Below are 926,889 nucleotides of genomic sequence, written 5' to 3'. Positions count from 1 at the left end.
CAAATGACATTTCGCACATAAGTTCCGGAAAGCTCATTGGTACGAGCCGGGGTTTGAACCCGCGACCACCGGATCGAAAGACATAAATAACTATAATATGATAATTGTAGTAATATGATAAATAGTAGACAGAAGAACTTTTGCGTGATCACGAATATCACCATAATATGTGATGACTTGATGAGATTGATGAGCAGATGAGCACCTATGCGTCAACAGTTGATCATGAGTAGGTATGTATGTGTATTTTTTAACCCCCGACGTAAAAACGACGGGGTGTTATAAGTTTGACGTGTCTGTCTGTTTGTGTGTGTGTGTTTGTCTGTGGCATCGTAGCTCTCGAACGGATGAACCGAATTGGATTTAGCTTTTTTTGTCTGAAAGCTGAGTAAATCGGGAGTGTTCTTAGCCATGTTTCATGAAAATCGGTCTACTATGTCGCGGTCGGGGGTTTTTTCAAAATTTTAATTTTGTGGTTAGGTTAGGTGATTATTAGGTACATATTGGTACTAGCACTAAAAAAAAATCATGATTCATTTTACTTCTTATCATCATTATTATTTAATTTGAATTAATGTAATTAAATTTATTTCAGCAGGCTATGCTGATAAAAAATACATGATTTTGATGCAAGGCTAATCAAAATCATTATAGCAATACTTACCCATCATATGCATGCACGGATCCGTGCGTAAAATTAGGCCATCTTGTTGCATTTTTTCCGGAACGATTTTTTTTGCTCTACACGGCAATGCCGACGATTTTGACGCATCGAGGAGTTAAGTCATTTAGATATGTCTTAATAAAACAAAACCGAAATACATACATACATATAATCACGCCTGTATTCCATAAAGGGGTAGGCAGAGCACATGAACTACTAAGTTTCAGTGCCACTCTTGGCAAAAAGGGGTTGAAAGAAATCCAAATTGTGGCATTGCAGTGACAGGTTGCCAGCCTCTCGCCTACGCCACAATTTAACCCATATCCCACAGTCGACTTCTACGACACCCACGGGAAGAAAGGGGGTGGTGAAATTCTTAACCCGTCACCACACGGGGACCCGAAACCGAAACCGAAATAATATGTAAAAAAGTTGTTAAATAGCAATAATAACTAAAGTAAAATACGGATCTCAGACCCAAGCAAAACTACCGTTAAGTAGTGTAGGTAGAACCCTTTATGGAAACAACCGTTAATAACCATATTGACCACAACACAAGTTTATTGAACCAAAGGGCATATCGCAAAAACAAGTATTAAGTATACTGAAATAGATAAGTAAGGGCATTTATTTGTGTGATGAGCACAGATATTTGTTACTGTTGTTTATGGATGTATTTATCTATTTTTTAAGTATGTATTGTCATCTTTATTTTTTTCAAATCAGGCTAGGCTAAGGCTAATTATAAAAGTAAAATACAAAACCACTTAAAAACAATAAAAAAAAAACATATAAACATATTATAAAAAACCTAACCTATTAGAGTGCCGCCAGCAGCAGGCAGGGCCCAAGAGAGAACCTTCTGCATCTGACCCTTGATCCAGCCACCTATATTATTATTTTTATTTATTTATTCCATATTAAATTCTTACACAGGTAAAATACAAAAAGTGCCGGGTTATGATATATATAATACTAGCTTTTGCCCGCGGCTTCGCTCGCGTTAGAAAGAGACAAAAGGTAGCCTATGTCTCTCTCCATCCCTTCAACTATCTCCACAAAATCACGTCAATTAATCGCTCCGTTTTGCCGTGAAAGATGGACAAACAAACAGACACACACACTTTCCCATTTACATAAAATATTAGTATGGATACACCTACTACTTAAAAAAATCATAAAATAATTTGATTTTTTACGTAAGAAACGCAAATCAAAAATATTTTTTCACCAAATCACGCCCGCCCCGTCACCCACTGGCCACCAAACGACACAGGTGCAAATCTTGTGCGCACGCGTCGGCCGCTACACGCGTGGATCGCTTGCGCATCTTCGCGATAGCCGGGAAATCGTATTGTGACGAAGCAAGGTGTATGTTGTTTTTTTTTGTGTTTTTTTGTGTTTGTGAAAGCGTGTTTTGTGATTGAGGATTTGTTTATTTATTTGATTGGTAAGTAATAGAGGTAATTACACTTCAATTTTGATTTAATTAGGTACTTATTCGCAATTATTAGGTTTTATTTTTAGTAGGTAAACAAGCAATCAATATAATTATTTCCTTTGGCCCAATTTTTGAAAACTAAATTGTGGCCAAATTTTTATAAGCACATTCTTGATTGATTACCTGATAGACACTAAAACATCGTAAATAAACAGCAAAAGAGACTAAAAATATATTTCACTTAAGTATTACGTTTTTTTTAATATTTTACAATTTTTTTGTGAAAAATTAGGAATTGTTTATGTTAAACCCTTAAATGCATAACCTTGACAAAGATTTATTATAATTTGAATTTTGACATGCTGTCATTAGAGTCAAAAATAGATGATGCATACATTATATACATCACTACGCATTTAAGGGTTAATTCAAATTTATTACCTACTTATTAGTAGCCGTCGTTACTTATCCAGCAATCTTGGTGTAGCATTGTCGCGTTAAAGGAATATGTCGGAAGCCAGCTGGAATAGTAAATAAGGATTAATAACTGTATAATGAGCCTAAATTGACCATCTAGCTAGAAAACACAATTAAAAATTCCTTTATTTCTACCATGCTGCACCGGGGTACGCTCAGCTAGATGGCGCTAATATTAATATTTGACATTTTAACACATATCAAGCTAAGAATATGGGCCAAATTGTCAAAACTGAGGTTCAAAAGTTTTAAGCATGTGTCAAGAGATGGCAGTCTATACACTGTGATTACACATTTTATACCTATAAAAACCACAAAAATGTAAAATATGTTATTACGCTCAGCTAGATGGCGCTATTTAATATACCTAAGAATATGGGCCAAAAACTGAGGTTCAAAAGTTTTAAGCATGTGTCAAGAGATGGCAGTCTATACAATGTGATTACACATTTTATACCTATAAAAACCACAAAAATGTAAAATATGTTATATTTATTAGTATAACCATGTTGAGCGGATCCGGCTCCGAATGTATTATTGCTTATGCAAAATTTGCGCAAACTTGTCGAGAAGAGACCTTATTTGCATAATTGAGTGATGGACTTAGTCATACACTTGTTTCCCATTTTAAATATGTTTATAAAAAAAATTTAGGATTTTCCCCGTGTGACGGGTTAAAAATTTCACTACCCCTTTCTTCCCGTGGGTATCGTAGAAGTCGTCTGTGGGATATGGGTTAAATTGTGGCGTAGGCGAGAGGCTAGCAACCTGTCACTGCAATTTCCGTTTTTTTTTTCAACCCCTTAGTTGCCAAGAGTGCAAGGTCAGATGGCAGTCGTCAAAGCGGACCCCAGGCTCCCATGAGCCGTGGCAAATGCCGGGATAACGCAAGGAAGATGATGAGTTGCTAAGAATGGCACTGAAACTTGAGTAGTTTCATGTGCTTTGCCTACCCCATTATAGGAATACAGGGCGTGTTTATTATACATACGTATAATGTATGTATAGGACATTCTTCCACAGATTGACTGAGGTAATTGTGGGTACTCAGACAATAAAAAGAAAATAGATAAGGAAAACTGTATTGTCCATTAGTTGAATAGAAAAACGATAGTTTTACTGGATTCTATACAATAATCAATAACCTTAAATATTTAACATTCCTGAAATATCTTAGATAAGCCGTTCAGCTCTATTAATGCGTTTAAAAATAGATGTGGTAACAACAAGTGCACGTACTATGACATAATATGAATAGAAGTATGATTTGATAAGAGAACATAAATCGGCACCTAAATATTTAAGGTAAGTTATTTATAACTTAATTTTTAAATCATATTAGGCAAAGGCAAAGGCGTTTCTACGAGTATATTCGTTTTTAGGGTTCCGTAGTCAACAAGGAACCCTTATAGTTTCGCCATGTCTGTCTGTCCGTCCGTCCGTCCGTCCGTCCGTCCGCGGATAATCTCAGTAACCGTAAGCACTAGAAAGCTGAAATTTGGTACCAATATGTATATCAATCACGCCAACAAAGTGCAAAAATAAAAAATGGAAAAAAATGTTTTATTAGGGTACTCCCCCTACATGTAAAGTGGGGGCTGATATTTTTTTTCTTTCCAACCCCAACGTGTGATATATTGTTGGATAGGTATTTAAAAATGAATAAGGGTTTACTAAGATCGTTTTTTGATAATATTAATATTTTCGGAAATAATCGCTCCTAAAAGGAAAAAAAAGTGCGTCCCCCCCCTCTAACTTTTGAACCATATGTTTAAAAAATATGAAAAAAATCACAAAAGTAGAACTTTATAAAGACTTTCTAGGAAAATTGTTTTGAACTTGATAGGTTCAGTAGTTTTTGAGAAAAATACGAAAAACTACGGAACCCTACACTGAGCGTGGCCCGACACGCTCTTGGCCGGTTTTATTTTAATTATCTACAATTACCTACATATTGGAAATTCTTACTTATATTTAAACATATGTAAATATTTTAACTATAAAACTCCCGTGAGACTCAAACATATATTAAAAAAAACATGTCGAACGTTATATCGACTTAACACGTGAGTAACCCGCTTGAAATATTTTTTTAAATATGTAAATATTTTTTGAACTTTAATATATATGTACCTACATATACGTAAATAAAAAGTAATTGTCAGTTTTCACACATAAACCGCAAAACCGATTTTGATGAAATCAAATTAAGATAGTTTGAAACCCAAAATGTCAATTTTCACCGATCATCATCGCGTCAGAAGATGAAGTAACGGACATAACATAGTAAATCATTTTTTTAACCGCCTTCCAAATCTCAAAGGAAGGGGTTTTCAATTCGTCCGTTTTTTTTAATGTTTGTTCCTCGATATCTCCGTCGTTACTGGACCGATTTTGAAATTTTTTTTTTTATTGAATGTATATGCATACAGATTGGTCCCATTTTTCTCAAAACCCAGTTCTGATGATGGGATCCTGGAGAAATCGAGGGAACTCCTCAAATCTGAAAGGCATACATATGGTGATTTTTGTGTTTTTAAAAGAACAGCATGCATTTACGTACGGAACAGTGACATTTGGTGCAGTGGAACTCCTGATGATGGTCAGAATGGAACTCCTCAAATCTGAACGGCACACTTATAGTGACTTTGGTATTTTTATAAGAACAGCATGCACTTACGTCCAGAACAGTGACATTTGGTGCAATGGAACTGCTGATGATGGTTAGAATGGAACTCCTCAAATCTGAACGGCACACTTATAGTGATTTTGGTATTTTTATAAGAACAGCATGCACTTACGTCCAGAACAGTGACATTTGGTGCAGTGGAACTGCTGATGAAGAGTGAGCCGCCCCTGGTTAGAGTTCCGTTCTGATAATCATTCTCATCTGTATGTACTATGTACTTCAGAATCATCCAGATTTCAAAATTGGTTCAGAAATGACGGAGATATCGAATAACAAACATTAAAAAATATACAGACGAATTGATAACATAATCCAATATTTGAAAGTATTTATCACCAAAATTCCAAAGGAAGGCGGTTTTTTTTTCTTAAAAATTATCTATACACTAGTCTAGTTTTTCCTAAGCCAATGAAAGTAATAAATCAATGGAATTCACTCGTACATACTAATTAAGCATTAACATTTTTAATGACTAGGAACGGAGCCATGTCACGACTCATAAAATCAACTATGGAAATTCTTTCACACTTTCACGTTATGGAAAACGCACACAAAATAAAACTTGTTTTTGGTTGGTATAGTGGTTTTCGGTTTCCTTTTTTGTGGGTTTATGTGGTTTATTAATTTTGTGCTCATTTTATCGCAGTTATATTTAATTATTATAAATATAAGTAATTCTACCTATAGTGTAGATGGGCCATTCTTTTCAAAGTTGTCCTCCCCACTTTTTTGTAACATGGGTATGGGTAACATAGGTACTCATCAGGCTCTTTCGATTCTGATAGGAGAAAAAAAATGTCCCAAGATTTCCATACATTTTTCAAACCTTCCATTCCGTTACAGCCATACAAAATGTAGGAAAAAATGGTAACGGAATGGGAAAAAACCTTGGGACACTTTTTTTCTCCGTCATGTAACGTATGCGGAATGAAATCTGGACAAAATTCAATGTCTTATAAAATTAATATAACATAGTTTTTTTTATATCTTTCGTGATTTTAATTATGTATTGAATATCGATAAATAAAAGAGTTAGTTTTCGCCAATGTGACGCTTCTAACAGAACTTGTGATACTTTATGTCCATCGGTGTCGACAAAACCAATGTTAGCATTTTTTAAGGTCCAAATTTATCTTTCATGTGATAACTTTTTAAAGAAGCTTCGTATGCTCGACATTTTTCATATTCTTGTCCGTAGGATCATTAGTGTTCTCAAAATAATAGTTTTCTTGTCGTGAAATTCCATTTACTCGACATATCGATACCTTTGGGTTCAATTGGCGTAAAGGACAAAATGCAGGTTTTCAGGAGAAGCAAAAAACAACTTTTTTTTTAGAAAAATGTTTATATCTTTTTTGTTTTTTGACCTATATTTGTGACGTATATAGAAAAATATGTAGATTTTTAGTATCCTTAACCTTGTGTAGCAACCGTAGTGATAATCTAAACGGTTTAGAAGTTAGATGGTTGTAAAGGACACGTCAAAATGCTATGAACGTCCTTTACACCCACGATTTTTTTGAACAATTAGAGTTGATAGGGTCGTAAATGACGGTCTTAGATGATTTTTATACAAATTCGGGGCGTAAATATAACCGGAATGGTACAAATGGCAACTGTTTTTAGCTTAGTTTTCAATTGAGAAACTTGAAAAATGTATCAAAACGTAGTTAATATGGCATAGAATAGCCACAATAGTGTTACAGTGTATATTTATCTAAATATTTAGCAAAGACAAAGAACAAGACTGTTTTATATCCAGTTTTGCAATAAAGAAACAACATTAAACAACACAAAACTATCTAATATTTTGGAAAGTTATTATTTTAGTACTCGCCGCTGTCTCAATAAGTTACGCATTCAGTATTTAATTCTAGCAGGGAAACTCTTTCGTAGTTTAAGTAAATATATAAACACTAATGGTAATCACGTAAACTTTAATCAGCTACTGTGAACAGTAGACAATACGACAGTAATTTTAAGTCTAAAGTAGAAAGAAGTACTAAGAATAACTAAAGAGTTAAGTACCTATTTATAAACGCAAGTTAGGACGCGTATACAAACTGTGACCAACTAATAAATAATAGTAACTGTAGTCAAGACTACTTACTATGTTGATTCATATTTTTGATAATTTTAAAACAGAAGATTGTTATTTAGTCTAAAACCTGTTAAATAAGAATAATCTTAATTATGAGTTCAATCCTAGAAATATTATAGTCAATGCTTTAAGTACCTGGGTACATAGCCAAGTCACCAAACGCTAACGCTCATTTGCTAGCGAAACGCACCTGTTATTGTCGCACTAAATGTTAGTATAGTCTACTGTTAAAGTTTACTGCCGGCGTAGCTGAATGGCAATCGTCGACGCCAGACGCCGACAAAAATGCAGTCTGGTGCAATACGCAAGAGCGATAAAGATATAAAACTACGAAATAGATATTATCGTGAGCGTTTGTGCATATGGGTACGTACCCTGATTACCATAGTGTTTTTTTTTTATTACCTACATCTCGCCACAGTATAATAATACTACGAAAGCGTTTCCCTGCTAGAATTAAAGGCTGAATGCGTAACCTACTGACTATTCAGACAGCGGCGAATACTAAAAAAATAACTTTGAATTTGTTGCCAAAGTATTAGATAGTTTTTAAGCAAATATTGTTTCTTTATTACAAAACTGGATATAAAATAGTCTTGTTCTTTTTTGTTGCTAAGATAGCTTAGATAAATAATACACTGCATTTAACTAATGTAGCTATTCTATGCCATATTAAGTACGTTTTGATACATTTTTCCAGTTTTTAATTGTAAACTTAGCACAACATTTGTAGTACCATTTCGGTTACAATTACGCCCCGACTTTGTATAAAAATCATCTAAGACTGTCATTTACGACCCTATCAAATCATGGGTGTAAAGGACGTTATAGCATTTTGACGTGTCCTTTACAACCATCTATCTTCTAAATCGTTTAGTTTATCACTACGGTTGCTACACTAGGTTAAAGATACTCGTAATCTGCATATTTTTCTTATACACGTCACAAATATAGGTAAAAAAAACAAAAAAAAGTGGGTTTATCTTTCTCTTGGAAACCTGCATTATATGTCCTTTACGACAATTGAACCCAAAGATATCGATTACAGTTGCAGATAAAATATTTTTAGTGCTGGTCGTAAAGGACGAAGAACAAAAAAACTTGTCCTTTACGCCCAACTTTACCACACTACTATAGAAAGTGATCCTTAAAAAGTAAGGGCTTAAAGGGCAACAATTATATATTGTTGCCCTTCAAGGTGACTTACGACTATATTTTTATTTGTAGATTTCCTTTACGACACAAATAATAATTTATAATTAATGACTTGATATTTACGCCCCTTCAGAAAAGCTATTTTTGCAAGTCCATAGTAGAAAATCTTGGTCGTAAAGGCAACTTTTTAAGAGATATCGAAATTTTAACTACACAGATCGATAGCGCTTGAAATTCTGAACAAAACTGTATATATAACTCATTTTCGCCAAAATGTCCTTTACGCCAATTGAACCCAGAGGTATCGATATTATTAGTCATTCATAAACCCAGAAATGCAAAAACAGCTGTTTTTTTACATTTTTTGACTTAACGGCGTAGCAGCATTTTCAAAGTTGTTTATTTTATTTTTGAAGACTATAGGCCTAACTTTTTTTGAATGTGTATCGATACTCATGTCTTCAAGATAATTTTTATCACTTTCGCTGCCCCATTCGAATGCTGTCTCGAGCTCTCTGTGAGATTTTGTGCCTTAGGGGGCCGACATTTCTTTTAATCAAATCTCTCCCAGAAAACTTGCCAATGCTGTAATGTTTTCTTGGACCACGCTTTGTTGCGGTAGTTTTTGTAAAGAAAAAGGAGCAAAAATATTATAAATTGACTGTTAGCTTCTAACCCTTCCTACAAAACTTTCCTCGGGCTTTGCATTCGGTCACAGAAAATTGGTATGTAGAAATTACAAACAGTTTCACTAGGTCGTCCTTCTCGATTGACCATCATTTCGAGAAAAGGAATCCAATACTCATGAAACTTACCAGTTTAAATGACAGATATGTAAACTTTAATCTGGCATTTATACATTATTTTAGTTTATTTATTTACTTACTCTGTACGATATCAAAACTTTGTCCAGATTTCAGTCCGCATACGTTAAGGATTGTGATTCTGAGTGGAAACCACATAAAAATTTTTTAATCTAAAAAAAGTGGGGTGGACAAGTTTGAAAAACAAAAATGGCCCAGATATTTAGGCGGACAAAATAAAATACCTACTTAAAGTGTCCATAAAGTTACTTTTTAACAATTGTAATAATATGTTTATACTGTTAAAATCTTGTCATTTTTATTAAAATTTTGAATGTGTTACCTGTTCCTTGATAGAGATAACATCTTCATAATAAGTATAAACGCAGTTCATTCATTCTAATCCTATTAACTGTGCTATCCATACTAATATATAAATGGGAAAGTGTGTGTGTGTGTCTGTTTGTCCGTCTTTCACGTCAATATAGAGCGACGAATTGATGTGATTTTTTAAGTGGAGATAATTGAAGGGATGGAGAGTGACATATGACTTTAGGCGAAGCCGCGGGCAAAAGCTAGTACTGACATAAGCTCTGAAAATTTATCATGCATGACTAAAAGGAATGCTCTACTTTTTTAAATTTGCATGGTTTAGTTTTACACGTGTCCTTAATATGTAAAGAGCCTAATACTAAACCAAATCTCGGCCTAATTAGTTATTAATGGTATGAATTGACTGTAACGAAACTGGTACAAAAGGTCACCCTAATTATGTTGACAGATTGTCACATAAATTTGATAGCGCTGCATAGTTTAACTGAATAAAACGTATATACCATAGAAACTAAGACTAAACATAAAACTCAATAATAGTTAGTTTAAATCTAAAATAAGACCTTGAGGCATTATACTAAGGATTTTATAATTTCACTTAATTCATATTGACAATACTAGGTATATTTCAACTATTAGTAGCCAGACTCTTTTATAATAAAAAATCAACTATCCTACGCTCAATAGCGGAATCTCAAAAAAAAAATCGTAATTTGATAAAATGTTCTAATTTGATTTGAAAATATTTTTAGCGAAATATTCATTAGGATTATTTTTCTATACCAAAAAGTATGTTTATTTTACGGATAAGATCGATAAAAATTAAATCCGCTTGGCTCGATTAACTTTTTTTAATTCTGAGACATTATGAACATTGCTTACGATTTCATCAATCTTTAGTCATGAGTGTTATGTTGTAATTCTAATGGGTAATAAGAAAAAACTTACCTCATGATTAAGATTATATAACAATATTTCTAAACTAGCCCAATTTAAATTGGTCAACTGATCACTTATTACCGTAATGATCATTAATTGCTAATTAGTTGATGCCCTTGTTGAAACCGGCCGAGAAAGTGTCGTTACTAACGTTACAATTTACATGATTATAAAAACGTTAGCATATTGTGAGAAATGTCATTAGTTCGAAAGTGGGACAATTTTGAAACTGACATAATATGAAATTTGAAATTTGTTATGGCTTTCTTATTGAGATCAAGAAATATCCAAACTTTAATAGAGAAGATGGTTTACTTTACCACCGGCTTGGGATCCAGTAGTACATCTGATAATGGAACAAGCACGACGAGGCTGTGAGGCATTTGTGTTGTATGGTGTTGGACATTTGCAGTTTGGTTTTGTCAGTTTTATGTACTATAGATTAATTAATTGTTTTTAAAATAGCAAATGTATTTTTTTGAATATTGTATTATAACTATCTTTATTAACACTATTAACAGTGTGTGAACCTGCCTTAAAATCTATATTATTTATGGTAAATTAATATTTCTTGTATGTGGGTAGTTTTCACATTGTAATTTTTCCTCAGTCACCCGTTGATCACGAACGCTGTAAAGTGTTCGAAACGTCGTTATAATTGTAAATTCATTATACGCGATATAATCCGTTTCCATAGCTTTATTTCTTATGGCTAAGTCAACACAGACAGGACATCTAGCGAATAGCTTATTAAGAAAGTTGTTTACTGATATAAATTCAATTAAAGCAAAATTTTTATATTTCGGCTCAGATAAACTGGGATATCCGTGGTGCAGCAAATTCCAGATATCCCAAAAATTATCTTACATGTATATAAATCCTGACCTATTAGACGATTAATCGATTATCCACGATGCCACTGTCACGATGGTCCCCAAAGAAGATTTGGCGGCAATAGCGGCCCCTGATATAGATGGTGGAGAGTCCTGACTGGCTACATACGTCTTCAATGAACGGAAAAAATCATAAAACGAATGCTCATAATGCACACACACACACACAAAGATAGACGGTAGTAATAAGCCAGCATTAATATGTAGATGGTAGCGTCCCGGCGACGTTGCGCAAGCGCTTCCTTGATTGATCGATTTCTACGCGAACGTCAGATTGCGCACAATCCAAACGTGTAGAATATTTGTGCGCGGATCTGTGATGAAAGCAGAACCTGAAGAATTTATTACATAAACTAAAAAAAAAATAATGATAGGTACGATTCAAGATAAAAATATTTTTTTTGAGGAAATCTTTTGAGTAAAAGTTATTTATTGGTTTTCATGTGAGTACCTAAATATTAAATTTAACAGGGCGTTATCCCCGAGATCTCGAAAGATTTCCTACAAAATTTAAAGAATTTCGAATAATTAGGGGTGTTCAGGGGCTCGTTTCTCGAAAGGTACAAGCCTTGTATTACAAGTGTGTTTCCAAGACAACCCATGCGATTTGACAGTTCGCGCACTTGTAATACAAGGCTTGTACCTTTCGAGAAACGGGCCCCAGATCGTTCGAAACAAAAGTATTTGGTTGAATGACCTACGGGATGTCATGTCCAATAAGTATGGTCATGAATTTATGATCAACTTTTTTCTGTTATCAATAAGGAGCGTTTCAATATTTCACAACTTACCGCAATGAAACCAGAATTAAGTTTTTCATTCATTATTTCCTTCTTTTAGTGCAATCTGCTATAAGTTTAAAGGCACGCTCAGACTTACGGCTCAGCCACGACATTGGTCTAAGCGTGACAGCGGTGAGCGGCAGCCATACATTGGAGGGAGACACAGCGATGGGACTTTTCATTCGCACGTATGGCTGCCGCTCACCGCTGCCGCGCTTAGACCAATGTCGTGGCTAGGCCGTCAGAGCGGAGCGTTCAGCGGAGCGGGCGAAGCGTGCGTCCGGGTCATTATTTCAATGCATGAAATTGTGTTCAGACTTTATGTACAGAAAATTATAAGTAGTAAATGATATTTTATTAACTTTACGTGTTTATTTTGTTAGTATTATTATCGTCCAATAATGTTTTTTAGAATATTGTAAGATATTTTTCTGAAATTTCCGATTTCCGTAATAAACATCACGCTACGTGGTCAGTTCGAATGAGACATGGTCTACTGCTCACTACTGTTAAAAATACATATTTAGCAAAAACGCAATGTTAACTGTATGTACTTATGTGTAAGTATGTTGGCTATATATAAAACAAAAGCACAAAAAATACAGCAATGATGAATATCAATATTCACATGATTTAATTTGTTCCAATAAAAACCGGCCAAGAGCGTGTCGGGCCACGCTCAGTGTAGGGTTCCGTAGTTTTCCGTATTTTTCTCAAAAACTACTGAACCTATCAAGTTCAAAACAATTTTCCTTGAAAGTCTTTATAAATATCTACTTTTGTGATTTTTTTCATATTTTTTAAACATATGGTTCAAAAGTTAGAGGGGGGGGGGACGCACTTTTTTTTCCTTTAGGAGCGATTATTTCCGAAAATATTAATATTTCAAAAAACGATCTTAGTAAACCCTTATTCATTTTTAAATACCTATCCAACAATATATCACACGTTGGGGTTGGAATGAAAAAAAAATATCAGCCCCCACTTTACATGTAGGGGGGGTACCCTAATAAAACATTTTTTTCCATGTTTTATTTTTGCACTTTGTTGGCGTGATTGATATACATATTGGTACCAAATTTCAACTTTCTAGTGCTAACGGTTACTGAGATTATCCGCGGACGGACGGACGGACGGACGGACGGACGGACGGACGGACGGACGGACGGACAGACAGACATGGCGAAACTATAAGGGTTCCTAGTTGACTACGGAACCCTAAAAACCATCATCACTTTCGTGGTCACTCATATTTAGTAATATTTTTGGCAAAAAACTAGTCACATTGAAGTATTTGTACGTTGTTTTAATATTAGCAACACCGATACTCTGCGTCAAAAGTTTGGTATAAAATTGGACACCGATGACGGACATAATTTAAGAGTAATAAAATAATATTGTACCTTGACAAGTCTGTGTCAAAGATCGTGCGTCACTTTTGTAGACTTCAGTTTAGGCAAGTGTTTAATTATTAAATTATATTAATATGCTTAATTCATGTTTTCTGGGGTTAATTTACACGTCAACCATGTAATTCCGTTATAACTTAAAAACTATTCCGTATAAATCCGTTAAAGCAGACTATCGTCACTTTCGTGGTCGTCACTTTTGTGATCCGTCACTTTCGTGGTCATACATCACTTACGTGGTCCGACCACGAAAGTGACTTTTGACCACGAAAATGATGCATCGGGAAAAGAAATTGTTAAATTTAAGTATTAAATTAAAGTTCTTTGTAAGATCTATGCTTATAATACTTTGACATGTGTTACACCTATATGTAGAAATAGTACGAAGTGGTAAATATTAGTATTTTGGTGATTTAATTTAAAAAATAAATTTTACAGTTCAATTATGCCAAAAACGCATTATAAAATGTCTGAAAAATTTAAACGGATGCCAATGTCATTCATAGCAGGAATAAGGTAGTAAGCTAGAGAAAGATATTAAATAAGAAAAGAAAAAGGATTATTATTTCTAAAAAATATACCGACTTAACTTCTCGTGAACAAAAGCTACGCGAAAAAACTGGAAGGATCGAGCTAAACGATACAGGGATAGAATAAAACAAACCAAGCAAAATATACTAAAAGAATTGCTAGAGAAGAAACGCCACCTTCAAGTGAAATATCAGAACATAACCCGTCCCCTTCGCGCGCGTCTGCGGGTAAAATAGCTATTCTCAGAAATCACAGAAAATTAAAACACGATTATGTCGATTATTTAAGAAGAAAGGTGAATTTTAGACACTAGGTAGATTAGCAAATTTAAATGACAGAAAAGAGAAAAAAAAACCCAAAAAACAATTTAAAAGAGCAAAGAAAAGCTTGAAAAAGGAAATATGAAGATCAAAACAAGATTCCCAAGAAAAAAAGAAGTCGATTATTAGACTTAGATTAGAACAGACATAGTTAAGTTTTATTTAAAAGACATCGACATCTACTGGTAAAGAAGAGACGAGAAGAAGAGACGATAGCAAAAAATAATCTTATTAAACAAATGCGATTACTTAACGACACCGTCAAGTTCTGGAACAACGCGATCACAGGAAAACGTTTACTCGGAAAAACCTTATTCAAATATCATCTATGAAAGTCTGGATGTGTGATATGAAAGTGTAATACCATACCGATCTAAAAATAGTAGGTATCACATTTAAAACAATATTTGATTCAAAGACAGCGATTAAATTTAGACGTTAAGGCGTAGACTAAGTTTGGTAACAAAAGTGATGGTTTGAATTCGTCACTTTCGTGAGCAAGTTATTTTTATTTTTTTTAATGAACGTGCAATGTTTATGTCAAGTTAATTGCTACCTGACTGATTGCAATTGATGGCTCTTAAATCATGGTAAAACTGTAATTTCTATTCTATATTTATAAGGCTTAAAATCCGATTAAGTGTTATTTTTCGTGGTCATCATGGTCACTTTCGTTACCACCAAATATAGTTTTTTGAGTTTTTTTTACATAAATAACTATTTTTGATCTCTAACACCATTAAAACTTTGATTTGTATATTTGACTACATCTATAATAAACAAAAAACTAATCAAAAAGAACATTTTTGTTTTTGAACATTTTTAGAACCCCTTGAAATAATGACCCGTCCACACTATCCAGCGTCTACTCAGGACACTTGTATGAGCTTCAATTGTTTGACATGCACGCCGCACGCCCCGCCCCGCTGCACGCTCAATATAAGCGTGCACTCAGGGGCCCGTTTCTCGAAAGGTACAAGCCTTGTATTACAAGTGTGTTTCCATGACAACCCATACGATTTGACAGTTCGCGCACTTGTAATACAAGGCTTGTACCTTTTGAGAAACGGGCCCCAGGCCTTACACTTGTAGCTTGCACAATGACTACAATGCGGGGATATTTTCCCCTCACTAGCACGGAAACACGTGTTTTGTCCTTTAATACCAGCGGGTAAAAACGCATTTTATCCACTAGTGGGTAAAGTAATTTGACCTTGAATACGGTAAATTAACTGCTTTAAAATTGATAAAAGTAGGTGAATCTAGTAATAAAGATGATTTACCACCTGTGGAACTACTGGAAGCAGTGATAAACGCATTTTTTGCGTTGTAGTTTCCTCGCTATAGTGAGGGGAAAAGTTTAGTGTTACACTCGGGTGCAAAAGTATTTTACTTCTCGTGTGTTAAAAAACTCGCAAGTTTAGGATTCTATTCTCGAACCACTCGCTTCGCTCGTGGTTCAACTATAGAATCCTTTCACTTGCTCGTTTTTCAATTCCACACTCGGCGTTAAAATACAACTTTGCCCCCTTGTAGGTATAACAAATAACTATTGTGATTAAATGCAATATGTATAAAATTCTTACACGTGAAATAACACCTCTGAATGCAAACATGTTAATTATCAAATTAATCTACTTATAATCTACTATCTAGGACCTGTGGGCCGATTTTTGAGTCTCACGCGTTCGAATTCAGAAAATTGTCACTGAAGAGCATTTCTTTTTTTTTTGCCACTTTTATGAAGTGTGATATTTTTGAAAAAAAAAAAAATTTGCTATTTCTACTCAGAATTACTAGCCTTTTCAATCCTAGTAGTTAAAAAAATTGTCCCATCCGATTTTTTCTTATTTTGTTACCATTTTCCGTACATGTTGTATGGGGTAACAAAAGAGGAAAGTAACAAAAATGTATGGAAATTCTGGGGAAATTTTTGTCTCCCAGTGAGATTGAAAGTACTCGTGATTCTGAGTAAAATTGACCTAAAATTCCCTAAAACAATCAAAAATTTTTTATTGGCAAAAAAAAAAGAAATGCTCTGAAAATAATAGGCAAGTCACCGTTTTCAACCGGTGTTTTAGTGACAAAATCCCGTATGCGAGATTAAAAAAATCGCCCTCCTGCAAAGGAGAAAATTCGGACACGCGAAAGCAAATCGCAGAGCCAAACCAACTTTAGAACTGTGACTAAGTTTTATCTATTCTGCTATAACAAATTCCTGCCCGTGCTTTTCAGGGTTTCACTTTTCTGCGTACCTGACTGCATTTTGTGACCAAAATCATCTAGACCCACAGACCATCTTGAGATGTCGGCAAATCGTTTCCGAGTAATGTAAATATTGAGTCCAGTGTGCGTAACTGAATGCACAAACGCTCACGAAACGCTCACGATAATATCTCTTTCGTAGCTCAGTATCTATCTCTATCGCTCTTGCGTATTGGCGCGACAGAGCCAGACTACCTTTCGCGGCGTTTCGTTTTCGTTTCGCGTCGTAGAAATGCCATTCGGATACGGGGCCAGTTGTCTGATTACGACATTAATTACGATAGAGATGATAGCAAAATGTTATGTGGGGTAAACTGATCAATTATTGGCTATTTATAAATTTAGATAGATATCATACACGAAAGAAAAAACGACAGGGCCCACTGGTGGCTGAGCCGGGAATCTAACCCGCGTCTTCAGCTTACACGGCTAACGTCCTCACCACTAGACCACCCGCCCGCCAAAACGAACAAATCGAAAAATATTCAATAAAATAATTTGATTTGTTCCCTAGTTGTATTGGCTATTTATTTTATTTACATTACGTACCGGTCGTGGAAGGTAGTTACATAATATCAGTGTTTCATTTATTTTTTGTAAATTTTTAGAGTTAATATGTAAATGTGGGACATAAGAAGCAATTATTTTGTTAAATTTGTTGTGTATTGCCTGCTCAATGTGCGTCTAATGAATAGTCATGTAATATCTTGATAAATCTATAGAGATTTAACAAGATTTTTCAAGATTGTTATCGTACGCTATCTAAACATCTGCCAAGCACAATCAAGGTCAACAATAAATAAATGCCTGATTGAACAAAGACGGCGTCTTGACCCAAAACTTTACAGTCACGGATCTAATACCCCAGTCAACGAAGTATTTTATATTTCAAATGTGTATTGGCCAAAAATTGTGGCCAAACTGGAGATAGTGCGAGTATCATGGATATGGAAAAAGTATTTTCAAGAATTTACACTGTAGTTTCAACTTTGATTACTTGATTTGACTACTTAGCAGAGCAGAAAATATTAGGACTCAAAGAAAAAAAATAGAGTACACATTCGGACTAGATCCTCATGATCTGGGCCTGTAAAGGAAAGACAGGTAGAAGTGAAGTTACAAAAACTTTGAAGCATTTAATGTTACATTAAATGATATTTAGGTAAGCAGACACTACCTAATATAATATGTATCTATGTAAGGTTTTACATTTAATTGCAAAAAAAAACAATTATTCTGGTACTTAAATATTCGATATAATAATAATATCTGAACGAGAACATTATTAAGATTGATTGTACTTACCTGTAGGTATATTGTCATAGTAAACTTTTTAACTTTAACATTGGTGTGAATGATAAATGTCAAAATGATTTCCGCTTTCAAAAAAACAGTGTCTCCGTTCAATGGGCTATAAGTGAAAACGAAGCTCACTCAATCAGCGATATTGACTTAACACTAGGCGACTACTGGCACGCTTTGAGCAAATTAGGCGAGGCTGTGTATGCCAAACATTGCCAATGGCAAATATTGCCAGTTTAGACTAAAATGCAAGCGTTAGACAAGGGATATTTGCGAAATACAGAGTGGGGCCTGTAACAAAGGCGAAGAATTGAACCGTATGCTATTCTCCTTATACTGATCAACATTTGTTTAGTGACTTTTAAAGATTATGAAGTCTTTAAATTTTTAATTTTTCATACAAAATAAATATTAGCTTCAATGTACGCCATTATTGTTGTCATTGACGTTGTCTGTCACACTTTAGACTTAACAGAATTCGCAATACATTACCTCTTAGAAAAAACTTTCAAGGGTGATAAAAATCAAAATACAAGTCATTTTTAAAAGTCGCCGAACAAATGTTGATCAGTATAAGGAGAATAGCCTAGAGTTCAATTCTTCGCCTTTGTTACAGGCCCCACTCTGTATACAGCTTGGCAAAGCAAGTAGAAATGGAACAATATTAATTTTTAACCCCCGCCGCAAAAATAGACGGGGTCTTATAAGTTTGACGTGTCTGTCTGTGCGTGTGTCTGTCTGTCTGTCTGTATGTCTGTTTGTCTGTCTGTCTGTCTGTCTGTGTGTGTCTGTCTGTGGCATCGTAGCTCCCGAATGGATGAACCGATTTAGATTTAGTTTTTTTTTGTCTGAAAGCTAAGTTAGTCAGGAGTGTTCTTAGCTATGTTTCATGAAAATCGGTCTACTACTCGTATGTCGCGGTCGGGGTTTTTTTTTTTTAATCTTTAATTTTAATGTTGTGTCATTATCGCTTGATAATCTGATATTTAAATAAAAACTGAAAAGAGAGCAACAAAAAATTTACTTAGCAATGGAGGGATCATGGATTGACTGAACACATTTACATGGTTCAAATCTGGCTTAATCATTTTTACACTTTGTGAAGGAGGAGGTAGTACTTAAACAAATCTCGCTTCTTCTGTTTCCCTTGCGCTATGACATGGGGTTCTTCAATAAGGTATTTAGAGTTCTCAAAAATCAGCAACACATGAATGGTTCCCCTGATGTCGCTTAATGTCCATGGGTCGTTACCAATGAAAGAGCAACCGGCCGCCCGTATCTCTACCGAGGACCGATTGACTCTCAACAATGACTAAAATAGAAGAAAAAAAAATGTCCATGGGTGGCGGTGACTGCTGTCATCGGGCGGCTCGTCTGCTTGTTTGCTACCTACATAATAACAAAGTAGGATCCTTACACATCAGCTCAATCTCAAGATGTTAGCATTCACGGAAGAGTGACTCCAGAGAAACCGTGTAGTGTGTACCCAACGGCAGAAAATTACCATTGATAAACGTTATGCTCTTTATATTAAGGTTCAAAAATGATCAGGTAACACCAACTATGACAGCAACACCTTTATTGATCATATGTCGACCTTATATAAATGCAATAAGGTGTACCTATAGGATTGTCTGCTATACCAATGACGGTAATAACAGTAACTGAACTGATCAGAGGTAGACCTCATATAAAGGTAATAAAGTCTACAATAGGTGTGCTATACAAGCGATATTTTGCTTTCATCACGTATTGCATTATGGCAAATATCGGTGCAATTTGGCAAATGATCGCCATTCGCCACGCGCGACTTATAGCAGTCAACAACTCAACAGCTACTGGGTAGCGATGAAATCATATGAACATTTGTTATTGACTGCCCTACCATCTTACAAACGAAGAAAATGTGTAAGCATTTTGGATTATACTGCGTGAAAGTACCTACCTAATCTAGTGGTTTCCAATGTTGACTATGACTGGTATCCGATTCACCTAACAAAACCGTCAAGTTTGGGGCCTTTTTTTTTACGAGGGGAAATGCGTTACGCATACCATCCCAGGCGCAGGGACCGGCCTGGGATGGTTATGTGGGACTCCCATATAGGCTAATGAGACCCATGGTGTACTCACTAAAACCCCTCGATTGCCGCATCATGGCTTATTGGACGAGGTCGCAGGCACGTTTCGACACTCCTCCGCAACTTTCGGCACTCCTCCGCAACTTCAAGTTTGGGGCCTAACCTAACTGTTAGCTTTCATAAGAGGCCAAGATAGTTATGATTTAGACAGCAGAAATGCACAGTCGAAGGATGTTGTCGCATACAGCAAAGGTAGGAAAATTGGAAGATATTCACTAGGTACAATGGTACAAGCAGCAACACCCTTAACTATCCATCAGCTGACTTTAATGAACCTGTAATAAGGATTAGTACAGCTAACAGTGTTGCCGATGGTACCTACGAATAATTCCTTCAAGCAATCTTAGTAGGTATGCAGGCAAATACTACTTGGACAGTGAAATCATAATATGAAAGTTAGCCGTTGTTTATAAGTTATTAATTGAATGAATAATAACCGTAATAGTAGCTAGAAAACAAGTTATAATTTGGAATTTATTGCGCAAAAACTAAGTAAGTACTTAAATAATTACAGGCGTTGTGTAACCGTTATTTTGTCGGATTTAACGCAATTTATGCTACTATACCTATCGCTCACAAATTTGCAGATACAGTGTATTCAAAACTTTTATTACGCGTCACTTATCGAAGTAAAGTTACTTTTCCGATTAATATCCAGTAAATGTAATAATTACCATATATTATAACAGAATAGGCTTAAATAGAATAGAATATAGAATAGAATAGAATATTTTTATTCGAAAGCACACAGATAATAAACAATTTTACACTGACATAAAATAGTAATAAAGTGCCACGAAATGGCTTCACCTCAGCATATTGCTGGCGACTTCCAGCGCTGGTCTTCCGGTGAGACCATTAAGTGAGAAAAATCACGGAAGGTAACATAACATACAAAAGAAGAAACAAAAGGAACAAAAAAAGCATAATTTAAAAATAAAATAGAGAGGAATTAACTACAGGCATGATGGAATGATAATGGAATGGTGGCCACGTACAGATGTAAGAAGCGCTTGGCATCCGTTAGCTCGTTGGGTGGACGACATCCGGAAAATTGCGGGTCACACCTGGATGAGACTAGCTCAGGACTGGGAGAAGTGGCGTACTGGAAGAGATGCCTATGCTCAGCAGTGGGCGATAAAGGGCTAATATGATCCGTATATATGACATCCAGCCGCAATTTTCTGGATTTCCGTCCACCCAACGAGCCAACGGATACCAAACGCTTCTTACATCTGTAAGCGGCTACCATTCTATAAACATTTTAGTTTTGATCCATACAAACAACTATGTGGGTATGTATGGACAAAGTAAATTCACTACAGTATTTACACAACATTACAACCATCAATCAACTCATCCTTCGTTGGGTAAGACGTAGAATGAACCAATTCCCTGACACCTGTAGCAAATTTCACCAATTATATTGGTTACTGACTACGAATTCAAGTTGGTTGGGGTCTAATTTACTAGCGATAGCTGAAAACCATAACAGTGCAAATGTGTCGGCATCTACTCGTACATAAGTTATTGTCCATGCTAATAGCACAGATTATTATTAATTTCTAACGTAACAGATCCTTCAATTGCTCGGAAAACTAATACTAATAAGTTACTACGTAAAACTAGAAGAATAGAAGAGAATAGCTACGTGCCACGCGACTACACAGGCGGGCGCGTGGCGCCCCTCGGCCACTTGTTACCTCGAGGCAACTAATTAATATAATTTAATTCGTATTCATAATATTAAAACTGTTCAAAATACACTTAAAAACAATAAATGTCGAATTGATGATGCCGTTGCGTGATAGAATGATATCGTGCACTGAATATAATCGTCAACAAAATAAACAACCCTTTTATAAACCCTATTATTACCAAGACATAAAGTCTACAACTATAGCCTGTCAACCAAATTTTGGCAGTAGCAATGTACATCAAACTAAAGTATGGTATCCCTATGAAAGGAACAAAAACCAGCAATGTACGTCGAACAGCCACAGATATATTTTTTTCAAGGGGCTCGCTCCTTCCTTACGAATTAGATAATGTATTAAAAAGGGACGGATATGTGCTAGTTATTTCTCTTTTTGGTAGGGTGGAGATTTCCACAGATAAGATACAAATGACACGCGAATTTCCACCGATTTTCAAAACTAGTGTTGCTAGCCCGCGATTTTTCAAATTTGCCGCATTTTTCTAGTGACAAGATTTGGTTGACGGTCTATAGCTATTTAATTTCTTTATATTAGTATCATTATTGATACATTAATCTAACCATACATCACTCTTAATACAATGATTTTAGGTTTAAAATAGATCAGTTAAACGTGTAAATTTTAACCGGTTGGTAGCACAAGTATTACAAATTGTCATCGATAGTAATCATAGTAATTTAGTCGATTAATTAACTCTTTGATTGGACCGACTTGAAACATACACAGTTTGTTGTAGAACACGGGTTAAGTAGAGCATTTAATAACTCTAAATTTAATTTTATATATAAGATACAGGTTGGTGTCTTAAAAGGGTTCCTTAGTCAACTAGGAACTTTGATGCTGAGACGGATGCGTAACTGCAGAACCCTACACTGAGCAATTGAGCATGACTCAACACGCTTTTGGGCGGTTTTTATTTATTTATAAGTAAGTGATAACAACAGAACCATGAAACATAACAAAAAATTTGGAAACACAACTTTATACTACTTAGACATAGTAGCCATACTATCGTACTATAAAAAAAAATAGTACATTACGATACAAGTGCGTTAAAAAGGAACTACGAAACGAGTGGCGATAAATTAAAACACGACCGAAGGGAGTGTTTTAAATCGACACGAGTTACGAATTTCCTTTTCGCACGTGTATCGTAAGACGTTTTTCAGTAGAGATGGCACTCCGAAGTTTCGACCTGACGTATAATGAACCACCATTCGCACTATTATGCGTAAAAAAAAAACCCAATCTGTACTAAAAAGTGTTATGTATCTTTATGTAGTAGAAAAAAAAATCCAACGTTTCTTCACTGCGGTGCCCAGTAAAAAAAATAGATTCATTATCGTTCAAACAATTCTTGCTGATTTTTTCAATAGGTATTTACTCCAAAGAATGTGACATAAATTGTCATTGACTACAATTATCGACCTATCATGTCGCACCTCGCATGGTCAAAACGTTGGTCAACCGTTGCCTCATTACCATTCCGTATGAGTGTTCTATCATGAGAATTGGTCTATGAAATACCAGACATAGCTATGCGAAGTTAGTAATACGTAATAATAATAACGGTTCAATATAGGTATTTTGTCATGACAAGGAAAGATTGAAAGACATGGGAGGAATTTGCCAAGCAATGGCATATTTATATTAAAAAAATTGCAATCACCGCCAAAACACCAGGCCCCGTAGCCGAATGGCATTTCTGCGAGTGCGGGAACAGAAGGGAGGCCGACAACTCAAAATACAGGAAAGAGTGCGAATTTCACGAAAGTTATTCTAGAAAACTATTGAAGAGTAAGTGCATGGTCGTAGAAAAAGTATTGTATGCAACGGTGTTTAACTGAGTCAAAAAATACTCGTGCGCGTCTTTATTAACAACTAGCTTTTGCCCGCGGCTTCGCTCGCGTTAGAAACAGACAAAATGTAGCCTATGTCACTCTCCATCCCTTCAACTATCTCCATTATAAAAATCATGTTAATTCGTCGCTCCGTTTTGCCGTGAAAGACGGACAACCAAACAGACACACACACTTTCCCATTTATGTATAAATATCTGGGCAACCGAGCTTCGCTCGGTTCTGTTTCGTATCCTTGACATGTGTCGCCATCTAGTTCAAAAATGAATAGTACCTACATCGAGCGAAAGAATTCTCAGCCTTAACAACACAACTACTCCACACGAGATGGCGCGCATTTCGCCACAAAAACTCAAATAGTGTATTTTCTGTTCGTTTTAGCCTTGACCTGTGTCGCCATCTAGTGTTTGCAATAAATAGTACTTTCATCGACCGAAAGAATTCTGTCTTAACAGTACAACTACTGCACACGAGATGGCGCGCGAAGAAAAACGCATGAAAACTCGAAAATTCGCGTTTTCCGGGACCTAAGGATAAGTTAGACCGATTTTTCACCCCAAAAAGAACCACATAACAAATTTCTGCGAAATCGTTAGAGCGGTTTCCGAGATCGTCAGTGTAAATAAATATATATATAAATAAATAAATAAATATCAAGAATTGCTCGTTTAAAAGTATTAGATTAGTATTAGTATGGATTTTCGGCTTCGCCTCATGTTACTCACGCCACTCGTCTTTTTTGACCTCACTTAAACGCCTGTTGCATAAAATACTATTTTTTTTGAGATGGTTATTAAAACGCGCATATCTTTCAACATACACCGCTAGACCATCGAGGAACCTAGTAATTATCGTAACGCATACGCGATGATGCTTGATAGGCAATTAGTGCGTCTGTAGTCCAGTCAACGCTGGGGGAAAGTTGAAAACTGTTTCAGGCGAATGGATAGTCCAGTCAAAGCGGTAAAATGGTTCCGTTTTCGGAAGAAATAAAGTAAATATGTTAAAACTTATTAGATGTGTTTTAATATGATACTGATACCGATCTACCAGTGTCAAAAGCAACAATTCTTCAACACTTTCGGCAGTAATCAGTGGGTATATTTACGGAAACATATTTTATAAGAATTAATAATGGGGTTTATTTTTTCGACTACGGTAAGGTAAAAGGAGGCTAATGATTTTAGTCAGTATAAATATGTGGCTATGTACATATATTTGGATTATGAACCAAAAAATAAATAAATATTATAGGACACTCTTACACAGATCGACTAAGTCCGACGGTAGACGGTAAGCTCAAGAAGGCTTTTGTTGCAGGTACTCAGTCAACGATATAATATAATTGACTTATATACGTAGAAAACATCCATGACTCAGGAACAAATATCTGTGCTCATCACACAAATAAATGTCCTTACCGGGATTCGAACCCGGGACCGCGGCGTAGCAGGCAGGGTCACTACACTCACTACGCACTAGGCCAAACCGGTCGTCAAAATATTTTTCAGTAAAATCTTTGCCGAGTCGTACAATGAAAAATGCCGTACTATATCTTATTAACCCCCGACGCAAAAACGACGGGGTGTTATAAGTTTGACGTGTCTGTCTGTCTGTTTGTCTGTTTGTCTGTCTGTCTGTCAGTCTGTGGCATCGTAGCTCCCGAACGGATGAACCGATTTAGATTTAGTTTTTTTTTCTGAAAGCTGAGTTAGTCGGGAGTGTTCTTAGCCATGTTTCATCAAAATCGGTCTAATATGTCGCGGTCGGGGGTTTTTACAAAAATTTTATTTTATCTATTTAGTACGTTGTCTATGATTGCAATGCACTAAAATGATCAGTATGTGCACAGCATTCACAAATATTACGCGATGGATCGTAAGGCATTAAAGGCCATATTTGTGTGTCACGATTGGAATGCAGGGGACGTCTGTAATCATGATGAGAATTTAATACACAAGCCAATTCGAACTTAAACTGATATCTAAATGATATTTAGTTATTGTGCGTCTTACTAGGGGGGGTCAAAACACCGTGTTTTGATGTTTATAGTTAAACTAGCTTTTGACCGCAGCTTCGCTCGCGTTAGAAAGAGACAAAGATTAGCCTATGTCACGCTACATCCCTTCAACTATCTCCACTTAAAAGATCACGTCAATTCGTCGCTCCGTTTTGCCATGAAAGATGGACAAACAAACAGACACACACACTTTCCCATTTATAATATTAGTATGGATTCAGGACGTTCAATCGGGAACCACCCCGTGCCCGTGTAATCGATTTTTGTTCGAAACATTTTTGTTGTTATTTTCAAACAATAAATGACATAATAAGTGTGAAAGAACCTTAAGAATACAATATAAAAATATTGTGCAGCATTCTTTTTGGGCAACATTGTTGCCAATAACGTGCAATCACTGTACCTATCTACTTGGTTGCCATCAAGCAAGGGAAAATTATTCATGCAACTGCCACAGAACAGTTGCATTGCCTATTGCATTTACCTATTGGGCCGGGTCGAGACTCAGTAGTCTGCCAATTCAAACTTACATGATGCTATTGATGACATCAAATTGACGAGGAATCTCGCTTGCGCTAATTATTACTTACTAGCTTTTGCCCGCGGCTTCGCTCGCGTTAGAAAGAGACATAAAGTAGCCTATGTCACTCTCCATCCCTTCAACTATCTCCACTTAAAAAATCACGTCAATTCGTCGCTCCATTTTGCCGTGAAAGACGGACAAACAAACAGACACACGGACTTTCCCATTTATAATATTAGTATGGATTTTTAATTTCTGTTTACATGACAAATATCTTTACAAGGAACAAGTTAATGACATGTTTTTGCTATCGCTAATACGCCAATCAATTCTAACATGTGTAAGTAATCGCTGGGAACAAAAACTGTTCAAGGTGACGTCTCGTTGCAACATGCGTTTGTATACATAGTGTTTAGAAGGAAGCAGAAAGATTTTTAATCTAGCACATCTACATAAATAATCACGCCTGTATCCCATAAAGGGGTAGGCAGAGCACACGAACTACCAAGTTTCAGTGCCACTCTTGGCAAAAAGGGGTTGAAAATATTGAAATTGTGACATTACAGTGACAGGTTGCCAGCCTCTCGCCTACGCCACAATTTGACCCATCGCAGTCGACTTCTACGACACCCACGGGAAGAAAGGGGGTGGTGAAATTCTTAACCCGTCACCACACGGGGCAACACATCTAGCACATCCGAGACAAAAAAAAAGAAATTGTATCGGATTCTTTTGTAATGTTTCTTTTCATAAAAAGTAATTTTTCAGTTTTCGTAAAATAAGAAATATTTTGTAAATATTTGTCATCTATTTATGATAATTTAGGAACTTATAATGTACCATAATCACAACATCGCTCGCCCAGTGCCCTACCATCTGAGCCACCAAGACCTCACCTTCTGCCAGCGAATCTCTATCATACAAACCCGCAGGAAGACCCTATAGCAACATCTACCGTAAAATAGTTTTTTTTTTTAAATCTGTTTATTTATAAATTTAAATAGATATCATACACGAAAGAAAAAACGACAAGGCCCACTGGTGGCCGAGCCGGGAATCGAACCCGCGTAAGCTGAAGACCCGGGTTCGATTCCCGGCTCGGCCACCAGTGGGCCTTGTCATTTTTTCTTTAGTGTATGATATCTATTTAAATTTATAATTTATATATAGTAGTGTGACTACTTGAAAAAAGAACAAATCGAAAAATATTCAATAAAATAATTTGGTTTGTTCCCTAGTTGTCTGTTTATTTATTCTCAAATGTTAAAGTTACTAATTAATACGATAGAAAGCTAGATAAAAAAAATATTTACGTTTTTCTCGGTACGGCCGATACTCCTTGACCCAACTAGCGAGCAATGAATACTAGTAGTTATATAGTTTCGAAATGTGTGGTTACTATCGATAAAACAGGTAATATCGATAAAAAGTTATCTGTGGTGATCATGCTAGGTAGTAAATGTTTCGACATTTATTGTTTCAATGATCTTTAAGATACCCTATAGAAAGATGTATTAGATATATGTAAATATTTATAGCGAAATAATTGTTTATTTCTTTAGCCTACATTTGAAGTTTTAGAATACAAAATTGACGACTGGTCTGACCTAACGGGTAACCCTGTCTGCTAAGCCGCGGTCCTGGGTTCGAATCCCTAGTTTCTTGGAGAAATTAATTGTATCTGACCGAAAGAACCTTGTCTTAAAGTTAACGAAATTCAATAAAAACACGGTGTAGATAGAGTGAAAAGCGATCCAAATGGTTACTTACCCACCAGTTTTTTTTTTGATAATTCGTATTTTTTTTACATTTAAATATAAAATAAAACTATGTAAACGGATTAAATCGCGTATAATGAATTTAAAATACATCCCGACGTTTCGAACTCTTTACAGCGTTCGTGGTCAACGGGTGACTGAGGAAAAATTAAAATGTGCAAAAGCTACCCACTTACAAGAAATATTAACGAACCATGACCACAAATAATATAGATTTCTAAGGCAGGTTCACACACTATTCACACTATTAATAAAGCTAGTTATACAATATTCAAAAAATTTACCATTACTCTGTAAAAAAAAAAAGCCAATTAATCTACACAAAATTGACAAAGAAACAAACTGCAAATGTCCAACACCATACAACACAAATGCCTCACAGCCTTCGTCGTGCTTGTTCCATTATCAGATGTACTACTGGATCCCAAGCCGGTGGTAAAGTAAAGCCATCCTCTCTATTAAAGTTTGGATATTTCTTGATCTCAATGGCCTCTCGCAACATTCTGGGTATATATCGCTTCTTCTTAGCGAGAACCAGAGGCTTGTCAAACTTTATAGCATGATTGACTTTATCCATGACATGTTCAGAGACTGCAGACCTTTGCCGACGGTGCTTGACATCCGCTATGTGTTCCTTCACCCGTGTGGAAATGCTTCGTTTCGTCTGTCCCACATATGACAGGCCGCACTCACAGTCTAGCCTGTACACTCCCGCGCTTTGTAGAGGAGTTTGACATTTCACAAGCCTCAGGAATTGGGACATCTTCTTCATAGGCTTGAAATAAGTTTTAATAGAAGCCCGTTTCAAGATGTGGCTGATCCTATCTGTGACCCCTCTAACAAAAGGGAGAATTGCAGGCCGGCGCTCGACTGTAGGGATCTTCAAACGGGCCTTCTGCTTGACACGCGGTATCTTGAGCTCGTTCGCCAACAGCGCCTGCCTGGCATGTCGAAGCTCCGCGGTCAAATGTTGGTCGTCACATATCCTTTGGGCTCTCTGAAACAAAGATTTGCCTACAGTAGCTAGTACTACGCCAACTTGTTGGAACATTGCCTCACATCGGGCTACTTGCTATGGAATGGTGAATTCTACCTTCAAGTGGACGGCGTGGCAATGGGGTCTCCGGTGTCTCCAGTAGTCGCAGACAACAGAGTAATGGTAAAATTTTTTGAATATTGTATAACTAGCTTTATTAATAGTGTGTGAACCTGCCTTAGAAATCTATATTATTTGTGGTCATGGTTCGTTAATATTTCTTGTAAGTGGGTAGCTTTTGCACATTTTAATTTTTCCTCAGTCACCCGTTGACCACGAACGCTGTAAAGAGTTCGAAACGTCGGGATGTATTTTAAATTCATTATACGCGATTTAATCCGTTTACATAGTTTTATTTCATGAGTAACTATCGCGGTAACCGAAGACAATTTTAAATATAAAATTATGTTTTCGGTGTAGTTGATTTTAAATTATTTTTGGCAATTATAAGATTCGTAAATGAGTAATTTTTATTTTTGCACCAATGTAATAAGATTAGAGAGAGGCCGACTCTTGTTTGAACTAACAAAAAACCGGCCAAGAGCGTGTCGAGCCATGCTCAGTGTAGTTCCGTAGTTTTCCGTATTTTTCTCAAAAACTACTACAATTTTCCTAGAAAGTGTTTATAAAGTTCAACTTTAGTGATTTTTTTTTATTTTTTAAACATACGGTTCAAAAGTGAGAGGGGGGACACACTTTTTTTTTCTTTAGGAGCGATTATTTCCGAAAATATTAATATTATCAAAAAACGATCTGAGTAAACCCTTATTTATTTTTAAATACCTATCCAACAATATATCACACAATGGGGTTGAAATGAAAAAAAATATCAGTCCCCACTTTATATGTAGGGGGGTACCCTAATAAAACATTTTTTTCCATTTTTTATTTTTGCACTTTGGTGGCGTGACTGATAATACATATTGGTACCTCAGCTTTCTAGTGCTAACGGTTACTGAGATTATCCGCGGACGGACGGACGGACGGACAGACAGACATGGCGAAACTATAAGGGTTCCTAGTTGACTACGGAACTCTAAAAATAGAGTTAAAAATATCACAAGTCATCATGCACAGCAATTGCTAACACAAATCCGTCGCCGGCGCATAATCCTAAGCATAATCAGCTGTTGAATATTGCATGAGGGAAAAGCTATTCTACTTCCGATCAGCTGGCCCGGCCGAAATGACAATCGCTGACGCTAGACGCCGATTGAAACGCAGTCTGACTCTGTCCTGCCAATACGGAAGAGTGACAGAGGTAGCTAGCTACGGTAACGATATTAGCGCAAGCGTTTGTACGTGGCTACGTATCTACCCAGTCTAAACTGATGTAACGTTACTGGGATCAAAGTTTGGGACATGTCAAATGTTAAATCAGTTAAATGCTAGCTTAAAAATATCTAAAATATCGAAATTAATATTATTATAGAAGGCATAACACTTTTTTCGATCATATAATCAATACAATTTTTTTTTATTATCTACCTAGAAAACACATGTATGAATAGGCTACTTGCCTCATAGTCAAATCAGCTTCTTTTTAAGAACTGTCAAAACGAATTTGAACGATTTGCTAATATGGAATTTATATGAAAATCGAATTGAGTGACGTCACGGTCAACTCAGTTACTTTATATATTTCTACTTGACTTATTAAATAGAAATTGGATTAAAAAATAACTTCTGTCCATGTTTTTCTTATAATTATCTGATGCTTTATTTCGTTCATGGTTTAAAATATTTTATTTTAACTACAGTCAAGTTCCCTATTCCTTTATTTCTACCCTGCTGCACCGAAATTGCTGGAATTGCTTGCTGCCAGCACCTATTACATACTTCAAAGCAATAAGGTTAATTTGAAAGTGTGCGCCATATGCCATAACACTTATAATGGAAGAGCTGTATGTTTATTATTTTAACTAATGAATGTAAATAGCTGTTTTGAAACGAATGCAGTTTATTTTGTGGAACTAATGGTGTTGAGCAGCTTCCCTTCAGCTTAGGTAAGCCCTAATTAATAGTAAATATTTCTACACAAAACCTTCACATAATTAGGTATATAACTATATATTACTTAATTTATTTAGAATTTTCTTAACGTATCGTGACCATTTTAAAATTTCATGCATTTTTTTTTCATCTTTTTTGAGATTGTATCACCACCATTATCAAATCGTCAGGTGGGCAATTTTTTTAAAGTTGTCCACCCCACTATTTTTTTTGGTTTGAAATTTTTATATGGTTTCCATTTAGAATCGCGAGCTCTTTAAATCCTAATAGGAGAAAAAAAATGTCCCAAAGTTTTTTTCCTATTCCGTTACCATTTTTTCATACATTTTGTATGGCGGTAACGGAATGGAAGGTTGGTACATTACAATTTTGGTACATTTTTTTCTCCTAACAGGATCGAAAGACCTCTCGATTATGAGTATGAATCGCGTAAAAAATACCCCTGATACAAAAAAGTGGGGTGGACAAAAATGACAACTGAAACTTATTAATTACTACCACAAGTTGAGATTCATAGAGTGGCTTTGTAGTTAAAGAGTGTTGGCTGTCAACTGACCTGCCTGAATATATTTAATATGCATAGTTTCTTATCTGGTCATTAGGTCAAATTACCTGTTATAGAGACCATGCGCTTCAGTGGGTCAGTCAAAATAATGTATAGAACTTACAATGGACTTTTCACGTCAATTAAATAAACAGAGGATCCTTTACCGCTCTCACCAGTTCAAGATTCTGCAAAGAAAAAGTACAAGACATTAGGTACGAGTATAAAGACTATAAAAAGCATAGATTTCATATATACCATAGATCACTTAGCGTATCACCATAGAACACGTATCTACTTAGCGAGTCAAACGAACTCAGTAGGTAAAATCCACTGTTCAATCCAATTTTTGTAAGTTTAAGGGCTGGTTTGCATCAAATCGTCTGTCACCGTTAAAGCGTGTGTTAAATTTTATTGTATGGGAAGTTGCTGCGTGACGATGATGTGTCTGTCAAATGTGGTTGATGCAACTGGCCCTAAGTTAACAAGAATAATTATGAAAAATGTCTCTTTATGTTATATTGAATTGCAACATAACAAAAATATAAACACTCAAGGGCCTGAGACATATTTCCAATCACAGGCAAGTAACAACTTCAGTACAAAATCTGACACGCTCGGCCCCTATACAAACAGATGAACCTGTTTCTTCATAAAAAATATTAATATAAGTTGTGTCAATAAAATAAAATAAGGACATGGTCTCGGTCACATTAATAAGAAAAGAGTAAAATTAAAATCCAGTAACCCATACCTTCAAAACCGGGCAATTTTAAAAATTGCTCTTAATTATTAAACTAAGAAAACTCGTACTATAGTAATAAGGTACTGTCGCCTAAGATAGACCATGGTTACTTTTATTTTTATGCTTCTCATGTTTTCTATATGCAATTTTATTTATGGTACAAAAGAAACAAATGCACATACTTTTAAACTCAATTGCACATACAAAAAGTATGAAATGAAAGCTTAGGAACCGGTTCATCTTAGACGCCAGTACCTAAGTAACCATAATGTATAGCATAATGGCTCGATAAGCGTGACAATAGGGTAAGTAGTTTCAAGTACTACTGGTTTGGAAGATAGTCATTCTTTTACCATACAGTACTACATACTTGACCCTACCGATAAACTATGACACACATAGAACAGCCGAGATATAAAAAAACGAAAGTTTATGGTAAAACGAAAGTTCTGTGATTAATGGTTGAAAACCACCCACCTTGACCTTGAATATTCTTTAGTTTGAGGCACTAAATAAAATAATAAATGATGTAGATTTAACACCGGATTAATTTCAAAACTGACCTGACTATAGATATTTGTGCAGATATAAAATCTAAAATATATTTTTCTTATATTACATCACATTGACAAATATATGCTTATTCTTTATGACAGTTAGATTTTTTATGTCATGTTTTCGGCTATGGTACTTCTGGTGCATTCAGACAAACTAGTAACACACTGTACCTAAACATATTATAGCAACAGAAAATTAAGTAAGAAATGTATGTATCATTCGTACCTTTCTAGTAAGAAATTACAATGTAAAGTATATAAATAAACACTTAACACAAGAGGAACACTGGATTAAGCTTTTTAGATTTTGAGTTTATTTTATTTCAGCCTTTTTAGATCAACCTCATTGTCGTATCAGAACTATACTTCCGTGTATCAGAATATGGAAGTTGTCAATTGCTTGTCAATTATTTTTTTGAATCATTGAGAATAGAGAATTCTTCATGCTTTGAATATAAAATTATGGACTTTCGATTGATCCATGGAACATGGCGGATCGTTCTCCAAATATGTATTTTTTATTTTTGCATTCTGCTGTTTAATGTATAAGTTTGATAGGATATTATGCAGTAAATAGCCTACGCAAAGGGTGCAGTTGATGAAGAATTCGTTTGGAGATGCGAATATCCAATTCTACGGACATCACTCGTCAGTTCGCGGTCCCGGCCGCCATCATGCTATGTACTGCTGCTCCAGCTATCCTCCAGTGCAACGTGAAGGCCTAATCACTTACATGCACACATCGTTTTTATATCTATGTAATACACTTGTTATTGGCAAAGGCCCACGAGGCTGCCATATTGATTAAATGAATAAATGAATGAATATAAAATTATGTCTGTAAGACACAACAGGACACAAAACTGCTGTTTTAAATAAATTAAGTATGAATCGATACTATTTTTGCATTATGGAATCTCTAAACTTCAATTTCAGTGCCTTTAAAGTAACAACTTACACCATTTTCACAGAATTTGTGTAAATAATCCTTACTAATATTATAAATGGGAAAGTGTGTGTGTCTGTTTGTTTGTCCGTCTTTCACGGCAAAACGGAGCGACGAATTGACGTGATTTTTTAAGTGGAGATAGTTGAAGAGATGGAGAGTGACATAGGCTACTTTTTGTCTCTTTCTAACGCGAGCGAAGCCGCAGACAAAAGCTGGTATTAAATATTTTCTTTCTTTTCCAGGTAAACCAGTTCAGTGCCAGTGCAGTGTACCAAATGTGCATGTAAATAAGTTTTAAATCAATAGTTATTATTATAAGTGAAATTTAGTTGCCCGTTTATAAGTGAAATATAGTTGCCCGTTTGTAAGTGAAATATTAGCCCGTTTATAAGTGAAAGTGAATGAGTCTGAGCAAGATGATGACGCTGTACAGAACCATTAAGGGGACGAGCACCACTAAGAGGAAGAGGCGAGAAAGAAGGTGAGTTTTCTTCGTAATAAGTACAGCGTGCGTAGCCGAATGCACAAACGCTCACTAAACGCTTACAAAACGAAACGCTCGTAGATATCTATCTCTATCGCTCTTGCGTATTGGCGCGACGAGCCAGACTACCTTTCGCGGCGTTTCGTTTTCGTTTCGCGTCACAGAAATGCCATTCGGCTACGGCACCAGGATTTATTTGTAAATGGACCTATTCCTATTTTTTTTTCTTAGATCAAAAATTAGGTTTGTACAAATAATTACATTCTAGACAAAATAAATTCAGAATGAAATTCTAACTTTACTTTGAGTTACATAAAGAAGGCACGCTCCTGTAAAAGTTGAAGAAATACAAAAATGAACCGATTTTTTTCAAGAGATTACCTGATTTTGAATGTACTTAACTTGACAAAGGGTTTATAGGATACTATCTTTTGCGCGCGGCTTCGCTAGCGTTGGAAAGGGACAAAAAGTAGCCTATGTCACTTTCCATCCTTTCAACTATCTCCACTAGAAAAATCACGTCAATTCTTCGCTGAGTTTTGCCGTGAAGGACGGACAAACAAACAGACACACACACTTTACCATTTATAATATTAGTATGGATATAGATATCATATAGATATAAAGTTATTAGTGGGGCAGTGAAATTTCCACATTAAATCCTTGTTTGTGCTGAACATAGGTACTCATAATAAAATCGTAAAGATCGCTAAAAATTGGTTATAACAAAGTTTAACATACAAAAGGTTTACGCACATTTCAAACATACCATACAAACTTGCAATAGGCTTAGTTTTCTATACTTAAAATAAAATATTTTATGCAGTCAAGTGCACGAAATAAAGCACCACATTATTAGAAGAAAAATATGGACAGTAGTTATGTTTAAACATAATTTCTATTTGATAAGTCAAAGAGAAAGATATAAAGTAAATGACCGTGACGTCACTCCTCAGTATTTCATAGTAATTCCATATTACCAAATCGTTTTGACAGTTCTTAAAAAGAAGCTGATTTGACTAGTAGGCAACTAGCCTATATAAAATGCGTGTCCCGTGTGGTGACGGGTTAAGAATTTCACCACCCTTTCTTCCCGTGGGTGTCGTAGAAGTCGACTGTGGGATTTGGGTTAAATTGTGGCGTAGGCGAGAGGCTGGCAACCTGTCACTGCAATGTCACAATTTTCGTTTCCTTTCAGCCCTTTAATTGCCAAGAGTGGCACTGAGACTTTTTGTAGTTTCATGTGCTCTGCCTACCCCTTTATGGGATACGGGCGTGAATGTATGTATGTAATGTATGTATGTATGTATAAAATGCGTAAATGTATTGAGGTAAGCCAACCAGTTCGTTCACCTAAATACATCTTATTAAGCCAATGAAATTAATTAGAAATTAGCGCCGAATCTGGCGGTCACGGCCGAGAGGCGGAGGTACAATCAGTAGTTAATCACTTGATACTGGAATATAGGTTAAACATATTAAACTGGCAATAAAACACAAATAATCTGATATTTTGGTGTTACCGTGCAAATATGTCGAAAATCGAAATAAATAAATATTGGGGACACCTTACACTGAGAGAAATTTGCATTGTGAATTTAACAAGTTCGACTTGTTGCGGTTTATCCGTTTGAATCAGCCAAACGTAGGTATGTTTAAAACAATATGTGTCAGGTTGTTTTTATAAAATCGGCTTGTTGATTCAAATATATTGCCGATTCAAATGACAAGTAGCTTGTTGTTTGAACCAAAGAGCACGTAGGCGCTATTTTAACCAAAAAACTTGTTGAACGAACATGAAAACTGGTTGTATTTTTTCTCAGTGTACACAGATCAACTTAGTCCCAAACTAAGCAAAGCTTGTACTATGGGGTGCTAAGCGACGATATACATACTTAAATAGATAAATACATACTTATGTACATCGAAATCATTCATGACTCAGGAACAAATATCTGTGCTTACACAAATAAATGCCCTTACCGAGATTCGAACCCAGGACCGTGGCTCAGCAGGCAGGGTCACAACCGACTGAGCCAGGCCGGTCTTCAAATGGCCATTATATACCTTCTGTAAAACGTTTTACGATACATGTGCGATCGTGTTGTAATTTATTGCCACGCGTTTCGAATTTCTTATTTATCACACTTGCATCATAATGTACCAAGCTGCAATACAAGAATATCACTAGCCTTAGTAAATTTAAAAATAAATTAAAAACATTGCTGTTGAAGGAGTGCTTTTATTCTATCGAGGAGTTTACGACCTACTTTAGTAATTTGCCAATGTAGCTAATTTAATTAAATAAATACGTTTGATATTGTTCTGCATGTTAGATTAAATTATTTACTTTTTTAGATTTAAGGACTAGATTTAAGTAACATTCAAATACAATTGTAATATTGTTAATGAATTAATAAATAATAATAATAGTACATTGTGCAACAAGGGGAGGAAGTTGAATATTACTAACGAGAGTAAGTTAAATCGCGACGGCTCACCGGAGCGATTTAAATACTCGAGTTAGTAATATTCATACTGCCCGAGTTATACACAATGTTTTTCATCACACTCGCAATGTAAAATAGTACATTACGATACTAGTGCGAAAAAAAGGAAGTTGGAAACGAGTGGCGATAAATTAAAACACGACCGAAGGGAGTGTTTTAAATCGACACGAGTTACGAATTTCCTTTTCGCACGTGTATCGTACGACGTTTTTCAGTACAGATGAGCCTCCGAAGTTTGTACTCGTACCTGGCATATAATGAACCACTTCTCGCACTAGTGCGTAAAAAAACACCATCTGTACTGAAAAATATGTACATATATGTAAAAAAGTTAAGTACGGTACAAAAAGTATCATTATTCCCTTGAAGAACGATTTTATACGATAACTCACGCTCCGCCTGCGTGCAATAGCACATTTAAAGCGCGGGTGTGATGAAGATATGATCAGAAAAATATAAACATTGAAACATTACATATGTCCAATAAAACAAAAAGTTAATCTCCGAACTCGCAGTAGCTTACACTTGCAATTATTTAAGATACACTCTGCGCCCTTGACACCGATGATGTGTGCCGAATTGTGACAGTCATGTCTGCGAGACAAGTCTGTTTGTGTTTATGTATGTTTTCATAGGTTGTATATATTATCAGATATAAAGTAAGGTACAGCGGGGCAAATCTCGACTGGGGGCAAATATAACTGGTCCATGTACTACTTTACTTACCATTTAATACTTTCCACTTTATAACCGCTGTGCAGAGTATTTCAAAAATGGTAACGAAGTGGAAAAATTAGGCACGCATTTTTTTAGCAAGTAGGATCGAAAAGGCTCGTGATTCTGAGTAGGAAAAATATTACATTTACCTATTTTGAAAAAGTTTTCAATCTTTTTTCGCGAAGTTGCTCATATTAGAGTTATTTATGAAATAATAATTTTAATTGCGTTTATCTCAAGTTACGTGTGTTATTGATTAAATATGAATCTCAATCGATTGCATTTTTTGTCGTTGATTTTTAGTGTTTTATCTTATCCATTGATATGTTGGTTTGAGGAACAAACGGCATAAATGCGTTTACTATAATTTTCTCTTATCTTGACTGTCAGACGTTTTTCTATCCCCGTGTTTTATTTTACCTATATTTATACTACCCAAATTAGGGCCCGCTTAAAAAGGGCGCGGCCACACTATTCGCTAGGCATTATTCGGTTATCTGACACTATAAATAACCTACAATTACCTAATACCTAAACCGGATAAGTGGACATTACCTTTTTAGGGTCTAGCTTAGCCCTACTTCGTCTAGCCTATTTCCTAACACTACCCTCTTATTTTTAAAACGTCGTATGTGCTATTCGATTTCGTAGATATTACGTCATTTTAACTTTGAAGTCTTTTTCCGTTGAAATGTGGATAGTTATCGTGCAAATATAGACTATGCACACTGCGATTTGAGGTTCAAATAAAGAAAATATGTAGTAATTTATTTACCAAAAAACCAAAAGCTAAAACAATTCAAAATCAGCAAATACATGCAAGCACTTAAAAACTAGATCTAACCTAATTACACACACACAAAAACATACACAGATACATAATTAAACCTAACCTACCAAGCCCCCCCGTGAGCCTCCTGATGCAAAGGTACCCATAACGCTTGCCGCATTACCGCGTTGAACCGCGATGGATAACCTTTGCATCAGGAAGGTCCCAGAGCGAGGATCCAGACCCCTCTCCCTCAAGCGTCTTCCCACCTCCCCGAAAAACACTCTGGCCTCCGCACACCAGCAACCGGTAGTCTCCACTGCAAGCGGGATAAACAAATAGTTCGCAAGGATCGCGTACTTCTCCCGCTTGCGAGCTGCAGCTAACTCAGCCGCCGCCCGTGCCACTCTCGCGGTACGGCCAATATGCGAAGTGGCGAAAGTGCTGACACACGTTGCGTCCCAAACTAAACACCTTCCCCTCTCCCAAGGAACCAACGTCAACCCATCCGGTCTCTTCCCGTCAGAGCGACAGAGACCAGGAGGCTCCAGCACGCAAGGGACATTCGCAGACACCAACGCCCTCCGCACGATATCGTTAAGCGCGTGGTGCCGCGGGAACCTCCCCGCACACCGACAACAACTCAACGCGTGATGACCGTTGCTCTCCACCATAGTGCCGCAGATGCATATGTGAGGTTCACACACCGCACAGCCGAGGCGAAGAGCCACCGCAATCCGCGTCGAGTCGCTATCCAGTAGTGTGCCCAAGTGTGGTGACGGAAGTGCGTGTAGCCACGCTCCAGACTCAGGCTCCGACACTGAAAGAATCCTGGCTTTATCCACACCCTCCGCACTGTCCAATAAGCCCTCAAGCACCCGCTTAACCCCTACATCGTCCCACAAACGTTGAAGGTCCGGTCTTTCCGGCATCGCTGCGTCAGGGTTGAGAGTCAACCAAGCCTCCCTGGCATCCGCAGCAAAAGGAATGGAAACCTCGACACCATTAGGAGTTAAAATTTGAGTGACAAGGCCCACCACCCCCGCCGCCGACGCCAGAAAGGCCGGCAAACTCACATCCCGTGCTCGCCTCACGCCTAGTCCACCCGACCGAATAGGAAGGGAAGCCTGATCCCACTGGACTGCACTGAGAGAAACGTTTAACAACGACTCTACCGAATCCCTCAAAACGCCATCCAATGAGTCAATAAGCTCGGGAAAACGCCAAGTTGGTACGGTGCGCAGAAAATAGGTGATTCGGGGAACGCCAAAACAGGACCGTAACAGAGTTAGAGCCACATGCGCCGAAATATTCACCAACCTATTCCCCGCACACAAAAGAAGCTGTCTCCTTGCCTCGAAGGCCTCCGGGATTGCTTCCAAAAAATGGGAGAGCCCAAAAGATTGAAGTTTCGGGGTGACAATTCTGTAAGCCCTGGGAGCAAGTCGCTTATTAAAGGGAAGGATAGTCGAGCCCCGGAACCGCAGGGGAAAAACTCGCACTTGCTTGAATTCACCCCCAGACCCAGGTCCCTAAACCGCGGAAGAAGGGAAAGTAAATCTTGCTGAACCTCCGTAGGCTTACCCCCGATAGTACCATCATCCAGGTACCAAATGTTGAGAGGTGATTGAAGTTCAGAAATGACCTTATGTATCGCAAGACTAAACACCAGTGGTCCAAGTGGGTCTCCTTGCTGTGCGCCAACTTGGGAAAGAAGCAGAGATCCGTTATAAAAAAGATTTGAGGGAGAGGAATATACCTGGAATAAGAACGGGTATAGAGAAGGCACTTTCTCCTTTACCTCCGACAACAAGACGTCGCGCTCAAATTGCATTGTTAGTATTTTAGGTTTTCTAATTTGACAATATTAACTGGAAAAAGTACTTTATTTACAAAAGGACTTATGAAATAAAGGAATGAATGTCGCTTAAGACCTTAATATGATTTTAGAAGGAACTGTGACTCAGAACTTGCACAAGTAAGGGCATATTTTAGAGGTAAATTATTACCTTTCTAATATATTCTAGGGTATTGGTAAGTTGCTAACAGCTGGCTCATTTGTAAGTATGAGTTAATTTCGAATTTTCCCTCGGTAATACATATACAATTATGTTTAAGTAATAATTTATAATTATTATTGCGTATGGTTTACTTCAGTCGGTCTTTGCTTAAGGTTTGTACTTGTACAGTGAGCTGCAAAATTGCATAGAGAAATTATGAATGAATTCATTGAGAAATCCGCCATGCACTTTTGCAGCTATAATGAAATGTATTGATGTTGATTTTATACGCTTTTCGTACATTCGAGTACACAAACATCTTTGCAAGCCAACATGCCAAATGAATACGAGTATATACACATCTCCATGATACAGAGAGTTAGGTCGTGTTTACATATATTTGGGATTTTAGTTAGTAAATATGTTTTCACCACACCAACTTCTTTGCTATTCGAAAATAGATAGCAAAATTGCATTTTATCCACAAGGGGGCAAAGTAATTTCATACAAATTTTAACTCGATGTCTTAATCTGGCTGCTAGATTTTACCTTTAAATGATGATTTTGAATCACAAATATTGAATGAATTGCTGGATTTCATTTATTTTGATGTTTTATAGTCAGTATTTTGTTCGTGTTGGTGTGGTGAAAAATTTTGTGTTTCACTCGGTGGCAAAGTTTGTTTAACCTTCGTGCCTTGATACCCTCACAGCGCTCAAGATTCCACTTTTTGAATATTGTAATCTTTCGCTTGCTCGGGTATCAATATTGGCACGTGCGGTTAAACAACTACTTTGCCCCCTTGTAAAACATATAACTATTGTACCCTCGACTATATATGTACAATCATAAATGCCAGCATTACTCTGCACAAGCGCCACTGCAACTCAGCGGCAACTGCCGAAAACACGTAGTCACACTATAACCGTTCTCATGTACAACTTTCTATTTACAAGGCATCATGTCTGATACTTCACATTATAGTTCGCTCGGGTACCGCTAGATGGCGTTAATGTGACTTAAGTCAAGCATGGAACAAGTTTGGTAAAACTAGTTTTTTTATGTCAAGGAATAATATTATGTAAGGGCTGTATTTATTTTTGTGTTGGGTTCGATAAAATTCGCATGATTATCTCACAGGCATTTATCAACATAAGTTTGTGAATGGTTTTTCCTTTTCTGTAGTAGCTTAAAGAAACCAGAAACCATTTAAAATCACTCATTGTCCCTAAAAATAATTTCTTTTCAGGCATTTTCCACCATTTTTAAGCCTTTATTTTCTCTCTCTGTAATTTCCTCTTACCTACTTCAGAATCAAAAGTTAAATATTAAATAGTTTCAAGTACTTATTTTAATCCACTTCTCATACTAATTGATTTAATAATTATCATATTATAGTCATTTGTTCAATTGTCGGCTTTAGCTCATTTTTTTAAAGGCTCATATTAAATACTCAAGAAACCGTGACGCGGACTAGTTTCGTCACGGCAGCGAGTGTGTTATATCAAGTTGCCTTGACAAGGACGTCTGTCGGAATCGTGATTCGGATACGTCACACATTCCGTCGTAAAGGACAGAGTGGCCTTTCTACGCTTAGTAATAGCAAAGAGGATCGAGTATTATAGAGAGTTCCTGTCAAAGTAAAATGTGTAATCACAGTGCACAGACTGCCATCTCTCGACACAAGCTTAAAACTTTTGAACCTCAGTTTTGACAATTTGGCTCATATTCTTAGCTTGATATGTGTTAAAATGTCAAATATTAATATTAGCGCCATCTAGCTGAGCGTACCCCAAAGGTGTAATGCAATCTAGGATTAGGTCACCGTACCTTTTTCTGTATGGTACTGAGGTAGTTTTTTTTCTTAGACTTTATCTGTCTATACGGAGTTATATACCTATGTCTTTAGTAATAGTGATGGAAATGTGACAAAGTGTATAGGAACGGTATTCATTCTTAAGTTTAAGACGCTACGGGAGCGATAATGCTAAAATGAAAAGCAGTTCCCCTTTCAATTTGGGAATTTCAGTTAAATATACTAGTATTATTAACTAGATTTATCGAAAAAAATGTCCATTAAGAACAACTCAGTTAAAAGATATGCGAAAAAATCTTTAAAAAGGAGGTTCCGCTCTCGACTGTTTCCTCCTTGAAAACTTATTTAAACGGAACGATATTTGAGAATCTGAATAACAATGAAATAATCTGTGTTTAGATTTTAACCGTTTAGATTTTTTGGCTAATTGTTACCGAACTTGAGTATCACACCTTTTTTGAGCCATATTGAAAAAGGCCGTTTTTAGAAATTTTTGATTGGCTCTAGAGTCTTTTAAAATAAAAGTAGCAAAAAAATCAAAACGGTCCGACACAGATAAAAATAATAATAATCTGTGTTGAAAAAATCATTGTTCTATCTTCAAAAACCAGGGAGGAAATAGTTGAGAGCGTTTGTATGGAGAATTGACCTGTGTCGTATCGTCTTAGACGCTACATTTTTGTAAAGTAAATAATATTTCATCATCATGTCAGCCCTTTATCGCCTGAGCATAGGCCTCTCTTCTAGTACGCCATGTATCCCGGTCCTGAGCTAGTCTCATTCAGTTGTGACCCGCAATTTTGCGGATGTCGTCTACCCAACGACCTAACGGATGCCAAGCGCTTCTTACATCTGATAATAATATTTGTTAGAAGCGAACTTAGGTACCTAATTACCTACATATTTAGTAGTCGCAGGCAACGAGACTCGTTCTTTTTTTGTTATATTTCCCTGAAGTTTTTTCATGTTGCCTCAGAAGTTTTTTCTTTGTAATTTAGCATTACGATACGGGACCAGACCATCCACGAAACGTCGAGGCAAGTTTTTCCAAAAATTATTCTACTTTTATTACTTTTTCTCGAGTTTACTAAGTGGTACATTCAGGAACTAAACGAAAAGCGGAAATGGAGTAGGAGTACCTATAGGTGAAAGAATTGAAAACATTTACCATTTAAACCGACGTGTGGTGTGGCCTTGTATGATTTAATGTTTAAAACAGTTTTGGTTACTTCCGATATATTTAACACAGCTGACAGTGATTGACCATTTTATGGGGAAACTCAATTTGAATATAATATAAGTGTGTTTAAATATCAGCTACCAAGTTATCTGTGTCATATTTGTATTTAAAAAAATCAATTGTTTATAGTAAGCTCACACACAACTTTAGGCTCAGGTTTTATGTGTTCTACACTGAGAGAAAATACAACCAGTTTTCATGTTCGTTCAACAAGTTTTTTGGTTAAAATAGCGCCTACGTGCTCTTTGGTTCAAACAACAAGCTACTTGTCATTTGAATCGGCAATATATTTGAATCAACAAGTCGATTTTATAAAAACAACCTGACACATATTGTTTTAAAGATACGTTTGGCTGATTCAAACGGATAAACCGCAACAAGTCGAACTTGTTAAATTCACAATGCAAATTTCTCTCAGTGTATTTAATTTTAGAACAGTGTGTTACATAAAATAATGAACATATTTTATGAAAGAAATATTATTTAAAATATTATGAATTTGCTAATGGCGACTGCTTGGGTTTTAATAATTTAATAATGGTAAGGTCTGTAAGCAAGCATAAAAGCTTACAAGTTACATAACTCAGATCAATAACAAATTATCTATAATTCATTTTGACTGCACAACAATAACAGCACACCCCAGAAACAATTAAATTCGACAGTATATTAATAAATACCATACAACAACGATAGAATAACTAAATCAGATAATTCATAACAATTGATTAATTATAACACATAGTAATTAGTGACAGAGAACTTATTTCGTGCGCCTTGAACTTTGTCTAGCAGATATGTTGTCAGGTATAAGCGAGAAAGAAAACTTATACAAAAAAGGTCGTAAGTACCATATATTTTGTATTAAAACGTGTCTTTATTAAATAAGTATTGCGTTGTTCCGCATTTTTTCACTGTCTTATCTAGTTAGCGGTGATTTTTACGCCTTTTTTATGGCGGATTACTAGTAAGTTTCTAGGCTGTTTCACCATAGTGACGTTGACACTTGACTTATTCTGTACCTATTTCTGGTATGACAAGTAATATTGTTACTCGGGCGTCAATATTTCCTTATTGAACAGGCAATGAACGGCGAAATGTCACAGTTGTAAAATGGGCCACTGCGCTGCGCTTGGTTTGAATCCGGAAATTTTAGGACGTTGTAAATGTAATTTCTATGACCGGTAAATAACAACTACTTTATTCGATAATACATGTTTAAAAAAATAATAGGAGTAATTATAAAATAACATTGAGTAAAAAGACAGGACGCGTTGCATTATTGCTTTAGGTACTGATATTTTAAAACTGTCATATTTCATCTTATTTGATTTATTTTAATATGTCAAATGAATGTTTTACAAACAGCGGACGCAATAAAGGTCGTATTTTTGTCATTTGTCATATCATGCATCACTTTCACACTTATAGTCAACCAATTGGAACCCTAGGCCACTGTAGAACTATGTCACAGTGACGTTATTAATCAGATTGTAAGAAATCTCTTACTGCTTGTCATTTTGACATGCTTGTAGAGTGGCCTAGGGTTCCAATTGGTTGACTGTACATACTTGTAAGAATGTGACAGACATGGTGACGAATGATAAACAGCCGTGTCAGACGTCCGTCTTAGCCCCAGTTTTTTTTAAATAAATACTTACCAATCTTAAGAAATATGAAAAAAGCATTTTTTATACACGGAAACAATCTATAGCCCCAAAACAATGTAAGTACTAAGTTCATTCAAACGTCATAAGCGGAACCTCGTTACTGACAACAGAACTGACAAGTATAATCGATAGCGAATCGATATTTCACCTGTAGGATGTAAGTCGATAGTGAGTTTTTATTAACGGAACTAATTATAATTTTGTGCAAAAAAATAATAGAGTTAATTTGTATCATTTTGATCGAGAGACAAAAGATCTGTTGATTGGGAAGTCATTGACTTTGCTCATCGTAATTTTTTAGGTTATTTAAAACTGGATAAGATTTGAAATGAGTATAATAAGAGAAAGCCTAAGTGTAGCGCCAGTGACAGAGAAGGTGAGACGAAGCAGATTAGCATGTTAAATATGGGCATTTGATTTTACTTAAAAATTTAATTTATTTATTAATTCACTTATTATTTAATTATCTCTTTGCTTGTTGTTATTGTTTTGTTACTTACCTTTTTATTACAATACAAATACAATACAAATATTCTTTATTGTTCACCAATATATCAAGATTACATCACATAACTTTAATTAACTATGGTAGACAACAGGCGGTCTTATCGCTAAAGAGCGATCTCTTCCAGACAACCTTTGGGTAGTGGAGACAAGACACAAAAAACAACTGATTTGAGTAGGTGATGCAGTGAGTGATAGAAAACGTCAAATAATCTTAATACTAATAAACATACATAAATAGGAATTAAAATAAACCTAAATATACCGTACATATATAAATACTATAACAACACAGCTACGAATGTACATAGATCAAAAACAATGCGGCCAATAGCGATAAAGGAAAATGAAACAGGACCATCAATAAATATTGTATTATGGAATAGATAAATAATGCTCTTTTACTTGACTTTTAAAAATGTGAAGAGACTTAGCATGCCTTATGTCAATAGGTAATGAGTTCCACAACCGAACTGCCTGGAAAGTAAAGGAATCGTTGAAGAATTTAGAAGAAGATGACGGGACTTTAAGAAGATAATTTCGGGAAGATTTGATAGATTGAACAAAACTAAAGCGGTCTTTGAGATAGCGAGGAGTTGAAGGGTTAAACAGTATATTATAAAGGAGAGTGTATTGGTCGAAGCTATTGGTGCATGTTCTATTCGGTAGGGATGTAGTAGAGTTTAATAAATGAAACACATGTTGACTCTCCAAGGCATCAATATGTAATGTCGATTAGAATACAGATAGAATAAGCTGATCATTATGAGTAATACAGTTTCCATATATAAAGCATCTAGCCTACTTAATCTAATTAGGTATGCTTACACATCACACCTTCCCCCTATTTTTTTTTTTTTTTTTTTTTTTTTTTTTTTTTTTTAGAAAAGAAAAAAAAAATATTACACAAAAAAAATCATGTTTAACAAACTTTCAAATTAACCTACAATAAAAATACAGGTCAATCACTTTTATGTGTTATTGTATAATACGACACGCTCATAATTATGGTGAGGTGATTACTCTCTTAGGTTACGATAACAATAATATAATGAAATGTGACGCACACCTGGTGCACCGATGAGTCAATGATTATGACTAACTTATTACTAGCATAACTCGTTACATAAAATAAGGAATAGTTCTATTTTTATGGATTACATTTTGTTTATTTCCTATAGAAACTTTTACATTAACATCCATGTCTTCAATAACAGAGTATGGACCTAAATACACTGGGTCCATTTTTTCACGTCCTTCTTTTTTCACTAATAATAAATCGCCTATTTTATACTTAATTGGATTACATGTTTTATCATATCTTTCTTTTCTTAACTGCTTTGACATAATTAAATTATTTCTGGCGTCTTCCTGAGCCTTTTGCAATCTATACCTTAAAGCTATCGGATAATCATCGAAGTTATACACAGGATCTATATTATTATTAGTTATATTAGTTGGTAAATTACAAAGTTTTCCGAATACTAATTCGAAGGGAGTATACTTAGTTTCAGAATGCATAGTCGTGTTATAACTGAAGCACCAGAATTGAAGCCAGTTGCTCCATTCGTGAGCCTGGTTATCCGTCTGGATTCTGAGGAAAGCTCCCAGGGCCTTATGAGAGTTCTCCAAAGAACCGAGACTCTCATGGTGATATGCCGTGGATTGTATCTGATTTATTTTTAACAATTTACACGTATTTCGCATAGTTGAAGAAATAAATTCAGAACCTCGGTCTGTTGCTATCTCGCGCGGGATGCCGTAATGTAAAATAAAACCTTCAACGAATGCTCGCGCGACCGTTTCGGTCTCTTTATTGGGTAATGGGTAAGCCCATACGTACTTAGTGAGCTCGCACTGTATCGTCAATATGTAACTATACCCGTTGTTATCTTTAGTTAAAGGGCCAACTAGATCTAGATACACTTTTTCACATGCCGATGTGGCTGTGGTAGTAATAGACATCGGTTCTTTTATGTGTTTATGGAATTTTTGCTTTTGGCATTTATCGCATTTTTTTACAAAAGCTTTTATGTCATTTTCCATGCTTGGCCAGTAGTAGTGACGTTTTATATTATTCGTCATCCTACGCATACCCGCGTGTCCGCTAGTGGGTAAGATATGAAAATCATTCATGATGACTCGCCTGTCATCTTTATTCTTTACTTCTTTTGCACCCTTTATAATACATAGTCGTGGCCCGGACCACTTACTTATATTTTTTATATGTTGAGCTAGCTCTTTGATAATCTTTTCATTGTCTTTGTTTTTAATAACGCATATTTCGTTAATGTTTATAATATTGCAGAAAGCTTCCAATTCCCTCATGAAGAAAGCTCGTTTCATACATGATAGGGATACTGGTGCAACGCTAATAAGTGACAATGAGGGTGTATATACAAACGTATTGTTTCTGCTATAAATACAATCATTCATTTTCGCACACTTGCGATACTCTTCTGAATTAAAACTTAATTGTGTTGAATTGTTAGGTTTTTTAGAATTTCGGCCACGTTTGGGTGATCAATCCAACCGTTTTGGAAATCCGTAGTGCCGGCATTTTTTTGCCTTTCTTTCTCTTCCATTCGCTTCTTTTGCCCACGTGTTGTTACGAACATAACTCTTTCACTCATGTCTTTCAGCTGTTCACTAGTTATCTCAACCCTTGATAATGCGTCTGCAGCCACATTATCTTTACCTTTCAAATACTCTACCACAAAATCGTACTCCTGTAAATACAATTTGAACTTGGTTAGGCGGCTGGAGGGATCCTTCATGTTAAATAAATAGACTAACGGCCTATGATCCGTAATTACTCTGAAACGTCGTCCAAATAAATAAGGTCTGAAATATTTTATTCCCCACAAAATAGCTAAAAGCTCTTTCTCAATGGTGGGATAATTCTTCTCCGCTTTGTTCAGGGGTCTACTGGCGTAAGCAACAGGTAAACCATCTCCGTTTGATAAAACGCAGCCTATCGCTATCCCTGACGCATCGGTGTGTATTCTAAACTCGTTATCTTCTGAAAAGTTAGGATATTGTAGCAATGGTGGGTTACTCATTGCTGTTTTTAGGGTATTAAATGCATCTGAACATTCATTAGTCCATACAAAGTCTACGTTTTTTTTAAATAAATTATTTATTGGCTGAGCTATTTCGGCAAACTTCGGAATAAATTTTCTGTAATAGTTCGCAAACGCTACGAACCTTCTAGCTTCATCTTCATTTTTTGGAGTTGGATAATTTTTAATCGCTAAAATTTTGCTTGGATCTGGTTTGATTCCATCTGACGTAACTAAATGGCCTAAATATAAAATTTCCTTTTTTAGAAACGTACATTTTAGTGGGTTAAGTTTAAAGTTGACTTTCCTCAGCCTCGAAAATACGTCTATTAAATTTTTGCTATGCTCCTGAAGATTTCGTCCCATGACGATAATATCGTCAAGGTAAACGATACATTGTAAGTAATTCAAACCCGTCATTGCAACTGTCATCGCTCTGCTAAACGCACTAGCACTCGTTCTTAGACCCATTGGGAGGCGCTTCATTTGGTAGTGCTTATCAGCCAAAAATGCCGTGTATTGCCTACTCTTAGGGTCGAGTTTTACTTGATAGTATCCTTGATTAAGGTCCAAGGTGCTGAAATAAATTGCACCAGACAGTGAATCCAATATCTCGGTAATATTCGGTAATGGAAATTTGTCATTCTCTATACGCTCGTTAACTTTTCTGTAGTCAATTACGACCCTCCATTTCTTTTCCCCGCTGGAATCTGCTTTTTAGGTACTATTAACAAAGGACTAGCCCATTCCGAATAGGACTCTTCGATTATGTCATCTCGTAACATTTGATCGATTTGTTTTTTAATTTCCGCTTTTTGAGAGTGAGGCAATCTGTATGGCTTACTGTAAACTGGAGATTCATTAGGCTTTAAATGGATTTTTTGTTCGTAAAGGTTCATGGTATTCAGCTTATCACCTGGTAGGTGAAAAATATCGGCAAACTTAGCGCAAATACTTGAGATGCTGGCGTTTTCTTCCGAATTTAAATAATTCAATTTTAACAAAGAAAGCAACAGTTTCACTCTTTCGGCGTTATTTGGACATTCATCAAAATTAAGAACGTCAAATTCCTCCAGTCGCCTAATTTCGGGAGTAACACACTTAATCCTCACAACCTGCTCTCGCGTGTTCAATAGTTTAACAGTCAAATTACCATCCGTACTTCTAGACAAAGAATTTGCTATGAAAATACCCTCGCATACTTCGCTGGCATAAACAACAAAATCTCCCGCGACATTAATGGGAACTTTTACAAAAATTTCACTTCGCGAAGGTAACTCAATGAATGATTGTTCGTTACTGCTATGTGTAGAGTAAACGCGTACCGGTATAAAGGATGTGCGGTTACCGTTTTTCAATTTCAAAACGTCCGTTTCAAAATCTATATTGCCTCTATATTTTTTTAAGAAATCCTGACCCAGGATCCCGTCCGCGTCAACCGGTAAATTTTCAAAAACATGAAATTTGTGACTAAATGATTCATTTGTGTCATAAAATAAATCGAGATAGCTGTAACCAACAGATGTAATTACACCGCCTAGCCCATTTACGTTTGTTGTGTGTGGGTGAATCATCGGAGCTGTTGGTCTTATCGAACCATGTTTGACTGCACTCAATGACGCTCCGGTGTCCAATAGCCATGTCAACGACTTTCCATTTACGTGAAGCTGAACTGAATTCACGTTACCGAAGGCCATAATATAAGGTAAGGTGTTAGTTACGAAAAAACTGAAGATCAGACGATCTGGCTGGTGACTCGTTCGTGTCATTGCACTCACGAGCCGTGTTTACGTACTGCTTATTATGGGGCTTACGGGGTCCGAAACCGTTACCATTATGCCCGTAGCTCTTACGATATCCATGGCCGCGTAATCCACCCCTGAAAGCGCCACCGCCTCTGCCTCTGGGCAAGTAGGAAGCGCGTCCTTCGGTTTTCCTGTACTCGTACTGCGGGTGTCTCGCTGCATCCTGGCAGGGTCGCCATGTATTGGTCGAAGCTATTGGTGCATGTTCTATTCGGTAGGGATGTAGTAGAGTTTAATAAATGAAACACATGTTGACTCTCCAAGGCATCAATATGTAATGTCGATTAGAATACAGATAGAATAAGCTGATCATTATGAGTAATACAGTTTCCATATATAAAGCATCTAGCCTACTTAATCTAATTAGGTATGCTTACACATCACAAGAGAAACTATATGAAGGTTACGTCTGCGACGAATGGGGAGCCACTTCAGCTGCGATCGAAAGCTAGACACATGATCGAATTTGCGCAAACCAAAAATGAAACGTATACAGACGTTCTGAATACGATCCAGCTTATTGAGTTGCTCTTCGGATTCGGTTTTTATTGTTGACTATTTATAATGTATAATTGTATTTGCATGGCTTTCGTGTCTATATTAGCAAATAAAGAACTGAACTGAAAGCAATGTTGCAAAATGAGTTGCAAAGGAGGATTGGGCAGTTTTGTATGGACACTGGCCTAAAAACCAATAATGACAAGTCATATGTCATTTGAAAGGTTTTTTCATATTCTAAAAATGTTTGTATGGCGGGAAATCTTAAATCGCTGTGTGAAACAAGTTATGGCAAAATAAAAACATTCCATCAATAAGTATTTTTTTACTGTTATAGGGTTTTTGTTCTGTACAACGGTTTTTAAACGTGTTATCATATAAATAAACATAAGAAAACAACTAAATATCGATATGCCATCAAATAATGACCACTATTTTTCAAGCAAAAGGTTCATCAATTATGAGCCGTGTTAAGTGCCCAGCTGGAGGAATAAATAGTTCGTGTCTTCCTGCACCAAGGTACCAAACTATAGATACTACATGTGCACAACTCCCAATAGTGCGACGCCCTGTCAAACAAGTGCAGTAATATTGTGCTATCCTACGTATGCCAATACAAAATAGGAATAAGCGATATAGGAATATTCAGTATCAAAAAAGTTACATAGTAACGTTTCAACTCATTAAACTATTTTTATGCAGCGATAACTTTTTTCACACAAAGATTTGGGATTACCTGTCATAGTAAAAGTTTTAGAACTTAGAATAAGCTATCCAGTGACATAATCGCATGTCCTTATTGGTCAATAGGCCAATTAGCCCACCGTCCTTTACATATGAAAGTGGATGCAAGGGTAAAGGAAAGAAAAGATGAATAGACTGTGTGAAGAATTATATGACAGTAAAAGGTATAGGCTCCTAGTCAAATCAGCATCTTTTTAAGAACTGTCAAAACGAATTTGAACGACTTTGCTAATATGGAATTTATATGAAATCGAATTGTGTGACGTCACGGTCAATTCAGTTACTTTATATATTTCTACCTGACTTATTAAATAGCAATACGACGTGAAAATAACTTCTGTCCATGTTTTTCTAATAATTATCTGATGCTTTATTTCGTGCATGGTATAAAATATTTTATTTTAAGAACAGTAAAGTTCCCTATTATGTTGTAAATTCAAATAGATATCATACACGAAAGAAAAAATGACAAGGCCCATTGATGGCCGAGCTGGGAATCGATCCGGGTCTTCAGCTTACACGGCTAACGTCATTACCACTAGACCATCCACCCGCCGTGGTACCCGACGAAATTTCTCTAGTGCTCAGAGGAAAAAATTCTATAGAGAGGACAAGCCGCGCGCGGCCTGGTCGCAGATGTAGGCCCATTGGGCCTACACCGCCGCCAGTTCGCCGTCCGCTGTCATCGAGTGTACACGCGCGCTGTTCACCGACGAAAAACGAGTTTTATCCAAAATGCCGAAGTGTGCAATAATAACTTGCAAACATCGCAGTGACCTGAATAATTTCCAAGCCGATAGGATAACATTTCATAGGTAAATACTATTTATTTCCTTTCATTTCACATAAAACACGAATTCAACGTAATACTCCGAGTTGTACCATGTAACCTTGTGCTTTAAAAGTTGTACCATGTGCTTTAAAACGTTAATTATACATTGCGGCTACACAAGGAACATATTGTAAACAGTGTAGTGTTTTGCGCCGCAATGAACGGTGTACAAAACGATTCACTCAGTGAGACATTTTTCTCGGAAACGAGGTGAGGCGTTCCCGCTATTTATCGTTGTGTGCGTGCGCGATCGCGCTCGCTTATCGTTCACATGTACACAACCATTGAAATGATGCGCGTGTATTGCGCAATAGGAGCGTCCAGCTACAAGTGTGTGTGGATTAGGTGTGTGCGTGCATTATCTTTACAATTACTGGTGCTTTGTGTGGGTTGCGCAGACCTTGAGACAGGCAGGCGTATTCTATACAAATCGCCCGGCATGACCTATCTCCCGAAATCTGTGCTCTAGTGTATGTTATCTCTGATAAAGCTAGGCGCCTTTGACCAACTCTAAGGGCGAGCACCGCGAGCAATTTGTGCTTGCATGCACCTCTTATATGAAGTATTATATTGATGGAGAGGAATTGAATAAGATCTACTGCGCCGACCCCAAATAATGGTTAAACGGCAAGTAAGTTTTTTTAGACTACCTTTTTGAAGTATTATTTACATGGCGTTGTACTACAAGGACTTTTCTTATCAGTATTTCTGTTGGAATGGAAACTGACAATCCACATGTTACTAAATTGATCAGTAGCTCGATTGAATCGTAGATTTACGGATGTTTGTAGGTATGTATGCCAATATGTATAGGTTGACTACCAGATAGAATATTTTGCTGATTTGAGCAATTCATATTATAAACTACCAAATCAATTGACCCCATTTGACCCTAAAACATCGTTGACATCTATTATAGCATGCAAAGGTTGCGTTTCCATTCGCCATAAAATCAATTCGCCACCTGTCAAATTATGCTGTCAAATAATTTGATTACGTCAGTGATTGTCACGTTGACATGACAGCAGTTACTACTGTATAAAAGGTTTTTAGGTTTATTACTGAGAGGTCAACTTGTTTGAACTTTCTCATATTTATTTGTTAAATAATTACTTAAGTGTTGCTGACTTACACTCAGTAATACCTAAAAAGTTTGTACATTTGTATCTCGTCTTAGATGTTGAAAAAAATTGGTAGGCTGATAGAATCCATTAGCAAGATCCACTAAATTTCCCAAAAGTATTCCAGAAAGTTTGTATGAAAATTTCCTTTTTATTACCAAAAATATTCAGAAATCTGATAAAAAAAGGAATATTTCATACGAACTTCCTGTGAAATGTGAGCATCTAAAGTAATTTTAGACACGAGGTGCTGTATTTAAGGGCAGGTATAAAAGCAAGAAATTAGAATGAAAAGAACAAAACTATGGTAAGTACATCCGAACTTATGATGAAAATATGTTGAATGCGCGGGTTTCTAATTTCTAGTTTAATCACTGTAATTGTTTTTCTGTTTAAAATGTTTCCTTTCAGATCCATAGAATATGTCGTTACTTGTTTGTCATGAAATTTTAGTGGTAGGTATGCTCGATAATTAACACATAAAACTGAAATAAATGAAAATACTGTCGTAATGTCTGAGTTAACATCAGGTTTTAGATTTTGATTAGAGTCGTTTCTGTGTCTTTTTACCCGACTACGGCAACGCTAAAGGAGGGTTATGATTTTGACCGGTATGTATGTATGTAGGTATGTATATATATATTTATGTATGTTCATCTGTTCCCTCACAATTAGGGAGTATATGTTGAAAAATCATCATCATCATCATCATCATCATAAATACACACAACTAAACTAAACAACTTTACAATTGGTGTAGTTTTTTATTGTTCAAAATTAGGGAGTATATGTTTAACGCTCAGTTGAAACTTATAATAAAATGAAAAAATAAAATAAATAAATATTGGGTACACTTTACACAGATCAACTTAGTCCCAAACTAAGCAAAGCTTGTACTATGAGTGCTAAGCGACGATATACATACTTAAATAGATAAATACATACTTATATACATAGAAAACATCCATGACTCAGGAACAAATATCTGTGCTCATCATCATCACACAAATAAATTCCCTTACCGGGATTCGACCCAGGACCGCGGCTTAGCAGGCAGGGTCACTAGTGACTGAGCCAGACCGGTCGTCAATGTTTGCATTATCTTCCTCTGAAATCAACAATGTCCCAGGGGCGCGCAATATCGGTAGTTACACCCACGAAATAGCTCTGAATTCTCATGTCAAGCTATCTAGTTACATTACATTACACTTGTCCTATTTGAGCAGGCGGGGGTTGGTGTAGGTACACTGTTTTAACTTTGAAAACATAGTTATGATCTGGATTGTCTTGTTGGCAGGAAGAAATTATTCTTTAGTATGATTTGCAAAAATAAAGTTGTTGTTATGAGTCTGCTTTAAAAAATGTAGAGTCGAGTTTTATTGAGTCTCGGTCATTTTAACCCAACTTCAAAATACTCCAGTCACTGAAAGATTTATAAAGAACTAGCTTTTTCCCACGGCTTTGCTTGCGTTAGAAAGAGACAAAAAGTAGCCTATGTCCACAGAACTATATTTAGATAGAAGAAACAAGTTCATCCGAGCGTGTCAAATTTTGTACTGAAGTTGTTTCTTGCCTGTAATTTTAAATATGTCTCAGGCTCTTGATTATAATTTTTGTGATTGCAATTGAATATCACGTAACGAGGCATTTTTTATGTTTTGATTGAAACTTACAAAAATTGACGCCCGAAAGCTAAAAGTAGTGGATTTCCTGATTCATTTGACACAAGATACGTTTGCCATCCCTTGTCACTCTCCATCTATTTCAACTATCTTCAAAAAATCACGTCAATTCGTTGCTCCGTTTTGCCGTGAAAGACGGACAAACAAACAGACACACACACTTTCCCATTTATAATATTAAGTATGGATTAATCACAATTAGCAATATCGTAATATAAGTATAGCAAAGCTATAGATTTATATGAAGGGAATGATTTTAACATTTTTATTTTCAGAGTTTTTTCTATTATAATATATGTTTAGGCACTATTTCGTACTTTTTTGTAATTACAAACCTCAATTAATAGTTTACCTAAATCACGTACATAAAAAAAATAAAATATAAATGTCTTTTGTTTCAATAATCGGAATAGTTGCTGCACCTTTGAGCTAATTTCAATTCTATCCACGACCTCACTTCGTTATCCATTTCAAAATAGATTAAACAAAAACAGATATGAGCCGCGATTCTTTACAGATTGCCACAGATAATTTTTACATAGTATAAAAGTTTAATTAGCGAAGTTTTTAGATAATGACGATTAAAGAAACAAGTGCTTTTTAGATATAGGGTTAAGTGAGAATGTATGTTTGTTTGTATGCGCTTTTAAGATATCGACATGTCTAGAATTTGCAATTAAGTATTGAAATTTTGAAAAAGATTAATTTTGTGCGACAAAAGTACAGTGAACAGCATAATAATGTAAATGGACAAGATGACCCTTCTTGTCTACTACGGGGATATACAATAAAAGTAGTATTTTTATTAGGATAATTAAAATATTTTTTCACCACCCCAACTGGTAAAGGCTCTCTTTGCTATTCGAAAACAGATAGCAAAATTTTATTTTATCCACAGGAGTGCAAAGTAATTTCATACAAATTTTAACTTGATGTCTTAAGCGGACTGCTAGATTTAACTTATAAATCATGATTGATTATGAATCATAAATATTGAATAAATTGATGGATTTGATTTAGTTTCATCTTTTATAGTCAGTATTTTGTTCGTGTTGTTGTGGTGCAAAATGTTAGTGTTTCACTCGGTGGCAAAGTTTGTTTAACCTCGTGCCTTGAAACCCTCGCAACGCTCAATATTCCATTTTTATATAGAAATCTTTCGCTTGCTCGGGTATCAATAATGGCAAGTGCGCTGAAACAACTACTTTACTCCCTTGTAAAACAAATAACTATTCTCAAATAATTAAATATTAGGTATTAGATCAAAAACTGCCAAGATGTTATGTGCGCTGAATTTTTTATTATGTAAGACCGTATCATGATTAAAATGCAGGTGCCCACACAATACCTAAAAGCTAGGCTTGTGTGGGACATGTACTAATAGTACAAAAGACACGATTCCCTGCACTGTACTAGACCGAACGACTCCCAAATTATTCTGCTCTCTAGTACATTTAGTACACTCACAAACGCGCAACAGAATGGGAGCGAAAGGAGCAGAGCCGAGGAGTGACAATGACAGCAAAGCGATCCGTGTGATCCTACCGAAACCGACCGAGAGCGCGCGAAAACGACCGATCAGCTCTCGGCTAGTACGAGCGAGCGTTACTGAACGCCATATGCACAATATATCTCTCGCTCTCTCGGTGTGCTACTGTCCTAAATGTCGGAGATCGTACTAGTTGGGAGCGATCTTTTCAGTGAACAAGCAGGCACAACTCTACTAAAAGCATATTTTATGGTCATCACAACATAAACCAAATTTCCTGCAACATGCATTATGTATGCAACAGATGTTTGAATTGATGGTTTCAAACGCAGCAATAAAAATACTTGTCCCGCCAATATCTGTAAGGCCTGAGTGCACGCTTATATTACGGCTCAGCCACGACATTGGTCTAAGCGCGTCAGCGGTGAGCGGCGGCCATACATTGGAGCGAGACAAAGCGATGGGACTTTTCATTCGCACGTATGGCCGCCGCTCACCGCTGTCGCGCTTAGACCAATGTCGTGGCTGGGCCGTTAGGCGTGCAGCGGGGTGGGGCGGCATGCATGTCAAACAATAGGCTACTAGACTCTTATCGAATTTGGCACAAAAAATATTGTTTCCTGTAGTATTTGACATAAGAAACCAATGTTAGATTTTGGGTATTAAAAGTGTATGGTGGCTACTTATTTTCGATAAAAAATGTGTGTAATATTTTTTTAACTTTGGCCACCGAAAACGCTGTTAACATGCAGTGACGTCATAGAACCTAACTAACTTTATGTTGAGTCAATCACTGACATGATGAACTTTATACCTCATACTTAAATGTCAGAAAATTTTGCGTTAAATTCGATTGACGTTATGCACAGACAATCTATAGATTAACATGGCTAATGTTGTTTTTGCCTGATTAAGTGAAAGTATACTTTTAAAATGTTTTTTTTTTTGCGGTTATCAAGTCGTAGTAAAATATGATATATTGAAACTAGTAATTAATTAATAAACTATATTTATTCAATATCAACAAGCTACATGACAACTATGTATGAAAAACAATTGAGGTCGATTGGCAGTTAACATCGTTCTGGAAAGTCTAGAACCATAGACCCAAGAGAAGAGTTCCGTTCCTCACAATACTATTTTTTTTTTCGGTTAATAGGACAGTAATTAATTATATAAGATAGACTTTAAAAAAGGGTCAAGTAGCCTATTGAAGCTCATACAAGTGTCCTGAGTCGACGCTGTATAGGGTAGAACGTACGCTCTCCCGCTCCGCTGCACGCCCCGCCAAACGCTCCGCTTCGAAGCGTACACCTCAGGTCTGAACTTACACTAAACAGTTATCTGTTTCGATATGCGAAATAAGTTCTACCCTGTTCAAGGTTCATGACTTTGGTGACAAATCCCAAAGGTCCATGACTCAGGTAAAGATATTTTTGAGGATATTCTTGAACTAGGGTCGTTGTACCGACAGTGGGTAGGTTAGGTCATCTTATTATAAATTATTGCCTAAGCAGGAAAATTTACGAGTATATGTGCGACATTTTCCTTTTTTTCAACCGCAAGAAATACAAGTAGAGATCGACCTCTTTGGAATACTGAAATTGATATTGTTGTTCGGTTGATGAGGTTTTGCGTCATTATATTGACTAATTTTGGTTTCAAAAAAGGGCCTTGTGTATAATGTGATTTGTGCCAATACGCGTTTAAATAGGTAGTTTTTTTCATAGAACGATAAAACATGTTGGAATTCCTATTTTTTCCAATTATGCAAATCATCTCTCAAGTTATTATTAGAAACAATTTTTTGTTCATAAAATCAGATGTGTATCCTCAGAGTATAACTTTGGAAAATTTTCTATATATTCTCGGAAATATCAACATGGATCTACCAAAAAAAAAAACTGTTAGTTTTGGAAATTACCGACATAACTGTGAAGTAATTAAGTAGTACAATTGATATTTTCAAAATAAACGTAACCATAACCATTTCGCAATTTCGAAAACTTTCCTTATAGTATTGTTTCCAACCCAAAAATAGCACTATATTGTATATATATCAATTACAACTTGAAAAAAATTTAAAAAAAAAAAAATGTTTTTACTAATTTTTTTAAAAGTTTTTAGTATGTAATAATGTTTTATGGCGCCGACCATTTAGTTCTACAGTCAAAAATATTTTAATTTGTATTGTTCTAATTATTTATTACTTTCATAAATATTTACGATAAATAAATCTCTCATTTCAATCATTACATTTTGTCAGCACCTTTTGAAAAATTATTGTAAGTTATTTTAACTTATTACTTATGCTGATTTATTTACATTTGACTCGTACCCTGCTTTGCGTTACCATCGTCTCCATAAGGGGTCATTTTCCTTCTCAATTCTAAACCTCGACAAGGAAGACTTAATACTCAATAAAAAAATTCCAACGTCGAGCAAAGTGATATTTATTATCGTAATAATATAACGCGTTTCGGCATTTTTTTCGTCGGTCAAATTCTGCATTCGTAATACGCGTTCGAGAAATGTTTCCATTTTTCGTTCAAGGACCTCGGGCTCGTTTTCGCTTGTCGTTTGATAATGTTTTTATTTTTTATTTATTTTACTTATCTCAAATTAAGGTCCTTTAATTGACCAGTGATGGGTGAAATGAAAAGCATTGGATGAGTTGGACTTCGGGTAGATTAAAAAGGAAAAAAAAACATACATACGATCGAAGTTACAAAACATTTTTGGAGCTAACTTACAAGTGGCAAATACAAGTATAATACTTGTAGTTTTATTTTTAGGCAGGTTTAGTTTTGTACTTTTAAATATTTGGTAAGTAAAAGTAGGTAGGTTATATTGTTTTTTCAGACTGCAAAGGAATGGAATGCGCTCCCAACATCGGTGTTCTCTGAAAAATACGACCTCGATCTCTTTAAAGCAAGAGTGAATAGGCTACTACTGAATCGGCGAGCTCCATCTAAGACTGTCTTCACTTTCCATCAGGTTTGACTAGGGTCAATCGCCGATCAGTGTATAATTATTTTAAAAAAGGGAACCCTAAAAAGCGCTCTAACGCTCTTATCGTGTTTTTGGTATTTTATAATCCCTAATGCACGCAAGACGGGTTTCGTATCGACTTTCCTCTTTTGCATAAAAAAACAGCAGTCGCCTTTGCGGTTTGTGGTTCACTTTATTTTTAGGCCTTTTGATAACATAAAGGTAATTTAGTGCCAAAAAATGCTATTTATCAACCGCTGTTTGGGTTTTATTGGTATAAATGAATCAGGAGTGCAATGACACAGGTAACATATTATTAATTCAATACTATGTAGGTATTGTATAAGGACAACTGATTTTTCAGCAATTCCCGTTAAGTTTGTATATTGTTTGATCACGTCTCCGATTTGGATAAACATTGGTAGACTGATAGAGTCCATGATGCTGAGCAAGATCCACTAGGTTTCCCAAAATGTCCTAGGTTGATTGTATGAAACTTTCCTTTTTTGTTACCGAAAATGTATAGAAATCTGGTAACAAAAAGGAAGGTTTCATACAAACTACATAGGAAATTTTGGGAAACCAAGTGGATCTTGCTCAGCATCATGGACTCTATCAGCCTAGCAATTTTTATCCAAATCGGAGACGTGATCCAAATGTACAAACTTAACGGGAATTACTGTTTTAATTTGTACTACTTAAAATGAGGAGTTTTTACATCCACACTATTTAGTACCTAATAGTTGAATAAAATCAGCTTAGATAATATCGGTCAGTAGACCGCCACAAGCTCTTATGGCCGCACGAAGAAGGCCGGAAGGCCCTGCAGGTACCGATGGATCGATGAGGTCCAGAAAGACCTGTGTGACCTTCAAATGCTGAGTGACATCAGATCACACTGGATAAGAGCGAATGGCGGAGTCTAGTGTCGGAGGCCAAGATCCACTTTGGGTCGCTGAGCCAGCTTAGTAATTAAGTAAGTAACTTAATATCAGCCAAGTACTTGCGAGTCGATGTGAAGTGAAGGAAGCTGTACAGTTATTTATATATGTAGGTAATATTGTGCCCATATTTGTGCCCATTTGGTTTTTATTGTGCCTAATCAGCTTTTAATATGTTTTATTAGTTGCTTATTGTGCTGCCGTAACTTTGTTTGTTGTGCGGTCGGTTGTCACCATCGAGCACATAGTTGTCACTAACAAGGAGCAAGCTGAAAATCAGCGCTGTAGCCCCCGTGCCACAACGCTTGAGCCTTTTTGATGACACACATAGTCTGTTTTTTTATGGTTTGTTCTTATTGTTTACGTTTCTTTCTTTCTAATATTTGACACGCTCTTACATACTCGTCCTTTTCTAATTGTATTAATTAGAGTGAGAGGGTGTACGGATGGCATTAGAGAAACAACATCCTGGCAGGGTCGCCATGAACGGATGGCATTAGACAAAACAACAGCTTCGATGAATAGGTATATGATTTCTGACCAAAGACATATATAACTCCGTATAGACAGATAAAGTCTAAGAAAAAAACGTACCTCAGTACCATACAGAAAAAGGTACGGTGGCCTAGATGGCATTACACCTTTGGGGTACGCTCAGCTAGATGGCGCTAATATTTGAATATTTGAATATTTATCAAAACATATCAAGCTTTCTCCGAAAACGAATATGGGGCCAAATTGAGATCAAAACTTCGAGCGTTCGTGAAATTCGGCTAGTTTCAAAAGTTTTAAGCGTGTGTCAATAGATGGCAGTCTATGCACTGTGATTACACATTTTACTTCGACAGTAACTCTCTATAATACTCGATCCTCTTTGTTTCTGACGGATACTAGGCAAGGTACACGATTATATAGGCAGCGCTTACGAACTACGTACATAGGTAAATATTACACCGCAAGGGCTAGTGTACTGTCGTCTGCATCAAGTGCTTGCCCTATGGTGACTATGCGTTACGTCACGCATTTTCTTAGCGTCAATAATTGTCATCACGTCACTGCCTGCTCTGTTGTCATAGAGCACTATTAGCATAATTTTAATACGGACCGGAACCTATTCCTCTTTGTACTATAATTACGCCCAAACTAATGGCTTACTCTTATCTCACCTATTGTCATAGGTTACATAAACACAGTCTTATCCTGGTTTAAACCAGTGTATTTGATTCCAAGTCTTTTCCACCAAACCCGTTCGCAAAAGGTGTTTTCATTGTTTGAATGAAGAATTTTCTGAATTTTCTTCAATTGTTTGAATGAAGAATTTTCTGTTGTTGTCAACTGACCTCTAGGAGCCCAAGTCACAGGCATCGCCTAGTTTAGGATCCACTCGTATACATGATGCCTGGAAAATTGTATTAATATTGTCAATAAACTATTTTTTTTTTTAGTTCAAAAATGATCAGAAAGTTTTTTGCACAAGAGTGGCGATGCAAACTGTTTTCTGACGATAATGACTTTTAAGAAAAACTTTTCATATTTTCGTTTGGATTTTACACTTTTCTTTCTAAATATTACATACCTATATACTTACAGAAATACTTATTTTCCTTCGGTGTGGTGTGGTGTGTGACGAGTGCCTTGAAAATCATTCACACTACGCTCATAGTTTGACATTGAAATCATTCAGTCCTGAATTTGTTGCGTCTAGAATAGAAGAAATTGCCCTTTTTCCTTCATATTCATATAGAGGTAGATAAATTGATTTAGCGTTCAGTAAGCGATGGAAATGACACTGCGCCCAATGTATTATTAATTTATTTATTATTGAATTTCTAACACACTGACTCACACACCTGTCTCGAGGCGAGTGACGTCACTAGGAAGTGCCATTGTGACCTTTCATCAGATATTTATGGAGGTAATTTTAAATATTTTAGTATTGAACCACTCCTTGGCTGTTTGGTCAGACACGCCACAGTGCATTAATTGACCATGTTGATGTTTGAGAGTATTAAGCTCCAGAGCCGCCAGACCTTCCTCATATTCTCAAGGATGAAACTTTGGGATAGTGTAATATTAATATTTATTTATTTAAACTTTATTGCACAATTAAAAAAGTACAAATGGCGGACTTAATGCATTTCTACCAGTCAACCATGAAACTCGTTTGGTGGGGTCATAAAACAGTTAAGTCAAGGAATTATATCGATACGTTTAATGTTATATCTACATATACATACATAAATAATGCTTAATATTACCTATTCGGCCGTCGGCCATTTTTTTGTTTAAAAGGTTTTTCTCAAAAACACTACCTTTCCTTAAATTCTCAAGGCTAAAGTTTCATCCTTGAGAAAATTAGAAAAGTCTAGCGGCTCTACGTGCGTAGCCGAATGGCATTTCTCCGACGCCAAACGAAAAGGGCTCTTAGTCAGAGCTCAGAAATAAAAAAAAAAACGACCACTTTTTACTGTTTACATTTTTTGTTTATAAGTTAAACTAAGATATAGATAAGATAAGTTTTAGATAGGTAAGAATACAACCTTTAATTTTTTTTTATTTTTCCTGAATTAGAAGGAACATAAATTTTTAAGAAACGAATCTTTGAAGAACTAGCGAAGTAATAAAAATGGTAGTGGTATTTCATTGTCATTAATTATTGCTTAAAATTGTTCTATGGTCCAAAAATTCGGTGTTTAGTTTAGGCCACTTTTTACGCGAATCATGGAGCACAGTGGGAGTAAGATAGTTAATTTTTTCAAGCATAGTAAGTAGGTTGTACTTAAAATAAGATTATTTAGGGACACTAGCCACTGCTAAATAGCTACCACTGTAAAGTAACAAATTTTTGTTATTTTCTATTGAAAAGTACCTAAACGTTTTAAATTTTTACCCGATGAGAGTTATATTACATGTCAGCATGTATTTAGTTATAAAACACGAATAAGCTCAGTTTGTGAACTTTAATGGGCCATAAAGTGGTCAAATACCCACTGTAACTTAAGGATGTAGCTTCGTGATTTATTTTATTACTCTTACTTACCTTTAGTCAAACAAAAGACGACATTAAATTTGATGAGAATGTAACAACTCTTCTGATTTGAAGATTTGTATAATTTTTGTCCCTTCTGTAGCTCGGAAACACGTGTTTTATCCTTCAGTGCCAGCGGGTAAAAACGCATTTTATCCAATAGTGGATAAAGTAATTTGACCTTGAATATAGTCAAATTTTCTGCTTTAAAGTTGATAAAAGTGGGTGAATCTAGTGATGAAGATGATTGACCACCTGTGGAACTACTGAAAGCAGTGATAAACGCGTTTTTTGCGTTGGAATTTCCTCGCTATAGTGAGGGGAAAAGTTTTGTGTACCACACGGGTGCAAATGTATTTTACTTCTCGTGTGTTGAAAAACTCGCCAAGTTCAAGATTCTATAGTTGAATCCTTTCACTTTCTCGTTTTTCAATTCCACACTCGGCGTTAAAATACAACTTTGCCCCCTTGTATAACAAATAATTATTACTTCTCGTGTGTTGAAAAACTCGCAAATTCAGGATTCTATTCTCGTGGTGACGGGTTAAGAATTTCACCACCCCCTTTCATCCCGTGGGTGTCGTAGAAGGCGACTATGGGATATGGGTTAAATTGTGGCGTAGGCGAGAGGCTGGCAACCTGTCACTGCAATGTCATAGTTTCGTTTTCTTTCAACCCCTTATTTGCCAAGAGTGGTACTGAAGCTTTATGGGATACAGGCGTGATTGTATGTATGTATGTATTCTCGAACCACTCGCACAGTTTCACACTCGGCGTATACATTAGGTATGCCATGGCGGGCATGGGGAATTAGGCAGGTTACACGCGATTCTCTTGGGAAATACACAGCAGCACAGAAAAAGGAGCAGATATTTTTGACCTGTCAAGCTATCGTTCAACTCTTTTGTACGTTTTGCCAAGTGTGCCGTATGTTAGCTTTATTAGCAGAGCTCATGGCAATAATCAAACGTCAATAGAGTTGGAACGTTAAATTCTATCGACTATCGATTACACTGAAATTATCAGTATATTGTTGAGTTGTTTTCGACGTAAGTACGACAAGGATACTTCTTTATCCATTTGTTGACTGTTTTTCATTTTGGATTAACCATTTTTTTCAAACGTGAATTAGTTTCAAAAGGACTAGTGACAGAAATGGTAATTGTAATTATATATCATATAATTTTTTTTATTATACTCAGAATTACAAAAACATACAATTTACTTTTAATCTAATCAAAGAGGTCAAAATCAAATGGTCGAATAGCTAATCAAAGAGGTTTAAAGTCAAAAATGTAAAAGGAGACTGAATTTATCGATAGCTGAAAATGTCGATAAAATTTAACATTCCAACTCTATTGACGTTTGATTTTTGCCATGAGCAATTCCGCCCTCTGTTTATTAGGCAGGTTATACGCGATTCTGTTGGGAAATACACAGCAGCACAGAAAAAGAAGCAGATATTTTTGACCTGTCAAGCTATCGTTCAACTCTTTTGTACATTTTGCCAAATGTGCCGTTAGCTGAGCATTTAAATTAAACGAGTTACATCGCAACGACGGCTGGGGTTAGACAGGCGTATGGCATTAACTAGACAATGCATTATGAAACGGCACCGCTTATGTAAACACTGGGTCCATTCAGTAGGTAGGTATACCTAGTTACTTACCTATCTGTATATAGCATTGTATTATTGTTATGACCACTATCACGACATTCACGGCTATATATATGATATAATTTTAGAGCTATTTTCTTGAATTGGAACCAAACTAAGTTAATTCTAATGAACACAAGTTAAATTATAATCTATTGAAAATATTTCAACTTGTGCTGTCTTAAAGTAGTCACACTACTATGTATATAAATTAAAACCGAAATAAATTACATATATGAAAGAAAAAGTGACCAAGTCCTCTGGTGCCTGAGGCTGGAATCGAACCAGCGTACTCTCCTATCGCGGGAAATGCCTCTTAATCCGCTCGGCCACCCAGGTCACAGCTGTCGAGGTCGAAATTATCTCTCATATGAGTAATCTATACAAGGACTCGTAGCGCCCTCTGTCCATCCCTAGGGCAGAACGGTATGGTTCTTGCCCCCCGTGTGAACCAAACTCAGGTTGGTTTCGACACAGCTCGAGAGGACTTGGTCACTTTTTCTTTCATATATGTAATTTATTTCGGTTTTAACCAAACTAAGTTACTTTGGATTAACGTATTTAGTGACAATAATATAATTAATAATTACTCATAGAGTACTGTTTTTATAATCTATGTTTATTATTTTCTAATACTATTATTTACCCCCTTTCTTCCCGTGGATGTCGTATTAGAAGGCGACTGTGGGATATGGGTTAAATTGTGGCGTAGGCGAGAGGCTGGCAACCTGTCACTACAATGTCACAATTTCGTTTTCTTTCAACCCAGCAGCATTATTTGCCAAGAGTGGCACTGAAGCTTGAGTAGTTTCATGTGCTCTGCGTACCACTTCATAGGATACAGGCGTGATTGTATGTATGTATGTACTATTATTGTATGTCATAGTACAGCCAAAGTATTAAATTGATGCGAAAGTGTTAAAAGTATACATATGTATACCGCGTGGAATCGGACGACGATCCTTTCGGGAAATGGGAGATAGTGTAGCATTAGGACAACATTTTTCCCCTAGAAACTATACAATTTACTTTAACTATTTTCAAGTTATAGCCTTTCAAACATTTTTGTAAAAATGTACTAGGTGCAAACCCTAAACAGGTGACAGGGTCAATGACCTTACTTGTAAACAATCGTTAGATGACAGAACATTTACTGGTGTTAATTTGATGCCGTACCATTTTGGATCTGTTTCCGACACCGATAACAAATGTCGCAGGATTTTCAGGGACCGTTCTCTTTGTGGATTTATCAGATGAAAGCTTAGGTTACATACATATTTTTAATAATATCAACACAAAAATTGTTCAAGTGACATTAGATATTATGACAACCACTGACTACTAATCATAAACATGAAGGCATAAACAATTAAGGAAGATATCGCGACCTCTTTTATCATAAAAAAAGTTATGTTTATCTTACTTAGACTGATATAATGTAATAATTGGTATAACCGCTTTTCACATCACTGTTTTTAAAGCCGGGCGTACATTTTTTCATGCATGACCTAGTTCTTAACTATTATTTGGTTCGCAAAATTAATAGGTTACATTTTCAACGACCAGCAAAACTCTTTACGTGGTCGCAAAATGATAAGATGTTTGACGCTTGAAATGATAGGTATTGTCATTTCATCTAATGTCATAATTATTCAACTAAAATTGCCTATGTTAAAACATCGTAATTATTGAAATTTGCTCTACGTAAAACTGCAATGGAACTGTAATGTGACTGATTATTAACAAAAGTAACAAACCAAATCCACTCTCGCATCAGGTGGGGCATAGAAAAAATTTTAGGTGCTTCTGATATAGTCACTTAGATTACAAACTTATCCCAATGTGGCTATCACGAAAAAGCACAAAATGACCAACGAATCAACCCGCGGGCCCTGCAGCTAGACTTGATGAAAAAATACTGCGGTATTATCGCCGGAGTCCAGGGAAACATTAATTATATACAATATTAAATATCATGTGCTACAACGTCACGGAACATCATGCATTTACCTACGAAGATGGAAGAACATTTGAACACCGTAGGATGTTAACGTGAAAATAGTGTTAAAAATGGTTAAAAGTATGTAATAAAGATTGATAATCATATTTTTGCCATTATTTCATTTAAGTATTTGACATGCGTCATTCATACATCAGTGTATTAATGTCAACGCTCGGAAAGAATGCAAACAATGTCCGAGATTTCCCGATTGCGATCCCTTAATCTAACAATATGGTATGTGCATGTAGGGTTACCACCAGGGCCAAAAGTTGGCAAATTTGTTAATTTTATTTTTTGTTTAATTTATCATTCCAACCTTCACTAATCTACTCTGCTGCACTTATATAACGCTATATTCCCGAGAAGGAACATGGTGTTAAACCACCCTGTATACACGATTTTATTGCTTAAATACGGGTTGTGGATATATTTTTGGGATTTTATCCGCATCTATGCTTAATACCTTGTCTGTAGCTTGGTCATACGAAAGGTGACACCATACGATAATGTCTTTAATAGACTTTAAAAAGTCCAAGGATATAAGTATTATATCATTAATCATAATAAATAGATCATTATGCACATATGACAATACAGAGATAAGATCAATCAAATCGATTATTGCTCGATTGAACCTTTGCAATCGAAAGTAGTCCAATTGAGATAATCTTAGAGGATAATTCGAACACACATTAGGATATTTAAATGATCTCATTTTAATATTATTCCCGCGAACATTTCACTCATAAGTGTTCGTGTCTGCCTGTTGAAACCAGAGACAGAAAAAATATAGACTAAGGGTATTAAGCAGAATCGAAATAATCCTTTACACTCCCATGAGACAGATACCTAATTGATTCGATCTTCAAGCAGTACCGGGATACCTCCTTTGTTCTCTAACATTATGAAAATCACATGAAATTTTTGGTGAGCAACTGGCTATCAGCCATATACCCGTCATCTAGAAGTTGTCACGAGCGAGAGTAGATAATTTGATATCAGAATTAAGATTGCTAAAAACGCCGGTTCGAATCCGGCCTTCGCCACTGATGGTGTCCTTCGTTTGTTCTGTCAATTAATGACATCTTATTTCGATTTTTAATCAGCATTTAAGTTCGAATGGACAATCTGTATATTTCAATTTTCGAGCAATCGGATCAAGACCGGATTAAAATCGATTTCTGTCAACAATGGTCTCATGACCTTGTTCTATTGGGTTGTGAGTTGTGAAAGACCATTTTGAGGTCGCCATAGAATATAGATAATAAATTGCAAGGGATAGTCGCTGAAGATAGGAAGGCGTGGCGCAAGCTCGTGAAGGCCCTTTGCACCTCTGGGGTGCCTTAGGACTACAACGACAATCAAAAGGCACATTATGCTTTAGTTACTCTGAAATACTAGGTTACTGCATCTGGATTACAGTTCTAGTTTCAATCAGACCCTTTAGCACAACTTGCCTTGTCGCGCGCGACGCCATACATCAAGCGCGACTTTAAGTATAGACTCGCGCGCGACAAGGCAAGTTATGCTAAAGGGGCAGTTTTAGTAAACAAAAACAGAAAAATAAACATTTTAGGCCGGTCTGGCCTAGCGGGTAGTGACCCTGCCTGCTAACTAAGCCGCGGTCCCGGGTTCGAATCCCGGTTAGGACATTATTTGTGTATTGAGCACAGATATTTGTTCCTGAGTCATGGATGTTTTCTATGTATATAAGTATTTGTATATTATATATATCGTTGTCTGAGTACCCACAACACGAGCCTTCTTGAGCTTACCGTGGGACTCAGTCAATCTATGTAAGAATGTCCTATAATATTTTTTTTTGTTATATTTGGAAAACCGCTCAGTATTTAAGAGAAACGAACTTTTGACGAAGTGGCCTTTTGATTACCTGTTTGCCTCATTATAATCTGTCTGAAAATCGATAATTTCGCCATCACACTCAGGAAATGTCATTTGGTTAATTTTGTTAAGTGGGTTCCGAGCTGAGCTCTCATTATTTTGTAGAAACTTTAACTCAACATTACTGATTGATTGAGCCGTCTTTGTGAGAGGTAGTTATCCGAAAATTATATATACGTTTTTAAGAAACTTTAAGTAATCGCAGATGTGACATCCTCATTTTATTTGAGACATGTAGAAATAAGTCTAATAAATTTTGTTCTTTGAAAAGTGGTTTACAGGTATATAGGGCCACTTGCACCAACGAAAATGGAGGGTTAACCCACCATTCTATATGGAATTTGACAGATGACAGTCCACTAACCCTGAGTTAAGTGGTTGGTGCAAGTGGGCCTTAAAGAGTCAGTAACTTGAGGTATTTACAGTCTACGGTGACTGTATAATCAGGCAAGTTGTATCTGTGCTTGTTTGCTACCAACGTGATATTGAATAAAAGGCATATTATTCTCCTCATTCTAAGAAAAAAAAAGTTCCTGTACCATCAACAGAAATGTATGATCGTCATGACGATAATACAGCTTTGCTGGGTTCTCGGCTAGATGGCGCTAATATTTAATATTAAATTTTTACAGATATCAAATTAAGCAAAATTATTCAAAACTGTTCGAAAGTTTTAATCCTGTTATTCTGTTTCCGAGAGTGTCTACGCACTGTGATTATTTACCTATACATTTTAATTTGACAGTAATTAATTATCTACACCCTGTTTTTATTGAATTCCGTTAACTTTAAGGGAAGATTCGTTACATCAAATACAATTAATTACTCTAAGAAACTAGCGTCTTAACTCTTGCGGTTATCGAGTGTCACAGCCTTTACCAATTCGTAATGTTATTTGTTTTGACATGTGCCGTCAATCACGTTACACTAACTTAAATGTTATTCATAAGGGTCCCTCACACTAATAAATTCATTTATTATGTATGAAAACGATGAAAAATTTATTTTTGTGACTTTAACTAAAAGTGGTACATAGGGTGGTTCCCGATAATGAACTTAACGACGTGTCGAATTTAACGGAAAACCAAAAAAACACAGTGTATACTCGATCCTCTTTGCCTATCTCTTTATCTTAGAGTGTTGACACACGAGACACATGGCATAATGTATGCGCTCATTAATGGACATGGTCCAGTGTGCCAATAACGTGCCATTGTCATAGCGATAGCGATTGCCGAATAATCGTGTCGTGTCCATGTAATGATAATAGGATGACGATTATGTTGAATCATTTGTCGTTTGCATTAGTTATTATGTAATAAAATTATTCATGTGTATGTTGCTGGTTATTTAAAGTTACATTATTAAAGAAATTACTAATTAAGTGAAATAAAACTATGGAAACGGATTAAATCGCGTATAATGAATTTAAAATACATCCCGACGTTTCGAACTCTTTACAGCGTTCGTGGTCAACGGGTGACTGAGGAAAAATTAAAATGTGCAAAAGCTACCCACATACAAGAAATATTAACGAACCATGACCACAAATAATATAGATTTCTAAGGCAGGTTCACACACTATTAATAAAGCTAGTTATACAATATTCAAAAATTTTTACCATTATTATGTTAAAAAATAATTAACCAATTAATCTACACAAAATTGACAAAGAACAAACTGCAAATGTCCAACACCATACAACACAAATGCCTCACAGCCTTCGTCGTGCTTGTTCCATTATCAGATGTACTACTGGATCCCAAGCCGGTGGTAAAGTAAAGCCATCCTCTCTATTAAAGTTTGGATATTTTTTGATCTCAATGGCCTCTCGCAACATTCTGGGTAATACATATTAGTAATGAATGACGAAGAATTGGCTTCTAGGTAAAATAAATAAATTGTGTTGATGATTGACTTTATCCATGACATGTTCAGAGACTGCAGACTTTTGCACCGTCAAGCACCGTCGGCAAAAGTCTGCAGTCTCTGAACATATTATGGATAAAGTCAATAATGCTATAAAGTTTGATAAGCCTCTGGTTCTTGCTAAGGAGAAGCGGTATATAGTTATATACCCAGAATGTTGTGAGAGGCCATTGAGATCAAAAAATATCCAAACTTTAATAGAGAGGATGGCTTTACTTTACCACCGGCTTGGGATCCAGTAGTACATCTGATAATGGAACAAGCACGACGAAGGCTGTGAGGCATTTGTGTTGTATGGTGTTGGACATTTGCAGTTTGTTCTTTGTCAATTTTGTGTAGATTAATTGGTTAATTATTTTTTAACATAATAATGGTAAAAATTTTTGAATATTGTATAACTAGCTTTATTAATAGTGTGTGAACCTGCCTTAGATATCTATATTATTTGTGGTCATGGTTCGTTAATATTTCTTGTATGTGGGTAGCTTTTGCACATTTTAATTTTTCCTCAGTCACCCGTTGACCACGAACGCTGTAAAGAGTTCGAAACGTCGGGATGTATTTTAAATTCATAATACGCGATTTAATCCGTTTCCATAGTTTTATTTCATGAGTAACTATCGCAGTAACCGAAGACAATATTACTAATTAAGTGTTTAAATCTTTTAGAATTAACAGTTAAAATAGGTACTTGTACTTATGAGTTACATTTAGCTACTTAAAGTTTGGTTAAGTAAGTAAAGTCTGTTTCATTTGTTTGTAAAATAAGTAAGTGAAGTGTAAGTGACTCATTTTTACCAGAGGAAATTTGTTGGTCTGAGCGAAGCGAAGACTAAAATAATAGACGAGGGTAAATATGGGCCTTTATGCCCTTGTTGTACACTCTGCTTTTCACTTCTTAGTTTATGTGTTATTATCAGAGATCGGACGGATTTGCGACATTCTTAGTGACTTACGTCATTTTAATGACTTTTAGTGTGAGATGTCGCACAAAAATCCGATCTCTGGTTATTATTTATTAAGGCAATCTACACCACAAAAGCGTTGTAAAGCGAAAGAACACAATATAATACATAACTAATTTCCGCCAACTTTTTTTTTTAATTTTCAACATGTGATCAGAGTTTTAGACGCTTGGTTTTCTGCTCAGCATTTGCATTTTATTGCTCAGAAAAAGTTTGCAATATGTTGGCTGTTGAGACCGATTACCTCAGTCTTAGAAGAAAATTTTACTTTATGCTCTAGAGCATGAAATGCGATTTTATGTCGTCTACGTGAAAAAACATTTTCAGTGTTTTCTATTGGTTTCCTAGTTTTTATATTTTCTCTTACTTATATTATTTTTTTCTGCGCTACAATATCGAATTCCTTTACGAAATTAATACTCTTTTATGGCAAAATTTTTCAATATTATGCAAAATTACAATGGAAAACACGTCGTATGACTACTTATCACTTAAATAACAAAGTTAGTAAACTATACATTACAGTTTTGTACAAATATTCTGACCTTTACTAGACATAGACAAGCAAAACAACTAGCTGTATTCGCAACAAATACGAAATATCAAAAGATAAACTATCAATAAAGTAAATTATATCACGTACGTCAAAAACGGGGTTACAAAGCCTAGATTTATCGCACGTATTGGACTCAATCGATTTAATTATGTAAGCGTATCGATCGATCGATATTTCCGCTCGTTTTGACGTTTTGCGATATCTGTGTCACTGACGTGACAGTGCTCTAAAATGTTTGTTGTAAAAAGTGGGCTGAAGGATTATATGGTTAAGACATATAAATTCTACTAAAGAAAACATTTTTGATTGTCTGTATGTTGTCGTGGAAAGTGTTCAAACTGAAAGGCCAGTTGTAGATCCCTTTTTGGTTTTTACTAATATTGTTCTGTAGGAAGTTACCTAAACTGTAGTATTTACATACACTTAAAAAAAAACAGAGTTACAGTTTTCCCGACAACCTTACCATCAATCGAAATATCTAATTTACAAAACAATTTCCTATATTTTTGTGAATTTTACAAGAAGTTTGTAACAGTTTTACTTACATTTAAGCATCTAAAAAAATGTAATATACGGCTAAGGGTTTTACAATTTTTTTACCGTCTCATAACCCGTGATTTTGTTCAAATATAATTGACATCTAGCTGAAAGACGAAGATCCAGATCGTGTAAGTATGTAGAATTGTAGACATATCCATTCCCTCACCCCCATTTGTAATAAAACCGCACTATTTAATTCATACCCTCGCTGAAACACTTAAACGCAAGGACCTTTCCAAATTGCCTAAACTTTTGCACATTCCTACACCGAATAGTTCACTTATCGCCCTTTTATTTTTGATCTAAATATCTTTATGTTAAGATTGTGTTTCGTTTGTTGCAGGTAAGGAATCCGGTGGTTAGATGCAGATAGATCGTGACTTATGATTTCATTATCGGCGCGCGCGCGCCTGCGACTGTTCATAAAGCCTTGCGAGTGTTTGGTAAAGTTTGATAATGTAACTGTCAGCAGCAGCGTGAAATGTGGATAACGAAGGATGACCCAGGCAGCGTGCGGAGGAAAGCGGGTAGTAAATGGTAATTTAAATGAACTAGCATGCGTATTTAGATATAAAAATTACATCGAATTGTGCCGATCGGTCTAATGCCGCGTTTTATCGAACCTCACATGCCAGATCTTGTAGCGTTGATATCAACATTTTGACGTAAATGTCTGATCCCGCGAGCATTACGTAGGTCATCCGTCACCCGTTGAATCCATCGGCATATACAGTGGGACAATTTCGACTGGCGGACAAATGCAACTGTTTGCATTATAAAAAAGTGTCCACTGGTTATACATGGCACGCTCAGCCAGTCAGGAGTTGCCCCGCAGTACCTTATGACAAAGTGAAGATTTTTAAGGTGTGCTCTATAACTACGGTATCTAATGTATGAACATTAAACTTGTATCGGGGGATACAACTGAAAGAAAATTCACGTGACTAATTTTAATATAGACCCTCTTTATCGTTCATTAATTTTTTGGTCATAAATATGAGATAGCTTGCACTTATACTGGTACTTTTGAGTCGAATGCTCGCCTGCGTTTTAGCGTTGGAAATAGCATAAGATAAGGTATGCTTGCGATTGCGACATGGGGCTAACACCCTTTTGGTAATTGTTAGATTTGTGGAGATAATGTTAGAACTATTTTAGAGTCATAGATATTTCATTTCGGTTGGTTTTTATTTTAGAAATATGTATTACACAGGAATTTTCTTATCGCACCTAAACAAAGGTAAATTAGAATTAGTTCTTGCTATTTTGGCAACACGAGCAAAAACAAAAATACAACTATATGACTAATAACATAATATGCATTAGATATATGAAACAAAGCCAATGTTATAAAGTTGTAAAATAAATGTGCAGTTATCAAATTTCTATAGTAAACGAATACAAATCATAACTAAAAATGCATCGAAAATGAGCCAAGTTCGGTAATACTTCTAGCAAACAACGCTTAAGAAGAACAGCATGTAAGAAGAACAGCATGTGGCTAGAGTCGGCAATCCAAGGGATACCTATACTCTCTATGAATGTAGATAAGTATGTGAAAAAAAAATTTAGACGAAATAGTTTACGTTGTAAATTACATAGGAGAGCAGTAAGCATCCAGTTCTGTTATTCCCTGCTTACAATAGTGCGCGGCAGCGACATAAAATTGCATATCAGCAATCCAAAACAGCCTTGCGTGCAAAGAGTGTTTACGGGATGGCGCCTAAAATTTACAATAAGTTACCTAACTCAATAAGGGAATCTGAAATGCCGCTATTTAGGAAATATTTATTGGATTTTTTGGTGAAAAATGCTTTTTACTCTATAAAAGAATATTTAAACTATATGCCGCACATGTATTAATTAAGTATAAGTAATTGTAGGATGTTTATTATGCATGCTGCATGATAGTCATAAATTCTAGTCATAGTTATAAGAAACGCTGTATGAAACTAGTTTTCTATAAGATTTTGCATGCCCTCTAGCTGGCTGAATACACTGCACTTTACATTTGTTTGATACCATCTACTTGACTGTATTCTTGCAAATAAACGATTTGATTTGATTTGATTTGATTTAAGTAAATTTGGGGCTTTGAGGCAGTAAAATCAACAAAAGTTTTTTGAAAAGCCAACAATAGGGAACTTGCCCATGCACAAATAAAGCAGCAAATACTTGTAAGAAAAACATGGACAGTAGTTTTTTAAGCGCATTTTCTATTCAATGAGTCTGGAGAATACGAAATGCGCTTTTTGGATTTAAATTGAGTTTTATTAACTTTTTAAATAATTAAAGTTACAAAAAGTGGTCGTGTATATGTCGGGTCGGATTGCGAGAGAAGAGGGAGTTGCCAGATGCAAATACCTCTATAAGGCAACTACAAAATATGTTGCTACAACTAAAAATACTTAAGCTAAGCTTACACTCTATATGTTTTGTATTAGACAAAGTCGGATAGAAATATATAAAGTTAATGAATAGATCGTAACGTCACTCAATACGATTTTATATTAATTATGTTTCAGCAAATAGTTCCAATTCATTTTGACAGTTCTTAAAAATAGGCTGATTTGTCAAGAAGGAAAGTAGCCTAATACCCACGCTATATCTGTTGATCTTTTAATTCCAAACTTGGCTGTTGCGCTGCCGTGTCCAATTCCTTAGCTCATATTACGGCGGCACGCTTGTTGACTTATCTTTGAACAAAGCGCTTTATTTCTGGGGGTTATTCAGGGGTCAAACAGTAAGCAAAGGTGTCAAATAATAAACAAACAAAAACAATAAACATTTTTTTTTGATAGGTTTCATGTATTTGTCGAATATTACTTGTATCGTCAGTGAATAAACGCTGACGCGTGATACCGTTTAATGCTTAGCTTTGATATAGGTTAAGTGGAAGAGATCCCTCTTAGGCATAAGTTCGCCTTTACACGTCTTTCTTCTTCTTTATTATTTTTCACCACACCAACTGGTAAAGGCTTTCTTTGCTATTCGAAAACAGATAGCAAAATTGCATTTTATCCACAATTGGGCAAAGTAATTTCATACGAATTTTAACTCGATGTCTTAATCTGGCTGCTAGATTTTACCTATAAATGATGATTTTGAATCATAAATATTGAATAAATTGATGGATTTCATTTATTTTGATGTTTTATAGTCAGTATTTTGTTCGTGTTGGTGTGGTGAAAAATGTTGTGTTTCACTCGGTGGCAAAGTTTGTTTAACCTTCGTGCCTTGATACCCTCGCAACACTCAAGATTCCACTTTTTGAACCACTCGCTACGCTCGCGGTTCAATTTTGGAATCTTTCGCTTGCTCGGGTATCAATATTGGCACGTGCGGTTAAACAACTACTTTGCCCCCTTGTAAAACAAATAACTATTATATCTAATGTTTGTTTGTTTTGTTTTAGTGGTTACAATAAAGTGTTTACGTAGGTGTCTTACTTACCGTTCAAGTTCCTTGTTATGGAGCGAAAACCGTTTGTGTGATTCCCGTCGATTATTTTGCAAAAAAATTGAGAAAACAATTTATTGAGTATCAGGTTATTCTGACAGCTTTTGGCTTCTAGTTAAATAAATCCATACTAATATTATAAATGGGAAAGTGTGTGTGTCTGTTTGTTTGTCCGTCTTTCACGGCAAAACGGAGCGACGAATTGACGTGATTTTTTAGGTGGAGATAGTTGAAGGGATGGAGAGTGACATAGGCTACTTTTTGTCTCTTTTTAACGCGAGCGAAGCCGCGGGCAAAAGCTAGTATGTAATATTTATCAATTTCTTTTGGTTTTTATCCCCAATATGCCTTATAAAGTTTTCCTGATGGAATGTAGTCTGTACTTATATCGCGGTACCTACTCGGAAAAAATAATAAATTTACATTTACATACATATAATAAATTTACATACATATTTTATTTAGTTCTCCAATGGGTCTATAATGTAATGGTAGGTCTTACAATTCATTCGTCAATCTCACGTCAAGCAAAACCAAGTAAGTCGTTAAAAATCTAAAGTTGTTGAATTCCCATTGCGATGTCTAAACCAATAAAATAAAAACTAAAACGCAATATTTAAAACACATCAGGCACACACAAAGTCGAGTTATTTATTTACAATTGTTGACACACTTGCCTAACCAACCTTATTCCTTATTTCAACATAATAAAGTTTATTAAAGGACAGTTTAGTGTTCGCCATTCATCGTGGATCGTTCGCAAATATATCGCATGGTCGGTTTCGCGCGTTTGAATAGACCTCCGCGGCATCGCGAGGGTGCCGTCTGTTGTAAACTATGTTGAGTGTTTGGTTACATATTGAATTGTTTTAGACTATATTTTTATTAGCTTGAACAACCGATGCAGGCTGTAGACTGCCTCCTCAGTATAGTATAATACAGCGTGTAAAGCTAATACGGGCAAATTTCTTTAACGGCGGTGAATATAGGAATATGTGAAATGTAATATTTTCTGTCATATTTATTTACATGAACATATTTATATAATTATACAAGAAACTAAGACTAAATTTAAAAGCTAGCTAATGTCTAAAATAGGCCCTTGAGGCATTGTACCAAGGATACTGGCGACATTTCCTCGCTGTATCGCAATGCTGATACGTTGTGCGAGGAAGTCGCCAGCTCTTCGGTCACCAGTTACCTCAACCAGACGCTTCGCGATTTCTGTGAACAACTTGTTCGCGCTGGGGCCCCATGGACCTAGAGTTTCTACACCAAAGGGTACAAAAAGGTATTCTTTGCCAAGACTTTTGTATTTATTACGTTTCAAAATTTCGGCACTTTCTGCCGCTGCGCCCGCTTTTATCTTGGTCCGTTGGAGGTGAGACGGTGCCAATGTGTCTACGCAGGTAGCATCCCACACTAACATTCGTCCCATACTCCAAAGGACCAAGGACACTCCATCAGGCCTCTTGCCATCATCTCTGATTATGCCAGTCGGCTCAAGGAGAGCAGGCACATTGATGGTTGCAAGTAGGGATGTACCGACTATGGATTTGGCCGACTAGCCGATTAGTCGGCGTTCAGGTGGCCGACTAGTCGGCCTGGCCGATCATTGTAATCGGCAGAGTTCGGAAGCATTCGGAACCATTCGAATCGCCCTGTTTATGGCGGTCGCGGTACCTACATGTCTTGCGTTCATATTTACGTATGACTTGTTTTGTCTACCTACGTTTCCGTGATTTATTAGTTGCGCTGTCATTTCATAGCAAAAACATCACATCGAATTGTAACTTAAATAAATATTGAGTGCTTTTAAATCGTACGAACAATGTCGAAACGGTGATCGCGAGTGTGGACTTTTTTTGACGATGCTGAAGGCGATGTAAATAAAGTGAGGTGCAACCAGTGTTCGGTATTAATTTCCCGTGGTGGTCATGGCAAAGGCGCTAATACTACAAGTATGACCAATCATATAAAATATAGACACAGTCATCTGATTCCTCAACTGGCCGCTCCGATTAAGTCTAGCGATTCATCACCTCGTTCTGTTTCTCTGCCGCAACAGAAGCAACTGTCGTCGATACCATCACCGACACCTGCGCCAGCATCGGATCCATTGGTCAGCCCGTCACAACGGCAACAGAATATTAAAGACTGTTTTGTTGTACAATGGCCAAGAGAAGATCCCAGGGCCCGAGAAATTAGCCTTTCTATTGGGGAAATGATTGCGCTCGACAACCAACCTTTGTCCATCGTTGAAAACATTGGATTTATTAAATTAATAAAAAAGGTCAGAATTTCGTTAGTCATAAGTTGTTATTCATATATTTTGTTAAGAGCGCTTTCAAAAAAACCCATCTGCTTGCTCGCATTTCGACGCCGGCGGCGCTGGCGTGCGCCTGTGTGCAGACGCACACTATAACCAGAAGCATAACGATTGTAGCCTGCGGTACAGACATAGCGTGCGATCCTCTTCGAACCAACCCTACGTGCGGCTAGAGCGAAAGGGATAGCATTCATGGTCGGTACCGCCACGCCGTCAGTAGCGTTGCGGACTAACCATTATTGATACTTGCGTAAAAACACCACCATACGAGTATATATTACATATTTGCATACATGATTTTGTGCATAAATACTTGACCTTTTAGTTTAATTATTAAACTTATCACAGTTTTTTTTATTAAAACGTGTGTACTTGTAGCCTTGGAAGAAATAAATTAAAAAACTTTTATAATATAATAAATTGTGTATATAATATTGTCTTCTGTCACCGCGATAGTTACTCATGAAATAAATTTATGGAATCAGATTATATCGCGTATAATGAATATAATCCGTTTTCTTAGTTTTATTTCATTTTGTATATGATATGTTTTCTAGGTTCTTTTCGGTGAAGGAAAACATCGTGAGGAAACCGGACTTATTCCAATAAGGTCTAGTTTACCCTTTGGGTTGAAAGGTCAGATGGCAGTCGCTTTCGTAAAAACTAGTGCCTACGCCAAATCTTGGGATTAGTTGTCAAAGTGGACCGCAGGCTCCCATGAGCCGTGGCAAATGCCGGGATAACGCAAGGAAGATGATGATGTTTTCTAGGTACATTATACACCGTGTTTCACTTAACACTAAAAACCTGAAAACTGTTTGTTTAGAATCGAGAGTAGAATCGATTGAGCTATATCTTGATGGGGGTAATATTTTTTGTTTTAATTTGTATTATTAGTTATTGTTTACGTGCCCATTCTACAAATTTGTAATACAACATTGTGCATATCATATTGTTAGAGGTTGTATACCTTTTTCAGTATTTAAGGGTATTAATACTGGCTGGTTACTTGGACGATTATTTTTTCCGCTACGAGATAGACGTTGTGCGTCAGTTTAATTTTAAAGTTTATCATAAAATAAAAATAAAATAAAAAAAATAAAATAAAATAGAGCTTTATTTCATTCCTTACATTTCGATATTTTTTCAAATGTCACATTTAAATATATTTATGATTTTAATAAATTTAATAATAATTTTAACTGGTAAGCATGCATTGGTTAAATTATTGATTACTATATGTCTCTATATTTTTTTTTGTTTTTCATTGCCAATTGTCACTAAATGTAAGGACCGCCTGTGGCGGTAAAAGCCTCCTCCATGTTTGTCCATCCTTTCCGGTCTGTAGCTAGTCTGCTCCACGTTTTTCCCGCAACTTTGACTAAATCGTCGCTCCAGCGTTTTTTAGGTTGTCCTCGTTTGCGTTTATAGCCTATGGGTTGCCAGTTAGTAATCGCTTTTGACCACCTGTTGTCTATGCTTCTTTGAAGGTGCCCTGCCCATCGCCATTTTAGTTGCAGAATTTGTTGAATAACGTCTCTACTCTTCTTGGTCTGTTGTCTTATTTTGGAATAGTTTGGAAAAGTTTATCATAAGTCATAACAAATTGAACTCGTACCTAATTACAACCTTGTCATTTTGAATTTTAGGTTTAAATTTGCTTACTGAGTCACCTCTCCAATTTGAAGTTTACTGTGACACAGGTTAAAGTGCTTTACATTGACATAGCTGTCTATTGGTAAACCTTATGTCGTTGCAGTAACGTACACAATTAAACAGTTTGAAGGTTTATGATGGTAGCTAGCAATTATTTTATTGAGTGTAGAGTTAAAAGCCGAGTAGAGCTGCACAGAAAATTTAAAACTCAATTTAAAAAAATAATAATCATCAGATTAAAAAATGAACATTCTAGATACGTTTAAAAAAATAAAAATCAGTTGGGGTGTCTGAGCTTTTGAGTGATACCGGAAACACCGTGTATATAATGGAACTAAGATCGGTTTTCTTTAATTTTAAGTAGTTTTTTTTTTATATTTAAAATGTGTTTTTAGGGTTTCGTAGTCAACTAGGAACCCTTATAGTTTCGCCATGTCTGTCTGTCTGTCCCTCCGTCCGTCCGTCCGTCCGCGGATAATCTCAGTGACCGTTAGAACTAGAGTAGAGAGCTGAAATTTGGTACCAATATGTATATCAGTCACGCCGACAAAGTGCAAAAATAAAAAGTGGAAAAAATGTTTTATTAGGTTACCCCCCTACACGTAAAGTAGGGAGTGATTTTGTTTTCATTTCAACCCTAACGTATGATTTATTGTTGGATAGGTATTTAAAAATGAATTACTGAAATCGTTTTTTGATAATATTAATATTTTCGGGAATAATCGCTCCTAAAGGAAAAAAAGTGTGTCCCCCCTCTCTAACTTTTTAACCATATATTTAAAAAATATTTAAAAATCACAAAAGTAGAACTTTATAAACTTTCTAGGAAAACTGTTTTGAACTTAATAGGTTCTGTAGTTTTTGAAAAATATGGAAAACTACGGAAGAGCCGAGCGGCTATTTACCAACGCGGCTTTAAAAACCGGCCGAGAGCGTGTCGGGCCACGCTCAGTGTAGGCACTGAGCGTGACCCGACACGCTCTCGGCCGGTTTTTAAATATTATGTTGTTTTAATTGCATGGAGCACAGGAAGGTCCACATCTATGTATTAGTTTTTTGTAAGGAAATACAACTCTACGCTACGCCTACCTGCTTTAGTTGACTGTTGACACACTGAGACAGTGGATGCGCCAGAGTATAAAAGAGTGATTACCATCTCTTGTCAAAGATCTTGTTGAGACGAATCAAACGAACCCAAACACGAAGTGGTTTCAAGACCTGGTCGTGGAATACTCTTGACTACCTTCCAGCTTCATCATCAGATCCTGGGTACCATCTCTTGTCAAAGATCTTGTTGAGACGAATCAAACGAGCCCAAACACAGAAGAGTTTCAAGACCTGGTTGTTGAATACTCTTGACTACCTTCCGGCTTCACCATCAGATCCTGGGTACCATCTCTTGTCAAAGATCTTGTTGAGACGAACCAAACGAGCCCAAACACGGAGTGGTTTCAAGACCTGGTTGATGAATTCTCTTGACTACCTTCCAGCTTCATCATCAGATCCTGGGTACCATCTCTTGTCAAAGATCTTGTTGAGACGAACCAAACGAGCCAAAACACGAAATGGTTTCAAGACCTGGTTGATGAGAACTCATGACTACCTTCCGGCTTCATCATCAGATCCTGGGTATCATCACCTCTTGTCAAAGATCTTGTTGAGGCAAATCAAACGAGCTCAAACACGAAATGGTTTCAAGACCTGGTTGATGAGAACTCATGACTACCTCCGGCTTCATCATCAGATCCTGGGTACCATCAACTCTTGTCAAAGATCTTGTTGAGGCGAATCAAACGAGCCCAAACACGAAATGGTTTCAAGACCTGGTTGATGAGAACCCATGACTACCATCTGACTTCATCATCAGATCCTGAGTACCATCTATTGTCAAAGATTTTGTTGAGACGAGTCAGTAACCTAAAATGATATTCAATAATAAATAATACTTACTAAAAATATTAGTCAAGTTAATTAGTTAGTTACCAAAGTCGTCAACCCAAGGATCAAAGTTTTCGGTCGCAGTATACATGCAACAGTACAGCCAAACACGCACACAAGTGCGGTTTTGGACACGGCGGGTGCCGCACACAATGACAAAATAACTTCGCGATCGTCGAGCCGCGTGCGGAGCGGACTAACATACGTCCTGCCTCTACAAGCTCTGGCGCGGTACTGACATCGCAAGCGCGCGTAACCGGTAATAAGGAGGCATTTTTAAAAAATCGTCAAAAATATTAAATTGCAATTAATAGAAAACTTTTGCATAAAATTTGTTTGAGTAAGCGTTGCAGATTATTTTTATATTAAAACTACTTCAAAAACACGTAAGTTTTCGAAGAAATTGACACTTATTCTGAGGTGATTTCTGAAACAAATTGGATTCATCATATCCTCATTTACTCTATTCTAAAGCCTTATAACAAAGAAGTAGTCTCAGAAGATTGTAGTACAGGATATACATAATACAAATTGACCACTTGAAGCATTCAAAATTATCCAAATTTTACAAATTAGACGGACTAAGTCAGCACTTTTCGCGGGTTTTCCTAAACATGCACCAGAAAAAAAATCATAATTAATTAAGTGAGTTAGTTTTTAAAAATCCAGTCTCACAACATGTAAGTTAAGAAGATGTCCTAATCGAATCCTGAACTTAATAAGTCTTTTAGATGACGGAAAGTGTAGCATTTTGCCGACTAAAACTATCAATTTTACATTATTACGACGTTTTCGTTGAATGCCCTCTTAACAACCCATATTATAGAATACTATAATCTTAGAATCACGAAAGTTGATGAATATAACATTTAAAACGGATCCCTTTGTTAGCCAGATTATCATTAGTCATAATTCTGAAACGGTTTCATTAGGGTCACCTATAGATAGGTTAGGTTAGGTTTGTTTTATGGCAATCCTGAAAAGTTACGCGTTTTTGAGAAAAACCAAATTATGACTAACGAAAATGTGGACAATCGATTCATTATACCTTATGACTTTATTGGTAGTCCGCATTTACCTCGCGTTCATTAGAACGGAAATAGGACCCCTGCCCCCCTTCTACTCGTTGACGAAGCCAAATACTACAAAAATCAGCATGCAAAGGAAGAAATGGCGGGAAAATGAGTGAGCTTATTGAGTATTTTAATCCTCATTTCTCAGCTAGGTTCGCTAGTTACCTTGTGTCATTCAGAGCAAAAATAGGAGCCCCGCATAGCGAGGCTCCGTCGAATCGCTGGCGGGGCCTAATACTTTTAAAAGCAACATGAAAAAAATTAAACAAATAACATGTAAAAGACGAAATGGCGGGAAAATCAGTGAGCCCAACGAGAAAATTTTCATTTCTCGGGTAGGTTCGTTAGTTACCTTGTGTCATTCAGAGCAGAAATAGGAGCCCCGCTATGCGGGGCTCCGTCGAATCGCTGGCGGGGCCTAATATTCTTAAGAGGGCATTCAACGAAAACGTCGTAATAATGTAAAATTGATAGTTTTAGTCGGCAAAATGCTACACTTTCCGTCATCTAAAAGACTTATTAAGTTCAGGATTCGATTAGGACATCTTCTTAACTTACATGTTGTGAGACTGGATTTTTAAAAACTAACTCACTTAATTAATTATGATTTTTTTTCTGGTGCATGTTTAGGAAAACCCGCGAAAAGTGCTGACTTAGTCCGTCTAATTTGTAAAATTTGGATAGTTTTGAATGCTTCAAGTGGTAAATTTGTATTATGTATATCCTGTACTACAATCTTTTGAGACTACTTCTTTGTTATAAGGCTTTAGAATAGAGTAAATGAGGATATGATTAATCCAATTTGTTTCAGAAATCACCTCAGATTAAGTGTCAATTTCTTCGAAAACTTACGTGTTTTTGAAGTAGTTTTAATATAAAAATAATCTGCAACGCTTACTTAAACAGATTTTATGCAAAAGTTTTCTATTAATTGCAATTTAATATTTTTGACGATTTTTTAAAAATGCCTCCTTATTACCGGTTACGCGCGCTTGCGATGTCAGTACCGCGGCAGAGCTTGTAGAGGCAGGACGTATGTTAGTCCGCTCCGCACGCGGCTCGACGATCGCGAAGTTATTTTGTCATTGTGTGCGGCACCCGCCGTGTCCAAAACCGCACTTGTGTGCGTGTTTGGCTGTACTGTTGCATGTATACTGCGACCGAAAACTTTGATCCTTGGGTTGACGACTTTGGTAACTAACTAATTAACTTGACTAATATTTTTAGTAAGTATTATTTATTATTGAATATCATTTTAGGTTACTGACTCGTCTCAACAAAATCTTTGACAATAGATGGTACTCAGGATCTGATGATGAAGTCAGATGGTAGTCATGAGCTCTCATCAACCAGGTCTTGAAACCATTTCGTGTTTGGGCTCGTTTGATTTGCCTCAACAAGATCTTTGACAAGAGGTGATGATACCCAGGATCTGATGATGAAGCCGGAAGGTAGTCATGAGTTCTCATCAACCAGGTCTTGAAACCATTTCGTGTTTGGGCTCGTTTGATTTGCCTCAACAAGATCTTTGACAAGAGGTGATGGTACCCAGGATCTGATGATGAAGCCGGAAGGTAGTCAACAGAATTCATCAACCAGGTCTTGAAACCATTCCGTGTTTGGGCTCGTTTGGTTCGTCTCAACAAGATCTTTGACAAGAGATGGTACCCAGGATCTGATGATGAAGCTGGAAGGTAGTCAAGAGAATTCATCAACCAGGTCTTGAAACCACTCCGTGTTTGGGCTCGTTTGGTTCGTCTCAACAAGATCTTTGACAAGAGATGATACCCAGGATCTGATGATGAAGCCGGAAGGTAGTCAAGAGTATTCAACAACCAAGTCTTGAAACTCTTCTGTGTTTGGGCTTGTTTGATTCGTCTCAACAAGATCTTTGACAAGAGATGGTACCCAGGATCTGATGATGAAGCTGGAAGGTAGTCAAGAGTATTCCACGACCAGGTCTTGAAACCACTTCTTGTTTGGGTTCGTTTGATTCGTCTCAACAAGATCTTTGACAAGAGATGGTAATCATCTTTTATTAACCGACTTCAAAAAGGAGGAGGTTCTCAATTCGACTGAATGTTTTTTTTTTTTTTTTTGTATGTATGTTACTCGATATCTCCGAGAATCGTGGACCGATTTTCAAAATTTTTTTTTTGATCGAACGGGTATAACCCCGAGATGGTCCCATTGGCACCAAGTCGGGGTCTGATGATGGGATCTTGGAGAAATCGAGGGAACTCTTCAAATGTTATAGGCACGCACATGTAATGTTCTTAGTGTATTTTTCAAAGGTACACCCGTATTTACGCCTGATGGTAATAATTTTATGTGGCTGAGCTGATGATGGAAGGTCAACTCCTCAACGGTTAGGAGTTAAAGGATAATTCTTTCACTACTGTACATATATTCGGACTGATACATATAATATCACTAGGAACCACTAAAAATCAACAAATAAATTAACTTTTTAACAAAAAATAAAACCGCCTTCAAAAAAAGCGTGTTACAAAACACGGAGAAACTAAAAAGCCAAAAATAATAAACCTTCGAATTCAGATTTCTTATCGGATTGCAATAATCTAAATATCCAAATTATAAACAAATCAATTATTTTTGGAGTCGGGGCCAGCCTGCGTATGGTTGGGTGGGGCAAACAGGAAATAGCAAGGCGACGAACAGGTCTGGTACCGACTACAAAAATATTGATTTGTTTATAATTTGGATGTTTAGATTATTGCAATCCGATAAGAAATCTGAATTCGAAGGTTTATTATTTTTGGCTTTTTAGTTTCTCCGTGTTTTGTAACACGCTTTTTTTGAAGGCGGTTTTACTCTGGCGCATCCACTGTCTCAGTGTGTCAACAGTCAACTAAAGCAAGTAGGCGTAGCGTAGAGTTGTATTTCCTTACAAAAAACTAATACATAGATGTGGACCTTCCTGTGCTCCATGCAATTAAAACAACATAATATTTAAAAACCGGCCGAGAGCGTGTCGGGCCACGCTCTGTGCCTGCACTGAGCGTGGCCCGACACGCTCTCAGCCGGTAGATAGCCGCTCGGGTCTTCCGTAGTTTTCCATATTTTTAAAAAACTACAGAACCTATCAAGTTCAAAACAGTTTTCCTAGAAAGTTTATAAAGTTCTACTTTTGTGATTTTTAAATATTTTTTAAATATATTGTTAAAAAGTTAGAGGGGGAAGGGGGACACTTTTTTTTCCTTTAGGAGCGATTATTCCCGAAAATATTAATATTATCAAAAAAACGATTTCAGTAATTCATTTTTAAATACCTATCTAGCAATAAATCACACGTTAGGGTTGAAATGAAAAAAAAAATCACGCCCTACTTTACGTGTAGGGGGTGGGTACCCTAATAAAACATTGTTTCCACTTTTTATTTTTGCACTTTGTCGGCGTGACTGATATACATATTGGTACCAAATTTCAGCTCTCTAGTTCTAACGGTCACTGAGATTATCCGCGGACGGACGGACGGACGGAGGGACAGACAGACAGACATGGCGAAACTATAAGGGTTCCTAGTTGACTACGAAACCCTAAAAACACATTTTAACCTCGTAAGGCCCAACGTCCTATTTTTAGGACTGAGAAAAGTCGTCCTTCCGGCCCAAGCTATTATTTAAATCTATTAATTAGCGGCCCAAGGTCCTAAAATTAGGTCATACGCTTCTAACACGTACCGATCCCTAATATTTGCGTGAAACGAAACGTTTGTGTCTTAAATATGGCGGAACTGAACGCAGCCACTTGATGGAGCTGTCAGTTTGACATTTCATAATCAAATGTCAGTTCTTTGACACGTGGAAGTTGAGAAGATGGCATCCTCGCGTAAACGTGGTAAGTAAATCCGTTTTTTTCATCATAATCTTGAGTTATTTTAACTTAAATTTAATTAAAAATACTTATTTAAGCTTTATACTATATGAATTACTTAAAATTTATCTCCGCTGTGGTTTATTTCGAGAAGGAGATGAGAGCAAACTTCGATGTCCTAGAATTAGGTCGATGGGTCGTTATTGCAATGCAGTATATTATTGCTATGTCATAAATTTAGGACTTTGGGCGGTTATTCCTAGTGTTGTATTGTTACAGGTTTGATATTGCAGAATTAGAAAAATATTTAAATTTAAACGAGTCCGACTTAGAACTAAGTGATTTTGATGATGATTTACTTGATGCGGATTTTCAACCCTCAAGCCGTTATCTTCAGTCATCTCACTCCTCATCTTCGTCGTCTGAAGATGAAAATGAAGTAGTGCCTCCAGAGACTCAGACAGTTACTAGTCCGGTTGGAAACAGAAATGTTGCATCTGCTGAATCTTACATTTCACGCCGTTCTCGTGTAGGTCCAAGGACTCGAAGTTGTTCACGTGGTCGTGGTCGGGGAAGGTCATCGCGTGGACGCGATGTTTGATGATTTTTTGTTGATGTTTAGATACATATATAAGTTTTGATTAGTCATAGGTTAAGTGCAATATACTTCCTACGTTTACTTAAATAAACATGATTATACGATAATGTTCGTTTTTATTTCATTATTTCTTTAGTTTAAGGAAATGTACAGGAATAGACTACAAAATATTTCAAATACTTGCTACTTTTATGTATGTAATGTATACATAAAAGTAACACACATTCATAAATACCGTCCCAGTGACCTAAAAATAGGACATTTCTTTTCCGACTCATTTTACATTAATATTGTTCATAATACTCACCTTTAAAGTATACAATAAGACTTTACCTAAAAACATGCAGGTTTTAGATTTTACAGAAAGTGGAAGGTCTGGGCCGCTAGTATAAGTGCCTAAAATTAGGACACTGGGCCGTTACGATAAATGTCCTAAAAATAGGTTGGGCCTTACGAGGTTAAATATAAAAAAAACTACTTAAAATTAAAGAAAACCGATCTTAGTTCCATTATATATATGTACCTAGAAAACATCATCATCTTCCTTGCGTTATCCCGGCATTTGCCACGGCTCATGGGAGCCTGCGGTCCACTTTGACAACTAATCCCAAGATTTGGCGTAGGCACTAGTTTTTACGAAAGCGACTGCCATCAGACCTTTCAACCCAAAGGGTAAACTAGACCTTATTGGAATTAGTCCGGTTTCCTCACGATGTTTTCCTTCACCGAAAAGAACCTAGAAAACATATATCATATGCAAAATGAAATAAAACTAAGAAAACGGATTATATTCATTATACGCGAAATAATCTGATTCCATAAATTTATTTCATGAGTAACTATCGCGGTGACAGAAGACAATATTATATACACAATTTATTATATTATAAAAGGTTTTTTAAATTATTTCTTCCAAGGCTACACACGTTTTAATAGAAAAAACTGTGATAACTTTAATAATTAAACTAAAAGGTCAAGTATTTATGCACGAAATCATGTAGGTATGCAAATATGTAATTTATATGGCGGTGTTTTTACGCAAGTATCAATAATGGTTAGTCCGCAACGCTACTGACGGCGTGGCGGTACCGACCATGAATGCTATCCCTTTCGCTCTAGCCGCACGTAAGGTTGGTTCGAAGAGGATCGCACGCTATGTCTGTACCGCAGGCTACAATCGTTATGCTTCTGGTTATAGTGTGCGTCTGCACACAGGCGCACGCCAGCGCCGCCGGCGTCGAAATTCGAGCAAGCAGATTTTTTGAAAGCGCTCTTAAAAGCGACATGAAAAAATTAAACATATAACATGTAAAAGACGAAATGGCGGGAAAATCAGTGAGCCCAACGAGAAAATTTTCATTTCTCGGGTAGGTTCGTTAGTTACCTTGTGTTCCTTATAATGAAAAATAATATAGATCCCATTGAATGTTATTATTAAAGTTAATGTGGACAGTAATCATTATTACTTGCGAAAATATACTTTACGACAATTATGACAAACATGTTTATTGCTTTCAACATTATGTCCACAATACAAAATGCAATTTGATTATTATGCCAAACAATGTTTATGACTAACAATAATGATGACTTGCAAAAATCTGACCTCCAATTTCTGACATTCAACTTTATGACTAATGATAATATGACTATTAAAAATTATGACTAACAACGTTATGGATTGTAAAAATCGGACTAAAAAAATTATGGGAACCAATAGAGACCCTATAAAAGAATGTCTGGAAGAAATTCCAACCATGTGGGATATAAATTATGAAAAAAATCATGCAATCGTGCGAGATAATGGAAGAAATGTAGTTAAGGCCATTGATGAATCTGCATTTACTGGAGTTCCGTGTTTTATTCACACATTACAATTGACTATAACAGCTACATTGAAAATGGACAGTGTAGCGGAAATTCTAAAAAAGTGTAGGAGAATTGTCAGCCACTTCAACCATTCAGGGCCTGCTCAATCAAAACTTCATGGCCTGCAAAGAGAACTGGGATTGCCACAGCATCAACTCGTCCAAGATGTTCCCACGAGATGGAATTCCACGTATTACATGTTATCGCGCCTCATTGAGCAAAAACGAGTAGTGTCGACTTGACTGAAACAAATGTCAATTTTGAAAATCTGTCAAGCTGCGAATGGAACATGCTTGAAAAGTACATTACCCTGCTGAAACCATTTGAAGAGGTTACAAAAATTGTCAGTTCTAACTTCTCTTCGCTATCCGAAGTAATACCTCACACAAAAACACTGCAAAAGTATTTGTCAAATTACACGGATGAAAATGACCAAATTATGCAAGTAAAAGTCATCTTAGAAAATGAGATGAGGACCAGGTTCGGTAAACTTTGCTTGGAAAAAAATAAATTATTCGCACTCGCGACTTTGGTAGATCCCAGATATAAGATGCAATTTTTCGACGAAGAAAATATAGGCACTGTGAAATCGCAATTTTTGTACGAAGCTACAATCACTACAAACAATCTGAATGAAGATGAAAGTGAATCAAACGATCGAAATGGATCTGAAGCTACTAATAATACCGCTGATGATGTAGAGTCGGCGATCCACCGCAATTTTTGGCAATGTTATCAAGAGTTAGTATCAAGAAAAATTCAAGACGCAGATTACAACGATGGTGGACCTAGTGTGGCGCATGAACTCCAGTCCTACTGCGCTATCCCAGTCATTAAGCGTGATGAAGATCCGTTTGAGTGGTGGCGCCACAACCGCTCAAGGCTCCCTGAAATGGCTCGTATAGCTAAACAATACATGTTTTGCCCAAGTAGCTCTGTTTATAGTGAACGTCTGTTTTCAGAGGCTGGCAACATATATGAATCAAAAAGAAGCCGCCTGCTCCCTGATAGAGCGGAGACATTAACATTTCTGCATCATAATTTGCCTTTGGTACAAAATAAAGTACCTATTACAAAATAAAGTAAAATAAAGTCCCGCGTACGCTCTCTGTGATTACGGCTATCATTAATAAGTCAATATTGACTGGAGAGGTGCCTGCTATATGGAAGTCTGCCCTGGTCACCCCACTGCCTAAGGTGGATAACCCTTCTGAACCTAAAGACCTAAGGCCAATCAGCATACTTCCTTTTTTGTCTAAAGTCTTGGAAAAGGCTGTTTATGAGCAGTTCTACAAATATATAGAAGACAATAATATTCTACCTGACGTGCAATCAGGGTTCCGCAAGGGAATGGGAACGGTTACAGCTCTAATGGATGTAGTAGATAACATCATTTCAGAGCAAGACAATGGCAAGGGTACCTGTCTAGTGTTATTAGATTTTTCTCGCGCCTTTGATTGTATAGATACTGCCTTGCTAATCGCTAAATTGCGTTTCTATGGAGTAGGTTCGAGATCACTGGCGTGGTTTAGTGATTATCTGAATGGACGCACGCATTCCGTTAAATTAACTAAGTACGATGGTACAGTAATGATATCTGACTCTAGAAACCTAACCCGAGGAGTGCCTCAAGGCTCTATACTCGGCCCTTTACTGTATATTATATACGCTGCTGATATCACCAAAAGCATCAAAAACTGCAATTATCACCTATACGCAGATGACGTTCAACTATATTATGCAGCCCGTCCAAGTCAGTTCGATGAGGCACTACAAAAAATAAGTACAGACCTGGAAAATATCTCCACTTGGGCAGATAATAACGGATTACTGTTGAACCCACTTAAATCAAAGTTTATGATACTCGGATCCAAAGTACAACTCTCTAGGATTTTATGTAATGAACCTAAAATTTTTATAAGGGGTTCACTGATCGAACGCGTAGACGAGGCTAGAAACTTGGGATTAGTCATTGACAACCAGCTGAGGTTTGAGAAGCATATAGGAGAATTAGTGAAGTCGTGTTTTTTTCGTCTTAAGGTCTTATACCAAGTACGATACCTCTTAAATGAGGAAATTCGTAAGTTGTTGTGCGAATCGCTGGTACTCTCTAAGTTAAATTATGCAGACATTGTGTACGGGCCACGACTATTGGAAAAAACTCGTCGTCTTATCCAAAGAGTCCAAAATGCCTGTTTCCGTTTTTGTAGCTCAATACCACCGAGAACACACATTACACCATACCTTAACAAAGCATCCATATTAAACATGTCCTCACGGAGGCACTTACATCTAGCTAGTCTCTTATTTGGCGTTTTGAATGACAAAAAGCCCCATTACTTATTCTCTAAAATACGCATATCCTCTTTCCATGAACGACATGGTACACGGTCTACCAGGCGATGTCTCCTAGAAGCTCACCCTCACAAAACTGTTGCTTTTACAGGCTGTTTCCGGTATCTCGCAACCAGGTGCTGGAACAATATCCCGCCCCCGATTCGTCAAATTAAAACTAAATTTACTTTTAAACGTCATTTTAAAAAATATCTTTTAGAAAAACAAAGTTTGGGTATCCCTTATGGCTACCTGGTTGCAGATTACCGGATTTAGCTTCAGGTTTAGCTCTAGCTGTAGCAATTATTTTACTATCTATCGATCTAACAGATCAAACACACATTTCTTTTCATCATAGCATTCATCTCACTCGTTTCATAGGCAATTATTTATAGATATTTTAGGTATATAATTTCATCTCTTCAATCAATTATGTGTTATCGTGATCTGATCCGGTTCCGGCAGAATATCAGTGCTGCTGCCTCAGGGCGTAGCGTAATACTGAGCCGTGACCCTTTTGTCTTGTTGCGACGCGCACAGTATCATAGTACGCTATTGTAAAAATCTGTGTAATTTCCTGTTTTCCAATTTGCTTATTATGTATTCTAATTCTTTTTTGTAACTTATTTCTTTTGTGTATTCTGTGTGTATTGTGACAAACAAATAAACGTATATCTATCTATCTATCTATCTATCTATTCCTGTATAGGTGAAATAACATATTTCTCATTACCAAGTGCGGTATTATGATTGTCATTATTCTATATTGATATACGATTGTTAGATATAAATATATATATATATATATATATATACTCGTAGAGTTGATTTTGTGTTAACTTTGATTATAACTTTTAGTGTTAACTTTGATAATAAAAATGATTATAATAAATATTGGTACTTTTTTCCTCTTTTCCTGTAGATAAAATAGTACCTACCGACTAGTCGGCTAAATTTGCCGACTAGTCGCCGACTACAAATGTGGCCGGATAGTCGGCTTTCCCGACTAGTCGGCGACTAGTCGGTACATCCCTAGTTGCAAGGGACCGACGGATAATGTCATTAAGCGACGCATGTCTCGAAAAACGGCCTGCACTTTTTTGACAAGATAATCCATGGTGTCTCAGTCGGTCCACGTCCGTGCCACAAGAGCATATGTGTGGCGTACACACCGAAACCCCAAGTCGCAGGCCAATTGCCAGTCTAAGGGAGGTCGGATCCAAGAAAGTACCAGTGTTTGGTGAGGGATGGGCATGTGCCCATGTAATTAGAATTTTTTTATTTAACATTGAAATATAAAAATTCCATACAAAATAATTCGGCCCGCAATGTAATGCAAACACACTCGTTGACGGTTATCATGTCTGTCATCGCAACCATGACCATACCGATTTTTTTTATTTTTATTTACAACAACGATACAACTACCATTACAGTTACCTAATTAATCATAGAGTGAAAATTAAGTATAAAGTAACTGAAAAACACCTCTCAGTTAATGATGATTAATACCTGGTTTCCGAATTACGTTTACACGCTGTATAATTTTATTGTATATGTAGTTTAATATTTGACTTTATAAATATTTAAAAACTAAACTAATAATTTAAAAATATGTAGTTACATGCACACCAATAAGTATGTGTAATCATATAAATACTTCTTAAAACAAGTCGCTTACAATCCTGATCCTTTCTAATAGCAAATAATAAAGTAGTCAAGCAAGCCCCGATATAGTATTTTGTATTGAAAAGTAACATTAGTACCATTATATAGTATTTTCTATTGAAAAGTTACATTTGTACCATTAGGGCTGTTAACACGAGCCGTGTAGTATGGTCCATATGAGGAAGTTTCAGGGTTGGTACTTGACCATTCGAAAGGCGAAGTTTTTTTAAGTATTTACCTAGGTCTATCAAATCAAATCAAGGGTGAATAGGCATCTCCTGGGCGAGCTCACTCCATCGTAGCCTCGTCTTTGCCTTTGGCTAGTCTGTGGCCAAGAGTAATTTAAAAAAAAAAACAATAAAAATGTGTAGAAAAGAATTAAGTAAAAAAAAACTTTAAATGTCAATAATTTTGAACATCTACATATTATATTTTTTTTGTATCCATTCTTAGACTAATCTTTCTAGTTTTGCAAAATGTAAATCTTTTTATTACTTATAACGTTTTTTGGCAAATAAAATGAACCCCAGTGATTTTATCGACCTTTTTATTAAAAGTTGTATATTTCATACTTATGTAGGTAAGTGCAGCATTTGCATCAAAAAAATTTCTAATATAATTATATTTTTCAAACGTGTCATTTCGTTAATCCTGGTAATAGTGTGTATTTCACGAAAGTTATTCTCGTAAATTATTAAAAAAATAAGTGCATGGTCGTAGACAAAGCATTGTAACTGTATTTAAATGAGTCAAAAATACTCGTGGCGTCTTTACCCCACGCCACTCGCCTTTTTTGACCATCAGTATAAAATACTATAAACAGCAGTGCCAGCCCTATGCGCACGCGCAGTCGTTTGCAGGCAGTTCAATACTCACTGAATACAATGCGCGCGCATTGCGTTGTCACTTGGGCGGTTTGCATAACCATTCATCCCTGACGGACAATGCTTATTTGTTTAAAAACAAGTGAGGAATTGGGAAAAAGAACGGCGATTGAATTTGTGCGGCTGAAGAATTGAAAAATTGGTGCCAGTAGTTTGATTTTCGAAATTATTTTTTGATGTTTTGATGCGCATGCATAAAAATAGATGCATCAAAATAACTAAATATAGGTGCATTCCAGCTGGCGTGATTTGTTTCCTATTTTTTTAATAATGATAATTTGACAAAAACAGACTTTGGAAAAATATACAAAAGGCCACGTCAGCAAATTTTAATTGATCCTATTTTGTTACCAGCATTTAGTAATATAAGTTGACTTTCGTAAGATATATACAGGATAATTTTTATAATTAAGAAAATATAGATACTAGAGAACCTTATTGACGAAATAAAACTTACTAAAAAAATTCATAAAAAAACTTGGTAACAAAAACGGAATTTAAAAAAACTAATTTAACTTTTTCCTTAAATTTTGTACAAACTTTTTGGGAACTGCTGACCTATACTTAGGTCAAATTTGATTGATAAATATAAACGAAGCAACTTAAGTCAAAATTGTCTAACTACATAAACAAGTACAATGTTAGTACTAGTATACAACTTAGTAACTAAGAGCTTTCCATATGAAAAACTTTAAACGAATAATATGACATATCTTGACAATTTTTCGCACAAAGAAATGTCATTTCGTCCTAAAAGCATCAAAACATTAGAATGCCTTTAGTTCATAAGTCGTTTTTATAATTTTACTCAGGTCAGTGTATTAAAGTATGTCAAAGATAGGCCAGGCCAGTCAGACCAATAAATAGCTGGTTGTTTGCATTTTTATCTGAAACTTTTGTCATAAATTGTTGAAACCATGTTTGCATATGGATTCTGTTTTATTTTTCTTGGTTACGGAGTTCTCAAACATCTTTACAAGACAACATGCCAATAATGTCACGTCTCTAAGACTTCGCAATTCGCCACGGCTCTTGGGAGTGTGAGGTCCGCTTTGACAGCTAATCCCAAGATTTAGCGTAGGCACTAATTTTACAAAAGCGACTGACATCTGACCTTCCAACCCAAAGGGCCTTTAACGTCTATATCTAGTTTTGATTTCACATTAGAGGTATCGTATACCGATATCCATTTATTTAAATGCCAATTCATAAAACCATTCAGAATCAACCATTATATTTCTTTGCGACGTTTTACAAAAACTGTTCTACTTTGTAAATCCGAAACTTCAAGCAGCTCACAATAAAATATAAATAGCGAAAAAGCCGCAAAATAAGACCATCCTATTTGAGGCATGCCCTCTATTATATTGTCAATCGTTGCCGCGCTTCAGTAAAATATCGCAAGTCTACAGGATGTTTCAATTATAACATTGCAAATGAAATTTAATTCGTTTCACATCGGCGTTTAGTCCGGCCCAGTATCAAGTGATGAAGGTGAAAAAAAAAAAGTGCTTACTTTCCTTAAATTCTCAAGGCTGATTTTTATATATGTGTTAGAGCACGTTGTTAGAAATTGGTTATCATCAATGCCAGACCGTTTCCGCCGGCCATAACTTTTGCCAGACGCGACAAAGTTGGCAAAAAACGACTCTAACTTACCTCATTTTCTCAAGCCTGATTTTGATATATGATACGCAGGGACCTGTAACTAGACCGTTTGTAAGCAGCCAGACCAATCGGATGGACCCAACCATCCGCCAGACCGACTTAAAGTTTCGATATGAGCATTAGTAGAATTGAAATATTCTGGGTCTATCAAAAGCTAAAAACTTGAATTTTCTACATTAAGCTACGTGTATATTGTATACTTGACGTAATAAGCGACTTTCAAAAATTTTACTTCTAAGGAAATAAATACCAGACGCGACAAAGTTGGCAAAAAACGATTCTAACTTACCTCATTTTCTCAAGCCTGATTTTGATATATGATACGCAGGGACCTGTAACTAGACCATTTGTAAGCAGCCAGACCAATCGGATGGACCCAACCATCCGCCAGACCGACTTAAAGTTTCGATATGAGCATTAGTAGAATTGAAATATTCCGGGTCTATAAAAGCTAAAAACTTGAATAACGAATTGAATTTTATATTATAAATAACGTAAACAAGGAAAAAACAAATTGGTACAATGCATTATAAATTAAATATTCAATTCAAAGAAGTAAACAATCAATGTTACAACGGTATATAACTAAACGAATTTCCTTTCTCCTACAAAACATGGTAACATACCTAAGTGACGAACTTTAGAATTACAAGTTTAGGAAGTTTAAACATTTGTACTCAATACGAACATCATCAACCCCGTTATAACCCATGTCGGAGATGCTGAATTTTCAGACACGAATAAATTTTTGGCATTCTTCAAATACATGTATGCCGTTATAAAAAGTTTAGAATACTTTACGTGTGTACACAACATATACACTTATACTTTCCACCTCATTTTAACTGAACTTATGTAAATGCTTAAATAACTTTTGTAGTATGCGAGGGATTTGACATTATATGCAACATACACATAGTGCCTTTATACATAGTGTGAGGTCCCTCGCCCACAAATTAAAAAGGATCGATCTTAAAACTAATTTTAAACCACCTTGTTCGACGACCGAAAAAAAGTTTAATTTACTTTTCTTCTTTAAATTTATAATAAAATACACATGTACTTACGCAGTGTAAATAAAATTCATAGCTTAAAATTAATCTTGCACCACATATAAACTTTCATTTTTTTATTTCCTTAGAAGTAAAATTTTTGAAAGTCGCTTATTACGTCAAGTATACAATATACACGTAGCTTAATGTAGAAAATTCAAGTTTTTAGCTTTTATAGACCCGGAATATTTCAATTCTACTAATGCTCATATCGAAACTTTAAGTCGGTCTGGCGGATGGTTGGGTCCATCCGATTGGTCTGGCTGCTTACAAATGGTCTAGTTACAGGTCCCTGCGTATCATATATCAAAATCAGGCTTGAGAAAATGAGGTAAGTTAGAGTCGTTTTTTGCCAACTTTGTCGCGTCTGGTAAAAGTTATATTTATAATAAAATACACATGTACTTACGCAGTGTAAATAAAATTCATAGCTTAAAATTAATCTTGCACCACATATAAACTTTAATTTTTTTATTTCCTTAGAAGTAAAATTTTTGAAAGTCGCTTATTACGTCAAGTATACAATATACACGTAGCTTAATGTAGAAAATTCAAGTTTTTAGCTTTTATAGACCCAGAATATTTCAATTCTACTAATGCTCATATCGAAACTTTAAGTCGGTCTGGCGGATGGTTGGGTCCATCCGATTGGTCTGGCTGCTTACAAACGGTCTGGTTACAGGTCCCTGCGTATCATATACCAAAATCAGGCTTGAGAAAATGAGGTAAGCTAGAGTCATTTTTTGCCAACTTTGTCGCGTCTGGTAAAAGTTATATTTATAATAAAATACACATGTACTTACGCAGTGTAAATAAAATTCATAGCTTAAAATTAATCTTGCACCACATATAAACTTTCATTTTTTTATTTCCTTAGAAGTAAAATTTTTGAAAGTCGCTTATAACGTCAAGTATACAATATACACGTAGCTTAATGTAGAAAATTCAAGTTTTTAGCTTTTATAGACCCGGAATATTTCAATTCTACTAATGCTCATATCAAAACTTTAAGTCGGTCTGGCGGATGGTTGGGTCCATCCGATTGGTCTGGCTGCTTACAAACGGTCTAGTTATAGGTCCCTGCGTATCATATATCTAAATCAGGCTTGAGAAAATGAGGTAAGTTAGAGTCGTTTTTTGCCAACTTTGTCGCGTCTGGCAAAAGTTATGGCCGGCGGAAACGGTCTGGCATTGAACTACAATCATGTTGATAAAATATTTCGGGGTTTTGGGAGCGGGAATGAATTCGTGTATTTGTAACTCTGTTTATAGTCATTTGAATTACTGAAATATATATTTATCCATGTAACTGGCTCCAAATGTACATAGAAATGTTAAAGTAATGTTTATCTTTTATCGTTTTCACCATTTTTGGGCTGTAAATTATTCCCGCTCCCAAAACCCCGATGTAATGATAAGTTAAACGTGTACCTAATACAATTTAGATTCTTTAGATTAAGTTGTTTTATGATTGTATAGGGCAAACGGTTCTGGTAGGATTTGGGTTTAGGAATTGAAACGAATGTAGCACATATTTGCTAAGCTTACCTCTGCGGTTCAGTCGGCAGAAGTAATCGGATCGGACCAATCTTCTAAAGGTGCCAGGATCGAGTCCTCTAAAATATAATGTACAGATTACCGCCGATATATGTTTTTCCACTGCCGCCCACTGCCGATTCCGTTAGATAAAAATAATTAAAAAGAAAATAAAATTTTTCAGAAAGACATTTTTATGGGCCTTGAGAATGTGAAATTTCCGGACTTCCATCTTCTTAAGGGACCATCCACACTCATAAGACGCATGTCTTGCGGCGCGCAACGGACGTCTCCGCCACGCCGCCCGAATGAAATTCAAAAAACGTCTCATTAGTACATTTTGTATAGGAAGGACGTAAGACGCGCCCCGTGCAGGAGCGTAAGGCGCGCGCCACGGGCATTACATTCGGGCGGCGTGGCGGAGGCGTCCGTTGCGCGACGCAAGACATGCGTCTTATGAGTGTGGATGGTCCCTAAAAACAGTATAATAAGAATAAGAATAATTTATTTACCAAGAAAAGGAATAGCTACAATTTTATCATTTACTGTGACTTCCACACTAGGCAAAGCCTGTTTCGCGGAAGTCCGGTTACTTAAGATAGTTTAACAAAAATGATTCGGCTATTGACATACATTAAAAAGGAAAATCAAAAATGAAATGCTAAATGTAACAAAATCTAACAATTTGGGACTATATATACAATTTTATAAAAGCTAATTAATACATTTTTGTACGATTTTTAGACTTTAGGCTACAATCTCTAAGCATGCAGTATAATAATAAATGAGTGTTGATTTTGTGTAAATGTGCAGGATATAAGTGTGAGTGTAAAAAATAAATAAATAAATAATAGAAACAACAGAAACAGAAGGATACTAGGTCATTCATTTTAAGACTTTTAAAAGAAGAAGAGAAGTATATATTTTGCACACTCTGTATAGTTGTCTGAAATTCTGAATGACACATGTACAGTCAGACCTCCGCGCACCGTATACAATTACGAGATGTGTTCATCTTACAATATGTCGGCTGCCGGCTCGATATAAATAAACCCGATTTATGCCTGCCTTCTGTGTGCTACAAAACTTATACTCTAAGATAGAACAAAGTGCCGCGTCTGTTTGTGTGTCTGTTCGCTATAAACTCAAAAACTATTGAACGAATTTTCATCTACGGTTAGTGATTTTCTTTAAATCTTGGGATTAGTTGTCAAAGCGGACCTAGGCTCCCAAGAGCCGAGGCTAATGCCGGGGTAGCGCAAGGAGGATGATGATGATGATTAGAGTGAATTATTGGGAAGTTTTAAGTAAGGTACAGCGGACAATTACGATTGCGAGGAAATTTTAAACTGATCGATTTTTTTTTCCATGTTTTACACTATTAATTAACTTGAGCCCCATATGGATCTACTGAAAATGCGTGATTTATCTGACCAGTGAACTCTTTATTTTTTAATAATGCAAAAAATGCAAAACATGGAAAAAATTGAGTCGTTGAAATTTGCCCCCCAGTCGAAATTGTCCCCGTTTTGTGTGAATTCGTTCATAACCTAACCACAAAATTAAAAAACCCCCGACCGCGACATAGTAGACCGATTTCCATGAAACATGTCTAAGAACACTCCCGGCTAACTCAGCTTTCAGACAAAAAAAACTAAATCTAAATTGGTTCATCCGTTCGGGAGCTACGATGCCATACACGTCAAACTTATAACAACCCATCGTTTTGCGTCGAGGTTAAAAAAAAAGTTGATTTGCTATTTGAGATATAACAACACAATGAGTGGCATGACTGTTTCTCTTTTATTGGTTTGCTAAAAAGTTCGGGATGTCATATGTCTTAAGGAAAATGTAACATACTATTTTTTAACCCCCGACGCAAAAACGAGTGGCATGACTGTCTGTCTGTCTGTCCGTCTGTCTGTCTGTCCGTCTGTCTGTCTGTCTGTCTGTCTGTTTGTCTGTCTGAGTGTGTGTCTGTCTGTGGCCACGTAGCTCCCGAACGGATGAACCGATTTTGATTTAGTTTTTTTTTCTGAAAGCTGAGTTAGTCGGGAGTGTTCTTAGCCATGTTTCATGAAAATCAGTCCACTATATCCCGGTCGGGGGTTTTTTCAAAATTTTAATTTTTATGCTTTACTACTCGCGCGAAGCCGGGGCGGGTCGCCAGTAAAACTTATAAAACATGCGAGACTGGAACTAGATATGGGCATGGTAAAAATGTCGGTGACTTTGAACTGAAAGATTTACTGATATGGCACAGTCAAGTCAATAAATAGATACGGACAAAGTGGCAAAATATGTATCCACAACTTTAATGTATAAGGAATAAAGTCGTGTATATATATATTTGGCATTTTGTACACAAATATATTTAATACCTGACTGTACTTGACATGTGTGGTGTGAACCCGATAGGTGTTCGGGAAGATTGTACATTTTACTGGATCCAGTTTTTGACTTAATGTCCGACAGAACTTGCGAGAGAAGACCACCAGTGGGATATTTTACCGCAGTGACATTGACACTTGACACTGACAATTCTGTGCCTATTTCTGGTTTGATAAGTAACATTGTTTCTCAGCGTCTATATTTTTCTTGTTGAAGAGGCAATGGAGCGCAAAGTGTTACTATCGGGCGACAATTGTCACTATTGCCACATCTCGGACACTGGCGATCAAATATATGAAAGAGGTGCATTCCTAGCACACTTTCTAAACTCGAGTAGGTGAACGCGTGCAATATAGCGTTTGAAATTGTAAAATAAAACCACTTTGAACTCCGTCTAAAACACAACGCGAAAAACTAAAGTTTATCTTAAGAAAGTAGCTTAAACCGACATTTAACATCCACAAAGAGCCCATCGACACCAACCGATAATATAATGCACTAGAAACAGTCACTAGCTTCTAAAATGTCTAAAAGCAACATATATAACACTAAAAGTATATGTACTTACGTCCTTTTGACTATAAGGTACTGTCATGCTAGGCCAAAATATACGTGTCTATAAGCAATACACTGATTTAGAGCTTTTTGGGTCTGCACAGCAGTATAGGTCACATTTGTATGGTGACTGCAGACCTGACGCGAGTGATATTTTAATTTCCTTGTAATTTTTGCATAGCTGCCTGTAATCATAAGTGCTGATTTGTGAGCTTGACATTCACACTTGATACTGATATTTTCATGTAAATTTCTGGGTCGATAAGTAACAATTGGTACCTTTTTAATACTTACTCGTTTGACCAGTAAAGTCTTGCGAATTGACACACAGTGTCATGAAGAATTGTCACCATGAAACAGGACCGTTTAATACGTGTAATTTTTATCATGCAACAGTAAAGCTGTGACAGCAATGCTGCAGCCATTCGAATGCAACCTTAAGTCAAAGTGAACTTCACCATATCTATCAAACCACCGACATATAAGTCAACTAAACGCAGTTATACCCTTTTAAAGTATCTCACAGTAAGTGTCGAAGGGTACTTTACATTTAACCATCCAAAAAGGGCTTAAGTTACGTTAAAATCGTATGTAGATAATGATTTTTACTTCAACAAATATCAATCCTTACTCTGAAATCATAACTCCCACTAGGGTGCCGAGATTTTGCATCCTCACACAAAAACGTTCTAAGTGACTTTGTTACTATACAGATACGTCATTTTAGCATAAAGGAGTAAGGTGCCATCCATCGTATCAAACTGGCCGTAGATCACATCCTACGCGACAATGCACCATAAATATGAGATACGTCATCAGCAGGCGGTTGACCAAAACGCGCGATGCGCGATACCGCGACGCAGTAAATAATGATATGTGCGACACCTACTTACTTACGTGTGATCGGTACTTAGGTGATGTTTGACGTGGTTTTGTAGAATGATGCTCTAGGTCTTTTTGCGGTTTCGTGTTGAACACGATTTGTTTTATTTGAGTTGAGAACCATATTTCATTCTCGTCTACGAGCCTGTTCACACTAGCGATTCTTTTCGGCGATTTTTAGGCGATGCGAGATCGCGGCGTGCACGCAGCGAGCTCGCCGCGGGTCGTCGCGGCATCGCAGCAATTTTTTATCGCGATTGTAACGCCGCGTACTCGCGGCAAGCTCGCCGCGATTTCGCTGTTGTTATCTTTGCGGGCTTTCATTATTCACAAAATGGACTCTGACGAGGAGATACTTTTAGCTGTGTTGCTCAGAAGGCGATAACATCGAAAACGAAAATCAAACCGTAAATTTTGGGAGGATCCCGCATGGAACTACCGCCTTGCAGAAAGTGATTATTTTGTGCTCGTTCGCAAGCGTGTTAAATGTAACCCAAAAAATTAACCAATACAAAAGTGATACGGGCATTTTAGTAGAGACGATGCATGTAATGTAGGGTTAAGGGTCAAAGGGTAGGGGGTAGGGTGAATGCCCACAAAAACGGGAAGTTGTTTTGTTTTCGAACCCGTTAATAAAAATTGTGCAAATCTCTTCCCATGTATTTTTTTTTCGCGTTACGATTACTGTATTCCTTGCTTGATAAGTCCCAAAGTGCTGGACGCTTGCGTATTTCTTCTATAAACAATTCATTATCAATTTCTGATGCCATTTTACGCGTAACGTGATACAAATGTGTCTTTGACTTGAATGGTAGCATAAAGTGGGTAGATTAGATTGTCTACCTCATAAACAATCGCGGCGATATCGCAGCTTGCTCACCGCGTGCTCGCGGCGATATTATTGCGATAAAATAATCGCCGCGATGCCGCGACGACCCGCGGCGAGCTACCTATACTCGTACATACTAGCTGCGTAGTTTTATCGCTACTTAGTTGGTATTTGACGGGTCTGTTGAGTGAATTGCTGTCTGTCCTTTTACACGGTTCTACCATGAATTCGATGATATGATATATAAACCTGATTTTCTTCGTAATAATTATATTACGGAGTATAAATCACACAATTTTAGATTCCAATTAATTAGTACCGCGTAAAAAAGTTATACATTTTGATAAAACATGTTCTACTTTGACTCTAGGTTTAGGTCTTATGCAAAGGCTATCTTAAGATTTAAATCATTAGATTTAAGTTTATCATTAGAAGTCTTAGAACAGAACAATGACAGTTTTTGTAGCAGTTTTTAAAACAGCCAACAAAATGACTATAGTATTTTAACCTAGTCATCTACATTTTCTGATAATATCTTTGATGTATATTTTTTGTAGAGTAACTAATTTTCCGAAAAAACTAAATGTAAGTATCGGTGTATAGTATAGTTACGACTTTGCAATCTGAACGTAGGCATCTATGATAATCTTGTAAACATAAACAATCTCAGTCTTCCGCAATTCCGTTATCCCTGTCAAATATGCGATAAATCTGTCATGTAGCATAAGCATAAGCATAACCTAAGCTGTACGAGTAAGTTGTAACCTGATAATGCATAAAGCCTAAGTGCCATATTTATACCAAGGAAATGTAGCCTTTTGTAATATTTAGAAGCGTGAAAGTAATCTTGTGTCATCGAGTTACAGATGCTGGTACTGCTTGGAATTTCTTTAGGTTCTTAGACTGAATAGTAGTATGAAGGTTAAGGCGGTAGGTTTGGAGACATGGTTTTCCTGATTAGTTTTTATTACTCGGACTTAGAGTAAAGATCGATCATCGAAAATATGATCTTCCCTGCTTTAACGATAGTATGCCAGCACCGGTAGCATGTTTATATCTTTTGAAACTTACGTGAGAATTTAAATTGTTAAGGATCTCTTAGTTAGTCTTTCCAGATGATAGTAGCCTAGTTAGTAGGTATTAAATTAAAAACCATATAAAAACACCTAAAAAATGTTCACCTGCAAAAATAAATCCCGAAATATATAATATACCGTTACCACATTCATTAACAACTTCCAAAATGTTACCGAATCCCCGACCTCTGTCCACGTCAATAGCTACAGTTACGAACCGGGAACCTCTGGATTTACGATACCCACACCAACCGTATAACCTGACCTCTCTATTAATACGTTTTCAAGAGCTCACGGGTCTAGTTTTGATGGTCAGGTCCTTGGGAATAACTGCGGGTGGTATGGCACAGATTCAACGAGTCAGGATGATTGGTGAATTATTATGGTGCTAAATTTAGTAGCCTTCCAAACCTACCTTTTACTCTTTATATTCTGAATTCTCTTGAGTAGAGAATAAGGGTAATTTTGAATTGCTTTTGTTTGACAGAATTGGATCCTTAAGTTTTGGGCGAGCGCTGAAATATTACGTGCGTCGATGATCAGTGGGTTTGTATTCAGTACATTTTTGACACGCATTTCTTCACGTATCGTAAATCCTACGTATGGTATGTAATGAAAACTCACGAATACATACTAAGTACCACGATTAACTGACTTAGGAAATATGGGTCACAAATATATTTAGGTGTAAGAGATATGCCTTCCATGTTTCGATCAATTCCGAGGATCTTTTTTCAAAGAGTAACGATCCTGCCTTTACTCCTCGAATGCGCGGCGCTTATGGATCAAAAACGTCGAGCGTTATTTTGACTTAATTAGAACGTGAGTAACTCGCTTAAAATATTTTAAATATGTTTGAGTCTCAAGGAAGTGTTATGCTTAAAGAAATGCAAATGTATAATAAATGTATTCATAAAATAAACCACTACCTTGATTTCTTGAAACAACATATTTAGTCTTATTTTTGTAGGTTAATTCAGTTCTTAATTGTTTCCCCCGACCCCGCCCTTACTAGTTAACAATCAATAGGTTACGCCCAATCGTCTGATGCCAAACATTGCCAATTATTGGTTTTACGAATCAATTATTCATGGGTGGTCTGTTTCTGGCCTTGATGTGCAGTTCATAGTAATATTACAGACAAAAGGAAATCTTAAGCAATATAGTAAGTATTTGCCTTGTGTCTAATTTTACATGTATTGTATATTTATGTACATGCAGGGTATTACCATTAACTAACTACTTACAATGACACATTCTTGCGGTTCAAATATGTGTTGAAGCAAATACTATATAAACTCTAGAGTTAATAATGAAGCGGCAACGATTTTAGCAGCGCCATCTAGCGGTAAGAGTTGTTCAAAGTGGTTTGTCAGTATAGGCGTAGTACGTAAAACAACACAAAATGCGATTAATTGATCTACTTTAACATTTTTAGACGGAATAAAACAAAAAAATAAGAGTGTGTGACTTTTTTAAATTTTAAACTGTATGAACTAAACTATTTTGATCAACTCATGCCGCTAGGGGCGCTAGTAGCGCGTGTTGCCAACTTTGGCACCAAGCTGCACGTATTAACTCGTAGAGTTTATATAGTATTTGGTTGAAGCGACATATGAAGAGAGCTCATATAGAACCAACGAAATGAGAGAGTCTGGACAGTGATCGTCCACGATGGACGCATACTGTGCAGACACAGGTGCGTTAGTTTGAAGCTAGACGGAAAAGGACGCTAAGCGCGATGAGCTAAAAGCCAGACCACCTGTGGCTATTATTTACAATTAAGTGAGAGGAGTGCTGACATGCCGCAAGTGTGGCTACGTCAGTCACCTGAGAGCACGCCAGCGACGCTTTCAACCGTAAAAGCTAGCATTATGCTGAGTTGGGTCCATTTCGTGATGCGCACTTACTTAATGTTCTGTTCTCTGTTTTTTGTCCTATTCTTGTGTGTACATGTACGTACGTGTTTGTGAGCGTCATGAATAAATGTCTTTTATCTTTTTTTTTTTTTTTTTAAACGCAGTCGTTGTGACAGAAAACGGCTAGGAGGAGATGATGATGATGACAATGACACCCACAAAATTCAGATTATTCGCACACATGACTGTCGTGCAGTCTAAAGAGTGCACTCTAAGCTACCATCCACACTCATAAGACGCATGTCTTGCGGCGCGACGGACGTCTCCGCCACGCCGCCTGAATGTAATTCTAAAAACGTCTCCTCAGTACATTTTGTATAGGAAGGATGTAAGACGTGCCCCCAGGCGGTGCGGCGTGGCGCACGCCGCCGCCACGCCACCTGGGGCGCGTCTTACGTCCTTCCTATACAAAATGTACTGAGGAGACGTTTTTGAATTACATTCAGGCGGCGTGGCGCGGACGTCCGTTCCGCACCTCAGGACATGCGTCTCTTAAGTGTGGCCGGTCCCTAATAGTACCAAATGGTCGTATACCTTCTGGACGTTCTAGTTAATTATTAGTTAATTTGAGACCGCCGATAGCACAGAAACGGAACCCGTAACTAAGGTAATGGCGCCTATTAACGTGGTACTTAAGGCAGATTTCAAAAGATACCAAAAAATTAAGGGTATCAAAGCTCATTAACGACCACAAATATTTTTTTTATGGAAGAGTATTTATTGAACTATTAGTTTTGAAGAGTTTTAGGATCATTTTAGTTTATTATATGTCATAAAATGATTATTGAAGCCAACATACCTAAATTTTCTATTACCGTGGTAATGAACAGGTTGCAGTTCTATTAACGCGAATTGAGATTTCATTACCGAGGGTATGAATGACAGTGTTTTTCTGCCATCGGTAAATAGAAACCCATCTCAAAATTCGGAGCTTAATACCGACGGTTGAATATACAAATTATGACAAATACATATACCTATACTATCCTCCTTTATGAATACCCACAAAAGACTCAGTTTCACCTAAGAAATCTGTACTTACGATACACTAAATGTCATATTTTGATACAAGACTAATATGTCGCTCGATAATAGATACTTCTATAGGAACCCATTACCGACCCAAACAAATATTGCATGAATCGGTAATAGATTCTTATATATTCTATTACCGAGGGTTATCTGATCGTACCATCGGTAATAGGCATAAATTGGAGTATTATAAAATATAATTCCGACCCATAAAAACAAAGTCATACAGATGTATTTTCATTACAAATCAAAATAAAATATTGCAATCTTATATTAAAACCAAGTTTACATAACTGGTAAGTAAGCATCAGACTTTATGTCAATGTTTAAAAAAATTGACAAATTAACGGTTTTCATAGAAACTACGAAATCAGTCATGAAGTTTTTGCTAAAAATTAATGTTTTGTTGAATAATTTTCATACCGCGTAAATAGTTCTTTGATAGCGTGAATAGATCAAGATTGAAACAACTGTAAGACATTATATAACTGATCACATATACTTAAAATAAAGCAAAAAGAACTAATATCACTACTTTAACTATTACCGTGGTATACCACAGTAATAGAATCTACTCACGAAATGGCGCCTTTCACCGCTGTCTTTTAATTTCCACTTTAAACACATTTCCAGGCTAAACAATACGTAAAAAGTACTCAGAAGTCATGTAGAAAACTATAAACAATAATTTGAAATGCATAACTTTCACCTGTTTGCCATAATTATTACATAAACTACTAAATGAGATTGGAGTTCACTTAGGTTTAGCGTCACAAGTCAGTATGACACAAACTCTTCTCGCGGCCCCGTGGCAAAAACTGTCAAATAGCGAGCGTCTTCTTTCATTCACACTCTCTATCGCCTATATGTGCGTTAGTCAACTAAAAAGGCTTCCTTTGTGTGAGTAACTTTTTTTAAGAAATTGGTCGGTTTGCCTATAAAATGCGTATTTACAAATGCAGCGGTAATGGACGTCGATTTCGATACCCGCGTTGATAGCCGCCGTTACCTTATCAGTAACGGAACCGAATGCAAATATCGAATTTATATCATTTCACTACGAATTACCACAATTTTTTTTTGACAAGATAGTGGCATTCGTAGCTAAAAGCTAGGCTCTCAATGCTCCATTCGCCTTGTCGTTTTACTCAATCCCTCAAGACATTACTACTTCTCAATAAACCGACGTAACAAAGTAACGGGGAAACCACAAAATATAAACAAACCTTACAACTGAAACTTAACACCATAATTCCTTAGAAAGAAACCTCTTTTACCACCAGAATTCTACAATCAAATAAATCCTTTATCGTCTCCAAAATAAAGTTCTTCCTGGACGCATCAGCTTTGTAAATTTTGGCAAATTTGTGATTCATACATGTTACAACGAAAATGTCGTAAGTCGCAAAGAAATCAACGGCAGATACGACTTTTATAAAAATACTTATCGCCAAAAAGTTTGTTTGTCTCGTCCATTAAGAAGAACAATGGACCGTTATGTAAACAGTCCTGCTTAAACGTTTTACAGTTTTGTCTGACCATAACGTTTTGGCAGGGTGTGCAGTGTATTTATTTAACTGTGGTTCCGATTGATTATTGTCAATGAAACCTTAAAGTACGTGCCTATATACATTGTATTGTATACAGACATGTATGTTTTGAAACCTTTATGATTCTCGTTCTTGGGAAGTTTGTTGGTCAAAGCATATCGTCACTACTTTTAAAAAAACGTGTATCTTCGTCTGTCAATGAAAAGAAAATTGTAGTAAGTATGTATGGAATGCATATAGACTTACTGCGTTACTGCGTCTTAACTTTGAGAAGCAGCGTGAGATACGAGATTTTTTAAAAGTAGTGACGATATTTATTATGTAATAACTGCAAAAACTTCTTTATCATTATGACTATATTATTATCCAATTATTAAATACTAGCTTTTGCCCGTGGCTTCGCTTGCGTTAGAAAGAGACAAAAAGTAGCCTATGTCACTGTCCATCCCTTTAACTGTCTCCACTTAAAAATCACGTCAATTCGTCGTTCCGTTTTGCCGTAAAAGACGGACAAACAAACAGACACACACACACTTTCCCATTTATAATATTTAGTATGGATGAGCTTATTTCGTCTACTTAGATATTACACACACATATTACTTTGAAAAAAATCTTGTATTTCACATCACACTGCTCCTCAAAGATAAAACGAAGTAAATCTATATTCGTTCCATACATACTTAAAGCCTGGCCAGAAATTTATGACTAATACGCGCCATTTTTAACCGACTTCAAAAAATGAGGAGGTTCTCAATTCGACTGAATGTTTTTTTTTTTTATTATTATTTTTTTTTGTATGTATGTTACTCGATATCTCCGAGGATCGTGGACCGATTTTCAAAATTTTTTTTTTGATCGAACGGGTATAACCCGAGATGGTCCCATTGGCACCAAGTCGGGGGATCTTGGAGAAATCGAGGGAACTCTTCAAATGTTATAGGCACATGTAATGTTCTTAGTGTATTTTTCAAAGGTACACCAGTATTTACGCCTGATGGTAATAATTTTATGTGGCTGAGCTGATGATGGAAGGTCAACTCCTCAACGGTTAGGAGTTAAAGGATAATTCTTTCACTACTGTACATATATTCGGACTGATACATATAATATCACTAGGAACCACTAAAAATCAACAAATAAATTAACTTTTTAACAAAAAATAAAACCGCCTTCAAAAAAAAGCGTGTTACAAAACACGGTGAAACTAAAAAGCCAAAAATAATAAACCTTCGAATTCAGATTTCTTATCGGATTGCAATAATCTAAACATCCAAATTATAAACAAATCAATTATTTTTGGAGTCGGGGCCAGCCTGCGTATGGTTGGGTGGGGCAAACAGGAAATAGCAAGGCGACGAACAGGTCTGGTACCGACTACAAAAATAATTGATTTGTTTACAATTTGGATGTTTAGATTATTGCAATCCGATAAGAAATCTGAATTCGAAGGTTTATTATTTTTGGCTTTTTAGTTTCACCGTGTTTTGTAACACGCTTTTTTTGTCCTAAATTTAATCTAATCGAAAACGCTGCCCAAACCGTATGAGCTATATTAAAACAATGTATGGCGAAATTGACTCATTCACATAGATTTACAAAAAAGTCCGCGATGGCATAATGTGTCTATCTCTAACTATTTTCTTCATAGTATTCTAAACTGTCACCGCATATATCAAAATAACAGCGCCCTCTTGACAATAGTCATATATTTCTGGTCAAGTTTAACTACATTTTTCTTTTCATTGTCAGAAGATTCAAGTTATTTTCTAAGTAGTCACGAATTGTACATAGGTAGTAAGCGTATGGTTATTGTAATGATCATTTAATAAAGGAAAGAATTAATTTTCTTTTTATTTATTTACTGTATGCAGGTGACTACGTAAGATATTTTAATCTCATGAACATGTTTATCTGAAGAATACATACAACATATTGATAATTATTCAAAATATTCACGATATCAAAACTGTTCGAAAATAAATTAACAATATGAATGAATGAAACGTCAAAAAGTGCGTGCTCTCATAAATTGAGGGCTGTCTCTAATAAATATTTATGATAAATTAATTGGTTTTGGTTTCGGCTAACTTTCCCGGTTCTACGAACTGCTGTAATTTGTTCTGTTCGGATTATGTAACGAATGCATATAGGGTTGTCAAAATCTTTAGATACAAAATTTTAATTTCGAAAAAAAAAACCGACATAGTGGACCGGTTTTTATCAAATTTGACTAAAACGGTTCATCCGTTCGCAAGATTGGCATAGACAGACAGACAGAGTAGTGAATATTTTTGCGTGTGTGAATACTTGAAAAAAACAAACGAATTCTATGTTAAGTATAGAAACCTCTATACTTTGAATTGTGCTATTTGTGTTTCTATTTAAATGTATAATTTTTTTAACTTTCAAGAAATCGTAGAAATATCAGCAGGGTTAGCACAAGATTGCCGCGAGAGAGTATGTCGCCGCGAGATAGACTACCCGTACTTATGTCATTAATACAATTAGAAGACTTATGTCATTAAGAAGACGTATCATCTTAATCATCTATCGCGCGACGACATACTCACGCGGCAATCATGTGCTAGGCCTACTGAATGTCGAAATTCATTACATTATAATCGAATGATAAATCAAATAATGATTTTTTTGTTCAAAGTAAGTGTATACCTGTCTCACTTGATGGTATCATCGGAAGATAGCGCCGAAGTCACCAGCAACATGCTGAGATGAGGCCATTTCGTGGCACGTCACTCCTTTCTGTTTGTGTTGTAATGTGTAAGTAGTCTTGTCTGTGTTCATAAATAAATGATAAATAAATAAAATAAATATTACAGGACATTCTTACACAGATTGACCGAGTCCCACAGTAAGCTCAAGAAGCCTTGTGTTGTGGGTACTCAGACAACGATATATATAATACACAAATACATATATACATAGAAAACATCCATGACTCAGGAACAAATATCTGCACTCATCACACAAATGAATACCGGGATTCCCAGGACCGCCATGATAATTCCATTATATTCTATTCTTTTTTTTTATTATTCTGTAACAAGCAGTACCAACCCTATTTTCATATTGGAAGAAGACAAACGCATCGCGGAAATGGTAAACGTATGTGCTCCCGATCCGATTTACGAGCACATCCTTGTTGATCCATGATGTACCTTATATCCTTGAAATAACGTTTAAAGTAGGTCGAAGCTACGTAAAGTGGATCTTTTAAACTAAGTGATTAATGATGGGCCTTAAGTAAAAGCAGTAAGGGTTAGGAATGGTCTGAAAACTGTGTAGGGGTTTGCCTCAAGCTAATGAATCATTCCTGGATCTGTCAGGACTTTGTGCTAGTTTGAAGCAGTAGAAGTATTTAAGCGAGCGAGGTGTTATAAAAATAAAACATTATTTAAGTAGTTTAATACATTAGGATAAAACACAAACTGTCGATAGTGTCGATGTCGCCAAAGTCAATCGAATATATGTAGATTTGGAATTCTGTAGTATTGGAATTCTATAGAATTGGGAATCTGTAGTATTGGAATTCTGTAGATTTGGAATTATGTACTATTGGAATGCCATAGAATTGTAATTCTGTAGTATTGGAAATCTGTTGACATGTTCATAATTCGAAAAATACTCTCAGAGTAAATAAAATTGTGAAGTGTAGTCACAGTACACAGTAAGTAGAGTGCCATCTCTTGACGCAGGCTTAAATTTTTCAACCTCACGTTTGACAATCTGGTCCGTATTCTTAAAACTGTCAAACATTAATATTAGCGCCATCTAGCCGCAAATCAACCAAAACTGTAGCACCATACATTTTCTTGGTGGTTCTGAATTGCGTTTTCTTCCTAGACATGAACTTTGTCTATACGGAGTTAAACTCTTTGATGTCGCTAACGGAAATGTTCAAAATCAGAATTATCTAATAATCAATTTGCCTTCCTATAAATGCCTCACGTTTTTAGCTATTTTTACCAGTGATTAACTGAAAAGAAACCCGAACGAAAATAGGTAAAATAAGAAATAAGTACAGGTTATTACATCAGTCTGGAAAGTTGAAGACGATGGGTTGAATACATCCTTTGCTGCCGGATTTATAAATTAATTTCAATTCAGTTATAGTTATTACAAAATTTGGTGTAGAAAATGAAATTTAATATATTCATCCAGAGGTTAACCGTAAAAACAATAATTTATTTTCAGATAACTCAAAAGAAGTTATTAAGATTATTTTTTGATTTATAGATAGAGTCATTTATAGTGTTATTTACTTAGATATTTTAAATAATTATGTGACACTCCATAGCTACTTAATTTATCGATTTGCGTCCGTAGAAATAATTGAACTTTATTAATCTTGAATAAGGAGCTAGGATTTCGCAGTGAAATACAGAAATACCTACAAATCTTTACTCAAAAATATTACCTTCCTTAACTTGGCAATTAATAAATTAAACAATCAAATATTAATAAAAGCGGTTAGCAATAAAGGATCGCTTCATCAGAGCGTTTTATTTTGGCACTGAATAAATTGTGCATCGATTCCTTTTGGTTTTTGTATACAATTTGAGAACGTTCCGATATCGTGTTGGGAGTAATAAGCTTTTGAATGCACTCCTTGCTGTGATGCTTCGTAACAATGTCTTAACGTGAGTTATGGTATTTTCTGTTTAATTAATTTGAAATTTATATTTACGGAGATGCATATTTAGTAATATGAAAGGTGACGAGTTAAAATTAAATGAATAAATATTGGGGGGCTTACACAAATCAACCTAGCCCCAAACTAAGCAAAGCTTTTACTATGGGTGCTAGAAAACGATATAAATACGATATATATAAATCCATGTATAATGCGTAACATAAATCTCATATGTTAGCATAAAGTACGCATGCAGAAGTCGTACATCACAATTTCAATTAAAACATCCGCAACTCTGCGACTGTTACATTTGAATAATGTTCGCGAGCATTAGGTATCATTTTACACTTGTTAGGTGGTTGATGACTTATTCTGTCTTACTGAGGTTTTCATTTGGTGTGCTGTCTTCAATCAGACTTTATTTATTATCTTAGTAAATCTCTTTTCATGCTTTGTGAAAGGTAAGTAGTTTGTATAGGAATTAGCTGCCTCGATTAACTCGATTTATTCAGCGGCCTTGCAGCGCTTACTAACCTAAGCTTACTCTTTTGTATGATAAGCCTAACTGCGTTTTCACGTTATCCGATCCGATATCGGATGTAGGACCGATATCCCATATATTTCAACCGCCATCTTTGATTTTTGCCTTTGAAATCCTTCCTACATCCGAAATCGGATCGGATAATGTGAAAACGCACTAAGCCTAGCTTCTACATTTCTACCCGTGTAGAAAAGAACATATTACGACCTATCAAAAGTCACTATTAAAATACTTAGTTGTCATGTGATAGTTGTGATATAACAATGTTTTCTCACAAATGCATTCAATAACACAGTGTTCGATGTATCGTAACCCCCGACGCAAAAACGACGGGATGTTATAAGTTTGACGTGTCTGACTGTCTGTTTGTCTGTGCGTGTGTCTGTCTGTGGCATCGTAGCTTCCGAACGGATGAACGGATTTGAGTAGATATCGTTTTTTTTGTTTGAAAGCTGTATTAGTCGGGAGTGTTTTTAGCCATGTTTCATGAAAATCGATCCACTATCCACTGTCAGGGGCTTTTTATAAATTTTAATTTTTAGTTAGATTATTGCCTCGACTAGTCTGAGGTCATGAGTAAGCTTATTTATAATAATAAAAAGGCTACAGTTTGATTTAACCAAAAATACTGTTATTTCGATATTTGCTCAGCATTTCCTTTAACAGAGTTCAATTAGTAGCTATTAGGTTTCGCCTACGTCCAATCTCCCTTAAATAGAATACCCTGTGCGCGTATTTATTTATACACGCCAGTCATATTTAACGAACTGAATAACGTTACAAATGGCGCTGACAGTTGTCAACGTACAAAATGGCGCTGACATTTGCTATTCTATCTTTAGTAAGATAATTTCACTCAGAGATGATGGTACCGCAAAATATTCTGATAACATAACATACTTCATGCATGTATTTGACGTCAGCATGATTCGGGATAAACAAACAATTATTATTTTATAAATTAAATAGATGGTCCTGGGTTCAGAAATGATATCTACATTATAATTTATACCGGGTGCCCGGTAATTAATGGACAACCTTTTAACCACCAAGGTTTAGTAAAAATCGTCGCCTGGTTTTCGAGATTTTCACACTTTTTAAAATCTTAGGTAGTATTAAAATTTTAAAAAGTGTGAAAATCTCGAAAACCAGGCGACTTTTACTAAACCTTAAAGTCGATTTTCTGGACCAGTATAAGGTGCCCTCTTGGTGGTTAAAAGGTTGTCCATTAATTACCGGGCACCCTGTATATAGTAGTGTGACTACTTGAAGAAATAACAAATCAAAAATATTCAATAAAATAATTTGATTTGTTCCTCTAGTAATAAAGATGATTTACCATCTGTTGAATTATTATTTTTCGGGTGCAAATGTATTTTACTTCTCGTGTGTTAAAAAACTCGCAAGTTCAGGATTCTATTCTTGAACCACTCGCTTCGCTCGTGGTTCAACTATAGAATCCTTTCACTACTTTGAAACCCAGGACCCCTAGCTTCGTAGATACATGGTTTCTGTATTAAATTTTTTACGATGTCTGACTTGTTGTTAAACTTAAACTACTTTAAATAATCATGCAACAATATATATCTAAATCCATAATTAATGATGTTTTATACACCTACACATGTCCATCGTCCAACCTAATCCATTTTTTAACTCTCCACCGCAGTACAATGACACAAGATGGAGATAACGTTTCGTACAACACTTAATAAGCCGTATTTAAAAAAGTGGCCCCACAATGGTTCAATTTGTCCTTTTGCAGGACACATGATGTCATTTCGCTGTGGAGGAAAATATCTAAACTTACACGCGAATGGTTATAAGGAAAATACAGTAGGGTATCTTTTTAGTTCATAATTTTTCTTAGGTGAAAACTTAAAAGTGAAAACCTCAGGTGTTAGAATGTGGAAATTAGAGTTATGAGTAAACTAGCTTTTGCACGCGGCTTCGCTCGCGTTAGAAAGAGACAAAAAGTAGCCTATGTCATTCTCCATTCCTTCAACTATCTCCTCTTAAAAAAATCACGTCAATTTGTCGCTCTGTTTTGCCGTGAAAGACGGACAAACAAACAGACACACACACTTTCCCATTTATAATATTAGTACGGATATGTATGTCTGTTTACCACAGCTTTTTTATTTAATTGATATCTACAAGACTGTACTCTATTTATAATTCTACAATGATTTCGGCACTGTATTGTCTATTTTCAAATGTAATTACACTCAATGTAACTCTTCTGTAATGACTGTTTGTGCCAAAATAAAAAAAAACACAGGTACAGCTTAGCACAAGCTTTGCTTAGTTTGGGGCTAAGTTGATTTGTGTAAGGTGTCCCCCAATTTTTTTTTTATAAATATATGAAGAAACTGGTCATCAATTCATACTTGAAAGTTGTTTTTGTTTAGCACAATATAAATTTATTTAACCCATTCGCTGACAGTACGTCGACAGCCGAACCTATGCCGTAGAAAATACATACCCGTATACGTATTCTCAGTGATAGTACGTCGATGGGCGGAGCACTGTCAGCGAAAGGGTTAAATAGAATAATCGATCAACGCGAATGGAAAGTGCAAATCGTTTAAGAGACCACCGTATCGGTTTCATTTTTTACTAACTTCTAAATCTCCAAGAAAAGGGCGTATACACGTATCTTAAAAGCCGGCAACGCACCCCCAAATACTCTGTTCCGAATGTCCATGAGAAGGATCAATCGCATACAATCAGGTAGTCTGGCAGCTGGTTTATAAACGTACAGTATGGGGTTCTTCAAAAAAGGAGTGTACAAGTTTCTAATGGGTCGGCAACATGGTCGCATGTGACACCCCTTGAGTTGCAGGCGTCCATAGGTTACGGTGACCGCTTTCCATCAGGCGGACCGGATACCTGTTTGCCACCGACGTGGTATAATTTTTTTAAAATAAACTCCTATATCATATTAAAAGAATTCGAATCTCACTTTCCCATAGAAACGGAGTTTTAATCTTATTTTAAAACTACTTGTATTGTTTTGCGGACTCTTAAGTATGTAGATATACTTACCTATAAATAATAAACATAGCGTGTATATTTATTATGCCCAGCGGGTGAAAATAACACTTAACTGCATGTAAACATGTCTAATTCGACTCAACCTTTTGCTATGACATGACACAGACCTCTAACACCTATTATTATAACATTTATACCACTACAGGTGACCTTCTAACAAAAAGTGACCTAACCTTGATAAGTCACTCCCAGACAGTGCGCTTTTAAGAATGCACTGTTATTAAAGAATATTCAAATATGCTTAGTCAAGTTTCTTTTGAACGCGTCACAATATAATAAGCCTTTTGTTGTATATTGTAAAATCCGTTTAGTGGGTTTTTGCAAATCAGAGGGCCAACTAATGAACATTAATATAAGAATGATACCTACCTACGTCACAGACCACCTAAACACAGTATAATAAAGAGTACTATCGTACAGTATGGCCACTCCCGCTCCCCGCTGAAAGTGCCGCCCACCCCCTCTTGGTTACCTCACAGTTACCGCCTGTCAAAAACGCGAACAGTCGACCTGTCATATCTCACTCATACAAGCATAGTACGCGTTCACCTACACGAGCTTAGACTGTGTGCTAGGAACGCGCCTCTTTCATATATTTCATCGCCAGAGTCCGAGGTGTGACCTAAGTAAAGGCGTTTAGTTTTCGTGCTTTTTTTTAACTTATTATCCTTACATTTATAAGCATCGGTGTGGCAGTTTCTTAGCCTTTTTTAGTGTCTCACTGCTGAGCAATGGCCTCTTCTAGATTTTCTCACTCAACCCTGTCGGCGTTTTCTCGCCATTAAATATTACGCACAATATATCGTCTACAAGAATTTGACGAATTTTTCGAGCAACGTTAAAAAAAACAATGTTGTTTCATGCTCCGCTCCAAATACAAATGAATAAACAAACTAAAGACTTGACATTTCATATCGTCACTACTTTAAAAAAAACTTGTATCTTCGTCTCTCAATGAAAAGAAAATTGTAGTAAGTATGTATGGAATGCATATAGACTTACTGCGTTTTAACTTTGAGGAGCAGCGTGAGATACGAGATTTTTTCAAAGTTGTGACGATATCCTTAGTTAGCTTACTGTTTTTCCTTACACTCTGGCGCGAGATCAACGCTCGCCAAACACCATTTAGGGTCCCTGCTATTTACTTACGTTATGTTACTTATGTTATGTCAACTTTGCATATTCCTTCGGCGTTTTCCTTTACGAGAAAGACTTCGTAAACACAGTTCAATGATCAATTATAGTTTTTTGTATATGATGTAAGGATCACTAAAACCAGTGTTCATAGTCACTTCTAAGGCCCTTCACACATTGGCGATGCGTCTTGTTGCGAGACGCGGAGCGACGGACTCGCATGCGGGGAAAATGCACCAAAGTTCGAGTTCTTTACGCAATTCCGACCGGAGTTGCATTGCGAGAACGCCCGCGTGGCATTCGTCTCGCGATCGTTTCAAATTCGAACGTTCAAGTTCGAACGAAAGTCAGGACAGGACCGGGACAAGTGATGTACTAGAAGGCAGGCCTATGCTCAACAGTGTGCGATTAAAGGTTGAAATGATGATGATGAAATGAATTGAAATTGAATACTCACCGTGCAAAGTGGAGCGAGTCGCTAGTATTTTAAATGGGTAAAACCCATTGTACTTGATCTTTGGTGAAACGTCATCGTCTCGCCATCGTCTCACCGTGCAAAGTGGAGCGAGTCGCTAGTATTTTAAATGGGTAAAACCCATTGTACTTGATCTTTGGTGAAACGTCATCGTCTCAGTGGCTGCGTCATGGATCTGGCCTCGGGCGAATTCTTTCTAGGTGATGCTTTAATGATGTACGGAATACGGATCTCAAGATGACTTGAGCAGCGAAAGTGTTAAATTTTCAATAGGTTATGGTTAATAATGACGTGTGAAAATATTATTTTAAATGATGAAAACGCGACTGTGGGATATGGGTTAAATTGAGGCGTAGGCGAGAGGCTGGCAACCTGTCACTGCAATGTCACAGTTTCGTTTTCATTCAACCCCTTATTTGCCAAGAGTGGCACTGACAGTTGAGTAGTTTCATGTGCTCTGCCTACCCCTTCATGGGATACAGGCGTGATTGTATGTTTGTATGTATGTGAAAACGCGTGCCTACACTTGTAACCTAGAAGGATTGCGTGTTCATGGGCGGTGGAAATGGCTTACCTTCAGGATCGCTCGCGCTCAGCTGCCTCCTCAGTCCTCATGAAATCCATACTAATATTATAAATGGGAAAATGTGTGTGTGTCTGTTTGTTTGTCCGTCTTTCACGGCAAAACGGAGCAACGAATTGACGTGATTTTTTAGGTGGAGATAGTTGAAGGGATGGAGAGTGACACAGGCTACTATTTGTCTCTTTCTAACGCGAGCGAAGCCGCGGGCAAAAGCTAGTAAACCTATAATTAGCAGTAAATATCGCTTGAAGAACTAATAATATTACAATTTTTTAAATCAAAGCCCTATCAATTTTGCAAAGGCTTTTTTGTTGTTATGACATTTGGTCTGACAAATTAGAAAATACTTCTTAGTAGTGTTTTATTTGTATACTTTCTCAAATAGCAACGTTAATTTTGGTAAGACACTGAAAAATAATAAATAATATACCGTGTCCTATATCTAATTCGTAGCTTATTAATATAAACAATTCGTATTTTACAACTAGGGAACAAATCAACTTATTTTGTTGAATATTTTCTTTCTTTTTTTTTCTTTTTTTTTTTTTTTTTTTTTTCGTTATGTTTTTTCTTTCGTGTATGATGTCTATTTAAATTTATAATTCGTACAGATACAGTATATAGTTTTAACTACTCTATAACATTAACAGGTGTCGCTACTACATAGTAATTTATTTTGATAATAACCAACACTCTCCCTATATCAAAATAAAAAATACATTAAATTTACAGCAAAGACAGTTAAGGTATATTATTGCATTCCCATCAGGTTCAGAAATGTATGATGCTTTATAGAGCTTAAAGCTTTAGTTAACAAATCAGCAATCATATCGACTGATGGCATATACTTAACTTTAACTATATTGTTATTTACACATTCCCGACTAAAATGATATTTAATATCAATATGTTTGCTTCTGTTATGAAAAACCGGGTTGTGTAACAGTTTAATGGCACTTTGATTATCATTAAAAATCTTAATATAATTAATATCACTTGAAATTTCTTCATACAGATTTTTCAAATATATTGCCTCTTTACAACATTCTGATATCCCTACATACTCTGCTTCCGTAGACGAAAGGCTTACACTTGCTTGTTTTTTACAAGCCCAAGATATGACAGCTCCGGACAAAGTAAAGCAATACCCTGTATACGATTTTCTATCTAAAGTGTTAGTGCCCCAATCTGCATCAACAAACCCCACAATTTCCTTATTGCTGGTGCCTTTATATGTTATACAGTAATCTTTGGTTTTCTTTAGATACCTTAGTATGCGTTTACAATGACTCCAATGCTCTTTATCATAACAATTGTTAAACTGACTTAGATATCCCACCGAGTATGCAATATCAGGGCGAGTAAGTATAGCCAAATACATTAAACAGCCTATAAGTTGCTGAAAAGGCAAGTTTTTTTCAGCTTTTTCACATTTTGTTAATTTTAATCCTACTTCCATTGGAGTATCAACGGTATGACAGTCAATTAAATTGAATTTTAATAACAACTGTTGTATATATTCACTTTGACTTAAAGTAAGTACACCCTTATCTTTATCATAGCACACTGACATACCCAGGCACTGTCTTACCCTTCCTAAATCTTTAATTTTAAATTGAGATCTTAAAATTGCTTTCAAATTACAAGTTTCTTTTTCATCACTTGAGAATACAAAGAAGTCGTCTACATATAGTGCAACTATAGTAGTTTTATTTTTTATATACAAACATGGCTCATATTTTGACCTTACATATCCATTCTTAGTAAGACACTCATGTACTTTTTGATACCACATTCTTGAGGCTTGCTTCAGGCCATATATAGCCTTTTTTAATTTAAGAACTTTATTACTGTCTTCACAGGGAAAACCTTGAGGTTTTTGCATGAAAATATTCTCATTAAGCTCGCCATTCAAGAATGCGGTGGTCACATCCAGATGAGTGATGTCTAATTTAAGTTTCACAGACAAAGCAAAAAGCATCCTTAAGGTACTATGCCTCACAACAGGCGAGAAAGTTTCCACATAGTCCACACCAGGCTGTTGTGTAAAACCTTTTGCCACTAACCTAGCACGATAACGCACTTCATTGTCTGGTCCAAATTTTTTCTTTAGCACCCACTTGCACTGCACTATGGTACCACTTTTAGGAATATCTACTACTTCCCACGCACTATTTTCTTCAAAGCACTTAAGTTCTTCCTTGACCGCTTGTAACCATTGGTCCCTCTCAGGCCCTTTCAAGGCTTCTTCCAATGTCAGCTCCATAGCACTGTCCATTATATTATTCTGAGTAAAAAACACACCATCAAACCCATACCTTTCAGGTGCACGACGCTGTCTGACTGGTCTGGATGTCACCTTTGGAGAATCCTCAACATCTTTATCAGTATTCTCAATAGTATCCTCATATTCACTAGGGATATACTCGCTGGATGTATCCAATGCTGACTCTTCGGTCAGTGTCGATTCTGTGTTTTCTTCTACCACTGAATCTTGCAGTACATGGTCCTTTACTTCTTCTTTGTCTTTCTCTTCAACCTCCATAATGCTATATGATTCTGAGGGCTTTTCCAAGACTATAATATCTCTGCTTGTAGAGATTTTCTTTGTTTCTGGGTCATATATTCTATATCCCTTCACATTATCAGGATATCCAAGTAATATACACTGACGTGACTTCTTGTCCCACTTGGTCCTCTTCTGTTTCTCTATGTGAACCATAACTGGAGAACCGAATATTCTTATATTACTTAGGTCTGGTTTCACACCACACCACAGTTCATATGGTGTCTTACCATTGGACACTGAAGACACAGTGCGATTATGAAGATAGACAGCTGTATGACAAGCTTCAGCCCAAAACTTTTTATCTAGCTTAGCGTCATAAAGCATACATCTTGCTTTTTCCACAACCGATCTATTTTGTCGTTCACACAGGGAACTTTGCTGAGGCGTATATGGATTACTTTTCTGATGTATGATACCCATTTCCTTTAAGTAAGCTTCAAAACTTGAGTTACAAAATTCTGTGCCATTGTCACTGCGAATAGCCTTCAACTTTCTATTTGTTTGAGTTTCTGCCATGGCTTTAAATTCTTTAAAGCACTTTAAAGCTTCATTCTTGTGCTTTAAGAAGTATATAAATGTCATTCGGCTAAAATCATCAACAAACAGTTGAAAATATACTGAGCCTCCTAGTGAAACTGCCTCCATTGGGCCACATAAGTCAGTATGCACTCGATCTAACAAATCACTGCTTCTTGTGCCTACATGCTTGAAAGGCAGCCGGCACTGCTTGCCCTCACAGCATGTCTTGCAAGATGATTTGGTGATATCAACTTTTTCACTCAAATCCATGCCTTCTACTGCATCCTTTGTTTTCATTAAACTTTCACTGTGAACATGTCCCATTCTCCTGTGCCAAACCTCGCCTGACGTAGTCACAGCAGCGGCTAGTAGGCTAGAAACTGTATTTAACTTATAAACACCATTTGTCAACGCTGCAGTAGCTACCAAGTCGTCGTTTTTGTTGAAAATAAGACATCCTGTCTTGGTAAACCGCACATCATTTCCCTTTTCAATCAATTTACTGACAGAAAGAAGGTTAGTTGTCAAATTCGGTACACAAAGTACATTTTCGATGTTTATTTCGAATTCACAGTCTTTCACTGAGGTTACAATCTGAATATCGCCAGCACACGTTACTGAAACAGTTTCTTGATTAGCAACAACTATTTCATCACTTGTTTCACGAAAATTACGTTGAATCCAATTTCGGTTTGGTGTCAAGTGAACACTGGCTCCAGAGTCAACATAGAAGTCATTTTTACTAAAACTTCCAGTCAAAAACACAGCTGAGAATGCATTGGTCTGTTTACGATCTACATTTTTATTCAATTTTGGATTATAAGTGCACTGCGATCGATAATGTCCCGCTTGATGACACCGGTAACATTTGATATTTGTTTTTGTTGACTTAGCACTCTTAGCGCCATCTTTGCTTCCGGCGGCCATTTGTCGACTTTTGTGTTGCCAGTTTTTAGACGCGGCAAATGCACTATCTCCCTCAGCGCCATCGACACAAGTTCCGGTTTCCATGTCGAGAAGTTTGCTTTTAATGGCGTCCGCTGTCACTTGAATGCCTGAATGTTCTATAGCCATTATCATGGGTGAGAACTTCTCTGGTAATCCAGCTAGGAGCAACGAGCCAATCCACTCATCATTTATTGCAAATCCTGTTCCACATAATTTCTGTCCTGTCTCGATGATTTGAGTAACGTAGGACGTCATGGAACTGCAGTTATCCAACCGAATGGAAATTAAATTTCTTAAAAGACTTATTCTTCGCGTAAAGCCGGAATCATCAAAAAGCGATTGGAGCTTTTCCCACAGTGCTTTTGTAGATGTCACAGTCTTAATATGAACATATAATGACGAATCAATGGTGAGTATCAACTTCGCCTTTGTCTTGGCGTCATCTACGGCCGAAACGGCAATCACAGCGCCGTCCGCATTCTTTTCTGGTTTGATGCACTTCATCATTCCCTCCAGAACTAAGAAATTCTCTGCCGCAAATACCCATTCGTCATAGTTCTCTCTTCCTTTAAGTTTCGGCACGTTAATTATATAGTTCGATGCCGCCATTTTTGCACAGTCACCGTCCGATAAAGCACAGAGTTCAAAACTGCCAGACTAACTAGCTAATCCTACTGCGAAATATAACACTGCAATTACTGTTAACACTTAATTACTTATATTTTCGCGATTTAGTAGTCTAAAGGCCATAAGCATTTATAATTCGTATTTTATCAAAATATCAAAGGTTAAAACAAAAACGGAAAATCTTAAACGATATAACATTATTAACATGTTTTCGGTCAGATATTTGAACTTTAAATCAAAGCATGATACCCTAATCTTTGAACTTGGAACAATAATGTCACGGACGAATATATTACACACACGACGTAGTCACAGCTCACACGTCGCCACATAGTGTCGCAACTATCGATTTGTGGGCCAATGTCTAGTGATTACAGATTGCCTCCTGTAGATTACGCATTCTGAGACGTAAACTTGCGCTCACGTTCAGGTGTTAATTATCTCTTTATTTAATTAAACTTTATAGCATGGTAAAAATGCACCGGCAAAGCAGAAGTTTGCAGGTTCGAGTCTTGTATTTTGATTTTTCCATGTTTCCTTTAATTTAAAAATATGCAGTATTGCTTGCAGGTGTTTCTACATGATAAAAAATACGTTTAATACAATGAGCTTATGCAGTCTCCCGCTATTGCACTGTGGGGTATTTTTTTTGTTTCATTAAAATTTGAAACGTTCTCTCAGACAAAACATTCAAATAATGGCAGCATTGATTAATTTAAGTTTTTTTTTTGTTTCAGGTAAATTAAGCGGAACTCAGAGGCGTGTTTGTCTACTACAGTGGCAATAAGAAACATATATGCCTTTCAAGTTTGTATTAGAACACGAACGTTAAAAACTATTTAAAATTAATGATCATCAAATTACTCTTTTAATCAATTTTAACTCATTCATAAGTACTGAAATAAAGTTTGCAAAGTAGATATTCAACTGAACATATTTTTGTTATTTCTATTTATTTTAGAATGTATGATTCTGAATTACATCATTCTAGTGAGTAAGTCTGTTGTCGTTTATTGCTTATGTTGCATCGGGTTGCAATACGGTTGCAATAATATGTTATGATATATACCACTGAGACATTATTGGCTCTTACTACCACTTCTTTTTTATATTTCATTTTTTTAAACATTATTTAAAATTTTATTTGATTCAGCCATGAACGCTACAACACTCCATCTAGCGGGGGAGTCTGTCGACGATAATATACGTTTAGGACGGTTGCAAACGTTATGTAAGCTTGGTCAGCTGTTGCGTCGGATTGCAATACGGTTGCAATATGTTATGATATAGACCACTGAGACATTATTGGCTTTTACTTGATACCCAGGTCGGTAACTTACATTATAGCTATTTATATCATTAAATTAGGTAATTGCCTATTTAATTTGATTAAGGAAACGAACGAAAATATAGATAAACGATGTGTATTTTATTTCTTATTAGAAAAATATATTATAGGGCTCACCCTGCCTTCCTCTGATGAGCTATAACACTTAAAAAATATTATAAATGAAGGGGCGGAGGTTAAATTTCCATACAAAATTCGAATTTTGCCCCATTTTTTAGTGCTAAGATTTGCTTGACCGTCTATATGACCCTCATGTGTCTTTGTCTTTTTATTAGTTTAAGCGTAAATTGGCAACAGACTGATGGACAGACAAAGTTACTTTCACATTTCTACTATAAATTTGAAATTGCAAGCACGTTTGATTTGAATGAATGGTCTTTTATGTGAGTTCCTTGTTTAACTAATGCAGTAGCCGACTGTTGATTCAGCGTTCTTGACATTGGTTTCGTAATTTTTACATGGTTTGCTTTTTAAACAAATTAGTCATTTGAAGTTTTTCTGCAATCGTGCTTGCAAAATTAGGATGAATCATGGAATGTTGGGGATTTACGCTGAAATTCGAAAAAGGTAACAATGTAAACTTTGTGACCCATTATCCCATGGTGTTCATGATGTTTATTTTTGCCTTAGTTTAACAACTATTTTCAAATTTTATCTAAGTAGGTACTCTATTTTTATATTGATTTAAACTAACACTAACAACTAACAACTATTTTCAAATTTTATCTAAGTAGGTACTCTATTTTTATATTGATTTAAACTAACACGATCTTCACTCATATTATTAAATTAAAACGGGACTTAATCGCGTAAAACTTACGTTTTATATTTAACCCGACGTTTCGGACATGACATTACGTCCGTGGTCACGGGTAGACTGGCTGGGAGTTGTATCAACATCTTCTAGCTGTACGAGTTTTTCGAACTACCCGCACTTGATTGTCATCAGTCACTTTTACGCTAGGGTTGCCACTCTGCCTACATACAACGAAAATAAAACAAAATAAAACTAAATATAAAACGTAAGTTTTACGCGATTAAGTCCCGTTTTAATTTAATAATACTCTATTTTTGTTTATAGATTACCTGAAAAAATGATAAGATAAAATAAGATAAAATTTATTGGTAAAATACAGGTATACGTCAATACATTATACATTATTAGGTATCACAAAGAGTGAGTTGAGAGTAACAAAGAAGGATTGTAATGTAAAAGAAATAACTGTGAATAAATTGCCAATTTATAACCTTTAATGCTAACCTAACCTAACATAGAAAGTAATCTCTTCAATTTATAGAGATAAAATAACAAAGTAGGAGTATTTCTTGTTATGTCTACAAATCCACATTTCTCGATAACTAGCCTCTCTCATTCTTATTGAACTAAATAAACGCGATTCACGCAAGCCTTCAGATTTCCCTCAATGGTTTTTGCACCCACACATATCTCCGGTAACTGACGCCATTTTGGCGTGACGTCACACGGCCGCGTAACGGAAGCGTTTCTTTTAGTTCCGGAAGGACTGTTCGATTTTTAAAAATTCAAGTTGTTATGATGACCTTGATGGCTTGAACTTGCTCGTACTTTAGCCAATTTCGTGTCATATCAATGCCTAATATTGTGGAGATTTTTAAAAATCTGTATGCTTCTTAATGTTACTTTGTGGGGTTTAAATTAAATTATTTTTATTTTGCTCAGATAATACAATTAAAAACATTAATTTGACACAGCACACAATACAAAAATATCACAATTCATAACATAAATAATTAAAAGTACGAAGGGTAAACTTTCAAGTGTAATTTTTATAAGGTGTTCACCTCCGTTATTTTTTTTAAGTAAGTATATTTATTTACTTATTAAAACAAAATGCAACAACGATATTTAAACTTTGAGCAAACGAGCAAAAAAAATATTTATTTTCGTATCTCAGAAAATATAACCACAATTTTTTATTCGATTTTATGATAAAATAAGTTACAATTTAAAAAAAAAAAACAATCTTAATCATCGGAAACTTGTGGGAATGTAAATTCAACTAAAAATAAGTTTCTTGTTATTAGATTAAGTAAATAGAGCGATATCGCCACTTTCTTGTGACAGTTCTGTCAAATTAGGTACGCCCTGTTGCGCTTCGTAATGACAGGTTTAGCGGTAATGATACACGCGTCGGTATTATTTTAAGAGGGAAAGTTTTGCGTGGGCAATATATATTTCTACACGTTTTTGAGTACTTGATGGTTATTTTTTAATATTAAATGAAATGGACAAAACAAGTTTCGTACTAATAGCATATCGATTGACCTTAATACGTAGTAGGGTGCATTGGGGTAATTTCGAAAGTCACATAAAAATCACCATTATTTCCATCATATCAAGATTCCCCTTTCGAAATTACCCTGGCATTTCTGTACTTCGAAATTACCCCAATTCACCCAACTTTGAAAAGTACTTCCTCCTGTTCGCGGTCCTGGGTTCGAATCCCGGTAAGGGCATTTATTTGTGTGATGAACACAGATATTTGTTCCTGAGTCATGGATGTTTTCTATGTATTCAAGTATGTATTTATCTATTTAAGTATGTATATCGTCGCTTAGCACCCATAGTACAAGCTTTGCTTAGTTTGGGGCTAAGTTGATCCGTGTAAGGTGTCCCCAATATTTATTTATTTATTTATTTATTTTATTTATTTACTTGGTAAAAAGTATTTCACTAGCTGCACGTATTTAGAAAACCAAAAAAATTACTAATAGAAACGGTATTCTTTTTTGTATAAGTAACAAGCTTGTGCCCGCGGCTTCGCTCGCGTTAGAAAGAGAAAAAAAGTAGCCTGTGTCACTCTCCATCCCTTCAATTATCTCCACTTGAAAAATCACGTCAATACGTCGCTCCGTTTTGCCGTGAAAGACGAACAAACAAACAGACACACACTGTCCCATTTATAATATTAGTATGGAAGTTTCCCATTAGTATGGATATAAAATTGGAGCCGTTGTAATGTCACTTGTTCTAATAATTACGTAGTTTTACAGTTAATTTGCTGATTTGGCCTGGTTAGACTCATATTAATCGGGATATAGACCGTGGTTACCTTATTGATTGATTTCGACGCAGTTGCATGCATCATTCAAGGCCCTTGATATCGGGACCTCAGCAAAAATAAAAAGGTAATCACGGTCTATGTCCCGGTCAATATAAGTCTAATGAAACTAACTACGAATAATTTCAAACTCTTAATGTATCTGGTGATTTTGACCTTTTAAAACTCAGTAGGTATACAAAAATATAACTAACTAACTAACTAGTATGGCACTGTGATCCAAAGAGGATCTTGGCTTCCAAAAGGAGAGCACGCCACTTATCCCGATCCTGCGCAACTTCCTGCTAATCATCGACTTGTAGCTGACACAGATCCGCCTGTTTCCCCAGTGGTATCTAAATAAATAAATAAATATCGAGTACACCTTACACGGATCAACTTAGCCCTAAACTAAGTAAAGCTTGTACTACGGGTGCTAAGCGACGATATACATAAATAGATAAATAAATACATACTTGTATACATATAAAACAATTATTTGTGCTCATCACAAAAATAAATGCCCTTACTGGGATTCGAACCCAGGACCGCGGCTTAGCAGGCAGGGTCACTACTGACTGAGCCAGATCGGTCGTCTCATCTGGGGTATCTGGGCTATATTAAAATATACATATTTAATTTAATTCAGCGCAATATGCAAATTTAGAATATACTACTAATTATTCTAAGATGACACCTTAGTAACAGTTGATGGGCCATTTTTTTTTCAAAGTTGTCCACCCCACTTTTTTTTGGATTTGGAAATTTTTATGTGGTTTTCACTCAGAATCGCTAGCTCTTTCAATTCTAATAGGAGAAAAAACCGGCCAAGAGCGTGTCGGGCCACGCTCAGTGTAGGGTTCCGTAGTTTTCCGTATTTTTCTCAAAAACTACTGAACCTATCAAGTTCAAAACAATTTTCCTAGAAAGTTTTTATAAAGTTCTACTATTGTGATATTTTTTATATTTTTTGAACATAGGGTTCAAAAGTTAGAGAGGGGGGTGTTTACGCACTTTTTTTCCTTTAGAAGCGATTATATTTCTTCTTTCCTATTAATGTTATCAAAAAACGATCTTAGTAAACCCGTCTTCATTTTTAAATACCTATCCAACAATATATCACACGTTGGGGTTGGAATGAAAAAAATTATATCCGCCCCCACTTTACATGTAGGGGGGGTACCCTAATAAAACATTTTTTTTAACCATTTTTTATTTTTGCACTTTGTTGGCGTGATTGATATACATATTGGTACCAAATTTCAGCTTTCTAGTGCTTACGGTTACTGAGATTATCCGCGGACGGACGATTTTTTTTGATCGGACGGACGGACGGACGGACGGACGGACGGACGGACGGACGGACGGACGGACGGACGGACGGACAGACAGACATGGCGAAACTATAAGGGTTCCTAGTTGACTACGGAACCCTAAAAAAGTGGCCCAAGGTTTTTTTTCCATTCCGTTACCATTTTTTCATAGATTTTGTATGGCAGTAACGGAATGGAAGGTTCGAAAAAATGTATGAAAATCTTGGGACATTTTTTTTTCTCCTATAAGGATCGAAAGACCTCGCGATTGAGTATTAATCGCGTAAAAAATACCATTTTACAAAAAAGTGGGGTGGACAACTTTGAAAAAAAAAAAATGGCCCTAATATGATTATGAATGAGTACGTATAATAAGTAATTAACAGAGAGAAAACTACCAAACTGACATAATGACAGATCAGTCAGTCGGAATGTGTCTAAGCAAATGCCTCACATCTGCTTTAATTTGATTTAAATTGATGTGCTTTCTACTTGGATGAAATCTTTCTTCGATCGCAAGATTTGCGCGAGTGATTTGATGATCTCATTTATCAGAAAAGTTGACTAATTAGTGAGAATAATAATAACCTGTTTAGCAGGAATAGTTCCGGGTGCCTGAAATATTGTTTTAATAATTAAATAATATCGAGGCTTGGTATTGATCAATATAAGTAGTTTACTTCCAATGGATAATGTCTTTAAATCTTAAATATAAAAAAATATACTTATCTCTTCCTCCTTCCTTCCTCTTTTCCTCCTTTCTTCCTTTTTTAATTAATTGATAATCTGTAAAATTGGTAAATTGTAGCATAACATGCATTTATTGAAATTATATATTCTTTCGATAATTGTAGATAGTTAATAGTTATACTTAAAATATAATCTTTATTCACACATTTCAATCTTCTGTGAAATTTGTTGTATCTACAATATAAAAAAAATGGGTTTTTAATTGTACAATATTAAAAAAATACGATTTTGCAGACATGTTTGAATGACACCCTAAGAATATTTAGTTACATTAGTTACAGAATCTTGGTATGTCTTCAAATTTGTGACATGACCTTGAAAATGATGATTTTCCTGTATTTGTAAATTAAAAACTGTCAACATCAAACAATAATCAAAACTTCAACATCAAAATAAACTATCAACTACTGCAACTGCACAATTTAGCCACTCAACTCCCAAATACCAGCATCTGTCAAGCCGCGTCGGCAGTGGTGGGAGCGCAGTCATTCGCCGCCGCTCGACCGCGCTCGCCGCGCCGTTCGAAAATCAAAATTCGAACATCGAATCTGTGACCCATTTTCAAGTGTGCTATTTTTTTTAATTTGCGAAAGTGTTGAGTGCCAGTGACGTTGCCAAAGTGCTTGTTGCGTTCGGATTTCACTCCAGTTTTTTTGCAAGTGAGTTTTTTTTTAATTTTCAGGATGCGTGTGGATGCGCGGAAATGTATGCATGTGAAATTGCGGATTTAATTAGATGCAAATTAGTGCTAATTGTAATTGGTATGAATAAATTAGATTATACCTAGTTTGTAAGTGCGTGTAACGCGTTGAGGTCTTTTGTATGTAGAGTTGACTCTACATTCTACTCTACTTTGAACGATATGATAATGTATGTAATTATAATACCAAACAGAATATAATTGGTTGGTTTTAAGTACATTATGTTAATGTCGAATGGTTGTATTTTCAATTTAAATAATTATTTAAAAAATACACTTAGATCAAGATATTTTTTTTAATGGTTTCGATTTTTTTCGAGTTACCAAAAAATCAATTATCTCAGTGAAAATTTTTCGTCCAACAAATCTGCCAATGTATTATTCGCCTAATAAAATAACAATTCGCTTACAAGTGCTACAGCAGCAAGCGCACGAAAGAAAAAAGTAAAAAAAAAAGGTAAAAAGTGTCCACAGACTATAAGTTTAAAATTTGCGGACCATTCTTGAATATAAAAATAAAATCTAAAAATATAAATAAATGTCCCAACAAACCTGAACGTTATGTTCTTTACAATAAAAACCTTTTCGCTTATCGACATTATTCGCACGTCTCGCGTTCGAAAACTTTGCGTTTCTCTCGCTTATGTAACCCGGTTCGTTCATTAGAGGGCAATTATTCAGACATCCACGCGAACAGATCATGTTTACTTAGAGACATCTGTAGTGGGTTTAATAGGAAATGGCATGGAGAAGGTGTAATAAGTTGTTTTTTTTTTTAATTTGAATTATGGGCAATTTCCGCAATGTTCTTTTTTCAATGAAAAATATTTTCGATTTATCGGGATTGACCCCTTGTTTTTTTTTAACGTTTTTCGGTTTATTACGTACTTTTACGTTCGTTCTTCAGGAAATCCTGGTTCACACAGCTGAATTGTGGAATTAATTGTCGCCCATGGCATTTCCGGACCGATATAACTATAAAAAAAATACCATACCTACTTAACTACCTGCACATCGCAAAGTCCTATAGTTCTTGCAAGCAAACTGATTCAAATATCCACGCATGTCGGTAATAGCTGACCAGTAAGCGATTTGTCTGCTTGATTTACTGATTTGCACGATAGTTCCACAAGAAATAAAGGAAATTTAAATTTAAGAAATGGAAAGTTTCATTCCCCATACAAAAATGAGGAATGTTTCAGAATTTTTCCTATGTTGATAATTTCGCAATTTTGTAAATTTTCCTTCGACACATCAGTATTTTTTTATATATATATTATATTGGGGACACCTTACACAGTTCAACTTAACCCCAAACTAAGCAAAGCTTGTACTATGGCTGCTAAGCAACGAGCGACGATATACACACTTAAATAGATAAATACATAAGTACTTATACTACTTATATACATAGAAAACATCCATAACTCAGGAACGAATATCTGTGCTCATCACACAAATAAATGCCCTTACCGGGATTCGAACCCAGGACCGCGGCTTAGCAGGCAGGGTCACTACCGTACCGACTGAGCCAGACCGGTCGTCAAATAGTAGTATGCTTGTTTTTCTTCTGTATCACAAAGGAAAAGTATAAATATTTTCCTACATGCTCTATTTCACGTTAACATTCCATGTAAAAAGAAAACGTATAATGGAACGTAATAAACCTCTGTTCAAACGTAAAACGTACGTCTCTCTATGACAACGTGAATATTGTAATGACAGATCATTATTGACGATTTTGGATAATTTATGCGATGATATAATATGTTTCGTAATGAGTGGTGTCTATGAATATTGGTTGTCGAAAATGTGTTGTTTATTAAGATATTGTAAATAAATAATTATTAGAAGTAATTTGTCTTGATAGTTATTTATTTATTAATTTAATATTTATAGCACAAACATACAACGTACAATAGGCGAACTTAATGCCAAAGGCCAATCAAAGGCATTTCACCAGTAAACACACAGCCTCTCTGCTTAGCCTCGAGGTTGACTGGTAGAGAATGCCTTAAAGCATTAAGTCCGCCTTTTTGTACTGCAAGATTTTTTCTTTTGTGCAATAAAGATTAAATAAATAAATAAATAAATAAACCATTAGGCAAATCAGAAAAGTTGTACGCGGTGCAAAAACATGATAAAAAAAAAACAATTAGGTATTTTTTTCAAAGTTGTACAGCCTTAAATGTGTAAAAAAATAGCCTAAGCTTAACTATACAGAAAAATCGGCCCAATGCGTGTCAGACCACATAATTATGTTACAGGGTTCCGTAGTTAAAACTTAAGGGTCCCGTTTTATTAGACACTTTGGCTACGGACTCTTCAAAGCCAAAAAATATGCTTAGCGTGATCCATAGATGAGGTTTTTGATTAAGTGCGTTTTCACATTATCCGATCCGATATCGGATGTCGGACCGATATCCGATACATTAAAGGCCATCTTGGTTTTTTTCTATTGAAATCCTCCCGACATCCGATATCGGATCGGATAATGTGAAAACGGCCTAAGGATGAGGTCTTTGTCGGTCGGCATACGAGCGCTAAGTATGACGAACGCTTAAAAATAAACGCTTACAGAAGTTTGCTTAAACAATTCACAGGGTTTTTATATATATTAACATATGATTCTCTCATATTATGACACTATTTCGCTAATATATGTATAGCAAATTTCCCCCAAAAAACCAAAGGACAGTTCATTTCGTATTCAGTACCTCAACGAAAGTCCCACACACGCCTTGTCACATTTCATCACCGCTTTATGTCAAAAATTAACATAAAAATAACATACACTCTACAGTAAACTATAGAATATAGAGGTAAAGTTAAATGTTGAGTAGCAGAAGGTATAATAGAGAACTAATGGACCAGTTAGAGTTATAACAATGTGGTGGACAATGAGAGTTGATCGTGTGTGAAATGCTGCTTTTCTATTCAAAGGATATTCGAAAATAGTTTGGTGTTTGAATGAGAGTACCTACTTAATGGTCCTTCTCGTAATGGTTGTGTTTATATTATATATTGTGGGTCCGACTGAACAATAAGAATGTTTTTAATGTCTAATTTAGAATTGGTAAAAAAATATGTTGAAAAAAAAAACTAACTGTAACTGTGTCGTTTATAACAAAATTAATGAATTTATAGGTATTTATAATGTTCTATGCATACATATATGCCTGTATTCCCATAAAAGGTAGGCAGAGCACATGAAACTGCCCAAATGTCAGTGCCACTCTTAGCAATTAATGGGTTGGACAAAACGTTGTAGCCTTGGATACTTAAAACATTATCTATATACACCGTGTTTTCTTCCGAATCTACCCAAAGGTTATCGGAAGTGAGCAATCGCGGCTGTATCTTTTCAACCATTATCTTTTTTCCGATTTGCTGGTTCCTCTAACACAAATACAATTCTCCAAACAACATTGTATTTTATAACTGCACTTTAAAGTTGGTTTTATGTTATTGATGTGCATCCGCCGATTTCAGCCAATTTCGTGAATAGTTCAGAAAAGGCACGCGTGTTTTATTATTGGTAGTTTTTTTACTATTATGCAATAATTATAGATGAGTATTTTGATAGTAGGTTTCCTGCGTCATATTTGCGTGCCAAGAAGATATCGTACTTAAATTGAGATACATACGAATAAGTTCATGAAAATTAATAAAATTATTTATTTATTTATTTAAACTTTATTGTACAAATTTACAAAAAAAAAAAACCGGCCAAGAGCGTGTCGGGCCACGCTCAGTGTAGGGTTCCGTAGTTTTCCGTATTTTTTTCAAAAACTACTGAACCTACCAAGTTCAAAACAATTTTCCTAGAAATTATTTATAAAGTTCTACTTTTGTGATTTTTTTCATATTTTTTAAACATATGGTTCAAAAGTTAGAGGGGGGGGACGCACTTTTTTTTCCTTTAGGAGCGATTATTTCCGAAAATATTAATATTATCAAAAAACGATTTTAGTAAACCCTTATTCATTTTTTAATACCTATCCAACAATATATCACACGTTGGGGTTGGAATGAAAAAAAATATCAGCCCCCACTTTACATGTAGGGGGGTACCCTAATAAAACATTTTTTTCCATTTTTTATTTTTGCACTTTGTTGGCGTGATTGATATATATATTGATACCAAATTTCAGCTTTCTGGTGCTAACGGTTACTGAGATTATCCGCGGACGGACGGACGGACGGACGGACGGACAGACAGACATGGCGAAACTATAAGGGTTCCTAGTTGACTACGGAATCCTAAAAAAGAGTACAAATGGCGGACTTAACGCCTTAACGGCGAAATTATTTAAAATAGGATAGATTATTACTCTACTTGGGTACTTAAATTTTATTTTATTCGATTGAAGTACCTAATCTTTATTGCACGTAGGAATTGACATCGTAGAAAAAGTAAACTTAATGCCAAAAGGCATTTTCTATTAGACAACTTAAGGCAAAAAATCGTATATTTTTAACAAACTCAGCCTCACATAGCTGTCAAATATTATTATAAATAACTGACAAATTAAAAGAAAAAACATTGTGAGTGAGTTTGTATTTCGTTAGTAATTATTTGTAAATAAAATATAAACGTCATTTAATGTAACATTCATATGTCTAGTTAGTCTAAGTATATTTAAGTAATATTGCTAAACAATTGATATAATTATTGTAACAAGTAAGCGTGCAGCTATGTGATTATCAAATAATGGCTGTTTTCATGCTACTTTAATTATTTATATTAGATATTCAGTTTGATTACAATAAACAATTAAGTACACGTAACTCTTATTTACAGATTTAATAAATAAAACTGATGAAATAGATTATGAATCCTCTAATTGTCTAAACTGATCGTCTGATCGGATATTTATTTATTTATTTAAAATTTATTGTACAAATTTACAAAATAAAGAGTACAAATAGCGAACTTAACGCCTTGAGGCATTCTCTAACAGTCAACCATTTTTAATATTAAACCATATTAAATATTAAAAACAAGTATAAGTATGTAACATTTCAAAAATATTTGCAAAACACAACGTCTAAAAGACATTTAAAAATACATTAGACTATAGATAAGCCTTAATTAATGTTCCACAATCACAAAAAATAATTCTAACTCTAACATATCCGTATCAGAGATTTATCACTAATAAATGACCTCAGACACATAATTATATCCATACTACTATGAAGTAAATGGGAAAGTGTTTGTGTCTGTTTGTTTGTCCATCTTTCACGGCAAAACGGACGGAGCGACGAATTGAAGTGATTTTTAAGTGGAGATAGTTGTTTATATTTTGTCTCATTTTAATCCCCTACTTCCCTAAAATGTAGGGTGGAAGTTCATATGGAGCATTATAGTACATTACTACAGAGGTATGTATAGTGCTTTTCTCAAAAATGGTATGAAATAAATAAAGTCTACTGAAAATAGTAACTTTGGATGGCTGTATCTCCTAAACGGTGCGTCGTAGCGCAAAAATAATCGAATTTTCGTTCCCCTTTGATACCCCGTATACGCTTATAAAAAAACAAAAAGTTAAAAAAAAATTAAAAAAAAAAACGAAAAAAAAATTTTTTGTATGAAAACGCACCCAAAATCAAATATTGTCTAGGGCCCGTACCAGTTGCAGTCGGCACGTCTATAAAGCCCCTTATAGTTTTTTTTTTAATTGGCTAAATATGTTATGTCACAATTATCTGTGTTTGGAAATTAAAAAAGAGGACTTTGCCGGCCTTGGCCTGCAAGGTTTGTATGAAATTCCATTATCTATCAATCGTCCTAGTCGCACCTGCAACGTCATACTTCGCTGCCAATTATAAGGCACATCCTATTAAACCTCAATATTTCATACCATGTTTGAGAAAAGTAATTTTTGAATTTAACGCGAGCGTAGCCGCGGGCAAAAGTTAGTCTTGTATTTATATCATAATGAGGATTTTATATCACCAATGAGGATCAAGATAGAACTGTCAAATCAGTGCCATATCTCACCAAACCCATATTAGAATGACATCATCGTACAGGTTGTGAGTTGTGACTTTTAATTTATGTTTATTAGTAGTATATATTATGTTATATCATCGGCAGAAATTGAGTCGTTTAAAAAAACTAATTATGAAAAAAGAAGAAGAAGAAGTTTAACACTCTTACGGTAGATGTCGCTACGGGTCCCATTGACCTTAGTAGTGGAAAATTTCGCTGGCTTGGTTGAAGTCTTGGTGGCTCAGTTGGCAGAGCGCTGGAGTATCGATCCAGAGGCCGTGAGTTCAAGTCTCACCCAAGGCAGACATTTTTCCACTTTTAATTTTATTCTAAGCCTAACTAATTATGAAAAGGCAAGGTTGTCCGGAATTCTGTTTTATATGTTTATTTTTAACAAACGGGAGGTACTTAATTATGTAATAATCTTGTTATTTTTTTACGGTACTTTGAAATTCACACTCAGCTTAAGTCTTTAATTGTTTTAGCTTAGGCAAAGAAGTATGTATTAATTTTAAACTTAAATTTTAATACTAGAGAAAGAGTAGACAGATATCATACTAAAATTAGATATGTTCTGACTTTTCTAACTACTTTTGAACGAGATATCTCTCTCTCTCTCTCTCTCTCCCTTTAGCCTGATTCTACCCTTCGGGTGTAGGCCTCCTTCAACATGCGCCACTCGTCACGGTTTTGTGCGATCTGGAGCCACTTTTTCCCAGCTGTCCTTTTGATATCGTCCGCCCAGCGCATCTGCGGTCTTTTTTGACGGCGTTCTTCTCCCCATGGTCGCCATTCAAGTAGTCTTTTATTCCAGGAGTCGTTTTTACGTGCTATATAACGAGATATACACAATCATAAGTATATATTTACTATCAGCTGCAAAAGTGCAAGGAGAAATTACGAATGAATTCATTGATAAATTCGCCATGCACTTTTGCAGCTGATAGTACAATACGGCATTACACAATCCATACTAATATTATAAATGGGAAAGTGTGTGTGTCTGTTTGTTTGTCCGTCTTTCACGGCAAAACGGAGCGACGAATTGTCGTGATTTTTTAAGTGGAGATAGTTGAAGGGATGGAAGGTGACATGGGCTACTTTTTGTCTCTTTCTAACGCGAGCAAAGCTGCGGGCAAAAGCTAGTAATTATATAAACAGAAATCTCTATTCACTTAGATAATCATTTAGGTGTTACTTATGTTAAAAAAATATATTATTTTTATATGTGAATACAAGCTAATTAGTGAATACTTATATGTTTTTTTACATTGTGGACATACACACGTGTGTAAAGATACACAAAACAACTAGGTACAAAATGTACTTATTTCTTTTCCAATGAAAATCGGAATCTATGAGAAACTGTATTATAATAATTTTATCTAGATGCAATCCGATTCATAAGGTCATAAATAAATAATAAATAAATAAATAAATAAATATTGTAGGACATTCTTACACAGATTGACTGAGGCCCACGGTAAGCTCAAGAAGGCTTGTGTTGTGGGTACTCAGACAACGATATATATAATATATAGATACTTATATACATAGAAAACATCCATGACTCGGGAACAAATATCTGTGCTCATCACACAAATAAATGCCCTTACCGGGATTTGGTCATGTGTAAGTATATATTTAATTAAAATGCCCATTTCCAGTTAGGTTGTTTTTCTGAGCAAAAAACCCACACCAATATTAGCGAGCTAAGAAACTAGTTATTCAACTATTCTCCTTTGGCATAAATATTTAGGCAAATATCAGCGAAGACAAGCCTAAGATATGCGAGAGAAATCGAGAATACTTGACAACTATTGACTTATATATTACTTTGTAAGGACATGGCAAATAGGCACTCAAAATGTTACCAGCAGCCAGCACATCAGTGTCAGTTCACGAATCGTGCCAAGCGTGCAGATCCGTCTAATCGTGCCCGTGACGAACTCATCAGCCGATCGCGTTACCATTCCACCACTAAGGCATATCAAACGAGAACGTCGTATGAATTGCTTTATCCGTGCTTTTGAAATCTTTGGCACCTCTCAATGTCAAGTTGTCAAATATTCAATAATGTTTTAATTAAACAAGTGAATGGCTGATGTCTATGTTTTGATAGACCTTCGCTTCTTCTGCTACACAAATATAGTATGCATTTGCGGTTTCTTATGACGGAAGTATGTGATTTTTGTGTCCTTAGTGGTTATAATTAGCTTCTCGCAAAATAATGATTTGTTTTCATACGCTAATTTTATTAGGTATTATGTTTTTAGGGTTCCATAGTCAACTAGGAACCCTTATAGTTTCGCCATGTCTCTTTGTCCGTCCGTCCGTCCGTCCGTCCGTCCGTCCGTCCGCGGATAATCTCAGTAACCGTAAGCACTAGAAAGCTGAAATTTGGTACCAATATGTATATCAATCACGCCAAGAAAGTGCAAAAATAAAAAATGGGAAAAAATGTTTTATTAGGGTACCCCCCCTACATGCAAAGTGGGGGCTGATATTTTTTTTTCATTCCAAACCCAACGTGTGATATATTCTTGGATAGGTATTTAAAAATGAATAAGGGTTTACTAAGATCGTTTTTTGATAATATTAATAGTTTCGGAAATAATCGCTCTTAAAGGAAAAAAAAGTGCGTCCCCCCCCCTCTAACTTTTGAACCATATGTTTAAAAAATAAGAAAAAAAATACCAAAGTAGAACTTTGTAAAGACTTTCTAGGAAAATTATTTTGAACTTGATAGGGTCAGTAGTTTTTGAGAAAAATACGAAAAACTACGGAACCCTACACTGAGCGTGGCCCGACACGCTCTTGATCGGTTTTTTTATAAATATAGAAAACAGGGGCTGAAGTAATTTAATGTTCCAACATAGGTTTCTACCTGATGTGTCACAAGTTTAAATTCGTAGTATAACAAATACTTTTTCACCACACCAACTGTTAAATGCTTACTTTGCTATTCGAAAACAGATAGCAAAATTGCATTTTTATCCACAAGAGGTCAAAGTAATTTCATACAAATTTTAACTTGATGTCTTAAGCTGGCTGGTAGAATTTACCTATAAATGATGACTTTGAATCATAAGTATTAAATAAATTGATGGATTTGATTTAATTTGATGTTTTATAGTTAAGTAGTATTTTTTTCTTGTTGGTGTGGTGACAAAATGTGTGTCCTCGCGACGCTCAAGATTCCACTTTTTGAACCACTCGCTACGCTCGCGGTTGAATATTGGAATCTTTCGCCTGCTCGGGTATGAATATTGGCACATGCGGTTAAATAACTACTTTGCCCCCTTGTAAAACAAATAACTATTTTTAGCGGACCTATTCACAACGCATAAAGTAGGTAAGTATCCATTCGGTACAGAAGCACTATCTATCAGTAAGTACTTCTCTTAATGTGTACAGTTATTTATAAACTTCAGACTAAGATATTCTGGACAGAAGCCTACAAATATTTTGATGACATAGTACGACAAGTACAATTATTACGGACCATAGCAATCATTTCGTCAGTAACCACTATAACTCTAACTCCTCATCACATACACTTCATTCGATTCCAGGGATCATGTTATACTGGACATCTCATGGTATTTGAGTTGGTTACATTGGTTGTAAGAGGTCATTCGTGATTAGAAATTAACAAGGTCATATTGTAATATATTTTGATTGGTATCGTTACTGAGGAAAATATATTGAGAACTCAATCAGTTATAATTAGGAAGGTGCTGCAAGGCTTTCACGTGCTTACTAAGTTAATTATTTATTGGTGAATCTTATGTTTATACAGTATAAAGTTTAATAACCACAAAATTAAAATTTTGAAAAAAACCCCGACATAGTGGACCGATTTTCATGCAACATGGCTAAGAACACTCCCGACTAACTCAGCTTTCAAAAAAAAACTAAATCAAAATCAGTTCATCCGTTCGGGAGCTACAATGCTATAGACAGACACATACACATACAGACAGACAAAAAAGACGGTGTTTTCTTTTCTTTATTTAACCTCAGCCTAAATTTCTTTTAACATATTTCATAACGTGAACTGTCAAGCACTCAACCAATTTTAACTACAGTGCTTTGTCATGGGAAACTCCTCAAATTAAAGAGAATTTTACACAAAACGCATTATAACCAGTTTATTAAATTACACCCAAATGAAGGGCAAGAAGCGTGAAAGTGGATACGCCTAACTTTCTCGAGAAATTACTATTTTATCCATTATATAGGGTAATGGCTCGTTTTATCCTTTGTTGGTCGGGTATCGATATCGATAAAATAATAAATCATGATGTGGTTATGATTTTATCGAATTTCGAAGTTGAATAACGAGGTTGTAAATGTAGTAGCCCTTGATGGAAATGATGTATTAGACAAATATCCAGTAGGTTTATTTCATAGTTTTTAATATCAACGTGTCGAACTTTTGAAATAGGCCTTTAGTCTACGGCATGACCGATTTGCAGTACCTAGGTACTTACGGTCTGTCATTTGCCAATTAAAGATAAGGATTCTTAAAATAAAAGTTTCTAATGTTGAGTGTTTAGAACCCATTTAATTATTCCATTAAAATTATAGAAATTTATTTACTAAGTTACTGTCTCAAATAAAAAAGTCATACAAAACTAGCAAATGCGGACTTTATAATATCGAAATCACAGGCAACTTAATACTCGCAGAATATCACAGAACAAAGTCATCAAATCAGGTAAACCTATCATAAATATACCTTAATGTGAAAATCATAAGGCTTGTAAAGGCTGCAAAGTTGTCTTGGTTCAGTGTTTCGTCGCGTGTCTGCGCGCATGTCGCAAGGCGCGTGCGCAACATCAGCACTTGCACAGTGTGGTTCCAAACGCTTACAGAATGCTGGCAAACGTATTTTATTTTACTTTTTATTTATACTCTATATTTATATATAACTCATATGCCAAAACAGTTTCCATAATAGAGAATCACGACAGAAATTCTATAAAAATTGAGTCTTTTCTTGAAGGCTTATTTTTGAACAAAAAATCATTTGGATTCTTAATTTATGGCAAGAAACGTTATGCTTAGAAGAATTTAGTAAGTTTTAAATATGTTTGTAAATTTTTGGTAACATTATTGAAAAAAAAAAACTTGTAATTTAATGGCGATGACAAGCGCTGAACAAAGCGCTGACTATCATCAGAAGATTCTCCTGCTTTTTTTGCGTCCACAATCATTAATTCTTTTTAATTTAATCCTCAAACTCAAAATACCAATATTTTAACCGACTCGTCTAGTCAAAGTAAGTTAACTAACGAATTGCTTGCACTCAGTACACAATACTATAAATACAAACACACGTTCAAAAAGTATTAACAATATACAAGTTCCGTTGACGCTTACACCCTTTTTGTATTACAGTTGCATTGATATTGCAGCAGTTGCATTCATCACTCGTAATGAGACAGGGTATTTGAATTATTGATCTAATGCTTGCACAATAGGCGAGGAGAAATGTTTAGGACTTAGTTATTACTATTTTTTCACACGTCTCTTTCCTTGAAATGTGATTTGCACTAGGACGGTACGAACTCACTTCCTGCATGTCTATAGTAACCCACTATAATTTGGATCTTTTTAAATCAAGAGTGAATAGACATTTTTTGGATAGGAAGACTATCGGCAATCAGGTGAGATTGGGGAAATGTTTACCTGTTCTTATAAAAAAAAAAAGTTTATCCTGTGTTTATATCTGTGCTAATAATAGTTGAGAAGTAAACGGTAGTATACAAAATATGTTTTTTAACAAATTTGAAGCGCTGTATGTACCTACATACATGGGTTAAAAAAAATGTTTTATTTTATTTTTTCTAAAGTAATGATTTATACACTTATACTAGCAATAATTATGGTAAGTATGTAAAGGTACCAAAAACAAAATCATTTTGACGTTAAACATGTCAAACAAATACTAGACGCTATGTCTAAGCAATAAATAATATCACCGGATATTAGTAGAAAATAATACCTACTGACTTGGTTACTATCGTATATTAAAAAAAAATATTTTAGTTGTAGGTACGTACCTACATAAAATTATCTCAAAAGTAATAAAATAAATGAATTCGGCCTTAAAAACCATTTGTTAGGCGCAGTTTGAAATGATAAATAAGCATTTTATCCTTTCTCTTATAATGATTAATCAAAAGATAATTAAAACGCCTACTGTTGCTACCTGAGGGTACAGTGCATACAGACAGACAGTAGGTCAGTTATTATTTGGTAGGTTATCCCTTACCTCAAGTAGGATTTTTTGTAATGGAAATAAATAAAATATAATACGATGGAAAATATGCTGCCATCAAAGTATAAACATGTGTAACTTTTTCAACTTTATTTTCACTGCCTTCATTTTTCGTTGTGATTACTAACTGACAAAATATATATTAAAAATAAAACTAAACAATAAAATAAACTATCACCTTTAATTCTTAACACAGGGTTAAAGTTAACATACCAGAACCTTTATATATTTTTATACTACGCTGCGCTAGTAAGAAACGTGTATATCTTCTATCAAGAGTAAACAGTCACCATTGCCTATGTTCGCTTATAAATTTAGATATTAGGTTAGATGCACGTTGCCGACCCTAATACCTATATACTATACCTATCTTCATTGAAACTGGTAACCGTACACTAGCAGGAACACAACAGGATACAAGATAAAAGACATTTATTGATAAAAGTCAATGTTTTACACGACAAAAAAGTCTACAAATCATTTTTATAAATTCAAGTTTACATACCTAATAGCAACAACGCCACCAATGAAAAATACAATAAATGTGTATCTACTGTAGATATAACATGCTATACACCTGCATAATTCAATCTCCTTGCCTAGAAAGTGAGTGTAATGGCTACCTAAATAAATTGGATACGAAATGCGTCTAGTTACCGTTCCCCGCTATCAAGGCAATGTCGCAAACGTATTGCCTTTCTAAATAGGTAATAAATATAAGGTAAATAAGAATTGTGATGAAATATGAGGTTTTTTTTATGTTGTTTCAGGTAAATGAAATAACCTAACCACAAAATTAAAATTTTGAAAAAAACCCCGACCGCGACATAGTAGACCTATTTTCATGAAACATGGCATCAGAACACGTCCGAGCGACTAACTCAGCTTTCAGACAAAAAAAACTAAATCTAAATCGGTTCATCCGTTCGGGAGCTACTATGCCACAGACAGACACACACACACAGACAGACAGACAGACAAACAGGCAGACAGACAGACCGACAGACAAACACACAGACAGACACGTCAAACTTATAACACCCTGTCGTTTTTGCGTCGGGGGTTAAAAAGGAAGCTCGAAAGAGTTGCGATACCTACATTAAAACACGACCGAAGGGAGTGTTTTAAATCGACACGAGTTACGAATTTCCTTGTCGCACGTGTATCGTACGACGTTTTTCAGTACAGATGAGCCTCCGAAGTTTTGACCTAACATATAACGACCCACTTCTCCCACTAGTGCGTAAAAAAACACCATCTGTACTGAAATATGTATTTAATTTTTATTCCCATTCTGTAACAAACCCAAAGGACTTTATTAATTCATGTAATACTTGCTATGTGCCTAGATAACCACATTTATGATTTTGAAGTAGACTCAAAGCACTTAAGTAAACATAAAATCATTTGTGAACATGGCCATTTTATAGCTGTTAAATTATAGTTTTGTACAAGCCTATGTACATAAACCAAAAAAAAAAAATATTACCAGTGTACAAGTATAGTCCATTTCAAATACGAAGGCCCGATGGCACTTGAGACGGTCAATTAGCGTTAACAATAGGATTAGTGATAACAAAAGATACCTCATTGCACCGACAAAAAGATTGCACCGACGCGTGCCAATTTGAAGTGGGCCTAATTAGATAACCAAACATTATAGCCCTATTGTTAAGTTTCTGCCATCGGTCGTATTTGAAATGGACTATACTGTCAATAAAAATATGGCGTACACATCTTACCAAAAATATGTCATATAGCATCTTAGTCCGGTGTAATAAGAGCGTAGTACCATATTAAGAGACGATTATTTCGATACGTATTTTTGCACTTCACTGTACTACGTTTTGTTGAGGCTTGTCATCAATTAAAAATCTAGTTTATTTTATTTTCATGTCTATAAAATGTATTTTTCCGTCACAAATATTATAATAGACTTGTCAATGGATGCTCCGTGATAAAAATTATCATTAGATACGCTCTCGTATCATTTTTACAACTAAAAACACGATAATTTGCTTTTAGCCTCGCACAGTCTGAATGCAACTATAAAAAAAAAACTATAAAAAGGTACTTTAAAATGCTAATTTGCGTTCCGTTGTCGCCAAGGTAACGATATCAATAATTACTAAACTGATTGTAAACTTTAATGTGTTTAAAATAAAGTATACAAAAGATCAGTGGTCTCTATCGATACAAATGTAGTTAAAGTATTAAATATAGATGCGGACAAATTGCCAAATATATGTATCCACAAACTTAAAGTATAAGGTACAGCGGGGCAAATGTCGACTGGGGGCAATAGGCGAGACGACTAAAAAAACGAATTAGTCCGTCAGTTAATTAGATTATCAAAAAATTTTAGACACGTAATTTTTGTTTTGCCTCGTAAACGAAAAATGACGACGGTACAGTGCGTTGAAGTTTCGCGTGACGTCACGCCTAGGTACAATTTTTACTTAAATGTGACGTCACAAGCCTCCACTCCGGAACTTTGATGCTCTATATCTTTATATTTTTTTCATTAATTAGAAAAAGCGAAAAATATGTGCTCATTATTTTTGGACGATCTAACTGACGGATCTAACTGGAGAATGCCATTTTTTTTATGTAGTCGTCATCGATAACTGATCCATTTTTCTATTATTACACTATTAAGTTGAGTTCCACATGTATCCACTGAACACGTCTACCATATATAACCCGTGGACACTCAATTTGATAATGCAAACATTGTAAAACATGGAAAAAATGGATCAGTGGCATTGGTCCCCCAGTCGAAATTACCCCGCTATTCCTTAAGCAATAAAGTCGTGTATACTTACTTTTGACACATTGTTCGTATCTAAATTACGAAAACCTTGAATCCAGTCAAGGTACGTACCAAACAACTCGCTTTTTGTAAGACCTTATTTTCATATTAATAAGGTCTATGATAGGTCAGTTTCTGTGGTCACGACACGAATTGGTGATACAGTTCAATAAAATATGTGACATTTGGAAACTTGTTTTTGCTTGTTTTGGTATAACTTTATGACCTCTGTGTTTCGAATCGTATCATTATACAGAAATGTCAACTTATACGATCTTGCTTTCAAGTGTATTTTTGGCCAAGCAACTGAAATTTTTGTTTTTTTATTCAATAAACACTTTATTCAGATCGTATTTATCATAAATAACTAACTAACTAGTATAGCTTTGTGATCGAAAGAGGATCTTGGCCTCCAAAACGGGAGCACGCCACTTATCCCGATCCTGCGCAGCTTCCTGCCAATTATCGGCTTGTAGCTGACACAGATCCGCCATCACACTGTCTCCCCAGCGGTATTCATATTTCATATTTATTTACCGACCCGCCGGGCGGCCACCAGTTGATCTTCCCAGATACGCCCTCTTGGCAGCCCGATCTTCGCCCATTCTTAGTAGGTGGCCGAACCAGCGAAGTCTCTGGGATTTAATCATAATCATAATAATCATAATCATAATCGCAATTTAAGGGACTGAAAGAAAACGAAACGTACCTACTTATATTTTATCAAGATTGTTATAATATGTAATTAGGTACCTACGGAAGTTTCAATCTAGAAGTAATAAAATGGCTAACATTTATAACATTTCTAATTCTAATTTACATTTCATTTTCCATTACATTTTACTGGCATATAATTAAAGTTAGTACATATTTCCGCGCCTAAGCAAATTAAATATTAGTGTTCAACTTTCTAGTAATTGTAAAGGAGAAATTGACGCCTTGCGCAGATCGTTTGTCATATTTATGACAGGTATTATTTAGTTCAAACTAGTGTTTTAATTGGGGTCACACTCTGTACCTGTCTAATTGAGCTTGCTTTAAGATATCTAAAATACAATAGTGCAGTGAAACTTCGGTAAAAAACACATCGGTAGAGGGAAATCTTCCTGTTTTACAAATTTAAATATTGGATATGTAACATGTAAATAGTACATTACGTTACAAGTGCGAAAAAAAGGAAGTTCGAAACGAGTGGCGATAAATTAAAACACGACTTAAGGAACTGTTTTAAATCGACACGAGTTCCGACTTTCCTTTTTCAGTACAGATGGCCATCCCAAGTTTCGACCTGATATATATAATGAACCACTTCTCGCACTAGTGCGTAAAAAAACACCATTTGTACTGAAAAGTAATATTAAACCATCTATGAATTGAATCGGTGGCTTATAGACTATCGTTTTAAAGCCTATTTTTATAAGTAAATTGACATTAAAAAGAGAAACTGAAGAAAGTTCTAAGACGGGCATTTTACGTTCCTGTGCAATTACCTCCGGAAAAGAAATTTTAATTTATTTTCTGTTTATTATCTTGGTTTTACTGTGGACAACGTCGAAAGCCACATAGGTTCGCGTCGGTATAGCGTCCATAAACCGTTTTTAGTTTGACGTAGGCCCTTAGCCAATAGAACAATCTTTGATCGGCGTACGATATGATACCATCTCTGTGTAAACGCTACCGAGCGTGAATGATTGTTGGCTAAGCTCTGAGTCGAGCTGTTTTTAAAACTTACAGTTCAGAATTTTAATATATCTTTTGATGTGTCCCTTTTTGACAAAGGCCTCTCCTGACTGGACTGCAGGCGTTTTCATTGTATGATGTGGCTATTATTATTACTAAATTTTGTTTGGAGAGAAAATTCCCGAGAAAGGCACATTATTACATCTAGTAGTGACAAATATTAATCTGACAATTAAATGTTTTATTTCCCACACTGAAAGAAAAAACAACCAGTTTTCATGTTCGATCAACAAGTTTTTTGTTTAAAATAGCATTCGTCTACAACAAGTTACTTTTGTGTCATTTGAATTAGCAATATATTTGAATCAACAAGTCGATTTTATAAAAGCAACATGATACATATTATTTTAAAAATATGTTTGGCTGATTCAATCAAATATATCTTTTACAAGTTTGACCTTGTTGTTGGAACAAATTCGACTCGTATCATCAATATTGTAATTTATTCCGTTTACTAAAATACTTTTGTTTCAAACGGATAAACTCGAAACAAGTTGAACTTGTTAAATTCACAATGCAAATTTCTCTCAGTGCAACAGTAAACATAAACACACCAGAAAAATAGACAAATTAAATCTTGTAACAATCTCCAATGGCAGCCATGGATCGCACACAAATGTCTTTGTCCGTATGTAGGTTGTAGAAAGTAATCAACTCGGCTTTCCTCTGGGAAATTATTGAACAACGCGAGATCGGGTGATGAACATTTCCTTTCAATTGTGGCGATTCTAATACGCCAATTCATATAGTGATATGCGAAAGATATCTAACGTGATGTCATTCAGCTTGGCGGTTCGCAGAAATGTTGAAGCGAAACGCTTAGTGCGTATTTTTGGAATACTAACCGTGAAGCGATGCCGCATTGCCGATTGTCTGGTGGTATCTCCAACTCTAGAACCAGACTACGTTTCGATCGGCGTCTGGCATCCACGATTGTCATTTCGGCTAGATCGGCAGATGTTAGTGTACGCTGGAATTGGTATGGCACCATAGTCTTTATACGTTTCTGATCATGAAATGAAATTGTTGACACTCAATCTGTCAGTTTTCATCATGAAATAAGTGAAAAAATGAACGCCATAATACCAGCAGTAATGTGGCGAACGTCAGTCACTTTAAAAAGAAAATTGTCAGGTGATATTGCTATCATCTGACAATTTTCTTCCACAACTTCTATCAGCAACGTTTCAACCAAACGTCATTTTAAGGGTCAAGTAGCGTTACTTACTTTTAGACTCAACACTAAAATAATCAGCGTGCGTAGCTGAATGCATAAACGCTTACGAAACGCTCACGAAACGAAACGCTCGTAGATCTATCTCTATCGCTCTTGCGTATTGGCGTGATGGAGCCACGCTACCTTTCGCAGCGTTTTGTTTTCGTTTCGCGTCGTAGAAATGCTATTCGGCAGCACTACGCACATGTTAGCGAATAAACGACGGTCAAACTCATAATTAAGAATAAGTATACTCTGTCAACCAAGTCTGTCAGTAAGTAAGAACAAAGAAAATAATATGCATCCTTTTCTTTAGGGTGCTAGAGAAAAGGTTACCTATAGTTTGACTTGAAAACTTGTTTGACAGAATATATAAGCTACTAAGCGCGAAAACATTGATATGCCTAATGCCTAAACGCCACTTAGATAACGACAAAATTAGAGCATGATGTTGATGACTCAACATTATTCATATCTGACATAATGAGATGAGCTAACGCGGGTTATTCAACCTGCTTGGAAAGTAAGAGAAATGCAGAGAAATTCGCATACAACGATCATGCTAGGCCGCAGATAGATTTACATTAGATGGAGCATGTTGGTGAAATAAAAGTGAGCCATTTTTTTTTCAAAGTTGTCCACCCCACTTTTTTTGGATTTGGAATTTTTTATGTGGTTTCCACTCAGAATCGCGAGCTCTTTCAATTCTAATAGGAGAAAAAAAAATGTCCCAAGATTTTTTTTATACATTTTGTATGGCGGTAACGGAATGGAAGGTTCGAAAAAATATGTGGAAATCTTTGGACATTTTTTTTCTCCTATCAGGATCAAAAGAGCTAAACTACCGTAAAAAATACCCATATTACAAAAAAAGTGGGGTGGACAACTTTGAAAAAAAAATGACCCTTTATTGTGTAGAGTACTGATTTTTCCACTTAGATTAAAATTTAAATCTTGTGAAGCTTAATTTGACAGACTTTAACAAAAGTCGACAAATCAGGGTGTAGTATATCCCTAATTAACACTTTAACAGTAACTTAACGTTACTGTCTGCAACATACATGTGACACACGTATGTGAATAAAATAGCATGTAAGCAATAATTTACTATATAAAGTATGTTTAGTTTTACTTGCTCTCTCTTCTGTATTGATTATTGACAATACAACACACATCATCTATAATGACCAGTTTTACTTAACCTCCATTCAACCCTCCAACTTCATCATATCTCATGGCGACCCATACCAGTAGAACCAAGGAAACGGATTTCACCACGGAGCGCAATAATGAAGACAGAAAACCAATTCAAGATTGAAGATTCAAGATTACCCTAACGAAGATATCACCATTATGAAGATCGGCACTGAAGATACAAGATTACTTTTATGAAGATCAGCATTGAAGAAATCATTTTTAAGAAGAAAGAAGCCTCTCAGCAAACTAAAGAAGAAAAGAAGAAAGAAAATATGTCCTATATATAAATAAGCCTACGAAGAAAGAAGAGCGTTGTCCAGGGTTTCCCGGCTCGCGAATCAAGAGGTGTCCAGGGTTATCCCGGCCCATCATCAAGAGGTGTCCAGGGTTATCCCGGCCCAGCTCAAGAGGTGTCCAACTTCATCATATCTCAAGGGTCTACTAGTATAATTTATTTTTTCTGTTTTCTCTAGATAACAAAATATCCATAAGACGCAAAATGTATTTCACTTAACAAAATAGATCTTTGTTTAATTTGCTAATTTGCTTTGTTTAGTTTGGTGTGACCTTGTCAGTTATCTCATACCTATATTAACACTTTAACTTGCATGGTCGTTTATTCAGTTGTCTCAAAAAAACAACAGAAATATAGGTACCTATACTAAAAATATGACTAAACAATTAAAACTAAAATTAATCCTAAAAATTAAACTAAATAACATCTCATACCTATTACCTACCTATTGATTCTTCAATACTCATTTATTATATTATGTATACGAACGTAACCTTTTAAAAAAAACTGATCTTATATAATATGAACAACCAAAATGAAGTCCAGAATACACATTCGATTTTGCTTATGATGCAAGATTCACTCACTTCGCGATGCACAGTCTAAAAAAGGTAATCTATCTACTAAAATCACTCAACGGAACGACACTCTCATTACATTCCCAACCTAAACTGTTTACTAATAAGGTATACAATAAATCAAACAATCTAAATTATTTAAGGTATGCTCACGATTTCAATTTGTGTGATAGGCGCAGAGATTTAGGTGTCTAATAAATGGCTGAACATGATCTAGGTTTCTAATTTCTCTTTGAAATTGCTGGCTATTTTGTTGAATGTCACATTGAGATTGAAATGTGATGATTTGATGAACTACACTGAGAGAAATTTGCATTGTGAATTTAACAAGTTCGACTTGTTGCGGTTTATCCGTTTGAATCAGCCAAACGTATGTTTAAAACAATATGTGTCAGGTTGTTTTTATAAAATCGACTTGTTGATTCAAATATATTGCCGATTCAAATGACAAGTAGCTTGTTGTTTGAACCAAAGAGCACGTAGGCGCTATTTTAACCAAAAAACTTGTTGAACGAACATGAAAACTGTTTGTTTTTTCTCTCAGTGTAGCCTATTATTAAGAGAAAATAGACCCTACAAATTTTTATTTGAATAAATAAGTATTATTGAATATTATAGCGATGCGCCCCGACTTCGCACAATTATTTTATTATACATAATATATCTGAACTTTCATTATCTATCTATTTAAAAACCGTATCAGAATTGCGTAGTTTTATAGTACACACTCTAAGCGTATAAGGAGCGATGACAGACTTGACAACCTAAAGTACTAGCTTTTTTATAGTACGCTGCGTAGTGCAGCGATGAACTTGACAATATTAAGTACTAGCTTTTTCCCGCGGCTTCGCACGCGTCAGAAAGAGACAAAATGTAGCCTGTGTCACTCTCCACCCATTCAACTATCTCCTCCTAAAAAATCACGTCGATCCGTTGCTCCGTTTTGCCGTGAAAGACGGACAAACAAACAGACACACACTCTTTCACATTTATAATATTAGTATAGATTGAACTGTCTAGTCCAATCGTCTGTTATAATTTATGTTATATATTGTTTTTACACAAGTATCTTGTCATATTGAAATACATGTTAAACTGTTTGTATTTTCCACGTTAACCTCATTCTATTAATCCCAAAAAACCTAAAGCTCACAAAACACGGCGTGACCAATGAATAAACGTGCCCTATCAATAACTACGTGCTTAGCACCTAAACTAAACTCATTGACACTTTCTATCGGAAAAAAACTTTTTTGTAGTTACAAACTTTTACCGCACAGTGGGCAATAATTCCGACCTCATAACCGACAAAAAGTTACACAAAAGTGTCGTCTTGTCACGACATCATTTAATTTCTTTATTTCCAAATGGTGACGGAATGTTCCCACTGTTAAAAGCCCTCGCTACGCTCGTGGCTAATTTGGTGACGAAATTTCTTCCTTTGTTGAGTGTTTCAGGGATTTTGGATGTTAAGTTTGTTTGACAAGTTTTCTGTTAACGAAGTACGTGTTGGAAATACTGCACTTGAGAATATTTTGTGCTATTGAATTTTATTTAAGTTTTTATTTTAAGGTATGAATTTGCACAAACACATTCACTAGTGCTGGTTGGTTGTTAAGTGCAACAAGCAGACTATTATTTTAACGACAGCAAAATATTATATTAATTTTGAAATAAATAATAAGCTGATCAATATTTAAATTATAAAATACGAGGTATTTGTTTATTTTCTAAATATAATTATGTGAAAATAGACGAATATTTATTGCACTTATATACGTTTCAATTAGGTACCTACAAGTATACTCGTATTATTTAACGACAGTCAGAATGCAAATGTAAATGCGAGTGTACCTATAAAATTACTGTGCGCAGTACAACTATAATGTATTGTATTATTTTGTTCGAGTTTTTATATTTTTCTTCTTGCCTATATTTTCTTATCTACACAGCATAGCCAAGTTATTTCAAACATTTAACCCTACATTACATCAAAAAGTTTCAAAACAATTTAGGGCAATCCTTTAATGTAATTTATGTAATTGAAAGCGCTGTGACAACATTACTTACGTAAGTAGTGCATCAACGCTTGGAAAAGGTGCTATGTTCCTTTTGTAATGTCGTTTTAGTTAATCTATTTGTAAATGGGTTGTGTGGGCGATCAAACAGTGTAGTGTGAGGATGTGTATGTAATACTTGTGCAATGTGAAATAAAAAGATAACTAAGGTACAGCGGGGCATATCTGATTGGGGGGCAATTGTAATTTATCATTTTTTTCCTTTATTACACTATGATGTTGAGTTCTATATGTTTCCACTGAACACGCCTACCATATAATATATAACCGGTGCACGGTTGACACTCTATTTAATAATCCAAACATTGTAAAACATGAATAAAATAGACAAGTTACATTTTCCCCCGTCGATATTTGCTTATATATTAACTTGTAAAGTTGTACGTATAAACAGTAAAAATATATTTTCCAGTACAGATGTTTTTTGGCAGCTCTTAGTGAGCAAAGTCGTTCATTTCTTGTCAGGTCGAGGCTTCAGAAAGGCCATCTGTACTGAAAAACGTCGTACGATACACGTGCGAAAAGGAAATTCGTAACTCGTGTCGGTTGAAAACATTCCCTTCGGTCGTGTTTTAATTAACCGCTACTCGTTTCAAACTGCCTCTTTTCCGGACTTGTATCGTAATACTATAGCCTTTTCAAAGGTTTTTCTCTCTTTTTTGTCTAAATAGGAGGTATCCTTTTCTAACACATAAGTAATTTTAACTGTTTCGTCTTTAACTACTTAATGACATTGATAATATTACATTCCCAACATTAAAAGAACATAGAAAATAAATGGTAAATAAAATAAATGTCAGCATTAGATGCTATTGTAAGCGTCTCACCTTTACGAAGTAAATGTGAAGTTAAGTACTTCACACTTCGGTACTGAATCAACCTTTTTACATTTTTTTCATTTACGTAATAACACATTACATGTAACAGTCAAACGATATTTCGAACTAAAGTTCAATCTGTCAAATGTATTAAAGTTCACGTATAAGGAAGTTACATTCCGATAGCTGATTTTGGAGATTTTGATAAAAACTATGCGTATTTGTAGAAGTATGATTGTAGCTGATCCACGAAAATATTAAAAATACTCTTCATCGTATACTTATCTCAATAAAAGATAATCAAACATTGATTAAATCGATAAAAAATTGGTGGTATGTCGCTAAAATATCTATCTCTTACAGACAACCCATCCTCATTGCGATATCCCGGCATTTGCCACGGATCATGGGAGCTTGGGGTCCGCTTTGACAACTAATCCCAAGATTTGGCGTACGCATCAGTTTTTACGAAAGCGATTGCCATATGACTGTGCATATGACCTTCCAACTCAAAGGGTAAACTAGACCTTATTGGAATTAGTCCGGTTTCCTGACGATGTTTTCCTTCACCGAAAAGCGACTGGCAAATATCAAATGACATTTCGCACATAAATTCCGAAAAACTCATTGGTGCGAGCCGGGGTTCGAACCCGCGACCTCCGGAACGAAAGTCGCACGTACTTACTGCTAGGCTACCAGCACTTACAGACAACCATTGTGCATTTTGATAATCTTCCCAATTTTATTTCCATTAGTCTCACTCCAAATCCCGTTGGTCAACATTCTAAGGGCCAAAGAAAGCATATTTTTTCCGCCTCACATGCGATCAAACTTTCACGGACCGCATGGGCTAATATACAAAAAAGTTATCAACATACAAATTATACGCACACTAACAAAGGAATCTAAGCCATATCTGAAACCAATTAGGATTATTATCGATTGGTTGATGAACAACGCCATCTGTTGTCATAAAGGCGTAACAAGTGTGTTCTGTCGTGTGACATGTGACTTTTTGTATGGGGCAAGTAATAAATCATTTATAGCGAGGCGTTACGTTATGTGTTTGATGGACAGTCCGGTCCGATAAAAAATTGGTCAATTGGATCGGGGATATATTTTGTACGGGTTCCGTAGAAATGTACCACTATGCAAGTTGTCAAGTATAGAAACGGCGTTTTACATCAACGGAAAGTTTTAATAAAATGAATTTTCGTGTATTTTTTGTGCCACTTAAAATTATGGAAGTTCTTTAGTCCTACATTTTTGAATATAGAGAAACTAGCTTTTGCCCGCGGCTTCGCTCGCGTTAGAAAGAGACAAAAGGTAGCCTATGTCACTCTCCATCCCTTTAACCATCTCCACTTAAAAAATCACGTTAATTTGTCACTCCGTTTTGCCGTGAAAGACGGACAAACAAACAGACACACACAGTTTTCCATTTATAATATTAAGTATAGACTAGTTTTTGCCCACGGCTTCGCTCGCGTTAGAAAGAGACAAAAAGTAGCCTATGTCACTCTCTATCCCTTCAACTATCTTCACTTAAAAAATCACGTCAATTCGTCACTCCGTTTTGCCGTGAAAGACGGACAAACAAACAGACACACACACTTTCCCATTTATAATATTAGTATGGATATGTCTCCTTGGCTTTTTAACCCAACGCAAAAGCGATGGAGTGTTACAAGTTTGACGTATCTGTCTGTCTGTCTGTGTGTGTGTCTTTGTTTGAAAGCGAGTGTTCTTAGCCATGTTTGATGAAAATTGGCCCACTATGTCGAGGTTTTTTTTTTCAATTTTTATTTTATTTATTTATTATGTTTTTTTTTTCATTGTTCAAGACTTTCATGAGTGAGAAAACGTGCCTCGTCTCACTCGTACACGTCTAACTAAACTGAGCCCTTTTTTATTTAATTAGTTTAACCCTATTTTTTATTTAATTAGTTTTTTTTTTCGGAACCCTAAAAACTAACCGACGCGCATGTTGATATGAGATTACCAGTTTGGGTGCAGTTAAGCTGTTTATATCAAATTGACCGCTTTAGGCTCTGTCCGCATTCGGCTTATATTTGTAAGACTGACAGGTCCTTACATCATACTTGTACTGTTCTTTGGTAACTTTAGTTTTATATTTGTTATACTAAAATTACGTCTTTGAAAATCCATAGCATAATTACTATAGGTTAGTATATAGACATTTGGTATAATGTTTTAAAGGGCGAGGATAAAGATATTGTAAATCAATATCGACAAAACTGTGCAATTATAGAATAAAGGTATAATTTTCGTAAATACATTTCTATCTGTTTGCAAGAGTGGTTGAATATCTTCGACCTATTATTGCTTAATATCTGGGCAACCGAGCTTCGCTCGGTTCTGTTTCGTATCCTTGACATGTGTCGCCATCTAGTTCAAAAATGAATAGTACCTACATCGAGCGAAAGAATTCTCAGCTTTAACAACACAACTACTCCACACGAGATGGCGCGCATTTCGCCACAAAAACTCAAATAGTGTATTTTTCTATTCGTTTTAGCCTTGACCTGTGTCGCCATCTAGTGTTTGCAATAAATAGTACTTACATCAACCGAAAGAATTCTGTCTTAACAGTACAACTACTGCACACGAGATGGCGCGCGAAGAAAAACTCATGAAAACTCGAAAATTCGCGTTTTCCGGGACCTAAGGATAAGTTAGACCGATTTTTCACCCCCAAAAACCCCCACATAACAAATTTCTGCGAAATCGTTAGAGCGGTTTCCGAGATCGTCAGTGTAAATAAATATATATATAAATAAATAAATAAATAAATATACAAGAATTGCTCGTTTAAAAGTATAAGATTAACTATTTAAAAATAATGTTTTTTTCTCAAACATGCAATGAAATATTTTCTTTACGTTCCTTAAAATGGGCTGGGAAGTATCGCTTTTTGGGCGCAACAACTCGAGAGGACTGTAAAGGGATTTCATATTATTTTTCAGGCCTAGGCCTGCAAAGTAACTTTTTTTTATAAAATATTGTCCTTTAGAGCATTTTTTTTTTATTTCATTGTATGTTTGAGAAAAGCACTATGTGCCTCGGCGTGAAAACGGATTCCCGGCCTCTTATCCCTATCCCCACTTGGCCGGAAATCCTCATTTTCCCGGCCTCTGATGTAATGTACTATTTTTTTTCAAAATTCAATATAATTATGTACCTACAGTCACCCAATTGGAACCCTAGGCCACTCTACAACCATGTCAAAATGACAAGCAGTAAGAGATTTCTCACAATCTGATTTATAACGTCACTAAGACATAGTTCTACAGTGGCCTAGGGTTCCCAATAATCATAAATATGACTAACGATAACATAAACTTACTCTGCTTACAATTTATTTAACAAATATCAGTTTTTAGCAGAAACTAACGGGCATATTCTGATTTTAAATACAGTTTATTAATTATCTACATTTTTCCAGCTAAAATACCCCCTTTGAGATTCTTAAACACATCTGGCAGGCACGTATGGTTGCGCATAAATGATAAAATATCTGGCCATCCCTATCGCACTATTTGTAAGTGCGATAGGGACGGGATGTTTTATCATTTATCGCGCTATAATACTTGCCTGCCAGAACCAGAATAACCTATTATCAAAATCAGAACGCGCCCGTAGATCATAAATCCGTCCGATATGCAATCACACGCATTCGAAACCCAAATGATTGATGTCCAGCCGATCATGTGATTGTATCCCAGTTAATATTGATGTATTTCCTACTTGATAAACAGTTTACATTGATGTATTTACCACGGCACTGGTCCCACCGCGAGCTAGTAATATTAGCTAAATAAAAGAGACACGGCGATGTTTGGACGGATTTTTATTTTCTTGACGATTTTTTTTTTTCAATTTTTTTTGTAATGTTTCCCACATTTTTGTTCTTTCTCTGCTCAGAATCATGAGCTCTTTCGATTCCGTACGAGAAAAAATATGCCTCAAGTTTTTATTTCCACTGAGTTACAATTTCCCATAGAACCTGTTTGATCGTAACTCAGAGGAAAGCAAAAAATGTATGAAAATTTTGGGACATTTTTGACCTCCTATTAGAATCGAAAGAGCTCATGATTCTGAGTAGAAAAAGTGTAAAAATTTCCAAAAATAAAAAAGTTAAATCGACAAAATAAAAATATGCCCATTTATAGTTACTCGCCCAGCGGTGAACTATCAATATCGCCGTGTCTCATGTATCTGCACGAGAGTGGTTATCTTTTGTTCGTTTTCATAGCCTCTAGCTCATAGCTTACTAGCTCGCGGTGGGACCAGTGCCTACTAGATATAATTAATTGGTTATATGTTATATTGACGGCTAATGTTTGTTGCAGGTACGTACCGGTTATACAACAGTTATTGAAATTGGAAGGTTTGTATGGAAAGTAGGAAGTGTAATGAAATGTTCGACAGCTTAATGCGTACGGCCTGGTTTGCGAGTGTCCCTTCTAATGGCTGAATAGTGAAACACGTTTTTAAAGACAGCAGAAATATAAAATGAGACTTTTTTTATTATTATTATAAATGGGCTTAGTCTTGGCCACAGACTAGCCAAAGGCAAAGACGTGGCCTACGATGGAGTGAGCTCGCCCAGAAGATGCCTGTTCACCCTTGATTTGAAGGTTGCCGGGTTATATGAGCTCGGAAATATAGCCGCCGTTAAACATTATCTGGGTAAAGGGACCTTTTTGTCGATGTCGCTTGCGGCGTTATGAGCGACGTTCGTATATAAATACGACGCCACGGGACGTAAGTACCATCGACAATAAGGATCCTTTACCCAGATAACGTTACATATGACTACACGCCATATTGCGGAATTTCGTTAACTATTAAACTATTTTCTTTTCCCCTCACTAGCTCGGAAACACGTGTTTTGTCCTTTAATACCAGCGGGTAAAAACGCATTTTATCCACTAGTGGGTAAAGTAATTTGACCTTGAATAAAGTCAAATTAACTGCTTTAAAATTGATAAAAGTAGGTGAATCTAGTAATAAAGATGATTTACCACCTGTGGAAATACTGGAAGCAGTGATAAACGCATTTTTTGCGTTGTAATTTCCTCGCTATAGTGAGGGGAAAACTTTTGTGTTATACTCGGGTGCAAATGTATTTTACTTCTCGTGTGTTAATTTCAATTCCACACTCGGCGTTAAAATACAACTTTGCCCCCTTGTATAACAAATAACTATTACTTATACTATACAGAACTGTCACCGCATACATTAGAATAACAGTGTCCTTCAGACAATTAGCACTCATATATTTCTAGTCAAGCTTTAAGTGTATGTCTACGGAGAATATAAGAAGGTTTGGCTACTTGAGGCTGACTTCTACATAAAATGTCAAGTACTTAAGTACATTTTACTTCATTCAAAAATAAAAAAATCAGTTGTCCTCTACTAAGCTGATTTGATTCATCTAAAGTAAGATTAAATTTAAAAAACTGCAAAATATTATAAAGCTACAATTATACGTACCATCGGCAACACTGTTAGCTGTAGATTTGTAATTATTTTCACCTATAAGGGCATAAAGTCTACCGATGGTTAGTTGTTGCTGTTTGTACAATTAGCTACCTATCTTTAAATATAAATTTACATATAATTTACAATAAAAATAAAATTTCAAATGACGATAAAATTAAATAAAACAAAAATTGCTTTTATAGTGTAAGGGAATTTTTGGAACATAAATTATTAAACAAGTAGTATATTTCACATTGTGTAAGTTTCTTGACATTTAACTTTTATAATTCTTAATTATTAATTCATGACTTCCATTTTGTATATTTTTTAATTTTAACGACATTAATAACGTTTTGACAGTTGCATTTTTTTTTTATAAGTGGAATCCTTTTTATTATGTAAAAAACCCACCAACCATATTATCTTGTTTTAATTTATAAGTTTGGTATTATTGTTGTAAAGTTTTCATATTGTAATATTGTCAATTATTTGCATGTCGTGTTTTCGACTGAATACTAATACTTTAAAAACCTGTTATCATCCTGTACCATACGTATTCTGGCAAATAAAGAAATTCTATTCTATTCTATTCTAATAAAAATAGCCAAACGCTACGATATCCAAAAACACATATTTTTCCCTTGCCAGTTTTTATACTACCACGACTTGATTATTATACGATATTAACAACCATGTCTACCTACGTAACGCATACCATTATGATATTGCATAACGTCTTTAATATGATCATGATATAAAATTATGCTAATAGTACATTACCATAGATAACTAATAAAATAGCGGATCACATTTAACAATAAAATGTTATATAAAAAGCATAGACGAAGCATCTTTCGATGAATTTTTTTTTATTTACTTTCATCCGGTCGGCAAATGTCAATAACTTCCTGTTCCATTTATGAATATCGATATTAATTTACATTTTAGTTTTATCGATAGTTCATCACTGTCTCGGTATTTTAAGGTCATTTCTTGCATTGCTAGGTTTGATAGAACAGTAACTACTTTTGAAAGTCAAATTCTTAGTCTTTTTTTATTGCTTGAGGTCTTTTGGTGACTTATTTTGTTCTTGTCAGAAGAGGTGTGTATTTTATTTATTCAATGAATTAGTTTGATAGATGAAAACTAAATATATACTTATTTTTACAAATCAATTTCACCTAAAATAAAATAGGAATTGTTACATTATTTATTAATTAAACATGGAGTTCGATGTATTAACTTTGTTTTAAATGACTATGTTGTAAATCAAATCCTATTTGTTTTCTAGTTAAAAACAATCAACTACTACTTTACCGATAACTTATTTTCATCGATATTTTCCACCCCTATTCCCGACCGATCGATCTGAATATTCTGAATGCACCACGAATGCTAATAAGTCGGTGTTGTAAGTGCAGGTTCGTAGAACCGTCTGTCTGTCCACACGTAGCTTCGGAACCTCAGTAGCCCACCGGCAGTTTGATTGAAAGGTACAGAGTAGGATTTGGATAGAGATTTCAGGATTTTATTTCACATTGGAGGTCATAATGAACTACTTAAATTATGGAACCAATGCCGAAATCGCAAAAAAAATTGGCTGTTTTATACATTTCGATTGTCATGATGCCGCCCATTTCTACGGAACAGCCAATTTCTTTTTGCGATTTCAGCATTGGTCCCACAATAAAAGTTGTTCATTATGACCTTAAAAGTCACTATGCAAAGTTTGAACGGTCATTTCTATTTCACCCTGTATTTTGTTCTGTATTGTTTTCACATCCAAATTTTGCCATTGTTTGATTTCTCAATTGAATCAATAAACTATTACGAAACGCTTTTTCCCTACTCTGTGCCTAGTGACGTGCCGCGCCGACCAATCGTATCGATACACCACTCGGCATACTAATCGAGTGAAATTGGAATGTTTATATAAAAAACGTCGACGCCCGCTAACAGGATGTTCTGGAACGTTCTTAGATTTATTGACTTTGCATAAGAATATTTATTATATGTGTTAGTAAGTGTATGTCATGTGTGAGTTATGTTAACCTAGATATTTATAAAAATGGCAATACGAGTAGGGTGACATTTTTGTAAAATGTCAGTTGCGACGTCAATCAATAACCATGTCTTAAGATCCTATAGGTTCGGGACAGCAATATTTAAAAAGGTTTTTACCTTATATGTATAATATTATAAACTGAAATAGATATATATCATACACGAAAGAAAAAACGACATGTATGAATCGAACCCGGGTCTTTATTTCAGTGAAGACCCGGGTTCGATTCCCGGCTCGGCCACCAGTGAGCCTTGTCGTTTTTCTTTCGTGTATGATATTTAGTTCAGTTTATAATTTACTAGCTTTTTCCTGCGGCTTCGCTCGCGTTAGAAAGGGACACAAATTAGCCTATGTCACTCTCCATCCCTTTAACTATATCCACTTAAAAAAAACCACGTCAATTCGTCGCTCCGTTTTGCCGTAACGGACGGACAAACAAACAGACACACATACTTTCCCATTTATAATATTAGTATGGATACCTTACAAGAGTTTCTTCCAAGCCATTTAAAAAATAAAAAAATCAAAAAAACAAACATCGATAATCAAAGTTCAAATTGAAAATCTAATTTGTATTTTCTTTTCCTGGTCTAAAAAAAGTAATTGAATTATAGTAAGTTTATAATAGTCTTTTACTCATAGTACGCCTTAAATTTGCTCCTAAATACTGCAATGCATTGAGAAAAAATATAAAAAAGCAATAAATCTTGATTAAAATACCACTAGAACACCTACTTAGCGAAAACCTATTAGTCACGAATCGCGTGGACGTATCTCTTTAACCGGCAATTTACTATTCTTAATTCAGGATTAATTGTTACCAATTTTTAACAGATTGTCTCTTTTGTCACGCAACTACACACACGCTTTTTCACATCACTATCGCAATTTTTTTTTTAAGAAAAACGCACTCTGTCCCAAGTCCACTAAAGTTGTTCTTTTAAAAATCGATTTGAAAACATACGAGCTTGCGAATGGAATCGATTCTTGTTAATTTACGTTTAGCAAGGCATGCTGCATGTATCACTCGATTCTACAATCGATTTACGATGTTCTCGATTGTGTTTCGATCGATGTCGTTGCGTTTTTGTTTTTGGGGTACTTTAGATACATGGTGGTTTTAGAGGTGTGGAAATATTTATTTTTGTCCCATATGCTCTATTTTTTGGACTAAAAACCTCGCATGAAACTTGGAAGAATAAATGCTCAACATTGGTCGATCCAATTTTAAGTATATATTTTGACATTCGACTCAATCGGTTTCTAATTTTCTAAAATTCTTCAAAACAATCAATACATTTAAAATCGTAATGTAAGTAATAACGTCACCCCCTCCCGATTCCCTTTTTTAGTTTTTTTTTTTTGGCTTAACTCGTAGCCGGTTTAGATAAATATCTGGGCGACCGAGTTTCGCTCGGTTCTATTTTATTATATCACGTCTTTAGATAAAAAAAAACTTATAAATACAAAAAAAAAACCGTTATTTCTGACCGGGATTCGAAACCCTGACACCTGCGATGTGCCTGCGAACATTAGACCTACCTCTTACGACTGAGCTACGCCCAGCCTATGCGCGGTCGGCGAAATTAACGAACATTTTGCGTTTACTAACGCGAGAGAAAAACGCATGAAAACTCGAAAATTTTGCTTTTTCTGGGATCTAAGGCTAAGCTAGATCGATTTTTCACCCCCGAAAACCCCAACATAACAAATTTCAACGAAATAGTTAGAACAGTTTCCGAGATCATCGGTATATACAAATATATAAATAAATAAATATACAAGAATTGCTCGTTTAAAGATATAAGATAATGATTTGTCTCAACCATCCTAACCTATAAAAAAAAATCTATAACGTCACAAAATATTCAGTGCTTGACTGTTGCTAGGTATAATTATGGGTACTTACAGAGTCCTCTATTATTTTAATAGGCTTCAGCAGTTTTTTTACAGAATATGCGAACTGAAATATGCATATTTATTTTATTAGCATTTTTTCCTTTTCAATAAACATCTTCTCCACTTATATTGCCATTTTGTACTTCGACCTACGTCATATCCGCGTACTTAATGTGATATTTTTATTTAAAAATAGTACCTTATTACTATGAGGTCAAAGTTCAAACCAGCATATACAGTTGGTGTGTCATCATATCAGGGTACTTAGCCAACGTCGCAATAGCTTGCGCTTCGTAAGCGTGTCGTAGCTCTAGTAGTCTCTTTATCGCTCTTTAGTAGTAGCGTGACAGAGCCAAACTGAGTTTCGATACTTTCGATCGCCACGTAGCGCTAACGATTGTCACTTTGGCCTGGGGGTAGCCGAATGGCATTTCTGCGACGCGCAACGCCACCGAAACGCCGCAGAAATGTAGTCTGGCTCTGTCGCGCCATACGCAAGAGCGATAGAGATAGATAGCTATTACAAAAGAAACATTATTGTGAGCGTTTTGTGAGCTTTTGTGTATTCCGGCTGTGCACACAGGTTGGCTATTGTTTTCTTGAATTGAGATTTCAGTAAGTTTTATTTGGTCATTAAGGTTCTCTAGTATCTATATTTTCTTAATTATAACAATTATCCTGTATATATCTTACGAAAGTCGACTTATATCACTAAAAGTTGGTAACAAAATAGGATCAATTAAAATGTGCTGATGTGGCTATGTACAAACTTTTTTAGAACTGCTGAGTTACTACAAAACCAATACGCGAGCCATATTTCAGTGCTATCTTCTTTACTCTTACTAGGGTAAATAATGCGTGAAAGAGTAGGTATTATGACATTAGTCGCTAGTTTATATATCTGCTGGCTAGGCTGTCAACGTCATACATATTATGAGATACTTACGTACATTCCTCTATGTGATTCCCATAGTTAATGAAATAACTAAGTGTTAAGTCACTTCTTAGGAGTCATGTTTTTAAAAATATTGTGAAATAATCTACATTACAATAGGTGAAAAATATAATATGCACGGTTATGTTATAAATAATTAACAATATTCTTGCCCGTGTGGTGACGGGTTAAGAATTTCACCACCCCCTTTCTTCCCGTGGGAATGTTCGTAGAATCGAGCTTGCGAGGGTGGGATATGGTTAAATTGTGCGTAGGCGAGAATTTTTCACCACACCAACACGGCTGGCTATAAAACATGTAAATCAAATCTTTCAATGTCAATATTTATGATTCAAAATCATCAACCGTTTTATACCAAGAGCTGGCATCAAGTTAAACTTTGTAGTTCTTTGCATGTGAATCTTTTGCCTATCTGTTTTGGGATACAGGTGTGATTATATGTATGTTATATGTATGTATGTATTCTTATTTATTTTTTGTATTGTTTAGTTTATTTACTAAAACCCTTTTAGTATTAAAAACATAATTTAATTATTATTCATATCAATGCTACCAAAATCAATATACGAGTAAGTGGACGTACCAAGATTTTTTTTTTCATTTATTGTTCCCATTTTTTGACAGTTATGTAACACTCCATAAGTCCATACCATCCTACACTATAGAAGCAAAGTACTTGTTAAAATTAATGTTAAAAAAGACTGTTTGTTGTTCGTCTGGCACTTGCCAGGTTTCGGCACCGAAATCATACTTCACCCGATATCTTGGTTTATTTAGAATCGAGTTTCGGTCAAAAGTTGAAATCCAAACATGCTTAGATGATTTGATATTAAAAACCCCAAGAAAAGGATTCCATTCGTATCTTTACGAGTATAGGTCCAGTGGCGACACGTGAAATTTTTTGTTGGTAAAGCCGAGGGGTTTTTGGGATCTGTTTTGTTTGGACTTCTACAGATACTGCAGAATTTTAGAGAACCCGTTGGGAATCGAGTTGTATTGACGCTACGCCACTAGGTCCTAAAAACCCCAAACAGCCAGACCGTTAGTAACCTATTGGCAGTATTTACTATTAGTATGCAAGTCATGTCCGCCTAATAACGGAGTGTCAGTCAGTGTGACTATTGTCTGCACTGTGTATGTGTTACGTAATGAAACAGGGTATATTTGGGTGCAGGGGTCCTGCAGGTTTTGAAATTGGGACTGGATGAAAATTGAGAGAAAAATAATTAATTTAACATAAAGGGTTAGCACATGATTGCCGCGAGATAGATCACGTCTTCTTCTAATAGTATTAACGACATAAGGACAGGTAGTCTATCTCGCGGCGATATACTCTCGCGCAATCTTGTGATAACCCTGCAGATAACTAACAAACAAACGTAGAACTTCTATAAATCATGGGCACAGAAGTTAAAAAAAACTTTTGTTTCTTAATTATTATATTCGTCAGAAACTACACAGCAGTTGAACGTTTTTTACTCGTTTATTATATTCTCAATCTATTACTTTTACAATTGAGAATTGATTTAAAGTTTGTAGATTTAAAAAAAGTTTGTTCATTGACCACGATGGCCGCATTTGTGGATCCATAGTCACTAAATATATCTAGATGTTTACCGTCACTTACATTGAATATCAACATACTTCATGATTACGTAAGAAGATCTATAAACCTTTGATCCAAATACGAACGAATGATCCATCAAAAGAATACACCCACTTTGACATGTATTAATTGAATATCACGTCATTAACATTTTCCCATAGCACAATGATATTATGAGAAAATACAGAACAACATTTAACGTTTCTATTATGACATTGATACTGCATTTTTTTTAAATAGAAAATTGTAAATTTATTAAGGTCACATAAGAATACATGTACAAAAATTACAATATGTAAGTTGAACTTCAGATTAGAGTGATGTTGCTATTATGTTATTATTATTTAAATAAGTCGAACTTTTTCCATCTTAACATTATTAATTTATATTTTTGTATTTATAAACGTCGTGTAAGGTATGTATTTTTACCACCTTTTATTAAACCAGCAATGTTTTTTGGATAGTCAATCAAATATTGCAGGAATAAAATCAATCCGTTTCAAATTGTTTAATTCAACTGAACATCTGCTGCAAATGTCTAATGAGAACGCTGCCTACCAAATATACCCATGTATATAGTTATCCGTTATCTAGTGCACATTTATCACTAAGCAGAGAAATATGTATGCACCTTATCCATCACTTAACCCCCCATTCGCCGCGATAAAACTTACATCCGTGTATTAGCATACATATTATGATAGTGTCCAAACACACCGCCCATATCTCTTACGTGAATCGACCACTAACTCCTAGTTCTAAGCGTGAGAGTTTGAATACTATCGTGCATATTCTAGCAGTTGCAGAGAGAATCGCCTCTGATACATTATTATAATATTTGTGGCAAGTTTAGGGTCTTACTGAAATATTCTTCTTAAGATTTTAAATTTTTAAGCTTCAATTTTTTGAATTAAATTGTAGAATACATTGAACGATATGTCGTCACACAATACTTTTTTTAAACTGTGTACAAAAAGTTTACAAAGCCGTTACACATAACTTTTTTTTTGTTTAAAATATTTCTGACGATCATTGCTGATAGTAGGTGTAACTTAAGATGTGAGGAAAGCCTGGTATCTGGCTCACTGGATGGACGACGTTCAGAAAATAGCGTGTCACTTTTGGATGAGATTAGCTTAAGACCGGGACAAGTGGCATACTGGTTTCTAGAGACGCATATTCTCAGCCGTGGGTGGACGGATAACAGACTGAAATAATATAAACTCAGCGTACATCATCATCATTTTACCTGTGTAATCTCATCCAGAGGTGCCTCGCTGTTTTCCGTTACTCAGCGTAATACAGCGTAAAACAACCACCCAAATCTTACACTGGTCCTGCTCAAAGCAAAACCTCGTCAACAGACATAGAATGGAAGCCCCGGACACTTCCTACTCCACAATTAGGTGGTAATATCCACTCCAAGACCTAAACGCTCTAAGCTCGCATGTAACTGGCAGTTTGTATCCCATTCTGCCATTGAAGTGTTACTATGAATAGTCAATTCATCCTGTTATCTCACGGCCGTGTTATATAAGTTTAAGTCTTAGTATGATATTTATAAGGTGTGTAAAGTATATGGAAGTATGTGGGTTCTGATATGGGGGGTATAAAATTACGTATTTGGTCTAAACGGCTTAGCTTTAAGCGGATATATGTGATAGTTTGAGTATTTGTTGAGTATTTATAATCAACGACATTGTAGGGTGATCCCTGTAAGCTACCACAGTATAATAAAGAGTACTATCGTACAGTATGGCCACTCCCGCTCCCCGCTGAAAGTGCCGCCCACCCTCTCTTTACCTATGTTACAATTACCGCCTGTCAAAATTTGTGCGAACAGTCGACCTGTCACATCTTACTCATACAAGCACAGTACGCATTCACCTACACGAGCTTAGACTGTGTGCTAGGAACGCGCCTCTGTCATATATTTGATCGCCAGTGTCCGAGGTGTGACGCTACTATGAAAATACCTGTAAGTGCCTGTAGCAAAAAATCTTATACAATTAATTGAATATTGAAAAATAATTTTTGATGCTATTACCAAAGCCTTTCATATATCAACAAAAATCTATTTCTGTCATCTTGTGTCACCTCAAAAACGGTATTTATAGAATCACCGCACGAATCAGCAAACAATCAATAATTATGCGATTTTAATCTTGACTTCATTTAATAAACAATTACAAAACGAGTTTTAATTATCGTTACGACATAGCAACAATGCGATTTCATCACAGCGCTCCCTTTCACTCTGAACTCGCTACTTGTAAGTAAGAGTTAGACGCCAAATGCATTGCATTGTAGTTTCTGAGTTTAAGGCTAAAACCTGAAATTTTTATGTTAATCAGTTTACGATAGATCTAATTATTAGACTAGTTCGCGATGTAAGTGGTAAGTGAGTGGTCGTGTGTTCCGCGTTCCATCGTCTGTGTTCTAGACTGTGTTCTGTTTTCGAATCTTGTGTTCCGACTAGTCATATTGTGTTCTAGACTTAGATATTGTGTTTTGTGCTGGGATCTTGTGCTGTGTTTGAGACTTTGGACTGTGTTTTTGTGTATTGCAAGATGGATTTGAAAAATCACAAGCTATTGAAGTTTGTGAGGAGGAAGAGTGTATTGTCAAGAGCCACTTCTGTTTCCTCCCCGAGGTATGTCTACATACTTATTTTGGATTTGAAGTAAGGCATTACACTGTTGTCTATCTTAAACGATTCGAGGGCGTAGCAACGATGAGATATGTGCATTGAACGCGACTAAATAATCATATGACAGATACAATAAAATGTTACGCGAAAAGTTCCATAAACTTTTTTAGTTTTGGTTTGCGCTATAATTATATGTTTATCTTAAAATTGCAATCAGAAATCGTCTAAGAAGTATTTTTGCTTGTTATTAATGCGTGGACATGTCCTTGTGACGGAAAGGAAGCAGTTTTTATGTAGTTACGAGCCGGAACTAAGTCTTTGTGTTTTACTAGAACTAATTGGTGAGACGGCAAAGGCGAGAAAAATTGGATTTTATATCTCTATAACACTCTGTATAACGAATTAAATGAAATATGTAGAAGTGGTAGGTTGGCGTGGTACGGACATGTAATGAGGAGGGATGAATCCCATATAGGCAAAAGGATGGAGATGAAGGTTGATGGATAGAGAGGGGGACCAAACAATGATGAATGGATTATGTGAAAGAGGATATGAAAAAGAAAGATGTGTGTTGATATGACGAAAGATAAAGGAGAACAGAAGAAGAAGACAAGTTGTACCGACCCCACATGACGTGGGATAAGGGTAGGAGAAAGAAGAATGTAATAAAGTAAAATGGTCTTGTATGTACTGCTATTGTTTAAAATAGTTTACATAATTATAAATAAATGCTGAGTTTTGTATCTGAAAACTTTTTCTGGGGATCTAGACAAGCAGTCATCCATGAGTCGTTTAAAGGAAAAAGAAAAAAAATATACATAGTTATTACAAAAAGTCCTTACTAACATCACTTAAAAATCGATTTTACATAACACATTTTATCAACAATTGTCATATACGCTAGCTCCCATCACCCGTTCTATCATATACAATCGTGTAATCTTGGCTATTTCCCCCTCATAAAATTGTGCACAAATAACCTTGTACTTTGACAGAGTACATTAAGGTAAGTAGCCGTCACTGCCATCAATAGATACGTCGCTCCGGGGCGAGCGCGCGCGACGGCGACGGCTAGATTTATTGCAAACTGCATTCGTGTTGAAAGGACCCTAGCGAAAATGAATTGTAGAAAGCGAGCAAGATAGTTGGATTTATTATGGATACTGTGAGAGTTGCTCTATTATAAGATATTTAAGACTTAAGAAAAACTTGTGGGGATTTTTTTATGATAGTGAAAAGAGTTTCAAACGGTAACATAATGCATAATACTATTAGGCAAAGCACCGTTTTTTGTCACTATCAAGAAAATAAGGTATTTCATTTTCATTTTTATAAAATTTTACTTAACTACGTTGATGATATTTGCTGTTTTGTAGACAAGAGTCTAAATTATATTAATAGGGGTCAGTACATTACATAATCATTTAAGTAAACGTCAACTAAATGTAACTAAACTTCCCAAGGAACCTATTATTATGCTTATCTACAATAAAACCGAGTATGTCACATACAATAAAAATGACCGACTCACGGCAAACGTCCTTCGTCTAAGCATGTAATCATGTGAACACTAATCATTATATCACTTACTGAGTTATGTTTGTATAAATTTACTCACTATAAAACGTTCTTATGCTTCTGAATTAAGGGCTTTTTATGGTAAGATAAGTAATACATGTGTAATGTATGCGACTTGGAAGTTAATAGTATAATTATCTGACAGTTAATTACTTATGTGCGTCCATTGGACGCTGCAGTTGTGAATGAGATCACACTTTCGTCGTTATTAGTTAAACTTCTTGTTTCCTGAAATATAATTGTTTTTATTTAAACAAATAACTAATGAAATTATCTATATTTCATAAAATTATAAATACTAAACGTAATAAGGAATATATACATACACATACATACATACACCTCACGCCTGTATCCCACAAAGGGGTAGGCAGAGCACATGAACTACTAAGTTTCAGTGCCACTCTTGGCAAAAAGGGGCTGAAATAAATCCAAACTGTGACACTGTGTGTGTGTGGAATATATACAATAAAGAAAATAAGTTATCTCCTAACTTAAAATTAACTTAAAAGTACAAAATGCTCCCCAAGTCGTCACTGTGTGTTATGGTACCCAGAAGGCTAGCAGCGTTACCCCTCTGGATAGCCAACCTCTGGTCAAAGTAAGGTGACGAACCCAATCATGGACAGTTTAAGGAAAAAATTCGCCAGTTTTTGATATTTCACTGATAAATGTAAAAATTCTACCGCCAAGCGTGTTATATCTTGAATGTCCTGTCCTTCTTCTACATTTCAAGCGTATTGCAGAATAGATATTCCTATTGGTTTCTTCATAGTTAACAAATTAAAACTAGGTGTTTTTTCTCCAATTATGGACGGCAGTTCTCCAGTAATGGATCCCCCATTATGGACAGTGAAATAAGTTTAAAATTTTACTTTTAAAGCCAACTGATACGCAATGAGTCAATTTTATACACCATAAATACAATTAGTTTGGGTTATTTTAACATAGGATTGTTTCTTGTAAATTTTGGTTTTATAAATTGTTCCTTGTCCATCATAGGAAGTAGGCAGTTTTTCGGGTCCAGTAATGGACACTTGCAAAATAACATCATTTCTTTATATCTTTGGAGCAACAAACTAGTATGTTTTATACCTTATCTCATGCTTAATGCAGTAAGTAAAACGCATTCAAGATTACACCGTGCGTTATTTTTTTATTATTTTATACATGAACTCATCTCTCTTAGCAACATTACTAAGAATTCGTCTTGATATTTTTTTCAGTAAACTGGTGAATTTTATCTTGTCTCCAAATCCTTCAGAAATAACCGAATTAATTGAAACTTCAAAATTAAACAGCTCTACAACTCTAGTTTATGGTACATAGCCGTCAGTTTTTAGAAACGTATTTTAGATACTTATTTTTAAGGATTTGTGTTTTTTTGTCCATAATGGCATCACCGTCCATTATGGGGTATTTTACCTTAGCTGCCAGCTCTCTGGTCACCAGAGTCATCTGCGCTGGTATATTTCTTCAAAAAGAGATTTCGAGCTGGGCCCCCACGGTCCCAGGGTTTCGACGCCGAACGGCGCGGCGCAAATATTTCCTTGTCTTCTTTAAAAAAAAAATCTTATTCATACTTACTTATAATTATATATCTATTGTATCTGTCAGAAGGCGATCGTCTGAGGTATAAGTACGTTAGTAAGCCTAACAAGTGCAATAGTTATGCTAGTCCAAGACAAACACTATAGGTAACTGTGCCAAACATCTTCATACAAATGTCAAAGCGTAGGGCCTAATAAATCGTCCAGGTATCACTGTACAATCTCATGTCTGTGGAATGTGAGGTATCTGTATCAAGGCGACCACGTGCGGTAGGTATAAGTGGTATAACAGTGCATCAGGGCACGGCGCGTTTTGCAACAACTGTTGTTATGTTGTTGCAAAAAAGCCGAATTCGTGACAAATACTATAAGGTCTATAACTTTAATAGGTTGTTTTCAATTGGTGCAATTTGTCAACAGTGCACGTTCTAATCAGGACATCCTGATCCGACTTATCACCTGTGGGTGTACTTAGGACGCTATAGTTTGATTAATTTTTCGCATCGGTACGTCCCTATGGCACATAAAAATAGTGCGGAAAGACGGCCTAACGTTATATAGTTTATCATGCGACCGCGCTGCCTGCTTGGACTCTCATATAGAGCGGCAGGGGTAAATCCAAACAACGATGAATAGATCGTGTGAAATAGGATATGAGAAAGAAAGAAGTGCTGGGATGACGAGATAACGAAAGAATGGAAGAAGACAAGTTATACTAACCCCACATAACGTGATTTCTTCCTACCCTTATATAGGAAGAAATCACTTGGACTCCGTAATTATTTTTTCCAATTTGGATTAACTAAATGAAGATTTCGGAATACGGTAGTTTTATGTTTCAAACTCGTAGATATCTAAACAGTAAATATTACATACTTCGTAGAAAAACATAAAGACCTTTGAGGTAAACCTTAACCCTCAAATTAATTTTATCGTCTCCACTACATTTCAACCGCAAACTAGACAAGATCCAGCAATAAATTATAAATAACTGTCCTCAACAAACGCTTACAAAAGGGCTTTTATAAAATAATATTATAAGAACACTTATGTCATTTTAAAACTGAATATAGTCGTGTCCATAATTGTGATTCTACGCAACAAGGATAACGGCAGTTAAAATTTGCAAGCCACGAAATCTGATCCGATGGAGAGAGATAAGACGGGCTGACTCGTGGTAGCGCCGCGCCGTTGCTTCGATGTCGCATAAACTTGGTGAATTGGGGTCTTGACGGTCACTGTATTCTTAGTTATCGGTGATTATTTATGTGCTTTCTCTTTCTGAAGTTGTCATCACTGTCTTTACAAAGGTAGATCTTGGTTCTCGTTCTGTTTTAGGCAGATCTACATTCGATCCTCATCTGATCTACCCTGCTGGTGCCCACCGGCCAATTGTTTTCGTAAAGCGCGTGCCTTCTTAAACCTTGACGTTGGCAGAATCATTGACAACATTTTTTTTATACTACTTTGTTGGCAAACAAGTATACAGAGTACAACATCTATGGAGCCATAACACTTAAAATGTATTGATTGAAATGAAAACAAATTTTGCTCAGTTTTGTAACCTCTATCTATCCCTTACCTCGTTCTAATTTGTTACACATTTTGTAACATATTGTACTATGATTTTCTCTTATGTTTCCCTAAAAATACCTGCTTAAGATTTTCTAACGTAGCATGAGTCGTACGTCTATTTTTCCTGTTAAAATTTCCTAATTTATGTGCAACACGAAATTGTAAATGTACGGTGGTGAAATGTAGATGATCAAAAAAAAACCACGCTGCATTTATTTGTTGAACTTGGTATTTATTTTATGACAAAATATGTTTATAGGTATCGCACAATGTACGTAAGGTACAGTCACCGGCAAAAATATGTGATGATTTCTATATCTTGTCACATTATCGTCTTGTTTGTAATGTCATACGAAATTGTCGAACGATTAAAAGCGACAAGGTACAGAAATCATCACTTATTTATGCCGGTGACTGTACCGTTTGAGTTGATAAATATGTACGGTAGGTCAAGTTTTTTGCCTATACAATGCATAAATACTGCTGATGTACTCAATACGTGTGGTGTAGGAATGAGGTGTTGTAATATTACGAAAACTATTTTTCCTCGACACGTATTTTGTCAGTTAAGGAAAAAGTGTATAAGTAGGTACGTTGAATTTATGTTTACTGTAATTGTAAGTAACATTCATATTCATACTAATATTATAAATAGGAAAGTGTGTGTGTCTGTTTGTTTGTCCGTGTTTCACGGCAAAACGGAGCGACGAATTGACGTGAATTTTTAAGTGGAGATAGTTGAAGCGATGGAGAGTGACATAGGCTACTTTTTGTCTCTTTCTAATGCGAGCGAAGCCGCGGACAAAAGATAGTAGTACATAATCCCACAGTCGACTTCTACGACACCTACAGGTTGAAACTACCACTTTGTGCTATTGAATTTATGTAAAAAGACACATATATTCTAAGCCTTGACAATATTATTTTAGAAGAGTAGATACAAGAATCTTGGCAATGTATAAGTAACTAGCTTTTACCCGCAGCTTCGCTCGCGTTAGAAAGAGACAAAAAGTAGCCACTCTCCATCCCCTCAACTATCTCCATATAAAAAATCACGTCAATTCGTCGCTCCGTTTTGCCGTCACAACAGACACACACACTTTGCCATTTATAATTAGTATGGATCGATATAACTTTTTTTGATATATTTTTAGTCGTTATAACGATCATTTGATATACAAGAATCTTGGCAAAATAAATTGTATTTAATATAATGATAAATTTTAAAATACTGGAAAATGTCTGCCTTGGGTGAGACTTGAACTCACGGCCTCTGGATCGATACTCCAGCGCTCTGCCAACTGAGCCACCAAGACTTCAACCAAGCCAGCGAAATTTTCCACTACTAAATTTGATCCCTAGGCCGTGAGTTCAAGTCTCACCCAAGGCAGACATTTTCCACTTTTAAATTTATTCTAAGCCTAACGGCATCGATTGCAGACGTTTCTGCTAATCAGAAGTTAAAAGTATAAGTAATTACAATATTGGCAACATTATACCGACCCGATTTCTATGAAGGTCAGAATTTAAAACGAGTAATATTGGAATTAGTTGTTCCGATGACTGGCTTTACATTTTAACTGTGATTCGGATGTCGAAACTATACCCAAAATCGCAACTATTTCGGGCGGAAATGTGGTAAGAAAGGTTTCGTTATTTTTGAAATAGTTCTTGCTTTTTTAAATACTCATGTATCTGTAATAATATAACGTTATTGCTTAAAGGCCACAAAATATGTGTACTTATCTAAGACTAGCTTTTGCCCGCGACTTCGCTCGCGTTAGAAAGAAACAAAATGTAGCCTATGTCACTCTCCATCCCTTCAACTATCTCCACTTAAAAAATCACGTCAATTCGTCGCTTTGTTTTGCCGTGAAAGACGGACAAACAAACAGACACACACACTTTCCCATTTATAATATTAGTATGGATTATTAATGAAACATTAACACTTTCCAAATCATAATATGAAAAATGTAAAAAAAATATAATGTATGAAATCATTTTTTTATCTTGATTTATAATGGTTATTATTGTGTAAATACCTACATATATGTGTAGGAATGTTGTGAATTTATATTTATTTATAAGACAATAATTATTTCTTGTTCTCAACATCTGCATATGTCAATTTCTTCATGACTTCAAACAGTACATTACGATACAAGTGCGTAAAAAAGGAAGTTCGAAACTCGTGTCGATTAAAAACACTCCCTTCGGTCGTGTTTTAATTTATCGTCACGAGTTATTAATTTCTTTTCGCACGTGTATCGTACGACTTTTTTCAGTACAGATGGCCATCCGAAGTTTCGACGTGACATATAATGAACCACTTCTCGCACTAGTGCGTAAAAAAAACAAACCATAAATAAAAAAAAATAAAATACGGTCTATAACTTAGTGGACAATAAGTCTAATGTACAAAAGTTCGTATCCTTGAAACGTTGATATATTTGTGCATGGATCCCGTTACAGAAGAAGACCGCTACACGTCTTTATGGTTTTGCGTCCTTGTTGCACCAAGTCAAAAGCGGAGGGCAGTTGCAATATCAATTTTATATTCTTATTAAGGCATGCTTAATGTTTATATTAAAGATTAACCCCCTTATTCATAAACGTTCACATAAAGTTATCAAGCCGATGAAGTTTGTTTGTCCCTTTCCGACGTATTAGTGTGATAGAAAGGGACAAACGGACTTTATCGTCTTGATAAACTTTAGTGAACGTTCATGAATAAGGGGGTTAATCTTTAATCACAGAGAACCTCCTATAGAGTGGCAGTCTTGTATATTTGGTTCGCGATACGAGTCACCAGTGTTTGGGGTGCGAGGAGCGGGCGGGGAATGTGTTAAGCGCGCTGTGATTGGCCGTTTCAAGGACGGCGGGCAGTCGCGCCAGATGAAAAGGGACAGAAGTATGACTGTCCCTCTACTGACGCGTAAGTGGCCAATGTAAGTTGACCTATGCCGGCTCTGAATAAATTATAAATATGACTTATTTGTGGAATGTAATGCCGTCTGTTTTTAAATTTGAGCTTCTTGTTACCTTTCCACACCATTTCACACTACAGGTGGACATCTTTAAGGCATCAAAATACCCTTTTCCAATTTTTTAGTGCGAAAAACACGCGCTGCTTTCGGGTCTGTTACTTGGTCGATACTGATCGGGCACGGCGAGCGCCCGCGCTTATATCAGTGCAAATACTAGGAAGGCTGGCCACCGCGAGTCGTCTTGTAATAGATGTCTATAGGGGTTGGTCTGTGTCTTTAATATAAACATTAAGCATGTCTCGTGTACTAGTTTTATAGCTTTTACTATTTTTAATAAATATCTGAAAATATATGTTACGGCGACGTTTCAAACGTAACATCGCACTTGTCATGATTTAAACTTAGTCATATAATTTACCGAAAATCTTCTTACGTTCAGCGCAGACATTTATTTCTGTCAAACCGCTTTCCTAATGACCACCACTATCTTGATGCACAACCGATATCTCAAGTATTTAATCTTAGATCCTCAACTAATAACTGATATCGTTATAAACGAATTAATAACCTATTTAGGACTTGCTCATTTCTACTGACGAACGCAATTTTTTGGATATTAGTCGTCATCGAAGGTCGACGGCGGGTAGTCAAGTTGTGTGGTTAAATATTTGTTTTAAATTAGACAATGGAACACTTTGGAATTGTTTATAGGTAAGTGTTAGTTTGATTATTTATTAATTTTAGCGGGTCTAATACCATATACCTAAAAAAACTCAGTTGATACGTCGTATCGGTAACAAAATATCAACTTTTGCAGTTGCATCAGCTGTAACAAAGTTACCGACAGAGTCTTGCCAAATACCTATGTGTTCAAAGCGCGAGAGTTAAAACCGAAATATTGTTCTTGTCTTTTAGCAGGATACATTAATCTAGCAGTAATATAAAAGAATATCTCTCTCTTTAATCTTAACAATAAGTAAAAAAATCCGTCATACCATTCCAATTTTAGTAATAACTGTCAAATTTGACAAGCCCAAGGCTTAGACCTTGCCACAACAATTGTTTTATAACTGTCTGGGTGCTGACTACAGATTATCAGGAGAAGGTTTTTTTGACATCATAAACCGCATTGTAGCGTAGGCGAGATCCTGGCAACCTATCACTGCAATGTTACAATTTCGTTTTCTTTCAATCCCTTAATTGTCAAGAGTGGCACATAAACGTGAGTATTTTAATGTGCTCTGCCCTACCCTTTTATGGGATAAAGGGTATGTATGTCATAAACCGCTTTTCGCTCAACACTTGCGTACCTTCCCGCCTTGCATCTAAGATTAAGACGGCCATGCCATTTGTGGTAACTAACAGCCGGACTACACTTAGCAGTTACGTGATACTTTGCCCGCATTTTAGTGCTGCGATTGGAATCCTAGATGACGCCGCATTTTACTGTAATATTCGTGCATTGAGCGCACGCCTCGTTTTGTCAGTTTAGAAACCAAATATTTATCCATACTAATATTAAAAATGGGAAAGTGTGTGTGTCTGTTTGTTTGTCTGTCTTTCACGGCAAAACGGAGCGACGAATTGACGTGATTTTTTAAGTGGAGATATTTGAGGGTACGGAGAGTGACATAGGCTAATTTTTGTCTCTTTCTAACGCGAGCGAAGCCGCGGGCAAAAGCTAGTATTACATACTTAAACCCTAATTTTACTTTAAAGGTAAAAGAAACACTAGGTATTATTGTTGATTTTTTTCTTTAAACATTTTCGGTAAAATGAGAAGGCGTTTTAGCGGGATTGACAAGATCTTGCTGAGTATAGGAAAAGATGAACAATATACGGTTTACTCTTGGCCACAGACTAGCCAAAGGCAAAGACGTGGCCTACGATGGAGTGAGCTCGCCCAGAAGATGCCTGTTCACCCTTGATTTAAAAGTTGCTGGGTTATATGAGCTTGGAAATATATCCGCCGGGTCACAACTGGATGAGATTAGCTCAGGACCGGGAAGTGGCGTAGTAGGAGAGAGGCTTATGGGCGATAAAGAGCTGATATGATGATGATAGGAAAATATTTAGGAATAGAGAGGGGCCATTGCTTAACAGTGGGACGAACAAAAGAGACGATTTCTAATTTTATTTGCAAATTGAATGCGTGACTTATTTAATTAACTAAAATAACTAAACCCAGATTCTCCATCAATCATACTTAAACTAAATCGTTTTACTTATTTTACTCCTTGTTATGTAATGTAATGATATGTAGTTTCTTAACAGAACAATGTTTACTCGTTAAAGTGATTTTACTATTGCCACCAAATCTAAAACGAAGGTAATTTTTCTTTTTCGCAACATATCACACTTTTTCACACATTTGTATTAGGAAATGACTAATACCATTAATTTTATTTATTGCGTCTTGTTTTATAGCAATTTTTAATTTATGTGTATTAGAGGTCATAAAATTGGCACCAAATTTGCGTGATTTTTTACATCTGTATACTATAAAAACAGAGAACCAAATCAAATAGTTATGACTGCGTCAATCAAATAAGAAAAGGTCATGGTTGAGTGTCGCTAATTTTATATGAATATATTATTTTATACGTACGACAATTAGCAAATGTCATATGCCAAATATATGCAACATCTTATTTTATGCTTATTGCGTCATAAGTCACAGATCAAGTCTTATTAAAGTTCATACAAAAGTAAACAGCATGCAAGCATTATACGGGCGATAAATTAAACCAGATACAGAATTCATCATCATATAAAGAGGTGTTTTATATTACGTCGGTGACAAACAAGCATACAGCCCGCCTGATGGAAAACGGTCACCGCAACCTATGGACGCCTGCAACTCAAGGAGTGTCACATGCGCGTTGCTAACCCATTAAAAACTTGTACACTCCCTGGTATTTAATTTACTTAATTTTCACTCCATAATTAATTTATGACTTTTTTTTTAAATCTCATCAGCAATGTAACTACTGTAAACATAGGTACGAGTATGACAGTTATGGGCTTTAAAAAGTAACTGTGAACGAGCGTTTAACTGAAGGGTGTTTGCATTATATTGCGGGCTGAAGTATTTTGTATGGATAAAATTAAAAGTAAAACTTATCTAATAAAATTCTTATGTCGTATTGTATTGTATACTAACCACCTTTAAGAAATTCACCCGTATTAGATTTACACGCTGTATGCTTTAGAATTATCATAATTTATTTTACGATCTTAGTTTCTTCATTAATATAACAACCTTGAGACTTGTTAATAATTAAAAGTGACAAAAGTATAAATTATATACTTTTGTCATTTGATTTTTATTGTTTAATTTAATTTTATACTTCTGTTTGTCTCGTCTTAGACTTCTCTTTATACATATCATGTCTTATTTGTATTTTTTTTTTTTATAAACTGGCCAGTGATTGACCTTAGTCGCACCGATGGAAAGTGACAACAACACCGAAGTTGTAGCTCACTGGTTCAGTAATAGCCTATTCACTCTTAACTTGAATTCACCCAGATTGTATTCGCCCGGGAATACAGACGAGGGGAGCATGTTCCATTCCTTAGCAGTTCGCATTAGGAAAGAAGAGGGAAACCTCTTCGTGCGAATGAAAGGTAGGTCGACAACGTAAGGGTGAAACCGCTCCCCGCGCCTGGTTGTCCGGTGATGGAACGGGGAAGGAGGAACCAGGTCATGCAGTTCCTGTGCACACTTCCAGAATGAATTACTGGCACTATTGATGTTGATTGACTGATAACTTTTGATTTAATTTTATAACCCTACGGCCTACTTCTCATTTGTTGTGTCGTGTATAAATGTTTTATTAATATTAGTACTTAATGACTTTATTAATTTAATTGTTATTTAAAAAAATATTAGATAGATGTTGATTTCTTTTTACTCGTACGTATCGATAATTTTCAAAAATGGCTGAATTTAAATTTGCCATAATGCATTTTCCTTTTCTATCTCCTACCAAAACATATAAAATGACGTCCACGAGGTCTTTAGAGCTACATAGCTGTGGTTCATTTACATTAAATTGCATATAAATATTTCCTAGCGTAAGAGCGTGTGACTTACGATCCGGTGGTCGCGGGTTCGAACCCCGGCTCGCACCAATGAGTTTTTCGGAATTTATGTGCGAAATGGCATTTGATATTTGCCAGTCGCTTTTCGGTGAAGGAAAACATCGTGAGAAACCGGACTAATTCCAATAAGGTCTAGTTTACCCTTCGCGTTGGAAGGTCACATGGCAGTCGCTTTCGTAAAAACTAGTGCCTACCCCAACTCTTGGGATTAGTTGTCAAAGCGGACCCTAGGCTCCCATGAGCTATGGCAAATGCAGGGATAACGCAAGGAGGATGATGATGATGATAAATATTTCCAATAATAATTCCAATAATTTTATTATTTTCATTCATAATGTAAATTTTGACGATCATGATGAGAAGATAAACATAACTTTGGCATGTAAAAAATGTATAGTGTAATTTTTATCATGAAATAAAGAAATCTAAATCTAATCTAAATCTAATGTAAATTTTCCCAAAGGAAAATAGGATATTTTTATGGCGTAGGTAGTACAAATGTACACCAATTACCGTTAGCGCCACATGACGACATTCCATATTTAAAATTCAGTTGAAATATTCTAAAGGCATTCTTCAGCTTCTTTCCAAGTCAAATTTTAATGTTTCCAATACATCTTCTAAAACAGTACACATGACCTAACCTTGAAGAAATGTGTGTCATATAACAAAGTGTTAAAGTTTAAATTTTAATGATTTTAAGTAGGCACTTAGTCCTTTTTGTATATTGAAAGAGCCATTTCTTTTGATTGGTTGCGTTCCATTTTCGTGACATGTTTTTGTTTTGTGTTTCGAAATTTGAAAAGTATTTTCGCAGACCTTGGAAATATTTTGTTTTGAATCGTTGCAACTTGCAACAAATATTGTTAACATATTTCTCAAGTTACTTAGTTTTTGTGTGAGTACGTATTTGTTCTGGGCTTTTAGCTGAACATGTGTATTTACTATGAGCTTGCCTAACCTATTAGAGTTTCAATAAATTACGATTTATTAGATCAAATTATAGTAGATTTCGATCAAATTAAATAAATATACTTATGCAAATTTAAACGAATATAAAACATACCGTCCCTGCGCGTGCAAAATTCGCTATGTGATTTTTAACGATTTTTCGTTTTCAATGCCATTTTAAACCTTATTTCTAGATACATATGCTCCAAAAACAGCGTCGAGCTCATTTCAGTATTACAGGTTTTATCAAAAGTAGGTATGTGACGCCCATACATTGAATGTTCTTCCTATAATCGCTAACTGCAATAAATCACATAACTACATTATCTTCTTATAACAGCAGTTTTGGAATTGCGCCTGCTATGTGAATTATGACACATAGCTATATTTTTGGAAATATTGTATAATAAGATGTGTTAAATGTTTGTGCCCGATTTGTACAATCTCATACATAGCGATAATTTAGTACTATTTGTAGAAATCGTGAATGTTTCCAGATCATGTGTTTTGCGTCACATAGCAGGCTTTTCTTATAAAAATCTCTTAAAACTTGTTTAAATGGTGTATGGTAGCTGGGTTTGTCGTCAAGTATAACCTCTATAAATGAGACAGAGTGTAGTTTCCCTTTTTATTGAAACAATGTAGTAAAAGCTTTGCTTAGTTTGGGGCTAAGTTGATCTGTGTAAGGTGTCCCCAATATTTGTGTCCCCAATATGTCTGAAAGTACTCACTCTGACCGAATAGTTTTTTTTAATAGTAGTTAAAAATAAATCATTTCAAATAGATTTTTAAGATTAACTGTCAGAAATTTATAGTGTTTAGTATACTGACAAATTTCGTGTAGGGTTCAGTGTGTGTAAACGTATATTACAAACCATCGAAATAAGATAAATTTATGCTAAGTAACTCAAAAAAATAGCAAGTGATTTATCATTGCCTTGAAGTGGCAAGACATCGTTTTGTATGAAATTTTGTGTGATAAGATCTACCTATCCTTTCTGGAAACATTTTACAATAAATTAATGAAAATGAAATGTTTAATAAATGAAAAAAAGCTGAATTGAGAAATCACATAAAGTTTTGAATGACAAAGATTTTTTATCTTTTTCGGATCAAAAGGGAAAAATGGAACTCTTATACAATTATGTACTTTCTTGTCTATCCGTTTATCTATTTGTCAATATTCTTTATTTCGGAAAAACCCTATACTCAAGTGTACTGTACCGTTCCTTGAAGCTGTAAAAAACCTTATTTCTAAGTAAATACAACATAGGTTAATTGAGTTGAAAAAAAATCTACACTCTCAAGAAAGTCAAAATTAATAGGGTACTTCCGGTTGACCTAAACTATAAAATTTGGAAAATAAATCGTATTACACCATACATCAGTACATGATTATTAATATATAGTTGTGAGACAAAAATAGTAAAATGTACACGTAACCTTCGGTGTTCGAGCCAGACTAGCATTATCCGGTTTTTTCAAGTTAAACATGCATAATGAAAACTTATTCAATACGTAAATGTTTACATAATACCACATTGAGCAACTTTGTAACTAAAATAACCTCCATTCATAAAAATTAATGGAATAAATATATTATTATAGTTGTAATAATTGGTGGTAAAGTAATATATTAATTAACTCGAGTTTTTTATTATAGTATTGTGTATTAAGCTTATAGTATTAAATCGTGGTTTTTCTGAAATAATTTATTCGAAAATGAATTGATAAATTACAAATAAACAACAACATAGTTAATTCAAATCATATGATTAAATAACTATGTGACGATAAAGTGCACAAATTGTATTTTGTTCCTTAAGAATAAAATCTAGTTATGTGATTGTAAGACACATACCGGTTATTTACGACTCAAATTATAATCGCTATGTAACATATTTATGAAAAAATATTTTTTTAACCTTATAATAACTAAAATATAATTTCAAGTAATTTCTTAATGTATGCAAAAGTGAAAATACTTATGCTATAAAAATATTGATTTATTTATGTTAAATAATTGCCGAAATAAACAGTTTTTTGTGTCTCCTGTAAAGTAGGTTAAAAACACATAGCGAAATTTGCACGCGCAGCGACGACTGTAATTTAAAGAATGGCATTGCTTACATAGTCAATGACTGACGAAGAACCTTTATTGTAGTAGTAAAATAGATCTTGTCACTTGTCAAATCTACATTTTCCTTTCTACGCTCAATATAACAAACACGATGGCCGACATTATGCATATAATAGCCAGGAAACAATAAGTTAGATGACAGCTCATGACTGCCATAGTATAATGGTGCGTTGGTTCCGTTTGGTAAGTCCGATCCGCCCATTGACGTGGAACATGGTCGAGAAACGTCGAGGCATCTGAAGAAGTTGACAAGGAAATTAAATTAGTATCGTTATCGTTCACTACTGATGTGCAAGTTGCAGAAACTTTCCAAAAAAAATCTTAAATTTCTTGAAAAATTCACGAAACTTTCACGAAAAATAAAGGGAATTAAAATTTATGAAATGGGAAGTTTCCATCCATACAATTGTCCATACAAAGTATGGAAAGTTTCGGAAGTTTTCCTATGTGAAAATTTCAGAATTTTGGAAACTTTCCGCCGGCATATCAGTAAACGTCAGATATAAAACTATACATAATGAGGTATAGAAATTAAGAATAAATCTGGAAATTCACACAGTATATCATTTTATAGACGGAGTATTTTATCACCATAATTATAAAAATTTGAGAAGTTCTAAAATTTGAAAATGTGGACCATTAACGTGTGTCTCATTTTAAAATCAATGGTAATGTAGATATTGTATCAGTCAAACACTATGATTTATTTTGAAAATGTTAAAATGTGCAAAATTTCGTGCTTTTGATTGAGTTACTTTTTACCAACTGTAATTATTGTAATATTTCGTAATTTCAGTAGGTAGTATTTGGCTACTAAATCTATCACGACACAGTTTAGTATTGTTCTATTATTACAAAGTACACCTGAGATCTAATCTTTGATCAACACAAATTTCAGAACCCAATTCGAACGTACATATACCTACATATAACTAATCAAAACGATATCTAAATTTATATCAGTCATCAAATTGAACTACATATATGAAAATATCAAATCACCCGTTGTCAAGGATGAACAGGCATCTTCTGGGCAAGCTCACTCCATCGAAGGCCATGTCTTTGCCTTTGGCTAGTCTGTGGCCAAGAGTAAGCACATTTACAATAAAATAAAATAAAACTTCGGGTTAAGAATTTGAAGTGTGTATAACAAATTTCTCACACGCATACAATAGAGATAATCACTAATCCTCTGTCGAAGTAATATTAAAAAGATACCGTTTCGTTCGCAATGGTGCAAATTCTAACCTAAACCTTTTAACAGCTCTCATCTGTGTCTTCATTTCGTTCAGAATTGTCCGTATATACGAAATTGTACATAAATTAATGCACGCGAATGTCAGTGTCGATTCAAATATCTTTTGAAGTCAGGTCGAATAGGCCTGATTATACAAGTGTCACTTATCCAGTCAAACATGGCGGCCATTGTGATTCAGTGGACCGATATCTGGGCTGGCGTGGGAGGCATTGTAGACAACCGGCAGCAGGTTCGAAGTCAGTGGTGAATAAATACTCATTTGAATATCGGTTAGTGTGTTGGTTTAGAGAAAGTTCGCTATTTTATTTGCAAAACAATGATGCATTAGATAATACTAGTATAATAAAGATCACATTAGTAATTTAATAATTCATTTCGTCTTAGTCATCTTACTCTTAAAACCAAAATATGACGTTGAAAAAACCGGGTACCTCCAAATTTTACCGTACTTAGATTAAAATAATTAAAACATGTTTACTATTGCATAAACCTCTCCAAAATATTTCCCCCACAATTCACCACATTAAACTAGGTTGTCAAACTAATTTCGGAATAATCGGAATAGCCGAAGTCCTCACAAATATTTAAACAATTGTCAAGTCTGGTGACTGTAAGGCTGGCTCGTTCCTCGCTCAGCGCATTGGCATAGCCATCCAGCGAGGAAACGCAGCCAGTCTTATGGGCACATTAGGTACTGGCAGCGACTTGTAGACACCTGTAGGTACAGTGTAGTCCCCGTAGGTTAAATTAGGTTTAGTTTTTTTAATTTGTTTCTATTATCTTGATATTTAATGTTGTAAATAAATAAAAATTAAAAAATGATGTCGGATACTTTTGAGCACCTCGTGCGCTACGATATATTATGATGGCGACTGTGAAGCTCTGATCGAAATGTGGCCTAACAAGATTATGGAGTAATGGAGGCCAATCAAGAGTATTAACCGCCCTTGATAGCCTTAAGCGAATTTCATTAAACAAATGGAAATCTGAACACCAAGAATGACTTTGACCGTAATTATTTTGCAATATTTGTAAACATGTTAATCATGGTACATTTAGTCATAATAGCCTTTCTAGCTGCAGGCTGTTTGAAATGTCACGACAAATGAGATGGGTTGGCCGTGAACCTAACATTTTTTTTTTTATTTATTTTTTTATTCATTATACATAACATTTGGATTACTTACGATTAGCTAGACTATTTTTAGTTATTTAGACTATTAGAGCATTTCTTTTTTTTTCGCCACTTTTATGAAATGTGATATTTTTGAAAAAAAAATGGTATTTCTACTCAGAATCACTAGCTTTTTCAATCACTAGTAGTTAAAAAAAGTCCCATACGATTTTTCTTATTTTGTTACCATTTTACATTAACAAACATTATATCATTTTACGTTAACAAAAGAGGAAAGTAACAAAAATGTGTGGAAATCTGGGACATTTTTTGTCTCCCAGTGAGATTGAAAGTACTCGTGATTCCGAGTACAATAAAATTGACCTAAAATCCCTAAAAAAATCAAAATAAAAAAAAATGGCAAAAAAATGCTCAATAACGTCGTAAGTATATCGTTGGCAATGGAAATTTTGGGTAAATAGGTACCTATCTAATTTTGTTGTCATCATTTTATCAGCCCTTGTCTCTTGTGATAGTACGCCACTTGTCCCGGTCCTGGGGCCGATTTTTGAATCTCACGGCGTTCGAATTCAGAAAATTGTCACTGGAAATAATAGGCAATTCACCGTTTTCAACCGGTATTTTAGTGACAGTGAGACTCAAAAATCGGCCCCCTGAGCAAGTTTAATTTGTGATTCGCAATTTTCCGGATATCGTCGACCCAACGAGCCAGATGCCAGGCGCTTCTTACATTTGTAAGCGGCCACCATTCCGTTAACATTTTAGTCCACCTGCCTAGCAAAATGTCCCGATTTTGTTGTATAGGGTTCTATGATACATAAGGCCGGTTTTCAAATTGGACCTAGATTGTATTATACCGTATTCGAGTCTGACAATTTAAAAGCTTTATTTTAAACAAGTGTATTATGTATAGGTAAACTCAAAGAACTAGACTTTGAACGTAGGTAGGTAAGTATTACACTGAGAGAAAAAAACAACCAATTTTCGTGTTCGTTCAACAAGTTTCTTGGTTAAAATAGCGCTTACGTGCTCTTTGGTTCAAATAACAAGTTAGATTTTGTGAAGTGTAACTAGTCCATTCTACAAGTTTCATTTTATTTGAATCAACAAGTCGATTTTATCATATAAAAGCAACATGACTCATATTGTTTTGAACATATGTTTGGCTGATTCAATCAAATATCTTTTAACAAGTTTGACCTTGTTGTTCGAACAAATACGACTTGTATCATCAACATTGTGATTTATTCCGTTTACTAAAATACTTTTGTTTCAAACGGATAAACCCGCAACAAGTCGAACTTGTTAAATTCACAATGCAAATTTCTCTCAGTGTATCAGCTGCAAAATTGCATGGAGAAATTATGAATGAATTTTGCAGCTGATAGTACCTGGCGATAATAGTTTCATGGTTGCGCGTTAAACTCTTTTGTATTCAAGTTATCTATAGTAAATTCCTTACACGATTCAGAAATTAATTACTATATATATGCACTAGTATAAAATAATGAAAAAGTATCTCGTCCGAAAAGTTACTTTGACAAAGTTGTACTTATAAGTACCCAATTAAAATGTTTTCAAAACTTCACCAGTCATAACCTAACTACTTAAACTCTATAATAGACTCATCAACCACCTTATAAACATTCATTGTTATCAAATCCAAATACGTGGTATACGTACATAAATAAACACTCTTTGACCTTATTATTACAATATAAAGTTCATTTTTATTAAACACGCTGTAATTCAAAGTATGTGAACCATAAATAATTGGCTAATAATTTATAAACTTTATCTAGAGGTGATAAGGTTGATATGTATTTGTTTTAAACATAGTACAGTCAACAACACAGTTGTGAATACAAAGTGTCAAAAACATGTATACACACCTTAATGAGCAGGCGATAAAATTTTGTATACATATTGGCACTTTGTATTCAAAGCTGTGTTGTTGACTGTACAGTAATAGCGGGATGCCTCCACGTGGTTGAAGAAAAAAGGCAAACCCGTTCCGCTAGGCTAGCGTAATGACTTGGGGTTAGCGGGAGCGAAGATGGCTTGAAGCGATTTTCGATTTCGATTAAAAATATCTGAAGATATCAGAAAAGTATCGATAAAACGACTAGTGTGAATTTTTCAAACTTTTTTTTTAGTAGGTAGGTTTCAAACTTTTTTTTTACTACTGATAGAAAAAAATCTAGAATCTATCTTTGACTTCAGAAAATATTGAGTACTCAGCTATCTGTTTTTATGAAATAAAAAAAATATCATGTGAAGTATATTTATAAAAGTCAGGTATACATTACTGTTAATAAATATTTATACAACAACATAGAATACACTTCATACCAATTATTAATCTAATCTTGGATTTCCTATAGTTTCATCATTAATTTGATATATTGCAAGCTTAAAATCATAGTTATTAGCAATATGATGAATTTATTTACTAACACAATAGGTACCGCTTTAAAGTTTTTGCTAAGAATTGTAACATAGCAAAAACATCTTCTAATTGGTCGGGTCAACCAACTAGAACGTGACTTTACAACATAAATAGTTTTATTTATTATCTTAGGTCATCACTGATTTAAACTTAATGTTAGTCAAGTTCCTTAAAAAAAGGTTATTTTTTGATGTTTATCATAGGTAAATCATAGGTTTTTATATTTAATGCAAAAAGCATATTCTATCTTTGAGATAAATGTTTTAAATTTATAAAATTACACGCACACAATAATCACCTCTTTTTTTTTGTAGACATATCGGAATGCAAAGGCTTAATTTTACTGAATAAAACAAAAAAATATGATTTCTTGTCCCCAGTAAAAAGAAGTAAGGAATTTGTTTGAAATTGTCTATTATGTTTAATGTATTTGTTAGGCCTGATTTAGACGGTGTACGAACTCGCATACGATTTTAGTTACATTGCGGGCTGCTGAGGGTATATACAATTTTGCACAACCATCAAATACCGCAATGTAATAAAACTCGTATGCGAGTTCTCGTACCTTCTAAATCGGCCCGTAGTTTCTGTCGACATGAGCAATAATTTTTCTTTAAAGTCTAATACTCTGATACCGGCATCATAAATCTATTGTCTTTCGAAAACGTTGTCGATATCGACTTCGCCTCGCTAGTCCCGCCAGCCCCCGTAGCGTTAACCTCTATAGATATGGGTCAGCGTACCGCGTCCTGTGACGTAAAGTAATGACTGCTATTATATAACAGGACTTTATAGATCGTTCGATACTATACGCCGTTTACAGTACTAAATAAGTTAAAGTGCAGTACGTTTTTATTTTTTGGTATGCGTTTTTGTCTGTCACTTAATGCAATAGAGGATATTATTGGATGACTGCATAGGAAGCCTTTTTTAAGAAGGAAGATATTTTTACTATATACATAAGTATTGAAATTTACATAACATATGGCGCCATTTTACGGTACTAGTGAGCAGGTAGTATGAAACGTAATACGATGCATGTGCGAAAAGTAATTCATGAATATTGTTCACTGTTAAGTCGTCCTAAATATGCAAACTGAAAACTATGCATAATATTATTACTTAATGTATATACCTACTGCACCTTAAAATAGGTACTTAAAGCATACATAATTAAATCGCCTAATAAAAATTGCAATTTAAATTGGCATTTGAAAGGTGTAAATAAATAAACAAGTATCAAGAACACGCAACGATCAACGACTCCGTTGGCATGCGCACGCGTTTCTAACTGCGCGATTCGAATAATGCTTATTAGATTATTCACTAATAAATAAAATAAATAAATATTATAGGACTTCTAACACAGATTGACTGAGTCCCACGGTAAGTTCAAAAAGGTTTGTATTGTGGGTACTCACGCGACGATATATATACTCATAATGTACAAATAATTAAGTACTTTTTTTATATTGAAAGTGTAATGAAAAACATTGTGTATCACTCGGTACGTAAGAATAATACACCTAAAGTCTATTAAATAAATATTTGGGAACGACGGCTTATTAGAATAGAATAGAATAGAATAAACATTTATTCGTGAACACAGGCATAGGATAAATTGAAAAGTAGAAAAAACAATGTTTTTGTGAGACTGCAACTCACTGCCTCTCGATATTCCAAATGACATTGATAATCTTTGGATACAGAGGCTTTTAGTCTTCTCAGTATTTTTTCAAACTATATTTGACTAACCGTATCTTATTACACTTCACCGACAGATAAATATCGTATTGCTATGTTGTAGGCTTCGTTCGAACTGGGCCGTAAGTAGTAAACGCATTTTAGCACGTAGTTGAAATCTTTCGACACTTTTCATTTATTGCACGTTCTTAAACGTGTATGTGCTGGTGTAATAAATATATATGTGTCCAGTATTTTAGACGAGAAAGCTTGTGAAAATGGTAGACTTAAGGGTTTATACATATAAGAGAAACCAAGTGGGGTAAACTCGCCTCATTTGATGACACCTAATTCGGTGATACAAGCTTTGAAGAAATTTTTGGTTGTTTCACCGAATTTAAGGCGTGTCACAAAATGAGGCGAGTTTACCCTAACATACATTTTTAACCTCCGACGCAAAAACGACGGGGTGTTATAAGTTTGACGTGTCTGTCTCTGTGTGCGTGTGTGTCTGTCTGTCTGTTTGTCTATGAGTGTGTCTGTCTGTGGCATCGTCCCGAACGGATGAACCGATTTGGATTTAGTTTTTTTTTTGTCTGAAATCTGAATAAGTCAGTGTTCTTAGCCATGTTTCATGAAAATCGGTCTACTATGTCGCGGTCGGGGGTTTTTTCAAAATTGTAATTTTGTGGTTAGGTTATGTTTAGATAAAAGAAACAACTAAATTGTCATGTATAACAGTTTACTGGCACCTAATACAAGTAATACATCAACTGTGCCAACAATACAATCTTGTAACACAATTCCTTTCTAATAACAAAACATTGAACAGTAACAATTGTTACAAAACAAACTTGATACAAATTTCACAATTACATATTCAACATTGTATTTGTGAGACCATAGATTCCGGTATCTGGTCATCGGCAAACAAAGATATCTTGTAGATTGTACTTACTGATATAGTACAGTCAACAGTATAACTGTTGCTAATATAATTAAGACGATACGGTAGGGGTCAATTCTCCATACAAACGCTCTCGACTGTTTCCTCCATGATTGTTGAAGATAGACCAATGATTTTTTCAACACAGATTGTTATTATTTTTATCTGTGTTGGACCGTTTTGATTTTTTTGATATTCTGCTTTTTGAAGACTCTAGAGCCCATCAAAAATTTCCAAAAACGGCCTTTTTCATTGTGGCGCAAAAAAAGGTGTGATACTCAAGATTGGTAACAATTAACCAAAAAAGCTAAACGGTCCGACATAGATTATTTCATTGTTATTCAGATTCTCAAATTTCGTTCCGATTGATTAAGTTTTGAAGGAGGAAATAGTCGAGAGCGGAACCTCGATTTTAAAGATGTTTTTGAAATATCTTTTGACTGAGTTGTTCTTAATGGACAATTTTTTTTCGATAAATCTAGTTAATAACACTTGTATATTTAACTAAATTTCCCAAGTTGAAAGGGGGGCTCCTTTCCATTTTAGCATTTTCGCTACCGTATCCTCTTAACTTGTTAAAAGCATAACTAAATAAAGCCCGACCATAAAAATATATGACTACTAGCTTTTTCCCGCGGCTTCGCTCGCGTTAGAAAGAGACAAATAGTAGCCTATGTCACTCTCCATCCCTTCAACTATCTCCACCTAAAATATGACGTGAATTCGTCGCTCCGTTTTGCTGTGAAAGACGGACAAACAAACAGACACACACACTGTCCCATTTATAATATTAGACCCACTTGCACCAACCACTTAACTCAGGGTTAGTGGGCTGTCATCTGTCAAATTCCATGTAAAATGGTGGGTTAACCCACGGGTCGTTCGGTAGTTTGCAGGTGGTACAGCGACATCTAGCGAAAAATATGGACATCAAAAAATACTTATCTATTTTACGACGCCAAGCCGTTACCCAGTTTGCAGTGGTAATAGTGACATCTAGTGACAATTTGCACTACGGTATTTTTGTACGCGTCAGTTAGGGTTAAATTGTTTTTCACGCCCTCTATCGTTAACTTCAAATAATAAATGTGCGATAATGTTTAAGCGGACTGTATATTTTTGGGTTTTTTAATTTTGATCGACACTCAAGGTTATGAACACGAAAAACAATTATACAATTATTTCGAAAAATACCTTTAAATTCAGAGGGAAGGCAACTAACCTGGGCTTGTAGGATGTAGAAGCTCCTGTGTCAGGCGGCGAGGTCCTCAGAGACCAGATCGTACTCACCAATACTCCAAGGTTACCTCCACGCCTGATATACCGCAGCCCCAGTGTCTTCTTCTTCTGATCTCAAGGCATAGAATCTATCGTAAAGATAAATAGAAGCGTAATTTTTTCCATTTTTTCCTTTAATATAAAAATGTTTAGAATCGTTAGCAGACGTTTCTGCTTAATAAAAAAAAAAAAAAAAAAATTAACATAGAATCTATTTCTAGCAACTTTTGACTAGTTTAAACACAGCTAACACGATAATTAAATATTAGACGAAAGCGGACTACAAAATGCAGCTTAAATGCATATCCCAAGTACATCGGATTTACTATTTCTTTTGACTGAAAACATCGTGGTTCCCACTTTTGTTTCTATTCTATCTAATGGTGACCGTACCTACTGGAGCGTAGTAAATCAAGTGTGAAAGTACTAACTGACCTACTGTTTGTAAGAACTGGTTTACTTTGGACTGATATCGTTATATTTGTTACGTCACATTTTGATTGTGTTTCTCTATAATAGAGCTTTTTGTTCTTGTTAAATTAGATGATGATAAAATCGCTAAATTGTATTTATCTCGAGCCCTCTGTCTAAAAATATTTAGTAACTACTGCCAATTTATAGACTGATAGATAGATAGAATACTCTTTATTGGCACACCTCAGAAAAAAGATACAATGGGGACAAAACAGATGATTATAAATAGAGGCAGACACAGATAAAAAGAAACAAGCGGTCTTATCGCAATATATATATATATATATATATATATACAGATATATATATAAGCGGTCTTATATATATATATATATATATATATATATATTTCTTTTTTTTTCTTTAGTTGAGACATCAAGAGTTTTTTACAACTCTAAAGTTATTTTAGTTATCTTTTATTTGTATCAGTTCGTTTTTTTTTCTAGTAGCTTTGTACTTTATATGATTTCTTGAAATTAATTTCCATAGAGTGTTAATTTTTTTTATGAATATTTTTACTTGTTAAATTGTATCTTGTTTTTTTAATGCATGTTAATTATAAGATGTAATGTTTTGAAAAGAAGTGGCCCGCCGAGTTTCTTGTCGGTCCCATAGTGGATACCCCCCTCCAACTGAGGGGGGACTGAACTCTTCTCGAGGCTGAGGCGTAGGGTTAGAGCCGGCGTAGTTTTATTTGACGTTCATAAGCGCATTGTAATATGCCTACTTGGAAAATAAATATTTCATTTCATTTCAAAATATGCTAAGAATTTCAATACAATTCCAATAGTCCATAGGCTACGGTGACTGCTTACCATCGTCGGCCGGTGCTTGTTTAAAACCATGTGGTATAAAAAAAGCATTCAGGTTTAAACCCCAAGCTCTTTATATAATTAACATATAAATTCTGAACAATAGTGCAGTACCAAACTCATGAACTCTTCATACCATCATTAGTTCCATCAAATCAACACTTACTACACTTCCCAAAATATCTTAAATACCCTCTTCACACTCGTTTTATATTATACTGAAACGGGGCCTTCCCACACCCGGCTCGGGAAAACTGGTGGGAAAGCCTCGATCATCAAAATAAATTTAAACTTGATAACCTTGCAGACTCATTCTGCCAAAAAAACTTAATAAAGAAACGAAACAAGGTTCTACTGGCTATTCTCCTCAAGGATTTAGGTTCTAAATGGAATTGGAATAAAACGGTTAGTTGTGACACACAATTTTATTTGATGAAAGTGATGAAAGGACACAATGCAAAGTACAGCTTGTAAATCAGCAATAAAAGCTTAAGCTTAGCACCTTAACTAAAATAACATTGCCAGGCGATAGAGCTGGGCCGTGCAAATATGGTTCTGAGTGATTTACAAGCATTGCCTAAAACTGGTTAGTCCCTAAGTATCAGTGCCAACATACATGATAGAAACTAAAATTTACCTAAACTTAACATTTGCTTCCAGGTAAGAGAAATGCCACCAACCTTCAAGCCAGAAGTTACCGCTGCACATGCAAGCCATCCTTCAGTGAACCGAAGTGGTCGCCCCAGGCGCAGTCATTCAAAAGAGCACCACCGCAACCAAAGCTTCAGCCTACGGCAAGCATCCTCTTCACCGAAACCCCCTTCGGGTGAAACATTCAATTTGAAGAAACTAAATGAAGCTCAAATCTTGAGATCTTGAGAACAATTTTGAAGAGCTCGAAATTTAACCACAAATAAATTTAAAATTCAAAATCTAAAATGTAAAATGTAAAATAATTAAATCTGATAAATCGATAAATTGATAAATTGATAAATCCCAGTCAGCTGAAATAGAAGAAAAAAAAACTTCATTAGATAATGGCAATGTGGCCTAACCTTATCATATGAATAATTAATATTCTGGATTGCTTACCAGCTGGAACTTGAGAAGCCTCATCATTCGCAGCTCTGACAAACCCTTCCCGCCACATAAACCATCAGGAGACTGGAAACAGAGACACATGGTCAAAACTTGACAAAGCCAAGATCACACAAAGAAGTTAACACAATATTATTCAACTGAACTCTACTCACAGTTCATGGTGAAAATACAATTCTGAGGACCCTTGAGGCCCTGCAGAAAAGGACTCTTGCTGCTCCATAATTTGGATTCCTGCTTCACATCATAGATGATCCGCGATATCATAAAGTAGCCACTGGAGGCCTACGACCTGTACCGGAGCCAGCTAACAAGTGTGGAGGAAATGATCTCAAAATCCTAACGACCTTGGGAGGCTTGGGGATACCAAATAGAACGACAACCTCAGCAATCGTTTGCTGTAATAAATTTCAAATGACTAAAATATCTAGTGTGTAAAATTCCACCTAATTTTCTAACCATGTTCTAGCAACTTCCTAACTTATTAAATCAAATTTTTATTTTAAATTCTAAATTAATTAACATCATGAAAATCATGGATATTTGTATACTGGCAACAACCCTTGTTGACAGTTGATTCTGATTGGATTACAGAACTGTCATCCATATCGATTCAGTTGCTAGATCAATTAAAGTCCTTGCCATCCGCAAAAACTTATGTTTGAGACAAACCTAAAAACGTCGTTGTACTAAAAATGTGCAATGTCACAATACATCTCTCCCTGCTGTAGCGTTTTACCAAGGGTAAAACGCTCGCTGTCCTCAGCGACTAATACCTAACCATGTGTCACAAAAGCAAGGAAAACAAAACAACACACCTCGACCATACAGAGTATGGGAGAAACACATAACAGAAAAGAACATCGATTGCTGTAGGTATCGAGATCCGTTCCCAAAAAAAAAAACCAATCCACAAAACCAAATAAGTAAACGTCCTAAAAGTGAATCTCGAACCCACGCAACACCACAAAATAAAAAACCTAGTGTGGTTTCCGAACCATCAAAAAATAACCCACACTACAAAACCAACCAAACAGAAAACATTCTTTTGGCTTTACCAACACAACTTTTCAGTTGCGTTGGAAAAACCAAAACCAACAGCCAGGACTGATGTTCAGCACACCCAAACATTCTCCGCTAGACCGGGCAAAATAAAAATCCAAAATGATTCCTACTTCCAAGTTTACTGTTATAAACTTGAGAAAGCTCATAATTCAATTCAAAATAATATTCCAATCCGAAAATATAAATCCATAATCCAAAATCAAAATTCCCTGACGGTTCACCAACAAAAATAATATCATTCCTCCTAACACACGGTTGAATTGGCAACATTGTGCTGTTCCAACTCTTCCGTAAACAAACCAAAACAACATAACAAACCGTCACGGGGGCCTTCGAGTTGGTGGAACAAAGACTCCCACCCAACTCTCCGGATCACAAAATCCTACACAACTCTGAGGTTGCAACATGCCCGAGACCTCCACCGTTTGGTTGAGACTCACCAAAAAATATGTATCGCACGCCAGGCATGATTGGCGGCGATACCCCAAAAACGCGTGCGCCACCCCACCGCCTCCATGGCATGGGAAAAGCAGCACGGAACACAAAATGTACCCACCAGCGAGTACCCGATCGACACCACAAAAGGCAAGAACCCGGTACGGAGCGCATCCAAAAGGGGATGCAAGAAGTAGGCAGTGCAACCGCGCCCTGCCATACCTCACCACTCCTGGGTATGGACCTCATGTCGACCCCAAATCGCGCCAACACGACGCTCGGGTGTGGTAAGCACCCGCAAAAAAAACTCCATCCGAAAAAACAGGCCGTATCAAGGATCGCTCAAACTAAAAACAACGAGCCAGATTGTGTCGCCCCTTTCATACTTCACGCATTTCAGAGAACTGTTCAGGAACCCTTTCATCCCTCACACAAAACAAAATAGTAGTGAAAACAGACTTTGCTGTTCACCACGTTCCATACATAAAGTCGTGATTGAATATTTTTACCGCAATATTCAACACTTCAAACGAAACAACCGAAGAGTGACACGATATGGCGTAAGCGAGGGCGTTAACTTTGGCGGCAAGGTGAAAGCAAAAGAAAACCGGACCTTGCGTCCAAAGAAAACCTCCACCTCAAACTTACCCAATAACAATCTCTAAATCCTTGAATACACCACAAAACCAAATCCAAGTTTTCACAAAACCAAGCTAAAACAAGCGCCCTTAAATGACTCCGCTCGTTGCGAGACATTTAAATTAAAACTGGCGCTAAAACCACGTCGTAACCTTAAATAAATCTAAACATAAAACTGAGCGTTTATTTAACCGCTCAAGTTACGACAAACTTGGATCAAAAAACACGCATCCGAACGTACCCCTCGTTGAACTTATCTTGTCTGTGGTCTGTGCCTTTAAAAAAAACTGAATGTCAACAAATATTTATCGTTACCTACAAAATTACTAATATAATATCTGCCGTTTTTATTGCTACAAATTAATAAAACAACACTTAATTCAACTACAAAATCATGGAAAACTAACATGAGTGTGATAAACGTTCGATAATCTAAAGGAATGACTAAAATTTATTCAGAAATGCTAACTGGAATGCAAATAATTCTACTACTAACAGCAGGTAAATATCTTGAATAATAGGGAAAGGGAGTTGTCCTTTATCCTCCTCTTTTCCCTCACACTCCAAACTAAATGATCAACAGCACAAAATTGTTTTCTAAACCTTCTATTTAACTAGCCAAACATGTATATTATCCTTACTAAATTCCATTTACTTTGTTACAGATTATTAGAAACTGTACTAAATCTTAAGAATCATATACCACAAAAGATACTTGGCAGCAACAGCTTCAACTGGACCACAGACTACCGAAATGTCTACTAAAGAAACCCAAAACATGAACATCAGAGGAACATGGGCACTGATAATGTGTTGAAAAGCATAACTCCTAACGGAAACGTTCCACTTACATGGAGAACCAACATAATCATTTGCCGGAGTCCAACAACATTGCAGCTGCCGGACACTCAAAAACTCAGGCTGTTCCTGCACTTCCAACCATTACCGGTGTTGTCCCTGACTGAATTCGCCTGTATAAGTTCAACGGGCACAAAATTGAAATTGCCACTGTATAATAAGTTTAACTCAAAAGAAACTCAAATATGATGGCACCGACTTACAACTTGAAGTGATACTGTTGTGTTATAATTTATAATAAACAATGTTGAATTTAATTACTGTGTATTTACTAAATTTCTACTTTTCCAGCTCTGTGTAAGTCTCACTATATAACCTTAAATGAGCAAGCAAACAAATGAGTTAATTGTTGTGTACCTCTTATGAACTCAAAGAAAATAACCAAATACAACTAAATGAACATCAACGGTATGACCAAAATTTCAAATTTGTACATTTTCCAAGTTGCAGTCTAAACAAAGTTCAAAATTATCAAATACTGCCAAATGTATGTTCCAAAATTTTACAAAACTAATTTAATTTGCTTTTTAAACAAAATAGCACACAAATTTTTAAATTTTATGGCCAAATGTTTTGTCACAAGACACAACTTTTGAGTTTAAACTTTACACTTATTATGCATCTAAAATACCTCGAAATTACATGGCAACTTCTACACAAACTTAAAACAACCCCCATGAACTTCCCCTTAACAAAATCATAAAAAGTCAATTACAGTACTTACAAAACTTTGCCCAAAATATTTGAACACAAGTAGCCAAATTACTCAAAAAAATATTCACAAAATGCTTAAATTCACGAAAGATATTCAAAATAACTTTGGCCTAAGCCCTAAAATACTATCTTTCAAACATAAAAAGTTACAAAACGTTACACAAAGTTTGACACTATACAAATTGGCTACTTCCTGTAAAAATGTCAGCACAATTTGTACCAACTGAAAATCTAAGCACTTATCTCTCAAATTTCACAGTAATATCTTAATAAAGTGCAGCAAAACGGGCAAAAAACATTGTGAAGCAGCTAAAGCTCACCTCAATTTACAACAGTGTGTGCCTAAGGCAAAACACAGCTCAAAATGGAACACTAAAACGTAAGTACTACAAAACTTTTTATCACTATGTATGGCACTGAAAAAATGAATTCTTGAGGAAAATACCACCCTTAAATACAGAACAAAACGAAAAATGAGTTGGGCGCCATTGAAACGGGGCCTTCCCACACCCGGCTCGGGAAAACTGGTGGGAAAGCCTCGATCATCAAAATAAATTTAAACTTGATAACCTTGCAGACTCATTCTGCCAAAAAAACTTAATAAAGAAACGAAACAAGGTTCTACTGGCTATTCTCCTCAAGGATTTAGGTTCTAAATGGAATTGGAATAAAACGGTTAGTTGTGACACACAATTTTATTTGATGAAAGTGATGAAAGGACACAATGCAAAGTACAGCTTGTAAATCAGCAATAAAAGCTTAAGCTTAGCACCTTAACTAAAATAACATTGCCAGGCGATAGAGCTGGGCCGTGCAAATATGGTTCTGAGTGATTTACAAGCATTGCCTAAAACTGGTTAGTCCCTAAGTATCAGTGCCAACATACATGATAGAAACTAAAATTTACCTAAACTTAACATTTGCTTCCAGGTAAGAGAAATGCCACCAACCTTCAAGCCAGAAGTTACCGCTGCACATGCAAGCCATCCTTCAGTGAACCGAAGTGGTCGCCCCAGGCGCAGTCATTCAAAAGAGCACCACCGCAACCAAAGCTTCAGCCTACGGCAAGCATCCTCTTCACCGAAACCCCCTTCGGGTGAAACATTCAATTTGAAGAAACTAAATGAAGCTCAAATCTTGAGATCTTGAGAACAATTTTGAAGAGCTCGAAATTTAACCACAAATAAATTTAAAATTCAAAATCTAAAATGTAAAATGTAAAATAATTAAATCTGATAAATCGATAAATTGATAAATTGATAAATCCCAGTCAGCTGAAATAGAAGAAAAAAAAACTTCATTAGATAATGGCAATGTGGCCTAACCTTATCATATGAATAATTAATATTCTGGATTGCTTACCAGCTGGAACTTGAGAAGCCTCATCATTCGCAGCTCTGACAAACCCTTCCCGCCACATAAACCATCAGGAGACTGGAAACAGAGACACATGGTCAAAACTTGACAAAGCCAAGATCACACAAAGAAGTTAACACAATATTATTCAACTGAACTCTACTCACAGTTCATGGTGAAAATACAATTCTGAGGACCCTTGAGGCCCTGCAGAAAAGGACTCTTGCTGCTCCATAATTTGGATTCCTGCTTCACATCATAGATGATCCGCGATATCATAAAGTAGCCACTGGAGGCCTACGACCTGTACCGGAGCCAGCTAACAAGTGTGGAGGAAATGATCTCAAAATCCTAACGACCTTGGGAGGCTTGGGGATACCAAATAGAACGACAACCTCAGCAATCGTTTGCTGTAATAAATTTCAAATGACTAAAATATCTAGTGTGTAAAATTCCACCTAATTTTCTAACCATGTTCTAGCAACTTCCTAACTTATTAAATCAAATTTTTATTTTAAATTCTAAATTAATTAACATCATGAAAATCATGGATATTTGTATACTGGCAACAACCCTTGTTGACAGTTGATTCTGATTGGATTACAGAACTGTCATCCATATCGATTCAGTTGCTAGATCAATTAAAGTCCTTGCCATCCGCAAAAACTTATGTTTGAGACAAACCTAAAAACGTCGTTGTACTAAAAATGTGCAATGTCACAATACCTTAAATATTTCACATTTAAGGTTTGAATTAAGAATACACTAGTATTAAAAGACTTTTAAACCTTACTTTAAAAAAGATCTTATATCTCTTACAAAAACTGTTCAAAGTTCCACCTTGATGGTAAAACTCTAAGGTAGAATTTACGATGGAGTGGTTATTGATATAAGTCGTTTTTATACAGCATATGTGTCTTCTTTGCTTCCTTCCGAATAGAACAATGATCGGCATTGGGCGCGGCATTGGCTTCACCTTCGGCAGTTCCTCTCATTCTATTCGGATACGTGTATAAGGGACTTTACAAAATGTTTATGTGTCTCCTCCTTTTCCATCCCTGGGGGCCGATTTTTGAGTCTCACTGTCACTAAAATACCGGTTGAAAACGGTGAATTGCCTATTATTTTCAGTGACAGTTTTCTGAATTCGAACGCCGTGAGACTCAAAAATCGGCCCCCTGTTCCCGTTATTTGGGATCGGGCCTCCTCGCATATTTCATTTCTGTGAAAATATGTATAAAAAATTGCGACGTGTGAATTTGATGTTTGGAATCGTTGGTATGGCACGTATAGGTGAAATGAACATGATTGTTTTGTAAACATTGCTTAGCTAATACTATCAGCAAATTATATTAGATACGCTGTGCTGACTATAGCGATGTGCTATTTTAAAATATAGTTGTAAAACTACTCTTATGATATTAAGTAACTAACAACCTAGATATTAAGTCTATACTAACAAGTTCTATGGATTTTTAATTGGTCCGAAATAAACAATTTTTATTTTTATTTTTATTTATTTATACTCGTAGTCGTCGCTCACCTTCAAAACGTTCAAACCTGCATTATACATTTTTTCTACTCCCGTACTGTTATTCGTGAGTTACAAGGTCGTGCATAGAACTTAAAAACCCTACATAAAAGATGTCAGGACAAGTCTATCTAGTCTATACCCTGAAAACATTTAGTAGAAGTAGCACGATATAGCTGTTACAGTTCAGTAAATACATTGCTACCAACTTAACAAACCAATTCGCAGAGTCGAGACTCCTTCGTTTTCTGCTGCGTTCATTGGCGACGCGTCGAATCGCATTCAAATGTATGAGAACTCGATTCAACTCGGCTCGATTCGTCTTAGTGGCCAGGCTTCAAAGAACCATACCATAGACAGTTTTATTTTCATGTTTGCACTCAAACTGCATATTCAAAATGGTAGGCGGTCCACTAGATAACTAAGATGACTGAAAGTAGGTATTTGTTGATTTATAATTTTCTTTCAAAATAAGTGCTTGGTCGTAGAAAAAGTATTGTATGCAACGGTGTTTAACTGAGTCAAAAAATGCTCGTGGCGTCTTTATTAACAATTTTCGGCTTCGCCTCAAATTGTTACCCACGCCACTCACCGTTTTTGACCTCTTTTAACCACCAGTTGCATAAAATACTATTATAAATATTTACCGCGAAGATTTTAGTAACTAAATAATACGAGTAATTGAACCTACTTAATTTTATTATATTATACGATATATTTATCGAATACAAATGAGGACATATAAGTTTTCTAAGCAAACATCCTGCTTCTATACCTATTTAGTATACACACCAATGCAAATACTTTAATTAAGAAAATTGAGACAATTATCTTCATACCAGTCAACCTAAAGTTTACTATCCACAAGTCCTATGTCCACAAGGTATATTTTCCTTTAAATGCATAGTCTAGCATTAGGTACTACTGCATTGTATCTAGCCAACGCCACAATCCCTTACGTTCCGTAAGCCTGCCGTAGCTAGTTATTCCTACCTCTTCTGCGGACCTAAAATGCTCGCAATTTTATCACTTATCTACGTGGATGAAATATCCGTCACGTTCTCGCATACAGAGTGGGGCCTGTAACAAAGGCAAAGAATTGAACTCTAGGCTATTCTCCTTATACTGATCAACATTTGTTCGGCGACTTTTGAAAATAACTTGTATTTTGATTTTTATCACCCTTGAAAGTTTTTTCTAAGAGGTAATGTATTGCGAATTCTGTTAAGTCTAAAGTGTGACAGACAACGTCAATGACAACAATAATGGCGTACATTGAAGCTAATATTTATTTTGTATGAAAAATTAAAAATTTAAAGACTTCATAATTTTTAAAAGTCACTGAACAAATGTTGATCAGTATAAGGAGAATAGCCTACAGTTCAATTCTTCGCCTTTGTTACAGGCCCCACTCTGTATATGTCTGTGTGAGAGTGACAGATAACTTATAGTCGTTGATAAGTGATAAAATTGGAAACATAATAATACAATAATAGCCCTGCTGTACGAGTAATGTATTATCTACTATAAGATGTTGACATGTAACACGCGTTATTAATATAATAATTAATTAATTTTATTTCGGAAAAAATCCATAGTGTTAGTGTACATTCCCTTAAACCTATGTTAGTTAGTAGTTATTTATTACATCTAAATAACTAAAACTAATAAATTATACACTTGGCCTCTGGAATATTGTATTGTAGTGTGTAACTTTAATGATTGACACTTTGGCTAGGCAGTGCACAGCCATTAGCAATACCTTGCCAATCGATTTGAGGCCATGTCATTAATAATGGGAAAGTCGAGAGTAAACTTGGGCTCGATAATTTTCTCGAAGAAAGTGAGGTAATCGCGATTTAGATGCGGTTTGTGTAAAACCTCATTTTGGTTTTTGACTTGTTTGATCGATATTTAAGGTTTAAGTGAGCGTAAATAATCCTTTTTTTAAAGTAAGGTATTTAAAAATACGTTTGGTAAACAGGTTATTTGTCCTATCAGCCGTTACAAGATTTGCTTAAAACTTTAATAGCAGAGAAAATAATCATGATTGCACTTTTTAAAAAGTGGTGGTCGGAAAACAAGCAAGCGCCACATTTTAAAATTATATTGTTGAACGACGCGTTACATTGAATATGAATTAAAATGTAATGACGAACCGAAAATACAGATTAATTAAATAGATTTCTTGCTCTGTAGACTAAATTTAAAGAAAAAAAACCGGCCAAGAGCGTGTCGGGCCACGCTCAGTGTAGGGTTCCGTAGTTTTCCGTATTTTTCTCAAAAACTACTAAACCTATCAAGTTTAAAACAATTTTCCTAGAAAGTCTTTATATAGTTCTACTTTTGTGATTTTTTTCATAATTTTTAAACATATGGTTCAAAAGTTAGAGGGGGGGGGACGCACTTTTTTTTCCTTTAGGAGCGATTATTTCCGAAAATATTAATATTATCAAAAAACGATCTTAGTAAACCCTTATTCATTTTTAAATACTTATCCAACAATATATCACACTTTGGGGTTGGAATGAAAAAAAAAATCCGCCCCCACTTTACATGTAGGGGGGGTACCCTAATAAAACATTTTTTTCCATTTTTTCTTTTTGCACTTTGTTGGCGTGATTGATATACATATTGGTACCAAATTTCAGCTTTCTGGTGCTTACGGTTACTGAGATTATCCGCGGACGGACGGACGGACGGACGGACAGACAGACATTTATTTTATTTATTTTTATTTATTTATTTACAAAACATGTTAACAGCATAACAGTCGAAACTAAATCACTGCTAACTACATAGAATAAAACATACAACACAGCAACAGTAAATAACAACAAAAGATATCTAAACACAATTTATCTTACCTACATTTTAACTGTAGTAGGCCTTGCATCAATCCTCTCACAGAACTTCAGACACTCATCACGCACAACAACCTGTCTGCTTGCAAATAAGTCGCACTGAGGGGCTGATGCGAGGAACGCATTCAGGAGGACCAAGGAACGCACCAGAGGGGAATTCCTGCGCGCTACAGTACGTGAAGCCGGGACTGCCAGTAGGCAACGGTCCCGAGGTCTGAAATCAATTCTGGTCTTTGAGGGGACGTACAGACGCACCATTTGCTCCACCAGTTCGGGGCAGTCCGACTCCCCACGCAGGACGCTACAGGCAGTAGTGAGAAGTGCATGATTACGTCTTACCTCCAGAGAGAAAACCCAGCACACCCAGTAAGAATTTGGTGGGATATAAAAACGGGTAGTACCCATACATTTTTTTATAAAGGGATCGTAAGAACACTTTTTGCACTCTCTCTAGAAGTAAGACGTAAGATGCTTCGTAAGGGTTCCAAACGACGAAGGCCGACTCGACTTTGCTTCTCACTAGTGAATTGTAAAGGATCTTTAATGTATCGGGGTCATTAAAATCCCTAGAATTCCTAATAATAAACCCCAACCTCTTATAACAGTCGCGCACCAATGAGGTAATGTGATCATGAAAGTTGAGGCTGGAGTCTAAGATTACGCCTAAATCTCGTATGGAATTGACACGAGTAATAGTCTCAGAATCCAGAAAATATTCACAGACAAGGGGATTACGAGCTCGGCTAAATGTAAGGACTGCACATTTTGATGAATTAAAAGTCAGCCTATTTTTTGACATGAGGACATGGCGAAACTATAAGGGTTCCTAGTTGACTACAGAACCCTAAAAAGTATATCCTTCTTTTAATAAAGAAAATGCCTACTTACTCGTAATTCTTTAGTTCACATATATTATTACTATGTCGTACCTATGGCTTTATTCCTGTTAAAATTATACATATTACCCATATTTATATCCTGTGATCATTCTTTGTAATAAATAACTGGATTAACTGACCGACTAATAATTTATACACATGTCATGTCATGTCATGTCATCGACTATTTACAAGTATTGAGTGATCTCATAATTAATTATCGATTCCTATAACAAATACCATATAAATCATATATGTATAGAAACATCTTCGTATGTACCCTTATACAGGCAAAAATGCAATATCGATAGTGGGAGGTCTTTATCAAGTAAGAGGAACCGTATGTGTCAATAATATGTGTACAAATTTTGCCTTATTGCAAAGTACTAAGGTTCAAATGTGTTAATATAGATTTGGAGTCATGTAACTCAGGCATTTCCTTAACTGACTCATCAAAGTTGCTAAAGTTAGTTTAGAAATTTCTGGTTAGTAAATGACTTGAGATTTTATACAAAAAAGGAACTGGTTTGAATGGTAAGTAATATATTTAACTAAAGTTCAATGTCTTTTATGAATATTTTAACAAATTGAGAAATGTTAAGATAGTGAAAAAAAATAATCGTGACCGAGTGTGACAGAACCGAAATCTGATAAATAGTCAGAAATTTTATTGACTCAAATTTATTGAATATAAAAAAGTCTTCTTTATATTTTACGTGCTCGTATTAAAATAATATTGAACTCAAATCTTAAGTTCATATCTAGTAGGCATTTATCTTCTATTTTAATAATGACCAAATCCTAAAGAGACGGTGTCAAATGCCTTTTAAAAAAGGCATTTGACACCGTCTCTCTCCCCACTCTCGTTCGCAAGCTTGAGCTTATGGGAATCAGGGGAAGACCACTTGACCTATTAAATAGCTATCTCAATGGTCGTACCCAGAAAGTCAAGATTAGTCCTTACCTTAGTGATGAGAAGTCTATTTCGTATGGAGTTCCTCAGGGAAGTGTTCTTGGTCCCACATTATTTTTGGCATACATCAATGACTTAACCAATCTTGAAATTGATGGAGGTAGCATAATTTCATATGCAGATGACACTGTTGTTGTTTTTAGTGGAGTCACTTGGGACACAGTGTATGCAAAGGCAGAAAAAGGACTACATAAGATAAATACTTGGCTAAGATCTAATTTACTTACACTAAATGAATCTAAAACGAAATATATGTGCTTTACTAAATACAATAACACGCAACCATCTAACAACTTAGTACTAAGAGTTCACGAATGTAACCTAACAGATACTCAACCTTGTCACTGTAATAGCATTGAAAAGGTTGAATCCATTAAATATCTTGGAGTTATTCTAGATCAGCGTCTCTCATGGTATGGCCACGTGGAATATGTTAACGGTAGAATAAGAAAATTAACCTGGTTATTTAAGAAATTAAAACAAATCGCGTCTCATAAATTATTAAAACAAATATATATTACTTTAGCAGAATCTATTATGACATACTGTATTACTACCTGGGGAGGTTCATGTAAAACTAAATTCATTAACGTCGAACGAGGACAAAGGTGTTTACTTAAAGTCATGTACTCAAAACCATACAGATTTCCCACTTCTGAGCTTTATCAAATATCAAATCTTCTTTCTATGCGCAAATTGTATATATTAAATACCATATTGAAATTACACAAATCTCTCAAATTCAAACCACCTAAAACAACACGTAGGATTTCTCCTACGATTTTTTTTTTCTTATTTTTATTTTTCTCGTAGGTTTTCACCCAAAGTTGCCCCCATTCCAAAGCTAAACTCGGTGTTCGCAAAGCGGCAATATATTGCACAAGCAGCTCACTTGTATAACGTAGTTGATGCCAAACTTTCTATCCATCCACTTACAACAGTGAAATGTAAAAAAATTGTTCGGGATTGGATACATAATTTAGACTATGAGCAAACAGAGTCATTATTAAATTGCTGTACTAGGTAATCATCATATATTTTGCTCTAAACTCAATCTGTATCGCATGAATGCACAAACACACATACACACAAACACACTCAAACAGACACACACACACACACACACACACATACACACACACACACACACACACACACACACACACACACACACATAATATATCTAATACACACTACTTATACACTTATAATTTGTTCCTAATATTATATACACATGTAAATAGCCATTTTTGTTTTTCCTATGTTAAGTATTAGTTATTACCAACATGTAGTAAGAAAGTTATTTCGCCTAGACTTTAGACTGTCTCACTATTGAGAAATATTATACTTTTAACTTAATTTTTCTGTACCTAACGTAATTTAACGAGTTTTGTATTGGTTTGTAGACCCCTACCTTGCCGCTGGAAGAGCGGGGTCTCCTGCTACAAGTATTGATATACTTAATAGGAGGTCCCAACCCTTTCTTACCTTGTAACACAATATCTGTGACCAATAAACGATTTTTCATTTTCATTTTCATTTCATTTTCATTTTCATTTCATTTCATTAAAGAGTAGGTACCGATGACATCATTGACATCCGACACTTTATTACTTACTTTTGAATAAAATGAGCTATTAAATGATATTAAAAACATATAACGTGTTAACTTAATATATGTACAACTCACAAGGACATAATTCTAAGCATCCAAGGCAGTGTGTCGCAACATCCGTTAGCCGTTTAGATCAACATTTATAAAATAGATCGACGAAACCGACCAATACCGGATGATTCTTGCTCATTAATTATATCATCTTCCTAGAAAACATACAAATAAATAATATGTGGATATCCTTCATCATCATCGTCATCATCATCATCATTATTTCAGTCGTTAATCGCCAATCGCTTCGTGTACTTACCACTTATACCGGTCCTGGGCTAATCTCATCCAAAGATGCCCCGCAGTTTTTCGAATGTCGTCTACCCAACAAACGGATGCCAGGAACTTCTTACATCCGAAAGCGTAAAAACTATTTTGTCACCAATCCTTCATCATGACTGTGGGCCCTTTTACGTCAAGTGCAAATTAGGATGGTTTCAACTGGCAATCCAAGATAAATTAAGCATAAAATAAGCATAAGAACTCTGAGCACCGATTGACTAGTATGTTATCAATTCGCGTTCTTGATTGCTCTAGATTTTCATTAACATGGATTTTTGTTCGTAAAGTAACGCCTGATTCCATTGACTATTTTCGTTCATCCCACTTACTAATAATTAGAAATTATTGTCCTTGCGTTTCAATAAAGTTTTATAAAAATAATAAAGCACATCGAATTTTTCTCACATGCCACTCTTTCTACAATCAAAAGACAAGTATTACTAGAAAATACTGCCAACTTATGCCCATCAGGAGCCAACAAACCTTCATTCTGAATGAATGATTCATTCTGACGATCGACGTCAATTACCACTCAATAGCTTTTAATATAGCTATAATAAACCGGTGATAACCAGGCTTTCACCCTACCATTGTCTATTACGTATTCTTAATCGGCTATAGAAAGTGATGGTATTGACGTGGTAATCTAAACATTTATCAACATCTCGTTGTCTTTGTTATCAGAGATTAGTGTTACAGTTTCTATGATGACGCATGGTTTCTATTCAATGTCGATTTGAGTTCTGTAATGTCGAATGTGAATATCTGAACATAATTGCATTTTAGTCTTGGTAAACGGAGCATTCTCGTTTTCATTTATTAATAATAGAAAGTAAAAAGATCTTACATGAGGTTTAAAATATATTATATTTCTAGCCCTTGTCATTCATGGAGTTTTACTTTGAAAATAAAAGTAGTTTGACAACTGTCAAAAGTATGCATAAATGAAGCCAACATAGTGATACTCTGAGCTTGCCACTGTTTAGTTCTATTGATTTGACTAAAAGTGCTCAGCCGGCGTATCATGCTTCTAATTTTATCACTTATCCTCGTGGATAAGACATCTGTCACGCTTTGGCAAGTATGTCAGTGTGAGAGTGACTGATGTCTTATCCACTTGGATAAGTGATAAAATTGGAAGCATAGTACGCCGACAGGACCAGGAAAAAAAGAAAGACAAGATGAGACCATATGACAACTATTTCGCCTGGTCAACTACTTTGGCTCATCCATTATTCCACTATACGTAGAGAATTAATAATACTTACTTAAGTAAAGTTGTTCAGTGTTCCAAATTTTCATCCTATAACGTTTTTGCTTCTGATTGACATTCAACCCCTGAAAATTCAAAAGAGATATCGTCAACCTAACTTTCAGTTCCACTTCGATCTTATGTAAGTTGTTTAAATAGAGTATTAGGCTTGTTAGGTCTAATCATTGGCTGATTTCTTTGCAAACGTATCGCATTTCTAACCGCCATTTTCTTTCCCACTTCCGAGCGTTGTGGTTGGCTTTATGGCTTGTTGGTAACCAGATGAAAGTGTCTACTAGTTGATAACTTCCTATGGTACGTTGCTTATTTACGTATTATTGCAAAAATTAAGTTGCAGGTTTTTTTAATGCTGAAACGGTGTTTTCATGCTCTTCAGTTATTGACGATAGGGAAATGCTTGATGTAACGAGTATCCGAAACTTCCGATTTGGTTGCTTAACTTGTATTGTATTGGTTACACTAAGAGCTCAATAACCAATATTAAAGTGTTTTAAAAGTTTACTGGTTGTGTACTTTTATAGTGTATTATAATTAACTTTTAGTAAATTTCGTCATGTGTGAACAGGGACAACATTACAAATAAGTAAATGACGAAAATTATGGTTTTTTTCTGAATCTTGGTATCTTGAAATCTAATATCAAAATATTTCCGCTGTCAACTATCTATGCAAAGAAAATATTTGACCATGCCGTTACTCGCTTTCTTTTAATGTAATTGTTTTCTGACATGATTTTTTTAGCGATGGGGCTAGCCTTCTCATGCTTGACAGGCCTATTCCCAATAGTGGGATGCATAATAGGCTCAATTATTGATTTACTTTTTTTTTGTTACAGCCTTGGTCCATTCGAGGCGGTGACAGGGAGCGAAATGGTATCCCGGCGGCGAATCCTATCGCGTTCACGCGACGATCTCACCCAGGCCATATCCAACCAGATGGAAGAGGAAGAGGACGTTTGGTACCAGAAGGATAAACTTTACAAGGTACGGTACCATATCTATAAGTATAGGGGAGAAGGGACAGCTTGTACAGACAGCGCGACGAACTATCTAGGTTATCTCCAATCGAATGAACTCATGACGTCTCAAAAGCATTAAATTCTGGAGAGTGTGAACAGGAACTGCATGACCTGGTACCTCATTCCCGTTTCCATCAACGGACAAGGCTCGTGGAGCAGTTTCACCCTTATGTTGTCGACCTTGTCGTCACTTTCCATCAGGTGCGACTAAGGTCAATCACTGTTTGATCTCGCATGACAGATAAATGTATTAGACGAAAAAAATATGCTTAATAGGTATTTGTCGTGGAAACATTATGGACCATTCATTGAAGAGTAATTATGTCTTTTTCCTAACTTATAAAGTAATCACCGTTCAAAATTAACCTATCTTCGACACTTTGTTACCCAGCAACACCAAGCTACTAAATGTACTAATCATATCCACTTTCTACGCATCAATCAACTTATTGAAGCGATGTTCACGGTTCGCTACTCTTCTAATAACATACGACGTAGAAGAAAAATAGCTTAAGTACCTATAAACTTCATAACTCATAGTGCTTTTCAAAATGATGTTAGTATGCGGGAAACATGGCGCTTGTGAAAGATTACTTACCGACCATCACATATGAGTACACCAAAGACAGTAGCGTCGACATTTTCATTTAGCATTCAGTCTAATGCTACCTGTAAGTTCTCGTTGTATAGTTTTTGTACCTGTACGCATTGGAATTAATAATTTCATTATGTATTGTGGTGATTGTTAAAAATGTTGTCATGAAACCTTACCGAAACATAATAATATCATAAATAAAATATTCAGATAGATTACAATTATTGCTTATTCATTTTTAGAGTAAAATGAAGTAGCGAGGCATGCAATTGAAGGGGTGGCACCACACCATAGTGACATATCAATATCAAAAGTTCGATTTTCGGTTGATATGGGATATAATCGCTAAATGGCTTACTTGTCATATTCCCGGTTACTCTAAAATCCGATGGCCCATTTGAAAGCTGAAGCACTGTAGTTTTACGCCTCCGCGGAGTCTGTTGTTAATACTCTGGTGCTCGTATTATGTCAATGTATTGGAGAAATCTTGCGGTGGTTCCCGTGTTGTGGAATAATCGGTGGACCGGAGAGATAGCAGATTGGTGACGATGTCGAAAACACTGGAAACTGGAGCATGAACGTATGGTCGTTAGTGGAGTCAGTGTTGGTCGGATTACATTACTTATTTACTACTTAGGTGTTATTAATAGTCTGAATTTGATTAGCTGCTAAGAGTTTGTCGTAATTTTATGGCCTTTTGGTAAGAAAGGTATAAACATAAACTAATTAATTGGGGCTTTGAAGTTTTATAGGTATAAACAAAGTGGTTGAAAAAAATCAGTAGAGAAATAATTTTGTACTATATCAGAATTTATATTTTGTACTTTCCTGCTTCAAATATTACGTTTCATTTAGCTTACTTCACGAAGGTTAAAATATCTAGATTATTATTATGTATTGTTCGTATTTGTGTTCAAATAGAGTGTTAATTTCATTTATTAATGTTCATGATAGTTCCCTAGTACCTAAATCGACAGTGCTATAAATTTTAATTAAGAAAACACCAACAAGACAACTCTTAATGCAATTTTTTTCAAAATTCTGGTATGTCAAAACATAGGCTACGTAATTTTCATAATCTTTAAGCGCAATCAGTTGCAACTGAGTTATCCAATGACAATAGACCGTAAAGATTCGTATGTCTTAATAAATTTCAATAACCATTAACCATTTTGTTTAATAGCATGACGTCTAGCTTGACCCCAATTATAAGTTAAAAACACATTTGTCTCAAAAACAGTCATGACTTCAGAAGTTATCGCCATTCATCAAATAAACTGTTTAAGAATCAATTTTGTCCTAAAAGTAAAATCTGTATTTTTTTAATATCTGTAGGTTTATCAAATAAAAAATCGATTTTGCCTAGCGTTAAATATTTATCCTAATGACCTATGATGAATGTCCTATAATATTTATTTATTTATACACAAAATTAATAAATTAAGGATGTTGAACATTATTCAAATTATTTTTAATGTTACTGGACATGTTTGTCGATCGAGAGGCCACATGTGATTCTCACATATATTTGGATCCGCACTTGACTTGACCTCCCCATACGGGTCATTAGAATCCACGAGAAAAGGCAAACAGCTTTTTATAACAGAATATTGCCCAAGCAAAAGGTTACGGGTCATTTTAGGCTTCATTAATTGGTCATTTTGACGTTGAAATATTCGCCAATGGCAAAAATGTTCACAAATGAGGTTACTGACACCTATTTTTAACCTTTATACCTATTTTGAAGAAATCACTACCATTTTGTTAACGATAGAGGCACTATACATATTAGCTTCTGATGGTGTGTCGACACGCCGAAAGACGCTTACGTCTATAAAATTTGTAATCCAATCTACCAAATCCAAACACAATTAACGGCTTGCCTCTCCCATATTATTTAATTGTTCCGTGTGTTCACTATTTCCCTACCCTTTGTCTTTGGCTGCGTTTTTGCAATCGTTTCCGACTGTCTACAGTTATTAAGGACGTGAGGACTGTTGTACAATGCCCGATGTTGCTTACCGCGTTACATTTGCTACAGACATCTTTATCGATAAATTACCTTGTTTACTTTCCATTGCTGCTTTATCTTCATTTGTCTTATTATCTCTTGCAACATTAGCAGCAATGATAATGTTTTCTTCTTTATTCTTACTTACATCGTCACTTTAGTAATCGGAATCTCTATCGCTTTTATTATTAACGTGACTTATGATACTAACAGTGAAAGTTGAGTAGTGACGTTTCTTAAAACATCTTCAATATAATAATCGTGACTTCCCTTTTAATACGTCACTGACAACAATGGTTGTCTCGCTCACATCAATGCTAAAATCGGTGGAACGAATCCACAATAGTGGGCCTGTTGACATATGATTATAATCTTTGTAATTTTTCTACATGTTAAAATAACTCTTAACAAGCCTTCACAGACAGTAAAAAATTAACAGCTTGCGCGTTCCACTTGTAAATCAACTGCGAAGATTACAGACAAAAAAGTAAAGCGTCGAAAAATATTTTTATGTCTTATAAAATGACAGGCCAGATTGGAATCCCGAAAATTGATATCATCGATTTTAATAGACAATAATATATCAAACGCCAGCTCTGTACATTTTTTTTGTACAATGTCGTGCTTGGCATACCAGTATTCAGAATCGCTAGTTTGTAACTTGCCATAAACATGGATAATTACGATACTCTTCTTGTATAGATAAAACGAAGTCTCGGCCTGACATGTTTACTTATTATCGTGTTCGTGTCTTTATTTGGCGGCAGCGCCGTGCAGACTGAATAAAAATGGACGTAGTTTTGCACATTCACGGAGCGTTTGGAGTGCGTCTAGATGGCGTGGTGCGCGTTTTGTGTACGTTTCTAGCACTGACGGTCATTCCAAAGTCGCCGCGCCGATACGTCCAAATGGCGTGGCGTGGTGGATTTCAATCCAAATGGAAATCCACGTTCAGGATGCCGTTTAAAAAACATTATACGTTTTTGACATTCACGGGCCGATTTTGGAATGCAACTACGCCATTTGGACTGTTGGAAGGCTCGTCAGTGGCCACCTTAACAAACGTTCTCTCTCAAATTGAGAAAGAACAATCGAGGCTTAAATAGGCTACGTGGAAGATGCCGGTAGTCAAGAGATTAAATGATAATCAGGAAGCGAACTCAACCTCAAAAGCATTGTTGACCATTAACCGCTACTTAGTCGTCTGTTTGCAAATAAAGACTCGTGACCAGCTGTCAATCGCAGAAGCCGGTCAGCTCTGACCCATTGATCGACTTCGTGACCGGCGAATAACAATCTGGCCATCACAGTAAGGAAACCAGCTGGTTACAATACCAATGTAAAATGAACTTAGACTTGAATGAATTCGCTTTGGCTGGAGATCGTTCTCTAAGTCTAGATATTTGACGTTTGGCCTTAGTGCCAATTATTGGCCATTATGGTAGATTTAAAATTAGGGTACGAGTGGGTTTACAATAGTAGAAGCATGTTTATAATTAAATTAGGAACAGTAAATTGCTAACTTGTTCGAAGCCCGTGATCAGACTTCATTTGTTAAAATACTTTGGATTATAGTATCCTTAGTAGATTTTGATGATGATGAGATACAATGTAGGTACCTACTGTTGAAAATTTCTACATACTTACTGTAAGTTTGGAAACTTCTCATACTATTGGATGTGAATTTGATACTTTATAAATCTGAATTTTTCCAATGTTTTTCCTAATTTCTGAAATTTGGATAAAGGAGATTGGTTCAGAATATCCGGAACTTGATTTATTTTATAAAGTGTCAACTGAATAAAATTAATTACATTGCCAGGTCATTATTCCCTCCAAGAACCGGACACAGTCAATCGGTAAGGTCACTGCACTTATTGACAATGAGGGCTAAACGACACTTCATTTTTTGCAAATCATTTTCTTGGTTTATTTGAATCGATTCTGACAAGGGGCAGAACCAAGACGATGACGCAGGGTGACGATTAAAATTACTTTTAAGCCAGTTGTATAGAATTCATATTATTTGTTTTTATAGTGAACATTTTTTGAAGAATAAAATACTTTTAGGTTTATTAAAACATGTAATTTCTTATTATTGTGTAAATCCTATCGTATTCTTTCTAATTGATGGCTTCTAAGGACATGCTTCTGGTTAACCCAAATAAAGCAACTGAAATTTCTGCTTGCATGCATGCATGAGGTGGGTTTGATTCGTATCTTCTCCCGATGCAGCAAGACTGCTGGGCCAATTTTGATGATGTCAATGAATTATTATTTATGAGTAAATTAATAAACAAGGAAAAAGGCAAAGAAAGACAAGACTGGAGATTGCTTCACTCTTGTCAAATTTCTGATGATAACAAAATCACAAAACTTAAAACGAAAAAATCTGTAAAAAAAAATATTAAAGGATATTTTTAACTAAGCTCAAGAAGGCTTGTGTTATGAGTACTAGATAAAGATGTATATAATATACAGAGGCTTAAATACATAGAAAACACATATGACTGAGGAACAGATATTATGTGCTCATCACACAAATAAATGCCCTTTTTTTATACCACACAAACAGGCAAACCGCCTGATGGAAAGCGGTCACCGTAACCTATGGACACCTGCAACTTAAGGGGTGTCACGTGCGCGTTGCCGACCCATTACAAACTTGCTCTTACCGAGATTAGAATCCGGGACCGCGTCTTAGAAGCCAGTGTCACTATTCACTAAGCTAGACCGGTCGTTTGTAAATTTTGACACGTTTTACTGATTCTAACGAACATGGCAAAGAATCTTGATTAAGATTTCGCAATGTTGGCAAAGGGCAACCTGTTGCCTAGTATGTCAGAGCATGCAGAGCTCGGAACAAGTTTTACTGTGTATCGCCGTAGTTGGCGCGGCATTAACCTAGCTCATCAGGCTCGGGTTAGCCTAATTGTCTTTGAAAGATTGGTGTTGCGACAAGAGGTTACTCATTGACGTACGTTTTTGTATATTTTTACTATCAATAGCCAACATGCACAAACCTTTTCGTATTTAGCTGACTATATTAACCTACAATATATAAAGTAAGCAAGATTTTGCCTAGTTTTGATACACATATTACTTTGGCGTTTTTTTTAGATTGGGTCTCTATTATCAAAATGTTCGAACCTACAATACAATACAAATCCACTTTATTGCACAACCTCAGAAATGTACATAGGAACACACACATTACAATAAATTTTATTACAGAGGTAAACAACAGGCGGCCTTATCGCTAAAGAGCGATCTCTTCCAGGCAACCTTTGGGTAGCCTTGTGGTTGGGGCTACCTACATACGTTCTAAGTTTTTTTTATCGATGGTACAAATAAAATTTTCTCATCTTTTGATTCCCTGATAGTCTACTGTGACTGCTGACCGCCAGGCGGACCATATGTTTTTTTTGTTACCATAGAAATTTAGTTGTTATAAAAGAAATTAACAAAGTTATTTAAACAATTGTCAATAATGCAGTCACTAAGACCATACTTATTATTATGACTTACTACTGACATCTTATGACAGTTCCAAAATCTCAACTCTAATTAAATAAGATTCAAACAGTACTAACTTATACAACCATGTCCCGCGGTCACCGCTCACGCGGTGTCGCAACACCGTTGGCCAACACCTGTTCGACTTGTTAATCTGTGACAACACCAATGACACTGTTTGTTTTTAGCCTTATAGTCAAATTCTTTGGTTTTTGCAACGTGTGTTTACAGTATGTGTCCTATATCGTCGAGAGAAATATTTGTATTTGGACATTTATGTGCAGAAAAAGTGATATCTGGGGGCCGATTTTTGAGTCTCACTGTTACTAAAATACCGGTTGAAAACGGTGAATTGCCTATTATTTTCAGTGACAATTTTCTGAATTCGAACGCCGTGAGACTCAAAAATCGGCCCCCTGCTGGATTCAAATATTCATCTGCAAATAATGCAGTTAATGCACAGGATCCGTAGGCAAGGGGTCGAATCGGTTACTATTATTATCTCTCTTTATCGTCCATGTTGGCAGAGCTAGGTGCAGTAGCCGAATGGCATTTCTGCGACGCGAAACGAAAACGAAACACCGCGAAAGGTAGTCTGGCTCTGTCGCGCCAATACGCAAGAGCGATAGAGATAGATATCTACGAGCGTTTCGTTTCGTGAGCGTTTGTGCCATTCGGCTACGTACCCTGGTTTGTGCACAATCATCACGAAACGCTCACGTAAGCCTGTTCTGTTTCATTGGCGCGACAACTTCGCTTTCGTTTGGCGTCGGAGAAATGCCATTCGGCTACGGGCCCTGTTCTGTTTCATAGGCAACTTGCCAACGGGCTCTGAGCCTCACGTCACGTCCCAGTTTCTCGACTATCCTACATGCCATAATATTATTTCTGTACGACATCTACATATTCCAGTTTATTTGCAAACGCGCATTTATCTATAAATCTGGTAGTGTAGTGTACAAATAAATTATTAGTACATTCTAGAAACCTTTAGGATTTGTAATAATTATTTGCATCATATCGTGAACTAGAGTCTACCCATGTCCTCATTTCATACAGCTCTTATACAATTACCTTAGAAACTAATTCAAAATAGTAAAGGATGTTAGTCCCTATGTCTGAAGTTTCGTCATCGTAAACGCTGAATATAATCGTTGTGGATGCCTTAATTGCGGCCAAATCACGACTTTGTACGAGCAATCTCGACACACGACGTGAGATGAAAGTGAAACTGCACGTCATGATTCTGACTACATATTTCCTACAATACTATAAACTTTATTTTTTATCGATGGAGCTATTGGTCCACTATCAAAGCTTGATAAACCCGATTAAATGTTGTATTTACATTTACGTAATAGTTGCAACATAAACTGGTACCAATTAAGTATCGATAACGCTCGGAAACCATATTGCAACCAATCTATCAAATACATCTCATGCCTTATGGGGACCGCTTTTGGCAATCAATTTGAGATAAGCCTGATTTATGATTTTGAAATTCGCAGACTTTTGCCTCATTATACTTGGCCACAAATACCACATTCCCAATTGGGCTCCAAGACAGGTGGCCGCATCTTCATGTCATGGGTCAACGTTTGACATTTAACTAGTAGGCAAAAGTGATATTGCGTCACTAGGTCGACTGGCCGCATCCAAGCCTTTCGTAAGAATTGTCACTAGTGAATTCACCTGATATATCGTTGCGTGTTAAGTAATTACGTGTTGGAAAGGTCGATGTGCCTGTAATTGAAGATCAGTGCAACGATGTCTTTAATAGATAACATTATTGCATTACTGCAATTATTCTAAATGCTACTTTTGTTGGTGGCATTGATATGATACGTGTTTAGATGATGGTGCTTAAACGCTTTTAAATTGTTATAAATGCATGCGATAAAAAAAGAAAATATACAATTAAGTGAGCTTTAGTTTTAGTGTGAAACGTGCTGCGTTTTGGAACAAAAAGCGATCCTTGTGACCTTAAAAATGTGGGAACAGAAGGTAAGCGAAGTGTCCTTGCACGAACAGAACAGACGGGTTAAAAAAGAGCCCTCCACATCCGGCTCGCGACGAATAATTGTGCTTCGAAATAAAAGCAGAGAAACATTAAGCGTCATCAATTTTATTTTGCAAGGACTTCGCAATAAATGCAAATTTACAATGGACCCTCAGTGCGCTCGGGCAAACATCATTTCGATGAAATGTTATGATACGTGTGATTGGCCTATCGCTCATCAAAACATTTGCAATGACATGCATTCTTTCATACATGCCAAATCCTTCGGACATCAATGTCCATCCAATTTAATTCTTGTTTATTTTCCGATGATTTCTTTGAAGAGAAATTCGCAACGCACTCTGGGGGTCTTATCTGATACTTTTGATACTCAAACGAGGTCTCAACTCGTTTTGTTCTTAATCACGCTTTGTGTTGCACAGAAATCGTGCGGTATTTGACAAGATCCATATAAGACGCAGAAGCGTAGAATATGGATTCCGTAGGTCCTTAAAGGTAGATCCTTTCGAATGGTTTACCTTCAATTGACATTTAATTTAACTGCGACCTTAAAAGTTCAGCGTTCAATCGTGCCGCGTATCGACGTATTTTGCTTCTTTTAAATAATTCCATACAAATTCATGAAACTCGTTAATCTTTCACAGTTAAATCTTAATAGTTAAGAATAGCGAATTCGTGAACGCATTGTTATTGGTTTCATCATCTTTGAGTGTTCGTGTGATGTGCAATTTTACCCTTATTTATTGGCCTTGGCTTTCCCTTATTGACCTGCCACGACAACCTTGCAACAAGTGTAGCACTTGTAGTTGCTTATTTAACTTTAATCACTCAAGTAACATTTTAGTGCTATAATTTTGGTTTTCGACGCCAAAAGCTACTATAGATGTCGTATAAAGGTTTTCGGCGTGACCGCTTGTCGTATAAAAGCCTCAAGTAACACCTTTTAGCTCTATAAGCTTATACCGCTAAAAGGTGTTATTAGGAAGTGATGTAAACGTTTATATCACCATTTTATAGAGCCGCTATAGGCCTGGTCTATAACAGGATCAAATATGACTACTATAGATCTATATTATTGTATAATAGTGTTAGGAATCACTGCTATGCAATCAATTTGCGCTATTAAGGTTCCCGACAAGCTGCTATAGTTGTTGCGTTATACAGCTAAAAGGTGTTATTAGGAAGTGATGTAAACGTTTATATCACCATTTTATAGAGCCGCTATAGGCCTGATGTATAACAGGATCAAATATGACTACTATAGAACAATATTATTATATAATGGTGTTAGAAATCACTGTTATGCAATCAATTTACGCTATTAAGGTTCCCGACAAGCCGCTATAGTTGTTGTGTTATACAGCTAAAAGGTGTTATTAGGAAGTGATGTAAACGTTTATATCACCATTTTATACAGCCGCTATAGGCCTGGTCTATAACAGGATCAAATAACCTACTAAAGAACAATATTATTGTATAATAGTGTTAGGAATCACTGTTATGCTATCAATTTGCGCTATTAAGGTTCCCAACAAGCCGCTTATAGTATTTTTAGTAGTCGTATTTTAACAGAAATTAAAACCTAACTATACCACTATTTTGGGATATAGTGGCTTTGGAAAACACTGCTACAGTATTTAACACTGTAGTAGTGATATGAATACCATTATAGAGCTATTTTGCTGTATAATGAAGTTTTCAGGATACGTTTATATAGCTTTGAAAAGCGTTAATAGTCGTTTTCTAATGCCTTTTATATCTCATCGCCGTATACGTCACAATTACTCTTTTATATCACAGAACTGTGGAATAATGGTTTCGGTATCTCTTTTAAAACACAATAGCGTTATAGCTGAGTTTACTATATGTTTTATAAAAAAAAAATTGTTTAGAAGATCTTTCTATAGTATAACATTGAAAACAAGTATTGTTTTCTATATAAAGAACTTATAAGTTAAACTGGATCATACTTAAAGTCTCATGCAACCCTAATTGAATCCACAATGGCGGGCTTATGGCAGTGAATGCGTATGATAAGTGACATAGTCGAACTATAAAAGCGTATGTTTTACTTCTTGGATCCATAGTAGAAACTATGGTGCCAATAATTTTATTGTATTAAATTATATTTATTTATTTTATTCAAAACAAGTATAAATCGAGGGCGCACTTAAAATACTCCATTAAACTAATATTCTTTTAACGGTAAAATTTCCATCGCATACCTTTTTGCAGTAATGATGGAATTATACGAAATCCAAATTATTTTGATTGACACTAAACTTCACAAGTTCACACGCCACTTTTCATAAAGTTCCTCGTTTGTTAAATATTACACACATTAAATTATTTTAGAAATTTCATTCATTCGCATTAAAAGGGACGGCAACTGCTATTACAGAACAAAAAACCTGTATAACGGAATCTCAAATGCTACTATAGCATAAATTGATACTATAATAGCGTTACTGTGTCATCTATGTCAACAAATTAGCACAATAGTCATCATCACATCACCATTATAGACCTTAAACGTCACGGATGATACTGCTATAGCCCTATTATATCACTAAATGGCTGCATAATTGCGCCAAATCGGCTCTACAGTACCAATATAGACTATTTATAGGACTATTTAATGTGATTTAATTTGGTGCTCTCGACCACTATAGGACCAGAAATTGTTACTTGATACTTATTGTGCTTCAATCACCTCTTTAGTTTATCTTGCTTTAACTTACTTAACCGTATATTGAGCATATCCTTATCTAAAAGAGATTTTATTATCGCATTTATCGCCGCGCGGATTTCAGTTTCACTTTTTAGCGTCTGCCGAGTGAAAGTCGATTTGTGTTCCATACTCTTCCTTTCATCTCGCTTGTGCTGCATAAAATAATCATAAACCAACCTGTTTGGTGACAATAATTCACTGTATCTGTTACAGGCATCTTTATCTTCGTGTCACACTTCCGTTATCTGATGCGACATTGGTATTTGATTTCGTTTTGTTTTTTGTTAGTGTTCTTTTGTTACATTTTGTAGTACAGTCTTCAAATGATAGTCAATATTTAAAAGTAGAAATGTTTCCTGTTTTGTTTCTGTTTTAGATGCATGTTATTATAATGAAAACTTTTCCTCGTACAAAGTGAATTCTCAGTAGGTAGACTAAGTACGTTTTCACATTATCCGATCCGATATCAGATGTCGGAAGGATTTCAATGGAAAAAATCCAAGATGGCGCCTGTAATATATGGGATATCGGTCCGACATCCGATGTCAGGTCGGATAATGTGAAAACGCACTAATTAAAAGAGCAATAGGTTATAATCTATCCCAAGTTTGAATTGTTTTTGTTTGAAGTGTTTAAAAAAATGACCAAATGTTAAACTTGAAACTTACTCGAATATAGTTCATGTGATACGTATGTGACAGCATGTTATACATAGTCTAACTGCATAATTCAATAGTCAGTTTATTTTGGTACAGTTGCAACGTCCTTGTCACCGTATCAAAGTCTAACCGCCGAGCCTTACCAGGGAGTCGAGGCGAGCGACCGAACAGGAAGAGAACAACTTTCATTTTCGCGCACCTGACTCCTGTCTTTACAACCAGACAATAACCATCTTTATCTCTTATAACTTTGGGTCCATTTATCTTTGGAACAAGTTGCAGTGCGACTTGAATTCTTTTAAGAATACCGAGGAATATAGTTTCTTTGCACCGTTTTTGCTTGTGGCTTAAGTAGAGTTGAAACTAATCATGTTTTTGTTAGAATTCATTATGTAAGTGAGGTAAGCGAACCCAAATAGTAAGTAAATGAGAGGCAGTGATTCATTAGGTGTCTGACTTTTATAGACTGATTTGATTGACTTTGATTTGGTAGAATTGGAAAGAGATTTATGTAGTCTTTTTTACATCTTTTCTTTTGTTTCGCTTTGCTGAAGAGATCAATGGACTTACGAGTATGGCTTATGTCCATTGTGTTATTATTGGCAGATATACAGACGAAGACTGTTTATCAATACTAATATTATAAATGGGAAAGTGTGTGTGTCTGTCTTTCACGGCAAAACGGAGGGACGAATTGACGTGATTTTTTATGTGGAAATAGTCGTAGGGATGGAAAGTGACATCGGCTACTTTTTGTCTCTTTCTAACCCTCCACTTCCGTGTGAAGCCTTCCGCAGCTTTCGAATATAACACGAGCAAAGCCGAGGGCTAAATCTAGTGTGCCTATAATAATATGATTGCTTATTTTATTAGCTAATCGAATTGAATCTGGAGCTAATCGTTAAAGATAATGTAAAAATAATTATAGCCTTTTAATTTTCTGGCACTGCCCTGAATTAGCTTGGTTTTTTATTTTGAGCCACACAATTTGGTAAACAGATTATCTTTTAGACTTCGAAGGTTAAAATCTCCACTAATGAGTCAAATTATACAGTTTCATAATCTGAATGATATGTCTCGCAGTTCCCTTTCCCTTCAGCTCACGACGCTGCGTGTGGCTCCATGCTCACGAGCCTATTTCACACGACGAGACATCCACGTTTCTCTTTATTTATCGTTGGAATATTAGTTCTAAATCTTTGGTTTGCTTTTTGTTAGTTTTGTTTGTAGTTTGTTCAAACATGCTGGAACATGAGAGTAAGGACTTTATTCTATCTTTGGAGGCATGTTAGCGTTCATGTTCTTATCGATTTGAAATCTATTTAAATCAAAATAAAACTGATTTTAAAATGTATCCTCCAATGTGTTGTTTTCATTTCCGATTTGTAAATACGTTTGCAAGATAGTGAATGAATCCTGCCAAATGCAAAATTGATTCATATTGATAAATGCATGACAGTAAACTTTAAATTGCACATTAATAGTTCGAAAATAACACCAAGTGTTTCTTTATAAATACTCCGTTTTTCAGAACTAATTAAAATTTTTGGAGTGAAAAAGGTTTTTTGCTCATCATTATAAAAAATACAGTACCTACTCAAATACATTTTAGTAAAGAGAACGCTTCTGTGTTTGTATTGTATACTCATATAGGTACTCATAGTTTATCCGGATACATAAGTACACTTCATTGATATTCATACTTCTCAATAGATCATTCATCATCCCTTTCAACGCGAACGTTTCCTGTCTCCGCACAATGGACGTTCTCGCATTTCATTTTGTTTTTTTAATAACTTCAACTTGATCTTGACTTCTAATTTTTGACCCCATCACTTCCGTCAAAGGCACTTGACTAACTGCATACTTTAGATCGTTCAACTGTTCCAACTTGTTTAAATGCTTTTTCTTCGCGTTCATCGATCAATCTTCTTCGTTTGTTGACAACGACACGAGTAACGTCTGAACGATAATTAATCCTCTAATAGATCTTTAAATTTTTCCAAGCTTACATTAGTATCTCTATCTACAAAGATATCTAGTAATACTGCCAAGACAAGTTTACTTTTTTGATACATTGATTACTCAACAACCTTGTTTCATTTCTAGTTTTCCGATCATTATAGATTCGTCCAATAAAGGCAAAGCTGGTTATAAACTTATTTGCTAAACGTTGGAAGTAAACCAGTCTTTTCTGTAATTGAACATTTCTTCATATTTCCTACTCCTATTTTTTATTATCCGCATTATTAACATGAGTTGTTTTATTAATAGTGACTTACATTGACCGGGTATGGACCGTGATTAGCTTTTTGATTTTTGAGTTTCCCGTGATCTTGGTGCATGCAACTGCGTCAAAATATCAGAACCTCAATAAAAATCAAAAAGGTCATCGCGGTCTTTATCCAGGTCAATATAAGTCTAATAAAACTAACCGTGAATCATTTAAAACTCTTATTATTAGTAGTGCTTTTTTTCTAAACTGTATCACGCCTGACAGTAATTTAGCGCATTATCTTCATGATTAATACTATCTATGACCTCAGATACTTAACCGTTACAATATGCCATAAATTCCTATTCTATTGATTCATCAAGAACTACATATGTCACACTTGTCCTATTCAATTTAACACGCTTTAACTTCACGCATTAAAAGTCATTAGTATCCTTTTGTCTTTGTATTAAAGGTCAATTTTCAATGGTCACCTGTCTAGACAGATGTCAAGCAACACCTGTTTGTGACATGCTTGGACCGCTTAAGCTCTTTGTAACGATTTGAAAGAGACAGTGTCGCAAGTGACGTCCGTAAGTAGTTGTATTGTTTTGGAAACGTACGTAACTCTCTTTTGCTTCATTTATATAAGTATTTGGACTAAAATAAAGCGCTTTCCATCGAAAACTGGCTGTCGTGTCTGAAATTCAACTGAAGTGTATTCAGTATTTGCTTTTTGTTTTCTTGAGCTATGCAACGAACTAAAATTTTACCCAACTGTAAAAATTAAGTTGATTTCATTTCGCCACTTGCACCAACGAAAATTGAGAATTAACCCGAGGGTTAACCCACTATTTTATATGAAATTTGACAGTTCACAGCCCACTAACCCTGAGTTAAGTAAGTGGTTGGTGCAAGTGGGCCTTAGTATCTAATTTTAGCTCCAGATCTTATTCGTTCCACTGGTAAAAGTGGTATCTGCCAATTCACAAAATAATTTAAGAATCTATTAAGGTTAAGCGTGATCGTGTCTGATGGTTTTGCAAGTGTAAGTGTTAACGTGTCGATACGTTAAAAGAGGCTACTTAGCAAAGCAGCAATGATCTGCAATTACTCCTATTTTAGATTACTAACATCTCGAAATTCCAGCAAATTCTCATAACGATATTAGCCAATATTTAATAGCAGTCGCAGAAGCCGTATTAAAAGCAGGTATTTGCTTGATTCTAGACTTTGAAAGGTCAAAGATTCTTGGAATAGGTTAGTTTCAAATTCACTTGGCGCTTAGTTGGTTAAAGGTCGAATTTTAACTCAATTTGGCTCTGTCAAAACTATAAATTATTTGGGTGCTGGGCGTTTAGAATATGCGGATCTTTTAATGGTCAGTAAAGCGCCGACACTATAATTATATACTTTGGTATACTTTGGTATGTGTTGGAAACTGATGAGATATTGGTAGAAAAAAGATGTTTACACGTATTATGACTTTATCATTGATAATGTTCACTTAGCATTTTTTGCTGCAAGTAGCAAACTTAAATATAAGGTAAATATAATTATATTAAAGAGAGTTTTCTGCATCTTATTACATAACTTTTTTTCTTCAATTATATAAACCGTAAATCTAGTGAAGAAGAACAAATGAAGAATTCGTAAAACTAGTGCTTCCGCCAAATCTTGGGGATAGTTGTCAAAGTAGAGCCCAGGCTCCCATTAGCCGTGGCAAATGCCGGGATGAAGCAAGGAGGATAATGATGATAAATCTATAAATCAATGGTTACTATTTACTTGTTAAATTATATTAATAAATCACACAATGTAAGGTTGCTCTACTTCATAAATGTGTAATGTAAAGGCCATTGAGGGATCATCAAGGTAAATCTACTGGTCAGCTAAGCAAGTAGAAGTAAAGTTGAAGTGGTCATTTGCAAAATCATGTTTTATTCATAGGAATGTTGTTTTCTCTTAATTATGTCGTTCAATGTCAATTTACAACTGACTGTGATCTATAATGTGTTTTTTCAAACAGGTAGTACTGCAATAGAAAAACGTAATAAATCAAATAACTGAGTTTTATTACTGTCATCTACCTCAGAAATTCCTTGTAATAAAAACACGGAATAGTATTTTAACTTGCGTTTTCACCAGTTTAGTAAGATATGCGTGCGTTTAAAGATATTATTTGCACAATAAATTCTAACAAATTATAAAGCTACTAGGGAACAAATTATAAAGCTATTATTTTATATGAACCAGCACGAATTTTTCAATTACTTTAGCCATTTTGCTTAAACCAATAACATTCACCGCGGAGTACCGCAAGGTCGCGTGTTATGTCCGCACATGTTCCTTCTATTTAAACAATGTGTTTCATCACTGCTACTGTTGTAATGTAACGTTGGCTATCATTAATAGTCGTGTATCATAACAATGCGTGGCTCGGCTGCCAAGAATGTAGATCGCGGAAACAAATTCAAATGACCCTGCAAGGTTACTGTTACTGACATTCCCTTATGTATAGCAGCTTGTCTTACTGTTTAATTATCAACGTCAACTTTGTTGCTTTTATAACTAGGTACATATGTCTAAGTACGAGTTTTTAAGCCAATTTTTCATATTTGTTTATTCTGTGTTTTAATAAAAAAAATGTACCATGCCTCTTTCATGTATTTTTTAAGAAACTTGCTCGAATTTTAAAACTTTTTTGCTCCATACGTCACGATCAAAGATGATTTTGTTTAAACCACCATAATGTAAAAAAAATACATTTTAAATATTATATCATATACATACAATAAGTCCCTGTATAATCTATACTATACACGACATCCGGAAAATAGCGGGTCACAAGTCACAACTGGCTGGGACTAGCCCAGGACCGGGAGAAGTGGCGTACTAGAAGAGAGGCTTTATGCTCAGCAGTGGGGGATAAAGTGCTGATATGATGATAATCTATAAGTTCTAAAACTTTTTTACTTATTTTTGAACGTAGTATTTTTCTTAGCTTCATCGAAAAGGTTGATATAAATAAGCCGTGCCTCCAAACGTGAAGATGCTAGATTTCGCACGTCTTAATGTTTCGCCCGTAAATTAGAATGGATAGACCTTGCGAAAATGTGCATTAAATTTGCACAATAAAATGAGTGATTACTACAAAACAGTAACTGACTTTATTATTATCTACTCGTTATGGTTTATCATAGTAACATTAAAGTGATTTATTAGTCTGGAAATTTACTTAAAATATATTAAGCAACTATATTCTTATCCTCCCTCAAAATTTCAAGAGTTTTTTTTTCCAAACAAATCATTTCATGGCTTCTAAAGTTCCTAACGTCATCAATGATGATGATTTATCATCCAAAAGGGTCTCTAAAGACGAGAAAACATTTTAAAAAATGTTTAAAAGGACAATAAATTAGAGAGATTAGTAGAAGTTTTAAAAGAGGCTTGAATTTTATCCTAAACTTAACGTGTCAAATTTTTTTTAACCTTCCATATCTTCCAATCCTTGACATTTTCATTGACTTTATCAAATCATTTAAAGCCATTAAAGACTTATTTACAAACATCACTCCCTTAATCAAAGAAAATAAACAACTGCACACCGTGTATAAACATGTAGAATTCCAAATGTTCTATTTTCTTAACCTAACAGCTCTTGAACTTTCCGATATGTTCCGCGTGACTAAGGACTTGCATCATGTAGTACATAAACAGCATCAGAGATGCTTGCATTCACTCCGCTAATGCATTTGACACGATCATGTAATTCGTGTATGTATGCATTAGGTTTGAATTTAAAGATTGAATTAGATTTTATTTTTACCTGCAGCGTTACAGTCGAGCTCAGTAACATTTACACGGACAAATGTATCTGTGCACAAAAAAAATTGTAGGTACTGTTTATTCCTTTAAAAATTAATCAGTACATGATTACATCTTAGCTTCATTTATATTTATTCTAGAGAGCCTTTGTGCTCTTGATATTAGAGTTGTGTTAAGATGTTATGCTCGTGTGACTGTGTATATGTAAACTTATGCCACTAGTTTGATTTTTGATGTGGGTTTTCAGTGATATGATTTAGGGGTCCTGCAGTAAAAGATTGTACAAAATCAAAACTACTACTTCGATTTAGATGCAGGTTTCATCAATGAGCTTTTTCATCTACGATTTAATCGCTGAGGTTTTTTTTAATTCTGTTACTTGTATTTATCATGTCCTCATGAAATAAGTTCACCGTTCATCCGTAAGCTACTAATCATAATCTTCTAGTATCAATATCATTTAAGGTTAATGTTTCCAGCACTCTCGTTTGAAACATTTGAACAAATAGGTATCTAGATCTATTAGCTTGAATGATTGGGCAACGGAATTCGACCGTAAACCGCAAATGTTAAACCGCTCGGTTTACAATTCTTGGAACTTGAACTAGTTGTTTACGGCAGTTTGTAATTTATGTGAGTTCTCATTTATCATTTAGTTCATACAGAGTCCAAGATTTTTGAAACTTATAATTCATTGTATGGAGAAAGTTGACAGCGCTGTCAAACGGTTACCTCAGAATGGCATTTCTGCGACGCGAAACGAAAATGAAACGCCGCGAAAGGTAGTCTGGCTCTTTCGCGTCAATACGTAATAGCAACAGAAATAGATATCTACGAGCGTTTCGTTTCGTGAGCGATTCGTGAGCATTTGTGCCATTCGGCTGCGTACCCTGATCTGTACTATTTCAATTCAAAGTTACATTTCATTTATCTCCTGCTATACCTAACCAGTAGTTGAGTTGGTTTGCAATCAGAACCACTTTGTTATTAGGCTCGCGCGAAATTCATCGGATAAGGCAATCGAGGTGCGGGCAGCCTTCAGTTGCGACGAGGCTTATTCTGAGTATTATGTTATGAATCTGATTTGCATTGGTTTTGGACATTTTCTCTCCTCCACGTGGGTAAAAAATTTTACCACCCATTTTTTTTTTGTAGAAATCGATAACAAGCTGTCACTGTAATTCGTTTACTTTCCACCCCTATTAAGGAATTAGGATTAAGGAATCGCTGAAGTAACACTCGAATATGAATTGTTTCATCATCATCATCATATCAGCCCTTTATCGCCCACTCAGTTTCATGAGCTTTAGTTACCTCTTTTCGGAATACAGGCATGAGTTTATGTAGTTTATGTAGGTAAGTATTTTGTGTTGCTGTGAAAAAAAAAAAACATATTGAAAAAGTATCACCAGTTATTACAATCTGAATACGCTTCTTGGTTGCGACACACTTCACGCCTTTGACACTCTAGTGTTAAATTTATATAAAAAGTTAAGACAAGTATGTATGTATGTAAGAGGTGAGAAAAGTACAATTTTTTTTTTTATTATAAATGGGCTTACTCTTGACCACAGACTAGCCAAAGGCAAAGACGTGGCCTACGATGGAGTGAGCTCGCCCAGAAGATGCCTGTATATGAGAACAATACAATTTGTGTATATGAGAAATTTTTTCTAATACAAAACATATAACATTATATTACGAGTATATTCGGTACACGACAGTGCAGATTTACATATTGTATGTACCTAAGTTCGTTTTCACATTATCCGATCCGATATCGGAAGTCGGGACAATTTCAATAGAAAAAATCCAAGATGGCACCTGTAATGTATGGGATATCGGTCCGACATCCGATATCGGATCGGATAATGTGAAAACGCACTAATAGTAAGTCTTTTTTGTACCACCATAACAAAACAAATACTAAATGCTACAGAAAGATCGATGAGTACATAAGCGAACAATTTCAATCATCTACTTGAATATGATAAAGAAATAGAAATAATATATGTTAAACTGGCTTTTGCCCGCGGCTTCGCTCGCGATACAAAGAGACAAAAAGTAGCCTATGTCTGCACTCTCCATCCTTTCAACTATCATCATTTAAAAAATCACGACAAATCGTCGCTCCGTTTTATTTATTTATTTATTTTATCTTTATTGTACACAAAGAAAGAAAAACTTATAGTACAAAAGGCGTACTTAATGCCAGACAGCATTCTCTACCAGTCAACCTTTTGGCAAAGCAGAGATATTGTGGGCGGTGATATTACTAAAACTTTACATAGTTACTTACACGTTTTGCCGTGAAAGACGGAGAAACAAACAGACACACACACTTTCTCATTCATAATATTGGTACGGATTAATAAAAAGATACCTAAATAATACGCTAATGACATATTTGACAATCAATGAACACAATGTAAAAGAAAGTAAAAAAGAACTTTCTAACAAACTGGCATAAACACGACAGTACTCTAAATGGCCACAATATACTGCTTTAGAGACCATAAATCAGTTCTGTGATCAAGCATGACTGACCATAGACCATATTACAAGTCTACATAATCAACCTCGTTAAACGCATCTACTTCTCGTTCGAATTTCTACTTCATGTTATATTTTATAAGGTTGGTAATACGTCTAGTGAGTACAGACAGATAAGAGATGTGGAAAATAATCATTTTGCGAATAAATACGGTGCTGCCACACTAACGAAGCTATTCAACAATAACTTCGACAATATAAAGCTAGATTACATGAGCCTATGAATTGGGTATTAGCGGACTAATGTTGCCAGCTAATGTTGCAAATTGATGCATAGAATGACGCATTAGAAATGCATTGAGAGAAATGATTAATTGACATGATTTGTTGTTGAATGTCAAAACAGTGACAAAATAGATTAGATTTATAACAACTTACATTGTACGAATACGTTTAATACCTCCTGTATAAGATGTGTCCATTTTTAAAATATACATAACATAATACACGGTCTACATTTTTAATATACATTTTTAGTCGAAGAATTCACACGATTAGGGCCGAGTTATGAAGGTGTTAATCTCATTAGTGGTTCAAGCGAAGGCACGGACACCTAAATAGTTTATTTATGCTTATTAATTACTCAAATATGAATTATAAGTCTATCTTCTTACTACAAAATCCGAAGACGTTAAAATTATTGAAGTCTGTTAGGTATGTCTCCGTTTTCGTTGTACTTTTGAATAATCTAATGTTGGGTTTAAGACTTACTGTTTTGTAAGTACCTATTGCTAATTTATGTATACATTTTTGAGGTAAAACCAGACATTGGATATGAATAATTGAATATAATAAGTGTTATTATAAAATTACCAAAAATTCGTAACTTGACAACTTCCGACACCCATTACAGTAATTTAAGTAATACCATTACATAAAACCAAGTAAATCACTTTCGTTTTTCATTTAAACTTGTCCCCGACTTTCGCTTTTTACTTAATTACGTAAAATGGTCCATTTTTAACGCGATCTCTTGAAACGGGCTTCATAAAAGTTGAATGAGATTGAAAGTAAATTCACTATCAATGGCGAGGCGGGAAGCGAAATTACTATAACTGTGAAGAGTAGGGTTACCACGAAAAAAAATTGTTTTGTGGTAAAGCATTGTTACACGGTTGAAGTAATATTAGCTTAACAGGCGAAACTTTCGTTTGGCACATTGTAAAGATGACTGAACTGAAAATAAAACGAATAAATGATAATAATATCGATTAAGATATAGTTTAGGTAATCGCGAAGTGTTTTGCAGTAAATTTTAGAATGTACCCTTTCAAAAAAGTTTATATTTGAATCATTGTCATTATCATTCAGTGGACATAAATAATATGTAACACTTAAGTTAATAATGCAAATTCGTGGAAAATATTTTTATTAGCTGAAATTACCCGCCAGTCAAGATACTTGCCATTTAGTGTGTGTGAAAAGAGAAGAAACGTAGAATGCCTGGCAAAAAGACTAGAAGTGGAACATTTTTTTTTATCATTAGTAGGGTGCATTGGGGTAATTTCGAAAGTGATCTAATTTCGAAAGTCACATAAAAATCACCATTATTTCCAACATATCAAGATTCCCCTTTCAAAATTACCCGAGCATTTCTGTCCTTCGAAATTACCCCAATACACCCTAAGTGCGTTTACACATTATCCGATCCGATATCGGATGTCGGACCGATATCCCATACCTATTGAAGCCGCCATTTTTGATTTTTGCCTTTAAAATCCTTCCGACATCCGTATCGGATCGGATAACGTGAAAACGCACTCTCTTACTGTTCTCATACACATGTTACTCAATAGTTGCCACATGTAAAACGGTTTACATAGACGGTGGCGCCCCTATTAATTTCTACTATATTTTGGCAAGCTGTAGCTGTACCAAATGAAATAAATATTTTGAGTTTAATACACAATAATAATGTAATATCGTATACTATTTAGTACTGACATGTAACGATCTGTTATCAAAAATAAATTTCATTTAATTTCATTTTCATTTAATTTTATTTCATTTCTTCCCATAGGTATATTTATCCACTCTTCTCTCCGCAGAAACTCTAACTAACATAGTTACCCTATAACCACGTACGTTAAAACATTACAAAACTTTTTACCCAAAGTAACGGTCTGCTGAAACCAGCTTTTTAGTAGCGCTACTCATTGTTACATGCACACATGCAAAAAAACGCACACACGCAAAAAACGTTTACACAGGCCAGTACCCCGTCAAATTAGTGTCTTGAATTTATGAAAATAAACCCAATGTCTTACCTGTTAAAATCGTACGCTCCTTGAAAAACATAGTGACACTATCCAAAAAACATAGGTTTTTAGTTAACAACGCCATCTAGGTCGCGCGTTCATAACGAACGCAATGCAAAGACACCTATCGATTTAGCTCGCTTAGAAGCGACAGGAGGCGCTAATGTCACTATGGCGAATAGTGGGAATAGACGCGTGGGGGACGGGAACAATGTCATGTTTGCATTAATGACCTGGACGCCGATCAAAATGTAGTGAACTCTAAGACGAAAGTTGTCATTTTGTGTTTAGTGACGGTGTTCCGCGAGATTGAATGGTAAGTATGACAATTTTCTTATGGAACATTGTATCAATCCTTAAAGTGTCACTTTGAACTTGTAATAACTATTCAATATTGAGTTTCATTTTAAAGTAACAGTGTCATTTTTGCTATAATGACACTAGTACTTTAACAATTCTAAACGTGTTGAGATAGGTATAGTGACACTGTGCACGTAATGACGGTTTGGCTTTAAACTATTAGGCTTAATGCAGGCTAAAAATAAAGTTGTACTGTACTTTTAATTAAAATGACGTTATGGTCTTACCTCGCTAAAAAGAATTTGCATGAATGAATCGTCATTATTTGTTTAGTGTCATTTTTGATTGTATGAATTACCATAATTACGCTTGCAAAGAAATGGAATACCGCTGTTATGAGTTTAAAGCCACTGTAATGGTAGCTTTAAGCGCGTTGACTGATTATTGTTACTTTAAGTTTTATGTCATGCTTTGCGGTAATTAAAATTACAAAACAGTTAATGATTAATTACCTTCTAGACATATTACTTTTAATACCATTATTCCATTTAAGTTTAGCACATAAACCTACACAATTTTGATGAAATTCTATGAAAAAGACATTTTACTCTATTTTTTTGTAAAATAACCTATAAACAGCGCTAATAAAAATTAAGGTTATTTTTTGTATAATTATTTTTTACGAAGTAAAATTGCTATTTTTGTGATCTACAAGACACAATTACTAATTTAAGATACAATATAAAAACTATGATTGCTAGTGGATAAATTTCTTGTGCATTAATATAAATAACTAAATTATTAGCCATAAATAAGTATATTTGTTTGTTACAGTAAAAAATGGCTCCACGATATTCAAGGGTCAAAAATTCAAAGCAATCATCAATAGTATAAACACACCAGCATCTACAGATCACCTATTTGCTACATCGCCACGAGCGTGCACATTTCAAGCGGCCGACTAAACTTCGCATAAGTTAGGGTATACCACGTCGTCAAAAAAAAATCGCACCTCGCGCAAAATCGTTTCAGGCAAAAATATCTCTAATCTTATTGACTGTAATCTATCAATATTTGTATCATTTCAAAGTACAATTAAAGCCCTTTAAGAGAAAAGGTGTACAACTTTCTTAAAAACAATAATCGCCAATCTGCCGTGGTTTAAAAAAAAAGGTATTGATGCGATTTTAATGGGACTCTAGGTGTGCTAGCCCAGACGGTTTTAGAAGGAGCTGTAAAGGTGTCATGTGGATCTTTTGCACCCCAAAAGTCACCGAGGACGAACGCCTGCAGAAAAAAAAACCTTGAAGGCAATAGGGGTAAAACACCAGAAAAAGCAGCTCAAGTGGTGGTACTGCTCCTAAACGGACTACGGCAGTAGCAAGTTGCTGAACGTCTAAGCATAATCCGTTTCCGGGTGCGACGAGTCTTGTTGCGGTTTCTGGAGACCAGTAGCTACATCAGGAGGCCAGAATCTGAGAGAAGACGCTGCACCACCGCTAGAGACGACCGGTACATTGTATGACCTCTTTGCGGAACCGCTTACTTATCGCTCATGAGCTGCAGATACTGCTTAGAACAGCTCGAAGAACTGTATTGAGTGTCTCCATGATCAGAAGAAGATTGAGGGAGAAGAAAATGTTACCCCGAAGAGCTGACAGAGGCTACCAATTGAAGCCAGAGCCAATACCCCAATCGAATTGCTATAAGGCTTAAGGATTGGACGTTGCAGCAATAGAGGAAAGTTTTGTTCCCCAACGAGACGAAGGAGATCATTTACACCAACTATAGACGCAAAAGGGTGTACAGGAGTCAAGGAGAGCAGTTTACACCAGTCTTCACCGAAGAAACAGTCAGTTACGGGAGCGGCTCGTGCATGTTCTGGGGCGGCATTTCCATCGACGGCAAAACGGATCCTTAACTGCAAGCACATTATGGAGATCTTAGAAGAACGTATGGTCTCGTACGCTGAGTTTTTTGGACCTGATTTCCAATTCATGCACGTCTACGCCCGTTGCCCTACTGCCTTGATAGTGCGGGACTCCCTGATGCATGAGGTCGGAATGCACCGTAATGGAGTGGCAGCAACGAGCCACGACCTGAACCCCATCGAACATCTCTGGGATGAGTTAAAACGGCTTGTTTGGTCACGGGATCCTGCTCCAGCCACCCTCAAAGAGCTGGAAGCCGTAGTTATTGAGGAATGGGAAAATATTCCTCAAAAACTGATCGTAACACTGATCAGGTCCATAACTGATCGCATGGAAGCTACAGGAAGGGCCAGAGGGAGGAACACTGGGTTTTAAGGTTAATTTTAAGTCATTTTTTTCGATATTTGTTGATTTTCTTGCGTTTGATTTTTTTTAAATTTTAACCTGAATGCACTTTGGTTTCTTTTTCCTGACAATTTTAATTTTTTGTATAAAATGTCATGAATTTTATGGATATTAAAATAAATGTTGTATTACTAACGCAAATGTCAAGACTGAAAGTGATTTTTGTTTCTAATATTTTTTTAGTTATATTTTATTGTTTAAGAGGGCAAGCCACTGTGTTTACACTAGTTTTTAAGTGCAGTAATGCTAAATAGATACAGGGTTTGAGACCGAATGTCATTTAATTCAATAAATTTTAATGTATATACATAAAAGGTGGTTTGATTGCTAATTATTAATTGAAATAAAAGGTAAATTTCATAAAAAAATGGCTATAGTGTCATTTTTCCACAAAGTAAAACGAAGATATAAAGTTGTCATGTGTCCCTAAACAAAAATAAATGGAAAAGTGTCACTACCATTTTGTTTAAGCTTAATTATTTTAGAAACAAATTAAAAAAAATACAATTTACTATTATATCTATCAGGTTTAGTCACAAAACTAACAAGATCTGCCAAAAAATTACAAGTTTCTTGTAAAAATGGCAATTTTTGACAATTCAAAAATTTCAAAACTTTAAACCATTGTACCCAAAAAAGACGTTTTTCATTTAATGACACTATGTTTTTCAAGGAGCGGTATATCTATTGGGGGGAAGATGTTGCATGTATGTGCGGTTTTTGTTTTTGGTGCGTAATTGTAAATTCAAGTTAATAAATATAGATGCGGATAAAGTGCTTAAAATTTGTATACACGACTTTATTGCTTATACTTTAAAGTTGTGGATACATGTTTTTGGCACTTTGTCTGGGATACTGGCATACTTTAATTGCACCACTTTCGAATAATTTCGCATGGTTTTTGCAGCCTTGGATACAACTTTATTGGTGGGTTAGGCCAAATGTTATACAACTGTGATTATTGCGGATTTAATAATAGTGCCTATTATAGTTTCTTTATTGTGATTTTATCACGAGATAAACGCAGCTGGAGATATTTTTTATGATTTCTTATTGGAACTGAAAAAAAGCTAGCGTGTGACTTTCAATCCGGAGGCCCCGGCAACCTTCAAATCAAGAGTGAACAGGCATCTTCTGGGCGAGCTCACTCCATCGTAGGCCACGTCTTTGCCTTTGGCTAGTCTGTGGTCAAGAGTAAGCCCATTTATAATAAATAAAAAAATAAAAAAAATCCGGAGGTCGCGGATTCGAACCCCGGGCCGGCTCGTACTACCAATAAGTTTTTCGGAACTTATGTGCGAAATATCATTTGATATTTGCCAGTCACTTTTCGGTGAAGGAAAACATCGTAAGGAAACCGGACTAATCCCAATAAGGCCTAGTTACCTTTCGGGTTGGAAAGTCAGATGGCAGTCGCTTTCGTAAAACTAGTGCCTATGCCAAATCTTGGAATTAGTTGTCAAAACGGACCCCAGGCTCCCATGAGCCATGGCAAATGCCGGGATAAGGCAAGAATCATAGCAGGGCATTAACTCGTTAATCCGTTAATCGTTAATTAACGAAGTTAACATTTCGATTAACGGATTAACTTTTAAGTTAACTTGAACAAATGTTAACGGACTCGTTAACTTCCGTTAAATTTCTCCGAGTCCGTTAATCGTTAATCGCGCTGCGAAAAACACGTTCTGAACGCTACTACAAAAGCCCGAAGTACGGCAAATCCTATGATTTGCCGGTAAATCCTAGGTTTTACCGATGTCGATTGCTAAAAGTCCGAAATATTACCTAAAAAATTGGATTTGATTTTACTAACTTTGATACGGTGAATCCTAAGCTTTACCATGGCGACTGTTGTAGTGATAGGGCAGCAAATTCGAGCCCCATTTACGACCACATTCGCTTCCCTAGCCTCTACCGCCCAAAGTGCCACAACAGTCCCGTCACCGCCAGCATCTCTCCTGACACAGCTCTTGGCAGTAGCTCAGGCGATCACTGCCTTCCACGTGGAGCCTAGAGTTCAATAGGCTAGCTGTACTTCGGCCTTTTACAGAAATATAATACCTAAGTTATAGTGGATACTGCAACTAAATATTTAAAGAAAAGTTCATTTTTTTCACGTGTGAACGGATTAACGATTAACTTTAACTTACGTTAAATTTGTCGAAATGTATCGCTTTAACGATTAACAAAGTTAACTTTTTTAGTAACGGATTAGCGATTAACGAAGTTAACTATTTGATTGACGGTGCCCAGCTATGGCAAGAATGAGGTTGGATTGGAACTGAATAAAAATATTGCTTGGGCTGGATTTTAATCTACATTTTACAATTTTGGTTTGGTGGTTGGACGTCTTTAACAGGTTCTTTAAGTGACATACTTTTAATGATCTTCTCGCAGAAGTTAAATTTATAAGAAAAAGGGTTTTGAACTAATACCTACTTGTGCATACGGCGGAAAAGGAAAGTCTGACGCAATAAAACTTTTTTGTCTGTGATGTCATAGATTCAGTGAACCAATTAGTATTGTTTTTCATTAAAATAAAAGGCGGTTATGTCTTATGATGTCATTTGTTTTTAAATCATTTGTTCCAAAAACACGCTAACTATGAAATTGATAACAAAATATGCCAGTCAAGAAAGTTCAGTTCGGAGAATATATTTTTTAAATAAAATTAGTACCGTTTTTGATTTAAAAAAATCGTGGGAAAATGGGAATAACTCTATCTAGCAATGGGCCAGTATTAAAGGCTATGGTATACAAACTTAAGTAACCTAACCACAAAATTAAATATTTTCAAAAAAATAAAACCCTGACATAGCGGACCGATTTTCATGAAACGTGGCTAAAACACTCCCGACTAACTCAGCTTTCAAACAAAAAAAAAAACTAAATCTAAATCAGCTCATCCATTCTGGAGCTACGATGCCACAGACAGAAACACACACAGACAGACAGACAAACAGACAGACAGACAGACACGTCAAACTTATAACACCCCGTCGTATTTGCGTCGGGGGCTAATAAAACAAAAAATAATATATGGCTTAAGTTTTTTGCCCATAGCAAACTATATTATAAATTGACTAACTGCCCATATTAAGTGATTCCTAAAGTAGGTTTAAATATAGATAACTAGTATTTGCCCGCGGCTTCGCTCGCGTTAGAAAGAGACAAAAAGTAGCTTATGTCACTCTCCATCCCTTCAACTATCTCCACTTAAAAAATCACTGTAATTCGTCGCTCCGTTTTGCCGTGAAAGAGGGACAAACAAACAGACACACACACTTTCCCATTTATAATATTAGTATAGATAAAGCCAGCACCAGTTTAGCAAACACCTCTTCTTAAGAAATCTAATCATGAGCAGGCAAACACACACGCAAGCTGTTACTAGAGCGGAACGTACGCTTGCGAGCTCCGATGTCATCTCGTTACGACATCTATTATAACAATAACGACTTATACACACTTACGACTTTATTATCCCGTGTGGTGACGGGTTAAGAATTTCACCACCCCCTTTCTTCCCGTGGGTGTCGTAGAAGGCGACTGTGGGATATGGGTTAAGTTGTGGCGTAGGCGAGAGGCTGGCAACCTGTCACTGCAATGTCACAGTTTCGTTTTCTGTCAACCCCTTATTTGCCAAGAGTGGCACTGAAACTTGAGTAGTTTCATGTGCTCTGCCTACCCTTTCATGGGATACAGGCGTGATTGTATGTATGTTGTATGTATGTACGACTTTATTTCCTACTTAAGTCATTTTTATCTCAACTAAGTAGCTATATTTTGGAAAAAGTCGTATGTGCATATACGACATTGCTATCCATAACGCCTTATACACTTCCGACTTTTTTTATTGTAGACTGATCGGCGTCTGACCACCTGATGGAATTTATTCCTACTTAAGTCATTTTCAACTCAACTAATAAGCTACACTTTGAATAAAGTCTTATGTACACATGTGACCTTATTGCGCTTCATCTATGTAGCTTCTAGCTTATTTTAAATTCGAAAATGGCGGAATACTCCACACAAACTTTGACGAAATGAGGGTTAGAAAGAGACAAAAAGTAGCCTACTTTTAAAAAAATACGTCAATTTGTCTCTCCGTTTTGCCTTGAATGACGGACAACCAAACAGACACACATTTTCCAATTTATAATATTAGTATGGATACTTTGAATAAAGCCGTATGTGCAGATGCGACCGTATTTCTGTTAATACTTTTTGCGATAGTTTGGATTAATATTTTAAACTGTAACACGTTGCAAGGTCGAATAAATTTTTGCTGGAATGTTGCTGTTACTTTTTCTCGAAGGTTGGGTTTTTTGTTGAATCGGCTTGTTTAATAATAGATTGCGGAATGGACTTTGTTATCACTGTCAATTTCTAAACGGCTGTTTTGATTTCGCTGAGATTAGCAAGAACTTTGTGATCCAGATTTCGGCAATAAAGGTACCTTACCTCCATGTGAACGTGTTTGATATCTGGATATTATAATATAGTGGATAACAAACACATTAAGAAAATCTAAGATTATTTTTTCATCTGTTCAGGAAGCGAAATGCGACATATACATATTATAAAAACTTTTTAAGGATTAACCCGTCATCTGTTTCTGTCAAAAAATTGTCATAAAGCAATTAACTTTGATATATTTTAAAATCCAACGCCTTACGTTAGGATCCTTATCAAACACCGACGAAGGGTTAATAAAGAACTAAAGAAATCTATTACTTCTGCTTTTTTAATAAGTTTGGTAGTTGAAATAAACTATAATTACAGATTTGATATTATAGGATATTGCTCGAAGACTCATAAATGTACCTGGTTGGTAAAAAAATCTCTTTTCTAGTTTTAAATATGCACCATGTCTAACAGTTTTTCATTATTTGTCCCCAGGAACACATACAGGAAGTGCTAGACAAATGGACGCAGATCGACGACGAGATCTGGGCGAAGGTGATAGTGTTCGAGCGCAACCGGCGCGTCGCCAAGGCGTATGCGCGGGCGCCGGTGCTCACCATCAACGGCTCGGACGACGGCTTCGATGGGATGAGGTTAGTACTCTTTCATACAACACAACGGCTACGATAAGTCTTTATTGTACGACTGTGCCACAAGCGGTTTCCGTAATGTCGTATGTTATGTAGAGCATAATAATTTTGATAATATTTTCTCTGAAAAATTACTATTAATTAGTAGTGTACTTGAATCAACGCCATTACTTCTTATGTACATAGAAGATTTGCTGCAATTAAAGCAGGAAATGAATGAGCTTGATTAAGTATTGGTTACTAACTTTTGGTTACTTCAACATTTTAAAATCGGGACTTAATCGCGTATGACTACATATTAAACTGACCTCCAACGTCTTCTCCGAGACCACGGGGACAACGCTGTCCCTGAAACGTTGGAGGTCAGTTTATACGCGATTAAGTCCCGATTTTAAAAATAATTATGTGTAATAATCGTGAAAGTTTAAATCAGTGTTCAACATTTTAGTTACTGTACCTACCAAGATAACAACTACTAAATAATACTTTTTTTTTTTTTTTTTTTTTTTCAAATCAAATCGTTTATTTGCAAGAATACAGTCAAGTAGATGGTATCAAACAAATGTAAAGTGCAGTGTATTCAGCCAGCTAGAGGGCATGCAAAATCTTATAGAAAACTAGTTTCATACAGCGTTCCTTATAACTATGACTAGAATTTATGACTATCATGCAGCATGCATAATAAACATCCTACAATTACTTATACTTAATTAATACATGTGTGGCATATAGTTTAAATATTCTTTTATAGAGTAAAAAGCATTTTTCACCAAAAAATCCAATAAATATTTCCTAAATAGCGGCATTTCAGATTCCCTTATTGAGTTAGGTAACTTATTGTAAATTTTAGGCGCCATCCCGTAAACACTCTTTGCACGCAAGGCTGTTTTGGATTGCTGATATGCAATTTTATGTCGCTGCCGCGCACTATTGTAAGCAGGGAATTGATTTATATTTAGTTTTACATACATTACTATTTCAAAAATAAACACGGTACAGTTAATATTTTCAAATTGACAAAATATTGTTTACATGAGTCAAGTATCTTTAGCCCACATGCAGAGCGCAAACATTTTTTCTGAGCCTTAAATACCAATTCCCTATCACTTGAGTTACCCCAGAACATGATACCATAGCGCAGTGTAGATGTTACATATGCGTGATAAGCAGTAAGTACTTGAGTGCGATTTACGATTTTATTCAAATTATACAATGCATACGAAAAACTATTTAACTTCTTACAAATAATGTCAATTTGGGTTTCCCATGTCAACTTATTGTCTAGATTTAATCCTAAAAATTTTGTACAATCGGTTTCCTCAATTAAACGATTATTATATGTCACAGTAAGATTATTAATCATATCATTTTTTCTTTGGTAAAAATTCATAATTTTCGTCTTTTCCAAGTTTATATGTAGATTATTACAATTCAACCAATTGATTATTAATTCCAATGTATGATTTATACTCTCTTGACATTGCTGTGGATTTTCTCCAGTCAATATAACTGTGCTGTCGTCGGCAAAGAGAACCATTGGGTGCTCAACGGACTGTGGGAGATCATTTATATAGATGAGGAATAGTAATGGCCCCAATACGCTTCCTTGTGGAACGCCACGTGTGACATCTCTGTATTTAGATGAAAAGGTAACCTCGCATTTCGTTTTTAAGCTTATGTAGTCTATTTGAACCATTTGTCTCCTACCAGCTAAGTATGACAGTATCAAATCATAGGTATTTCCGCGTAAACCATAACAGTACAACTTGTGCATTAAAATATTGTGATCTACCAAGTCGAAGGCCTTAGTTAAATCCATGTACAGGGCGCAAACTGGTTGTCTTTTATCCATATTCGACACGATTACTTTTAATAAATCAAAAATAGCCATGTTTATGGACTTATTTTTACGGAATCCCTTTTGTTCTTGCGCAAATAAGTTATTAGATTCAAAATATAAACTAATGCGACTATAATGCGACTTAACATCTGTTAAGTCTGTACTTAACATCTAGTAAGTTAATTCTTTCCTGTTATGATTGTGATATGCTTCTAGTTGTGCACTAAGAAGAATAGTGCTACATTTCAGACTATAACTAAGATTTCACCATTCTAGCACATTCATAGTCGGCAATAATACTTTTAAGTCCATAATGACGGTCTATGAATTCTAGCTAAAGCCATTTCTGTCGCCAAATTCTAATTATCCATAGACAACACCTATTGACATGATAAATACCATTATTACCAAAGAAGGCTAGGACCCTGGGCTGAACAAAGGAGATTTCTCCAAAACTGTAACAAATCATTAGGTAACTATTACGAAACGCCCCAGGCTAGCTTTACAACTGATACTGTTTAAAACGACTTAGTATTGAATTACAAAATGAGCTATTTACGGTTATATTAGTCCAGTTATTCATTAAGGGCGTATGTGTCAATGCGGCCTTATCACTTGCGACTTTATGCAATAGTTGAAGTTAATAGGCTAATCTGGCACGTGGCTTTGGTTGTTCTACTTTTGTTATCTCATTGTGTCTTTAGTTAATTTATAACGGGTTAACAGCTGGTTATTAATTATTCTGAATCGTTGCGTTTATTGCAAGTTCAATTGTTTTGTAATTAATTTTTCGCTATGGTTCATTTGTTTCATTGTCGCTGTGGGTAGGCTTGGAACGTTCGTTGCTAAATTGGGATTTTAGTTTTGTTTGTCATTTTTGTTCAGTCGAGATCAAGTTATTTCTTATTCTTTTGGAATTACAACACTCTAGAATCCATCATCCTCATTGCGTTATCCCGGCATTTGCAACGGCTCATGGAAGCCTGGAGTCCGCTTTGACAAATAATCCCAGGATTTGGCGCTAAATTTACGAAAGGGTGCATTGAATCAACTTATTAGATGAGAAGACCATCGAAACCTACATTAAATCCATAACCAACCACGTGTTCAAACCCAGTCGCATACCGTTCTATTTAATTATTTCGCAACAGCTCTAATTGTCATTGTGCAACTCACGACCGAGTGCTCAAGTCACGTTGTCGTGATTTGATAAAGATATTCGATATCGAGTTATAGGTTGATTTGGTGCAAATGTATTTCGTGCAGATGATCGGATGTTATTATTAAGGTCATGCACATTCTGCTTTTCTGCTGTTTTTTTTTCGTCATTTCGGAGTATTTTTTCAGTACTTGTGAATGAAGCGAAAATAGATAATTATTATTTTTTGTTTTTTATTTTTTGTTTTTCACTAGATTTCGACCCATTTCTTCTGTTCAAATAGTTACTGTTTCAACTCAATTAATTTTGATTCACAATAGTTATTGTCTTTATTGAGGCTTAAATTTGTAATTATTTTTCTTTCGTTCCTCTTTATTTGTATTTTCATTGTATCAAGGTGTCGCGGTAGACCTCACCAGAGGTGGTTTGACGAGCTTGACCCTTTGACAAAAAATGGTTGGGGACTTAAGGGGATAGGGATACGTGGAGGAATTTGAGGAAGCCCTTCGGCCAGCAGTGGCAATATGGGCTCTTAATAATAATAAAATATCTTTTTTAATTTATATCCTCTTTTTTAACATTCATAGTTTGTTATTTTTTTCTATATTATCTATTTTGGATATAAAATGATTTTTTATTTATGTTATCAACGCCAAATAAATCCAACATACGTCTGACTTTTATATACAATATTTTTATTCAGAATGTAGTCCATTTTGCTTGAATGCAGTCCTACCTGTCTCAAATCTTTAATTGCCCAACGAATACATATGATTTTCAATGATGTGGATTGTGCGACTCGGGCGCAGCGAGGCGTGCAACTCGCAAGGTCGTCAGTTTCACCTGTTCAGATTAAGAGAGCGAATAGCCTGGGTTAGACTGGTGTACGCAGTTCTTGTGGGTCTATGGGCATTTTCAGCATTTAAGACCCCCATAAATTAACTCACTGTCAGTTTTGTGACGATTATTAAGCATGAAATTTCAATAAAAATATTGTTTTTGTGTTAAATACATAAACTTTTTGCGATAATCTACATTCAGAATGCGAAAAAAAGTACATTTTAGTCAGTTTTATGCTTAATTTTCGTCACAAAACTGACAGAGAGTTAATATTTGTTAACAACTTAGGGCACTGGTCCCACCGCGAGCTAGTAAGCTATGAGCTATCGGCTATAAAAACGAACAAAAAATAATCACTCCCGTGTAAATAAAAGAGACACGGCGATGTTTATAGTTACTCGCCCAGCGGTGAGCTACCAATATCGCCGTGCCTCTTTTATTTGCACGGGAGTGCTTATCTTTTTTCGTTTTTATAGCCGATAGCTCATAGCTTACTAGTTCGCGGTGGGACCAGTGCCTTACGCTAATTGGGGGGACCCAAATTCTGAAAATTTCCGCTACATGACAAGGGGTAAAGAAGCGAGAAAACAAGTTCTATTTTCATACTACGTTAGTTCTATTTTCATACTACGTTAGTGGCAAATCTAGACAGTAAGGGGTTTGTAAAAAGGCGAAAATATACGGTCTTCTTTATGTTCAGTACTACACTTACTACAGATGTAGTGATTGCGATCGTATTTGTCATGCTAGTTCAGTCAATGTCAGTACACCTTGTACTGAGACTGACTGAAATGGCATGACTCGTTCGTACGTTTCCTTAATAATACGAAGGGAAATATTTTCGCACCGGCGCACCATTTCGAGCCGGGGTTCGAACCCGCAACCTCCGTAACGAAGACCGCACGTACATACCGCCGTACTGAAAAGCCAGTGACTTAATACAAATCTAATCAATTTTCAAGATCAAGACAAGTTAGGAAATGACATAACTGACCTTGAGGTCACCCAATAAAACCACATGGCGCTCCACGTCTTGATACTTGTGAACAGTTGAACACAGACAGAATCTTGTGAAACTGTTGTATAACCAGCGTGGTCGATGTAGATAACTTGACAGTTGATATACAAGTCGTGAGGTGCGCGTACGTTGATAATGTAATTAAATTTATCTTGCGTAAGGTGCTTTTTGTAGAGCATTTTTTACGAACACAAGTGATATGACTTTCATTTTTAAACTGTGAAAAGTAGACAAAGAAATCTTCTCTTTCTTAAGAAAACCTGAAGGTCTGATGTTCAGAACTTCTGGTATTTAAAGAAGTATTTGGTACAAGAATAATACCAAAATATGGTTATCATTATGTGTTTAAATTGGGTTCAATAAGAACAATTGTTCTTTTGACGTACTCTTGACATTTGCAAGGCACATTTTCTGCTAAGAGTGATAATGCATTCATGACACAGCCTACTGGGTACATAGCCAAATGCACTAATGCTCTCGATAATATCTGTTTCGTAGCTATCTATCTCTATCGCTCTTGCGTATTGGCGCGACAGGGCCAGACTGCATTTCTGTCGGCGTCTGGCGTCGACGATTGGCATTCGGCTACGCCGGCTGATCATAAATATCATAAAATATTTATTCTTCCTTAGATTTTAAAATATCAATATTAGTGTAAACTACATACCTTCAGCGGTTTGAATGGTCAGCACACCGGACCTGGTGTCATATCCATGGCCAATGCTGGCCCCAAGACTAATGGATCCCAATTTTTCATCACCACCGTGAAGACTTCCTGGTTGGACGGCAGACACTTCGTCTTCGGAAACGTGGTTGAGGGTATGGATGTTGTCAAGCAAGTTGAAGCCTTGGGCTCCCAGTCTGGGAAGCCCTCCAAGAAGGGCACCATCTCTGACTGTGGACAACTGTCCTAAAACTCCACAGACGATTATGTACATATTAAAAATTAATATGATTTAATGTAGAAACAACACAGAGTAGTAAAATGTTGACTCGTAATTAAAACAGATACAATCACAGATTTATTTCAACAACTTCACAAAATCCAACAGCGTAATATTTCAATTCAGATGTCAAACTACCTTATAAATTAAAATATTATCAATATCGCCAAATGAATAAAAGGTAATCAATTGAGCTACAAACAAAAATTAAATGGTCAAGAATATTCCAATAAATCAAAACCTATCGATTCCCTAACCAATCGATGCATAATCGAACAGTAATCGACTCGCACGCACGCTTGCCTAATTGTTGCGCAGTTTGGCAGCTAAGACTTTCACCGTGCGCATGATTATGATCGTAATTATCACTCGTAAGTACATGTAGTTATTGTTATGGTGAGGATATGGAAAAAGGTGTTTTCTTATAACTATAAACCATGTTTTTTTTATTAAATTCCGTTAACTTCGGCATATGGTTAGGCCCATTATAGGAAACAGAATAGCATAGTTAGTTTTTTACACCTGCGTTAGATTACATAAATTGTGTATTCGATATGCTATTGACATGTCATAGTTTTGACACTTACTTAGTGTGAGTAAGCCCGTTTCTCAATCAGCAATTGAAGTAACATCTATCGTAGGTGTACGGTTTTTTTAGAAAAACATACGAATTTAAGAATTTATTACTGAACCAAGATTAAATAATGCTTGTTAATAAATAATAATACTATATATTAAGTATTTTATAAATAAGAAGGTAGTTATTTATACCTGTTCAAGTCGGGCATATTCAGTAAGAAAAAAAACGAATCATAAAATTAATTTAGTTATCTGAAGTTTTAGCCGACTACCATACCTACCATAATTATACATATAAGAAAACGTTTTTAAACTAATAATTACTAGTTTGATTGTTACTTAGAGACCAGCTTTGTCTTTAATTCCCTTAAAACGGGCATCAAATAAATAGAATGCTGCGCGCGCGCACTGATGTGATCGACATGCCATGTCTGCGCGCATAATGACACGGAAGTCTTCGTAGATCATCGGCGCTAGGGCTGGGGCAGGTGGGAAATGTTTTAAATAAATATTGGGGACACCTTACACACATCAACTTAGCCCCAAACTAAGCAAAGCTTATACTATGGGTGCTAAGCGACGATATACATACTTAAATAGATACTTATATACATAGAAAACATCCATGACTCAGGAACAAATATCTGTGCTCATCACACAATTAACACTTTCGCTACCAAGAACCCGACTGTCGGGCACACCGCTCGTAGAAGCGTAGCCGATTACATGGGTTTCCCCGTATGTAGCGAAAATGTCGTAGCGCCGCGTAGAGCCCGGTTTCGAAAGTGTTAAATGACCTTACCGGGATTCAAACCCAGGACCGCGGCTTAGCAGGCAGGGTCACTACCGACTGAGCTAGACCGGTGGTCAAGAAATAAAAATAAGAAAATATTCTGGAGAAAAAAATTGACTACAAACATTTAAGGAACCTTACACAGAAACATTACTGACGAAACTCTCTATTTTTAACCCCCGACGCAAAAACGACAGGGTGTTATAAGTTTGACGTGTCTGTCTGTTTGTCTGTCTGTCTGTCTGTGTGTGTGTGTCTGTCTGTGTCATCGTAGCTCCCGAACGGATAAACCGATTTTGATTTTTTTTTCTGAAAGCTGAGTTAGTCGGGAGTGTTCTTAGCCATGTTTCATGAAAATTGGTCTACTATATAGAGGTCGGGGGTTTTTTCAAAACTTTAATTATATTAATGCATCACTTTTTATTAAGAACTGTACAACTCCTAAAAATATGTGGTTATGTTTTTGAAAAATATTTTGAAAACATTTAGTCGTTTAAGTTTATCTAATGAGTTCTGCCAGCCACGTACGTACAAAAGACATCAACGCGATCCGTGTTTCCATTAAAAAAAAAATGGAAATCTAAGAAAATATAACACCGTACGAAAATTTCAAATCAACGCCCACAGAAACTTGTAGCAAACATTACAACCCGTATAACGCTCCCTCGCAAGCGACACTGCTATCGCCACCAGGAAACCACTATCAGATGCTCACACGAAAACTGCTCCAGAGTCCAGAGACACTCCAATTAAAGGGACCAGTTAGGGGCACACACACACACAGATTGGCGCTGGTAGCCTAGCGGTATGTACGTGCGACTTTCCGGAGGTTGCGGGTCGAACCCCGGCTCACACCAATGAGTTTTTCTGAATTGAATGTGCGAAATGTCATTTGATATTTGCCAGTCGCTTTTCGGTGAAGGAAAACATCGTCGGACTAATTCCAATAAGATCTAGTTTACCCTTCGGGTTGGAAGGTGATGGCAGTCGCTTTCCTAAAAACTAGTGCCTACGCCAAATATTGGGATTAGTTGTCAAAGCGGACCCCAGGCTCCCATGAGCCGTGGAAAATGCCGGGGTAACGCAAGGAGGATAATGGTTTCGGGCCACACACACAATGATACAAGAATACATAAATAAATTTACCTCACAGGAATAATTTTCTCTTTGAATGTTAATATTTTAAAACATACACAAATTATTATGAAAGTATTTCTTTTTTTGGTGGCAAACAACACACGTCCAGTCTTGGTAAGCAGTCACCATAATATATGGATGCCTGTAATGTTATCTTTTGACTTTTTTTTTTTTTTTGAGCTCTCGGTGATGTCGATTTATCTTGTAATTACTATACGACATTTTTAAAGTTTCCAACGCTAATATGATAATAAAAAAATTAAGAAGAGTTTACTATCGCGTTGATATACATCATAAAAATGTGCAAGAAGAAATGCAAAGGAATATTTGAAACATAAGGTTGTACATCACAAATTTAGTAAAAAATACAGTTTTTTATTCTTGCTGTCACTAGTTCATCACATAAAAACATCTATACATTACTAGCTTTTGCCCGCGACTTCGCTCGCGTTAGAAAGAGACAAAAAGTAACCTGTGTCACTATCCATCCATCTTTAACTATCTCCACTTAAAAAATCACGTCAATTCGTCGCTCCGTTTTGCCGTGAATGACGAACAAACAACGACACACACACTTTCCCATTTATAATATTAGTATAGACGATTGCAATAAATAATAAACTTACAAAATTTAAAACATTTAAAAACCATTTAACAATCCATTTACCCCATGTAACCAAACGACACCCAACCAGGAAGTCCCCTATCAGATGCGCACACGAAAATGGCCCTTAAACCACTCTAATTAGATAGACTCACAATAAAGATCGAACATTGCACCCACTAATAATTAGGAGTACAAGGCGCACGCTTTATCCTAATGCCTATACACATGGGTTAAGGATAGGACACACTATTTACAAAATAATACAATTCTAAAATAATTTCTAATGGGGTGGCAACGCGCATATGACACTCTTTGAGTTTCAGGCGTCCATATGCCACGGTAACCGCTTTCCATCAGGCGGACCGTATGCTTATTTTCCACCGACACAGTATAAAAAAAAAACTTCAAACTTTGTACTGACTTCAGACTTCGTATGGAAAACTATGTATTTTTCACAACTGACACGCTCCTGCTCGTTTCGTCGCACCTAATTGTACTCTGTTACATGTGATTTCTGTTACTATACTTATAGGCATTGTATATGTATTACATATTATGGCACAAGTTTTTCATATAATTCGTATTCACTTCAGTATTCAATATGATAAACTCTTTAGTCAATCATAATTTTGACCAATCATGTCTCACCGCGGTCAAGAGGACAAAATGAAATGATATAACAAAAAGACATCAACTAGTTTATATTTCAGTATACAATACATTTGCCTGAGCGATGAATTCCATTTTCATGAATTCCATTATCTATGTGTGTGTGTCTATGGCATAGTATCTTTCGAACGGATGAACCGATATAGATTTCGTTTATTTTTGTTTGAAAGCTGAATTAGTCGGGAGTGTTCCTACCCATGTTTGATGAGAATCAGTCCACTATGTCCTGGTTTTTTCAAAATTTAAATTTTGTTCATCATTTAATTTGATCAGGTTTTCGTCATCTTGTGTGTCCTGCCCCTTACAGGATAGGGAAATGCTCGGTTTCTCACTACAGTTTAGCGTTAATTTTATGTGAATCTCGTGGATGTATCGTGTTCCTTAAGTTTCATCTTGGAGAAACTGTCGTTAGAGTAAGGTTTTGAATTAATTTCTTGTACAAATTGAAGCTATTTCCAGAGAGGATCGAGTATATACAGAATTACTGTGAAAGTAAAATGTGTATTCACTGTGTAGACTGCCGTCAGCATCACACAGGCTTATAACTTTTGAACCTCAGGCCCTGTAGCCGAGCATTTTTGCGACGCGAAACGAAATTGAAACGCCGCAGAAGGGTAGTCTGGCTCTGTCGCGCCAATACGCAAGAGCGATAGAGATAGATAGCTACGAAAGAGATATTATCGTGAGTGTTTCGTGAGCGTTTGTGCATTCGGCTCCGCACACAGTTTTGACAATATGGTCCATATTCTTAATTTGTCAAATTAAAAAAAAAAAGGGCCACTTGCACCACCCGCTTAACTCAAGGTTAGTGAGCTGTCAACTGTCCAATTCCATGTAATATGGTGGGTCAACCTCGGGTTAACCCTCCATTTTCGGTGGCGCAAGTGACCCTGAGGATATCGGTTAAGAATTGTTAATATTTTCAAATAATAATATTAGTATTAGCGCCATCTAAGCGAGAATCAATCAAAGCACTATGTAAGCAAGCGCACATTTCTCTTGATGGTTCCGAATCAGGTAGGTACGTTTTTTTCTTTCTTAATATCTGGGCGACCGAGCTTCGCTCGGTTCTATTTTAATATATCACGTCTTTAGATAAAAAAAAAACTCTTATAAATACAAAAACAAAAAAAAAAGACAAAAAACAAAAACTTAATTTCTGGCCGGGATTCGAAACCCTGACACCTACGATCTATCTGCGTACATTAGACCGACCTCGTGCGACTGAGCTAAGCGGAATCGATGCGCGCGCGGCGAAATTAAGGACCATATTTTACGTTTACAAATGCGAAATAAAAACTCATGAAAACTCGAAAATTCGCGTTTTCCGGGATCTAAGGCTACGCTAGATCGATTTTTCACCCCCGAAAACCCCCAAAACAAATTTCAGCAAATAATAATATTAGTATTAGCGCCATCTAAGCGAGAATCAATCAAAGCACTATGTAAGCAAGCGCACATTTCTCTTGATGGTTCCGAATCAGGTAGGTACGTTTTTTTCTTTCTTAATATCTGGGCGACCGAGCTTCGCTCGGTTCTATTTTAATATATCACGTCTTTAGATAAAAAAAAAACTCTTATAAATACAAAAACAAAAAAAAAGACAAAAAACAAAAACTTAATTTCTGGCCGGGATTCGAAACCCTGACACCTACGATCTATCTGCGTACATTAGACCGACCTCGTGCGACTGAGCTAAGCGGAATCGATGCGCGCGCGGCGAAATTAAGGACCATATTTTACGTTTACAAATGCGAAATAAAAACTCATGAAAACTCGAAAATTCGCGTTTTCCGGGATCTAAGGCTACGCTAGATCGATTTTTCACCCCGAAAACCCCCACAAAACAAATTTCAGCGAAATCGTTAGAGCGGTTTCTCGTCGGTATATACGATATGTCTATACGGAGTTAAATACGTATTTTGCTATTACGATTCCTACATGTATTAACAATTAAGTGTAGAACTTGTTAGAGAGTTGAAAGCGACTACTGTTTTTACGAGTACTCTCGCATCGTTCAATAAAATTATCAGTCATACTCAGTAAAGTAGAAACGCTTTTATAACTATAGTAACTTTGGTTCAATTAAAAGAATAATTTGTCCGAAGTATCAAAAAGATGTACGCAAGATATAATAATGTTTCCTGTCTTATTATGAGCCTACAAAGCTTCGGAACAGAAATATTTTATTCTTTACCGCCGCCCAAATCTCAAGGAAGAGGGTTCTCAATTCGTCTGTATGTTTTTTTATTATGTTTGTTATTCGACATCTTCGTCGTCACGGTGCCAATTTTTTCAATTGACATTATTTTAACCCGAATTTTAACTTTCTATTTTTTTTTAATAATAAGCAGCAGCTGCAGCTGTAAAGTTTAGGTATTCTACAATTTATATTATACTTGTTCTACATGACATTTTAAGGAATGTGCTTTCATAGTGTCGTTGAAGATTATCATTATATAAAATGTCGACTGAACCAGTCCGAGATAAGGATTCAGATGCAAGCAAACTAGGCGATCTAAGGCGCAGATCGCCTTTGGTTCCATAAATCTCGAGTTTCACTCTCTTCCGAGATAACATTTCTTGAGGCCGATTCTGAATGCACAATTTGGTGTAGTTTTGACACGAAGCGGTGTCTTTGCGAGCACCGGTTTCTAGTGTACGTGGCAAAATTGAATCTTATGTATTTCTATTTAATACTACAATGTGGCAAAGTTACTAACGAAGATAAAATTGCCACATTTAGGTACGTGACTTTTCGTAGCATCTATCATCCAGGTATTCCCGGTGAATTTTCGGTTGGATTTGGTAACAGAACAATAATTATTTTTGTACTAAGTAGTCTCTAATACTGGTTGGTGCACTTATGCTGGCAAAACATTTTAAAGGTATGTTAAACCTACTTATGTTACGTACAATGCCATACATAATTTTGGAAAATAACCATTGAAAGAATCGAGAAAAGAAAAGAAAAATCACTTTTATTTTAAACATATATAGATTCTACCTAGAGACCACCGCAAGGAAAATTGTCTTTTAAAGATCTTTTTAAAGACAAAGACAGACGATGGTGTCAACTGTATAACACCCTTAATGCTTCGAAAATGAAGTATTAAAACCAATATAAACACCACGCCAATTTTTAAAAACAGAATCGGATCCCTTATCTGAGACCTTAGTCATTTTACCCCATTTTTGCTGAAATAAAGCGACAGGGCGACCATTCTTTAGAATTGTAAATAGAGGAATTGTTACCCTAAAGAGGCGATGGTTTTATTTATCGCCCGGCGGCAGACCAAAGCACAGTGTAGAATTTTCACTTTATTTTCACTGTTGTATGTAAATTAATTTTCGTGCAAATAAGAAGAGTTTGGTGACCGCTGTATTAAAGTTGAAAACATAACAATTGGCCGTGGTGTATTCGTAGTGCTTTTCGCTATTCCTTTGGTTCCTTTAAGGCATTGTATAATATGCAAAATTTTATATTTCTAGGTATATTATATTTTGAGAGTGCCTCCTGCTACTGACATACTTTATAAAATATGTAGTTATTTTATAGCTTTAGCCCGCGGCTTCACTCGCGTTAGAAAAAGACAAAAAGTAGCCTATGTCAATCTCCATCCCTTCAACTATTTCTACTTAAAAAATCACGTCAATTCGTCGCTCCGTTTTACCGTGAAAGACGGACAAACAAACAGACACACACACTTTCCCATTTATAATATTAGTATGGAGTACGGATATAGTTATTTTTATAATAAAATATGTCGTGCTAAAATCTTGTTTCAGAAACAGTATTAAGTAGGTACATATATTATATTTTTAGCACGCAATAATGTTCAAACATAACTACCTCATTTTTGTTCTTATCATGTATATTATGTGACACGATATTGTTACATTAATGTGTTCGAATATTATTATCATATAATTACGTAAAAAATATTTTTATACACGTCATTAGGAAGAATTCAATTTTATAATAAATTTCTTTATCACTGAAACGTCAGGATAAAATGAATGTATAAGTAAATCACTCTCTATAGTTGAAACCTATGTATTTGTCAGTCGCTTAACTCTATTTTACTCGTATCTGTGGCAGCTTGATATGATAAGATGTGTAACTAACATATTCCTTTACTTGGGGTGATTTTGTTCAATTCAAACATACAATAATATATAGACTTTATGCGTACATCTTCATTTGACAGGTTTTTTTCAACCCCATTTAAACTTTATATTTAATAAATTCTCTCTAGATACGGCATGAATTGTATGTTTGAGTTAAATGACATTTGTCCAAAGAAAAAATGATAATGTTGACCTTGAAATCGGAATCATGCAGTTAATTTTTAGTATGCCTCGGATTAGCTTGTGATAAACTTATTTTTTAGAATTTATGAAATATTTATATGCTGAACAACCTACAGTTTAGTTCACAATTGTGTCTCTTAGCTTCAAACTCAAGTAAATCCGTTCTGAAAAAGAATTCACCTTATAGCAGAAAGGATTTACCCAAGTTTTAAGTTAAAGAGACAAAATTAATGTACACAATGTACTTTAGAATACTGTTTTTGCGTTGTATTTTAACAGTTCTTTTATTCTTTAGTCGGTACGCGCTTTGAAAAAATTCGTATATTTACGTCCAGCATATTTATTATTGGCAACGCCAAAAACAATGCTACGTACTAAAGACTGATCTTTAAAAGGCTTTCAAGGATTTACGTATGCAATTAAACAGTGGCATTTTAATTTCAAGCCTTTTTTCTCCAATTAACCGAGTAACTTTCATTGAGTAAATACCGCCATCGCAGAAAACTTTAATAAATCTAGTTCGAACAAAGCTAAAGCCCTTAAGGGCTGATTGAAAATCAAAATATTTGGGATACCTATTTAATTGAGAGTTCGAAGGCATCGTTAGTAAGGCTTTAATAGAAGTGAGGGAGGGAGTGTCAATCGAAACATTTTTTTATTATAAAAAAAAAATTTAAATGTACCTATTTTTAACTTCCGACGCAAAAACGACGGGGTGTTATAAGTTTGATGTGTCTGTCTGTCTGTCTGTTTGTCTGTCTGTCTGTGGTATCGTAGCTCCCGAACAGATGAACCGATTTAGATTTAGTTTTTTTGTCTGATAGCTGAGTTAGTCGGGAATGTTCTTTGCCATGTTTCATGAAAATCGGTCTACTATGTCGCGGTCAGGGGATTTTCAAAATTTTAATTTTTTTCAATGTACATAGGTACCTATTGTTATTGAAATTGTCGAGACTAAAAGCAGGGGCGGCTCACTACGTGTTTCTTTTGTAAATTTCTATGGCCGCAAGTTCGCGGTCCATAAAGTTTGACAACCATCACGCTGCGCAATGAACTCAATGTGCTTCATATGTTTACAATCGGGTCAAAATAACCCATTTCCAAAATGAATGTTTCCTTTGTTCCCTTTAAAATATTTCTAAAATCTTCTGCTTGTATTACTGCAGTTTGTAGCAATCAAACACCCATGCAAGCACTGCAACGTCATCGATTGCCAACGTAGCCCCAATTCCAAACAGTAATGGCGGGTTGCAGCTATAAACCACCCACGCTGCGCATTCTGCACGGCCTTTGTGTTTTACTTAAAAATGGTATGAATATCCTTAAAGTCTCTTTACATTATGTAGGACAAGTTGTTTAAAACATTAACCTCTGTCTTTAGCCCATTTTCACATTATATCGGATCCGATATCGGATGTCGGAAGGATTTTAATGTAAGTAAACAATCTAAGATGGCGCTTTAATATAATATGGGATATCGGTCCTACATCCTATATCGGATCGAATATTGTAAAAACGCAGGATCAGGATCAAAGACAGATTTTTTTTTAGAATTGCATTAGGTATATCGAAAAAATCTGATGTTGTAACATGATTAGACTAGCATGGTAATATATCAATATTTATTTAGGTAACTATAATAAAGTGATTCCTATACTACGTGTTATTTTATTGATAGCAAAATTATAATAATTAGATACAGAACCCGTTGGTGCTAAACATTTAGCGTAATTAATGCCAATTTAGAATACACATTTCAATTTAATTTAATGACATGATCAAACGCTCATAACTATTGAACTATAGAACTGAAAGGTCCCGTGATTACTCATATTACTATCCGCCCAAACGATTCTAAAATAATTTCTAAATATAGACAAATAATGTCGTATGTGCATATAAGTTACAACGCATTTCAAATCTTCTCCCAAAACTCAAACCATTGCAAAGTTCCAACGATCATACTCAAGATTCAGACGTATAAGGTCATATCTCTTTAGAACGTGTATACTAACATATGGCTTTTCGCAAAAGCGGTTACACATTCCCCATTCGCGTGTTGCAATAGCTGAATGTTATTGTTTATTGTCTTCTTATCGACATATCGGCTTTGTTAGCCTGGGCGGAACCTGACAATGGTTCTAGCCTTGCTTTTTGTCTAAACACGCCGTATGATTTGTACGACATTCGTTGCAATTATAAATGTGTGATAGGAAATTGTTTCTTTCATCGTAGTCAATTGACAATAGCGTGCAGAGATAGATACACTGATAATATAAACTATGTAAACTCATTAAGCAATTTGAAAATTAAGTAATAAATATAAATAGCAATTGATCAATATCATAAACCAATTTTATCAAACAAATCAGCGCTTTGATCGAATTAGTCATAGTTTGTGTTACATAAGATACAAAATCATTCAATTCAGCATATAAGTAATAGTACATTACGATACAAGTGCGTAAAAAAGGAAGTTCGAAACGAGTGGCGATAAATTAAAACACGACCGAAGGGAGTGTTTTAAATCGACACGAGTTTCGAATTTCCTTTTCGCACGTGTATACGACGTTTTTCAGTACAGATGAGCCTCCAAAGTTTCGGCCTAGCATATAATGAACCACTTCTCGCACTAGTGCGTAAAAATAACACCATCTGTACTGAAAAATACATAAACATCTCATCTTAAAAAGTGTTTACCTTTGAGGTGCGTTTATTTATCCAAGATAGTTGATATATCATTAATTTTATTCAAGTCCCTTTATAAACTACAAAATGTCATTCATTTTACGTATCATATCTGTCGTGTTAACATTTTTCTCGCTGCTTTTAAAGAAAGAACATGTAAGTTCAATTTATACGAAAATGTAACACAACCCCGCTCTAAATATCACGAAGCGACTAAGATAAAATGCGTGACCTTTTCTTTCGTATAATCAGTTATAAAGACAAAGACAATAAATAATTTAATAAAACCCATTTGCCTTAATTAATTTATACAAACTATTTCTGATTTTATAAATAAATATTTAAAAAAATCATTGCCAGGGACTGTTTGTTGAAACACTATGCAAAGGGTGCAAATTTATTACAGCACTGTTGCGAATTTAGTAATACGACGTAATGTTCGGATGGTAATCTGTTTAATGGCGCCATACAAACGCGTCTATCACAGATCCTGGATACCAACGTCACAAGCGCTTGCGTTTCGTTAGCGTATCGAAGCTAGATCTCCCTATCGCACTTCTAGTGGTGTGAGAGAGCCAGACGGCGTCGATTCGGCGGCGATTGTCTCTTCGCTAAGCCGTGTGATACACCCACGACTAAATTTCGTAATTGTCTTGATTATACTTACTACCGAAAGGCGCGGCCTGGCGCCAACTTATCACATATCCTGATTCCTGCCTCCATTAACTAAACTACACTTTGTGACACAAGAATAGGGTTGACTATAATTTGAAAACTGATAGGAACAATGGGACATTTTGTAAATAGGTAAACGTGATCTTATTCCGTTGATTTTGCATTGTCTACTTGAATTAATGGTGCCTTATTTGCTTCATCAAAACATGGAGTTTGATCTGTAATCTTTGTCAATTAAGGCATGTATTTGCTTTACAATATTATGTTAAATTGCTGGTATAAATTGTCCCGAGATAGGAAAGTGGGGCGACATTGAGGTAGGCTTTTGCAACTGGTCAGTGTCAGAATTTGTCTCTGTTATGCAATTCCGTGTTATGTGGGGCGATTAAAATGGAATGACAATGCGTTGAGTGCGTTTAAACCTTGGCAGATTAAAAGGTAAATATTGTGCGTCAAGGCGGCCATGTTTTTTGACAAAAAGACGGATTGGAAACTTAAAATATGCCGTCAAGAATTATTTTCAAGTCGTTTAATATCTTATCTTGGCTCTCAAATTCCATGTCAAATTGCTTCTAAATCAGTTCTGTGGTTTTAATATAAAAAGGTGTCAGACAGATAGATAGGCAGTCAGTTACTTTAGCTTTTATAATATTAGTAAAGATTAACTACGTAATCGTAAAAGTAAAACGGTTTTATGTACTAACCCAGCTACTTAGTCAACGTAAAACAATAAAAAAGTGTCTCAAGTGTCCCTTTCACTATAATTATTGCCCTTACGGGCGTTTGCAACGCTTACTCGCGTGCTAGATCTAATTTACAAAACCGCTTCTAAACTAGTACAAAGTCAATTAAGATATAAATAAAATCCGCGCAGGCGCCGATACGCCTAATGTCAAATAAAAAGTGTAGGAATAGAGATAGATCGCTTTCTGTTTGCTAACACGAGAGATTCCGAGTAGCGAGATTTTTTAGGCTTTTTTCTATGCTGTAAACCAAAACGACAAGGCAATCCGGGATCTCAACGCCATCTATGACTTAGAACAAAAACATACGAGTACTTATAATGTTTATTAAATCATATATTTTCTTGACAAGATTTCTGTATTTTTAAAGCATTTGTATGTACCCGTTTTTTAAAATAATTATAACAATTATCAATGCAAAGCAAAGAAGTTGGTTAACATTTTATAAGACGAAAAAAATCAGTCGAATTGAGAACCTTCTCCTTTTTTTGAAGTCGGTTAAAAAAGCTGTCATATTACCAATGAGAATAATTTTAATTAGGTACGTCTTTAATCTTTATCTACCTCTAAATTCTAAATACCGGACTTTTACGACACATTTTTTTTGCAATAATCCATACTAATATTATAAATGGGAAAGTGTGTGTGTCTGTTTGTTTGTCCGTCTTTCACGGCCAAACGGAGCGACGAATTGACGTGAATTTTTAAGTGGAGATAGTTGAAGGGATGGAGAGTGACATAGGCTACGTTTTGTCTCTTTCTAACGCGTGCGAAGCCACGGGCAAAAGCTAGTAATTTTATAACTAGGTATGTCTTCCACTAAAAAAGGTAGTACACATAAATGTCTAAATTGTCCCTAATAATTTAGTCACGAAACCGGTAACAGCACTAGAATGCCAGTTTGATCCAAATGCAAATGCGACCGTGGGCCTGCGCGCGCGCGTTAGATGCGCGCGATTCACCCACGGAGGCTTCCTGATGCATGGCTGGTGGCTACTGCTTTTGTTTTATTGTTGGTTTAAGTAAGATTTTATTAGGGCCAATCGCACCACCCGCTTAACTCAAGGTTAGTGGGCTGTCAACTGTCAAATTCCATATAAAACGGTTCGTTAGTGGAAATGGCCCTTAGTGGTTTATCTAGTTCAAGTCTAAACAAATTATTTGTGTTTTCAGTATTTCTTGAATACGTTTTTGTCAACCATTGCTAATAAGCAGTTTATGTTACTTGTGTACTAAATAAACATTTATACACTGTGTACTTAAATAAAGTCTAAATGTACAGTCAACCAATTTGAATCCTAAGGCACTGTAAAACCTTTACACAGTAATCGTTAATGTAATTTTCATGGCAAATAGTAATCGGTGTCAATTAGACAGGGTTCTAGGATTAATTTTTTTCTACAATAAAACAATTTAAATATTATGAACTTTAGTGTGTAGTTGCGCTCTCTCGGAAGGGTTTCCAAGACCAGCGTCGAGATCCTTAAGTAGCATTTTGACATTAAGCTGAGTGGAGACCCTTTCAGTGACGCTTAACAATAATTTAGTCGTACTGTCTATGTAATACCTACCTAAATTTTATTAATAAATTACTTCTGTCTTTCTTTCTAAATATCACCCGAACGGTTCCCCTTGTTTTGGCATAATTTTACAATCGAGAATTCTTTTTGGCATAATCTATATTGGCATAATTCACCTTTCGCATAACCTGTTATGGCATAGTATAGTTACGCATAATTTGTCTAGGCATATTTTTGTTTGTCCGAATATATTTCATGCATAAAGGTTATTCGCCGAATGGTTTTTATGCATAAATTATTTCTGCATAACATGGTTTAGTGGAAATTTACTACGCAGAATTTTTATCATAGGTAATACTACTATATTAATGTTGCAGTTCTAACCTAACCTAACCGAAATTCTTGACAAAATGTTTTATTTGTTGAGGTCGCAGTTCTAACCTAACCAAACCGACTCTCTTAACAGCATTTAGTATGGGTGGATATTCTGATTTTAAGAAATATGCCAAATACAATTATGCGAATTAATTTTAATCATAAAAACAATCGGCGTAAACAGAATTATGCGAACTTATTTTCGGACAATGTGTTATTCGTATTATTTTCGATTATGACAAATAAGTTTTCTGCCAAATTAACATTCGGCGAAAATCGATTATGCGAAGTCTGTTATGCGAAAATCGTTTCGGACAATTAAAGTTATGCCAAATAGAGGGAACCCCACCCGAACATATCCTTTTAAGTCTTTAAACATTCTAACAAATGACATTTCACCGATATCCCGCCCGATCGCGGCTCATGAATTTGACATGAGCAAGTAGCTGTGAGAACAATGAAATATGCTGGAACTACACATCTGACACCTTGTCCACGTGTTTTGTTTGCATGTTTACAAGATTTTGAGGAAGTTTAGAAATAGCTGAAGGATTGAGGCTGTGAGAACGTTGAGAACTTTATTTAGTAACGTGAGTAGGTGGAGGATTATTTAAAACTATGTGTGCATGGAGTCACCTTTGAACATTATATTGGGTAAATTGGGTAAATAAATCAGTGTTTTAAAAAGTGGGGAATCATACCTTTTAGTATCTATAATTCCTTAGTAAGATACAGCGGGTCAAATCTCGACTGGGGGGCAATTGTAACTAATCCATTTTTTCTATTATTACACTATCATGTTGAGTTCTACATGTATCCACTGAACACGGCTACCATATATAACCGGCAGACACTCTATTTAATAATGCAAACATTGTAAAACATGGAAAAAATGGACCAGTTACATCTGTCCCCTCAGTCGAGATTTGCCCCGCTGTACCTTATAGTAATTTGAGAACACAACAAAATATTAGCCTCCATTTTTAGGGTTCCGTAGTCAACTAGGAACCCTTATAGTTTCGCCATGTCTGTCTGTCCGTCCGTCCGTCCGTCCGTCCGTCCGTCCGTCCGCGGATAATCTCAGTAACCGTTAGCACTAGAAAGCTGAAATTTGGTACGAATATGTATATGAATCACGCCGACAAAGTGCAAAAATAAAAAATGGAAAAAAATGTTTTATTAGGGTACCCCCCCTACATGTAAAGTGGGGGCTGAATTTTTTTATCATTCCAACCCTAACGTGTGACATATTGTTGGATAGGTATTTGAAAATGAATAAGGGTTTGCTAAGATCGTTTTTTGATAATATTTATATTTTCGGAAATAATCGCTCCTAAAGGAAAAAAAAGTGCGTCCCCCCCCCTCTAACTTTTGAACCATAGGTTTAAAAAATATGAAAAAAATCACAAAAGTAGAACTTTATAAAGACTTTCTAGGAAAATTGTTTTGAACTTGATAGGTTCAGTAGTTTTTGAGAAAAATATGGAAAACTACGGAACCCTACACTGAGCGTGGCCCGACACGCTCTTGGCCGGTTTTTTTTACATAACTTCATCAATTAGCATTTGAATTGAAATAATTTGATTAAGCTATGTCAAGCTATATTTACTTAAGACCACGACATAGTCTTCATACTCGCACAATTTTATATTTTTATCCCTATAAGTAAACAATTTTAAAAATGTAACACGCTGTGCCGAATGTTCTACATACACATACATACATATAATCACGCCTGTATCCCATAAAGGGGTAGACAGAGCACATGAACTACTAAGTTTCAGTGCCACTCTTGGCAAAAAGGGTTGAAAGAAATCCAAATTGTGACATTGCAGTGACAGGTTGCCAGCCTCTCGCCTACGCCACAATTTAACCCATATCCCACAGTCGACTTCTACGACACCCACGGGAAGAAAGGGGGTGGTGAATGTTCTTTCTCCGAATATTCAGCGTTTCAGCCTCGAGTGTGACCAGACATTCGGTATTCGGCCAACGTAATCGTATGCACGTGTATTTCTGTATGCTCTGCCGTCGAATATTCGGTAGATGACTTCTGCCGAAAGCCTGGCAGAGTGTTCTGTATTCAGCCAATACACTTACGCGTTCACGGCACATCTCACCGTGTCATAGTATAAAGCACCATGTGAAAATATCTCAGTGAAAGTGTGGCGACAATGTTATCTCTCGATCTCGTGGCAGCGGGAAATGTATTGTGTAATACAGGCGTCATTCACATTTTACTTGTAAGACTTATGAAATGTGACGTTTCATATTTTTTGGGAAAGTTTTTTTTTTTTACAATCGAGTACGGATCTACGATTTTTCAACATCGCGTATGAATAAGATTAATATAAAAAGTTTAGAATCGACTTAGTGCATGTGTGACAAGTTTATTCTTCGAAATAGGAGCAGATTTTGTTTTTATAACAAAAATCAAAGGCTGTACCTACGTATCAGTTTTATTTTTAATCTAGTCAAAATATCGTAGTGTAAGTTGAAGAAGTATACAAACAGAAATGAACGCAAGTTCAGATATATTTGGATCTTTACTAACTACTACTTACAGTCTATCCATACTAATATTATAAATGGGAAAGTGTGTGTGTCTGTTTGTTTGTCCGTCTTTCACGGCAAAACGGAGCGACGAATTGACGTGATTTTTTAAGTGGAGATAGTTGAAGGGGTGGAGAGTGACATATGCTACTTTTTGTCTCTTTCTGACGCGAGCGAAGCTGCGGGCAAAAGCTAGTTTACTATAGTTTCCAAAATTGCTGAGAATCAAAACTCCCAGACCCTTGATCCTTTAAAACATCAATATTTAAAATTAGCTCACATAACAAACAACAATACTTATAACTATAACTTATGATACTACATTTCTCTAGGTCACAGTTCCAAAAGCACATTACCATAACAATAATCACGACCCAAATTATATTACTCCACTCTGACCCACATCTATCGATATCATCTTCTATTGTTTATTCGTTATATCGATTCTGAGTCGATTACTCGGGCGGCCTTGTGGACGAAATCATCGAATCAATCAAATAATCGCTCATGGCTAAATTCGTATGCTATGATCCTACGCATTTTTTAAATTGTTACACAGTGCACAGAAAATAAGAGTGGAAATAATTGCACTAGCCATTAGGACGAGATTGTAATAAATTGTAAAGACTGAAATATATCTTATCTACATATCTAAAGTGGTTTTCAAACATACTTCACATAATTTAATTAAGTAGGTATAACATTGAAAAGGCAAAACTAAATTTTGTCAAATTGTAGCTGCATTCCTTTTGAAAATTAATAAGAACTAGTATAACTTCTTAATTTTGGATTGGAAATTAATTGTTTGTAAAAACTATTGTAAGAAAATAGTACAATTAGCCAAAAAATTCCTGAACGTGTATATTTTTTTACCAGACAACTCAAAACATTTTTTTTGCCACTATAAAATATGATGCTTTTAATTGCGCTTAATATTAGCCATTTGTATAGATGTAGTGCGAAAAGACTTGCCTTCGTCTTGATACGGAAACGTACGAACGTGTCATGCTATTTCAGTCAGTCTCAGTACAAGACGTACTGATATTAACTGAAATAGCATGACAAATACGAACGTTTCCAGAAAAGTACGAAGGAAACCCTTTTCACATCACATCGGTATATGGCTGTTACATCACTGTTATATTCTGTATTCTATCATAACTGTACGCTGACAAAATTATTGATTGCACCCAACATTCTCGCGGGTTCCCATCACGCTGATGCAACGTGTCAATGATTCATAACCAGTTGGCTCATTTTTGTGAACTAACAATTTGATGTGAACTTTTTTAATTGGTGTTCTAAGACTGTAAAGGTTAGGATGCACTTAACCTAACAAGCCATTAAAATACTCCAAAGGTGAATCTTTTATTGGCAATGCGTCGAATTAAAGGCAATCTGAATAAGTTATTTGAATGACTCAGATTTCCAAACAAAAATTGTAAACTACATAATGACTTACCCCCTTAGTTAGAGGGGGGGACGCACTTTTTGTTTCCTTTAGGAGCGATTATTTCCGCAAATATTAATATTATCAAAAAACGGTCTTAGGTACTAAACCCTTATTCATTTTTAAATACCTATCCAACAATATATCACACGTTGGGGTTGGAATGAAAAAAAATATCAGCCCCCACTTTACATGTAGGGGGGTACCCTAATAAAACATTTTTTTCCATTTTTTAGTTTTGCACTTTGTTGGCGTGATTGATATGCATATTGGTATCAAACTTCAGCTTTCTAGTGCTAACGGTTACTGAGATTATCCGCGGAGGGACGGACGGACGGACGGACAGACAGACATAGCGAAACTATAAGGGTTCCTAGTTGACTACGGAACCCTAAAAACCGGCACAATGAACTTACATATTTACTTACAAACATACGTAAGGTATTAAATGTGTCAAAAGTCCATTATTATTTTTAAATTTAGATTTATCTATATTCTAATAACAATATAATCAGTTTTTATACAAACTTAGACACTAAATCACACATTGCGTCAAATGTCATTATATTAAGCGTCATTTCGTTGAGCATTAGTGTTGGTTAAATGGCACGGCCATTTATTCTTAAATAATGTGATGTGTCCTTCAAAAGAGCGTATGTGTGATGACCGATGAATGTAACATATGGTTTTTTGATGAATAAAGTGTGATGTGTAACTTATGTGTAGGATGAGCCGCAGGCGATCAGACTGTCTGTTAAGATTATTTAGAATTTGTAAAAGCGTATTATGAGCCGAATTATCTAACTTGACATTTTTATTTCTAATTACAACCATTTTCTGGGTCAAACTCTGTATCCTTAATTTTGATTTTTTTATAAATCTTGGTACCCAATCTTATTATAAAGCGCTGTTGGCTGTTTCACCTTTGGTTGATTCTCGGCTAGACGGTGCTAAAATCAATATTTTGACAATACCTCTATTATCACATATCAAGTTAAGGATACGGGCCAAAATGTCAAAACTGAGGTCTAATAGTTATAATCCTGCGTCGAGAGATGGCAGTCTATGTACAGGGGGGCGATTTTTGAGTCTCACTGTCACTAAAATACCGATTGAAAACGGTGAATTGCCTATTATTTTCAGTGACAATTTTCTGAATTCGAACGCCGTGAGACTCAAAAATCGGCCCCCTGTTACGACACATTTTACTTTGAAATTAATTTTCTATGTACTCGATCCTGTTCATCTAAATGTAGCACGTACTCTCGTACAGTCACGCAATGCCATGATACCCTTTACTATGAACGCGAATGAAAATTGATTGTTTTTTAATGACAGTGATATTTTAAGGTTCTTGTTTAATAGATTTGTGTGTAAATTGAATGCTTATGATGTGTCAGTCGTGCTTAATGAGTACATTGATTTATTTCGATTGCCTTATTGATCATAAGACTGTGGTTTAATTATTTTCTTATCTCGGTTTTTTGTTAATTTATTAATATTACAGCAAATCATTGGTTTCGATGCACATAATAGGTAAATTTATCTACTCATAATATTTTCTTTTTTTCGGTATTAAAGAGAATCGAGTATAGAAATTTACTTTCACAATAGTCACAGCGCAAAGACTGCCATCTCTCGATACAGTATTAAAACTTTTGAGCCTTATTTTTGACAATTTGTCCTATATTCTTAACTTGATATTTGTAAAAATTTACAAATATTAATATTAGCTCCGACTTCCGTACATTTTTCTTGATGGTTCCGAGGTAATTTTTTTATAGACTTTATATGTCTAAGTAGACTGAGTTATGTCTTTGCTACGTCAAAAAACAAAGTTAAACCTTATGTTTAATACTTCTTTGTCCAAAATAAACTCAAGTCTCGATATTCTGTCTTTAACCATTCAAATTTAGAGACGTTTCAGAGAATCACGAACGCTAATTGACCAAGTAACCTTTAACTTAACAGATTCCTATTTAAATACATTATTTAAAGTACTAAAGTCGTAAGTTTATTACTACTAAATGTTGACATTAAAGCTAACTTATGTGCATTACATTGTAAGTATATATGCGCTTTTACAAAATAATTGTTAAATCTTTTGAGAAATCATGACAAAATTGATTAATGAATGTCAATAAATGTCTAGGGGTATCGTACAGTATGGCCACTCCCGCTCCCCGCTGAAAGTGCCGCCCACCCCTTCTCGGTTACCTCACAGTAAAGTCACCGCCTGTCAAAAACGCGAACAGTCGATCTGTCATATTTCACTCATACAAGCATAGTTTGCGTTCACATACACGAGCTTAGACTGTGTGCTAGAAACGCGCTTCTTTCATATATTTGATCGCCAGTGTCCGAGGTGTGTTAGGGGGAGGTTTTTGCAAAGCAGTGGGACACCTACAAGGTTTTTTTTTATAAAAATTCGAAGTTATACAAATAATATATCGCAATTACACATGCTATGTAAAGTCATTTTAAATTTATATACATTGTTTAAGTTTAAATCGTAATTTCGGCCATCCTACAATGATATAAATAATTTTATAAAAAATCAATAAGCAAATCAAATTATGAGGTAAAAAAAAATAATATTAGGTTTATTTTTTAAGTCACTGTCCTAATGAAGATGAAGACAACACTGACACGGGTTTACTTTTCTTATCGTTCAATGACAAAATGACAACCTTTTGACATAGAAATCATGACAGGTTGCTAATGTAACAGATTAAAAAGAAATCAAGTCGGGTCACAATTCAAGGCTCATTTCATTCGGTACACAATTCAGGTTGCTTTAGACACGGTGTAAAGGGCTTGACAGTACTACGATCATCAACATTGCAAATGTCGTAATCGCTTGCGCTTCACATCTGGGTCTCCTTATTGCTCTTCTGGGGCCCATTTCTGAGGCCTGGCCCCGCAGCCGAATGGCATTTCTCCGACGCGAAACGAAAACGAAACGCCGCGAAAGATAGTCTGGCTCTGTCGCGCCAATACGCAAGAACGATAGAGATAGACATCCACTAGCATTTCGTTTCGTGAGCGTTTGTGCCATTCGGCTTCGCACCCTGATTTAGACGGCGTGCGAACTCGCATGCGACTTTAGTTACATTGCGGGCTGTTAAGGTTACATACAATTTTGCAGAGCCATCAGATACTGCAATTCTTCTTCTTCTTCTTAGTCGTATACTCTTGTCAGAGTAGTCGTGGTCATTGGGGTCGTTGTGCTGCCTTTTTAATGGTTTCCCGCCATATTGCTCTATTTGCAACGTTCCGCGCGCAGAGATTTAAGTACTAAATACTGCAATGTATGTAATAAAACTCGTATGCGGGTTCTTGTACCGTCTAAATGGGCTCAGTCTAATGATATTAGTGTGTGGCCATGGCAACCATGATTTGACAGTTCGTGGACGATTGTCATTTTCTTCTAGGCCGTCTGTACTTACTACAAACTGAATGCGATTGTAACTGTCATAAGTAAAATAAAATAAATAAATAAATATTGTAGGACATTCTTACACACACTCTAAAAAAAATTTGGTTGCTCCTATCAATATTTTGATAGTTGTAGTCAAGCATCTTGATTCCATACGGGCCTGATAAGATCTTAGACAAATCAAATAAGGTAATTTTGATTGCTCTTACTTTTGTAACGTAACTGAGCCGATTAAGATCTTGTTCAATAATTCCATGAAAAATAATTATGCGAACTAAATTACCTTAGTAAGTTCAACTAAGGATTGAATCAACCTATGTTACATAGTTATGCCTAACAAGTTAATAATTGATTCAAGGCGTACAATGGTTAGGAATAACAAAACACCTAAGTTATTAGTTCAATCATACATTTCCTTGTTGTTTTTAGTAATCAGCTTTATTTGAATTATATAAGATCGTAATTGTAGTGATTAACTTCACGTCAACTAAGAGAAAACTGCTCTTAGTTGGTCTTAATTTTTTAGAGTGCAGATTGACTGAGGCCCACAGTAAGCTCAAGAGGCTAGTGTTGTGGGTACTCAGACAACGATATGTATAATATGTAAATACTTATAGAGGTATACAGAGAAAACATCCATGACTTAGGAACAAATATCTGTGCTCACCACACAAATAAATGCCCTTACCGGGATGCCCGAACCCGGGACCGCGGCGCAGCAGGCAGGGTCACTACCGACTGCGCCAGACCGGTCGTCAAAAATGCAGTAATGCTACCTTCCTTACTCTTGCTAGGGTATCTAAAGAGTGAAAGAGTAGGTACCTATAGTGAAATTGGTCGCTAGTTTTTATTTAGGTCACAATAGGTATTGTGCTATCTAATTTACCCGGTTTAAAACTACGTTAACCTTAATACCGTCCATAAAACCTTGTCAGTACGAAAACAGTCGAGTTTTCGAAAGAACAACAATTATCGTATACAATGCAAGTTCGGAATTGCAGTTCGTTTTCAATTGTAACAAATTTTACGATGGGAGAGGCCTTGGCATTATTCGAGATGAATTAGGACGCAGTTATTTAAAGATGAGTTTGAATGTTAAATATTTAACCCTTTGTTAAGAAACTTTTGAGGGTAATTGCCATAATTTTTGTGGCGTTTAGAGACAATTTCGGTGCAATTTGCTTTGGCTTTTAAAAGAAATTCACTGGAAACAAGATGTCTGAAAAGATGAACATGTATAACTCTTTTAATATATCTAAACTTCGTAAAATTGTGGCATATTAAACTCGCATAATTTGTCGTTATAGGTACGTATATGCACCAGCACTTATCTAAGTTTGCAGATATTATTTAAAAAAAACTAACTTGGGAAATACTATTTTTTTCCATGCTATCTTTATTATAGATAAACAATATATATTTATAGTAATACTAGCTTTTGCCCACGGCTTAACTCGCGGTAGAAAGAGACAAAAAGTAGCCTATGTCACTCTCCATCCCTTCAACTATCTCCACTTAAAAAATCACGACAATTCGTCGCTCCGTTTTGCCGTGAAAGATAGACAAACAAAGAGACACACACTTTTCCATTTATAATATTAGTATGGATTTAACAGTTAAAACATCGCTCCTAGATTTAATATTAGGTATCTCACAAAAAACAGGCAATCATCTCTGAAACACGAAGGAGCCTATCAGATTTAACAAAATCTACAAACCTAATAAGTTTCTTGCCGATACCGAACCAGCACGACGCCGATACTGACAGCTAAATAATCCTTTGACGGCTCTATTTACGAAGAATCCACAGATTATTATCATCTAATTTGTAAAATAATAGATGGAAGTGATATGGCTGATTCATGGAAATATTAAATATTTTGTTTATATTTCTAATTGCGAAATAACTGTTCAAGGCATTATCATTTACATCTTTGTTTTTAGAAGTTTCAAATAAAGTTTCAAACTTTAATTGAGAGTTTTTAATTACTGTTAAAATATTTTTTGGGAGTAACATCGCGTACGATGACTTCAAAGTATCTATGGATCAGGCGTTACTTTGCAAAAATCTGTGTTAATCAACTACTATGGGATATGGGTTAAATTGTGACGTAGGCGAGAGGCTGGCAACCTGTCACTGCAATGTCACAGTTTCATATTCTTTCAACCCCTTATTTGCCAAGAGTGGCACTGAAGCTTACCTACCCCGTTAAGGGATACAGGCGTGATTGTATGTATGATTGTATGTGTTAATCAAAATCTAGAACATTACTTTGCTAATCCGCAAATATTTATATCTAATCGTGGATGAGCAAAATGTTCTAGATTTTTTACTTCAAAGAATATACCCAATATACCTATTCTAACGTTTCGGTCACATGCAAATTTTATAAAGAATCCTGTCGTATTTAACGTTAAGTAATTATTTGTTAAACTTTTTTGAAATCGAAATAAGATGTCATATATTAAAAAAAATAGATATTTACGAGCGTTTCGTTTCGTGAGTAACGTCAGTTATTTGTTAAACTTCTTTGAAATCGTTTTTTCTTTTTTCATTAATAAAAGTCACAGAAATCAAAAACATTCTGCTCAGCCACTGTTTAATCCAAAGTCTGTATCACGAACATCATGATCTCCAAATCTCAAGGGTACTTAATGAATCTTAAATGCGCTTATATTGTTCCGATCATGCAAATCTCAAGTATGACAAAAATGTACGTCGTGACAACCGTATCCTGCTCGGGTTCAGTGGGTGTGGCGAAGGCCGACAGGTTCGATTCTGTGCGTGAACTTTAAATCACTTTGTCGACGCTTTCTTTATCGCTCGGTGTAAATGATGGCTGGAGTCATCTCTGTTGATGTATGAATAAATATTGCGAAGATGCCTTTACAGATGATGCATATTTTTTTATAGGTGACATTTTAATTTTTTTTTATACTACGTCGGTGGCAAACAAAGTATACGGTCCGCCTGATGGAAAGCGGTCGCCGTAATCTATGGACGCCTGCAACTCAAGGAGTGTCACATGCGCGTTGCCAACCCATTAGAAACTTGTACACTCCCTTTTGCTGTGTTAAGTACACATAGATCGTATCATAGATCTTATCAAGAATTTGATAGCCATAATTATCTCAGAATATTTTTATGATGCAGATCATTTTGTATATTTTTATGATGGTGGTAAGTACCTATATCATTAATTGTAAACAACCTTTTGCCAAGTGGTGATATCCCAAGCGTAAAGTGATTACTTACTGTTACAACTGTCATATTATGTTACGTTGTATTTATCATTTAATAATGTCAAACTCAAATATCACGGCTATCGTGACGTTGTTAATGTAAATACGACTTTGTATACTATAGTGTAAGGTTGTGTTCAGATAAATTAATGTTGGGTATGATATGAATCTGATCACGTAGTCCGATCAAAGAAATGGTTTATTACATTTATTAGATAAGAAATATACGTCGAAAAATATAAGTTGTAAATTTATTCTTAAATATTAATCATTCGTTGTTAGTGTGTGTAGAAAAATTAGTGACTATTACATTTGGTATACACTCAAATCAGATTTTCCGTGTTTAAATAATTATTTTCTAATTATTTTCTGCTACTTCGGACAAAAAGTTCTGGAAAATTAGCGTTTTTTCAAAAGTAAAAATTGTGGGTTGTGGGTTTTTTTCTAACATTTCTAACATCTTATTGAGATCGGTTAGAAAATTATATGTAGATTTAACACCTTCACTGTTCAGTAGCCAGACATAAGGGTCACATCGCGACAGCATTTGTTACAAAAGTTTACAATGCAGAGAATACAGTAAATATGTTCAAACCTATTTTTATGATGTCTACAGAAAAGTCGCATAAAGCCTGAGATGCGCAGGCCTGTAGCTTGCACACTGGCATGCCATCCGCGTACAAAATTACTGGCATGCATACCAGGCCCCGTAGCCGAATAGCATTTCTGAGACGCGAAACGCCACCGAAACGCCGCAGAAATGTAGTCTGGCTCTGTCGCGCCAATACGCAAGAGCGATAGAGATAGATAGCTACTAAATTATTTTTTATCGTGAGCGTTTCGTGAGCGTTTGCACATTCGGCTACGCAGACAGTTGTGCAAGCTACAGGCGTATCGCAGGCCTAACTTATAATGGTTGAAAATTTCATACAAATCCGCTCTCCATTGATCGGGTTAAAACTATTGTTGCGGGTATTTACATATTTCATGTTCGCGTTGACTCGTGTTTGCCTTTGTGAAGTAACGAGATACGATCTCCGTAGTTAGTGCCGTGAAACTCTGCTATTGTGGCGCGACATACATATTGGTGTAGGAATTAGTTTTAGTTTATTTAATCAGTTTGTACCGAACTTCGCACCCACTCACTTATTTACTTACTTACTTGACTAAACATTCTTACAACTAACCATCCTTTAAAAATACCCCGTAGATTTGGCCTTGTGATCGTCTAATGGTAGTAGAAGGACCCCTCGATATGGACCATAGCAACCCAAACTCTTTAATGCGAAGTAGATACGACTATTGGACTCATATGATTAATTATAACTTAACCCACTAATTAAAACTCAGCATAATTTTGTGAAAATTACATTAATTTGGACAAATAGGCTAAAGACGTGGAGATTATATTAACGCTAAGTAACGCCTGTGAAAAATGTGCGAGCAAAGTAACATACGAACTTGAACAGGAAAAAACCTATAGGCGCCAGACATTTTATTCATAATTTTGGTTTATAAATGGTAAATAATATAAAAAATATTTTAGTAATCATCCACTACGCCCTATTAGTAGTTTCAATTGGGCTCGAAGCTTGCGTTGTGGTTTGAAACTCCTCATCTCAACCAAACTGCTCTGTTGAGAATCCTATGCCAAACCAGAAGGGCTATCTATCTATGAACTAACCCCCCTTTTATTTTGTTTCATTTTCCCTAGCTAAACCCCCCTTTTCCCCAATACTGCTAATAGACCATAACTTCTCGACCCTTTCACTGTTTCAACGATACACCGAGTAAGAAGCTTCCAATTGAAAACCCAAGAAAAGTAAGCTTAATCACTCCTCGGAGTTTTCGGCTTTCCATCAGTGGACGGCGCCCGCATGCCACTGGTCCCTAAACAAACCCCAGCTAACACTCAATGATCGCTGTCACATGAAGAATCAGAAATTGCTACCACAATTACAAATTACACTTAGATGAATTAACCAGTAATAATTCAAAGCTTTTTCACACTTCGATAATAAATATGATATTGAAGTTTCATTATACCAAGAATAAACACACGATATTATTTATAAAATACCTTCTAACACCCAGTAATTTTGTTCACAATGATTTTAGATCTTGAATTTAATTTATTTTTAGTTATTAAATAAGATAGGTTTTTATACAGAACTTTATTTTATTTCCCTACCTATCAATGTGTGTGATTCTACCCTACTAGACTGAAAGTTCCCTACTCTAAACGATAAAAACTCTGTTCGTACTCACCATGGACCCAGAGTTTTAGGACATACGCGGTGTATACCTAAACTGACTACGCTAGAGTTCAGCAGACTAGACTGAAGAAAGCAAACCCTATAAGTCTGTGTATTTATCCCCCCCCGATGCAGGCGTCCGTGGACAGGGAGGCAATCGGGTAGGATAGTTCCCTATTGTGTATATGATATATACTTATGACAATAAATATACAAGGCTTTCAAATACTGCCGCTTTGAACAAGCATGGATTACTCCAAATGACACATATAATGTCCTCGCTCTAGGCTAACAGCTGGGCATTGAAGAACCAGGGAGGGAGAGATATTTTCATTTTTCTATGTTGGTAAAGAGAAAAATGCCAATTTAACCCTCTGTATTGGTAAAACTACGGACCTCCTTGCATCAATAGTTTAACAGCCGCTAGGTTAATCGATGCAAGGCTAAACAAACTGTCTGTCTGGGCAGCGATCTGGCTTTATAATTAAATATTCTTCACTTAATTTGAACTGATTAGGTATTATTTACTTTAACCATTAAATTTGATTATCACAATAACATTGAAACTGACAAGAAGAACCGAATCGTTAGCGGCTCACTTCACTCATATAAACTCCAACTCAATAGCACAAGACAATAAACCTGCACCACCGAATCGGAATCTACCATCCAAAATCAAGCTCTGAAAAGAACATATGTTCTCCACAAAACCAAACAATAGACGGCATGAATAAAATAAACACTCACTAACTTTCAATACTTCTAGTAAAACATAACTTAAACTTAGCAGAAATCACTACCCATTAGTACCAGAGTTAAACAACTCTAAGCACTTATCCCAAATGCTGACTTTACGAGAATAAAACATAGATTTTATTCACAATAAAATCAAACACTTAGAAATTTGGGCAGAGGTTCCTCACTATTTAAAACAATTTACACTTTAAACCAGAGTCGACTGTCGGTCCACGATGCTTGAAAAATAATGAATAAAAACAATGCTCCCGGAGCTATTTATAGGACACGAATCTGGACATTTTTTCTGGACACGCACCTGTGAAATTATTTCTAGACATTTTATCTGGACACGCCGATATCCAAAATAAAAAGATCATAAGTGCTTTGTTTACACCCATACGCTCTACGAATTAAAGTCCACGTTTTCTCAGCAAAAGATGCTTCCTATCACAGGTGTTTCCACACCTGACTTAGAGAGAGACAGATATATCATTGTTTATACCTAACTAAACTACTTATTGCATTGCGCAATAGTTGAAATACTTGAAATACACCGTGTTCCATTTAACACTAAAAATATGAAAACCGCCTATTCAGAATCGAGAGCAGAATCGACTGAACCATATCCCGATGGAAGTAATATTTCCATTCAAATCAACATGATTAATCATCTTTTTACAAGTCTATTCCACCGTACCTGCAACACAACAATGTACACATTGCACCGCCAGAGGCTGCTCACCCCTTTCAATATTTAGGGTTGTCAATACTGGCCAGTTTCCTGGGCGAACTCTCCTTCCCGCTACGAGCCTGACGTTGTTTGTCATTCCAATCCTAATGCTTATCATAAGTCACTACAAACTAAACTCGCACCCAATCACAACCCTGCCACTCCCAATATTGGCTCAAACCCGCCTACTACAATTGCGAAATCCACCGTGACAAAACCTCAAAGTGCTTTACAATGATATCTTAGTTGTCTATTGATAATCCCTATGTCGCCGCAGTAACGCACATAAATAAATAGTTTTATAGTTTATGATGGTAATTAGCAATTATTTTACTAAGTGTAGTGTGAGGTTTTGAGTATTAGCAGATACACGTTGTATAAGGTGTTTTGTTGAACAAGCGCCATCTAGCGGAGTTGTTTTACAATCGCTCGCCCGTTCAATAACTTCGCTCGCTATTCGCTATTCATGTACGTCTCTCAGTAGTTCTTAATGTTTAGTATTTGCTGAAAGATGGCGCTAATTTCAATAGACGATAATACGCTGATTATTTTTGTGTAATTATTTAATTCATTCGAATTCTGACATACTTTTATATGAATAAATAGATACCAAGTTACATTTAATCCTCAATTTAAACCATTTGTTACTTGTAATGTTTCCTATTTATAGCTAGATGAAGTTGTTCAGTTACAAGTTGTATGTACTACTTTCGAAATGTGTAATTTCTTGAATGGATTTATGGGTCGATGAGTATTTTTTTTTACTGTGCAAAGAATTTATATATCGGCAGTGTCTAGTGATGAATCGTAGAGCAAAGTTTAGAGTTAGTTTTAGCGTCTACCTGAAAACTGAAATTCCTATGAAATATTATGTGTGTATAAATTTATGATCATATTTGAATTAACAGGGAGTCCTTTGCCCAGCAGTGGGATACATTATAGGCTATCAAAAATACCTTTGAGTGTAATGAATTAAAATATGAAAATGTTTAGTTAATAATGTTTTTTTTGTTACAGGTACGTTATCGAATGGGTTTAACATTTTAAACATGGAGGTAAAATATAGATCAATTCCGTATCTTCTCCCAGAATTTTAATTATGCTCGTAGGCCATCGAAAATTCTACCAAATGAAAAACGGTAAAGTACATATTAGAAGTAAAACGAGGTATTTTTTTAAAATAACTGATACAATTAATTAAAATTATTTCCTTGTCTTAGCCTCTAAACTGAATTATGAAAAGGATTCAATATTTTCACTATTCCAAGCCTGCTTTTCATTTCCAACAACATTTTACACGTGTACCTAAACGCCTACTAGAAGCTGTCAATATCAAAATACCACACTCCTATAAATCTCTGAATAACAGGCACCAACCTATCGTGAACTTTAACTGAAATGTTAGATCGATATTTCGTGTACAATGAGTTATTGTGGCATTATTCCACCAGCTCGGAACTAGCTCCACCAGAATCGAGTAAGCGATGGGCTATCGGCGGTAGAAACGAATAAAAGACAGTTTCTCCCGTGTAGACATCTTCAGGCATCTTCTGGGCGAGCTCACTCCACATCGTAGGCCACGTCTTTGCCTTTGGCTAGTCTGTGGTCAAGAGTAAGCCCATTTATAATAAAAAAAAAAAAGATAAAAGACACGTGATGATAGCGCAATCGGGTTCCCTCTATTTGGCATACTTTTAACTGACCGAAACGATTTTCGTATAACAGACTTCGCATAATCGAATAAATGTATTTGTCATTTCTTAAAATAAGAATAACCACCCATCACCATTTGCTGTCAGAAGAGTCGGTTAGGTTAGAACTGCAACATCAATATAGTAGTATTACCTATGATAAAAATTCTGCGTGGTAAATTTCAACTTAACAATGTTATGCATAAATAATAAATAATTTATGCATAAAAACCATTCGGTGAATGACATTTATGCACGAAATATATAATATAACATTACAGAGTATTCATTAAAGTTAAACAAATTAAATTAATAGAAATATTAACAATTAAAAATATTAGTCAAGCAAATAAAAATAGAGTTAGAGATGTATAAAGTCTCCAAATGACATATTATTACTAACTATAATTAATACATAAAGAAAGCACACGATTCGTTTCTATAGCCGATAGCTAATCGCTCTCTCGCTTTCGGTGGGAACTGTGCCTTTGGATAATGGGGAGCCTGTTCTGTAAGGTTAACAATGTTTTTGGTTAACTAGTTTATATTTATGGCCTAGGGAGGATGTTTCGACATAATTGGATTAGGTACTGTTTTATTAGGCCGTCGTAGTTTATAAGCGGAGTCTATACAAAGTCAGTTTTCAACTGTTTTATTTTTTTAACTTGTTCTTCATCGTATCCTCATGGCTGAGGGACGACTGTGGACACTCTTCACCAGTGCTCTTCACGCCACTCGATCCACTCGATCGATTATCAGTATGAATATACCTTTAGAAAGATCTTTATTTTCATCAAAAATATTAAGCTTATTCAAAGTAGGTACCTTAACTTATTAAGTATTTTATGAAACATTGTAAAGATATAGTTTCAAATTGGGAATGTATGAAAATTTGTGTACCTGTACGGTACAGTCAACCAATCTGAATCCTAGGCCACTGTAGAACCCTTTCACAGTAAAAGTCAAAGTGAATGCTATAGCAAACAAATTAAAGCACGGTGTCAATACGACACGATTCTAATTGGTTGAATGTACATAATTCCAGAATTTAAGTGATGTTAAAAGAAAGAAGAATTCAGAATCTGAATAATACAATCCCTGTTGCAACAATAGGCCTGTTCTTACTTAACTGAACCAAATGTGCCTTGCTCCATTTCCTAAGACTAAGAGAAAGTAAGATATATAACTAGATCACTTGGCAGTTTTATGGACTATTACATCAAGATACTACATTATAGCACTATTTTCGTTATCTTGTTAGGGTTAAGTCCTGCGTAAGGCTAGTAAACGGGTTAAAAGCCCTAGGCTAGGCACGTTGCGACCATTAGTGCCTAGGTAATGTCTGGTTTCTAAATCAGGCTAAACTGTCGTAATAAAACGGCGAAAAACGTTCGGTTTTTGTTGTGATATAACTTGTGTTGGTTTGAGAGTGATGCAAAATTGGTCAGGCATATCTGTGTGCGTAGCCGAATTCACAAACGCTCACGATAATATCTGTTCCGTAGCTATATATCTCTATCGCTCTTGCTTATTGGCGCGACAGAGCAAGACTCCATATCTGTCGGCGTCTGGCGTCGACGATAGCCATTCGGCTACGCAGGCTGATGTCTAACGGCCCAGCCACGACATTTGTCTAAGCGCGACAGCGGTGAGCGGCGACTCGTCGCTTGGGGCGCGTCGCTTGAGGCGCGCGCCGCGTCGCCTGGAGGCGCGTCTTACGCCCTACCCATACAAAATGTACAGAAAGGCGTTTTTAAATTACATTCAAGCGACGCGGCGCTGACGTCCATTCCGCGTCTTAAGACATGCGTCGCCTGAGTGTGGGTTGCTACTTAAGGGTCTACATTAAGACCTAGTAGTTATTTACATCAGTCAACAAACCATCTAATCACACCATAACAATGCACAGAAACAAAAAGAAAGTATTGACATTGCAAGTAATTGCCCCGCCACAGATGCCAAGTAGACCGGTGTAAACTATTAGCAATGGAAAGAAAGTAATAGCGCTGAATAAATTGATTTCACGCTCCACTGATCTATTGTAGTATGCGGAAAAGCTAAATGCTATTTTGATCGGTGTATTGACTGAAGTTTGAAAATAGATCATGGTTACGATTTCCCATGGAGTGCAGTCTTTTTATTGGAGTAAAATGTCGTGACGTACGTTTTTGGTCAGACGCTGAATTTGTAGCGTTTGTAGTACAAAAAGTAGGGGTCTGTCTGTCTGTCTGTGTGTGTGTCTGTCTGTGGCATCGTAGCTCCAGATCGGATGAACGAATTTAGGTTTAGTTTTTTGTCTGAAAACGTAGTTAGTAGGGAGTGTTCTTAGCCATGTTTCGTGAAAATCGGTCCACTATATTGCGGTCGGGGGTTTTTCCAAAATTTTAATGAAAAATTTAAAAAACTAAAATAATTAAAGTTTTGAAAAATAGGTATGCGTGATCCACCGTAGACCGCATCATCACTTACCATCAGGTGTGATCGTGGTCAGACGTCGACCTATTCTTTTATTTTTATTTTCTTTATTGGAGAAACAAACAGGAATATATGTACATAAAACATAACATTCGAGTGGGTATAGGTAAACATACATCTACCCTCTTAAAAGTTCTCACTAAAACATATGGGTTATAAAGTTCTCACTAAAACATATGGGTCTTAAAAAAAAAAAAAAAAAAACACCCCGACCGCGACATAGTTGACCGATTTTCATGAAACATGGCTAAGAACAATCCCGACTAACTCAGCTTTCAGACAAAAAAACTAAATCTAAATCGGTTCATCCGTTCGGGAGCTACGATGCCACAGACAGACACACACACAGACAGACAGACAGACAAACAGACAGACAGACAGACAAACAGACACGTCAAACTTATAACACCCCGTCATTTTTGCGTCGGGGGTTAAAAAATGCAGCTATGTTGTATAACAAGTGGTTAATATCTTCACGTACACATTTAAAGTGTGTTTTGTACGAACAATGTTCTTTCTCACATTATTCTGTTTTCACACACCTAAGTGTTAGAAAAGTGAGTCTATAGAATAGCAAACAGTGAATAAATGAGCTTAATATTTACATCTCGTTGTGAGAATGGGACTTTCTGTTTCACTTGAACACTTTATTGACATTTCAACTCAGTAAATCGTTTCTTGAAACAAAAACTTCATTTTTGAAACTGATTTATGGTATCTATTATTATTATGAGCCTATTGTGCCCCACTGCTGGGCAAAGGCCTCCCCCTTCTTCCTCCATTCTTCACGATCTTGAGCTAAAGCGGCTGGTTATGGTATCTATCTAGAGCACAATTTTAGCGAATTAAAGTTTTGACTGGGCCAAAAGAAAGACAAAAGTTTAGAAGGTATAAAAACAGAGTGGATGCAATCTGTCGAAAAAGGACGACATTATAATGTTGTTACTTTTAAATGTGTACTCTTCTTTGTCTGGCAGTACCATCCATACTAGGTCCATAATTGTATTATAAATGGGAAAGTGGGAAAGTGTGTGTGTCTGTTGTTTGACCGTCTTGAAGTGACAAATTGACGTGATCCTTTAAGTGGAGGTAGTTGAAGAGATGGAGAATGACTTAAGGCTACTGTTTGTCTCTTTCGAACCTCCACTTCTCTAAAATGGACGGTGGAATTTTTTATATAGCACTCCGCACCTGTCGAATTTAACGCGAGCGAAGCCGCGGGCAAAAACTAGTTTTTTTATAAAGTAAGGTAAGACTTACAAAAAAAAAAACATTCAGTCGAATTGAGAACCTCCTTCTTTTTTGAAGTCGGTTAAAAATACAATACAAGATACAAACGTTTATTCAGCAATTAGACCACAAGGGCTTTTTTACACGTCAGTAGATACAATACATTAAGGTACAGCGGGGAAAATCTCGACTGGGAGGCAATTGTAACTAATCAATTTTTCTATTATTTATTACACTATGATGCTGAGTTCTATATGAACACGCTTACCATATATAACCGGTGTACAGATATAGTGCGAAATGGGTTTCCTTCGGAGACGTTCGTATTTGTCATGCTAGTTCAGTTAATGTCAGTACATCTTGTACTGACACTGACTGAAATAGCATGACACGTTCGTACGTTTCCGTAACAATTCGAAGGCAAATCTTCTCGCACTACATCTGCACACTCTATTTCATAATGCAAACATTGTAAAATATGGAAAAAACCGGCCAAGTGCGAGTCGGGCCACGCTCAGTGTAGGGTTCCGTAGTTTTCCGTATTTTTTTCAAAAACTACTGAACTTATCAAGTTCAAAATAATTTTCCTAGAAAGTCCTTATAAAGTTCTACTATTGTGATTTTTTTCATATTTTTTAAACATATGGTTCAAAAGTTAGAGGGGGGGACGCACTTTTTTTTCCTTTAGGAGCGATTATTTCCGAAAATATTAATATTATCAAAAAACGATCTTAGTAAACCCTTATTCATTTTTAAATACCTATCCAACAATATATCACACGTTGGGATTGGAATGAAAAAAAATATCAGCCCCCACTTTACATGTAGGGGGGGTACCCTAATAAAACATTTTTTTCCATTTTTTATTTTTGCACTTTGTTGGCATGATTGATATACATATTGGTACCAAATTTCAGCGTTCTAGTGCTAACGGTTACTGAGATTATCCGCGGACGGACGGACGGACGGACGGACGGACAGACAGACATGGCGAAACTATAAGGGTTCCTAGTTGACTACGGAACCCTAAAAATGGACCAGTTATATTTGCCCCCCTGTCGAGATTTGGCCCGCTGTAGTACTTACCTACACGAAAAACATTCAGATGTAATATGCTTGCTTACGAGTACAAACCTTTATAATTATAATGTTTCATCTCCAATAATTTAATTCGGGTATTAACTACGAGTCGTGCTCTCGATCGGGCCGATCGAACGCAAGGTGACAATCTCTCGCGCATCCTTGGCACAGAACCATCTATTGGTTTAATGTCATCTGAGCTCTGTGGGAGATGCATTGGATGTTTAGGCTGATCCGATTTAAATGTTATTTGGATGGCTTTATACAAGATTACAAATTCATAAAGATAACGCATAAATAAATAAATAAATAAATATTATAGGACATCCTTACACAGATTGACTGAGGCCCACGGTAAGCTCAAGAAGGCTTGTGTTGTGAGTAGGGACACCTAACACAGATCAACTTAGCCCCAAACTAAGCAAAGCTTGTACTATGGGTGCTAAACGACGATATACATACTTAAATAGATAAATACATACTTATATACATAGAAAACATCCATGACTCAGGAACAAATATCTGTGCTCATCACACAAATAAATGCCCTCACCGGGATTCGAACTCAGGACCGCGGCGACTCGATTCGACTGAGCCAGACCGGTCGTCAAACTAATAACCATCGTTATTCCATCGGCATTTATTTGCGACAAACACACAACACAACATAGTTGTTTTTTTTTTCTATCCCACTGCTGGGCAAAGGCCTCCCCTGTTTTCCGCCACTCGTCTCGACTCTGCGCATAGTGTGCATGCTCTCGCCAGCCGCCACAAAATGAGTCCAAGTCTTTACAACTGCTGCTACAAAAGACACTAATTGGACCAATAATTTAATATCTAACACATGCCTACCTATTGTCCCGGATCTTTAAGTTCACATTTTTGACACATTTGTTTTGAAGTATGTTGCGATGTGGCTAAGACGTATCGTTTGCCAAATCTAACGATTAATTTCGAATTGGTTGAATCGATTAGGCCCTATGTACAAGGAGGCGCTTAAACAAATATACGATTTCTATCAACTTACTGAAATGTCATTTGAATCGAAATGACAGACTCTGCCACAGCACTAGTTTAAAAATAAAAATGAATGATAAATGACATAATAAGTAAATTCTGCGTGATAAATTAATATCGTAAAATACTCACTCACAAAGATTTGCAAAAATGTAACATTTGTTAGATTATGTTTAAAGTAAGCGAAATATTGTTTTTAAGTACTTAATTTTTTTAAATATTATTACAGGATTTTATTTAAAATTTCATAAGTTTGCGTGAGTTTACGTTTTGTGGACGCTGTCATGTGTCTAAAAGAGGTTCTTACAGCTCTGGGACAATATATATTAACTAAAATAATATTTTATTTACATGGACAAATTTACATAATTTATAAACTAAGACGTACAACTAAACTAGATTATATCTAAAATAGGCCCTTGAGGCATTGTACTAAGGATGCTGGCGACATTTTCTCGCTGTATCACAACGTTGATATTAACTTGAGTAAAATCCAGTTTCTTGGGCCACATCCATTGTGCTGTTAACACAGCCACTGGTGACCTAGACTCGACATATTTACGACAACTCAGAGTAATTAAAACAATCTGATGAAACCATCGGAATTGAGACTTCCACATTTATATATGGAGACAATAACAACAATACAATTTACATGCAAATTATTGTTTAATTAGTTTATTAAGTAGGTACATAGATGACCTTAGTAACTTATACGATACGATCAGAGTCTTATTTCACGATTTTGTCCTTGCATTGGAAAAGCGAAGGGACGATCTGACTATATGGAGAATTATATTTATTTTAGGATACTGTAGGTATTGTTTATCTTATCTAGCAAAAAATGTATTTAAATAGTTTCATGCGCCTAATTTAAAGGTCATTAAATTAACTGTTTACCTAACTAAATCGGTCTGCAAGTAAGATTTAAATAAAATGAAAAAAGACCATGATTTAAAATATAAACAAGTTAAAGCTAAAGTTACATATACAGTACTAGCTTTTGCTCGCGGCTTCGCTCGAGTTAAGTCAAAAATTGCGGAATGCTCATGTCACTCTCCATCCCTTCAAATATCTCCACTTAAAAAATCACGTCAATTCGTTGCTCCGTTTTGCCGTGAAAGACGGACAAACAAACAGACACACTTTCCCATTTATAATATATATGGATATTCGCTACGATAAGTGGCACACACGATATAAGGAAGTCCCTAAAGGCTCGAGGTCGTAATACTTTCGCCGTACGTAACATGACACCATCTTCACTGAACCTGTTGTCATGGCTCGGAACTCTGGGGTCTCTTTATAATATAACTAGCTTTTGCCCCCCCCCCCCCTTTAGGGAAGTGGGTGGTTAGAAAGAGACAAAAATTAGTATGTGTCACTCTCCATCCCTTCAACTAATCCCTTCCCTTATCCCTTAAAAAATCACGTCAATTCGATGCTCCGTTTTGCCGTGAAAAACGGACAAACAAACAGACACACAAACTTTCCCATTTAGTATGGATTAGTATAGATGTTCAGTGACCTATTTCACCACTGTGATAATTGTCGCCCGACAGTGGCACTTCGCCGTCCATTGCCTGTTCAACAAGGGAATATTGCCCTCTAAGAACAAATTAAATTACTTTCATAGAAAATATTTTAACTTGTTATTTTAAGTAGTAACACTACTATTATGTTCTAAACATTAAATAAATGTCATATACAAAGAAAAAGTGACCAAAGCCTCCAGTGCTCCGAGCTGGAATCGAACCAGCGTACTCCGCTTACCGGGCGAATGCCAGAACCACTCGGCTATCAGTCCACGAAAGCAAGGGTCCAAATTTCTAAGTATATGACATTTCCGAAGGCTCGTGGCGCCCTCTGGCCATCCCTGAGGTAGAACAGTATGGTTCGACCTCCTAGCCGAATCAACTCAGGTGATATTATTATTATAAGGGAATATTGACGCTGAGTAACAATGTTACTTATCAACACAGAAATAGGCACTGAATTGTCAGTGTCAAGTGTCAATGTCACCGGTGAAATAGCCTACAGGAAACTTTGTTAATTAAGAGGGGGTCGTACGAAATCCTCGAAAAGTGCATTCGGCGTTTAACAAATGCTGCTCACATTTCTAAATTAAATGAAATAAAATAAATGTAGTTATTATCTTAAAGAGTGTGTCTACAACTTTTGACTATTCAGAATCTCTAATTATTAAAGGTATAATAAATAAACACACGCAAAGTTGACCTAAAATGAGAAAAACGTATGTCGCCGTTTAGTAAACTTTGTTAAAAAAATTCAATACTTTAGTTATAACATTAAGTGATTCTAAAAGCCAGATAAATGGACTAGAAGTTTTGAGGTTTTTTATATTTTTCCTCTCAAAGGCAACAAAGAAATTTTACCTTAAATTTAAACTATCGTAAAATTTCCATACATTCGCCATTGCTGTCAGAATTCTCCTTTCGATTAGATGCCGTGAGCGGCTCATCGGAGGCAGACGTGTCGCCAGTCGCTCCGCGTTGACAATTAAATTTGACAAATATTTTGACAGAAAATGGTGTACGTACACGAAAAACCATACCAGTGTAAAACTGTGCTCAAAATAAATAGGGTAAATCAAATATGTCAGGTGGAGATCCAATCTCATTTAAAATTTAAAGGTGCATGGCTTGTGCATAAAAAATAAATAAAAATATATCACATTATTAAAGAAAATAACGAACACAACCGAATGAGTATAAATGATTTCATTCTAGTTCGGTTAAATTGAAAAAAGTTTCATGTTTTGTTTTACTCATTGGAATACATTTTCATTACGCTGGTATTAACAGTACGTCATTTTAAATATATATATGACAGTACCTACGTCAAATTTTGTCAACCAAACTTCACAGGTTGTATGTAAACAATTACAATTTAATTTATTCATACATATTCAGATACGTATTAATCGATTCTTATTTAGAATAGAAAAAAGGGGAATGCGAGCGGGTATAGGTATAGTGCTTCTAGTTCAAATTTAATTGTGTATATAAAAAAATGACTCAATTTCATTAAAATTTACTTTGTGCATACCGCGAACACGTAACCGTAAGTTGAAAACAATAATAATTATAAATCACCTAAATACATCGTTGTTTACAAAGCGCTTGTTTTGAATGGCACTTCTCCACTCAACTACTTAGACCAAATGTTCATGGAACACCAGCTGGTGACCAGCATAAATGACTATGAACAGCCGTGCAAAAATATCTGATTTTCTATAGGGGGCCATAAGTATATGACGACATGTTCCCGGCAAAAATTTGTGATGCTCCGTGACCGGCAAAAACATCGTCTCTCTTTCTAGCGTCTCGCGAGCGTATAGCGTCGGGCCAACTGTATGGAAAAAGACGCCGCGTCAGCGCGGCCATACAGTTGGCCCGACGCTACGATCGCAAGACGGTAGATGTGGGAGGGTCCTTATCCGCATACATATCTGATCGGGTAGCTTAAAAATATTTGATTCTTTATAAAAACCTAAATTACACTCTCACCCGCATAAATATCTATCCATTGTTAAAGCAAATATATATCTTACGGGCTAGAAATCATTAATATGTAATTAAAGTGCAATAATAAACCCTACCTGGTTGCCTTACAGCCGTAAATTGTATGAGGTGATTTGACAGTTCACAAAAACGGTACCTATAGACTTGTGTCATTGGATATGTCTGTCTCATCTGTTCTTAAATTATGACAAGTAAACTTATTGCAAATCTAGTATCAGAAGCCTTTATAGGTACAAGCTCTTATTCAACTTGCCTTGTTAGTTATGTTAGTTTGAGTCAAAACGTAGAAGCTAAATTTGACCCACTTTCCGGTTTCCAATTGAGCTGAAATTTTGCACACATATGTAAATCAAGTGACAATGCAATATTATGGTATCATGGAGCTAATCTGATGATGGAGCAGAAAGGTGATCATAGGAACTCTGTTATGAAACGTCGTATCCCCATTGAGTCAGGGGTTTTTAGAAATGTCTCGGAGAGCAATAAATATTTTTTTTGCAAAAAAAAACATTATAAATTGGGAGGTGTAATTTTTTATTATCTCTTACATAGCATTTAGAAGAAAAACCGACCAAGAGCGCGTCAGTGTAGGGTTCCGTAGTTTCCGACATTTTACATAATGCCAATTTTATAAATACCGTAATTTGGGGTGAAAAGGGTTCCGGGGGTATATAATGTTATTATATTTCTTGACATATTCCTTCTATTTTCCGCAATCAAAGTAGGAAAATAATATATTATGTTTATTATTATTATTATTATTTGTATTTAGGACAACAGCCGTAAATATTCAACTTACATAGGTATTTTTACATAGTCTTAGGCCAATAACAGTTATCTGTTGAGTGAAAAGTATTATACACAATATGTTACTAAAAAAAAATGTGTGAATATTTAAAATTACAGTGAAAATGTGCAAGCCACACAATTTCATTTACAGTTTCATGTCTGTCAAAGTTGACGTTCAAATTTATTGGATTTTTACTCATTTTAATCGTTCATTATCCTTTTGAATGTGTACACACTTCTAAAGTTTATGTATAAATAACAGAAAATCATAAGACATATTTTCATTTTTATAATGGTTTTCATGAAGAAAGCGATGCAACTGTGTTGGGGAATTTTTACGGGATGAATAAATATCCGCGGCCTGAGGGGTGAATGGGATCAGGAATGGAGGGAATCGGGTCGCAAAGGGGGTGAATAGGTTTACGAAGGGGCTGATTAGGGTCGGAAGAGGGGTGAATTGGGATGTGTGGTCAATGCTTGTCACATTGTATAAAATATATATAACTTACTTAAAGTGGTATTTTTATGAATGACCTCTCTGTATATGGACGCAATTTATACGTCAATGTATTGCTTCGTAGTTAGACTAGATACAAGAAATTAACACTTAGAAATGTTAATCACACTTCTGTCTACCTCCACGTTTCTACTTAAGTCCGCAAAAATCATCCATGGTTGCTATAATATAGACGGATTACTTTAAAATAAAAATCATAAGTATGAAACTATACAACTAGGGAAGAAATAAAATTATTTTATTGAATAATTTTTGATTTGTTCTTTTTCAAGTTTATATAAATAATAAATTTTCAATTCGCTCAAAGGTTGGAAGAGATCCCTTATAAGTTCGCCTTTGTACATCATAACTTTACTGTATTTTTATGTCCTAACTTGTCTTATGTACAATAAAGTGTTCACATACATACATACATATATTGAAATAGATATCATACACGAAAGAAAAAACGACAAGGCCCACGGTGGCTGAGCCGGGAATCGAACCCGGGTCTTCAGCTTACGCAGCTAACGTTATTACCACTAGGCCACCAGGCCAGGTTAAAAAAACCGGCCAAATGAGAATCTATTTTCGCACAATTGTTAAATTAAATTATTTTTACTAGCTACCTCCAAAATACCAAATAAAATTGGGCTACATAGTACATCGTTTTCTGAAGATTTTGGGTTCATGGGGTCGGAACGGGTATACATACCTAACGTAATTTATGGTGAATAGGGCCAAAACCGACTTTTGAACGTCGATAGCAATTTTTTTATATGTGCCATGCTAATTTTTTACACAAAAAATCTTCCGGCAGTGTGAACTTCGGTTTGTCTTTGAAAATATGTCGTTTTATTTAGTAATTTTCGCTCACCCTAACGTTGGAGTGAATAGGGTCGGGAAGGGGGTGAATAGGGAAAAGGGTTGACTCTTTCGGATTGCGAACAAAATATGACCTGTCACGAGCAAATTATATTTATTTTAACAAAAAATAAGGATTTAATATGTTATGAGTGGTCGGTAATGAAATCTACATATATTATGATAACCCTTAACCAACCTTTATAGTTAGATGGTGCTCTGACGCGGTGAATAAGTAAGTATGGTCGTGGGCAGTGCGGATGTCAAAATATAAGCATAGTTTGTTGCTATTTTTCATGTTTAAATAAACTTCTAAACTAACGTAGTGGGTATTAAAGTAAAAGGTTCACAGTGAATATTAGGTTGCCAGAAATGTGTTCAGCTATACCATTGTATTGAATTTTGTATCATAAAGTCAAACTAGGTATTTACTACTAATGATTTACTCTGTGGGGTGTCTTTGATCACTTGCATGGGGTAACATTGACCATAATGACACATAGTTAATTATTGTCTGATTTTGTCACGGTACTTGTTGAGGCTGATAATTTGATCGCTTCTTGTGATAAATATTGAAATAATTGCAAATAAAGTTGGATGTCAGTTTATGTTTGATCACATCGTTTTTTTCTGCGTACATTATTTTATTTATTTATTCCTTATTGCACATAAAAAAATAAGTACAAATGGTGGACATAATACCTTAAGGCGTTCTCTACCAGTCAACCACTGGGTTAAAAAGAAACATTTCATACGTGCAGGCATCGTGACAGAAAACAATAATCCTGATATCACTTATTTTGTTACCTTTTTAGATTTTTAGCAGGAAAAGACTAAAAAAGTTGATGGTCCCATTTTTTTTCTTCCTTAGTTACGTTACGTTGACCAATTTTGGAATTTATACTTCTCTAACTCCTACATTTAATGGGTAAAAATACCCATTAAATGTAGAAGCTAGAGAAGTTTAAATTCCCAAATTGGTCAATGTAACCCTAGTTTACGGTAGACACCGTCAACCTATTCTAATAATTCTCTTTTTATTTGAAAGAAAATTCGTTACGATAATATGCATATAAAATATGCAATCTAAGATAAAATAGTACATTACGATACAAGTGCGTAAAAAAGGAAGTTCGAAACGAGTGGCGATAAATTAAAACACGACCGAAGGGAGTGTTTTAAATCGACACGAGTTGCGAATTTCCTTTTCGCACGTGTATCGTACGACGGTTTTCAGTACAGATGAGCTTCCGAAGTTTCGACCTGTTATATAATGAACCACTTCTCGCACTAGTGCGTAAAAAAACGACCATCTGTACTGAAAAATACTTTTCATATAGTTACAAACTTAGTTCAGATTTTTTTTGTACAACTTTTAAAAATTGTTGTACCTATCAAGTTCAAAATAATTTTCCTAGAAAGTCTTTTTTCTACTCCCGAACTACATATTATTCGTCATTTACAGGGTCGTGCATAGATCTTTAAAACCCTACATAAAAGTCTATTCCCCAAAGCCAGTGTCCGCCGGCTTTCCGCGCATGCGCGCAGTATCGAAAAAATTGAAAACGCATTGTTTGGCTCTGTAACCATGGCAACGCCTTATAATGATACGGCGCGCGTGCGCGGGAAGGCTTTGGGCAGCTGAGCTGACAGTGCAAACCTTTGCGTCAAAATACAGGAAACAGTGTGAATTTCACGAAAGTTATTCAAGAAACCTATTAAAAACTAAGTGCATGGTCGTAAAAAAAGTATTGTATGCAACGGTGTTTAACTGAGTCAAAAAATACTCGTGGCGTCTTAATAACAATTTTCGGCTTCGCCTCAAATTGTTACCCATGCCACTCATCTTTTTTGATCTCCTTTAAACGCCTGTTGCATAAAATACTATTTAAAGTTCTGCTTTTGAGATTTTTTCATATTTGAGAAAACAGCCCTTATGGCCTGAAATACGGCATACGGCAGTGATATTGACATTGACATATGCTTTTTCGTATTTTGATGGTATTTTGACTGCACTGTATTTTTGCCATGCTAATTTGAACCTTATCTCTGAGCGATGTTTTTTAATTTTCAGTTACATCACAGATGTGTATGACATGACATCTAGGTATTTAGCCATTTAAAAGAAACTACAAGGGGCTTTACAGACGTAGCGACTGCAACTGGTACAGGGCCCAAGCCATAATTAAAAATTATATTGTGATTTTTATATGTATTTGTGGTTTATTTAATACTAAGTATGAGTTTCAACATTTTCAACTCAAGGAACTGAAATTAAGAGAAGGGACTCGGAAATTGGGTAAGATCATATACATATATATAATTTATACACATTTTATACACATACTTTATTTTTATATCAAAATAAATGATAAATTGATAAAAAACCTAACGACCAAAAAGAATAAAGTACCTATCTGTTAGTCTTTAATACACCCCGCATATACGTAATGCACAGCACAGGCCTCCGAAGACCGGCAGGGCAATCATGGTCGCGCGATAAATGGTATAACATAGGGCCGTCCCTATCGCACTTACAAATAGTGTGATAGGGCTGATGTTTTATCATTTATCACGCGACCATAATAATTGTCTGCCTGGAGGTATCGGCCTTTAGCCCTTCACACACGTCTTTGAATAATGTTTGCGGGGATAGGCAGGCTGACGATTTTTAATCTAAGTATAGAAAAGTAACGCAAAATGTAGTGCAAAGTAATTTGAAATACACCTAGATAAACAATCAATTGAATAAGGAACGTTATCTACATATTTAGGTAAATTAAATTCACATGAGACATGAACAGAGAAGGAAAGCTAGATGATGCGTATTTTTTCTCTGTCTTCTTGTATGCTACCTTTTTTACAGTTTTAATTTCTCAAAGGAGGTCAGTAGTTGACTACAAACTCAAAATAACACTCTTGAAAAAAATTAAGGGTCACTGACCTTTCACAGTAAATTGAGGTAGTGTGAGTGAAGGGTGTTTGTGTGTGTAATGGGGTAATTTGACAGATTCTGAAAATTCTCCCTGCTCTACCCCCTCTTAACTTTGGATCTACTCTCACTTTAATATTAGGTAGTCTATAAACATGCCTCAGGGACTGCTAGTAAATACCAGTTAAAATCACGTCCCGTGTCAACTAGGAAACAATTTACCGATAGATTTTCCATCCGGAACACTCGTAATTGTGATAATACTAAAGTAAATCCGGTACTGAATTCCGTACTTAAAACGACGTATGTTTATAGTATTACCATATGCACATAAGCTCTTTTTGCGTGAGTTTGTAACTGTGAAAAGGTCGTATGATCATATGAGCGCTTAAGTAAGATACGTGATTTTAAACGAAGTCGGAGCGGGAAACAGCTTTTTAATAGTATGGATGTAATTCCGATCGCTGTCCGTGCAAAGATGAATGTAACCTGTGTAATCAAGATCTCTGATTAAGTAAATATGTATCATTCAATCGAGTACTTAATCTAGTACAGGAACAGCCTAACTGCGGAAGTAAGACCTAAGATTTTGGGACTTTCGATTGATCCATGGAACATGGCAGATCGTCCTCCAATATACTTTTTAATTTTTTGCATTCTGCTGTATAAGTTTGTTAGGATATTATTCAGTGAATAGCCTGCGCAATGGTTGTGGCGTAGGCGAGAGGCTGGCAACAGCGGCAACCTGTCACTGCAATGTCACAATTTTCGTTTTCTTTCAACCCCTTTTTGCCAAGAGTGGCACTGAAACTTGAGTAGTTCATGTGCTCTGCCTACCCCTTTATGGGATACAGGCGTGATTGTATGTATGTATGTAGCCTGCGCAATAACCAATTCTGCGGACGTCACTCGGCAGTTCGTGGTCCCGGCCGCCATTTTGCTTTGTACCGCTGCTCCAGCTATCCTCCAGTGCATCGCGAAGGTCTCATTTGAAGAAAAATTTCTTATACTGTTTTATATATATGTAATTCACTTGACATTGGCAAAGTGCCCTGGTAGCAGGATAGTTTTAAACCAATGCTATTCCATGATTTTAGCACATCTCTTCGATGATACCTGCACATAATAGCGTGACCTTTTTTTCCGTTAACGCTAAGGTGAATAAGATATTATCTTATTCACCTTAGCGTTAACGGAAAAAAAGGTCACGCTGAATGCTTGTTAAACAAGTCACACAAACTACAAACTTCTTTCTTCTTCTTTGTCGTATCCTCATAGCTGAGGGACGTGACGAATGTGGACACTCTTCACCAGTTGTCTCCACGCCACTCGATCCTGGGCCCGGTGCAAGCTAGCTAGCAAAGTGGTCTTTGTCACAGACGTTATTCTGTCTGCCCAACGACTACAAACTTACTGAACATTAAATATATATTTCTGCATTTGTCTCTCTTTCACTCGTATAAATGCAACTGCGACAAAAATCCCCGAACCCTCCTTAGAAATAAGTACACAGCCAAAAGGAGTGTACAGTTAAGTTTCTAATGGGTCGGCAACGCGCATGTGACGCCCCTTGAGTAGCAGACGTCTATAGGTTACGGTGTCCTCTTGCCTTGCGCACCGTATGCTTGTTTGCCACCGACGTGAATGCAAAGCCTATGGGAAACGCGGCGTCTTTTTCCATACAGTTGGCCCGACGCTACGCTCGCGAGACGCTAGTTGTGGGGGCCTAAAAATATAAAATTTTGAGTTTCGAATTTTTCAGAAAACCGGAATCACTTGCGCTCGCGCAGCCAATAGAATATCTCGGCGCGTGCTTCCGCGAGCGAACGAAAGTCTACATTTATATTTATCGATAATTGTTCACTGCTACTTTCTTTGTCGTATGCAAATTTTGTACCGTTGAAGTAAACTCTCGGTTTTACCCGTTTCACTTTACTGTGAAATTTTATAACTCGCACATAAACATAAAATTATTATTTTTCATAATAAAGTGTAAAGTATCAAATTTAAAAATAAATTAAGTATTAAAATGGAAAGTCGATGCAATTTTCATGATCATTATTGCTTTCTGATTTATTGAGGGGATTTTAAAAGATGTCATAATGTATGTAACGTTTGTGAAAAATGTTATCTAATACCAATTTATTACAATACTAATGATGATATATCTTTTTTTTTTATTGTGCTTAATACACAAAATTAATTTATTGCATGAAATTTTATTCACGCGTTTTAATTCCCAAACTAAGGATAGGTAATGGATAAGGTTCGATTAAAGTTTATTATAAATATCACGCTATCGATTCAAACATTATTCCAATATTCGACAAAAATAACCTAAAACTTCAGTTTCTTGCGAAAAGTCGTGCGCGTTTTTATACCAACTTCGAACTATAAACTTCCGTATGTAACAAAAAACTAATCAATAAGGTTAAATTAAATAACCGTAGACTATTTGTTTACGCCTATTATGCTTGTCAAAACAATACAAATATGTATAAACAACGAGTCACCGTGAGGTAACTACAACAGTCGTGATTTCATGGGATTTATTTTTAAACATTGTCAAATAATGCGTTAACATTTTTTATATTTTAATCTGTTCAAAAAAAAATCAGTTGTTGGAATTAAAAATATTCCAACAACTGTTTAGAAATAGGTAAATCATATCATTACTCTTATTTACTTATTAAAATGTTATTGCTCATAAAAAGTATAAGACGCAGACTTAATGCCTTGAATAAGCATTCTCTACCAATCCACTTTGGTATGAAACAGAATGTACTAAAGTGAGACAAGAAAAGAAGTACCTAACTATTTTTTTTTATATTATCACCGACAATCGATAGTTCGTTGTATCGACATGGTAGCATCACTAGTTCCCGTTTATCATTCGCAATGCAGATCAATAGCACTTTCTTCGATAGCTTATGGATTACAGGCCATGGTTAAACTGTTAGGAAAATACCAAGTCACGGCGAGAAATCTGCTACAGTTATGGTGGTAATGATTTGACGTTTTCTAAATTATGTGTTATGGAAAGTAGCGCTTAGTATGGCTTTAGTAGACAGCTTATGGAACAGTGTTTATTGTTGTTAGATTTATTTATGGGTTGACTTTACAGTAAAAAAGTTAGACTAAATAAGTCTGCAGTAAAAACACTTTTACGCAAATTTTAGAAACGGGCAAATGAATCGTCTGGTGTCAAAATACTATAATATCTGACTCTTATACCCATAATACCTTCTGACTTTTTAGATACCTATAGGATACATAGATGCTTTCAGCGCCAGAGATTTACAACGTATTACTTTGCCGTTCTTTGGACACAATCGAATTTTTTGAAGGTTTGAAGGTCATATGGATAAACTAATATACGAAATTATAACCTGACCACAAAATTAAAATTTTGAAAAAACCCCCGACCGCGACATAGTGGACCGATTTTCATGAAACATGGCTAAGAACACTCCCGACTAACTCAGCTTTCAGACCAAAAAAAAACTAAATCTAAATCGGTTCATCCGTTCGGGAGCTACAATGAAAATGAAAAATGAAAATGAAAATGAAAATGAAATATTTATTTTTCAAGTAGGCATATTACAATGCGCATATGAACGTCAAAGCTACGCCGGCTCTAACCCTACGCCTCAGCCTCGAGAAGATTTCAGTCCCCCCTCAGTTGGGAGGGGGGTATCCACTATGGGACCGGCAAGAAACTCGGCGGGCAACTTCTTTTCAAAACAATGCCACAGACAGACACACACACAGACAGACAAACAGGCAGACATACAGACAGACATACAGACAGACAGACACGTCAAACTCATAACACCCCGTCGTTTTTGCGTCAGGGGTTAAAAAATAAGAACTATGAGGGTTGAAAATAACAACGGAAGACGAGGAAGGTAGTTAGTGCTCTTGCACTTATCTTGGCTCTTCTTAGCGAGGACATAAACTCTTTTTAATTTTTCCTTTAATACTAATACAGTAAAACAACGGCACTTTTTACCACAATTAACACTTAATTAAACAAACAGCCCATCATTCTACCACCGAACACCAAATGAACCGTGTCCGCACAAACAATGGTCTCGCGAATTTCACAGCGCGCCATCCGTGGTTCCGTCCCTTGAACTTGGGTGTGACAATCGTGAAGTCCATGGACGTGACTGTGGAAAGCTGTTCCGGGACATTGTCAATGAAAAGAGGAAAAATCTAGTCGTAAAACGTATTTTTTAATATACCTAGATGAACTTAGTAGAGGCTTCATTCTATGGTACCTTCAGAGTTCTTTCCGAGAGAGAAAGAATGTTACCGTATCTACACGTACTTAAATACAAAACATAATAAACTAAAATATTTGTCATAAAAAAAACTAACTACAATATTTTCTAACATTAAATTACAATTCAAAATAAATATGGAAATAATAATCTGATCGGAATACATTTTGACAAACACGTATTTTTACTTGTCAAATTTCTTGGTAAAATCCGGTAAAGTTACGCTTACGAGTATAATTCGTATGATTGTTAATCGTAAGTGAAATCAAAGTAATAATCAATATATCTGATCTAATTTGCTACTATTAATATCTTTATAATGCACACAAAAAAATAATTGGCATAACCTTTATAACTTTATTAAAGTTAATGGTTCAATGACCACTCTAATTTCAAACTATAATAACTGCCTTTAAAGTAATTGCTCTAGAAACTGCTTCTTTCCTTATAACGTGCCAATATAAGTCAAATCAAACAAGATATCCGATTCTGCATCAAAAATATAATGAGGTTTTGATCTTCGCTTTGATATAACTATGAGTTTTGTTACGAGAAAGTGTACTCAGAATTTAAGAAAATCTTAGGGATCTAGTGACGTTCTCGGACCAAAATTCTCCACTTTCTCTCTTACTTTTGATTTAGACAATGAAGTGATAAATTGTAATGAATGAAACAGCGAAGTACCAATAATCACGAGCTTCTAACGTTAATAATAGCAAAGACATATGTAACTCTGTATAGATACTCTAGTAAAAGTCAGCTTCTTTTAATAAAAGAGCAAACGAAATGGTAATGGAAAGCACTCTTCGTCGACTATGGACAATCGCCATGCTACATCTCTATCATCGGCAAAGTTTCAATTTTCTTGCTAGCATGACATCAAATTGTCAAATTAACATCAAATTGGTATTATACAATCGGCTTATCAAGTATTAATTCACTGAACTATCAATTTATTCTCAAGGCGACAGTAAAAATCCTTGCAATAACCCCACACCGAACACTATAATTTACATGCTTCAAACGAAACCACAATTTCATTACAGGTCGTGACTTCAAATTGTTAATCACGAAATAACACATAATTGAATTATATGAAACAATCGAATTCATTTTTCTATTTCATTATCTGACATATCCTTGGGTAGATCACGCATATCGAGTTTGCGCGGTGAGCGATAATAACAGTTTGTGGGCATAGTCGAGGTCTTTCACTAGGTATGTATTTACTGATAGTGGGCAAACGCTATTTTACTAGGTCGAGTCTGTGATATTGAGATTGTGTATCGGGTAGATTGAGATCCTGCTCGAGTCTTTTGAGTCTACAATCTACATTAGAAGGACTCGTGGTTACGAAATTATGCTAACAATAAGACGAGTCTCAAAAGGACTACTGCCCCTTAATTAATCACTGTCATTATTTCTATCTAAATATTAATGCTAATAAGTGTTTGTGTTTGAACCTAACCGAAAAATCAACAATATCTGAAGAACTTTTTTTTAAAGTAAAATTGGGTTTTCTGTAAATAAAAAGTTTTTTAATCTCATAATATTGCCTTCGGTTGCCGCGATAGTTACTCATGAAATAAAACTATTGAAACGGATTATATCGCATATAATGAATTTACAATTTTGGTCTCAACAAACATAGTCAGACCTCTTATTTATTTATCATATCATATGCCGTTAGACATGGGGTGGGAGGAGGTCACCCAAACTGCCCAAGACGTAAATGGAGAAATATGATTCGAGCCCTACACCCCAGCAGAGGGTAACAGGATGCAAAGAAGAAGAAGATGCCGTTTATATAGAGCCGTATAGTCAAAAGCACAGAACTTAATTGAGATAGAAGAAACAAATTCATATATTTGTCAGCAATTCCCGTCAACTTTGTACAAAAATTAAGGGAATAGTTAAATTTGTTTTTATTAATTCCTATTTTGTTACCAAGATTTTGTTGATGAATTGAGATTTTATTAAGTTTTATTTCGTCATTAAGGTTCTCTTGTATCTATATTTTCTTAATTATAACAATTATCCTGTATATATCTTACGAAAGTCGAATTAAATTACTAAATGTTGGTAACAAAATAGGATCAATTAAAATTTGCTGACGTGGCATTGTACAAAGTTGACGGGAATTGCTGTTGTATAGGGGCCGAGCGTGTCAAATTTTGTACTGAAGTTGATTCTTGCCTGTAATTTTAAATATGTCTCAGCCGGCGTATCATGCTTCTAATTTTATCACTTATCCACGTGGATAAGACTTTTGTCACACTTTGGCAAGTATGTCAGTGTGAGAGTGACAGATGTCTTATCCACGTGGATAAGTGATAAAATTGGAAGCATGGTACGCCGGCTGGTTCTTGATTGTTCATAATTTTTGTGTTGTTGCAATTGAATATCACGTAACGAGGCATTTTTTATGTTTTGGTTGACTTCAACTTACAAAAATTGACGCCCGAAAGCTGCAAGCTGCGAGTAAAGACGGACAACTCAGTGGATTTCACTGAGTTCATTTGACACGCTAAGTAGATACGTTTGCTTGATCTATGGTATATATGACATCTGTGGTCAAAAGACACTTGTTTGACAAGTTACAAAATAACGATAATTTTTACTAAATCAAAACAAAAGAGTCCTAAACCTATTGAGTCTCTGAATGATTCAAAGAACTCGAGTCTCATCAGAATCATTTAGCAAATCATCGGAGCAGCATCACTAGCAAAGGCGTAGTGTTTCGCTATGTGTTTACAAGTTTGCATGATATTTTACACGACAGGATGTAGAAAACGGGGCGTGTCCGCTTTTTTCTAACTGATCTACGTTTTGAACCACGCGCAGAAAAGACCAGTATAATTATGTTTCAACTTTATACATAAGATGGAAGTAATAATCAGTTTTGATGACTGGCCTGGCCATCGCGTAGTGACTCGGCCTGCCAAACCGCGGTCCCGGGTTTGAATCCCGGTGAGGACATTAATTTGTGTGATGAGCACAGACATTTGGTTCTGAGTCATGGATGTTTTCTATGTATTTATATATTATATATATCGTTGCCTGAGTACCCACAATACAAGCCTTCTTGAGCTTACTGTGGGACTCAGTCAACCTGTGTCTGAATGTCTGATAGTATTTATATTTATTTATTTAAATAGATAAATAAATATTATCGGTCGTGTGGCTAATAGACCTATTTCTTTATTTTTTTTACGAGGGGGTAACAAAATTTAACACTTACTTATCACACAATAAATATCAATGTCATGTGCAAACGACTCAGGCGTACCTAATACACCTAACTTGGTAGGGGGTAGGGCATAGCGGATGATATTCCGCTTTGTGTGGTAGGGCACAGCACAGCGGATATTATCTCGCTCGAATCTAGAGCAGAGCCCAACTGGGGTAGTACCTCCGCCTTACAGAAGACCGCAGCCAAATTTTAGACCCTACTCATAGTGTTATGTTCCTGCCGGTGAGTAAGGCTGCCAGAGCTCAACGAGGGTGCGGTGTGCTGATGACGAGAGGACTTACGGAACTGACTTATTCCGTCTATTGTCCTTTGAGTCGTCGGCAACCCGAACCCTCCTTGGAACTTGTGCACTCCTTTTTACCTGTGTATTTAACACAGCAAAAGGGAGTGTACAAGTTTCTAATGGGGTGGCAACGAGCATGTGACACTCTTTGAGTTGCAGGCGTCCATAGGTTACGGCGACCGCTTTCCATCAGGCGGGCCGTACGCTTGTTTGCCACCGACTTAGTATAAAAAAAAAATAAAAAAACTTTCGTTTGAGCTTCCCTGTACGAGTATATACAGGGTGTCCCAATACAACCGGTCACATACTGCATTTGAAGTATTTGAACAGTCTCAATCACGTCTGCGTAATCGGCAAGCAGGCACGCGACAACGCACCAAGGTCTCCGCTCACCTACACTTGCTGACCAAAAAGGGTGTAACTATGTACCGAGTTTGTAGGCACTTATGACCTTTTGTTGTGACCTGCGCGCCCACTGGACCGAAAAGGGTGTAAGTATGTATGAGATGGTTGGCACTTGTGACGTTTTGGTTGTGGTTCGCGCCCACTGGTTCGACGACCCACTGATATGCGGTGACATTATGTTGAGATTCTGGAACTGTGCCTTGAGTTTTCATTATAATACTCGTATTTATTAGAAGTTTTAGATGAGGAAATGCGCTAATCAATATCCTTTGCTTTCGACGACCGGTCTGGCTCAGTCGGTAGTGACCCTGCCTGCTGAGCCGCGGTCCTGGGTTCGAATCCCGGTAAGGGCATTTGTTTGTGTGATGAGCACAGATATTTGTTCCTGAGTCATGGATGTTTTCTATGTATATAAGTATGTATTTATCTATTTAAGTATGTATATCGTCGCTTAGCACCCATAGTACAAGCTTTGCTTAGTTTGGGGCTAAGTTGATCTGTGTAAGGTGTCCCCAATATATATTTATTTATATATTTATTTGCAATATTTTCATGGTGTTTTAAATAGTCGAAAAGTGTTATGCAATATTTTAAATTGTATATTTTTTTTTTGCAAAAATTTCACTATTGGCACAAGCTTTGATCGCCGACTGTACTTTTCTTTCAACAGTCATCTACTGCTCTCTGAGACGTTTCTAAAAACCCCTTACTAGATGGGGATACGACATTTCATCAAAGAGTTTTCAATGCCCACCTTTCTGCTCCATCATCAGATCAGCTTCATGATTCACGTGATTTACATATGTATGCAAAATTTCAGCTCAATCGGTTAAATATCTGCTTCAAAATTGAGTCGCAAGATTTCACCCGAACATACATACATACATACTTACATACATTGCAGGTTAAATAAAAGCGTGTAAAAAGAGGTTTCTCTTTACCTATATTTATAGTTTTTAAGCATTATTTAAGAGAATTGTGATTGTTTTAATTTTAGATATTTTTTGTATGAAATAAATTTTATCTTTATCTTATCTTTATCTTTATTACCTGAGGGAATATAACCTAACCGCGACATAGTGGAACGATTCTCATAAAACATGGCTAAGAACACTCCCGACTAACTCAGCTTTCAAACAAAAAAATCAATCGAAATCGGTTCATCCGTTCGGGAGCTACGATGCCACAGACAGACACACACACACACAGACAGACACACACACACACAGACAGACACGTCAAACTTATAACACCCCGTCGTTTTTGCGTCGGGGATTAATAACCTAACCACAAAATTAAAATTTTGAAAAAACCCCCGACAGCGACATAGTGGACCGATTTTTATGAAACATGGCTAAGAACACTCCCGGCTAACTCAGCTTTCAAACAAAAAAAACTAAATTGAAATCGCTTCATCCGTTCGGGAGCTACGATGCCACAGACAGACACACACACAGACAGACAAACAGACAGACAGACAGACAGACGGACAGACAGACAGACAGACACGTCAAACTTTTAACACCCCTTCGTTTTTGCTTCGGGGGTTAAAAAGGGCTCACTCATTTTCAAAGGTTCGGAAAGACAAATGTTTCGACTAGCTGTATTTTTTTTTATAAACAAAACAAAGTATTCAAGGTTTGTACTCATAAACATATCTATTAAGATGCTCGATATAAGTTCAAAGCTCAAATGCCATACTTTAGAAGCTCAATCGCTTGGCCGAATGACAATCGACGCTAGACGCCGTCTAAACGCAGTCTGGCTCCGTCACGCCAATACAAGAGCGATAGAGACAGATACTATAACGACGTTATCGTAAACGTTTGTGCATTTGGCTAGAAGGTAGAGACACAAGGTCAGATCACAATGTGCAAGCGTGCTAATACTGCTCAACTTCCAGCCCTTTCTAAACTTGACCCAGTTTTATTGTATACCTATACTGGTTCATGTTATTGTTACCATCGCTTACTAGTGTAAGTACCATGAGTTGTAGCACCAAAGAGGATCGAGCTATATAAGGTGCTAACAAATTAGTCACGGATATTTTAAGGGACGTTAATTAACATCAAAACAATGAACTTTCTCTAGAAATTACTGAAAAAAATCATGATTTTTTTTTGTTTTCATACCCTTAACAAAAAAAAATATTTTAATTTATTTTCTAAATAACCATCCTCTGTAATGTAATTGCCTGTCAGGATGTTTAACAGTGTCTCTCGTGTCACGTTAACAGTGTCTAGAGAGGTTTCATTTAATAATTTTATTAACGGGGTGTTTTAACATAGCATATTTGTTTCCTAGTTTTCTCTAAAAAAAACATAACAAAACCTATGATGTTTCATAATATACTCCAGGAGCGGAGTACTATCAGCCGTAAAAATATCCGTGACAAATTTGTTAGCACCTTATATAGATAGAGAATTACTGTCAAAATAAAATGTGTAGTCACAGTGCATCGACTGTCATCTCTCGACACAGGCTTAATACTTTAGAAGGAACTTCAGTTTTGGCAATTTGGCATACATTTTTAACTTGATTTAATATGTGTTAAAATTGTCAAATATTACCGCCATCTAGCCAAGAATCAATCAAAGAGTAGCGCCATCTAGGCAACTGATGCTTCCGAGGTACGTTTTCTTCTTAGACTTTATCTGTCTATACGGAGTTTTATACGTCTTTGCTAGAACTAAAATTACATTCAGTTTTAGTGACTTTGACGCTACAAAGTAACGTATTGTAAATCATTAAAAAATATTAGTAGAGACCCAGTAGTGTTACGTGTATCCATACTAATATTATAAATGGAAAAGTGTGTGTGTGTCTGTTTGTCCGTCCTTCACGGCAAAATAGAGCAACGAATTGTCGTGATTTTTTTAAGTGGAGATAGTTGAAGGGATGGAGAGTGACATAGGCTACTTTTTGTCTCTTTCTAACGCGAGCGAAGCCGCGGGCAAAAGCTAGTAGGTTATATATCGCAACGAAAATAAAAAACAAATTAAAATTGATTAAAAACAATCAAGTCGTTAAAAATGCAATCGCAGGTGTATCATTTCAAACACGCTTGAGGCGTCACTGTAACATTTCTATTAATAAAATAAAATTATACCATCTTTGTACGACCTTAGGAAGTGTCGTAACATTTAAATGTCAAACACTTCGTGATTTTATACAAACACTCGTAGCAAATAGAATCGAGAATATAGAAAATTACTGTCAAAGTAAAATGTGTAATTCATAATAATTCATAATTCTTTATTGCAAACCATGTACAGGTATTGAATGTAGTATGATGTGTCACATGGACCCTGCAAGGGCACATAATTTATCATAAAATTTTATTAAAAAATTTTATTATATTAGTTCCTGTGTATTTAAGAATGTACCCCTTTCTTCCCGTGGGTGTCGTAGAAGGCGACTATGATGTTAAATTGTGGTGTATGGCAACCTGTCACTGCAAGCACAGCATATAATAACCCCTTATCATGGCCCTAAATTTTATTATTATTATTTAAATAAAGGCGTGATTGTATGTTGATTGAATAAATTAAATTAAACATTGAAAACATATATATAGCTCAAAAAACATTAATCCATAGAATTTCTCATAAAATAAAATATTAGTCTCAAATAAATAATTAATTGTTGTGAGTTTCATATTTCAAATTTAATAATTAGAAGTAGGTAGGTGTAAGTTAATCAATCAATAGAAGGTGTCTCCAACGTCGTCATCAAAAAAATCTTTTAATTTATAATAACACTTACACCTAGCCTAATCACAGTGCAATAGACTGCCATCTCTCGATACAGGTGTAGTGGTAAGACATATATTCATTGTATACTCAACCTTATGTACTCTATATAACCATGCCTTGTACCCAATACAGTTCAGTTAGAGCCTAATGTTTGTTTGATTCACATCCTTCCCAACGTCCTCCGTACATGGCGACTGTGACAGGTTGTCGACCCTCTCGGATCCACGCGTCGTGCCTAATACGGATATGAGACCGTTCTCTATCTATAGGCGGATACATAGATCACTTACGAAGTAACGATGATTCAAATTCAGTTTTGTGATCTTAAAGTGACAGACGTGTGTGTGCATTCGATAAATATACCAGCAAAATGGGAAAGCAGCAATCCAAGTCCGAAGAAACAATAGTGGTGCAGAACGCCGCGGGAGGCAATAACAACGCTTCCGTTGAAGAACTTAAATTTCACATTACAACAACTAACATATTGTTGTCTATAATAGTGTTATCCATAATTTTGGGTCTACTCTACTCCATTATCAAGCTGTATCGGAAGTGCCACGTGGGATGGATAACGCGAGAAATTCATCGCAATACCTTACGGAGATCAGTATTTCGCCGTGCACCAGCGGACCCCGCAGGCAGTGACGGCGTTCAGCCAAAACTATATCCAAGAGTGCCAGGGGTATAATACGGTGATTAATGTGATTCTAAGAAGTGAATAAGAATGTTGGAATCTAAATTTCAAATTTGAAACATTTTACAAGTCTACATCTTTTGATAGGGATGGAGCATTGAACTTGCAATTACGAAAGTAGGTACAGTGCACGCGCCACCGCCGCCATACGACACCACTCGTGCCCGATGTTTGCCGCGCGTCCGTAAATGGTCACCGAATGATTCATTGAGTGCTCAACGTTTGATGAACTTTAATTTGATCCGGGAGTTAAGTGAACTTAATTGCATTCCATTTTCATAAAGTGAAGTGATAGTGCTAAATGGTAAATATGAAAGTGCAACATAGAAACTGTAAGTAGATTAGAAAGTTACTTATAACTCACCCCGATGGGAATATATAGCACTGTAATGTTAAATGTCTTTCAATTAAAGACGTTCAATTGATTAGTATTATATCGATCATATATTTATGGCAAGTATCTTAGAATTACTGTTTAATGAGTTGAGGGACGTAAGGACGTACCTAATTAAAATAGGCCCATCCAGAAGGACAGGTCAAATCTTACAAAAAAAGTAACGAAGCGCACGCGATATATGAGCGATATACTACGAGTTTATTAGATATTGACGCTCAAATTACTTCAGGGATTATAAGCGGGAAAGATTTACCCGTTTTGGAGAAATTTAACGAGAAAATAATATCATTATATGACGAGATAGTAAATTTATGTAAGGATATTCCAGTGAACGGAGCCAGCGAGATAAATAGTATAACCATGTCGACATTCGATTTAAAGACGGCCTTGAGCCTTCTGCCATGCATGACAGATGAAGAAAATGCTACTAAGCAATTAATAGATAATATTGAATATTATGATTCAATTCTCACTGACTCTGGGTGTAAGAAAAATTTAATAAACTTCGTTTTAAAGAGTAGATTATCGCAGGCTGCCAAACTTAAAATGAAGACTAAATATGACACCGTACAAACTTTGATTTTGGACATGAGGGCAGAATTATTGCCAAAAAAGGCAGCCACGGCTATCCAGAGTAGGATGCAAAAAATTAGACAAAATGATTTATCGGTTTTAGACTACGGGAAGGAGTTGACAAACTTATTTGTTGACCTTACGGTTACGCAAGCCGATGGGAACACGACTTGTTACGATATTTTGAAACCAATTAATGAGAAATATGCAATCAAACAATTTGCCGACGGCTTACGGAACCGTAGATTAAGCACAATAATTTCAGCAAGGAATTATACCTCCCTCAAGGATGCGATTCAAGGCGCTCAGGACGAAGAAATGGGCACAACTGTCACATCGGGAGAAATAATGGGTATGTATAAAAATACCTATTTCTATTCAGACAGAGGTAATAGGAACGGATACAGGGGATTCCGGGGGCGGCCACAGGGTTGCCTCCGGTTCCAGAGGCCGCAGCTACGAATATTCGAATCAAAGTCGCGAATGGCGACGACAGCCACAGCCATCTACGTCACGAGCTCAGAATCTGCAGACCCGCCCAAACAGAGGTACGTATACCCAACGCTATCAAGGAACGCGTCCTCAACATGATCTTAACATTATGACCGAACCGGTGGATGATAACTCAGACGATGCAAACCTCGTACCGGAAGTCCCAAATCAGTTTTTTCGTGACTAAACCAGAACATACAATTTTAGCCACTGACAGCGACTGTTACGTACACCTTTCGTCAGTATCCTATCTAGCAGATTCTGGGGCATCGTTGTCTGCTATCAAATATAGACATGTAGCTAAACACAAAATTCCAATCCACACTGAGAGCATAGTCATAAATGGAGTCGGTGGAAGGGCAGGAACGATAGGATATGTCTACCTTACTCTCAAATTGGGAGACAGGGATGTGCAACATAAGTTCCACGTATTCAGAACATTGCCGGTGGAATCGGACGGCATATTAGGTCGCGACTTTTTAAGGAAGTATAAAGCTAATATAGATTTCGAATATAATAAATTAAGATTAAAAATAAATGCTGAAACATTTATTTCTATACCTATAACGACAGTCTGTAATACAGCAATAAATATTCCCAAAAGGTGCGAATCAGTACACTATGTAGAAACAGAATTTAACGAGGATTGTGTAGTTTGTTCAGACACAATACAAGAAGGCATATACGTAGCAAATTCAATTGCGACACCCGTCAATGGAGTGATACCGATAAGAATATTAAATGTTACTGACACTGATATATCATTGGAAAGCATAACACCCACGATTCATAACCTTAATGGCTACGATTTATGCGCTTTTGGTAACGTAACAAAAAATGCTGATAGAGTTAAACATTTATTTGAAAAACTAAAGCTAAGCCACCTCAATAAAGAAGAACAATTGACAATCGAGAGTATATGTGCAAAATATGCGGATATTTTCCATTTACCTGGAGACTCTCTAACTACCACAGACATATATCAACACTCCATTACTTTGAAACCAAATACCCAGCCAATATTCACAAAGCCTTATAGGTTACCATTTTCTCAAAGGGCAGAAGTTAGGCGTCAATTAGATAAAATGCTTGAAGAAGGTATAATAGAACCCAGTAAAAGCGAATGGTCTAGCCCAATATTATTAGTCCCTAAGAAGTTGGACGAAAACGGCAAAAAACAGTGGCGTCTAGTAGTAGACTATAGAAAACTGAATAATACTATTGAAGATGACAAATTTCCACTGCCGAATATTACTGAAATCTTGGAATCATTATCTGGAAGCATATATTTCACCCATTTAGATTTATATCAGGGTTACTACAATGTTGATCTTGAGAAAAATAGTAGAAAGTTAACAGCATTCGCCTCAGGGGAATATCAAATGACTCGTATGCCACAAGGATTAAAATCTAGCCCCAGTTCCTTCTCGCGTATGATGAATATCGCCTTAGCTGGACTAAATTATGAAAAATGCTTAATTTACCTCGATGACTTAATTATATTTGGTAGAAATTTAGAAAGTCATAACAAAAATTTGCAGAGTGTATTCGAAAGATTGCGGGAGGTTAAATTAAAATTGAATCCAGTAAAATGCGATTTTCTAAAAAAGAAAATACTTTACTTAGGTCACGTCATTTCAAACGAAGGAATATTACCAGATCCAGAAAAAATAAATGTGGTGAAAAATTATCCGCGCCCACAAAATACAGAAGAGGTTAAGAGATTTGTAGCTTTCACTAACTACTACAGGAAATTTGTTTATAATTTTGCAGCCATAGCGCAGCCTTTGAATGCTTTGTGTAAGAAAAATACACCATTTATTTGGGATAACGATTGCCAGAAATCATTTGATTCATTGAAAGAACATATAGTAACTCCACCAGTTCTTGATTATCCAAATTTAACAGAAGAAAATCAGTTTATAGTGCAAACCGATGCGTCTAATAAAGCGATCGGTGCTATATTGTCGAACAAAAATGGACGACCAGTAGCTTTTGCAAGTAGGACTTTAAATCCAGCAGAAAAAATTATCCGGTTATAGAAAAAGAGCTTTTGGCTATAGTATGGGCAATCAAACACTTCCGTCCATATTTGTACGGACGAGCTTTCAAAATAAAAACAGACCATAAACCGTTAATCTATCTGTTTAATCTAAGAGACCCATCTAGTAGATTAATGAAATTCAGAATGGTTTTAGAAGAATATGACTTCGAAGTTGAATATGTAAAGGGCACAAATAATGCGGCTGCGGACGCGTTGTCTCGTATTACTGTAACATCCGAACAATTAAAAGAATTTCATGACATTCACGTCATGACAAGGGCACAGGCACGTAAGTTGGCAAATATGTGTCCACCGTCAGATATAGTGCACGCTAATGTTAGGTCTGATAGCATGAATCAAAAAGTAGTAAGTACTCATTTTAAGCCAAAACAATCGGTAGAGTTAGTTTTCAGTGACGCTATAGGCATAGAAAATATGAGGAAAAAAGGTATAATTACCAATGAAAGTAAAACATTATGTTATGTTCGCCATAAACAAACCATTTACATAAAGCACTACAACTCATTACCGCTAATAACGCGAGCGGAGTTTGTGAAGGAATTAAATGAAATGTGTATGAAAGAAAACATAAGTCAATTGTGTATAGTTAAAAATAATGACAACGATATTTTTATTAAAAAACTGGCAGAGGAAATGACCAAAACTGAACATAATTCAGGGCTTAGGCTATGTGTTCTAAATAATGTAACAAAGGTATTTGATAAAGATGACCAACGTGTCATTATCAATGACTTCCACCTTTTGCCCAGCAGTGGACACGCGGGTGTAAAGAGAATGATTAATAAGATCAAAAAATATTACTACTGGCCCGGCATTGATAACGACGTAAAAAAATTCGTAGCAAAATGCGATCAATGCCAACGTAATAAGTATTCCTTGCCAGTAAAAGAACCTATGTCACTGACTACTACAGCTGAAACATCTTTTCAAAAGGTTTACCTCGATTTAGTGGGACCGTTAGAAACAGACGATAATAGGTACTCATACATACTAACACTGCAATGTGAACTGACGAAATATATTGAGGCAATTCCATTATACACAAAACAGGCGACAGAAGTTGCAAAAGCCCTAGTTTGTAATTTTATTCTTAGATACGGTGTACCAAAGGAAATAGCCACAGACAGAGGTCAAGAATTCATGTCGACTATATTCCAAGAAACATGTAAGTTGCTAGAGATTAAGAAGTTGTCCTCGACAGCATACCACCACCAGTCAATTGGCGCACTTGAGGTAACACATAAACATTTGAAGTCTTTTCTCCGGATACAAACCGAAAATCACCCAGAAACTTGGAGCCAGTGGCTGCCCTTCTGGTGTTTTGCCTATAATACGGCAGTACACTCTGAAACGAAGTTTACCCCTTACGAATTAGTTTTTGGAAAAATATGCTCACTTCCTAGTAACATTACATCAAACGTTGAGCCCCTTTACAATTTTGACAATTATCCCTGCGAATTAAAATACCGTTTGCAATTGTCACAAAGCGAAGCACGAGAAAATTTACTTTTAAGTAAGAATATAAGAAAGACAAAGTATGATTCATATGTAAATCCTATAACATATAAAACAGGTGATTTAGTACTAGTAAAAAATGAAACAGGGACAAAATTGGATGCGCTGTATTCCGGACCATTTAAAGTAGTAAAAGATATCTCTCCTAATGTTCAAATAACGAAAGATGGAAGACTTGATGTCATACACAAAAATCGTACAAAAATGTACCGTGACCAATTGTAACTAAGAAAGAATACATTAATGTCAAAATAACTTTACTAGGTAATTAAGTAATTAAATCTAAGACTCGTATAAAAAAAAAAAAGGAATTGTATTTCTTTTTTTTTTTTCCCTTCCCCATGGGAGGTGTAGTGGTAAGACATATATTCATTGTATACTCAACCTTATGTACTCTATATAACCATGCCTTGTACCCAATACAGTTCAGTTAGAGCCTAATGTTTGTTTGATTCACATCCTTCCCAACGTCCTCCGTACACAGGATTAAAATTTTGAATCTCAGTTTTTGATATATATTTGGCCCACATTATTAACTTGATATGTGTTAAAGTTATCAATTATTAATATTAGCGCCATCTTGCCGAGAATCAACCATGGATGTAGCGCCATCTAGACGACCATTTTATGTTGATGGTTCCGAGATAATCTTTTTTACTTTATCTATCTATACAGAGATATATGTCTTTGCTGTTAGTATTCTAAATTCTAAAAGCAGAACTGTCATGTGAAATTACTTTCGAAAGAAATCATTTAAAGAGGACTTCCACTGAATAGAAAACTGCTAAGTAACATTAGTGACCGCAGACAGTAGAAAAGAGCCATCTGCAGGCATTACCAGAAGAACGTACTTGAGTTGAATTTCAATGTCGTTCTCAGACCAATGCCAAGGAACGGTTTTAAGAAAACAATATTCCTATAGCTCCTTTAAATTAAAAACGTCACAAGAGGCTATCGAAGTGTTCTAAAGATACACCCTTTTTGGTTTTAATTATGTTAAACGCCAACGAAATACTAATGTGAGCGAATTCCTATGCCGTCATTCGACTATTTGTTACATGAGAACCAAATGTCGAACTAGATTTAAGTGTCTAACGGAAAATACGTATACAAATGATTCAACGACAAATATAAACATTATGGTATGTAAAACCTTTGAATAAAACAATAATGGTAATAAAAATGGGTTTTTACACTTTATAAAAATATCTTGGCGAGCGACCAACACATAAAATAGTCAGATTGAAGATATTGATATTGAATACCTACGTGATAAGAATGATGTAGATTTTAAAACTATTGACATTTTTTATTATTTGCTCATGTTTGTTTTCCTTTTTTACAGAATCGGCCTTTGCGGTTTCGACAATCCTCACAGAGACCAGAAGACAGAAGAATTAAAAAGACATATAGGACAGGTAAGAATCAATTATTGAAAAACTTTTTTGGCTTCTAGATAGAGGATACATTGATATTTAAATCAAAACATGAATACTTTCGATCGATCAATAACAAGACGTTACAGGTAAGGTATGTAGTTTCAAATGACAATAATATTTATGTTGTTTGTACTGTTAGTCGTAACTAGGAAAGGTTTTTTTGTTTACTACACCTGTGGCACGCAAGTTTACGGTTCTCCTGAAGATAAACTGTGACGGTGGTATGGAGGCTTGCAACCACATCTTTTGGAAGTACATCACATTGTAGTCCCAAAGAAAACATAGGAAAGGAACTCATTCTACAGCCATTGGTGATACCACAAGGAAATATCTGTCAACAATATTTGGCTAGCCAGACTCTAACAACTAACTCTAACAACTTATCATCATTTATTTAGCTTGAGTTGAAATTAAGCGCCACATAAAATATAAACTGATATAAAAACTACTCTTAGTAACTACATATGTACTCACTCTTTAATTATTGACCATAGACGATAAATCATAGTTTATATTTTAATCACATCTTATTTACAATACTTACATGAATATTTCCGTTACAATGAATAATCAGGTTCTTGGCTCATCATTAGCCGTCATCCGTGACACCTACGCTAAAAACGGATATGACCGATCGGTTCTAACCGCGTCTGAACCTTTTTTGTTAACCCTAAAATTAGTAAATATACAATGACGTCAGACTAAGAAAAAATGTAACCGTTTTATAAGAAACTACGATTTTAGATAAAGCATCAGTGCTCGTATTAGCAGATTCTACTTTCAAACATATACTTAACACTTTCGAAACCGGGCTCTACGCGGCGCTACGACATTTTCGCTACATGTAATCGGCTACTTTCAAACCCGACAGTCGGGTTCTTGGTAGCGAAAGTGTTAAGTCATTGTCAATAAATGTGGCAGAAGGATGTCGTCTGTGGGGCATTATTAGCGTGTCGAGAAGTACCTTAAGCAAGTTTTAACACAACAATTTCACAAGTAATTAAAGATACTTAAATGTGAAGATAAATTTTCTTTTCCGTATAAAAACTTGACAAGTTTTCGAAACTTTTGTCTGTGAAAGTTTTGAATAGGTTCGAAAACTTTCCGACGTTGACACTTCCACAACTTTACTTATCACTGAAAATTCTACGCTGAGGTTTAATCTCTCTATAATCTGAATGAATATGCATCCGGTTTGCTCCATTTGTTCCCATTTCAAATCTTTTTTTCTTTAATTGAACAACATTAGAAGACCGGTCATTAAACAACACCCAAGCATTAAGAGCAAACGCGTAGATAATGTTGTAATACGACACGTCGGAAACAATTACTACATAAAGGGTTGCATCATCGCAAGCGCATGCCATAATAGAAGCGCGACAGCGGTTGATGGGAAAAAGTTGGTGATACAGTTAATTCCGAGTTACATGTTACATATGGGTTATCTTGCCAAATTAACTGCACAAGTGTTTCAGAGAAGTTAAGCTATAGTTTAACTAAAAGAGGAATACAGACCTTTATTCTACTAACAATCGATAAGACCTAGTTTCCCAACTCCAGGCTCCCATGAGCCGTGCCGAAACTGCCGAATGCCGAACGGCCGATAACGCCAGGAGGATGATGATGATTCTACTGAACAATCGAGATATTTTTGCGATCAGGGTTAATATGCCTTCTAATCAAGAAAAAAAGAATCTTCATAATCTTGTGACAAAATTAAAGCAGCATATTTCAGTGTCTAGAAAGAATACTATTAGTGCCTAAATAGAAGCCTAGAAAGAAGACCTTTAAAACGCATCAAAAATAGTGACTTGGAAGCTTTATCTTGAATCCGAAAATTCCGTACCAATATTGCATACATTTTTAAATAAAAACTGCATCAGATAGAGGCTAACAAAAGACGCAAAATTAGACATAGGTACTTACGATGTAGACAACATTCAAATAAGGATATGTAGCAAAAACATCCAAGCTAAAATTAAAATGAAGAACACATAAAAATCCTTTTAAGGATCAAACTAACACGACAGTGATTGAAAATATATTAGACAACAGGAAACGATGATCAAGAATCATGTTACGAAATGTTCCTAACAATAGGATCCAATGCATTTTGACATTCAAATGAAAATGATAACGAGCTGAGCTGTCTAAGACAAGGTCTTACCTTGGCAAATATTGATTTGGAATCGAGCTTTTAAACAGATACTAATCTAAAACGCTGTGTTCACTAAGAGACCTGTAAGGAGATACGATCTTTTAACTTATCCCAGCAAATTTAGATTGTATAGATATACAATTTGGCTGTACATGACTCAGATAAACAAATAGTTTTGTCTTATGATTAATTCGTTTAAATTAGATTCACCAAACATTAAACGTAAGGCCAGAAGCTGGGGAATGTTATTGTCCGTATCTAATGTTGGTGTTCTTGAGTCAAATGACCTATTTAGAAGTAATCCGTTCTTATTTAGAAAAAGTCTTGCGTAGGTTTGAAGTGACCTCTAAAACATTTTTTTATTTTTATTTGTTTGGTTACTTAATCTGTAGTTCAGAGAACTGCGCTTTAAATTACAACAGAACTGCTGTTGTTAATAATACATATTATTTACATGTCGTCTAGGTATGAACATCTCGGCGTCTATTTTATTTAAAAAAAAATTAAGACAAAAGCTTAACATTTTTGGTATAGACGGAAGCTTGTAGGACTAGAAAGGTCAAGTAATATATTTTGGGTGACCCGTCATAAATTAGTTTAAGATCACTCAAACCTGCCACAAATATCTAATAAAGTAGTTAAAAATCCAATTAATTAAATTGTAACAACTCGAATGAATCGATTATAAACGCACGGGTGCCCGTCTGGTATTCGAAACTGCCGCGACAATTAAATCAGGTTTCGTCAAACTGACGTCCTGTACAATAAGTGCAGCTTATTACAAGAGAAAAGGTTCATCAGTAGTCAGGGGATTTAGCTGTGTGCACTATATGCACAGAAGTGCAATGTTGCTCCACTTCCTAAAACACTGCCGGCAATTTTGCACTTGCATATGGCGGATGTGCAAAGCCAATCGATAACGCTCATAGCCTTTGAAGCTATGCTAATCACTCATTTATTGCAAACATCAGTTAAATTAGTTTTGACGTTGAACAATTAGTTGATGAATTACATGTTTAAAAAGGGATATGTTATGTTGAAGAGATCTGAGTGATTGATAAAGATAAAATGAGGTTTAATAATACAGCTAAAATGAAGGGTAAAAAATATCGATTGTAAGGTGATATTTTTAAAATGCTAATGAAGATATAAAACATATCAATCTACAAATTGATATAAACTAAAACAATAAATCATCTAATCTGAATATTTAATGACTCTCATTGCCAGATATCAAATGCGAGATTTATTGTCAGTTCCTTAGTAGGTTATTAATTTGAAAACAAAATCTTTTCCGTGCATTGTCTAAACAGTTCTCAAAATGTGAATATTCTTAACAATGATTTACTTGACATGCCGTAGCCAACGTGAGACCCAGCTGATGTCATAGGTCAAGAGATTATTAGAATATGTTCTATTGTTGAACCTAAAAGTAATAAATCAAAAGATGATAAGCGTTAAGGTAATGAAACCGAAGCATCGGTTGACCTTGATTTATTTGATGATGGCGTGATAAGAGTTGATTGTGATGTCATCGATGGTAACGGAGAAGACAACAAACTATAGAGCTTTTTTATAGAATTGATGATTAATTATAGGACGGACGCAAATGTAAACATTGTCTTCGTCGCATAAGCTCTTTATAGTTTTTACTAATATCTAAAGTTTGAGTCACAGTTCAAATCCATACACTCAAATTATTCATATATGTCAAGAATTCAAACATTTAAGAATAGCGATTAGAAATATATCAAAAAATTGCTTTTCTCAATCTACAACAAATATAATTTATTTTTACTAGGTACCATAATATTTTTATAGTTTTTTTAGGTTGTCAATAACATTTTGCCATACACAGACAAAACGTCATTGCAATCGAAAATTATTCCTTGTGTTAATAGACCTTTTCTAATTTTTCGGTGCAAAAGGTGAAGGGTGCATTCGGATAATTTCGAAAGTCTTCTAATTTCGAAAGTCACATAAAAATCATCATTATTACCATCATATCAAGATTGGGCTTTCGAAACTAACCGAGCATTTCTGTGATTCTAAATTATCCCAATGCACCAATATTTTGATATCAAGAAAGTTCTATCTATCTGCTCCCATTAACCATGAAATTTGTCCACAGGGAGTAAAAATAAAAATGGACGACGCGGGCAACATACTCATCAGACGCTATTCAAAGAGTAGTGTTTTCGTGAAGAGTACCGCAGCCACCAGCAACGAGGAGACCGCCATTGGACAAGACATAGTCAAGCTGCCAGGATATGCGCTTGAACAGGAGAAAATATTCAAGGTGAGACATTCTTCTTCTTCTTCGACCTAGCGTTCTCCCGGCTTATCGCCAGGGTCCGCTTTCCTGCTGTCTTCTCCACTTCGCCCGGTCTTCGGAATCCTTACGTGTGAAATTGTTCTCTCGCATGTCCACTGTCACGACGTCCAGCCATCGCCTCTTAGGCCTACCGGGGTCTTGTGACTCCTTGGACTTGAATTATAAGTAGGTAAACTGTGGAATGAATTGTCGCCTGCGGTATTTCCGGACCGATACGACCTTCAAGAAAAGAGCGTACATCCATTTTAAAGGCCGGTAACGCATCTACAACACCTCTGGTGTTTCGGGTGTCCATGGGCGGTAGTGATCGCTTACCATCAGTCGACCTGTCTGCTCGTTTGCCTCCTATCTCAATTTTCTTGCTGTATCGCAATGCTGATTCGTTGTACGAGGAAACTTTTCGTTCAGAACCACTTTATATACGGTCTAGTCAGCCTTTGGTACTCTCCGTCCGTACTCTGAAGATAAGTACGTGCCTTTGAATCGAAAAATGGCAATATTGAAACCAAAGCCGACTTTGGATCCCTTCCCACATAAATTATTTTTCGTAAATTATATTGAAAACATTTTAGGACCCAATATACGTACATTATTGGTAGTAGGTATTCAGAAGCTACATTCTTGTATCAAATCTTGCATCATAGAACGCAACCTTACATTCAAAATCCAATAAAAAGTATAATTACAGGACATAATTCTGTTGAAAATCCCATTAGTTTCCCATTAGTCACGGGCCTCAGTCGATATTACTGCAGCTGCACCTAATCACTGCGATCAGTAGCGATCGATATTTTCATCTATCGATGAGTCTAATCATATGCCCTACATTTACCATTACCCTTCAACTACTAACAATTTTGAGCGACGCAAAATTATATCTTTTTAATCATTTTTGAAATTGTCTTTATTTCTTTGGTAACAAGACTTATTTCAAAGTTGCATAGTCTTAATTTTCTATTATGTACAAATATCGAAGAGGTGTTTGTACCAGCAATAGTTTCCTTCGAGATGGAAGCGTTTACGAAGTAACATGTCGAAACTATCGATTAATTTCATGGCTGCCTACATAATTTAAACTACTTATAAGGACGCTTCTTTACATATTGCCACATTAACATTTCCATATTTATTGTTCGCCTTTATTGGATAAGAAAATTCAACGGCTTTCAATCCGGAGGTCGCGGGTTCGAACCTCGGCTCGTACCAATGAGGTTTTCGGAACTTATGTGCGAAATGTCATTTGATATTTGCCAGTCGCTTTTCGGTGAAGGAAAACAGGGAGGAAACTGGACTAATCCTAATAAGGCCTAGTTACCGTTCGGGTTGGAACGTCAGATGACAGTCGCTTTCGTAAAACTAGTGTCTACATAACACAAGGAGGATGATGATGATTGGATAAGTAAATTCCCACAATGTTATAATTGCTGGATTGCTACAGTACACGCCTAATGTCTTTATGTTTCATAATTCCTAAAGACAATAATCAGAGAAAAAAATTAAAGAGGCAGAACATTACTCTAATGCGTTGCATTGTGGCCGAGTCATTTGCGGTGCATCACGACCGCCCCTGCGTCCGACACGATTCAGAATTCGTTGGCCATGACATTGCTACATCCCTTAAATTGGCACTGTGCACTACCGTGTACGTTGCGTAGTGAAAATTCCTGTCATTAATATATTACATTTCTAAAACTTTTTTTACCAAAAACGAATAAATAATTTCATTTTAAATGGTAAAAAAAATATTTGGTATGGCTCAAATTTAAAATTAACGTTTTTGTCAAAAATAAGTTCGACGCGGCGACGCCTGTCAGTACCTCGGGAAAGTTTTATTAAAGTTTCACAACTTTTTTGTATGCAAGTGGTGATTTTTATGTTTTGATCTTTTTAATAAAATAGTTGAAGAATACGAAAAAATAGTCATTTTGTTTGCGTAAAGCATGTTAAAAACGATAATCGTGGATAAATTGGAATGTACACCACGGTTACCGTTGCCAAGTTGGTGGTGAAGTACCTATATTGAACAACGGTAACCACCGTGTACGTTGCCAACTACTCGGTAGATTACCTGAAACTTTTTTTTTGATTGAAATGTAACAATTTTACGTTCACTATGTTAATTTATTCATTTAATTAACTTGTTTATATCTTTCTTTAGCTGGAGGGTCAGAGTCGATCGCATAAGATTGGCTTTGATGCCCGTAGAAAATGCATGGTCTGATGAAGTGATGATTTTTCTGGTCTGCACCAACAAGATTCTGAGAATAGCCCTGATCCAGTTTCTTAAAATTCTTCCTTGGATCGATTACATCAAATGAAATTTTGCTAGACTACTTGTCTTGTCAGTCTGAGATTAGGTTGACAATTGACAAATATCATGAAGCACGATTATTTCTGTTAGCATGCACGTTACTTCTCTTTCATCCATAATGCAGGAAGTTCTACCCTCTTCATCTACAGTTAATTATGATGCACTGCCCACATTAAAGTCTGTTCAATCCATAGCCACTCCATCTACAATTGATCATTCACCTCCATCAATAAAATCAGAAGCTGAATTACAAATACTTTGAATGCAAGTTAGAGATGTAGATTCGACAGATAAGAATGATGATACCTTATAAAGGTTGTAAAGATATAGCATTAACATCAAAAATGAGTATGTAAGAACTTCGTAAAGACTGGAGTATTATTGGGGCTTATTTTTATTTCGTAATGTATGCTGGATACCCTTTCGGTTGTCATCGCAACTATGCTTCGCAACCAGGGGCAAGGGAAGAATTTTCCTTCTTTGTTTGTAACTATTTGCATACAGTTTTAACGAATCGGAAACTCAACTACCTTAGGTAGTAAAATAGTAATTGTTTTTTGCAAAAGTATACAAAAAAACTGTTAATGTACTTATTTGTATACGTTGACAATTTCTTTACGTGTCCTGAGCTAATTTATATTTCGAGGCAACAGTAAGGTTCGACGAATAGTGTTAGGTTCTACAACATAGGACATTTTCATTGTATCACCCATTCGGAAAGGGTACTTTTCTTCCCTGTTAGGAGGGAGCAAAGTGAAAATTTTCTGTTTAAGGACTTTATGTTGCCAGTATAAAATATTAGCGCACAAAACGTGTAAGCACATATAATATACCTAATGTACAAAAAATTGTCGATTAAGAACTTATCTTAGGATTTCCTCACAGGTGATGTGAAAATCAGTATGTGTCACATGGTAACAAAATTATTTTGTTCCCTTGTAACACAATCTACTACTACTTATTTCCTGAGAGTGGACAGAAAAATGTTCGCTGCAGATATTGCAAGGGCTAAGTTTACTGCACCAAATACAATATGCCTCTTTGTTTTGACGTTGTAGGAGAAACGAAAAAATTTAATGATGAGAAAAAAAATATTTTTTCTATAATTTTCCTTTTATTTTTATACAAAATAATTTACTACCTTCTTGGCAGCGGTAACTAGCATGTACATACCAGAAAGTAGCTCTATTGCCACGAAATTGGCAACGTGCATGGTGATGTACATAGATTTTCTGAAAAACTATTAATGCTGGATTTTTTTTAATATTTTTCTGTAGACCCTAAGACACTACTAAATAAAGGTATTATACTATCTCACTCGTTTTTGACATTTTTTACTCTTGCCAATTTAAGGGATAACACAAGGAGGATGATGATGATTGGATAAGTAAATTCCCACAATGTTATAATTGCTGGATTGCTACAGTACACGCCTAATGTCTTTATGTTTCATAATTCCTAAAGACAATAATCAGAGAAAAAAATTAAAGAGGCAGAACATTACTCTAATGCGTTGCATTGTGGCCGAGTCATTTGCGGTGCATCACGACCGCCCCTGCGTCCGACACGATTCAGAATTCGTTGGCCATGACATTGCTACATAATTTCTTTTTAGTTGATGTTTCTATTGCACAACCATCAACCTCTACCTTCCTTAGTAGATTACCATCGTTTTCGTCATTCCGTGTTATATGCCTTCGGTTTTATCGGGATAAATGATTTAAAACAATGGTACAATAGGGAAGAGCAAATTCATTAGTAATTCATACCCCATTAACTCTCAGGATTTACGTAACGCGAACAATGCGAAAAGATAGCACCATTAAGTATGAAAAGAATGGTCATTGCCTCACTTATTCGGCTTCTCGTTTTATTTTCTTGTGAGCAACGAAAGCTAACTCAAACAGTTCTATTGTCTGTGGTTTGAGAGAATTATACTAATCTGTTACATTGGTATAGATTTGTTTGATAACTTTTGACCAGTGCTTTATTTCCTGCTATAGATCTGTTAACTAGATATTGTTTACAACTGGATCAAACTAATTTTCTACTATTAGCCAGTTACATGATTTACAATATACACCGTGTTTTTTTTTGTTTTCCGTTAAATTCGACACGTAGCTAGGTTCATTATCACGAACCACCCTGTATATCACTTTTAGTTAAATTCGCAAAAAAACTTTTCATATATAATAAATGAATTTATTAGTGTGAGAGACCCTTAAGAATAACATTCAAGTTAGTGTCAAGTGATTGACGGCACATGTCAAAACAAATAACATTAGAAATTGGTAAAGGCTGTCACACACGTGTTCAGTAATTATCTTTATTTTTTTAATAACTCGATAACCATAAGAGTTAAGACGCTAGTTTCTTAGAGAAATTAATTGTATTTGATCTAAATAACCTTCCCTTAAAGTTAACGGAATTCAATAAAAACAGGGTGTATAACTTTCTTTATTTAATTTACTTGTAATAAAGTTGGGATAAGATTACAAATGAAACAATAATTCAGCGTGTTGAAACGCGTCAACCCTGAGAGTTTCCCGGCGAATTACGTTCCCACACCAAATCGCGTTTTCTAAATTAAGACATAAGACAATGTTATCATAGTCAACTTTGTTTAGCTTTTTGGAAATAACTTTATTTTTTTAATCCTGTACTTCATAAATACATATTTAGGTTATCTTGGATAGAATTGATGTAGCTTCAAAGATACGTACATAGGAGCCGAGCCGCGAGTTTGCGGCCCATAAAGTTTGACAACCTTCACGCTGCGCAATAGAACTCAATGTCGCATGCAGTCCGTTGATAGGTTGTTGAGAGTGAGCCTTCTGTACTTGTATTTTTATATATTCTGTGGTGAAACTACAATATAAACATGACACAAAAATGTGATGCCAAAACAAAAAAAAGAGAAATTAAACAATCAATCTCAACGTCATGCATCTATGATGAAATTAAATATTTGGTTGTCCTTTTCTCAGTATACTAGGAAAAAAAACTGAAAAGAAAAGTTTAAAACTTGGAATAAACTGATTCATCTCATTTCTGTTTTATTACCTTGTTACTATATAATTGAGGAACTCAGTAGCTGTAAGTCTTAATTTTCCAAAACTGGTTCTATTACATTTTTGACCAGTTTTTTCTTACATTACTATGATTGCCCAGAGATTGCGCAAACCCGATTCATCATAACAGCTAAGTAACAAACCAATTAAACATAATTTCGTAATAAATAACTGAACTAGCATACCAGTTATCATTTCAATACTTAGTTGAGCGTAATGTTCAATAAGTTGTGTGATAAACTTATTGACTTCGAATTATCATCCAATTTTGAAATGATATATTGTATTTGTTTCAATCATACTGTTCACTGCAACTCACTTCACCTCAACAATTTAAAAAAAAATCTTTGTAGCTATCATAAATGTAATGCATTTTTAGTACGTACGCCTTGATGAACATTTGATTGATAAACGATTAAGGTACGGCGGGGCAAATCTCGACTGGGGGCATTTTATGTAACTGATCCATTTTCTCCATGTTTTACAATGTTTGCATTACTAAATAAAGTGTCCACCGGTTATTTATGGTAGGCGTGTTCAGTGTATGCATGTGGAACTCAACATCATAGTGTAATAATGGAAAAAATGGATCAGTTACATTTGCCCCCCAGTCGAGATTTGCCCCGCTGTACCTTACAAAAAAGTCTTAAGTCTCTTTGAAATCCGTGGTTTTATAATGTGCAAATAAATGCAATTCTTAAAAAATGTTTCATAACTATGTTTCAAATATTTTGATATTAAAAATAAAGATATTTATGTACAACCAATTTAAATAAACTCTAAATTCATATCGAGTAGATGATAACATTAGCATCCCTAGTGTGTAAACTAGTTCACGTAAAAATAATGACAAGTGCATCCTTGTGTCCCCACAGTATTGATTGTCTAGTATATAAATAGTATATTTACCCCAAACATGTCAAATATCAAACTAAAAGTAAGCATCCCAGCGTTCTCAGAAATACTTGACCTCTAAATCTTCAAAACATAAACAAAATCAGTACCATCAGCATCACTTCCGCAATCCACGTTGCACATAGTGCACCGTGCGTCGGCATCTCTCAGAGATAAGATGCAGGTGACAGGGCAGTTGTGTAACGACTTTATAAGGCTCATTCAATTTTAATGCTGACGAGGTGGTTTCTGAGTTGGGGATAGGCTGGACTGTTTTGGATGGTTCTTTGTAGTCAAAACTTAAAATTTACTGAAAATTTTATTCAAGTAGGTCTTGCGATAAGTTTTTGCGAATATGGTATGAAGAAAATCAAATAATGGTATAAAGAAAAATGTTAATAATAGGAAAACTGACTAATTACCAGACCTGCATAATCAATTCAAATTTTTTTGCTTTTCTATTGTACCTATATTATAATAAAAAACAGACTTCAGCAGATAGCCTTTACTGTCAAAATCATAAATGAGGAAGACAGATTAAGATCTATGAAGTCTATAATATATAACAAATAATATCTGTCTAATTTGTTAAGTTCAACATAATATAGTTTTCTTAAAACAGATTTTTTGTTAAAAGGCAGTTTAAATAATAACCAATTTGTTTGCAAACAAGACACTTAGTGCCTTCATAAACACATTAAATACGAATTACACACTTCTACACGTCGCTGCTAGATTTGCATATCTTTGCATTCATTATATTAGATACTCGTACTTTATCTTATTGATCTTCATTGAACCTTGTAATATATATTTCACACAGCTTTAGATGGTGTTTTCAAGAGACATCAAAAATGTAAAAGAAATTTTATTGTCTATCAATTCCGACTACAAAATTTGATGAAATGATGACAGAGAGACAGCAACGACAAACAATGTTTAAAACTAATAGGAAAATAAATGCAACGAAACAAGTAGGTATCTCTAAAGTTGCTCTCATTAATATCTATCAGAATATGCAGCATAACTCTCAAAATGTGGTCTTTCTCGTAAACATAAAATATTTCATTTTAAGAATGATTAGACAGAGATTTATGATCAACGTCAAAGTTAATACTGAACCCTACGTCTTCACAAAAGTCCATTTTAAACCGACCAAAATGGCTGCTGACGTTTTTATCGATTGTCTTTTCATTACCATCCGATGTCTTGTTATGTAATATTAGCTCGATACAATCTTCGATTGACTCGTCTACAAAGAAACAGTTTTGATCAATGTGTATGTTTAATTGAGATAAAAAGCACACAAGTTTTTTGGTAGTTCGCTTTTAATAAATCGATCTTTATCTTTGATTAGTAACACTTTCGTATTACGAAATTCATTTAATATCTTTATGATTCATTTTAAAGATGGTACGGTTTTTTGTGGAAATAAATTAGTTGATATTGTTGCAAAAAAACAAATACAGATAAAACACTACATATACTTAACAAATTATGTATATACATATTTATAATTACTTAGCCAAATTACATTGCCAACATTTTGTGTTACATTTTCTACGTTATACAAGAAGGTTGTTATAAAATCTACTTCCATACTGTGAATGAAGATACTGGGATTATTCATGCACTTTATTACTGGGTCTTTTTTAAATTGATTTACAAAAGTATTTATTCTATACATTATGAAAGTAAGAACTTCGCTGAATATTTAAATGTATTTGTTTTTTTTTGCCAACCGTACCACTTGCCACGAAAAGTGCACCCTGATAACGATCTTTGATTATGAAAGTAAGAACTTCGCTTTTTTACCGATTCCATAGATTACGTTCTATTTTATACGAAAATATATGATTTCTAATTCTATGGGTTTTTCCTTATTGATTGTTTAGACTTATCTTTGCTCACTTTACCATATCTGTTGAAATGTATCGGATATTTTTTTTTAGTGAACAGAAACTTATTTATTGCATTTGTTATTTAAAATAGATCCTCAGTTTAAGACGCATCGCTTCTTTATAGTCCTAAAAATCTTACGTAAAAAATAAATACAGTATGTGTAGAAGTTTAAACGTCCCACTTTGTCGGTTACCATAAGGACAATATTACCTTATACGAGTAACCAGGTCAAAGCGTCCTTACGGCAAGCGACAAAGTGGAACGTTTTGCTGGAAAATGACACATATGAGTTCTGTTTGCTTAAAGTTGTTTTTTTTCCTTGATTAAAACTATTCTTTCTTTTCAGCTATTTGACATGAAGAGATTCCAATCAAACGTGAACCGGGAGCTTCGCCGTTCGTACCCAGACCGCCGGCGGCTTGAAACTCAGTGCCTCAGCGCCATCGGCTTCGTCAAGTCTGAAAGCGACTTACTGGAGTGCCCTATCTGGGTTCTCATAATCAACGTCGTGGCTATGGATATGCTGAAGTCTAAATTGCCGCCAGGTAAGTGAATGAACAGACTAAAGAAGAGGTTAATATACAAATAGAGAGGGATTAGATGACCCAGACTGTTGACGGATAGAAAATCAGTGCCTCAGTGTTATTTGTCTTCGTCAAGTCTGAGAGTGACTTACTGGAGTGCCCTATCTGGGTGTTTATCATCAATTCATCATTGTTGTGGCTATGGACATGCTGAAGTCTAAACTGCCGCCTGGTAAGTGGTTCAAGAGTTCAGAGACGATAATAGGAGATGCTGATTAAGGCTACAGTAACTTAGCGATATCGGTTTTCAACGGCCTAGAGCAACTTCACCCTATTTTGATGCTCTAGGAAGTCTATTCTGTCATTAGATAAGGAGATAAAATGGTAAGTTAGGGTAAAAAGAATAGGCAAAGAGAGAGTGAGACAAAAATTGTTAAGATAGCTGACGGTTCAAAGACTGTGCCTTTCCATCGGCATTGGCCTTGACATCTGCAAAGAACTAGATGGAATTGAAATTCTCATTATGCATACTGTCTCGCTATGGATATGACAAGACAATACAAGTCTAAATGTTGATAAAACTTAAATCATATAATCTAAACTTGAGAAGAAAACGTCATCCGTCAAAACAAACCGTTGCTATTAGATTGAAAGTGTAATGTAAAAGCATTAACACAAAGCCTGCATTTCAATTAATGTTAATAATATCATAATAGAGATCTTGACAATACTTTTAACCTTTCAAAATAACACTTGCACAAATTATTCACAAACATTATCGGATAATATCAAAACCGAGATTAGAATGTTCAATTGAATATTTAATATCTTATTATACATTTACAAACATTATAATATTTCAACAAACATACACGTTTAGATATGGAAATTATTTGCGAACTACATGTCATTTATATTAACACGTGCCTTGATTCGTACTGTCATTCATATTTGACAAATTGACGCGACATCTTGAATGGCACGGTCGTAACGATAGTATCAGCGTACGGTCGGCAGCACAAGTCATGCAACTTTATGAATGTAATACGGTGACAATATGATACATTGGTTGTTGATTGTATAGGAATTGACAAGTTAAGTAGGTCCGGTTGTCGTAGCCTTTGTGTACCAAGGCCGTTCGGCTTTCTATATCGCTTAGTATGACCATAGAGTAGTATTTAACAAGACTGTTAAATTCTGCTTTGTATATCTTTCTTTCCACGGAAAATATTGGTTATACCTTCTTTACAAGGAAACTATTAAATTTACTTCAGAGATATATTACCAGCTGGATTAACATTCATATAATTTTCATTTAAATATTGAATTTTTGAAGAAAAAACTAAACTTCCCTAAATGCGGTAAAGGTAAATCCTTATATCTAACGTATAAGTAAATCAATTACAAAAAAAAAACAAATCTTAACATGCCCAATCAATACATATAAAAATAAGAACCAGTTAACAATAGGTGTTATGTGATTATTATGAGCTTTACGATTTTTTTTATTAGGTTTGTAAATTAGTAAGCGTTAGCAAATTACGTGATTTAAACTTCAGTTAAAATACAATATCTTATATAAGAATCGCCATCGACAACAAGACATGCGATATTATAGGGAAGTTGTCAGTCTCCTATACTTACTGAACTCTGGTAAGACCAAGTTACAAGACCAATTCTTACTTACAGCTGTAGTTACTATGTAACAACAGATCTGACTTAAAGTAAGCTTTACGCAATCGCAATAAGGTTGACGAATGATCAGTGAAATGTGTCGACAATTGGACCTTGCATTTATCATTGAAAGTAATTAAAACCAGTTTGACGTGACATTTTTTAGTTTGGCAAATTACATACATACCTGGTAGGTATCCCATAAAGAGGTTACGCAGAGCACATGAAACTATTTTGGTTTCAGTGCCACTCTTGGCAAAAAGGGGTTGAAAAAAAACGAAATTGTGACATTGCAGTGACAGGTTGCCAGCCTCTCGCCTACGCCACAATTTAACCCATATCCCACAGTCGACTTCTACGACACCCGCAGGAAGAAAGGGGGTGGTGAAATACTTCCACACTTTTCGACTTTCCTATGTTTCGCACTTATATCGTAATTAACCAAATTATAATAGTTAATTATTCAATGTAAGTTATTTTAATGTGTTAAGTTTTTAATTATTAGCTCAATGATCTACACAATATAAATAATAATTTAATTAGAAGTTGCAAAACGCCTAAATCTAGTTAAGCAATTTACTTTGCAATTAAGTACAAATTTAACACACATTTACTTTATCGATAAAAACATAATAATATTTTTACGGCACTTGAAGGTTTATATTTCGAATTGATGAGGAACAAATATAATAATTACTTAGTAACCAAATAAATACTTTGTTTGTACCCAAATACAGCGCGTAAACGTAATAAGGGCGATAAATGAAACCAGGCGTATAATACAATATTGTTATCATCAATTAAGAGGTGTTTTTGATTTACTCTTAATTTTCACCCCATAATGAATTTTTGAAAATAATCTCAGCAGCAATGTACTGTAAACGTGGTTGCGATGACAATCAATGACAACTGTCAACGAGCGTTTAACGGGAGTGTGTTTGCATTACGTTGCGGGCCGAATTAATTTGTATGGATAAAAAAATATTTCAATTTTAAGTAAAAGTTATCTAATTACATTTTATACGTCCTATACTCACCACCGTTAAGAGGTTCGCCCGTATTAGGTTTACACCCTGTATGGATCGAGGTCAAAAATTACAGTGCCACAATATTAGTGTAAAAAACTATAAGGTAATTCAATTAATACCTTCCTTGGTACGCGTAATCCGCGTGGGATGATGATGATGATGATGAGTAATACAAATTATACTCATCGTAAAGCTATTAAAACTTTTCAGCATATTAAGCATGATCGGAAAACGCTTGTAAAACAAAAACAGACTGGGTGACAAGTAAAATTACCACAGAACTAAATCTTGATTTAGTTCTGTGAAAATTACTATCGCGTTTATCTAATATTATATTAGTATTTTTATGATTGCAGACTTTGAGCTCCTTTTTAGGGTTCCGTAGTCAACTAGGAACCCTTATAGTTTCGCCATGTCTGTCCGTCCGTCCGTCCGTCCGTCCGTCCGTCCGTCCGTCCGTCCGTCCGTCCGTCCGTCCGTCCGTCCGTCCGTCCGTCCGTCCGTCCGTCCGTCCGTCCGTCCGTCCGTCCGTCCGTCCGTCCGTCCGTCCGTCCGTCCGTCCGCGGATAATCTCAGTAACCGTTAGCACTAGAAAGCTGAAATTTGGTACCAATATGTATATCAATCACGCCAACAAAGTACAAAAATAAAAAATGGAAAAAAATGTTTTATTAGGGTACCCCCCCCCCCCCTACATGTAAAGTGGGGGCTGATATTTTTTTTCATTCCAACCCCAACGTGTGATATATTGTCGGATAGGTATTAAAAAATGAATAAGGGTTTCCTAAGATTGTTTTTTGATAATATTAACATTTTCGGAAATAATCGCTCCTAAAGGAAAAAAAAGTGCGTCCCCCCCCTAACTTTTGAACCATATGTTTAAAAAATATGAAAAAAATCACAAAAGTAGAACTTTATAAATACTTTCTAGGAAAATTGTTTTGAACTTGATAGGTTCAGTAGTTTTTGAGAAAAATACGGAAAACTACGGAACCCTACACTGAGCGTGGCCCGACACGCTCTTGGCCGGTTTTAATCAATTAATCTACTAGCCTTTGTTTTGATATAGCTATATTATTTTAGAGCTAGATTTATCAGAAAACCGTCATCATTCTATCATCGGACATTTAGTTGCACGGCCGGATTCCACGCTCACTTGGTAGATATTCCACCACGAAGCGCTTTGCTACATGTTTTCCTATGCGCTCTGCCAAGAAGTGGAATTCCTTGTCGGCGTCTATATTTCCCAGCTCATATACCTTCAAATCAAGGGTAAGCAGGCACCTTCTGGGCGAGCTAGCTCCATCGTAGCAAGTAATTTTATTTATGGTTTAAAAAAAAAGAATTATATTAGATAATGCACATTTGTTATAAAATGTTATAAGTAATGAGAAGATACATCGTAACTATCGTATGTTGGGATTTAATCAGAACATCATAATTATGTAATTGTCTCACGATCTGGTTTAGTTTCAAACACTTATAATAGTTTTAATTACTGAGATTTGTATTTTTTATAACTAATGACCGTAAAGTTGGATAAAGAATAGCTTATGAGATAAAATTTCATTTTAAATGTGACATCATGATTATCTGAAACGGGGAATAGCAAGAATTTTACTTTTGAAAGACAATGATAAAATATGTGTTTTAAAACCTGCTGTTATACGTTATGCTAAACGTTTGATCCCACAAAACAAACAATTTTACTTTTACATAGAAAAAAAAAACTTTACAATTTATACATTTTAGAGCAGTTATGCTCTCTTTTGGGATGCTGGCGTGATTTTTGGTATGAATAAAAGAAGTCTAAAATATAATTAATGACTTAAATATATTTTCTTATTTCAGCATCAACTGCATAAAAATAATCATTTACTAAGAAAACAAATCTTTATGAGTGAACACAAAATTACATTTTGATAAATTATTTTACAAACATCTTTACAGCCCACTCTTTAAATTGTTCCTCCACAAACGGTCAGAAAGCATAAAATTTGTCCAAAATTATTATTAACATAAACCACGTACATATGAGTTCATAATTTGCCCAAAAAAAACTTCCGTGCTAAAAACTAGTCTATTGATCATCATTTCAAGTTCAATGTGAACCGACCGGCCTAAGAAGTTCACAAAACATTTGGTTTCGAAACCTGTATCTAGTCTCAATTGACCTCAAACTCGAAACTATGAAACTATACTCGTAACTATAAACATTTTTGTAAGGTGAATATTACATTATACATTCTATGTACTTTTTACATGAGTCTTACTTAAAGGCACTAAAAATATATCTAAAAATATTACGTCTAAAAAGTCTAAATTACGTAGCCTATTAAAAGTTTTGAGTGGTTTTGACGACCGGTCTGGCCTAGCGCGTAGTGACCTTGCCTGCTACGCCGCGGTCCCGGGTTCAAATCCCGGTAAGGGCATTTATTTGTGTGATGAGCACAGATATTTGTTCCTGAGTCATGGATGTTTTCTATGTATATAAGTATTTATATATTATATATATCGTTGTCTGAGTACCCACAACACAAGCCGTCTTGAGCTTACCGTGGGGCTCAGTCAATCTGTGTAAGAATTTCCTTATATTTATTTATTTATTATTTAAAGTTGCTTAGTATGCACCTATGATATATTCAGTTATTCACTTTGCAAAATATCTCTAAGAGTTATAAAACAACATTATGCTTCAATGTTAATTTTATATTTATATATTGGTTTCTTCGTGCAGCCGTTACTGATATACTCTATAATTTATACTATAGTGTTAAAGTTCACCAAAATCCTTTGATAAAAAAGGGCGTTGAAATATTAGCAAACCATTAAAACATGGCGTTTTTATTAAGCATATTAGCTAACGAATGTGGTAACGAATTTGCAGATTCACGATTTGCAAAACAATGACGCAAAAACGTTATTGATGAAAAAAAAATAACGTTTTTGGATTTATTTGAATGAAACAGATTACGTAAAATATTCTATAACACCTTTTATACACTGTGTAACTTTTTCTAGTTATCTGACTTGCAATAATATTCTAATATGAGTGGGACGATGAGATGATGATATGTCAAAGTTGACAATGTCCATCACTCGTGATAAGGCTACTAATGCTAACTGTAAAAGCACTTATACAAATTTAACTAAAATCAGAAAAAACATGGTGCATCTCTAATCAGTAATCACTTACACAGTACGCACGTAATATGATTTGTAATTTAAACTACAAAGCAGTTGTATGCAAAGCGACTGTTACGCTTTTTGCTCCAAATCAAAATATATAAATCACAAAGTAATTGCAAACTAGAGGAGGCCGTTCAAAAACCAACACAATTTAGTAAAATAGTTAAAAATCTGCATGAATAACAAGTTTAAACCAAGACAAAAACTACAAGGAAATGAGTGTCTTTGTCTGGTTTTTAATGTAGTTACTAGAGCGCCATACGTAATAGGGTCCAAAACTTAATGAACATGTGTGTTTGGGTACTTCCGCATTTTTGAATGTGTAATAAGTTTTTTATTGATCTTATGGCTATTAACGTCAATTACAAATTTGATAAGAAAATATGATCGATGATCATAATTTCTTATCGATTAAGCGTAATTAGGTTTTTTTATCTGCTACTTTTATAAGAGTTTCTTAAGCCTTTTAAAATGTTCTTGACTTAAATATACTATGGAAACAACATATAAAATTAGGCAGGCAACATTAACTTTTTAAATTGTCAAGATGGTCGTGATGTCTATTTAACAGCTGATTTTTCTTTATTCAGTGTTAAATATTTGCAATAAAATCTGTATAAAAGAAATCATGAACAAATTTTACTTTTATTAAATTGTCATTGTTGGTTTCACATTATCATTCAATCATTTTGAACACTAACTTTTGAAACTAAATCTAGATCAAGTAAAAAATTGTACCAATTTGTTGTCCGTCCCATTGCCACAAAAGAAAAAAGTTCAAAACATTGTTCGCGACAAAACAAATGAATCAGGAGAAATATCACAAGACCAGAGTGAGTTGACATAAAAGGTACGATTAATGTCATAGCAAATAAACTACGTGTAATCAGAGACAGTGAGTAACTGCTTGTGACAATGGTACTATTTAAACAGAACTAAGTACTGATTTGAAATTAAAACAGACTTGTAAAGAGATGACTGTTTTCTCGTACAAGACTAGAATAATTAATCTTATAAGTAAAAAAAAATTGAGGCCAAAATTTTACAACCCAAAACACATTTAAAATTGCTTTTTGAAATAACTTCTAGCTCTCTTTTCTTGCAATTTTTTAATCTTGGAAGTTAAAATAATGATAGCTAAAACATCAGGAAGGATAACATGTCAAAAATACAGCTAAACCAATAAAAACATTATAATTATCATGTTCTTTAAGGTTTTTTTAAATCCAAAATCGGTGAGATACAAGCCTGATAATTGCGATTAACCAAAATAATAGTGTATGCTTATCCAAAATTGGATCGTAGAAGCAAAGCATTAACATAAAAAAAACATTTATGGATAATTACTACGTCGGCAGCTATTAAACTTAATAATCAGGCTTAAAAGGTTACCTCATTCTGAAACAGAGCGTTAAGTTATGTCATTCGTTATAAAAAAACTAAAATCCATTTCATAGTTATAAAGATGTCTACTCTAAATTTATCCATTGTCTTAAACAGATGCACTTTTACTTTTAAACAAATGTCTTTATCAACATCATGTATGTTCTTATACATACAATCGATCAATCTTGTATGTATTGTACAAATATTACAAGGACACAATCAAACGTCACGAGTCATCACCTATCCAATTAACATTGAATGGAATTGAACGAGCCCAAATCCAAAAAGACTGATGTGCTTAAAGAAATGTATAAAATAAAAGACGTTTCGGAAGTTCCCGTCGAATATCCCAACAATGATACAGTTACCTTGTCTCAAACCTACGACCACACAACAATAAGCCGACCTCCGCACCTTATCTTTGAAATTAACGAATATATAATTATGAATGCATTCTCACGAATAACTGACACTGTATCTGAGAACCTTGACTTTATTTAAGTGGAATTAACAAAAAATGCAAAACTTAACTAGGCTGTAGGTAATTAAAGATCAACTGTCGTGAGCAACACTTTTAATAATCCAGTTTTGTTTGTAACGACTTCAACACTAAACGATGATATGGAAAATAAAAGTCAAACAAAAGCTAAAGGCGCAATTAAAGATCTTCGAAAATTCTTGTGATCTTCGAACCTATGAATTTTTAAATTATTTTAAATAACAATTGTGTGCCTGCTTAAAAATGTTAACCACATCTATAAATAGAACCTCTTCCGTTCGAGTCGGTTGTAAAGACACAAATATATGACGGCCTTAAAAGAATCATCAACTGGTTTCCAATAATAGTCTCGGATAAAAGTGAACTGGTTTTTAAAAAGGCAAGGCTGTAGTTGGACGCACTATAATTGCCCACAACTCTTCCGGAATTGGCCAACAGCTGATAAATGCAGATGCACATCGATATACCAATTCAAATATGCCACAGGAGGCTTTCAGAATCCGGAAGGCATTTCTACATCTGCTGCGGTTATTTTAGGACGTGCAATTTTATAACAAATTACGGATCTGATTTAGTTCTCAGGGCACGCAACCGCATCAAATATGCAGAACCTCGCTCAGTAGTCTTTATTGTGCAACAGTGCAATCTTCATTCGATCTATGTTGTATACCTCATTTCACTCTTGACCATTTCTAACCATCCATATTGCCAACTTAACAACTATCAACATTAGTTTTGCCGGTATCTATGGGAAAGAAACCGCACAAGATTCCCTCGATTCCGGATAAGATAGGTTCCTAGATTTCCTAGTGGTTTCGCGGTCTGGTGCCGTTTATCGGTTGGGGAACTCAAATAAATCTAGCACCCGATGTTTTCTGTTGTAAGTCGTGACACAGCCGTGTGCCGATATTAACTATCGTAAATGGCGATGTCATCGAACTCGCTTGCTACTGTTTCTCAATCTATGGAGGCGTGATATTGATGCGACTGACCTTATCGATCGACTGTTAAGTGCGTGTAATCGATAAACCACGCTAATGCCTCTCACATTAAAAGAGATCATCGCGATACCATCTTTGTCTAATAAGATCATTTAGGGCGGCGGGACCTTCAGACTCACTATCGTTTCTGGTGTTACTTGCACGCCTAATGAAATGATACCGATCTAAATAGATTAAATACGTTGGTAATTAGTTCAGGATTTATTGTCAATGCCATACTCAATTGTTAGGTGTAAGGTTAAAGCTGGATTTATTTACTCACAAGGCCACATCAGCTATAAAAATTGTCTATGCATGTGCAATCCAGAAAATGCAAGTCCATGCCTTAGAGCCTTACATGCTCGTTTGCTTACCTACCGTAAAACTACTGCTTTCAACACCTCTTCATACACACTCCGACAAATTTCGATTTCATCATGAAGGTCGTCGTATTCGTGACTTAGTATGGCATAACTAGATCACCGGCTACGAATGGCACCGTTCGGCGATACCCATTACTGCAGAATTTACTTCGAGAGAACAATTCGGGTTTAATGATTTGAAAAGGTTTTTTTTTATTTGAATAAGAATTTAAGTAATTCTACGAGACACTCCTTGCACATGTGTCCTTGAGTTGCAGGCGTTCATAAGCTATGGTGACCGCTTTCCACCAGGCGAACCGTATGCTTGTTTGCCTCCGACGTAGTATAAAAAACACTCTACGAGAAAAAAATCGAATTGTAATAGCAGAATGGGCAATCTCCGAATCGAGGCAATTGAAACATTAAGATCGTGACCGATGTTATGTAAAACAGAACGACAATAGGAAGCAATATCAAAATGGCTGGATGGCGAAAAATTGGAGCAGCCAAGAACAAATCTTTTGCTCACAAGATACCTATTAAAAATAGATGCATTGGTATTCATACTGTGTGAGCTAATCAAGATTCTAATCCTGATGCGTCTACGGAATTTCCATGAGTTTGTAGATATTTATCTTTTTACACATCTAGAAAAGTTATGTTATCGTCGAATTCTGCGAATACTCTAGGTGACATTTATTTTGCTATAGCTTTAATGTTGAAATAAATAACAAACATTAGCCTGCATACCTATATATTGTCGAATAATTCAGTATGAAATAATAATAGTGTATTTTTCGCCTAAAGCAACTAAAACAACGTATGGCGCTTAAAAAAGGTAATTAGGTAAGTAAATATTACCCGTTAATAAAGCATTTAACTCAAAAGGCGCGTGCAACATTCTATTAATATTTTTATTCTTGAACCAGATTTAAATTTGCACCACATATTATGCTAAATTTAAAATGAAAATGTATGTACAATTACAATTGTTTTATATCAAAGCACTTCATATATTTTTATTAAACCTGATATTTTAATCTACTTGAATTTAATGAAGTATCATTAAATTATCGTAGATTAAAATATCAGTAATTTAACTCTATATATTAGTTAACTATGGGTTATTTCATCTGATTGACCTTCAAAATCGGATCAAACTTCCTGAACCAAATGAAATCACTAATAGAAACAACTTCTAATTGAATTATATCATTGAACCAAATGCATTATTATAATTGTATGTCTTAAGGTACAATGCTTACAATGTAATAGTTGTGGGCACTGGGCATACATTACCCAACAGTACAGGTTCTCTTCCGCTTTTTCAAATGTTCAATTTATCATTTTATTTCTATGTTTAAAAGGGCTTATTATTTTAGAAGTTATGACCTTTTAAAGAAAATCGGTTAAGTATTGACAGGTGAGCTGTCGATACAAAACATAATAAGTATTAGTTAGTACCGCTTCTTTGACGTTTGAGTTAATAAGATTTTTGATATGTTAACTATGATAGTAAAATTAAGATGAAAAAAGAATCATGTGTTTCTGGTGTTTATGTACAAGTAGAGTTAGGTATTTTAAAATAAGACTTAAAATGGAGTTGTCAATAAGGTACTTACTGGCCAGTAAGTACCTTTCTGACCTTCATTGTCATCTCAACTGTCTTTAAAAGTTAGAATTTAAAACCAAACAAATTGAATTCGTGATCTGTTGACGCTTCGCTTAATAACAGCGAGTGTCATTAGAAAATCAAATTTGCTAATCGTTTTGACATATCAATAGACACGCCCTTAAACTATCGACAATCTGACATTAAGGTGTCAAAAGACAATGACCCAGAATAATGAAACTCAACCTTTAGCTAATAACTACACGGCCGTCCTGACAAAAGGTGCGACCCGGCGTGTATTTCGTAGGAGCATATGTCGTTTTGTACTTGGGGAATGTAGGTTTGTTGTCGTGAAGAGACATGATTGCCATCCGATGCATCGTCACGAGAATTCACTCCGCTTGTTGCAAGCGTTTACGAATTGTACCGAATGCTTATTGGGTTTGGTAATGCTCAGAGCACTTCGAGTGGTTGAATCGTGAACGTTTAGACTATGCTACAATATATGTATTTATTTTCACTTTAAATTGTGGAGCGAATTGTAAGTCTTCGCGATTAGTCCCATCTTAGGCAGAGAGCAGTAGCAATAGGTATAGGTACTTGTTTCATATCTGCTTACTGCTATTATTTTAAATAGGTGCAATCTAAATTCTAGTAACCTTGGTTTACAGGAACTTCTATGCAATTTTAATTTAGAGTCGCAAAAGAGCCGTAATAAAAATAACTTAACTAATGGGTAATAAACCTGATAATTGAAATTTCGTTTTGTTATAATGTTATCGACTTTCATGATATAAATAACCTAATTCCAGTAAGTTCCAAAAACCTAATTCCAAAAAGCAATTTGCATCAACCAAAATAAAGATGACTGACTGATCGACATTTATGATCCAGTTATGGGTTTTGCCGTACATTTTAGTGGTGACAAAGGGCTTGTAATTGACACATATTCATCGCAAACTTAAATACCTATCTTACTTCAAAATCATGTCCCTGAAACCTTTGTAGATGTTTTTCTTACATTTTTTTTTCTTTCCAGTCCAACGCCCCATGGACATCAAGAACCGTCCCCGCATCCCGATTCCCGACGAGGACCCCTACAGCATCGCCAGTTCCAACGCAAACTCCGGGTCTTCAGGCAGCTCAGGATATGGACTGAACGGGCATGGCGTGGTGGCAGCTACTAGGGAACAACTGATGATGCAGATGGGTCAGAGGAGGGGGGATAAACCACCCAAGCTACCGCCAAGGGAGAATGGATACGGGCCCGCTGATATTCCTAAGGTCAGTTGGTTTTCATACATAAACGAAGTTCTCTATCTTTGTATGGGAATTTTCGGGAGTAGTACTTATACATTATCTGATAGCAATAGAGTGACTTGTTGACTAAATTAATAATTTAGTCTAAAAATAAAAGAAAAAACCTTGTCATCACTTTATTCATCATAAGTTAATGTACAAAAAAGTAGAATGACGAGTCACGGCATATCTTCCATGGAAGTAATAAAGGGAAGAGCTTAAAATGTTTATAAAGTACTACAATTTTGCAGTTTAGGTAAAGGTTAAATTTTCTCTGTAAGGGGTCGTCACAGCGTAAGGGAAAGGGGGGGGGGGGGGCATACTAAGTGTGACAATCCATGTTAAAGGGATACATGTTAAAGGGGACAGCCCCTTTAACCCAGATCCTAGAATGTATTTATAAACCGCTTTAAATTGTTGCGCCAATAATTTTCTGACATAGGGGATAATTTTATAGGTACCCATTAATACAGGGACGTAAAAAACCCTTCGTGATTTAAGCTATGTGGACAGCCCCTTTAACCCAGATCCTAGAATGTATTTAAAAACCGCTTTAAATTGTTGTATAAATAATTATCTGATCACATCAAACGGATGTGTCCTTTTCTGGCCACTCGAACCGGCTAGCCTTACCAACCAATTTTATAGCATCTCAATAAAAATCATTCTAGTAACTAATAACTAAACTGTGCATTTTTACTTACATTAATAACCAACTAAATATTCTAAACTAATCAATGAAAAGGAAAAGTGGTGCTAAATTGAAAGGATAAAAAACCCTTCGTGATTTAAGCTCATCAGATTCGTAATGCGGTTAGAATAAACCTTTAGATAATGCACTTGGAATAAAGAAAATAATTTATTATCAAGTCTTGAAAATTTTAGATAATGCACTTGGAATAAAGAAAATAATTTATTATCAAGTGAAAATTGCTTACGAATGTGCTTCGTAATCATATGGCGGGCCAGTCTTTGTTTCTCGTTTGGATGCAACAGAAGTGATTGCATTGAAGAGCATAATAATGTAGAAATAAGAAAACCTACGGTGATAACTCCATACCACTGGTTAGGTTGAAAGGTTGACATAATGAAGGCAAAACTACGGGGACTAAGGTAGCGACTTGATTTGATTTGAAGTAACTATTATTAAACTTGATAATTATACTTATCTACCACTTTATTCATGAAGTTAATATGCATATAATCGTTTGTCCCTTTCCGACGTATTGGCATGATGGAAAGGGACAAGAGTTTTATCGGTTTGTCAACTTTAGTAAACGTATATGATCAGTTATTGTTTGTTTCCATGAAACGTAACACGTAAGAAATTCAATTTTAGGTAAGAATTCTTTGATCAGTGCTATAAATAGTATTGTGGGGGAGTCCATGCGTCCAATGCGTTTTTATGCAAGAATTGTGAGTCACTCTTTGTGACTTGAATAAAACATAATCGTCAATCGTGATACGAGTATATTCATTCTTTTACATATTTTTAAAGTAGGTAAGTGTATACCTTGTAAAACGACAACAGTTACTTAGTAGAAAAATTAACACTTGAATAAAGTTTTTAATTTTTTTTAAATATTGATTATTTATTATGTCTGTTATAACAGATATAAAAGTAGCATACATGCTTTTAGTGATAGTTCAAAAAATAAGTAAAGTCGCCGTCAATAGAATTTGTGAACAATGCAAACAAATCTTGTAGTCAAAATGTCTTTAATTTCCATTCTAACTCATCAGATACTGGCTAAATCCATGTGTTATTTAATCAATTCATATCACATTATGATCCTCAACCTTTAAAATAATAAAATGGTGCTAGAATATTGATATTTTATAGAATGGTTTGTTTACGCTGTTGACAATTTCTATTGACGGCGATTTTACAATGACTTTTGCAAAAATCATACCTAGAGCTGGAACAATAAATCGTCAGAAGCTCTTAAGCGTGATACGGGCAATTCTCATCCAACAAATGCATTAAAGTCCGATAAAACTGACGAATGCAAAATATGCAAATCGAATAAAAACGAGTCAACTGACGTGATTAATGATCTCTGAAGAAAAAACCCGAGTCCCAAAGATAGTGCGGACAGTAACATATAAGAAAGAGAATTTAACAAAAAGTTTGACTTAAATCAATTACCCTTATATGAATACTGGTTATCGATACCTAATGATCGATTTATTACATTTTAGGTATCGAGACATACCTTTTTCTATCTATATACCTATCTATCGTTGGCATTCTTTTTCTATCTATATACCTATCTATCGTTGGCATTCTTCGTGTCCAATTTGCTGTGATGTTAAATCACTTACATAAAAACGACAATAGAAATAAAAATACAAGAAGCAAAACTTACTGCTAAAACAATATCAACATAATTATCAAAACCACAAATCTACAAACTTTACAATAGCAAGCTAAAAAACAACCTAGTGAATATAATCTCAAAACACGTACTTTTAGATAAAACTTGACTAGATATTGTAGAAAATCATATAGTGTAGGCGCCAATGATGTTATCGGATCGACTCCATGCAACTAATGCCCATATGGACATCATATATAAAAGGATTTTATCAAGGCGGGAAAGTTATGAACGCCACCCAATATCTGCGTTTCTTTAGTTTGTGGTTTTAAGTGTATGATTATTACTCGTATTTGTGCTATTTGCTATTTTACGCATATCACTTTTGTTAAGATCAAAAATAACAAATGTTTGGAAAACACGTTGCAAATATTCGTCAATGTTTTTCTATCCCTCCTCCTGATGAATCTAATAAGTTATGAGTGACTATGGAAAAAAAAACATGAATTAAAAAGTACCTATTGTTAAAGCTATGAGAGTGAACATCTAAGTCTTAAATTAATAGGCGCCAATCTAGATTTATTTTTATTTATCTGACTTACTATTGTAGTAGGTACGTGCCTCAATTTTTTCTCCCATGATTCTTGGTTGAACCAGATCTATTACTTAATTTAATTTAATATAAAATCGTATACCATTGTAGTAAAAACGTCTTCAAAATTTCCTAATCGATACAAAAAATCGAAAATTGAAAAGCCCTTTTGATCACAAATCCGATATTACCTTCAGTGATTTTATAGATAAATCAAATGGTTCCATGACCGATGGTCACGATGAAATGACAGTGCATGAAGATACGGAGAAAGCTAAAGATGGGAAAAAATGGGATGCAGTCAAAGTTGTACTATAGAACGTGTCATTCAGGAAGACTTGCGGCTTGACTGGTATTGTCATATTATTAAAGGTTAGGTTTGACATATATGTACATCATTGTCGATAAAATCAACTGTATCGTTACTACATTGAAATCTTGCATCTCACACTGCTACTCAAAGTCAAAACACAGTAACTTTATAAATGCAGCCCATACATAGTTATACTACTTTTCATTGACAGAAGGGGATCGTCTTTTTTTTTTTTTCAAAGTAATATTGACGATATTTTTGCTTGTCATGTTTGTCTTATCTCGACGAAGAATTAATTTTGGTTACATCTCAATAAACTGGGATTTGAGACGTGAGGGACTTTAAATAGAAAATGCCATCGGTGTGGCATAATCAGTTAACAGTGATGGTCTAATCTTCCAAATCGAATAGGGATCAGGTTGTAATAACTTTTTTCTGTAAGTTTTGGTGTGTGAAGTTAAATTGTTTTGTTGATGAAACAATTTCGTTTAAAGGTGCATTTAGCACGGTTTTAAGATAATACAAGTACCAACCTATTAAAATGAGGTACTAATTTAATGTAGGTACTAATTACCTTTTGTACTTGCGATTACTAGAACTTGCACAACAATTGTGTTACTTTTTGCAACGGTGCGCGGTGGAAATACTGGGACGTAAAACAAATGTAGATTAAAAAGACTAGAAATTATCATGATATAATTGTCTTATTTATAACCATTTTTATATAAATACCTCTTGCTTCTATTTCCTGACTCTAGGGACACTATAAAATCAGTTTCAAATAATTATTATTGTAATTCTATTTTTAAACGGATGACCGAATCATCGGATCGAGTCAGCGCAAAAATGCGCTTATGTCCAAGACACTGCATTAAAAATATCTCCGCGATTCTGTTATTTTCTTCATTTTCAAGGCAATGGTAATAACAGGTCGTTTTGCAATCGCCCAACGTGTCAGGATAATTGGTAATACACAATTACACCGAGATATAATGCGAGCTATTATGCCACGGTTACCTTTAGCCGGGTTAGTGGGACGTGACTTCAACTGAGAGTTGAATTGGAAAATTAACAAGTGCTAAATTTAATTTTTGTTAGGAATATATGTTACAACAGAAAAGAAAAAAAAATATTTATTCATAACGTCATTATAAATCGTAACCTCTTTTCCCATTTGCCCCTTTTTTATTTTGGATATTAAACTCGTCACAAATTAGATAAATAGAAGGTATTAGTTTTATTTCTCATCTTATCACAAGATAAACGTAACTACTCGGGGGCCAAAGAGGATCGAGTATTATAGAGAGTTACTGTCGAAGTAAAGTGCATAGACTGCCATCTCTTGACACAGGCTTATAACTTTTGAACAAAACAATTTGGCACATATATTCTTAATATGTTTTTAAAATATCAAATATTAATATTACGCCATCTAGCTGAGACAGACAGACAACAGGTGTAATGCCATCTAGGCCACCGTAGCTTTTTTTGTATGGTACTGAAGTACGTTTTTTTTTCACTTTATCTGTCTATACGGAGTTTTATATATATCTTTGCTATTAGCCTATACTACTCGTACGTCGAAAAGACCTCCCCTTCGTATCTTCCACTCGGTTCTATCAGCCTGAGAAGTTCTCACCATTCTGGATTAGAATGCATGCCATCTGCCTTTCGTTTACTATAACCTACTAGATAATATTTTTATAAGATATAAATGTATAAGCCAATAATTTAGTGTCTAATAATTTGTTTTCAGCCCGATTACGATGACATAGAGGACGGCCGCCTGCCGCAGCTCGCTCGGGGCAAGTCCGACAAGGGGAAAGACAACAAAAAATACGGTATGAAAATAATTTACTAATTACCTATTTAATTAATGAAATATCAATCTAAATCTTTCTGTTTTACTAAGACCCAGTCATAAAAATAACAAATTCAAATCGCCAGTGTAATTTAAACCTGTAATAAATAGAGCTGGATAAAAATTGGATGAAACAAAATATTGAATTTATGAAAAACATAGTATGTACACAATATTTTTGTTCTATTGAGATCGGTGGGTGGCCGTGGGTGGTCATATTATATGGGGGCTGGTCATACGATGAAAAATCCAAAATTCGCCAGTGGAATTTGGACCTCTCCATCGATTTTAATAAAGTAGTATAGAAGAGTCTTCCAAGGTTAAGGGTCTATTTAAGGATATTTTAATTACTCCTATATTCTGAACCCGTACTTAGTTAAAAATACTGCGTAAAGGCGTGTTTAGATATTTATGACCACCTTCACCGCTCCGATATATCTAACCAACTATTACCTCCATTAGTTTAATGAAAAAAGCGATAATTCCCACATCCGCCACGTGTTCCCAAGCTTGTGACGAGCACAATGGGTGTCGCAAGCTGGCATTTGTGTATCCTTGATATTTGTGCGCCATTCTTGTAGGGTAGGTCGGCGCTAAGTCGGTTGGCAGTGACAATGTATAGGAGACTTACTTAACGAACGTAAACTTTGACGCTGTCTAACAATAAGGCCGTTTTCACATTATCCGATCCGATATCGGATGTAGGAAGGATGTGAAATGTAAGATTTATGCGCTTCCAGGTCTTCACTTATGTATTTAATAGATCATTACTAAAAAACGATATAAAACGCAAAAAATGCAGATTTAATGCCGATGGCACTCTCCTACAAGTTTTTGTCCGAGGCACCATGGAACTGCCGATATCGGCAGGACGCTTCCGACATTTTTTGGCATGCCGGACCCCCCCGCCAGTTGTCGGCCGATAATATTTGTTTGTGTGCGTATATACTTATGTATGTATACGTTTGTAGTAGTGTGCGTGACAAAAATCTATTAAACAGCTGCTAATGATCGAAATTCAAATTAGTTGACAATTTCCATTGAAAAAAAAAAGGTTGTAATGCGTGTCGGTCATCGGTCCGAATTGCGGATACTAGTTTATTCATCTTTTTGTAGATATAGTTGAATGTAAAATTATTTATTTTGCCTGACAATCTGAGTATTTTTTATGCTCGTTATTTTAATTTTACAATATAATATTTAGGATATAGTGCTTATAATTATTAAATATAAAACATTTTTTAAATATTTTTTGATACAAAATCATACTTCATTGATTTGGAACAATGCGTTTTATCGGACCGACATCCGACACTATCGGAAGCATTTATCGGATGTAGGATGTCGGTCCGACATCCGATATCGGATCGGATAATGTGAAAATGGCCTAAGGAAAAGTCAACTAAGCCATGATATTTGTGATGTTCTAGATTACATTTACATTTTCACACTTGTTACATTTTCCGGGCAAAGATAGGTTTGGTTTTGCATTTTAGGTTTGACAGGATACGATAAATACCTTTAATAGAGTAACTTTCCTTCTTAGAAAAAGTTGTAAACAATAGTCATTTGTTTTTAGTCTATATCAAAGAAAATAATACTGACTAGAAGGTCTATACATATTGTAGAAAAGACAACAAATTACTAATGTTTGCTCAATAAAATTATTTATAGACCAAGATATGAATACTAGATATCGTACTTATCTCATAAAATATTTTAAACAAGTCAGCGTTTCATTAATATTCAAATGTCAAATTCTTATTTTTCCTACATTAAGTGTATGACTATAATATTTTCTTTTCGGCGTATTATGATCTAATAAACTGTATTTTCCATTCCAGATGACCCCTACTACTGCGGCCTGCGCGCTCGCGTGCCAAACTTCGTAAAAACCAACAACATGAACGCGAAACACATCCTCCCAGCCATGACCGAACGCCTGACGCTCAAAGACGCCCCAGTTCCAAGCAAGCGCTTCAGCGTTGCCCACGCGCACCCGGCCTTCCCGCCGCATTTGCCCCCGTTCGCTCACGCCCCCATGCCACCGCAAGCTCTATGGCATGCCCGTTCATACGAAAGCGGAATCGGTGCGTACGGTCCAAGGAAAGAGAAACTCATGTACCAATTCTACCCCGACAGGGAGCGACGGCTGCGACCGATGGTCATCCAACAACCCCGCTAGTGTACATACTAACCCCGCACTTTGAAGGCTCTTCGCTCCAATCTTGGTATATAAACGACATTTTTCTGTTGCTTAGCTTGAGTTGCTTTAGAGTTGCGCTCTTTCTGGGGCCTAGCCAAAAGTGTTTAACACATAGATTAGTGTTTACGGTAAGTTCATATACAGATATAGTACGAAAAGCTTTTCGTTCGTATTTTTACCGAAATGTACGAACGTATGTACGTATTGTACGTACGTGCTATTTCAGTCGATCCCCAGTACAAGACGTATTATCACTGTCTGAACTAGCATGACAAATACGAACGTTTCCGGAGAGATATGAAGGAAAAGCTTTTAGCACTGCATCAGTACTTTTACCCGCAATCACTAATCTGTGTGTAACAGGCTTTAAAACACTCATTTATTTATATACGCCAATCGAAAAGTTAAAATGTATAGAAATGACAACGAACTACCCCTACAGTCGAAATCATTTCTACACATTATTTAGTTTTCGATTAGTGTTATATTTAAATGATTGTTAGCTAGTCCCATTGGTCACTATGGCACCTTTCATTTCTTTGTCTTGTGGGAGCACTTGGCACTTTTCAATGTTCTTTGTTTACTACTCTTCTGACTTCTTTGATTTTTTTTCAAAAACTTTTCCTGTGCTTTTGTGAAAGTCACTTGTCTTTGTACTTTTTCTTCAAGTTACTTTCCGTTTCTTTACTCACATAATTGTATGTCTCTGATGAATAAAAACAGTACTCTAAGGCTATATTAGTAGTGCATATGTTTGTTTTTAGTTGAAAAGCCCGCTTTACAATGTGAGCTTTCTTTTTCATTTGTGTTGATAATATCGAGAACGTTTTTTTTTGTGTGTGACACGAGTAGCATTAACACGGACGCACTGACTTTGACATTGACACTTAGATGACTTATAGTCGAAGCGGCGGTTGCATTTTTACCTACCTTACTTAACATGAAATATAATCACTTGAAATACTGAAGTAAATTTTATTGTGATCATTTTTTGACACAGAAAACGTTATATAAAATATATTAAATAAAAAAATAAGACGATTGGGATTTATATAATATTTTCTTTTAAATATGCAAAATGAAAATTGACGATGTATGCGGATGACCAAGTGTGGATGAAAAGTCATGATCATTTTAATACCTGATTTTTATATCCGGTCAACATAAGTCTGATGTAACTGACAGTGAAACATATGAAAACTGGCAGTGAATAATAATATTATAACTTACCTGATTTTAAGTTTATATTTTCAACTATGGGGGTATATACCCTAGATTTTTCTATAATTGCTGAAAATCAATAAATATGGACTATTTTCACAAGTAAAATTTGATAAAGCTGCAACCGCCATCGCCACATAGCACGTAGATGCACCAAGACTAACCACCACAATCCTTTCAGATGGAGAGCATTATGACCCCTATGCGTTGTACGGCCGCCTCCCCATGCCTGGCCGTGGATTCCCACCCCCTCCGGCTGCGCACGCGCGCCACATGTTCATCGGAGAGTGGGACTAAACACTTAACATATACGCGTTGAGTTACTAGCTTGTACTCGGTTATAGTTTACGTTGAAAAATTTGCATTTTTTTTGTGCGTAAACTAAAATCACTTGATCTTGAATGTTACACTTTCCGCAATACTACGTGGCGACTGATGTTAAAGTACTATCCCTCTATATTAGCATGAAAGGGATAGCAAAATTACTTCAGTCGCCAGTTAGTATTGCGGAGAGTATTTGACAGACACTGCCAGGTTTCTGAATAGGTATCGTTACATTGATGTTGATAAAGGATGTTGGCAAATATAAGGTTTTTATATTTATTTCGCGGCTTTATATCAATGTGACTGTATCTTTATCTGGATTTAGATGAACGTTTTTTGTAAATATTTACATTGTTGTAAATTTGTTTGTACAGTAGCGTAATCTGTATTTTAGTTTTGTATTCTGTTGCGGTTTTTTGTTTGGACAAATGCGTCCTTGGCTTTAGTTATGTTTATAAATTTTGATTTTAATATTTGATTTTTTGTATGGCCAATTTGAAAATAAGATGGAATGTATCTCGAGTTATTAGTTAACAAGTATATGTTGACAGAATATTTTCTGATACATTTATATTTAAAGTAATTAAGTACTAAAAAATGTACCTAGGTAACAAATCACTGCCACTTGATTTTACATTTCTATGTTATCTTACGAAATGTTTTATATTTATTAATTAGGTGTCAATCCTAGTCAAAAACTGGGTTGGGAAAAATATATAAACACAGGCGAAAAGTATGCGTGTTTATGAATATTAATGGCTTTAAAAAAAGGGGCCGCAAATGTAAAAAAATGCAAATATACCATAAATCGAGGTTATTAAATATTTTATTTATGCGTGATTACTTTGAAAAATTTGTTTTAAAGCTATTAACTAACTTAAGTCCCTAAACTAAAGCCAATATTGTTGTATTGTAAAAACCTGACTTGAAACTATCATTTGCAACATAACCTCGGTATACAGTACCTATCTGATAATTTTGTTTAAATACTTTTATATTATCTTTTGTAAATATTTTTTTTCTTATATGTCTATTAGCAATATATATATCTAGTATATTAACAACATTATACTTTCTCCAGATTTTCTTAAGTTTTCGCCAATACTCAATATAATCTTATATTAAATACCAACTTAGTTTTACATTGAATTACTCGATCGGTATAATTTATTGTAAGTTTTAAGCAACGTATGGTTGGTTTTTAGTTATGTTTTAAACTATTGTTAGAAAGAAGAGAAGAGTGTTCCATACAATTTAAATGCTGCCTTTTCGAACATAATTAAAAATTGGTAGGTAAATATTATTTTGTTCAATGAGATGTAAAAATTGCAGTCAGCGCCTGGACTATACCTGACATCTTTAAATAAAAGATACTCTGGCGCTTAAAATTACTGTAGATGTAGTTTTCATAATTTTATATCCAATATATTAAGATATTTTAGAAAGTTTCAAACTGGCTATGTACGTTTGGTATAAAAATCAATTTGTACATTGTTGCATTGTGTGTTAGATTGTATAGCTTTTTTTAAACTGACATTTTGTACATTGAAGAAAAAAATGCAGGTGCTACTCTGGTTACCATTTCGTATCTTATATATTATTGTAGATAATTAAATAAAGATACTCCTCTATATGTCACAAGAGCCGAATGCATTTTTCCCGCATACTTTTTTAACAAACTCGAATTCTATAGAATAATAATATCAACATCCGAATTATATATTGAATAATAATATCAAAATAAACAATCCTGAATTTATATATTGTTATAGAAAAAATTTAGAGATGTTGGTTTATGAGAAATGCCGCCTAATTTATACTTTATGTATATACCTTTTGTCTCATTATATTGATAATTCCTGATAATGTAAGCAATTATTTTTTTAAAGATTCTGAACGTGTTTTATTTTAAAGAGTTATCCCGCGCGCGTTTTATGGGAGTCAGGACAGTCGAGCGTTGTGTAATTACCTTATTAATCAAGACCTCTACACATATTTTATTAGCTAAATTCATCAATTTATCGTATCCTATTTTGAAAAAAGTTTTTTAGAGATAACGCAAAATAATAAAAATCTTTAGGATCATTGAATCATATTTTATTAGCTATCGTAAATTCATCAATTTATCGTATAATTTAAATTTATAAATTAATATAATCCCTATTTATAATATACGTATGTATGTATCACCCAATTGTATTTTAAGTCGCGCAATATGCCGTCCCGCACTCCTCGCTGGCTCCACAGAACAAAGGTTAACTGGAAGAAATCCATATTCTCAAAGGGATAAGTTCGCCTTTCTATTCTATTCTAAACTGTTCTTTCAAAGGGATAAGTTCGCCTTTGTACTGTAATTACTGTGTTTTTTGTTATTAATTGTATAAAAAGAGTTTACTACTACTAAAATGTGCATTGAATTTTACATGTCAGAATAAAATAAAATGCATTCACAAAAAAATAATAAATTATAATAGTCTAAAATCTAAATCATTCAATGTCAATAGTAATTTTTTTTCTGTATAGTTAATTAATATTAATTTTAATTAATTAATATTAATTTTACTTAATTTAAAAGTTCGCGCACCGTGTATATAGAAGATTTTGCATAGAAAAGTAAACAAAATGAGGGCGGTTATCAGTAGTGCGCCTACCGAATTTATAAGAAACTAAGCATACTTCCATTTTATCACCATTCCTTTGATTTCCGAAAATACCCTTAATTTCCTGTTATATGTTCTACACACACGTTTGCTCAAAGAGTAGTATAATATATATGAGACGTTTGCTCCTATGGTTTGCTCACTGTTTAGAAAATAGTTATTTCCACAGGTGGTAAATCATCTTTATTACTAGATTCACCTACTTTTATCAATTTTAAAGCAGTTAATTTGACTTTATTCAAGGTCAAATTACTTTACCCACTAGTGGATAAAATACGTTTTTACCCGCTGGTATTAAAGGACAAAACACGTGTTTCCGAGCTAGTGAGGGGAAAAAATTATGACTAGCCAAGGACTAGCCTATTTTAACCATTGATAAGTAACCATAGTGTCTACCAAACAAACTCCATTTCACCACGTCATTAACCGTAACCATGGCAACGTATAAACAACACAGTCATTGCGCGTGCCACAAGACATTACCGTAAAAAAACAGTGCTGGCTAATAGTTTTGGTCAATATGGATTTTTCTGACAGTAGTGGAGTGGACAGCGCGGTGCGGAGAGAACGACCGGTGTCCAGAAGGGGATTTCGAGAATATAGTAATAGTAATTCTGCTGTGTCCAGGTAAGAAGTTTATGTATTGATCGTTTGGTAATCTGCGTATTAAGGTTTAATTTTATAGGTGTTAATTGTAGGCTGTGGATTAATAGATGAAGTTTCAGTACAAACAATACATATAATAATGATAAAATAGTGTTCAGAAAGGGGTTTAAAGAGTATAGCTATAGTAAATTCTGCGGTGTCCATTGTCCAGGTGAGAAGTTTGAGTATTGATGTTTTGGTTATCTGCGAATTTAAGTTGGTTTTTGTAGTGTTCATTTTAGGCTATGGATTAAAATTGATGATTGATAGTTACCGGTTACCGGTGTTAATACAATTGAGATATTATAAAATTATTTAGTGTCCAGAATGGGTTTTAGAGAGTATGGCAATAGTAATTCTGATGTATCAAGGTGAGAAGTTTATGTATTCATTGTTTGGTTATCTGCGAATTTAGGTTTATTTTTATAGGCGATAATTGTAGCCTGTGGATTATAATAAATTAAGTTTCAGTACTGATATACAATATGGTCCAGAAGGGGGTTTAGAGAATATAGCAATAGTAATTCTGCTGTGTCAGGCATCATTATAATAAGATTGTATGTACTCCCGCTCCCCGCTGAAAGACCCCCTCTCGAAAAACGCGAACACTCGACCTGTCATATTTTACTCATACAAGCATAGTGGTTCATATAAGCTTAGTGTGGGTCTTTCATATGGTTTCGTTTTGTTTTGTATTACATATTGTAGGTTTGTTTTAGAAGAATTAAAGAAAAAAAATGTTTACTAAATAAGAATCTATTACTTTTATATTTAAAAAAAATTTTAAAGAAACTTTTATTTTGGTTAATAGAAGCGGCAGTATGCGGCCCGCTTCAGCATACCGCGGCGGTACCGCCTCACGGCTGTCAACAGCTGGTCTCGGCCCAGCCCCGCCGACAGCTGCTAGACAATCGACCGCCATGACTGGCTTTTCTATGGTAACAGCTTTAGTAGTTATTTCACTTTTTGATATAATTTTACGCTACTCGCACGTTACTTACTTACTTACTTAGCTGGCTGGCTGGCGCGATAACCCCAAATGAGTTTTGGCCTCAACAGCTCCACAAGAGCACGCCACTTTTTCGCCAGCTTTCGCCTACGCTGAGGTCTACCTCCATTTTATCCGCCCAACGATATTTTGGGTGACCAGCAGGACGGCGTCCATTCGGTCTCCCCAAATAGGCCCTTTTGATTTTCCACGTTGCATTGTGTAAAAGTGCCTGTCAAAAAAGGAACGCAATGTTTTTCTTATTGTTCAATGGTGCGGCCGTAACGAAACGAATAGGTGCTTTAAAAAAAACGCAAATAATAATTAAGAATTCGCACTAAAAATACACTCATGATACTATGAACAGGCAGCTAACTATCTTGGTCATAAATAAACAATAGTTTTATTTTATTCGTTTCCAAGATCGACCGGCCAATAACCCAGCAAGGCATCTCTGGTCTCCGCACTGGCACGGCCCGTGGCTTCCGAACCCGTCAACTCCAAGACAAGCGTTATTGGGAAGAGCTGATGCAAGTCAAAGTGAGGGAGATGAAGGCTGAGATAGCGAGACTGAGCGAGCAAGCTGACGCTGGCGAGAGGGAGAAGTCAGCGAAGAAGCATTATGAGAAGCGGGTGAAGGATTTGGCACAGGAACTAACTGGTAAGACATTTACTTTGCTACAGATTTTTCTGTCATCATCAATGACGTTATTGGGAAGAGCTGATGCAAGTCAATTGTCAAAGTGAAGGAAATAGAGGCTGAGATAGTGATGTTTACAGTTTCAGAACCAGTCCCTAAGTGGATGAGTGTTATAAAAGTGTTTTCCTCGGAACTATAGGCAAAAAACTTCTGTGAGGACAATGTATACCTCCTTACCCATTTAGCTACTTTATGAAACTTACTTTATGACTTTAATTTGAACTATTTTCAGATCTCCAAGGACGTCTCTCAGACTACAACACAGCCATCCGTATAGCCAATGGTGAAGCTTCAAAGCATTCCGTGGAAGAACAGACCAGGGAGCTAGAACTTAGCAATAAGAAACTGCAAGAGGAGGTGGAACAGGTGTTTCTTGAGAAACAGAGGAAGGAGAATCAGCTGCGGCAGCTGAGGGAACAGATGGAGAAGGTAAACCAATGTTGTAGGGCAAGTTTATAAAAAAAGACAGTGGAATAAGAGATCAGCAATAAGAAGGTGCGAGAGGAGGTGTAACAGGTGTTCTTGGAGAAACAGAGGAAGAAGAAGCATCTGCGGCAGTTAAAGGAACAGATGGAGAAGGTTAGTAAATTTTGTTGGCCAAGTTTGTCATAAAAATAAGATCTTAGCAATAAGAAGCTGCAAGAGAAGATGGACAGGTCTTCTCGGAGAAACAGAAGACGAAAAAACAGGTCTTCTTGGAGAAACAGAAGACGAAGAACCGGCTGAAGCAGTTGAGGAACAGATGGAGAAGGTTACTAGGTGCATTTGTGTTGGTCAAGTTTACCATAAAAATTATAAGACGATGGAATAAGAATTCAGATCAGCAATATGAAGCTGCTAGAGGAGGTGGAATAGGTCTTCTTGAACAAACTGAGGGCAAAGAAACCGGAGGTAGTCGAGGGAACAGACGGAAAAGGTAAGCGAATGTTGTAGGTTAGGATTTAAAAAAGACAATAGAATAAGAAGTCTCAGCAATAAGAAGTAAGAAGACGTGGAGAAGGTGTTTCTTAAGAAATGGAGGAAGGAGAATCAGCTGCAGTTGGAAAAGGTGAATGTGGGCAAATTCCTCGCAGGTGTCCTTTAGCTGTTTGAGTTTTCACACGCTAAGTATTCATACTAAGTGGTACGTCAAGGACTCGCATGGAACTTAAGGGGATTATGTCCCTTCTTACTGCTAAGATAATGATAAAAGTATACGTTGTCAGAATGTAGACATTAACGGGAGTTACACTTGGTATAGGAAACATAAGAAACATGTTCTAGTTTCGGACGTTCCATGGTAAATCTCTCAATTATTTACAAACTTATACTTCAATAGCTTTTTCCCGCGGCTTCGCTCGCGTTAGAAAGAGATGAAAAGTAGCCTATGTCATCTCCATCTCCTCAACTATCTCCACGTCATCTCGTCGCTCCGTTTTGCCGTGAAAGACGGATAAACAAACAGACACACACATTCCCATTTATAATATTATGTTATGTATTGTTGACCTCTCAACACTTCAAGAAGGTACCTAACCTTATTTGATCATGTCATGAGCAGATATCAATAATCGTTTTTGATTACAGGAGCAATCAACTATATCAAAATTACTATCAGAAATGACCCCCGAACAGAAGGGTCAGTACAATGAGCTGGAAACCACAGCTGCAGGTTTGAGAGAAGAAGTAGAACAGTCCAGGACTCAGATTGATCTGTTGACTAAAGAAAAGGATCAGTTTAGCAAGGAGATTTCGGGATCACAGGTAGGTCTACAACCTGCTTTTACTCATTTCAGTATGCCTTTGACTTCATCATCATCCTCCTTGCGTTATCCCGGCATTTACCACGGCTCATGGGAGCATGGATCCGCTTTGACAACTAACCCCAAGATTTGGCGTAGGCACTAGTTTTTACGAAAGCGAATGCCATCTGACCTTCCAACTGGAAGGGTAACTAGACCTTATTGGAATTAGTCCGGTTTCCTCACGATGTTTTCCTTCACCGAAAAGCGACTGGCAAATGTCAAATGGCATTTCGCACTTATGCGAACTTATGTTCAGAAAAATTCATTGGTAAGAGCCGGGTTCGAACCCGCGACCTCCGGATCGAAAGTCGCACGCTCTTACCGCTAGGCCACCAGCGCCCAACTTTGACTTCATCCTCCTGAAACTTGTAACTAAGTATTATTAAGTGATACACTAAAGAAACCATAATTTATAGGAATTCCTCATTAATCGTATGACCTTGAAACAAAAATAAATCTTGCGTGATATGATTCTTTCTAATTATTTTATTGTGTTAACAAAAGGCACGTATAGGTACTTAATCGTCAATTTTTGTTCATGTTCATTAAAGTATTGTCTTAAAGTATCTAACAGATATTCCGTTTTCAGATAAAACTACATTTGCTTGAGCTGTATCGACGTTTAGCAACTGCAGAAGAGAAGCGAGACAATCTAAAGAATGAGATGAACAATCGCTTGGACCCACAAGAGGAAAGAGAAAAACTTTTGCAACAGGTAAGAATATTTTAACAAAAACATATAGGTATACCTACTTGCTGATAAGTAATTTTCTGATTGTCATTATTTCACCTACATTTTATAATTACGTCAACCTCTCTTCTATGTACGAGTCTCGTCTCATTCTTTCCAAATATTGAATGAGCCAACTGAACCTTCAATTTCTGAGGCTTGAAATCAATAACTAGCTTGATAAATGTTCTAGGTGAGAGAAGATAACGCATCGATCCAGTCTCTTGACAGCAACGCTGCTAGCCTGAAAGAACAGATACGAAAGGTTCAAGAACTGATCGAGGAGGCGGAACAGGTATTCAGTTTTTAAAATTAAATGGCTTCAGTCCATTGGGACTATTTCGCCAGTGTCACGGTAAGTATGACAGTGTACGGTGAATTAGCACTTGTAAATTGATAACTAGATTTTACAAGACCACGTGGACTACCGGTCGTTGACAAAAAAGTGGCTATACGCGTTTCGAGATTAATTCTTTATCAGCTTCTCACTAGAACATTAGTTTACTGTTTAATAAGCTATCGATATTACACTTTAAACAACATTAATGAACAACAGAAAAAGAAATTATTCACGACACGATACCGCTAAGATGGCGTTCGAACCGGAAGTCCCGGAACAGGTATGACAAGTCCTGATTAATATCAATAAACATAAAATTGACAGTTCACGCTCGCTAAATAATAGGTGCTACCTCCCTTCCTTGCGCCCAAAAATTTCTACCCTTAGACAGCATAATCTTATTTTAAATTATTTAAATGTCATATTCCAGATTTAAGGATAATTAACAAAAAAAAACGATTATTTTACAGGACTTAGAGGAAGGTAACTCTGAGCGTCATCAAAAATACAGAGAACTCAAAAAACGAGAGGAAACCATGGACAATTTCATGTCTACCTACGAAGAAAACCTCAAAAAAGAACAAGACCGCATCGAACAGTTGGAAAAAGATATTGTTTTCGCCCTAGAACATAGCAGTTCTAATATTGACCTGGATCTGAGTGAGCTGGACTCTTTGAAGCAGAAGGAGGGGTATACCTCGGCGTATGATGAGGGGAAGAGATCGATGGAGACTTTGATGAAGGACTATGAGAGGTTCCAGACTAATTTGAAAAAGGTAAAGTTAACGGAAATCAATAAAAACACATGCATTGTACTGGCTGAATGAATTTTCAAGTAGTTTACCAACAGCTGTTTTTAGGCTTAATTCACTTTACTTAAACTCTTTTTACTAGTAGTGAAACTTGGAAGTAGTAAGACCATTTTTTTTTCTTGGGGGGGAAAATGCATTCCGCATACCACCCGGGTGCGACAGGTGACCCGAGTGGTTATGTGGAACTCCCGTCTAGGCTAATGAGGCCCACGGTATACAATCTAAAAACCCCCATGCCGCCTCGCCGCCTTTATGGAGTGGTTATGGGAACAGCTTTCTTATTATCCACAACTACATCGGCGGCAGCCGCCCACGAACGCTCGAAGGCCATCCGCGCTTGGCGCACCATACCTTGACGGGCACACCTTCCTCCTCGACTGGAAGTATTGTAGACTAAACTCAACTGACAATTTATCAAAAAACTTTTTCAAACAGGCTGAATCCACCCGTGAACGCCTAGCCACCGAGCTTCAAACCTTACCAGAGAAAACTCAAGCCATGCAGGAAGAACTCGTCACCTTATCAGACTTGGAGAGGCTTCGGGACGAAGGCGAGGAACAAAAGAAAGCGCTGGAGACTGAAATACAGGTGTTGAAGGAGAAGTTAGCGCCGACTGAAAGCGCGGTGACGGAGGCTGCTAGTAAACTGAAGAAATTGCAGGTTGGTTCAAAAAAAGTCGATTGCACTCATGACCAATTTATTATGTCATTTTGTTGTTGTTTATATTTTATGTTGTTTTATTGTTTTGCAATTTTATGTTGTTTTAATGTGAGACTTTCGTTCCAGAGCGGGTTCGAACCCCGGCTCGCACCAATGAGTTTTTCGGAATTTATGTGCGAAATGTCATTTGATATTTGCCAGTCGGTTTTCGGTGAAGGAAAACATCGTGAGGAAACCGGACTAATTCCAATAAAGTCTTGTTTACCCTTCGGGTTGAAAGCGACGGCAATCGCTTTCGAAAAACTTGTGCCTACGCCAAATCTCGGGATTTGTTGTCAAAGCAGACCCCAGGCTGAGCCGTGGCAAATACCGGGATAGCGCAAGGAGGATGATGATGTCTCAAAAACCATGACATTTTCATTAAAGTCAAATTCGCTTAAAGTGATGGCTAATGAAAGTTTACAAATAAAATGCATTTCTTGTTACTGGAACTACAGTACCTACTGATTAATTCAACTATTTTATTACTAATTTACAGCAAAGCCTCGACGGCAACGAAATGTACGCCAAACTGAACAAGCTAGAAGACCAACTAGCTCAACTAGAAGACCGGAAGACTGTTCTAGAAGAAGACATTGCTTCTATAACGATGAAGGGAGACTATGAGCCTATAAAGAAGAAGGCTTTGGATGAACTGGCCGAGTTGAATAGGAAGATCATTGAGGATTTGAACTCTGGGAAATCTTATTAGTTTTGACCGACCAATCCATACCACAGTATAATAAAGAGTACTATCGTACAGTATGGCCACTCCCGCTCCCCGCTGAAAGTGCCGCCCACCCCCTCTCGGTTACCACACATTTACTGCCTGTCAAAACCGCAAACACCTGACCTGTCATATCTCACTCATACAAGCATTGTACGCGTTCACCTACATGAGCTTAGAAGCGCCTCTTTCATATATTGGTCACCAGTGTTCGAGGTGTGTCCATACTAATATTATAAACGGGGTGTTTGTGTCTGTTTGTTTGTCCGTCTTTGACGGCAAAATGGAGCGACGAATTGTCTTGATCATGTCGAGAATGAGAGTGAGCGGTCTATCGCTCGGCTACGAACTATAACTCGCTCACGTTTTATCTGCAACTATTCATGCTTACTGTACATTTTTGTAGTTTTAACTACTTACAATAACAATATTTAATTATAAGGGTGATTAAATGACAATACATTATTACATAGTTTCATTTTTATTTAAATAAGTCATATTTTATATCACAGTCTGAACTTAGATAAATATATCTACACTATTATAAAATTATCACTATCCTTTTCATCACACGTATAAATGACAATGACAGCTAACAAATTTATCTGGCGATATTATTTATCCGGCCGATTTCGCCTGACATAACATCCGCGCACCCGATGTCACTATGTTGTTGCCATATCACAGTCTGAACTCGCGTATACATCACCCGATGTCACTGGCGAATCACTATGTATAAAATAAACGTCGCGCTTACTTCACCCGACGTATAAAAATTTGTCATTACATAGACAATTAGACACTGCAATTCACAACTTAATAATTGTAAAACTCAAAAACTAGCAAGCACATGTATTATCAATGTTTTTTATATACTCCATACTCTTTAATTTCGTCATTAACCTTTTCACCGCCAAGTACATGCCAGCGGCCGCGTACAGATGTAGAAAGTGCGAAAAGGGTTTCCTTCGTAGATTCCCGGAAACGATCGTATTTGTCATGCTGGTTCAGTCAACGTAAGTACATCTTGTACTGAGACTGACTGAAATAGCATGACACGTTCGTACGTTTCTGTAACAATATGAAGGCAAATCTTTTCGCATTACATCTGTACTCGCGGCCCATTCAGTGGTGACGATCTTCGCGGCGTAATACAACTCAATGTCGGCTGCCTGCGACCTTTGTTAATGTGGCTAAGAATAAGACGGCATTTTGTGAACATCAAAGGAGTGATCCTTCTGTGTACTATTCTGTGAAATCTGTGATATCATGTCAATGGCGGCGAAGTTAAACCATAAATTAAATATAACAAGATCATATGGGATTGAATACATTAAAACGACCTGCCTAAATAAAAAGCAATCTTACATTGCCACCACACATAGATGGCGCTTTTCACAAAAAAATGCCTTGTTGCCACCGATTATTTGTAGATAGGCATTTTAGTGTCAATGCCGAGCCGTAAATCTATGTCAAAAGTGACACTTATCGCCATCTACAAGTATAATCGAAAGCTAAAACATTTTTTTTTAGTGGCGCCATCTATGTGTGGTGGAGTGTTCTGAAGCGCGTTCAACTCAATGTCGGCTGCCTGCGACCTTTGTTAATGTGGCTAAGAATAAGACGGCATTTTGTGAACATAAAAGGAGTGATCCTTCTGTGTACTATAATTCTGTGAATCATGTCAATGGCGGCGAAGTTAAACTCAAATTCTACTGACTAGCTTCTTGTCTATCAAGTAACATTGATAATTGATCCGGTACATTGACTTTGTTAGCTTTGAGTAGAGCATAGAGACTTCTAATAAACTTCTGTGATGGTCTCACGTCGGATTCTTGCATTTTCTCCCATAGGGCTAGCGCTGAACGCCAGTCGTCTTGACGTTCTGAAAGAAGTTTATATGTCTGAATTTTATTATATTCTAAACGGTGCTCATGAGAATATCGAGTAATTTTAACCGTTTCTGAGGCCAAAAGAAAAAGGTTTATATGACATTTTAGTCTATAATGGGATCAGGAATACGCGGTAAAGTTGTGCGGGTACAAAACAATCAGGCATAGCGTGTACGCATATGTTTTCTCATGACATGAGTGAATCCCTCGCAGCGACGTAGAAAAGCGTCGGAATGAAAATTATCTTCTTTGTGAACGTCATGTAGACGTCAGCTGCCGCTCTGTTGGGGGATAGAAAAACAGCCACAATAGTCTTTGAACCTAGATTTTCCTTGCAAAAAGAACAAAATACTTACGATGAACGCTCAAAATCAGCTCGTAAACTTCGTCAAAGTCAATTCTTCTTGTATCCTTCGCGTATTCAGCTATAATATGTAAGGCGTGTGGTTTTTTTTACCCGACTACGGAAACGCAAAAGGAGGGTTATGATTTTGACCGGTATGTATGTGGGTATGTATTTTCATCAGCGAATCGTTCACACCGGCATAAAAGAGCGTTAGGAGAAAACTTACTTGCTTTGTCATAGTGTACGTAAGCTGCCACTCCGTTGGGAGATAGACAAACTGCCATAAGCCAAGATTTCTCTTCGTAAAACCTAGGGAAATACTTACGATGGACGCTCAAAATCAGCTCATAAACTTCATCCAAGTCAATTCTCCTTGTATCCTTCGCACATTCAGCTATAGTATGTAACGCGTGCGGTTTCTTCTCATCTGCAAATCCTTCGCAGCGACGTAGAAGAGCTTTAGGATGAAACTGACCTTCTTTGTCATAGTGAACGTAAGCTGCCACTCCGTTAGGGGATAGAAAAACAGTCATAATTGTCTTTGAACCTAGATTTTCTTTGCAAAAAGAACAAAATACTTACGATGAACGCTCAAAATCAGCTCATAAACTTCATCCAAGTCGATTCTCCTTGTATCCTTCGCACATTCGGCTATAGTATGTAAGGCGTGCGGTTTCTTCTCGTCGGCAAATCGCTCGCAGCGGCGGAGGAGAGCGTCTGGGTGGAACTTTACGTTGGGATCGAGGAACATTTTGCGGAGGGTTTTTGTAGTTCACTTCGGCTAGGGCTGCGATTAGAGTTAGCTGAAAGAAAAATAGTAATGGTTGTTTAAATAAAAAATCCTATAACCAAGGACGAGGGAACAGACAGACAAAGTCCATAAAAAAAGCGTACCCCTGAAATGTATGGGCCTTTTATGCTTAAAACTAGATGGCGCTGTTTCGCAGCCTGGAAGTGGCCAAAATCATATTTTCGCCAAATATTTTTGCGTGTTTTTTTTATAAGAACAAATGACATGCTTTTTCAATATCACAATACATACACATTTTGAAAAAAAAAAAATGTAGGCATCATCAGTGGAGTTATGATAGTATTTAAATTTTATTAGGTGGCGCAAAAAAATAAAAACTAAATCTAAATCGGTTCATCCCTTCGGGAGCTACGATGCCACAGACATACACGTAAAACTTATAACACCCCGTAGTTTTTGCGTCGGGGGTAAAAAGAATGTAACCAAGCGGTTTAATTAAAGTTGTAACGAGAAAGACATGAGCTCTGTGCATGCTATTCACGAAGACATATTGATTCGTTTTTTTTAACCGGGCTATCCGCGCTGTCTATCCCTTCCGCATCTGGCCCTTAATCCAGCCACCTAGCGAGTCTCTCAAGATGTTGGTCGAGACTCTTCGCTATGAGACCGTTCGCTGAAACGACTATCGGGACGGTGATAGAATGAACATCCCACATGGCGGTTATCTCGTGAGCCAAGTCTACCTTAAGTATTATTTACCTGGACATCGCTAGCTCCATGATTCCTCTTATTGATATCAAAGACATATATAACTCCGTATAGACAGATAAAGTCTAAGAAAAAAACGTACCTCAGTACCATACAGAAAAAGGTATGGTGACCTAGATGGCATTACACCTTTGGGGTACGCTCAGCAGTCAGCTAGATGGCGCTAATATTAATATTTGACATTTTAACACAAATCAAGCTAACAATACGGGCCAAATTGTCAAAACTGAGGTGCAAAAGTTTTAACCCGGGACCGCGGCGTAGCAGGCAGGGTCACTACCGACCCATGTGACCGAGCATGTGGCAGTCTGTGCACTGTGATTACACATTTTACTTCGACAGTAACTCTCTATAATACTCGATCCTCTTTGGTATTATTTACCTGGACGTCGCTAGCTCCATGGATCCTCTTGTTGATATTAAGTACAGTATGAGCGAGTTTGTTCGCCCAGCCCCCACTGTTCGCGTTAAATAGGAATCTGTCTTCGCTACCATCGCTTATAGATTCTAATATTTTGCATAGAAGTTCGTGTTTAGTGGGGTCTTGTTATACTTTTGGGCGAGGTTGCTGAATTCAGCGACGGCTTCGCGGAGATCGTCTCTGTAAAGAAAAAAAAAAAGAAAATATGAGTGATGTTGGTGTTTGTGTTTGACTCACCGGTCTGGCTCAGTCAGTAGTGACCCTGCCTGCTGTGCCGCGGTCCTGGGTTCGAATCCCGGAAAGGGCATCTATTTGTGTGATGAGCACAGATATTTGTTCCTGAGTCATGGATGTTTTCTATGTATATAAGTATGTATTTATCTATTTAAGTATGTATATCGTCGCTTAGCACCCATATTACAAGCTTTGCTTATATTTAATTTTATTTGCTGTGTAAGATGTCCCCAATTTTTTTTTTTATGTCATAATAGCATATGTTACGGCCATACCTAAAACGCATATCAACTGTCGGTGGCGCGTGACCACATCCCCGGCTGCGCTGCCCTACCACGAGTCAACCTACGTCACAGTACGTCACATGCATCATCATCGCGCCATCTCACCGTCCGCCAATGACATGCATGTACGCGATATGTCGTCATCGCCAACCAATGGTGTCGCGGCTCGTCATCTCTTCGAGCCCCAATGAAGATCGGCGATGACATTCACTTTCGCTTTCTCACCTTTGCTACCACGTAGCATATACCTAACTTCTACTTTCCTCATTTCATGTAAATTTTAATTAAGTAAAAAATATGTAAAAAATCCCGGATTAAATCAATTAATATGAAGAACCCGCTGCCTTCGTCATTTCATCAACCTGCCATCCACATCAGCGCAAATCCTGGCCATCGGCCCCAACGTATGTCTATACGCGCAGACAGTATATTATGATACAAGTGCGGAAAAAAGGAAGCTCGAAACGAGTTGCGATAAACTAAACTAAAATACGACCAAAGTGGATATATTATTATGTTACATAAGATGTATAATATAATAAAATTGTTACCAAAATTTGACACTAAAGTAAAAATTCGCATCGGTGTCGGCGTTGCTTCGGGATACCATCGTTATCGCGCGAGTTCAATAAAAATGCTCCTCGTTACGGAGTGAAACATGTCGAGCGATCTTCGACAATTTAACGTAAATTACCCGATTCTACATGTTTAGTAGTAATTGTAGTAGTAGTAGTAGTACTTTATTGTGTACAACAGTTTATATACAAATATCTGGGCAACCGTACAATGTGTCGCCAGTTTAATATACAACATCGAGCGAAAGAATTCTCAGCCTTAACAACACAACTACTCCACACGAGATGGCGCGCATTTCGCCACAAAAACTCAAATAGTGTATTTTCTATTCGTTTTAGCCTTGACCTGTGTCGCTTTGTAGGAATAGAGATACAAAGGCGAGCTTATTAGGGATGACCACGACTACTCTGACAAGAGTATACGACTAAGAAGAAGAGATTAGGGATCTCTTCCAGCTAACCTTGGCGTTATATCGTCATACTATTTTTTAATCTTCCTGACACTTGTATTCATCAACTTACCTGTTAAGATGCCACCTGACAACAGGTCCTAGCATGGCGTTAGTCGGCTGGCAGTACCGCAGTCGCGATAGCAGGTCTAGCATGCGTTTGACATCTTCAAGTACTACATAAGGACTATCTTTTGAAAAGGTATTATTTTTACACTGTTCTCATAGTTAGTGATTGACTTACCTGTTAAGATGCCATCTGACGACAGGTCCTAGCATGGCGTTAGTCGGCTGGCAGTGCGTTGGACGCAGTCGCGTCGAGCAGGTCTCGAGTTCATGCGTTCGTCTGACATCTTCGCTATTTATTTACTACATCTATGTATCCTACATCGAATCATTATCATCATTTGCGAATAAATGTTTTGATAATTATTATATATCCAAACGGTGAGTAACACCATATGACAGTTGTACAAATATCTAGTGAAACTAAAAAAAAAAACAGTTGTTAATAAACAACCGTTTCCGTACCTCTTCTTACTCTGTTCCTCTATAACATTAAAAGCCTTTTCGACCTGTTTTCTACAGACCCACATGGTCGCAAAGTCGATGACCTTGAACTCGTCCAAGGTGAAGTTGGGGGACGACTTGTTAAGGTCAGCTAAAGCTAGCTCGGCTAGTTCTAACTCGCCGGATTTGACGTGAAGGTCGAATATGCTGGCTTTCATACCAGCTGAAAGGAATATCTGGAAATGGTAACATAGGGTAAAATTTATATACATGTATCATGATCACGGAAAACTGAAGAAAGCGAGTGGCCCATAGAGGAATAAGTAAGGGGCGTGAAAACGGATTCCCGGCCTCGTATCCCTTTTTTCGGCCGTATATACCCACTTGGCCGGAAATCCTCATTTTCCCGGCCTCTGATGTAATGTAATATTTTATTATTATTTATTCATAATAATTAACATAGCATGACAGGTAAACCAAAGCACTGCACAGTGTGGGATCAGACTTCATTTTTGACCATGGTCTGTTTATAGTAAAAACCGGTAGCCTAGACCAAAACAATGCTACGACTAAAACTCCCGAATGTCAAATATGACTAGTTTACGAGATTATTTTTTGAAATTTAGGGCAAATGTACCCGAAAATTGACTAAAACTCAAAATATCCTGAGAACGGTATCGATTATCAAAAAACACTTTTAAGAGAACTTATAGAACTACCAATATACTATCGTATGAAATAATCAGCACGGTCCTAACATCATTCATATCGGTATTAGAACCAAATTAGTCATTTTCGATTTTGATTTTTTTTCGAATCGAAATTAGTTCCGTCGTAAATTAGCCCGTTTCTTTATGGATTTTTGCGCGTTGCCACTGAAAGGTGATTAGCTTCCCTATATGCCATAATTATTGCATTAGGCAATTCCATAGGATCTAGAAATTATGGTGTGCTTAATTACTCTATAGGGATTTTATATGGGACGTTTAACACGTTATTAGTTTGGACAGACCAACGAGTGTGAATGCGAGCCGTGGTAACGCTGAAAGCGAACGCAGCCGACGCGCGCGAAGGAGGGTAGATCGCGCGCTGTCTACGCAACTTTGACATCCACCCGCCATCTTCAGCATAGTATAATAAAGAGTACTATCCCGCTGAAAGTACCGCCCACCCGTATTCGGTTACCTCACAGTTATCGCCTGTCAAAAACGCGAACAGTCGACCTGTCACATCTCACTCATACAAGTATAGTACGCGTTCACCTACACGAGCTTAGACAGTGTGCTAGGAACGCGCCTCTTTCATATATTTGATCGCCAGTGTCCGAGTTGCAGGGCAATCATGGTCGCGCGATAAACGATAAAACATCGGGCCGTCCCTATCGCACTATTTGCAAGTGCGATGGGGACGGCCAGATGTTTTATCATTTATCGCTCGACCATACTTGCCTGCCTGGACACAAATCAAAAAGGTAATCACGTTCTATATTCCGGTCAATATAATTCTAAGTAAGGAACTTACCCCCTCTTTCTGGCATTTATCTATAATCTCCCTAGCTGCGCTCAAGTTGCCTTCTTTACAATACTGTTGTAATAACCGCCGTAACACGCCTCGTGTGTTCATGCCTTTAGCTTCTAACTCGTTGAGGTGAGCTTTTAGAGCTTCCTCGTCCATGTGTTTCTGAAATAAAATAAGTTAAAATGATGAAAAAAAAAACATTTGTTTCTAGCATATACTTATACAAGGTGCTCGCGAGGAACCAATATAACTTTAACGGCATATTCTTGGTCACATTTTAAGACTAAAATGTCATATAAACTTTTCTAGATTTCGTCTAGTTTCAGAGTTATTGCCAATTTAAAAAAAACATTTCCGTATTGTTACTCAACAGAAAAGGTTTCTTAACGGCGCTGATGCGCAATTGTGGAGCATAGTCTCACAGTAGTCATTGATAGATGTCAAAATGTGACAAGAAAAACTTCCAAATAATTTGGTTTTTAGGAAAAATAAATGAAGGAACTCATTTTAATTGCCAACTTTATGGATAAAAAATATTTATTATGTGAAAATACGTCCCAAAAAGTAAAAAAAAAAAATATTTTTTTGCGAAAAATTTTAAAATTCATATAACATTTTTTCTTTCTTTTGGCCTCAGAAACGCGTGGTTCAAGTTATATGGGTTCCTCGCGAGCACCTTGTATAGAGTCAAACAAATCTTAGCACTAAAATGGCATCGTCTTTAAGCAAAATAGTACCCCACAATGACTTCAAGGCTCATTGTGTTATTTGTGTGAAAACTGTTTTTTGGCCATAACTTTTTTTTAATTAGTTTAAAACTAGCTTTTGTCCACTCGCGTTAGAAAGAGAAAAAGTAGCCTGATGTCACTCTCCATCCCTTCATCTATCTCCACTTAAAAAATCACGTCAATTCGTCGCTCCGTATTGCCGTGAAAGACGGACAAACAAACAGACACACACCACACACTTTCCCATTTATAATATTATAGTATGGATGTACAGTGCTTTGGTTTCAACTGTAATGCTGTATTATGTTTTCAATTTAAAAAAATCTGTTTAGTCTGTGTAATAGGGTAACTTACTGGATGTGGTAACTGGTGAGCAAATAGTTCCCCTTCATCGATCATTCTCTCATCCGTGATCGCTATAATCGCATCTCTATACTGGCTGGCTGTCTCCTCTTTAACAGGATTCAGATATGTGTGTGTGTGTGTGTGTAATAAGGTAACTTACCGGATGTGGTAACTGGTGAGCAAATAGTTCCCCTTCATCGATCATTCTCTCATCCGTGATCGCTATAATCGCTTCTCTAAACTGGCTGGCTGTCTCCTCTTTAACAGATTCAGGTATGTGTGCGTGCGTGTGTGTGTGTGTGTGTGTGTGTGTACTTAATAAGGTAAGGTAACTTACCGGATGTGGTAACTGGTGAGCAAATAGTTCCCCTTCATCGATCATTCTCTCATCCGTGATCGCTATAATCGCTTCTCGAAACTGGCTGGCTGTCTCTTCTTTAACAGATTCAGGTATGTGTGTAAGACAGTAGTCGGCAGCTGAAGTGGATATCCTTAGTGGAGTTTTCTTAATTCCTAAAAATAAAATAAATAATTATATCAAAAGGCTCTTTCAAAGGGTCTTAGCTTACTTTTAGATCCTGTTTCTGTTTTGTTACTAGAAATACCATAAAATACACCATGAATATATAAATCATAACTTTTAATATACACATAAATAAATGTCAAACAAGAAGGATAAATTAACCAAGACTTCAGAGACTGAGGCTTAGACCTATCAAAGACTGAAATCGAACCAGCATGCATTCGCGACAAATGCCTAGGCCGCTCGGCCACCCGACCACGTTCGAAAGTGCATTTTCAAACCTTATAACGCTTATAAGAGTAATAAGTATGAAATATTTAAGTTATATCAGGAATTTTATTCAGTAGAACTATTTTTTTATATTATAATACTGAACTGTCACTACACACATGAAAAAAGCGCCTTTGACAATCATCCTTTATCTAGACTTTACATACAATACCCCTAGTTAATTAAAAAAAACGAACCTTAACAAAAGTGAAAGCATCACTAAACTCGTTTTTCTTCTTCATAAAAGTGCACAAAAATCGTCCCGTCCAGTCCTTACTCTTATCCAAGGCGTTTTGTACACCGTCCTCTAGAATGTGGAGACAGGACTTTAGATCCAAGCTCATGTGGTAACCCTTTATGAGGGGTTTGATGATCTTGTCCATGTCCACTTTGCCTTTGAAGAGTTCGCCTGGAAAATGTGTTGTGGATTAAAGTGTTAAGGATTGTTTGAATGAGGTTAGGGTGGGGTTGAAATGGGGTTTTGACTGGGGTTGAAAACTCAAATTCACTAACATATCTTGCTAGCCATTTAGGCATGGCTAGGCAACTTGATTTGTATTTAAGAAATATCCCATCGTTGGAATTAATACTGTTGTGGTTGAAACCCTACCACTTTGAAACTTTTACATCAGATTTTGAGCGGAGAATCTTGCAAACAACATAATGACGACAGGTGAAAAAGTCTCATTAAATGAGTAATTATTAAATAAATTTTGATACATTTTAGACCGTAATTACCTTTTTGATCGTGATCATGATGCAGCAACTGTCGAAATATCGGGAGCTGACAAAAATCAAAAAGGTAATCACGGTCTATATCCCGTTCAATATAAGTCTAATGAAAATAACCGTGAATCATTCAAAACACTTATTATAACTAGGGTTGAAATTATAAATTGAAATAGATATCATACACGAAAGAAAAAACGACAAGGCCCACTGGTGGCCGAGCCGGGAATCGAACCCAGCTTACGCGGCTAACATCTTTACCACTAGACCACCCGCCCGCCCGCCGCCGCCGCCGCCGTAGGGTTGAAATCTTAAAACACCTTATGAACTATCTCACTTGCCTAGTTCATGAAATTGCAGCTGTTCTGAGTGGAGTTGAGATGAGATTCTACGTGGGGTTGAAATGCGATTCTACATAGGGTTGAAGTCTTAAAATCACTTACATATCTCGCTAGCAGCTCTGACTTGCCCCGTATTCAACAGATGCTCCATCATAGGAGTCAGCACAGTAGTAACTGATACTCCAGCGTCTTGGAACTTTTTCATCAGATTCTGAGCGGAGGTGAAACTGACGTAGGGTAGAGTGTAGGTTGAAATTGTCTCGTAGTCGGGTTTCACGTCCATTTCAACCATTTTTGATAAGGTATTCATTATGCCTGAAATTATTTGACATTAAAAATATTATGGAGATGATGTTACAGAAATTATGTGATATTTAAGTAAACAGGTTTATTATAGAAAATCCCATGAAGGCGTAGGCAGAGCACATATCCGAAAATATGACAGAAAACGAAACTGTGGGTATCTACAATTTTATCCCACAGTCGCTTTTTACGACACCCACGTATCAATAAATAAGGACTTTTCATCTGGACACACTAAACATTTAAAAAAAAATTGAGCCAGTTTAGTAATACATTTGAAAAAGCATTTTCATTATCGAAATGCGGCACCTTCTTTCATTTCATTACAGTTTTTACAATACAAATGTAAGTGTAAAAAATGTAAGTTAATTTAATTTAATTATAGTTTTTACAAAACAAAATTACAAGTCTAGATCTGTTTTTGAAAACGTACCTTTTTCGCCCGTGTTCTTAGATGTACGGAGCAATATCGGCCAGAAGTAGTGTGGTCGTAGCGGCAATCCATGCTTCTTCATGCGGTCGAACAGATCCAGGGCCAGCACAGCCTGGGGATTAGAATACTTAAAGATTTATGGTAGAACTGGATTACATACAAAAAAATAAAGTTTGTTGGTTAGATGGGGTGATCAAACTGTCTTTTCAATATAAAAAAGTGTGTGTTATCTTTTGTTCCAGACTTGCAAAGTCTATCAAGCACTTCTCGGGAAGTTTATAATGATACCAAAAAGTCAACACGTTTTTGTTTTCCCAGCTAAGAATACCTTTGGCTACCAGGGTCATAACAATTTACAACTTGTAAATTATCTACCGCTTGTAATAGATAACTTGTTACGCTTCGATAATTACGATAATTATCCGATAATTATCAGTAGATTTAGTAGGAAACTTACTTGTTAAAAAAAAATATTTTTTGTCATTTAAGCCAACTCCTCCATCTCCATTCTGTTATTATCAATTGATAATTATCCTCCTTTTATTATCGACGATAATTTCATGATTATCGTGATAATTGTCCTTTTGAACCCTGTTACTTTCCCACAAAGTGACTTGCAATAGTTACAATACCAAAAAAAAACACAAAGTGAACAGTAACAAAACGTTAAAGCTATATACCTTGCCTTGCTGAAGAGCGCATTCTGCAGCATTTTGTATGGCTATAGGATTTTGTCCGGACGACATCAGCTGTTCCGTCACTATGCTTAATACTGCTGATGGCTGGAAAACAACATTTTTATTTATTTCACACGTTGCTGTTCCCGATGGTTCAATGATAAATCTGTTCTCTAAGGGCTTAGATGGTTCAATGCAACACTTATTTCAGTGATTAGCCGCGTAAGCTGAAGACCCGGGTTCGATTCCCGGCTCGGCCACCAGTGGGCCCTGTCGTTTTTTCTTTCGTGTAGTAAAATGTTTATAATTTATTTCATCAAACTGAGGTTCCCTAGTTGTCAATATCCACAGTAAAATCTAGCGTCTCGCGAGCGTAGCGTCGAGCCAACTGTATGGAAAAAGACGCTGCGTTGACGTCGCGCCGACGCGGCGTCAGGCAATGCCCTGCCACCCCTTATCAGTTTTAAAATTAATGTGTAAGTATACTAGGTATCACAGACCTATCATTTCGCTTACGCTTAAAGGCTGCTGAAGTGTTCGAAAGAGAAGCTGTCACGTATATAAACATCCCATGAGTGCAAAAGAGGCAGACTACAAATAAAAAAGCGTGACCATTTTGTACCTCGACATCGGCCACTAGCAGCCAATTTAAGTTTAAAGGATTATTAGGATTTTTCCCTACTTCTCCTTCCTCGTTCCCTTAATGCTGAGGATCGCGACCACAAGTAGCGTGTCTCCATTGAACGCGGTCATAGGCCATGTGGACTGCACGGTATAGGCTGCCGCCAGTCGACTTCTTCACACAGTTTGAAGAAATGAGAAAAGTCTGTACAGTGGGCAATTTCTGTTCCGATCAAACAGTTAGATAAGCAAATTATTCACGTTTTCATATACCATTTCTAAATTTGATTGTCGTGGTGACACTTGAAATTGTTCATTTTGGTCTCACTTTCGATATTTGGCAGTTCTTCTTTGTCATCCTACTTCTATGGTCGGTACTAGGTGGATATTATAGAATTCAACGTCGACTTAGACACTTACTGCTAACTTTCCCTGTGACAAATACATATGTAAATCCGTATAGACAGCTAAAGTCTAAGAAAAAAACGTACCTCAAAACCATACAGAAAAAAGGTACGGTAAACTAGATGGCGATACACTTTTGGGGGACGCTCAGCTAGATGGCGCTAATATTAATATTTGACATTTTAACACATATATATCAAGCTAAGAATATGGACCAAATTATCAAAACTGAAGTTCAAAAGTTTTAAGCTTGTGTCGAGAGATGACTCTGTATGCACTGTGATTACACATTTCACTTTTTTATTATTTTTATTTTTTATTTTATTGACAGTAACTTTCTATAATACTCGACTCTCTTTGCCTATGAGTAGGTATATCAAAGTACTTACAATACCAGCTTTAACACAGTCTCTAACCAAACTCCGTCCGTGCAATCCTTGGTCATCCTTCGGTCCAAAGGACGGTAGCGGAAGACATTTGTAAATGTCTAAAGCTGCTAGAGGATGGTTCTGGTATACTAGCATCGTGCAGACGCTTTGCATGTATGGGGATATTGATGGAGTCTTTAAAGTTGCTTCTGGTAGGTAGCGGAGAACCTGCAAATACAAAAAAATGTAAATACCCCGCTACGCGAGAGATGCGTTCCAAGGTAAATCGCGTAAACCGAATTTCGCGTATATCGGGGTCACTTGAATAAGGTACCAAATTTAGAATCAACCCAAAAATCCATACTAATATTATAAATGGGAAAGTGTATGTGTGTTTGTTTGTCCTTCTTTAACACTTTCGAAACGACAAAACATTTTCGACATACGCCCATGACGGATTCTACGACGTGATTTTTGGTAAGTGTTAACGATTGACGTGATTTTTTAAGTGGAGATAGTTGAAGGGATGGAGAGTGACATAGGCTTTTTTTGTCTCTTTCTAACACCCCACTTCGCTAAAATGGGGGGTGGAATTTTGTATGGAGCATGCCGAATATTTGGATTTAACGCGAGCGAAGCCGCGGGAAAAAGCTAGTAGTTTATATTTTAGTTCAAAAATTACAATCAATTCGCTTTTTTAAAGAAACTTTAGCATTTTACATTTGGAACTAACCTAACCACAAAATTAAAATTTTGTAACAACCCCCGACCGCGACATAGTAGACCGATTTTCATGAAACATGGCTAAGGACACTCCCGACTAACTGAGCTTTCAACTAATTCAGATTTCAAACAAAAAAAAACTTAATCAAAATCGGTTCATCCGTTCGGGAGCTACGATGCCACAGACAGACGGACATGTCAAACTTATGACACCCCGTCGTTTTTGCGTCGGGGTCTGTCAAAAAATCGCAATGAAAAATATTTCATACCTTCGATGACTTTTCATACGTAGGTTTACTGCATTTTTGTTTAAACACGCTTACTTTTTAAAAAATGTATCAATATAAACTCATGCCGAAGCGCCATGTTGCGGCGGCCATGTTTCGTTGACCAATTTATATCATACATTAAATTATATATATTTATCATCTTCCCATTCGCCAAGGTCTTCACAATCTCCATGATATGGGTCTCCTCAAACTGCTGCCCGTTCTGCTGAGCCACCTCCATCTCCTTCAGTAGCAGCTCTCCGTTCTTGTTGAACGCTAGCGCTCGAGCTATGGATGTGTGGGTGTCGACTGTGTGCTCGAATTTGAGGGACTTCATCATTGTTAGGATTTCTTTTACGTTTTCGTAGTTTCTGTAGATAAGTAATACAATACTAAGTAATATGAATATGACAATGTTAGATCAATGCATGCTGTAAAAAAAGTATATTATATACATCTATAGAGGAAATTACAGCATAATCGAAATCTTTAGACCACATAAATACAGAGAAATCTTTAGAACGCATTTTTGATACTATAAAATTGTTTTAACCAGTTTTGAGGTGAACATATCAAAATTCTGTGCCTGTGTGGTGACGGGTTAAGAATTTCACCACCCCCTTTCTTCCCGTGGGCACACCTCGGACACTAGCGATCAAATATATGAAAGAGGCGCGTTCCTAGCACACAGTCTAAGCTCGTGTAGGTGAACGCGTACTATGCTTGTATGAGTGAAATGAAATGAAATGAAATGAAATGAAATGAAATGAAATGAAATGAAATGAAATGAAATATTTATTTTCCAAGTAGGCATATTACAATGCGCTTATGAACGTCAAATAAAACTACGCCGGCTCTAACCCTACGCCTCAGCCTCGAGAAGATTTCAGTCCCCCCTCAGTTGGAGGAGGGTATCCACTATGGGACCGGCAAGAAACTCGGCGGGCCACAGTGACATATGACAGGTCGACTGTTCGCGTTTTTGACAGACGGTAACTGTGAGGTAACCGAGAGGGGGTGGGCGGCACTTTTAGCGGGGAGCGTGAGTGGCCATACTGTACGATAGTACTCTTTATTATACTGTGCCGTGGGAGAAGGCGACTATGGGATATGGGTTAAATTGTGGCGTAGGCGAGAGGCTGGCAACCTGTCACTGCAATGTCACAGTTTCGTTTTCTTTCAACCCCTTATTTGCCAAGAGTGGCACTGAAGCTTTAGTAGTTTCATGTGTTCTGCCTACCCCTTTATGGGATACAGGCGTGATTGTATGTATGTATGTATGTATATCAAAATTCTCCAGCCTTAGCCTATGAACTGAGAGACAGACAATTTGTAGGTAAATTTTTCGCTTTTTCACTTCTATCTCGGAAACTATCCGACCATAAAACATAACCATGATACAAAATTTAAATAAAAAAAAACCCGCAACACAAAAAAAAACTCCCATACCAGATATTTAATAAAGTGTGCTTATAACGACAACATAAAATAAATAATAATAAATATTATAGGACATTCTTACACAGATTGACTGAGCCCCACGGTAAGCTCAAGAAGGCTTGTGTTATGACAACGATATATATATATATAATATATATAAATACTTATATATACATAGAAAACATCCATGACTCAGGAACAAATATCTGTGCTCATATCACAAATAAATGCCCTTACCGGGATTCGAACTCGGGACCGCGGCGCAGCAGGCAGGGTCACTACCGACTGCGCCAGACCGGTCGTTAAATATAACAGTGACAATTGTTTAACTTTTGGCTTAAGTATTCCAATTTACTGTTCTTTCGCTTATTATAAATAATAAACTTACTCAGCTTTCCCCTGGCACAATATAAGGGAGTTGAAAACACTCTCCGTGGCCGGCAAGCCTTGGCTCTTCATGTTTGCTAACACTTCAGTGGCTTGGTTAATGTCTCCCACCTGAAATTATAAATACACAATAGAATTTAAATAAATGCGTGCAAAGGGTAGTTACTAGGGATGTACCGACTATTGATTTGGCTGACTAGGCCGACTACCGACTAGTCGGCGCTTGGGTGGCAATTTTGGAAAATGTATATAAATATTGTCATGGACCTTTGAACTTGTAAAAAATCTTGAAAAGCGCGTTTGAAGGACCAAAATAGACATTCAAAATGTGAATTTAGTTGAAAATTATGTTTTGGCTGACTAGCCGACTAGCTTCGATGACTTTATGAACAACATTCTTTTTAACCTTTTGAACATCAGATGGTAACGAAATTTAGTCATACTCAAATAGCAGGCAATTGTAGTTATTTAGGTGAAATTGAACTTTATGGATTCCCACATTATTAATTATTATTAAAGCCCTTTTTATTCATAAACTATTTTTTTCCCTTTAAATTTCCTTCTTGTTTTTCTTTAGTTATGAACCCCTTTCAGGGTGTAGGCCTCGGATTCCCACATAAATCCCTATTATCCCCATTAGCAAAACAAACTTTGCATGGTATTGCTGGCAGTGAGTTGTATTGATTGCTTTTATCCCCATATTTGTAAAAATGTTTGTAAATCATTGAACTAAACTTAAATGAAAAATAATCAATTTTACCTCTCCAAGTGCTTTCAGTATTAAATCATAGGTGGTATTATTCGGTATCACCGGGGCCATGGAGCCGATGAAGGTGCTTGCTTGGACGCTCTTGCTGTTGGCTATGTATACACGGAGCAGTTCATTGTAGTGATCCACCAAGAATTTGGTGTGTGGTCTGAAAATTTTAGTGATAATTTTAAATCTGGTACAGTGTTAGTTTAGAAGTCAGTTCAATTAGTACAAGTTATTTTGATTCTGATACTTAATAAGATATTAGTAACACTGCAATAAATAGTATATGAGAATATAGAGATGTATTTTACTATCTTGTTGCACAAATGATGCTTCCACATAATTTTGATGATTTTATCCTCGTCCTGCCCACCATATACAGTTTGAGCCATTGAAATTTGAACCAAATTATTGAATAAATCATGTAATCAGTATAATCATACTTTTATTATTAAATTTAAATGGGACTTAATTGCGTAAAACTTACAAAGCCCCATTATAATTTAATAATATGAGTGAAGATCGTGTTAGTTTAAATCAATATAATCATACTTTGTATCACAATATAGGTAAAACATAAAAATAGGTATTTTTTGTCTATCCAGGCTTTAAATTTATAAGTACCAAAAAATTGAATATGTCCTTTTTATATCACATAGGACAGTACAAGGTTATACGGTAACCTTTTGTCATTTTAGTTATTATTATTTGTAAGTATAAAGATCTCAAGAAGTAAGTAAACATTCAATAAATATGAACTATCTAAAAAGCTTTAAGGATTTTTTCATGCAATGCAATTTTTACAGTCCTAAAATCCAGACCAGAAAGTACATCATAATAGGAAGCAGTTCTTACTTGATTGTTGCCCAGATCTCCTCCGCTAGTGCTAACCTAGTCGCGGCCGTCTCATCAGGCAGCAACTCAGTACAACACTGCAGAAGTAAAAGCCCCTGCCTTTTACTCGAGAAATTAAACTCTTTCACCTTCCCAATCACTCTCACTAAATCATTTTTATACACTCTGTTCTTCTGATGAATGTCCGAAGACAGCCCAGCTATCATTTTCTCCAGGAACTCATCAGAAGACCCCAATATTTGTGATGATACAGAATTTACTTTGTCTCCAGTGCCAGCCCCTACATCTTTCGCAGTGTTGACAACTTTAGCTATTACTGTAGTATCATTAGACCTGTAAATTACGTCAAAAATTAGCAACAAACTTAGTTTAATATCTGTTAATTATAAAAAATATAATGAAAACATAACCTTGCTTTGCTAAAGTTGCATTGGCAAGAACATTGTGAGGGCAAACGTTTTTCGTGAAGCAAATACTTTCTAAATAAAAGTGCTCTCGAGGAGACACTGGTAAATTTAAAACAATTCCTGGTGAACATTTTTAAGTTATAAAATTTTCAATCCCTAAAATCGAAATCAAAATTGAACATCTGATCTGACATAACATCTGTCAAACCGCTCCAACCATAAACAAACTAAACGAAGTGTTAATGTGTACCGTTCCAAAACGACTCTTATGGCAATCATTAACTGTTAATACCATACTTACACTTAACAAGAATGTAAATAATATTAGTCTCTTAAAGTTCTTTATCACGTTTTATCATTTGGAAATCAAGAAATGTACCTAAAACATTACCAAAATAATAGGATCGTTTCTTACAATGGCAACAATTCTACATGTTTATGGTTTTATTTCTCTATGTTGTCACAATTGTCTGATGCAACTTCAAGTCGTTGCGCGTAACGCATTTCCAAACACGTGGCGCTAGTGTTCTATCCATTCCACAGAATTATAATTAAACCAGAATGAGTTGTTAGGCCAAAAAGTGTGTCCACATGAGAGGTTAAAGTTGGGGCTGGTGTCCCTCTCGCACTTATTACCACTATCAAAATCATTTGAATGACGTCATCACTGTCATCATTTGGGGATACCAGTCAATATTCAAAGTTACTACCAAATCTACTAATACCCAATTAAAGGTTTTTAATAATTGCGCAATTGTTTGGTTTTATGGCTTCATAATAATGACTTACCAATTCGTTACAAGGTATTAATACCCTTGCCTCGATATAATACGAAAATAATTTAAGAAGTTTATAAACTTAGTTATCATACAGATAAAAATACTACTACTATAGTAATTTTTTAACACTGGTCACACGTGCGAGAGGGACACCAGCCCCAACTTTGACCCTCTCATTTGGACACACTTTTGCTAGTCTGTCAAGAACGCCTTTATGCGCAGGTGATAAGGTTCAATTTAGTATGGCAAAAAAAGTGTGAGCTCAGTCCCTATTGTAGATCGATGATCCATTCTAAACAAGATTGTCAAATTGTCAATCGTGCGGATTCGTGCGTGAATGTGGAGTGTTTTGTGTTGTGAGTGAATGGTGCTTGTGGGTCGTGGAAATTTATTGCCTATTGCTGCTGTTATGTGGTAAGTTTCTCTTTAGTTTGTACTATTTATTTGCATTATTTATGTTTTTATTCTGAGGAGAAACCAATAGGAAAGGACGGCCGCCATACATTGAGTGGCCGTCATCAGCCGTTATTTGACCGCCATCGCCCAAGCTACCGACAGCGACTCCGCCTTTTTCTAAAAATCGTAGCATTTACCACAGAATTTACCAACTAGTTCGACTTGTTTTGTAGGGTTTCGATGTTACTATGTCAAGTTAAAGTTTTTGGTAATTATTTCCGCATGAGTTAACTTTAAAGTTTGCAAAGTGATGTTGCCGCCTCTGGGATGATTCACGTCACGACGCGATTATGAGAATCAGTCCAATTTTTTACCACGCCAATAATTCGTACTGACGGTTACTTGTGTGATTATGCAAGTATGCATAGCAAGATAATGAATGAATTGGTTACAAATGCCTTGGAATCAATTGCTACTTGACATTCTCTGCAGCACGAAGCTGCCGGTTGTTATGCTAATGTGAATTATGAAATTGCCTTGTATTGGCCGTAATTCTTGGTAGATGAATTGTTAACTTGAAGTTAATATGATTTTTACCTTACTGTCCTTAAAAACATGCAAATTAAATGTCAGTGTACAGTGTACCAATAGAAATTACTAAAATGTTCTTTAATACTGGAGAAAGCTGACACTCTCAGTCAATTTCACGCTAAATTCCTTACTGTGACTGTATAGACAAGTTGACAAAGAGATAAATATACTTTTTCTACAAGTACACTATCTAATGTACTAAATAGTAAACACATACTAACTTAAAATATAAGCCAAAGTAAGTATGTTTTGGTCATTAGTTAATGGGTATCACTGTCCATTAGAGTTATCAGTCAATGTCACTTGAATGGTTTTCTGCTTATCATGCTCAACAATTGTATTTTTTACTAACAAAGCTAATTTTATGTCTACTACCTTATCCAATTTCTTTAATTAAGTTAAATACTTGAATTAGCACTGTATTATTTAAACAAAAAAATAGTGTTATTATTATTGTTGCTATGCGGAAGTTGATAATAAAATGTTATGATAAGCATTGCCCATGGGTGTACATACATCAATTATAGATTTTTAGGTCAAGAGTATGTGAATAAGTGAAATATTTGTGAATTATACACTCCCAATTTGTCTGTTGTTTCAGATCATTAGCAATGGTATTAATAAAACTGCTTGCTTTTTTGATTTGTCTAGATTATGAGCCTCCTAAATCATAAAAAAATGTATATTAATACAAGCAATATTATAACGAAACAAATGTTTAAAAATCTTGCTGAATGGAGACTATTTGGATTCACATTTCTATTTATACTGTTTTGTTTATCTTTTCTTGTTCGCTATTTTTTATGTTTGTTGTGATATATTTGACTGGATAAATAATTTCTGTTCTATTGAAATAAAAATGTCATGTATTAGGAAGGGATTACACAATTTCACCCCAGAGTTGAATGTCAAACTCTTGTGAACCTTTTCTTCCCATACAGAGTAGTAATTCTACTTCAGTACCTGTTTAAATTGTTTCTAACATAATAATAATCAAAAATTCTTTTTCCAATGCTATAAAGTATACATTTAAAGATACAATCACCTATGACATTACATATTTTTAAATCTATAATCTAGTCTTTGGCCAAGAGTAAGCCCATTTATAATAATAAAAAAAAAATCAAAGGAAAAATGGCTTCACCGGAGCCAGAGGTCGCAGGTTAGAGTCCTGCTGGAGATGTGAATTTTACCATTTTTCCTTTAATTTAAAAATATGTAGTATCACTCGCAGATGTTTCTGTATGATAAAAAAAAAAAACCTATTGCTTTAAGGTTACCTGAAGCCTTAAAGGTGATATCGGGACACCTGCTTATCTCATGTAAATGTACCTGTAACATTATCTGATAAGGGAAAACAAGGATTCTAAGGTTAATGAAGTCTTATCTACACTAGGCTGACATAGATAAGTGTCTAACTCATTGTAGTTTAAGTTTTATGGAACATTATGATTTTCTACTTAACAGTCTATTAACTTGAAGTAGTCTTTTCAGAAAGAGCAGTAGTGAATGTTTGGGTTGGGTTATGAACTCGGCAGTCAGTCACTGATAATAGTTTTTTTGTTTTACAAGGGAGCAAGGTTGTTTAACCACACTTCAAGCTCAGGCAACAGATTTTAATGTTAATTCTGTCAGTGTAAAATGCAATTCCTTCAGGAGGCCTTCACCCAAAGAGGGATCCATACTAACTAAAGAAAAAATAATAATAACAATACATCAAACAAACTATACATGAAAAACAAGGCTATATAATATAATAATAAAATGAAATTTTGTCATTCATTTCTGAAGTATCAAGAGATCCTGTACCAGTATGTATTTAAAAATTAATGTTATTTTTTGAATCATTGTGGGCTTTATTATTCCTCTACCAACATAGGATCATCATTTTTAAATTACAATTAAAATAATAATAAATTTAACTAGGCCTGTAACTTTAAATATATTTTATCAGTTTATTAATTTAAACAGATGGACTTCTTTGTTGACCAACAGAGTCCAGTTGTCTCAGATCATGAAATGGGGCCAAATGATACATGTGTACGATTCACAGATCATTTTCCTATTAGAATCATCATGACGCTCGCCGTCACTATACACTGGCGCTTTTTATTTTATATTTTCATCCATTGTAATGGGTCAGTTATAAAATGTTCACTAATGTGCGATTATTTAAGTTTTATACGATCAGCGTTGAACATATGCGATTCATGGAATATAGTTAAGGAAAAATGACAGGTAATGTGCGGTAACCACATAAGCCTTTTTAGGGTTCCGTAGTCAACTAGGAACCCTTATAGTTTCGCCATGTCTGTCTGTCCGTCCGTCCGTCCGCGGATAATCTCAGTAACCGTTAGCACTAGAAAGCTGAAATTTGGTACCAATACCAATATGTATATCAATCACGCCAACAAAGTGCAAAAATAAAAAATGGGAAAAAATGTTCTATTAGGGTACCCCCCCTACATGTAAAGTGGGGGCTGATATTTTTTTTTCATTCCAACCCCAACGTGTGATATATTGTTGAATAGGTATTTAAAAATGAATAAGGGTTTACTAAGATCGTTTTTTGATAATATTAATATTTTCGGAAATAATCGCTCCTAAAGGAAAAAAAGTGCGTCCCCCCCCCCTCTAACTTTTGAACCATATGGTTAAAAAGTATAAAAAAAATCACAAAAGTAGAACTTTATAAAGACTTTCTAGGAAAATTGTTTTGAACTTGATAGGTTCAGCAGTTTTTGAGAAAAATACGGAAAACTACGGAACCCTACACTGAGCGTTGCCCGACACGCTCTTGGCCGGTTTTTTTATACATTCCTTGATGGCTTGCGTTAGACCCGGAATTTCCAATCCCAATGAAAGAGTAGCCTCTATTTGATTTAAACTCGACTTACGTAGTCTACCTGCGGTAATCTTACACACTACATCACGCGATCCTATACCTATGTACACAGCACCATCAACTTTCCCATTCATAACATACCTTATTTCAAACATACAAGGCTCACCAAAGATCAATTTATCTAGTACTCATCATAGGAATGCTGTTCACATTCGTGTCACTTGCTGAATTTCCATTCTCACTCGACCCAGTTGGCGGTGTTCTTCGGTCGATAGTTGAACTACTGACATGATGGTGCATTTTAGAGGTCAAATGTGGCTTCCTGGTACAGAAGGGTCCATGTCCTTGCCTTTCAAGTGCGAAGGACGTTTTTATTAAATACCACAAAAAATATGTACTTAGAACTGAAATGTATATATTGAAAATTTCAAAATCCTTTAGGCATGGGACGCCACAAATACGTAACCGGCTTTCTTAGCCTAATCGCCTTAATTACCAAGCCGGATTCCCGGGTTCGAATTATGCGATCCTTTCTTTCAGCATTTTTTTTCTCTAGATGTCTGGTGTAAAATTTCAATTTTTGAAATGCTACTTGCGAAATATATATGTTTTTATGTTCTATTTACCTACATAATCAATTAATCAGGTATGCAATACAAATATTGAAATTTGTGAGACCAAGTAAGGTTAATAATCAAATTTGTCAAGTAGAGATTGACACGAACGCGAACCTACCCTTTTCTTACCGGATCTCTCTAAGTGACCGGCCACACCAGAGCGTCGCGTGTCTCGGGGCGCGCAACGGGCGTCCGCGCCACGCCGCTTCAGTGTAATTCAAAAAAACGCCTCCTCAGTACATTTTGTATAGGAAAGACGTAAGACGCGCCCCAGGTGGCGTGGCGGCGGCGGGGCGCGCGCCGCGCCGCTACATGTAAAGGCGGGGTCGCTACTCTTGAGAAAGATCCTCGAAAATTGGATCGAAACATGTCGAACGCTATATCGACTTAATACGTCAGGACAAGAATTGTTACTCTTTTAACTGATGTTGGTCGTATAACATGTTATTAATAGTGCCGCCCCAGATACTTTGAAAGCATAAAAGCATAATTTGTTTGGGCTTGTTTTTGCAGAAAACATAAGTTGTGAAATGAGTTACCTTCTGAGGTGTTCTTTGCTTCGGGGTTTTCCAGGAAGCTTGCAGTAAGCAGGTTCGCAATGATTGGCAACACATAAGTGGCTGTTCTAATGTGGCCTATGTTCATAGCCGGAATTGTCTGTTTGCTTATAAACTCTTAAATCCACTGCCACTAGAGACTCTTGAGGGACCGTCCACACTCAAGAGACGCATGTCCGCCGACGCGGAACGGACGCCAGCGCCACGCCGCCTGAATGTAATTTAAAAAACGTCTCCTCAGTACTTTTTGTATAGGAAGGACGTATATAAGACGCGCCCCCAGGCGGCGCAGCGCGCGCCTTGCGACGCGTCGCCTGGGGCGCGCCAAGCGACGTCCCTTACGCGTCCCTTGCGCGTCCTTCCTATACAAAATGTACTGAGAAGACGTTTTTTAAATTACATTCAGGCGGCGTGGCGTTGGCGTCCGTTCCGCATATCGGCGGACATGCGTCTCTTGAGTGTGGACGGTCCCTGAGGAAGGTTTAGGTGTATAAATAGTTAGTGTAAGGCCTGAGTGCACGCTCATATTGGGCGTGCGGCGTACAAGTCAAACAATTGAAGCTCATACAAGTGTCCTGAGTCGACGTTCGCACGCTCGGCTCCGAGCGTCGACTCAGGCACACTTAATATTTTCTTTAACGCGAGGAGCTCGCATCTCTAGTATATTTTACTTCTAGTAGTGACCGTTAAGACTCCTTATTCCTTAGAGCGCTCATCAATTTCACGAAACGGCCATCGATAGATGGCGTTGGCGCTCGGTACGCGAGCACCTGCAACTCAACGCGCGTTTCAACGCCGACACAAATAATCTTGATAGTTTTGAATTAAATTGGTAATAACATAATTTTCAATTTTATACGGGGAATTTCCTGTTCATGGTATGGTAGTAGTAAATAAGGTGTATGAATGTAGTAAAAGTATAGTAGTCTACATATACATATATAAATACAGGTTTCCTAATTAATTGATTCAACAACCAACACCGCTGAGCCGAAACTACGAAAGCTAGAAAGTCGAAATTTGTATAGATTGCATTAACAAAATTTCGAAGAGATAAGAATCGATTATGAAAATTTACACCCCTAGTAGAGGGAAAAAGGGGGTGAAAGTTTGTATCGGGATCAATTTGTTTTTTTTTATTAGGAAAATTTTAGTTAGGAACTGGAAATTAGAGAATAGTTTAATAGTGATTTCTGTTTTTTTATTGAATGTATATGCATACTGATTGGTCCCATTTTTATCAGAACCCAGTTCTGATGATGGGATCCTGGAGAAATCCAGGGAACTCCTCAAGTCTGAAAGGCATACATATAGCGATTTTTGTGTTTTTATATGAATAGCATGCATTTACGTACGGAACAATGACATTTGGTGCAGTGGAACTGTTGATGATGGTCAGACCGGAACTCCCTAAATCTAAACGGCACAATTATAGTGACTTTCATATTTTTATAAGAACAGCATGCACTTACGTCCAGAATAGTGACATTTGGTGCAGTGGAACTGCTCATGATGTTGTGTCACTTTTTAACCATCGCCTCAAATCTCTCAAGGAAGGACGGTTCTCAATTCGTCTGTTTTTTTTTTGTTTGTTCCTCGATATCTCCGTCGTTACTGGACCGATTTAAAAAATTTAATAATTAAAGCATTAAAAGCAGTTTTAAAAAATACCTACACATTTCTACATGTGCTCTGCCTACCCCTTTATGGGATACAGGCGTGATTGTATGTATGTATTTGTACATAATCCAACATTCGCAAGTAGCTTTCATCAGAACCCAAAAGGCGGCGGTTTTTTTTCTTAAAAATTATTAAACGTTTTTTTTTATGGGATAGGAGGCAAACGAGCAGACAAGTTGCCTGATGGTAAGCGATCACTGCCGGCTATGGACACCCGAAGCACCAGAAGTGTTGGTGCGTTGCCGGCCTTAAAGATGGATGTACGTTCTTTTCTTGAAGGTTTGAAGGTCGCATCGGTCCGGAAATACCGCTGGCAACAATTCATTCCACAGTTTAACTGTGCATGACGTGACCTGTGCAAAACATTGCGTCTTAGAAACATTTGAAAGGGTGAAAATCAAATTATGTACATGTTCGTTCTAAAAGTAGCTGATCAAACATCGTCGGTTTGGAAAGCCTGCGGTTAAATTTTTGCTCCTTCCTTACTATACATATTTTATTTAGAGGGTTTTGAGATTTAGGTAATAAAACAACGCTTCATTAGGTTTAATAGCATTATGTAAAGTATAATGTCAATGTAAGTGCAAGCAGTCTTATGAATAGAATAGCAGTTCTGTTGACCACCTCCTGACTCCATCATGAGACCTTGGACCTCATCTAGTTCGATGGTGCTCGTCGGCCCAAATCTAATGAGCCCAAACATGATGGGGTTATAATGAGGAGAATAGCAGTTCTGTTGACCACCTCCTGACTCCATCATGAGACCTTGGACTTCGTCTAGATCGATGGTGCTCGTCAGCCCAAATCTAATGAGCCCAAACATGATGGGGTTATGATGAGGAGAATAGCAGTTCTGTTGACCACCTCCTGACTCCATCATGAGACCCTGGACCTCATCTAGTTCGATGGTGCTCGTCAGCCCAAATCTAATGAGCCCGAACATGATGGGGTTATGATGAGGAGAATAGCAGTTCTGTTGGCCACCTCCTGACCCCGTCATGAGACCTTGGACCTCATCTAGTTCGATGGTGCTCGTCAGCCCAAATCTAATGAGCCCAAACATGATGGGGTTATGATGAGGAGAATAGCAGTTCTGTTGACCACCTCCTGACTCCATCATGAGACCCTGGACCACATCTAGTTCGATGGTGCTCGTCAGCCCAAATCTAATGAGCCCAAACATGATGGGGTTATGATGAGGAGAATAGCAGTTCTGTTGACCACCTCCTGACTCCATCATGAGACCTTGGACCTCATCTAGTTCGATGGTGCTCGTCAGCCCAAATCTAATGAGCCCGAACATGATGGGGTTATGATGAGGAGAATAGCAGTTCTGTTGGCCACCTCCTGACCCCGTCATGAGACCTTGGACCTCATCTAGTTCGATGGTGCTCGTCAGCCCAAATCTAATGAGCCCAAATATGATGGGGTTATGATGAGGAGAATAGCAGTTCTGTTGACCACCTCCTGACTCCATCATGAGACCTTGGACCTCATCTAGATCGATGGTGCTCATCAGCCCAAATCTAATGAGCCCAAACATGGTGGAGTTATGATAAGTAGAATAGCAGTTCTGTTGAACATCTCCTGCCTGACTCCATCATCATGAGAACCAGAACCTCATCCTGGTCCCAAAATATAATAATAATTCAAACTCTCAACAAACTTCACGTATAACTTAAAATCCAAAATCATATGAAAAGCATGTCGAATGCTAAAATTGCATAAGGTGTAAAAAGGATCAAGATTTGTTTAGTCGCAGTTTACGGCACTTCTCGGAACTATCGCGCTGCTTACGAAAGCTAGGTGCGCCGGACGATCAAACGCAGGTCCGTTGTCTTCGAGCGCTCGGCGCAGACTGAGCGGGCTCGCGTTAGCACAGTGTCTTTTATTCGAATTTTAGGTGTTTTAAAAACATATCTATCGACAGAAAGGTATGTCTTATATGTATGATTTTTTTTTATAGGTCAATAAGAAGTTCTAGTTTAGGATAATATTATTTAAGAGTTACAAAAAATGCAGGAATCGCAGGAAAAATACATAATGTAAACCTCTTTTTATCGAAAAAATGGGGAGGATACGGAAGGTTATTTATCCACCATTTCAAGTAAATCTTAAAATGTCAAAGTATTAGCTAACTCGTACAGGATATAACAAATAGGATTGTGATCATTTATTACCCCAAATAACATTTTTAACAGCACAATCACGATTCTAAACGAGCTATTCCACTACGAGATTTGAAAACGTCTTCCGAAAAAACTGATTTTTCGGAAGTATAAAAAGACATATTTTAAAGTAGTACCAATTGACTTTCTAGCTTAAGATATGTACTTTTAGGAACATTATCATTTTTTTAATAATCATTTATAGTTTCTTTATAATTTTGAATGAAAAAGGTTCTATTTTGCAAAAAACGCTCGTCTTTAGGAATAAGGCCTCTTAAACCGCATCTGACGGGTACGAGTACGGAGTTACGGACGGACGGAAGCACGTCCCGTACACTGATTATGCGTCATAGATCACCGGTAATCAGAAGCGGAATTAATGTCGTTTCCATTTTAAATTTATGTGTATACATTATAATTTATAAATATGAGAATATCTACACAAATCAACCTTGTTCAATGGCTTTAACGTGTTTTACGGGTACTATCAGCGATCAGATACTCGTATGCATGAGGTCTACGAGTCTTTACATGCCAAAGTTTAAATTACCTAACCTAACCACAAATTTTGGAAAAACGTCCGACCACGATATAGTAGACCGGTTTTCATGAAACATGGCTAAGAACACTTCCGACTTACTCAGCTTTCAGACCAAAAAAACTATTCAATTCAATTCAAAATATCTTTATTCATGTAGGCCTAGTTACAAGCTCTTATGAATAGTTCATTACATATATGTTATGATCTTAATCTAACCTAATTATCAGAGCAATTTATTGTTGTAAATTATTGTTCATAATAATATTGAGTCTATAATATACAATTTCATATAAAAATAATCGTTAAACAAAAAATATATAATTAGGCAGGGACCGGACAACCCCTTCCGCGCTACAAGCCTTTCATTGGGAATCCCTAACGTAAGGACGACCCAATCGAGAGACTCTCCCTTTCGAACTGCAAGCCCATTCATTTGACTAGCCCTTACAAAAAACTAAGCAAAACAATAAAGCTAGCCCTGTGCATTGGCTTAGCGCTATCCGATACGGCTTGCAATCCTTTAATAAGGGTTACCCTTATTTTAAGCGCTATTTATAAGGCTTTCCCTTTTGTTAAAGCGTAGTCGAGCCTTGCGTAAAAGAGACAGGATTATGAATCTAAGCTATTGTACGAACAGGAAGGAAAATGCGCTGTTGCCACTCCGCACTATGCGCCCCATTTTTAATTTTGCAACGAAACATGTTTTCGTTGGATAAAAGTAGAACACGGCTAGAAATTATTTTTAATGAACTGGGAGACAAGGGACTGATGGATGGCCTGATGGTAAATGATCATCGTCGCCCATAGATCAGTATGTATGTTCGTACGTATGAATGTATGTAGCTATGTATGAATGTATGTATGAATATAATTATGTAAATATGTATGTATGCATGTAAATATACAGTGTTGGCCGAAAATCAATACAATTAACCATTAACATTACACATTGAAAACGTTAATTGCCAACATAAAAACAAGCCGTTTTCGTCATCCAACTCGCCTTGATGAGTTAATTGGGTGAGCAGTTCCTAAGATAGAGCTGATGCTGAACCCTGGCTTTTCCCAGGGGAACGCGGGTTTGGTTTAACATAGGCAAGCGCTGTTTTCGTCATCAGAATTGTTTTGATGAGTACTTGAGTGAGCAGTAACCAAGGTAGAGCTGATGCTGAACCCTGGCTATTCCTAGGGGAACTCGGGTTTCGTGCAACATAGGCAAACGCTGTTTTCGTCATCGGACTTGTCTTGATGAGTACTTGAGTGAGCAGTAACCAAGGTAGAGCTGATGCTGAACCCTGGCTTTTCCTAAGGGAACTCGGGTTTCGTGCAACATAGGCAAACGCTGTTTTCTTCATCGGACTTGTATTGATGAGTACTTGAGTGAGCAGTAACCAAGGTAGAGCTGATGCTGAACCCTGGCTTTTCCCAGGGGAACGCGGGTTTGGAGTAACATAGGCAAGCGCTGTTTTCTTCACCGGACTTGTCTTGGTGAGTTCTTGTGTGAGCAGTAACCAAGGTAGAGCTGATGCTGAACCCTGGCTATTCCTAGGGGAACGCGGGTTTGGAGTAACATAGGCAAGCGCTGTTTTCGTCATCGGACTTGTCTTGATGAGTACTTGAGTGAGCAGTAACCAAGGTAGAGCTGATGCTGAACCCTGGCTATTCCTAGGGGAACTCGGGTTTCGTGCAACATACGCAAACGCTGTTTTCGTCATCGGACTTGTCTTGATGAGTACTTGAGTGAGCAGTAACCAAGGTAGAGCTGATGCTGAACCCTGGCTTTTCCCAGGGGAACGCGGGTTTGGAGTAACATAGGCAAGCGCTGTTTTCTTCACCGGACTTGTCTTGGTGAGTACTTGTGTGAGCAGTAACCAAGGTAGAGCTGATGCTGAACCCTGGCTATTCCTAGGGGAACGCGGGTTTGGAGTAACATAGGCAAGCGCTGTTTTCGTCATCGGACTTGTCTTGATGAGTACTTGAGTGAGCAGTAACCAAGGTAGAGCTGATGCTGAACCCTGGCTATTCCTAGGGGAACTCGGGTTTCGTGCAACATACGCAAACGCTGTTTTCGTCATCGGACTTGTCTTGATGAGTACTTGAGTGAGCAGTAACCAAGGTAGAGCTGATGCTGAACCCTGGCTTTTCCCAGGGGAACGCGGGTTTGGAGTAACATAGGCAAGCGCTGTTTTCTTCACCGGACTTGTCTTGGTGAGTACTTGTGTGAGCAGTAACCAAGGTAGAGCTGATGCTGAACCCTGGCTATTCCTAGGGGAACGCGGGTTTGGAGTAACATAGGCAAGCGCTGTTTTCGTCATCGGACTTGTCTTGATGAGTACTTGAGTGAGCAGTAACCAAGGTAGAGCTGATGCTGAACCCTGGCTATTCCTAGGGGAACTCGGGTTTCGTGCAACATACGCAAACGCTGTTTTCGTCATCGGACTTGTCTTGATGAGTACTTGAGTGAGCAGTAACCAAGGTAGAGCTGATGCTGAACCCTGGCTTTTCCCAGGGGAACGTGGGTTTGGAGTAACATAGGCAAGCGCTGTTTTCTTCACCGGACTTGTCTTGGTGAGTACTTGTGTGAGCAGTAACCAAGGTAGAGCTGATGCTGAACCCTGGCTATTCCTAGGGGAACTCGGGTTTCGTGCAACATAGGCAAACGCTGTTTTCGTCATCGGATTTTTCTTGATGAGTACTTGAGTGAGCAGTAACCAAGGTAGAGCTGATGCTGAACCCTGGCTATTCCTAGGGGAACTTGAGTTTCGTGCAATATAGGTAAACGCTGTTTTTGTCATCGGACTTGTCTTGATGAGTACTGGTAAAGCTGATATTGAACTCTGGCTGTACCTAGGGGAACTTAGGTTTGGTACAACATTGACAAACCCGGTTTTCGTTATAGGCCCTGCCTTTATGAGGACTTGGGTGCGCAGTAGCCAAGCCAGTGCTGTAGCTGAGACCTGGTGGTACCTAGGGGAACTCAGGTTCGGTGCAATATAAATAAACGCTGTTTTCTGTTCATAGTATGTTTCGTGTGAAATATCTTAGACTCGTCTTTATGACTGGTACTTGGTTGAGTTGAGTAGAGTAGTACCATAGAATATGTCAAACTATTTCTGTTGATTGTTGTGAATTCTATGAAGATCGTTTGAAACAGAAATACTTTTCTGTTGGCAATCAAGCATACAGCCCGTCTAATAGTAAATAGTTACCGCAGCCTATGGACGCTTGGAACTGCAGTATTCTCTTTATTCCCTGTGTTACTATTAGTGAAATCAACTGTACTTAATTTTGATATTCAAATGGATATACATACGTATTTTTTTAGACATAACTAAAGTGTTTTATGTATGGCAAATTAATAAATTCGTTCTAACTACTTGATGTTAATATTCACTTCTGGTAGGATTTTTGTTCAGTTAATATTATGTTTTATGCCTAACTTGACATTGCATGAAATATTTCTATATTATAATGCACCGAAACCAGAGTTGCCCTAGATACCGCCAGGGCTCAGCTACAGCTCTGTCTTGGCTATTGCGCACCCAAGTCCTCATCAAGACAAGTCCGATGACGAAAACAGCGTTTGCCTATGTTACACCAAACCCGAGTTCCCCTAGGTGCAAACAGAGTTCAGCATCAGCTACACTTCGGGTACTGCTCACTCGAGTACTCATCAAGACAAGTCCAATGACGAAGACAGCGTTTGCCTGTGTTACACTAAACCCGAGTTCCCCTAGGTGCAGCCAGAGTTCAGCAACAGCTGGACTTTGGGTACTGCTTGCTCGAGTACTCATCAAGACAAGTCCGATGACGAAAACAGCGTTTGCCTGGGTTACACTAAACCCGAGTTCCCCTAGATGCAGCCAGGGTTCAGCATCAGCTGGACTTTGGGTACTGCTCACTCGAGTACTCATCAAGACAAGTCCGATGACGAAAACAGCGTTTGCCTGTGTTACACTAAACCCGAGTTCCCCTAGGTGCAGCCAGAGTTCAGCAAAAGCTGGACTTTGGGTACTGCTTGCTCGAGTACTCATCAAGACAAGTCCGATGACGAAAACAGCGTTTGCCTGGGTTACACTAAACCCGAGTTCCCCTAGGTGCAGCCAGGGTTCAGCATCAGCTGGACTTTGGATACTGCTCACTCGAGTACTCATCAAGACAAGTCCGATGACGAAAACAGCGTTTGCCTGTGTTACACTAAACCCGAGTTCCCCTAGATGCAGCCAGGGTTCAGCATCAGCTGGACTTCGGGTACTGTTCACTCGAGTACTCATCAAGACAAGTCCGATGACGAAAACAGCGTTTGCCTGTGTTACACTAAACCCGAGTTCCCTTAGATGCAGCCAGGGTTCAGCATCAGCTGGATTTCGGGTACTGCTCACTCGAGTACTCATCAAGACAAGTCCGATGACGAAAACAGCGTTTGCCTGTGTTACACTAAACCCGAGTTCCCCTAGGTGCAGCCAGGGTTCAGCATCAGCTGGACTTTGAGTATTGCTCACTCGAGTAGTCATCAAGACAAGTCCGATGACGAAAACAGCGTTTGCCTGTGCTACACTAAACCCGAGTTCCCCTAGGTGCAGCCAGGGTTCAGCATCAGCTGGACTTTGAGTATTGCTCACTCGAGTAGTCATCAAGACAAGTCCGATGACGAAAACAGCGTTTGCCTGTGCTACACTAAACCCGAGTTCCCCTAGGTGCAGCCAGGGTTCAGCATCAGCTGGACTTTGGGTATTGCTCACTCGAGTACTCATCAAGACAAGTCCGATGACGAAAACAGCGTTTGCCTGTGTTACACTAAACCCGAGTTCCCCTAGGTGCAGCCAGGGTTCAGCATCAACTGGACTTCGGGTACTGCTCACTCGAGTACTCATCAAGACAAGTCCGATGACGAAAACAGCGTTTGCCTGTGTTACACTAAACCCGAGTTCCCATAGGTGCAGCCAGGGTTCAGCATCAGCTGGACTTTGGGTACTGCTCACTCGAGTACTCATCAAGACAAGTCCGATGACGAAAACAGCGTTTGCCTGTGTTACACTAAACCCGAGTTCCCTTAGATGCAGCCAGGGTTCAGCATCAGCTGGACTTCGGGTACTGCTCACTCGAGTACTCATCAAGACAAGTCCGACGACGAAAACAGCGTTTGCCTGTGTTACACTTAGTGATGGGCGGTGGAAACATTCCCGTTACCAGTAAGTTTCCATTTGGGAACATTACTAGTAAGTTCCCAATGTTACCAGTAACATTCCCAAAAGACGGTAACATACGAAATTGATGATGTATTGAATTAAAATTCGTTGTAAACGTTATTGTCTCAGTGCACCATGTTATGTATATCTAACTATACATATAACAATTGTCCTGACTGACTGACTGACCGACTGACTGATTCATCATCGCAGAGCCGAAACTGTCAAAGCTAGAACGTTGAAATATGCACACTGGGTTGCAATTAAAAAGTGTACTAAGAGATGTAGAAAGATTTTGAAAAATTCCACCTTTAAGAATGTTAAAAAGAGAAGACAATCTGTATGCCAAAATAAATATTTTAAGTTTATTATTATTCCGAATTCATACATAAATATCGGGAAATTAATCCACGCGAATGAAGTCTTGGGGAACAGCTAGTATACTACACGTGTAGATATACATCTTTCTCTTTCATACTCAACGTTTATTTTCTCTTTCGCTCAAGCCTCTTATCGCAATTGTTACCTGGCATGGATCCCTTGGCTTGGGGTTAGTTTTATCTAAAACACGGCTTTGAGTGAACGTATTAATTGTGATAACAAGTGGAGTACAGAACTGAATATGTTACAATGAAGCCGAAAAGTCCAGTGTATAGTTATTTTACTGAAAATACTATAAACAATAAAAAAAGTTACACTTGTAACTTTTGCAGTGTTGTGTACAACTATAGAAATGCTACAAAGTTTGCGGTTCATATTATAAAATGTAAAAAGAGCCCCCAAGATGTAAAGGACAGTTTTAAGAAAAATGACAAAAACTCATCAACATTATGTGAAGCTCAAGTATTAAGCGACAGTGACCATAGCCGTGCCTATACATCACAAGATACAACAAATGTCAGACCAGCATTGATGGATAAAGACGAGCAGGTAAATATATTTTCAGCTTAATATAAATTGTATTGTAAAACTGACTTTGGTAGACGACTAAAAGAAGTTGATAATAATAATTGTATTATATAATTTAAATAAACAAAGTAGGTACCTACTAATTAATAAATAAGTTAAAAACACAACGTAGTATAAAAAAATACCCGACTGTTTCACTGTTTACCTATAATTGGGTATGACCTGTTTGAAAACGTGGTGATTATTTTTTCCGCGTGTACCTTTTTTAAGTAAACGTGATTCAATTCGTCATTTGAAGATATAACATAATAACAAAATAATATAATAGCAATTGTTATATCTTTTAAACTTATTGTTTCAGATGAATATACACAAAGCTGTTGCAAGAGCAATGTATGTAACTGGCACACCTTTCTCTCAATTCGAGCACCCGCTATGGAAAGAAGCTTTTCATATGATGAACCCTTTATACGGTATGCCTTCAAGAAAGAGATTGGCTACATCTCTATTAGATGAAGAATATTCAGACGTTCAAAGCGAAATAGTGAGCAAAATCAATCAAGCCAGTATTATTCACTTGGCTATTGATGGATGGTCTAACCTAAGAAAAGAATCCATCCTAAATGTGATTCTCTATGCTCCGAAACCATACTTCTACAAATTTATAGAAACAAAGGAACAAAGACATACGGCCGAATATCTGTGTGAAGAAGTCACAAATATAATCGAAGAGTTTCATCCGTCAAAGTTTGTTGCAGTTGTTACGGACAATGCGGCAAACATGGTCAGATTTGGGAAGCTCTTGCACGACAAATATGAACAAACTCTATGGACAGGATGTTTGGCTCATACCCTGCATTTGTTTGTTGGGGACTCATTAAAAGTCATGAAAATACGTCGCATTTTTGCATTTACAGTGAGAGTAATAAAAACAATTACACGATCACATATCCTTGGAGCTGAATTCCGAAGACTCGCGGAGGAAAAAAGCGTCAATTCGAGTCTTCAGTTACCAGTTAAAACCAGATGGGGCAGTTATTTAGCATGTCTTCAAAGCTTTATCAAATCAAAAATTGTTGTGCAAAATATGGTAATAAATGAATCTACAACATCACTAAGACAATACAAAAATAAAATTTTAAACGAAGACACATGGACAGAGCTCCGTAACCTTGAAAGGTTTTTAGACCCCATTGTCCAATGGATATACATTCTAGAAGGGGATTATTTTGCAGTACATCTAGTGTACAAGGCATTTAAAGAATTAGATGCATTGCTTAACAATTACCAAACAACAAATCTTCTTGAAAATAATTTAGCAGACCTCAAAGCGAAATTTGAAGAAAGAAAGGCAAATGCTCTGAAACCCATCCATTTTGCAGCGACAATACTAGACCCAAAGAATCAAGGATCACAATTAACAGATCAAGAAAACGTTGATGGATGCGAAATCATATTTAATCTTGGGAATGAATCAACTGATATTTTAATGGAATTATCGGACTACAAGACACACAAAAGCATCTGGGCAAAGGATTTTGTGTGGAAAATGGCAGCTACTACAGAGCCAGTCACATGGTGGGAAACATTATTCTCCAATACAGTGTTAGGTAAAACAGCTGTCAAAATACTAACCATGCCTGCCACCTCTGCAGCGGTAGAGCGGTCTTTCTCTACATTTTCAAATATTCATACAAAACGAAGGAATCGGTTGAAGACAAACAGAGCGGGAAAATTAACTTATATATCTCACAACTGGAAGTTATCTCATCAATCAGAATCACAAAAACCTTTTGATCGGAGTACAATTGTCAACGAGGATATGCATGATACGGATTCGTCCAACTCTGAAGATGAATTTTCGGACGTTGAAGATATGGAAGATGGCACCTCAGATTCAATTTCATCAAACAGTATTTTTTCTACAGATTGTACAGATTGAATTTGAATTGATTAAAATTTTTAACAAGAATGAATGTTAAAGATTTCATTGTTGGAGATTATAGTAAATTTTAATATATTATACCTGTTATGTGAATTTTTACTAGTTGATTTGTGTGCCTGAAGCTGAGTCTTTGTTGGATAACTTATTGCAAATAAGCTAATTGTATCTACTTAACTGATTTCATTTTTAAACTATATGGTCATGCTTAATATTTAAATTAAGATGATTTATATGTGAAACAACATTTAAATATACATACTAAAATTATACACAATGTTGATTGTTATATTTTTCAAATTAAAGTAAGCTAACTGCATGTACTTAATTTCATATAAAAATGATAATACATACTGATTTCATTTTAAAGTACTGACATACTTAATATTTAATTTATAATTATTTACACATATGTGAAACATCATTTAAACGTTACAAAAACTGTGATCATTATTATATACATAATGTTGATTGTTATATTTTCAAAATTAAAGTAAGCTTATTGCATGTACTTAATATAAACATTTATAATAAGTACTGATTTTATTTTAAAATATTGACGTACTTAATTTTTTATTTAAGGTTATTTATATGTGAAACAACATTCAAATATACGTAAAACTGTGATCATTATTATATTATACATAATGTTGATTGTTATATTTTCATAATTAAACTGATTTTTACACATATTTTCTTTTATTTTACATAATTATTGATCTTCGTTTCCAGATAAATAGTATTGATCCCAGTAACTTTGGAAAGTTTCCTGGTAATATTGGGAATGTTACCGGTAACATTGAGAATGTTACCAGTAACATTGGGAATTTACTCTCTTAGAGAACCCTGGACTGTTTTATTGTTGTAAAGAATAGCATTATTATTGAGTTAACTATTTGACACGAAAATAAATATACAATACTAATTATTTTTTGAAAGTTACTCAATGTTACCGCTCGGGGGTAACATTACTAGTAACATTACCGGGAATGTTCCCATTGTTAGTAAGTTACTGGTAACGACCCATCACTAGACTTACACTAAACCCGAGTTCCCCTAGGTGCAGCCAGGGTTCAGCATCAGCTGGACTTTGGGTATTGCTCACTCGAGTAGTCATCAAGACAAGTCCGATGACGAAAACAGCGTTTGCCTGTGTTACACTAAACCCGAGTTCCCCTAGGTGCAGCCAGGGTTCAGCATCAGCTGGACTTTGGGTATTGCTCACTCGAGTACTCATCAAGACAAGTCCGATGACGAAAACAGCGTTTGCCTGTGTTACACTAAACCCGAGTTCCCCTAGGTGCAGCCAGGGTTCAGCATCAACTGGACTTCGGGTACTGCTCACTCGAGTACTCATCAAGACAAGTCCGATGACGAAAACAGCGTTTGCCTGTGTTACACTAAACCCGAGTTCCCATAGGTGCAGCCAGGGTTCAGCATCAGCTGGACTTTGGGTACTGCTCACTCGAGTACTCATCAAGACAAGTCCGATGACGAAAACAGCGTTTGCCTGTGTTACACTAAACCCGAGTTCCCTTAGATGCAGCCAGGGTTCAGCATCAGCTGGACTTCGGGTACTGCTCACTCGAGTACTCATCAAGACAAGTCCGATGACGAAAACAGCGTTTGCCTGTGTTACACTAAACCCGAGTTCCCCTAAGTGCAGCCAGGGTTCAGCATCAGCTAGACTTCGGGTACTCATCAAGACAAGTCCGATAAAAAAACCGGCCAAGAGCGTGTCGGGCCACGCTCAGTGTAGGGTTCCGAAGTTTTCCATATTTTTCACAGGTATTGGTATTGAAAATTGAACCTTATTTTATCTACAGCCGTTTCCATCAAACAGAAACGCGCAAATATCACACACAGTGCCGCCGTAGGTAACGATTAGGGTTGTAAATAGAAAAAAAACCAAATGTTTTTTTTCAGAATTATGAAAAAAAACATGAAAAAAAACCGAGCACCTTGGTTTTTTTTCTAAATATGGTTTTTTTTCAGATGACCAAATAATACGACAATAACGGTTTTTCGTGAGTTGTAACGTGTTTCAATAACAATAACGTACATTTTAATTCAGTATTCAAACGTTTATTGGGGAATCCCCGATGCGGCGTGTAGCGTGGAGAGGCGGTGGTGTTGCCAACAGTAAATAGTGATAACTACAAACTACAGATTTCGTAAATGTTACTTTTATAAGACCAGAAATTAAAGTTATTTGATTAAATTCGTTTAATAGTTAACATTAAGTCTAAAAAACCGTATAAAAGTATTAACTACTTTGCAAATTTTGAGATTTCGTACTTTAGAAAAAAAACATACTCCAGAAAAAAAACTGTTTTTTTTCACGGTTTTTTTTCATGTTTTTTTTTCAAGCCAGAAAAAAAACCGTTTTTTTACAACCCTAGTAACGATCGTATGTTATTTCGTTCGGAGTAATGTGTGCTTTATGAGCGAGGTACAGGATTTAAACTCGCACGATATGCTATAAGGGAAAGCAAATAAAACCCAATATAAGGCTTACCCTTATGGCGTTAGGCTGAGCCGATGATAAGGGTTTTGAAAGGGTATTGGGCTATTTTAGGTAAGCGCTTTCGTTAGGGCTTTAAAAGCAAAATGAAAGGGTATCGCGTCAAAAGGGTAGGGTAAGTTAAGCCTAACGAAATACCCATACAAAACCCCGTATAAGGGATAGCGGGCCGGTCCCTGTAATTAGGTATATGTATATATAAAAATACATGTCTAGAATATTTCTAGGAAAAATCCAATGTCCAAAAAAAATACAATATTAATTTCATCAACAATAATAATAATAAAAAACGTAAAAATAAGAAACCATTTCGAATAACAATTAATCCCACGTTGTTCCTGGCTCCGTTCGGGAGCTACGATGCCCCAGGCAGGCACACACACAGACAGACACATCAAACTTACAATACCCCGTCGTTTTTGCGTTGGGGGGAAAAGTGACGTTTTTTGAAAAGACGTCATTTTTCTTCACACTGACATTCGATTCGTATCTGGGGCTAATTTTTGACGTACAAGTTTAGTTATAATTAAGTTACAGATCATTGGCTTGTAATTCTTGTAAATATGTTTATTTATATGAACTTTTGAGTAATCAAGTAATTTATTTGCTTTCATGTAAATAGTACATCGGGTCTTAGAAAACTGCCATATCTTAACACAAACCATAACTATGTCATGTGAAAATTTACCTAGAAATCATGTAAATTGAATAGCCAATCATTTAAAATTACCATTTAAAGGGTATATTAATAACTGTTAGTAAATTAAGCCTAAACCGGACGGCGCGGCGGGATTTAGGCCAACGCGCCAGTTTTTGAATGAAGAGAACTGGTTGATAGAGGAAAATCACGCGAGTTTTAGTTCTGACAAAGTAAAAATATTTTTTCATTTCGACGAAACATATACGGTCAAAGATATAAATTATTGATTTCAGAAAACTAGTAATGTCATCATCATCCACCTTTCGTTATCCCGGCATTTGCCACGGCTCATGTCAGCCTGGGGTCCGCTTTGACAACTAATCACAAGATTTGGCGTAGGCACTAGTTTTACGAAAGCGACCGCCATCTGACCTTCCAACCCGAAGGGTAACTAAATAGACCTTATTGGAATTAGTCTGGTTTCCTCACGATGTTTTCCTTCACCGAAAAGCTACTGGCAAATATCAAATGACATTTCGCACATAAGTTCTGGAAAACTCATTGGTGCGAGCCGGGGTTCGAACCCGCGACCTCCGGATTGAAAGTCGCACGCTCTTACCGCTAGGCCCCCAGCGCTTCTTAGTAAGAAAATAGAAAGTAAATATAAAAATGTGTTTTTCATTTCGACTAAACATATACTGTCAAAGATATAAATAAAATAAATTATTGATTTAAAAAAACTAGTAATATATTCTCCATAAATATGGCGATTTAATAAGTCTCAATGTTTTTTTTTGACATCAGAAAACGGTACAATATATTTATTCTGTCAAGTTTTTCGCTCCGTAAAATGAACATACCTCGCCCGCTTAGAATATTATTACTCAAATACACGATTTCATTTTACAAAAAGGTTGTGATTGCCTATTAAAAGTTTTGATTGGCTGAAATACTAAATGTCAAACGTGTTCTGTCGCTCGCGGAACGTGTATAATAATATAAAGATTACCCGCTTTTCAAAAAAAGGCCAAGTAGGTAGGTACGTTATATACTTAGTAAGACTATGCCGAACTTAGTTTTAAACAATTCTGGCTACGATAAACGGAAAACAGTGTTTATAAATGATCAACGAACGAACGCTATCGTTACTAGGATAATGGATATATTCCATTCGGAAAGATACTAATTTAACGTTGCTATGTTTTACAAGCACTTCACGTGTTTGTTTTTCACTCAAGCTTATACACATTAAAAACATTTGCAACACAAAATTTGCTCCCTGTACCGCTGTAATTATCCCATCCTCAACCTCAAAATGTACCGTATGCCCTCATACTCAAGCCACGTGTATCCATATTTGATGGCAACCCTACAACTAAAACTAATTAGTCCAACTGGTTAATTAATCACGATGAATCATACCGAGCTTACAAAAGATTGAGATGAGTAATTTTGGCAATTACTGTTTCCAGGCAATTTGGCAGCGTTTATTAAGGAAACGTAACTTTTTGATTGCGAATATTGTTAGAAGTAATTATAGTAAAGGTCTAAAATCTTGTACCTGTTCTAGATTATCTTATACTTTTAAACGAGCAATTCTTGTATATTTATTTATTATACCGACGATCTCGGAAACCGCTCTAACAATTTCGCTGAAATTTGTTATGTGGGGGTTTTCGGGGGTGAAAAATCGATCTAGCGTAGCCTTAGATCCCGGAAAACGCGAATTTTCGAGTTTTCATGAGTTTTTCTTTCGCGTTAGTAAACGTAAAATATGGTCGTTAATTTCGCCGCGCGCGCATCGATTCCGCTTAGCTCAGTCGTACGAGGTCGGTCTAATGTACGCAGATAGATCGTAGGTGTCAGGGTTTCGAATCCCGGCCAGAAATTAAGTTTTTTGTTTTTTGTCTTTTTTTTTGTTTTTGTATTTATAAGAGTTTTTTTTATCTAAAGACGTGATATATTAAAATAGAACCGAGCGAAGCTCGGTCGCCCAGATATTATACGTATAATGAGAGCAGAAAATTGAAAAAGATTTCCTAAATCCAAAGAACACTGCTTAGACAAAGTATTAACAATCGTCTACCCTCCGTAGTACACATGACTTTGCGAATGAAAGATTGAAAATGATGTATCTCCCTACCTAGGTTGTTTGGAAGAGATCGCTCTTTAGCGATAAGACCGCCTCTTGTTTTACCTCTAAGTTGTTGTTTATACTTTACTTACTATGTTGTTTCCAGTATTGAGGTGTGCAATAAAGAGTATTTGTATTGTATTGTATCTCCTTCATTCACTGGTTCAATTCGAATATATTTCGTTGTTTATTTCAGCAGTTCAGTTAAACAAAACAAAAACTTAAATTGAAGTAGTAAACTAAAACAATGAAATACTTACTTCACAGTGTACGAAAGACATATCACTCTTTTCTATTTGGTGACACATATTGAGCATGCGCTCATTATACAAATTACAAAGCCTAAAGAAGTGCCTGAATTTGTTGCTGGCTTGTGACTGGATATTAGGTTAGTTAGCCCAAAGAAGAGATTCGCAAAAGACTCATGTTTGAGAAAATAACCGAAAATTTACTGTCTCCTATCAATATTCTTTAATCATCAGATCCGTCGAAACAGTCCCTCATATAACATTTCATTCACATTTACGTCGGGAATAGCAAGTACGAACGTTAACTATTACGAACCCGCAGTAAATGATACCCTGACTTTCCTTTCCTGTAATTTTACTTTGAAAATAATGTATTCTATGACAATTTCACCGTCTGCGAAAGTTAATGGTTTAGGAGACATCGATTTTGTGTTTTGTGAATCGTGGATTCATATTTTTTGTATTGTAACTTATTTCAAAATTTGTTCCTTATGCGCAAGGACCTCTTATAAGAAGCCTAAAATCCCTTATATTATGGAAAGCTACAACTTTTTCAACTAAAGGAAAATTTAAACATGGAGTTCCAGACGGTCACGGGTTCGAATTTTCCTTTGCTTTAAAAAATTGTAGTATAAAACTCGCAAGTGTGTGTTTTTTGCGCCATAATCAATAAATCCGTTTCTGGAAATTTAATTGGGATCTAGCGTCTTTAAAAATCTAATCGGTCCTACACAGATAAAAATTATAATAATCTGTGTTGAAAAAATCAATGCTGTATCGTCAAAAACCAGGGAGGAAATAGTCGAGAGCATTTGTATAGAGAATTGACCCCTCCCGTATCGTCTTAATTACTGTAGCTATAAACGTCACCATATTTCAATGATTTCATGGAAATCGGATCAATTTGAAAATAATGCTTTTTCATAACAGAAAAGATCCAATAGTACGATATAAGTGCAATTTCATTACCACTGAAAGTAAGAGCGGAGTAAAGCTAGAAATTCAATTTTGCTGTTCGCTGGCTCGTATACGACAGTGGGAATCGTTTTTGGATAGCACTTAGCGATGGTACCTATAAGTAACCTAACAAAAATACTTACCTACATAAACTCACGCCAATATTCCTAAACGGATTACGCAAAACGCTTATGAAACTGCTCAAGTTTCAGAGCCACTCAAAAAGTCCGTAGGTATCCAAAAATACGTAAAGAGGGAATGTAATGTAGGTGCTAGGTATATATTTTTTTTATACCACGTCGGTGGCAAACAGGTATACGGTTCGCCTGATGGAAAGCGGTCACCGTAACCACCCATAACCCATGGACGCCTGCAACTCAAGGGGTGTCACATGCGCGTTGCCGACCCATTAGAAACTTGTGCACTCCTTTTTTGAAGAACCCCATACTGTAGTTCATCGGAAATTCCTCGGCAGGGAGCTCATTCTACAGCCGGAGCTTCATTTGCTATTAGATACAAGTTTAGTTTTGCAAAAAACAGGCTCCACACAACACAACGCTTTCTCAGAAACCAAAAACAGGGCTGAACTCAGCATCTTCCTGTTTACCAAGATTGTTATGTTAATTGTGCCCATTCATCTTTCCGCGTGATATCACAATTTGGGCCGTATCAGACGTGAGGGAAGCTGATGTTCGTATGAGAATGATTTCTTGGTATTTTACCGAAAATTCACGCTTTGTTGGAGTTTCTCAGTCTCTTTAAAGCGAGAGTGAATAGGCTATTTATTACTGAACCGGTGAGCGCCATCTTAGACTGTCTTCACTTTCCATTCCAAGTGTGACTATGGTCCATCGCTGATCAGTCTATCCATACTAATAGTATAAATGGGAAAGTGTGTAGAGTCATTCGGGGTAACGGCACGCAGTGGGTAAACGTACGCAGTAGCCCGATCTCCGACAGCGGGGAAGGGGAGCGAGGCGTATGTTGGCAAAATTAGGTGGCGCTTGTGTCGCCGTTTAGGAGCCACGTGACATTTCGGCGCAAAATCAGTACTCGGTGCGACAGGTCGCCGAACGTCTGTGAAGCAATTATTTCGTTCCATATATTTTGTTCTCGGGAAAAGTGTGTTGTAGTTGAATGGATAATTACCTGGAAGTAAGTTTACTTTCGTTCTATTGTATATTTATTGTACTTATTATGAGATCATACATATTTTCTTTAATGTAACTAACCAGTGTGTTGTGTCAGTTGATTTTATAAATTTCCCGATTGGGGTAAGAGTGCGACTTTAAAAGTACGCAGGCGTACTTTTACCCACGACACGTACTCATGCCCCAACGCGTAGGATAATCGCAAAAAATGGTTTAAAGTTTTTTTATTATTTAAGAAAAGAGGAGAGGTGAAGTTTGACCCTAAGCCTAGACCATCAGGAACCAACAAAAAATGCAATACAACTATTAAAAAGAAACAAAATAAAAAGATTATGAACAAAAAAAGTAAGTTAAAAAGATGTCCCATTTGTGACGAAAAATACCAGGAACCACCAACAGAAGACTGGATTCAATGCTTAATTTGCGAGGACTGGTTTTATGAGAACTGCACTGCTTATGAAAATGGAATATTTCGATGTGGATTTTGCAATGAGTAAAATTTTTATGTGATCTAAACTTTCGATCTCAGTTCTAGTACAGTTAAACTTAGATTTAACATATTAGGTCATCAATCAGCGTTCTTAATTCTATTATTGCGTAAGATGCTGAATATGTTGACAACAAATTATAGTAAATGTTTATTATTGCCAGCCTTTATTTTATTCGAGTACCCACCTCCCTAGAAACCTGAATGCGTACGTTTACCCCTTGCGCGTATTTTTACCCTAATGCGTGCGTAATTTTACCCACATATCGGGTCAAGAGGACGCATTGGGTCTTTTTTGCTTTAAACGTATGTACCGAGCAAGCTAGTACACATTGATGATAAATTTGCCTAATTAATGAAAATGTACATATATTCGACCAATTTTATATTTAAATAAGTCAAATATCTTATTTGGTATAGATTTTAGACGCCATCAAAAATAAAGTGCGTGCTCTTGACCCGAATGACTCTATGTCTGTTTGTTTGTCCGTCTTTCACGGCAAAACGGAGCGACGAAATGACATGATTTTTTAAGTGGAGATAGTTGAAGGGATGGAAAGTGACACAGGCTACTTTTTGTCTCTTTCTAACGCGAGCGAAGCCGCGGGCAAAAGCTAGTATAATTAAATAAAAGTCAAAATCAGACAACTTTTTGTATGGCTATGTTTCTGGTACTTTTTCCTTTTAGCCATAAAACTTTAAAACTACTCTAAAAAGGGAAGCACCTGTGGTGCGACTGACTGACTTTCACATTGCTAAATATTTTAGCCACCTCAAAATAATCTGCCTGCTTAATATGAAACATAAAATAGGTCACGAACTCACGAATAACTAACCACAATATAGGCAACAATATTCATAAATTGTTAGCTATAGTTAAATACCTGAGGCCCATTTCTCAAAAGATATTAGACTAAGGCCTGATTTAGACGGCGTGCGAACTCGCATGCGATTTTAGTTACACAGTGGGCTGTTGAGGTTAACATACAATTTTGCACAACCATCAAATACCGCAATGTAATAAAACTCGTATGCGAGCGACCGTCTAAATGGGCCATAATATTAGTCAAATATCGTTCGAGAAATGGGCCCCTCAGTTGCATATCATTGCCAATAAGTACCGCCGACTATCTCTAGATCTAACTGTGTCTAATCTAAACCACCTTAACAGATTCCAATGTTTATAGAAATAACACGAGCGACCTATATATAACCTCCGACCTATCGACTCCATAAAGGCTTGTCTCACGGATAAAGGTTGAATATATTTGGACTTTGGACACGCCCCACTTTTGAGCGGCTCGGGTTTGACAGGGGAAATCTATATTTTATGAGTTAGAGCATGCACCTTAAACCTAATGTAACTTTTAGCCCCTTTAAAGAATCTACGTATTCTTATTCTATATGTTTTGTGCCACTACCTACATACAGAGTGTAACAAAAATGGTGGTGATCCGTTTAAGGGCGTACTCAGTATCGTATTTTTATCAGGAAAAAGTAGAAAAATTTTTTTTCGCTAAAAAAATTTTTACTTTTGTATGAGCCGGGCCGCGCGAATCGGTCGAATCTCCATACAAAGATAAAAATTTTTTTTTGCGAAAAAAATTTTTTATCCTACTTTTTCCTGATGAGAATACGATACTGAATACGCCCTTAAACGGATCACCACCATTTTTGTTACACCCTGTATACACTAAACAAAATACATCTTACAACTTTGTATTCACTTACACGGTTATTATCGATCTATAAACTAACAATAGTTTCATAATGGGGATGATATCACCATTCGGTTTCGCTTGCGAACTTTAATAGCCTATAGTTACAACTAAATTTATCGCTGTATGTAAACACATTTTTTACATGAATTTAATCATTATGAACGATAACTGTAGGTACATGGGACATACATTGTACATCGTTATGAAAAAAATTTTTTACACACATTTTTTTAATTGAGTAACAGGGCGAATCAACTTTTTGACCGACTCAAATCTGTCCGCACATTCTTAACATAGTTGTGAAATTTCACCCTTAAATAATGAATTTTATTGGTATTTTTCACTTTACCCTGTATATTAAAACATAACCCTAACTGTTAAATCCAATAAACTGAAACTTTGTTCATTAGAAGTTCGATTTCTTGGTAACTCCAGAGACATTTTGAGTAACGCCAGAGACACCAAAAATGTCGGTCAAAAAGTTGATTCGCCCAACAATGTTAAACCGAATAGGCACTTACTTACCCTTTTGACGACACAGTTTTAAAATTGACAAATAATAGGTAAAATCATAAATTACTGTTTGTAAGTCGCGGATCGCCAGGAGGTTGATAGCAACACCGAGTACCAGTGGCGTGGCGTGAAAGTTTTTTGTTGATAAAGCCGGAGGGGTTTTCGGGATCTGTTTTGTATGAACTTCTACAGATACTGGAGAATTTTAGGGAACCTGTAGGGAATCGAGCTGTATCGACGCCCCGCCACTGCCGAGTACTGAAATGAACCTTGTATGTAAAAAATAAAAAAAGTTAATCACTGAAAAGTTTCAAAACTTTAATAATCATAATACTATCTTTCAATAGTCATTTAGTCATTTTAGTCATTTTATTTCATGAACAATTTTTACATTGTGTTTGAAAATCTTATTATATAAAGGTACTTAAAAATACTTAAGACTACACTACAATAACAAAACACTTAACATGCAAATTAAATTAAATTAAAATTGAATTACAAAAAAAAAAAAACTAAATACAATAAAATAAAAATGTCACAGTTGCTTAACCTACATTGATACTTAAAAAATCCTCTACAGAGTAATAACATTTTTCCAACAAGAAAGCATTTAACTGTTTTTTGAAAATATAATAATTATAAATAGATTTCATGTCAATGGGTAAATTATTGAACAGCTTTATCGCTTGATAATTTGCGGATTGTTTGACCACTGTCAGTTTGGTCATAATAGGTTGTGGCAAGTCTTTCCTCCTGGTTGCAAGACGCCTCTCTTTCTGTTCCTGTGTTTCAATATCCTTAATGTTTTTAACTTAATCTGTCAGAACTACTGATATATACAGACAAGGAATGGTTAAAATTTTGTATTTGATGAAGTAGGGTTTACAAGATGTTAGTTGCGGAATTCTGGCAATAATGCGGATTGCTCTTTTTTGGACCACAAATGCAGCCTGGATATTATACTTGTAACTGTTGCCCCAAAACTTGACGCTATAACGATATTTAGATTCAACCAATGCATAATATACCATTTTTAACTCTATCAAGCTTAATTCATCCCGAAGACTTCTGAGAGCATAACACGATGAGTTTATTGAATTTACAATTGCCGCAACTTCAGCTTTCCAGTTGAGCAGACAATCGATGTGTACCCCCAGAAACCTTCCCGTAATATTTCGAGAGAGTGAGTCAAAGAAGCTGCAATATACCGTAAAGTTACTAATTATTAAAATAAAAATAACAAAAACGCAACTGACACCCTTCATGCAATCGATCAAATGTAAGGGACTATCCAAACACAGGCGACGCATGTCCTAAGACGCTTGAGGCGCGCGCCGCATCGCGTCACGTTTCTTTTTAAATTACACTCGGGCGGCGCGGCGCTGGTGTCCGTTCCGCGTCTTACGACATGCGGCGCTTGAGTGTGGGTTGCCGCTAAGGTACCGGCCACATCTGAGCGTCGCGTGTCTCGGGGCGCGCAACGGACGTGCGCGCCACGCCACCTGAGTGTAATTCAAAAAGCGTCTCCTCAGTACATTTTGTATAGGAAGGACGTAAGACGCGTCCCAGGTGGCGTGGCGCGCGCCGCGCCGCTTGGCGGACGTTTTTTGAATTACACTCAGGTGGCGTGGCGCGGACGTCCGTTGCACGCCCCGAGACACGCAACGCTTAGATGTGACCGGTCACTTAGAAACTGTCACCAAAGTTACCGAGGTTTCTGAGATTGCGAAATCCTTTAACTTTGTAACTTTAGTTTTGGCAACGAGTTTGATGTATGATTACAGAAGTGTTTTATGTTGGCCAGTTTAGTTTGTTTGTCTTCCTTAGGTATATCTTGCTAAGTGCTTTTAAAGTAAAGGGTTTTATCTGTGGAGGAATATTGAATATTTCTTTATTAAAAATTTTAAATGATTCACGGTTAGTTTCATAAGACTTATATTGACGAAGGACGTAAGACGCGCCCCCAGGCGGCGCGGCGCGCGCCACGCCACCGCCACGCTGCCTGGGGCGCGTCTTGCGTCCTTCCTATACAAAATGTACTGAGGAGACGTTTTTTGAATTACATTCAGGCGGCGTGGCGGAGACGTCCGTTGCGAGCCCCGAGACACGCGACGCTTAAGTGGGAACGCTGCCTTATTAAGTTATCTCTTGTTGAGATGCTATCTTACTTATTATACTTCACATATCTTTATAACTGACATCTTCATCAAACCAGGTAGTAATTATAAAGTTCCATAATCACGCAGTTCTAACTACCCTATTGTTTCAGCATAATAATGTGCTCGTATTAACTTCAGACAATATACGCTTGGTTCATAAGGATTGCGATTGTTTCAATATGAACTGTCAGAAAACTTGAAACTTCATTAATAAAAGATGATTTTTCAGAAGTTCACTCTGTCTGAAATAAAATTAGGCTTAAAACCACGGATCATCCAGTGATCTTGCACTTTCTGTTCAGTCTCTGGCATAGCTGAGTGGAGAGTCTTCATAATAAGGACTCAAAAACTTTAGTTTAATAAACTTAGTGATAACTTTCCTTATCACGTCACGAATTAGTAATCGTGTACTCTTCAAAAACGCTTCAGAATGAGCTTTTTGGCTGTCGACTGTTCTACGCAATATCCAATATCACAGCAACACCATTTTCCATAGCGTCAATAAGTATATAAGTACCCAAACGCCGACGCTCAAAAGACGCTATGTAGTTGTCTCATAGCGTCTCCCAAGCGTCGACGTGCAGTCAAGTCCACGGTTGGTGACACTATTTTCCATAGCTGCCGGCCTAGCCGAATGACAATCGTTGACTTGACGCCGATGGAAAAGCAGTCGAGCTCTCTTGAGGCAATACGGAAGGGCGATAGAGATATCTAGCTACGATACGTGAGCGTTTGTGCATTTGGCTACGTACCCTGAGGACTACACGCCGACGATAAAGCGCGTCCTTCCCATACAAATTGTACTGAGAAGACGTTTTTTAAATTACTTTCTCGCGGCGTGGCGTGGCGCTGACGTCCGTTCCGCGGCTCAGGACATGCGTCGCCTATGTGTGGATGGTCGCTAACATAGTCATAAACTTTTCCTAATGTAATTCTAACCGCAATCTCCATTGTTCCAGGATATGTGTACGTAACGTGAGATAGCTGTGCTGTGATAGTAGCGGTCTAACTGTGGAATGGTGCCGGTGTGTCGGCGGTTGGGTTTTAATGTGAGTACCTAACGTTTTAATACCTACCACATAATACATAATAGGTATAGAAGGTTCACTGTCAACGAACTGCACGCGAGCAGTCGATCTATTCACCGTGAAGGTCATCAAACTTTATGGGCCGCGACGGTGCGGCCGCTGAATGTACGAAGCGCGGAGTGAGTCGCCTCTGTACCTACTTCCATTGTTTGTTCTCGTGGCATGCGTCTCTTGAGTGTGGACGGTCCCTAATACAACACAGTCAACTGATGAAGGGACGCTTGACTGTAAATCTACTAAAGTAAAATATTGAGGCTGCTAAATTACTTACGAAGAACCACTGTTTATGTTTTTTTTTATTTACTTATATTCTCTTTCGTATTTTGAAACTAAAATCGTGTTAGACATAGTCTAGTAAACACATGACGCATTGAAAGCATTCTTATCAGCACTTAATTAATTAAGATAACGCTGTTACTATGCAGAGATTCCGGAGATAGGTACTGGGGGCCGATTCGACTAGTCTATCGGACAGTTAGTGCGTTTTCACATTATCCGATCCGATATCGGATGTCGGACCGATATCCCATACATTACAGGCGCCATCTTGAATTTTTTCAATTGAAATCCTTCCGACATCCGATATCGGATCGGATAATGTGAAAACGGTCTTACATGACTATTTTTAGTCCTAAAATCCAGTCTCATTCACACTGCTAATGCACATAATTTTATAAATTCACGTTTTACAAAATAAACATTGCTACTTTGACCATGATCATGACTTTGACATTGGCACCGAAAATACGCGCTACACAACTGTGTCACTCTCGCTGACCTCATTGTATGACCGCTGTATGACGCTTACAGAAATAACGTAATGACGTACATACTGACATTACTGACTTAGAAAAATATCCCTTAAAAAAACTTTTTTTTATTTACCTAAATAATCGGATATCGGAATTAGTCATACTCCGTTCCCGGAAAAAACCGTAATACTCGTATGTAGTGACCGGCCACATCAGAGCGTCGCGTGTCTGACGTGTGAGACGCGCCCCAGGTGGCGTGCCACCTGGGGCGCGTCTTACGTCCTTCCTATACAAAATGTACTGAGGAAACGCTTTTTGAATTACACTCAGGTCAGGTGGCGTGGCGCGGACGTCCGTTGCGCGCCCCGAAACACGCGACGCTCTGATGTGGCCGGTACCTAACTCCGCTTTTTTTTTCTGGAAATGGCACTAAACTAACTAATCGGGAACAATATTTCGAAAGAATATAATGTATATTAAACCGTTGAATTTGAAAATAAAATATGAATGCTTGGCAAATTATGCTTTGAATTAGATTATCGGCTTCACCGTGTTTTTTAGTAATCGTAATAACGCTCGATTGTAAGACGTAGAATATACCGTTAGGTTTAAATTCATTCAATACTTTATTTAATAATTTTTGTTTATTTTACTACTAATCTAACTAGTACTAGTTAAATTCAACAACATCCGTGTAACATTATGCAGAAACATTCGCCACAAGTGTTACTACAGCTTAAAATAATCCAAACACACTCCCATCCTATATTTAACTATAATTTCATAACCCTTAGTTACAAAGGCATAAGGTCCAAAAATGGTGTAGTAAGTACAACACGACAGACAACTGTCACCGAACGCGTAGCGACTACTAATTGACTTTAGCTCACGATTCGTACAGACATACAGAAAAGTGTATAGGTATAATAGGGAAAAGTACGCATATATTTGCTCAAAATTAGAAAAAAAACTGTAGCCTGCCGCCTACCTGACCGTGGAGAGCTGGAGAGTACAAAGTTATTGAAAATGATGCCTTATCGGACATAATCTAACTATCCTCCTCGATAGATATCAAAAAGTAACTAGTGACTCGTTGCAAAAAAGTTTTTTTTTTAAATCTATTTTTCTTATTATAAGTGCCAGTTTTCTCAGTAACATTTACTTTTTTATGTGAAAATACATCCAAAAAAACTAAAAAAAAAAAATTTTTTTGGCGAAATTAGCTTGACCCCATATAACATTTTATTATTATTTTTCCCTCAGTTATGCATACTTCAAATCTTTCGGTTTCCTCATGTTTACATCGTGTATAGTGGTCCAACTTTAACTGTGAACTTTAGACTCGGTAATTAAGGGGATGCCTACTTGCCTACACCCAGTCTGTAGCTACTTCTAACGCTGACTGTACTAACGCCTACAAATAACTTAGACGTTGTAAGTATTCAAATACCCTTTGCCGTAACTTGTTCATATTATTCGCGAACGTTTGGCGTTGCGAAATAACCGCTCCGAGACATTTGGCAACGTGTTTTATTACATGCAGTTGGTAACAACTTGTAGGTAATGCGATGAGAAGTGGGTACAGTTTGCAGGCTTATGTGCAGTTGGCAACACTAATAATATGTATATGATGTACACCTTCAAAAGTATTTGACGTCTTGGAATACTGTTCAAAATAGAAATATACTCCTACATTTTCTACAGCCGACTTAGCGTTTCCCAAAACTTATCGGATTCGGCTCTGGCCAACCGAAAGTAAGGTCAATTCAAACCTTATTGCTTCAATTTGATGAATATGGTGAACGACTGTTTTGCCAAAAATACCTTAAATAATAAATAACCAACCAATGTTAACAAGGTTTCTCTTTTGAATGATTCACGGTTATTTTCATTAGACTTATATTGACCGGGATATAGACCGTGATTACCTTTTTGATTTTTGTCGAGCTCCCGATATTTCGACGCAGTTGCATGCATCATGATTTTTCCGTGATCATGATGCATGCAACTGCGTCGAAATATCGGGAGCTCGACAAAAATCAAAAAGGTAATCACGGTCTATATCCCGGTCAATATAAGTCTAAGGTTTCTCTTTTTAATAAACTATTCTTAAACTTAAGATCCCAGGCCCACAGGGCCCAGACCATGATCATGAACTTTTAAACAATTCTACTCACTTGGCTTGGCACACAACTCTTCGCACGTACTATCAATACTACTGACTGAATTTAATCCTTACAGCGACAACATACGGACTACGAGAAGTGTTATCTGCGTTTGATATTAGTATTACGCAGTGTTTCTCGCTCACACCACACCAATAACAAGGGGAAAGAATAGAAAGATAGATGTTTTATTTTTCAATTTCTTTCCATTGCTGCTGGAATAGCTGTTTTCATTCTCCATGTATTTCAGACCCTTGTTAACGAATCCACCGTCAAATGTGGGGTCACGGCTCAAAACTCTGCCCGGATACGATAGTCCTAACAGATAAAATCTGTTTTGTATTCATGATACGGATCCCATAATTCTAAACACCTTCCCTCGCCCACTGTTGCTAAAGAAATAAATATTGAATTTGATTTTTTTTCTTTTGTGAGTATCTGTTTCTGAATTCGTCCGCGGAAAGTACGTAACTACGTAAAAATATGTATTTAGATTTTTAATATTTAATTTTATATATGTACCTTATCATTTATCAGTTTAATCAGGCATCCGCCGGCAATGCCGTCATCGGAATATTTTCCTGTAATAGTTTCCCTATTAATCACATTTAAAATTATCCTTATTGGGTATAGCACTCTTCCATTGAGTTGCATGTAGGTACATTTCGAGTAATGACTTAATGAGTAATGTTTCATTTCATAGTTCTGTTTATATTTCCAAATGCCTATTGTGTTCGAGTTAAATACCATTTGTTACTCCCATTTAACCTACGTCATCCATCAACTTCACTAACCAAAAATCCGACGCATCGATAAAGTTAACCAGCATACCCGATATATGGGCTGACGCTAATGCTTACATCCTGTGTGTCATCTCCTGATTTCTATCGGGGCAGTGTGAACAATTGTGTATAGTTTCATAGATGGTATAATGTTTCCCTTTCTAGTTTTGTTTTATAGAATTTGCCATAAATGCAAGTATTAAGTAGAATCGAGGTCATACAATCAAAAAATGGAAAATTTTACGTGTAAAGTAAGAGCAACCATTTCAACGGGTCCACGCCGTTTTGTCGGACAAACGGTGTTTAGTTTTGAGTTGGTCGAAAATGTCTATGTTTAATTAGGTAATTGTAATGATAATGAGGGCCTTGTTGCTTCTATGGAATCAACCATAACAAAATTGCTTTGGTGAGAATGACACGACAGATTTTTTAGTTCATTCTTTGACCTGATAAAAGAGCATGACGCTAAACAGGATCCCATATATGCAGACAGTTTAGCGGGCGATAATACCTACTATTAGCTTGAATTTTGATTTGACATAAAATAAACCCACAAATTTTAAATGGAACTGTCATAAAAACAGGCATGTGGTTTATATGTTCTTTTTACATGATATTTTTAACGAGTAATTTGCAATATTTGTGCATTCAATTTTGCGCTTTTATCCTCATTTGTAGCAATTGCAAATACTGGTAGCATCTTTCCTTAAATCTGTTTTAAATATAACAACTCCTACGCTAACGTATGTTTTCTTAAAAATCCTAGCTCCAGACAATTTATAGCATCAACTAGTTACCTCGGGATCCGCTTTTAGAAGATAAAATCAACATTTAAGATGAATTCCGAACGGTTCCAGCTCAAAGTTTCAGCAAACAGTATGGTATTGCCACGAAGGTCGTTAATCAGGCTAGGTGATTCCATTTTAACTTTCCACCGTTTCCATGTTTGGAATTCGAATTTTGAATCCGTTTAGATATCGCTAACGATTATTGGAACTCGCCAAACTTGGAGTGAAATGGGTAATTTATGAAACGGTAGCATCCATGGGACTTCTAACTAGGCTTATCTAAAGAAGCTTGGTATTACCTGAGGGCTTTTACGCATGTAGAAAGAAGATGGTTTGGGCGCACGAGATTCTATGTCAACTTCAACGGTTGATCAATCGACTGATTGAATGTAATGCTTATTATAAAGAAAAATAATTTATTAGTCAAACAAGCATACGGCTCGCCTGGTGCTAAGCAGTAATCGTAGCTTAATACACGCTTGCAACTTCAGAGGTGTTACTTGCGCGTTGCCGATCCTTAAAAAATCTGTACACTGCTTTTTAGGGTTCCGTACTTCAAAAAGGAAAACGGACACATATAATTTAAAGAACCACATACTGTAGCACCTCGGGAAACCTCGGGAGCTCATTCCACAGCCTGTGCGTTCGCAGGAGGAAATGGTCAATGGTTCAATAACGGATACAGGTAAAACACAAATTGCGATTTCACTTTTAGACCCTTAACTTTTTTTTTAAATAGCACATACTTAATAAGTTGATCGACCTACATTGTCTATTTTTATGTGAATCGTACGCAGATCAACGCCCTATTGCCTCGTGGACAGGTCACCCAGAGTTAATTAAATGAGGCGTTGTCGTCACCCGGCGTTACCTACTTTCGGTCCAGCAATCTAACGCAGATCTACTGACCGATATTGCTACCTACTCGTAAGGTCGCTTCCTCACTTGTCTGCATTCATTGCATACTTACTGATGTCGACAGGATCTCCTCACTTAAAGCTCGGCCACATATGCGCGTTTTGATAGCGTAGGCGGAGCGGTAGCGGAGCGTTAGCGGAGCGCAACGATAGCGGTGCGCCGGACGAACGCTGGCGTTGCGCCCAGCGGACGCCGGCGGGAACTAAAGGTGCGTTTAAACGGCGCGCGATAACGCGAGCCGAGCCTAGCTCGGCTCGTGATCCGGCGCGCCACGCGCCGTTTAAACAGCTACGCTCGGCGCGGCTCGGCTCGGCTCGGCAAAGTTCGCGCGATCCATCACTTGTCGGTTTTTTCGACACGGATCAAAGGCGCGCGCGCCATCTTCGGCTCGGCTCGTGTTAATACGCGCCGTCTAAACAGATGGTACAAAGCGCGCGACGACGGAAGTCGAGTTTTAAGTTTTTAACACGCTTTTCGTGTATGTAACTAACTATGTAATGGAATCTACGGAGGCTAATTTAACCATCTTCCAAGGATCGTAGCGTAATGAAAATTGGCAGCTGTATGCAGTTCTGATGACAATACAATAATATGGTACTGTTGAACTGATCTGATGATGGAGCCGGAAGATATGAACTGGAACTACATGATGGAACATCGTATCATAGCTGTTTTTGGGTTTCTTAGAAAAGTCTTGTAATGAACTTTGACTAAGATTAGGTTTCAAAGTCTGATGATGGAGCCGGAAGATATGAACTGGAACTACATGATGGAACATCGTATCATAGCTGTTTTTGGGTTTCTTAGAAAAGTCTTGTAATGAACTTTGACTACGATTAGGTTTCAAAGTCTGATGATGGAGCCGGAAGATATGAACTGGAACTACATGATGGAACATCGTATGAAAGCTGTTTTTGGGTTTCTTAGAAAAGTCTTGTAATAAACTTTGACTACGATTAGGTTTCAAAGTCTGATGATGGAGCCGGAAGATATGAACTGGAACTACATGATGGAACATCGTATCAAAGCTGTTTTTGGGTTTCTTAGAAAAGTATTGTAATGAACTTTGACTACGATTAGGTTTCAAGGTCTGATGTTGGAGCCGGAAGATATGAACTGGAACTACATGATGGAACTTCTTATCATAGCTGTTTTTGGGTTTCTTAAAAAAGTCTTATAATGAACTTTGACCACGATTAGGTTTCAAGGTCTGATAATGAAGCCCGAAGACAGGCACTAGCATTCCATGATGGCATATCGTATCATAGTTCTGTTTGCGCTTGTGAGAAAGGCTACGTAATGAACTTCGAACGTTACGTTTTCAACGTTATAACAAACCTATTATTGACCGAAGCGAAGCGAGGCCTAAGCTAGGTTAGGGTTTTCTTGCGACCCTTATGAGCGGAAAAAGGAAAGACCGAATCAGTATATCTAAACTAAGTCAGGTTAGGGTCTTTTTGTGACCCTTAAATATGCAGCCCAGCCAGGCAATCATGGTCGCGCGATAAACGATAAAACATCGGGCATCGATAGGGACGGCCTGCTGTTTTATCATTTATCGCGCGACCATGATTGCCTAAATAAATATCAACGTAGTATTTAAAATAAGTTGGTTAAGGGTTTTCTTGTGACCCTTAGAGCAAAAGTAAGAGGGGCTCGGGGGGCGAAGCCCCCCGCATAAAAGAAAGATTAACCTAATATTAAAAATAAGTTGGGTTAGGGTTTTCTTGTGACCCTTAAGAGTAAATAAAGGGGGGCTCGGCCCCCGAAAAAAAGAAAGATTAACGTAGTATATAAAAAAGGTGGGTGTGGGTTTTCTTGCGACCCTTAAGAGCGAAAATAAGGTGGGGGTTGGGGGGGTGGCTTTATCAACGAAAAATTTCACGCCACGCTACTGCTAAGCATGTCGCGAAGGTCTACAAATAACAGTTCCCAGATCCACTATCAGTCTTTTAGTTGCTTAGCAAAATGTCGCGTCCACGTTCCATATCCAGGTTCAACCCAACGTAAATATACTAGAGTGCGACTGAGAAAATTCAACCCTTTGTCTCTATCCTCTTACAGAGTAAGATGAAATCCTTAAGTTCCGTATCGTATTGCATTAATCTTCAAATTAGCGCAGCACTATGAAAAAAATTTCGCGCTCGCTACGCTCGCGATCGCGATTTTTTCCCTACATGCTAAAATTTCTTCCCAAACCTGCCGAAACTCAAATTCGCTCAACCAACCCACACAACCCTAATCGATTGCACAGGCCGGCACTGGCCGGCATTGACTCCTAGTGATTTCAAGTTGGGCATCTACCGTGCACAAGATGAAAGGCACTACGCAGTGGTGTATTTAGGGTCCCTTATTTTTGCGGTTGGACAGGCTCATGTGGCCCTGAGTAGAGTAAAATTACTTAGTGCTCTCCAGATAGAAGAGCTAGATTGTTCTAAAGCTGACAGGTAAAACACCATGCAATACAGACACACTGGCGGAGATGGAGAGAATGTGGGCTCAATAAAATAGAAATTGAAATAAAAATTAAAATTAAATGAATCAATGAAAAACTTTATTGCGATAAGCTTGGTACCTATACATCAGGTGGTATTAATTATTATTAAGTAGCAATACGTGTTAGCCACAAATGGCTTGCGAAATTCGCCTACTTGGAATAAATTTATGTTTAAATTTTAAAGATATTTCATTATTAACGACTAAAAAGTATAAAATAAATTTATAGTTTAAAAAACTCTAGAAAAACACGCTTTTATAAATGCACGTAAAGGCCAAAAATAAATTATGGATCGTTCAAGTTGTCTCTATTTCTGGGATGAAGAGTAAACTCTGTGCTTTTAATTATAATATTTGATTGTAAAAGCGTGGGGCGCTGTAACAGGAAAATCTTTTTGTATAACTTGCAGAGAAATCAAGTTAAACTATATTACGAGAAGCAGTTTACACAGATTGGCGCGCTAACTGGACTTGCAGCACGACTGCAGCGCCCCACGCTTTTACAATCAAATATTATAATTAAAAGCACATAGTTTACTCTTCATCCCAGAAATAGAGACAACTTGAACGATCCGTAATTTATTTTTGGCTTTTACGTGCATTTATAAAAGCGTGTTTTTCTAGAGTTTTTTAAACTATAAATTTATTTATCGGCGTTTTCATGTGTTCGAATTATGGAGTGGAGCAATGATATGATTCAAAGCTTTATTGAATTATATGAAGAGGAACCATCAATATGGAACCCAAAACATCTCGGTCACAAAAATCGCAACAATATAATAGGCTTTCGTTCGTATCTACACGGACGGCTCGGCTCGCGTAGGATCGTGCTACCTCGCGCCGTGTAAACGCACAGGCTCGCGTTCGTATTGAGCCGAGCCGCATCTACACGGACGGCTCGGCTCGCGTAAGATCGTGCTAACACGCGCCGTTTAAACGCACCTTAACGAGCGCGGATTGCGAGCGGAATGCGCGCGGATTGCGAGCGGAACGCCAGCGTTCCGCCGGCGCACCGCTATCATTGCGCTCCGCTAATGCTACGCTATCAAAACGCTTTATGTGTGGCGGAGGCTTTAATGTCGTGGTCCGAGGAAGATACCTTACACAGCTTAAAATCATTGCAATGGCTGCCCGTGCCGTGAAGCGGTTTACTACACGTAAATGACGCCCTGTCGTTTTTGCGTCGGGGGATAAAAACCGAGCGCCGAGTACCTAAAGCGTCTCCTCAGTACATTTTGTATAGGAAGGACGTAGCGCCGACAAAATGTACTGAGGAGACGCACTTACACTCAATGGCGTGGCGCGGAGTTTCTCGCTCTGGTGTGGCCGGTCACTAAATGAAGCACTCTAATAAGTTTCTCAAATAAATGATTATATCATGTATGAAAATATGCGATATCGTGGCAAAAAAGGGTCAAGACGTGGATACATGGAAGGGGTGGAGAATTGGAGAGAGGCGTTTGCCTAGCAATGAGACACTCTAGACTAGACTCGTATAAAAAATACTAATTGCTATTTATATATCAGTACATGTGAAGCTTATACCAAGGTTATAAAATCAGCACAATTGAAACAGTAATTTTAGTCAGCCATATATTTTTTTTAATTTATTAACTACCTTTTTCATTTCTTCAAGTCCCGAAGTTAATTTTTAGTTAGATGTTCCTAAACTAGAGAATCATAATAATAAAAAATTAATTAGACGCTTAAATATCAGGTAAATATAATAGGAAATCTGTTCTTCTTGGCATGATGATGACGATGAGGTGAAAGTAAAGGTCTCTCGTCGGCGATTTAATATTCATCCTTATCTATCAAACGGCATATATTATACTCTCGTAATTTGTCATAGGAAACCGCTCCATCATCCAAGGTTCAAAAGGTCAAGCCTCTGGTTAGTAACATTCGACACGGGGCTAATGATGGCAATAAAGTAGTATAATATGACGTTGACAGTGACAGCGTGCTGGTGGGTCTGTTACCTTGTTGTGTTCTCGTTTATAATCAAAAAGTTAAACTTAATGTAAACAGGAAAGTAATGAAAACTCGTAATGAAATGCGTACGCATGTTTTGCGATTTTTGGCCGGCAAAAGCCGCATCCGCGTCGATATACTCGATATGTTTGGACAGGCCCTTATAATCGATTTTCTTACAAGGAGTACTCTCAGCCATTGATTACATAAGCTGCAAACAGCAACAGTTCAGCGGAAAATGAAACCCTGCCAAAGTTTGTACAAAACTTTATTTAAGCAAAAAGTTTATTTTAAGGTTTTTGTACTAGTTCTCGTAATATTTTGCACAAGTAGAATTCATTTAACCCATTCCATGAGACAAACGGGCTCGGCGTCAGCTTGCCGGCCGTTTGGGAACAAGATCGGACTCCGTTGACAAATGTGACTCACTAGGGTTGATGTACGGAAAATTCATTATTGGGCATGGGAATTATATGAGTTTATAAAATATGGGTATTGAAAATTAACGTGGAAGGCAACGAAGTCATTTCATTTCATTTATTTTGCAATGTGTGTTACAAAGGTCTTAACAGTTAACTTTATAAGCATACATGTGAATAGTTTCAACACACCCTGTGAGGGTATTGCAATATATCTAAAGCTAAGATCTAAAACTAGATTTAAAGTTAATATTTCTACACAACGAATGTCATTTCAGTTAAAGTTAATTTTGAGTTAGTAAAGAATACAATTCAATTTAGCCTTAATAAATAATTGATAAATAATTTAATTACATTTAGTTCGTTCATCAAGTGGAATGAAGCTGATGGAGATCGCGAAGTTTCGCTTCGTAGTAGGTACCAGGTAGTGAGAGTGATGAAACTGATGAAACAGCAGTTTAGAAGATTGAAGATTTGGGAAAAGTGCCGGATTCTGTTGACAAATATGTGATTCACATAATTAGGTTTGAGGATACGGAGAATTAATTGTGGGCGTGGGAAAAAAATCTGATAAATAACGGAAGTCGACCTCCTTAATAAATTGAAGAATTTTGTCGTTTCAAAGAAGAGACTAATATGATATGACTATATGAGAGCGACATTTTGTAATTCGATTACACCTAATGAATCGAAAGATTAAAAAAAAACGAAAAATAAGAAAACATCGATATCGATATTGTGCAATAAAGATAAAGATAACCATAATGCCAACCCTACTGATGATGTTTACATCAGCTGGACGCTTTGACGCTTTGGAGCGCTTACTGTAAAGTTTGTTCAACCCGTACGCAAATGCATATGCATCAAGCTTAGATATAAGAAGATATTTTATGCAACAGTTACATAATGTATGTCATAATTGACAAGGTGCGATGTTGGTGGAGGAAGAAATGCCTCTGATTGTCACAAAGACATGTCATCTTATGGAATTTCGCAACCGTTGACATTGGCACTAATTTTACTCCATTTAAGATTCAACTATAAGAAACCCTTATGTGAGGAAGCACCAAACGTTCACCTAGCGAATATGGGGACATGAAAGTCCCTGTCACTCCTGCCAAGATGCTAAGATACGTTTTTTTATGCGTTCTTTAGACACAGTGAAGAGCAAAAGACTTTCAAGCAGTGATTAGACATGTAAGCTAATGCCTTGAGACTGTTCTGAGTGTATGTCAATACAATTAAGCTACCATTTAAATGTTACGTTACGGTAATAAAACGAAAGTAAAACCATGTAATTAACCAGCTATATTCTTAATGAATTTAACATACAATAATAGAGAACCAAAGGCAGCCCTATTAAAAAGTATTCATATTCATAAGATTCTATAGTCACTTACGACGTTTTGACTTAAGACGTATCTTTACCCAGTTCACATTATTCAAGAAACGAAATTGTTTCCTCACTGATGAAAGTCACCCCATTAACTGATGTGACGCTAATTAAGATGCTTTTAAACTGTAAAGCTATCGAAACAGGCAATTGTGTACGGAGATTTAAAGTGAAATGATCTATTTTGAATTGCCTTTGAGTGCAGTTTATAGTAAGTCTTTTGATCTTAGCAGATTGGATTCCACGATACGTTTAAATTTCTCAGAACATTGTGTTTTGTGAATAGCGTCGAGAAATATCGACGTATTATGATAATATTATAGTCGTACTCGTAAGCTATGATGTAGGTACTTTTATTTTATTTTCAAAGACTTTATTTTATGTTAATGATACTGTTTTTGTCTTACAACCAAAAAAAAACAAAGCAACCAAAATGAACTATCTAACAATACAAATAAATAATTTGACATCCCTGAGTTTTATGTGATTCATTCCCGTCCCTTCGGAAAACAGATTTATTTATTAATTACACGGGATAATTAAATAGGATAACATATCATTAAGCTACAGCTTAATCGCCAAATTGCTCTGAGAATTGTAATCCCCAATCTGGGGTTTGTCGCCGGAATGGATTTTTGCGGTTGCTCCTAACTGCGGTTGCTGAGAGCAAATTCTATCCGACCGCAATCTATGAGACTGTACTTCAGGTTTATGGAGTGACTTTGGGTTATCCAGTACGGTTACAGTAGAACCTCGATCGTTCGAAATGTTTATTAGGACAAGTGCGGATAGTAAAAATGTCGGATATTAAAAAAAAAACTAATACTTGTACTCATAGGCTAATTTAATACGTGTACAAAATCGCCAAATTTTAGGAGTCTAAAATACCTATGCATAAAAACTTTGCATGTATTATGCATGATTCGTGTAAATCAGGTTAGAAATATCGATGAACATATAACGTCTCTCGATGTTACACAAGTAACTATTTATAAATTATGTGTTCTTATTCTTAATCATATTTTTTGTTCACAGGTAAGTGGCGTTTTAGTCTTTCAATGTCAGTAAAGATTGGTAAGTACAAAAAAGAGTAATTAGATATTTAAAAAAAAACGAATACCCAAAGATAACGATAAATGTACGTTTAAATGCCAAAGAACCAGAATAATATAGTCCTTAAATACCAGTAAACATCTTGACTTATAATGACGCCACCATAAAACAGGCTTTGTAATCGCTTCTATTTATATAATCTAGGTTAATAAGAAAACTTTATTTATATTCGGTTTGTATTAAGCCCCGTATATTTATACCGAAATAACCAAACAAAGGCATTCAGTTTGATCGTAAACTAGAACTTTCCTTTGCTAATCCGCGAATAGATAACGTGCAAGTCAATCAGTGCTAACCTGTTATAATTACTTGCGTATTTTTTACATGCAATTAATTTTCCCACCCTCCCACCGCAAAAATAAAAATAAATACGCAAATAAATATAACAACCCACCACCAAAAATACAAAACTCGACACGTGCATTCAGTTTGTTCTACCATTCAAATATTGTTGAAACCGCCCCTGTAGAGTGTAATAAGGAATTCCGCCCTTTATTCAAAATACACGGGTCGAATCAGACGGAACGGAGAAATATTTCAGCGAATGCGATCTTTTCCTAACTTCTGATTCAAATCTGAACCAATTTAATAAAAAGAGGCAGGCAACGTATACCTAAAAGGTTTTTTAATATGTACACGGCCAAGGTGCTGAAAACATGTACACACTATTAGTGCTATTAGTGCTTATATGTTTTGACACTATAGTATGGGGAATAATTTCACATGGTTTGAGCATTTTGTTCGTGTGATTTTGATAATATTAATTGTGCATTGATCAATGATCGCTCAAAATGTGTTAATGAGAATAATTTAGTCGTAATTTTGAGTTTGTTTCCATGTTAAAAGCTTATTCAGATATTCATTTCGCAAACTATGGCTAAAACATGAATAACAAACAACGAAGAAAAAAATGGTGGCAAAATTTTATTTTATATTTTAATCGACATAAGTCTACTTCAGTACCTACAGTTTAATAAAAAATTCAAATGCGCCATCATGACCTTTTTATATTTAGCAAACATTTCCCAATAAAACTTGGAAGCCGGATTAGAAAGTAAAAACCTAATAAAATTGCAAATGTCCATCACAAGGTAAGGAGGATCAAGAGCATTAACTGTCCTTTTTAAAGGGTCGCCCACCTATAACATTATAGTATTTTAAGCAGTTGTTACGTAAAAGGGTTTTTTAAGACCTAGCTAATAGGGCTTAACATACAATATCCATAAAATAGCAGTCATCATCATCATCATTTCAGCCGTTAATCACCCGCTGCTGAAGCATATGCCTCCCTTCGTGTACGCCACTTATCCCGGTCCTAGACTAATCTCATCCAGAGGTGCCCCGCAGTTTTTCGAATGTCGTCCATACAACGAGCCAACGGAAGCCAGGCGTAAATAGCAGTTAATATTTCTTAAAATACCCGTTGGTGCTTGCACAAATAAGTACCTAATAGACTAAAAGCCCAGAGCCGCCAGACCTTCCTAATTTTCTCAAGGATGAAACTTTGGGATAGTATAAAGTTAGTATCGACGTTTAATGTCTGCGTATTAGCTAATTTGGCCCATTTTTTTGTTATCACCATCGGCTCTCAAGCAAATGTAGCGCGTTCAGAAATTTTAGAGCTCGAACGAGAGAAAATTTTTGGCACGCTACAGAACAGAACGCATTCTTAGAATGCCAAAAAGGTTATTATAGCTCCTGCTTGCGTTAGAAAAGATGCAGACTATACAGAGAGCTTCACTGTCTGAACACATGACACATACAGATACCTGTAGACCCGCGCAATTAGAATCTAAAGAAGAATTAGGTTTTGCTCTCATTGAAGACAGCAACATCAAACAGTTCATTATAACTAACGCGTCGAGTTTCGTAAGACGTTTTATAGGCGTCCTCTTTTGGCGTCGTAAACGCCGATTTATTGCGGCCTTTGGACTTCGCTGTCCCACTAATTATTTCCTGGGTTCGCTTGATTGGAGATTGTGTGTGGCTTCTGGCATGTAAATCGGGGGCTGATTAGTGGATTTTTAGGTTTACTGACGATTCGCCAAAAAACGTTTCCCAAAGTTTCACATCCCAAACTATTATTCCCAAATTATCATTTCCCAAATAAACGTTTGGCAAAACAACTTATCGCAAATTGACATTTAGCAAAACTTTTTTTGGCAAGTATTTGTTTCCCAAAATATTTACTTGGTCAAATTTCATTTTACCAAATATTATTTAGTCAAAGGTACTGTTAGGCAAAATTTCCATTTCCCAATATATTGTAATTAAATGGCGCATTAGAAATTTGTTTGTTAATTTTATACTTTGTGTCCAAGATTTGTGTGAAATAATGTGTATGTCGTACTTTTTTTCCTCCTGCTGCAAATGTCAAGGATGACATTTTCACTTACATGTCCGGATACATTTTATTAAAAAGAAACCTTATGTTTTCAAGACCATTATGTTCTATTAATTTTTAATTACTTTAAAAAGCCATTTCCGGTTTGCTCACTGTCTACCTAACACGCTCCTCCTCGCTTCGCTCGTCGTCGCACCTAAACTGACCCTGTCACACACGAGTTTTCTGTTACAATACTAATAAAATTATTACATTACATTTATGCCTTGTAATATTTATTGTCAAACGTGGTTTTGCATGGTGTAATTTGTAGAAACATTTTTTGACAAAAAAATAGTTGACAAAATAACTTTGTCCAGTAATATTAATATGACAAAAATAAAGTTGAGCAAACTTTTCGTGTCCAACTGAAGCCTTGGGAATAAAACTGAAATTATCATTTGACAATTTTAAGTTAAATTTGGCAAAAAAATCTTCGGTAAATTAAATTAATCCCGTAGAAATGAAAATGCCTAAATATTTTCGAAATTTGCGATGTGAAATTTTGACCAAACATGTTTTTGGGATATAAGTTTTGCCATGAAAAACCTTTGCGAAATAAAGTTTTGACTAAATAAAATTTGACTAAGTAAAATTGTGCCAAATGATAATTTGACCAAACAAAATCATTGCGAAACATACCTTTGCCAAACAATACTTTGGGAAATGAAACTATTGCGAAATGATTATTGGGAAATGAAATTTGACGAAACGTTTTTTGGCGAAACGGCAGGACACCGGATTTTTACCTTATTGAGCGGGATTTCTTCCTAATTCCACAGAACGTAAGTACAATTTGGCAAAAAGAGTAGAAACAAAAAAATGGCAACATCGTCGTGTCATCCTTTTTTTATCAACACGTGTGAGAAAACGAGACAAAGACGGTATTGCCATTGCCAATTTTTACAATAATGTCTACTCGTTTTGCCAGGCTGTAACTCAAAATGATCTCTAAAATTAGCACCGATTACTCTTTATTTTTCATCACACCCGCACTTTAAATTTGCTATTGCACGCAGGAGCGTATAGAAAAATCGTTCTCCCAAGGGAATAATGACATTTCATGTACTGTACTTAACTTTTTTACATCTAATTACATAGTTTTTACATTGCGAGTGTGATGAAAAACATTGTGTGTAACTCGGGGAGTATGAATATTACTAACTCGAGTCTTTAAATCGCTCCGGCAAGCCGTTGCGATTTTACTTACTCTCGTTAGTAATATTCAACTTCCTCCCCTTGTTGCACAATGTACTATTTCTCACTCTGTAGTCACAGTATAATAAAGAGTACTATCGTACAGTATGGCCACTCCCGCTCCCCGCTGACAGTACCGCCCACCCCCTTTCGGCTACCTCACAGTTACCGCCTGTCAAAAAAGCGAACAGGAGACCTGTCATATTTCACTCATTAAAGCATAGTACGCGTTCACCTACACGAGCTTAGACTGTGTGCTAAGAACGCGCCTCTTTCATATATTTGATCGCCAGTGTCCGAGGTGTGCTGTAGTAGAGTTTTTTGTTCCAAGGGGATGTGGATGAGTGTTGTAGAGATTGGGATATTTATACTCATAATATAAAATTAAAATATGAGTTCCTGGCAAATCGACACTAATTTATTGTATGAGTTAACCTATGAGCTGGACAAACTACAATACAAGAGAAAATAGCATAGACTCCAAACAAATTTGCAACAATTTTCATCACTCGTGTATTTTAGTGATTGGGTTCCAACGGCCATGCGTTTGAAGTAGACCGTGCAAAATACATCAAAGTGCTTTATTTTAATTAAAATTATATACAACCTGATAACGTATCGTATTTGGTTAACCTACGACCTTAAAGCTGCAAAACCGACCACGTAGGCACTTTATCTGTATCGTGTTATAAAAACGGCATCCGTTTTAGATAACTCTTTCCTCTTTGAGAGAATTACCGTTTATATTATATGCATAAAATCCTTTAACATTTGTGAGCCAACTACCTCACTTCAAAACAATCCGTTTTGGTTATGGAAATTCTCTGACAGTCATGGGGAACGTTATTGCTCTTCTAAGGGTTTTGGGATTTTTGTACAAACCCTGACCAATAAATGGATGCATAAAGAGTTTCATAACATTCCTCTTAGCCAGCGTTCCCACTTAAGCGTCGCGTGTCTCGGGGCGCGCAACGGACGTCCGCGCCACGCCACCTGAGTGTAATTCAAAAAAAACCGGCCAAGTGCGAGTCGGGCTCGCGCACAAAGGGTTCCGTAGCAGCAAACCAAAATTACAGTTAAATCAACCTATCTCAAAAACTATAAGAGATACTTTGATCAAACCAAAAATCGTTGAAAGAGTTAATTAGCATGCATCACCTCTATTTTTTTTAGAATTTTATACCCCGTAGTTATAAAAATAGAGGGGGGGGGACATACTTTTTACGACTTTGAGAGCTGATATCTCAAAAACCGTTCACTTTAAGAAAAATGTTTTTTAGAAAACTTTATATCATTTTAAAAGACCTTTCCATTGATACCCCACACGGGTATGTACATCGAAAAAAAAATTTTCATCCCTCAGTTACATGTATGGGGGGCCCCACCCCCAATTCTTTTTTTTACTATTTAGTGTCATAATTTTGTAGCGGTTCATACAACACATATTCCCATCAAATTTCATCACTGTAGTACTTATAGTTTCCGAGTAAATCGGCTGTGACAGACGGACAGACGGACAGACGGACAGACGGACATGACGAAACTATAAGGGTTCCGTTTTTGCCATTTTGGCTACGGAACCCTAAAAACGTCTCCACAGTGCTTGGCGGCGCGTCTTACGTCCTTCCTATACAAAATGTACTGTGGAGACGTTTTTTGAATTACACTCAGGTGGCGTGGCGCGGACGTCCGTTGCGCGCCCCGAGACACGCGACGCTCTGATGTGGCCGGTCCCTTAGATGTAGGTTGCTCTGCAGAACAAGAACAAGTTAGTGTAAAGTGGTATAATTTACATTTCTTGTGACTAAAATTTTGTACTACCCCAACAATTATTTTAAATCTAGTTACCGTATCATATTATGGGGTCACCCCGTACCTAAAATGGCTTCTATTTTGACTTTTTCTGCAGTCGTTGGTACAGCTTAGGGCTTGTTGCACAAAATACTATTGAAGACTGATAAGTGCCACTCAGTTTAACTATAAAATTTCCTAAATACATTAAAATTTATCGATATTTTAGCTGGTGACGTAACGGTCTGTGTAAATCCTCAGTGTCTTTTATTTCTCTTTAGCTGTTTTCGACAGCTAAATCAAAAAGCATCGTATATTCAAAGAGCTCTTCTTCAAATCGTTTTAATCCTGTTTCATTTGGCGCATTGCAAGCAACATTTTTATTGGTAATGAAATGTTAATAGACCTTAACCAGAAGAGAGAGAAGACGCTTAACCAGAAGCTTAAGCGTTAAGTGCACTGTGGAGAGTCATAAAACATTCATTTTCGATTGCTTTTGGCTAACCATTTTACTTACGCTTGCAATAATGGTCTGATGTAAATTGATTCGTTTTGACTTTCACATCTTAATGATCATCAACTTTTTGACCTCATCTCTACTTTATGTCCCTCGCATTAAGGTTTCAGTTTGTTGGCCCCCATAGGCAATGTAAATATGAATATATTTAGGTAAACATGATTGAACAAATAAACTCGTATCGGTTACCTCTGCAAACATTTTGATGGATGTTTCTATAGCGACAGGTATTTTTTCAAAGATATACGAAAAATAATGTAAATCTAAAACAGTTACTTAACGACCTTAATATTCGTACGGGATTTTAAAAACTGTTTATTTTTCAATATGTGGAGGTTTATATATGTATAAGAATTAATAATATGTGTACTAAGCTAGATAAAAATACAATGAAGGACGAAGAACTAGGATGACTAGGTGTGTTGAATGACTAACTGGCACTACGATCAAAGGTCGTATTACTAATAACTATAAGAATCTGTTAAAGCTATAAACGACTTATGACCGAAACGATAATAATTACAAAGATAATAATTACACCGATTATGTCCCGTTCTTTTAAATTTTCATCGACTTGGTTATATTTCTATTATTGGAAAAAATATTCTGTCGTAACCAAATATTGCTTCAAACTTTATCCAAAAAGCGCTCACATCATAGGAGTAGGTTTACAGGGACAGCGCATCGTGACACGAATAAATTCCTTAATCTGATTACGCAATGTACATCTGGGCTTCCTATTACGTGTTCCCATTCCTATAACTCCCGTAATGCAGATCTGACTAATGTAAGGTGACCTCATGATTCCAAACTGAGATATATCTTGAGTTCTTGACGTTTAATGGTGCTCCCACACTGGCTGTTATATAACATTCATAACAATCCAATGTGTGAGCCCCTTAAGAATATGTCATTCGACATCTCTTATTCTATAATAATATCTGGGCGACCGAGCTTCGTTCGGTTCTATTTTTTTATATCACGTCTTTATATATATAAAAACCAAAAAAAATTTTTTTTATAAACAATAAAAAAAGAACAAAAAACAAAAACTTAGTTTGTGGCCGGGATTCGAAACCCTGACACACCTGCGATCTGTCTGCGAACTTAGACCGACCTCGTACGACTGAGCTATGCGGAACCGAAGCGCGGGCGGCGATTTTTACGTTTACACGAAAGAAAAACCCTCGAAAATTCGCATTTTCCGGGATCTAAGGCTACGCTAGATCGATTTTTCACCCTCGAAAACCCTCACATAATAAATTTCAGCGAAATCGTTTAGAGCGGTTTCCGAGATCGTCGGTATATATATATATAAATAAATAAATAAATATACAAGAATTGCTCATTTAAAGGTATAAAATAAATGTTCTACGAAAATTATGATTACCATGGTAATTTTAACGTTCGTTGTGCCTATTAGGTACTTTCACTTTTCTTAAAAGTATCGATGGAAAATTGGAAAGTAGTTGTTAGTAGAAAACCCAATAACTACATAAATATTTATAAAACCATTAGTCTCCACTGAGAAGAAACGAATGATATTAAATTTATAAACTAAGTTTTATAAAACAGAAGCGATTGCATCAATTTGTTTGACATTTAAACAAAACTTCACAGGTGTACCTTTATTTATTATACTCATACAATTTGTGAACTGCTGTTTATGAATAGAGCAATAAAAACAATAGATAAATTCCCGTTTACACATGTACAATTATCATGTGATCCCCTTCCCCTTTAAGCCACCCAACCATATCCCCTTATTGGAGCAACTTGTATTACATTTCCAGAAATATTTACCCCGATCTTACATCCATCCATCCGTTTACTGACAATTTTAAACCTTACTGTAAGGTTATAAGAACCATCGATGGTAAATGGTGTCCCCTATCGGACCTCCAATTCATTTAAGTATTAAGCTTATTTGGCCCTTGAAAGTGAGGATTTAAATAGTTTTCACGATCGATATTCAAGGCCATACAAAACGGACAGGTATTATTTTAGTTACTAAATGATAACTGTATGCGTAGCCAAATGCACAAACGCTCACGATAATATTTCTTTCGTAGCTATCTATCTCTATCGCTCTTGCGTATGGGCGCGACAGAACCAGACTACATTTCTGCGGCGTTTTGGTGGCGTTTCGCGTCGCAGAAATGCCATTCGGCTACGGGGCCTGATAAGAATTAGTGTTACCTATGTGGACGTATGTATTCTAAATCAAAGACACACAAAAGGAATCTTTTCGATTATAAATGTCTACACTATTGATAGCTGACAAATCATATCAATATAACAGTTTCAGAACAAGTAACTAACATAACATTAACATGAGACTATTTAGGATCCGTCAATGACAAAATATTATTTTTACGATGGGCTTTTTACGATGGCGTGAGTTTGTGAAAACTATGATAAATAGTCAAAATTGTTGAGGCATATGACATAGGCTTGTGCCGTTTCGTTCGTTGATCGGAGCGCTCCGATCTCGTTCAATCGCTCCCACGAACTAGTTCGCTCTTTTAGGTCTTTTGCTCATTTAGTTCAGCCAGACCAGCGACCACTGCGGTCGGAAAGATCAGAACGAATGAGACCGAATAGTGTCAAAATGATACGAATAGTCCACAGATAGTAACATTCCGGGTCGAAAGGTTGTAAGTAACCGAAGTTTAATATGAAACCTTGATGTTTTTGTGTTGCTCTGCTAAGTAGCTCTCGCTCTCGGTCGGCGCAGTCACACACTCGTTCTTGATCGAAACCGCTCGCGCTCGCCGATCCTATACTGAACTAAATGAGCAAAGACCGATTCTCAGAGCACAAAAAGATTCAGTTCATTTCGGTCATTGATGGGATTTTATTCTTAACAGTTCATAGTTCGTGAACGACACAAGCCTAATATGACATGGTGAGCAGTTATTCCTTACGAATTTTATGTTAAAGATTTCCAATTTCCACCCAATCTTTTAAATTTTTACCCAATCTTTTTTTTCGGGTAGGTGTATAAAAAATTGCAAGTCACCTGATTTTTGAAAAGTCCATTTATTATTTATTATTGAAAGTTATAAACAAAATTTATATTTAAATTATTAGATCAATATCTAAATATTAACATATTGTGTAGGAAGCAATTTCCTATGTGGTATTAGTGTACAAATCATCACCAACCTGCCTGTTGACCTTTGCACTAAGGTTTGCACTTGTCACCTGTCACTTTTTACTTAATCACTGGCACTGAAAGTAAATATGGAGGCCGTGAACAACATCCTGGAGACACAGAAGAAGTTTGAGGCGTCCATCAACAAGCGGTTCAATGAGCTGGATGCGGCACTGAAGTCGGCTTCTCCTCACTCTCACCCCACCATAGCTAGTCTCAATAAGGAGGTCACCGACTTCAAGGAGCAAGTGTCAGCGATGATGAATCTCCTCAAGCAACAGATCTCCGCAGTTATGGGTATGGTGGACACTATTGAGATGCGCCATCGGAGGAAATTCCTTCTTTTTTCTGGCATTCCGGAGGCAAGCAGTGAGGATATCACTGGCACTGTTGTTAACATCTGCCAAAATAATCTTCAGCTAGCTGATGTGAACAGCGACTCCATTCTGGTCTGTCACAGGCTCGGTGCACCAAAGGACGGCCGACCGAGACCAGTTCTGGTCCGTTTTTGTGATGCGCGGTTGAGAAGCTTGGTATGGACAAAGAAAACAGCCTTAAAGGGCACTCCGACTGTCATTTCGGAGTTCCTCACCCGTGAGCGACAGACAATGTTCCACACAGCTCGGGAATATTTTGGAATGCGCAAAGTGTGGACCATGGATGGCAATATTTTTGTCAAATTGCCCTCTGGGAAGAAACAGCGGCTATCTTCAGATGAACACCTCCAAACGCTGATGTCAAAGCATGCAGTCCGCAGCTCTGAAGCGGTTAGCTCCGAGACCGCTGACGCTGCAGCGCCCGCAGATGTGTTGCCTGAGGTTGCTGAACCTGCGCTAGCCGCTGCGGCTACCACCACGGCCCCCGTCGCTTCAAACATCGCGCCGCAAGTCTCTGCGGCGACTGGCAAGGAACAGCGACGGCTGCGACCAGGAGGCCGGCGTCGAGACGATAGAGGGGTTCACATGTGACTAGTGATAGTTATCCTTCTTGTTTTACATGTCACAAACAACGCAGTTGAGCAATTATTGCTAAACAATTTTTACAAATCTACCGTAAAAGTTTTATAATTGTTTTTTCTATGCTAACCAGGTATTATTACAAATTCTCCAACTCGAACGTCAAATGTCAATAGCCGTCATGTTGACAGATGTCAAATTACGCGTTTTGTTTTTGCACGAAGTATGTGTCGGCCGTTGGAAAAACTAAAGTTTGTCACAATTCAGTTCTTTCTTTTTTCTTTTGTCACTCACACTTGTAATTTCTGTTGTATTAATGACTATGTCTGATGTGTTTTTGTTCGACTTGAGATGCTTTACTGTTGCTAATGTATTGTGTTATGTTACTAGTGGTCAACTGGCAGGATAAACCGAACATAGTTGGTTAAAATATCATAATTATATTTATATAAGCTTAGTAAAATATATTATATACTTATTACTTATATATTTATTATATATATATTTTTTGTATTTGTACCTACGTTAGTGAGATATTTATGTCGGATAATGAGTCTTACCTTTCTGCTTGCGACTTGTCTGCTTCTTTTTACTCGCTTGATAGCTCGGGCGGGGAGCCGGATACTCTTGGGAACCGTCTCACGTTCACTTTTGACGATGATCGTAAACACTTCAACATCTGCCACATCAATGCCCAGAGCATTCCAAGCCACTATAATGACTTCATAGACACTTTTTCCTCAAATAATATACATGCTATACTGGTTTCAGAGACATGGCTTAAGCCTGATCTACCCTCCACTTCTTATGGCCTCTCCGGTTTTGTGTTGCTGCGTAACGACCGTGTGGGTAAACGTGGCGGTGGTGTTGCCATATACCTCCGTAGCGATATTACCTACAAAATAATTACTTCTTCATCTTCGAAATACACTGGTTCCATTGAATATCTGTTTGTGGAAGTCAATGTGAGGGGGTCACTTGCAATCCTTGGTATAGTATATTGCCCTCCTAACATAGACTACTTCACTGACTTTGAATCCCTATTATCTCCGATTAGCTCCATATACACGCATCATTTTATAATGGGTGACTTTAATACCGATCTTTTAAAAATTAACAGTAGATCGCGAAAACTATTACAAATCGTAGAGTCAGCGGGCCTTAATGTTCTTCCTTTGAACGCTACCCACCACAATCGTGAGGCCCCGGATTCCTGGCTTGATCTCATTCTCACGTCGTCGAAGGAACTTGTTGATAAAGTTGGCCAGTTTACAGCGCCTGCCTTTTCTCACCACGATCTTATTTTCATGAGTTATCGTATCCGGCCTCCCAGACCGCAACCCAAGTTTGTTCAGTTGCGTAGCTTTGCGAGGCTGGATATTGAACAACTAAAGCGTGACGCGTGCGCTGTGGACTGGACACCGGTGTTCGCGGCATCCTCAGTGGAGGAGGGGGTAGCTTCCCTAAACAATACTGTTTTAAATCTTTACAACATTCACGCGCCGGTTCGTACTGTCAAATTGAAGCGACCTCCTGCACCTTGGATAACTAAGGGGGTCCGAATGGCCATGGCAAGACGCGACCGGGCGTTCCGAAAGTTTAAAAGTAACCGGTCTGACGAAGATTGGCAATTCTATAAGACCGCAAGGAATCGGTGTAACAGGTTGGTCAGAGCAGCTAAGCGCAAATATATTTATGATAACATAGTTGGTTCATCTCAGGCTGATACGTGGAAATTTTTAAAATCTATTGGCGTCGTCAAATCTCATAACTTAAGTGACTCACTCTCTTCTTTCCCGATTAACGATCTAAATCATCACTTTGCAAAAAATTCTTCTTTGGACCTCGTCACAAAAGATTTGAGCATATCGTATATTTCCACGTTGCCAATTACATGTGATAAATTTTCTTTCTCCCCCGCCACTGATGATGAAATACATAAAATCATTTTGTCTATTAAATCTAATGCAGTTGGCAATGACGACTTGAGTAGGTTAATGGTTATCTGCATCTTAGAATGTATTCTCCCGGTTATCACTTCTCTCATTAACTCTTCTATGTTCAGTGGGGTTTTTCCGTCAATATGGCGGAATGCCCATGTTATCCCTTTGCCCAAAATTTCTAGTCCCGTTTCGCTTAAAGACTTTCGGCCTATATCAATTCTTCCGTTCATGTCAAAAATCCTGGAAGCAGTGGTTCATAAACAATTATCTGCCCACATCTACTCCAACCAGCTACTGTCGCCTTTTCAATCTGGTTTTCGACCTGGCCACAGTACCTCGACAGCTTTGCTTAAGGTAGTTGAGGATGTAAGGCATGGTATGGAAAACTCCATGCTGACTGTATTAGTTTTAATAGATTTTTCAAACGCCTTTAATGCAGTTGATCATGATCTTCTACTTGCTTCTCTCAAACAATTGAATATCTCATCATCGGTGGCAGAGTGGTTCTCTTCCTACCTCAAAAACCGACGGCAGACGGTCCGCTCTGGTCAGTGTTTTTCTGACTGGCTGGAGCTGACCTCTGGTGTCCCACAGGGTGGTATATTGTCTCCTCTTCTGTTCTCCATTTTTATTAATTTAATTACACGTAGCCTTAGCTGTTCTTACCACCTGTATGCTGATGACTTGCAACTCTATACGCAAGCGAGTATTAATGATATCGGGTGTGCAATCTCCAAAATAAACGATAATCTTAACCGCATCTCTATTTGGTCCCGTGATTTCGGAATTGCCGTTAACCCCACTAAATGCCAAGCGATTGTTTTGGGAAGCCCCCGCTTGCTTGCGTCAACAGATCTGGCTCATATTTCACCGATCCTCTTCGAGAACACGTTGATCCCTCTGTCAACACAGGTTAAAAATCTCGGTCTCATTATTGACAGTGGTTTGACATGGGAGCCTCTCGTAACAGACATTAGTAAGAAGGTGACAAACATATTACGGGCGCTTTACCGACACAAAAATTTCTTACCGGTCAGCACTAAAACGCTTCTCGTACAGTCGCTGATACTGCCAATTATTGACTACGCTGATGTATGTTGCACCAACATTACACAAGCCTCGCTGTCCAAGCTCGATCGTCTCCTAAATAACTGTATAAGATTCGTTTTTAATCTTCGCAAATATGACCATGTCTCCGCTTTTCGCCGTAAACTTAATTGGCTCCCAATTCGTGAACGTAGGTCATTGCGAATCTTGTGTGCTCTTTATTCGATCCTATTTGACCCAGCTGCGCCCAATTATCTCAGGACCAACTTTCAGTTCGTAGCGGCTCGGCCGGGTTGTGAGCTGCGTCCTTCTCGTGCGCTGAAACTGGCTGTCCTCCCTCATCGCACTGGATTCTTGTCCAACTCGTTCAGCTGTCAGGCAATTCGTCTATGGAATGCCCTCCCTCTGCCTATCAGGCAAGCTCAGAGTAAACTCTCTTTTAAAAGCAAGTTGCGTAAGCACTTATTTGCAAACATTCGAAATTAAAGTCTACTTGATGTCTCGCACTAGGTACATTTATTTATTTATGTATGTGTATTTTATTTATATATTTGTATTATACTAATATATATGTAGGTTTATTTATTGTATTTGTGTATGTTTATTTTATAATAGTAGGTATCGACTTGTATTTAATCATTACAATCTCATACTGGCTTTATAATATTGTGCACCAAACTAACTATCTCTGTTTTGCCCAATGGTTGACTGGTAGAGAATGCCTTAAGGCGTTAAGTCCGCCATTTGTACTTTTTATTGATAATTTGTGCAATAAAGTTTAAATAAATAAATAAATAAATTAGCTCCTAGCATCATTCTTCAGTACCCACTACCCAGAGACATTCATCACTGGTTCACCAACCGGACTAAAAATAGAGCAAAGACCGTTGTCTATCCGCAAAAACGCCTTCCTCTTGCAGTTTTTGCAAGTTACAGTTACGTAAGTCTTCGTGAGTGTTATCTTTGATGCATTGCATGAAGCTAACGCCGTGGCTTGCGTGGGCGACGGTCGCGCGATGATCGCGCGACGGCGATGCGATGCATACGAAATCAAACCTTATCGATATGGAAGTATGAGACGCGACGGCGACGGCGCGCGACGGTCGCGCGACCGTCGCCCACGTCCTTCCTAAGACACGGCGTAAATCTTCCGCCTGTCTTAATGAGTACGAAATGTGAAGAAATAAGAATGAATGGCAGGAATTAATTTTAAAATGGAATGTAGCTTTATTTAAATTAATAGAATTTATTTAGAGAAAATATAAAAAAGTGCATCATATTTCAGCATTATGCTTGAGATTTTCAATGCAATTCTTCCGATAGGACCATCCGGTGAGACATTCACGATACATACAAATATTTTGTATTTATAATACCGAGTTACAGGTCAGGCGTAAGTCTAAAAATAAGTACACACTTAGTACATAATTAGTAAGATACGATTTAAAAACTTTGGTAGCTTTGGCAGACCAAGAATTCTACTTAAAAAATAAATTTTACATAATAATTGGCAGTTACCATTTTCAAAATTTCGAGAACAGCTGGAACGTTTGCGCTGACGAAGGCCCGACGGAGGATATCATTTAAGGAGGCGTGGCGTGACAGTCGACCGGCGCTTTTAGTGCACGATAAACCGTGGTGTCCAAGGCTGTCCACAGAAGCTCCGCAGAGGCAACGATGGGGTGAAACAATATTGGATCCCAGGCGCAGACCGACAGCCAGCCTAAGGGTATTATTGTCCATACAGTAACAACAGTATATTAATATAAACATTCAATTACTTTAATGTGTCGCAAATTGCCGTTTTCACTTTGAACTGAATTGGTGTGAAAATAAACCCGTCATTGATACAATCTCTATGATATTTTTGAACTTTATAAAACCCCTTTGGAGATATTTAAGTAATAAAATACATAATATCATATAATTAAATAACCTAGTAGTTTGTATCACAGACACGGACACAAAAAAATACCCTTTCCCTTCCCTCGAATGTCCATCAAGGGCGATAAAGGTAGCCTAAGGGACCGTAAAAGGGACAAACGAACTTTATCGGCTTGATAACTTTATAGAACGTTTATGAATAAAAGGGTTAGTACTTAATCCTGTTATTTCAACGTCACACTTTTGATAATACATATTGTGTTTTGTCTCTGGCTAGTAGTTGTTACTAGATTTTTGACATTTACATACATTTGAACAAAATCATTTACCTATTAGTATCACGTTTTTAACACTTTTAGGCAGCGTTCCCACTTATGCGTCGCGTGTCTCGGGGCGCGCAAAGGGCGTCCGCGCCACGCCACCTGAGTGTAATTCAAAAAACGTCTCCTCAGTACATTTTGTATAGGAAGGACGTAAGACGCGCCGCCAGGTGGCGCGGCGGCGGCCCGCCGCCGCCACGCCACCTGGGGCGCGTCTTACGTCTTTCTATACAAAATGTACTGAGGAGGCGTTTTTTGAATTACACTGAAGCGGCGTGGCGCGGACGCCCGTTGCGCGCCCCGAGACACGCGACGCTCTGGTGTGGCCGGTCACTTAGCCCCACAAATTTCCACTAGCAAAATAGTTACGTCAGCTCGCAGTTTCTTCTTACGCAGTCGATAATATCTGCAACCTTCCCCTCCTAAATAAATCTCGTCCAGCTATCTGTGATGACAGTCGGGGGGACGAAACCATAAAAAATCGCCCCACATGGCGTTAAACCATGCTTGATTCGGCGATGGGATTATAGAAACTGTTCATTAATAGTTTTGGAAATTATTTGATAATCGCCATTCAACACATTACAACTACAGATTATAAAAACATTTTGGCAGTGATATATCCCTAATAGAGAGCCGCCAGAGAACGTGTTATCGATTTTTTTATACAGTAACAAGTTGAGGTCTAGGTTTAAGTTTTGATCCTTCGATACTATATATATTTCTTTATCTATTTTTGACCGATTTAGTGAAAGGGGATTTTACTAAAGTTACTATCACTTGACATAAACATTTGCCACAGAAGCGTGCCGTTTAGTTTTTTCAGTAAAAAGCCATCGTACAATTTAATAAGTTCCAAAATGGGACAAATACCACACATACCACAATAAAATCGAAGGCGTCAGCAGTTCTCAAAAAGTTTATACAAAAATTAAGGAAAAAGTTTTTTTTTATTCCTATTGGTAACAAACCAAGATTTTTTTTGATGAATTGAGTTTTTAGTAAGTTTTATTGCGTCATTAAGGTTCTCTAGTATCTATTTTTTTTTCATTCCCTGGTTCTACTTACTTATTGTTATTTTACGACTATATCTCACGTATAGTAAAACGTTCCAACTATAAATTACTAGCTTTTGCCCGCGGCTTCGCTCGCGTTAGAAAGAGACAAAAAGTAGCCTATTACACTGTCCATCCCTTCAACTATCTCCACTTAAAAAATCACGTCAATTCGTCGCTCCGTTTTGCCGTGAAAGACGGACAAAAAAACACACACACTTTCCCATTTATAATATTAGTATTTATAGGATAATCATGAGTCAAGTTTATTTTCTAAGAAATATTGAAATATTTACAGTATGCGCATTCATTATAATAGTTAACGTATAGTGATGGCGGAAATCAAGCACATATTATTTTAAAGACAGGATATAGTCATTCTACCTGAAATATTTAAAAATATGTGTTTTTTTATCGCGCATTAATTGCACAAGTACTAGAAAAAATGCGTCTAACTCAATAAACAATAACTTTACCGCAATTGATGTTATTATAAAATTTTCGCGTCTATTCATGCTCTTTCTAAAAATATAAGTTTCATTGGTATATGATAATATATAACCATGTAATTACGAATTTGGTTTAGCAGGAGTCACTCTGCCCGGTCGCAGAAATGGGCGCTGACCGTAGTAAAGTATTCAATATTTTTGAGGTCCTATTTTACGGATCCATATGCGAGAGGTATCGTTTCAAAGCTAATTAAACCTACTATATTTTTTTATAAATAACTATAATCATAAAGGTAGCTGTTTAGAAAATATTTGAAAATATGTGTTTTATAGACCATGAGTCGCACAAGTACCTACTGGTAAAAAATGCTTCTTAATCAATAAACAACAACTTTCCGGAATTGATGTTAGTATAAGATTTACGCGGAATTTCGTGTGCTTTCTAATAACATAAGTTTTATTGGTGTATGATATTATATAACCAAGTAATTACAAATATGGTTAAGTAGGGGCCACAGCGCCCGGCCACGTATGGATGCTGACCGTCGCCAAATTTTCTATATTTTTCAGATCCTATTTTATTTAACAGGAATCTTTTGAAAGCATATTATGCGTACTATCATTGGTTCTCAATAATTTTAGTTGTAACTGTAGTAGCTAACAAAATATTTGAAAATATGCATTGGAACCGATGTGAGTAAAACATGCTTCTAGCTCAATGAATTATATTTTTTCCGCAATTGATATAATAACAAAATAAACGGCGAAATGTATGACCTTTTCAAATAATAAGTTTTGTCAGTATTGCATAAAGAATTAATGTTAATTTATCCATCATACTCACTGCGCACCGTCATATACATGGATGACCATTTTCGTTGCCGTTTTCATAATTTTTAAGATTGTATCTTGGTGCATGACCAATAAACAATAACTTTACCGCAAATAATGTTATGATAAGATTTACAGTACATTTCATATGCTTTCTAAAAATATAAGTTTTATTGATGTATGATATTATACAACCAAGTAATTACGAATTTGGTTTAGCAGGTGTCACTGCACCCCCGTGACGTAAATAAGTGCTAACCGTCGCCTAATTTTACGTATTTCTCAGATCCTATTTTAGCGATCAATTTGTGAGAGGTATCATTTGAAAGCATATTATGCGTACTATCGTTGCTTTTTAATAATTTTAGTCGTAATTGTAGAAGTTAACAAAATATTTGACAATATGTGTATTTTTACTGTATATGAATAGCATTCGCACTGATACGAGTGAAACATGCTTCTAGCTCAATAAATTATATTTTTCCGCAATTGATATAATAACGAAATGAACCGCAAAATGTATAGCCTTTACAAAAATGAGTTTTGTTAGATTTGCTTAAACAATTAATGTTAATTTGTCCACCATACCCACTGCGCACGGTCAATGGTCATATAAACGGATGTCCACCGCCGTTGCCTTAATTTCTTCATCATTTTACAGATTTTATTTTACTGATCAATTAAGTATATAAGTAAATTCGATACGTGATAGATTATATTTATTATGAATATACGATTAGTGAAATAAAATCTGAAAAATCATGAAAAAAGGCAACGACGGTGGACATCCATTTATATGATGGTGCGCAGTAGGTGAGCTGAACAAATTCAAATTAATTGTTTATGCAATACAAACCAAACTTATTTTTTGTGTAAGTCATACATTTTCCGTTTATTTTGTTATTATTTCAATTGCGGAAAACTATAATTTATTGAGCTAGAAGCGTGTCTTATCAATGCCAATGCTATTCATGCACAGTAAAATACACATATTACTAATCAAATATTTTGTAAACTACAGTTTCGACTTGAAATATTAAAAATAAAGATAGTACGCATAATATGCTTTCAAATGATACCTCTCACAAATTTATCAGTAAAATAGGATCTGAGTAACGTAGAAAATTTGGCGACGTCAGTCAGCACCCAATATCGTGACAGGGCGCAGTGACACCTGCTAAACCAAATTCGTAATTACTTGGTCATATATAATCATACACCAATAAAACTTATATTTTTAGAAAGCGCATGAAATTTCGCGTAAATTTTATAATAACATTAATTGCGGTAAAGTTATGGTTTATTAAGTTAGAAGCATTTTTTATCTGTATATGTGCAACTCGTGCTCGAAAAAAAAACTCATGTTTTCAAATATTTTGTAAACAGCTACCTTTATAACTATAGTTATTCAAAAATAATTATAGTAGGTTTAATTTTCTTTCAAATGATACCTCTTACATATGGATCCGTAAAATAAGAACTTAAAAATATTGAATACTTTACTACGGTCAGCGCTCATTTTTATGCGACCGGCGGAGTGACCACTACGAAACAAAATTCGTAATTTAATGGTTATATTATCACTTACCAATAAAACTTATATTTTTAGAAAGCTCATGAATAGTCGCGTAAATTTTATAATAACATCAATTGCGGTAACGTTATTGTTTATTGACTTAGAAGCATTTTTTACCAGTACTTGTGCGATTCATGCTCGATAAAAAACACATATTTTCAAATATTATGTAAACAGCTACCTTTAATACTATAGTTATGTGTAAACAATTATAGTAGGTTTAATTATCTTTCAAACGATACCTCTCACATATGGATCCGTAAAATAAGACCTCAAAAATATTGAATACTTTACTACGGTCAGCGCCCGTTTATGCGACCTGGAGGATAACCCCTGCCAAACAAAATTCTTAATTATATGGTTATATATTATCATATACCAATGAAACTTATATTTTTAGAAAGAGCATGAATAGACGCAAAAATTTTATAATGACATCAATTGTGGTAAAGTTATTGTTTATTGAGTTAGACGCATTTTTTACTAGTACTTGTGCAATTCATGCGCGATAAAAAAACACATATTTTCAAATATTTCCTAAACGGTTACTTTTATGAGCATAGTTATTTGAAAACAATTAAAGTAGGTTTAATAAGCTTTCAAATGACACCTCGCACGAACAGATTGGTGCCATAGGACTCGAGATGTGAATAAATATCTATGATGGTCGGTCGCCATCTTTCCCCCCTTTTTCTCGACCCGTCCCCCCTCCTTAAACTAAAACAGGTCAATTCGTAATCTGGAGAGAACGAGGAACATATCCATACCTGTTTTAGGTATTTAGAAGAGATGTCGACGAAAATCGTGAAGGAGACGACTTGTGGCCAAATTGGCTCTAGACTAATACGACAAATCAGGTTTATAAAAGTTTGAACGCGTGCGACACCGATCAGTAGCGCCCAAGTATACGACCCGCTAACAGTGTCCGTGTCCGCTCGGGAAAAAATCTTAAATAATCAAATTTGGTTGCAAACAATGGTCTCTTACAGCATAAAGTGGTGTGGCAAGTCTTCTAACACTTCTACATATAAAAAAGATGGAATAACATTCCACAGTTAAGTCAAATTAATTATTTTGTTGAATATTGTTTATTATCCGCGGAGTTAATTTATACTGTTCAATATGGTTGTGCTGAGCGGCGCCGAGGCGCGTCCATCCCTTTTTGCCGAGTTAACAATGTGATATGCTATCCCTTTCACGTAAACGACTAGGCATGGGGCCATGTTAGTTTATGTCTGTTGCGGGAACTTCGTACTGCCGTTCGTACCATGTGCTACCATTTTATGAAATATAAAAGAAAGCAGATTTGTAATAGTGAATAATTATCTAGAATCTGTAGAGTCTGTAGTGGTATTTAATTCATTGATTAGTTTAGAATATTTAGTTGGTAATTTAACTTAGTAAACGTAAGTAAAAATGCACAGTTTAGTTATTAGTTACTAGAATGATTTTTATTGAGATGCTATCACAATCATCATCCTCCTTGCGTTATCCCGGCATCGGCATTCGCCACGGCTCATGGGAGCCTGGGGTCCGCTTTGGAAACTACTACCAAGATTTGGCGTAGGCACTAGTTTTATGAAAGCGACTGCCATCTGACCTTCCAACCCGAAGGGTAACTAGGCCTTATTATAATTTAATTATAATATTATAATTTATTTGTTGCAAAACAAATTCACCACAGTACTGGTACCGGTACCATTGTCTATAATAGACATGTCCCATTCCCATCCCTACTGCTAATCATAAAGGCGCGCCATTATTTGAAACGACCAATGGCAGCACTGTGCGCGCCCGCCTCACCCCGCAAGGATTGGTGATTTGCGTCTCGAACAATATCGCTTGCATTTGGCTTCTAGTGGGGTGTTCTGTGTTCTACCTAAAGGATGTGTGACAGAGATTGACATATTTTGTCGATAAGATACATTATACTTATATTAATGTAGTAGGTAACTTGCCTGTACTTAAAATAAAATATTTTTTACTATGCATGAAATAATTATCGGATAATTATTATAAGAAAAACATGGACAGTAGTTATTTTTAAACCCAATTTCTATTTAATAAGTCGGATAGAAAGATATAAACTAAATTAGTTGACTGTGACGTCACTCGACTCGATTTAATATTAATTCCGTGTTAGCAAATCGTTGAAATTCGACAGATCTTAAAAAGATGTTGATTTGACTAGAAGGAAACTAGCGTATTCTGATTTTGAACTCGTATTTTTTTCGAGCATTGAACTTGTTCCAAATATAAATGTACCTTGATAATTCTGGTGTGAAACATCTATAATTAGGCATTAAACACACCAATATCCTGCATCTAATTGACACCACATGTCCCGTTTCCGTTCAATTTGGATTGTCTACAGTTCTACACTGTCTACTATGCTTGTTAGTGTGATTCACGTTTTACTTTTACTGTCAAGGTCAAGCGTGCATTTTTAGCTTATTTCTCTTTGTCACGCAAGTTCTAGTAGCATCGTGTTTTAATCGATTCAAATGCTGATAGATATGTGATATAATAAACATCATCGATGCTGGTTTTCGTGAATCAAAATGAAAATAATCGATTTATGTCAGGCAAATTCAAGGTCAGTTTTTTTATTTAGGAGAACTGTGTTCTTAAGAAAAGCAACTATTATCGCCGAGCTAACTTCCTAGACTTACTTCTAACTTTCTCAACCCTTGAAGATGCAGAGCCCAGAAATTCAGTAGATTTTGAACAGACTCGGATCATTATCAGCACCATTGCTTAGTTACCTAAGCACCCCGCATAAGAGCTTCACGACAATGCTTCATCTGATCGGTCGACTGAATAGGATACAACTTCAGTAGTCCGCATTATGTCTAAAATCGCATGCGATTCCGCGAGACGTCTAAATGAGCCTTAGGTAAGTTTGGTAAATAACTGCCCTAGTATATAATAACATTAATTAACTAGCCTGTTTGTGAGCTTACATCTATCGATGTTAAGATAGAACTTTAATTAAAACTTGACTACAAACAACAATATTAGGCAAAGCTCTCCAAGATCTGCTTTGATGAAATAAGGTCTATCTAAACATAAGGCTCTATGTGACTTATCTAAACATAAGACCTTTAAAATAAGACCGTATCTTATAATAGCAAGATTCAATATAATAAGAAAGTAGGCTTGTTTTCCTAAGCCGAATTAAACTTTAGTGTTTAACATAAACTTTAGGGCATACTGTGTTATGTAAATGTTTAGGCTACGGCCGAGATCTGAATTGAGAATCTAATTAGGGCTTTGAATAATTTAGCACTTAGTGCTTACAAAATGCGTTTGACTTACTTGTTTAACCTAAATGGTTTGTAGAAATAATTAATATAGGGTATATATATAATATATACACAAAATGACTACATAATTTTTTCAGCTTATTCAAAGGATGCTGTAGTGGGACGTGGGACAGAAGTTTCATACATAAATAGATGTGTCTGTGAACGGCTATGTCTACCCTATTTTTGCTTACAATACAAATGCTTGTAGACAGACTTTTTGCATTGGTATAAAGTACTAAAATATATATTTAAAACCACCACCTAGTAAGAAAGAGTAGCATCTATTTCTGTAACGAAATAATATTCTCGTCGCAAGACGCATTGAATCTCCCAAAACTTCCTATACGCTCCTGGCTTCGAATAAACTGATTACCTAAAAAGCAAAAAAAGGAAAATAATAGGTACCTACTACTGTGCAAGCAAATCTGCTTCTATCCATTCCATATCAATGCAATTTACTCTACTCCTAGATTGTACCAAAACCACGTGAAACATTGCTCGATTCAATCGGCTTACCCTCCATTGTTTTCAGTCCGTTTACTACATTCCTCATGTCCACCTACGAAACGGCGTATATCTATCGTCATTGAGTGACTACTAGAGCCGGTACTGTTTTATAGCGGCCTTAGTGATTAGCTTTCAAGCTATTTCGTCCCCTGCACTGTTGCCGGACAGTGCGACAATCTTTCATCAAAACATGGCCTAAAAATCAGCATCCTACAAATGATAGCGGACAGGTTTGACTGTCCCTATTTGGCGCACTGCGAGGGATTACAGTCCCCAATGAGTATTGTGTTGTTTTAGATTTGAGATTGTATGCACTAACCCCTTAATTTGTAAGTTCTACTAATAACATAATTTTATGTGTCTATGGTTACAACGATAAAAATATTTTGATTGATCATTCATTCATTCTAAAAGTGTCCACGGATTATCAGTTAGCCAGACAATATCAGCTTGTCAGTTATTCGCTAAAGGTAAATTAAATCATTTATTCATTTGCAAGAACACAAAACAAATTCTTACAGTATACATTATGTCAGTCAGTAGCATGGAAAGAAGGTGTGCTTAATCTAGGGAATGCAATTACCGGTCGTTTTTCAAAACCGGTAATTTACCGAAATGGCGTCGCCAAAACCGGTAAACCGGTAATTTCCCGGTTTTTATTTTATTTCATGAAAAATCTATATTTTCCGTCAAAATCGATAATTAAGTAGTTTTTTTCCCTATTCTGACCTACGGTGCACAGACTTGGTCTTTGACCAAAGCTCAGAAGTCCAAGCTCGGGGTTTGCCAACGAGCCATGGAGCGTAGCATACTAGGTGTCAAATTGGTGGATCGAGTCCGGAACACCACGCTACGCTCTAAAACTCAAATCGCCGATGTAGCTCGGAAGGCGGCCAAGTTAAAATGGGACTGGGCTGGTCACGTCTGCCGAATGCCTAATGAGTTGTGGGCCAAACTCACTACAGTGTGGGAGCCCGAAAACTCTGATCGGGGATCCGGCAGACTCCGCCGGCGATGGAGGGATGAACTGGACTCCTTCTTGGAGGAATGGTCAGACATAGCACTGGATAGAGATCAGTGGAAAAATTGGGGGGAGGCCTTTGCCCAGCAGTGGGACACGACGGGCTCCAAATAATAATAATAATAATAATAAGTAGTTTTTTTAGTAGTGTTCATCAAACTACCACTTTCAAAAGACAAATATGATTAATGAAATCTTGAAAAAAAGCAGGTTTTAGGACTTTGTTACAAGAAATAGATACATTTTAGATGCTAAATCTTACAATTAGCACTCATCTTCGATAATATCAACTAAGACACTAGAAATCATGAAAGATTATTCATATAAGTATCACGTATTTGTAATTCCGTTAAGGACAACTACAGGACCCTGGTTTTTAAATCCCACCAGAAAAGTGCTGAGTTACACAGCAGGTTATATCACATCCTGGACTGGCAGATCCCGCAAAAACAGGCAAGTTTCGTCAAGGGCAAAGGTGCAAACAGATCCTAAATATATGTCCATTGATAGAGATGGCTTATGAAAGTTATGAATTCAGTACTTCGATGATCCTCTGCTTCATCGACTATAGCAAAGCCTTTGACTGCATCGTTTTGTCATCAAACATTTGGTAGCTTTCATTGAATTGAAACTCCGTTGAAAAAGGAAACTGAATTGGCAGAGAAACTTCGAGCCCTTTTACTTTTGTAAAAGGTGTTGATAAGATCACCCGTCACCTGCCTACGGTGAAAATGTCATCAGAAGAGCCTGCGGAAGCTGGGAGGGAAGAATTATCATTGGTGCGCACCAAAATAACGAATCTTCGATAGGCAGATAACACCAATTTTCTGCCCGCCAATGAAGCGGATATGGTTGACAGCACTGATAAAATGGAACGCATCAGCCTGGAAACGCATCTCAAGATTAATCACAGTAAAAACCAAGCTCATGGTGGTGGATTGTAGTAGGTACACAGATGCTCTTAGGCCAGTAACAGTAGATGACTTCATATACTTCGGCGCAAACATCGACAATACCGGTTCTTCTGAAAAAAAAAATCAGAATACGCATGGACGCAGGAATGGCCAAAAGAGTCCCAGCTACAAGGATTATCTCCATAATTCTTGGTTCCTGAGAACCGCATGTCTCTAGATAAACCAAAACCGGATTGGTTTACGCTCTAGTCTTCTCCATTTTCATCTACGCAGCTGAGACTTGGAGTCTGAAAAAGGCTGCAACCGCATTGACTTTTTCGAGATGTGGTGCTAGATGAAGATTTTGCAAATACCCTGAATTGCCTTCCGTACAAATGTGTCTATCTTACGCGAATTTAAAATCAACACCAGGTTAATGGCTAACGATGCAGAGGTCGCAAGATGGACAGATGAGGTCCCTTCCACCCTCTACACCCGACTTCAGATCCGGAACAGAAAGTCAGAATAAAACTGATTCTATTGGGACTTCACGACCCTCAGCAATGAAGATACCAATGCGAGGAGGAGGGGATCTTATCTTAAAAGCTAATCAAATATTTATATAACAATGAGTGAATTAATGGTCTTATCCTTCATTCGGGGTCTAAATTTGGAGTTTATAAAACCAACTCTGGATAGTGATTGTCCACAGTCGACACTTGTTGGTTTTATAGAAATCAGGTTTTTTTCATCTTTTTTTTTATGAAATAGGCAGCAAGCGAGCAGACGTCTGATGGACATAAGCAACATCAGGGGAGCCACTCATGCGTTGCCGACCTTTGAGAACCCTAAAATCCTAAATACCTGCTTCTTGAAGAACCCCATGTCATAGCGCAAGGGAAACACCTCAGAAGGTAGCTCATTCCACAACTTTCTGGGCAAAAACGAGCGGAAGGTCCGTTTGTTCTTGGTTTGCCACGTGTTGAGAAAGTGAGGATGAACTTTGTTTCTTTGGTGGGAGGTGCGGTGATAAAAGCGCGACGGCACCAAGTCAAAGTGTCAAAGAGTTCATCAGAACATTCCCCGTTGTACAGACGGTAGAACAAGCACAGAGAGCCAACATCTCTCCGAAGGCTAAGAGGATCTAAACCGGCTGTGAGAACGGGATCGCCAACAATACGAATTGCCCGACGTTGGATAGAGTCAAGTGGAAGAAGTTGGTATTTCGGTGCTCCAGACCAGAGGTGAGAACAGTACTCCATATGAGGTCGAACCTGCTTTGTATAGCAAAAGCCGGTGACCCGATGTGAAGCACTGTTTCGCTCTATTGAGCACCCCGAGCTTCTTAGAGGCCAGTTTGGCCTTGAGTTCCAAATGACCCTGAAACTGGACCTCCTTGGTAATGTCGACACCGAGTATCACGATACTCTTAGAGATAGTAAGAGGAATGTCCTGGAATTTAGGCGCTATATCAAAAGGGGTTTTCTTTGTGTGTTACTGGGGTTAAACTCAACGAGGTTACGTTTACCCCACTCGGATACCTGCTGAAGAGAGGCCTCAATTTCAGACACAAGTTGCATTCTCCATTCCAAAACCTGCTCTCGAGGGGCATTTGCACGACCTGTGTATTGGCTATCACCAGTGCTGTCATCCGCATAACAATGTATATTGCTAGCTAGTAGCATATCATTGATATAAAGGATGAACAGGGTTGGTGATAGGACAGATCCTTGAGGTACACCAGCGTTAATGGGCCGGAGATCTGAGCATTGACCGTCGATGACAACTGAAATGCTCCGCCCAGATAGAAAGCTGGAACCGACAATGCAGGCACGCACAGTGCAGGCAACAATGCACGGACTCTAGCCGCTGCAAGAACTCATATCTGATGATGGGTCTCCATATGACACGAAACATGTCGGCAGACATACTTAGGTACGTTTATGAAACGACAACCATTCATCCCTCTCGCACGTATTAACTGTCGACGTATTACAGTGGGTAAGATATAACGGACATGCTTTCAATACCACAATATAGCATAGCAATTACACAAAAAATAAACGTTTTCGTGGAGATAACTAATTCTTGTTAAATAAAGTGTTTACTAGAAGTATCTACAAGTGTTTATTTACGAAGAAATTGCGACAGAAGTGCTTTTTGTAGTAATTTTTAAGTTAATTTAAATTTCGGTAAAAAACCGGTTTTTGAATATATTTACCGGTAATTTACCGAACCCAAATTTGGCAAAATTACCGGGAAACCGGTAAACCGGTTTACCGGTTTGCATTCCCTAGCTTAATCTAACTTAACTAAATAACAAATATACGAGGTCTTAACAAGTAAAAGATTGTTACACTATTATTACACACATGACTAAATATTATTATTGAGACTACTGCTAATAAAATAAATATTAAAATCGCACATAATCTCTAATAGTCAATATGTAAATACATTCTATCTAGTATCTATCCCATAGGAGTGACATACATACCAGCCACATGCAAACATTCTCTTGTCCAACTCCACATTGGTTTCCATAAACTTTTTGTGACAAAATCAATGTCTGGCTGCTAACAGTGTGTGTTAACTGCTAACTGTGTCGAAACAGTGGAAAGCAAATAAAGTTAGGCTGAAAACTGGGACTGCATGCACTAGGTTGTGACATCGTCTAAACTCTGTTCTAAATTTTTAGTAAGTGTAGCATATTGCCTATTTGCGTTTGGAGTTTCGACTAGCTATTAATGTTTTATAATTTTAATTGCCTTAGTCTGACCAATCTTGCGGTCGGCAATGTCTCTTACTCTATTCAATTCTTTTAATATTGCAACGCATATTAGGGTTTAATCTCGCTTCTGATTCTTTGCCCTTGAAAAAGAAAAACACTTGGTCATAGTTTGATAACCTAAATCGTATTTTAAATAGTAGTCTTTACTTAGCGATCGATCATTCGTGATTCTTATTTCCACGACTTAGGAATTGTCAATGTTAATTCTGTTATTTCTCTACCTTTTTACCTACAGGCTACAGCAATAAGCTTAACAAATGATAAATGATTAACCGTGTACAACTGGCAAACAAGGTGCCGTTAGGCGGTCACGGGCGTTTTTCTCGCTAACCCACTCTTGGCTATGAGACGTTTCGCGCCGGTTGGGCTGGATTTCACTTTGCGGTTTAGATGACTTACGCCGTGGCTTGCGTGGGCGACGGTCGCGCGATGGTCGCGCGACGGCGATGCGACGCATACGAAATTTAACCTTATCGATATGGAAGTATGAGACGCGACGGCGACGGTCGCGCGACAAGACACGGCGTTACACTTGAAAATAGACGAGAACCTACGATAGTTACTAAGGGTGAAGAAGTTTAAAAACATGCCAAAAGTATGACACCAACCTTGAACAAACACGTTTCCAGTGGCCCATTTCACAACAGTAACATTGCCTGTTCAACTAGGAAATATTGACGCTGAGTAACAATGTTACTTATCAACGCAGAAATTGTCACTGTCAAGTGTCAATGTCACTGGTGAAATAGCTCACAGAACGTCTGTTTCTCTACAGTTTGTGTCACCGTCTGATTGTTCTCACAAAGAAAAAAAATATATAACTTTATGTTAGCCTCATAGCCTCATAGCCCCTTGTGGACATCTGTTATTGGCTATGTTAATGGTTCCTTGTGTCTTAAATTTATCTTTTGTATTGCTGTTGATGACCCAAATAAATAAAATAAAAAATAAATAAATAAATAAAATACTAGAAATCATATTGATACAAAGTTATTATACAAAATGTACTGAGGAGACGTTTTTTAAATTACATTCAGGCGGCGTGGCGCTGACGTCCGTTCCGCGTCGGCGGACATGCGTCTCTTGAGTGTGGACAGTCCCTAAGATAACGATTACCTAAATTGATAAAACTAAGCTAGAGACGCCAGTTTTAGCCCCTCCAGTCAATTAATGTTCTTTCTTAGTGAGACTGAGTAATGTTCAGCGCATCATTTCTTAGCAAATTAAGAGTATGTATTCAACGAAAAATGTCCAAGAAAGTGGAAAATTATTACTTTCATCCGTAGTCCATAATCCCCACAAAATAACCTAACCACAAAATTAAAATTTTGAAAAAACCCCCGACCGCGACATAGTGGACCGATTTTCATGAAACATGGCTAAGAACACTCCCGACTAACTCAGCTTTCAAACAAAAAAAAACTAAATCGAAATCGGTTCACCCGTTCGGGAGCTACGGTGCCACAGACAGACACACACACAGACAAACAGACAGACAGACAGACAGACACGTCAAACTTATAACACCCCGTCGTTTTTGCGTCGGGGGTTAAAAATAAGTACATTTATTATCCGTACGAAATCTGTATTCTGGCAATGTTACTGAAATGATAAATTATACCATTCTATACCTGTTTATTACGAGTATAACCAAATAGTATGCCCGACTGTCTACAGACAATTTATAAACTCATTTGGCACGCCACTGCATTTCGACGCATTGCCAAAATCTACATCCACTTCCAAAAGGTCTCATATCCCAATGTCTTCCTACAGTCCTTAAATTACCCATTTTGAATCTTAAACCTTTAGAACAAGAATTTGAATTTCTTTTTGTGGCGGTGCAGTCGCCACCAGATATATCGAAGCGGCCGAGGTGATCAAAATATCTAAACACTAATGCCTTGACAATAGCGGCGTGTAGATATTTGTGATCACCATGTCCGCTCCGATATATATCTGATAACTAGTGAGTGAAGAAACAGTGCGTTGTCTTTTCTTTAGAAAGGTCGTAACTCGCATTACTTTCCTCCACAGTTACGCCATTTTTGAAAAATGATCTATTGCGCGTTGTAGCCATTATGGCGCCGTAGTTTTTCATCTGTGGACGGAATAAAACAAGCTATTTGCTGATTAAAATTACAATTTTCCTCTAGTCTAGGGTTTTCTTGGGTTTTGGACTTGAATGAATATTTTCTTTGTCATAAATGAGTTATATTCCATTTTATATTTTTAACCCCCGACGCAAAAACGACGGGGTGTTATAAGTTTGACGTGTCTGTCTGTCTGTGGCATCGTAGCTCCCGAACGGATGAACCGACGTTGATTTAGTTTTTTTTGTCTGAAAGCTGAGTAAGTCGGGAGTGTTCTTAGCCATGTTTCATGAAAACCGGTCTACTATGTCGCGGTCGGGGGTTTTTTCAAAATTTTAATTTTGTGGTTAGGTTATATTATTTTGGTTGTTGCATAATTGCAATTTAATCACGATGGCGATGGCAAAACTATTTTATTCGCAACTAAAATTGGCTCGGATTGAGGAGTTCGGGTTATGTATTATAATTATAATGTTCTGTAATTGATCGGCTTTTAATTATCAATGTGATGCGTCACGGAACCCATCCACTCTCCGAAGCCTCGAGCGTGCGGCTAGAATCAACTTGAGATGAATGAGTTCCCGATTGGCTCCGATCCAAACGTTGTAATATCCGTGGGCGGTACGCACAGTACTATAGACATTGAAAAATATAGACTGAAAGTTTTTAACAGGATCTAAATAACGTTATGTCATCCTGTACGCTCTCTCATTTAGAATACCACTGAAAGAGACAGATATATCTAATAACTATACTATAAATCAGTACCTTTGGTGCCGCTTTTCTCTCCGGCTTAATGAAAATTATATGATTTTTTTGGTGACTGTTAGCTAGCTGGCTAAATGCGCGGATCCAGGGGGTGGTAAGGGGGTCATTACTCCCTTGAGCCTAATAGGTTGTCTATACAAAAATAACTAACTACTTTACGTTCAATTTATCAGTTTCCTGAGGCTCGTGGGAGTCACTTCCCACTCGTTTTGAATATTGCTATTCATGAATACCAAATGTTTTAAGCCTAAAATAATCTAAACGATCATAAACTATTTTTATCTCTATCTATTTTTAGTATGCCGAGATAGGGAAATGGCGTGGAAATGGTTGTCGCCCTGGGCGGTGACCCGACGGAAATAGAAGGGGACCCCCGCTGGGACTCGCCCTATACAAGTACTTGTTACCTTCAGGCTTATTACAATACCTTTTTGGCTCAGTGCAGGCATCTTCTGGGCGAGCTCACTCCATCGTAGACCACGTCATTGCCTTTGGCTAGTCTGTGGCCAAGAGTAAGCCCATTTACAATAAAAAAAATATTTATGCGTGCGAGCGCAAAGCCAACCGATGCTTGTGAGATGTAAGCACTTGGTTCCCGCCCTTGCCTCGCCAGGGTGTTGCCCTACATATACTTGTAAGAAGGATCAAAGAGTACCACCTCTAAACAAATTGTATGGCACTACGAAAGCAAATACATACTATATTAGGTACCTACTAAGACCATTCGACGTCATTTTGTGCAAGTTTTTGGCTATTACGTAGGTTTTCACAAGAACTACAAGCAAGGGATTCCAAGCTTCCAAGATTATTATTACTAAGGTCCTCGTGTCTGACATCTCTGAATTTGTAGACCATACAGTTTTCAGTTGGTATACCCAAAGATTAACGAATCTGCTTCAAGGTATATAAATCTATCTTAATATTTCAAACTTAACTGCTGTTTTTACAGATCGTATGTAAATCAAATGTGCAAATTTGACGCTTGCGATTGTTGAAACTATCATTTTATAACGCCTCATTACTCGTGAAATGAAACGCTTATAAATGTCTGCGTGTCTATAAATTTGTGTATTTTCAACGTTTTTGCCGTTTCGTTTTGTAAAACCATTGGTGATTTACTTTGTTCATTTAATCGCGCGTAAAATCTGTGCAATAAACGGACACTCTTTTCGCTACCATTTTTGCCAGGATTTTAGAATAGAATAGAATAGAATATTTTTTATATTGATTTAGACTAACACGATTTGCACTCATAATTTTAGAACAAAACGGGACTTAATCGCGTAAACATAAACACTTACATTTATATTTGGCCCGACGTTTCGAACATCACATTATGTTCGTGGTCACGGGTAGACTGGCGAGGAATTGCATATAATATATATAGAATAGAATAGAATATTTTTTATTCGAAAGCACACAGATGATAAACAATTTTACACTGATATAAAATAGTAATAAAGTGCCACGAAATGGCCTCACCTCAGCATATTGCTGGTTTACTATTTCACAGTTTCTATGTCTGACATGACATGCCTGACTTTTCATCCATCAGGGTGTCCACTTTCTGGAAAGTCAGGGAAAGTCAGGGAAAAGTCAGGGAAGCTCATAGTGGTCATGGAAAGTCAGGGAAAGTCAGGGAAATGATTTGGAGGTCAGGGAAAAACTTGGCACCAAGAAAAAAAATCAAAAACTATTGAAAAAATAATATGATACCCAAGAAGGGTTGGCCACATCCATGACAGCAAAAATTGATTCCCGGTAGTGATTTTAAGGCCACTTAAAATTGTCTCTTTAGACTTTTCATGACAAGTATAGTACCTGGCCTCCATCCCAGTGATTGCTAATGAGAGATATCTTCATGCTCTAGCTGATCTTAATTTATCCGGCCCAAAATCGTAAATGCGGAAAAATCCACATTTTTTTTACATTGCGTGCCCTACCCACATATTCCAAAATGGCGAAGGGGGTCGGGAATAAATTCAGTTATTGTGATTCAGATTAACTGGAAAGTTGCACCACAATGTCACCATGTACAACATTCATAAGGTATAGGCGCTTCTGTTAGGACGATGTGAAAACGACAAAGACAAAGTTACGTCGCTGTCCAAATTCTAAGTATCTATCCGACAATCCAAAGCGGAGTTCCTCATAAAGATAATGGTAAAAGCAAAACGTCACATAGAGGCGCAATTTGTATGAGTCAAAGGAGCATAGGAGGATAATAAGCGTGACGATGGGGGAACTTCAAACACTTGGAAACCTAAAGGCATGTAGTGCCAAAACACCTAAATGGGCATCCCGACGCTGACAACAAAGAAAAAATTTCGCGCTCGCTTCGCTCGCGTTTACCATTTTTCGTTTTATAAATTTCAATTCCCTTTTTTTTCGTGGAAGTTTCGTGAATTTTTCATAAAATTTAAGATTTTTTTGGAATCATTCCGTAACTTGCACATAACCACTCTGCTCTGATAGACTAGGTACTCCATTTTGTTTCCTATGTTATGTACATAATAACTACTATCAGCCCCAGGGACGTATAAAAGGGGAAAAATTTTCACGCTCGCTGCCCTCGCGAGATGTTTTTTTCTGGTGTAGGATATCTAAAGGCGCCTAAACTCACTCTCTCTACCCTGACTGATGCACGGGCCGGCACTGGTATAGCCAAAAGTAAATGGCGATAACTACCAACTACATATTTCGTTTACGTTAGTTTTATAAAACCAGCAATTAAAGTTTAATAGTTAACCTTAAGCTGAGTTTAGACGAGCAAGTTATTGCTGCAAGTTTTGAGACAGAAGTATATCCAAGAAATAGATGCAGATATTTGCCACTCACTCTTACCTATAGTTACGTCTCAAAATTTGCAGCAATAACTTGCTGGTCTAAACTCAGCTTATGGTACAAAAGTATGAACTGCCTTGCAAATTTTAATATTTCGTACTTTAGAAAACAAACATATTCCAGAAAAAAAATTGGATTGACAGACAGACGCACGAGTGATCCTATAATGGTTCCGTTTTTCCTTTTTAAGGTACGGAACCCTAAAAAACTTATTTTTTTTAGGTTTTTTTTCAAGACAGAAAAAAACCGTTTTTTCTGCAACCTTTAGCAAAAGTGGTAAAAATTAAAAATTTGGTCAGGGAATCCATCCATCCATACTAATATTATAAATGGGAAAGTGTGTGTGTCTGTTTGTTTGTCCGTCTTCCACGGCAAAACGGAGCGACGAATTGACGTGATTTTTTAAGTGGAGATATTTGAAGGGATGGAGAGTGACATAGTCTACTTTTTGCCTCTTTCTAACCCCCCACTTCCCTAAAATGGGCAGTGGAAGTTTGTATGGAGCATTCCGCAGTTTTCGAAATTAACACGAGCGAAACCGCGGGCAAAAGCTAGTTTTTGTATAGTTTCACTTGCTCCATAGTTGTTACCCTGGCTAACGGCTCAGCCACGCCACGACATTGGTCTAAGCGCGACAGCGGCGAGCGGCGGCCATACATTGAAGCGAGACACAGCGATGGGACTTTTCATTCGCACATATGGTTGCCGCTCATCGTTGTCGCGCTTAGACCTATGTCGTGGGCGTCGTGTAAGGCTGACCTTTAGTAAAATGTCTTCCGTTTTCATCACTGTAATATTGGCTAAGACTATGGTAACTAGTTACAGTGCTCTTAATTCCATTCTGAACTCAACAGCACTTAAACAATGACCTAAGTTTATTATTCGAGTTATCCTTAAGTCATATAAGTCTAGTTAGTGTTGAAAGTTCCGAACTTCGCTAGTTCGTAACTGGCTAATGGTTTAGTAATTGCAACGACAAAACGTCGAAGATTGTGTGATTGTTAAGTTACGTTATGACGTTTTAACGTGACGTAGTTGTTACGTCGTCTGAACTTGATGTCATCGGTGCAAAGTGAGTTTGTACTGAAAATGATTGGTTTTCTCTAACATTGTATAATCATGTTACTTAATATTTAATATTGAGTAATTTAAAAAACTTATTGTATGTTTCATTTTGCGCGCGCTAAAAAAGCGTTGTTGGCCTAGCGGTAAAAGCGTGCCACTTTCGATCCAGAGGTCGCCGGTTCGAACCCCGGCTCGTATGTAGGTACCAATGAGTTTTTAAAAAAATTAAATTAAATTAAATTTTAAATTATTTATTCAATAAAAGTGAACAGTTTACATAAAACTTTCCGCCAAACTGTAGAACAGTTTGTTGGCAGGAATAGGCTCCCTTTCATCACATTTACTGTTGTAACTTATGTGCAAAATGTCATTTGATATTTGCCAGTCGCTTTACGGTGAAGGAAAGCATCGTGAGAAAACCGGACTAATTCCAAAAAGGCCTAGTTACCCTTCGGGTTGGAAGGTCAGATGGCAGTCGCTTTCGTAAAACTAGTGCCTAATACGCCAAATCTTGTGATTAGTAGTCATAGCGGACCCCAGGCTCCCATGAGCCGTGGCAAATGCCGGGATAACGCAAGGAGGATGAGGATTGTATGTTTCGTTGTGATGTGACTCGTTAATTCAGCTTCACTTCCCAATTTAATCATCAAACATAAGTACTCTTGCGTTCCTCGTTGCCTCAATAAACCTCAAAATAACTAGACCGAATGACACAAATAGTACAGACCTACATTGTTCGCTGCCATTGACTTCTTGAATCACAAGGAATAATTAACATACCGAACTGAAATCGATAACTCTGCTATTTTTGGACTCCGTTACGCACGGCGGATTATGCTAGCGAATTTAACCAATGAGGTGTTGAAGACGTAAATCAGATCCCTAAACCTAAGGCCTGGGTGCACGGACTGCACGGCTGCACTCTCATATTGAGCGTGCAGCCGTGCAGTCCGCTGACGTCCGTTCCGCGTCTCAGGACATGCGTCGCCTGTGTGTGGATGGTCCCTAACGGCTTCAAAAAACGTATGCGTTCAGCGTCTACGGGAATATCGCCTTAACTGAATCTCGTAATACCCAAATGTGGGTTTCTATCAGCACAGCGTACCTACTATCGTACAGTATGGCCACTCGCGCTCCCCGCTGAAAGTGCCGCCCACCCCCTCTCAGTAACCGCAAACGCGAACAGTCAAGCTGTCATATATCACTCATACAAACATGGTACGCGTTCACCTACACGAGCTTAGAATGTGTGCTAGGAACGCGCCTCTTTCAAATATATTTGATCGCCAGTGTCCAAAATGTGCCATCGCTCCATCAGTGAAGCAGTAGAACGACTCAAATACGGCTTTTGAGTACTGAATGAGTTAATAAATGAATGGAACACTGCCTGATTAACTATTCCACGTTTCATTCCAAAACATAGTGAGATACATTAAAGATTCTTACTACTAACATCTAACAGATCATTATTAGACCTTTTGGTTTTATATAAAGGTTTACAATTTATCAGGTAATTAAGTAAAAGATCGATGTCAAATATCGGATACGTTTGCGGGTATAAAACAGGGCTTTTACGGCGTGACGCAGGGCCGTAAAAAGGTGGAACGAGGCACTGGCGCCTTGAATTAGGTCGAGGGTTGACATGTAATAATGAAACCAGAGTATTCTGATTTATACCATAGTTAAACGTTTGTACACGAGTCTTCTAAATTTATAATGCAGTGTTTAAAACGTTTAGTAGTTTTGCCTTATTTTATTAATACATATTATCCGTGCTGGTCCGGAAACACAGCAGGCGACAGTTCATTCCATAGTTACGCTACAATATGCTAACAGGCTTCGTTTAACTTATATCCTCGTATTTGACATCAATTTTAGATTAATTATTTAATAACAAGATTCACATTTCTGACATTAATCAAAATCTACTCCTTTAATTTCCACCCAAGAAATCAATCTTCCAGCCTAAAGCAATCTGGAGGTATAATATGGTCGGCTGTCTATCATTTGTCACCATATCTGTCACGTTCTAACAAGTATGTAAGTGGGAAAGTGACGCATGATATGACAAGTGACGAAAACACGACCTGATACGGCCACCGGACTGCCAACTTTCTTGAGCTAACCAATGGAAACGATTCCATGTAATGCAGTTTTCCACTTGATGGTCTTCTGTCTATATTTAGACGAGTGCAGTATCTGGGGCGTCGATGACAAGTAGGTACTCCAGTCAACTAGATGATGGGAAACTGACAATACTCTTAAGAGCAATTCCCGAAAAGTTTGTACATTTGGATCACGTCTCCGATTTTGTTAAAAATTGGTAAGCTGATAGAGTCCATGATGCTGAGCAAAATCCGCTAGGTTTATCAAAATGTCCTATGTAGTTTGTATGAAACCTTCCTTTTTTGTTACCAGATTTCTATACATTTTCGGTAACAAAAAAGGAAAGTTTCATACAATCAACCTAGGACATTTTGGGAAACCTAGTGGATCTTGCTCAGCATCATGGACTCTATCAGCCTACCAATTTTTATCCAAATCGGAGACGTGATCCAAATGTACAAACTTAACGGGAATTGCTCTTAAAACGTTTAGTAGTTTTGCCTTATTTTATTAATATTAAACTTCTGTGATTCGCCCTTCGTGATTACACTATACTTTACATGTAGTAGCACGCGAATGTGCTGCCATCGTACACAATTTTAGAGTAACATTTTTAACAAAAAAATATCTCGCCTAAATTGGGGGTATTTCATACACGTTTTGTGTGGCGGCCATCGTGCACGTACTTTTCCTTTGTTAGTGAAATAATTGTGTTTTTACTAAGTTTAGTGTAGTGTTTTGTGTTTGCGGATAAAATGGGAAAACGCAAACATCGTGAGGAAGATGAGGAAGATTACTTGGAAAGAAAAATCCGAAGTCTCGAGAGGAAAAGATTGAAGATTCGTCGCAGGCGCCGTCATCGTAGTTATAGCCCTAGTACTTACGTCCTCATATACAGAGTGTATACAGATAATGAATATGAGTATGCGGACCAAGATATCGGTGAGCCCGATCCCTTGCTAGAGGATTCGCAATATGAAGGTAAGATTTTCAGTTATCTTCGTCTAATCATTTGATAGAATGTGTCCTATGTACATGCCAGCTTTGTTTTATTAAATAGATACATTGTGCAATGAGTATAGTCTGTAAGGCTATTACCGACCCTAATTTATACCTTCAGTTCAATCCGAGAGGTTGAGCGCTGTGTAAAAGGGAAGCACATATATTCCTAGAGCATCAGTCCGTGAGGCTATGCCGGAATACTATAGGTAAAATACCTGGTTGCGGCAAATTGTCAATGCTATCAGTCTAGACTACAGTCCGCGAGATTGTAGCACGACTGCCTATGTCTAAGAACATTAATTACGTTAATTACAACGGCTTATATGTGTACTATACGTAGGTATATAGATATGTAGATACGTATGTAGATACGTACGTAGTTATAGTATAACATCCAACATCGAGGAAGTAGGCGGTAGAAACACTACCTATTACCCTACCAAATGGGCAATTCACAAAGATCACCGAGCCGCTTATGATGTCTGACCAGTATAAGCGTTGGTCTCTGATTGAAAACATTATGTCTAGAGATAAGGGTCAAAGATAATGGACACTTATTTTTTGTTGCTGAAATTAGAGCAGCATTGTGAAGGGTATTTGACCGTATTGTTACAGAATCCCCATTGACCAACAATACTGTATACGACTTAACCGATGATGAGGTCGGTGCTTCAACGTCGGGTGCGCTGCCTGCTGCTGGCGGGCTGCGATCGGTGGTCATACAGAATAGAAGCGCCGCCGGGCCCCGCGCGGTGGACGCGCCGGCCCCCGCGCCCCTCCCGCACCCGCCGCCGCCGCCGCGCCGGCGTGCGCGCCCGCGGCCGCGACCACCACGCCGGCTGCGCCCGCTCCCGCGCCTACATCGGCAGCTACCACCACACAGGTGACCGGTGAACAAATTGGTTTACAAGAATCTACGCCGATTGTGACCGCGCTTGATCCCGGTTTATTATGTTTGTTGGGCGATGAGCCCGTAAAAGAAGAAACATTTGGTCCTTGCATTCACGACGATATCTCGACGAGATGGTCCGACATTCTAGTTAATGGTATGAAGGACGATATTAAGAATGATATTTTAAAACGTTACGAAATACCAGAAAATTTAAAATTAGCGCAAGCTCCTATACTCAATCCCGAGATTAAGGTGGCGTGTAATGATAATGTTTTAAAACGGGATAATATTCTAAGTGACAAACAAAAGTTGCTCTCGACTATTATAACAGGAGTTGCCAATACATTGTCGAATATCTTGACAACAGATTCAACTTTAGACAACAACAAACAGGGGATCATAAAGTCACTGAGCGATACAGGTAGACTATTATGTCACTTAAATTTTTCAGAGACTCAGAGCAGGCGTAATTTCTTGGTGCCTAGTTTAAATAAGGAGATCAAGGATAATATTAAGGACTTAAAGCGCGATAGTTTGCTTTTTGGTAAAGAATTACAAGAAAGTCTGAAGTCAATAAAAGCAATGACTAAAACCGGAGCAGAATTGAGACCGACTGTCACAAAGCCTAAATGGACGCCCAAGCACCAACAGGCAGGAGCAGGACCGTCGACATCGAGGGCTTTAAACTGGAGGGGCAGCCGTCGTCGGCGTCGCGGCCGCCGCCTCGCCAGAGTCGCCAGACGCCAGCGAGGACGAGCTACACGCGTGGCGGGCGCAGACCGCCGCCGCCGTCCCGCCGCGCGAGCGACCGCCGAGCGCCGCCGCCGCGGCCGCACACCCGGACCTCGCGCCGCTAGCATCGGATGCTGATACACAACCTCAGGCTGGTAGACTTCAATTTTTTTATAAAGTATGGTTAGGCATTACCAAGGATCCCACCGTATTGTCTTGGGTCCGTGGTGTGCGTATTCCAATATCGGATTGTATATCTCAATCGAATATTCCTGTTAACAAACCCGAGTCGGTTGCACACGAGACGAGTATGAACGAGGAAGTCAAAAAACTTATTAGTGCTGGTGCCATACAAGAATGTGATCCGTGTCAGGATCAATTCTTGTCCAGTATTTTTCTTATTAAAAAGAGTAATGGAAAAAATAGATTCATTCTAAATTTAAAATCATTGAATAAGTTTATATGTACCCCGCACTTCAAACTCGAAGATTATAGGACAGCAATGAGACTTTTATCAAAAAACGCTTACATGTGTTCAATAGATTTGAAAGACGCCTATTTTGCGATAAATATTGATCCTGATTACAGAAAATATTTACGATTTCTTTGGAAAAACAAAACATACGAATTCTTGGTATGTCCATTCGGCCTAAATATTGCTCCGTACATATTCACGAAGTTAATGCGTCCTGTTGTGCAGTTTTTGCGCAATCAAGGTTTTTTATCAGTCGTTTACTTAGACGACTTGTTACTCTTCGGTGACACGTATTCTAACTGCTTACATAACTTTAATGTAACGAAAGACTTGTTAGAATAATTAGGATTTACAATAAATGTTGATAAATCAATAGGTACACCAAGTCGAATGGCAAATTTTCTTGGGTTTAGTTTCAATTCTGCAAATTTGACAATTAATATTCCATGCGAAAAACGAGAGAGGATTAAAGACGAACTTTTATACTTTAAATCCATTCGAAGATGTAAACTTCGTAATTTCGCACATTTGATAGGATTATTAGTTTCTGTTTGTCCGGCAGTACCATACGGCTGGTTGTATACTAAGAGATTGGAAAGAATCAAATTTCTTTATTTAAGTAAAAATGATGACTATGATCAATACATTAGCATTCCGGGTAGCTTAGATGATGATCTAGATTGGTGGATATATAATATAGAAACATGTAGTAATCCGATCAAGACAGGAAATTATCAATTAGAGATATTTTCTGATGCGTCGCTAACAGGCTGGGGAGCAAGTTGCTCAGATATGACAGCCAGTGGTCAGTGGTCCAGTCATGAGCTTGGGCAACACATTAATTGTCTAGAGTTAACTGCCGCGTTTTTTGGTTTAAAAATATTTGCTAAAGATTACAAAAATTGTGAGATTTTGCTAAGGATAGACAATACCACTGCGATTTCATATATCAATCACATGGGTGGTGTTCGATTCCCACATCTGAGTGAAGTAAGCCGACAGATATGGCAATGGTGCGAGGAACGCGATTTACATATATTTGCTTCGTACGTTCGTTCAGAAAACAACGATATAGCAGATGCAGAATCACGCCGGAAACATGCAGACATTGAGTGGGAGCTAGCCGACAGTGCCTTTCGGAAAATTTGTAATTTTTTAAACAAAAGTCCAGAGATTGACCTCTTTGCGAGTCGAATAAACAAAAAATGTACTAGATTTGTTTCGTGGCATCGTGATCCTGACGCGTACAATATCGACGCGTTTACCATATCTTGGTCGTCGTATTTCTTTTACGCCTTTCCACCATTTTGTCTAATACTTAGGATGTTGCAAAAGATAATAACAGATAAAGCGGAGGGCATTGTTGTTGTGCCACTATGGCCTACACAACCCTGGTTTCCTCTTTTTGAGAGATTATTGATTTCTGAACGAATAGAACTCCCACCTAAACCAAATTTATTGTCCTCCCCTTACAGTGTCGAACACAAGCTGCACAGGAGCCTTACCCTGGTTGCCGGAGTGTTGTCCGGGCGGCGTTCATGAGGCAAGGCACTCCTGCAGAAGCGGCAGACATCATGCTAGCGTCACTTACAGAAACCACACTTAAGCAATATAATTGTTATTTAAAGAAATGGTATATATTTTGTAAGGAAAAATGTTATGATATTTTTGATGTCGGCGTAGCAGAAGTATTAGATTATTTCACATTACTTTTTAATCAAGGTTGTCAATTTGGATCAATTAATTAATTAATGCGAAAGCAGTTTTGTCATTAATATTGAATAATAATGTTATAAATAATCCAACTGTGAAACGTTTTATGACGGGAGTATACAAACTGCGGTCTCCAAATCCACGATATGATTTTACTTGGGACCCTTCAATCGTTCTTAATCATTTAAGTTGTTGGTATCCAAATGAAAGCCTTTCTTACGAGCATCTTTCTAGGAAGTTAATAACTATTTTGGCATTAGTTACGGCACACCGTGTGCAAACCTTATCGTTAATCAAGCTAAGTAATATTCATAAATGTAATAAGAAATATATTATTAACATTACAGATAAGATTAAGACATCCGCAGTTAATCGCATTCAGCCAAAACTGATTCTGCCTTATTTCGATGAAAATCAGTCAATTTGTCCTGCAAGGACTTTAGAACGTTATTTGGTTGTCTCATCTACCAATCGCCCAAGCGATTGTGATTTTCTTTTTACAAGTTTTAAAAAACCATTTAGAAAAGTGTGTTCACAGACCTTGAGTCGATGGATCAAAACCACTTTGCTCGAGAGTGGTATTGATACATCGATCTTCAAATCGCATAGTACGAGACACGCAAGTACGTCAGCAGCCAACCGGCTCGGGGTTAATATAGAACTGATTAAGAAGACCGCCGGTTGGTCAGATAATTCCTTGACGTTCGCTAGGTTCTATAATAGAGATGTTCTGGCGGACTCGTCCGAAGTATTTGCTCGTACAATATTACATGGTAATAATAATTGAAGTGTCTGTTGATTACAGTTAAACTGACGTAAACGTTTGTTTTATTTATATTTATCAAACATACATGTTTCATTTAATCAGCTATTTCGTGTAACTCTAAACATCTACATGTAAAGTATAGTGTAATCACGAAGGGCGAATCACAGAAGTTTAATAGATAATCAAACGAACTTACCTGTAAGTGATGTTCGATGACTATTAAACGATGTGATTCGCCCGAGTGATTACAACCCTCCCTGACCCGAACTGGTCAAGCTCCAGATTCTACCCAATTGGTCACGAAATAGCACACGTATTTGATGGCCTTTTTTATAAGAAACGTGTATGAAATACCCCCAATTTAGGCGAGATATTTTTTTGTTAAAAATGTTACTCTAAAATTGTGTACGATGGCAGCACATTCGCGTGCTACTACATGTAAAGTATAGTGTAATCACTCGGGCGAATCACATCGTTTAATAGTCATCGAACATCACTTACAGGTAAGTTCGTTTGATTATCTATTATCCGTGCTGGTCCGGAAACACAGTAGGCGACAGTTCATTCCATAGTTTCGCTACAATATGCTAACAGGCTTCGTTTAACTTATATCCTCGTATTTGACATCAATTTTAGATTAATTATTTAATAACAAGATTCACATTTCAGACATTAATCAAAATCTACTCCTTTAATTTCCACCCAAGAAATCAATCTTCCAGCCTAAAGCAATCTGGAGGTATAATATGGTCGGCTGTCTATCATTTGTCACCATGTCTGTCACGTTCTAACAAGTATGTAAGTGCGAAAGTGACGCATGATATGACAAGTGACGAAAACACGACCTGATACGGCTACCGGACTGCCAACTTTCTTGAGCTAACCAATGGAAACGATTCCATGTAATGCCTTTCCACTTGATGGTCTTCTGTCTATATTTAGACGAGTGCAGTATCTGGGGCGTCGATGACAAGTAGGTACTCCAGTCAACTAGGTGATAGGAAACTGACAATACTCTTAAGAGCAATTCCCGAAAAGTTTGTACCACAGAACTAGATAGAAGAAACAAGTTCATCTATTTGTATAGGGGTCGAGCGTGTCAAATTTTGTACTGAAGTTGTTTCTTGCCTGTAATTTTAAATATGTCTCAGGCTCTTGATTGTTCATAATTTTTGTGTTGTTGCAATTGAATATCACGTAACGAGGCATTTTTTATGTTTTGATTGACTTCAACTTACAAAAATTGACGCCCGAAAGCTGCAAGCTGCGATTAAAGACGGACAACTCAGTGGATTTCACTGAGTTCATTTGACACGCTAAGTAGATACGTTTGCTTGATCTATGGTATATATGACATTTGTGGTTTGTACATTTGGATCACGTCTCCGATTTTGTTAAAAATTGGTAAGCTGATAGAGTCCATGATGCTGAGCAAGATCCAATAGGTTTCCCAAAATGTCCTAGGCAGTTTGTATGAAACGTTCCTTGTTACCAGATTTCAATACGTTTTCGGTAACAAAAAAAGGAAAGTTTCATACAAACAGCCTAGGACATTTTGGGAAACCTAGTGGATCTGGGGCGTCGATGACAAGTAGGTACTCCAGTCAACTAGGTGATGGGAAACTGACAATACTCTTAAGAGCAATTCCCGAAAAGTTTGTATATTTGGATCACGTCTCCGATTTTGTTAAAAATTGGTAAGCTGATAGAGTCCATGATGCTGAGCAAGATCCAATAGGTTTCCCAAAATGTCCTAGGCAGTTTGTATGAAACGTTCCTTGTTACCAGATTTCAATACGTTTTCGGTAACAAAAAAGGAAAGTTTCATACAAACAGCCTAGGACATTTTGGGAAACCTAGTGGATCTTGCTCAGCATCATGGAGTTCTATCAGCCTACCAATTTTTATCAAAATCGGAGACGTGATCCAAATGTACAAACTTTTCGGGAATTGCTGTTAATACTGACATTAAATTAGGTTTTATATCTCCTAATACTTGCCTGTTGTAAAAATGTAATTTTGCTAGACGATGTTTAGCTAAATATATTTATAAGCATATCTGCTGCATAGTAGCACAATGGCAGTAGGTACAATACGCGTGTGTGAAATTTGGCAAAAATGATGGATAATCTTTATTTTTATCTATAAAAGAAGAACAAATAAACTAAATACTCAAATTCTAAGAACAGTCAATTAAGCTAACGATTGTTTTAGTGTGGAAAACAATTAGTTTTTAAATCGTTTGCTCACACTATAACAACTATAAGATTACTAAAACTCATGAGCATTTTGCTCGTTTTCAATTCCATAAAATTTGTTACTTTCGCTGATCCCGTATCTTTCAAAATGTCCTCGATTGTTAAAAGTTGGAAATTAAAAATTAACTGATCACGTAGAGTTGTAGATGCTTAGGCAGCGTCCCCACTTAGGCGTCGCGTGTCTCGCGGCGCGTAACGGACGTCTCCGCCACGCCGCCTGAATGTAATTCAAAAAACGTCTCCTCAGTACATTTTGTATAGGAAGGACGTAAGACATGCGTCTTATGAGTGTGGATGGTAGCTTAGGGACCGGCCACACTTAAAAGACGTATTAGATGGTCTTCACAAGCATAACAACCAGCCCCTCGTTGATCGGACTAAAGGTAGGCGTGGATCGTGGGATGTTTAGACAATGGAGCATTTCCTTATCGGTAATTATTACTGGCTATGACAATATGTTACCGCTCCGGTCGTTTGCATTTTACGTAACTATTGTAACAATAGCTAATATCGTTCTTTACCTCTTGTAGGGCAGATAATCCCGATAGTACGCCTTTGTACACTATAACTATACTGTATTGTATCCTAACTTATCTTATGTACAATAAAGTGTTTAAGTACATACATATTTACATACATAATCTTGAAAAACGTACGAGCATACTAATAAGATGGTTTATATTATCGATCGCTCTCTGAAATGTCACTGGGCTTAAGTATCTTTAGGTTGATACTTACAATTCATATTATAAAATTTAAGCTCCGTTGGACAATCTACTTTATATGAGGATTAGGCATATTAGAATCTTGGTCCATTTTGAATAACATCAGTTACCAATGTTACCATGTCGGTGAGATCAGATGGCAGATCAGCCAGAAAAGCACGATGTTCCTGTCTAAGCTCCGTTTGGCTAACAGCCTGTGCATGGCTAAATATCAAAAATGTGATAAATATTAACGCGCCCCTAAAAACTGTCGTGAACAAGTGTATCGAACTATTGTGCCGATTGCTGAAAGGAGTTTTGGAAAAGCTGGCCAGCTGAGAAGACCTAGAAGAAAATCAGAAAGGTAGGCGTTGGCATTTTCCTCTTTCCTTTTAAATAAGGTGCAAGCAAGTATTTTGTGTCGTAATTTACTTGATATTCAAATTTATACAGTCCACCTTTTTTCGAAGCTAAATTATTTAAAATCATATCCTTCGTGGCGCTTTGAAGGCTCGCAATTGTCATATAAATCAATTTCCCGCATAAGTATTAGGGTGTGCAAACCGGTTAACCGGTTAACCGAAAAACCGGTTAACCGAGACTTTTTGGCCTCTGTTAAAAACCGGTTTTTATAGTCTCTAACCGGTTAATAACCGAAACCGTATTTATTTCTCAAAATTTGGAAAATTAGGCATTAAAAGGTTCAAAAATACGTATTTATTTAATGTTTTGTAATACATAATAAAGATTTATTCATTACTTTTCATTGACAACATTATTATCTGTAATGATTTTATTTTAAAAATTAGTCCCGTGTCTACTCAATTATACATTTTATACAATACAGTAGAGTCCGGTTAGTATTTTCGTATGTGATAGTATGAAAGTACATCCGTTTATTACGACTCCGATTTTAACGACCAGCCGCTTTTTACGACACATTTTACACAGAATCCGTCCGTCAAGTCCGGTTGCAACGACGAGCGACAACGTTTTTAGTTTTACTAGTAAATTGAGGAAACAAAGCTACTTCCACCCGAGCACGGCCCCCTGTCTTGCCTACAACAAGTAGCAAGATTTTGAAGTATTGCTTTTAAAATTTTAACAATTTGTTCGCCTCTGGTCTAATCTTTTAAGCTAAATAGAACCCAATTTGCATTTTTCGATTGCGTATAAACTAGCTTTACTTACAAATGATGAGCAAGCACGCATACTAAAAAGGACTTTTTTAACTAAACAAGTCACAATAAAATAAGGTATTAATACTATGATAATAATACCCTGTAAATAAACCTATTGATTGAAATGTTTTAGTAATAGAGATGTAGATATTACTTTTAATAAAAAGAAATGAAATTCGTTTTGATAAGTATGTTGTGAAAGCGCTAACATATTTTTTGGTTATATTTGGTGGTTATTAACATTCCTTTACATCCATCTCTCTTGAAAATAATTAGATTTACAGGCATTAGTTATTTGTTTTACAAGGGGGCAAAGTAGTTGTTTAACCGCACGTGGCAATATTGATACCCCAGCAAGCGAAATATTCCAACCGCGAGCGTAGCGAGTGGTTCAAAAAGTGGAATCTTGAGCGTCGCGAGGGTTTCAAGGCACGAAGGTTAAACAAACTTTGCCACCGAGTGAAACACAAACTTTTTCACCACACCAACACGAACAAAATACTGACTATAAAACATGAAACTAAATCAAATCCATCGAATAATTCAACATTTAGGTATGATTCAAAATCATCATTCATAAGTAAAGTCTACCAGCCAGCTTAAGACATGAAGTAAAAATTTGTATTAAATTACTTTGCACTCTTGTGGATAAAATGCAATTTTGCTATCTATTTTCGAATAGCAAAGAAAGCCTTCATCAGTTGGGGTGGTGAAAAATTAATTATTATAATTATGACTAACCCCGAAATGCTCATTTTCGTATTCGTGCTACAATATTACGCCCTTGTTATTTGCTAATGATAATGTAATTGGTCCCAACGTTCAAATAAATGTATTTCTGGCTAAAGAAAAACACACAAAACATCGTCCCTTTGAAGCAAATATCGTAATATTATCCTTATTTTATCATTTCTAAGATCACAAGTATCCCAAGATACTCAAGCGGGCCGTGTCAATTGCCTTACGTCGATAAATTATACAAATAAGTTCGAAAACGTCCTATGTTACACAAGTTTCGTATCAACATACGACATTTTGTGTTCAAACGGTAGCATATTGGGCCAAGGTTAAGATATATGTTAACAACTCCTAATATGAACACTTGCCATAAGTGATCTATTGGGGATAACGTGTTCTAGGCTGTGAATTGAAATGTGTGTATGATAAGTAATTTGGGACTTGTGGGTGTTTCACACCTAGGTGTGAAATGAGACCATAATATTTATGTTAACTGTATTTTGTCCTACTCATCGAGGCCAGTCTCGCGTTTATATTCTTACCAAACCAGGCGAATCGACATATAAATATACATATTACTAATTAGTCTTGTTAAGTTGAGAAGACACTTTAAGACCGTGTAGTTTTCTTACCTTATCTTCTTTTATTTGCGTCTTTGATCTCCAATTGACCAATACGATTACGGCTCTTGACTCTTGACGTCGGGACTGGAAGCCTTTGTGAAGTCCTGTGTTAAATTGTCTCTTCTAGCAATAAAATTCTAAAACAAACACATCTAAAGACAAACGATTATCACATACTGACAACCTATTTTTGAATAATGCTATGAGATTCTACGAAGCGTCCAGCATGACCCTGTTACCAGGGTACCCACAGCGGCCACAGCCCTCGTTATAATCGCTTACGCTGCACGCTGATATAGTTATCGCAGATCTCTATCGCTCTTACTTTATTGGCACGATACCTACGATAACGATATTTAGACTAAGCTGATGTGGTGACTAGGTATAACCTAGCCGGCCTGGCCGAAATTACAATCGTTGATGGTAGACGCCGATCGTAACGCAGTCTGTCTCTGTCGCGCCAATACGGAAGAGCTATAGATAGATAACGATATTATCGTAAGCGTTTGTGCATGTCTACATACCCAGGGCACACCTCGGACAATGGCGATCAAATATGTGAAAGAAGCGCGTTCCTTTTACGCACACAGTCTAAGCGACCATCCATGTCCTGAGACGCAGAACGGACGTCAGCGCCACGCCGCCCGAATGTAATTTAAAAAACATCTCCCGTCCCTTCGCGACCCTTGCAGTCCTTCCTATACAAAATGTACTGAGGAAACGTTGTATAAATTACATCCGGGCGGCGTGGCGCTGACGTCCGTTCCGCGTCTCAGGACATGCGTCGCCTGTGTGTGGATGGTCCCTAAGATCGTATACCATGCTTGTATCAGAGCTTGAGTCAGATAAGACAGGACGACAGGTCGCGTTTCGCATTGTCAGGCCGTAACTGTGAGGTAACTGAGAGCGTGTGGGCGGCACTTTCAGCGGGAAGCATGGGAGTGACCATACTGTACGACTAGTACTTACTGTACTCGTTATTATACTGTACCCAGGGCTTGTAATACAATATCGTAGTAGCAATAAACTGTGCCTACACGTAACAAGTTCTCAATGAGTTTTCCAGCGAGCCATCGCTGTAAACTGTTGCAATCTCATCAACTCGGCACGTGATGCAAATTAACCTGCACTTTCCGCCCATGCGCATCCGATATTGGTTTCGCAATAACATGAACTACTACATGCGAATATTGAAAATGAAAGGTGTCGTCTATATTACTCAATATTTGCAATAGCGCATATGGGACCATCCCCACTCAGGCGACGCATGTCCTGAGACGCGGAACGGACGTAATTTAAAAAACGTCTCCTCAGTACAGTGTATAGTAAGGACGCGCAAGGGACGTCGCTGGGCGCCCCCAGGCACGCACCCACGTTTTTAATAAAATAATTTGATTTGTGCCCTACATCTACAATCCATTTTTTTGTCTGACTCTCTATGGGACCATACCCACTCGGGCGATGCATGTCCGGATGGTAGATGTTGTGCTGTTGTATTCCCAGGCACCCCAGAGGTGCGCTGGGCCTTCACGAGCTCGCGCCACGCCTTCCTATCTTCAGCGACCCTCGTGGCCTCGCTCCAGCTCAACCGGGCCGCTCGTAGTCGTAGCTCATTCTCGATGGACCGCTTCTGTGAGTGAACATCGCCAGGGGCCATGGCTTGCAATCTGCGGTTTCCAGCCGAAGAAGTTACTAGTTTATTGACATATCCACTAAACAATAATTTATTAATAATCCTTGTACTATCATATCAATTTCATTCTCAAAATATTATATTCGAATTGTAATTTTATTTAAATGTAACCTACATAATATATGTTATTGTAATATTGACTCTTAATTTTATAGATGTTACAAATATGTTTTGAATTGATGATATGAAATAATTTATTCCCTGGTGTTGACATGTAATATTTTAAGAATATTATGAATAAATGAGTATGAGTAATTGGGCCCGTTCATTCCATAATTTTGCCTCGTGAATAAGGAAGTTAATTACGCTTTATTTTCATGAGGAGGCAAAGGCCTTCGCAAACGTTTGCCGGCTCTAATTCAACCTAATTGATGAGAATGATGAGGGCATCGATTTCTGCCCAGATTAATTCGATGTCTGAATCGGTCGTCTGTCGGGGTCCTGAGCGAGTGAAGGACAATATCATACACACTGAACAAGTGCACATTTAAAAGCTTTAAAGTAAAAAAAAAAAACTTACTATCAGTCTGTCGGACGGTAAATGGCTGTCTGTTAAAAGTAAATAATGATAGTGTCAACTACCTGGCAGACCGCGATAGCTCAAGTTTTAAATTAGTTAGAGAAATGTATTAAATGTATAAACGTATGTCGATTTAGGTCAATTTAGACGTCATTCGGTTATGAATGTGCTTATTTGTTTCCAGAATATTCAATGCGAAACCCATTACTGTATGCAATATTTTGACTCCTTCATGACGTCATAACTGTATGCGAATCATTTTAATCGTTTAATATTAAATACTAGTCTCCAAATAGAAACCCCTTATGAAATAGAGCAATTATTAAAGTTTCTCCGCCGTACAAACTGCAAATTAATAATTAGTTCAATTAAAGGAAGATGTCTTTCGCAACTCGATTAAGAATTTTCCGACTCAGAGAAAAGTTTTCCAAAGTTATTCAAAGACAAGAGACGTCGTATTAAATTAAACTTATACACTTTGAATAATAGACATTGTTTTTTTTTTTTTTTTTTAATAATAGACATTGTTTATTGCTTTAGTAGGATAAACAAGATGTTAGTAAATAATAATGTTATTCATAAGCCAATAATGGAGAATATGTCTTTGAATATGTCCTAGAATGTTACTTTATGTTATGTAGATAATGCTACATTTAACCGCGCGGTTTTATGCGATCAACGAAATGTAAAGGAAATGACTCCAATGACATAACAGCGCGTAAGCTCATTTCAGTTTTCATACATTTCTTGATATGCTATCAACGCTGCGTCTATCGCATAAATATACGGCGCGCTTTACAATTAAATTCTGTAACTAAACCAGCAGAAACGAAACATGTGTTTTTTTTTTTTTTTTTTTTTTTTCAAATTACTCTCAGAATTCACCTCTAAGAGACATTGTATCTTATTCATAACTACCATCGATGGTATTAGAAAGCACCTAGAAAATAAGTGGAAAGCGGCAGATCGATGAAGCCGGGACCAAGTTTAATGAGATAAGTTGGAATTAGTCGCCGGTTAATGTACCTAATGATTGCCTAGACTTCACAGACATTCTTAATAGAATACGGAAAAAGTAGGCTTCTGGCAACGTAGTATTAATTGCTGATTAGCTTTTGCCAGATCTAAACCAATTAATAATCTTTATTCAGAAACTTCTTATATTGCACAGTTAAACTGGTATGAACTATCGATAAAACCTAAGTGTTGTTTCTGGACTAATACAACCTGTAAAAACCGGCCAAGAGCGTGTCGGGCCACGCTCAGTGTAGGGTTCCGTAGTTTTCCGTATTTTTCTCAAAACCTACTGAACCTATCAACTTCAAAACAATTTTCCTAGAAAGTCTTTATAAAGTTCTACTTGTGTGATTTTTTTTTTCATATTTTTTAAACATATATGGTTCAAAAATTAGAAGGGGGGGGGGCACACTTTTTTCCTTTAGGAGCGATTATTTCCGAAAATGTTAATATTATTAAAAAACGATTTTAGTAAACCCTAATTCATTTTTAAATACCTATCCAACAATATATCACACGTTGGGGTTGGAATGAAAAAAAAAATCAGGCCCCGAAATGTGACTCAGTAGTTGCCACATGCAAAACGGTTTACATACATGGTGATGGCGCGCTAGCGCCCCTATCAATTTCTACTCTTTTTTGCCAGAATTTATTTTCCAAACATCCAACACCAGCCAACCTTTTGTAAATAAACAATATAAACATGTTCGCTTACTAATATATTAACGTTCTTTTTTTTCATCCTATTCCAGTTGAGCGGCTGAGGAGTTAACACAAGATGGGGAAGCTACTATCGAAGATCTTCGGCAACAAGGAGATGAGGATACTCATGCTGGGCCTCGACGCAGCTGGAAAGACTAGTATCCTTTACAAAAACTAACAACCATATCGTAAAACTAAAGTTAAACGATGTACCTAAATGTAGCTCAAAAGCTTTTAAGCAACATGGATCAAAATGTACCTACTCATAGTTTAGTCGCAGATGTTATCTTCAATCGTCTTGTCATAAATTATAGGAAAAATCGATACAAAAATCTGCATTGGTTATAAATTAAGGTTATGGTTATGTACATAAATTCGTTTAGGCGCGGGTTTTATTGTCAATCGTCTAGTCAAACATTAAAGGAAAAATTGGAACTAAAATCTGCATAGGTTTATATTAGGAATCACAGAACTAGATTTAGATAGAAGAAACAAGTTCATTTATTTGTATAGGGGACGAGCGTGTCACATTTTGTACTGAAGTTGTTACTTGCCTGTGATTTTAAATACGTCTCAGGTCCTTGAATGTTCATAATTTTTGTCTTGTTGCAATTAAATATCACGTAACGAGGCATTTTTAATGTTTTTGTTAACTTCAACTTACAAAAATTGACGCCCGAAAGCTGCAAACTCAGTGGATTTTACTGAGTTCATATGACACGCTAAGTAGATAGATACGTTTGCTTCATCTATGGTATGACATCTGTGTTAGGAATCGTATTCGTATATCTACAATCTACAAACTAACAGCATCCTGGCAAACTAGTATCTGGGTTATGGCCACGCTTTTATATTATAGTGCGCTTATTTTTATGACTTAACTTGACAGAACAGCGATGAAAAACAGCGGCTATAACAAGACTAAGCTTTTCGTACAAAATGGTCTCCTGGAAACAGTTCTACTTTTGCTCGGTTAACTGTTATATTATAATGGTTACAATAACATAATTAAACCCATATTCGAACCTTAGTGTATCTGTAAATATAATCTGGTTCATTGACTGAAATCAACTCAACTAGGCACTTGACTTAAGACGTGAATAATTGAAATCTTGTTCCGGAGTTTCAGAGCTCACGCTTGACGTCTTAGTTAATAACTCGACTACTTTACTTTAAGCACTGAAGACGCTCTATCCTTTAATCGCTAGAAAGCTTAATGCCAGCGGGCATGCATTCATACAGCTTAGCTAACGCTGGCAGCATAAACATTATTGAGGACTTGTAACTCCCAGGATTGTCTAATTATTAAAACTCAAGTTCGTCCTTATACATACGTACAGTCGCCATCAGGTATATCGGAGCGGTCAAGGCGCTCATAAACATCTGAACACTATTGTCAAGAATGTCCAGGCGATAATGGGCATTGCATTTCAGGTATGGGCGCCCTGGCCGGTCAGATATGTGACGGACGTTATAAGGTGATGGTGACTATACAACGCACCTACCACGCGATTCTCGTAAGATCGACTTATCGACTATGAAAGTAGAATTCGAATAGGTGTTCTAAGTGACAATCGCACTACCAATTAGGACAGGATCGCGTACAAGTCTCGTTGGATTCGGATTCGGACTATCCTTTTGCTATGCGGTGTACTGTAAATATCTTCTGGTGTTTTCGGTGTCCAAGAATGGCTGTTATCGGCTACCATCAGGCGACTTGACACTTGACTGCTCGTTTACGTCCAAGCACACAAAAAAAATCACTGACGTTCGGTTCGTGATTTGAACAATAGACCACTTCTGGGTTTCTCAAGAGAATGACCCATCTTATTTACAACCTGTAGCTAGTAAAGATGTTTAGGACCGAAGTAGGCTTTATTGCTTCATCTTATTTAAGAAATCAACAGAAAAGTTTTAACTTCTCATCATTTTAAAGGGTTTGGCTAACTGTTTTCTTATCTTTACGTTCATATCTCCAGGCTTATTTATCTTTCGCTTTGGAAGGTTTTGAAAATAAATAAAATTATATAAGTGCCTTAAAATGTTGACCCTAATTCCCTTTGAAAAGATTCCTATTTATTTCCATTCAGCGCTTGAAAGCGATCCTTGAATCGTCTTAACATTTCAACATGCCCCTTTCCATAATAAATTGTTTTATCGGTTGTATCGTAATCCTTTTCTTTACACATTCGCTCGGTAGCGTGTTGAACTGACCGAGTTTTACGACGAGGTGGGCTAAAACCTTATCTCTTATAACCTAAGAATTCCGCTTTCAACCTGCCTTTTACATTGTTTAGTTTCTAGTTGTATTTGTAAAAAGATCTTACGATCGAGTAAACCTTGGTACGCGCCAAATAAATAAATAATGTTTTGATAGCAGCGCTATCGCTAGTTACAATGTTCTTATGCTAAGTATATTTTAAAAAGTTACGAAACTTAGTGACCGGCCACACCAGAGCGTCGCGTGTCTCGGGGCGCGAAACGGGCGTCCGCGCCACGCCGCTTCAGTGTAATTCAAAAAACGTCTCCTCAGTACATTTTGTATAGGAAAGACGTAAGACGCGCCCCAGGTGGCGTGGCGGCGGCGGGGCGCGCGCCGCGCCGCTTGGCGGCGCGCCTTACGTCCTTCCTATACAAAATGTACTGAGGAGACGCTTTTTGAATTACACTCAGGTGGCGTGGCGCGGACGCCCTTTGCGCGCCCCGAGACACGCGACGTATAAGTGGGAACGCTGCCTTACAAACCAAAAACGCCAGTACACTGGGAGTTTTCTAGAATTTGGATTGACGTTCCATAACAACCGCCTGTCGCTTTTTCAAAATAAGTTTACCTTTGGCCCTAAAGTTGGGGCTATACTAGGAGAAAGTCATAATCTATCTTGTCATAACATCACGAATCTTTGTCACTTATTCTAGGGCAAGTCGATGTGTGTCAAATATCCAATGTTTTAGTGAATACGCTCTTTGCGCCCGACCCGAACCTTACGCAGAATATACAAATAAGCAGTGACTCGTTCTATGGGCTATGTTTATTTTATTCATTTTGCTTCGTAAACCGTGCGTGATTCGAATGAAGTAAAGAGCTTACACATATTTTGGTAGAATACGAATAGAAGACGATTATATGGCTAGAAGTCTAAAGCGAAATGTCTTGAGTAGCCGTAAATAAGTACGAAGTAGGTATAATGTAGAAATGCTTCTTTATTTGGCCGCTTGCCTGCGTTTCCTGGCCCGGTAGCGTTTTGCATTATACATTCGTTTACGTTTCGGAACTCGAGATATATTACTTTAACTGCAAGCTTTAGCTACAAATTAATTCTAAAATATTTATGGCCAGAAGTCTAGTTTAATTAATGGTTACGGTTTTAATGTAAACGCCGTTATAGATTAAGTAATGCGAAAATTTCCGTAGTACCAATTACATAAACCCTACAATTTTGCATTATCCTTTAAACGCGCTGAAGTCGTTGTTATTTGTGCTTATAGCACCAAGAACAACTATAGGTAAGGCAGTCGCAGTCACAGTTACTTTGACACCAATTAATGTTTACATTAGGGCCATAATATTAAAGGAGTACTTTTAGGTATTTAAGTATGTTTGAACAGTTTATTAAAAAGTACCACTGCCGCAATAATGAACAGGAGTAGTGTTCAACACATAATTTTCATTTGTACATTAAAATCGCTTAAATCAGCAATTTAAACTTAAAATTCCATTGCACTTCCCGATACTCTGCTCTGACCCATTTCCCCGACTAATTATCCCAGTGATACAGAGTGATTTGCACGCGATGGTACCGGGTCATTTTACGCTCAGTTGACTGCTACTGCAACTGCACTTTCGTGCACGTATGTGTGTGCTACGATGGTTAGTCATTTGTTTGTGTTGCCCATGTGGTGCTTCGCCTAGGCGCATACAATCGTTCTTGTTCCGAATAATCTGCACTATACGTACAGTCAAGTTTTACGAACAACAAAAAACAACGGGGTACGAAAGTTGCTCATAAAATTACACAGATTATTGTCTCTACGAATTAAGAGCATTTTTGGATGCCCATATTTTACATTTGACTGTACTTAGTAGTGAGTTTATTTTATACTATTTAGAGTGACATGAATCAATAATAACTATTTAAAACTGGGGTTATAGGTCATGATTTGGGTGGCACACCAAAGCTACAAGAAAAAAAACAACAAGTATTTGTTAAAAATCTACAACAAATTAATGACGGATTTTTAGTACAGTAAATGAAGAAGATATAGAAAACGTTTCTAAATGATATTAAATTCAACGTCAATTTATAGTATGCTATACCTACCTAAACTGCAAATTACAGTTATTAACTTATGTTTCCTTAAATACTTACATCGTCCTTATTTATGTACCATTGTTCCGAGTATGACAACGAATTCAAGACTTAATCATATGTCAATTATGTAATACTACTAATCAACTATTACAATAGATGTACCAACTTTTGATGCAACAGAGTTCTTATCAGCTGAAAAACATATCTAGACTTTTGTTAAAAACTTGTACCATTTAAGTACCTATTTTCAATATATATGGTGTTTTTTCCTGCACTTGTTCGCAAAGTAGGACTTACCTTGTCAGGTCGTTACTTCAAAGGGTCATATGTACTCTAAATCGTCGTAAATCGTGTCGATTTAAAACACTCCCTTCGATCGTGTTTTAATTTAATGCGACTCGTTTCGAATTTCCTCTTTTCCTCTTTTCCGCACTTGTATATTAATGTTCTATTTCCTCATGCACGATTAAAGCCTCCGCCACACATAAAGCGTTTTGATAGCGTAGCGTTAGCGGAGCGCAATGATAGCGGTGCGCCGGCGTCCGCTGGGCGCAACGCCAGCGTTCGTCCGGCGCACCGCTATCGTTGCGCTCCGCTACCGCTCCGCCTACGCTATCAAAACGCGCATGTGTGGCCGAGCTTTATCTTATTAAACTCTTATTTTACAATATGCATTAGTACCAAATATAAAATAACATATTATATCCTTAACGTGCACTTCAGCTATTTTATATAAACTAAAATTAGGTCAGTCAGTCACAACGATACCGACGGTGGGTTTCAACGTCGAAACGGTCACGTATAAGAACGTCAAATTCAACGTGTGGGACGTCGGGGGGCAGGACAAGATTCGTCCGCTGTGGAGGCATTACTATACAGGTGAGGATAAACTAGTATTTTTTACGAAAACATCACTTTTAAAGCTCTGCCACACATGCGCGTTTTGAGAGCGTAGCCGGAGCGTTAGCGGAGCGCATTGATAGCGGTGCGCCGGACGAACGCTGGCGTTGCGCACAGCGGACCGACGGGAACTAACGAGCTCGGATTGCGAGCGGAATGCGCGCGGATTGCGAGCGGAACGCCAGCGTTCCTTTGGCGCACCGCTATCATTGCGCTCTGCTAAAGCATCAAATCGCTTTATGTGTGGCGGAGGCTTTAAGATTACAATGAGTGTAAGGCCCTGAGGCCCCTGAGTGGACGCTCGAAGCGGAGCATTCGGCGAGGCGGGCTAGCTCTTGTGCACGCTATGCAGCGTCGACTCAGGACACTTGTATGAGCTTCAATTGTTTGATATGCACGCCGCACGCCCAATATAACTCTTACACTGAGCATGTTACTAGCCGGGTCCTCATAAAGCATAGTATCGTCGCGAGGCAATTTGCTCGTGCGGCAAACGACCAATATATAGATACGAGTATGCCTCGGCCGAGGCTGCATGCACATTTTATTCGGCTGATCGCCAGGCATTTGTTCTCTTCGAAATACTAATTTCAATTTCAAACATCCAATCCCTGTTTCAATTTCCGTTATACGCTCTTTGCTTGATTGTTGCGCCGTAGTGGATTAACCCCTGGAAGGCCGATGTTAAAAAAATTGCTACTGAATTGCTACGGAACCTTTGATTTGTTAATTAAAGTCCAAATTGTCTATGACGGATGCGCGGCAAGGCATTCGAGGGGTTAAGGACTTTGCTCAATCAATTGTTTCATAGTTGGCAGGTGTCATCATATAATATAGTAATCTCACGAATGTTTATACATGTTCAGCACGTCGAGCTTTGACGTCGCTTGTATTACTCCCACCATCAACTTCGCGCACAATAGGCATATCTAGTAAAAAACTAGGTGTGCCAAATGATTTCGATTAGATTATGTTATTATTAAAACAAAAATAGTTGACGTAGTTCGGAAAGCGGCAAAGCTGAAGTGGGACTGGGCCGGTCATGTCTGCCGAATGCCGAACGAGCTATGGGCCAAGATTACCACAGAGTGGCAACTGGCAGCCCAGGCCAAAACTGGGACCCGGCAGACCACGTATGCGATGGCGGAACGAGTTGGGACTCCTTTTTGAAAGAGTGGCCGAGGACTGCAAAAATCCGGGAGGAATGGAAAAAGCGGAGGGAGGCCTTTGGCCAGCAGTGGGACATCGCAGGCTCTTAATAATAATAATATGCTAGCACAATCTTCACGTTTTAAAGTCATCCACCAAAATGTAAGGTCAATATGCGGCAAATCCGGGTTACTAGACTTATTATTAAACTCAGAAAAGCCCGATGTACTAGCTTGTAGTGAGACATGGTGCAAAAACTACGAAATCGAGCGAGTTAGGTTATGTGACTATCGGCTCGCAAACAGCTACTGTCGTAAAAACATAGCACACGGCGGCGTCGCGCTGTACACACGGGGCGATGTTGAATATCGGCCGCGAAATGACCTACAGACATTAGCTATCGAGTTTCATTTTGAATTATTTCATTCATATTCGAAATCATTCACTACCAAAAGGCACCTGATATTTTCAAAAGCTTTTACTGTACGCTATTGTGATAGATAAACAGTATTATACTTCCTGGTGTCACTTCCTCGATTCATCCGCACCTGCTCTGAATAAATCAACAGATTAGATGGACGCTCGTCTATAAATAAATATGACGTCTTAAAAAGTTTTCTATTAGGCAAACCGTTTAGAATGTTGTTTCTTTTAATAGCTTCACTATAATGCTTTTTTAAAAGTCTTAAACTCTAATAGTTATTTGTAATTACAAGGGGACAAAGTTGTTGTTTAACAGCACGTGCCAAAATTGAAACCCAAGCTAGCGAAAGATTCCATTATTGAACCGCGAGTGTAGCAAGTGCTTCAAAAAGTGGAATTTTGAGCGTAGCGAGGGTTTCAAGGCACGAAGGTTAAACAAACTTGCCGAGTGAAACACAAAATTTGTCACCACACCAACACGAACAAAATACAGACTACGAAACATAAAACTAAAACAAATCAATCGATTTATACAATATCTATGATTTAGAAACATCATGTACATACATGTCATTTTTACCAGCCATCTCAAGATATCAATTTAAAATTTGTATGAAATTACTTTGCACTCGTGTGGATAAAATGCAATTTTGCTATCTGTTCTCCAATAGCAAAGTAAGCCTTTACCAGTTGGTGTGGTGGAAAAGAATTGGTTCGACCAATCTGTAGTTTTAGTAAAGTCAAATTAGTTTGTGTCGGGAATTAAGGATATATTTTTTAATGTCCGACTGAAGTTTCTAGTCTGGCTTTAGCAGGTTCCAGCATACAAATGTTTCACCTGATTGAAGTCTTGATATCAGACAAAACTTCCGAATTCGGTCACGATGTATCTTAAAATAATACTTAGTTGCATAGCTTCCACCTTGCGATATTTTTCGGATTTGATTGACCAAAAACTGATTCTAACTAAACCTATGGAATCTGTTTTGACAAAAACCTTGTTTTGGTCAGAATCTCTGATCCGACTAATAGGGACAAAGTTTATCGGACAGTTACGAGTAGAGATGGGCCGAATATGGACTTTGCCGAATACGAATATTTGGCCGAACATTCGGTTCAGCTCTTACCGAACCGAACATTCGGCCGAATATTCGGTTACGCCATATTTTTAAAGCGAATGGTAAGATTAAAACTATGAAATGATTGATAATGTTTATACATACTACAACTATGTTCTTATGATTTAGTGGATAACTAAAACTTAGTTCAAACAACTGAACTCTTCTCAACTCTTAAACTACGGTTTTTTAACTTTTTAATAAAACAATAGTGTTTATATTTTGACGCATTTTTAGTAGTTCTTTAGAAAGCTACTAAAATAGGAGCTTATTATCCAATGGAATACGTAAGATCTTCATTAGTTATTTACTTTGTTTATTCGGTAAATATTCGGCAATGCAACCGAACTATTCGGCCGAATATGCCGAATACCGAATATTCGGCCCATCTCTAGTTACGAGTATTGTACACTTTCCCAAGTTGAGACTCATCTCGAAACTAGTTAGAATTCAGAATTAGGCCACCAGCCTTCATTTCCCACCAGCTAGCACACATCCTAGCACACGTCCGTTTAAGGGCTGAATTATTCAAGTGCACAGAATACAAGCCTACACTTTGTGAGCGTACTTTGCCAGTTCGTTCTAACTGCCACCTTAACTGGTTGCAATACGGTTCATGAGTAGTAAGGATATTGTGTCGCCTATGGTACTAAAAACTGATCGGTCAATACTGTTTCTTTCACATTGTAAGAGGATTAAAATCAGCCGTGAAATGCTTAACAATATGTTGGAACGAGGCTGTGTTGCCGTGACCTTTTTTAGGCGTTGGCGTAGATTAACACTTTCGAAACCGGGCTCTACGCGGCGCTACGACATTTTCGCTACATACGGGGAAATCCATGTAATCGGCTACGCTTCTACGAGCGGTGTACCCGACAGTCGGGTTCTTGGTAGCGAAAGTGTTAACCTCTTAAATTGTATTAAAAGTTAAAATAGGTCAAAATTTTCATTGATCATGTTTGAAATTCGATATTCTGACACATTACAGGCAGTTTCCCAACTTAGTTAAATGTTGAATACGAGTAAATGTAGCTTACAGAAAAAATTGCTGACCCTTGCGTTCGCATTGTTTACACATTATTTGATCCACTGGACCACTCTAGAACCCTGTCGTATTGACTTGACACTGTGCTTTATTTGCTATAAAATTCAGTTTGACTTTTACCACACCTCGGACACTGGCGATCAAATATATGAAAGAGGCCCGTTCCAGCACAGTCTAAGCTCGTGTAGGTGAACGCGTACTATGCTTGTATGAGTGAAATATAACAGGTCGACTGTTCACGTTTTTGTCAGGCGGTAACTGTGAGGTAACCGAGATGGGGTGGGCGGCACTATTCTAGAACCACTCGCTTCGCTCGTGGTTCAACTATAGAATCCTTTCACTTGCTCGTTTTTCAATTCTACAATCGGCGTTAAAATACAACTTTGCCCCCTTGTATAACAAATAACTATTGTTACTCGTATACTGTGCTTTTACTGTGAAGCACGCACCGATGAGTCTTTCGGAATTCATGTGCGAAATGTCATTTGAAATTTTGCCAGTCGCTTTTCGGTGGAGGAAAACATCCTGAGGAAACCGGACTAATTCCAATGGGGTCTAGTTTAATTTAATTTTGGAAGGTCAGATGGCAGTCGCTTTCGTAAAAACTAGTGCCTGAGCCAAATCTTGGGATTCGTTTCAAAGCGGACCCCAGGCTCCCATGAACCGTGGCAAATGCCGGGATAACGCAAGGATGAGTTCTACAGTGGCCTAGGATTCAAATTAGTTGACTGTAGCTTCGACACATATTTATGGTATTTTTGTACAATTTCCAGGCACTCAGGGTCTAATATTCGTAGTGGACTGCGCGGACCGCGACCGCATCGACGAGGCGCGCCAGGAGCTGCACCGGATCATCAACGACCGCGAGATGCGGGACGCCATCATACTCATCTTCGCCAACAAGCAAGACTTGCCAGACGGTAAGATATTACAACACTTAGCATAGACTTGTGGAACCAGACGGTCGTGCTTTTTGCAAGTTTATATTACTAAGTCCCGGTTTTTAAAAATAATTATGTGTAATAATCGTGAAAGTTTAAATCAGATATTACTGATATTACCACTATACCAAAACCATTTTTTTTTATACCACGTCGGTGGCAAACAGGTATACGGCCCGCCTTATGGAAAGTGGTCACCGTAACCTATGAACGCCTACAACTCAAGGGGTGTCACATGTAGTGCGGGGCGTTAACGGATAATTAGTATGAATGTATAGTCCCGTCTGGCAGAAAGCATGAAACTTGGCATGTATATAGCTTATAGGGTTATAAGAAAAAATAGAAGTAGAAACACGCCGAGGTGTCAATGTTTCCCCTCTTTCCCCCCACTTTTGTATCCCTGTTTTCAGTTTTTTTATATTTCCATGAAAACCGTAAAAGCTACAATAATAACGTCTAAGAGAAGTATATTCTCTATAAAATTTTCTACAATATTGTCTTTGGAAGTATATAGCTAGAACTTATAATTTTCAAACTATGCTCGTTTTCCCTTTGCCATATTTGTGTTTGGTGACCAGTAGGATAAGTAAGGCCAGCGACTTTGCACTTTTGCCTGTGGCGGTGCTGCTTGGCAAAATTGTTCCTTGGGTCAAACTGATCCGATTTAGCCCAATAGTCATGAAATCGCACGTGACTACTCCCCACAAAGAGAAGGGGAAGGGGCCGGTTCCCTCGATGAAATCTATGCAATACTTCTTCTTGCTCTTAGCGACTAGGGCAAATCGTATATCATTTCCGTGTAATGTAGGGACGTGTTAATCGTTTCTGAAAAAATCGTTGCACCTTTTCATACAAAAATAACGATTTTATAACAAAATAATGTTTTTTTATGTATTTAATTGTAACAGTTATGGCATTTACATATTTACAATTAAATCGTGGCAATTATCTCATCAATAAATAAAAAAAATGGGACAGGTTAGCCCAAAACCCAGTTCTGATGATGGGATCCTAGAGAAGTCAAGGGATCTCCTCAAATCTTAAAGGCATAGATATAGTGATTTTTGTGTTTTTATAAGAACAGCATGCATTTACGTTCAAAACAGTGACATTTGGTGCATTTCAACTGCTGATGGTGATCAGAACGGAACTCTTCAAATCTGAACGGCACACTTATGACTTTTGTATTTTTATAAGAACATCATGCATTTATGTTCAGAACAGTGAAATTTCGTGCAGTGGAACTGCTGGTGTTCATCAGAACGGAACTCCTCCAATCTGAACGGCACACTTGTAATGATTTTGGTACTTTTATAATAACATCATGCATTTACGTTCAGAACAGCGACATTTGATGCAGAGGAACTGCTGATGGGGAGCTGAGAGAGGAGTTCCTCAATCCTCAAATCAGAACGGCATACTTCTAGTGACTTTGGTATTTTTAAAAGAACAGCATGCATTTGATACGTTCAGAAATCTCCTAACAAGACGTTGTGGAGGAGTTCCGTTCTGATCATCGTCAGCAGTTCCACTGCATCAAATGTTACTGTTCTGAACTTAAATGCATGATGTTCTTATAAAAATACCAAAGTCATTATAAGTCTGCCGTTCAGATTTGAGGAGTTACGTTCTGGTGATCATCAGCAGTTCCACTGCACCAAATGTCACTATTCTGAACGTAAATGCATGTTGTTCTTATAAAAACACCAAAGTCACTATAAGTGTGCCGTTCAGATTTCAGGAGTTTCATTTTGATCGTCATCAGTTCTACTGCACCAAATGTCGTTGTTCTGCATGTAAAATTGTAAATGCATGATGTTCTTATAAAAATACCAAAGTCATTACAAGTCTGCCGTTCAGATTTAATGAGTTACGTTCTGATGATCATCAGCAGTTCCACGGCAACAAATGTCACTGTTCTGAACGTAAATGCATGCTGTTCTTATAAAAACACAAAAATCACTACATCTATGCCTTTAAGATTTGAGGAGATCCCTTGACTTCTCCAGAATCCCATCATCAGAACTGGGTTTTGGGCTAACCTGTCCTATTTTTTTATTTATTGATGAGATAATTGCCACGATTTAATTGTAAATGCCATAACTGTTACAATTAAATACATAAAAAAACATTATTTTGTTATAAAATCGTTATTTTTGTATGAAAAGGAGCAACGATTTTTTCAGAAACGATTAACACGTCCCTACATTACACGGAAATGATATACGATTTGCCCTAGTCGCTAAGAGCAAGAAGAAGTATTGCATAGATTTCATCGAGGGAACCGGCCCCTTCCCCTTCTCTTTGTGGGGAGTAGTCACGTGCGATTTCATGACTATTGGGCTAAATCGGATCAGTTTGACCCAAGGAACAATTTTGCCAAGCAGCATCGCCACAGGCAAAAGTGCAAAGTCGCTGGCCTTACTTATCCTACTGGTCACCAAACACAAATATGGCAAAGGGAAAATGAGCATAGTTTGAAAATTATAAGTTCTAGCTATATACTTCCAAAGACAATATTGTAGGGAATTTTATAGAGAATATACTTCTCTTAGACGTTATTATTGTAGCTTTTACGGTTTTCATGGAAATATAAAAAAACTGAAAACAGGGATACAAAAGTGGGGGGAAGGAGGGGAAACATTGACACCTCGGCGTGTTTCTACTTCTATTTTTTCTTATAACCCTATAAGCTACATACATGCCAAGTTTCATGCTTTCTGCCAGACGGGACTATACTATCTGGTTAAGAACTCGTACTAAACACACGTGTCAATGACACTACTCATCATTTTCATCAACTATCAGATGCTAATGGCGGAAAATGTGGTGCAAAAAACGAAGTTTGAAACCGCCTTATCTTCAGTGAGACAAGTCGGGGTTTCTTCGTAAGAGAAGAACTATACGGCACGGTTGGATGGATGGGAGCAGGTGCTCAAAAGTGTGTCCGAATAGGTAAAATTATATTAGACTGTATTTAGTAACACCATAGTCAATTAGCAAAGCAGAAAGCAAACCGAGACTGGAACCTCCGGTGGCATGAGTTTTCTCTCCCAAAAATGTGGCAGGTCGTGCCGCTGGCGAATCGGCTCCACAGTCATCAAACCCGTTATCTAAACAGCAATGTGTAAGGCACTGGTCCGATTGCGAGCTAGTAAGCTATGAGCTATCCGGCTATAAAAACGTACAAAAGATAAGCACTCCCGTGCATATAAAAGAGACACGGCCATTTTGATAGCTGGGCGAGTAACTATAAACATCGTAGTGTCTCTTTTAAGTCGTTTTTATAGCCGATAGCTCATAGCTTACTAGCTCGCGGTGGGACCAGTGCCTTAATCGTCTGCAATAGACGCAAAGGCCTGTGATGATGATGACTATGATGACTCAATTAGCATGACATACTCATGCACTCCTACGACAATCTCATAATAACCTAACCATTCTGAATTCCAGCAATGAAGCCCCACGAGATCCAAGAGAAGCTCGGGCTGACGCGCATCCGCGACCGCAACTGGTACGTGCAGCCGTCGTGCGCCACCACCGGCGACGGGCTGTACGAGGGGCTCACGTGGCTCACCAGCAACCACAAGTTATGAGCGCAGGAGTAGGCGGCCGAGCCACGCGAGGCTGCCACGGTAACGTCTACTATACATATTTACACTGTTTCATTCGATATGGGATTCTATTTTGGGGCGCTATGACATGAGCGCAAGAGTAGGCGACCAAGCCACGCAAGACTGCCACGGTTAGGAACTTATACGTTAACAATATATTATGGATATGTACATACATACAGTCACGCCTGTTTCCCAGAGGGGTAGGCTGAGATCACGGATTTCCATTTACTACGAACCTGATAAACCACTTTCGCTTCACACACTTTCATAACATTTCTCATACACGCTCATTATGAATATGTATAATGTGATATGGGGTTTTATTTTCGATCACTGACGTTTACTTGTAAGAGGGGCTCATGTGGCTTACCACTAAATGATGCCTGATGACCTAATTATTAACGAAAGTAATTACAACACTTGGAATGAGTACATTGACTCACTTACACCTCATCAAAACTTAGTTATTATTTGTGCCGTTTGTATATCCGAGGTCTTATATAGAGAGTACGTCGTAGACGTCGCATCGGACCGATAGATGGCGCCATCGTTCGTTGTAAGTCGCTCCGGCGTCACACCGCCGCGATGTTGGTAGTCCCGTTTTCCCCACCTGCAACATAAGGCTCCTACGCGCCCCGGCCCGCCACCAGCCACCCTCATTTTTTGTTTCGTCGAACGCCGAAGTGACCGGTTGTCGCGTATTCCGTTCGAACATTTTTACAGCATGGTGTCTCGAAATTAATCTTTTAGTTTCTATTTCCTTGTTACTCCTGGTCAAACCAGAGTTATTCGTGTTTTTATTTAAAAAGTGGCTTATAACGTTTCGGAATTATGAAATTTTTCAATTTCAATTTTCACCGTCAATTCTTTCTTCCCTTTTAATTTACGCTCGTTCTTCTTGAATAATGAGATATATTATGCCTCGCTAGCGATCATTATTCGTCTTTCGGGGTTCTCACGATAGAAATGAACGAGCGGTGCTTTATGATTCTACCCACTTTTTTGTAAGAAAGTTCCATGCTGCAAAAATCGTTACCGTTAATCAGTTTTCTTTTTAAACTATTCGCATTTCCGAGACTAAAGTAGGAAGTGTTATCCGCGTATTAAAAGTTTCGCGCGAGAATATAAGCGGTAACGTAGGTAAGTTGCTCCGCCGGGGACCACGTGCTCCGGGGACCACGTGCTTCGCGACCGCGTGCTGCGCGACCTGCGGGCTGCGGCGGCGGCGGCGGCGGCGGAGGGCGCGGTGGAGGAATACCGCGCTCCAAGGAGGTTTGAATTTCTCCGACGAATGGGTGAGCAGATTCATATTATTTTAGAAAGAACATGTTCGGTTTCCGATTCGGTGCGGAGGCCCCAAGCCACGTGTCGGCTGGCAACCCTGGCTGTCAAACGATAAGCAGCTGATTTTGCTAGGTCCCTTTGAAATAATTATTTTTAAGCATATTTTAAGTATTAATTAGTATTTAAAGCGTGAAATTAGTATATTTAACATTAAGTTTTGTATAAATATAAGTAGTGAAGTGCTTTAGTGACGTTTACAAGTGTCTTTGATGTCTCAGGTTTGTAGCCGTTATAGGTTATAAATTTGAAATATCTGTTCGCCTTTGTACACTTTCTGAGTCTTATTATCACTAGTTAGTACCGATTGTGTTTCTTTTTCAGTGTTAATCATTGTACAAGGCTAGAACAAGTGTAGGCATAGTGAAACGTCACTATTTCATGTAAGTAACCGCTGAGCTTGAGTAGGCAATTCCTTGCTTTGTTTTGTTTTTAATTCTTTTAAAAACCCATTTACAATGCAAACACGCAGAGCAGCTGCCGCCGCTGCAGCAGCGGCTCTCCAGCAGGAGCCTGAGAAGTGTGATAAGCTCCAACTTACCTTGCTGGAATTAAAACAATCCAAGGAGTTTAGTGCTCAATTGCTCAGTGAAAGAGAAGACAGTGAGAAGGAGCTATTATTGATAATTGATAAAAACGATAAGTTAAAAAAGGAACTGTGTACACTAGAGAGTGATTTTAATAATGTAAACTCGGAGCGGGCCCGGCTTCAGGAGACGGTTGACAGGTTTATGGAGTGTAATGCTGCATATGAACAGGCCCTGAAAGACATCGACTCATTGGAGAGAGCACTGCACGACGCCCACGAACACATCTACGAGCTACGGGAGGCCCAAAACCAAGCAGCTGCGGCACACACTCAGACCTTGTTCGAGGAACTGGTCCGGCCTGCATCTCAGTTGGTTACCGCAGCAATTGAAAACCCTTCAGTAACTACAGACTTAACCAATGATGCCACTACACCAAGGTTAGTAAATTGCAGCGGAAACAAACTAAAGAAGTATATAAAATTAAATAAACTGATCAAAAAAAATCAAAAGATGTCAAAAATTAATAAATTGTTTTTTAAAAAATTGAGATTTTGTAAAGTTAATATAAGTTTAGTAGATAAGTTAGATTTGTATACAGCTCAGTTAGAACACAGTAGATTACAGTATGAAACTGACACACAGGCATTAAAGTTAAAAATTCAAAGCCTAGAGGATTCAATAAAATCTTTAGATGTGATAAATGAGAGTTCAAAAAAAGTTATTAGTGAATATTCTTTAGCCATGGATGATTTAATATCCCAGATTAAGCATAATTCAGAGCGGTTTGAGTCGTTGACAAATGCCCAGGCATGTGCATGTAAGCAAGTGACTGGAGATTTGTCGACCAGTGCGCTTGACCCAAGCCTGTGTGACAGTTTACCGCAGGGGCAAATGAATGATAATGGCCCCTTCCACACTTCACAACAAAGCACACCTAAACCTAATGTTGTTATGTACTGTGATGAGATTGGGAGCAATATGAGCTCATTTTTAAATTTTTACTTAAAGGGACTTAGTACAATCAATAACTGTCTGCCTCATAGCAGCTTTGAAAATATCATTAAACAAATTTTAAACGACAGTAATATCAATAGTAAGACAACACTGCTTATCTTTATGGGGAATAGGGGTAATGTAAACAAAAATAATTTAGTAAAATATTATGAACAATTAAACTCATTGGCAGTGCAGTGCATGAAATTATTTTCTTTACATTCCCCTATTGTAACCAGATGTCAGAGGCAGAAAAAAAGAAAATAACACTAGACATAAGTTGAATGTAGCTTTATATAATCTTTGTACATATAGTAGTAAGGTTAGCATAATTGACACTAACAAATTTGTTAGTAAATACCATATACCTATGGTGTTTTTGACTAAAGGTAAATGTTACCTTTCAAATTATTATAAAAGACAAATAGCTTTATCGCTATCCTATTTATTTGACATTTCTGCCAAGAATTTGGCAGACAACTCTGCTCCTATTGAGCAGCAAAGTATGAACTTGGAATTGGTTCCAGTCATAACCAATGATTTAAACTAGCTTCTAAGACAAAAGATTCTGTCTCTGGCAATTTAATTTTAAGTAACTATAAGAATCAATACTGTGAGCAAGGAAAGTATATCCACCTGGTGCATCAAAATATTCAATGTATTAGAGGAAAAGATTTACAAATTGAACTATTCATGAACGAATTTTATGTAGACATTTTATGCATTACTGAACACTGGTTAAAAAACAATGAATTAATGCCTCAATTTAATAATCACCAGGTGGCAAGTTCGTTCACCAGACATAGTTCCATACATGGTGGGTCGTTAATTATAATAAATAGCCAGTTAAAATTTAAGGAACGTAAGGATATTGTTTCCATGTCTGTTGAACGGACTATAGAACTAAGTGCTGTAGAATTGGAGCAATTTATTGTTGTCTGTGTGTATAGGCCGCCATTAAGTAATTTTGAAACTTTTGAAAAAATTATGGAATCTGTGCTACTTAAAATATCATCTTCTAGTAAAAAAATACTTATATGCGGCGACTTTAATGTAAATATCTTGGAAAATTCAACAATAAGTATCAGATTGTTGAATCTTTTCAAATCATGTAATCTCAATCATATTTTTATGGAGCCTACTAGAGTGACTGCCACTAGTGCCACCTGTATAGATAATATTTTCACTGATATTTTTCCTACTACTAAAGATGTAATTAGCAACTTAGAATCAGACCATTTAGGCCAATTGATAGTATTTGAGACATTAAGGAAAAATACTTTGAGAAAACAAATAACTTTTGTACCAGTAACCTCCGACCGCGTGGAACGAATGAAGCAAAGTTTGGTTCAGGCGCTACCCTCCCTGTCTTCCGATATGAGTCCTAATAGTATGTATAATTCATTCTTTCACACTTTTCTGCAACATTATAATGCAATATTTACTTCAAAATCGGTCGTAGTTAGTGGTGCATCAGTTTTTAGTGAGTGGGCTACTGCAGAGTTACATCAACGAAGACGTGCATTGTATGCCTTGTATGAAGAACGGCGGTTTAATACGAGTGATGAATTTAAAGAACATGTTAAGCAATATTCGAAGAAGTTCAAGATAGATTGTCATATCGCTAAGCGAAATTATCTTAGTAATAAAATAAAAAATAGCTCTGACATTATTAAAGCAACGTGGAAAGTAATTAATGTGGAAACTGGTCGCTCGAAACACGCAGTAAAAGATATTAAACTGAATATTGATAACAAAATTATAGATTCCAATTTTGAAGTAGCAACAGAGTTCGAAAAATTTTTCACCGAGATACCAGCATTCACAACTAAGGATTTAAATTCATCACCCTTATCTGCCGTCACATTATTAGAGGAAAACGTTCCTGAGTGTTGTAGAGACCTTTATTTTGAACATGTTTGTACCTCAGATATAGTAAAGGCATTTAAATCAATTAATGTCAAAAAAACTAGTGACCTCTGGGGGTCTCCGTCCATGCCGTAAAATCCTTAGTTGAGGTTGTAGCGCCTGACTTAGCAGTTATATTCAACAACAGTGTTGACTGCGGCGAGTTTCCTGATCTAATGAAACATAGCAAAATAACTCCTTTATTTAAATCCGGCAGCCACTCTGACCCCACTAACTTTAGACCAATATCTGTGCTGCCAACTTTCAGTAAAATATTTGAAAAATTAGTTCTTTCTCAATTAGTACGACATTTTAACGTTAATAATTTAATGCATAATAAGCAATTTGGCTTCACACGGGGTCGCTCGACAACCGATGCTGGTGTTGAGCTAATTAAGCATATTTTCGATGCCTGGGAGGAGTCACAAGATGCTTTAGGTATCTTTTGTGATTTATCTAAGGCCTTCGACTGTGTTTGTCATGAAACATTGATCAGGAAACTACATTATTATGGAGTCAGAGGATCAGCACTAGATTTACTCAAGTCCTACTTAAATGGTAGAATACAAAGGGTAGATGTCAATGGACAGAGATCAACTGGGTCATTGGTCTCTATGGGTGTACCACAGGGATCAATATTGGGGCCTTTCCTGTTCCTTATCTACATAAATGACTTGCCATTCCTTGTAAAGACCCACCATGATATAGTATTGTTTGCAGACGACACCTCACTTATTTTCAAACTCAAACGACAGCAACAAGCTCACAGTGATGTAAACAATGCTATCTCTAAAGTAGTGAACTGGTTCAATGCTAATAATTTATTATTAAATGAAAAAAAGACTAAATGTATTAAGTTTGTCACTAATAGTAACGTAAGGAATGAGCAAACAAGTGTCGTTGTGAAGGATGAGGAATTAGAACTGGTAGATAGTACAGTTTTTCTTGGTATAACTTTAGATTCTAAACTTCAGTGGGGTCCCCATATTGTTAACCTCTCGAATAGACTTAGTTCTGCAGCTTTTGCAGTGAGCAAGATCCGTCAGTTAACAGACGTGAAAACAGCTCGATTAGTTTATTTTAGTTACTTTCACAGCATTATGTCATATGGTATTTTACTTTGGGGCAGTGCTTCAGAGATAAATACCATATTTATTCTGCAGAAGAGGGCTATTCGAGCAATATATAAAATGAACCATAGAGACTCACTTAGAGATAAATTTAAGGACATTAATATAATGACAGTGCATTGTCAATATATTTATGAGAATATTATGTATGTACATAAAAACATTTGTAATTTTAAGAAAAACTGTGATGTACATAATATAAATACTAGAAATAAACATAAACTCGCGGTGCCCTTCACACGGCTCTGTAAAATTAAAAAATCATTCATGGGTAATTGTGTTCGATTTTATAATAAACTTCCGAATCATATTACTGACTTGTCAATTAATAAATTTAAGAATCATGTAAAGCGTGTACTCATTTCCAAAGCTTATTATACAACACAAGACTACATGAATGATAAAACAACGTGGGATTAATTGTTATTCGAAATGGTTTCTTATTTTTACGTTTATTATTATTATTATTGTTGATGAAATTAATATTGTATTTTTTTGGACATTGGATTTTTCCTAGAAATATTCTAGACATGTATTTTTATATATACATATACCTAATTATATATTTTTTGTTTAACGATTATTTTTATATGAAATTGTATATTATAGACTCAATATTATTATGAACAATAATTTACAACAATAAATTGCTCTGATAATTAGGTTAGATTAAGATCATAATATATATGTAATGAACTATTCATAAGAGCTTGTAACTAGGCCTACATGAATAAAGATATTTTGAATTGAATTGAATTGAAGCTGTCCACCAGTATCGCTGGCCGCCACGCTTATGCTGGCGCCTCGATGGTGATGCAGAGCGTGCGTCTGCCTTGACAACGCCGCGAGCCTGCTGAAGCTGTCCACCAATATCGCTGGCCGCCACGCTTATGCTGGCGCCTCGATGGTGATGCAGAGCGTTCGTCTGCCGTGACAACGCCGCGATCCTGCTGAAGCTGTCCACCAGTATCGCTGGCCGCCACGCTTATGCTGGCGCCTCGATGGTGATGCAGAGCGTTCGTCTGCCGTGACAACGCCGCGATCCTGCTGAAGCTGTCCACCAGTATCGCTGGCCGCCACGCTTATGCTGGCGCCTCGATGGTGATGCAGAGCGTGCGTCTGCCTTGACAACGCCGAGAGCCTGCTGAAGCTGTCCACCAATATCGCTGGCCGCCACGCTTATGCTGGCGCCTCGATGGTGATGCAGAGCGTTCGTCTGCCGTGACAACGCCGCGATCCTGCTGAAGCTGTCCACCAGTATCGCTGGCCGCCACGCTTATGCTGGCGCCTCGATGGTGATGCAGAGCGTTCGTCTGCCATGACAACGCCGCGATCCTGCTGAAGCTGTCCACCAGTATCGCTGGCCGCCACGCTTATGCTGGCGCCTCGATGGTGATGCAGAGCGTGCGTCTGCCTTGACAACGCCGCGAGCCTGCTGAAGCTGTCCACCAATATCGCTGGCCGCCACGCTTATGCTGGCGCCTCGATGGTGATGCAGAGCGTTCGTCTGCCGTGACAACGCCGCGATCCTGCTGACTGTCCACCAGTATCGCTGGCCGCCACGGTTATGCTGGCGCCTCGATGGTAATGCAGAGCGTGCGTCAGCCCTGACAACGCCGCGATCCTGCTGTAGCTGTCCACCAGTATCGCTGGCCGCCACGCTTATGCTGGCGCCTCGATGGTGATGCAGCGAGCTCATCTGCCGTGACAACGCCGCGATCCTGCTGAAGCTGTCCACCAGTATCGCTGGCCGCCACGCTTATGCTGGCGCCTCGATGGTGATGCAGCGCGCTCATCTGCCGTGAAAACGCCGCGACCCTGCTGAAGCTGTCCACCAGTATCGCTGGCCGCCACGCTTATGCTGGCGCCTCGATGGTGATGCAGAGCGTTCGTCTGCCGTGACAAGCCTCAGTGGTGATGCGGAGCGTAATACTGTTAACCGCTGCACAGGCGTCGCAATCCTTCTGCTGCGTCTGCCGTGACATCGCCGCAAGCTACTTGAAGTTTTCCACCGGTGTCGTCGGCCGACACGCTGATGCTGGCGCCTTGATGTCGCCTCGATCGCACGAGGTAAGATTGCAGACGCGGCGACCTTCATCGCGCCACCGAGCGCAATACTGCGGCTGCCGCGAAGGCGTCGCTAATTTTCCTGCCGCGTCTGCCGTGACGACGCCGCGAACTCTGTTGATGCTGTTCACCGATGTAGCTGACTGTCATGCTGGCGCCGGTGCCTCCCGCGCTGACGGCGGCGACCTCGAGAGGGCCACCGAGCACGGTACTGCGTGACGCGACAGGGGCATCGAAGACGCCTTTCGAGCTGACGACGGCCGTCTCAATCTCACCGCCGAACGTAACATCGTCTGCTGCAGTGACAAGCTGGTAAGATTGCTGATGTGGTCCCTTGGTACTGCTAGCCGCCACGCTGATAACGCCCGTCGCGCCTAAGATGTCACGCTCACCGCGAGCACTGTCTTCCCCTACAATGGTGCCACGACCATATCCGGGCTCCGTCCGCTACGGTATCGTTGCAGACTCTGTTGCTGACCAGGCTGATACTGCCCTCCAATGTGACGCCGGGCGCCGCTATCAGCTGACATCCCGTACACTATGGTATCCACTCTTCTCTTTCCAGTTCCCGTGAAGTACTTCGACAGTATTTACACTCTATTTTGACCAATGACTCCTCCGTCGCCGAAGTGAGAACAGATAAATTCTAAAGATGCTACGTCCTAACGTGGCTTGGCCACCCATAGTTGAACGAGGTAAGACGTCAATAACCGGACGAGGAGCCGCACTGCTGCGAGGGTGTCCTGACGATGTTCGCGAGCTATCTAATCGGAGAGGCGCCTCGCGAGACGACCCTGTGATTCCTGTACGTCGCTCATTGTGTAGGTCAAAGACATCGTAAAGGTTTGCGGAATTAAAAAAAAAACTCTTTCAGAATGTCCAGATCTGAATTCGAGCCAGCGTGCTGCATCCTGAGCGTGCGTCTGTTTACCGGGCGGACACCAAAACCGATCGGTAATCTGGCCGCGGGGGTTCCAAGTACACGACGATTTCCCGGAGGCTTGTGGCGCCCCCTGTCCATTCGAGAGATTAACTTATTCGCCGAGCCTCTAATAAACAAATTGGGAAAAATAAACCCGCTTCGCCTTAGTGAACTTGAGATTCCAGCTCAAAGCGAAAGGGGCCAGGAACTCAGGAGGACTTCAGTAGTTATCATCTGGCTCGACTATACTGAATTAATATAGAGCTTGATTCGATCGTAGAACCTGATTTCATCAATTTCACAACTTTCGTAGTCTACAGAGGGAGGTTGGTTTCCAGCATTACCTCGTACAGCTGCCGATAGCTGTAGGCCAATCGCTCCTGTTTTGCTTGCATTTGCAGCCCGATAAGACCTTAAATAATCGGAATATTGTACAAAGTAAAGCTCTTCCGATGGAAAATAATCTTCAACAGGCGGTGGCGCTGGCGACTGAAGTGACATGCAGCCGGATTAAGGTTCGCATAGCACTATATGCTATGCACAGTTCGGTTGTATGTTATGTTATGCTGTACGATGGCAGGACTACATCTCTTCGGTTACGAGTAACTACGACAGTAACTGCTGACTCCAACAGACTGTCGTACGAGGTCAGTATGCACCCCCTGGGAGCCAAGTAAGTGACCTTCGGTGACCTCGCCTTCTTCTGCTTCGCCCGTCATCGTACCTCTTCGTCTGCGAGAGCCCTGCATTACGCCGTACAACGGTACGTATTAAGCCTCCGCCACACATAAAGCGCATTCCGCTTCGCTAACGCTACGCTATCAGCGCGCTGAATGCGCGCGCATTCCGCTCGCGTCCCGCGCGCGTTGCGCTCGCAATCCGCGCTCGTTAGTTCCCGCTAGTGCCCACTGGGCGCAACGCCAGCGTTTGTGCGGTGCACCGCCATTATTGCGCTCCGCCTACGCTCTCAAAGCGCGCATGTGTGGCGGTGTTTTAATTCACCCCTTGACCTGCTACCACGACGTGTTCAGCAACCACCAGCGATGCGACACGGACGTCACCTCTCAGTCTACACTGTCGACCTTCATTGCACGAAGTAGAAATCCGTCGCATCGGGTTTTGGATTAGGTAATGGATTACCCTAAGAGTCAATGACTGACTTGAAGAAATCGACTGATACCTCCGTCCAGTGTAGTAGCAATCGACAGCGCTCGTACTTTTCATCTTCTAGGCTAGTTTTACCGAGCGATCAGTATCCTCAAATGCCCTCACTAAAAAGAGTTCAGAGTTCAGGAGTCTCGCTTGTAACCGCGCTCGCTTGACGCGAAATAGTCTGATCGAAAATACCAGTATCGTAACAAATAGCCCTCGGGCGCGTGAGTGATGACCTTTTTCTGTGTTTGATATGGACGTAAGACGTTGGACTTTAAATAGTCATATCAAAGCTAATATTGATTTAGATAATTTTTACGAAGGGTTGACAAAAGCAGTATCAATTACGTTACCCTGCTACAGTACAAATAGTTACACTACTTTTACAGTTAATTTCCACACTTTGTGTCTGAAATTGGGTTTATAATAACCTGATAAAATAACGTGTCTGTTAATAATAAAAGTGTATCTAAGGTTTTTGTATCTTGTTCAAGTCAGCCTCGCCTACAATGTATAATAATGTCATTTCTCTAACTATTCGCTGACTAAAGCTAAACGTCATCACGAAAATCTCTTTAGGCGTTTCTGGCACCGAGATATTCGCGGATCGAAGGCGATTTCGACTGATACATCTATCAAATCGGTTCAACAACCGATTCACTTATTCTTCTATGCTATGCCAATAGGGCTACCAAAGGCTTGCGCGCCAGCTGACTCGCCACCAGGAGATATTAAACAGGTCTCTATATAAGACCTCGGATATACAAACGGCACAAATAATATAAAAATTTTACCTTCCAATAAAATTGTTATTATTTTGCCTGGTATATCCGAGGTCTGAGTGATGCCTTCCTGGTAGGCTTAATATACCGTCGGCACTTCTCCTCAACAATGAGGGTGGCTGGTGGCGGGCCGGGGCGCGTAGGAGCCTTATGTTGCAGGTGGGGAAAACGGGACTACCAACATCGCGGCGGTGTGACGCCGGAGCGACTTACAACGAACGATGGCGCCATCTATCGGTCCGATGCGACGTCTACGACGTACTCTCTATATAAGACCTCGGATATACCAGGCAAAATAATAACAATTTTATTGGAAGGTAAAATTTTTATATATTTCTTCACGTTAACATACGATCCCTGATTTTAAATTTCGCGCAACTTGAATATATAATAAGTAACAGTAAACGCAGTATTGATGTTTTAGTTTTAACAGAAGTGAATATTCACACTGAATGTCTGTCCTTGTATAGCATTCCTAACTACACTATGTATTCCAAATTAAGATGTAAACAAAGGGGTGGTGGTATAATCTTGTATGTGCATAACAAATATCATTTTGAACAACATCAAACACAGACCCATTACTTTGAAACAATAGTTGGCTGCCTGTATACAAACCCGAACCATAAAATAAACATATGTGCGGTATATAGGCCACCAGACACCGATAAGGCTAGTTTTGTGCAGGAATTGCATACTGTATTGGGCAGGTTCGATAAAAAAACTGAGTTACTATATACAGGTGACATTAACATCAATTTAAAATTAAATAATAATATATGTAACCACTACTTAAACTTAATGAGTGAGTTAGGATTGGTGTGTGGTATTACACAATATACACGGGTCGAAAAGAAAGGTAATTATATGTGTAGTTCCTGCATAGATCACGTGTTTGTGCGTTGCATAGATGGGAACCAGGCACAAACCTGTGTAGTGCATACCGCACCAGCTGATCATTACATAATAGGATGCGCGTGTGTGTGTCCGCCGCATGCGCCTGCCGGTACTTCATCGCGGCAGGAGCGGCGCACGCACACAGTTATAGACAACAGACGCGTGTTATCACTTATTAAATCTGTTGATTGGAGTGCGGGACTCGCTTATGAGTGCCCTGACCAGGTGGTAGATTTTATTGTTAGTACATTTCAACGTATTTATAAAGAATGCGAAATAGTGGTCAAATCAAAGTGCGGGTATGTAAGAAAATCATGTGAATGGGTAAATAGTAAAATTAAATATATGATTAATAGGCGAAATGAACTTTTTAAAATTTGGAAAAAGGACACAAATAATTTAAATAATAGAATAATATATAATAAATACCGGAACACTACTAATAAATATATAAATAAGATTAAAAACAGATTTTATTCAAATAAAATAAAGGCTAATTTTAAAAATACTAGAGCTATATGGGGTATAGTCAACGAGCTATGTGGAAATATTAGTAAATCAATAGAAGAGACGGTCCTAAGTGCTTTTAAGTGCCAAGAAAAATCACTGGCTTGTAACTTTGGTAAAGAATTTCAGCGTAACTTAGATTCAATAACACAAAAGTGCTACACACCAATCCTAACCGAATCTACATACTGCAACAAACCGGATGTAGTATTGAGATTAGGAAATATAACAAATGACGTGACTAATAAAATCATAAAGCAGCTTAACAAAAACAAGAGCCCGGGTTATGACGGAGTACGTGCAAAAGATCTGAGATATGTTGCAAATGAAATCACGCCTCTAATCACACACTTAATTAATACGTCCTTAAACTCTTGCACGTACCCAGATATTCTAAAAATAGGTACTATTCGGCCGGTGCATAAAAAGGGTTCCAAAACTGATTACAATAACTATAGACCCATCACAATACTTTCGTGCATTGACAAAATAGTTGAGCGTTATGTAGGCGACAAAATTAATTTATTTTTACAGCAAAACAATATTATTAACAATAAGCAATTTGGATTTCAAAGAAACAAAAGTACTCTTCAACTATTGGGGCAATTCTGCGACGAAATAAATGGGCATTTAAATGAACAGAGACATATATTAGTTATTTTTATTGATTTTAGCAAAGCCTTTGAAACTTTATTGTACAATACGTTATATGAAAAACTTGAACAGAACGGAATCCAAGGTCCACTTTTAAAATGGTTTAGAAGCTACCACAATAATAGGTTTACTACGGTTAGGCTAGGAAACTCTTACAGTGACATGATAAAAACTTCAAAAGGTACCGCCCAGGGCTCAATAATCGGCCCGACTGAATATATCCTATATGTCAATGACATGTGTAATACTGTCGGGGAACAATACCTATATCAGTTTGCCGATGACACATGCATAGTGGTTGCGGACAGGGATCTAAAGGCAGCTTCACATAAAATCCAAGATATATTTGACACAATTTGCAAATGGTCACACGACGTTGGCCTAATACTTAATGCAAACAAAACGAAAGCAATGCACATACATTCTTCACATAACAAACTTACATACGTTCCAGTTATTAAGGCACATACACACACTTGTCTACACAAACAACACTTAAACTGCGACTGCCCTACTATAGATTTTGTAAAAGAACATATGTACATTGGACTATTAATTGACTGTAGATTCAATTGGAAACCGCATATTGAATACGTATGCAATAAACTTAGATCTATACTAGGAAGGCTAACAATTTTGAGACATAAGATACCCTACAACACCTTGCGAATGTTATATCTAGCCTTAGCTGAATCAATAATACGATATGGACTCAACAGCTATGGAAGAACATAAAACTAATCTTGTCAAAATATATAACCTTCAAAAATCACTGCTCAAAACTATTGTTCCCAACAATATACAAATAAACAACAGCGACGGATATTCCCACCTTTTCCAATTTTGTAGTGTACTTCCTGTACAAAACTTGGTCAAATTGTCTGTGCTTAAAGAAGATTCCGTATCCGTAAAAATACCTGATTTAAATGAATACCATCGTAACCATAGGTTAAGAAACTTATCTAACTTACAACGATTTATAGTACCACAAATTAAAAATACCTATGGTATGAGAACCAACTATTATTTACTACCAAAAATATTAAACAGTCTTCCGAAACATATACAAGATAAATACCTAACCAATCCTACATCTATTAACGATATAAAAAAATACCTCTTATCTTCGAATAAGTATGAATATATTTTGTAAAATGTGAAATGTGTAAAATAAATACTGTAAAACTAATTATACTTAAATTAAATAGATAAGTCCGAACTCTAGCTGTAAACAAGCCATTTCTGGCTTAGCAGTTAAGTAACACGAAACTCTGCGCATAACTTAAGATTTAGTACTTTAATAAATAAAAAAAAAAAAAAAGTAACCACAAGTTATGAGCGCAGGAGTAGGCGGCCGAGCCACGCGAGGCTCCCACGGTAAGAACGTCTACTGTACATATTTACACTGTTTCATTTGATATGGGATTCTATTTTGGGGCGCTATGACATGAGCATGAGCGAAGGAGTAGGCGACCGTAACCTGAGGCTGCCATGGTAAGAACCTCATTTATCTAGTAAGAATATGTATACTCTTGAATTTTATATGGGATTTAATTTTGGGGCGGTAGGACAAGTAATGAGCGGAGGAGTAGGCGGCCATCTATCTAATACTATGTACATAATTTAATATGATATTTTGAGGCGCTAAGACTAGTTATGAGAGCAGGAGTGGGCGGCGAGCCACGCAAGATTGCCACGTAATCACTCTTGAATTTTATATGGGGTTTTATTTTGGGACACGGACGTGGATTAGTTTGTAAGATAAAAGATCGGGTATGGTGTAAGTGCACCGATTTGTTCATTTATGTTTTGTATTAGTTGACGTATTATAGTAAAAAGTAGGTAGTTAAGCCTTTTTTCCCCTATTCATCAAGATATGACTGACACAGCACAAATTTGCTAACTGCTACTCTGCGTTTCTACATTATTGTTCACATGGAGTTATATCTTGGGGAGCTGCACTATGGCACTGGTCCCACCGCGAGGTAGTAAGCTATGAGCTATCGGCTATAAAAACGAACAAAAGATAATCACTCCCTTGTAAATAAAAGAGACACGGCGATGTTTATAGTTACTCGCCCAGCGGTGAGCTATCAATATCGCCTTGTCTCTTTTATTTGCACGGGGTGCTTATCTTTTGTTCGTTTTTATAGCCGATAGCTCATAGCTTACTAGCTCGCGGTGGGACCAGTGCCTATAGAACATTATTCAAAATGATTCCTAATCTTGACAGATTTTTTTCTACAACTAGGTACAAACTGAAATAAAATAATACGGAAAACTTAAGAATCTAATATGTACTTATGTTTTAATTCCAGATGAGGATTTCGATGCCATTTAATTTAAGTATGCTGCCCGTGCCGTCGAATCTTGTAACTTCTCAAACCAGTGTCCAACGGGCCCCGTGCGTGAACACTCAGTGTGGTGCGACAAGACTGTCCCAAACAGCAAGGACTATTCAATTATTAGATATACAGATGTGCGTCGGAAAGTTTTCAAAGGTTTCCTAAGTTTTTGAGGAAAATTTCAGAATATATAAGTACCTATTGAAAAAAAGTTGTCAATAACAATGCAATTTTGATGTTCCAATTTTTAAATTTACAATACAATGAAATGGCAGGCATTTTTATAGACCTTCGCGTATCTGAAGATGTTTGGTTTTAAAGACAATGTGAAAATTTTGGAGTTTTGAAAATTTTCCGATGGAACATCAGTGATTAGATAGTTTGTGAACTTTCACAAAAAATGAGAAATCAATTATTCCATTATTTAATTAAATTAGAGGTTTGTTGTATCGATTGATTTATTTTTTTGTATGTTTATTTAAATTACTTAGAGTAAAGATTTTTTTATTAATTTAATGTACCTCCAATTTTGTATGATAGTATGGTAGAAATTCGAAGTTTTTAATGCATAGTAACCAAATGAATGTGGGTAGGTGAGCAATATGTGTATTACTTAAGTAATGCTACCACGCTGTGCAAGACGCTCTGAATGTTTTTGTATCTTGACTGTTGTCCTTTACAGTATTACATTATTTTTTTCCTGTTATCTGATGAACTAAATGATCAATCTTTAAACATTACTTTTCCGTTAGTCGCTTATATGTAAAACTAGCTTTTTCCCGCGGCGTCGCTCGCATTAGAAAAAGACAAAAAGTAGCCTATGTCACTCTCCATCTCTTCGACTATTTCCACTTACAAAATCACGTCAATTCGTCGCTCCGTTTTGTCGTGAAAGACGGACAAACAAACAGACACACACACTTTCCCATTTATAATATTAGTATGGGTTTAAGATTCGAAGACCCTTCATTATGAGATAACTCCGGCAGCCAAAAGTTGATGTGGGACTATTTGATAATTATTTATCACTAAACATCTTCTTCATCTGTTACCACGTTAATTACTGCATCAGGTCGATTCGACCCGACACGTACAACCAATTATATGTATTGGGCCGAATCGACCTGGTGCCGAAGGGAACATGTTAATCTTTATTATGATTTGATATTTTCTTACACTTTAGAGTGGCATTGAACCTTGAATTTCAGCTGAATAATTGTAGGAATCCATAATTATGTGAACACAATGCAATGCTTCTTAGATTATCTCACTGTAGTTAATAATTTAACTAATACTCGGTGCCTAGTATTAAAAACATTGTAGAATTATTATTTGGAATGAATATTTTTAACTGTAACTTTACTGATACTCTTTTTAAACTTTATTTTGGAGCATCCGAAATTCTAGTATGTAATTATAATAAATGTATAATTGTATATTGCCCTATTTAATGTTAACCCAAAACAGTCAAGGTATAAACACAAAATTGTTGTAAATCAATGTACATATTGATGTTTTACACAATGTATGTACATAACGAATATTATTCTTATCATCTTATAATTTCATGTTGATGTATTTTGTATAAAAAGTAACCAGGATAAACAGGCCCATTTGAACGACCACTTGACATAAAACTGATGTACAGACAATTACAAGAAACTCCACCTTATAGAAAAACGCAGTCAAAAAACTCTAGATCCTACTCATACTTTTGTGTTACTGCTGGAGAGTACGCTAGCCACAGCTCAACGCGCATGGGTCGGCAACGCGCAAGTCACACCTCTCGGAGTTGCAGGTTTCTATAGGCTATAGTCACTGCTTACCATGAGACAGGCCGTATGATAGTGTGACAATGACATAGTGTAAAAAAAATTTTTTTGTAAAAAAATTTTTTTTGTAAAAAAAAACCGGCACTGGACAGATTTCAATCAAACATGGCGAAGAACACTCCCTGGAGTGTTCTTCGTTAGTCGACTAACTCAGCTTTTAAACAAAACAAAAACTTAAATCGGTTCATCCGTTCGGGAGCTACGATGCCACAGACAGACAAACACGTCAAATTTATAACACCCCGTCGTTTTTGCGTTGGGGGTTAAAAAAAAAGAAAAATGTGTCAGTTTAGTATTAGGTGGTGGTTCAAATTGGCCGTTAGTGTAAGAATTATAAATAAATTTCATGGAGATGACAACTGAAGGAAGCAACGCATTTTGGTGTAATTGTAGCATAGGCTGGTCCATTTGCAGTAAGTTGTATATAATGCCCTATGAAATTAATGTAAACTGTACACAAAACAATATTAAGAAGTATACAAATAATTTAAAACAACTTTAACGAGTGATCTGCCAAAGTGAATAATTTTCATTATGAACGTCATATAACAAATGCCAAATATGTTAGTATCTGCTTATCCTGATAGTTGACTGGTAGACACCGCACGGTAGCACATGTTCTTACCTATTTTCGGTAATTCACAATCGTCTAGTCCATGTTCTGATTGCCGTGACGCTCTTATTTTCAGTGAAATTTGAATAGGGAACTTGACTGTAGTTAAAATAAAATATTTTATACTATGCACGAAATAAAGCATGAGATAACGTCAAGAAAAACATCCAGAAGTTATTTTTAAATCCAATTTCTATTTAATAAGTCAGGTAGAAATATATAAAGTAACTGAGTTGACCGTGATGTCTATTGTCCCGGATTTGTAAGTTCACATTTTTGACACATTTGTTTTGAAGTATGTTGCGATGTGGCTAAGACGTATCGTTTGCCAAATCTAACGATTAATTTCGAATTGGTTGAATCGATTAGGCCCTATGTACAAGGAGGCGCTTAAACAAATATACGATTTCTATCAACTTACTGAAATGTCATTTGAATCGAAATGACAGACTGCCACAGCACTAGTTTAAAAATAAAAATGAATGATAAATGTCATAATAAGTAAATCCTGCGTGATAAATTAATATCGTAAAATACTCACTAACGAAGATCCGCAAAAATGTAACATGTGCTAGATTATGTTTAAAGTAAGCGAAATACTGTTTTGAAGTACTTGATTTTTTTAAAATTATTACATGATTTTATTTAAAATTTCATTAGGTTGCGCGAGTTTACGTATTGTGGACGCTGTCATGTGTCAAAAAGAGGTTCTTACAAATCTGGGACAGTAGTCGTTCAAATTCGTTTTGACAGTTCTTAAAAAGAAGCTGATTTGACTAGAAGGCAAGTAGCCTATTCCGATAAATTCGAATTAGGACTGAAATTTCACTGAAAAAAAATGAGTCGCGGTAATTAAAATTTGCTCCTAGGGCGTTTACTGCGTTTTCACGTTATCCGATCCAATATCGGATGAAGGACCGATATCTCATAAATTTAAGCCGCAATTTTTGATTTTTGCCTTTGAAATCCTTCCGACATCCGATATCGGATCGGATAGTGTGAAAACGCACTTACGTCTTGAGAATGACTGTTTTACTGAATTTTACTCATAACAGCCGTACTGATAACCTAACCTAACCTTATCTTCTCTTGTCTTTGTTAGTACTGAAAACTAGCGCCATCTATTTGACCATCGTCTTAATATTCTTTTGTGTGTGGCGTAAACTAAGCAATAACGAAATGAAAAAGTTACTAAGTTATACTAATCATGTTGTGTCTGCTTGGCTTTTGTTTATAATTTTTATATTTACATAACGTGGGAGTTATTGGGGCACAAATATAAAGGTAATGTAAAAACAATATCACTTTAACTAGATTCAGTCCAGGAGAAGTTAACAACGATTTAATATAATAATGAGTATGAATAACATGTTTTTTTTTAATTTAATAAAAAGTGATATAATAACCGGATAATATATACCGGGTGTCAAATTAAACAAAAAAAAACACAGTGTATAGTCTTATTTTAAACGATAAACTTCGATGAAATAATCTTCCATAGAAGGGAATGTCGAAATCGTTGCCAAGTTACCTTGGACTCACTGTACCTAGTTACTTTATAGAAACCCGTTGTTAATTTAACCCTTAAATGCATAATATTCACCATATTATGGTATCAAAAACGATACTATAGAAATGATCGAACTATACAATATGCTGTCATACTGTATGAAAGTTATAAAATAAAATAATATACAAAAAATTGACGAGGATTTCAATTCTAAAGTCATTTTGCAAGTGAAACCATGTGATACCATGCATTTAAGGGGTTAAAACAAAAACTTTTTCTCAAACATGCAATGAAATATTGTCTTTACGTTCCTTAAAATGGGCTGGGAAGTATCGCTTTTTGGGCGCAACAACTCGAGAGGACTGTAAAGGGATTTCATATTATTTTTCAGGCCTAGGCCTGCAAAGTAACTTTTTTTTATAAAATATTGTCCTTTAGAGCATTTTTATTTTATCTCATTGTATGTTTTTAGAAAAGCACTATACATGCCTCGGCGTGAAAACGGATTCCCGGCCTCGTATCCCTATCCCCTATATACCCACTTGGCCGGAAATCCTCATTTTCCCGGCCTCTGATGTAATGTTCTATTACAGGCTGGTAAAAAAAGAGTAGTAAATGTAGGTACGCCACCGTTTAGATGTAAACCGTGCATGTGGGAACCATTGTGACACTTTTGTATGAGAACAGTAAGTAATACAATAATACAATACAATACATTTATTTTCCAAATCTGCATTACAAAAGCCTAAGTTAATAATAGAAAATAAACAATAGAAATATACTAGAGCTTCTTAGAACAAACAGTAGCCCTCACACTAGGTCTAGCCTGTATCGTGAGGACTGAAGTGTTGCTGTGATAAAAAAAAAAATAGTTCCAATTCTGCTCTTTTTTTGCCAAACTGTAGTAATATCATTATTTTAGAGTAGAAATAAAAAAGTGGCAATGGCAACGTTGCAGTGTCAGTCATCCCTTTCAAATCAAACAAGTGAAGTTGAATAAAAGCTTTTAAATAGTGTGAAAAACGGGACGACACGACGATGTTGCCACTTTTGTTTTGTTTTTTTGTCTACTTTTTGGTCAGACTGTACTTGAGACTACCTATGTGCCCTGATAATTCTCATAATTATGTTTTGGAGTATTTCTTTTAGCTGTAACGCGATGCTTGTTGCTTTCAATGTATCGAAAATAACGTCGGGACCACCCAATGTCGAGATCGGGCAACGTTTATTTTTTGATGTTTTTGTTCCTTGATCGTCTGAATTTACAGCTTACCATAAAACAGTAGATTTTTTTATCATCAAGTATTTTTTTCATACAGAAGTGTTAAAATAATAGGCTAGTTTCCTATACTTAAAATATTTAAATGCAATGCACGAAATAAAGCACCACATTATTAGAAGATTAATATGGACAGTAGTTATTTTTAACATACTTTCTATTGAATAAGTCAAAGAGAAAGATATAAAGTAAATGAATTGACCGTGACGTCACTCCTCAGTATTTCATAGTAATTCCATACTAACAAATCGTTTTGACAGTTCATAAAAAGAAGCTGATTTGACTACTAGGAAACTAGCCTATTGCCTGCATGTGGCGCTCCTATTATTTTCTACTCTTTTTTTGCCAGGCTGTAGTGTGTATTTTTTTTGTATGGGAATTTCCATAGACTTCAGCAGCTGCGTGATGTTGATGTGTCTGTTAACTGTGGCGAGTCGGTATTATAATACACGAAGCAAATAAAATATAAATAAGACCTGCACGGGTAGCATGGTCGCGCGATAGACGATAAAATATCAGGCCGTCCCTATCGCACTTACTAATAGTGCGATAGGGACGGCCAGATGTTTTATCATTTATCGCGCGACCATAATTGCCTGCCTGATAGATGGCGTGCGAACTTAGTTACATTGCGGGCTGTTGAGGGTACATACAATTTTGCACAGCCATCAAATAAATGTAATAAATTTCGTATGCGAGTTCTCGTACCGTCTAAATGGGCCCTAAACCTGACCATCAGAAATATATGACTATGCGCCACGCGGAATTTCGTTAAGGCTAGGTATTTTCTTCATACTATACTGAACTGTCGTCACCTCATACATCAGAACAACACCCTCTTGACAAAGTCAATAAAGTCATATATTTCTGATGAGGCTTTATCATAATTTTGTAAACATTTCACATATGACGGTTCTGTTATTTTTTATTGTTACATTATGTTCAGTTATGTAATATGATAATATGCCAGTAATTTCGGTAAATAACCTGAACTAGTAACATGACAATATTAACTGCTTACTTTAGATGATTGGCCAAAATCTGGATAATATACACTTTTAGAAAATTATACTGCCGCTGGTTATTTTCTAGACGTATTACAGTTTATTGTGTACACTTGTACAGTCAATGGTATTAAATATCGATGCGGACAGAGTGCCCAATAATGTGTATGCACAACCTTAACGTGTAAGCAATAAAGTCGTGTATACATACTTTTGGCTTTTTGTCCGTATATATTTTTTATACATTGATTGTAACTATAGGATAGGTATCGACACGGGAGTTGAAGTAAATATTACATGAAGTACTTAAATATAGTAAAAAGGTAGTCAATTTGAAACTTGGTAAATCTAGTAACTTGCTTTTGGTGCGAAGAATTGTGCCTATCTGTCAACCTTCATCGAAATAAGCTCAGCAGGGCGTAAGGACGGCTGTCTTTCATTTGTCACCATGTCTGTCACGTTCAAACAAGTATGTAAGTGCGAAAGTGACGCGTGATATGACAACTGACAATAACCTAACCACAGATAAATCTAATTCTGTGAACCTGACCAATCATATGGCCACAGTAGTTTAAGCGGCAACCCACACTCAGGCGACGCACGTCGTAAGACGAGAAACGGACGTCAGCACCGCACCGCACGAGTGTAATTTAAAAATCGTCTCAGTACATTTTGTATAGGAAGGACGTAAGACGCGCCTCAAGCGACGTGCGTCGCCAGACTGTGGATAGTCCCTAAGGAAGACTAGTTACTTTTGCTTCATCGGTAGGTAAGCATTGTGTGAACGACTTCAATTCCGGTGCCGAAACCCATACTAAAGAGTATAATTTTAATGTAGTGCAAAAGTCAAAGAAAAGGAAATGTACATTTTATAATTCATTTGACTTGGGCACTATTAGAACTGAGAATAATCAAATGTTATTAGATCAAATATCTCGTGAAATTCATAACAATGTACACAAATTCGCTTTAAATAAAAGTGCAATTAAATTAGTAATTGTAATGCACTTGTGATGTATAAATTGAGTTTAATATAAAATTATTTAGTTAAATTGAACCGAATAGCATTGGTGCGTTACTGAAGCGAAAGTGTGGGTACGAATACAGTTTGCTGTATAATATTGTAGAAAGTTATTCAATATAAATTCACACTTGACTACCTTGTTTTATTAAATACAACGTTTTCACAATATCCGATGCGATATCGGTTGTAGAACATCGGTCCTGGAATTTCTTCCTGACTACATCCGATATCGAATCGGATAATGCGAGAACGCTCTTAAACTATAACAAAGTTTTCTTTTAAAAAGGTTGGTTATCGTTTTTACAATCCACCGATGGAACAATAGCTGACTTTCACGGAACTTCACTATACGTCTCCCTTCCACTAAATTATCATCCGGGATGAAACAGGATTTTTGTTTTGAAAAGGGCTAAATCCTCCTCGGCTCATATAAAAATAGGCCCTTTTGAAAATAAACTTCTCAAATAATCAGAGAACGGACAGTTGGGCGTCATTTGTACAACGTTTTCGGAATAATGAACCTTATGTCAGGGGCGGCTCACTCCGCGATCCTTTCACCGCGCTACAAGTACATGCCGGCGGCCGCGAGTTCGCGGCCCATTCACTGGCGACGACCTTCGCGCGGCGCAATAGAATTCAATGTCGTCTGCACGCGTGCGGTCCGTTTGTTAATGTAGGTAAGAATTTAGAATGGCGGCGTTTTGTAAACATCAAAGGAGTGAGCCTTCTGTACTTGTACTATTATATATTCTGTGGTTATGTGTGACGCTCACCCTATCTGCAAGTAATTCGCATACTTAAAAGCCTCGGAGAGTCCTAATTAGTATGAGCCTTTACAAACCTAAAAAGACCAACCAGTTTCAGTCTAAGGTCCTTAGCTGATGGCTGACTGATCTAAGAAAAAAAAAAATAAAACTCAAAAATGCCTTCTAGTCATATAATGATGTCAAACAGTATCCATCCAACATACATGGCCCCTGTCACCGCCGCGCTCCTCAGACTCTGTCCTAACTTACTCAACTTCAAACGGATCCTGGCGCCTATCCTATAGCGCTTGAGGTCCAAAGGACAGCGTTTGAAAACTTTAAAAAAGTTATATTTCGCTATTTTGGTGGCCATAATGTTCAGAAATTTATCAATTTTGAAATCTCAAACGAGCATGTTAGGTTAGCAAATTTTTTTTTTCGCGAGAATTGATAATTTTAATCGTTGCTCGATTTATTTTGTTTACATCCTTAATGTTGCTGTCTCTTCTGTGACAATAATATACCTAATCCTTAGAATTTGTCTTAATTTTCTGCAATAATTGATTTTAAAATCTTATTGACAATCTTCACGTTAATTTCGTTACGTGTCTTTGGTATTTTTGCCACTAAGATAATTGACCAGTTTTCTCATCCTTACAATAGTTTCTTGACATTTTAGTTTTTTTTTCTCTCAAATTCTTGCACAACGTTTCTCTATTCCCATACAAACTATAAATGTATACTAATACTTGATTATCCTTTTAACCGCTTTGATTTTTTCCCCGAGCAGTGCTTGCGTCGCCGCCGTTAGTACGAAGTTGTACGCAGATATGTCTTATCTTATTTATCAGACTTCGGCGAAATGAGCTAGACAATATTATTGTCTGTCATATAATATATCGGACTGCGACGGTTAAAGGGATAGTTTATATTTTCATTACGTTATTTCACAAATTCTTTTCCAAATTTTCTCTATTTTTTCTTAGTTTCTACACTTTATATCTTGATGCTGTTCACCTAATCATTCGTCCTTAAGTAGATTAATTATTTGTTAAATCCGAAAATCTGTTTCCCAATTTCATATTGTTATTTTATTTGTTCATACTCTAATGTTCTTCAAATAATTCTTTGTCTTTGGTTCATTGTTGGTTGAATTCAAAGTCTCAAATTCTCAACTATTAGTACTAGAAGTGACATTGCTAGTGGTGGACCAGTCAGCGTTGACGTCATCAGGTCTTGGCGGGAGTATGATCTGAAGTTCCTCCTTAATTTGGACCTCTTCATCTGTCAGGTCTTCGGGTATGCTGTTGTCTATTGCTTCGTTTACTGAATCGCAGCTACTGAAAAGGTAATGTTTCGTTGTGTATTTTAGCCAAGAAAAATGGAAGGGAAGCAGAAATTCGAGATTTACACGGAAACGAACAATCTTAATGACTGCCGAAACAGTGAAAGTCGCAATTTTCCTGAACTTACTAAGAGATCAAGGTTTGACCATATTTAATTTATTGTACAATGGTCGGATTAATTAAAAACATATTTTTAAATCAATTATCAGGGAGCGTACTTTTCATGCCGATGACATTAATCTGACGTCACGCTCCGTATAGGGTGATCCCAAATAGTTTTATTGTAAATTATTAATCATTAGTCGTCAATCATTTTAATCGTGTACAAATTACTTCAAGTACAGTAGTCCATTTACATGTGGCATAAATAATACCTACTTGAAATGTGAAACGTGAATAAAATTATTTGATTTGTTTTTATAAATAAATTTAATTAAATAGTATTGTTAACAACACATTACAATAAATACGTAGAAAAGAGAATTCCTCTCTAACGTAAAGCACGCCATCCTTCTTGCATTCATTACCATGCAAAGAAATTCATAACTTAAAATGATTAATGACTAATGATTAATAATTTACAATAAAACAATTTGTGATCATCCTATATGGAGCGTGACGTCAAATTGATGTCATCGGCACGAAAAGTACGCTCCCTGTCAATTATCTTCTTTTGACGTCTCCTTGGACGTTATCTGCTCGAACACATTGCCTAGCGACGTGCCATCGCCCGTGACGTGACGTGAATGGCAGAAAAGTGTATAATGTACCTAATGTTTCAATAATAAACACCTCTGCCCCATCACACATTACATCCGTGGCGGAAAATGTTACTTAATAAAGAATGATATGGTTCTCATACCTACTAGGTGTGACTCGGTGGAATAGTTATATCTACTCGTGTGTGTTAACAGTGGGGACTTTGCTATCGACAGAAGGTTTTGACTCGACTGTAAAGTCCTACATCAAACTGTTTCTGCTTAGCCCGATGCAGAATGCCTCACGGCGTTGAGTCCGCCATTTGCACTCTTTCTTTTGTAAAATTGTGCTATAAAGTTTAAATGAATTAAATAGCTTGTAGGTACTGACTCGCGCTGATCCCCCGCCCTGACCGCCTGCACGGACGTGTATAGTCTCGCTCGAGCTCCGTGTAATCTCATGCCGACTGGGACATCTTCTGCTCCTGATCTGATCTCGGGAATCGGGTGAAGTACTAGACCGTTTTCTGGAACATATAAATTGTGTAAGCAGCAGAACCCGCAGTTAAGATTTTGGCACACCTCTGACAAATATATGAAAAAAATCGCGTTCCTAACCATAAAGTCTGAGCTCGTGCAAGCGAACGCGTACCACGCTTGTATGACTAATAAGTATGACAGGTCGACTGGTCGCGTTCTTGACAGGCAGTAACTGTGAGGTATAATGGGTATAATCGAGAGCGGGTGGGCGGCACTTTTAGGCACAGGCGATCAAATATATGAAAAGGCTACACAGTCTAAGGTAGCGTCCCCACTTAGGCGTCGCGTGTCTCGGGGCGCGCAACGGACGTCTCCGCCACGCCGCCTGAATGTAAGCCTAAGCTCATGTAGGTGAACGCGTACTATGCTTGTGTCAGTGAAATATGACAGGTCAAGCGCGGATCCAGCTTCGTGCCCAGGGGGGGTCACGTGGTAAAGGAGGAGTCACAGGATGCCTTGGGTATCTTATGTGATTTATCTAAGGCTTTCGATTGCGTCTGTCATGAAACACTGATCAGGAAATTGCACTACTATGGAGTGACAGGATCGGCACTGAATTTAGTCAAATCTTACTTACACGATAGAATACAAAGGGTCGACGTGAATGGACAGCGCTCACCGGGGTCACTAGTCTCTATGGGTGTACCGCAGGGATCAATATTGGGGCCTTTCCTGTTCCTTATCTACATTAATGACCTGCCATATCTTGTAAAGACCCACCATGATATAGTATTGTTTGCAGATGATACTTCCCTTATTTTCAAAGTCAAACGTCAGCAACAAACTTGTGAAAATGTAAACAATGCTATTTCCGAAGTAGTTAATTGGTTTAGTGTTAATAACTTATTGTTAAATGAGAAAAAAACTAAATGTATTAAGTTTGTAACGAGTAATGCTAAAAATGAACAAGCAAGTGTCGTTGTGAAGGATGAGAAATTGGAACTCGTAGATAGTACAGTTTTTCTTGGCATAACTTTAGATTCTAAACTTCAGTGGGGTCCCCATATTGCTACCCTCTCGAATAGACTGAGCTCTGCAGCATTTGCAGTGAGCAAGATCCGTCAGTTAACAGACGTGGAAACAGCTCGATTAGTTTATTTTAGTTACTTTCACAGCATTATGTCATATGGTATTTTACTATGGGGCAGTGCTTCAGAGATAAATACCATATTTGTTCTGCAGAAGAGGGCTATTCGAGCAATATACAAAATGAACCATAGAGACTCACTTAGAGATAAGTTTAAGGACATTAATATAATGACAGTGCATTGTCAATATATTTATGAGAATATTATGTATGTACATAAAAACATTTGTAAATTTAAGAAAAACAGTGATGTACATAATATAAACACTAGAAATAAGCATAAGCTTGCAGTGCCCTTCACTCGGCTCCATAAAATAAAAAAATCATTCATAGGTAATTGTGTAAGATTTTATAACAAACTTCCTAATGCCATCACTGAACTGTCTTTTAATCGATTTAAACATTATGTAAAGCGTATACTGATCTCTAAAGCCTACTATAGCACACAAGACTACATGAATGATGAAACACCGTGGGATACAAGTATTGCTGAAAACCATTAATTATATAGCTTATTAATGATGATATTGATAATTCAATGTATTTTTATACAATTTTTTTGACATTTAGAATTTATTGTAGAAGTTTTTAGACTAGTATTTTTTTTATACAATTTAGATTGATATCATTTTATTAAATCAATGTAGTTTTAAAACAATATTGTTTATTGCACCAATAAATTGCTCTGATATTTAGAATAAGATGAATATTGTAGGTACACTGTTGACAATTTAAAAGTGCTTATTGTAAGCCTATTTGAATAAAGAATATTTTGATTGATTGATTGATTGATTGAAGGCCCAGGCCCCAAGGGTGGATCACATGGTCTATTTGTATGGCCAACCTAGGCTCCAGGGGGGGGTCATGATCCCCATGACCCCCTTCTGGATCCGCGCATGTGACTGGTCGACTGTTCGCGTTTTTGACAGGCAGTAACTGTGAGGTAACCGAGAGGTAGGCGACACTTTCAGCGGGGAGCGGGAGTGACCATACTGTACGATAGTACATTACCTACTCTTTATTATACTGTGATTTTGGACAACGGATATTCAACTCAACGGTTTAGGTGAGTCTCTGGTGTAAATAAGTAGGTACTCAGGGGTTTTCAAATAACGGAGGCACGTAACGACATCTGCCGTGAGAGTGTAACACTACCAAATATTTAATTCTCGAACAACCTCGGGTTAACAGTAATGAAAGTTACTGGAAACGAAGAGTAGGTAATCATTTTATTGTAGATGGCGCCACTACAGTTAGAAAATAATTTCTTATAGTTATAAACAATAATTTGAATTTCCCGATGGTAAGCGATAACCGTCACTAATGGTTAAATCCAGTTTGGCAAAACCGGATTTAACCATTAGTGACGATTACATTAGTAGGTGCCTATACATATATATTTTACAACAAAAATGCTATTATTCTGTGGATCAATTCTTTACTGACATTTTTGATTAATTAGTTTTGTGTACCTATAATGTAGTGAATAATTGACATTTTTAAGTAGCTATCTAAATTTGAAATAAGCAATTAATGTAATTCTTACTATTATAAGCATGTTAATGAATGAATCTAAAGTCGCCGTCAATAGAACTTGTGAATAATGTAAACAAACCATGCAGTCAACATGTCTTTAATTTCCATTGTAACTCATCAGATACTGGTTAAATCCATGTGTTATTTAATCAATGCATATCACATTATGATCCTCAACCTTTAAAATAATAAAATTGTGCTAGAATATTGATATTTTATATAATCGTTTGCTTACATTGTTGACAATTTCTATTGACAGCGATTTTAGTATGTTAGCTTTCTATGTTGCTATACCCTGACGGGTGCATGTTGTGACCTAATCTATAAAAACACCTATTGTAAACACATGTGTATGCAATAAATGATATGAATATGAATATGAATAAGTATCTACATCTGCATAGATACATAATATATATTTGTAATATTTGTATGTAGATGTGTGCTAAGTGTGCTAATGTTTGCTAACTGTACGTACACACGTCGTATACAAAACTAATATTAATTAGCGTTATTGCACATTACAAATATATGAAATACTAGCTATTGCCCGCGGCTTCGCTCGCGGTAAATTAAAAAAATAGCGCAATGCTTCATACAAACTTCCACCGTTTTAGGGAAGTGAGGGGGGGTTTAGAAAGAGACAAAAAATAGCCACACTCCATCCCTTCCATTATCTCCATTACAAAAATAACGTCAATTCGTCGCTCCGTTTTGCCGTGAAAGACGGACAAACAAACAGACACACACACTTTCCCATTTATAATATTAGTATGACATACATACATATAATCACGCCTGTATCCCATAAAGGGGTAGGCAGAGCACATGAATACAAAGTTTCAGCGCCACTCTTGGCAAAAAGGGGTTGAAAGAAATCCAAATTGTGACATTGCAGTGACAGGCTGACAGCCTCACGCCTACGCCACAATTTAACCCATATCCCACAGTCGACTTCTACGACACCCACGGGAAGAAATTCTTAACCCGTCATCACAAGAGGGGGGGGGGGGGGGATATTAGTATGAATAGCATGAATATCACCAGCTAGTTGATATTTTCTCAGCAATCAGCAAAATATTTTTTTCATTCTCGTCTGCCGCAGCTAAGGTGCCAAAGGCATTAGGTATAATTAAGTGCAAAGTACTAGGTATAATTAACGCCCATCTCATAAAGGACGGTAACGACATAATTAATCATGCTCTTTCAGCTGTCAGCCATTCATTAACTTCGAGAGAAAAGAAAATTCGAGATAATTTCGCTTTAGTTACCTAATGTTGTTGAAGAACGCAGAAGAAAAACTTTCTGGTAAGTGCAACAAGTTACAGTAGGGTTCGTTTATCTACACGATTACGAGGACATAAATATCTGAACATGACTTTTAGTACCTTTTTGCATTATCCGATCCGATATAGGATGGCGGAAGGATTTTAAAAGCAAAAATCAAAGATGGCGGCTAAAATGTATGGGATATCGGTCCTACATCCGATATCGGATCGGAGAATGTGAAATTGCACTTATTATTAGCATGATAGAGAGCAGTCAGATATTCTAGCTCACTTCTAATGTGTGTAGACTGTAGATGTAGCTAAACTAACTCGACTGTACAGTTAGGGTACAGTATAATAAAGAGAACTAACGTACAGTATGACCACTATCGCTCCCCTCTGAAAGTGCCGCCCCCACTCGGTCACCTCACAGTTACCGCCTGTCAAAAACGCGAACAATCGACCTGTCATATTTCACTTATACAAGCAAGTACCTACGTGTTCACCTACACGAGCTTAGACTGTGTGCTAGGAACGTGCCTCTTTCATATATTTGATCGCTAGTGTCCGAACATGTCAAAATGACAAGCAGTAAGAGATTTCTTACAATCTGATTTATAACGTCACTGTGGCATAGTCCTACAGTGGCCTCTAGGGTTCCAATTGGTTGACTGTAGGTACCTACCTGCAGTTACTTCGCCAACTTATATTTTCTCGGAAACGTTCGCAGTTGTCATGCTAGCTCGGTCAACGTTATGTCCATGGGCCAGTGAAGAAGTCGGTATAATTTGGGGGTACTAAGTTTCCTTTTTACAGCAGTTAGATAGGCTTATAAGGATGCTAAAAAACTATGATTGCCATCTCAAAATGGTAGCTAAACAAAATGGCCGCCAATCCAAGATGGCGGATATTCAGTTTTACAAAATCGACCATAACTCCAGAAGTATTGGTCTAATTTCATTTCTTTTTTTTTTAAACGAAAGCTCTTTTTGTGTACTCAAATAATTGTTATATTCATTGTTTCGATAAATTCAACCATTAGTTGGTAATTAACGAAAAATGTAAAAAAAAATCTTTTTTTCTAAGACTTTTTGTCAAAAATCATGTTTCTACAAAATACCTTGCATATCCTAATAAACATTTAAATGCAGAAAAATAGTGCCATTAATCACCTTTAATTTGATGTATAAAAGATACAGACTTAATTTACAAAAACACATAGAGGCTTAATTTTAATTCTGTCTTCGTTGAAATTCACCGTTGTGCATACGGTACTAAAAGCTTCAGGTTGAAGTTGTAGATTACTAATGTGCTGTTTTTAGTATATTTCTGCAATTTTACTTACAATTAAGAAAATAACTGAACATGATAGTATCCGAAATCCATTAGCTTTAACAATATAATAAAATATGACATAGGTAAAGTACTGTTTTAGATATTTTATTATTTTTATAAAATTTCTTTAGTGATGCAGCGCCAACCAACCGAGGTAATACAAAATAAATAAACTAGACATAGTTGAGGTCCTATCTCATCACATTAACCTTTTGACCAGCATGGGCGGATATGGCCGTCGCTGGAAATGCTTCCTAAGGACGCCAACCATCAGCAATGGCCATCAGTTTTGTCAATTACATTGGGGACCCATGCGGGCCTTTTTAATGCCTAATTTTGCTCAAATAATCGCGATCCACGTCTGTCTGGTGTCCGGGGCACGACATATTGTTTCAATATTTGGCGTTTAAAAGGTTAAGCCTAACTCTGATCCGTGTTCGAGAAAACTTATATTTAGTTAAAATAATAGTCTTGAGAAATGCACTATAATGCATTAATAAGGCATATCTATGAAGTATCCGACTACTAAATAACGTGATATAGGTACCTACCGAATAAACCTTAATTTACGCACAGAAATATATAACTTATTACCGATAATGTAGATTGTATAGCCAATATCACTATTATCAAGCCTTCAAGACAATCACAGGTAACAGATTAATTTTATCCTAATTTTTCGAACTTTTATAGCAGGTCTTGTCTCTGAGCTATGCTTCCAAAACAATACACGCATATTCCACCTTCAATCATGACTTACGTGCCCTGGCCCGGCCCAAGCCCATTTTACAGTAGCAATCCGATCTCTATAACTCTGACCCGTCGCCGCATCAGCATCATCTCGTTTCGCTTCCATCGTAGAAAGACATACCGAACGTGTTGTGCTCTATATGCAACTTTTAGCCTCTTTATTTAGTACATTGTTAGTGTCCACATCTCGCAAGCTTATGTCACGGTGAGAAGTACCCAGTTACACACTGATCAAACATGTTGGTCTTCAGTGACTGGTATCCTTACCCTTAATACGTCCTTTAGCCTACAAAAGGCATCCAAGTCCTCCCTGTGATCTCCGCCGGCAGGGACGCCGACCCAAGTCTCTGTATTGTGTTATGGTTCGCCACAACTCGACGTTTTGTGCCTATTTTGCGTGATGTGGGGGATTTAGCTAGTCCTGCCAGCTTATCTCCTCGAGAAATCCTATTAGACCTTTAATGTTGAGTAGGAGAACTTTGGAGAGGTCTCTCGGGGATCTGAGATGTTTTTTCCTGTATGGAGCCACTCTGCTCACTCAATCACCAGGTGACAGGCACCCTCTTCACAGGGGAATGTTCATAGCATCTGTTATGAAAATATGTTTGTTAAATAGTCTACGACCTGTTCTAAATTGGTTACTATTCTCAGGCGGACTTTCCCTAGTTAAAGGAGTGTCTTTGTGAGTTTTCCATTGATGCTAGGCTTGGCTTGTTTGACTGAAGCATTTGATCTGGTTTTGCCAGTGTGCTGTGTGTAGTTTCCTATTCAGCATACCTTGCTGAAGGGCATCGGGAGAATCAGCAGTCGACCCCAGCTGCCTGGCCAGCTCGTAGGCCGCATCATCACCTCGAGATCCACTGTGTCCTTTAGTCCATTGAAGGATGATTTAGTTATTATGACTTACCGCCGTTAGTCGTTTATGGCATTCCTTAACCCAAGCTTTATTTGTTGTTCCGGATAACTTGTCCTCTGTTACTTATTATAAAGGCTGAAATATGGAGCTTTGGATAAGCCTGTCCTTGCCATAACTTTCAATTTGTACATACCTCTATATGTTTAACTACTTTAACCCAACACTCACCGACGGCATACATCATCGGCTTCTGAAGGGGAACATGTGCTTCTTTGAAGATGACAATGTTATCCGCATATCGAAGATAATTGAGGCATACATTTATACATCTATCATCCCTATTGCGGCTTTTATAAATGCCTTCCTGTTTAAAAACTTGGCCAGATTGCATAACCCCGGAGTTCCTCTCTACTAATTGAGATTCGTCGATACGGGTGCTAACTTTTCTTGATTCAATAGCAGGTTGCATAGAAACATTCGCATTTTGGAACACCTATTATGAAAATTCAACTTACGTCAGTAGGTAATTAAAACGTCTGTTATTAACGTCTTCTAACGTTTTTCGTTCGGTAATGACCAACAATACATGTTAATAATATTTAGCTCTACTTTAAGCGGTGATAAATGTCTCAAAGTTTGTCCATCCGGTATATCACGGCTTCGTTGTTTGGTAATCGGTAAAATATAGGTAAGGAATATCTATTAATGCTGTACTAAAGAACATTTCTAAAGTTTGCCCGAATTCTGGGGGTGCTTTTCACTAACCCGCTCGCCCGTAGGTTTTTTTTTTCAAATCTGAGAGTCCTTGAATGTGGAACTATTTTCAATCCGGAATACGATCTAACCCTTATACACAAGATGATGACGGAGTATTCCGTCTCCCGGGCACAATCGCAACAGAATTGCATAGCGAATTCGCGAATATATGAGCGAAATTAGGCATTACGGAGTCCCAATTTTATTGCATTTGGCGTCCGTATCGTTGGCGTCCTTGGCAAGAATTTCCGGTGACCACCGTGGCCGTCCGTGGCGGTCAAAAGGTTAATGGTTCTATCTTGACAGTCTCGATACATGTTAGTCATATACCTAGTACACTTAAATACTTAATTTTCATCATTGAGGTGTGTTGCACATATGGTATCTAAACAAATTTTATCCTAGTACTATAGAATATCTACAAACTCATGGATACTATCATGTTCTATTAACATAAACTATTATTCTAATTGTACAATTGCTAAAATAAACTAAAAACAGCATATTTGTACTCTACAACATCTTTTAGTACTGTATGCACCCCAACTGCACAACGGTGAATTTCAACGAAGGCAGCTTTAAATATAAGCCTCTATTTGTTTTTGTAAATTAAATCTGTATCTTTTATACATCAAATTAAAGGTGATTAATGCCACTATTTTTCTACATTTAAATATTTATTAGAATATGCAAGGTATTTTGTAGAAACATGATTTTTGACAGAAAGTCTTAGAAAAAAAGATATTTTTTTTACATTTTTCGTTAATTACTAACTAATGGTTGAATTTAGCGAAACAATGAATATGACAAGTATATAAGTAAATAAAAAGAGCTTTCGTTTAAAAAAAATAAAAGTGAAATCGGACCAATACTTCTGGAGTTATGGTCGATTTTTTAAAACTCAATATCCGCCATCTTGGATTGGCGGCCATTTTGTTTAGCTACCATTTTGAGATGGCAATCATGGTTTTTTAACATCCTTATAAGCCTACCTAACTGCTGTAAAAAGGAAACTTAGTACCCCCAAATTATACCGTTTGGCAAAATTGGACCAGCTGGCCCATGGACTATATAGGTATTTATTTAGGTTGACTGAAATAGCATGGCACCTCTAACTTTCCGTAAAAATACAAAGGAAAAACATTTCGCAATACATTAGCTTTTGTGGAAATTTGTAAAAAAAATCGTTAGTTTTTCGTAGGTAAACTATCGAACGTTCCGTTCCGACCTACTGCTGGCGTAGCCGAATGGCAATCGTCGAATCGCCGACGGAAATGCAGTCTGGCTCTGTCGCGCCAATACGCAAGAGCGATAGAGATACGATAGCTACGGAACAGATATTCTGAGCGTTCGTGTATGCTACGTACCCAAGGAAAATTATTATAAAATAGCGAAATTTTCAACATAGGAAAAATTCTAAACTTTCCTAATTTTTGTATGAAGACTGAAATTTTCCATTTTTAAAATTTAAATTTCCTATATTGCTTGTGAAACTCATGTAATTTTCTTGGAAATTTCACCTTTCTAAATTCTAAACTTTCCTAATTTGTGTCTGAAGACTGAAATTTTCCATTTCTTAAATTTAATTTTCATATATTTCTTGTGAAACTTTCACGAAGAAAACTTTTTTGGAAATTAAAAACTTGTGCGACTCACCATCAGTCATTGTAGGTTCTTTGGTTCTTAGGTCTCGGTTGAGGTTGTTTTCATCAGGGGGTAGCATTACTCTTGGTGTGTCTTGGTTATCTGCAAAATTTCTATACAAGTTATTGTAGGCTTTCTCAGTATACAACTAATTTTGACGAATGATGTCTCTCGTTTTCTGATTATAAATGCCTACATATGGATAATAAGGTCAGCGCGGATCCAGGAGGGAGGGGTGGGAGGGGGGGGGGCTGATTGGTCCTACCCCCAGCAGGGACAGTAACAACATGTCTGGGAACATCGCCAGTGTGCGCCATAAGACGTCGTGTGATGTCCTCAGACATTTCGGTAAATACATCTGGCAACATCGCCAGTGTGGCTCACAACAAGGGGTCGTGTGATTCCGGAGTAATATTACACAAGTAATCGTCGCGAATTTATTACAGTAGGTAATTTAGGAAAGGAATCGATTGCTAAAAGATGATGATTACTGTAATGGTGCTGTAATGTGTCATTTAATTCGAAAAGGAATCGATTCCGCCCAACTCTCTCCACCTCTGTACCAATCTGTATACAGTTTATAGGCTGAACGATTAGTATACAGCATGACACAAAGAGTAGAAAATAATGAAGGCGCCACGGTCTATGAAATCCGTTTTGATTGTAGCAACTATTGTGTCACTTTTGTATAAAAACGGTAAGTGTTGCTATGATAAAAAAAAATAGTTGCATTTGTATCCTTTTTTGCCAAGCTGTACGCATCATCAAATGTCCACAACATTATGGTACTAACCGTTTCTCTGCGACCAGGCCGGAAAGTCCGCATGGCCCCTAAACAGGGACTCCAGTTCGTCCGGCGTCATCCGGCCGAGGTACGGAACCCGCTTTAAGTCCGGACGGTGGAGGCAGCGGTATGAATTGCGACGCTGAAATTAATAGTTATTTGTTATACAAGGGGGCAAAGTTGTATTTTAACGCCGAGTGTGGAATTGAAAAACGAGCAAGTGAAAGGATTCTATAGTCGAACCACGAGCGAAGCGAGTGGTTCGAGAATAGAATCCTGAACTTGCGAGTTTTTTAACACACGAGAAGTAAAATACATTTGCACCCGAGTGTAACACAAAACTTTTCCCCTCACTATAGCGAGGAAACTACAACGCAATAATTTTTAAGAAAAAAAAACCGTCGCCTTTCGGGTTCTGGTGAAAGTTACTTGCGAATGTTGGATTATGTAGAAATGTGTAGGTATTTTTTAAAACTGCTTTTAATGCTTTAATTATTAGATGGCAACATAAATGAATATACGTATAACGTTAAGGTTTGAGGAGTTTCCTCAATTCCTCATGAATCCGATATTATATTATAAGAAATCGAAGCTTGACAAACTTTGACTTGAAAACTCAATATGCTTAACAAACATAACTAAATAAATAAATGTCACTGTTCTGAACTTAAATGCATGCTTTTCTTGCAAAAATACCAAAGTCACTTATGAGTGTGCCGTTCAGATTTGAGGAGTACGGTTCTGACTATCATCAGCAGTTCCACTGCACCAAATGTCACTGTTCTGGACGCAAGTGCATGCTGTTCTTATAAAAATACCAAAGTCACTATAAGCGTGCCGTTCAGATTTGAGGAGTTCGGTTCTGACCATCAGCAGTTCCACTGTACCAAATGTTTCTGTTCTAGACGTAAGCGCATGCTGTTCTTATAAAAATGGCAAAGTCACTATAAGCGTGCCGTTCAGATTTGAGGAGTTCGGTTCTGACCATCATCAGCAATTCCGCTGCACCAAATGTCACTGTTCTGGATGAAAGTGCATGCTGTTCTTATAAAAATACCAAAGTCACTATAAGCGTGCCGTTCAGATTTGAAGAGTTCTATTCTGGCCATCATCAGCAGTTCCACTGCACCAAATGTCACTGTTCCGTACCTAAATGCATGCTGTTCCTTTAAAAACACAAAAATCACTATATGTATGCCTTTCAGATTCGAGGAGTTCCCTCGATTTCTCCAGGATCCCATCATCAGAACTGGGTTCTGAGAAAAATGGGACCAATCTGTATGCATATACATTCAATTAAAAAAAAAATTTCAAAATCGGTCCAGTAACGACGGAGATATCGAGGAACAAACATTAAAAAAAAAAAAAAAAAAAAAACATACAGACGACTTGATAACCGTCCTTCTTGAGATATGAGGCGACGGTTAAAAAATGCGTTTATCATTGCTTCCAGTAGTTCGACAGGTGGTAAATCATCTTTATTACTAGATTCACCTACTTTTATCAACTTTAAAGCAGTTAATTTGACTTTATTCAAGGTCAAATTACTTTACCCACTAGTGGATAAAATGCGTTTTTACCCGCTGGTATTAAAGGACAAAACACGTGTTTCCAAGCTAGTGAGGGGAAAAGTATTTTGTATTAACCTTGTGAGACTTGGTGAAACCATATTTCAAAATTTTAACTTTAGAACTTCCGTTTTGCCCGTGTGGTGACGGGTTAAGAATTTCACCACCCCCTTTCTTCCCGTGGGTGTCGTAGAAGTCGACTGTGGGATATGGGTTAAATTGTGGCGTAGGCGAGAGGTTGGCAACCTGTCACTGCAATGTCACAATTTCGTTTTCTTTCAACCTCTTTTTGCCAAGAGTGGCACTGAAACTTGAGTAGTTCATGTGCTCTGCCTACCCCTTTATGGGATACAGGCGTGATTGTATGTATGTATGTAACTTTAGAACTGTTTGCATAGACTTTAAACTCTATGATACCCCACGGTTCTGAACAGGATGCCCAGTTCATCCGGCCGAAATACGACACTCGAGTTATGTCCGCGAGGTGGATAAACGGGACCTATTAGTTGCAAACCTAAATATTTAAGACTTGTATTTAAAGGATTCCGAAAAGGGATGCTACTTTGTCCGGCCAAGATACGACATAAGCGTTATATCCGGACGGTACGAGCTGCAAAGATGAAAACTAAGTGTTTTGTATTAATAGGTTTAGAAAAGGGATGAGAGTTCATCCGGCGTCATCCGGCCAATGTAGGGAACCCGCTTTAGGTCCGGACGTTGGAGGCAGCGATACCAATTGCGAGGCTGAAAATTGAAATTTTGTTGTACTCAAGGATTCTAAACAGAAAAGAGAAAAAAACTGCATATTGGCAAGACTTTCTACGAACACCGTCATGTAACACGTCAAAATTAAGTAAAAATATAATTAGTGATTAAACGAACTTACCTGTAAGTGAAGTTCGATCACAATTATATGACCGACTTCCTTCGAAGCAATTAGGTTAACTATTTGTAGCTGGTATCCCACGCTATAGCCTTACACGGATCTTAAGAGGGTAAATTAAAACATTAATGTGGCAACACTACCATTACCACCATCCGACATCACCGGTTCACCGCCCTCATTCTGTTTTTTTTTTTTTGTAGGGGTTGGGTATAAAAGTACACTGTTGTAACGTACTAGAATGAGGAGGGTCATTACTAATTGCTTCGAAGGAAGTCGGTCATATAATAATTGTGATCGAACTTCACTTACAGGTAAGTTCGTTTAATCACTAATTATATTTCCCGACTTCCTTCTTCGCAATTAGGTTAACTATTTGTAGGATGTTGAGAGGATGTAACAAAAAAAAATTACGTGGAGAAAAAAGACTTATATTTCTCAAATATCCTTCAATCATCACATCACATCACATTGAGTACAAGTAATGAACAAATTACTTATTTTTATTTATTCACCATTACCAGATAATATGTACTTTGCAAATTGATTAGGATCATCAATTATTTCTTTATTATAGAATTTTGCAAAAACTGACGACGATTCACTCCAACCCGCAGTTTTTCTAATTGTTTCTATATTAACTCCAAGTTTCTTTGCAGCAGAAGTGGCCGCGTGCCGCGTACTGTGGGCACTGAACAACGTAGTGTCTATACCACTGTTATGTAAGGTGTCCTTTATCCAATGGCTAAGTCTTTGAGACGAAATTTTTCCATGTGGTTTCTTATGACTGATAAATAAATTTTTTTTGATTATGTTGACGCAATAACTTTGTTTTTTCTATATAACATACAAGTGCTCGCCCCGGACAAATCTCAGGCCTTTCATTGAAGAAAGGGAGTTTGAGCACAGGTTGTAAAGCATTTGCTTTCGATGTTTTTATGATATCAGGGATTTTTATGATAATTTCCAAATCATTGTAGACTTGTATGTTATCTAGTTTTATTAAAGACAAAGTCTGGACACGGTGCGCGGTCACTAATGCTAATAAAGTGGAAGTTTTCATGGACAGATTTTTGCAAATCAAGATCTTCGTTTGGCCATTTGTCGGCTAAATAAGATAAAACAATATTTGGATTCCACGTTAAAGAATACTTTGGGGCAGTAGGTCGTAATCTGTGTGCTACTCTGCGGCGGCGCCACCATAATGAAATTCAACTAATTATATGTTAAAATGATGTTCGTAAGACGTACAGTATGTACGTATAAATTTATGACTGTACCTATAGCGGGAAACGAAATAATGGGCTTTTATTGTGGCGCCGCTGCAGAGGATGCTCTGCAGCGGCGCCACTCAGTTCTCATAGATAGATATGACATCATCTACTTTTTTCTCATGGAAATTGATGTACCAATGCTGTTTATTATGTACGTATTGAAAAAATCACTATAACTTAGTAAATTTATGTACTTTCAGTAATTCCGCATTCCGCCTGAACGGTATGAGCTAGTATGTAAGGAGGTGTACCTACGGGTAAGCGAGAGGGAGATATGTTCCTTCCCGCTCGCTCCGCGCTCGGCGCGTTTCGTTCTAGGTTTCAATAATTATTATTAAATTTATGCCCCTGTTGTACACTTTGCTTTTTACTTCGATTGCGAGGAATTAATTATATTTTTCTCGGCAATTTACACCACGAAATTGTCGTAAAGCGAAAGAACATAATAGGTACATAAGATAACCAATTCCCGCCAACTTTTTTTTCAACATGTGATCAGAGTTTCAGACGCTTGGTTTTTTGCCAAGTCAAAAATTTTTTAAACGATAAGTAATCGAATCCTATTTTATTTAATTTACTTAATTTAATGACAGAAAATACGGAATTCTAATAAATTATAGCAAAAATAAAATAACCTATCAAAGTTTTGTCACCTACACAATTTTATTGCTCAATAAAATTGTACAATATGTTTTAACTGTTTGTCTCTTGAGACCGATTACCTTAGTCTTAGGCCGGCACGGCAACAGACAGTCTTAAAATTCATAATCTTAAAAAACAAGAGTGTGTGTGGACTAGGGCTTCCAAATACCGGACCTTATCTAATACCGGTATTCATTCCGGTATTGGCGATTTCAATTCCGGGATCCCGGTATTGAAATCGGGAAAATATAAAAACCAAGTAATTTGCTTAAAATAACAAATTTTATTCAAAATCTCGTTACTTTTCATGCGTGTTATATACTACAGCGGAATCTTGCCAATCCGACTTAGTGAGGTGTCAAATCGATTACATTTCCAACTTCATAAGTTTCGATTTCAACCCAAACGGTTCGCAAACTTATGTGGCCAAGTCCGTTCAACTTCTATTGTTTTTAAGTATACATAGTTCAAAGGGCTACGCCCTGTGCTCTTTATTTTTGTTATGAGTCCTCAGTCCCAAGTACGCAGTATAAAATCAAACGGGAAAGAGCGCCAGATCTCTACTCAGGTGATTCTGTAAGTTAGATATCGCCGCCATATCGGACATTTCACAAGAAGACGCGGCTATAGCAAACCATGTTTTCTGCCAAATCGATCTCTTTAAGCTCGTGCGGAATAGAACCTTTTACATTTTAATAATAACAAGCCTTTGCATATATAACCAGATGGTTCAAACGGCATCCTTGCGACACTTACGTTTGTGGCTGTACAGCCCAATTCGATAGAGGATCCCTCGTCCGCACACACGGCAGGTGTATGCTCCCCCAGATGAGCGGGGTTTAGAGGCTTGCTCGTGACGCCTCATGCGTTTATCATTCAAGTAGAACCAGGCATTGTCGTGCTTGGATTGAACGTCATGGACAACACGGCGCCACGTGGTTCGGTCTTCGGCCAGTCGTTGCCACGGGTCGCATGGAATATCAAATGTGACCATGTCACGCTTCACGCAATCTTTAAAGCGCAGCGTTGGCCCTCCGACCGGTCTTTTTGCATCTACAACATCTCCCAGCGTGACAAACGAGTCCGCTCCATTCGATACACATGCCCGAGCCACCTCAATCGCCTCTTCTTTAGTATGGCTGTGATACTAGGAAGCTGCTGTGGCTCATTCATGCTGTGTTACATTTTATAGTCAGTGTTAATGATGTAGTTGTGCTGTAGGTTTAACTATAATATCACTTTATTAAATAACAAGCATTAAGAAGCATTTCTCGATTATAGTTTCATCATTGACTTTTGAAATTAGAACATGAGATGATTTTTTTTTAGAAACACATTGTAATCAATATCTGTGGTACAATTTAGTGGTATTTTTGTATTTCGTGGCGCTAGAGGCGCTAATGCACTAATAAAATAAATCCGCCAAATCATTGAACAATTAGCCAAAAAAGCTGAATTGTCCGACATAGATTATCAAAAATCACATTAAGAAATAATCTATGGAATCACACATTACTTTGCGGAAATCCATGATAATCAAAATCAAAAAGATTATCCGCGGAATAGAAACACTTAATTTACGGATTAGAAAAGTATTTTTCTTGATTTTGATAGTTAAGGAGTGATTTCCCAATTTCGGTACTAAGTATAGGGAATGTTATGTACGGCAAAGTTTTGAGCTAGATAGAGTTCAACACACTAACGCACACGCATAGTAAAAATAGAGTAGCTACGGTATACGTTAGTTCGTATGCATTAACCAATTTTTGAAAAGTTATATCTATGATATAGATGCATCAAGGCGATTTGTTTACAGAGGATTTGTGTCCTGTTGCAACTACGTTTGATGTGTTGCTCCTCTGTCACACTTACGTGCGAATTCACAAGTGCGACAAATGTGTAAAAAAATGTTCGCGGCCGACCCTCCTCAATGAATGCTTTTGACACGTATCTTTAATTCTTTATCTAGCTAATCATCGAAAAAACAATCATTTTCATACAAATATTGCAAAAACATCAAACAGAGTATGTGTCAAATCGAAAAACGAGAGCAAGAAGAAGATTTACGCGTGTAGTAACCATCGTGATGCAGAAATTTAACGTTTTTGATGAGTGATTTACGTTCATTTGGTAGTTACTAAAAATACCGGGATCCCGGTATTACTAAATTAAATACAGGTATTGAAATGTGCCCAAAAAAAGGCGGGATCCCGGGATCCCGTGATACCGGGATCCCGGTATTGGAAGCCCTAGTGTGGACGGTCGTGAAATTGTATGGAACTCCGTGCACTCGATCTGATTTTTGTACTGATTATGGCTTCCCACAGACAGTCTTAAAAATTCATAATCTTAAAAAAAAATTGTATGCAAATTGACACTGACAGATCTGTCAGTGTCTTGTCAGTGTCAGTTTGAACTGTCAGATTGCATACAAGTTTTTTTTAAGATTATGAATTTTTAAGACTGTCTGTGGGAAGCCTATGACTTTATCAAATTATGAATTTTAAGACTGTCTGTTGCCGTGCCGGCCTAAGGCTCCCCACAGACAGTCTTAAAAATTCATAATCTTAAAAAAAACTTGTATGCAATCTGACAGTTCAAACTGACACTGACAAGACACTGACAGATCTGTCAGTGTCAATTGCATACAATTTTTTTTTAAGATTATGAATTTTTAAGACTGTCTGTGGGAAGCCTAAGACTAAGGTAATCGGTCTCAAGAGACAAACAGTTAAAACATATTGCACAATTTTATTGAGCAATAAAATTGTGTAGGTGACAAAACTTTGATAGGTTATTTTATTTTTGCTATAATTTATTAGAATTCCGTATTTTCTGTCATTAAATTAAGTAAATTAAATAAAATAGGATTCGATTACTTATCGTTTAAAAAATTTTTGACTTGGCAAAAAACCAAGCGTCTGAAACTCTGATCACATGTTGAAAAAAAAGTTGGCGGGAATTGGTTATCTTATATACCTATTATGTTCTTTCGCTTTACGACAATTTCGTGGTGTAAATTGCCGAGAAAAATATAATTAATTCCTCGCAATCGAAGTAAAAAGCAAAGTGTACAACAGGGGCATAAATTTAATAATAATTATTGAAACCTAGAACGAAACGCGCCGAGCGCGGGAGCGAGCGGGAAGGAACATATCTCCCTCTCGCTTACCCGTAAGTACACCTCCTTACATACTAGCTCATACCGTTCAGGCGGAATGCGGAATTACTGAAAGTACATAAATTTACTAAGTTATAGTGATTTTTTCAATACGTACATAATAAACAGCATTGGTACATCAATTTCCATGAGAAAAAAGTAGATGATGTCATATCTATCTATGAGAACTGAGTGGCGCCGCTGCAGAGCATCCTCTGCAGCGGCGCCACAATAAAAGCCCATTATTTCGTTTCCCGCTATAGGTACAGTCATAAATTTATACGTACATACTGTACGTCTTACGAACATCATTTTAACATATAATTAGTTGAATTTCATTATGGTGGCGCCGCCGCAGAGTAGCACACCGTAATCTGAATACACCTCGCATGAATCGCTTGATTTTTTCATCATTAATTATTAGGCCTAGAATAAGTCCTAAGGCTGATTTATATGAATTAATCGTACTATATTTTGCACCTTTTTCAAAGGTCAGGCTTAAAAAATCTATTATAGTAATAACTGAGCAATCAAAATAATCGCATTTTTTCAAATTACAATAATCTACCCAAGCCCGTATACAGCAATCGTATTGTCTATAAGTGTTATCCGCTAAGGACGCAATCATAATTTCTATAGCATTAGGGGACATATGTTGTTTCAGTAACGCCTGCCGGATAATTTGACGGCAACCAGGATAAGAGTCTTGTGCAGACTGTGTGCAGATCTGAAAGAAGACGTCAGAAGGTTTATGTTTGGTCCAAAATATAATGTTTCTGAAATGATTAACTTTTGCATGAGCGGAAACCAGGGTTGGGTAGGCCAAAATGGTACAACGACAATACCTTCCGCTTTATCTGATATAATTTTTTGCAACATTTTTAAAATCATTGAAAATGGTGGAAACGCGTAGAAGAACAAACTCGACCAGGAGACAGTGAAAGCGTCGACCACCCAGGCATTAGGGTCGTTTTTCCATGAAATGTACGTTTGTCACTTCGCATTCGACCAACTGGCAAAAAGGTCAACATGTGTTTTTCCAAAATGGGTTACAATATTTTCATGCGCCGAACTACAAAAAATCTGCTTCATGATTATGTTTAGTTTTTATGTAAGATACATAAATCATTATTTTACGCATTTCACACCATTTCCATATCTCCCTGGATATTTGGTTGAGTTGTGGGTATTGTATACTACCCATCCTGTTAATACACGATATTGCAGTGACATTATCTATTCGCAACAAGATCTCGCAATCTGACATATTTTCAGCGAAGACCTTTAATCCGAAAAAAGCTGCCTTTAACTCAAGTACGTTAATATGCAAATTGATCTCGTCTGTTTTCCAAAAACCTGATGCTTCCTGACCACTACAAAAAACACCCCAACCAGTTCCAGATGCGTCAGAGAATATTTCTTTTTTTTTTTTTTTTTTTTTTTTTAATTCATTGCAACGCAATAGATTGTAACCATGATGAATATTTTGTAACCACCAAGATATCTGAATTTAAATACCGAGGTATGGATATTTTTTGGTCATAGTCAGGATTATCTAGCAAACAAAGATATTTGCACCGCTCTAAATTGTTTGTATGTAGCCACCCATATTGAATGGCTGGACATTCAGAGGTGAGCAGTCCTATAAATTTCGCTAATTCTCTGAGCCTGCATTTTTTCAGGTGCGAAAAGTTTAATAAAGCTTTATTAATTTTATCTTTAGGTAGTGACATTGTCATGTATCTTGAATTGAACATGAAACCTAAAAACTTGCATTCTCTATGAGGTTCAAGGCAACTTTTTTGGAAGTTTATTAGAAAACCCAAATTTTCTAGAAGTGAAATTGTGTGTGTTACGTTTTCGTAACATTCACTATAAGTTCGTCCAATGCAAAAAATGTCGTCCAAATAAATTACTGAAACGAAATTACGAGCCCGTAAGTACTCCATAACAGGTTTCAGTAACTTTGTGAACATACGTGCTACGATACAATTCCGAAAGGAACAACATTAAATTGATACAATGTACCGTTATATTTGAATCTCAGATATTTTTTAAAATCACGATGAACTGGTACCAAAACAATAAGCATCTTTCATATCTATATTTGCCATATAGCAATTTTTTGTAATTAGTTTCGCAGCCGTCCTATAATCTTCCATTTTGAAATGACTCGTAGTGATATGTTTATTTAAACGTTTTAAGTTTAAAATAAATCTTTTATCGCCGTTAGGCTTTGGAATCAAAAATATACTCGATAGAAATTCATCCGAACGATGTGAACATTTCTCTATAGCATGAATTAATGGCTTTAGTAAAATCAGAGTGTTCCTGGGACGATTTAGGGTACACAACTGGCTTGCAGGTATCGATAGGTGTAGTAGTAAGAGGTATTTTGTAACCTTCTAACCAAGATATGATCAAAGGATCATCGGTGACTTGGGACCAGTTAGCAACGTAATGCTTGAGCCGCCCGCAGTAGCTTACCTCGGGTACTAGCGCCTCCTGGCCCGCCTGCTCCGGCTCGGCGACCGCTCCGACTTCTCCCTCCGTTGAAAGCTCGCTCTCGTCGCCGGACGACGCGTCGAAGGTCTCCGGTGCTCCTGTCTGTTGGGGGCTCTTCGAGGCGTTGTCTTCCAGTTTAAACGGCTGCTATACTGTGTATTGTTATAGTTTTTACGTCTAATGAAGTTATTAACATTGAACTTTTGAGATTTTTCATTTTTGCTTTGCTTTAAAACAGATCCTGATTCTTTAATACATTTAGCCGATTTTAATTGCTCAGTTATATTGCTACCGAATAAAAATTTGTCTCGAGGACTTTCGGTAATAATATCTTTAACATCAGCGTTAATGGCTGCAGTTACGAACCCACGACGGGTCTTAGTTTCACAAAAATGACTATCGCAAAGAACACGACAAGCGTCGCCCAATGGTTTAAGTATTTTCTGTGTCGAAGTTTCCTTATTTATTACTAATTCAACCACTTGGGACAAGGCAGCTAGAGCAATACCTATTTGTTTCTGTTTTGCCGATAATGCGGCATCTCTTTTTACTATAAAGTCAGATAAAGCTACTTTAGCCTCTGGGTTAAGAATAGGAGGGACTAGAAAGTCACAGTTTTGTGGAATCAAGTATTCCTTGAGCAAATTCTCAGTTACTTCTTTCGGGAGGCCCTTAATAAGGATTTCCTGCCACCTGGAGGCGATATCCTTATGTACGGGTTTACCAAAATCAACCTCCGGTTCAGGCGCGTCACCCAGCAATAAAAGAACGTCTTCGTTTAGCGCGAGGTCAGCGACCTCTGGTGCACAAGGAACCTTCGGAGCTGCGGCCGTCGCTGGTGCCGGCGAGGGGCTCGATGCTGTAGGGCCGGCGTCCGCGCGCGCGCGATGTATTGACACGCCGCTCGGGCCCGCCACGGGTTCCGCCGACTCGCCGCCGGGCCTCCCCGCGGGCCGCGACGACACGCCGCTCGGCCCCGGCACAGGCTCCGCTGACTCGCCGCTCGGCCCCGCCGACGGTATCGCCGCGCCGGTGCGCGCCTCTCCAGCCGAACGAGTACAGACTTGTTCTGTAACGATATGCGAATGCCCATTTAGGTAAATCTAGCATTACTTAGTCCCATTTGGACAAAGCGTGCTTATAATGTATGAAGAAGACATCCCATACAGATGCCTCGCAACATAACACAGCATATCTTATCGAAGAGATTTTGTCGTGAAGGTATCGACCCCATACAGGACGAACGCATCACATCTCGTCATTTATGTGTGCTTCGGGCAATTAACGTTCTTATATTGTATGAAGAAGACACCCCGTGCAGATGTCTCGCATCATAAAAGAACATTTTTACGTAAAACTTGACGTACGTCGACGTGCAAAGAAAAAAATATACATTGAGGGTAGATAATACTAACCATATTCATCGTCGTCGTCTGATGACGATGTAGAAATAACTCGACGTCGATCTTTTTTCCTCGAAAGTTGCTGTTCTAATCTTCTGATTTTTTCTCGTATCTCTTCTTCAGAATAATCCAAATCACTTTTCCTCTTCTTAGGCGCCATCTTGAGGCACGTTTGAATATTCGATACTACGTGTTAAGGCTATGCACGGAAAAAACAGAATGAGGGCGGTGAACCGGTGATGTCGGATGGTGGTAATGGTAGTGTTGCCACATTAATGTTTTAATTTACCCTCTTAAGATCCGTGTAAGGCTATAGCGTGGGATACCAGCTACAAATAGTTAACCTAATTGCGAAGAAGGAAGTCGGGAAATATAATTCTTATTTTTCAAACTCATAACAATAGGCCGGGATCGTCACTTTATATCAAAGGCCGTAGCAGGATAAGGGAAGAAAAAATGCCCTTTAATGTTTAGAAGCTGGTTTTTTTTTCTATAGTTACTTAAACTTAGTAGTATGATTGTGCAAAGTTTTGTTGAAAAATTCCCAGTGGTTCAGCTGGCAGAAAAAAAAACCAAATTCATGAAATATGATTTTTCTCTAAAAGTATTTAACTCTATCATACAATCTTTTTTTTTTTCATTTTGGTTTTCTAAATAGTACTTATAACCTGGAAGAAATTTGAGTCTCCGACTATAATATTTCTGCAAAAAGTACGTAAGTCAACATTTAAAAAAAAATCTTTTTTAGTGTCTGAAAGAGCGACCACTCTAAATGATACTTCTAAATAACCTAACCACAAAATTAAAATTTTGAAAAAACCCCCGACCGTGACATAGTGGACCGATTTTCATGAAACATGGCTAAGAACACTCCCGACTAACTCAGCCTTCAGACAAAAAAAAACTAAATCGAAATCGGTTCATCCGTTCGGGAGCTACGATGCCACAGACAGACAGACAAACAGACAGACAGACAGACAGACGGACAGACAGACACGTCAAACTTATAACACCCCTTCGTTTTGGCGTCGGGGGTTAAAAAGGCTTATTTAATGATCTGTCGATCTGTCGAAAGTTATTTGGCGGTGTTAGAACGGTATAACAATAAAATATAACAAAATCCAACCAACATTATTTATTTAATTTTGACACTGTTGCTTTCCGATTTTAACTGTCAAACTTATATGACGGACAGATCATTAAATAAGGCTTTTTTAGAAGTATCATTTAGAGTGGTCGCTCTTTCAGAAACTAAAAAAATTTTTTTTGGAATGTTGACTTACGTACTTTTTACAGAAATATTATAGTTGGAGACTCAAATTTCTTCCAGGTTATAAGTACTATTTAGTTAACCAAAATGAAAAAAAGATTGTATGATAAAGTTAAATAATTTTAGAGAAAAGTCATATTTCATGAATTTGGTTTTTTTCTTCTGCTGGCTGAACCACTGGGAATTTTTCAACAAAACTTTGCACAATCGTACTACTAAGTGTAAGTAACTATAGAAAAAAAAACCGGGCACTTTTTGTTCCCTTATCCTGCTACGGCCTTTTGTTGTAATCTATCCGTATTTACGAATAAAACTCACAAAAGCTCCGTGTTTAAGCCTCAAAGATGGCACAATGGCGCGGGTTCGTCGTAACTTATTGTTGCTTTGTTGCCACGTTTTATACCGATATCTTGTTGTAGGGAGATGAGATAAAGGAATTTACATTACGGAGATTAAAAAGCATTTTTTCGGTAAACGGTTTGGGTGATTTATTTGGTTTGACGTTGTAGTATTTTTGCCAATTTCATAATTATAATCTAAAATCGCTGTCAATTGAAATTTTCAACAATGTAAACAAACCATTGTATAAAATATCAATATTTTAGCACAATTTCATTATTTTAAAGGTTGAGGATCATAATGTGATATGAACTGATTAAATAGTACATGGATTTAGCCAGTATCTGATGAGTTAGAATGGGAGTTAAAGACATTTTGACTACAAGGTTTGTTAACATTGTTCACAAGTTCTATTGACGGCGACTTTAGCTACTATAATTTCCGGAGAAACGGCTGAAAGAGTACAAAGTAAATACAAATGTGTCGCTTAACTTATAAAGTGGGTAAATGCGTATCTCTATGATATTTACACTGTTTTTAAACATTCAAGATTTTTGATGTATGTTGATGATAAAAAGATTTTTTTGGACGTTAGCAAGGTGAGCGATTGTCAACTATTACAAGAAGACCTGGATCGTGTATATGAATACTATACTGACAATCGAATAAATGTAAATATAAAAAAATGTGCACAAATCTCTTTCACGCGAAGTCCTCGTCCAATTAATGTTCAGTATTATATAGGTGGCGAGGCGATCGAACGTGTATGCTCAATACGGGATCTGGGTGTGACGCTGGACTCAAAACTGTCCTACGATGAACATGTGTCTGACATCGTTAACCGCGCTTACAAGAATTTAGCCGCCGTTCCGCGTTTGCAATCAGTTCAGTGATGCTATGTGCATAAAAGTTGTGTATTTTGCGTATGTCCGAAGTATCCTTGAGTATGCTAGTTCTATTTGGTCCCCCCAATATGTAATATATAAGGAAAACATTGAAAAAAATTCAGCGTTCTTTCCTTCGACATCTTAACTTTCGCACTAAGAGTTGGGACACAGATTATAGAAGTAGGTGCAATCGTTACCGCATGTTAAGTCTTGAAGATAGACGACTTTTACTGGATATCTCTGTACTATTTGATATTATTTCAGCACGTTTAGATAGCTCTTTACTTTTGGCGGAAATAAAACTCTCGGTACCATCAATCAGAACCCGTCACTCAGAACGCTGGCTCTTCAGTCTGAATAAAGTTCACACTAAATATGCTCAAAACTCACCAATAAATCGTATGTTAAAGCTTTATAATACTAAATTTACTAGTATAGATCTGTTCGACTGCACAAAGTGCACACTAAAGAACCGTATGCGACTTTTATTAATGCAAGACAGCTAAGTAACTAATATATATTTATGCATTATTACACATTTATATACCTACCCTTCATCCACTTACTCACACACACACACATAAACACACATGACACATGAATACCTCTCACACATTCAACACACTCTCACCTTTTTGCGCGTGCTAGTCGTCAGTTTTTGGTTTTAGCTTCTCTTGCTGTTTATGGTTAAATATACACGGTGTTTCCGGTATCACTCAAAACCTCAGACACCCCAACTGATTTTTATTTTTTTAAACTCATCTAGAGTATTCATCTTTCAATCTGATCGTTACTTTTTTTTTAATTGAATTTTTAATTTTCTGTACAGCTCTACTTGACTTTTAGCTCTACACTCAATAAAATAATTGCTAACTACCATCATAAACCATAAGACTATTTATTTGTGGACGTTACTGCAACGACATAAGGTTTACCAATAGACAGCTAAGATGTCACTGTAAAACACTTTAAAGCTTTGTCACAGTAAACTTCAAATTGGACAGGTAATCGCAGTAAGCAAATAAACTCAATATTCAAAATGACAAGGTTGTAATTAGGTAGGAGTTCAATTTGTTATGACTTATGATAAACATTAAGATTAAACTGACAAACAACGTCAAACTAGTAGCGGAAAAAATAATCGTCCAAGTAACCGGCCAGTATTAATACCCCTAAATACTGAAAAAAAGGTAAACAACCTCTAGCAATGCGATATACACAATGTTGTATTACGAGTACAATAGAATGGGCACGTAAAAAATAACTAATAATACTAATTTAAATAAAAATATTACCCCCATCAAGATATAGCTCAATCGATTCTACTCTCGATTCTGAACAAAGTGTTTTCAGGTTTTTAGTGTTAAGTGAAACACGGTGTATTGTTATATTTACTTTTCCTTCCACCTAGTATTAAGTATTCACTATATTCTTGTGGACATCTTTCATTGGCTTACTGTATTGTATTCTAATATGTTAAGCATTTGTTTGTTTGTATCGCTGTTGATGCCCCAAATATATATAAAATAAAAAATAAAAAATAAATCCATTCTGCTATAAGGTTGATTATCTTTCAGATCATATTTTTTATATAATCAACCTTATAGCAGAATGGATTTAAACCCACTTTTGAAGTTAAGTGATACAAATGTAGTGCGAAAAGATTTTCCTTCGTATTGTTACGGAAACGTACGAACGCCTCATGCTATTTCATGTCAATCTCAGTATAAGACGTAGGTACTGACACTGTTCTGAACCAGCATGACAAATACGAACGTTTCCGGAAAAATACGAAAGAGCGTACACCCATCTTAAAGGCCGGATAACGCGCCTCCAACACACTTCTGGTGTTTCGGGGTCCATGGGAAGCAGTGATCGCTTACCATCAGGCGACCTGTCTGCTCATCTGTATCTTCTTTTTGCAACAAATTATACCTACACCTAAAAAAAAATCTGGCTGAAGTCTTTCCCTTACTCGGTGAAGCGAAACCGGCTGACTGAAGTTTTATACGATTAGTGAAAATACCAGGGTGTATTTATTATAGCCATCAATACAATGATATGTCTAAAATGGTCGATACAACACTGCGGGCCAGGTCTTCGTGTATCTTAGTAAGGTCTACTGGATAGGCAGTACCTTCACGATGCCCGTCATCAGCTGGATCCTCTCGCAGGCCTCTGAGGAGCTGAGGCAGTGCATAACGTGCTTGTGCTTCACAGAGATAGCTGACAGGCTGCTGCGGACCAGGTCTCCGTTTATCTTAGTAAGGTCTACTATATGGACCATCGTATGGACCATCTCCAATATTAGACTATGGGAACTGACTGGTCAAAACCCTTTAGACAAAGAAATTCTGCTGCGGAAATGGCGCTGAAGCGGTCATGTTTTACGAAGGTCGAAAAACCACCTATCCAAGCAAGGGATGACCTGGAAAATTCCCGGAAAAAGAGGGCAAGGTCGCCCACGTACCACCTGGAGAAGCACAATAGAGAAAGAGGCGGCATCGACCGCGAAGAATGGAAATCCCTTTCAGATTCAGATTCAGATTCAGATTTATTTATTTCTCAAAATCCATACATATTTTTAATTAGAAACTAACAAAAACATGCACACATAAAGAGATCGTCAAGGCAGGTACACTAGGTTCGCATTAAAAGCTAACAATCTTACAAGTAGGTATATAACCATTTTTTTTTTTTAGTTAGGTTCACATTTACTAAGAATTATAACTTACTAATATAGACATTTAATATACATATATAATTTACTAATACTTAATTGGAAGTCACGAACATGGCTAGGCACATTAATAGGTATTATTTAGGTATTCTTTTATGCTATAAAGTGTCTTGTCAAGTAGTAGCTGTTTTACTTTGCGACGGAAAGTGTTGAAGTTGGTCTCAGTTTTTATTACTTTTGGCAGTTTGTTGTAAAGTTTTTGCCCTATAATTTTAGGACACTTTTTAGCAATTTGTAATCTGCATTTGCTTTGTCTTAAGTCGTCGGGATACCTCGTTGGTCGTTTACTTACATCACCAATACGATCAAATTCATTTGGATTATTCCTTACATACATTATAATTTCTAGGATATATGTCGATACAGATGTCAATATTTCTAACTTTTTAAAAAGTTCTCTGCAGCTAGCATCGTACTTTGCGTTTGCTAATATTCGAATTGCTCGTTTTTGCATTTTTAATGCACGTTCAAATTCCGTTGCGTTTCCCCACAGTATAATCCCATAAGACAAAATTGAATGTATGTATGAGAGAGCCTACGTCCCCGACGACGGATAACAGGATATAATCTCCTGTAATATGTTATTACCAATAAATGATGTCTATGTCTATGTCTATGTCTATGTCTAATCAAGGTCTACTGTATACTTGTATAGTCAGTAGGTCAGTACCTTCACAATGCCCGGCATCAGCTGGATCCTCTCGCAGGCCTCTGAGGAGCTGAGGCAGTGCATGACGTGCTCGTGCTTCACGGAGATAGCTGACAGGCCGCTGCGGACCAGGTCTTCGTTTATCTGAAATAATGGAGATTGTTGATTTCTTATATAGGTTAGGTAACTGAAAGTAGGTTCACAATTTGATTTTTATAAAATAACTAACTTTTGCCGGCGGCTTCGCTCAAGTTAAGCTAAGTTGAGACCAGCAAGTTATTGCTGCAAGTTTTGAGACGTAACTAATATAAGAGTGAGTTTCAAATATCTGCATCTCTTTCTTGCATATACTTCTGTCTCAAAACTTGCAGCAATAACTTGCACGTCTAAACTCGGCTTAAATTCGAAAATTGCGGAATGCTCCATACAAACTTCCATTTTAGGGAAGTGGGGGTTCAGAAAGACACCAAAAGTAGCCTATGTCATTCTCTAACCCTTAAACTACCTCCACTTAAAAAATCACGTCAATTCGTCGCTCCGTTTTGCCATGAAAGACGGAAAAATAAACAGACACACACACTTTCCCATTTATAATATTAGTATGAATAATTAAGCCTATATACGTCCCATTACTTCCTCATCTCCTGCTCCGAAACAGGGATCCTCTGACGCATGAGGGGGTTCGAGCTATAGTTCCCACGCTAGCTTCAGTTACACCTTTGAATGTCTTCACAGATGTATGCAGGTTTCCTCACGATGTAAACCCTCACCGCAAAACTAGTGGTAAATATTAAATTACATTTCGTAAATAAGTTCCAAAAAACTCATTGGTATGAGCCAGGACTTGAACCCGCCACCTCCGGATTGAAAGTCGGGCGTCATATCCACTCTGCCACCACCGATTATACAAACAATATGAAAATATATTATTATTATTTATTTATTTTTTATTACGAATGGGCTTGCTCTTGACCACAGACTATAGCCAAAGGCGAAGACGTGGCCTACGCTAGAGTGAGCTCGTCAGCTCGCCCAGAAGATGCCTGAACAGGGTGAACACCCTTGATTATAATTATTAATATGTACCTAAATTATATTAAATACAATTAATATGATATTGATAAAATTATTCCAAAACGACTACGCACTACATGGAACTCCATTCAAAAAACTCGTCAGCTTAACTATTATGTGCGACAAGTCACCCAACAAATTTGGGACATGCTCTGAATGAAGAATTTAATAAGTGTCCGCTTTCAATACGATTTATTGGATAAAATTGATCCCTTATATTATACTGATATTCGAGTAGGCACAAAATGTCAGAAATCTTATTATGGTTATATGAAAACTACATTCAAGTGAGAATATACTGATCTGAATAGATTTTCCGCCATCCATCAATTCGGTACTTATTGAATATTTATATTTCTCCAAAACTCCAAATGTATACGTTGTAACCATGACACAAATTGATACCTATCTTATTCTAATTTTAATACATAATAGGTACCCAGATTTAATTATGTAGGTATAACAGTAGCAAAGTAGAAAAATAGCCATATTTCTGCTCGTCACAGAAAATGTTGTCTACTGACAATTAGACCAAAAATGAGAACCTATCTTCATTTCCTAAGAACAATTTTGGAAACTCGCAAAAGTAAAGGAAAAGAAGATAAGATAAGACTGGATACTTAGGGTCGGTTGCACCAACCAAAACGTGTGCTACCGAATTTAGCGTTCGTAGTTTTTTTGTCCCAAAGTTTGTAGCGTTCGAAATTTCCATAGACTTAGGCTGATGCGTGATGTTGATGTGTTTGTTGATGTGTTTGTTAATGTGATGTTTATAGATGCAACTGGCCCTTAGTCTCTGGTCGTTGGAAGCAGTTACCTGAAGCTCTTTCCCCTCGCAGCAGGGCACTAAAGGAGGCAGTTCCTCCTTCAGCCTGTGAGCTGAGTTCAGCCCAGTGGTCACATTGTCCCCGCTCGCCACAGGGTTCATCATCAGCGAAGCGTTGGAAGACCTTCTCTCCTTCACCTCCAGGTCGGAATCCTTGGAATCTTTGGAATCCTTGGAATCCTTCTGGCTCCTCACGGCCAGCGTCGCGTGGTCATGCAGCAACTGCATCTTGATGGTGTTTCTGGTGTTGATGGCTAAAATAAGGGTGTTAATGAGTGTCTATTGTTGTTACAGTCTTTACATTTTTACCGTAATTTTGACACTGATTAGATAGTTCGATTTTTGAAAGGTTTACAGTTTGTTTTTTAGATGAGTTCTGACGTTAGATCAATGAGGTTGAATTTTTTTTTGAAAAAGTTTTATTACAACTTTCTTTATACGTTTAGCCAAAGAGGATTGAATACGTCTTTGGTTTAGAGATCCTTGAATGCGACTAAATTGAATAATAAAACACTGAAGAGATATGGCGAGTTAGTGCGTTTTCACATTATTTGATCCGATCCGATATCCCATACACTACATGCGCCATCTTGGATTTTTTCCATTGAAATCCTTCCGACATCCGATATCGGATCAGATAATGTGAAAACGGACAGCCTAAATTTTGCCAAGACTTGCTTATTATTATCTATATATAAAAAAATACACTATTTTTGAGATACAACGTACCTATCTTCAACAACCATGTTTCAAATCTTTGCATCCTACTTTGCAAGACATAGTACAGCTTGTACGTGCAGTAACGTAATAAAAAATTTGCTTCTGCGTATAAAATGTAGCGCTATTTTCAGTTTTAATCAAGCTCGAGCAGAAAGCTGCCACGTCCTGCAACTTCATATTTTCTTGTTAAGTACTATGTGCTGAAGCCCTTGTTGAAGAAATATGTACATTGTTGACTAGATTAAGATTAGTAAGTAATATAAGTATTGTTAGTACCGTTCTGGGGGTTACCATGACGTACTAAAGACGTTCAGTTTAGGTTGAGAGAAAGGGACACAGCTATATAGCAGTCAGGGTTGGGCAGTATTTCAATTACATGTATTTGAAATACGTATTTAAAATACAAATACGTATTTTGTATTTGTATTTCAAATACTCCTTCAAGAAGTATTTTGTATTTAGTATTCCAAATACTACACTAGCGTGTATTTAGTATTTAGTATTTTAAATACTTTAGATAAAAAAATACTTTTAGAAGATGAATTTTATTGAATTTTATAACTGTATAACGGAACGTTTTTAGAGGCCACTGTGGCAACACTGAGCGTAAACGTCAACTTCAACTGTCAATGTCATTAATGATTAAATGATCGTTACGCGGGTTTTCGGTTTTCTGCCACAGGAAAAATATTTTAAATTAATGAATCCTCTGTATTCCCTGTGATCCTCTGTGAGTTGTGAACCCTTGCCCTCTGAGTACGAATGCCACGATGGACGAAGACGATCAAATTCAATCCCCATCTACGTCTTCGATGCCGGACGACGGTGGCGATAGAGCAGATACAGTTAATCAAGTGAATACATTGTATCCTTTCATCTTAACTGGAGGAAAGTATTTCACAGTTTCAACTGTGACCAGCAGCAATAACAGTGATAATGTGCAGGCAACATGTGTAAAATGTAAAACCACGATCAAAGGTAGTTTAAAGGCTACAAGCAATTTCAGACTGCATTTGAAAGTAAGTTATGAATGCATATGAAATCCTTTACCTTACCTATGATGTTATCTTCGTTTACTCACAATTGACAGTATAATTCTCTATTTTCAGAGAAAGCACCCTGATGATCTGATTGACTATGAAAACAGCAAAATACATCAACATATTCCCGAAAAAAGAAAACCACCAGTACAGAATAAAGATAAAAGGAAGCAAATAAAACTAGATTTTACATTACAAAAAGATACTGAATGTCAGAAAAAACTTGATAAAAACATCATGAATTATATTGTACTGAGTATGAAGCCCTTAAGCACTGTTGATGACCCCAATTTTGTGAAGATTTTTACTGATCTTCCACAAAACTTAAATGTAATGTCAAGAAGAACATTAGGAAGAAAAATTGAAATCAGTCAAAAAGAAATTGTGGAAAAACTTCAAGCTATTCTGAGTAATATGGAGTATGTATCAACCACTGCAGATATATGGTCTACTAAAACAAGGAGCTTCCTCGGTGTAACTGCACACTGGGTAAGATTTCGCATTTTTCTCTTCTAAATGCAAAATCTATATTGTCTGTATTCATGACTACACATGATTTTGATTTAATCAGAATTTAATGAAACAGAATTATTGCCATTATTTAAAACAATAATTATTACTTTCATTTTCAGATTGATACAACCTCGCTGGAATGTATGAGTTGTGTATTATCATTTGACCGCTTTAGAGGATCACATACTTATGACAAGATTGCTGAAATGCTTTTTGAAATTCAGTCTTCTTTCAAATTAAGACATGAACAAGTGGTATCAACAACTACTGACAATGGTTCAAATTTTGTGAAGGCATTCCGAGAATTTGGGTTCACTGATTATGTACCAGATTTTGCTGATGATGCTATTGAAGGTAAAAAATATTACTTTGATTATACATATCAAAAATATAATTACTATTAAGATTCTTTACATTATTAAGATAGAGGTAGTGGTTAACATGTGAACAGAAAATATTTATTTGAATCATGATATAGTGCTCATTTATAAATCTACAAAAAGTATTGTCATGTGTTTTGGGAGAGGAGTTTGTTAGTTTTGTTAAAGAGTATTTATTTTATAGGGTGATAATATTGTACTTTCTCAAAATTATAATTTTTTTTAGTCAATCTGATTGATGAGTAAGTGTCAGGTGCTTTTGCTGGCAGTCGCAATAGATGTCATCTTACATATTTAAATGTCACTCCTAATAAATGTTAGCCTGTCTTAGAAATATCCATAATTTAAAAAATAAGCTATTTATTTCGAAATTAGGATATGAAGCATTAAGGGAAAACACATTTTCATTGATAAATGTGGTAATAGTTGATCTTATCTTATCAATGGCAATTCAAGCTATGATGACGAGTATTGGTACAGCATCGGGTTCTAGTTTGTTTGAGCTTTATTATTCTACATCATAGAAGATTTTCATTTCTTTATTTGTTTTTTATTATTGTTGATTTTATTCTGTAGACCCCTTCTCGGTAAAAGCCTCCTCCAGCTGTTTTCATTTTACTTTATTGTTGCTTTAACTTACTATTATTTTTGTTTTAGACATTGATACTCTAGAAGTTGTAGCAGAATCAGCAGCACCTGTCTCTGACTTTTTATATGAGGAGGTATTGTTACCAGTAAATATAACAGAAGATGAAACTAGGGAAAGATAGTTATTTTTACCTAGGCACCTTAGATGTGCCAGCCACACATTAAGTCTTTTGGCCACTACAGACATGAATAATTTCATAAAAAAATCGCGTGTGAGCAGAGTTCACTATACAGCAATTGCTAAATTTACTTTATTGTGGAATATGTCCAGAAGGCCTAAATCTGCTGAAATTATAAAAGATTGTCTTGGAAATCAGCTGATATATCCTGTTCCCACAAGATGGAACTCTCTATATGATTCAATAGTGCAACTTATGAAAAGTAAATTAAAATTGAATGACTTACTTGATAAATTGGGAAAGACCAACACATTTTCGGCTATAGAATTCGAATACTTGGAAGAATACATAGAAGTGTGTAAACCAATTGCCACAGCCCTGGATTACCTTCAAGGCAACAATTGCTATTATGGCAAACTTCTGCCTACTTTGATGTCTGTAAGAACCAGATTAGAACGACAACAGGAGAGCAATTTGAGGCACTTCACTACCATCATACCGCAATTGAAAGAGAGCCTTGAAAGACGATTCGAAAAGTTTTTCAAATTATCACCGGAAGTAAATGGTGCCATATTGGCATCTTGCTATCACCCTAATTACAAAATGCGGTGGTTGCCAGAAAGTATAACACAAGAGGAAAGACAAAGAATTCAGAACCTTGCATTGCATGCGTTAGAGGCAAATTATAAGAAAAATGAAGTACATGACATGATGATGCCAGGGAGCAGCCGAAGTAGCAGTGCAAGTAAAGAAGATGATGATTTTATTGTTTTTGTAGACAGGGACAATCAACCACAGACATCAAAAGTGGAGTTGGAATTAGTCAGCTTCCTAAACAATAAAAACAAACAGCTTACCATTTTGGAACAGTATCCAAATATAAAAAATGTTTTCAGACAATTTAACACAAGCTTGTGTTCATCAGGACCCGTAGAAAGATTGTTTTCGTTAGCAGGATTCATTCACTCTCCAACAAGAGGCTGTTTATCTGATGGCATGTTTAAAAATCTTGTATTTATGAAAGGTAATTCTTCTTTTACTGATTAATGAATAAATAAATATACATACAAAACAAAAATGAAAATAGCCTTTATTCACTGATAAGTTGAATTGCAAATTAAATTGGGTAGTGAATAAAACCTGCTAATGAAAAAAAGGTAGGAACCTAATGATTATACCTACTCTGGCAGTTATCTAGAGATATGGTTGTTTGGCTGAATGTAATTTGTATCTTGTATTTTGTATTTTAAATAAAAAGCCTTAAAATACTGTATTTTTTATTTTATATTTCAAATACACAAGTATAAAATATTTTGTATTTTATATTTTAAATACATGCAGAATAGTATTTTGTAATTTGTATTTTAATTAAAGCAAAGCATGTATTTTGCCCAGCCCTGATAGCAGTTACATAGCTCCGTCCCTCTATCTCAACCTAAACTGAACGGCTTTAGCACAGCATGGTAACCCCCTCGAGATAGGTCATGCCGGGCGATTTGTATAGAATACGCCTGTCGCAAGGTCTGCGCAACCCACACAAAGCACCAGTAATTGTAAAGATAATGCACGCACACACCTAATCCACACACACTTGTAGCTGGACGCTCCTATTGCGCAATACACGCGCATCATTTCAATGTATGTGTACACGCGAACGATAAGCGAGCGCGATCGCGCACGCACACAACGATAAATAGCGGGAACGCCTCGCCTCGTTTCCGAGAAAAATGTCTCACTGAGTGAATCGTTTTGTACACCGTTCATTGCGGCGCAAAACACTACACTGTTTACAATATGTTCCTTGTGTAGCCGCAATGTATAATGAACGTTTTAAAGCACAAGCAAACGTAAGGTTACATGGTACAATACTTCGAGTATTACGTTGAATTCGTGTTTTATGTGAAATAAAAGGAAATAAATAGTATTTACCTATGAAATGTTATCCTATCGGCTTGGAAATTATTCAGGTCACTGCGATGTTTGCAAGTTATTATTGCACACTTCGGCATTTTTGATAAAATTCGTTTTTCGTCGGTGAACAGCGCGCGTGTACACTCGATGACAGCGGACGGCGAACTGGCGGCGGTGTAGGCCCAATGGGCCTACATCTGCGACCAGGCCGCGCGCGGCTTGTCCTCTCTATAGAATTTTTTCCTCTGAGGTAACCCCCCAGTTCGCAAAAGGAGATCTGGTTAATTTCAATCCTGAAGAAAACTATACTTTTTGGTGAGGATAGGATCATTATACTATTAGGTACAGTCACCAGCAATAGTGGAATTGTAAGTATATTACACAATACTTACGATCTTATTTGTGTGCAAAAAAAGAAGACTCGAATAGTGTAATACCTTTAAGGTGCTACCATACCGCTGCTTAAGACGCTACGATACCCCTCATTTCTCCATACAAACGCTCTCGCCTGTTTCCTCTCTGGTTTTTGAAGCTAGATCAATGGTTTTTTCAACACAGACTTTTATTATCAATATCTGTGTCGGACCGTTTTGCTTTTTTTGATATTTTTGTTTTAAAAGGAATTAGAGCCTCTCAAAGTTGGCAAAAACGGCTTAATTGAATTTGCCAGAAAGAAAGGCGTGGTATTCAAAACTGAGATCAATTATCCAAAAAAACGAAACGGTCCGACACAGATAATTTCCTTGACATTCTGATTTCCAAATTTCGTAACGATTGGTTAAGTTTTGGAGGAGGAAACAGTCGAGAGCGGAACCTCGATTTTTGCAGTTTTTACGCGGGATTTCGCGCCTGAGCTGCAGTTGTCCCTATCGCACCAAATTTAGGGGCGGGGCTAAGTTTTTATATACGTACACTGAAATAAAGTGATGGGAAATACTCGACATCTAATGTCGATAATCTAGTGATGTGAAAAGTTATCGATATACTACGTCGAAATATCGACATACCGTGTTTGACGAACTTTTTAGTTAGAAATACGTACTATTGTATGTTCATATTTAAAATTGGTGGTCCAAAAAAGACCAGTCTGCTCCGAGACCACGGGGACAATGCCGTCCTTGAAACGTCGGAGGTTAGTGTTTAAAACATAGTAAATACGCGATTAAGTCCCGATTTTAAATAATTATGTGTAAAAATCGTGAAAGTTTGAATCTGTATTATATATTATGTGGAAATACTGTCCATATTTTTATAAGTATAGGTACGTAACAATTGCATACAGGTATAGGTTTATTTTGTACATGCATAACTTTTCTCGTCATTGGTTTACAGTAACAATTATAAAGTTATGCTGTATTTTACGATAGATTCCATGAATATTAGGCAACTATTTGGTATTCGGTCTTTTCAGCCATTTTGCCGAAAATTTGGTATTCGGTCATCATTGTTTATTTATTACTATTCTGCCGAACACCAATTAGGTAAGTAGTTATATTAGTCATATTATATGTACTTATTTACACACAATAAAAACAGACATAATATTAATAATTTAAGTCATGTTTTAAAATATTTAAAAAAACGATGGGCCTTATTTAGTAATATATAGTTTGTTCAGGTTGGTACCAGTACCTGCCCTTAATAAGGCCCAGTGCTTATATTTCTTCTAAGTTTTATCAATCATGCCGTTTTGTATATTTTCTTCGCAGACATTGTAACGTTGCACGTACATGTTTTAATTATAAGCTTTAATTTTATTATTTTACAATTTTAATTATACAAATTTTAATAAAATAACTAATTTATAAATTAATTTTAATTATAGTTGCATGAATTATTTTAATCAATTATTATTTTTATTATTTATTTTAATCAACTAACTATTTATTTTTACAAATTTAACAATCAATTTTATATTTACATTAATTATCTTATTCTACTTTTCTATTTTAAAGTACGACTAAGAATAAAATAAAATAATTATGTTTTAAAAAACCTCTGTAATAGACATCGCAAGGTTAATCCGACCGTCCATGCGCTATTCGTATCAACTGTACTACGACCGGTCTGAGCAGCTGACGGTGACGTCACGGAATATTCTAGAAGGCGCGAGCGCAGCCCCGCCGCCGCGCCGAGCCGATCAGTCCGCGCCAGCTATCAAACGATACGCACGTACCGTCGCGCACACGGGCCAGCCCGTGTCGTCTCGCGCGCTGTACGAATTATAATTTTAATTATTTTCTGGTGGGCGCGGACACCTGCAAATTTATTTAATTTAAATATATTCGGCGACGTAATCGCGAAATAACGAGTTCCCGCACCCACGTACTGGGTGCGCCGTTATTTTTAAAAAAGAAGACCGTTCGGCCGACGTGTCACACCGTCACCAGCATCCACACACACAACATCCAGACGGCTGGGTTGGAGCCTGAGTCGTTCGCCCGCCGTCGCCCCTGCTCCTCTTCAGCGCTGGCCCCCACACCTGCTGCGGACCACCGTCATAACCACCAGCCAGGGCAGTACCGCTCCGCGGTGGCAAATTTTAGACCCTGGCCTTGACCACCCACGACCCTATTTCAAATTTTAGTTTTTATTTAATAAATTATTTTTGTTAACGTACTGGTAGAATTTTATTTATGTCCTATCAATCCTAGACGTTACAACATAGAATCAAAAAATGCCCTAAATAGTTACTTCTCTAAATAAGGCCCATCGCTCGCTTCTTAAGTTTTATAACTTTGTGTAAACATTGTGTTCATGAATTCAATCATCAATTTTTGTGATAAGTATTTATACTACGGTCTGTCGTCTAAAACACATTTATTCAGGAGTATGCATTTAGGATATGGTATTCTAAATTAGAGGGGTTCAAGTCTTAACAAGCAGTGCGTCAAGGTCAATGTGGTCAAGATAGGCAGACTCTATTTCATATTAAGTTTAAAGGGACAAAATTAGGTACTTAATTAAAGTAGTGTGCGGTAGCCTGCTGTCCTACGGGGCAATAAATATTATAATGTATTGTGTTTATGTGTATTGTGTATCATAAGTACTGGGCGTTTGCGGGGTCGCCTTCCACTCTGAGGCCACCACTCAAATACTGGCGCTGTTGATAGCTTATCTTTGAAGATTATATCCGATCCATCTCTATTTCCGCAGCGCTACTTATTGGGTATCGAAGGTTGTGAACATGTGGACACATGGGCGGCATGGGCCTTATTTCATACCTGCATCAAATAAGACCCATAGCTTTTCTGTTTAATAATACTTACTTTTTACTTTTTTACTTACTGCACGAAATTTTTGAACCATTTACACTTATCAAGTTATAAAATGTAAATAACATTTCGAAACTTAATAGCCGAGCCTTGTTTACATTGACATTACATATGCCCTTAGTAGGTAGATGAAATGAGTATTACCAACGTTTTAATTCTGCGGTAACAAAAATGCTTTGCCGAAAAGTATAAATAAGATCTAAATAATAAAAGTATATAAAGTATCTATACGTTTAAATAGCATAGGTTTAAATTTAGCTGGCAAATTAGTTAAGCATTTTTATGGTTGGTATACATGTTGGTAACCACGAAAAAATGCACATTTTATTACATTATGATTATGGTAAGTAATTAAATAATTAAATAAATATTGGGAACACCTTACGAAGATCAACTTAGCCCCAAACTAAGCAAAGCTTGTACTATGGGTGCTAGGCGACGATATAGCGCAGGACACCATCGCGAGCGCAGACTTCTGGCCGAAAGGTGTGGTTTTTCGGCGATTCCGGGGCAACTTGCCGAATCCTACACCGGGGCAAACGACGCAACGGAGCCACGCTGTTACGTCATCGCCCAAATAAATTGTTTAGTTTTAAACTTTATTGTTTGTTTTTTTTTTCATGTTCTTACTTACTGTTTTTTTTTCTTTTTTGTTATCTAAGTTTCGTGACGCATTGGTTTTACTGTAATGTCATGTAAACATGTTTTTACTAATAAATAAATAAATAATACATACTTAAATAGATAACATACATACATACAATCACGCCTGTATCCCATAAAGGGGTAGGCAGAACTAGAGATGGGTAACTACCCAGGTAAATACCCGACGGTGGGTATTTACCGGGTAAATACCCGATATTTACCTACCCGCGGGTAAATACGCGGGTATTTTCATTTTTCTTCCAAATTTGACGTTTTTAAATGGTGTTTGGGCTAAAATAGATTAATTTAAGTCAGTCTTTGTAATTGTACACATAATATTTATTCAAATTGGGAACGAATAGGTTGCTATGAGATAAAATGTGATTTTAGTGTATCACTCTAACTATAAAAATCGTGTAATATCACTTTCATCTGACATAGGGAAATAATTTCAAATGCTTTTAGTATAAATTATAAGTTTGATAAATTAAAACTGTAAATAAAAAAATATGTGAATAAAAATATTTTAAAAATCTCTTTTTCAAGCTCATAACTGTAAACTTAATTGTATATTTGACTGAACAGTTTTGTTTTAAATTGTGTATAAAAATTACAACCACTAACTTAGTATTTATCTCCATTTTAGCACAAATCAGCATGTCCAACATGAAATGAATCTACCCGTCAATTTGGGTAGATACGGGTAAATACCGGGTAGATAGGTATTTACCGGGTAAATACCTGGGTGGGTAGATTGGGTATTTACCCACGACCCATCTCTAGGCAGAACACATGAAACTATTAAAGCTTCAGTGCCACTCTTGGCAAATAAGGGGTTGAAAGAAAACGAAACTGTGACATTGCAGTGACAGGTTGCCAGCCTCTCGCCTACGCCACAATTTAACCCATATCCCATAGGTAAATACAAAACCATACTTAAATAGATAAATACATACTTATATACATAGAAAACATCCATGACTCAGGAACAAATATCTGTGCTCATCACACAAATAAATACCCTTACTGGGATTCGACGAACGACGAACGACGACGGGAACCAAAGACAACATTAAAATTAGGTAGTTAATTAAAGTACTTTGAAGTAACCTGCTGTCCTACGGGATAAATATTATAATATATATAGGTATCCATATATTTTTATTCTTTTCCTTCCGGCGACCGTCCTTTGTCACCCACGTTTCACAACTAAAGAGTAAGACGAAATTGACGAGTGAAGATGATCTGACTGAAACAATTACTTCATTTTATTAATGTTTACCATTACACACAGAGCACAATCTCATCGGTAAATATTATCAATTTTACTTTATTTCGACGTGCGTTTATCATAGCGCTCTTTGAATAATACGATTTTGTAAAGAAATTATCTCCTAGATAAATACTATCAATTGTGTCGCTTAGTTTCAAACTTGGGTACTTAAATCCATTCTGCTTTAAGATTGAATATATAAAAAATATATATTAACCTTGTAACAGAATGGATTTATCCAGGTTTGAAGTTAAGCGACACAATTACGCTTAATTCGGTATGTAAGAAATACCTTATTTTTTGTTAAATTACTGATGGGCCTTATTTCATACATGCAGCAATTTGGGAAAAGTGCACCTAGTTAATACACAATTGCACATGGACCCAATTTTTTGACCCATTTACACTTATCTAATTATAAAATGTACATAACATTTCGAGACTTTTAACCGGGCCTTATTTGTATGTAGATTACAGATGCCCTTAGTTGGTAGATGAAGTGAGTGTTATATACGTTTTAATTCTATGGTAACAGAAATGCTGATATGTAAGTATAAATAAGTTTTAAATAATAAAAATATCAAAAGTATCTATACGTTTAAGTACCGATACCTAGGTTTAAATTTAGCTGGCAAATTAGTTAAGCATTTTTATGGTTGGTCTTGTTCTGTGCTAAGCCTTGTATGTCTAATGCTAGGTAGGTAATATGTATACACAACCCTAGAAAATTAGAAATATAAGATGCATATGTAGCTTTCCATCTGAAAAAGGTCCTTATGCTTCATATGCAATAAGATTTTGTTTGGCAGATTTTTTGTTAGAATTCTGCTAAAAAGTTCTAATTACCTTGGAACATAATCCGGTGTCTGGTAAGTATAATAGGTACCAAATTGTTACCTAGTTAAATTTTCCTACGCTGTCACTTCTGTAAAACATGTGCAAAAAAAAGAATAAGATTTACATAAATTTTTGGTAGGTACTGTAGGTAGATACTGTCAACCAATTATGTAGAATCCTAGGCCACTCTAGAACCCTGTCGTATTGACACCGTCCTTTATTTGCTACAGAAGTCAGTTTTACTTTTACTGTGAAAGGGTCTAGATTGGCCTATGACCTAGGATTCAGATTAATTGGTTGATTGTACGTACCTACTCCTATAATATGGCTTCTCTTTGAAATCGAAAATGTTTTAGCTTTTTACATACCGAATAACTTTATTTCGCTAACAATGTGACTATCTTAAAAGAAATCATCTTTTAAGATAATCACATTATGTATAAGATAAGGAATTGTTTTTACCATTCCTTAAAACATTACAAATTTGCATTTTAGTCAAATCAGTACACTTAATATCTTCACGGAGTCCAAAACATTATGCATCAGAAGTCCGAAATTAGACAAATATAGAGAGATTAGAGAGCGCTTGAGCGCGAGTAAGTACTTGTGCCGGCGGCGGACGCGGGTGTGTGCGTGCGCCACGCGCACGCACACAGGGCCTCTCTGTGGGTTCCACCCCCGTCAGCGCGACGGCGATAAAGACCTAAAAATCTCAAATTTGAATTCGTGCTTCGGTATCGTATCCTCTTAAAAAACGGTGACAGTACGGAATCGTCGCCGTTTTTTGAGCAGCGGTGTGGTCGCACCTTAAGCTCTCTTTCATTCTGAGCAAGAACCTTATATACATAATGTATATAAGATTCTTGATTCTAAGGTACAAATCGTTTCTTTACGCGCAAACTATTTTAGTACTGAAACTTTGTTATTCTTCACCCGCGAACACGCGCTGCGAGGGGAAACTTTGGTATTCGTTGTTCTTCAAGACGATATCAATTTATTACAGATACACTTATTTACTGGCTTGCTTCGTCCAATCTCCAAAAACCTGCCTTAATGTTAATAATTTATGAAACATCAAATTACGCCAATCAATAAGTGCGCCATATCAATAAGTGAGGACCCACCATTGTTCCTTGATCTACACTTTACAAAGATTAATGTTCAATCAGATCAAAGGCTTAAGAGCTTTCTTTGGCGCAGGGGCAGGGGTACGTACTTACGGGGGTAAGTACCTACGTTAAGTAATCTGGTCACGTAGTAACACTTGAGAGCCCTTTGGTTAAGCTTTTAAAGCCAAATTAAAGGCACGCCTCTTTGAAACCTTATTGAGTGCGATCGACATTTGATAAGGACTTCGATAAATGATGTGAGAGATAGATTAAAACGCTGCTTTCATCATCATCATATTCATCATCCTATAAGCGAGGTGACGGGAAACCACGAGCTAGATGGTCGGACGACATCAAAAAGACGGCAGGGCTGACTTGGCACAGAACCGCCGCTTATAGAACAGAATGGAAATCCATGAAAGAGGCATATGTTCAGCAGTGGACTCAAATATGCTGGGAAGAGAGAAGAGAGAGAGAGAGATCCAATAAGCTCTTTTTCGCCGACTGCTGAGCATAGGCCTTGCTTCTAGTAAGCCTAGTAAGCCACTACAGTTAAATCATGTTCAGTCGCCATCAACTATCGGAGCGGTCAAGGTCTGAACATACCTCTTTGGTCAAAGCGATAAGGTGTGTTCAGATATTTTCCCATGCCCCGGTCGCTCAGACCCCATAGCCGAATGGCATTTCTGCGATGCGAAACGCCACCGAAACGCGTCAGAAATGTAGTCTTTCTCTGTCGCGCCAATACGCAAGAGCGATAGAGATAGATAGCTACGAAAGAAATATTATCGTTAGCGTTTTGTGAGCGTTTGTGACTTCGGCTACGCACACAGATATCGGGTGCCCGGTAATTAATGGATAACCTTTTAACCACCAAGAAGGCACCTTATTACCCAAGGTTTACTAAAAGTCACCTGATTTTCGAGATTTTCACACTTTTTAAAACTTTTAATACTACCTAAAATTTTAAAAAGTGTGAAAATCTCGAAAGCCAGTCTGGACCAGTATAAGGTGCCCTCGTGGTGGTTAAAAGGTTGTCCATTAATTACCGGGCACCCTGTATATCTGATGGCGGCTGTTTCTCATGTTTCTCCCTTCCCTTGTTCCTTTTAAATATAAAAATAATAAATAAGTACTCTCTCCGCCCCAACATATTTCTGTCTACCTCACGCATCTCCGGAAGCCAAATTATTGGGTGCTCGAAGGAATCGCTCGTAATGGGTGTAATTCGATTTTCCCGAGACCATTGAGCGAGTTATTGCGCTATTAATAGTATTAATACGATTTACGAGACGGGAATGGGGTTTAAACGTCAACTGGTACACTCAGATTTTACAAGCTTTTTTTTTAACTGTTTGAAACTAAAGTCAGTCCAAGATAAAGTAGCAACGTTCATATCCTCCTGTGCAAGGGTTAAGTACCTAAATTTGGTCATTTTTTTTTAAATAAGTAATAAAAATAGCTAGGACTTGTTTTACAAGGAGACAAAGTTGTTATTTAACCGCACGTGCAAATATTGATACTCGAGCATGCGAAAGATTCCAATATTAAACTAAGGTTCAAATTCAAACAGTGGAATCTTGAGGGTTGCGAGGGTTTCAATACAAGCAGGTTAAAATACACAGAGTGTGTGAAAAATATTAACAAAACAAACTAAATTCATTCAACTAAATTCATAAATTTATTCAATATTCATTATTCAAAATCATCATTTACAGGTGAATTCTACCAGCCAGCTTATGATATCAAGTTAAACTTCGTATGAAATTACGAATCTCTTGTGGATAAAATGCAATTTTGCTATCTGTTTTTAGAATCAAGAGAGCCCTCACCAGTAAAGTTGGTGCCTAATTTAATATCTTACGTAGGTTTTTATCGTCATATTTCCTATATGTTGACGTCATTAAAACGAATGGAAAAAAACTCAACACTCCAGTACTTACCCTTAGTTGAAGAGCTCCGTACTGCTGCTAAAAATCACCTAAAGGCTGAAACAGCCTAAGTATCAACTAAATGTATGCAATTTTAGAACTTGTCCTTAGTGAAATTAGGAGTAGAATCCTTTGGATGACGAAGTTAAGTTGTATCGTTTTGGAATTGAATAGAATTTAAAGATGTGTTGATGGTTGAAAAACTTTTTTTTTAGCTGCCTTGACTCATCAGGGATTCTTAATTAGAGACGGCTTGGCTTACTATTATAGTGTAGGTGTATAATGGTATTAGGTAGTTGCTTTTTACTTTTAAGTCTTTTTACTTATAAAGAAGGAAAATCGACATTACCATTGCGCCAAGAAATCATAATACAATTGTTGTGTGAAACCGTTAAAATTTAGTTTTAAGGCAGCGTCCCCACTTAGGCGTCGCGTGTCTCGCGGCGCGCAACGGACGTCTCCGCCACGCCGCCTGAATGCAATTCAAAAAACGTCTCCTCAGTACAATTTCTATAGGAAGGACGTAAGACGCGCCCCCAGGCGGCGCGGCGCGCGCCACGCTACGTTTTTTGAATTACATTCAGGCGGCATGGCGGAGACGTCCGTTGCGCGCCGCAAGACATGCGTCTTATGAGTGTGGATGGTCCCTAAAGCCATACTAAAAAGTTGGTCCATGACTATAGGTAAGTACCTATTAGACAATCGCATGATGCGTATGCAACGTTGCATACAACATACTACATCAATATTATTAGGTATGTAATAGATACCTAAGTGCATTTCCACATTATCCGATCCGATATCTAATATCAGAAGGATTTCAAAGGCAAAAATCAAAGATGGCGGCTTCAGTGTACGGAATATCGGTCCTACATCCGATATCGGATAATGTGAAAACGCACTAATGCTTGGTTGCTTGCTTTTGCATTGCCAGTTTTTAAAATGGGAGTAATTTTCTTCAAGGCGATAAGAGGGTAACGAGCCAGCAGGGTTAGCACATGATTGCCTCGATAGTATGTCGCGGCGAGATAGACTACCCGTCCTTATGTTATTAATACAGTTAGAAGAAGACATGTGATCTATCTCGCGGCGACATACTCTCGCGGTCATCATGTGCTACGCCTACAGGTGTTAAGCGATCATGAACATCTGAAATACCACAGAAGGAGTGGTGATGCGGTGCTGGCCTTTGACGCCGCGTCTTGCGTGAGCGACGAACCCGCGACGGCGACGCGATGCGATGCGATGCGACGAAATCAAACCTTCTATCTCTATGGACTTGTCTTAGGTGGGCGACGGAACGCGACGGCGATGCGACGCGACGAACTAGCGATGAACATGCGAATGTTAAGCGACGCGATGCGACGCGATGCGATCAAACCGCTGTGTTCATATGGGAGCGTCTTGCGTAAGCGACGGCCCGCGACGGCCCGCGACGGCGATGCGACGCGATGCGATGGCGATGGGCGCGCGATCAAGCTATTTGATTTTTAGAAGCAAATTCAATACGTAGAGAGGTCGGACTAGAGAAATAACGATTGATTACTAGTCTCACATTTCATTCTTTATATTTTCTTATAATAAAAATTCAAAATATTCAAATTAACATAAGTTGACCAAAGGAGTAATGTGCCTAAAAAGTAAGGAAATTACAACTTTTGTAACTTGTATTGACAGCCTTTGATTATGTGCACGGTGATACGAGATTGTCTGCGTAAAATATTAAAATTTAAGTGTGAACTAAAAATATGAAACACTAGTGCGATGACCTTACGATATATGTACTAGCACTTGACTTTGGTGAATAGGATCACAAAATTAACTAGTTATTACAACGGGCTCGTAGCCTAGCGGTTTCGACGTCTGGACGCCGCGCCAGCGGTGTGAGTTCGAACCTCGGCTGAGGCGTGCTTTTGCAGTTTTATTTTTGTTTCTTTTATTTTTTATTAATTGATTGTTTACTTTTTTCTTTCTGTAAGAATCTTCATTCTTATTTTTATTTTATTTTTAATAACTCCGGCTTTTATACTAACAAGGAAAGGTACCCATACAAAAAAAATATAATTAGACTACTCTTTAAAGGGCGTTCATTGTAATTCCTGCGATTCCTGCATTTATTGAGATATAATCCTAAACCAGAACTTCTTGTTGCCATATTAAAAAAAAATACATATAAGACATACATTTGTGTCGATAGATATTTTTCAGTACAGATGGTGTTTTTTTTACGCACTAGTGCGAGAAGTGGTTCATTATATGCCAGGTCGAAACTTTGGAGGCTCATCTGTACTGAAAAACGTCGTACGATACACGTGCGAAAAGGAAATTCGTAACTCGTGTCGATTTAAAACACTCCCTTCGGTCGTGTTTTAATTTATCGCCACTCGTTTCGAACTTCCTTTTTACGCACTTGTATCGTAATGTACTATTTTAAAGCACATAAAATTCGAATAAAATACACTGCTGACACGGGCCCGCTCACTGCTCAGTTCAGTCTGCGCTGCGCCCAGCGCTCATAGACAGTGGACCTACGTTCGATAGTCCGGCCACAGATCAAATAATACTAGTACAGATACCTAATCCCATACTAAAAATGGGCGCCGTCCTAAGTATTCTAGACCTGTAGGCTAAATTTAATCCACACTCAAAGAGCTAGATGGCGCCAGTAGCCACGCGTGGCCAACAAAACTCTTATCAGTATCCTACGTCGAAATAGTCATCAAACTGCAACATCTTGCGACATCTGTTTTAGCTTTCACGCACTAAACCTATAACGTCACATGGACGTTTAAAGTCGAACATTACTAGATGGCGTTGCCGTGCGGCTTGTATGTGTGCTCGCCGCGTACGTATAATATACTCGCTCTGTCCGCAACACATGCAAGCGGAATTGAATGAACGAGATCCGCGGCGCCCCACCCCGCGCCCCACGCCCCGCGCCCCGCGACCACGGCGCCAGCGACCTTGAGTTGAAAGGCCCCAGCCCCCGACCAAAGGATGCATTGATTTGTTAAAATTTAAAGCACTCTAAAGCAGGCGCGTAGTTAATTAGAAATATGGAAATGAATATTATTATGTAAGAAATACATAAGTATAATAGCTAAGAATGTACATGTAGTAAACATAATGAACAAAATGTAAAGTACGTATTTGATAAAACATTTTCGAGAGTAATATTTTTATTCATAAAATTGTGCAAACACTGCAAACTTAATTTAAACTCCGAAACTATTTATTTTCTGAAACATGGTATGAAATGTTGTCATTACGTCCTTTTAAGTTAAAATATGCTTCCCGGTACCACAACATAGTGTAATTTAAAAATACAGATATAAAATTAATACTTCGCAAATAAATTACGACTATAAACACATAAAATTATTAAAACACCAAGACCAGACAATTTAAGACTGGCGTCCACTAGGCGCGCCGATCGAGCCTTGGTAACCCTTAGGCCGTTTTTACATTATCGTTTTTACATAAAAAAACCGGCCAAGTGCGAGTCGGACTCGCCCACCGAGGGTTCCGTACAAACTTTCTTTCAAACTACCTAGTAAAAATAATCTCATATTTTCATATAACTCTAATGACTTGACTAGAAGACAAAAGTATAGGCACTAATGAGTATTATAGTGTATAGCGCCATCTCCCGGTCAATTTGATAACTAATTTGCGCGACCTGGTTTTTCAGGGATAATTCTTTATAATGTTAAACGATTTAAACAGTTTTTACTTTATTGGACAGAATATAGTTTACGTAACATCTCCTATTAATTTGAAGTACGATATACATCCGCAAGGGTGGGTGAATTGAAAGTAAAAATTTAAAAAGTTTTTTGTGAATTAAAAAAAAAGTATTCAAAATACAAACACGATTATATTTTTCCTGTAATATATAGCATAAAACCAATGTTTACTAAAATTTTCATAATTTTTCGTTGGTAAACTTCGGAGATAAGGGGGGGGGGAACGGTATTTTTTTTTACATTTTCCTTCAAAATTCTTTTTTTTTCCACAACAAAAAAATTATAAAACATAGTTTATTTACGTTCAATTTGAGCTCTTTCCAACGATACCCCACTTGACCTAGTAACTTGAAATTGACAGTTTGCCCCCCTTTCATTTTGGCCATTTTTTACAATTAAAATTAATATATTTAAAGAAAATTATACTTTCTATTTGTAGAGGTTTACAATGTTCACAACTATTCCAAATTTCAAGTTGATAGCATTAGTAGTTCTCGAGATATTTAGGAATGTGATTTTAAAATGCTGTTGCGCTTCGCGCGACGCAAGTGCGGCGTCGCGTCGAGGTCTAGGCCCACTCCGCCGCAAATCGGCGACCGAGCGCGCATTCGTGTGCGTTCGGAAATCCTAGCCAGTCGGCAATCGTCGCGTCTCATACTTCCATATCGATAAGGTTTGATTTCGCATGCATCGCATCGGTCGTGCATGTAGCAAATGTCGGAAGGGTTTCAAAGTCAAAAATCAAAGATGGCGGCTTCAATGTATGGGATATCGGTCCTGCATCCGATATCGGATCGGATAATGTGAAAACGCACTAACGGTTAATGCTTAGGCCGTTTTCACATTATCCGATCCGATATCGGGTGTCAGATCGACATCCTACATCCGATAAACGCTTCCGATAGTGTCGGATGTACAGTCAACCAATTGGAACCCTAGGCCACTCTACAACCATGTCAAAATGACAAGCAGTAAGAGGTTTCTTACAATCTGATTTATAACGTTACTATGACATAGTTCTACAGTGGCCTAGGGTTCCAATTGGTTGACTGTAGGTCCGATAAAAAGCATTGTTCCAAATCAATGAAGTATGATTTTGTATCAAAAAGTATTTAAAAAATGTTTTATATTTAATAATTATAAGCACTATATTCCAAATATTATATTGTAAAATTAAAATAACGGCATAAAAAATACTCAAGAGTGTCAGGCAAAATAAATAATTTTACATTCAATTGTATCTACTAAAAGATGATAAAACTAGTATCCACAATTCGGACCGATGCATTACAAACTTTTTTTTTTTCAATGGAAATTGTTCAACTAATTTGAATTTCGATCATTGGCAGCTGTTTAATAGAAATAGACGACATTTTTGTCACGCACACTACTACAAACGTATACCTACATTATTAACGTACACAAACAAATATTATCGGCTGACAGCTGAATATTCTACGAACACGCGAGCGGGAGCGAGGCTGCGCGATTTTGGTGACGCAATCATAGACTAAAAAGTTAACCGCGCAGATGTGCCATTTTCATTGTTCCTACTCACTCATCATCATCATCACTCATTTTCATTGTTGTTATGTGTTTCACCTCTAATAGATTTGCGAAATATATTTATTTCAATTTGGAAAATTATTAGGTAACTACTTACTACTTTATGAATTATGTTACTATAATATAAAAAAAAAAGTTAATTTGTTTATTGATTGTTAACAGTTATTGAGTAAAATTGTATTTTTAGCACGCTCACTTTTTGCTGTTTTCTTTGGCCTGGTCATGAAAAAAGAGAACAATGGATACCTACGCTTTGTCCAAAAAAACTGACCGCACTATATATATATTATTATATATAAGTATATATTTGTATTTTAAAGAAGAAGATAAATCTTCAAGAAAAGAGCGTATATCCATCTTAAAGGCCGGCAACGCACCTCCAACACCCCTGGTGTTTCGGGTGTCCATGGGCGGCAGTGATCGCTTACTTTGTATTTTTTAAGTTGTAAATAAATAAATAAATAATTTTGACAGGCGGAATATAATAATGTGTCACATCTGATGGTGGACTTACTACTCTACGCGTAAATTACCGCTTCGCGCACTCCGCGCATTTGTCAGCTTGTGCAGAGTTTCCGTCTGGCAACGTCGCCTATAGTACGTAGTACATATAACTCAATGAACGGAACGCACACAATCGCACCGTTTCGTTGGCAGTATACTGTAGATAGTGACAGCTCCATCTAGTGACAATATGCAATAAAATTTAGGTAGCTCGATACTGTCGCGCGCAGGTTGTTCACGTTGTTGCGTCATAGTCAGTAGCAATATATTTACGTGATATTATTTCTTTGAAAATTTCTAAAATAATGCATTAAATTTGTGTTGTCATCGATGTTTGTATTTAATTTATAATGTACTTAATTTATGACGCTTCAAATACCTTTAAATCTATTTGATAAAAAAATAATAATCGTCAATCGTGACACTTAGCGCCATTTATGATTTCTATTTGGAAATAATTTTGCACTGTTCCGGATGAGACCCCATGCCGCGGGCAAAAGCTAGTAGAACATAAAAGAAAAAAAGTAAATAAAAATGCAAAAAGATTGCGTGAGCCGAGATTCGAACTCACGACACTCATGGCGCAAACGATTCCACCTAGAAGTCAAACCCGCTAGACCATTTGCACATTGTGAAAGACGGCGAATCTTGTGATTCTAATCACCAAAATGCTAGTGCCGAAGTTTCGCGCGATGGATACGCGATGACCTTGAGCCATCGCCGTCGCATCGCGTCGCATCGCGTCGCATCGCGTCGCGTCGCGTCGCGTCGCCCGTCGCTCACGCAAGACGGAGCGTGAGATAGGAGTAAAACTCGCAAGGACTGTCATCCATCTATCTACGTGATAGAAATGGAAATATTTAGCTTAAATGTTCAATTATCTTTATATTAGCAGGTTGTAAATTAAAAACCCAGTTGTATAACATGTAGCCCCGCTAGTTCAGAACTACAGATCTGGCTTGCGCCGTTGACTGCGCCCGTCAATCTAGATCGCAATTTGCATAACCTATTTAGTGGCGTCAGCCCTCCACGTTGATTGAGCAAAGGAGTAGATGAGGACCGATTATATTGTAAAACTGTGAGAGGAAATGTGTTTTGTGTTTAAAAGTTAACCTCCCATTTTATTCTAAAGGGGATACACTTTATTCTAAGCACACACTGTTTTTTTTTAAGTATGTATAGGTAGACGTTTGACGACGATCACACCTGATGGTAAGTGATGATTCTGATGATGCGGTCTACGGTGGAGCACGCTTACCTGTGATTTTGTGATCTTATTAATATTTCAGAAATAAACCCTGCAATCTTCTTAACCTGAGAGCGATTTTGTTCCCGAACGAAATTAACGTCGGCAGAAGTTTGTTTTCAAGTTTTTTAACCGACTTTTTTGTTACTTTTGCTGCTATTGCTATCAGTAGACATAGATGAAAGAAAAGTACAAATTAAAAAGTACTAGCATGATAACAGATGCAACAAAAAATCCTTGACTATTGTCTAGGCCCTCAAGACCTTTTTGGCTTCACCGCTTCTTTTCATCTCTTGATAATCTTAATGTCTGACCCATTTTCAGAAGTTTTATCATAAATACACATCTACATCTTATGTAGTGTTCCTTCGTCAAGTACCCCGTACAAACACTCTAATCTTCATCACGTAACATTCTAGAACTTCCTAGAAACTGCCTCATCTACCAACTAACTTAGTTTACACTTGTGTGCAGTAAATTTCAACCCGAAATCACAGGCAAGTGCGGTAACAGACTCTTGACCACTGATAACCTTTACTGTCTTGGAAATAAGGATTAAGAATGGTTAGTGGAGTGTGGTATAGTAATTAAGGCTTTGGGGTAATCGGGTGCCCAGTCTTGGCTTGATCTAGTCTTAGTTTAGTTATTAAGGTTAACAAAGGGGTACAATAACAAGTCAATAGGTACAGTCAACCAATTGGAACCCTAGGCCCCAGTAGAACTATGTCATAGTGATGTTATAAATCAGATTGTAAGAAATCTCTTACTGTGATGCATTGAGGCATTTGAGGCCTATATCCATCCATTGACTTGTATACTCACAATTTATAAGACTGGCGTTATGGGCGAGGGCAAGAAACCCAAAATAAGAACCAAAAAGTGTCTGTAAAGAGTTATACCAAAGAGGATCGAGTATTGTAAATAGATAGTTACTGTCGAAGTAAATGTGTAACTACTAATCACGGTGCATCGACTGCCATCTCTTGGACACAGGCTTAAAACTTTTGAAGCTCAGTTTTGATAATTTGGCTCATATTCTTAGGTTGATATGTGTTAAAATGTCAAATATTAATATTAGCGCCATCTAGCTGAGCGTCCCCCAAAGGTGTATCGCCATATTCTATGTCACCGTACCTTATTCTGTCATGGTTTTGAGGTACGTTTTTTTTCATAGACTTTATCTGTCTATACGGAGTTACATATGTCTTTGGTTATACTCACCCCTCTAACGGCTCCCTTGTCATGAAGGCGACCAGTTTAAAAAGATGTTTTGTTAATCTGTACTCGGCTGGCAAAAGCTGGACATCATGGTACCCTCGGAAAAGGCTGTCTTTTCGAAAAAGTTTAAAGAATCAGTCCAAGATATTAGAAATTACAACGTTTAGGTATTCAACTTTTGGAGAGGCAGAGCTACACAGAAGGGACGCAAGTCGTAAGACGTCGAATGGACGCCCCGCCGCGCCGCCCGAGTGTAATTTAAAAACCGCGTCCGTTCTGTGTATTTTACCCCTAAGGTTCATTATTTTGAAAACGTCATACTAGTGACGATGGCGCCCAGTTGACCGATCTCTGATTATAAGTCAATGTCTACTTTAGCTCGTCGATTTCACAATAAAAACCGGCCAAGAGCGTGTCGGGCCACGCTCAGTGTAGGGTTCCGTAGTTTTTCGTATTTTTCTCAAAAACTACTGAACCTATCAAGTTCAAAACAATTTTCCTAGAAAGCCTTTATAAAGTTCTACTTTTGTGATTTTTTCATATTTTTTAAACATATGGTTCAAAAGTTAGAGGGGGGGGGACGCACTTTTTTTCCTTCAGGAGCGATTATTTTCGAAAATATTAGTATTATCAAAAAACGATCTTAGTAAACCCTTATTCATTTTTAAATACCTATCTAACAATATATCACACGTTAGGGTTGGAATGAAAAAAAAATCAGCCCCCACTTTACATGTAGGGGGGCTACCCTAATAAAACATTTTTTTCCATTTTTTATTTTTGCACTTTGTTGACGTGATTGATATACATATTGGTACCAAATTTCAGCTTTCTAGTGCTTACAGTTACTGAGATTATCCGCGGACGGACGGACGGACGGACGGACGGACAGACAGACATGGCGAAACTATAAGGGTTCCTAGTTGACTACGGAACCCTAAAAAGCACATAAATAATGGAATATCGATAGTGAAATGATTTAAAATTTGCAACACGTAGGATCGTAGGTCTTAAATACCCACTTAGTAATACGTCGCACGTCCAAGTCACATGAAACCTAATCTAGTATTTAAAAGCCATTTAGAGGCAATAAACGCCTGACATGTATCTATTGAATAAAGTTCGTTGACCAAGAAAAAAGGTTCTTTACTACTTAAACATGCAAATTTACAGTAAGGTACAACGGGGCAAAGCTCGACTGGGGGGAAAATGTAACTGGTCCATTTTTTCCATGTTTTACAATGCAATGTTTGCATTATTAAATAGAGTGTCCACCGGTTATATGGTAGTCGTGTTCAGTGGATACATGTAGAACTCAACATCATAGTGTAATATAATGGAAAAAATGGATCAGTTACATTTGCCTCCCAGTCGAGATTTGTCCCGCTGTACCTTATTTTTTACACCTTTATTTAATTTTACAAAATTTTTGAAAAGTCAGTTTTGTGCGGAGCTAAGCTAACACAAAATGTGAAGAAAGAAAAAAAAATCCCTCCCTCCCTTTGGAGGCCGAGTCCCGCCGGAAGCGTAAATAATTCAATCTTTTCCTTTAATATAATAATTTGAAATATCGTCAATAGACGTTTGTGCTTATTAAAAATTGATTCAAATATAAATCAAATGATTCCTTGAGACGGAACAATCTGAGAAGAAAATAATGCAACATTTTTTGATAAAAGTGTATTAAAAAACGCTCTCGAATATCAATAAACTGAAGTTTTTGTAAATGATTTATACAAAAATTCTTCTGCAAAGACATAAAACACTTCAAATCCATAAATTTTATCAAATATCAGCATTTTCACACGCTATAATTTGTAAAATTCACCGCTCCGGACCGAATGAACTGAGCAAATTAAAAGATAAGTATTATTGGGTCTGTAGACACCTTGTCAATTGAGTCAAAGGCGGTGTGACAGGTCCTTAATTGGGTTTCTCCACTTTATCGGGCACGTAAAAGTCCTTTTGGTCCTGGTTTTCTGGCTCCTTGCCTTCTAGAGCCATTTTCTGTAAAATATAATTAGAGGATTAGAAAATTAGAAGGTGCAAGTTTATCGCATAAAAAAACACCCGCGTCACAGACTATTAATAAGTTACTAACGTAACAGATCCTTCACTTGCCCGTAAAACGACAAATACCTACGCTTTATTTAACTGATACTAATAAAATAAGTTACTAAGTAAAACTTAGAAGAGTAATAGGTACGTGCCACGGCGACGCCTGGCGCCCTTCGGCCACTTGTTACCTCGAGGCAACTGATAGCTAGGTACTTAACGCGACTGCGAGCGAGTGACGTAGGCCTGCCCGCGTGCTTAAATATTCGGTAATTTTCAATGGAGCCTCTGTACCTTACTTTCAACACTTTTGCCGTGGCGTTGGGTCGATTCGACCCGATACACGTAAGCTTGCATAGGCACTAAAGTTATTATAAATTAAGTACTGCACGGGAAGCCATGACGTCGCTAATAGACGATAAATAGAGAGGGACGTCCCTATCGCACTATTTGTAAGTGCGATAGGGACGGCCTGAATTTTATCGTCTATCGCGCGACCATGCTTCCCGTGCTGTACTCGATACAGGGTTATACATTGTTACCACTATCATCAACAATTTCCCAACTTGCATCGATAGTTACTTCATTCCGCAAACATCACACAATCTATATTCCGCAGAGTAAACTCCGACTTTGTAACAACTTGCCCAACAAAAGCAACGGCAAATAAATTATTCAGCAAACCTCGAACGGCCGTATTTTTAGATAAGTGAATAAAGTTTGGACGCTCTATGGAAAAATGGAGATGAAAGAGCTTTTAAAAAACTATTGTTTGTATGGAAATTTGCTCTTTGAGATTCACTTAATAGAAATGATAATTTTAATAGATGTTGGAAACTTTATTTTGAAGAAGCAAATAGAGGGTTTTTTTCAATGTTTTACACTTTGTTTGAGGATATAGCTCATGATAAGTCACATTTTAGTTGACTTTCATATTTAGCATACCTAGGTATACATATTTGGAGTAGTTTGATATTAATTTCCTGTAGATAATTAGGTTGAAAGGGGTAGCGTGGATGCGAAATCGCCTTCTGAGGGAAATGGGGACATTTTAATGGAGATAGAATATATTTCTACCTGAGTTATTAAATAGAAATTGGATTTAAATAACTTCTGTCCATGTTTTTCTTATAATTATCTGATGCTTTATTTCGATACATGGTATGGTGTATAAATATTTTATCGACACGAGTTTTTTCGCAACTACAGTCAAGTTGCCCTATGATTGTAGTGTAAAAAAAACACCATCTGTACTAAAAATATTTTATTTTAACACCAAGTTGCCTTGATTGTAGGTGGCGCAATTTCATTAGTCGATAACTCGTTCGGTATACAGCATACGGGGGGTCCCCGCAGGCGAGATAACAACCAATGAATGTGGTGCAATTTAATTGGTCGTTAACTCGTTCGGTATGCAGCATACGGGGAGTCCCCGCAGGCGAGATAACAACCAATGAAAGTTACTATCACTATTTAATTTCCCCGACCCGAATGCGGGCCATGTGGCAGGCACGCGTTTCAGAATACTCTCGCATCCCGAATGCGGACACTATCGACTAATGAAAACGTTTCTCCGAATGCGGGCCCTGTGGCACGCGTTCCAGAAATCTCTTGTACCCCGCATGCGGACCAATGAAAACGTTTCCCCGAATGCGGGCCCTGTGGCACGCGTTCCATAAATCTCTTGTACCCCGCATGCGGACCTTATCGACTAATGAAGTTGTGCCATCGCACAGTAAAGTTTTTTCGATGCGTCTGTTTGGTGCGAATTTGTTCGGGCTATGACCGCTCTGCAAAAATCAAGTAACTTACCAGCCTCTTCTTCTCTTCTTTCATCTCCTTCTGTAGCGAGCTGAGTACTCGCTGGGCGAGGAACTCGCTGCACTGACGCACGTCCGGGTTGGATAGGTATACGCCGTTGTTTACCACCGCACAGGTCAGGCCCTCGACAGCCTCACCCCATTCCACTGCAATGGCATACAGTTACGAAATTAATCAGCTGATGACCATTCGCATCCCATTCAATATAGATTAATCCATTGCCGGATGTTAAACCATCAACATCTTCAGCATAACTTGATGATGCTTCGTAGGAATTCGTGTTGAACTTTTGTCGCGTAATAAAGAAATTTTCCTTTGGGTGGGCACATACACGGTGCTCGCGAGCATTGCGAGAGACTTTAAGAGCATATTCCTGATCCCATTTTAAGACTAAAATGTCATATACACTTTTCTAGATTTCGTCTAGTTTCAGAGTTATGACCAATTAAAAAAAAATCTTATTGTTACTCAGTATAAAAGGCTTTTTTAACGATGTTGATGCCATTATGGAGAATTAGTCTCACTGGATAGTGAGGATTCATTGATATATGTCCAAAAGTACGAAAAAAAGCTTTCAAAAATGAGGTTTTTAGAAAAAAAAAACGTCAAAATTCATTTGAAGTGCTAGTTTTATGAATGACATTTACTTTTTCTGTGAAAATACATCCGAAAACAGTAAAAAAAAAATAATAAATTTTTTTGGCAAAATTTCCCCATGTGAATTAAAAAAAAATCTTTCCTTTAGCCTCAGAAATGCGTGGTTAAAATCTCTCGCAATGCTCACGAGCACCGTGTATATTTCACCAAATTATAATAAAATCCCAGTATCCAGTTTCAAACCTACAACGAAATAATACCTACATAATTATTTATGATATTATTAAAGTTTTTTGCAAGATGGTGCCAAAGGGACGTTCAAATGTAAGCGAATTGAAGTTTTTGCGAGCCCTAGGTACCTGTATTCAAAGCAATTTACATAATACTGCTTCAGTATGAGTGAAGCTGAGTTGGAAACATTCCTTTAAACTAAATAGAACTGTAGTTTCTCAAAGTATTTAAGTTGATAAATTGAAATAAATTATGATATTCCCTTTGTTCTGGATGTGACGTGACACATTCGCTTGCAAATTAATAAAGTTCTGTAAGAAGCAGGTAAAAGGTCTGTGAACTCCCACAAAGTTTTCATCATCATCATCCTCCTTGCGTTATCCCGGTATTTGCCACGGCTCATGGGAACCTGGGGTCCGCTTTGATAACTAATCCCAAGATTTGGCGTTTTACGAAAGCGACTGCCATCTGACCTTCCAACCCAAAGGGTAACTAGGCCTTATTGGGATTAGTCCGGTTTCCTCACGATGTTTTCCTTCACCGAAAAGCGACTGGCAAATGATATTTCGCACAGAAGTTCCGAAAAACTCATTGGTACGAGCCGGGGTTCGAACCTGCGACCTCCGGATTGAAAGTCGCACGCTTTCCGCTAGGCCACCAGCGCTTTTCCCACAAAGTTTTCTATTATAATAATATGGAGGACCTTTATAGGATTTTAAAATCTTGATCCCTTTTTAGGGTTCCGTAGTCAACTAGGAACCCTTATAGTTTCGCCATGTCTGTCTGTCCGTCCGTCCGTCCGTCCGTCCGTCCGTCCGTCCGTCCGTCCGTCCGTCCGTCCGTCCGTCCGTCCGTCCGTCCGTCCGCGGATAATCTCAGTAACCGTTAGCACTAGAAAGCTGAAATTTGGTACCAATATGTATATCAATCACGCCAACAAAGTGCAAAAATAAAAAGTGGAAAAAAATGTTTCGTTAGGGCACCCCCTACATGTAAAGTGGGGGCTGATAATATGGTAACATTTTTAAATATCGTCCTATTTGAAAAAAAAAGTGAAACAATTGAAAATTAAACATATATATTTGAAAGCTGATATGAGTATAAACTTACTGAGATGCCTCATGAACAATTATTGACTTGATAGGTTCAGTGACGAGAAAAATACGTTTCTCCGGAATTTGTGACACCGCGCGGGTCAGACACGCTCTTGCCGCTTTTTGTGTTACTGGTAACATTCTAGGAACACAGTAACATTTAGAGAACCATACAAAGATTGTTATACATACGTACAATCACGCCTGTGTCCCATGAAGGGGTGACAGAGTACATGAAACTACTGGTTTCAGTGCCTCTCTGAACATAAGGGGTTGACAGAAACTTTGCAGTGACAGGTTGCCAGCCTCTCGCCTACGCCACAATTTAACCCATATCCCACAGTTTCTGACACCCACGGGAAGAAAGCTTCGCCGTGAAATTCTAACCACGTAACCACACGGGCAAAGATTGTGATGATTATGAATACGAGTAGAAGGACTAAACTAGATAGAGTTTTGAGTTTTGAGAATGCTTCTTTTTTATTAACTCGTGAAATTTTGCTGAAAATACTTGACAGAAAACGAATAGATAAACCATGCGTTATCCAGCTTGTGTGATCTAACGATTGGCTACCTACTCATAATGTTTTATTAATAAGTAAATACCTACAAAAATGTTTTGTGAAGAATACAGCATTATCATTCTGCTAATAATCAATCGAGAAAAATGGCGTCTTCCCAAAAACCTTTCATAAAAAGCTAACCTCCAACAACTTGAGTCGCTCAGGCAGATACTGTCCAATGGCCACGGGGTCCGTGAGATCATCCAGTTTGTCCGTAAACGTCAGCTCGGCTAGTTTCGTCATGGACGGCTAGAGACAAGTAAGTATAAAATCAAAGTAGTGTTTAATTGACTGGTCATACACTTCGGCAACTAAAGAAACAGAAAGAGATAGGAGGTCGTCATTCGCAAATTATTCTTTCGGGTAAAACTGGAGTAGGAGATCTGGTGCCGTAGCCGAATGGCATTTCTGCGACGCAAAACGAAAACGAAACGCCGCGAGAGGTAGTCTGGCTCTGTTGCGCCAATACGCAAGAGCGATAGAGATAGATATCCACGAGCGTTTCGTTTCGTGAGCGTTTGTGTCATTCGGCTATGTACCAGCTGTTACGCACACAACAATTCCTAAAGTGATCGGAAAGCGCTTTAGTGCGTTTTCACATTATCCGATCCGATATCGGATGTCGGACCGATATCCCATACATTACAGGCGCCATCTTGGATTTTTTCTATTGAAATCCTTCCGACATCCGATATCGGATCGGATAATGAAAACGCGACGCCGTGTCTTGCCGACCGTCGCGCCGACCGTCGCCATCGCGTCTCATCGCATCGTCTGCTTCCATATCGTAAGGTTTGATTTCGTATGCGTCGCATCGCCGTCGCGCGACCGTCGCCCACGCAAGCCACGGCGTTAGGGATAAAATAAAAGATCCCTGTTTTGAGTCATGGCTTGTTCAACAGGTCTCCATCGCATCCATCGCATCGTAATGGGGACCTTTGGACCCCACATGGCACAGAACGGGTTTTTTAGATTATAAGTTTTTTTTTTCATATTTTATAATTATATGTTAATTTGTACATGAGTGCAATAAACTTAATAAATATTAAATGTATGTATTCCTAAACCAGTAAGATTCACATACCATAGGTGTAGGAGGCCTGTTGTACACAGGCTTCATGTCTTGATCAGTCGTACTGTCAGGCGGGATGACCGTGACCTTTCCAAATTGGATGGAAGCATCGCTCTGGCTCTTTTGGTGCTTGGCCAGCTCCTCGGTCAAAGCGTGCCAGCGTGGCTCCTTCGAACCTCTGTAAAGTTTATCGGGTCGCTGATCACGATAAATACAACGTTTTTAAAATCTAACGAGGCGGAATTGAAATACCTTCTCCCCTGTTGTGGTGCAATGGGGTTTAAATATCATCAAAAAAATATATAAAAGAAGATATTGACTGACTGACTGACATATCAACACATAGCCGAAACCGCTGGTCCTAGAGATTTCAAATTTGGCACGTAGGTTCCTTATATAGTGTAAAGGAGCACTAAGAAAGGATTTTCCAAAATTCACCTCCTAAGGAGGTCAAATGGGGGTTCAAAGTTTGTATGGGGAAACAAGATTAGTTTGACTATTTTATTCGAAACTTCACAGGAAGATTCCTTAAGACATATGACTGAATACGTGTTTCAGGTTTTTTGAAAATTTAACCCCTAAAAGGGTGAAAAGGGGGTGATAAAGTCAAAAAATCAATATGGGTATCGTTTTTATGGTTTATCGGGTCGCTGATCACGATAAATACAACGTTTTTAAAATCTAACGAGGCGGAAGTGAAATACCTTCTCCCCTGTTGTGGTGCAATGGGGTTTAAATATCAAAAATATATATAAAAGAAGATATTAACTGACTGACTGACTTATCAACGCACAGCCGAAACCGCTGGCCCTAGAGATGTCAAATTTGGCACGTAGGTTCCTTATATAGTGTAGAGGAGCACTAAGAAAGGATTTTTCAAAATTCGCCTCCTAAGGGGCTCAAATGGGGGTTCAAAGTTTGTATGGGGAAACAAGATTAGTTTGACCATTTTATACGAAACTTCACAGGAGGATTCCTAAAGACTTATATGACTAAATACATGTTTCAGGTTTTTTGAAAATTTGACCCCTAAAGGGGTGCAAAGGGGGTAAAGTCTTAAACACAATATGGGTATCGTTTTTATGGTTTATCGGGTCGCTGATCACGATAAATACAACGATTTTTAAATCTAATGAGGTGGAAAAGAAATTTTCTCCCCTGTTATTGTGCAATGGGGTTAAAATATCCAAAATAGCCATAAGTATAGCTTTAGTTTTTATCTTTACTTCTGGTTCAAGAAATTTCAAATTGACACGGAAGTTCCTTAGAGGAGCACTAAGAAAGGATTTTTCAAAGTTCACCTCCTAGCATGATAATTTGACAGGGGCAAGGACAGGGACAGGGCCAGGGGCAGGGACAGGGACAGGGACAGGGACAGGGACAGGGACAGGGACAGGGACAGGGACAGGGACAGGGACAGGGACAGGGACAGGGACAGGGACAGAGACAGGGACAGGGTCAGGGACAGGGACAGGGACAGGGACAGGAACGGGATAGGGTTAGGGATAGGGATAGGGATAGGGATAGGGATTGGGATTGGGATAGGGATAGGGATAGGGATAGGGATAGGGATAGGGATAGGGATAGGGATAGGGATAGGGATAGGGATAGGGATAGGGATATGGATATGGATAGCGATAGACATAGGCATTGGGATTGGGATTGGGATTGGGATAGGGATAGGGATAGGGATAGGGATAGGGATAGGGATAGGGATAGGGATAGGGATAGGGATAGGGTTAGGGTTAGGGATAGGGATAGGGATAGGAATTGGGATTGGGATAGGGATAGGGATAGGGATAGGGATAGGGATATGGATAGGGATAGGGATAGGGTTAGGGATAGGCATTGGGATTGGGATTGGGATAGGGATAGGGATAGGGATAGGGATAGGGTTAGGGATAGGGATAGGGATAGGGATAGGGATAGGGATAGGGATAGGGATAGGGATAGGGATAGGGATTGGGATTGGGATAGGGATAGGGATAGGGATATGGATAGGGATAGGGATAGGGATATGGATAGGGATAGGGATAGGGATAGGGATAGGGATAGGGATAGGGATAGGGATAGGGATAGGGATAGGGATAGGGATAGGGATAGGGATAGGGATAGGGATAGGGATAGGGATAGGGATAGGGATAGGGATAGGGATAGGGATAGGGATAGGGATAGGGATAGGGATAGGGATAGGGATAGGGATAGGGATAGGGATAGGGATAGGGATAGGGATAGGGATAGGGATAGGGATATGGATAGGGATAGGGATAGGGATTGGGATTGGGATTGGGATTGGGATAAGGATAGGGGTAGGGGTAGGGGTAGGGGTAGGGGTAGGGGTAGGGGTAGGGGTAGGGGTAGGGGTAGGGGTAGGGGTAAGGGTAGGGGTAGGGGTAGGGGTGGGGATAGGGATCGGGATCGGGATAGGGATAGGGATAGAAATAGGGATAAAAATAGGGGACGGGGACGGGGATAGGGATAGGGGAGGGACGGGGACAGGGACGGAACGGGGACGGGGACAAAGATAGAGATAGGGACGGGGATAAGAATAGGGATTGGGGTCGGAATAATCGGTCGGCAATCGATATTTAGGCAGTGTAAAATGCAGGTGGCCCAGTGGGAAGGTATTAGTAAGTAGGCATCGGCGAGTATCCTGCATCCGTAAACTATTACATTCAATGTGCTGTAAGAAGATCGTTGTTTGCTTGCCTTTTATATGTTTACGTTTGCAATAAGTATAAGCAAAATGGAAAAAATTGTAAGCGATAATGCAAGGAAGTACTTTTTACCCTACCGACCATAGCGTCGAGATACTGGCTATGTGGGTTGTATGAAGTTTCCCCAGTATAAATATTTATATAGGTAAAATACATACATATTCGCACCTACGCTGTGGTCGCTGTGTAACAATTCTACAATCATTGCAAAAATTTCTTTTAAAACAATATTAATATGTGTAAGGTACATTCAGCCAAAACCGGACCGTACAGCAAATAGATCAGTTACAATGGCCCTTGTAGTGTATAGGTGTCTCGAGTACATATGGCAGTCGGTGTCCGAGTGTGATGGAGCACGGACGTGCGGTGTGTATTGGCGAGCCAACCCGATGTATATAGTGTAATAGCGTGACATTACAAGTGGCGACGAGGATAAAAGCAAGTACTTACCACGTGAATCTAGTATTCGGAAAAGATGGGATAGAAACATAAGTAACATAACCTATAAAATCGAGTAACGATGCGCCATGATGCACCGTTATCTTTTTGTAAACAGGTTTGGTTACCTGCCGTTTTAAATTACTGGCATTCTTAGTAGTTTCGGAACGTAATGAAGCTAAATGAAAGTGTTCATTAAATACTACAAAGCGAAATGATTATAACGGCAGTTTTTCAAGAATTAAGTCAAAACCAAATAAAAATAAATGAAATGTTATTTCTTTCAACCGTGCGAATATAAACCTTAAGCAGGTAACCGATAGATGTAATTAATAAAATGTTTGAGGCAATTGACAACATACGGCCAGCCTTCCTAGATTGTCATGCCTATACAGGTGTCGGTGTGTGGCTCCTACCTACCTAGTAAACGGTTTGGTTACCTACCTAGATTGCCAAATGTTTTTAGGTACCAAAATGTTATTTGGGTTTATGTGTAGTGGGTTTATAAAATTGATTTATTATTTACATAAATCACAGCCCGGAATCATTACAATAATTTCCGTCCAACCAAGAGAAATGATATTTATTTTTAATTAGTGAAGTTACCATCTACCTGTTGGTTGGTTTAATACACAAAATTATGTGATGTTGCTAAATTTATAAATGGTTAAGCTATTTACCTAAATAAGGCATTTACTTGAATGATAAAATGTTGTACAACCATCACACTTAAATGTCCTATGGTAGCATTAGTCGATGTTTGAGAGTAAGGTGAAAACCAAAACAAACTAGATAAATACTTACCTAAGTATACTTCCTTACAGGGGTGAATTTACGTAAAAGTAACGTAAGTCACGACTTCATTAAGTGGTTATTTGAACTACAGCTGCAAATGAAAGGATCTATGCATATGTCGGGAAAGTAACACTTATTTAGAGATAGATTATCACTTGAACGTGAATCTTTTGAATTGATTGAACATGCCATAAAATCATGACTTATTAGTCTCTCACTCTTGTCGCGGATTGACTTACGTAAACATTCCTAACGCCGATTTCGAGCAGTTTTATCTGAGTATTTAATTACTTAAAAACCAGAAAACCAGATGGGTTCACATTAAGTGCTAAATATACCTAAAAGTGATATACAGGATGGTTCTTGATAATGAACCTAACGACGTGTCAAATTTAACGAAAAAAAAAACACGGTATAGAAAAAAAAAAATACATTTTTGAAGCACTTATGATAAGCAGTTTCCATCTAAGTATTAAATTACTTTACCAGTAAAGTCGGCAGAAAAAAAGAGGCATTAAACGGATATGCAACTCTGTACATTCAATTGTATCGAACATTTAATTGGCACCTAAGTACTATGAAATTTTATGCCATTTGTGGCTGAAAATAAGGCATTAAATTGCGAATTTGGAAACAGCACATGGAGGTGCACTCTGTACATTCAATTGTATTGTTTAGTATCGACCGTTTAAATGGCATCTAAATACTATGAAATTTTATGCCATTTGTGGCTGAAAATAAGGCATTAAATTGCGAATTTGGAAACAGCAGATTACAGAATCTGGACATTTAATTGTCATGTGTGTGAATTGGATAACAGAAATTCTGGTTATTAAGCTAGTTAATACAGCAGATTACCGAATCTGGACATTAAATTGTCATGGAAAAAAAAACCTACTGGTAACAGAATAACAATGACCTGACCTGTACAGTGTGCACGGCTCATTCAAAGCAGATAAAATGTATCTGGTCATTAATTTGACATGACTTTAGCCTTACGAGGATAAATATAGATATATGTGGAACCAGCAGATTACTGAATCTGGACATTTAATTGTCATGTAAAATAAATGAAAAAAAAAACATACCTTGGTTAAGGCAGATATATTTATCTGGTCATTAAATTGTTGTAAACATAGTTAAACAGCAATTAAAAAAAAAAAAAAAAAAAAAAAAAAAAAAAACTGAACATTGAATTGTTGCAAATATGAGCTTAATGATAATAACCTAAACACGAAGTAAATTACGGTTATACTGGTTGAACGTGCGCTTAAATGACGCTTAGATCAGATGATAAATGCTATCTGAGCCTTCAATTGTCATAATAGTAGATTGACGTCGGTCAATAAATATCATTAAATTGAAACCGAAATAAATTACACATATGAAAGAAAAAATACCAAGGCATCCAGTGCCTGAGAGTCTGAGACAACTACCCCAGTAAAACACTCAAGTACAATGACTGAGTACTTTGAGATAGCATAAGTTGAAATATTTTCAATATAATATATTTTGACTTGTGTTAGTTAGAATCATTAAATTGATTGGGTACAGGTTGCCCCAAGAAAGTCCAGTATGGCTTCTTAATTGTCGTTGGAGGCATTTGACAGCGAAGGTGATCCTACATCAGTAGGAGTTCGGTAGGAGCGCTGGAAAAGAGCACTCTTTATATACCTAGATGCCGCTAACGTCAATCAGAGTGAAAAGAGTGAAAAAAAAAAAAAAAAAAAAAAAAAAAAAAAAAATAAAGACAGTTCATTGGTTTGACATTGCATTGTATATAAAAAAAACACGTAGTGGTGCAGCTGAATTGAATAAAATTAAGCGAACGCTTGATACATTTCAACAACGCGGAAAAAAGAAGTTGCTAACTCTGCTTACCGTCAACAAGGCTTTGTCAGTATGGGTGACCTCAAGAGAAAGACATGCCTATTTAAGTTGATCTATGATAGATTTTCAAAGACAATCTACGTCAGTTGAAAATCATTACAAAAATATATTGGTACTGAAGGTACTCGTTATCAGTTAGGGTAATAGGTACATACTGCAGAGATTCATGTAGGTGAATCTCATACAAGTCAGGTGTCCAGTTAAAACAAATAAACTAATGGATCTGTGAGCCTCTATTGAACTAATATAGAAAAAAAAAATAAGAAATAAAAATGCTGAACTTGTTTGCGTAATTTCACGGGAGGATATTGAAATCTCACTAGTGACCTTATTTCGTCTGGTCAAGAAAATGAACAAAAGGACAACAATCAGCGGCTGAATCAGCTTTGTCTGTAGTGATTGTAAAATGTTAAATAATCACAGATTTCAATGCTTCACGTCAATTATCTAGGTACCTAACTACTTACAATGCACATTATTTAGAAGTTAGGGAACATGATTCTATTCTATATATAAATGGATTGATAGACGGATGTGAAGTTAAGGGTACAACTGAGAGAAATTTGCCTTGTGAATCTAACAAACTCGTCTTGTTGCGTGTTTATCTGTTTGAAACAATAGTATTTTAGTAAAGGGAATAAATCACAATATTGATGATACAAGTCGAATTTGTACGAACCAAACAACAAGGTCAAACTTGTTAAAATATATTTTATTGAATCAGCCAAACATTATGTTTAAATCAATATGTGACATGTGCTTTTACAAAATCGACTTGTTGGTTTAAATAAAAGATTGGTTCAAAAAAAAAAAAAAACAATAATATTTCCTCCCACGAACGCTCCGGCTGTGGAATGAGCTATGTCAAGGTATTCCCCGATGAACTACAGTATGGGGTTCTAAAAAAAAAGGACTATACAAGTTTCTAATGGGTCGACGACGCGCATGTGACACCCCTTGAGTTGCAGGCGTCCATAGGTTACGGTGACCGCTTTCAATTAGGAGGCCCTATAACTGTTTGCCACCGACGTGGTATAAAAAAAAATGTAGAAGGAAGTGTAACTACACTTAACAACATCAAACTTGTAGTTGGAATGAAAGAACACGTAGGCGCAATTAAAAAAAAAAAAAAAAAAAAAAAAAAAAAATAGAAATGTTGAACGAACATTAAATCTAGTTGTTTTTCTCTCCGTGTGACACATAAATAAACGCTGAGTCTGTCAAGATATAACATCTCCTGAAGGAATTTAAAGATTTTAAAGACACAGCTGCAAAAACAAATTCAAATCGTGGTACCTGGGGAGAAACACTGTGCTTACCTACTACGAGGTAGTTACCTCGTAGTTCGGTGAGCTGTATAAGTATTCTGTTACTCCTGTTACTCCGGTCAATTTCAGTATGACTTGATGCCTTGTAAATGGGCATGCTGATTTGTTCGGTTAACAGCGCAAAGAAAGTAAATGAAGGAGATAATATTTGGGTAATAATTTAGATAATATTTTATCAAAGGAATGGAATGCACTCCCACCATAGATGTTCCCAGAAAAATACGACCTCGGTCTCTTTAAGATAAAAGTGAATATGCTAAGTATTACTGAATCGGTGAGCTCCATCTTCGACTATATCTTCACCTTCCATCGGGTGTGACTATGGTCAATCGCCAATCAGCCAAAAAAAAAAAAAGTGGTTTTGTAATTTCTTTAATAATCATATTATAAAATAGCCTAGCCTAAGAGTTAAGATCTTAAGATAGATAAAGAGATAATAATAATAAAAAAAAGATGTTGATAAAATACTTTAAAAGAAAAGTGTTATCTAAAATATATACATACTGTGTAGATATAAATCGGATGTTAGTATAATTGGGTCAATTGGGTAAGCACTTCTTAAATAGTATATGAACAGCTATCTATTTTAGAAAATTAATCGTTGATTACTTTGTGTGGTACAAAGTATCTACGAGAAAGAAAGCTGATCATGATGAAACAAAATCAATAAAACGATAAAGTGGATACGTGACCCTGAATAGGATTTTAATGCATATTCTATATAGTATCTCTATGTATTACAATGCAATGAATCACGAGCCCTTTCGATCCAGAAAAAAAAAACAGTAGACAGTAAAAGTTTTAATAACTATGCACTGCAATTTATAATTAAATTTATGAGTAGATCTAACTAAACATTATAATATCCGTAAGTATTATGAATTGCATTAGATGAAATGAAAAATGAAATAAATGTTTATTCAAAAACTAAACCTACAACTAAATTTATCTTCTGCCAAACCAGAGTATGGTTTGTCGGCAGACGAGGCTCCAGATACATTAGGTTCTATAACTAAATACTTATATGTACTATTTACTAGTTACTAACAATAATAGGTGCATATAATGAAGTATAGGGCCGATACAATCAGTTATCAATGTTATCATCAATAATTACCTAATATACATTAGACGCCTGACAAGCGACCTATTAAAAAAAAAAAATAATAATAATGTAAATCATGAAAAGGTATGAAATTAGTGAAATATTATTGTACGAGCCGTACACCTTAGATGATATGATTCTTGATGGTTGATGGTAGTCTTGATAGAAACACTGATTTTTGATACACTTATAAATTTATTGATAACCAAGGTATACTGAGTACTAGCTAGGAGCACGTATAAACATAAACTAATGCATAAATCGATGTATAGCGTAATCGCAAATACAGCGATCAATCAATCAATCAATCATTATTTATTTGCAATAAAACATAACTAATAATAAAATAAATTTTAATGCTGACGCGAGAAATGTGCGATGATGAAATGTGTATGATTTGTATGCTATTGAAGAAAGAAAAAAAAAACAATCATATATGTATATAAAAAAAAATGTACTAATCTAGTTTTCAAAACAGTCTGAATTGAAAAAGGTAACAGATTTAAAGAAGAAGGAGGGAGACTGACATCTAGGAATTGTAGTTAATAAAACACACAAGTATGTTTGAGTATACACTGCAGGTGGTGGTGCAGCGTCCGCTCTGAGTCAACCCTCAGACCGGAATGTCCTAAACATATGACTAAAGATAGAAAATTAATCCCTAATTATAACTACTTCACATACAGTACTAAGTGGTAAAGACGGAGATGATCAAGTTAGGAATGACGAAAGTGGGCAGACAATTAGAAGAAACGTAGTTCATTAAAAAGAAAAAAAAAAGAGATACACGGCACAGCATGGCAAGTATTTGAATTAAAACTAAATTGACCTATTATTTAAATATTTATAAAAAAAAAATTAAAACAAGAAAGGGATGTAGTGTATAGGTGTCTCGAGTACATATGGCAGTCGGTGTCCGAGTGTGATGGAGCACGGACGTGCGGTGTGTATTGGCGAGCCAACCCGATGTATATAGTGTAATAGCGTGACATTACAGCCCTCCAGTCGACAATTGCCCCGCTTTACCTTAATCGAAATAATCGCGGACAGATGTACCTACAAAGAAACCTACGGATCCAAATGAAAATCTTATTTTTTGTAAACGTTTCAATAAGAATACTTTTATTACGCGGGCGAAGCCGCGGGTAAAAGCTAGTATTTGTATATGACGCTGTGCTCATCTGAGAATTTTTTTTTTTTTTTTTTTTTATTTATTTATTTGATTCAAGCAACATGGCTCATACAATGGGTGACAAAATAACTAAGGACCTATACAATTTAGAGATTAAAATAAACATCAAATAACGCACATTAACAATAAAGCATTAATTAAATTATGGGAAACATGTCAAAAATTATAAAAAATAAGTACTTAATAACAAAATAAAATAAAATAAAATAAAAAGAAGTTGAAATTAAATATTAGAAGCTACTGGCAATGTCCAAATTAGGTTACATGTCTCTCATAAATTAATTATATAAGCACAATTATTCCAATAAAAAATAGAATTATAATTATATATATTATATTATTTACACAATTAGGGATAAATTTTAACAACATGCAATGTATTAAATTAAAAATATAACTGGATTATAGAATAAATAATTAGGCAATAGAAATATAATCAAATCAAGCTATATATTATTATTAATAATCATAATTTACAAGACTGGAGTGCAGACCGATCCATCTTCGCATCATTGGTGAATCCCACCTCCGGGCAAACACTCTCAGGATACTGCTCGGGCTCCCTTTTAACCTATTGAGCAGAGAGGCACAGCGTTTTCTTATAATCGCATGGAAGCCGTCCACGCTTGCCTCCGCAAACATTCCTGATGCACTGCACCAACGTGGAAGACCGAGCAACATCCTAAAGGCGTTGTTATATTGCACTCGAAGAGCGCTGTACGTCCTCTGCGTATAATTGACCCATAGGTTACATGTATAGAAGCACGGCAGTATGCCCTAAAAAGAGTAACCTTGACTCCCTTCGTGCATCCTGAAAACCTACGTGCCAACATATTGCAACGGACGGACAACGCTCGTCTCTCCCTCTCGATGTCCATATTGTCAGAGAGATCCTCAGTGACCCAATGACCCAGATACTTAAAATGCGTGACTCTGTTCAGGTTAGTGCCACATAGAGTAATTGGTGGCAGGGTCTCATACGTTTTTGTACCAGCCTTGAAAATCAGAAATTCACTTTTGCTGGCATTGTATCTGAGTCCATGGCTCTCTGCGTATCTCTCACAGACACCGATTAGGGTTTGCAAAGCACCCAGAGATGGTGCAAGCAGCACCATGTCGTCTGCATAACTGAAGTTGTTCATGCAAACACCATCAACCGAACATCCGACATTGGCGCTACTTAACTCCTCAATCAATCCGTTGACGTACAGGTTGAACAGCCTTGGAGACGTTATCCCCCCCTGCCTGACCCCACACTCCAGCCCGTACTCCTCGGAATCCCTACCAGCCCATCTCACGCAATTCTTCTGTTGATGGTACCAATATTTAAGCAGGGAGATCACCTCACCAGGAAGACCGACGCTGCTCTGCATCTTCTGCCAAAGAATTTTGTATGACACTAGGTCAAAGGCCTTGGAGAGATCCAGAAAGCATGCAAACACCGGCGTCCTCCTGGAGGTATAGTACTGTACGGTCTGCTTGAGGCAGTAGACAGCACTCTCAGTGGAGAGGCCCGGCCTAAAGCCAAATTGCGCGTCATGTAATTGAATGTGCTTGTCCAGCTGCCTATCAAGCAGAGCATCCAGCACCTTGGCAATGGTGGTTGCTAGTGAGATAGGCCGGTAGTTGGTCACATCTGATGCATCTCCAGTTTTATTTTTAATTATTGGAACCACAATAGTGTACATCAACTCTTCCGGAAGATAGCTATGCCGAACACAAAGACTATAAAACATGGCCAACGCCCTCGGTAGATGGCTTCCCGCATATTTCAGGTGCTCAATGCTGATGTTGTCATGCCCCGGAGATTTACCTCTAACCATATTTTTAACTATACGAGCCACTTCTTCGGCAGAGAAATTAACCAGATTCTCATCCTCCCGACTATCAAACTCAGGCGTAAGCTCAGTGGGCCCCAAAGGAGATTCCACTCTGAAATGGGTTTTAAAGGCGTTGGCTATGCTTACAGGATCATGTAGGCCGCTGACGCTCACCGGTAGGCCAGACTTTTGGTTTAATTTACTAGTCTCCTTCCAAAACTTACTGAAGTCTTTCTTATAGTGGTGTTTTGCAATTATGTCTAATTTAATTTGTTTTTGATTATTTTGGCAGAATTTTAACTTAGATTTAAAAACCCGACGCGATTCGCGCATTTGGTTATATACGGGTCCTGCCGTAGGTTTTCCGTAATCTATCCAGTTTAAATAATAGACTCTGGCCATCCTATGCGCGTCGGACACATGCTTATTAGATATTGAAAAAAAGAAATAGATATTGAAAATATCACTGGAGTATGTATCTAAAGTTAGCGTGGTTCATGTTCATGGACCAACATTTCTGTTACCTACCTCTTATAATTGTGATCGAAGTAACGTAAAAACTTTTCAATGTCAATATACCCTGTGGAATCTCAGAGCATCAATCCGATTACTACTGATACTGATGAACGAATCGACAAATGCTTTGAAAACTATTTACATCATTCTTCAAAAACCTCTCTTCGCGATGAAATCGTGTACCGAAGCTAACAGTAAAAATTAAATGTAATTTAAAGCAGCCAAAGCACATTAATGACGCAAAAATGAGAACAATACAGAATTGTTGTTACCGTTTCTTCGGTGGCGGGCGGTAGTCCCTGAAGAAGCTGACGGCGGCGTGCTCGCGCACCGAGCGTTCCACGTCTCGCATGAGCGCGTGCGTGCGGCGCCGCGCGAACTCCATCACCACCGTTTGTAGGACCTGGACACGACAATGGTAGAGTAATCGAAAGTATTATAAAATGATCATAAATGAATCATACTAACACTTTGTGCTAAAACTATGACAAAAGTTATATTTGCAATAAGACTCCAGATAGACAGCATTCAAAATGCTGTTTTGGTAGTTAATACCAGGATCAACCGCGGTCCGGCGACAAATTCTGCTGCGCTGCCGATAATACACAAGAGATACAGCTACTTTCAACTGGCGGGTAATTTCAACTAATCGATATTTTACGAAATTTACATTAGTAAATAACGTGTTCTTGATCACACATGGCACGCCTGTTCATTGGGGACATACCGATATGGTACTGACGTTGTGGAAATGAATAATAATGGAATACTTGCCTCCTCCAAAACCTTGACAGGTGCTGACGGTAGCACCACTCCCATGTCCATACGAATGCGAGCCTGTCCGAGGTTCATCAAATTGTCACCAGTAGTGGACAAGGCCGTGTTCATAGCTTCTATGGCTGCTTCTTGCGCGTATTCGGGGCTCATGCCTTTGGTGCCACGCTTTGACTGAAAAATAAACTTACGGTGAGGATTTGGTAATTTGAAATAGATAACTTTCAGACATTTTTGAATCATCAAGTCATCACGCAAATGCTTTAAGTTCTACAAAGTTTTTAAACATGTTACTTATATGGAGCTTCTCGTAAAGTCTTATTTTCGTTAAAAAATGTCATCTTCAAATATGTAAAGGCATAGACAATACATTAGTCCTCCAATCTACGTAACATTTTCTTCCTCTTTATACACATTTCTTTTTTTTTTATATCGAAAAATAAAGATGTGGAGGATCGTGACAAAAAGGACACTAGAGAAAAGATAAGACACAACTCTTACTTTAACATGTTCAATCCTGCATCAGGTCGGTTCGACCCGATACATATATGGTTGGTTGTACGTATCGGGCTGAATCGACCTGATGTCACAAAGAACGTGATAAAACTTGTGTGTAGGTACCTTCTCAAACTCAACGCCCATCTTTCTGACAAGCTTGACCGCCTTGGCGGTGCCGCCGTGGGCCTCCTTCAGATTCTTCAGTCTAATGCATTGCAGCTGCAGGTCGGTGTTGTACGCGTGCTGTTCTGATTTCCTGGTAGAAGATAGGGTTAGTTTAGTAGGTTTTTTGAACTATAATGAAGAAAAGGCGACAGTATTGTTTTTTTTTCTCTAATTTAAGTCAAAAAGTCAAGTTTAGCTTCGACTGAAATTAACGAAACCTATCGAAGCTCACAACTGTACTTTGGGTGAAAACTATTGAAAGTTAAGGACAGCTTCCGCGTGGTCGAAATGTTCATTTGCGCTAATTTTCACCCAATGAGCACTTTTTTCACTAAAAAAAGTTCTGGTTAAAAGTCAAACGAGTATTACGAGTAATAAACCCTATAGGCACTGGTCCCACCACGAGCTAGTAAACTATAAGCTATCGGCTATAAAAACGAACAAAAGATAAGAACTCCCATGTAAATAAAAGAGACACGGCGATGTTTATAGTTACTCGCCCAGCGGTGAGCTATCAATATCTTTACTCTATCTCAAATCATTCCTGCTCCGAAAACCCCGATGTATGTTCATGACATATTCTTACTTGATCCTCCTCTGTGCACCTGCGTTCATGTCCTCCTGGTATATCTTGAGCAGCATCGCCTCTTCTTGTATCTTATCGTTCTGGGCTTGCACGCGCGCGTTCCATTTTCTGGAAGCCTGCAGGGCAATCATGGTCGCGCGATAAATGATAAAACATCGGGCCGTCCCTATCGCACTTACAAATAGTGCGGTAGGGATGGCCTGATGTTTTATCATTTATCGCGCGACCTTGCCTGCCTGGTAAGTTATTTCTTGTTAAATGGATTTTAACAGGATCGGAAACTTGCAGTTGATATGATATTTCGTAAATATATCAAAAAACAAAGATCTTAGTAAGCTTTATTTAGCATTTGGGTGAATCAACTTTTTCTTGTCTGTTATTGCCATGGTTACGGTCTCCTGAGTCACGCTGGTTTCATGCAAAAATATGCTACTTAAACTTTGCAAACATGCATTTTTCTGCTGTTAACAAGTCCTTTCCTTAATTTGCCACCTACAAACATGGACTACATGCATGCTTGCATAATTTCAGTAGCATAATCTTTTTCCGAAGAACCTGCGCCACCAAGTTCCAGCCGGATGCCCCAAATAAATAATTGTGCATAAAACCAGCGTGACTCCCCTGAGTCCCGTGACCGTAACCATGGAAATTACAGACAAGAAAAAGTTGATTCACCCAAATGCTAAATAAAGCTTACTAAGATGTTTGTTTTTTGATATATTTACGAAATATCATATCAACTCCAAGTTTCCGATCCGGTTAAAATTTCATTAGCCCACAGCATAATAAAGAATACTATCGTACAGTATGGCCACTCCCGCTCCCGGCTGAAAGTGCCGCCCACCCGCTCTGGGTAACCTCACAGTTACCGCCTGTCAAGAACGCGACCAGTCAACACTCATACAAGCATGGTACGCGTTCACCTACACGAGCTTAGACGGTGTGCGTAGGAACTTAGGAACGCACCTCTTTCATATATTTGATCGCCATTGTTCAAGGTATGCCTGTACTAAGTTTTCATTATTTCGGCAACGAACCTCGTTCTCCTTAAATTTGGCTCTCGCTTCCCTCTCCTGTTTAAGGCGCCGTAGGCGGTTCTTCTCGTTAACCCTCCACTGCCGGACCATGGTGATCTTCCTCTTAAGCTCCAGCTCAGCGGCCGCCTCTACCCGCTGCCTGTTTTATTTAAGGGTTAGCCTTCTATATTTGATTAGGAATGTCTTTAAATATAACGCTGTGGCTTGCGTGGACGACGGGCACGCGACAGCGATGCGATGCGACGCGAAGCGACGAAATCAAACCTTCGATCTCTATCGTAGCCTCCTGGGGTTCAATGTCCTAATACTAGGACCACAAAATTAAAATTTTGAAAAAACTCCCGACCGCGACATAGTGGACCGATTTTCATGAAACATGACTAAGAACACTCCCGACTAACTCAGCTTTCAAACAAAAAAACTAAATCGAAATCGGTTCACCCGTTCGGGAGCTACGGTGCCACAGAGACACACACACAGATAGACAAACAGACAGACAGACAGACAGACACGTCAAACTTATAACACCCCGTCGTTTTTGCGTCGGGGGTTAAAAATACCTACGATGGAATTTGAATCTACGTTAAATAGAATTGAGTTGCTTTTGTTTTGATTCGTTCGATTTTCAAAAAAATCAAATTTGATTGGCACATTTTTTGTATGGTGGGTCGCTAGAGGTTAAGGAATAAGTAAGGGAAGAGTTGTCTCCTACATCAGTAAATGGTTTGTCTATAAATGCCCTAAACTTTATGTCTTCTTACCTTAGCAATAGAACACAAACAGTAGTTGTTAACAAAACTCGCTCTAGCGGGACTGTAGTCCAATTAGGAGTGCCACAAGGCTCAATTTTAGGTCCATTCCTGTTTTTGGTTTATATAAATGATTTGCCATGTATAGTGAAAAACTTTTGTGAAATAGTACTTTTTGCTGATGATACATCACTGCTTTTTAATGTTGACCGAAAATCTACGGATTACAATGTAATTAATAGCACGTTAGCTGATGTACTGCAGTGGTTTACTGTCAACAATTTACTTCTTAATTCTAAGAAAACCAAATGTATTCGATTTTCTCTGCCGAATGTTAAACCAATCGATACAAAAATACTTTTGAATGATGAATGCTTAGAGATGGTAGATACAACACTGTTTCTTGGTTTAACATTGGACAAAAATCTACAATGGAGTCCTCATATAAAGAAACTAGCAAGCAAATTAAGTTCAGCCGCATACGCCGTTAGGAGAATCAGGCAACTGACTAATGTTGAGACAGCTCGCCTAGTGTATCATAGTTATTTTCACAGTGTAATGTCATACGGTATTCTGGTTTGGGGCAAAGCAGCTGACATACAGACTATCTTTGTATTACAAAAGAGAGCCATTCGTTCTATTTACAACTTAGGAACACGTGAATCAGTAAGAGAACTCTTCAAAGAAATTAATATCTTAACTGTAGCTTCCCAATACATTTATGATAGTATAATTTATGTTGTTAAGAATTTAGACTGTTTCACTAAGAATTCTGATATCCATAATTATAACACTAGAAACAAAAATAAGCTTGCCATAAAGAAGTTTCGTGTCCGTAAAGTACAGAAGTCATTTGTTGGGCAATGCATTCATTTTTATAATAAGTTACCTGACACTGCTTTGAGATTACCCTCCCAGCTCTTAAGAACTACTTAAAAAAATCATTGATGTTAAAGGCTTATTACAGAGTCGAGGACTATTTGACAGACAAACATGCATGGCCCGAACCAGAAACTACAAAAAACGAATAGCAATTAAAATAATTGTATTATGTATAGAGGACACAGTTCAGATAAGAAAGCACATCAAATATTTTATATTTTATGTTGTGTAGGTAAATTACATATTTAATGATATTGAGATTCATATTATCTTTTTCTTCTATGACAATTTGATATGTTTTCTCTGAAGAAGAACGACGTATTATTAAGCAATAATATAATTTATTGAAATTGATTTCCATAGAGTACCTAGTCTGTTCATATTCTTTGATGAATACTTTTGCATGTTAAATTGTATGTTGTTATTTAATGCATGTTAATTATAAGATGTAATGTTTTGAAAAGAAGTTGCCCGCCGAGTTTCTTGCCGGTCCCATAGTGGATACCCCCCTCCCAACTGAGGGGGGACTGAAATCTTCTCGAGGCTGAGGCGTAGGGTTAGAGCCGGCGTAGCTTTATTTGACGTTCATATGCGCATTGTAATATGCCTACTTGAAAAATAAATATTTCATTTTCATTTTCATTTTCAAATGCGAGTTATTTGTATCACCATAGTTAAGTGACATCTAGCGACAATCACGCGTCAAATAGCGTGAATTATCAGTACCACTACTCGATACTAGGTGTCGACAGTGTCTTGTCTGCCAAAAAAATAATATTAGAACAGTTTACAACTTATATTACAAGCAGAAGGGAATTGAAAACAGAATACTGATTAATCCTATTGTAATATTAGCTAAAAATTGGTGAGCATTTAGACTCGTCGTTCGTCGCGACATCTATTGACAAGTTGCAGTACTGATAATTTACGCTAGTTGACGCGTGATTGTCGCTAAATGTCACTATAACTGTGCCTATACAGATAACTCCCATTTACTGATAATATATGGAGTTACAACTCTTCCCTTACGCCGTGGCTTGCGTGGGCGACGGTCGCGCGATGGTCGCGCGACGGCGATACGACGCATACGAAATCAAACCTTATCGATATGGAAGTATGAGACGTGACGGCGACGGTCACGCGACGTTCGCGCGACCGTCGCCCACGCAAGACACGGTGTTACTTATTCCTCTACGATCTCTATGGAAGTATCTAAGGTGGGCGACGTCGATAAGGATGATAGGCGATGCGATGCGACGCGACGGCGACGGTCGCGCGATCGTCGTCCAAGCGTTACACAGAGTTAACAATAATTGCTATCAAATTAAAATATTCATTGTTTTGTATGAGAATTAAGTATTTCATTAATTGATTAGCTCGATCTACTCTCTGAACGCGTTTGTTCCGCGTAGAGAAATGTACAATCGCATTTTTCCTCACTTGGTATATTAATCAAACCTTTTCTATCACAGTACTTTGAACACACGTGTAAATTCTAGACTTATCTTGACAGCCTTAGGGTCGGCTCACACCGGAATGCCAGCGGCCGGCAGCGGTCGGCAGCGGCCGGCAGAGGCGAGCAGCGGCCGGCAGTGGCCGGCCGACCGCTGCCGAGGTAATTTTAAGCTTTATCTATACGTATTTAAAGGGACCAGTATCATTTGACTTACTCAAACAGCCGCTAGAGGCACCGCGCGGCCGCTGGCGGCGCAGCGGGCGGCCGCGCGAACTGTTTGAGTTAGTCAAGTGACATTGTTTTTTTTAAATATGTAGATAAAGTTTAAAACTATTTCACACTAAAAGTCCTCGCTGCGTCGCTGCCGGCCGCTGGCATTCCGGTGTGAGTCGACCCTTGTGTACAATTTTAAAGATCTATGCACGACCCTGTAAATGACGAATAACAGTACGGAAGTAGAACAAATACATAATAAAACTGTATTCACCTGATTCGTGAAGCCTTCTCATGCGCTCGCTTCGCTCGCTCTTTGCGCATGCGCTCGTTGTACTCTTGCAGGTAGTTCATACGCATCTGGATCTTCAGCTCTTGTTCTTTGGCTCTGTAATCATTCAGAATCAAATCACTATAAAAATTAGTCTTTTTAATACTACGTCAATGGCAAACAAGCATAGGGTCCGCCTGATGGAAAGCGGTCACCGTAACCTATGGACGCCTGCAACTCAAGGAGTGTCTCATGCGCTTTGCCAACCCATCAGAAACTTGTACACTCCCTTTTACTGTGTTAAATACACAGCAAAAAGGAGCGTACAAGTTCTAAGGAGGATTCGGGTCGCCGGCGACTCAAAGAACAATAGACGGAACAAATTACTTCCATAGGTCCTTCCGTCACCAACACACCGCACCCTCGTTGAGCTCTGGCAGCCTTACTCACCGGCAGGAACACTATGAGTGAGTAGGGTCTATTGCTATTTGGCTGCGGTCTTCTGTAAGGCGGAGGCACTTCCCCAGTTGGGGTCTGCTCTAGATTCGAGCGACATGATATCCGCTGTGCTGTACACAAAGCGGAATAACATTCGATATGCCCTGCCTCCTGCTAGTCTTTATTTGCAAGAGCTCCGTATAAAGTGTCTTAAAATATGGACATCAGCTTTTTATATACAAGTTTATTGTGCAAATCATAGGCATGCAATGTGCTGCTAAGTGCATCATTTGTCGAAGCTTTAGCATAGCTTTATGGTTTGACTACAGAATCAACCAAAAGTGTGGCGCTATCTAAACAGACATAGAATTTTTCTTGATGTTTCGAGGGATTCAAGGCACGATTTTTTTCTTACACTTTATTTATCTAATGTGAAGTTATACACCCTGTTTTTATTGAATTCCGTTAACTTTAAGGGAAGATTCATTACATCAAGTACAATTCATTTCTCTAAGAAACTAGGGTCTTAACTCTTGCGGTTATCGAGTTATTAAAAAACCGGCCAAGAGCGTGTCGGGCCACGCTCAGTGTAGGGTTCCGTAGTTTTCCGTATTTTTCTCAAAAACTACTGAACCTATCAAGTTCAAAATAATTTTCCTAGAAAGTATTTATAAAGTTCTACTTTTGTGATTTTTTTTCATATTTTTTAAACATAATTATGGTTCAAAAGTTAGAGGAGGGGGGGGACGCACATTTTTTTTCCTTTAGGAGCAATTATTTCCGAAAATATAAATATTATCAAAAAACAGTCTTAGCAAACTCTTATTAATTTTTCAATACCTATCCAACAATATATCACACGTTGGGGTTGGAATGAAAAAAAATATCAGCCCCCACTTTACATGTAGGGGGGGGGGGGTACCCTAATAAAACATTTTTTTCCATTTTTTATTTTTGCACTTTGTTGGCGTCATTGATATACATATTGGTACCAAATTTCAGCTTTCTAGTGCTAACGGTTACTGAGATTATCCGCGGACGGACGGACGGACGGACGGACGGACGGACGGACAGACGGACAGACAGACATGGCGAAACTATAAGGGTTCCTAGTTGACTACGGAACCCTAAAAACGTAAAGATAATTGCTGAACACGTGTGTCACAGCCTTTACCAATTCCTAATGTTATTTGTTTTGACATGTGCCGACTGCCGTCAATCACTTGACACTTACTTGAATGTTATTTTTAAGGGTCTCTCACACTAATAAATTCATATATTATGTATGAAAATGTTGAAACTTTTTTTGCGAATTTAACTAAAAGTGATATACAGGGTGGTTTCTGATAATGAACCTCACGGCTTGTCGAATTTAACGGAAAACAAAAAAAACACGGTGTATATATTTGGCTAACAAAAATGATTAGTCACTCGCTAAATAATCGACTAAAAAGTCGGAAACGCTCCTTATGTAAAACTGCTTCATTATTGATTCAGTTGAGTAAACAGCTAATGGACGTTCTAGCAAAACATCCGGGAACTTCTGGAAACTGACGGTTTCGCAAATTAAAGTCACACGACCGTTTGCGGGATGGAAAGAGTGTATTTTGACAAGAAAAAATAGGATTTTTTTGTATTTTACGTTTTTTTTAATTTTTTAATATGCAATGTTTTTACCAAAACAGTTTAATTTAGCTGAAGCTTCAAGTAAGCCTGCCGAGCTGTAGCGTAGAACACAGCTAAGTGATGATTTCTGTAGATACCTTGTCGCTTTAAATTGTTTGACGATTTGACATTTCAAACAAGACGTTAATGTGACTAATAGAAATCGTCACATATTTATGCCGGTGACTGTTCTGTAACAGATGTTTTACCCCAGTAAAATTACGTTTAGGTAAATACAAAGAGGATCAAGTATTATACAAAGTTACTGTCAAAGTACAACATGTAATCACGGTGCATAGACTGCCATCTCTTGACACAGACTTGAAACTTTTGAACCTCAGTTTTGACAATTTGACCGGTATTCTTAGCTTGATATGTTTTAAAATGTCAAATATTAATATTAGCGTCATCTAGCTGAGCGTACCCCAAAGGTGTAATACCATCTAGGCCACCGTACCTTTTTCTGTACGGTACTGAGGTACGGTTTTTTGTTAGACTTTAGACTTCAGAATAGATTGTCTGAATGAAAGCTATAATAAATTATTTTTTGTAATTTCAGGTCTACAGTTACAACAAAGTAAGCCATTTACAAAAAAATCCCTCGAGAATTTTAAATATGTAGGTACCTATAGCAAATTATAAAATTTATTTGCATTTTATGATCAGATATTACACTGGATTAAAAAAACGAAGATTATGTATCTGTTTGTATGTATGTGAACATCAGACAAATCTACGTAAGTATATTTATTTCTTAAAAATGCAATTAAATTAGTTTATGTAAGTATGTATGTGAACATCTGACAAAACTCACGTCTGTATTCCCAAACGGTGTAGGCAGATCACATAACACTGCTCAAGCGTCAGTGCTACTCTTGGCAATTAAGAGGTGAAAGAAAACATTTAAACTTTACCTGTCAAATACTGGTAGTTTTTCCCTCTAAGACCAAATTAAATTATTTCATAGGAAATATTTTAATTTGTGTTTTTTAGTAGACACACTACTATTATTTAACTATAAACTGAAATAAATGTCATATACAAAGAAAAAATGACCAAGGCCTCCAAGTGTCCGATGCTGGATTCGAACCAGCGTACTCCGTTATAGCCACGGATGCCTCAAACCACTCGGCCAACCGGTCACGGCGGCAAGGGTCGAAATTTTCAAGTATATGACACAATTACCGAAGGCTTAAGGCGCCCCCTGCCATCTCTGAGGTAGAACCGGAACTAGTTCGACCTCCTAACTGAATCAAACCATGTGATTACGAGTTAGCGAAGAGAGATGGCGCCACCATATTCACTCTAAGACCAAATTAAATTATTTCATAGGAAATATTTTAATTTGTGTTTTTTTTTAGTAGACACACTACTATTATTTAACTATAAACTGAAATAAATGTCATATACAAAGAAAAAATGACCAAGGCCTCCAAGTGTCCGATGCTGGATTCGAACCAGCGTACTCCGTTATAGCCACGGATGCCTCAAACCACTCGGCCAACCGGTCACGGCGGCAAGGGTCGAAATTTTCAAGTATATGACACAATTACCGAAGGCTTAAGGCGCCCCCTGCCATCTCTGAAAATTAAATTATTTCATAGGAAATATTTTAATTTGTGTTTTTTAGTAGACACACTACTATTATTTAACTATAAACTGAAATAAATGTCATATACAAAGAAAAAATGACCAAGGCCTCCAAGTGTCCGATGCTGGATTCGAACCAGCGTACTCCGTTATAGCCACGGATGCCTCAAACCACTCGGCCAACCGGTCACGGCGGCAAGGGTCGAAATTTTCAAGTATATGACACAATTACCGAAGGCTAAGGCCCCCCTGCCATCTCTGAGGTAGAACCGGAACTAGTTCGACCTCCTAACTGAATCAAACCATGTGATTACGAGTTAGCGAAGAGAGATGGCGCCACCATATTCACTCTAAGACCAAATTAAATTATTTCATAGGAAATATTTTAATTTGTATATGACATTTTTTTCTTTGTATATGACATTTATTTCAGTTTATAGTTAAATAATAGTAGTGTGTCTACTAAAAAAAACACAAATTAAAATATTTCCTATGAAATAATTTAATTTGGTCTTAGAGTGAATATGGTGGCGCCATCTCTCTTCGCTAACTCGTAATCACATGGTTTGATTCAGTTAGGAGGTCGAACTAGTTCCGGTTCTACCTCAGAGATGGCAGGGGGCGCCTTAGCCTTCGGTAATTGTGTCATATACTTGAAAATTTCGACCCTTGCCGCCGTGACCGGTTGGCCGAGTGGTTTGAGGCATCCGTGGCTATAACGGAGTACGCTGGTTCGAATCCAGCATCGGACACTTGGAGGCCTTGGTCATTTTTTCTTTGTATATGACATTTATTTCAGTTTATAGTTAAATAATAGTAGTGTGTCTACTAAAAAAAAAACACAAATTAAAATATTTCCTATGAAATAATTTAATTTGGTCTTAGAGTGAATATGGTGGCGCCATCTCTCTTCGCTAACTCGTAATCACATGGTTTGATTCAGTTAGGAGGTCGAACTAGTTCCGGTTCTACCTCAGAGATGGCAGGGGGCGCCTTAGCCTTCGGTAATTGTGTCATATACTTGAAAATTTCGACCCTTGCCGCCGTGACCGGTTGGCCGAGTGGTTTGAGGCATCCGTGGCTATAACGGAGTACGCTGGTTCGAATCCAGCATCGGACACTTGGAGGCCTTGGTCATTTTTTCTTTGTATATGACATTTATTTCAGTTTATAGTTAAATAATAGTAGTGTGTCTACTAAAAAACACAAATTAAAATATTTCCTATGAAATAATTTAATTTGGTCTTAGAGTGAATATGGTGGCGCCATCTCTCTTCGCTAACTCGTAATCACATGGTTTGATTCAGTTAGGAGGTCGAACTAGTTCCGGTTCTACCTCAGAGATGGCAGGGGGCGCCTTAGCCTTCGGTAATTGTGTCATATACTTGAAAATTTCGACCCTTGCCGCCGTGACCGGTTGGCCGAGTGGTTTGAGGCATCCGTGGCTATAACGGAGTACGCTGGTTCGAATCCAGCATCGGACACTTGGAGGCCTTGGTCATTTTTTCTTTGTATATGACATTTATTTCAGTTTATAGTTAAATAATAGTAGTGTGTCTACTAAAAAAAAAACACAAATTAAAATATTTCCTATGAAATAATTTAATTTGGTCTTAGAGTGAATATGGTGGCGCCATCTCTCTTCGCTAACTCGTAATCACATGGTTTGATTCAGTTAGGAGGTCGAACTAGTTCCGGTTCTACCTCAGAGATGGCAGGGGGCGCCTTAGCCTTCGGTAATTGTGTCATATACTTGAAAATTTCGACCCTTGCCGCCGTGACCGGTTGGCCGAGTGGTTTGAGGCATCCGTGGCTATAACGGAGTACGCTGGTTCGAATCCAGCATCGGACACTTGGAGGCCTTGGTCATTTTTTTCTTTGTATATGACATTTATTTCAGTTTATAGCACTCCCGTGCGAATAAAAGAGACACGGCGATTTTGATAGCTCACCGCTGGGCGAGTAACTATAAACATCGCCGTGTCTCTTTTATTTGCACGGGAGCGACTATATTTTGTTCGTTTTTATAGCCGATAGCTCATAGCTTACTAGCTCGCGGTGGGACCAGTGCCTAATGGTTTCTGCTAGTGCTAACCGTTCCGGATACCAGTAGACGTACTGCTGAAAGCCTCGAGTTTTTGACGTATCACAACACGTTACTCGTACTCGACAGCCGTGTAAATAAAAGAGAGAGCGAGCGATTATTTTATAGTTCATCGCTCGGCGACAAACTACATAAGCGGGCAGGCAATTATGGTCGCGCGATAAGTGATAAAATAGCAGGCCGTCCCTGTCGCACTATTTGTAAGTGCGATAGGGACGGCCTGATATTTTATCGTCTATCGCGTGACCATGCTTCCCGTGCAGGTATAACTCGCTTCCCTATAAATACAAGAGACACGGTGATATAGCGCGAGCGAGTTATACTTTAGTTCGTCGCCATGACTGATTAACTATAACTAGCTCGCTCTCTCTCTTATTTACACGGGAGCGATTATATTTTGTTTGTTTCTATAGCCGATACATCATCGCTTACTCGGTTTTGGTGGAAGCAGTGCCTATAGCTCTCCTAACTCTGCACTAGAATCAATCTACGTTCCCGATGGTACCCTTATTGCTCCATACACAACACAAGCCTAAACCAACTCTAGACTTTATCACAAAGGGCTGAGGCTTAAAATGAAACGTGTGGTGCAGGATGTGTTCATAACTCGATTGTTCCCGGATTGCTGTTTGCTTCAAGATTATTAGATTTTACAAGAGTGCTGTGGTCTATACACCCTGCTTTTATTGAATTCCGTTAACTTTAAGAGAAGATTCTTTAGTTCAAATACAATCAATTTCTCTAAGAAACTAGCCTCTTAACTCTTACGGTTATCGAATTATTAAAAAAAATAATTTCCTTTACCACTTCCTAATGTTATTTGTTTTGACATGTGCCGTCAAACACTTGACAATGACTTTAATAAATGGATTAATTAGTGTGAGAGGACCTTAATCATAAGATTAAGGTCCTCTCACACTAATTAATCCATTTAACAAAAAGCGATATACAGGCTGGTTCCTGGTGATGAACCTGCGTGTCGAATTTAACGGAAAACAAAAAAAACACGGTGTATAAAGTTTCTTGTACTGAAGGGAAAAAAATTGATTTTGTGATGGGACGTCTTGAGCACTGAACATGAGATTTATGAAAAAACTACGCAACAAAAAATTATAATGCAAGCACGTTTCGAACTCATGACAGCTTTTGTGTTCAACGAGTAAGATTTACCTTCACGAAAGAAAATTAATTCATTATTGGTACAGACGAGTTCATAAATATGAGTACATTTTTAGGGTTCCGTAGTCAACTAGGAACCCTTATAGTTTCGCCATGTCTGTCTGTCCGTCCGTCCGTCCATCCGTCCGCGGATAATCTCAGTAACCGTTAGCACTAAAAAGCTGAAATTTGGTACCAATATGTATATCAATCACGCCAACAAAGTGCAAAAATAAAAAATGGAAAAAAATGTTTTATTAGGGTACCCCCCCCTACATGTAAAGTGGGGGCTGATATTTTTTTTAATTCCAACCCCAACGTGTGATATATTGTTGGATAGGTATTTAAAAATGAATAAGGGTTTACTAAGATCGATAATATTTATATTTTCGGAAATAATCGCTCCTAAAGGAAAAAAAAGTGCGTCCCCCCCCTCTAACTTTTGAACCATAGGTTTAAAAAATATGAAAAAAATCACAAAAGTAGAACTTTATAAAGACTTTCTAGGAACATTGTTTTGAACTTGATAGGTTCAGTAGTTTTTGAGAAAAATAAGGAAAACTACGGAACCCTACACTGAGCGTGGCCCGACACGCTCTTGGTCGGTTTTTTCACCTTAGTGTAGTTAGTGTAGTTAGTGTGAGTTCAAGTCTCACCCAAGGCAGACATTTTCCACTTTTAAATTTATTCTAAGCTTAGTGCAACGAGTTTAGGTGAAGAAGAGTACACATATCTATGAATTCGACTGTACAGCAAACTGTAGTAGCACAGTATAATAAAGAGTACTATCGTACAGTATGGCCACTCCCGCTCCCCGCTGAAAGTGCCGCCCACCCCCTCTCGGTTACCTGACAGTTACCGCCTGTCAAAAACGCGAACAATCGACCTGTCATATCTTACTCATACAAGCATGGTACGCGTTCACCTACACGAGCTTAGAATGTGTGCTAGGAACGCGCCTCTTTCATAGATTTGATTGCCAGTGTCCGAGGTGTGGTAGTAGCAAAGAAAAATGTTTGAGTAGCATCGTAAGTATGAAACGAATATTAGTTTTCCTCGTATTTTATCGGAAACGTTCGTGTTTGTCAAGCTAGTTCGGCTAAAGTCAGTATTTTTTTACAGATATTGAAATATATTTTGCACTACTATACGTGGAAGAAAAAAAAATGGTATACCAAAGCTCTTCTTCCCTCTTTCTTTTTATATTTCAAAAATTTTATAAACTTATCTCTCAAAACTTCTAATACTTTATCATTATTTTTCTTTTCTGTTATTTATTAAGTGCTACTGTTAAAAATAGTCTGGTACACGTTTTTATTAGGTACTAAAGATACGCCCTTTGTAGTCTTATTTTATGCTAGAAATTTAACACAAACTCTGGTGTAAGATTTACGATCTATTTTAGATAAATGATGAATTTCTTATCATTAATATCATCTGTCTCAAAAACTCTCAAAGTCTGGAAACCTAGACGTAATTAGTTGAAATAATGTGATATCAAGAAATATTTTACCAACTTTTTTGCCATGTTACATGCTTCAGGAAATTTGGAAGGGAACTTGCAGCACCGTATCGCCGCTGCCTGGCTAAAGTGGCGTGAAGTGACGGGTGTTACCTGCGACCGGAGGATGCCTGTGAAGCTTAAAGGCCTTGTCTATAAAAGCATAATAAGACCAGTTCTAACTTATGGGAGTGAAACGTGGGCTATGAAGCAGGAACATGTCCGGTCTGTCCAAGTCACAGAAATGAAGATGCTTCGGTGGATGTGCGGAGTAACGAGGCTCGACAGGATACGCAATGAACATGTTCGCGGTAGCCTCGGAGTACGTGATATCGCCGATAAGCTACAAGAAAGTCGACTGAGATGGTATGGACACGTGAAAAGAAGGCCTCCTGAGTACATAGGAAACGTTGCTATGGATCTGAGCATTGCTGGGTCCCGAGGAAGAGGAAGACCGAAGATGAGATGGGCAGATACCATAGCAAAAGACATGAGAGCCTGCGACGTTTCAGTCGACGACACGTCCGATCGTGCGAAGTGGAAGGAAAGGACAGGAAAAGCAGACCCCAAAATCAGATGGGAATAATAATGCTGAGGAGAGAGAGAGAGAGAGATTTTACCAACTTTGCGCATAAAGGACTCATCGAGAAAATAATCAGATATAAATTACGATACAGATAAAGGCTTTGTTCAGAATTTAATTTATAATAAAAGTTTGTTGGCTATTTGTTTTGTCTTGTAAATTCACAAGAAACCATGTTTAATAAACCAAGAGGGATAAAAGAAAAAAAATGTTTAACCCTGTTTTCGCTACTACATCTTTATTAGGAAATTAAGGACTGGCAGTCCAAAATATCAAAAAATACTTCTAAATAAGACAGACTATATAAGACTTCTCGGCCAACTTTGATTATTTTATTAAGCTTTAAAAACGACTTTGCACGGTTTCACCAAAAATAATTAAGTACCTAAACAAACTGAATAGGTAAATGTTTTTGTGATGAAATATTATTATGACTCATTAACCAAAAAATAAGAGCGTTTAAGGAGGCAGATTTAGGATTTAATTTGTTTAATTCCACCAAGAAAGCAAATGTCCAAAATGGCGACGATAATTTCTAATTAACTGAGCCTACGCATTAAAAATACTAATACCCACTTGAAAGCGGATTAGGAACGGAGCAATTTCAGCAAAGAAATATTTGTAAAGGTCGACTGAATTACTAATTGCAAATAAATGGAGAATTATAGGACCCAATACGGAACCTTGCGGTACGCCAAAATGAATACTTCAAAGAATTCTATTCACTAAAAGGTAGGCTTGAAAATTGTACACCAGTGTTTGGATTATTCGTCAGGGCTCGGTAACATCACAATCGCTATCCCTATCGCTCTTCTGAAGTGGCGAGAAAGAGCCAGACTGTCGATCGCGACGTAGCGTCAACAATTGCCACTTTGGCTAGGGCTGGGCTACTGGCTTAGCCGAAATGACGATTGTTGACGCTAGACGCCGATCGAAACGCAGTCTGTCTCTGTCACGTCAATAGGGAAGTACGATAGAAATAGCTACTACGATAACGATATTATCGTGAGTTACAAACGTGTATTTGGCTACACAGGGCGGGAAGATACTAGGCTTGCGTGGGAACTAAATGGAAATAAAGCGTGGACATTAATCAGTCCGTTGCGGGCTCACGTTCGCGCTTCGTTAGGAATGGTAAGCCTGTTTCAGACGGAAACATTTATTCTGAACAGATCTACATAAAATAAACCTAGTTCATAAAATATTCAACAATTACGTATCTGCTAAGCACAAGCTTTTGTAATCGACTATAAAAAGATTTTTTAGATAAATAAAAATTAATCATCGAAAATTTCAACGACGAATTCAATGCTAATTCAAATTGTTTATGGTCAAGTCTAAAATATTATAAAAACTAAATAAGTGTAAATGCATTTATGATAAATCATGTTGTGATTTTGTAATTTTATAATAATAATTAAATACTTCTTAAATTTTATAAAGCTTTGCAAATCCTAAATTCAAAATTAGACAGCCTTAGAGATGGACGGACGGACAAATTTACTTAGATTCTTAAGACCACAAAATAATAGGTGAAACATACTTATATTAGATAGGTAGTGTATGTTATTTAATCACATCCTTTTTTTTAATTCAACAGACTTCTAATAAAACATAATAAAAATAAATAAACCGTGATTAGGTACTATCAGCTGCAAAAGTCCATGGCGAATTCTCAATGAATTCATTCATAATTTTTCCATGCAATCTTGCGCACTGTACCTTTTTGATTTTTGTTTTTGTTGAGCCTTCGATATTTCGACGCGGCTACATGCATAACGGAGTTTTCCGTGTCTTCTAATGAAACTAACACTGATTCAATACATATCTCGTAATTTGTTCTATGTCTCATTCACCTCAACTCACCCGCGCAGCGCAGCGAACACTCATTGGCCCGGGAAGTTTTAGTTGGACGCGGGGGATAGTTTTAGGTAATGCCGGACCGTGTAGGGACTGTTGCAAACTTTCACGAATGTGTCGAATTTTAATGATTTTCGTGTTTGTTTGGATTAGATTTATAATTTTGTTGTATAAAATCATCTCTCTTGTTTACAGGAAATTTAATGCCAAATATTTAAATTTTGTGATTCAGCAACAGATAAAGAAGTTTAAAGCTTCTGAAAAATATGTTTGTGCAGTTAACTGGCTTGGATATAATTTAAATTTGACATTCTTTGGGCAAAGTCTTAGGTCTAGTAGGTATTTGAAATTTAACCACTGAAATTTCGTTTTGTCCAATAGGTTTCATTCCAACGATTATATTATTAGTTATTAGTATAATAAGTTCATTTATGCCGATTTGTCTACCGTTTCGTCCCAACGACGATGTTATTGTATTAGTGAGTATAAGTTAATTCAGTCGCGTTCGTCGTTGGATAAATAAATAAATAAATAAATAATATAGACATTCTTACACAGATTGACTGAGACCCACGGTAAGCTCAAGAAGGCTTGTGTTGTGGAACTCAGACAACGATATATATAATATATAAATGCAATACATAGAAAACATCCATGACTGAGGAACAAATATCTGTGCTCATCACACAAATATATGCCCTTACCGGGATTCGAACCCGGGACCGCGGCATAGCAGGCAGGGTCACTACCGACTGCGCCAGACCGGTCGTCGAATTCATTCAATGGATTCAATTCTTAGATTAAGTTTTGTAAACTACTTACATTTTACACGAAATTATTAATATTGTCCAACACAGCTTTTTATCACAGTTATAAATGTTATATTGCTAACAGCTGCCACATAAATCATCATAATACATACCAAAAACTTAGTTATCGAAAACTCTCACGCCCCTTCTCTGCTGATTCTGAATCAAATACTGAATATTTCATGGCGTCCTGTGATCTGGCTAAAATATTAATGTGTAAAGTACGACCGTAGCGACCGTAGTTACGAAAAACATTCCAATAAACATGAAAATATCATTGAACATTTATTGTAACAAGTTTCGAATTCAGTGACATGCTGAGGCAAGTTATTTAACACATTTTGATGTCACAAGAGCCAAGTTATCATCAGTCACGCTTCTTCCCTGTTTGTAAGGAATTAATGTGATGTTGAATAAAGATTTTCTATCTGTGTCTATGGGTCGGTAGGGTTTCAGTAACTTAACTAAGTATACTCACCAATGACATTAAGTTATCACACAAATGTCGAACTTATAGCCGTCTCTTCTCCAGGTATTCTCTGGCGCGCTCCGATCTGTTGAAAATATCCAGCCGTCGCCACGTCGTCAGTGGGTTACGTTTTTGAGTAACCACGTCCAAGTTATCAAAGAAACGAACTTACAGCCGTCTCTTTTCCGCAAATTCCGCAGCGTTTTCCCTAGCCACCTTCTCCAGGTGTTCCCTGGCTCGCTCCGATCTGTTGAAGATGTCCAGCCGGCGCGCCACGTCGTTCTCCACGCGTTTCATGGTCAGGTCGTCACGATGCCGCTCGTCCTGGCCAGGATAAGGTTTAAGTTATTTCTTTAAAAAAAATGCTAGGTGGTCACCTGGTGGACGACGGTTTCAAATTTAAATATTACCTAAAAGAAGCTCATTTGAATAAAGACAATAACACAAGGCTGTGCCAGATATATATATTGAGGACAAGAAATGTCGACCCGCAAGTACCTAAACGGGAACGGGTCTAGCAGGAAGAAGAAAATACACTTACTACGGTTTCAGTTGTTTAAAACAAGTATAGGACTTACGTTGGACGTAATATAATCAAAATTATCATTATAATCTTTTTAAATTCTTGGGTGTAACGGGGGTCATACATGCGCACATGATTGTAGACAATGTAGTGAATTGTGTATGTCCAAATGCTTACTGGAGATCTTGAACTAACTCGATCTGCAGGCCTGTGGCTCTGAGATTGTGTCTAACACTAAAGATACGATAACTTTCATAACTTGATGAATCTGGACCATGAACTGATTATACAGATACTTCCTATCCTGGTTGAAGTCTTTTAGCGAGCAAACAGCTATCCCATCTTGCGTACAGAAGCCTAGTTGCTTCATCCTCTTCTTGGCAGCTTTTTGAGCGAAGTAGTAGACGAGATAGGGATCGTGCAAGGGTGCGTAGTAGACAATATAGTGGATCCAATATGTCAAAATGCCTCCAGAAGAGCTGGAACTAACCCGATATGTAGACCAGGTCTGTGACTGTGTCAAAAACTGAAGATACTTACGATAACCTTCATGACTTGATGTATCTGGTCCATGAACTGGTTATACAGATACTTCCTATACTGGTTGAAGTCTTTCAGCGAGCACACAGCCCTGCCATCTTGCGTACAGAAGCCTAGTTGCTTCATCCTCTTCTTGGCAGCTTTCTGAGCGAAGTAGTAGGCTAGGTGGGGGTCGTGCATGGGAACATAGTCGTATGAGACGTTGTTGCAGTAGGGATCGGTGAGGTCGAAGGTCTGCTTGAAGTTGCTGTTGCCGAGGCCTACGCGGCGGACCTGAAGAAATAAATATAATTATAAATTGTTTTATGTTGGAAGGTCAGATGGCAGACGCTTTATTAAGACCTGCGTCTACGCGAAATCTTGGGATTAGTTGCCGACGCCATGTTTTCAGGGCAAATTGAAGAAAAATATTTCTAGGAAGAAGAAGAAAAAGAGAGATTAAAGTATATTATGTAACTTTGCCTCAAAGACTCTTTGCTATGTATTATTTTGACAATTTAGTGTATCGATGAATACATAAGCACGCCTAAAATCAGTGTTATCACCAACACCAAGTTAGCTAACAAAACATTACATAGTATCTTTATCCAGTGCCTCGTTTTTGAGTATAAAAAATACCCGTTTCTTTGTGGGAAATCGTGTTTTTCTTCGAGAAATTTGTTTGAAGCTACCTACCTGAAATAGAAGACGACTCAAGCTGTATCAGACAAAATTGAGGTTTGAATTATTCCGTTTCCTAGAAAAACAGATACTAGATAGACATTTATATCCTCCGAGAATTCGCTGTAAGTAGCCGAGGTTTGGATTTCTTTTTACTTTCCAAGAAACTCAGCGTTCAATGATTAACTTCTGTCCTTATAATTCGGCTACACAGGTACGTAGCCAAATGCACAAAGGCTCACAATATCATCTGTTTCGGAGCTATCTCTATCGCTCTTGCGTATTGGCGCGACAGAGCCAGACTGCATTTCTGTCGGCGTCTATAGCAACGATTGCCATTCGGCTACGGCGGAAGTTCACAAATTAACTCGTGACGTTAAAACTCTGCTCCACGGCGGCGATAGTGGCAATAAATAGTTAAATACGCGTTATGTTCGGTGTAAATTGCACTCCAGTTCCACGGAGGACAAGTTTCAGAAAAAGGAAATCTGTGTGAAGCAAACAATTAAAATTGTATTTACAGTTTACTAAAGACTGTATCGTTAAGTATGAGGACAACTTTGAGTAGCCGTATTTATTTGCTATTATATTTTTTTCTTAAAACAAGACATAGGCTTGATAAGGCACATAATAAGGTTCACATTTTGTCCTAGAAACTCGACGTGAAGCAAGTGGTTTAGACAGTATTGACTTAATCCTCCCGAGTAACAATTACGATTCCGGACAAATGCTACTAGAAAATTCACAAAGTGCGTAAAAAACGATACGATTGCGAAAAACAATTGTACTGTGTGAACCTCAACGACATATGATCCACAAAGCAGAATATCTGGACATAGTCTAGCCATAGTTATTTTTAAGAAATAAAGTTCAGGATCTGTGTATGGCGGCCATTTAGAGACTGTGGCATGGTGCTTCCTCTAACTCCGACTTTGATGTCGAATTTAACTATCATACACTGTTTATATCGATTTGGTTTAGGCACTGTTCAAACACCGTGAATGTCAGTTAGACTTTCGCCTATGGCTAATTTTTTTATCTGTTTCTCTCATCCTGCTTGCATCAAAAATTTACGACAATCCGGAACGTTGCTCAAAATAGCGTTTTTTTTAATTATATAAATTCACCGCATTTATTCTGCAAGTACCCAATTGAAAAACCATGAAGAGGACTCTTAAAGAATATATTTTGGCAGCATATTAACCTTCGTTTGTTGAAATTGTACAAACAGTCATTGAAATATTCTCAAATTAAGCCAGATAGGGGTTGTCCGAAATTTATTTGCTAGACCTTAATGAAAGTACCATAAAGTCTCTAAAATAAAAAAAAATTAGACCTTCTTATATCAAATAGTGCTTACCAATACCTTCAGATCATACTCTCGGAACATAATAATATAAAATTATGCACATGTCAACATTTAGACGAGGTTTGTTTTGTCCTTATACTTATCGATACATTTCTTATGTTTCCGTAACATTAAAAAAAAAAACTTGCTTAAAAATATTTTTCTATACCTTTGCTTGAAAAATGGTGTTTCACGCAGGCGAAGCGGTCCGTAAAAAAGAGCTATAATTTAGTATTTCTCTTTTTTCTTTCCCATTAAGTGTGATGAAAAAGTTTGTGTAATAGACTGTGTGATACTTCAAGTATTCAATTTAAAAAAAAAACCCGAATGTGGACCGATTTCCATCAAACATGGCTAAGAACACTCCCGACTAATGCAACTTACAAAGAAAACGAAATCTAAGTACATCGATCTATCTGTTCGGGAGCTACGATGTCACAGACAAACGTACGCACAGACAAACAGACATACAGACAGACACGTCAAACTTATAACATACCGTCGTTTTGCGCCGGGAGTTAAAAATTACAGTATAGTAAAGCTGTGAGGTCAACCGGGATATTTGGGGTTGGTGTGATAAAAGCGTCTTTTCAATATATTTTCTAAACGGCATATACCTATTAGAACTGTGATAGCCATATAAATTTATAGTTTGGTCACCATACTTCGAACCACAGAACTTAATTTAGATAGAAGAAACAAATTCATATATTTGTATGTATAGGGGCCGAGCGTGTCAAATTTTGTACTGAAGTTAATTGATTCTTGCCTGTAATTTTAAATATGTCTCAGGCTCTTGATTGTTCATAATTTTTGTGTTGTTGCAATTGAATATCACGTAACGAGGTATTTTTTATGTTTTGGTTGACTTCAACTTACAAAAATTGACGCCCGAAAGCTGCAAGCTGCGAGTAAAGACGGACAACTCAGTGGATTTCACCGAGTTCATTTGACACGCTAAGTAGATACGTTTGCTTGATCTATGGTATATATGACATCTGTGCTTCGAACGTAGAGGCTTGCAATGATTCTGAAATATTACGTTTAGAAGATATCTTCAAAAGACTCCTTGATTCCTCTAGACGCAAGTAACCAGGGGGACCTTATTGCCTTTTTACAAGGAACTCTGTGTGTGTATCTCATATAGGCTACTAGACTCGTATCGAATTTAGCACATCAAGTTATTGTTTTCTGCAGTATTTGACTCAAGAAATCAATATCTATAGCTTGCGGGGATTAAAAGTGCGTGATGACTGCGTATTTTTAATTAAAGATGTGTGTATGTTTTTTTTAAATTATGGACTCCGAAAACGGTGTTGGCCAATGGAGTGACGTCACATAATTCAGATCAACTATGGAAATTAGAGGTAGTAATCTGATCTCCATAGAAGCAACCTCTATTGTATTAAAATTCATAGTCGTTGACGGGTGTGACAATGTGAAATATTTTTTCTAAATATACTGACGTCATGTCATAGATATTCTATAGATTAATATGGCTGATGTTGTTTTTGCCTGATCACGTAAAAGTAAACTTTAAATAATTTTTTGCGGGTTTTTAAGTCGTAATAAAATATGGTACTAATTTTTCGTTTAATTAGACAGTAATTTATTAATTACTGTCTAATTAAACGAAAAATTAGATATATATTATTATATAAGACATACTTTGAAAAAGGGTCAAGTAGCCTATTAACACCTGCGGTTATATAGCGGTTGTACAGCGGCTCCACAGCGTCAATAAATCCACGTTACGTCGGAGGTAAATTGCCCTCTCTCGGAGATTAACTTATGGGGGTAGTCAGGGTTTCTTGTAAGAAAGGTTTGTAGGATCTGAGATTGATGGGAAGATATATTCTTGTAACGTTCACTATCGATTAGGGCAATTAAATATATTCAAATCGATACTTAAAGCTACCTTCTACTAAAAAATCCAAGAAACATTTATTACTTAATTTCTGAAAAGTTTTTAGTACAAGATTTTATCGCTGTCCGTATAGTGTCCGTACGGTCAATCAATTTGAATCATAGGCCACTCTAGAACCCTGTCTCATTTAAACCGTGTTATATTTGCCATAAGAAGTCACGTTGAAGTTTACTGTGGAAAGGTTCTACAGTGGCCTAGGATTCAAATTGGTTGACTGTACATTTTTTCCACTCTTACTAATTTTCAACGACGAGAGAATAAGAAGATGGTACCTAGACTTTACCCCTTTAATTTTGTCTCAAAATAAAATAAATATATATTATAAGACTTTCTTTTCTTACACAGATTGACTGAGTCCCACGGTACGCTCAAGAAGGTTTGTGTTATGGGTACTCAGACAACGATATATTATATATAATAAACAAATACTTATACACATAGAAAACATCAATGACTCAGGAACAAATATCTGTGCTCATCACACAAATAAGTGCCCTTACCGGGATTCGAACCCGGGACCGCGGTGTAGCAGGCAGGGTCACTACCTACAAGGCCATCCCGTTCGTCGAAAACACTCATAATATTTTATTCTATTCCTTTTAGATACTTTAATTAAAAATACACCACGCAGTTTAGTGACCGATCGTGGGGCTGTGCACATCAATGTTACCATTGTACAGTCGAGTTCATAAATATGTGTACATTTTTTCACCGTATTGCAACGAGTTCTGGTGAAGAAATGTAGGTACACATATTTATGAATTCGACTGCACAGCGGTGATCCGTCGATACCTGCAAACCGCAATCCAACGGATGGATAAGCGTACAAATTACTCGTTGTTATGATTCCACTCAACCGAACAAATTTAATATAATCTTGTCGGACCTAACCCGGAAAGTGATGACGCCCCATTGCTGACTATTATACGGAGACTATTGACTATCGACGACCGGTCTGGCTCAGTCGGCAGTGACCCTGCGTGCTAAGCCGCGGTCCAGGGTTCGAATCCTGGTAAGGGCATTTGTTTGGGCATGTTTTCTATGTATTTATTGAGTATGTATTCTATCTATTTATGTACATCGTCGCTTAGCACCCATAGTACAAGCTTTGCTTAGCTCGGGGCTAAGTTGATCTGTGTAAGGTGTCCCCAATATTTATTTATTTATTTATAACACCTATACGCTATAGAGCGTAACGGTTTCACTACAAGATTTAGTCTAATTTTTGTTCTGTAATTAAGTAAAATATGAATTAAAATTTCGACAGTTCCATATCTAATATCAGTCAGTCATTCTGTCTCGTCGCCACATGGAAATTGGACTCCAGTCACATAACACCCTGTAAGTAAACTCAACAATGTGAAAACGAGATTCTTCATATCAAAAGTATAACGATGGACCACAAGTTAGTTCTTAAAAAAGGTAAGTAAGGTCAATACGGATAAGTGTGTCATAAGGAGAAGTGTGTTTGGCCTTTACATTTGGCCTATTTAAACCAATGATCAGTGTTTATTGACAGTTCATACGTTTACCACTAACCGTGAATAGCAAGAAGCAAAAGTATGAACTCGCAAACACACCTGTGACTATGAGTAAAACGGTCAAATGTGAAGGCCAGACACACTTCACCTTATGACATACTTACCCGTATTGACCTTGAGGGTTTTGAATGATTCACGGTTATTTTCATTAGACTTATATTAACCTTACGTATTGGGGCATTTTCAGAATTTGGGACCCCCCAATTAGCGTAAGTTGTTAACAAAAATAAAGTCAATGTCAGTTTTGTGACGATAATTAAGCATGAAATTTTAATAAAAATATTGTTTTTGTGTTTATAACTTTAAGCGCTAATCTACATTCAGAATGTGAAAAAAACCACATTTTTTGACAGATTTTATGCTTAATTGTCACAAAACTGACAGCGAGTTCATTTTTGTTAACAACTTACGCTAATTGGGGGGACTCAAATTCTGAAAATGCCCTTGACCTTACCTAATAACCGTTACAGAATATCTATAAAATTACCTCCGTTCAGAATTGCGATAAAATTATTTATAAGCTAAACAGCACCCGGTATTTTGGTATAATCCTATTAGATCGCGATAGCTGTCCCAAATTAATTGGAAGTTGGAACAACAGATGGTTGCTCAAAACAATTTGGTGTGAAGCGAATTTCGGTAAATTTATCGAATTTTCGTTGTTTTTAAAGCTAAATTTGAAATATTATACTTGTTTATTGTTTTCTGTTGTTATAAAGTTTATTTTTTATTTAATAACAAGGAAAGCCTCCTGAGTTTTGCAAGTAAAATAAGTAGGTAGCGTGTTGCCTCTGCGTGTGTCCCCTGACAAGGGCAGTGTAGACGATGGAATGACCAGCCTCCGTGCTGTGGAGGTATGTACAGTCAACCAATTGGAACCATAGGCCATTCTACAACCATGTCAAAATGACAAGCAGTAAGAGATTTCTTACAATCTGATTTATCCCTGTAGCCACGTAGTCCGATTGCTTTGTCCGACTAGTCGGACGACGTGGATTTATTTGTCCCGTTGGTCCGTCTATCGGACTATAAGGAATCGCAATTCCACTTCGCCCGAGTAATCGGTCTACTTGGTCTTTTGAATTCCAGTTAGATCGACTATTCGGCCTACATGGATTCGCAATTCCGCTCAGTCCGAGTGATCGGTCTACCTGGCCTTTTTTTTCGTGATAGATCGATTCATCGGACTAGAAACTCTCTCCATAAAGTCAAAATAATTAAAACAGTACATGTTTTTATTATTATGTATTATATATCTTAATTTGATAATGTAACTAACATAAACAAAACAACTCTTCTGTTTTTCAAATAAAACTAAAATTAATACTATGTATTAACATTTAAAGAGCGAGCCTTTCCAAGCCAAACGCTCTAAAAAGAAACCTACATCCATATCAAAATCTGTAAGCATTGCATTTGTTTCTAAAATAAAGTTAAGTACATGTTTTTTATTTTTTAGTATAAATTACTACTATTATCATTTATCCAAAGGATAAATAGGATAGGATAATAGTAATAGGATGTAGGATTATGGTAACACACTTTGTAGGATCATGTTTACCATGTCCATTACACTTTTCATTATATTTACTATGTCATTTATGTGTTCATTATTGAAATGTTGTATGTTGTCTTCTGCTTCAGAAACTTCATCCCAATTTTCCAAATGTTGGTGATACTCGCTTGCTCGTGTACCCGGAGATAAATACAATTTATATGGGCATAATAGATTAGCTTTTAATATGTTCGGAATTGGCTTGGAAAGGCTCGCTCTTTAAATGTTAATACATAGTATTAATTTTAGTTTTATTTGAAAAACAGAAGAGTTGTTTTGTTTATGTTAGTTACATTATCAAATTAAGATATATAATACATAATAATAAAAACATGTACTTTTTTAATTATTTTGACTTTATGGAGAGAGTTTCTAGTCCGATGAATCGATCTATCACGAAAAAAAAGGCCAGGTAGACCGATCACTCGGACTGAGCGGAATTGCGAATCTCTGTAGGCCGAATAGTCGATCTAACTGGAATTCAAAAGACCAAGTAGACCGATTACTCGGGCGAAGTGGAATTGCGATCCTTATAGTCCGATAGACGGACCAACGGGACAAATAAATCCACGTCGTCCGACTAGTCGGACAAAGCAGTCGGACTACGTGGCTACAGGGTGATTTATAACGTCACTATGACATATTGTCCCGGAGCTATAAGTTCACATTTTTGACACATGACAGCGTCCACAAAACGTAAACTGGCGCGACCTAATGAAATTTTAAATAAAACCCTGTAATAATATTTAAAAAAAATCAAGTACTTAAAAACAATATATCGCTTACTTTAAACATAATCTAACACATGTTACATTTTTGCGGATATTCGTTAGTGAGTATTTTACGATATGTAGAAAATATTTATTTGGCATACCTACAGATACATAATAAAAACAATACAATATGTATTAATTTATCACGCAGGATTTACTTATTATGTCATTTATCATTCATTTTTATTTTTAAACTAGTGCTGAGGCCGTCTGTCATTTCGATTCAAATGACATTTCAGTAAGTTGATAGAAATCGTAAATTTGTTTAAGCACCTCCCTGTACATAGGGCCTAACAGATTCAACCAATTCGTAATAAATAATCGCTAGATTTGGCAATCGATACGTCTTAGCCACATCGCAACAACCTTCAAAACAAATGTGTCAAAAATGTGAACTTACAGCTCAGGCACAATAGTTCTACAGTGGCCTAGGGTTCCAATTGGTTGACTGTACAAATTAACAAAAGACGCGCGCCGGCAGCGCCATCCATACATACCGGCTAGGCTGCCCACTCGCGCGCAGCACAGAGGTTGGTCGTTCCGTCGCCTACAGCCCCTACAGGCAGCATCAACTCGGTGTAGTATACCCCTTACATTTCATTAAAGTACACTCTACGCGTTGGCTTCGGCTCCGCGCACGCCTTTCAAAAATCCGGGACACCATTGTTCCGTAACAGAAAAAACCCGGCCAAGAACGTGTCGGGCCACGCTCAGTGTAGGGTTCCGCAGTTTTCCGTATTTTTCTCAAAAACTACTGAACCTATCACGTTCAAAATAATTTTCCTAGAAAGTCTTTATAAAGTTCTACTTTTGTGATTTTTTTTCATATTTTTTGAACATATGGTTCAAAAGTTAGAGGGGGGGGAAACGCACTTTTTTTCCTCGGACGGACGGACGGACGGACGGACGGACGGACGGACGGACGGACGGACGGACGGACGGACGGACGGACGGACGGACGGACGGACGGACGGACGGACGGACGGACGGACGGACGGACGGACGGACGGACGGACGGACGGACGGATGGACGGACGGACGGACAGACAGACATGGCGAAACTATAAGGGTTCCTAGTTGACTACGGAACCCTAAAAATGTCAAAAAGGTATGTTACAAGAGGAAGTTACAGAATTTATTATGTGTTTCTATTTGTTTCTTCATATTTCTTTCTTACCTACAGCCATTAATTAAGTGAACGTGCGAGTCACCCGCAGAAACACTATTTCCCGGCCGGGCCGTCAAACGGCCGGTTATTTATACAGGTACCATCAAGGTCCGTAATATCGCAGGCGCATTGTTATTTGGACCCGCGGAACAAGGCTTTTATTTTCTTGTGTTACTTGACCTCTGAAAACCAATATTTTAAAATATGAAAGTAATGTCTTTTTATGTGTTCATCCTTAAAGAGATGAACTGGTTTAGGAAAAAAAATGGGGTGAAAAGACTCCGGGCCTAAAGTATGGAAAATGTGGTTTCAGTCAAGTATCCTGGGATTTTGATATGTTGTAGACTTTGTTCTAAACAAAAGTCCCTATCGTCTAAACAAAGGTGCCTATTGTCCCGGATCTGTAAGTTCATATTTTTGACACATTTGTTTTGAAGTATGTTGCGAATTGCGATGTGGCTAAGACGTGTCGTTTGCCAAATCTAGCGATTAATTTCGAATTGGTTGAATCGATGAGGCCCTATGTACAAGTCTACCATAGTTAATTAAAGTTATGTGATGTAATCTTGATATATTGGTGAACAATAAAGAATATTTGTATTGTATTGTACAAGGAGGCGCTTAAACGAATATACGATTTCTGCTGTCAACTTACTGAAATGTCATTTGAATCGAAATGACAGACTGCCACAGCACTAGTTTAATAATAAAAATGAATGATAAATGCCATAATAAGTAAATCCTGCGTGATAAATTAATATCGTAAAATACTCACTAACGAAGATCCGCAAAAATGTAAGATGTCTTAGATTATGTTTAAAGTAAGCGAAATAATTGTTTTTAAGTACTGTGTTGATTTTTTAAATATTATCACAGAATTTTATTTAGAAATTCATTAGGTCGCGCGAGTTTACGTTTTGTGGACGCTGTCATATGTCAAAAATGTGAACTTACAGCTCCGGGACAATATGTTGACCCCACGTTCCTATGAATGATAAAATGCCGGAAATGGTAAAGCGCAAGGAAGAAGAATATGAGTACTTTTTTTAAAGGACTTTTCTCTGTTTTCAATGACTGCACTCGTAACAAATAGTCAGCCGCGAAAATGTCATGCATCCATTGCCCTACGTGCAGCCTCGCTCACAAACTGAAACTGTTTGGACGGCTATCGGGCCGGAAGCCAACTAAGTGACACTAAAAGGATGTACAGTCAGCAAAAAAAGTGTCGAAGATATTTTAACGACGAGTGGGTAGTGATGTAGCACATACTGGGTGTGTTGTGTACAGTCGAGTTCGTATATATGTGTACATTTTTTTACCTTATTGCAACGAATTAAGGTGAAGAAATGTACACATATTAAATTTATCGACTATACTTAGACTTTACCCTTTCCACTATCAATAGTTATTTGTTTTACAAGGGGGCAAAGTCGTTGTTTAACCGCACGTGTCGATATTGATACCCGAGCAAGCGAAAGCTTCCAATACTGAACCGCGGTTCAAAAAGTGGAATCTTATGGTTAAACAAACTTTGCCAAGTGAAACAAAAATTTTTCACCAGCACCACACCAACAAGAACAAAATACTAACTGTAAAACATTGAATCAATTCCGTGAATATATTCAATAATTATGATTAAAAATCGTCATTTATGAGTAATTTCTACCAGCCAACTAAAGACATCAAGTCAAAATTTGTATGAAATTACTTTGCACTCTTGTGGATAACATGGAATTTTGCTATCTGTTTTCGAATAGCAAAATTGATCTTTACCATTCGTTTGGTTCACAAGAGTATGAACCAAACCAAAGGTCTAAAAAGCTACGTGAACATAACACTATTAACTTTGCCACCTTGACTACAGGAGGAGTGTCCATATATTTGTGAGCATCTCGGCTTGGCAGCTTCATACATTAGTCAAAAAGATTATTAATAGAAAATATACAAAATTTAAATTTTGACAAAACTTCCGATATGTAGAACGTTTTTCATCAAACATGGCTAAGTACACTCCCGACGTACACACAAACAGACAGACAGACACGTCAAACTTATAAAACCCCGTCGTTTTTCTGGGGTTGAGAACTATACATAGCGCGACAGTCACTTGCGTTGCTGAGTGTACTGCAGTTTAAAGCGATCTAAAAGTTGTAAACACTTTTAATACCGATAAAGATGATAAAGGCAAAGGTTCAGTATGAAGTTATGACCTTCTTCTAGTTTTGAAATTTGATATTTTCGATAAACGATTTAATGCGATATCATTAGCTTTTAAAAGCGTGAAGGAAATTTTGATTGAAAGGTTTTCGCCAGCTTGTATTGAAGTTATAATTTCAAGGTGTGGCTTAATGATCGGTATCGTCTTTCATTGTCTCGTGACTTTTTTGTCAAATTTTCGTCACCAATTCTTCATTCGTCATTGTCATTCATCAGTAGTATTAAACGTTTTTGAACATATAAAGAAATAAATATTGGGGGACACCTTACACAGATTAACCTAGCCCTAAGATAAGCAAAACTTGTACTAGGCGACGGTATACATACTTATTTACATAAATACATCATTATAATTATGTACACTTAAATAGAAAACATCCTAGACTCAGAAACAAATATCTGTGTTCATCACACAAGTAAATTACCATACCGGGATTCGAAGCCAGGACCGTCGCCTTAACAGATAGGGTCATTACACTCATTACCGACTAAACCCAGACCGATATGAGTTGTCTTTTTCTTTTTTCGACTCATAAAACAAAGAAAATGAGTGGTACCTTTTACGATTATTCGGTTTTCAACGACGACAAGCAGCCATACGCATACGGGCTTGAGTTTTATCAGAGCCCTACAGTGAATAGGGCTCATTATCTTGATGTAGCCCTTTTAAAAGGGATTCAGGGTATTTCGTCCCCTGCCGGCTGAATGGTCACATCTCAAAATATCAGATTTTCGAGAAATCGCGTGTCAAAGTTCTGACAGAAAATTTGTGTGTCAGTAAAATAGCACTAATTAGGTTAATCATGTCATATTTGGGATTGGTTTGTTCCTTAAATTATACTGCTTCAATCTAGTGTTACATTTCAGTAATTGAATTGAATTGAATCATTTATTTAAGGTATTGTACCCATATTCGTATTAGTAAAATTTTTTTTGTCTTAAAGACTAATAAAGTTAAATAGATATCATACACGAAAGAAAAAACGACAAGGCCCACTGGTGGCCGAGCCACTAGCGGACCCGCGGCGGGCGGGTGGTCTAGTGGTGAAGACGTTAGCCGCGTAAGCTGAAGACCCGAGTTCGATTCCCGGCTCGGCCACCAGTGGGCCTTGTCGTTTTTTCTTTCGTGTATGATATCTATTTAAATTTATAATTTATATACATTAGTGTGACTACTTGAAAAAAGAACAAATCAAAAAATATTCAATAAAATAATTTGATTTGTTCCCTAGTTGTTAAAGACTAATGTTAGTGTAGGTATATTAAATTAATTTAAAATTAAATAATAAAAACAAATAAATAAGTAATAAAGAAATTTTCCGATTATTATGATTTTGCCGTGTGGGTTGGGTTAAGAATTTCACCACCCCCTTTCTTCCCGTGGGTGTCGTAGAATTGTGGCGTAGGTGAGAGGCTGGCAACCTGTCACTGCAATGTCACAGTTTCGTTTTCTGTCAACCCTTTATTTGCCAAGAGTGACACTGAAACTTGAGTAGTTTCATGTGCTCTGCCTACCCCTTCATGGGATACAGGCGTGATTGTATGTATGTATGTATGTATGTATTATTATGAGGACACAATTCAAAAAGTTTCTCAAAAGTTTGTGCAATACGGCCACAAATCAAAAATTACCTACCTAAAATTACCTGTCACATTATACACGTTGCTCGTGAGAGTCGTGAGAATTGTGAGAAATTTTAACCACGCATTTCTGAGGCCAAAGGAAAGAAGAAAAAATACAGATGAGGATTTTTTTTTGTAATTTTTTTAATACTTTTTAATGTGTTCTCACATTAAAAGTAAATCCAAAAAGTTTATAATAAAATATCATATTATGACATAAAATGGGATCAGGGATATGCTGTAAAAATCTATCAGAATACTCCGCACCGTGTAAATAACAGGATAGGCTTTAAAGGAAACTTTTTTATTTTTTTCCGAATTAAGGTCGTAATTTGGATGATTCTGAACTGGAATCTGCAAAAATCTCAAAAGGCAAAAATTTTGAGTTGTGGTGATTTAGCAGGCATGGGGCGATATTTTATGAACAAAGGCCGCAATGGTTGAATTATTCCTAAACGGGTCACATAAGAACGAAGATCAAAATGCCTTTTATTTCCTAGAAAGGACTAGCTTTGAAGTGTATTCATTTATACATGCAACATTGGGCAGAATTTTACCTATTCACTCAAAATTTCTTTCTTAAATAGCTATGTTTACTCTATACAGTATGTAGTGCGCTGGAAGAAAATTTATTAAATAGGTACTTAAGACGATACGGTAGGGGTCAATTCTCCATACAAACGCTCTCGACTATTTCCTCCCTGGTTTTTGAAGATAGAGCAATGATTTTTGCAACACAGATTGTAATTATTTTTATCTGTGTCGGACTGTTTTGATTTTTCTGATATTCTGCTTTTTAAAGACTAGAGCCAATCAAAAATTTCCAAAAACGGCCTTTTTCATTGTGGCGCAAAAAAAGGTGTGGTACTCAAGATTGGTAACAATTAACCAAAAAAACTAAACGGTCCGACATACATTATTTTATTATTATTCAGATTCTCAAATTTCGTTCCGATTGATTAAGTTTTGAAGGAGGAAAGAGTCGAGAGCGGAACCTCGATTTTAAAGACTTTTTTGAAATATCTTTTGACTGAGTTGTTCTTAATGTACAATTTTTTTTCGATAAATCTAGTTAATAACACTTGTATATTTAACTAAAAGTCCCAAGTTGAAAGGGTTCCTTTCCATTTTAGCATTTTCGCCACCGTATTCTCTTAATCGCAAAAAGAGGCATACTGATCAGCAGTTCAAGGTACGGTCAACTAATTTGAATCCTTGCCACTCTAGAACCATGTCTTATTGTCACCGTATTCTGTTTGCCATTAAAATCTCATTGACGTTTACTGTGTAAAGGTTCTACATACAATATTGGTCTGTCAGTCGAAAGAAACAGATTAAAGTCCAAAAAAATTAACAGGAAAATATAATCCGAGTAACGAACTATTCTGTGGGCTTTGTAATATAATATGCTAGATGAAGAATAATTTACAAATTTGTAAATTTGCTGTAAATAGAATGCAAAAATCTTTCAAACACCTTTAGGTATTTTATTTTAGAGAAGCGAATGACTAAGTACGTAATAAAACACATACAGCCTTGACATACCAGTGGTCACTTGCATTTTTACTATCTTTACCCAATGACATCACTACTAAAGCCCCAACCCCTTACTTAAACAAAGTCCCAAAGCAATATAAACTTCATAGTGAGATACACCCTTGTTGCAGTGAGAAAGAAATTTAATCCCTGAGATATACAAGACTCTTGAGGAAGATAAGTTGAGTGTTAAATCCTTATCTTGTTTTATTGCAAACAGATCCTGAGATACCTACTTTGCATTGCGGAACGTGAATATTTTTAACGGCTTGTTGAAGTTGGCCAGAAGATTCAGAACAATGAATAACTATGATAGGTGAAACATGGGCACACATGGGTGAAACGGAGGATGATCACTTTATAACCCCCGAGAGAGTAGTATGGGTTTCGAAAATAAAATATAGTAAATAAAATAATTCTATTGATTCTCAAAAGACAAATGTCTCACTACTGGTTGAGGTGGTTTATACAATGTAATTAACTTACCAGTACTGAAAAGTTTCTATAGGGAATACCTAAAGAGAGTCAAGTCTTACAAGCCACTGTCATAAATAGTACATTACGATACAAGTGCGGAAAAAAGCAAGTTCGAGACGAGTGGCGATAAATTGAAATACGACCGAAGGGAGTGTTTTAAATCGACATGAGTTACGAATTTCCTTTTCGCACGTGTATCGTACGAAGTTTTTCAGTACAGATGACCCTCCGAGGTTTCGAACTAATAGTTATTTGTTATACAAGGGGGCAAAGTTGTATTTTAACGCCGAGTGTGGAATTGAAAAACGAGCAAGTGAAAGGATTCTATAGTTGAACCACGAGCGAAGCGAGTGGTTCGAGAATAGAATCCTGAACTTGCGTGTTTTTAACACACGAGAAGTAAAATACATTTGCACCCGAGTGTAACACAAAACTTTTCCCCTCACTATAGCGAGGAAACTACAACGCAAAAAATGCGTTTATCACTGCTTCCAGTAGTTCCACAGGTGGTAAATCATCTTTATTACTAGATTCACCTACTTTTATCAATTTTAAAGCAGTTATTTTGACTTTATTCAAGGTCAAATTACTTTACCCACTAGTGGATAAAATGCGTTTTTACCCGCTGGTATTAAAGGACAAAACACGTGTTTCCGAGCTAGTGAGGGGAAAAGAAATGAACCACTTCTGGCACTAGTGCGTAAAAAAAGTACCATCTGTACTGAAAATATGTATTTCAAAGCCGTTATAAACACACCAAAGAGCTCTTTCTTTCAAAAATATGCAGTAAAATGTTGATAATACAGCCGCTGAGAACTTTGTTCAAAACGGGGCTTACATCAAGATTAAGGTATTAAGGCGTTTACATACGCCTGATCCATGCCGCGTTTATAATGGCATCCTTTCATTGGCTGTGTGGAGACACTCTAAGGACGAGGCTGATTGTGTTTCAAATATTTGACATTGTTTTCGTCTCAATTCTGATACTCCTTGTTTTTAGCCAAGTAACAATCAGGTTAAGTTAATATGAAATGTACAGTCACCGGAATAAAGAAGTGATGATTTCTGTACCTTGACGATTTTAATTGTTTGATAGTTTCGTATGACATTTCAAACAAAACGTTAACGTTCTTCGTTCAGCGGAAAATACGGGAAGCTATAGAAATTAGTCGTCATCCCAATTTCAATCGTGACAGAGGTTGGTCGGTGCCACCTAGTTGGAAAACAGTTCTAGGCACTACGTCGGTCCCCAGTGTAAACGCACCCTTAACAAGTGACGTAGTAAGTGTTGTGTGCAATCCTGCTTTTGACAAAAGTAACATAGTGGGTAGCTCCGATCTCGCCACGGTGACGTCGCCCGCGCCGCCGACCCCCCCTGCGCCTGTCCTCAGCAGCCGCGCGCACCGAGCAAGCGCCCGCAGTTATGCGTCGCGCTCTCGACATGTAAAGGCGGGGTCGCTACTCTTGAGAATGGTCCTCGAAATTGGACCGAAACATGTCGAACGCTATATCGACTTAATACGTGAGTAACCCGCTTAAAATAGTTTTAAATATATTTTTAAAAACGTTAATATAACAAGGTACAGAAATCATCAAGTAACTTTTCGTTACAGCCGAAATAACAATCGTTTACGCTAGACGCCGATCGAACCGCAGTCAGGCTCTGTCGCGCCAATACGGAAAAGCGATAGAGATAGCTAAAACTATATTTATCGTAAGCATTTGTGCATTACGATTTGACGACCGGTTTGGCTTAGTTGGTAGTGACCCTGCCTGCTACGCCGCGGTCCTGGGTTCGAATCCCGGTAAGTGCATTTATTTGTGTGATGAGCACAGATATTTGTTTCTGAGTCATGGATGTTTTCTATGTATATAAGTATGTATTTATCTATTTAAGTATGTATATCGTCGCTTAGCACCCATAATAAAAGCTTTGCTTAGTTTGGGGCTAAGTTGATGTGTGTAAGGTGTCCCCAATATTTATTATTATTATTTATTATTATTTTGGCTACGTACCCTGAGGTCCTGTTATTATTTTCTGTTTGATCGGTTTGTCTACTTTATCGACGATGTAAGATTTTTATTTTATCTTCATTCATCTCAAGCGCACAAGTATGAGCAAAATAGCTTTCGAGACAACACGTGCTGAGCAATGCATGTTTGCCAGTGAGTATAAAACAACTTTTTTTTTAGCAGCAGCCAGTCGCAGTGAAGGAAAACATGGTGAGGAAACGTGACCAATCCTACTAAGACCAGACTTTCGGGTTGGAAGGTCAAATGGCAATCACTTTCATAAAAGCGGACCCCAATCACCCATGAGCCGTGACAAATGCCGGGATAACACAAGGAGGATGATGAGCAACCAGCTAATTGGTGCTTTGTCCACCATCCTTCCTTTTGAAATAATCAAGGAAGGATGGTGGACAAAGAATGAGACGGGAAAATGAATTCAGAAAGGTAGCTGGAGCCCTGTGGAGAAGACAAGCTCTAGACAGAGAAACATGGAGAAATATGGGAGAGGCCTATGCCAAAGGCAACCAGACAAAACGTCTGCGGAAACAGGTTAGCAGCAAGAAGTAAGTAACTGCTTTCAATCAAGGTCGTATCAACACAAGACATAAATCATTATCAAAATGTTAAAACAGAATCGTGTTCCCGTCTGGCTTTATTTCGAATATTTCTTACGGTTCTCACGCAAATTCGAGACAGTATTAAGACACATAATTACGAATTAAAATGGAAAGCGTGACATTTGAACTTCGAAGTGTAATTTAGTTATTTAAGTTAAGCTTCGAAGAATAAATATTAGAATAATTTTAATATGTACGTATTGTTCTTAATAATGAGGTTCTCTTGTAGGTAATTTGAAAGGTAACATTTGCCTTAAATTAGGTAAGTTATGTTACTGGAAGGGAACAATAACTTATTAAAAAAAAATATTAATAATATAAGGGACACTTACCCTGAGACAATTGCTCTTCAGAATACTTAAGCAAAATAAATTTATATTATTAGTCCGTTTTCACATTATCCGACCCGATATCGGATGTCGGAAGGATTTCAATAAAAATATCCAAGATGGCGCCTGTAATGTATGGGATATCGGTCCGACATCCGATATCGAATCGGATAATGTGAAAACGCACAGTAGCTAAGTATCATATTGGAAACATTGTATGTGAATAAGCCGTTTGCGCACAGAACTTGATTTAGATAGAAGAAACAAATTCATATATTTGTATAGAGGCCGAGCGTGTCAAATTTTGTACTGAAGTTGATTCTTGCCTGTAATTTTAAATATGTCTCAGGCTCTTGATTGTTCATAATTTTTGTGTTGTTGCAATTGAATATCACGTAACGAGGCATTTTTTATGTTTTGGTTGACTTCAACTTACAAAAATTGACGCCCGAAAGCTGCAAGCTGCGAGTAAAGACGGACAACTCAGTGGATTTCACTGAGTTCATTTGACACGCTAAGTAGATACGTTTGCTTGATCTATGGTATATATGACATCTGTGCGTTTGCGAGTCGCTGGTAATTATGAAAAACTAATTAGTACCTAACTAATTACCACCGTCGAAAGCAAAAATAGTAAAAGAATCTTTGCAAGGTATCATGTGTGAAAAGCAATAATTATCTCACTAATGACCTTTAGCAGACCTTTGAAATAAAGTTAATGATGTTTCAGTTACCAGTAGTGAGGCCTTAATACTATTATAGACTCCTGGGTCCTGGTGACCTCCATAAGGTTTAAAATTTTTACAATAATAAAAGAAAGTTCTAAATTTAAAAGCACAAAACATTGCCAGGGATCCACGAGGATAATCATCATCATACCTGCTTTATCTCCCATAGCTGAGCTTATGCCTCTCTTCCAGTGCGCTGCTCTAATGAGCTCTTAAAATGACTTACAATTTTCAGAATGCCATTCACCTAACCAGCCTATGGAGGCAAGGCGTTTTAATACGAAACCGGCCACTCAGCATATTATTATAATGCAAAGGTACTCACATCTTCTCCAATCCTCCCCCTGGAAAACGTGATCTTCCCAGCTGGCATCTTCGGCACCGGCAGTTTACACTCCAGCCCAAGCCTGTACCACAGCGGCAGCCCATTCTTAGGCACAGACCTCAAAGGCTTCGGCACTGAGTCTATGATCTTCTTCAGCTCTGTAGGCTTCCTCAATGTCATCAAAGTGACATTTATGTCCCCCAAATTGTCCCCCCCAGACATGTCGTCGGACATTTTTGAGGAAAATTAAATAATACGAAATAAAAGTAGAAACGCACGTAGCGTTGACGGCTCACTGGAATTTGATGGGTGACGTCAGATGGGATTTGAAATGTTGATGTAAAAAGGTTGGTAGGTATGTTCGGTGGAGGTTTTAGGAAATTGTCGAGTTTAAATGAAGGTTGTACACGGTAGGGAATATTTGGTTTTATATTTCTTCCTACACAAAAAGTAGTAAATAAATAAAAATAAAATAAAAAAGCCTTTCATTTTTGCAGACTTAAATATTATTATCTTTTCATAGATTGTATAAAATAAATCCATTTAATTTATGTCTATGACTCTTTTTAGGTACGCCATAGACTAGCCCGAACATGGCCCGACCCAAAGATAATAGAATAGTCTATGGCCCGACCTGAACCATGGAGAATAGAGCAGTGAATGAATGACAGTTAATATGAAGATTATGAAGTTTGTAGCGGCCTTTGTTCAGACATTTTTAGTAATTTGCTATTTTCTTGAAATATTGTTCCTCTTTCTGCGGTTTTCTTCCAAAAGGTACTTAATTAGAAATATTTATTTGATATATATTTCTCAAAAGTATTTAACAAACTTCATTGAAGTACCAGTTGTTTTCTAGTCAAGTTGTGTACCTCTTTGATTAAAGTAAAATTACTTTAATCAAAGGTGTACCTACATATTTTTCAATAATTTATACAGTAACATTAGATTTTTAAATGTGTTTCATTGTAAGATACTTCCAAGAACTGTACACAGTAACAATTAGACCACCTTTATTTTTTTTTCATACATGCATATCACAAACTCCAGTTACAATCAAAGGAATTCGTTACAGAAAATGGCGCTTTCAAAATTCCAAATCAATGAATCTAGAAGAACGACGCAGCCACTAGACAGACGGAAAAGGTAAGAAATAAATCAAAGTATTTAGCAATTTAAGTATGTTAATTCTGTCGTTTTGTGACGAGTTGAGAATTTTAACAACCTTTTCCTCCCGTAGACGTCATAGAAGCTACCAGTATAAGGGATCATCATATCAGCCCTTTATCGCCCACTGCTGAGCATAGGCCTCTCTTCTAGTACGCCACTTCTCCCGGTCCAGCTGCAGCATAAGGATATGGGCGTGCATGGTAACAGTGGCAACCTGCACGGGAAGCATGGTCGCGCGATAGACGATAAAATATCAGGCCTATACTTACAAATAGTGCGATAGGGACGGCCTGCTATTTTATCGTCTATCGCGCGACCATGCTTCCCGTGCTGGGTACGTAGCCAAATGGTACAAACGCTCACGAAACGCTCACGAAACGAAACGCTCATAGATATCTATCTCTATCGCTCGTGCGTATTGGCGCGACAGAGCCGACTACCTTTCAATGGCATTTCTGTGACGCGAAATGAAAACGAAACGCCGCGAAAGGTAGTCTGGCTCTGTCGCGCCAATACGCACGAGCGATGGAGATAGATATCTATGAGCGTTTCGTTTCGTGAGCGTTTGTGCCATTCGGCTACGCACCCTGTTGTGATAACACAATTTCGTTTTCTTTCAACTCTTTATAAGCTAACAGAGACACTGAAACTTGAGGACTTTCATGTCATGTGTTACCCCTTTTGGTAATACAGGCCTGAGGTTATACCTATGTACGTCGTATTTTAAAAACGACGAAACCGCTAGTTGGCGAAAGGGGTAAGAAATAAAACAAACTTAAAGTATTTAGACTATTTAGCGATTTCAGTATTTTAATATGACGGCATAAAAGTGCGGTTCAGCACGGAACCTTGGCACGGCAGTGTCAATGCCCTAGGAATCCCACACCTTATAAAACAACGTGTCATTCCGCGTTTGTCTGTGTGACTGTGTGTGAAACACTATAAACAATAAACTCAAAAACTACTGAACAGATTTTCATGCGATTTTCACTTGTGAATAGAGTAATTCTCAAAGAAGGTTTAGGTATATAATTTGTTAATATTTTATGTGGATTGGTTGAAATATAACGATATTTGCTAATCGAGTCGGGCAAAATCGCGCTGGCCAAGAGCTTTAAGCAACGCACGCTGCTCAAACCGTTTGAGCTATATTAAAACAATGTATGACGAAATTGTGTATGTCTCATAGGTCTACAAAAAAAAAGTCCGTGACGGCATTAATTTATATAATTTTTTAACCCCCAACACAAAAACAACGGGGTGTTATAGTTTGACGTGGTGGTATCGTAGCTCCCGAACGGATGAACCGATTTAGATTAAGTTTTTTTTTTGTTTGAAAGCTGAATTAGTCGGGAGTGTTCTTAGCCATGTTTGATGGAAATCGGTTCACTATGTAGGGGTTCTTTTATTTTCATTTTTTGGTTAGGTTTTTTAAGGATAACTTACTATAAACGGTTTTATACTTTACTCCCCGTGCGAAGCCGGGCGGGCCGCTAGGTACAAATATGGTGCAAATGACCTATGCTGGTGTAAATGAGGTTAGGATTATTAGGTTTATGTGCGCATTGCGGTGTGGTCTAGACGGTAGGACTCCGGGGTATGGGGTCGAGTCCCGGTAGGGGCATTTATTTTTGGCACACAATTTTTCGTGAATTAACGTAATTAATTAAAGGAGGAGTGACTTTTCAAAGGAATTTCATTCTCTATGAAATTCATACAAAAATAAGGCTTTTGAAAAGACATTTTTCTAGGTATTTCTAAACTGGTGTACTTTCTGGGGTTCTGGTTTATTTACTTATTTTATTTAATCTTTATTGCACAAAAGAAAAATCTTGCAGTACAAAAATGCGGACTTAATGCTTTAAAGCATTTTGTATTAGTGAATCTCGAGGCTAAGCAGAGATATATTTGTTTAAACTCAGTATTTTTTTGCTCTAAGTCGTTTTTCTTTGTGCGCACTGATATTAGACTTACTTACACAATGAATGCCAATACTTTTTTGCATACGTTATGTTTGCCAAGACTTATGAATAATGAAATGGTAACAGGTTCATAATTATGCACAATTACACATGTTGTATGTTATGATAACCTTAATATTATAGGGTTAAATAAGATTAATTACCAGCTATTTAGATAAAAAGGGCAATGATTTGTATCACACATCACAGGCAATTTTAGATTTACGTACTTATATATGCAATTATTTACAGTCATTAGTCAAATATATTAGTATTTTTTTATTTTAAAGTCGCAAACGTACAGACATGGGGACATATGCGACAAATTGTATGGAACTTGAGCAGTCCCCGTGCGGTTACCACACAGAGAACCTCCTATAGAGTAGCAATCTTGTATATTTTGTTCGCGATACGAGTCACCAGTGTTTGGGGTGCGAGGAGCGGGCGGGGAATGTGTTAAGCGCGCTGTGATTGGCCGTTTCAAGGACAGCGGGCAGTCGCGCCAGATGAAAAGGGACAGAAGTATGACTGTCCCTCTACTGACGCGTAAGTGGCCAATGTAAGTTGACCTATGCCGGCTCTGAATAAATTATAAATATGACTTATTTGTGGAATGTAATGCCGTCTGTTTTTAAATTTGAGCTTCTTGTTACCTTTTCACACCATTTCACACTACAGGTGGACATCTTTAAGGCATCAAAATACCCTTTTCCAATTTTTTAGTGCGAAAAACACGCGCTGCTTTCGGGTCTGTTACTTGGTCGATACTGATCGGGCATGGCGAGCGCCCGCGCTTATATCAGTGCAAATACTAGGAAGGCTGGCGACCGCGAGTCGCCTTGTAATGGATGTCTATAGGGGTTGATCTGTGGGTTACCGTGTCAAATGCAGTTGTGTTGCAGTAGATCTGCATCGGGGAAAAACACCATGTGTAGGTATTTATTCTTACATGTAGGTATAAATTGCTAACACCTTGTGGAATTATGATAAAAATGCATAATATTCTATATTTATATTTAGACCGGTTGTTTCAACTTTGATCTTTAAATAACTTGTTTTAATATTTACGAACGATGTAGTCTCATTTTTCCTATGTAGCTAAGTTTATATTAAATTTTTATTGTTTTATATTTAATAAATTATTTGCAAGAATCAAATTCATTCATGAAAACAAACAAATTCTACCGGAAACGTTATAATTACCTAAACGAAGAAAAAATTATATAAGTCTATCTACATTATTTTAGCAGTAATTGTTTAGCATTTGATTATGAATTCGTTATATAAATTGTGTGTTTGCCTAAAGCAACGACATATATAACTCCGTATAGACAGATAAAGTCTAAGAAAAAACCGTACCTCAGTACCATACAGCAAAAGGTACGGTGGCCTAGATGACATTACACCTTTGGGGTACGCTCAGCTAAATGGCGCTAATTTTAATATTTGACATTTTAACACATATCAAGCTAAGAATATGGGCCAAATTGTCAAAACTGTGGTTTAAAGTTTTAAGCCTGTATCAAGAGATGGCAGTCTATGCACTGTGATTACATTTTACTTCGACAGTAACTCTCTATAATACTCGATCCTCTTTGCCTAAATACATCAGGAAATTAATATCATAGGTATTATCCTTTTTCAATTGATTTAGCACAGTCAACAAAAGTGTCCCAATATTAAAGATTATTGACCTTTCAAATGAATATAGGGTCAAAAACTCGCTCAACCAGTACAAGTCTAATTATGTCCAAATATCCCCCCTTCCTAGACTTACAAAGTTGCAACTTCTTAACATTTCTTATTCACTTACACCCCTGTCACACTAAAAAGACCTCCCCTCATGTCAGCTGCTGCGATCTTTTATACGGTTTAGTATCATTAATATGTATACAAATCTTCTCTTTAATCCATTAAAATAAGGTACTTAAATGTGTACATATCTACGACTCTTTACTTAAAAGCATTTAAAAATAGTTCTAGTTTAACTTACTTGGTTGTAATAAAGTTCAATTTCAGTTAACAATATGGATGGTACTCTCCCTTAGTGGCGGCAAATAGGTTTACATCTCAATGCGATATTATGCTTTACGGTATGGAACTTTAAGTTTATACGCGTAGAGTAGTTTTTCCAGTGGCTGGGTGGATGTAAGAGGTCGTGATAGTAATGGATATTGGTAGTTTGCGAGTCGTAAAAGGGTTAAATAAAAGATGCGGAATAAGGTTAGTCTTGTTTGGGTGAAGTCAACAGGTTTTTGAAATGGCTAAAGGATGGAAAGATCTTTAAAAATAAATATCAAACAGATAAAAGTATGTTGTTCCGTAGAATAAACTACGGCATACATATGTATTTAAGTGTTCGCATTGAGAACACAGAGGAATATTTTCCATAGTTTCGATTATCCCTTAGTTTTAGGATTAGTTTTGTTTTTTGAAATTAAAGGAGTCTCTTTTAAGTAGTGGACCCATTTTCATGAAACATGGTTAAGACACTCCTGACTAACTCAGCTTTCAAACAAAAAAAAACTATTCTAAATCGGTAAATCCGTTCGGGAGCTACGATGCCACAGACAGACACACACACAGATAGACAGACAGACAGACAGACAGACAAACAGACGAAACAGACAGACATGTCAAACTTATAACACCCCGTCGTTTTTGCGTCGGGGGTTAAAAATGAGCCTGCTCGCCCGATTTATGTTTCCACACTATTATGAAGGTATATACTTAAAGGTTTTTTTTCTAAAATTTTGGAAGGAACCCTAAAACGTAATCCAGCTTGATCCACCTGCTTCCAAACAGCGGTTTCGGATAAAAATTCATGAAAAGAAAATACCCATCTAATAAGAAGGCGGGATTAACAAAAAACGGAGGATTTTCACGTGAAAAACCACCAAATCTAAAACGTTAAAAAGGCTCTACGTGGTCTACGACGTAGACTCTACGTGATCCACTAATCCTATTATACTCGTAGGTAGGTACACCTCACTTTATTTAGGAGTAGAAAACCAAATATGTTAATATTATTACGTATAATATAGGTTTAGTTATAGTTTTTGTGAAAATTATAAAAATTTTGTTCAATTGTCCATACTAATATTATAAATGGGAAAGTGTGTGTGTCTGTTTGTTTGTCCGTCGTTCACGGCAAAACGGAGCGACGAATTGACGTGATTTTTTAAGTGGAGATAGTTGAAGGGATGGAGAGTGACACAGGCTACATTTTGTCTCTTTCTAACACGAGCGAAGCCGCGGGCAAAAGCTAGTAATTATATAAAATTTTGATAATAATGTTATTTTTCAGTAAACACCGTGTTTCTATTGAATTCCGTTAACTTCGGCATTTAGTTAGGTCCATTATAGGAAACAGAAAAGCATAGTTAGTTTTTTCAATTCGTAACTTACTGAAAAACACCATACACCTGCGTTAGATGTTACATCAATTTTTGTTAAGAAACAGGCTTTGTGTGTTCGATATAGTTTTGACACTTACTTAGTGTCAGTTCATTGTAAAGCCCGTTTCTCAACAGCAATTCAAGTTAACATCTATCGCAGGTGTATGGTTTTTTAAAGAAAAAAATACGAATAGGTAGGAAAACTAACTATGCCATTCTGTTTCCTATAATGGACCTAACTATATGCTGAAGTCAACGGAATTCTATAAAAACACGGCGTAGATGGTGTTTTTTACGTACTAGTCCGCAAAGTGGTTAATTTCGTGTGAGGTCGAAACTTCAAACGGCCATTTACTGAAACAAGATTTCGTAATACTGGGGACGCTATTGCTATATCTTGTATGGGAACCCTACATTTTATGATTAAGCACTGAGACTTGGCACAGTTGTTCATTGGGTGGCCCTGAGTAGATAAAGATCGGGAGGCATCGAGAGCCCCCCTTAATTTAGGAGGGAGGAGGGGGGGAAGGCTGGCGCCGCCGCGCTTCCTTTGAAACCATATTTCTCTAAAACTATACAAAATAGGGCATGCGATATATCATTTTCGGATAAAAGAAGGACGAGGAATTCATTTTTGGAACAAAAAAAATGTATTTTAGAACAAAAATACAAAATAAAATGAGAAAATCTAAAAACGAGATTTTTTTATACATATTATGAAAACTGTAATGGTTTTTTCGAGTCGATTTAAAACACTTTATTCGGTCATTTTTTAATTTTGGGTTAAATTGTGGCGTAGGCGAGAGGCTGGCAACCTGTCACTGCAATGTCACAATTTGAATTTCTTTCAACCCCTTTTTGCCAAGAGCGGCACTGAAACTTATTAGTTCATGTGCTCTGCCTACCCCTTTAATGTGTATCCCAATAGGCGTGATTGTATGTATGTATGTTTTTTAATTTTTCGTCACTCGTTTCGAATTTGCACTTTTCCGCACTTGTAATGTAATATGTTTACCTATCGTATGTAATGTACAGTCAACAACACATTTATGAATACAGACAAAGTGACAATATGTACACAGAACTTTATTGTGTTCACAGATTTGTTGTTGACTGTACCTAGGTACTTGTTTTGAACTCCCGCTAAAAATTAAACTAAATTTGACTTAGGGATCATCCACATATTACGTCACACCAAATTTCAGGTTTTTGGACCCCCCCCGCCCCCCCCCTATGTCACGCTTTTTTGTATCCCTTTAACAGGGATTGTCACATGTAGTATGACCCCCCCCCCCCCCTTACACTGTGACGTAATATATGGATGACGCCTTATTCAAAACTTTATATTGTTTAAAGTCATTAATAATACAATTAAAAAAATACATTTTAATTATGATTTTTGTGTTAATTCTTATCGTCTTTGCTAATTAATAATTTGACGAGCGTAATTATCGAGAAGGCCAGCTACAAAAAGCCATTTTTTGATTAACTTGATAAGACTAAGACATTAGGGAATATTATAATGTAAGAACAAGAACCTTTCGTTGGTAACAAAACTGACACCGACTTACTTTTTCTTAACTTTTTACGCTAAATGCTATAATGTACAGCGGGGCGACTGGGGGGCAAATGTAACTGGTCCATTTTTCCATGTTTTACAATATTTGCATTATTAAATAGTGTCCACCGGTAACATATGGTAGGCGTCTACAGCAGATGAGCAGATACATGTGGAATTCAACTTCTAAATATATAAAAGAAGAAGCTGACTGACTGACTGACTGACTGACTGACTGACTGACATATCAACGCACAGCCGAAACCGCTGGTCCTAGAGATTTCAAATTTGGCACGTAGGTTCCTTATGTAGTGTAGAGGAGCACTAAGAAAGGATTTTCCAAAATTCACCTCCTAAGGGGGTCAAATGGGGGTTCAAAGTTTGTATGGGGAAACAAGATTAGTTGGAATATTTTATTCGAAACTTCACAGGAAGATTCCTTAAGACATATGACTGAATACGTGTTTCAGGTTTTTTGAAAATTTAACCCCTAAAAGGGTGAAAAGGGGGTGATAAAGTCAAAAAAGCAATATGGGTATCGTTTTTATGGTTTATCGGGTCGCTGATCACGATAAATACAACGTTTTAAAATCTAACGAGGCGGAAGTGAAATACCTTCTCCCCTGTTGTGGTGCAATGGGGTTTAAATATCAAAAATATATATAAAAGAAGATATTGACTGACTGACATTATCAACGCACAGCGGAAACCGCTGGTCCTAGAGATGTCAAATTTGGCACGTAGGTTCCTTATATAGTGTAGAGAGGCACTAAGAAAGGATTTTTCAAAATTCGCCTCCTAAGGGACTCAAATGGGGGTTCAAAGTTTGTATGGGGAAACAAGATTAGTTTGACTATTTTATACGAAACTTCACAGGAGAATTCCTAAAGACATATGACTAAATACATGTTTCAGGTTTTTTTGAAAATTTGACCCCTAAAGGGGTGCAAAGGGGGTAAAGTCAAAAACACAATATGGGTATCGTTTTTATGGTTTATCGGGTCGCTGATTACGATAAATACAACGATTTTAAAATCTAATGAGGTGGAAAAGAAATTTTCTTCCCTGTCGTAGTGCAATAGGGTGAAAATATCCAAAATAGCCATAAGAGGAGCACTAAGAAAGGATTTTCACGTCCTAGCATGATAATTTGACAGGGGCAAGGACAGGGACAGGGACAGGGACAGGGACAGGGACGGGATAGGGTTAGGGTTAGGGATAGGGACAGGGACAGGGACAGGGGCAGGGGCAGGGGCAGGGGCAGGGGCAGGGACAGGGACAGGGGCAGGGACAGGGACAGGGACAGGGACAGGGACAGGGATAGGGATAGATAGGGATAGGGATAGAAATAGGGATAGGAATAGGGGACGGGAACGGGGACGGGGATAGGGATAGGGGAGGGACGGGGACAGGGACGGGACGGGGACAGGGACAGGGACAGGGACAGGGACAGGGACAGGGACAGGGATAGGGATAGGGATAGGGATAGGGATAGAGATAGATAGGGATAGGGATAGAAATAGGGGACGGGAACGGGGACGGGGATAGGGATGGGGGAGGGACGGGGACAGGGACGGGACGGGGACGGGGACGAGGACAAGGATAGAGATAGGGAGGACAAGGATAGAGATAGGGAGGACAAGGATAGAGATAGGGACGGGGATAAGAATAGGGATTGGGGTCGGAATAATCGGTCAATCGATATCTAGGCAGTGTAAAATGCAGGTGGCTCAGTGGGAAGGGATTAGTAAGTAGGCATCGTCGAGTATTCTGCATCCATGATAACTATTATATTCAATGTGCTGTAAGAAGATCGTTGTTTGCTTGCCTTTTATAAGTTTACGTTTGCAATAAGTATAAGAAAAATGGAAAAAATTGTAAGTGATAATGCAAGGAAGTACTTTTTAATATCCTACCGACCATAGCGTCGAGATACTGGCTATGTGGGTTGTATGAAGTTTCCCCAGTATAAATATTTATATAGGTAAAATACATACATATTCGTACCTACTACCAACGCTGTGGTCGCTGTGTAACAATTCTACAATCATTGCAAGAATTTCTTTTAAAACAATAGTAATATGTGTAAGGTACATCAGTCAGCCAAAAAGCAGTGTAAGGTTCTTGGCTGACCGTACAGCAAATAGATCAGTTACAATGGCCCCCCAGTCGAGAATTGCCCCGCTTTACCTTAATCGAAATAATCGCGGACAGATGTACCTACAAAGAATCCTACGGACCCAAATGAAAATCTTATTTTTTGTAAACGTTGCAATAAGAATACTTTTATTACGCGGGCGAAGCCGCGGGTAAAAGCTAGTAGTACTATAATAATGGAAATAATGGACCAGATACAATAAGCTACTAGACTCTTATCGAATTTGGCACAAGAAATGATTGTTTCCTGTAGTATTTGACATATGAAACCAATGTCTATAGATTTTGGGTATTAAAAGTGTATGGTGGCTACGTATTTTCGATTAAAAATGTGTGACATATTTCTTTTAACTTTGGCCACCGAAAACGCTGTCAGACGTGGAACCTAACTTAACTACATGTCGAGTCAATCACTGACATGATGAACTTTATGTCTCATACTTAAATGTCAGAAAATTTTGCGTTCAATTCGATTTACGTCATGCACAGACAACCTATAGATTAACGTGACTAATCTTGTTTTTTTCGGTTAATTGGACAGTAATGAATAATATAAGATAGACTTTAAAAACCGGCCAAGAGCGTGTCGGGCCACGCTCAGTGTAGGGTTCCGTAGTTTTTCGTATTTTTCTCAAAAACTACTGAACCTATCAAGTTCAAAACAATTTTCCTAGAAAGTCTTTATAAAGTTCTACTTTTGTGATTTTTTTCATATTTTTTAAACATATGGTTCAAAAGTTAGAGGGGGGGGGGGGGGGGACGCACTTTTTTTCCTTTAGGAGCGACTATTTCCGAAAATATTAATATTATCAAAAAACGATCTTAGTAAACCCTTATTTATTTTTTAATACCTATCCAACAATATATCACACGTTGGGGTTGGAATGAAAAAAAAAAGCAGCCCCCACTTTACATGTAGGAGGCTAGGAGGGGTACCTTAATAAAACATTTTTTTCCATTTTTTATTTTTGCACTTTGTTGGCGTGATTGATATACATATTGGTACAAAATTTCAGCTTTCTAGTGCTTACGGTTACTGAGATTATCCGCGGACGGACGGACGGACGGACGGACGGACGGACGGACGGACGGACGGACAGACAGACATGGCGAAACTATAAGGGTTCCTAGTTGACTACGGAACCCTAAAAAGGGTCAAGTAGCCTATTGCTCCCCAGTCGGGATTTGCCCTTAGTAGAGGTTCTGAAAGGTACTACGCAATTTGCTAATTTGTTTTAAAAGAAAATTTTGCCTTGAAGCAAAAAATCGGCGTACCTATTAAAATCACTCTCCTAAAAATATTCACGGTAAATTACTCGTTCATTTAATAAAGTACAATAATTGGCTTTTATTTGTACAAAAAAATACATACATCTATATATTGAGGTGTACATACGATGGAGTTACCTATTTATTACTATGTACATGCTCATTTATAATTTAAGAGGCCTTATTCCTAAAGACGAGCGTTTTTTGCAAAATAGAACCTTTTTCATTCAAAATTATAAAGAAACTATAAATGATTATTAAAAAAATTATAATGTTCCTAAAAGTACATATCTTAAGCTAGAAAGTCAATTGGTACTACTTTAAAATATGTCTTTTTATACTTCCGAAAAATCAGTTTTTTCGGAAGACGTTTTCAATTTTCATAGTGGGATAGCTCGTTTAGAATCGTGATTGTGCTGTTAAACATGTTATTTGGGGTAATAAATGATCACAATCCTATTTGTTATATCCTGTACGAGTTAGCTAATACTTTGACATTTTAAGATTTACTTGAAATGGTGGATAAATAACCTTCCGTATCCTCCCCATTTTTTCGATAAAAAGAGGTTTACATTATGTATTTTTCCTGCGATTCCTGCATTTTTTGTAACTCTTAAATAATATTATCCTAAACTAGAACTTCTTATTGACCTATAAGAAAAAAATCATACATATAAGACATACCTTTCTGTCGATAGATATGTTTTTAAAACACCTAAAATTCGAATAAAAGACACTGTGCTAACGCGAGCCCGCTCAGTCTGCGCCGAGCGCTCGAAGACAACGGACCTGCGTTTGATCGTCCGGCGCACCTAGCTTTCGTAAGCAGCTCGATAGTTCCGAGAAGTGCCGTAAACTGCGACTAAACAAATCTTGATCCTTTTTACACCTTATGCAATTTTAGCATTCGACATGCTTTTCATATGATTTTGGATTTTAAGTTATACGTGAAGTTTGTTGAGAGTTTGAATTATTATAATATTTTGGGACCAGGATGAGGTTCTGGTTCTCATGATGATGGAGTCAGGCAGGAGATGTTCAACAGAACTGCTATTCTACTTATCATAACTCCACCATGTTTGGGCTCATTAGATTTGGGCTGATGAGCACCATCGATCTAGATGAGGTCCAAGGTCTCATGATGGAGTCAGGAGGTGGTCAACAGAACTGCTATTCTCCTCATCATAACCCCATCATGTTTGGGCTCATTAGATTTGGGCTGACGAGCACCATCGAACTAGATGAGGTCCAAGGTCTCATGACGGGGTCAGGAGGTGGCCAACAGAACTGCTATTCTCCTCATCATAACCCCATCATGTTCGGGCTCATTAGATTTGGGCTGACGAGCACCATCGAACTAGATGAGGTCCAAGGTCTCATGATGGAGTCAGGAGGTGGTCAACAGAACTGCTATTCTCCTCATCATAACCCCATCATGTTTGGGCTCATTAGATTTGGGCTGACGAGCACCATCGAACTAGATGAGGTCCAGGGTCTCATGATGGAGTCAGGAGGTGGTCAACAGAACTGCTATTCTCCTCATCATAACCCCATCATGTTTGGGCTCATTAGATTTGGGCTGACGAGCACCACCGAACTAGATGAGGTCCAAGGTCTTATGACGGGGTCAGGAGGTGGCCAACAGAACTGCTATTCTCCTCATCATAACCCCATCATGTTCGGGCTCATTAGATTTGGGCTGACGAGCACCATCGAACTAGATGAGGTCCAAGGTCTCATGATGGAGTCAGGAGGTGGTCAACAGAACTGCTATTCTCCTCATCATAACCCCATCATGTTTGGGCTCATTAGATTTGGGCTGACGAGCACCATCGAACTAGATTAGGTCCAGGGTCTCATGATGGAGTCAGGAGGTGGCCAACAGAACTGCTATTCTCCTCATCATAATCCCATCATGTTCGGGCTCATTAGATTTGGGCTGACGAGCACCATCGAACTAGACGAGGTCCAAGTTCTCATGATGGAGTCAGGAGGTGGTCAACAGAACTGCTATTCTCCTCATCATAACCCCATTATGTTTGGGCTCATTATAAATATGTGGAAGGTCGTTAATAATAATAAATGTTTTATTAGGGTACCCCTACATGTAAAGAGGGGGCAGATATTTTTTTTCATTTCAACCCCAACGTGTGATATATTGTTAGATAGGTATTTAAAAATGAATTAGGTTTTACTAAGATCGATTTTTGATAATTTTCATATTTTCGGAAATAATCGCTATAACTTTTGAACCATATGTTTAAAAATATGAAAAAAATCACAAAAGTAGAACTTTACAAAGACTTTCTTTGAAAATTTGTTTTGAACTTTATAGGTTAGTTTTTGAGAAAAATACGGAAAACTACGGAACCCTACACTGAGCGTGGCCCGACACGCTTTTGGCCGGTTTTTATTTTATTTTAATACTTTTCTATGCTATTCATACATAGCCACCCTAGGGGATTCAGTATTGACAGCTTCTTTTTTTTTTTTCTGCATATATTTGTTTCCGCTTTTAAGTTTATTGTAAATAAGACTGCTTGCACTTACATTGAGATTATAATTACATAATGCTATTAAATTAAATCTAATGAAGCGTTGTTTTATTTCCTAAATCTCAAAACCCTTTAAATCGAATATGTATAGTAATGAGCAAAAATTTTACCGCAGGCTTTCCAAACCGACGATGCTTGATCAGCTACTTTTAGAACGAACATGTACACCGTGTCCAATAAGTCCGAATACTCACATTTTACCTCAGTTCTAAAGGTATAGGGATCACAGGCCATCAAATTCTTATTTAAACTGAAGAGTATATTCCTTTTAATAAAATACAAGCACAAAGTTCATGAAATTTCCGAAGTGTCTAAGAAAAACAAAGAGGTAAAGTGCCAACAAAATACTTGCTCGGCACGCAGGTGACGAGTTATTTTTTATAAGCAGAATCTGTATGTGATAAAACAGACGCCACGTGTCCAAAATAAACTATTATGGGTACCGAGGATAGATAACGTTCCGGGCAACTAGAAAAATGTGCCTAGGTTCCAGAGCTCACCATCGGCCCAGGTGTGGGATGCAGTATGTAAGCGAGGTAAACTACCTTCAGTACTTACAGATAAAAGCGTTAAAATCAACGTTTTTTTCTTTAAAACCAAGGTTTTGGAGAAAAAAATGCCTTAAAGTTAAAAAGGATGCTTGGGAATGAGTATCATTTGTGTCCCAACAAGACGCACCTCCAGCACATTCGGCAAATGGTATTCTAGCGTAGTTTCAGACTAATTTGGCAGTTTTTTATCCGAAACATGAGTGGCAATTTTTATAAAATCATAAACCTAGATCATTTCAAAAAGATTATTGAGAGTATTTGGGATGAAATGTGAAGAAAACGGTGCGTGCCGCGTGTGATCCGTTTGAGAAGCGTTTGAGGCTGGTAAACAAGTTAATGCTGGAGTTATTCCAAAACATTTGTTGTGAATGTAGTAAATAAGAGTGCCATTCATAAAATATAATAATAATGTAGTAACTATTTGTTCATTTTGTTTTATTGGCTATTTGTGCTGTATTCAAACTTATTGGACACGGTGTACATATTTTGATTTTCACCCTTTAAAATGTTTCTAAGACGCAACGTTTTGCAAATTTGGTCACGTCATGCACAGTTAAACTGTGGAATGAATTGTTGCCAGCGGTATTTCCGGACCAATGCGACCATCAAACCTTCAAGAAAAGAGCGTACATCCATCTTAAAGGCCGGCAACGCACCTCCAACACTTCTGGTGCTTCTGGTGTCCATGGGCGGCAGTGATCGCTTACCATCAGGCAGCCTATCTGCTCGTTTGCCTCCTATCCCATAAAAAAACGTTTAATATTTTTTAAGAAAAAAAAAACCGCCGCCTTTCGGGTTGTGGTGAAAGCTACTTGCGAATATTGGATTATGTAGAAATATGTAGGTATTTTTTAAAACTGCTTTTAATGCTTTAATTATTTGATGGCAACACAAATCAATATACGTATAACGCTAAGGTTTGAGAGTTTCTCAATTCCTCATGAATCCGATTATAAGAAATCGAAGCTTGACAAACTTTGACTTGAAAACTCAATAATTATCCTTAACAAACATAACTAAATAAATGTCACTGTTCTGAACTTAAATGCATGCTTTTCTTACAAAAATACCAAAGTCACTATGAGTGTGCCGTTCAGATTTGAGGAGGTCGGTTCTGACCATCATCAGCAGTTCCACTGCACCAAATGTCACTGTTCCGGACGTAAGTGCATGCTGTTCTTATAAAAATACCAAAGTCACTATAAGCGTGCCGTTCAGATTTGAAGAGTTTGGTTCTGAGTGTTCTGACCATCATCAGCAGTTCCACTGCACCAAATATCACTGTTCTGGACTGGACGTAAGTGCATGATGTTCTTATAAGAATACCAAAGTCACTATAAGTGTTCCGTTCAGATTTGAGAAGATCGGTTCTGATCTCACCATCATCAGCAGTTCCACTGCACCAAATGTCACTGTTCTGGACGAAAGTGCATGCTGTTCTTATAAAAATGCCAAAGTCACTATAAGCGTGCCGTTCAGATTTGAGAAGTTCCGTTCTGGCCATCATCAGCAGTTCCACTGCACCAAATGTCACTGTTCCGTACCTAAATGCATGCTGTTCCTTTAAAAACACAAAAATCACCATACGTATGCCTTTCAGATTCGAGGAGTTCCTCGATTACTCCAGGATCCCATCATCAGAACTGGGTTCTGAGAAAAATGGGACCAATCTGTATTCATATACATTCAATATTTTTTTTTAATCGGTCCAGTAACAACGGAGATATCGAGGAACAAACATAAAAAAATGAAAAAAATAAATAAACATACAGACGAATTGAGAACCTCGCCTCAAATCTCTCAGATTTGAGGCGACGGTTAAAAAGTGACACATCATGAGCAGTTCAAATGCACCAAATGTCACTGTTCTGGACGTAAGTACATGCTGTTCTTATAAAAATATGAAAGTCAGTATAACTGTGATAATTTCCGAAAATATTAATATTATCAAAAAACGATCTTAGTAAACCCTTATTCATTTTTAAATACCTATCCAAAAATATATCACACGTTGGGGTTGGAATGAAAAAAAAAATCAGCCCCCACTTTACACTTTACACTAATAAAACATTTTTTTCCATTTTTCATTTTTGCACTTTGTTGACGTGATTGATATACATATTGTTACTAAATTTCAGCTTTCTAGTGCTTACGGTTACTGAGATTATCCGCGGACGGACGGACGGACGGACGGACGGACGGACGGACGGACGGACGGACGGACGGACGGATGGACAGACAGACATGGCGAAACTATAAGAGTTCCTAGTTGACTACGGAACCCTAAAAAACAGAAATCACTATTAACCCTTAATTTGGCAGAGACTCTGGTGACATAAATTTTCCGATTTTACTTAATATATTGAATAACAGGTGTTTTTAAAGCGTCCGAAAAATATTTAAAAAAATCTAGATTTATTAGTTTTGGAAAAAAAATATGTCCGCCACAGCGGACTCTGCCAAATATTGGGATAAATTAATATGTCCGCTGAGGCGGACACTGCCAAACATACGGTCATTTAAAATAAACAAGTATTTCTTAACATATATTTATTTTAAAAATTAACAAATATAATAATTTTGTATGAAAATCAAACTGACACATATTTATAGTCAAATATCATTATTTTAACTTTTTTCCAACTTTTTGGCCAGGTTGCACAGGCCGTGATCACGACAGACTGATGTGACAGTGATGTCCCAGCAAAATGTCGTCGAAGATGTAAACAACACAAAACTACCCGAAATTAATTATATCAATGTTCGGGGCAGACAAAGAAATTATAAATTTTGATCTACCCGGTTTTCTTTAATGTTTATTGCCCCTCGCGCGACATGTAACATTCACAATATCCGCGCACTACGTATACCTAAAAGTGCCAAAATTTTAACTGCTTGGTCCAGCACCACACGCTGTTGGATTAAATAAAAAATCTAAGCATAAAAGCAGGCCACCAAAACAAGAAAATCAAAATAGTAAACAAAACAATATAATAATTTGTTACAACACGTGTCACCGCAACATTGGCATAGTCCGCCATGGCGGACAAATCGTATTTAGTATATATTTGGCACTGTCCGGTGCGGCGGACAACTTGTTTAGATGATGATTATGAGTATTAGAAATTGAGAAATAAATTGAAAACATAACCACTTGCAACTATTATGTAATATATTTTATCACTTCACTATCACTATCACTACATAGTATAAAACAAAGTCACTTTTTCTGTCCCTATGTCCCTATGTCCCTTTGTATGCTTAAATCTTTGAAACTACGCAACGGATTTTGATGCGGTTTTTTTTAATAGATAGAGTGATTCAAGAGGAAGGTTTATATGTATAATAATATCCATTAAATAGTGGAGAAGTACTGTTATTTTTGAGGTTTCTAATGTGATGTAAATAATTACATGCGGGTAGATTATATTTATTTGTCTACCCCGAACATTTATATAAATTAATATCGGGTAGTTTTGTGTTGTTTACATCTCCGGTGACATTTTGCTGGGACGTCAGTCTTCCGCGACCACGGCCAGTGCAACCTGGCCGAAACGTTGGGAAAAAAGGTAAAAATAATGTTAATTAATCGCATTCGACCTGTATGTGACTTCAAATATGTGTACAAAGCGCGAGAACTTAGTGTTATCTTGATAAGGGATAGCGATAGGGATAGCGATATCACTACATAGTATAAAACAAAGTCGCTTTCTCTGTCCCTATGTCCCTTTGTATGTTTAAATCTTTGAAACTACGCAACGGATTTTGATGCGGTTTTTTTTTTTAATAGATAGAGTGATTCAAGAGGAAGGTTTATATGTATAATAACATCCATTAAATAGTGGAGAAGTACTGTTATTTTTGAGGTTTCTAATGTGATGTCGTAAATAATTACATGCGGGTAGATTATATTTATTTGTCTACCCCGAACATTTATATAAATTAATATCGGGTAGTTTTGTGTTGTTTACATCTCCGGTGACATTTTGCTGGGACGTCAGTCTTCCGCGACCACGGCCAGTGCAACCTGGCCGAAACGTTGGGAAAAAAGGTAAAAATAATGTTAATTAATCGCTTTCGACCTGTATGTGACTTTAAATATGTGTACAAAGCGCGAGAACTTAGTGTTATCTTGATAAGGGATAGGGATAGCGATAGCGATAGGGATAGCGATAGCCATAGCGTTAGCGATAGCGATAGCCATAGCGTTAGCGATAGCGATAGCGATAGGGATAGAGATAGGGATACGGATACGGAAACGGATACGGATAATATGGGTATCGTTAGAGGGATACGGATAATCGGTCGGCGGTCTCTTACAATCAAAGTGCTCTAAGACGATCGTTGTTTGCTTGCTTGAAGATTACGTTTGCGATAAGTATAAGCAAAATGTAAAAAATTGTAAGGGATAATAGAAAAAAGTACTTTTTACCCACCGATCATATAGTGTCGAAATACGGGCTATGTGGGATGTTTATAAAGGTTTCCCCAGCGTATATAGAATTACCTACGCTGTGGTCGATGTGTAATATTTCTACAATCATTGCAAGCAAAAGTATTATGTGCAATCGAAATAATCGCAGATAAATATACCAGAGAAACCTAAGGATCCAAATGAAAATCTTAATGAATACTTTTATTACGCGGGCGAAGCCGCGGGTAAAAGCTAGTTATTTATACAACAGAAATACCCTGTTCTTACAAAAACCAAAAGAAAAACGCATAAATATTTTGCTAAAAACAGTTGACTTCTGATGCGGTGCCATCTTGACGAGTAACTGTCAAACGAGTGTTGACAGTGGTCAAATAGTATTTTTATACAAAGCATGTATCATAAAAGAGTCTCTTTCCATATGTTAAATTAAATAAAATTCTACCTAAAAAGCGAAATATTTTTTTTTATCACCTGTCCGTCCCACCGGACTTTGCCAAATTAAGGGTTAAACTATTCGCTAATTTCAAGTTCCTAACTAAAATTTTCCTAATAAAAAAAAAAAAACAAATTGATCCCGCTACAAACTTTCACCCCCCTTTTTCCCTCTACTAGGGGTGTAAATTTTCATAATCGATTCTTATCTCTTCGAAATTTTCTTAATGCAATCTATACAAATTTCGACTTTCTAGCTTTCGTAGTTTCGGCTCAGCGGTGTTGGTTGTTGAATCAATCAATTAGGAAACCTGAATTTATATATGTACATGTAGACTAATACTATACTTTTACTACATTCATATACCTTATTTACTACTACCATACCATGAATATGAAATTAAATAAAGAGTCCCCATATAAAATTGAAAATTATGTTATTAGCAATTTAATTCAAAACTATCAAGATTATTCGTGTCTGCGTTGAAACGCGCGTTGAGTTGCCGGTGCTCGCGTACCGAGCGCCAACGCCATCTATCGATGGCCGTTTCGTGAAATTGATGAGCGCTCTAAGGAGTAAGGGGTCTTAATTAACAATCAATGGTATTATTTATATCCTTCATATAAAAATAGCAAATATTTTTATTACGCAATTTTATATTCCAACATACGGTTCTTAACTTATTTCTCTTCTACTACTCACCACGGTTAGGTCATAAACAATGAGAATCTCATTATAATTATCCTGTTACACACATTATCCTTGTGATTATAAAATCGTAAAACTGTAATTGTGACGATACAAGCTACAAGTCAAACCGCACTAAGTCTCTTTCAATTTCATATGTAGTTACGTCATTTTGATTCTAAGTTGTCGTGCGCAGAAGCTATGCGTTCAGGAATTCAAAATTGTTTTATAAACGGCTAGTGTAATGCAGCCAGTATAAACGGAGCTATGCGCGGAACTATTCTACATGGATATAGGTCTAAGTTACACTGGTCGTTTTAAAGTGACCCGCGCAAGAATGTTTTGCAAATGGCGCCCCTGTAGTTGAATTCAGTCAGACGATATTCGAGCACGTTGAGACGCACGCGTCTCGCGCCGCCGCGTACGCTCGTAAACATAACTGAAAACGTAAATAATAACCTCAAAAACTTTAAAAACAAACTAAAAGTGTTTGTGTGAGAAGTGATAAGGTGAAGTTTGTTGGAGTTTTCACTAATTTGATTAGGATAAGTGATTGCAAAGGTCAGTGCCGATCGATGTTATCAGTCACTGCCTACTTGCCTAGGTACACTCACATGCCGCTAATGATATAGGTTTCATATTTATATTGCGAAAAAAAGTCCAAGGACTATGGTTTTTTTAACACGTTCGCTGCGGCCTACCTAATTCTTAAAATTAAGTCATAAAAATTCTAACTGTAATTGACACAAGTTAAATTATCTTCTATTGAAAATATTTCAACTCGTGTTATTGCAGAGTACCCTGGTTCGATTCCAGCCTCAGGAACTAAAGGCCTTGATCACTTTTTCTTTCATATTATGTGTAATTTATTTCGGTTTTATTAACTAAACATTATTTTAGTTTAAGTAAGAATGCGATCACCCGCATCATCAATACGAGTTGATTGGTATCTTATTCATCGATATCCGTTTTGTAATGTTCACTAGTGAATAATTCGCATAACACAAACACACATACTAGTAGAGGAGATATAGCCTTGGGGGTCATAATAATTACCACAGAACCGAAGTTTGGTTTTTTTATTTCTTTGTGTGTGTCTTTTTGACATACTAAAAATATAGTAAAATATATTTATGCAAAATGCGTTTTTTCGACCGCCAAAAGTTGTATGAAAAATTACTATGGAAAAAAAATCCTAAAATTTAAAAATCGTCTCTGGTATCAACTTATGGGGAATTAGGCGGCAAATTTTTTTATAGCGTTGATGTTTAGCAAAAATATAAATATTTTTCACTATTTTGGTAAAATAAAAATGATAAAAATCATAAATTTGATGAAAGGAAGTAATTAAAACATAAATTTCAGCAATGTAATTTTTTCATATGTCCCACACCATGGTAAATACGGGTACGATCCGCCTGGTGATTAGCAGTTACGGTAGCCTATGACGCCTGCCAATCTAGAGCCTCCACATGCGCGTTGCTGGCCCTTTAGGGTACCTTTCCACTAGAGATGCGCAACGTGATAGTGTTTGATATCCACCAATCATGTTCACTGTTCACAAAGCGTAGCGCTAGTAGGAACGGGTTCGACTAAGCTGATTGTGGATATCAGAAGCATCCATAACACATCTCTGGTGGAAAGGCACCCTTAACAGTCCTCAGCTAGCTCGCAGGATAACGCGCGTTCGCGGGAGAAAAATCCTCCTATTGGGTAACCGTATTTACCATGAACTTGTATTTTGGTGGGGTTCAATATAAGTATATAAATTGTCGCATCCCATAAAAAAAACTGTCGATAAAGCATTATATCGAACACGAGAGAAAACCAAAACCTAATAATCATCGGTTTTTCTAGTCATAAATCTGCGCATCCACACACCCTGGACCCGTATATGGTCGCACACTGCGGCTTCTTCTTCTTCAACCTAGCGTTTTCCCGGCCTAGCGCCAGGGTCCGCTTTCCTACTCAGTCTTCTCCACTTTGCCCGGTCTTCAGCATACTTAGACGTGAGATTGTTCTCTTGTATGTCCGCTCCCACGACGTCCAGCCAGCGCTTCTTTGGGCTACCGGGGCCGCGTGACTTAGAGCCTTGGACAGCGAGATTAAGGCATCTGTTTTCGATGTAGGCTTAGGAGGCTTTTTCTCCCGCGGACGCACGTTATCCTGCGAGCTAGCTGAGGACTGTTAAGGGTGCCTTTCCACCAGAGATGTGTTATGGATGCTTCTGATATCCACAATCAGCTTAGTCGAACCCGTTCCTACTAGCGCTACGCTTTGTGAACAGTGAACATGATTGGTGGATATCAAACACTATCACGTTGCGCATCTCTAGTGGAAAGGTACCCTAAAGGGCCAGCAACGCGCATGTGGAGGCTCTAGATTGGCAGGCGTCATAGGCTACCGTAACTGCTAATCACCAGGCGGATCGTACCCGTATTTACCATGGTGTGGGACATATGAAAAAAATCACATTGCTGAAATTTATGTTTTAATTACTTCCTTTCATCAAATTTATGATTTTTATCATTTTTTATTTTACCAAAATAGTGAAAAATATTTATATTTTTGCTAAACATCAACGCTATAAAAAAATTTGCCATCTAATTCCCCATAAGTTGATACCAGAGACGATTTTTAAATTTTAGGATTTTTTTCCATAGTAATTTTTCATACAACTTTTGGCGGTCGAAAAAACGCATTTTGCATAAATATATTTTACTATATTTTTAGTATGTCAAAAAGACACACACAAAGAACTAAAAAAACCAAACTTCGGTTCTGTGGGAATTATTATGACCCCCCCCATACAAATTCTCATTCCACTCCTCTACTATACATAAAGTAGTAAAATCATACTTCCACCCGTAGCCAGGTAAAACGAGGAAAAGTATTGAAATTTCAAATTCCTAAGAGTAACTATTTTTTTACGGTAATTTTAAGCTTATGTAAAGTTGTTTATACCTGGTTAATCAGAAAATAATAAATACTTTTTTTATTTACATACGTTACATAAGTAATTATAACTTTTTTTTCAGGCTTTTTCAGGCCTATTAAGCGAGGCAATAATTATTAAGAGATACAATAAGTTTCACATAACAAATATTCTGACCTTGACTTTGACTTATTACGGTAAATAAATACAATCTTGCATATAGAATAAATAAATATTTATGTTAGCGACCGAAATATTATTTGGCTTTGTTTTGCTACTTTGGGTCTACTATTATATTTTTCTAGAACTGTTTTGCAAACTGAAATAAATGTCATATACAAAGAAAAAATGATCAAGGCCTCCAAATATCCAATGCTGGAGTAAAAATAAAAAGCTGCTAAATAATAGATAATAAATTCTGGAGTTAAAAATAGTAGTGTGTCTACTAAAAAATAGAGATTAAAATATTTCCTATGAAAATAATTTAATTTGTTCTTAGAGTATTTTGCAAACGATAATATTTTATTTATGACCAGAATTCCCTCGTTTAGTCATAATCATAAATCATAAGAGTTCAACCAAAAATACTTAATACTTACAGCCAACATTCTTCAAATTATATATTTATACAAGGACTTAAGCAACTATTTTCTAAAAAAAGTAACGCCTTTTAAGTGCTATTTTTATATAAAACTTAATACTATAGAAACTTTAGTTTTGCAATGTTATATTTTGCGATGTAAATTTGCATTCCTACTGCATAGTTTAAATATATTTCCTCAAGATTCTGTATTCTAATAGTAAAAATAGACAAAGTTGAAGAGTTCAAGGGCGTTACAGAATAGTTCTAAATCCAGAAATAATACAAACACTCTCCGTGAGGCGGCGGAGAGACGACCCCAAGAGATTTGGAAAAAAAAAACTTTTGTGTTACGTGTATGATTAACTAGCTCTTGCCCACGACTTCGTTCGCGTGGATTTATTTCCCAGAAATATTCCCGATGTGGATGAATGAATGATTATCGTATAGTCAACGTTATTATTATAACGTTGACTTATATATATTGACATTATTATATAGTTACTTTAATTAAAATTTGATCAAATATAAACAGCCATCCCCTTTTTAACCCCGTTAGGGAGACATTTTCAAAACGCTGAATTTTTTCCTGTTTTTTTTTTAATTTCAAGTCCCTAGATTAAAAAATAAAACTTTCATCCCATTTTAACCCCCTTAACTTTTCTCCTATACTTATTTACTGACTTTTCACGTTTCAATTTCCTAATTCTAATTCATTATCTGTATTCACGGTACATTTAACAAATTATCCGTTAGAAAATTAACACGACAAACTATGAACGTATTAGTTCATAAGTTTTATAATAATTATAATTTACATGTTTCGATATAGCAACAAATATGCCTAACAAAAATAAGCATACTATACCTTGTACTATAAATATTAAAGTTTAGATTAAGTTGAATACGAATAAACGGCCTTGGTGATAAAAGTTTTGCCGTTTTTTATCGCGGGGTCTGGGTCAAGTGTGATAATATTTATCTCGTCTATTATGACTCATTAACCTTTTACCGATTGAATTTATATGTTAGGTTTCTAATAATAAATGTAATTAGCTAGTCATTTCTAGATTTTGATTTGTACATTGTATGTGTATTGGTCGAAGCTATTGGTGCATGTTCTATTCGGTAGGGATGTAGTAGAGTTTAATAAATGAAACACATGTTGACTCTCCAAGGCATCAATATGTAATGTCGATTAGAATACAGATAGAATAAGCTGATCATTATGAGTAATACAGTTTCCATATATAAAGCATCTAGCCTACTTAATCTAATTAGGTATGCTTACACATCACACCTTCCCCCTATTTTTTTTTTTTTTTTTTTTTTTTTTTTTAGAAAAGAAAAAAAAATATTACACAAAAAAAAATCATGTTTAACAAACTTTCAAATTAACTTACAATAAAAATACAGGTCAATCACTTTTATGTGTTATTGTATAATACGACACGCTCATAATTATGGTGAGGTGATTACTCTCTTAGGTTACGATAACAATAATATAATGAAATGTGACGCACACCTGGTGCACCGATGAGTCAATGATTATGACTAACTTATTACTAGCATAACTCGTTACATAAAATAAGGAATAGTTCTATTTTTATGGATTACATTTTGTTTATTTCCTATAGAAACTTTTACATTAACATCCATGTCTTCAATAACAGAGTATGGACCTAAATACACTGGGTCCATTTTTTCACGTCCTTCTTTTTTCACTAATAATAAATCGCCTATTTTATACTTAATTGGATTACATGTTTTATCATATCTTTCTTTTCTTAACTGCTTTGACATAATTAAATTATTTCTGGCGTCTTCCTGAGCCTTTTGCAATCTATACCTTAAAGCTATCGGATAATCATCGAAGTTATACACAGGATCTATATTATTATTAGTTATATTAGTTGGTAAATTACAAAGTTTTCCGAATACTAATTCGAAGGGAGTATACTTAGTTTCAGAATGCATAGTCGTGTTATAACTGAAGCACCAGAATTGAAGCCAGTTGCTCCATTCGTGAGCCTGGTTATCCGTCTGGATTCTGAGGAAAGCTCCCAGGGCCTTATGAGAGTTCTCCAAAGAACCGAGACTCTCATGGTGATATGCCGTGGATTGTATCTGATTTATTTTTAACAATTTACACGTATTTCGCATAGTTGAAGAAATAAATTCAGAACCTCGGTCTGTTGCTATCTCGCGCGGGATGCCGTAATGTAAAATAAAACCTTCAACGAATGCTCGCGCGACCGTTTCGGTCTCTTTATTGGGTAATGGGTAAGCCCATACGTACTTAGTGAGCTCGCACTGTATCGTCAATATGTAACTATACCCGTTGTTATCTTTAGTTAAAGGGCCAACTAGATCTAGATACACTTTTTCACATGCCGATGTGGCTGTGGTAGTAATAGACATCGGTTCTTTTATGTGTTTATGGAATTTTTGCTTTTGGCATTTATCGCATTTTTTTACAAAAGCTTTTATGTCATTTTCCATGCTTGGCCAGTAGTAGTGACGTTTTATATTATTCGTCATCCTACGCATACCCGCGTGTCCGCTAGTGGGTAAGATATGAAAATCATTCATGATGACTCGCCTGTCATCTTTATTCTTTACTTCTTTTGCACCCTTTATAATACATAGTCGTGGCCCGGACCACTTACTTATATTTTTTATATGTTGAGCTAGCTCTTTGATAATCTTTTCATTGTCTTTGTTTTTAATAACGCATATTTCGTTAATGTTTATAATATTGCAGAAAGCTTCCAATTCCCTCATGAAGAAAGCTCGTTTCATACATGATAGGGATACTGGTGCAACGCTAATAAGTGACAATGAGGGTGTATATACAAACGTATTGTTTCTGCTATAAATACAATCATTCATTTTCGCACACTTGCGATACTCTTCTGAATTAAAACTTAATTGTGTTGAATTGTTAGGTTTTTTTAGAATTTCGGCCACGTTTGGGTGATCAATCCAACCGTTTTGGAAATCCGTAGTGCCGGCATTTTTTTGCCTTTCTTTCTCTTCCATTCGCTTCTTTTGCCCACGTGTTGTTACGAACATAACTCTTTCACTCATGTCTTTCAGCTGTTCACTAGTTATCTCAACCCTTGATAATGCGTCTGCAGCCACATTATCTTTACCTTTCAAATACTCTACCACAAAATCGTACTCCTGTAAATACAATTTGAACTTGGTTAGGCGGCTGGAGGGATCCTTCATGTTAAATAAATAGACTAACGGCCTATGATCCGTAATTACTCTGAAACGTCGTCCAAATAAATAAGGTCTGAAATATTTTATTCCCCACAAAATAGCTAAAAGCTCTTTCTCAATGGTGGGATAATTTTTCTCCGCTTTGTTCAGGGGTCTACTGGCGTAAGCAACAGGTAAACCATCTCCGTTTGATAAAACGCAGCCTATCGCTATCCCTGACGCATCGGTGTGTATTCTAAACTCGTTATCTTCTGAAAAGTTAGGATATTGTAGCAATGGTGGGTTACTCATTGCTGTTTTTAGGGTATTAAATGCATCTGAACATTCATTAGTCCATACAAAGTCTACGTTTTTTTTAAATAAATTATTTATTGGCTGAGCTATTTCGGCAAACTTCGGAATAAATTTTCTGTAATAGTTCGCAAACGCTACGAACCTTCTAGCTTCATCTTCATTTTTTGGAGTTGGATAATTTTTAATCGCTAAAATTTTGCTTGGATCTGGTTTGATTCCATCTGACGTAACTAAATGGCCTAAATATAAAATTTCCTTTTTTAGAAACGTACATTTTAGTGGGTTAAGTTTAAAGTTGACTTTCCTCAGCCTCGAAAATACGTCTATTAAATTTTTGCTATGCTCCTGAAGATTTCGTCCCATGACGATAATATCGTCAAGGTAAACGATACATTGTAAGTAATTCAAACCCGTCATTGCAACTGTCATCGCTCTGCTAAACGCACTAGCACTCGTTTTTAGACCCATTGGGAGGCGCTTCATTTGGTAGTGCTTATCAGCCAAAAATGCCGTGTATTGCCTACTCTTAGGGTCGAGTTTTACTTGATAGTATCCTTGATTAAGGTCCAAGGTGCTGAAATAAATTGCACCAGACAGTGAATCCAATATCTCGGTAATATTCGGTAATGGAAATTTGTCATTCTCTATACGCTCGTTAACTTTTCTGTAGTCAATTACGACCCTCCATTTCTTTTCCCCGCTGGAATCTGCTTTTTTAGGTACTATTAACAAAGGACTAGCCCATTCCGAATAGGACTCTTCGATTATGTCATCTCGTAACATTTGATCGATTTGTTTTTTAATTTCCGCTTTTTGAGAGTGAGGCAATCTGTATGGCTTACTGTAAACTGGAGATTCATTAGGCTTTAAATGGATTTTTTGTTCGTAAAGGTTCATGGTATTCAGCTTATCACCTGGTAGGTGAAAAATATCGGCAAACTTAGCGCAAATACTTGAGATGCTGGCGTTTTCTTCCGAATTTAAATAATTCAATTTTAACAAAGAAAGCAACAGTTTCACTCTTTCGGCGTTATTTGGACATTCATCAAAATTAAGAACGTCAAATTCCTCCAGTCGCCTAATTTCGGGAGTAACACACTTAATCCTCACAACCTGCTCTCGCGTGTTCAATAGTTTAACAGTCAAATTACCATCCGTACTTCTAGACAAAGAATTTGCTATGAAAATACCCTCGCATACTTCGCTGGCATAAACAACAAAATCTCCCGCGACATTAATGGGAACTTTTACAAAAATTTCACTTCGCGAAGGTAACTCAATGAATGATTGTTCGTTACTGCTATGTGTAGAGTAAACGCGTACCGGTATAAAGGATGTGCGGTTACCGTTTTTCAATTTCAAAACGTCCGTTTCAAAATCTATATTGCCTCTATATTTTTTTAAGAAATCCTGACCCAGGATCCCGTCCGCGTCAACCGGTAAATTTTCAAAAACATGAAATTTGTGACTAAATGATTCATTTGTCTCATAAAATAAATCGAGATAGCTGTAACCAACAGATGTAATTACACCGCCTAGCCCATTTACGTTTGTTGTGTGTGGGTGAATCATCGGAGCTGTTGGTCTTATCGAACCATATTTGACTGCACTCAATGACGCTCCGGTGTCCAATAGCCATGTCAACGACTTTCCATTTACGTGAAGCTGAACTGAATTCACGTTACCGAAGGCCATAATATAAGGTAAGGTGTTAGTTACGAAAAAACTGAAGATCAGACGATCTGGCTGGTGACTCGTTCGTGTCATTGCACTCACGAGCCGTGTTTACGTACTGCTTATTATGGGGCTTACGGGGTCCGAAACCGTTACCATTATGCCCGTAGCTCTTACGATATCCATGGCCGCGTAAACCACCCCTGAAAGCGCCACCGCCTCTGCCTCTGGGCAAGTAGGAAGCGCGTCCTTCGGTTTTCCTGTACTCGTACTGCGGGTGTCTCGCTGCACCTACCCTACTGTTGAAATATACATTTCCACGACCCGAAGCTATTTGGGCTCTTGCACCCCTACCGCGCACCGCGAACACCTGCTCTGAGGGTGTTGGTGTCATCGCAATCTCTTCATCCTTAGCACCCTGTATTGCGTCTTTAAGAGACGTGTAATTGCGAGCCGATATTACCGTACTTAACCGGTCATTTCGCAAACCACTGGTAAACCTGTGAATAGCCTGCCTTTCATTAAGGGGTTTTAGAACACTGTAAGCACTCGAATCACCATTGGCTTGTGAAATTGTCAGCTTGACAAAAATATCCTCTAAATCTCTACCGAACTGCTCTATACTCTTTCCCGCCTGCCTAGCCGTCTGCAACTGTTTCTGCAAAGCGGTATCCGACCTCCGAGTTAGCAGATGAAGTTTCATATCTGCAATTAAACTCGCTACTGTGGTATAGGTACCTGTTAACCGCAGTTTTGCATTGTAAGACAAACGTGTTTTTAAAACGAAATTTATCAACACCGGGATGTCAGCTTCGACTATCATTGTCCCATACAACTCTATGGCGTCGATTAATTGCAAAGAAACCTTTTCAGTATCATCCATGACGGGCAAAAGAGAGACTGCCGTCTTCAAGTCGAAATTCGATTTGGAACCCATGTTTGAATTAATTAATTGTTGCGATTCCCCGAACAGTTGCAATATTTTAGCATATGCTCTTTCGACTTCCGCAATATACTGTTGTACCTTATTGTCGAGGGGCACTTCCCCCTTTTCTACCTTTGAAATATAAATCTCTAAATAGGCATTATACTCGTTATAAACCGACTTTGCTTCCGAAAATTTTTCCTGCCCTAACTTCTCGCTTCTTCTAACTGGCCCAAGCTTAAGCAAATATTCCTTAAAATAATTAATGCGCTTATAAAATTCTAAAACATCTGGCATAACTATAACGAGCCTTAAGCTAATATAACGCCACACGATAAGGTCTACAGTCCATAGGAAAATAATTCACTACACTTACATGATTTCCCGGCAGGCCGATGAAAGTCTTTGTCACTTCACTACACTTACATGATTTTTCCGGTAGTCCGATGAAAGTCTTTGTCACTTAGTTCGTGGTAGGACACTCACACTGCTTTGCCGATCCGCAGCGCTCCAGGAATCCCCACGACAGCCGCTGCCCGCCACCTTAGACGGACGCACGCCTGCGCATCACCATAGCAGCCGCCTGGCGCTCGATCTTCTGCGTCAGACACTTGTGGATCCTTTTCCAGACGAGATAGACGAAGATAACGGTGATCATCACTCCCATAGCCATCGTTATGTATGATTGCCCATCCGCGTGGCTGATGTCCTGACTCGTCCTGGCGCTATTGCCCTGACCGGCCTGAGCTATGATGACCTCTTCCTTCTCCACTCTAGACACAGTTTTCCCCATCTTGAAAATAGCAAACCGACGAAATGCTGCAGAGAAGCCTTAGTGGTCGTAGTTCCTCAACACGCTGACACGCTTTGGCAAGGTCGCCATGTATTGGTCGAAGCTATTGGTGCATGTTCTATACGGTAGGGATGTAGTAGAGTTTAATAAATGAAACACATGTTGACTCTCCAAGGCATCAATATGTAATGTCGATTAGAATACAGATAGAATAAGCTGATCATTATGAGTAATACAGTTTCCATATATAAAGCATCTAGCCTACTTAATCTAATTAGGTATGCTTACACATCACATATGTCTTTCCCAGGTCCGGAACACCATTGTTTCGTGATGGGAAAGACATACAATGTACAAATCAAAATCTAGAAATTACTAGCTAATCCGCGAATATAATTAATTGTCTACTAGCTAATAAATTCTAGAATTTTTATTGTCGATGTTTTCCTCAAAGTAACGCCTGATTCCATCGATAAATATTCATATTTAACCCCCTGTTTGTGTGTGTGTGTGTGTGTGTGTGTGTGTGTGTGTGTGTGTGTGTGTGTGTGTGTGTGTGTGTGTGTGTGTGTGTGTCTGTTTGTGGTATCGTAGCATCCGACCGGATGAACAGATTTAGATTTAGTTTTTTTTTCTGATTTAAAGCTTAATTAATTAGTCGGGAGTGTTCTCAGCCATGTTTCATGAAAGTCGGTGCACTATGTTTTATCTGCATACCTTCACTAGAAGACTTATATATATTATCTTTCGGTTTTCTCATGTTAGACCGTGTTCCTCAGTCCCCGTGGACAAGTTTTTGTACATATTCCAAAATTTATTTTGAAAATTCATTGAGTCCAAATTAAAAAAAAAAAAACCGGCCAAGTGCGAGTCGGGCTCGCGCACAAAGGGTTCCGTAGCAGCAAATATAATAAACTTATTATGTCAATTTATACACCTGCCAAAATTACAGTTAAATCAACCTATCTCAAAAACTATAAGAGATACTTTGATCAAACCAAAAATCGTTGAAAGAGTTAATTAGCATGCATCACCTCTATTTTTTTTAGAATTTTATACCCCGTAGTTATAAAAATAGAGGGGGGGACATACTTTTTACGACTTTGAGAGCTGATATCTCAAAAACCGTTCACTTTAAGAAAAATGTTTTTTAGAAAACTTTATATCATTTTAAAAGACCTTTCCATTGATACCCCACACGGGTATGTACATCGAAAAAAAAAATTTTCATCCCTCAGTTACATGTATGGGGGGCCCCACCCCAATTCTTTTTTTTACTATTTAGTGTCATAATTTTGTAGCGGTTCATACAACACATATTCCCATCAAATTTCATCACTGTAGTACTTATAGTTTCCGAGTAAATCGGCTGTGACAGACGGACAGACGGACAGACGGACAGACGGACAGACGGACATGACGAAACTATAAGGGTTCCGTTTTTGCCATTTTGGCTACGGAACCCTAAAAAGGTCCAAATTCAAAAACAAAACAAATGCTTAACAAGGATAGTTCTTGTAAATTCCTAGTTAACTTGGCAAACCTATAAAATTGCGAATTAAAACAAGTGTGTGTCGTAGAAGGCGACAGTGGGATATGGGTTAAATTGTGGCGTAGGCGAGAGGCTGGCAACCTGTCACTGCAATGTCACAATTTCGTTTTCTGTCATTTTACCCCTTATTTGCCAAGAGTGGCACTGAAACTTGAGTAGTTTCATGTGCTCTGCCTACCCCTTCATGGGATAAAGGCGTGATTGTATGTATGTATGTATGTATGTATGTAAACAAGTGTTTCGAATATCTTAGTTATCTCATTCATAGTTCTATCAATAGATTAACCTGTGTAAACAGAATCGTTAAATAAACAAATGGTCGGTGCCTAAGTGGCCTTCCTAATTAGTAAACGTAATGAATATGAAGTAAAATGTACTTAACATAAACCTTATTTCAATGGACATAAAGACTGCAAAAGATCAGTTGAGAGTTGATGACGAGGCGACGAAAATTAACATAAAATGTGGCGTTTACATAAAACATGAAATAACGTTCGCGTTGCACGTACTTTTGAAGGTCGGAACTATTTCTTTGTAAATGTATAGGCTGAGAACTTAACTAAATATGTCTGGCTAATGTTTCTATGGATAATAAAATGTGTAAATTTTAAAAGAATATCTGTAATCTATATACCTAGATATTTTTCTGGCATGAACCTCAAGTTGTTAGTGCTTGACAAAATAATAACATCGATAATCCTCCGGGGAGGAAATAATCGAGAGCATTTGTATGAAGAGGAGAATACACCCCCTTCCCCCCCTCTGACCCCTCCTGTTGAGTTTTAAATGTTAGATTTGCCAAATTCTAAGAATTCTAAGAAATTAAGAATTGCACCACCACCTTTATTGCCGCCGTGGGTGTCGCAGTGACTGTGGAATATGGGTTGGTTAATTGTGGCGTATGCGAGAGGCTGGCAACCTGTCGCTGCAATGTCACAATTTCATTTTCTTTCAATCCTTATTGTTTGCCAAGAGTGGTTCTGAAACCTGAATAATTTCATTTACTCTGTCTACTTCTTTATGGGATTCAGGCGTGATTGTATGTAGGTATGTATGTACGATATATTGATGAACAACATGATTTTGACTTCTCGTGATTCATACGATGTTCCAGAACATTCACTACAGCGTGACGTAATAAACCCGATAACTTCCGGGACACAGTAGCGTCAGCAAAACTCAAGGATTCAATCAGGATGCAACACAGACTAGAACGTTGTGCTCATGTAGATAAAGCATGGTTTGCGATGGCGGATGTTTTGAATGTAAAATTTTGTGGCTATGTGAGTCTAAATATACTTTGTTTTTAACTCAGGCACCTGACAAAAAGCATAGTAAATCTTAGATGAATACACAAAATTATTATTGTTTTATAGAATAAGTCAACCGTATTGACACCCGCAACACCAGAATAGATAGAAGTGCGTCGCTAGCATTTAAGGTGGGAGTACCTATGTTCTTTTTTTTTTACTAGCGAAAATTCATTCCTCTAATAAGATATTAATTAGCAACAAAATTTAAAATTAAAAAAAAAAACTCCCGACGTAGTAGATCGATTTCCATCAAACATAGCTGAGAACACGACTAATTCAGCTTTCAAACAAAAATAACTAAATCGAAATCGGTTCATCCGTTCGGGAGCTACGGACAAACACATCAAACTTATAATACCCCGTCGTTTTTGCATCGGGAATTAAAAATATGCCGTTCCATCAAAGCCCTGGATGTATTTGAATTCTCCAATCATATTTGTTGAACAGTAAATATGCTATGTGGACCAATGAACATGGCTGATGGATACCAAACCAAACACGTCCACGTACCTAACACATATCTGATAATAAGGGCCTGTTGCATCAACTACATTTGAAATGAAATGAAATGAAATGAAATGAAATGAAATGAAATATTTATTTTCCAATTAGGCATATTACAATGCGCTTATGAACGTCAAATAAAACTACGCCGGCTCTAACCCTACGCCTCAGCCTCGAGAAGATTTCAGTCCCCCCTCAGTTGGAGGAGGGTATCCACTATGGGACCGGCAAGAAACTCATTACATCTTATAATTGGCCACTTCTTTGATTTTTTGAAATATTTATTAATGAAATCCTAAATAGTTAAAATTTAATAAAACATTACAAACTATTTCTGATTTTATAAATAAATATTTTAAAAAATCTTATAATTAACATGCATTAAAAAAAACAAGATACAATTTAATAAGCAAAAGTATTCATAAAAAAAAAATATTAACACAAGAAATTATACAAGAAATTTGACAGACACATCATCGTCACGCAGTAGACGTCTATGGAACTTCCCATACAATAAAATTTAACGAACACTTTAACGGTGACAGATGGTTTGATGCAACCGGCCCTTAGACTTAAAGCGGCCCTCTCACGATTCGTCGTTGCAAATCAACAGCTTTCAAATCGACGCAGTCAATTCTCCCTTCAAAAATGATCGATTTGCACACCCAGAGCACAAGCGTCGCCCTAATTGATCCATCAGCGCGATCAATTGCCGATAGTGTCCAATCGCGAGCGGCCACCAATACGTGTCAATTGTCTTGCTCCCGCGCATACCGGATCGCGTCGGTGTCGGGTGGACCTCATTTATATAGAAATTCCGAGTAACTAAGTACTTGAACTTAAGACTTGCGTAGAATGCTGTTGTAGGATGGGGGATCTTTCAATCCGGAGGTCGCGGGTTCGAACCCCGGCTCCACCAATGAGTTTTTCAGAACTTATGTGCGAAATGTCATTTGATATTTGCCAGTTGCTTTTTAGAAAACATCGTGAGCAAACCGGATAATCCCTTTAGGCCTAGTTACCCTTCGGGTTGACCTTCCAACCTTTCTGACCGTTCAGATGGCAGTCGCTTTCGTAAAACTATTGTCTATGCTAAATCTTGTGATTAGTTATCATAAAGCGGACTTCAGACTCCCATGAGCCGTGGCAAATGCCTGGATAACGCAAGGAGGATGATGATTATAAGGTAGTAGAAAAAGTAAGAGCAAATCGACTAGCATGGTATGGGCACATCTCGGACACTGGCAATCAAATATATGAAAGAGGCGCGTTCCTAGCACACATTCTAAGCTCGTGTAGGTGAACGCGTACCATACTTATATGAGTGAGATATGACAGGTTGACTGTTCGCGTTTTTGACAGGCGGTAACTGTGAGGTAACCGAAAGATGTGGGCGGCGCTTTCAGCGGGGAGCGGAAGTGGCCATACTGTACAATAGTACTCTTTATTATACTGTGGTATGGACATGTGATGCGAAGGGATGAAAGTCATGTGACGAGAAAAATATTACGAATGAAGTAACGGAAGAGGAAAACCGAGGAAGAGGTGACATGAATCGGAAACAAGTGAATGATGAGATGATGGGTAATAGAGGTATGGAAGAGAAGGAAATGCTGCACCCGACCCCAAATCAATGGGATGAATGATTATTGTAAGATGTAACAAAGTGCCTGCCAATAGGCTTTCCGTCAGTTTCGAGCTTTTGCAGTCATGTGTACATGGCTGGAATAGCGCTAAAACTACTGCGGACAAAATTTATAAAACGCCACTGAAAATTACTTTCATTGTATGAAGAAAGTGAACAGCGCCCCCTTTATTGGAACCAAAAATACGCCTCAATCTTTCATCGAGTAACCCATTCTCGTCGAAAACTCACGGTAGAAGCTATTTAAGGTGCTATAATTTATTCGCGTACAGTCAACAACAAAGCTATGAATACAGTGAATACAGTCAAGTGCCAATAATATGTATACAGAACTTTATTGCCTGTACATTAAGGTGTGCATACATGTTTCTGGCACTTTGTCTCTATTCCCAGCTTGGTTGCTGACTGTACCTTTACAAACCTATCTACTCGTGCCGAAAAATAAACCAAGCGAAACATTGGCAAATTCTCTTATTCAAACAAAACAATTTCAGAAACATCTTTAATGTATGAACATTTTTCCTCGTCCATCATAATTAATATCCGATCCATCTAAAGTTTTTAACATTTACTATTTACACAAACTTAGATAAATAATTTTGAGTGATCTTACTTACATGAGAAGGAAGGTTTTTAGCGTTTTTTTGAATCTGAATTAAGGCCAAAAGGTCGATTCAAGCGTTGCCTTTTGACCTGAATTGGACTAGGAGGGTATAATATAAAATAATGTAAATTATAAATATTCGAAACGTACAGATTTGTATTAGGTATAAATTATATTAATACAATAAAATGGCAAATCTGAAACCTACACACACACGCACGTACGCACGCGCGCACATTTTCATTTTGTCATAAATATTGTATATGGTTTTGAATTGATATTGTTTACCTTTTGTAGGAGAGTGGTTGTATCTTAATACTACTATACTAGTATTATATGATATGAGGTTCAAAATTTAAATCGTTAATGCATTTTTAGAAAAATCAAAGGGGAATTCAAACATATCGATTTCATATAAATTTAAGACCCTTCACTGAAATTAAGTTACGAAAGAGGTTTTTTTTTAGACAATAATATACTAATGAAGATATACCTACTCGTAAAAAACTGAAAAACCGATGGCCGTTTGTCTTAAAATAAAAAATACTTACCACTCAAAAATTATCAAAAATCGATGACAACCTCGGGTAGCCCCTTAACATAAAAGCCTTTAAAGTTTGCTCGAGGTGAGAGACCCATATCGTGTGAACAACCTTTAGTTTATTATTTGTAACATGGAATATTTCTGCATTGGACTGTCGACCTCAGCATAATTGGCTCACTGCAGTAGGTAATTTTACTGCTAATGCATTTGAAGAAATTGTGGTCGACTTTATTTTTAATCCCCGACGCTGGATTTCGCTTAGTTTCAGAGTAAATAAAAATATCTTATTGTTACTCAGTACAAAAGGCCTTTTTAACGGCGTAGATGCGCCATTATTGGGGATAGTGTCATTAATGTCACAGTCCTCATTGATAGATGTCTAAAAGTGACAGAAAAATCTTTAAAAATTAGGTTTTTAGAAGAAATAAAATCACATTGTAAGTGCCAACTATATGACTTACATTTATTTATTGTGTGAAATTATGTACAAAAAACATTTTATTCTTTATTTTGGCCTCAGAAAAGGGTGGTTAAAGTTATGCGGTTCTTTGCGAGCACCCTGTATCGTAAAGGGGAAGTATATTGTGAATAATAACCACAAAATTAAAATTTTGAAAAAACCCCCGCGACATAGTAGACAGACAGACAGACGGACGGACGGACGGACAGACGGAAAGACTTATAACACCCCGTCGTTTTTGCGATCCCAGACGACAGTCGGGGCAGATTTCTTGCCAAGACTTGTTGATATTAAATTGATAATAAGCATAGATTTTAGAGCTTGTGTCTATTGCATAAGGTTTATATTAGTAAGACTAGTTGTAGAGATGACAAAGCTGACTCGAGCCGGGTAAGCCCTTGTGAAACGCCAGGCTTACAAGTTTAGTCGAAAAACGAGTAGTTGCATATATTTATGTTAATGATAATATTCATTTGCTGTCGACTGCATATTCGAAGTACTGAAATGAAGGTTGCATTGCTTACATTCTTTCGGTAGATTTCGCTATGTGCCTATCTAACTAGTACAAAAAGAGAATCATAGTAAAGACCCGACATATCAAGTTAAAACTATGAGCGAAATTGTCAAATCTGAGCTTCAATAATTTTAATCCTGTTTCAAAAGATTTATGCACTGAAACTACACATAGAAAAACGAACAAACAATCAGAACACACACACTTTTTCATTTATAATATTACTAGCTTTTGCCCGCAGCTTCGTTCGCGTTAGAAAGAGACAAAAAGTAGCTTATGCCTCCATCCCTTCAACTACCTCCACTTAAAAAATCAAGTTAATACGTCGCTCCGTTTTACCGTAAAAGAAGAACAAACAAACAGACACACACACTTTCCCATTTATAATATTATTAGTATTAGTATATTAGTATGGATAGCATGGATAATAGTATGAAAATATGGATTCCTCTATGCAGTAATGGTGACTGGTTAAGAATTTCACCACCCCCTTTCTTCCCGTGGGTGTCGTAGATTTCGACTGTGGGATATGGGTTAAATTGTGGAGTAGGCGAGAGGCTGGCAACCTGTCACTGCAATGTCATATTTTGGATTTCTTTCAACGCTTTTTGCCAAGAGTGGCACTGAAACTTAGTATAGGCGAAAAATTTAAGATGGGTCACTATCAAGTTTACCTTATCGCTAAACGACTATTTCGGCTAGATGTCAGAAAATTTAAATATACAGTCAGTATAAAGTCAATTCAGCTGGGATGACATGAAAGTAGAATACTCAATCGGCAAAAAGTTAATTTAACTGGATGGCTAAGACTTAGAATGAATGAGTAGCCAAACGTCTGGAAATATACATAGTCCGTATGATTAGCATATCTAAAAAGCCAAAAGTGTAGTTAGCAGACATCGGATTCCGTGGGGCGAAACTTCTTGACAGCTAGGGACTTCCTATATCGATAAACTCATTTATCGATACTAGTTCTATATACTAGTGACCGCCCCCAACATTGTGTGTGTTATATTGATTTAAACTAACACGATCTTCACTCATTTTTTTTTTTTTTTTTTCATATATTACTAAATCAAAACGGGGGATATTATCTTCACTCATATTATTAAATTAAAACGGGACTTAATCGCGTAAAAACTTACGTTTTATATTTAACCCGACGTTTCGGACATGACATTACGTCCGTGGTCACGGGTAGACTACCCGTGACCACGGACGTAATGTCACTATTGTATAACTATTGTTCTGAAGACCAGTATGAAATTCATACATAGCGTCTAAAATAAATAGCGTCGAAATAAATTGTGACGAGAAAACTTTTAAAAAAATTTCAAAAAAGAAGAAGAAAATTGAGTTCTTATTTTATTATATAATGTTTTTTTTAATACTACGTCGGTGGCAACCAAGAATACGGTCCGGTGTGGTGAAAAGCGGTTACCGTAACCTATGGACGCCTGCAACTCAAACAGTGTCACATGCGCATACTCTTTTAATAAAAAAATATTTTATAAGCAAACCTTTGTGTGATCAGCTAGTATTTAGAACTAGTATCGATAAATGAGTTTATCGATATAGGAAGTCCCTAGCTGTAAAAAAGTTTCGCCCCACGGAATCCGATGTCTGGTAGTTAGTTAATTGACGTCAACACAGAACTATTCAGTAGCAAAACGTCCGGAAATATAATGTGTCATCGCCATGGTTTATAAATATGTAACAGAACAGTTCTTATTAACAGTGCGAGAAGGTTTGAATTCTCAAGACACTTAAGCATTTTAAAACCAGACGTTTTGCTAACGGGTCGTTTGGCGTTTATTCTATTTAGCAATAAAAACATTAAACAATCCAGATTTTTTGCTCCTTGACCGTTTAGCGTTCATGTCTGTTTTGTAATACAGACATTCGAAGATGAAGATGTTTTGCAGTTAGATCATTTTAAATTGTTACGTTTTAAGATCCAGACGTTTTGCTAAAGACATATTTAGCATTCATGTGGACGTAGCCACAAAGACATAACACAATCCAGATGTGTCAGCTATATAGGTATAAACACTTTATTGTACATAAGACAAGTTAGGACATAGAAATACAGTATAGTTATGGTGTACAAAGTAGTACAGCTATATAGTCTTTTAGCGATAAGGTAAATTTGATAGTGACCCCTGTCTACACTCACCCTTACCTGATAATGGACGAACGAGGGGTCAGGCGCGCGGGAGGAGCACATATGACCTTTTAAATCTAATTACCTCACATTCATTACCGATCTGTCGACGCTCCGATCAAGCGCATCTTACTTACTATTTTTACATACCGAATTCTGTACTTATATCTGCATTTTGTGGAAGCTGATTAAACAACTATACTGTACAAACTGTCTATCCATCATTGAAGAGCATCGAATTATCCCACAACCCCTTAAGATGTGTGAGTGACGTTTTAGAATAGAGAACACAATATTTAAAATTAGTAACACAAAAACAAACGCCTATTCGAACATGTCACTCACAAATGCAACATGTGACTTTCTTAAGTTTTGCACCTATAGTTCATGTGCTCTGCCTACCCCTTTATGGGATACAGGCGTGATATGTATGTGTAGTAATGAGATGAATCTTAGTTTTGATGTTACGATGACATTGATGACAATCAGACTTTGATTGTTCTCAGAATCTTATTGCGTTCTACTGGAGACGTTACATCGCAATTCGACAATCGGCCGACCTCTGCACTATTCGACTCGCGTCGTTGACAACCACTTGACTCTCGATACAATTCCACTTGAAACACTTTGGGTAATCATCTTAAAACCTCTACTTGTTTTTTTGTCCTTTTCAAACGGTGCTGATTTTGTTGTTATAGCATTAGTTTTGATATTGAGACGCGAGAAAATGAATAATCAAGGGAAAGTCTTAACAAATCATTGCTTTCAAATCAATTGATCAGCTAGCACAAAGAACAAACACAGCAAAATTTAAAATTTGCACCAAAAATTATGATAAACACAATATCCAGCACTCATTTTTAAAATAATCCTCATGGAGTACAAGAAAACATGCTCAAATTGTAACTGGGACATATTTTCTGATTAAAACTAGTGTTCTGGTCGACTAGTACTTTAAAACATTTTTATACACGTACACTCAGAATCAATTAAACTGTAAGCTGCGATTTAATAACAGAGTTTGTGCTCGGACTTACAAACTTCGCTCGAGTACAGCAGGCAACACAGCTATTTCATTTCATTAGAGCGCAGCCATTACTTTCAGTTAGCGAAACTTGTGTTGGTCGTAGTTGCTCGGTGGGCGACACAGCAGCTAAATTATCGTTAGAGCTCCGCTCACTGCTACTAGCAAAACTTGTGTTGACCTCTTATACAGTAAGCAACACAGCGCTGTAAAGCGTCAGGAGATCTACGCTCAGTTAAGTTAGCAAAACTTGCGTCGCCCAAAGTCTTGGTACCGAAATCAACGTACCAAAACGTGGTCGCCTAGTTAGAGTGAGTGGACGCAATTTCAGCTGAATAGGGGTATTAGTGCGAATTCGTAAACCTTGTTAGTGGAAGGTCACGTGAACCCTCTCCAAAGAACTTAGCAGTTAAAACGCCTTATTATTTTATCGAAAACAGCAATCTTTGACTTTTGAATTATAATCTTAGAACAAATTAAATTATTCTCATTTGAAAATATTTTAATTTATTTAATGTTTTGAATTATATTTTTAATATTTTAAATTTAGCTTGGTAGGTGTCTAAAAATAGTTTTAATACCTATCGTCATCGTAAATACACAACATAACATAACTTTCTATCAGGCAGCTAAGCAGCAGGCAGCTTTATTATTATTTGTTACTTTCAGTGTTGACAAATAAAAAAAATCACAAATCATACAAATAATTAAATCTTATCCCCTATATTCTTATTTAATTAAACTACACTCAATGTTATAATTATTTCTACATATAAATAACGACCCAATTTCCCCTTAATAGAACACGAGTAATGATAGATAACATGATCAAATCAACAGTTTGTGAGCCAATTCCGATTCAACATTTTATTATGAGTTTGATCTTATTTTGATGCGACCAAAGACCGGAAATGGTTACCAATAAAAGGGTTTTACCTGGTATTTGATAAGGTTGTTCTTAAAAAACTTATCAATTCGGTAAGCGTACCACTAACTTACTCAAACGAAAGTCTAACCAAAAATGAATGCAGTTAATACCTATTAACACACTACTATTTTAACACAGCAAAAGGGAGTGTACAAGTTTCTAATGGATTGGCAACGCGCATGTGACACTCCTTGGGATGCAGGCGTCCATAGGTTACGGTGACCGCTTTTCATCAGGCGGACCGTATGCTTGTTTGCCACCGACGTAGTGTAAAAAAAAAATATTCGCGTAAACGCGTACTACACATATCAAACATATTAAACGATAAAAAATACGCAATAGGTATCCTACTCGATATGTCCAAAGCCTACGATAGGGTGCAACACCACATACTCTTAGATAAATTATATGCTATAGGTGTCAGAGGCCAGGCTCACAAATGGTTTGCATCATATCTGCAAGACCGCGAACAATACGTCGAAATTCAACATATTGACAAAACAACCGGTAACATTCAAAAAATTAAATCTAACCCATTGGCAATGACAAGTTCAATACCCCAAGGCGGTGCCCTCTCATGTCTATTATTCCTAATATACATAAACGATTTGCCCAAAATACTAAATGAAACTTGCGTAATGTTTGCAGACGACATCTCTATTGTAACATCTTGTACTGACAATGAAAAATTATATGCTGACTTGAATAATATTCTCACAAAAATCTCACACTGGCTAAAAGAACATAATTTGGAGATAAATTTCTCAAAAACGAAACTAATGCAATTTCGGCCCCGACAAAAAGATCCCTTACAAATCGAGTACACTTTTGCAGGAACCGAAATCGAATGTGTCGATACTTTTACGCTCCTTGGATTAGATATTGACTCGCACCTTAATTGGAAAGCCCATGTAACAAAAATTGCTAACAAATTATCTAAATTCACATATGCCTTAAGACAATTAAAGAAATGTACCGACCTAAAAACAGCACTCAATGCCTATTACGCATATGCCTATTCTAGTTTAAAATACGGTATTATACATTGGGGAAACGCAACAAATATTGAAGATCTATTCATCCTTCAAAAAAAATGCGTACGTATCCTTGCCAACATCGAAATCCCAGACAGTTGCAAGCCATACTTTGTAGAATATGACATATTAACCGTAACATCAATATATATATTAGAAATTTGCAAATTTGTCCGGAAATACCAACACTACTTCACAAAAGTTGGTGAACAACCACGACGTTATGCCGCGAGATACAAAAATAACCTGGCAACCACTACAAATAGCCACCTAAAACTTTACCAAGCGAGCCCAAACATGATGGCCATTAAGATATATAACAAACTTACCGAAGAATTAAAGAATGAAGCGTCTGAAAATATATTTATACGTAAACTCAAACAATTCCTATTAAATAAAAACTACTACAGCCTCCAAGAATTCTTTGAGGATACCGAATAATAGTAAATATCGTCGGTCTGTCTCTATTGACAGCACTATAATAATATAATAATATAATTGTAATAATGACATACATGAAAATGAAAAATGTTAATTATACTTTCACAATATCCATCTTAAAGTTAGTGATACATAATATATAGAATTGAAATTGGATTATAAATTTAAATATTCTTACGATTGATAATAACCATTTATGTGTAAAAAAACCGTTAAAAATATTTTTAATGTACATAAATTATTTATAAATACTAATAATTAATAATTATGATTATGTGTAACATGCATGGACTAAATTATTATAGAATAAGTAGGTATTATTGTGTGCCCTTACAGGGTGTCATGACTCACTGTCTTAATTAATGTAACACCTATTATTAACAGTAATTTATGAATTGTACCTGCACCTCCTAGTTGTAATTTAGTTATAAGGAACACTTGCTGTACCCTAACAGGGTTCATGTGTGAACCTACTTTATTGTAACACCTGTTTTGTACCACATGATATGCAATAAATTATGAATTATGAATTATGAATTACTGAAATCAAAAACCCAGAATAAATTAATAGGGTTTCGCTATTAAATGCTTTTTAAATGTGCTTATGCTATTTTAAACTATGTGACCGTCATTATGCATAATAAAGCGAAATAGGTAATAAACTCGACAATTCCAGCCTTCAGGGAAAAGAGTCTGGAATATGGTAACCCTATTTAACGGTAAGCGGTAAATATTTAAGTTATCTTCACCCCATTCTATTCCGCATCCACATTGAAATGGACGAAGCCAATTGAGAAAGCCTTCCACGTCGGTAGGGTAACCATAACGTTAGGAGTATATCGCATTCTGTCCCCCTAGTGTACACGGCAAGCGGGACGTTTTGAAAACACAACTTAGGTACAGATTTTTAAACATGTTATTCCAAAAATTTTAAGTAATGATTTCCAGTGTTTACATTATAGGGGCTCTGATTTATAGGAGCCCATCACCGAGACGATTGTCAAGATCATCAAAACCAGTTCAAATGTATAACAATTCGTTAAATCTGAATTGACCTTCCGACAATCCCAAGGGTCCTGAAAATTACCGAGTTTCATCACTTGTGAGTTAGAACGGTTTTAGAGGGCAGGTAGTTGGGTTATCTCAGTGTTTCATTCATGTTTGACGTGTTTGGCCTATTAGTGGAATGAGGGTGCATGAATATACTTTAGTACATACATAATGATTGTTAATTGTAGTTATTATCGGAACTAAATGATATACAGATTTGAAATTTTGCATTTTAAGTATGTGATTAGAGTTTACTAGATGACGAAAATTTCTGCGTTCTAGTCTTATCCAGAGGTTCTCGAATTGAGGCCTGAAAGTGCGGCGAAATGGTTGTAGAAGATGGTACGGCAGTGTTTGCTTCGCGCTCGCCTACCGTGCCCCCCGATATGAATAAATTAAGATTTAATATTTTCGTGCTTAGTGAATCTGATAACTTTTGGATGGATTTTTAAAATTTTTCAATCGAAATCAATCGGTCGCTGTTACATTATAAATATTATAGAAAAGTTACGATAAAAAGTTTAAACCCAAATTTTTGCAGTCTTTTTTTGTAGCGATAAAAGGGGTTGAAAAACAAACGAATTGTAACAATGCAGTGACAGGTTGCCATCAGCCTCACGCCTACCCACAATTTAACCAATATCCCTTAGTCGACTTCTACGACACCCACGGGAAGAAAGGGGGTGATGAAATTCTTAACCCGTCACCACACGGGACTTATACTATCTTCAACAAAATCTCGTCATAACATTAAATTTATATACTACTGAATCGGTGAGCTCCATCTTAGACTCTGTCTTCACTTTCCATCAGGTGTGACTAGGGTCAATTGCCGATCAATCCATAATTCAAGAAAAAAAGATCTAAAACCGATTAATTTGTAGTTGCAGCTTCCAAAGCAACCAAACAAACTCTTGATCAAGAATCGAATTGCATCGCGATTGCATTTCTCGCTGCAAGTAGGACTGCATTTGTTTTTCAATATCGCTCAAACGTTCCACTGACGGTTTAATAAAGTTTGATGATTTGAACGGAAACCCTGCTGAAATTGTGATCATCATCATCATCCTTTATTCCGGCATTCGCCCCCGTGCAACTCGTCAGGCACAAGAGGACTGGGGTCCACTTTTAAGACAACTCAATAGATTATAATTTAACTGGGACCAGTGCCTTTAGTACGTCATGGTAACCCCTGACCTTCCATACTGTGTTCCGAACCTAAACGTCTTTAGGTAACCTTGAAGGGTAACCTTATTGGAATTAGTCCGGTTTCCTCACGATGTTTTCCTTCGCCGAAAAGCGACTGGCAAATATCAAATGACATTTCGCACATGAATTCCGAGAAACTCATTGATGTGAGCCGGGGTTCGAACTTGTGACTTCGGGATTGAAAGTCGCACGCTCTTACCGATAGACCATGACTAGCCATCACCATGATTGTGTCTTTCTAACCCCCATTTCTTTTAAAGGGGGGGTGGAAGTTTGTGGGATATTATGGGATAGGAGGCAAACGAGCAGACAGGTCGCCTGATGGTAAGCGATCACCGCCGCCCATGGACACCCGAAACACCAGAATTCAATTTGCATTCCGCAATTTTCTAATTTAACGCGAGTGAAGCCGCGGGCAAAAGCTAGTGATTACATAAAACGTTTTTTTGTATGTAGGTACCTAGATTTAATTTTCGGCACTGACCTTCGTTACTGCATCACTATTTGTAATATTTTTTCCCCCTCACTAGCTCGGTAACACGTGTTTTGTCCTTCACGGCCTAGCCACGACATTGGTCTAAGCGCGACAGCGGTGAGCGGCAGCCATACGTGCGAATGAAAAGTCCCATCGCTGTAGACCAATGTCGTGGCTGAGCCGTTAATATCAGCGGGTAAAAACGCATTTTATCCACTAGTGGGTAAAGTAATTTGACCTTGAATATAGTCAAATTAACTGTTTTAAAATTGATAAAAGTAGGTGAATCTAGTAATAAAGATGATTTACCACCTGTGGAACTACTGACAGCAGTGATAAACGCATTTTTTGCGTTTTAGTTTCCTTGCTATAGTGAGGGGAAAAGTTTTGTGTTACACTCGGGTGCAAATGTATTTTACTTCTCGTGTGTTAAAAAACGCGCAAGTGCAGGATTCTATTCTCGAAACACTCGCTTCGCTCGTGGTTCAACTATAGAATCCTTTCACTTGCTCGTTTTTCAATTCCACACTCGGCATTAAAATACAGCTTTGCGTTGTATAACAAATAACTATTTCTACTACGAGTAAATCAAACATGTCTTATTTATTTACCATCTTTTCTATTTCAGGAAAATGGATGACTGACGGGCAAACCCATCAACTGTCGACATGCAGTAAAGTGTTTACATATCCACTATCCAGTGTAATACATATCGTAACCAGTACATAAAGTGTTCATATCGTAACCGATGTACATATCCAAAGTGCACATATCGGAACTCAAAGTATGCGTTGTTCGTATCCAGTGTTTATATCGTATTAAGTATACATTAGCGTTTTGAAAAGTGTGTTTATCGTAACTAATATGTATCGTAAGTGTAAGTAGCCAGTGTGACGATCGTAACTAGTGAGACACGTGTCGCTACAAAAATTTCGCATCGTAACCAAGATAGTGTAGCGCAACCAGTAGTGTATTTTCGCAACTCGTAACCAAGTGTGTGTATCGTAACCAGTGTAGTGTAAGTGTAGTGTAAGATGTCGGAGCGATTTAAGGTGACGAAATCGGAGGAGCCGGCAAAGACGTATAAGAACTATGGGGCGACGTCGGCGGAGAGCGACGTGGAACTTAAGGGGAAGCTACTTCCTGATTCAGGTGAGAATCGTTTTTAAATTCGCTTGCATAAAAGCCACTTACATAAGGGGTGAATATTGAGCAATTATTTACTGCCATACTAAGCTAGTGCTATCTAAAAGATCCTAACTTATTTTTACAACGTGTTTTAGAGATGAAAATTATTTGTTATTGAGATACTATTAGGGTATGATATGAGGCCAGAAAACTATCACTAATAATTATTCGAATTATCAACAATTTAGTAGTAAAAAAAAACTATGGAAACGGATTAATATTATATTGCGTATAATGAATTTGCAATACATACATCTACTTTACAGCGCTCGTGGTCAACGGATGACAATTTTCGAAACGGCGGGATGTATTGTAAATACATTACACGCGATATAATCCGTTTCCATAGTTTTATTTCATGAGTAACTATCGCGCTAACCGAAACCATATTATTTCAACACTTTAGAAAGTACTTTGAAAAAAAAAGAGGAAATTGGACCGCTACTTAAGTGAAAATCTTTTCTCACCATTTTATTGGGTTGGTAAGAAAGTAATGAGCGATCGATTGAATTCCACATAAAATTTTTGAGAGAGTTCTAGAATCTTCTATGGTCGAAAGTATATAAAGGGCGAGTCGCACAGTTTCTCGTCAGTCATTCACTAGCTGTCGCCGAGCTAATATAAGGAAGAAAATGGACGAATTAAAAGTGCATGTAAGGCATTGCTTACTATATGAATTTCAGTCTGGCCATTCAGCCGCCGAAGCAGTGCGTAATATATGTCAGCGTGTTGCTCCTGAAGTTGTGTCTGAGGCCACGGCGAAACGATGGTTCCAGCGGTTTCGTAGTGGCGACTTTTCATTATCAGATCAACCTAAGTCTGGTCGACCGGTGAAGATTGATGTAGCCAAATTAAAAACCTTAATTGAAGGAGATCCGAGGCTAACGAGTCATACTCTTGCTACCGAGTTAGGCTGCTCTCATGTCACCATAGAAACACATTTACACGAGTTGGCAAAAAACTACAAATACAGTGTTTGGATACCGCACGAACTTGATAGAGATCAACTAAACCGCCGTGCCGATATCTGCATACAACTTCTGTCTTTTCGCCGCACATTCAACTGGTTGGACCATCTTATCACTGGAGATGAAAAATGGGTCTTATATATAAATCACACACGCAAACGTCAGTGGCTAGCTCCAAACGAAAAAGGAATAGAGGCACCAAAAACAGAGCCTCACCCGAAAAAAGTTATGCTGTCCGTTTGGTGGGATATTCATGGTATTATTCACTGGGAACTCCTACCAAGTGGAATGACTGTTACCGCATCAGTATACTGTAATCAACTTGAAAATTTAAACCAAAAAATCTGTCAGAATCGTCCACAGCATGCTAAAGTTTTTTTCTTACACGACAATGCTCGCCCACACATTGCAAACGTGACTCGGCTAAAGCTATTGGAGCTAGGTTGGAAAGTGATACCTCATCCACCGTACTCTCCAGACTTGGCACCTACAGATTACGCATAGTTCAGATCGCTAAGCAATGCCTTGAATGAAAAAAAGTTCGATGATCAAGCCCATCTACGACAGTACATAGCTGAGTTTTTTGAATCTAAACCTAAGAACTTCTTCGCCGATGCTATTCATTCTTTACCAGAACGATGGAGACAAGTAGTAGATAACGAAGGCCGTTATATTTTTGATAAATGATTAAAATAATAAATTAAATAAAAACTACAATATTGGTTATGATTCGCTCATTACTTTCTTATATTGATGCAAGTTTTAATATCAAATAAAATTAAATTTATTTTATTTGATATTAAAACTTGCATCAATATAGTAAAACACAATAAAAACACTCCAGTTGAAACCTTACAAATAAACAATTAAATCCGTCTGAATATAAAATTTATATAATTTTGTATTTGTATTAGCATTCTGTGTCTGTGTACAAATCTCTCATGTATTTGTACCTACTCCCGACTTGAGTGACAGATTAGATTAGAAGTGTTTCTTGTATATGTTATTATGTTTCTTGTATATATTAGATTCGCTTTGAGCTCTTTTCGTTTTTCGTACGGAATGTTTATATCAAATACATTCGTTCTGGAATAATACAAGATATTAATAAATTATCTTCTCTTATGTGCTTGCGTGTTATATAATGTTCATTTCGTTTTTATACAACCAGTATTAATACAATAATGGGATGATTATTATTCCGTATCTCTCTGATTCTGACAGCCTGACCAGTACAAATGTTATCTCAAACATCAGAAATTCGATAAAATTATTACTTTATACTCAATTAACCCTTGCCGAGGCGGGGCTATCAAAATCACTGCCAACGTATCTTGGACGGATTTTATTAACGTTGAATTCTGAATTTTTATTACAAAATATTGGGAGATTTAATTATCCACGTAGTGCCCACAATATTGTGAAAGATGGCGCTAGCAAGTTTTCTCATTGTTAATTACATAATATTACTATACCTCCTTCCCCTACGAATATATCGCTGTCTTATAGGAACTTTCGCGTTAAATAGGGTAAAATAATAGTCGGTTATTCAGTAAAATGAAATATGAAACCAAAATTAAATACAATTTAATTGAAGAAAATACGAATACAAGTACATTTTCAATATTTGAATTAAATTTATGATTAAAAATCTGAGAGCTAGTATTTAAGTTTGTAAGATGTTAATCGAGCGAGCGTCTACGGCCAAATAGGCAGAGTTTCGGTCCTCGCAGGCTGAGGAAGGGGTCCCGTCGGGTGGTCGCGTTGCCTCGTCAGCAGTTTGCAGACATTGTAGCTAACACGGCCTCTCCTGACATGCAGCGTCCTCGATGCAGTTCTTGAGTTGTCTTGGATCCAGCTCCAGGGCTGCTTCAGAGTCTGGGCTCTCGTCATCTGCGGAGTAAACACATACGTTAATACATTAATACATCAAATGTGCTCTCCGCATTGAGCACACATCGTGGTCTGTTGACCAATCCACCTCTCGTCCACATCATTCGCATTGAGCACACATCGTGGTCTATTGACCAATCCACCTCACGTCCACATCATTCGTCTAAATAATTATCATCCAAGAATATTCCAATGCCATAAAGGCCACACACGAAAATACCCTCATCGATGCCACGGCGGGCCTTACACGATAATCCCCACATCGATGCCACAGCGGGCCTTGCACGATGTCAATACAGTATTCCGATGCCACACTGGGGCCTTACACGCGAATACACACACATCGATGCCACAGCGGGCCTTGCACGATGTCAACACAGTATTCCGATGCCACTGGGGCCTTACACGCGAATACACACACATCGATGCCACAGCGGGCCTTGCACGATGTAAAAACAGTATTCCGATGCCACACTGGGGCCTTACACGCGAATACACACGCATCGATGCCACAGCGGGCCTTGCACGATGTAAAAACAGTATTCCGATGCCACACTGGGGCCTTACACGCGAATACACACACATCGATGCCACAGCGGGCCTTGCACGATGTTAACACAGTATTCCGATGCCACTGGGGCCTTACACGCGAATACATACATCGATGCCACAGCGGGCCTTACACGATCTCAACACAGTATTCCGATGCCACAGCGGGTCTTACACGCGAATACAAACAACGATGCCACAACGGGTTTCCACAATAAACCATAAACTGTACTGTCTGCACTGGGACCACAGTGGCTACTACTTCTCTGTGTAGAAACGGAGTCACCTTCTGAAACAATCAACTAGGCTTTAAAACTGCCGATTTATCTCTGCCGTCTTCGATGCTAAGCTAATGTTTTCTTTCCGTTCGGCCGACCTGACCATTTCTAAAATGTGTGTTGCATTAATGTAATTCGTTAATAAAAACATCCCTTCTCAGTTCTCAGTAAAATTACAGGAAAACATTGCTTGACAAACCTTTCTCAAGTAAAATCGATCAAAATAAATGTTTTGTTCCATACCAACACAAAAACTTATTTTGCCTCTGATCTATACGCCAAAGCACACCTACATTATCTTCAAATATCTGGTAGCAGAAATCAATTACCACTTCAAAATGCATCATCATTTAAATCTTAATGGTGTTCACTACCCTATAAGTTACTTGATTAGGTATTTCCATCCGTTTTCGAATAAAGTGCAGAAAAATCATACATTTGGTCAGTCTCAACACTCTCAACCAAAATAATTTTATTTTTCAAAACTAATTAAATTATTCTCAATAGACGTAAGATAACCATGATCAAAGTCATGGTAGCATTAAGTATCAGGTACTATCCAGCGATAGCTTACACCAAATTGAATTCATCTATTCACGAAATCATTTCATTTTTCAATAAAATCATACTCGATTTGCAAGACATTAAAATAATTATCATCAGAACCATTCTCAATGGTTAAACAAAAACATATTAAATTTTTCAGTAATTGTGTCATCAAAACTTCAATAAGCATTCAAATTTTACTATGTTGCTCGACACTTGCTTTTATGAGATTTATTATAAAATCGTTAACTCTCACACTACCATTTTGAATAGGATTTAATTTGAATTCCAAACACAAACCTTGCTACAAACTTATGAAAGAATACACTCCCAATAGTGTCACATCCGCGTAAAATTACTTGAAGATTCTATTTTTAACCGGTAGGTACCGCACTCAGCTCTAATCAGTCCAATATTTATATTTTGTACACTTTGTTCTACTAAGGAAGTAATCTGAGCATTTGTTTAAACAAACATTTTTTTTTGTTCGTCTCCGAAGAACAGCTTGTTGATTAAGTTTGAGCTGCGTAGTCGATTTGTTACAATGTGTTACATAGTTAACATGGGAACCACAGACCAAATCGGTTAAGTAGGTAAGTTTACTGAGAAACGCGATGAATGTACTCAGTGTCTAACTACTTCATAATTATTTAAGACATTTCTATGTACCGTTATGTACTTGCAGATAAAAGTGATATAATTAAAATTACGGCGTACTGTACTTGTCAGAAGAGTGCGTAGATGGAAACCGAAAAGTAATTGGTGACTGTGCAAGTACGTATGCACATAAATACATAAAATCTTTCGAAATTTTTACTGGACTTGCAGCATGGCCGCATACGAAGAAAATGAGATAAATAAGTAGAAAACATGACGGTACTAAAGATCAACAAAGATCAAAATCCATTGACAATCAATGTTTCTCCACGAGCGAAACGCATTTTACTACGTCTTTCATCTGTACTTTCTCACAAATATATTAAAATCATAGACTCTTAAACCAGCTTACATTTCAGTTTACTGTAGTTTGGTAACACACCATTTATGATTAAAGACTATAGGCATACTTTTAAAGTTTCAAACCGTTAGCAATCTCCATTTTATCGTCAAATTTCTCTGTCTTAACTCAATACAATTTCGCGATCGTCGAACATGTAATGAATTGAAAATCATAGCGACATTGTTTTATGTTTTAGGAACAGCTCACAATTTCATTGTCAAACTTTAGTAGACTTGAAAGTAATGAAATCAAAGTAATATTTAAATAATCACAAATCTCTCAAACCCTTTCGTAGTAGTCAATAGCGGCAACATACGTGACATTATTCTTATAACAAAAACTCATCTCTTTCGTAAAAATTACGGTTCAAATCAAAAGACTAACAAGGAATGCCAAATGGTTAAAGAGTTACCTTTTTTGCATCAATATAATTTCTGTAACTCTGTGTTTTAAATACCGGATGTATTTATAACTACAATCCAATCTGTATTTGGCACTAGAAAGTTGCTATCCAAATCAAAAGCTCACACTAAGTACTCAATTCTATTATTAGATTCAGTTGCACTTGAACTTGACAAAAACTCTACATTGTTGTGGAAATCAACATAACGTTTTAAGTGACGCTCGTCGTATTACATTGAGAATACTTTAAGGCGCAATAATCTCATTCAATGACAAAATACTAACTTGAGCTTTTCAACATACTAAGTAAATAACCGTAATCAAGATTTCAGCACTGACTTCATACTAATGTGACGCCCTTTTCAGATTAATTAATCCATCGCAACTAGAAGTTATACTCGTACTTTATAGAGTTAACTGATGTTACAACTATTACGAGATCTTACTTTTAATTTATCAATGCAATTTCTAATGCACTCATTACATTTTAAGAGTAATCTGATAATCTCACATGACTATTTAATGCATCGTTACGTCTGTCACTGATTTTGCGAATACCAAAATACAAATAATCACACCTCGCAATAGCATCACATTAACACTGAGATCAACATAAAGATAATAATGATTTGATCTCACCGGGTGTTCAGTAAGACGCTCCATCATGTCCGCTGAAGCCACTCGCAGCGGAATCGCTCAGGATACTGCTGTCTGGTCCTGCGGCTGCGCCGTCCAGGTGCACGCCAGGAACCAGGTCACACAGGCTGGGGTAGTAGCACGCCCCTCCTACGTCAGTGCCAGGGTAGCTCAGGATCACCGCCGAAGTTGCTTCCAATCCATCTATATTAGGGAAAGAAGCTGGCGAAGACGCACGCTCTCGAGAAAAACGTTTTTCATTTCCCATGAATTCACAACGCACAATCTAATCAGAAATGGCAAAAAGCGGTTTCATATTGGCGTTCTATCCCTGCTTCTGATATTAGTTCTTAGGGAGGAACTTTTAATTAAATCAGTCGGTTATTCAGTAAAATGAAATATGAAACCAAAATTAAATACAATTTAATTGAAGAAAATACGAATACAAGTACATTTTCAATATTTGAATTAAATTTATGATTAAAAATCTGAGAGCTAGTATTTAAGTTTGTAAGATGTTAATCGAGCGAGCTCTACGGCCAAATAGGCAGAGTTTCGGTCCTCGCAGGCTGAGGAAGGGGTCCCGTCGGGTGGTCGCGTTGCCTCGTCAGCAGTTTGCAGACATTGTAGCTAACACCGTTGACTTAATGTATTTACACCATTCATAGCTACGTACATTGAATCCATTGGCTCGGCTTACAACCTTCACCGTTTGATGGATTAATGTATGGTGTCATTAGTCATTCGTCTCGGCTTTGGTGGTATATTAAAATTGCTTGCGAGCAGCTGAAGTATACTTACATTATACGAGTTATTAGGGAGATGGTTTCAGCGAGCCGTCTTAGGGTCTCCCCAAACCTTTCGCCTCCCAAGAATTGCTCGTTAGTACACTGAGAGAAAATACAACCAGTTTTCATGTTCGTTCAACAAGTTTTTTGGTTAAAATAGCGCCTACGTGCTCTTTGGTTCAAACAACAAGCTACTTGTCATTTGAATCGGCAATATATTTGAATCAACAAGTCAATTTTATAAAAACAACCTGACACATATTGTTTTAAACATACGTTTGGCTGATTCAAACGGATAAACCGCAACAAGTCGAACTTGTTAAATTCACAATGCAAATTTCTCTCAGTGTAAATTCTTCGTCTGAAAATCAGAGCTTTCAAAAACTCCATTGAGTTTGAGTTAATATTTTTTTAGTCGAATACAGTGCAGTTAAATTCCGCGCAACATGCAAACTCCACTAATAGTTTTACAAGTCAGTGCATAAAAAAGCGCTGCGTGACCTTTTCATAGCGTTCTGAAAGGCCTTTTAGTCTAGTGTGTGTGCTGTGTGTAGACTCCTTTTAGTACAGTCAAGCTATTAAAAATATATGCGGATAAAATGCTAAAAATATATATACGCAACCTTATCGTGGAAGAAATAAAGTCTTCATTATCATCCTCCTTGCGTTATCCGGGCATTTGCCACGGCTCATGGGGGCCTGGGGTCCGCTTCGACAACTAATCCCAAGATTTGGGATAAAGTCTTGTATAAATACATTTTTTTATCCATATCCATACTAATATTATAAATGGGAAAGTGTGTGTATCTGTGTGTTTGTCCGTCTTTCACGGCAAAACGGAGCGACAAAGTGCCGTGATTTTTTAAGTGGAGATAGTTGACGGGATGGAGAGTGACAGAGGCTACTTTTTGTCTCTTTCTAACGCGAGCGAAGCCGTGGGCAAAAGTTAGTAATATTATAAATGGGAAAGTGTGTGTGTCTGTTTGTTTGTCCGTCTTTCACGGCAAAACGGAGCGACGAAGTGACGTGGTTTTTTAAGTGGAGATAGTTGACGGGATGGAGAGTGACAGAGGCTACTTTTTGTCTCTTTCTAACGCGAGCGAAGCCGTGGGCAAAAGTTAGTAATATTATAAATGGGAAAGTGTGTGTGTCTGTTTGTTTGTCCGTCTTTCACGGCAAAACGGAGCGACGAAGTGACGTGGTTTTTTAAGTGGAGATAGTTGAAGGGATGGAGAGTGACAGAGGCTACTTTTTGTCTCTTTCTATTGCGAGCGAAGCCGCGGGCAAAAACTAGTCTATCTATATTAATTACCTTGACTGTACACTGCGTTTCATTTCAGCGTGTTAACTGGGAGGTGTATTAATGGAGAGGTGGACGCTTTACACGCGTTTTATTCTGCAGCAGCCAGCCGTGCTTGCATTATGCGCTATTTTTTTCAACCCGGAGCAGTATATAAGGTCCTAATTTATTAGATGCAGATATTTTTACAGCTGATAGTACTCGGTCTCTGGAGTATATTAAACCGTGAAACATTATAGCTTTTACGATGTTTTTTTGGAGAAAACGGAAAAACAAATTTGCTACGTAAAACACCCTGTTTATGTGATTATTAAATGAAAACTCATTGAACAGATTCTAGTACCTCTTTTACGTACCACTTAACTGTAACTGGCCACTTCAATGACATGTGCAGTTTTCCCGCCGAACCTTTACGACATTTACAACAAACAATTGTTGACATGACAGACAGTGTTATTGTGACATGTGATAATGCACATGATGATTTTTTTTTGACGAAATTATAATTAATTTTTTTGTTAGGAAAATGAAATCAAAAAAGTTACATGAAAAGATTTCTTAATTTATATTTAAAGTTAATTATTTTAATGTAAAGTATCATGTGTTAAAATATCTGCAACTAATAAATTAGGACCTTATATAGTCAACATTATGTACATACATGATACACTCACGCATGTATTCCCAGGAGGGTCTGGCAGAGCGCGCGAAACTATTCATGTTTCAGTACTATATTCTACGGCTACGTTACACGGCCCAGCCACGACATTGGTCTAAGCGCGACAGCGGTGAGCGGCGGCCATACATTGGAGCGAGACACAGCGATGGGACTTTTTATTCGCACGTATGACCACCAATGTCGTGGCCGGGCCGTCACACACCGTTGGTATACGGCACGGCTGTTCACACGGTGCTAGATCCATTCGGATTAATTCCAATTAATTTTATATACTTATTGCTACAATTAGCTATAGTTATTAAGTAAAAAATGCATGCACCTAGACCTAAGAAATATTGAATACCCTTGTCATGTACCTACCTCTTTAATGTGTAACACATGACTGCAATACAACAAAGAATAAAGAATATTCGGATTTTTCCTGTATGCAATCGGCCATCCGTCCTCCATCCGGTAAAACCGTATACGAGAAAATATCGAATCGAATACTCGCCGTGTGAACGTAGCCTTAGTAATTGAGGGGTTAAAAGAAAACGAAAATTGTGATACCTATTACAGTCACAGATTGCTAACCAAGTGTTTGAAGCGTCTCACTGTTGTTTTGCAAAGATTTAGATATCGTGCCGCTTCATCTTTTTCGCGGTTTGGCATCACTCTGCACTATTTTTCATTCGGGACTTTTCTTTGCCCACGGGTCATTTCGCAAGCGGCAGATGTGTACTGGCCAGTTCCATTTAATCTTAGTAGCCACTAACTAATACTAAAGCCTGCACACACACAGACGTCAGGGCTGCGTTGGTACTTTGGTTGTTTGGTTACTATTTTGTGAAGGAATTCTTATAACTTACTAGCTTTTTCCCGCGGCTTCGCACGCGTACTATTTTTGTTTTCCCATACAAACCTTAGACCCCCATTTCGCCTCCCTTAGGGCCACTTGCACCAACGAAAATGGAGGGTGAACTCTAGAGTTAACTCACCATTTCATATGGAATTTGACAGATGACAGCGCACTAACCCTGAGTTAAGTGGTTGGTGCAAATGGACCTTAGGAGGTGAAATTAAGAAAATCCTTTCTTAGTGCTCCTCTACGCCTTATAAGGAACCTACGTGCCAAATTTGAAATTTCTAGGACCAGCGGTTTCGGCTGTATGTTAATATATCAGTCAGTAAATCAGTTTCTTCTTTTATATAATTAGATTTTCTTGAAACTCGTTACCTTAGAAATAAAATGCAAATCAATACTGAATGCAATATTTCACCCGCATTCTCTTCGTTTTGAATCGTAATGTAGCTTTCCGAACAATTGTCGGTGCTTTCTTGTGAATATATTCAAGACTGCGAGATTTTACTGAGCACGTACGGAATTTAATACTTAGTGGTTGCTAAGACGTATACACTTTTTGTATGAGTATCAAGATCTATAATAGACTGCATGACGATATTAAACTGTTGCCTTTGAAAACGTTTAAAGCAAAACTAAAAGCTTGGCTTGTACAACAAGCTTTCTATTCCATAGAGGAATACATGTCATCTTTTGACTGAAGTTGGCCTTGACTATAATTGTATAGACTTAGTTTTAATTGTAGGTTAAGATATTTTTGCATACCCGATGATGGTGAAATATGTGTTACCTATTTACACTATTGTCTGAAGAACTTTTGTACCATATTTCAAGCAAAATAATAGTTATTTGTTATACAAGGGGGCAAAGTTGTATTTTAACGCCGAGTGTGGAATTGAAAAATGAGCAAGTGAAAGGATTCTATAGTTGAACCACGAGCGAAGCGAGTGGTTCGAGAATAAAATCCTGAACTTGCGAGTTTTTTAACACACGAGAAGTAAAATACATTTGCACCCGAGTGTAACACAAAATTTTTCCCCTCACTATAGCGAGGAAACTACAACGCAAAAAATGCCTTTATCACTGCTTCCAGTAGTTCCACATGTGGTAAATCATCTTTATTACTAGATTCACCTACTTTTATAAATTTTAAAGCAGTTAATTTGACTTTATTCAAGGTCAAATTACTTTACCCACTAGTGGATAAAATGCGTTTTTACCCGCTGGTATTAAAGGACAAAACACGTGTTTCCGAGCTAGTGAGGGGAAAAAATATTTCATTTCATAAGAAAACGGGTACGTACAATCAGCGACGAAAGCGTATAAAACAACACACTAAACTATGTGATACCTTAGAATCATAGCTCTTTTAACGATTAATCCTAGTATTTAAGTTATGTACATACCAATAAATATAAATAAATAATATATTATCTGTGATGATAATGATAAATAACGGAACATATGCTTTAGGAATGGAATTGTCTGTAGGAAATTAGGTAGTTTTACAGTCGACTGGCACGACAGTTTTCGAAGAGTATGCCCGTGGAAGAAATGTGAATACAACGGGTGAGCACTGATTGAATAGAACTTTTTCTGATCGCGGATAAGCAAAGTAACGCATGATTCCATCGATTATTAGAAACAGGACTTTCAGCGATGAAAACTTATTTTTTCTGCAAAAAATGTACTGCATTGAAAGTTACCGCCAGCATCAAAGGCCCAGCTATTTTTTCCACGTTTTCCCGGTCGCTTGTCTATTACGACAGTGTCAATAGCGCCCGGAACGCCATTATTAATTGTAGTAATTAAAAATATCGTTCCCTGCGTCCGGTTTTTACGGCCGCAGCGCAGTTTATTGCCAACAGACCTAAATTTACGCGGAAATGGCCGAAGTAAGTCATTTAGCATTGTTTTTTTTACCTAATACTATTGTAGGTGTTTGAAAACATAAATCTTATTAATTTGATCAGAGAAAACAGGTCAACAAAAATGTTGTAAAATAAATAAATTAATATTATAGGACGTTCTTACACAAATTGACCGAGTCCCACGGTAAGCTCAAGGCTTGTGTATGGGTAAGAGAGATGATATACATAATATACAAATATATACATATAATACATCCATGACTCAGTAACAAGTAGGTATCTGTGCTCATCACACAAATAAATGCCCTTACCGGGATTCGAGCCCGGGGCCTCGACTTAGCAGGCAAGGTCACTGCCCGCTAGGTCAGATCGGTCGGTATAAATTAAAAACATACATACTATCTATCACGCCTGCATCCCATAAAGGGGTAGGCAGAGCACATGAAACTACTAAAGCTTCAGGGCCACTCTTGTCAAATAAGGGGTTAAAAGAAAACGAAATTAAAAACATAAACCTAAGAAAACTTATCTTGCTCATGGTTGGTGCCCAAAAAGTTGGCAATATTGAGTCTCTGGATAGCAGTGCTGATCCGCTACCGAAAGATTCTAAGGTACAGCGGGGCAAATCTCGACTGGGGGGCAATTGTAACAGATCAATTTTTTCCGTTATTACACTATGATGTTGAGTTCTACATGTATCCACTGAACACGCCTACCATGTAAAACCGGTGGACACTCTATTTTATAATGCAAACATTATTAAACATGAAAAAAAATGGACCAGTTACATTTGCCCCCCAGTCGAGATTTGTCCCGCTGTACCTTAACTCCTTTTGTGCTCCTTTCGCAAGTGTTTTTAATTTAATTTTGTTATTAATGTTAGTAAAAATGAATGACAATAAAACTATCAGCTGCACCGTAAACTGAGCATAAAAAAATATAAGTATGGAAAGTACAATGAAAAATAATATTTTATTTTTAATTCTAATATTTCATTATCTTGCCCGCGCTAATTAAACAAGATAAGAGCAAAATGCACAACAACTGATTTCGATATCGGTGTGGTCGAATTGGCCTGATAGTCATGTCCCGCAAACATGTAGAGATTGTAGAGTTCAAGTTCAATGCTCTGGGGGGTAGTGTAGATACATTTGGTCACATTATGTATAACGTTATGTATGTATATATTTCTGTTATTTACTACACGTTCTTCAGATAAACTGCACACTTGAACTTGATATCTCAACTCAGATCTTAAGTATGATATATTATGATTCGTATTCGTATACTCCATCGTAGGCCACGTCTTTGCCTTTGGCTAGTCTGTGCTCAAGAGTAAATGCGTTTTCACATTATCCGATCCGATATCGGATGTCGGAAGGATTTCAATAGAAAAAATCCAAGATGGCGCCTGTAATGTATGGGATATCGGTCCGGCATCCGATATCGGATCGGATAATGTGAAAACGCACTAAGCCCATTGATTAAAGAAAACGCTCGGCCCTTAGGTTTTCCTTCGTAATTTCTTACGGAAACGTACGAACGTGTCATGCTATTTCAGTACAAGACTTACTGACACCGTGCACCGTATTAACTAGCATGTCAGCATGACAAATACGAACTTTTCCGTAAAAATACGGAAAAGTTTTTCGCACTGCATCTGTTCCTACGGACTAGCTGAATGAAAATAAGCACATAGCTGCAAAAGTGGATGGCGAATGTATCAATGAATTCATTCATAATTTCTCCATGCACTTTTGCAGCTGATAGTACATAAACATCTCATATCTCAAGGATATGAATATGTTATCCCACATGCATTTTGCAATAAGATGTCAACTCAAAATTTGACGATTAAAGTTGACATTTTATTGCAAAATTCATGTGGGAATCAATAATACACATTGCGTATCACCATCAATGATATAGTACCTATATTTGTAACTTTGCTGGCTTGGCTAACAATTTTTGCACCCAATTCAGCCACATAATTTACATAAAAAATTGATTAATTACTAAGTCCGAGTAAAAAAAATCGTCAGAGAGAAAATAGGCACGAGCATTTTTGATCCACAAAGGTTCAGTTTTAAAAGTCTGGGTTTCGTGAAGTCAATGACCAATGCAGATTCAGACATATCACTAAATTGTCTAAAATAGCCTAAACGCCAGTCAGATGAGAGAAAGTCCACCTAAAACATTACCAATTATAATACTCTCACTACATATTTGACACATGACCAGTATTTTCTGAGCTCTAGACCTGTTGTAAGTACGACTTCGGACAAAAGATTTATACTGAGGTACTTAGCAGACACGCGCAGACATGAATATAGGTATATTATGTTTTGGGTCAGTTAGTTTATCTGTAGTCATGTGATACCACGGTTTGCCGATTTGCGTAATTATTCGCTGTTTTAAAACATTTCCACGCACACAAGTGTAACAAAGAAGATGTATTCATATTCAAATCTTATTCCATTCAGTGTAGGTTTGAATGAAAGCGTGGCTTTGGGTATTATTTTTGATTTATTTTTTGTCTGGGTGATAATGAACTTTAGTTTGACATGATGAGACAGAAGAAATAATAATGCGCTTTGAAAATATATAATATTGTTATTCCTTTAAAAATGTATAATACGGCTCCGCCACCAATGGGCTTGATCGCTTTTTCTTTAGTGTATGGTATCTATTTCAGTTTGTAATATTGTTTTTCTCTAAGCAATTATCCGGTACACACAATTATCGGTCTGAAAACCAGCGCCGGGCATATTGTCCTGGCATACGCTGAGACTGAAACCCTTTGCCTAATACAATAAGCATTATTTTAATCTTTTTTTTTCCTGTATAATTTATGAGTCATTAATTTTATTTTATTTTTATTTATTTATTTGGGAAACATACAGCACATAATAATACATTAAGGTAAACAAACATAGTTAACTCATGAGCCAAAACAGTTTCCACTTATAGCTATTACAGAATTCTTTGCTCCGAAAAATAGTACAAGTAAAATAAAAATAAAAAGTTGACTTCAACAAGCAGGAATAAATAGTTTTACATGCATGATTAAAGTAAAGTAAAGTATTCAATCACAAATTTAGAATTTGGAAATGAATATGAATATACAAATCTACAATTTAACACAAAAACAACTTAACAATTGCAACATAAATTTAACGTTATACAATGGCAACATCAATTTAATTTTAACGTTGAGTATAAAAGGAAGATATAATTTAACTCAATTTGTTAATATTATTATTTTCTTTTTCTTTTATTTTATTTAATTTTTTTTTTAATTTTGTTTAATGGCAGAAACAAATCTATTATAATTATGCTGGAACAAATCAATTTTCGAAAACTTCTTATTGTATGTATTGCAGGCTCTTGATAGATATTTGTTGTTGACATACTTTTTGCGACTGAATGGGACAGATAATAAAGCGGTGGAACGTGTGCGATACGTGGGACATTTAAATGAGACTTTGCTTAATAGTTCTTCTGAGTCAGTTAAATTATTCAATAATTTAAACAAGAAAATTACATCACGTTTTTCTCTTCGCACTTCAAGGGACTCAAAATTCTCGGGTTTAAACACAGATGTCATATATACCATAGATCAAGCAAACGTATCTACTTAGCGTGTCAAATGAACTCAGTGAAATCCACTGAGTTGTCCGTCTTTAATCGCAGCTTGCAGCTTTCGGGCGTCAATTTTTGTAAGTTGAAGTCAATCAAAACATAAAAAATGCCTCGTTACGTGATATTCAATTGCAACAACACAAAAATTATGAACAATCAAGAGCCTGAGACATATTTAAAATTACAGGCAAGAAACAACTTCAGTACAAAATTTGACACGCTCGGCCCCTATACAAATAGATGAACTTGTTTCTTCTATCTAAATAAAGTTCTGTGGGTTTAAAGGACTGAAACTTATACTTCATACGTTGAAGAAATTTTTTTTTAATTCTTTCTAATGAATTAATGTGTACTGAAAAATGAGGACTCCAGACTGTAGATGCATATTCCAAATTTGACCTTACATATGCATTATATAATAGAAGTAGCGTCGTAGGGTTTTTGAAATCCTTACTTTGCCTAAAAATGAAACCTAGCATTTTGTAAGCCTTAGATGTTATCTTATCAATGTGTGACACCAACTGAATTTCGCTGTCTAAATATACACCTAAATCTCTAACCTCAGTAACTCTAGTAAGTGGCTGGTTTCCAATGGTATAGTTAAAGGTTATAGGATTGCATTTACGTGTAAAAGTAATAATTGAACACTTCTTTATGTTTAAATACAGGTTATTAATTAAACAATAGTTACTTAATCTGTTAAGGTCATTCTGTAAATTGACACAATCAGCCTCGGACTTCACAACAGAAAATATCTTGGTATCGTCAGCATACAATAATATTTAAAAATATTTTAAGCGGGTTACTCACGTATGCGTCGCGCTCTCGACATGTAAAGGCGGGGTGTCGCTACTCTTGAGAAAGGTTCTCGAAATTGAACCGAAACATGTCGAACGCTATATCGACTTAATACGTGAGTAACCCGCTTAAAATATTTTTAAATATGTATGAGTCTCACGGGAGTTTTATAGTCATACAATAATACTTTAGAATTTATAAAACAGTTAATTACATCATTGATGTATATGTTAAATAGCAGTGGCCCTAAATGGGAGCCCTGCGGAACCCCTGAAGTAATAGGCACGAAGCTAGAGGTGTACCCTTTAATAGTTACCGCTTGTGTTCTATCCCGCAAATACGACGTGAGCCATCGCAGCAAATCCCCATGTATACCGAACATTTCAAGTTTCCCTATCAAGACCGAATGTGAGATTTTGTCAAAAGCCTTTGAATAGTCGGTATAGATGGCATCAACTTGACAATTTATATCCATTGCGCTTAGAACATAGTCAAGGAGCTCGCACAAATTGGACTCAGTCGACCGTTTGTTAATGAAGCCGTGCTGCTGCATTGTTAACATCGGTCTTATTGTTGGGAAGAGCGTGTCGTAAATTATTTTTTCGAAGAGTTTAGGAAGTACTGATAATTTTGAAATGCCGCGGTAGTTTCTGATATTGTGTTTGTCACCACTTTGAAAAATAGTCACAATTATGGACTTTTTCCGAGCACACTAAAACACAGGATGAATGCCGTCTGGGCCACTGCCTTTGGATTCATCCAATTTCTTTAAATATTTTTCTACCAGAGGTACATCAATTTGAACGCTATTAATTACACAATTTTGTGAGTTATTGACAATAGACGTGGAAGAATGAACAGGTTCAAATACTGAATGAAAAAAGTCATTAAATAAATTAGCCATGCTGGGGCCATCATTTGCCGTAATATTATCTAAATAAAGTGAATCGGGTATACCAGTGTTATCTTTCTTGGATTTTATAAATGACCAAAACGACTTAGAGTTATTTTTTATATTATTCTCAGTCCTAGAAATGAATAAATTGTAGCAAGAGATTTCTTCTTTTAATGTACTCTGATCTGTATTGGTATTTGATATAAAAGGCAATACATCATTCTTATTTTTATTATCATTCTCATTATTATTTAAATTTATATTTTTAAAACAAATAGAAAACATTAGCAAAAAAATAAAAAAAACAGTATCGCGGGTTCAAACCCCGGCTCGTACCTATTAAGTAGCAATAGAGGTTTTCGGAACTTATAATATACATGTGCGAAATGTCATTTAATATTTGCCAGTCGCTTTCCGGTGAAGGAAAACGTCATGAGGAGACCCGACTGATGCCAATAAGGCCTAGTTCCCCTTTGGGTTGGAAGGTCAGATGGCAGTCGCTTTCGTAAAAATAGTGCCTACGCCAAATCTTGATATTAGTTGTCACAGCGGACCCCAGGCTCCCATGAGCCGTGCCGGGATAACGCAAGGAGGATGATGAGTTATCCCTAAAACAAAGGTGCGATAATTGCCCTTCAGGACATAATTCGCACTTTTAGAACGAAACTGACCAAACTCAATAGCGATTTAGACCTACCTACCGAATATGGGCCTTGTTTGTCTGAAATAAATGCATTTTTATTTTTTTTATTTTAGAATAGAATATAATAGAATAAACATTTATTCGTGAACACAGGCAAGACAAAATACACATAATAACAACAAGACAAAGAGTAATGAAGTGCCACGAAATGGCCTCACCTCAGCGTGTTGCTGGTGACTTCCAACGCTGATCTTCCGATGAGACTATCAAGTGAGAAAGATTTGTTTCAGCGGTAGGTAGATTTCGTTCTAAAGGTGCAAAATATTCATGTAGAGAAACTCGTTCTATGTAAATGATGCAGAATTTACTGAAAGAGTGAATACAGGGACCGAATCAGAAGCTGTTTTTGTTTTATTTTCGTTGCCGTCGAAATTTTCCATTCGAATATTCTGAGTTGTTTGCAGCTGCATACTCGTATAACTAAAAAAGGTAAACAAAGAGACTTATGTACAGTGAGCTGCGAGTCTGCGACATTGCATAGAGAAATTAGGAATGAATTCATTGATAATAGGGATAACGACTACACAAAAAAATGGCATTCTGTTTAGTCCGTCAGTTAGGTCGTCCAAACATACTGAACACATATCTTTCGCTTTTTCTAATTTAATGAAAAAATACTGGAATATTAGTACTTTATAAACCTGCTGGTGACATTGCATTGATAGGAAATTGATTTTCCTGCCCGTTGTGTGCCTTTGTAATAGAAGTATAGCACAGGATACCCTCGTAGGTAATCCTTATTGTAAATTCATATAGTCCAGGCAGTTAAGTAGGTACTTATTGCTGAAGGTATTTTTAGATGAACTTGAGGCGATATGTCTGCTCGTTTGCCTCCTATCCCATAAAAAAAAGAACTGTTGTTAAAAGGTTTTTAAAAGCGTTTCTTTGATATCGTTTTGGAAATCGGGAAGCCAAAAGCAAGTAGTTATGTTGCTTTAAAGAATTTACACATCAATTTCATAGAATCTTTTAATTATTTTTTTAATAAGTATGTAAAAAAAAGATAAATAATATTTAACAAGGGAAAAATAAACTGATTTGTGTTAATTTCTAATAAACATAAGTTAAACAACACTTGTGTGCGTACCCGAATGCACAAACGCTCACGAAACGCTCACGATAATATCTCTTTCGTAGCTATCTATCTCTATCGCTCTTGCGTATTGGCGCGACAGAGCCAGACTACATTTCTGTGGAATTTCGGTGTAGTTTCGCGTCGCAGAAATGCCATTCGGCTACGGGACCTGCGATACCAACATACCCCTTGACAGCAACTGAACTATATAATTTTTCGTCCTTTTCCATCACAAATATGCAATAGTTGCATTTGACGTGCAATATTTACCCAGCAAAGATCACAGAATACGCTTCCATAAATTTTAAAGGAATATTTCACAAAAGATGTAATAAAATTCAGATATCTCAGAGTGTTTCCCTGCATGCGAGCACAATGGGTCGCCGGCGCCGAGCGTCTTCCCACATCTGCCCACAAAGGGAGAATACTGATGTGAAATCACGACAGAGTTACAACTCTAACGTCTGAAGGAAAACTAAGCAAAGGAATATAACCATAGTTTGCAAATGTTCAGGTGGGTAAACAAGACCAAGTGCGGGTTTAAAAACTCGCGCAGCTGTTTAAAAGATATCAACTGACATCAACTGTCGGTAGTTGAGTATTGTATATCCACCCTACATTATAAATAAACGGTCTTGAAGTCCATCTCGCGTATCATTCATACACTTAGACATGGCGCAGCCGGAAATTAATTAAATTGGTTAATTAACGCGAAAATAGTGCGAAAAGTAAACAAAATAATAATTAGCGGGACTTGGTGTTTAAAGTAAACAAACATGGAAACAGTGCTAACGCCTCCGTTACCATTTACTTACGATCAAAGTTTGTTGAACATTACTTCGGGCAGTTTAAGTGACAGTTGGAAAAAATGGAGTAAAGGATTTCAAATATATTTCGACGCGTGTGAACTTTCTAAAAAAACATCGGTCATACAAATAAATATATTGCTTCATATAGTGGGTGAACAGTGCAGGGAATTGTATGAACAACTAAATGTAAAGTGTACAACGGTAGAACAAGTGTTGGACGAATTTAAGAAATATTTTGAACAAAAGAAAAATCTGACGGTGGAGAGGCATCGATTTTTTACAAGAAATCAGGCAGAAAGTGAAACAATTGAACAATATGTGTTCGATTTAAGGAAATTGTCAACTTCATGTGAATTTGGAACTTTATGTGATTCCTTAATTAAGGATAGATTGATATGTGGAATCACGAGCAAAGCTATTCGAGAGAGATTATTACGCGAAGCCGACTTGACTTTAGAACAAGCTATGGAGATATGTCGAGCGGCCGTAGTATCCAAAGTGTATTCTGAAAATATCATTGAAGAATCGCGGGAGAAATCGGTACACAATATAACGGCAGGTGACAATAACGGCACATCACAAGTAAATAATAATGTGTGGCAAATATCACAACGAGGAAATTACGGTCGAGGACGTGGACGGTTCGCGGGGTCGCGCGGCGGCGGCGGCCGCGGCGCCGGGCGCGGTGGCGGCGCCTGGAGCGGGAGCAGCGCGGGCGGCTGGCGCGCGCGCCCGGCGGCCGGGCCGGCGCGGGCGGCGCCCGGCGCTGGCGCTGGAGACAGTGCTCGTGGTGCGATGGACAACGCGTATAATAAACATCGTATGTGTAACAAATGTGGCACAATGCATGGAAACTATGAGTGTCCTGCGTATGGAAAACGTTGTTTACGGTGCTCGCGTATGAATCACTTTTCGCGTGTGTGTGGTGTATATCAAATTGAAGAATCTGACCAGCAGGTAATATATTGCCTTAATAATGTGATAGATGAATGGTCCATTGTTTTAAATGTTAATAGTCATAATTTAAGGTTTAAACTTGATACGGGAGCTGAAGTTAATGTATTACCATTACGCTACTTATCTCAGATCGGTTTAAGCAAAGATAATTTGATGGTTACAACGTCACGCCTACACGGTTATTCAGGAAAAGACTTAGATGTTTTAGGCAAATGTTTTTTGAAAGTGGTTTATAAAGATAAAATATATTTTTTGGAATTTAAAGTGGTAGATGTGCCGTCCTCTCCCGTACTAGGCAAATATGATTGCAAGCTAATGAATTTAGTTAAAAGGATATTTGAAGTGAGTGAAACGGAGCAGAACTCTCCGTCGTTTATCTCAGAATATAAAGATGTATTTCAGGGTATAGGTTGTTTGCCTGGTACTTACAAAATTAGATTAAATAACGAATGTAAGCCTGTTGTGCACGCTCCAAGAAAAGTACCAATACCATTGCGAGAAAAATTGAAGGCTAAATTAGAAGAGATGGAGCGACAAGATATCATTGCAAAAGTTGAGGGCCCTACCGACTGGGTCAACAGTATGACTATAGTGAAAAAACCAAATGGAGACCTTAGGATATGCTTAGATCCAAAAGAATTGAATCAAGCTATAAAACGAGAACATTTTAGATTGCCTACGTTAGACGAAATAGTGTCAAATTTGTCGGGGGCTCAGTATTTTAGCACGCTAGACGCTACTAATGGTTTTTGGCAAGTGAAAATTGAAAATAGTGAGCTATGCACTTTTAATACGCCGTTTGGGAGATATAGGTTCCTACGTATGCCCTACGGAATATCGTCTGCTTGCGAGGTATTTCATCGCAAAATTTATGAGAATTTTGACGATATCGAAGGAGTTTGTATGTATGTAGACGACATTTTAGTGTTTGCAAAAACGAAATCGGAACATGATGAGAGGTTGAGACAGGTATTAGAGAGATGTCGTAAAATAAATTTAAAATTAAATTTTTCTAAGTGTAAGTTTGGTCTCGAAGAAATTAAATACTTAGGGCATAAAATAACAAAAAATGGTCTATACCCAGATGACAGTCATATCTCGGCTATTATCAATATGCCTAGGCCACAAAATAGCAAGGACGTTGAACGTTTGTTAGGACTAATAACGTACGTGGGTAATTTCATACCTAATCTTTCTGATAAAACAGAACCACTCAGAGAATTGTTGAGGAAAGATATAGAGTGGCATTGGAACGAGACACATGAAAATAGGTGGAACGTAATTAAAAAATGTTTGTCTGAAAAACCAGTGTTGCAATATTACAGTATGACTAAGCCCATAACACTTTCAGTTGATGCGAGTAAGAGTGGTCTAGGATGTGTTTTATTACAATCTGGTCTGCCAGTATGTTATGCTTCCAAAGCACTTACAAAAACGGAACAAAGATACGCACAAATAGAGAAAGAGTTATATGCATGCGTACACGCATGTGAAAAGTTTTATGGATATATTTATGGGCGCTCAGACATAACAATTGAAACTGACCATAAGCCCCTGTTGAGCATAATAAAAAAACCAATTGTGGACGCCCCGCCGAGGTTACAGCGCATGCTGTTAAGACTGCAACCTTACTCATTTAAGCTCGTTTACAAACCCGGCAAGCAGCTACATATCGCGGATGCGCTATCGCGTGCTTACGAGCCGGCCGCGGCCGAGTGCCGCGACCACAACGACCTGCAGGACGAACTCGCAGAGGCGGTGCACACCGTGTGTGCATATAACGAATTAACCGATACGCACTATTTAACACTACAAAGAGAAACAGACATGGATAGTGAAATGCAGCTGTTAAGAAAATATATTAGAAGAGGATGGCCGGAAGAGAAAAAAGACGTAGATGATGTTGTGAAACCATACTGGCAATACAGAGAAGATTTAACAGAAGGAAATGGTTTATTATGGAAAGGATGTCGAATAATTATACCTAAAAAGTTACGCGGTGACATGCTTCAAAAAATACATTATGCGCATTTTGGTCTCGAGAAGTGTTTATTAAGAGCAAGAGAGTTATTGTTTTGGCCTGAAATAAATAGCCAATTAAAAAACTTTATATCTAATTGCCAAGCGTGTTTAACATATAGAAAAAACAATACAAAAGAAAAACTAATTCCGCATGAGGTACCAAAGAGACCATGGTCTAAAGTAGGTATTGATCTTTTTCATATCCATCGGAAAGATTATTTACTGACTGTCGATTACTATACTAAATATGTGGAGGTACGTGAATTGAGTAGCACACTCTCTCGCGCGATCATAGATGAGTTAAAATGTATATTTAATAGTCATGGCATACCCGAGATAGTTATGTCTGACGGAGGACCGCAATTTACTTCTCGCGAATTTAATAATTTTGCAAAAGATTGGCAATTTAATCACGTACGTTCCTCCCCCCACTACGCCCAGTCAAATGGTCAATCTGAACGTAGTATACAGGTAGTAAAGAATATTATTAAAAAATGCACGTATACGTCGACGGATTTTCGCCTAGCATTGCTAGAATATCTTAATACACCTATCAGTGAATATTTACCCTCACCGGCAGAGTTACTTCAAAATAGAAAGTTGCGAAGCATTTTACCTCTACGGGAAACTGTCCTAGACGAGACAGTTAACCATAACGTTAGGAACAGATTAATTGACCGGCAGAATGTTTTTAAACGGTATTACGACATAAACGCAAAAACCTTATCTCCTCTAAAAGTAGGGCAAAAAGTAAAGGTAAGGCATGACAATAACAGTATTTGGATGAACGGCACGATTAGTAATATTTTAAGAAATCGATCATATCAAATATTAATGACAAATGGTAGTAAAATAATTAGGAATAGACGTCACATAATAGCGGACTCCCCACACCGGCCAGGTGCGGATCGGGAATGTAGTTTCGACCTTGATCACATGCTCCCGAGGCAAATGCAATCCTCATCAACTTCAGCTCCCAGTTCAAATGATGTTAATGTAAATACAAACCAAACTAATGCTTATGTAACTCGTTCTGGCAGGACAGTGATACCACCTAATAGGTGGGGCGATTGGAGTACATAGCTGGAATTCAAGTACCTACCTACTGCCTGTTGGATAACCTTTGCCTATACACATTATATAAAAAAGAGAAACTGGAATGTTCAGTTTTAATGTAATATTTAGCGGTATAATTAAAGTCTATTATAGTTTAGGTAAACATTGAATATATTAAATAATATACCCTATTAGTTGTAAATTATTAAAACACATTTAGTATTGTAAAAACAAAATTGCATTGTAAAGTATTCAGTATGTTATCAATGTACCTAATAACTATAAGCATGAAAAAAGTGTATCATAAATAAATAAAAATAATTGTTAATTATAATGATTGTCAAGTAATTTATAGTTAAAATTCTAAAAAATAAGCAGTTACTTATCTAAAACCAGTTTATACTAATGAATAAAATTGTATACTACCTTTTCCTTTACAATCTATGAATGAATTTGCATAGGTTTGTTTAAAGTACTAGGTTAGTGGAATTAAGGCTTTGCATGTATATTTCAACATTAATAATATTATGCATGTACTATTATGCATACTTTTTTTTATTTTTGTTTTAAAGAAGGAAGATGTCGGTAGTTGAGTATTGTATATCCACCCTACATTATAAATAAACGGTCTTGAAGTCCATCTCGCGTATCATTCATACACTTAGACAAACTTTAGTTAGTATTCTCCAGAGTAAAGAAGAAAATGCAGCCTACAAAATGTATGTAGAAATTAAAGGCTCAGGTTCAACCCTTACTGTATTAGAAAATGTCCAATGTACGTTCAAAATTAATTATTATTCAATTAACATTGTAACATACATATAATATTGTTCAAAAACAGTGTTAAGGGTCAGTTTCATCAACCACATTTGACAGACGACACATCAGGGTTAAAAAGATTTAGTAAAAATGTCACTTCTGTGGACAATATTATAAAAGTTAACGACTCTGGTACATTCGTATCCCGTTTTTCGTATTTGAGTGTCAAGAACTAAAAAAATGTTTCCTGTCATTAGAATGTAGTCTAAAAATTAGCACTAGATTTTCTTAACTTTTGTAATGTCCACAGGAGAGATATAACCAATTACCCATACATTAAAATCTGTTTGACTCATCACGCAGCAGACGTCTATGGAACTTCCCATACAATAAAATTTAACGAACGCTTTAACGCTGACAGACGGTTTGACGCAACCGGCCCTTAGTGCAGGTATTTTTTGTTTACAAACTACTTATAATAAGTTACTCTGTTCAGTAATAGTACTCAGAAACCATAGCGTTCTGGAATCTAGCTAAAAATAACTCGCTGCACCTGCCTGCGTGCGCACCACAATTATGAATTTATGATGGTGTTCTACAGCACAACCGACTGCATATCGAAACTCAAATAATGTACAGATTCTTAAAATAAAAAGTTTTGTAAAGAGGCCTTCGGCTTGGAAAAATACTTACTGAAATGATGAAGAAGTAACTGTTGATTAATTTTACTTATATCCTAATTTCAGCAAGTAAACGGTCGGATAAGAACGTACCTACTTTATTTACCTTTTGTCCAGGCAAAAAACTTGAAATTTCAGCAAAATACGCGAGGTGCGTTGCCGGCCTTTGAGATGGGTGTATACATAGCATACATTTTCATTTATGTTATAAACCGTTATTATATAAGTGACTTCATTTACAGAATGTTCGGTATGCTAGATTGCTATCAATAAATCTTGAGCATTATCAAGGACCATTTAATACTAGACTGATATAGCCCATACAAAAAAGCGTACCCCTGAAAAAAGCTTAGTTTTTGCTTTAAAACTAGATGGCGTTGTTTCGTAACCCGGGAGTGGAAAAAAACATATTTTCACACATATGTTTACTTGTTTTTATATTATACTATGAATAACTATCAAAAAACTTTATTTTAATATCAAAATATTGGCTCAAAACATAATTTTTACAAATTATATTTTTTGGTCGGCCTCGACGTAGTTGTGATCGCTTCGCTGGCTAAGTTTGTTCGCATGTTGTCTAACTATTGCCAAATAAAATGACTAGATGACGTTGATGGACTAGGAAAATGTCACATCCGTTTCGTTGTTCATTAATATAATATACTTAGTGATAATAAACCTATATGTTGAGCTCAAATACGTTCAACAAAACGCAATCATTGTGCCAACAGATGTGACATCCAGTGACATCTGACATCCATGTCACATCACAAATGTCATTGTATGATTTATTGAATATTCATAATATATGGATATTAAATATTTTAGAATCGCAGCAGCAATGCGAGTAGAGATACAGAATTAATAACTGTATAAATTAATAATTGTATGACCAATGACCTCATACATAAAATTACCAGTTTAGGTGACAGAAGGCGAATCCAATTTGTAAACATTAAATTTAATGTGCTAAGGAAAAGAATCTTTCCGATTTTCAACGGGACACGGCTGAAGGGGCGAGCTGGTTTCGACTGCGCCCATGCATCTCAATTGTCCAGAAAGTTCATTCGAAGATCATTTTGCTTATAATAATCTGAGTAATCACAGTGAATGGTTTGACAGTATTTCAGCTAACATGTAGAGAGACTTGCTAGCTTCGTCGGCCAGGCTTCGTCTTGGACACAACGCCGATAGTTAGGCCGCCAGGTGTGGCACTTTGGATTACGTTTTTATAATAAATTAATGATAGTTTGTATTGTTTTGGTAATATATTTTCTACTCGTATACTATACTCGTTTGGTACTCGTATAAACCTAAACTGAGATAATAAATGAATAAAAGGAAATAATTAGTGAAACTCTGATATAAGTAATAATTAATGAGACTAAATGCGTTTTCACATTATCCGATCCGATATCGGATGTAGGACTGATACCCCATACATTACAGGCGCTATCTTGGATTTTTTCCATTTAAATCCTTCCGACATCCGATATCGGATCGGATAATGTGAAAACGGACTAAGACAATAGATACCTTGTTAGTGTTATATACCTATGCCTATGTATATCCCACCAAAAACATTCTGTAAAAAATAGCCGTCTCGATGGAGCTGCTTGTTTATCTCTAAAAAGTAATGAAATCTACATAAAGTTCCTTACTGCGATTTCTTTATTATTATAGTTAACTAGCCTTTGCCCGCGGCTTCGCTCGCGTTAAATTCGAAAATCTCTCCACAAATTTCCATCCTCCATTCTAAGGAAGTGGGGGGATATAAAAAGAGACAAAAAGTAGCCTATGTCACTTTCCATCCAGTCAACTATCTCCACTTAAAAAATCACGTCAATACGTCGCTCCGTTTTGCCGTGAAAGATGGACAAACAAACAGACACACACACTTTCCCATTTATAATATTAGTATGGATGTTGTGTGACTTGGCCGTTGAAGTGTAGCGGTGCTGGCGACAGATTGGTGCAATGGTGTCATGGAGCACCTGGTTATAAACTTCTTTATACCCTTGTGTATAAAGAAGTTTATAAGTTTCATATTCGATGGTCCGAGCTAAGGTTCGTAAAGCCATGAAGCCGAGCTGATAATAATTGACGCTAAACGCCGATCGAAACGCAGTCTGAAGTGGGTGATAAACGTACGATACGAGCAGGTATGCGTACTTATGGCTCGACGACCTTTTTCGATTGTGTGTCACCGTAAGTACGCGTAAAAACCGCTGCGCATAGTAGTCGACCATCCAACGCGTACTTGCTCGTACGCCTATCACCCACTTGACGTCGCGCCAACACTTTATGGAAAAAGCGGGTTTTCGACAACTAAGTACCAATAAGATTTTAGACATTCAAAAATCTTCAATAATACTCAACTGTTTCGGTCGCACTCGTTCAAATATAGGATAGGATTGGTATGAGCGAGACGGTCAGGAGATTGATTGTCAACATGATATCTATCATAAACACCGTTCGAAATGGCCTCATTAAAATCTAAATTTTAAATATATTGAAAGTAATATTACTAATCAAGTAATCATTGACGTCACGCTCAAAATGAAAGAGATAGAAAATTTGACAGTATGGTACTCTTTTGCATGATTGTCTTAATTCAAAATAAGAACGATGGTTTGCGTTGTAAACAGGGACTGAAACATGACACGGGCCCCTAGCGTCATCTATATACTTTTCACTGTATCACTTGTAATGCCGTTGAACTACCGCGTGCGTATTTAAAAAAAAAACGACATTTTTATTCAAATGACACTCTTAGTGACATCTAGTGACATAGATTTACGGCTGCCAACGGGGTACGGTATTTAGTATGGACTCTGCTGGTCCTTTATAATCGTCCTTGGCATTATAAAAAAGTCGTTAAAGTCAACATTTCGCGTGCAAAGAAAAGAAAATATTGAAGACATTTCATTAAGTATTCCTTTTGAACAGGTAAATAATAGGCACGCTTGTTATTTTTATTTCTTAATATAACGCAAATATATATTAGCTATGGTATAAAACTGTATTTAAAAATACTTCTAATAATAAAATGAGTGCCAAAAGCGACGTTTTTGATAAATAAATTATTCTGAAGAGATGTCGAATCTATCAAGTTCAAAACAATTTTCCTAGAAAGTCTTTATAAAGTTCTACTTTTGTAATTTTTTCATATTTTTGATGGACGGACGGACAGACATGGCGAAACTATAAGGGTTCCTAGTTGACTACGGAACCCTAAAAACGCAAAATGCGCTACCGTACTTATAAAATGTTTTAACCGTCAAACCTGCTCGCTGTATGTAAATTCATATTTACGTCACTCCACGGGCACTTGAGGCAGTCGTTGACACATTTATGCGACTTGAATAAGGAGCAAGCACTTTGACTTGCAGGCGTGGGGACATACCTGCTACTATTAGATGCCACACTGTTAGAATTAAACAAATAGTTATTTGTTATACAAGGGGGCAAAGTTGTATTTTAACGCCGAGTGTGGAATTGAAAAACGAGCAAGTGAAAGGATTCTATAGTTGAGCCACGAGCGAAGCGAGTGGTTCGAATATAGAATCCTGAACTTGCGAGTTTTTTAACACACGAGAAGTAAAATACATTTGCACCCGACGTAACTCAAAACTTTTCCCCTCACTATAGCGAGGAGACTACAACGCAAAAAATGCGTTTATCACTGCTTCCAGTAGTTCCACAGGTGGTAAATCATCTTTATTACTAGATTCACCTACTTTTATCAATTTTAAAGCAGTTAATTTGACTTTATTCAAGGTCAAATTACTTTACCCACTAGTGGATAAAATGCGTTTTTACCCGCTGGTATTAAAGGACAAAACACGTGTTTCCGAGCTAGTGAGGGGAAAATAAAATTGTAGTCCTTTCCGGATAGGATCTACAGACATTGGATGTGCCAAACACGCCTGCAGTGAAATCCATAACTGGGCCATTTTTTTTCAAAGTTGTCCAACCCAGTTTTTTTTTGGATTTGGAATTTTTTATGTGGTTTTCACTCAGAATCGCGAGCTCTTTTAATCCAAATAGGAGATAAAAATTGTCCCAAGGATTTTTCCCATTCCGTTACCATTTCTTCATACATTTTGTATGGCGGTAGCGGAACGGAAGGTCTGAAAAATGTATGGAAATCTTGGGATATTTTTTTTCTCCTATCAGGATGGAAAGACCTCGTGACTGAGTATGAATTTCATTCATAATTCCTTTTGACCATGCACTTTTGCAGCTGGTAGTACATACAATCACGCCTGTAGGTATCCCACAAAAGGGTAGGCAGAGCAAATGAAACTACTTAAGTTTCAGTGCCACTCTTGGCAATAAGGGGTTGAAAGAAAACGAAATTGTGCAATGCAGTAACAGTTGCCAGCCTCTCGCCTACACCACAATTTATCCTATATCCCACGGTCGACTTCTAGAGTAGACACCCACGGGAAGAAAAGGGGTGGTGAAATTTTTAATCACTCGTACTTTTTCGTTGACGGTTAAAGCTCGGCCACACATGCGTGTTTTGAGAGCGTAGGCGGAGCGTCAGCGGAGCGCCGGACGAACGCTGGCGTTGCGCCCAGCGGACGCCGGCGGGAACTAACGAGCGCGGAATGCGCATGGATTGCGAGCGGAACGCCAGCGTTCGTCCGGCGCACCGCTATCATTGCGCTCCGCTAACGCTACGGTATCAAAACGCTTTATGTGTGGCGGAGGCTTTAGGCTGTATTCATGTAATGTTTCGTGAATTCAAAATTTGTCTTAAACATGCTTTTTTTTTCAATCCTTGCCAGTGCGCGATCTAGTAGTAAACCAGGATCTGCACTCGCAGGAAATTCGCCTCGGTAAAGTTGCGTCAGTGAAAAGATTTTGCGGTGAAACGGGGTAATGCAGTCTTGGCTATCAAAGGCAGGCTTTGATGTTTAGTTTAGATATGCACATTTGAGATTACGAGTAATAACTTTGGAAAAGGGTAAAAAAATAAGTTTTGAGAATAGTCAACTTGACGTGTACCGAGGTATAAGTGTAGTCGCTCGCTTATATTAAGCGTGCAGCGGCGCGGGGCGAGTTGTGACGACAATCGCACGACTTTTCTTATCCTAAAGAACGGAGTATAAAAGGAAATGAGAATACCAATCTGAAGCCGCTTACGCTTTTAACGTAAAACGCGTTGATATACAGAATAAACATACAACACTCACAAAATATGCCTTATGTTCAAACATCACACTTCAATAACCTTGACACTCAAAACACGACCTTGTCCTGTTTACATTACGATTACATTCTGAATAAACACCACATCGATATTCGACTGTTTGTTTTGTGACTATGTTATGTACATCGGTTATAATGTTTCAGTTTTAAACCTTATGTCAAGGATAATAGAGTTCATCGATAGTCATTGGAAAATGGTATTCTTTACCATGTACGGTCTACCAATTTGAATCTTAGACCACTCTAGAACCCTGTCTTATTCACACCGTGCCTTATAATTTGCCATAGGTAATAGTAGCCACTTTGACGTTTACGGTGAAAAGGTTCCTCAGTGGCACCTCTGTGTCTCAGAGGTGTACTGTGAACTTAGGGCGTTTTCACATCAGCCGGTCCGATTTCGGATGTAGGAAGGATATCAAAGGCGAATGTCAAAGGTGCGCCTTTAATATATAGGTTTTTTTTTATACGACGTCCGTGGAAAACAGGTATACGGCCCGCCTGATGGAAAGCGGTCACCGTAACCTATGGACGCCTGCAACTCAAGGGATGTCACATGCGCGTTGCCGACCCATTAGAAACTTGTACACTCCTTTTTTAAAGAACCCCATACTGTAGTTCATCGGGAATACCTCGACAGGGACAATATTGGTTAATCGATGGGTCCGGCTAGTATTGCTGTGGAGACCTAGACTGGGAAGCCGAGGTGACGGGAAACCACGAGTCAGATGGTCGGACGACATCAAAAAGACGGCAGGGCCGACCTGGCACAGAACAGCCGCTTATAGAACAGAATGGAAATCCATGAAAGAGGCATATGTTGAGCAGTGGACGCGAATATGCTGATAAGAAGAAGATATTGGTCCTACATCCAACATCGGATCGGATAATGTAAAAACGCACTTTCCTACAGAGCGTGTTTCGATATTTTGTAAGCACTTTGCCTGCTCCTAATTATATCTAAATACGATTGTGCCAACAATATTATTAAAGTTAAAGTTGATAATCAAAACCAAGTGCGGGTAGTTCGAAAAACTCGCGCGGCTGTCAGAAGGTGTTGATGTCATTTCAAGCCAGTCTTCTCCGAGACCACGGGGACAACGCCGTCCTTGAAACGTTGGAGGTCAGTTTAATATGTAGTTATACGCGATTAAGTCCCGATTTTAAAAATAATGATGAATATTATAAAGTACCTATTAGGTATTTACTTTCATACCGTATCAAGTTCAAGTACAGTCGAGTTCATATATATGTGTACATTTTTTCACCTTATTGCAACGCGTGAAAGTGAAGAAATGTACACATACTCGACTGTACCACACAGAGCTGTAATATGAACCTTACACGTTTGTTATAACGCGGTGGCGCCCGTGGCTTGCGTGGGCGACGGTCGCGCGATGGTCGCGCGACGGCGATGCGACGCATACGAAATCAAACCTTATCGATATGGAAGTAGACGATGCGATGAGACGCGACGGCGACGGTCGCGCGACCGTCGCCCATGCAAGACACGGCGTAAAGCCTTATTTTAAAGAAGCAAAACCTATGTAAGTATGTAATATTTATATCTTTTGAAATATCGCATAGGCACATATTTATGACGTCTAAGGCATTAAGTGTGTCAATAATTCGTTGTGTGCTGTCGGTAACATGTCTTATTTATTCTGCCGCTTCTTTGAAGATTAAAGGCTGAGTCACACAGAATGCATACAGCGGCGACGCTCTGACTCATTGATAATAATGTAAGTTCATGTTTATTATCACGGTTTTTGTAAAAAAAGAAATAATTTTAAAAACACGCCTTTACATGGGTCAGGTACGTAGCCAAATGCATAAACGCTCACAATAATATCTGTTTCGTAGCTATCTATCTCTATCGCTCTTGCGTATTGGTGCGACAGAGCTAGACTGCATTTTGGTCGGCCTCTGGCGTCGACGCTTGCCATTCGGCTACTCCAGCAAGTGCCTTTTCAATCATTTTCATTTCTCAACGTTAAATAATTAAATGTTTGCAAATGAACAAATAACCACCATGTAATGTAATATGTATCTTATGCCCAGTGGCGGCTGGTGAAAATTTCTGTTAGACAACCACTGAGCAAAAAGAAACCTACCTTAACATTAGGTACTGCACTAGTAATCAATTTTAGGCAAGTTTTGGAAATCGGCTTGTTTTATTCAACCGCTTGTTGTGCCACAAACCTCTGAAGATAGTTTGGAAAATGTTCATAAAATAGCACTAGAATCCTAACAGATTTATGATTTACTTTCTTAGTCGTCATTTCTTCAATTTCGAAATATATTTTTTTAAACCTTTATTGCACAACATAAAGTACAAATGGTGAACTTAATGTCTTAAGGCATTATCTACCAGTCAACCATTGGACCAAACAGAAACTTACAATTGGTGGGGAAAATAAAACAGAAATTTAAATAGATATAAGTCACTATCTAAATACTATAATATGCATCATTAATATACAATACATACATAAATAAGTACAATCATATACAAATGAACTGAATAAAAATATATACATCTTTACTATGAAAGAAAAAGCTTCTTCTTCTGCCTATTTCCGCTCGGCCATATAGTACCCATTTAACCATTACTGTCTAACAACGTTGCACGTTGGTGTAAATAGCATCTGCCGCCGAGAAATGTTTGACGTAATTGATGTTTAAAGGAAAACTTGATCTGTGCTTGTCGTATTGAAAGAGGAAGATCGTTCCAAAGACGAGATATTGTCAAACGCGTAGTGTGTTGATGTCTTTATGAGCACATTTTACGTACATTGTCATGTTTACCGACCGATCATAGTTTGATTACCTACGTTTATTGTGACTATTACGTGAGTTATTGCTTTTACAATATTGACGTTTTACATTGTGGAAAAAAGAGAAATAAATAAAAGCAAAAGAAGAGTATAAAATGGAACAATGTTTTTAGGGTTCCGTAGTCAACTAGGAACCCTTATAGTTTCGCCATGTCTGTCTGTCCGTCCGTCCGTCCGCGGATAATCTCAGTGATCGTTAGCACTAGAAACCTGAAATTTGGTACCAATATCTATTGTGACGATCCGATAATCTCGTTTCGTACAAATCTATGCATGCATAAATATAATATTATTTTCATTCCAAATAGAAACATCATTCAAAACATCGGTAGCAAAAGTTCTAGGAAACAGGTCGAAACTCGACTTGGCGTCAGGCGATGGTGCGCAGCCAATCACGATCGAGATGAGCGCGTCGGCGCTGGAGGGTGCGCGACGGATGCCCATATATGGTAATACAAGCGAGCAGGGCCGTCGGGGCTCCGGGGGGACGCTAGCGTGGCAGGTTCGGGCGGGGCCGGCACCCGAGCGGGCTATATAAGCCAGTACACGGGGCGCAGGGGGAACATTCAGGAACGAGTCGCGGGTCAAAGCAGCCACGGGGAGATCTCTCCAAAGATAAGAAGGAGTCATGTGAGTTCTTTAATATTTATCACTGTTTTTCTTTGTGATTTCATTATGATGTTCTATTGTGCTTTGTTATATGACTATTTTGTGGTACTTTGAAACATAACTGATTTATTAAGGGTTTTTATTATACACTTTGAATAACCTATAGATTTTAAATAATTCTCTGAAATTCTGGAGCATATTATATTATAATTTTATTACAATGCTTATCTGCATATTTTCTGTGTATGAGATCCAAGGGTCTTCCATTAATTCCAATGAATTCTGAAGCAAACTAAATTATTTTATATGAGAACTTATTACAATGTTAATTATATGGTTATTTATACAAGCTTTTGCTTTTAAGTGAACTAAGGTTCTAAACAACTTCAGAAAAACAATGCTTAACTGCATGCTTTTGTGTTTGAGATCTAAGGGTCTTACATTAATTCCAAGGAGTTCTGAAGCAAACTAAATGATATTTTATGTGTTAATTATATGGTTATTCTGTACAAGCTTTTGCTTTTAAATGAACTAAGGTTCTTAATCAACTTCAGAAAATGCTGAAGCCAATTATATTTTATTTATTCTTCAGAAATAAAAGATTATTTTTATTTCTTTATACGTGATATTATATTTTTATTATTTATTATATCTGTAGAATGAGCTGCTAATGGGGACTATATCTTTGGAGGTTTAATTGCTGAAGTATATGGGATAGCTGGGTTTTGAGAAGCTTAGGGACTAGGTTCTGTCGGGAATGCCAGTTTGAATTAAATATTTTTTATTTCGGGTTTGTTTTTGATAAATTAAAGAGACTCAGGTCTTTTCTCTTGCTAGTTGGCATTGAAGTTATGATGCTTGTTTGGGCAGGAGGTCCAGGCTTGAGTATATCAGCTAAGCGTAACGTGACAGTTGAGGCAAGTCTTGTATAGCAATGCGTACGAGCTTACCACATACAATGATGGCCATTATATGGAATTTTCTTGTTCAAATATAGTGATTGTAATTTTCATTTGTCGATATGTTGGAGGAGAGTCTGGGGATCTATGGTTTATAAAGTTCAAAATTTTTGAGAGAACCGGTTGATAGGTTCACATTCCAGAAAAGATGATTCTAGGAAAGGATCCAAGGCCTGGCATTTTAGATGACAGAATAGGCGACCATACCTCATGCGCAAACCAGGGGGTATTTGCCTAAATAAAGCCCTAAATACAAAATAAAACAAAGGGTTCTTGGAATTCTTGAATTGCCGAGAGTTTTCCTTTAATTATCTTTGAATAGTATTAATAGTGAAGTTGTATTCTCATTTTCGCTGATTCTCACTGATAATTTAACATAGAAACAATAGAAATAGCGTTCCAATTTCATATTCAATTCAAAGAAAGAATTGAACTGGCAAATAGCTCTACGTTGATGGTCAGAGCTTAGTATGTATTACCGACTATGTATTGTAATTCATACTAGGACGCGTTGGGGATAAAACACCTTTAAAAATAAAATTCCTAAAGAAAATTTGACAAATAAATTGAAATTTTCACCTTAATTATTGTATTTTATTTCTTTCTACTTCACAAAGTGTATATTTGACTATGAGAATTGAAAGAATATGTTGGTTGTAATTGCTCTATAAAATAAATTATGTATCGGTACTCATCTATAGGGAATATCAGAATAGCGGAAACTATTATTACCTAGGAGGTAGAATTTCTAAATGTTAGGGGAATATCTAGTGTGTTGAAACTTCCTACACTTGAGAAAAGGATTTGTGGTTACTTCGTACAGCTTAGGCGTCCTACCTTTACTAAACGATCACATTTTATTATTTTTCTTATGGCCAATCGTTTTAAATGCAGAACAAAACAAACAAAATAAATTGGGATTAAATTCAGGGGTAGTTATTGAGCTTAATGGGTTTTGGGTTGTTAAATATATGGGTGCTTATGGTAGAGTATAGGCTAGGGTAGGTAGGTTACCTTTTGACCGTTACACTATATCAATCACGCCGACAAAGTGGTAAAATAAAAAGGGGAAAAAAATGTTTTGTTAGGGTACCCCCCCTATATGTAAAGTGTAGACTGTTTTTTTTTTCATTCCAACCCCAATGTGTGATATATTGTTGGATAGGTATTTAAAAATGAATAAGGGTTTACTAAAATCGGTTTTTGATAATATTAATATTTTTGGCAATAATCGCTCCTAAAGGAAAAAAATGTGTCCCCCCCCCCTCTAACTTTTGAACCACGAGTTTAAAAAATATGAAAAAAATCACAAAAGTAGAGCTTCTTCAATCCTAGTAATTAAAAAAATTGTCCCATACGATATTTTTCTTATTTTGTTACCATTTTCCATACATGTTGTGTGGGGTAACAAAAGAGGAAAGTAACAAAAATGTATGGAAATTCTGGGACACTTTTTGTCTCCCAGTGAGATTGAAATTACTCGTGATTCTGAGTACAATTTACCTAAAATTCCCTAAAAAATAAAAAAAATAGCAAAAAAAAAAGAAATGCTCAAGTAAGTACATTTCCTAAACTAATTGAACTAAGTAAATTAATATCAGAGTTTGCTTTATATTACAAATTTCCAAATTGTAAGAGCTAATGGAAATCTAGCCCTCTAGGCTATTCAAGTCTGACAGAAGTTCTCTAGAACTTCCTGTACTTAAGATATACTTAGTACCTGGGCGACCGAGGTTAGCTCGGAGTTCCATTTAATTATATCATATTTTTAGATGATATACCATACATATAATATTCATTATACGAAAGAAAAACGCATGAAAACTCAAAAATTCACGTGTCCGGACCTTGGACTAAGCTAGGTCCATCTTTAACCCCCGAAAACCCCCACATAACAAGTTTCTGCGAAATGGTTTCCGTGCTGGTATATTATAAATAAAATAAATATGAATTGCTCGTTTAAATGTATTAGATAGATAAATATACAAATTAGGCATTTAAAAAACCATCAATTCCGGTAAAATTTCATCGGTTTGAAGACCATTAAAATGCCTCCCTCACATAGCTAAATTGTGGAATGAACTGTCGCCCAAGGTATTTCGAGACCGATAGCATCATTACCATAGACTTCCATCATTGTTTGTCATTGTGGGTGTTAAGGCATTTCCATTGGTTCACAAATAATATTAGATACCCGTACACGAAGAGAGGCCTATGCTCAGCAGTCGGCGACTAATGGCTGAAATGATGATGATTAAATACCTGTAGGCTTAGCACATGATTGCCGCGAGAGTATGTCGCCGAGACATGGATGACACGTCTTCTTCTAACTGTATTAATAACATAAGGACGGGTAGTCTATCTCGCGGTGACATACTCTCGCAATTATGGTATTTCATTTCAGTTGATAAGTTAGGTACTGTAGGCAAAGCTGAAATGGTAACCTTCTGTTGAATAATAAAAAAAGCGATTTTTACAGTAATGAAAGTAATAAAACCAGTCAAATTTCATACGTTATCAATGTTATCATTATCCTGATCACTCGTATTTTCACAATATATTGGGCTTATATCGGAACAATAACTACAAAGGCTTAACAGCCGTTGATAAACTTAATTAAATATTAACCATATTTTCATGCAAGAGGATTCAAATTCGAACGTGTAGCAGTTTTACATTTTGAATCAGAACAGTGAGGTATTGTTGTTGATATCAGTGTAGCACTTGAATGTAACACGACGCTTATAATGTCGGTAGCGTGATGGTATGTTACTGTAAAAAAATATGTAGTCAAATAGAGTCTGTTCGGAAAGAGAAGAGCTGTGACAACTATGTATGGGTATCCAATGTTTTCCACAATTCCCATTGATAAAATAATTATTAGTTACACGCATCCTTTTCCGATAAGCCGATATGATCCATACAATATTATAAATGGGAAAGTGTGTGTGTCTGTTTGTTTGCCCGTCTTTCACGGAAAAACGGAGCGACGAATTGACGTGATTTTTTAAGTGGAGATAGTTGAAGGGATGAAGAGTGACATAGGCTACTTTTGATCTCTTTCTAACGCGAGCGAAGCCGCGGGCAAAAGCAAGTAATTATATAAACCACTGATGTTTAAAATAGAGTGTTTTGAGCAACTTAGGGAACCGTATTTTTAGGATCAACCTAGAATCCTTTTGATCTTGTTAGAAATCGAAGTAGTTAGAAAGCACTATGAACTCTTTACAGAGAATTTATACTATACTAGCGTTTGCCCCCGGCTTCGCTCACGTTAGAAAGGGATAAAAAGTAGCCTATGTCACTCTCCCTCCCTTCCACTATCTGCACTTAAAAAACTAGCGTCAATTCGTCGCTCCATTTTGCCGTGAAAGACGGACAAACAGTATTTATAAAAACAAATCTAAAAGTCATTTTAAAAATGTTATAAAACGCACAAGTTCGTATTAGTTAATATGGACAAAAGTACAATGTAAACAGCTACATACCTCCCCGCACTGATAGCATTCCAGTTGATAAGGGTATCTGAAGCCGACTGAAATTGCGCTGCCTTGTTGAACTTCAATAACCTACGTGTGAGCACTTTTATAGGTGGGGAAACAGATAAACGCTAATTGTAGTCGCGTTCAGTTTCAATATATTAATATGATAAATAGGATAGGCGATAAATTAAAACATGACCGAAGTAAAGGGAGTCTTTTAAATTTGACCCGAGTTTGAGAGAGTTTGATACGTAAGTATGTCTTTTTCGCACGTGTATTGAACGACGTCGTTGATTCAATTCGAGGTAGAAATAAGAAAAAAGATTTATATAAAAATAAATCCGACTTACCCACGTCAACCCCTCAAATGGATTTATTTACGTTGTTGGTAAGTGCTAAATAGTACATTACTACAGAGGCCGGGACAAAGGGGGTTGCCGGCCGAAGACATATAGACATAGGATAGGTCTGAGGCGGGCAACCCCATTTCCCGCCGAGGTATGTATAGTGCTTTTCTCAAACATGGTATGAAATAAATAAAGTCTACTGAAAATAGTAACTTTGGATGGCTGTATCTCCTAAACGGTGCGTCGTAGCGCAAAAATAATTGAATTTTCGTTCCCCTTTGATATTTCGTATACGCTTATAAAAAAAACAAAAAGTTAAAAAAAATTCAAAAAAAAAACAAAAAATTTTTTTTTGTATGAAAACGCAGCCAAAATAAAATATTGTCTAGGGCCCGTACCAGTTGCAGTCGGCACGTCTATAAAGCCCCTAATAGTTTTTTTTTTAATTGGCTAAATAGAACCGTTTTTCCCCCGAAGGGTAAAAAACGGATATTTAGGTTCCTGCCGAAGCTTGAACCACTAATGAGATTAACACCTTCATAACTCGGCCCTAATCGAGTGAATTCCCCGACTAGTAGCGCCATCTGGCGCGCCAGTCAAGTACTAGTGTCGCCCGGTTACCAGCGCTCGGCTGCTTTTTCCTCAGTACCTTTAGCCGGCAAGGCCCTTAAGGGTGGTTCAAGCTTCGGCAGGAACCTAAATATCCGTTTTTACCCTTCGGGGGAAAAACGGTTCTATTTAGGTGTCCGTGCCTTCGCTTGAACCACTAATGAGACGTGTTTAAACCTCTGCCGGCGCTGGTTAGGGCGTACTGTGACTGATATACTTTATTTATACAGAAATGTCATAATAAGAAATAGGAAGGTATACAAAGGGATGTTTCAAAATTTAGCCACTAAGGTTTCATGAGTTGAAACTAACTCCACACAGCACAGCACAGTTATCCATTATGACTCTATGATGGTGGTGAATCACTTAATTTATGTATAACATAAAACCGACAGGAAGCCAGTAGTTAATAGATCGGTATTACAATATTTACGGAAATAAAACCTGTTATTTCAATAACATTTTTGTGAGAAAATATCTGTAGCAACCCAAATTCTGAAGAACTTCCCCTTCATCAATGGGTGTTACATCAACGTCGGCAAAATTTGTCTCACGTTTCCCTTACAACAGTCCCTAGTCAGAACAAGTTCATATACATGTTTTTTGTCTTATAAATTCACCAAGATACTAGTCTTCTTCTGCTTAAGATAACTATAATTATATCATGTAATACACAATTATATCATAGCACTGCCATGAGCATTATGACATTATGTTGAAATTTTTATTTTTAATGTAAATTGATTACTGTACCATAAGTAATGCGCCTATATGTATCTCCGAATATGCACATATTATTGTTAGCATACTGAGTAATAAGCAATATTGACATAGCTTAAACATTGTCTTACATAGCCCACTGCCAAATGTCAACATGTCCCATTGCATAATGTATTATGAATTCTGTATATGAAATATACATTTGCCAAAACAATTGAAATGGACGCTTGAGTTGGAAGAAATTGCACGCTATCATATGTTAATTTGTAATGTATACCCACATCACGATAATGTATGCGTTACTGCTGGACTGGTAGCAAAACTGCAAATAAGATGATAATACATTTTCGGCTTCTGACTGAGTTGACAATACCATGGCCATGATTAGCTAACGATCCATATAATAAAAGGTAAGCTCCTACTCAAAGTCTTAACGAGAACGGAAACTATGCAAATTTTTCCTATTAAATTAAAATGGGTCAACTGAGCAAAAATCTTTGGGATACAAGCGATTAAAACGAATCAATGATCTAATGAGTCACACATACTTAGGCGAAGATCAAATGAAGGCAATCATTTCTAATTAAATTGACTTTGATACTTCCATGAATATACATGAATGTTAATGCGGGAATCCTCTCTACACTGTACGCGTCAACTTTATTTAGTCTTTTACTATGTCTAGCTAGTATGCTTTTTTCGATATTTGAAATATTTAATTTGTGTTTGAATAATTATATGTGACGCATATATTTTTAGGCTTATCATTTTTATGACTTATGTGCTGACTAGCCGAATTTATAAAGGCAAAATTGTACGATTCGTGAGCTAGTAATTCTAAAACATTACGACTTATGGCTCTTTAGTCCATTTCGATATTCTAATAAGAGTGTAAGACGACAGATAAATCTTCAAATAAGGGTTAATGTCGTTAATGATGTACGATTACCCATTTATAATTAAAATTCAGTCATCAGCTTAAGATAGTAAAAAATTAAAATAGTAAAAAGCTTAAAATAGTTTTCTTTTCGGAACTTTCGTAATTTATCACCAAATTGCAAATCAATATACTCTATATTGTTCTTTTGTGCGAATAATATAAATGTCTCACGTTCTTTATAAACTGATGTATACACATAAACATACGGGTTAATATTTACTGTATTCTTGCTTATTTCCCAAACTCCATATGCAGCGGGACTTCCCATAAACAAGATGCAACTGTTATGTAGGGTAATACCTGATTGTACAATTATACCGAGATGACAATTATATATTTATCGTATGGCATATAATTAGAATTTTCTTAAAAGTCGTACGTGCGCACGGCTGTAGCATGTAGCGCCACGGACGATGATGGTATTTACACTTGCCTATCATTAGAGACCAATAGGTCAAAATATCGTAGCTATAAGTACTGCGTACCTTAAGCGCTGAGCTTTTATTTTTCATTTAGGTTTCAAGACCTTACTTCTGATAAATATAGTTCATCAATATCTATTTAAACGGCAATAATTTTAAGTTTTCTGTTACCACTAGAAACCCATTTTGCCTAGAATCTGCGCTCCCTTTTATGAGTGTCCTAACATTCTTGTATGTCAGGTATATTAGGAGTCCGAAGTCTTCTAAATTAAGTCATAAGCACAGTAATGTTATAAACATCATATTTCTAGTTCCTTATACTAAATTCAATTGGGACTGGGACTCGTCCTCTGACCTTACGAACCGTTTTTGAATAAGTTGTGGCGTCTCCTCTGTTACTGACAAATATATAAATGGCGCTTAGTAAGCAACTGCGGAAATGTGTATCGATCCTACAACGCGCTAATTGAGTTCCAAAAGTTAATTGTAAATATACAACTTCTGTTAATCTCTCTAGGCCCCAGAAACCTATTCACAAAACATTTGTCAAATGAAATAAACGGGAATTTTCTGTTAGTAATACCGCAGTAGCGGGCGATCATTTTAGGATGCGAGCGCCTCTTTATTTGTAAGAGGAAACTGTGGTCTAAAATCGAAAGAGATTCATCCTTCAATTTACGTTTAATTTATTATTTCAGAAACAGGCCTCCACATTCAGTGACTACTTTTCAACATTTTATCCATAAGAGTGCCTTAGCAAATTGTGAAAATCGGCTTCTCTCGGAAAATGTATTGCCCTATTGGTTTTAATGAGCTTAAAGTGTTTTCGATATATCATACACATACAACAAATAAGCACTTTGAATACAATTTACCTACATGGTTTCTTGCTTTGTTTTGTGTAGTTGTTTAAGTTTAGGACTAACTTCATTTACTTCGGTCAAGAGATGTAAACCATAGTTCTTCGCTGTAAATAGTTTGAGATTATTGTTCGGTCGTCTCTTTAATCTAATTCGTTAGTTATTTATAGAAACATAGGATTCGTAACATTACGCCATCGAACTGGGCAACCGACAAATCCTTTTACGACGAGAGTCCGTCCTGAGTAACAATGCAACAAGGCATACTAAAATGCTACTGTACTAAATAACATATCCTTTAAGTCATTTTGCCAAACTATCCACAAAATATCGTACATATTTGGGAGTCAGATTTCCGGTACGAGTTTGTTGTCTTTGTAATTAACCTCTTCAAGGATTGTCTGTAACCTTGGTCTAGCTAACGTTAGTAATAATGCATGATTGAGTATTCTAACCGTTGGTCGATTAACGGCAGTTTGAGGTCAATTTGTAGTACATATATGTATATATCGTACTTAGAAAACTTTCCGAGCTGTAGCTTTTTATTTCTAAATGAATTGGTTTTTGATTTTTTGATTTTGATCTGGAACATTATCCGCCATTAATCCGACTGGATGTTTCAGCCGGACAGCTATAAGTTTGCTGAAATACAGACGAATATCCAGGTTTCACAGAGTAATGAGCCTAGTACAAGAATTTTCCTTTGCGGGAAGTTATTTTGTAGCTAATAGTCAACATTTGCTAAGTACCTGAGTGGTTCTTCTGCATTTCTAAAGGCCGTATCAAGTCCCAAGACCATGCGTCAATTATTGACGCCCGTGAGTTGATGAGACTAGAGCTCTAATCGTTCATTTAAAAGAATCTGCACTCTAGGAATAGCGTAAAACAGTGGCATAAATTAATGGATTTTCTTTTTTTTCCCATTGGTATCATCGCCGCCCCCTCTCCCTTTCTGATTGGGCAAGAAGGGCTTTGTAATATAAAGTGGTTTTTCATTCTGTTTAGCATCACTATTATGTATATTTCTTAATTCGCTTAGTATCTGGCAACAAAGTGCTAGTTAATTGCTACCGAAGCTCCACCCACACGTTTTTAGATGTGGAAGTGGATTTTTACAACGTCAAACCTGCTAATAAACCTCTATCATGACGAGCATTCTAAAAGTTGACATGACAAATTAGGTAATAACGGAGCGTTGCTTTACAGTAATTGGATCACACATTCGTCATCATTATGGCCGTTCAGATATTCACGAGTGAGAGAAATTTGGACATTCCTCACAATCATTCATCTGTTGGTCAGGTGACCACGCTGATTATGTATTAGCTAATTAGGCAATTGAGACGACGCCGATGTCATTCACTTTACCTGTCTAAAACGAACCCACTTATGGGAACCCATCACGTGATGATTTTTGTCTAATAAGACAATGACTAAACTGTGTAATTGTGTATGTCTCAGGTTAACACGTACGCTGTGGTTCTGATTCGAAAGACCTTCTACGAAGTACATATGTTTAGAAATACCTTATACAAAGTATGTTTAGTTAAGCGTTGTGCTAATTACCGCAAAGTAGATGTTAAAGCGACATAATCTCATTGAGATTCGAATACAAATACAACATTTTGCCTCGTGATCATAACGCTCGTCTCATGACACGAAAAGTGAATTAGTGCATAGCATGTAATAACCCAATGGGTTCTCACAGGATGTCGTAAATCATCGCATAGGGCAACGAAATCCAAATTCCAAGTCGCTGCAAAGTTTAATCTTTTACGGGGCGACGCTTGTCAATTTATATGACAGTGTACTTTTTCGCACAGCACAACTTTACTCATGTTGTCTCTAATGACGAATCATGTCAGCATAATGAATGATCTCCTTTGTCATATCACGAGGCGATGCTCTATCGGATCGTGGGCCCTATCTTTTCATAGGCCAGGTTATCTAATGGGACCTCATCTGTCATTTCAAGACATCTCTTGTGACGAACCTATGTCGTCTAACGGGACGTCGCTCTGTCTCCTCTTACGTGAGTGTGGCATTTGTCCCTAATATTCTTTATGACGGTGCATAGGATTACACTGCGTCCCATCGCTGTCAATTTTCTTCATCGTCTCCATGTCACCACACAGGAACAACCCTGTAGTCTCGCGGGACAATGCAATGTCGTCTCATTGGACGACGCCTGTCGTGTCACGGCACGACGCCATGTCGTCTAACGGGACGACACCTGTCGTCTCACTTGACGACGCTTATCGTCTCACGGGACTACGCCATGTCATCTCACTGGACGACGTCATGTCGTCTCACGGGACGACGCCTGTCGTCTTACGGGACGACGCCTGTCGTCTCACGGGACGACGTCTTTCGTCTCACGGGACGACGTCTGTTGTCTCACGGGACGACATCTGTCGTTTCACAGGACGACGTCTGTCGTTTCACACACAGGACATCGTCTATCGTCTTACGGGACGACATCTTTCGTCTCACGGGACGACGTCTGTCGTCTCACGGGACGACGTCTGTCGTCTCACAGGACGACGTCTGTCGTCTCATGGGACGACGACGTCTGTCGTCTCACAGGACGACGTCCGTCGTCTCACGGGACGACGTCTGTCGTCTCACGGGACGACGCCATGTCAGTCTCACGTGAGTGAGGCATATGTATCCGCGTACTTATGACGGTGCCTATAGGAGGTCACTGCGTCTCGTCGCTGGGCCAAAGGCACCGAGCGGAATATCACGAAGTTAGAAGTAATCATAATCTTTTCGATGTTGTAAATTTCTCGAACTTTTTAAGATTTGCTTTTGTAAACGTGTTGCTCGGCCGAGTTACAAAAGCGTACTGAGGAAAAAGCAGCCGAGCGCTGGTAACCGGGCGACACTAGTACTTGACTGGCGCGCCAGATGGCGCTACTAGTCGGGGAATTCACTCGATTAGGGCCGAGTTATGAAGGTGTTAATCTCATTAGTGGTTCAAGCGAAGGCACGGACACCTAAATACCTGGATGTTATGTCACAATTATCTGTGTTTGGAAATTAAAAAACCGGCCAAGAGCGTGTCGGGCCACGCTCAGTGTAGGGTTCCGTAGTTTTTCGTATTTTTCTCAAAAACTACTGAACCTATCAAGTTTGAAACAATTTTCCTAGAAAGTCTTTATAAAGTTCTACTTTTGTGATTTTTTTCATATTTTTTAAACATATGGTTCAAAAGTTAGAGGGGGGGGGACGCACTTTTTTTTCCTTTAGGAGCGATTATTTCCGAAAATATCAATATTATCAAAAAACGATCTTAGTAAACCCTTATTAATTTTTAAATACCTATCCAACAATATATCACACGTTGGGGTTGGAATGAAAAAAAAATATCAGCCCCCACTTTACATGTAGGGGGGGTACCCTAACAAAACATTTTTTTTCATTTTTTATTTTTGCACTTTGTTGGCGTGATTGATATATATATTGGTACCAAATTTCAGCTTTCTAGTGCTTACGGTTACTGAGATTATCCGCGGACGGACGGACGGACGGACGGACGGACGGACAGACAGACATGGCGAAACTATAAGGGTTCCTAGTTGACTACGGAACCCTAAAAAGAAGACTTTGCCGGCCTTGGCCTGCAAGGTTTGTATGAAATTCCATTATCTATCAATCGTCCTAGCCGCACCTGCAACGTCATACTTCGCTGCCAATTATAAGGCACATAACATCAATATTTCATACCATGTTTGAGAAAATGCCTTTTCCAAATTTAGCAGCCTACGTCAAACTTCATTCTGAAACAAAAAAATACTAACGACAACAGCTGACATCAAATATATAATTGTAGCTACCAAAGCTCTCACAGATATCGGTTTGCGTGCTCCGATGTTTATGAGAGATTCAGCAGCTCCGATATATCTGAAGACTATACTACCTATTATACATTACATTGATAGATACATGTTACAATTAATCGGAATTCAAGTTAACGTACATTAATATCATTCAGTCGCAGGTTTTAATTACATTTCCCATCTGCCTGCCTCGCACTTTTGAAATGGAGTTGTTTTTACCATCGCCTGCATAGCTCCTCACTTTACCAGCCAGTATAAAGTTACCTTTGAAAAATTGTAAAGAATTACAAATGGATGTAAACTTATCCTTCAACAATTGTTTTTGTGTTTATATGTGCAATAAACGAATTTTTATCTTTTTATCTTTATCTTTGAAATGTATTCTAGTTGACAGGTCACATTTCACCAACTCGAGTCCTTAGCTAAACTAGGCTTTGTGTGTACAGTATCTATCTAGAAATATGTATAGTTATATTTCTAGCTACGGTCGGAAATGCATCATGCATAAATGAGAGTGGTCGACGGAACTGTTCAGACTAATCTTTACCACTTCTTGCCGCCATCACTCTAGGGAATAACTCTTCCATCTCCAGTACAATTGACATTATTTATCTTGCGTTTCCTTATGACAGTTAAAATATAGAATGAATTGTCGCTCGTAGTATTTCAGGACCGATAAGACATTCAAGCTGTCAAGAAAAGACCTTGCTCCCACCTCAAAAGTCGAAAACTCTCTGAACTGAAAAAAAGATTCGTATCTTCATTTTTAACGACGTTATTCAGCACAATAATTAAGATGTTACGCTATACTGGAGACGTGTGCTATCGTGTGCAGTCCCTTAGGACTGCAGGGTCTCGAAGGGTCGAAATTCATATTGGCCAGTAGATCTCACGAACCGGTTGGAATTAATCCACTCATCGGGCGACAATAATACCAACCCTCGCGGGAAAATACAAAGAGACGAGAAACGGCGGCTCCCACTCGCATCAGATTAATGTGGAGGCTGACACAGGGGATGCGAATAACTGTATAAGTATTGTAAGAAAGGGTGAAAGGAACTAAGCATTGATAAACCATAATAATAATCAGGTTTCGTCAGGTCTCAGGCAGACTATTTTCCTTCTTTCTTTCTTTGACATAAATTCTATCATATTACCACTCAATTGGAAAGTATTCTCAAACACACATTTCTCCAAAAACATCTCGTCTCTTACTGTAAACTGTAATTTCGGTTGACTGACTGTTATCTGTTAATCTCCAATCTTCCTGTATTTTATTTATTATTCATGTTGTTGGGGACTTGTGTTTATATCATTAGTTATTACTTTGTTTCTTAAGCAGGTACTATCAATTCTTCTAAAAACATTAGCTCACCTTGTATCACATATCTGTTGGCACCAAAAGTTGGCAATCTACAAATCCAGGTTTAGGTTAATTCAGATTAGAGCTGTTGAACTTATTATACCTTTTGCCCTCGTGTTTAGGTTAAAAATGTATATGTGTGGTCACATAGCGTAAAATCAGGCTTCGCATTTTAATAGTATTTAGCTTAGTTTCGTCATAATCTCGAGGTTTAATACAATGTACATCCAAAGTCATGTGACTGCCGCAACCAAACATTTCTGAACGCTTAAACTGTATACTAGTTTATGGTAAAACAGGTCTATCTTTTTGGTTCCGCCAGGAGGCAATGTACTGGATCTATAAACAAAATTTGCATAAAACGCACGCATGTTTGCACAATTGGCTCAAACATTTGATGCGATTGTAATGAATTTACTTAGTTATACAATTAGTGTTGGAGCATTGTGTTTACTATTTGGAACTGTTGGTAAGGAAGGTTTGATTATGAGTCAGGAGGTTATTTCAAGAACCAGCCAGAAAAACATACTGTCTAATGTCGGGTGATTGGTTCACTAAATTTAAAACTAAGAATACGTTAATTGACACGATAACTTGTGATAACCGATCTTTAAAAATCTGAATGGCGATACATTTGACTATACACTTCTAGCTGACTTTATGGCATCTTTAATTTTACTGTACCTTTATATTATGGAGTTAAGAATTAAGGTAGGTCATATACATGTCACGTCCCCGATAAAATAAGATCATTTAATGGGAGTTCCTCAAATAATGAAGTATAGTATGGGGTTCTTCAAAAAAGGAGTGTACAAGTTTCTAATGGGTCGGCAACGCGCATGTGACACCCCTTGAGTTGCAGGCGTCCATAAGTTACGGTGACCGCTTGGTATAAAAAAATAAACTTGTTTTATCTTCTTTTTGCCTACTTTTCCCTGTTCATATACTTAATTTATGAATCGTACACCCAAAATTTTATCTTTTCCATCTGAAATTAAGATGAGATTTAGCACAACCTAACCCCAAACAGATAAGATCAAAGCAGCTTCTCTAGTTCAATAATCTACTTCTTCCATTGTACTCTTCTTCAAACGGTACAAAACTTTACACACAAAAAGCGCCCGTTCGTTTTCGCCTTCATTCGCTCTCTCAAAGTTGTACTCAGTGAAGCGTTTGATACGAAAGCACACGTATTTAAAAGAGATAAAAGGCACGTTCACAACACGCTGTGATAAGATAAGAGAATACAGTCGCCATCTGATATATCGGAGCTCGGATCGGACAAAGTGTTCATAAATATTGAAACACGCCTCTAATACCAAAGCGTTAAAGTGCGTGTTTGCATTTCGTGCGCTCCTATACACCGTGGGCCTGAATAACCCGAAAGATTTAGACCACGCATTTTTGATGTAAAAGCCAACAAAAAATATTAAATGACTTTTGTTTGTTTGTTTTTTTGTCTGGAAGAGATCGCTCTTTAGCGATAAGATCGCCTCTTGTTTTACCTCTTAAGTTGTTATGTATACTTACTATATTATTTCCTGTATTGAGGTGTGCAATAAAGAGTATTTGTATTGTATTGTAATTTTTGGACAAAAATAAATATTTTAACTGTATTTTGTTTACTATTTGGAATGTATAGCATAAGACCTGCCGATGAGTAAGGCTGCCAGAGCTCAACGAGGGTGCGGTGTGCTGGTGACGGAAGGACCCACGGAACTAATTTGTTCCGTCTATTGTCCTTTGAGTCGTCGGCAACCCAAACCCTCCTTGGAACTTGTACACACTTTTCTGCTGTGTTAAAAGTACTTGCACAGCAAAAAAGAGTGTACAAGTTCCAAGGAGGTACAAGTTTCTAATGGATTGGCAACGTGCACGTGACACTCCTTGAGTTGCAGGCTTTCCATCATCCGGACCGTACGCTTGTTTGCCACCGACGTAGTATAAAAAAAAATGTATTTTCACATAAAAAAAAATTTTATTCGTAATACTGGCACTTAAAATGAGTTTCTTTTTTCCAAAAAACCTAAGTTTTGTAAGGATAGAAGTAAAAACTTGTCACTTTTTGACATCTATCACTGAGGATAGTGAGACTATTCTCTATAATGGCATCAACGCCGTTAAGAAGGCCTTTTTAGGGTTCCGTAGTCAACTAGGAACCCTTATAGTTTCGCCATGTCTGTCTGTCCGTCCGTCCGTCCGTTCGTCCGTCCGTCCGTCCGTCCGTCCGTCCGCGGATAATCTCAGTAACCGTTAGCACTAGAAAGCTGAAATTTGGTACCAATATGTATATCAATTACGCCAACAAAGTGCAAAAATAAAAAGTGGATAAAAATCTTTTATTAGGGTAACCCCCCTACATGTAAAGTGGGGGCTGATATTTTTTTTTCATTTCAACCCCAACGTATATAGGTATTTAAAAATGAATAAGGGTTTACTAAGATCGTTTTTTGATAACATCAATATTTTTGGAAATAATCGCTCCTAAAGGAAAAAAAAGTGCGTCCCCCCCCTCTAACTTTTGAACCATATGTTTAAAAAATATGAAAAAAATCACAAAAGTAGAACTTTATAAAGACTTTCTAGGAAAATTATTTTGAACTTGATAGGTTCAGTAGTTTTTGAGAAAAATACGGAAAACTACGGAACCCTACACTGAGCGTGGCCCGAAACGCTCTTGGCCGGTTTTTTACTGAGTAACAATAAGATTAATTTTTTTTTCAATTGGTAATAACTCTGAAACTAGGCGTTTTCTAGAAAAATTTTAATATATGACATCATAGTCTCTAAATGTGGTCTGATTATTCAGGCCCACGGTGTATATATATGAGATGGTAACTTCGCAGTAGATTTACTGGCCGAAACTTGTTTCGGTGAAATAATTCGGGCTATTCATTTGAGAATGTAAGGGGTAAGTCGCTTTGTCAGCGTCGGCTTGGTAGTAACTAATCTTTCCTTTGAAACACACGCGTTGTTCTACCCTTTTGTACCGACACCTAATAAAAGATTTCTACTGTAATTTATAATGTTGTAAGCTATACAGGGTGTAACAAAAATGGTGGTGATCCGTTTAAGGGCGTATTCAGTATCGTATTCTCATCAGGAAAAAGTAGGATAAAAAATTTTTTTCGCAAAAAATTTTTTTATCTTTGTATGGAGATTCGACCGATTCGCGCGGCCCGGCTCATACAAAAGTGAAAATTTTTTTAGCGAAAAAAAAACTTTCTTCCACTTTTTCCTGATAAGAATACGATACTGAGTACGCCCTTAAACGGATCACCACCATTTTTGTTACACTCTGTATAGGAACCCAATATTTTGAATTGATAAGAAACTTTTTTTTTTCAGGTATACCTCAATGAGCGCTTGAATCGAAATTATTTAAATTTTGATTATATATTCGGTAAGAATTTAATGTTATTTCGGTTTTTAGTCAGTAAACACCTGCATATCGTCACTACTTTAAAAAAAACTTGTATCTTCGTCTGTCAATGAAAAGAAAATTGTAGTAAGTATGTATGGAATGCATATAGACTTACTGCGTTTTAACTTTGAGGGACAGCGTGAGATACGAGATTTTTAAAAGTAGTGACGATATGTATACAGCATGCTCCATAAATAACAAGTTATAGTGACACTGGAGACATTAGGCCAAGAGGCAGCCATGAGCTAACTTAACCCACAGTAAAAGTAGCATTTTTGTCATAGATTTTGTCCGGTTTTGACATTATTAGTGCTAGTATGACATGTTATTAATGGGTAATCCTGTATTAAGCACTGCCCGGGCACCAAAATGATTTCTCGGTTTAGTCCATGGTTGATTGGTAGAGAATGTCTCCTGGGGCCCATTTTTTTAGTATGAATAGGTCGCCGTTTGACCACGATCACACCTGATGGTAAGTGATGATGCGGTCTACGGTGGAGCACGCTTACCTATGAGATACCTATTTACTCTTGCTTTAAAGAGACCTGGAATTTACTCATGCGGAAACAAAACAGGGCATTCCACTCCTTGGCGGTTCGCAAAACTGAAAGTTACAAGTTACAAGCGGAAGTCTCTTTCCAACTTGTTATATTAGAAATTGACAACCACTTGTAAATTGTAACTTGTAGCTTCGAGAAATGGGCCTCTGGCATTAAGTCCGCCATTTACAAATATGCTATGCCTTTTATAATTATCGCATACTGGCTGAAAAAAGGCACGAAATAAAATTCCAAATAAAGATACCAAACGTATTCCAAGTGCAAACATCGACATCCCTTTAGTCTGAAATACAGTCCACATTTACCGCGGCTGCAACCCGTTTTGCTGCAGTAACAAAAGGGATTGAATGCAATAGAGGTCAATTTCGCATGAACAATCCGGAGTTTGTAGAAGTAAATGGAATTGCCCTTTATCTGGATACGTAACTAAATGCACAAACGCTTACCATAATAATCGTTCTATCTATAGCGTTCTTCCGTATTAGCTGAACCAGACTGCGTGTTGGTCGGCGTCTGGCGTCAGTGATTGTCATTTCGTCAGCTAAGTTTAGTGATCCTGGGTGGCTAGCCGAATGGCACAATCGCTCACGAAACGCTCACGAAACGAAGCGCTAGTAGATATCTATCTCTATCGCGCTTGCGTATTGGCGCGACAGAGCCAGCGGCGTATCGCTTTCGTTTGGCGTCGGAGAAATGCCATTCGGCTACGGGGCCTGATCGTTAATGGTACGTCGCGATCGAAGTGCAGTCTGGCTCTGTCGCCCCACTATGCACCGTGGGGATGGGGGGAAAGATTTTAACTACGCACTTTGGATGTAAAAAAAAAACGTATTTTAGTATGAAATTTATAATTTTTGTAAAAAAAACGACAAAACTACAAATCCCTTTTGTTCTTAGTATAAAATATTCAAATTACAAAAGATGTTACAAAAGTAAAGAAAACGACTACCTAATTATTATAATCTTTCTAGAATTGATTTATGATTAATAGTTAGGCACTGGTCCCACCGCGAGCTATGAGCTGTTGGCTATAAAAAATATTAGAAACGAACAAAAGATAAGCACCCCCTTGCAACTAAAAGAGACACGGTGATATTGATAGCTCACCGCTGGCTGCGAGTAACTATAAACATCGCCGTGTCTCTTTTATTTACACGGGAGTGATTATCCTTTTGTTTGTTTTTATAGCCGATAGCTCATAGTTTACTAGCTCGCGGTGGGACCAGTGCCTTAAGTAAAGATTTTCGTGCATGATTTTATTTTTACTTACACCTATTCACCGTGTTAAAATCATGAATGACATAACTGGAGCATCTCAAAATGCACCTTAATCCAATCCGCACTCGTTCCTGTCCAATTTAACTTATAACTCGAGGATGCGAGGAATATTTCGCCAGGAAATTCATGAGAATTAGAGATGGGACGGATAGTGGTTTAGCCGGATACCGGATATTCGGCCGACGCGACCGCCGGATCCGTTATCCGGTCACCGAATATCTGGTTTAGTATTTTTACTTAAAAGGAGTAGGTAAACTCGATGGCGCGGGTGTGTGATGTGCGGTGCTCATTGCAATGTGTTTTTAAGTAGTTTTAAGGCCGTTAAATAGGCAATTTTTGATAGAAAATAAATGTATATTTTTGTACTTTCTACAGTTTTTAATTATTTTTGAGATTACTCGCCTTAGAACTTGATTAGATTACTTTGTGGTTTGATATTTATGTTACTCAAGTTTTCTCTTAAAATTTTGCACTAAAACACTAACCGGTATCCGGCCGGATAGTAAAACGAGGACGGATATCGGATAGTTACCAGATATCCGTTGCATCTCTAATGAGAATCACGAGTTCGAGCCATTTTTAATGTTTCATAGACGATTGAATAATTACAACGCAATTTTGACGACGATGGGTACCTAATTGTGTGGATTTACGTTTTTTTGGAATATTATTTGCATCTTATTTTTATTTTTGTTGATGAAAGGTGACATCTAACTTTTGACAGTAATGACTTCAGAATTTCCACGAAGAGTTATTGAATTTGTACGATAGTCACTAAACTTATCGGCTACCGGCTGTACCAGTCCACCAATTGCACAACCACTCTACAACCACGTCAAAATGACAAGCATTAAAATATTTTTTTCCCTTCTCTAGCTCGGAAACACGTGTTTTGTCTTTTAATACCAGCGTAGCCGAATGGCATTTCTCCGACGCCAAACGAAAGCGATACGCCGCTTGGCTCTGTCGCGCCAATACGCAACCCGGGTGCGCGATACTTCTCGAGATAGATATCTAACCTAGCGCTTCGTTTCGTGAGCGTTCAACTCGTGAGCTCGATTGTGCCACACTCGGCTAAAATACAACTTTGCCACCCTGATTTATAACATCACCCTGACATAGTTCTACAGTGGCCTAGGGTTCAAATTGGTTGACTGTACATACTGGCTCAGCGCCAGGATATCTGATACCTACCCTAGCAACAGGTTATGGCTGCGGTACAGATTATTAATAAGTTACTAACGTAACAGATCCTTCACTTACCGGCAAAATGACAAATACCCCATGCTTTATTTAACTAATGCTAATAAGTTACTACGTAAAACTTACAAAAATAGTAGGTACGTGCGACTACACAGGGGAACGCGTGGCGCCTCCCTGCCACTTGTTACCTCGAGGCAACTAGCGGGTAGGTAGGTAGTAGGTACTGGGTACCTACTTTAACGCGCGACCGCGAGCGAGTAACGTCGCGGGTTGATGATACGGTTTGATAGCGGTAACATGGCTAGATTGAGTCAGTACAAAAATAGTAGGTACATTACGATACAAGTGCGAAAAAAGGGAGTTCGAAACGAGTGCAGGCGATAAATTCAATTATAACCGAAGGGAGTGTTTTAAATCGATACGAGTTACGAATTTCTTTTTCGCACGTACAACGCTTTTCAGTACAGATGGCCCTCTGAAGTTTCGACCTGACAAGAAATGGACCACGTTGCCCACCAGTGCGGGCTAAAAGCGCCATCTGTACTGAAAAAAACTTATTTGCCGTCGACGTACTTAGTATAAAATGAAAAAAAAAACACAACACACACACACACACACACACACACACACTGTTGAAATGTAACCCTTTTCATACTTGTGACAGCGACTTACCACAAACCAACAGTTGACGTTGATTCAATTGGCCAATAACAACCAAAGAGCAAACCTAATAAATAATAATATTTTTACAAAATAGATTATCCGGCTGACCCAGTTGCTGGGAAGCCAAACCCCAGGGCGGATTATTCTGTAATTCCTTTACAAAACGCTGCGTTCGTCGGAAACGGAATTTAGTTTCATATCAAACTAAATTGGAATTATCTAATCCTGTGGGAGGAATGTTGTAGGATGGTAATTATATTTGGGCCGGCGGACTAGATAGAAATATTAGTATAATTTAGTTGGAATAATATTATTTTAAAACCGCGTAGATTCGGGGTTTTATCTCATTCTCACGTAGTCAGGATTTAGATTCTTACTTTATTTATTATTTCTTTATTGTAGTGCAAATTTTAAAATCGATCTATCGAACCGACGAATCCGTGAACAATTGTGATATATTAAAATAATAGTAACAAAAGTTAGTGATTTTTGAAAGTAATTCATTGCTACCTAATAATGTTTTCAAAGTTTAAGATTCATTTCAAACATCTGGTGTAAGTACCTATTGTATGTTTTATTTGTAATTTTACGCATTTGTATAAATAATCTGTAACTGTTGACGTGTAATGTACCTATCCTGTGCATTTACGAAATAAATGAATATGAATATCAGTGTGCGTAGCCGAATGCACAAATGCTCACGAAACGCTCACGATAATATCTCTTTCGTAGCTATCTATCTCTATCGCTCTTGCGTATTGGCGCGACAGAGCCAGACTACATTGCCAAACAAACTCAGTAGTTACTACTGCGGCGTTTCGATGGCGTTTCGTTGCGCAGAAATGCCATTCGGCTACGAACCCAGATCTGTTTTGTATGATGTAGGTACTTTTTTTAAGAGTGTGTTTGAAATGTGCTAGAGAATGATGAAGTGAAAGATGAAAACGTCAAAATTTCTAAATAAATTGGCAATCCCATTGTGATTCAAAAACCAATACGATTTTAATTATGCGCAATACGATTTTTTCAAGAACTCCGCTTTTGAAATGAAAATGAAATATTTATTTTTCAAGTAGGCATATACAATGCGCATATGAACGTCAAATAAAGCTACGCCGGCTCTAACCCTACGCCTCAGCCTCGAGAAGATTTCAGTCCCCCCTCAGTTGGGAGGGGGGTATCCACTATGGGACCGGCAAGAAACTCGGCGGGCCACTTCTTTTCAAAACATTACATCTTATAATTAACATGCATTAAATAACAAGATAAAATTTGACATGCAAAAGTATTCATCAAAAAAAAAAATAACAAAAAAAAATTTGAATCTGCGACACTATAAAGTTACACATACTAGTAGGTAAATAAGAAATTAATATCTTACAATAAAACTGTTGATTGTTATTTGCTTAGTTGTACAAAGAGCGCGGCTTTTTATAACTTTGAAGCTTATACAAAGTTTGTAAGCCTCAAGTCTACTTCAAAACTTCAGTGGAAGCGCAGAATGTAGTTATCGTTAGGGATGTACTATTACTTATTGTAAAATAAAATAAACAGACTTCCAATTAATTAATGAATCTACGGTTGTACTCACGTTATTATATCGCTATTGCTGCGACATGTCACGGAGTTTAGCCGTCGCGTGAACTCCTATATGCCTGAAGAGGAGCCTCCGAATTGGCCCGAAACATGTCGCAGCAATAGCGATATAATAACGTGAGTACAACCGTAGATACATTAATTATTTGAATATGTCTCACGAAAGTTTAACGTGTATAATAGACTTCCAATTTTTAACCCTTTCATGAAGATGTCTAAAATTTGTCAATTTTGAAACATGTAATAGGTGAAATTCAAAATACGATGGAAAATATAGTTCTTATGTCCATTTTTGGTTTAAATTAAATATTATGTACAAGCAAAAATATGCCGGCAGAAAATCGCTTTTTAAGTGGTTAGTATAAAGACGCTTACGCGTCATTGTCGCTGAACGCAGACGTACGCATGATCATACTAACGAGCGATTTTTGATCAGCGAAAGCCGATTCAGCATTTCTACAGTGCAATAAATAAACTACCCCACAAAAACGGCTTTTTAATTTCAATAAATATACCAAAACGTTTTGTGTTTAAATTTATTTTCGTTTAAACGGAGTCATTATTTGTGTAATGGAATATGTAAAGATTTTTAATAAACTTGTAAAATATCGGCAGTTTTAATACCTCGAATGTTGCAATTTTTTTATAGCACCGGCCACAGCTTTGTTTACAATAATTCCGGCTAATTCAAAATAGGAATATAGCAGCCACCGGTGTTTCCCGATAGTTGCAAGTCATGCAACTTTCCCCTGATGGATTACTGATTCCATTGCTAAGCAACTCAATGGTTAGCAGTTGTAGTTGTTAGGACAGTGAGCTTGATTCTGATTTTGAGGAATTGTTATGATTATGATGTTACTAGCATTTAATTGAATTCAAAAATTCCGGAATGCTCTTTACAAACTTCCACCTCCCGTTATTGGAAAATAGGTTACCTTTTGTCTCTTTCTAATCCCCTATTTTCCAATAACGGGAGGTGGAAGTTTGTATAGAGCATTCCGTTATTGGAAAATAGGTTACTTTTTGTCTCTTTCTAATCCCCTATCTCCCTCTTCCTACGAAGGTAGGAAGAGGGAGATAGGGGATTAGAAAGAGACAAAAAGTAACCTATTTTCAACTATCTCCAGGTTCCTTCCTTCAAAAAATCACGTCAATTTGTCGCTCCATTTTGCGTGAAAGACGGACAAACAAACAGACATACTCACATTCCCATTTGTAGTTTGTACCTCTAATATTAAGTATGGATTTTGACACTAACTTGACATTACTTTTGACCCACATATCCGATTCATATTGTATCTAGATTCTAGTGAAAATTTTTGACGGTTATCGAGAGTTCACTCAGGCCGAATTATTTAGACATTTTAATTTCCTAACTAATACATGAAAATCTTCACCGTTTAGATGATTGACTCAGCTAAGGCTTTCTCAAGAAACTTTCTGGCGCGTGTAATGAACTGTAGCCCGCGGTATCCGGACTGAAACGACCTTCAAACTTTCAAGAAAGAGCTTAAAACTTTAGAGCAACATACAACTCCTCTGGTAACGCGTGTCTTTTGATTAACTGAACAGTCACCTACAATCCATACTAATATTATAAGGTACAGCGGGGCAAATCTTGACTCGGGGGCAAATGTAACTGGTCCATTTTTTCCATATTTTACAATGTTTGCATTATTAAATAGAGTGTCCATCGATTATGTATGGTAGGCGTGTTCAGTGGATACATGTAGAACTTAACATCATAGTGTAATAATGGAAAAAATGGATTAGTTACAATTGATCCCCAGTCGAGATTTGCCCCGCTGTACCTTAAATGGAAAAGTGTGGGTGTCTATTTGTTTATCCATCTTTCACGGCAAAACGGAGCGACGAATTGACGTGATATTTTAAGTGGAGATAGTTGAAGGGATGGAGTGTGACATAGGCAAATTTTTGTCTGTTTCTAACCCCCCACTTCCCTGGGGGGTGGAAGTTTGTATAAAGCATTCCACAATTTTTGAATTTAACGCGAGCGAAGTTGCGGGCAAAAGTTAGTAATGAAAATGAAAATGAAAAATGAAAATGAAATATTTATTTTTCAAGTAGGCATATTACAATGCGCATATGAACGTCAAATAAAGCTACGCTGGCTCTAACCCTACGCCTCAGCCTCGAGAAGATTTCAGTCCCCCCTCAGTTGGGAGGGGGGTATCCACTATGGGACCGGGAAGAAACTCGGCGGGCAACTTCTTTTCAAAACATTACATCTTATAATTAACATGCATTAAATAACAAGATACAATTTAACATGCAAAAGTATTCATCAAAGAATATGAACAGACTAGGTACTCTATGGAAATTAATTTCAATAAATTATATTATTGCTTAATAATACGTCGTTCTTCTTCAGAGAAAACATATCAAATTGTCACAGAAGAAAAAAAAAATATGAATCTCAATATCATTAAATATGTAATTTACCTACACAACATAAAATATAAAATATTTGATGTGCTTTCTTATCTGAACTGTGTCCTCTATACATAATACAATTATTTTAATTACTATTCGTTTTTTGTAGTTTCTGGTTCGGGCCATGCATGTTTGTCTGTCAAATAGTCCTCGACTCTGTAATAAGCCTTTAACATCAATGATTTTTTTAAGTAATATATATGTTACACAACGAAGGTTACAAAAATATCTGACACAAGATGTACAGAGCCGTAAAAACATGGCACATAGAGTTTTGAATGATTGAGGATTGACCGTGATTACCTTTTTGATTTTTGTCGAGCTCCCGATATATCGACGCAGAATTGCATGCAGTGTAAGTCTAACGTAGCACATATTTTTTGCGGCCTTCGAAGAGCAAAGATCGGAATTTGTTCGACATAATGATTGAAAGTCATTAGTCATAATTCTGAAACGGTTAACTTTTCAGGGTTTACGTTAAGGTCATCTACAGATAGATTAGATTGGGTTATGGCAATCCTGAAAAGTTACTCGTTTCTGAGTAAAACCAAAGACATATATAACTCCGTATAGACAGATAAAGTCTAAGAAAAAAACGTACCTCAGTACTATACAGAAAAAGGTACGGTGGCCTAGATGGCATTACACCTTTGAGGTACGCTCAGCTAGATGGCGCTAATATTAATATTTTGACATTTTAAAACATATCAAGCTAAGAATACGGGCCAAATTGTCAAAACTGAGGTTCAATAGTTTTAAGCCTGTGTCAAGAGATTGCACTCTATGCACCGTGATTACACATTTTACTTCGACAGTAACTCCCTATAATACTCGATCCTCTTTGGTAAAACGAAATGAAAATCAAACCTTCGATTTCTATCATAGAGGAATAAATAAAAAGAGAGTTGTACAGTCACCGGCATAAATATGTGATAATTTCTGTACCTTGTCATATTAACATCTTGTTAGAAATGTCATACGAAATTGACAAACGATTAAAAGCGACAAGGTACAAAAATCATCACTTCTTTATGCCGGTGACTGTAACTCCATACTTACATCAGTAAATGCAAGTTATTCGTAGTGACATCTAGCGTAATCCACGCGTCAGTCACGCGTCAACTAGCGTAAATTATCAATATTTCTGCTTATCAATAGATGTCGCGACGAACAAAAAATCTAATTTCTCAACAATTTTTAGCTAATATTATCGGTTTCTCTGTTTTCAATTCCTTCAGCTTGTATAAGTTGTAAACTGTTTTAATATTACATTTTTGGCAGACGCGACACTGTTGACACCTAGTGTCGAGTAGTGGTACTGATAATTTACGCTATTTGACGCGTGATTGACGCGTGGTGACGCTAGGTGTTACTACGAATAACTTGCATTTACTGATGTAGGTATGGAGTTACAGTCACCGGCATAAAGAAGTGATGATTTTTGTACCTTGTCGCTTTTAATCGTTTGTCAATTTCGTATGACATTTCAAACAAGATGTTAATATGACAAGGTACTTGCATTTTACTTAATATATGGAGTTACATCTCATTCCTCTGTGATCTCTATGGAAGTGACTTACGTCGATTAACTATTATGATATAGGCGATGCATCGCAACGCGACGACTGTCGTCGACGCAAGCCGCGGCGTTCCAATCATCGCTTTAGTAAGACCGGTATCTCCAGTTAATATTGACACTAAGGATCTGAGAAGGTTCGACCTAAACAAACTTTCGCTTTTGTCACAAAATCACTGTTCAAACATTAGGTACTTAAGGTATTTCGCTATTGTACTTTTCTCTTGAGAGAACCCCGAACCGACAAATCATTTTGACTAAGCTACCAATGTGATTGATACTTTACCTATGTCACAGTATAAGGACGACTCAGTATGTAGTTACTATCTCCGGCAATGGCGACGCGAAAGGTACTGCGTTCGAAAGGTGAAAGTGACCCTGATTGTAATCCGAAATACGAGTCATATTCTTACTGTCATTTTAATTGTCACATACTGTAGAGCTTCTGGGATCCTAGTCATAGACAAGACGACATCGTAACATCAAGATAAGTAATATAAAAAAAAACTTGTGATTACAGACACTATAAAAAAGTCGGGTGATTATTAACATTCATTATTTCAAAATTTGTTTCTTATCATGCAGAAACGTCTGCGAGCGATTTTACATATTTTTAAATTAAAGGGAAAATGGAAAAATTCACACCTCCGGCAGGATTCGAACCTGCGACCTTTGGCTTTTGGCCTTTGTGAATTTTTCCATTTTTCCTTTAATTTAAAAATATACAAGGCAGGCGTTCTCATCAACAGTCGGTCAGTTTGCTAGACTCTCTGTCTGTACTGTGGTTTATAATTTGCGCAGATCAGAAGCACAGGCTAGGACTAGCATATTAAAATACTGGTTTCATTAAAATAATTTACGTGCAACATCAAGTATGTTAACTGGAACAGGATTTGCCTGCGTCAACTATGTATGTGAATATTTAATTATATTAATAACGCATTATTTACCTTACATCATCATACTAATCAAATGTAAGATTAAGCGCATACATTTTTTTAAATAATAAGTAAAATACAGATACATTATATTATTTTATGATAATATATTTTTATCTATATTATGACTATTGACAAAGAGGATCGAGTATTATAGAGAGTTACTGTCGAAGTAAAATGTGTAATCACAGTGTATAGACTGCCATCTCTTGACACAGGCTTAAAACTTTTGAACCTCAGTTTTGACAATTTGGCCCATATTCTTAGCTTGATATGTGTTAAAATGTCAAATATTAGTCGTCACCTCCGCCACACAAAACGCTTTATGTGTGGCGGAGGTTTTAGTCTACCTCTGCAATGTTATGATGACTCGTCACTTAATTCTGAGCTCACGTGTCACATGTTATTATGATAGGATCATCTTTCGATTCCCACGGGGATTACAGTAGCGGAAAAAAATCTATCATACTGTTTATATATCGAAATCAATAAGTCGAAAATTCTTAACATAATACTTTTATATCAAGGAAACAACTATTGGATTAACATTAAAAATATGTATTTGAATACTTACGAGAGCCTGAGGCGGATTAGAGACTTTACACACACCAATTGTGTATGTTACTATATACAGTGGAAACTGTATAAGTGGAATCGCAAGGGACCGGCTGTTTAGTTTCGCTTATCCAGGTTTTCCATTTATCCAGTTTTCCACTTAACCAGGTTCAAATAAAACGTTTTCTCACTTACAGAGGCTCTCGCTTATAGAGGTTGTCGGTGCTAGTAATGTCGCTTATAGAGGTCAAATAAATATGTATCTTTTATTTAATGTGTAATTTAGTTTTTTTTGTCTGAAAGCTGAGTTAGTCGGGAGTGTTCTTAGCCATGTTTCATGACAATCGGTCGCGGTCGGGGGTTTTTTCAAAATTTTAATTTTCGTACAATAACACAAACAAGAATACTGAAAGCGCCTGCAGTAAATATTCAGTGTTATCGTAATACTTAAATCATGCAAATTGCTCAGTAGGCTGTTGACGATGCAGCACCAACGAGCGAATGACGGTCGCGCTCTCAAAGCATACCTAATCAAAGAGGATCGAGTTACTCTCGAAGTAAAATGTGTAATCACAGTGCATAGACTGCCATCTCTTGACACAGGCTTAAAACTTTTGAACCTCGGTTTTGACAATTTGGCCTATATTCTTAGCTTGATATGTGTTAAAATGTCAAATGTGATAGTGCCATCTAGCTGAGCGTACCCCAAAGGTGTAATACCATCTAGGCCACCGTGCCTTTTCTGTATAGTACTGAGGTACATTTTTTCTTAGACTTAATCTGTCTATACGGAGTTATATATGTCTTTGCTATAATATAACACTAGAGAATATAGGTACCTACTCTAATTTATATTTGAATTGATAAATTTCATAAATATTGGATTGATGTTATTTCAACTAAAATTTAGTAAGTTATTTAAATTACATTTAATTTAATTAAAAACGTTTTTCTTGATAACCAATTACATTAAGAGTAAGTACCTAATTAAATTACGAAGTTATTTGTGCCCAACACTGACTCGTAGGCGTAGCGTGTGTCTTCGAAAATGTCAATAGTTCATATTAGAAACTCAGTTCAGTTTAGTCTTGAAGGCACGCATTTATAACTTACTGATAGCGGGTTTATTAGGTAGGTACTTTTGGTACGGAAATAACGCGAAGGTCGAGCTTTATATATGTTGCTAGGTCGTATTTAAAGGCAACGAACCTTCGTTTTTAACCCCCATAAGTTTGACGTGTCTGTCTGGCTGTGTATGTGTCTGTCTGTGGCATCGTAGCTCCTGAACGGATGAACCGATTTAGATTTAGTTTTTTTTACTCTAAAAACTGAGTTCAATAGGGAGAAAAATAATTCTTAACTAAATTACCTTTCATGAAACTATCATTCGATAAATATCAAATGATAACAGTTCAAGGTGTAAATTGATTGGTACGAATTATGAATCATCTTCAACATTCCCTTGTTGTTTTCTGAGTAATCAGCTTTCTTTGAATATAGCGTAAGCCACTGTCAGTTTTAATTAACGTCGAGTATCGATATTGTGTACAATAATGTAGGGAGTGTTCTTAGACATGTTTCATGAATATCAATCGATAAATATCAAATGATAACAGTTCGAAGAAATTGATTGGTACGAATTATGAATCTTCAACCCCGCGAATTCTGAGTATCGCTCTCAATGCCGTAAGCCACTGCCAATTTTTAATGTCGAGTATCGATATTGTGCACAAAAATAACAAGCTTGGTACCAGAAAACAAGCAAAAGTATAGAGAAAACTATTGTAAGCAAATAGGCTGACCGTATTGAACAGTAATGTGGCGTTTGTTGGCCCAAGCCGTTTGTTGGCCCACAGCTATTTGGAACTGTGTGACTTGTGATCGACTTCAAACCGTTTATGTAACTCGCTACAGTGTCAAGACGGAATATGTCATAAATGCCACGCAGAGGCGCTACGAGTCATTTCATTTCATTTCATTTATTAACCATAATGTAATATGATCATTACATGGTAAGTCAGCATTTTACAATATTTTATAACATTTTACCCCCGTCCCCCGTCCGTTTAGACCTTTTTTAACCCCCGACGCAAAAACGACGGGGTGTTATAAGTTTGACGTGTTTGTCTGTGTGTATGTCTGTCTGTCTGTCTGTGTGTGTGTCTGTCTGTGGCAATGGATGAACCGATTTTGATTTAGTTTTTTTGTGAAGTTCATGAAAATCGGTCAACTATGTCGCGGTCGGGGGTTTTTTCATAATTTTAATTTTGTGGTTAGGTTATTTATAAATGGGCTTACTCTTGGCCACAGACTAGCCAAAGGCACAGACGTGGCCTACGATGGAGTGAGCTCGCCCAGAAGTTGCCTGTTCACTCTTGATTTGAAGGTTGCGGAAATATAGATTTGTAGATTACCTTGTGTAGATTACTGATATCAGAGATAATTTCGACCTCAGCAGCTGTGACCTGGGTGGCCGAGCGGAAACAGGCATCTGCCGCGATTGCAGAGTACGCTGGTTCGATTCAAGCCTCAGGCACTGCCCAACTAACAAAAATTAGTCTTATAGTGGCTTATAATGCCAAAAATAGTACTCTTATAATAACCTTGTAAACCCTTTACAAGAGGGCATTTGGGCACACCTTATAAGGCCAAAAACCTTATATCCCCCTTGTAGTTGCTATATTATTAGCTTTCTTATCTTGTACGTGTTTTATTATGGCATGCAATAAGAAAGTTAACCTTATAATGGCAAGAAAAGTGCTTTTAAAAGGCTAATGTACTAATAAGAATCATATTTAAAGCTTTAATAAAGGCAATTATACTTGTAAGAATCATATTCAAAGCTTTAATAAGGGCAATAGCTCTTGTACACGTTTTGTGATCATCAGATATAAGGGAGTAAAACTCATAACGGCGAAACAGGATGCTGTTTTAAAAGTTTATTGTGCTTTTCGTAGTGATTTATGTGTACATCATCATCAAGTCATCCATTTTGCAAGTTAGTAAACGGTAAGTTAACTTTTACATATTACAATTATTTGCTTATTTATTATGAAAACTGTGTGGGAATCCAATTTCATGGTGAAATGTGATATAAAATGTGTTGTATTATTAATGCGCCCTTGTATTTCAACGGTTTTGTACTAAAAATGCGGTTAATTAATTTTGACATGTCTTGAGCAAGGCTGTTATAAGAGTAAAAGCAGTAAGCACATCATTTACAAATACTCTATAAGAGTAAAAACTTTATAATAGCCACCGGTGTTACTTATGATTCGCCATTTTATATATCTTTAGGGTTCCTTCTCACAATTAGTGAAATCCCGAACCTTACCATCTAGTTAAATATTTGTAACGGATACCAGTTAAAAATTCATAACGTTATCGTTAGAGAGCAGATTTCAGGTAGCGATTTAAATATTAATATGAATATGACTCGCATACAATATTTATTATTTTTTCTACACACGAAAAAATGTATGGGAACATAAAAGTAAAACCCTTTTTGGATGCTTTTGTGAATATTGGGCAAAAATTATAATGATAATAAATAAAAATAAAAAAAATATTTATTTATACTTATTTCTTTAATATTTCTTCTGCGCATTGCACAGTAAAAACTTCTATTATGGCTCAAAGAATATAAAAATGAAAATAATTCACTTCTTATATATATTTAAATTGAAAGTCTATTATTTAGAATAAAATCTAAATAATAGATTATAAACCACATGACATGTATTTAAAAAATTGCACTAGTCATATCCATATTAATATTTAAATCGCTACCTGAAATCCGCTGTCTAGTTATCATGTACTTGGCGCAAAACTTTGAAATTGCATTTTTGTTCGAAAGACCGTTCTTTTTAAACCGGTATTTTGGGGAACGCTTTGATAAAGGTTTGGTTCGATTAACCGGCATAGAACAAAATAAAACCGTGTAGTCCGCAGCATGTCAGGTAATACTGATATTTTCAATATTTCATTAGGAAGTTATACCTAGAATTTTCAATTTAAAACAAACTTGTGCTTCGGAATATTTAATCTTCTGGTGCCTTATTTTATTACTTCCTATTGATTTATTGTAAATGCTGAGTCAAATACTCTATTTGATACTTATTATTATGGTTATTGTTACAGAATCTGTGGATGAGATACATAGTCAGCCGTTTTTAGTGACGTGAAGATGACAAACTCTTCTCCTCCTCTTAGTAAGTAAGTGCTATTGAAAACCACAGACGATTTCAGTACCGCCATCACAATGGACTTTGTGTCGATAACTATAAACAGCCTAGCCTAAGACTTCAAATAAATATTTTTTTTTATTACAGATGAACTACAAAACGGCACATATTCTGATGGAGAAAATCAGTCACAATCATTACTTACACCCAAAAATAAGCCAGGAGTGGTGGATCAAAAAACATGCAAAATGGAAGAGGACGCAGGAAATAGTTTAGGTTGTAAGAAAATCACACCAAGCAAAGATGGCGCTGATAATTCAAAACAAGAAAACGAAAATCAATATATCTTTTGTGAATTTGATGAAGACCTCGATAAAAGAAACTACTTATTATTTTGGAAATTTACTGATAGGTTAATTACAATTTCTACCACCGTGTAGGCGCTCTGAAGAATATATTAATATTTTGAAGTATGTAGACTCATTGAAACAGCAACATCGTGAGCAATAGAACTGAAAATATTAATCTTATAAAGTTACTTGTATCGGTTTGGTTTCGTTGCACATAAATAAATATCTTAAAAACAGTGAGTTTGTCTTTATTTGTCCTCAATTTTAACCTGTCTTAGTCCCAAAAGGACTACATATAAAATCGGTTTCTTCTTAAAATAGCCTAACATTGTATTCACTTATTCAGATCGTCCAACATTCACAATGATAACCCGCAATAAAAGATTTTTTTTATTTCAGACCAAAGTCCATAAAGTAAGGAATACACTTTTGGAACTTATTCTAATAAAGTTAATCTTAAAAATAAATATTAGTAGGTACTGATGGATAAAAAAACTGAGTGCCTTGGTAATAGTCTCTTATACGCTCAGTTATGTATAATTGGCCACCTCCGAGTGCTAGTCTGGTATAACCGGTGGACACTCTATTTAATAATGTAAACATTGTAAAACATGGAAACAATGGACCAGTTACATTTGCCCTCCAGTCGAGATCTGCCCCGCGGCCCCGCTGTATATACCTTAACATTTTTCACCGCAGAGCTACAGACACCTTAAATAAGAACAAAAAATATAATTATTAAGCTAAATCCAAACTCAATTCATCATTTAACGATATACCTGTATTACTGTCACTGCTGCTTGCTGGAGGCCTTGGTCACTTATTCTTTCATATGTGTAATTTATTTCGGTTTTAATGTCATAAATGGTTTGAGAGTGCTGAGCCTATCAATTTTTTACGCCGTAGCAACCGATGAGCGGCTGAATTTTTGGATCTTAAGGTTTGAAGGTCTTGTTTGATGTTATATCAAAACAGACAGTAATGTCTTACTTTATAGCTGCATTTGCGATTACGCTATACATCGATTTATGCATTAGTTTATGTTTATACGTGCTCCTAGCTAGTACTCAGTGTTACAAACTCTTTGCAGAATTGAAATATGTAGTATAGATTTTTCCTGTCATTTTGGCATATGTTTTTTGTTTAGTTATAAATTGTCATTGATTGTGTTTGGTTTTGTAATCTCATAATATTTATTAAATATACATTTAAAAGGTAAACAGCAGTTATCATTCGTAATTAGTTCCATACAGTCCATCTCCGTCTTTTTCATTGGTCATTCGCCCCATTTATTCAGTGCCTATTTAGTTTCTGACAGTTCCGTTTACGTGTTTACATTTCATTTTGTTTCATTGTTTACATTCATATATTCACGTAGTTCTCATCGTATGATCACCCGTAGCAAAAGTAAAATAATGTCGGCTAATCCCGACGCCGTTTTAGCACCTCCACAGCCTCACAGCTCTGTTCCGCAAGGCGACAGGGCACCTAGCGTTCACACGGCGCAAAGCAAAAGCAAATCTTCTCGTTCTTCGGCGACCGTAAAAGCACAAAAAGCTGCAGCTGAAGCGATCGCTCTGCGCCGCCGCCTGGAACGAGAGCAGCAGCTCGCCGCCCACGAGCGCGACCGTGAGCAGGCGCTCGCCGCGCGGGAGCGCGAACGAGAACTTCAACTTGCGGAGCTGCAACGGCAGGTCGAAGAGTGTGAGCTGCAAGCTGAACTCCAAGCTATTGATGCCGAGGCAGGGAGTAGCTGCGCAGGTCGTAGCCATTCAGATCAGGTGAGCGTGAATAGAACAAAAAAATGGGTTGAAAACCATCCATTCAATGACAATTGTGGTGATAGGGACATGGACATTCCGTTCAATGACAATTGTGGTGATAGGGACATCCCTGCAGTAGGATGCGAACCTCTCTCAGGTCCATCTCCCGGCCATACGGTACCACCACCGATGGCCACTCGGGTACCTGCATTCCCTATGAACCTCCTTAATCGTCAATCGGAACCGGCAGTAGGATGCGAACCTCTTTTAGGTCCATCTCCCGGCCATACGGTACCATCACCGATGGCCACTCGGGTATCTGCATTCCCTATTAACCCCCTTCATCGTCAATCAGAACCGGTAAATGCCACCAAAGCGTCCGAGGCGGCCGGCTATATGCCCCCGCTCTTCCCCACGGAGCTTGGCCAACCTGTTCTCCTGCAAGCGGTAGCCGACACCGCGGCCGCAGCGAAGGCTCTCGCTTCAGCTTCCAGTGTAAAGAAACTGGAATTACCTCAATTTTTTGGTAACACGCTGCAATGGTTACAATTCAAACGTATATATAACGTAACTAAAAATAACTTTTCTCCTCTAGACAACATAAATCGGCTCCACAATGCGCTCCGCGGCCCCGCCCGGGACGCCGTCGCGGCGCTGCTGATGTCCACGGAGGACCCGGAGGAGGTGATGCGCGCTCTCGAGGACAACTTCGCCCGCCCCGAGCTCATCGTCTACAAAGAGGTCAATTCTTTAAAAAACCTTCCTCGCCTGGGAAACGACTTGAAAGAACTAGGAGTACTGTCGAATAAGGTACGCAATTCTATTTCTACAATCAAGTTATTAAACCATTTAGAGTACTTGTACTCTCCTGAGCTATATCACGCCGTTTTAGGGAAACTAAACCCTACAATGAAAATTCGGTGGACAGACTTCGCCACGCTTGATGCCACAGGGCGTCCTAAGCTCGAAATATTGTCTGATTTTTTAAAACGCGAGTTCGATCAACATATTCGTTTCGGCTTGTCACCAGAGTTTATTGCTACACAACCGCAATATGTCGCTGAAAAAACACATAAGCGCGAAATCATTCACAATATTTTTACGCAATCAAAGTCGTCATCGAAAGTCAAACATATTAAAAAAGAAATATGCGCATTTTGTGATAATGATCACGATATAAAAGATTGTTCAAAATTCAATTCTTTATCTGTTGATGAACGATGGCAGTGGTTACGTGAAGCCAAAGTTTGCTATAGGTGTTTAAAGGCTAGTCCACACCAGTGGAATACGTGTCGGGTGAGGCCGTGCGGCGTTGACGGCTGCCCACTTCGTCACAACGCGCTTCTTCATAAACAATTGTCAGCGGCTCCACTAGTCAACGTTATTCACGCCCAGGAAACCAACAATAACCCCACGTCATCTCACCAACCTACCGACGAAAAGGTAATAGTGTCTACTACCTCTACCGGCACACAAAAGTCAAATGCAAAAGTAGCTCCCTGTTCCCGAGCTCACTTAAAGATCTTACCTGTCACTGTCACGGGGCCTGCCGGGTCCTGTAACGTCTACGCGTTCCTTGATGACGGTAGTACTGCTAGTCTCATAGATTCCAGCATTGCCACGCGTATAGGAGCGACTGGGCCAAAACAGACCATAACGGTAAACGGTGTGTGCCAACTCCAATGTGAGGCTACTATATCATACGTAGATTTTCAAATTAAAGGTAGGTACACAAATGAGACCTTTTCAGTGAGAAATGCTCGATGCGTGGATTCTTTAGGTTTGCGGACGCAGTCACTCAAACGTGAAGCGCTTGAATCCTTTTCACATTTGACTGACTTAGTCGACGTTCTAACATACGAAAGCGCTACACCGACTGTTTTAATAGGCGCCGAACATTGGTACTTATCAATCGCTCGTGCTGTTTGTGTCGGCGGTATTAACGAGCCAGCCGCCTGTTTAACAGCACTAGGATGGACTTTGTACGGCGTTGTCTCTAGTAAGACCAAGTTAGTTGAATTTATTAATTACACACACACAGAAATAAATAATGATGAAAACTTGGAGTCTCTAATCAAAGAACAATACAAACTAGACTCTATAGGAATCACAAAAACGGAAACATTGCATAGCAAACTAGACCAGCGCGCAGTCGACATTTTGGAAGCAACTGCCATACGACTGCCCACTGGTCGATTTGAAGTAGGCATGCCTTGGCGTGACGGTATACAGCGTGTTCCTGATAGTTACCCACAGGCGATGTCACGTTTTTTAAGTTTGGAGCGGTGCATGTGCAAAGAGCTCGATTTTGCTAAGTCATATAATACATTTATTAACAATATCGTCCCATTAATGCAAATACCGACTAAGTGACTTTTTGACGAAATCGAGTTTTTAGCACCTATAGAATAAGATTTTCAAGGGCTACAATATGTTAAAACCCATGTATTGATACGACGCTGCATTCAAAAGATAGCTTCCGCATAAAGTTACTTAATGGTCAATTTGTTGCATTATAAACTGCCAGAATGTAATATGAATATTTAATATAAACTTTTATGCTTTATCCGCCAAGTAGAACCTTTTAATGGTGTATAGTGTTTTTTTGCATTTAAACATTTTGTTAAAGTAGCCATCTTATGTTCTACAAAAAAGTTTAATGTGTACATATTTGATTTTTGCAAATAAAACTATCAACAAAATTCTTTATTTTAAGCCAGGCTAAATACACCAAATGTCTTTAAGATGTTTTTCCAGAAGATGTTTGTTTACAAACATCAGCAATTTCATTCTACCAAAAAGTTGTATAGGGACTATAATTGGTTTTGCATGTGATGTGACGAAGGAAAGGATAACGGTCTATTACTGCAAATACCGACTATGTGTAAATAGGCGATTTTGAGATAATGCGGTTTGAAAGTTTGAAGGCACGTTTTATATGAAAACATGAAGAAATTTACGTTATGTGTATGGCATTTTAAACCCTATATTTTTTTGTTTACTACTTTGTCGTATATATATTCAGAATGTATTTAGTTGACGATCAAATACGATTTAATGAAACAGTCGAATACCTACTTAGTTGGTTTTTCCTGTAGAAATAAATGTTTGCATATTTCTCTTCTTTATACATAATTATAACCCATTGTTTGTCTTAAATAAAGCTTCGTTTTTCATACGATGTTCTACAACCTAAATGAGTTTTTTCTGAAATATACCGGGTAATAATTATAAGTTAGCCAGTAAGCTAATATAGTCAGTAGTTTTTAAGAATATTGTACGCTCGAAATGGGCACTGTTGATACTGTATTTCCTGTATATCATACCATCTTATGTACACAGTTAACAATGAATAAACTTTACTTTACTTACTAGCATACCTACGGTACGAGTAGACTTCAGATGTCACAACTGTGTACCACTTCACCAACTGCAGTATTAAGTGGTTGAAACCACTCATGGTACCCTTTAGGTATTAAATCTCTGTCACAAAGGCTGAATAAAGTCTTGAGGACACTTAGGTGGAGTCGAGGCACGTCGAATCGAGCCCTGCATACATTTACAATGAACGATGAATCCGATTCGACGCGTCGCTAATGGACGTAGTTTCATAAGAAATGCAGAAGGCGAATTAATGAGATTCGACTCGGCGAGCTTAGTGGTCACTAGGCTTAAGTTCATATCGAGATCTGGACGTAGCACAAGGCAAGAAAATCAACGCCACAAATTAAACTCCAGTTCAGTAGAACCACCTCAAACCTCTTAATGTATCATATCATATTTCTATCTCGGTCTAAAGCTCGATAAACAACTAGCTATCTCTGCGTTCAAGAAGATGGACTTACGCAGACTTTTTGACAAAGGTATCGTAACTAAATAGTACCATGAGTGCTTCCAATCACTTAATACCTAGTTAGTCTAGCATTGTCAGCCGTGTTACGGACGTGTTTGTATCGAATTCCACCAGCGATGAAGATGTTGTTTAATAACTTTTTATCACTCTTGCGCAGTAAGTGTGCAATCGCACGAAGGCGTATCAGGAGTAAAAGAAAAAACTTTTTCCCAAAAGAGTGTTTAAATTTGTATTTTGGACTACCATAAATACTTTTTTATCTTTTTATTGCAAGTGTGATGAAAAACACTGCATGTAACTGGGGGCGTAAGAATATTGCAAACATGATTGCTTTAAATCGCCCCAGAAAGCTATGTAATTACCGTTACACATTACTTTTTCTTACTTATTACCTCATCTACGCCTACATTTTAGTGACTTTGGCGTAAATACTACAAAACTTTAAATAAACTATTACTTCAGGTTATTGAGCGTACAAAAACTATTTACCTATACTAAATGTAACAGTGTAGATAGTGAAATTTCGAACATAAATTATGGCGGACTTCGGATTGCTGAGACAGTGAACTAGTATGTAGTAAGTACCTATGCATATTATGCTATTACCCAAAAACGCATTAACAGATTTGTAAAATTCTTTTTGTGATTTCAAGGGAATGCTATTGCGTTACTTCTTGTTAAATTTTACTGAAATCGTTTAAAGTATTTTGTGAAAAATCTCCTAAAACCGGTTGAAGAGGATTTTTTCAAAATTTTTTTTTTGAGAATAACTCTTCAAAACCATAAATAAAGTATTATTAATGGTTAGTAATGTTAAAAAACTTTTTATTACAAATGTACCAGTTAAATTGACAATGATAAGTGAAGTTTTGTAACATAAAATTAGAGCAGCTATATTTCCTGCAACTAAAACCGCCTATGTCATTGAGAATATTTAATATATTTTGAAATAAGTTCAAAACTTTTGTATATTTTTCTTTTTTTGCAAATCATAAGTAAAGTGTATTAAAAGCAAAGCTTAATCAAAGGGAAACACTGCTTTATATGTATTAATAAGAGAAATATACAAATTTTTATTTCTACAGGAAAAACCAACTAAGTTTGCTACTATTTTTTTTAAATCGTAGTTTTATCGGCAATCAAATCAAGCCTGGATATTGTTTACGATTAAGTATTAAACAACACAATACGGGCTGTAGAATGCTGTATACAAATAGTAATTTTTTTCATGTTTTCATATGAAATCGTACCTTCAAACATTAAAATCGCATTATCTCAAAATCACTTTTTTGCACATAGTCGGTATTTGCAGTAAGGGGACGATATGATAACAAAAGGTTACGCCGAGGAATGTACACCAGAGACCTACTACGCGCAGTACAATAACAAATCTGACAACATTCGCCTCTACCTTCCTCATTTCGGTGTTTACCACCCTCAAAAACAAAAGGTTCGTGTAGTCCATGACGCAGCAGCCAAGAATGAAGGAGTCAGCCTGAACTCCTTATTGCTATCAGGTCCTGATCTTCTTCAACCTCTGCTGAAAGTCCTGTTTCGCTTTAGGGAATGTCGTGTGGGAATAACCGCAGATATTAAAGAGATGTTTCCCCAAGTGCGAGTAAGAGAGCAAGATAGGGACGCTCTTCGATTTCTGTGGAGACCCGATAAAACGATCGCTATTAAGGAGTACAGAATGACGTCTGTCATCTTCGGCGCCTGCTGTAGCCCCTTTATCGCGCAATTTATAAAAAACAAAAACGCTCTTGAACATGCCGATTTATACCCGCTAGCTGTGGACGCCATTTTGTTCAACCACTACATGGATGACTATATTGACTCTCAAGATGGCGTCGACGAAGCGGCTCAGTTAGCGGCAGACATTGTTACCGTGCACAATGCTGCTTGTTTCGAGATGCGAGGATGGATTTCTAACGCGCCAGAGGCCCTAAAACTTGTCCCCGAGGACCTTAGAGCTACTCAGCCGTTAGAAATCGATCTTGGGGAATCCGCCAACAGCATCCGAGCCCTAGGCATAGCATGGAACCCTACTTTAGACATGTTAGGTTTTCGCACAGGTTTACTTGAAACCGTTCCTAGTTCACTAACAAAACGAAAAGTTCTGTCACATGTCATGCGCGTGTACGACCCATTGGGTCTTTTAGGTCCTATAGTTATAAAGGGACGAATTTTGTTCCAACAGACTTGGAGATCTAACATTGATTGGGACACCGAACTCCCACAGACCGAATCATCTAAGTGGTTTGAATGGTTCCAAGAACTTTTAAAAGTTTCTTCGTTGAAGATCCCGCGTTGGTATTCAAAAATAAAAGGCTCGGAACCTTCATATCGAGAACTGCATGTTTTTGCGGATGCGAGTGAGCTTGCCTACGCCTGTGTCGCATATTGGCGCTTAGTGTACCCTGACGGCAGCATCGAGCTCATTCTCATCGCAAGTAAAACGAGGGTCTCCCCACTTAAACCTATATCTATCCCGCGATTGGAGTTACAAGCCGCTTTGATAGCTTCTCGATTAGCACTCGTTATCAAGGACAGCCATCGTAAAAAACCAACGCGTACATATTTTTGGACCGATTCGATGACTGTCCTCCAATGGTTGCGTAGTGATGCACGAGCGTTTAAGCCTTTTGTTGCCCACCGCCTAGGTGAAATATTAGAAAATTCTGCTGTCAAAGACTGGCACTGGGTACCGACAGACTTAAATGTGGCTGATGACACAACTAGACTTCGTCCAATTGATCTAACCCTTTCACATCGGTGGTTTTTTGGCCCATCATTTCTTTTAAAGTCCCCGAGGACTGGCCCACAGAGCCACTTAATGTCACATCAAACCTCGAAGAACTTAAATGCCAACCAATTGAGTCGGTGGCGGTAACTTCAGTTAATGGCGTTTTGCCAAATCCGGTCACAGCAAATCTAGAATATTTTAATGACTGGCTCCGGTTATTACGTGCCACAGCCCGGGTACATCAAGCTGTGGCAATTTTCGGCAACATTTTGGCCTCAATTAGAAATTCTAAAGTAAAAAATGGAGCGGTTCCTTCTCGCTCGCGTTGTTCATCAACGTCCACCACTCACACACCTTTGAACGCAGACCTAATAAAAGCCGCTGAAAGGCATATTTTGCAACGGATTCAACTGGATAGCTTTTCCGAAGAGTTCCACTGTATTATCAACTCAAAACCGATTCCTTCAAATAGCCGTCTCACCAAACTATCACCCTCTCTGGGAGAAGATAATTTAATTCACTTGGCTGGAAGGATAAAAGCGGTAGAAGATATTGACCCAGAAACACGATCTCCTATATTACTAGATGGTCGTCACCCGATCGCACGGTTGTTAGTACAATTATATCACAGACGAGCAGGGCACGCCAACAATGAATACGTCATTAATGACATAAGACAAAGATTCTGGCTTCTGAGGCTTCGAGATACAGTCAGATCAGTCGCTCATAAATGCTTGTTTTGCAAGATTCGCAAATCGAAGCCTATGAACCCCGCCACTGGAGACCTGCCACCTCAAAGGCTCGCACACCACCAGAGGGCATTCACCTTTACCGGCTTAGATTATTTCGGCCCTGTCAATGTCACAGTGGGTCGCCGCCATGAAAAACGTTATGTAGCCCTTTATACATGTCTCACAACACGGGCATTACACCTGGAATTGGTACACAGCCTTTCATCTGACTCTGCCATAATGAGCTTGAGGCGTTTTATTGCCCGAAGAGGTATCCCTAATACAATTTACTCAGACAACGGGACCGCCTTCGTTGGAGCAGACCGCATTCTACGCCAATTCTACTCAGATGGTATGAAAGAAGAAGCAGCGACTAGAGGAATCAGGTGGAGTTTTATCCCCGCAGCTGCACCTTCGTTTGGAGGATGCTGGGAGCGTTTGGTAAGAACAGTAAAAGTGGCGCTGAAAGCAACGCTTAACGAAAGGTTCCCTAAAGAGGAGACATTGATGACGTTACTAATGGAAGCCGAAGCGATTGCAAATTCTCGCCCACTAACACATGTGTCTACAGACCCAGAGGATCCTACGGCCCTTACGCCTTTCCACTTCCTGATTGGAAGCCCTTCTAATCAAACACTGCCATCTGCCTTAGAAGACCGTGACCTTTTCGGACGCTCTGAGTGGAAAAAGGCAATCAGGTTATCAGACCACTTTTGGAAGCGCTGGGTGCGTGAGGTATTGCCAACAATGCAAACGCGAGTAAACGTAAAGGGAGATCGTGGGCAAGAACTACAAATAGGAGATGTGGTGATAATAGTGGACGAATCACTACCTCGCGGAACATGGCCAAAAGGAAGGATAACGAATATGTTTCCCGGAAAAGATGGCGTAAACAGGGTGGTGGACGTTGCAACCGCTGGGGGTACGTTACGCCGCCCCCTCAAAAAGTTGATTAGAATAACCTAAGACTAAGACTGACATTAGTAAGTAGGTTATTTAAGATTTAGGTTAGTTGGTGCATAGCTGCACGAGGGACAGGATGTTACAAACTCTTTGCAGAATTGAAATATGTAGTATAGATTTTTCCTGTCATTTTGGCATATGTTTTTTGTTTAGTTATAAATTGTCATTGATTGTGTTTGGTTTTGTAATCTCATAATATTTATTAAATATACATTTAAAAGGTAAACAGCAGTTATCATTCGTAATTAGTTCCATACAGTCCATCTCCGTCTTTTTCACTCAGTATACCTTGGTTATCAATAAATTTATAAGTGTATCAAAAATCAGTGTTTCTATCAAGACTACCATCAACCATCAAGAATCATATCATCTAAGGTGTACGGCTCGTACAATAATATTTCACTAATTTCATACCTTTTCATGATTTACATTATTATTTTTTTTTAATAGGTCGCTTGTCAGGCGTCTAATGTATATTAGGTAATTATTGATGATAACATTGATAACTGATTGTATCGGCCCTATACTTCATTATATGCACCTATTATTGCTAGTAACTAGTAAATAGTACATATAAGTATTTAGTTATAGAACCTAATGTATCTGGAGCCTCGTCTGCCGACAAACCATACTCTGGTTTGGCAGAAGATAAATTTAGTTGTAGGTTTAGTTTTTGAATAAACATTTATTTCATTTTTCATTTCATCTAATGCAATTCATAATACTTACGGATATTATAATGTTTAGTTAGATCTACTCATAAATTTAATTATAAATTGCAGTGCATAGTTATTAAAACTTTTACTGTCTACTGTTTTTTTTTTCTGGATCGAAAGGGCTCGTGATTCATTGCATTGTAATACATAGAGATACTATATAGAATATGCATTAAAATCCTATTCAGGGTCACGTATCCACTTTATCGTTTTATTGATTTTGTTTCATCATGATCAGCTTTCTTTCTCGTAGATACTTTGTACCACACAAAGTAATCAACGATTAATTTTCTAAAATAGATAGCTGTTCATATACTATTTAAGAAGTGCTTACCCAATTGACCCAATTATACTAACATCCGATTTATATCTACACAGTATGTATATATTTTAGATAACACTTTTCTTTTAAAGTATTTTATCAACATCTTTTTTTTATTATTATTATCTCTTTATCTATCTTAAGATCTTAACTCTTAGGCTAGGCTATTTTATAATATGATTATTAAAGAAATTACAAAACCACTTTTTTTTTTTTTTTGGCTGATTGGCGATTGACCATAGTCACACCCGATGGAAGGTGAAGATATAGTCGAAGATGGAGCTCACCGATTCAGTAATACTTAGCATATTCACTTTTATCTTAAAGAGACCGAGGTCGTATTTTTCTGGGAACATCTATGGTGGGAGTGCATTCCATTCCTTTGATAAAATATTATCTAAATTATTACCCAAATATTATCTCCTTCATTTACTTTCTTTGCGCTGTTAACCGAACAAATCAGCATGCCCATTTACAAGGCATCAAGTCATACTGAAATTGACCGGAGTAACAGGAGTAACAGAATACTTATACAGCTCACCGAACTACGAGGTAACTACCTCGTAGTAGGTAAGCACAGTGTTTCTCCCCAGGTACCACGATTTGAATTTGTTTTTGCAGCTGTGTCTTTAAATTCCTTCAGGAGATGTTATATCTTGACAGACTCAGCGTTTATTTATGTGTCACACGGAGAGAAAAACAACTAGATTTAATGTTCGTTCAACATTTCTATTTTTTTTTTTTTTTTAAATTGCGCCTACGTGTTCTTTCATTCCAACTACAAGTTTGATGTTGTTAAGTGTAGTTACACTTCCTTCTACATTTTTTTTATACCACGTCGGTGGCAAACAGTTATAGGGCCTCCTAATTGAAAGCGGTCACCGTAACCTATGGACGCCTGCAACTCAAGGGGTGTCACATGCGCGTCGTCGACCCATTAGAAACTTGTATAGTCCTTTTTTTTTTTTTTAGAACCCCATACTGTAGTTCATCGGGGAATACCTTGACATAGCTCATTCCACAGCCGGAGCGTTCGTGGGAGGAAATATTATTGTTTTTTTTTTTTTTTTTGAACCAATCTTTTATTTAAACCAACAAGTCGATTTTGTAAAAGCACATGTCACATATTGATTTAAACATAATGTTTGGCTGATTCAATAAAATATATTTTAACAAGTTTGACCTTGTTGTTTGGTTCGTACAAATTCGACTAGTATCATATCAATATTGTGATTTATTCCCTTTACTAAAATACTATTGTTTCAAACAGATAAACACGCAACAAGACGAGTTTGTTAGATTCACAAGGCAAATTTCTCTCAGTTGTACCCTTAACTTCACATCCGTCTATCAATCCATTTATATATAGAATAGAATCATGTTCCCTAACTTCTAAATAATGTGCATTGTAAGTAGTTAGGTACCTAGATAATTGACGTGAAGCATTGAAATCTGTGATTATTTAACATTTTACAATCACTACAGACAAAGCTGATTCAGCCGCTGATTGTTGTCCTTTTGTTCATTTTCTTGACCAGACGAAATAAGGTCACTAGTGAGATTTCAATATCCTCCCGTGAAATTACGCAAACAAGTTCAGCATTTTTATTTCTTATTTTTTTTTTCTATATTAGTTCAATAGAGGCTCACAGATCCATTAGTTTATTTGTTTTAACTGGACACCTGACTTGTATGAGATTCACCTACATGAATCTCTGCAGTATGTACCTATTACCCTAACTGATAACGAGTACCTTCAGTACCAATATATTTTTGTAATGATTTTCAAATGACGTAGATTGTCTTTGAAAATCTATCATAGATCAACTTAAATAGGCATGTCTTTCTCTTGAGGTCACCCATACTGACAAAGCCTTGTTGACGGTAAGCAGAGTTAGCAACTTCTTTTTTTTCCGCGTTGTTGAAATGTATCAAGCGTTCGCTTAATTTTATTCAATTCAGCTGCACCACTACGTGTTTTTTTATATACAATGCAATGTCAAACCAATGAACTGTCTTTATTTATTTATTTTTTTTTCACTCTTTTCACTCTGATTGACGTTAGCGGCATCTAGGTATATAAAGAGTGCTCTTTTCCAGCGCTCCTACCGAACTCCTACTGATGTAGGATCACCTTCGCTGTCAAATGCCTCCAACGACAATTAAGAAGCCATACTGGACTTTCTTGGGGCAACCTGTACCCAATCAATTTAATGATTCTAACTAACACAAGTCAAAATATATTATATTGAAAATATTTCAACTTATGCTATCTCAAAGTACTCAGTCATTGTACTTGAGTGTTTTACTGGGGTAGTTGTCTCAGACTCTCAGGCACTGGATGCCTTGGTATTTTTTCTTTCATATGTGTAATTTATTTCGGTTTCAATTTAATGATATTTATTGACCGACGTCAATCTACTATTATGACAATTGAAGGCTCAGATAGCATTTATCATCTGATCTAAGCGTCATTTAAGCGCACGTTCAACCAGTATAACCGTAATTTACTTCGTGTTTAGGTTATTATCATTAAGCTCATATTTGCAACAATTCAATGTTCAGTTTTTTTTTTTTTTTTTTTTTAATTGCTGTTTAACTATGTTTACAACAATTTAATGACCAGATAAATATATCTGCCTTAACCAAGGTATGTTTTTTTTTCATTTATTTTACATGACAATTAAATGTCCAGATTCAGTAATCTGCTGGTTCCACATATATTTATATTTATCCTCGTAAGGCTAAAGTCATGTCAAATTAATGACCAGATACATTTTATCTGCTTTGAATGAGCCGTGCACACTGTACAGGTCAGGTCATTGTTATTCTGTTACCAGTAGGTTTTTTTTTTCCATGACAATTTAATGTCCAAATTCGGTAATCTGCTGTATTAACTAGCTTAATAACCAGAATTTCTGTTATCCAATTCACACACATGACAATTAAATGTCCAGATTCTGTAATCTGCTGTTTCCAAATTCGCAATTTAATGCCTTATTTTCAGCCACAAATGGCATAAAATTTCATAGTATTTAGATGCCATTTAAACGGTCGATACTAAACAATACAATTGAATGTACAGAGTGCACCTCCATGTGCTGTTTCCAAATTCGCAATTTAATGCCTTATTTTCAGCCACAAATGGCATAAAATTTCATAGTACTTAGGTGCCAATTAAATGTTCGATACAATTGAATGTACAGAGTTGCATATCCGTTTAATGCCTCTTTTTTTCTGCCGACTTTACTGGTAAAGTAATTTAATACTTAGATGGAAACTGCTTATCATAAGTGCTTCAAAAATGTATTTTTTTCTATACCGTGTTTTTTTTTTCGTTAAATTTGACACGTCGTTAGGTTCATTATCAAGAACCATCCTGTATATCACTTTTAGGTATATTTAGCACTTAATGTGAACCCATCTGGTTTTCTGGTTTTTAAGTAATTAAATACTCAGATAAAACTGCTCGAAATCGGCGTTAGGAATGTTTACGTAAGTCAATCCGCGACAAGAGTATTAGTCATGATTTTATGGCATGTTCAATCAATTCAAAAGATTCACGTTCAAGTGATAATCTATCTCTAAATAAGTGTTACTTTCCCGACATATGCATAGATCCTTTCATTTGCAGCTGTAGTTCAAATAACCACTTAATGAAGTCGTGACTTACGTTACTTTTACGTAAATTCACCCCTGTAAGGAAGTATACTTAGGTAAGTATTTATCTAGTTTGTTTTGGTTTTCACCTTACTCTCAAACATCGACTAATGCTACCATAGGACATTTAAGTGTGATGGTTGTACAACATTTTATCATTCAAGTAAATGCCTTATTTAGGTAAATAGCTTAACCATTTATAAATTTAGCAACATCACATAATTTTGTGTATTAAACCAACCAACAGGTAGATGGTAACTTCACTAATTAAAAATAAATATCATTTCTTTTGGTTGGACGGAAATTATTGTAATGATTCCGGGCTGTGATTTATGTAAATAATAAATCAATTTTATAAACCCACTACACATAAACTCAAATAACATTTTGGTACCTAAAAACATTTGGCAATCTAGGTAGGTAACCAAACCGTTTACTAGGTAGGTAGGAGCCACACACCGACACCTGTATAGGCATGACAATCTAGGAAGGCTGGCCGTATGTTGTCAATTGCCTCAAACATTTTATTAATTACATCTATCGGTTACCTGCTTAAGGTTTATATTCGCACGGTTGAAAGAAATAACATTTCATTTATTTTTATTTGGTTTTGACTTAATTCTTGAAAAACTGCCGTTATAATCATTTCGCTTTGTAGTATTTAATGAACACTTTCATTTAGCTTCATTACGTTCCGAAACTACTAAGAATGCCAGTAATTTAAAACGGCAGGTAACCAAACCTGAGCTGCCAAGGTACCAAATGCAAGTACCAGAAGGTACCGTAGAAAGCTATCCCTATCGCTGGAGTGGCGTGACAGAGCCAGACTGCGTTCCGATGGCCACGAAGCGTCAAAGATTGCCACTTCGGCTTGCCTGCCTGGGTACGTTAGCCAAATGCACAAACGCTTACGAGAATATCGTTATCGTAGATAACTAGATAACTGTCTTCAGCCGCTTTTTCGTGAAGGAAAACATCGTGAGGAAATCGGACTAATTCGAATAAGGCCTAGTTACCCTTTAGGTTGGAAGATCAGATGGCAGTCGCTTTCGTAAAACTAGTGCCTTAGCCAAATCTTGGAATTAGTTGTCATAGCAGGCCCCAGGCTCCCATGAGCCGTGGCAAATGCCGGGATAACGCAAGGAGGATGATGATCTAGTTATCTCTATCGTTCTTGTGTATTGGTGCGAGAGAGCCAGGCTGTGTTTCGATCGACGGTTGTTATAGCTATTGTCATTTCGGATAGACGGCCTACACAGCCAGATGCACAAGCGCTCACGAAAATATCTCTTTCGTAGTTATCTATTATATATCTATACCTCTTGCGTCAATACGCACAGGCCAGGTCAAGGCGCGACAGAGCCAGACTGCATGTTTGCGGCGTTTGGCGTCGCAGAAATGCCATTCGGCTACGGGGCCAGACTGCGTTCCTATCACAACTAGCAGCATCTCTATCGCTCGTCCGTATTGGCGCGACAGAGCTAGACTGCGTTTCGATCGGCGGCTAGCGACAACGATTGTCATTTCGGCTAGACGGCCTGGGGGTTACCATGACGTACTAAAGACGTTCAGTTTAGGTTGAGAGAAAGGGAAACAGCTATAGCAGTTACATAGCTCCGTCCTCTCTCAACCTAAACTGAACGGCTGTAGCATGTCATGGTAAGCCCCCAGGTCTCAGTAAAGATTTGAATATTATAGTTCGTTGGGCGCAATTGTGTGCTTTGCGCATTCTCCTTTCCGCACGTTATTGAATTTTATAAAGCCTGTTCAGCGCTCTTTTGTGGTTAAATATTAAAATTTTATTGAATAATAGCATTAGCAGCGGATCGATTTTTTTATACCTCGTATAATAAAATAGTCAAGTTCATAAAATGGCGTAGAATTATGACTATAGGTATTGTGCGGGCATACTATACTATACTAATATTTAAATTTTAACAGGAATAAAGCCATACGACATAATAATTATAAATGGGAAAGTGTGTATGTCTGTTTGTTTGTCCGTCTTTCACGGTAAAACGGAGCAACGAATTGACGTGATTTTTTTAGTGGAGATAGTTGAAGGGATGGAGAGTGACATAGGTACTTTTTGTCAAATTTTTTAACTAATCAGTTCAGTTACTTTTTCAAGAATAAGAGGGTTAGTAAATACGAGTATAATTAGTTAATTTTACTCAGCAAAAGTCAACTTAGCATAAATTAAATAAAAAATAAAAAGTAAATAAACAAAAGTGTCATTAAATTTGCTCGAGTTTCAGAATATCCATACTAATATTATAGATGGGAAAGTGTGTGTATGTTTGTTTGTCCGTCTTTCATGGCAAAAGCTAGTACCCTGTAAAATTGAATACTTATATCCCATACCCATCTAAGTATGTCACATCACAAACTTGACATATCTCATTCTCGCATCTCCATACGTGTATAATAACCGGCATGCCTACATCATTACACTGCCTATGGTAAAAACGTGCTCTGCAGAGACGATTGCTTATTGCGAGCAAAATTTGGGAACCTAATTTGTACTCCAAATTGAATGAGAATGTAGGTGATGGATTAGATTTAGAGTCAAATTCGGATTCGAAACTCTGGTTGGGAATTGAATGCTTGAGGTTGAGGTTATTATGAAAAGCAAAGGATTTATCATTAGGGTGTTGTACCTAAGTGTTGAGTTTTGTTTCCTTAGTTTTTAAAGGACTACATATTTATTTAGCCTTGTAACTTTAACAAGATTCCGTTGAATTTTCCGAACCACCCTCAGCACTGTACCTTCATTTATTTTCTAGATTTAGGCCTATTTTGATATTGTTGTAAATGTTTCTCGAATAAAGTCTCATTAATTCATTCATTTAATTTAAAAGTGGCTTGTTTTTGTGCACCCTCTTGACTTTCTTGATTAGTTCTAATGAAACATATAAATAAATAAATAATGTATTTGTGATCGTGCTTTAATTTACCAGTGCAATATTTATTTTACCTTTTTCCCACGAGAAATTTCCTACAATATTTTTCCCATTTATCGTTTAACGTTGTTTGTTTTTAATCGCGCACAGTCGAACAAACACGTCGGTTCGCCCGGTGCATTCAGCGCGTGGCCGCTGGACCGTGTATACGCGTCAATCGGTTGCGGTTTGAATAAACCCGCGACCGCGACATAGTAGATCGATTTTCATGAAACATGGCTAAGAACACTCCACAAAATTTAACTAACTCAGCTTTCAGACAAAAAAAGTCATGTTCACTCCCGACTAACTCTAAGTCTAAATCGGTTCATCCGTTCGGGATCTACGATGCCACAGACAGACAGACACACAGACAGACAGATAGACAGACAGACACGTCAAACTTATAACACCCCGTCGTTTTTGCGTCGGGGGTTAAAAATACAAACTAGTGAAAATTTCAGGCCAAAACTGGATTTCAAAAATGAGACAATTAATTTCGAACATACAATCGCCATCGAATAATGCAAACAGATCTTGTAGGTATTCAAAATTTCATTAATTTTTATTTTCGAAAACTTTTAAAAGCCTTAGTCCCAGACTGGAACTGCGGTTAAGAGAGTGAGCTGGAGTTACCCGGTCTAGCTGCTAGGTATGGGTCCCGTAGCCGAATGGCATTTTGCGACGCAAAACGCCACCGAAACGCTGCAGAAAGGTAGTCTGGCTCTGTCGCGCCACTACGCAAGAGCGATAGAGATAGATATCTACGAGTGTTTCGTTTCGTTAGTGTTTCGTGAGCGTTTGTGCCATATAGCTACGTATCCTGGTCCAGCAACTATCGTTGGCAGTGCAGCGTGGTAATGCAGCTTATATTTTTGGAACCTTTGCACCGGCACATGTGGTCTTGGGTATGCAAGTATTGTTAAGGGTTCTTGGTGCTCCGAATCATTTTTACGCATAAATTTTATGTGCATAAACTTAGTGTTCCGATTTAATGTTTTGCCGAATTTATTTTGGTGGGTGGGTTTCACTTTTACCTAGCAGTGCGTTTTTGTTGTGGTCGCAGTTGTAACCTAACCTAACCCACTTTTTCCTAGCGGTAATTTTCTGCTGTGGTCGCAGTTCTAACCTTACCTAACCCATTTTTCCCTAGCGGTTCTTTTCTGTTGAGGTCGCAGTTCTAACCTAACCTAACCCATTTTTCCCTAGCGGTTCTTTTCTGTTGAGGTCGCAGTTCTAACCTAACCTAACCCATTCTTCCCTAGCGGTGCGTGTTTGTTGAGGTCGCAGTTCTAACCTAACCTAACCCACTTTTCCCTAGCGGTGCTTTTCTGTAATAGTCGCAGCTCTAACCTAACCTAACCCACTTTTCTGGAGCAGTGAGTATCTGTACAGTTCGCAATTCTAACCTAGTGTAACCATTATTCCCTTGCGCTTGCATTTCTGCTTAACGAAAAATGTATGCGAAATAAGTTTCGGATAATGGGATGTATGCCAAAAATATTTATGCTCATCCAATTTCTTCCTAATGACAATAATATTCGAAATATCGTTAATTATACCAAACAATCTTTATGCTACATTAAAATTCGGCAAAAATCGATTATGCCAAATCTGTTATGACAAAAGCGTTTCGGACAAATAAAGTTATGCCACACAGAGGGAACCCATTGTTAAGGTTTTTAGACAAAAGCCAAAATGTAGGTGGAACAATACTTAACAGTGCTGGAAAATGGACATTCCCTTGAACGGTTTGTTCACATTGTTCTCAATTTAGATCTTACATTGTAACCCTACGTATCATCATGCATCCTCTTGCTGCATCCTCCTTGTGTTATCCCGGCATTCGCCACAGCTCATAGGAGCCTGAGGTCCGTTTTGACAACTAATCCCAAGATTTGGCATAGGCACTAGTTTTTACGAAAGCGACTGCCATATGACCATCCAACCCGAAGAGTAACTAGGCCTTATTGGAATTAGTCCGGTTTCTTCACGATGTTTTCCTTCACCGAAAAGCGGCTGGCAAATATCAAATGACATTTCGCACATAAGTTCCGAAAAACTCATTGATACGAGCCGGAGTTCGAACCCGCGACCTCCGGATTGAAAGTCGCACACTCTTACCACTAGGCCACCAGCGCTTATACCCCTACGTATCACTGCGTGACCTAAATATTATATATTCTAATATTATATGAAACATTTGACTAGCAACTGAAATGAAAAACATTCATATAAGAGTTTTGAATGATTCACGGTTATTTTCATTAGACTTATATTGACCGGGATATAGACCGTGATTACCTTTTTGATTTTTGTCGACCAGTGGTAACGCTGAAAGTGAACGCAGCCGACGCGCGCGAAGGAGGGTAGATCGCGCGCTGTCTATACAACTTTAACGGCCTAGCCACGACAATGGTCTAAGGCGGCGAGCGGGGCGGCTGGGCTGCGCGGGAAACGCGCGCGGGCGTTAGCCATGCCACGTACTTTTAGAAGCGGCGGCAGGGCCTAGGAGCGGCCAGAACGTTTTCATATTTAAAAACATGTTTTTTACTGTCGAATATGACTCTTAAGTGCATAGAATGCTTTAATTAGTCAATTACGTCTTGTACAAGAAAATATGTGTGATGACTAAGTACATGGAATTTATTTTATGGCTAGTTAAATGGTACTTATTATAAATAAACACTTAGAAAAAAAAAAGAGTAAATATGAATAAATACTATACAAAAATATGTTTGAAAACATTATTACATACTACATACGCGAAAGTACAATTCAATTTTCATTAAATAAAGGTTTCGGGTTCAAGACGCTCATAATAAAAACAAAATCTTTTGTTTCGCGCGGAATCGCTAGACCCATCTAGCCGCCTAGGCCGGCCGCGCCGCTCCAATATCGTGGCGGTGCCCGCGCGGCGCGCTACAGTTGTTTGAGTCGCGCGCCGCCCCGCGCGCCGCTGCCGCGGGTAGGCCCGTGAAACCCGCGCGCGATTTCGAACAGCGGCGAGAGTCGTGGCATGCCTCGCGCGCGCTGCGTTTTTGTTTTTGTGACTTACCGCTTGCCGCTGCCGCAAAACGCCTTAGACCATTGTCGTGGCTAGGCCGTAACATCCACCCGCCTTCGTCAGTTTTCCGTGATCATGATGCATGCAACTGCGTCGAAATATCGGGAGCTCGACAAAAATCAAAAAGGTAATCACGGTCTATATCCCGGTCAATATAAGTCTAAAACATTCATATGTCAAGTCACAACATTTTGTTGAAATAAAGACTGTTTAAAGCAGCGAGTGTCGTTAATTAACCTCGACACCTCGGGAAGCCGTACAGCCTGTTCCTGTCACGGCATTTCAAGTCTTTACGTAGTACTAGTACGTGTGAAGGCTGTGTACTCTTTCAGATTCAATATCTAGGACAGTTCTTAACCTTTTAGTGAGAAAAGGTACTGCCGTATTTGAATAATCGACTGACAGCTGGGAAAAAAATGCGTTACAAAGGTCTGAATGGCGTTCGAAAGTGTTCGTAAGAAAGTGCACGAATTAGGGCCCATTTAGACGGTACGAGAACTCGTATACGAGTTTCTTTACTTTGCGTATTTGATTGGTGCGATGAGTTGCTCGTAACCTCAACAGTCTGTAATGTATCTCAAATCGCATGCGAGTTCGCATCATGCCGTCTAATTCAGGCCTTAGGGCAGCGGATGCAAAACCTGGACGCTAAGCGCCATATCCGAAAGACGCCACCTAAGCCCTCCTACATAGTATACCCGCAACCCATCTGGACAGCTCCACTGTGCGTGTGACCTCGCATCTTCAAGACCAAGTTTGGGTTTGCGAGCCACATCAGAGCATTCCATCATCCGGACAATAAATGTTAATGGAGTCGCCTTTGTCGGACCAACATTATATCGAAGGTGACTATACCGTAATCAAGTGAACCTTCATGCAATGAAAACTTAAAATAATAAGTATAACCTTTCCGTGCTGATTCTATAAATAACAAGCACCAAGTAAGATCACCGCTAGCATATAGGTTTCCACAGCTCTGAAATAAATGGTTTATTATATGAAAACCGAATGCCTGCGAAAGTGGAAGCTGCGTGTCTTATTCGAATGCGAATGATATTGCGACCAGTAACTTTTTTTTACCTAGCAACCAATTGTTTGTAATAACCGTCTCTGATTGGCCGATAACGCGACAGATAAAAAAAATGTGTTTCAGATGCAGGAAAATTTGCCAGGTATCGCAAATTAGTATAGAAATAGTATGAAGTTCTATTTTTGAAATTATTACAGTTAACTAAAGTCAACTATAATGAGCTTATTATATTTAATTGAGTTGGAACTGCCATAGAGTATCCAACACTGAAAAGTTAGCACTTATAGTTTAGTCTGTGGTGCCCTAATTGATAGATTACAGTCGACAAGTAGAAAAAGTATTGTTATAAGTATAACAATCTGTTCATGAATAGTTTTCGTTTAATACATCTGTTCATGAATAGTTTTCGTTTCATCATGAATATCATGATACCTATACCTTACATTGCTACGCACTACGGCGTAGCAGCCGTTGCAAATACGAGTAAGTACCTCTAGAATCTAATCATTTATTTAAAGGCAAATAATTGAAAAAATATCGAAAGTAAACCTACAATTTTTAAGGTTATACATACATACAATCACGCTTGTTTCCCAGAGGTAGGCAGAGACCACGGATTTATATTTTCTTCGATCAACAAGGGAATATTGACGCTGAGTAACATTGTTCCAAACTTATCAACCCTGGGGGCGTAGCCGAATGGCGACGCGAAACAAAATCGAAACGCCGCAGAAATGTAGTCTGGCTATGTCGCGCCAATTCGCAAGAGCGATAGAGATAGATAGCTACGAAAGAGATATTATCGTGAGCGTTTCGTGAGCGTTTGTGCTACGCGTACAGAATCAGCGAAATAGGTACAGCATTGTCATCAGTGTCAAGTGAATGCCCACAGGGCATACTATTACAGCCTATGTTGCGAACTGTAATTAGTCACTACACTTTAAAACCGGTATTCGACCGGTACAGAAACCGGTATACCGCCGTTTTGGAACGTGAACCCGGTCCTCGTCCCGGCCAACACCCGACGCTTTCCTGTTATTAACCCATTTTCTAGCTTTTTTTCGCTTTCACCGTATTCAGAAATACGAAACTTGCGGCTAGTGTAAATAGTGCATTGCATGCAAAATATTTATTTTCACCACACCAACTGGCAAAGGCTTACTTTGCTATTCGAAAACAGATAGCAAAATTGCATTTTATCCACAAGAGTGCAAAGTAATTTCATACAAATTTTAACTTGATGCCTTAAACTGGCTGGTAGAATTTATCTATAAATAGATAGATAGATAGATAGATATACATTCTTTATTCATACCCACAACATACATGGCATTGACAATTTAACATCCAAAAAAAGATTAAAAACAAAAACAGTAAAAGAGTTACATGCAAACTTAACTAGTAACATTATTTTAACTAATACCTTGCCATGCATCGTGGCAGAGAAAAGGCGCTGACTCAGCGTCGTGATGAGGCAAGCCACATCGCTGGTATTCTGCGCTTCATTATGATTCAAAATGATGATTTTGAATCATAAATATTAAATAAATTGATGGATTTGATTTAGTTTCATGTTTTATAGTCAGTATTTTGTTCGTGTTGGTGAAAAATTTTGTGTTTCACTCGGTGGCAAAGTTTGTTTAACCTTCGTGCCTTGAAACCCTCGCAACTCTTATGATTCCACTTTTTGAACCGCGAGCGTGGAATCTTGAGCGTTGCGAGAGTTTCAGGGCACGGAGTTAAACTTTGCCACCGACTGCGAAATCAACACGAACAAAATACTGACTGTAAAATATCAAACTAAATCAAATACCTACATCAATTTGTTCAACTTTGACGACCGGTCTGGCTCAGTCGGTAGTGACCCTGCCTGCGAAGCTGCGGTCCTGGGTTCGAATCCCGGTAAGGGCATTTATTTGTGTGATGAGCACAGATATTTTGTTCCTGAGTCATGGATGTTTTCTATGTATATAAGTATGTATAATATTTATCCATTTAAGTATGTACATCGTCGCTTAGCACCCATAGTACAAGCTTTGCTTAGGGGGCTAAGTTGATCTGTGTAAGGTGTCCCCAATATTTATTTATTTATTTAAATAAACAAATGGCATTTATCTTAGATCAATTCAAGCCCGCTGGATATAAATACATCAAGTTAAAATTTGTATGAAATTACTTTGCACTCTTGTAGATAAAATGCAATTTTGCTTGCAATTTTGCAACTTATTGTGGCACTGTTTTTTTTTTTAATTGCGGACATCTTACACAGATCAACTTAGCCCCAAACTAAGCAAAGCTTGTACTATGGGTGGTAAGCGACGATATACATACTTAAATAGATAAATACATACTTATATACATAGAAAAATATCTGTGCACATCACACAATAGTTATTTGTTATACAAGGGGGCAAAGTTGTATTTTAACGTCGAGTGTGGAATTGAAAAACGAGCAAGTGAAAGGATTTTATAGTTGAACCACGAGCGAAGCGAGTGGTTCGAGAATAGAATCCTGAACTTGCGAGTTTTTTAACACACGAGAAGTAAAATACATTTGCACCCGAGTGTAACACAAAACTTTTCCCCTCACTAATAGCGAGGAAACTACAACGCAAAAAATGCGTTTATCACTGCTTCCAGTAGTTCCACAGGTGGTAAATCATCTTTATTACTAGATTCACCTACTTTTATCACTTTTAAAGCAGTTAATTTGACTTTATTCAAGGTCAAATTACTTTACCCACTAGTGGATAAAATGCGTTTTTACTCGCTGGTATTAAAAGACAAAACACGTGTTTCCGAGCTAGTGAGGGGAAAAATAAATGCCCTTACCGGGATTCGCACCCAGGACCGCGGCTCAGCAGGCAGGGTCACTACCGACTGAGCCAGACCGGTCGTCAGAATGGTGTTGGTTGAACTACATTCCATGTTTGTAGGTATGAAGGTGCGTGGCGTGGCCATTCTATGAAATACTATTACTTTCTTCTGCTAAAACTATTTACTATCTCTAGCACGTATCCTTAATACAATAAGGGTTACAATAGTTCAATGAAATGTGTCCAAGGGACAATCCAATTAAAGGATTATCGTCATCAAAGTGGGGTGAAGAGGCATGTCGGTCAGCGGGTCAATCTCTAAGGGCTTCGGGTTTCGCTTAGCTACCTAATCCTAAGATTGAGAGATCGTATCGATTCATGTCACCTAAACCGCTTAGCTTACAACATTCAATCAATTAAACAAACATAAATATTATTCTTCTTCCTTATTTTGTCATTTTTTAGGGTTCCGTAGTCAACTAGGAACCCTTATAGTTTCGCCATGTCTGTCTGTCCGTCCGTCCGTCCGTCCGTCCGTCCGTCCGTCCGTCCGTCCGCTGATAATCTCAGTAACCGTTAGCACTAGAAAGCTGAAATTTGGTACCAATATGTATATCAATCACGCCAACAAAGTGCAAAAATAAAAAATGGAAAAAAATGTTTTATTAGGGTACCCCCCTACATGTAAAGTGGGGGCTGATATTTTTTTTCATTCCAACCCCAACGTGTGATATATTGCTGGATAGGTATTTAAAAATGAATAAGGGTTTACTAAGATCGTTTTTTGATAATATTTATATTTTCGGAAATAATCGCTCCTAAAGGAAAAAAAAGTGCGTCCCCCCCCTCTAACTTTTGAACCATAGGTTTAAAAAATATGAAAAAAATCACTAAAGACTTTCTAGGACTTTATAAAGACTTTCTAGGAAAATTATTTTGAACTTGATAGGTTTAGTAGTTTTTGAGAAAAACACGGAAAACTACGGAACCCTACACTGAGCGTGGCCCGACACGCTCTTGGCCGGTTTTTGACGAATCATGTCAGTCTAGGGTCCGCATCGGAAGCGAATCGCAGGCTTTGGTGTGGTCACTAGTTTTTACGAAAGCGACTACGACTGCCATTTTAAACTTCCATCCCAGAGGGCAAACTGGGCCCCGTTAGGATTAGTCATAAAGGTTTCCTTACTTTTTTTGTCACTGAAAAGCGACTGCAAATGACAAATAAGATTACGTACAGTGAGATGCAAAATTGTATGGAGAAATTATGAATCAATTCATGCGCTTTTGCAGCCCACTGTACTAATACATACCTTCCAAAAAGCAATGAATGTCTTTTGTATTTTGTTCAGGTGGATTATCGTGATTAAAATATAATTCTGATTTCAGTGTAAGTTCAGATTGGGATGGTCATTTTTTATCATGTCGAAATTTCAAACTGACATATTATGTCATTTTGCATGTGTCGTACAATACATGTGAATCTTTCTCACTTGATGGTCTCATCGGAAGATCAGCGCTGGAAGTCAGCAACATGCTGAGATGAGGCCATTTCGTGGCACTTCATTATTTTCTGTCTTGTTGTTATTATGTGTATTTTGTCTTACCTTTGTTCACGAATAAACGTCTATTCTATTCTATGTGCAAAAAGTAAGCTTTAGTCGAGTTATAATTTATCGCCACTCGTTTCGAACTTCCTCTCTTTTCCACACTTGTAAAATGTACTAACACTATTTTAAGGGGCTCCACACGGTTTTCATCGATTTTTGACATGTTTTGAGTTGAAACTACTGAATTTGTTCTACAAATAATTCTTCAATCTTTTATCACTATCCGTAAGAGCCATATTTTGAAAAAAATTGATACTTATTTTTTATGATTTTTTTAGACATGGTCTTAAAAAAACACTTTTATCGAAATTTGATTTAAATGAAGGATGTTACATACCTACATGAAATCGATATGTTTGGATTTACCTTCGACTTTTCTAAAAATTCAAGAGAGATTTTAATTTTAAAGTAATTAAAACAAAAGTTATGACCAAAAAACCCGTTTTTGACCCTGAAATTGTTCAACTTTGATTCCAAATACCACAGAAACGATGAGCTGTGAAGTATTCATGAGATACTAGTTTGTTTATAGACTGCTGTTTATATGATAGGCTTTAGAAACTATCATTATAACAATGGATTCAAATCGAACGTCATTGGCGCGCCCTTAGGTTAAACACTCAAAACTAATTGGCGTATTTTTATTCTTTTCACAACGTCCTTAAACAAACTTCGATGGCCCTCAGCAGTACTTTTGTTTCGAACGTTTCCCTTTTCAAATTTCCTTACAATAAGAATTGGCGGAAAAAAACTGGAATAATCTGAAATTTATTGTTTTCTTAACAAGGATAAGTCGAAATACGAGTATTGTTGATGTGATTGTTTTGTTGTTCTTTTATTAACAGCTGTTCATAAAATGGTTTAAACTTTATTACGATCAAAAATTTAATAACTATTTTGTGAGGCTCAATACCATACAGATACATGGAAGAAGCACAGATTAATAATAAGTTCCTAACGTAACAGATCCTTCACTTGCCCGCAAAACGACAAATACCTACGCTTTATTTAAGTAAGTCACTACGTCACTAATAAGTCACTACGTAAAACTCAGAAGAATAGTAGGTACGTGCCACGCGACTACATGGGCGGGCGCGTGCCGACCCTCGGCCTCTTGTTCATTCGAATGAACAAGCTAGCGTGTAAGTACTTAAGACGATACGGTAGGGGTCAATTGTCCATACAAACGCTCTCGACTATTTCCTCCCTGGTTTTTGAAGATAGAGCAATGATTTTTTCAACACAGATTGTTACTATTTTTATCTGTGTCGGACCGTTTTGACTTTTTTGATATTCTGCTTTTTAAAGACTCTAGAGCCAATCAAAAATTTCCAAAAACGGCCTTTTTCATTGTGGCGCAAAAAAAGGTGTGATACTCAAGATTGGTAACAATTAACCAAAAAAGCTAAACGGTCCGACATAGATTATTTCATTGTTATTTAGATTCTCAAATTTCGTTCCGATTGATTCAGTTTTGAAGGAGGAAAGAGTCGAGAGCGGAACCTCGATTTTAAGATATTTTTGAAATATCTTTTCATTGAGTTGTTCTTAATGGACAAATTTTTTTCGATAAATCTAGTTAATAACACCTGTATAACTAAAATTCCCAAGTTGAAAGGTGGGCTCCTTTCCATTTTATCATTTTCGCTACCGTATCCTCTTAACGCGACCGCGAACGTGTGACGTAGGCCTGCCAGTAGTAGGACAACAATCTATCTATCCATAGCAGCCTAATGCGACCGTCTTTGGATATTATGTCTCTCTCATCATTTCTCCACGCATGGTGGTTCATTGCCATCTGCAATTCTGCGTTTTGTGGGACAATATGTGCTGAAAATCCATACTAATATTATAAATGGGAAATTGTGTGTGTCTGTTTGTTTATCTGTCTTTCACGGCAAAACAGAGCGACGAATTGACGTGATTTTTTAAGTGGAGATAGTTGTGATGGGAGTGACATAGGCTACTGTCTCTTTCTAACGCGAGCGAAGCCGCGGGAAAAATATAGTAATAAATAATACAAATAATAAAATGTTGTGTGGCATATCCGCGATACTTGTGTATTTATGACTTATTTATTTTCTATGACTGAAACCCCGCGGAGTTAAAATAATAATTTAATTATTATATTATCATAGTTCGGTTACTTATTTTAGTATCAAAAAATGCGTGTGAATGGAGTGACATCTAGTTAGTGAACAGGTAAACAGCATAAGTGACATTTGATGGATACGCTTCATTAGCTGAAAGCTATTCTGAAACATTCCGATCGACTGTGATCTATTAGAGTCGAGTGAGACATCTGCTTGATCTCCAATACATAATTGAGGTACAACGGTAGTGACCCTGCCTGCTAAGCCGCGGTCCTGGGTTCGAATCCCGGTTTGTGACACATTTATTTGTGTGATGAGCACAGGTGTTCCTGAGTCATGGATGTATTCTATGTATATAAGTACTAGCTTTTGCCTGCGGCTTCGCTCGCGTTAGAAAGAGACAAAAATTACCCTATGTCACTTTCCATCCCTTCAACTATCTCCACATTGACGTTTCTACGTTTTGCCGTGAAAGTCGGACAAACAAACAGACACACAATATATTAGTATGGATTATAATTATTACATACAAGTCGACCTAATATAAAAGCGTGTTAAAATCGCTAAATTCGTATTATGTACCTGGTGCATCACACCTTCTGCCTCTGTTTGCAAAGCGGTTGGAACAACGTATCGCAGGTATCAATTTACCCTTATCAATTAACGTTTCGTCAGGTAACTCTTAATGTAATACTTTACCGGTACCGTTATACAGACATTTTCGTTTATTCGGATATTGGAAACGCTTTCATAATTTTTTACGATATTATACCTTTCCTGTTCCATTTTTGGACGGGGGAGAGAATCTTATCATGATCACTTATTGACACGACTTAATTTGACTCTTCGGTTTTCAAATGGATTACTAAGAAATTATGTTTCCTCTTGTTCTCTAAATTTCCTGAAAATTCTGGTAATATTTATGGAAATAATATTTTAACTGTATTATTGAGTTTTACAGTATGTTCCGGGCGTCCCTTTTTTTTTTAAAGTGGTGTTGTTCGAGTCACTATTGTCATCATCATCATCCTCCTTGCGTTATCCCTGCTTTGCCACGACTCATGGGAGCCTGGGGTCCGCGTTGACAACTAATCCCAAGATTTGGCGTAGGCACTAGTTTTTACGAAAGCGACTGCCATCTGACCTTCCAACCCGAAGGATAAACTAGATCTTATTGGAATTAGTCCGGTTTCCTCACGATGTTTTCCTTCACCGAAAAGCGACTGGCAAATATTTTACATTTCGCACATAAATTCCGAAATCCGAAAAACTCATTGGTGCGAGCCGGGGTTCGAACCCGCGGCCTCCGGAACGAAAGTCGCACGTACTTACTGCTAGGCTACCAGCGTTTCCAAGTCACTATTGTATTGTACTTTAATACAAAATAGTGGGATAATTTACTGCTAAGTGGTAAGTGTATACAGTGATAACTGTCTGCCCTTTTCACTCATTTTCGGAGATATCTAGTTTTGCGACTTGCAAGTTTTTATATATTTGCTACATATGTATGCGATCAGTATTCAGTAGTAAATAATATAATAAGGTGCATTAGGGTAATTCCGAATGGCAAAAAGCCCTGGTAATTCCGAAAGGGGAATCTTGATACGATGGAAATAATGGTGATTTTTATGCGACTTTCGTAATTAGACAACTTTCGGAATTACCCTAATGCACCTTACATATATTCTAGCACATTTTCGTAATCGTAGTTAGCCAAATATAAGTACGTTATAATAATGTCAAATAAATATTTTTTAATACAGTACTATTTTAAGAGCAAATAATATCATTTCACATGTTTAAATATCGAACACACGTTAATGGCAGTAGGTAGGTATATACTAGGGTGGAGCGAAAAAACACTTTTCTGGAATTAGCAAACCTAATAGTTATCAATCAATGCCCCTTAGTCTATGAAGCGAAATTTTCGGTTTTTACTTTTTATAAATCAACATCTTCTATTAGTCTCCGCATTAGGGTTGAAATTTTGAAAATCTCATACAAACCTAAAAATTCAACTTTCAGATAAAAAAAAATTTCGGCAGTATCATGTTTAGTATATGTTATTGATACCTATCATTATGAGAAACTACAAAAAAGTTGCGAAAATAGCGTCAAGAATCGCCAAAGTTTGTCTAGTTTCAGTACATTCGCCAAAATAGCCGCTAAAATACTGAAAATTGGCGATTTCTAGTTTCTTGTAATAATATGTATCAATAATGTATACTGAACATAATACTGCCGAAAAACATTTTTTATCTAAAAGTTGAATTTTCAGGTTTGTATGAGATTTTCAAAATTTCAAACAAAATGCGGAGGCAGAAGATGTTGATTTAAAAAGCTGAAAATTTGCACAAAGGCTTCATAGACTAAGGGGCATTGATTGATAACTATTAGGTTTGATAATTCCAGAAAAGTGTTTTTTAGCTCCACCCTAGTATATACATAGCTTTATTAATTTTACTGTTGAATTGTTTCAGCATTTATATTTTACTGAAGAAGCCTTTCTGTAATAGAAAGTAAGCAAAGAGCACTTATGAGACGTTTTAATAATATACACGAGTTGTGTCTCAGCAGAGTTTTGCTTTGTTTTGTACTTAAATGCTGAGATTCCTTTTTTGATTAATTAACATAACATAAATAGTAGGCTTGTGCCGTTTCGTTCGTGGATCGGAGCGCTCCGATCTCGTTCAATCGCTCCCACGAACTAGTTCGCTCTTTTAGGTCTTTTGCTCATTTAGTTCAGCCAGACCAGCGACCACTGCGGTCGGAAAGATCAGAATGAATGGGACCGAATAGTGTCAAATGATACGAATAGTCCACAGATAGTAACATTCCGGGCCGAAAGGTTGTAAGTGACCGAAGTTTAATATGAAAACTTGACTTTTTTTGTTGCTCTGCTAAGTAGCTCTCGCTCTCGGTCGGCGCAGTCACACATTCGTTCTCGATCCAAACCGCTCGCGCTCGCCGATCCTATACTGAACTAAATGAGCAAAGACCGATTCTCAGACCACGGAAAGATTCAGTTCATTTCGGTCATTGATGGGATTTTATTCCTAACAGTTCATAGTTCGTGAACGACACAAGCCTAATAAATAGAACTCATTTCTAAACACTTCTACAAAATACGTATTTGTATTTAGGTAATTAATTGAAGCCACAAGTTTTTTGAAGAAAACGAGAAGCGTCTGGTTGACTTTACTGTAGTGGCGAAGAGTCTGACGATCGGTCTGGCCTAGCGGGTAGTGACCCTGCCTGCTAAGCCGCGGTTCCGGGTTCGAATCCCGGTAAGGGCATTTATTTTTGTGATGAGCTCAGATATTTGTTCCTGAGTCATGGATGTATTCTATGAATATAAGTATGTATTTAATTTATCTATTTAAGTATGTATATCGTCGCCTAGCACCCATAGTTCAAGCTTTGCTTAGTTTGGGGCTAAGTTGATCTGTGTAAGGTGTCCCCAATATTTATTTATTTATTATTATTTACTATTGGTTCTATCGTCAATAAGTCAACACAAGCATTGTTGCGCTTACCGTGGGACTCAGTTGATCTGTGTAAGAATGTCCTATAATATTTATTTTATTTATATTTATTTATTAGTCTGGTCGCCGACAAACATAACTAAAAGAGAGAGACTTACATTAAAGGCCATTAAAGGGTAACATATAATTATACCCACAAATACCGGACATTGGAAGTGGAAGACCTAGGCGAACTTTTCTTGTTCAAGTCGGGGAAATATTGCAAAAAGGCCAGGTCAGAACTGTCACTCGAAACAGACGAGCGTGTATGAGAAACGTTATGAAAGTGTGTGAAGCGAAAGTGATTTGTCAGGATCGTAGTAAATGGAAATCCGTGATCTCTACCTACCCCTCTGGGAAACAGGCGTGATTGTATGTATGTATACCGGACATAAATGGCACATTCAGTGTGTTAGGGTTAGTGCGAACTAGAGCCTTTCTACCAACGGAGTATAATAAAAATAGCACCGTGAAATTGGCTTAAAAACTTAAACAAATGTTCCTCTCGCCTCTCCACTAGAATTCAAGCTCTCGTAGAGCTAACTAATGAAATGGGTCGAGATAGAGACAATGCCTCGCGCCGTAAGCTCTACGGTTTACGTGAGACTGAAATAACATAAAACATGGAAGTAGGCTCTTATTTTTGCAAGAGATGTTATTTCTGTGAATTAGGCAGAAGCAAAAACGAAATCTCTACTATTGTAATACATATTTATATTAAACACGTGCCTGTATTTCCAAAAGGGGTAGGCAGATCACAAAAAACTGCTCAAGTTTAAGTGCTTCTCTCGAACTGAATTAGAAGCAAAGACATATACCGGGTGCCCGGTAATTAATGGACAACCTTTTAACCACCAAGAGGGCACCTTATACTGGTCCAGAAAATAGACATTAAGATTTAGTAAAAGTCGCCTGGTTTTCGAGATTTTCACACTTTTTAAAATTTTTGGTAGTATTAAATGGACCTATAGACGCCTGCAACTCAAAGAGTGTCACATGTGCGTTGCCACTCCATTAGAAACTTGTACATTCTCTTTTGCTGTGTGCAGCAAATTAGGAGTGTACAAGTTCTAAGGAGGGTTCGGGTCGCCGACGACTCAAAGGACAATAGACGGAACAAAATAGTTCCGTAAGTCCTCCCGTCATCAGCATATCACACCCTCGTTGAGCTCTGGCAGCCTTATAGTTCGCTTTTTAGGGTTCCGTAGTCAACTAGGAACCCTTATAGTTTCGCCATGTCTGTCTGTCCGTCCGTCCGTCCGTCCGTCCGCGGATAATCTCAGTAACCGTAAGCACTAGAAAGCTGAAATTTGGTACCAATACGTATATCAATCACGCCAACAAAGTGCAAAAATAAAAAATGGAAAAAAATGTTTTATTAGGGTACCCCCCTACATGTAAAGTGGGGGCTGAATACACAAACGCTACGAAAACGCTCACGATAATATCTCTTTCGTAGCTATCTATCTCTATCGATATTTTTTTTCATTCCAACCCCAACGTGTGATATATTGTTGGATAGGTATTTAAAAATGAATAAGGGTTTACTAAGACCGTTTTTTGATAATATTAATATTTTCGGAAATAATCGCTCCTAAAGGAAAAAAAAGTGCGTCCCCCCCCTCTAACTTTTGAACCATATGTTTAAAAAATATGAAAAAAATCACAAAAGTAGAACTTTATAAATACTCTCTAGGAAAATTGTTTTGAACTTGATAGGTTCAGTAGTTTTTGAGAAAAATACGAAAAACTACGGAACCCTACACTGAGCGTGGCCCGACACGCTCTTGGCCGGTTTTTTTATTGTAGACTAGCTTTTCCTCGCGGCTTCGCTCGCATTAAAAACAGACAAAAAGTAGCTTATGTCACTCTCCATCCCTTCAACTATCTCCACCTAAAAAATCACGTCAATTCGTCTCTCCGTTTTGGCGTGAAAGACGGACAAACAAACAGACACACACTTTCCCATTTATAATGTTAGTATGGATAATATGGATGTTTTGAGGGACACGACATGACCGTATATTTTTTACGTTAACAAGGTTTGATATTTTTCATAACCTCAAAGGACTGCAGACCTGAGGTACTTACTCAACATTCTATTCAAAGTCATGCTGCTTCCTAAACTTTAGCTTGTTGATAAAGCTTGGGCTAGAAATGCTTGGCACAACAATGAACTTGTACATTTTGATATACAAAAGGTCATAACTGCCTATCCAAATCCTATATAGATACGTCATTTAGTTCAATGTCCTTATCTTCAAAATAGAAGTGCTAAACTCAAACAATGCCTCAGTCCGTTTGGTACTAAGCTTGCGGTCTCTTTCACTCGATTGTTATAGGATTAGAGAGTGATAGAGATGGGTATAGTGGTCAGTGTCTGGGGTGATAAGGAGGTTGAATATTAATCCTGACAGCTGGCTATTCACTGTGATTTCTGTGAAATTCGACTTCAGTCACCACAAGATCCTCCGTCCATGAGTGAATGTGAGTGTGCATGGGAAAATGTTCCACTTTGTCGATTGCTATAAAGCCACTTTGTCAGTTTATTCTTATAAAGATACAAGTAAATCTCGACTTAATCATAATCGAGAAAGTGGGATGTTTTACTACACACGCTCACAAATTGTATCATCTAATACAAACTCAGGAACCAACAAGTAAAGAGTGAACTTTCCTACATTGGATAAAATACAATGCGTTTAAGATCCATGTTTTACAATGTTTGCATTATTAAAGTGTCCACTGGTTCTACATATATGGCACGCGTGTTCATTGGACACATGTAGCACTCAACGTATTACGCTGTGGCTTACGTGGGCGACGGTCGCGCGATGGTCGCGCGACGGCGATGCGACGCATACGAAATCAAACCTTATAGAATAGAATAGAATAGAATAGAAATATTTTTATTCGTAAGCACTTAACAACGACGATAACAAGAATATATACTTACACAAAAATTACCGACACACAAATAATCATACATCCACACAAACGGCTAAGAGAGAAAAGTGCCACGAAATGAATGATTGAATGAATTATCGATATGGAAGTATGAGACGCGACGGCGACGGTCGCGCCACGGTCGCGCGACCGTCGCCCACGCAAGACACGGCGTTAGTGTAATAATGGAAAAAATGGATCAGTTACAATTTCTCCCCAGTCGGGATTTGCCCCGCTGTACCTTATGCGTAATTGAATATCCCTAAATATGTTTTTAAAGTATACTTGACTATTTTATTTTTTTATAATGTGTGTTTTTATCTTATTACTTAATATTATTTAATATTACAATGAAATAAGATGAAAAAGTAGATACATCTCTTTGTAATCGACTGTAAAGCGAGAAATTAATTACGTCTGGAGGCAAATTTAAACTACCCACTGTATTTATTCCAAGTTTGACATTTTATGAATTATTAAGGGCCGGTGGCACCAAACCGTCTGTCACCGTTAAAGCATTCCTTAAATTTTATTGTATGGGAAGTTCCATAGACCTCTGCTGCGTGACGATGATGTGTCTGTCAAATGTGGTTGATGGAACTGGCCCTAAATTTAATAGTGTCAGTGTAATACATATTGTTCAAGTTCATAGTTTAAAACATGGAAAAAATCGATCAGTTGAAAATTACCATCAGTCGTAATTGCCCCGCTGTGCCATATTATTATTATAAAAATAAAATAGTCAAAAAGTGGGACAATTTAAATGCTTAGGTATATCTTTTCGATCATAAATAAAGTTAATGAGTATTTTTCACAACTTTTTTCCATAAGGTGTAAAGTTCTGTAAACAGTTAAACACCTCTGGAAATAATAGGTCAAGTACACTGGTTACCTCAGCGACGGAGTATGATAATGCAAGCTCTCGAACTTAGTGCACTTGCGATGTGCAACGTCAGCTGGTGTGTGCACATATCTCTATTAGAGGAACGCAGTAACTGAGCAGTTCCCGTCAACTTTGTACATAGCCACGTCAGCAAATTTTAATTGATCCTATTTTGTTACCAACATTTAGTAATATAAGTTGACTTTCGTAAGATATATACAGGATAATTGTTATAATTAAGAAATTATAGATACCTACTAGAGAACCCTAATGACGAAATAAAACTTACTAAAATCTCAATTCATCAAAAAAATCTTGGTAACAAAATAGGAATACTAAAAACAAATTTAACTTTTTCCTTAATTTTTGTACAAACTTTTCGAGAACTGCTGAACTAAGAGTTAAGGTGATATGATGGATGATGCTACTTTAGCTGCCAACCTACATCGTGAACTAAGTCTTATCCATATTAATACTTGGATAGGACAAGAATAACCTTTATTGACCAAATAATTAGGTAATTACATTTTACAAATCGGTACATTAAATTCACAAACATTTTTTTAAATTACATTTTTTCTATAAATATAATTATGTTTAATAATGCTGTCGTTACTTATTTAGCCTCCTTCTTGGCATAGGCCTCTTACGCCGTGGCTTGCGTGAGCGACGGTCGCGCGATGGTCGCGCGACGGCGATGCGACGCATACGAAATCAAACCTTATCGATATGGAAGTATGAGACGCGACGGCGACGGTCGCGCGACCGTCGCCCACGCAAGACACGGCATTACAGCTCTTTCCATTCCATAGCTCTCTATTTTGTGCCTTCCCAATTCACTCTTCTTCCGCCATCGAGGACATATCCCAATAGAGTGGTAATATGGGGCTGTCCGTCTGCGCAACGGATATGTGATTTGTCACTTATAAATGTTAGCGCTCGCTCTCACTAAAACAGTACAAAACCAGTATTGGATCCGTGCATACGTCTCTGCGAATTACGAAATAAATTATAGTTTGTTTTACTATTATTATAATGGCGTGCTTTTCTATTCAGTTTCGTAGAAAAAACAGCAAAACATCTGACTTTAAAACATAAGGAATATATTTTCATCGGTAAGTTACGATTTTAAATTATAAACTACTTTATATTAAATTTTGTCCGGAGATCAAGTTAAACTGGACAACAAAAGTGAAAGGTGATGACGCAGGCTAGACGTATGTCGTTATCTCTTGCTTCCACGTAACTCAATTCACATCACACCATCTCTTTCCAGTCTGCACTAGTGTTGTACATGCTTAATTTATAGCATCAAGTGGTGTATCGATATTTAAGTAATGAGTAAGGAATATTATTGTGTGTACCTACTACATAATGATCACACTCTATTTAGATAAACAAACGAGAAAGTTATCTTGCACTTATGTTTGCATTAAATTAATGGTTTATGTCGAATAATTGTATATTATCGATTATGTTAAGCTTGATTGATTATATGTACTGATGTATTAGGTGTAATTAGATATGTTTTGGGTATATTTAGGTGACACGATTTCGTAAAATCTCTATCTGATATATGTAATAATTTAAATATCACGTTGAAGTAATTTGTAAAATAATAAATTGCTATTTAAATCGAAATAAAAAACACAACTTGAAAAAATCGAAGATACATAATTAGGGATTGGAAAATTTCATGATTTTTACTTAAAATAATTATAATCTGATTATTATACCATTTTGACTTCCAAGAAATAGTTTTCCCTTTTTGTATACCGTGTTTTATGTAACAGATTTTTGCTCCACCGTATGTGCATGTAATGTTACGGACTTTTGGGGCTTGCACAGACGGTGGTGCATAAAGCGCGTAAGGGGTTAAAATATCGTTATCGATAAACCTTACTTACGCACTACCTCATCCCTAGCACCTATCACTTGACCTTGTATCAGCCAATGGGAGCGCAGTGAGAGGGGATATGAGTAGCTGCGAGTTGGCGGAATTGTTCTCGAACAAATTAAATAACATTTCTACTCTATTAGGGTATGTACTCGATGTCTTCCGCATTCTTCTTGATATCATCACCTTCAGACCACCTCATTTTAAGTTTACCTTCTCTCCTACTTCCATCTGTGGGATACCTTTCCATTACCTCTCTGTCCCACTTAATTTTTCCTTCTCTTGCCATATTGTGTCCAGCCCATTTCCATTTTTGCGTTTTTACAGCCAATGATATATCTTTAATTTTTGTTTTCATTCTAATTTCTGTGGGTCTCACCTTGTCTTTTCTTCTTACTGATAAGATTGATCTTTCAATGTCATTTTTCATACAAATACTAATATTCTAATACTAATTACTAATATCCATAGGTACAGTCAGCCAAACAAGTGGTTTACCACTTTTCGATTCTATTTCAAAGACATAAGGTCGAAAAGTGGTAAACCACTTGTTTGGCTGACTATACTAATACTTAATAAGTGGGAAAGTGTATGTGTCTGTTTGTTTTTCCGTCTTTCACGGCAAAACGGAGCGACGAAATGACGTATTTTTTTAAGTGGAGATAATTGAGGGGACGTAGAGTGCCATAGGCTACATTTTCTCTCTATCTAACAACCTGGAGCATTCCGCAATTTCGAATTCAACGCGAGTGAAGCCTCGGGAAAAAGCTAGTTAGTTATGCATTGAGAGTCTTAAACGCTTACGCCGTGTCTTGCGTGGGCGACGCCGTCGTCTCATACTTCCATATCGATAAGGTTTGATTTCGTATGCGTCGCATCGCCGTCGCGCGACCATAGCGCGACCGTCGTCCACGCAACGCAAGACACGGCGTTACACTTTGGTTTCATATAAAACCTCCTGTCTGTAATATATTTAATACACTGAGAGAATATACAACCAGTTTTCATGTTCGTTCAACAAGTTTTTTGGTTAAAGTAGCGACTACGTGCTCTTTGGTTCAAACAACAAGCTACTTGTCATTTGAATCGGCAATATATTTGAATCAACAAGTCGATTTTATAAAAACAACCTGACACATATTGTTTTAAACATACGTTTGGCTGATTCAAACGGATAAACCGCAACAAGTCGAACTTGTTAAATTCACAATGCAAATTTCTCTCAGTGTACTAGCATTTGCCCGCGGCTTTGCACGCGTTAAATTCGAAAATTGCGCAATGCTGTATACAAACTTCCACCGCCCATTTTAGGGAAGTAGGGGGTTAGAAAGAAATAAAAAGTAGCCTATGTCACTTTCCGTCTCTTCAACTATCTCCACCTAAAAAATCATGTCAATTCGTCGCTCCGTTTTGCCGTGAAAGACGGACAAACAAACAGACACACACTTTCCCATTTATAATATTAGTATGGATATTAGTAGGTATATCTGCAATGGTAATAATTCTGTCATACACAGTCATAACCAGGCCTTTATAACGGCTGTTCTGAGCACAAGTTCACATGAAGTGCACATCTGAGTTGGAATCCAAGTCTAATGAACTTGCAGTGGCGGCAACTCAACACAAACTTGACTTGCATATTCATTTAGCTTTGACACTTTTGGTTTAAGTAGTTCTACAACGTTTCAATTATCTTTTAATGCTATCAAACAGAGTTTAGCGGAAACGCGTATTAATATACCTTGATTATTGATTATCGTTATATACTTTCCGTCGATGATTTACGATTGTTACGAATGAAAAAGGCATGCAAACTCGAAAATTCCCTGCTGGACCAAAGACTAAGCTAGATACATTTTTCACTCCGAAAACACCACGTAACAAATATCAGTGAAATCGTTTGAGCTGTTTCCAAGATCGCTGGTATAATATAATGATCATATTTAATACAAGGTTTATTTCAAGATGACCTATTAGATAGATAAATTATCATTGACTGGGTGGCTAGCAAAATTAGGCACAATAGCTACGAAGATTTGCTCATTTAAACTAATTCTATAGATATCTATTCTATCGCGCATTCACAATTGGCGCGACATGACCATTGGCGTATCGCTTTTTTGGCGTCGGAGATAATTACCTACGGGGCCATGCCTTGAGTTTGCGATCTAGTGCGCAATAAAACTACTTATGGTGTTATATTTACTGGAAAATATAATTTTAAAATGTTTTCACGTGACATTTTTTACACTAAATTCAGATGTCCAGGCTAAGCCAAGTTTAGCTGTCCCTATATATAATTTTATAGGACATCGTTTAAAGCGAAGCAACTTTACTCAAATTACGACGGAACCGAAGGATAGTTGCCAACAGACATTAATCTTGCTAAAGTATTTCGCGATGTTACGCTGCTTATTAAATTATTTGAATATTTTCAACAAAATACGGCCTTCAATAAAAATGCGTACACCCATCTTAAAGGCCGGCAACGCACCTCCAACCGTTCAGGTGTTTCAGGTGTCCATGGGTGGCAGTGATCGCTTATCATCAGGCGACCTGTCTGCTTGTTTGCCTCATAATCGTATAAAACAAATAATTAATAATTGAGCCCATTACGCCGTTTTGCTGTTTTCCATTAAATTCGACAGATCATTAGACTCATTAACAGGAATCATCTGGCATATGTAAGGTACAGCGGGACAAATCTGTACTGGGGGGCAATTATAGGTAATCCATTTTTTCTATTATTACACTATGATGTTTGAGTTCTACATGTATCCACTAAACACGCCTACCATATAATATAACCGATGGACACTCTATTTAATAATGAAAACATTGTAAAACATGGTAAAAATGGACCAGTTATTTTTGTCCCCCAGTCAAAATTTGCCCCGCTGTTCCTTATAAATTATTGGTAATTCGAAATATATATTTTTTTATGGATGAACTAATTTTCTCAATCTTTAACACCACAACAAATTTCATCAACCTTTTCTCATTTTCAATTTGCGACACCGCGCCGTATTATAATTTAAAGACACAAAGTTACGCAAATCTTCTCATCAAACGTTTGGAACTTTTCAAAACTCCAAACATTAATTATTGAACAATAATTACGTGCCAATCCAAAAATTAACTTGACTTTTGATGAAAGTGGAAGGAATCGCCTTTTTGTACAAAGTCAGTCCCCATATTCCCCTTAGGATAGGTATTTGTTTATTTATTTAACATTATTGCACAAAAGGAAACCTTAAAGTACAAAAGGCGAACTTAATGCTATAAGGCATTATAATAAGGTATTAAAATGATTGAATACATTTTGACACAATTAAATGAGAACGGATTTCTTTCGTTTATTTTTAAATAATTAATAATTATTTTGAACTTTTTATGATGCCAATAAATACAGAGGAAAATTAATAACTTCTTTTGTATGGCCTAGCGGTCGTCCACTTTTCGCTCAGGGCAACCAAAGTCAATGCGCACGTATGTCAACATTTAAGAAACTTTTCTCAAAGACTCGACGCGAAATTCAATTCTAAAGTTAGATTACCAGTTTAAAATTATTTCGTAAAAAAGTTATTTTTAAACGATTAATGACTCCTTCTGGAATCACTGCCAATTTTATCACTTATCCACGTGGATAAGACATCTGTCACTCTCACACGGACATACTTGCTAAAGCGGGATGCAGGAAAAAGTTTGTTTCGTTTGAAATTGTTTTTAAATTCTGTTTTAAACGATTGAGGTTTTGAAATTCAATTAGTTTGATGTCATTTTAGAAGAAAGTTCTAACAGCCATTTTAAAATAATTATGTTTCGCAATTTATCTTAAAAATAATCTGAAATAGCACGGATTCAAGAAGGCATCAAGGTTGGGGTAAGTCATCGTACAGTCTAACGGAGGTGGAAGTATTTAATTTAAGTTTTATTACAGGAAATATATATATTTATATCGCTCCACAAAATTATATTGGTCTTATTCCTGGATGGATATCCTTAATTAAAAATGCTATGTTATAAATGTAAAATATCCTAGGTATTAATCCGTTTCACAAACTTGGGCGGTTTCTCTCACGAGTAGTTTTGGCAGCAAACTGCTAACTCCAGTTCAGGACATAATACCAGGATAGTAGCAGGATAGTATGTGGAACATATACCCGGATAAAAACACCCTGGTGGACAAACAAAATAACCAGGTGAGATAATTTTGGAAATCGGTAACTTGTTGTTTTAATTAATTCTATATTTTTAATCGCGGGGTTGCTTTTAGGGGTTTTTGGTGTAACAGAGATAAAACCACTTACCAGAAAGGCTGGGTGTTTTCCTTATTTTCCTCTGGATGTCACCGTCACGTTCTCACGTGGCAGCGATGGGAAGATTGAAGGCTGGAAAGGTAATACAAAATAATAAGAAACGGTGTTCTGGACAAAGAACATGAAGGAATAACCTCCGAGCAACACTTGTTTTATTACCAAAACTCACCGAAATAAACTGGCTGTTTACTTTTCTTTGTAAGGGCGGCTTACATTTTTAGGTTAATCGAGTTTAACGGGCTCGGCTAAAAGAACAAAATATTGATTAATACGTGAAGACCACACAATAAGGAAAACAAAGCACTCTTTGAACACTAAAACATACCCCGGAATGAATAGATTGCCTGGGATATTAACTATCTCAAAATTTCACATGCTGTCAGCTACGATTCACTTCAGGCAATGACAAAACTTCAATGGTGGCCCGAGATCCTAGCCACATATCCAACCAAAGAAAAGGAAATCTTAGATTGTGAAAACTTTCACCAAAAAATTAAGACAAATAACAACATACCCTTCATTTTAAAATTCTAAGTATTTTTATATGGAAAGAAGAAATTAATTTGTATTAAACGAATATTCAACCCAGTAATGCAAATAGTCACCTTTGCTATGACCGTATCCATAGACAAACGAGAACACGACTAACGCCGCAGAAGAAAAACAAAACCAAACTATTAGCTAAATTTTATTGCAGTCCAATATCCTAGAATTACTTTACATGTTGTAATGTTAATTTATATCTTAATGAAAATGAAATTAGATTTTATCCGACAAGAAAAAAAACTTTCATTGAACGGGTATTTACGTGACTCAAATCTTTCCCAACCAGAAAACAGAAACTCGAACGGTTTTATAAACGTCAGGTTGTCAGAAGTGACAGAACACAATCTAACCCACGCAGGGTCTCAAAACAAAGTGAATTTATTACGAAAAGTGAGTGAATATTAAACAAAATGAGGTTAAAGCTGTGTGGTGGATTACAAGTGAAGTACATCTTAAAGTTGCAGGGCCATATGGCTACGAAATATGTGTAAAATAGCAAACTAGTGCATCAGTTCCGGCATCAGAATTTTACCGGTATGTTTTTATACTTTAAACTCCATTCTAGGGCTCAGTGTTGTGAATTTATACTGCATTACGTTTTCCATTTATCCATCCATCTACTTGCAGCTTAATACGTTAGAAACTATGGAGATGCGTAACCTCTGAAGTGTTACAGTTCATCTTTGGTTGGGTTAAAAAAAAATTTAAACTAAAAAATTTTTTTTTTTTAAATTGGTAGGTGAATGAATTTAATTATGTATCTGGGATAGAACAGGGAACTATTTAGCAAAAGCGGAAGTATTAATGGCGATATAAGCATTAGTAAGTAGCATCAAAGGAGTTAACGGTTATTAGGGATTTGAATATAGAATGACGGTGCAGGAGCATAAGCGAAGAGAATTAGTTGATTGCATTTGAAAGCGGTTAATAAGCAGAAATTTGGAGAGTGTTAGCGGTTAGTAAGGATATAGATACTCAAACAGAATTTTATGTTATACTATTAGTGGGATTTGTTCTCTTAATTTTATTTAAAGATAACTAAAATGAACTCGTAGGATGAGTAGGAACATGAAATAAACGTAAATTCTGTCTAAAGAAGCAACAGAAACTAAATAAACTTAACTTAATTCAAAATATGTTTGGTACAGAGGCTGATCAGGCATGTACGGAACTACAAACTATTTCTTTTTTTATTACCTTAGGAACGACTTTCTAATCCACGGGATTTGGAAATTAACTATAACTACTGGAATGGATTTACTTCTATCATGCAAGAAACTATCATATCTTATGAGAGAGATACTACGTTAAATATGGAACTAACTAATAACCTACGCGTAAAATAATTGTGGATCCACGGTTCTTAAATTAAAGAGGGAGGCACATTTCATGTCCTTTATTACAGAATGCCTAAAAAGGTAAGATTAGGTTGTGCTGGACGATTCTTTTCTATCTGAACTATCCTAACAACAAGCTATCTCGAATACTACCAGGCTAAGAGATAGAACTCTTAGACTTACCAAGTAACGGTTCTATGTAAAATATTCTATTAGAAGTGTGGACTTCGCAAAGTTCACCTTTTTTAGAAATATTAACGAGTAAGATTCATATTTATGTGTATATATATTCTTTAAGTATTTACGTCTTTATAAGGACATAATTATTAGAGAGGTAGGTTGGTTCGCGCGCAACCAAGCCTATACAAACAGGAGATATAGAGATTCCTAGTTTGCAAGAGAAAGTAGGAGATCCACAGATTCCTAACAAACAGATTATACGTATGTACGGAGTTTGGCCCAAATCACAAATGTTAGCTATCTAGGGAAGGCTCTGCTTCACCCGGACGGACAATATCCTTTATGTGGAAGTTACCTAAAAGTTTACCTCCTAGGGATTTTAAAGTAAAGACTAAGGGACTTAATTTTTTGTGTATAACACATTTTTCGTAACGAGGTGCCAATTTAGCAGAAAAATTTTTAGATGCGTTCGATAAAGGAAAACACTTTTTATATACTATTTGACCTTCTTCTAATACTACATGTCGCTTCCTCATATTGTAATATCGAGCATTACGTTCATGGGAAGCAGTTTGCAAATGACGCACCTTATTAAATACAGACTGGAGCTCTTTCAACTTATCCGAAAAATACCACTGGTATCTATCTCTACAGAATCAGGATCTATAGGGGTCTCATGATTATAAATAGAACCATCTAATATCATTTGACGACCATGCATGAGGAAATACGGGGAGTGTCTCGTAACTTCGTGCTTGGCAGTATTAAGGGCGCACTGAATCTCTGAGACGTTCTTATCCCAATTACGGTGATCAGAACGCACATAGGAGGCAATGGTTCTGACTAACTCACGGTTTACGCGCTCCGTTTGGTTCGTCTGAGGATGGTATCTAGGGTTATAGAAAATATGGGGAACCCCATATTTAGTCATGAGATCTCTGAAATCCTTGGATGTAAATTGAGCACCATTGTCACAGAATAAAATCTTTGGAATCCCGTGTACAAGGAAAATACCTTTTTCTAAACACTTCACTATTGCTTTCGCAGTGATAGTGCGTAAAGGAAATAACGTAACATATTTACTAAAATAGTCCGTACATACAAATAGATATTGGTTCCGCGAATAAGAAGGCGGAAAAGGTCCTAATATATCGCAGGAAATTGCCTCGCCTGGAACAGATACCCGACGTGGGTTACCCATCAAACCAGGACGAGCTAAGTTTATAGGTTTATAAGTCCTGCATATTTCACAGGTACTGACGTATTCTTTAACATCTTGAAATAGAGTAGGCCAATAGTATAGCTCGGCGATCTTAGAGTGAGTTTTAGCCACTCCAAAATGACCGGCCGTAGGATCATCATGGTACTTGATTAGTATTTCGTTTCTCAGCTCGTAGGGTAATACCAACTTCCATTCGAATTGAGCGGTAAGGCGATATTTATTTTTAGAGTATCGAAACAGTTTGTCATTTTCAATTTTAAAATTTGGAAATAAAGAAGGCTTTTCAGAGACCTTTTTGTATAAATCTAAGTACCACGGGTCCTGAATAGAAGATGCGTCTATGGCATCCACCTGAATACGTGAAAGGCAGTCCGGAATTACATGTTCTTTACCTTTCCTGTGTATGATCTCGAAATTAAACTGACTTAAGCGACAGGCCCATCTATTTAAACGACCAGAGGGATTTTTTAAATTATGAAACCATTTCAACGAAGCGTGATCCGTCACGATATAACATTTCCTACCTTCTACATAGGCTCGGTACTGCTCTAAACCATAAATTACGGCCAACAACTCGCGTTCAGTTGCCGAATAATTAGTCTCTGGTTTATTAAGAGTACGGCTGGAGTAAGCAATTGGATGATCTAGGTTGTCATACCGTTGAGTTAAGACGGCACCAATGGCATACGAGGATGCGTCACAGTGAATATAAAAACTTTCGTTGAAATCAGGGCACTTTAGTATAGGTGCAGAGATAAGAGCAGATTTTAATAAATTAAAAGAGTTATTAACTTCCTCTGACCAAACAAAAGGTACTTTTTTACTCGTTAATCGAGATAAAGGTCGAGCGATTTTAGCAAAATTATTTATAAACCTTCGGTACCAACCACACATACCAAGGAAGCTTTTGACACTCTTTGAGTCCTTGGGTATGGGAAAATTTACAATTACATCTACTTTAGAAGGATCTGTACGAAGGCCATATTTATCTACCAGATATCCTAAGTATTTTAGCTCAGACCTACAGAATAAAGATTTCTTCATATTAATGGTAAGATTTGCTGCTTTGAGTTTTTCAAAAACAGCTTCTATTAAACGTATGTGTTCGTCAAAATCGGATGTACATATAATTATATCATCTATGTAACAAAATACCTTATTGTCAAATTCCGCTGTAAATAAGTTATCCATTAACCTTTGCATGGTGGCTGAGGCACCTACAAGGCCAAAACACATTCTATTGTAATGAAATAGTCCCTTTCCGGGCACTGTAAAGCTAGTCTTTTCTTTCGAGCTTTCACTCAACGGAATCTGATGATACGCTGCACTTAAATCAAGAGAAGTGAGATATTTCGCATCACGCAAATTATCGAGAATATAGTGAACATAGGGTACTGGGTAGGCGTCGGACTTGGAAACGGAGTTAACCTTTCTACTATCTAGACAGAGTCTCATATCCCCATTGGGCTTCTCGACCATTACTACAGGAGAATTCCAGGGTGAGTGAGAAGGTTCTACTATTCCTTCTTTAAGCATACGGTCTACCTCCTTTTCCAAAGCCGCAAGCTTATCCGGACTAAGACGGTAATATTTTTGTTTAATCGGGTGTGCATTACCCGTGTCTATAACATGTTCTATGAGGTGGGTTTTTCCTAATCCTACCTTGTCAGTATCAATTTGTTCATACAATTTTTTAGCCTTTTCTAAACGATTCTTTTGGTCGTGAGTCAAATTGTTATAATCATTTAATCCCGACGCGTTGGGTAAAGTAGCACTGCAAGAGACGCGTCCATCATTAAAAGTTTCTACTACATCTTTAATTTTTTCCGGAATTAAATCATAAGCACGCCAAAAGTTGAGGCCAAGAATCATCCGATTTTTAATATTCGGTTGAATGTCAAAATGTATTAATTTTAATTCACCTTTGAAGTTTATATTAGGTATCATCATGTAATGAGTAATTAAGAGTGGATGGCCATCGGCCACCCTCAAAGAAAGAGGTTTGTCGCGCTCCTGTACTGGGATGCCTACCGATTCGAAAATGGACTGGCTACCGCGACCCAAAAGGCTAACCGATGATCCTGAGTCTAATAATGCTCTCACTGTTAAGTCAAATACTTTCAAAGGCAAGTAAAGTCGATTATCACCCTGTGGAGGATTAAAATGAATTGTCTCTTCTACTTGTACAGGAGTGGATAGGAGGGATGTTTTCTTTTTAGAAGAGACAAAGTTATTCAGTTTTTTGGAACCGGGTTACATTTTGGGCACTCAGGGGTACGAACTCCCTTCGCACCACATTTAAAGCACACAGTTTCCCTAGAAGATCTACACGCCCTAGTAGGATGATTGGTTTTCCCGCAACGAAAACAGAAAAGGTCATTCCTTCCGGAAGAGGTCTGCCCTACAGCAGCGACAAAAGTCTTAGACATGTTAGAAGTACGAGCAGAACCAAACCTATTTCTAGTCTCACCCTTATTTTCCTCAGTACCTAGGGATGACGACCCCGATTTCTTTGATAACAGCGGTTCATGAAACTGCTTTGCCTTAACTTGAGCCAATTCAATCCTCCTACACAAGTCTTTCAGTTGTTTAATGGACCTGACATCATGAAGAGCCAAATCCTTCGAAAACTCCGGCCTAATATTACGCATCAGCGTGTCCAGCTTATCCTCTTCAGGAACCTGACGGCTCAGACGGTCGTACATTCCCAGCATCGTGGAGACAAAATACACGATAGTCTCGGACTTAGCCTGTGTCCGGTTTCTAATCTCTTGTAAAAGAAGATGGTCCAAATCTGGAATATCAAACTCTTCCCTTAAAGCGGATACTACCTCCCGATAGGACAACAAGTCTGTACGCTGAGATCGAAACCATGACAACGCCGGTCCCTCAAGAATCTCGGGGAAACCCCTATAAATTCGGTTCTCGGAAATCCTACGAGCAACGCGTAGTTCCTCCAACCGCGACAAAAAAGAACGAACGCAAGTATCGCCTTTGAATTTCAAGTTCAAGGAATTTATATTAAAAGTCTTTTCCGGTTTGTATACCACTTCTCGGACAATTCGGTCACCTACAGCAGACGCAGGATCTTCTCCGCCAGATTCAGAAGAGGCCGACGAGTCATCTCCCAGCAACCGTTCCATAATAGTAGATACTGTTCCTTTCAGTAGCTGAACTTCCTCAAGATTTTGATCCAACCGAGAGAGACGACATATTAAGTACTTGCAACGCGAAAGTAACCTATCCTTAGCGACTGCCGAAATATCATCAGATACTTCGCGTTCAATTTCCTGAATCGTATCCTGACACAGCTTGATTTCTCCCACTGGATCGTTGACGACAAGGTCTTGAAATTTCAAACTACCCTTTCGAGCAAGCTCGACTGTTTCTTTTAACGCCTGACACAAACTGGTCCTTCTGGAAACTGGATTTACTGGAAGCCTACGAATCGCCAACTCGTGTGTGATTTCATCTTTGTGTAAATGCGTTATTTTGCAACCTGCTTTTATGAAATCCATTTTGTTTTTAAAGTATGGTATACTTTTATCGAAATGTCCGTATTAAGAAAAGATTTCCAAAATTATTTTGTATGATATACAACCTCTATATATAGGAGTTACACTTCTAATTGTTTAAGTTTATAAGCTTAAAAAATTTTTTTTTTAAGTTTTATGACAAGTAACACAGAATATTTTAAGTTTCTAAGCTTAAATTTGTCAATAATAATAATTGTAAATAGCCAACAAATGTTCGCCAATACAGCAGATAATACAACTTATATTAAATTAAAGTACAGCCAGATATTCGCCTTCACTAATACTAAAGTAATAAATTCTATTATTTTTTCCAATTGCGATATTCTCCCTAAGGCCCCACGTTGGGCGCCACTTATAATGTTCGGCACCACAGAGGGGTCCCTAGAAACATGTAACAGTGTCTTTCACCTATGCACATAGGTTGGGGTAAGTTCGGATAATAACTTTATTTCTATGTGGATAAGTTCGGACACCCGTTTTATTTATGCCTCAGCTAATTTAAAGAACTCGAGCAGGGTCATGGGATATCGTTCGCCTGGGAGCAAAGAATGAGGTAGGTATTTATATTGAAACTTGTTGACGAAAGTACTAAAGAACAAATTTAAGTTTTTAGAGCGCCCCTTTCCTCACTCTTTTAGCTAACGAATGATCGCAATTGAAAGAAACAACTATAACTAATTTAATTAATTTATTGTAAAAACAACCTTCACTAAGTTCTTATTTTCTAGCACCACCGTACAGTCTAACGGAGGTGGAAGTATTTAATTTAAGTTTTATTAAAGGAAATATATATATTTATATCGCTCCACAAAATTATATTGGTCTTATTCCTGGATGGATATCCTTAATTAAAAATGCTATGTTATAAATGTAAAATATCCTAGGTATTAATCCGTTTCACAAACTTGGGCGGTTTCTCTCACGAGTAGTTTTGGCAGCAAACTGCTAACTCCAGTTCAGGACATAATACCAGGATAGTAGCAGGATAGTATGTGGAACATATACCCGGATAAAAACACCCTGGTGGACAAACAAAATAACCAGGTGAGATAATTTTGGAAATCGGTAACTTGTTGTTTTAATTAATTCTATATTTTTAATCGCGGGGTTGCTTTTAGGGGTTTTTGGTGTAACAGAGATAAAACCACTTACCAGAAAGGCTGGGTGTTTTCCTTATTTTCCTCTGGATGTCACCGTCACGTTCTCACGTGGCAGCGATGGGAAGATTGAAGGCTGGAAAGGTAATACAAAATAATAAGAAACGGTGTTCTGGACAAAGAACATGAAGGAATAACCTCCGAGCAACACTTGTTTTATTACCAAAACTCACCGAAATAAACTGGCTGTTTACTTTTCTTTGTAAGGGCGGCTTACATTTTTAGGTTAATCGAGTTTAACGGGCTCGGCTAAAAGAACAAAATATTGATTAATACGTGAAGACCACACAATAAGGAAAACAAAGCACTCTTTGAACACTAAAACATACCCCGGAATGAATAGATTGCCTGGGATATTAACTATCTCAAAATTTCACATGCTGTCAGCTACGATTCACTTCAGGCAATGACAAAACTTCAATGGTGGCCCGAGATCCTAGCCACATATCCAACCAAAGAAAAGGAAATCTTAGATTGTGAAAACTTTCACCAAAAAATTAAGACAAATAACAACATACCCTTCATTTTAAAATTCTAAGTATTTTTATATGGAAAGAAGAAATTAATTTGTATTAAACGAATATTCAACCCAGTAATGCAAATAGTCACCTTTGCTATGACCGTATCCATAGACAAACGAGAACACGACTAACGCCGCAGAAGAAAAACAAAACCAAACTATTAGCTAAATTTTATTGCAGTCCAATATCCTAGAATTACTTTACATGTTGTAATGTTAATTTATATCTTAATGAAAATGAAATTAGATTTTATCCGACAAGAAAAAAACTTTCATTGAACGGGTATTTACGTGACTCAAATCTTTCCCAACCAGAAAACAGAAACTCGAACGGTTTTATAAACGTCAGGTTGTCAGAAGTGACAGAACACAATCTAACCCACGCAGGGTCTCAAAACAAAGTGAATTTATTACGAAAAGTGAGTGAATATTAAACAAAATGAGGTTAAAGCTGTGTGGTGGATTACAAGTGAAGTACATCTTAAAGTTGCAGGGCCATATGGCTACGAAATATGTGTAAAATAGCAAACTAGTGCATCAGTTCCGGCATCAGAATTTTACCGGTATGTTAATTAGTTTTGTATTTCATAGGATCTAGAAAATGGCGAAGCGTTCTATTTAGTTGACGTAACTGGTAACGGAAGAGCTGGCGACTACCTCGCACATGCATTGCGAGGAAGTGTCGCCGGCATCCTTTGTACAATGTCTCAAGGACCTAATTTAGATATATCTTTTATGTTTTATCATTAGTATTAGCTTCTATTATATCAATTTGTTCATGTAAATAAATTAACCAATTTGATGTTGTTGTCCTCGCGGACCCGCCCGCTTTATTTTACACAGCGCAGGTGAAGATAACGCTTTTTAGAGCCTATTGTACTTCTCTTTATACTTGTAGCCTATGGGCTAACTATTCGCAAAGCTCGATCAGTGCTCTACGGGTCCAGTTTAACAACGCCTTCAGAGTGCTGTTGCGGCTGCCACGCTTCTGTAGCGCGGGTATGTTTGCGGACGCTCAAGTAGATGGTTTCTGCTTCAGGTTTCTGCCACATTAAGAAAGCGTGCCGCGGCAACGCGTCGCAGAGTGTTTGGCAGCGGCAACGGTATCCTGAGTGCGATAACGGGCAGGCTTGATAGTCGCTATATGCAACACTGGTCGAACCTGCACCTCTCCCTACCCAATTTTGAAAAATAAAATATATTAGGTTGTAATTAGGTACTAAGGCAACTAACATAGTGCTAGTATTTAGGTGTAAGTATTAACCTTGTATGGATTGTGTGGTCCAAAATAAATTATTTTTATTTTATTCTATTTTTTATTTATTTACTCTAAAATGCTTCATGAACTTAATACCTACACATTAGTCAATGACACTAAAATCAGTCATAATGGTTCATAACACAAATACAATATCCTTACACTTCGCATAATCCAAAACACATCCAAAAGCTATTTGCGGATAACGACCCAAAAACTCCAACTTACAGATATACGCTTGTCTCCGCAATTCTTTCCGTATTATTGCAAAAAACGAGACTTTTATACACTTTTATAAACAACTTTTACCTCTGAATCGTATATTTTTAGTTTTATAACTCCACTTACAATAAAAGTCAACTACCAAATTAGATTTCAACTTTTGGTTAAAAAAGTAAAAGGTACGGATTTAGGTAGGTAGGTACTTACTGTATTGATTTTTGAATCTCAAATGCATGAATTCGCCGTACGAAAGTCTGTGGAAAACGACGTAATGCTTTTTTTGCAAAAAAAGGACGGCTAGTAATGTTAAATGTAGTGGTTAAGTCCACTCGTTTTTGATGCTATTAGTAGAGGTAGAATTTAAATCGCTAGTAGTGGAGTTATTATTGAACGAAATTTGACGAATTTCGACAACGAATAGTCGAAATTCAAAAATCAGCCCCAGATATGAATATTTCTTCTAAACAGTTACTACTCGACTTGATAGAACAAGTTGCAAGCTATATGTCACTACTAGCAGGGGGAAATTAGCTAAAATTACGGCATAATTAATGGAAGGTTTTTTTAAATTGAAATATGTACGTTATAGACCGAAGTTATTTTTCATCAACCCTCCCCACTCCTCCCTCCTCTGCGTCACCCCTCTACCCTCCCTTAAAGTGCCGAAAATGCGGTTTTTCTCGATTTCTGACAAAACTGTTGAAGATACAGAAAAAATGCGTAGGAACGAAGTAATCCTTAATAAATTTACTACAAATCATTCATTAACACTTTGGTTCTAGCACTTATAGTTTACGCGTGATCCGTCACGAAAGTTGGTCCTTTGCTGCAATCTTCTTTAGTGAATGTTAAGTTTTCGCCCAAAATGCATACGAAATCGTCGAAATTTGTTTGATATAACTAAAATATTGTAACTCATGACTAAAATAAAATTAAGGGGCAAAAATCACTACCATGGGTGGAATTTCCAATATGTCTTGGAATTCCAGTAACTATTTAAGACGTAATATTTTCACGGTAGTAGTCGCTAGGAGTACCATTGATCTATATAGTGTATCTATGACTGGGGATGAGCTTTTGGTAGCTGTTGGTAGAGCCCTGGAGTATCAATCCAGTAGCCGTGAGTTCAAGTCCCACCCATGGTAGTGATTTTTCCCCCTGAAATTCATTTTCAGTTTATAATATTTTAGTAATATCAAACAGATTTCGTAAGCAATTTGGGAGAAAACTTAACATTCACTAAAGAAAATTGCAGTAAAGGACCAACTTTCGTGATGGATCACGCGAAACCTATAAGTGCTAGAACCAAAGTGTCAATGAACGATTTGTAGTAAATTTATCAAGGATTACTTTTTTCCTACACGCTTTTTCTGTATCTACAACGGTTTTGTCAGAAATCGCGAAAAACCGCATTTTCGGCTATTTAAGGGGGGGAAGAGGGGTGACGCAGAGGGGGGAGGGATGGGGAGGGTTGATGAAAAATAACTTCGGCCTGTAATGTACATATCCCAATCAAAAAAAATCTTCCATTAATTATGCCAACATTTTCATACATAACTTTCCAGAAGCAACGGACTATACGTCGCGATGTAGAAATTGCCACTCTTGGTACACCGACATCTCTCGTGATATTTGTTAAACATTTCAGATGAAAATTGTTCTACGGAATTACATTTCCGTACAACATTTTTCACCCTTGAGCGCCTGCTATCTTACTCACCAACAGGAAAACACCATAAGTATTATTTATTGCTATATATTTTGTTGCGTTTTTGCACAATATAGGTAGGTAGTTACTTCACTAGTTGGGCGCTGCATAAGCTGCATTAGGTTTATAATAATATCCGCTTATGCATAACAAAGAGATTTTTAAGTATTTACTTAAGACACTAAGGTTTTAGTTTATTAAGCATCTTAATTTATCCATCGCATTATTTTATTAAAAGAAAGTTTAATAGTACAGTCAAGTAACTTCCTAGACTAGGGTCCGGTAAAACCCAGACAGCTGCCAGCCGCACTCCAACTAGTTGCCGATACTGACCCAAATCTGTTTTTGCGTCGCCATGTTGCTTAATAGCTACGGGTTTTTGTACCTTCGTTGGGCACGGCAAATTTTTGGGATAAACGCTTCAAGTTTTTCATCAATCATGGAAACCAACCACCCGGTATAGTTACTTACAGGGTTATCTTATCTTGTTTGATATGTATTTATTTTCCATGTATTTAAATATGTATATGAACAGTATCAAAAGTAGCGGATCAAATAACGCTTCAAAAGTAACTACCATTCTGTAACAGTTAAACAAATGGAGACAGATACACAAAAAAATTAAACCGTGTCATTTCTAACCACGAATTGAACAGGACGTGTCTATATTTAGAAAAGTCTTCATACTTTTGGTGCGTTGCTTCATCCGCTACGCTGATGCTGACTGTGCGTATCATCTGAGTACCCACAACGCAAATCTTCTTCAGCTTACCAAGGGCTTTGATCAATTTGTGTATAAATTCCCTAGTTAATATTTACTACTCGTATTATAAAATTAAAACTAAAACGAAAATAGCAACAGTATGATCCTGCAATATTGTACGAAACGCTATTTTTTTAACACCTGATGAAGAGAGAGCGATATTGAGGAATAGCTATCTTGACGTTTTATTAGGGTAGTTGTCATTTAGGTCTGTGATGAAGTCGATTTTTTTTTTGAAATCTTTTAGTTTTCATAGTACATCGGTGGCAAACAAGCATACGGTCCATCTGATGGAGAGCGGTCACCGTCACGCCTGCAACTCAAGAAGTGCCACGTGAGCGTTGCCAACCCATTAGAAACTTGTACACTCCTTTTTGCTGTGTTAAGTACGCAGCAAAAAAAAGTGTACAAGTTCTAAAGAGGGTTTGGGTTGCCGACGATTCAAAGTTCCGTAGATCCTTTCGTCACCAGCACACCGCACCCTCGTTGAGCTCTAGCAGCCTTACTCACCGGCATGAACACGACACTATGAGTAGCGTCTAGTGCTATTTGGCTGTGGTCTTCTATAAGACGGAGGTACTTCCCCAGTTGGACTCTGCTCTAGATTCGAGCGAGATGATATTCGCTGTGCTGTGTCCTACCACATAAAGCGGAATATCATTCGCTATGCCCTACCTCCTAATATCTCCCTAATATACTCAACTATATTGATACTTTGAAAGCAGAGAACTAATTGTAAAGTAATCCTTCAAAGCTTTGGAAATAAATTAACCAAGTCTTCCATTTCACCGGGGCATTTGTGTCCGTGTCGGTTTAATCCCGATAATCCGGGGACAAAAATATACCACTGCGGGAATTTGAATAGGGAGGTATTTTAATACATAAATACGTTGAGTTTCTTTTCATTGTAATCTGTAAGGTCAAAATGAAATATCTAATGAAATATGATTTCAGATTGGCTGCTTTTTTTGCAACACCTGATTTTATCAGCCACCATCTGTCCAAGCAAGGGTTGACTTGGAATATTCCCGGATCAAGGGGGAGAGGTCGCCCGCGAATTACCTGGAGGCGCTCGGTGGAAAAGGAGGCTGGCTCAGTGGGCCTCGGCTGGGCGCGCCTGGAGGAGGCCGCGTCGGACCGGGAACGGTGGAAATCCTTCCTAAGAGCCCTATGCCCCTGATGACGGACAACAGGATATAATCATCATCATCATTTTATCAGCCAGGCGTTCACTTTTACATATCTCAGCCTAATTTAGTATATCGCTGTCGCTAATATTATAGCAAAGTTCATTTTTGATTTCATGAACTCTAAAATTTCTCGAAGTTCTTACACGCTGGAGTGTATACGTAATCAGACGTGTTTGCCAGCATCTCATGACACAGTCATGAGACATCGTTTGGTCAACAAAGTAGCACTAAATTTTTTTTTAAAGTTTCGATATCGTTTTCAATGTCCTTTCTAATGCCCAGAACACCTTTGTTTTACAACGTTTGTAGACAGAATCATAAATTTTATACTTCGACCAAACTGTAGTATTACCGAAGAGCAACTTTCTTACAAACTTGTGCGCATATTTGGTAAAATGACATGTTTAAAAACCAAATGTCACCCTGCCTAGATGGCGCTGTGCCGGGAGTGGCGATTTCAAAATCGCGCTAATGATGGTTCTATTGGGAATTAATTGTATACCTATGTATGTGTGTTTTATGCGGACCTGAGCCAGATTGATTTAAGCCGTCTTTAATCCGTACCCTATTATGGAAATTTAATTTTACCTATAATGTATAAGGATACGTGATTGCTTTTCAAATTACACTTCAATAAAATAGAGATTTACATGCTTATTTGTGCTCTGTGTGGTGACAGATTAAGAATATCACCACCCCTTTTCCACCCGCGGAAGTTGACTGTGGGATATGAGTTCAATATTTTTGTGGTCGATGGGCTAGGAACTTACCACTGTAAAATATCGTTTTCTTCCATCTTAAACATCCAAAAGGGCATAGAATCTAAAAAAAAAGTTAAAATGGTCCTACATCTTCGGTTGATTCTAGACTAGATGGCAGTTATATTTTTACAAATTTAAAACCATATTCTTAACTTGATATAAATTAAGAATACGGTCCAAATTGTGTCGCTTAACTTCGAAACTGGGTAAATCCATTCTACTATAAGGTTGATTATTTTCCAGATCATATTATATTTTTGTATATTCAACCTTAAAGCAGAATAGATTTGCCCAAGTTTGAAGTTAAGCGACACAATTATCAAAACTTAGGTTCAAAAGGTTTAATCCTGTCTCGAGGGATAGCAGTCTATGCTTTGCGTTTATCATTTTACTTAGACGTAATTCTCTATAAACTCGATCCTTTTTGCTTGCTTATATATTATATTACACGCCTAATATTTTATTACCAAAGCGTTAAATCAATTTATTTTTCAGGCTTAAGTGCGTGTTCCGATATTTATGAGTGCTTTGCCCGCTTAGATATATCAGAAGACGATTTTACATCTCTGATGTCAACATTGGCAACACTCTGTAGGCTACGTTATGTGAACGCATTACAGAAATTGTCGGCAATATTCGAGCAATTCTCGAGAATCTCGAGTCATCCGAGTAATAATCGCCTCTCGAGATCGAGTCGGGGCACGGTTTATTTTCATTTGCAGAGTGCTTATTAATTTTAATTAATAGGTACAGCTTAGATGAGGTGCTTAGAATAAAATGTGATTGTACGTAATTTAATGACTGTGCGTGTCAGGGATCGCGGATATGTTTTTGAAGTTTATTTTTTCGTTGGTATGTTTTATATTTAAAAAAGCTAATTTTGGTATATCTAGTTCTTGACTTTTCGTGTGGGTTATTATTGTATTTTACCCTTTTTGAGACAATTAGAACATACATACTTTATATTCTTGTCCAATTTCCTCATCCTACATTATTGTTTCCATTTTGTTATCATTAATATAATTACCAAACACATTTTATGACTCGGAACGGAATATTACAAACTAACTCAGTTTTTCTTATTAATATAAAATAAAAATTATAAAAAAAAAAACGTAGGTACTAACAGCAACACTCTTAGCTAACCATCGGTAGACTTTATGCCCTTTATGTATGTAGGATTACAGATGTACAGCTGTCGATGATACGGCACACACTACCCAAGACGCCAAATAAGAAATACATTTTTTTTAATTAAACACTTTTCCAGAGAAACCACATGATTGTATTTAAATTCACAAAAAAAAACACAATAGTACAAGGATAAAATAAAGCAGTTAAAGAAAATCAAACATCGATCACAGTTCCATTTTCCCCACCGCTTTTCTCTACTGTGGTAGAATGACTCGACATTTTCCGTTTTCGTCCAATTTCTCTCCAGCTTTGCAAAGGAACTTGTCTCTAATAGTATCCTCCGGGAGAAGGCGTGAGAGCTCGCTGTCCGAGGGCTCCTGAGCTGCCACCATTACCCCTACTGCTACGAACAGCAGCGCCACAAGGAATAACTGTAAGAAGAATATAGAATTCAAAACAACATTTGTTCTGGTGTACTTGCGAATGTTGGATTATATATAAATGAGCATTTCTTTTTTTTGCCACTTTTATGAAGTGTGGTATTTTTGAAAAAAAAATGCAATTTCTACTCAGAATTACTAGCTATTTCAATCCTAGTAGTTAAAAAAATTGTCCCATACGATTTTTTTTTATTTTGTTACCATTTTCCGTACATGTTGTATGGGGTAACAAAAGAGGAAAGTAACAAAAATGTATGGAAATTCTGGGACACTTTTTGTCTCCCAGTGAGATTGAAAGTACTCGTGATTCTGAGTACAATTGACCTAAAATTCCCTAAAATAATCAAAATTTTTTTATTGGCAAAAAAAAAAGAAATGCTCAAATGTGTAGGTATTTTTGCTTAAAACTGCTTTTAATGTAACATTTAAAGTTCTCGCGCCTTGTACACATATATAAAGTCACATACAGGTCGAATTACATCATACGCGATTAATTAACATTATTTTTCCCCTCACTAGCTCGGAAACACGTGTTTTGTCCTTCAATACCAGCATTTAAGGATAAAAAATCGCATTTTATCCACTAGTGGGTAAAGTAATTTGACCTTGAATAAAGTCAAATTAACTGCTTTGAAATTGATAAAAGTACGTGAATCTAAATAAAGATGATTTACCACCTGTGTAACTACTGGAAGCAGTGGTAAACGCATTTTTTGCGTTGTAGTTTCCTCGCATATGAGTGAGGGACTGAAAAGTTTTGTGTTAAATCACTCGGGTGCAAATGAATTTTTACTTCTCGTTTTAAAAACTCGCAAGTTTAGGATTCTATTCTCGAAACTCGCTTCGCTCGTGGTTCAACTATAGAATCCTTTCACTCCATGTGCTCGTTTTTCAATTCCACACTCGGCGTTAAAATACAACTTTGCCCCCTTGTATAACAAATAACTATTAACGTTTCGGCCAGCCGTCGTATTATGATTCCAATTTTATCACTTATCCACGTGGATAAAGCATCCGTCACGCTTTGGCAAGTATGTGAGCGTGAGAGTGACAGTTGTCTTATCCACGTGACAAGTGATAAAATTGGAAGCATGATACGCCGGCAGGTTACACTGGCCGTGGTAGCGGAAGACTGACGTCCCAGCAAAGTGTCACCGGAGATGTAAACACCACAAAACTACCCGATATTCATTTATATATATGTTTTATATAAATGGAATGGAATTTATATAAATGGAAAAAAAAAGGTAAAATACTCGTAATGTTAATTAATCGCGTTCGACCTGTATGCGACTTTAAATATGCTTTTAATGTTTCGCAATTATAATATTAAAATAATAAGTAAAATAAGTATTTATGTATGGATGGTGTGAGTAAACTTACCTTGTAACCCATTGTTGCACAGGACGGGAGGACAAATGGGAAGCAAATAAAACGAAGTTATTTCACGGGCTATTTATATTTAAACTGAAATCTAAAAATAATTGGTACTAGTTCAATTTGGTGTCTCAAATTTGTAACAGTTATGGTTCAGAAATATGTTCGGCTGGGTTCGAACTTTGAGATAAGGTGTGTGAGCTCTAGATACGAGATGAATTAGATATGTCAGTGTTAAAAATAATGGCTATTCAAACAAAAAATTGTGATTGATCTCGTAACCTCGTGTCTAGAGCTTATAAAGTTGAGGTAGGTATATTAAAATATTATCTGTGACAAAAGAGTCAAAGCTAATTATGTTAAATAGCAAGTTTAAGATAGCAAAAAAGTTGTTTGATTGTATTTAAATATTGTATATTTAATTAAAATATAGATAAAGTACATATTAAAACATTTAAACAAAGTGAACCGTGTACAAGACACGCTGTGATTTTTACGACTTTGAGTTTATTAAAAGATTTAAAAGTGACATCGGAATGTATGTGGAGCCCATTCGATTTCGATATTGTGTATACCTTCAACACACAATCACGCCTATATGAAAGGGGTAGGCAGAGTACATGAAACTATAATACATACTCAATTTTCAGTGCCACTCCTCCACTCCACTCCACTTCGATCTTGTGTGTTTTTATTGCGTATATTATTAAATTTAAAATTGGAATTCTACTTCCCTAGGGGCCACTTGCACCAACGAAAATGGAGGGCTAACCCGAGGGTTAACCCACCATTTTATATGGAATTTGACAGATGACAGCCCACTAACCCTGAGTTAAGTGGCTGGTGCAAGTGGGCCTAGGTGATAGTATCACCGTGATACATGAACTTGCGACCTCAGTAGCTCAGTTTTTCATTTGGCAGGGGTCTGCAGGATTAAGGGCTTTCCCTGCGCCAATGACGACCGGTCTGGCGCAGTCGGTAGTGACCCTGCCTGCTGCGCCGCGGTCCCGGGTTCGAATCCCGGTAAGGGCATTTATTTGTGTGATGAGCACAGATATTTGTTCCTGAGTCATGGATGTTTTCTATGTAGGTATATAAGTATTTATATATTACATATATAGTTGTCTGAGTACCCACAACACAAGCCTTCTTGAGCTTACCGTGGGCCTCAGTCAATCTGTGTAAGAATGTCCTATAATATTTATTTATTTATTTATTTTTAATGACCTTCGATATTCTGTGTTAGCATCAAAATTGAACAATTTTAGGGTCAAAAACTGTTTTTTAGTTATGACTACTTTTGCTTTAATTACTTAAAAATTAAAATCTCTCTTGAAGTTTTAGAAAAGTAAAAGGTGAATCCAAACATGTAGTAGTAGTAGTAATCACTTTATTGTGTACAACAGTTTATATACAATTTGTCACATGTCTATTTCATGTATACTCCACATCCTTCACTAAAATCAAATTTCGATAAAAGGGTTTTTTATACAATGTTTAAAAAAATCATAAAAAAATAAGTATTATTAATAGAGATAAAAGATGAAGAACCGATGGTTGCTGGTCTTATAATTCTATCTGTACCTACTCTGAAGTGCAAATTTAGGAGTTTCGTCTCAAAACTTGACATCGATGAAAACCGTGTGGAGCCCCTTAATCCAGACGCTGTAACTTTAAGTCTCAAAAGTCAGTACTTTTTCACTTCTAGATAAATATTCTTACCATAACATCACCTCGAACGTCAAGTAAATCAATATATTATCATTCAGTTCGTTCAAACTTGATATTTGCAAAAGAGGACCCAAGGGCCTATAAGGCGTGGCTTAATGCCATCAGGATATCGCTAGGAAGAGGAAGACGATTTTTTCATACCACATGTTGACAAATAAGCATATCGCCCGTCCTATTGTAAGCAGCCACCGTAGCCTATGGAGTGTTGCGAGCGAGACGCATTGGCACGCATCAAATCTGTACCTACCTAAGGAAGAGCGGTGTTTCCCGACACAAGCATTTTTATGCTTAATGGGCGACTCCATCCCTAATATCATTATGTATCCCATATTTACTGAAATAAAGAAATAAAGAATCAAATTATACGATAGTAGATATCATGCATGATATCGAAATAAACGTTCAATTGGCCTCTGGTTCAGTGCTTTATTACTGTATTGTCGTTCTATTTAAACGTTGTAAAATACTATTGAAAGTCAATTCAAGCTCATTTAATGGTGCTATAAATAGCCTACTTACAATGGGAACTCTTAAGGGGACACTAACCCGAAATTCTAGCTTTCATATTTAGTTGTTGAATTAAAGCCAAGTGACGTAAAATAACCACAAAATTAAAATTTTGAAGTAATCCCTGACATAGTAGACCAGGCTAAGAACACTCCCGACTAATTCAGCTTCAAACAAAAAAAAAACTAAATCTAAATCGGTTCATCCGTCCGGGAGCTATGTTGCCACAGACAGACAGACACACACAGACAAACATACAAACATACATACAGACAGACAGACAGACATGTCAAACTTATAACACCCCGTCGTATTTGCGTCGGAGGTTAAAAATTATGTCTTCTGTGTGTATAAAGTTTAGCAAAAATATCGACTTCACAAAACTGTCTAACTTGGCACGGCACTATTTTGTTGTCTTTATAACCAATACACCATACCAAATCCATCAATTTATTCAATATGTATGATTCAAAATCATCATTTTCTGGTAAAATCCACCAACCAGCTTAAGATATCAAGTTAAAATTTGTATGAAATTACTTTGGACTCTTGTGGATAAATAATGCAAAGTAAGTCTTTGTTACCAGTTGGTGTGGTGAAAATAATATTGCCTCGCCTTAATGTCTTCCAACCTAAAAATAACACTGGTGGGTTAAGAATGAAACCATCTTTTTTGTGCACTCAGTAAATCGACTCTGAAGTTTGTTACCTAACATTAATCAAGACCGTTTATTTCCACAAACCGTTACACTGCTGATGGTCACGTCCTCCCATGTGTAGGATTAAAAATGGCGTCGCTCCGGGCCACAATTGGCGATAAACAGACGGATTGCGTGCCTAGTCAACTTCATAACAGCTTACGCTTTGTAGCTCTCCGTCTTTCCCTATTGCTCTTCTGCGGCAAACCACACACGGACAATGGCGATCAAATATTTACCTATCTATTAAGAAAGAAGCGAGCTTCTACGCACACAGTCTTACGTGTAGGGTGTGCACTGTCAACACAATTGCCATAAATACGCATACCGTTGCCGCGTTTGTTCAATACGTGCCAATTAACTATGGAGCAAATGCGGCAATGGTATGTGAAGTGCTGGCAATTGTGTTGCTCGCGTAACAGCATGCTCCTGTAGGCAAACGCGTATCATGCTTGTATGAGTGAGATAAGACAGGTCGAATGGTCGCGTTCCTGACAGGCGGTAACTGTGAGATAACCAAGAGCGGGTGGGCGGTTCTTTCAGCGGAAAGCATGGAGTGCCATACTGTATAACAGTAAATATTCTTTATTATACTGTGGCGCAACAGAGCAGTCGCATTTTGATCGCCACGTAGCGTCAACAATCGTCACTTCGGCTAGGCCGATTGTTGAATGATTTATACCGCCCGTGCGCCACCGGCATATTGATGAATCGCTAGAAGTTTAGTCGACCGATAAATAAGGGATAAATCGTTAATGCTGGTCTTGTTTGAAAAAAAAAACAGTTTTTTATACCTAAGAGATGTATTGTAAAATAAATGACGATTGTAATTTAGCTCCGCGACACACATGATAATCATGACAGCAGTTCTCGAAAAGTTTGTACAAAAATTAAGGGAAAAGTTAAATTTGTTTTTATTAATTCCTATTTTGTTACCAAGATTTTGTTAATGAATTGAGATTTTATTAAGTTTTATTTCGTCATTAAGGTTCTCTAGTATCTATATTTTCTTAATTATAACAATTATCCTGTATATATCTTACGAAAGTCGAATTATATTACTAAATGTTGGTAACAAAATAGGATCAATTAAAATTTGATGACGTGGCATTGTACAAAGTTGACGGGAATTGCTGATAAGTCAGTTTTCACACAGTTAGCGCAGTAATTAATTTAAGAACCACCATAACAACGCACTTTGGCAAGAATTTTCTTTATAAATAAATGTTAAAAATATAGACATTCTTAAATTATTTATCTCCACATATACTTCCCCTAGCAAGTATATTTCGACACCGTTTTAATTATTTTCAGTTTCTGTATTTTTTCTATTATTATCACTCGTGTCCTTAATTTTGTACAGCTGGAGCTTTAAGTTTTATTCACCAGCAGGACACGGGGTGATAATGGGTGTCGTAGAAGTTTACTGTTTGACTGGCTTAGCGCGTAGTGACACTGGCTGCTAAGCCGCCGTCCTGGGTTCGAATCCCGGTAGGTACGTGCATTTATTCGTGTGATAAGCACAGATATTTGTTCCTGAGTCATAAATGTTTTCAAGTAATTTTAGACATAGATATAGACATAGAAAATTTTTATTCAACATCACATGAAAATGTTACAAACAATAAAGTGTTACATTAGGATTTGATAAAGTAAAAACAAAACTTAAATCTAGATTAAGCATCTAAGAAAATGAGTTATACAGGTGAGATTAAAATATTCATGTGCGTTAAATAGGAGCTTGCCTCAGCATAATGTTGCAGCATGCTAACTACAACGCTGGTTTTCAGGCAGACCCTTGATATATTGTCACCTTACAGCTGTTAGTCGAAAACCGATTGGCTTGAAAAATAAAGAAATGGTAGAATGGCATTTTGGAGTAGTGTTCGCAATAATATAATATATATAGTCACAAGATCGGAGTACGTGTAGGAAATAAATATAAAAAAGAGAAATATTTATAAAATGGCAAAAACATATAATAATTTAATATTAATTTTAAGATACAATCAATATAAATATTGTTATAAATATGTCGGTGTGGCTCTAGTACCAGGAGGTAGCATGTTTTGAATACTTAAAAGATGTTTTTTTACCCTTAATTTAAAACTGGTAATTATATTTAAGTTTTTGAGAGGTGGAGGTATATTGTTCCATTGTGTTTTATATTATATAGAATAGAATATACATAACAACAAGACAGAAAGTAATCTCAGCGTGTTGCTGGTGACTTCCAGCGCTGATCTTCCGATATCTATATACAATACTATTATATTTATATCGTTGTCTAAGTACCCACAGCACAAGCCATCATGAGCTTACCATGGGATTCAGTCAATATGTGTGTGGAATATTACAATTCCAATGAAAAATTGAACAAATAATAAACCCTTTGTCCTGCACGTAAAATAATAACCGACTTTCCTAACTACGATTTATATTTAAACGCAGTTCAAGTTCCAATACTCGGAACTGTAGTTACAAGTTCCGCGGAAAAGCGATTCGCTGGAGCAATTGCCTTTTATTACTCAACTAACTGTAAAACGTTGCAACATTCTAGATTTTTAACCGGTGAAATGGTTAACCCTTTACTGCATACCAAGCAATTTTTGGCCGATATGATGTTGAACCCTATTCAGAACTATTAAAGTTTAATTTTCGACAAGAAATTTTTAGTCATGCGGTAAAGGGTCAATCCGTGTGGCTGGTTAAAATGTCACGGCCCCCTTTCCTTCCACGACAGATTGATGACACAGACAAGAGCAACATCCGCTTAGTCTATCCCTTACTTTAAAATGCATCTAAGGTGCAGGTTCTGCGCGCCCAATATGAGCGTGGAACGGGGCATGCGGCGGTCATGTAAAACAATTGAAGCTCGATTCGACGCTGCGTAGCGTCACAGTATAATAGAGAGTACTATCGTACAGTATGGCCACTCCCGCTCCCCGCTGAAAGTGCCGCCCACCCCCTCTCGGTTACCTCACAGTTACCGCCTGTCAAAAACGCGAACAGTTGACCTGTCATATTGACCTGATAGCAATAATCATTGTTCGATAGACGAGCTGTTTCTATTCTCTAAACAAACATATTGAGCTGTTTAATTTCAGTTTGATTGCAACAGATGTCGCGTCAACAGCTTAGTAAACAGCTACTAACGAGCAAACAAGTGAAGTACTGTTATCATTGATTATAGAGCACTCGATTTGATAGAACGGTGTATATGCGTGTATGAAATGATGTAGGTAAGGTGGTTTAGGGTTTAGTTTAGGTTTAATTTATTTATTTGACGTTCATATGCGCATTGTAATATGCCTACTTGAAAAATAAATATTTCATTTTCATTTTTCATTTTCATTTTCAAAAAATATGTCTACACTAAGTACCTACTCCTCGTACAGTCGACTACAAAGAGATGTATACACTTTTTCACCTTATTGTATTGTACAAGATAACGTAAATCCATCATACATTTAGAACGGTATTATTAAATCAATACTCACTTTACTTCTGTGCAATGTGAGCTAGGTTTAATACATAGGTACTCGTTTTTCCAATTCCCTTTCAAAGTCGACTGATGGATTATAATGCGCAACTTTTTCGGGTTATCACCACAATCAGGATATTCAAAATTTGAATGAAAGTCGCTAACTCACTAAATTTCAGACACAGGAATCAAAAGTGGTTGTCATAAGAGGAGATCCTAGACATTGAAACAAGTCCCAGGAAATATTTATTTATTTATTTAAACTTTATTGCACAAATTATCAATAAAAAGTACAAATGGCGGACTTAACGCCAAAATAACTAAACGCTTAAATATCTTCTTCTTTGCTTCTAAGAAGTTGATCGAACCGATTTACGGGGATTTTCAGAATTTGGGGCCCCCCATTAGCGTAAGTTTTTAACAAAAAATAACTCACTGTCAGTTCTGTGACGATAATTAAGCATGTAATTTCTATAAAACATTGTTTTTGTGTTAATTACATGAACTTTAAGCGATAATCTACATTCAGAATGTGAAAGAGGTAATTTTTAGACAGATTTTATGCTTAATTGTCGTCACCATACTGACAGCGAGTTAATTTTTGTTAACAACTTACGCTAATTGGGGGGTCCCAAATAATGAAAATGCTCTTAAATGAAGTACTAATTTAGCTACTGCAAAATTATGCAAATATAGCTACTCCCACGTATCACCAATTATTGTGCAAATCGGGCCTTAATACGCACATATTAACTGACGGGCGGCGTACGTAAATGAAATCGTTTGACAATGTAGGCCAAATCAGTTTGAAATGCAAGTTTTGTTTGTCTATCTCAGTTAATTGATTGGAAACAGTCATATAGGTGAATTCATTTGTATAGTCGGGACACACAATAGTGATGAGCCTGTTAATTATATTCTCTTCTGACTCTTTCTTTTTAATCCCCGACGCAGAAACGACGGGGTGTTATAAGTTTGACGTGTATGTCTGTCTGTTTGTCTGTCTGTCTGTCTGTATGTCTGTCTGTGTGTGTGTGTCTGTCTGTCTGTGGTATCGTAGGTCCCGAACGGATGAACCGATTTAGATTTAGTTTTTTTTGTCTGAAAGCGGAGTTAGTCAGGAGTATTCTTAGCCATGTTTCATGAAATCGGTCTAGTATACCGCGGTCGGTTTTTTTTTAATTTTAATGTTGTGGTTAGGTTTATGTATTAGGTATTTCGAATGTAAGCCTGTGAATTGCCATTAAGAATGAAGAAGTAGCAAATAATCAATTATAATTTTGCAGTTCAGCTGGAAAAAAGGAAGAATATTGATATTTATTTTAATCGCGTTCAACCTACAACGGCTTCAGTTGACAATAAATTAAATACCTAGTAAATTTTATATCATCAAGCTACACGTCTCCTCGCGGCAACAACAGATATAGATAATTAAACTAAAAGGAATATTTAAACCTCGGCTAGGACTCGAACCCTGCGGCCACTGGGAGCACCATTACCAGTTGCTTGTGCCAACTGAGCCACGGGAGCCTACCCAGTTGCTTATACCTTATAGATAGGTAACTAGTACCTATATATATGTATAAACACCGAACTCATAATAACCTTAAAAATGTATTATGATTTAGTTTCTGTGTAAAATACACGATTTTTTTTATTATGGACTGATCGGCGATTGACCCTAGTCACACCTGATGGGAAGTGAAGACAGAGTCTAAGATGGAGCTCACCGATTCAGTAATAGCCTATTCACTCTTATTTGGATAAACAAATCTTTTATTTTTATTACGCACTTTTTATAGGTACTTCAGACGTTCCAAACAATTAGAAATTACCATATTTCTGCGATAAAGTATACAAAAGTTCCCATCTCAACCATTTTGTTAAAATAGGTTTTTAACCTGATTTCCTCTTGAACCCCGTGGGACGGTCTGTCTCAATACTTTTTGTAGGAAAATTCCTGAAAAATAACTTTGTTTACGTCAATTACAAAGTAGCTAACTTTAGGAATTATATTGAAATGAAATTATAATGAAATGATGTTGTTGTTAACAATAACAAGTCTCCATTACCTACATTAACAAACGGACCGCACGCGAGCAGCCGACATTGAGTTCTATTGCGCCGCGTGAAGACAGTCACCACTGAACGGGCCGCGAATGCGCGGCCGCCGGCATGTACTTGTAGCACAGTGAAAGAATCGCGGAGTGCAGACTCGGCCTAGTTTGGGAACCACTGTTTTAACCCTTATTGTTTTTGCCTCAATAAACGATTTTTCATTTTTTTCAGTGACCCGCCCCTGGTACTAGACGTATCTCTGAGGATAAATTAAGACGTATCTTGTGCTAGTACTTTACGCCATTTTTATTGGTTCACACATGGCGTTGATGGACACTTATGTTTTATCGCCGCAATGAATCTTGAGAGGTTACCTTTTACCTAGTAAAATAGATGTACACTCAGCACCCATTATGCAATGTACACCTGTTACTTTTATAAATAAATATTGGGGACACTTTACACAGATCAACTTAGCCCCTGAAAGAGACACGTTGCTACGTTACCAAGCATTTATTCTTAATATGATAGTTTCTTACAAATATTCTATAAAAACCTATCGTTATCTAGTTTCCGTCTGTAACAGCGACATCTATTGGGAAATTGAGTAAGTAAACTAAACAATACTACATATATTATGTCGGCCCGAACAGCCCCAAACTAAGCAAAGCCCGTACTAATGGATGCTAAGCGACGATATCGATAAATACTTATACATACTTATATACATAGAAAACATCCATGGCTCAGGAACAAATATTTTTGTGCCCATTACACAAACAAATGCCCTTACCGGAATCGAACCCAGGACCGCGGCTTAGCAGGCAGGGTCACTACCGACTGAGCCAGACCGGTCGTCACTTTTAGTTATGTTTTTTACAAGGGGGCAAAGCTGTTGTTTAACCGCACGTGCCAATATTGATACCCGAGCAAGCGAAAGATTCCAATATTGAACCGCGAGCGTAGCGAGTATCACACCCTTTTTTGCGCCGTAATGAAAAAGGCCGTTTTTGTAAATTTTTCGTTGGCTAGAGTCTCTTTAAAAATAAAAATATCAAAAAAATAATACGGTATGATACAGATAAAAATAATAATAATCTGTGTTGAAAAAATCATTGCTCTATCTTCAAAAACCAGGGTGGCTAGCCGAATGGCACAATCGCTCACGAAACGCTCACGAAACGAAGCGCTAGTAGATATCTATCTCTATCGCGCTTGCGTATTGGCGCGACAGAGCCAGCGGCGTATCGCTTTCGTTTGGCGTCGGAGAAATGCCATTCGGCTACGGGGCCAGGAAGGAAATAGTCGAGAGCGTTTGTTGGAAGAATTGACCCCTCCTGTATCGTCTCAAAAAATCTACAACTCGGAACTCCAAAAAATATGCTCGCCTCAATTTTAGTTTATACTCGGTTAGGTGGCGGCACTGACAATATTTACCCAACAATTTTAGCACAGTATATCAGTTAAAGGGTATGTAGGCCAAACTGACAAAATGTCTTAATGTGCATCTCGACATATGATGAAACTTATCAATTATTATCAATATCATGTGTCGAGATGCACTGTGACTAAAAATGTTACTTTGACTGTAAGTAATCACTTTTATCCATTTTCTTATTTTTTTTTCGTTATTAGCTACAAGCTTCGTCAAAAAGTTAGGCAATGAAAAATCTCTAAATACGCATTGATGACAGAGTAGTCGAGGCGAAGACGTGGCCTACGATAGAGCTCGCTCAGAACGTGCCTGTTTGCCCTTTCACACTTACAATATTAATACAAAAACCGGCCAAGAGCGTGTCGGGCCACTCTCAGTGTGGGGTTCCGTAGTTTTCCGTATTTTTCTCAAAATCTATCAAGTTAAAAACAATTTTCCTAGAAAGTCTTTATAAATAAAGGGGTACCCCCCTAACAAATATTTTTTTTTCACTTTTTATTTTACCACTTTGTCGGCGTGATTGATATACATATTGGTACGGACAGACGGACGGACGGACGGAGGGACGGAGGGACGGAGGGACGGACGGACGGACAGACGGACAGACGGACAGACGGCCAGACGGACAGACGGACAGACAGACAGACAGACATGGCGAAACTATAAGGGTTCCTAGTTGACTACGGAACCCTAAAAAGGGATTTCAAGGTCTGGTTCCCTGAATATTGTAAACTTATTACGGTTTGTCTGTCATAAAATTTTGTATTAAGTTGTATTAAGTAAAATGGGGTTATTCGAAACAGGGCAAGTCCTAAACAAATGTTGGCTCATTTTGGACCCTTTTCGAAGGTAAGGGTCGCGTTAAAGGGTCGGATTAGACTCGGTCAACGAGTGCAGTTTTATGATAATTTGTACAGAATATTTTAATAATGTAATATTTTAATACTCATCATGTAAAGAAGCTCATATACCTACATGCAAAAAAAAACACACAAACTCACGTCTATAACCTGGCACTCTACTTGTTGTTAGTTATTTACTTATTTATTTATTTTTTACTTTACTGTGTATTTACTATCAATTAATTGGTTTTGATTACATTAGGAAGTACTCTTTTTTTTTAAATATGTATTTGTGAGCCCTAGCATATGTATATAGCACCTATATGTATAGATAAGCACCACCAAAAATGTTGTAAACTTGTTTGTTTGGGACCAACACATTTAAAGGCTCTGTCTGCAAACCAGCGAGCGCTGAGCTTTCTGCCCAGCACACGCTGAGACGGAAACCTTATTGCTTCACAATATTTATAAGTTTACTAGCTTTTGCCTGCGGCTTCGCACGCGTTAGAAAGAGACAAAAAGTAGCCTATGTCACTCTCCATCCCTTCAACTATCTCCACTTAAAACATCACGTCAATTTGTCGCTCCGTTTTGCCGTGAAAGACGGACAAACAAACACAGACACACACACTTTCCCATTTATAATATAGTATGGATTATTAGTTAGTTTATACGTTAGTTCAGTACTTATATGTATTAGTTAGTAGGTTATTGTGGCATATATATATAAAAAAAAAGAAATTAAAAAGAAAATGCTAAAAAATATCTAAGTTGTCATACTGAGCATTCGTTTCTGTTTTATATTAATATAGTGTAATAGTGTAGTAGTATAGTAAATATATATACAGTATAGTTTGAAAATATTGTATATTGTTTAATAATATAGTTAAAAAATATATCTGTAAGTAACCTAATAACTTAAGTCTTGTCTGAGCAATCACAAATGTTATTAGTTATAAGTGGAAACTGTTTTGGCTATGTATTACCTAAATTATCTTTTTTGTTGATGTAATAGTTTGCTTGTTTGTTTCCCAAGTTTAAATAAAATAAAAAAAAAAAAAAAAAATTGAAGTTTGAAGTTTGAAGCCCTACCCTACGTTGCCAAATGCACTAACGCTTACGATAGTATCGTTATCATAGCTAGGTACATCTATAGTTCTTTCCCATTGACGTGACAGAGCCAGACTGCGTTTCGATCGGCGCCTACCGTCAACGATTGTCATTTCGGCTATGCGGGCTGGTCAGGGGTAAGGTACAGCGTGACAATTTCGACTGGGGGTCAAATGCAACTGATCCAATTTTTTTCATGTTTCACAATGTTTGCATGTTCACTGGTTATATAATTATGGCACGCGTGAAGCGAAATCTTAGGGTCGTAGCAAATGGAAATCAGTGATCTTTGCATACCCCTCTGAGAAACAGGCGTGAGTGTGTTGAGCAAATTTATAGTTCCCATCCTTATGACGAGAAACATTTTTTCAGTTCTTGAGAATCAAATAAAAAAACGGGATAGAATGTACTAGAAGTAAGATTTTTACTAAATCTGTTTGACACTAAAATAACAGAGGTAGGCGTACGAGCATTAGTATATTTTTAATAAAAAGATATCAAAATTCTAACACAATGGGTTAGCAACGCGCATGTGACACTCCTTGAGTTGCAGGCGTCCATAGGTTACGGTGACCGCTTTCCATCAGGCGGACCGTGTACTTCTTTGTCACCTACGTAGTATAAACTTTTTTATCTCTTCACGATATATCGTGAAACAGTATTTATACTTAAACATCCTATTTTGACCGGACTAAAGTCCCATTCTCCTAAAAATGTACTAGCAATATAGCAATATTGTAACCCGCAACTGTGTAGCCTTTATGGCCACTAAGTAGCCACTTACATGCCCGGCCAGTAATCAGTGTAGGGTTCCGTGTCTTTATAGATTAATGTCACAATGTTCCGAGTAAGGTCTGCGGGACGCAACAGTTAGTTAAGTGGGCGTTTGGTCACACTTCATACAGTGTTGTTTGTCTTTTCCGTTAAATTCGACACGCAATTTCATCACCAGGAACCACCCTGTACTTCGCTTTTTGTGAAATTCAAAAAACATTTTTTTTTCGTTTCCATACATAATAAATGGATTCATTAGTGTGAGAGGACCTTAATCATAACATTAAAGTCATTATCAATTGTTTGACGCCACATGTTAAAACAAAATAACATAAGAAAGTGGTAATTGATGCCACCCACGAGTTCAGTAATTAAGTTTATTTTTCTAATAATTCGATAACCGTAAGAGTTAAGACGCTAGTTTCTTAAAGAAACTGATTGCATTTGAACTAAAGAATCTTCCCTTAAAGATAACGGAATTCAATAAAAACACCAACGTGTCTTACGGTTATACAGTGTGGAAATTAAACTCAGGCCCTGGAGGAAAACTACTTTAAATCCTTAAGCTAGCTCATTTTACTTAAAGGAGACATTCATTTATTTTTGAAAAGAAACAAATCTGCATTAATAGTATTTTATGCAACTGGTGGTTAAAAGAGGTCAAAAAAGGTGAGTGGCGTGGGTAACAATTTGAGGCGAAGCCGAAAATTGTTAATAAAGACGCCACGAGCATTTTTTGACTCAGTTAAACACCGTTGCATACAATACTTTTTCTACGATCAAGCACTTATTTTGAAAGAAAATTATAAATCAACAAATACCTACTTTCAGTAGTTATCTAGTGGACCGCCTACCATTTTGAATATGCAGTTTGAGTGCAAACATGAAAATAAAACTGTCTATGGTATGGTTCTTTGAAGCCTGGCCACTAAGACGAATCGAGCCGAGTTGAGTCGAGTTCTCATACATTTGAATGCGATTCGACGCGTCGCCAATGAACGCAGTAGAAAACGAAGCGACTCTGCGAATTGGTTTGTTAAGTTGGTAGCAATGTATTTACTGAACTGTAACAGCTATATCGTGCTACTGCTACTAAATGTTTTCAGGGTATAGACTAGATAGACTTGTCCTGACATCTTTTATGTAGGGTTTTAAAGTTCTATGCACGACCTTGTAACTCACGAATAACAGTACGGGAGTAGAAAAAAGATTTTTTAAAACTCGCTTGCTTCGCCCGGGACTCGAACCAACTAAAATTTAAAAAAATAAACACTCCTTATTTTATTATACTAATCGGTAGTATTAATATTCAGGATAAAGTTTCTCTAAAAAATATTTGGTTACTGTTCACTTTTAACAAGTAAAAGACACGTAACAGTTCTGTTATCTCTCCAACACTCAAAGACTTCGTATGAAGTACACGCTTGCTAATTTATCAGTTAAATAATTTAAGTGTTACAAAATTGATAGTAAAATAAAGTTGATGTTAGATTTAACGATTATTTTTATTTTTAAGACCAAATGTTTGTTAGAGAAACTTTATCCTGAATATAATATAATACTACCGATTAGTATAATAAAATAAAGAGTGTTTATTTTTTTAAATTTTAGTTGTTTCGAGTCCCGGGCGAAGCAAGCGAGTTTTAAAAAATCTTTTAATGCAGATTTGTTTCTTTTCAAAAATAAATGAATGTCTCCTTTAAGTAAAATGAGCTAGCTTAAGGATTTAAAGTAGTTTTCCTCCAGGGCCTGAGTTTAATTTCCACACTGTATATGAATAAACATACCCATTGATAGGAGAAAAAAGGTGGCAATATGTCACTTTACTTAAAATTTCGAGTGATGTGATACACACACATAAACTCACGTCTGTATTCCCAAACGGGGTAGGCAGAGCAAATGGTACCGCTCAAGTTTCAGCGCCACTATTGGCAATGAAGGGGTCGCGAAAAAAAATTTGTTTCTTACATTTAGACTGTCATTTATATGGAACAGCTAAATTTTTTTTTGCGATTGCGGTACTCCCTATTCTGACCTACGATGCACAGACTTGGTCTTTGACTAAAGCTCAGAAGTCCAAACTCGGGGTTTGCCAACGAGCCATAGATTACGTTAGTAACTTATTATTAATCTGTGCCATGGACCTCCTGGACGGAGATGGTACATGAAGAAGAAGATGGAGCCGAGCATACTACCTAGGTGTCAAATTGGTGGATCGAGTCCGGAACACCACACTGAGAAAAATTTGCATTGTGAATTTAACAAGTTCGACTTGTTGCGGTTTATCCGTTTGAATCAGCCAAACGCATGTTTGAAACAATAATATTGTATAAAAACAACCTGACACATATTATGTGTCAGGTTGTTTTTATAAAATCGACTTGTTGATTCAAATATATTGCCGATTCAAATGACAAGTAGCTTGTTGTTTGAACCAAAGAGCACGTAGGCGCTATTTTAACCAAAAAACTTGTTGAACAAACATGAAAACTGATTGTATTTTCTCTCAGTGCACGCTACGCTCTAAAACTCAAATCGTCGATGTAGCTCGGAAGGCGGCCAAGTTAAAATGGGACTGGGCTGGTCACGTCTGCCGAATGCCTAATGAGTTGTGGGCCAAACTCACTACAGTGTGGGAGCCCGAAAACTCGGATCGGGGATCCGGCAGACCCTGCCGGCGATGGAGGGATGAACTGGACTCCTTCTTGGAGGAATGGTCAGACATAGCACTGGATAGAGCTTAGTTGAGAAATTGGAGGGAGGCTTTTGCCCAGCAGTGGGACACGAGGGGCTCCAAATAATACAGCATTGGTCCCGTAATAAAAGTTGTTGTTTTATTTCACCGTGTATAACTCTTCAGTTCAGTATCCAATACGAATGTGCCAGTAATTACGAGTAGATTGGTACCAAAATTTTAAGATAGATGATAGATAGATAGATAGATAAATAAAACAAACCACAATATCTGCAACACGCTTTGTCAACACACAAAAACTAACATAACTACAATCTATTTCCATCCCCTCTCTGCATCGTGCCCGGCCCGAAAGTTCCCATCACACTGGCCGCATTCCCACGCTGTATAGCGATGGAAACTTGTTGGACCAGCCAAGACCCAGAGCGGGGATCACTACCCCTGTCCCGCAAACGTTTGCCCAACTCCCTAAATAGCTCTAACGCCTCAATACCCCAGGGTCCAGCAGTCTCAACAGCGACCGGTACAAAATCGTACGTCGTTTCCAAGGTGGAGTACTTCGCATGCTTCAGTTTTGCAGCCGCCTCCGCCGCCGCTCCCGCTGACTTAAGGGTGTGCCTCAAATGAGATGCAGCATACGTACCTACACATGTTGCATCCCACAAGAGACAACGCCCCCTCCGCCAAGGGACCAACGTCAAACCATCAGGCCCCGTAGCCGAATGGCATTTCTCCGACGCCAAACGAAAGCGATACGCCGCTGGCTCTGTCGCGCCAATACGCAAGCGCGATAGAGATAGATATCTACTAGCGCTTCGTTTCGTGAGCGTTTCGTGAGCGATTGTGCCATTCGGCTAGCCACCCAGGTCTCTTGCCATCCGTGCGTGACAAACCCGGTGGCTCTAAAACACACGGGATATTAGCCGACACCATAGCCCGACGCACTATATCGTTTATAACACTACTCGCGCTATAGATAAATGATTTATTGTCACAACATGGTCGTTACAATCTATACCTTATGAGTTATGATATTTATATCTTAAAATTATATGTAACCTATACAATACAAGGAAATTTAACACAATTACACAACTAGGTATTCGTGACAAGTGGACAGTCTCAGCTACGTGCTGGAGCCTCACCTTCCGGCGTGGTTTCAGCGCTGATTTTCAGCCTGCCCGGGTTGAGGCGGTGACACAAAGACGACTGCTAAGTACTTACATATTATTTTAAAAAAAAACAAGAATGCAAAAATTTTTGTCAAGCTTACATATTAACATTTTAACCCCCGAGGCAAAAACGACTGTCTGTCTGTCTGTGTGTGTGTGTGTGTCTGTCTGTGGGATCGTAGCTCCCGAACAGATGAACCGATTTAGATTTGTTTTTTTTTTGTCTGAAAGCTGAGTTAGTCGGGAGTGTTCTTAACACGTTCGCGGACGCTCAGTCACCCCTCTGGGACACTAATATTTTGTATGGGAATTTTTCGACTGCTATAGCATACCTGTCCTTAGACAGCTTATATTAGGGTTATTATGTGACGAAGAACGCTATAGCATTCGGATGCTATAGCATACCTGACAAAATACAGAGGTAAAATGTGATCTTATGTGACACCGTATGCTATAGCATACCGTGACACAATACTGAGTCAAAATGTGATCTTATATGACACCGTATGCTATAGCATACGATCCATAGATGGTGATACAGCAGATTCATTCTGTAGAATCATATCAAATAAAACATTTTGTGTTTCTGGCTGCGGGGATGATGCCCACAAATAAAAGTATAAAGCTTGTTCACGAATACAGAGTTTTTTGGTACAAGAGGAATTGTCTAAATGTGTATCTCCTACAGACTCTTTTGGAGTACCTAACTTTCGTCAGAACTGTAGTCACCCGTTTCGTCATTGAGACTAGAATAATGTTTGTTCAAACCTGCTGTTGTATAGGTGCTAAAGGCCTTCGTTTGGTGCGATGATTTCTGGGTAGAACTCATCCACTACCTCTCACTACGCGATGATTCGCCCAGCTTTATATACTTTTTTACAAGCATCTAAACCAAGTTCAAGTAGTTAAACACCAACAAAATTCACTCAAAAAGACATAATTTAACGTAAACAGTCAGTATCAACCAGAAATAGGGTTTATTCACAATTATATGAGCAAAACAATGACTTAAGCGCTCATGGCTCATGGCTCATGGCTCTCTAGCGATAAGACCGCCTGTTGTAATCTGCTATTTTGGTCTTGGCTTTGTAAATTGCATCTTTTTTTTGTAGTGCACAATAAAGTATTTTATTATTATTTGTATGTCTTTCCCATCACGGAACAATGGTATTCCGGACCTTTGGGAGTCGTGCGCGGGGCCGAAGCCAACACGTAGAGGCCCTTTCGACACTTTAATGAAATGTAAGGGGTACACCGAGCGGATTATTATTATTATTAAGTACGAAGGAAATTACTCAAATAATAGGTATAAACATGCCTCGGTTTTCTTAATTTATCGTAACCAAAATCACGGTGTATTATTATAAAACGACAGTGGACATGTTTGTTAACAAAATCGCAACACAAAAATATATAGAAACTGTAAAAATAATTACTTATGATTTTTTAAACAATCCGTAAAATTGCGTTTGCGCTCGAAATTTGGCCACATTTCACGGGCCAACTCCCGGTGACATTCGAGGGGCTACTGAGCAAATTTCCATACAAAGAGGTATCCTATAGCATACGCGTCACAAAAAGGTGAACTCGATTTGTGACGCCACAGCATATTTTTTAACTGCGATAAAACTATGTAATGTTGCAGTATGCATACTATGATTCTAGTGAATGGTAGAGGAAATGTTGGTGAATAATATTATACTGTGAACAAGCATATTACTAAGCAAACAGACGCAGAAATTCAAACCAAATAACGTATTCTATAGCATACGCGTCACCAGAAGTAGAACAAAAACGTATGCTATAGAATACGCGTCCGCGAACGTGTTAACCATGTTTCATGAAAATCAGTTCACAACGTCGCGGTCGGGGGTTTTTTGAAAATTTTAATTTTGTGGTTAGGTTATTATACAATTATGTTGGATGTAGGTATAAAGAACTCTCAAGTATTTTAAAACTAAGGTTTGTTTGACTCCTTGACGTAGAAAGTGTGGTCTGAATGTAGCGGGAGAGAAACGGCACTTATTGCTCTGACCTCAATCACTCTGACCACCAATTTGGACGGCAAATTGCTCGACACTTGGATTGTCCTTCGATCAGGTAAACAGTTCGAGCATCTTGTCAGCTTTGTATGTTTCTCTGTTGAACATGTGAGTTAGTTACCTATTATAGTAGATTACATACCTATGCACGTAAAATATGAAATGTATCAGATTATATGTGATATGAGCAGGAGGGTGATTTTTGAATCTTGCATCCCGTATGCACTAAAATACCGATTGAAAACGGTGACTTGCTTATTATTTTCAGTGACAATTTTCTGAATTCGAACGCGTGATACTCAAAAATCCATTCTGGCCCCGAATGTCCAATTCCTGAAATGTCCATAATCCTCGAATGTCCAATTCCTAGAATGTCCATATGCCTCGAATGTCCAATTCCTGGATTGTCCATATGCCTGGCATGGCCAATTCTTGTAATGTCTATATGCCTCGATCGGCCAGAAGGGATCAGACAATTGGGCGTCATTTGTATGAAGTTGTCGGAATAATGAACCTTATGATGTTATAATGACGTCCAGTTGTCCGATCTCATATGAGCCTATCTTATTTACTTGAAAAAAAGTGTGGTGTGTTTACTATTTTTCTGCTAGACGAATAACATAAGTTTTGTGCTCGCACAAATTAATATTCGATTTTTTACATAGTTTTCTATAGAATATTATCTATTTATGTATTTAAACATTAAAGCACATATTACAAAAACTATGTACAAAATGACGGAGTTAATGCTTTTATTGTAAAGTAAGCATTTGATTAATTGTGATTTTATTATGCTATGTCATTTGGCACAAAATGTGTGAGTAAAAATGGGTATAAAATTCATTTTCTCAAACATGGTATGAAATATTGATGTTATGTGCCTTATAATTGGCAGCGAAGTATGACGTTGCAGGTACGGCTAGGACGATTGATAGATAATGGAATTTCATACAAACCTTGCAGGCCAAGGCCGGCAAAGTCCTCTTTTTTAATTTCCAAACACAGATAATTGTGACATAACATCCAGGTATTTAGCCAATTAAAAAAAAAACTATAAGGGGCTTTATAGACGTGCCGACTGCAACTGGTACGGGCCCTAGACAATATTTGATTTTGGGTGCGTTTTCATAGAAAAAAAAATTTTTTCGTTTTTTTTTGAATTTTTTTTTAACTTTTTGATTTTTTATAAGCGTATACGGGGTACCAAAGGGGAACGAAAATTCGATTATTTTTGCGCTACGACGCACCGTTTAGAAGATACAGCTATCCAAAGTTACTATTTTCAGTAGACTTTATTTATTTCATACCATGTTTGAGAAAAGCACTATACATACCTCGGCGGGAAATGGGGTTGCCCGCCTCAGACCTCCTTTGTCCCGGCCTCTGTAGTAATGTACTATACTTCCCATTATCAGAGAATGATTTTTCTGGGGTATTTTCCCTCACAACACAAGTAATCTGATCGACGAGAAAACTCAGTGAAATGATTTGGTTCGGTTAAAGAAATAAAAAATTAAGATAAAGAGTAAGTCCGTTTTCACACTATCCGATCCGGATAAAAACCAATATAGCGCCTGTAATGTATGGGATATCGGTCCTACATCCGATATCGGATCGGATAATGCAAAAACGCACTAAGAATGATATAATATTTTTATCAAAATATGAAAATAAAATATCCCGGTCACGGGTCAACATAAGTTTATCTTGATTTTTCTTCAATAATACTGAGATAATGTGATCTGGGCGTGAAAATGAATGATTTTGTGAGATGGACCGTAACATATGCATATAGGATACAGAACAAATAAATAAGCCTCTAGATATGTGATGTTGTCAAGCATATCACGTTATATTAAATTTAAATCACACACTCAATTGCATTTAACAATATGAAATACTATTTTACTGTAACAAATTTATTGAAATTCTAGGGTTGACGCTTGCTACTTTAATATTTTTCTGGTAATTCTAGTTAAGGTTATTTTTGTATGGTATTTTCTTGAAATCTGATTGCACTACTTTGGAGATTACCTTAACCTTTTAATGCAGTATAATTCGGTGACATACCTAATTCTTTTCGTATGGAAAAGCTGTTTTTTCAAGGGTATAAGTACCAACCCTAAAATGTCTACTATGTAAAATAAATTTGATTGAAAAACTGCAATCTTAGTAAAAATTCTTTCGATTCTCCTCACTAGCCTTGTTTTCATATATAAATCAGGGCATTCAACATGGTGATACTATTACAAATATGGCCCTCAAGGTAAGAGCTAACATTGTTTTAAAGAAATATTTCTGAATACGATGCTTAGAGCCAGGCTGTTCTTATTAACATTTTGGGACCCTACCTACACCAGTTTCTGCCAAGTTTATAAGTATTCGTGTATTGTAATCGTGATAGCATACACTCCTACAAAAAATCTGAACTATTATGGAAATCTGCTATTTTAGACCTTGTTATATTTGATTTAAATTTATAAAGAACGTCAGTAAGGATTTGAGGTTTTCTCATTTGACTTCTTTTATAGCTTTAATTGTGTCCCATTGCAAAACTGCTGGGCCAAGTCATTCCCTTCCGTTCCCCACTCCTCACAGTTTGGTACCTGCTCTCTTCTTTGGTCTACCTTTGCCCTGTTAAAACGTTATGATCAGTTAAATCGCACCCGTAAAGCCAAAGTCAAGTAGCATTTTCCGAAAATAGACATGTTTAATTGTTTATTAGTGTAATTTAAAAGGTTTCTTGTTTTTATTCAAGATTTTCATCTTCGTACTAGCCTGTTTGGCGGTGGGAACAGCGTCACCACTCTATGACGACTACTTAAGGGGACTTGTTGATGACGACGACGTCTGTCCTGCCGGCTTTCGAAGAACTATAGATGGAAGGTGTAAACTTTCTGACCCCTTCTCCCAAGGCCGATCTGCATATGACACTTACATAAAGTTACTAAGGCAAGGAGGTGTTTTTGACGGTAGAAACTGCCCGACAGGGTATAAAAGAGATTTCGAAGGCAAGTGTAGAAAGCCTGACTATACTTTGGAAGACCGGTCAGCTAATACCATGCAAATATCTGGGGGCATGAAAGTGCCCCCGCCACCAAGTGAAGAAAAAAGAGGCACGGCCGTACCATCCTTTTCTAGAAGCATTTCATTACAAGATTACTTGAGACAAGCTAGGGCTTTTGACGCTAGTGCTTGCCCTACCGGTATGGTTAGGTTTAATGGGAAATGCGTGTGGCCAGACCGATCAGGTTATGACTCCGAACGCCTATCAACTTATGAGGCTTATCAAGATTTTCTAAGACAGGACGACAACAGTGTCTTCAGTGGCGGATGCCAAACGGGGTACAAAAGAACAGCTGACGGACGGTGTATGAAAGTACTTGGTCATGGCATTTAACTGAAAAATATATGGGTTTATCAACTTTTTCTTGCCTATTATTGCCATGGTTATGGTCCTCTGAGTCACGCTGGTTTTATGCACAATTATGCTACTGAAATTATGCAAGTATGAATATAGTCCATGTTTGTAGGTGGCAAATTAAGGAAAGGGCTTGTTAACACCAGAAAAATGCAAGTTTGCTTAGTTTACGTAGCATAATTTTGAATAAAACCAGCGTGACTCAGGGGACCGTAATCATGGCAATAACAGGCAAGAAAAAGTTGATTCACCCATGCTTGAGGTCAGATCGTTAGTGGAAACTTGAGTTGTTCAAATAAATTTTGAAGATAAATATCTAAAAAGAGTTTTTTTTTTAAATACTAAAATTATTTTCCTTTGTTATTTTGCAAAAATGTTATTTGTAGAATTATTTACACAACTAGGGAACAAATCAATTTATTTTATTGAATATTTTTCAATTTGTTCTTTAAATTTATAATTTATATATAGTAGTGCGACTACTTGAAAAAAGAACAAATAGAAAAATATTCAATAAAATAAATCGATTTGTTCCCTAATAGTTGTATAGATGGCAGCACCATCTCTCTCGCTATATCGTAATCCTGCAAAGCCTTATCAGAGATAACATGCACTAGAGAAATTTCGTCGGGTACCACGGCGGGCGCGTGGTCTAGTAGTGAAGACGTTAGCCGCGTAAGCTGAAGACCTGGGTTCGATTCCCGGCTCGGCCACCAGTGGGCCTTGTCGTTTTTCTTTCGTGTATGATATCTATTTAAATTTATGAATTATTTACAGTTTATAATATATTTTAGCATCATAGTAAGTAGACATTTTAGAAAATGTGACAGGAAAAAATGGAGAAAAGCTTTGCAGTCCGTCCGAATACTCATTTATAAATAAATAAAAATAAAATAAATATTGGGGCCACCTTACACAGAAATCAACTTAGGCCCATACTAAGCAAAGCTTGTACTATGGGTGCTAAGCGACGATATACAAACTTATATACATAGAAAACATCCATAACTCTGTGCTCAATGCTTATCACACAAATAAATGCCCTTACCGCGGGATTCGAACCCAGCCGGCGTATCATGCTGCCAATTTTATCACTTATCCACGTGGATAAGACATCTGTCACTCTCACACTGACATACTTGCTAAAGCGTGACGGATGCATGATACGCCGGCTGGACCGCGGCTTAGCAGACAGGGTCACTACCGACTGAGCCAGACCGGTCGTCATTTAGTAGACATGTACTGTGTATGTTTAGTTAGTAAAAAAACCGGCCAAGTGCGAGTCGGACTCGCGCACCGAGGGTTCCGTACAAAATTAAAAATTTATGGTTTTCGTAATTTTTCCTTTATCTATGCTATAAGACGTTGCTTCGTACCAAATTTCAAGATTCTGAGTTCACGGGAAGCACCGGGGTTTTGATTCCCTTGCAAGTGTCGAAAATTTGCGGCATAAACGGCTGTATCTTTTGATTGCGTTGGCTTAGAAGTTTGATTTTTTCACAGCTTCAAGGGACAGTAGACCTGAGTAATTGATATAAATTTCAGCTTCATACCTCCACGCGTTCCTGAGAAAAAGGGTCTTGACAGACGGACGGACGGACGGACAGACGGACAACAAAGTGATCCTATAAGGGTTCCGTTTTTTCCTTTTGAGGTACGGAACCCTAAAAACAGTAGACATACACTTTACGCATTTTTCCTAGCAATAATCTACAATAATTTTGCTCTATTTACTACATAAAAATGTAGAAAAGTGTTTGCTCGGTAACATGATAAGACACGTGGATAATAAGGTACAAAATATTATCTAGTTTTGTTACTAAAAATCTGTGGCTAAGTTATGTACCTACGCAACATTTGTAGGACACGAGTCTAATCGATATTCCATTTCATGGGCCAATTAGTTTCGCCGACTGGCTTCATATTCGTACGCGATTGGCGAATTTACATTCGTAATGGCTATCGAAAATGTAATTAACGAGAGTGTAGTATGCCTACCACAAGTTTGACATCGTCATCTTGGATTGGCTTAAGTCGACGAGTCCATTAGCTCTATTACAGACACACTTCTACTGGTTTAATGTTTAGATTACGTCAAAGATTTTACACGTGTGCGCTTTATGTTATCAGAGTAGGTAAGCCATTTTAAGCTTCATAAATTCGCCAATCGCGTACGAATATGAAGCCAGTCGGCGAAACTAATTGGCCCATGAAATGGAATATCGATTAGACTCGTGTCCTACAAATGTTGCGTAGGTACATAACTTAGCCACAGATTTTTAGTAACAAAACTAGATAATATTTTGTACCTTATTATCCACGTGTCTTATCATGTTACCGAGCAAACACTTTTCTACATTTTTATGTAGTAAATAGAGCAAAATTATTGTAGATTATTGCTAGGAAAAATGCGTAAAGTGTATGTCTACTGTTTTTTACTAACTAAACATACACAGTACATGTCTACTAAATGACGACCGGTCTGGCTCAGTCGGTAGTGACCCTGTCTGCTAAGCCGCGGTCCTGGGTTCGAATCCCGCGGTAAGGGCATTTATTTGTGTGATAAGCATTGAGCACAGAGTTATGGATGTTTTCTATGTATATAAGTTTGTATATCGTCGCTTAGCACCCATAGTACAAGCTTTGCTTAGTATGGGCCTAAGTTGATTTCTGTGTAAGGTGGCCCCAATATTTATTTTATTTTTATTTATTTATAAATGAGTATTCGGACGGACTGCAAAGCTTTTCTCCATTTTTTCCTGTCACATTTTCTAAAATGTCTACTTACTATGATGCTAAAATATATTATAAACTGTAAATAATTCGTAAATTTAAATAGATACCATACACAAAAGAAAAACCGACAAGGCCCACTGGTGGCCAAGCCAGGAATCGAGCCCGGGTCTTCAGCTTACGCGGCTAACGTCTTCACCACTAGACCGTGCCCGCCGTGGTACCCGACGAAATTTCTCTATAGTATGTTATCTCAGATAAGGCTAGGCGCCTTTGACCAACTCTAAGGGCGAGCAATTAGTGCTTGCACCTCCTATACGAATCCTTTGCAGGATTACGATATAGCGAGAGAGATGGTGCTGCCATCTATACAACTAGGGAACAAATTAATTTATTTTATTGAATATTTTTCGATTTGTTCTTTTTTCAAGTAGTCGCACTACTATATATAAATTATAAATTTAAAGAACAAATTGAAAAATATTCAATAAAATAAATTGATTTCTTCCCTAGTTGTGTAAATAATTCTACAAATAACATTTTTGCAATATAACAAAGGAAAATAATTTTAGTATAATTAAAAAAAAAACTCTTTTTACATATTTATCTTCAAAATTTATTTGAACAACTCAAGTTTCCACTAACGATCTGACCTCAAGCATGGGTGAATCAACTTTTTCTTGCCTGTTATTGCCATGATTACGGTCCCCTGAGTCACGCTGGTTTTATTCAAAATTATGCTACTTAAACTGAAATTTCTCTATTGTATGTTATCTCAGATAAGGCTAGGCGCCTTCGACAAACTCTAAGGGCGAGCAATTAGTGCTTGCACCTCCTATACGAATCCTTTGCAGGATTACGATATAGCGAGAGAGATGGTGCTGCCATCTATACAACTAGGGAACAAATCAATTTATTTTATTGAATATTTTTCGATTTGTTCTTTTTTCAAGTAGTCGCACTACTATATATAAATTATAAATTTAAAGAACAAATTGAAAAATATTCAATAAAATAAATTGATTTCTTCCCTAGTTGTGTAAATAATTCTACAAATAACATTTTTGCAATATAACAAAGGAAAATAATTTTAGTATAATTAAAAAAAAAACTCTTTTTACATATTTATCTTCAAAATTTATTTGCACAACTCAAGTTTCCACTAACGATCTGACCTCAAGCATGGGTGAATCAACTTTTTCTTGCCTGTTATTGCCATGATTACGGTCCCCTGAGTCACGCTGGTTTTATTCAAAATTATGCTACTTAAACTGAGCAAACTTGCATTTTTCTGATGTTAACAAGCCCTTTCTTTAATTTGCCACCTACAAACATGGACTATATTCATACTTGCATAATTTCAGTAGCATAATTGTGCATAAAACCAGCGTGACCCAGGGGACCGTAACCATGGAAATAAAAATATATATTATATATAGGCAAGAAAAAGTTGATAAACCCATATATTTTTCAGTTAAATGCCATGACCAAGTACTTTCATACACCGTCCGTCAGCTGTTCTTTTGTACCTCGTTTGGCATCCGCCACTGAAGACACGTTGGTCGTCCTGTCGTAGAAGATCTTGATAAGCCTCATAAGTTGATAGGCGTTGGAGGTCAGAACTTCCACACGCATTTCCCCTGAAACCTACGCATACCAGTAGGGCAAGAATCAACGTCGAAACCCGCCCTAGCTTCTCTCGAGTAGTCTTGTAATATTTGCATGGTGTCAGCTGACCGGTCTTCCAAAGTATAGTCAGGCTTTCTACACTTGCCTTCGAAATCTCTTTTATACCCTGTCGGGCAGTTTCTACCGTCAAAAACACCTCCTTGCCTTAGTAACTTTATGTAAGTGTCATATGCAGATCGGTCTTGGGAGAAGGGGTCAGAAAGTTTACACCTTCCATCTATAGTTCTTCGAAAGCCGGCAGGACAGACGTCGTCGTCATCAACAAGTCCCCTTAAGTAGTCGTCATAGAGTGGTGACGCTGTTCCCACCGCCAAACAGGCTAGTACGAAGATGAAAATCTTGAATAAAAACAAGAAACCTGTTAAATTACACTAATAAACAATTAAACATGTCTATTTTCGGAAAATGCTACTTGACTTTGGCTTTACGGGTGCGATTTAACTGATCATAACGTTTTAACAGGGCAAAGGTAGACCAAAGAAGAGAGCAGGTACCAAACTGTGAGGAGTGGGGAACGGAAGGGAATGACTTGGCCCAGCAGTTTTGCAATGGGACACAATTAAAGCTATAAAAGAAGTCAAATGAGAAAACCTCAAATCCTTACTGACGTTCTTTATAAATTTAAATCAAATATAACAAGGTCTAAAATAGCAGATTCCCATAATAGTTCAGATTTTTTGTAGGAGTGTATGCTATCACGATTACAATACACGAATACTTATAAACTTGGCAGAAACTGGTGTAGGTAGGGTCCCAAAATGTTAATAAGAACAGCCTGGCTCTAAGCATCGTATTCAGAAATATTTCTTTAAAACAATGTTAGCTCTTACCTTGAGGGCCATATTTGTAATAGTATCACCATGTTGAATGCCCTGATTTATATATGAAAACAAGGCTAGTGAGGAGAATCGAAAGAATTTTTACTAAGATTGCAGTTTTTCAATCAAATTTATTTTACATAGTAGACATTTTAGGGTTGGTACTTATACCCTTGAAAAAACCGGCCAAGAGCGTGTCGGGCCACGCTCAGTGTAGGGTTCCGTAGTTTTCCGTATTTTTCTCAAAAACTACTGAACCTATCAAGTTCAAAACAATTTTCCTAGAAAGTCTTTATAAAGTTCTACTTTTGTGATTTTTTTCATATTTTTTAAACATATGGTTCAAAAGTTAGAGGGGGGGGGGACGCACTTTTTTTTCCTTTAGGAGCGATTATTTCCGAAAATATTAATATTATCAAAAAACGATCTTAGTAAATCCTTATTCATGTTTAAATACCTATCCAACAATATATCACACGTTGGGGTTGGAATGAAAAAAAATATCAGCCCCCACTTTACATGTAGGGGAGGTACCCTAATAAAACATTTTTTTCCATTTTTTATTTTTGCACTTTGTTGGCGTGATTGATATACATATTAGTACCAAATTTTAGCTTTCTAGTGCTAACGGTTACTGAGATTATCCGCGGACGGACGGACGGACGGACGGACGGACGGACGGACGGACGGACGGACGGACGGACGGACGGACAGTCAGACATGGCGAAACTATAAGGGTTCCTAGTTGACTACGGAACCCTAAAAACAGCTTTTCCATACGAAAAGAATTAGGTATGTCACCGAATTATACTGCATTAAAAGGTTAAGGTAATCTCCAAAGTAGTGCAATCAGATTTCAAGAAAATACCATACAAAAATAACCTTAACTAGAATTACCAGAAAAATATTAAAGTAGCAAGCGTCAACCCTAGAATTTCAATAAATTTGTTACAATAAAATAGTATTTTATATTGTTAAATGCAATTGAGTGTGTGATTTAAATTTAATATGCTTGACAACATCACATATCTAGAGGCTTATTTTATTTGTTCTGTATCCTATATGCATATGTTACGGTCCATCTCACAAAATCATTCATTTTCACGCCCAGATCACATTATCTCAGTATTATTGAAGAAAAATCAAGATAAACTTATGTTGACCCGTGACCGGGATATTTTATTTTCATATTTTGATAAAAATATTATATCATTCTTAGTGCGTTTTTGCATTATCCGATCCGATATCGGATGTAGGACCGATATCCCATACATTACAGGCGCTATATTGGTTTTAGCTAGACTGGCTTCATATTCGTACGCGATTGGCGAATTTACATTCTAGACGGAGAGCTGGCAGGATTTTGGAGTAGGTCCTTGAGGCAACCTGGAAAGGTGCTCAGATGCTTCTCTGATCATAGCCAACATCAGGTCTGCAAGTCTGGCAGCTGGGGAGCGGGGCTTTATCGAGCTATGAATTTTTGAAGATTTAATTTTTTGAGGCCCAAAAAAGGTGTTTGAGGCAACCTGGAATTATTAAAAAGTGAAAATAGAGTTCCTCAGAAGTCGCCTAGTATTTATGCCAGATCATTTGGCCGGGTCCTTCACCGTGCCAGAACGGTACAAAGTGGTAAAAAAAAAATTCCAAAAAAGGTTCTTGAGGCAGTCTGTCATTTTGACCAGTGAAAGATGAGGGTCTAAATAGCCATGGAAAAATAATGCCATGACATGAGGTGGGGTCCGTACCCTGCCATTCGATCTTGAAAGTCAATTTTTTAGTTTTTCGTAAATAACTCGTAAACGGTGGCCCGCAGCAAAAAAATATGTTAAACAGAAAATGTCTACATAAAATTTCCTACAAGAAAGGTTATGTACGTTTTTTCGATAGGATCAATATATAAATGGATAATTTAGTAAGAAAGTTTTTTTTAATCGATTACATGCTCCGTTTTTCGTCAATACCTCGTAAACGGTGGCCCACAGCAAAAAATTATGTTAAACAGAAAATATCTACATAAAATTTCCTATAAGAAAGGTTATATAAGTTTTTTCGCTAGGGTCAATTTTTTAGTTGGAAAGTATTTTTAAATAGATTTTTGGGCCGTTTTTTGTTGATAACTCAAAAACGGTGGCTCACAGCCAAAAATAATGTTATACAGAATTAATCTACATAAAATTTCCTACAAGAAAGGTTCTATAAGATTTTTCGCTAGGATCAATATTTTAGTTGGAAAGTATTTTTAAATAGATTTCATGGGCAGTTTTTTGTTGATAACTCGAAATCGGTGGATCACAGCCAAAAATAATGTTAAACAGAATTAATCTACATAATATTTTCCACAAGAAAGGTTCTATAACATTTTTCGCTAGAATCAATATTTTAGTTAGAAAGTATTTTTAAATAGATTACATGGGCCGTTCTTTATTAATAACTCGAAATCGGTGGCTCACAGCCAAAACTAATGTTACACAGAATTTATCTACATAATATTTCCTACAAGAAAGGTTCTATAACATTTTTCGTTAGAATCAATATTTTAGTTGGAAATTATTTTTAAATAGATTTCATGGGCCGTTTTTTGTTAATAACTCGAAATCGGTGGCTCACAGCCAAAACTAATGTTACACAGAATTAATCTTCATAATATTTCCTACAAGAAAGGTTCTATAATATTTTTCGCTAGGATCAATATTTTAGTTGGAAAGTATATTTAAATAGATTTCATGGGCCGTTTTTTGTAAATACCTCGTAAACGGTGGCCTACAGCTAAATAAAATATTGACGAGAAAAAATCTACATAAGATTCCCTACAAGAAAAGTTCTATACGTTTTTTCGCTAGAATCAATATTTTAGTTGGAAAGTATTTTTAAATGGGCCGCTTTTTGTTGATAACTCAAAAACGGTGGCTCACAGCAAAAAGTAATGTTATACAGAATTAATCGTCATAATATTTCCTACAAGAAAGGTTATATAAGATTTTTCGTTAGGATCAATATTTTAGTTGGAAAATATTTTTAAATAGATTTCATGGGCCGTTTTTTGTAAATGCCTCGTAAACGGTGGCCCACAGCTAAATAAAATGTTCACGAGTATAAAATCTACATAAAATAGAGAAAGAAAGGTTGTACATATACGTGTTTTCGCTAGGATCAGAAATTATTTCCAGAAATAATATTAAACAGAAATAATCTATATAATATTTGCTACAAGAAACGTTATGTAAGATTTTTCGTTAGGATCAATATCAATATCAAAATATCTTTATTCATGTAGGCCTAGTTACAAGCTCTTATGAATAGTTCATTACATATATATTATGATCTTAATCTAACCTAATTATCAGAGCAATTTATTGTTGTAAATTATTGTTCATAATAATATTGAGTCTATAATATACAATTTCATATAAAAATAATCGTTAAACAAAAAATATATAATTAGGTATATGTATATATAAAAATACATGTCTAGAATATTTCTAGGAAAAATCCAATGTCCAAAAAAATACAATATTAATTTCATCAACAATAATAATAATAATAAACGTAAAAATAAGAAACCATTTCGAATAACAATTAATCCCACGTTGTTTTATCATTCATGTAGTCTTGTGTTGTATAATAAGCTTTGGAAATGAGTACACGCTTTACATGATTCTTAAATTTATTAATTGACAAGTCAGTAATATGATTCGGAAGTTTATTATAAAATAGAACACAATTACCCATGAATGATTTTTTAATTTTACAGAGCCGTGTGAAGGGCACCGCGAGTTTATGTTTATTTCTAGTATTTATATTATGTACATCACAGTTTTTCTTAAAATTACAAATGTTTTTATGTACATACATAATATTCTCATAAATATATTGACAATGCACTGTCATTATATTAATGTCCTTAAGTTTATCTCAATATTTTAGTAGGACAGTATTTTAAATAGGTTACACGAGCCGTTTTTTGCAAACAACTCGAAAACGGTGGTCCACAGCTAAATCAATCTTCAACGGGAATAACAAACATAAAATTTGCTACAATAAAAGTTTTGTACGTTTTTTCGCTATGATCAATAATATTTAAATAGATTTATTTATTTATTTACTCAAAGAAAATTACACAGTATGACAGTATACAAAACTAAAGCACCGTGAATTTTAAATAAACATTACAACAAGTAACACAAAATTAAATATTAAATAAACAGCAAAATCAAAACATTACATACCAAAACATAAGTAATAAATAACAGATGCCTTCATTCCTCCAATCCCACACAAAACCTCATGCATTCGTCACGTATAAACGCCCATCTGCTCGCAAGAATATCAACATCAAGTCACCGCTAGTTCGTGCACTGCAAATAGTGAATGAGTTTTTAGACGTGGCGCCTACGTCTAAAAACTCATTCACTATTTGCAGTGCAAGAACTAGCGGTGACTTGCGGCAAACACGGTTCGAGCGGCCGGCACCACCAGTAGGGGCAGTAGGGGTGCCTACATTCACGAAAAGCATATGGGTCTCTATTGGTTCCCATAATTTTTTAAGTCCGATTTTTACTATCCATAACGTTTTCCGTCATAATTTTTCTTAGTCATATTATCACCAGTCATAAAATTAAACGTCAGAAATTGTAGTGCCGATTTTTGAAAGTCATAATCAGAGGGCGGAATTGCTCATGGCAAAAATCAAACGTCAATCGAGTTGGAACGTTAAATTTTATCGACTATCGATTGAACTGAAATTATCAGTATATTGAGTTGTTTTCGTCGTAAGTAAGACGAGGATACTTCTTTATCCATTTGTTGACTGTTTTTCGTTTTAGATTAACCATTTTTTTAGGGTTCCGTAGTCAACTAGGAACCCTTATAGTTTCGCCATGTCTGTCTGTCCGTCCGTCCGTCCGTCCGCGGATAATCTCAGTAACCGTTAGCACTAGAAAGTTGAAATTTGGTACCAATATGTATATCAATCACGCCAACAAAGTGCAAAAATAAAAAATGGAAAAAAATGTTTTATTAGGGTACCCCCCCCCCCCCCCCCCCCCCCCCCCTACATGTAAAGTGGGGGCTGATATTTTTTTTAATTCCAACCTTAACGTGTGATATATTGTTGGATAGGTATTTAAAAATGAATAAGGGTTTACTCAGATCGTTTTTTGATAATATTAATATTTTCGGAAATAATCGCTCCTAAAGGAAAAAAAAGTGCGTCCCCCCCCTCCCCTCTAACTTTTGAACCATATGTTAAAAAAATATGAAAAAAAATCACAAAAGTAGATATTTATAAAGACTTTCAAGGAAAATTGTTTTGAACTTGATAGGTTCAGTAGTTTTTGAGAAAAATACGGAAAACTACGGAACCCTACACTGAGCGTGGCCCGACACGCTCTTGGCCGGTTTTTTTCAAACGTTTTTGCAAGAGGACTAGTGACATAAATGGTAATTTTATTTTATTGATTTGGGAAACACACAGCATTAATAATACATACTTACTTACTTACTGCGATGGCTCAGCGACCCGAAGTGGATCTTGGCCTCCGACACTAGATTCCGCCATTCGCTCCTATCCTGTGCAATCTGATGCCACTCAGTCACTTGAAGGTCACGCAGGTCTTTCTGGACCTCGTCGATCCATCGGTACCTGGGCCTTCCGACCGGCCGTTTTTCAGTAGATCGCCACAAGTGAGCTCTTTTGGCCGCACGATCCTCTCCCATCCTCTCCACATGGCCGAGCCATCGCAGACGAGAAGCTTTACTCTCGCCGATGACGTTGGGCTCGCCCACTAGCTCTTCCACCTCCAAGTTCTTCCTGACTCTCCAAGAGCCATCCTCTCGTCTCGTAGGGCCTAAAATCTTTCTGAAGATCTTCCGCTCTGCCACTAAGAGCTTATTCTCCTCCTTCAGGGTCAACGTCCAAGCTTCGCATCCATATACCAAGATCGGCCTTATCACGGTCTTGTAAATCCTGATCTTGGTTCTTCTGCTGATGAGCTTGGACGTTAATATTTTGTGAAGGGCTGCTGAGCATCTTAGGGCATTCTGGATACGGATGTCGATTTCGTCTTCTCTCTGGTTGGTGTCAGTTATCGTGCAACCGAGGTACTTGAATGATGATACGCGCTTGAAGCAGTTCCCGTTAATGGTTATCCCGTCTCGGCGTCGTACCATTCTCCGTCTTTGCATGTGTAGATACTCCGTCTTCTCCAGACTGATTCTAAGCCCCACTTTTCCACCCTCCTCATCCAGAGCTTGTGCCATTTTTTGAACGTGCTCTTTAGTTTCACCTAGTAAGGCCAGATCGTCGGCGTATCCTACTATTTTGTGTCGGCCGTTCAACTCAACTCCCCCGTCATCGTCATACACTACGACTTTTCGGATGACGTACTCGAGTATCAAGTTGAACAGAAAGGGTGAAAGAGCATCGCCTTGTTTGAGCCCTGTAACGACATCAAACTCCTCCGTAAGGGTGCTACCCACTCTAACCCGCATTTTGCTTACTTGAGTGGCAACTTTGGTCATTCTGACTAGCTTGTCAGGTATGCCTAAGGTCTTGAGTATTTGGTAGAGAGCTTCCCTGTCGACGCTATCATAGGCTTTGGTAAAGTCAACGAACAATGAGTGAATGTCCCGGCCAAACTCCCATCTTTTCTCCATAAGCTGCCTTAGGAGAAAAATCTGGTCTACAGTGCTCCGGTTACGGCGAAAGCCACACTGGTAGTCTCCGAGTGCTGATTCTGCATATGGTTCTAGACGACCCAGAAGTATGTACGAAAGAATTTTGTATGCCGTCGGAAGCAGCGCAATCCCCCTATAGTTTGCACACCTTCTCCTCGAACCTTTCTTGTGTATGGGACATATAACACCCAGGTTCCACTCCTGTGGTTGTTTTTCGTCATTCCAGATCTTAACAATTATCTCATACAGTCTAGACTGCACTGCCCCTCCCCCATATTTCCATATTTCTGCTGGTATACCATCAACACCCGGACACTTATTGTTCTTAAGCCTCATTATCGCCTTTCTCACCTCTTCAAAAGTAGGTATTTCAGTTTGTGTACTGTGTGAAGTATCCTCTGGTACATTAATGTCAGTTTCAACAGGTGGGCAGTTGAGTAACCCTTCAAAATACCGTCGCCTATCATATGTCTAATAATACATATGTCTTACAAATTAAAGGTAGCTCACAAGCCAAAACAGTTTCCACTTTAAAGTTATACATGAGAAAGCTCTGAAATAGACATGCGTGAGATAAGTTCTTAAAAACAGAAACAACAGGTAATTTACTACAAAAATGCAACAAGACAACCAATTTTATCTGTGATGGAAGCGAAGTTAATTATGATAAATTAAAAGAAAAAGATAGACAAAAAAATACAAAACAAAAAAAAAATTACAAAACATTACTTACAAAATTTACCAAATATATAAAAATGAAGATAGTTAACATTCATTCAAACGTGCAAGAATTGCAATTGGTGCTTTTCCGAATTGCAGAAACAAACTTATACTAGTTGAATTGAAATAAGTCAATATGGGTATATGATTTATTATAAGTATTACAGGCTCTAGAAACATATTTATTGTTTACATATTTTTTACTACTAAACGGGATAGAAAACAAATTAGTGGAGCGAGTGCGAAAGCAAGGACAACGAAACGATATTTTACTTACGAGGTATTGAGAATCAATGACGTTATTGAGCAGTTTATACAGAAATACGACATCTCTTAATCAAATGTAATCAAATGTTATACAATTTACTTTTAATCTAGTCAAAGAGGTCAAAATCAAATGGTCGAATAGCTAATCAGAGGTCAAATAAAGGCAGAAATTTAAAAGGTGACTGTTTTTATCGATAGCTGAAAATGTCGATAAAATTTACCGTTCCAACTCTATTGATGTTTGATTTTTGCCATGAGCAATTCCGCCCTCTGGTCTGGTCATAATTATTGTTAGTCATAAAATTTATTAGCCATAATAATCAAAGTCCATAGTTGTACAAATCCATAATGTTGAAGGAAATAAACTTATTCGGAATAATTGTTCTAAGGATTTTATCACAAGTCATAATGATTAATAAGCATGTGTTTCTTCGCTAATAGCATTCAATGGGATCTCTTTTGTTTCCCATAAAAAATGTTGCAATGTTTTTTCGTCTGCATTTTCGTAAGTTGTAATTTGGCTTACACTTTGGGATCATCCACATATTACGTCACACCAAATTTCAGGTTTTTGGACCCCTCCCCCCCCTATGTCACGCTTTTTTGTATCCCTTTAACAGGGCTTGTCACATTTAGTATGACCCCCCCCCCCCTCCCCCTTACACTGTGACGTAATATATGGATGACGCCTTTCCTCTTTTGTTACCCTATACAACATGTACGGAAAATGGTAACAAAATAAGAAAAAAATGTATGGGACAATTTTTTTAACTACTAGGATTGAAAAAGCTAGTAATTCTGATTAGAAATAGCATATTTTTTTTTAAATATCACACTACATAAAAGTGGCAAAAAAAGAAATGCTCACGCCATGGCTTTCGGGGGCGACGGTCGCGCGATGGTCGCGCGACGGAGATGCGACGCATACGAAATCAAACCTTATCGATATGGAAGTAGACGATGCGATGAGACGCGACGGCGACGGCCGCGACGGTCGCCCCTCGCAAAACGGTTTACATAGACTGTGGCGCCCCTAATAATACTTTCTAATTTCTACTCTTTTTTGCCAAACTATTAATGCGGTAAATGTCACCGGTTAAAACTTTGCCTCAAAAAGATTTCAAAAAAAGTTTAAGCGCGGAAATTTAAAAAATTATACCTATATTTGCTCGGATTTATCAAATACCTATGCTTTTCAAATTTCAAAATGAGTTCAGACAAAAGTGATGTGGATGTGGATTTAAACTGTAGTAACCTATAACTGCAGTAACCTTTTCTTATAGGAAATTTTGTGTAGATTTTTTCTCGTGGATATTTTATTTAGTTGTGGGCCACCGTTTACGAGTTATTTACAAACACGGCCCATGAAATCTATTTAAAAATAATTTCCACCTATAATATTGCTCCTAGCGAAAAATCTTATAGAACCTTTCTTGTAGGAAATATTATGTAGATTAATTCTGTATAACATTATTTTTGGCTGTAAGCCACCGTTTTTGAGTTATCAGCAAAAAGCGGCCCATGTAATTTATTTAAAAATACTTTCCAACTAAAATATTGATTCTAGCGAAAAAACGTATAGAACCTTTCTTGTAGGAAATCTTATGTAGATTTTTTCTCGTGAACATTTTATTTAGCTGTGGGCCACCGTTTACGAGGTATTTACAAAAAACGGCCCATGAAATCTATTTAAAAATACTTTCCAACTAGTAGATTAATTCTGTATAACATTATTTTTGGCTGTAAGCCACCGTTTTTGAGTTATCAGCAAAAAGCGGCCCATTTAATTTATTTAAAAATACTTTCCAACTAAAATATTGATTCTAGCGAAAAAACGTATAGAACCTTTCTTGTAGGAAATCTTATGTAGATTTTTTCTCGTGAACATTTTATTTAGCTGTGGGCCACCGTTTACGAGGTATTTACAAAAAACGGCCCATGAAATCTATTTAAAAATACTTTCCAACTAAAATATTGATCCTAGCGTAAAATCTTATAGTACCTTTCTTGTCGAACATTTTATGTAGATTAATTCTGTCTAACATTATTTTCAGCTGTGAGCCACCCTTTTTGAGTTATCAACAAAAAACAGCCCAAATATCTATTTAAAAATACTTTCCAACTAAAAAATTGATCCTAGCGAAAAAACTTATATAACCTTTCTTATAGGAAATTTTATGTAGATATTTTCTGTTTAACATAATTTTTTGCTGTGGTCCACCGTTTACGAGGTATTGACGAAAAACGGAGCATGTAATCGATTAAAAAAAACTTTCTTACTAAATTATCCATTTATATATTGATCCTATCGAAAAAACGTACATAACCTTTCCTGTAGGAAATATTATGAAGATTAATTCTGTGTAACATTAGTTTTGGCTGTGAGCCACCGATTTCGAGTTATTAACAAAAAACGGCCCATGAAATCTATTTAAAAATAATTTCCAACTAAAATATTGATTCTAGCGAAAAATGTTATAGAACATTTCTTGTAGGAAATATTATGTAGATAAATTCTGTGTAACATTAGTTTTGGCTGTGAGCTACCGATTACGAGTTAGTAACAAAGAACGGCCCATGTAATCTATTTAAAAATACTTTCTAACTAAAATATTGATTCTAGCGAAAAATGTCATAGAACCTTTCTTGTGGGAAATATTATGTAGATTAATTCTGTATAACATTATTTTTGGCTGTGATCCACCGATTTCGAGTTATCAACAAAAAACTGCCCATGAAATCTATTTAAAAATACTTTCCAACTAAAATATTGATCCTAGCGAAAAATCTTATAGAACCTTTCTTGTAGGAAATTTTATGTAGATTAATTCTGTCTAACATTATTTTTGGCTGTGAGCCACCGTTTTTGAGTTATCAACAAAAAACGGCCCAAAAATCTATTTAAAAATACTTTCCAACTAAAAAATTTACCCTAGCGAAAAAACTTATATAACCTTTCTTATAGGAAATTTTATGTAGATATTTTCTGTTTAACATAATTTTTTGCTGTGGGCCACCGTTTACGAGGTATTGACGAAAAACGGAGCATGTAATCGATTAAAAAAAACTTTCTTACTAAATTATCCATCTATATATTGATCCTATCGAAAAAACGTACATAACCTTTCTTGTAGGAAATTTTATGTAGATATTTTCTGTTTAACATATTTTTTTGCTGCGGGCCACCGTTTACGAGTTATTTACGAAAAACTAAAAAATTGACTTTCAAGATCGAATGGCAGGGTACGGACCCCACCTCATGTCATGGCATTATTTTTCCATGGCTATTTAGACCCTCATCTTTCACTGGTAAAAATGACAGACTGCCTCAAGAACCTTTTTTGGAATTTTTTTTTTTACCACTTTGTACCGTTCTGGCACGGTGAAGGACCCGGCCAAATGATCTGGCATAAATACTAGGCGACTTCTGAGGAACTCTATTTTCACTTTTTAATAATTCCAGGTTGCCTCAAACACCTTTTTTGGGCCTCAAAAAATTAAATCTTCAAAAATTCATAGCTCGATAAAGCCCCGCTCCCCAGCTGCCAGACTTGCAGACCTGATGTTGGCTATGATCAGAGAAGCATCTGAGCACCTTTCCAGGTTGCCTCAAGGACCTACTCCAAAATCCTGCCAGCTCTTGGACCATTCGTAATGGCTATCGAAAATGTAATTAACGAGAGTGTAGTATGCCTACCACAAGTTTGACATCGTCATCTTGGATTGGCTTAAGTCGACGAGTCCATTAGCTCTATTACAGACACACTTCTACTGGTTTAATGTTTAGATTACGTCAAAGATTTTACACGTGTGCGCTTTATGTTATCAGAGTAGGTAAGCCATTTTAAGCTACATTTTATTATTATACTCGAATTAAATGCGTCGAGAGAGTAACATGACTAAACTGAGTTCGTGCGGACAGCAAGTCGCCAAGATGTTGCAGCGACATGTGACGACTGCCTACACCTACACATGGCATACCTCAGTGTGTGTGGACAGCAGGTTGCCGGCACGTCACTGCAACACTTTAGCGTCGACACATCGATTCGATTCTGTGTGTTTCTTGCTTTGCAAATCCTTTGTAGTTGCATATTATATCGTGATCATCGAAACAACCGAATAAACCTGGTAATGTCACCGACAAAAAATTTACATGCATAAATTTACATGCACAATAATGTATGGACATTTCGACTGTCTTGATGCCGTTCATTTCGATGCAACAGTATTGGTCACATAATATAAGTTGTTCATTATGATCTCAAGTCACTACGCAACGTTTGAACGTTTTTTTTTATTTCATCCTGTATTGTAAAAAAATATATGTATAATGATGTTTCCAATATCAAAATAAATAGCATCGTTATCTCATATTTCCCCAGCTGCCTCAAGAAGTAAATAACTATCTAATGATAATAGAAAACTCTTGCTATTAGATCAGGAAGTACGGTACGAGCGAAGAAAAATCCGATATTATACCAGGCCCCGTAGCCGAATGGCTTTCCTACGACGCGAAACGAAAACGAAATGCCGCGAAAGGTAGTCTGGCTCTGTCGCGCCAATACGCAAGAGCGATAGAGATAGATATCTACGAGCGTTTCGTTTCGTGAGCGTTTGTGCGTTTGGCTACTCACGCAGTAGTGTAACCAACTTTTCTATCCTGGTAATGGAGTTTGCGGAGGACGGGCAAGTTTTCTAATAACACGTTAGGCTATTTTTATACTATAGTTTGGAGGCCTGTTTCAACACAGTGACATTGACACTTGACAGTGGCAATTTGTGCATATTGATCGATAAGTAACTTTTTAAATGTACTTCTTGGACGGGGTCCGAAGCCAAAGAGTACATTAGTTGCTAGGCAGAGTGATGGCAGGTGGACTAAAATGTTAACAGAACGGCGCTCTTACAAATGTAAGAAACGCCTGGCATCCGTTGGGTCCGGAAAATAGCGGGTCACAACTGGATGAGACTAGCCCAGGACCGGGAGAAGTGGCGTATAGAAGAGAGGCCAATGCTCAGCAGTGGGCGAGAAAGGGCTGATATGATGATAGTCGAGACGCTTAATATTTGAGGGTAGATTATTATACATGCACTCAATTTTATTCTTAGCTAAGAAGCTAAGATGACATTTAATTTCTAATGTCAATCGACTTCGCCCCCATTTACCATTATATTTAGCCGCTAAAACAGTAGAAGTATTTTGAACCGAGTACAATATTATTGCGAGGAAAATGCTCCCTTTAGTCCCTTTACTATCGTTTAGGGCCGAATGGGCTCCTTGACATCTGCCCTTTTGAAGAGGGACTAATTTGGCACGAAAGCTTGGATACTTTTAGCCAATTGGAAAAACAATGTGCTAACGGTAAAAAGTCTGTCTTTACAGTCTTATTAAACTATTATATTTTGTGGTCACAATATGCCAAAATATACAACTTTACAAACCTTCAGTGTGACACAATAGTGACAATTGTCACCCGACAGTGACACTTCGGCGTTCATTGCCTGTTCAACAAGGAAATATTTGACGCTGAGTAACAATGTAATTTATTTTTATTAATTAAATGGCTTCAGTCCATTATTGGGACTATTTCGACAGTGTCAAGGTGATATGAGCTAATATTAATTAGTGATTTTGGTACGGTAAGTACGACAGTGTACGGTGAGTTAGCACTTGTAAATTGATAGCTAGATTTTACAAGAGCACGTGAACGTGGACCGGCCGTTGACGACAAAAAAGAGGCTAAACGTGTTTCGACATTAATTCTCTATCAGCTTCTCACTACAACATTAGTTTACTGCATAATAAGCTATCAATATTACACTTTAAACAACATTAATGAGCAAAAAAAAATTCACTACACGAGACTGCTATGATGGCGTTCGAACCGAAGTCCCAACAATGCTACTTATCAACCCAGATATAAACAATTGTAAAAGTCACTGTTGCAGGAGTACACTGCCTTTTGTAAAAAAAAACTCGTGGCAGAGATGTCTATGTAGCAAAGGAAGAATCGTCAAGTATTAAGTAGGTACCTACCTAACGAAATGAGCGACAGTAAGTAATGGTTCAATTCTGTGAGTCTAGTGAAAAAGGGTATTTAAACTCAAATTCACTCGGTGAAAGAGGTCACAAGTCCGAGGTGGGACTTGTGCCCTTTGTCACTAAGTCAATTTGAGTTATACCCTTTTTCACTAGACTCACAGAATTGTCGTCCTGATTGTCTCTGCGTGGTTTTCATTACATTACCTATATTCATTGGATCGCGGAATTACACTTAAGGGCAATGGGAACGGGAAATTCATTAAGATCTAAGCGTATACCATTTAATGTTGCGGCCGGAAAGACATTCACATACTAGAGCAGACAAGCATGGTCGCCTGGTGAACGATATAACGTCAGGTCGTCCTTCTTGCACTATTTGTAAGTGCGATAGGGACGCACCAATGTCATAAAGCTTATCCAACTAGTGTGCTACGTTTCAGGGAAGATATGAGGTCAATTCGGGTAAGTTTTTCATACTGGGAAGTGTGACAAGTTACATTTGGCCCGTTTTAACAATGATCTGTGTTTATTGAGACTTCTTGCGTTTACTACTAATCGTCAGTAGTAAGTAGCAAAGTTATCCATACTAATATTATAAATGGGAAAGTGTGTGTATATGTTTGTTTGTCCGTCTTTCACGGCAAAACGGAGTGACGAATTGACGTGATTTTTCAAGTGGAGATAGTTGAAGGGATGGGGAGACATAGGCTACTTTTTGTCTCTTTCTAACGCGAGCGAAGCCGCAGGAAAAAGCTTGTTGTGAATTCATAAAAATACCTGTGACAATGAGAGAAATTTGCATTGTGAATTTAACAAGTTCGACTTGTTGCGGTTTATCCGTTTGAATCAGCCAAACGTATGTTTAAAACAATATGTGTCAGGTTGTTTTTATAAAATCGACTTGTTGATTCAAATATATTGCCGATTCAAATGACAAGTAGCTTGTTGTTTGAACCAAAGAGCACGTAGGCGCTATTTTAACCAAAAAACTTGTTGAACGAACATGAAAACTGGTTGTATTTTCTCTCAGTGCACACTTATCCGTATTGGCCTTAGTCCTTATAGACAGAAGTAAAATGACATATTTACTATATACTGGCCTTAGCGTCTATTTCAGACGATTTATGGTGCAATGTCCGAGAGACATCGCTTTTGATGACTAAAGAGACCTATGCGAGAGCGACACATTTTGCCACATAGCTGACAAGGGTCGCTTGCAACCGATTGCGACGTTTCGCTAAGGTGTCTTTTTTCCCTTTTGTCAGCAAGTGCCGCAAACCAGGTCTCATCGACGAGCTTGCGACTATCTCCAACGCACTTTCGCCACTCCGGAGAAGCGGATTCTCCGCAAGCTTCTCCCAGTTTTGGTAGTAGATTTTAAAGGCTGCCATGTCCCTCTTGCCGTAGTTTTTGAAGCGAAGCAATGGTCTCCCAACATCTCTTTTGGCAATCGCACAGCTACCCAGTCCGACCGCGCTTCTCAAACAGAGGCGACTGGGTTGGCTGGGGCATGTGCACAAGATGGAAACCTCCCGTTTACCACGCCGTGTTCTTCTAGGCGAAGTTGCAAATGCCAAAATACATTACGATACAAGTGCGTAAAAAAGGAAGTTCGAAACGAGTGGCGATAAATTAAAACACGACCAAAGGGAGTGTTATAAATCGACGCGAGTGCGCTGAAACACCTTGGCGTCGCTTCTGTCTCTTATCAACGAATGCAGCAAACCATGACTCATCCATCGCAAATTTTGCGACCCTCCACAATGCATTTGCGCTACTCCGTTCGTTGTTCTGCAACCATCTTCCAGAGTCGGTAGTCAATATGAAAGGCAATCATGTCCCTCTTTGCGCAGTCTTTAAAACGCTATAAACAATTATTCAAAATGTAAACTTAAGTTGCTCAGTTGTAAAAAAACGGGATATGTCTTTGTAAACTATCTTAATTTTACAATCTTTCGGAAAATATTGTGTAAAACAAAAAAAAAAACATTTAAGTATTTAATAAGTACTTTGGTAATATTTCATTATGCAAAATATCTTGACAGCGAATTTAATTAAGCAAACGCAAAAATAATGATTTCAGCACCTTCTCTACTCCAGTAAATTTCCCGCGTGGCAGGGGAGCTCAAAGTTCGGGCGGCTCGAAGCGGACCGCAATTTATAGGTACAAGATTCTTTTAACGCGGCAGTTTTATTACTATATAATTTTATAATAAAGTTATTTCAGATGTTGTTGATAACGTTATGATAATGGTTATCAAGTCAATTCAATTCAAAATATTCTGTATTCGAATAGGCTTACGATAAGAAGTTTTATCACAAGTGGATTGGTAGCGTCTATTATGTTGTATTTTTTCAGTTGAATTACTTATAAATACTTCTAAAACTATTTAATACGTAATACAAATTGTAAAATAATTAATATACCTATATTTTAAATACATGCAAAGATATGATATCAAATAATAAATATTTTATTATTTGAAAATATCATCCTCCTATAATTTCTCACAGTATCACAGGTGTCTGCTTACCATCGGGCCGAGGAACGCTTGTTTGCCACCTTAAGTTATGAAAAAACTGTCATTCCACTGGAATTCATTTATTCCCATAAATAATACTTTAAATATTTGATTTGTACCTCTAAATCGCAAACCGTAACCGTTATAGCGTAAAGCTTACAGAATAATCGGGCATAATTTATAAGGTACGTTGCATTTATAATTTCAATATTGAATATACATAGTTATTATTTATTTGTATACTTGATATCTAAAAGTGTGGTTAACTTCGTATGAAGAAGATTCTCCATACGACGTAACACATTAGCTTATTATCTACTAAGAGTGCAGCATAATTAACCTCTGCGATGCAAAATAAATTCAACGTATTCTCATACAGTAAGTAAGGGCGAACAAGACAACAAGAACATAAGAAAGAGACAGCGCGACGCGAGTCATGTTCTGATTCATAACTGTACATGAATCATCTCTGATAAGAGAGCTCTTGGAAGGTTATGCTAGCCTGGTACTCTGCCAAGTGTCATTTGTAGAATTCATACTTATTTGTCCAAAAAAATATCAAAAATATAATTAGACCATCAAATCAACCAACTATATCATCTTCTAAAATATCTATCGATTAACATACCCACTTTTATAACCACTTTGGGTGGGTTATCGCTCAATAGGTAACAAGTAAAGGCCTCTGCGTGAAATTCGTCTATGTCCCTACAGCTGTATTCACTAAAAGCCTCGTTTGGGTTAAGTGCAACGTCATTTTGGTACTGTTCCCATATTGGCTCTAGTTTTCCCCAGTAGTCATCTGAGATCGTTTCTCCTATGCCTGTGTTCCTTTTAGAAGACGTTAATATATGTGCAAACTCATGTGTGACTATGTAAATGTTGGCGTTTTTTGGATTAACTCGACAGAAACTATTATTTTCATATGCTTCGTACGACCGATCACCTAAGTGAATAGATTCAAATGTTTGTCCATAGTAGTTGCCTCGATCGGTCTGACCATATTCTCCCACTACAGGTTTTACATGTATCTCTTGATTACTCTGTAGAATTGATTCGAATAGTACACGTTTGGTTTTAATGTTCCTTAAATCATATCTAGTACCGAGACGCTCTAAATGGTAAAACACGTCAATATATTGCTGTTCAGTGCTTTCTGCTACGAAACGCTCTGAGAATATATGAACATGACAGTTGAATATACGATATACCAGTAGCTTGTACTGTTCAAGTGTAGGAATATTGTGTTCTGTGCGATTCTGCATGATTTTGCCTCTTACTTATAAATGTACTACCAAAAAACATTGGCATTATTTTCTATACTATATTACCACTATGATTACTATTTATTCTAACTCCGGAGTGGCATCTATAATTTTATGTCCTACCTAGAAACAGTTGTATTAATTTCTATACTACATCACAGTTATTGAAACTCCCGCGTCGCTGAGAATCTGTTCGCGTCCACTTTTTGTATGTTTTCCGTGGTGGGGATCGAACCACGAGTCATAGCGCTGAGCTGGAAAACCTAGCGCGTCTGCGCTGAGCCATCGAGTTATGAAATTACTGTGTTGAAATTATTAATCGCTACCGTCGCGCGCGCTTATATTGAACCACGTGGTATGGTGACGTACATGCGATAGATAAGCAAGACAAGAACGCCCTTATATTGTCATAGATTAAATGGACATGGAGGTCATTTTACATTAGTTTGCTAACAAACTAATTTAACTAGGTAGGTAAGTATTTTTATATGCATATTAGTTTTAATGATATGTTTAATCTTTTGTTATGTTTAATAAACATTAACTGGTAACTATCACATGCTAAGTTACTTATAATATATACCTACAGGTAGTTTTTTTTATTGTACTTCTGTCTCAAAGCTCAAGATGTTAAAATTAATTAAATACGAGTAATACGACATTGCACCTTTACGGCGCTCGTCTTGCCATTTTCAAGCATCTACTCGTAGTCTTACCTACCTACAATTATTCTTGCATAGTCTCGTAAACTTGATTGATACAGTATGTTCTAAATTCCAAGAGCATTTTCTTCCCGATCAAAAATTAAAAATGTACCAAATAATTTAGTCAACTCTTCCTGTTCCCAAACTACTAATATGAACTATTTATATAAATACAAATATTTCTTAAATAAACAATAGTTTTCTTACATCTAAAAGCTCATGGGGTCATCTTTGACAACTAATCGCAAGATTTGGCGTAGGCACTAGTTTTACGAAAGCGACTGCCATCTGACCTTCCAACCCGAAGGGTAACTAGGCCTTATTGTAATTAGTCGGGTTTCCTCACGATGTTTTCCTTCACCGAAAATCGACTGGCAAATATCAAACGACATTTCGCACATATATTATTATGTTGCGAAAATCTCATTGGTACGAATCGGGGTTCGAACCCGCGACCTCCGGATCGAAATTCGCACGCTCTTACCACTAGGCTACCAGCGCTTATATTATTTAAGTTAAGGAAACATAACTTTACATAATTATTTTCAATCCATCCTCATTACGTTGTCCCGATATTCGCCACGACTCATAGGAGCCTGAGATCCACTTTGACAAATAATCTCAAGATTTGGCGTAGGCACTACTTTTATCTATTTATTTAAACTTTATTGCACAAAATATACAAAAATGTACAAATGGCGGACTTAATGCCAAAAGGCATTCTCTACCAGTCAAACACAGGGCCAAACAGAGATTCAATACAAATTGTGTAGAGAGAAAACAAAAAGGTGATTTACTAAGAAGAAAAGCAAACTATATATATTTATATACATATACAGCATATAAGGACTGTATCGTTAAGTATAAGGACAAAACAAACCTCGTCTAAATGTTGACATGTGCATAATTTTGTATTATTATGTTCCGAGAGTATGATCTTAAGGTATTGGTAAGTACTATTTGATATAAGAAGGTCTGAAATTTTTTTTTATTTTAGGGACTTTTTGGTACTTTCATTAAGGTCTAGCAAATAAATTTCGGACAACCCCTATCTGGCTTAATTTGAGAATATTTCAATGACTCTTTGTACGATTTCAACAAACAAAGGTTAATATGCTGCCAAAATATATTCTTTAAGAGTCGTCTCCATGGTTTTTCCAATTGGGTACTTGTAGAATAAATGCGGCGAATTTATATAATTTAAAAAAACGCAATTTTGAGCAACGTTCCGGATTGCCGTAAATTTTTGATGCTAGCAGGATGAGAGAAACAGATAAAAAAATTTGCCATAGGCCAAAGTCTTATTGACATTCATGGTGTTTGAACAGTGCTTAAACCAGATCGATATAAACAATGTATGATAGTCAAATTCGACATCAAAGTCGGAGTTAGAGTAAACACCATGCCACATTCTCTAAATGGCCGCCATACACAGATCCTGAACTATATTTTTTTTAAATAACAGTGGCTAGACTATGTCCAGATATTCTGCTTTGTGGATCATGTGTCGTTGAGGTTCGCACCATACAATTTTTTCGCAATCGTATCGTCTTTTACGCACTTTGTGAATTTTCTAGTAGCATTTGTCCGGAATCGTAATTGGTACTCGGGAGGATTAAGTCAATACTGTCTAAACCATATGCTTTACGTCGAGTTTCTAGGACAAAATGTGTACCTTATTATGTGCCTTATTAAGCCCATGGCTTGTTATAAGAAAAAAATATAATAGCAAATAAATACGGCTACTCAAAGTTGTCTTCATACTTAACGATACAGTCTTTACTACACATACTTTTACATAAATAGATATTTATAATAAATATTTTAAATATTACATATAATACATACAATGAAATATATATAATATTGATGGATATTATTCGAATTCTTGTTTTATTCCATTATTTTATTACACATTTTTAAATAAAAAATATCATTACATTTTACACTCTTCGAAGTCCGCATAAAAATGTGTCACGCTCTTATCGCTCTAAAATTAAGTTCATGACTAACATTTTTTCGACCATTGTTATTGCATGTACGTATAAACTCGTAAATAAACTAACTCTTAAAACTGTCAATTTGAGTCCCGTGTTAGTGTTAGAACATCCTGTATCCTGTAATACAGCACCCAGCTGAAACTATTTAATAACTGAAACTATTTGCCTGGAATTAATTTGCACGCGGTCCTCGAGCTGTAATATTCAGGTTTTGGAAATGTGATACCAGGGTGAATCAACTTTTTCATTCCTGTTATTGCCATGGTTACGGTCCCCTGAGTCACGCTGGTTTTATGTAAAATTATACTACTTAAACTATGCCAAACGTGTATTTTTCTAGTGTTAACGAGCCCTTTCCTTAATTTGCCGCCTACAAACATGGACTACATGCATGCTTGCATAATTTTGCATAAAACCAGCGTGACTCAGGAGACCGTAACCATGGCAATAACAGGAAATAAAAAGTTGATTCACACACCAACATAAATAACTCCCATGACTTTGTTGAAAATACAATCAGATAAGGTGCAGCGGGACAATTAGGACTGGGGGTCAAATTTAAATTGGTACCTAGTCTATTTTTTTTTCATATTTAACATTATTTGCATTATTAAATAGTGTATACTTGTCATATACACCGTGTTTTTATTGAATTCCGTTAACTTTAAGGGAAGGTTCTTTAGATCAAATACCTACAATTAATTTCTCTAAGAAACTAGCGCCTTAACTCTTACGGTTACTGAGTTATTACAAAAATAAAAATAATTACTGAACATGTGTGTGACAGCCTTTACCACTTCCTAATGTTATTTGTTTTGACATGTGCCGTCAATCACTTGACAATAACTTGAATGTTATCTTTAAGGGTCTCTCACACTAATTAATTCATTTACTGCGTATGAAAACGATGAAAAATTGTTTTTTGCGAATTTAACTAAAGTGGTATACAGGGTGGTTCCTGATAATGAACAGAACAACCTGTCGAATTTAACGTAAAACAACAAAAAAAAAACACGGTGTATATGATACTAGATTTTTTCCGCGGCTTCGCCCGCGTACGTTATCGTATGTATCGTATACTTGTTTTCCCATTCAAACTTTGAACCCCCATTTCACCCCCTTAGGAGATGAATTTTGAAAAATCCTTTCTTAGTGCCCCTCTGCACCTTATAGTTTTGGAATCTCGACGACCAGCGGTTTCTGCTGTGCGTTGATATGTCAGTCAGTGAGTTTCTTCTTTTATATATTTAGATTTAGATAGCACGCGTTTTCAGTGGATACACCGTTATTAAGATTAAGTTAATAATGTAAAATAATATGAGAAAAAAAATCGATCAATTGAAAATTGTCTCCCAGTCGTAATTGCCTTTCTGTAATAGTAAAATTACTATTGTTATATTAGATTGATAAATATAGTGCAGTATGCATTTTTTTAAGTACAACTTTCTTACGAAAGTAGTCTTTTATTTTTTTCAGAGACGTTTTTTCAGTTTATTTTGGCTACAAAAGGCTACAAAACATGTATCTTGTAATGTTAGTGTGTAATATTGAAGAATATTTTACTAAATTACTTACTAACAAAGATACATACGACTACGTACAAAAAGGCATACTCCCCCATCTGCGATTATCGGGGAAAAGGTACGTGTAGTAAATGTATGCGGGGCGCCCACATCACCCTTACTTTATGCTCAAATAGTTTTTCTTCGAGAGATTGATGGCTTTCTTCTATGTACAGTTGCTTTATACATCTATACATTTATGCGATCAAAAATATCTGAGCTCGACTTAAATTATGTATAATATTGTTATCACATGTCTATATTCATGAGGAAGCATCGCGAGGAAACGGACTAATCCCAGTAAGGCCTAGTAGTTGTAACCAGAGGTTGGAAGGTCAGATGTCAGTCGCTTCTGTACAAACTAGTGCCTACACCAAATCTTGGAATTATACACGTTAAACTTCCGTGAGACATATTCAAATAATTAATAAATCTACGGTGAGTACAGACTCACGTTATTCGTCGTACATCGCTATTGCTGGGACATGTTTTGGGCCAATTTGGAGGCCTCTCTTCAGGCATGTAGGAGCATAATATATAGGCATACAGTTCACGGTTTTTAGCCGCCGCGTGAACTCCTATATGCCTGAAGAGAGGCCTCGAAATTAGCCCGAAACATGTCACAGCAATAGCGATATAATAACGCGAGTACAACCGTAGATTCATTAATTAATCTTAGCGAACGCCAGGATAACGCAAGGAGGATGATTATGTCTATGTTCATGTAATTAAGTGCGTTTTCAGATTATCCGTTTTGATGTAGGATTTTTTAATGTCTTCTGTTCTTTGCCAGGCTGTACTTACTATGGGCTAATTACCACGTATTTCATATCTCGCGATGAGTAACACAGTATTGGTCACAGTGAGAGTAAACGTGACTCCGAGTACGGAACTTTATCTTCGGCATTACTGGTATAACTCAGTCCCTGCAGTATGCCAGTTTGTGTAACTTTTCTTAGGGTACCGTGGGTAAAACATTTAAATTTTCAAATTCTACAAAGGTTATAACAGTGTATTCTTGACCACATTTCGAGACTATAATGTCATATAACCTTTTCTGGATATCGCATAGTTTCAGAGTTATTACCAATTGAAAGAAAAAAAATCTCTTATTGTTACTCAGTACAAAAGGCTTATTTAACGACGTTGATGCCATTATGGAGAATAATCTCACTATCCTCATTGATGTCAAAAAGTGACAATTAACCCTTTAAAAAATGAGGTTTTTAGAAAAAAAAAACTTTAAGTAGGACTCGGCTGCCCTAAGCAGAAATCAAGTATCTGGGTTTTGTCAAATTTAACAGTAGAGCGAAAAAGCGTTTTTTTTTTTATTTTTCCTGATTATATGCTTATTAATTAATTGATAGCCTTTAAAACAGTCGAACTTTATTATACTAGATATCATTAATAGTGTACTATAATTATTTTTTCAAAATTATTAACACAATCATTTTAAAATACAAAAACAGCTTTCTGCGTAGAATGCGATAAGAAAATTTTAAAGCTTTTCTACAAGAAAGCAAGTATCTTGAACTGTTTTCATTTAGTTTTGGTATGCTTGTTATTTTTTACTGTATCTAAAACACAAACTACAGAACGGATTTTCATGCGGTTTTCACCAATGAATATAATGATTCTTAGGAAAGGTTTTGGTATATAATTTGTTGAGATCTTGTTTGAATTGGTTGAAATACGTCAATTTTTGCTAATCAAGTCGGTCAAAATTCTGCTGGCTGAGAGCTTTAATCGAAAACGCTGCCCAAACTGTTTGAGATATATTAAAACAATGTATGGCGAAATTGTGTATCTTTCATAGACATACAAAAAAGTCCGTAATAGCATATGTTTATCTTTTCAGGATAAATTACTATAACCATTTTTATGATAGCCCCGTGCGCAGCCGGGGCGGACCGCTAGTATATGTTTACAATGTATACATTTTAGATAGATGCCTTCAATGTAGTGTATGTCATGCTTGTGTAAATTAGGTTTTAATATAAATGCAATATTGGAGTAATCCACGGAAAAGAAGCTCTAGTTGTGTTTGAATGCAAGTTGTCTTAAGATTATGGGTTTAAGAGGTTTTTCTGTCACGAAGAGTTCAAAAATACTCATTAAACTTAATCAATTACTCACGTTGTAAGAGACTATTTAAATAATAAAAAAATCCTCGAAAGGGATTTCCCGTGGAATGCACAATATTAATTAAGTACAGTAGGTAGGTGCCTAAATACTCGAAGACAGAAAAAAATAATGAAAGTTACCTATAGTCTTCCTTAATTATAATAATAGGGAACTGTAGTTAAAATAAAATATTTTGTACTATGTACGAAATAAAGCATTATGAGCAAATAAGTATGAGAAAACATGGACAGCAGTTATTTTTAAATCCAATTTCTACTTAATAAGTCAGGTAGAAATATATAAAGTAACTGAGTTGACCGTGACGTCACTCAATTCAATTTCATATAAATTCCATATTAGCAAGCCGTTCAAATTCGTTTTGACAGTTCTTAAAACGAAGCTGATTTGATTAGGAGGCAAGTAGCCTATTGATCAACTAACCAACATGCAATAATTATGTAAGTATGATCGTTATATGTATTTTCGTATTTTTGATAAAATAAGTTTCATATTAAATAAGACAAGATCCTCGTGCTTTTCCTGTTTACATCTGGTTGTTTTAATACTAAGGCAATTTCTACCTGAAAACCCAAGTTAATACATGTATAAGCAATTACAAGCTTTTGACATCATAACATAATGATAGACGCCGAAGTCAAGTAACTTCACAATCAATATCAATAGTTCTACGCTGAAGTCAAGTAACTTATCAATAAATATCAATATTTCTACGCTGAAGTCAAGTAACTTCGCAATCAGTATCAATATTTCAACTCTGAAGTCAAGTAACTTAGTCATCTAATATGAATTGCAAGTATCTTTCGTAAGATACTCGATTTCAAGATAGAAATAGGGTAGATACTTGACTTTAGCGTAGAATACCCCGTTAAAAAAAGATACTTGAATTTTTTAAAGTTCTGTATTTTGAAAAATATACATTATAAAAATTTCAAAAAAATACTGAAAGACGTATTTTGAAAAAATGAATCGAATGATGTAAAAAACCATTTTTTGGAAAATTTTGAGATACTTGATTTCTGCGTAGGGCAGCCGAGGTATTATGAAAAACATTTACTTTTTTTGTGAATTTACATTCAAAACAGTAAAATACAATAAACAAAAAAAAAGTCTCCAAAAATTTAGGGTTGGATGGGGAAAGACTGAAGGGATTTTCTTGACATGGTAAGATCAAATATGTGCCGTATAATGAATCAGCATGGGCGGCTTTCCATCTTACCCCGCAAGAAAAAACCCTTCAATCTTCCCCCACCTTACCTTAATATTTTTTGTTTGTTTTGCAACAAAACAGCAGTTCTCAAAAAGTTTGTACAAAATTAAGTTAAATTTGTTTTTATTATTCCTATTTTGTTACCAAGATTTTTTTTTGAATTGAGATTTTAGTAAGTTTTATTTCGTCATTAAGGTTCTCTAGTATCTATATTTTCTTAATTATAACAATAAAATTATCCTGTATATATCTCACGAAAATCGACTTATATTACTAAATATTGGTAACAAAATAGGATCAATTAAAATTTGCTGACGTGGCTATGTACAAACTTTTTGAGAACTGCTCAAAAATGCCTGGTTAAAATATTTCGGGTTATTCAAACCCACGGTGCATAAACACGAACCAGAGTGAACTTTTTTTTTATTCGATAGGTGGCAAACCAGCAGACAGTTCGCCTGAAGGTAAACTGTAAGCGACGCTGACGGGTTCAGTATCAACCTCCTTGGTCTGAGCGCCATGGAGGTTCGTGTGAAGCGCGCGCACTGGCCATGTGCGCGGCGGTCGCTTATAGCGCTTCTTTTGTTTTAAAAAGGAAGCAGTAAAAATGTGCTCGCTGTGAAAACTTTGTATTCATAAAATTGTTTGGTTTTCTTTGAACAATTGTTGTTATATTGCGTGTAAATAATATTGTATGATGTGCCTGACGTCTGTCTGTGTGTGGTAAATAAACTGTGAGTACTTTCGTGTGTATATTTTTCATCACCCGGTGCCCGATTTGCTACAGCAAGCGATTACTGTCTCCCATGGATACCCAAAACACCAGAAGGTTGCGAGGTGCGTTGCCGGCATTTAAGATGGGTGTACGCTGTTTGGAATACGTTACTCAATAGCTTAAACGTTACAAAAAGATAATGACTTTGAAACTTGAGCAGTTTCATGTGGCCTTGTTACTCCTAGTATGTGTGTACCTCTATGTACCTAATACATACGTCATAAACATACGTTTGCCTAATAATTGACTGGTAAAGAATGCGTTATGGCAATAAGTTCGCCTATTGTACCTATTGTGTATTTCTCTTGTGCAATACATCCATACTTCCTCCATCCATCCATACTATCCATACTATCCATCCATACTAATCCATACTTCCATCCATACTTCCATATCCATCCATCCATACTTCCATACTCCATACTTCCATCCATCCATCCATACTATCCATATCCATATCCATATCCATATCCATACTTCCATACTTCCATACTCCATACTTCCATCCATACTTCCATCCATATCCATCCATACTAATTTATAAATGCGAAAGTAACTCTGTCTGTCTGTCTGTTACGCTTTCCCGCTTAAACCACGCAACCGATTTTGATGAAATTTGGAACAGACAATCTTTAGACCCTGAGACAGAACATAGGCTACTTTTTATTTCGAAAAAAAGGGATGAAGGGGTTGAAAAAGAGGTTGAAAGTTTGTATGGTATTTCTTAATTTTAAAAGATAAAACCATGAAACTTTATATTTTAGCACTTGATAAGAAATTATTAAACATATATTTAAAGTCACATACAGGTCGAACGCGATTAATTAACATTATTTTTACCTTTAAAATAAACATGGTGGGAAATAAAAATTAACTAAAAGCGGGTAGATAATATTTATTTGTCTACCCCGAACATTTATATAAATTAATATCGGGTAGTTTTGTGTTGTTTACATCTCCGGTGACATTTTGCTGGGACGTCAGTCTTCCGCGACCACGGCCAGTGCAACCTGGCCGAAACGTTGGGAAAAAAGGTAAAAATAATGTTAATTAATCGCGTTCGACCTGTATGTGACTTTAAATCGAAACGTTGGGAAAAAAGGTAAAAATAATGTTAATTAATCGCGTTCGACCTGTATGTGACTTTAAATATGTGTACAAAGCGCGAGAACTTAAAGTGTTATATCATTAAACATCTTGATAAGGGATAGGGATAGGAATAGCGATAGGGATAGCGATAGGGAAAGCGATAGGGATAGCTATAGGGATAGCGATAGCGTTAGCGATAGCGTTAGCGATAGCGATAGCGATACGGATACGGATATGGGTATCGTTAGAGGGATACGGATAATTGGTCGGCGGTCTCTTACAATCAATGTGCTCTAAGACGATCGTTGTTTGCTTGCTTGAAGATTACGTTTGCGATAAGTATAAGCAAAATGTAAAAAATTGTAAGGGATAATAGAAAAAAGTACTTTTTACCCACCGATCATAGTGTCGAAATACGGGCTATGTGGGATGTTTATAAAGGTTTCCCCAGCGTATATAGAATTACCTACGCTGTGGTCGATGTGTAATATTTCTATAATCATTGCAAGCAAAAGTATTACGTGCAATCGAAATAATCGCAGATAAATATACCTACAGAGAAACCTACGGTCCCTACGGATCCAAATGAAAATCTTAATGAATACTTTTATTACGCGGGCGAAGCCGCGGGTAAAAGCTAGTATTAAATAAATATAGAAAACTGCGCAGAACGGAACCCTGCCTCGTCCCGTTTGTATCTTTACAATTTTCCCCCATTCTGCGACTGAATGGTGCGAATTCTTCCGCGCTTGATTTATGACCGTCACCAAATGTATTGTTCCAGGTAAATAAATGAACCGGGGTCAGTAGGGAACCCTCGACTTGAGAATTGATAAGAGTAAAAAATGTTGTACTTTTTACACGTTAAAGTAGATACCATGCTTACTAATTTTGAGAAGTAGAGGTACTTTAGTAAGAAGTTCAAAATTATAACCCTCCTTTTGCGTTGCCGTAGTCGGGTAAGAAGTGTCCGGAAATTGAACCCTGGTCTTCTTACATGGCTGACATCTTTACCGCTAAACTACTAAGTGGTATAATAGTGAAACTATACTTCCTTAGTTCCTTAGGTCTTCCTTAGTAGTGTGTGTACCCAAATTGTATGATCCCAGTTGGTCGAAATAAAGTGATTTTAATTTTTAATTTAATTTTAGTTGGAAATTGTACTACAATAATGTTTAAGTATTATTTTGTACTTGATTTATGACCGTCACCAAATGGTTTGTTCCAGGTAAATAAATGAACCAGGGTCAGTGAGGAAACTGTCGGCTTGAGAAATGATAAGAGTTAACAAAAGAGGAACAAAGGTTAGTTGAAAATAGCCTCTTACGCTGTTTTATCGCACAAGCGTGACATACGTATTATGAAAATACATTTATGAAAAAAATATTGCACATTCAGATTTCTGACAGTAATTGTAATTGCGCACTCAGATTTTTGACAGTAATGGCAAATGTATGAAAATTTTACTAAAGTATGCATTTCAGATACAGACATTCTCAGACTCAGACCTATATGTCTACTTATACGAGTATATATCTTCGGCCGGCAACCCCTTTTGTCCCGGCCTCTATAGTAATGTACTATTCTTTAATATAAAAATCGCAAAACCTGTCAGCAGGTATTTATCATAAGTAAATGGAAGTTAAGCTGCACCCATCCAGGAGCTAACAGGTCCCACCCTGTATAATAAAGTTGTGTGTTATGTGTGTGCGCGTGCTGATTAAGTAGTGTAGCTTTTAAGCCATCGACGCGACCGTCGACAGTTCGTTCCCAACTTCGGACGCGCTCGGTACCGATCAATCGGTAATTATTGTCGGGACAATTTGTAATTTTAACTGATTAAACAAGTAAACCTTGCGATTAAGTTTTATTAAAGAAGAATTACCCAAGAACTATTAGTGGCGCAGTCTAAAAGGATAGCTAGAGCTTTTCCACCTCAAAAGCCTAGTCACCGGACCTCCGGAGCCGAAAATGCTGTTTGCCGTCGCCATACTGTGAGTCCTTTCCATTTTCCTTAGTGTTTTTGTACTTTACAGAAATTTATTAATTTTCTTTCGAACTGCTTAATTGTATATCCACAAGTTTTGTCCAATTTTCCCGTATTCGATTTCCTTTAATTGTTATAATGGCGGAAGCAAATAATAATAATATTAATCAATTTAAGATAGCTCTTAGTGTTATACCAGAATACAATGGAAGTCCAAATCAGTTACACAGATTTATAACTACGTGTGAAACCGTCTTGACCCAATACTATGACGTAGCACAACCCAATAATTTTAACAATCAAATATTGCTGCATAGCGTTCTTAATAAGCTGAAAGGAAAAGCCGAAGAGGTCGTTACTATAAATGGTGTTGCATCGTGGGTGGAAGTAAAACAGGTGTTACTAAAAAATTTCGCCGACCAACGGGACGAAAACTGCCTTAATAGAGACCTTGTTAATTTGCGCCAAGAGAGCGAGACCCCCAAGAATTTTATAACCGCTGCATGCATTTACTCAGTACTATTATAAATTACGTTAACTTGCACGAAACTGACGAAAACAAGAAAGCTTGCAAGCGAGATTTCTTTACATCTCAAACCTTGAAAGCTTTCCTGACTGGCCTTAAGGACCCTCTGGGTGTAACTATCAGAACCATGCGTCCTTCGGACATGCCAACGGCCTTGCAATTTATCAAAGAGGAACAAAATATACATTATCTCCAAAAAAGGCAAGCACCTCAAACTAATTTCCAAAAACCATTAGACTTAAACAAGTTTGCTCCTCACAATTTACCCCCAAGACCGGTGCCCTTCGCCAACTTAAATAAACCGTCATTTTCACAACGACAAAACGTCTCATCTCATCAAAATCATCACTATTACTTACTTATTTTTCCTATTCGTTTATATCATAATGTACAATGTAAATATGGACAGCTCAAGTCACACGTCTACCCTCTGATGATATTTTTGTATAAATTCTAGGGAGTTCTGTTATTGGCTATACTTATAAGTATATATCTAATTGTACTTTCTTATTGTAAACGCTGTTGAACTTCTCAATAAATAAAATAAATAAATAAAAAAATAATTACAGACCTTTCTATCCCAATCCATACAAAAATAATCCGTGGAACAGGCCTCAATATCCCTACAACCCATCAAGGCAATTTTCTGGACAACAAACCAACAAAAATGTAGAACAACCTAAACCTATGAGTGGAATTTCATATCGATCAGCTCAGGTACCATTGAGACCATACATGCCAGCTATAAATAACCCTTTAAATAATCATACCTGCCAAACTATGTATCAACAACAATGTCCGGCGCCTGAAATGCTTATCGCGGACCCACGCGAATACGCCGCTATCACTGGCGGCCACAGTTCTGAGAACGCGCAGTGCGACAATGTATGCACAGACTATTTAGACTACCAGCAGTACCACGATAATTATGAACTAAATTTTAATGAACAGGAAATTAATCAGGATTTTCCTCAGGATTCGGATACGACCAAAGACCCCTAGCATTAGAAATACACGCTCACTTAAAAAGACGGCTACCCTATATCGAAATTAAAGAGCCTCCCTGAAATTACTGATTGATACCGGAGCTAATCAATCATTCTTGTCACCAGAAGTTTTCGAAAAGCATTTCAACAAGCATCAGCTATTGTTCGAACCATTCACTGTAAACTCAGATTATACTACTGTTTTTAACTACGCTGTGGAGATACCTTCGTTCGCCGAACTAAAAGAGAAATCTTTGTTTAAATACTACATTTATAGGTTTCATAACGTATTTGACGGATTAATTGGTTTCGAAATGCTGGAACATTTAAAAGCTAAAGTTGACCTGGAAAACAAATTACTTATTACACCAAACGCTAATATACCAATAAAGGTTTTGACTTCTGAAACAAAATCTCTATTCGAAGCCCTTATAAAATCAAACTCAACAAAGGATTTGATGGTACCAGTCAACATCCGCAACGGTGATATCTACATCCCACGCACTAATGTAAACAATTGTTACATTCCCGACACTGTAACCCGAGCAGAGGCAGGTAAGGCCCACCTGCAAATAACAAACCCGACTAATAATGACATCATTGTTATGTTATCGTCGCCCCTTAGAGCCCAGACGCTGAATAATGATTATGAAATTTATAACTTAGAAACGACTTGCGAGAAAAATGATAGTGCTCTATCATTTCTTAGAATGGATCATCTTAACATAGAAGAGAAATGGAACCTCTCAAACTTATGCGAAGCATATAGCGATGTTTTTATACTGAAAACACTCCGCTTACGTTCACGAATCAGATTAAACACCGGATAAATACAACGGATGAGATCCCAATCTATACGCGTTCTTACAGATATCCCCAAATACATAAAGCAGAAGTAGACAAGCAAATTGAATCGATGCTTCAACAAAACATAATACGTCCATCCAATAGCCCATGGTCATCCCCAATCTGGATTGTCCCAAAGAAACAAGACGCAACAGGCCAAACTAAATGGAGATTAGTGGTAGATTATAGAAAGTTAAACGAAAAAACAATAAGTGATAAGTATCCGATCCCTAACATCAATGATATTTTAGACAAACTTGGTCGATGCCAATATTTTACGACATTGGACCTTGCCTCAGGGTTTCATCAAATAGAAATGCACCCCGATGATATAGAAAAAACTGCATTCAGCGTAGATACTAACAATGACGGATACCGCGGTGTTTACGCCTATTTGCGCATGCCTTTTGGTTTAAAAAATGCACCGTCAACATTCCAACGTGTCATGGACAACGTGTTACGCGGCTTAAAGAATATAATGGTGTACATGGATGATATAATCGTTTACAGCACTTCCCTCCAAGAACACATCCAAAATTTAGAAGACGTCTTCCAAAGACTCCGCGAATCCAACTTCAAGATACAGATAAACAAATCAGAGTTCATGAAACGTGAGACTCCTTTCTTAGGACATATAATTACCACAGAAGGTATTAAGCCCGACCCTAATAAAATCAAAGCAGTCCAGCAGTTTCCTATTCCAAAAACCAGCAAAGAAATAAAATCGTTCTTGGGATTACTCGGCTATTATCGAAAATTTATTCCCCAATTTGCGAAATTGACTAAACCATTGACTTCATGTTTAAAAAAAGGTGCAAAGATTGAACTTACCCCCGAATATATAAATTGCTTTAAACACTGTCAAAATTTGCTTACAAACGACCCGCTTTTACAGTATCCGGATTTCGAAAAACCTTTTAACTTGCGCACGGATGCTTCGAATTACGCTATAGGTGCCGTACTTTCACAAGGGCCGATCGGATCTGACCTTCCGATTGCCTATGCTTCCCGGACGCTTAACGAAAGTGAAGTAAAATATAGCACGATTGAGAAAGAACTTCTTTCAATAGTTTACGCTACGAAATACTTCCGACCCTATCTATACGGTCGAAAATTCAACATAATTACCGATCACAAACCTTTACAATATTTGATGAACGTAAAAGAACCTAATAGTAGATTGACAAGATGGCGCTTACGACTAGAAGAGTACGATTATACTATCACCTATATGAAAGGAAAACTTAACTCGAACGCCGACGCGTTATCACGAATAGAGCTGCAAAACAATGAGATAAATTTAAATATTGATCACCCTAACCAGGACCCAGACGACGGGCCATCGTCCATGGTCGTAAACCACTCTGAAAGCGAAAGCGATGAAGAAGATAACTTACCTTTAGCAGCCCTGGCACGCCATACTGCTCTCCCTGAAAGTGATTCATCGGATGAAGATGACTTACCTCTGGCCGTGCTAAAACACCGAGAAACGAATAAACAAACACCTGATCAGCCGCAAAGTACTGTTCACTCACAACTAGAAAATCCGATACTGGAAATACCCATCTCTGACAAGCCAATAAATATTTTCAACAACCAGCTCTTCTTGGATTTCGTGCATCACTCCCCGACAAAACCAAAATTAATCAAGATTTTTCCCACCAAAATTAGAATATTAGCCCAAATAAATAAAAACAATATTCAAGCCGACATAATAAACCTTTTCAAAGAATTTGTAAAACCCCAAACTAAATATGGCATCTTCATGCCCCACGAATTCATCCCAGAGGTTACATCAGTGTTACAAATGACCTTCAGGAATATGGCTTATAATTTAACTTTCTGCAAAACCCACATCGAAGATGTAACTGATTGCGAAAAACAAATCGAAATCATGCAACGCATACATAACGGTCCAACTAATCATCGAGGGATACAGGAAACTGAACGAAGAATAAAATTACAGTACTACTGGCCAAATATAAACAATAGCGTAACAGAATTTATAAACAATTGTGATATCTGCCAAACCAGTAAATATGAAAGACACCCTAATAAACAATTATATCAATTCGTACCTGTGGCTACGAAACCGTTCGAAGTCCTTCACGTAGACACATTTACAGTCAATGGCCAAAAGTTCCTTACTATCATTGACATATTTTCCAAATATGCTCAGGCATACCCCTTACAATCATGCACTGGATTAAGCGTGCTAAACGCCCTTTCCATATATATGTCCCATCATGGCCCACCTTTGTGTATCACTGCTGATCAAGGCACGGAGTTCAAAAATCAGTTAATAAAGGAACTAGCAAAATTACATAAAATAAAACTTCATTTTATCAGCGTTAATAACCCTGAATCTAATGGTGCTATTGAACAGTTCCATTCAACTATACTCGAACATATTAGAATCATAAACAAAAACCAGTTAGAACTTACAACTAATGAACTCATGGTCTATGCAATTATTGGCTATAATAACAGTATCCATTCAGCGACCAAGAAAAAACCTATTGAAATCATTAACGGGCATTTTAACGACCGCGATCTATTTGACATTAATATTGAAGACGTTTATCTACAAAATTACGTTAATAGGCATAAAGATGTGATAAAGGAGTTATATGCAAATCTTAACAAATCCCTTGTAGAATATCAAGAGAAATCTATTTCAAGGGCTAACAAGGATAGATCCGAACCTCCCGTATACGAAGAAAACCGAGCCGTGTACATTAAAAATCCCGCGGCTGCTCGTCAAAAGACGAAACCACGTTATTTAGGTCGTAGAATTAAGAGAAACTTGGAATTAACTAAATAGTATTAAGGATAGTATTAGTAATATAGAGAACTATATAGGTAGTTACTTAGATTATATGAAATCTGCCGACCCCCTTTATTTTAGAGATACCTCAGTGACGACCTCCCAGATTTTCTTGAACGACCTCAACTCCATTTATGGTAAATTCAATGCCTTGCACGCAATTCACCCTAAGCAAAAACGCGGCCTTTTTAACGGCTTGGGTACTGTCATAAAAAGCATTACTGGAAATTTGGATCACGACGATGCACGTCATTATAACCAAGCCGTACAAACATTACAGGAAAATCAAAATCTAATTGGAAATAAATTGAATTCTGGAATTAGCATTAATAAACAAATGTTAGAATCATTCAATAACACGTTGCTAGCTATGATCTCTAACGAAAATAAAATTCATGTTGCCTTGAACGAAATCATAATTACTATTATGACATCATTACTTGTGGTTCCTTTTATGCAGAGAATAGAGTCGTATTTGCATTGAAATTTCCTGTAATGTACAAGAATACATACACCTACTACCATCTATTCCCACTCCGACTCCGACTTATAATTCGACCATTCTGATCCCTCCTAAACCTTATATGGCAATGAACGACGAGAAACACCAGTACATGGAACAAGACTAAACGTTTCCAAGAAACATATTACTGTGAAGAAACCTTTTTTTACCTTGGCATCAAAGCCCGACGATTGCATCTACTCGCTGATCCTAAACCGAGAAATTTCTGCTACCTGCCAATATACAGCATTTACGAGTGACTTTGAGATGCTTCAAAGATTAGACGACTACCATTACGCAATAACATGTCCGCGACGAACAAAATTACAACTCTTATGCGACAGCGAAGAAATTAGATTTATCCAAGGAACCTACCTGATTGAAGTCCCCGAAGGCTGTATGTTCACCACCGCAAGTTCATCTGTTAAAAACTACAAAAATGAAATTAAAGGCCAGGCTATTAAGCTTATTTCCTTCCAAATGTCAAATATTAGTATTAGAAATACTGCACAACCGTTGAAACTGGAAAGAATTCCTCTGGAACAATTGTATAAACTCGAAGCTCTCCTAGAAAAGGAGGAACCATTGCAACAACTGCGAACAATTGACATCAAGGATAATGACCACCTGTATTGGATCATACCTTTATACGCACTCATCGCCGTAGCCGCCGGAATACTGCTTTGGAGGAAACTAAAAACACGTCGGTCAACCACGATCCCGAATGTCCAGGACGTCGAGTTGGCCCCTGCTGGCCAGCCCTTCTTCACGGGAAGGTCTTCTCAGTGATAAGGGGGGTGTTATGTGTGTGCGCGTGCTGATTAAGTAGTGTAGCTTTTAAGCCATCGACGCGACCGTCGACAGTTCGTTCCCAACTTCGGACGCGCTCGGTACCGATCAATCGGTAATTATTGTCGGGACAATTTGTAATTTTAACTGATTAAACAAGTAAACCTTGCGATTAAGTTTTATTAAAGAAGAATTACCCAAGAACTATTAGTTGTGTGAGCAAGATGGATGGTTCCTCGCGAGTCGTGCCGGAAATGGACCGAGCGATGTTACTCGGGAAATTACGGTTTCATAATAATATCATTCCTATGCTATTTGACGAAACTAATGATATTATAACTATGTGTAAGTTAAATAAAGTTAAAAAAAAAAGTCTATACTCTATACTTTAGGAATTTTAGTAAATTTGTATATTAATATTATGGGGGACAAAATGGGTCACTTTATGCCCTTGTTGTACAATCTACTATTTTTACCAGTTGGTCACTGATAAAATTTCGCCATGTGTAGTAAGCGCTGTATAATAAAGCCCTTCGACGGAAAGATGGATGGCCTATCGATGACGGATGTGGACCGAAGCGATATAACCTGACGGTTTAATACCACTCCCGCCACTTAGTTACATCAACTCACGCCTGTGTTCCCAAACGGGGTAGGCAGAGCATATGAAACTACTCAAATTCGGCAGCCGTCTTGGCAAAAGGGGTTTAAGGGGTTGCCTCCACTTTGTAGGCACTATGTTAGGGTATTTTCATAATTTGGGACTCCTCAATTAGCGTAAGTTGTTAACAAAAATTAACTCACCGTCAGGTTTGTGACGATAATTAAGCATGAAATTTCAATAAAAATATTGTTTTTGTGTTAGTTACATAAACTTTAAGCGGTAATCTACTAGTCAGGGACCAAACGACCTCTTTTACAAAAAGTCGTCGACATCTCTTCTAAATACCTAAAACAGGTATGGATGTGTTCCTCGTTATCTCCAGATTACGAATTGACCTGTTTTAGTTTAAGGAGGGGGGGACGGGTTGAGAAAAAGGGGGAGAAAGATGGCGGCCGACCATCATAGATATTTATTCACATCTCGAGTCCTATGCCACCAATCTGTTCGTGCAAGGTGTCGTTTGAAAGCTTATTAAACCTACTTTAATTGTTTTTAAATAACTATACTCATAAAAGTAACCGTTTACGAAATATTTGAAAATATGTGTTTTTTTATCGCGCATTAATTGCACAAGTACTAGAAAAAATGCGTCTAACTCAATAAACAATAACTTTACCGCAATTGATGTTATTATAAAATTTTCGCGTCTATTCATGCTCTTTCTAAAAATATAAGTTTCATTGGTATATGATAATATATAACCATGTAATTACGAATTTGGTTTAGCAGGAGTCACTCTGCCCGGTCGCAGAAATGGGCGCTGACCGTAGTAAAGTATTCAATATTTTTGAGGTCCTATTTTACGGATCCATATGCGAGAGGTATCGTTTCAAAGCTAATTAAACCTACTATATTTTTTTATAAATAACTATAATCATAAAGGTAGCTGTTTAGAAAATATTTGAAAATATGTGTTTTATAGACCATGAGTCGCACAAGTACCTACTGGTAAAGAATGCTTCTTAATCAATAAACAACAACTTTCCGGAATTGATGTTAGTATAAGATTTACGCGGAATTTTGTGTGCTTTCTAATAACATAAGTTTTATTGGTGTATGATATTATATAACCAAGTAATTACAAATATGGTTAAGTAGGGGCCACAGCGCCCGGCCACGTATGGATGCTGACCGTCACCAAATTTTCTATATTTTTCAGATCCTATTTTATTTAACAGGAATCTTTTGAAAGCATATTATGCGTACTATCATTGGTTCTCAATAATTTTAGTTGTAACTGTAGTAGCTAACAAAATATTTGAAAATATGCATTGGAACCGATGTGAGTAAAACATGCTTCTAGCTCAATGAATTATATTTTTTCCGCAATTGATATAATAACAAAATAAACGGCGAAATGTATGACCTTTTCAAATAATAAGTTTTGTCAGTATTGTATAAAGAATTAATGTTAATTTATCCATCATACTCACTGCGCACCGTTATATACATGGATGACCATTTTCGTTGCCGTTTTCATAATTTTTAAGATTGTATCTTGGTGCATGGCATGACCAATAAACAATAACTTTACCGCAAATAATGTTATGATAAGATTTACAGGACATTTCATATGCTTTCTAAAAATATAAGTTTTATTGATGTACATCTAAGAATAAATACCAGATTATACAACCAAGTAATTACGAATTTGGTTTAGCAGGTGTCACTGCACCCCCGTGACGTAAATAGGTGCTAACCGTCGCCTAATTTTATGTATTTCTCAGATCCTATTTTAGCGATCAATTTGTGAGAGGTATCATTTGAAAGCATATTATGCGTACTATCGTTACATTTTAATAATGTTAGTCGTAATTGTAGAAGTTTACAAAATATTTGACAATATGTGTATTTTTACTGTATATGAATAGCATTCGCACTGATACGAGTGAAACATGCTTCTAGCTCAATAAATTATATTTTTCCGCAATTGATATAATAACGAAATGAACCGCAAAATGTATGGCCTTTACAAAAAATGAGTTTTGTTAGATTTGCTTAAACAATTAATGTTAATTTGTCCACCATACCCACTGCGCACGGTCAATCGTCATATAAACGGATGTCCACCGCCGTTGCCTTAATTTCTTCATCATTTTACAGATTTTATTTTACTGATCAATTAAGTATATAAGTAAATTCGATACGTGATAGATTATATTTATTATGAATATACGATTAGTGAAATAAAATCTGAAAAATCATGAAAAAAGGCAACGACGGTGGACATCCATTTATATGATGGTGCGCAGTAGGTGAGCTGAACAAATTCAAATTAATTGTTCATGCAATACAAACCAAACTTATTTTTTGTGTAAGTCATACATTTTCCGTTTATTTTGTTATTATTTCAATTGCGGAAAACTATAATTTATTGAGCTAGAAGCGTGTCTTATGAATGCCAATGCTATTTATGCACAGTAAAATACACATATTACTAATCAAATATTTTGTAAACTTCTACAGTTTCGACTTGAAATATTAGAAATAAAGATAGTACGCATAATATGCTTTCAAATGATACCTCTCACAAATTTATCAGTAAAATAGGATCTGAGTAACGTAGAAAATTTGGCGACGTCAGTCAGCACCCAATATCGTGACAGGGCGCAGTGACACCTGCTAAACCAAATTCGTAATTACTTGGTCATATATAATCATACACCAATAAAACTTATATTTTTAGAAAGCGCATGAAATTTCGCGTAAATTTTATAATAACATTAATTGCGGTAAAGTTATGGTTTATTAAGTTAGAAGCATTTTTTATCTGTATATGTGCAACTCGTGCTCGAAAAAAAACCCATGTTTTCAAATATTTTGTGAACAGCTACCTTTATAACTATAGTTATTAAAAAATAATTATAGTAGGTTTAATTTGCTTTCAAATGATACCTCTTACATATGGATCCGTAAAATAAGAACTTAAAAATATTGAATACTTTACTACGGTCAGCGCTCATCTTTATGCGACCGGCGGAGTGACCACTACGAAACAAAATTCGTAATTTAATGGTTATATTATCACTTACCAATAAAACTTATATTTTTAGAAAGCTCATGAATAGTCGCGTAAATTTTATAATAACATCAATTGCGGTAACGTTATTGTTTATTGACTTAGAAGCATTTTTTACCAGTACTTGTGCGATTCATGCTCGATAAAAAACACATATTTTCAAATATTATGTAAACAGCTACCTTAAATTCTATAGTTATGTGTAAACAATTATAGTAGGTTTAATTATCTTTCAAACGATACCTATCACATATGGATCCGTAAAATAAGACCTCAAAAATATTGAATACTTTACTACGGTCAGCGCCCGTTTATGCGACCTGGAGGATAACCCCTGCCAAACAAAATTCTTAATTATATGGTTATATATTATCATATACCAATGAAACTTATATTTTTAGAAAGAACATGAATAGACGCGAAAATTTTATAATAACATCAATTGCGGTAAAGTTATTGTTTATTGAGTTAGACGCATTTTTTACTAGTACTTGTGCAATTCATGCGCGATAAAAAAACACATATTTTCAAATATTTCCTAAACGGTTACTTTTATGAGCATAGTTATTTGAAAACAATTAAAGTAAGTTTAATAAGCTTTCAAATGACACCTCGCACGAACAGATTGGTGCCATAGGACTCGACATGTGAATAAATATCTATGATGGTCGGTCGCCATCTTTCCCCCCTTTTTCTCGACCCGTCCCCCTCCATAAACTAAAACAGGTCAATTCGTAATCTGGAGAGAACGAGGAACATATCCATACCTGTTTTAGGTATTTAGAAGAGATGTCGACGAAAATCGTGAAGGAGACGACTTGTGGCCAAATTGGCTCTAGACTATACATCCAAAATGTAAAAAAAGTACATTTTTAGACATATTTTATGCTTAATACAAAACTGACAGCGTGTTTATTTTTTGTTAACGACTTACACTAATTGGGGGACCCAAATTCTGAAAATGGCCGTTAAATCTCATAATGTCAAATTAGTACGTACCAACTGGCCGCTAGCAAAGCATTAACTTGATGACATTTTATATGATTGATTAATGATTACTGATTGATACTTGGTTTGATGATGAATTAGCACAACTCCTTTACGCACTTTGCTAATATAATACCGTCCATGCCTTATTAGCTATGTGTATTCATATGATTTCTACAGCAATTTCGGTAGTTATTTCTTAGCAAGTCTAACCTTTCGAAACACTTTTTAACTGTCAGTTATTTTCATTAATAAAATCAATTCTTATTTGGAAACAAGAAAATTAGTCCACCAAAACCAAAAATTTGGTATTGTTCAAGGAAATTGAGACAAAATAAGACAATGTAAAATTCTTTGAGCTTTGAGCTCATACAAAATGCAAATTAAGACGAGCTGCCAGTTGCCTTTGGCTTAGCTTCCAATTAGTAGAGACACGAGACTGATCCAGAACTTTAACTTGTTGAAATACGGGTTAAGAATCGGCAATAGTCTATATAGTTTAGTATACCTTACTAGCTGAGAAACTAAAATTGCGCACACTTTTAATTTCGAATAAAAAATTTTGAAGATGGATTGGGCTCTCGGGATTTATATAAATATACATTATCGTTTTGAACTAGGGAACAAATCAAATTATTTTATTGTACATTTTTTGATTTCTTCTTTTTTCAAGTAGTCACATATATAATATATATAAATTGAAATAAATATCATACATACTGGTGGCCACCAGTGGGCCTTGTCGTTTTTTCTTTCGTGTATGATATCTATATCAATTTACATATCGTTTTATCTTACACACAGAAGAAGAGGTGGGTAAACTGTGTGAGATATGATATAAAACGAAAGCAAGTTAATGATGAGATGACGTGTGATAGAGAGGTATGGAAGAGGAAGACATGCATGCCGACCCCATGTGACTGGGACAAGGGTGAGAGAATGATGATCTTACACACACAAACTACAACTACTTACATACAAACTCATCCTTGATTGAAATCATAACAAGATGTGGAGTGACTCGTAACATCCATTACCCAGAAAAATTTGTCGTAATAAACGCACAGTTAGATGCCTTAACCGGGATTCTAACACTTGCATTGTTCTAACACTTGGGTCACACCTCGGCACAGAGAACCTCCTATAGAGTAGAAATCTTGTATATTTTGTTCGCGATACGAGTCACCAGTGCCAGGGGTGCGAGGAGCGGGCGGGGAATGTGTTAAGCGCGCTGTGATTGGCCGTTTCAAGGACGGCGGGCAGTCGCGCCAGATGAAAAGGGACAGAAGTATGACTGTCCCTGTACTGACGCGTAAGTGGCCAATGTAAGTTGACCTATGCCGGCTCTGAATAAATTATAAATATGACTTTTATGTGGAATGTAATGACGTCTGTTTTTAAATTTGAGCTTCTTGTTACCTTTCCACACCATTTCACACTACAGGTGGACATCTTTAAGACATCAAAATACCCTTTTTCAATTTTTTTACTGCGAAAAACACGCGCTGCTTTCGGGTCTGTTACTTGGTCGCTACTGATCGGGCACGGCGAGCGCCCGCGCTTATATCAGTGCAAATACTAGGAAGGCTGGCGACCGCGAGTCGTCTTGTAATGGATGTCTATAGGGGTTGGTCTGTGCACCTCGGACACTGGCGATCAAATATATGAAAGAGGCGTGTTCCTAGCACACATTCTAAGCTCGTGTAAGTGAACGCGTACTATGCTTGTATGAGTGAAATATGACGGGTCGACTGTTCGCGTTTTTGACACGCGGTAACTGTGAGGTAACCGAGAGGGGGTGGGCGGCAGTTTCAGCGGGGAGCGGGAGTGACCATACTGTACGATAATACTCTTTATTATACTGTGCTTGGGTTTTAGATTCATAGACAAGGCCACTACTGGTAATAATTATGTGGGAATTGAATGCAAGGAGAGGCAGAACAATTTGAAACTGAAGTTGTGTATTTTTTGCGAAAAGTGTAACTTATCAACGTAGTAAATGTTTAAAAAATGTGGAACCATCACAGGCCAACCTTGATGAATTTCTATAGGTAATTTGTCACCCATCACGTGTATTCAAGCTCCAACAATACTCACGGAGATATTTTCAGAGGAAATATCTTTAAAAATGTCGGCCAGTTGAGGAAAATGCTTAATGACTTGGATAAAATGCTGGAAGGTACTCGCTTAATGACTTCTCTAACTTGGAAAAAGGTGTAAAAATAGAAAAAAAAAATACTGGAACAATATCAAAGTTTCTTTTAAATTAGATAAAATAAGCACAGTATCTGACAAATGCGTCTTTCAATGAAGAATATACTTCTAGAGATTTTTAGAGACGGAACGAAAGAAAATACAAATATTTTATTTTATTACTAATTATTTGAGAGATAAGTGGAACTCGGAAACGGAACTCCATTACGCATGTGTATCACAAATGTGATTTAAGGGCGAATCAACTTTTTGACCGTTTTTTGGTGTCTCTGGCGTTACTCAAAATGTCTCTGGAGTTACCAAGAAATCGAATTTCTAATGAACAAAGTGTCAGTTTATTTGATCTAACAGTTAGGATTATGTTTTAATATGCAGGATAAAGTGAAAAATACCAATAAAAATCATTATTTAAGGGTGGAGGACTTGAGTACGATGCTCGATGACCTCAATAGAGCCTCCATGTGAGTTGGTCTTAGGATGAACATGGATAAGACGAAAATCATCTCCAATGCCCATGTAGTACCAATTCCCGTTACAATTGGAGGCTTTACACTCGAAGCTGTAGACGATTATGTATACCTAGGACAAGTTATCCAATTAGGTAGGACCAACTTCGAGAAAGAGGTTAATCGTCGAATCCGACTCGGTTGGGCAGTGTTCGGGAAGCTACGATACGTCTTTTCGTCCAATATTCCGCAGTGTCTGAAGACGAAAGTATTTGATCAGTGTGTGTTGCCAGTGATGACATACGGTACTGAAACGTGGTCGCTTACAATGGGCCTCATAAGAAAGCTCAAGGTCACCCAAAGGGCAAAGGAGAGGGCTATGCTATGAGTCTCTTTGCGAGATCATATCAGAAATGAGACCATCCGCAACAGTACCAAAGTAACCGACATAGCCCTCCGAATCGCTAAACTTAAGTGGCAGTGGGCGGGGCACATTGCACGTAGAACCGATGGCCGTTGGGGCGGAAAGGTTCTCGAGTGGCGACCGCGTACCGGAAGGCGCAGCGAGAGTAGGGCCCTAACAAGGTGGACTGATGACCTGGTGAAGGTCGCAGGAGTCCGCTGGATGGTGGCGCAGGACAGGTCATTGTGGCAATCTTTGGGGGAGGCCTATGACCAGCAGTGGACGTCTTTCGGCTGATATGATGATGATGATGATTTAAGGGTGTAATTTTACAACTATGTCAGGAATGTGCGGACAGATTTGAGTCGGTCAAAAGGTTGATTCGCCCTTAAAACGTTTTATACCTCTCCGCACAATTATAAGATGATTTCCTCCTAAAGTTGATCCACTGAAAAGCATTAATTTGCTGGTAAGGTGCGGTAATTTAATATACAGACGATAAACTCTTCAAGCATCTTAATTTCCGACCTCAAAATAAATGCGAAATGATTTATTTAAATAATAAATGAGCTCTCAATTCGTTATACCTTCGTTGTCTGGCTAGGTAGTATAATCTAATAGGTAGGTACGAATAAAGCTCAAAACTTCTTAATAACTTTCTTCTTAATTTCTTTTCTTAGTATAAAAAAAATGTTGAGAAAAATTAAATATTCTGATTTTATATACTCAGACTGGACATAAATAGGATAGTTTCTAATCCCAAAAGCTGTCCCTTAGAAGACGCTGATTAAAATTATTGCTTTTATAGTTTATCAGGCGCTACCCAAAATACTAATCCACATAGAATAACCTAACCACAAAATAAAAATTTTGAAAAAACCCCCGACCGCGACTTAGTTGACCGATTTTCATGAAACATGGCTAAGAACACTCAAAAAAACGAATTCTAAATCGGTTCATCCGTTCGGGAGCTACGATGCCACGGACAGACAAACAGACAGACAGACAAACAGACAAACAGACAGACACGTCAAACGTATAACATCCCGTCGTTTTTGCTTCGTGGGTTAAAAAGTCGCGGGAAATAGGTAGTCAGAATTAACGTCATGTCATTATGCACAATAACGAGAGATCGTATAGTCTTCACCGGTCTAGTCGCTTTAAAATTCGAATGCCAATCCAAGGTCGCTGATGACTAATTGAAGACAGGTAAAAATACTCCGGTCAGGGTTGAGGGTAGACGGCGGCCGCTCAAGGCCGCGAGTTCTGATTGAGAGCGATATAGTCTGACTCTTGAATAAACCAGTGTAACAAGGACGCCTTGGGTATCGTCAGAAGATGAGATGACTTCTTTTCTTATGCGCACTGCCAAGGAGTGGAATTCTTAGCCGGCGGCTATATTTCCGAGCTCATATAACCCGGCAACCTTCAAATCAAGAGTGAACAGGCATCTTCTGGGCGAGCTCACTCCATCGTAGGCCACGTCTTTGCCTTTGGCTAGTCTGTGGCCAAGAGTAAGACCATTTATAATTAAAAAAAAAAAATTAATGGGTAACGTAGTTAAAGTATTGATGCACAGAATACAGTATTTAGCATTTAAGTAAGTAAGACCACAGAATATATAATAGTACAAGTACAGAAGGCTCACTCCTTTGATGTTCAATTCTAAATTCTTACCTACATTAACAAACGGACCACTAGCAGCCGACATTGAATTTTATTGCGCTGCGCGAAGGTTTAAGAATGGGCCGCGAACTCGCGGCCGCCGAAGCGCGGCGATAGAATTGCGGAGTGAGCCGCCCCTGGTAAGACTAATAGGAATAAAAAAATAAAAAAAATATTATGGTAAAAAAAACTATAACTGTAAAGTGTGTGAAGTTTTTGTCCTACGAAGTCATCTACGGAAAGATTTGTGGGTTGAAATTTTATAATAAACTAGCTTTTGCCCGAGGCTTAGAAAGAGACAAAAATTAGCTTATGCCACTGTCTATCCCTTCAACTATCTCCACTTAAAAAATTACGTTAATTCGTCGCTCTGTTTTGCCGTGAAAGACGGACAAACAAACAGACACACACTTTCCCATTTATAGTATGGACAAGTTTACCTACCGTGTACTGTCATTCTCGATTTTGCTAACAACTACCATTTTTGAGATTTTTTCCTGTCATGTGTGTGTCTGTCTGTGGCATCTTAGCTCTATAAATCTAAATCGGTTTAGCCGAACGGATAAACCGATTTAGATTTAGTTTTTTTTTTGAAAGCTGAATTAGTTGGGAGTGTTCTTATAGCCATGTTTCATGAAAATGGTTGACTGGTAGAGAATGCCTTTTGGCATTAAGTCCGCCATTTGTACATGTTTCTTTAGTTGTGCAATAAAGTTTAAATAAATAAATAAATAAAATCGGTCCACTAAGTCGGGGCTTTTTTCTAAATTTATATTTTGTGAATTGAAAATCGAAATAAGATGTCATATATTAAAAAATAATAATTTTATTTCGATTTTTAATTTATAATATATAGTAGTGTGACTACTTAAAAACCACAAATCAAAATATTTGTTAAAATAATTTGATTTGTTCCCATAGTTGCATTATATTTTGTGGTTAGGTTATTTTGGATATGTACACTAATCTAAATAAAATCAAACTTGACAATGTTTAAAAAAAAACAATGAGATAGACAATGTTTTAAACAGAGCCGCCAACTCGTCCGACTAGTCAGAACAGTTTGAAGGCCGAGTAGAAATAGATTGTCAATTCTGCCGTTTCCACTGGCTTGATTAGGTTTCTGCTCGATTACTCACTGAGGTGATTCGCGGTTTGTTGTTTAAAGCCTTTTGCGTAATAAACATTTTAGGTTAGTCAGTCCAAGATAACTTGGCAAAGATTTTGATAGTCCTGCTTGTGTAAGGAAGCAAACCAAAATTTATAAGTATACTTTGATAATGATAATCACTAAAAACATCAACAAAAACGTGATTGCTTGATTTTGAAGTTTGCTGTCATAAAGACCTGGCCACCGCCTGGGTCCATAGCCAAGTGCACAAACGCTTACGATATATTAGACATAGTCCTCCTCATCGATTTCGCTGACGGCGACCTCAGCAATTATGGATTACGCCTTTTACATACATACAATCGCCTGTATCCCATAAAGGGGTAGGCAGAGCATATATTATGAAACTACTCAAGTTTCAGTGCCACTTTTGGCAAAAAAAAGGGGTTGAAAGAAACAATAATTATGACATAGCAGTGACAGGTTGCCAGCCTCTTGCCTGCGCATGAAACTACTCAAGTTTTAGTGCCACTCTTGGCAAAAAAAGGGGTTGAAAGAAACAATCATTATGACATAGCAGTGACAGGTTGCCAGCCTCTCGCCTGCGTCACAATTTAACCCATATCCCACAGTCGACTTCTACAACACCGACGGGAATAAAGAGGGTGGTGAATTACACATTTTATGGGCTCTAATGGCAAGTGCTACAGTCACCGGTATAAATATGTCATGATGTCTATATATCTTGTGACATTAACGTCCTGTTTGAAATGTCATACGAAATTGTCAAACGATTAAAAGCGACAAGGTACAGAAATCATCACTTCATCTCTATTGCTCTTCTGCATTGGCGTGACAGAGCCAGACTGCGTTTCAATCGACGGCGTCTGGCGTCAACGATTGTCATTTTGGCTAGGCCAGCTGGCCCCTTAACCGAATGGCATTTCTGCGACGCCAGACGAAGGCCGCTATCTCTCGCTCTTTCGTATTGGCGCGACAGAGCCAGCGGCCTTTCTCTCGGTTAGAAAAAGGTTCAGAAAACCCTCATTAGCATGAGAGATCACGAGGGTTATATCAAAACAAGATCCATCCCGTAACGATTTCCTAAATTAGAATCTATCTCCATGTAGCTTGCAACGACGCGCGATGAAAGCTTTTTTCTCATTTTTTCCTAACCCGACGAGTATTGGATGGGGCTGTAATTAAATTGTATGAGAGTAATGAGATTCCCAGAGCTGATGGCACTTTTAAATGGTTTACCAGCCTTTGTAAAAAAGAGGTTGTGCGATTAATTACTCTGGAGAATGGGTATGTCGTGACCGTTACATAACCTATCTCTACAGTAATTTCCGTCTAACAATTTAGTTTTGTTCTCCAATCAACTTTTTTTAATAAATGTCAAAAAAATCAGCATATATGGCAAAATTGGCATTGTAACTAATAATAATTCATTAGTACTAGCCAGGATTACACATATAAGATATTATGATTATAACAAAACCTCTTGTTACTTAGTTCTCATTAAGCGAAATATCCTGCAATTTCAAATATGTAACAACGAATTAAACGACACTATTAGGGCGGTTAAATCGATATTGCGTTTATAAATCATCAAAACTTTAAACCAAAACGAATTAATAACATTTTTATGGCGTTTAACTCGATTTTGCGATTTAGAATATACGCTTATTATAATTTGTAAAAGTAAATTTGGCGTTCAATTCGTTTTTACGTAACGACTTAGTACACAGGGCCATACAAATTTTAACGTGTCGCTTGATTCTACCCCTTAAAATAAGGCTGTGAGCATGATTTTTCAACAAAGAAATAGTCAATACTATAGATTATCACATTTATATCCGAACTGCATTCATAACTTTTTTTTCGGATTTTGGCGCTTAGTTCGCTATTCCATAACACCGTCCAATTAATACGCAAACGGCCAACGGCGGTCCCGAGTTCGAATCCCGGTTAGGGAATTCATTTCTGTGATGAGCACAGTTCCTGAGTCATGGATGTTTTCTATGTATGTAAGTATTTGTATATTAAATATATCGTTGTCTGAGTACCTGCAACACAAGCCATCTTGAGCTTAACGTGGGACTCAGTCAAGCTGTGTAAGAATGTCCTATAGTATTTATTTATGTTTTTGGTAGGATTAGAATATGACTTTGGAACTTTCATGTTTTCTGTATTCGATATTAATTATGCTCATAGAAAGCCTAACAGTTTTGTAGTTAATACAATAAGTACTCACATCATTTAAATTTCATGTTCATCTGATTTTCTAAACCACAGGGTAAATTAGTCTTGAAACTAGTTACAAGTGTACGCAACTATGGGAACAAATCAAATTATTTTTAACAAATATATTGATTTGTGTTTTTAGTTAGTCACACTACTGTATATAAATTAAAAATAAACCGGATCCGGCCTTTGCCACTGGTGGTGTCCGTCATTTTTTTCTTTAAGATATGACAACTTATTTCGATTTTTTGTTACAAGTGTGTTCGATAAGAAATTAAGTAAGGATGCTTATCCTTACTGTTATTTCGTGTCTAATGCAATGACAATACGTCATTCAATTTTCATGGCACTGGTAATGGGCCGTATCAGTCATCAAGCTTTGACACGTCAAGGCGACTTATTTATAAGAATTCATGAACTTTGTGAGGAGGAGTTATTGATAGGTTGTAATGTTGCTTATGTTACTTACACTAGTATTATGTGTAAAATATTTAGGTACCTAAATAAAAATCGCGAAGTTCTAGTTCTTTTACTTGTTAATTTTTCCAAGATGTTTGCAAACCCATACACATAAAGTACTGAAATGTTAAAAATTCACAAAAATAATTAACGATGTACCTCGAAATTTCGGCAGGGGGCATTTGCAACTGAAATATCTTCCATGTTGTATTAATAACTAGTTAAAAACGTGGAGAATATTTCGATTACTTGAAATTGCCCCTCAATTGAAGTTTCACTGGTGCACCGTTTGATTTAATTTTCGATAAAATATATTAAGACTTAGATTCAGAACAACCCGAACAACGGTTGCAGTTTATTATAGTAAGTATAGCAACCAATTCATTATAGTATTTATAGTTCAACATTACTTGTGGTAAGCGAGGGCTCTGCCGATCAAAATTCTACACGAAAATACCTATAAAAATACGATAGATGTTTATTTGTGTCCTGCAAGTTAGTGACATAATAAAATTTATTTCTCGAATTTTTCACAATATCTACATAAAAACATCTTTCCTAAAAAAGGCACATTTAAATATGAATCTCATTGTTTGTAGATGTCATTATTAAGTTTCTTTTGTTTTCAGATAAAATTAATTAAGAAGACTTCAATTAAAAACGTAGCTTCCATTTCTCCTCCAATTTTCTTGAAGAGTTTTTATTGTCTTTGATTTTTTGTTGTTTGTTTTGCTCAGTAAAGATTGTGTTGTTAATGAATGTAAATATAATGAAATAACATTATATTTAAAAATAGAAATTGCAGACACAATTACAAATACGACTACACAAAACTATTATTTACGTAAGGTGCATTAGGGTAATTCCGAATGATAGAAATGCTCGGATAATTCCGAGAGGGGAATCTTGATATGATGAAAATAATGGTGATTTTTATGCAACTTTCCTAATTAGACGACTTTAGGAATTACCCTAATGCACCTTACCTACTAAACTACTAAACTTAATGATTTTTGGGAGGTGATGGATAAGAGGGAAATATTTTCAAAGTTTTTTTTAGTTTAATTTCTAGTTTTACATACTTACTTACTTACTGTATACTATTGTATCGTTTCAAAGTGTAAGTATAACTTTTAAATAAATAAATAAATATTGGGGACACTTTAAACAGATCAACTTAGCCCCAAACTAAGCAAAGCTTGTACAATGGGTGCTAAGCGACGATATACGTACTTAAATAGATAAATACATACTTAGGTATATACATAGAAAACATCCATGACTCAGGAACAAATATCTGTGCTCATCACACAAATAAATGCCCTTACCGGGATTCGAACCCAGGACCGCGGCTCAGCAGGCAGAGTCACTACCAACCAACTGAGCCAGACCGGTCGTTTTGACTTGTTTAAATAGTAAACAAATGAGATGAAATAGTGTGAACGTCACGGACAATGTTTGATACACTCGAAAGGTGCTGTACACGGGCAAGATAATTGTCAGCAATTCACATATCATTGCCGCGTTTGCTCCATATTTAGTTGGTGCGAATTGAACAAACGCGGCAATGGTATGTGAATTGCTGACAATTTTATTGCTCGTGTAACAGCACCGTAAGAACTTAATTTCCTCCAGTCAACGAGTGTCACTGTATTTGACGTTTACTCTATCGAGTTAGGTATTGATATTGAAAAGTCAAGTCTAGGTTCAGTTTTATCCGAAAATAGGAGAAAACAGTTGATCAGCTAGTAGGTTTCCTGTACGATCTTATTAAAGTACACGGACGAGTGCCGTTTGCTGACAGTTTCAGGGGCGGCAGGAAATCAGTCGCGCGCCGGATATTGCCAGATTGACTCACCTACTCGTATTGGGCTCATTCGAAACTAGTCGGTCTAAGTTTGATTTCATTTTGACGTTACTTACAGTATTGGCACAGTAATAAAGAGTACTATCGTGCAGTATGACCACTCCCGCTCCCCGCTGAAAGTGTCTCCCGCCCCCTCTCGGTTACCTCACAGTTACCGCCTGTCCAAAACGCGAACAGTTGACCTGTCATATTTCATTCATACAAGCATAGTACCCGTTCACCTATACGAGCTTAGACTGTGTGCTGCACTGAGAGAAAATACAACCAGTTTTCATGTTCGTTCAACAAGTTTTTTGGTTAAAATAGCGCCTACGTGCTCTTTGGTTCAAACAACAAGCTACTTGTCATTTGAATCGGCAATATATTTGAATCAACAAGTCGATTTTATAAAAACAACCTGACACATATTGTTTTAAACATACGTTTGGCTGATTCAAACGGATAAACCGCAACAAGTCGAACTTGTTAAATTCACAATGCAAATTTCTCTCAGTGTGGGAACGCTCCTCTATCGCCAGTATGGTGTGGTATTAGTTACTGAAATGTGTTGCATATTATTCAAACAGAAATATAATGCTACAGATGTTACTAGGGTCTATCGCCAATCAGTCTATAATTTAAAGAAATAAGACTAGACTTTGACGTTGTTTTATATTTATTTTATTACTTGTCCCACACTTGACCAATGCGGGTTAGAAAATTAGAAACTACATTATGGTTTCCTAACGATGTTTCATTCAACAAAAAGTAATTTCACCGAAAATTTTATTAAAAAAAAATATCGCTTTCCTCGCAACCTGCATGTTTTTTTTTTAATTCCCGCAGCAGCACAAAATCTAGTAGCTATATAGCAGCTGCCCTCACTGAAATTATATTTTCTTTATAAAAAAAAACCCATCTTAAACAAAATACAGAAAACCACTGTATACGAACTTTTTATTCCCTATTTATAAGAACAACGCCATCTACACTACCCCGTTGAAACTGCGGGGCATGTTGATAAGCTTAACAAGTTTTGGACGTACTGTTTCCCAGCGTAGTTTACTCTCTCCGATTTCACGACCCCACGTCAGATGGCGCTGTTGCTTAATTCCTTAGAAAGTCGCTAGGTGGCACCTGTAGTCTATGCAATGTAATACTTATCGGTTTAATTGGACAAATTATAATTGCTTTTCTTTATTTTATTTTAAATCATGAAGTTAGTTAAATTGTACTTTTCGGTATATAAACTTTTGAATGTAACCTACTTCCCTCATAACAGCTTCAATGTTTACAATTTTGAAGATCCATACTCATCATTCTTGTTTTTAACACACTCTGTAACCCGTCGGTTTACAGAGTAATAAATCATGAAGCTATGAGTGTTATATTTAATATGCGACTCTCATGGGAAAGTAATTAAATAATTCTCTATTGAAACTACAAGCCCTGAATTGAATGCAAGTGTGATTCAAATGGAAATAGAGGAACTTCTTTATATTACATGTACATCTTTAAATATCTGGAACAGTCTTGTTGTTGCAGTTTGCAGTAAGATGGCACTTGTATTTGTTAAGATATCAGAGATAAGTGACGTCTATAAAACCTGTATTTTATGCTGACGCTTTCCAGTCATATAATTTAGTATCAATATCGCTTTTTGATTAGAACCAAGTACAATATGAAAGTAATGAAATATATATTTATTTGTCAAAAAAAATGGGTGTACATAAAAGATCTATCAGTACAGATGAGCCTCCGAAGTTTCGACCTGGCATATAATGAACCACTTCTCGCACTAGTGCGTAAAAAAACACCATATGTACTGAAAAAGATCTTATTCTATAAAAGTATCTTCACTTTCAGCCTATTATAGACTTACAATTAAAATGACCTTACAACTATATTTACAAAACTTATAATTAGATTTAAGAAGTGAAATGAAATAAAATGAAATGAAATTCTTTATTCTTCAATTTAGGCATTAACATAATGCCACAGAATATATAATAGTACAAGTACAGAAGGCTCACTCCTTTGATGTTCACAAAATGCCACCATTCTAAATTCTTACCTGCATTAACAAACGGACCTCACGCGAGCAGCTGACATTGAATTTTATTGCGCCGTGCGAAGGTCGTCACCAATGAATGGGCCGCGAACTCGCGGCCGTTGACAAGTACTTGTAGCGCGGCGATAGAATCGCGGAGTGAGCCGCCCCTGATAATGCTCTTACGAAAATTTAGGCATTAACATAATGCTCTTACGGAAGTGTTCTGAGTTGCCATAATATATTTTTTCCAAGCACCACTTGTATAATTCTGGTTTGAATTTCGGTAATTATAATTCCTTCAGATCATTATGAAGGTGGTTATAAATTTTTACACACATTAATACTATATTTTTATTAACAAGTGCAGATGTTGTTCCCGGGTAATGTAGGTAGAGTATTGTACCTCGAGTTTGAGGCAAAACTACAGAAAGAGTTAATGTTACTTTTGACAAATAAACGCGCCTCATAAACAGTGATCGGTTTTTTGGATTCGACATGGGGTGAACGACCTCAATCATTATGTTAGTATGGATATGCCCCGGGAATCGGGGCTTAATGTTGTTAGAAAAGGCAAAAAAATATGTACAATGTCCACAATGCCAAATGGTTTTATTGCTCAACCAAAAATATAAAGCAACAACATTAACATTATAAACTTAAACTAAAAATAGTACATAACGTAATAGGCCTTACTAACATGCGATTTCATAACCACTATAAATCTCTCCAACAATTTAAAAATGTGAACTCTTTAGAAAAAGAAAATAATGAAATGTCAATGTCAAGATTCTGAAGTATTTTTTCCATCATGAATATCATGATAGATGTAAGGTAATACTTTGTGGAGGTTCTAATATATTTTGCTTAATAGAGTGTAGAGATTAGGAAAAGAATAGAAGTTTTTGTCTCAACTGGTTGCCATGTAAGAGTAAAAAGTTCCTTCAGAGATAATTTAGTCGTATCAATATTAACTTTTCTACTTGATATCCCGTGAGGGTGAATCCAAAAAACCGATCACTGCTCATAAATATAAAGATAATAAAGTGTTAAAACCTTTAATTCTCGAAAGATTGGTCGACATGAGTCAGTTTCACTGACGCCATATACTGCTCGCAAGCATTTTTTTTATAGCAAAAATACCTTTGGAACGTTTGTACTGTTGCCCCATAGTATTAGGCCATACCTAAGATTTGACATTACGTAACCATTAAAAGCCGTAAGGGCGTTTTTAAGTGATGTTATGGATTTCAGTCGCTTTAGTGCAAAATAAATCGACTCAACCTATTAATAAGATTTTCGGTGTGTTGTTTCCAATCAATATGACAATCCATAGTAACTCCTAAAGAAACGAATCGATGTCACTTGTTCTATCTCTTGATTACAATTACATACATACAATCACGCTTGTGTCCCATGAAGGGGTAGGCAGAGCACATGAAACTACTCAGGTTTCAGTGCCACTCTTGGCAAATAAGGGGTTGAAAGAAAACGAAACTGTGACATTGCAGTGACAGGTTGCCAGCCTCTCGCCTACGCCACAATTTAACAATTTGATTACTATTCTGATGTAAAAGCTAATGATTATTCATAGTCCTAACATTTAGCGCCAAATTAACCTAACAACATATCCCAATGACCTTACACGACCTCAAAAACCGAATGACGTCCTGATCGATACCAATACCTAGGTAAACAGACACGGGCGACACTTTGGCACCGTGCCACCCGGGGAGTTGAATCATCAAATTCTCTTCGCATCCGAATGCCAATAAGAATGATAGTTACATTCAGAAAGTGTCTGCTTGAGTTGGGGATCGAAACAGGTGAATGTTGATCTCTAATGAATTATGAATAGGCTACTTGACCCTTTTTAGGGTTCCGTAGTCAACTAGGAACCCTTATAGTTTCGCCATGTCTGTCTGTCCGTCCGTCCGTCCGTCCGTCCGTCCGTCCGTCCGTCCGTCCGTCCGTCCGTCCGTCCGTCCGTCCGTCCGCGGATAATCTCAGTAACCGTAAGCACTAGAAAGCTGAAATTTGGTACCAATATGTATTTCAATCACGCCAACAAAGTGCAAAAATAAAAAATGGAAAAAAATGTTTTATTAGGGTACCCCCCCTACATGTAAAGTGGGGGCTGATATTTTTTTTCATTCCAACCCCAACGTGTGATATATTGTTGGATAGGTATTTAAAAATGAATAAGGGTTTACTAAGATCGTTTTTTGATAATATTAATATTTTCGGAAATAATCGCTCCTAAAGGAAAAAAAAGTGCGTCCCCCCCCCTCTAACTTTTGAACCATATGTTTCAAAAATATGAAAAAAAATCACAAAAGTAGAACTTTATAAAGACTTTCTAGGAAAATTGTTTTGAACTTGATATCTTCAGTAGTTTTTGAGAAAAATACGAAAAACTACGGAACCCTACACTGAGCGTGGCCCGACACGCTCTTGGCCGGTTTTTACAGTCTGCCTTGTATGATTAAGTACTGTTTAATTAACCGAAATAAAATATTGCCATATTTTATTATGACATAAAAACAGCAAAAAAATATTTTTAAACTATACTTTTACGTAATCAGGTGAAAACAACACAGTCATGTTAATCTACAGATTATCTGTTCATCATGTCATTCTACTCGAAAATAATATTTTCTTACTTTTGCATATAGTTCAATATGTTGCGCCCAGTGCACGCCGGCGGGAACTAACGAGCGCGGATTGCGTGCGGAATGCGCGCGGATCGCGAGCGGAGTGGAACGCCAACGCGCGTTCGTCCTGCACACCGCTATCATTGCGCTCCGCTAGCACTACGCTATCAAAACGCTTTGTGTTGCGGAGGCTTAAGATCGAGTGTAAATACTGAGATCCGATGATGGATTAAGGTACGAGACGAGGGATACGTCAGTGCCAAAGGAAATGTACCTAGTTTGGTGCGATGTTTCTGAGGTCAGTTGAAGTAGATGGACCAGAACCTTTTAACTATTTGGTGGTTGGGTTAAGGAGAAAGACTAATCAATGATGATGGCAACCCAGATTCTTCCCCTTATGACACACTTACCCGTTTTGACTTAACTTCACATCACACGACTTGATCTTCACTACACACGACTCTGACTTGCTTTATGAACGCCAACCCTGCGGCGAAGCGGTTTTTGAAAGGGCCGATCTGAAAAGTTGCAAATGGGACACGATGGGGTTTGTGGCAAACAAATGATGCTATTTTTGGAACAGGTGCTCTTGTTTGGTGTAAAGATGGAGATTTGATGGAAATGTTCCTTTAAAAAAATCTTGTAAATTTATTTTCGAGAGCGGTTTTGAACTGAGAATATTTTGAGATTTCTTGTCAATTTAAGGTTTGAAGGTTTGAATGGAATTTGATGGAAAATTACCTATTTTGAGATCTGATTTTATTAAGAGCCAAGCCAGATGGGGTATGGGGGTTTTATTAGGATTTAGGACAAATATAAGCCATGTAATTTTTACTCAAAATCATTGATTAATTATATACCTACTATCTATCTATCTATCTATAGCAGCCTTTAAAGCGCCCGTCTTCGGACATAGGCCTCCTCTCCATTCCTCCACGCTTGTCGGTCCATTGCCATCCGCATCCAGTTATCGCCAGCTAGTTGACAGATGTCATCTCTCCATCTAAGGCCACGCCACGACCGCGGGTGTTAGCGGGCTTCCACACCATAAGTAGTTCGTCTCGCCCAGCGACTATGGTCCATCATGGCAATGCACCCAGCCAATCTCCACTTTCTGGCGGTCATTTACTCTTTTTACCTTAGTAAGAATAGTAAGTGAGTGAGAAAAGTACATTAAATAGCCCCCTACCACGAGTGTCTGACGTTTTAGAATACTTCGCATCATAGCGTAAAAATCACAAAAAAATATACATTATTTTGGCGGTTCTGTCCATACCATGAACACCCATGAATGTAATTTTCCATTACTATCGAGAAAACGTCACTCATAGTAGAGGCTTTGAACAGAAAATAAACGGTAATAAGGAAAAGGTTCGTCGTATCTTTATTGCATCAGTTATTACGGCCATTATTAGTAAATCAAATCATAATCAATGCTTCCGCTCATCAACAATTCTTTACGGTCCTTTTTTATAGTAAAATGCGTAAAATTTACGAGAACGCTCCCGTAGGAAATAGGACTGATGTTGTCCATTGCTCCGATGCTATATTTTCTGCCTGTTTAGCCGAAGTGACAATCACAATGCAGTCTGACTATGGCATGGCACTACAGAAGAGCGATGGGGGAGCTAGCTACGAAACATACGCTATTTGTGAAATGTTAAGACGCTTACTATACAATTTTATTTCGCTCCTTTTTCATTAATTGGAACTAATACAATCATATTCAAAATTGTTCCTCAATCCAAAAAAGTAACCTATTCGCTAATATCGTAGTTTAAAAAGGATACAATAAATATAAATTACTCCATAGGTTAATATAGGTTAACTGGAAGAAATCCGTCTTTTGGATATATTAGTCTTTGTATTATATGTTATCTGAGCATTAATTCGTTTTATTCCATGGGCAACTCTATCACCGGACGCCGCGCACGGGCGGGCGGCTGGTTTCTTTGTAAGAATTTAAAAAGGCGGCATTTCATGAACATCAAAGCAGTGGGCATTCTGTACTTGTACTATTATATATTCTGTGGTACAATAAAAGGATTACTCACATACTATTTCTGCCTGCGATGATGGACGGCCGCCCTATCCACCGACTCCTAAACAGAGGAATGGATTCCGCAATTTGGGTCACGGGTGTGTTCTTTACGACTTATTTTTTCATTCCTCCCTCTCCTCACCCCCCAATTTGTTAGTAAATTTGACCTGACGCGCGCCAATTACGTTGATGCCTTGTTTTGATTCATTTACTTATTGAATCTAGTTTTTCTGAGAGTTCTAATTAACACAAGTTAAATTATAATCTATTGAAAATATTTCAACTTGTGCTACCTTAAAGCAGTCACACCACTATATATATAAATTAAAACCGAAATAATTTACACATATGAAAGAAAAAGTGACCAAGGCCTCTCGTGCCTGAGGCTGGAAACGAACCAGCGTACTCTGCATTCGCGGCAGATGCCTATTAATCCGCTCGGCCACCCAGGTCACAGTTGCTGAGGTCGAAATTATCTCTCATATGAGTAATCTATACAAGGACTCGCCCACACGATCGCCTCAGGCACGAGATGCCTTGGCCACTTTTTCTTTCATATGTGTAGTTTATTTCGGTTTTAATTTTCTGAGAGTTTTCTGTAAGTATGGGATTAATCTAAGAGAAGTTAAACAAATAACAAATTAATATTCGGATAGAAAAAATGTAGAAATATTTATTTAAATTTACTTCACGAATAAAAGGAAAACCCACCTATACTCTACCCGACTTTAATCATAAACGAATTTTTAATTGCCTCATTATTTACCAAAAATGGCATTCTGTTTAGTCCGTCAGTTAGATCGTCCAAAAATACTAAACACGTATTTTCCACTTTTTCTAATTAATAAAAAATACAAAGATATAGATAGAGCATCAAAGATCCGGAGCAAAAAATATGTGTCCAAAATTCTTTGATAATCTAACTGACGGACTAATCAGTTATATACTCTACTATGACCAAAAGAGGAGATGTGTAACTCGTGTCAATTTAAATCACCTAGCATGCGCGGATCCAGGGGTCATGGGGGTCATGACCCCACCCTGGAGCCTAAGTTGGCCATACAAATAGACCACGTGACCCCCCCCTGGGGCCCCGTGCCTTTATCACGTGACCCCCCCTGGACACGAAGCTGGATCCGCGCTTGTCACCTAGGTACCTTTTTCGGTCGTGTTTTACTTTATCATCAATCGTTTTGAATTCCCTCTCTTTCACACTTGTATGTGAATAAATAACCTAAACACAAAATTAAAATTTTGAAAAAACCCCGACATAGTGGACCGATTTTTATGAAACATGGCTAAAAACACTCCCGACTAACTCAGCTTTCAAACAAAAACAAAATAAATCTAAATCGGTTCATCCGTTCGGGAGATACGATGCCACAGACAGGCAGACACACACACAGACAGCCAGATAAACAGATAAACAGACAGACACGTCAAACTTATAACACCCCATCGCTTTTGCGAAGGGGTTAAAAAGAAACATTTGTCATCATATAGCAGTGATATCTCTTAGTTACGTTACTTGAATATGACCGTAAGTTACTTTTCTCAAACATGCAATGAAATATTGTCTTTAAGTACGTTCCTTAAAATGGGCTGGGAAGTATCGCTTTTTGGGCGCTACAACTCGAGAGGACTGTAAAGGGATTTCATATTATTTTTTAGGCCTAGGCCTGCAAAGTAACTTTTTTTTATAAAATATTGTCCTTTAGAGCATTTTTTTTTATTTCATTGTATATTTGAGAAAAGCACTATACATGCCTCGGCGTGAAAACGGATTCCGGATCCCGGCCTCGTATCCCTATCCGGCCTCGCTCGCACGCTCGCTCGGCCGTATATACCCACTTGGCCGGAAATCCTCATTTTCCCGGCCTCTGATGTAATTTACTATTAAATGTTTCCCTAGAACGTTTTATTTCCTGGACCACGTTCATAAACCCGTACCCAATGCTTCTAGAAAATATAAACGTATGAGCGGTTTGTGGAGTTGAGTGCAAATAAAACCTATTACATTTTGTAGTGCAGCCTCACAGGACACTTACACTCATATAAAGCACTAGTAAAATTAGCATTTTTTTTTTTAATTGAGGGCAAAGATCTTGCTCTCGGGGATTCTAATATTTTTGGGCTCGTTAAGTTCACAATCACTCATTAACGAATTTCAGACTTGTATTGTCCGGGACCGTGGTTGATTTTTGTCCAGCTCCCGATATTGCGACGCAGTTGCATGCATCATGATCACGGAAAACTGACAGGTTGCGTAAAAAGTTGCGTAGACAGCGCGCGATCTACCCTCCCCTATATCCCGGTCAATATAAGTCTAATGAAAATGGGCCATTTTTTCAAAGTTGTCCACCCCACTTTTTTTGGAACATGGGTGTTTTTTACGCGATTAATGCTCAGAATCGCGAGTTCTTTCGATCTTGATAGGAGAAAAAAAATGTCCCAAGATTTCCATACATTTTTTCGAACCTTCCATTCCGTTACCGCCATACAAAATGTCGCTTCAATCATAAAGTTATCAAGCCGATAAAATTCGTTTGCCCCTTTCTGACGTCTAGGTGTGATAGAAAGGGACAAACGAACTTTATCGGCTTGATAACTTTAGTGAACGTTTATGAATAAGGGGGTTATTGTTGTGGTTTTCATGAACTTTAAATAGTCTAGCATTGTTATTATCCTCGAGCGGAGTCTATCGGTGGTACTCCGTGGAAGCAACGAATAGTGTACGCCCTTAAGGAGGCACTCACAAGTTCTGCTCGCGATCTTGTTAATTCAATTGGAGGTGTATGTTGGTTTACATTATGTGGTGTATGTTGGAAACTGAGAATGTTGCTACGGCTAATGTAGGGCATTTGTATACATTATGCACGTATGCTTTCTTTTTGTAATCGAAAACGTTTGTTTACTATACACCCTGTTTTTATTGGATTCCGTTAACTTTAAAGGAAGGTTCTTTAGATCAAATACAATTTATTTCTCTAAGAAACTGGCGTATTAACTCTTGCGGTAATCGCGAGTTATTAAAAAAAAAGATAATTACTGAACACGTGTGTGATAGCTTTTACCAATTCCTAATGTTATTTGTTTTGACATAAGCTGTCAATCACTTGACACTAACTTGAATGTTATTCTTAAGGGTCTCTCACATTAATAAATTAATTTGTTATATATGAAAATGGTTTTTTTTTGCGAATTTAAATAAAAGTGATATACAGGGTGGATCCTGATAATGAACCTAGCTACGTCACGAATTTAACGGAAAACAAAAAAAAAACACGGCGTATATTCCTAATTATTATTATTGAGTTTGACTTCATTATACGGATTGTTTATAAGTATTTATTTAGTTTGAATAGGTAGACGTTTGACCACGACACGTTCACTGTCCCTCTTTGATTAATAAATATTGAACTATGATAAAGTTACGTTCTTTATACAAAAATGTCATTTAAGACACCGTCATAGCTGATCCATAATTATTTGACGTATTATATTTTATTATACTTAAGTTTTTTTTTGCTATCGTCTACTACAGTCATAGCCCATAGCTCGCAATGGCACTCAATGCATTAGGCCGTAAGTTTTCTAGCACTGAACTCACTGAAGGTGTAATAGTGTACCCCGTTTCAGGATATTTATTTATTATCCTTCTTTACTTGGCTTTTTGACAAATCAGACAAATGCATTTTATTTTTAACTAGCTTTTACCCGCAGCTTCGCTCGCGTTAGAAAGAGACAAAAAGTAGCCTATGTCACTCTCCAATCTCCATCCCTTCAACTATCTCCACTTAAAAAAATCACGTCGATTCGTCGCTCCGTTTTGCCGTGAATGACGGACAAACAAACAGACACACACACTTTCCCATTCATAATATTAGTATGGATCATTTTGTGCCTAGTCTGAAGCACAACCTACCCCACTGCATTCAATTTAGCGAACTCTCCAGCCATATTTCTATCGCGTAAATTGAGGCCCGTAGCGCGTAGCACAATGAAACCCCGCTCGTAGCGATCCTTTGTGCTACGCGGCCAAATTTAATTGCTACGAAATCCGCCATGTTTTTGCGGGAAGCGCTGCGATATCATTGACCTTGTTTTGTTTTATTTCAATAGAAATATGTTTTACAATTATTTATGATCAATTACTCATAAGGATAAAAAAACAACTGATTCCATTAATGCAATACACAGATCAATACAACAAGATGGCCCTTACAGGGCGACTCGCGGTCACCAAGCATACGACAAATCAGGTTTATAAAAGTTTGAACGCGTGCGACACCGAGCAGTAGCGCCCAAGTATACGACCCGCTAACAGTGTCCGTGTCCGCTCGGGAAAAAATCTTAAATAATCAATTTTGGTTGCAAACAATGGTCTCTTACAGCATAAAGTGGTGTGGCAAGTCTTCTAACACTTCTACATGTAAAAAAGATGGAACAACATTCCACAGTTAAGTCAAATTAATTATTTTGTTGAATATTGTTTATTGTCCGCGGAGTTCATTTATACTGGTCAATATGGTTGTGCTGAGCGGCGCCGAGGCGCGTCCATCCCTCTTTACCGAGTTAACAATGTGATATGCTATCCCTTTCACGTAAACGACTAGGCATGGGGCCATGTTAGTTTATGTCTGTTGCGGGAACTTCGTACTGCCGTTCGTACCATGTGCTACCATTTTATGAAATATAAAAGAAAGCAGATTTGTAATAGTGAATAATTATCTAGAATCTGTAGAATCTGTAGTGGTATTTAGTTCATTGATTAGTTTAGAATATTTAGTTGGTTATTTAACTTAGTAAACGTAAGTAAAAATGCACAGTTTAGTTATTAGTTACTAGAATGATTTTTATTGAGATGCTATCACAATTATCATCCTCCTTGCGTTATCCCGGCATCGGCATTCGCCACGGCTCATGGGAGCCTGGGGTACGCTTTGAAACTACTACCAAGATTTGGCGTAGGCACTAGTTTTATGAAAGCGACTGCCATCTGACCTTCCAACCCGAAGGGTAACTAGGCCTTATTATAATTTAATTATAATATTATAATTTGTTGCAAAACAAATTCACCACAGTACTGGTACCGGTACCATTGTCTATAATAGACATGTCTCATTCCCATCCCTACTGCTAATCATAAAGGCGCGCCATTATTTGAAACGACCAATGGCAGCACCGTGCGCGCCCGCCTCACCCCGCAAGGATTGGTGATTTGCGTCTCGAAAAATATCGCTTGCATTTGGCTTCTAGTGGGGTGTTCTGTGATGCAATACCAACGACCTGTCTGGCTCAGTCGGTAGTGTAGATCAAGCAAACGTATCTACTTAGCGTGTCAAATGAACTCAGTGAAATCCACTGAGTTGTCCGTCTTTACTCGCAGCTTGCAGCTTTCGGGCGTCAATTTTTGTAAGTTGAAGTCAATCAAAACATAAAAAATGCCTCGTTACGTGATATTCAATTGCAACAACACAAAAATTGTGAACAATCAAGAGCCTGAGACATATTTAAAATTACAGTATTACAGTACAAAATTTGACACGCTCGGCCCCTATACAAATATATGAATTTGTTTCTTCTATCTAAATTAAGTTCTGTGGTAGTGACCTTGCCTCCTAAGTCGCGGTCCTGGGTTCGAATCCCGGTAAGGGCATTTATTTGTGTGATGAGCAAAGATATTTGTTCCTGAGTCATGGATGTCTTCTATGTATATAAGTATGTATATCGTCGCTTAGCACCCATAGTACAAGCTATGCTTAGTTTGGGGCTAAGTTGATCTGTGTAAGGTGTATATTTATTTATTTAATATAAATACTGTATTTTATTACCAATTCACGTATATATGTAGTGCGTAATGTTTTCCTTCGTGTTTCCACGGAAACTTACGAACACGTCATGCTAGTTCGGTAAACGTTAGTACTTGTACTGAAAGTGACTTATATAAAATGACACGTTCGTAAGTTTCCCCGAAAACACGAAGGAAAAGCATTTCCACTACATCTGCATATATTTTTATGTACTTTTCGCAATATATTGCAATAACAGCTTGACAGCTCACGTCTGTATTTCCAAAAAAGATAGGCAGAGCACATGAACTATGTTCTAAAAATTAAGGGGTTGAAAGAAACCGAAATTAAGATATTGTAGTGACAGGATCCTGGAAAAATTACCCGCCAGAATGTGTTCCTTCTGAAATTTTAAAATCACTCATACAACGCAGTGAAGAAAAGTTGAGTTATGGTCACTACTTTTTAAAAAACTTGTATCTTCGTCTGTCAATGAAAAGAAAATTGTAGCAAGTATGTATGGAATGCATATAGACTTACTGCGTTTTAACTTTGAGGAACAGCGTGAGATACGAGATTTTTTCAAAGTAGTCACGATATGTACTAAGTGTTAAAGAAAAGCTTAGTGTTAAAGGTCAGGCTAGAGAATGCCATCTGGCATTAAGTTCGCCTTTTGTAATTTTTTTTACTGTGCAATAAAGTTTATATAAAGAAGTGTCAGACTTTATGTAGGCTAAATTAAATAAAATTCAGATTTAATTTTCACGAGTCCATAATTAATAACAAATTCGCTAAAACATCAGAGCTGTTAATTACAAAATAATGATTTCATTAAAAAAGTTGGTAAAAACGTTGCTAGTCCTTAATTGCGAATTAGGAACTTTGTAGTGGGAGGAGGTGGGAAGCGGGGACTGTACCAGTGTACCTATCAGAGAGGGGAATGTAATGGCAATGATGTGAACTGCCGGCGTAGCCAAATGGCAATCGCCGACAGAAATGTAGTCTGGCTCTGTCGCGCCAATACGCAAGAGCTGTAAGGAAAGATAGTTACGATGTGCCGTAGCGCAATGGCATTTCTGCGACGCGAAACGAAAACGAAACGCCGCGAAAGGTAGTCTGGCTCTGTCGCGCCAATACGCAAGAGCGATAGAGATAGATATATCTACAAGCGTTTCGTCTGGTGAGCGTTTCGTGAGCGATTGAGCCATTCGGCTACCTACCCAAATATTATCATGATATTATATTATTATTTCGTTATAAGTGCGAGAAGTATGTCATTACTTCACGAGTGCCGAGATATTTTGCCACGAGCGGCACGCGAGTGGCAAAACTCGAGACGAGTGAAGAATGACATTCTCGCACGTGTGACGAACGATGTTGTTTAATACAGTTGCGAAAAAACACTACTACAACGAAATAAAACGATAAACAATCCGAACTCCCAATTTTCGCATTGACATTGACGCATTTTTTGACAATTCAAAGGCATGCCTATATCGCCTATCTTTGAAGCTTTTAAACTTGCGTTCATATTTTCGATTTTGCTATCCATTCAACACAATTTATTTATTTCATTGTGTGCCATGAAAACATAAACATTTACGATTTGGGACGATTGTTTAATATGTACTTACTTTTTAATTCAATCGACTCATTTATGCCTAAGTATTGCAAATAACATAAATAATTATGACAAATCGCGTAACGTGTTGGTAAGACTGGGTAAGACACCACTACTTTAAATGACAGACGACGCGTTTCGTTCCATTTCACGTTCTGTTTACACGACTCATTATGAGCCACTTTTTCAAAGTATATAAACCATTTATAAATTATGTTTAGTATGACTAAAAGTAAACATTTAGATATGAAATATCAATGTTTTAAACATTAATCACTTAATAATATGTTTTTAGTTTTATTCTGTCTTAGTAAAATAGACTAATATTAAAACAGCTCGGTATGTACTCGTAAAATGGAACGCATACTTTTTACGCACGAGTGCGTAAAATACAACTTCTCGCACGTTAAACAGCCAAAAACGGGCACTTTTAGAGCAACTGTATTAAAAACATACTTTCCGTACTTTAAGAATTCTCTTAAACGATTACATTCACTAATATTTATTTATAAAACTGTTTCTAAACCGTTCTTTTTAATACCGACCTAGGTTATAAAAGATTAGCATACAGATTTGAATCGCAAATCGAATTAGCAAGCGCACCACATTTCAAGACGAAAATGTATTTTATTCTTAAAATGCGAGCAGGGTTCCTAGCCAACGTCACACTGCTTACTCTTTGCAAAGACATATGTAACTCCGTATAGACGGATAAAGTCTAAGAAAAAAACGTACCTCAAAGCCATAGAGAGAAAGGTACGGTGGCCTAGATGGCGTTACACCTTTTGGGAACGCTCGGCTAGATGGCGTTATTAACACTTTCGCTACCAAGAACCCGACTGTCGGGTACACGCTCGTAGCGTAGCCGATTACATGGCGCTGTCGTATATTTCGAAAGTATTTGACATTTTAAAACATATCAAGCTAAGAATATGGGCCAAATTGTCAAAACTGAGGTTCAAAAGTTCTAAGCTTGTGTCGAGAGATGGCAGTCTATGCACTGTGATTACACATTTTACTTTGACAGTAACTCTCTATAATACTCGATCCTCTTTGCTCTTTGTAAGCGTATTGTGGCTGGCTCTTTCTATCGCTCTTCAGTAGCGCCGCGACAGAGCCAGACTTCGTTTCGATGGCCATATTGTAGCGTCAACGATTGTCACTTTGGCTAGGCTTGTTGAATTTATTCATTGTATGCACTGCTTTTTAATCTGCATTTGCATTATATTTGCTCTCGGATCGGGTCAGTGATTATACTTTATGCTGCTAGAAAAAATCTTCAAAGTTTTGCAGACTAGTTGAAATCATGAAAATATTTACTTGAGGGTTATACACACTTTAAGACCTTTAAGTATATTTATTTATTTATTTAAACTTTATTGCACAATTGAAAAAAAGTAAAAATGGCGGACTTAAATGCTTAAGCTTAATGCGTCGCCCGTGTGGTGACGGGTTAAGAATTTCACCATCCCCTTTCTTTCCGTGGGTGTCGTAGAAGTCGACAGTGGGATATCGCGCGATGGTTGCGAAAAACCTTATCGATATGGCGTAGGCGAGGCGACGGCAACCTGTCACCCACGCAATGTCACGGCGTGACATTTTCGTTTTAAATTTCAACTGGCAACCTGTTTGCAATGTGGCACTTTTCGAAACTTGAGTAGTTCATGTGCTCTGTTGTATGTGTGTGTGTAATGCTTAAGGCATTCTCTACAGTCGATGTAGAGAGTATAGTCAATTGTTTGCATATTTCGTGCCGACATAGCGGAAAGCGGAAGGAAATGCAAGCTAATTTTACTCCATGTGGGCTTTTTCACCACGTGCAGTGACATGGACTTGACACTGATAGTTCTGTGCCCTATTTCTGGGTTTATAACTAACTTTGTTACTCAGCTTCAATATTATTTATTTATTATAACATGTTGAACAGCCAATCATCATCATCCTCCTTGCGTTATCCCGGCATTTGCCACGGCTCATGGGAGCCTCGGGTCCGTTTTGACAACTAATCCCAAGATTTGGCGTAGGCACCAGTTTTTACGAAAGCCACTGCCATCTGACCTTCCAACCCGAAGGGTAAACTAGACCGAATAAGTCCGGTTTCCTTACGATGTTTTCCTTCACCGAAAAGCGACTGGCAAATATCAAATGACATTTCGCACATAAATTCCGCAAAACTCATTGGTGCGAGCCGGGGTTCGAACCCGCGAGCTTCGGAACGAAAGTCGCAGGTACTTACCGCTAGGCTACCAGCGCTTTTGCTAGGCTACCAGCGCTTGTGGAATAGCCAATGAACGGAGAAATGCCCCTGTCGGGCGACTATTGTCAAGTCACTGTTATGAAATAGACCACTGGGGTGTCAATGTACTGTAATGTAGCCAACGTCTGGTTCAAATGAGATTAAATCCGGTACAGTGGGAATGGATCCCGAGAAATCTTACTCAGATTGCCTGTACATTATTTTAATGCGGAATCAGCCGGCGGAAAGTTGAATTTATTCATCGCGGAAGTTTCAGCTGCGATCCGAACGTCAAGGCAGTTTCTGAATTCTTTAACGGTTACTGTAAAATGTTGAATTTTAATCGCTCTTTTTGCAGCATATTTTTTTTAAAACCATGTCAGTTACAAATCGGTCATCTTGCGTGATAGTATGCGGTCACCGTGACCCGTAGAGGCCCGTAAGTCTATCAATTGAACCCATGTGAAATCTAACTCAGGGAAGAATAAGAAAGAAATCGATTTCATATTAGTTTTATAACTACCGACGTAACGCTCTTGTAAGATAACATTTTGTACCGCATCTTCTCCCTACGGTAAACGAATGAAGTTATTCGAGCCGTTTCACAACACATTTTATTACCTACTCTCAGAAGAATATCTGGCATATCTGCTCTATATATGTATATATTATGTCATTCTTTTATCATTCGTACGTATACTCCGACTATGTACGGACGAGATATGTAGAAGACGCGCTCGGGTGATAACTAACTAACATAATATCCTTTTTATATCAAAATTACGTACAGTCTCATACCCTTACATTTATACACACTGACTTTAACATATCTACTGACTAATAAACTAAGCTGGTAGTAAGTCTAGAATGACTAGAACCCAAGCCTATTAGGTAATGATTAGGATAAGTAGACATAGTAAAGAGTGCGGCTTGTATTCTTTCTTGAAATACTCTTAACCTCACATATCGGTGGCGGAATGTTATTTCAACAGTTCGTAGCAGCATAGCGGAATGATACTTAGAGCCCCCCCACATCTAACGTCGACGTGGAGTCTTTTTCCGTACAGTTGGGGGGGGGGAGGCTAAAACTAAAAGTGGGTCTGCGTGTTCAGATATTAATGTTCACATAAGAGTGTACATGTAGGTAGCTGAATACTGTACATACAAATTGGGTTCGGGTGGAAATAATTAAATAAATAAATAAATAAATAAATAAATATTATAGGACATGAAATATTACGGTCCGGCTTATTTATTTTAGCGTACAATAGACCTTTTGGGGTTATTTATGCGTAAATAAAAAAGACGCATTGGTATAAATGTTTTGGTGATGTTGCCCGTAAATATAATTGGGGAAAGGATCTCAATTCATAAAATAGTCAATTCGAAAATTTCTCTACTATCTATGTAGGTATAGGTATCTAAATTAATCTACAATATGGAACTCATTTACGTCGCTTTTCGGTGAAGGAAAGCATCGTGAGGAAACCGGACTGATTCCAATAAGGCCTAGTTACCTTTCGGGTTGGAAGGTCAGATGGCAGTCGCTTTCGTAAAACTAGTGTCTACCCAAATCTTGGTATTAGTTGTCAAAGCGGACCCCAGGCTCCCATGAGCCGTGGCAAGTGCCGGGATATCTCAAGGAGGATGATGATGGAACTCATTTACAACTTCTTATATCTTTAAAAGTAGTAATTATAATAAGCAAATCAATGCACATTCACTATCAAAAATATGAGATCCTGACCAAGCTAACTATTTTTCACAATGAATTTTAATCCGTATAATACACGTTTTCACACTCTCATTTTGTATTGAAGTGCGAAGAAATATACTTCAGAAATTATGTTGACAAAGGTCAATACGGATAAGTATGCCGTACATACAGGGGAAGTGCGGCTGGCCTTTTGTACTAGTCGGGTTTATGTATGAACTTGTAATAAACACTGATAATTATTTAAACATGTCAAACATGAAGGCGAGACACAACTCCCCGTGTGACACACTCATCCAAATATATCCTTGTATTTTTTGAATGCCTAGTTAGGCGTCTGTTAGCCACGCGCGTTCTAGGCCCCAGCCGGGAGCTGTATCGATCCGATGCCTACCGTTTTGCCAAAGGCAATGCTCGAACGCTAGCATTGCTGTTATACTACTATCAGGCGCTATTCACAGTAGCACAGAGTGTAATCATGCATGTACATTTTCGCAGTAATTTGATAACAAACTTGATAATTGTCTTCATAGATAATACTTAACAAACAACTAGTTGGCACAGTGGCACTTTAGTTCTTTATGCTAAGTACTTAAGTAGTCATAAAAAAACCTATGTAACGTAGGTACTAAATGCGATTGCAGAGGAAACCGTCTGGAAACATTATGTGCCCATCAAACTGAAATGGAGACCTCTGCTAATGCTCAGTCAATATGCTTGAATGTAGTCACAAATTCACATGCTGTTTAAATTCATCTGTATATATATACAATGCCTAATGATGATGATGGGTCAGGCAATTGATTATTTAGAATATCTACACGAACAGCTGACCATGTTAGTTAATCATAACTGATATATCAAAATGACTGTCAAATGGTTATTGACTAACCGCACGCCGGCAATAGTGACATGTCAGCCGCCGGGAAGTAACTTATTATCGTATGTGGGCTGTAATATCGACATTTCTGTCTCATTTGAGTTGTGTAACAAGATAATGAGATTATTATGTTATGAATTATTAGACTGTCTGAAAAACTAGGGAATGTAGAGGTTGAATATAGTGGATTTATCTTTTTCTGGTTTCAGTGGAAAAAAAATTAACAACTTATAAATTTCTGCAATATTCCGTTCATTTTATACAACAAATTGTAAAAAAGTGAGTTTGTAAATAAATATTGATATTTTGGCATAAGTATAAAAAGTTGGTACCAACCGAGTTCAGTAAAAATAGAAATACACGGAGCATTTTATCAAAAAAATATATTATATTTACAATTAATATCTTAAAAACACGTTACGTCTAGTTTTAATACTCAATTTTATACAGTATCACAATAAAATTGAATCATATCTAAATGTACTCTACTTATTTTCACATATTACGTCATATAGGTATTTACACATTTTAAAAGCCAAGTGTCTACAACATGTCATAGTTGCTAAATCACCTTTGTATCAATTTTATATTAAGTTTGCGGAGTTTCACTTGACATGCGTGCCAAATGCTGCCCAAGTAAAAATACCACAATATCGCTAAGATGATGATGATGATGGTGATGAGCCGTGTCTTCTGACTAAATACTCTATGGGCCAGAAAACCAGACACGGCGCGCAGCAGGCTGCCAGAGCGTAGAATGCTGGAACGTAGTCTGAGTAGACGTCCTTTAGAACTCCTGAAATGAAATAAAAATATCTACATATCGTATTAAAGGTTAGCCTACACCAGTGGTGGGAAAAGAAAGGCCCGCGGGCCAAATCCGACCCTCCACAGGTCCTTCAAAATAGTGTGCGATATGCCAAACATCCATCCATGTAGTGAGAATCCATTGGATGTACATATATCAGACCCTCCTCTAAAATTCCTTTAAATTTTGACCCCCAATGTAAAATCACTGTGCGGCTTACTTATGAGGAATTTCCTCCCGCGAGTGCTCCGGATGTGGAATGGCCTCCCTGCCGAGATTTGCCTAGTGTCTTCAAAAAAGGAAAGTACAGATTTCTACATGGTTGGGTTCAGAAGTTGTAAGCGTCTATAGATTACGGTGACTGCTTACCATCAGGCGGCGTCTTACCATGTGGTGTAAACTGAAAACCGTCCGCACGCATTCAAAGGATGATTCCCCGCTACGCTGCCAAAAAGTGTTGGAATGATATTCCTCCACCTGTGCTTGCAAAGACTATTAAAAGTTAATCTTACCTATCAAAGGCGCGCACAGAACGTTGACCACGCCAGTGGATAGCATAAAGAGAGCGTACGCGCCGGGGAAGTCCGCGTGGCTCACGTGGTTGGCCACCACCAGCGGGCTGGCCACGTGGAGACAGGCTCGGAGCACCCCTAGGGCTCCGGTGACCACGCACACCCAGGCGAAGGAAGTGATTTGGAGGACCACTGAAATCAGAAATGCGTGTGCCAAATTAGTAAAGTAACAGCAACATTTCTTCATTAATTTTAAATGTAAAAAAGGCATTTGATTTGCACCAAAAATATAACATTGTGTTTATATTACCGTGCATCAAGTTTCATTCCATCATAACAGGGTTGTAATTGTTTTTCTTCTTTTTCTATTACTTATTTCCATGAACTTTTTATAGCGGAATCGGAATGGAAGAAATGAAAGTCTCTGTTCTCTGAGTGTTGTAAATAGCTATGAAAAACTACTAAAACTACGTAAAAAATTGTGTGCAATAGAAAAAAATTGAAAACTCCTTTTCATCAGAAATCTGTTAATTCTGGACTTTATTGCGCTTGAAGTAAGACAACTTTGATGGAAAACCACTTTTTTAGGGTTCCGTACCAAAAAGGTACAAAAGGAATCCTTATGGTGCCGCTCTGTCCGCCTGTCACATACTAAATTTCTCAAGAACTATTTAGGCTATCAATGTGAGATTTGGAATAGTTGTGAACATTGTATTTTATTTTACCCGTACTTACCCAGTCTAGTAACAAGTGTGAGGAGGGTGGTGATATAAAACAGTAGCCTGGTATTGACGGGAATCAAACTGCTGAGCAATGCAAGCGCACATCGACCCGCCACGTCGGCGCCCGCGCAGACTGAGATGCAAGTTGCCACTTCACTCTGGTGAATAAAGAAAAAATCATTGCATTGCTATAAACTTATAGAGATATCCTAAACGTCCAACCTACAGATGCATTTTGCATGCAACGCGTCTGCTGTGTATTCATTCTTTGTTTTATCCCTATAGATAATTTAATAAAATGTTATTCTTATTTACTTTATGAAATTGAACTGAAATATTCAAAAGCAAATGAAGCACTATAAATACCGTACTCAAAAAGTGGCTACTAGTGGCTAATTGTATTCCAAATACTATTGTTATTTTACGATCAAAAATTATCAACAAATTATGAATTCAATTAACGAAAATGAAAATTTCCTTAACTTGTGTAACACTTACTTTCTCGTAGCCATATTGAAACAACAGCATCGGCTGAAATACGAAGAAAGTGATGTCAGAGAAGTTGACGAAACTTTGGCCCAAACAGATGTTGAAGAAAATTGGATCGCGCAGCACTTTCAAATTGAAGAACTCGGCTATTTGAGATCTGAAATGTAATATTAATTTACTTTACTGAATGATTGGGCAGTCAAAATCTAAAATAATTAAATTGTGTTACATACATACATACAATCACGCCTGTATCCCATAAAGGGGTAGGCAGAACACATGAAACTACTAAAGCTTCAGTGCCACTCTTGGCAAATAAGGGGTTGAAAGAAAACGAAACTGTGACATTGCAGTGACAGGTTGCCAGCCTCTCGCCTACGCCACAATTTAACCCATATCCCATAGTCGCCTTCTACGACACCCACGGGAAGAAAGGGGGTGGTGAAATTCTTAACCCGTCACCACACAGGCAAGTAAGTCAATAATTTCAATTTTAAACAAATTTTCAATAGTATCTATGGAACAAACATGACCAAAAAATGTGTCATTATTTAATAATGTAGGTAACTATAACTACTTCATTGGTGTAATTTTCTATTGAATTATACATTTAATTTTAAACCAAAATGCTTTTTTTTTATACTACGTCGGTGGCAAACAAGCATACGGCCCGCCTGATGTAAAGCGGTCACCGTAACCTATGGACGCCTGCAACTCAAACAGTGTCACAAGCGCGTTGCCACTCTATTAGAAACTTGTACACTCCCTTTTTCTGTGTTAAGTACACAGCAAAAAGGAATGTACAAGTTCTAAGGAGGGTTCGGGTTGCCGACGACTCAAAGGACAAGTTAGTTCCGTAAGTCCTCCCGTCATCAGCACACCGCACCCTCGTTGAGCTCTGGCAGCCTTACTCGCCGCTTTCGTATGCTTTCGTATTTTGCTTAAAAATGATAAATACAGTGCAATCAGAAACCTACTTTACCTGATTTTATTAGCGTTACTACGAGTATCATCTTTAGTAACCTCGATTTCTGCAAGATTTAACAACTTAACATTTTCTTTATTCTTCAATTCACTTGCATTCCCTTCTACATCATTGCCATCTGAAACATTTATGTCATTATTACCTTCAATATCCGAACAATAAATTGATTAACATCAAAAGGAAGAATACTTGCTGCTGTTATTTTCACAAGCTTCTCATCAGTCTTCATAATAGCCATCCCTGGGACAGTGTGAAAAGATATTCCACTTATTATCAGTAACGTTCCTCTGAATCCATACATTGAAATGAATTGTCTTAGCAACTGAGGATATCCCATTAGTATAATTCCTTGAACTGCTTTGCAGACGCTCATGACTGTAGTTCTTCTCTTTTTGTCGAAGTAGTAATTCATAGTGGCGTAGCAAACTGGAACCATCATGCCAAAACCGATGCCTTGGAGCACTCCAAAGGTGAGAGGCAGCTGGTTAGTGCTGGATATGAAGATTGTGGTGATGGAACCGACGGTGAATGTCGCTGCTCCCAGGAAGCCTCCGAAACGTAGGGAATGCTTTTTAGATACTAAGTTGAGAATCAGACCTGGAAGAATTTATATTTGTTATTAACTTATTATATTTTTTACGATACAAGTCGTTTAGAATCTAGATTTTTTTGTATGATTGAATAGCTTACATTAGATCAATATTCGTTCATAATTTATATGATATGGACTAAAATAAGACAAATGATCACGTAAGCAATGTATAGTGCAATGTCATATTTATTTGTACATAATTATGTCTTGATAAACAGAAAGTAATCTATGTAGATAATATACAAAATATACTTTAACAAATACTGGCACAACGACCTCATTTCTATAAAGATTTCTTTTTATCACACGTCAAAGTAAATAATGTCTTCGTACCTACATTTGATTGTTTATGATGACGGATATACACGAGGGACGCCTACTTTCATTATATATCTCGTAGGCACTTGAGGTAATTTTTTCATTGTATGATATAAGTAGGTATTTTTGAAAAAGATTAGGTCCAGCATGTTTTCGTGGTTTCTCTGAACGCTGATGTTGTCTCGTTGATTTTATTATTCACTTTTTTCCTTCTGGTTTTCCATTACCTTAGATAATAATTGTAGACTTCTTACGAAATGATAAATCAGGCATCATTTCGTTTAAAAATCAATGTTGGTTTGTAGGCCCTCAAAATATGGTCACTTACCTCCTATAGCTAACATGACGGCAAAAACTCCGTGCGCCGCCGTGAGAGACTTTGCTGTCGAGTGCGTCTCATTTATAAAGTCATTGTAGATCAGTCCAAATGAATTCACATGACCGATGCCGGCTACCTGAAGTGTACAAAAAAATGAATCAATTTGCTAGACAATTTTTAGAGTTCCGTAGCCAAAATTTCCATTCCGTAGCTACTTCTTGTGACAGCAACTACGTTAGATGCACTTTTTGATAGTTTCTTCCACAGACTGTCACCATAATATTTGCTCTTAGTACGAACGGGCTTTGACAGCGTTGATTCGCGTAATTGTGAACCATAGTGTTTATAAATCGTTGGTCTTGTGGCACAAGTTTCAAAATATAGGCCAGTGTCCGTATTTGAATGGTTCTCAATTGTACATATCTAGTGCCACTCCTAAGGAGCGATATATGAACGGCCTTAACGGCTACTCCTAAATAAAGGTAATAAACGTAATAAAATAATACTTACGAACGTAATAATAGTCCCAAAACACACCACATACCCCCACTTATTATTTGTATGACCACCCATTCTCCCCGAACACCGCAAACAGACTGCCGGATACTTTGATAAGGGATCATTGAGACGATGATAAAATTGTCCTCTTTGTTCGCTTTGTAACGATGTGTGTCGTGTTTGTATTGTTAATGTGGGTGTTAAAGTGGATCAGGAGGGTATTGCGAGTGTTTTTTCTTAGGGCTAGTACGCACTAAGCAGCTAACCGCGTGCGGTTGCGGCAGGCCGCATAGTGCGTAGCGTTTGCGGCTCCGGCTTCATACATTCCTACCTGCTGTGCGGCTGGCTGCAATAGTGTTTTCACCACACCAACTGTTGAAGGCTTACTTTACTATTCGAAAACAGATAGCAAAATTGCATTTTATCCACAAGAGTGCAAAGTATTTTCATACAAAGTTTAAGTTGATGTCTTAAGCTGGCTCGTAGAATTTACTTATACATGATGATTTTGAATCATAAATACTGAATAAATTGATGGATTTGATTTAATTTTGATGTTTTATAGTTAGTATTTTGTTCGTGTCTTGAAACCCTCGCGACGCTCAAGATTCCACTTTTTGAACCACTCGCTACGCTCGCGGTTCAATATTGGAATCTTTCGCTTGCTCGGGTATCAATATTGGCACGTGCGGTTAAACAACTACTTTGCCCCCTTGTAAAACAATAGTTATTTGTTATACAAGAGTGCAAAGTTGTATTTTAACGCCGAGTGTGGAATTGAAAAACGAGCAAGCGAAAGGATTCTATAGTTGAACCACGAGCGAAGCGAATGGTTCGAGAATAGAATCCTGAACTTGCGAGTTTTTCAACACACAAGAAGAAAAATACATTTGCACTCGTGTGTAACACAAAACTTTTCCCCTCACTATAGCGAGGAAAGTAAAACGCAAAAAAAAACGCGTTTATCACTGCTTTGAGTAGTTCCACAGGTGGTAAAACATCGTCATCACTAGATTCACTCATTTTTATCAATTTTTAAGCAGTAAAAATGACTATATTCAAGGTCAAATTACTTTATCCACTAGTGGATAAAATGCGTTTTTACCCGCTGATATTAAAGGACAAAACACGTGTTTCCGAGCTAGTGAGGGGAAAATAACTATTTCCTAACCTTAGTGTAAAGGCCTCATTGGACGCTCTGATCGTACGTACGCACGCAAAAACTCACCGCTTCCTCGAGCTTTGACACTTCTCAATGCGCTACTGACGTCAGCACCTGATTGCGATTTGTTTGCATGGAGATGGAAGACAGTGTATCTTGAGTGTCTGAGGTATTGCGAGATGATGGATGATAGGCCTTCCATGGTCGGTGTATGATATTTTTAAGTAATTGTGTGTCGTTATAATACTTTTTTGTAAATTGTATTTTTTGTCTATGTTAGTTTATTCGGTGTATTGGTGTTTATGCTGTAATGCCGTGTAAACTTATTAAATAAATAAATAATAGTATTTTATGCAACAGGCGTTTAAAGGAGGTCAAAAAAGACGAGTGGCGTGGGTAACAATTTGAGGCGAAGCCGAAAATTGTTATTGAGACGACACGAGTATTTTTTGACCCAGTTAAACACCGTTGCATACAATACTTTTTCTACGACCATGCACTTAGTTTTTAATAGTTTTCTTGAATAACTTTCGTGAAATTCACACTGCTTCCTGTATTTTGACGCAAAGGTTTGCACTGTCAGCTCAGCTGCCCAAAGCCTTTCCGCGCACTCGCGCAGTGTCGTTATAAGGCGTTGCTATGGTTACAGAGCCAAACAATGCGTTTTCAGTTTTTTCGATACTGCGCGCATGCGCGGAAAGCCGGCGGACACTGGCTTTGGGGAATAGACCTTTATGTAGGGTTTTAAAGATCTATGCACGACCGTGTAAATGACGTATAACAGTTCGGGAGTAGAAAAAATAAATAAATAAATCGTAGATCGCAGCGTTCGTCGGGGCGTGGAGCGGGGCCATCAGCGGGGCGGACGAGCGTGCGTCCACCCTATGCAGCGTTGACTCAGCAGGACACTTGTGAGAGCTTCCATTGTTTGTTATGCACGCCGCACGCCCGCGCCGCTGCACGCCCAATTTGAGCGTGCACTCAAGCCTTACACTTAGTTTTATTAACCCCCGACGCAAAAACGAAGGGGTGTTATAAGTTTGACGTGTCTGTGTGTATGTCTGTCTGTCTGTCTGTGTGTGTGTGTGTCTGGTTGTGGCATCCTAGCTCTCGAATGGATGAACCGATTGTGATTTAGTTTTTTTTGTTTGAAAGCTGAGTTAGTCGGGAGTGTTCTTAGCCATGTTTCATGAAAATCGGTCCACTAGGTCGCGGTCGGGGGTTTTTTCAAAATTTTAATTTTGTGGTTAGGTTATTCTGTTTGACTTAGCAGCTGTCATTGCCGTCATTGGACTTTTCAGTTTCTTTCATTAAACCTAGGTACTTTATTTTTGTGACACGAAGGATTATGATAACCTGCACGGGTAGCATGGTCGCGCGATAGACGATAAAATATCAGGCCGTCCCTATCGCACTATTAGTAAGTGCGATAGGAACGGCCAGATGTTTTATCATTTATCGCGCGACCATAATTGCCTGCCTGATGGTATTAGTAGAGCGGCGAGAGGGTCTCAGAAAAAGTTGATGTGACTGGAGAGTATACTGCTGACAAGTGGTATCGTTGTGATCGGTAGACTTTACTGAGTACGAAATAATGACTTGTCGCATTCTCAGACTGTGGGGGGGTTAACTATGACGTTACAAAGATCGCGGTCCCGGGTTTCAATTTTTTGCCAATTTGTCTAGAACCCCTTATCCAATTTTGAAAAATGAGGTGTCGATTGAAAGCGTATAACATGCTGATTAATATTATTTATATGTGAAAAGTATAGTTTTTTTAGTTATTTTTTAATTGACAATAATGCAAAAAAATACTTTTTTTTACTCTCTTTTTTGATTTTTGTGACTCAAAAAGACAATGAAAACGGCCACTTAGCTAAAAAATATGTTATATAAATCATTTAACTACATTATTAAGCTATCTGTTGCTTTTTAAATTTCTACGATCGGATAATAAATAAGCAAACTACAACCACATACCTGTAGGCGGGGAGTACCGCTTGACACGCGTTCCCATACATTCGGCGTCTACCAAATTACACCTCGCGCAAAATTCGTTTCAAGCAGATACACCTCTAATCTTATTCATCGTAACCTATCAATATTGGCATCATTTGAAAGCACAATTAAAGTACTTTAAGAAACAATGTCAATCATTTTCTTAAAATCAATAATCGCCAGTCTGCGGTGGTTACAAAGGAAAAAAGTGGGTATGCAATTTGACTGGTTTCCTAGGTTTGATACCCTAGACGAGTTTAAAAAGGGAGGTAAAGAGGAGGTGACATATGGGTTGTTCTCTGGCCTAAAAGCTATACAGAGGGTCAGGGGAGAAAAAAACTAGGGTTTAAGTTTAGTTTTAAGTTATTTTTTCTTTTATTTGTTGATTTTATTGTGTTTAATTTTTTTGTAATTTTATCAAGGATACACGTTGGTTTCTTTTGCTGAAAATTCCCTTTTTTATGAGAAATGTTATGAATTTCATGGCATTTTCCGATAGAGACTAAAATTAACTTTCAAATAAGGCCACATAGTCATACTTTTACTTATATAATATTAAGGGTAATAGCCCCGGCGAAGTACCTAGTGCAAGCGGGACAGCAGTGTAGCAATCCATAGACCTGACTTCACTGGTTCCTCAGTGCCACACATAGTCTTACGAGGCGGCCTGCGTGCCCTGCTCTCTAATATGTGGGTTAATACTGCTTCAACGCAAACGATTGAGATGTGTGATTTTTTTGACACTGAGTGTATTTGCAGGAGCTGCATGTACTTAACAAGTGTACCTCAACAACTATTTCATATTTCTAACGCATTATTAATAATAAATATGCTCTTAATGTTATCTTGACTAATAACACAACATAACACACAACAACATAACATAATTATTCACAGAAGTGAATAATTATGTTTTGAGAAAAGTGGCTAAAAGTGAGGATTATAATTACTAAAACATTATAGGTAACTCCATTTTAGTGATTTGATGTGTATAACGACCGAAGCCCAATCGTTTTGATTTTACGATTACTTTTTAATACCTACTGGGTCAAAAAACCGCACCTCTAAGTCGTTTGAGTTCAAACGGTATTACTTGATATTACCCTTAATATTATATAAGTATCAGTATGACTATGTGGCCTTATTTGAAAGTTAATTTTAGTCTCTATCGGAAAATGCCATGAAATTCATAACATTTCTCATAAAAAAGGGAATTTTCAGCAAAAGAAACCAACGTGTATCCTTGATAAAATTACAAAAAAATTAAACACAATAAAATCAACAAATAAAACAAAAAATAACCTAAAACTAAACTTAAACCCTAGTTTTTTTCTCCCCTGACCCTCTGTATAGCTTTTAGGCCAGAGAACAACCCATATGTCACCTCTTTACCTCCCTTTTTAAACTCGTCTAGGGTATCAAACCTAGGAAACCAGTCAAATTGCATACCCACTTTTTTCCTTTGTAACCACCGCAGACTGGCGATTATTTATTTTAAGAAACTGATTGACATTGTTTCTTAAAGTACTTTAATTGTGCTTTCAAATGATACCAATATTGATAGGTTACGATGAATAAGATTAGAGGTGTATCTGCTTGAAACGAATTTTGCGCGAGGTGTAATTTGGTAGACGCCGAATGTATGGGAACGCGTGTCAAGCGGTACTCCCCGCCTACAGATATGTGGTTGTAGTTTGCTTATTTATTATCCGATCGTAGAAATTTAAAAAGCAACAGATAGCTTAATAATGTAGTTAAATGATTTATATAACATATTTTTTAGCTAAGTGGCCGTTTTCATTGCCTTTTTGAGTCACAAAAATCAAAAAAGAGAGTAAAAAAAAGTATTTTTTTGCATTATTGTCAATTAAAAAATAACTAAAAAAACTATACTTTTCACATATAAATAATCTTAATCAGCATGTTTTTCAAAATTGGATAAGGGGTTCTAGACAAATTAGCAAAAAATTGAAACCCGGGACCGCGATCTTTGTGACGTCATAGTTAACCCCCCCACAGTCTGAGAATGCGACAAGTCATTATTTCGTACTCAGTAAAGTCTACCGATCATAACGATACCACTTGTCAGCAGTATACTCTCCAGTCACATCAACTTCAAAACTAGACGACTTTTTTCAATTCCGCCGCCTTACTATATTGTTAAAATATTGTTTTAAATTTCACACAAAGAAACTGTTTCAATGACAATGTTGACCCGTTACATAAAATAATACTTTTGTAGAACCGATTTCTAAAACGTCACTGTTAAAATAAAAATTTGAAATGGATGATGACACATTCTGAAATGTTTAGAATAATCAATTGTTGTATTGAAACAGATACTATATCAAACAATGTTAGTACCTACATGGTAGATAAGATAGGACTTTGTTACTAAGCTAGAGCAAATACATATGTAACTCCGTTACTGTCTAAGAAAAAAACGTACCTCAGAACCATCTAGAAAAAGGTACGGTGGCCTAGATGGCGTAACACCTTGCCATACGGTTAATTCAGGCTAAAGAGGTTCAGTTGACTTACCAGCTTATTAACGAGGCAAGTTTAAAAAAGATTGTAAAATTCTGCTCTATAATTATTCACAAAACAAGTTTAATCAAATCAATCTCAATAAAACAAAAATAGATTTCCCCATGCCCTTGCTATTTAATCACATAAACAAATATTTTAAAAATAAAAATATTCTAGTTGTAATTTATGAACACTGGTGAGTTATTTACGACATGAATCAATCAGCCGTAACGACTCTTTCCTATGAATGGGATTAGGTCATTATTAAAGATGCAGAGTTAACGTAGTCCGAGTTCTTTAAACAAGTTTGACAAACGATGATACGTCAACTGACAGGTTATACTAATTGTCTATTTCTACTGGGTTATGCAGGCCTATGATGATTTGACGACCGGTCTGGCGCAGTCGGTAGTGACCCTGCCTGCTACGCCGCGGTCCCGGGTTCGAATCCCGGTAAAGCATTTATTTGTGTGATGGGCACAGATATTTGTTCCTGAGTCATGGATGTTTTCTATATATATAAGTATTTATATATTATATATATCGTTGTCTGAGTACCCACAACACAAGCCTTCTTGAGCTTACCGTGGGCCTCAATCAATCTGTGTAAGAATGTCTTATAATATTTATATTTATTTATTTATATTTATATGATGCTTGCAATTTTATCACTTATCAACATGGATAAAGCATCCGTCACGTTTTGGCAAGTATGTCAGTGTGAGAGTGACAGTGAGAGAGAGAGTGTGTCTAATTGTCTATATGTGAACGTTGATGTGATAAAATTGCAAGCATGATAGCCCCGATGGTTGACAAACTGACGTCATATAAAGTCATTCGAATAAGGCCTGATAAAAAAACGACATACAAAACATATATTTTTTATATGTATACGGCAGCTGAAAGAGCTTAAATTTTGACCCTTTCTGAAAAAATGGCTTAACCTCCAAAATAATAGGTACACTTACCTTATATTTTTATTTACTTACTTTCCTTGAGGAAGTGAGATAATTGTTTAAATACCCTTTTACTGTATGATTTCTGGGGGTGCGTATCGATCGATATAACTTTTTTTGATATATTTTTAGTCGTTATAACGATCATTTGATATAATTATTGAATCATATAACAACAAATAATATACTAACAAATTGTATAATTCTTATTTAGTATAATGATCATTTTTTCGAATAACATTTATTATAACATTACTTTGAGTATAATGCTTATTTCAGATAATAAATAAATTGTATAACACAAATTCTTTCTAAAGCACAGTTAGAATAAAAAACAATTGTACAGTAAATTAGATCCATCATTTACCAGAAAAGTAGATTAGGTTAGAATGTGTCCCTTACACACAACGCGCTGCTACCAGAAAAATAGGTTAGGTTAGGTTAGAACTGTGACCCTTAAACATATGTACTGCTATTAGAAAAGTAGGTTAGGTTAGGTTAGAACTGTGATCCCTTCAAAAAAGAATAAAATTAATTCATGAAATGTTTTATACTGTTTGCTAGTTATATTATACTAATCGTATATCAATAGATAGTTATACCATATAACGGTTATTATAAATAAGTATTATACGAAATAATGATTATACAAAATAAAAGTAGATATTTTGTGGTTATACCAAATGTTAATTATGTCAAATGAGTAATTATATCCTTTAAACATATACGAAATGTTTTTATATCAAATGTTATTATACCAAAAAAAGTTATACCAATCATTACACACCCGATTTCTGGGATAACCTATTCATATGTCCTTCCTGGGGACAACTCTCTCCGTGAGTAAGTACTAACCAAAGTTAAACTACACGCACAGAGACACGCAGTCAGTCAGTGCACGGAGTCTAATCGCCGCGAGCACTCATGCCTGATGATGGTACTCCATATGACTCGAAACATGTCGCCAATCGCGGTATATTAAACTGAGTAAAGTTTCAAGTCTATAATAGATTTAAACTAGGTAATTTAGTTCAGTGATTTAAATGTAAAGAGGTTAACACAGACAAACAAATAGACCCACTTTCGCATCGTATAATATTATTTATTTATGTGGATACGTCGTCAGTTGTTTACCAATGTCGCCATGTTTATCGAATGTGGAATAATTTTAAGCATTTATCTGCAAGTTGCGCAATGAAACAGGACTATTTCACAAAAAAATGTAATAAAAAAATGTAAAATAAATCAGTTACATTCATTTTGATAAAAAAAAGTGTTTAGCCCATGGTTGACTGGTAGAGAATGCCATCTGACATTAAGTCCGCCATTTTTACTTTTTTGTATTGTGCAATAAAGTAATAAATAAATAAACAAAAAGTATCTTAATTCTTCTATGTGGATTTGCAAATTCTCTGACTAATTTTTAAGAATGTATTTAGCAGGCAAGAATTAATAAATAGGTAATAGTAATATTGAGTAAAATAAAGTGTTGGTTACTTACTTTATTAATTTTTGTTCTGTGTTCCATTTGAATAATGAATAATTATGATTTGACTAAGATTGCTCAAGTGTCAGTTTGGAAATGAAGGGGTTGATATAGTTCATCGCCTACACCCTACACCACAATTGAACCAAAATCCCACATTCTGCCTATATAATAATGCGTAATTTAAGTTTTATTTATATATCGACCCCCTTATTCATAAACGTACACTAAAGTTATCAAGCCGATAAAGTTCGTTTGTCCCTTTCTATCACACCAATATGTCGGAAAGGGACAAACAAACTTTATCTGCTTGATAACTTTAGAGTAGGTTTATGAATAAGGGGGCTACTTTTTACTTTTCTAAAACAACATACTGTTAAAATTCCTAAAATAATCATTGATATTGACTTATGTAATGTATAACCTAAATTAAGTTATATATTGTGTGCCCTTACAGGGTGTCATGAACTGGAATCAAATGTCAACTAACACCTTATTATTATGTAATATTAAGAGTTTTGAATGATTCATGACAATGCAATATTAAATAAATGACTAAATGACTAAATGACTACTTTCTAGTGCGGCCTCTAAATTCTACAAGTAAATTAATGATTCTTGGGAAAATTAACCAGTTTCGATAAAATTTATTGCCGTCCTAAACCTTTCCGTATGTGGATCGGAAATGCTAACGACTAATTCGTCACGAAAATTTTCCGTTATTTATAAACGTTCTAATAATTTGAAATCAATACCACAATTAACAAAACAGTAAACATTTATTTAAATTTCAAGGTTTTACATTTTAACGAGATCGTAATTTTATATCAGGCTAATTTATTTACATTATTGACAACATCTTACGTATGTAGTCTTTGTAGCTTATAAACAGTAGTCATAAAATATATAGTACTAGCTTAGTTCCGCGGCTTCGCACGCGTTAAATTAGAGAATTGCGGAATGCTCCATACAAACTTCCACCCCCGATTTTAGGGAAGTGGGGGGTTAGAAGGAGACACAAAGTAGCCTATGTCACTCTCCATCCCTTCAAGTATCTCCACTTAAAAAATCACGTCAATTTGTCGCTCGGTTTTGCCGTGAAAGACGGACAAACAAACAGACACACACACTTTCCCATTTATAATATTAGTATGGATACTTGAACTACTACAAAAAGCCTCGAAACTAAAATATAACCATTCAATTTAGTACCTGGACACCATTGCTGATATTTAAAGTCTTACAGGATGAACGTGATGAAATATCATTATTTTACCTTTTTTTTTAGACGTTTCACAACGTCGACGACTTGAAAAAAGGTTATATATAATGATTTTTATTCGCGTTCGACATGTAAGTGACTTTAAATATATGTTCAAAACGCGAGAACTTAAAGTGCAAGTTTATCAAAAATAAGTGAATCAGTTTTATACCGCAGTCATGTAACGTACTAAATTGACTGGATATTTTTCTATAAATTTACAAATTACGTTGCTAGTTGTAAACTTGTTTTAGTTATTTTAAACTAATTTATCTTTTATTTATTTACAGGTAAGATTCTTCGACATAATCCATAGGTAAGTAGGAACCTTGGTGGGACAGCATAGGAATATCTACTTACTATTAAAGTAGGACTAGTTATTATTTATACATTAGTATATAATTATTTAAATTATGGCAGCAATTACTAATAGTTTAATGTCAAACTAAATTCAATAACATTAGGTTGCCGCTAACAATATCTTTATTTTCTTTTTCCATTTACATAGACATGTCAAATTGCCAAAAATATGAAGATAAGTGGCATCAAACTATTTTTAGCAACTAGGTCAACTTCGCCTTCAATTTCCACGTTTTTCATCCAATTTTCCCGCTCGCTCCAGGAAAAGATATTTCCGTGCGAGTTATGATAACCCGCCGATAATCTACGGATTCCCGGCTTATCTCTAATAGAACGGCGGGTCAAGGAGCGACTTAACACTTAAGATACCATGAGGATCTTGCGTAGCCTGATCTAATCAATGTACCTATAACTAAACTCAATGGCGTCACGACATTAGTGTCGTTATATCGCAACATGATAGTAACTGGCCCCGTAGCCGAATGGCATTTCTCCGACGCCAAACGAAAGCGATACGCCGCTGGCTCTGTCGCGCCAATACGCAAGCGCGATAGAGATAGATATCTACTAGCGCTTTGTTTCGTGAGCGTTTCGTGAGCGATTGTGCCATTCGGCTAGCCACCCTGGCAAGAAAATCTAAAACATAAAAGCATTCGTCGAGCGCTACCACCCCCTGCAGACTCACGTTTTGTGTGTGGTCGTCGTGGCAAGAAGTGCCGCGCTTGTAGGACTCTTAGCCATCAACAGAAACGCAAGACCCCGTAAACCTACAAGCGCCGCAACAAACATCGAAAATAGATGTTGTGGCAAATGATGATGATGATAACTAAACTAAGAGATATACAAAGTAATGGAAGACAGAAGATTCGCTAATAAACATAGCATTTAAGAAAATGCATTACATGACCAAGGCTAAACAATTAATAAACGAGGCGCACGAACGGTACCAAGAACGGATGCAAGGTCAGTTGGTTAAGGATCCGAAGTCATTCTGGAACTATGTGCGATCCAAAAGGGGAGTACGAAACCGTAAAACCGTAACAAAAAATGGAAGTAGTTTAAAGGATTCAGAATGTGCTAAGGAATTTGCTAGCTATTTTCATTCAGTTTATGGGAACTCAGTGGCTACTCTGGACGTGGAGCAAGCAGTGCGGGAGGGGGGCGCAAACTCGGCGCGCGTGGCGTTAGAGCGGCTAACGCTGAGCGAGGTGCGCGCCGCGCTCACTGCGCTCAAACCAAAAAGATCGGCGGGACCGGACGGCATTCCTGCTTTCGTCTTCAAGGATTGCGGCAGAGTCCTGGAGGAACCGCTGCTGCACATATTTAATCTGTGTCTGTTGAGTACTCGACATACGCACGGGAGGAGACGCGCGGGCGGCGGGCGATCGCGACGTCATCGCGGCAGGCCCGCGAGCAGCGCGCGGCACACACACTCACCTTTACCTACCTCACCGGCAACGGACGAATACCGAATTAATTTATAAACTGTTTGGCCGGGATTTTAAGCTGTAATTAAGGCGGAATAAACCAGCCTATTTTGATACAGTCCGCGTTATTATTTATAAGTCCCAGTAGGACCCTAACAGTGTCTGGAAAGATCATATTTCCCAAAGCGCTGGAAAGTCACTCGGGTGATTCCTATACCCAAAGGAAATTCAGGGTCAGAAGTGAGTGGATTTAGACCAGTGGCAATATTATCTACTCCAGCAAAATTGTTCGAATCGGCTGTGCAGCGTAGTATCCAAGAGCAAGTGTCGGCTCAGCTGTCAGACGCGCAACACGGGTTTCGAAAGGCGCGAAGCACTTCCAGTAACCTACTCAATGCCATGGCCTACGCGGTTCCTCATGTTGATGCTGGGGTGCAGGTAGATGCCGCGTACTTTGACTTCAGGAAAGCATTTGACATGGTGGATAATGATGTCTTGTTGGCAAAGATGGCGGCAGTTGGCTGCACACCTAAGCTTTTGCGATTTTTCGCAGACTATATGAGGGACCGCCAGCAGTATGTGGAGTATGCAGGATACAAGTCTGAGCCGTATTTTACCAGAACTGGAGTAAGTCAGGGCAGCAACTTGGGGCCGTTAGAATTTGTCATAATGATTAACGATCTGCCAGAAGTAGTGAAAGAGTCTCAATGCTTACTGTTCGCTGACGACCTCAAGTTGCTCCTGGCGATCAAAGACGAAGAAGACTGCAAGCGGCTTCAGAGGGACGTGGACAGAGTGGTGGAGTGGAGCCGGAGAAACAAGTTGGAGTTTAATGTAGACAAATGCGTGACAATTACATTTACCCGGGCTAAAACACCACTCTCCTACAATTATTTGGTGTCAGGGTCGAAATTGAACCGAGTGCAGTCGGTAAAGGATTTAGGAGTACTTTTAAATGCAGAACTGACTTTCAGAGACCATATTGTCAGCAAGTGCAAGAAAGCGTTCCGAATCCTAGGATTTGTGCTTCGACGAGCAGTGGGGTTTAAGAGTGTGAAGGCCATTTCGGCTTTGTACAACGCCCTGGTACGAAGCCAACTGGAATGTAATGCTGCAATCTGGGCCCCGCATGAGACGAAGTACAGCATAATGATAGAAAGGATACAAAATAAGTTCACGAGGTACATCTACTTAAAACAGCTGTACGGAGTGTATCCTTTCTATCCGCTTATGTATCCCACGTTGTTCGTTATAGGTATGGTGGGCTATAACAAATTAGAAACACGGAGGGATCTGTCACTCGCATGCTACGTGGTGAAGATCCTTCGCGGCAGTATTCACAACCCGGGGATCTTACAGCAGATGAATCTGTACGTGCCCAATGGCTACGTGGAGCGGAGGCGGCGGCCGCAGCTGCTGGTGGAACCGATCGGCAGAACCAACCTGCTTCGTAAGGCGCCTCTCAGTCGCACCGTCCGTACACTGAATTTAGTGGCTGATCAGACTGACTTGTTTAGTTGTCCAATGTCCGAATTTGTAAAAGTGTGTTTAAATGTTATATGTTATAATTTGATGTAATCGTAAGGTTTTGCTGATATAATTATGTAAATAACTATGAATAGGCACTATTGTATTAGGGTTACCTGTAAGGATAGTTGCTAAGTGACAATAAATAAAAATAAAAAAATAAAAAATGATCTTATCATTTCTTTTGCGGGCCGGGCTCTTATCAAGATGGTCGTGAATTATTTCATTCATTTCATTTCACTTCTTTTGAATTTCCATATTTATATATATTTACATTTTATTGTCACTTAAATGACATGCTATGCAACATCCGGCTCGCATTTTTGACAAGTACAACTTGTTTTGAAGTTAAGTTTTATCTACACTTTGGCACAAAATAACACCTATCGAACAAAATAAAGACTGGCAACCACGTTTACTGGGCTCCTTTTAAACATGAATACCTGAATCATTTAATTGACTATAATTTTACTATACTATATTTCCGAGCTCATATAACGCTGCAACCTTCAAATTTAGGGTGAACAGGCATTTTCTAGGTGAGCTCACTCCATCATAGGCCACGCCTTTGCCTTTGGCTAGTCTGTGGCCAAGAGTAAGGCCATTTATAATTTAAAAAAAAACTGCCAAGAGTCACGGTCATCGTCAATGTGGTTCTACAATTATCACTCATTTTCTTGCTCCCAGGATTCCTCCAGTTATCGTCTTGCTTAAACCGTTCTGCGCAGTGGTCATATCAACTTTCATAGACCCGCGCAGCTCAGAGATTTTCTACTTTTATCTAGTGGTCATTCTAGGCAAATATATCTAGACCATACTGTCTTTGGCAGCGGCGCAGCGTGATCTATGTATTCCAGCCATGAACAATTGCGCATCTACTCTGCTCTTAGGCGTTCATTCAATGACTATTCGCAGGGTCCGCCTTAATGCGTCGCCATGGGCAAAAGGTCTCTTTGTCTGATTACACCACTGGTCTTAAGACTTCATGTCTATTGCCATATCAAGCAATCGCACGAGCTATAATTGTATTTACTAGCTACACTATAATACATCGCAGTCTTTGCTCATGAAGTGTCCTTCACATTATTTAGGTTCACGTCTCTAGATGAGCAGTTTTTCGGCTTGAGAACCTGATGACGGCTTCAATGGTCCAAGGGACCACGCAGCAAAGGTTGCAGATTGTGAGCATGTAGAAGGCGATTTCGTAACTGTCTGTGTAGTCGCGGACGAAACCTGAAAAGATGGACATATCATTATTAGGTGAAACGCAAAAAAAGATCTCTCCAAAGTAACTTTTAGAATGAGATAAAGTCAACTAGTTCAGGGTAATACGGTAAGTTCTGTCCGATCGGGCATATTCTATTTCACGTAATACTGTCTAGCTCTAGTTTATCAATCAAAGTAGAACTTATGTGATGGTTACAAACTTTGATAAGTATAGATACCAATCTACATTATTTAGGGACAAGACAAAATTTACTAGTAAATCACTTGTGCTATCTCCAATCGTATGCGGATAATATCTTATATATGTAGATAAGGGCTATTACCTACAACGTTTTGGCCGAATATCCCCTTTAGAAAGTACGCCATTACACATGCCAAGCAAAGGCTCACTCACCAGAACTACACCTCGGACACTGGCGATCAAATATATTGAAAGAGGCGCATTCCTAGCACACAGTATTAGCTCGTATAGGTGAACGCGTACTATGCTTGTATGAGTGAAATATGACAGGTCGACTGTTCGTGTTTTTGACAGGCGGTAACTGTGAGGTAACCGAGAGGGGGTGGGCGGCACTTTCAGCGGGGAGCGGGAGTGGCCATACTGTACGATAGTACTCTTTATTATACTGTGCCAGAACTCAGGTAATGATTTAAATATTTCGTACCTCAAAACCAACACGAGGGCGATATAATCGTAAATATTATTGGCCAAATACTTCAACATGTTTATTCACAACACACGTTGCCATATTTACGCATGTCTGTCGGAAATAACATGTTTATTTTCGATTACAAATTGAAGTAAAAATTGCCCATTTTCATATATTATTATTTATTTTGTTTGGCTTTTAAGCTTTGGTAGGTATGCAGATTATATGAATCGTATTAAAATGTGTATGTATACTTCGCGATCTACTTTTTGAGGATGGAAAAAGTTTAATTCCTTGCTTTACTTACTCTTACTCATTTATTCCTAGCTGCGTGTATTTGTTTTAAATAACTCGGTAGATGGCGTAAAGGACTTGATAAATCAAGGTACTTATTTACTGAATTTAGAACATCAAGTTCGTCTTATGGTTCAGCTTTGTTTGGTCCTTACTACTGACTTATCAAGTTTTTATACAAACAAAACTGTAAGAGTTTAATAAATCACTTTTTTAATAAAATTCTCTTACTGCGATTGTTATTCTCATAATATATTTTACTCATGAAAAAACAAGGAAGAAGAAGTGCTAATATACATACATTGTTTATCTTTAATAAATAACCCAAGGGAAGGGTAGCTAAAATATAAGTAGGCCATTGATCTGTCAATATCTCGAGTTGACGAGCCCCTATGCGGGTTCGTTCAGTTAAGATAATGTACTCATTTTACCTGCCACGGTATTCCGAACCTCAACTGTATTTCTGTAAGATGTTATTTAAGGTGTAGATTTAGGAGTACAATCAGGGATGAAATCTTGTTGGAGTAAATAGGATGAGATGTTAACGTATCGCTGTTGGGATAATTTTGCAAATTATGTTTAAGTCCCTGAAGTATACATCACTTTAAACATAATTTGCAAAACTGGTACTTATGGTTCTTTAGAATGATCTTGAATATAGCAATCGCGTAGAGTGATGCGTAGTATCCTTTCATGATAATTATGTATTAGTACCTACTACTTATCCATTCCGTGCAAAGTTAGTATATAGTCGTCGATTCAATTTTTGACTAAGTACACAAATTGCTTTGCTTGAGAGACAGTATCCATCTATTGTGAATTTAACCTACCTATATCGCTGATGCACATGCATTTGTCTACTATGGAATACTATTATGGGGTAACAACACTAACAACTTTATAGAGAGCTAATGAGATCTATTCATTTGTTGCTATGTTACTGGTTTTAAAACGATCATACTAGACTTCGTGACGTTATGATTCTGTCACAAAACACTGTCAACTTGAGCAACGATATTGCCATTCGTTAATATGATTTGAAGAAACTTGTCTTACCTATCAAAGGCCCGACGCTCAAACTCAAGGCTCCAGTGATCAGCATATACAGTCCGTAGGCCGACGGATACCGCTCAATAGGAACATGCTCAGCCATGACTATAGGCTGCGCTATGTGCAGCAGAGACCGTAAGGAGCCAAGGATGCCAGTCAAGATCAGGAGCGGCAGGTACGTGGTGCATTGGGAGAGAACTGAAAGAAAACACATATTGTTAAGTATAATATCGATTGGTAACAAACGAAGCTTTAAGAAAAAAACTCCTGAGTTTTGAATGAAAAATAAAAGAAAAAAATTTGAAATCAAAAAGGTAATCACGGTCTATATCCCGGTCAATATAAGTTTGTTGAGACCTGTTTCGAAATGGTAATGATTGTCGCCCGCTACTAACATTTTGCTTTTCACTGCCTGTACAAGTTTAGTAAAGTTTGATTCTGACTACCTTAAACTTATCGACACACAAAAGGACGTAAAATTGTCAGTGCTGATAAGTATCATGTTGTCAGACTAAAACAGACTAGGTACTGTAATTTCGTTTGGACTAAGGGCCGGTTGCATCAAACCGTATGTCACCGTTAAAGCGTTCGTTAAATTTTATTGTATGGGAAGTCTGCGTAACGATGATTGTGTCTGTCAAATGAGGTTGATGCAACTGGCCCTTAGTGATATAAAATAACTATTCTAAATCGGATCGCAGATCAGATCGAGTGTGGTGCTTTGGTAAAAATTCTCAACAGAATTTGCAGATTCAAAATATTAAGGCATAATTACTAAATTAAGCTATGATAACTAAAAATAATCCAACGAGACCTCGGAATCGAAACATTTTGCTCTGACATTTCCCAAAATGAGATGCAAACGTCACCTGCCAATACCAAGATCCGTTGAAGCATATTTGTAAGTGTTTAGTTTTCTAGATCAGATATTTACATAACGGGTCTTCCTAACACGAGGTTTGTTCATGTACATTACTAACTTGTATTTATTATACGTAATAGTCTGACTAGAAAATATTATGTCTACGCGCCATGCTGCGGAATTTAATTAGAACTATTCTCTCCATGTTACACCGAACCACAATATAATTAAGAGTACTATATCGTACAGTATGGCCACTGCCGCTCCCCGCTGAAAGTGCCGCCCACCCCATCTCGGTTGCCTCACAGTTACCGCCTGTCAAAAACACGAACAGTCGACCTGTCATATTTCACTCATACAAGCATAGTACGCGTTCACCTACACGAGCTTAGACTATGTGCTAGGAACGCGCCTCTTTTATATATTTGATCGCCAGGTCAGAGGTGTAACAGAACCCTCTTGACAATAGTCGTAATGTTTCTGGTCAGACTTTATACCTATTTGTCTTCAATATTCCTTTGGATCTTGACATTGCATTTTTATTATCAAGGTTAGTCTATAATAAACAATAGTAATCCTTTCATTCGAGCTAAGTACCTATGCTGGACCAAAAAATATTTAGAACCAATTATTTGGAGTCAGGCAATGACGAACAGACACATTGTTTGTTAAATAGTAAACCGTAAACTAGAACTTTCCTTTGCTAATCCGCGAATAGATAACGTGCAAGTCAATCAGTGCTAACATCAGTGTAATAGTAAACGTCGTAAAAATCGAATTTCTAGTAATCATTGCCGAGATTTATCTTTTCCCATTGAACTTGTGTTATTGGAAGATAACACGATTGCACATTAATGCAATCGAAATGTAAATAAGTATGCTAATGAGACGCTCTGCGTTCTGGTTTAATTCAGTTTAGATAATCACCTGACGACGAACGTCTGGTGATTTACAAATCTTGATCTAATGAAGTTCGACGTATACGCAATTAGGTAGTTATACTTCACGAGTCGTTTAGCTACCGTAAGTAAGGCGTTTTATTTGAAGATTTTTAACTACGGAGAGACTCAACTTAGACTAGATAATTGTCATGACTTTTTTGAAGACTGACTGAAGACTAGTTTCAAAAAAATTACTATTTTAACTATTCCAATAGTAACCGATCCTAAAAATGAGAAGATAAAAACTACCAATAATTTCAAAAAAAAAATTATAAAAAAAGACAAAAACCGATAAAAGTCAAACATCAACATGATCCTTAGTTACACTTTAGCCCGTTGATAAGATATATACGGAAAAAACCGATGGAGGTAAAACTTAAAGATAATGATCATTTAGACAACAAATAGGTAATCAACAACATAAGAACACGAATAGAAAAGAGCAATAACAGGTGCTCCAAAACCCAGTGACCCCTTAGTGAAACCCTTTAGTGATATGTCTATTGGTCAATAAAATAAGTGGAAGCTTACCTATCCGGAATATCGCAGTGAAGAGTGCTCCGGCGTAGTACATGTACCGGCTGTTCATGGTGAAGAAGTGACCAGTGACGCCAAGTAGCAACCTTGCTGACATGTCTGTAGCCCCGCCTACCGCTATTATCGTTGCTATGTCGCCCTGCGGAAGAAAGAAGAATTGCATGATTTGGCAACTAGGGAACAAATCAAATTATTTTATTGAATATTTTTCGATTTGTTCTTTTTTCAAGTATTCACACTACTATATATAAATCTTATACTTTTAAACGAGCAATTCTTGTATATTTATTTATTTATTTATATATATATTTATTTACACTGACGATCTCGGAAACCGCTAACGATTTCGCAGAAATTTGTTATGTGGGGGTTTTTGGGGGTGAAAAATCGGTCTAACTTATACTTAGGTCCCGGAAAACGCGAATTTTCGAGTTTTCATGCGTTTTTCTTCGCGCGCCATCTCGTGTGCAGTAGTTGTACTGTTAAGACAGAATTCTTTCGGTCGATGTAAGTACTAATTATTGCAAACACTAGATGGCGACACAGGTCAAGGCTAAAACGAATAGAAAATACACTATTTGAGTTTTTGTGGCGAAATGCGCGCCATCTCGTGTGCAGTAGTTGTGTTGTTAAAGCTGAGAATTCTTTCGCTCGATGTAGGTACTATTCATTTTTGAACTAGATGGCGACACATGTCAAGGATACGAAACAGAACCGAGCGAAGCTCGGTTGCCCAGATATTTATAAATTTAAATAGATATCATACACGTAAGAAAAAACGACAGGGCCCACTGGTGGCCGAGCCGGGAATGGAACCAGGTCTTCAGCTTACGCGGCTTTGCATGATTTGGCTTTTAGGCTATGCTGATTTAATATTGTCATATTCCATAGTTTCAAGTTACAAGACTTCAGAAACTTATCTGTTTTTGAATTTAAAATTCCTGGGGATAAAATTATATTTTCCCCTCACTAGCTCGGAAACACGTGTTTTGTCCTTTAATACCAGCGGGTAAAAACGCATTTTATCCACTAGTGGGTAAAGTAATTTGACCTTGAATAAAGTCAAATTCACTGTTTTAAAATTGATAAAACTAGCTAGTATTAAAGATGATTTACCACCTGTGGAACTACTTGAAGCAGTGATAAACGCAGCGTTGTATTTCACAGTGAGGGGAAAAGTTTTGTGTTACACTCGGGTGTAGTTATTATGTACAACTTTGCCCCCTTGTATAACAAATAACTATTAAAAACTGCTGTATATCAAGATATCAGCGTATCATTTGTAGTTATTATGTCACATACTACGCATATATACACTCACTTTTTTATTAGTATGTAACTATTTAAAGCTTTATCGTATTTATGAACTAGATTTTTGTAGATTTAAAATACCAGTTTTGATTGTATTCATAATTGAACAAAATTTTTGTGCATTTATTAATTATGTAAACTATTCTCGTGTCTTTTTTTAGAAAACCAGTCTTTTTAATTCCAATCTGTATGCACACTAGTATAATATATTTTTTCAAAGTTCAAACAATCATAAAATGCAACGAATTTCGCAAGTAAAGACTTCTTCTAAATTAAGTATTTATAGTCAGAAATCGTTCCATATGAATTTGTCTAACGAAAATGATTGTCTTTAATTCCCATTACGTTTTTCCTTCAGGCTACTTAACTAACTAAAAAATGCTTACCCGGCTCAATCCATTATTGTCCAAAAACAGAGGCTCCAAAGTGAAGAAGGTAAGGTCGGCAAAGAAAGCTAGTGACATCCCGAAAGCGATGTTGTCGAATATCCAGTCCTTCAGCAGGGTCAGGTCTAGGAACTCGGCTACAGTTTGCCTGGAATAATGGAGTTGCAATTAATTAGTAATTTTAAACAAAACTTATACCTGTACGTACAATGTACCTAAATATATAAAGGAATAAATTCTTGATTTTATACCTCATCTCCATAAATATTATTCCTTCGTTATAGGTATCACAGATCTTACGAGAAACCGTTTGCGAATTCTCAAGCGTCTGAAGCTTGCCAACTCACTGAGATTCCTAAACGCATCTTAAAGCAAAGCTTCACTTTTAATTAATTTCAAATCCGCTTTTGCAGTTCATCGTCATATTACAGCCGACAAAAAAGAGTAGGGTGCATTAGGGTAATTCCGAATCACAGAAATGCTAGGGTGATTTCGAAAGGGGAATCTTGATATGATGGAAATAATCCCAATATTTCGACCAGTTAAAACGCTCCCTGAAGTTAACACATATTAGTTCAGTGCGGATCGCTCCGCGCGGTCGGTTCGCGTGACTAAAACAAGCCTTACATGTAGTGGTCACGGATAACTACTAAAGGATCTATATCCCGTTCAACATAAGTATAATGAAACATTTATTAATGATAAATTGAAATATATATCATACACGAAAGAAAAAACGACAAGGCCCACTGGTGGCCGAGCCGGGAATCGAACCCGGGTCTTCAGCTTACGCGGCTAACGTCTTAACCACTAGACCACCCGCCCGCCGTGGTACCCGACGAAATTAATGAATCATTCAAAATATTAAAAAAATCGCTGATGAATTACCATTTCCCGTCCTTATTCTTGATGATCGGCATAGGTTCAGCCGCGATACCTCCGAAATTTCCCAAACTCGACACCGAAGCTGCTTTGTACAAGTTCTCGAGATACACATTATCCGTCGAGTTGAACCTGCTGTCTGTCTTCCCGTCCTCGGGTATTAGCACCACAGGAATGCTTAATCTCCTCGACTCGGTTAACTTCGGTACGAAGAGGAAATCGGAGGATTTTCTGGTCATTTGAGCCTGGATGTACAGGTTTTCTACGGATTTTGCGGCGTTTGTTGGCAGCGGTGAGAGCGTGTTGCCGTCTTTGGTGAATTCGAATTGGGAATTTTCGACGGCGGGAGTTGGAGGGATCACTGGAAATAAAAAAGTCATTAGATGGGTCTATATTGGTCACTTTAACGCGTTTGTGGACACTAGATAGAGGGTACGTCTTTCTATTGTGTTAGGCGTAGGGTGCACGGACAGCTTAAAAATAAAAGACAAAAGTGCTCTTTGTATTAGGTTTTAGCAGGTGAGCAATAATTTCAAAAAAGGTGATGGGCTTTTTCAGAAATTAGGACCCCCCAATTAGCGTAAGTTGTTAACAAAAATGTACTCCCTGTCAGTTTTGTGTTGTGACGATTAAGCATGAAATTTCAATAAAAGTATTGTTTTTGTGTTAATTACATAAACTTAAGCGATAAACTAAATTCAGAATGTGAAAAAAGTAAATTTTTAGACAGATTTTATACTCAATTGTCGTCACAAAACTGACAGCGAGTTAATTTTTGTTAACAACTTACGCTAATTAGAGACCCAAATTCTGAAAATGCCCAAATAAGTCTGAAATATATAAAGATATAAGTTTTATAAAGGATATGCGACTGTCTAAAATGACTCATCTTGAAATAACACCACGATGACAAACACATCCGACGTATATCATATCTAGAGATAATATTTGATGTATCAAAAATTTGTTTATGAATATAAAGTTAAGTATTTGCTGATGTACTCACGAACTATTTTCTCGCACGGCTTCATCTGTTTCACCATATGCCACTCGACCGGATGCATCACAACAGCCCCAAATATACTGTGCGCCGAAATAGCGCATAATACAGCCAGTGTCCCCCTGAACCCGAACTCCGTTATAGTAAACTTGATGAACAGCGGATACACCATAGTGATCATGCCTATTGAAGCCTTACAAAGGCTTAGGTATAGCACCTTCTTCTTCGTGAAGTAGCTGTTGAAGCTAGTGTATGAAATAGGGATGAGAAGACCCATCCCTAAGCCTTGGAGAAACCCGTTAGTTATGATTAATTGCGTCGTTGACGTGACGAAAATGGCCAGGAAGGACGCCAGCGTGTATATAAACGCTCCGATGAGGCCCACTTGTCTTAATGATAGCCGCTTTAGAGCGATGTTTGCTGAAAAGCCTGGAATGATAAAAAAAAAGTTAAGACACGGGTATTTATTTCAGATTTTGGGTTTTAATAATTATGTTAGAAGAACTTATAAAGATATCACACTCGTGAACTTTGATCTATCAGTCAAACAAATAATTTATTTCCAAAATTTAGTTTTTTGGTGTTAATACATATGTTTGTGCACGGTGTCTTCGGTTCATAACATAGTCCGACTATGCGATGACGATAACCTCCTTGTCGATATTTTTATCACGGATTTTTTAAAATACGGGTTTATTAAAAAAAATACTTTTATTTTTTGAAAAGTTCAATGCAGCGAAAATCTAGTGACATACCTACATTTCATAAGGTCCGTCAGGTTATTTATAACCGACGTGGTATAAAAAACGTATAAATTTACTCATATAATACAACATAATTATTATGGTAATCATTGAATCAATAACACATTATTAAACTAGTAATTATTGCACAGTAGCAATACAATCAAGTAATCACAATTAAAGTTGCAATCTCAAACCTGGCAATTAGCAACCATTTAGACTTTATGGAGGAAAAGTATGACTGACGTAAAAGGCATTGTTTACAATTTAATCATTATTAATTACAACCTTTTGTAAAGCACAGAACTTAGGCTGAACTTTACATACCTTAGGATATTTCATAGATTTAGAGATATTAAGCTAGATTAAGTAGTTAGTCCAAAAAGTGTGTCCACATGAGAAGGTAAATAAAGTTGGGACTGGTGTCCCTCTCGCGCTTATTGCCACTGTCAAAATCATTTGAACGACGTCATCACTGTCATTATTTTGGGATACCAGTCAATATTCAAAGTTACTACCAAATCTACTAATACCCAATTAAAGGTTTTTTTTAATTGCGCAAATCTTTGGTTTTATGGCTTCATAACAATGACTTACTATTTCGTTACAAGGTGTTAATACCCTTGCCTCGATATAATACAAAAATAATTAAAGAAATTTATAAACTTAGTTATCATACAGATAAAAATACAGACATAGTAAGCTCTTTAACACTGGTCACACGTGCGAGAGGGACACCAGCCCCAACTTTGACCCTCTCATGTGGACACACTTTTACTAGTCTGACACGAACGCCTTTCTGGACCGATGATAAGGTTCAATTTAGTATGGCAAAAAAGTGTGAACTCAGTCCCTATTACTATAGGTAAAGTTCCTAAATCGATCCACAATATTTTTCTATAAAACGCAGTTTACAAACCAAATGTTCACCTAAAAACTAGTCTGTGTCAACGCGGAAAACTCTTGACCCATCCCAACGAGTGTTGACCTCGTTCGGAATTCCGATACCATGTAACTGGCTATCGTTACAGATTGCTGATTAATTATCAAGGAAATATCAATGGAGATGTCATCATTAACGGTACGCCACTTTGTTGAGGTGTCATTATTAGGTTAAGTTCACACGGCGTTCATTTATTTATTTTTATTTATTTATTTATTTATTTTTTAGTTGAATACCTATGCAATGCACATGATATTATCAAATAATTTCCCTGTTTTAGTTTGTAAGTTATTTTTTCTGCCTGAGATACAGGATCTCCCTAGTTCAGGCACGGACATGGTGAAGCCTATTTTTGTGTTAATATAGTTTATGGCCTGTTTATAACTGCTATTTTTGGTACATGAATAAATGATTTTTATTTTTATTTTTTATTTTATTTTTCGGCGTTTACGACGTTTTATAGATTACAGTAGTGACAGTGAACTTTGTATGGCAACTTACGACGCTGACAACACCCAATCACCTTGACGCTAGCGTATACACTGTCTATTCATAAGTGAGAGCGCGATGACACTAAAAGAGGACGACTAACTACGAAAAGTACGGAAAAATATTGAAATAAAATAGAAAGACGCATTATTTGTGCAATATGTTTCGTTAGTGTTTTAGATACGTATATTTTTGCTAATGTAATTTTAATTAAAGATAACTAAGTGAATGATTGAACGACATAGAACCGTTTAATGACGGATTTGAGACCAATATTTGCAATCTTTTTCTATCGAGCTGATTTCATTAAATCGTTTATCGAGTACGGCTATGTTCGTTGAAATATAATGAATAATAACATAAATTACTAAAAATAGTAGTTTGTCTTAAAAAACTGCGCAAGTAACATCAAATTTGCGCAATTGGGTGTTGTCAGCCCCTTAGGCAGCGTCCTCACTTAGGCGTCGCGTGTCTCGCGGCGCACAACGGACGTCTCCGCCAAGCCGCCTGTATGTAATTCAAAAAACGTCTCCTCGGTATATTTTGACTTACGTCTTTCCTATACAAAATGTACTGAGGAGACGTTTTTTGAATTACATTCAGGCGGCGTGGCGGAGACGTCCGTTGCGCGCCGCAAGACATGCGTCTTATGAGTGTGGATGGTCTCTTACAGTGTAAAAGCATGAGTGCACGCTCATATTGGGCGTGCACGTGCAGCGGGGCGGGGCATGCGGCGTACATGTCAAACAATTGAAGCTCAAATCATACTACAAGTGTCCTAAGTCGACGCTCCATAGGGTGGACTCACGCTCGCCCGCACCGCTGCCCGCTAGAAGTGGGAAGTTATGGGCTCGTAACAATAGCTAATGCTATCTTACCTGCAATAGCTAACGTGACTTGGAAGACTCCATAGACCACTGTGACCGCGCCTGTGCCCGCGCCGACGTCATTCAAGAACTCGTTGTAGATGAACCCGAACACGGGCTGGTGGGCCGTCCCGGCGATCTGTGGACACACATATATGTCTGTTAGCTATTTAAACCTTTTTAACAAGACATAAGGTCCATCAATGCGTGATTAACTTAAAATACAATTTGTTTGCTCCATTCCGAACTGTTTAACTTTTTAATATAAGTGCAAGATTATTTAAGAGAGAAGACTATTTACGCAGAAAATTTGCACAGGCACTAACTAAAGCTTATGTTTGATCCAATGGTTGACTGGTAGGCAATGCCTTAAAGCATTAAGTCCGCCATTTTTACAATTTTGCGTCGAGCAATAAAGCTTAAATAAATAAATATTGTGAAGTGATGGTGACTGCTGGAGTGGGACTCATCTATGCTTATTTGTCGCCATTTATTGATATGTTTTATACCAGAGTACTCTTGCAAGTTAATATTACCTGCACTTTAGTAAGTAGAATTAGGTCCAAGCTAGCGGCTAGAGTCCGACCATGCTAAGTTCCCATGCCAAGTTGCATTCTAACTGTCAAGTTAGTGCAAAGTGAAAAAAAAAAAGTTTGCGTGCACAGTGGGTCGTTAAGCGAGTCACGTGAGTTGAATGTCCGTTCGAGTATGTTTATTATTATTATTGCCAGAGAATAGTTATCATGACATTCAGTTAAATATTTATCAATTAATAGACTGTTTTTGTACTGAATATTTAAATGTGAATTACGCTTATGTTTTGCTGTGAATGCTTATGAATACAAAGAGATGTATCCACTTCTTCACCTTTTTGCGTGGATACATTTTTTTTGTAGTCGACTGTACAGTGAGCTGTATAAGTACATTGCGAACTTATCGATGAATTCATTCATAATTTTTCCATGTAATTTGTAGCTCACTGTACAAGTGTACATAACTACCTACCATAATTTCAAAATAAGTTTGGTATAACTTATTATCGAAAACGTCACGTCAAATGTAGGTCAGCAATTCCCGTCAACTTTGTACAATGCCACGTCAGCAAATTTTAATTGATCCTATTTTGTTACCAACATTTAGTGATATAATTCGACTTTCGTAAGATATATACAGGATAATTGTTATAATTAAGAAAATATAGATACTAGAGAACCTTAATGACGAAATAAAACTTAATAAAATCTCAATTCATCAACAAAATCTTGGTAACAAAATAGGAATTAATAAAAACAAATTTAACTTTTCCCTTAATTTTTGTACAAAGTTGACGGGAATTGCTGAGGTACGTATTTTTAGGTTATATTATAGTAACCATTTTGGAACGCTTTTTATTTTTACTTTCCTCTGTTCATTTTCCATTACGTCATTAATACCTTTTGTACTTTTTCACTTTAACTCGTTATATTATAAAAGTACGTATTTATGAACTTCACTGTACTGTACAAAGTATTCTTCCTATTACATTTCAAAAGTGGTACCAATACTCTTAATTGCCGTAACCTTTTCTTTGACCTCACCCGAATTAAAATGATCTATGTCACAACTGCTGGGCAACAGGCATTTTATCTATTGGCACGTGACAATTATAATATTTAGAATTAGGTTAGATAAAAATGCGGCTCGAACCGGAGTCGATCAGAGAAGATCAGGGGCCAAGGTTTGGTGATAATATTGGGTTGGTAAGAAAGTAATGAGCGATCGATTGAATTCCACATAAAATTTTTGAGAGAGTTCTAGAATCTTCTATGGTCGAAAGTATATAAAGGGCGAGTCGTACAGTTTCTCGTCAGTCATTCACTAGCTGTCGTCGAGCTAATATAAGGAAGAAAATGGACGAATTAAAAGTGCATGTAAGGCATCGCTTACTATATGAATTTCAGTCTGGCCATTCAGCCGCCGAAGCAGTGCGTAATATTATATGTCAGCGTGTTGCTCCTGAAGTTGTATCTGAGGCCACGGCGAAACGATGGTTCCAGCGGTTTCGTAGTGGCGACTTTTCATTATCAGATCAACCTAAGTCTGGTCGACCGGTGAAGATCGATGTAGCCAAATTAAAAACCTTAATTGAAGGAGAGCCGCGGCTAACGAGTCGTACTCTTGCTACCGAGTTAGGCTGCTCTCATGTCACCATAGAAACACATTTACACGAGTTGGGAAAAAACTACAAATACAGTGTTTGGATACCGCACGAACTTAATAGATATCAACTAAACCGGCGTGCCGATATCTGCATACAACTTCTGTCTTTTCGCCGCACATTCAACTGGTTGGACCATCTTATCACTGGAGATGAAAAATGGGTCTTATATATAAATCACACACGCAAACGTCAGTGGCTAGCTCCAAACGAAAAAGGAATAGAGGCACCAAAAACAGAGCCTCACCCGAAAAAAGTTATGCTGTCCGTTTGGTGGGATATTCATGGTATTATTCACTGGGAACTCCTACCAAGTGGAATGACTGTTACCGCATCAGTATACTGTAATCAGCTTGAAAATTTAAACCAAAAAATCTGTCAGAATCGTCCACAGCATGCTAAAGTTTTTTTCTTACACGACAATGCTCGCCCACACATTGCAAAAGTGACTCGGCTAAAGCTATTGGAGCTAGGTTGGAAAGTGATACCTCATCCACCGTACTCTCCAGACTTGGCACCTACGGATTACGCATTGTTCAGATCGCTAAGCAATGCCTTGAATGAAAAAAAGTTCGATGATCAAGCCCATCTACGACAGTACATAGCTGAGTTTTTTGAATCTAAACCTAAGAACTTCTTCGCCGATGCTATTTATTCTTTAGCAGAACGATGGAGACAAGTAGTAGATAACGAAGGCCGTTATATTTTTGATAAATGATTAAAATAATAAATTAAATAAAAATTACAATATTGGTTATGATTCGCTCATTACTTTCTTACCAACCCAATACTATCACACGGATCGTCTCGTCATAACACTGTCCGGCATTCCGCACGTGTAAATAAACAAACTTTTTTAAATATGTTTCACTCTTATTTTTATTATGGCTGAGGACTGTGAAATAGGTATTTATATTTTGAACTATATTTTGCCCGTGGCTTTGCTCGCGTTAGAAACAGACTAAATGTAGCCTATGTCACTCTCCGTCACTTCAACTATCTTTACTTATAATAATCACATCAATTGGTCGCTCCGTTTTGCCGTGAAAGACGGACAAACAAACACACATACACACTTTCCCATTTATAATATTAGTAATTATAAATTCAATACTTATTCTGAAGTGAATTTATTTCTTGACTTGTTTGTATATTTGTTTTTAAGTACATACCTAGTAATACGACTACATAAAAGCGACCAAATTGATCAGTGGCTGAGCCGGGAATCGAACCCGAGTCTTTTCAGCTTACGCGTGTCGCGTAACAACAAAGTTGGTAAGTAAATATTATTTATTGCACAATCTTACATGTAAAATTATACAGAATATTGAGTGATAGTATAACTAGGTAACAACATGCGTTCTTATCGCTAAAAACTGATCTCTTCTAGACAACTTTTGAGTAAATTTTATTTAGATGGTTAGATCGATTCTTTGTCCCAGTCATGTTATTTATTTATATCAAAAAAATACCGTTATATTATATGAGATAAATTATCGTGAGTAAAAAATAACGACCGTAACATTCAACAAGCTTTACATTTGACCAAAAGATGAGAAAATGTAACCTTCCTTCTTTATCCTTATTTATTTCCTTACTAGCTTTTGCCCGCGGCTGCGCTCGCGTTAGAAAGGGACAAAAAGTAGCATATGTCACTCTCCATCCCTTCAACTATCTCCACTTAAAAAATCACGACAATTCGTCGTTCCGTTTTGCCGTGAAGGACGGACAAACAAACAGACACACACACTTTCCCATTTATAATATTACTTAGTATAGATTTTCTGTTCTGTAAGAGCCAATATAGACAGCCTGCTATGTAACTGCAACTTGTTTGTGAACTACACGCTGAAGTTGGAGCTGGTGTGCAGTCGCTGTGCAGTTTCCATTAAGTTACAGTTAGTTTGCAGTCCGTCTGTGTAGGCTTCTACAGTGTAATAAACGCAACGCTGCCGACGCCGACGCAACTTTTTACAATACGTTGTACGAAGCTATGTACAGTCAACCAATGGAAACCCTCGGTCACTGTAGAACTATGTCATAGTGACGTTATAAATCAGATTGTAAGAAATCTTTCAATGCTTGTCATTTTGACATTGTTGTAATTTTATTGTTTTAAGTCTATTATTTCAAATATTCAGTTGGGGAAGATATTGATTATAATTTGAAAATAATTTATTCTGATTACAACCGCTAGAAAAAAAAACATTTTATGTCGTTGGAATGGCCGCTTTTTTAATGTATGGTCGTATTGATAAAAACCAATAATTGATTACTTAATTTATGTTTGTACTTTTAATGTTTGTCATATTACAAAATTTATTGAAAATAAGGTATCTATAGATAAATTGATGAACTCATAAAACCAATCTTATCTTTTTATATTTTAGTTGAAAAACCCTTTTAATATAGTGGGGTCTCTAAATATTCCAATCTAGTTCTTATCTTACAAATCAGGCACATGATTAACTGGATTTTTTAACAAAAAACGAGTGCAAATATTATTTGTTATTCAACAAAATACTATCATATATTTCTAAAATATATAAATTTCATATATAAAAATTGCACAAAAATATGCATTTATATATTCTTTAAATTGTATATGTAATTTTTGTATTAAAGACAATTTTAGCTAAGTAATTGAAAAAAAAACTTGAATTTCCTGTCAATAATTGACAGGAAATTAAAGTTTTTTTCAAGTTTATTTGTTTAATTTTATTCCACCTCTAAAAAACAAAGAACTTACAAAAATAACCGACAGGCCGATGCACACAAGATACCCCCACCCCCCCTCCGGTGGCACCATCTCATACTTCTCCTCCCCACTGCTGCTGCAACTACTGCTCACACTACACTTCTTCCCACTCATCTTCACTCTACACTCAGCACCAAATGAATTCACCTCACTCAAACTCCTATATATAACGCGGCGGGGGATCCAACACAATCAGTATTTGCTTTAAGGCTTTAGATTTTATTAGGCTTTCGGTATTCCCAGAGAAAACAGAACGTTCACAGCAATAACATTGTATATGTTTATCAATATAATGGGTTTATTTGTTTGTGGCACGTCAGGAGCGGCCGAGAGCATCCGTTTGATTAGTGACGGTCAAGCTTTCTCGGTGTTTTATTATGCGACCGGTTATGTATAATTTGTGCAAGAAGCATCTATAATAGGAGTTAATCGGTTTTTGGTGCGTAAAGTTTACAAAATTTTGTATTTAAAGGGACTTTTATTGCATAACGTAAAAAAAAACAACAAACAAAAACAATTACTTTGATAAGACATCCATACTAATATTATAAATAGGAAAGTGTGTGTGTCTGTTTGTTTGTCCGTCCTTCACGGCAAAACGGAGCGACGTGATTTCTTAGGTGGAAATTAAATAGTTGAAGGGATGAAGACATAGACATAGGCTACTTTTTGTCTCTTTCTAACGCGAGCGAAGCCGCGGGCAAAAGCTAGTAATATATATTAACACCCAGGCAACATATTAAAATTTTGAAAAAAGACCTGACGTAATGGATCATTTTTTATGAAACATGGCTAAGAACACTGCCGACTAATTCAAACAAAAAAAACTAAATCTCAATCGGTTCATCCGTTCGGGAGCTACGATGCCACAGACAGACACACACAAACAGACAGATACGTCAAACTTATAACATCCCGTCGTTCTTGCGTCGGGGGTTAATAATATGAGTTTTGTATTTAAAATCAATTGTAAAAAAGAGAATTTAAGGACATAATAAGTTTTTTTGCAGAAATTTCATTTTTGGCACAAGCTTTTATCGCCGACTGTACTTTTCATTCAACAGTCATCTACTGCTCTCCGAGACGTTTCTAAAAACCAAATACTCGACGGGGACACGTTCGCGGACGCTCAGTCACCCCTCTGGGACACCAATATTTTGTATGGGAATTTTTAGACTGCTATAGCATACCTGTCCTTAGACAGCTTATATTAGGGTTATTATGTGACGAGGAACGCTATAGCATTCGGATGCTATAGCATACCTGACAAAATACAGAGTTAAAATGTGATCTTATGTGACACCGTATGCTATAGCATACGATGCTATAGCATACCGTGACACAATACTGAGTCAAAATGTGATCTTATATGACACCGTATGCTATAGCATACGATCCATAGATGGTGATACAGCAGATTCATTCTGTAGAATCATATCAAATAAAACATTTAGTGTTTCTGGCTGCGGGGATGATGCCCACAAATAAAAGTATAAAGCTTGTTCACGAATACAGAGTTTTTTGGTACAAGAAGAATTGTCTAAATGTGTGTCTCCTACAGACTCTTTTGGAGTACCTAACTTTCGTCAGAACTGTAGTCACCCGTTTCGTCATTGAGACTAGAATAATGTTTGTTCAAACCTGCTGTTGTATAGGTGCTAAAGGCCTTCATTTGGTGTGATGATTTCTGGGTAGAACTTATCCACTACCTCTCACTACGCGATGATTCGCCCAGCTTTATATGCTATTTTACAAGCATCTAAACCAAGTTCAAATAGTTAAACACCAACAAAATTCACTCAAAAAGATATAATTTAACGTAAACAGTCAGTATCAACCAGAAATAGGGTTTATTCACAATTATATGAGCAAAGCAATGACTAAGTACGAAGGAAATTACTCAAATAATAGGTGTAAACATGCTTCGGTTTTCTTAATTTATCGTAACCAAAATCACGGTGTATTATTATAAAACGACAGTGGACATGTTTTTTAACAAAACCGCAACACAAAAATATATATAAACTGTAAAAATAATTACTTATGATTTTTTAAACAATCCGTAAAATTGCGTTTGCGCTCGAAATTTGGCCACATTTCACGGGCCAACTCCCGGTGACACTCGCGGGGCTACTGCGCAAATTTCCATACAAAGAGGTATTCTATAGCATACGCGTCACAAAAAGGTGAACTCGATCTGTGACGCCACAGCATATTTTTTAACTGCGATAAAACTATGTAATGTTGCAGTATGCATACTATGATTCTAGTGAATGGTAGAGGAAATGTTGGTGAATAATATTATACTGTGAACAAGAAGATTACTAAGCAAACAGACGCAGAAATTCAAACCAAATAACGTATTCTATAGCATACGCGTCACCAAAAGGAGTACAAAAACGTATGCTATAGAATACGCGTCCGCGAACGTGTTAGTGACGGTCAAGCTTTCTCGGTGTTTTATTATGCGACCGGTTATGTATAATTTGTGCAAGAAGCATCTATAATAGGAGTTAATCGGTTTTTGGTGCGTAAAGTTTACAAAATTTTGTATTTAAAGGGACTTTTATTGCATAACGTAAAAAAAAACAACAAACAAAAACAATTACTTTGATAAGACATCCATACTAATATTATAAATAGGAAAGTGTGTGTGTCTGTTTGTTTGTCCGTCCTTCACGGCAAAACGGAGCGACGTGATTTCTTAGGTGGAAATTAAATAGTTGAAGGGATGAAGACATAGACATAGGCTACTTTTTGTCTCTTTCTAACGCGAGCGAAGCCGCGGGCAAAAGCTAGTAATATATATTAACACCCAGGCAACATATTAAAATTTTGAAAAAAGACCTGACGTAATGGATCATTTTTTATGAAACATGGCTAAGAACACTGCCGACTAATTCAAACAAAAAAAACTAAATCTCAATCGGTTCATCCGTTCGGGAGCTACGATGCCACAGACAGACACACACAAACAGACAGATACGTCAAACTTATAACATCCCGTCGTTCTTGCGTCGGGGGTTAATAATATGAGTTTTGTATTTAAAATCAATTGTAAAAAAGAGAATTTAAGGACATAATAAGTTTTTTTGCAGAAATTTCATTTTTGGCACAAGCTTTTATCGCCGACTGTACTTTTCATTCAACAGTCATCTACTGCTCTCCGAGACGTTTCTAAAAACCAATTACTCGACGGGGATACGACGTTTCATAACAGAGTTCCCATGACCACCTTTCTGCTCCATCATCAGATCAGCTCCATGTTATCATAATATTACATTGTCACGTGGTTTACATATGTGTGCAAAATTTCAGCTCAATCAGAAACCGGGAAGTGGGTCAAATTTAGCTTCTACGTTTGGACCCAAACTAAGGCAAGAAAAAAAACCGGCCAAGAGCGTGTCGGGCCACGCTCAGTGTAGGGTTCCGTAGTTTTCCGTATTTTTCTCAAAAACTACTGAACCTATCAAGTTCAAAACAATTTTCCTAGAAAGTCTTTATAAAGTTCTACTTTTGTGATTTTTTTCATATTTTTTAAACATATGGTTCAAAAGTTAGAGGGGGGGGGACGCACTTTTTTTTCCTTTAGGAGCGATTATTTCCGAAAATATTAATATTATCAAAAAACGATCTTAGTAAACCCTTATTCATTTTTAAATACCTATCCAACAATATATCACATGTTGGGGTTGGAATGAAAAAAAATACCAGCCCCCACTTTACATGTAGGGGGGGGTACCCTAATAAAAAAAAATTTTCCATTTTTTATTTTTGCACTTTATTGGCGTGATTGATATACATATCGGTACCAAATTTCAGCTTTCTAGTGCTAACGGTTACTGAGATTATCCGCGGACGGACGGACGGAC

The 926,889-nt window shown here is 37.0% G+C and overlaps 12 protein-coding genes across 15 annotated transcripts; 7 read left to right on the top strand and 5 right to left on the bottom strand.

Annotated features, from left to right (window-relative positions):
- The first annotated feature begins 1,980 nt into the window (after window positions 1-1,980).
- LOC125225472 lies at window positions 1,981-346,231 on the top strand. Of its 3 annotated transcripts, XM_048129212.1 has the most exons (11): window positions 1,981-2,114; window positions 34,227-34,465; window positions 210,966-211,113; window positions 241,073-241,230; window positions 310,719-310,791; window positions 315,102-315,269; window positions 323,830-324,028; window positions 335,777-336,021; window positions 341,016-341,100; window positions 342,965-343,210; window positions 344,729-346,231. In XM_048129212.1, the coding sequence occupies exons 2-11, from the start codon at window positions 34,386-34,388 to the stop codon at window positions 344,842-344,844; spliced, it is 1,518 nt and encodes a 505-aa protein (XP_047985169.1). In that variant the 5' UTR covers window positions 1,981-2,114; window positions 34,227-34,385; the 3' UTR covers window positions 344,845-346,231. The 3 variants fall into 3 exon arrangements, with proteins under 3 accessions (XP_047985169.1, XP_047985171.1, XP_047985170.1); XM_048129214.1 differs by lacking the exons at window positions 1,981-2,114; window positions 34,227-34,465 and adding an exon at window positions 131,652-131,831; XM_048129213.1 differs by lacking the exons at window positions 1,981-2,114; window positions 34,227-34,465 and having other exon boundaries at window positions 342,965-343,351; window positions 344,729-344,862.
- A 1,799-nt stretch (window positions 346,232-348,030) lies between these two features.
- On the top strand, window positions 348,031-355,403 carry LOC125225718 (intraflagellar transport protein 74 homolog). Its single transcript, XM_048129553.1, has 10 exons — window positions 348,031-348,158; window positions 348,988-349,114; window positions 349,588-349,825; window positions 350,097-350,293; window positions 351,431-351,607; window positions 352,238-352,363; window positions 352,572-352,673; window positions 353,189-353,494; window positions 353,966-354,190; window positions 354,729-355,403. The coding sequence occupies exons 1-10, from the start codon at window positions 348,052-348,054 to the stop codon at window positions 354,939-354,941; spliced, it is 1,818 nt and encodes a 605-aa protein (XP_047985510.1). The 5' UTR covers window positions 348,031-348,051; the 3' UTR covers window positions 354,942-355,403.
- Window positions 355,404-355,770: 367 nt separating this feature from the next.
- LOC125225141 (leucine-rich PPR motif-containing protein, mitochondrial-like) lies at window positions 355,771-373,491 on the bottom strand. The gene is given in 22 exon segments (XM_048128714.1): window positions 355,771-356,135; window positions 356,555-356,841; window positions 357,777-357,958; window positions 357,960-357,997; window positions 359,096-359,250; window positions 359,253-359,314; window positions 360,750-360,863; window positions 360,985-361,003; window positions 361,167-361,422; window positions 362,708-362,866; window positions 364,115-364,290; window positions 364,764-364,979; window positions 365,743-365,955; window positions 366,377-366,488; window positions 367,057-367,158; window positions 368,469-368,675; window positions 369,168-369,180; window positions 369,577-369,810; window positions 371,268-371,377; window positions 372,027-372,183; window positions 372,876-373,208; window positions 373,286-373,491. Coding segments are annotated over 21 exon segments (3,159 nt in total). The 5' UTR covers window positions 373,414-373,491; the 3' UTR covers window positions 355,771-356,135; window positions 356,555-356,668.
- An 866-nt stretch (window positions 373,492-374,357) lies between these two features.
- Window positions 374,358-500,166, top strand: LOC125225883 (ADP-ribosylation factor 6). The gene is made up of 7 exons (XM_048129764.1): window positions 374,358-374,475; window positions 404,990-405,079; window positions 469,487-469,594; window positions 474,470-474,625; window positions 479,155-479,301; window positions 482,776-482,957; window positions 498,141-500,166. The coding sequence occupies exons 3-6, from the start codon at window positions 469,513-469,515 to the stop codon at window positions 482,916-482,918; spliced, it is 528 nt and encodes a 175-aa protein (XP_047985721.1). The 5' UTR covers window positions 374,358-374,475; window positions 404,990-405,079; window positions 469,487-469,512; the 3' UTR covers window positions 482,919-482,957; window positions 498,141-500,166.
- On the top strand, window positions 388,628-391,496 carry LOC125225140. The gene is made up of 2 exons (XM_048128713.1): window positions 388,628-389,575; window positions 389,916-391,496. The coding sequence occupies exons 1-2, from the start codon at window positions 389,276-389,278 to the stop codon at window positions 391,494-391,496; spliced, it is 1,881 nt and encodes a 626-aa protein (XP_047984670.1). The 5' UTR covers window positions 388,628-389,275.
- Window positions 456,080-459,269, top strand: LOC125225139. The gene is made up of 3 exons (XM_048128712.1): window positions 456,080-456,305; window positions 457,013-457,197; window positions 458,997-459,269. Exons 1-3 carry the CDS (start codon window positions 456,080-456,082, stop codon window positions 459,267-459,269), a joined length of 684 nt encoding a protein of 227 aa, XP_047984669.1.
- A 6,917-nt stretch (window positions 500,167-507,083) lies between the features above and the next one.
- Window positions 507,084-538,282, bottom strand: LOC125225464. Of its 2 annotated transcripts, none has more exons than XM_048129203.1 (6): window positions 537,987-538,282; window positions 536,117-536,239; window positions 518,785-518,917; window positions 518,004-518,093; window positions 508,611-508,746; window positions 507,084-507,515 (listed from the first exon to the last, which is right to left on the bottom strand). In XM_048129203.1, exons 1-6 carry the CDS (start codon window positions 538,221-538,223, stop codon window positions 507,347-507,349), a joined length of 888 nt encoding a protein of 295 aa, XP_047985160.1. In that variant the 5' UTR covers window positions 538,224-538,282; the 3' UTR covers window positions 507,084-507,346. The 2 variants fall into 2 exon arrangements, with proteins under 2 accessions (XP_047985160.1, XP_047985161.1); XM_048129204.1 differs by having other exon boundaries at window positions 507,084-507,512.
- Window positions 538,283-562,349: 24,067 nt separating this feature from the next.
- LOC125225136 lies at window positions 562,350-618,889 on the bottom strand. Its single transcript, XM_048128710.1, has 14 exons — window positions 618,619-618,889; window positions 599,782-600,054; window positions 598,891-599,042; window positions 586,545-586,658; window positions 582,971-583,109; window positions 581,934-582,049; window positions 581,306-581,438; window positions 580,685-580,858; window positions 580,183-580,313; window positions 568,122-568,287; window positions 567,179-567,286; window positions 566,607-566,616; window positions 564,544-564,698; window positions 562,350-562,683 (listed from the first exon to the last, which is right to left on the bottom strand). The coding sequence occupies exons 1-14, from the start codon at window positions 618,850-618,852 to the stop codon at window positions 562,600-562,602; spliced, it is 1,989 nt and encodes a 662-aa protein (XP_047984667.1). The 5' UTR covers window positions 618,853-618,889; the 3' UTR covers window positions 562,350-562,599.
- Window positions 618,890-733,266: 114,377 nt separating this feature from the next.
- On the top strand, window positions 733,267-740,517 carry LOC125225135. Its single transcript, XM_048128707.1, has 2 exons — window positions 733,267-734,581; window positions 739,825-740,517. The coding sequence occupies exons 1-2, from the start codon at window positions 733,397-733,399 to the stop codon at window positions 740,515-740,517; spliced, it is 1,878 nt and encodes a 625-aa protein (XP_047984664.1). The 5' UTR covers window positions 733,267-733,396.
- A 107,375-nt stretch (window positions 740,518-847,892) lies between these two features.
- Window positions 847,893-848,998, top strand: LOC125225750. Its single transcript, XM_048129592.1, has 2 exons — window positions 847,893-848,274; window positions 848,493-848,998. Exons 1-2 carry the CDS (start codon window positions 847,911-847,913, stop codon window positions 848,933-848,935), a joined length of 807 nt encoding a protein of 268 aa, XP_047985549.1. The 5' UTR covers window positions 847,893-847,910; the 3' UTR covers window positions 848,936-848,998.
- Window positions 848,999-888,333: 39,335 nt separating this feature from the next.
- On the bottom strand, window positions 888,334-893,587 carry LOC125225857 (monocarboxylate transporter 9-like). The gene is made up of 8 exons (XM_048129730.1): window positions 893,188-893,587; window positions 892,687-892,813; window positions 891,638-892,045; window positions 891,446-891,566; window positions 890,473-890,620; window positions 889,988-890,132; window positions 889,253-889,444; window positions 888,334-888,728 (listed from the first exon to the last, which is right to left on the bottom strand). Exons 1-8 carry the CDS (start codon window positions 893,248-893,250, stop codon window positions 888,589-888,591), a joined length of 1,344 nt encoding a protein of 447 aa, XP_047985687.1. The 5' UTR covers window positions 893,251-893,587; the 3' UTR covers window positions 888,334-888,588.
- A 12,465-nt stretch (window positions 893,588-906,052) lies between these two features.
- On the bottom strand, window positions 906,053-923,342 carry LOC125225367 (monocarboxylate transporter 9-like). The gene is made up of 8 exons (XM_048129046.1): window positions 923,009-923,342; window positions 918,075-918,201; window positions 915,028-915,450; window positions 914,028-914,382; window positions 913,140-913,287; window positions 911,437-911,581; window positions 909,109-909,300; window positions 906,053-907,114 (listed from the first exon to the last, which is right to left on the bottom strand). Exons 1-8 carry the CDS (start codon window positions 923,129-923,131, stop codon window positions 906,975-906,977), a joined length of 1,653 nt encoding a protein of 550 aa, XP_047985003.1. The 5' UTR covers window positions 923,132-923,342; the 3' UTR covers window positions 906,053-906,974.
- Between the last annotated feature and the right edge of the window lie 3,547 nt (window positions 923,343-926,889).

This window comes from Leguminivora glycinivorella, chromosome 4 (assembly GCF_023078275.1).
Source record: "Leguminivora glycinivorella isolate SPB_JAAS2020 chromosome 4, LegGlyc_1.1, whole genome shotgun sequence".
NCBI classification, from domain to species: Eukaryota; Metazoa; Arthropoda; class Insecta; order Lepidoptera; family Tortricidae; genus Leguminivora; species Leguminivora glycinivorella.
This window is presented reverse-complemented; position numbering and strand designations above follow the sequence as displayed.

Excerpts from the sequence above, each read along its gene's own strand:
- LOC125225472 (XM_048129212.1), top strand. The coding sequence starts at position 34,386 with ATGAGTCTGAGCAAGATGATGACGCTGTACAGAACCATTAAGGGGACG. Across the intron at positions 34,466-210,965 it reads AGGAAGAGGCGAGAAAGAAG|CCTTGGTCCATTCGAGGCGG; the intron begins GTGAGTTTTCTT and ends TTTTTGTTACAG. Across the intron at positions 343,211-344,728 it reads TTCATACGAAAGCGGAATCG|ATGGAGAGCATTATGACCCC; the intron begins GTGCGTACGGTC and ends CAATCCTTTCAG.
- LOC125225718 (XM_048129553.1), top strand. The coding sequence starts at position 348,052 with ATGGATTTTTCTGACAGTAGTGGAGTGGACAGCGCGGTGCGGAGAGAA. Across the intron at positions 348,159-348,987 it reads AGTAATTCTGCTGTGTCCAG|AAGCGGCAGTATGCGGCCCG; the intron begins GTAAGAAGTTTA and ends TTTGGTTAATAG. Across the intron at positions 352,674-353,188 it reads TGATCGAGGAGGCGGAACAG|GACTTAGAGGAAGGTAACTC; the intron begins GTATTCAGTTTT and ends ATTATTTTACAG.
- LOC125225140 (XM_048128713.1), top strand. The coding sequence starts at position 389,276 with ATGAAGCCGAAAAGTCCAGTGTATAGTTATTTTACTGAAAATACTATA. Across the intron at positions 389,576-389,915 it reads TGATGGATAAAGACGAGCAG|ATGAATATACACAAAGCTGT; the intron begins GTAAATATATTT and ends TTATTGTTTCAG.
- LOC125225139 (XM_048128712.1), top strand. The coding sequence starts at position 456,080 with ATGAGGTCGGTGCTTCAACGTCGGGTGCGCTGCCTGCTGCTGGCGGGC. Across the intron at positions 456,306-457,012 it reads CGGCAGCTACCACCACACAG|CCGTCGTCGGCGTCGCGGCC; the intron begins GTGACCGGTGAA and ends CTGGAGGGGCAG. Across the intron at positions 457,198-458,996 it reads ATGCTGATACACAACCTCAG|TGTCGAACACAAGCTGCACA; the intron begins GCTGGTAGACTT and ends CTCCCCTTACAG.
- LOC125225883 (XM_048129764.1), top strand. The coding sequence starts at position 469,513 with ATGGGGAAGCTACTATCGAAGATCTTCGGCAACAAGGAGATGAGGATA. Across the intron at positions 474,626-479,154 it reads GTGGAGGCATTACTATACAG|GCACTCAGGGTCTAATATTC; the intron begins GTGAGGATAAAC and ends TACAATTTCCAG. Across the intron at positions 479,302-482,775 it reads CAAGCAAGACTTGCCAGACG|CAATGAAGCCCCACGAGATC; the intron begins GTAAGATATTAC and ends TCTGAATTCCAG.
- LOC125225464 (XM_048129203.1), bottom strand. The coding sequence starts at position 538,223 with ATGCAGTTGCTGCATGACCACGCGACGCTGGCCGTGAGGAGCCAGAAG. Across the intron at positions 536,240-537,986 it reads GCGAGGGGAAAGAGCTTCAG|ATAAACGAAGACCTGGTCCG; the intron begins GTAACTGCTTCC and ends CCATTATTTCAG. Across the intron at positions 507,516-508,610 it reads AGGGCGGGGGATCAGCGCGA|TAGCTGCGATTCAGTAAACG; the intron begins GTCAGTACCTAC and ends TTACCTTTTCAG.
- LOC125225136 (XM_048128710.1), bottom strand. The coding sequence starts at position 618,852 with ATGTCCGACGACATGTCTGGGGGGGACAATTTGGGGGACATAAATGTC. Across the intron at positions 580,859-581,305 it reads TGGGCGTTGAGTTTGAGAAG|TCAAAGCGTGGCACCAAAGG; the intron begins GTACCTACACAC and ends TTTATTTTTCAG. Across the intron at positions 568,288-580,182 it reads CGCCCGCCACCGAAGAAACG|AGGTTCGAAGGAGCCACGCT; the intron begins GTAACAACAATT and ends TAAACTTTACAG.
- LOC125225135 (XM_048128707.1), top strand. The coding sequence starts at position 733,397 with ATGATCACCCGTAGCAAAAGTAAAATAATGTCGGCTAATCCCGACGCC. Across the intron at positions 734,582-739,824 it reads TAGGAGTACTGTCGAATAAG|ACTTGGAGATCTAACATTGA; the intron begins GTACGCAATTCT and ends TTGTTCCAACAG.
- LOC125225750 (XM_048129592.1), top strand. The coding sequence starts at position 847,911 with ATGCATTTACTCAGTACTATTATAAATTACGTTAACTTGCACGAAACT. Across the intron at positions 848,275-848,492 it reads AAACGTCTCATCTCATCAAA|ATAATTACAGACCTTTCTAT; the intron begins ATCATCACTATT and ends ATAAATAAAAAA.
- LOC125225857 (XM_048129730.1), bottom strand. The coding sequence starts at position 893,250 with ATGGGTGGTCATACAAATAATAAGTGGGGGTATGTGGTGTGTTTTGGG. Across the intron at positions 892,046-892,686 it reads CGTCATGTTAGCTATAGGAG|GTCTGATTCTCAACTTAGTA; the intron begins GTAAGTGACCAT and ends AAATTCTTCCAG. Across the intron at positions 889,445-889,987 it reads CACACTTGTTACTAGACTGG|TGGTCCTCCAAATCACTTCC; the intron begins GTAAGTACGGGT and ends TTCTGATTTCAG.
- LOC125225367 (XM_048129046.1), bottom strand. The coding sequence starts at position 923,131 with ATGAGTGGGAAGAAGTGTAGTGTGAGCAGTAGTTGCAGCAGCAGTGGG. Across the intron at positions 918,202-923,008 it reads TCGGCCTGTCGGTTATTTTT|ATCGCCGGGACGGCCCACCA; the intron begins GTAAGTTCTTTG and ends GTGTGTCCACAG. Across the intron at positions 909,301-911,436 it reads CACTGCGATATTCCGGATAG|TTCTCTCCCAATGCACCACG; the intron begins GTAAGCTTCCAC and ends GTTTTCTTTCAG.